The sequence below is a fragment of the Eschrichtius robustus genome, chromosome X, assembly GCF_028021215.1.
Source record: "Eschrichtius robustus isolate mEscRob2 chromosome X, mEscRob2.pri, whole genome shotgun sequence".
NCBI classification, from domain to species: domain Eukaryota; kingdom Metazoa; phylum Chordata; class Mammalia; order Artiodactyla; family Eschrichtiidae; genus Eschrichtius; species Eschrichtius robustus.
The window spans coordinates 9,139,693-10,269,200 of record NC_090845.1 but is presented as its reverse complement, the minus strand read 5'-3'; the positions used below and the strand labels follow the sequence as shown (position 1 = coordinate 10,269,200).

Genomic DNA, 1,129,508 nt, shown 5'->3' with positions numbered 1-1,129,508 from the left:
CAGGAGACCACACCGTTTTGCCTTTGGATTATTGACAGAACAATCTGTCCCACTGGCTTTTTGGCTTTGTTTAGTTGGGAGATGATAATATTATTCTATTGTCAGATTGATGCTGGTTCCTTCTGGCTGTGAGTGGGCTTAACACAAAAGGCATTCTCAGGGCCAATTTAAACCAGCAGGTAGAAATTGTTACACATCTGAATCAAAATAGAGAGGAAAAGTATATGGCACTTGCTTTGATAAACTCCCACCATTTATTATCTTGGACCAAGGTTTTTAAAAGCAAACACTTTGTAGACTTTAAGCAATCAGCATCAGATTATTACTTAATGACTGAACTCTCTTAAAGGCTCCATAATAATCAAAATGCAAAAAGGCAACAAAATGTCATCTGAGAATTCCAATTTTTAAACACCCAAGTTAAGGCATGGGAAATGTAACAGTCTCTCTGCAACATGAATAATTTCCTTTCCACGAAGCAATCAGTTAGAATTCTAACAGTTCAAGAGAACATACAGAGCAAAGTGGGTACGTCAACCTGCCCCGAGAAAACATGCAGTCGCGCATATGGTGATTTTGCACTTGACTTTACAAATCCAGGGCTAATCTATGCAAGGTTTTTGCACTTTGTACCTAACAAAGACCAAAATGTAATGAAACTGTCCTGTAACTGTAGAATTATCTGATGAGGCAGCAGGAAGAGAGAACTCAGCAGAGCTGTTCCACAAAGTTCTAAAGGACGTCTCAGCTGCATCATGGCACCACGAGGCCAGGGATCCATTGGCTCCCGGCCTCTCTCAGAGACCAGTCCCAGAAAGATGGTGTCAGGCCTGGTGGTGCTGCAGGACTGATGTCTTTGTTTCATCAGATACGGACATTTCCATCACTCAGAACTCCCTCTCCTTCTGTGATTAAGTGCCTCAAACCCAAGTGAAGGGGAGGCCAGCTCTGTAAGCGTATGACGAAAAGGGAAAAGGCCACGTCATCTTCCTAGGAGTCTTTTAGAATTTTATTAAGCATTTCCGGGCCCATGTTACAGAAGCTAGAGCAAAAGGCAATGGCCTGGCCTAGACAGACTGCTGTGAGAACCCAACACGCCAGGTCCTTGCAGCTTTCGCAAGAATCCAACTCAGCTACTTTGGAACGCGAGGGGATGCTGATGGCAGAGATGGCCACGGGCAGGACAGAATACAAGGAAGACCACTCCAGCAGGGACTAGGAGGGGCTGACGTCACCATGCTTCAGCCAAGGCTTCAGAGGACCTGTACACCTACGTGGTGGCTCTTATCCCGGGCGGTGCATTGCAATCATGTGGGAAGCATTCAACAGACTCAAGTCTGGTCCTACCCCAGGGATTCTGACGTTGGTCTAGGCTGGGACCTGGGCATCAGGACTTTTAAAAGATCCTCAGGTCATGCTCACATTCAACCAAGGTCAGGAAGCACCAAAGTAAGGCAGGCAGGTTGCCGGCAACTTCCAGAAGTTAGCACATGTCAAACATAGGGAGGCTACACGTGACTGAAGTTAACCAGACTGTAGAGACCAGAAATCTGAATCAAGTCAAGAAATTCTGATGGAGCCCCGGCCTGACCTGGGTCAGCACCCAAGATGCTGAGTGGGAGAGTCTTCTCTATAGAGAAGCAGTTTCTGGAAGTCCCTCAGCATTTATCATGGGCCATCGTTCCACATTTGTTCTTATTTCAGATCACTTGATAAAACACAGAATGCCCAGCTAACAGTGAATTTCTGATAAGCAATAAATAATTTTTAGTAAAGTTATAACTCAGATTATCACAAGGGTTAATAATTTTTAGCATAAATATGTTCCAAATATTGCATGAGGTAATACTTTTTAGCATAAGTATATGCAAAATATTGCTTGGGCCATACTTGTCCTAAAAGCGATGCGTTGTTTACCTGAAATTCAATCTAACTGTGCATCCTATGTTTTTATTCACTACATCAGGCCACTCTACTCATACTTAGTCTGCATTGTTACCATACGCATATTTATTGATCTCCTGTGCAGCCACCATGCTAAGCATTGAATCTCTTGGCCTCTCGCTCTCCTGTCTCGCGATAGTAAGCATGGGTAAATCGTTGGGGGCAGGCCTAGGTGTGCATGCCCAACTCAACCACTTTCGGTGGGCCTTGCAGCAAATGGTTTAGCGTTCCTTGGCTTCGATTCCCCTCCAGGTAACAGGGCGCTTCTTACGGGATGTAAGGCGAATTAACTATGAGTCTACAGTGCACAAAGTCCAGTGCCTGGCTTATAATAAGATTCCTTAAATGGTTGCAATCATTATTGTCCTGACTTCCTAACAGTTGATTTCAACGAGATCTTTGACGTACTCGTATTAAAATGAAGCTAAAAGAAACTCTTAATATAGGAATTTGAGGTTCAGTTCTTTAAGCTATGAGTAAATTAGTATAGAAAATAAAATTTAATTAGGGAAATTTCTCCCCCACCACCTATGCTTTTTTTTTCTTCTTTCTTTCTCTTCCTGTCATTCCACCTGCCTCTCGAACACCTTGGCCCACCATAATTCTCAGATGTGATCATGACCAGATGATCTGGCCGTGACGTGGCGGAAGCAGGAGATATTCACCAGGGTATGTATGCTATGTGGGGTAACTAATTCCTATCTACATGTTATTTGGATGACTTATACAAAGAAGTACAGATACTAAAAAAACCCATTCAGACAGGTATAAAAAGTACAAAATTCAAGTAGCAAAGGGGACGGGATAGTTTTACAAGAAAATCTAGGCAATAGATAGCAATGGCAATCTAGTGTAAAACCTAACTACATGCTTCCCAGCAGGCGAGGCAAAAAGGGAAACACAATCTATTACTGCGCTTCCTGTCTAATAATAGGAAACATGCTATCAGGTGGGAGAAATTTCCCCCGGCAATAAGATTAATACATCACCTAGCTCCCCAGACAACACAGTAGACTGGGTCTATTTTTATATTTTACTAGAGATACAGAAGCATTCTGGGTTCCAAATATTCTTAAGGATAAAATCCCTGAGCACGAAGCAATCAAGAAACAAACATTAAAAATATGTCTAAGGAAGAAGGTTTGGGTTTTAGCAATTTTAGAAACGACCAGGTGTCTGGCTGAGGGCAACTTGAAGAATTACAATTACAGCCCATGGTTCGTCAGAACCTTTCTTTATTCTTACCTCATACCTTTGTCTCTAGAACACTTGAAACATCTTGCAAGCATCTTCCAGAATCCTTGCCTTTTCGCGTGACTAGATTTTCATAGCACGTGGGATGGATCCTGAAGAGAGACGTTGCCCTGGGGCTGCATGCAGCTGTCAGAGCCCTGTTGCCTATGCAGCTCATTCTACTGCCCCCAGCAAGGGATCCCAGCGCCACATGGCCAAGCCCAAGGGCAGCAGGTCGCCGCCTTCCCTGAGAGGACTGACTTGAGCCTCCTGGGAGAAATGACTAGAAAAACTCCCAACCCATGCAGCTTTTGTTTTTTGTTACTTTTCTTCATCTGCTTTCCCATTTCAAAACCTTTGAATGAAGCAACCAATTTGAAGCAAATTCCCTGTGGACATTCTCTTGGTGAATTATGTTAGTTATCGAACAGCATAGATTTTCTTTTTTTAAAAATAGGAACATTACAAGACTGAAAGAACACTTGCTCAATATTAGAAAATGCTTTCAACACGCCAAAGTTGAGGCTCGTCAAAAAGAGAGCCATTAATCTTACAGAGGCGGCAAAAATTATACATAGACACACACATCTATGCCATATATAAAACATATACTATGCATATTTACATATAATAGAGGAGGAAAATCAGTACCCTGAATAGATGATTTCCTTTACTAACTGTGACAAAGTCCGAACTCTTTAGCATAGTAACAAGGCCTGTTTGAATATGGCCTCGCCCTCCTTCACTGATGTACTGTTGTACTACATCAAACTAAATCCAGGATACATTTTATACTTCAGGGCCCTCCTTTGTAACAAAGGTTTCCACTGACAATGAGACTCTCACTATTTCTCTCCAACTACTGAGCTCCTATGAATCTCCGAGACCCAGATTAAACAATGCCTCCTCCATGAAGCCTTCCCAGAATGGCCCAGGCACAGTAATTACCCACCATGGCATTTTATACAGACCTACGACACTTCTCACACTGGATAACTATGCGTTTGAATCTGCTTCCCATTCTACACTACACGACTCCCATTCTGATTAACATCTTTGTGTCTCCAGTACCAAGACAATACCTAGCCCAAGTAAATATGTATTGAATTGAATTCAGAATCAATTCAGCCAAAAGGAGGGCCTGAGTTAACTAAAAGATACACCCATGCTCTAAAATACTATTTGTTAAACCTGGTTTGGAGACAGACCAGTGTGATTTCAAATACTTGCACGGTTTCATAAATTTTTAAAGAATTCTCCAAATGAAAATAAGTCTGAGTTTCATTTGAAAATGTCCTTACATTGACCAGACTGCCCCTTGGAAACAGAGGGTATCTCCAAATCAGAGAATGCTAACCCAATAAAATTCCACCAAATTCTATTTTGGGGGGCTACTTTCTAAAGAAAGAGGAGGAGTGGAAGAGAGAGAAAGAAGAAGAAGCAGAAAGTATTTAAATTTGGCCCCAATTTATCATATGCTTTTTGTAAATTTGGTGTTAACTTATAGCTTTTACTACACATAATGTTGTTTTTAGATAACAGGTCATGTTTAAATGTTTTAAGTCTGCTGACTTGCAAAAAAAAATAGCAAAGGGCAGAAACTGTACAGCATGTTCCCTGGCTGGGTAGTGATCTGCAACCCAGCCCTCCAGCCTTCTCTGTCCCTTCTCAGTGGAGCACCAGCCTTCACTCTACCGGGAGGGCCATGGCGTGAATAATTCACGTTGGCTGGTTTTGCTAACCGCGGTGGTACCGTGCCTTCAGCCTCTTTCTTTCTCGCCTGTAAAGGCAGTTCTTGAACACTCTTATCTCCAGCTACGGGAAATGGTAAAGGCCGAGCCACTGGGCTGCAAGGTCTCGTGGTTTTCTACACCTCACTCCGTGAGCGCCTGTCCCCCAGGACTGTGGGGGGGAAACCGAGGCTCAGCGCTGCGCTCAGGCACTGGGCCCCGGGGGCCGGCTCTCGCTGCCCCCCGCCCCCCTGCCCCCCATCTCCTCGTCTCCGTCAGGGCTCGCCAGCAGGGCCTCCCTCGGCCTTGACGCATGGCTAATGCAACTCAGCCCCCTTCGGCTCTCAGCCCTCCCTGAAGGCCACTCTCGGCCCAGTGCCCTGGGACGAGTCCCCACAGCCCCTGGAGGTTTCCGTCAAAGCCGTTAGCACGCCCCACTGAGCCAAGGGCCCACTGGTCCCATGCCCCCTCCCCAGAGGCTGTGCGACCATCAGAGTGAGGGCTGTGTCACGTTGGCCGGGTGTCATATTCCTGGAGCTGGCATGGAGTCTGGCCCATGGGGACACTGGATGGGTGCGTTCATACCCAGTGCCCGCATCACTGCTGATAAATAGATGCATGAAGATCGCTGGTACTGTGGTTAATTTATGTCTTTTTTCTCTCTCTCCCAGACAACTGCCACAACCTCCCACCTCGACCCTGGAACTAGTCTCCGAGCACTCCACTCCAGCCTCTGCAAGGCCACCAGGGCTGGGTACCACTGAGGTAATCCTGTCCCGTCCTCTGACACCCCTGCTCCATCCCACCAGATGCCCACGGCCCGCAGGATACATCTCCGGTCCCGGATTGTGGTGATGGGGCTCTTCATCATCCAGTCTCACCTGTGCCTAAGCTTCCCACGGCTCCCAGGTCGCATGCTAGGTGCACCGAGGCTAAACTTTTGCTCCATCCCTTATAAGGCTGGCCATACTCTTTGCCTTGACTGAAATGTCCTCACCCCTTCTTGGCCCGGCAAATCCCTTTGTGTCCTGCAGACCCAGCCGCAAAGGTACTTGCGCTGATGTTACCCTGAATCCTGGAGCCTAGTGAGTAACACCCTGCCCTAAATTCCTACAACTCTCCATCCCAGTCCCCACCATAAGGCAAAATGCCCGGGAAGACCATTACTTGTTTAGTTGTTTGCTGTGAATCTGAGCTTCTGAGGGCAGTACAGAAGCCTGATGTGCGAAGTTAGTGAATGAATCAATGAGTGCACGAACAATTGAAAGGACACAGGAATGACTGAGGGAGGAGAAAATGTAGCAGAAAAGGAGAAAATGAAGCAGAGGATAATGTAGCAGAAGATAAGAAGGGGCGAGGGCGAGAGGAACAAGGTGGAAAGTTTAAGATAAGGTACAAAGATGACTGCTAGCACTGTGCCCCCTGCTCCCAGCAGCTCCCATCTCTGCCCTTTCCTTCCCCGGGCGGGAGACACAGCTCTCCTCCCTGCAGAGACGGACCCATGGTGTCAAGGCCGGTCAGTTCTGAGGGATGGAGAAGAAGGAAGACATGTATACACCGTGGAGTTGTGGGAGGATCGAACGAGGTCTGTCCCCAAAGGGACATGCCCGGATGGAGGACAGCAGGAAGGCTCTAGAAGCTGGTAAGCAGAGCAGAGGAGAGGCAGCAGCAGCAAAGCAGAAGCCAAGGGTGGTCAAGGCACGTCCAGTGCTTCTCAACTGCCCGTTCCTACAGGCCTGGGCAGGAGCCGCAACCAAGGAAGACACGGGCAGAGTACTGTCTTGTTTGCAAAGCCATTCCCCAAACCATCTCATCGATCCTTCCAACAGGAGCCACTGCTACGCAGGTTCAGAGCCGCAAGCCCACAGCCAAGAGGCGTCTCTTTCCCAAGGTCCACAGAATGAGCTGCGGGTCTCTTATCTGAACCTAGGTCTTCAGTCTCAAATGTCAGGCTCCTTTTTACCCCCTTCACTCCCACAAATGACCCTTCACACCGAGAAGTAGAATCAAGTTTGCCAGTATCTTTGGATTTCTGCTTCCTTTCTACCCTCTTGAGCTTGGACTGTTTTCACACAGGCAGTTTGCAAACATACAGAATCACGGTAAGGCCCACGCCACAGCACAAAACCTGCTGGATGCAGCAGCCTCTAGCCCAGGACACACAGACAGGAGAACAGGAGCTGAAAGCCCGCCCCATGTACAACTACCAGGTCTGGAGGGAGGGAGGGAGGGAGGGAGGGAGGGAGGGAGGAATCAGCCAGTCAACAAGCATTTCACTATTTCAGGTAGTCTCCTACCAAGGAAAGCTATGTGAAACCCGCTAAGCCAGTCTCTGCAGCTTTGCGACTGGGACTGCAAGGATCCAAACTGGCTTCTAGCTTTTGGAAAAGCTCTTCTACTAACAGCACGTGTGTGTGTGTGTGTGTGTGTGTGTGTGTGTGTGTGTGTGTGTGTGTGTGTGTGTGTGTGTGTGTGTGTGTGTGTGTGTGTGTGTGTGTGTGTATTAACCATGTTTCTGACTTCTGTCAAAAGCTCTTCTAGTAACAGCACGTGTGTGTGTGTGTGTGTGTGTGTATTAACCATGTTTCTGACTTCTGTCAACTTGGTGCTTTAACATCTGTCCTACAGGCCATATGCCAGATACTCCTAGTGTGGACAACACAAGAATATGTCCCAGTTACCCTGCCTTGGCCTCTTGCATCCCTCATCATCTGCATCCCACCTACAGAGGAGTCCTCCTACAGGAAGCACGCTTTGCAAATACAAACCAATCCATCCAGGCCCACACCCCTAACCGCCTCCTTTGTTGGGTTCTCACACTCCAGGCCACGGTTCCCCTGCCGTAATCACCCCAGGGCCATCCCCTATGCCCCAGAGGCCACTGAAGTTATCCAAACTAGTGAATCCTAAACCCACTTGCCATGCCTCACCTGTTCCTTCCTACAAAAACCAAAATAAAGGCTCTTGTGACAGTTCCCCTGCTCCTTCTACCTCCTGACTGACCCTGGTGCTTCCCCATGTGGCCCGAGGGCACAGCGTGCCCCTCTTCTTAGGAACTGTGAGTAATAAACTATGTTTTCAACGACAATCATCTCCTGATCTTTTGGCCTTACTGTATCTCAAATTTTCTATTAACATACTATATTTTAGAACTCTGTGTGTGTGTGTTGGCAAGGGTGTGGGTGGAGGATCTCATTGTCCAGTTTTCTTTAGAGAAAACAGAAATTTCATTTTTCCCTTAATATGGAAACATGTAAGTTTCCAACATCTCATAGATTCTAAACATAAATAAGTGAAGCTTCCTCAAGGTTGTAAATGAACTCGCGGCACAGATGTCTGAATGGGATGTAGGAGTCTGCCGACCTCATCCCAAAGTGCTCTCCGTCACCTAAAATGCTCTCCTGCTTCTAACCACATGGAGCTAATGCCTGGGGCATCACCTTCCTCTCCATTTGCAAGATGCCACTTTCCAGGCTATCGTGCTGACAACTTGTCACTGTACCCTCTAAAGAGGCTGTCAAATTCTTCTTTAAAAAACACACACGCCACAACAATGGAATGAACCCCCTCACAGTGACTCAAACTTTGAGTGTCTGAATTGTTTCATGTGCCAGATGACAGCAGAGGCAGACACCCACAATTGCATTTGGTTGGCACTCCGGCTGTTGGAATGCCACCTACCTGAGCAGCTGAGCCCAGTGGTTGAGCCATTAAGACGTACACAGCCCGAGATGTGGTCGCTGCTGACTTCTAGGGTCCTGGGAGTCCTGCATGTCCCAGGACTCGAAGAGAAATGGAAACATTTAGCTAGTTCTTGCCACACTGCCTATGGAACTGTATCATTCCAATGCCGCAAGTATTTTGAAAGAATAAAATATTCTGCTAGTAGGAATGTAATTTACAATTGCAACTTACTATAGTGTAGGATAAAGAAAGTTTCTGGATGATTTTCAGAGACCCAAAGAAGGCTAAGATTGCCTACATGAGCTGGAAGAAAAGCAATGGACAGATTTCTACTAAATACTAATTCAAGTGAGTCTCCTTTGCTATCTATACTGGACTGAATTGTGACCCCGAACAAGATATGTCCAAGTCCTAACATCCTGTACCTGTGAATGTGACCTCATTTGGAAAAGGGGTCTTTGCAGATATACTCAAATTAAGGCTCTAGAGATGAGATCATTCCAGATAACTGTTTGGGTCCTAAATTCAATGACAAGTGTCCTTATCAAAAGAGTTTTTAGAAGACAGACAGGAAAAGCCACACAGGAGAAGGCCATGTGAAGACAGAGGCAGAGATTGGAGTCAAGCTGCTATGAGCAAAAAAATACCTGGAGCCACCAGAAGCTGGATGAGACAAGAAAGGATTCTCCCCTAGAGTCTTCTGAGGGAGTGTGACCCTGACAACACACTGATTTTGGACTTCTGACCTCCAGAACTGTGGCAGAAGACCTTTCCGTTGTTTTAAGCCAACAGTTTGTTACAGCAACTACAGGACACTAATATCCTGTCATATGTACATTCAAAGTCAAAAAGGCACAAATAATAATCAAAAACGCGTCCTTGTCTCAAAACATTTGAAAATCATTGCGTTTAACTACTGCATCTAGCTCTTTCCCTTGCAAGCAGAAAAGGCTAAATGATCAAATCTTATGTGTCAGCAAATAGAAAGACAGGCCCGGTGTCCCTCCAAAGCCTGGTGGTTCGTCTGTCTGCTCCCCTGCATTAAGGCAAGCCTGCTCCTGTGATTTCTAAATTATCACAGAGAGGTGACGTCAAGATCAGCCTGGAATCTTCCCAGAGTTGGCAAACCCATTATTCTCCTTGACAATTTTCTTTTATTGCTTATGCATTCTACAGAGGAGACCTCCTTAATATTTCAACTGAACTTTCATAGCTCTGGCTATTTGTAAAAGCCATCTCTTAACCAATACATGAATTTTCTTCAAAATGTACCTTACGCATTCAATTCAGAAAAATGCAACATCAGGACTGCACGGTCTGACATCATTCAAGAAAGAGCTGATCTGCATTATTTTGCAAGACAAGGCCATTAAATTCAACTATTCCATTGCATTGGCTCTTAGTTTTTTCCTAGAAACTCCATCTTCCCACTTTGAGCTGACAAAACAAGAGTAATTTTGAGTGACTTCTGTGATCATTCTCTAAACCTCAGAGCTCCACTGAGGTCTGCAGAGTTCAAAATACTTACTGGTTTCTTCTTACGTGACTTGAGATTTTAGAACAAGAGCCACGGGGCTTCCCTGGTGGTCCAGTGGTTAAGACCTTGCCTTCCAATGCAGGGGGTGAGGGTTCGATCCCTGGTCAGGGAGCTAAGATCCCACGGGCCTCGCAGCCAATAACCCAAAGCATAAAACAGAAGCAATATTGTAACAAATTCAAGAAAGACTTTAAAAATGGTCCACGTCAAAAAAAAAAAAAAAAGAACAAGAGCCACAAAACACAAAAATGCCACACATATCCCTGTTTCCCTCAAATGGTTAGAAAAAGAAATGAACATATAAAGCAGAACTGTTTAACTGTTAGAAAAATAAACCCAATATATTGCCTGAGCACAAACTAATTCTTAAATATGCTTATTTCTTGAAATAGCTTTCCAAACATGTGGTCACCGTCTCCATTCCGGAGGAACACGTAACATGGACTAAGTATCTGGAAAACAACCAGCTTTTAGTAGTAAAGAAACGTCAGGAATTAGCCAGAGCACGATGAGAATATAGTGCTTGTGGGAGGATGAAAAGGAATTGCATCAATTGGCCGGCAGGACTACTCTCCACCCCCCCAACCCCACCCCCACCCCACCCCGCCTTTAGTGAGATGTAATTGACAAATGTGACTACTCTTAATGATGCAGAACACTGGTGACCAATAGTGACTCACACTTGTTCAGAATTAGAAATTGTGTAAGTGACAAAGGAATCATTCCTTTCATTCATTTTTTTCTACATCTTTAGTTTTGATATAGAAAATGATGCTTAAAGCATCAAGCTTGCCAATGTACAGAGATGGACAATAAACTCCATTAAACTATCCTCATATGTCCCAACGAACTATATGTTTTTTTCAGCTCAGATCACTGAGTAGGCCAATCTTCTGCAAAATTTTGCAGTTATTGGAATTTGGTGTCGATGCCCCTTAACCCCAATCAGATCCAGGAGAGAATAACATGAATCTATTCACACTTTAGGCATAACTGGCTGATACAATTTAATTGGGTACATATCTAAAGTATCCAAGCCCTTTAAAGATCAGGAGCTACTGGTAAGGTTCATACTTCGACTGCTATCTTCTCAACATTCAACCTGATAAGCCTGCCAGAAAAACAAAAATAAACATACTTTGAACAATCAAAGTACATTATTGAAATATAGAAAGGTAGCATTAAGTCTAAACTTAAGTCTCAGAAGGGGCAGCCTCAACAGGCTTGATCAAGCCTCTGGCCTGAAAGGTCTATTGCGGTCAGCACCAGATGAAGCGGGGACTTCCATGTCACGTAAGGAACGCTGGCATCTACAGATGCACTACAGTATTACCAACTGCAAAAGCATGAGAAGGACAAGAAGCAAACTGCCCCCCGTCCACGCGCTGCCCTCCGACACAGGTTCTTTGTAAACAAACAAACAAACAAACAAAAGGGTAGAAAGATGAGAGTCATGAGCTCTACAAGATTTCTTATTTCCTATCAGATAAACTTGAAAGAAAACTTGACATTCTGAAATGGCTGACACAGAAAATACTAATTATATGTATTATGTCTGTACCCCCTCACACACAATATGCTAAATATTCATAAGAAAAAATTGCTAAGTGGGGAAATCTGCCCTGGGTTTCCTTTATCTTATTCATTTTATTCAACTCTATTTTTATAGCTTCTTTAATTTAACAAATTCAAGGTCAAAAATCAACTCTGGACTATTAATAGATCTACCAGCAATCACATTTGCAGCATCATGGAAACATACGTCACATTCTCTCCATCTAGCATTGATGATAGCTTCCAGCATCCAGTACCCTTGCTTAAAATTTTTTTTAAAAAGGCAATTATTCCCTCCAGGGCAAGCTTTGTGGCACATTTTACAATGTTGTTGAAGAGAGAGAGGTAATGTCGATCTGGAAATCCAGTTAAAAGTCATCATTAGGAGGGACACATTTGATGAGGCAAAAATCAAATTATAAAAAATAGAGCAAGCAAGAGATACCTGCATTCTGAACAGTTTTAGTAGATGCTCCCTGACCTGTTCTTACAGACATCCAGCACTGAATTTTTGAAACCATCCCTTTTCTGCTTTGAAAACTATAATTGAATTCTCTTTCTCTCTGTTTCACAATTTTGTCTCCTTAAATTTAAATTAGGGTAAGTAAAGGCTTCTCTCAGAGGTTCCCAATGACTGAACTCTAAAATTAATTATCAAAGGAAGGGATTTAGAAAGGATGAGTAAAACCACCTTAAGAACTGAGATTTTGGTGATGGACAGGGTGTGGAGAAAAGAGACCCTCTAACGCTGTTGGTGGGAATGTAAGTTCGTGCAGCCACTATGAAAAACAGTATGGAGGTTCCTCAGAAAACTGAACATAGAATTACTATATGATCTAGCAATACCACTCCTGGGCATATATCTGGACAAAACTATAATTCAGAAAGATACATGCACCCCTATATTCATAGCAGCACTATTCACAATAGCCAAGACATGGAAACAACCCAAATGTCCATCGACAGATGAATGGATAAAGATGTGGTACATATGTACAACAGAATACTACTCAGCCATAAAAAAAGAACCAAATAATGCCATTTGCAGCAACATGGATGCAACTAGAGATTATCATACTACCTAAAGTAAGTCAGACAGAGAAAGACAAATATCATATGATATCACTTATATGTGGAATCTAAAAAAATGATACCAATGAACTTATTTACAAAACAGAAACAGACTCACAGACATAGAAAACAATCTTATGGTTACCAAAGGGGAAGGGAGGGGGAGAGGGATAAATTAGGAGTTTGGATTAACAGATACACACTCCTATATATAAAACAGATAAACAACAAGGACCTACTGTATAGCATAGGGAACTATATTCAATAATCTGGGATAAAACATAATGGAAAAGAATATTAAAAAGATTGCATACATGTATATAACTGAGTCACTTTGCTGTACAGCAGAAATTAACACAACATTGTAAACCAACTATACTTCATTTAAAAAAATAAATTAAAAAAAAGAAATGAGATTTTGTGGTCTTTAGGCAGATTGATAAAGTCCAAGGAAATGACAAGTCACAAGACGAGCAGGATGAGCGCCTTTACTGTGCAATCCTGTAAAATGGAAACACGAAGCCACCAATACGGGAACCACCATATTTCCTCTGTCACCAAATAGCACAGAATAATATACAACATAAGATAGTCACTGTTCCAAATGCATAAACCCTTGGATCTTAGCATCCAAGAGCACTGACTTTTACTCACAAGTCATCTTCTCCAGGCAGGAGGTATTTCTGCTGGCCTTGGGGTCTCAACATATTCCTTGTCTATACGTGGGAGGTGTGGGTGCAGGGAGAGGCTTGTGAGAAAAATAAGAAGTTGTGTTGGGTGTAGACTGCATAATTTGGGAAAACACTAGTAAGTTAAAAAAAATAATCACAGCGAGAAAGACAAATATCATATGATATTGCTTATATGTGGAAGCTAAAAAAAAAGATACAAATGAACTTCTTCACAAAACAGAAATAGATGCACAGACATAGAAAACAAACTTATGGTTACCAAAGGGGAAAGGAAGAGAATAAATTAGGAGGTCAATAAATAAATAAGCAACAAGGACCTACTATACAGCACAGGGAGCTATACTCAGTATTTTGTACTAACCAATAAGGGAAAAGAATCTGAAAAAGAATATATGACCAGGGACTTCCTGGTGGCACAGTGGTTAAGAATCCACCTGCCAGTGCAGGGAAAACGGGTTCGAGCCCTGGTCCGGGAAGATCCCACATGGCGTGGAGCAACTAAGCCCGTGCGCCACAACTACTGAGCCTGCGCTCTATAGCCCACGAGCCACAACTACTGAAGCCCGCTTGGCTTGAGCCCATGCTCTGCAACAAGAGAAACCACTGCAATGAGAAGCCCGCACACCGCAGCAAAGAGTAGCCTCCGCTCACCGCAACTAGAGAAAGCCCGCGTGCAGCAACGAAGACCCCACACAGCCAAGAAAAAAAAAAAAAAAGAATATATGACCATGCTGTACACCTGAAATTAACATGACATGGTAAATCAACTATACCTCAATTTAAAAAAAAGAAAAAAAATCACAGCAATATTATCACTTGTAGCCAAAAAAGTGGAAACAACACACATATTCATAAACCGGAGAATGGATCAACAAACTGGTATATCCCCTCAAAGGAATGCAATTCAGCAATAAAAACAAAGAGGTGATACATGCTGTAGCACGGATGAACCTCAAAAACATCATGCTAAGTGAAAGAAGGCAGTCGCTAAAGACAACATCTTGTGTGACTCTATATGAAATGTTCAGAAAAGGCAAATCTATAGACACAGAAAGTAGAGTAGCGGTTGCCAGGGGCTAGAGATGGGAATAGGGATTACCTGTAAATGAGCACAAAGGACGTTTGCACAACTCAGTAAATTTATTAAAAAACACTAAGTTATACGTAAAGTGGGTGAGCTGCTTTAAGCAGAACAAAGAGGTTTGAAAAAAAAAAAAAAAAAATGAAAGAGCAAGGCTCCAAAGGCTCATGTGAGGCTAACTGTGCCTTTGGAAAGCCTTCTTCCCTGAGCCCTGGTCTTTTTGATTCCAGTTTCTCACACCTGGTGCTGGAGTGTATGTTTTCATTCTATGCTCCCAATTCTGCGAGCCAGTGACCTGTGGACACCTGGGTAGCTTCCACCTTTTGGCTACTGTGAATAATGCTGCTATGAACCTGAGTGTGCAAATATCTGCTCTAGTCCCTGCTTTCAAATTTTAGGGATATATACCCAGAAGTGGAACTGCTGGATCATAGGGCAAATTCTGTTTAATTTTTTGAGGAATCATACCATGTTCCACAGTGGTTGCATCACTTTACATTCCCACCAACAATGCATAAGGATTCTAATTTCTCCACATCCTCACCAACTGTTTTCTGGTGTTCTATTTTACTAATAGGCAATCTAATGGGTATGAAGTGGTATCTAATGGATGTGAAGTGTGGTTTTGATTTGCATTTCCCTAATGTTAGTGATGTTGAACATCTTTTCATATGCTTACTGACTATTTGTATATCCTCTCTGGGGAGATGTCTATTCAAGTCCTTGGCTCATGTTTTAATCAGGTTGTTTGGGACTTTGTTGTTGATTTATAAGAGTTCTTTATATATTATGGATTTAAATCTCTTTTTTAGGTTACGAAAATTGAATTAATTTTTCCTTTAAAATTAAAAGATATTTTAATTAGTTTTACCTTTGAAATTAAAGATAATTAACAGTCATGAAAATAACAATAAGTAATGTACTATTTATTTGTATAGCAAATAAGAGTCTATGAAGGTCTAACAGCTTTCATGTAAGGCAGCTATTCCTGGCTTCATCCTGCTTTAGGATGTGCAAAACGAACGAGTGACGTACTCGATGTCAAACAGCACACACACAGCTCATACTCAAATGTAACAACTCTCATGCCAAAAATCTTTCCTCTGTGCCACTTTTTTATAATGGCTTTGATTTAGCCACCTAATACACTGAACGCAGAGAACTAATGTGAGAGTGACAAATTCCTTCCTAATAGAAGGAAACTACAGTCCTATTCCAAAAGAAAACTAGAGAAGAAAAAAAGTCAAATAGTTCACCTACCACATTTATCATGAAAATATGTCTTTCATTAGGGAGGAAAAAAATTCACTCATTTGTCCCACTTTCCCCAGGTTCCTAGTATAATAAAGTTTGCCTTTTACGAACTATTTATTAAAACTTTGCACCAGATAGCTTCAAGATGGTGGAGGATTAAGACGTGGAGATCATCTTCCTCCCCACAAATACATCAAAAATACATCTACATGTGGAACGGCTCCTACAGAACACCTACTGAACGCTGGCGGGAGACCTCAGACTTCCAAAAAGGGAAGAAACTCCCCACGTACCTAGCCGTGTGGCTGGAAGAGTCTTGGTGCTCCACCCAGGTGTCACACCTGAGCCTCTAAGGTGGGAGAGCTGAGTTCAGGACATTGGTCCGCCAGAGACCTCCGGGCCACATGTAATATCAAACAGCGAAAGCTCTCTCAGAGATCTCCATCTCAACACTAAGATCCAGCTCCACTCAACAACCAGCAAGCTATAGTGCTGGACACCCTATGACAAACAACAAGCAAGGCAGGACCACAACCCCACCCATTAGCAGAGAGGCTACCTAAAATCATAATAAGTTCACAGACACCCGAAAACACACCACCAGACACGGTCCTGCCCACCAGAAAGACAAGATCCAGCCTCATCCACCAGAACATAGGAACGAGTCCCCTCCACCAGGAAGCCTACACAACCCACTGAACCAACCTCACCCACTGGGGGCAGACACCAAAAACAATGGGAACTACAAACCTGCAGCCTGTGAAAAGGAGACCCCAAACACGGTTAAGTTAAGCAAAATGAAAAGACAGAGAAATATGCAGCAGATGAAGGAGCAAAGTAAAAACCCACCAGACCAAACAAATGAAGAGGAAATAGGCAGTCTACCTGAAAAAGAATTCAGAGTAATGATAAGGAAGATTATCCAAAATCTCGGAAATAGAATGGAGAAAATATAAGAAATGTTTCACAAAGACCTAGAAGAAATAAAGAGCAAACAAACAATGATGAAAAACAAAATAAAGGAAATTGAAAATTCTCTAGAAGGAATCAATAGCACAATAACTGAGGCAGAAGAACGGATAAGTGACCTGGAGGATAAAATAGTGGAAATAACGACCACAGAGCAGAATAAAGAAAAAAGAATGAAAAGACTTGCGGATACCCTTAGAGACCACTAGGACAACATTAAACACACCAACATTCTAATTAAAAGGGTCCCAGAAAAAGAAGAGAAACTGAAAGGGACTGAGAAACTATTTGAAGAGATTATAGTTGAAAACTTCCCTAATATGGGAAAGGAAATAGTCAGTCAAGTCCACGAAGTGCAGACAGTCCCATCCAGGATAAATCCAAGGAGAAATATGCCAAGACACATATAAATCAAACTATCAAAAATTAAATACAAAGAAAAAATTAAAAGCAGCAAGGGAAAAGCAACAAATAACACACAAGGGTATCCCCATAAGGTTAACAGCTGATCTTTCAGCAGAAACTCTGCAAGCCAGAAGGGAGTGGCAGGACATATTTGAAGTGATACAAGAGAAAAACCTACGACCAAGATTACTCTACCCAGCAAGGATCTCATTCAGATTCAACGGAGAAATTAAAACCTTTACAGACAAGCAAAAGCTAAGAGAATTCAGCACCACCAAACCAGCTTTACAACAAATGCTAAAGGAAGTTCTCTAGGCAGAAGACACAAGAGAAGGAAAAGACCTACCATAACAAACCCAAAACAATTAAGAAAATGGTAATGGGAACATACATGTCAATAACTACCTTAAATGTAAATGGATTCAACGCTCCAAGCAAAAGACATAGACTGGCTGAATGGATACAAAAACAAGACCCATACACATGCTAGCTACAAGAGATCCACTTCAGACCTAGGAACACATACAGACTGAAAGTGAGGGGATGGAAAAAGATATTCCATGCAAATGGAAATCAAAAGAAAGCTGGAGTACCAATTCTCATATCAGACGAAATAGCCTTTAAAATACACACTATTACAAGAGACAAAGAAGGACACTACATAATGATCAAGGGATCGATCGAAGAAGAAGATATAACAATTGTAAATATTTATGCACCCAACATAGGAGCACCTCAATACTTAAGGCAAATGCTAACAGCCATAAATGGGGAAATCGACAGTAACACAATCATAGTAGGGGACTTTAACACCCCACTTTCACCAATGGACAGATCATCCAAAATGAAAATAAATAAGGAAACACAACCTTTAAATGATACATTAAACAAGATGGAGTTAATTGATATGTATAGGACATTCCATCCAAAAACAACAGAATACACTTTCTACTCAAGTGCTCACGGAACATTCTCCAGGATAGATCATATCTTGGGTCACAAATCAAGCCTTGGTAAATTCAAGAAAATTGAAATCGTATCAAGTATCTTTCCTGACCACGACGCTATGAGACTAGATATCAATTACAGGAAAAAAAATCTGTAAAAAATACAAACACATGGAGCCTAAACAATACACTACTAAATAACCAAGAGATCACTGAAGAAATGAAAGAGGAAATCAAAAAATACCTAGAAACAAATGACAATGAAAACACAATCACCCAAAACCTATGGGATGCAGCAAAAGCAGTTCTAAGAGGGAAGTTTACAACAATACAATCCTACCTCAAGAAACAAGAAACATCTCAAATAAACAACCTAACCTTACACCTAAAGCAATTAGAGAAAGAAGAACAAAAAAAAAAAAACCCCAAAGTTAGCAGAAGGAAAGAAATCATAAAGATCAGCTCAGAAATAAATGAAAAAGAAATGAAGGAAACAATAGCAAAGATCAATAAAACTAAAAGCTGGTTCTTTGAGAAGATAAACAAAATTGATAAACCATTAGCCAGACTCATCAAGAAAAAAAAGAAGATTCAAATCAATAGAATTAGAAATGAAAAAGGAGAAGTAACAACTGACACTGCAGGAATACAAAGGATCATGAGAGATTACTACAAGCAAGTCTATGCCAATAAAATGGACAACCTGGAAGAAATGGACAAGTTGTTAGAAAAGCACAACCTCCCGAGACTGAACCAGGAAGAAATAGAAAATATAAACAGACCAATCACAGGCACTGAAATTGAAACTGTGATTAAAAATCTTCCAACAAACAAAAGCCCAGGACCAGATGGCTTCACAGGTGAATTCTATCAAACATTTAGAGAAGAGCTAACACCTATCCTTCTCAAACTCTTCCAAAATATAGCAGAGAGAGGAACACTCCCAAACTCATTCTATGAAGCCACCATCACCCTGATACCAAAACCAGACAAAGATGTCACAGAAAAAGAAAACTACAGACCAATATCACTGATGAACACAGATGCAAAAATCCTCAACAAAATACTAGCAAACAGAATCCAGCAGCACATTAAAGGGATCATACACCATGATCAAGTGGGGTTTATCCCAGGAATGCAAGGATTCTTCAATAGACACAAAGCAATCAATGTGATAAACCACATTAACAAATTGAAGGAGAAAAACCATATGATCATCTCAACAGATGCAGGAAAAGCTTTCAACAAAGTTCAACACCCATTTATGATAAAAACTCTCCAGAAAGTAGGCATAGAGGCAACTTACCTCAAAATAATAAAGGTCATATATGACAAACCCACAGCCAAAATCGTTCTCAATGGTGAAAAACTGAAACCATTTCCACTAAGATCAGGAATAAGACAAGGTTGCCCACTCTCACCACTATTATCCAACATAGTTTTGGAAGTTTTAGCCACAGCAATCAGAGAAGAAAAAGAAATAAAAAGGATCCAAATTGGAAAAGAAGAAGTAAAACTGTTACTGTTTGCAAATGACATGATACTATACATAGCGAATCCCAAAGATGCTACCAGAAAACTACTAGAGCTGACCAATGAATTTGGTAAAGTAGAGGGATACAAAATTAATGCACAGAAATCTCTTGCATTCCTATACACTCACGATGAAAAGTCTGAAAGAGATATTAAGAAAACACTCCCATTTACCATTGCAACAAAAAGAATAAAATACCTAGGAATAAACCAACCTAGGGAGACAAAAGACCTGTATGCAGAAAACTATAAGATGCTGATGAAAGAAATTAAAGATGATACAAACAGATGGAGAGATATACCATGTTCTTGGATTGGAAGAATCAACATTGTGAAAATGACTCTACTACCCAAAGCAATCTACAGATTCAATGCAATCCCTATCAAACTACCACTGGCATTTTTCACAGAACTAGAACAAAAAATTTCACAATTTGTATGGAAACACAAAAGACCCCGAATAGCCAAAGCAATCCTGAGAAAGAAAAACGGAGCTGGAGGAATCAGGCTCCTGGACTTCAGACTATACTGCAAAGCTAGAGTAATCAAAACAGTATGGTACTGGCACAGAAACAGAAATATAGATCAATGGAACAGGACAGAAAGCCCAGAGATAAACCCACCCACATATGGTCACCTTATCTTTGATAAAGGAGGCAAGAATATACAGTGGAGAAAAGGCAGCCTCTTCAATAAGTGGTGCTGGGAAAACTGGACAGCTACACGTAAAAGAATGAAATTAGAACACTCCCTAACATCATACACAAAAGTAAACTCAAAATGGATTAAAGCCCTAAATGTAAGGCCAGACACTATCAAACTCTTAGAGGAAAACATAGGCAGAACACTCTATGACATACATCACAGCAAGATCCTTTTTGACCCACCTCCTAGAGAAATGGAAATAAAAACAAAAATAAACAAATGGGACCTAATGAAACTTCAAAGCTTTTGCACAGCAAAGGAAACCATAAACAAGACGAAAAGACAACCCTCAGAATGGGAGAAAATATTTGCAAACAAAGCAACGGACAAAGGATTAATCTCCAAAATATACAGGCAGCTCATGCAGCTCAATATCAAAAAAACAAAAACAACCCAATCCAAAAATGGGCAGAAGACCTAAATAGCCATTTCTCCAAAGAAGATATACAGATTGCCAACAAACACATGAAAGGATGCTCAACATCACTAATCATTAGGGAAATGCAAATCAAAACTACAATGAGGTATCACCTCACACAGGTCAGAAAGCCATCATCAAAAAATCTACATACAATAATTGCTGGAGAGGGTGTGGAGAAAAGGGAGCCCTCCTGCACTGTCGGTGGGAATGTAAATTGATACAGCCACTATGGAGAACGGTATGGAGGTTCCTTAAGAAACTAAAAATAGAACTACCATACGACCCAGCAATCCCACTACTGGGCATATACCCTGAGAAAACCATAATTCAAAAAGAGTCATGTACCACAATGTTCACTGCAGCACTATTTACAATAGCCAGGACATGGAAGCAACCTAAGTGTCCATCGACAGATGCATGGATAAAGAAGATGTGGCACATATATACAACGGAATATTACTCAGCCATAAAAAGAAACGATATTGAGTTATTTGTAGTGAGGTGGATGGACCTAGAGTCTGTCATACAGAGTGAAGTAAGTCAGAAAGAGAAAAACAAATACCGTATGCTAACACATATATATGGAATCTAAAAAAAAAAAAATGGTTCTGAAGAACCTAGGGGCAGGACAGGAATAAAGACGCAGGCAGATGTAGAGAATGGACTTGAGGACACGGGGAGGGGGAAGGGTAAGCTGGGACGAAGTGAGAGAGTAGCATGGACTTAAATGCACTACCCAATGTAAAATAGATAGCCAGTGGGAAGCAGCCACATAGCACGGGGAGATTAGTTCGGTGCTTTGCGTTCACCTAGAGGGGTGGGATAGGGAGGGTGGGAGGGAGATGCAAGAGGGAGGAGATATGGGGATATATGTTTATGTATAGCTGATTCACTTTGTTATACAGCAGAAACTAACATGCCACTGTAAAGCAATTATACTCCAATAAAGATGTTAAAAAAAGAAAATGACTTTGCACCTACTTAGAAATCTGTAAAATATGCCTTAAATATATATGGAAGTGCCTGCAGGTGTATTTACAGGAGTGTCTCACTAGTATTGGAACACTGCAGATGCAAACCTTAGTGCAAAAATCATATCCGTAATGTGCTAATTAGATATTGAATTACCAGGAAAGAAAAATTATTCTATTACCTGTCCTTTAGAGGAAAGATATCATACTACTCATACTATAAGTTTTCAAAATGGCTTTTTCTTTCATATACTTCAAATCCAGGTGTATTATATCAAGGAAAAGCAAAGCTTAGAAGCCCATCACATGTAGAAACTGCACATACTAAAGTGAGATTTGGTAATATTCTCCCCAACCATCTTTAATCTCATGACATTTTAATCCCTGTTCCTTCAGTAGGGAGAGAAAAAAGGCAATGACATCTGACTCTGTTACTTGACACCAGTGGCTAGATTTTACAGTTCTGGTCAGAGTTCTTTAGGATCATTTCATGGGATCTTCAGCAGAAGGATTTATATTAGTGATCATACAGCTACTTGAAAACAAGATCACAGTGTGCTACATTTTCTAAAGGCCTGAACTATCAGAAGCGGTATCAGATTTGGGTCTAAAGACCAGGAAAGCTTTTCATTAGGTAGCAAAGGAATACGGTTTTGGCCCAAACCTGAAGCTGAAGGTTAACTCTACAGTGTCCGATGATATAAACTCTTTGAATGAAGTAGGAAAGACAGTTGAAACCAAGGACATGACTTCAGCTTGGTTCAGGCTTTCATGCAGCCATTTTTTCCATCCTTGTCAACATTTGTAGGTTGGCCTTGAGGTCAGCTGAGTCGGAGGCAAAGTATGGAACTGACACAGCATCAAGCTGCCGGCCACTCCCCCACTCCTCAGGGGCAGCCCCTTCAGAGGGGTCTGAAGCCTGGCTGGTAGGTATTCCAGCCCAGCTGTTCTCACGTTTCGTCCTTCATGTGAAAATGGCTGACGTCCACATGGGAACAAACTGCTTTCTGGGGGGACTCATCAGAGAAGATGGGCTGGATGAGCTGAACGTGGGTTAGAAACAACTCTTTCCCAACAAAGAGTGCACCTGTTAGGCAAGTGAAAACAATATGGGGATACTTCTGAAGTTGTGTTAGGTTTTAAGTGGGTTTGAGATACAAAATTAATTAAACATTTTAATAGTTAGTTATTAGAAAAAGCAAAGCTTGCTGGCAATACCGCTTTATAGAAACATGACCTTGACAAGTTACTTGAACCCCTCTGCGGTTCAGTTCCCTCCTCTGAAATGTGAGGGTAATAACAGCATATTTGTCTTAGAAGGGACATGAATGTTCAATGAAATCCTGTTGAGACCAGGCCCCAGCACAAAATGAGCACTCCATGAATACTGGCCGCTATCCTCATTAACCAAAAACCACTGCACAACTAATTGCAGCATTCCATTGCTGAGAACTGTTCATCTGTTTGAACTCCCAATCCTCGTCCAAAGGCAAACACCACCACCACCACCACCAACAACAAACAAACAAGATGCAAGACATCCAAAGCCAGATGCTTCTCCAGGTTTTGTGGGACCTGAAGTTTATACAATTTGGGGTGAGACTGCTCTAAGAGCAAGAATACCAAATTACGAATACAAAATTAGGTATAGAGCCTCATAAAGGGCCTGTGCGAGTGAAGAGCTCTAAAGCTTAAGGGTCATTAGCTTCATGGCAAACTTGTCTCTACACAACTGTCTGATGAGCAGCCCAAATATTTTGAGCTTCAGCTGGTGAATGCAGCATGAGTGGTTTCTAGCCTTCCACAAGGCAGAAGTCACTCTGCTGGGAAGTCTGTCTAGTGGATGAAGAAAAGTGCGAAGCCAAAGTTGCGAAGGGATGAGCTGAGACGGAGCAACCCCACGCAGAGAGAGAAAAGTGCTTGTGGAATGAAAACAGCCTCTAGAATCAGCTAGAGCCACTGTCTCTAAAAGCCACTCTGTGGACTGGTGCCGGTCAGTGGTCAATGGCAGGCACTTCCCTGGAGGCAGCTGCATCTGAGACACATCACTGTCTAGGCCCAGTGGGTCCAGGTCAGCGCAGCGTCTCCCCTGAGCCCGCACACAGAGGAACGGGCCTGGTGGACGTCCCTTTCTCAGGTCCGGACAGCCAGCCAACCCACACTTTCTTCCTGGCCTTGCCAAGGGCTTCAGGCGTATGAGCTTCTCTTAGTCTGGCCAGAACAGTCTAGGTTTAGAGAAGCAGTATGTGGATATTCATTCCATTTTCAATTACAAATGTAATAACAATGGAAACACCAGAACAGAGTGAATACCCAAGCGTCACTACTTGGGTTTATGTTGAACTAGGTAACTAAAACCCCCAATTTGGGACTTCCCTGGCGGTCCAGTGGTTAAGACTCCGCACTTCCACTGCAGGGGGCGCAGGTTCAATCCCTGGTCGGGGAGCTAAGATTCCGCATGCCGCGCGGCATGGCCAAAACAAAAAACAAAAGCAAAAAACAACTTAACACAGGTATGTCAAGGAAACAACAAAGGTCCGTGTTACAGGGTGAAAGGAAATTTTTAGGTTGTCGTTTTTCATCATTCATATTTTCATTATGTATGTGTGTTTAAAAATTTGCAGGTCAACAAAAATTACCAACTGTTCTCTTTGACAAAGGATTACATCTTCTTCTGCATTTACACTCTCTAATTCTGCTGTTAAAATGCCTTCTTTGAGGTACCCTACTCACAATGGGGTACCACTATGAACCCGTCAGAATGACTGCAATGAAAAAGATACACATTGACAAAGGTTGGGGAGAGATGGAAAAGCAACTCTCATACACTGCTGGTGGGAGTAGAAATTGGTGCAAACACGTTGGAAAACTGGAAATCAGCATTAAAGCTGAGCATACAAAAAATTCCTTTTGCCCCAACAGTTAGACTCCTAGAGATGTACTCACATAAATATACAGATACAGTCACCAAGTGGCAGGAAGTAGAATGTTGACTGACACGGACACTGTAATAGCTCAGAACTGGAAATTACTCAAATGTCCATCAACAGCTGAATGGCTGAGTAATTTGTGGTATATTTACTCAATGGAATTTACAGAACTGAAAATGAATGAACACAGCACTACGTGAAGTCACAAACATAACGTTGAGCGAAAGAAACTAGATATAAAAGAACACATGCTGTATGACTCCATTAATATATAAAGTTTAAAAACAGGCAACACTAATCTGTGTTGTTTGAAGTCAGGATAGACATTAAAGCCTGGGCTGGGGAGTGGCCCCAACGAGGCACGAGGGGCTTCCAGTGGCTGGAACTGTTCTCTTTCTTGTTCTCGGTGCTACTGCACGTGTGTGCTTGCTTTGTGAAAATCCTTTGAGGTGTCCACTTATGACTCGTGCATTTTTCTCTCTGTATGTTATACGTTAACAAAAAGTTTACTTTCGAATGGTCCTTCTTTCTTATAATGATGGAGAATGTCACCATGGTAGTCCCTCAGTTAAAAGAAAAATGTATGAGACTGTGAGATTCCCAAGGCTGGGAACTGCTCATCTAGAGGCCTCCGAGAAACTCACGCATAAAGAAGTAGGTTGTATGTACCTCTATTTTTAAGGGGGACTCATGCCAATAGAGCAGTGAAAGAAGTCACCAGAAAAGGGGTTAGAAAGAGCAGTAATGTCTACAAATTTCTGGAGTCTCCACACACCGTGCTCTGTGGAAAGAACTGTAGCAAAATCACACATTATAGGCAAACATGTTGACTCCAAATGTTCTTTGTCATTTCTTGCCATCTTCTACTTAAGGCACACCTTGCTCTGTCACGATGTAGCCTCTTTTGAAGGGTTTAATCAAGAGCTTTAAGAACGCTCATTCTGGAAGAACTTTCCATGAACGTTTTCTACTCAGATTTTCCTTGCTCACCTCAGGTTTTCATTTCCTGTCTCTTGACCTGTTGTTAACTTATTACACAGTTCATCTGAAATGTCTGAACTGTTTCAACATACAGTTCTTATCAAGGTAGTTTTAATCAAAAACAGCTTGAAAATTTAATTAAACATGAGACAGTTTATCTCGGCCCACTATTGTAGTTCCAAAACAACCTTCCTTTTCCATTAAGATACAGTCACAATGACCAAGGCAGATGTGGGGCTGGATAAACAATTCTCACATATGAATCTGCTGGTTCGTCTTCTGAAACCTGGCAAGAGAAGAGGCCAGAAGTTTTGCACTTAAAGAACGATACAACCATTAAGGCAAATCTGAAATGTGAAGACTGGAAAAAATAGTCTCTACTGATAAACAGGTCCAGGATATGAAAATCTAAAATGAAAAATCAAATCCTGTAGAACAAAGGGGATAAGGAACAAAAGGAGAAGCGTCTCCCTCACACTGCATCAACAGTATCTTGCTATATGCTCTGTTTTCCTTGTGTTTTGCTCCTGACAATTTGGATGTATTACAGTCAATTTTTCAGATGTCCTGTGGTTATTACCTTTATAAGTGTATTATATGCTCAAACATCTGTTTCATGCATTACTAACTTCAGACAGGGTCTATTAACGATCGACTTTAAGAGAAATAAATGCACATATGTTTCCCCCTAATTCCCTTCATGCTCCACTTGAAAATTTTGATTTGTTACAATGTGCTTTAAGTTCCTTTACTCATTATCTTTGTACTTTCAAGCAATACTTAATAATTTAAGCCTTGGTTGCTTAATGTATTCATTTTAGGCAGTGTCTTTTTTTACTGCTGGCTATGAAACAAGAGGAAACCCACATCCCTAAACTCCCACAGCCTCTCCTGCTATGGATTTTTGTTAATTGTGTTAGATAAATTATATTATTAATGATCCATTAGGAAGACGTCCAACCTTTGCATTCTCTTCTATAATCCTAATTCCCACAATTGTTTAGACTTTTCTACTGAAAAGGACATACTACTCATTTCTGCATCTCTATTAATTCCTGGTTAAAGAAACCTCAAAATCAAGTCTTTGGTTTCCAGAAGAGCTCACAAACGTCACACTCATTTGCATGTTCAAAGATGTCTCTCTTTTGCTTTTGTACCTGAGATTCTCTGCTCTCTGTGGACTTCCTGTGCATTGCAGATACAAGGCTACTGCAGGCCTGAGCTTAGCTGTGTAAAATTCTGGAGGCAGCCTTACTGCTGACCTGATCCCCACCCCTTCCAGGTGACTTGCTTTTGATTTCACCGGGACTTAAAGGATTCTTGTCCTCCTTCCCATTTCCAGTACAAACTACAGGTCTGCACGTGGCTTTAGGGAAGCCCTGTATGTCGCAAGGTCTGCATGTGTTCATGGTGATTTTATGGTTTTTGATTATTTATCTTCGGCTGAGACGAGCTGCTGCCTGCCGAGCTGACTGCACCCACCATCCCTCCTCCACCTGGCCTTCTGTACACGTGGCATGTCTGTGTGACCTCTCCTTCAAGGCCACCTCCCCCTTGCACTCTAGCAGGGACAGGATGTACCCCTGCCTGGGTCCTGCGATTTCGCGGACACTCACTGGGCCCTTTCACACCTGTGTCCCCCATTCACGGAGAGTTCCCTTCCTTGAGATGTTGCCTTCTCTCCAGGGGCCCCTTAGTTTAGGCTAAATTTCAGTGATTGTGGCAATTCTCCGTTATGGTTGGTAATTTGGGATTTGTTTGTTTGACAGACTTTCATAGCTTACTTCCCTGGTTTCATCAAAAGAGTTTTCTTCTCAGTTTTGAATTCTCTTTTGTTGTTTCTTCCATTAGGTGATGGGAGGGGAATGGGGTCAGAACACCCTAACTCTGACATCTTTTAGCAAATTTCTCCATTATTCCATTTAGAAAATTGTTGGGTTCAGTAAAGTGGGACCCAGACTTAGCCCATGGGCTACTTGTTCTTTAGTTTATGATCAAAGCTTGTTTTCTAAATGCTTTCTGGGGGCGGTCTTCTGGACGGCAAACACTCATTCAAGGGCCGCTTTTCTCTGGGAGAATTTCCTCCCGCTCGTACCTACTGGAGAGGGGAGGCCCCGCGCCAGTGTCTTCCGCTCTTACTCCAGGAGGTGAGAAGCACTTGGTTCCTCCTCCTCACTCTCCCTTCGGGGATGCTCCTAACTTGAGAAAGAGAATCACAAAGCATCCTCCTTCTCTGCTTCCCTCTCACACATGGAAACAGGACAGATAATGGATATATTTTCCTTCACTTACAGCCTAAGAAATCTCAGAGGTCAACTTGAGTGGATGGAGAGTCCTGACCATCTAAACAGGGTCATCAGCTCATTGAAAGGAACACTCATCAGTGTAAAACCTACAGTTTCATTTTCCATCTTGGTTCATGGTTAGAATAAGTTGCTGCTCATGCAACGGAAGGGTTTGTAAACATTTTAAATGACCATAAAAGAATAGTTTACGTTACCAGCCTAATGAATTTAATCTAGTAAAACCTGTCCTTAATACTTCAAGTGTTCCCTCTAAACAGCTGTTCATAAATTAGACTGCCTCAGCAGCAAAGAAAACAGTCAAATGTACATATGCTTACTTATAAAATACTGCTTCAAACGAAAATTGGCAACATTAATTTAAATTACATAATGATGGTTGGAAAAATTGCAGTAACTATGAAATTTCCGTACATATAATACAACAAAACATTTAAATAAATGGAAAAACCCCAAAATACTACTAGTCACATTTCATTATAATATACTTTAAAAATAACTATTTCCGCTTTCCTGAACAATTTAAATAATAATAACAATTTAAATAAATTTATACCAGCTTGGTTTACAAAGTAAAATATTCAAAATTTTGAAACTTCTATGAAATAATTAGGAATTAAGAATTTAACTTTCTATTACCTACTACAGTATATTTATATTTCTTCCCAAAAATAATCACCTATACTTTCATATGTATAATTAAACTAATCCTGGGGTGAAAATTTTATACTAATTTTCTAAGATTTTTTTAAATTGTAGATTTTAAAAGATGGTAAATACTATCAGAATTCTTATAACAGACATCCATAGAAAAGACTAAATACATAAAATATGAAAGACATATTTTCAGGAGCAGGAATGTGAAATTTATCCAGCCTGCATTCCTGCGTCCAAATCCAAAAAAAGCAGCTTTCCCTCGATCAGACTATATGATTAAACAGAATATGCCTCACCAGGCTGAATCATCATATTATCACAGCTATCCCAACTAATTCCATGAAAAAAAAATTTATAACCACTTTGCGGCCCTGAAAAATATTATTTATGCTAACTACTTGTCTCAGAATATTGGATAATAGATCTCATATAATTTCATATCCTATCTATAAATGCCAATTCTAGTAGTATGAATTAATGAAAGGTCTTTTAAAATTTAAGATTACCCTTTTTTAAAAAAGAATATTTTTATTATAGTATTCAGGGAAATAATGACAGCAATCATCAGAATTAATAAAAATTGTGATCTAAAAAAAAAAAATCTCTATACAAATGTAAGAAGAATATCAAAGAATCAGTACCCCCTCAACAAATAAAGGGGTAAAACGATAAGGCAGATAGAGAATAAAAATGCACCCTCCATATTTGCCAGAACTAGGAGGCAGACTGCAAAATATTTGTAAGGGAGACTGAAAGCAGCTGAGTATCTACGAGAGGTATGCAGTAAAGAATTGCTGTAGAATTAATAATCCACACAGCAGTTCTCTGAAGGAGGTATTGTCTTGCCAGTTTTACAGATATGGAAATCTAAGCAAAGGAATTGTATAATTTTGCCAAGGTTTCAGCAGGAATGAGGGGGAGACAGTGAACCCATCAGGCTCAAGCCTTGTCAAGATGCAACAACCCCCAAACATGACAGTTTCAGACTGGGCTCTGCCTTTTTGTCCTTTATTTACATAATTCCAACGCAACCAAATATTTTTCTAGCAAAATTTGATCTTCCCAAGAAACACGTTCCAATTATTTCGCAGTGAACCGTAATGATATTTCATTAATGATAACCTTCAATTAACCATCCATTGGCCATCCTCCACAACATACCACATCTTTGCTTACTGGTTTGCTTTACCCTAACTGGCCACACAATTTTGAGTAGTTCAAGTCAATTGCACTAATCTTTATTAAGCAATTATGTTTACAATACACATTAAAAACTTTTTAATGAAATTCTCATGGAAAACGTATTTTAAAGGCAAAATCATATCCTGAAACTTAATAGGAACACTAGAGATGCTTCCTTTTCTGTTTCTATAGATTTCTTGTTCATAAAGTGGCTTAACTAATGCTTTTCATAAATTCAAAGCAAAAAAAAAATTCTTGGGCTCTTTGTCAAGTTCCTAAGCCTTAAGCATATCATATATTATTATAGTTTAAAGAGGTAGAGGGATTAATAATTTTTATAAGATGTGAGTAGATTTAGTGTTCAGTAAAGTACAGAATTAACAGAAGTGAACAAAATTGGCTAAATTAGTGACAAATTAGATTTTGCTACCATCCCTCCCAGTCTCCCAATATGCCACAAATCACGTATCCATATCATAAAATGTAGGCTTACAGACTGGGAAACGGGCAGGGAGTAACAAAAATCAGCAACATGAGGAATTACAAAGGTTCCGGAGTTCCCCAGGTATTCACCATCACTAACCCAGGTTGACAGCTCATGATGCTCTTGATGGGGAGCCCAGGTCTACCACTAACTGAGCCTGTGTTACTGGGAAAGTTACTCAGCCTCCCTGAATTTGGCGGGAAAATGCTTAGAGGTGCAACACTAACGTCCCAAATGACCAATGTTCTTGGGCTCTCAACCCATTGTACACGATTTATTGACTGTGGCTCAGTTCTATTTCAATAATTAGCATGATGAAATTAATATCTGCATGAGAGGAACAAAGCATTACAATCCCTCCTCCCCCATCTACTAATGATGATGAACAAGAAGGAAGATGTGCTGGTTTTGACAAAGACTGCACCTGGGGGATGCAAGTGAGGAGAAGAGGAGGTAAGTATAATATCCAAAGGGGTAGGATGTGGGTAAGAGCTTAATGGGGGAAGTTTTGCAGCGAGAGTGATGGGCCCACATTCCACACACACCCACGTCCTCCAGACCTTCAGCAAGGACCTCCGTTGCTTTCGTGAAGCTTCTTGAGGTTGTGTTCGTGCTTCCTTTGAAGGGCACAGCCTGCTGAGATGAGCCTGAAGGCAAGAGCAGGCAGCCCAGGTAGACACGGGAGATGTGGACTAAGGGCCTTCAGAGCCAAAAACAAAAAGACACTCACGGAAGACAATTCAAAGGTCATTGCTGAAATTTACCATTTTGGACAATTGCTCCTCCAGCCAACTTTCACCGCACACTACAATTTCAAATCGCAAATTAAATTAAGGGAATGAATGCATTAATGAAACACCAAATAACAAGATGGTAACTTCACTGGCAACATACCACGCCCCGTAGAAAAGAAAAGGACTACGGGACATCAAGAATGAACGGAAAACAGGCTTTTAGGTTTTGCCTATGGATTTAGTACAGGAGGTTTCTGTTGAGGTCATGCTGCTGAAGTGATTTTATCTGGACATAGCAAATGTAGAGAGCAATAAAGAAGTGTCATTAGCGCTCACAGCCTCAAGCTCATGATGAATCGTGCACAGGTAAAAATGCTGATGTGAGGAAAGAGGGCAGCGACAGCTTCACCGATCAAAAAAGATATTAACTATAGGACGAGGGCTCTAGAAAATTGGAACATGCTCCTAGTAATCTCATTATCAATCCCGACCACCTCTCGGGGGCAGGGAGGTGGGTTTCCGTCAGCCCTCCTCTCCCGTCTAGTCGCCCGCCTTCGCAATTTCAACGCTCGTATCCCTGGTGGTGACTCCTGAGTCCATTTGTAGCCCTGCCCTCTTTCCTGAGCTCCAGACCCAGATTACCAACGGACCTGCCGGGCATGGCCAGATGGATGGCCGGCTGATACCTCGTGATCAGCAAGGCCAAAATAGAACTAATTCCTCCTGACTTGGCGGTGTTTCCCCCCTTTGTAAACAAGGAGACCACATCACAGAGGCTCATCCCAAGGTCACACAGCAACCAATAAAGGACAAGATCAGAATCTGAACTCAGAGCTCCAACCTCCACACCCCAACCCTATCTCGTTAGTCTCTCTCACCTCCCAGCCTTCCCGCTGCTACCGTCCTACTAGGACGCTGACCACCTCTCATGTGGAGTAGGGCAGTAACCTCAGCTGGCCTCTCCTCTCTGCCACGTGTCTTTCTTCTTCTCCTATTCAGAGATCCTTACTCATGGGTCCTGAGCTCTGACTACATCACTCCACTTCCAAATAATATCTACAGCTACACAGTAGTTAAAATCCTGGCCCCTGGAACCACACTTCCTCAGTTTGAATCCCAGCTCGACCTCTTACTAGCCGTGTGACGGTGGCCGGTTGATCTCTGTATTCTTAGTTTCCCAGTCTGTGAAGTGGGAATGGTTATAATGACACACAAACTCATTCTGAGGTACAAATTAATTAATATGTGTGAAGTGGACACATGGTTAGTTCTATGTAAATGTCAACTAAGTAAACTGAGTTCGTTTGCTCACTTGGGCCCTCACAGCCCTCTACAAGCTGACCCTCACCCCCTTATAGGCACATCACTTCGTACACAAGCCATTCCTACCAGGTTGAACCTTCACTGCTCCACAAACATCTTCTTTGTACTTTCCTGCCTCTGTTGTTTTCCTAAAGATTTCCTCAGTTTGGAGTGAGCTTCCCAGCCCCACTCCCAGGGTCTAGAGAGCAAGTGTGAACCTGTCAGTCACAACCAAACTCCAATGTCCTCTCCTCCATCAGGCCTCTCAGCTAGACCTGACCGCACTCACCGATGTCCCCACTGAGGGTGCTAATTCTGAGTCAAGCTGCCTGGATTTGAATTTCCTGCTCTTCCAATAGTTGTGTGACCCTGGGCAAGTCATGTAATCTCCCAATGCCTCAATTTCTTCTTCAAATATAAAATGGGGATTAAAATAGCATCTTATTTATAGGGGCTTGAACACCAAATGAGACATATTATACATGTACAGGACAGCACCTGACTCAGAAAAACAGTAAGTACAAGCAATTGTCTATAGAAATTGATCTATTTGCTTTCATATGTCTCCCTCTTTTAGATTGTGGAACCCGGGAAGACAAAGGCTATTTTCTTGCTTTTACAGTGACTTGTACTATACCTAGTCCCAAAGAGGCACTGTCAAAACCCAAGTCTTTGTTGAATGAGTGATTAGCAGTCAATCCTCCTGTGTTAGTTGTTGGAACACAACAGATCTGTGGGTCAGGTTCATAAATCTGAATTCTACTCTATTCTACTGAATATCAATTCCAAAAAAAGTCAATATTTTGTTAACAAATTATTTTCTTTCCAATTAATGTTTTTTAATTTACCCCAAAGGACTACAAAGAAAGCAATTCTATATGAGCTTCTAGTTGTGATTAATTACGGTGCTTTCTGGACTTCTTGAATTTTAATTCCAAGAGCCTTTAAAATATTTGAAAAAGGACATTTTTTAAAAAGTTACTTGGGGCTTCCCTGGTGGCGCAGTGGTTGAGAATCTGCCTGCCAATGCAGGGGACACGGGTTCGAGCCCTGGTCTGGGAGATCCCACATGCCGCGGAGCAACTGGGCCCGTGAGCCACAACTACTGAGCCTGCGCATCTGGAGCCTGTGCTCCGCAACAAGAGAGGCCGCGGGAGCGAGAGGCCCGCGCACCACGATGAAGAGTGGCCCCCGCTTGCCACAACTAGAGAAAGCCCTCACACAGAAACGAAGACCCAACACAGCCAAAAATAAATAAATAAATAAATAAAATTTAAAAAGTTACTTGGATCAAGGATTGTTCACTCTCTGGGTTAGGAGATATGAAATAACATAGGACTATGGGGAAGAGTCATAACAATAGTCTACCAGCAAAAGTGTACTAAGAGTACCAAGAGCTCAAGGTTTAGAGTCTGACACAGTTCAAATCTTGAATCTGTCACCTGCCAACAGGGTGACCTCACGCCACTGAACTGCTCTGTGTCTCAGTTTCTTTAACTGTAAGTAAAGACACTAATGCCTGTCTTGTAAAACAGCGGAGTACCTGAAAAGTAACGGACACTCAGTAAGTGGTGTATGTTAATCACAATGACAATGACACAATTGGGAAAACAAATTTGACCTTTCCTTTTGAGTCAGTAATCAAGATGCAGAAGTCCCCATGAATTAGGGAGCAATCACAGTTTGGGTTCTAGTAGAATCCCTCATGCAGCCATAAAGAAAAAAGACCAATGGCTCAGCACAGAGTGATATTTCAGTATGCTTCCCTTCTATGCATCGTTACTTTCTAATCAATATTTTAGACTCATTTCTTAAAGCGATGCAATTCTGAGGAATTATTTCATGCCTTGAAGACAAAGGGGAATGCTTTGGGAGGGAAGTCTTCATAAAGGATAGTCCTAGCCAGAGAATTTAAGGCTCAAAGAATCTGAAAACCACGGTCTCCAAGCCCAGTCGTCTCACAAATAAACTGACTTGAAAACCAAAACCCAAAAACAAGCAAAAAACCCCTACAAGATTAAACTAAGCTGAGGGCTGGAGTCGTGAACTTTATAAAGTGAAGTTTGCAATTCTCCTGAGGTAAGAGTTCAGTTAAGAGATCCCAGCCCTCAAGCCAGCATGCTGACAACAGCGAGTGCTGGTCAGCTCACCTAATGTGATTTAAATGCCATTACCTTTTAGGGCAGTAATGGGAAAGGACAGGATTGAAGTCACCTCACTGAAACAGATCATTTAGGTAGAATACCAGTTACACAGAGGCACATCTTTAAAAAGTAGAGCAACTGACTCTAGCAAGGAAGGTTTGGAACCCACTGAAAATCAATGTTGATGTCAAAATCAAAACCCTTAAATGCATAAAATAAGCTTGAAATCAAGAGACAATTAATCATGTGTGCTTCTCAGCCAAAACCTCAAGGCTTTCCAGAGAAACTATAAGAACCAAGATGGTTTTCTTTGATAACCCTAGTTGGCCAACCCTAGTTGGCCTAAAGGAAAAATTCGACCTCTTGGCCAGACAGCTTATCAGTTTCCCACAAAAATTTCAATCAACATTCACTGTCCCTAGACTGATTTTCTTCCTCTCCCCTCTCTCATAGAAATCCTTTTTGTCTTCTTTATTCTTTGACAATGGTCTATAGACCACATTCCTCATAACTAAATGTGCATGCAAATAATTAAGGGTGTCTAAAAAGTATTGAATATTGAAATGCTGTATTCGCTTTCATTGGCAAACATGACATTGACGGGATGGTTAACAGCTCTTATGATACAATCCACACCGCGTGGGCTTAACATGGTTGCAGTCAGCCTAAGCAGTACTTGGCAACCTGAGCACACAGTCCCTGAGCACCAGTGATGGGAAGCCTGTTACTGGACAGGACGTGCTGGAGAGCCACAGCCCATCAGGGAGAACAGCTAAGGGAAATTGGAATTGACTCTTAGAACAGGTGGAGGGAAGTCCCATTTCCCATTGAGTAACTTGATTGCTCCCCAGATTTGTTTGCTAAGTTAACCTGCTTAAACTTTTTACAATGATACTGTAATGTGTCAGCCAGAAGTTGGTCAGGCTATGCTCATCTCTTACATCATATGTTCCTAGAAATGTGGAGAGAATGAAATATGCCAGAAATTAAGGAGCTTGCACACTGCAGACCTGCACACAGACAAGATAAGATATAAGAGACAGCTTTATTCATCTTTGTATTATACGAAACACACTGATCGGTACAGAACAGGTGTTAAGGTCAGTGCCTACAACGGGCACTCTATAGATGTTTATTGAGTGAATGGATGGCTGATTGAATAATACAGGTGGATTTTTTTTTCGGTCACAGGCAAGTTCATACAGATGATATAATAACCTCCCTTTAAAGCTGCTTTTCACCTTCCTTTTCCAGAGGGCTATGTGCTGTCCAGGACACATGTCTATGACTAGACCCACTTCTGCACATGAGCATACCTACCTTTTTTTCTTTATGTTTCTAAGTCAAATCAAACCAAATGCTCAGTGAAATTTTCATCCGGAAGGAGGGCCTGACATCGGAAATTAACAGTAAAGCAATAAAACCATACAAAGAACAACTTTCACTAACTGCCTTTTTTCTTTTTTTGTTTGTTTGGTTTTTTTTTGGCCGCGCCCTGCGGCATGTGGGATCTTACTCCCCTGACCAGGGATCGAACCCGTGCCCCCTGCACCGGAAGCGTGGAGTCTTAACCACTGGACCGCCAGGGAAGTCCCCTAACTGCCTTTTTTCTAATGGTCACTCTTCCTCAAGGTTCATTCTACAAAGGCACAGGGGACCTCACGACGCTCTCTGACTGGCTACTTTGTATCATTAGTTGCCCAGCATCTATGCTGTCATTAGGCTCAAAGGAGACTTGGTTATCAGACTTGGAAAAGAAGAAGCCCCTGAAAGCTTCCTTACCTTACGTAATCGAGATAGTTCATAACAGTGTAGTTCACTACCTTGAACCCATATCGCAAACAAATTTTGTAAACTGGACACTTAAAAATACCACACAACATACTGCTAGAGTATGTGTGCATTCCTTATAAATCCTAACCGTATTTTTCTAGTCAGGTACATACAATTTCTCTCTGGTTCCTCAATTGGCAATTCTAAGTAGCCCCATATCCTTCCTTGAACAATGGCAGTAATGATAATTTTTTAACTTACTTTTACAATGAAAAACATATCGAGCTAATAAATAAACATAACAGAAGTGTCTCTTAACGAATACTTGCCTACAAAAAAAAATCTTCAATTTTAGCATTAATCATAAACCAAGGAATGTACGCTGCAAGAATTTAATAATAATAATTTTTGGTTATCTGTGTTTGAATTGCTATGATTGCTCCCTTACTGGTCAAAATGTCTCCGAATTTCCCCCCTTCAGTCTGTTCTGTACAACCTAACCTCTGAAACTCTGCTTTCTCTGTTGCCCGTCTGCCGCCAACACACACAAGGATGCACCGTTTCTCAAGCCCACCCCTACCCCCAACCCCACCCCCAGACCTGCTACGCTCCCAGGTTCTCTCCCTCCTCCATTTGCTCCCCTGCTCTTCCCCCTCAAAGCTCTGAGCCGTCGACTACAACGCTCGCCATTTTGATTCCCCTTTTCCTGTCTTTGCAGCCTACGAGAAAGGCCTGATTGTGAAGTTGGACACTTTTCCTGGGCCAGCTGTGTCACCCTTCAGGCTCAGCATGGGATTAGTTTATTCAGCTAAATCCAAAAGACAGTTGTTCTTAAAAGTCCATAGAGATGTTATGAGGCAAGATCCTTTTGGCCTTTCTCCCCAGATCAGCTTTCCTATGTGAGATGTTCCCTGCACAGTGTCTGTGGTGCCCACAGATGTGGCTCCAACCATGAATCGGCCATGTGCCAGGCACCACCCTAGGCTCCTATTTAAAAGAAGATGCATCTGTCTCGCCCTACTCAGCAAACGCCTCCTCATCTCAGTAAGGGGCGTCTAGGACAGCCAAGGAGACATTCAGCTCTCTGAGTCCCATACCTGATGATGCCCAGAGGAGTGACCCAAAGAGAAATAATCCTCCCAGCTCAGGGCTACCAGGTTGAGCTTTGGCAAGGCCATTGCTAATGGGAACTGTCGGGTGTCCACATAGTTATCCCGGCTCTGGACACAGAGAACTTACAAAGCTCTAATCATTGTCCAGTTGACAATGGACAGAGAAGCAGATTGTACACGTCTCAGTGAGTGGCCTCTGAACTTTAAACCTTGCCATGGCCACCTTAGAGAGAGCTGAAACAAGATGCAAAGAAAGCAAGCCTTATTATATCAATCCTCGAACTTGGAGATCATCTCTTAACTAACTGAGATTAAAATGGGCCACTCATCTTGGTTTCTGCCATATTTTTCTCCTTCATGACAAAAAAAAATCTTGATGATGAAGAAATTCATTTCCTCAAACTAGACCACTCATAGGGAAACAATATTATAGGCCGAGATCAAAGGCTTTGCATTGCGAACCTCAACCAGGCAGATTCAGTCACTGAGAACAAATATTAAAGTGAATCCAAATTCCTTGGAAAAGATGCAGTCAGTGCCTTTGTGCAAATTAGAGTTACAAGTGAGGTGACTGAAAAAAAAATGACCTTGTGAAAGGTGAATGTATTGGAAGCTAATTTCTCTAAGAGGATAGCCAAGTTCCTCCTTAGGGGTGAGCTTCTCCTTAGTTTGGGAAATACCTTAATAGAACTTGTGATTATGTAAAGCTCAGCTTCAAGGCTCATTCTCTGAAGAGGTTAAGAGAAAGAAGAGGCAAAACCTGCTCTGCGGGAGAAGGTAACAAGTACACGCATTATTCTCCTAATAGAAACTGAAGTTTGACCTGGAAGTTGGAGAAGAGAGTTGGGGAAAGAGATGACCCCAGAAAATGAGGGGAGGCTAGACTCAGAGTCCAAGGGGAAAGAGGCCCAAAATAGATTCCTGGTGATGGGGGAGAGGTGATGTATTATTTTAAAAGAAATTATTAGTGTCCATCGACAGATGAATGGATAAAGAAGATGTGCTATTAAACAATGGAATATTACTCGGCCATAAAAAAGAACGAATTTTGCCATTTGCAGCAATATGGATGGACTTGGAGGGCGAAGTAACTCAGAGAAAGACAAATAATGTATGATATCACTCATATGTGGAATCTAAAAAATACAACAAACTAGTAAATATCACAGTAAAGAAGCAGTCTCGCAGATGTAGAGAACAAACTAGCGGTTGCCAGTGTGTGGGGGGAGGGGCAATATAGGGGTGGGGAATTGGGAGGTACAAACTATTGGGCATAAGACAGGCTACAAGGATGTACTGTACAACACGGGGAATATAGTCAATATTTTGTAATAACTGTAAATGGAGTGTAAACTTTAAAAATTGTATAAAAAATAAAAAAGAAATTAAAAAAAAAAGAAACTATTAGTGAAAACCAAAAATGCTTCGTAAAAAGTCAAGAAGGTAAGGAGGTTACACAAACTAATACAGATCTCTGAGTCCAAATGCAGTGCCTGCCACACAAAAATGTAAAACCAACAACTTGAGCTGAAGTTACAAGTGAAGCAGGCCCGGAAGTGTGTGACTTTCAAGAAGTTATTTAACCTCAACTGTATGATCCTTAAGACGGGACACTAATTTTTATAGTGTTATTTAGAGGATTAAGTGAGGTAATAATATGTCAAGGGCTGAAAACAATAGCCGGCATTTATATAAACATTCACTTTAGCAAGTAAGTACTTAGTCATTGGAGGAGGTCTACTAGAGCCGTCATTGTGTGTCTTTCCCCTGGGCTCCGTGGGAGCAGGCGCTGTATCATCCAACCTCATAGCACAGCTGGCGCAAACAGGTGCACAATAAATGTTTGCTAAATTGAACTGAAAGAATTAGAACTGTCAGGTAATAACCCCAAGGGCCAAAACACCTCTTCTAGCACCCTACTTATATAAAAATTGGCTTATTTATCAATGTATAGAGTTCTGCAAATACCATACCTATTTAAACAGAGCAGGAGAAAGAGGCTTAATAACTTAGACGATGCAGAAACTTGCCTCATTTCCCAAGAGTGTATATGCCTTTTTATAAAAAGTACACATTCAGAATGAGGGTACAGGGCATTCAAGTCTTGCCTTTGCACTTGACCGTCAGACCCGCTGCTTTGTCAGTGTGAGGAACGCTGCACATCTCAGCCACTGAGGCAGATCCTTGAGGGGGAGATGACTTCCAGCGCCAGAGAGAGAGAGAGTAGTCTGGCCCTGACAAGAGGAGGAGCGGGGGAGAAGGAGAGACAAGGGGTAGGGAGAGGAGAGGACAGAAGGGCTGGCTTGAGGCAATGCTATCTGCATGCAAATCGAATAACTAGGTTGACACTAGTTAATTCATACTTCTAAACCAGTTTAATGCAGAACTTGTTCTCTCCCTGAAATAAGAAAATAAGATAAAAGATAGAGGATAAAGCTTACTGTCAAACTTACTTTCCAGTGTAAGGTAGATACTAATGATACTTCAGTAACATTTTGCGATTTAAAGGGCAAGAGAGGTAAGGACCCTTTCCAGGATCTCCTGATAAAAGCATATGATTGCACAGGATAGAAAAGGGATCTTTCAAAGGGAAAAGATAATGAAGAACCACAGATTTTGGTTGTACCTTACACACATTGGAAAAGACTACCCATTATCTAAGGACCCAGGGAAACCTGTTCATCGTCTATAACTGATGCATATATGTTCTCGAAAGTGGACGTTATCATGGTTTTCAACCCTAAACTAAAACAATTTGAAGATTACCACAACAATAAAAAGTTACGTACCTGAATGTTTCTTCCAGCAAGGGGCATGCATGCCTTCTATGTAAATTATGTGGACTGTCCCAAAGACTCCCCAGTTTTAATTAAATTTCACCCCCAAACACATTTCAGTCAGATGGCTTGTTAAAGCATAGAAAGGGAGAATCATGATTGTAATCTGTGGTCGAAAAAAGTTATGTTTACACATTTACTCTGCTTGACATCACAGACCACACAGGGTCACGAAAGGTAAATCCCAATTTTGCATAAATTATAAGGTATAACTCTACCCATTTGTAGCTGAGATTTTAAATCTGACAAGTGGAAGTCCAACCCAGGTTATATGGCATCCTTTGACACATCTCTTTCTGCTTAACTTGAAGGAATAAGGACTTGTTTTGTTGGCACTGTCACGTCTAAAGCTACCTTTGCTGAGGATCATAATTCCTTTTTCATAAACATAGGCTAATTTCACTTACCTTTTATCTTGGCCACGCCTCTGTAACTATGAATCCAAAAAAGAAACACGGCCTAGTGGCTGCCTTCTTATAAAAACACTCTAAATTCAACAAATTCTCAATGTGGCATAGGTAATGAATCATATGTGCCTACAAAATTTCAAGCACGTAATTGCCTGTCCATAATAATTTTTGAAAATCGGCCCATTTCTAGAGTTTGTGCATATGGCTCATAAAATGTGTCACTTTTTCTATGATTCATAGACTTTATTCCAATTTTAAAGCAAACAGATGTTTAAATGGGGTAGAAAATATAATGCTTTAAAAACTTTTGGTACATTTATTATGGTTAAAAATGGCAAACATCTGTAGGATGAGAAAAAATATAGAAAAAGTATACTAGACTGCCTTAGTCCTATGGGAAACCACAAATTAAGGGCTGACAAGTTGCAGGTATTTAAATGTCTGGCTACGCTGCGTTCCAAATAAAATAGGAAGCTTAAGCGGGATGATATTTACTCTGTCCATATGTTGCTTTCAGACTGCAAGGGCATCTTGCTTCCTGATGCAGTATTTTAAGAGCAAACCCTTCAAGAAGAATAAAAAATATAGTGGGCTTATTAGTGGATTTCATTTTTACATTATAAATGTTAAATTATGTCGCTAAGCAATTTTAAAATTCTATTTTTAAAGAAAGCCAGAAAAAAAAAAATGACTTTCAGGATTCTCAATTAACTCCCAAACCCAAGATCCTAAGTTTCAAGATTAGTTGCAATCCAAGTGTGGGTAAAATAAGTAAATTACAATTTATCTATCTGTTTCCTAAAAGAAAATGAATTCCAATATAAATATTAAAATGACCTTGAAAGCTCTGCATTTAATCTTATTTCCAGCAAATATTCACATTTCATCTATTTATCGTGTGCCCAATGAGCACGTGTGATCAACTCACTTATTTCTTTAGATTTAATGGGGCTAATGTTTCTATATATTGGCTGCTTTGAAAATCAGGAAAATAAAATTTTAGCATAAAGAATTTAAACTTTTTTTCCCCAAATAAAAGTTTTATGTTAAATACCAAAATGCCAACCTTTCAGGTCTTTCATATATATATATATATATATATATATATATATATATATATATATATATATATATGAAGCAGTGTGACCTTGGACACAGCATCTCAGCTACCTGGGCCTCAGCTTCTTCATATGAAGTGAGGGAAGTCATAGGTTGGTCCCATCCATATATATAGATTGTTTCGGAGGTGAAATTAATTTACCCATTTACTCTCCTTGTACATATTCATGGGTGTTTAGAAAGTGACATCCCAAGGAAAGTTCTGCAGCATTCCACTGACCACTGGTGAAAATCCACTGTTCACCAATGGTGCATGGGCCACAATGGAGCCCCAACAAGTTGACCCTAAAAAGATTATTCTCTGTGACGCTCGGACTTTCCATACCAAGAGTTTCTAAAGCCTCTTCTCAGCAGCGTTTTCTCCACTGCAAGCTTCCTTCAGTTTGCCTGCTCTCTGAATTATCTAGCTCACTAGATTATCCTCCCAATTATGCACTATCCCCTCAGAATTAAGAATTTTTTCGAAAGTCGTTTTTCTAGCTTTTCCACCTACTAGCTGCTAACCTGCATGAACTATGGATAATAAAAGTGCTCTCTTACTTGCGTTTGGGGGCATCAGTTCAATTGAAAGTATTCATGATATAATCATAGGATGGGACCAACCTACAACTTGCCTCATTTCATAAGAAGAAACTGAGGCCCAGGTAGCTGAGGTGCTGTGTCCAAAGTCACACTGCTTGAATTCAGTTCTTGATTCCTAGTTGAATGTGCGTTTAATTAATAACAGTGAATGTATTCTTGAGTGTTCACTAAGTTCCAGGCGCTTGTAGTAACTATTCTGCATGAATCACGCCATGCAATCCTCACAGCAACGCTGTGAAAAGGTTTATTATTAACTCCATTTTACAAATAAAGAACCTGAGGCTGTGTAGATGGAACTGCTTTACAATTAGATGGGGAAAAGCTCTATTTTTAACCCCGAGGATGCTGAATGTCTGCTTTTTGACTCTTGACCAAGATAAGGGCAGTGGGATTTATGATATATATTTTTATGGTTAGAATTCCCCTCTCCCATCAGTTTCTTTACTGATGATTTGCAACTACCCTAATTGGTTTGACAACCCTGGTGGGATTTAGGACCAAGTGAACTGAGGAGTGCCCTGCACTGAAAGCTACCCAGAACTCCCCGCAGGCCAAGATCCCTCACACAGATCTTGGCCTTCAAGACAATGACTCAGCCCGGCCCTGTGTCTCCAGGAAAAGGTCCCTGGAGAGTTGAGTTGTTGGAATGGCTCTCAGACGCCAATGCTTGCCCACACATGCTTTCTCTTGCTGTACCATAAACTTTGCCTTTAAACAAAAGCCTCATGTGAGTATTTTCTGGGTAGTTCATGAATATTTTCAGATATCCAAACTTGGAAAAGCAATACAGAGGCTTACAGAGATGAGGTGCCCACCTAGAGATCACAAAGCTTCTACGTGGCTGTGACTAGGATAGAACCTGGCTGAGATCTCATGGCCGCCACTTCCACCTGTGAATGCTATAGCCTTGCGTGAGGACACCCGACAGAAAGAGCAAAGATGTGCTCTCTGGAAAGGTCTGTGCCACAAATGAACTTATCTATGAAGGAGAAATAGACTCGCAGACATAGAGAACAGGCTGTGGTTGCCAAGGTGGAGGGGGTGATGGGGGAGGGATGGAGTGGGAGTTTGGGGTTAGCAGATGCAAACTAGTATACATAGAATGGATAAACAACAAGGTCCTACTGTAGAGCACAATATCTTGTGATAAACCATAATGGAAAAGAATATAGGAAAGAATGTATGTATATGTATAACTGAATCACCTGCTGTAAGCAGAAATTAACACAACATTTGCAAACCAACTATAGTTCAAGAAATAAAATAAGGGTCTGTGCCAGAATAAGGACACCATTATCTAACTCATCCACCCAAAGGGGATAACGTTTTCCAATTCTAGTTACTTTGTTGCTGTATAACAAATCATCTTAAAATAGAGTGGCTTAAAACAACAACTTATGTATTGCATCTCTTTACTTAGCTCACAACTCTGCAGGTTGGCCATTGGACTGGGCCCAGCTGGGCAGTTCTTCTGGTATCAGCTGAGCTCACTCAAGCATCTGCAGTCAAATTGGGTTGGCTAGGACTGGTGATCTAAGGTGGCCTCAACTGGGATGGCTCTCGTCTATCACTTGTGGCCTATCATCTCCCAGCAGTGCAGCCCTGGCTTGTTCTCATGGGAGCTGGGCAGTGCTCTAAGACAAAGAGAAAAGAAGTGTGCAAGGCCTCTTAAGCATACTGGGCTCAGACAGGTGAATCATCACTGCACCTGAATTCCACTGGCCAAAGCAAGGCACAAGCCTACCCCAGATTTAAGGGGAGGAGAAATAGATGTCAACCTATTGATGGGAGGAGCTGAAAAGTCCCAGTGCAACCAACATCGACAAAGGCAAAGATGGAGAAACGGAACTAATTTTGCAATCAACCTACGGTATTCACAAAGGTGCGGAACGTACGGTAGGAACACTGGTCTAGATGTAACCTTTTTCTCTCCAGAAAATGATGAAATATCCAAATGAAACTGTAACTCAGATCCTCTACAGTACTCTCCTCTCAGGAGGTAAGATTACAGAGTTGATTCTCTGGCTGACCCAGACTTACTCCCTCTGGCAACCTTTATTACGGTCAATTGAATCAACTGCAAATTTGTATACTGCATACAGCACGCAGGAAATAAGCAAATGGAAAATAGAGTTCAAGATTTGAAAACTTAATATTTTAATCTTGGCATAATATAAAGTGACTTTCTTATAGGAGTAAATGAATTTGGTTTGATCAGACCGGGAAGATTTTCGGAGGCCACCATTACTCACAAAACTCAGCAAATGCCAGCTCTCTTCCTCACAAAGGACAGTCATATTACCAGCCCGACTTGTGATGAGCCAGTCAGGGCAATCAGCTACAGAAATTAAGTTATTTGGTGATGACTTTTAAAAGTATACCATGGACCACATAATGAAAACTAAGCAATAGCCACATTCTAATTTGAAAGAAGGTTCCTAAACTAGGAAAGTCATTTTGTTTCCCAATCCGCAATATATAGAGGACATTATGAAGGACATTTCAGTTCGGAATGCCAGGCAGACAATATATAGTTGTCTCTCCTCCCACTTGAGATTACTTAAAGTGAATATAAATGAGAAAAAGGACTAAGAACTGGTTCTAACGGAAAGAACAGGAAAGAGCATGGATCGGCAGCTACGACAGGGCAAGTGTGCAGAGGATGAAGGGCTGAGGGAAAAGCAGGGCCTGCAAAAGCAGGGTAGGGATGCCGTGGCGTTTACTGTGCTTCCCAAACTTTTCATTTCATGACTCACATGGAAAATAACATTATTTTGCCTTACTGGATAAACAGAGAATGCTCAAGGCTAAAGGCCAAAGTCCTGGGCCTTTAGGTGCCCTAAAATCACCAGGCAGGCATTGATTTCTCAGCCTTCCTGTGACTCAGTGGTTCTCAGCCCAGGGCAATTTTGCCCCTCAAAGCACAGTCAGCAACGTCTGGAGATATCTGTGACCATCACAACCACGGGGGGAAGGAAGCGGGGATCACTAGCACTGAAAGAGGAGAGGCCAGGGATGCCACTCAGCACCTTATAATCTGCAGGACTGCCCCCATGACAAAGAACAATCTGTCCCCAAATGCTAGCAGTTCCGAGGCTGAGAAGCCCTGTACTGGTCCATCTGCAGCCCACCACTGAGTCTCCGCACAGAGGCCGGGAAGCTCAGGTACAGTCAGAGGGGTCTAGAATGGAGGGGAAAATTGATGTGACTGGAAAAAACGGCAAAGTTTGGGACTCAGAAATGCCAGGTACAGAATTGGGTGGCACAAGCCCTGGACAGAACATACAAGGAACACACATCTCTACGTGAAATAATTCGCCCAACCCACTCCCTCACGTAGAAGTGCCCAGAGCCATTATTTTTCCAGGACAAGAGACGGGGAGATTTTTCCCTAAGGAAATGGAATAAACCATCTGAGAAGATCTAGGGCAGAAAGTGGCAGTTGCTGGTGCCCCAGGTAAAGGTCTCCATATCTGAGCATTTAGAAGTCCACAGTGAAACAGCCTGCCACTACCCCTCAGCCTAGAAGCAAGCCAGTCAAAGTACCTGTTCATTTCAGAGCTTCCTAGGAGCTACTTCTTACCCCTCTTTGAAGAGCAGCGCAGGCCAGTGCTCCTCCAACGAGACAGAGCATAGGAATCTCCTGGGCATCCGGTTAAAATGTAGACTCGCATTCAGTAGGTCTGATGTGGGACCTGAGATTCTGCCTCTCTAAAGAACTCCAGGGAGTGCTCCTGTTCCTAGTGTGCGGGGGGTCCTCCTTCTTTGAATAACAAGGGTTTGAAGAGGTTGGCGAACAACTGCTGGGCCAAACCCAGGCCAAAGCCAGTTGTGTAACATGTTTTATTGGACACAGCCATATCCGTTTGTTCACATGTTATCTACGACTGCTTTGGTGATACAGCAGAGTTCAGTAGTTGGGACAGAGGCCATCAGGCCTGCAGTGCAGCCACTGGAAGTGCTACAATTCCAGAGCTGTAATGCCAAACTTTCAATAATACGACCACTTCCCATGAATCCAATTAAGTCCCCAAGTAACTCTAATAATGCGTCTGGATCACAATTCCTGTAAAAGGCCAGGTAGCAAATATTTTCGGCTTTGTGTGCAACATGGCCGCTGTTAGCATTCCCTTCTAAGGGAAAACTGCCTGTAAGTGAGATTGAATGAATCAGTGTAGACAGGTTTCACTCTCTAAGAATTAGAAAATTCACACTACGTCTTCAGTATTCATTCAACAACATTTGATTAAAAAAATACAAAATAGTATATGAAACTGTTACATAATACATTACAACAAATAGTATTTTTCCAGAACAGAAAAAGGAAAACAGGTTGGAATAATTTAAACTACTTTCCTCGGGCTTCCCTGGTGGCGCAGTGGTTAAGAATCCGCCTGTCAGTGCAGGGGACACGGGTTCGAGCCCTGGTCCGGGAAGTTCCCACATGCCGCGGAGCAACTAAGCCCGTGCGCCACAACTACTGAGCCTGCGCTCCAGAGCCCGTGAACCACAACTACTGTAGCCCGCGTGCCTAGAGCCCGTGCTCCGCAACAAGAGAAGCCACCGCGATGGGGAGCCCGCGCACCGCAGCAAAGAGTAGCCCCGCTTGCTGCAAACAGAGAAAGCCCGTGCGCAGCAACAAAGACCCAACGCAGCCAAAAATAAATAAATTAAATAAATAAATTAAAAAAAACAAAACAAACCTTCGCTCTTCTAGCATATTTTAACGTGTGCCTTGGGTGAGGGAAACATCATAGAAATAAAAAGCAACCCAATGGAGCTTACATTAAAGCGCTTATAGCTTTAACAAAGCATCAAACAAAACTGTTTTCTGTCCTCGCAGAATTTTATTGAATCTGTAGAACTTTCCTTGTCATGAAAATGTTATAAGACCATAAAACATCAGCTTGTGCTTGGTAAAAGTACATTATGAAAAAAAAGTCCATATCCATTATCTTAATTAGAAAATTTAATAGTAATAGCAACTGCTTTCTAAATGTATTGAGTAAGGAGAAGGTAATTAATTTGCATTCATCAACATATCTTTTTATGAACATAGACTCAGGTCAGTAAAAAGAGAAGTAAAATAATCTGGGAACTTACTATGTGAGAACATAAAGCACTCAATTTATTATTGATGAGCCAAAATACAAGAAAATTCGGAAAATTTCACTGTGACATGGTTACTTTCAAACTGCTTTAAGTGGCAGTTTCTATTTCATAATGCATTAAAATGGCAATTTCTCTTCATAATGCACTAAAATTATGCTAAAAATTTTAACTGTTTTCCTTGAGAACAATTAATAAACACAAGCAAAATGTATCATTTTGTCAAGCTCAGGAAATGCCTTTTTCATGTTGTGAGGCCCACCTATTAGGGCAGAGGCTATGGTTTGAATGAAGAATTAGGTGAAGAACAAATTATCACAGGCTAATTTACTGGTCCTGGGCAGCCTTCAACGACTTGATTAATTTTAGACATAGTTTGACAATAAAGGGCGTATTTTGAAGTACGAGTCAGGAAAGAATATGTTATGACTAAATTCAGTTGCCTGGGGAAAGGTTACACAGCTTGAACTACACATTATCAGGCGGCAGAGATAAAGTTAGTGAAAGTGAGGCTCCCGCCCAGCCTCAAAAGTGAAAGATAGATCTTTGTTGTCTCTTCCTGTCTACTTTGGAGAAATGAAGGTAGGATTTTGCCTGGGAGAACTTGGAGAGGAAAGCAGCACAGGGCTTTACTCCAAAGGCAAGGCATGCAGATTCTTCCTTCTCTTTGTCGGCTCAACCCACCTGTGGCCATTTGCATGCCCATCAGTTATTTCCATCTCTCAAGACATGAGATGATGGAAGCTACACCAGGATTCCAACCAATGCATCCCTCCTCCTCCTTAACCAACTCATCTCCCCCAGAGGCTCAGCCTTGCTCTTAAAGGATCTGAACTCAGATGTATACAGATGGGGTTTACGTAAGCCCAACCCAACACTGTGGGACTCCAGTTGCCCTTGTTGCTAGAAAGGCCTTAAATTGGCTTCCATTTAGTTGCAGAGGCCCAGTTCCCAAACTTTAGACTCCTAAAGCAGAGTCAGGTGGGATCTCTCCCTGAGCATATTATTCCCCAAAAGTAACCCCTCTGAAGAGGCAATTAAGACTCCAACGTCTCCTGGGCATATACCTGGACAAAACTATAATTCGAAAAGGTACCTGTACCCCTATGTTCAAAGAAGCATTATTTACAATAGCCAAGACATGGAAACAACCTCAACGTCCATCAACGCACGAATGGATAAAGAAGATGTGGTACATATACACAATGGAATGTTACTAAGCCGTAAAAGAAGAATGAAATAATGCCATTTGTAGCAACATGGATGGACCTAGAGAGTATCATACTAAGCAAAGTAAGTCAGAAAGAGAAAGACAAATACCCTATGATATCACTTCCACGTGGAATCTAGAATATGACACAAATGAACATATCTATGAAACAGACTCACAGACATAGAGAACAGACTTGTGATTGCCAAGGAAGGGGTGGAGGGAAGGATTGGGAGGTTGGGCTTAGCAGATGCAAACTACTATATATAGGATGGATAAACAACAAGGGCCTACCGTAGAGCACAGGGAACTATATTCAATATCGCGTGATAAGCCAGAATGGAAAAGAATATGAAGAATATATATGTGTATAACCGAGTCACTTTGCTGTACAGCAGAAATGAACACAACACTGTAAATCAACTATACCTCAATAAAATTTTTTTAGAAAAAGACTCCAGCATAAAGAGGAAGCAGTGAGCAAGCCACATGCTGGGTCTGGCTGAGAGGAGGTCAAAGAAGTGACATGAGTAAAGACCAGCCTCCTCCTCCAGAGGCTGGCTCCACAGTCACAGCCTGGCTGCCCATGCCTTCTAAGGGGGCTCGGGCCTGGCTCTTTCCACCACAGACCTCATTCTTGCTAACCATCCTGCTATCCATGAGCCACTAAAGGCTGAGTCTTTACTCCTGTTGGTTTGCCAACCTGGACACAGTACTACGAACAGCCCCAAGCCTTGCCAGCTCCAGGCTCCCTCTATCCCCCGGGCACCCTCCCCAACCTGCTACATTTGGTTCTCAGTGCCGGAGTCTGCTGGCTTGACCACACGCTTCTGATAGAGTTGGCCCAGGTGACAATGGTATTTGCTTCCAGAGCCAAGGCTACTTCTACCTCCCCTGAATCATCCCACTCGGAATGGGGGCACCCAATTCTGCTTAGTATTCTAACCCCCAGGCTGCCCTAAACTTGCTACCCTCGACTAGGGCTCTGCTAAGAAAATGCTGACTGTGACCCACAGTTCAAAATAAATATTGCCTAGGAACCCACTTCAGGCATGCATATATAAAACATTTATACCATATTTCATCAAATCTTAGATGCCATTGATTCTGAGACCCACCTTGATTTGAGATGTCAAAACACACAACGATGTGCAACTTAATATTAACAAAATATGACAACTAAAGTTTCGTGAAGCAATACTCACGCCACCACATACAAGGCACTCTGCTATTTTTCTGTCCTGATTCTGCTGTGATGGACTGTACTGACTGATTAACCGGCTGCACGGTCTAAAGTTGTCATTGGAAAATACAGAAGGTCCCTTACAGGCTTATACACAGGCGCAGGCTTCCCATCACACCTCTGTTGAACTCCCAACTCAAATCACTGCCTACGGGACCCTGAACGACCTGGGTCCTGTACCTCCCAAACTTGCCCCACCACCTCTGTGCCTGCCCACAAGCACCTTCACCCACCTCATGGTGTCCTCCCTGGAAATGCCCTTCCTCAGTTACTCCCATTGTTTGCTCGCTTCGTGTACCGTCTCTGAGGTGCTCCCAGTCCCCTGACACCCTTCGGTCACTTGATATCGCATCACCTCACTTCAATGTTGGGAGACAACTCACGGGTTTCTGCATGTCCTCTGGCTCAAGGGCACTAAGAGCTTTGTCCACAGATGTCGGGATAGCAACCACCCTTGGAAGCTAGAGACTGCATAGCCCTGAGTCACAGCCTTGTTTCCTGACCAGGAGAGTAAATAGAGAGCTCCCTCGTCCTCATCGCCCCTGCACTCCGAGACAGTGAAGGATCACAAAGTCTCCCTCCCTCCCTAGAGAAGACCTGCTTACACTCACTTCAGGCTAGCAGCATGAAGAGAATCACTCTTGGAAGGGACATAGATGGGGAGGTGTGCTAGCAGTTCTAAGGTGGGATTTTCCTAACACTGGTGTTTCCAAGCTGTGACGCAATTCCACCGTGTGCCCAGCATCTACTCAGGGACCCACCCTGCACATCACCTGCTACAACTTAGAGGCAAGGGAACCAAGGTGAACTGCCTGATCAATATAGGCTCACTGTTTGCGTACAGATGAATTTATGCAAGTATAGGGACTTCCCTGGTGGCGCAGTAGTTAAGAATCCACCTGCCAATGCAGGGCACACGGGTTCGAGCCCTGGTGCGGGAAGATCCCACATGCCATGGAGCAACTCAGCCCGTGTGACACAACTACTGAGCCTGCGCTCTAGACCCCGCGAGCCACAACTACTGAGCCTGCATGCCACAACTACTGAAGCCCGCATGCTTAGAGCCCGTGCTCCACAACAAGAGAAGCCACCGCAATGAGAAGCCCGCGCACCGCAACGAAGAGTAGCCCCCGCTCGCCGCAACTAGAGAAAGCCCGCGCACAGCAACAAAAACCCAATGCAGCCAAAAATAAAAATAAATAAATTTATGCAAGTGTAGAAGGCCAGCCTAGCAGCTCCATTGCTGTTTAGGGGCTGCTTGGTGCTTGTTTACAGCATTAACCACATCTGGACTTATCCCATCCTCTGCTTGTCGCCAGACTCCCCCAACTAGATTGTAAGCCTCATGAGGACAGAGATCAGGTAATAATAGTCATAATTAATATAAATGTATACTTCTATCCACTAAGTTTATGATTTATAAACTGTACAATTCACTCCTTTGTCCAGATATGCCCTGCTACGGAAACTCTTAGCCATCTTATAAGTGGTCAAAAGGTCTCATTTTATAAAAATGTGTTCTATAGAACATATGTTCCTTGACACATTTATTATCTCAAAGTCTTGCTTGAGGTAACAAATGCTTATAGTTAAGAGATACTTATGGAGAGATATACCATGTTCTTGGATTGGAAGAATCAACATTGTGAAAATGACTCTACTACCCAAAGCAATCTACAGATTCAATGCAATCCCTATCAAACTACCACTGGCATTTTTCACAGAACTAGAACAAAAAATTTCACAATTTGTATGGAGACACAAAAGACCCCGAATAGCCAAAGCAATCTTGAGAAAGAAAAACGGAGCTGGGGGAATCAGGCTCCCGGACTTCAGACTATACTACAAAGCTAGAGTAATCAAGACAGTATGGTACTGGCACAGAAACAGAAACACAGATCAACGGAACAGGATAGAAAGCCCAGAGATAAACCCACACACATACGGTTACCCTATCTTTGATAAAGAAGGCAAGAATATACAATGGAGAAAAGACAGCCTCTTCAATAAGTGGTGCTGGGAAAACTGGACAGCTACACGTAAAAGAATGAAATTAGAACACTCCCAAACACCATACACAAAAATTAACTCAAAATGGATTAAAGACCTAAATGTAAGGCCAGACACTGTCAAACTCTTAGAGGAAAACATAGGCAGAACACTCTATGACATACATCGCAGCAAGATCCTTTTTGACCCACCTCCTAGAGAAATGGAAATAAAAACAAAAATAAACAAATGGGACCTAATGAAACTTCAAAGCTTTTGCACAGCAAAGGAAACCATAAACAAGACGAAAAGACAACCCTCAGAATGGGAGAAAATATTTGCAAATGAAGCAACGGACAAAGGATTAATCTCCAAAATTTACAAGCAGCTCATGCAGCTCAATATCAAAAAAACAAACAACCCAATCCAAAAATGGGCAGAAGACCTAAATGGACATTTCTCCAAAGAAGATATACAGATTGCCAACAAACGCATGAAAGAATGCTCAACATCATTAATCATTAGAGAAATGCAAATCAAAACTACCATGAGATATCATCTCACACCCGTCAGAATGGCCATCATCAAAAAATCTACAAACAATAAATGCTGGAGAGGGTGTGGAGAAAAGGGAACCCTCTTGCACTATTGGTGGGAATGTAAATTGATACAGCCACTATGGAGAACAGTATGGAGGTTCCTTAAAAAACTAAAAATAGAACTACCATACGACCCAGCAATCCCACTACTGGGCACATACCCTGAGAAAACCATAATTCAAAAAAGAGTCATGTACCACAATGTTCATTGCAGCTCTATTTACAATAGCCAGGACATGGAAGCAACCTCAGTGTCCATCGACAGATGAATAGATAAAGAAGATGTGGCACATATATACAATGGACTATTACTCAGCCATAAGAAGAAACGAAATTGAGTTATTTGTAGTGAGGTGGATGGACCTAGAGTCTGTCATACAGAGTGAAGTAAGTCAGAAAGAGAAAAACAAATACCGTATGCTAACACATATATATGGAATCTAAAAAAAAAAAAAGGTCATGAAGAACCTAGGGGCAAGAGGGGAATAAAGACCCAGACCTACTAGAGAATGGACCTGAGGATATGGGGAGGGGGACGGGTGCGCTGGGACAAAGTGAGAGAGTGGTAGTGTATATATGGACATATATGCACTGCCAAGTGTAGAATAGATAGCTAGTGGGAAGCAGTCGCATAGCACAGGGAGATCAGCTCGGGGCTTTGCGACCAGCTAGAGGGGTGGGATAGGGAGGGTGGGAGGGAGGGAGACGCAAGAGGGAAGAGATATGGGAACATATGTATATGTATAACTGATTCACTTTGTTATAAAGCAGAAACTAACACACCATTGTAAAGCAATTATACTCCAATAAAAATGTTTTTAAAAAAGAGATGCTTATAGTTAAAGCATCAAAACAATAAACTCAATTAACTAGAGTTCTTGGTGAATAAACATGGCTTAGCCATGGTTCCGGAATATTTCTGATAATATAAAAATTTTTTTCTGCTGCCTTAAAAGGTATACATAGAGAAGTGAATCTTGTTTGATAATTGAGTGCCTCGCTTCCCCTCAGGGTCATTGCCATGAATATTAAACATGATTACATTGTACAGAAAGAGATTCTCTGTTGGTATTTAGTCTGGAAATTAAAATTTTTAATAAACTACTAATAAGGGGTTTTTTCCATCATTTTATTCTTTCCAGGTACTATTAAGTTGGGTACACTCCTATTTTCCTCGTCTTGCAGCTAATCAAGGTTTTGAAGTACCTCTTTTAAAAGCCTTCTAAATGAAATAAACAGCAGAATCACATGGTAAATCAAACCATTTAGAAAACATACTGCTGGTTATCACCTTACCCTATAAAAAACACTGGTGGAATTAATTCCTAACTGCTGTGTAGATTACATTACCTACCTGGGGTCCTGGTTTAATTTTAAAAAGCAAAACGTCCGTTTCTCAATGGATCTATTTGCATTTATGTCATTCCAGGCAAAATATAATAATAAAGTTTGAAGGAGTTTTCCTCAAGGCAGGAACAGTGATCTGGTCCTGTGTTTTACTACAAGCACCTGCTGACGGTGTTTGCATTCTGGGAGGATGGAGACGCAGGCGGCGTTATCACTGCCTTGAGGTGGGGGAAAGCAGCGATGGGAAGTGAAGTTCAGCCTGGGGAACCAGGAACCTTGAGATCCAGTTCTCAGTTGCTCCTACCTTGTTGCATGGCCTTGAAGAAGTCCCCTGTCCTCTTTTTTGCCTCATTTCCCTCATTTGGAAAATGAGAACAGTACCTGGCTGTGTGAATTAACTAATCAATCATTTTAAATGGCTAAAAGTGCTTTAGACTCGCAAGCCATTTTATAGGATGTAAACTGCTATCTTCCAAATACTCCATATGTGCGACTCTATTAAGCTAAAAAAAACACCAGTGGTTTCGCTTTATAAATTCCAGAGGCAAATGCTGATAAAGGGTCTATAAGCAGTGTTTACAAAGACAGCCATGCACGGAACTGCAAAATAAAATTATGTGGCCAACATTCAGAAATAGGATTATTACTGAAATAATCCTCAGTTCCTAAACCATGTAGGAAAAGAAAATCCACCATGGCAAACCTTCTAGAACTTCAGATCATCTTCCATTGACATTTGAATAGAAGATGGCTACCAGGAGAGTTGCCAATAGATTTTCTCTGCTCAGTGATAAAAATAGGCACCAGTGGGCCAAGGAAAGCACTGAAAACAGAGACAATAGAAGCCCTTGGGTTTTACATTTCACCCAAGTCTCTCCAAATGATTGGTTCTCCAATCAAGGCACTTTTGCAACACCGATCTCATTTCTTCTTGCCATAGCACTGAGGACATTTAAGGTTCGGCTATGGGCTGCTATTCCCAAGCCCGTCCTCTTGCTACTACATGTGGGGACAGCTCGCCTCAAGCATTACTTAGCCAGACATGCAGGCAAGAAGGGTTGCTGTGAAGCTACTTGGGGGCAGCTCCAGCTGCAGAGAAACTCCTTCCCATCAGGAGTGTCCAGCACCAGAAGGCAGTGGTTCTCAAACTTGGCTGCACAAAAGATTCCTGGTGTCCAGGCCCCAATCCATACTAATTACAGCAGAATCCCAGGCGGGTCCAGGCAGCAGTATTTGTTAAAACTCTCAACACTATACAGTGCACAGCCGCATCTGAGAACCAGTGCTGTAAGGCATTCCCAAAGCTGTTACCGACTGAAGACAGGGCAGGAGACACCTCTTTCCCACTGTTGCCTTATTGCCTACACCAAGGGTCCACAAACTTTGCCTGTAAAAGGCCAGAGAGTAAGTACTTTTGGCTTTGCAGGACCTTCTGTTGAAACCACTCAACTCTGCATTTGCCACACAAAAGCAGTCTTAGATAATATGTAAATGGACACGGGGCCAGATTGGGCACTTGAGCCCTACTCTGCTGACCCCTGACCTAGACGGTGCTCAATTATCTATGTGTCTCATGGTGCTAGTATGTTATATACATCGTAAAACACACAAATGAAAATTTTCAATGGACAAAGTAAATGTATGGTTAACTATGTGTTTGATTATTAATAGTACAGAATGTGCTCCTGTGGAACCATTCCTGTTAATATTTTTTACAGAGAGCAATTTCTTTTAATACGCTTAATTAATTTTGAAAATCTTGGTTTCACACACGATGATACAGCAATCTGAAGGTCTGGCTCGAAGTTCACTGCTAAACTGGGATCGGCGGCTCTCAGACTGAAAGAAAAACTTCACAGGGATATGTTGACCCAAATGTTGACTGGCTGAGTTTTCCAACCCATGAATCTCAGTTTGCAACCCACTCACACCAACCAGGGAATCATTTTTGTTGAACCTGTGACAGTAAATGTCCACCTTCCACGGCAACGACCAGTTGTCCTGGAAACTAATGGGAATGTGTCAATTTTCACATTTTTAATACATGAGTTCAGAGCCCACCAAAATCTTAACTCTGGAAGCTTTTTAAGCAGGTTAGAAAACTCTGTTTCCAAGAATTTTAAGCAGTCAGCTATGAGTGATGATAGGTAACACTCATCTTTTTCAGCAACAATATATTCACTTAAGAATATATAACAATGGAAACACTGACAAACGTCCATTCGCAAAATGGTCCTGAATTTTAAAACATGTTTCTCTTGAAAAGCAGTTAACTGCTTGTTCAGTGTTCAAATTTTTATTTTGAAATAACAAAGTATGTTTACGTCTCAAAAAGATCTATTACATAGCATACTATTAACATCCTCTTGTCATATCTGAAAAGGATTTTTGTAACATATAAAGAATATTTTTAATTTTGACAACACCTTTAAGAAGTGTTTTGCCAAGAGTCATGTACCAAAATGTTCATTGCAGCTCTATTTACAATGGCCAGGACATGGAAGCAACCTAAGTGTCCATCATCGGATGAATGGATGGAGAAGATGTGGCACATATATACAATGGAATATCGCTCAGCCATAAAAAGAAATGAAATGGAGGTATCTGTAATGAGGTGGATGGAGTTAGAGTCTGTCATACAGAGTGAAGTAAGTCAGAAAGAGAAAAACAAATACAGTATGCTAACACATATATATGGAATCTAAGGAAAAAAAAAAAAGGTCATGAAGAACCTAGTGACAAGATGGGAATAGAGACACAGACCTACTAGAGAATGGACTTGAGGATATGGGCAGGGGGAGGGGTGAGATGTGACAGGGTGAGAGAGTGTCATGGACATATATACACTACCAAATGTAAAATAGATAGCTAGTGGGAAGCAGCCGCATAGCACAGGGAGATCAGCTCGGTGCTCTGTGACCGCCTGGGGGGGGTGGGATGGGGAGGGTGGGAGGGGGGGAGATGCGGGAGGGAGGAGATATGGGAACGTGTGTATATGTGTAGCTGATTCACTTTGTTATAAAGCAGAGACTAACACACCATTGTGAAGCAATTATACTTCAATGAAGATGTTAAAAAAAAAAAGAAGTGTTTTGCCATGAGATAAGTGCTTTGCCTCTACATACATCAAGATGTTCACATCCAGGTCCCATCTCATTACCAAGGATGGTAAAGAGTCTACTGTTTGAAGGTATGTTTTAAATAAGCTAGGCACAGTACTGATGTCCTACAGGATGTCACCGACAACATGTTGCAAAACACTGAGAGCCAAAAAAAAAAGAGAAAGAAAAAGAAGGAGCAAGAGTACAGGTGACAACCCCTCCATGTTATAAAACTTTCACACTTCCCTCCAGATCCATGATCGCACATGAAGTGTGGTCACATGCTATACACCAAAATGAGCATTCTGACATCAATCTGTACATTGTATGGTACAGAAGTTTCATATTTTTTTTAAGATAAAAAGCAAATATCAAGCTCCACACCTGGATCAGCATGGTGCACCCGCCAGTGCTTTGGAGACCGGTGCCCCAGAAGGCAGTGTTAAAGGGCCTGGGAAGGATGGTCAGCACACAGAAAGCGCGCCAGCACCCTCTGTTCTACACCACTGGCCAACAGTGCACATCAACCAGAAAGCTTCTCAGCCTCTAGGACTCTAAGGCACCCACTACATCAGTCAGTCAGGACAGTGAAAGGAAAGCCAGCTCTCATTTGGCCTCTGCTCTAACAAGGCAGTTTATGCTTTGGGGAAACTTACTTTAACACTTGGTAATTAACCAGAGTCATCGCATTCTCACCCCAAATAACTCAGACTTTTCCAGAAAAGACAGTGAAAAGAGACCCCGAAAATTATAATTTTTAAGTCATCTGTCATTCACCTAAACATTCTTGACAATTTCCCCTACGTTCTTACTAGAACAAAATAGCATGAAGAAAATATGTTTCATATTAGCGACAAGACAGTAAGTCTTTGCCACTTACTTTCAATACAATTTACGCAGTCATCAAAGACCTTAAAATTCAAATGGCTTCTATATTCAGATCTTAAAATGGCAATAGGAAGTTCATTAAATCAGAACTAAACACTCTTCATTGAATATAAATTTCAACGATTTTCGTAACATTGAAAAATGCTAAACCATGCATGCCATTTTCAATGATGATCCCCGTAACTATAAATGATTTTTACTTCAAAATCAGACAGTGTGATCACTGCATTCTAGCAGTTATATTCCTGACTTTAAACCGACCTTTGTAATGTAAAAAAGAATGCCATAGAACCCTGGAGGATTTTTATGGTACTCGTAATGCTGAAAGCAAGCACACCACACAGTGGATTTACCTGGATACCCTTGTGAAGGGATGCATTTCAGAAGAGGATCTAAAATAATGAGAAGAAAAGGAAAATGTGAAAAACATCAACAAAACTCATTATGTTTGATAAAAAATAAATAATATAATCAAGTTTTCAATTGAGTTTCATAAAACTTATTATGGTTATATCAACTTGAAACACACAATGGTTTAGAATATTTTTAATTTTATCTTTCTCTCCAGAATTTAGATCATCCAATTACCGCCTAAGATGTTGCTCTTTAAGAAATCTGGAGATGTACACGAATTATAACTATTCCCCCATTTTAGGTGGGGCACAGACATGTAATGTTTAGGCTGCATTGCTGTCACTCAGGTTCACCAAGCCTGGCCTTGATATTTGGTTATTGCGGGAGTGGGACTTGAGAGGGTTTGTTTCTTCCTTCCTAGAAAACTTTCCCTCACTACTGTACCAGTTAAGAAAGTGTTTATATAGGAGTCGAACCCCATATATTTCAATGTATATAAAAGCACCACCACCTACCGACTGTGTTACCTTGGGTGAGGTAATGAAATTCTCTGTGCCAGGTTTTCTCCCTTGTAAACAGGAATGATAATGGTACCTACCTCTTTGAATCATTAAAAGAATTACATTTTAAAAATTCACCCAGTTTACTAAACCTGATTTGTCATTTAAGGTCTGTGTTTACCTTCAATACCACCCTTGTCCCCTGTCAGCTCCTTTGGCTAAGGAGAGCAGCATTTCACACTCAGCACAATTGATATTTTGGGCCAGACAGTTCTTTGTAGTGGGAGCTGCCCTGTGCAATACAGGATGTTTAGGAGCATCCCTGGTCTCTATCCACTGCACGCCGATTGTTCCTCCCCCCCCCCCCCCCGCCACTCTCGTATTGTGACAACCCAAAATGTCCCCAGACATTGCCAAATACTCCCTGAGGGGCAAAAGTACCACCCCGTTGAGAACCACTCACAGACACAAACGTTCTTTGGCCAAATCTTGTCTAAGTATCAAGCACACATGACAACATTTGGTTTGCTGGGGCCTAGTTCTCATTCTCATCTGTCCATCGTGAATTCCGCCTTAGGCCTTGCTCGGGCCTCTAATGCGGCTTACCTTACTTTACCCTGGAGAATCTGCGTATTTTTAATCCATGCCCTGCCCTTCTTATTCTCGGGACACCTAGAAATCCCCTAATAATCACCAGCTGGTTTTCACAGGTTGCTCACTGCCTCTTGGTCTTTCCTATGTTCCCTCCCACAAATCCACCAAGTTCAAGATATGTGATGATAGTGGTGGGATTCAGAACGCACTACCCAAAATAGGGCACGCTACTCAAAATAGGGCACCTTGGCATATTGGATATTTTAAGCTGAAGGAATCTGAGAAACAGCAGGTGCAAGAAGGACCCTCTGACCCCTCTCCCTCCTCCCCTAAGGCAGGTCATAAGACCCTCAAGGAAGAGGTGCCCTCCCCATACCCGAGGAAACAAACATCCTCATGTCCTAAGACCAAGGGTCACTGAGAGGAATATGAACACAGAGGCCTTGCTAAGTTTCCTCTAGTTGACTACCCACAGTTCACACTCTTTTGTCCTACCATGTTTTTCCACGACTTTCCACTCCTCAGCAAACCTAGTACAGTAGACCCCCTTATCCACAAGGGATATGATCCAAGAACCCAGGAGATGCCTGAAACCTTGTAGAACACAGAACCTTATACGTACTATGGTTTTCCCTATACATACATACTGATAATAAAGTTTAATTTATAAACTAGGCACAGAAAGAAACTAACAGTAACTAATAATAAAATAGAAAATAACAGTATACTGTAATAAAAGTAATTTGAATGTGCTTTCTCTCTCTCTCTGTCTCTCAAAATATCACCGTACAAACTGAACGCCTTTTCCTTCCTAACTAAGCGCTTATGCACTGCGGCCGTTAACTTTTGTAGTTTGAGGTGAGACAGCAAAACCAGCACAGATTTCTTTTTCCTTCTTCACAATGTCACGGGGAGAAGATGTGCTCTTACCAGAGGTCTGAGCTATCTGAGCATCTGATTTTTTTCTTTCCTTACTGAGTCGAGAACTTTCACCTTTTCACGTAAAGGAAGCACTTTAGGGCTTCTCTCTGGCATTTCCGAATCACCAGCATCACCCCTCTGGCACTTTGGGGCCAGGATTAAGTAAAATCAGGGCCTCTTGAACACAGCACTGCGACAGTGACGGCTGATAACCTCTGCCACTACGTGACTACCGCGCGGGACTCGCTGGACAAAGGGACGATTCACATTCTTGGAGAAACAGAGCTGATAGCGCGAGATTTCATCACGCGAGATTTCATCACGCGAGATTTCACCACGCGAGATTTCGTCACTACTCAGAACGGCACGCACTCTAAAACTTATGAATTGTTTATTTCTGGAATTTTCCGTTTAATATTTTCCGGTCTCGGCTGACCACAGGTAGGTAAAACCACGGAAAGCAAAACCGATGATAAGGGGGAACAACTATTAAAATGCATATGTTTGGGACTTCCCTAGTGGTCCAGTGGGAAAGAATCCGCCTTCTAATGCAGGGGACACGGGTTCAATCCCTGATTGGGGAACTAAGATCCCACATGCTTGCTGCGAGGCAACTGAGCCTGCGTGCCACAACGAGACAGAGAAAAACCCACACGCCACAACTAGAGAAGCCTGCACGCTGCCACGAAGACCCGAAGCAGCCAAAAAAAAGTTTTTGGAAAGAAAAAATGCATATGTTTAACTGTTTCTTTGAGTCTTCATTTCCTTAGGAAGGCAATCATGACAAGTAAAACTTATATTAAATAAATGTGTGTGCTTTTCTCTTGTTAATCTGTCTTTTGTCAGGCCCATTTTCAGGGCCCCAGCTGGAGAACCTGGGAGGACAGAAGGAGAAAGAATTTCTCCTCCCCTACAGTATGAGCCTGTCAGTGAAATGCTGTCATTTAGTTCATATTTGGAGACATACTGGCTCAAGTAAGTCAATGGATAATTATTACTACGTTCTTTTCAAAACAACAAAACAGAAGGTTAACCCGAAAACTTTTTATCAAAAAACCCCATTTGCTTGCAATATTAAAATGAAATGGGTTTTCCAGATTTCTCTTTGTAAGAAAATGAAATTCATTTTTAACAGTCTTGAGACAAATTTTCTGGCAAGCAAACTCAAAACATAATCACACAAGACATTAAATAGTATATTAGTCACTCGACACAAGTTAAATTTATAACTGTTAAATTGAGAAAGCCATAATCAGAGAAACTACTGAATATCTAAAGTAGTAACACCGTCTAATAAACATGACACGCAAAATGTTAGCTATAGAAATGGCTGATCCATGGTATTTACTCAATGCCTGCATATTAAGGATAAAGCTTTTTTTTTTTCCTTTAAGAATGCGCTAATTGTGGTGCATTTGTGTTTCTTTAGGCAACCCAGCAGCTGTGGTTCCAAACATGAGCCTTTGAGAAATACATTTAAATGAATATTTATAAACTTTTCTCTAGCAATTATATTTAGCAATGGTAGCAGATGCCACTGCTTTCACAGTGTTAGCTGTGTCACTAATTAGAGTCCCTCTCTAATCATGCTGTCCCCAGTCACTTGTCTCCTAAGTGGACCACCACCACATTCATACACCATAAGCACTCAATGTTCATAACCTCAGATTTTCCCAAAGCAACTACAGGCGCACTTGAAATTGACATTTTTATGTTCTGAGCATCCAACGGGCCATTACCTCGAGTACCGCTGGGTAACTCCTACGTATCCTTCACAGCCTGCTTGCTCAGTGTAGGTTCCACAGACCACCAGGCCACTGCACAGAATCCTCAGCCTCACTCCCAAAACTGATTTAGAAGCTCTGGGAGGAAGAGTCTGGAAATGCATATTTTTGGCAAGATCTCCAGGTGATTCTTAGGTGCCCTAAAGTTTGCAAACCACAGCTTAAGACAATTTAGGCCCACCTTCTCCAGGAAGCCTGCTTGATAACTCCAAGCTGGTTTTAATGCCCATCTTTTGTATGTCCAAGGCACCCAGAGTTCTCTTCTATCACTGCCCTTATTACCTCTGGTGGAACTGATTCAGTTATTTCCTCCCTCTTCACTCTAAACTTCTTGAAGAGAGTATCTCAGATTTACACATTTCTCCATGCCTAATTGATAGAAGGCAATCAATAATTAGTTCACTGAATAAACACTTTGAGCTTTCTGATACCGAGAGTTAAGTTTTTTTTTTCTAAATGTGTGTTTTAATTTATTTATTTATTTATTTATTTATTTATGGCTGTGTTGGGTCTTCGTTTCTGTGCGAGGGCTTTCTCTAGTTGTGGCAAGCGGGGGCCACTCTTCATCGTGGTGCGCGGGCCTCTCACTATCCCGGCCTCTCTTGTTGCGGAGCACAAGCTCCAGACGCGCAGGCTCAGTAATTGTGGCTCACGGGCCCAGGTGCTTCCGCGGCATGTGGGATCTTCCCACACCAGGGCTCGAACCCGTGTCCCCTGCATTGGCAGGCAGACTCTCAACCACTGCACCACCAGGGAAGCCCGAGAGTTAAGTTTTAATGTCTTGGGTTTTACCTGAATTCCACCAATATTCGACGAATTTGAACCCTATAGGAGCTTTAACATCATTTACATATACAACATTTCATTCTCTGGTCCTTATTTCCATTTTGTAGTTTAATACATTTACATTTTCACTACACTCATTACATTCAATTTTGGAAAAGCTGCACTTTAACTCTTAAAGACAGAGAAATTTTGAAAAAGTCGTGGCCGGGGGTGGGGTGGGGGGGCAGTTAACTCCACTTAGAATGAAAAAATAGAAATTAAAAATAGTGAAAGGCTCAAGTCAGGAACTAGATTTACACAACGAAAATGATACTATCCACCCCTCAGGAAATTAAAAGGAGTTGGTTATAAAGATGAAAGAAATGGAAGAAAGAACACACAAAACCTTACCCTTTCAAAGAGCTGGGGTTTTTCAACTTCCTGGATATTTTACATTACAAAGAGAAAAAGATCTCTGAAACTTTGATCATGAGTTCTTTGATCATTGAATTCTCAATTCAAAGTTCTGGTAGATATAGTCATTCTCTGTTCTCTCTTGCCTTATAGTGACTCAGAGCAAATCCCAGCTCCTTGAAAGCTGATCTTTCCACCAGCTTTCAGATCCAATTCCTTGGGAAAGGTCCTCATCAATTAGCCACTCTCCTACTATGACCTTCAGCCTTTCTCCTCCACTCCTCCCTGCGATTGGCCTAAAATGTGCTCCTCTGTACTGCTGCAAAGAAACAAGCAAAAACTGTGTGGTTCCGGGGTCAACAAACATTTTCTGTGAAGGGCCAGATTGTAAATATTTTCAAGTTTGTGTGTCATACAGTCTCTGTTCCAACTACTCAACTTTTCTGTAGACAATAGGTTAAAAAGAAATGGCCATGGCTACATTCCAATAAAACTATTTACAAAACAGGAAGTGGACTAGATTTGGCCTGCAAGCCATAGTTCACCAAGCCCTGCTGTAATCTCCTCAAGGCCCTATCTCATGGCTCCATGTCTTAAACTATAAATCCTGTTATGTTACTACCAGACCCCAGAAGTCCTGATTTCTATTTATTATTTCTGAAATTGTTCTTTCAAAGGTCATCAATGACCACCAAACTGCCTGATTGTATTACCTGTGCCAGTCTTCATTTTCTCAAATTTGAAACTTGCCCCTCCTTCCCCGGATGTCCAGCTCTACTGTTCTTCTGATTTTTAAATATTATTTCTCAGTCTCCTCTTGGCCCCTCTTCCTCTACCTCATCCAAAAAACAATGATTTTCCAGACTTAGTCTTTCCCTCTTCTTTAGGGACACGTTCTACTGGGTGTCCTCATCCATCCATCACCCATCATTCCCCCAAAGAGTCTTCTCTGAAATCCCCTGCCAAGGCTCTGGGCTTCCACTTTTTGTCCTCCTATTGCACCATGGGTGCATATTAAATTATTGCTGTTGGTTTCTTGGCCTGCTATTCCACTTTGCAGTAAAAGCAAGGATGGTATCAGTTTGCAGAGAAAGCCCACCATAAGAAAATATTCAGTCTCTTAAAAGAGGTAATTTATAATTGCAGGGGGTCTGTGATTAGGATGATGAAATCTAGAATTTCAGGATGCTGTCTTCCAAAAATGGGAAAGAATGGCTAAAGGAAGGTCATCCAGTTTCTAGTAATGAAAAGTTTAACTATTTATGTCAGTTCTCTGTATGAAAACAACTGAAAAAGTGCAAACAAAAAAAAGTATCATCTTAAATCTATAAGGAACAGGAAACTATAAAAAGCAATGGAGGAGATTTGGAAAAGAAACAAATAGAAATTATATAAATAACAATATAAAAACTCAATGGACAGGTTTAACAGAAGACCAGACAGAGATGATGAAAGAATTAGTGAACTGGAAGATAGATTTGAAGAAATTATCCAGAATGCAGCAAAGAGAGACAACATGTTGGTAAACAAAAAAGAAAGGGTAAAAGATACAGAGGATCCAGTTAGAGAACCTAACCTACATTTACTATAGGGTTTTGTTTTTTTTTTAAAGAAGATTTTTTTTTAAATTTTATTTATTTATTTATGGCTGTGTTGGGTCTTCATTTCTGTGCGAGGGCTTTCTCTAGTTGCGGCAAGCGGGGTCCACTCTTCATCGCGGTGCGCGGGCCTCTCACTGTCGCGGCCTCTCCTGTTGCGGAGCACAGGCTCCAGACGCGCAGGCTCAGTAGTTGTGGCTCACGGGCCCAGCCGCTCTGCGGCATGTGGGATCTTCCCAGACCAGGGCTCGAACCCGCGTCCCCTGCATTGGCAGGCAGACTCTCAACCACTGCGCCACCAGGGAAGCCCTACTATAGAGTATTGAGCAGAAACAATATTCCAAAAAAAGTCTGAGAATACTTTACTCTGATAAAAGACAATAGTCCACAGTTTTAAGACGTCCCCAAAAATTATCAAAAAGGATAAAATAAATCAAATGCACAACTACAAATGCATATATTCTACAAGATAAACAGTAAAAGAGACTGTCTTCAAAAGAATTATATTTAGACTTAGAGCTGGCTTCTCAACAACGATGTAAGTCGCGAGACAGTAGAATAATACCCCTAATGAACTGAGAGAAAATAAATGCCAACCTAGAATAACAAACCCAACAAAAATAGCTTTCAAGAATAAAAGCAAAATAAATACATTTTTAGACAAATAAAAATAGATTAGCATCAACAGAACCACTCTAAATGAAATTCTATAGCATGTACTTCAACCGGGTAAAAAAGAGAGAGAAGATGCCAGAGGAGATTTCTAAGATGCAGGGAAGAAAGAAAAGCATATAAAGTAGTAAATATTTGGGTAACTAAACAAACACTAACTGCATCAAGTAAAATTCATCTTGTGGGATAAATTAAAATACACAACAACAACAGCATATATAACTGAGGGAGCAAGCAAATGGAGTTTAAATATTTTTTTTATTCTGTGGGAGGAGAATGAAAGTATTAGTTAACTTTGATAGACTTTGATAGCTAACAAGTCATGTTTTATTTTCTACAGTAATCACTAAAAGGATAGAAACCTGCCAAATCGTCTAGTCCTGAAAATGGATACCACTGGAGTGTCACACCCATACCCGGCCATCATGGCAGTGGATATATAGAAAGATAGGATCATTAAGGGCCTTACCTTGGTAGGCCCAGATCCTGCCCCTATCAAAAAAAAGAGAAAAAAAGGGCAAGAAAAAATGGACATGGAACATGGAATCATTGAGACAAATAGAAAGCATAGAATAAGATGGTAGATTTAAATCTATGTATATAAATATCTTTTTAAGATAAGTATTTCAATATAAACACATTAAATATAAATGAAAGAAATGCTCACATTAAAATAAAATCACATTAAATATTTTGAAATTCAACTTTATGCTGCTCGTAAGAAACATAAAATTTAAGATAATAGAAAAAAGTTCAAGGATAAATAAAGCGTAGGAAAATCTAGAGAGGAGCAACTACCTACCAGCAGAAAGACAGTGGAAAATTTAAACTAATTACTGATCTTCTTCCCTGCTGGGCAGATAAAGATTTCTGGTTATATTAGGGTATGTTACCACTGAAGTTGAAAATAGTTACCCATTATGACCAACTTCTTAAATTATGTCAACCTAGCTGCGTTAGCTTGGGGACAATATTGCTTCTATAAGGAGTAACTCCTTTGCTCCACATGAATGCTATTTTATGCTGGATATACCTCAAGAAAAACTACTGATTTCATTTAATGACAATGATATGTATTCATTGGAGGCAAGGTAAGAAACTGGGCTGGTTTCTACCTTGATGGTTTCTGACTTTTAACATTCTCCCTTCGTTTTTACTGAGGGGATTGCCTAGGACTAAGACCAGTAAGGAGTTATGCTGACATTGTTTAGCTCATTAGGCTGAGAGGGCAGCGTTCAGAACACAAATGAGCAGAATCCAATCTATGGAGACCAGTTAGGTTTGCTCCTGCACAAGCACAGATGTCCTTTCTGATCCAATCAGCAAGTCTTACACCAAGGGGATCAGCAAGACTGTCAACAGAGCAGAGAAAATCCGGAACACCAGACACAGTGCAAGGATGTCCTGCCTGGAGGCCGCTCCAAGGCATCATATAAGGACAGCGTGTTCTGTGCACTGGAATAACACTATGGTGGTTTGCTTCTAAAATACATACTCTCAGATATCAGACTATTATATCTGCATGCCCCATTCCTTAATTCATCCAACAAATATTGATTGTGCACCTATGACAGGAGCTAGGTATACAATGGTTAGCTAAGAAGATGGTCTCTACCATCATGGTGTACACAGCTTAGCAAATGATCAAATCAGCTTAACTTTACAGGCCAATGTCTCACCTCGAAAAACTGATTTAATTACTATTAAGTAGTGACAAAGTTTAAAAAGTTTTAAAGTAATTTGGTGCCACTCTTCTAAGAAAACATTAGGCCTCAAGAATTTCCAGGCCTTATTTTTTTATAGTTTTCCATCAATGGTTTAAACTTTACTTTCTAAGCAGTGAGAGTGACTTTCTAGGTGTCTCTCAGAGATGACTTCACGTAGATTCCAGAATTCAGTGGCAGCACATAGAGGCAAAACATAATACAGTGGCTCTAACAGAACTTGGCTCTGAGCATGAAAGGTCCCTGAGAGCAAGGGCTGGCAAACTACGGCCCACAGGCAAAAATCTCACAGCCACCTGGTTTTTGTAAATAAAGTTTGATTGGAACACAGCCATGCTCATTTGTTTGTATGTTGTCTATGCCACCTGCCATGCTATGATGGCAGAGTTGAACAGCTGCAACAGGGATCACATTTCCTGCAAAAGAAAACATGTTTACTATGTGGTCCTTTACAGCAAAAGTTTGCTATAGAGGGATTCCAGGAAGGGACCTTCTCAGCCATACATAAGATGCACAGGCAACTGCTGAACAGCCAGGGAGAAAGGCCCTTTCAGCAGCTGGTGCATGCCGAGATGGCTCCCTGGAAGTAGCTAGGCAGTTATGTAATACAGACTTTTATTAAAACAAAGCATCTTCATATAATTAAAGCATCTGAACACTCTTCCTTATCAAATGCCAAAAGGGCTGCTGGGCCACCCCCACTGCTTTGGTGAACCTGGATCAGGGTCCCGCTCCGAAGAGCGCACATTTTTCCTGATTGTTTCCTAGAGAGCCTGCTGCCTTCCTGTGAAAGCCGGCTCTCCGTCATCCACCCCTACAGTGTCTGTCGTGGTACTCCGTGCTGGTTCATCAGGAAGCCCAAAACTACTGCCAGGACAGTCACTCCTTCAAGAACTCACTGTTCAATTCAAATGCACACACCCCAAACACAGGCGACGGGCCATGTGTGGAGGCCAAACCCATTTCTCCAGGGCCCAACTGGACACAGAGAAATAAAAAGACAGGAACAGACAGCACCTACTCATGACCTCTTTCTGAGATCGTAGTAATAAAATCCAAGTATCCTTTGAACGTTAGCTACTAAGCATGAACATTTGTCGGTCATAATGACCCTGAAAAGACAAAGCTTCCTATAACTGCAGACTGCAGAATCTTCTGGATACAGAATAGTTTCTGTGTAAGCTTTGCAATGACCTTGGCGAGACTGTATTTATTTAACTATCTCAGAGTGAAGAGTTGATCTGTAGGATGGAATCCAAGGTAGATGTTAATGAGATGCAGAGGATCTTGGAATGTTAAGTACCACCAGGGAGTCCTTGTATTTCTGTAGGTGTGAGCAAAGGAAGCAGAAGCACGCCAGAATGCGCTAGACCTCAGAGCCCAGGTAAATTCTGCCAAGCCTCCTTGTGCCACTGAAAATCAAATGGTCATCCTAACTATATGCGACCCAGCACACTACGACCAATCCCCACTTTAGTCACTATAGTAACACACACACACACAGACACACACAAGCACAGAACCTTACATTCACCTGCTCTTGAAAACTTCAGAGCCCTCTCTAATTCCTCTCCCTTCTCTGAGTCCTCATCCAATCATTTTCCAAGCCCTGGGCTCCATCAACCTCCTAAGTGCTGTCACGTTTAGCCCTCGCTTATTCTCATTGGCCTCTAGTTCAAGCCCTATTTCCTTCCACGAAACTATTACAGTGGCTTTTTTGTTTGTTTCTTTTGTTTACTCCTCGTTTTTTGGTGTTTTGCTTTGCTTTGGTACAACATACACACAGCAAAGTGCGCAGTTTGATGAATTTTCATATATGGCTACACTCACGTATGCAGACTATTTCTGGTAACTTAGAGGTCCCCCCCCGTGCCCCTTGTTAGTCAGTGCTCCTCCCAGAGGCAGACACCATTCTCATGACTAACACTATAGACTAGTTTCGCCTGTTTTTGAACTGCACGTGGATGGAATCATTCCTGTTGGACTTCGGCTGAGCACTGGTCTGTGAGATTCATCCAATTGTTGCCTGTAGCGATGATGCATTCTTTTGCACTCATCCAGGGGGCTACTATGTATTTGCCTATATGACAATGTATTTACCTCTTTTACTGTGATGGACATTTAAGTTGTTCACAATTCAGGGCTATGATGCATGAAGCCTACGGTGGCCTATTCTTGGTCACTGACGTCCAGTCTCTCCCCATCACGGCTTCTTGCACAAGGCCATAAATTAACATCACATCAACACTCCCATTATATGACTCCACAGCACACATGTGAGTGCCAACGGCATATCACTGGCTTTCTAGACAACGCTAATCGCCTTTTTCTACCATTCACAGGTCTCTGCTACTGCATTTGATGCATCATCCAGGCTTCATAGCCCATCTTTGCCGCCCATGTTTGTGTTCATTCAGTCAAATTCAATCTCTCCCCACTGCTCAAGCACCCCCACTCACCTTCCCTCTCGGGGCCATTGTTTCTGCAATGGCTTGGGTGCTGGATGCCCCTTCCCTACTACGTTCATTTATGCCTGTGGAAAATGTCCACAACCTTCTAGGCTCATATAAAAATGCCAGCTCCTCCAGGAAGCCTTGAAAAAACGTCCTATTTCCCATCGTGGAAGCCCATGACATCTGAAGATTCTGCAACTATGCCCGGTGGCATAGTCGTGCTGACCACAGTGACTTCTTCTCCAGGAAGAACCACCTGGAGAACTGGATGGAATGGAAGGCCAACTGCTCTTCTCAGTCAGACTGCGGATGCCACTCGCGTCGTGTTCCTAAGGGCATCCCTGTTTTTGGGTTTCTGGAATTCCGCTCAGCAAGTAAACACTCACCTAGATTAATCCTTTAATCGCTTAAGCAGTGGGAGAATTTGGCAAATCAAGAAGAAGTAAATTAGTTGGATGATGTTCAGTTTGGGGTTAATTTTAATAAAACAGGGCTTTAAAAGACATTAATCTTTGTGGGCACAATAAAAGAAAGAAAAGAATTAACAGGAAAGGGTCACTAGTTATAGTCAGCCTGTGTTCTCATAACAAACACTCATCCCTTGCTGTTTGCCTAAATACTGATGGCTGCGAGGCCCTGTGCTGGGAGACGTGTGGCGTGTAGGGACCAGAGACTCTAAACCTTTTGCCCTCAAGGGCCTCACAGTCCGTTGGAGGAAAAAAATAGGTAAGAATAAAATAATCCATGGAAATACTGTTTCGAGAAAATCTTGGAGGAAAAAGAAAGCACATGAGGAAAGCTTTTTGAGACAAACGAGAAATGAGATCAGGTTGTGGAAAGAATTTCTGTAAAAAGAGCTGCTGTCAATTTAGAACCCATGGTGACACATTATTAGCTAACTTCTACTGGGTCAGGCTTAGGGGGATTTTTTGAAGCACAGATTACATCTGTAAAATTAACGAACAGAATCTCTTGCACAAGTATAAAGTGGAGATCCAGCTGAGGTGGCCATCAGGTTGTTAAGCTCGCATCTAGTCACCCTTGGAGTCTCTTAAAATTGCCCCTAAGATACAGTCTTCTCTGCTTTGCATAGTAACCCTGTGCAGAAATTTGCATACCTTAATCTAAAAAGAACTACGGAGAGATTTCAACCATAAAATCACTTAAATACTTTGCTGCTTCTGACGCTCAGCACATTTATGAAGATCCCACATCAGACTTTAGGCTGTCATCACCACTGCCCTCTGGGGACAATCTTCAGATTCCCTCTAATTCTTCCCTGGTCAGTGTATCTCTGGGGTCACTTGCCTGTCACCTGAGAAGGCACTTCACTTCTCTGTCAATGGTGGAGGAAACTGGAATGTCATTCAAATATTCTTTCCAGAGTCTTTGCTAACCTGCAGGTTTCGAGTCTGCCTCCCTCCCTGCCTGTGGGCACAGGCTAATTGGTAGAAAACTGGGCGGCAGGCTCCTGGGGAAAATGTGAAATCTTCACCTATCCCGCCCCCGTCTACCTGCCCGACCCCTCACTAAATAGAGTCACATCTGAGTAAGTTAACTGTGCATATGATGCTACTTCAGTGCATAAAGCCAGAGGAAAATCCTTATAAAAGCTGTTTTCCTATGAGGAGTTGTATTCAAGTCAGGATACGCAAAGAATTTTTCCTATCAATCATGTTTCCTCATTTCTAGTTTCTAATCATCTTTACCCATAATTTTGCAGTGGGCTGTAACTAATTGGTAAAATGGCAGAGTAAGAACTGAACTACACTGTTCGTATTTTATTGATAGTCACCCAATTAATACGGTTCTCTATGGCACATTGTTCTACAGTAGACTGTACCGTGCCTTCATCATGAATAATTCATTTCACATGACATGCATCAAGTCAAAATTCAAAATCATGCAACAGGCATCTACATTTTATATGTGGTTATAAAATACAAACTTTCCCAGGGCGGCTTCGGCCTCAAGTGAGTGACTGAGTGATGAGAGGGGCTGCCTTAAAACGGCTCCACTGAGCAGAGGCAGACAGTGGGGCTGCTCTGTCCCCACGATAGTGAACGGTGACAGGCAATTCAACCTCTGTGGCCCCATCACTGACTTATTTTCTTACTTCGAGTTCTTGGGACCAAAAGGAAAATATAAGCTGCATTATTCCAGGCTTACTATAAAGCAATGGTTCTCATCTACGGGATGAGAACTGCTCCCCAAGGGACACTAAGCTGTGTCTGGAGGCATTTTTCCTTGTCACAACTAGTGGGGGGTGGGTACCGGCCATCTAGTGGGTAGAGGTCAGGGATGCTGCTAAACGACCTACAGTGTATTGGACAGATAACAAAGCTCCCACAATAAAGAGGCAGCCGGCCTCAAATGTCAACAGTGCGAAGGGAGAGACCCTATTTTAACCTGGTGTTATCATTTTAATTTTGCAAGGCTTTTAGGTAATGGGCCCCAAATTCTGTCTTCGTTTCCCATGATTAGAATCAGCAACTTAGCACCGAGGACATAGGAGGTATTTGGTACTGACACCTTGGTAAATTGGCATAATTAATTTTATTGTTCACACATACAGATAAATAAGTCACATGTCATGTTCTGAAGAATACCTAGCTGTAGGTGGAGCAAGTTTTCTCATTATCTGCTTAGGTACCAGTGATGGGGTTCAGCCTTTGCTGCTGCTCGGAAGCTGCTTCGTTAGGGGTGCACAGTCTACCTTGAAAGATCTCAGCTTGGACACGTCAGCCTCATGGTTGAAAAGAAGGCAGACTTTGCCTTTAACCTTTTACACCGCTGGTGCAAGTGAGCTTTTACTTAGACTTGAGTCTTTCCTCTTTCTAAACTCTGTTTTCCTGTCTGGTGGCAACACCATTTTGGCTGTTGAAAGCTCTATTTTTACGAAGGTTTCCCCCATAGTGCCACCATCAGCCTAAGTTAACAATCCACAAATTCCTCTCCGTTTCTGTTTTTTAATTCCTGTTCTTTTTATTTGGGTTATTTCCACTAATCCAGCTAATAAAGAGGGAGAAGGTACCAGTTAAAGGCGTAAATGTTTCTCAAAAGATTGTAATTTAAACCACCTAAAGATAATGGTTAAAATGAGAGTTCAATCATATTTATATATATATATATATATTCACAGTCATCAAACATACCCTAAATTTATAATTATCATTTTACTATTTACTCATATTACTGAATTTAATATTACAATAAGTTCATTTATCTTCTAATTAAGACGGTTAATGAGAGAATCAAGCAAACCTATGATCTTTATTTCCAATTAAATCTCAATGACATCATTATTAAAACTGATTAATTTTGCCTTCCTTCGTCTACTTACTTTATCTGACCAGCCTAAAATCAAACTTTCATCTTGTTTTTTTATTTAAGGCTTGTGGGAAAATATTTTGCTTGAATTTTTAATACAATTATATACTCAGATTTATCCTCTTTAAAAGATTCTTCTTGAATAAACATTTTACTTTTAACATTGAGTAACAAGATTGAAATTCTTCAGAAAAAGAGTCTCTATGTTGGCAGTACCCTCCTCTTGGGACCAATAAGTTGATTCCAATAAATGCCATTAGGGGAGAAAGGTGGCTCTCCCCTCCTTGTGTCCCCACTGGAGCTGTGGAGCCCCTCCCCTTCCCTAACATCCTCTCATTTATTACATTACAGTTTGAAACCTTTCGCCAGAATGCACATACAATGCCTGTATCACAGCACATTCCATTGACCATACTGCACTTGCTTGAACCCTGCACTTGATAAGTGCCAACAGCTGTATATAATAATATGAAGTTATAATTTTTGATGGAAAATTTCAGTTTTTGTAGCTTTGTATGTATTGCATGGTTCCCAAAGGCCCCGCTGGAAAATAAGAATAATTGATTGCAAGTTTTAGAAAATTTCTCGAGAATTTGGGACCTTCCTAAACCCTGTTTTTTAACTAAGATTTTATACTGAGTAAGCTCTTCAAATAATAGCCACATTCACTAAGCAAGAGCCATCGTGGTAGGCTCAGAAAAGGGTTAGTGGCATCTGGGTACAGGACTCTTCATCTCAGCGTCCTCCAAGTGAGCTGAGGACTAGCCCTTCTTGCACGTCTCACTTAGTATTTCTTGACCTCTAACAGGGTGCTAACAACAGAGATTCCTCTTAAGATTTTGTGATTATTAAATGAGATATCGTATGCTATGTGCTTAAATACTGCCTGACACATAGTAGGCAGTCAATAAATAACAACAATAATAAATTATCTATTAACTGCCTAATAAATCATCTAGCTTGAGAAAAAAATGAAGCAAATGCTGGTGAGGAGTAGACTTCATAAGTAAAACAGTAGAGTAAAAATTTCCACTCTGCATCTAAAATATCAAGGCAGTTCAATCTGGGCTAAAGATGTGGCTACATGTAAGGAAACCAGCCCAGGGCAGAATGATCCCCACAGAGCAGCTTCCTGTTACTGTACCACAGGCTATGTGCTGCTGCCAGAACCCAAAGGAGCAGGCAGCCTCCTCTTCTAAAGCAGTCATCTTGGGACTGAGATATGGGTTAGTCTTGGACTGTTTCCTTTTTCCTTCTTTCCAGCTGCTTCAATGTAGGTCTCTTGTGTTAAAGGCAGGGAGCTTATCCACAACACAAGAAGTACTTTGCTACATGTGGGAGGAAAAGCCCAGAGATACAAACTACAGATGATAAATACAGATAGGCTTCTCCTTATTTAAATTATCATGACAAAGCCTGCCTTATTTATCGTATCCTTAAGTATCTACTACTTTACTCCAAGGCCAAAAGGCTCGAATCGAGCTTCTATTATTAACTATCTGACATGGTGTCTGGCACTCACTAGGGATATTTCACAAGTTAGGTGAATTTGATCTTAAATATATATTAATTGAGCATCTACTGTATGGTCAGCACCATTTTATCCAGAGGGACAAGTGTCCTTGACCAGGATAATGTATAAAACTAACAAATTTCATAACTAAGTACAAGACTATTGTTTTACTTGGAAGAAAGAAATTACAGGCACCACATTGCATCTAGGGAGCATTGGTGAGCGCCTCTGGAGAAGCTGATGCGTAGGTTGAGTCTGGCATGATAGACCACCACGGGAGGAGAAGAAACCGAAGAAACCAAAGGAGAGCCTGTGTGCAGACGTACAACAGAATGTGTGTGTGTATGGTTTGGGGATGGCTGCAGCCTGGATGGTGTGGAGGGCTTGTGGGACGCTGGAGGGAAGGGTTGGACCAGATGATAAGTGCTTTTAAAGACTCTGCTAAGAAGTTTGATCTTCAGCTGGTGGCCAATGACAGGCTAGTTAAAGTTGTCAGGAATGAGAGACACGCTCAGATGTGCTTGGAGGACCAGCACAGCGCATGGTGTGGGACAGACTGGTGCCAAGATGCCAGCCATCAGCCAGTGGTAACGAGTCAGGGAGGAGGTGGCGGTGCATAAGTGATGACAGGGGCAGGTGGCCTGGAGAAGTGGGGACAGAAGCAAGAGACCTTTAGGAGGCAGAATCCACAGGGCCTCCTGGCTACTGATTATGGAGAGAGTGGACGTGAAGGCAGTCAAGGACCACAGGGATGTCTAGCCCGGCAAAACTGAGTGGAAGGAAACACTGCTACTCTGCTCGCGGAATTCAGGAGGGGCGGGAGGGAAGGGAGTGAGCGAGGTCAGCAGGTTGACATTAAGGTTGAGAGACCCACAGGATAGCGAGGAGCACGGAGGCGGACGACGTGCTCATCTCTTCTGTTCCTTGTGGTCCTGGAATCCACTCGTCTGTTCCAAGTCGGTACCTGTTCCAGAGTCCTGTGGGTTAAGACCCTGTGGATCCGATCTTCCACCAGAGCCACCACCTCCTCCTCACTCGCATCCTGAGGAAGTTTTCTTTTTCAGGGCTTTTTTGGCCACCTCACTCCTGAGGTTTTCTTGTTTCTCCCAACTCTGTTAGTTCAGGAACTGCTTTTCAGATTACCTAGCACCCACCTCAACCCCGCTGGCTTCCTTTCTCACATCTGTTCCTAATCTGAAACACCACAGTCCAGGGTGTCACTTTACGAGTGGAAACAATAATTGAGGTCCAGAAAGGGTGGCATAAAGTCCATATCGCCTATTATGGCCAAACTCCCCTTTTCCTGCTTCCCCTTTCATTCATTTGTTCTAGTAATTCTTGTCCCTTCTCCTTCCTGCCTCCAGAGCCTCACTGGCGCCCCCTGGTTGTTAGACGCACTATCATCTGCCAATCCAACAGGCACACTGAGTGTCATGAGTGCTGTTCCACCTTCCTTGTCCTCCTTCTTGTCATTTACATGGAGGTCATTTCCACATCGAAATCTTCATTAGCACCCCAGGGCCTATGACAGAAAATCCAAACTCTTTGGCCTCTAAGATCTGAAGCTACACTATTGCCTCCTCTCCATCCTCCTCTGAGCCATTCTACCAGCCAGTCCTGGCAAGGAGGCCATGTCCTACCTCTGTTCTTTATGTATGTATTTACACGATTTCCTTAACTTGAATACTGTGAGCTTTCATTTTTTAACTTTTAGACATCTTTGCTATTGTTCTAGGTCTACCTCAATTACCTCCTTTGAGAAACCTTTCTTTTGCTTTTGTTGTAGAGTTTATAATTGACTTGCCAAATCCACTTATTTGTGATTCTTGCCTTATTCTGTGTTCTCATAGTATTTTATTCACATTCCTACATGCATCTATTTGTGCCTTACACAACTGAAACTTCCTGGACGGCATAGATGATAGTTTGTTTGTTTTTGCATTTCTCATGGCCCATGAATATTTGATTGTTGAATAAAACTGAAATAACTAATCCTGGGAATTCCCTGGTAGTCCAGTAGTTAGGACTCCACACTTCCACTGCAGGAGGCACGGGTTCGACCCCTGGTTGGGGAACTAATATCCCGCAAGCTACATGGCAGGGCCAGAAAAAAACTATGATGTGACTAGTAATATGACTAGTAATCCTAATCATAACCCAGAATATTAAGGTTGAGAGTGTTGGGATAGAGAACTGTCTTGAAGTACATTACTTCACTTGTCATTTCTAGCCAGAGAAAAACAACTTTCCAGATCTATCATCAGGAACAATGCCTGGCCTGGCAGGGGAGAGGGGTATGGCCATGTAGGCCTATGGGGAGTGGCAGGGGAGTAGCTCCGGTGGGGAAAGCACAAGAGAGCATTGGTTAGGACAGAGCACAGGTGACAAGGCCAGAACTGAGGGACATGGCCCTACAGGAGGGATAGAGCCCAAAGGGCCAATTCTTTTTCTCTTCCACAGTATCTTATCTCTCCCACTAAGCTTTCTTTTCACCTCAGTGCTCTATTTTCTCCCATGATCCTCAGCTCTTTCCTACAGTTCCCTGTTGCATCCCAAGATCCTCCACTCTATCCCACAACCCTCCATTCTCTCCCATCGATTCCTTCTCTCCTACAATCCTCAGTTATTTCCCACAATTCCGCATCTCTCCCACAATTCTGTTATCTCCCATAACCCCCCACATCTCCCACATTTCTCCATTCTCTCCCATAATTTACCATCTCAACTACAGTCCTCAGTTCTTTCCAATTCTCTCTTCTCTCCCAGAATTTCCCATGTCCCATAACTCCTATCTCACCCACCACTCTCTCTTCACTCCCACAATTACTCCTTCTTTCACAAAATTACTCATTCTCTCTGCAAATTTCCTATTGTATCCCACAATTCTCTCACATTCCTCCATCTCTCCAACAATCCTCCATTCTCTCCCACAAGTCTCCATACTCTCCCACAATTCCCTACATTGTCCCACAATCCACTTGTCTCCCACAGTTCCCTGTACGGTCCCACAATCCCCTGGGTCTCCCACAATCCTCTCATCTCTCACAATTCCCTGAACTGTCCCACAATTCTCCATTCTCTCCCACAATTCACTGCACTGTCCCACAATTCCATTTCTCTCCCACAATCCTCACTTCTTTCCCACAATTCCCTGTGTTGCCCATAGTTCTCCCTTCTCTCCCACAATTCTATTTCTCTCCCATAAGCCTCTGTTGCCTTCCATAATTCTCAGGTTTTTTCACACAATGTCTATTATCCCCAAAGTCTTGGTACTATCTAACAATTCTCTATTCTCTCACACAATTCACTGTTCTCTCCCAGAGATCTCCATTTCTCCCACGATTCCAGTTCTATCCCAAATTTTGCCATTCTCTCCCATAATTCCTTTCTCTCCTAGTACTTTCCTTTCATTCTGACAATTACCCTTACTTTTATAAAATTACCCATTTTCTCTCCAAATTTCCTATTTTCTCCCACAAGTCTTTCTCTCCTATAATCCTCACTTCTCTCCCAAATATGCCATTTTGTCTCACAATACTCAGTTATTTCCCACAACTCCCTGTCTCTCCCATGATTCCCTGTCTCTCTCACAATTCCTTGTCTCTCCCACAACTCCTTCTCTACCACAATTCCATTCTTTCCCACAATCCTCCATTCTCTCCCACAACTCCATGTTTTTCCCACAATTCTCTTTCCTCCCACAATTCCCCCTTCTCTCCCACAATTCCATTCTTTCCCACAATCTTCCATTCCCTCCCACAATTCCTTGTCTCTCCCACAATCCTCCATTCTCTCCCACAATTCCTTGTCCCTCCCACAATTCCTCTTCTCTCACAATCCTCCATTCTCTCCCACAATTCCTTGTCTCTCCCACAGTCTTCTCTCTCACAGTCCTGCACTGTCTCCCACAATTCCCTGTGCTTCCCACAAGCCTCTTGTCTCCCACAATTCTCTGCACTGTGGCACAATTCTGTCCTTTCCCACAATTCTGTTCTCTCCCAGAACCTCTCTCCTCCCCCACCATTCGCTGTTCTTCTCCTAAGCCCCTATGTCTGCACAACTCCTTATCCTGCTCCACATTTCTCCCACAACTCCCCATCTTCCAACAAATTGTTTGCCACAATTACCTCTCCCTCAGTCCCCCCCTTACTCCCACAATTATGTCTTTAAATATATATTTATCTTACCTGCCTATGAGTTTTCTTAAGTTTAAAGTATTTCTTATTACGTGTTTATCATTTATATCAGTGTTCATCAAAATGTGTCCCATCAGCAATGGCCAGTTCACACACTGTGGTCCACCTGGTGGTCACACTTATCATAGCATTTTCCCAGAGTGCAACCCTCACTGCTCACTACTGGACAATTCATTGAATCCTTTATGCCTTCAATGTCTGCTTACTGACTGCTTCAGTGACTGTCCATTTATACACTGGGAACTGAATGACAGAGGGCAGTGCCACCCATCCAACCTGAGATACACTTGTACTAGAATGTGAAACTAGTATATGATTAAGCACAGTGTTTAACAGAGAAGACATTTTTTCACAGTAAAAATTTCTTGGTAAAAGAATAACGTGTTATTTTCCTTTCTTGGGCATTGTTGAGTGGCTTTGACTCTTTTTGGCCTTCAGCATTAAATGCTACTGTCCTTAAGTTAGTGGCAACTAGTTAATATTAAGGTAAGTGCCCTTCCCTCCCATGTATTTTTGCTGAGAAAATTTAATAAATTCAGGGAAATAATAAAGATATGAACACCATTAATGGGCAACCTTTGCTCTAAAGCAATGATTCTTAACCAGGGATGATCATGACCCCCAGGGGATACGTGGCAATGTCTGGAAATATTTTTTATTGGCACAGCTGGGAAGGGGACACATTACTGGCATCTAGGGGGTAGAGGTCAGGGATGCTGTTCAACATCCTACAATACACAGGACAGTCCCCACAATAATTATCCAGCCCTTAATTCTATTTAAAATGTCAATGGGGCTTGCTCTAAAGGAAAGGGTTTTTCATTATTTATTTATTTATTTATTTTTGGCTGTGTCGGGTCTCCGTTGCTGCATGCGGGCTTTCTCTAGTTGCAGCGAGTGGGGGCTACTCTTTGTTGTGGTGTGCGGGCTTCTCGTTGCGGTGGCTTCTCTTGTTGCAGAGCACGGGCTCTAGGCACACGGGCTCAGTAGTTGTGGCTCGCAGGCTCTAGAGTGCAGGCTCAGTAGTTGTGGCACATGGGCTTAGTTGCTCTGCGGCATGTGGGATCTTCCTGGACCAGGGATCGAACCCGTGTCCCCTGCATTGGCAGGTGGATTCTTATCCATTGCGCAACCAGGGAAGCCCAGGAAAGGGTTTTTAAAAGGCTACAATTAACTCAATCTATGTTTATCTAATGTCTATCATATGCCAGGTACCACATCAGGTATTGGACTCAGCCAGCCCTCCCTACTAAATGACAAAAATTGCTGTTGATGCAGATGCTAAAGCAAAGTTCCCCACAATCCTCAAAAACTTGGAAATGAGAAATGTTACCATTTGAGAACTAAACTTTAAAATACATAAATAATAAATTAGATCAGAGACATGCAAACACTCCTCATAGTGGCAAAAAGACTCCTAGACTGAAGAGAAAGAGCTAGAAAAGATGAACACCTACAGAGAAAGAGAGTGGCCATCAGAAAAAAGGTTAGTCATCCAAAGCAGAGATGAAAATAAGATGACGAACAAGGAAAAGACCAAAAAGAGGCAGGCACAGAGAAGGACTAACAAATTCACATTATTTAAGTAACAAATATTTACTATATGCTCAGTAAGTACCTTACAGAGGCTATATCATGGGATCCTCACAAAAATTCTATGTCACTATTTTAAGAAACAGTTCTTTCTGGAAAGGAGACCATAGCAGAGTCCATGCACGCACTGGCTAGAAGAGACAGGCTTCCTTCAGACAAACAGAATACCCCTTTCCTGATGGGCATGTCCAGAACTACAAAAACCTGAGGCAATTACACAGTCAACTGATATCATTCACAACCTTTAGTCTGATTCCAGCCTCACCAAAGTAGCCTTTTGAAAATTTGGTTTCTCCTGTAGATTCCCTGCAAGGGAACAGTGAGCAGGTCAAGGTGACATAAACCTCCATAAACCTTGAGTTGACTCAAGAGTTCTCATTACACTTTTATAAACTGGAAGCCTGATTATAAGTTAACTTATCACATAGCTCAGTTACAGGGAAAGAAGATATTGCTATGAAAGTGAGTATTCCGGTCTGTTTGAGAATTGCATTTCTTTCTCAAGGTAGATTCATACATTGCCATTTCGAAAGAAACTTACATATATGATCTCTGTGTGTCTACATAAATAAATAAAATATGTAAATTGACACTTCAATTCTATGAACTTCCTTAATAGGATTCCATCCTTGAGAGGCCAATTTATGCTCAGTAGGACAATAAAATCTGATTCTCAGACTAAGCATTTGAAGACCAGTTCCTTGATCAGGCCTATCACCTGGCCTTCTGAATTCACTTATTCATCAAACAGGTATTTACCAGGGACTGCACTGAAAAGTGAGGATACAGGAATAACTAGGGTGACATGGTCCTTGCTCTGGTAGAGGTACCCTCTTCAGATGGGGAGGCCCCAATTTTAACACTGACCTTTTGCAAAATAAATCAAACACATTTCTAAAAAGATCATACACCATCTAGTAAAATCCTTGTGACATATGCACATCACATGTGGGGTAACATCTTGGTCAAATACATTTTATTTAACTACTACTTACCAAGCATAAGAAGAACCTGTGTGTGTGTGTGTGTGTGTGTGTGTATGTATGTATGTTTACAGCTATGGGCTTCTGGATACATTTTTCTAAAGTGTTTAATTACTTTTTTATTTTTTATTGAAGTATAGTTGATTTACAATGTTGTGTTAATTTAAGGTGTACAGCAAAGTGATTCAGTTATACATATATATGTTATATTCAGTTTAGATAGATAGATATTTTTCTTTCAGATTCTTTCCCATTATAGGTTATTACAGGATATTGAGTATGGTTCCCAGTGCTCTACAGTAGGTCCTTGTTGTTTATCTATTTTATATATAGTAGTGTGTATCTGCTAATCCCAACCTCCTGATTTGTCCCTCCCCCCACCCCCTTTCCCCTTTGGTAACCATAAGTTTGTTTTTGAAGTCTGAAAGTCTGTTTCTGTTTTGTAAATAAGTTCATTTGTATCATATTTTAGATTCCACTTAGGTCACTTATGATATAAATAATACCATATAATATTTGTCTTTGTCTGACTTACTTCACTTAGTATGATAATCTCTAGGTGCATCCATGTTGCTGCAAATGGCATTATTTAATTCTTTTTTATGGCTGAGTAGTATTCCACTGTATATACGTACCACATCTTCTTTATCCATTCATCTGTCTATGGACATTTAGGTTGCTTCCATGTCTTGGCTACTGATACTCATATAATGTTTCAAATATTTTCTGTGATGAACAAACTTAATTACTTAGATCTCATGGTTCATTGTCTAACTCCTGTTGGGCTTCATATCCACAGCCCTCATTGGTGTACAGCTTTTGCTGCCATGAAATGCTATAAGCTCTTCAAAAGAACATTTTATTTCATCATGTGGAGCAATAGTCTTCACACCTTATTCTAAGTGACCTCAGAGTTCTGGGAACACCCTTCAGGGCCACCTGGGCAAACCAGTGGCCTTCCTCAACCCCACCATACCTCCCTGCAACAGAACAATCTGGTAGTATCTTCTTTGAAAAACAGATTCTAGGACATGAAGGAAAGAAGAAAGAGAGGAAAGGGATTTGTAAACACTGATACAGAGCGTAAACTTCTGGAGTTCAGAGGACTATGTGTTATGCTCTGTTTCAGAACCTAATTGCCACCTTAGGCCAGTGACTCCCCAGTAACTGCTCCCTGACTGGTGAGTCTACTCTTTCTCCAAGCATACTGCATTGCTCTATGGGCCTCTCTACTATTCTTAGTCAAAGATACCTTTGATGAAAATGAAATCTATTGACAAGTACATAAAACATTTCAACTTTAGATACAGAGAAAAAACTAGGTTTGTAAAATAATTCCCATGTTAAGTAATACAATAGCATGCAACTGAAGGACCCAAGTAGAAATACTTAATTTTTAGCACAATCAATACTAAAATATTATATAAGATTATAAAAAACACTGCCACATGAATTCTAAAACCGAAAATACTTAAAAATCACAACAGTTGACTTGCACTAAATTCAAGCAAAATTACCAAATGTTAATTCCAAAGTCTGTGATGTTGGCTTATGCAATAAAAGGCAGTCAATCTTCCTTTATTAGTCTTTCTTGTTTTATAACAGTGGCCACCCACTATGACAAGGAAAATTTAAGGAAAGGCAATGAACAAATGAAAGGTAGAAAGAATCCAGTGTTTCCATATCAAAATGGACAGTGACAGCACAAGAGAATTAAGATATAATTCTTTCTTGCTATTTCAAAGAATGGAACAATTTGCCTATTTATTCTCTGCTGTTGGATTTCAAATTGTTGCCCTTCTCTAGGCAATAATTTACATTGCATACCAACTGCAACCCTGCAAATGGACTCCCCTGAAACACTAAATCTATTTGCCAGATCTGATCTATTTCTGCTACATAATTCTTAGTGTCCTCTTCCCCAGCCCGGCATCCCACACTGCTATATTCTTATTATTGTAAGCTGCTAGCATTAGCCTTCTAGCTGCAAACTCGGGGAAGCACATACTTGAATCAGCCAAAATTAGAGTTGAAATTTTCATAACAACAGACCACAGTCACTAAGCATGAACAACCTGCTAGGAGAGAACAATTACAGTTACTATCAAACTTTCATTTTAAAAATCCATATTCCATGTTTGATATAAGAATATTAGGATGTGTATGTGTGTCTGTGTGTATGCTCCCATATACCAAAATCCATTATATGTGGATTCCTTGAAGAGACTCAACTTTTGGCTCAGTTTTCTCAATTAGACTCCAACGTACTAAAATGACTGAGATCATTCAGTATTTTCTCGAATGTATATCAAGAGACCGCACAACCTGGGAAGTGTGGTTTGATTACAATAATGCATATGGAAAAGTTGTCATTTAAATCAGCATATTCAGTTTGAGAAACACTGAATCAGATATGAGAAGACCCTAGTTCAAGTATCACACCTCAACTTTTTTGAGCGTGATCATGAGCATGCCAGCTAATGACTCTACATTTGTTCCCTCAATTTCAAACGGAGGATGAAAAGAATTACCTTATATTGTCCTAAATCTAAGTCAAATAATAACCACACAAGTGCTTTACAGTGGAAAGAAATATACAAATACAAAACATTTCTTCTACCACCATTTTGTGGGTCAGGCCCTGAATTCATTGTCGAAACACTGTTAAAACAATAATAAAATTGACAACACTGCCGTATGCCACCAATGCCACCAATAATAATAATAATAATAATAAAAAATAGAACTTATTTGTTATTTACTATGGCCCAGGGAATGGTCTAAGCACTTCGTACAAATTAAGTGTCACAACAACACTTTGGGGTTGGTACTACCCAATTTACAAATAAACAAACTGAGAAGGTTAACGGATAAGTGGCTCAAAGTTGTACAGCTGGCAAGTTATTCACTGGGAAGGGAATAATACAGTGAGGGAAACAAATATACGACAGTGTAAGATACAAAGTGCCACAATGTAACTGAAGGAGACACTTGATGATTTTGTGTTTTCCAGCCAGAAATATACGAGTGATAATGAGAGTCAGTTTTCAGAAAAAGCCAAAGACAGAAAGGTAGGAAATGGCATGGCCTGGTTACGAAAACTATGAGACTTTCAGTGTGGCTGCAAAGTCACAAAAACAGTACAAACAGGAAAAACAGCAAAAACAAGTGGGCGAGACTGTGTCAAGGGTAGAGTAGAAGGCTAGAGGGACCCATTGGAACCAGGGGGCAAAATGTGAGAAGTAAAAAGTAGCCCCGACATCCAGGAGCCGGCAGATACTCACAGCTGGGCCTTGGTGTTCTCCTGTCGACCATGAACAATTCCACAGAACATCAACATCAGACAAAGCCACTCTGTGACCACAGTGGTTCAAGACAAACACAAGACCACTCTATATCTGCATTCAGATGAAACAAGAACACTGTTCAAACCATAAAAATGGCCGAACATCACTCTAGCTTGGCTAATGTGAGTGACTGCTGCTTCTTTACTAAATAATTTTAGCTTCAATTTATTCTTCCTCCTCATAGATAAGATTCAGAGATCCGATGTGTTAATCCTCTCTATAGTCATAGAATAGCCTCTACTTCTGAAGCATCCCAACCAGAGCAAAGTCCTGCTTCTTGAACACTCCCCAAATCACCTAACACTAGTTCCTAAGTAGGAAGCTTCCCTGGTGGTCCAGTGGTAAAGAATCCACCTTCCAATGCAGGGGACACAGGGTCGATCCCTGGTTGGGGAACTAAGATCCCACATGCCACAGGGCAACTAAGCTGGTGAGTCACAACTACTGAGCTCGTGCACCTTAACGAGAGAGCCCACGTGCTCTGGAGCCAGCGCCCACAACTAGAGGGAGAGAACCCGCATGCCACAACTAGGGAGAAGCCCGCGCACCGCAACAAAAGAGCCTGTGCGCCTCAACAAAGATCCTGCGTGCCGCAACTAAGACCCGATGCAGATTTTTTAAATTAATTAATTAATTAATAAAGAAAGAAAGAAAGGGACAAAAAGACTAAGCAGGAAGCAACAACCCCTAGTAGAGAGAATAGAGATAAGACTAAGGCATGATTACCATTAGGACAAAGGGAAACCAGACTCGAGATAAAAGCCCAAGGTAGAACTAAGAAGTGACCTGTGGCTGAGGGAGGGAGGGAAGGAGGGAGAGACTTGGCAATGAGAATGACTGTGATTTCTACTGGGCAAACTGAGCAAACCTTGCTACCACTGAGAGAAGCAATAATAAAAGTTGGCAATTGTAAAGTTGATATTGCTGTAAGATATCCATGTAGAAAATGTCATGTATCTACAAGTAAAGATCTGGAGACTGAGGGAGAAGCCAGTGTCAAAGATTCAAGAGTAATTAGTATATAAATGACACTTAAAGCCAGGAGGATTTAAGATCATCCTGGGGTAGAATGTACTGTGAGGCCCTGAAGGAAGCCAAGAACAATTCGTGGGGAATCACAAGGTTTGATGGGAATGGAACAGCCAGCAAAGAATGATAAGACGAATCAAAGAAATAAAAGAAAAATTAAGATAAACCAAAGAACTAGAAATCAAAGAGAGAGAAAGATTTGAAAAGTAAAAGGGGTATCAAGAAATGTTACAAAGTAGTTCAAGGAAGATGAAGATCAAAAACTGGCCTTTGGATTTGACAATTAAAGCCTCCTAGGGGAACTACTCAGAAGAGAGAGAAGAGTAGCAAGGAGTACAGGGAAGATAAACGTCTTTTTGGATTTTTTTTTTAAACCAAGGGGTAATTTGAGATGCTAATTGACCCTGGTGATATAGCCAGGGAGCTAGAAAGATTACATATGTGAGAAGAGAAGTGATAATTAAAGTCACAAGGTAGAGGAAGGAATCCAGGGCTTTGGAAGGGATGGCATCAAAAGAAAGAAGTGCCCTCTTCTTCCAAAAAACAAGCCATAACAAAGTAAGGAGTCCATCCTGAGGTGTTTAGGGAACGTTTTGAATATTACCTCTACTTCTCTGTAAAATATAAGGTCATCTATTTGTATGTATGTGTGTAGTGGGTGGTAGAAATTGGAATGGGGAATATCAAAAAGGATGATATTAAACAGAGCAATATACAGGTACACATACATCTTGCTAGCTCCACCACGTAAGTATGTTTTCAAATAACTTGATCGATAGAAATATAGTATATAGGTACTACATAACATTAAGAAAAATCTTGTGCCTGTACTTCTCATTATTGCCTTTTCCAAAAGTGCCATATATGTGAAATGTTTTACTGCTCCTAAAATGAATACTCGTCAATATGTGCAAGTGTCTTTCCTGCTCATTTGTAAAGCAATGACAAAGTAAGATACTACCAGCACTGTACTTACGTTATTAGCCACGTTTAAAAGAGTTTAAACTTTCATTCCCACTTAGACGGGAGAAAATGAGGCTTGGTGAATTTAATCAATGGTTAATACTTGGTGAACTGGCAAAACCACAAATTAAGCACATGGTTTTTTGATTTCATAACCTGGTCTCTTTCTTCTACCTTTGGGTACCATAAACAAAATAAAGCTATCACCAGAGTCCTCTTTGGAGTGAGGATCAGATTAATTTAGTCAGGCAGTAAATTCTTCATCACCTCTGCTCCAGCAAGTATCTGATAGCTCTATCCTGCTGATGCTAACACAGAAATCCACTTAATTTCTCTGAGGGAGGAACTGCTTTTTGGTGACTACAACAGGCAACCTGCAGGTCTGGGCCTTTCCCAGGCTGCTGTTGGGGAAAGAACCTTGAACTTGGAGGACCATGGCTACTCAAGATGGTTGGCTCTGGATAAAGTTCCTTCTCTGTTTAAAAACAAAATTTCCGTTCTGCCAGTGTCCTTGTTCCTGTGGTGAGCCACAGCCACCTCCCCACCTCTGCAGGAGACCCTCCAACACTAGCAGAAACTCCATCTTTCTTTGGATGACTAGTCACCATCCTTTCCAAGAATGATCCTATAAAAGAGAAAATACTCAAAGAAAAGAAACCAGGAAGTTGGAAATGTAGAGATGATATCTCAGGAAGAATAATAGAAGAGTCTTTGGTCAAAAGCACACCGTGTGGTTGACAAGGTCTTGGTGCTCCAGCCAGGTGTCAGACCTGAGTCTCTCAGGTGGGAGAGCCGAGTTCAGGACATTGGTCTACCAGAGACCTCTGGGCCCCATGTAATATCAATCGGCAAGAGCCCTCCCAGAGATCTCCGTCTCAATGCTAAGACCCAGCTCCACTCAACGACCAGCAAGCTCCAGTGCTGGGCACCCCATGCCAAACAACTAGCAAGACAGGAACACAACCCCACCCATGAGCAGAGAGGCTGCCTAAAATCATACTAAGTTCACAGACACCCCAAAACACACCACCGGATGCGGTCCTACCCACCAGAAAGACAAGATCCAGCTTCATCCACCAGAACACAGGCCCCAGTCCCCTCCACCAGGAAGCCTACACAATGCACTGAACCAACCTTACCCACTGGGGGCAGACACCAAACACAACGGGAACTATGAACCTGCAATGGAGAAAAGGAGACCCCCAAAAAAGTAAGTTAAGCAAAATGAGAAGACAGATAAATACGCAGCAGACAAAGGAGCAAGGTAAAAACCCACCAGACCAAACAAATGAAGAGGAAATAGGCAGTCTACTTGAAAAAGAATTCAGAGTAATGACAGTAAAGATGATCCAAAATCTTGGAAATAGAATGGAGAAAATACAAGAAACGTTTAACAAGGACCAAGAAGAACTAAAGAGCAAACAAACAATGATGAACAACACAATAAATGAAATTTAAAATTCTCTAGAAGGAATCAATAGCAGAATAACTGAGGCAGAAGAACGGATAAGTGACCTGGAAGATAAAAGAGTGGAAATAACTACCACAGAGCAAAATAAAGAAAAAAGAATGAAAACAATTGAGGACAGTCTCAGAGACCTCTGGGACAACGTTAAACACACCAACATTCGAATTATAGGGGTCCCAGAAGAAGAAGAGAAAAAGAAAGGGTCTGAGAAAATACTTGAAGAGATTATAGTTGAAAACTTCCCTAATATGGGAAAGGAAATAGTCAATCAAGTCCAGGAAGCGCAGAGAGCCCCATACAGGATAAATCCAAAGAGAAACACGCCAAGACACATATTAATCAAACTATCAAAAATTAAATACAAAGAAAAAACACTAAAAGCAGCAAGGGAAAAGCAACAAATAACATACAACGGAATCCCCAGAAGGTTAACAGCTGATCTTTCAGCAGAAACTCTGCAAGCCAGAAGGGTGTGGCAGGACATATTTAAGGTGATGAAAGGGAAAAACCTACAACCAAGATTACTCTACCCGGCAAGGATCTCATTCAGATTCGACGGAGAAATTAAAACCTTTACAGACAAGCAAAAGCTAAGAGAATTCAGCACCACCAAACCAGCTTTACAACAAATGCTAAAGGAACTTCTCTAGGCAGGAAACACAAGAGAAGGAAAACACCTACAATAACAAACCCAAAACAATTAAGAAAATGGTAATAAGAACATACATATCGATAACTACCTTAAATGTAAATGGATTCAATGCTCCAAACAAAAGACATAGACTGGCTGAATGGATACAAAAACAAGACCCATATATATGCTGTCTACAAGAGACCCACTTCAGACCTAGGGACACATAGACTGAAAGTGAGGGGATGGAAAAAGATATTCCATGGAAATGGAAATCAAAAGAAAGCTGGAGTAGCAATTCTCATATCAGAGAAAATAGCCTTAAAAATAAAGACTGTTACAAGAGACAAAGAAGGACACTATATAATGATCAAGGGATCAATCCAAGAAGAAGATATAACAATTGTAAATATTTATGCACCCAACCTAGGAGCACCTCAATACATAAGGCAAATACTAACAGCCATAAAAGGGGAAATCGACAGTAACACAATCATAGTAGGGAACGTTAACAGCCCACTTTCACCAATGGACAGGTCATCCAAAATGAAAATAAATAAGGAAACACAAGCTTTAAATGATACATTAAACAACATGGACTTAATTGATATTTATAGGACATTCCATCCAAAAGCAACAGAATTCACTTTCTTCTCAAGTGTTCATGGAACATTCTCCAGGATAGATCATATCTTGGGTCACAAATCAAGCCTTGGTAAATTTAAGAAAATTGAAATCGTATCAAGTATCTTTTCCGACCACGACGCTATGAGACTAGATATCAATTACAGGAAAAAAATCTGTAAAAAATACAAACACATGGAGCCTAAACAATACACTACTAAATAATCAAGAGATCACTGAAGAAATCAAAGAGGAAATCAAAAAATACCTCGAAAGAAGTGACAATGAAAACACGACGACCCAAAACCTATGGGATGCAGCAAAAGCAGTTCTAAGAGGGAATTTATAGCAATACAATCCTACCTCAAGAAACAAGAAACATCTCAAATAAACAACCTTACCTTACAATTAGAGAAAGAAGAACAAAAAAACCCCCAAAGTTAGCAGAAGGAAAGAAATCATAAAAATCAGATCATAAATAAATGAAAAAGAAATGAAAGAAACAAGAGCAAAGATCAATACAAGTAAAAGCTGGTTCTTTAAGATAAAGAAAATTGATAAACCATAAGCCAGACTCATCAAGAAAAAAAGGGAGAAGACTCAAATCAATAGAATGAGAAATGAAACAGGAGAAGTACAACTGACACTGCAGAAATACAAAGGATCTTGAGATATCACTACTAGCAACTATACTACAAAGCTACAGTAATCAAGACAGTATGGTACTGGCACAAAAACAGAAATATAGACCAATGGAACAGGATAGAAAGCCCAGAGATAACCCCACGCACATACGGTCACCTTATCTTTGATAAAGGAGGCAAGAATATACAATGGAGAAAGGACAGCCTCTTCAATAAGTTGTACTGGGAAAACTGGACAGCTACATATAAAAGAATGAAATTAGAACACTCCCTAACACCATATGCAAAAATAAACTCAAAATGGATTAAAGACCTAAATGTAAGGCCAGACACTAGAAAACTCTTAGAGGAAAATATAGGCAGAACACTCTGTGACATAAATCACAGTAAGATCCTTTTTGACCCATCTCCTAGAGAAAGGGAAATAAAAACAAAAATAAACAAATGGGACCTAATGAATCTTAAAAGCTTTTGCACAGCAAAGGAAATCATAAACAAGATGAAAAGACAACCCTCAGAATGGGAGAAAATATTTGCAAACAAAGCAACGGACAAAGGATTAATCTCCAAAATATACAAGCAGCTCATACCGCTCAATATCAAAAAAACAAAAACAACCCAATCCAAAAATGGGCAGAAGACCTAAATAGACATTTCTCCAAAGAAGATATACAGATTGCCAACAAACACATGAAAGGATGCTCAACATCACTAATCATTAGGGAAATGCAAATCAAATCTACAATGAGGTATCACCTCACACTGGCCAGAATGGCCATCATGAAAAAATCTACAAACAGTAAATGCCAGAGAGGGTGTGGAGAAAAGGGAACCCTCTTGCACTGTTGGTGGGAATGTAAATTGATACAGCCACTATGGAGAACAGTATGGAGGTTCCTTAAAAAACTACAAATACAACTACCATATGATCCAGCAATCCCACTACTGGGCATATACCCTGAGAAAACAATAATTCAAAAAGAGTCATGTACCACAATGTTCACTGCAGCTCTATTTACAATAGCCAGGACATGGAAGCAACCCAAGTGTCCATCGACAGATTAATGGATAAAGAAGATGTGGCACATATATACAATGGAATATTACTCAGCCATAAAAGGAAACGAAATTGAGTTATTTGTAGTGAGATGGATGGACCTAGAGTCTGTCATACAGAGTGAAGTAAGTCAGAAAGAGAAAAACAAATACCGTATGCTAACACGTATATATGGAATCTAAAAAAAAAAAAAGCTTCTGAAGGACCTAGGGGTAGGACAGGAATAAAGACTCAGATGTAGAGAATGGACTTGAGGACATGGGGAGGGGGAAGGGTAAGCTGGGATGAAGTGAGAGAGTGGCATGGACATATACACACTACCAGATGCAAAACAGATAGCTAGTGGGAAGCAGCCGCATAGCACAGGGAGATCAGCTCGGTGCTTTGTGACCACCTAGTCGGGGGGATAGGGAGGGTGGGAGGGAGGGAGACGCAAGAGGGAAGAGATATGGGGACATATGTATATGTATAGCTGATTCACTGTGTTATACAGCAGAAACTAACACACCATTGTAAAGCAATTATACTCCAATAAAGATGTTAGAATTAAACAAACAAACAAAAAAAAAACGAAAAAAAAACCCAAAACAGAACTGCCCCCATACATACGGCAGTGTTGACTCTGGCCTCCTCACCCTGCACTACCCAAACGAATGGTGGGCCTTCCTCACCAGGATCCTGGTGTGCAGACACCTTTGAGACCCCTCTTGGGAAATGCTGTATTTATCTGCGGGTCACGGTGGGTCTGGGCCTAAGGCTCCCACACCTGCAAGAAGGCATTGGACTTGCTCAGTGTTAACCTGAGCCTTCTCATGGGCTGAGGATTTTCTTCTGCATCCACACCAACATTCGAACCCATGCACTGAAGGCTTGGAAGCCATTGTGAGCTGGGTCAGAAATACCCTTCACCTCTTTAAGTCCTCACCTAAGGAGACTCACCGTACACCCCAAATATTCCAAAACAACAAAAAAGGCAAGACTGGCAAGTATCTAGAGTAGTACTTTCCAATAGACATTCCAGCAAGGATGGAAATGTTCTAGCTGCATTATCCAGTACGATGGTCCTTAGCTACATGTGATTTTAAGCATTGGGATGTGGCTAGTGCAACATAGGAACTCTATTTTTAAGTTTATTTAGTGTTATTAATTAAACTATCATTTCAATAGCTAGCTACATGTGGGCTACTAACTATTGTATTGGACTACATAGGTCTAGAGATTCGAATACAATGTAAACATAAAAAGATTCAATTCCAAACAATGTCATTTGCAGCAGCATGGATGGACCTAGAGATGATCATACTAAGTGAAGTTAAGTCAGACAAAGACAAATACCATATGATATCACTTACATGTGGAATCTAAAATATGACACAAATGAACTTATCTACAAAACAGAAACAGATAATAGACATAGAAAACAAACTTATGGTTACCAAAGGGGAAGGGGTGGTGAGGGATACACTACGAGTTTGGGACTAATGTATACACACTACGATATATAAAATAGGTAAACAACAAGGACCTACTGTAGAGCACAGGGAACCATATTCAATATCTTGTAATATCTTATAATGGAAAAGAATCTGAAAAAGAATATATACGTATATACTTTTATATATGTATAACTGAATCACTTTGCTGTACACCTGAAACTAACACAACATTGTAAATCAACTATATTTCAATTAAAAATAAAATAAAATATATTTTTTAAAAGATCCAATTCCAGTGACATATAGGAGAAGTGCAAGGCAAATGAGAAACAGGTCAGAAACCAATGGGAAAATGCCAAGACTAACATATTTTAAACCCTTTCTGGTAAGGCTGGATTTTGAAAATCAGACCGAAGAAGAGGAAGAAAGAAAGGAAGTGAGGTGAAGAGAAGGTAAACAAATCCAAAGAATAGAGACACCATGGGTATGAGGAGGCATGGAAGGGAAGAAAGACCCAGAAAAACAAAGAAGAAAAACAATGAGGTATAAACCACTGACTCTCTCCCGCACAATTCAGTTGCTCAGAAAACCATGGAAATAAATGGACAACAATATAAAAATATTCATCATTTTTTTCACTCATGCTAACTCTGTGCTATATCAGCTCCTTTCCCAACACACCTGCAAGGCAGGACCTATTATTAGCTCTATTACATACACAGCCAGAGAGACACTGTTCTCTTGACACCCAAGTCAGAAACCAGGCACCATGGTGAACATCCACATGCCTGTGCCTCAACCAAGTTTCAGAGCCAAATTCGAATATGTGTGAAGAAAAGTGTTTAATAAATAATGAATGATCAATGCACTCTTTTTATGTTTTATTTATTTATTTAATTAATTTATTTATTTTTTTGGCTGTGTCGGGTCTTAGTTGTGGCATGTGGGATCTTCACTGAGGCATGCAGGATCTGTTGTTGCAGTGTGCGGGCTCTGCGTTGTGGCATGCAGGCTTCTCTCTAGTTACAGTGGTACACGGGCTTCTCTCTAGTTGTGGCGTGCAGGTTTTCTCTCTCCAGTTGTGGTGTGCGGGCTCCAGGGCGTGTGGGCTCTGTAGTTGTGGCGTGTGGGGTCCAGGGCACGTGCGCTCTGTCGTTTGCGGCATGTGGGCTCTCTCATTGAGGTGCGTGGGTTCTCTCATTGAGGCGCGTGAGCTCAGTAGTTGTGGTGCGCAGGCTTAGTTGCCCCACGGCATATGGGATCTTAGTTTCCCGACCAGAGATCGAACCCATGTCCCTTGCATCGGAAGGCGGATTCTTTACCACTGGACCACCAGGGAAGTCCCAATGCACTCTTTTTAAAAGGAACAAACAGTGTTACTACTCAATTCTTTTAGGGACTAACACTTTTCCAAGCCAAATGATACAGTATAACATATTCTATCTCGAATCACAGCACATTCATCACCAAGAGAAGCCTGGCCTGGCATGAACTGAAGATGCTACGTCTTGGCAGAGAAAAATTCTAAAGGAATAAGGCAAGAAAATTCAGCCCAAAATTGAAATGATAGGATGAATTTGGAAAGTAAGAAGTATAATTTTTCCAACGCAGTAGAGCTTTCTCATTTCTTCCTTTGGGTACCACTGGGAACTTAAATTGTATATCTCTATACTATCACAGCCATCTAAGATAGGCGCACCAAAACCCCATCACGATGCTCAAGCACTAGCACTATGAAACAGTTTGGGTGGAGATACTACTCGGGGAACATAGGGAGTGTCCGGCGACAGAAGGAGTAAGGGGAAGGGGCAGTCAGGTAATCCGCCTGGCACCCAGGGTACCTTGCACAAGGAATGCTTTATGTAAAACAAAGATTCCCAACTAGGGGCTCCTACTTCAAAGGGAGCCAGTAACCAGAATGAGGGGCAGTTCATGAGTTCATAATGAGGCCCATACTGTCTGTATTTCCCCAAAGTTTCAAGAACCAACACTAACATACTGTTCAGGGACTTTTAAAAGGGTTGATCTATAACCAGATAAATGTGAAATGCTGAATAAGAACATCTTGAATAGATTCATGGACTCAAGTACTTATCAGAAACTTTATTAGAGTCATGTGAGTGTTTCCCACACTAATTCTCCATAGGTTCTTAACTTTTCTCTGAAAACCTGTTATTACAGCTCCTGGAACTGTAGGGTAACTCAAAACACAGCGTCGGGAAATCTGCGGTGGTATAATGAACTGCAAAAGATAGTTCCTGAGCTATCTAGATAAGAAAGGTTACTTATCATCTGTTTCCATTCAAACAGAGATTTTTCAGAATTTCTTAAATTTATGTTAAGGAAGTATCAAGAACAAGAGTCCCTAATATTATAGCCCACAAATATTATACGTGATCTTATGGGCCTGCCTAGGGTGTTATTCTTTGCTTCTTTGGGCCAGTCTGGGAAATGAATGCGAGAATACCAGCAAAGGGAAAAAGGGAAGTCATTCACATAGTTACAGAGGACTTCAATGTCTCTTATATGTTAATTAGTCACTTAGGCAACTCAAATTCTGAAAACGCAACTGAAACGGAATGTTTACTAGAGAAAATGATAGTTCTACTAAAGCCTCATTAATTAAGAGCTCACCAATTTAGCATGTGTCATCGGCTGACCTTGTCGGAGCTGAAATTTATCTCTGCCTCAGGGAGAATGTGCTCATCAGTTTAATGGCACAAACGAGATTTCTGAAGACATGCTTAATTTGCCGATGAGAACAAACTGATCTCAAGAACTTGAAAAACACTCACTTAGAAGTAGTGATGGAATTGACTGCAAATCATTCCCATCTTTTCATTAAAGCAGGCGCGCCCACTTGGTTCTCTACTTGGCCTCCCTAAACACTGGATTCTCATAGCAACAGATGGAACATTGCAAGGGCAGCCTTGCCACCAGCAGAATCAAGATTTGAAAGTCCAAGGGTTCTTCTCTGTGGGGGTCTGTGACTTAAGATTTTGCTCTTGGGAAACCACAAAGCCAATAATAGTAAACAAGTTGTGCATACAGCATAGACCAGCACTGTCTAATGGAACTTTCTACAGCAATGGATATGTTCTATATCTGCAGTGTCCAATAGGGAGCCCCTGGCCACATGTGGCTATTGAAATGTGGCCAGCGAAGCTGAGGAACTGAGTTTTTAATTGTGATCAATTTTAATTAGCTAAATTTCAATTTTAATAGCCACCTGTGGCTAATGGCTTTGTACTGAACAGCACCATGATAGACACTGACCTATTTGGAGATTTCTAGACCCGCACTGTAGACTTGTCTTGATGACAGGCATCTATTTGCCTTGTGGTACTTTGGTATAGAGTTTGTGTGGCCAAGTGGTCAAGCTCAGAGCAAGCTGTTGTAGACCCTAAAGGTAACTCAAACAAGGTTGCCCCCCTCTCCTCATAGGTGATTCTAATTTCCTTGGTTTGGCAGATGGCAAATTGATGCTGTTATCACTATATGGGTGTTCTCCTGAGCTCCTCCAAGCCCAGTTCCAGGACAGTTCAAATGCCCATAAGCATTCAAAATAATACAACTGGATTTGCTAAGGTTAGTTTTTGCTTCAGGCTTTGGTGTGAGTTGCCATGTGCCACATGATGCTTCCATTGGGCCCAAGGCACTTTTGACTCTGTACATCCCTTCATCCATAAAAAAAATATTAAAAGTTTTATTTTACGACTACACTGGTAGAAAGACATCAATTATATTAATATTATACATTAAACCATTTCCTTTCATCTAAAAGTTCAGTTTTTTTCTTCAGTGTTTAAAAGAATGAAAATGACTGCGGTCCTTAGCCCTGTGCCGGCCAGATGGGGAAGCAAGAGCTGGCTTCCTGCCCTGAGCCCCACACCTGGGCCTGGACCTCCAGTTTTTGAAGATCTGTAACTTCCTACGGGCGCTTTGGCAGGCAGCAAGGAACATCTGTGGGTCAGGGGAGGGTGAGGGGCTTCACAAAGGGAGAAATATCAGATACAGTTAGGCCAGGCATAAATCCCAAGTTGGTAAAATCTGAGTTCATTTGTTTTAAAAATACTGAGAATCCCAATTAAAGGATAGCATAGCGATCCCCCGGGGCCTCTTAACCTATGATCATATCTGTATCAATAGTCCATTAATACCCGATTCCCAGGTAACAGATACATATTAGTCATACTATAGAATTTGTGGGGACTTCCCTGGCGGTGCAGTGGTTAAGAATCCGCCTGCCAATGCAGGGGACAGGGCTTCGAGCCCTGGTCCGGGAAGATCCCACATGCCGCGGAGCAACTAAGCCCGTGCGCCACAACTACTGAGCCTACACTCTAGAGCCCACGAACCACAACTACTGAGCCCGCATGCCACAACTACTGAGCCGATGTGCCTAGAGCCCATGCTCCGCAACAAAGAGAAGCCACCACAATGAGAAGCCCGCACACCACAACGAAGAGTAGCTCCCGCTCGCCGCAACTAAAGAAAGTCCCCGCGCAGCAATGAAGACCCAACGCAGCCAAAAATAAAATAAAATCAATAGATTTTTAAAAAAGAAAAGAATTCGTGGATACATAAAGGGTCGGTATAGAGAGAAACTCAGATCAAGATCATGGGCTTTGGAATCTCATTAACTCAGATTCAAATCCTGGGTCTACTGCTAACTCTGTGACCTTAGGAATGTTACTTAACATCTTTGAACCCCAATTTTCTAGTAACCCACTGAAAAAATTAATAGCTACCTCACCAGATTGTGATGGTAATTAAATAAGATAACATCTGCAAAGCACAATGCCTTTCACAGAATAAATCCCATTCCTGATAATAAAATTAACAAAATAAAAGGCTGCTGGACTGGAAGAGATTTTTTTTTTTTTTTAAATATTCAACTGGCTTGGAATTCTTAGCTTTGAAAATGTAATTCATGATGATCATGGCAGATTTTCTCTTCTTCGGTATAGTCCCTTGGTTTGGGAAATGAAATTCCCGAAGAAAGAAAATTGCATTTCACCCTAACTTTATGTGGAACTTTCTATTGAGAAGAGAAGTTGGCCTCCCATCACCCAAACTTCCCCGCCACCCGGGCTGAGCAGCACTCACCACGGAAAAGAAGAGAGAGGCAGCTGCTGGCTTTTTGTTTTGCCTTGTTTTGTTTGTTTGCTTTTTCCCTAATAACGCTTGGGGCTTCTTTGTTTGTTTGTTTGCTTTCTTCAAGGAATGGAAGACAGAAGCTAGGAAAATATTGCTGTGACTTGAGAGAGAGGACCCTCAGGGAACAGCATCAGGGCGTAGTATCCTCTTAGGGAAAGGAGCCAGAGACCGGAAAGCTGATGGACTCATCATCAGAGACACGGCGGCCAATGACAATGAGAGGATGACGATGACAGTGACGCTGGTGATGGCAGTGTCAGCAGCCCCGAAAAGTCTGCTGTCTGTGTCTCCGCTTTGGGGGGGACAGACAGAAACACAGAGATGTGTCTCTTGTCTGAAGTCACAGGTAGTAAGTAGGAAAGCTATGGACCGCGGAAAGAAGACCCTAGACGGGGGCTCCAAACCCCCTGGTCAGTAGCATGGGAGGATTCCCCCTATCAGCAGCCCGGTGGTTCTGCTCCCCCTACGATGTTGGGGCTTCAAGGTTTGTGAGCAGTCACCATCCCCATGCCTCCTCTGGCTCCAAGGAAGCAAGTCAACTTTTGCCGTGGATTAACTCTCTCGATTGAACAGTAGGCCATGGATATTTACCAGGAGGGGGAGCCCTGACTGCCGGGGAATGGCACAGGGGTTCTTTCAGGTTCCAGGAGGTGTTCAAGACCAAAGAACTGAACCCCAAACCCCTCCTTCCCTGACCACTCTTTTTAAGAAATAACCCGGGTCTCCACCTCCAAGCCACTTCCGGTTCAATATTTATACTAGCGATGTGTTCCCTTGGACAGCTTTGCTTTTATCTTCTCTTAAACTTCGTTTTAGTATCTTTTTTTTTAAAGGAGTTTTACTAAATATGAAGCACTGGTAGCAAAAGCTTAGACTAGAAGCCTGACTATTCAGGCTATTTTTTACCGCAAGGCTGTGGGCTCACGTGTCTGAGATTCAAGGGTATGTGTGCGCGTGCACGCTAAGTCACGAAGCAACAGGGTGCCCCGGGTACGGTATGTTTTACATCTGCAAACTCGTTTCATCCTCCAGACAACCCTATGAGCTAAGTCATGTTGTCACCTCTGCACCTGGGAAGCTCTTGGAGCAAAGGGTGAGGATGGTTGATTCCCCAGGATGTTGAGATGCAGAGCAGTGAAATCCCTGGGTATGTTGGACCAGGCCTGGGGTGAGCTGGGACCTCATATGGAAGAGAAGAGGGTTGTGAAAAGGAACACATTTGTCAGAGGAGATGCAAGGCAAGAAGTCCCCTGTCTCAGCCCCGAGGGAACTTGCCTCAATTGGCTTGAAAGGAACTGTCAGGAATGGCTAACACGAGCCCATCCAAGGTGGTCTTTAAGAAAGAAAGAACAAAGTCAGTCTCTTTGAAAACCTAAAAATCACTGTGATCCCTAAAAGCAGACAGCCTTCTATGCTTGAAAGAGAACAGCAAGAGCGCCCAGGTCAGTGGGAAGGTGGCAAATGTTGCACTGCCATGAGCCAGGGTGGCAGAGATGGCAGCAGGGTGGTAGCTGCACAAGTGATGGTAGAGGAGAAGACTGGGTCCACCAACAAGAACGCTGGACCCATCCCTGGGCACTGCTGGGAAGAGGAGGAATTTGCAGAGCAAAGACTTGGGACTCTGAATGTTATCCTGGGGGCACTCAGAGCCCAAGACCGATGTGTGTGCCATGGCACCAAACACAACTGACTTCTGAGCAATGCTGGCAAGGGCAGATGTCTCAGGCTGGGTTCCTCAGAAGCAGACCCCAAGGCAAAGATTTGGGTGAAAACAGTTTATCTGGGAAATAATTCTAGGAAGCTCTGATGGAGAGAGTGGGGAAATGAGACAGGGAAGGGAAGGCAATAAAAGGAATGTTGATAAATAAGTGACTACTGCAGGCAACTGGAGCTCAGTCCTGCTGGCGACCCCTGGGAGACCCTGTAGAGCAAGCCTCAGAGATGGTCCATCTGAGGAAGGAGGGAGCTGGGGTATTTACCCTCCAACTCCTGTCTGTCACGTCAACTCCCCAGCACTTTTCCTGCGCCATGAAAGATCAGAACAGAGACAGCTATCACACAGTGAACCCCAGGTGCTTATAACAGGAAGCCCTCAATGTGTCCAGGCACTGTGAACGTCCAGGGGTTTTGTGCAGAGCCCTAAAAACATTTGCTACACCAAGTCCTCTGGGTGATATAAAAATCAAGGCCTCCTAAAGCCCCCTCATAGCCTCCACTTCAGCTCCAGTCAGAGATGAGTGTCTTTCCTCCCTCCGAATTTTCCCTTTTGGATTTAAGCTACAGGCTAGATCCATTGATGAGCTTTTCTGACATTTTAGAACTAGATTTGGAAATGATGCCTTTGACTTTGTCTTCCTGGCTGCATGTGGACAAAGCTCTTTGGATTGAATGGGCTTAATAAATGAGTGATGGCTAGAATCTGCTTTGCCCCAGTGTCAAAACAAATGGGGATGCCAGTTGGGAAAAGAATATATTCAGAGAACAGGTGGCTGGGAGCATCTATGACCAGCAGTAGCAACTGAAATGGGTGAAACTCAAATAGGGGCTGGAAAAAAATCAATCAATCCCTGGCGTTTCCTATCAAAAAACAGGCTTGGTACTTCTTAGGGCTTTTTTATTAACGTTGAACCCTGAACTTTAGGTGGGAAAAAAATTATTAAGAAAAGGCACTCACCACCTTCCTGGAAGAATGGACTCTTTTGAGACCAAGGAAAAGAGTGGCCTTGGACTTGAGATCTATGCAGTGCCCTCACCCAGATTTCTAATTAGAGAACAAAAAGTGAGACTCCACATTTCACAAGGAGGTCTGACTTCGGGGACATTTACTCCGTTATTTCTTGCAATTCCTAATACTAGCTAGATCAGACATAAGTGAGACCAATTAGAATATGAAATACCATAGTAGAAATTCAGAAACTGTCCTCTTTTAAACCTCAGTCTAAAGCTTGACATCTTTGTTCAATAGCCCCAGGTAGCTATTGAGCTCATATAACAAACGTGGTATGTCCAAAGAGAGATGTGTCATAACTGTACAATTACAAAGACTTACTTTTAAAAAATGTAAAATGTATTAATGATACTTTCTTTATCGATGACTTGTTGAGATGGTCATGCTTTGAGTCTACTGGGTAAGTAAAATATGTTACTAAAGTTAATTTCACCATTTTATGACTTTTTTTAATATGGCTACTAGAAAATGTTTAATTTCTTATCTCATTTCTATTGGACAGTGCTACTTTATATAAAAAGGACTTAAAATAGATTTTTTTGGTCAAATAAATATCCTATATTTTAGATAACCAGCAAACTGTTTTATCTTGCCACTTTCCAGCCCCTTGTCGTAGGAAGGGACAAGGTTTTTGTAATCCAAGTTATAGGGCTGGAGATTGATCCTGACTCATAATGTCTTGGTTGCAAGAAGGGAAAATTGTCCATCTGGAGACCCAAGTTGGCTCCCAAACTCACACTGAAGTTTTGACACATCGCTGCCCCTTCTGGGCCCAAGTTGTCAAGTGAGAAGTTGAGCTAAATTGATCTCCAAAATCAACCTAATACGATCAGTTAATCTTCCTCAAAGGTCCCTGTCACTCCCGATTCAAAATTCTTCATGGCTTCCCACTACCCACTCAACAAAAAGGAAGATTCCACCTAGCCCTGCTGGCGATCCACGGTGGGGTCTCCTTTCCCACATTTTCTGCATTACCGTCACAGGAAGCTGGCCTCATGCCTTTCCCTCTTCCGTGCTTTGCAGCAAGTCCTCTGCTTGAAATCCCGATTCGTTGCGTCCCCACACCTTCAAATGTCACCCATCAATCAAAATCACACTGAAATGTTACCTTTGCGGTGAGAGCTCGTACTTCCTCAGCTGGCAGTAAACTTAGCTCTTCTGGGTTTCTTTAACACCATGTCTCACTGCCTTCTAAAAAAGGAAACGCATCCTATGTTGGGCAGTGGTTATTTATGTGCATGTGTCATCTCCAGAACTCGCTCATGAAAAGCAGGGCCCATCTTTGTGTCCCAAGTAGAACTAGCACAGTGGCCCATACTGAGGACAGGAGCACCACGGACTGGCCCCATCCTTGCTTCCTTCTTCTACCATCTCTCCAGAAACAAATCCTACTGAAACACTACATGAAGCAAAAGGAGGCCCACAGTCAATGGATTGCTTGGCGCTGATGCAAACCGATAAAACCCAATCACATTGTTCCTTTGCTTTACTGTTCTAGCCGCTATCTTTTTTTTACAGAAGTTAAGAATGAGCATGCATTTGTTCAGAGTAAAGTGGCCTGTTTTTACTTCAAAGCAGATTGACTGAGAGGCTAATGACGCCTCAGTTTAAGGGCCCTAATTGCAAGGCTCCTTCCGGGGCTCTGGGTGAGGTTCTGGTGATTCGTATTCATCATTTTGCATTATTCTTCCCAAAGAGGGCTTCTCATAATGCAACTGCCTCTGGCTCCACAAAACCTGGATCTTTGCCTGATTTTAGCTCTCTTTTAATTTTTAATTGGAAAGAGCAGATACCTAAGCCTATTTTTTTCACTCTTAAAAAAAAAAACTCTTGGGCTTCCCTGGTGGTGCAGTGGTTGAGAATCCGCCTGCCAATGCAGGGGACACGGGTTCGAGCCCTGGTCCGGGAGGATCCCACATGCCGCGGAGCAACCGGGCCCGTGAGCCACAGCTACTGAGCCTGCGCGTCTGGAGCCTCCGCTCCGCAACAAGAGAGGCCGCAACAGTGAGAGGCCCGCGCACCGCGATGAAGAGTGGCCCCCACTTGCCGCAACTGGAGAAAGCCCTCGCGCAGAAACGAAGCCCCAACACAGCCAAAAATAAGTAAATAAATAAATAAATTTTATGAAGAAAAGATGACTATTATCTTTATAGAAAAAAAAAAAAATTCTAGAGGCCATCTTGGGGCCCCTAAACCCATGGGAATGTACTGATCCCACATTCTGTGCTCTTCTTAGGTCTCTGCTCTGTACACGAAAGACCCATAACACTTTTTGAGTGAATGAATGAGTCAATAAATGGCTATATGAATGAAATCTTGTGATGTCATACAGCTCCATAACAGGGAAGTAGGCACATTTACAAAAATGGCAAAGCAGCCTGGAAATATTGCCACCTCTGTGGAGGAAAACAAAGTGACAGTGACAACCCAGTAAAGAAACATTCCAGTCAAGGAGGCAGATTAAATCACAGGCATTCTTGATACCCAGAAATGCAAATGCAGTAGAAACAGGAAGTCTTCCCAAAGTAATTCCCTGTATGTGAAGCATAAAAGAGACTTCTACGAGAAGTCTCTTTTTTATGAAATGTGTGAAGCACACAGACTTTAATGCTCTCAGCAGGACACAAACACTCAAAGAGCAAATCATGAAAAATATCCTTAATGACTACCACTATATACTCTAGTGTGCGTTCTGTTAAAAGACCATCCCCACTAATGACACCGGCAGCACAAGCAACCAGAAGCTTCTATAAACTAAGAGGGTACGATCATCTTAGCATATCATAGGACATGCATTTACATAAAATATTATTTATGTCATTTTCATTTTTTTATTCATGGAACAATTGGTATTTGGAAAATAAATCTATGTCAACTTTTATGCTTGCAAAATTTCTAGTGTCTCCGAATGTGTCTGATTTGAAAGCCAAATTACCGTAAGTGCTAAAAAAAAAGTCACACTGTACTTTGGCAGAAAATATAAAATACAAGCAAGTTGAGTAAAATGGACAGCAACCTTCTTTAACAATTTTAGACACTTACTTGTTAATGCTTTCAAAGTATGTTTCTAGAAGAACAAGACCACAAATGGTAGAGGGCAGGAACTGGATTTCCTTTAAAGACTAAATGGGTATGTTAATAGCACTGGCAACTAAAATGAGGGTAATTTTCCTTTTATTAAGCTGTGGTTTCACACAAGAATTGTATTTTCTTTTAAAAATATCTTGTGTATGATATTTATTCTCCACCTTGACTTATTTCTCCACAAGCTAGCTAATCATTACTAGTGAAGAACTGTTACAGATTTCAAATAGGTCAAGGGTCAACCTTTGAACTTTGAGATCAGATGATCTAAAGAGAAGATAGATGCAAACTATTATATCTAGGATGGATAAACAACAAGGACCTACTGTATAGCACAGCGAACTCTAGTCAATATCCTGTGATAAACCATAATGGAAAACAATATGAAAAAGAATGTGTATGTGTGTGTGTATATATGTGTGTGTGTGTGTGTGTGTATAACTTTGCTGTACAGCAGAAATTAACACAACATTGTAAATCAACTATACTTAAATAAGAGAATTCCCTGGCAGTCCAGTGGTTAGGACTCAGCACTTTCACTGCGGTGGCCCAGGTTCAATTCCTGGTCAGGGAACTAAGATCCTGCACGCTGCGCAGCGTGGCCAAGAAAAAGAAAAACTATACTTAAATAAAATATTTTTTTTAAAAAAAAGAGAAGATGAATTAATAAAAAGTCCTACAGACTGCCCCTTCTACAAGTCGTCCTAACACAACCACCTTGGTCATTTATTTCATCAGGTGCTGCTCAGACATCAAGAGCCTGTATTCTTTCACTGCTTTAATGATTCCAATCATTCCCCTGTCATTTATTTGATGCCACGTTATGCTGTCACTGCCTTCATGATGCCCACCGAAATCCAAATGCCAAGACTGAACGCTATCCTCAAAACTTCTCCCAGAAATATCAATATGTAACTACGTACCCAGAAGGCCAAGCGGTTGCAAGTTCAAAGTCATGGTTGACAGAGACTATTCCCAAACGCCCAGTCATTGAATAATGATGATGACGTTTCTTGAGTGCTTACTGTGAGCCAGGCACTAAAGCGCTTTACATGTAAGATGTCATTTAATCCTTACAAAACTCTACTACTATTTTCCCCACTTGACAGATGTGTAAACTGAGGCAGAGAAAGAATAGGAAACTTATTTGAAGTCCACAGGTATACGGCAGAACAAGGATATGAATCTGGGCAATCTGGTCCCGGCGTCCCTGCTGTCAACCGCCAGAGAGTGCTGCCCCTGGTTATAAGAAAGTGTCTACATTAGTGTGGTCCTTGTGCCCACAGTGTCAGTGGGGGGGGGGGGGAGCATGGTAGAAATGCAGAATCCTCCACTCAAAGCATGAGAATCTGCATTTGAAAGAGATCCCCAGGGGAGTCAGATTCTCACAAAGTATGACAAGCACTTGTCTAAGGAACTCATTAATGACAAAAGACGCAGTACAGACTTTTTGATCACCCTGCAAAATCTCCCACTTTCACCTGAATAAAAGCTCCTACTTTTATCTTGAAATGACAAGCCAAAGTCACAAATTTAAGTTGCAAAAGTAAAAAAAAATCTGGGGTGCCCAGCCCAGCTTTAGTTTAGCTCACCTGGCACAGGTAAGCTGCTAAGAGAAGAGCTCCATAGCGGCTCTTCACACCAGCATGAGAATGGAAACCTGCGTGATGGCGGCTGCTGGCCTACACCTTTCTCCCGGCAGAAAACGTGAGGCACTGGAAACTTCACCAGGCCAAAGTGAGGAACAGTCAAAGCTAATCTACGGCACCACAAGTCAGGATACTGTCACCTTTGGCAGGAGTGGGCATTGGGAAAAGCACCCTTGACGGGGTGATGATGGTGGTGATAGCGGCTCTGGATGTTGGTCATATTCCAGTTCCTGATCTGGGTGCTCGTTACACGGGTGTGTTCAGTTTCTGAAAATTTACTAGCTGTAGACTTGGGATTTTTGCAGGCATATTGTATGTTGCCAAAAGTTTACATAAAAGAAATCACTATTTCTATAAAATTGTCTCACTAATTAACAGAGAGGCAAAATAATAGTTTTTATAACTGAGTAGTAGGAATTACACAGTATACATGGGAATATTACTACATTTTTCAACAAAAAAGGAGGGTATGCTCTCTTCTTAGGAAAACTATTTACACTTCTTTCCTGTTGGAAGCAGGAAGACCATTCTAGTTGTTTTGATTTTTTTTAAACATTTTATTTTATACTCACAAGAAATTACAACAATAATGCAGAGAGATCCCATGTACTCTTCATCCAGTTTCTCCAAATGCTAACTCAATCTTCTCTAACGATAAAATATTGTCAAAACCAGGTGACTCACACTGGCACAATACTATTAACTCAACTACAGACTCTACTGAGAGTTCACCAATAAGAATATTCTGCCTTTCCATATGATCCAGCAAGCCCACCCTTGGGCATACATGCAGAGAAAACCGTAACTCGAAAAGATACATGCATCCCTATATTCACAGTGGCACTATTCACAATAGCCAAGACATGGAAGCAACCTAAATGTCCATCGACAGATGAATGGATAAATAAGACATGCTACATATATACAATGGAATATTACTCAGTCATAAAAAAGAATGAAATAATGCCATTTGCAGCAACATGGATGGATCTACAGATTGTCATACTGAGTGAAGTAAGTCAGACAGAGAAAGACAAATATCTTATGATATCGCTTATTATGTGGAATCTAAAAAATGGTACAAACGAACCTATTTACAAAACAGATATAGAGTCACAGATGTAGAAAACAAACTTATGGTTACCAAGGGGGAAAGGGGGGGAGGGATAAATTGGGAGATATTGACATATACACACTACTATATATAAAATAGATAACTAATAAGGACCTACTGTATAGCACAGGGAACTCTACTCAATATTCTGTAATAACCTGTATGCGAAAAGAAACTGAAAAAGAATGGATATATGTATAATAGGTATAACTGAATTACTCTGCTGTATACCTGAAACTAACACAACATTGTAAATCAACTATACTCCAATATAAAATAAAAATTAAATTTAAAAAAATATTTTGCCTTAGCTGCCAATGTCATACCTTGTGGCCCTCTTCATAGATTTACAAAGGAAACAATGATGTGTAAGTAAATACAATAAAAAATATGTTGCTTAATTTTTGACTGTGAGATATTATTCTTTGCAAACACATTATATATACATATATATGTGGATCTATATACACATATACATATAAATCTATATGTAGATATATACCCATATATATATGTATGTGTACATATCTATAGCTCTGCATGTATATCTGAAATTGAAGAGTAAAACAATCATTAGGTGAACCTGCAAATTAACTTTTCCTGTTCATGACACTGTCACATAACTTGATCAGAATCATTTAGTCCTACCAGTTACCTAACTGCAATATGGGGGCTGCTCTATAACTTCACCTCTCTTACAATTCCTTAAGTGAAATTAATGCACTGATTTCAGTTTGCAGGAGTTATGAATCAACCAGATGGTCGCAGAGTTTGAAGAGAATAGAAAATTATTTGACACATAGCTCAATTAAGCAATTCATCCAAGGCAAACCAAAGAAGGTATTTTTAAATGCATATTTTGGAAAACGATAATGGCATTTGGCATGCTAACTAATATTCCTCATCAGAATGACATTACAAAGAAATGCTCAGGATAAAAACATCAAACTGATGAAACTAAAGTAAAAAAGAAATTTTACTGGACCATAGCCAGCAAATGATATTAGGTATAGCGAGCACATGGCTATTCTTGCATCCAGAAGTTCTTTCTGAAGGATCCAGGAATCAGTCATTTCACCAGAGAGAACTTCCTACCAGCCCATTAGAACCTGGGGGATTAAATTGTACCAAAACTAAGTACCTGAGTTTTAGGGCTACCTTCTCATTAGTCTCCGTTATTTCTCACTCCCCTCATCTACCTACTCCAAATTCTAGGTTACATATGATTCAAATACCTATTTCCTCCTGAAAGCGCATCCCCCTTATCCCAATGGCACAAAGCTGGATAATTTGAGTCTCCACATTCTGTCTTCAACTCAGAGTTTCTCAGCCTCAGGAATGTTGACATTCGGTTAATACTCTTTGCTGGGGGGGGGTGGGGATGGTGGCTGTCGTGTGCATTGCAGCGGGTTGAGCAGCCTCCCTGGCCTCTACCCACCAGATGCCAGGAGTGCGCCCCCCTCAGTTGTGACAACCGAAAGCGTCTCCAGACATTGCAAATGTCCACTGAGGAGGAGGGGGCAAAATCACCACGGTTATAATGATACTACTTAGATGTACTTTCAAACAAAAACTCAGTCCTTTTAACAATAAATTGAAAATAATGTGAAGGAACTAGAAATAGTATCTATCAATGATGTGAGTGGATCCCAAAGATGTCATAAGTTTCTTATTCCAACTTCAAAAAATTGTTTCCCAACCTTTCTGGTCAATCAATATATAGAATAGAGCTACAGCTAGAAGGTTTAAAAGAGGTTCGGAGAAGACTATGTTTTATCTTATTAATGAAGAAAAACTGAGGCCCTCTGAAGAACTAAGCATTGTCCCACAATCACCCAATGAGCCAAGCTGTCTGGTTTCTAGTCCAGTTACCTTGGGCGGCCATGTTGGCTTCTCCCAAACTCTTAGCCATATGATTCAAAGATTACATTTTATTGACAGGCTGTAGATTACCTAGTTATGTGATGTAAAGCCATAACCCCAGTCTTCCACACTGGTAAGCAATAGCAGGAAAAAAAGATGGAAATGGCAATAGAACCAAAAAAACAGTCGAATTTCACCCTCTGGCAGGTTATGGCCAAATTGCCATTGGAGGGAAAGAACTGCAGATATTTTTTAAAGAAAAGTGAAGAATCTTTAAGACCATTCTCAGTGAGAATGTAAAACTCAAAGTGACGTTGATATCAAAACTCCCTCAGTACTGTAGTTAGCGCCCCCAAATCAGAAACATAACTCCTTGCAGAAGGCTGTGCGCCCTAAGGAATTAATGATGTGCTACTCTCGTCAGTGAAATGGAAAACTGCTTATGTGAAAGAATCACAGAAAGGCAATTATAGGCACTGTGCAAGAGACTGTAAAATACAATAGAAAGATGATACTTGCAAAGTTTTTCCCAACTACTAGCTCATCTGACCCTCAAACTCATCCTAAGATGCTGAGTCCCTTGTTTTTATCGGTGAAGAAATGAGGGATGAACCTCTAACCACTCATGAGTTCAGAGGAGCAGAGACTGGAACCCAGATTCCCTGCTGTGAAGGCCACTGCTCCTGCCTTTGGGCGTTGGCAATATCTGTACTCCTGAGATGTTCCTGTCCATGGCTATGCCAGAGTCTGCTATCACTCACGGGTATTCCCGTTCTCCCCTGCTTCTTGGGCAAACAGGAAGGCTAGGTTTTCCAGCATTCCTTATATTGGCCATGGCTGTGTCAGGCTGATGCAGTGTGAGAAGTGAATGTGCTATTTCCAAGCCTGACCAATTGAAAATCTCCCACTTGAGGTCCTCCCTCACTCATTTTTTCCAATCTCTGCAGATCTAGAGGAAGGTTGATCCACCAGATGGAGGGAGCCTGGTTTCCTGAACGACCCGGTGGAGCTGGGCCATCGAGATCCAAACTGCATTGGCCAGGGATATGAACAAGAAATAAAGTTTTATTGTATCAAACCACTGAGATTTGGGGTGTAATTAACTACCACCACTGCTTCTGACAAAAACAACGAGGACAGCAACACATTTGGGGAGGGGAATGCCCCGCAGATTGTCAGGTAAGTTCTGGGGGTTCAGCCTATAGAAGAGAGTTACAGGTGTTCCCCATAGAGTCCCAAGGCCAGTCTCCCACTGTGGGGCATGCATTGTCATAAAGCCCTTTCCACCTCTGTTCAAGGATTTCAATTCCCAAGGGCTTTCCTGCTAATGTCCTTTTCAGCAATACTTCTAGTGAAGGCTGGCTTTGATGAAAGGAACGCTAGCTTCTCCTAACATGACTCTGGGAGACCTCCATAATATCCAAGTGAACCCCTCCTCCCAAACATTTTGTAAACATACACGTAAACCAACACAACAAATAACAGCTTATCATCACACCGCCAAGAGCCAGCAACCCAAAAGTGAACCAATAATTTGTTACTGAATTTATCAGGACTTACACTAATAAACATGCTTCAAGATTTCACTTCCAAGCATCCCATCTGTCTTAGAAAAAAGAAGGAGCTATTTAGAGCACTACACATTTTTTTATATTATAAAGGGAGGGAAATGGGCTGTCATAATAACCAAGCTTAGTAAAATTACCAGTGCTTGGTATTCTAGAACAAATTGGAGGAAATTACAAGGCGCTTTTAAAGTCATGCTTGAAGGTTTTTTTTGTATCTTTGTTTTCCCATCTAAATGGATAGACCTACAGTGTGCAGAAAGAGGGCAAGTGGTTGATTATACAGACATCTAATTTAGTCTCCCAAATCTGCTCTAGGCCACTCTGAACATACAATCATCCCACATTATTTCCTAAGGAAATGATAAAAACACGAAAATATGCATGAACCATACCTATCTTAATTCAAAGTTTTAAATACACTCACAGAACACTTCTAAGGAATGAGAACCCATACAAACACAAGACTCTTATTACACTTATTGGGCTTCTTCTTCCTTCTTAGAAGTTGATTAATTTGCTATAAAAATCTTCACTGTTGAACTAACGAGCAAACCACAGTATCAGAATTTGTTCTATACCAGAGGTTCTCAGATTTGGCTGTACAGTAAAATCATCTCAAGAGATTTACAAAATCCTGATGCCCAGGTCACACTCCAGACCAATGACATCACAGTCTTTGGGAGTGGGAACTAGGTATTTTTAAAGCTCCCCAGGTGATTGCAAAGTGCGGCCAAGGTTGAGAACCATGTACTTTGTCTTTGATTACTTCTACAGGCTGAAACCAAAACACTGGTGACCCTTGCTTTTCTATTAATCCAAAGTCAACAAGGGAACATTTTTTTTCTATTGCAGTATATCAGCATGGTAATATACAGCATTAGGCCTTCATTTTCCTCTACTGAAAACTGGCTTACTTTGCACGTCAGCGCTTTGCCCTGGTCCTATTCAGGAGACTGGGGGAGTAGAACAGCTTATTTTACTAGTAGATTTCACAGGAATACTAGGCTTATTAATACAACCCAACTCCATATTTCCCCATCTGAATTTCCCCCATTCAGAATAATTGTGTCTTCTGAAAATTAGTAAAAGAATCCTTTTAAATCAATCAAACAGTAGCTTTAGGCATTCTCAGGAACATACTATGGCATCATCAAATATTTCTTGATTTTCAGAAATTTGTTATGTTAAACAAACTCATTAAAGTTTTGTAGGAAAACAAACATACAGTTGTCTACACTTACATGTCACTTAATTCTAATCAACACCTGTTGTGGAGAGATGGATTTATTAATTATTACACTGTATTTTTAGACATATTAATACAGGGCAGAACTGTAATAAAGTGTTTGTGGAAAGCAGCTGCAGTGTGAACTGCATCAACCCCCCCCATCATGAACTGAGGACGTGGAGGGTGTCTTGAGCCCCCATGACAACACCCAGCCCTCTCCTCTCCTCTGAACCTTGGGTTTCTAAATCCAACTTCCTATGCAACATTCCCACTTGCATATCTAACAGGTATCTCACACTTAACTCCCGATCTTCGCGTTAAACATCTGTTCTCCTCAGTCTCAGGAAACGGCCATTTTCTCCTTTCAGTTACTCAGGACAAAACCTTAGGAGTCCCCCGACTCTTCTCGTTCTTTCACTCCACATCCGGAATCCCACCACTTCTCACTTCCACGGCTCCCTCCCTGGCTTTGGCCGGGGCCAACGTCCTCTTGAGCCTAGGCCATTGTGGGAGCTCCCCAAGTCCTTTCCCTGCTGCAAGTCTTGCTCCCTTCTCTAGTCTTGAAACAGAAGACAGTGTGGGCCTTCATCAAGCCACATCACTCGGATGGTAACCCTCTGCTGCCTCTGCATTTCATTCAAAGCCAAAGCTGGTCCTTCAAAGCCCTACACATGTGATGTGTATCGCCTCTATCGCCTCTCCTAAGGTCACCAACCATCCTGGCTTACCAGGAACTGAGAGATTTCTGAGGATGTAGGACCTTCAGTGAATGCGGGTCAAACCAAGACGAGTTGGTCACCCTACCTCTCCTGCTCCCAGATGCCTTCCTTGGTGCACCCCTCACACTGGGTCTTAGCTCACTACCTATATTTATATAACTGACTCTTTTCCTCTCCCTCCTATCCTCATCCCATCTCATCATTTCCTTTTTCTCAGAGCCCTTATCATCATCTAACACGCTCTATATTTAGTAGTTATTTAATTGGTTTCGTTTCCTACTCCCTTCACTAGAAGGTAAGCCCGTGAGGGCTGTTTTATTTGCCGCTGTATTCCCAGGAATCTAGAATACCGCCTAGCACACAGGAGATGCTCAGTAAATATTTTCTGAATGAAATAATTATTTATACTATATAATAAGTGTTCCAGGGTATATATATGATTCAAGGTGACAAAATTGTTTCAAGATGATAATAGAGGATCAATATTACTCCTTGGTGAACTTAAGAACTATAATCAATAGGTGACTACCTCATTTCACCCACAACTGGCTTCATAAACAAATTTGTATTACTGCAAGGATATGCTGAGGGAGTCTTTGTTTTCCTTCCAAATAAATATCTCATTTTAAGAGGCAAATCTTAAATTCCCAACAGCTTTTTTTCCTTCCCCACTCTTATGAATATTGCTTTGATTTCACTTTCTGGATATATTTTGCCATCCAGAGTTTGAGGCTTATAGAATTCAGGGCATACGCTGCTCATCAACCAGTACGCCAAATTATAGTGTAAAAAAATCAACCCCTTCCACGTCAGTGGGTGACTCATTGTTACCCTTGCCACCCAGTTCCCCCACCTCATGGCTCCCTGGACTTGTCTGCAGTCCTGCGGGGCAGACCATAACCTGATTCGCGGTCTGTGCATAACAAAAGAAAGAATGCCAACAAACCCCCGATTCTACTTGAAGTGGAGACTCACACAACCAAAGGCTGCCACTACCTATCCCAGCCCTGTCTGAGGCCAGCCAAAGGCACAGCCCCTGCTGGAAGGTGGAGATGGAGTCTTTCTAAGCATTAGCCATTAAATAGGCAAATGCTTTAAGAGATGGCCCTTGTTCCAAATCCCCTTGAAACCTTCCATGGACGGATAATAACATGAAGTCTGGGGGTGCAAGCAGCCAATCCCTTTAACAGTTCTAACTTCAAAGGAAATGTACAAACTGACTTTCCAGGTTGATACATCAGTCTCATGACCTCAAGTCCATTCAAGAGGGAGAAACTTGCTCTTGTAGGAATAACAAAACAAGGTTCCTGGACCTTCAGAGCTGAGGCCTAGACTTGGGATTGCAGCAATTTAACCAAGATTTAGAGTGTTATCCCATGAGGTTTCTTGAGCACCCGTTACCCCGATCTCCACAAGATCCACATGCCCCAATCTGCATCCAAATGGAGAATACCACAGAAACTCACTAAGAATAACAGCCCCGTTTCATGGACCTTCACCATGACCCACAGCTTTGTCATCTTCGTTCCTTACAGCAGTCTCACAGGGAGGGGACTATTATCTCCCTTTTACAGCTACAGAAACAGGCTTGGCCAGAATAACTTACTTCTTCAAACCCTAAGTGGCATAGCTGCAATCTGAAGCCCCATGGTTTATCTGACTACGATACTACCACTACCATCGCCATCATAATATTGATAATGATAATACTGGTGACAAAGCTAACACTTAGTGCTTACTATGTGCTAAATACCCTTCTGAGTGTTCACATCTATTAACTCTTTTGATCCTCCTCATTTCCATTCCTATTTACAGATGATTAAACAAACTCAGAGAGGTTAAGTGACTCGTCTAAGGCCACACAGATGGTAAGAGGAAGCTCATGCTCCAGATGAGGGGCTGGCAAACTTTATCTGTAAAGAGCCAGACAGAAAATGGTTTAGGCTTTGTGGACCACGTGGTCTAAGGCAGATACTCAACTCTGCCATTGTAGCCCAAGAGCAGTCGCAGACATGACACAGATGAATGGGCACTGTTGTCTTCTAATGAAACTTTATTTTCGAAAACAGGCAGAGGCTGGATTTGGCCTGGGAGTTGGAGTGTGCTGGCTCCCACTCTAAACCCACTATACTAAAGTACTTCTAGAAACAATTTAGAAGTGCAAATAAGGTCATTCATATAAGCAATGATTGATCACTTTTGTGAGTTTTTTTGCCACATGTTTTATTAGGTAAACTAGACAAAAAAAATAAGTTATACTGCTATAATTTAAAGCAATAAAAACTTAATATTTCATATTTATGTTATTAATTTCATGATGGAAATATTTTTAGCATAGGTATATTGCCCTTGCTCTTTTGAATATGTAAAATGCCTCAATTTTACCACAAAAGAAAAAAAGAACTGGAAATGGGGACTGTCTGGGTGTAGAGATGATCTTGAAATGGTAGAATGTTGATAATTGTTGAAGCCGGATGACATGAGGGGCTGTTTTACTATTCTGTTTACTTTATGTCTGTTAGAAATTTTCATAACAGTTAAAAACATGAAAGCCTTACTTACGGTTGAATACAATGTGCACGGTACCCTAAATTCCTTGGGGGGGCGAGCTCTGTTTTCTTCCTGACATCTCGCTGGGCTAAGCTGTTTGTAGCTTTTTATCACCAAAATTATGTCTGCCAGTCCTCCAGCTTCTGATAGCCTCTTCCCTAAATGTCAAGTCCTGGTGGTGTGCACGCAGGCGGGAAAGATGCACTGATGGCATTTTAAGAGGATAAATGCAAATCACCAGCTTTTGAAGTCCGAGGTTCTAGGAAGCATCAAAACACTGCTGCTTTTTTTTTCCCCTCAAATCAATAAAACCCAGAGAATCAGAGAGAATTTAGAGCCTTGCATATTTTGCATTCTATTCATGTCAGCTTTAATGATTCTGAAATGCAATTTTCACAGATTTTTACTAAGTAAGGCATTTTTTTTCTCCTTTGGGGGATGATGAGCAATCATCTGCAGTCACGTCCGGGCTCAAGATCTCTATCCAGGTGAGCATGTCCTCTGCAAGAAGCTCAGCTCTGCTCAGCAAATGTTATTGATAATTCAGCAATTACTGTGCTCCAGAAACTACTATGTCGGGTACTGGGACATGCTACCCTGCCCTCAGGGAAGCTACTCTTGGGAGAGGATCCATGAATAGGGATTTCTGCAAAGTGTAAACAGAGAAAACCACAGGGTGTGAGGAGAGCCCAGAGAAGGGCGACTTGAGCCAACCTAAAGGCATCTTAAGAAGAGATACTTGAGTCAACTTGAAGAATAAGAGGAGGTAGCTACATGCAGAAAAGAGAAAAGGGCATCTAAGGAGAGGCACCGTCTTCAGCAAAGGCATAGAGGAGTGAAGCAGCATGGCATATTGGGAGAACGAGAACAGTTTGTTTTTTCTAGAGGGTAAAGAATAGTGCAGAGGGGAGACTACGAGAGAGAGACAGAGAGAGAGAGACAGAGACAGACAGAGATCATTCGCAGCCTCATATGCCAGGCCATGGAGCTTGGATTGGTACGTTAATTGACAGTCATTGATGGGTGAACAGGAAACATGCATACAGTTGGCATTTCAGAGAGAACATTCTGGCACCAGAATGGTACTGGGGATAATGAATTTGAAGGAGGTAAGATTAATAAGCGAGACCATCAAGAACTAGATGGAAACAAAATAAAAGAAATAAAATCCAGTGAGGAATAATGACACAGAACCAGGCAGTGGATGGTGAGAAGCTGAGGAAGCTAGTTCAAAGTTATACAGAGGAGGTAACACGGGTAAAGAGCCAGGATTGATGGTTCCCACTAGCTTTCTGTTTTGGGTGACTGGGTGGGGTCACTTACTGTGACATTATAAAACGAAAATAATTCTTAGGATGAAATTGGAGAAGTACTTTTGCGAGAGGCTGTGTTTTAGGTATCGGGGACATGTGCAGTTGGAAGTTCAGGTAAGAGAAATGGAGACTTAGATTTTGGAGTCGCCAACATACAGGTGCAGGTAAAACCACAAAAGGATGATGTCAGCAGATGAATACATGTTGACAAAGAAGGACAAAAGGCCAAGGTCACAACCACAGACACCCAAATCCAAGATGCTGATATGAGAAGAACCTACAAGAGTAACAAAGAAGACAACACTCAAAGACACGGAAACTGAGTAGGAAACACTCATTTCTCCTGTGTGTTCTCCTTTACTCTCACACTAACACCACACTCACAACACTTCTGAGTGCAGGGGCTTTGCCCCCACCAAGCAATTCTCTGTGACACCAGCTGGGTGTGCTACTATCTGGAGACAGCATCATTCCCACAGGTTAAGGACTCAGTTCCATAGAACTTCTCCCACTTCAAAAGCCAATCCCAAACCCAAACTGTCACCTGTACTTCTGACTGACTGGCAGAAGGTTCCCATGACCCCCACCTTGGGTTCAATTAATTTGTTACAGCGGCTCACAGAACTCAGGAAAACATTTCACTTACTAGATCACCAGTTTATTATAAAAGGATATAACTCAGGAGTGGCCAGACAGAAGAGATGAGTAGGGAAAGATATGGTTAAAGGATGCAGAGCTTCCACACCCTATCCGAGTGCCCCACTCTCCCAGCACCTCCATGTGTTCACCAACTTGGAAGCTCCCTGAAACTCTTACTTCTGGGATTTTTATGAAGGCTTCATCATGTAGGTATGATTGATCATTAACTCAATTTCTAGCCCTTCTCTGGAGAATGGGGGGTGGAACTGAAAGCTCCAAGCTTCTAATCATGGCTTAGTCTTTCAGGTGACCAGGCCCCACCCATCCAGGAGCTCACCAAGAGGCACCTCATTAGAACAAAAGACATTCCTATCACTCAGGAAATCCCAAGGGATTTAGGAGCTTGGTACCAGAAACCCAGGGCTGAGCACAATATATATATATTTTATTATTCCACAGAAGCCCAAGGGACTTAGGTGGGGTCATAGAGATAAAACAAACTGAGCTACGAGGAGACTGTCATCTGGGAAAAGAGATAATAATCCCTACTTTGCAGAGTTGTTGTGAGAGTTTGAGATAACAGACATCAAGCACCTGGCCTGGTGCCTGGCATGTAGCAGGTACTCAGCACCTGGTAGCCACCATCCTCCACTTCCTCATCAACATCAAGACCCTGGAGAAGGTGAGAGGGGTTGGGATCAGGAATACAGGTAGAGGGGTAATTTCAATAAATGAAGGGACACCTCATCCTCTGAAACTGGAGGGAAGCATGTATGGAGGTTTTTCTAAGTAGAAAACATCACAAGAGTATAAGCAGCAATTATTGATGTCTACTATGTCCCCGGCACAGGGCAAGATAATTATAAATGTTTATCCATGGACTCCTTAAAAGAGTTCTTCAAGGAACATAAAACAGGCATTAGGATTTCCTTTTTCTCAGGTGAAGAAATGACTCAGAGCATTAAATTATTCTCCAAGATCATACAGTTAATAAACAGCAGAGTCAAGATGGGAACCCGGGTTCGCTTACCAAAAACAATTCCCATGTTCTTTCCAATACACCTGGCAGATTAGAAAGGTCTCTCATGTAATCTTGTTTACCATGACACTTCTCATGGTCCAATCGGAAAAATAAGAAAAGGGGAAAAAAACCAAAGCAAATGAAAGATTTATACTGACTTCCATGAAGCTGGAAATGGCAAGATAAAATAACAAGAAAAGTCTTTGGCCTCAAGGATCACTAGATGGAAAATGAGTCAAGAATCAAAGCATGACCTTTTTTTGGTGTTTTCTGTTGTTGTTGCTGTTGTTTATTTTTGGTGTTTTCTGTTGTTGTTGCTGTTGTTTATTTTTGGTGTTAAAAGACAGGGGAATGAGTAAATCACATATCTAAAATTTGTAAGATGGTGGGAAAGCAAAAAAAAATAATAAAAATTTTTAAAAAAGAAAAGAAAAAGGAAAATACAAGTGCTATAAAACCCAAGACAACATTTTCATTTTCAATTAAGAAGCTGTCCTCATCAAGGCATATGGGCCTTAAGAATTTGCAAGGAAAGTTCATAAAGCCAAATATTGGTGAAACAAAATGACTTGTAAGCTCCAAACAATCACAGCATAAAGAAAATGAAAATGTTGGCAAGAGACACTACACCAGTAAAACCAAGCAAGAAACATCAACTCTGAAGAATCATTTCAGCTAGTATGATAATCAACATTTAAATAAGAGGGCTTCCCTGGTGGCGCGGTGGTTAAGAATCCACCTGCCAATGCAGGGGACACGGGTTCAAGCCCTGGTCCGGGAAGATCCCACATGCCACAGAGCAACTAAGCCCGTGTGCCACAACTACTGAGCCTACGTTCTAGAGCCCGTGAGCCACAACTACTGAGCCAGCGTGCCGCAACTAGTGAAGCCCGAGCACCTAGAGCCCGTGCTCTGCAACAAGAGAAGCCACCGCAATGAGAAGCCTGCGCACCGCAATGAAGAGTAGCCCCCGCTCGCCGCAACTAGAGAAAGCCCGTGCGCAGCAACGAAGACCCAACATGGCCAAAAATAAATAAAATATAATAAATAAATTTATAAAAAGAAAAAGTTAAATAAGAAGCTGGATGGTATTTCTAAAGCTTGGCAGTAAACACCTTTTCTGGGAAACGTGTTTACAAAGTCACTATACCTTAGTCATTAAATAAATGAGAACACTGAGATAATAATTTGATTTCATCAGTGCTAGTGGAACAAACATTTAGAGGATTAGGAAGAATTGTGAAATAATGTCCAAAGCCAATGTACACTGGTGTACCATAAATGGGTTATAAGTGTGCAGAGATATTTAACTAGAGATTCTTAACCAGATATTTAACCAGAGGAAGTGGCCTAGGACGGTTGGAGCCTCTGGGTCTGTACCTTCTATTACAAATAACCTCACCCATTTACTGGATTCTGCCTTTGTCATGACATGAAAAGGCTGGGAAGCAATGACACACCCACAAATGAGGTGCTACCATCATGAATAGGACATTATGAACAGGATACTTTCATAGGGTCTGCTCTTGACTGTTTCCTGGCCACAGGCCGTTGAGATGATCCCAGCTACAGGTTAGTCAAGAATGCCCCGCCATGAGGGTGCAAGGCTTACAGCCGCTCAGCGGGACGACCAGGGTCAAACCCTGGCCCACCTCCCTAGGGGGTGGTTAGCACAGGTCTTGGTTATCTGCTCATGGACCTAACTAGTCTATAGGAAGTCCTGGCTAGATTCCTGGGGCAAAGGTTCCAGCTGTGTCTACCTGGTGACATGTAGCCCCAATCTATCATCATATGTTCTACCCTCCTCTAGTGTTTGTGGGAAAGGGGCCTGGCTGGGACAGGGACATCTCTGGATGAAGCATGAAAGCGTCTGAGATTTGTGTTTCCAACACCCCCATGGAGCTTGTCAGGAACACCCCAGGGTTTGGGGTCAGAAATCCACAAAGGCCAACCCCATCAGAAATCTCACACGTATTATATGCCTACATTCCACCCTATGCGGGCCTCCCAGTGGGGTGACGGTCAAGCACAAGTGATTATAGCTGGCCACCTGCCCTTGATACTGGCATCCAACCGCTAGATCTAGCCTATGCACCTGACAATGCCAGATTGCTGATCTGGCCCATGGAAGATAGAACTTAGCTTCCAACTTCCGTAATCAAGTACCCAAAACACAAGGAATGCCCAGTACTACTATACATGGCTCTGTCCTGTTTCCAGCCCTCTGCATCTGTCTTCACAAAATAAAGTTAACAATATGGCACCCTGTGCAGCATGGCCACTGTGACAGACACCAAAGCAAGAGAGGCTTCTCTCCTCCATCTGCAAACCCATTACCTTGATGAATAGGCATTCGATTACATGGCCAAATTCTCCCTTTAACCGCACTGGAGAATAATACTTCATTTTGAATATCTAATATATTGGAATTTAAGTTTTGAAACTTCTAATAAAAATAAACAGAGGTGAAATAATCATGTATTCGTTGAATATTTGAAATACAGCAGTTGACAAATCATGGCCTATAATTTGACAGTGTTTCTTCCTCAAGATCCTGACCATGAAATTGCCCTCTACCCCTTCTCACACCACCTCCACACAGGGTTCTCCTGGCAATATGGCACAAAAATGCTAAGTCTTTCCGCTTTTTCAAGTTGAGCAGAAAACTCTGACAATTCCCCTTTGTCCTTCTACCTCGTGCTTGGAGTACAGTCACCTATCCCAGCCACTCCGCCTTCTGTGATCTGTGTGCTGATTATCCAAAATTGTATCCCTGGTGTCAATCTCTATTCTAAACTGAAGAATCAGTGTTGAATGGAATAAAAGTTACTTAAGATCAAAATTATTGCTACTTCTGCCATATTTTATTTAAAGGAAAAAATTAAGTGCTTTTCTGCTTTCATACCAGGAAGGAAAACGCTGAATCTCAATGCCTCTGGCAGCTGTGGGCTGTAGAAGGGTAGGACCTAGATCTCAGAGTAGGGGAAGATATTAATGAGATTTGGGAAAGTTAAGAGTAAGTACCCATACCAAAGGGAAAGTGGGGGAGGGATAAATTAGGAGTTTGGGATTAACATATACACACTACTATATATAAGATAAGATAACCAATAAGGACCTACTGTATAGCACAGGGAACTCTACTCAATATTCTGTAATAACCTATATGGGAAATGAATCTGAAAAAGAATATATATATATATATATATATAAATGAATCACTTTGCTGTACACCTGAAACTAACACAACATTGTAAATCAACTATAGTTCAGTTTTTTTTAAAAAAGTACCAAAAAGTAAAAACTAAAAAAGTACCAAGCTAGTGAGAACTATGAAGACATAAAGTGCTGTGCTGTACAAAGTGAAGAGAACAGACTCTCAGAAGAGTCTTGAGGAAGGATCCAGAGAACAGTGAAAAAAGCGTCTTGAAGAAGAAAGAAGATGGCCGAACAACCTGGTGGCAAGGCAGTTGGAAAACAACTGATCTAATGTTAACCCCTCCAATTCCCCAGAACTTCAGTTTTGCTAAATAAATGCCTTGTGCATAGAACTGTTATTGATGCGATCAATAAAATGGGCCTCTGTTCCACACTTGGGACAATATAGAAGAAGAGAAAGACAGCACATGAGGACAAGAAGGCAATCAGTCTACTGAACAAATTCAGTGGAGGCAGAAATTCAGACTGAGATGAGTACAAAACAATTTGCAGGCAGGCCTCCCTACTACCAGCCCTGCCATCAAGAATCCCAGACACTGGGAGGGCTGTGTGTCTCCCACTGTGTGTTGATTAGGGTTCTACATAATTTCATTTGAATCCCAAAGCAAGCTGCCTCAGCTGCCTTGCAGTTTATACCAATACCTTCAACTGCCCACCTGACATCTTCACTTGGATGTCTCACAAATATCCTGTAATCAGTCTCAGAACTAGACGCATAGTCTTGTCCCCAAGTCAGTCCATTTCCTATCCTGCTAAAAGACACCGGCATCTACCCTGGTGCTCATCCTGGCCTCCCCGCTAGCCTTTCACCCCTCACATCCTGTTAGTCATCAAGTCCTGTCGATTCTACCATTTTGTTTCTCTACTTTCAATACTCCTCTTCCTCTAACGCCCAAATCACTGCAGTAGCCTACAAACTGGCTATTCATAAGCCTCCTTTGCCTATGTCCAATCTAATTTTTTCCAACAAATACTGCACCACTATATTTTCTATTTAAAAAATATATTCCTTCGTGGTGACCCTCCCTTTCTGGAGAAAGGAAAAAGAAAAAAAGAAAACCTATTTACATGCTCTCCTGATAATATCCCCTTGTTCCTGGAGTACACTCTTTAGTTCTCATGTCTCAGTAGAAAATCTCTTGTATTTTGTTTACTGGAAAACATCTTTTATTTCAACCCATCCTTGAGAAGTAGTTTTTCTGGATACCTAATTATTGGTGTCGAGTCCCTCCCTCCCTCACTCCCCTCCTTCGTCTGTCCCTTCCTTCTCTCTCCCTCCCAGCACTGTCAAGATATTATTACATTACGCACACACATTTCCCAATTACTTTAACTAAAAATACGCTTGGAATAATTCTGTCCATTTGAAAAAATATAATCTTCAACTTTATATGAGAAGTAGCATGAATAATTAATACCCATCGCTTTTAGTAGAGGATGATGACATTATGTGCGGTATATCTGACTTGAAGACAGACAGCTTCTTAACTAGACTCACAGAAATCACCAGGGTATAAAATTCATGACACTTTAAAAATATCTTATTAAGAACACTGATTCTGTTTCAATTATAAGGACCACACATGATTATGAAAATTAAAATGAAATATTCATAGAAGTCGGGGAGAGTCAGATCTTACCCGAAGCTTTCTATAATATCTTTGATAAAGGTCCACACCTCTAGTGATGGACCACTCACTCAACTCACTGCTTACAGCTGAGCTGTAAGAAAGTGCATCCTAGGGTTAACTCACCAAAGCTCTTCTCCTCCGATTTTTGTTCTACCTTCCAGAAGCCTGGGCAATAATCCTACACCTTCAGCCATCCAGATCACAATCCTCCCAGTACATTCCGACATTCCTGCATGTCTTCCTTGTATCTGTACATTGCCTCAAACAAACAAAAAATAGAGACCCCTGACTTACAGGACATTGTTTTGTGTCTTTCCTATTGCAACTCTTCTGTCCTCTGGATGTTCTCAGATAGCTGAAATCTCTCAGACCTGGCGGCCCCAAACCCTCCAGGAAACTCAAATATAATTTGAAGTCCTTTATATATTATTCAAAGTCCTACTTCTAAATAGGTTTCCTATCCTCGACCTTCCCACCTAAACTAGTGAAATGCAGTCCCTTTTGCTGTGTTATACATTAGACTGGAGTCACACGTGCTCTCCACACATCAGTCTGACCAGGTGAGATTTCCGGGCTTTGATATATTGAACACACCTGAGCCTTTTCCTCCCAGTACATATGGTTTTCCATATGTCTGATCTGAATTTCTGTGGAAGTAATTAACACATACATGAATGCAATCATATGTAGATTTATGCACATGACCTTCAGATTTTCCATGTGACATTTTCAAATTCACATATTCAATAGCTTCTGAGAACATCATCATCTAAAATCTCTTTCATTTCCTCTAGATACAGTAGAAGAATCAATATCAGAGATTGGAATCATTCAAAATTAAGAAAGACTCTCATTTAATGAAATATTATTACTGTTTGTGGCATTCAGAGAACTGTTAGAGGACATACTCTTACTGGGTTATCTTACACATCTTTCTTTAATAAAAGACTACTTCTGGTTTTTAAAAATCTCATGGCCATTTTTATACTTGGAATTCAATGTGCTCATTGGTTCAAGCAAACATATTCCCAAAATGTCAGACCACTGGATGCCCAGAGACTGTGTGTACCGTGGATAAAGCAGTGCCCTGCTAATCTCGAGCCCTGAGTCGTAGTCACAGGACCCCGCAAACCGTGCAGCCTAACACACAGTCACTTAACTTTCCTGAGCCCATCCCCTTCCCTACGAAATGGGGGCCTTGCTCTGTCTCATAAAGCTTCTATGAGTGGCGTTATAGAAAATTATCTACACACATGGACTCCGTTGAATCTTAGCAGGATTTTCTAAAAAGCTAACATTTATTGAGGGTTTATTATGTGCCATGAACAGATGTTTCTGAGCGCTTTCTTTCAAGCTTCACAAAACGTCATGAGCTTGGTTCTATTTTTCCTCCACTTTGTAAGGAAAGTGAAGCTCGGAGAGGTGGCCACAACTATGAGGCCACATGGCCACCCGTAACCTGTTGGTGTGGATGTCACTGCTCCTTAGCTCTCCTTTCCTCCCCCAAATGTATGTGCCGACCTCTACTCTAGTCTGAGTGCAGGCTCTCCAGAAGCAGACAGTGAGCTGAGGGCATGCGTGCAAGGGACCATAAAGGCAGTTCTCCCTAGGAACACTTGCTGAGGGGGAGGGGAGGCAGCACAGGGAAGGAGAGGAAGCCTAGAGGGACAGACTCCCAGGAAATGTCCAGTACAGCGTAGCTTCGGCCTGATTCCCACAGGGGATTCTGAAGTGTGATGCATACCTCAGGGTTGTCTTGACCTGAGCCAAAGGATTTGGGCTTTGGTGCTCCAGTCCCAGCCTATCACTGCTCAAGAGCTATGTGTTCGCGTGTAGGGGGTGGGGATAGGGCCATAAACTTTCAGGTCCTTCCAGCTTTCTATGCAATCAGGCAAAGTAGATTCAAAGTGGGTTCTAGTAATCAAGGGGAATCACCAAGAAAGGGTTAACGGAGGGCACAAAAACAGTACAAAAGATATGAAGGAATCCAGGCCAGACCCTGATGTTGTCTACCCTACCTGCGAACCACAGAGCATTTGCCCGACTTCCCTGTGGATGACACCTGCTCCCTGCTCTTTGGCCAAGTGGGTCTCCTAAGTCTTCGAGGGAACTGGCTGAGACACTGGCTGTGTCTCATTTCTGAACGTGAGGCCATTTTACCAAATCGTAAATTCCATTTGTGATGTTTGGCAGTGTTATTCCTTTTCTGGCAGATCGGTGCTCACAGTGAGGCTAGGTTTAAAGAGCGGAAGAACAGGACTCCGGCTGGGTGCTCTGGTGTCTTGGCCAGAAGCAATGGGAGGGTAGACCCTGGGCCTGGCTGGACTCTCCATGAGCAAAGGCCTCTCCTCCTGAAGGGCCAAGAGGAGTAAGGGAACAGAAGGGTGGAGGTCAAGGGGCTCTTGGCCAAGCCAGCTCTAACTGGGGACATCTGACCGGAGGCATCAGCTACACAGCATGCGCTTTCTGGCTTCTCCATCTGCAATTTCACAATCCCCATACAAGGGGCACGGCTCCCATCCAACCTCAGCCCTGCTACTTGGGTGGTTGTTGTTCTTTTTTTTTTTTTTCAAATTAAGACAAAGCACTTTGACCATTGGATAAATTGTCAGTTATGACCCTTTGGTTGAGGATTAAGAGAGCAGAAGCTTATATTTTTTTAGTACTGATCTCTCTTTTTAAAAGCAGTTCTATGCTAAATTTAAAATTTTGACAACATAAGGTCACTAAATTAATTTAAATGAGTTTTCATTTTCACTGTAGTGAAATCTTTAGTTTCTTACCCTAGGGTAGTCAATTGGACTGAAATAGAGAAACTATCCACTTAAGAGATTTCTATATTATGCTTTGTTCTATGAAATTAATTCTATAATATGTACCAATCTCCTCAAAGGTATATACCCTTTCATTAGCAGTGAACTTTGCTAAAGGAACATCTAGTCAAACCTGGAAATTCTGATTTTATAGTGAAGTATTTGCATACGGTATTCTGAAAAAAATACCTTAAAAGTTCATAAGATGTTTTAAACTGCTCATCAGAAGTTCAGATGTGTTCGGTGATCTGCTGTGAAAATAATCATTACCAAATAAAAATGTTAAGAAAAACAACCCTAAGACAACCTTTCATGTAGGGATGGCAGAAGACACGGTTAAATGCTCAGTTATAACTTGCTCCACGGACAAGCGGTTTCCAGTTGGTATCACAGTGTGCTCCTGGAAATGAAGTCACCAAGCAAACCTCTCTTGCAGAATAATATCACAGGGGACCTTCAGCACAACAACAACAAAAAATCCTTTTTTGCCCTTTGTGCCTACTATACTAAAAAAAAACTTGCACAAAAGGATATAAGCATATATATAATTAATAATTAAAACCAACACAAAATAAGCTTAAATATGATACTCCAGCCAATAAAAATTATATTCTAAAAACTAAGTCCTACAAAATGGGCACACTGATACACAAGGGGCTCTGAGTGTCAATACCCGTTACACACATAACTGCACGATGCAACTTGACGAGCTTGGGGGTTTTTGTCCTAAATCTAACATATCCACTTTAACTAACATTAAATAACTCATTATCACCTTTTTTGTCTTCTGATAATTTAGAAAAGTTTCTGAGGGAATGACTTGGATGGCTTAAGTCTCTGTAAAAGCTGCCCAAATGGTCCTCTTTCTCTCCCAATATACTTCGGAGTATGAGGCAGATACTTTCAAATGCATCCCACTTTCCTTAGAGGTCCACCAAACAGAACATAGTCGATAAATGTGTGTTGGGGATGATGATGGTAGCACTTCTTGCCCTGGAAAACTAGATTAAATAGAAGGCAAACCCCTCTCCCCTTTTCCCTCCATCCAGCTGCTCCAATGCCCCTCAATGTCCCCAGGAAACAGGAGCTCGTATTTCTTAGGTGATCCTTCCTTTTCCTTCACTGCCAGCCAGACCTGCCCATGCCTCCACAGTCAATCTACGCTGCCCTACAGCATATGACTGGTGAAGTTAATACCAACTTTTCTCTATGGAACCTAGTCGGACCTGCAACTTTCACAAAAACCAAAGTCCAGGCATCCATGCTTCCCTCTACCTTCTCTATATTTTCCTAACAAAATTTAATACCACAAGGGACCTACAGTATACCCCCAAAATGCCTTTAATGTTTTTTGTGCCTATTATATTCAAGATTTTGAACAGAAGAATATATTCAAATACATATAACATCATGATATGACATAAAACAGAGCACATGTAGTCACCAAGATCAAATACATAATGTTTCTAAAAAATGCCCACAATCTTTTATGCATAAAAATACTATGACTACCACAATTCCTATTTGTTTGTTTTCCTAATAAATGTGTATGACTAGGGAAAAAAAAAAAGACTAAAAGGGCAGACACCACAGTGTCACCAGTGGTTATGACTGAGCAGTGGAATTATGGGTAATTTGCTTTATTCTTTGTCATTTTACATTGTTTCCAAATTTGCTACAGTATAATTATAAAAACAGTACACCTTAAAAAATAATTTCACAGCTGTTAAGTATAAAATACATGCACATGACCCTTAACAACTTTTCCCAGTATTTAGAAGTTTGCTAACATGTTACAGAAACCCATAACATTTCCCTGGGAAACCAAGAAATCAATTACCAGGTAGTCAATGGACCTCTAGAAGGACTATCAAAATACCTCTTGTGAGAATGACTAAGGCAAGAGCATATCATCTCCTGTAACAGGAGTATGAAGAAGAGTCTTGTTCTTGGTTTTGTTTGCGATAAGTGAGGCTTGAAACTGGAAGGAAAGAAAGAGATGCCTATATAGAAAATTCCTGAGTGTCATCAGGTGGTATTATATTGATACTTTGTAACCCCTGCCCCAACTTCAATAAAGCTGAAACTAACATTTAAGTTTCTTGGAATTTCACCTCTTGAATACTCTTTTCTCATTTACAAGGAACAACAAGGTGGTATAAAAGAAGATGACTTTCTATGCTAGGTGGGAGGTAGAGAAGGAGAAGGAAGAGTATTAGTGATCACCTGAGACAATTGGGGATCACCTAGAAAGACTCTTGACATTTCAAAATACCTTGAACACCAGGCTAAGATCCAAGAGATGTAAATGGAATGGCATTCCTATTTTTTATACCAAGCTGCCTGACCTTGTTCATATTACATAATCTCCCCGAGTCTCAATTTCCTCTTCCATAATCTTACCTTATTGCTGTAAGTCTCAAAAAAGACCATGTGACAAATAGTAAAGCTACAGATGGTTTCTTATTTTTTACTAATTAGACATTTAGGTTAATAAACTCCTCTTTTAAAATGCAGAGGTGTCTGAGTTCAGCCCATGAGACATTCATGGACTAGTGTGAACCACTTTAAACTGGTGACAAATAACACCCTTCCTCATGCCTTAGGGGAAACCACTGGAGCAGAAGTTCTCAACCGGAAGAGACTGGAAACCACTGGAGCAGAAGTTCTCAACCGGAAGAGATTTTGCTCCTCCCCCCACAGGGGACATTTGACAATGTCTGGAGACATTTTAGTTTGTCACAGCTGGGGAGGGGATGCTACTGGCATCAAATGGGCAGAGACCAGGGCTGCTGCTCGACACCCTACAATGCACTGGACCGCCCCACCAAAAAGAGCTATCCTGCCCTAAATGTCAAGTGCTGAGGCTGAGAATCCCTGCTCTAAAGATAAGAAAGTGGGGAAAAGAAAGCGTGAGGCAAGAAAATTCAAGCCAAATTTCACCAACTCTGCCAATCCCCTTAAGTCTCCAGTTGGCACCAACCACTGGTCCATTAGACCAAAAAACCTTCTCCTAGGAATACTGCCCACACTTCTCGTTTTAAATCATAGACTTAGGTTGATACAAATCTGGTTTCTGAATTTTTCATCCCTTTCTTTTTAAATTATAAGAATCCCATCTGTTGGCAGATGTAACGATACTCTATGGCCATCACATTAATGGAAAGTGAGACCTTAATTTTAAGGTGTCCAGGAAAGATTATACTAAAATGTGCTTTAAAAATGCTAAACTGGTTCAGGAATCTCATGCAATATGCATCTCTTTTTGTCTGCACTATTTCTCAGCAGTAGAAAAAAAGAACAGAAATCACCATAAGAATTATGCAAAGAAAAAATATGGCTTTTTTCCTGTGACTCTAAGCGGTTTAACAGCATTATCAGAGAAGGTGAAAACTATATCCTTAAAAGTAGCCTCATAATTAGTCTTACTCCAGTTTCAAGGAATGAACACCAAAAAGCCCAAGGAAATTAACTGGCTCGTCCTGGAATTCACAGTGGTTCCAAAGCAGGTCACTGTACCCTGGACCATCAGTGAAGAAATGATGCTAAGAGCCGAATAGTCCTGCAAGTCTTTTTCTACCACTTTTGCATTTTCTCTGCTAAGAGCACAGAAATGCAACCTTTACATATCAAAAGATGGTGGGAGATTGAAATTCATTTCAGTCAAGTGAATGCATGGTCAGCTTTTAGAAACAGGAGGACAGATCACCTCATTTTGATGCAACATGAACCAAGACTTCAACTTTTAACAGAGCAGCAGTCAGACTGTGAAGCCTTCTTTTCAGAACCCCCATGAGGTCCAGGGTTCAGTAGTTCCAAGGAAATGAATCACAAGAAGCAGTGGTGAGCTGTCAAAACATCTGTTTGCAAAGCCCAAGGTGGGGTGAACACTACTGGCCTCTGGGGCTGGATGAGAAGGGGCGAGAACTTTTACAGTGCAGGCAACTCTGTGGCAATCCATCCATGGTGACTGTATTTGGACATTCTCTATGGGACCGAGCCAAGGACCTGGGACAAGGGAAGATGAGCACGTGACAGAGGAGAAAAGATTGGAAAAAGAGACTGGGTTACGTCAATTACCTTTACTGTTCTGGGTGAGTACACACAGTAAATATCTGGGGGCTGACAAAGCACATGCCGGCACTTCTCAACTCTTGGGACCTCGTCTCTTGATAAGAAGTTTATGAGCTGAATGAGCCTCAGGGCAGGCCACAGACACAGTTCTCTTGTGAAGGAAGAATTCCAACCACTGTTTCCCTGCTTTCCTTATCATCTTGCAGCAGAGGTGCTTTAAAAGGATGTCAGGGCCAGATTAAAGGGTGGTTCAGGCAGGCAACTATCTCCCTCTGCACACAAGTGCCTTTACGTTAAGTGAGGCAAGCCTCTTTTGTGCGCGCCCACCCTCAACATTCATGGGCCTGGACAAGAACACGGATGGAGGCCCACATACTGAATGTCTAAATATGTAAAGGCTCCAAATCCAGCTAATAAATCTGTTAAATCAAATAAGCATTTTATCCTCCAAATTTGACAAATGTACTTTCATAACATGCAAGGCAGTTACAAATTTAAAAATTTGAGACTCCTCAGTCCCACCCACAATGTGGCATCGAGGAGACAGCGCCCAAGGGTGCCACAGACCCCCGCCCAACACACACACACACACACACACACACACACACACACACACACACACACACACACACTCTCTCTCTCTCTCTCTCTCTCTCTCTCTCTCATGCTCAGGCCTACGCAAGAGCCCATGTACCTCAGCGCCGCCTGCCTTCCCTTTGCAAACAGCCCCGCTTGGCCATCTTTGGCGGGTCTACCGTCAGGGGCCTGTAAGCAGGCTCTGCACTGTTGGTGGGAGGAATTCCAGGCCCCCAGATTCCCAGCACACGGTCTAGAACAGGAGCTGGGAAATTCTTCCCATAAAAAGCCAATTTTTTGAGTAAATATTTTAGGCTTTACAGGCCATACTATCTCTGCCACAGCTACTCAACTCTGCCATTGTTACACAGAAACAGTCATAGATAATATATAAATGGAATCGCATGGCTGTGTTCCAAACCAAACCTTTATTTGCAAACATAGGTGATGGACCAGAGGCCACTGTTTGCCGGAACCTGGTCTAGAAGGCAGGAGGGTATGGGCTCAAGAGGACATATCCCCTTGGTCCCTGAAACTCCCTGAACCATGGGAAGAGGCATGCCTGGAGAACCAAAGTGGGCCTTCTAGAACTGTCCAACACGGGAGCCACCAGCCATACACGGCAACTGAGCACTTGAAATGTGGTGGATGGTCCAGATCGAGACATGCTATATGGGCAAAACACATGATTTCTAAGACTCAGTACCAAAAAAATGCAAAATACCTCTATTATTAATTTTATATTGATTAGACTTTGAAATGACATTTGGGATAGAGTGGGTAAAACAAAATGTTATTAAAATTAATTCTACCTGGTTTTTGTACCTTTTTAAATGTTGCTACAAGAAAATTTCTATTTACATATGTGTTTACATACGTGGCTAACACTTGTGGATGGCAATATAGTTCTACTAGACAGTGCTGCTCTAGCGGGTGGGGTCCCTGCTTTCTTGCTGGTCTAAAGACTGCACTGCTGCCGTGGCCAGAGTGAGAAAGCACAGCTAGACTAGATTTCAGCCCACTCTCATTCCCCCTGCTCGGCCCTGGTCTGACCACAAAATGTGTAACCATACACCGGGGCTCAGACTGAACATCCCTCCAATAAATCAGAAGGAGGGCACCGGTTAGCTGAGCTGCCCACAGTGAACTCCTTCTGTAACAGGGAAAAACAAATCTGACTCCATATTAGATCTGTTTATTTTACTTTAACCTTTGTGTTCTGTTGCTTTTGTTTTGAGTTAAGAATGCTGCCTATAGCCTGACATATATAGGATAGCCCATTCTCAAGGCTCTGACCTTTAAGGGTGTAACCCTTTTCCATTCATAAAGAGACAAAAAGTTGCAGCACAGAGACTAACATTTGTCTGGTTGGAGGTTTACAAGAGCATCGTGACCTGACCTACCTGGACAGCTGCAAGAACAAAGGATTCTGACACCAAGAAGTTTACCACATCCGACCATGCGTCTCCCTCAAGTTGCCTTTAAAAATGCTTTGCTGAAACCTTTCGGGGAGTTCCGGGTTTGAAAGGGGATAAGGCCCTCGTTCTCGTTTCATGGCCCTACAATAGACCTTTCTCTGCTCCAAACTCCAACGTTTCGGTATTGTTTGGCCTCACTGTGCATCGGGCACACGAACTTGCGTTCGGTTAACACTTCCTTAACTGGCAAAAGGAAAATTTCTTCCACTGCCTGAAGAGAAGAGAGACCTCAAGTAGAAAAAAAGGAAATCCTCCTCGCATCCACTAAATAGTGGAGTGAGTTGTCTGAAGAGGCATATATCAATACTTGTTTCTTGGGGCCTTGATGGGAGGTGGAACTACCCCTCCCCCAGCCATGAGATTAAGCAAGGGTCACTTACTGAGCAGGAGGGAAGACTCCAACTGACAGCCAGCCCACCCAATCACATGCAGCTTCTGGGTACACTTCCTTTCTTGGAAGAATGAATGCAGAGTGCAAAAAAAAAAAAGAAAAAAAACAGAACAGGTTCAACTGTTTCTGCCTGCCGCTCACTCTGCATTAGGAATGTGGGTCCAGGATGACTGCACAGCTACTGGAATCAATGCTTATCTTGCTTCACTTTCCCATGCAGTCTTAGAGAAAAGCTTCCATCAAAATAACCATGGTGTGCCTCCTCCATTTGAAGAACCTTTGGATGCTATATAGTGACAAGAAAATCTCCCATTTTGTGAATAAAAACAGCCTTAAAGTGATGTCCCTGATTCTTCCTTCCAAATACCTGCTATAACAACTTGCAAGACATTTATACTCCAAATTCACTAACTAAATTGAAAACCTGCCATAATTAATTTGCACATGTATGCACACAAACCTATTAATGCATTCATCAAATGTCAACTAATTTGGTCATTTTTGTTGTATACACTTTATGTTATGCAGAAATCCATTGTAGATTGTTACAGAGTACTTTAGTGATATTTGGGGGAAATTATTTGGAGTTTTTGGATAAGTTGGGAATGCATTATATTTCCTTTTTAAAATACAATAATATAGTCTCCTTTTATCTAAAGTCACCATCCAGCATGCTTCTCAGAACAGGTAGGTTTGGAAAGGATGCAATGAATTAAAGTACAGGTTTCACGAGCAGAGACAACTAATAAGATCATTTATTTTATTAGAAGTGTATAGTTATTTGGAGAATGGTGAGTTGGCTATGTGGGCAGGTACATTAAATCTTCTTAATTACAAGCTGAAAAATAGTAATTCCTTACTCAGCCATAGAAAAGAATGCCATTTGCAGCAACATGGATGGACCTAGAGATTATCATACTAAGTGAAGTAAGTCAGAAAGACAAGTATTATATGATATCACTTATACGTGGAATCTAAAATATGACACAGGGGCTTCCCTGGTGGCGCAGTGGTTAAGAATCTGCCTGCCAATGCAGGGGACATGGGTTCGAGCCCTGGTCTGGGAAGATCCCACATGCCGCGGAGCAACTAAACCCGTGTTCCACAACTACTGAGCCTGCGCTCTAGAGCCCGTGAACCAAAACTACTGAGCCTGCGTGCCACAACTACTGGAGCCCACGCGCCTAGAGCCCGTGCTCCGCAACAAGAGAAGCCACCGCAGTGAGAAGCCCGCGCACCGCAACAAAGAGTAGCCCCCCTCACCACAACTAGAGAAAGCCCGCGCGCAGCAACAAAGACCCAATGCAGCCAAAAATAAATAAATAAAATAAATAAATTTTAAAAAAATAAATAAATAAAAGAAAAGAAAATATGACACAAATGAACCCATCTACAAAACAGAAACAGACTCACAGACATAGAGAACAGACTTGTGGTTGCCAAGTGGTGGGGAGGGATGGAGTGGGAGTTTGGGGTTAGCAGATGCAAGCTAGTATGTATAAAATGGATAAACAACAAGGTCCTACTGAATAGCACAGGGAACTATATTCCATATCCCGGGATAAACCATAACGGAAGAGAGTATTAAAAGGAATGTATATATGTATAAGTGAATCACTTTGCTGTACAGCAGATATTAACACAGCATTGTAAATCAACTATACTTCAATTTAAAAAAACAGTAATTCCTTTAAAATACAGATCTGTTCACATTGAACTTCAATGACAATCCCTGTGACAGGTAACAGCCTTAATGTAGATGTTGCACCTACTGAAAGGTTAGAGGAAATAAAGTCTGTGAGAGGAGCCCATTGAATGCTGGGAAAATCCTGGCAATTTCTTTTTCTTCTTTCTCTCTATGTGCTGGGCCCCAAGGAGCAATTCAGAGTCCACCTCAAGATGTTTTACACTCACCACTGTAGCAGCGCCAGTCAAGGGTCAGGTTCCCTATGATGGCAGTAGAGAAACAGCTCTATGCAAAAGTTAGAAGTGTGTTTTCAACCATAATTCAAAAAGACACATGCACCCCAATGTTCATTGCAGCACTATTTACAACAGCCAGGTCATGGAAGCAACCTAAATGCCCATCAACAGACGAATGGATAAAGAAGATGTGGCACATATATACAATGGAATATTACTCAGCAATTGGGTCATTTGTAGAGACGTGGATGGACCTAGAGACTGTCATACAGAGTGAAGTCAGTCAGAAAGAGAAAAACAAATATCGTATATTAACGCATATATGTGGAATGTAGAAAAATGGTACAGATGAACCGGCTTGCAGGGCAGAAATAGAGACTCAGATGTAGAGAACAAACGTATGGACACCAAGGGGGGAAAGCCGTGGGGGGGTGGGGGCGGAGGGTGGTGATGGGATGAATTGGGAGATTGGGATTGACATATATACACTAATATGCATAAAATAAATAACTAATAAGAACCTGCTGCATAAAAAAATTAATAAAATAAAATTCAAAAACAATTATACCTCAATAAAGCTGAAAAATGAGAAAAAAAATGTGTTTTCACTTCAAAATCTCATATACTGGGGTTTGGCAGCAACACATTGACATGTGTAAGTTACAAAGCTGTAAATGACAAACAAGGTACATTTGCTGATTCTGTGTGGGACAGAAGCTGCCCTGGCACCTCCATGGTGGTGCTTTTAGGGGTCCACAGTCACGCCAGGAATAAGGATGACAGAATTATGGTGGGCAGTGGGTGGCCTGGGTTAGAGTTGTGCACTGGATTCACATGAGGACCTTTAAAAAAAAAAAACCCAGCCTGGGGCCCATCCTCCGCAATTGCAGTGTAACTGGCCTGGGGTACAGCCTGGGTACTAGAGTTATTTTAAAGCTCTCCAGGTGGTTCTGATGTGCAGCAGTGCAGGGATACTATTCAAGGAAGAAGAGGCAATGAATCGTGACCATCATGACAACCTCTTGATGCACGGCCAGCCTCCCGACAGGACACAAGTCTGCCCAAAGAGAAGCAGCAGGGAACTCAGTCACTAGGATCGGATACCTAGGGGCTTCACTTTGCTCATAACTGGAGTACTGGGAAGGTTCCAAGGTCACTCAGCCTAGACAAATCATCTAGCTCAGGGTTTCTCAACCTTGGCTCTAGACTTCGCAGTTTTAGGCCAGATCATGCCCTGTGGCGGGTGCCATCCTGTGCACGGTAGGAGGTTTAGGAGCGTCCCTGGCCTCCACCCACTCGATGCCAGGAAGATGCCCCACTGCCAGTCATACACCCCCAAATGCCTCTGGGACACAAAATTACCCCCCGTTGAGAACCAATGAATGTGATGGAAGCTACATACTGCATAGGTTCACTTAGTTTCCCCCACCAGACACCTCAGAGTCCATCACTCAAGTGGGCAGGAGTCAGAAAAGGGAGGCCGTGTCCGAAACTGTCAGGACTTGTTCATGAATATATGTTCATGAATATACAGAGTGCTCTACAGAACTTGGGCCCTGTTTGGGGATCTGGGATGAGGCGTTGGCAAGAGGCTGAAAGGCCTGCAGTAGCATGTATGGACGGAAGTCACCCCGGGCTGGAATGGCCTAAAATATAAATTACACAAAGGAAGTAAAGGTTAAAGAAATTTGACACGCCCAGTGGCCTGTCTCTAGGCAACATTGAGTTTCTAGTCCAAATCTTCCTCCACCTCCCACTACCCGTGCAGTTGTGACTAAGGCTCCCCAAGAACTCTCACAGACCCGATGCTGATGGCACAAAAGTGACCCACTTGGACAAGATTTGAGTCAGTCCTGTTCCAATTCGAGTCCAAAACACATAAATCTCCTGAATGTAATAAGTCAAACACCAATTTTTTACATGGCCTTTGGTGTACTGATGAATGTCTGAAATTTCTCTTACTGCCAGCTTTTTAAAAGTTATTTGTGATGTCAGATAATTCCCAGGAACCCAAAGAAAATCAAGGCTCCTATTGGGTTTTATTATGAAAGTCCTCCCTGTAGAAATATTAAAATCTCTGATTGCTGTATTTATGTTATCTAAATCTTTCTTCTGTCTTTAAAGAAAAATCTGGCTGATCACAATCTTTGGATTTATAGGAGCTTCTACTCTGACATGAAATTTATACTCCAATGAAACACTACCCTTTGAGAAGGTGCCCATTTGACAATAACTCACAAACAATGGCAAGTGCAATCAGACCAAAAAGAAAGACGACAGGATCCAGAAAAATAAAACATTGCTTTGATCACTATTTCAAACACCTATTGCATGACTAGTTCAGTAAATACACAAATGAGTCTGTCAAACCCAACTCAGTTATTGGACACCCCTGCTGTTTTCAGCATATTGCTCATCTTGATGTAAAAAAAAAAAAACAAATCTAAAAACAAAAACCAAACAACCTGTCTTTCATTTTGTGACTATGCACATTGAGAAAATAAAGTGTGATGAGCTGAAGTAATGACAGCGTGGGGAGGGGGAATAAAAGAGCTCATGCATTTACAGATCTTGAAATCACGTGAACACAAGAGCTGAGGCCACGGCTCAAGGGTGAGTCTACAAAAATACATTTCTCCTACAAAATGGCAGACATTGTCTGTTGTCCACCAGTATCTGTGCTCTCCCATCCACAGCGCTTCACTGGACTACATTGACCAGCCTCCCTTGCAGGTATCAGGGACACATTTTTGCATTCTGGCCAACAGTGTGGGCAGAGCCACGTGTCAGCCTTGCCCTGAAACCTCTCCCGAGATCCCCCAGGTTCCCTCTCTCTTCCCTGGCCATAAGGTACCATGACACCCTAAAAGACAGCCAAGCCCCTAGACCAGGGGTTTGGCAAATGTTTCCCTGTAAAGGGCAGATAGAAAATATTTAGACTTTGCAGGCCACATGGGCTCTGTCACAACTCTCAACCCTGCCCTTGCAGCAGGAAGACAGCCATAGACAATAAACAAATGGGCATGGCTGTGTGCCAGTTAAGCTCTGGATGGTGGACACGGAAATTTAGATTGCATATAATTTTCATGTGTCACAAAGTATTATTCTTCGTGTTATTTTTAAGCCATTTAAACATTGGAAAAATGTAAAAACCATGCTTAGCCTCCTACACTGAAAAATCTGGGTCCCTGTATGACTGTGTGGAGCAGAAACTCTTCCCCCCCCCACACTGGACAATGACATGAGTAAGAAATTAATTGTATCGTGTTAAGTCTGAGTTTGTTACAGCAGTTGGAATAACTCTAATAATAAGTATTTGCATAATCTTGACCACCGCAGAAAGAACCGATATCAGACAAAACTGTTTCAGACATGAAAAAAGGGTTTCCTCGGAGAAACACTAATCCTCCCATCTGGGTCCTTCTGCCAAGCTTCAGCATCCAGATTTCCCTGAAGTTAAAGACTTATTTACAATTTTTAAGCAAAGAGGATTTTTCTCCTCCCCTCATACTTTTTAACATTTGTCAAGGATAATCTGATGGGATAATTCCCAAGTGTTTTTGAGACAAATCCTGCCAGTGATCAATTTCTAAATGACGGATACCTGAGAACAGAAGTGGTACTTGTCTTAAAGAAAGAGGTACAATTTCATTCTGGGCAAATGGTGTCGATTCCAACTTAATGTGATAAATTGATAGCACATAATAATTCATACAATGACAAATACAAATAAGTCATTTTCTTATATGCAGATGGAACCACAGAGACCATTTCCCGTAATTCAGAAAACACTGTTCCTAAAGCATTACTATTCCACCATCTAAGGAATACTCCAAACAGACACTGTAATTAGGCCCCTAACATTCCTAACTTTACAGATTTAAAAACTGCGTTTAAAGACAGTAAATGTATATAGAAAGGATTAGTTAATAAAAATATTTGTAGTCAGATTATTAGACTCTATTATCTGACAGCATACACGTAAGTTTTTTCAGGAATTGTTTTTGAAAATTTTAATGACTTTTCTATTATATTGAATATTTAAATATGCAAACTTTTAATTTATTTTTTATTTTTTTATTTTTGGCTGCACTGGGTCTTCATTGCTGTGCGCGGGCTTTCTCTAGTTGTGGCGAGCAGGGGCTGCTCTTTGTTGTGGTGCGCGGCCTCTAGGCACACGGGCTTCAGTAATTGTGGCACGCGGGCTTAGTAGTTGTGGCTTGCAGGCTCTAGAGTGCAGGCTCAGTAGTTGTGGCGCACGGGCTTAGTTGCTCCGCGGCATGTGGGATCTTCCCAGACCAGGGCTTGAACCCGTGTCCCCTGCACTGGCAGGCAGATTCTTAACCACTGTGCCACCAGGGAAGCCCTAAACTTTTTATATTTGAGATGTAAAGAGATAGGAAACTAAGTTTAGGATGATAAAGTACAAATATACCATGATTGAATAATGATTACACTTTTAAATTACATATTTATAGATAATAATGACACAATCATTTTTAGAAAAATTTTATCAACAGTTTATAGCAGACTATAGATCACTTTTGTAAAGGCCTAATCTTGTATTGCCAAGAATGGCAAGCCTTTTTTTTTTTTTTTTTTTTTTTTCGGTAAAGGGCCAGATAGTATAGTAAATATTTTTGGCTTTATGGGCCAATGTATCTCTGTGGCAACTATTCACCTCTGCTGTTGCAATGGGAAAGCAGCCACAGGCAATGTGTAAATGAGTGCCTGTGGCCATGTGCCAATAAAACTTTATTTACAAAAGCAGGCCCCTGCCCTGGTTCTAGTCTGTCAATTTCTGTAGTACTGTTTCCCAGTGGCAACCTAAGAATATATAAAGAAAAAGCTGCCTCACGTCTTAAATCATTGGTATTTAGGAATCAATATAATAGGAATATAATATATAATAATAATATTACATAGCAATTAGGACTATAATATGTAGTCCTAATATAATAATTAGGAAAGATATACTTTAGTTTCCTTACCAGTTTCCAGAAATTTTGGGTCAAGCTCTTATTCTTCTCCAAAAATGGACTTTCAAAGAGATTTAAAAAACAAAATACGGGGATTTTTTTCCTTCTTGATTTTAATTTTAAGACTAAATGATGGCTTGACTCAACTATCAATTTACAGGAAATACAAAAAACATGGAAGCCCATTAAGCCTACCATGGAATTAAAACCAGCCAAACCCAGACTGAGTAGAAATTCTACAGGATAAATGACCCAGTTTCTTCAAAAAACACATAATAAAAGGGAGAGAGAGTGTGTGATAAGGAGGAACCTACAGATTAAAAGAAATGTAAGAGACACATCAGTCACCTGCTGTGTGTAGACCTTATTTGGATTCTAATTCAGACATACAAATTACCAAAAATATATATACTGAGAAAATTGGAAATTTGAACACTAAATGCATAGTTGATAATTTTTTATTGTATCTAAATATTGTTAATATTTAGATACAATTAAAAAAAACAGGAGAATTGTTGAGAATGAATTAGATCTGGGTAAATAAAACTTTTGGAGCAAACATCAAGGAGAAAAGGGTAGTAGAAAACATTGTAATGAAAAACTTTCCAGAAATCCCCAGGGTTAATACCTAAATATAGCCTCTCTTTCTAAATTTATGGTCAAGTATGAAAGTCACATAATACATAGATAAATAAAATATGTTGGCACCAAGAATTGAAAGAGAATTTAATTGGCAATATTTTAATAAACATTCCTCCCCATGAATATGGAAGATATTTGTTCAAATTCTAAGAGCACTACTAAAACAGTCCAAGTCTGATTGCCAACATGAAATATGGTATGAAATGATCCTTTTCTGGCAGACGTTTCATTCACGATCAGGATGAACGGAGCATGTCTGAACTTGCTAAATCATCTATTTTCTGATACAGTTGCAAAACAAATATAAAAAAAGAACATTTGCTATAAAACTTAGATGTATACACTGTAAAAATGATACAAATATGTATTTCTTAGCTGTAAAGACAAACTTTCAAAAATAATTTTATTCTATCAAACACAGTGTGTTATTATCAGAAGAAAAACTATGCATAAGAAATGTCCTGCTATATACTAATTTCAGGATATAAGTTTAAACCTTTGTTCTTTTTTTGTGTAGATCAAGGTTTCTCAACCTCGGCACTACTGACATTTGGGGCCGGATGATCCTCTGTGGTGGGGCCGTCCTGTGCATTGTAGGATGTTTAGCAGCAGCCCCGGCCTTTACCTTTCTAGATACCAGTACCAACACCCTCGCCAGCTGTGACAGCCCCAAAATGTCTCCAGAAATGGTCAAGTGTCCCCTGGGGGCAAAATCAGCCCCCGTTGAGCAGGATGAGTGTAGATCAATTCATGTCTTAATATCCAAGAGAAATTAATATCCATCAACATTGAAATATGCTAGGACACGTAGGCTTACAGAAACCAATGCTATCTCCTATGTCATGAATATGACAATGTATACGTAAGCTTGTTGTCAAGCGTTCTTTCTGATCAGATTCTTGGACATATTTAATTTGAGGATTATTTCAGGCTCCAGCAGTACCAGTCAGTAGAAACCAAAAGTCCCTCAAGTACGTGGATTTCTCTTTGCCAAATATTCCAATCATTTACAGAGAAACACGTGACAGTAGGACAAGGGCAGAGCACCTCATATGCATTTCGGAAAAAAAATCTTCATAAACAGTCCAAGAAAGTGACTGGAAATGTTCCATTTTCCTTTCCTTTTTTTTTCTTTTTTTAAAAATTGTTGCCCAGGGTTCATGATTTAAATTTAAAGCACTTATTTCTACTTTCCCAATGAAATAATTTTTTTCACTGGAAATTTTTCATTACAATTGTTTCATAGAAAAATACAGAAGACATATTTGTGAGGAGTTTTTTTTGGCCTAATTTCCAAATGTAGAAATTACTTTTAAATTATTATCTCCTCTTTCATTTCTACTTGTCTATGTTTTGGTTTTTTTTAAAAAAAAACTTAGTTTTTCTTCTTAAGTTCACTGTAACATTTTTGTATCGTGATTATAAACGTATATACATATTTGGGTTGTGGATACATGGTTGTGTGTTGTATCACTCTTTAAACTTTAATGATATTTTTAAGGAATCTTTACTGAATATTTAAATAAAATAATTTTTGAAAAATATGTACACATTTACTGATTTTCTGATGCCATAATTTTTCTCCTTGTTTGTCTCTTTCTGATAAAAAGCTACGTTCTTTCTATGACTCTACATTTCAACTACATTTCAAATATGTGTTGAGAAATGGGCTCCAGATAAAATATAATACTGGCTAAAAAGTACAACATTGAATAGTAGATATAAAATACTATACTGAACTCTTAAGTACTGCTCTTTAATTTACACTACTTTCATAATCACTGATAATTAATCTTCTAAAGCATGTTAATCATCCTAATTACATCATTAGTTATACATGTCAAAAAACCTAATTTTTTCATCTTTCTGATATCGAGAAAGCATGAATTTTGATATCTAAAAAATATTTTAGTTATATGATGGTCAATCAAAAATCAAGTTGTGCTGCAAGAAGAAATAAAATTACCCCAAATCTTCAATAACGCTGGCCCTTTTACTGCTTTGATCATACACAGAATATGGAAGGCCTCTCTTCCTACACGAAAGGCCAGGGGAAAGAGAACTGCTATTAACTACAATTAAACTTAGGTGTGTAAAAGGAGAGACCATTTTATTCTCTCTCTGCTTGCTTTACCCCAATTCGTCCTTGATTTCAGCACACAACACGCTCAAGGCCATTACCACCTGTGTCTTCCTGCACACAGAAGTGATGTGTGGCGCCTGCACCCTTGGGCTCTCAATGGTTACCACTGTTGAGCTCACTGCATTTCAGCCTCTGATGCTGCACCCCCTTCCCAGCCCCCACTGCAGGCCAGCACAGCATTTGCAGACTGGATGGCAATATGAGGGTGTTAAAGGAACCCATGAAAAACCCACCCTATGTGTTCGTTAAGCCTGGTGCTTGGCAAACAGTCAGCACATAGGATGATACTGAGTGAACGAATCATAAACAAACAAAGATCAAAATCAGATACCACGGAGGGCAAGTGTTCTACTGATGACAGTTCAAAAATAGAGATGAATTCCCAAGAGTTTGATTAAAACTAAATTTAGAAACTGTTTTTCTCTCAGTTTCTATCTGCTCCCCAGCAGCGTCCAAGCCCTTAACAAGTCATTAGCATGTTTTCTTTTTTCCCAACTTCGCAATTCATAACACTGCTGCCCCATCACTTTGTCTGGTTCTCTAACACCCAATCCCACTGCTCCTAAAGTGCTAAATATATATAAATTACATTTTAAATGAAAGTTAATTCATTTTAATTTTGTTTTTGATATTTCTTAACACCCTGGAGATGGCGGCTATGTTCCAGAAGGCTGCAAAGCAGAGGTGCCAGAAAGCGCAGTAGGAGAAAACCCAAGAGCGCTGCTCAGTCCCATGGCCTCTCAGTGGTCTTTCTGCTCCTCTGCTCAAGTCAGAGCAAACACCCAAGGACCTGCTGCATAACTTGCCTTCAGTACTCCCTCATTTCTCACCTTCAGGATTTACTCTGCCTCATTTTGTAATTAACCTGCATTTCGGAGGTTGTGATGAAAGTTTTATATTGTAAAATGTCAACAGAGCAATCTCTCCTTAGCACAGCACTCACAAGCTGTCGCTCTTAACCCCACACACACACACACACACACACACACACACACTCATTTCAGCCCTAGTGCTAAAAGGAAGCCCCCTGCCTAGCTTCACTGGCCAGTCTACCAGCCCATCCTTGCTCACGTTGATTCTTTTGCTGAACCCCGGGCCATTCACAAACTGAAAGAACGGAAGCAAATCACATGCAGCCAACTAAGAAATCAATTTCCCAGTGGATTATGGAGAAGGAAAAGGCAGAAGATAGCCCCTTGGAAGAGGCCACTTCATTCAACAGATATTTGGACAGTCGCTAGTACAAAGACTGTTGTAAGCCCTATGGAAATACAAAACGAATAAAGCACAAGTCCTGCCTTCAAGAAGTTTCCCTGCCTTGTTTACATGGCCCACGGTTGTCTGCCTCCATTTCCAAATCTACCTCTGACCCCCATTCTGCTCCGCCCAGCTCCAGCCAATGATGGCCTCCCATGGGGGCTTCAGTGAGACCACCCTGCTTACAGCTGCACGCCACCAACTGCACCTGAACTTGCCCTTCGGCAGCTTCATTGTTTACTCTGACTCATCACCCTGAGCTTTGTACCTCTGAGTCCTGAACCACCATAGGTTTAAGTAACAGCTTTTGAAAGAATGAAAGAAAAGAATCTCTTGATGGGGCATGGTTAGGACTAGGGTTATAAAAATGAAGACCAATTCAGAGTTCGAGGAAGTTCTTGATTCACACTTAGCTCTCCAAATATTCAGGTTGTCAGAAAAAATACAGGACACCCAGTTAAATTTGAATTTCCGATAAACAATGAAATTTAGTAAATATATCCCAAATACTGCATGGCACACACTCCTACTAAAAAAAATATTCATTATTTACCTGAAATTTAAATTTAACCGGGTGTCTTTTATTCTTATTTGTTAAGTCTGGCAACCCCACATACATATCATTTTGAGATTCCTTTGGGTTAAGGTATCTCACTTTTGAATTATAAATAGCCCCTAGGAGGGTCACATGCTTCTCAATTATTTTGAACAGTCCTTACCCAGCATTAATGGCCTCAGAAAACTGGATTTGTGAACAGAGAACAAGAGTGCAGAGTAGGAGAAGTTAGAGCTTGAAGCATTTATATTGTTAGTATTTGGGTAAGGCTACATAGAATTTAGGATTATAAAACACAGTCGGAAAGTAAAAATGGGCCACAAAAAGAAAAGGAGAGACTGGTAAACAATGGGGGAATTTGATGGGGTTCCTGGTGGTAGCTGAGGTCCTGCTGAATATTGATTCTGGGTTCATGTAGACTCCCATAGCATGAGTTATCATATCACTTCTTTCTGAAGGAAACCGCTACTTAACCTCACATAGTATTTGAAAGGCCTGTGCACTTACTTTTACTTCCTACTATACCATTAGCTCCCTAAAGGCAAGGAATCTCTTATCTGTTCTTGCGCCCCAGAGCCTAGCTCATCCCTGATTACATGGTGGGTAAACATAAATATTTGCTCCTTCTTTTGGTTGACTGAGTTGGTATGTCCAAATTTAATTGAAAGGCTGTACAACTCAGCATAATCTAGTTCACACATCGTTCCAACATTGTTCCGTCTCTGTCGCAATCCCACCTGACACTGGTGTTTGCCAAACTAACTTCTCTGGGCAAGACCAGTATGTTCCATTGGGTATCAAATAAAGCATCAGGGAGAAGAAGAGAGAGAAGCAGAAAGAAGACAAAACATGGCAGATCTTTTACTCCCATGTGAACTTTTCCAATGGGTTCCCCTCCCTCACTTTTGTCTCTCCTTCTTTGACTTAGGCCAGAATCTTATGGGTAACCGTGCATCCCTGTTTGTTGAGTCAGTTCTGGCTTATGTCTGTTGTCCCAGAATAATTATTAACAGCTCCCCCTTCACTCTCAGAAGTGCCCTGGTTTGAATGATCATCACACTCGTCGAACACTCAAGAACTCATTTTAAATAGGGAGGTGGTACGGAAATACCCAGCAGAGCACACAAAGGTTTGTCCTCAGAATGGTCATGATAAAACCATTCACCCCAGATAATCAGTGCTTCTTTTCTGCTCTACTCAAGAGCTAGAAACTAGAATAACAGACTCATACAGTGGGAAGTACTGGGGCTTTTAATCTCATTTGTTGGTTCCCAATCATGGTGGAAAGACCAGCTACACGTAAGAATCACCTAGGCTCCAGGAGGTCGCAAAAATACAGAGACTCACAGCACTCTCCCCAGCTAAGAGTATCTTATCTAGCGTATATGGGTAGAGCCAAGAAATCTGTGTTTTTTAAAAAATTTACCCAAGTGAGTCTTCCGTTCCGGTGAGTATCTGGCAACTACTGATCTGATCTAATCAACTGAACTCTGGTTGTAAGGAACCAGATTTTTTTTTTTTTTTTTTGAAAAGCTAATTCATATATTTCTCAGTTTTTATCAATTGAAAAGAAATAAATTCTGGAGCTTAAATGATTATATTACCAAAGAAACAGCCCTCTGTAGAAAATAATACAATATATTGTTACAATATTTTTTTTCAAATTTAAGACCAAAGAAAAAGAAATAATAATTCAAATTTTACTCTCAAGAAAGTCAATTTTTAAAAAACAACATTCATTGGCTATTATTAGGTTAAATAAGTATTATATGCATAGTGTGTGAGGTTTGCACTACACAATTATTTTGAAGAAAAAAATTTTAATTTTCATCAAAATTAATATTTTGGTGACATTCTCAGATATTAGATTTTTACCTCTATTTTATTTTTGGTTCATTTATGGCTACATTTTTAAAAAAACTTGAGTCTATTCTTACTCCCTCCCCCCGCCCCACCAAACATACAGAACTTAAAAGGGACTAGACATTTAGAAGGTGAGCCACATGGGGGCCTTGTGTGTAAGCCTGAGCCCGCCAGGCTGTTAGGAAACACACCACTGGAGGAATAGCCAAGCCATGTGCTAACTGCTTTACAAGCACTGCATCATTTAATCCTTTACAATGAGGAGGCAGACACTACATTAATCAACTTGCTCAAAGTTCGACATCCAAAGGAAATGCTCAGATCTAGATTCAAGCTGACATCAGAGCCTGAAAATACCCACTATATTCTCTATGTACAAAATATTTATTTGAATTAGAAATATTTTTAATGGTGCTTTGTAGTTAGGCCCAGAAAAAAACAAAAAACAAACATACAGGGAAGGTGAAAGGGTCGAGAAAATTTGTTAATTCAGTAGCTCTAAGTAGACTAGAAATCACTAGAAATTACACTTAAATGACAGGATGCAAATAGGAAAGAAAACTCATTGCTTCATGTCTTGAGTTCATCCATTCACTATGCGGGACCGTCCCTGAGGCAGGCCAGCCCCTTTGAAAACATAATCTCCTATCAGCCAACATCACCATACTTGTTAGTCCTCATTATTAAGACTTTCGGGTCCCCCGAATCTTGATTCACAAAGGTTCGATTTGCTGTGTGCAATACCATGGGTGGCTGGGAGGATGGCTAGATCCGATTTCCAAGACTTGTTGATTTGGCTCAAAAACAAAATGGGAGAACCTGCCTCCTGCTTACATGCCCAAAGATAGTCTGAATAATTTTGGTCTCAGTTTGCCGGTGTTCAGCCCCTTATACACTTCATGGACATGACGGCTGGCACAGTCATTTTTGGAGACTTGAAAATCAGGAGGATAACGGCAGTGGCAAGGGTCACTTCCCCATGACCCACTTCTCAAGTGATAACAATGTGGTGACTATGAGAGGAAAACAGCTGGTCCAATTCATCTGCAGACATAATTTAATCCTCCTGAACTGCAGTAGTTAGGGAGAAAAAGGACTTGGATGATAAATTTTCATTAGAAGGCAAAAGACACATTTAAGGGGAGTCAAGAGAATCGAATTTAGAAGAAAGGTCTAGAAAAATGAGGACTAAAGGATGTTATTGAATTTTGCAGAATGGTGTCTTGTTAACCTTCAAGAGAGGTGTTAGAGTAAAACAGCTAAGAATTAAGGATGGAGTGAAGAGGAGAGAAATGGAAGCAGCTGGCAGAGACAACATGCTTCAGGATTTTGATAAAGAACTGAAAAAGAGAACAACGTTGGTAGCTCAAGGGAGGAACAAAGTAGAACCAAGACCTTTTCAGGATGGGTGAGATCAATGTAGGACTGAAGCCTGGGAGAAAGGCCAACAGACAGGGAGAGAGGAAACATGAAGTTGAGGACCAGGGCAATGGAAAGGAAGATAAAACCATTCAATTAAAGATGAGGGGGACCTTCCCTGGTGGTCCAGTGGTTAAGACTCTGTGCTTCCACCGCAGGGGGCACGGGTTCGATCCCTGATCGGGGAACTAAGATCCTGCATGCCGTGCAGCGTGGCCATTTTTTTTAAAAAAAAAAAAAGAGGGACAAAAGAAATGTGTAGGGAAAGGGGATCAGGGGAGACCCACATGGAGCTCAGCCAAGGGGTTCCATGGGAAGGATTTTAAATATGAAGAAGGGAAGGAATGAAGGGCAAAAAATGAACATATCAAGGGCATATATTATATTCCAGGAACTATACTGAATCCTTCATAGTTGGCATTTCACTTAATACACCTAACATCCTATGATATAAGTATGCTCCTCTTCGTGAAAGAGGAAACTGAGTCATAGATACTAAGTAAAATGACATGGTGGACCCAGGATTAAAACACAAACCTTCCTTATCTTTGTGACTTGAACACACGATAAAACAGAAAAAGGAAAAGAGATGTTACTGGGGAAAGAAATTTTGTCCACATTACCATTTTAGCCACTGCGAAATTAATCACAATAACCAATGTGATTATGTGATAATTCCTGCCAGGATAACTCCTACCAATTCCACCAATTTGGTCTTATCTCACTTCTTGTTTTTTAAGAGATAACTACAAAAGGAGCAGATGTCACGTTTCAAATTTGATACATGATTTGTGCAAAGAAGAGATAAAAAACTAATTTATATTCCACCTAACATAATGAAAAACACCCAATAAAATTTCCAATTGATTCAGCCTTCTAAAGATGAAAACCAAGACTATTCTCCAAGTCTTAACTGAATTCTTGATATTTTACCTGGCAACAAAGACAAAATAATAAAAACCGCACATGGACCCAAGAAAAGACATTCTTGCCCAGCGGTCACCAACCTTGTGTCCCACACCATCAAGAAATTCACAAATGGCTGTTTGTAAGCCAGTTTTAATATTCCCTAAATCTGTTGAAAAATGGGAATCTGCTCTCAGTAAGGCTGCTCAAATTCTATGAAATGCCAAGCACATTTGCCTTTCACCAGAATCATATCAACTCAATGTGGTAAATGTAGTGCTTACTAAAGCCTTGGATTAACGACTAATGTCAGTATCGGAAATTCTAGATCATGTCTGGTGGGCTAGACCTTCTTACTAGATGAATACAATGCAGTGCCAGCACTGAAAGATTTCGAGTTTGTAACTGACCTTAGATACAAGCAGCAAGTGAAACAATGGGTATCACTGGAAAGCTCTTCAAGAATCTGAAAGTTTTCTTTACTATTTATTAGTATTTCAATTGTGACTGTGATGTCATAACATCACCATAAAACATTTTCTGCAATGTGCTCTCCCGAACATTAGTTCCATGAGACTTTCATGAATGTTATACACATATAGGATTCTGTTGATCAGGTGAGTTTAGCAAAGGTTGGTTTAAACAAATTTCAAGAGCATCCTAAAGTGCAGGATGACTGAGTCTTTTAATATGTTACTGTGAACTATAAACCCCCCAAGGAGGGGTACTGATATACGGCATTTTCAGAATGTATTTGACCAAAGATTTTCTCTTCTGTAGGGTATCTGAAGGGGCATCTTGGGGTTCCCCAAAATATACTTTAGGAGCACTGAAATGGACAATTGATAATTACATGTCACTGATAAAACCTGGATCAGAAACAGAAAATGAGTGGGCATGGGTAAATCAATTTGATTGCTTCTCACGACTTCATCATTACTGTTTATTTTTTCTTAACAAATTTCCAGTTCTACACAAACACCCCTACACACTATAGAAAGAGTATTTTAAATCAGGAGGAGCAGAAGCCATTCTCAATCTAACCCATGTTCTGTTGGGTCTTGCCCTCCCCAACTACTGGGGAGCCCACAGTTCCTTATCGAGCTGCCCCCAATTACTTCAAGGAGCCCTCGACAAGTGCCTAGAGGCTCCTGAATAACTCCTGTTAGCCTCCACACAGTACCTACCGTGCATCCCTCAAGAGAGACCTGCACGTCCGTGTAGAGGTCCCTCCTCGGTGTCCCCAGGAGCCATAAAGGAGCTGCTTCCCACTGATCAACCAGCAGGCCCCTCCAATACCACCAACAGGTACCACCACGTCCAGAATCACGAGGCCAGTGCCACCAAGGACCTACCTGCACACACTGTCCTTGAGATGCCATACGTCTCCAAAGGGCCATAGCTACTCTCTCTCCCTTTATGTTACATTTTGTCACATAGGGCATCAAGATGATGTTTCTTTGCATCCTTCCCTATGTTCCAATACAAACATAGCTTTCAGCTTTTACTGTCAGAGGGCAATTCTCTCCATGGATCTCCTCCCTTTCTACACATCCTTCCAGCAGAGGCCCTGACTGCCTTTTTTGGGGACTAATTTTTCAAAGATGTTTGTAGAGGGAATTGATTTCTAAAATATAGTGCCCCCTCCCTCCCAAGCAGAGGGCAGCCTGAGACACCACCACCCTTCGGAACAAAGGGTACATATGACTACTGCCCACTGTAAGAGATACAGGTTCTCTGAGCTCAGGGTTCCTTTCCTGTAATGGAAACCACTGCACGCCTGTGTCCACCTAGTCCTCCTCATGTTGCCCTGGGGAAACTGGGGCTCAGGGACCTGACACAAATGCTGACCCCCTGTGGCTACTGCTTTGCAGTGAATAATAAACCGCCTTTCGTCTCTGACACAGGTATGGTGTCATCCGCCAGCATCCATGAAACTGGCAGGCTACCTTGTTAGTTTGCAAGTAAGGAAAAAAGATCTCAGACCCTTCACAGATCTTGACATTTATATTTAGGAACCTGTTGTCTGGAATTAAGATCTAAACAAGATTATGGAACTCAACTAGAAAAAAATCCAAGACTGAGACTTTGACATTGAACCAAGTTTGTCTTTAGGCTGAATCGTCCCCCAGCCCCCCGAAGTCCTAAGTTTCCTATGATTTAAAAACAAAAAAGAAAAAAGAAAAACCAGAAAAACACAACAAAAGGCTGAAACTTTCTGAGTTCTTGTGCCAGGCACTGATTCTTTCATTTAACGCTCATGACAACCATGGGAGGGAGTTTCCATCATTACAACCCAGGCAGGCTGATGCCAAAGGTGATGCCACCACCACCCCACATGGACTGAACCCCGGAGTACACACCACTTAGGACCGAGCAGATTTGGTCTTCATGTGTTATTGCTCTCTCACTTAATTGTACTATCCCTCACCATTCACACCTGTAAAGGGGAACTTGCTTGTGAAATGCTACCACTTGCTACAAAACTCCTTCCAGGGAGGAGTGAGGTTCTTCCTGGTCCAAACGTCTTCAGGTCACTCAGAGACCTCCACCCGCGGAAGTGTCGTTAGCTCTGTATAAAAGCAGCAGAGCTGCAATCACTAAGCTCCATCTCATGTAAACTATTATATACAGAATGGATAAACAACAAGGTCCTACTGTACAGCACAGGGAACTATATTCAACACCCCGTGATAAACCATAACGGCAAAGAATATGAAAAAGAATGGATATATATGTATAACTGAGTCACTTTGCTATACCGCAGAAATTAACACAATATTGTAAATCAACTATACATACTCCAATCAAATAGATTAAAAGAAAAACAAAGCTCCATCTCAGGTGTACATTTTTTGTTGTTGTTCCATTTTCAGTTAAGCTATGGAAATCAAAAAAGGGCAGAAAACACTTTCCATGGATGCCTGAATGACATTAGGTTCTTAGAGTACTCAGAGCCCTTAGAGAAAGGTGCTGATTAAGTATTAGCTTCACTCTGTTACGTGAAGTGCCATCAGGATGGCCACCTATCTTTTGTTGAAAAACTTTGGGCCAATTTATGATGAATGGTGAAACAGTTCTGCCCTCACCTTATTTGCTATAATCACTCCTTCTATTTCCTCTTCCCTCAGGTACATTAGTGCTCACTTATACACACAACCTTGCTGTTAATAAAAAAGAATTATGTCCAAGTAAGATTTTATTCCTTCCATCAGATGTTTACTTAAGGAGGCTTTATTGCATAAAGAACTACCCTTACTGGGCGCACAAGCAGACTTATCTTTTTAAACTCATTTCCCATCTTTCCATACTTTAAATCTTAGTCTGTCATGGGGATTTCATTTAGTGCAGGAATTGTGACTTAGTGTATTGTTTGTTTCATATATAGGATCTTGAAGAAAGGAGAAGTGTTAGACTATTACCATTAGATGCCTAGAAACTGGCACAGCTGCTTCTCAAGAGGCAGAGAAAGAATGGTTTATTTAAAGATTATCTTTGGTACAAAAGGGCCTGTACGAATTGGACATTTCCTAACTGGTACAAATGTGGAAAACAAAGAGGTGATACATATTAAAATCCATAAAGAAAAGTTATGTCCTTTTCCCCAGTAAGTCCCAGTAACATTAGTCATAGAGTTGCATTCTAGGAAAATAATTCAAAGTCAGGAAAATAAAACCTATCTGAACAGAGGAGCCCACTGAAAAACCAGACTTAAGAGCACAAAATCAGAGCCATACTAAGTGTGTCACAAAAGACACATGCAGTCCCCTCCCTACCAAGAGAGACTTCTGGATAAATATCGGAAGGAAACACAAGAAAGGAAACAACACTGCTGTCAGGATGGTAGGAAAACAGGATATAATTCTGGTCTTAATTCTCTATCACTACAAAACTGCTTTAGCAGCAAAATTTACTATAAAAAAAGGAAATATCTTACCTGAAATTCTTTCTACCTTTCTAAATTATTTTCATTTAAAACACCCAAGTTAAGTTCCACTTTTACCACACACCTTTGATCTTTACTTCTTTGAATCCACATCAATTTCCAAACCAGTAGCTCTCAACTAGGAGTAATTTTGACCCCCCTCCCCCGGCAACATTTGGCAATATCCGTAGACAGTGTTGGTTGTCACGACAGAGGGCGTGCTACTATATAGAAGCTGGGGATGGTGCTAAATATCCTACAGTACATAGGACAGCTACAGCCTCCCACAACCAAGAATGATCCAAAATGTCAAGAGTGCCAAGGTTGATAAACCCTGTACTAAACCATACAATTATGTAATGTTTTTAAATATTTTGCAAAATAAGTAAATGAGAATGAGCAAAAGATTTGAAAAGACACTTAAACAAAGAAGATACATGAAAGACAAATAAGCATATGAAAGGATGCTTAGCATCATTAGTCATGAGGGAAATGCAAACTAAACCACAATGAAATACCACTTCATAACCACTAGAATGGCTATGATCAAAAAGACAGATAATGAGCAAGTGTTGTCAAGGATATGGAGAAACAGGAACTCTCCTATACAACTGGAAGAAGTATGTAAAACGGTCTAGTCATTTTGGGAAAATAGTTTGTCAGTTTCTTAAAACATTAGACACACAATTCCTATATAACTCAGCAATTCCACTTCTGGTTATTTACCCAAGAGAAATAAAAGCATGTCTACACAAAGACTTCTATGCACATGTACACAGCAACTTCATAATAGCTAATCACTAGAAACAATCCACATGTCCAATACCTGGTGAACAGATAAACAAAAGATGGTACACCCCTACAATGGAATACTACTAAGCAATAAAAGGGAAAAAGCCACTTATGCGTGAAACAGCATAGCTGAATATCAAGTGTTTAACAAATAAGCTTAAGTGTTTCACAAAAATTAGAACAACTACCTCAAATGTCAAAGAGCTATAGTAAGAAAGTTAAGTGGAGAAATACTATTGTGATCTAAAGAAAGACACACCTAGCGCACACCTGGACATTCTTCAGGAGCCCAGAACCCACAGCGATTAATGCTCATTCCCATGAAACTGATATGGTGTTCAGGGCATGTTTGAAAAACGAATTGTTCTTAGAAGTTCACATTCTTTCCATCTTGCTCTAAATTACCAGCCATCCACAACTCCATATAATAGTATTCAAGTAATCATTAATACGTAGTTGTTTAGGAATGAATTTACTTTCTAAAGAAAATTAAACGAAAGATAAAGGAGGAAAAATAATTAAGTTAGAAAGTATGCAAATTTTTATTTAATCTGCCACACCCATAGAAAGGCATAGCAAGTATAATTATTTGGACCATTAGATTATATTCTAGGTTGTAAAATTAACTGTAATAGAGAAAATATTAGATGTTAACCACACTGATTCACTTCCTGGGAACAAAGGAAGACTACATTTCCCAGTATCCCTTGCAGTGAGGGTGGGGTCCAGCTGTCAGTGTCTTGGCCAAGGGAACGTAGTGGGAAGAGATATAAGCTACTTCTAAACCTGAAATCAAAATCCTGCATGTTTGCTACACTTACTGGGGATGGGGATGGGTAAAGACTGGGAAAGGACACAAAATTTTCTTCTATGTCCTGTTTCTTGATATGGGTGCTGGTTACAAGAGTGTGACCAGTTGTAAAAATGCACTGAGCTGCACACTCATGATTATGCCTGTCTCTGTTATACTTCCGTAATAAGTTTATTGAGCATGATTTTACCTCCCTATTCCTCTTCATTTTTTGTTTTTGTCTGCATCGGGTCTTAGCTGCGGCAGGTGGGATCTTCGTTGCGGCATGTGGGATCTTTTGTTGCAGTGAGTTTGCGGCACACAGGCTCTCTAGTTGAGGCACGCAGGCTCAGTAGTTGTGGTGCGTGGGCTTAGTTGCCCGATCAGGGATCAAACACGCATCCCCTGCATTGGAAGGTGGATTCTTTACCACTGGACCACCAGGGAAGTCCCCCCCGTTCCTCTTCTATGGCCACTTCTATTCCTACTTCTATGACTACATGTTCTGATGGCAGACTTGGGAGATAGAAGCAGTCCCTATAGAATGCCACCAATGGGGTTGGTTTGTTGCTGCAGCATAGCCTAATATGCTAACATCATCCACTACACAATAGTTTGCCTCAGTAGAGGGTATGGTACCAAGGAATTACAGAGAGTGCTTGTACTAGTATCCTTCAAGATCCAACTATAAAAGTTTTAAGACAGTATTTTTTAAACTATGGTGCATGAACCATTATATCAGGAGCACCTGGGATGCTTGATTAAAATACAGATATTTCACACCAGAATTTCCAGGAAGGATAAATGGGAAACTGAATTTTTTTAATGAGTTCCCTAGGTGATTCTTATGCATATAAGAATTTGAGAACTATTATTACAGCATGATGACAAAAGTCACAATAGCTGTTAAATACTAAACTCTTATTTTAATACCCGTAAGTGAGGGCATTAACACAAAGGTTTACCCTTTGTCTCAGTGGATTAAGGCACGGGAGTCTGCTCCTCCTCCTTAGAGAATCATAGAAAAAAGCTCTCGACTGAGCACAGGAGAGCTAGATTCTAATTGTAGTTCTACTGGAATTCAACGTACGACCCAAGGAGAGTCATCCAAATTATTGTAGCTTCAGTTTCCTCATCTGCAAAACTTGAAGAGTTGGCCTAGAATCTATGGTTTCAAAACGAAAATGTAAAACTAGTAAAAACTGGTTTAGTAAAAACTAAAAACTCATCATAAAGCAAATCTTATGCGTAAGGCAGTACATAGAAAAAAAACAAAGGGATGGCTGTTCCGGTTGGAAAGAGAGAGGGAGATACACTGACCCACCCAGGCCTCCAACTGCCCCGGGCCCTGGGGTGCCCATAGAACCCACAGAACCATCCACCCTAGAGCAGAGTTTAAAACCTCCGCTCTAGTTCATCTCTTAGATTCCTTATACATTCTTGAAATTTTGACAGACATGATTATCACCTGCAAAAGCCTTTAATTAAAGTCAATTCTACCATTTTGTTATTTTTAGAGCTGACTTATTTCCTCTACTCCCATTTGGGGAAGAGGGTGGGTTATGCTAGAACTAGAGAAAAATAAATTCAACCGAAATCTATTAACCCTGATTATGAACTCTACGAACTAGCACAACTAAATCCTCAGACAATTTTGCATTCTTTGGCTAGAAAGATCTCTACCCTTCTTTGAGTACAGCTCACCCCGATTTTGCATGGCAGTTCAGAGATGGCAGCCTCTCCTGTCCATCACCCAGGGCCTGTGTGGAAAGTCCTATAACCAGTCTGCAGATCTCTGCACTAACTGATATTCTGCTATTACAGTCAGGGAGTTTCAGTACTGAAACCATTTTTGAAAGTCACTGTAAATCTTTGCCCAAATTTCTCTGAACCAAATATCACTGCACATTAACAGGATATTAATCTTAATTGCCTTTCCTAAAGAGTTCATCTCATAGATTTATAAGTTCTTGTCTTGACCTCTTATGATTTCCCATTCTTTTGAGATATTTTTTAAAAATCAAGGATGTTCATGAACACTTATGACTAAAATCCTTTGTTAGAGAGTTTATTTCTCAGGTCCAATCAGACAAGGACCAAAATGAAGAGGTATCTTGGTTTCTCCTGACACTTTTATACTGACTAAACACACAATACAGTGTAAAGTTAAATATAATCCTACTAAAATTTGTCATGTGATTCACTGTATTATTTGACATCTCCATAGGAAAAAAAATCAGTAAATTAGTTTAAGTGGCAAGATATGCTTTGGGTCAGCAAACATTTTCTGTAGAAGTCCAGAGAGTAAATATTTCTCTTTGCAGACCAGCTACTCACTTCTTTCACTGTGGTGTGAAAGCAGCCAGATAACACGTAAATGAATGGGCATGACTGAGTTCCACTGAAACTTTTTTACAAAAACAGGTGGAGGGCTGGATTTGGCCAGCAGGCCCTGGTCTGCTGACCCCTGACTTAGAAAGAAATTTTTATGCGGGAGGAAAAAGACGTAACCAAAATATTACTTCCTGAGATGAGCTAAAGATTATCCAGTTTGCCAATTAAGAATATCAAGCTTATTATCTCAAGAACCTATGGGGTAGGACATTAGAAATGTTATTTCCTGTTTTTATACTTTTCCTTAAAGAAATGAACTCATTTAAAAACCAAAGGAAAGTTTCTTCTCTATTACCCACTATTACTGACTGGCTTGGGTTGAAGACCAGCAAGAGGCATTCATGATCTACTTTTCTAACTTTCTTTTTACACTTCCCTTTCTTTTGATAAATCTCAAAGCAGCCCTGCAGAAGTTTACTTTACAGAGACAACGAAAAATTACACCTGGCAAAGAAGTTAGTCCAAAAATAAAGAATCAGTGGCAGAACCAGGGATGAAATAAAGACATCAACTCCACCACCCACAATTTTTAAAATACTGTCCATTGACATTTTTTTCGTTGTGTGTGAAACACTGTTATACATTCAGCTTCAAGACAAGTCCCCTGGTCCCCCCCAGACACATATATTTCACATGTCAGAGAATGCCACTTGCACCCCTTTTACAAAGAATTTCTGCAGACCCCAGAAAGGGGTAATGAAGATTTTCAATCTAGGGCAGAGCAGAGGCCTTGCTTAGACACAGGGAGGAAAGGCAGCACTTCCAGGTTGTAAGGTTTGATTCCAAGTCAGAAAAACAAACACACACATTTATTATAACACACATAAAAGGAGCAGAGCTAGAGGCTGGGAGTAATCCTCAGGGTTTAGATTAAGAATTTGATGTTATTTGGCTTCTGGGGCCCAATTTCAAAGTGTAGGGAAGGGAGTGTCCCCACACCAACGAGCAATTCTGAAACCAGCTGGGTGGGTGTCCTACAACTCAGTACTGACACCATCTACCCAGAGACAGCATCAGATTCCACAGGTTAAGGGCTCAGTCCCACAAGACTGCCCTCCACCCCCCCACCACAGGACTTGCACCCTCTTCAGATGCCAGCTGCAAGCCCAGGCTGTTACCTGTGCTTCCGACCAATCGGCTATAAATTAGAGATTCCTATCAGCCCCTCCTTGGGTTCAATCCATTTGCTAGAGCGGCTCATAGAATTGAGAAACATTTTACTTACGAGACCACTGGTTGATTATAAAAGGATGTAAGTCAGGAGCAGGCAGATGGAAGAGATGCAGAGGGCAGGTATGGGGAAAGGGTGTGGACCTTCCATGCCCTCTCCAGGAGCCACTCTCCTAGCACCTCCACGTGTTCACCAACCTGGAAGCTCTTGGAACCCCGTCCTTTTGGGTTTTCAAGGAGGCTTCATCACACAAGCATGATTGATTAACTCATTGGCCACTGGTAATTGATTCACCCTTGAGCCCCACTCCCCTCCCCGGAAATCAGGGGGTGGGACTGAAAGTTCCAACCCCCTAATCAAGGTTGGTTCCCCTGGCAACCAGCCCCCTCCTTAGGAGCTTTCCAAAAGTCACCTCATTAACACAAACCTAGTTGTGGTGGAAAGGGCTTGTTTTGAATAACAAGACACCCATTTCACCTTTAAGGCTCTGAAGGGATTTCAGGAACTGAGGACAAGAGATCCAATATTATAACAAAAGATGCTCCCATTGCTCCTATCCTCAGGAAATTCCAAGGCTTTAAGAAGCTGTGAGCCAGGAGTCCTGTATAAAGACCAAATATATGAGAAATACGTTTTGGTCATCTGAGTGACCAAATATATATTTCTTATAAATCACAATATCTCAGATGTTTTCTACTAAGAGGATGGTTAATAGTGAAATGAATGTGACTACCAGATACAAAGATGAGCAGAGATTTCAGCAATGAGGTAGCATGTGGCAAAGTATTTGTAAGCCCAGGACGCTAAGTGTGTTCCCAGTTAGGGTCCTGGAACATAGTAAGATGTCTAGTGTTAAAGACGGGTGGTGACGGTGGTAGATTTGATATTCCAGACATGGTCACAGCAATATAGATTCCACCTCACACACACTTCTTACAGTTTGACACTGGCTCCCTTCCACTGACAGGTGAGGCTTCTATCCACTCTGCTTGAACCTGGGCCTCTCTTTGTGGCTGCCTTGACCAACGGAATACAGTAGAAGTGACACTGCGCGGCTTCCAAAGCTAGTCGGAAAAGGTGCGACAGCCTCATTCCCACCCTCTTGGGACACACAAATTGGACGTCTGGATGCCTGAAGCTGCCATGCTGGAGAGACCCTGCTGCTCCACGCCCCCCCCCCACCCCGCCCCATTAAATCTTCTGTGTCCTCGTACCAGACATCCTGGAAAAGAAATGCTCTGCCCCATTGGAATTCCTGACCCACAGAATCTATGAACATGATAAATGGTCGTATTACACCACTAAGGTCTGAAGTCATTGGTAACACAGCCACAGTAACTGAAGCAGTTGGATATAAAAACTGTATTCAAGCCAAGGGGCAGTAAACTTTCTTTAAAGGGCTAGACAGTAAATGTTTGAGACTTTACAGGCCACGTGGTCCCAGTTATAACTTCTCAACTCGGCCAGTGTGCCAAGAAAGCAGCCAGGCAAGATGTAAATGAATGGGTGTGAGTGTATTCCAATAAAACTTTATTTACAAAATCACGTGGTGGGTGGGGATGGTGGGGGGAGGGCAGATCTGATCCGCGGGATAGAGTTTGCTGACTCCTATTCCAGGCAAAGGAAGAAACCTGATGTTAGGCCCAGAGGCAGCAATGTGGCTGTTTATTCTAGAGATAACATAACCTACTGTGGAGGCAAAAGAAAGTACTCAGAGAGCAGGATGGCTTGGTACTTAAGCATATGGCCTGTGGCTCCAGATGACTTCTTGGCAAGCCACTTACCCGCTCTGTGCCTCAGTTTCCTATCTACCTCTTAGGTCACTGTGATGGTTAGCTGACATGTACAGGCCTTGGATGCCTGGCACAGAAGAAGCACTATTTAAATGCCTGTTGCTATTTTTACAGTGGTTAACTAGGGGAGAAACTATAGAAAGAGAGAGAAGGAGACAAATGTGAGAAATAAGGCAGAAGAAGGAACTCTGCGATAAGCTGGACAAGGGGCAGGAAGGAGCCGAGGTGTGTCTGGGAGACCCTTAGCACTAGAAAGAGGCTAGCACAGCCAAGCAGGACGGGAAGATGGCGGGATCCCAAAGAGGGAGACAGGCGGGGGCTGCCTTTTAGGTTTCATTTAACAACTGTCTTAGAAGTTTGTTCCTGATTAGAAATGCAATTCATAAAAACCTTGCGTCATAAAGGAAACATAACTACGTTGAGAAAAATCTCATGCAGTCTCACTACTCAGAAATAACCAACTCTATTTTCCTGAACTATACAAAATTGCCATTTTTTCAGGTCGAAAAAAGGTTGACCCTCAGCCATTTCATATTGTTAGATTTCCCTTCTGATATTTTACACACACACACATATATACATATACACATAAATATATCAAGAGGGAAAATAATATTTTACCTGTAATTGTTAATTTATGTCTAATAACAAATTAAATAACATTTTAAATATTTTACAATAATTACCATATGTAAAGGAATGATAGAAATAGAAATAGAAATACAGGGGACTTCCCAGGCAGTCCAGTGGTTAAGACTCCGTGCTTCCACTGCAGGGGGCACGGGTTCGATCCCTGGTGAGGGAACTAGAATTCTGCACGCCGCACAGTGTGGCCAAAAAAAAAAAAAAAGAAAAGAAATACATATAACAAAATTATGTGTCACAGGTTTGTATAGTTATCATTTTTTTTACTTACACATTATCTCTTGACCATTTTCTCATGAAATTAATGTTGCTTTTATAAGAAAGCCTTTTAAAGGATGCTTACCATTCCACCTACTCATTACTGCCCGAGATTTACATTGCCATATACATCCCAATGGCATCCAAATAAAGATGCAGCGATCAGTTCATGAGAAACATCAAGAGTTTAGGAGGAACATCTACTCTGACATGATGCTCTACTTAAAAGGTGACAGAAGAATTCTGTGACATTTGTGCTACAGAGCCCTGTTTTTCCAGAATGACTGTTTGCCCTGAGGTCTCGTTTGACTCTTTACTCGGATTTCTTACAAACGAACAATAAATTTTGTATTGTGTCTTTAGCCATGATTCATTGGTAAGTAGTTAAGCTGATCTACAACAGGGTATAAATCATAACAAATAAAAAAAATATGTATAAATCGAGTTCCTTTGACAAACTAAGTTTGCAACTTTTCCCTAGTCTGGAACTCAGGATCTCACAAAGCGAAGTGACACAAGATTTTAAAACGAAAATTTTATGTTTACTCGATGGCTAAGAGAATATCTTACTGCATTCAGCTTGAACTTCTTAGGCAAGCTTATCTGGCAATTTTAAAGGCCAATAATCAGGAGTAAGCTACATCAAAAATGCTAGTCACCAAGAAAAAAATACATACAGAGAAAAACTTCAACCACTCATACTGCTAAAGGGCTTTTATTTTTAATTAACTTCTAACTTGATGATAAAGAACTTAATAAATCATTAAGTTCATATAACATGACAACATAGGAAAATTGAAATGTATCATAATGTTCCCTTAAATTTCAACATTCCAAAATAAAATAGCTACAGATTCTCAATAAATATTTCTAACTTCAATTTTGACTCAGTTGAAAAAAGATGTGGCCCAAGGTAAGTCAAATAAATGTACCAAGAGAAATGTACTCTTCAATATGTACCTGAGCAAGACGGATAATAGATGAAACAAATAACTGAGGACCGACACTTAAGTCATTTCCAGTTTCCTAAATAAGATGAGAAGTCACCTTCGAATGTGGGTAAGTCATACGTTTTTATCCTTTCTCATTTTACAGAGAAAGTAAAGCATCCTAAGATTGCAGGTAAAAAGCAATACGTGAAAGCTTCTCTAAATATGTAAAGTCCACACTCTTAAAACTGAGATGCAAGCCATTTTTCAAGGTATTCACTAGGTCAATATTCATCCAACAAGAAACTCAACTGAAAAATATCTTTCAGACAAAAATGATTAAATGCCCATCTGTCACTTGGAACTTATAGCAAAACTCGAGCCACTCACGTAAAGCACTCTCAGGAGGTCAATGTCTCTTTTGAGGAAAGTCTGTCCCAGCTTCTTTATGACAATATTTTCCATAAATTCTAGGTGCTTTCCACCCATCCTTCAACCTTTACGTGTGAAGAGACCAACTTAATCTGGTAAAATGCATTTATATTTTATTTTTAAGGCCAGCAATGAGAAGTGTTTCCAAAAGTAAGGCCTTATTCTTGTTTTCAAAAGCATGAAGGACAAGAGAATTAACTTTTATTAAGCCTTTGCTATATGCCAGGTACTTCATCCTAAAGGGAACCATATCAGGACAGAATGGAGACTTGGGGGTGGATTCCATTCTGGAAATGAGATTGGCCAACACAAGCCAGAGCTCTAGAACCCGAGAAGTCTGAGCAAGCTATCAAAACTGAGGCTCAGAAACACAGGAACGAAGAAACGCAGCTGTAACCATGTCTGTACTGGGGTTGCCCGGAAGAAGGTAGTAAAGGAGGCTTGATCCAGAGCCTCAGTCCTGTTGTCCTTCGGGCCTCAGGTCACAGTTTACAATAGGAGAAACCAAGGATCCTTATGCCTTCTTCGGAGAAACCAGCCAAACAACCAAATACACAAAGCAAGGCACCAAAAAATGTCATTAGGCTTTCTAACAAACTATGAAGAGAATTTAAAAATCCAATGAAATAGCATTAGAATTCCTTTAGACCTGGCTGAGGTGCAAGATTTTATCCTGAAAATGAGGAAAAGATGAAAGCAACTAGCAATTACTAAAGAATTAGTTCACTTTAATGACAACCACAAGGTGGTTATGAATTTTTGACTCATTAACCTGAGCTCCCCTGAGTTATGAAATCTGTCCCCTTAGAAAGTGGAATCGTTAAGAAATTGATTTGGCTTCAGGTTATAGTGACTTAAACAAGACAGAAATGTATTTTTCTCTCACATAAAAGTCTAGCCTGTATGTCAACCAGGCTCTGTGAAGTTGTTGGGAGTGTCCTGGCGTCCTGAGTGCCATGCAGCCCAGCCTCCTTCCATCTTGATGCTCTGCCATCCCCATGGTGCTGGCCTTGACCACACCAAGATGGTGCCCCACTAGGTCTGCATTCCATTCCAAGGGAAAGAGGACAAAAATTAGTCTAATGGCTGCCTAGTTATGGGGAAAAGTGCCTGCTAAAGAAATTGAAGGATTTTTAAATTATAGAACAGGGGTCAACAAACTACAGCTCACAGACCAAAGTTAGCCACTGACTGTTCATGGCCAAGGGGATAAGAATGGTTTTTACATTTTTTAAAAGTTGTTTAAAAAATAAACAAAAGAGAAATAATGAGACAGAGACCGTCTGTGGCTCTCAAAGCTTAAACTATAAACTATCTGGTCTCTTACCAAAAAAGTTTGCCAATGTCTGTTATAGAGGAGGGAAGAATGGATACAGGGGAGGAACTGGAAGTTTCTGCCTCAGCAGTTAATGTCTTTTCAACAATGAGAATACTTATAATTAAGTTAACAATTGAAATCACACAAGTTCATAGGATTAATATTTTTTAGTAAATTTTATGAACAATCTACGTTTGTTATTTAAGTGATTTAAGAAACACATTAGTCTTGCCACTTTTAAGCTGAAAGGAATAAGAAAATTGTGTTTGTAAACAGAATTAGAACATTTCACAGACTTGTTTGCTTTGTAAGTTTAATTTACTATATTTATGAGAGTACTTGTTTTTGTTGGCCACACTGCGCATCTTGTGGGATCCTAGTTCCCCGACCAGGGCTCAAACCTGGGCCCACGGCAGTTGAAACCACCGAGTTCTAACCACTGACCCGCCAGGGAATTCCCTATATGTACTTTCAAATCCTTAGAAAGCTTTTGATTATTTGCATATTCAGTTGTCCTATCAGTCACTGGAAAACACTTCAAAGGAAAATATAATATATTAAATGCATAATTGTAGTGTGACATATTTAAGACAATTTAATTAACTACCTTTGAAAATGGGTCTGATCATTTAAATAAGTATCCTTTGTTTGATGTGAGTTAATGAAATTCTATTCAAAGAAAACGTGAAGGTGACTGTCCTTATTTTACTAGATTTAAAAATAGAAGGACATGGAAGCAACCTAAGTGTCCATCGACAGATGAATGGATACAGAAGATGTGGCACATATATACAATGGAATATTACTCAGCCATAAAAAGAAACGAAATTGAGTTAGTTGTAGTGTGATGGATGGACCTAGAGTCTGCCATACAGAGTGAAGTAAGTCAGAAAGAGAAAAACAAATACCGTATGCTAACACATATATATGGAATCTAAAAAAAAAAAAAAAAAAAATGGTTCTGATGAACCTAGGGGCAGGACAGGAATAAAGATGCTGACGTAGACAATGGACTTGAGGACACGGGGAGGGGGAAGGGTAAGCTGGGACGAAGTGAGAGTAGCACTGACATATATACACTACCAAATGTAAAATAGATAGCTAGTGGGAAGCAGCCACACAGCACAGGGAGATCAGCTCGGTGCTTTGTGACCACCTAGAGGGGTGGGATAGGGAGGGTGGGAGGGAGGCACAAGAGGGAGGGGATATGGGGATATATGTATACATATAGCTGATTCACTTTGTGATACGGCAGAAATTAACACAACATTGTAAAGCAATTATACTCCAACAAAGATGTTTAAAAAAATAGAATAATAAGATTTATTCACTGAACTTCAAAACACAAGAAAAACTAGGATTTTTGCAAGTGTAACTCTAATAAACTGAATATGAAATTAAAAGCAAAGTTACTATACATAATCTTTTCTATATGCAGAGGCTTCCCTTGAACATCAAAGAGCTCAGGGGCTGGTAAAACAGATCTATCTATAAGCCAAGTGGAGCAAAAGGGAGGGGAGGATTTGGCAGCTAAAGCAGGGAGGGCAGGAGACATCCAGTGTAGAGAAGATGCAGACTGCTTGCCCAGTCTTCAGGTCCACCATTTCTGCCAGAGCTCCTCATGGAGTTGCTTATCAAAGAAAACCCGGGTAGAGCCAGAGGCTCAAGCAACCAGCACTCCTCGCCTTGGTGGATTCAATCCTGTTAATGAGAACTACAAAACTGCCAGTCAGCCCAAGCCTGTCAGGTTACATGGAGCCGATCTCTCCTAGGTCCTTGAGGAGATTGTAAAATAAATGCCAGAGCCATGAAACAATCACCCACTGAAATCAAACACTGTTTTATTTTAACAAAAGTACCTTTCAGAGAGAGATTCTATTTCATTTTGTCACTTTGAAATTATATCTGTGGAATTTTTTTTAAATGCCTAGTTTTGACATTTGAAAACCCTTATATTTCTGAAAGTCTAACATTTCGGTGTTTGATATTTTAAAATACAACTTACCATTGAATGCTGTCTCTTTAAATTTGGCGAATGTTCAGGCTGTCACTTTCTCTCATACATCTAAATTCAAACTGCAGGTTGTCTGGTTTTATTTAACCCTCTTTGGAGCCTGTGTGTGTTGGTGTGTGTGTACGAGGGGAGGGTTCCAACACTGACACACGCTGACTGCCTGCAGAGCTTCCAGAACATCAGGCTGTGCTCACTCGGAGCACCGCCAAGCTCTTTGTAAATGTGTGTTAAGAAGCTACACCCCCTTGTCTTTTAGGAAAAATGAGGACATCCTTGTCTACCCTTTCTGCCTGGCCAGCCCCTCCAGAAAACCCTCCTCACGGGTCCATACCCCACACTCCCAATCAGATTATTGGCACATATTTAAATGGGGGTTATTTCAGGTTCCAGCGGTACCAGTCAGTGGAAACCAAAGTCCCTCAAATATGTGGATTTCTCTTTGCCAAATATTCCAATCATTTACAGAGAAACCCGGGGACAGCGTGAAGGCAGGTTCCTAGGGTACCCTTTGCTGCCCTCAGTAGATCACTGTTCACACTTCATGTCATTGGTGACCTCTCAAGACCAATGAGAGTTAGCTCAGGGGCTAACTCTCTCACTATGCTATATCCCCAGTGCCCAGCAGAGAACCTGGCACCAAGGAGGAGTTCCAGAAACTTTTCCAGTAGGAAGAGAGGAAATTTACAAGGAACATTTACAGAAGGAAGAGAGGAAAGGAGGGAGGGAGGCGGCACTGAGGAACCGGTGGTTTGAAATGGCAGGGCACTCCACCACAAGGGCAAGGACACAGAACTCATGTGGCTTCTAACCAGTTCACACTGGTCTGTGCTAGCCCATGCCAGCTGGTGCTCATTCAAGCTGGCTTCTGCTGGTTCAAGCTACTTTTGCTGACCTGCACTCTCTCCCCTTCGAACTCAACTAATTTTTCCCCTTCGTACTTGCTTCTATCACTTACCTTACATTTTATCTTATGGTTTTGTGCACGTATTTAGGAACCGTTTTCAATCCTTTCTTGAATAAGGTGGGCCTTAAATACTTTCAATCTTTTCTTGAATAAGTGGGCCTTAAATACACGGATATGCTCAAAGTCACAGGGCAATAAGTATTCACGAAGGCACTACCACAGAAGGAAAACCAAGCACCTGTCACTTAAGTGGACCCTCTGAAAACAAGGCAGCGGCTTTCGTATCTCAAAATAGCAACATGTGATACTGAAAAGATTCATCTCGTTTCTTATAAGTGAAATGATCCTAAGAAATGACCAAATGAATATCCCTCTACACTGACTTCTCTTGTCAATCATTAAAAGTTAGGAGCAATGAGGAAATGGAAGAGATTCACCATTGTCAATAACTGAAAAGGACTATTAGTGGGGATTCTTTATCCTTTCTGGAATCAGGACACAATTGATAATCATCTGAAAGTTAGGAACCTTCTTCCCAGAAAAGAACCAATGTGTACAGATAGACACATTTTTGCAAACACTTTCAAGGGACTCACAGACCCACCCACCGCCACCCATCAGGTCCAACCACTACACTGAAGCCCATCACACTACAGTAGGGTTTTCAAATGGTAATCTATAGATTTGGGTTAAGTGAGAAAGTATCCAATATTTCGCAGGGGAAAAAGAAAAATGAGATCTATGCGGTGTATATATAAATAGATGAGGCTGTAAAATGTCTATAGTCCTTGCTTATAGAGGATTTCAGTTTTTCTTCTTATTTTGGTTTCCTAAACTAATTTTCAGCTCTGTAAATTATTTCTTTTAAAAAGTGAAGATAGTACATGGTATTGGTTTTTCATTTGCTATTTCAAATATCCAACACAGAACTGGCAAAAAAATTAATCTCAAGAAATACACTTTTTAATACATTATTATTCTGTAAAATAAAAAAAGGCACGGGGATGTCTGCTCTTAGTTTTCTAAAACTCCAGATTAAAAGCCCTATACTACATCATAGATATTTAAGGAAATACTTTATGATTAGAAATAATTTATATGTTCATTCAAGATACACTGGATTGATTCACAAGAGGGCGAAAAAAAAATACTTTAGCAACTAAACCAATTTAAACAGTCAAAAGCCTGTTAGAGTTTAATTGTGTTGGGTCTTGTGATCCCTAATCTCACAAATAGTTTTTACATTCAATAATTAAAATCAACAAATTAAATATCTTACTGAAAGCCAACTTACTTCAGTTAGCTGATTCTAAATAGGCAAACCACCCTACCAGAATGATTCATAATCGTTGTAGTTCCTTCCAAGTATTTCATAATTTTGCCAAATATTTCCTAAATAGAAGTTTTCCATAATTTTACTCTTTACGTTTTAAATATAAGTATAGTAAATGCAACAGATAATTGTATTTAATTGAGTAGAGTGGCTTAAATGAAATAATTTGTTCAACTGTATTTAAAAATTAGTTAGACACATTATTACTTTAATTTACTGTAAACTTTTATTATAGTATGGTAAGATATAATCTGCCTGTTTTTAAATGATTTAAAGGAGGAAATCTGAATTTATGAATTTAAAGATATTTACCTTTTTAAATATAATTAATACTCAGCTATGCATAAACAATTCTATTTGGCATAAAGGCATTGAAAAGGATACCAAAATGAATAGGATACCAAAGATATAATTTTGATTTTTCTGTTCTAGGATTTCTATTTGGTTATTTTTTTAGAGTTTCCTTCACTCGCCTGAAATTCTTCATCATTTTACACATTATACCCATCTTTTCCTACAAAATTTTAAACACATTACAGTAAGTATTATATTTTAAAGTCTTCACCTGCTAATTCTAACACCTGGGTGACATGTGGATCTTCAGCTATTGATTATTTTCCTTCTTGATTATGGGTTACATTTTCCTGCCTCTTACATGTCTAGTAATTTGTAATTATATACTGAAATTATTTATCTATCTATCTATTTATTTATTTATTTATTTGGCCACACTGAACAGCTTGCAGGATCTCAGTTCCCTGACCAGGGATTGGACCTGGGCCACAGCAGTGAAAGCCCAGAATCCTAACCACTAGGCCACCAGGGAACTCCCTATACTGACATTATTGATGATATGTTCTATACAGTCCGGATTCTGTTATCTTCCTCTGAAGAGCACTGACCTTTGTTGTAGCAGGCAATTATATTAGTAGAGGATCACTTTAATTCTGTGGATGCTTGGTTTTTCGGTCTTCTTAGGATGGATCTATTTCAGTTTTGTCCTTATTTCAAGGGCACAGTCCTCATTCCTGGGATACAGTCTTTACTCCTAAAGCATGTCTACTCTGGGGTTCCAATGAAAACCACAAAGTGTTTACCAAACTCTATCACTTCACAGGATTTACACTCCAGTCTTTGGTCTTTGTTTTCCCAGCACAGGCAGCTGGTAAAATCTCTGTTCAGGTCTTTAACTACCCAACTACTGCTTTCTGTCATGTTCCTTGGAGGCACACCTGCACACGTAGAGTGTAGGAGTCAACTGGGGATGTGTACGTAGATTTGGGGGTCCCCCATCTTCAAGATTCCTTCTCAATTTCTAGGTGTTTCGGCAGCCCTGAACTCTAACCTCTGAGTCCTCCACTTAATTAGAATGCCACTTTCTGCTTGAGCTCTACCCCTGTGTGCGACATGAACTGGGAAGCAGGCTCGGCAGAAAAGCCAGTTAAGTGTGAATATGCTCCTCTTCTTTGAAGGGTCCCATCTCCTGCAGTTTCTGCTTGTTTTGTTGTTCTCCAAACAGCCTTCCAACAATTGTTTATGCAGTTTATAATTTTGAATTTATAATTGTTATCAGCAAAATGGTTAGCCAGTGATGGTTAGTATAGTACCAGCTACACTGTCAGCCCTGGAACAAGAACCTCGGAGATTGACTTTTGACTAACTGTTTGTTGCTGTTTTTTAATTAAAGAGGTCTTCCTTTTTTTCTAATTCACAGTCCTGGTTAAAATATTGAGAAATTTCTATCTATAGCAAAGAGCTTTGGGACTGGGTTTCCCTGGTGGCACAGTGGTTACGAATCCACGTGCCGATGCAGGGGACACAGGTTCAAGCCCTGGTCCAGGAAGATCCCACATGCCGCGGAGCAACTAAGCCCGTGCACCACAACTACTGAGCCCACGTGCCACAACTACTGAACCTGAGCTCTAGAGCCCGTGCTCCACAACAAGAGTAGCCACCACAATGAGAAGCCCGCGCACCGCAATGAAGAGTAGCCCCTGCTCGCCGCAACTAGAGAAAGCCCACGTGCAACGAAGACCCAACACAGCCAAAAATAAATAAATAAATAAATATTTTTTAAAAAGGAGGCTTTGGGGCTTAATACTCAGGTTTTAAAACAGAATATTAATGAACAATAGTGAGGCATTTTTTTAATGCCAAAAACAGAAAGTCAGAATTGTTTTCTCTTTGCATATGGCATTATAGGTTTTGGCAGTTTTACAAGGTATATCTCCCATTCATGTAGATCTAGCATCAAAAGAATGGAAACACTGGGACACTGTTATTTTTCTAATAAGAAATGACGTTACAATAGAGGTGTAGGGTGCAGCCATTTTGCTCTAGGAACTCTGGTCTGCAGTGCTGGGGGCAAGACCTCTGCATGGGGCACCCTGTGAGCAAATGAAACTAGACTAAGCATGAAGGAAAAAAAAAAGTTTGCAGGATATTGATTCGTGAGCCCAGGGTCGGGTGGAAGCTCCTGTGGTGGGTGCTCCGAGTCTGAACCACTGGACTAACAGAGAACCTCAGACCCCAGGGAATATTCATCGGAGTGAGGTCTCACAGAGTTCCTCACCTCAGCACAAAGACCCACCTCTACCCAATAGCCTACAAACTCCAGTGTTGGAAGCCTCAGGCCAAACAACCACTAAAACAGGAACACAATCCCACTCATAAAAAAAAAAAAAAATGAGATGACAAAAAAATATGTCATATATGAAGGAGCAAGGTAAAAACCTACAAGACCAAATAAATGAAGAGGAAATAGGCAATCTACCTGAAAAAGAATTCAGAGTAATGATGGTAAAGATGATCCAGAATCTCGGAAATAGAATGGAAGTACGGATTGAGAAAATAGAAGAAATGTTTAACAAAGATCTAGAAGAACTAAAAAACAAACAAACAGAGATGAACAACACAATAATGGAAGTGAAAAATACACTAGAAGGAATCAATAACAGAATAACTGAGGCAGAAGAACGAATAAGTGAGCTGGAAGACAAAATGGTGGAAATAACTGCTGAGGAGCAGAATAAAGAAAAAAGAATGAAAAGAACTGAAGACAATCTCAGAGACCTCTGGGACAACACTAAACGCACCAACATTTGAATTATAGGGGTCCCAGAAGAAGAAGAGAAAAAGAAAGGGTCTGAGAAAATATTTGAAGAGATTATAGTGGAAAACTTCCCTAACATGGGAAAGGAAATAGTCACCCAAGTCCAGGAAGCACAGAGAGTCCCATACAGGATAAACCCTTGGAAAAACAAAAAAAGACACATATTAATCAAACTAACAAAAATTTAATTCAAAGAAAAAATATTAAAAGCAGCAAGGGGAAAAAAAAATAACATACAAAGGAATCCCCTCAAGGTTATCAGCTGATTTTTCAGTGGAAACTCTGCAGGTCAGAAGGGAATGGCAGGATATACTTAAAGTGATGAAAGAGAAAAACCTACAACCAAGATTACTCTACCCGGCAAGGATCTCATTCAGATTCGATGGAGAAGTCAAAAGCTTTTCAGACAAACAAAAGCCAAGAGAATTCAGCACCACCAAACCAGCTTTACAACAAATGCTAAAGAAACTTCTCTAAGGGGGAAACACAAGAGAAGAAAAAAACCCACAAAAACAAACCCAAAACAACTAACAAAATGGTAATAGGAACATACAAATCGATAATAACCTTGAATGTAAATGGATTAAATGCCCCAACCAAAAGACACAGACTGGCTGAATGGATACAAAAGCAAGACCCATATATATGCTGTCTACAAGAGACCCACTTCAGACTTAGGGACACATACAGACTGAAAGTGAGGGGATGGAAAAAAATATTCCATGCAAATGGAAATCAAAAGAAAGCTGGAGTAGCAATACTCGTATCAGATAAAATAGACTTTAAAATAAAGACTGTCACAAGAGATAAGGAGGGACACTACATAATGATCAAAGGATCAATCCAAGAAGAAGATATAACAATTATAAGTGTTCATGCACCCAACATAGGAGCACCTCAATACATAAGGCAAATGCTAACAACCATGAAAGGAGAAATCGACAGTAACACAATAATAATAGGGGACATTAACACCCCACTTACACCAATGGACAGATCATCCAAACAGAAAATAAATAAGGAAACACAAGCTTTAAATGACACAATAGGGCAGATAGATCTAATTGATATTTATAGAACATTCCACACAAAAGGGGCAGAATACACTTTCTTCTCAAGTGCGCATGGAACGTACTCCAGGATAAATCATATCTTGGGTCACAAATCGAGCCTTGGAAAATTTAAGAAAATTGAAATCATATCAAGCATCTTTTCTGACCACAGCGCTATGAGATTGGAAATCAATTACAGGAAAAAAAAACTGTAAAAACACAAATACATGGAGGCTAAACAGTGCGCTACCAAATAACCAAGAGATCACTGAAGAAATCAAAGAAGAAATTAAAAAATACACAGAAACAAACGACACAAAAACACGACGACGCAAAACCCATGGGACGCAGCAAAAGCAGTTCTAAGAGGTAAGTTTATAGCAATTCAATCTCACCTCAAGAAACAAGAAAAATCTCAAATAAACAATCTAACCCTACACTTAAAACAACTAGAGATACAAGAACAAAGAAAACCCAAAGCCAGTAGAAGAAAAGAAATCATAAAGATCAGAGCAGAAATAAATTAAATAGAAATGGAGAAAACAATAGCAAAGATCAATAAAACTAAAAGCTGATTCTTTGAGAAGATAAACAAAATTGATAAACCCTTAGCCAGATTCACCAAGAAAAAAAGGGAGAAGACGCAAATCAATAAAATTAGAAATGAAAAAGGAGAAATCACAACTGACGCTGCAGAAATACAAAGGATTATAAGACACTACTACAAACAACTATATGCCAATAAAATGGACAACCACGAAGAAATGGACAAATTCTTGGAAAGGTACAATTTTCCAAGACTGAACTAGGAAGAATTAGAAAATATAAACAGACCTATCACAAGTAATGAAATTGAAACCGTAATTAAAAATCTTCCAACAAACAAAAGTCCAGGACCAGATGGCTTCACAGGCGAATTCTGTTAAACATTTAGAGAAGAGCTAACACTGATCCTTCACAAACTCTTCCAAAAAATTGCAGAGGGAGAAACACTCCCAAATTCATTCTACGAAGTTACCATCACCCTGATACCAAACCAGAAAAAGATATCACAAAAAAAGAAACTTACAGACCAATATCACTGATGAACACAGATGCAAAAATCCTGAACAAAATACTAGCAAACAGAATCCAACAGCACACTGAAAGGATCATACACCATGATAGGGTGGGATTTATCCCAGGGATGTAAGGATTCTTCAATATACGCAAATCAATCAATGTGATACACCACATTAACAAATTAAGGAATAAAAATCATACGATCATCTCAATAGATGCAGAAAAGGCTTTTGACAAAATTCAACACCCATTTATGATAAAAACTCTCCAGAAAATGGGCATAGAGGGAACCTACGTCAACATAATAATGGTCATATATGACAAACCTACAGCAAGCATCATACTCAATGGTGAAAAACTGAAAGCATATCCACTAGGATCAGGAACAAGACAAGGATGTCCACTCTCACCACTATTATTCAACATAGTTTTGGAAGTCCTAGCCACAGCAATCAGAGAAGAAAAAGAAATAAAAGGAATACAAACTGGAAAAGAAGTAAAACTGTCACTATTTGCTGATGACATGATACTATACGTAGAAAATCCTAACGATGCCACCAGAAAAACTACTAGAGCTAATCAATGAATTTGGTAAGGTTGCAGGATACAAAATTAATGCACAGAAATCTCTGGCATTCCTATATACCAACAACGAAAAATCAGAAAGAGAAACTAAGGAAACACTCCCACTTACCACTGCAACAAAAAGAATAAAATACCTAGGAATAAACCTGCCTAAGGAGGCGAAAGACCTGTACTCAGAAAACTATAAAACACTGATGAAAGAAGTCAAAGATGACATAAACAGATGGAGAAATATACCATGTTCTTGGATTGGAAGAATCAATATTGTGAAAATGACTATAGTACCCAAAGCAATCTACAGATTCAATGCAATCCCTATCAAACTACCAATGGCATTCTTCACAGAATTAGAACAAAAAATCTTACAATTCGTATGGAAACACAAAAGACCCCAAATAACCAAAGCAATCTTGAGAAAGAAAAACGGAGTTGGAGGAATCAGGCTCCCTGACTTCAGACTATATTACAAAGCTACAGTAATTAAGACAGTAAGGTACTGGCACAAAAACAGAAACATAGATCAATGGAACAGGATAGAAAGCCCAGAGATAAACCCACGCACATATGGTCACCTTATCTTTGTCAAAGGAGGCAAGAATATACAATGGAGAAAAGACAGCCTCTTCAATAAGTGGTGCTGCGAAAACTGGACAGCTACATGTAAAAGAATGAAATTAGAACACTCCCTAACACCATACACAAAAATAAACTCAAAGTGGATTAAAGACCTAAATGTAAGACTGGACACTATAAAACTCTTAGAGGAAAACATAGGCAGAACACTCTATGACATAAATTACAGCAAGATCCTTTTTGACCCACCTCCTAGAGAAATGGAAATAAAAACAAAAATAAACAAATGGGACCTAATAAAACTTAAAAGCTTTTTCACAGCAAAGGAAACCATTAACAAGATGAAAAGACAACCCTCAGAATGGGAGAAAATATTTGCAAATGAAGCAACAGAAAAAGGATTAATCTCCAAAATATACAAACAGCTCATGGAGCTCAATATCAAAAAAACCAACAATCCAGTTAAAAAATGGGCGGAAGACCTAAATAGACGTTTCACCAAGGAAGACATACAGATGGCCAAGAGGCACATGAAAAGATGCTCAACATCACTAATTATTAGAGAAATGCAAATCAAAACTACAAAGAGGTATCACCTCACGCCAGTCAGAATGGCCATTATGAAAAAAGCTAGAAACAATAAATGCTGGAAAGGGTGTGGTGAAAAGGGAACCCTCCTATGCTGTTGGTGGGAATGTAAATTGATACAGCCACTATGGAGAACAGTATGGAGGTTCCTTAAAAAACTAAAAATAGAACTACCATATGACCCAGCAATCCCACTACTGGACATATACTCTGAGAAAACCATAATTCAAAAAGAGACATGCACCACAATGTTCATTTCAGTACTATTTACAATAGCCAGGACAGGGAAGCAACCTAAATGTCCATCGACAGATGAATGGATAAAGAAGATGTGACACATATATACAATGGAATATTACTCAGCCATAAAAAGAAACAGAATTGAGTTATTTGTAGTGAGGCGGATGGACCTAGAGTCTGTCATACAGAGTGAAGTAAGTCAGAAAGAGAAAAACAAATACCATATGCTAACACATATATATGAAATCTAAAAAAAAAAAAAAAAAAAAGGTTCTGATGGACCTAGTGGCAGGACAGGAATAAAGACACAGACGTAGAGAACGGACTTGAGGACACGGGGAGGGGAAAGGGTAAGCCGGGACGAAGTGAGAGAGTGGCACTGACATATATACACTACCAAATGTAAAATAGTTGGCTGGTGGGAAGCAGCAGCATAACACAGGGAGATCCACTCGGTGCTTTGCGATGACCTAGAGGGGTGGGATAGGGAGGGTGGGAGGGAGGCTCAAGAGGGAGGGGATATGGGGACATTGGTATGCATACGGCTGATTCACTTTGTTGTGCAACAGAAAGTAACATGGTATGGTGAAGCAATTATACTCCAGTAAAGATTTATTAAAAAAAAAAAAAAGAAATGATGCTACAGTAAAGGAAGATGTAGAAAGTTTAAAAACAAGAAATGCAAACTAATTGAGAAGGGATAATTCCAAGGGCCTATTTATGGTGAAGGGAACAGTCTCCTTGCTTGATAGCACATAAGACACCACTACATAACCAAACAAACTCATTATAATAAACATAACAATATTTTTATCAGTCAAAAGTTCAAGTTGTGAGCAACAGAAACAGAATGTGGATAACAAGCTCAAAGGGGACTAATGAAAGGAAAGGTGGTTGTTCATGAAGGCTGTTCATGGAGCTCGTGAGAATCAGGGCTGGAGGCAATGCCGCCAGAGCCAACATTATAAGTCACATCACAGACCAGCACACAAAAAATACCACCGCTGCTGCCACTGAGGACACACACGGGAATTTGCAGGGTGGATACCACCAACGTGGACTTGAGCTGCCTCTGCTAGAACTGCAGCAATTGAGACCTCTTACGACCAGCTACAGTGGCTACTGCCAGCCTGACACATCAGCAGATGGATTCTGTGTGGCCCTTCCTTCTCTAAACCATGAGCGACTGATTCAAGGACAAATTTTGGTGTGTCTGATGGGCCACATGCCCCACTGCCAGCTGCAAGGAAGGCTGGAAAGGTGGGTCTGTGGCATCTCATGACTTAGGAGAGTCCGCATATGCAGGAAGGCACTTTTGATAGCAGGAGGTGACCCTCTCCCAAAGGAAAGAATAAAAGTCCTTTACAATATCCTTGAATCATCAAAGAAAGAATCCGGAAACAACATTTATTAAGTACCCACCCAGTGCTAGGCCTTTTAGCTTAGCCCTTTTAAAGCACATTATCTCATTTAATTTAGTTTAATTTAATCACCACAATGATCTTTAAGGCAGGTATGATTTCTTTCCGTTTGTAAGGATAGATTCTGAGGCTCAGAAAGATCATGCAGTGCTAAAGACCAGATTTGTCACCAGGTTTACCTTGGTTCAAAGTCATATGTTGTTGAAGAATGCAGAAAGCATACTTATTAGAAAGTTATGTACCAAATGCTTCCCACTATATTTTACACACACTGCTGTCCCGGAGTCCATAGCCCTTCTCTGAACTTCCTTATGTACAAGTCTAAATTCCCTATTGGCCTCTAAAGCCCCGTGCTGGTTGAGACAGCATCATCGTCTCTGAATCTATAATTAGCCCACACGGTGCCTGAGCACACAAGAGAAGCTCAATCCTCACTTGCTGAATAAATTGCACAAATCTTGAAAATTCATTTCTGCGATGAAAGGTGGAATACTGAGGTAGACAGAACTGCCCTGTGAAGTTGCATAATTTAGCAGCTGCCCTGTAGGAAGTTATGAAGGAAACAGTACAATGCACTATTTTAATATAGAAGGAGAGAAGATGCCTTTAAGGAAATAAACACCCCAAATATGAGTCATCTTGAGCTTTTGGCATTCTAAGTCAGCTGCGCAGTACCAGCCTGAGAATACAGAGAAAGAATTAAACTATTTTTCTTACTTCATACGGTCTATCGTCTTTTCAAGCTACTCATTTCTTCTGAATTCCAATCCCCTCGCCAAAAGCCCCACCTTGGCAATATTTTCTTCAGATAAAAATAAAAATCCTGTTAACTTGAAGGGAAATTGTACTATATAAATTTCTTATATAGAAAGAAAATCTTAACTCACAATTCAAAATTTATTACTATAATTTTTACACAATGTTGATTCCTTAAGAGGTAGGAGATTTAGGTTAAATAGAGAAAAGGCTTCCATAACTGGGTAGTTAATAGCTGGAACAGGTTGTGAAACGTTCCTCTCTGGAAATCTTTGAAAATTGGATAGATCCTCGTCTATCTTGGATGAGTGAGCCTGCTTGGGTGCACAGGAACAGGCTTCGTGGGCTTCCAGAGTCCTTCCAGCCTAGATTGCCATCACCTTCATCATCAAAAAGGCTTTCTTTAGCATCTAATTACCTTCATCATCAAAAAGGCTTTCTTTAGCATCTAATTAGCCCTGCTTTGGTGTCCACGCTGGCTGAAGAGTACTGCAGGGACCTTCTTTGTACCCTCTTAGAATTTCGTCTTTAGTAACCCAGAGGAGTGACTCTTCCAGCATTAAGCAAATGAACAAATCAATACAATTAGCCCAATTCACAAACGGGGCAATTTACAACCTGTACAAATTCAGGGCAAGTACCCTGGGCATGAGGGATCGCACATATATAAATAAGTGGGGTGGGATTTGGGGAGAAGAACAGATTTCTGTGGCATCAGCTTTTCTCCAGCTGATGTAGAAAAGATGAGAACATTTAAAATGTCAAGACACAGACCATTTGGCAAAGGGCAGGGGTGAAGGGGAGAGTGCTAAAGGGAAGAGAAGAGAATGGGCCTTCTAGACATGTGAGGAGACTCTGAGACCCTTCAGAGGACCAGGGGCAAACTGCAGACGGGCTGTTTCCAGACTGGGAGGAAGAGGCTTTGAAAGAGAGAGGATCTCAGAATGGAACAAAACCAAAGAGCCGTTAAACAGGAGGGCATGCACTGCCAGCACCCTGGTTCTGAATTGGGCGGCCAGGGAGCCCTTCTGGCAGGAGACCTCAGAGGACACTGAAAGGGGTAAGGCACTGGACAGTCAGACAACAGCGGTGGCAGCAGCGTTAAAGATTACCTGAGGTTAGAAAAGGGTCACAATAATAAAGATCTACCTCACCTTTTCCCTCTAACCACATACAGTACAAGAGGAGGATTTCTCAACTGTGGCATTATTGACTTGGGGGCTGGATCATTCTTTGCTGTGGGGTTGCCCTGTGCCCTGCAGGACGTTTAGCAGCATCCTTGACCTCAACCCACTCGATGCCAGTACCGTCCCCCCACTCCAGCTGTGAAGACCAAAAATGTCTCTGGACATTACACAATGCCCCCTAGGGAGATAGGGGGGATAAAATTGCCCTGTTGAAAATCACTAGTAATAGACAATTAAGAAGACTTTAACCATTCAACCAGAATGAATCTATCTCTCATTTACTTACTTGTATAAAAACAAAAGAATATCAACCAAATGTCATTTCACACACAAAGAAAAAGCCCAACTGGATTAAAATCCTCAAAAGGATTTTAGATTTCCACCTAAAATTTATTTGTATCTCTGAGGACCCCTCAGGAAACAGTTTTGAGTCCCTGTCCCAACTAAATGTCAAATAAATGGATTCACTTCTTTTAATTAAATCTTTGATCTTGTGAAAGTGCAAATAGTCCTGGGAGAAAAGACATTTAAAGGTATCACTCGTCCTTAGTACATTGGTGTAAATGAATAGATTATCAGAACCTTTCAGAGAAGCAAGTACTTTTGTTCTTGCTTCGAGGGAAAGGAGTTAAGATGAGTAAGCAGGACATCATCTCCTGTATTTAGTTCTGCCCCTGCCCTTCAACGCTCTCTCCAGGGTCACGGGGACTGAAAGCCTGGAGACTACATTTCTCAGCATCCCTTAACAGCAAGGCTCCTGTCTACATCCTGCCACTGAAAGTCATTTACAGAGACCTGGTAGGAGAAGACAGAGAAGACATTATTCACGGGTGGCAGTGGGAGTCAGATGTGTGGGCATCAACAGATGATATATGCAGAGTTTTGTTGGGAGCTTCCAAGCAGCTGCTTAAAAATGATCCCATTAAGTGCTGAAGGCTGCTAAGATATCAGGTAGTGGTTTCTTGCTTTCCCTGCACCTCCTAAGTTCTTGATAGTACGAAGGTTTCCCTGACCTTCACTACCTAATTCCTCTAACAGTGTGTGAGCAGATCATTCTCCATATTCAATCCCTTCCCGATCGATATACCTAGAATGGTTTCTGCTTACCTTACTCAGTCTTGACTAATACATGGATAAACCCGTAAGAGAAAAGCACCAAATACCAGGGAGTGAGAGACACTAAGAAAGAAAGGGAAACATCACCCTGAAGTAGGGGACACTGTGTTAGTTTCCTAGGGCTGCCATAAGAAATTACCAAAATTTGGGTGGCATAAAACAACGGAAATTTGTTCTCTCACGGTCTGGAAGCTAGAAGTCTGAAATCAAGGTGTCGGGAGGGCCATGCTCCCTCTGAAGGCTCTAGGGAAAAATCCTAGATTAATAATCCTCCCTTGCCTCCTCCTATCTTCTGGTGGATGCCGGCAATCCTTGGCATTCTTTGGCTTGCAGCTGTATTACTTCAGTCTCTGTCTCCATTGTTACACGGTGTTCTTCCCTCTGTGTATCTGTGTCTGCGTCTTCACATGTCCTTCTTACACCAGTCACTGGATTAGGCCTCCACTAATTCTACAGGACCTCACCTTAGCTTTATTACATCTGCAAAGACCCTAGTTCCAAATAAGGTCACAATCACAGGTACCAGAACATAAAGTTTAGAGGGACATTATTCCACCCAGTACAGACATCAGAGACCAAATTTGCCTCTTGTTTCTTCTCTCCCAAGGCCAGTCTTGCCTTAAGGGCTGCTGCCCTGACCATCACGGGAAGTGTACTCGGCATTGTAGGAGATACAGTAGTGTTGTTCTTAGAACTAAACCTCCAAATCAAATGTGAACACTGGCCCCCCCGACCCCAATGTTTCTTACAGGTGAAGTTACTCCTTCTGAAGGCAGGATGCTTACGTAGTCACACACATGGCTACTCCAGAAAGGTGACACACAGCTTGATATAAATAAGCATTGTTCAGTTCATTCAGTCAACAGAAACATTTTGGCACCAACATGCCCATAGCTCTGAGCTAAACCAAAGAAGAGCAAGAGACTATTTAATTACTGCTGTGATCTTAATCATTTTCATACAACAGGTGACGAATATAACCTTCTAGGGTTATCCAACATGTTCCACGGGCACTGTCAGTAAGACACACACTGTATCGTACATGTGGGCCAACTTCTCTGCAAATCTCTCATCAGTCAGGGTGAGGATTAGAAGAAAAACCTGGCACCCAAAAGGAGCCGCAGTTTGGCAGGCTGTAAGGAAATGAGGATTATAGCCAGAAGCACAATGGCATGAGAGGGGAAAAAAAAGAAAAAAACACCCAGAGCAGAGAAAGACAATAAAATCTCTAAGTAATAATCAATACCTAGGCAAATATTATGGAATAATGTAAGCCATAAGCGCGTTTATTATCCCTTTACGACTGTAAAACTGGGGAGAGAAACTGCTCTGTTTAATTTTCAAATCAGTTCTATAAATAAATAAGCACATTAACCCGAGGGGGGTTGCATGAACTTGGAAACATCTATTCGTTAATAACTGTCATCTTCCCTTCTGACACGCCATGCTGAGCCTCTGGCCTCCTCCCCTCTTCCACCAGAAGTTGCTTGGTACTAAACAGGGCTTTTTCCTGACTCAACTTACAAAGGCACAGAAAACAGTAGCAACTGCGGGCCACTTTATTGAGTGTAAAGCCAAAAGCACCTCTGATGTGCCAACGCACCTTGATTTCATCACATCTCTTGTAAATGAGGCTATTTCAGGCCTGAACACAAAGCAATCAATTAGAGGACCAACCAGAAATGGCAGGTTAGCCAGGGGATTTTTGGCCACCCCACATTCTCTGGTTCCCCTCTCCGCCTGTTATCTTAATCACAGTACCCTTGCTTTTGCTGTTGTTCTTGAAGGACTTACTAAAAAACATGAGAGGATGCTTTGTAATTGTTTTTCAATACAGAAGTGGGTTTTTTTCTGGTTATAAAAAATATTACATGCTCATTTAGAAATGCTGTGAAAATACAGAAAAATAGGAAAAAAATACAAAAATAATAACACAAAATTGCACCATCCATAGATAATTAATTGTTTTTCTGTTCCCATTCCAGACTTTAATATACACATACATGTAGGGAAAATGTGTTTTAAGGGAAAATTATGCATTGCTTAGGCTCTGAACCGTAGAACACACCTTTCCAAGTTCAATGATTCTGATTGTATGGTGGCTCTGCACCTTTCATTGCCTTTGAACTGTTTTGCAACTCCATCAGTTGTAGATAACTGACAGCAACGCAAAATAATACTTGTCTATAGACAAGTAAATGAATTCTGTAAGGTGGAGGTGCAGTTGACCACGTTCCCTGTCGAAGAAGCCACTTTTACTGCAGATTCATTTCAATATTCCTGATCTATACACGTTTGTTCTTTGGATTCTCCTTTGAACCCTTTTACCATCTTACCAGTCCCCTCTTTGGTAATGAATTAAATAAGACCTTTAACATGTGTTCATTTTATATCTGTATGAGACTCATGATTTTACTTTGTTTTGAAAATTGCACTTTAACACACACATTATTTATTATTTTGCAATAATGTGATCGCACCATAAGTACTTCTTTGTAGGCTGTTATATTCTTTTAGCAATACATCATAGCCCTTCTCCAGGATGATTAATATAAATTTGTACCGAACGCATATTATGCATATACCTGCAGGCATGTTCCACACTGATGGATGTTTAGGTCATTTCTAGTATTTCCTATGGTCAACAATACCACAATGAACATCCTTGAAAAAAATTACACACCTGTCCAATTAATTCTTTGGGCAGCTTTCTAGAAGTAGAATTGCGGGGTCGAAATGCCTGCACATCTAAATACAGAAACCTATTGTTGGCAGGCTGTACACAACTGCACTCCTTTGAACACAAGAGAGGAGCCATTTCTAGTAGGGTAGCAAGCCTAACAGCCTAGGAGGCCGGCAAGGTAACAGGGATGTGTTACTCAGGCCTCCTGTAAGACCACAGAGCACTAATCTCTGATGGGAACTGAACAGTACTCACTGCTCAGTGCCTGCTCCCAAACTCTCAACACCCAAGGCATTCAAAGAAACACACACACACACACACACACACACACACACACACATTTTCCTAAAGTTTAAATTGTCTACTTTATCAAGTAAAGAAATGTTAGAGAGAAGTTTGGCCTGGCGTTAGCTAGTTTAAATAAAAAGCTCACTCTGTGAGATGCCTTGCTTCTCATAATTGACAGAAAAAGTTGCCCAGCAAGCTGTATTCCTTGACAATCAAATAAGGACTCAGGGGGAGGGGAGAGGAGGCGCAGCCATTATGTTAAAACAAACCCCCCCAAACCTGCATCTGTATTAATATCTTCAATCAATACAAAGTATCTAGAAACAATCTAAAAAAATCATTTAGATATAGGAACCAACTTTTTAAAATGCTGTACCTTATATTTATAAAACTCAAGAGAGTTCAAGTTATCACTCTGGCAACCTTATCCCCTGGTCCTTTATAATTTTTTTCTGGTGAAATATATATATATATATATATATATTTTTTTTTTTTTTTGGCCGCGCTGTGTGGCATGCGGGATTCCCCGACCAGGGATGGAACCTGTGTCCCCTGCATTGGAAGCGCAGAGTCTTAAACCTTGGACCACCAGGGAAGTCCCATCCGGTGAAATATTTGTATGCAAGTATTTCAAAGCAATCATTTTAAAAAAAACAATCTTTTTTTCCCTTTAAATGAGTCACAGTAATTTTAATCTTCAAGGGTTCTTTTAATTTTATGACCACAGAGACACAAAGCCTGGAGAAGTCTGCAGAGCCTAATAGGGATTACATTTGCATGTCTCTTAGTCAAAGAAATGCAAAACCAATCAAACTGTGAAGGAAGCTAGATATCTCCGTGGGAGAGGAAGTCATCTGTGAGCATATGGAAGAACTAAGTAAAATGCCCCTTGAACTCAAATGTGGTCTCCGCACAGCAACTGACGTACTACCTGGGAGCTTGTGAGAAATGCAGAATCGCAGGCCCACCCAAACCTACTGAATCAAATCCTTTATCTCAACAAGACCCCCAGGTGACTCGAATGCACATTAAAGACTGAGAAGCACTGGTCAAGAAACAGGGATATTGACAGTGGTTGGTATTTCTCATCAGTGTCACAAGTAGGAATAACGACCAGGCCCATGCCTCCCTGGCTGAATCAAAAACTGGGTGAATGGTGATGGGAGCCCCATCTTGCCTTGGTGAGAATGCTTTTTTTCCTTACTGGATGTCTTTTAACCCCAGAAAAGTTTAGAATCAAGTATAGAAATGATGGAATAAATCAATCCCACAGCATTAATATTTTTGTATTATGTTTACAGTTAATCTGCACATATTTGATATTATAAGCACTCTATTTTATATAAGAGAATTTGGCACGGAGAATATCCAGTAAGTTAGCCTTGGAATTCTAACTTAAAATGTGTACTTGAGAAACTGGTTTAGATTTGGGATTATATGTTAAAAGACAGTTTGTAAATGAGGCGGGAATGTTTAAGAGAACCAAACACTTCTATCTGTAAGTTTAAAACATCATAAAGAGTAATTTAAATACTTGGGTTTGTTAGACAATTGAAGGACTTTAAAAGAAATACAGAAATGCCATTTTAAATGTTTAAGGGAACTGAATTCTAAGTCCTCATAAAAATGTGAAATTTTGCTAGATTTAAAAAATTTTTTAAATAAGGAAGAAACAGGATTTTGAACAGGTAACTTGAATATACTAGATATCAAGTTAGTCCAAAACTTGCCCTTAAATAAAGTTTTCTGCATACAAAAGTCACCGTCAGCACACACACAAGAAAATCATATTTACAGCCAGATAGTAGGGCAAGGTCTTTGGGAGAATCTAGAAGTGCCACCATCAAGCTGACCCTTGTTTGTGCCTTATTTCAGCTTCCAGTCAACCCATGTGCCTGCTTCTCTTTTCCACCTTCTCCCGACTTCCCTGTTTCTATTCAGCAAGCAATCAATGGAAACCTAGCCCAAGACCAAGAGCAAGCATATTTCTGGGGGTTTCAGAGGTCTCATTGCTAGTCCTATGACAATTGCAGTCATCTCGTACATTATATTAGTATTTTACAGTTTGTAAATGAGTCTCTGCCTCGTTGGGTCAGTATAACGCCATTTCATGGGTGAGGAAATGAAGTTTAAGGCATCATGACTAAGCTCATGTTGGGGTCAGCCCTGGACTTCCAGCACGTTTATTTTGCTGTTTCCCAAGACCCATCCGTGCAAAGTATTACAGACATGCTCCCCACAATCAGAGAAAACCCCAATAGTAATTTTTAATTTAAAAAATACATAATGAAGTATATGCTTTTGAAAAGAGGGGATACGTGTGAAACATACACGCTAATTTTTGTTAAACCATAATATGGGAGAAACTGAAAGCAGCTCTTTTCCCCTCTCCTGTTTGCCCATTTCTGTTCCCCTCTAACCTTGAAAGAACCTAATTATAGGGATGAGATCACTAGGCAATTTTTTTTTTTTTTTTTTTTGCTGCACTGCACAGCTTCTGGGATCTTAGTTCCTCAACCAGGGATTGAACCTGGGCCCTCGGCAGTGAAAGCGCAGAGTCCTAACCACTGAACCGCTAGAGAATTCCCCTAGGCGATTTAAACTAACTCCTGACTTATGCTCTTCTGAATGTGCATCATGCCTTGCCTAACCTGTTGATTCTTTTCCTAGAGTAAAAGAAGTAAGAATGAAGACTTAAGTAGTTAAAGAAAAACTAGCTCTCTACCCCCCAAAAACCCCCTTAGCAATCCTGCAGGCAGATCACACAGGCAAGATAACATCTGAAGAGAGAGTCAGCCAGTCTGCACGCAATGAACAATGATGCAGAACCCAACTCCTGCCTCAATGATTCACTGAGATTCTCCCCCCACCCTTTTTCCCTTTAAAAACTGTCCTGGCTGAGCAGAAACTTTGGAGTTGGCCTCAGGACATGAGTCCACCTTCTCCCTACATTTCTGGCTTTTCTGATTAAAGCAACTTTCCTTTCTACTGACAGTTGCCTTTTGAATTACTGGCTTTTGAGCGGCGAGCAGCCAAACCTGAGTTTGGTAACAAAACTAGTGTTACATTAATTAAATAAGGAGGCCATTATACGGAGGTGGCTCTAATGCCCTGGTGGCCTATGTAAGCAAACCAAAAAAAGTCTAAGCCTGTAAACGCCTCTGGGTTAGGAAATCAATACCTAAGGGCAACCAATCACAAACAGCCAACTAGGTTTGATGCTACAGCCAATCAATAATTTCCTTTCTTTGCCTCTGCACCTTCTCTATATAATTCTTTCCCCTGGCTTCTGTCCGTGGACGGATCCTAACCACATCCGGTTTGGCACTGCCCGATTTAAATTGATTTTTGCTCAAAAAACTCTTAAAATGTTTAATATGCCTCAATTTACCTTTTAACACTAGACGATTCCAGTCCATAACAGTCCAGAACTTCAACTGGCCCAGATGTGGTGGGTAAACAGCCATATCCTCTTCTTTTATCTCCTTTTTTCATCCCTGATATCATTACTGTGACATTCTGCCCTAAAGATAAGCTCTTCCTGGTGATAACCATTTATTCCATCCTAACCCGGAAGATGAAGGCAATGGCAGTAGGGACTGGGGCAATACGGGGCAGCTCTGTGTGAACCACCAACCCGCCACAACCATTCTCATTCTGGGAGATGTTTATGATCATTGTTGTACAACTGGCTTCGAAGTTGGAAATTATATAAAACAGTATTTAGTAGTTAGCTTGGAGAGTCTAGAAATGAGGTCATCTTAAGATGATTGTGGCCAGGCTGCCAGAATTCTGTTCAGAAAATGAGAATTTTATCATCTATAAATTATACCCACAGTTAAATTATAATCTAATTAAGTATCCAACTTTTAATTTACACACAGAACTAAAATCCCACTTTCCATTGATGCATTCATTAATGTTTCCAGAACATTCCCAGAATGTTTCCAGAGATATTCTTTGGGTTTCCCTTCACGCAACCTGCCATTCAGGTGCCATAGAAACATGAATAGACAGGCTAGGACTTCTGACCTCAAGGAGCTGATGGTCTGACGTATTTATTCAAACAAACATACATTTATAGATGATTACATGACAGATACTACAAGAGCACTTTAAAAGTATACATCTCTGCAGGAAGGGGTTACTCTCTCAGGCCTAGCCGTTATCTTGAGAAAGATATCTTGCAGGGCTGGCCCTTAGCTGGCTTCTGGGAAGTCAGCTTCTGAGAAGTTCCCTACATTAGCAGGTTGCTTTCCCACCTGGAGCACAAAACACCTGGTTCCAGGGAATTCTGAATTTCAGTAATTGTGGCTAGTCCTTGCGATGATGTGACCAAACACCAATAAAAACCCTGGGCCCTGAGTCTCAGACAGGCTTGCTTAGGCGGAAACGCTGTAAGCGACTGGCTGTGTTTCTGCACTGGGGCAGGGAGCGCTCTATGTGGCCTCATTTGGGGACCACAGGGGAAGCCCGCGCATGGATTCCTCCAGACTCAGCCTGTGCCTGTTTACCTCACTGATCCAAATGTGGAATCTTGCTCTTAGCTGTAATAAGTAAATAAATAAATGAAACCAAAACCGGGGCTGTATGCTGAGTCCCGATGAGTCCTTCTAGAAAATTGCCAAATGAGTGGGTGTTTTTTCAGACCCCAAAACAATCCCATTATTTCAACAGTCTACCATTTGGCTTGGTATTTATACATCAGTGCCCTTCCAGACAACTGGTTGCTGAATTTGAGTTGGGGGGGGGTGGGGTGGGTAAAATAAAATTTTGAAATAGATGAAATAAATTACTTTGCCAAGTTCTTTTTAACTTTGCCTCATCTGTCTGTGTCATCAGTGTTTTTAAAAACCAGAAAACCTATACCGTATTTAACACACACCCACATATGTAACATACACATATATACACATATATGTTGTCATGTCTTTGATTTCAAAAGTGTCAGTTGAACATCAAATGACATAAACAGAAAGGACAGAATGAAGCCAAGGGCAACATGGCTTCTCTTAACCTTTCAGCCACAATCTTTCATTCCAGTTGTTTGGCAAATTAACTGATCTTGAATAAAAGGGGCAAGCCGGCACTGGGAACTTCCATTTCGTGTTGGCATTGTTTTCAATAATTATATGCAAGGCTTGCTATCAGCACTACCCAAGTGTTGTGCTAGGAATAGAAAAGTGTGAAAAGAAACAGTACTCCCTCTGAAAAAGATCCATCCGATTTTACCAGCATGCCTTTCCCCTCGTTAGCTCATCTGCCATAGAGAATCTAAAATCCTGGGTCTTCAAGACGGAATTAGAATATGTCACAATCATTTTCATAACATTTTCTTAAATACTAACCTAAATCATACAGAGATATGCAATTTTATATAACAGTAAACACTAACAGTCCCCAAATTTCTTTCTCTACCCCCAACACCTGTAACTTGTACACTTGATAATGGGGAAACACTCCCCAATTTTTTAAGCCGCTCAGTGATTAACCTGTAGAATCTTATACCTCACCTTTCTTAACTGCTCTATATAACTGGAACAAAACAGTGATATATATATGGGTCCATAAGTCAATTTTCACTCATATCCTAAAGACAATTAGGTCATATTTAAAAGGCCCCTAATCAGGAATCCACACTTCAGAGGCAGCCAAGGCAAACACTTCAAATGTGTTATCTAAATCTGCACTAGTGGGTTTGTTCATTAGCATAAGAGGTGTCAGAAATCATTTTTCGTTGAAGAAACGGGTGGTTTTCCAGAAATGTGGTAGCTAGGAAAACTACACAGGCCCTATTGCCCTTGCACGAGGAAAGAATAAGAAGTGAGCCAAACTAGCAGCTGAACACCCAAGAGTAAATCCTCTGCATTCTGCCACAGCATCTGGTCTTGAGCCCTCACCCTCACCCTCACCCACTGCCCACTTGACAGAAGACTCTTGCCCAGTCCAGCTAGACACGTGACACAATCTCTGTTTCCAAGACAGCTCTTCAGGCCAGTCCTGCCCAGGGACTTCACTGACCTCACAAGAATAGGTACTAGGTCTGTTCTGTTTTCTTTTTCATTTTTTTTTCTTTCTTTTTGCCAGCTCACTAATTAATATCCATCCAAACTCTGATCTGCGGCTTGCTTTCATGTTTGTTTTACATTAGAACAGAACACCCACTAGCCAGGTCGTGGAAGAAAGAGATATAGATCTCCCTTATCTCTATTTCTCAGACTTTTACCAAAGAAACAATTTTTTAAACTATCCAATTGGCATAAATCCCCTCACGACTACTTTCACCTTATTTCACACTGACCTGGGGCCCTATTTTCTCCAAAAGGCATATATGTCTGTTCCAATAACTGAATGTACAGCACCTAGATATTTTGGGTATTAAAGGAATGTTTGATAATATTTTGGAGGAAAAATAGGAGTTACCAACAATTTAAGAAGACCATCAAGCCATATTCAGAAAATGACAAAGCTTTCAAAGTTAATAGATTTATTTTAGAAGCTTATTAGGTGTTGCATATAAGCCAGGCAGGTAGCACAAAAAAACCATCTAACAATCCTGAGATGGACAAATAGATATAGAAACATGAGAACTGATTTGGAACCAGGCAGCAAAAGTTCCCATTTTTCATATTTGACATGGCTCTCCACCTCCAGCCGGCTCTTGTTCTTATTTCATACCATTTTTGCCAATGCCTTAAAAGGAAGTTGCACACTGTCGTTTTTTTTTTAATCTGGAGCACTCACTACATTTTTTCCAAGATAAAATGCTCTGAGCTATCTATCCATTTTTTTAAAAAGTCAGATAAACACATACTGCTTTCTGGTGTCTTTTACACCTTCCACTAAGTTCTTCCTTTGTTGTTCAGGTGGGCCTCCTTCTAGAACAGAGGTTCTTAAAATGTGGTCCTTAGATCAGCAGCATCAGAATCGTGTAAACTTGTTAAAAATGCCAATTCTCAGCCCCAACCCCAGACCTAATGAATCAGAGGCTCTGGAAGTGGACCCTGGTAATCTGAAAAGGAAAAGCCCTCCAGGTGATTCTAATAAACACTAAAGTTTGGAATCACTGTTCAACATTTGGCACACACCTAGTTAAACTTGGAAACACTGACTACAGATGTACCCAAGCTGTCATCTTTAGAGGGAGAGGAAGCAGATGGCAAAGAGGTTCATCCTTCTGTCGTGCTTGACTGGCAAGGTGAAGAAGTGATCATGCAAAGTTCACAAAATCCTTCTTACCACCGCATGAGACCTCACTCCTATATCAATGCGGCTGCCATCTTTGCACATGCTCTCCAGTTACCAGCCTCCCTTCTACAGCTTGCTACGGTCAAAGTTTCAAAACACCTGTTGGTGACTAAAGAATACCACCTCTTCTCTATACTACTAGGGAAATAACAAAAGCAAGCTAATTAAATCATCACAGATGTCCATATCCCATGATATTCAGTGGCATGGAGGCTGGTCACAGCAGTGCTACTACAGGGCTCTGAGCCCCAGTTTGAGGAATGTGCCCAGAAATTTTGGTTGTGTTTCAAAATGTGATAAAGTTGCTTCAACCAGCAGAGAAGAGACAGCTCACTGAAACCAAACTCAAAGCAGAAGAGTGCCTTAAGGGGAAGGCTCTCTAGAAAGAAAAGAATTGATTCATAAGAATTTTTTGGTTTAATAAATGTTTTAATAGACTTTATTTTCTAGAGCAGCTTTCAGTTAACAGCAAAACTGAAGAGAATGTACAGAGAGTTCCCATATGAATGGGTGTTGGTTTTTGTTAGATGCTTTTTTGGGGGTCTATTGAAATAAAAAAGATTTTTCTTTTTTAGCCTGTTGATGTGATGCATTGCATTAATTTTCAAATGTTGAACCAGCCTTGCTTACCTGGGAGAAATTCCACTTGGCCACGGTGTGTAATTCTTTTTATACACTGTTGGATTCAATTTGCTAATATTTTGTTGAGGATTTTTGCATCTGTGTTCATTAGAGATAACTGACCTCTAGTTTTCTTTTCTTGTAATGTCTTTGGTTTTGGTATTAGGGGAATGCTGGCCTCATAGAATGAATTAGGAAGTATTCCTTCTGCTTCTACTTTCTGGAAGAGATTGTAGAGAATTGGTATAATTTCTTCCTTAAATGTTCAGGATTCTTCCTTAAGGATTCGCCAGTGAACTCATCTGGGCCTGCTGTTTCCTGTTCTGGAAGGCTATTAATTATTGATTCGATGTCTCTAATACTTATAGGCCTATTCACATTGTCTTGTTTCTTCTTGTGTGAGATTTGGCAGTGTGTCCTTCAAGAAACTGGTCCATTTCATCTAGGTTGTCAAATCTGTGAGCACAGAATTTCTCATATTTCTTTATTATCCTTTTAATGTGCATGGGATCTGTAGTGATGTGCCCTCTTTCATTTCTAATATTAGTAATTTGTGTCTTCTCTCTTTTTTACTTAGCTTCACTAGAGGCTTATTAATTTTATTGATGTTTTCAAAGAAACAGCTTTTGGTTTTGGTGTGGAAACAAAAATAAATTTAATCCAGTTCTACTCAAAAGCAGCTCGTACTTCTTTAGGGAAGACTGACTTGGAAACAACTAAAATATAATGCAATATGGTTGATAATGTAAAACATTTATGAAGGGCTATTGTAAAATATATGAGAGTGGGGAGGAGTCAGGGAAGGCACCTCATAAAACAAAGGGACACTGGAATCTAGTTGAGAAGGATCTGCACGAATGGGATGGATGAACAAGTGTATTCAAGGCGGAAGGACCTAGGTATACTTCCCTTTTACTCTCAGGTGGTCAGCGTCTTCTAAAACAGTCCCTTCAAAAATCATATTTACTTACATCATTGCCACCTTTTCCACTCTGATATTTTCTTTCAACAACTAGAGGAGAGAAAATTATGCTGCATTGCCATATATGGGCAAGATAAATTCAGGTTTTCTAGATGCCCTCCAAACACTCTTCGTGTATTTGGAAGAGTATCTGGAAGTATTCGGTGTAGCTCGCTATGCCCTCTGCTGTAAACGGACTTCGAGGAGATACAAAGGGAAGGTTACAGGGAAAATATGAAGATGTGTCAACACATTAGTGGATATACTTTTCTCCCAAAAGTTGAAGAAAAAATATTGTGCAATGGTGCAAGTGGAGAGAGAGCGAGGAAACCACATTAAAAAGACAGTCATGGGGCTTCCCTGGCGGCGCAGTGGTTAAGAATCCACCTGCCAATGCAGGGGACATGGGTTCGAGCCCTGGTCTGGGAAGATCCCACATGCCGCAGAGCAGCTAAGCCCGTGCGCCACAACTACTGAGTCTGCGGTCTAGAGCCCATGTGCCACAACTACTGAAGCCTGTGCGCCTAGAGCTGGTGCTCCGCAACAAGAGAAGCCACTGCAACGACAGGCATGTGCACCACAACGGAGAGTAGCCCCCGCTCACCACAACTAGAGGAAGCCCACGCGCAGCAACAAAGACCCAATGCAGCCAAAAATAAATAAATTCGATTAATTAATTAAAAAAAAAAGACAGTCATAGTTTTCTTTCCTTTCCAGAATTCACTCTATGAATGAAAGCATTATTATTTCTTTTCTTCCTAATGAAATTATCTTTTTATCATCATGCCACAGGCTAAAGACATATCTGAGCCTCGGCTTTATTTACTACTTGGTTGTTAGGAAATCACTATTACCTATTTTGAAGAGCAAAGGTATCAAAACATATTAATTCTGTCACCATCAAAAATGATTTGTCCTCTTTTTGTGATACTATTGTATAACTACATGACATATAATAAGTAAAACAGTAAGAAACAGCACCAACAGGCACTTTGGGAGATTCCACTAAAAACTTAAATAATTATATGGAGCCATTTTTTTTTAACCAAGTGATCCGAGTCACTCTCAAGTACTATGAAAGTAAGACAGGAGGAAGGAAGAATCACCCATCTCTGCTTTCTTATTTGATAAGTGTGCTGCGCTTCATGACACACAAGCATTCTAGGTTAGTAGCAGGAAGGAATCTAACGGGTAAGTTTTATGGTCAGGGTGTTGTGTGGGGCTGGTGAGATTTTGAAAAGGTATTTTACATGAAGCAGAGAGTTGAAATGCCTTGGGGTGGAGGCAATTCAAGGAACTGTATGCAAACAATAAAAGACATGAAAAGTGCAGATTACTCGCCTTTACAATGATTTATGATGTGAGGCCCTGTAATTGTACCTGTGGATTTCCTTTATGATCACTTAATCACTTTCATATGTGAAATAATCGGCAGCCAAAAACATCAACTCCAAGGCTGCAGATCATCTGTCATTCTTTTTAATCAGACTGGACTTGACAGCCATGATTTCTTATTAGAAGGAATTTTATGACCCCGGGTAATGGAATTCAAAAACTACCAAAATGTAATGATTTCTGGTGAATAGGCAATAAAGTCATAGTAGTGATATTTGATGAATGGAGCTCCTGGGAATAAATCGAGTTCCTTAAACTATCACAGCCATTAGCACTCCATTTTTTCCCCTTGTTTCTTATGTGAGGCCAGAAGTGCTTACATTTGCAATGACATTTTAAAAATGACTCAGTGAACAGTTTGCCCCTTGGAGATGTCTTCTACTCCAGCAATTGTGAGAATGAGTAAGTCAAGGGAAAAAGAAAGGATGGAGAGGGGGAGCTGGGTGATTTGGGCCGTACAGGACTATTGGAAGAGTCGGCCCTGGCTTCAGGTCTACTTGTGGGAGAGAAAACCTTGGCCTCATCTTGTTCCAGTCATTTCAACGAGATTAACTCACAAGTGCTAACTGTGTACCCAGGCCAGAACACCAGCCCCAGAATTCTGGTTAGGCGGGTGTGGGCTGGGGGCTGGGCCTCCGGAACGCTATAAAATCTCCACAGGTGAGTTCTTTGCTCAGCCACGGTGGTCCAAAACCGCTTCCATGGTGACTACGCACGCACACCCTTTATCTAAGACATGAACGAATCCTTTTAAGTAGGAGCTGAGGAGTTGGGTGTTGCTTCACCTGTTTGGCCATGAAATAATCTTATGTAATGCAGACCTTAGTTTTGGCCTGAGCACTTGCTGGGGTAAATGTGCAACGTTGGTGCATGCTCTGGCTCATGGAAGGAAAATGCATTGGCAGAACTCATTGTAATTCTTTATAGCTCTGGGTGATGCCTTTTATTGCAGTTTGTTTCAAGTCTGAGCATGTAGTGGGGGTATTTATCCCTTTCAGTATGTGAGTGGACACCACTAGAGACATAGACTTGAACTTTGAAATCAAGCTCCATGCAATGTAGGTATGTCCAGGAATTCACAGGAAGCTCAGTGCAGTCTCTATATATCTAGGGAGGTAAGTATTTCTCAGAAGTCTTCCCTCAGATGTGTACTTGTTTGGCATTCAGGATTTTTATTCCTGTTCCCTAAAGCTGTGGTATATTTTAAATCAGAGTAGTTCTGTTCGCAAAGATGGGAAAGTAGCTTGGGACTTAAAAAATCCAACTGTGTTGCCGACTACTTTGCTAGTGAATACAAACATAAATATGTATTTTTTTCCCCCTTTCATCCATGTTCTTTACCCAGGTGGTATGCTCCATTTTCAATATGCAATCCTAGTAAAGAACAATTTAAAATTATCAGAAATTGGTGCCCTTCTGATTTTCAGGGAATTTAAAGAGAACATTTCCTTGATTTGTCCCAGGAGACCTGCCATTTCAGAGAAAACACTGCAAGACTTAATGAGCTAAACACAGGCACCTCAGCTCAACTTTAATTTCTAACTTAGTTTGGGGAAGTCAATTTAGAAAGCTCCAGGATATTTTCAATGCTTCTATTTATATTCTGAAGAACACTAGACTGGTATGCATGTCTTAAAAAGCCACGGACTGTGAATGCCTAACAGTGGGAAGACATGTTAAAGTTACCTCCGTGGAAGATAGCAGGAGGGGATCAAGCCCTTACACTCTACAGTTTATATTAAGAATCTTCAAGACCAATCAAAGCTAAGCACAAACCTATAAACTAGAGAAGTCCAGGTATTTGGGGGAAAAATTCTTTGATGTAATTATTAGACCAGACTTCAATCTCTAGGTGAAAGATCAGAAAATTAAGAGTCTTCCTTAAAATAGCTTTTCTCTTTCTGAAAGCTTTAGGACTTCTTTCTTCTAGTGAGGACTTGTTTCAGACAGGGAAAAGAAAGCAAAAGAGACCATCCTCTTGGACTTACCATTAATGTAAATTTATGCTTCGTGGATTTGGGTAGGATGAGCCCTGCAGGTTAAGGACAGATTTTAGATGGAAGTCAACCAGTGTAAATATATATACCAATATATGCTTGGCTAAGCATGTTAGTAATTGATAACGTGTTTAAATTAAGAGGAAGTCAAGGCATTCCCTTCTCATTTCTGCTCTAACATTCTAGTTGAATGACCCAGAAAAACACACCCTGTGAATCTCAGCAGGTGTGGGAGACCTCGGGAAACAAGCACTTCTGTTATTTTCCTGGTGTGGGCTTAGACATAGATAGCAACAATGGCATTCCTACAGATGAGAAAAAGGAAGCTCAGAGAGGTAAACTGGCCCAAGGAAACATGGCTCATGAGTGGCAGGACCAGGCATCCAACCCCAGAAGCCTCTCTCCAGAGATCTCGTGGGTTTTTTTGTTTTTGTTTTTTAAAGATATTTATTTATTTATTTATTTATTTATTTATTTATTTATTTATTTATTTATGGCTGCGTCGGGTCTTAGTTGCAGCGCGGGCTCTTCACTGCAGCATGCGGGCTTCTCTCTAGTTGTGACACGTGGGTTTTCTCTCTCTAGTTGTTGCGCGCAGGCTCCAGGGCGCGTGGGCTCTGTAGTTGTGGCGCGCGGGCTTAGCTGCCCTGCGGCATGTGGGATCTTAGTTCCCGGACCAGGGATCGAACCTGCATCCCCTGCACTGGAAGGCGGATTCTTTACCACTGGACCACCAGGAAGTCCCCAGAGATCTTGTGTTTAACTTCTACCTCTGTATGCCCAACTTCAGAAAAGTGTTCTCTGTCAGCTGCATGGAACCATGACAGAGCCGGATCATAATTAATTGTCCCCTGCCTCCCCTGATAAACTGACTGTAATAAAATGGTTAATTCAGATCCCAAAAGTGTCAAATTTGACAGGAAAAATAAGGTCAGATCTCATTGGATTGGAATGAATATCTTGGCTGGACTGATTTGTGTGGGTACTCAATCCATTACAACTACAACTCTCCAGGGGCCTGGCGCTCCCTGGTTCTCTTCTACTTTCCAGGCATTAGACTCATGATTTCACCCAGAAAGTCAAGTTTTGAGCAGAGCTTATTAAACAATATGCTGGTTCAGCAGAAGGACTGGCCAAGACAGAAGGTGATCACACACACACACACACACACACACACACACACACACACACACACACACTCACACACACATACACACAGATACATGCTTCCCCTCCTAAGTAACCGAACAAAGTTTTGGATGAAACTTAGGCTTGAGAAATAAAATGAAGTTCCAGGGGAAAATCTTCACTGAATTAAAATAATTTCCAGGCGGGGCAATAAGTGTTGGATCTCAGAGTCTTGACAGTTTTTAAGTAGCTCACGCTAAGAATACAAACGCTATACTGAATATACATGAGACAGGAAAAATCTTGCCTGCATACCTGAGAAAACAGAATTTTAAAATTTAGAAAACCCTTTAGAGTGAAAGGAATCTGTTTACTTATGGACAAGATCTCTGGATTAAGACTTTTTCTTACTTTGAGTCACTTCTTCATTATTGCTCATAGAGTCTGTTTGCTAAACAGAGTAGATATTTATTACTGGACTACCCTGCATCTATTCTGCCTTGATGAGGTTCCTCTACTCTGTTTTTCATTTCGGAGCTATCACTTTCTCTCTTGGTCCTTATGGTTTGAGTAGATCTGACTCTACTCTCAGACACGTCACCCAGGCCTGGCCAAAGGGAGTGCCACCATGTATTTGGATTCAGAGATGAAAAAAAGTTTATTAGAAATTATCTGGTACCATTTGCTGGTGTCACCAGGGGAGAGGAATGCTCTTTGCCAGCTATAAAATACAAGTCTTGAGCTGCCAGTGAGGAAAGGCTGCCTGAAAATGAAACTCACCCAGAGAAAAAGAGAGCTGAGAGGCAGAGATAGACCATAACCTGAAGACAGGGCTGGCTTCATGGGCATGCGACTTATTAAGTTCACAGGGCCACGCACTTGGAAGGGTCCTACCCTTGGTTTAAGGCTATGCTGTCACCATTTTGAGATTCTTAATAATTTTTGAACCAGGGGCCCTGCATTTTCGTTTTGCATTAGGTCCCACCAATTATGTAGCCAGTCTCACCTGAAGACTTTGGTAAGACCTCTGGATCCAGCGATGTCTGAAGTCAGATCTATCCTGGGACCTTTCAGCTGTATGAGCCAAGAGATGCTCTTGTTTTATATAAAAGAGTTTGGGTTGAGATTTCTCTACATACAATTTAGTTCTAATCTGATAATATAACAGCAATTTAGATGATAACCTTTCCAACCTTCCACTCAATTCTAGAACAAACTCTTCAACCAGCTCACAGATAATTATCCATCTTTTTTCTAAAACCCTTCAGTTGTGGGAAACTACTTTGTAAAGTAGCCCGTTTTGAAACAACTATAACATTCTTAAAGTTCCCCTTTTATTAATTTGTACTTATTAGTTCTATTTCTAATCTCTAGAATTATTCAGAGAAACAGTACCTCCTGCCACATGGCAGGATGTCAAATACTTGAAGACAGCTATAATCGCATCCCCCAATAATTCACCCCTGTTAAGTTAGACCCCAGTTTCTTCCATTCTCCTTTTATGCAGTTTCCAAATCCTTGAACATCTCATGTAATGTCCAGATTGTCACTATCCAGATCGAATGCAAACTCCTACTGTGAACTACAATGGAATTCTTCCTTTCCTGACTTTGGATGGAACACGTCTATTAACACAGGCTAAAACGACATTACCTCAGGCAACTGGCTCAAGCCAAGCCACCAACCAAGTAAAGATCCCTTAGGACAGGGTCAGGCCGAGCCTCATCCTTTTGCACTTGTACAACTGACCAAGTGCAGGAGTCAGCAAAATACAGTGACAAAAACCCAGCCCACTACTGTTTTATGGTAAATTAAATTGTACTGGAACATAGCCACGCTCAATTTTTTACATACTGTCTAAGGCTGCTTTCATATTACAATGCAGAGTTGAAACTGGCTGGCCTGCAAATTCAAAAATATGTATTATCTGGCTTTACAGAGAACAAGTATGTCAAACCCTGATTTAAACCAACAGTATAAGCATTTACATTTATCCTTGTTAGATTTTATTTCATTAGTTTGGGCCCTTCATTCTAGTTGGGTAAGATTTTCTTTAACTCCATCAGTATGTAACCTACATGTAAACTTTTAAATTCACAGACAAAAAGTCTCAAACAAAATTGTACTGTATTCCCTATCCCTAGTCTCTTTCTAAAATCTATGTTAATTGATCTGTAATGAATTGCAATGGGTATTTTAGATAACAAAGGAAATTACCCTTCACCCTTAATTCTAATTCACAGCATGGAGATCTAACACTGGCATTACCAGTTTTATTCTTAATTGTACAAGAAATATAGGAGCAGTGCTACCCACTGCTGTTCCACGTTGACAGAAATGTTCTACACATCTGCATTGTCCAAGACGATAACCACCGGCCACGTGTAGCTACTGAGGACTGGAAATATGACTAGTTCAACTAAGGATCCCCATTTTTAATGTTACATAACTCAAAGAATTGAACATTAAATATAAATATGCACATGTGGCTAGTGGCTACTATATTGGAAAGGACAGCCTTAGCGAGTTAAGAACACTAAGAAATAGTAAAATTCCATGCTCGTTTTCTTGTTCAAGGCTCTTCCAGGGCTCTCATATACATAACTGCCTCGAGAAAATTCCCTCATTTCTCCGGTATCCAATACCAACAGATGGCTGGCAGGCTGAAGCCCATCTTGTTCATGATAGTTAATGGCAAATGAGGGCTTTGAACCCAGCTCATGTTTGAAAGAATAATGGAAAAGAAACAAATATACCATAAACAAAGGGCTACGTTAGCAAGACAGCAAGCAAACTAGAACACTACAGAAGCTACTTAGGAATTCATTAAGTTTTCATTTTACTACAAATTCTTTATTGAACATAATAAATCCCTGGGTGGGCACTGAACTTTGTGGTTAGGACTAGGAATGAAAGCCAATTTGTCAACCTGATTTACATAGAATCACTTCAGGAAGTGACGTTGGATTCTTCACTCCTTGGTGAGTTCTCCCACCCAACATTTTGGGGCATCTCTTTCATGCATGAGAATTGCCATTACTGCATGTGAAACATATTGAAAACTGCCCCTGTTCCACAGAGGAGTCTGATGTGCAGTCAGGATTTACAATAGTATCAATAAACACTGATAATTTCCAAATCTCTGCCTTCCATCCAAATTACCCTCTTGAGATTCAGAAGCATCTATGCAACTGTGGTAGATTACAAAATATGGCCATGGATTCTTCCCGTGCTGTGTGTTTGCAAGGTGCCTTTGTTGCTCTTCCCTTTAAGAGGATGAGTCAAGGGACTTCCCTGGTGGTCCAGTGGTAAAGAAGCCACCTTCCAATGCAGGGGACGCGGGTTCCATCCCTGGTCGGGGAACTAAGATCCCACATGCCAAGGGGCAACTAAGCCCACGTGCCACAACTGTTGAGCTCACATGCCTCAACGAGAGAGCCTGCGTGCCACAAACTACAGAGCCCACGTGTTCTAGAGCCTGCGCCCCACAGCTAAAGAGAAGCCCGAGCAGACCACTCACCGTAACGAAAAGATCCCACACGCCTCAGCAAAGTTCCCGTGTGCCACAACTGAGACCCGACGCAGCCAAAACAAATAAGGAAAGTAAACAAATAAAATAAAAAATAAATATTAAAATTAATTAATTGATTTTTTTAAAAAAGAGGATGAGTCAGTTTCCCAATCCCTCAAACATGGGCTGGTCTTGGAAATTGCTTGGCCAAAAGATTGTGGCTGAAATGACATTATGCGTCTTCCAAAGGCAGACCTAAAAAGGCCTTGCTTCTGCCTCCGCAGACTTGGAATGCTGCCCTGAAACCATGAAAGAAGCCAGTCTAGTGTCTTGCAGGATCAGAGACCATGTGGAGAAGAACCAAGGTGCCCCAGCCAACAGCCAAGAGCCCTGCCAAACAGGTACGTGAGGCTCTCTTGGACCTTCCAGTCTAGCTGCTGTCCTGGATGGATGCAGCCATATGAGTGAGCTCAAGCAAAACTAGCAGTGGAACTATTCAGAAAACCCACTGAATTGTGAGAAATAATAAATTGTTATTTGAAGCCATTAAGTTTTAGGATGGTTTATCACGCAACGGTAGATAACGGAAATTCCAACTCTCTCCAGGACATCTCCATGTGCACGTCTCGTAAGCACATCAAATTTACAAGTCCATAAGTCAATGTATCCCCAGCCCCTTCCAGGTTCCACAAGCCTTCCTTGATCTCCCACCCCCAGCTTGGTGAGGTGCTCTTGTAAATGCTTCTCCAGCTAGGACAGGGTATTAGAAACTCCTGTACCTTCTCCTAGCTCTCAGATCATGCACCATATTTGTTTTAGACCCTGTATTCCCAGCTCCTAGAATAGTATTTGGCACATATTAGGTGCTTAATAAGTATTCGTTAAATGCCAAACGAACGAATCATGCATCTAGAGACCTCAGCTATCTAGAAACACAGAAATATAAAAATAATTGGTGGGGCGGGAGTGGGGAGTGGGAGTCAGAAAGGCAAGACACACCCAAGCACGACTCAGGAATTTACTCAAAGCCCAGGGTATCTCATATTATACACATTTGTAACAAACCTAGTGATCATATCATGTAGATTATAGCAGCAATGACCTGAATGCTGGGCAAGAAGGCATAAACAGATTAATTGAAAAAAAATCACTCACAGTAGGCAAAATGAAAGGTAACAAAAGTTGACAATTCAGAAGGAGAAAGGAGATAAATGAAATTAACTACAACGAACAGACAGGAGAGCCGGGAAAAGTATAGCACTCTGAGCTATTTGGTGTCTCTTCTCACTCAAAGTCCTCACCTAAGCCACCCTAAACGTCTCAACCACCAGAAGAATGTGAGGGCAAGGAGGGCAGGGAGTTTTGTCTCCTTTGTTCTGCGCTACACCGGCTCCTACCCCATCATCAGTATTCAGTAAACATTTGTGGATTGAATGAACAACCTTCAATCACCAAAGACAACCCAGAACAGACTGATGTCTAAAGTGAGAATGATCTGGGTCATCGGGAAAAGGTTAAAATATATTCATTACACCAAGTTTAAGAACACAGGGCAGGAGGTAACACATTGGAAAAAATTCTACTAAAATTGCTTTTCAAAGTTTGGACACATATAAGTGGTAACCTTCATTCATCTGAAAAATGTATGAACACGGACTGCCAGATAAGTGAGTTAGAACGTGTCAATTTTTCCTTGCATATTGAGAGCTCGAACTGTCTCTTGCATTTTTCTGTATTTTCTACTATGCCTAGCAAACCAGGTATAAACAATAAAACTGTAATTAGTATTTTAAACCTTTTATTATGGAAAATTTCACACACACATAAAAGGAGAGAATAAGTTAATGCATCTCCATATGACTATTACCCTGCTTCAATATCATCCACTCTTGGTCAACCTTGTTTCATGAAAATCCCATCTACCTTCCCTCCTCTGCACTATACAAATATTTTGGAATGAATAATTGGTTTAAGATCCAGTTAATTACTATCACCTATAATCCAGTAGGTGAAATTTCCAGATTTATTTGTATTTAATGGATACTAATTAATGGCATCTTTTCATCAGTGATGATTTCATCTAAGTATATGAAGAATAACCCACTCGTAATAGCTTTTTTATTTTTATTCATCCATAGAAAACCAATGTCATACTAAAATAAATTATTCATCTTTATTTTAATCAATTTTTTATTTGTTGCTCTCATTAAGCCATTTTTCTTCCCGAGGATCTGAGAAATTGCATTTTTCAAACATTACTATGGCAAGCCACCTAAAAGAAAATCACCTTATGGTTTACCTTTTCCCAGGTACTAGATTTTTCAAAATGCCACATTTCTTTCTATTTCCTGTGCCTTTTACGGATTATATATCCCAACTGTAGTTTATTCTAATGTTCAGAATACAAAACATTGCTGTTTTGCTTAAGTTCAGATACCACATTAATTAAATGTTTAGAATATCTGAATCCAATTTTAAAACAAATGTAACACCAATCATTGCCTTGAAATACACTTGCGTAGTGAGGAAAAACTCACCTTGTCTCAAACATAATATTTTATGATCTAAAATTTTGATTTAAATTATTGAATGTAAACTAAATTCGACTTTAATTATACAGATTTTAACATGACATTTAGTCCTATACTCACACAAATAAAATTTGGGGAAATGCATAGAATTCTTACAAAACTTTTTTTCTTGATTTGAAAATCAGTGACTTCCCTACAGAACCTGCTATGTCATAGCATAGAAGAGATTAAAACAAAGGAGTGGGAAGTATTCTGCCCATGGCTAAGTGAGAGGAATTACATTCACTAAAAATTTACTTCACAGGTACTCTACTGCAGTGGCTCTCGAACTTTGCTCCACATGGAAATCACCTGGGGTGTTTCTAAGAAATCCTGACGCCCAGGTCACAACCTGGACCAAATGATCTGGATCTCTGGAGATGGGACCAATATGTGCTGAAGCCAGCTTGGCTCCCAGCAGCTCCTAAGAGCCAACAGTGCACATGTCTTCCCAACTCTGTGTTTAGTGACACTTATGGTAGTCGCAGGGAATTGGCAATGGTGGGAATATTTACACCACAGAAACGGGCAGACACTATAAATCAGAGCTTTTTATCTTCCAGGGAGTCAACTGTTCACCATTTACCAGCATATCACTGGAGTGGGGGCATGGGGGGGTGCACAAGTATCAGTATTTTTTAAAGCTCCCCAGATGGTTTCAATGTGCAGCCAAGTTTGAGAACCAGTGGTCTAGACATGGTGTTTGCTACACTTGAAAGGTCATCAGAATCACTTGCAGGACTTGTCAAAACACTGGCTGCATTTCTGATTCAGCGGATCTGGGGTAGAGCTCCAGAAGCTGCATTTCTAACAGGTGAGGCTAATGAAACCTGTCCGGGGACCACATTTTGAGAACCACTGGTCCGGGGCATTTAATGAACGTGAACCAACTAACAAGTGCAATGATTAGTCTTAGAAATTGAGAGGAGGCAAAATCAGCCCAGATAGATCACCGCTCACAATAAAAGCTGGGGAGCAAGACCTAAATACTAGAAATCTCTATCCATGCCTTTCATGTCCTGCCCATTCCTTATCACTTGCCCGCCATTCTCCAGGTATATTCATTCATTCATTTCTACCACCATCTTTTATTGAGTCTATATTATATGTCTGGTAGAATAGGAGGTTAGAAATAAAAGATCAAGGAGACAAGGTCCAGGCTAGAAGCTTACCTCCCGGTTGGGAAGACAATCACCTAGATATTCAGTCAAAGTAAGGCCTGGTAATTGTGCCATCATAAAGGTGTATGCAGCTTGCTTCAAAAGCTCAAAATAAGATAGGGACCAGGGGGTTTGCCCAGAAGCACTACTAGCTGACATACATTTTTACAAGATAACTAAGAGTCAGGTTAAGTGGACCTGAGGAAGGAAGGAGATAAACCAATGCAGGCAAAGAGAACAGCTGCTTTAAGGGCAGGACAGCACAAAACAACATACTGATGCCAATGGGTCTCAATATCAGGTGGGCATCGGAATCACTTGGGGAACTTGGTAAATATACAAAGGCTCAGGCCATCTTTGGGGGCCTCTGTGTCCTTTACTGGCTCTCCAGGTGAGTTGGAGGACCACTGACTCAGAGAATCATGACCAGAAGTGATGTGCCAGAGTAGCACCAAGGGTCCCTGAGGGAAGGAGGAGCTGGATTTGAGAGGAGGCCAGGGCCACCCTGCAAAGAGTGATTTGACATTATGTTTAAAAAAAAATGAGGAATTGTTTACATCTTCTCCTGGCCATTTGGGCATCCACTACCCCCGAGGAGAGTCAAAAAAGCTTTGGTTTTCCAAAGCAGGGGCCAACAAACTGCAGTCCCCTGGCATATGGGGCCCACCACACACTTTTGTACCATGCAGGAGGTGAGAATAGTTTTTACATTTTTAAATGGTTGGAAAAAATAAAAGAATAATATTTTGTGACACATGAAAGTTATATGAAATTCAAATTTCAGTGTCCATGAAACAGTTTTACTGGCACAGCCAAAGTCATTCATTTATGAATTGTCTGTGGCTGCTTGCACGTGACAATGGCAGAGTTGTGCAGTTGCAACGGAGACTATGTGGTCAGCAAAGCTGGCCTTTACAGAAAGGCTTACTGACCCTCCTTCTAAAGGCTAAGCCTGTGAAGGTCTAGAGCTGGAGAAGCGTCTAAAGGATGAGGAAGAAGAGAGTGACCCAGACCAGGAAGAGCTAGAGCCCCCCAGCTGGTGGCTTCCACATACAATGGAGCCCTGGAGACGCAGACCTGGTCTCAGCCCCAGAGGTAGTAGGTGTCTTCTGGGACCAACTGGACAGTGGCTTAGTGAGAGGCCACCAAGATCTGTGGCCTTGTGTGTTGCAGGGAAGGTGCAGAGGCCAAGCTTAACAGGAGGAAGAGATGCCGTCAGCAAAGGCACCCACTTTCAAACGCCAGCGTAGGCCCCGAGCATCGCAGGTGCAGTCATGACGAAATGAAGACCAGAGGCCCCACTTTAATGGTCCTGGCCTCCTTAATCCCTGGAATTCTAAATAACCCTAAAGGTAGGAGCAGGGACCCTCTCCCCTGCACGCTCCTCCTGTCAGGCAGGTGGTGGCTAAGCCAGGTTGAATTTGATTTAGGAAAAGACAGAAATGTGGCATTTCCTGATACACCTTAGTTCACAACATTCTGCTCCTACTTCAGATGCCCTTCCCTTCGCTTGGCTCTCCTTGAATTTGAATATTAAAGCCATTTTTCTTTCTGGTTCCACCGACATACAGCCAGAGGGGAAAGCTGGTGATACCTGGAGCAAGATGCCTAAGCGCACCTGTGGCCTCTGTCTCAGCACCGAACCCCACTGTGGCTGGTTGCAAGGAGGCTGTGCCATGCTCCAAATATATCTGCTGGAGAACAGCCCAGATTTAATTTACTACTATACTCTGGGTGCAGGATCTGTTAATATCTTCCAATTACCTGCCTCATACAACCATAGCTATTTTAAGCAGAAGTCACTTAAGGCTTCCTCATCATAGAAAACCTTCCCTTTCCCAGAAACTTATGGTCAGAGAAAAAGTCACAGAGACCTTGAGGTTGGGTTCAGCCCAAAGTTTGGATTTTATATCTTTGGAACCAGGAGCTGCAGCAGTTTGAGGTTCTTCTGGGTAGAAAGGGAATAAACGCTTTGAACAGAGGATTACTTTAATTGGCAAAAGCTGCTTGAATGGACCATTTAGTTTTGCAAATGTAAAGTGGGGACTATAATTAGTAAAGGAAAGGTCTGAAATGCTACAACTGCAATAGTGGCAAATAAAAAAGTGATTGTAGGAAGAGTCGCACCCCTGCAGATAAAGTTTGCGTTAAAGAAAGGTTTCTTATCAGTGGTGGATTTGGCTGTCCTTTATCCACAGCTGCTAGGTTCAACTTTTAGAGGCCATCTGTATTCCCGGCTCATGGCCCTTTCAAACCCAGCCCCCGTGGGTCTCTCCCACCTTCCAGTGTCTGACTCCCCTTTTCCCAGCTCCTCCTCGTTCTTCTCTTGTTTTCATGCTCCAAGTGTGGTCCTCAGAGCAGCAGCAGCAGCATTTTCGGGGAACTCCTTTGAGATGACAGATCCCCAGGCCCCACCCCGGACCTAACCAATCTGAACCCCTGAGAGCGGGCCCAGCAATGTGCATGGTAACAAGCCCTCCAAGGTGACTCTGATGCGCACACAGGTGAAGGTCTGGCTGAAGCAGTTTCCAAGGACAGAGCAGGAGCGAAGGTACGGGAGATGTGAACTTCACTTGGCTCTAGAGAAGAGGCCTTAACAAAGGAACTGGAGCCTGCTGGTTCAGCATCAACCCAGACGATTCTACAGACATCCTGAGCTTCGGTTAAGACCAGACTAACACCCAGCATCAACCACGTCCCCACATCAGGCAATGATGACCTGATAGGGCAGTACTGTCTATGCCAGCAGGAATTCAAGGGAAGAGAGTGGCACTAAATGACCAAAGGGCATGGCCAGCGCATGTCTGTCTTGGGGGTGATTGGAGGGTAACTGGCAATGGGGACTCGCCGTACGACCAGGAGCCAAGCAGAGAGTGAAGCCCTAGGGCCAGCCTTTTGAGCCCTGAGCATGGCCCTAGCCCAGAGCCAGGTTGGCTTTCGCTCTTGTTAGGCCCTTCTTTCATCCCCAAGTCTCTGCTGACTGTTGATATGACCTTCATCATTTCCCCAAGTTCATGAACCCAAGAAGCCTCTGGGTTACCCTTCAGTCGTGGTGACCAGGTGCTGTGAGCTCCACACTCATCAGCTGTACAGAGAACAGTTCAACCAGGTTTTGGCCCCTGAGTCTACAGCAGGTTTTGCTTGGTTTTGTTGGGCTCTGAAAATTGAATCTGGAACCACTGCAAGCCTGCAAACCTGCCTTTTATCTCCGGTACCTTGCCAAGTTGTAAGGTAGCTCTTCAACTTGAGCAGGTTCGAAGCACACACACCAAGCTCTCCTCTAAAGCACAAACGATTTCTCTGCTGTGTTTTTGCTGTGGGAAATGGCCTTGGCTCTTTCAAAGGCCTCCGGGAGCCCACCGAAGCAGAGGAAAATCAAAAGCTTGATTTCTCATTTTGAAAGCTGCTTATATAACCACATCTGGCATAAAGAAAAAAGTAGAACTTGCAGCCCAAACTGGGACGTACCATCAGTAGAAAGGCCCTGAGGTCAGCCTGTGGTCCTTACGTGGCACATTTCAAGGCCAGCTGCTCTTGCTAGCACCCCCCTCCCCTCCCTGTTGGCTTGAATCATTTGCTTTTCTGTTTGCAGGGTCTCAACCACAAGAAGAGTTCTAGAAATTAGCAGCCTTTCCTCCACTGTACTTGGGGTTACATACTATTATGACCCCAACTGCCAGGGAAATGGGGTTTCTAGACCCCAAATGTTGGGGTGCCCTGCGACCCAGAAGAAAAGACCCTCAGATGCTTGCTGACCAGCATTCGCTGCGGGAAACTTCTCTGCAGTGCAACCGCAGCAGCTAGAAATCTGAGACCAAGTGGAAACACTTGCTCATTAGGCCCAAGTCTTTTGAATCACACCAGGGAGTGGAAAGCCACGCAAAGAATGATCTCACCTGTTAACCCAACAAGGGGTTTCTAGACATTCACGGGACACCGAAGTTACGCACAGGACAGAGGAGAGGGAATAAACTGTAAAGTTCCCAGTCGGATCCTGTGGCTGGCGAGGCGGGAGCTGGATTTAGGCTCCAGGGCCGAGCTGCCCGAGCCCAGGGAGCGGAGCGCCCCTGTCAGCGCCGAGCACCCCTGCCATCAATCTGAATTATTGTGGCCCCTGGAAGAGTGGGGAGGCTTAAAATCCAGACTCATGAAGACCGTTTCTGTGCAGTTTCACACTGAGCCCTGGTAAGAAGTCTACTTAGCTTGATAAAGTAAAGCAAAGAATGAGCAGAACATTTCAAGTTACAAAAGACCTGCAGAAACACGTGACTGCATCCTCCTTCTCTCCCTTCAGTTAACCAGAAACTGAGCCATTCCCCACCTGCTGGGAAACAAACAAGCTAACACATTTCATGAATTCTCAGAAGCACAGGCCTTTCACATTTTCAAGTCTCCAGGTTCATCTTATAATGAATGGCATTTTGGAATTCCTGCCTTCCCAGGAAGCACAATTGGTTGATTATTCTCGGGGTCATGACTGGACAATCACAATTCCTCCCCGTTTCAGCCAAAATCTATGTAAATTCCATTTGAGGAAGTAAAGAGGAGACTTCATGGTCGCTGAAAAAAATTTCCGTTGAAAATTTCTGGGAACATCAAGAAAGGGTCTTGCATCAAAGCACGCAGAATGGGTTTAAACAGCTAGAAAGAAAATCCTAGGGGCAATAATGAAGTACTCATTCAAGAAATGCTGCATCACCAGTGCTATCCATGGCACCAAGGAAAATATTTTGTGGAAAATCATGGACATCAATTACTGCATTGAAAAGTGATTCATATGGGTCAAGCTTTATGTTTTATATGTACAAAAGTTTAAGGAATACCTTAACTAACTTGTTTGCTTATATTTCACTTTTTTGTATGCACCAGAGTATTATATGATTAAAATCTATGCTTAAGTCTCAAAGTTAGCTCAAGAAATATAAAAGTATAAGGGTTTGCCAAACTTTTCCTGTAAAGGGCCAGACAGTAAACATTTTCGGCTTTGTGGGCCATTCAGTCCACTACTGCAACTACTCAACTCTGCCACTGTAGCAAAAAAGCAGCCACAGACAACACGTAAATGAACGGGTGTGGCTTTATGCCAATAAAACATTATTTATAAAAACAGGCACTGGGCCAGATTTGGCCTACAGGCCAATTGGCCAGCCTATGATTAAAGTGATAAAACATGATGTCTTCCTTTCATAGTGGACACATATATAAAGATGTCTAGCAGCTGATGAACTCTTAGATTCCATGAAATTTGATATATATGCCAATGATACCAACTGTTGCTCAGTCGAGGAAAAAAACCCAACACCTTTGTTTCCCACCACCTCTTTCCTTCCTATTCAGGGGGATCATACATATAAAGTGCTTCCCCTTTCTTCTAGATTTCACTAATCACCACTTACCTAAGCAATCTTTTGACATATCCATATTCCTAGCCTCTTTCTTTATTACTTTCTCTTCTAACCTTCTTGTCTATTGGCATTAGAAAGCTACCTCCACATGAGTCAAAATGCAAGGCTCATCATGAATAATAAGTTTAATAGCTGTATTAGGGATGTGCTTTGTCAAAGAAAATGAAAGAAACACTTTGAAGTGAAATAAGGTAATAGCGAACCAACCTCTTTACCTTCTAAAATTCTCAGTAGGGTACAAAATAACTTTCAGAAAGTTACATCTCCTTACTCTCTAATAAAATCTATTCCCCCTGCTTCAACATGAACATTTAAAAAGCTCTCTTAAATTTTACTCTTGTACTGTTTTGTCTCTGATGGCATCCCAACAAGGTTGTGCACCATTCATGTAAGTTGCATGCATATGGCATTCTGATCACACTGCGGGTTAGAGAGAATTTTTTTCAGTCTAGCTTTGAATCTCTATTATCAGGAGAGGCTATCTGCCACAAAAACAATCCGAAAGTATCAGTGGCTTAATTCAGCCGAAGTTAGTTTTCACTATCCCAGTCTAGGAAATTATAAAGGGGTGGGGGAGGTGTGTCGGTGTGTTTTGCTCTACACAGTTGTTCAGGGTTCCAGGCTTCTTCCATCTGTGGGCTCTGACTCCTCTAAAACTTTAGACCAGGATTTCTCAGTATTGGCAGTGCTGACTTTCTGGGCCAGATCACTCTTTGTTGTAGGGAGCTGTCCCATGCATTGTAGGATACGTAGCAGTGTCCCTGGCCTCTGCCCACTAGATACCAGTAGCACCCTGCACCCCATTGTGACAAACAAAAATGATGTCTCCAGATACTGCCAAATGCCCCCCAGGGGCGCAATAGTCCTCCCTCCCCACACTGAGAACCAGTGACTTACTCAAAAACGTTATTATCACTCATCAGAGATTATGTGTTCTATTTATTCCTGGGAGACTAATTTATTTACTTGAAAAGTTCTTTTTAATATTAAATCAAGTTATCTTTGTTTATGTAGTGCACATGGAACATGATTCCAATAGCTGTTGGACACAAGGTGCTTCAGCTGGGAAGTCCATTATATCATCTTCCCATAAGAAGCAAGTGCTGGGGCTTCCCTGGTGGCGCAGTGGTTAAGAATCCGCCTGCCAATGCAGGGGACACGGGTTCGAGCCCCGGTCCGGTCCAGGAAGATCCCATATGCTGCAGAGCAACTAAGCCCACGAGCCACAACTACTGAGCCCGTGCGCCTAGAGCCCACGATCCACAAGAGAAGCCACCGCAATGAGAAGCCCGCGCACCACAACGAAGAGTAGCCCCTGCTCCCCACAACTAGAGAAAGCCTGCGCAAAGCAATGAAGACCCAACACAGGCAAAAATAATAAATAAATTAAAAAAAAAAAAAAAAAAAAAAAAGCAAGTGCCCTGTCCCCCTGCCTTGAATTATTTCACAAGCATTTCAGAACCATTCCATTGGCCACAGGATCAACTGCCATCCATGAGTCACATAAGAAGTCTTTAGGAGCCTGAGTAAAATGGGTTCCCTTGGGAGTTTTTCCAGGCCTCAGTAGGTACCCTTGATATTCATTCCCTCTCCCTTTAAAAATCCACTATCCTACCAGCTTCACTCCAATGGAAGGCAACAGTCTATGGACAAAACCACTTGCGCAAGTGAAACCAAATCCCATGAGATTGTAAGAATGACTCTTACAAGCCAAATGGTGGGTCCCCTAATAGTTGCTTACATTATCCTAATTCACTTGAAACAGTATTACCTCTCATTCTTGCTGATGCAAAGCTGCTAAAAAGTAATCGAAGGCAGGCCTGTGTCTTTTGGATGTACCCATCAACATTTAGTGGTTGCTTAGGAAAGAGTAGTATAATTACAACTGACAGTGTTTTCTCTATAGCTGGCACATGTTGGAGCCCTTGAAGCCATTTTTTGGAAAGTGCTATCTTAGAGGAAAAAGGAAGAGTGCGTTGGCAAGTGTAAACACGGCCTGGCACTGCACTAAAACCCTCATGGCTACAATTTGCCTAGGTCAGGAGACTTAGACTGAAGGCTGCTATCAAAATCAAACACTGAAACCACAAGGTCTAAAGCACCACATTTTTTCCCCAAAAAGGACATTGGAAGCAATAAACCCAATTGTGAAAAAGTATGACAATCAAGAATGATCAAATAATGGGCACATAAGTGAAAGCAGTGATAATATAAAGCCCTAAGAGTGGGAAACATGGGGAGAAACACTACTCCACAGAAGAAGAAGGCATAATTGGAAAAGTTCATCTTGCCCAAAGTTCTGGGAAAATCTCACCAACACATATCATTAGATCCTAGATATCTCTGTTGCAGGCCACCCACATACCGGGGAGGTCAAAGTCCCTAACCGGAACCTAATGGCTCCATTTATCATTTGGAAACCATCTTCTAACAACAATCTATTTCATTTCACCAGTGCACCAAAATATGCCCTCTCTTCTCTCCTTCCTCCTCCTTTCATGATGTGACCTGAGGAGGAGGCATCAAAAGATGTTACTAGTGAGAAATTCACAATAAGAAGAAGGAAAATTCTTACTTAACATGATGAATCTGGACATTTCAGTAGTGGAGAAATTCACAGAGGTGAATTCTGTAGCTGGATAAGGTCTATGGCTGATTGTAACATTTGAAGTTAGAGGGAAAAGAAATCTATCAAATTTCACCATTTTGCAACATAAGCAGATTGTGTGCTGGGTCAAGATGGAATCTCCCTGACCTGAAAATGCCATGTTCACCACAGGGAAGGGGACATACCACCCGCTAAGGATGGAAGCGGAGGAGTCTTCCCAGGTTTGCCTGGGACTAAATCCCAGATGCTGCTGTCAGGGTGTCTGTGGTGGGCAGTGAATCCCAAAGCATATGTCATCACCACTGTGACTCACTGTTACACAGACTAATTTTCCCTGGCACTTGTGGTCCTTAGTTTCAAGGGCACTAATTGTAAATGTCATTGAAAATGATAAACAGGAAGCAAGTCACCAAAATAAAAAAATGCATCTGCTTATAGAATAGTCTGAATTCGATTTACTCTTGCACTGTGAGTGGGGAATCTGGTCTTCAAACTTACATGCCTCATATAACCACATCTGTTCCAAGGAGAAGATGCTGCAGTAATTTCAGAGCCTCTGTTCCTATAAGCCTCTTTATCTTGTTCTTAGAAACTACCAGCACCTTTCACTGGGGCTTGCTATAGTGTTACCCAAAATGGACCACACAACTCTACCTAATTAATTCTGAGTTCTACATTGTTCCAAACTGGATAAACATTGTTAAATATGAGAAACCTGTTCCCACTTTAGAGTTAATTATACATGTCACCGAGAATTCTAAATCAGACCCTCCAACAATTATTCCAGGAGGAAAATAACTAGTTTTACCTGCAATTTCAGATTACCTCCACAATGCAGACTTTTTTATATTTTCTGACATCTCATGACAGCTACTGTTCTTCTGAGTAGATTGCATTCATTTATTTCAGAAACAAAATGTACAAAGGCAGTAGAGGTTCAAAAGAAAGAAGGGAATATGTAACGGGATGGTTATCTAGACAGAAAGTTACTCGCGATTTTTGGAAAGCCTAATTGCTCTATTCCCTTTGGTAGTGATGATAAAAATCATACTGCATTAAAAGAGAGGGAAGAAACCACTTTCATTAATACCCACATGGTTGGAAGTGAGACTATTACCTCTGGAAATATATAAAATACAAAGAATATGAATATTCTCTTTGCTATAAGACAATATTATTATTTAAAAAGGCGCCTCCATGTGATCACAGGAGGCAAACGACAGCACATCAAAGTGGCATTAATTTCTGCCATACACAAAGGAGCTACAAGTGGGGACTCTGAAGTGATGGTCAGATACTGAGTCGGCTTCTTCCTTGGATAAGTTAGTTACTGATCCTCTCTGACCCTCAGTGTCCTCCTCTGCAAAGTGGGACTAACAATAGAAGCTATCTCACTAGGTTCTTCTGAAGCTCAAATAACAGAGCTATTGCTGAGAAAATGCTTATCAAAGTGCCTGGGACAAAGTGAGCCATCAGTACATTTTAGGTAGTTGTGGGAGTAGAAGCAGCAGCGGCGGCAGTAGTAGTCATGATAGCAGTAGTAGCAGTAGTAGTATAAGGGGGTAGCTAGGAATAATATTACTCATAGGTTTCCGAAGTGGTAAAATAATTACTAATATAAATAGTAAGTCATGGTATTTGTAAAATTGCAGAACTAAGTAATATTAACATTACTGCTAATATTATTAGTAACCATATTAGTAATGCTCTTATTAATACTAATATTAACATTTCTAATAATAGCATTGGTGGTTGGCAATTCAAAGAGCATTGCTATTACCAGTACTCAAACTAATATTCTAGGCCCTGAAAATCACTGCAGTCAATAAAAATAATGTAATATAAAACTGGTCTATTTTGTACCAGAAATTATCATTTACTTTGGACACAGGGGTATTCCAAAGAGCGTGCTATCCTTCTGCCTTCCTTTCAAAGAAGATAATTGTATCTTGGAGCAGTATTAGGAAAAAAGAGAGTCAACTTCATGTAGATAAAAGGAAATAAAAGCTACAGAGGAATCATTAAAGTAGGGGTTATTTATGACTTGTGCTGATTACCAATAAGGAGGAAAGGTTGCTCTGAAAGGAATACAGAGAAACACACCTGAAACAGAAAGAAACAAGCATATTACTCTAGCAACAAGAGTTTCCAAATTACAGTCAATTCTTGATTACCTGGAAGCAAGTGACCTGCTTTGAGAATGATGGTGGTCAAAAACATATGCGAAAATATCCACATATGAGAAGGTATGTACCAACAAATGCTAAAGGAACTTCTCTAGGCAGGAAACACAAGAGAAGGAAAAGACCTACAAAAACAAACACAAAACAATTAAGAAAATGGTAATAAGAACATACATATCGATAACTACCTTAAATGTAAATGGATTAAATGCTCCAACCAAAAGAGACAGACTGGCTGAATGGATACAAAAACAAAACCCATATATAGGCTGTCTACAAGAGACCCACTTCAGACCTAGGGACACATACAGACTGAAAGTGAGGGGATGGAAAAAGATATTCCATGCAAATGGAAATCAAAAGAAAGCTGGAGTAGCAATTCTCATATCAGATAAAATAGACTTTAAAATAAAGACTATTACAAGAGACAAAGAAGGACACTATATAATGATCAAGGGATCAATCCAAGAAGAAGATAAAACAATTGTAAATATTTATGCACCCAACCTAGGAGCACCTCAATACATAAGGCAAATGCTAACAGCCATAAAAGGGGAAATCGACAGTACCACAGTCATAGTAGGGGACGTTAACACCCCACTTTCACCAAAGGACAGATCATCCAAAATGAAAATAAATAAGGAAACACAAGCTTTAAATGATACATTAAACAACATGGACTTAATTGATATTTATAGGACATTCCATCCAAAAGCAACAGAATTCACTTTCTTCTCAAGTGTTCATGGAACATTCTCCAGGATAGATCATATCTTGGGTCACAAATCAAGCCTTGGTAAATTTAAGAAATTGTATCAAGTATCTTTTCCAACCACAGCGCTATGAGACTAGATATCAATTACAGGAAAAAAATCTGTAAAAAATACAAACACATGGAGGTTAAACAATACACGACTAAAATAACCAAGAGATCACTGAAGAAATCAAAGAGGAAATCAAAAACCACCTAGAAACAAATGACAATGAAAACCCGACGACCCAAAACCTATGGGATGCAGCAAAAGTAGTTCTAAGAGGGAAGTTTACAACAATACAATCCTACCTCAAGAAACAAGAAACATCTCAAATAAACAAACTAACCTTACACCTAAAGCAATTAGAGAAAGAAGAACAAAAAAAACGCAAAGTTAGCAGAAGGAAAGAAATCATAAAGATAAGATCAGAAATAAATGAAGAAGAAATGAAGGAAACAATAGCAAAGATCAATAAAACTAAAAGCTGGCTCTTTGAGAAGATAAACAAAATTGATAAACCATTAGCTACACTCATCAAGAAAAAAAGGGAGAAGACTCAAATCAATAGATTTAGAAATGAAAAAGGGGAAGTAACAACTGATACTGCAGGAATACAAAGGATCATGAGAGATTACTACAAGCAAGTCTATGCCAATAAAATGGACAACCTGGAAGAAATGGACAAATTCTTAGAAAAGCACAACCTCCCGAGACTGAACCAGGAAGAAATACAAAATATAAAGAGACCAATCACAAGCACTGAAATTGAGACTGTGATTAAAAATCTTCCAACAAACAAAAGCCCAGGACCAGATGGCTTCACAGGCGAATTCTATCAAACATTTAGAGAAGAGCTAACACCTAGCCTTCTCAAACTCTTCCAAAATATAGCAGAGGGAGGAACACTCTCAAACTCATTCTACGAGGCCACCATCACCCCGATACCAAACCCAGACAAGGATGTCACAAAGAAAGAAAACTACAGGCTAATATCACTGATGAACATAGATGCCAAAATCCTCAAGAAAATACTAGCAAACAGAATCCAACAGCACATTAAAAGGATCATACACCATGATCAAGTGGGGTTTATCCCAGGAATGCAAGGATTCTTCAGTATATGCAAATCAATCAATGTGATGCATCATATTAAGAAACTGAAGGATAAAAACCATATGATCAAAAAAAAAAAAAAAACAACCATATGATCATCTCAATAGATGCAGAAAAAGCTTTTGACAAAATTCAACACCCATTTTTGATAAAAACTCTCCAGAAAGTAGGCATAGAGGGAACTTACCTCAACATAATAAAGGCCATATATGACAAACCCACAGCCAACATCATTCTCAAAGGTGAAAACCTGAAACCATTTCCTCTAAGATCAGGAACAAGACAAGGTTGTCCACTCTCACCACTATTATTCAACATAGTTTTGGAAGTTTTAGCCACAGCAATCAGAGACGAAAAAGAAATAAAAGGACTCCAAATCGGAAAAGAAGAAGTAAAGCTGTCACTGTCTGCACATGACATGATACTATACATAGAGAATCCTAAAGATGCTACCGGAAAACTACTAGGACTAATCAATGAATTTGGTAAAGCAGCAGGATACAAAGTTAATGCACAGAAATCTCTTGCATTCCTATACACTAATGATGAAAAATCTGAAAGAGAAATTAAGGAAACACTCCCATTTAACACTGCAACAAAAAGAATAAGATACCTAGGAATAAACCTACCTAAGGAGACAAAAGACCTGTATGCAGAAAACTGTAAGACACTGATGAAAGAAATTAAAGATGATACAAACAGATAGAGAGATATACCATGTTCTTGGATTGGAAGAATCAACATTGTGAAAATGACTATACTACCCAAAGCAATCTACAGATTCAATGCAATCCCTATCAAACTACCAATGGCATTCTTCACAGAACTAGAACAAAAAATTTCACGATTTGTATGGAAACACAAAAGACCCCGAATAGCCAAAGCAATCTTGAGAAAGAAAAACGGAGTTGGAGGAATCAGGCTCCTTGACTTCAGACTATACTACAAAGCTACAGTAATCAAGACAGTATGGTACTGGCACAAAAACAGAAATATAGATCAATGGAACAGGATAGAAAGCCCAAAGATAAACCCACGTACATATGGTCACCTTATCTTTGATAAAGGAGGCAAGAATATACAATGGAGAAAGGACAGCCTCTTCAATAAGTTGTACTGGGAAAACTGGACAGCTACATGTAAAAGAATGAAATTAGAACACTCCCTAACACCATACGCAAAAATAAACTCAAAATGGATTAAAGCCCTAAATGTAAGGCCAGACACTATAAAACTCTTAGAGGAAAACATAGGCAGAACACTCTGACATGAATCACAGCAAGGTCCTTTTTGACCCACCTCCTAGAGAAATGGAAATAAAAACAAAAATGAACAAATGGGACCTAATGAAACTTAAAAGCTTTTGCACAGCAAAGGAAACCATGAACAAGACAAAAAGACAACCCTCAGAATGGGAGAAAATATTTGCAAATGAAGCAACTGACAAAGGATTAATCTCCAAAATTTACAAGCAGCTCATGCAGCTCAATATCAAAAAAAACAAACAACCCAATCAACAAATGGACAGAAGACCTAAACAGACATTTCTCCAAAGAAGATATACAAATTGCCAACAAGAAATGCAGATCAAAACTACGATGAGGTATCACCTCACACCAGTCAGAATGGCCATCATGAAAAAATCTACATACAATAAATGCTGGAGAGGGTGTGGAGAAAAGGGAACCCTCTTGCACTGTTGGTGGGAATGTAAATTGATGCAGCCACTTTGGAGAACAGTATGGAGGTTCCTTAAAAACCTAAACATAGAACTACCATACGACCCAGCAATCCCGCTACTGGGCATATACCCTGAGAAAACCATAATTCAAAAAGAGTCATGTACCACAATGTTCATTGCAGCTCTATTTACAATAGCCAGGACATGGAAGCAACCCAAGTGTCCATCAACAGATTAATGGATAAAGAAGATGTGGCACATATATACAATGGAATATTACTCAGCCATAAAAAGAAACGAAATTGAGTTATTTGTAGTGAAGTGCATGGACCTAGAGTCTATCATACAGAGTGAAGTAAGTCAGAAAGAGAAAAACAAATACCGTATGCTAACACAGATATATGGAATCTAAAAAAAAAAAAGGTTCTGAATAACCTAGGGGCAGGACAGGAATAAAGACACAGAAGTAGAGAACGGACTTGAGGACACGGGGAGGGGGAAGGGGAACCTGGGATGAAGTGAGAGAGTGGCATGGACTTGTATATACTACCAAATGTAAAATAGATAGCTAGTGGGAAGCAGCCTCATAGCACAGGGAGATCAGCTCGGTGCTTTGTGATCACCTAGAGGGGTGGGATAGGGAGGGTGGGAGGGAGACGCAAAGGGAGGGGATATGGGGATATATGTATACGTATAGCTGATTCACTTTGTTATACAGCCGAAACTAACACACCATTGTAAAGCAATTATACTCCAATAAAGATGTTTAAAAAAAAAAAAAAAAAAGAAGGTATGTACTAATTGGAACCTTATTACCAAGAAGAGATGACACTTTGCGTCTACCTGTAACTACCTGCACTATCCTGGTATAGTCAGTTCTGCGATCTCACACTCACACTCACTTTGTAAATGTGAATTTGTGTCAACGGGATTGATACATTAGGGAACTATTTGAATACGGTGCAAATTTCCCGTCTGCTGATGCACAATTTCATCAAGAGGAAGGACGATGAATTCAGAAAACTGCATCCAGCTGAACAAAGCCACACAGGATCATACAAAATGTGCACGAACACACCCCCCTCAAGGTCTACCGCTCCCTCGGTTCACAGGTCCTCACCTGCTGGTGCAACCTCCCCCCTGATTTCAGATCGCCTTCCTCCACTCCTTCGCAGTAACACCCAAGCTGCAACCCTGCCTATGGCCACATCCACAGGCCAACTTCAGGGCTTTTCAAGGGGAAGTGACCTAAGTACTGTAGTATTTATGTATTTCCTAACCACTTAACTTGTGTAAAACTGTGCTAGCATTTTTACGAGGTTCTTACCTTTTTTTTTTTTTTTACGGTGTCACTGACAACGTTTTTTAATACTTTAAGTGCCATACTCTTCACCCATTTTCCCCACAAGCCTGGCAGGTTCTTACTACACGACTTTGCAATTGTGCTGTAATTTCAAGAACACATGTCGCACTATAGCAGAACTGACTATATCTATCATCCACATCTTCCTCAGCCTGAGAGAGATACGTTACTGCCACATGTCTATTACAGAATATAGAGCATGGAGACACACTGTGGTGGCCCAGGGCAACTGTCAAGGGGAACTGTAGCAGTCCCTAGGTCAAGATTTCTCTCACTCCTGGGATGAGGACAAAGTACTGAGAAGACAGGGAGCTCTCAGTTAAGTATGAAGGGGTGAGAACAGTGAGAATGCTCTTGGAATTTCAGAAGCGACTCTGTGGCAGAGACTGGCCAAGCTGATCACCAAACCTGTTTCTCCTCTTCATGATACCCATGACACTACGATTCCCAGTGTCTCATGTAGTTAGATCAGCCTCAGAACGTGTTCTGACCTACAGATGAGATCAGAGGGGTTACGTGTGCCTTCTTGTCTGCTCCGTCTTCCTTTCAAAATCAGCCTGCTTTATGCACACGAGCATGATGTCTTGGAAGCTGCATATTGAAGATCACACTGGAGATGACAGATCCACAGATGGAAGGAATTTAGGCCCCTATATCACCACTTGTGTAATAGGGAAGAACAAATCTGACTCCATATAAGATCTGTTTCTTTTACTTTAACCTTTATATTCTGTTGCTTTGAGTTAAGAACGTTGCCTATAGCCTGAAATATACAAAATAGCCCATTCTCAAGGCTCTGACCTTAAAGGGTATAACACTTTTCCATTCCTATGGAGATGAAATGTTGCAGAGCGAAGAATAACATTTGTCTTGGAGATTTACAGGAACATCGTGACCTGACCTACGTGGACAGCTGCAAGAACAAAGGATTCCAGCACCAAGAAGTTTGCTACATCCGACCACGCGCCTCCCTCAGATGGCCTTTAAAACGCTTTGCTGAAACCCTTCAGGGAGTTGGGGGCTTTGAGGGCAAGAGCCACCCGTCTCCTTGCATGGCCCTGCAATAAACCTTTCTCTGCTCCAGACTCCGACGTTTCGGTTCGCTTGGCCTCACTGTGCGTTGCGCACAGGAACTTGCGTTCGGTAACACTTGGAGGAGACCTTATGAGAGCAAGACATAAAGGACTGTGGTATTAGAGACATCACACAATTTGGAGTTATTTTGTCACAGTAGCTTTACCTTAACGTATTAAATCCAGATAGGCTGGCCAACCTGTCCTGCTCCAGCTTAAATGTTATAGGGTTAATGCAGGAGCACTTTCTGGGGTGTTTAAGAAGTGTGTGCCTTGGATGGACAACAAAGTCCCACTGTAGAGCACAGGGAACTATATTCAATGTGCTGGGATAAACCATAATGGAAAAGCATAAAAAAAAGAAGGTATATATATGTGTAACTGAGTCACTTTGCTTTACAGCAGAAATTAACACAACATTGTAAATCAACTATACCTCAATTTAAAAAAATAAATTAAAAAAAAAGAAGTCGTGCCTTTTCTATGCAACAGCTTCTCTGCTGCTTAGGGGTTAGATAATGGTGAATAAGACCCTCTCTCCTTTCAAGGAATTTACAGTCTAGCAAGAGGAGAGAGAAACATGAGTGACCATAAAAGAGAGTTACAGAGGCAGCAATTCTACTCCAAGCAATATACACAACAGAAATCTGTCCATCAGATCATCCTAAGAAGGCACAAGAATGATCAGGACAGCTCTGATCAATGTAAAAACTGGAAATTCCCCAAACAGCCATCAACAGCAGAATGGATAAATCAATCGGGGGTCTTCATGTAATGGAGTACTCTACAGCAAGGATACAGCAGACCACCACTGCACACGAACGGCCAGACACATTCATATGATACCGTTTATACTACGTTCAAAGACAGGCCAAATGAACTGGTGCTGACAGAGGTCAGGATAGTGACTAACTTCAGGAAAAGGATGCAAAGAGGGTCACTGGACTTCAAGCCATACCCTAGTTCTTGAACTGCGTGGTTGTTACATGGGTGTATTCAGTTTGTGAACATTCACTGAGTATACACACTTATGATTTAATTGTACACGACTATTATGCTTCAATAAACAGTTAACAAAATCACAAGTGTTACTGATGTCAGGACAGCAGTGTGGAGAACGTACCTCAGAGACTCGAAGATTCAGTGTGTCCACAGAGTGAACTGCACTCATTTAGGCAAGTGAGAAACGAAGATTTTTTTCTAGTGGGATGTTTACAACTATTGGGAACCTCTACGTACTTCCTCATCTTGCAGCCCAGTCCGATAACCTCCGATTCAAACAGCAAATCTTTTTTTTTATTTACTACCTAAGTACACCCTCAAGCCTTAGGCATCCTCAGGAGTCACATTTACACAGATACTAAAAAGAGTACAAGCAGAATTACGGGGGAAATGGTTTTCTCCGCTAATGAGAACATCAATTTTTTTTCAATAAATCTCTCCCTATTTACCCTCCGTCCTCTTCTCCCTCCCCCTCCTCATTTTTGCCCTCTCACTCTCTATCTACACATGTGAGCACATGCACATACATATGTACATACACATAGGGGAGAATCTACAATATTCTAATGCAGTCACACCTCTTGACTCACTGTGGGGTTCAACAGGCTCAGGCCACTCCCATTGCAAAAGAAGATCCTTTGCCCATCAGGTCCTGTTGTGGAATCAATGCATGGCCATCTCCAGGGCTCACCATTTCTGTGTTGGTTGATGTGTATTACTTAGAGCCCTGTCAGGACAGAAACCATCTTAGACTAGATTAAGGAAAAACAAAATATTGGCTTGTATAAGTAAACCCACCAAGGTATACTAGCCCCTGGCATGGCCGGATTCAGAGCTCAGATGCCACCAGAGTCCTTTCTCCCAGCCTCTCACTAGATGCTGACTCAGGCTCTCGGCCAGAGGTCCCCTGGGACTGGCACATATGGCTACAGGGAGCTCTGGGATTACATTCTTAAAGGTTGTCACCATCGAGGAACAAAGCCCTTCCTTGCCAGCTCAATTCAAAATACGGTGGGCGAGAGCTCTCATTGGCTCAGCCTGGGTCACAAGGGCTGACAATCAGCAGCCGTGCCTGGATATTATGGTTGGCGTGGGGAAAGAGAAGTTCCCAAAGGAAGAGAAGTGATGTTCCAAGAAGAGGGAAGAGTCCCAGGAGGGGAAAAATCACACATCCACAGCCCTAGTATTTTTCAAACATGGACTGCAACTTATTTGGGGGAGGGGTCATGAAACTAATCAGTGGGCTGCAATCAGCAGAATTCAAAAACGAAAAAGGATAAAATAGAACAGAAACAGACTGTATCCAACTCAATATTACTTAGTGAAACTTTTGTTTTAATTACGTGTACGTGTGTGTGGTATATGTGTGTACTAGGTAACAATGGAAAACAAATTTCTTACTGTGGGTTTTGGTTTAAAAAAATCAGAGTAGTACAATACTCTAGGCAATCATCAAACATCAGATCTGTTTAACATGTATGCATGTACACCTACCTACTCATGGGAATACTTAGTGTATATTTCATACTTATCCCCATGTCTTCATTTAATGTGATTACGGCTATAGATAATACAAAAAAAGTTTAGCTGAGACGTTTTTATTATGAACTATTACACCTTATCCAATCAATGAGAAATTAGCAATAAGAAATGCACAATTGTAAAATTCTTTTTAATGACACCCAAACAAAAGTGCCTAATAAATTAATTGGCTTTATCATAAACACCAAGAAAAATTACTTTCAATTTACTTAATTGTTTATAATTATCTTTACAAACTTACTTTCAATCACACTATTAATACATTCTTGTTGGAAATAATGTGTTCATTACAGAACAGCATGAAAGAAAAGACCTTTTCAGTTTGTGTCAACTCGAATCCTGTCGTATAAGGAACACAGGGAAGCACACACCCCACTCACGGAAAACTCCGGCCCTGTGAGCTGCCCCGCATGAGGGCAACCACTGTCATGGGCCGATGAGTCAGTGGGTAATGACTAGGTATTCATGGAACCATCCCTTTCTGGAGATTAATTTAGCAAATCCTCTCTGTTCTCCAGAGCTGGCCTAACCAACAGTCATTTCCTCTCCTTCTTTCCTCCCAGAGTCTCAGTTTTGCAGAGGCATCAGATGGCTCTGTGCTGGGCTGGGGGTGGGATGGGGGTAGTGGGAGCTGATGTCCTCTCCCACACTAGAAACTGACTCTTAATTCAGAGAAGCCACTGCTATTTTGAGTGAGACAACTCTTCATTATACAGAACTGTTTTGCTCATGTTAGGATGTTTGGTAGCCCTGGTCCCTTCCTGCTATATGCCCATAGGACCCCTGCCCCCAACACTATAAACAGCTGGAACCCTCATGGCCATTGCCCAACAGCTGCCCCCTGGTTGAGAACCACTGGTTAGAGAACCAGGGGTCAGCAAACTTTCTCTATAAAGGGCCACTTGTTAAATATTTTAAGCTTTGTGGGCCATATGGTTTCTGTTGCAACTACTCAACTCAGTCACTGTAGTACAAAAGCAGCCATAAATTATACGTAAATGAATGGGTATGGCTGTGTTCTAATAAAATTTTATTTACATAAACAGGTAGCAGACTGTATTTGGTCCACAGATAATAGTTTGCCAATGTCTGCGAGTCTAAACCAGCCATGGTGATTCCCTTCACCAGGAAGATTTAAGAAAGACATGAGACACCATGATAATTCTGGACAATGCAAGATCAAGGGACTCTGCTATGAGGTTTTGGGGAAAGTTTTCCACACTCTCAAATAAGGGAGGCATGGAAGAAACATATCCTGCTCCCTTCTCACCTTTGGCCTTTTTTGTGTGAAGATATGATAGCTGGAGCTATTGCAGTCACTTTGCAACCACAAGAGGTACAGTCTATATGCTGAGATGGCACATGAGAAAAACAACAAAACCCAGAGCCCTGGAATCCAGTTGACAAACCCTAAAATGGCCCTACCTCTGAATTTCTTATGTGAGAGAATAAATTGTCCTCCTCTTTAAGCTATGTTACTTGTGTTTTCTATTGCTTGCTGATGACAGCATCTTAACGAATACACTTTGAATTTGATCATAAAGCAGTAAGGGTCATATATTTCTACTGGAATATGAGTATAGTGTCCACATTGACACTTGTTAGCTACCTCCAAAATTCAAGTGTTTATTCTGGAAACAGTAGCCTTGTTGCTGTTCTCCAAGTGCAGCTCCGAATAAAAGAGAAAATACTGGAGAAGAACTACATGTTGATTGCTTCCTCAACTTCTTTTCCTTTCTTTTTCCATGCTACTAGAACCCTAATTCTGAGCATTAGGATCTCTGGGAAGGTGAGCCAGAAATGAACGTCTCATTGCCCTTTGCTAGATGTGGCCATGTGATCCATTCTAGTCAAGGAGACTCTAAGGGAAGATCCTCAGCTTCTGCAAAAGATGTTCCTCCATTATTTAAAAAAAAAAAAAAAAAAAAAAAAAGCCACACACGGAAAATGCTCACAGTACTCCAGCCACGCTGTGTTTCCTGACTCTGAAGCCAGTCATATGATGATGTGATGCCTGGAGCTGTGGCAACGACTTTACACCATAAGGTAATAAGCACAAAGCTGGTGAAGCACAGAGAAGGACAGAGCTTGAGTCAATGGAGCCCGATCCAGGAACCACCTTCCTCTAGGAATATATTGTTTAAGCCAGAGTTAACCAAGCTTTCCTTTACTTGTAGCTAAAATATCCTAACCAATAAACTCATAATAAGAAAGCATTAAAAGGATGACATTTTTTAACCTTAAAACATAGAAGCTATTTAGGTTATACATGAAGTACTAAATATAGGCGTCCCTAAATAAGCTACCCATGGTGTAGTGGAGTTTTGATGTCCACCTCCTAGGAAATAGACATGGTAGGATAACCCTGTAGGGCTGGCCCAGGGGAGCCACATCCTCTTCTGTTTCTTCTTCCTCTAAGCAAGCCTACTTTTCCAGTGTGGTTTCTACACTTCCCTTCAAAGCATCCACCCATCATAGCAAAGCAACCAGTGGACAAAGGGGAAAGAGTTTATCACCCTTTTGCTTTGAATCCTTCACTACGTAGCATGTAGGGGTTATTACATCTTCTTTGTGGGAAAGAAAGCAAGCACGGCAGGAGGATATAAACATTTACAACACAATTCCTATTCAAGTTGTTTAAAATCTATTTGGGAAGAGAAAATACTGTTCACAGTAGGAACATTTATACAGAGAATCATCTGTAAGTGCAAAGTGATATTATCTAATTTCTCCTTTATGCAGAATTTCCAAAAAAGCCCAGAAAGATAAAAATATTTATATATCTAAATCTGTATCTACATATTCATTTGTGATTGTCTTTCCATCAAGAGCTACTTTTAATGATATTTGATGACATAGGACAGGAGTCAGCAAACTTCCTATAGAGGGGCACCTGTTTTCGGCTTTGTGAGTCATCTGGTCTCTGCAGCAATGACTCAACTCTCCCACCGTGTCGAGAAAGCAGCCATAGACAACACATAATGGGCGTGGCTGTGTGCCAATAAAACTTTATTTATGGACACAAATTTGAATTTCATATAATTTTCACGTGTCATGAAATACTATTCTTCTTTTGATTTGGGGAACCATTTTAAAATGTAAAAACCATTTTTAGCTTTATACAAACACAGGCTGCAGGGGTTGGACTTGGCCCATAGGCTGCAGTATGCCAACCCCTGATCCCTGACCTAGGACACAGGAAAAATTTAAAATGACTTCTAGGTCAGCATTAAAACTGAGTTATGCCCAGTATAGTTTTATGCATGTATCTTCTTGTGTTCAGATGATCTTTTAAAAATGTTAACACATATACCTATAATGGCCAGACTCTGATTAAACACGTCACTATATTCCAGAGAAATGGAAGTTTATGGAGTTATACACATGACCACATCAGTACCAGAGTGACATAAACGAAAGGAGTAAACAGTAGAGACGGACCAGGCACTTTATTGCCGCCTACGCGTGTTTCATCAACTTAGTTAAACAGCACTCTATTCTTCAGCCTGTCAACATGATCTCAACCGGAAAGCCAAATTATGAACTAATGGCATCATAATCAAATTACAGTCCTAATGGAAACATCCATCAATATATCCCCAGAACGTGGTTCTCCAAAAACACCAAGTTGTCCTCTTTGGTGAACAGAAGATAGTCAGAGGATACAATTTTTAGGATTGCTGTCAAAATGTAATAATATTTAAGGTTAAAAAACTTATACGTATTCTTTGCTGGGTGGTGGGAACCAAAAGAAAAATATTTTTTCTGTTTACATTCCTATCAAAGAAAAACCTATCTAGATATTAAAAACTGAAGGAATTTTGCTTCAGAGTACTCAATTCTATACAAAAAGCAAGAGATCATTTTTATAATGATATGATTTTTCCAGTTTTATCTTAATTTGCTAACAAAAATTACAATTAAAATTTTATATATCTGAAATTTCTATTACACCTTGTTGATATATATCCTTAATATAGTAAACCATCTCTTATGCTTCATTCATTGTAGAGGAAACTAATTATAGGTTAAAATTGTCTGAGTCAGCAATTTAACTTTTCATCCAGGGCAGATTTTTCAACATTTTATCACATTTTGGGAGATCATATTTACCTAATTTTTGTTCTTTTGTCTCAGTAAACTTTCTTCCCCCCCCCACCCCAGCTCCCCCAATCTAATAACACTTTTATTAGTTTCTTATGTATCCCTTCAGTATTTTTTAATGTAAATACAACTGTACTGTTGTGTAATTTTCTGTGTTCACTTAATAAATACATCCTGGAGATGGTTCTATACAACTGCATAGAGTGTTCCCTTGTTCTTTATTTTTTATAGCTGCATAGTGTTTCACGCTATCTTAATCTATGTTCTTATAGATGCATTTCTTAGAATTTGCTTATTCTATGGTAAAATTATGGAAGTTTAGAAATAAATTAAATTTAGAGGGAATATCACGTAATTTCCCCATTTTACAAATGTGAAGAAACAGAGATCTGACTTGCTGGAAATCTACTGAAGTTCCTCCCACCATTAATCAAGCCTTCCATCCCCAAATGCCTCAAATTTTCTCATTAGGTTAACTTCTATGACAAATGCTGCTTGTCAACTTTAATACCTTTGAGGAACCAGAATGTCCACAATTTTAGCATAAAATTTAAATATCATTTTAATGGCATCTCAAATTACCTTGTGACTTTTATGAGTTTTGAAATACTCAGTATGCTATTATTAATGTCATAAAAAGTATGTTCATGAAATCCAAAGACTTCACTGTAAAGATATTCATTACATTGTTATCCAAAGCAAAACACTGGAAAGGATCTAAATTTTAATTAAATAGGAAGTCATTCAGTAAACTGTGGTATATATAGCTGTTTATTTCATATTTATTAAAAAATTTTAATGATATAAGAATATAATATTTTTAAAAATTTAAGTATAGAATTGTGTATACAGGATACTAACTATGTAAAATAGATGGAAAAGTTAAAGAAAACAGAGGGACAACAGTGATTATATCTGGCTGGTGTAATTTCAAATATTTATATATATATATATTTTTTTCCTTTATATATTCTATATTCTCAAACACTTTTTACAATAAAGTTACCTTCTACAATCAGAAAAATCATGTTAAAATCCTACTGATATTATTTGGACTCTTGGATTTATGTGGGTATCCTATCACTTTTTTGAAATTCAAATTTGTTAATAATATAATCCTAGGGCTCAAAAATCAAAAGAAAATAAAAATATAATGTGTGGATGGTGACATGGGAACCCACCCGTGTCTCCTATCTACCCGGTCCCTCTCACCCATAATCCCCTGTAGCCCTACTTTACAGAGTTAAATACTGTTCTTAGTTTTTTGTGTATCCTTCTGGTCATTCTTATGCAAACACAGTAAATATATACATTAAATTCCCCTGCCTTTTTATACAGCTTTGTACTTTACTATTTTGACGTAACAATAAATATATGAGAGATCTTTGGATGTCACTGCATATAGAGCAGGTCCTGTTCTTTTTCCCCACAGCCACACTGCATTTCATGTTAATTTTTCAGCCAAGTTCTCATCATTCAGTGTGATATTTGAAAAGAGCAATATAAAAACTAACCCTAGGTCAAATATGTGCACTTTAACAAGACAATGCCTTTCCTTCAGTATAGTGACGATTCCACTTGCTAGTTCTTTATTTCCTTTTCCAAATACACTGTATTCAAGATACCCTGATCATATTTTGTTTTTTTTTTTTTAACTGAAGTATAGTTGATTTACAATGTCCTGTTAGTTTCAGGTATACAGCACAGTGATTCAGTTATATATATATATATATATATTCTTTTTCAGATTCTTTTCCCTTATAGGTTATTACAAAATATCGAATATAGTTCCCTGTGCTATACGGTAGGTACAGTAGGTCTTTGTCATGGGTTCTTTACTATCACATTTAAGTACCTAAAACTCTCATGATCAAATCTTTAAGTATGTTACAAACATTATGTACAATTCTTTCCTAGCAGTAGAGAAACAATGTGTATAATTGGACAAGACTAGGATATTCAGGACTAGAAGAAAGGGAAAGAAAACAAATGTGAGACTGTTGAGGATCCAGGCTCAGATGGAGGGCTGGGTCCCAACCTGCAGGGTTAGGCAGTGGTTCTCTGCCAAGTGTCCAACAGGCACAATAAATGAACACTGACATCAGATCCTAAAAATCAGGAGCAGTCCGATCTGCTGAATGAAGTACAGAAGCAGGCATATCTGTGATAATCAATACTTGACTTCATGTGGAATACAGCATGCTTTCACTCTGATTCATTCATAATTCACCAAATACCTTCTCAATATCTACTCTGAACCAAGAAGTTTAATAAAAGCCCCCTTTAGGGGGCTTGCCCTCAAAGAGCTCATAAAAGAGATACAGTGGCAAACTGGACTCAATTGTAATATCATATGTACCAGTCAACTACCGCCATGATAATGCTGCATAACAAACCTCCCCAAAACTCAGTGCCATCCAATAATAAGTACCTGTTTTCAGGATCACAGGTTTGCAGGATGATGCTGTGCCATGAATCTAGCTTCTGGAACCAGCAGGCCAACCCAGGCAGTTCTTCATACAGTAATGTTATAAGCAAAAAAGAAATGCACACTGCCTCTTAAGGCCTTCTACCCAAGCTGATGCTCTGACTCCTGCCTGTGTTCTATTGGCCAAAGCAAGTCACAAGCCCAACAGCAATGGGTCAGGGAAGGACACTCCACCTCTAACAGGAGGAACTGTAATGTCACATAGAAAAGGCTTGGATTCAGGGAAGGTTTAAGAATTGGGAACAAAAGTGCAATCTACCACATAGTGAATAAACACTATGATAAAGTTAGGGCACGTGATGCCTAGCAGAGACTGGGTACACAGCTAGGCTAAATTTCCTAGCCACTCTCACTTTTAGATATGCCCAGGGTTCCAGTTAATGAAGTGTGGGTAGAATGATGTACTTCAATTCCAGGCATGGCCCTTCAAAACCTCCCATCCAGTCTTCTCCCATTTCTCTCCCCTCATCTGTCAGCTGGACCGTGGTGGGCAGGGCAACCTTGAATCGCATACTGAAGAGGAGAGAGCCTCCATCTTCCGGGTGCTCTGAGTGTGTGCAGCAGAGCTCCCTCAATCCATCAGGAAGCCCTATTAGGGGCTCCAAGTGAGCAAGAAATAAGCCACTTATTCTCAAATTGAGGGGTTAATCTGCTAAAGCAGTTAGATTATTTTAACTACCAAAGATGCTAATCAAGCCATTTAACCCAGGATTGGGGAGTTGGAAAGGCTACATGGAACAAGCATAGATTACAAACTGAAAGAGAAAAGACAAATGGTCGTTTTCTAGGTGAAAAGGGGGCAAGGTAAAGATTGTTCCAGACAAAATGAAGAGTATATTTAAAGGCTCAGAGGTGTGACACCATTTAGGACTCCTAAAAAAGTTCAATATAGTTAGAGGTAGGGTGTGTGTGTGTGTGTGTGTGTGTGTGTGTGTGTGTGTGTGTGTGTGTGTGTGTGTGTGCGTGCGTGCGCGTGCGCGCGCGCGCACCTGTGTGTTTGGGGGTTGAATAGGAAGTTAATTAAGGCTAGGGAGAAATGACAAATTTCCAAAAATAAGACACCCAAAGGAAACAAAGGAAACAGGGGCCAACCCCAAAAGGGCGGAGATAAAGACTGTGGATTTTCCCCTAGGGGCATTAAGGAGCAAGGAGATAGACAGAGAGGATCAGATTTGCACTTTAGAAAGTTTCTAAATTCACCTCCAAGTCGTATAGTAAGTGCTAACAACAGGTAAAGACCCCAGAGCGGGCTGGCAGGGCTGGGTGGGTGCGGGGTGTCTCCCCAGGCACAACTCCCTTTCCCCCTCCTAGCAAAGCAGGCAGACACCCAGGGTACTGCTCTAGCCCCAAAGGGGAACTTGAGTCCTGGGCAGAGAGCTCAAGGAAGAACAGTAAAATGCTCCTGTCAAGGGCAGAGAGCAAATATTGTAGGTCTTGTAAGCCACGTGGTCTCTGTCATTACCATTCAACTCTGCCAAAAGCAGCCACAGACAACACGGAAGCAAATGAGCATGGCTGTGTTCCAATAAAACCTTATTTACGAAAACTGGCAGGAAATGAGTAAATGAAAATAGAAGCAAACATATCAGGTTGACCAGAGCGTGCCAAGCTGTGCCCTAGGCCACAGAGGGAGGCAATGCCCTGAGCCATAATGCAGGTGGGCATGGGAGGGGCTTGCGACAAAACGAATCCCAGACTTCACCCTCTGTGTCCCTGAGACTGCCCCTGCCCCGGCCTTGACACCAAGACTGGTGATGGGACTGTGATTTTCGTAAGAGACAAGCACTCTGCACTCCAGTTAGAGGGCCGCTGTCAAATCGCCATGGTTAGATGTATGAGCCAGTGTAGAACAGTCTAGAGTTGGCCAGATGGCTTCATGCTCTCCACTACAGCAATCTTCCACCAGTTAAATAATCGTGCCAGTTAAATATATAAATACACTCCTTCCTACGTTCGGTGGGTGAATTTTAACATTAATTTGAAAAACTCTGGACTTTTGTGTTCTTTAAGGCTCATCTTTGTGAGATAATTATCATGTCCTTATTTTCAGTTAAGCAAATCTCACACAATGTTTGAAACATATGAAAACAACCAAAATAAACATTAAAACCCTATAGCAAATTGGAATTGTAGGGAAATTGCTTTTCCTTTGCTTTTCCTTTTCAAACTTGAGATACATTTCTTTCATAAAAATGACAGTATTTTCCTATCATTCAAAAAGGACTTCCTAAAATAAAAACTTACTGACACCTATAAAAACTCATTGTAGCGTAATACTAATTTTGCTTGTTGAGCTTATAGCAGTAAAACACAGAGTTCTTAGAAGTCCAAGTTGATGACTTTTAAACCATTAATCATAGAAAAAAAAAAAAACTGCTTCAAATGTCAAAACAAAAATAGTGTATTCTGTGAGACGTAGTCTAAGAGCAGGCCATTTATTTTTAGCTTGCACACTCCTTTCCACTCCTGAGTTTCCGATCCTCGTCACTGTTCAGCTCAACAAATTACGATAATTCATTTGTAATAAGCATTAGAATGGGTTGTACATGACTTTACTCACTTATTACTTAGTATAGGGTATTCACTGTATGCCAAATTCTGTAACCACACTTGAAAATGCATTTCTAAAACAAAAGCGCAGGAGGAAACCCTCTCATCTCTTTGCCAGGAAAAAATGGGAATGTTAACTTTGTTATCTAAAACTAAGGCTTAGGTTTCTTCAAGATACTTTTCACAGCTTAAGTACATAATGACCTACATTGTTCAGAAGCAAGGTTGCATACTTTTGATATGTCTTTGCTATAAAGAACTAAAGGCATATAAGTGATATCATACGATATTTGTCTTTCTCTTTCTGACTTGCTTAGCTCAGTATGATAATCTCTAGGTCCATCCATGTAGGTGCAAATGGCATTATTTCAGGAGGGAGGGCCGGGGAGGGATGGATTGGGAGTTTGGGACTGGCCAATGCAAAGTATTATATATAGAGTGGATAAACAACAAGGTCCTACTGTAGAGCACAGGGAACTATATTCAATATCCTGTAATAAACCATAATGGAATAGAAAAAAATTTGAAAATTAAAAAAAAAGAACTAAAGGCAGTCTAGCTTTTCATTACAATGCTCTCAATCAAATCATAAGAAAGTCGGGTTAAACTCAACTGCAAATTAATAAAGCCTACCTCAAGTCCTCTGTCTACAGCTAAATCCACTTATCTAGTTTTCTTTCCATGTGGAAAAAGATTAATGAAAGTCCTCAACCATGAGGAGCAGGTGGCTCAAGTGTACTGTAAGGAAATACCAGGCCTTCTCCTGTGGACTTATCAGTTCTCCGCACACGTTGGTTGAGGCTATACAAGTACTGTTGCCCATTCTTTTTCCATCCATGTTAAACTAGAAGTTGAAAGGCTTACGGAAGGCAAGTATCACTCTAACAAGTATCTCTCCAGCCCAAAGACAGTGGGCCAACTTAGTGATCAAAGAATAAGCATACAAAATTGTCCCGAGTGCAACGAATACCACTAGGGCAATTATGTGCACTTCTGATGCTGTGTCCCTACAGTTAAGTTAGTAATTTGAGATCAGAAGTTTCAATAAAGATAAGGGCTACATTAACTGTGAGTGTACACTGGTGAGTGCACGTATTGAATATGCTAAATGTAATAAGTGTTGACAAAGTTTCTCTCCTTAAAACAAACTCTAGCCAGGCTCCTCTGAGCTCTCCCTCAACTAGGCCTCAACCTTGGCCTTTAAAGACCTGGACAAACAGTAACTTAGTTTCTTACAGCTCAAGGCTACATCCCTACAATGACTCCAACTCCGCTGAAAGTGCCTGTTGGAGAAAATTCAAGGCTGCAAAAGAAGTGACTATTCCAGCCCACACCTGAAGATGGGGCCCCTGTCTCCCAGCCTCTGTGGGAGGGCAGGAGCCTAAGTTTGATAACAGCCAGTTAACAAAGCTAGATGGGTTTCACATGGACCAGCCCCCTTCTTGCTTTCTGTGATTTTTCACTTCCTTCCCTGTACTGAGCCCCAGCGCTCTCCCTCCCTATTCCCTTATTCTTCCTTTAAAATGCCCAGTCACCTGTGTACAATTGGAAGTTGTGTTCACACCAGCCTCTTTTCCCTACTGTAATAGTATATTACAATAGTATATTAGTATATTACTTAGTATATTACTAAGGTAATAATACTTGCCACTTTAGTATCTGGCTCTGCTGATCTTTGACAGTGTGTATTTGGTTATGCTTCTGCCCACACACACGTGCTGATAATATAAAGAAGAGAAAATAGGAAAAGGCACTGTTTTACCCAGGAGTCAGTAAACTATTTCTGTAAAGGGCCAGATAGTAAATATTTCAGGCTTTGCCGGCCATAAGGTCTCTGGAGCACCTATTCAACTTCGCTGTTGTAGGGAATTCCCTGGCGGTCCAGTGTTTAGGACTCGGCGCTTTCACTGCCGTGACCCGGGTTCAATCGCTGGTCGGGGAACTAAGATCCTGCAGGCTGAGCAGCGTGGCCAAAACAAACAAACAAAAAACTGTCGTAGAGCAAATGCAGCCATAGACAACCAGCAAATGCATGAACAGAGATAGCTGTGTTCCAATAAAACTTTATTTATGGACACTGACATTTTAATTCCATATTTTCTTATTTTGATTTTTTGAAGTATTTAAAAATTTAAAAGAAATTTTAAAACCATTCCTAGTTCACAGGCTATATGAAAACAGTCAGCAAGCCAGATCTGGCCCACAGGCCATAGTTTGCCAATCCATGGTTTAAGGTATTAATAATTTTATTTCCTTGCTATGGCTAGCTTTCAAAGTTCAAGATCATTTGACGGTAAGAGTGGTAGATTTAAGGACTGTATTTCTCAACAAACTAAAAAATGCTCCTGATTTTTCTCATTGAGCCAAATATGAAATTAGTGGTTTTAAGTCCATCCCTTAAAGATAAATTTCTAGTTCACCAATAATGGATATTCTCTCAGAGTTAAACATCCATGCAAACTCCAAATGGAATAATAAAGTAATAAAGTTGAAGTCTGTATGTGTATGTAACTGTTAGAGAAATGCAAATCAAAACAACAATGAGATATCACCTCACACCTGTCAGAATGGCTGTCATCAAAAAGTCTACAAATAACAAATGTTGGCAACGATGTGGAGAAAAGGGAACCCTCATACACTGTTGGTGGGAATGTAAATTGGTGCAGCCGCTATGGAAAACACTATGGAGGTTCCTTCAAAAATTAAAAATAGAACTACCATATGATCCAGCAATTCCATTGCTGGATATATATCTGCAAAAAAACCTGATAACACTAACTCAAAAAGATACATGCTCCCCAATGTTCATAGCAGCACTATTTACAGTAGCCAAGATATGGAAGCGACCCAAGTGTCTATCTATCAACAGATGAATGGATAGAGAGAGAAGATGTGGTATACATATACGATGGAATATTACTCAGCCATAAAAAGGAATGAAATTCTGCCATTTGCAGCAAAGTTCATGGACCTAGAGAATATTATGCTAAGTCAGACATAGAAAGACAAACACTGTAGGATATCATTTATATGTGGAATCTAAAAAAATAAAACAAATGAATGTATAAAGCAGAACAGAAAGAGACCCACAGATACAGAAAACAAACTAGTGGTTACCAGTGGAGAGAGGGAAGGGGGGGCAAGATAGGTATAGGGGATTAAGAGAGACAAACTACTATGTATAAAATAGATAGGCAACAAAGATATATTGTATAGCACAGGGAGTTATAGCCATTATCTTGTAATAACTTTTAATGGAGTATAATCTGTAAAAATACTGAAACACTATGCTGTACACCTGAAACTAATATAACATTGTAAATCAACTATACTTCAGTAATAGAAGGAGAAAGAGGGAGAGAGAGAGAGAACGAACAAGTGGAAAGTTCATAAGCAGAAAGTGAGAATTTCCAGGTCATGCTTTTAAAGTACAAGTAAGTTTCACTTCATCTGACAATCTATATCAAATTCTGATAGCAAGAAGGTAAATTCACTTGCCCCAAAGAGAGAGAGATGCCTGAAATGGTACATAGCCTGAACGAGACATCTTCCCCAGTACAGCTAACGACTAGACTTTCACAGCTGCAAACTAGCAACCCCCGGGAAAGTAGAGTTAAATATTCCTAAAACAGGAATCTAGTTCTGTTATGAAACTGTTCATCATTTCACCTCATGACAGCCACGAAAATCAGCAGAACTCAGAAAGGACTCAGACGATGAGCAAGTGGAATTTTCAATAAAATTCAAATCCAGAGTCTTTGGGAGTTTTTCGTTGCTAGCCTCCAGAGTCAATATTATCAGCAACATTAATGCAATTACTTGGGTAAAAAGGGAGATGGGAAAAATCTGACCTTTGCATTGCTTCTTTAACTTCCCTTTTTCCCTAGGAAATATTTAATTCTGAATAAGGTAAAGGTAAAAAAAGTTTAGTAGTCTCTAAAAAGGTTTTACATAAAATCTGAGGAAACTATATATATATATATATATATATATATATATTTATTCTTCCTCAAATGTATACTTGGAACAAAATTAGCACACTGTATTATTTGTCACTGCTATATACCACAAAACCCATGTAACTGTTAAGACAATGTAAAATAAAGCAGCCCCCAAATTTACCTAATACTACAAGAAATAATCTTCACATTAATAACTGGGACCAAATCATTATCTCAAAGTGTGCCATTTTGCTTAAAGAAAAGAAATCTTCATTTTTTCAATCCATGAACGCACTGCTCAGTTTAATAACACCCCTATGAGTTTTGGGTCTCAAATTACTTCCCTCAGGCAAAGGGGGCATAATCATATGTTTTTCTACTGAACTGCATTCTTCTATAAACATTTCAAAGAGTGCATCTGCTTTACAGATGAAACAGTCGATACAAAGAACAGTAACAATAAAAATATATGCCTATTTTGTAATGCTCTCAGCTACAAGGATGGAAAATGATATATAACTGTTACCAAGGAAACAGTGAAGTAAAATTGCATGTATCAAGCAGTTTAATAACCAGAAAATTAGAAGAACAAGGAAAAAAACATCTCCAGATAGAACCATGACACATTGTGCCACCCACAATGGATGCAATCAAGGGTCACAACTCAAAAAGATGATGTAAAGGGTCCCAACCTGCCAGCTATTCCAATGCTTGGCAGTCTTTTTTTTTTTTTTTTTTTTTTCTTTTTTTAAATGATGGTTATAAGATGTAACTGGATTCTTGAGGGGCAATTTGAATTCCGACTTTTCACATGATTAAAAGAGCATAGATTCTGGTAACAAGTGGTTAAATGTAGGTACTTTGAAAAGTCAAAACATGCTGTTTATTTATTCCAGTGTGGATTAATATTCTCTTGGAATTCTCTGTAATTACCACTTTCTTTACTCACCGGTGGGACAGTTAGCAAATATCAGACAGCAAATGCTTTCTGAATTAACATTTAGAAACTCAAGTTCAACTCGCTTAGGAACCAAAGGCAAGGCTAAGGCCTGGGATAACCATGTGTGTTCACCTCTAAACCAGGAGAATTTTAAGCACTCAAGTAACCACGCTGATCAAAGCTAAATCCTTTAGGAAGATTATCCATTCTGAAATCAGGAAAATCCTGCAGTGTTAGCACTTTTATACTTCACCTTTGAGAAAAGAACTTGATTTCTGTAAAGGTGTTTAAAACACACACACAAGACTTTATTCCTTCAAGAGCAGAAACAAGCAGCTGCAAACATGTGTTTCTGCACGCTGATGACCCTCCAAAGGTATTTCTGTTTCAGCTTGGGGACAATCGTTGAGCTCACACTGAGAAACAAGAAGAATTCTTAAGGAAGGGAGATTTCTTAATCGGCACATAAGCTCAGAACATGTGCAGCTTCTCTCTTTAGAATAAACACTCTATTTGGATCACGTTAAGGATAGAAAGTGAAATTCACACTCATTTACTAAATTTTAACCTCTCTTTAAAATAAGATACTAATCCCTCACAGCCTGGCTTGGGTTTGCAACAACTCAGATTTGTGAATATCATGAGGGCATCCTAGAATTGAGTAAAAGAGTATAAAACGTCTTTTCACTGATACACAGCACTGTCTTCCCCCAAGCTCCAAAGTTTAAGGACGAAATCTAGGCTCTAGATGTTTTGTTAATCTTAACGTTTTTAGCATTTGAGGCAACCGACATCTATCTTGGTTACTTTGAACTATACTATCGTTTGAACCTCTCTTTCCCTTGGGCAAGCTCTCTGTCCGTCGGCAACTGCTAAACTATTGCTCACAGCCGTTTCCCATCCATGGTTCATGATTTGACAGCTGTTTATAATCCAGCCATAGGCAGCAGTGTGCAGGAAGTTAATAGAATAGAGGTGTGAAGCCAGGGCCCTCAATGATACAGACGTGAAATCAAACAATTTGCCACACTACAATCATCCACCGCCCAACTTACTAGTCTTCTGATATGCAGGGCAATACCTCTTGGTGGGTGGACATACTTACCCATCAACTGTATACCTCACGTCTACCAAGACTAAGTTACACTGGGGCCCTCTCCCTGGGAAATCTGCTTGTAACGTTAAGACCCACCCATGTGAGTGGAGAAGAAAGGTGGAGATGGGCAAGAAGAACAAATAAAGACCTGTGGATGTTGGAGAGAGGCCCATCTGAATGGCAACATCCAAAATGAATGTTTCTGAAATGGCCCAAACGTAATTTAGCAAAGTCAACATACATTTCTGACTTGGGCTATCTGACGGCTACTCACTCTTGCCTCATGCAATCAACACGTCCCACCCTAACGCTAATTATTCTCTCACGATTGCAAGCAAGTCTAAAGTGTGCCCTGAAGACCTCTGCTGTCTCCCTCCTAAGGTCGAGGTAGTAACTGCTGTCAAGAGCTCGGGAAGAAGAAAGCCAGTGCTTCCAGAGACTTGGGCAGAGAAGGTGGGGCATGTCTTCTAAGACTTCTCACACCGGGCTCTTGCCACTGAATGCCACACTGCAAGAAGCACGGACCTACTTCCTGGGGTTGCTGAAGTCTTTGGAAGCTAAGCAGGGCAGGAGACCTAGGAGGAATGCTCTGACCAGGTAATACCTAGGCACCCAAAGAGTGGAAATGTTCCTCCTTTATCAGCACTGCCCGAGAAATCTGCCTGAATTGATGATTTTTCTTCCGTTTCAACAACATGGCCACTTGGAAGCAAATGTCTAAATCTCTCCAGGCTTAGAACTACATAGTCACCCAAAGAAAGGCTAAAGGTCTTTCTCTTCTGTCTCCATGACTTCAGCATCTAGGTCACTGCTGGGAACACCTGACAGGTCACCTGGGTCAGCCTCCAGGCTGACTTTTTAGGGGTGTGGAGGTCCAATTTAGGGGTGGGGGGCAGGGGGTCGCTTTTGGTCACTGCCGCTTGGAAAGCAGGAACCCAAGCTCTAAGCACTTCGGGCTTTCCCTAGCAGGAGCGATTACAACCATCTTCTCTTAGCCCTGAATTATACATGTGACCCCAAGCGCCACTGGGGCTTTTCCTAAGGGAAAACAAACTCGTGAATACTGCTCTGTGCGTGAGGGCGTGTGTATCTGTGTGTGTGGTCTACAGCCGTGGCTACACAAGCCCCACCAGCCAGTGAGAGAGAAGTTGAACGCGGCAGCCCCTGGCCACCTCGCTTCAGTCCTAGCTTAAGCCCAGCTGCTCTCTCCGGCTTTGGCTTCTCCCCGAGGCTCCCGAAAAATAAAGCACCAAGTTGCCCGCGGCGGGGGCCCCTGGGTGCACGTGAACCGGCGCGGCCCCTACCTCGAGAGCTTTGCAATCTTCACAAAGCTGAAGACATCCATGCAGGCAGCCGGGGACCCCGAGCGCGGCGGCTCCGTCGCCCCTTGTCACGCCAGCAGCAGCGGCAGCCTCGGCAGCCGCATGGCCGGCCGGGACCTCAGCGCGCCCCGGGGCTCGAGTGGCGGCGACAGCGGGTGGCGGCGGCGGCCCCGGAGAGCCCGCACCTGGAGGCGGCGGCTGCTACCCCCCTCCGGCCGCGGGCTGCGCGTGCATCCCCGGACAGGACCATTGATGGGCGCCGGTGTCGGGAAAACTCAATGGAGAGGGGGCCGGGCCGGGGGCGAGGGGCGGGGTCGGGGAGCGCGGCCCCGGGACCGCCGGGCACCCGGGGAAGGCGAGGCCCGGACGCGGGGCGCTGCTCCCGCTCCCCGCGTGCCGAAGAGCGCAGACTGAGCCGAGAGGCGGCGGGCGAGCCCGGCACACGCGCGCGCACCCCTCCCGGCACTGCAGCTGCCTCCCTGCCTCCTTCCCCGAGCCGAGTCCCTTCTCCTCTCCCCACCCCCAACCCGCGGGGGCGGGGGGGGCTCTCCTGTCACCCGCTGCGTGTGCCTCCGGATCCGAAAGATCTGATCTAACCGTCTCGGACACACCGGGGCCGTGAACGCTGCCCCCTCCCTCCCCAAACCTAGCGAGAGCCGGGCCACCGCAGATTGCCCAATGCCTCGGCGTGTTCCATAAACAAAACTAGCGATCGGGAAGGAGCAGGGATGGTCGAGGCTGGATCTTTATTGAAGGGGAAGGGGAGGGGGACGCCCAGCGCGGCGGGCTGGATTTGGAGAGCGCACAGTTCCCACTGCTTCCCCCGAACCTCTGGAGCGAGACGTGACAGCTGGGTTGGCTGGGAAGGTGTGTCTTTGGACAGCAGCACCAGGAGGGAGTCGGAGAAATAAGAAAATAAGAACCGGAGGCATTGGGGGGGGTGGGGGGAGGGCATAACACACAGCTGCTTCTCACTAGACGGGCATGAGGGTCCCAGAAGCCAGCGGCGCGGAGACTAATAGGAATGGGTTCCGAATCTAAAGGAAGAGGAAGAGACGAGAACGGGGGTCTGGCAGGCAGAGCAGCCGCTTTCTCAAATTGAGCGGTGGGTGAAGATGGAAAAAACCTTACTCAAAAGACAAAAACCAAAACACAAAAATATAAACACATACCTTAGGCAGAGTAAACTCCAAGTTGCAGCCATTTAGAACTCCTAGCCTTCTCTTTTACATAATTATCTGGGATAATCACCCCTCTTCATTAACTCAGTTTTATCTCCCCGGAGGTTCTGGCTTCCTCGGGCCCCTTTTTCTTGTCTTTCTCTTGGAGACTCAAGGCCTCTTCTCCAAAATCCTTTAAAATTTCTCCCCAGACTATATGAAGGTCAGATGTCTGCACAAAGTGTGTTCTCCCACCCAGAAGCGTTCACCTGATGGGAGGGCCACCGCAAAGAAAAGATGCCACCCCCGAAATGTTGGGAGGATCTGGCCAGCCCGCTTCTAGCTCTCCAAGGGGATTAGAGAAAACGAAATAGGTTTAAAGTTCCCAGACTTCTGCTCCTATCCTGGACTGCTGTTGTATTTAAAGTCTTCAGTATTCAAGCCTAGTACTTCCAGTTTTTTTTTTTTTAAAGGCATTTCTTTCAAAATTTAAACATAAAGATCAGTAGCAATCTGAAAAATCTAAATGACTTGAAACTCAGGCACAAAATTCCATTATTTTAAAAATAAATAGAATCAATTTTCCTTTAGCTTCTTATAGATAGATTGGTTTAATTTCATGAACGGGGTACTACTCATGATCAGAGGAGGCAAGAAGGACCTTGGCTTTTGAACCCCCTATTGTTTGTGTAAAATAATTATAGTTTGGATCTGCACTGTGCTTGAGAATTTTGAAAGCGCTTTTGCATCTGAGTCTCATAGCAACCTTGTCATATAAGTAAGGCAGCATATTTAAAAAAGAGAACTCTTTTATTTTTACGCCACAATCTATTCTCAATGTACTACCGATGAGTTTTAAACGTGGGTCAGATAAGGTTAGTTGTCTGATCTGAACTCTGCAACAGCTCTCCATTGTCCTTGGAGCTAAAGCTGCACTCCTCCAATGCCCAGCGAGGCCCTAGATGCCTGGCCCTCGATCTCTCTGACCCCATCTATTACTCCCCACTTCTGCCAGCCCCACCGCCCTTACTAAGCTCCAGCAACACTGGCCTCCTCGCGTTCTTCAAACTCTGCAGGTACCCTCCCACCTCCCACCTTTGGCTCTTCACAGTGGTTGTCCCCCTCGGCCTGGAATGCTCTTCCCTCAGATATCTGCATGGCCAGCGCCTTCACCCTGTCAAGTCTTTGTACAAACATCACTTCCAAAAAGCCACCTCTGAAAAGCCTCTTTAAAACTGCAAGACCCACCGCACCCTGAGACTCTGAGGCTTCATTAACTGTTTTTTTCCCTTGTTTCCATAGCATTTATCACCCACTAGTATATTATATAATTTATTTTTAGGTCTGTTGCTTCTTGTCTGATTCTTTTGCTGGAATAAAAGCTCCACAAGGGCAGGGATCTTTTTTGGTTTTGGTTTTTGGTGTTTTTTTTTTTCACTGATGGATCCCAAATGCCCAGAACAGTTCCCTGGATGTAGAAGGACCTTAATAGATATTTGTTGAATGAATGAATTTTATGCTCATTAGATTCACAGCCAAAACAATGCTGGCCAAGCATCCCCAGCGGGTACTGCTGCTTCTCTGACCTCATTGCTGATGTTCGTCCATCTCCCACTACTCCTCCATCCCCAGCATCCTTCATCCTCCTTTGGATTGCTAATGATAACAATGAAGGCCCTCATATTCTCCAGTTAGTTTTCCCCTTCACCCTATCTACCTTTCCCCAAGAGAGTGGCCACCAAAACCTTCCCTCATCTCTGAGTCAACAACTGGCAGCAAAGACCAGCTCTTGATCGGGAAAGGGAAGTAAAGCAATGCCTTTGGAGAATGTGTTTTGAAAAAGTGCTCCATTCTGAGAACAGAACAGTTGGGATGCCCTTTTAAAACAGATAACCCTATTAATCAAGAATTATTCCAGATACCAAATAGCTATTTATTCAACAGTGAAAGTGACAGGAAATAGGCATTGTGTTTACTTGTAGAGAGACAGCCTTCCTTCAAGACATCTGGTCTACCTGGAACAGCTTGTTGTCGGGCTTTCAATCTGTGCTAATTTGCGCGCTACAGTTATGAATGGTGCAGAAGCCGACTCTCCACAGCCTAATTGCCACCAGGGGGAAACAACTGGCTTCTCCAGGTCTTTATCTTCCTCTGGTACATTAAGTATCTAGAATGTTTTCTAATGGATTGATATATTTTTTAAAGTGAAGAGATTCTCCCCGTCCTCCTTTGTTTTTCATTGACATAAAAATGGAAGAATCTGCTCCTTTGAAACAAGCTAACACAGCCAGTTTATACCTTTAAGCTCTCTTGGCAGAGAGACAAAGATTTGAGTAGCTGGTCTCCAGGCCCTGTTCCCTCTCTGTGCCAGGTGTGTGCAGCAGAGGTTGGGATAGGTTTCTTTGTCTAGCATGAAATGGATCTGCCCAAAACAAAGAAAAACCAATGAGTGGCATTTGAGTACATATGTGATTTTCTGAGGTTTTATTTTCAGCCTGGAGACTCTCTAAGGGCCCTTATAAATCTTGTAGAGATTTACTCATTGGAAGCTGTACTACCCAGCCCTGAGAATCTGTTTAATTTGCTTTACTTGGCTCCAAGTGACATTCGGTCATTTCCGAAAACAAAACACTTTCAAACACTGTTGAATGTATTCACAAATAAGAGACCTAAGGGCATCAGATCCACAGCAAGTCATTTAACCTCTCTGAGACTCAGTCTCCCCACCTGTAAAATGGAAATCATAATGTATTCCTACCTTACCTAGAATGAGCCCTTGAGGTTGAATACCAATTCAGAGTTGAGTACACGTGAATTGAGCCACATGGTTATTAACTCCGAAAGGATTTCCACAACTGTCTTGAGCCTTGGCTGTAAAAGTTTCAGCCCCTAAGATCATTACTTTGAAGGTGAAAACATTTGCTTTGATTGCTTTGATTGATCAGAGGTGGGTGTTTTGCCTAAAAATCAGTCTCACTGCTGCCTGGTCAGTCACCAAAGCCCTAAGCAGTAGTATCTTTTCTGCTCTGAGGGCTTCTCAGGGAAAAGAGGGAGGAATTTCTTCATTACTGTTAAGACCTTATCTCAGGCTAGTGTCAGGAATCTGCTATTGGGCCAGATGTTCCATACAGGATGGCAGCTGAGGATTCTTTTGCTGCAAATTACAGTAGCGAGAGCCCCATGCATTTCTCAGTTGGACTGTAGCATCTTGGCCATATGGTCACAGTCTCGAAAACAGAAGTGAGTAGGTAAAAGCAAGGTATCCACTAATTCAGTAATTATTTAAGGAATTTCTCCTATGAACTAGGCACTGTTCTAGGCACTGGGGAATACAGCAGGCAACAAAACAATTTCTGCTCTCATTGACTTTACATTTTAATAGAGAAGCCAGATGATAAACAGCAAAATAAGAAAATAACATAAGTAAGAAAAATAGCAGATGGTGACGTGCAGAGAATTAAAGTCATTTTGATTGAAAGGGAGTGACTAGATACTAAGATCCAATGGTCAAGGAAGATCTCTCTAAGGAGATGCCCATCAAGAGATGAATGGATAAAGAACATGTAGTATATAAATACAATGGACTATTGCTCAGCCATAAAAAAGGATGAAATAATGCCATTTGCAAGAACATGGATGGACCTCCAGGATATTGTGCTTAGTGAAACAAGTCAGACAGAGACACTCTATGTTATTACTTACGTGTGGAGTCTAAAAAATAACACAAACAAATGTATATAGCAAAACAGAAACAGACTCACAGATACAGAAAACAAACTAGTGGTTACAAAAAACAAACTAGAGGGACAGGGGGAGGGGCAAGATGGGGTATGGGATTAAGAGATAAAAATTACTATGTATAAAATAAATAACAAGGACATATTGTATAGCACAAGGAAATATAGCCATTATTTTGTAGTAACTTTAAATGGAGTATAACCTATGAAAATATTGAATCACTATGTTGTACACCTGAAACTAATATAATATTGTAAATCAACTATACTTCAATAAAAAAAGAAATACCCTACCCTCCAGACTCCTTTCTCCATAGCATTTCACACCACAGGATAATTTAAATTTGTTTTTAATTTCCTATTTCCCCTACCAGAATATGAGCTCCATAAAGGGGAAAGAGGGATCAACAAATATTGTTGATTGAATGAATGGATGATTGATAGAATAAATTACAGTCCATAGAGGTGAAGTGAATTGCTTAGAGTCACACACATAGTTAGTAGCTGAGTGAGGATCAGAACCCAGTGTTCCTTGCACTACATCATCTAATGCCTCTCACATCTGAACTAGCACATAATGGATAGCAGATTATCAGGGAGAGAAAGGGCAACTAGGAGGAAGAGGGAATGCTTCCGGAAGGTGGTGATACCCAGTCTTAAAAAGTATTGAAATTTAGTTACCCTAAAGGTAGGGATGGGGTACAGAAGGCTTTCATGGTGACAGGCACAGCATAATAAAACAGTCAGGGGCATGGAGGTGTTGTATGTGCAGGAAATGTGGGCAGTTTGGTGTTGCTTGGTTCTACAGTGAGAAGAAGGGAGTAAAGAGAGACGAACCTTGAAAGGCAGGTAGGGGCCAGGTCATGGACTGTACCTTATAGTCAGTGGGCTTCCAATTTTAACCACAAAATGTTTCTATCTAAAAGCAATTATTTCCAAGAATCTCAATGCAGAAAGCAAATACAGAGTGGGATCTCCTTGTCTGAAGTGGGAACATAGACGCCCCAGCTCAGGTAGCATCCGCTTTGCCTTCTTCCACGCCTCCAACTAAGGTGCCCCCATGGGCTCCATATGAACCCAGTTTGAGAACCATGGTTCCAGTGATGGGGAGTTATATAGACTGGCTTGAAGCAGGGTATGATCTGGTCAGACAGATATTTGAAATAGATCCTTTCGGAGGCTTTGGGAAGAAGAATGAACATAAGAAGGCCAGTTCGGAGAATACAGAGGGAGTTTATGGCAGAAGGTGAAGGGATAGAGAATAACTGTGTTGGGGATAAAATCAGCAGGACTATTTATTTGATTATTTGGGGCAGTAGGAAGGGAGGGGTGTCAAGGAACTTTCCCAAGTGTCTAACTTAGATGCCTGGGCCAATGGAAATGCACCTGAGACAGAGATGCCCAAGTAGTAGTTTTGTTGGAAAAGAAGGCGAATTCACTTTGTGATGTGTTGAATTTGAATGGACTATAAAACACCCAGGTGATGTCCATAGGATGTCAGATGTACACGCCTGAACCCAAAGGGCAGTTGTGACAGGTCAATAAGGCACCAAATATGATGAACTTAGTACAAATGTTAAATTCTCCTTCTCCAGGGGATATTGGGTGTAAATAATTGAGCAATGAATGTTCTCAGAGATGGAGTTGGCAGCTAAAAACAAAGGGATTCTTGAGAAATGAGGTTAAAAAACTAATAAGAGAAGTAAAGGAAGGATTGCTTATTTTTATTTTCTTCCTTCTTTCCTTTCTTTCTTCCTTTCTTTATTTTTTACTTTTTACCTTGCACGTCTTAGTATTCTACCGAGGTGGGCAATGGGACTAGAGGTTAAAAGGCAAGACAAGCTGGTTTTAAAGTTTATTATTTTGATTAGTATTAAATAAGATGATGAATCATGCTGTACATTTGTAAATTTTCATTTTTCTAAATTCTTTTGTTCTTGATTAGCTCTTGAAATAACCCTGTAAGTTAGACAAGAAAGTTATCACTATCCCATTTGAGTGATGACAAAAGGTAAGACCAGAAAAGCTAAGTGATGACAATAAAAGCTAAGTGATGACAAAGTATGAGTATTATTATGAGAAACGCTGGTTCCAAGGGGTAAGTCTAGCAACAGAAGGGTAACTTCTGCATAAAGGTTTGTGGAATAAAAGTCTCTCAAGGTCCACCAACATAATTCAATTTTTTCTCTCATATTTGATTACCTTAAAGGAGATTCAAAAATTAAAGATGCCAGGACTCCCGTGGTGGCGCAGTGGTTAAGAATGCACCTGCCAATGCAATGGACACGGGTTTGATCCCTGGCCGGCGAAGATCCCACATGCTGCAGAGCAACTAAGCCCGTGTGCCACAGCTACTGAGCCTGCATTCCAGAGCCCGCGAGCCACAACTACTGAGCCCATGCGCCACAACTACTGAAGCCCATGCGCCTAGAGCCCATGCTCCGCAACAAGAGAAGCCACCGCAATGAGAAGCCCGTGCACCGCAACAAAGAGTAGCCCCCGCTCGCGGCGACTAGAGAAAGCCCGCGCGCAGCATCGAAAACCCAATGCAGCCAAAAAGAAAAAAAAAAAAAAAAAAAAAAAAATTAAAGATGCCACATAGGGCATTAGAAAGAGCAACAGACAAGACACTAGGATTTCTCGGTTCTATTCCCATATCTGTAAATAGAAGTAACCCTTGAGATATTACTTAACTTTCCTTAGTGTTGACTTCCTCATCTGTAAGCTTTATGATTAAAATATGTTTGTATATTCCCATTCCCTTCCCCATTTCGTGCAATGCAGATATACAAGTGCATCTTCCTAAAGACCAAGAGATATACCATGTTTTGAGATCCCATCTACTTTGCTAATTCTGTAATCAAGAAGGCTAGGTTTTACAGGAACAAATTCAAGATCAGAGACTTTTACCAGTCAATTGTAAATCTATGAAATAGAAAATTATTAGCTCATTCTCCTATAAGCTGAACTTTATTCAACGTTAAGAACCACACTTGCTACATGTACCTCCAGTAGGCCTTATTAGGTCACCTAATTTCCTTTATATCTTTATCCCCGCCCTCTCTCACCCATTTTGTTCAGGCATATACCAAGAGTCTGTCAAACTAGGAAAGATTATAATTACTGCTTTCCCACCGAATCTCCCCCTGTCTGATAAGGTATGGAAAGAAAAGGGGGAGGAGGTCATTTAAAAGATTCTATTAGTGTATAATTTTCGTAATATGAATTCTTACTGTGATGTATCCTGTAACAATATTTTGAATTCCTATGCAACTTCGTATAAAAAGAAAACCACAAAGGCTCATATTTGTCAGAGACATATTTTAATATTTCAGACTCATTTAAAACCTCTCAGATCTGGACTCACTTTTATGCTGTCTTTCTAACATAATGGTCCTGTATCTTATCCCCTGACTAGACAAAAACTAATCAAATCACTTTGAATAACAGCACTTCTGCTTGATGGATAAATCGCTCTACTTCTGAAGGCTATTATGAGGGTGAACTTTAAGGAAGATATATGTACAAAAATGGCTGTGTTGAGACCGGTTATTTCAGGTTTTAGAAATCTCATTCATGTATTATTTTATTTATTCATTCATTCAATTAATATTTATTGAACAGCTACCATATGCCATCTACTATATACTAGGCACTACAGAGAGGAAATCAAGATGAACAAGACTTGATTTCTGCATCAAGGGCTGTAGCAGACACTGTTGCCTACTCAACAGGCCTACAACATGCCTACTCTCTCTCTTTTCAGTGGAAATGAAGTCCCTTTTCAAGGGCACCTGAGTATCCACCTCCGATCCAGTACCTCCCCCACAGGCAAACACTGCTTCCTGTCTCCAAATAAGGTCATCAAGCCTTGAGCTGTGGCTATCATCTTGCAACTAAGAGACAACAAGCATGAAAATAGAAAGTCAAGATACTGAAGACAGTGGGGTAGAAACTGGACGATATTGTTGAGTTGTAGACCCAACCTTGACTGCTGACCTTCAAATTTCTTATTTTATGAAATAAATAAATCTCTTTTTTGCTTAAACCCGTGATAATCGTGTATTCTGTTACTTGCACCTGAACACCTGACTAACAGATACAGGAGGTTGACACTGGTTGTGGGAGGATGGAGTAAAATAATTTCTCAAATAACTATAATGTAAGAGATATAATAAGGCAATTATATAAAAAACTAGAGTATAAGATTGATAATCATTATGATATCCCTCATTGGTATAATGCTTTCCGATTTAGAAAAGATTTCTGTATATATCATCTCAGGGTTTACAACAATCCTATGAGGCAAGGATTATTAACCTCCAATTTGAAAATAATAATACAGAGGTTCTAAGAGGTTACGTCATTTGACAGAGATCACATACCAGCAAAGTGGAAGCAGCAGCCCTCAAACAGATGCATCCTAATTTCCAATGTACTGAGCTTTCAACTATACCAGGGCTACTTCAACCAGCACAATGGCCATGGGCCTGAGGAAACCCCACAAGAGGTGGAGAGAAGAGGGTAGGGAGGGGGGGAACAAGGTTGAGAGAAAGGAAACATATTGGGAGGGGAAACAAGAGAAGCCTCTGGAAGAAGGGACACCTTTTAAGCTGGGCCTTGAAGGATGGGTGGGAATTCAGAAAAAGATCAGAGGAAAGACCATTCTAGAAAAAGAGAATATCATAAAGATGAAAATAGGAAGATGCAAGTTACACTGAACAAGTATTTCAATTGGAGTATAAGTCCTGAGTTAGAGAGGAACTAAAGGTACAAGGGACATAAGAATTCTGAAACCAGGCTTTAAATTTCAGGCCAAGGACTCCATGCTGGTAGGAAATGGGGCTCCATTAGCAACTCTAGAAGAGAGACTGTGGAGGCAGTTACAATAGGAAATTGAGCTTTATCACTAGAGGTCTGGGTAGACGAAGGAGGAGAGCCCAGAGTACAGAAACTAGGAAGAGGGTATCTGCAGCAGTCGGTCCAGATAAGAGGGCATGCGATGCCCCAAACTAGGGCATCCAAAATAGAAGAGACAGGATGGAGTTGGGATGGTGACCAGACTTGTCTACTGAGTTCAGGAGGTGGTATAAAAGGGAGGAACCAAATGAGACTTCAAAGAAATCAACAGAAGCAAGTTTAGGGGAATGACAGAGATGATTGGTCCACTTGCTCCTTCAAATCCTAGGAAGAATGTTTTAATTTAATCAAGTCAAACTCCTCCCCAGAACCACTCAAAGGGCTCATTTTTTTTTTTAACATCTTTATTGGAGTATAATTGCTTTACAATGTTGTGTTAGTTTCTGCTGTATAACAAAGTGAATCAGCTATATGTATACATATACCCCCATATCCCCTCCCTCTTGCATCTCTCTCCCACCCTCCCTATCCTACCCCTCTAGGTGGTCACAAACCACGGAGCTAATCTCAGCTAGTGGAAAAGCTATCTGTATTACATTCGGTAGTGTATATATGTCAATGCCACTCTCTCACTTCGTCCCAGCTTACCCTTCCCCCTCCCCGTGTCCTCAAGTCCATTCTCTACATCTGCGTGTTTATTCCCGTCCTGCCCCTAGGTTCATCAGAACCTTTTTTTTTTTAGATTCCATATGTATGTGTTAGCATACGCTATTTGTTTTTCTCTTTCTGACTTACTTCACTCTGTATGACAGACTCTAACTCCATCCACCTCACTACAAATACCTCCATTTCATTTCTTTTTATGGCTGAGTAACATTCCATTGTATATATGTGCCAGATCTTCTTTATCCATTCATCTGTCGATGGACACTTAGGTTGCTTCCATGTCCTGGCTATTGTAAATAGAGCTGCAATGAACACTGTGGTACATGACTCTTTTTGAATTATGGTTTTCTCAGGGTATATGCCCAGTAGTGGGATTGCTGCGTCTTATGGTAGTTCTATTTTTAGTTTTTTAAGGAACCTCCATACTGTTCTCCATAGTGGCTGTATCAATTTACATTCCCACCAACAGTGCAAGAGGGTTCCCTTTTCTCCACACCCTCTCCAGCATTTATTGTTTGTAGAATTTTTGATGATGGCCATTCTGACCAGTGTGAGGTGATACCTCATTGTAGTTTTGATTTGCATTTCTCTAATGATTAGTGATGTTGAGCATCCTTTCATGTGTTTGTTGGCAATCTGTGTATCTTCTTTGGAGAAATGTCTGTTTAGGTCTTCTGCCCATTTTTGGATTGGGTTGTTTGTTTTTTTTTTTGATATTGAGCTGCATGAGCTGCTTGTATATTTTGGAGATTAATCCTTTGTCAGTTGCTTCATTTGCAAATATTTTCTCCCATTCTGAGGGTTGTCTTTTGGTCTTGTTTATGGTTTCCTTTGCTGTGCAAAAGCTTTTAAGTTTCATTAGGTCCCATTTGTTTATTTGTGTTTTTATTTCCATTTCTCGAGGAGGTGGGCCAAAAAGGATCTTGCTGTGATTTATGTCATAGAGTGTTCTGCCTATGTTTTCCTCTAAGAGTTTTACAGTGTCTGGCCTACATTTAGGGCTTTAATCCATTTTGAGTTTATTTTTGTGTATGGTGTTAGGGAGTGTTCTAATTTCATTCTTTTACATGTAGCTGTCCAGTTTTCCCAGCACCACTTATTGAAGAGGCTGTCTTTTCTCCACTGTATATTCTTGCTTCCTTGATCAAAGATAAGGTGACCATATGTGCATGGGTTTCAGAGGGCTCATTTTTGAGCCATTGGTCCAGTTTGTGTATGTGATGTGGGACCTCTCTCTCACTGTTCCTGGAGTCACCACCAAAATTCCGGATCCATCCTAAGCTATGTGCCTGACTTTGTGAGACGCTAAAATCCACCTCTCACACGCTGTCCTTCATAGCAGGAGGATGAAGGGAGGAGATCCACGATCCCTTTCGTTCTGAGGCACTAGCTTTGTCTCCGATCAAGAAATGTGATCTTCTCCTCTCTATGGCTTTTTGTTGTTATTATTATTGTGTTATTCATTCTGGCTTTCCGTGGAATCCTCGCCATCAATTGGCAGACAGATGTCCTTCTCTATGGTTCTTCCTGTGTCCTGCTGTGTCACTGGCTAATGACAAACTGTGGCTAAGTTGTCAGCTCCCTAATTACAGGACAGTCTAATTACAGACATGTTACACTTGCAAGGTATTATTACTGTGGCCCTGTCTGCCATCACCCAAAAGTAATCTAGTAAAATGTCATCACAATTGTTAGGGGACTGGTATGTGGAATGAGGTAAATTCTCCCATGAATCATTAGCCTTGGGAATGCCCTTGGACTCTGGGGTGGGGACAGGAGCATGGGAAATAGAGAAGGGTCACTAAACTAGATTCTTTAGGGCTGTTCAGTGTGGCAAGCCAGAGTTTTCTATGCCCCTCACCCTATTCAATCCTTGTCCTCCTCACCCTAAGAGGACTTCTGTTTTTGTTTGCTTAAGCCTAATGGCATTTGAACTCTTGTTACAAGGGACTATCAGTGTTAGTAAGTGGAAAGTTTTTCTTATGATCATTTCACTCTGAAGAGACTGAAGGATGTAAAGCTGCATCTGTGGAGGACTTCACCCTGTCTGGAAGGATGCATTGGATCCCTTCCAGAACAGAGTTGGGAAAGACAGGCTTGAGCCACTTGACCCCAAGGTGCTTGCCAGGAAGGGGTGGAAAATTAAAAGAAGGGTGGCCAGGGAGGGAAAAACTCTCAATTGCCCATCAGAGGCTGACTGTCAAGATGGAAAGATTACTCCATAAGAAAAGTAATCTTGGGCACCGTCCTTTGGGATTTCTGTATATTTGAGATTAGCCAATAATGAGATTACTTTCTTTCTGGTAATCCTCCAGAAGGCCTTCCAGATATGGTTTCCTTCCAGTGTTGTAAAACCTAAGGGGTATCTTTCTAACGCCGGATGCATGATATCTCAGGATTGTGAAGCTCCAGGAGAATCTTCCAGAAAATTAATACAACCTATCCTGGCTCACAAACAAAAGTTATTGACATATCAGAGGTACTGACACAGTGGAGAAGAGCTTTGGATGCTCAGTATGGACTTATTTGAAAAGCTGACATAGCTTTTATAAAGCCTCTGAGGCCCCAGGTATGCTCTCAAGATCACCGATACATCATTCACTCAATGATTTAAGAACCCAGCCAGGCTGCACGACTCCTCCTACAGGTCACTATACCTCAACAGAAATGAGGGGAAAAAGGTTCCCAGCTGACCTGCAGGCTGGAAAGCATACTGTGCAAGGCAGAAATTAACTGAGCAGTGGGCCTTGGCAGTAGAGAACATTTACTGATTCATTGATTCACTCATTCTTTCATTCAACAAATATTTATTGAGCATTTACTACATGGAAGGCTTTGTGCAAGATGCTGTGGCTACATCTCTGAGACAAACAGATGCCGCTTCTAGCACTTTTACACTCCAGGGGGCACTCCACTTTGGAGTTCCACCACCACCACCACCCTCCTCCACATTATATCAAGCATGTTAAAATGCACACTCTTAAACAGACACTGTTGCTATACAATTTTTGAAAAACAAATTTCAACAATCCCTTTTAAAATCATATAAAAAAATACTTAGGAATAAACCTGATCAAGGAGGTGAAAGACTTATATGCTGAGAACTATAAAACATTGATAAAGAAAACTGTAGATGATTCAAGGAAATGGAAAGATATCCCAGGCTCTTGGATTGCAAGAATTAATATTGTTAAAATGGCCATACTACCCAAAGCAATCTACTGATTTAATGTGATCCCGATCAAATTACCCATGACATTTTTCACAGAACTAGAACAAATAATCCTAAAATTTATATGGAACCATAAAAGACCCAGAATTGCTAAAGCAATCCTGAGGAAAAAGAACAAAGCTGGAGGCATGACCCTCTCGGACTTCAGACAATACTACAAAGCTACAGTAATCAAAACAGCATAGTATTGGCACAAAACAGACATATGGACCAATGGAACAGAATAGAGAGCCCAGAAATAAACCCACACATCTATGGTTAATTAATTTTCAACAAAGGAGGCAAGAATATACAACAGAGAAAAGACAGTCTCTTCAGCAAGTGGTATTAGGAAGGCTGGAGAGCTGCATGTAAATCAATGAACTTAGAACACAACCTCATACCATATACAAAAATAAACTCAAAATGGCTTAAAGACCTAAATATAAGACAGAACACCATAAAACTCCTAGAAGAGAACATCGGCATAAATCATACCAATGTTTTCTTAGGTCAGTCTACCAAGGCAATAGAAATAAAAGCAAAAATAAACAAATGGGACCTAATCAAACTTATAAGCTTTTGCACAACAAAGGAAATCATAAACAAAATGAAAAGACAACCTACGGACTGGGAGAAAATATTTGCAAACAATGAGACCAACAAGGGGTTAATTTCCAAAATACACAAACAGCTCATACAACTCAATAACAAAAAAACAACCCAATCAAAACAGGCAGAAGACCTAAATAGACATTTCTAGAAATAAGACATACAGGGCTTCCCTGGTGGCGCAGTGGTTGAGAATCCGCCTGCCAATGCAGGGGACACGGGTTCGAGCCATGGCCTGAGAGGATCCCACATGCTGCGGAGCAGCTAAGCCCGCGCGCCACAACTACTGAGCCTGCGCTCTAGAGCCCGCGAGACACAACTACTGAAGCCCGCACGCCTAGAGCCCGTGCTCTGCAACAAGAGAAGCCACTGCAATGAGAAGCCCACGCACCACAATAAAGAGTAGCTCCCACTCGCCGCAACCAGAGAAAGCCTGTGCACAGCAACAAAGATCCAACACAGCCAAAAATAAAAATAAATAAATTTATAAAAAAAAAAAGACGACATACAGATGGCCAATAGGCACATGAAAAGATGCTCAACATTGCTAACTGTTAGAGAAATGTAAATCAAAACTACAGTGAGGTACCACCTCACACCAGTCAGAATGGCCATCATTAAAAAGTCTACAAATAACAAATGCTGGAGAGGGTGTGGAGAAAAGGGAACCCTCTACACTGTTGGTGGGATTGTAAATTGGTGCAGACACTAAGGAAAACAGTACGGAGGTTCCTTAAAAAGCTAAAGATAGAGTGGCCATACGACCCAGCAATCCCACTGCTGGGCATATACCCAGAGAAAGAACTAGCCCCCCCGGCCAACTGTCAATAATGTCAAGGTCTACTAACCCTGCTAATAGAATAATTGTATAGACTAAATAACCATGTATGTTGAGAAACTCTGTCAGAACCAGAAGCTGGAACTCCAGGACAACATGCCGTCGTTCAAGGAATAATCTATTGTTCTTTCTTTTCTACTAAGGGCAGGCAATGATGAGAAATGCTATCATGCATGGGACAAATAGAAGGAACCTGAAAGAGGAACATTTAGAGAAAATCAAGCTATGACTTAATCATGTTCTCTGGGTACATTCCAGCAAGACAGGTGGAAACCTGGGTTGAACTGTAATGACTAAAGGGGCAGGAATCCTTAGCCAGCATAAAGGCAGGCCATTCTTGTATAGTTGTACAGGACATATACTGCACAATCTTAGAGGGCATCATTCATATTATATTAATTATATATTTGTATATTTGCTCTGAAAATTTTCTCAAACATAGCACTGAAGTGTCTTAGGAAAATAAGGTCTTTTATAATTTTCACTAAGATGTTATATGGGCTGCTTAGCATTAGCTATCATATTACAGTTTTTTGATAGTTAATCTCAGGCCCATATATACTTATATCTGAGGACCTGGGCCCTGGAGGCCTTAAAGAAAAGAACCTTCCATGTCAGGGATATCGAATTATTGGTAGACCTTCTAAAGTATCAGTTGACCTGTGAGCTCAGACTCTGGCAATATTCCTGGAATCTCCTCATTATTACTTAATATCAAACTCTTCAGAGTGCTCATGGGATTGTTTGCTCAACTCTTCCCCTTTTCCTTCTGGGAAGCTAGACCATATTTCCCAGCATCCCTTGCCATTGGGTATAGCCATATGAGTGATTTAAGGCCATGAAATATGGGTGGAAGTGCTGGCTTGGCCTATAAAACCCTCCTATGTACAGTTTTCCACTCTCCCCATCGACTGTCTACAGATAGAGAACTCCAAGGGCCTACAGAAGGATGGAGCCGCAAGAGGGAAAGATCCTGGGTCTCTGAGTGTCCATGTGGAACTCTCACCAACCCACTTTGCACTGGAACACAAAGAAGCTTTTATATTAATCTTTTGTAAATTTTAGGTTGGTTGTTACAACAGTCAGCTGACCCTTCCCAGTACATTGGAAGAGGAAACTGTAGTCATCAAGTCTATAGGGAGAGTGATACAATACAGCGTTTAATGCCTCAGACCCTGGATCCAAAGGACCTGTGTTTGAATCTGACTTTTGCTACTTTCTACTTGTGAGACCTTAACCAAATTTACTTAATACCTAACTCCCAAGTGTGTTGTGAGATTTAATACATGTAAATTGGCTAGCCCAATGTCTCACCCGTCATGAGCATCAGTAACAGCTATTCTGAGGCTGATACTGGAACACTCTGATTATGCATATGCTGAAAGAAGCTAATGATACAAGACCAGGCTTTGTCACCAAGTTCAGATCTTCTCCAGGACCCTTCCTTCAGCATAAAATGCCGTCAATCTCTGACCTAGAGATGAGTAACTTTGGAGAATCCCTACAGCACAGGAATGGAATATGTTAGGAGGCTTGGATATGATGGTGTTGCCTAGAGAACCACACACACAGTTCAGTTTCAGCTTGCATCAGTTTGAGAGGGGTCCCAAATATCTGTACTCTCTGAGGGATTCTCCTGAGAGTCCCACCACCCACCATAAGACCATGGGAGAAGGAGGGAAAGTTAGAACGTGCACGGATCACCTTATGCGAAGTCACTTTGCCAAGGTGAAGTGGTTCTCCAATCATTTTGTTTCAAGACTCCTAGTGTACTTTTAAAAATAATGAACCACCTCAGAATCCTTTTTTTTTTTTTTTTTTTGACCACGCCAAGGGCCATGTGGGATCTTAGTTCCCCTACCAGGGATTGAACCTGCTCTTCCTGCACTGGAAGTACGGAGTCTTAACCACTGGACCGCCAGAGAAGTCCCTCAAAAATCTTTTGTTTGTGTGAAAAATATCTATTGATATTTACTATGTTAGAAATCAAAACTGAAAAATGTTTAAATATTTATTCTTTTAAAATAAGAACAATAAGCCCATTACGTTAACACAAATAACATTTTAAATGAAAAATAACTGTATTTCCAAAAGAAAAAAATTAATAAGAAGAGTAGGACTGTTTTATATTTTTGAAAATCTCTTTAAGATCTGGCTTAAAGAAGCCAGCTGGATTCTCATATCTGCTTCTGCATTCAATCTGTTAAGATATCACACAGCATGTAGCCTCCAGAAAACTCCACCAGGCGTTCATGAGAGAATGAGATTGAAAAAAGCAAATAAAATCTTAGTATTATTATAAAAGTAATTTTGACCTTGCAGCCCCCCTGAATGAGTTTTGGGGACCCTCAGGACCCCAAACCACATTTCACGTAGAAGTGGTAGCCCATGCCTCAGTGCCCAGGGCTTGCTCATTTCTCAGTGGTTCTCAGTATTGGGCGGTAGGACTTGTGGCCTGAAATGCCTATGTTTTCTTTTAAGTAATCATACATTATTGTACCCTGAAGTATATGAGGTATACACAGTATCTTCATTTGAAGAAGTTAAGGCACAAAGAGTTTATTTGTTCTTCCAAGGTCATACAGTGAAACTCCCTGGAATCCCAACCTTGAGTTTTCTTCTACCCAATCAAAATTCTTACTTGGTCCTGATACTACACTGAAATGTCTACTTAATTCACTGTTGGGTTGATAAATACAGATAATCTGAGTATAGTACAGCTTCCACAGGTGACCCTAGCTCTTGTCCAATTCTACCTTGAGGCTATACTGAGCACTTTCTATGCATCCTAACAGAGATCCAACTCGATAACTCAATAACAGAGACAGGTATTTTGTGACGATTTTATGGAGAAATCTTGAGGGAGAGAGGTGGATCAAGATGACTCACACTGCACACTACTTACAGGAAAGTCTGTTAATTTCTCTAACTGAAATTTCCGCCATTGTTTCCCCATTTCCAGTCAATTCATCTCTCCTTTCTTTCTTCTCTCACCTAGTCAATCAGAATCTCGCTTCATTATGAAGGAAAATTTAGCTTTCACCCTTAGTTCATAATTCCCACTCTACAAAAGAAAACTCAGTGATTAGTGACTATTGCTGCTCCTTTGAATGCCTCTTAGAGAGCACAATTCATTTGGCCACATCTGGAATAATTCATTAAGAAAAATATGATGACAAAACTTTTTTACTTTTGTCTTTCATTTCTACTAAGTATCATAAAACTAACCTCAGGCTCATAGAGCTTGAGGCAATCTCAACAAAGTCCTCTAATTTATACTCTTGTGAGTATGATACCACATTCTGCTCCTATAGATACATTTATACATCTTATATATAAAGAGTCCATGAATTTCTCCAAATGCAGCACTGCAGTTTAAAAGGTTGAGTTTATGCTGTCATTAAAATCTATATTCTGTTGCATATTATATCAAGGCAATAGAGGTAGACTCAGTATATCTCTGTTTCACCTTCATATGTTTGGGGAAATTCTCACGTCATTACTGTCTTCTCTTCTCCAGGCTAAATAAGCCTATCATCTTCCTTAATTTGAAACTCACATGTTATTTTATTTCTCTTTTTTCATTTCCTTAGCTTTCCATAGACCCCCCTCGAATTCTTCCATATGCTCTTTTAAATTTGCAGGCCAAAATTGCACCCAGCCTCTAATAAGGTTGATTTTTAACCATGTAATGTACAATATATATGATTATAAGAATTTAATTCATAATTTTTCATCATTTCCTATTGATGACATCAGTAACATGTTAATTTTAAGATGAAATTAACAATTCCTCTTCCATATCATAGGGAACTAGCTACTAAAATTAGAAGAAGGCAAAGAAACAGCCCTAGGGTGTTAAATTATTCTTTTTTTTATATTATTCAACGACGACGCTCAAATACATATACAACACTGAACTTTTTATAGTGGAAGCTTTGGGACCTATGTGTGACTCACTCAAAACCCCCTTGAAAGAACAGGACCAAGTGTTTATTTTTGTAATATGTGCCCCCAATCCCACAGTGCTGTGGAGCAAGGATGAACACTTGGCCTAAGGTCAACCATCATTATCAAACCAAAAATTAGCCAATCCTTTCCCTTGAGAATTCTGTGGTTGTTAATAGACAAAGAGTTAAAGAGAGAGAAAGAGCTTTCAACCCCAGCATCTTCCCTTCTCCTGTTCTCAGGGAGCTTGGCCACTTTCTAATTCCTGTGTCTGAGTGATTGCATAGTATAAATGTACTACAACTCCCTTCTTCCCGTGAGCTAGTTTGAGATTTCTAACTCTTGGAACCCAACGATTCCTAGCCAAGACCATCTTCGCCATCCAATGACTTAGGTATGGGAGGCATGCTCCAAATCTGGCACAGCCCTGGACATCCAAGCCAACCCTGCCCCACCTCTGCTCCTCAGCGGCAGATGTTCTCACTGAGTACCCCAGACACACAAGAGGCCTTTCTGATCCCAATGACAATGCCAGTGCCCCAACACTGACTTGGAAGTGGTTTTGCTCGTTACTAGGTTTGTTAATAGCCAGCAGTGACCTGCTGTGGACCTTTATATTTCTTAAAAATAAAAATTATTCAGCAATTTGGTATTAAAGAAGGGAAAAGAAAGTGGGGTAAGAATACTTCTTGTCTTCTTTGCTGTCCACTTAAGTGCATACATAACAGGTTAATTAATGGCTCTTGATGAAGAGAGTTCCAGTGGATAATTCCACTTACTAGTACGTAGACAAGGCAATAATGGAATGTAAGAATTAAAATTAGGAAAGAGTGAGTATATAAGTCAAAGAGAGTCAAGCAGGCTTTTGGAAGGAGGTAGATTTTGAAGCAGTACTAAGGGGTTTTAGAAATCAATAATAATTAAGAAAAAAATTGAACACTCTGTAATTCACTGTTTACTTATTTTTCCTAACCACTCTATGTGGGTTATATTGAGAATTAAAGTATTTTAAACATAAAAAAAGAATTACCCAGATGAAATGTGATGTGGGGGACAGGAAAAGGGTATATCGGGAGAAAAAGAAGCAATGCATACAGCTTAATATGTTCAGGAAGCAAAATGGTTGGAACATGGATATTGGGAGTACCATTTCATAAGATCTGATAATGAAATTTTTTAAGTCAGTAATATAGGTTGCAGCGAGGGAGGGGTGGTAGGTGCAGCACAAGCAAAAGAGTATGTACAGAAGAGCACCATCTCTGTCTGAGTGGAGTGAAGGAAGCATGCTGGATGGAGAATATGGGGCCAAACCATGGGGGCCTTGAGTGCCAGGCTCATGAGTTTGACTTAACCTCAACGTCAGTTGGTATGATATTTGTAAGTGGAATGATAATGTGTCCTTCCATTTGGGGGAAAAATTGATCTGGGTTCAGTATCATTTAAGGAGAGAGAGTGAAAGAGGTAAAAGGCAGCACGAGGAGAGGACTGCAGGAATGGGGACTGAGATGATAAAGTCCCAGATGAAGATGGTGGGCATGGAAATGTAAAGAAAGGATAGACGCTAAGAGACGCTGTAAATAAAGACTGATGTGCGTGGTGACTGATTTGGTATAGGGAAAAAAGAAAATGGAGAAGTTTCAAAGGTCAGTCATCCAATTAATTATTCAACAAATATATACAGCAATAAATACATACTCTCTGATGCTGTTATAGCAGAGAATGGTCTTATTGGTTAGCAACCAAAATGGAATCCAGTTATCTCAGGCACAAAAGGAATGGAACATAATGCCAGGGGCTCACAGCATCAGTGAGAGCTCAGAGGGTCAGGCTTAGAAAGATGGCAGATCCAAAATTGCCCTGTAGCAGTCTTTCTAACCCGAGTTTCATGAGAAAATTAAGTTCTACCACCCTATAGCATGCATTACATATAGTGACTTAACTCCTCTCCCATGCACCTAAAATGGCACTAGTTATAAGCCATCTTTGGCAGAACTGACAAATCTGTCACTCAAATCATTTTCAGTTTCTGTGGCTCAAATGAGGTACCCTAATTGAGAAAGGCTGGCTGGGGGCTGAGCAGAAGCACCTCAAGATGGTCCTGGCCACACACTATTCACTGCCTTTGTTCCCATACTATTGCTTCATTTGCTCAAGATTTAAAATCCCAGGAGCATGGGGAGAGTTCAAGCACCTGGGAAGGCTTTTTTAAAAAATGCTTTAAAATAGATCTTGAAAAAAAAATAGGTGAGGGCTTGCAAGTCCAGCAAAAAAAAGATCACTGTGTGCAAAGACAGAAGGTTGAAAGGGTTTGGTTGGCATGTTTGGGAAATGACGACAAGGGCGATGGGGCGGGGATGTGAGACTGGGGGCTGAAAGCAGAAGATGAGGTGGGAAACGCAAACAGGCCTTGAAGGTCTGTTCTAACAAAGAGTGTAGACTTTATCTTCTAGGCCCTGAAAAATTACTGAAGTTAGTAAAGTTTGAGAGTGACAAGATCAGACTTGTTTGTCACAATAGGAATACTGATGAGGTATAAGTTATAAGAAGGAAAGAGTAAGAAAACTACTATATGTATGTCAGCAGCAGTGGGCTATTCACCCATGAGCCTAGGTACATAAATCAAGACTCAAGAATGTCTGAGTGACTAGTGTAGACCAGCACAGCTTGCAGGGCAAGAGTGAGGACTGAAATTGCCAGGGAGCAAGGACACTATCCAGGAATGAATTGAAGTCGTCCAGGTGATAAATGATAAGGTTTTGCAACAAGGGAGTGGGAGTGACAGCGGGGAGAAGACACTGTAGGAACGATAACAGGCTAAGGGAAGGGTCATGAGTTAATCTCAGACCTACAGAATGATTGGGTTATGTGCAACATAAAGGCACAGTCTGAAGTAAGCAAGGAAGAGGACAAAGAGGTCAGCAATGGCAGGTACTCAAGAGTTAGGGGATGTAGCGAGGAAAGGATCCAAAAGAGGGACGGGGCAAAAAGAGAATGTCAAGGGTGCAACACCATGGGGGGCGGGGTGACACTGGAGGAAAGGGACACTTAAGAAAGAGAAAGTAATCTCAAAGACCAGAAACAACCATCCCAAGGAGATACATCTCATCTCTTTTCCCCAAAATCTCTCAGATTCCAGTCTCATTAAAACAAAACAAAACAAAACCACTTCTTCAGTTCTTGTTCATATGACAGAATAACCTCATCTCCTTGCTTCTTTGTGCTAGCTTCCTTCCATCAAAGTTATTTACTCTCTGGGGTATTTATTCTTTTTTAAATTAATTAATTAATTAATTTATGGCTGCGTTGGGTCTTCGTTGCTGCGCGCAGACTTTCTCTAGTTGCGGCGAGCGGGGGGCTACTCTTCATTGCGGTGCACAGGCTTCTCATCGTAGTGGCTTCTCTTGTTGCAGAGCACAGGCTCTAGGCTCAGTAGTTGTGACACACGGGCTTAGTTGCTTCGAGGCATGTGGGATCTTCCCGGACCAGGGATCGAACCCGTGTCCCCTGCACTGGCAGGATTCTTAACCACTGCGCCACCAGGGAATTCCTGGGGTATTTATTCTGACAGCACTAAAAGTATACTAGAGATAATTCGTTATGACCATATTGCTTGGCCTGATCTACTACCTTTAGGAATCTATCCCAAGGAATCACTTTAAAATGTATTCAAGACTGGTTATAGCCCTAGTGCTCATAGTGTAAACAAACAAAGCAGAGTAAAAACAGAAAAGATACCCAACAAGTGAGCATAGCTGGGACATGGTTCCATGTACTACGTGCTAACATTGTACTGCATTGTGGATCCAGCAGATACACAGAATAATTTACATGAATTAAGGGAAAAGAAAAAAACCCTGGATGTACCAGCACAAGAGTTGGAAAGAGGTCATAGGATCCTACAGAAAAATAAGATTACATTTTAAAGTTATTTTCTATTTTTATTGTCTATTAACATAGTTATTTGTGTTTATTTTAAAGCTGGCTAAATGGTGAATAAAAATAAAATATAAAACAGTTATTTCTGGCATATTAGTACAATGAGAACAGAAATATCATTTGTTGGATTAAATTGCCATAGGCAATATAGTTAAACATCATTGAGTAAATAAGGATCTTGTACAATGTACTTAATGGGGTTCAGACACACTACCCTAAAATACGGCACCTTGGCAGATTGAATATTTTAAGCTGAAGGAATTTGAGCAAACTCTGGCAGAAGCAGGAGGGTCACTATGACCTCCTCCCCCGAAACAGGTCATAAGAGCCTCCTGTGAGAGGTCCCCTCCTCACACTCCAAGGAAAGGAATGCCCTGATCTCCAAAACGCCAAGAAGAATCTGAACAAACAGGCCTTACTGAGTTCCCCCACTTTACTACAATTACCTTGTCCTCCTTAACCTATCATATTCCTCCACGACTCGACTGTCCACTCTTCATCAAGCCTATCGTCCAAATACACAGGTCTAACTGTTTCTTTGGGTTTTCACTTCCTTATGAAGGCTCCTGTGTCATGTAAAACTTATATCAAATAAATGTGTATGATTTTCTCCTGTTCATTTGTCTTTTTCAGTTTACTTTTCAGGCCCAGCCAGGGACACTAAGAGGGTTAAGGAAAACTTCTTCCTCCCCTACGGATTCTCATGAGCACAAAGTCAAAACGCCCTGGTGAAAGAATATTTCGATTTAAAAAAGAGGAGATTAAAATATGAATGAGTACTTAAAGATTAAAAATATCATTTTCTAAGCTTTTCAGGAAAGTAATATAGGGCTATATTATTTACATAGAAACAGCAAAGAATAAGAACAACTCTGGAAGCGGGAGACTTTATTCATTTATTGTGCAATGGGAATCCATGAGAATTATAACAAAACATTCTCTAGAACAGAGGAAGCATACAATTTTTTTTAAAAAAAGCTTTGAGCCTATTTCCTACCCCCGAACACATACAGAAAAAAATATTCACAGAAACAGTGAACAAGGGAAAACAGTTCAAATTTAAGAAAGGCAAACATGATTAAAAAAAAATTGTTTTAATAAATAAATAAAAAGAAAGGCAAAGATGAATATTCTGAAAAACAAGAAGAGTGACAGTTGAGAGGAAAGAAGAAAAATGGATAACAGGAAGAAAAATATTGCAGAAAGGCTCTGTAGCATATAACATGCTATAGGAAGCAAGATATTTTAAAGGTGAACTTGAGGGAGAACAAGAGTATGTGAAAGAGAATTCCCAGTTGGTAGCATAACAAAAGTGAAAAAAAAAGTTTTAAAAAGGTACAAAGAGATTAAAGGACAGGAAAATATTGGAGTCATTTAAAGTTTTATGTATAATTTAATGTTCTCTGTACAATTTTTTCAGATTTCCAAAAACGCTTTATAATTCCAAATATCTATATAAAAGGTTCTTAAATTGCTCCTGTAACTCATTTTCTTTAATACAGTATTTTTCAAGACTCTTGGTTGCAAATAACAGTATTCCAACTCAGACCAGCCTAAACCAAAAAGGAATGAATTTGCTCATTGTGGTAGGTCCCCAAAGATGTCTATGACCTAATCCGCAGAATCTGAAAATATGCCTCCTTACCAGGCAAAGGGGACTTTTGCTGATGTGAGTATGTTAAGGATTTTGAGATGGGATGATTATCTTAGATTACTTGATAATCTAAGTGGGTCCAAGGTAATCACAAGGGGCCTTATAAGGGAAAAGAGGGAGGAGAGTCAGAGTCAGAGAAAGATGTGATGGCAGAAGCAGAGGTCAGAGTGATGAGGAACCATGAACCAAGGAAGGCAGGCAGGCCCTAGAAGGTGGAAAAGGCAGAGACATTTTAGACTTCTGACCTGCAAATTACAAGTTAATAAATATGTGTTGTTTGAAGCCACTACGTTCCGGATAATTTGTTACAGCAGCAATAGGAAAATAAGACACTCATGTAACTAAGAAGTTGCTGTAGTATAACTAACTTCCAGCCCATTTTAATCCAATGATTCAGCTGATGTTGAGAACCTGTCTATTACAATAAGTTCTAAGCAATGCTTTCCTCTGTGCTGTCTCACCTTCAGGCAGTTCCTCCTCACATCATAGAAAAGAAGACCACTGGTAGTTCAAGGCTCTCCTTATCCTTAATGAATGAGGATCCCTTGAGCTACACTGTGTGGCAGCCCTGCTTAAAACTAGCAACCTCAGAAGAAAAGCAAGAGCACCCTGCCTCAACTCCAGAAAAGCCCAGGGGCAGGAATCTGACTGGCTTGGTACAGGCCACACCCTTTTCTTGAACCAGTTATAGCTAGGGGTTTTCTCTGGATACACATGCACCCCAGTGTTCACTGTAGCACTATTTATACAATAGCCAAGACATGGAAGCAACCTAAATGTCCATCAACAGGTGAATGGATAAAGAAGATGTGGTATATATATACAATGGAATACTACTCAGCCATAAAAAAGAATGAAATAATGCCATCTGCAGCAACATGGATGGACCTAGAGATTATCATACCGAGTGAAGTAAGTCAGACAGAGAAAGACAAATATCGTATGATATAGCTTATATGTGGAATCTAAAAAAATTGTACAAATGATCTTATTTACAAAACAGAAATAGAGTTACAGATGTAGAAAACAAACTTATGGTTACCAAGGGGGAAAGGGGAGGAGGGATAAGTTGGGAGATTGAGATTGACATATACACACTAATATATACAAAATAGATAGCTAATAAGAACTACTGTATAGCACAGGGAACTCTACTCAATACTCTATAATGACCTACATGGGAAAAGAACCTAAAAGAGTAGATATATGTATATGTATAACTGATTCACTTTGCTGTACAGCAGAAACTAACACAATATTGCAAATCAACTATACTCCAATAAAAATTAATTTAAAAAAAGACATTTCCTAAGAAACATTATATTTGAGATAAAACAATAAATTGATAAACGTGGGTTAAAGGCAGCAAAGGTATAGTGGAGTAGGTGGCGAACTTGAAGTCAAGAGTCCAGAATTTAAATTTTATTTTCATCACAAAACATTGAGGCCACCTTGAGAAACCCCTTAATTCTAATGACTGTGTTTCTTCAGCCATAAAATGGAAATATAACCAAAGTGCCCTCTCCCACCCCACTCCTAAAAAATTCTGTATTAATAAATGAATTTGGCAACTCAGCAGTAAGAAGGACAATCATTATGTTAATAACAGGTAAAACAATTGCAAAATGCAATGTCTAAGTGGCATTGTTTTCAACCCAAGGTGGGGTTGATCCTCTAAGGACATGGTCACCGTTCAAAGGGGGCTTGAGATGTCAGGGTGTAAGAATTCCAAAGAGTTGATGGTTGGTTGGTAGAATCTGATGGCAGATCATCAGGACTCTGATTAGTGGGTCTCCTCCTTCATTTATTGACCTGCTATAATCATGTCCTCCCTTCCTGCTCTGAAGAGCCTCGTTGTGCCCAAGGCCAAGTGGTGGGGGTGGAATCCAAGAAGGTGAAGCAACCCCTCAGGGTGTAGCTCTCAGAGAAGTGTCTTAGAAAACACTTAAAATATGTTCACACTTTCCAAGATGTCTTAAAATCTCGGGTGAAAGGAACCAACTCTGGCGTGCATATGGGAGTGGGAAAGGATTTTGATTTACTTTAAAGACTTAGGGGGTAGCATGAAAGTTGATCTACTATCAGTAGTACTCTGATCAGGCTACCGCATCCCACGTGCTCCTAGCGCTCAGGAGGAGCTCACTAAATACACACTGAATGAATGAACTGGCTTCAAAGTGTTGCCCTTCATCACTTGCTGAATACAAATTTAACTTTAAGGCTATATAAAAAAGGCAAAACTCTTCTTTTTCTTTCTGGTTCTGTATATTTACTATCATCAAGCATCTGATATTTGCTTCTTTTAGATATTACTTTTGTGTTATGAGTCTGAAGTCAGGGGTTAAGTGAAAGATTAGGGGAGTTATACACAGAGCTGACTCTGTTGTTACTAAAACCACAAATAAATACACAATACACACACACACACACACACACACACACACACACACACGGAGGGTATTCAAGTTAATGCAAATTCTCAAAGTCTAATATAATGTAGATTGGAATGCAGCCAGCAAAAATGTCATTTTCTAGCTTAATGGAGAGATGAATAAATCAGAACCATGAATTAAATATGAAGTCTCAGCCAGGGTCTCGGTTATTTTTAGCACAGGAGAGTAACATGATGCTGCAGGTATGGTCTGTGCCAACACCATAACTGGAGTAGCAAGTACCAAACAAAGAAGGGCTGTGATGTTTCAATCAACAAAAGCAGAGACAAAAGCTCAGCATCCTCCAGAGGAGAGAGACAGCTTTTCTCCCGTGCAAAACCGAATGGCGAACATGATGGAAGGAATCACCAGAGTGAGGAGGGGCTTCGCCAGCGTATGACAACTGATGCAAATAACTGACACTGTCTTAAGTGCCTCTGCTTGTCAAGTGATAAAGGTAATTCGCAACTGGGATTTTAACTTCCCCGACGCTAAAAAAGGCCGCCATCTGAAACAAAAATGAAGGGGGATAATTAGCACCAGACAAAGCTATATCACATATGCAGGCTTAAAAAGGAGTCCACAGACTCAAGTTCAAATCCCTGGTCTCTGTTGTCTTGGACAAGTAATTCAACCTCTAGAAGCCTTAATTTACTTGTCTGTAAAATGAGAACAGTATGTCTATATTCTAAGGTTTGGGAAGGATTCAATGAAATGACACATGTAAAGTATTTAGCATGGTGTCTAATATATAGTAAGTGCTCAATAGTTAATAATTCTCAGAGACATGTCTGACAGTCACAAAGATAAGCGCATGTGTGTGCCTCTGCATTAGCTTTTAAAATCATTAAGAAATCTGACTATTTATGTATGCATATAAAAAACTTAAGGGATATGGGCTAAAAGGTTTTAGCGAATGTGTCACATAATGAAACAAGTCCAAGCCCCACAGATACTGAATAGTTTGGGAGCACCTAGCATGACAATCACATTAAGAAAGTTTGCTATTCAATGAAGAGAGAAGACAACTCTGAAAAGAGTAAACCTATAATATATTATGTCACCACATCTCCCCTGGCCTTCAGTGCCATGGGTACTAGACCCAGACAGTAGTCCCGCCCACTAATAACCATAATTAAGCCTTAGTGTTAAGAAGGAAATCACAAATAAACCAAGCTCCGAGAGACCTACAAAGGGAAGAGATTAAGAACATTTTTCTACTGGAAGAATATTTATCAAATATTCACCAAAATGTAAAACTCTAGTTATCTCTGGGTAGTAGAATATAGATGATTCTTATTTTTCAACATTTTTTTTTGGTTTGTGGATAATTTATAAATTTTCTAATATGTTTACTTATGCATTAAGAACCAGAAGATACTTAAGTATAGTATCTTCTTATTTTATCTAATGGATGGGAGAGGCAGGGGCCTGCAAGCTATAGTCTGACTGTCCCGATTTTGTAAATACAGTTTTGCTATAACCCAGCCACAGCCCTTTGTGTGCTGTTTATGGCTGCTTTGGCATCACCACGGACAAGGTGAGGAGGAGCACCAGAGACCTCAAGGCCCACAAAGCCTAACATATTTACCATTTGGCCCTTTACAGACAGTTTGCTGAGCCCAGAGTGAGTCAGCGTGAAGGAAATTCTCAAGCATGGCCTGCCCATTATGGAACACTTATTACAAGTGGGCCCCTCCCGACCTGTGATGGTTTGGACAAGTCATGAAACTCCTAAGTTACCTTATTTGTAGAAATAAATAAATAAACATGAACCTTTATTGAGTGCCTCACATATTAACTAATTTAGTCTGCAGGACAGCCCCGAAACACAGATTCTGTTATCATTATATATATCAGCCAATCTCATTTGCAAACAGACCTCTCCCCTACAGATTGATAGGTTAAACGTGCTCGGATGCTAAGGAAAACCTTAAGTTGAGAACTAAGAAAAGTAAGTTAATTTCAAGACCCACATTTACATGTTTCAGAAGAGAAGTAAAGACACAGGACAAGACAGGGGCCGGCCCCATGGTGGCTCTGCCGCGGTCAGTTCAGCTTGACATGGGGATGGCCTCTGTCAGTCAGACTTCAGAAAAGACCCAGATCAGTTCCCGTGTATCCATACAACAGAGTGAAATGTAGTCATTAAGAACAACATTTCTGAACACTATAGTAAACCCACGTTATTCCCTCACACACACACAGACTGGAAAATTAAGGACTACAGTTTCTAAAGTATTTATCTGGGTAGTAGAATAATGGGGTGATTTTCCCCTTTCTCCCTTCTTTCCCTCTTTTCTTCCTTTCCTTTCTTTCTTTTGGTGATATATATTGTCCAAGTTTTTTATAATTAATATTTATTACCTGTGAAATCAGAAAATAAGTTACACTTGGAAAAGAAAAACCCTGATGCACTAGAACAGATCAATATAAGCAACCCCCAGGTCATAAAGAGTTAGAACCTCACCTTAGGAGAAACATTTGAAGGGCTATGCAATTTTTATCATGGAAAAAATGAAGGCTTTGAAGGATGAGATGACTCATCAAATACTCTGAAGAGCAACCATGTAGAGGAGAGATGAGACTTTATTCCGGGTAGTTTCAGAGAGAAGAAACTAGGACCAATAGATAGAAAAGGAAAAGGAGGTTCACTGAAGTTCAGTAGAGGAGGAAATACTTTCCATGATGACTGTGTGCTAAAAAGCTTGATAGGGCTCCCCCTCTGTGGAGGCACACCCCCAGATGACTATCTATAGAAACACACCACCAGGGAACTTCCCTGGCGCTTCCAATGCAGGGGGCGTGGGTTCGATCCCTGGTCGGGGAACTAAGATCCCACATGCCATGCAGCACGGCCAAAAATGGAAAAAAAAAAAAAAAAGATTAAAAAGAAACACACCCCCAGATGCTGGATGACCATCTACAGAAGCAATCCAGATGCTGGATGACCATACACGAAAACACACTCCCAGATGCTGGATGACCATCTACAGAAGCAATCCAGATGCTGGATGACCATACACGAAAACACACTCCCAGATGCCAATGACCATACATGGAAATATACAAACAGATGCCAATGAACAAACAAAAAAGGAACACACCTGATGCCGAATGCCCTTCCCGCCCGCAACCCTTCCTAAGGAGCGACCATGAAGTTGGCTTTCTATCCTTAAATATACTCCTCAGTGCTGGGAGATATGTCCTAAAATAAGAAGCCATAAAGCCAGTAGCGTGTCTTTAGGGATGGCAGTGTTTCATGAATATGTAGAATGCCTTGGAATCAACGGCACTGGCGACAATTAGCTGCAGCAGAGTTGCATGGTAATACTCAGCTGCTCCTTTCAACCACCTGCTTTATGGCTTCACAGATGCAGGGGATACTCATTACCCTCCCTCACAAAATGCTCTCAATTAAGAAAGAAGAAGGGGAGCTTCAAAGTGGAAGGAAGGAAACACAAGATTAAAGAGCAGAAATGAGGGATGATCAAGTATGGAGAACAACGAAGACAGCAACAAATTAATACAAATATAAGAGTGTTTAGAGAACAACTGAGAGCAAACATTAAAAATAAATTTACACTCTGGCCTTTGAGGTTTATTCACCTGCCTAAACAGTCAGCTACTTTCTTAGATGCTTCAAAAACTGTCCTGAAAAAAGTCTTACAGGTTGTTTAAATAGGAAAGAGAAAAACCAAAGCAGCTGTGATATTTATATTTTTATCACCAATTCTCCTATTTAGCTCTATGACCTGGAGGAAGTTACTCAATCCCTCCGAAACTCCACTTTTTCATATACAAAATGAGAATTATACCTACCTAGACTGTTGTAAGAATTAAATATCTTCTTATATGTAGGGACATACTCATTAGATGTTGAATGAATCCTAGCTTTAGTATTATTATTGCCGTTAAAAACAATTTATTTGGTCTAGAAAGGAACAATTTATTTGGTCCAAAAGGAATTTGGTCTAGAAAGGAATAATATTTTCCAAGATTCTATATGAGATAAGATTTACATATAGTAACTCTATTTAAGTCCATCAAATCTTTGAGAGTTGTGGTTGACAAACTTTTTCTGTAAAGGGCCAAACAGTCAATATTTTAGGTTTTGCAGACCTACAGTCTGTGGAAACTACTCAACTCTGCCTCGGTAGCTCAAAAGCAACTGTAGATGATATGCAAATGAATGGGCATGGCTGCGTCCCAATAAAGCTTTATTTACAAAAGCAAGCCAGATTTGGCTAGTGGGCACTAGTCAGTCTGCGTCTCAGCTAGCTAGTATTCCCAAATCACAAATAGAAAAACTGTTGCTCAACGTGCTCAAGCAACTTGTCCTGGGTCACTCAGCTCCTAAGTGGCAGGTCTGGGATCTGAATCTAGGACCATCTGCCCCAGAGCCCCTGTTCTTTCCTCCATGCTTAATCGTGTTTGGCATGGTACCTTTGCAGTCACTTAAAAGCAGGATTTATAGTTCAGAGGAGAAATTCTGCTCAACTGAACACACAGTTGCTCCATAACACAAACCATGCCCAAATAACTCAAGTAGGACATATCAAGATTCCAGTCCTCAGGCTCATTATAAAATGTACAGTCTCAAAAGGGTTTGCTGCTATTATTTCAGTGAGAAGCTGGTCTTGGTAAAATCAAGTGAAGAATTACTACATGAATGTCAAAAAATAATTTTAACGTGAATTTTCTGGGAAACACTAGTAAACATTTTCCTGCTTGGGCTTTGATAACCCAGAGATCTGCCCCAAACATCCAATGCACTGTCACAGAGAAAGGAACTGAATGACTGATTCTTTACAGAACAAGAAATGGGAATAAGAAAATATCCATTCTTCCAATTACTTATGCTAAACATTCATTTCCTTTAAAGATGGGCCACAACGGGACTTCCCTGGCGGTCCAGTGGCTGGGACTTCGCCTTCCACTGCAGGGGGTACAGGTTCGATCCCTGGTCGGGGAGCTAAGATCCCACATGCCTCGGGGCCAAAAAACCAAAACATGAAACAGAAGCAATATTGTAACAAATTCAATAAAGACTTTAAAAATGGTCCACATCAAAAAAAAATCTTAAAAAAAAATAAAGATGGGCCACAGGCATTTACAAAGTACTTAGAGTCAGTTTTCAGTTGGGTCGCAAAGAGAAGGAATGGAGAAAGAGAGAAGAGCAGAAGCAACTGGAGATCTTTATCACAAATATATAGCCCAGCCATCACCCCCACCACCCCAAGATTTAGGACCCCATGCGTGGAGTCAGGCAATAATGTGGCATCTGCTCGTAGGAAGCAAAATAAGGGGAAACAAACATTTCAAGTGATTATAATTATTCCACCTTCAGGAGCACTGGTTAAAGCAGAGATTCTCCACTTCAGCACCATTGGTCCTTTGAACTGGATAAATGTTTGTTGAGGCAGCTGCCTGTGCATTGTCGGATGTACAGTAACAGCCCTGGCCTCTACCCACTAGATGTCAGTAACATCCTTCCCCCAGTTGTGACAATAAAAAATGTCTCCAGACATTGCCAACTGTTCCCTTAGGGGGCAAAGTCACCCTCACTGAAAAGTACTGGGTTAAAGCATAAACCATCTGATGCTGGCTTTATCTTAACATTCAGTCAAGGAAAAAAAAAAAACAGGAGAGGATAAGTCCACGTGAGATCTAGTCAGAGCACCTTTCTTCTACTTTAAGGACCATGAGCGCACTCATAGCCTCACCTTTTTATTGAAGCGTAGCCATTATTTTGTAGCTTCAAACTCATCGCAAACTCATATGCACTAACTCAAATGCACTAACATGCTTTCTTGACATGTTTTTTATAGTACCAAATATCATTTGTCATTCACTGTAACAGGTTTGACATCAGCATTAATGCCCTATGAATCAACATTTTTTCCCTGATATTTTTTCTTTTTCATTCTGTTTTTAACACATTTTAAGTGATCTTGGAATTTCCAATAACGATCTTTCAAATTCTTATCACCTCCAGCCTTCCCTAACTGAAATTCAGTTATCTGAAATATGTAATAAAAAGTAATCAGTCCTCGAGTGGCATTGATATACATACACTACCAAATGTAAAATAGATAGCTAGTGGGAAGCAGCCGCATAGCACAGGGAGATCAGCTCCGTGCTTTGTGACCACCTAAAGAGGTGGGATAGGGAGGGTGGGAGGGAGACGCAAGAGGGAGGGGATATGGGGATATATGTATACGTATAGCTGATTCACTTTGTTATACAGCAGAAACTAACACAACATTGTAAAGCAATTATACTCCAATAAAGATGTTTAAAAAAAAAGTAATCAGTCCTCAAATAAATGTCATTCTAGTGTCAATGAAAATAGTACCTTGGTCTAGACAATAACAAATGTTGGACAAGATGTAGAGAAATTGGAACTGTCATACATCGCTGGTGAGATGGTAAAATGGTGCAGCTACCTTGGAAAATAGGTTGGCAATTTCTTTAAAGTTTAACATAATTTATCATAAGACCCAGCAATTCTACTCTTAGGTATCTACCCAAGAAGAATGAAAACGTATGCTCACACAAAGACTTGTAGCCCAATAACAGCATTATTCATAATAACCAAAAAGTGAACACAACTGAAATGTTCATTAACTGGTGAACGGATAAACCCACTGTGGTATTTTTTTCATACAATGGAATACTATTCAGCAATAAAAAGAAGTATTGATACATGCTACAGTGTGGATAAACCTTGAAAACATTATGCTATATGAAAGAAGCCAGACACAAAAGACCACATACTGTGCTCACTTCAGCAGCACACATACTATTAATAAAATTTGAAACAATACAGAGAAGATTAGCATGGCCCCTGCGCAAGGATGACATGCAAATTCATGAAGCATTCCATATTTGTTCAGGACAATGGCAATACTATTGTAATATATAAATGTATCAAAATAACACATTGTACATCTTAAATTTACACAATGTTACACGTCAAATGTATTTAATTAAAAAAAGACCACATACTGCATTATTCCATTTTATAAAATGTCCAGAACAGGCAAATGATAGAGATAGAAAGTAGATTAGCTAGGGCCGGGGGTGTATGTGAGTGTTGGGTTTGGGGAGTAACTGCTAGTAAGTATTGAGTTTCTTCTGGGGGTGATGAAAATGTTCTAAAATTAGGGCATGGTGACGGTTGCACAGTTTTGTAAATAAACTAAAAACCATTGAATTGTACACTTTAAATGGGTCAATTATATGGTATATGTATAATTTATATCTCATTAAAGCTGTCAAAAATATACATTGCATAGTTCTAGATGAAACGTTTCATGAATGGAAATTGAGGTTCACCTACCAGGCTAGAAACTTGGTTGGTAAGCTTTCACTCTTCTTCTTTTTATCAGACCTGAAAATGCAGGTCTGAACAATAAGAGATTTGTCCATACCTCTATGATCCCTTCCATTCCAACATTCTCTGCATCCTCAAAATTAATGAGACTGAGAGAGAGAGAGAGAGAGAGAGATGATATCAAGTTTCACAGGTTATGATTCCATTGCTGCTATGACATATAATGGAATCACAGGTCAATTTACTCATTCATATATGTGCATAGCAATTAGAAGGCAATCCTTCATTTTAGTAGATTAGGTGATAGCTACTCTCTGGATGATTCAGAAGCATTTGAAGTCTTCACACCTCAAAGAGTTCCCCTTTCTGTTCTGTCCCCAACTCCCTTAGCTTCTTTTGGACTAGGCTTTGATTCTAATAGTTCTGTCAAGTGTACACTACACAAAGTGTTTGATTAATGGATTTTGATCAAGATGGAGGGGAGATTCCAGTGGCTTGCCACAGAACCACATTGTTACCAACATCACTGAAGACACTGACTCCTCATTCAATTTGTTAGTTACTCAAGGATAGGAGGGGCAGAATATTATGTAATAGAGTGAAGATTAAAAAGTATCTCAGTAAGCTGGAACAAAGTGCTGAAACAAACAAAATCAAATTAAATAAGAATAGATATATTGTAAAAGTTCAATAAATCCACTTCACATGAACAGAATGAAGGAGACCCAGCTTCATAATCACTCATTTAAAAGAAGTTGGTGGGATGTACATTGGTGCAGCCACTGTGGAAAACAGTATGGAGGTTCCTCAAAAAACTGAAAATAGAACGACCACATGATTCAGCAATTCCACTGCTGAATATATATCCAAAGAAAATGAAAACATTAATTTGAAAAGATACATGGACCCCAAAGTTCAAAGCAGCATTATTTACAATAGCCAATATATGGAAGCAACCTAAGCATGCATCAACACATGAATGAATAAAGAAGATGTGGAGATATGTATACACAATGGAATATTACTATGCCACAAAAGTGAATGAAATTTTGCCATATGCAATGACACAGACGGACTTGGATGGTATTATACTAAGTGAAATAAGTCAGAAAGAGAAAGACAAATACTGTCTGATATCACTTATATGTGGAATCTAAAAAACAAAACAAACTAGTGAATGTAACAAAAAAGAAACAGACTTACAAATATAGAGAACTAGCGGTTACCGGTGGAGAGAGGGAAGAGGGGAGGGGCAAGATAGGGGTAGGGAATTAAGAAATACAAACTACTGGGAATTCTCTGGCAGTCCGTCCGGCGGTTAGGACTTGGCACTTTCCCTGCCGTGGGCCCAGGTTCAATCCCTGGTGAGGGAACTAAGATCCTGTAACCCGTGCAGCATGGCCAAAAGAAAAAAACAAGAGAGAGAGAGAGAGAGATACAAGCTACTATGTATATTAAAAAACTAAGTTACAAGGATATATTGTACAGCCTTCCCGCATGTGGCCAAAAAAAGAGAGAGAGAGAGAGAGAGAGAGAGAGACAAACTGCTATGTATAAAATAAATAAGTTACAAGGATATATTACTGTACAGCACAGGGAATAGAGCCAATATTTTATAATAACTATAAATGGAGTATAACCTTTAAAAATTGTGAATCACTATGTTGTACACCTGAAACTTACATAACATTGTAAATCAACTGTAACTCAGTAAAATAGATGTTGTTGGGTTTTACATGCCAACAATTTCCATGTGAATGGGATATATGATTTATTTATAAAAAGAATATTATGGTAATGGCCAGCAGTAACAGAAGTGTAGAATCCAGTTGACCTTTGGAGTACTGCATACGATACTGAAGGTAACATTTTAAGAGGTATATTACAGAGCAGTCATTCAACAACCGTCAACAAATGACTGTGGCGGCAGCATCAGACACCACGCTTGGGACAGGGAATATAGGAAAACACAAGAAAACAAGGTCCCTGTCCTTGTGAAGCTTGTAGGCTACCAGGAAGGCAGGCCTTGATTCAGTCATTATGAGCACGGTGAGTATTACAGAGGGAGAGGGCAGGGCTCATGAGAGCAGGTAAGGGCAGGCCTAGCCTACGTGTCCTTCCACAGGAAGGTAACCTGGAATGGTGAGGGGTCGGGAAACAGTAAGGCATAGTTGAGAGGTGTAGGGATAGATAATCTAGACAAGAGAGAATTGACAGGGTGTGACTGAAGTGTAGTTATGTGGATGAAGAATCAACCAGAGGGAAGAATTAGGATCAATAGGGAAAGATTACAAGCAGAAGACTTTCTGTGTGGATAACTTCCTCAGACAGCAGAGGAGGTGACTTGATACAGTACTGCAGTGAGCTTGCCAACACAAAAAGTATTCAAGCTGATGACCTTGTGTTGAACTAGATCGGGGTCAGCATTTTCTGTAAAGGGCCACAGAGTAAACATCGTAGGCTTTTCGGTCTACACGGTCTCTGTGGCAACTACTTAACTCTGCCACTGCATAAAGAAGAGGGTCACAGATAACATGTAAATAAATGAATGTGGCTGTCTTCCAATAAAACTGCACTTATGGACCCTGAAATTTGAATTTCATATAATCTTCACATGTCATGAAATATTCTTCTTTTGATTTTTTTCCAACATTTTTAGCTTGTGGGCTGAGGAAATACAGGCAGTGGGCCAGATTCAGCCCACGAGTTGTAGTTTGCCCATCCCTGGACAAGATGATGTTGGAGTTTGCTTCCAGTTCTGAGACTCTGAGGTTGAGTAAAACCTGACAGACATGGCATGTCTTTTTAAACTCATCATCTTTTTCCAATAATTATAACTATAGGTAACACTAATTGAGACCGAAGCATAGAGAATGTTTCACAGCAACAAACTGGTGAACTGGGATTTGAACCCAGACAGCCTGGCCCCAGAATCATTTTCCTGTATATTCTTTCAGCTGATCTATGCAACAAACCTAGAGGGTAAGCACTCTGGTCATGCCTGTGCTGTAAGTGGGAAAATGGACACAGAATTGCTAGGTAACCTACCCACACTCACAAGGGGATAAGCGCTAGGAGCAGAGTTCAACCTGACCCAGGGGCCAGACACTTAGCACGCCCAGCCCCACCCCTGGCTATGAAGTTAGTTTAACAGACGAGCTGGGTTCAGCCACAGGTAAGGTCAAAATGGGCAGCTCATTGGCTGGCAAGTCTGGGAAATGGTGGTGGGCACAGCGTTGAGCCTCTGGAACTGGGGATACCGGGTGAACGTGGAAAGGCAGGAAGACTGAATACAAAGGGAGTCTAGAAAAGCAAGGCAACAGTGCTGTCCCAAACTTGGGCCTAGGGGAGAGCCCTGCTTCAATTCCTCTTCTGTAAAGTGAGAGATAACATTAACATTCACCAGTCTCACCCAAGGGTGTTGAGTAAATTAATTAATGCCAATACACTGCTTGAGGTGTTTAGATGGGAACAAAAAAGTCAACAACAGGGCAGTTGATTTGTATTTATTGTTGCATGTCTTAAATTGTCACTCTCCTGGTCTTTGGGAGGCTTTATGAAAAAACAGCAGTATATTAATTATTCTCAGAACTATTCCTATCACCCGCAGAAAACCAAGTCTAAATGCCAGGAGGCGGTGGCGACTGAGAAGGTTTGGAGAGCCAAAGAAGTGCAATCTTTGAAGTCTCTTTACTACTTCCGTCAACCTATAATTCTGTCACAGGAAAGATGCGACCAATTTCAGCCTCCGTGTTGCCTTTTCTCTAAGAAACTGGAGTATAAACTCCCTGCGTTTAGGAGTTCTGGTCAAACGAAGGTAGTTTACTGCCTTCTAGAAGGTACCATGTTGTAGAAAGGAGAGGACTGGCCAGATGAGGCAGGAGAGCTGGCTGGGCTGAGGCCCCAGCATAGAATTTAAGTAGGACACTGATTTCTGGTTCCCTAGTCCAGGAGGCCTTCTCTGATTTCCAGGCTGAGTTGGGTGTCTCTTCTCCGTACCTCAAGAGTACCAAGCACACCTCTCTTATACTACACATGCCCTTTCAAAATTGTCGATTTGCTCATCTGGTAGACTTTTTTTGTCAAGGTTTTGTCTGCAACCACTGCAAAGCTGAAGAGATTGTAGGCTCCCAGTAAACATTCAATAACAATGAACTGTCCTTTGTTTGCTTACCAGGAAAATGGGAGAACAGGATAAGAGGGTTGTTAATGTCTCTTCTGGTCTTGAGATCTGGATGAAGACCACCGTTCAAACTCCCAAACAGACTCTCATACAGGTGGTTATTCTGTGGCTTGGGGGAAAATGGAGGAGAGAATCTCAAAGGAGAAAGACATTGATATAACTAGGTCCTTCTCTTCCTATGGAACGGACATTCCCTTCTCAACTCAGCATCCAGAAGGATCCATTTTCAAAGAATGAAGCTCTTTTTTTTTTTTTTTCTTAAAGATCTTTTTGATGTGGACCATTTTTAAAGTCTTTATTGAATTTGTTACAATATTGCCTCTGTTTTATGGCCACAAGGCATGTGGGATCTTAGCTCCCTGACCAGGGATTGAACTCACACCCCCTGCATTGGAAGGCGAAGTCCCAACCACTGGACCGCCAGGGAAGTCCCAAAGAATGAAGCTCTTATCATTCCCCTGCTCATTACCCTCCAAATGATTCCCCATCTTGCCCAGAGTAAAAGCCACAATCCTAATGTCCATGGACAGATGAATGGATAAAGAAGATGTGGTACATATATACAATGGAATACTACTCAGCCGTAAAAAGAATGAAATAATGCCATTTGCAGCAATATGGATGGACCTAGAGATGATCACACTAAGTGAAGTAAGCCAGACAGAGAAAGACAAATATCATATGATTGATATCACTTACATGTGGAATCTAAAAATAAAAGCAAAGATACAAATGAACTTATCTACAAAACAGAAACAGACTCACAGACTTCGAAAACAAACTTATGGTTACTAAAGGGGGAAGGAGGGTGAGGGAAAAATAAGGAGTTTGGGATTAACAGATACAAACTACTATATACAGAGCAGATAAACAACAAGGTCCTACTGTATAGCACGGGGAACTATATTCAGTATCCTGTGATAAACTATAATGGAAAAAAAAACAACCACCATTCTTCCTATGACCTATAGACAGTATACTGGCTGGTCTTTTCCTCACTCACCTCTCTGACCTCTCTCCCTGGCTCACTCCATTCCAGCCTCCTTACTGCTCCTCCAATTAACCACGTACTGTTCATCCTCAGGGTCTGAACCCCTGTGGTTCCCTCCTCCTGGAACTTTTCCTCCTAGACATCCCAATGGCTTGCTCTCTCACCTTCTTCAAATTTGCCAAAATTCACCTTCACAGGCAGACTTATTCTGACCACCTTACTGGCAATCCGTAGTCTCCCTTCCAGCACTCCCCATCCTCTTTGCTGATTTATTTTTCTCCATAATGCTTGTTACCTTTCTTATACTATAAAAGTTACTTTTACTTTATAGGCTCTTTGAGTTGGTGCTTTTGTCTGTCCTCATCAGTGCTGTGTCCCAGGACCCAGAAGGCTGCCAGGCATGTAATATGGGACTCAATGAATGTTTGCTGGATGAATGGACACAACTAAGGCAGCACAACGAGATGGAAGTGAGGCTCATGAGCTTCAAGCCCCGCTGCTTTTCCTGTTTGGCCTTTGGGCTGTTGCTCTAATCTCATGTTTATGGCCTCCTCCAGAGTTCATATTTGCTCTGCTCTTCTGCTCTTTTTCCCTTTTCAACCTGTGTCCACGGGTTGCTCCCTTTCAGGTCAGCGGGAGCTCCATCCCAAGGCAAATTAAGCAGGAGGTAAAGCGATGGAAAGGGAAAATGCCTGCATGTACTGCTGGAAGGCAAAAAGCTATTATCAACAGGGAAGGCATGGGGTTGACCACTGACCTTATTTCCTGATGTGGAAAAAGGAGGCAAACGTCAATTTCTCAATCCCAGACTCTCACAAAAGCTATTTCTGAGCTAATGATGGTTAGAAAAGAAACTTTACAAATAAAACTTGAAGACACAAATCTAGCACTGTTTTCTAGGCACAGCTGGTGTTCATGGAGGCTGTCCAAACCTTGAAGTCCTATGTCCAATGGTATAATTCATTATAAGAATAAGGAAGAGGCAGTGAGGTAGAATGGAAAGATCCAGGCTTTGGATATAGGCATTTGGATTTCTTCATATGAAGAAACAAAATCATAATACCTATTTTATGAATTTATTTTCTAATGAAACAGGATGTTTTAAGAGTGGCATATTATATGTACAATTATCCAATCCATAACGGGTGCTCAATAGATGTCAGCCACAGCCACTGCCATCACCACCGTCGTTATTGGGAAGGGTTGATCTATCGAGGGAGCAGTAAGAGAGAGGAGTACCATCATGCTGAGAGAAACAGAGAAGAGGGGACATTCTATAGGTTGAAAGCTGGATCTGATTCAACTAGTTGACGGTTTCTCAAACTTGGCACAGTTGACGTTCAGGACCACATAATTCTTTACTGTGGGGGGCTACCTACGCATTGTCAGACGTTTAACATTATCCATGGCCTGTATACACTAGATACATAGCAACCCCCCAGCTGTGATCAACAAAAATGTCTCTAGACATTGCCAAATATCCCTGGGGAGGCACAATCACCTCAGGTGCAGAACCACCGATGTCTGACCAGGAAACAGGAAACAGAAAGCAGTAAAAAGCAGATCTGACTTAAAACGTTTGCAAACATACCCTTCTATATCTTTGTGCTGTTCATCTTTGTAGTTTACAGCAGAAGTTGGCAAATCATGGTCTGCAGGTCAAATCCACCCCTTGATTTTGTAAATAAAGTTTTGTCAAAACATACACATGTTCATCATTTACGTATTATCTAAGGCTGCTTTCACTCTACAAAGGCTAAGTTGAGTAGTTGTGGCAGAGGTCGTACGGCCTGCCAAGCCTAAAACATTTACTATCTGACCTTTTGCAGACAAAGCTGTCGATCCTTGGTTTACAGCACAGATGGACTCTGGAGTCAGGCTGCTTGTTTTTAAACCCTAGTTCAGCTACTTATCACCAGCACGTTTTGCAGCAAGGTCCTTGAACCTCCTGGTGCTTCACCTTCCTAATCTGTCAGTGGGGCTGATAATAATGGTGCCAAACTCCCAGGGTTGTTGTGAGGATTAAATGAATAAAGACATGGGATGTGCTCAGAACAGTTCTGCGAATGTTGTAGGCACTCAATACGTGTTTGCCATTATAATACTCTTCAAGGGGAAACAAAGAAAACATGGTGAGCTTACCTTTTAAGGGACTGATTTATACATCTATAAAATCCGCCCAGAAAAGAATAAAATCTCTCACGTCTCAATAAACTTATTAGCCTCTCTCCGTCAATCATCTCTCACTAATATTTGATGAGCTAATTTCAATGAAAGGAGAGAATCAAAGGCCTTTGAAAAACATGAGTTTAAAGTATCTGATGGAAAACCCAGGAGGAGAAATACAAATTTGTAGCGAAACTGATGATGGCTTTATGTACTTTCTAGCCACTTCAGATTAAGAGAGGCTATGCTTTCTTTTTTCATTGTCTCCTTCCTTGTCTTCTTTTTAAACTCCTATAAAGGAAGGCTTTCAGGTAATAACACACATTCATGTGGGCCTGGATGTGTATATATCCCCATCACAAATCCCCCACCATGAGTAGAGCTGGAGCCTCATTGTACAGGAGCAAATGAAATTCTTGCCTGCCCTCTAGCATTTGCTAGGGTTGTTTCAGCTTCTCAAATTGCTGTTTATTCTCCAGGTGTCAGCATAGGTGCTTCTTTTCTCCTCATGCCCCTTGGCATGCTCTCCAGACTACTTCAAATTCCAGAAGGGCTCAGAGGACTTCACGTCTCAACCAGGCTTTTCATCCCACACCTACTGCGGCTGTTACTCAACTCCTGCTCATGGGGCTGCCTTGTTTCCCAACCAAATGTTAAATGCCTTGTGGCAATGACCTTAACTTGTATTTCTCATGTGCATCTCCTGTTGCACTGTGCTTACAGGGGGAGTTCGTAGCAGGCACCAAACTCACTAATTAATTAAAAATTATATTGGTTACAATGCATATATTCAATAAAGGACTCACATAATTAAACCATGTGTCCGCACAACCCTATGAGGTAGAAAGTACTATGAAACCAACTTAAAGATAAGGAAATCGAGGGTTACAAAGAGTAAGCAACTTGTCCAAGGTCACATTTCTAATAAGTGGTAGAGGCAGGATTTGAACTCATGCAGTCTCTCTCCAGAACTTGTACTTTTAGCCACTACATTATGCTGCAATTAGAATAATTGTTCAATGCAAAAAAAGAAATAAGGACTCATATAAATAGATAGAGATATATAGATATATAGATATAATCCTACAAATCACTGAAGAAGCCAACAACATCATGGTTAAATTGGGTGAAAGACTTAAACAGATACCCCACAAGAGCTTAGCCAAATGGCCAACAAACATATGAGAAGATACTCAACTACGTGAGCTATCAGGGAAATGCGCATTAAAACCCTGTGTTGCTATCATGACACACCCACCAGAATGTCTAAAATGAAAAAGATGGAGAGCAAGGAGTAGAGCAACTGGAACTCTCACACACACCTGATGGGACCACAGATTGATACAACTATTTTGTAAAACTGTTCAGCAGTATCTACAAAATCTCAACAAAAGCACATCCCATGACTCAGCTATTCCACTCCTCGGTTTATTCTCCACAGAAATGCATACACAGGTTCATTAAAAAGTAAGTACTAGAATACTCATAGTAGCACCATTCGTAAGAGCCAAAGGCTGGAAACCACCTAAATGCTGATGCGTAGTAGAATGAATAAAGAAATACCTATATTCTTCTAATGGAATATGATACAGCAAAGAAAAGGAACAACATGAAACACTCTCATCAATACAGATGAATTCCACAATGTTGAGTGAAGGAAGCCAGACAGAAAAGGGTACCGAGCATCTGATCTAGTTTAATATAGCACAAAACCTAGTGAAACAAACCTATGCTGCTAGAAGTTAAGAAATTGGTAATTCTTGGAGAAGGGAATATGAGTGGATCTTCTCAGAAGACTGCTAATATTCTTTTCTTTTAATCTGAGTGTTGGTGAATGTGTTCAATTTGTGAAAACTCATTGAGCTATGCAATTAAAATACGTACCCTCTTCAAAATGTAGACCATTCTTCCACATCAAGTTAAAAGTATTTTGGTTGATTTAAAGAGGAGTAAATTACCAATATTCTCCTTTATTTCCAGGTACTGCTTTTTGTTCCGTACATAGTATTTAGATAACAAAAGTCACCATTCCCTGGAGAGGGCAACCCAGAATGGAAGAACCATTTTTCTGCTCACACTGTCACAAAGCCTTTCATTCTCTAGCACCAGTTCACCATCTCCAGTCTTTTGCTAAACACACTAGAGCATGTCATTCTTTTCACAGAGCTCAGCACTTGAGAATTGGAAGGAACTTCATTTCACGAGCAAGAAAACAGATGCTTAAGAGTCGAGCTGTTGGTCTGACACCATGCAGCCAGTTCACAGTTGAGGCGGGAGTGTGGTCCCAGAACCCCTGCCCCCCAGCTGCCCTCCTGTCTCCTCTGTTGGCTAGGAATTAGCAAAACTCCACGGGAAAGGGCCATAGTTTACACTCTCCTGGGGCAGCTGACCATCCTTGGAGCACAAAAAAAGATGTCTGCCTGCAGCAAAGGCACCAAGAGTTCACCATCCACACACCTTTCCATGAAAACTTGACAGAAATCTAATAGGAGAGGACACACTTATTAATTTTCTTTGCAGCCAACTGTTTCTTTCAGACTGTATGTATCTGCTAATTTCTGTAGCTGAACAGAAGAATCATAACCTAGTACTTGGTTAGTAATTACGTGGTACATTGTGCTATAGGATTGTTAACATGCTTTGGGGGAAAGAAAGAAAAATCTTACAGGTAGCAATTTTTTGCCTTGTCATTTTGAAGGCAAAAAAAAAATCTGTATTTTGTATTCAAGGAAAGCATGTTTAAATTAAAGATGTGGGTATTTTTTGTTTCTCCTTGAACAAGGCTTTTGTATCTCTTCCCTGCTTAGTGCATACTGATGCCAGAAGGAGGTGAAGCTACAAAAGAGGCCAAAGTATTACGTAACCCAGCCTGGGTAAACAAAGCCGTCTACCTGGGAGGCCTCCCGATCTCGAAGCTGACCCTGGGTGATATCAACAATAGCAAGGGATTCTAAGAGGAAAGCGCTGAGGGCATAAACTTGTACATTAAAGACAAGCTGCAGAGCAGGAGAGAACTGAGCTCAGTTATGAAAGAGGGGAAGTTGGCTTGGACAGCCTGTTGTGCCATGTTCTGAACTTCTCTCCTCTCTTTGATTTTCCCCTAGCTTCTTGGCCCCTACCCCTGAACCCCACCTCCCATCCTTATGCCCTTGGTGCTTTTGGTGGACACACCCTAAGGTGACCCCCAAAGAGTCACACCTTTGCATAATCCCCGCCTCTTGAGCACAAGTAGGACTTATGATTTGCTTCTAACCAATAGAATATGGCAAAGACTGTGAGATGTCACTCCCTTAAGTTACGTTAAATGGCAAAGGTGATGGAATATTAGGTAAGACTCCAGCTTAGTGGGTTGGAGTGAGAGACTCTCTCCTGCTGACCTTGAAGAAGTAAGCTGCCATGTTGTGAGAGGGCCTCATGGCAAGGAATGTAGGCAGCCTCTGGGAGTGAGAGTGGCCCAAGCTGACAGCCAGCAAGAAATTTGGGGACCTCAGTTCTACAGTACCAAGAAACAATTCTGCCAACAACTAGGTGAGTTTGGAAGAGGATCCCAGCAAAGTAAGGCAGCCCAGCTGACACACTGATTGCAGCCTTGTGAGACAATGAGCAGAGGACCCAGCTCAGCCACACCTGGACTCCGGATCCACAGAAACTGTGAGATACTACGTGTGTATTGTTTTAAGCCACTAAGTTTGTGGTAACTTGTTACACAGCAACAGAAAACAAATACACTTTAACAGGAGGAAAGCTGGAAAATTCACAAATATGTTGAGATTAAAAAAACACACTCCAGAACAACCAATGGGTCAAACAAGAAATCAAAAGAAAAATCAAGAAATATCTTGAAACAGATGAAAATGGAAGTACAACATATTGAAACCTATGGGATGCTGCAAAAGTTCTAAGATGGAAGTTTATAGTGGTAAATGCCTACATTAAGAAAAAAAATCTCAAATAAACAACCTACTTTTATACCTCAAGGAACTAGAAAAAGAACACACTAGGTCCAAAGGTAGCAGAAGGAATAAAATAACAAAGATCAGAGCAGAAATAAATGAAATAGAGGCCAGAAAAACATTAGTAGGATCAACGAAACTGAGAGCTGTTTTTTTTTTTAAGGTAAACAAAATTGAGAAAACTTTAGCTAGTCTAACTCAGAAAAAAAAGAGGATTCAAGATCAGAAATGAAAAAGGAGACATTACAACTGATACCACAAAAATACAAAGGATCATGAGAGACTACTAATGAACAATTATATGTCAACAAACTGGATAACCTAGCAGAAATAGATAAATTCCTAGAAACATACAGCCTACCAAGACTGAATCATGAAGAAATAGAAAATTTGAACAGACCAATACCTAGTAAGGAAATTCAATCAGTAATAAAAAAAACCTCCCAACACAGCAAAGCCCAAGACCAGATGATTTCAATGGTGAATTCTACCAAACATTTAAAGAAGAATTAAGGCCAATCCTTCACAAACTCTTCCAAAAAACTAAAGAGGAGGGAACACTCCCAAACTTATTTAACAAGGCTAACATTTGCCCTGACACCAAAGCCAGATAAAGACACTACAAGAAAAAAAAATTACAGACAAATATCCCTGATGAATATAACTGCAAAAATTCTCAACAAAATATTAGCAAACTGAACTCTCAATAGGACATCAAAAGGATCATATACCATGATCAAGTGGGATTTATCCCTGGGATACAAGGATGGTTCAACATATTCAAATCAATAAATGTGATACACCGCATTAATAAAATGAAAGATAAAAATCATATGATTATCTCAATAGAAGCAGAAAAAGAATCTGATAAAATTCAACATCTTTCATGATAAAAACTCTCAACAGATTGGGTATAGAAAGCACATACCTCAACATAATACAGGCCAAATATGACAAGCTCACAGCTAACATCATATTCAATGATGAAAGGTTGAAAGCTTTCCCTCTAAGACCAGGAACAGGACAAGGGTGCCTACTCTCATCACTCCTATTCAACACAGTACTGGAAGTCCTTGCCAGAACAATCAGGAAAGAAAAAGAAATAAAGACATCCAAATAGTAAAAGAAGGAGTAAAATTATGTTTGTTTGCAGATGGTATGATCTTATATACAGAAAATCCTAAAGATTCCACAAAAAAACTGCTAGAACTAATCAATGAACTCAGTAAAGTTGCAGGATACAAAAATCAACATACAGAAAACAGTTGCATTTCTATACACTAACAACAAAACATGTGAAAAAGAAATAAAGAAAACAATCCCATTCACAATAGCATCAAAACCAATAAAATACTTAGGAATAAATTTAACCAAGGAGATGAAAAGGCGACACACTGAAAACTCTGATGAAAGAAGTTGAAGAAGATACAAACAACTGGAAACATATCCCAAGCTCATGGATCAGAAGAATTAATAATGTTAAAATGCCCATACTGCCCAAAGTCATCTATAGATTCAATGCAATCCCTATAAAAATTCCACTAAAATTTTTCACAGAAATAGAAAAAAAACAACCCTAAAATTTGTATGGAGCCACAAAAGACCCCCGAATAGTGAAAACAATCTTGAGAAAGAAGTACAAAGATGGGGGCATCACACGTCCTGATTTCAAACTATACTACAAAGTTATACTAATCAAAACAGTATGGTATTGGCATAAAAATAGACACATAGACCAATGGAACAGAATTGAGAGCCCATAAATAAACCTTTGCATACATGGTTAACTAATATTTGACAAGGGGGCCAAGAATACTGAATGGGGAAAGGAGAGTCTCTTCAATAAATGGTACTGTGAAAACTGGATAATCACATGCAGAAGAATGAAATTGGACCCCTATCTTACGGCACTAACAAAAATTAACTTCAAATGGATTAAGGACTTAAAAATGAGACCTGAAACTACAAAATTCCCAGAAAAAAGCATAGGAGAAAAGCTCCTTGACATTTATCTTCGGCAGCAATTTCCTACATATGACACCAAAAGCAGAAGCAACAAAAGCAAAAATAAATAGGTGGGACTACATCAATAAATAAGTGGTACTAAAAAGTTTTGCACAGTAAAAGAGACAATCAACAAAATGAAAAGGCAATCTATGGAATGGGAGAAAGATTTGCAAATCATACACCTGATAAGGGGTTAATAACCAAAATATAAAAACTACTCATACAACTCAATAGCAAAAAACAAACAGACCATTTTAAAACTGGGCAAAGGACCTGAATAGACATTTGTCCAAGGAAGATATATAAATGGCCAACAGGTACATGAAAAGGTGCTTGACATCACTAATCACGAGGGAAATGCATATCAAAACCACAATGAGATATGACCTCACATCTGTTAGAATGACTTATGAAAAAGACAAGAGATAACAAGTATTGGCAAGGATGTGGAGAAAAGGGAATCCTGTGCACTGTTGGTGGGAATGTAAATTGGTGCAGTCACTATGGAGAACAGTATGGAGGTTCCTTAAAAAATTAGAAATAGAACTACCATATGATCCAGCAATCCCACTTCTGGATATATATACATATATATATATATATATATATATATATATATATATATATATATATATATATATATATATATGTGTGTGTGTATATATATATATATATATATATATGTATGTATATATATATATATATATATATATATATGTATGTATGTATATATATATCCAAAGAGAATGAAAACAGGATCTCGAAGAGATATTTGCACACCCATATTCAATGAAGCATTATTCACAATAGCCACTGTATGGAAACAATCTAAGTGTCCATCAACAACAGATGAATGGATAAAGAAGATGTGGAGATATATATGTATACACACATACAAATAGGCATACCTCAGAGATATTGCAGGTTTGGTTCCAGACCACAGCAATAAAGCAAATATCACAATAAAGTGAGTCACATGAATGTTTTTGTTTCCCAATGCATATAAAAGTTGTTTTTATGCTATACTGTAGTCTGTTAAGTGTGCAATAGCATTATGTCTTTAAAAATGTACATATCTTTATTAAAAATACTTTATTGCTAATAGCCAAGATATGGAAGCAACCTAAATGTCCATCAACAGATGGGTAAAGAAGATGTGGTACATATATCTATAATGGAATACTACTCAGCCATAAAAAAGAATGAAATAATGCCATTTGCAGCAACATGGATGGACCTAGAGATTATCATACTAAGTGAAGAAAGCCAGAAAGAGAATGACAAATGCCATATGATATCACTTATATGTGGAATCTAAAATATGACACAAATGAAACAGAAACAGACTCACAGACACAGAAAACAGACTTGTGGTTACCAAGGGGGAGGCAGGTGGGGGAGGGATGGATTGGGAGTTTGGGATTAGCAGATGCAAACTATCATAAATAGAATGGATAGGGAATTCCCTGGCAGTCCAGTAGTTAGGACTCGGTGCTGTCACTGCTGTGGCCTGGGTTCAATCCCTGGTCATGGAACTAAGATCCTACAAGCCGTGCGGTGCAGCCAAGAAAAAAAAAAAAGAATGGATAAGCAACAAGGTCCTACTGTAGAGCACAGGGAACTATATTCAATACCCTGCAATAAACCATAATGGAAAAGAATATATATATGTATAACTAATTTACTTTGTTGTACACCAGAAACTAACACAACATTGTAAATCAACTATACTTCGACTAAAAATAAATTTAAAAAGAAAGACAATACTATATTGCTAATAAAAATGCCAAAAAAATTACGATAGTAACATCAAAAATCACTGATCACAGATCACCATTACAAATATAATAATAATGAAAAAGTCTGAAATATTGTGAGAATTACCAAAATATGACATAGACACACAAAGTGAGCAAATGCTGTTGGAAAAATGGTGCCAAGAGACTTTCTCAATGCAGGGTTGCCACAAACCTTCAGTTTGTAAAAACCACAATATGTGCAAAGCACAATAAAGCAAAGTGTAAGAAAACAAGGCATGCCTGCATAATGGAATATTTTCCAGCCATGAGAAAGAAGGAATCCTGCCATTTGCGACAAATAGGATGAAACTTGAAGGCATTACGTTAAGTGAAATAAGTCAGACAGAAGAAGACAAATACTGCATGATCTCACTTATATGTGGAATCTAAAAAAGCCGAAATCAGAGAAACAGAGAGTAGAGTGGTGGTTGCCAGGGGCTGCGAGGTGGGACAAATGGAGAGATATTGGTAAAAGGGCACAAACTTTTAGTTATAAGATCAACAAGTTCTGGGGATCTAATGTGCAGAATGGGGATTTAGCTAATAAACACTGTATTACATACTCGAGAGCTGCTGAGATAGTTGATCTTCAATTTTCTCAACACAAAAAAGAAATGGTGATTATGTGATGGGATGGAGGTGTGAGCTACTGTTATAGTGGTAATCATTTTTGCAGTATATTAATGTATCAACACATTGCACATGTTAAACTTATACAATGTTATATGTCAGTTACATGTCAATAAAGCTGGAGAAAAAAGAAAACAAATACAGTGCTTTCAGGATTACCCTGAATTTTCAAGGCCCCCCAAGTCCCATCCCACCCAGACCTCCCTATCTTTGCCCCATCTTTGAAAGAGGCTCTCATATCACCCTCTTTCCTCAAACATCCAAACTATCTTATTTCTCCAGGGCCTTAAAAAGAATGGCTTGTTAATCTCTCATAGATTATTAATTAGACATTAATGACCTGTCATCTATCCACTCTAGAGATAAAAACTTTTTAATAAAAAAACCTCAGAATTTCTCCAGATGTGTTCTCTGAGTTATTAACTGCTATACAACAAAACAAAACGGCAAAAAACCAGTTCTGTGGTTAAATATATTTGGGAAATGCTGAGCAAAGCAAAGTTAAGCAAGGTCCTTCACCCACAGGAGGAAGATAAGCATATGGCATTTCTATAACTTATTTAACTACAGAGCCATTTCCTCCTTCACATTTTAGTGTGTGTGCTTTTGCGTGCGTGTGGAATTTCACAGGATCCCAACCCAGAGAGCAGACACACACACACACACACACACACACACACAAATGATGAGAAGATACAAATAGAAAGTCTATAAATGATAGTAGTTATATCAGAGGTTATTCTACAATAATGTGTTTAAGGGTGTTGTTTTCTTTTCTTCTCTATAATTTTTATTGTTTGTAAGCAATTTTTAAAAGATGAAAAAATTAGGGACAATAGCTAACAGGTAACCATCTCAAACCAGAAATTCTTTTTACAAAATTAAGGGGTGATTATTCATAAAACAATCAGATCAATTAATTTTTTTTCAGTATTCAAAATATGCCCGCTGGGGAATTCCCTGGCGGTCCAGTGGTTCGGACTCGGTGCTTTCACTGCCAGGGGCCAGGGTTCGATCCCTGGTCGGGGAACTAAGATCCCACAAGCCACACGGTGTGGCCAAAAAACATTCCAAAAAACAAAAACAGAAACAAAAAACAAAAGATGTCCACTGGTTTCTATGAAAGATGAACCTCCTCATACATTTAAACTATGTTTCAACCTTTAAAAGTCGAAATACACATGTTTAGGGCAATAACTGCTGTAACCCACAAGAAGATTTCATTTAATTGAGCTCTTTGAAGCTACATTTACTTGGTAAAATTTACCATCTGGTGGTATATCTGCTATTATGGGACATTAGCAAACACCATTAACAGAGTTAATTATTTAATTGAGATTAGTATCTCATTCTTTCTTTTATCCTCAGCACTGAGTTTTAAATATACTGGGTGGAGACCATAAGCATTTTAACCATGCTGTTTTTAATTGTCTATTCTTCCATTTTTTGTGATCCCCTGATGATATCCAAACATCAACAGTTTTCCCCAACTTTCTTCTGACTCTACCCAGATTCAAGATGTCATATGTGAGTTTGTCTTAAGGCTTTTACGTTGCCAATCTGCATGTTCTCCTATTGAATCTGTATGCCACTGAGTTCTCCACACAAGGGGATCTCACGCTGAAGCCATTGGTCTTTCCAGAGCTTCCAACCAATGTGGCTTCTCTCTTCTAGAAGTTTCCTATGCCAGAAGAAAATTCATTTAAGTACCTATACCATTCTGCTTTCATTCACAGTGGAGAGGCAAGAAAATTTAAAACCCATTGTGTATTTGTTTTTCTGATATGTCAGAAATTGTTCATTATTTTAGACAGTGAACCACCAAAATGTCTAGCTCTCTTTTGATGATCAAAAGTAGGACTCAATATTAACATCAGAAATTCCCCATCACTCCTTCAGAGCACTGTAATTATGTGAAATTTTCATATATTTACTGTGAAATATAAGCCTTTTGCAAAAGAAGGGCGCTTCAGAATGCACACACACAAAGCCACATATAAATACAATTAGATGTTCTCAAAGAAACAACATATAAGGAATTAACTGCACCTCATATTATCATTCCACGTGGTTAAAATCTCATTCTGCTTTAACAATTAATTAGTTTCCTCTAGAAAATGACTTGTGTTTGATTCCTGGAAGAAACAAATAAAAAATATCATGAGTCGGGCTACATCAGGTAATTTCAAAAGTATAACTCACCCGCTGTCTGAATAATGTCACAGTGAGAGGGAAGAATATTTATGGCGGCTCCTTCCTTGCATCATAAATTTCACAGGAACGAGGAAATTTGTCTCATACACAGTGGAGAATACTGATGAAATTTTTGAAGGTAGGCTCTGTCAATTCTAGTGACGTTAGGGGATTTCAAATGTAATAAAAAATGAAAAGCACAACTCCTAGAAGAGTCCACAGTCATATTTTTCTCCCTCCCCATTAGAATCTAAGATTATATTGAAAGAATTAAGTAAAAGAAACTGGCATTCTAAAAGCAGCAATCCAAGTGACATCAGGCATGGGAAAGGTTTGGGGCAGCTTTGCTGTTCCTTCTCAGCCTGTTACTTAATCTGTGAGCCTCCTTCCTCTCTGTTAAGTACTTAGAAGTAGATAAGACAATGGTCAAATTCACAGCTGAGAAAGAAGCCCTAGAAAAGAGAAATCACAAGTAGTGACAAGTTCACTACTCAGAGAACCACGACCACGACTGAAGACTGCCTGACCAAGACCACTCTGCTTGTATTAAACTGTAAGCCCTCCTACAGTATAGCTTCTGGGGAAAATCTTAAAGAAAGAAAGATATCATTATCCTAGAGGGAAGGAAAATGTCAGCATTAACCTCAGCTGAGTTACAACACACAGGTGGTATCTGCAAGTAAAATAAAAATAAATGCAACAAAGGAAAGCTTATTCTCATCCTCTGTGGTCTTAGTGTGTGAAGGAACCGAGCAGCAGGCCCTGGTAGGCCAGAACAACTTCACCTTTTGGTCATGTGCAAGTCCACTCTGTCTAAGGTGGTTTAGCTCATGAAAAGAACTAGTGTGAGAAAACCAGGAAAGATTTGCCGTGATAAAGTTTCCTGTGGGTAGCTTTAAATAAGCAGCCATTTAAATGGGAGGCAAGGCAAGCAAATAGGTAAATAATTCACAGGAGTTGAGTCTGACACATTTTCAGAAGGTAATAAAATGCAATATACATGCCTTTATAAAGAAATAATTCAGCTTCGCATTGTTTTAGCTGGGTTGCTCAAGAAATCTATGAGGATACTGCCTTGACCTTGTACAATTACCTAGAAAAACAGCTGTAATCACTACTGAAAGGGAAGTGCTCATAAATTCCCTTTGAATCATAATTCCCAAATAATCACACCATAAATAATTTCTAGAATTCTAGATGCTTCCTCTTATTTTATTTTTCTCTTAGCAATAACTGTCTTCTATTCCTTCTTCAGGGTCTGGTATATTCTGGTGTTTTCAGCATAGACTGTGCTTTTATTTTTTGCTTCCAAGTTTTTGAAGTTCTACTGAGAGCTTTGTGCCCAACTGACATCTTCTCACACATATCCACGGGTTAGTTTCTCTACTCTTTTTCTTAAAATCTGACAGGAGAAAAAAGCCTTCTCTAGCGGAGGAATGTAAGCCAGAAACAAGAGCACTCCCTGGTGGACATCTATGGTGATACCACCTAAAAAGAAACATGAAGCACTTTTCCTCCAGACTCTCTCAAAAAGGAATGGTTAGGAGGAGGACCATATATATTATCATCCAATTCGGAATGCTTTTGAGAGTAAGTGGAGGTTTTAAATATAATGACACCTGAGGGGCTTCCCTTCCCTGGTGGTGCAGTGGTCAAGAATCCGCCTGCCAATGCAGGGGACACAGGTTCGAGCCCTGGTCTGGGAAGATCCCACATGCCACGAAGCAACTAAGCCCGTGAGCCACAACTACTGATCCTGCACTCTAGAGCCCGTGAGCCACAACTACTGAGCCCACATGCCCCAACTACTGAAGCCCTCATGCCTAGAGCCCGTGCTCCGCAACAAAAGAAGCCACGGCAATGAGAAGCCCGCGCACCGCAATGAAGAGGGGCCCCCACTCGCAGAAACGAAGAGAAAGCCCGCACGCAGCAACAAAGACCCAATGCAGCCAAAACCAAAAATAAATAAAATAAATAAATTTTTAAAAATAAAAAAATAAAGGTAATGACACCTGAAAAACAGATGTAAACCAGGACTGTTCTGGGCAAACAGGGATGTATGGCCATTCTAAATATTAAAGTTTGAAATAGTGAATTTGTCCCTTGGGTAGCTGAAGCGAAGCAAGAAATAGAATTTGCTAACTTCTGGAGGGGAGGGAAAAGAGAGCCATAGTTGGTAAATAATATTATCGTCCTCTCCTCATTGGGGAAGATGTCCTCATTCTAGCCGCACTCAAAGAATAAAGCATGTTACTGATTGAAAAGATAATGGTGCCTGATCTCTAAGAGTTTCCAAAAGTCACTGGTTCAGTAACAATTTAAGATGTAAGAACTTAATTTCTATATAAATGAGTTAATGATCCAAAAGGCACATCAAGGTATACTACATCTTTGATTTTACTCTGTATTTAACTCTGGAATGTAAAGAGATATTCATGATTCCAGCCAATTTATATTGTAGCAATGGATTATTAACAGGCCTTCTCTATTTTAAGAAGTTGGTTGTGAAGTATATTTCAATTAACACTGCCAATAGCAAAATGACCTGAAGAGGTGGGTTCAAGACTGCAGATATTTACGAAATAAATGAAATCATCAGGTAGATGATTCTAGAACTGGCAGGACTTAGTACTACCTCAGCTTGAATGAAAAATATTACATAATAAAACAAAATAAATGGAAATAATCTTTCATGAGTGTCAATAATTTAGATTTATGGGGTCATCTATACAAATTGCAATTTCTAATGGATTGCCAAACATGCGTCTGAGGACTTTTATTTCCAGTTGTGTACATTTTATTATCATTTGAAGGGCTAGAAAACTGGAGTCTTAAAGTGCAAAAATGGGGACATAAACGTTTGGAAAATGGATCGTGTGCAGAGATTCAATAAGCAAACTATCTTTCACAAGAGTTTTTATTACTGTTTAATTATGTAAGTTGTGAAATTTCACTCTTTCTTCAGTCAAAAGAAACATCCCGAGACTGTAAATGGTGAATACAGATATTTTTAACTGCCAGGCGCATTGTTGAGGAGGAAGTGTTCAATGGATGCAGCAGCACTTTTCAAATCAAAGTACCATTTCTACGATTACAATACCCATATTTTACAGAGGTGTGAAAATACAGCTTATTTTACAGATAAAGTGACCTGGGCATAGAGAAGTTAGTTCAAACTAGGACTGGAACCCTTTAGAACCTATTAGGCTGCCCGAAGCAGAACTCTGAATTTCCCACTGCCTTATGTCATTAGTTGTAATGCAGCTGGATAGACTCACAGCTGTATTCATACCAATTTCATCCTAATTACATTTCCATGAAATTACACTGCATGGATTTTATTGCAATCAGGAGATGCCCACTGACTCCTTAATGGAAACCTGGGGAAAGACCCAGTTTAGTGGATCTTAACTGGGGTTGGTTATGCTACCTCCCAACAAGGGACACTGGGCAATATATGAAGACATTTTCAGTTCATACAACCTGGGGCTGGGGGTGGGGGTAGGCGGGTGCCACTGGCATCTAGTGATAAGAGGCCAAGGACGCTGCCAAACACCCAACAATGCACAGAACAGTCTCCGACAACAGAGAATTATCTAGCCTCAAATGTCAATAGTGTTACAGTTGAGAAGTCCTGCCCTAGACATTAGCAATGTATTTTGAAGTGATTTCCTAGGATGGAACCCACCATTTGATAACTCATCCAACCCAATTTATGTTGATGCCTATGGGCTGTAAAATCAGATACCTTTACAATTAGTTTCCTGATTGTGGGAATGTACTGCATCTGGAGCTTGGTGCTCTCTATTCAAAGGGTTGCAGGACCTTTAGAACGTGTTTCTGGAACAGGAAGGGAGGGAGGAAATTCTGAGGGGTCCAGCTAAGAAGAAATGGCAAGCCTCTCATTCTTCATAGCCTAAGGTGAACTCCAGTGAGTCACATCCTTGTAGAATCCCATCCTCCTGAGTGTGACTGGGACCTGTGTGACTTGCTCCTGCAGTGTTTTTTGGTTTTTTATAAATAAATTTATTTATTTTATTTATTTTATTTTTGGCTGCTTTGGGTCTTTGTTGCTGCGCGCCGGCTTTCTCTAGCTGTGGTGAGCAGCGGCTACTCTTCGTTGCGGTACGCGGGCTTCTCATTGCGGTGGCTTCTCTTGTTGCGGAGCACGGGCTCTAGGTGCAGAAGCTCAGCAGTTGTGGCGCACGGGCTTAGTTGCTCTGCGGCATGTGGGATCTTCCCGGACCAGGGCTCAAACCTGCGTCCCCTGCATTGGCAGGCGGATTCTTAACCACTGCGCCACCAGGGAAGCCCCCCTGTGACTTGCTTCTAATCAATAGAATATGGAAAAGTTAATGGGATGTTATTCTCATGATTATGCTACATTATATAAGACTGTCTTAGAAGATTGGAGTAAGACATTATCTTGCTGGCCTTGGAGAATTAAGCTGCCATGTTGTGAACTGTCTGTGAAGTGGGTCATGCAGCTAGGAACTGTGGGAGGCTTCTAGGATGTGAGGATAGCCTCCAGTGGACAGCCAGTAAGCAGCCAGGAACCTCAGTCCTACAACCTCAAGGAGATAATCTGCCAACAACCTGAGGGAGCTTGGGAAAGGATCTTGCCCCAGTTGAGCTTCAGATGACACTGCAGCTCTGGCTGAGCCCAGAACTGCAGGCTTATGAGCCCTGAGCAGAGGACCTAGTTAAGCTGTGCCTGAACATGCCCCACAGAAACAGTGAGATGATAATGTGTGTTGTTTTAAGGTGCTCGAATTGTGGTAATATGTTACGCAGCACCAGGATGAACTCACCGTGGAAGAGCAATATCTGTGGTGCTGAAGAAAAAGTATGGCGCCTTATGTTACTCTTCTTTATTGATCTGACTTCCTAACAAAGAGAGAGAGAGAGTCTGGGGGTGATGCTTGGGATTAGGATCACTATAAAATGGCATCTAAAGGCCAATTGGTAGCAGTGGATCAAAGGGAGCTACATACAGAAAATTCCACACTGTTTCACCAAACAAAATTATGGAAAGCCTCCAGATTTCACCTTCACTCATTTTCTCTCCAAAGTGACCAGATCACCCACCCTTAAGTGGGTAGAAACATAAGATGCTTTTCTGTGAGAAACAACCACACAGTGGCCTGGCAGAGGAACCCTTGATGGAGTTTTACCAGGTGGGGAGGGAGAATTCAAGGAGATGAAATTCTCCATTTCTAGATGCAAAACCCCACACCCCATCCTCCCACCCTTAGAGGGACCGAACATATATTAACAAGCAGCAGCCCCCGGTCCTCCATCGAGGGTTCCAAGAGGAAGATTCAAACAGAGTTCAGGTAAAAGTCGATGTGAATCAAGGAAGCTCTGTCAGCGACACTTACCAGGGAAACAAGGGGATGGATGCAAGCAGAACTGTCCCAATTCAAAGCGCGCATGCGCGCGCACGCACACACACACACACACACACACACACACACACACAAAACAAAGCAAATGTGGGATCTAAACAAAAGTGCTTGTAATGGAAAGAATAAATTTGGATGGAGAAAGCAAATGATGTGAATAATCAGGGGAAGATTTATTCAGGTAAACAAAAGAACATTTGAAGTGACTCAAACTGATGAAAATGAAAGAAAACATGACTCTGTAAAATCTTAAGAAAAAAATCAATAAAAAACAAAACAGAATGAGAAGAAAAGGGTGCTGGCAGAGCTAAGGAAATAAATTAAGAAGAAAAATGATACACTGTGTGACTAGAAGAGAGCTAGAGGAAGGAGTAGCGATTGGAATGTTTATTGAGATAACATAAATGAGGTGATATGAATCTATCTAAGGCTGGAGCAGTGCGGATGGAGAAGGATGAACACAGATTTAAGGGAGAGAGAAGGGATGCAGAAAAAGGGTCTATTCAGTAAGCAGGGAGCTTACTGAACACAGAGCCATTTTGAAGAATTCGAGCAAGGAGTTTCTATATGCAAGGGCAGTGAGAGTCAAGTGCTAAGTGCTAAGGAACGGTCATCAATGAGTAGACCAAGTGGGGGAAAACTTTCTCTCCACAAAGGAAGAAAAACCAGAGGACCTTCCATTGTGGTGCCTTGAGGGTCCTTGATCTCTATGGGCTGCCAAGGGTAAATCTGAACTTTGCAGATCAAAATGAGAATAGCAGGGGTCTATTTGATCATCTGTAGCTTTCAACTAGGACCCTTAAGCTGCTAAGAGGAGTTCTTTCCCAACCACCCTTCCTTCTGACAAATGGACTTTGATTTGAGGGTAAATTTTAGAGTCTTTTAGATAAGACTTCTGTCTCGAGACAGTAAGCTGTCTTAGGAATCCCGGCAACAGGTCAGGAGGCCTCTCTCTCTCTCAGGAAAGGATTTAAGCTGCAGCTGATGCTTTTCCCCAATATTATCCCATCTAAGGACTACTAACTCGCCAATGGGAAATGGTCCTTGGTGTTACTCTCTCCAGGGTAAAGGAGTCAGTGAGGAGGAACCAAAATGCTTTATTCATGCATTAGATATACTTTAGCCAACCTCCTACAGAACCGGGAAACCTTCTTAATTCTCTACCCCAAGTGTCTATTACTAATATAGTGTGGAGAAGAATGCAATGAAAAACATTTCGTGTGGTATTTTTTAAAAAAAGGCAAACCACAGTTTCAAAAAGAACTCATAGAATAATTTTCTGAAATATTTATTACGAAGTAGAGGCCAGAATTGTGGGTTAAAGTACTACTAACGACAGGGTAGGGAAAGAAGAGGACTAGCTAAGTGGGAAATGTCTTATTTTGCAATTTCAGATTCAATCTCCCAGTGCTCTTTGCAATCAAGACCCATGGGAAGTTCAGTTCAGTCCAAGCAAATTAATTCAGCAACCACTGTGGTCATTGGCTATTTTGCTGCAAATTTGCTATTTTAAATAAAGTCTGAAAAGTGACTTTCTCCTCTGCAATTGTCATTCAGTTCTGGCCAAGAAAGCTAACTTTCCCACAATGCTGGTTGGCTGGCAGCAGGGAAACCCAGGGCACCTGGTGGCATCACTGTCATGCTGTAGCATTTTAGTGCAATTAGATACAGATCTGGAACTCTGACCATCACTAGCTGTGTTTCCTTCGGAAAGTCTCTTAAACTGACTATGCCTCCTTTTCCTTGCCCTTTGAAAACAAAGAGAGTAAAATGAATGAAGGATAAAGTGAAGAGGCACCACTGCACCTGCTTTAAAACATGAAAGGATTAAACGGCATACTTTAAGTGCAGTTTCACACAGCATTGGGCAGATTATAAGTACTTTACTATATTAGTCAAAATTGTTGTTATTTCCTTATAGATTTAATTGCTTATGTTGATAACGTGATTGAGTTTTTTTAAGTACTTTTTAAAATTAATTAATTAATTTACTTTTGGCTGCATTGGGTCTTCGTTGCTGCATGCGGGCTTTCTGTAGTTGCGATGAGCAGAGGCCACTCTTCGTTGCGGTGCGTGGGCTTCTCATTGCGGTGGCTTCTCTTGTTGTGGAGCATGGGCTCTAGGCGCGCGGGCTCAGTAGTTCTGGCACGTGGGCTCAGTAGTTGTGGCTCGCGGGCTCTAGAGCGCAGGCTCAGTAGTTGTGGAGCACGGGCTTAGTTGGTCCGCGGCATGTGGGATCTTCCCTGACCAGGGCTCGAACCCGTGTCCCCTGCATTGGCAGGCGGATTCTTGACCACTGCGCCACCAGGGAAGTCCCGTGATTGAGTTTTTAAAAGGAAGTCCATCAGAGCTTTCAACAAATCCTCCTAACCTATTTTGGCCAATGGTAGGGTCTATGAGGAAAGAATCACTTTTCATGTGTGTGTATGGTGGGGGTGGGGGGTGGTTTAGAAGAGAGGGAAAGAGAAATTTTAGGAGTAAAGCCCAACAGCAGGCTCCTATCACAGCACCTGTCCCACTGGACTGTCATTATGTGTTTCTTTATCTATCTCCTCTTCTAGACTGTGAGTTCATGAAGGGTGGGTACTCTGTCTTCCTCTCCTAGCTTTCTTAACAATGGCGAGTTAGATGGACTGAATGGGAAGAAAGCATAATTTTGGTGAAGGAGCGTCAAGTCTCCATTTCAAACCCACATCTAATAATAACACTTGTGTTGAACATCTCTTTTATGAAATCCCCGGGTCACTAATATAGGTCTTATCTTTCCAGGCACAGCTACTCTTAATTCAACTCTCAGCACTGCTGGTACTATATTTTCTGTGTAGCTGTAAGGTCTTGCCTATCCTCCCTTGGAAGGCATCATTTACCATCACCAATAGCATCAACATTATCACCACCACGGAACTGATATAGACATTAAATCTAGAGAAGGCTAAAAGCTTCCATTTCCATTTCTCTGACTTGTAACATCCACTGCAAGGAGCAGTTTCCTTCTTCCCTGGGTCCTTATATAGTTTTTACCATGAACATTTGTATCTTGTTCAGATCTTTCAATTCAGGCTGCTGAGCTGACCATGTTTCTCTCCTTTACTTCTATGACTCAGGCTGGAGAGTCTTGGTACACTCATTCCCTGAGGTTGCCTGGTGGCATCCAGAACATCCTTGACCCAAGAGGAGAGAACTGTTTAGATCTATTTTTGGTTTTTCCCAGACTTCCATTCTTTCTTCTCTCCACTCTGTGGTCCTGAGGTGTATTATTCTTCCTTCCTTGTTGGAAGGAAGAAAGTTACTTCTAGAGTTCTCTGAAAGGTGCCTTTGGTTTCTTCCCGTATTTCACCATCATCATTCCTGTTCTTTTTAGAAACTTCCAGTAGAAGCCTCAGAGTTGTTTCACAGCAGCCCGTGCCCTCCCAAACTTGCATAGCATTGACACCGCAGTTGGTCCAATGTTCCTCCTCTCCAGAATTCCCGATATTTTGATCTTCAGCCACCTCTCACATGCTCAAGGAACACAGGCATATAAAAATAATAATTTCTGGGACTTCCCTGGTGGTCCAGCGATTAAGAGTCTGTGCTTCCACTGCAGGGAGCACAAGTTCGATCCCTGATCGGCAAACTAAGATCCCGCATGCTGCGCGGTGCAGCCATAATAATAATAATAATAATAATAATAATAATAATAATAGTAATCTCTAACCTAAAAGATGAAAGAGCAAAGTGAAGCATCAGCTGGTGCACTGTATGCCCAGGCAAAGCCATGGACTGCCTCCAGGTCGTAGCTATTCTCGGTCACTGGGCTCCAGGGGGGATTCGAATCGCAGCCTGCATAGGCATCAGATCCACTCACTCAGTTTCTGACAAGATCTGGCCAACTAAATTGCCTTCTGCCTCCTGCAAGCTTATTATTCTTCAGCTCCTTTATCACTGGTTACAACCCTCTTCCCACATAGGCTGCAAGCTCCTTCTTCCCTTTACAAACACTGCACTTCTCTTTTGAAAAACCATAGTTTAAAGCATTTGGGGAAGAATATCTCTGAACACTGTTTCAAGAATTATAGGATAAAAAAGATTATCTTAATTATTTCACTCGACATGGTGTAAGACCCATGCAGAGCAAATATAGTTTCAATCTCTTGTCACTGGAGAAAAGCTAGCAAAACATGTAATACATTTTTGGAACACTTACACATTCTTATTATCTCAAATCTCATTAATAGAATATAAGAACCATATGTAGAATAAATAATATGCTGTATCGAAGGAATAATTTCATTTATCTTGCAATGGTAAGGCATGTCTATAGCAGTTGAACTCACTTGATTTCAGGGAGTTAAGAAAACTCTCTTTTTTTACTGACAGATGCTTAGAATTTTACATTATTCAATTATCCCTTTAGATTAAGACATTGATCTCTTTGGAAAAAATCTCTAAGCAGGTATCAGGGATTTGTATCTAAGTGGGGACCTGGGAGCAGGATTTAATAGGACACACAAGAGAAGGGGCACAGGAAAGTGAGAAGAAGGGGCCATTCTGGGAGATGAGGACTGGAGGGAAGACACAAGCAAAAAATCAGGAGGCTGGACGCACCTAAGATAAGCGTCACCACTCTCTCAATTTTGGAGTGGGAGCTGCGGTAGTTGTAGTGGTCTTTTAAATAGATACCAATGATTTTAGAACAAGTAAGTTAATCTAGACATTTCTTTTACAAAAAGCACAACCTATCAATAAAATATTGCTGAATTCTATATGAACTATTCCAGTATGACAAAGACATGCCACAAACCTAAGACATCTGTAATGTAGTGTTTATATCTGTCAAAGGATTTGTATTCAGAATATATGAAGAACCCTACAAATGAGTAAGAAAAAATGGCAAACAACCCAATAGAAAACTTGAAAAGGAAACCAATAGGCAAATCAATACTAAAAGGAAAACAAGCAACTAATGAACATATGAAATATTATCTAGAATCCTGAATAAATGAAAAGATGAAAATGCTGGGGGGGAGGGGGGGAGGAATTGGGAGATTGGGATTGACATATATACACTACTGATACTATGTATAAAATAGATAACTAATGAGAACATACTGTATAGCACAGGGAACTCTACTTAATGCACTGTGGTGACCTAAATGGGAAGGAAATCCAGAAAAGAGGGGATATATGTATATGTATAGCTGATTCATTTTGCTGTACAGTAGAAACTAACACAACATTGTAAAGCAACTATACTCCAATAAAATTTAATTAAAAAAAAAGAAAATGCCAGTTTGTAGAAAAATGCCTATTGAAACAAAAATGAAACACCATTTACAACACATCAGATTGGCAATACATAAAAAGTCTGATAATACCAAGTGGAGGTGAGGCTACTGGAAAGCGTGGGTAAGAATACAAATTAATACACCCTTTTTGGAGAGTAATCTGGCCCTATCTAGTAAAGACGGGGTTGCACACGCCATCTGGTACAGTAAAGCCACTTCTAGGGACTTCCCTGGTGGCACAGTGGTTAAGAATCTGCCTGCCAATGCAGGGGACACGGGTTCGAGTCCTGGCCCGGGAAGATCCCAAATGCTGCGGAGCAACTAAGCCCCTGCGCCACAACTACTGAGCCTGCGCTCTAGAGGCCGCAAGGCACAACTACTGAAGCCCACGCGCCTAGAGCCCATGCTCCGAAACAAGAGAAGCCACTGCAATGAGAAGCCCGTGCACCGCAACGAAGAGTAGCCCCCGCTCGCCGCAACTAGAGAAAGCCCGCGCGCAGAAACAAAGAACAAAGACCCAACGCAGCCAAAAAATAAATTAAAAAAAAAATAAAGCCACTTCTAGGTATAGTCCCTGGAGCAAGGGTCAGCAAATCATAATTTGGGCCAAATCAAGCCCAATGCCTGTTTTTGTATGGCCTACAAGCTCAAAATATTCTTCTTTTAACATCTGTAAATGGCGAAGGAGAAAAAATCAAAAGAATAATAATGACACAAGAAAATGATGTGAAATTCACATCAGTGTCCGTAAATACAGTTTCATTGGTACACAGTCATGCTTGCTGGCTTACATACTGTCTGTGGCTGCTTCCACACTACCACAGCAGAGTTCAGTAGCTGTGATAGAGGCCAGCTGGCCTGCAAAGCTGAAAATACGCACTATCTGGCACTTTACAGGAAAAAACTTGCAGACACTGGCCCTGGAGAAACTCTTCTGGATGTATGCAAGGAGGATGTGCAAGAGTGTTCACTGGAGTGCTGTTTATAATGGAAAGAAACTGGGAGCAATGTGAATGTCCATTAAGAAGTGACTGCAGGGACTTCCCTGGCGGTCCAGTGGTTAAGACTTCGCCTTCCGATGCAGGGGGTGAGGGTTTGATCCCTGGTCGGGGAGCTGAGATCCCACATGCCTCGTGGCCAAAAAATCAAAACATAAAACAGAAGCAATATTATAACCAATTCAATAAAGACTTAAAAAAAAAGTGACTGCATAACTAAATCTTAGTATATTTACACAGTGAACTCTGTTTTTAAAAAATAGACCTATATGTACAACTTAAATATAAACCTCAAACACTTGATGTTAAATGGGGAAAAAAAAGCACACTGCAAAAGGATACAGTATAAAACCACTTATGTACGTTGTTAAAAATACCCTAAATGATACAATATATGGTATATGGATATATACATAAAGAGAGATAGAGAATAAAATATAAAAAATGGGTAGGAGAAATACACACCCTCAGGATGCCAGTTATCAAAGGAGGAGAGGGGAACAGGACAGGGGCCTTCATCTGCATCTATAATGTTCTATTGCTTTAAAAAAAAAAAAAGTATTAGTAGCAAATAAAGAAACTCAATGTGTTTACTACATGTATATATGTTTATTGCAATGTGCTCTATATCTTTGAAACGTATGAAATATCTTCATAACTTAAAATATTATTTCAGAATTACAAAACTATTCCAATAGCTATTATTTTTAATTGTTCCCATTTTCAGCTGACCGCAGCCTTTTCTGTAAATGCCCTTTGAATTATACAACACTCAGGAAAGGAAGTCAGGCAGGAGGTTTGGTTAGTGTCAGCCCTGCCATTGTTGGATTCTAGGAAATGCACACCAGCAGGCATGATTAATTACATAGTCCATAAACCTTGTTCTTTGACTATCTACCTAATTACGGTGACACTCTAGGGTATGGGTGACAAAATAATTGCTGTAACCCCAGACAAATGCTTTATGAATATTGGAAGAGAGATGGAAATGGAAAAGAATTCAGGAGCAATATATTTCAAGAGGAGTGAGCCATCTCCCAATGACCCCTCTGTTAATAGAGTCTGCATTTCCCAGACATGTTGAATGAAAAACAGCTTCGTTTCCAACCGCAGTATCAGGAAAAGAAATAGAAATGTGCTGTTCCCATCTATAAGTCGAGAGGGATACTGCTATGAAGCATGATTAAATCTTAACAGATTTAAGATGTGATGTCAGATGTGGTGGGAAACTTACACCATCTATCTTAACATTGGGGAGCCTGAGGTTTGCTGGGGCCAGAGAGTGTTCATGGAAACTCCAGTGCTTGTATAATCACTCATTGCTGGGTCAAATGCCTGCCTGACAGGTCCTTCCTTTGGCTGGTAAGCGTGGAGGTTGAGTACTAAAAATGTTTTCACCATCCTGTAAGGAAAATTTTATGGAGAAAGGGAAAGCGGGGGACATGGGTGTTTTGTCAGGGCTATCTCAGCCTCACGATTGTGTCTGTTTGCCTTCACTAATGAGGAGGCAAGGAGGAACAGAGATTATGCAGTATTAGCGCAAGAGTCTTGGAGCCACGCGACCTGGATTTCGTTATCAGCATTGCCACCTGCTGTCTGTGCAACCCTGGGTAAGCATCTTGTCCTCTCCAAGGCCAAATGAATGAAATCGTAAGCTAATAAGGGGAAGTACTTCTTTTCTCACAGAATTGTGGAACGTTTTAGAGGAAAATTTCTGCCAAATGCTTCATAAAGGGTTAAGTTCTATAGGGATATTAGCTGTTCTACCAGATGCTTTGATTTGTGTAACGTGCAACTTAGTGAAACCGTTTCCACTGATCTGTGTGGTATATGCCATGGTTCATGGGATTTACAAAGGGGAGGGAGGTGGGAAGGGAGGGAAGAAGAGAGAGAGGGGATGGAGGAGGCAGGAAAGATGCAAGAGGGAGGTAGAGAAGCAAGATAAGAAGGAAAGAGGGAAGGGGGAGGGAGGGAAGAGAAGGGCAGGGAGGAAGGGAGACAGGAGGAAGGGAAAAGTGAAGCCTGTCCACCGCCCCCAAAGAAAAATCCTGACCAGGTCTCATCAGTACCAAGAGACCCATTCTATCAGCTCTGTTTGTGAACTCTGGACAGGTAATGCAACCATCTTATTATTGTCACCTGCCATGTGTAGATAATTTAACCAGTCTCTCAAAAATACTGCAAAGAATTTTCTAAGACAAGAAATTGACTCTCCAAAATAAATCCAGAGCACACACTCCCCTGAAAGGTCTTAATGACCAATACAGCCTAGTTCTGTGAAGAAACAGAGTGGTTTGCAATGCAAATGTCCAAGAAGCTCTACTGCTGGCACTTTAAATGATTTAGTTCAATTGTATCTCATCTTTGAAAAGGCTGTTTCATTACATTGACAATATCGGTTCCACAATATATATCTATTTTTCGGCCCAAAGGGCCATCTTTTATGTGAGCTAATGGTGCTGATGCACTGTCATTGGACCTGGTTTTTTTCCCCTCCGGTAGTGAGAAGGCTCCTGCAATGAATCAGCCCCGTGTGCTCATGCTCCCCCAACCTTTATTTACATGGCTCGATTTAGAGGTGTAATCCACAGCTACAGGACAATCGTTTATCTGTTTAAAGCCGGCAGAACTACACTGAGTTGGAGCCTTGAACCATGGCCTCAACTTAACATTCTAACAAAAGGAGTTAAACAAATCAGATATGATAACTACTGCTCAATTCGACAGTTGTCCGTATATATGGGTTTTCTGTGAAAAGCCCAGGTTTTTTAAAAAATGTTGTCCTGTTGTCACTTCTAAACCATAAAACTTTCCAGAAATTTCTATTTTTCTCTTTTTTGCATCAAAACCACATACTTTGAAATGCCTCCCACACTAAAAAATGGCATAAAATTTCTTTGTTAAATTATATGTCCCCATCACCAACAAGGACCTACTGTATAGCACAGGGACCTACACTCAATATCCTGTAATAACCTATAATGGAAAAGAATCTAAAAAAGAATATATATATGTATATATATACATATATATATATATAGGTATAACTGAATCACTTTGCTGTACACCTGAAACTAACACAACACTGTCAATCAAGTATGTTTCAATTAAATATATATATATATATATATATATATATATATATATATATATATATACATATATATATCAATTGTTCACAAAATATGTGCCTGTCCATTTACCACTTTTAAGGCCAAGTTTTCACAGCATCCTTGGGCCCCATCCCTGTTTTTGGTCACTCAAGCACATCACTTTATTAATTGTTACCCATCTTTCTTGCATCTTTAATCCCCCCTCTCTATTCAATCACTGCTATCCGCATTCAAACATCCTATAATATTTCCAGTATCAAAAATAAAGCTTTCAGGACTTCCCTGGTGGCGCAGTGGTTAAGAATCCGCCTGCCAATGCAGGGGACACGGGTTCGATCCCTGGTCCGGGAAGATCCCACATGCCGCAGAGCAACTAAGCCTGTGCGCCACAACTACTGAGCCTGTGCTCTAGAGCCCACGAGCCACAACTATTGAGCCCACACACCGCAACTACTGAAGCCTGTGTGCCTAGAGCCTGTGCTCCGCAACAAGAGAAGCCACCGCAATCAGAAGCCCGTGCACCACAACGAAGAGTAGCCCCCGCTCGCTGCAACTAGAGAAAGCCCACGCGCAGCAACAAAGACCCAACGTAGCCAAAAGTAAATTTAAAAAAATAAATAAATAAAGCTTTCCTGTGGTCTCACATCACTTCCAGCTCCTGCCTAAATTCTTTATTTGCTCTTGCAGCTGAATTCCTAGAAAGGTTTGGCCTATACTTAGGGTCTCTATTTCCTGTCTACCCATTCTCTCTGGACCCACTGTGGTCAGGTCTTTGTCTCCATCATTCTATGTGAACTGCTCATTCAAGGACACCAATGACCACTCTGAGGCCAATTCCCATAATCAACACTCCCCTCCCATCTTTGTCATCTTATCCACAGACTTGACATGCGGATCCCTCCCTGCTCTTCCAAATGCTTTCTTCACGGACTTTGGTGACACCACTCTTGGTTTTCTTCTCAGAACCAGATTCATATCTTATATCTCATACTCAATCCATGAGAAAATCCTACTGGCACTTTCTTAGAGATATATCCATAACATAGCAACTTCCCACCAGCTTGGTCACAGCAACTGGGATCTAAGCTACCCTTATATCTAGCCTGGATTCCTATTCTCTCTGCTTCTACCCTTGCCACCTACAGCCTAATTTCCATTTGGCAGCCAGAGTGATACTTCTAGACTGTCAGATCACGATGCCTCCTGAAGCTGCCCATCACACTCAGGGTGAAAGTCCAAGTTCTAGCCATGGCCCTTAGGATTGGCCCAATCTACCTCTCTGATCTCGCTGCCAGGAGTCCTCCATTTGTTCGCTGGGCTCTATCTACAGGCATCTCTTTGTATCTCACTGAACATGCCAAACATCCTCCTGGCTCAGGGCTGGCACTCCTAGCTGAGATAGTGACAGTGATCACTTCCTCATTTTCTTCAGGTTCTACTCAAATGTCACCCGACTGGAGTGGCCTTCCCTGCTTCCCTATATAAATAGCACCAACCCAACATTCTCCATCTCACATGTCATCTATTTCTCCTCAAAGTACTGGCCACTGCTGGAAACACTGTATATTCATTTGTTTTGCTTCTTTCTTTGGTGTCTGTGTATCTCTTCTCAATGTAAACACCTCAGGGGCAGGGGCTTTTTTACAGAGTACCTGGGATTGAGTCTGCCACACAATAGATATTCAATAAATATTTCATTAGATACTTAATGAATATTTATAGAGTACCACATTTTAATAGCATTCCATCAATTAATCAACTAATCAATGAGTTCAGCGATTATTGATTGCGGACTTACTGTGTGTTAAGAATTTCGCTAAAAGCCAAGAGCTCATAGTTAAAGGGAAAGTTAGAAAAATAAGCAATCTAGTTCCACAGTTTAACTAAAATGCATTATGGCATACATAATGTGTTCATTAGACTTTGACAGTAAGAAGTGGGGGGAGGTTGAGGGTCAGAAGGTCTCGACACAGATCAGTCTTCAGCAGGACTGCTGTGTTCTCCAAGTGATTGTTTCCTTCCTCCCTTTATACTTTTCTGAAGAGTAAATATTTTTTAAAAACCTGAGCTTGTTATTATAAACGAAAAAAAATCAATCTCTTTCTCTCTTGCTCTCTCTCTCTCTTTCTCTCTCTGTACTGCTTCTGTCATCACAGTTCTTTCTCTGACTCTGACCCTCATGCCTCCCTCTTGTAAGGACCCTTGTGAGTACACTGGGCCTATCCAGATAATTCAAGATAATCTTCCCATCTCAAGATCCTTAATCACCCTGCAGAGTCCTTTAGGCATCTGAGGTAACATATTCAGGATTAGGACATGGACATCTTTTGGGGAAGGGAACTGGACATGGACATCTTTTGGGGAAGGGAACTGTACTGCCTAAAATAGTCATTCACTATGAAAACAATAGGAAAAGATGTACTATTTTGACTCATCAGATGAGTAACATAGGCATGCCAAAACTACAGCAGAACTCAAGAATATAGAAATTATTAACTAAAACACGATTCACTTGTGCATTGCTTTGAGTGACCAAGGCCAGAAGGGGTGAACACTGGCAGCCCTGACTGGCCATAGGCATTTCCGGGACCTGGTCAATGTCTGCAAGCCAGTGGAGGAAGGGAGGCAAGGATGTGGGGTCATCTTCTCATCTTATGTGAAAAACGTTCACTGTGCAAGAAACTTGTCATGCAGTTAAGTGCTTCTTCAAAATCTTGTCTTGGGGCTGCTGTTATGATGGTGTTTTATATTGTTTTGCTCTGTTTTTAAGGTTTCAGGAGTTATAAACTATACGAACTAGAGTTTGAGTTTTACGGTAGTGCTTCCCCCCAAACAATGCTTCCTTTATACTGTTTCTGTAAAAAACAAAATCCAGAATTTAAAAAATTATAATAAAATATTATTTTAGGACCTTAGGTGGTCTATAATCTATAATACATGAATCCCATATCTTTACTGTTCTTCAAGCATCCCAAATATTCAAAAACCTAAATGTTCCAAAATTAATTTTTCTTCCCCTGTGAACAAGCCCAAAGTAGTTATATTTGTTAAAGGTCAAACAGAACTCAAGTTGTTTAAAGGGCAAAAAGCAGAAAAGAAATGCTAAATATCTCATCAAATATATTTGCTTAATTGAGCCTTTCAATTGTTTCTGTGCACACCATGCTCACAAAAAAGACACATTCCTGGGAAGTTAAATTTCAAGGGTTCATCTCCAATCATGGACGATTATAGAAAACACAGTCTTAGAATTTGATTTGTTTCCTAGGTAACACCTCTTCAAATCTGGTATGCGTGCCTCATCATTTTGCTCCTACACATGGATAAATATCCTGAAACTATATAGTGTAAATTTCAGGGACAGAAGATGACTTGAGCAGACATCCTAAAAGAAGGATCTGGAGTGGATGCTATTCTTTGGAAGGAAATTTAATTTTTTTAAGTTAATATAAATAGCAGGAAAAAGAAACAAAATTGGAAACTTGCTGAAACTTAATTCACTGCAGGATACTGTCTTTCTAGCAGGTTAATCTTGGACCCCAACCAAATGATTTAAGTTGCTGAAGCACATGAAATATCTCCTAGTTTAACCCAATGGCTGTGACATAATATAGCTCCCAGGGGAGGGATATAGTTAGATTTAGTTAGATTTATGTGTTTGAACAATTGTGGCTGATTTATGAACCTTAACAATGGGTTTAAGACTAGAAATATAGCATAAATGAGATTTATGTAGACTGAAAAAACTGCATACTCTCTCACATAGTCCCAGGGTACAAATTTGGATTACTAAACACAAACATTAAAATTACTTTGATACAAAGAGAGCCATCCCTCAAGGTATAGGAACAAAGGGCAAACCATAAGTTGTGTCTATATCCTCAGCTTCTGTTGTAATATTAGTATTCAGGAAATGTTTTGTTTAAAATAATCATCAAAAGTAGCCTTGAACCTCAAAGCCAAAAGCAGAAATGAGAGCAGCCACCGTAGGTAGACTGCTGCAGTTATATGTACACAAAGCGAGAAGGGATACTCACGTTCAGATGCCGCCACAAGGGTTGGTATGGAAGTGGAGAGGGAGGAAGGAGGAATATCAGAATCAGGCAGCCAGGGCCTGATCCGTCTAGACAGCTAGCCTGCCCGCCTGCTCCTTTTGAATGGAACTGTCCAAGGTCCTGAAACAGGCGTTTGAACAAGCCTTGATTCCCCTGATTACAATATGAAATTGTTACCAGTCAGTCACTGGCGTCGTCTGAAGACACACTCTCCTTTTTTTTGTCTTCTGCCACCATGAGTCACTGTGCGTTTCCAGCTACCTGCTTCTCACAGTAGCTCAGTACCTGAGCCTGGCCAGAGACAGCTCTGTTTGAAAGGGATAAACCAGGATACCTGGAGTTCACACAGAAATCTGTTTAAAGGTTTAATGATTTATTTCCTTCTAATATTCACTAGCTTCTTATAAGTCACAACACCCACTCAATTTGCCAATTGAAAATGATTTAAAATTCAATAGTATTTGCAAATAGAAATCGTGATGGCCTTTTACAAACTACAGAAGCCTAATTACTCTATTTTCATGTTAAGTGCCTAATCTTCATTTAGTAAATGGAGATTATTAATTATGCACACTGACATTTAAAAACCATATGAATTCTGTGTACTTGTTACTAACTTGGAGGGTTCAAATCATATAACTTCCTCCACAAATTAGCTCATTTTTGTTAAAGCAGACAGAAAAATCTTAGTAATCTTTATTAAAAACAGTTACACTAATCCACTGAAATGAACATTTTTTCAATTTTTTAAGGGCTCTACTAATTACCATATCAAGCCCTAGAATAAATTTTCTCCCAGGATATACTGTCTGGAATTCCTAAGATCTATTTTCACTTTTTTTTTTTTTTTTAAAGCAGTGGAGAAATCACCTAATAAAGCAGACGATGGATTTCTTATTCCTGCATAGATAAGCCTCATCGTTCCTGACTTTTCATTCTTCTGCACCTCACTTTGATGATCAACAATTCCAAACTTCCTCATTCAAGTATTTTCATTGATAGACTTAAAACGTGCTCTGATTCAACTCCAGAAAAAGATACCTGACCAGTAGCTCACACATCAGACACATTTCTTGGCCAGGTGTTTGTCAGGCTTGATATGGGCCCAGGGAGGCATATTATGGGAATATACTGATTTATCTAGACCCCTAAAAAATTCCATCACAATTCAAATCTGTGCCAGAGACATGGTACTGAAAGGTACCAGATTATGCCACCTCAAAATATGCCTCTTTGACATATAGATTATTTTGAGCTAAAGGCCATTGAGAACCAGCCAAAGCTCTAAAAACAGGGCATAAATTTTCCTTTTGTAAAAGAAATATCCACTTATAAAAGCAATTTCTATTTGTAGAGATGTTTCCCTCTCCCTTACCAGTTGTTAAGGACTCTTAACAACACCCATCTAGAGAGAAGGCTCCAAATTAAATCTGCATAACAAAACTTCTTAAACAACCCTTGTTTACCATACTTTTCCTGGTCATCCTTCCTTAACTTGCCTCTCCCACATAGAAGCCCCAAACCTCTCTTTGTTGGTATTTAAATACAAGTTCGAACAACTCTTTTGGGTTACTCACAGCTGAGTGAGTTTATTAATATGTGCCTTGTGGTGTACGCAAGGCACATATTAATAAACTTCTGTTTGTTTTTGTCTTGTTAATCTGTCTTTGGCCAGTCTCATTTACAGGGCCCCAACTGGAGAACCTAACTAAGATAGGCAGAGGAAGAGATCCTTGCTTACAGTATTGTCTCAAATTTTCTCCTGTTGCCACAGAACTCAGTTAGAACCCTAACTCTGCTACAAACTTGTTCTGGAATGTTGAACAAATGCAATTGTCTCAAGTCTAAATTTAATCATCTGCATGTCAGTGTGAATATCTACTTTATAGGGTTGTTTAGAGGACTAAATGAGATTGTATACATAAAGCATCTAGAACAAACAAAGTCTGGAATAAGTGGATGGTCGAATAATAATATGGTCTGCCAGATAGGTATAAAATAGGGGGAAAGCTAAGTTAATCATTCATCCTGAATGAATATTTGAGACAATAGCGTGCTGCGCATACAAAAATAACACTATGATATCAATAGTCATCATCATCAACAATAATGAAAACATATTACATACGTAATAGTCTGGGTGGAATTCAGATGTCTTTATTAAAGCAAAAGTAAATCCGTTTAGTTTTTCACTATACATAACACTGATAAATTTGAAAATCTAGACGAACTGAATAATTTTCTATGAAAATACAAATTTTAAAAATTAAGTCCATGAGATACAGATATTGGGAACTGCCTAACAGCGACAAAAGAATTTGAAAAGGTAGTCAAAATCAACCCCCACAAGGGCATAGGGGGGTTGTTTGTTTGTTTTTTTGGCGAGATCTTAGTTCCCTGACCAGGGATCGAACCCAGGCCACCCCACTTCCCCAGCGGCAATAAAATCGCCAAGTCCTAACCACTGGGCCGCCAAGGAATTCCAAGCATAGAGGGTTTTATAGAAAAATTCTAACAAATATGTAAAGATCATGTATTTCTATTATTTAAAGTAGTCCAGAATAGAGGCAAAATGAACATTTCTCTTTTTACTAGGCCAAACATCTCTGAAATTGGGCAGCACGAAATAAGGACTACTACATAACAGATCCCTTTCACTTATTACTGCATATACAAATTTATGAAGTAAAATATTACCAAATTTCATTCTGTAGATTTGGTTATCCCATAACCATGAGTATCAATAAATGTATGAATGAGTTTTAGTACACTACTATGTTAAAGCAGAAAAGCATATTATCATTTCAATAGATAACAAAAAGCATTTGATAAATGTCAATTCTTTTTAATCTAAATAATATAGGAATGGTGGGAAATTTTCTTAATTTATGTCTACCAGAAAACTATAGTAAACTTCATTCTCAGTGGTAAAATATTGGACACATTCCCAGAAAGTCATGAATAAAGCAATACTCTCAACTTCTTCATCTCGACTAATCAACATTGGACTGGAAGTCCTATCTAATGCAATAAATAAAGAATATAAGAAGCATAAATATTGGGAAATGACAGATAAAGCTGTCAAATATTTTTGGCATAACCTTCTGATACAAGGAAAATTTTAGTGGCTCAACAGACAAACCAGTAAAAACAAAAATCAGTAACATGGTGAGATAGAAAACCTTATAAAACCAAAATGCTCCTATATACCACCAATAACCAATTGGAAAATATAATTAGGGAAGACAGGTAGGGTTTTGCACAAACAACCTCTGTTACACACATCTATCCATCCACTCACTCCCCCACCTACATGAAGAAAAAGAAGAAACAAATACTAGAAAACAAGGAATAAACTCGACAAGAAATGTGGAAGACGTATATGAACAAAATTATAAAATATCATTGACATGTTTTTAAAAAGATTGTAAAGGAGAGACCTGGAAGAGAAGACTCAATACTGAAAAGAATAGTTATTTCTCACCAAAATAATGTATACTAACGATTAAATTTGTTACATACATATTTTGGAATACCATAAAGCTACAAAAAAGTGAAATAGGTTTATATGTACTGACAAGACAAATAACCATGGTACACTGTCAAGTGAAATAAAGTAAGTTTCCCAGAATGATTCCATTAATGCAAAAAAAAAATAAAAAAATCATTGCATGCATGTTTGTACATAGACCCAGAGGTTGTATATAAACAGTAATATCACAGGGAGTAGAAGGGGTAGGATGAGGGCAGGGAAGTAGAATTGTATTTTATTCCTATGACTGCACTCTTTGGATTTTTACAACAAGCTTTATTTTTCTAATTAAAAACTTTAATGGGAATTCCTTGGCAGTCCAGGGGTTAGGACTCCACCCTTTCAAGGCTAAGGGCACAGGTTCAATGTCTGGTCGGGGAACTAAGATCCTGCAAGGATATTAAGGACTTAACAGGACTTGTTTACTAGCTTCTAAATGTTTTCAGATTCAAATTGTGTGTTTCTCATCTTTCTGACTATACGAACATTAGTGTCCTCGAATTAGGCCAAAATAGATTTTAATGAAATCTCCCTAATCCATCAGGTCAACAGACCTTGCTTTAAAAAAAATATGTCATGGGACTTCCCTGGTGGTCCAGTGGTTAAGACTCTGTGCTTCCACTGCAGAGGGCACGGGTTCGATCCCTGGTCGAGGAACTAAGATCCCGCATGCCGCGTGGCACAGCCAAAAAAAAAAAAAAAAAAAAAAAAAAAATATATATATATATATATATATATATATATATATATATATATATATGTTAGACTAAGCTTTGAGGGGAACAAAAATGTTCCTCAATACAGTGGAACAGAGAAGTGCATGAAAATAAGTAAACTATTATTAAGATGGAATTTTTAAAGCAAACATCCCGATCACCACACTTATTGCTAATATAAAAATGTGAAATCTCCATTTTTAAGTTTCAAAAAAAATACCACCCGCTTTTGGCCATGTAGTGATCATAAATTAAGCACGATTCAATTTTTTTGTTTTTATTTGTTGGCTTCTTTTTGCTTTTCTCCTGTTTGCAGGACCTCATTTGCCATTCCAGTTTCCATTACTTCCTAACTGGTGAACTTCATCCATTTCTTACTTTCCTTATCTCTAAAGTGGGTATAATAATATTCCCCACCATACAGGAAGATTAAGTGAGGCGCACAGCAAATATTATGCTCTAAAACATGGGAACTGTTATTATTGCCAGGCAGCAAAGAGTCAGATAAAAATGTGCAGCAGCCAATTTGGATATAAAACGCATTAAATTACACACATAATCTTGACTCATTACATGTAAAGACAAAATACATATCATAACTACAGAGGAGAATCATGACTACAAAATATACTATCTTAAACCAGACTTGAGATGAACAGGGAGAGGGGAGGAGGGAGTCCACACAGCAGTTGAGGAGGGGTGAGGAAGGAAAGCCAGAGGCTTCGCATGGATTTACTCTCGTTCCAGGCCAATGATCCACTCAGCACCAACTTTTATGTAAAATAATGTTCTTTGCTTAAACTTATACATAAGGGGAAAACAATTTCATCCTTAAAAATATATCACAGAGATAGCACAGAAAATAGAACTTTTCTCACTGCATTGGAATCATATTTAACATAGGTTCGTAGACTACTTTCACTTAGGGCGAAGTTTCTTAGTCGCGGCACTGCTGACCAGCACTATTAACTATTGGGCTGGATAAGCCTTTGTTGTGGTGGGAGGGCTGTCCTGTGTATTACAGGATGTTTAGCAGTGTCCCTGGCCTCTATCCACTAGGGCCAGCAGCACCCCGTTCCCTAGCTATGACAACCAAAAATGTCTCCAGACATTGCTAACTACCTCCTGGTGTTGGGAAGCATGTGCAAAACTGCCCCAGGTTGAAAAATCGGTGACTTATTGAAATGATGAACATTCCCCTTTGTCATAAAATATTCTCTAAATGAATCTTTTAATGATTTTAAATGTTACGACATACAATAATTAATTCAAGTATTATATATAATTAGACATTTTACTTTCATCATCTTTTATTTGCTTCATGATAAATAAGAAACACTTGTACAAAATTCTTTGTTTGGATAACTGATGATTTCCTTAAAATGAACTCCCAGGTTGAATTATTCAATCAGAAGGCATGAACATTTAAAAAATGCATCTGTGGTCCATTCTCCAGCAATACTGAACCAAAAGACACTCTCATTTGGAGGGAAAATATGTTTTTACACCACCAATACTATGCTACCCTGTGTATCATACCTTATAAAAATTATTTATTAAACAAGTACATTAAAAATGATATACCACATCACAGTATACCATTTTTCTTTATTAGCATTTATTTTCCTATTTACCCTTCAATGGACTTAGTCATTTTATTTGATGACTGAATCTTATATAAAATATTATACTTGTGTTTTGCAACAGTATTTCTTGAAGTAATTTCTACTTGTGAATGACAGATGTCACCCTCTGTGTTCCCTGCATAATTTCATTTTACTGAGCCCTGGCCCCACTGCTAGGAAAGATTTGAAATGTGAGAGAAAGACAACATAAAGGATTTATAGAAATACTGTGAGAGGAAGTGGACATTCTTTCCTACCAGCCCCAAAACAAGAATTTCTTACTTATCTACTGATAAACAGTCTAGTAAATTCAGGCCTCTGGAAACAAACCTTAAGGCAAAGATAACAAGGCAGAGGCAGAAGAACTGATTGTCAACATAACTCAAAAGCTCATATCCAATTGTTCTCTAGCACAATTCTAATATCTGTGTAATAACAAAGAATAGGAATGGATATTCATAACATTATTTGTGCATTTTCAAGAATATTAAATGAAGTATAATACAGTCTGTTTGAGAAGGTAGAACTCTAAGGTGACCTCCATGTTCCCACCCTCTTGATGGCAGCCAGAGAGGCCCTGAGCAGAGGACCCAGCAAACCCACGCCTGGACTCCTGACCCATCGTTTTAAGCCATGATTTATAGTCACTCAGAATAGAAAACTCATACTGTAGGAGGTGACTAATATTGTTTTCGGGTAACTTCCACTAAAATGGTTAGACTATTTGAGCCTGTAAAAAAGTAAACTTCAATTATGATATCTGGAAATTGATTCTCTTTGAATATCTCAGGCCCCAACAGAGGCTTGATGAGAAGAGGGCAGTTTTGTATATTTTACCACCCGTTAAAATATATCATTAATACATAACCCAGGATAGTATACCCAAATCTAAATTCATGATCTAAATATTTAAATATATTCCATTTACGACAAAGATAAGAAATGACACCAGAGAAATAACTAAAAATAGTAATTCTGATTTTGACTCTCGATGCTGATGAGACTAAATTATGCTCTGTTCAAAAACACCATCATCGGTAATGTAACTAATTGACAAATGAAAGCAGAAGGGACATCTGCCAAAATTTGGGTAATTAAAATAAATGCCTGTCTTCATTATATACACATTAAATTTATCATACAATTACTGTATGGTGTTTGTATTCTTTGCTTCAAAGAATTTTATAGTATCAAAATATTTTTTTCTAAAAAAAAGCACTAGAGATTAAACTTACACAGTGGCAAAAAAAAAAAGAGGAAGAAAACAATTTTACACATTAAATTTATCATACAATTACTGTATGGTGTTTGTATTCTTTGCCTCAAAGAATTTTATAGTATCAAAATATTTTTTTCTAAAAATAAGCACTAGAGATTAAACTTACACAGTGGCAAAAAAAAAAGAGGAAGAAAACAATTTACTCCCAAATAAGTTTTTTACTATTTAAACCATACTTCATAGGAGTCATTTGAATAGACATAAGTGCATAATTGATAAAATATATAAGGATGATCATTACATTATTTGTTATAATAAAACGTAGAATCACCCCACATACTCATCAGTATGGGGATTGTTAAATATTTTTTTCATATATTCATATCATGGAACGTTACGTAGCCATTAAAAAGAGTAAGTTTGTCAGAATGTACTGACATGGATATACCCATAATGTTTTGTTGAATGAAAAAAGTTGTAACACAATATGTACAGTTTGATGACATTTTGGCATATATACACTACTGATACTATGTATAAAATAGATAACTAATGAGAACTCACTGTATAGCACAGGGAACTCTACTCAGTGCTCTGTGGTAACCTAAATGAGAAGGAAATCCAAAAAAGAGAGGATATACGTATACATATAGCTGTTTCACTTTGCTGTACAGTATAAACTAACACAATATTGTAAAGCAACTATATTCCAATAAAAAAAATATTTATTTTTTCCTATAGTTTAGAATATATCAATATAGTGATACATGTATATATGTTATAATAAAAACCCCTATATTAAAAGTATATGCTAAAGTACTTTCCTGATAGTGGTGAAAATAAAGAAAATTGGAGGAGGCCACTGGTAAAAAAAATATTATGTATATATTTATATTTTGTGCATAGAAAGGTTTAAAATATAAGGTTTGTGAAAATAAAACGACAAGGATTTAAAAAAACCCAACTACTAAGAGATTACACCGGGAAGAAGGAATGAGAAGGAGGCACTTCTTTTATTCACCATAACCCCTATGAATCCCGAACCCACAAGGTCCACACAAACAGAATAATAATTGTTTAAAATGTCTCATTTCTAATCTGTCTCATTTCTTTTTTTTTTTAAACATCTTTATTGGAGTATAATTGCTTTACAATGGTGTGTTAGTTTCTGCTTTATAACAAAGTCAATCAGCTATACATATACATATATCCCCATATCTCCTCCCTCTTGTGTCTCCCTCCCACCCTCCTTATCTAGATGGTCACAAAGCACCTAGCTGATCTCCCTGTGCTATGCGGCTGCTTCCCACTAGCTATCGGTTTTACATTTGGTAGTGTATACATGTCCATGCCACTCTCTCACTTCGTCCCAGCTTACCATTCCCCCTCCCCGTGTCCTCAAGTCCATTCTCTACGTCTGCGTCTTTATTCCTGTCCTGCCCCTAGGTTCTTCATAACCATTTGTTTTTTTTTTTTTAGATTCCATATATATGTGTTAGCATATGGTATTTGTTTTTCTCTTTCTGACTTACTTCACTCTGTATGACAGACCTGTCTAATTTCTAAAATGTCAATTACACATCTTGCAAATATCAATCCAGATTCAAGTCTGAACCCCCAGAAACAGGAATCATATTCCCCTACTATCCTCTCTTAGTCCACTACCTTCTTCTGCCCTATGGCGTTTTATGGGCTAAAGGCAACCAGGTTGAGATAGATGTAGCTTGTTTTACCACATCTCTCCCTGCCTCCGTATCTCAAGCCCTCAGGCCTCATCTTCTCCTACCTATTCTCTGGTTTAATCCAAAAACCACTAAGAAACTCTTCGTCGATTGAGGCAAACTCCTTTCTACTTTGAATAAGCTCGGGCAGAGAGAATGGCAACATCTACACAGTAACAAATTATGACTTGTCACATCATACTTTTATAATTTATTTTTTAAAAACAAACACGTTTTAGTTAGGTTAACTTTTTTTTTTGATATGTACTTTTCTTTTTTCCAATCTGCTTCTTGGGAGTAAGATCTGTTCCAGTTCAAACCTTTCCACTTTCATCTGATCAGAGTTAATTAAGCTTAATTCAACAAATTTTTCTTGACCAGTTGGTGACCAAAACGAAGACGGCAACCAGATGAAGATGGATGTTCTCATGGAGATTACATTCTAGGGAGAGGAGGCAAAGGCTTAAACAACAGACATAATAAATCAGTAAATTGTTGGAGTCGGAATAGGAAGAGAAGAACAGGGTTAATGAGAAGTGGGGGTGGGGAGTGCACAAGTCAATTAGACTTTTGAGAAACTAAAGGAAGTTGTGAGGAGCCAGGACAAATCAAGGGCTCACCATCACACTGAGGATAGGTCCGAGTTGCAGAGGGAGGGCACTGGCCTGTGGGAGGGGAGATGTCTGTCGTCCATTTCCACTTGCCTGTCCTTTAAACCACTGTCTGTGGCTCTGCAAGTGCAGACAGTCAGGCTCCTCACTGCAAGCCCATAATCGGAATTGAGTGGCAATTCGTCTCTGTTTCCCAAATGTCCCCGTCAAGAGAGTTTGGAGAGGGCTTCCCTGGTGGTGCAGTGGTTGAGAATCTGCCTGCCAATGCAGGGGACACGGGTTCGAGGCCTGGTCTGGGAAGATCCCACATGCCGCCGAGCAACTAGGCCCGTGAGCCACAATTACTGAGCCTGCGCGTCTGGAGCCTGTGCTCCGCAACAAGTAGAGGCCGCGATAATGAGAGGCCCGCGCACCGCGATGAAGAGTGGCCCCCACTTGCCGCAACTAAGGAAAGCCCTCGCACAGAGACGAAGACCCAACACAGCCATAAATAAATAAATAAATAAACCCAAAGTTTTTTTAAAAAAAAAAAGAGAGTTTGGAGAGGCTTACAATTAAGAACTGGCCACAGTTAGGCTGTTCACCTAAACATTTTCTTCTGGCCTTTTTCGTTCGTAATGTGTAGGCCTTGATTGACCTTGTTCCCATATGAAACTGTTTCCCACCTGAATCGTAGCTTAAGTTCAATTCTTAACAGAGTGTTTTACGAGAATCTTGAATCTTGCAATATGTCATAGATTTAGCCAGAGAAAATACAGTCCAAGTTTAGAACACCCTTATGTCGACTACCCTCTTAGACTAACCTTTTCATTTCCCTTAAACGCTCCTCTCCCTTCCTTGATACCTTGGTCTTGGCCCTAAATACTGCCATATTAGGGAGTTATTGTTAATTTATCATAGGTGGCTTTTTGTCACTGTTGGTTGTTTAAAGTAATTGAGAGAATGCCTAAGTGAGAGACCTGGAAAGGACTCCAAATAGTAGGGGAAATCCTGCCTACGTGGTAATTGAGTGGCTGTGGGATGAAGCAGATGAAGAGACTGAGATAGTCAGTGATTGCTTTGGAATGGCTGATACTTGGCCAATGTCACAGAGTGACGGAACTAACAAGACAAGAGAACTGTGTTCCTTGATTTTCAGTTCAGGGCTTTCTACTCCCTCCATTTTGTTATGCGAGTCAAGTATATATCCCTTTGCCTACCCAAACAAACACCAAACATTTTAATTGTGGAAATATGTAAAGACATTATTTCTGTACTCAAGATGCTCTCTCCTCCCCACTCCCTTCTGATTCTCTGGCTGAGTGAGATCAAAGCTACAACCCCATAAATTTCTTTGATGTGTTGCTTAGACCATCAATATAGCAAGCTAGGCAGAAGACAAAAAGGGCATTTAATGACCACAAGAAACACTTTTACAAGCTTCCCTTCTCTATAAATCTGACACAGTGATTTATACAGGACTCATTTGAATTTACCTCCAACTAGCAGAAATAACCTCAGGAGTATGGACCCTGGTAAAATCTTGATATCCTGATTTAGCACAACACATCAAAATGGCAAAATGCCATTGGACCTTATTGCCGTGTTTATTTAACAAATCTTAAATGGTTCAAAAAATTAAAAATATCCTTAAGGTACACCATAAGATACATCTAAATGATTAATGAACAAAATCACTGCCTCCATTTAATGAAAAGAACTGTTTCATATTCTCTGTGAAAACTGCCTCCACTGACCAAGTTATCACTTCCCTCTTTTGTGCTTCTGGAGCATTCGGAATATATCTCCACTCACATGGGGAGGTAACCATTTACTTTCCTATATTCCTTTCTGCTAGACTTGGAGGAAAGGGAATATCAGCCTAACCATCCTAGTGATTGGTACAACACTGGGCATTTATTGGGTTCATGGATAGATGCAAGGATGGATACATGGATGAATGGCTATATGGTTGTGACATCTATAACATTTAACCACCACCAACACCACCACCATATAAGAGTTTATCCAACAGTTTTCCTTTTAAATTAGCATACACCTTCTATAACAAGGTTTCCTTTGTTACCCAGTCTACCCCCAAAAGTATGACATTTATTATAAAAAATACCTGTGTAACCATCACACGTCTCAATAAAGTATTATGAATATGTTTAAAGTTCTATGTGTACATTTCTCCCTACACCCACTAAAGTTTGTATTATTCTGAATTTGTTGTTCATCATTTCCATGCCCACCTTTATACTTTTTACTACACAGGCATATATCCTGAAATCATAGATGGTACTATTTTGCATGATTTTAAACTTCATTCACATAGATGGTATTAAACTATATGTATCTTTGTGTAATGTGCTTTTTGTCTCTCAACATAAAATTTTTCCATGTTGATACATATAGCTCTACCTGGGTCATATTTCCTGCTGTGCAATATTCCACTATAGTAATATACTGCAATTTATTTATCCATTCTCCTCTTGATGGATATTTATGTTGTTTCCAACATTTGGCTCTGGCAATGTTAATATGAACATCGTGTACAAGTATTATACTTGTGCACAAGTGTGAATCAGTTTTAGGTAGGATTGGAACTACCAGGTCACAGGAAATGAATGTCTTTGACTTTACTAGATATTGCTCTCCAGTGAGTGTACAAATTTATATGCCCACCAGCAATATGTGAAAGTTCTGATCATTCGACATCCTCACCAAGACTTAATATTATCAACTTTTAATTTTTGCTAATCTCAATGGTATGTACTGGTATCTTATTTTAATTTGTGATCATCTGATTACTAATAAGGACAAGCAGGTCTGTTGCTTATTTAGGCTTTCTTTTTGTGAATTGCCTGTTTATACTCTTTGGTCATATTGAATTGGGTTATTTGTGTGTTTTTTCCTATTGATATTAATATATTCTAAATAATTTATTGTCAGTTTTATGTATAATAACATCTTCTCCAAGTTTGTGGCTTTCCTCTTTTTTACAAAGTAGTATTTTGATGTTTAGAAGCTTTTAACATTTAATGCAGTTAATGAATCTATCTTTTCTTTTATGGTTTGTGCTTTTTTTATCTTATTTAAGAAACTTTCCCTACACTAAAGCCTCAAATTATGCCTCCTGTATTTTCTTTAAAATATAGAAGTTTTAAATTTTAAAGTTTTGCTTTTCATATTGTAAAAATTGTTTAATTCTAAATGTTTGTTTGCACTTGACCAATATTACATGACTATATATATATAATGTATATACACATACACACATATATGTGTATATATATCTGTGTGTGTGTAGTTTTTTTCAAAGAACAAAATTTTGGTTTTGTTCATTTTTTCTATTGTATCTACTTTCTCTTTCATTTCTACTCTTTAATAGTTCTCTCTAATTTCTTTGAGTTTATTCTAACATCTTAACTGAAATGCTTAGCTCTTTAATTTTTAGGTTCTTCTTTTTATTAGTATAAGAATTTAAGATTATTAATTTTCTAAGAACCACCTTTGCTACATCCCCCAAGTTCTGAAATACAGTATTGTTTTATCATTCTTTAATTACAAATGTTTTCTAATTCCATTATAATTTCTTCTTTGATCCATGGGTTAATTTAAAATGTGTTTTTAAATTTCCAAGTGTACAGATACTCATAAATTAATGATTATGTTTGTGCTCCAATAAAACCTTATTAATGGACAGAGAAATATGAATTTTGTATAATTTCCAAATGTCAATAAATATTATTATTTTTTTCCCAACATTTACAAATGTAAAAAACATCCTTGGCTGTCAGGTTGTCTGAAAACAGGCAGCAAGCCAGATTTGACCCACAGGCAAAGTTTGCCAACTCCTGGTTCAGAACATTTTCTAATACAAAGAAAACAATGTCTGTGTTTGCTATTATAATTAAACCAAACAGCATTAATAATCACTTATTTAAAAAAGATACTTTTGTTCCCATAGCAATTTTCCCAGGAGACAAATTGGCCAAGAGAAGCCTCTTGCTGTACCACTTAGGGCAAAGTCAGACAGCTCATAGCACATGAGATCACAGCCCCCTATTTATTGAGTGAATAAGATGGTTGGGTCTGCACTCATCTGGGAAAGCAGAACTTCAGAAGAAGGACTTAGATAACTGAGACCTGAAATGCTTAAGTGACTTGATCAGTTTCTTACACTGTGAGAGTAGCATAAAAAACCCTACTCATCTTTCAAAATCCAGCTCAACGTGGTCACCTCCTAACAGACCCCTCCCCTTAAGTGCCCAGCGTTAATGCTTCTGTCATCTGAACTCACTCTGCCCTTTGCACATACTCCCTGTAGCAATTCTCAGTGCACTGCTTTTCTCTCTCGTTTGAGCGTTCCTTATTCACCCTCCTAACTCTCATAACGACACCAATGCAGCCAACACCTGGAAATGGCTCATTTAAAGATTATTAAATGAATGGATGTGGTCTCCATAGAGCAAAGCTCATGTATTTCCAGTAGACAGGACCAACTGACAGAGCAAGAATGAGCTAGTCACTTCTCAGACAACACAAGAAGAATGATATGATATACGAATCCCTTGCATACCCATATAAACCTCAAGATCTTTAGAATATAAGCATTGTGATGAGAGTATAACAAAATTATATGAGTATGACTCTAGACTGCTGATTATAAAGTCATCTAATCATTGCTAAATCGATTTTAAAAATAAAGATTTAAGAACTATGGGTAAATTTCTCCCCCAAGTCCAAATAAGATTTTATCATTTGGAAAATTGGTAAAACTTAACTCAAACAGCTAAATTATACAGAAGGGAAAGCAGTAATTCATTTTTCCTGTCAGTTATATAAAAAGCCTGGGTTATGAAGAACAAACTATATTCTAATATCATAAGATAGTATTTTCTCCTTTTAAAAAAACTGTCTGAGTGAAATTGAGAAAAGCATTTAACTTCTTAGGACTTGCAGTAAATTTTCAAAATGCTAGAGAATAACATGGCAGTGGAAAAATTTTAATTTTGCTAAATAATAACATGATATGTCTATTCCTCTATTACCATCTTCTTTTTTTTTTTTAACTTTTGGCCGTGCCGTGTGGCTTGTGGAATCTTAGTTCCCCGACCAGGGATCGAACCTGGGCCACAGCAATGAGAGCACAGCCTAACCACTGGACCACAAGGGAATTCCCCAAAATGTAGTCCTTTAAATTAAACAGACTTAGCTTTTTGAAAAGCATGTTAAATTGTTATTATTTTTTATATTGTGCTACAGATTAGAGAAAAAAATTTCAGAGGTCCCCAAAGCCCTAATAATGCAAAGCCCAGTGTCTGGGGACTACTGGATTAGAGAGTATCTGAGGTCTCTTTCAACTCTGACTTTTTAACAGAATTATTGTAAGTTCTTTTTCTGCATCATTATATATTAAGTGCCTCTCTCCCTTACAGCAAGCCTCGCAATATGTCACCAAAGACAGTTTTCTCAGAAGCTTTTACATTTTCTTTTTCTTAAACTTGATATTGAATTTACTTTCTAATTTACATCTTTATCAATTTCAATTATCTTCCTGTTTGATTTACAGGCTTTCATCACTAGCTCACTAAATTAGCCATATATCCTTTCTTTCGCCACAAAAAAAAAGTCATACACTTTTCTTTTAAAACCCTTATAAGTAGCAGAACTTCCATCTATGACAGGGTGAAGATTTTGGCAAATCCTCTCCCCAACAAACACTTATAAAGCTGGACAAAATGGTCACAAACAACCATTTCAGAGCTCCAAAAAGTGACCAAAGGCAAACAACAAATGGAGAAGCATGTATTGATGACGAGCTCCCAGAGCTTCAGGAAAGAACTGCGGGGGTCTACGGCAGGCTTGCCTGGAGCTGCTCCGGCCTTCGCTGCCGGGTGCAGGAGACAGGAACGCCAGCTGTACAGCTAGGGCTAGACTGAAAACCAGCAGCTTCACTGCTAGAGAGGGTTGACTTGACTGGGAGCAGAGCCGAAAACCCATTCCCAGCACTGCTGCCAGTAAAAGCAGCAAACGCAGCAGGAAATAAAAGGGGAAAAGCCACAGCCCTGCCAGCCTCAGGTTCCAGGGCAGAGGGGAAGCCAGGTAGGAATTTAACAAGGAGGTAGTCCTGGAAGTGAGATCGCCTTAGAAGTGCAAGAGAAGCTCTCCACACATCTCTGACTGACTCTGGAAGATTACACGTATGGGCAGGGGGGGCTGAAAGGGCCCAGTGGAAACTACAAGTCGAGGCAGACTGTAAAACTGCCTGAGCTCTGAATGTGCTCCCAGCCCACACACAAACACTCATTGGCGGAGTGTGGCAGCCAACAACTTAAAGCATCTGAGCACGACCTCTGCCCCACCACTGCCTCAGTGTCACGTTACACAGACAGAGCAGTAGCATCTGTGTGTCCAGGATAACAATTTAAATCAGGGAAAAAAATGAGCAGAGAGCGCCGCAACCTCACACACCCAATTAACATTTAAAGAACACTCCACTCAGAAGCACCATAAATACACACGTTTCTTCAAGTATACACGAAACTCTCCTCAGAATACACCATATCCTAGTCCACCAAAAAATCTCAGTAAATTGAAAAGTACTGAATAATTTAAAGTATGTTCTACACAATGGAATTAAATCAGAAAACAACAGAAAGGAATTTAGGAAATCATCAAATACTTGGAAATTAAGCAATACTTTTCTAAATACTATATAGGTAAAGAAGAAATCACAATGGAAATTATAAAGTGTTTGAACTGGATTAAGACAAAATTACATATACTAAAGTTTATTAGATATAGCTAAAGTAGTACTTAGAGGATAATTTACACCTCTGAAGACTTATATAAGAAAAAAAGAAAGGTCTCAAAGCAATAATCTGTTTCCAACATAATAAATTAGAAAAAAGCAGAAATTAGATCCAAAACCAGCAGGAAAGAAATCACAAAGATTTCTTTGTGATTTCAATTGAATGGAGGAAATCAACTGAATGGAAAGTAAAAAAAAAGAAAGAAAGAAAATCAATCACAAAAACTGATAAATTTCTAGGCAGCCTGACCAAAAAAAGAAGAAACAAATTACCAAACTCAGGAATGAAAGTTTGAACATTCCTACCAACTCTAGGGAACTTAAATGGATAAGAAAAATTATGAACAAATTTATACCAACATATTACACAAATTACTTGAGATAGACAAATTCTTAAGAAAATATTCCAATGATAGACCTAAATGTAAGAGCTGAAACTGAATCTAGGAGAAGACATAGGGGAATTCTTTTGTGAAGTTAAATTAGGCAACGATTTATTAGACGTAGACATAAAAAGCACACAGTATAACAAAAGGTGGTAAATTGGACTCCATCAAATTTATACTCTACAAAAGACAATGTTAAAAAATGAACAAACACGCCACACATCTGGAAGAAAATCTTTCCAAAACACATCTATTAAAAGGTTTGAATCTACAGTACATAAACAACTATTACAACTCAAATGAGCCAACAATAAGACATTTGCATGGAAAATTAATGTCACAATGTTGTACAAATACACAACTCCTTGAATGGCTAAAGTGAAAAAGACTGAGACTGTCAAGTGCTAGCACGGATATGGAATAATTGGAACTCTCATTCATTGTTAATGGGAATGCAAGGTGGTGCAGCCACCTTGGAAAACAATTTAACACGTATTAAAAACTTAAACATATATTTAACATATATCCCAGAAATCCCACTCTTAGATAATTACCCAAGAGAGACGAAAGCATATGTCAGAAAAGATTGGCATATGCATATTTATAATAAATTTATTCATAATCAGTCAAAAACTAGAAATGCAAATACCCCATCCATTGGTGAATAAATTGTAGCACATTCATACAATGAGATACTATTCAGTAATAAAAAGGAACAAATTACTGATACATACAAAGACATGGATGAATCTCAAAAGCTTTATGCTAAATTAAACCCAAAAGGTCACATACTGGATGCTTCCAATATATCGCACACTGGAAAATGCAAGACAATAAGGACAGAAATCAGATCAGGGGCCAGGGGTGATGGGGAGAGGAGACAGGCATAAAGGAACATGAGAGAACTTCTTGGCATGACAGAAATGTTCTATATCTTGATTGTGATAGTGGTTACATGATTGTAGATATCTGCCGAAATGCATCTTAAATAGATACAAAAGGGGAAAAAAAAGATTATCGACAAATATCATCCTCATGAGAAAACAGGTTTAGAAGTAGGTCCCCTCATCCTCTCACACTAAAAACTAATAATCCAACTGAGAACATTGGAGAACTACCTAGAAGTTCCATAAGTCAGTGCATTGGCTGTGCGAGGAGAAAGACATGGTGTAATTTATCTGTATAGTCCCAGTACCCAGCAAACAGCCATAATCTCATAGCTTCTTAATAAACATTTGTATAACAAATGGACAGATAAATGGTTTCTAACAAAGATATTTAGCCAAACTCAGATACTCTGCCAGGTGTGGAGGTGGAATATTAAACGGTGAAATATAAAAACAGAGGAGTCTATAAATTAATCTAATTTCCCACAGTACCGTGTCAGTGGTGCCTGGATGGCTGTTTGAGAATCTTTGTGCATAATCGTACTGCCAAATCAGTAAACAGATAAACACTTTTAAAAAGGGATCATGTATTAAGAACATGTCTTTCAAATGACTCACTTAAAGATTAAAACAGATAGACAAATCGAAATAGAGAACTCTACCCAAATCTCAAAATTCTATGCAAGTAAAATTGATCTGTGTGAGTTAGATAATGCCTGAGCCAAAATAAGGTTCTGTAATAAATTTGTTTCACTTGAAGTAGGCAGAATTTCTTATTTTTGTTGCATTTTGCAATAATGAAGCAAACTTAAAGGCTTCTCTGCAAACTGTTCATTTCTTAGCTCTAGATTGTTTTCCCAAAAAATTCAAATCAATTCATATTATTTCTAAAGAAATGTCAAAATGTTCTTAATTGTTTGCAATGACATCACTATTTTTTCTTGTTCAACTTTTTATTTTGCAAAATTTCCTAATAATATCCTTTATAGCAATTTTGGTTTTCTAATCCAGATATAACTCACTGCATCTAGTTGTCATGTCTCTTCAGACTCCTTCAATCTGGAGCAGTTCCCCTGCCTGTCTTTCATGACATTTCCATTTTGAAGAGGAGGGGTCAGTTTTGTTGCAAAATATCCCTCAGTCTGGGTTTCTCATGAATAGGTCGTGGTTAAGCATTTTAGGCAGGTCCGGCACAGACCTGAAATACCATTCTTAGGGCTATATCACATCAGAAGGAAGGGGATGTTCATTTGTGCTAGTACTGGGGGTGTTCATTTGGATCATTTAGCTTAGGTGGTGTTTGTCAGATCTCTCTATGGTAAAGGGATCTTTTACCCTTTGTAATTAATAAATAACCCATGTAGAAGTACTTTGATAGTTCATAATTTAGTTCCATTACATATATTTTAATATTAAAATATTATGACATTGTAAAGTATAATATCTTTAAAAATAAACACATTTAGCCACTAATAACCTCACTAGATATAGTTTTGGAAGAGAAAGATGTGTTTACTTACTATACAGATTTTCAGAGGTTATCAATGTATTCCCATTATATAGATTTAAGTAGATGTTGATAGAAGGGCTCTACAGAAATTGTCTACTTTCTTCCGGTACCGACATGAGGCTTATTGTTTATGCTTTGTGCCCATGAGCCCTGTTGGACCCTGTTGGTCATTTCTTCTGTTTAAAATTCAAGAGCAGTGCTCTTCATTCTGGAGGAAACAAAATGCTTTTCTAAAGTACTAACAAATGTACCATCTCACCAAATATCAAGAAGCCCAAGAGGCCCGACTGGATCAGTAAATAAACTTCCAGCCCCTGGCCTAAGCTCCAATGATTTAGTTTGATTTATAAAGTGTTAACCTTGAAATATAGTTTGAGATCAAGTTGGCCACACTTTGTTACAACACAAACTGGTAACTCACCAGAAACCCCACTTGCTTAAAGTTAACATGTTATAACAGAAAGATCCCTGCAGTTTAAGACAATCAGTGTTTTTATCTTAATTCCATCACTTAAACCTAGCCTTTGTTAATTCACTTTCCTTTCTGAAAATGAATTTACTCATCTTTAAATTGGGGCTCACAGTACCAGCTCTGTGGGGTTGTATAAGCAATAAAACATATCATGCATTAAAGAGCTCTGGAAACCATAAAGCACTTACAAATGTTTGCCAAAGAGGGGTCAATGCCCTTCAAAATACAATTCTTATTATTTCCCACATGAAAAATCATTCAACTTAGATTCGATGCCAAATAAAATAAAATCTATTTATTAAAGAATTTCCAAAGCTTTGAATGTCTGAAAATGGAGCATCCTGATTGTAAAAATGAAGCAACACTGAAAAGAACAGAATTTTAATGATGCCAAGAATCAGGCATAAACTGCTCAAGAGACTGCTTTCCATGCTGACTTCATGGAGTAAAGTACAGTTTTAGGAGGAACAGCTGCCAAGTTGGGTTGTCAGCCTACCGCATACCTTTTACAGTGATGCTAGAGGTGCCTACACACAAGGCTAAGGGAAACACTGAAGCACTGGCTGCTTTTATCAGTCACGTGTACACATGCGCACATATGCGCATGTGTGCATACACACAATGGTCTGGCAAAGAAACGTATCAGTTAACCAAAGTGTAACTCCCTTCAAGTAATGCCTACATGCTGTTTTATGAGTTCGTCTAATCCAATTCCTGAATAAACTACTAGAATGGTGGCTGAGTGTACCTTCCCAGTGAAAGAACCAGAAAGGGTGGAGGCAAATGGTCCAGCTGAAATGTAATTGGTGTTCTATTCACAAGCGCTAAAATGAGCGTTGGTAAAGCCAGTGACTGCACTTGACGCTTCATGTAAAACAGGATTATGTACCAGATGAAAATGTGTTCAGCTAAATCAACGCCCAACCTAAGGAAGCAGCAGGAGGCAAGAGCTGGCTGGACTGGGGCTCAGAAGGAAGGATAAGCAAGAGGAGTACTGATCTCCTTATCCATCCCCCGCCCCCCCAATCCTGTTGTCACTTCATTCTCCATTTAATATGGTTTTACAGACATTTATTCCACAATACCCTTCTTTCACTCTCCTCTCAGATCCACTTGGCCAAACCTTAGCCCTAATAAACCCAACTCTCTACACTGACATCACTTTCACCAAGATGCTGACAACTGCTGGAGAGAATTCAAAAGAGAATGGACTCGTGGTACCACACTGAAGGTAGCCAGCCTTAAATGGGTCCCAGAATTCCTTTGACTAGTAATCGTTTGTGTTTCTCTGGTCATACCTCTTTCAATTCCCATAGCAGCAACTGCCGAATGTAATTGCTATGTCTGACATTCCAATGATGTAATTAATGCATAAAACTACATGAATGTACACTGCTTAGAAGGGACTCACAATAAAAACTTACATATTAACAATCCAGGTAGTTCATATTAAGAATGATCAAAAACTCTATAAAGCAAGGGAAGCTCTTTCTGCATGATTATGAGAAAATCATATATATGAATAAATGTATTCATATATGTGAATGGTAATTCAGTGGAAATGTAAGAAGAAAATCATAACCAAAGAAAAGAAAGATACAAACTATTCTAGCTATCATGTTCAAATGCTCAAAAATCACAATTGAGCTTCAAGCTTTGCCCCAAATTTCCTGGCTACTAAGGCAAAAAGAGAAAGAAGATCTATTTTATGGATCTTATTGAACTGGAAATATGTGGAAATTCCTCAGCAAAGAGTATTCTTTTTTACCAGCAATGAAAGTAACATCAAATGACTCATGTAGGTCATGAACAAGACCTTTTATTAAAATCACAAACGCCATGTTAAATTTTGTATGTCTATTTGTAGTGGTGGCTTCTGACAAAGGTAAAAAGCAAAACACTGGATTACAACTCTATGATTCCATGGGAGGCTAAACTAACAGAGGCCATGGATGTAGCATCTGCTGGTTCAGCTTGGTCCAATAATAGAATTAACATACCTAGATCAGGGTTTCACACCTTGGCACTGTTTACCTTTAGGGCCGGATAATTCTTTTGTGTGGGGGCCGTCCTGTGCCTTTTAGGATGTTTAGCAGCGTCCCTGACCTCTACCCGCTAGATGCCCGTAGCACCGCCTTTCCTCTCCCCAGGTTATAAGAACCAAAAATGTCTCCAAACATTGCTAAATGCCACATGAGGGGCAAATTCACCCCTGGTTGAGAACCGGTGACTTAGACTAATTGAAAACAATTGACTCCTCAGCTTTCACCTTCCCAGTTCATCGTCTACACTGATCATTCCCACCTTGCTACTGGCCTTGTGGGAAATTCACCATCAGGGACATTGCCACCTTCAACATTTTGAGCTTTTGTTTTTGACGTTCCTCTATCCCTCCATATTTCTTCTTAACCTGCCAAATAACCCTTGCAGATTTAATTTCAAAAGATTTTTATAAATAACTCTTTGCTCTGAATAGCATTCATCATACAGACACAGATGATATAGACTTCTACTCACTATAGTTTCTACCAGAAAACTGACCTCCTGGGGGAAAGCACAACCACTTCTGTGACTGCAAACTGAGCAGGCATGTCGAAACATGCTTTTCCATATTCAATCCTCCTCTTCCCAATCCTCTCATAAATTACCGTGAACACGGGTGTTGGTACTTTAGAGTTTTCCCTCTAGGGAGGGTGCACTGTACACCACTTATACTATTTCTTCTACAGCCACTACAGGTTAGCATTTGGTATGTGCATTCATGATTTGCCAGGTATTATGGTAGGAACCTTACAAACACTATCAATATTCCTCACCAAAACTTATCTACAGAAGCATTATTGGCATCCGTTAGGGTATCTTAGAAAAGGAGATGCTCAGGATTTCGAGAGAGAAATACTAGGCGCTCAGCTTAAGAGGAAAATGTCGCTGTCAAAACATAGCCTTCATTTCTCACCCTTTTGCTTTGTTTCAGCTAACATTCTGTCCTTGTCTTGAGTCAGTCAGTGGCTAGCTCCAACTTGATTTTTTGTTTCCTTTTCTTTCTTCTCCTTCCTAGTGCTAAAGGATACTGCCCTCTCTAACAACTTTCATGCCCATTTGTCTTAGAATGGTCCAGATTCCTTTTGTAACTCAGGAATGGTTAGATGCCTGTGGTTTGTTGTCATTTTCAGATTTGCCACAGAAAATATATGCTGTTTTTGTTGTCTGTCTAATCAGTTGGTGCTGGATTTGCAGAGATTCCAATTACCATGAAATAAAGCCTCACTGAGTAGCTTAAGTTGAGGCTTTCCATGTTGATGGCCATAAACAAGAGACCCAAAACAATTAGAAAGGACCCCAAGCACCAACAGGTCTACCTGGGGAAGAAGGCCTCATTTGGAGGTTTACCCCATCATCCTGTATTTGGGTGTTCTTTCTATTTATTGTGGGGTATTGTGCTAATGGTAGTGGCACTGAACAGGCTTTCTTAGAGGACTGTGAAAGATGATACAGTGTAGATACTAACTTTTCTGGAAAGCCTGTTCCTTTGAGATGATCTAGAAGACTAACATTCTCATTCCAGGAAGCTAGTGTGCCTCATGAGGTCCGGGAAGTTTCCTATGTTTCTATAAGTCAGTCTGGCTTCTATCTTTACCACAAGAGCATAAAGAGAAAGACAGAGTTCCTGCTAGGAGTGGGGTCCTAATATCTGCAACAATTCTCATTTGATCTGTAACAGTTCTCATTTGACAGATGAACAAATGAGGCTCAGAAATATTAGGACCAGAAAGGAGCAAATGGAATGTATTAGGCTGAATTCTAAGATGATCCTCAGGATTCCCCTTGTGTTGGTGTACATGCCCTATGTAATTCCCTTCCCTTAGATGTGGACATGACCTGTGAATATGATGGGAGAGTCACTCCCACGATTAGATTACATTATATGAAAAGGGTTTTCAGATGTAATTAAAGTCCCTAATCAGGTGATGCTAAATTAATCAAAAGGGAGATTATCCTGGGTGGTCCTGACCAAAAAGGTAAGCCCTTTAAATGGGATGTGGAGCTCAGAGAGATTCTCCTGCTGGCTTTGAAAAAGTAAGAAATATGAGAAAGTCAAGTGGGAAGGAACTTCAGGGTTCTCTAGGTGCTGAGAGCAGCACTAGGCTGACAGCCAAGAAGAAAGTGGGGTCATCAGTCATACAACTGCACAAAAGTGAATTATGTCAACAACCACACGAGTGTGGAAGTGGACCCTGAGCTCCAGAAAGGAACACAGCCCAGCCAACACCTTGCTTTCAACCTTGTGGGACACTGAGCGCAGAACCCAGCTAAGCCATGCGTGGACTCCTGACTCATATAAACTGTATGTTTTTTAAGCCATTAGCTAAGTTTGTGACAATTTGTTATGCAGCAATTGAAAACTAATGCATCCTTAATGTTGAGAAAGAAAATTCAATGTATGGCAACAGAAGGAGACCAGTGACCTACTTAATAAACTTGCTTTTTCCATCTTATGGGAACTTCAAAGATGTGGCCAATATTTAAACACCAACAACAGAAAAAGACTATAGAGTTTATAAGCAAATGATTCCTATGCATTTAAGACTACACTGACCATTACTTAGGAATAATTTTATCTGTACAGGTAACATATCCTAGATATTAGATTTACTAATATTTCTTTTAACTAGAAAAAGAAGGCACAATTTAGTTCAAAATAACGCATTAGATATCTATAAATGCATCAAAAAGTCCAACTGACAAGAAGCAAAGGCTGAGATGTTTCTGTCTGACTTCTTCTGCACTGGGACTATCTTTCGTACTTATTTACTGCTTATCTTATTTATACCCTAGCAAAGTTGTTTTCGGAAAGCAAGGACTGAGGAATGAGTGTTGACTTCCACAAACAGTTTTTGCTGATCACTCTGTCACATTCCATGTAACAGGAAGGAATTGTTTCAGGCCGATTCTAGTTTTCCTCACATAGATTGCTCGCTCACATCAGATGATTACATCAAACGTCTATGTGATTGAGGAAATTATAGTTTCTCACAATTCAAGATCTGAAGATTGTCTCTTGCTGTAAAGAATCCATTGGACTGATGTGAGAACAAATTGAGTTAATTTTGAGGACCTACAAGTTATAAGCCATTGAAAAAAAACCTTAGTCATGAGGAGTTTAATATGATATGAATTTACAGAGTAGTAATGAACCCTAAGTTAGAATTATTCAGTTTTACTAGAAGTAAACAGGCCCAAAAGACATAAATCAAAAGGAAGTAGAACTCAAATCAGTATAAGAGGTTACAACAATCTCATCTTTGTAACAATTAAAAGAGCTGCCTTGTGTGATAATCAGTTGCCAATTCCTAGAAATGATTATACTGAGCTTGGAATATCACTGGTTATGAAGGGTATAGGGCAAATTCCCACCCTGCATGGGAGAGTGAACCCAATGAACAAAAGAAGTCCCCGTTTTAGTTCTAAGAGTTTTTATGATTCTAAAGAAAAAAGATGTAATCATTTAAAGAGATATCTTACACCATTATATATGCCTGTATTAGGACACGATTTATGATATGATATATACATCACTTATATATTACAGGAACAAATTTATGCCTTTTTTCCTTAGGTAAAATGCAATCTTGATAATTTACTCAAACTCTTTAATGGTGAAGGGAGGAAGAACACCCAGCCATAGTTTCTGGTATTTAAGGCCCCATCCCTAGAGATTCACATATGGGGGGGGGGGGTAATTAAGGAAGGAAACAGAATAATTAGTCAGATAATTGAATACAATAACACCTGCATAACTTTATCAACCATCATGTTCTACACCACCCTGGAAAATTCTACCTCAAACAAGTTGGAAAGCACCTCTGATCAAGAATAATCCTCAATATCAATTTCTTGAGAAATCCTAAGTACAATGGGCAGCACTATGATCTTATTCTCATAGAATCAGTTATCCCTTCTTCAGAGACTGTTCACATTTCTCAGTTAATTTGATGACTATTTGTCTCCTTTATTTTATTGCAAACTCCAGGACTCAGGGATGATTTTAAATTTTTATCACCATCACCAGTACATAAAAAAGGACCTCAGTGATCAAAATCTATTAAATAGGCAAATAAATAATAAGACAAAAAAGGCAGGAAGATAAAATGACCTTAACATCCCCTAAGGGGCACATTCAAAGACCTCTTCTTTCTCCCTCAAGGCAAGAGATGAAGGTGGCTTGGCCTAGTATATGTCGACGCAGATAGAAGTAGAGATATTTATGTTATAGTTTGAAGATAGAAGCTACAGGACTAACGAATGGGTTGTTATAGAGGATGACGAAGAAGAATGAGTCTAGGTAGACTAGTTTATAACCTGAGTTACCAAGGGGATGGTTTACTGATATAGGGACCACTGGGACGTGAACAGGATTTGTATTAGTTGTCTACCACTGTATAACAAAGTACTGCAAAACTTAGCAGCTTAAGACAACAAACACTTATTATCTCATTGTTTCTGTGGGCCAGGCATCCCAGTGCAGCTTAGCTGGATCCTCCCTCTCGGGGGTCTCTCACAAGAATACAATCAAGCAATCAAAATGTTGGCAGTGGCTGCAGCCATCACAAGGCTCAGCTGTGGCAGGAATGACCTCCAAGTTCACACTCACGTAACTGTTGGTAGAGTGCAGTTCTTCAGTGGTTATTGGCCAGAGACCACTCTCAGTTCCATGATTACTCTCAGTCACGTGGGCCACTCCAGCCAACACAACACAGCAACACAGAGTGAGGAAGCCAGGAGAGCCAGAGAAAATGCAAGCCAGATGGAAGTCAGTCTTCTGTAACCTAATGTTAGAAGTGACTGACATACCATCACTTTTGCTCTACTTATTAGAAGCAAGTCATTAGTTGTAGCCCACACTCAAGGGGAGGAGATGACACAAAGATGTGCGTATCAGAAGGCAGAATCATTGGGATCCATATTAGAAACTCTCTACCACAGGTAACAGACAGAAAAACAAAGAGTTCCTTTTTTTTCCTAAGATGTCTTAAGTTTGAACTCGAATGGCCTTTGAGACATCCAAGAAGAGGTGTCAAGTAGGTAATTGTCATGATTCATGAGTCTGGAGCTCAGAGATGTGGGCAAGAGATGGCACTTTCCGTATTGTCAGTCTATATTTAAAGTCATAGGGATAGATGAGACCATCTAGGAAGAAAGTGGGAGGGAGAGACAAGGCGAAATGGCTTGATACCAAGTTCTGGCGAACCCCCAAAATTTTAGGTTAAATAGAAGAAGGCAGGAAGGGAAAGAAAACTCAGAAGGAGTTACCAGACGACAATTAAAACCAAAGACTCTGGGTGTTGCAGAACCAAGAGAGAAAAGTGTAGAAGAATAAAGAATGGTTAACTATGGAAAATGTTGCTGAGACATGGCATAAGATGAAGACAGAAGAGCGACATTATAGTTTTAAAAACCAAAATATAGAAATGACCTAATTATATATATCAACAGGAGATGAGGTAAATAAATTGTGGTATATTCATGCAATGGAATACTCTGAGCAATTAAAATGAATGAAAAAGAGAGACACTCCAATCAACATGGAACAATCCCCAAAGCCTAATGTTGAGCTAAAAAAAAAAAAAGCAATTGTTACAAAGACAGTTCTTATTTAAAAGTTTTTTTAAAAATCTAAAACTAAGTATATATATTTCTGTAGATCCATTTGTATTTAGGAATAATGTAAAAGCAAGCATAGGAATTATTTTTTTAAATTCCTGAAAGCAGTGACATCTGGGGAGGGAGCAGGGGGAATGTGATCAGGGAAAAGTATAAAATAGACATCACCTTAGCTGTAATGCATTATTTCTTTTAAAAGTTTGAAGCAGGGGCTTCCCTGGTGGCGCAGTGGTTGAGAATCTGCCTGCCAATGCAGGGGACACGGGTTCGAGCCCTGGTCTGGGAAGATCCCACATGCCGTGGAGCAACTAGGCCCGTGAGCCACAAGTACTGAGCCTGCGCGTCTGGAGCCTGTGCTCCGCAACAAGAGAGGCCGCGATAGTGAAGGCCCGCGCACCGCGATGAAGAGTGGCCCCCACTTGCCGCAACTAGAGAAAGCCCTCGCACAGAAACGAAGACCCAACACAGCCAAAAATAAATAAATAAATAAATAATTTTTAAAAAAAAAGTTTGAAGCAAATGTAGGATAATATACGAGCACTACTGGTATAATTTTCTCTTTTTGTCTATATATTTGAAATATTTCATAGAGAAAATTTTAAATTAACAAAAATCGACAAGATTTGGCAACCTTTTAAGAGTAGTTTTAAACGGAGTAGGTTAAAATGGACTAAAGAGAAAATGAGAGGCAAAGAAGGGTAAACTCTACTGTTGAGAAGTTGGACTTCACCATCTGAGTGATCTTGGAGAAGCTATTTTACCTCTCTGAATCTCAGTTTTCTCATCTGTAAAATGATGTATATATGTGCACGTGTATGTGTGTGTGTACGTATATATGTACATATACACACATTCGCACATGCAAACACACATATACGCATATATTGATGAATGTAATAGGCAATACATAAATCATAGCTATAATTCAACCTTCACAGTGAGGGCTGAAAAAAGATAATCTTTCAGAGCTTGGCTAGAATGTAGATTACAGATAAAAGAAATGAAAATGGAAGGGGAAAGAAAATGGCAGGGAATACTGCCAAATGGTATTCAGATCTATCTGTCTTAGTACAAAGAAACTAGAAAAAGGATCTTCAGAAGCCAGCCAAACTTCGTGGCTTGACTGTAGTTACATGATTTTCAAAAGAAAGCAGTGTTCCAGCCCTACCCTTTCCACCACTGCTCTCCCAAAAAAAGCATAAAGGAAAAAAGAAGAGAGGGCATCTCTTCAGCAACTGCTTAACTAAAAAAAGACAGGCTGACACAGGAGCCTAAAGAAGATGATCATGGTAGTTATGACTAGGATGGGGAAGGCAAACTAAGCTCAGAGACTCTGAACAGAAATTTAAAGGGAGTTGATGCTGAGAAGGAGGAATGGAGTAGAATTCCTGAAGGTGGATTCAGGAACAAAAAGTCCTAAGAATCTTTTCCCAAGTACCATGTGCCCATTACTGGTAGAGAGCCATTTAACAATTGTCTTTCATGTTCTTGCCATGTGCCAGGCACTATTCTTGGCACTAGGAAAACATGGCGAACAAGACAAAGTCTATGCCTTCATGAAGGTTATATTCGAGTGGGAAGAGACAGATAATAAACAATGAAAGAAATTATAAGCAGTGGTAATTTAGAAAAATAAAGCAGATGAGCACTGGAGGGGGGAGGGGTCAGAAATTAAAAATCCTGTGAGCAGGGACACGCTAACTAATAAGGTGACTTGTGACATGTGGTGAGTATGGGGATGAGAGGCCAGGAAATGAGGGATGACTTGGGGAGTCTGAACTTCTCTTTGTGAATCCCAGTTCAAATGGGATAAAGGGCAAGATGAGATTTGATCTGATGGTTTCAAGGCACAGAGATAGTGGCATCAAGGTCGTGAGTGTGGGTGGGGAAGGAATAAGATGGGGGAAGCACAGCGGTCCAGCCAGCTGCACACAGAGCCCAAGGGCTCCTTCTTGACTCTGATTTGCTCTTAAAGGGAGTTTGAGCTGAATAACCTACTGAAAGCCAAAACTGAACTGATAGAAGAAGAAATACGTTGTTGGTGCCTGACTCTTGCTTGACCTGGGAAAAACTATGAAGAATGCTGTAATTAAAGGCATCGGCACAGGAGAGAGCCTGTGTCCTAAGGGACGTGACCAAGGAGACAAATAGATCTGGGCTTTCCGAGACATAACGATGCTAATGATGTCTTGAGCATGGGTGAGAAGGCCTGGTGGGCTGTGTCCCAGTCCAGCTCCACGGTGATTTAACAACACACAGTGACCCAGGAGTGAGCTGCTCCTGGTTAAGGGTGAAGAGAAGGTGTTGAGTGAATCCACAAGTATTTCATCTTCAGGTCCATTTCTGAGAGAAATCTCAGTGTTGAAAATCTTCAATGTGTGTTTTTTACCAAGGAATGAGTGGGGGGCCTACCTACCAACAACAAGTTCAACTCAGCAAGTTCCCTGTGCTACCAAATGGGCTCGTGACATACATGCTGCCAGCAGTTTTCATGAATGCAGATGGATTTTTAGTTAAAGTAACAGCAAACAACCACACAGTGCTTATATTGCACCACATACTTCCCGAAGTACTTTATATGTATTGATTCATTGTTTTGTTTTGTTTTTTTCATTTAAACATTTGAGAGAGGATTAGGACCTGCGGATTTGAATTTGAACTAGTAATAGAGAACCACATAATCCTTAGTTTCTATTCCCAAGTAACAATAAAAGCATTGTCAATAGGAAATAAATTGCAAAACAAAGCAAAACAAAAGCATATAGAACACTACATACCCATTAGAATGGCCAAAATCTTCAACAGTGACCACACAAAATCCTGGCAAGGATGTGGAGTAATAGGAACTCTCCTTCATTGCTGGTGAGAATGTAAACAGTATAGACACTTTGGAAGACACTTTGGCAATTCCTTATGAAACTAAACACACTCTTGCCATATGATCTAATAAACACGCTCCTTGGTATTTATCCAAAAGAGTTGAAAACTTATTCCACACAAAACCTGCACATGGATGTTTATATCAGCTTTATTCATCATTGACAAAACTTGGAATCCACCAAGATGTCCTTTAGTAGGTGAATGGATAAATAAACTGTGGGACATCCAGACAATGGAATATTATTCAGTGCTAAAAAGGAATGAACTAGGAAGCCATGAAAAGACATGGAGGAACCTTAATGTGTATCACTAAGTGAAAGAAGGCAGTCTGAACAGGCTACATACTGTATGATCCCAACCATGTGACATTCCGGAAAAGGCAAAACTATGGAGAGAGTAAAAAGATCAGTGGTTGCCAGGGGTTAGGAGGGGAGGAAGGAATGAACAGGCAGAGGAGAGGGGATCTTAGGGTAGTATAAAATATAATGCATGATATAATGAGGGATACATGTCATTATACATTTGTCCAAATCTACAGAATGTACAATATCAGGAGTGAACTATAACGTAAACTACGGACTTTGGGCGATGATGATATATGGATGCAGGTTCATCAACTGTAACAAATGTAGCCCTCTGGTGGGGATGTTGATAGTGGGGGAGGCCATGCATGTGTGGCGGCAGGGGGTATATGGGAGATTTCTGTATTTTCCTTTCAGTTTTGCTGTGAACCTAAAATTGCTCTAAAAAAATAAAGTCTTAATAAAAAAAAATTTTTAAAACATAAAAGAGAAAGTAATAGTTTTGTACCATAAACCTTTCCCTTTTTTTTGGACAATAGACCCTTGACCCTTCCTTGACCATTTATTCGGCCTGCATGAGCTCTTCTATGAGGGCTGAGTTTGATGTTCTTTTGAGATAAGTGTTAAAAGAAAAAAAAAGAAAAGGCATTGATTGCTAAGGGCTTGAAATGTGGACATCCGAAATGAAGACTGCCCATAAAATCAGATTCCAGGGATGAACCAGTTCCTGACTGACTGAGAAAGGGATGCTATGAACACAGTCACTGGCAGGAAGTCTAGCTTCTCCCATATGGCTGAGACAGGGGAAGGTTATGTGTTCATATGAACTTCCTGCCTAACAGTCCATCTCTTTCTGCTTCTTGGCATTTAACCCTGAAAAAGAACTCAACAACTTGCAAGGGGCCGGCCTAGGAACCAGAGAAGCAGAGACAGGGTATCCGTTATTGATTGAGTGAGTACCAGAAGTCAGAGCGGGAAATGGACCAGAAGCTGCAAGGCAAGCCAGTGAGGAAGTGTACAGAATTATCCAAGATCAGGGCAAGTAAGGATTCAAAAGCTAGGTCAATCAGCGAGAAGCAGGAGGATATAAATAGTACTGGTATATGGGGCAAGCACTATTCTAAGGCGAACAATAGCCTAGTGAATGGAGAAAATAGAGGAACTGTGTAAAACTCAGGAGGTCAGATGCAAGTTCTGGAGAAGTGAGACCGGAGTTTGCCTCCAATGAGAGGCTTTGGCCTGCTTCATGAGAAGGCAGGGCCTTTCCCTAGTGTGGACAAATCTGAGGCCCACTCTGGAATCATTTAGGAAGATCCTTCTGGAGGAAGGAATGCAGGGCGGGGAGGAGTAGAGAGAGAGCCACGTTGTGAGCTGCTTAACGTGGACTGTGCTTTGGCCTGTAGATACCTCCTCACCTTCCAAAAGTAGAGTTTTCCATTGTTCTGGTACTGTGCTCGATACATTTAGAAGTAGAAAAAAATTGACCTAAGTAGCTGATTTTGTAAGGATAGTGCTCAATATAATTGTTCTTTTTAGGTGAGCATTCCTTTGACTAATGGCCAAAAGTATAGTTCTCAAGTTCAAATAAGTATACTAAGTAATCTATAACATAGATGAAAGGGATTCGGTAAAACAAATCTCCCTTCCCTAAAACTTTTTCCGGAGAAACACATTTGCAGGGTTGCATTAGTCATTATTTTGCTAAAAAGATGGCAAAGGACAGTTAGGTGAAATCAATTCACTCCGCATTTAATGCACTCTGGTCTGCTCAATGCACCACAATAAGTATACTAACCACAGTGAGCCTCTCCTCCAACTCAACCACACTTAATAACTGGCACATTACACATCTCACAGACCCTCACAATTTCCCTTCCATTTCCTTTGACTTAACTCATTCAATGAACACTTTTCTCTTTTCACTCCACTGGGGTCTTGGCCTCACCCTCAACTGTCTTCTACTGACTTCTTCAATCACAAGTTCCCAGGAAGGGGTATAACTTTCCCTCACATCACACCCCAGTCTAATGGAACTCATCTCTCTTCTCTAGGTAGTCAATATCATTCCTTCTTTGCTTATCTTCTATACTACTGCAAGAGAAACTGCAAAAAAACAAAAACAAAGGCAACGAACAGCAGCAAAGTGGTTATTTTTCTTGTGCTAAAGTCCCAAGGAGTACGGTCACTGTGTGATGTCACCGGGGAAATCTATGCTGCATCTGTCTTCTTGCTCAGACTCAGCATAGCATGTGGCTTTCATTTAATGCTTGTTGCCTTATGGTTGCAAAGTGGCTGCTTCTCTTCCAATATTGTTAACTGTGCCCTAAGCAGGAAAAAGAGGGAATATGACAGGCAAAAGCCACCCAAGTCAGCTGTGTCTGTTGCCATTTTAAAGAACATCCCTGAAGCCTCATTGTTTGACTTTACCTATATCTTAATCATCTGTTCACATGACCAGCTATAATCACATGACCAGTTATAAATGCATAGGAGTCTAGGAAATGTATATGTTCGATAGGAAACTTTCTACCCCAAACAGAATAGAGTTATTTTACATAGAATAAAGGAGCAATAACACAAGCAAAAAATCAACAAATGAGAATACATCAAACTAAAAAGCTGCTGCACAGCAAAAGAAGCAATCAACAAATTGAAAAGGCAACATACAGAATGGGAGAAAATATATGCAAAACATATATCTGATAAGGGTTTAATATCGAAAATATAAAGAACTCATACAACTCAATAGGAAAGCCACAAACAACCCAATTTAAAAATGGGCAGAGGAACTGAATAGATATTTTTCCAAAGAAGACATACAAATGGCCAACGGATACATGAAAAGGTGCTCAATATGACTAATCATCAGGGAAATACAAATCAAAACCACAATGAGATATGACCTCACATCTGTTAGAATGGCTATCATCAGAAAGACAAAAGATGACAAGTGCTGGAGAGGGTGTGGAGAAAAGCGAACCCTCTTGCACTGTTGGTGGGAGTGTAAATTGGTGCAGCCACTATGGAGAACAGTATGGAGGTTCCTCAAAAATTAAAAATAGAACCACCATATGACCCAGCAGTTCCACTTCTGGGTATATATCCAAAGGAAACAAAAACAGGACATCTAAGAGATATCTGCACTCCAATGTTCATTGCAGCATTTTTCACAATAGCCAAGATATGGAAACAACCTAAGCATCCGTTAATGCATGAATAGATAAAGAAATTGCGGTATATATAAACAATGGAATAATACTCGGCCATGAGAAAGAAGGAAATCCTGCCATTTGCAACAACATGGGTGGACCTTGAGGGCATTATGCTAAGTGAGATAAATCAGACAGAGAAAGAAAATGCTTTATGATCTCACTTATACGTGGAATCTAAAAAAGCTGATCTCATAGAAACAGACATAAGAATGGTGGTTACCAGGGGCTGGGGAGTGGGGGAAATGGGGAGATGTTGGTCAAAGAGCACAAACATGCAGTTAGGAGATGAGTAAGTTCTGCGGGATCTAATGTACAGCAGGGTGATTATAGACAACACCGTACTATACACGTCAAAGTTGCTATGAGACTAGATCTTAAATGTTCTCACCACAAAAAAGAAATGATAATTATGTGACACGATGGAAAAGTTACCTAAGGCTATGGTGGTAACCACATTGCAATATATAAACGTATCAAATCAACGCACTGTACACCTTAAAATTATACACTGTTATATGCCAGTTATATCTCAGTTTTAAAAAGGGGAGAATAATAAATATCAGCTTTCTGGTGATAGACAAAAGAAATAATTACAAAAATATACAATCACAAGCTTTAGATAAATGGCAAAATGAAAAAGGTCAAGTTGCTATGAGAGCATACAAAGAGGCAGTGTGATCTAGTGTGCAGAACATGAGATCATCGTGAAAAACCTATTAAGTGAAACCTGAGAAATAAATAGGAATTAACTAGGTGACGGGGTACTGTGTTCTCTCCTTGCTACCTTCAAACTGGGGAAATGGCCAAACAGTCAAAACTGGAAACTTAAGCTTTTAAAATTTACTATGAAGTGGGGACTTCCCTGGCACCCCAGAGGTTAAGACTTTGTGCTTCCAGTGCAGGGGGCACTTGCAGGGGGCACAGGTTCGATCCCTGGCTGAGATCCCACATGCCGCGCCGTGCCGTGTGGCCAAAAAAAAGACAAAAGAAAAAGGTTTACTCTGAAATGAACTATAACATGGGTGGGGGAGGGGCGTATTTTTTAAATCCCTGAACTTGGAGATGACGATCTTTCCAAAGCTAGTCTACATAAAGATCAATCCCTTTGTCTGAACTCACTCTTGGAATTAAAAAAAGAAGCCAAGATTTTTTTCTTCTTTTTTCAAAATCCAGCATAATGCTGCTGCCAGTTACAGAAATGCAGCAAAGAAAACTCACGTACTCTTGCCCTTCCTTACATATCTTGGGGTCCAACCACAGAACCCTCATTAAGCTAACGTTGTTTGTCCTTTACCGTCTAGAATGTTATTTTATACTGTTACCTATTGGAAAATACAGGGAGATTTGCAATTTAATCATCACAACTGCACCTTCACATCCTTTATCCCATTTCTCTGTCGCAGCCTGCCGCACTTGTACGGTTATTGCTTCCACAGAAACTTACACTCGATAAACTCACAGAGCACTTAATGCTGTATATTTTCAGCAGCCATTCTGGCACAGCTATCTCTAGAATTCCTTAAACATGTGCACACGCCCACACCCACACTACACACACACACACAATCAAGTATGTATATATTTCTTTTTTTTTTTTTTTTTGTATACACAGACTTTTAAAATTCTGTTATTTCCTCTTCCAAGTACTGAAAACTCTGATGGAAGAATACTGTCTTTTGCTTTCTTTCCTTCTTTCTTTCCACAACATCTGGCTTAATTCTCTGGAAAATAGGCACCGAGCAGACAGGGATGCCTATATTGTATCATGCAAGTCAGACCTTGCCAAAGGTTTGAGTTTGCAGAAGTGAGCTTCCAGGCTCACAAAACAACTGGAATGCAGCATTAAAAATAGCTTGTAACTATAAGTCAGGTAGCATCCACTTGGCATTGTAAAATCTCAGTGGTATAAAGACAGGCCATTTACTACTCATAGAATAGAAGGACGAACACCACAGGTGAGAGGGAGCAGCGTGGTCCTTCATGGGCAGCAGTTGTCCCCTCTCCTGTTTAAGCAGAGAGAGAATGACAGACCATAAGAAGCTCCCTCGCCCTGCCCACCCCCAACCGTTTCCTGTCGCTGCTTACTGTCTGCACAGCTGCATTGCTGACGGCCAGGACTCACGCTGCCAAATCTGAGTCTGGCATCCTCTGGATGAAGGTGCGGGGGAAACCTGAGCAGACACCTTTCCATGCTTGGCTTGGGGGAACATGTAGGAGAAAAATGAGATCTGGGTCTAGTAAGACTTTTGATAAGCACATTCCATGCTTCTCAAAAAAACTAGGAAAATATAGTTTAAATAATATACCTGATTTGAGAATCATTTTCAAAGAAGTGCTAATACGTGATCTGTATTAAGTCAGTTCCAAAAGGATTCGTTCTCCTACACCAGGATGCTTTCTTTGTGATTTAGGTAATGGGCTTAAAGAGTATACTCACACAATATTTTCCTAATAGTGCCAAGCTAGGGGATGCTGCTGACAGCTAGAGAGAAGCAGTTGAAATAATTCTGACAAGTTGCAGAACTGCATGAGTACAAACCTGGTGCAGGTCAATGACAACTTATCTGGGTCAAATCAAAAAGGAGAAAAAACCTAATAACCTCAGAAATTGGCCTATGTCAGGTAATTGTAAATTGAGCAAAACAAATCCTGAAGAGTTGATTTTATGGATTGTAAGGTTCTTAGCTGCTACCAGTAAAGATGACCTTATGTTTAAGAGTAGGCAATTGTCTCCATGGAGCTGAGCCAGGGACAGCCTCTGCTCCAAAATATTGCCCTTCTTGTTTCTGCACATCTGGATGTTCACCATTTGGAAGTCATTACTTTGGAGTATGTATTGTCCACTTGTATTAATTATCTATTGCTACATAACCCTTACTTTGTTGCAAACACTGGCTGTCAGAGTTTGCCCTTCTGTGACATGGGCACACAAGCCCTTAATTGGAAACAGAAGCAAGTCACTAAGTTAGACTCACACTCAAGGGGAGGGAATCACACAGTGAGTGAAGACCAGGAGACAGAGTTCACTGGGGGCCATGTCAGAAGCTGCCCACCACACCCCACTTTGCTGTCCCATTTTTAAATGTTTGCACTCTGGGGAAAGATAACATATGAAGCTCCTCATACCTTAGTGTAAGTACATTTGTCAGGTTTCTTTGGAATCAAGAGGAAGCTAGGTGAAGGCTGATACCCAGAAGGTAGAGGAAACTGTAAAAATGGTCAATGTCTCGGAAAGGGGAGATGGGCAGTGAAGAAGCTGATCCTAGCCTTCCACGGATGCAGGAGTTAAGAGGATGGGACTGACATCACGGGAGCTTGAGAAAATACTCCGGTCAAGTAAATTAAATGAGTCAGCAAATTGGCACTGCAACTAAAACAAAGGAAGTTTGATACTGAGCTGGATAAAAAGGAATATAATACATAAGGGCCGTGGAGATGATGCTTACCATGTACCCCACAGTGGTGAGATCTTTGGGAGACTATAAAATCTCTCCCTGACCATGGATATAAAGGGCTTGAATGCTCCTCAGACTAATATGCAGAAAATAAGGGAAGGTTGGGGATAAAATGGAAGAAGGCCACAATAAGACATGTTCACCTTTCCTGAAGAAAAGGGCTTTGAAACACTGAAATACACTGCTAAATCTGTGATTATAATGCGCTAGCGGGGAATTCCCTGGCAGTCCAGTGGTTAGGGCTCCACGCTTCCATTGCAGGGGGCACGGGTTCAATCCCTGGTCAGGGAACTAGGATCCTGCATGCCGTGTGGCATGGCCAAAAATAAATAAATAAATATATATATAAATAAATAAATTTTTAAAATTCCTTGAGCATAGGGAACTATACTCAGTATCTTGTGATGGCATGTAATGGGAAAGAATCTGAAAAAGAATATATATATATATATATATATATATACATATATATATATGTATATATAAAACTGAATCACTGCTGTACACTTGAAACTAACACAACATTGAGTTAACTATACTTCAATAAAAAAATTAAAAAAAAAAAAAAACTGGCAAGTTATTTTTTTGTTCTATTAAGAGATAATTTCCTTAGAATCCTACAGACTGTTTAATGACTCCCTCTCAACCAGGAAACCATTGTTTCCATAGGATTCCAGATCTGAAATTAGATCTGTCCACAAATTGAAGTTTTATGGAGGACCTCTAGGACTCACATGCTACCTACTTATGTTACAAAAACACCTGCTCTCATATACATCAGCTCAGTCTCATCACTCGCTAGCTCTTGAACATTCCACGATCATTTCCACATCCTTGTCTTTGCTCATATAGTTTCCCCAACTTCCTTTCCGATGCTTCGTCATATCTTTATTTTTTTTCTCTCACTCTCCTGTCCTCTTCTCCCCCATAGCAGACTACCACATCAATAAATAAACTCCACTATTTCCCATGTCAAAAAAATAAATTGTGGGACTTCCCTGGTAGTCCAGTGGTTAAGGCTCCACGCTTCCACTGCAGGGGGCACAGGTTCGATCCCTGGTTGGGGAACTAAGATCCCGCATGCTGCATGGCATGGCAAAATAAATAAATAGTAAACATTAATGGTATACAGTTCTGCTGCCAAGAAATAACATTTCCCACTGTGGTAGAACATGAATTCGGCATTGATTCTTTAGCGGTAGCCTTAACGTAGGTGCCAGGGGTTTGTCTAATGCATCCATGTACTCCTGTCTGACCTTCCTGGAAAGGAAATTCTTGGGGGGATGCTAGGTACAGCCTCACATAGTTGGTTTCCATACCTATAAAGAGCTAAGAGAGAAAAAAATAATAAGTGAAGGAGCAAAGAAAAGGTGATAAGCACATTGAACAAGACGAAGGGAGGAGGGACCAACACATTTTCATGATAAAAAACGAAACAAACTCAAGAGACTTAGAAAAGAAGGGAACTTCCCAAAAAAAAGGGTACAAATGAACTTATTTACAAAACAGAAGTAGAGTCACGGATATAGAAAACAAACTTATGGCTACCAGGGGATAAGGGTGGGGAGGAATAAATTGGGAGATTGGGACTGACATATACACACTACGATATATAAAATAGATAACTAATAAGGACCTGCTGTATAGCACAGGGAACTTTACTCAATACTCTGAATGGCCTATATGGGAAAAGAATTTTTAAAAAAAGAGTGGATATATGTATATGTATAACTGATTCACTTTGCTGTATGTATACCTGAAAGAAACACAACATTGTAAATCAACTATACTCCAATAAAAATTAAAAAAAAAAGAAGGGAACGTCCTTAACCTGATAAAGGGCACCAACAAATAACCTACAGATAACATCAAACTTAATGGTGAAAGACTGAAAACTTTCCCCTTAAGATCAGAAACTAGACATGAATGTCTGCTCTAACCATTTTCTTTACTTTTATTTTTATTTTTTTAATATCTTTATTGGAGTATAATTGCTTTACAATGTTGTGTCAGTCTCTGTTGTACAACAAAGTGAATCAGCTATAAGTATACATATATCCCCGTATTCCCTCCCCTCTCGAGCCTCCCTCCCATTCTCCCTATCCCACCCCTCTAGGTCGTCACAAAGCATGGAGCTGATCTCCCTGTGCTATGCTGCAGTTTCCCACTAGCCATCCATTTTACATTTGGTAGTGTATATACGTCAATGCTACTCTCCCACTTCGTCCCAGCTTCCCCTTCCCCACTGTGTCCTCAAGTCCGTTCTCTAAGTCTGCGTCTTTATTCCTGCTCTGCCACTAGATTTATCAGTACCATTTTTTTAGATTCCATATATGTGCATTAGCATACAGTATTTGTTTTTCTCTTTCTGACTTACTTCACTCTGTATGACAGACTCTAGGTCCATCCACCTCACTACAAATAACTCAATTTCGTTCCTTTTTATGGCTGAGTAATATTCCATTGTATATATGTGCCACATCTTCTTTATCCACTCATCTGTGGATGGACATTTAGGTTGCTTCCATGTCCTGGCAATTGTAAATAGTGCTGCAATGAACATTGTGGTACATGTATCTTTTTGAATTATGGTTTTCTCAGGGTATATACCCAGTAGTGCGATTGCTGGGTCATATGGTAGTTCTATTTTTAGTTTTTTAAGGAACCTGCATACTGTTCTCCATAGTGGCTGTATCAATTTACATTCCCACCAACAGTGCAGGAGGGTTCCCTTTCCTCCACACCCTCTCCAGCATTTATTGTTTGTAGATTTTTGGATGATGGCTATTCTGACCGTATGAGGTGATACCTCACTGTGGTTTTGATTTGCATTTCTCTAATGATTAGTGATTGCTCTAACCATTTTCTATTTAACACTGTACTGGAGATTCACGTCAGAGCAATTAGGCAAGAAAATGAAATAAAAGGCATCCAGAATGGAAAGGAAAAAGCAAAACTATCTCTATTCGCAAATGACATGATTTTGTACATGGAAGCAAAAAAGGAAAATAATGGAAATTGCCTGAAGGCACAGAGATGGTATCACTGAAATAACAGCAATGTCCTATGTTTATGTAGCATTTTACAGCTTCCAAAGAGCTGTGCATCATTTTATCTTCATAACCACCTGTAAGTACTATTATTACCCCATATCACAAGTGACAAAACTAATACTTAGAAAGGGATGTATTTGTTAATGGAGCCAGTTGCTAAATATCATAACTGTCACCCAAATCTCCAGCCCCAGGACTCTAAATCAATGTATAATGGTTGCTGGTTTCTTATCTCTTAAGAGCAGCATGGTCCAACAGAACTTTCTGCAATGGTGAAAATGTTCTACATCTGCATTGTTCAGTACAGTGGCCACTAGACACAGGTGGGTACTGCACACCTGAAATGTGGCTAGTATGACTGAATAACTGAATTTTTAATTTTATTGAAATTTAAATAACCACATGAGGCTACCATGTTGGACAGTGTAGCTCTAGACAGCTAGTCCCTGTTCTGAATCAGACACTCCTCCTCATGGTTCTATCCTCATAGTGGCCAACCTATGTGCAATGCTTTGTTGACTGATGAGGAACGTGTATAGAACCACGAAGATAGACAAACCACCCTTGGGAATAATTACAAGTTGCGGTATATCCTTAGAAATACCTAAAATGACTCTGCAACATAGAAACATGTAGGAGTATTCTAACCAAAAATAGAAGAAATGCTTTCCTAACAACTACAGCTTAGTATTCATCAAGGGGGTGGGGTGAGGTCAGAAATAATATAGCTTATGTTTAAATGATTATATATGTTTTTCCGTTCTTACATCCACTCTAGTCAATTCTTGCTTCTAACTCTACCACTACAAATTTGCCAAACAAATTGCTCATTCTTCTTTAAATACTTCCTTCATGTTTCCACTTTATACCTTTTCTTAGGCTATCTTTTCTGCTGGGAATGTCTTCCTCCAGCTTACAAATCCAAACATGACCACATCCTTCAAGGCCTCACTCAAATTTATAATCTCCTGGAAGACTTTCTTATCTCACCTAGATGATGCCCTTCACTCTTCATCTATTTCGTTTGTAGCACTTAGTACTCTGCCCACATGTTATAGTGTTATGTGCACATCTTCTCTCTGATTAGACCCAGTGTCAGTAAACCACAGCTCGTGGACAAAATCTGGTCCATTGCATGTTTTTGTAAATAAAGTTTTATTGTAACAGAGCCATGTTCACTATTTTACATATTGTCTATGGCTGCTTTTGCCCTATAATGGCAGGGTTGAGTAGTTGCAACAGAGACAATCTGGCCCTCAAACCCTTATGTATTTCCCACTTGGCTCCTCACAGCAAGTTTGTTGATCCTGTATTACTATAAGCTTTTGGAATGAACTATAGAAACCATATCTGATTTATTTTTTTTAAATCGTCACAAGACCTAGAGTATTGCCCTACATATAGCAGTAACATCATAAATATTTTAAATGAATTTTCTGTTTATAAGAAATTAATAGTGTCTGCTTATGTATATCAATTTTCTACTTGCAAACATTATCCCACCAATTTCTCATTTACTCATCAAGATAACTTCCTGACACAGAGAAATAGGTCTCATTATCTACATTTTATACCATGAGAAACTGAGGCATAAACAGACTTTGACTATGGTCACAGCTAGTAAAGAGAGCTGCAAAACTGGGTCATAAACCCAGATCTTCTGATTTCTGGCTCTGATCTACCTTATTCTGCCTCTCTGTGCTTACCCGCTTTCCCCTAAATTGAACTAAGATGCTGAGGGAACCCAAAATAAAAGCATATGTATATATCTACTTAGCAAATTAATAATCATGGCCCAGGTAACCCATGTTTATTTTTAACAGAATTGAAACTATTTTTATGAGAGCTAGTCATTTAAAAATATTTTTATGCTTCTAAATTTTAAAATTTATTTAAAATTAAATTTAGGGAATTTCCTGGTGGTCCAGTGGTTAGGACTCCGTGCTCTCACTTCTAAGGTCCCAGGTTCAATCCCTGGTCGGGGAACTAAGATCCCACAGGCCACAGGGCATGGCACCCCCCCCAAAAATCAATAAATAATAATAATAATAAAATTAAATTTAAAAACTTAATTAAGATGTAAAAAGCTTTACAGAAAATAATTTACCCCAATAAATGGAGGGAAATTTTTCTTTCAACACTTCAAAAGATAGAGAAAATGTACATATCCCACGCTGGTCACACTGCTTTTCCCTGCTCTGTCTGTCCTCCTCAGAAAGGCGGTTTCTCTTTTTCCTTCAATATCTTAAAGCTATTGACTTCAAATTAGTAGTTATCAGATTAAGAATCATATGCCCCACCGGTATGTTCAGTCTGCCCAGGCCAAGTTTATCTAATTCAAACCCATTATCTGTTCAGCAACACCTCTTTACTATTCAATATTGATTGTTTACACAGCCAATATGAAACATTGGAAAAAAGCGGAGTGGCGAGAATACAGGACATTTGTTTTATGTCTTCCTGTAAAAAACCCTCTGACTTTATTCTGAGCATATTAAACACTAGACTCATGAATTTTTAAACAGTACTTGTAATGTCTTTGCACTTATATTAGATAACCACGTTGTTTTTGATACACAAATAGGATTCTTTAAAGGAATACCCTTTTCTCTGAAATGGGTCATATTCTTTTTTTTTTTTTAACATCTTTATTGGAGTATAATTGCTTTACAATGGCGTGTTAGTTTCTGCTGTATAACAAAGTGAATCAGCTCTACGTATACATACAAAAATATGGAACGCTTCACGAATTTATGCGTCATCCTTGCAGAGGGGCCATGCTAATCTTCTCTGTATTGTTCCAATTTTAGTATATGTGCTGCTGAAGCAAGCACGGGTCATATTCTTTACAGTTAGAGAGAGCCTACTTATTTCTGCCCAGTGAGAAAAGATGGATTCCTTTTTGAGCCTCTTTGAGGTGTTAGAGTCAGCTTAAATTATGCATGCAATTTAATGCAAATGAAAGGTTTCAATATAAGCAGGTGGTCCTCTGGAGGCTATCCTATTGGCAAAATATTTATCATCAAGTATGTATTCAACTCTCTGTGGGCAACCAATAAATGTCTGTAGACTGAAAAAAAGGAAAAAAATCTATACCTACTTTTTTTAAAAAAAGCAAAAATTAATATTTTTTAAAGCCACTGTTAATAAGGGTTATTAGAATGTCTATAAACTCAGGAATACATGTCTAATGCAGATGTGACCTAGTTTCCCAGTTCATCACCATTAAGGCCACTGGGCTGGCTAGGTGATGGGCTGGACCTCAAAATCTTAATTCTTATTACACAGAGCTACCCCATTATCTTTTTTTCATTTGCTTTTGTAACCTATCTTTGTGTATTCGTTTATTTTTATTCTGCCTTCTGAGAATGACTTCAAGCAGCCTACAGAGGCACATATATCTGAGATTAAAATGTGTTTAAAATAAAAAAGATGAAGCATCTCTCAGCCTGTGTGACATGATGCACGACATGAGCCAAAGACTAAAAGCGTATTGTGAAGTCAAACTGGGCTCACCAAAGCTTCTGTGCCTAGAGTTCTGATGTCAGCGGTGACAGATAATGGAGCCAGACCCCCTGCGATTGAATCCTGGTTCTGAACTTGGTTACTCACTGCCATGCCATGTGACCTTTGCCAAGTGTCCTCGCCCCTCGATGCCTCAGTTTCCTCAGGCCTAAGTAAGGGATACTAATAATACCCACCTTAATTCAAACAGCGTGTTGGAACAGTACCTGGCACAAAGAAAGCCCCACCATGCCATCAAGGAGTATTAGTACTAATCATAGTAATGTTTCAGCATCAGCCTGGCAAGTAGTGACTCAGAAGTAGTCTCCCTTAGTCAAGGTAAACCACCTGAGTGGGGTTTTTTTGATGCCCTCTCCATTTTCTGTTTCCTTCTCAGTATATTTCTCCTTCCTCTTATCAATGGTGAGTATCCTCACCATCCTACCACTCTTCAGGGGGAGGGTCCCATCCTGTGGCCACTGACAGGCCAAGCTTTACTCTTAGCTGACTGTCACCAATACCTACTCAGAATTTAAGAGTGTCATAGATTTTAGGTACACCCTTAAGGGCATATTTATGTCACCTAAGTGAGGATATAGAAGACTGAGCAGCTTTTAACCTTGATAAAAGCTTTCTGTTGGCATGATGACTAACAGCGGGTTGGAAGTCTCCAGCTCCTTCTGGCTCTTAACCCAAACATATTACTTGGTTAATCAGTGGGCTCTGAAGGAGAGAAGGCAACGTTGCGTGGATGAAGGAGCTGAGGGAAGGTACAGAGAGCACTTTGGACTACAGCACTGACAGGGAAAAGAACTGGGAAGACACATCCATAGGCATTCTGGGTTTTGGAAATTCTGGTAGGACCCTGTCTGAAAGGCTCTGGCACGAGAGCAATTGCCTCTTGGGGAAGCAATGGGAAGGAGTAGAAAAAGGAGATGCTAATTGTCCTGGATATCTATTGCTGCATAAAGAATGACTTCAAAGCTCAGCAGTTTAAAATAATGAGAATCATTTATCTTGCTCCTGAATCTGCAAGGTGGGAAGGACTTAGCAGGAAGGGTTGTCTCTGTACCACATAGTGGCAGCTGGGCAGTCTACTGAAGCTGGGGGATCCAGCTCCCACACAGCTTATTCATATGGCTGAAGTTGGTGCCAGCAGTAATCTGGCCTCAGTCCTCTCCGTGTGAGCTTTTCCACAGAGATGCTTAGGCTTCCTCAGAGCAGAGGAAGGAACCCAGAGGCTGAGTTCCAAGAATGGGTGTTCCAAGAGACAGGAAGTAGAAGCTTCATGTCTTTTAAGGTTCAGGCCCAGAAACTGGCACAGCAACATCTCACTGTATGCTACTGCTCGAGCCATCACCAAGCCCACTCAGGTGCAAGTGGAGAGGACACAGAGCCATCCTCCAGTGAGAGGTGTGTCAAAGAATTTGTGGCTATCTTAACTTGCCACACTCAATTGTCTGAAGTAGAAGAGAAGACTGAGACTCATATAACCTCTCACTGCTCCTTCTCCATCACTTCAGCAAAGCAGAGGAGCTGCAATTGGCTACCTCATGTGATGTGGCCCTTTCTCTAGCCTCAAGACCACAGAAACCCTCTGGACTTTGAGTTGCTGTATATTAGAATCCCTCCCTTCCTTTTGGGTTACTGATACCCCTTTGCAAAAACCTACTTCCTGCTGTCCTAAAATTGATAGTCTCTGTCTCACTGAGTCAGATTAAATTGTAAAAATAAAATGTTATAGCTGTGGGGAGGGAGGGAGGGATGCAATTAAATGTACAGTGACCCCCTCAGGGGATCCTGGGCCTTACTGGCCACCAGGTGATTATGAATTTTTGATATGCTTCAAAATGATGACATTCTCAACTATATATTTACAGATAGAACTTAAAGACAAAAATTGGCTATTTTGATGGCTTTTCTGGTAGTAAAACTATCCACATGACATTTATTTAGTCCAAGGCAATGGAAACATGTTAAAAGTTCTTGTAAGAAAACCCTGAATTTAAAGATATCAGAGAAATCTTGTTTTCAGTTATTTCTGCTTCAATATAGATTATATCTATTAAATCCTTCTGTTCTTAAGTGAAAACGTGTACATACCTAAGCCAGAGGACTATTTTGCTAAGAGCCAACTTCCATTATGAGATTTTATAATGGGCTTAAAGAGCAAATGTTCAGTATATGGTAAAATTAGTTTTTGAAATCCTAGGTGAAGGGCCCAGGAAATCAAAGGAGCCAGGGGATTCTCAAATAAAGATAAAAGATAAAGTTGATTTAGATGTAGGGACTGAGAGTGATGACTCCTGTGAGAAGTCTGCCTTTGTCTGGAAGAGAAGCAAACGGGTTCATTGTACCAAGGCTATAATCATTTTACCATTTCTCCTAACAGCCTGAAAATTTTCTTATAAAGCTCAGGTTCTTAAATTTTACCCAAAGGGAAAAAAGAAGCATGAGAGAGTCTAATGACTAACAATTTCTTCTCTAAAAATAAATCCCACTTTTGAATGTGGCAGCCTGGGAGGAGACAGACCTGCTCCCACAAGCACGGAGGTAGGAGGCTTGAGTAATAGGGTCACAAGCCACCCCTTCCCTACTCAGCACCAGACACAGGGTTTTCTGTCACACTTCCGGGAACCCTCCCAAGTCAGAGTTGCTGCAGGATGGGCACAGTGAAGCCATCATTTTACATCAGACCTAAAGGCATATCAATTCTTCTCTCTGCAAAGCTCAGAAGGACGACATAATGTATTTGGTGAAGGTTCACATGTCTGTTAAAAGATGATTCATCGGGGTAAAAACTAGGACAATAAAATTCTACAGAATGGCTCTGCATCTCCAGGTACTTAGGGATTAAAGGAAACATCAGAAATAAAATGGACCCTGTCTAGACTGGAAAATATATATAATGGTAAAATAACGAGAACCAAGCAAATGATTAGCTTGTCACAAGTTCTTCATACTGGGGAGTCTCAATAATGGTCAAGCTGAAGTTCAAATATAAGCTGTCAACCCAAGACGGTATGCCCGTGATTTACGCCAGTGCTGCTCAAAGTGTGGTCCGTGAGACCAGCAGCATTAGCATCACCTGACATGTTAGAAATGCAAATTCTTGGGTCCCATCCCAGACCTACAGACCCAGAATCTCTGGGGATGGGGGCCAGCAATCTGTGTTTTACTAGCACTCCAGATGATTCATAAGCACACTATTGTGTGACAAGCCCCAATTCAGATTGTGGATAGAGGAAAAATGACAAAATAGACATTTGGTTGACTCAGGCTTAACTCTCAAGAATGCATAACAAAATGAGGCATAATTCATGTGTTATTTAGGTATTTAGGAAACTGCCTAAAGTTTGATAGGGTCTGAATAAATGCTAACAGATGAAACTTGACAAGTTCACAAGTCAGTTCCTAAAATCATTCCTCCCCAAATTACTAAGGGTGTACTCCACGCTTCAGGAAATGGTGAGGTAAGTTATATATGAGGTTTAAAGATCTAAACAATATGAGGAAGAAGTCAGGCAGAGTGCTGGGTCAGCAGAACATGGTTCTTGCCCCTAGGACAGAGAAACACCTGGGCCCAGTACAGAGGTCAAGAGGCCAGGCTGGGCTGGACAGAACATGTCCCCCTGGCAGTGAGAGGCGGCAGAGCCAGGGAGTCCACATGGATATAAGGGGACGACTGTAGATCACGGACAGCAAGCAGAAACACACAATCAGAAGCTTAAAATCTAACCTCTTCCAATTTGGTCCCATTTTTAAGTGGCTCAACACCAAGGTGATAAACAATATCAAGGTTTGGGGGCCTACCTTTATTAGGTGCTGGCTCACAGTGTGGTGTGGGCCAGGCTGATGGTGAACATAACCAGACAAGTGCCATGGGTGCAGCGGGAAAATTAAATATGGTGATGCAAATTGGAGGCCACATTCAAAATTGTTAAATAGGGACTTCCCTGGTGGTCCAGTGATTAAGACTCTGGGCCTCCACTGCAGGGGCACAGGTTCGATCCCCGGCCGGGGAACTAAGATCCCACGTGCTGCGCAGTGTGGCCATAAAAAAAAATTGTTAAATATACTGTTGGTATATTCAAAGCAAGGAAACTGCCGATCACGCATTCCACAACAGTGACTGAGCAAGCGCCAAGCACCAGCTGAATCACAATTCTCCTGCTTTGGGTTGGAAGTAGTGTTCACCGGAATTGTATTAGCAGACCTTGGCTCCTGGAAGACGTCCTCCATCCACCAAGACCTAAATGGAGCTCTCTTTAGGGCAGTGGCTCTCAATCTCTGGAGTTTTAATACGTGATGTCTAGGCTCAGATCAAGTCATTCTATCACAGCCAGCGCTGAGAACCGAGGGGAGGGGAAGAGAGGAGGAAAAAGCCAGTCCTTGCCCAGCCTGCCTTGGGGAGGTAGGGGGAAGGAGGGATAGGACAGATTCATGACTGGAACCTCAAGTGAGCTAATTATGTTGGGAACCCATGTGCTTGAAACACCCACACTCAGACATTTGTCTGCAACCTGACATAAAATGTAATTCTTAAAAAACTGCCTTTCATGTGAATGATGTATGTTTGGGTGATGATGGGTAGATAAAACAGGCACAGTGAGAGGAACCAGGTGACAAATGGGGAAGGGGACTAACAGCTCCTCAGCAGAATCTCAATATTCATTTGTCGAACTGAATGAAACTGACAGGTATATATGTACCAGGCTCTAAGTATTGTGCAGTAGGTCACGTCCCTCAGTCCCAGTGACTGTCTCTGTTAATCCTATTATATCCCTATCTTAGAGATTAAGAAATCAAGGCTTACCCAAGGTAAAGCAATTCAGTCCTTTCAGATCTCAGACCCTCTTCCACTATGCTGGGTTACAGCAGGTGGGAACGCCAGGGGGTAACCCAGCTCAATGCTGCTGTTGCTCCTGGGCCACTGCAGTTTGAGTTCCTGGAATAGGTAGGGGCGGGGGGGTCTTGATAAGAGTAGCTTAATGTCAAAGTGGCTTCTAGAATAGTTGGTAGACACCTACTCAGTCTCTGCTCATTTTACTAAAACTCTACCCAGTAGTGTCTCAGATCCTGGGTCTTTGGGAAAGAAGCTCCCATCCCCGCCCCCTCTGTTAGTGGGACTACTGAAATATACATCTACCATAGCAACTTTGTAGACAGATATTATGTCAATGCGTCTACATGTTCCAAATCCCACCTCTCTAGGCCTGAGAAACTCAAGAATGAAGGACTGTCTTGCATCCCCAATACCTAATACTAGAGATACATAGTAACTTCTTAACAATGGTCTGTTGAATGAATGAATGAATGAATACAGAGCTGACCCCACAGGGGATTCCGTCTCCAGTTTCCAAGGGATTCTTTTCATTCATTCAAGAAACATTTATTGAGCATCTACTATGTATGATGCACAATTCCAGGAAGTGGGGATACAGCAATGAACACCAATAAAGGCTCTCAATTATCAACTCTACTGCATCCAGATTAAGGGCTAAAAAATGGGCATAAGGTAGAAAGGAATAAGAATGTACTATGGGGTTTCTCCGGTGGCACAGTGGTTAAGAATCCGCCTGCCAATGCAAGGGACTCGGGTTCGAGCCCTGGTCCGAAAGATCCCACATGCCGCGGAGCAACTAAGCCCATGCGCCGCAACTACTGAGCCTGCACTCCAGAGCCCGCGAGCCACAACTCCTGAAGCCCGGGCGCCTAGAGCCCGTGCCCTGCAACAAGAGAAGCCTCTGCAATGAGAAGCCCGCGCACCGCAAACAAGAGTAGCCCCCGCTCACTGCAACTAGAGAAAGCCTGCGCCCAGCAACAAAGACACAACGCAGCCAAAAATAAATAAATTAAAATAAATAAATTTTAAAAAAAAAAAGAATGTACCATGACTGCTTTTGACTTGTAACATTACTTAATTTTACTTGGCTTTTCTGTTACATACTTGCTTTAAATGAGTCCATCGCGTTGTCCTGTGATTAGACAGACAATTCTAGGAGAAAGGCTATTGCGTTGCTTGGAATTGCTGACTTGATACACAACCAAAGCCGCCTGCCTATGAACAAACCTAGGAAGACAACAGATTTCCATACCCACATGAGCAGAAGCAGGCAGGCTATCGCTTCTGTGTATCATTCAAGCCACATAAAGGGGAGCGAGGGGCCCAAGAACTCAATGGAGATACAGCAAGTTAATTAAAACACATTCTTCATTGTCCAAAATTTGGGTAATAAATGCTCTACAAAATGCACTGAGAAGGAAGTCCAATGCTCTGTGGCCGCATTTTGCACCTTTCATTCTGCCATTATGAGAACAGGCCTCCGAGGAGCTGCCTAAACCTGTGTTTAACATGGAGCTTTGTATGTCAGTGGATGCTCTGCTGGCCCCTGGGAAGAGTGAGAGCTACAAATATTATTTACTCCCTAGATTCTGGTTATACACAGACATGAAAGCCCGGGCATTGGTTCTAGTCTGCTAAGGATGGAAAGTCTATCTTTATTCAAAACCAATAATCTTTGGAAAAAGATGATGGGGAGATAATTAATTCAATGGCCATTCTGAAAAATTTATTTACAGGGAAGAATTCCAAAAGTCTCCTTTAATTACAAAGATAAAAATGCATTAATTTTACAGGTCAAGTCATTCCAGCAAGCCTCTAACTCAGGGGAAAGATTCAGAATTGAAAACTGGTGCTCCGAGTGTACCAGATAACTTTCCCCCTCCTCTCTAATAGCTTGATTGTTTTGTTTGTTTTTTAACACTGTCTCTCTGTGTTTCAGGCACTCTGGCTTCTAGGAGATGATAGGGCATCACTGCTCTACTAAATCAATATTTGTCCACACTCATAAAATATCTGAGAAATAGATGGTCATTTATATAGTCTCTTCTTTCTCCAGGTTGCCTTCTTTCTTAATGTAAACTATCTATCACCTATCACCTTCCTATATTTTCAATTACGCTTCTGTGCGACTGTCAAGTAAATCATCAGAAAAGACAACTAACTGAAACTCCTGCATTTCCAACTCAGTTCAATTTCACGCGGTCCACCTTAGAGAAATATTAGGAATAATATACTGGATATGGTTGTCTCTCAGTCTGTATTAAAGCAGCTGTCACGACCAACCTTAACTAACGCAAATACCCGCTGAGTATAGTTGCTGTGCCACGGAGCCCTGAAACTCTTAGGGTGGGATGCATGCCTGAAACCATTCTTCTTCTTTCGTTTTAGAAAGGCGAGCAGTGCATATACCATTTATTACATAACCCATCAGTAGAGTCCAGAATAGCAATTGATCATCGAGCATACCTGTATTTCTGCAGCTAAGTGCATGAATAGTCATAAGGGGCAAGAGAAACAAAGACTACAAATAGGTTCCTGTCAGTTTTTAAATGCATCTGGTAAGTTACAAATTGTATCAAGTAGAAAAGTAAGATTTACAGAACCATTCATTCGACAAACTTTCATGAAGCTAGGGGTTTGAGAAACGAAAGACACCCTTTCCTAGGGAAGGAGCTCACAAAGGCAGAAAGAATAACTCGGCGTGACAACGGAGCTAGCCAGAGGGTGCTAAGGTCGCAGAAAGAAAAGATACCTAATCCAGTTTAGGAAGATTTTCCAGGAGAGGGTGATGCCCAGTCTGAGTCTTGAAAAGTGGGAACATAACCTGAAGAAGGGAAGAGACGGAAGAATGTTCTGGGCGAGGAAAATGTACTCCAAGGCAGCTACTATGGTCAGGAAGGACCGAGCAGAGGACGCTGAGAACAAGCTGAACTCAGCATCATGCTTGACAATTTCTCTACAAGTAAACATCTATTTTCGGTCTATTATGATACTGAACTTTTCTTCTGTTAAACGCTACTGTGTATTTATGTCAAAGCTGCCTTTTATTGGACTCTTACTGGACCTTATCTTTGTTTCTCCTGCCTAATTCTAATCAATGTCTGGGGATATTTTTTAAAAAGAATTGAAATCCAAATATGCTTCTTTGGCTTATGTGTCACCTTACCTCCATGTAAGTCAAAATCTTCACAGATATTTTCACAGCTCTGCTCTATGCCAAATTAACTGCAGAAAAATGATGCAAACTTGTATCAAAACCTACAGAAAAGGTTTCATGTGGTAGGAGCAGAGAGAGGGCAGGGCAGAGATGGTATAAGAACTCAAGTAGGTAAGATAAAAAGTAAAGTGGGTTTTTAAAACTATCATTGGAACATGTGATTTGGTGTAATTCAAAAGTAATAAATCTGAGGAGGCATATCATTTTATCACTTCAAGCTTAACTCTCAAACACGGACCTTTTAAATGTCAGTAAAAGTTGAGTTCTTTTTCTCAAAGAGTAGATGAGCATTCAAAGCATAGAACATCTTTTCAGGATGTGCTCTGAGTGTTGACAAGGAAAGGCTCATCTTTACCACTTTCTGAATATCACTGATGGGCTCCAAAGACAGACATAGCCATCAACGGCGTGCACAGATGCTCATAATCATTTGAAGAAGAGGTTTTTAGTTGGGGGAGCTGGTGTGCCGCATTTGCTAATTGCTTCCTCTGTAATCTCCCATTCAGGTTTGCTTTCTGCCTTTTGAGTCTCTGATGTGATCAGCAGCAGGTGATGCAGACCCAGTCCCCATGAGACTGTTACAGGTGCACGCGGCACTTTGCCTGTGCTAACTCATCTTGCCGTGGTGAATTTGTCAATGACTTCTATAACTTGCTCCATCAGGTTTCAAACATGCTTTAACGACCTCGAGGCTGCAATACACCCAGTGTTATTTGTCTTCATGTACGTTCTTTTGTCTGTTGCTAAAAAAAAAACCATTTATTCAACTTGAAAGGTTTCTGATCTAATTGTTAATGTTAGTGTTTCATTATTCAAACTCTATGTTCATTTATGGGGTTGGGCCATTTCTGGATTTCTTTCTTCCTTGAGTTTCTTTAGAACACTTATTATAGAGAAGTTACAAGCCAAACTATTCAGTTTTGGTCTGGCTCAGCTAGCAATGTCTTTATTGCTTTGGATTGAGTGGCAGGTCATTGACAAATACGGCACCTCGCAAGGGAACCTTGAGGACAAGGGTAGAGATAGGATATGGGCACCTGGGATAAAGTGAAGTGCTTAGGTGGGGTAGTTCCACAGGTGACCATCTGCCAAGGCCTCTCCAAGAAGCAGCAGGAGGAAGGGCTTTCTAGATGAGATTCTTATATACCAGCAGTCAAATAATCAACTGTTATTTACTGTGTGTCTCATAGACATTTGAAATTATACAAAGACTAACAGCCCATTTAGATAGGGATCCTGAGCTATCCCTGCTTTAAAAAACCAAAGCAGATTTCTCTTTTTTATTTAAAAAAAAAAGGAAAAACATCTTCCCAGACAAACTGAAAAGCACTAGTCAACTAGTTCTTTAAGTGACTATGCAGCTGTTCCTGATGCAAGCTGTTTGGAAAGGCAAGTTGTTTTCTAAAGAAGCATTCAAAGTTTGCATAACTTTTCATCAATGCTAAGAAATAAAAGTTTTGGAGGTAGGATATGTCATGTTGATGAAACAATCATTTCTCCTCTGAGTATGAGCAATCACACATTTCCTATGATTTAGATATGATGTATGGATTACCACAAAAAGGCTTTTTTAAAGATCCCCTTTTATGGCAGAACTTTCAAAAACAGGATTTTAGATGACAATTAGGCAGAAAAGACCATATTACCATAGTCAAGATTTCAGTACAAGGTTAACACAGATGGTTGCCAAATTGGATTTTCTATCCCAGACCTCTCACCTTCGCTACAGCCCCAGACTCTGAGCTATGGAGAGCCACCTGGACATCCTGCCCTCACCTCAAATCTGAAAAGGCACAAAGGGAAAACTCGTCACTTTCTTATCCCTCATTTACCCATACAAAAACAGCAACAAAAACAAAGCAAAGAAAACCTGTGGTTCTGCTTCCCAAGTTTCCAATTCCTTCTAAAGATACCACTATTATCGTAGCCTCATTCAATCAACACATGTGAGGGAGATATAGATGGATAAGCCACATGGCCAACCTCTAGTGCACAGCATTAAAATGTGATTGGTGTTGTGACAGAGTTATGCGTAAAGTATCAGGGAATGAAGATTAGCAGTATCAATCACAGCCTTTCATAGAGGTCAGAAAATCCTTTGAGAAAAGACAACACCTAGATCGAGACTTGAAGGACTGAAAGGGGAGGAGGAACATTCCAGGCAGAAAGGAACAGTGTGTGAAAAGGAGGCATGAAATTTCATGGTGAATTGCGAATAGGTCAGTGGAATCAGAAGGCAAGATAGATGTGGGAACCTGGCAGAACAAGGATGGGAATGTGAGCAGATCATGAAGAACTCTACTTACTAAGAAGTTTGACCTTTACACCAGTAGGGAACCACTTGAATGACTTGTCCAGATGCATTTCAAAAAAAATTATACCAGATTTGAAAGTTTGGATTATTGCTCAGAAAATATTCACTTAACCTCCCTTCTACCTGGAGTATATACCTCCCTGCCCCATTGACTTGGGCTTTGTAGTGTGACTTACTTTGACCAAAGGAATGTAACTCTAACGGAAGCTTGAAGTATACTTCGCCCTATGATGGTCATGTGAAGAGCATGTTCTAGTTAGCCTCTGTCCCTTCAGCCTGGGACCCATGAGACCCACGCTGTAGCTGTGAAGCCTGGAGTTCAAAGCCTGGTCCATGGACCCCAAAACATGGAACCAAGCCCCACCAAGTTGCAGCCTGAAAAAGAGCCACTTTAGCCAACCCAAACACTTATGAGCAAGAAAAGTAAATGGTTTTTGTTACAGACCACTAAATTTGGGAATGATCTGTTACACAGCACTACTGCAGCAATAGCTGACTAACACATGCATGTTAGGAAATACGACAACAATTTTTGCCTTCCATTTAACCTTGTACTCCTTCCAAATCCAAAATACCAAGGAGATATTCTTTCAGTCCTTCTTTAGAATTGTATTACTGGAACAGCCTCCTAATCAATATTTCTGAGTCTGGTTTTGCTCAGTTCCCATCCATCCTGAAGTCTTACGTCTAGACTACTCTTCTTAAACACCATCTTCATGTCATATCTCATCTCACAATCTGCAAGACATCCCATTACATAGCATTTCAGATTCAAATGCAGGTGTTTCCAAACACCACCAAGTAGTTTAACCCCTTCACTGTTTGCACCCCAAACTAATTCTTTATGCCATATCTTTGTTCAGGCAGAAGAACTCACTATTTCTTTTCACCTCATCTACAAAGCTTCATTTTAAGCCACCTTTCTTCCATGTAGTAATCACCCTTCCCAAACTTCTTAGAGCTGCAAGGACTACACAGTTCTATGACATTTTTAGTCTATATCCCAGGAGCATCTAGTTAAGCAGTGACTTTGTATACGTGTATATCTTACTTTCCCAACTACCTTGAAATCTCCTTGAAAGCCAGAACTACATCAAATTTTACTACATTCTCTTGTCCCTTCCCCCACCCCATTCCCCATTCTTTGCAGAATGGCTGGACACAATAGACAATGGAAATTTGTTTGATACCCTAAAATAAGTTTTCATTTCTTCAATACATATTGATTAAGCCCCTACTATGTACCAGGCATTGTGATATGTGACGGCTGAAAAAAGATGAACAAACTGTCACCTATGGCCTCAAAAGCTTTGCAATTTACAGCAACAATAAATATACAAAAGGAAGCATTACTGATTTCCCCTGAAGGAATCTCATTTCGTTTGCTGCATATATTTTAAATGTTTATATCTATTGCCAGATTAAAAGGCTGAAAGAGGAGCATGATAGATGCACTTGCTGAAGTCACACTCATGTCTTACCCAGAGAATTTTCTTAACCTAATTGCCACCACTCTGGGAACATGATTGTCAATCCTTACTTATTTTCTTCACAAAGGCAGTGAGGAGGAGCCGAAAGGGCATCTGGGGAGGGAATCTTCTGCTAAAGCACACTATTTATAGTTTTCCAGTTTACCAGGAACAAATATTTAAATGCGTTTTCTTAATTTTCCCCCGTCATCTGACAGAGATGCAGCAACTTCCCTAATTTATCAAAGAGCCAGTGTATCACATTACAGAATCAATGCACTAACTAATGGAATTTCATTCTCTAGGTACACTGTCTGGCTTTTTTTTTCTTTTTATAAATGGAGAGTGTATCTAAATAACTGAATCTTATACCTGGCACATCTGGGGGAAAATTTAAAGTCCTATTATTGATTATGAAATAGAACTCAGCAACAGAATTTTAAAGTAACATTGCCAAAAGATTCTGAAAAATAGCCTTGATGCATTTACCAAAGGTGAAATTTAATTGAGGACCACTTCCAGCCTCCAGTATGTCAGCCACATTTTTAAAAAAAATTTTATTGGGGTATAGTTGATTTACAATGTTGTGCTAGTTTCGGGTGTACAGCAAAGTGAATCAGTTATACATATACATATATCCACACTTTTTTTAGGTTCTTTTCCCATATAGGCCATTACAGAGTATTGAGTAGAGTTCCCTGTGCTATACAGTAGGTTCTTATCAGTTATCTATTTTATATATAGTAGTGTGTATATGTCAATCCCAATCTGCCAATTTATCTCTCCCCCCCTTATCGCCTGGTAACCATAAGTTTGTTTTCTACATCTGTGATTCTACTTCTGTTTTGTAACTAAGTTCACTTATACCCTTTTTTAGATTCCACATATAAGCGATATCGTATGTTTGTCTTTCTGTGTCTGACTTACTTCACTCAGTATGGCAATCTCTAGATCCACCCATGCTGATGCAAGTGGCATTACTTCCTTCTTTTTTATGGCTGAGTAACATTCCATTGTATACATGTGCCACATCTTCTTTATCCATTCCTCTGTTATGGACACTTAGGCTGCTTCCATGTCCTGGCTATTGTAAACAGTTGTCAGCCACACTTTAATGAACATAAGAGTTGGAGTGTTGGACATTTCAAATGCAATTTGATACTAATTACGAGAGTGGATGTTTAACCACATAGGTGAATAACTTTGCCCGCATGTTTAGTCCAAGTTCACGATGGTCCCTGGCTATGACAGATGCCAAATCAGAAGAGGAGTTGATATCACCATTGGGTAAAAGCCTTCAAATGACCAAGAAGAATAATTACGTTAATTTACATTGACAGACACAGTGAGATTTTGACAAATTAAAGTATTAAGTTTCTCTTAATACTTCAAATAACTGCATGTTTCGATATCTAACTGGTGAAAGAGCATCCAAGAATTCATTGTCTTCAATTCTCAATCTTTCAATTTGAAGGAGTATTTTCCAAGAAAAGTAGACTCTTTGGTGGGGGAAAGAAGCCTGAAATGTTGAAGACTGAACTCTATTTACAGCTCCCTGGCAACTAAAATGGGAAACCTAAGCAAATAAAGATAGCAGGACCCCGGCAAGGGTGGGAAAGATTGGGATGACAAAATTAAATTTCTCTGGGACCTCTTCCAGGCTGATCTGTGACTGAAAAAAAAATAAAGCGTTACAGTATGCCACTGCAAAGAAACAGATGTCAGGAAACCCAAATTTGAGGGGAAGTGGTGCTTCAAAGTACCACACTATAGTGTGACATTCTTGTTGATCATCTTTGATCTTCAGATACTTTTGAAAGACTCTGCTAAACTCTTAATTAAACCTAACTTTCATTGTAAAGAACTACAATTTAGCTGCGAGAAACATTTTAGTACAAAGACAAAATACATAATCCTGGGGGAAAAGAAAAGGTCCAAAGACCACATATTCAGGCTGTTCTGAGACAAAAAGGAGAGCTGTTGCAAGTATTCTGGAGTCTTAAGTGGAAAAGGGACTGGGGAAAACGGATTTTTTTTAAGCGAAACCAGTATTTCAAATTATTCTGGGCCTACTTTACAGCAGACATATGGCATTAAATATGCAATAATGAAAAGAAAGAACACAGTCGCAAAACTGGAATGAAGGACTAAGCATAGAGCTTCCTACAGAATTGATGTCTTCTAGAAGTCTATGACCTTAATGTAAACTTTGGGGTGCCTGAGTTATTGGGATGAATATGCCCCATTATCACTCATTATCTGGAGAACTAGCAAGCATAGAAATCGCATTTTATAAGAATCATCTTTTAGATTTAATCTAAAATACAGCTCCTACACACACACACACACACACACACACACACACATACACACACACCCCCCACTGAACACAGTTTGCTATTTGTGTGTTCGTGAACTTAGGAATACTCCTGAAGACAACCAACCATAAGGAAATGAAGCAACAAACAGAGTTCAACCTTACAGGCTCCATAGCCCCTTTCGGCAGCTTCTCCCTCATTTCAAAGACCTCTCCCACTCCCGAATGTGCTACCCAAACAAAATTATACTAGCTCTATCCTGCTATCTTCTCATCATAAGAGCAAACAACCTGTGGGTTCTCACTGTATTTAGTAACTCAACATCTTACCTCTCCTAGGACTATCAGCCTTTAAAAGAAGAGAACAACAAGTCTATGCTAGATTCAAAGGAATGAGCTCCACGAACTAGTAGGGGAGGAATTTGGGGGGCAAATAACTCTCCTCCAACCCTCAGGCCACCTTATGTGATGAAGCCCTCCTTTCCCAGATGCATACGCCGGGCTCTGTCAACCTTGGCGCTACTGCTCTTTGGTGCTGGAGAGCTCCCTGTCATGGAAGACTGCTGTGCACTGTAGGATGTTGAGCAGCATCCCTGGCCAATAGCATCCCTTCACTCAGTTTTGAAAATCAAAAATCCCCAGATGTTGCCAAATGTCTCCTGGGGGGCGAAATCACCCAGCTGAGAAGCGCCGGTCTCCGTGAAGACAGGCCTTACTTGCAAACACCAGTCATCTTAAATTCAGTGCCTCAGATTGTGGTTTTTGTTCCTGTGCAGTTGCTGTTAGTACATACATCACTCTTCAGAAAAAACAAAACAAACAACAACAAAAAAAAACCGGAAACCTGCTCATCACAAAATAATTAGCAGAACTGGACTCCAGTCAAGAGCTTTTGTTCTTGTTTCATCGAAGAAAAATTTACACATGACAATATTCTCAAGCAAGGACTCAATACATCATCACATTCTTTGCCCTCAGACTTATTTACAAATACCTATTTGAAAATATATTAAAGGGCAAATGACTATATTCCTTTAGACTCACTGTGGCTTTTGAAATTACTGCATCACAAAAACAGATGGAATGAAAAAATAACTTAAGAACATATGAAGAGGCAGAGCTTTGTTTTTGCAAAAATGCTAATATTAGATTCCTGACTTGTACAATACATGTCTCTGGCTCAAGTTAGACATACTGGTCTATAGAACGTGTTGATTTTTAAATGAATGTTTACTTTTGCTTAACTTTTTTTGGTACTCCCCATCTCCATTCCTGATGGTTTCCTGAGATCAGTGGAACTCAACTAGGAGCAATTTTGCCCCCCTCCCCCCAGGGTGAGGGAATGGTCAATGTTTGGAGACATTTTTGGTTATCACAACTCAGAGGCGGTGGGAAGGGGAACACGGCTGACATGTAGTGGGTAGAGGCCAGGGACGCTGTTAAACATCCTACAATGCACAGGGCGGCCCCCACCACGGAGAATTATCCGGCCCCAAAAGTCAATAGTACCGAGGCTGAGAAATCCCAGTCTAGACACATAATTAGAGCTCCCATACACAGCCCCTGATTTGGTTACAACCTATGGGAAAGAGGTGGTACCCACATCTTCTCCATTTGTTTAATGACCATGATGCCTAGGCTATTACCTGAAAAATCCAATTTTCTGGAAAGAGAAGACAAAGAAATAACTTCATTCTTCTTGGTTAAAACATTCTTGGTAAACTAAAAAATTAAAGTATTGTTGGAATAAAATCGTATCTTTTAAATGGATGAATTGTAACGTTTGCAAAAAACAAGGACCATTTTGGAACCCGGTATCTGTGGGTTATGCATCTGAACCTCCACGGGGAGCTTAAGGCTCTTTTCCTCACCCTCTACCCCCTCCCCCTCCCCCAAGAGGAGGCAGCTCCCGAGGGGCAATAATGCTGAAGGGCTTCCCCAGGGGAAAAGGAGGCCACCACGATAGAGGGTGGGGACAAAGAGTGAGCAATAAGGAGAACTCAAGTGGGGGCAGGGTAAACAAAAAAAGAGAGAGAGAGAGAGAGAGAACTCAAGTGAGGCTCCAATCCTCCTCCCCCTCTAAGGAAATCTCTTCACCATGAATTTATTTTCTCTTTACATCTCTTTTCAGGAATCCCAGCTAAAATTTTTGAATGAGAGCTCTGATCTCACTTAATTTTTTTTTTGAAGATTTATGTAATCGTATCACGTTGTTCCAAGTTCTCTAAAGGCAGTGGAACTCAACAGATGACAATCAAAATATTCAGGTACAAAACACAGGTGGTGAAAGATCCCACCAAATGCAGGCATCTCCTTGGGACTCTGGGAAAGCCACACTAGGTTCCTATCCTGAGAGACTAAACACGTGGCAACAGCAATAACATGTTGGTTTTTGTAATAATCCTTGAAAGTATATAAATAAACCAAATCTCTGCAAATAGAAATCCTGCGAGCTCTTCTTGTGATTAAGAATTTAAAGCACCAATCTTCTCCTGGGCTTGGAGACTTTTAGAACAAAAAGTTTTAAGTGGAACTGGAAAACAGTTATATATTACGGATGCACCCATATTGCTCATGTAATATTTATAAGCCTCAGAATGATCATTTCTGATTATTCCCAGCTGATTTTAACAACAGATTTTTTTTTTTCTCTCTTAATTAGGTGCCTGCATGCAAACAAAAGCCTATTATAGCACTCAGAAAGAACACACTGAATAAAATTAGAGCACATCTATCTTCTAAATCATTGGATAGTAGTCTAGATATAAAAATAAAATGGTTCCCTGTGATCTGGATGTGAGCGCACTTGCAATAAAACTTTTATACGATTTCAATTGCCACTGTTTGTAATCACGGCAAGCAAACCCAAAATCAACTCGAAGTTCATATAATGCATCTCAACTGAGATGCACGCTTTATCAGTGTCAAAGGTAGGGTTGTCTCCTTTTCTGTTTAGAGGAGCAAATTTCTAAATGTTCTCAGGTGACTAAGGTAGATAACTAAAATGTAAAGGAAATCATTTTTCCTATTGCTCAAAGCACAGAAGAAATATTCCAGTTTCAAGAGGATGTAAGAAGGGTGGAACTTTCAGAAGCAATCACTATCCGTAAGCTTGACTTTGATAGTCTATTCAACTGCAATTAGTGTCTAAATTTAAATCCCTGTCTGTGGTTAGAATAGAGGTACAAAGTTACGTGTACATTTGTACACGTACATTTGAAATACATTTGTATTTCAAGAAAAAGATAAAATAGATTCAAAGGCATGGGATCTGCACAGGTAACAATAAAAGTCTGGCTCCTTGTTTTACATGATAATTAGTTTACGAAATCATACCTCGTAAGTGTTTATGCTTGAAACATTGGACCGTATTTTGAAATGCTGTTAAGGATTAGAATCTGTGACACAGACCCTAAGGTGACCCCCCAATGATTCCCATCCTCCTGGTATTGGCATATTTCACCATAATTCATTTTCAAAGTTGGTAAGAATTACCCAAGTGCTTAGTGATACAAAAAATAAGGTACTATGGGAATAAAGAGGGACCTATTCTAGGGTGAGATGTTGGCGGGGTGTGGTATGGAGAGGAGAGAAGACAGGGTACACAGCAGTTCTATATACACTGAGTTTCAAGAGAAAGCACTGACCCTAATGCGAATTAAGATCTTGAAGATACCAAGATATGGAAACAACCTAAGTGCAGATGAATGGATAAAGAAAATGCGATACACACACACACACACACACACACACACACACACACACAGTTGTCCCTTGAACAACACGAGTTTGAGTTGCATGACTCTACTTATATGCTGATTTTTTTCAATAAATATACAAAAATATACATGTAAAACATCGTGTGCAAGACTTGTATTGAAGGGGATAGTCTATCCTTACACAGGTATACGGTGATATTTAATATAAAATTAAGTGTTAGTTTTCTTACTGTTTTATAACTTTGTTTTCAAAGAATTACATTACTGTATAGTATGTCTGTCTTTCCCTCTCATGTATCAGCTTATCATCACAAGTGTTTTTTTAAATGTAACAGTGTTTTCAATACTGTGTTATAAATATGATTTATACTGTATGGCACAAATATGTTATAAGGATTCATTCATGAGTGTACAGTGCTACTGGATTGAAGCAATCATATCGCTTGCACAAGGCAACCATAAAGCAATCACATTGCTGCTTCTTCACTACCAATGCATGAATCGTTACATCTGTAAACAAATATGAATTTTCACATTATCTTTTCATTTTGATGTCTAGTGTAATACACATAACATCTACAGTATTTTGTAGCATGTAAGACAATTCTGATGTAGTAGGTATTGACAGACAAGTCATCTTATAAACAGAGATGTGAACTCACTGTATAGATAAATACAGTATGATAGTGAAAATATATTTTCTCTTCCTTATGATTTTCTTTTCTTTCTTTTTTTTTTGCCGTGTGGCATGCGGGATCTTAGTTCCCTGACCAGGGATCGAACCCATGCCCCCTGCAGTGGAAGCATGGAGTCTTAACCACTGGACCACTAGGGAAGTCCCGCTTATGATTTCCTTAATAACGTTTTCTTTTCTCTAGTTTACTTTATTCTAAGAATACAGTATATAACACATATAACATACAAAATATGTGTTAATCGACTGTTTATGTTATTGGTAAGGCTCAATGGTAGGATATTAGTAGTTAAGTTTGGGGGGGCAGTCAAAAGTTATATATGGATTTTCAACTGCACAGGGGTCAGCACTGCTAATCCCTACGTTGTTCAAGGGTGAACTGTATATACAATGGAATATTATTCTGCCTTAAAAAAGAATGAAATCCTGCCATATGTGACAACACAGATGAACAGAGAGGACATTATGCTAAGTGAACTAAGCCAGACACAGAAAGACAAATACTGCATGATCTCATTTCTATGTAGAATCTAAAAAACTTGAATTTATAAAAGCAGAGAGTAGAATGATATTACCAGGGGCTGGGAGGTTGGGGAAATGGGCAAATGTTGGTCAAAGGGTATAAAGTTTCAGCTAGGCAGGATGAATACGTTCTGGAAGTAAAAGTAAATCTTAAGTGTTCTCACCACACACACAAAAAAATAACTATGTGAGGTGATGGGTGCATTAACTAGCTTGACTGTGGTAATAATTTCACAATGTATATCAAAATATCACGTTGTATACTTTATATATACAGTTTTTATTTGTCAGCTACACCTCAGTAAAGCTGGATAAAATTTTTTTCAATCTTAAAGATGTTCTCTTTTTGTCTCCTAATTTTCTAAATGCTTCAAAACAAATTTTTGTATTTGTGGTGTGTGATTTATTCTCTACAAACACACTCTACTCATTAAGATTCTACTTTTCCTAGCAGCCCTGACTTATGTTGCTCATAATAACCATTTCATTACTTCAGTGATTCAGTTTAGATGTCTCCTGCAGTAATTACCAGAAGGATTTCTTTTTCTTCCTCTCTAAGATGGATAGCGTATATTCTTTGAATCGGTTTTCAATTCCAAATGTACTTTGTTTTGTTTTTATTTTTTTAAATAGGCACAATGCCCTAGATAGCTCAATCTTGCTAAAGTAGCTATGCTGCAGTAGTCATGGGTATAGTTCTCTTCTTACTTCTCCACTTATCATTTAACACATTCTACTCTTGAATCACAGGGAAGGACATCAGCCTTGGAGAGGTTTTCCAGGAGGAAAAACCAATGAGAAGCCCCAAAGACATCAGATTGTTCTGACTACCCATCAGAGCCCCAGAGAACAAAAACACGTGGGCTGACAGATGTCCTTGAGTCCGCTCTATCCACAGATTCCACTTCTGAGACCCAGGACCATGCCAGAATACTCTGAAAAGCAAATTTACACAAACACAGCCATTCGCTCAGAGTTTGTTTTCTACAGTTCCAGCTACTTTTTAATAAGAAGCAGCAGCAAAATTTATACCTAAATGCCTTCTTGACATTTTTTACTCATTATACACGAGAAAAAAAACACTATTTGCTTAATAGTCAAGTACAGTTTGCTACTGTTTCCATGAACCAGGATTTATCCTGTTTTGTTTCGTTGGTTGTTTTGTTTGACAAGAAAAAGCCCTCTGTGATAAATATGATCCTGTGCAATGGAAAGTTAAAATAAAAATCTGATGCAATCCAAAAGAAAGGACAAAATAAAGTGAAAATGATCACAGAACTGGTCCCATCAAAGCTGATGAGTCATGGCAAATAAGGAGGAAATAACTGGGTCTAATGAAGATGCGGAATCACAGCCATTCAGGGTGTTTTTGAGCCAGGTTAATCTCTTAAACTGGCTGGTCATTGGTAATTCTCGCTAGGCAACAACTTGAATAATGATGGGCTTGTTTGATACACAACAGAAGTGTGTGATCTGAGGAGTCACATTATACTTGGTCAATTGATCTAATATTTAAAACTATGTCTTCCAATTCCTTTGACAATTGCAATTAACACATTCAAAGGGACAACCAGATTGATGCCCTTGCCGGAAAGTAGGTTTTCCTTTCCATTTAAATAAAAATCGGTTTACTGATCAAGGCTGCAGCTTACCTGAAAAAGGATGTGTAGTCAAGAGTGTTGTGTTTTAAAGATTTCTTTTTTTTAAAAAAGGGAAGACAGCACCAGATCAAGGCTGCATGATTTTTTTAAGGAGAGAAAAAAATAGCTTTTAGAGGAAATACTTTTATCTTCTATGGTATTCACTATCAAAAGGCCAGTAGGCCCTCCTCTATCGTTCCTTACTTTTTCATGAAGAATTTGTCTTTCAATTTTTTGTGTGATAAGCTACAGATTATTCAGACACCTCTGTTGCAGAACCTAAAATCGCAGGCCAGAAAACAGCTTGAGAAGAATCTACTCCCCACCTCACCCTCAGTGAAGTTTAGGATTAATTTGGCAGAAGAGACGTTCACCCAAAGAGGGAACATTCAGGAGCGCCAAGGAGAGGAATATCATAAAACCTCCCTGTCCCCAAACTGCTCTCCCATGGCTCTGCCACAGCCTCAACAATTCCCAGTGTGAGAGTCACTGCTTTTAATGGTGGCATTTTTCTCTGGAGACCCCTGATAAAATGCAAATGTCATGTCTGGAAAGGGCAGGGTACTCACCTATACCCACCCACTAACTTCACATAATTCACCAAATAAATAGCAGCTCTTTGATTTAAGCTGAGAAGTTGGCCAGCACTTTATAGACATGGATTTTCAGGGCTAGCACCAAAGACTTATTTTCCTCCAGGCTCTCTGCCCACCAGCAGGAAAGCGCGCAGAGTAAGGCTGTACTGTACACAGCTTCCAGGCAGAGTTCAACTTTCCCTCTACCAATTATATTAACTAGGAATTACATTTGTCCTCATCCCTTACCCACCAGAAATAGAATTATCATCTTCTTTGTGCAGTAAATGCCCCCAAAATTTAGTGTCCCCAAATGCAAAAAGAATAAGGAAAGGTCAGGGGTTTTTCCACTGGGCTTCCTAGATTTCTAGGAAAACCATAATGAGGCAACAGTAGGTAGAAGGCTCAGGCAGCAGTATGAATGCTTTCTCGCCCCCATGGTTATTTACTTGGATCTTATCAAGCCCCCACTATGTGCCCGGTGCTACTCAGTTACATGTTCTACATGTTTTAAACCTTCCCAACAAGTCTGCAAAGGAGGTAGCATTTTTCTCAATTTTATGGAAACGGAAACTAAAGCTCAAAGATAATTTTCCAAAGCCTCGATGTGTCTGACTGCAATGCCTGCAAATTTTCTTGATAGAATGCTTTGTCCTATATTCAAAATGGTATCGCCTTCTTTGGATGAACACTTAAATAACTGGAAGCACTAAACGGAGGCACAGGCCTCACAGATTTGAGGTACCTGCTCTTGTTCTATGCCAGCCTCTGCCCTCCTTTGTGATGTGATTTATGCTCAGGGTCACCCGTGCCCATCAGACTCTGTGACAGAGCAGAGAACCAACAGTCAAATCTCAGCGTCCCAGGCCAACGGCCTCATTTGCCTGACTCCTCTCACCTTCTCCACCTGAGCTGACGAGCTTGTGCGGTTTTCCTGCCTCCCAGCAACCCTTCAGGAACTCTGCTCCTGGGCCTGGCACAGTGGGGAAAGCAAGGCTCCTCCATTAAGCTTTCCTGCTCTAGATTTTCCGACCGCGTGGACTTCATCTTTCCCGCCCGGAAAGCTACCGCCTCATCTGGGGCCAGCCCGCCTCAGAGTCCTAGGATATCGATGACCAGGGATTCTCAGAGCTACATGATTTCTCATTTGCACTTGAGACGAGGGCCATCTCTTCCCCAAGCCATCAAATAAAAGTCCCGAGCTTCACTCTGATAGAACCAACTCATCATATTGGATCCATTATAAGATGCATATTTTTCATACTGTAACATCTCTGAAGTAAAAATACATCTTACAATTGATGTATAGTTATGTCAGGGTTTTTCCTCATTTTTTCCTCATGATACCTAAAATAGTGTGTCATTTTTGGTACCTAACACTGGGACAATAGGCCTAGACCAACCAGGAATTATCTCTAGAGCTGGGGCAGCCCCAATCTCTGTACCAAATGCAGTACTGCTATTTCCCATGGGGGAGGGTGGAACAAACGTTGGGAAGACAGTCGAAATGTTCTTTAAGTTACTAGGCACGTACTAATAGGGAAAAATCTAGTGCAAAGTCATTTGTTCTTTTATCCCATCACTTATTTATTCATTCAAATGAAAGCATTTATTGAATTCCAACTATGAGCTGGTACTCTTCGAGGTGCTAGAGTATAAATGATTGAGATACAGACCCTGCCATTGACCAGCTTATACTCTATACTGCTATTACATTGTTAAATTTTATATATACATATGTTTCTACATAAGCAGTACAATTATAATAGTGTAATAACTCTGGAGTCATGTTCTACGAATAATAACCAGATAATAATCAGCTAAAGGAAATGGCTAGGCCATAGATAATGTGTTATATGGAATCTTATACTCAAAGAGCTTTGCTGCAAGTGAAGGAAGCACGTTTCCCAGGCCCTAACAAATCTGGGGCATGTAACGCAGCAACTCAGATTCCGATTTTGGAGTAAGAATGGCAGGCCGGTCCATGGCTAAGATGCAGTCAGTGACTCATAGATTCCGGAAAGGGAGGAAATGAAGAAACGCTGAGGATCAGATCATGACCTGCAGAAATCTAAGAAGCCCAGTGGAAAAACCCCTGACAAATTCAGCCGTTACAAACCATGTGAGACACAAATGACCTGGAAGAGGGGAAAAACAATTGCCAATTACACATACTGACCACCAGATCAATACTATATTTATTTGCAGGGGAAGCTTAAACCAGGGGACAATCAAACAGAATTAGATTGAGCCAAAGGATGATTATGAGATTCTTAGCTGGGAACAAATTCTCTGTCTCAGCTGCGTATAGTGTGAGATAAATAACAGACATTTGTGATGAGCGCCTCAGTGAGGTCAAACCACATTAGCAAAACTAGCAAGTGCTTTAGGCAATCACCAAAACCTGCCGGGAAAAATCATTTTGCCCAGCCAAAGTGGCAGAGATTTGCAGTCAGCAGAAATTTGACTCCTGATACCTACTCTTTCTGCTGCTCTGGTAGTTCCTATATAGTTCTTATCTATGAAGAACAGTGACATCCTGCAGATCATCTGCACAGAGCATTATTAGTTAATTTCTGCGATTGAGATGTAGTCGGTTAGTGCTGAGACCAAGCCCTTCTCCCCTGTTTTCTAGGCAGCCAGTGTGATTAGGCATTTACCCTGATCATGGTACGTGGACTCTTGGCAGCATCAGACTCTATCTGGGAAGGCAAGTCCAATGTATGTATTACACCTATGTATTACAAAGTGCAAAGGGCCTGCAAGAAGATCAGATCACCAGATGGGCCCCAGGAAGAGAAAAAAAAGACATCAGGAAAAGTTTTCCTCCTTTGACTTTTCTGATAATCACTGCTTAATATGGGATGAAGATTGTTATGGTGACAGGAGGGGTAAAAGTTACTGAGTTGAAAGGGAAATGGAGAAGAGACTTGATATACACTTTTGGAAAAGTGTATCTCTTTGATCTAGGCTGGAGACCCAAATTGCCTACTCTCTTGGTGCCACTAGGCATCATAAAATTAGTAAGGTTTCCCTAAATATAGCAAGTTATATCTGTCTCTGGTTTTGCTACAGTATCCTAGAAACCCCCAAACACCACAGCTGTTGGATCTGAGAGTAGAGGAGGAATGTACTATTAACAGTTTATTACTGTAACTCAGTAAGACTAACTGTACTTTGGATATTCCAGTGAGGGTTGTTGGGAAGCGGAGAGAGGCAGAAATGGGGGTGGGGAGTGGTTAAAGCAACCCTTTAAGTCTATTAAGCTAATTACCTTGACAGATGTTAGTAAGAAGGAACTGACATGTTACATATTTTTAAATAACAAAGACAACGATGTTTTATTAAATCATACAGATTCTAGGCTTTCGGCATCTCCCTAATCCCAAACTTAGCCAGCCTTTCACAGACCACAACATTTCACACAAATTCATCAGTGGGTTTATATCAAGATGGCCTTGGGCTCTTAAGTATTTCATCCTGATGATTACTGCCACTTATCAAGGAAACTTTAAACTTGAACCCAATTTCCAAGCTGCATGACAACCCCCTACAAATGGTTTAAGGCCATGTGGAATCTTAATACCCGTGATTTCTTTATTCTATTATCCAAGTCATTGATGAAAGGCTCCCTCTTTTGAGATCTAAGGCCTAACGCCATGGAAATCCACTAGTGCTTTCACACTTGGGATGGCACTGCCCCAACAGTAACGTTCTTGGGGCACGCTCCTCCACAGCTGACTTTATCAACATTGACAAGGAAGTTCAGTAATTCAGCCTACTTTCGGTAAATGGAATGGGGCTGTACTAGAGGCGTCACCCAGGAAGACTTTGCCGGCACTTTGCCATCCTGAGAGCCGAGAAGGGGTCCCTCTTAGTAGTCCTGCTGCAAAGAGGAAATGCCGATGAGAAATAGCCTCTGTTTTTGGTCAAGTCGCCAATGACCCAATAAAGCTGGAGATAAGATCCAATTATCCAGATTGTTCAGGCCAAGTTTACTGCCTTCACACCCAATCATAGCCTGCCTGGCTGTAAACTTTACTTTGATAATAGACTTGCCTAAAATTGTCTCATATACTGTCTTCCCATCCCAGCATCCTTTTATAAGTTTCTTTACGACCGCAAGGCAAGGCCACTAACCGCCGCAAAATGTGATCCAACATCTATGAGACTCTTGGTTGCGGTTATATTTCTCTGCTTCAATTATTTTAGTATGAGATAAATGATAGGCATTTTTGACCAAAGCACAGTGAGTTCAAAACTAGCAAGTGACTTAGGTAGTCATCAAAACCTTCAGGGAAAAATCATTTCAACAACCCTAAATTTATTCGTGGAACGGATGAGCTTCCTATCCCTCAATAGGCATTCTTTTGCTTCCTGCCAACAAACTCATGGTTATCTTGTCTTCCTCAGGACTACCTACGACCTTTTAAAGATACTTCCCTATAATGACTGAAAAATAGCTAATACCACCTCCAGGAAACTCCCATTTATAGTAATACATATGAAGGGAGATTTCGTCAGTTGAAAGAATATCTGAATTGGAATGAATACAATAGAGAGACTAAAACTTTACTTAGCCTAAATAATATTTGAAAGTAAGCCCCCCACTGATTCCTTATTTTGCTCCGATCAGAGAATAAGAAAGAGGCTGAAATAAAAGCAATGGGTTTTGGTAGGTCTACTTGTTAGGCTTCATGCGGTTGCAAACGGCAAAAATAAATAGCTTTATTGCTTCCCTTAACTGGGAAAGATGGGGCAGAGATGGAATGTAGCTTAAGTGAGTGACACAAGGGTTTGTTGGTTGAAAACACGGTTGCTGGAGCCAGGTTGCCTGGATTTGAGTCCTCTCTGCCACCCATTACCCATGTTTACCTTTGGGCAAGTTACTTAACTTCTCTGTGCCTCAGCTGCCTTATCGTGGAAAAACTAGGGAAGAGGAAAAAATGCTAGCATCTCATTTGGCTGTTGCAAATATGAGTACAGTGCCTGGCATAAAACAATAGCTTTCATCGTGAACTAGACCCAAGGCTCAAACGATGGGGGAGTGGCGGTGAAGGGGTCCCCAGCTGGTCACAGGAAAGGGAATGCAAGAGCAGAGAACATGGAGTGGAAAGAGTTGGTGGACCTACATGGTCAAACAGAGAAAAATGAGGACACAGAATTCAAGATGTGGGGCACCTCCCTCAGTGAAGATTCCTGTGAACCTTCCACTTCTCAGAGAAAACCAAGAGGTCAGTGACTGTCGCATCCGCAATGAGCAAACCCACTCCAGCTGCCACTAGTCAGCTTCCTTAAAGAAACCACATTGCCCAGGAGTCGGCCACTTGTCAGTGTATCCCAGGCTCCCGTCAGTCTGGGTCTAAGCTGAAGGAAGCTGGTAAGCTTCCCGTCTATTCTTGAGTCTGTAAGACCGGTGTCTGGTCCTGAGGCACTGCAAGACCAGGTGTTCATTGTAAAAATGCAAATGATCAGGGCCCACGGTAAGAGCTCAAGGCACTGGAAATTTACAAATTCAAATGCTTATTGCTATGAATGCATTGTGCAAATAAAAGTCATTCAGGGACTCTTGGGAGGCACAGTTCTAATTGAGACAGTAAATTGTGACTCTAAAGGTAAACCAAAAAAATGCGTCCATCAGAGTTTCACAACACACCACCAATATAGCAGCGCTGTCCGTGCAGAGCCAGCTCACGACTATCCGTTTTCAGTAGCACTGGAGGTGGGGGGAGGCAGTGTCTCCAATTTCTGAAGGCAGTGAAAGCAGCCCCAACATGGATAAGATATATTTACATCTTAAGTCTCTGCTCAGTTCAAACTTCATGATAGCAATAGCACTTTAGTTTTTAAATTGCTGTTACCTTTTGCCATGAAAAGTATAAAGGAAACCCAGATAAATGATTAAAACTCACACCCAAGCTACTTACTTACTTTCTGATGACTGGGGAAGTGGGGACTGAAACGAGCACAATTAGAAGAGAATCCTCGAGTGCAATCCAAATAAGTGTGGCCGTGCAGAATGTTTAATCTATCCTACTTGGAAAAAAAAAATCAGCTGCATTCATACAAGTTAGTCTCTTAAAACTAAATGAAAGTGGAGATTTAAAGAATGAAGCATTCAGGAGGATTTTGGATCAAAGCAAGAGTCTGTGTGAATCAAAGGAATTGTCACTTGGCATTACTGGAAAGAAAGAAAGGAATTGTCACTTGGCATTAATGGAAAGAAGAAAGAAAGCAAAATTCAACTTAGTTGGTGATACTTATTGATTATGCTTTAGAAAATATTAGATTCATGAAAAATTAAGTCTTGGTTAAAACGTTTTGAAATCATAGATTATTTTTACATATCCATGCTATCTTTTTGTTACCGAGTCCGAGCTCACTCTGCTTGCTGCACGACAGGCCAATGAATCGGAGACGAGGTGTTGAGGCAAGGAAGACGACTTCATCCGGAAAGCCGGCAGACCGAGAAGATGGCAGACTAGAGTCTCTGAAAAACCATCTTATCAGGGTTTGGATGCCAGTTTCCTTATAGCACGCAGAGCGGGAGGAGATGAGGAAGTAGAGTAAAAGGGCCATCAGTCTTGCAAAACATCTCCTGGAATGACCAGCCTCGGTGAGGGAATGTGTTAGTTTTTTTTTTTTCTTGCAGCCATCCACAGGCGGGCGGGGTTCCCTGAGGCAGGCCATTATGTATGATTATAATAACAAAAGCAACGAAAAGCAAACGTTAAAGTCAAAGAAACAGATCCAAAGTGGAGTCCGATTTAGCTCTTCCCTGTTACAATTTCAACCCATTGCCATGGTAAATTGAGGCAAGTTAAAGTTAAAATAACATTATTATGATTAGATGCAAATGTGTCCGTGGCATAGAAAAGGTTTAATTAATTCTACTCTTTGTATAAAAGCTTCTTCCGGGACTTCCCTGGTGGCACAGTGGTTAAGAATCCGCCTGCCAATTCAGGGGACACGGGTTCGATCCCTGGACCAGGAAGATCCCACATGCCGCGAAGCAACTAACCCGTGTGCCACAACTACTGAGCCTGCGCTCTAGAGCCCGTGAGCCACAACTACTGAGCCCGTGAGCCACAACTACTGAGCCCGCACGCCTGGAGCCCGTGCTCCACAACAAGAGAAGCCACCGCAATGAGAAGCCCACGCACCGCAAAGAAGAGTAGCCCCCGCTCACTGCAACTAGAGAAAGCCCGCGTGCAGCAATGAAGACCCAATGAAGCCAAAAATAGATAAATAAATAAATAAAAGGCTTCTTCCAACTTTGTGTATGTTTTCACTAGATTTTAAGTCTTTTAGGTGGGATTTGTGTCTTAGATGTCTTTTATCAAGCACAGGGCTTAAAAAGTACTCCCTGATTGAGTCACTAAATATAAACTATGGAGTTGAGGCAGTATGACAATATTGTGAGAGATTGTGAAATAAATTTCATATTTTATGGCGAGACAAGAAAAATTTGCAAATGAAAAATGTTGCCTGCCATAGTAAACAAAGGATGTTGCCGCTGGCCACTACAGCCGCCCCACAGTGAGCCCTGAGGGGACTCAGGATGGGAAAGCACAGGACACTGGCCCTAGATAGCTAAGGTACATATGAAAGGAATGACTTCAGTGAGCCCAGACTCTTGCATCTTCCCATACTTAGAAAAGCACTAAATTAACTTGAGATGTCTGGTTTTCTTTCACTAACAGTCATCTTTTGATGTTCTGACTACCTGGTCTTTGTTGCAAAACTCCTATATATCCTGGCTCCCCCCTTAACCTCTTCGGAGCAGTTCCTTGGAGCTACCTGAGATGCTGTGTCCCGGGCTTGAAGTTCTCAGAAAGTCCGCCAAACAAAACATAATTCTCAACTTTTAGGTTGTGCATTTTTTTTTCAGTCGACAAATTTAAACATAAAAACTTTTCTCTGCCCTTTGGCCTCCTCTCTCCCCTCTACTGGGCATTGTGTATCTGCATTATGCATCTAACAAAACTCTCCATCAGCAGAAACACCTACTCAGACATAAAGAGCATCATTCTCCTGGCACCAACAAGACAACTCCTTAAAAGATAACCTTTTTTCTTGATCATGTAAGGGGCCACGATGACCCATGACCCACTACTCGCTAGACTGTGTAAACTGTCAATAATACATCATTTAATGCACAGCCCTGTCTCAAAAACTTAGGTATCTGTGCTTTGACTCCTAACAGGTGGAACAGTTCTCAGAGCCTTCTGAAATGCTGTTTCCGGGTTATAATCCTCAATTTGGCTTGAACAAAATTTTCCATTTCTTTTCTTAGAGCAACTGATTAATTCTTTCGCCGACAAGATATAAGAAAACTTTCCCCCTTGTTAGAGAGGAAAGAACTTGCCTTGCAAAACTATGGAACATAAGACGGTTGCTTCTAAATAACAAATCAAGGTACTATTCAAGTTCCATACTGGGATGAAAACAGCTAATACCATTTTCTTTTGTATTCATGTACTGTTTGATTTTTTTATTTTAAATTTAAGATGCTGAGAGAGTGGAGAGCAACGGACAAGAACCATGTACAACTGACACAAGAATGCTGATTTCTAGTCCCAACAACAACGATTAAACAAGAGGATGCTTTTGCTGGACTCATCCTGCCAGACAGCCCAGGGACTCTTGAAGGAGTGAAACATTTACAGGATCAAACAATGAGAAGAGCGTGTGGTCCTGGAGAAATGACAAGAGCTTTGGTAGCATGCGAATTGATGTAAATAAGCAGATATAATATCTTTTTGGACACTGAGATGAGCTATAGTGAATTGATGAGTCTTATTCCTGATTAAAATACACATAATAAAATTATTCTGGAGTATGAAGTAAGTAACACGAAGGAAAGGAATCCTTTTCAGAGGAATAATACTAAAAAATGAAGGCACTTTCATTCAGCATTTACCTCAAATTCATTCAACTATTCAACAACTATGGAATTAATTACTTTGGCAAAACACCCTTCTGGTTGAAAAGAATAACATGTAGTCCTGTCCTCTTGGGAATCTAATTTGGAAAACAGGACATGAGGTAGGCAGAATAGTGTCTCCCTCAAAGATGTCCATGCCCTAATCTCCAGAACCTGTGAATATGTTACATGAAGTAGCAAAGGAAATTAAGGTTGCCGATGAATTAAATTTGCTAATTAGTTTACCTTACAATAGGGAGAGTAGCTGGGGTTATCCAGGTGGGCCCAAATGTAATCACAAGAGTCACACCAAGCAATTCTGTGACACCAGCTGGGTATCCTACAATTTAACTCAATTCTGACACCGTCTACCTGGCCTTAGCATCAGATCCGACAGGTTAAGGGCCTCAGTCCCACAAGACTTCCACTGCCATACCTGGTACCCCACCCCTACACTTCAGACACCAATAGCAAGTCCAGGTTGCTACCTGTGCTCCGGACTGACTGGAGGTCTCCACGACTCCCTCGTCAGATTCGATTAATTTTCTAGAGCAGCTCACAGAACAGGAAACCAGCTTTACTAGATTACTGGCTTATTACAAAGGATATTCAAGGACGTGAATAACAGCCAGATGGAGAGCTACATAGGGTGGGGTCTGGAAGGGTCCCGAGTCCTCCTGGAGTAGAGTGTGGGATGTGTCAGCCTGAAAAGGCACTTGAATACTTCTTCACCAGCCTAGAAGCTCTCTGAAGCCTGCCCCTTGGGGGTTTTGTGGAGGCTTCATTACACAGGCAAGGCTGATTGAATCACTAGCCCATGGCGATTGAACTCTACTCCAGCCCCTCACCTCTCCCCAGAGGTGGCGGGGAGGGGACATTGAAAGTTCCAACCCTCTAATTGAGATTGGTTCCCCTGGCAACCAGCCCCCATCCTTAGGTTACCTGGGGCTTTCCAAAAGTCACCTCATTAACATAACTCAGGTGTGCTTGAAAGGGGCTTGTTATGAATAATAAGCTTTATCGCTCTAATCACTTAGGTGTTACTGAGATTTTAGCTCTGCGCCAGGAACTGGGACCAAATGTATACAGTCCATATCTGTAGGTTCCGCACCTGTGGATTCAACCAATCGGGATTGAAAATATTGGGGGTGGGGTGGGGATTCCAGAAAGTTCCAAAAAGCAAAACTTGAATTTGCCTCAAGTTGGCTACTAATTACATAATATTTGCATTGTACTTACAATCATTTACATAGCATTTCCATTGTATTAGGTCTTATAAGTAATCTAGAGATGATTTAATGTATACAGGAGGATGTGTCTGGGTGATATGCAAATACTATCCATTTATATAAGGGACTTGAGCATCCTCAGATTGTGGTATCTGCCATGGTCCTGGAATAGGATATTGAGGGAGGACTGTATTTCTTATTATAAATCACTATTATAAATGAGGATCACACGCTACCCCAAAATATGGCATCTTGGTGTATTGAGGGTGAAGGAGTTTGGGAAAACAGAAGCAAGAAGTTTCACGGTGATGGCCTCCCCCACCAACTGTCGCCTGAAACAGTTCATAAAATCCTCAAATGAGAGGGGCCCTCGCTATGTGGGGGCGGGGGAGGAATATCCTTATCTCTGAACACAAAGGGAGACTAAAGTGAACATTTTTTCCTGTTAACCTCTTTGTCAGTTTAATTTTCAAGACCTATCCAGGGACTCTGAAGAACCTTAGTCGGCCAGTGAAGAAGGGAGGGAAGAAAGGTATCTAAACAAAACAGGAAGGAAGGGGGCAGGGCACAACAGTTAAAAGAATGACATAGCCTTTGAGAAAAACAGGATACAGCAAAAACTGGTTAGAACCAACTAGGCCCAAGATGGCAGAAGATGTGAATTCCTGTAGACTTTGCACCTCATTATAAGCTCACTGTAATGCATCAGCATGCTAAGTGACATACCCACAGGTGCCATGACAGTTCTGAGGCTGACCATAAAAGGCCAAAAAGCAGGCGGTGGCCCAATTCCTGGAAATCCCTGCCCCTTCCCCAAAATAGTTAGAATATTCCTCCCACTTGCTAGCCTATGAAATTACCCAGCCCATATATAAGGGGCTTGATATTTCCTTCCACTGCATCATTAAGGCCGGAGAATTCAGTTCTACAACTGATCTTCAGATAATGACTGTCCATCAAAAGAAGATGTCAGACAAGTTTATAAGAAAATCTGGAATAAGCAAAAAAGATTACTGGGTATCTTCAATGGGAAAGCTATGTACTGTGTAGAGCACAACATTCTGGGTTATCTGATTCTAGCCTTTCATTTTCTTTGAGCTATTTTACAAGAGTAAATTGTAGACAACAGCAATGTAAAATAATTCTTGCCTGTAGACATGCAAATAAGTCGTCTGGTGGCAGTTGACTCCCTCAACCACATCCCTTGAAAATAAGCCAGTTTTGTGTCCATTTGTAAATTCACTTCAACATTTCTTGACTCTATACAAATCAGTAGTTCATTAATCCTACTTGGAACTGGTTGGAACATTTTTCTGGGACCCTCATTTAATTAATGAGTTACAATAAAATATTTTACGTGTTCATTTTATATTTGTATGAGTCATGATTTTACCTTTTGTTAAAAATTATCCTTTAACAGGTTCTATCCAGGAAGTTGTTAATATTCAAGGGATCTAGAGGGAGATGACGCCAGCCAGTGAGTTCATCTACCTTTTTATTGTTCTATTTCTCTGGCTTGCCAACAACCACAGCTTTTCTGTAAGGGAGAAAGTGCAATACCAGATATAACAGGCAGTCTAGTGTTCTTGCAAACTGGATTTCTCAGTGTGAATAAATAAATTATGACTGATGATAAACCAGCCCCTTGTGAGCGTTGTTAGGCTACATTTGAGGCTGATTGGCTCTGAGTACCACACAATTCCCATTTCTGAAACTGCAGACCTGAGGGCCAGGTCCCAGAACATATGTTAGTAGACAGCCTGCCTCCTCTGGCAACAATTCAACCTCAGTTCTCTAACTTTAACATGGAAAAAATTTTCTAATGCTCCTGAAATATTCTAAGTATATTTTCTGAAAGGCCAAAGATGAAAAAGAGAACAAAGATGCTATTTAAAACTGGTACAGAAGAATGTTTCAAAGAGTTTTCTACACGAAAGAAAGCATAGTGATAAAAGAGGAGCTGTCTACAAGCAGGGAAGAGCTAGGTCACACTAGAGACTAATTTTAAATGTGCATACATGTGTCATAGGCCCACAGCAGCCATGAATCCCGCTAAGGGTTAATCTAACTGTACTAACAGTGAAGTGAGCTCTCGTTACTATATTCAGCATCTTCTAATGTAATGGCTTTACGTTTATATTCAGCATCTTCTAATGTAATGGCTTTACATTATTTTTGAGTAGCTAGTGTTCTCTAAAGCAGTCCCCCTCTCTTCAAACCTCGCGTACATCTTTAATTGAATTTATTACAATACCACCTTCTGGAAAGCAAGAAATAGAATACAGAGTTGGGGTAGCCTCCAGTCCAAGTGGAGAAAACGGCATGCTAATAAGGACACGGAGCAGAACTGGGCAGTGAGTTCTATGCATGTGGAGAACTGGGGAGGGTGAGGGCTTCGTGGACACGCCAGCGGTCAAGCACATGGTGGGTAGTAAAAACTCTAGAGCACATCTTTCAGAGGGTGTGAGCCATTGTATGGGAAGAAAAGTATCTTTCCCTTCTACCCTTCTAGGTTTTCAGCTGAGGCCACCATAACAAAAGACAGATTAACATGAGAAAAGCACCCACATTTATGTTTTATGTGACCTGGGAGCCTTCATAAGGAAATGAAGATGTGAAGAAATGTTGAACCCAAGTTTGCGTGCCAAATGCACAGAGAGGCCAAACAAACCAAAACAGAGTGTGGAGCACAGAAAGGTTTATTGCAAGGGCCACCTAAGGAGAACAGGTGGCTCGTGCTCAGAAGACCTGAACTCCCCCCAGTGGGTTTCAGGGAAGAAGGTTTTATAGGCAAAATCTGGGGGGAGAGCTGCAGGGTGTGTAACCCTCCTCTGGTTTGTGGGAAGGTAACAGGGTGGTGCTCCAGGAATCTCAATCATCAGCCTTCTGGCTCCAACCAGTTTGGGGTTCACTTGCTTGCGCTCAGCCTGAAGTTACCATCCTCCACCTGGGTGGGGGCCTGAGTTCGTGTAGAAGAGCTCAGAGATACGCATCAAATTGTTATGCACTCCCCCGAGGAGGAACCCGGACCAGCTACCATCGGCTGCACTACTGTTTCTTTCTGCATCCCCTCACTCCTCTAATTAGTAGCTATTTGAATCTGCCCTTTGGAACTCAGGGTAGGTCTAGGAGGCTGAAACCTCTGTCCGATAAACAAGAAATGGGGGACACGGAAAGGCCTGTGTACTTAGGAGGGCCCCACAGGGTGCTGCTCAGTTTCGGAAATAGTTACCTGGGTGTTTCTATACTAGGTTTGATGAAGAGTGGAAAGTTGTGGGAAAATGTGGAGCTAAGGGCAGTCAACTGGGGGAAACCCAGCAAGACCTGTTCACTGCGATTCCCTCCAGCATCCCTCCATCTGCAGAGATAAGGATGCTGCTTTCCTCGGTCTGGGGAGGGCACCTCTCACTTGAGGGTCTTATGACCTCCCTCAGGGGAAGGTCAGAGAGGCCTTCCTGCACCTATAGTTTCTCAAATTGCTTCAGCTTAAAATGTTCAATATGCTGAGGTATCATAGTTTGGGGTAGAGTATCCTAAACCCCATAACCATTGCCATACTGCCTACCTGTGTCAGAATTGATTCTGCAACTTGGCAAAGATGAACCTGAAATGTGAAGTCACTGTGGCCCATAGCTGAGAGAAGCTGGGAACATCAGCCCTACCTTCACCCCCTCCATGACCCCTTATTCGTCCTTCAGAAATCTGGGCTCAAAAGGGGACCCCTTTCTTTGCCATGTGTCTTAGAAGTTTCCTGTGGTGTAGTGACAAGACTGAGACTAACCTTTTGCAAATTCAATTTTGCCATCTGTGGAGTGAAACAATATCCACTAAACAGGTTGTGAGGTTTAAATGAAATACATTTATAAACTGCTATTTTCTAGGGTAAGGTAAGCTAGCTAAGGCTGAGTTGGAGGACTGTGATTGGTATTAGATTTCCTTGACCGCGAGGCATTTCCTGTAAGTGCAGGCTGACTTAGCTTTAGAGCTTTAGATTTGTGACGGGGATTGGGCCACGTGGCAGTCTCCATTTTGTGGAGCCCAATATAAGAATTAACTTTAACGCTGCCTAAGACAGTGTCTAGCTGACTCTTTTTTTTTTAATTTTTTGGCCACACCATACAGCATGTGGGATTTAGTTCCCCGACCAGGGATTGAACCCACACCCCCTGTATTGGAATCGTGGAGTCTTAACCACTGGACGGTGAGGGAAGTCCCCCTGGCTGATTCGTAATAAGTGGTTTTCTTGTTACTGCTGTCTTTGTGGTTGTTTGGGAGGACTTGTAGTGATCATCCCTGGTGATAAGACTTTCCTACTCTGCTAAAAAACCCCAAGGACACCAACAAGGTTAAGAACAAATCCTCAGTGAAAATTAGCAGTTCCTACAACTAATTTATGATCTTATAATGAAAGAATGATAGCAAACAATAGTGCAAACTGTAGAACACTATGGCAAGACTCCAGGATGATATTAAAAAGGATTGGCATTGTTTTATAGAAGTTATAATCAGCTGATGGTCATAGGGGACCACAGCACTGAAAAATGTGGTGTTAAAAAAATTAACATTTTTTCCTCCCTCACCTCCGCTTAAAGATTCCCCTGCTCTTAGTTTTTGTTTTTTTTTTTAATTTAAATTATTAAGCTTTCCACATAAAAAAAGCACTTCAGCCATGATGATTATTTTTAGTAGGTACTAATGGGACAACTTGTGAACACCCTTTTAGCCACACTGTTCTCTCATTACTGTGATTAATGACTTCCCAGGATTTCTTTGTTCACCAAAGTCACATATTGGTGTACTCCAGATTTACTGACATGGGAAAAATTATGTAATATCTTTCTCAGTTGCAACTCTCCCATCCAGCTTTAAATAGTTCACTCAATTCTATCTACCCTCGAAGTACTTTTTAAAAATCTATGCTATGGGGAACCCTCTTGCACTGTTGGTGGGAATGTAAATTGATACAGCCACTATGGAGAACAGTATGGAGGTTCCTTAAAAAACTAAAAATAGAACCACCATATGACCCAGCAATTCCACTACTGGGCATATATCCTGAGAAAACCATAATTCAAAAAGTCATGTACCACAATGTTCATTGCAGCTCTACTTACAATAGCCAGGACACAGAACCAACCCAAGTGTCCATCAACAGATTAATGGATAAAGAAGATGTGGCACATATATACAATGGAATATTAGTCAGCCATAAAAAGAAACGAAATTGAACTATTTGTAGTGAGGTGGGTGGACCTAGAGTCTGTCATACAGAGTGAAGTAAGTCAGAAAGAGAAGAACAAATACCGTATGCTAACACATATATATGGAATCTTAAAAAAAAAAAAAAAAAAAAGGTATGATGAACCAAGGGGCAGGACAGGAATAAAGACGCAGACGTAGAGAATGGACTTGAGGATACGGGGAGGGGGAAGGGTAAGCTAGGACGAAGTGAGAGAGTAGCATTAACATATATACACTACCAAACGTAATAAAATATCTAGTGGGAAGCAGCTGCATAGCACAGGGAGATCAGCGCGGGGCTTTGTGACCACCTAGAGGCGTGGGATAGGGAGGGTGGGAGGGAGATGCAAGAGGGAGGGGATACGGGGATACACATATACGTATAGCTGATTCACTTTGTTATACAGCAGACACTAACACAACATTGTAAGGCAATTATACTCCAATAAAGATGTTTAAAATTAAATAAATAAATAAAAAATTAATAAAAATAAAAATCTATGCTATGTATTTGCATGTGTTTAATGCTAAGTTTGGTTACTGGTTTCTCTCCTAAAAGAGAAATTCAGCATTTATCCTAAAAAGCAAAATCTCTTTAATTATAAAACACATCAGTTAATCAAACAAAAGTCAACAAATGTGTTTTGTATTAAAGAGAATTGCTTTATTAAATAAATGTTAAGAAGTTTGTGTTTTAAAATGTTCCAGTGACATACAGTGACAATGTTAGACTTTATCTGAGCCCTCGGGGTCTGGAAAACAGCAAAGGTTAAGAAATACCTCCGTCCTTTTGTTTTCTGGGGAATGGCTTACTTACTTCAAAGGATCACCTTCCCCATATTACTTCCATAAGACTTGTGGGTTTACCCAGGACAGTGTCAGACATGACCCTCCACATTCCCCTTCACTGCCATAAATGATTAGCTTATGGTTGTATCCACTGACCAGTCTGGACAAAATGCCTGCCGACAGCATCAGAATGCCAACCCCTCTTCACTGACCCCTCCAGAAAATCAGCTGACCCCAAGGAAAGACATTTCCTGCTCAGCTGTTGGACCATACCACCTGCTCATCCCTCTCTCCCATATCTGGTTCTTTCTAGCCTTATTTACCTGTCTATATATTATATAAGAAAATTCCTTTCTCCCCAGCCTTTGAGATCTTATAGTCAGACTGTTCTAAGTTCTCTCTGCCTAATGCAATGGTCCCCTCCACTTATTGCAATAATCCTTTTGAATTAAGGTCTTTCCTTACCTAAATCCCATGTAGTTTTTATTTGACAATGGAAATCTGGGTAAAAGTTTTGAACAGTACCATGGTTAAGAATCTTTGACTCCTAAATCCCAGGATCTAAAAAAAAGTTTCCTTTCTTTTTATACCCTCCCCACTATTTTTTTTTTCTTAATTTAATCTATTTGCAACGAAGTTAACAATAAAGTGCTTCTTGAAGGAAGAAGGATATTAACAAATGATAAAACAACAGGCAGGCAGGCAGGAGAGAGGAAGTCTCCTTCACTTTTAGCCTATATGAAAATGGTACAATGGGTGGGTATTTGTGTCCACGTATATACAAGCTTCAGAGGTTTGGATTCATGTCACCTGATTTCTTTTTGTTGGTTTTGCACCAGCTCTCAGAGCCATCTCATTATATCTTGCACTCCGAGCCCCACCTGATCATGGTCTTCTCACTGCATTTCAAATTTTAATGTGCAAAAGAGTCTCCCGGAGGGTTTGTTAAAACACAACTTGCTGGACATCACTCTCAGTTTCTGATTTTGGTGGAGCCTGAAATTTTGCATTTCTAACAAATTTCAGGGCAATGCTGATGGTGCTGATGGCCCCCACCTTGAGTCTATTCATTATTCGGCCATCCTCAGCCAGGGAGTCCCAAACCCCTGGCCAGGGCAGCCACCCCCAAGGGAGGTGTTGGTGTCAGGGGAGATGCTGTATGATGTGGGTAGGGTGATGGCTGCAAATACATCCTCAGGGTTAGTTTTTCACCTCCTAGAGTCTCTAGGACAGGAAGAAATGCAAAAAACTAGGCCCTTTCAAATACACTTTTTTGAGCTTTGAGTAGCTAACAGCTTCAATCTCAAGCACCTCCTGCAATGGGAGGAGAAAGGAGGCGTTGGCTGGACAGCTGCCAGTTCCCACTGCCTTTCAAAGATTACAACTGGGCTCTGGGGAAGGCAGATTAGGTTTTGCTCCCCTGGGATGCAAACTGCAGCATCTGCGATAAATCTGAGGAGGCGGTTACCCTGATAAACACCACTTCCCTTGTACAGCTCCAGCTGCGATTTAATGCTCCCATCCTGATGTACCAAGAAGGGTCCATTTTGTAGCTTCAAGAAATAAAAGCACCAAGCTTAGCCTGACAGGGAAGGAGCCTGCATCCTGTTATTCTCTTAAAGCCCCCCTTAAGGGGATAAGGCTCCCACGGGCCCTGGGTCCACCCAAAACATTGACCAGTGGCTAGACTATTCACGAAAGCAGGGCTGACTCACCCACTAGGCAAAGGAGGCTTAGGGCCAAGGGCTCGATCTTGTGAATACATTAAGCGCCACTGAATTGGACACTTTAAAAGGGTGAATTTCATGGTATGTGAATTATATCTCAATTTTTAAAAAAACAAACAAAATTGCCTTTAATAGCTACACAACCTGAAAAAAACAAAACCAACCAAGCACGTTCTGGGAGTCTAAAAGTTGAATATGACTTTGTCTCAGCCAGCAGGCAATTCATAGGAAAGTTGGAGAATCCTCAAATTCTGCCAAGCCACAGCCCACCTGCCAAACTCAAACCTATGGGTCAGTATGAGTGTGACTGCCCTTTCAAGCAACCGGGTCTCCAGACATTTAGAAACAGCCTAACTGGAAGCTATACCTATGTCTTAAAAGTTAACTTCATATCCCTTCTCCAGTGAGTACCAGATAGAAGCCTCTTAAAAACCCACTTCTCTTAGCAGTTAATCCTGAAGTGGGATAGTGAACAAAACTCACACTAGAAATACTAGCCAAAAGTGGTGTGACAAAACCAATCAAGCCTATGAAAAGTCTGCTTGATTTTATTAGACCTGCACACTGAGGATTCATGATTTCGGTGCTGTCAGGCACTGGACACATCACCCACAGAATTAATACAACAAAACAGGCCATATTTTCAGTTGTGTTCTAGACTAGGAATGATTTTCCTATGGGTGAGAAAAAAATGGCAGAACTTGGCATTAGACATTTTGAGTTTAAACTCAAGTTTTGTCATTTAGATTCTGAAAGTCAGTTTCATCAACTATTAAATGGCAATATTAATAATTACCACCAAAGACACTTATAGTAAAGAAGAGATGTGAAAAATCCTGTCACTGATTCCTTCCTGCATGGAACTGAGTGCTTGTTCTGAGTCCATTTTAAGCCAGTTTGAGGCCAGGTTGCAGTTTTCCACATCTTATGATAGTGTTGTACAGGGCGATCATGGTCCAAGGCCAACCGCAGCCCTTGCCGAGTCTATCCTTGACCTCAAGTAAACTTTTAATAATATTGTTCTCACTTAAGAATCCTGGAAATCAGACACATTCTGGATACGAGAAAAGAGGAAAAGGAAAAAATTCCATTCTCCCCCAAGCTACCCTTCACCAACATATATGTACACACTTTTACAGGGTTCACTCTAGAAATTTCAAAATAATCTGATTTGTCTTTGGAAACTTGCCATCTCCTGCAAGTCTCTAACTTGGATTAGGTGTTCAAGCAGCCCTCCTAACTCTTCCCCTTCTGAACAAATACTCTGAAAGTTTCAAGTCTCTCTTTTGTTTTCCACACAAGGGCTCCCAGGAACAGGGATCTTTGAAGTACCAACGATGAGGAAGGATGAGAAGTAAAAGCATCTTCTTATGGGACCTCACGGATCAGTCAGTGCATGAGGGGACCGCCATCTTGTACACACACACACCTCACAGCCCACACAATTCAAAACCCAGACTGAGCTTTTGTTACTCAATGACATCACATTTATCACATCGATGGGACCTCAAAAATAGAATCCCCCCAAATAGCCTTTTCTCGAAGTCTCTAACTATACCTTAAACTGGAACACTAAGAGCCCTTCAGAGTGACTAATTCACAAGCCAAGGAGGAGATTCTAGGAGCTTTAAATAATATTTCTTTAAATTCTAGCTTAGCAGAGCTCTCATGCGATTAACCTTACACATTTCCAAGTCTATTATTTGGTTTTTGAGGAGGCAGGGAAAATGTTGTAAGGATTCATATGCTCATGATCGATAGAGCATTAAGTATTTTTTAAAATGTTATGTCAGGGACTTTCCTGGTGGAGCAGCGGTTAAGAATCTGCCTGCCAATGCAGGGGACACGGGTTCGATTCCTGGTCCGGGAAGATCCCACATGCCACGGAGCAACGAAGCCTGTGCACCACAACTACTGAGCCTGCATGCCACAACTACTGAAGTCCGCATGCCTAGAGCCTGTGCTCTGCAACAAGAGAAGCCACCGCAATGAGAAGCCTGCGCACCGCAACGAAGAGGAGCCCCTGCTCGCAGCAACTAGAGAAAGCCCGCGCGCAGCAACGAAGACCCAATGCAGCCAAGAAAAAAAAAATGTTATGTCAAAGTGCTACATTAAAACCTTAATTAGCCAGAATACCAGGACACCGTGAATAACTTGTTAATTCATTTATTTTAAAATGAAAATTACCAAAAATCCTTGGTTTTCAACAATAGCTGCAGAAGGTCTCTCTGAAATACAATTTTCTTTTTTTATTTTATTTTATTTTTATTGAAGTATAGTTGATTTACAATGTTGTGTTAGTTTCTGGTGTACGGCAAAGTGATTCAGTTAGACATATATATATTAAAATACCTTATTCTAATGACTTTCAAGGTTGTTTTTATCTTCATGATCCTTTCTTCAAACAAAGTGCTATGTGGAAGCTAATCCATGATGGCTGCAAAGCAGAGCTGCTGAGGTTGGAGTGGGCACTGGTGGTTCAGGCCCTGCCCACTCAGCTGCCTCTTCCCCTCTCCAGGGCTCTGAGATTTTCCACCCTAGAGGTACTAAAGAGGTGCTTCAGAATTCATGGAACACAGTAAAGCACAGTTTGAAAACCATAATTGTTAGCCAATTTCCCCTCTCCGATACAGTTTCAGGAGGATTGCTATTTTTTTTTTTTTTTATGAATTGGATTTATTTATTTATTTATTTATTTATTGCTATACAGTAGGTCCTTGTTGGTTATCTATTTTAAATATAGCAGTGTGTACATGTCAATCCCAAAGTCCCAATCTATTTTTTAATTAATATTAATAATAGCTACATTTACTACAGGTTAACTATAAACCAATTCTGCGCCAAGAGCCTTACTTGTTCAAATTACCTCAATTAATCTTGACATCCAGCCATGAGCATTTACTCACAGCCACTGTATTATCCTTTCAAACAAGATTCGCTCTGCCTCCAGTTCCTTATTTGAACAAGGCAAAATTGTGAACTAGATGAAATAGATAACTTTTGCCTTTACCTCTTATATCTTCTTCTTTTGCTCTCTCTCTTGGAGCCTCAAGCTCCAGGTATTATCTGTATTTGTGCCATCATTTTTTTTGTGTGCCTATTTACCAACTGTTCACTTCATATCAGACATTGAGGCTACCAAGATATGAGAAAATCCTTGACTTCCAAGAGCTCAGTCCAGAGGACGTTGCCCAGATGCTAGTTTGCTCATTTCAGAAAACAGCTGTGCTCAAAGCATTGACACAGTTCAAATTTTCTTGGGGGAAAAAACCCAATTTCAAATATTTAAATAAAGGTCCACAATATTTTATCTGAAACCCCTGGTGCCAGATCTGTTTCAGAATTTAGAATTTTTCAGATTTTAGAAAGGTAAGGTGGTACTTATACCACTGTATCTGTCAGGATAGACTAGATTATGCTCCAATAACAAGTATCTCCAAAAATCTAAGTTGATGGGGGCTCTGCTCTCCATCTCTTCCAGGTCCAGGCTGTCAGAGCAAAGACTGTCCGGAGCATTGCTGGTCAGAGTTCCAGAGGGAAAGAGTGAAAGCTAATTGCAAACTGCCTCCTAAAACTTTGGCTCGGAAGTGACATATATCACATCTGCTCACATATCATTGGCCAAATCAAGTCACATGGTCAAACCTAAATTCAGAGGGGAAGGGAAGTGCCAACCCTACAATGTGCCCAGAGAGTGGAGAGCAGGAAATACTTGATACACAGCCCTTTGGATTTCCATACCATGTATTATGTAACAGAGTCTGCCACAGCAGAAGGAATAGGAGAACCCAATACCTGTGCCACAAAAACTGTGAATATTTACACTGGGGTGGGTGGTTGTAAAAAGAGATTATGTGTGACCTCACATTGGTTCAGTTCTGGTCTTGTACACAAATGAGTTTGGGGGCCAAACTTACAAAATTCTGTTTTTCAAGCTTTGGGCATTTCAGGCTTAAGATAGAGGATGGCAGACATGTGCTGTGGTCAGAGATTTCTATTTTTGCTCAGTTTTATATTTATTTTATTCTATTATAATTTGATTCTTTTCCATAAAGACACCACCCGCTTGCAAAATTAAATGTAGAGGCAGTGTAGCCATGACCTTGAACCCTGAAGATGGACTTCCAGCTCTGCCACTTATTTCTTGAGTGTAAATAATCTTGGTTGGTGCCTGGGCATCAAGATTTTGCAAAGCTCCCCGGGTGATACCAACGTACAGTCCCATTAGAAAGCCACTGCTCCTATGGCATTTCCTGAAACATGGAACCAGCATTCTCTAGTTGGAAAAAACAGCGTATACATTTTTCAGCTCTCTTTCCTCAGCAATAGCACACAAAACTTTCGTGTTTTGCTCTAAGAGAGGAAGGGAGGGAATTTTGGAGCATAATCATGGTTTGGGGACATAGACGCTGCTACCCTCAGCTTATTGGGAGGTGTTGGCTCAGAGAGCGGCTTCCTGTCCTATTTGCCACCATGGCTCAAGGTTCAGGGTGCAAGGACTAGCAACTGCTCTTGGTGGCCTTAGTCCTACCTCTGGTGGGTGGTCATGGAAGCAGCAGCCTACAGATTATCTGAGCATATTCTGCTGGTACTGGCCTCTCCTTGGGAGAGCTGTTTTGCTCACCTGCCATTTTCAAGTTAGCCTCATACATTGACTGCACTGCGTAAAATCTATGTTCTATTAATTTTACACAAAATTACAAATGCTAAGATCCCACCAACTCCTGGAAATATATGTATTGATAAAGTCTGAAATGAGAGTAAAATTTGTATGACAAGAAAGGAAAACAATGATTATAGGACCCAAGTTAGTGGGCCCTGAGAAAGGGTGAAGCAAGTAAAATCATTTAAATGGCCTACAATGTCTGGGTCAAATTACAGAAATAAGTAATGGAAACCCCTCACACTACCCTTTTTTATTTTTTAAAATTTATTTATTTATTTACTTTATTTGGTTGCACCAGGTCTTAGTTGTGGCAGGAGGGCTCCTTAGTTGCAGCTTCAGGGCTCCTTTAGTTGTGGCTCACCGGTTCCTTAGTGGCAGCATGTGGGCTCCTTAGTTGTGGCAGGTCGGCTCCTTAGTTGCAGTTCCTGGGCTCCTTAGTTGTGGTATGCGAACTCTTACTTGTGGCATGCATGTGGGATGTAGTTCCCTGACCAGGGATCGAACCCAGGCCCCCTACATTGGGAGAGCGGAGTCTTATCCACTACGCCACCAGGGAAATCCCACACTACCCTTTATTAATGCTTAACTGCAGTGTTCAGGTAAAGGTGATGGAAGAAACAAGATATTTATTTACTTTCACTACTGAAACGCCAATAAAACTACTGTAAGAGTATTAAAAACATCTAATCTCAAAATAACAAGAATTGGACAGGGAATAAACAACAGCAACAAAAATTTGGAAGCTGGAAAGCAGATGGGTAAGAAGTTGGAAAGTTAGCAGACCAAAGGAAGCTGCGTCCTAAACTGACAGTGGGAAAAGCCACAATGCAGCTCAATTTATATCACAGACCAGGGGTCAGAAAATAAAGTTTGACTGAAACACAGAAACACCCATTTATTTCAGTATTGTTTATGGCTGCTTTCATGATACAGCAGCAGAGTTGAGCAGTTGTGAGCAGTTGTGATTTTATAGTTCAGCGGTTGTATGGTCCACAAAGCCTAAGATATTTACTGTCTGGCCCTTTAGAGAAGCTTGCAGATCCCCACCATAGATTACTCCAAAGGTGCAGGAACTGGCAGTATCAAGTACCTCAGGGAGTTGGTGAGAAGGTGAAGTTATAAAAAAGATGGTTAGTTAAAAGTATGTATAAGAAGCAATTAAATTTCCAGTTTCCCAGATCTTGTACAAAAGGAACATCCAGAGATTAAATACAAAAGGGGAGAGGGGTTCATAGAAATTAAAAATAAAGAGCTCAATGAATGGGTTAGAACATAAGATTAAATGTTCCAAAACCAGGGGGAAAAATATAAAGAACCAGTCTAATAGTTCAGTATCTGAATATAGTAAGATATCTAGAAAGTAAAAAGAAAATGGGAGACAGGAAAGCATTGATGAAATTATTTTTTAAATGTCAGGTACTGAAGAGCATGGATGTTGAGACTGAATCTGCCCAGTGAATGCCCAGCAAAATGGATGACCAGAGACCCAAACGAAGCCCTGTCATCATGAAAGAGCAGAACAGAGAAGATCCCTCCAGCTTCCAGAGAAAAAAACCAGGTCAAAGCAAGGGATCAAGAATCAGAACAGCTTTGGTCTTCTCAACAGCAGTACAGGTTCCTGAAAGATATACATGGAAGCAATGCCTTCAAAGTTCCGAAGGAAAATGGTGCCACCTGCTTGGCACAGAGAGATATTCAATAAATGTTTATTAAACTGCAACAAATTACCAACCTCATTCCTGATTTGTATTTTCTTTTTTTCCAAGTCCCCTAGAGGAATATTACATGGACAAAATATCTCAGGACTATAAACACCCATGTTCATTCCATCTTGCCTGGCACAGCTGTAGGATTCCAGAGGTGACCACTGTATGAGTAGATATACCTCCATCTCGTCCGACCACTACTATCTTTCACCTGGACCTTTTCATTACCCTCCTAACTGGTCTCCCTGACTCTACTCTTGCTCCCTTAATCTTATCTCCTCACAGCAGCAAGTGAAAAAAAGTTGCATCAAGTCAATCTCCTACTTGATATTGTCCAATGACCAACCATTGCTTTTATAATAAATTCTGTACCATGGGCTATGAAGTCCTGCATGACTGGACCCTTGGCTACTTCTCCAGCCTCATCTCACTCGCTAAGTTTCTGGTCTTTTCTTCGTAGAATGTGCTATGCTCCTTCTTGCCACGGGGCTACTGCACAGGGCGTTTCTTCTACCTGGAACTCTCATACATCACTTTCACACAGCTGCCTCCTTTGTATATTTCAGCTCCTAGCTTGAATATGACATCCTCAGAGAGGCCATTCCTGAACACTTGGTCTAAAAGAGCTTCCTACTTCATTTATTCTCACACATACTATGGTTTTCTCTTCCTTCACAACACACTGCACAGTGTAGCTACTTATTTTATTGCGTGTCTCCACATGAGTGTAGACTCTGTGAGGGCAGAGATAATGCCTGCTTTGTACATCATTGTTTCCACAGTGTTGACCATGCTATGTGCTCAATAACGCTTGTTTAAAAAAGAAGGAAGGAAGGGTAGGAGAGATGGATAAAGTTTAATTCTCAGCTCAGCATGGGTAATTTCATGTACTAGACTTAGGTCATTGTAATGATTTGAGATTCCAGTATGGAATTCTGCCCAGATTTCTGGTTTTGAGACATAGGAATTCATCTGAAATTCTAGACCGTCATCTACAGCACCTAAGTATTCTAGCATCACTTTCTGCTCAGTTATCAAGATTCTCCAGCTTGTCCTTCACTTTTGGCAGAAGGAAAGGTCCCAGATTTCAAAATCCAACCATTTGTTTTTCCCACTTATCAGATGATGACGATTGCTGGCTTAGATTTTCCCCTGTTAAAAAGTTGATCCCATTTATATGAAATATTCAGAATCAGTAAATCCAAAGAGACAGAAAGCATATTTTACTGGTTGCCTAAGTCTGATACTTGGCTGCAGGGGCTGGGAGGAGGGGGAAAGAGGAAGTGACTGTTCAGTGGATAAGGGGATTCCTTTGGGGAGATGAAAACATTCTGGAACTAGCTCGATCTGATGGTTGCACAGCATTATGAATATACTAAGTGCCCCTGAATCGTGCACTTTAAAATGGTTAAATTGGTGAATTTTTAAAAATTCATTATTTATGAATTTTGCCACAATAAAAAAACTGATCCCATGTGCTTTCCTTTTACTTATTCTAAAAATAAGAGACCAGTATTACTGAAGACAATCTAATCCTTAACACCACTTTGTTAGACACAAAAATCTGGTCCTAAATGGATAATAAACCTCATTATGTTTAGGGAAAACTTTCACTTTCTCATTTCCAGTTGATTTCATGAGGTAGGAGGTTACTACTTTTGCCTTAACTCTACTATAGCCAGAATACTACTTGTGTTTCCTCTGTGCCTTAATTTGTAGTTAATGCTTTTTAAATTAAATACAATTATTTATTTTATTATTTAAGTAATGATACATTTACAAATGTATCTTGCAACTACACATCAACATAATCATCCAGAAAATTTCCATAGGGTACGAGTTTGAAGCAAAGTTACTGTTAAAATGCAAAATCTAGCACAGATTTCCACTACAGTACCACTCTTTCAAAGATAGGTTTACACTGGGAAGAGGCCTTTCTCTTGCTATTTTACATGCATTAAAACCAGAAGCCAATTTGCAATAATGTTTAGCCTTTGCCCATCTCCAAAGCTTTAGCATTCATATGCATCTAGGTGGTGTGTTTTCCTCACTCCTCCACTGCACATTTCCTCCTGGAAGCCTCTGGTCACAACTGATGACTGGCGATTGATGTTTAACAGGGCTCCTCTTGGCCTCACACGCACACTGCCTTAGGAAGGAGGAAGAAGACCTGATGTTCTCAGCACAAGAGAAAAGCCTTCTCAACTTGCGGAGTGATAAAGATGTCCCTCCATAATAAGTGCTAAAAATAACTGCCATGCCTTCAATCTCCCTTGTCTAAGTCCTCTAAACTAGGGGATAAATCTAGAAGCTTGCTTGAAGCCGACTGGATTTCTTCAGACTTTGAACACCGGATTTATTCCAACAAAGGTACTGCTCTCTTTAAGCTTTTAAATACTTGAGGCTGAAGTGTTTCGTAAGCAAATGAAACATCATCCATGCTCCTCATTTTGGAACGAGCCTTCATATATGTGAGCTGTTTTTCCTTCTCAGGAAGGAGTGATGTGTAAGAATTACCTATGGATATGAAGTGGCATATGGCTAACTGTGGGGGAGGAAGGGCAGAATGCTTCTATATTTCATCACGTGCTGGGGGCCGTGGGGAATGCAGTGACTAGCAAATACCAGAATGGCCTACAGGTAAACATATGGCATTTCTCACAATAATCATCTCCTAAAACCTTCTGAAAGTACTGTAAAAAATTCAGCAATAGTTTATTGTACTGCTAGAAATTCAGTGTCACAAAGGGCCACAGTTTACTGACAAACTAGTATATATGGATGAACTTGACCTTCAGCATTCACAAGAAAAGACCAGTTGCATTGCATGTAATTTGTCTTGCCTGTGTTTTGTTGTTCGCATAATATAGAGATTCCTCTTCCTCTACAAACAAATTAAACAATGGCGACAAAGACTATCTTCGGTAATAAATTGCTACTAACTACAAGGATATCATTCATCCCTTCATCATTTACTCTATAGATATTTATTGACGCTCTGCCATATATCAGACTTTGTCCTAGGTTGGGGCTACAGCAGTGGGAGAGATAATCATTGTTCATAACTTCAAAGAGTTTATAATCTTGCAGGAACACAGATATGTAAGTAATTACAAACAAACAATTGTTTTAGAAAAGACGAAGGCTTCCTTCATCAAGTTATTGTCTCAAAATACTAAATACTACCCAATTATGTTTGGCAAGAACACATTACTTCCTCATATAGGAACAGAAAACATTTCCCCAAACGCACTCTTCACATTCATAATGAAGGTCCATCTCCCTCATGAGTTAAGTAAACCACCCTTACCATGAAGACTTTCCTGGGAGGGGCTATAGTTTATAAACCACTGTCCCAAGCAGCCAGAGAGATGTTCTCCATTTCTCAATAACTTTTGTACTGGTGTTGTGCTTGGAGATATTGAATGTCAAGATGTTCCTTCCAGCCCTAAACTTCCTGTTTCTATTCTAGATCAACTGCCATGCAGGTTGGTAGAACCACGCTTACGTGTGAACTCAAGCACACTTTCCTATTTTAAAAGTTAGGGAGACTCACGTAAGGCAAGCAAACAGACAAAACCCCAGCAACTTCAAGTCTTGGTACCCGATGCCGTGACCCAGTAAGCATGCAGTGGTCCTTTCATCTAGCCAGCACAGTAGACTAAATCCACACCTCTTGCTTGAAATTCTTTGAAATTGAGATTATCAGGTAGCAGACTGGTTGCCCTGGCATTATCAAACCATCTTGATAAGCTCATCCCCCTTTAAGTATGACTGGCAATGGTCCAGGAGAGCTGGGTACATGCCATGAATAAGCCAGAACTACTTAACTGAAATAAAAATTCCACACCTTAAGCTCTCTTCTGAAGAGTTTAATTTAAAAAGAAAATTAGCACAGAGGCAAACATAAACAAAAGGGCAAGGTTATTGCATGCTTAGCACCAGATTTATCAACTGAATCATAATTAGAAGCCCTGCCACTGAAATAACGCAATTTGATGCTACATTTATTCTAGCATTATAGTGATCGTCCCTAAAGAAACAAAGCTAACCTCAATAATGTCAACAAATATTTTGGAAACTCAGTTTCAATCCTACAAATGCATATGATTAGTCCCCCCAGTCGACAGTGGGTGGGTACAACTGGTTTCTGAAATAGAATTGATGGTGGAGGCACTGAGAAACAATGAGGGTTTTGATCCTCTGGAACTTCTTGGCACTGATTTGTTGTGGGAAGAATTGAAAATCATTTTGCAGCAATAAAATATAATGTTTGATTTTCTGCTGACTTTTTCCTGGTTTACTGCAACTCCATGCATCTGGAAAACTTTCAATGATCAAAATGAAAGATATTTCCAACGAATCATTTGAGGTTGCTGAGATAGCTCATAGCTTAAACACAATAGAGGAGAACAGCCAATGGGAAGAGAGGGGACTGCCATGAAAGGCAGGAAGCCCATCTTCATGAGCAGCATCGCAAGGGTATGGTTAGTACAAAACAATAAATACTGCTGATGAGCCATCTTTCAAGAGGAAGAAACAATTCTTTTTTATGATCCATGAATAATGAGGCCAATCTGAAACTGGCAGCCTTTTACACAATTGGTGCAGATGTCTCCATGTTAGAATCTAGGGTTGGGACTTATACTGGCAGTGTTTATCTTTCTCTTTTGTGGAAACGTGTACCTGACTTTGGAGCGTCCGGGCCCTCAACTCCTGTGTATTACATCAAGCTGACATTTTGGGATTTGGTCTGATGAATAATACATAGGCATTCACTGAGCAACTGCTATGTGCCAGGCACTATAGGGTGGCAGTGAGAAAGCAATGCCCCCGCTTTCAGTGGAGAGAGACAAATTATAAACAGGAAACCAACCATTCAATGTACACATCAAGAAGAAACTTAGAATAATGGGGATGCTATTTTAGCAAGGGTGACTCTGGGGAGAGAGGCAGAATTTGAGCAGGCCTGTGAATGGAATCAGCGGCAAGTCCTGCCAAAGACGTGAGTTCCAGGCAGAGGAAGATATGGGGAAAGAGTGGGCTGGGCAAAGGTACCTAGGAACATGCTTGTCAAGTTCAAGGCATTTTTAAATGTTTCTTGTTTTACTCTTTGGTCCTCTTGAGACCTCCATTTGTTCAAACAGGAGAACGGTACTTGCTTTGGGTATTTAGTATCTGGAACCTGGTTTGAGACACTCAACTCAAAGTAGTGAATGTTGAAGAATTTCATTGCACATTATACAGCTGGAGATTTCTGCTTTAAAATGACATTGGGACAGTTGACCAACCTCTTAATTTGAATAACATTTTCCCAAAAAGTTATCAATATTCCCCCAGCATGTAAAAAAAAAAAAATTATTTATTTATTTGGCTGTGCCGGGTCTTAGTTGAGGCACGCGGGATCTTTTAGTTGCGGCGTGCGGGATCTGGTTTCCTGACCAGGGATCGAACCCGGGCCCCCTGCATTGGGAGTGAGGAGTCTTAATCACTGGACCATCAGGGAAGTCCCTCCCCCCCGCATTTGATATACTTTTTTAAAAAATATTTTTTCCCTATTAAAAAAAATGTATTGAAGTATAGTTGATTTACAATGTTGCTGATATACTTTTTGTATGCTGCCTGAATCATTACTATAACTGGTAGTATTTAATTTATAATATTAAAGCAATTATGGTATCTTAAATTAGAAAATTTATGACTTTTAGGATTCCTAGCATAGGAAAGAGAGAAAGGCAAAGGTTAGAAAAAGTTAAGCAATGGAAATAATGTGATTTATGAATGTATAATTATTTAGTAAAGATGAAATGTATATACTGATTTAAAAGCTTTTTAATCTTAAGTTTTTCAGTGAATACCTCATCTTTCTTTTTTTTAAAATTTAATTAATTAATTTGGCTGCATTGGGTCTTCGTTGCTGCGCGCGGGCTTTCTCTAGTTGCGGCGAGCGGGGGCTCCTCTTCGTTGCGGTGCGCGGGCTTCTCATTGCAGTGGCTTCTCCTGTTGCAGAGCACGGGGTCTAGGAGTGCGAGCTTCACTAGCTGCAGCACGTAGGCTCAGTAGTTGTGGCTGGTGGGCTCTAACGCGCAGGCTCAGTAGTTGTGGCGCACAGGCTTAGTTGCCCCGCAGCATGTGGGATCTTCCTGGACCAGGGCTCGAACCACTTTGAGATCCTTAACCACTGCGGATTCTTAACCACTGCGCCACCAGGGAAGTCCCAACCTCATCTTTCTTAATTCATGCCTACAGTAGTTTTACCTGCTAGATTAGAATTCAATTTTAAAAAAGGAACTAAACATCATTAATATTTCTTTATAACAAGTCTCCCACCTAAATGTCAAGGGGCAAATACAGTGTCTTCCCTGGGCTCAGGATTATGGTACATATACCCACCCTGCAATTAACAACACGATTTAATTAATAACACTACTCCATGCTGATATTATACTCTTAACAAGACAAGAAACTTTTCTCTTTTTTCTAATCTGATCCTTAAACAGTATTTCTGGTCAATTTCATTACTATGTCCTTGCTATTATCAAATCTTCTTTTTAAAGTGACTTAGGAATTCTGAAACACAGCTGACTGTGTGCACTCATGCAGTCATAAATCCATTAATCAAATATTCACTGAATACCTACGCTGTGCCTCTTCTGCTCCCATTTTTTCTGCTTAAGGAAAATGACCAAAGTGCAAATTTTCAAAAATAGCCTTGAGACAGATTCAAGATGGCTGCCAATTCTTTGTCTTCTCCCATCAAGAAATGGAGGTTATTTCTCCTTCCTTGAATCTGCTTTATTGTAACTGCTTTAACTAAGAGAATGCAGCAGAAGTCAGGCCGTCCTAATTTCAGACCTGCCTTTTAAGAGTACTAACAGTTTCTATTTCCCCCCTCTTGGAACTTTCACATTCAGGACCCCAAAATCACCATGTAAGAAGTCTCATTCCCCTTCTGGAGAGACCACATGGAGAAGCCATGTGGAGGGGAGAGGTACTGAAACAACGTGGAGAGGGAGAGAGGCCCAGCCATCTCAGTGTCCCAGGTGAGCCTCCAAATGACTCTAGACCCTGTGTTATCTGACCACCCCTGTGAGAAACCCCAAGGAAGGCCAGCAGAAGGGCTGCACAGCCGAGCCCAGTCAACCCATAGAACTATGAGAGAGAATAAAAGGATTGTCATTTTAAGCCCCTATGTTTTGGGATGGTTTGTTATACGGTAACAAATAATGAAATAACCCTCAGTGGAATTTGGGGGCTCACCAATGAGACGCTCCCACACATACGCTGCACTCAGAGTATTTCTGAGGTCAGCGTAACACAAGAGGCAATGTATGGTTGTGTAACCTGATGGTTACAAAATGTCTGCCTTTTACAGAAGGGACTCACTGAAAAGGATTCATTCCCCTCCCTCTAGTAATGAGCTGGTTATTCTGGGAGCCACATAAAGGCAGCCCATTAGGCATCCCCTGCGAGGGTGCTGGGGTAGCTCACTGGTTGGGAAGAGACTATGGGACCCCATGGCCAAGGCACAGCTATGTCTCTAGAGGCGTGCTGCAGCTTCAGCTCCGCTGCACCTCGGGCCCACCCACAGCTCATCGTCACCCCACTCCCCAGGCACAAGCAGACTGACAGTAATTGTCTCATACCCTTCAGAGCCACTAGAGTTGCCTTTCTTTTTTTTAATTGAAGTAGAGTTGATTTACAATATTGTGTTAGTAGAGTTGCCTTTCTGATGTACAAAGCAGGCCATGTCGGTTCCATCTTAAGGATTATCAATAATGCCTCCTCTGCCCATCCCCTGCTCCCAGGATGATGTCCAAACTCCTCAGTAAGACACAGAACGGACTCTTCACATCGTCATGTATTACTCTCCTGTGGCTGTCATAACAAATTACCTATATATAAACTTCGTGGCTTAAAAACAATAGAAATGTATTCTCCCACAGTCTTGGAGGCCAGAAGTCCGAAATCAGGTGTCTGCAGGGTTGTGCTCCCTCCAAAGACTCTAGGGAAGAATCCTTGCTTCTTCTAGTTTCTGGTGGCTCCAGGCATCCCTTAGCTTGTGCTTGCTTCACTCCAGTCTCTGTCTCTATCCTCACATGGCCTTCTCTGTGTACATGTGTTCTTCTCTTCTTACGAGGACGCTTGTCACTGGAGTATAGGTGCTCAAGCAGAGGGTGACAAAATGCACACCGACATTTCCTTTTCCTGGGCATTCTGGAAAACTATGGTTCTAAGCCTCCCTTGCATTTAAGTTTGGACCATGAGATTAATTCTCATCGAAGAAATAAAGACAGAATGATATATTCCATATCTAGGCTTCTCCACTATAATTTCCCAAGAAATCATTGGCTTTCTCTTATTTCCATCTCTGTGTCTGTAGTCTTGGGCAAATTTCATTAACTCTTTGAGTTTTACTTTGTCTGTTTGTCAAATAACACTGATAACTGTGTCCCAGGGTTGCTGTGAGAAGTAAAGGAGAGAAACTCCTAGCACACAGTAGGTTTTCATTAAATGTTACTTTGCTTTCTTCCTACATTCTTCTTAGAAACTGAAGGAATTCACCCTTAGGGGAAGTGAAAGCTTAGCATGTATCAGTCTTATCAAAAGAGACATTTTCCTTTGTTGCATAAATCATTATTTCAAATCAGAGCTCATCTTACAGGACTAATTACTGTACAGAAAATATTGTGATTGATTGTGTGGGGACTGTAGAGAGTGGAGATGGGGAAGGAAGAATGGAAGCTGCTGGAGCCAACCTGCAGGCAAGAAGAAAGGTTCACTGCATTTAGTTAATAAGGCCACTGTGCAGCCGGCTGGAGTTTCCTTGTCCTAACAACGCTGGCATTTAAATAAAGATGTTAGTGTTAATCATCAATTTTGATTAAAGCCTGCAGTTGCTACAAAAGCTGAAAACATACCTGGCTTTTTTTCCCTCCCTTATTTTCCCCCTGGTCTTAGCAACGCAGAATCTCAATGGTCTGGAAGAAAATTTTTCTATTTTTATTAGAAACAAAATGGGGGGGAGGGTGGAAATTATATCAGGAATTTAGACGGTGGAAGGGAGGAGAGTTTGGTGTGTTTGTGTAATGTTTCATAAAAGGGTGCCAGCTGTGTTGTTTTTAATTCAGGAATTATAGGGCTAAAAAGAGATTTACTCACTAGTAAATATCCATTTCCTTATTCTTCATGGCCATATTGTCCTTCAGTAATTCAGTACTAATTCCAGAACTGTTTAATAGTTACCCAGCAGATAACACACAGTGCTGTCACAGATGCTGAGCTCTATACCATGCATAAACTGACAGCCTTTGAAGCGGAGCAAGGAGGAGGAGCCGAGGCCTTTCTCTAAAGATGTTCTACTCTATTCAGGCTTTAAAATCTAGACAATGGAATATAATGAGGCAGCTTCAATTAATAGTCTTGAAGTGGAAACATAAACTAGTTTTCATGGTGGAACTCTTGACTTAGGCAGCGTTTTCCCCAAGCACTCATCCCCAAATTCAACTCCTGAAGTAGGCAAGAATTGCCATTGGACCCCTCCAATGATAACTGCCAAGCATGATTTCTTGGTGCCCGCTGTTGACCCTGAGTCCCTAAGAGTTTTCTGAAACATTCCAGCCAGACCAATCACCCCTCCACAGCACCCATGATGTCACCTGGCTCCCAGACCCCTGTGCACTGCCTCCCACGCCCATGGGCCCTGTCCTCCCTACCATCCAATCCTGTTTGATGGATTCTCATGTATTCACACCAGTGATTCATAACAGACATTTGTGTAGTTCCTATTATTTGCCCTTTAGATTTTGACATATAACCGTAGCATGCCTAGAACAGTGGTTCTCAACTGCGGGACAAGTTTGCATTTCAGGGGACATGAGTAAGAGAACACCTATCTAAGGTGACGTAAAGAGTCAGGGGAAGTCTGAGGAGAAAGGCAGTCCATGTTTGGTCCAGGGCCTCCACAATATCAGGATTCGGTGTCAGCTTCTACGATCTATTCACATTTGCCTCACTGTGACAATATGGCAGCCACAGCTGTAACTGTTACATTTCCATGGAACAATGTCTCAAAGCAGGAAGGGGAGAGAAGCTTCCCATTTCCATATGCTCCTCTGTCAAGGAAGAAAGTTTCTGCCCAGCCCAGGCCCAATAGTTCCCTGAGTTCACACTGGCCAGGACTGAATCACACGCCCATGTCTATGCCATAGTGGCAAGGGAGGCTAGGAAAATAGGTTCTGGCAGTTTAGTGGGAGGGGGTGTCTGCTGGCAAGGAAAAGAATGTGAGAGGTTCCACAAGAAGGCATGTAACAGTATAGACACTGCCTGGCCCTGTCCTCACAGAACTCACAGCCTACGGCAGGGAGAATCAGATTAGCACAAGGCCACTGCTGCCATCTAGAGCGAGAATGTAAAACCCCAAACAGGAGCTGTCAGCACTGTCTGGGGGGGTCAAGGAAGGCTTCGCAGCAGATGCATGCCTGACCTTTCTCCTGAAATCCCTGTTTTAGTAAGAGCATCTCCACCCAAGTCAGAAGCCCAGGGAGCTGTCTTCAAATCTCCTCTTTCCACTTCCCCACATGTGACTCACCCCCAAGATTTGTCAACACTCCTCTCCCTCCCACCTCCATACTTTCTTAGCCTTAATTAAAGAACACAGACTGAGTTCAAGATCTTATCGTCACTTTCCTTCTTGATTGCTTGACCCCTCCACTTTAATCCATCTTCCACACTATCTCCACAGCTATCATTCCAAACCTTAAATATGGTCATGTCAAAATTCCTTGCTGGCTCCTTACTTTTTATTTCTTTTTAATTACTTAATTTATTTATTTATTTATTTTGGCTGCGCTGGGTCTTTGTTGCTGTGTGCGGGCTTTCTCTAGATGTGGAGAGCGGGGGCCTACTCTTTGTTGAGGTGCGCGGGCTTCTCAGTGTGGTGGTTTCTCTTGTTGCTGAGCATGGGCTCTAGGCGCACGGGCTTCAGTAGTTGCAGCAAGCAGGCTCAGTAATTGTGGCACGCTGACCCTAGAGCATGCGGACTTCAGTGATTGCGGCGCATGGGCTCAGTAGTTGTGGCACGCAGGTTCTAGGGAGTGCGGGCTTCAGTAGTTGTGGCCCACAGGCTTAGTTGCTCTGCAGCATGTGGAATCTTCCCAGACCCGGGATCGAACCCATGTCCCTTACACTGGCAGGCGGATTCTTAACCACTAAGCCACCAGGGAAGTCCCAGCTCCTTACTTTTTCAATAAAATGCAATCTGGCCTCCTTAGTGTGCCACGCAAGGCACTGCAGTCTTTCTTCACCTGCCTTCCTAGCCTCACCTTCTCCTTTCCCCTTTTCCATAGAAAAACTGGGCAATTTTGCCATTACCCAGATGTGCCTGTACATAACTTCATGCCTCCATGCCTTTGCACATGTGACATGCCCTTCCTCCCCATCCACTTCCCTTATTTGTTAAAATTCATCATTTTAGGTCCAACTTAAATGTTACCATTTCCATGAAGCGTCCTCAATCTCTCTGTGACAGAATTAATTTGCTGCCTCTTCTGAGTGTTCAGAATGTTCAGAATGTTCTGTTGAACCTCTATTGAGGAATTCCCCCACTGTATCTATTATACAGTTCCTATGGGCCAGGTACTTATAAAAGTATTTTATATGAGAAACTCATTTAATCCTCACAACAGCCCTCTTTATAATTATCATCCCCATTTCACAGATGGGGGAAGCTGAGGCACAGCAATCTCAAGGAACTCTTCTTGGTTTCAAATGTAGTCAGTCTGACTCCAGAGGTGAGTTCATCATTTCTGCACCAGCACTGTGCAATGGAACTTTCTATGGTCATGGACATGCTGCATATCTCTGCTGTCCAATATGGTAACCACTAACCACATAGGGCTATTGAGCACTTGTTATGTGGCCAGGGTGACTAAGGAACTGGATTTTAATTTAATTAATTTAATTTAAACAGCCACATGTGACTAGTGGCTACCTTATGGGATAACACGGCTCTGTACCATATTCCTCTCCGTATAAGGGCAGGGACTACAGCTTGTTCATATGCCCCCAGGACCCAGCTTCAATGTTTGTGAGATTGAAATAGGCGTATTTCCTTTTCTGCCATAAAAATGTAGGGCAGCCTTTCTACCCCTACAAATGAGGGACAAGACTATTTTGCTGAGTTCAATTTTGTAACATATGATAAACAATTCCTCACATGAGAAAATATGGTTAATCACTCTAACTGAAAATGCTTCTCAAAAAGTTGTTTTATTACTTTTTGATACCACAAGCTCACAAAGCAGCCTCATGTGGCTTAGAGGAGAATCTGACCTCTGCGTTCAGAAATACAATTCCACTTATTGACAATTCTTATTTATATTTACAGGTCAACATCTAATAACATTTATAAGGTCAGCACACTGCACCAAGGAATAGGAAATAAAAGTCAACTGCAGTAAAGACAAGCACATCCTGAAAGCTATTTGTTTTGCGTTGCTAGAAAGCTATTTTTTTGTGCGTGTGTATATATATCTCCATACCCTATGAAGATTTATGCTTAACATTGACAGATATCTGTATCAAGAAATTACATTAATTTAAATTTCTGAACACTGTTCATAACTCAATATGAAATTATCTAAGTGACAAAGGCAGCATATGTTTTGTCTTCACCATGTTATTTAATGTATACATGAGAAAAGGTTAATTTTTCTCCCCCATTCAGCACAGTGCACAGAGAATAATAATATCCGAAGAAATAATTGTCCCATATGTTTAGCTACAGTTTAAAGAACACACAGGGCTGTTTGTATGTTTTGAGTTTTGTTTTCTTTCTCAGGGAGAGAAGAGAGCTGGCAAGAAAGCGACTGTTAAACGTTGTAATGAATTTTCCAATAATTCAAAGGATTATGGCTTTAAAGCTATATAACATAAGCCTGCAACAAGATACTAATTGGTTTTGTTGGATCGGGGTTACAAAGTGGTGGCCCTTGGATGTATTTTATTCTGCCCACACAATGTTTTTTTAGAAATGTATATCTGAATGCTTTCAGATAGGACTTGTATGCTCAAATGTTCCATTCCTTTCTGTTTTATATCTGCTCAGTACTCCCATCTAGTTTGCCTGTCTGGCCCCCGGAGGCATTTAACTTTGCAACACCTGATTAGGCGGTAGTCCACTAATTCAGAGCACTTAGACGCTTTCCCCCAAAGTCCTATTCTTACCTAGTTATTATTCAAATGACATCATAATTGAAGGACACTGTGCAATGCGCTGTTCAGATGCAATACAGCATCAGTTCACCAAGTTAGATTTACTGATCCTTTAAACAAAAAGGGCAAATTCACTTCCTGCATTTATGAATCTTCTCTAATTCTGGAGGAATTAATTCATCCAGGAAATATTTACGGAACACAGATTTGTAGACCCATGTTCTTTAAGTCACAGTGTTCTTCAAGTCACAGAATCCTAGCAGAACTAGAATTCTGGGATGTATTGGCAGGTTTTACTGTCTATCATAGTTAAAATGACTATAATTACCAAATCTACAAACACCCCCATTCTCTTTCCTCCATATCTGTTTTCTCCAGTGTTTGCTGGGAGTCCCACTGAAATAGGAAACTTGGCCTGAGGTCTCACCACCCCTTTGCTCACTCACTATCTACCATCTTCAGCCGCTGTCCTTCTTCTCCTATTCTATTTCATAACTTTGGGGAAATTCTTCATCTTTATTCTATAGGAGGTGCTGAAACAAAATCAGTTTTGAAACCTGCAAATATTACATTTTTCCTTATTTGCCCAAGGGAAAATGACATTAAAATTTTTAATTCCAGACAGCAACCATATATCTAGAATTTTTATTGAACCATGAATAATGCATCCAATATCAGCTATGTAGCTTTCCTCTAAGACCCAGGTATCCCGAAGAGATCTTGAAGGTAAAGTCCAGTGTTGGTCACGGTTCTCCAGAGAAACAGAACCGATATACAGAGATAATATAATATTTATTATAGGAATAGGCTCATGTGGTTATGGAGGCCAAGAGTTCACCCTTCTTCTGCCTTTTTGTTCTATCCGGGCGCTCGATGGATTGGATGGTGCCCACCCACACTGACGAGGGCACGCCTTCTTTGCTCGGTCTACTGACTCAAATGCTAACCTCTTCCAGAAACACCCCCTCAAACACAATCTGAAATAATGTTCCATCAGCTATATGGGCATCCCTTAGCCCAGGCAAGTTGCCACACAAAATTCACCAACACAGTCCAATGCCTTATGAAGGAGCAAGGACTGTTAGTGATCATGCAGGTACTCCCTGATGAAACCGAGACCAGAAACAGCTGGACCAGAGATTCACAACCCTCACCGTCCATCAGAATGATCATGACCCAGAGGGGGAAGGACTTTACTTTTACATGCTGATGCCTGGGCTCCACTCCAGAGAATCTGAGGTGAGGCACCAGGCATTGGAACTTTGTGACGCTAGGTGATTCAATGTGCAGCCAGCACGGAGAACCTCAGGTCCAGACCAGCACTCCTCCTAGTACTGTCTTCAGACAGTCAGCATCACAATCATAGGGGATGCCTGGGAAGATGGGAACTTCTGCCTACACTCCCAAAAAAGCAAAAGAATTGGGATCACTGGGGCCAGGGTTCAGGAATCTGCATATTCCTAGCTCTCTCTTAAATATGTAGGCCCAGTAAAGACTGTGAAGCATAGGCTAGACAAAAGTAGAGAACTACAAGGACCACTGGTATTAGAGGCAGATATGGGTATTAATCTCAACTGGCCATCTAAAAGCTACGGACCCCCTTTAAGGGTGAGTTTCTTAACCTCCTTTAGCATTAGTTTCTTCATCTCTAAAATGGGGTAACGGTAATGACCTCAGAATTAAATGAAATAATACGAAGTAATAAAACCACAGCATTGCAGAGCTGGTGATCCATAAATTCCCTTCCCCATTTTGCCATTGTCTAGAAGAAGGCTCTTTTTTTCTAATCTCATTTATTCTGCTATAAATATCAGAAAACAAGCAATTTGTAGTCATGTCCTACAATTGCGACTGAGCAACAGAGTGCTTCCACATATAAAAATATTGCAAGAATTGACAGAGTTTTTTTAAATGCTCTGTTTGACCAGAAGGAAATCTGCAGGCAGAGTCCCAAATCTTGTTTTGTCATCATGTATACATAGGATTTTTTTTTCTCCATAGGTCAAAATAAGTTCACTAGCTTTTTGCTAGTGGGGTGGGGTTTTTGTCCTTGGAGGAATCTGAGCCTTTGTATTTCTTTTATGTGTTATTATCCCAGCAAGTCATTTGCTATCTAACCTACCAGAGCAGCAGTAAACTAAAACTGTCTGTTCATTGTGTCAATCATTTAAACGTAAGACAGGAGGAAAACATCTTTCTGGTAAATGATCTCCTTTTTGATCTCGGGAAGAGAATACAATTTCTCCTGTGTTAACCATGAGTTTCCATTTCCAAGGGTAACATTCTAAGGCTGAGCTACATATAAACATGTGAGGCCAATCTGGTTACACTAAAACTTTCAGACTAAGAGGCAAAAAATTAGAAAAGAGGCTGGGAGTAGTTTAGAGAAACTCACTTTCCCCCAACTGCCAGCTTCCACTGAGAAGACCAAGGAGCACAGTTTTCCTTTTCTTTAGTGGCTTCTGAGAAGGAGCCAGCCTCTGCAGCTGACGTAGCCCGGGAAAGCTTCCCCCTCTCTGTGCACTGCTCATCTTCTTCATGCTCAACAGCACTCATTTGTGAAGCAACTGCAGTGAAGCCCCCAAGTCTCCCTCCTGCCGTTATCATCACAGAAGTGGCTGTGAGCTACAGTCCATGCTGGATGTCGACCCTGTCCTCCTCGCTCTTGCTAACCTGGTCTCCGTCCCCTTGCCCACTGAGTCTCCGGGAGAAGCCTCCCTGCCGCCAGTACCTATCAGGCCCCACCAAAATTGTGCCAAACAGTCTCTCTGTGGCTGCTCTCTAAAGTGCCAGCATGGAGTTGGGGTCCATTCAGAAGGACGGAGAGGCCCTTTGCCCCAAAATGGTGTCACAGTTTGGCAGTCAGCACCACAAAGCTTCTGTAATTGTGGTCAGGGGCTCCTAGAGTGCTTGAGTGATCCTGTTAACCTTGGCCTTTATATTGCTTTCACTGTAGGGAGTTCAAAACTAGCTCAAAGTGGAGTATATGGATGATTTGCCTGAAGAATATGACAGAAGCTGAATCAATAAGGAATGTTTCTAGCTGAGGAATAGAATTATTAACCATGTGAAAATAAATGTATTTTATTATCTCAATAAAAGAAGGTAGGGCATTCCTAGCTCGTTGCCTTAGATCAACAAAATCACCAAGGTCCCCCAGGATCATTTTTATCTTTCCACTGTGCCACCCTCAGCATTTTGCCTTAGTTTGTAACCTCATGATTACAAGATGGATGCTACAAATCCAGGCATTACATCTTATAACCACATTCAAAGCAGGAAGAAGGGGGAAAGTGCAGTGTAGAGGAGGTGTCTTTCCAAGCTCCCTCTTTTCTCAGGCAGTAAAAATCTCTCCTGGATATCCCTCAGTAGTCTTACCCTTACGTCTCATTGGTCAAAAGTCACATGGCCACCTAGTTTGCAAGAGGGGCTTAGAAAGGGAGTATTTGTCCAAAGGAAACGGAATTACCATGCACTTATTTAGACCACCAGTTTAGATGACTTGTTGAGACTCATCTCCTGGTGTAGTACACACTGCCACCTAAGTAAAACTGAGTTCTTGGTGGCAAGGAAAAAGGGGGAATACTATTATGGATACAACTAACTTGTGCCACAGAAAGGAAGAGAAAAAACACAGTCTTGCTACTTGAGGAGCTACTTCCATTATCACCAAAAAGAGATTTACTCTCTACATGTCAATAATACTGTTGTATCTTTAAACATAACGATAATATAAAAGTTCAGAAGCTGTGGACAAGGTCAGGGTCTTGACAAGGTCAAGACTTCAGAGTCCTAACATTAAAGTGAGAACATCAAAGGATCAATAACAACTCTGTCCTAGTATGGTCACTGTTGATATTCCTAAAAGGTGCTGATGAGTAGTGACCTCCCATGAGTGCTGGAGGTCAAGGCTGATGCAGAGTCAATTCCAACTTGCTTCCCGAGAAGGGTGAAAGTAAGGACCAAGACAGGAAACTCGATATTGGTTTCAGCTAATTGTGTAAAACCACTTGATTTCATGTTGGTAGGGCAAAATTGAATGCTAAATTTAAAACCCAAATTAAGCTCTTGCCTTCCTTGAAGCCAACATTTTAAGAGTGTCTCTTGCCCTTCAACTGAAAAGGTCAAGGATCAACAGGATTTGATGAAAGAGACAAACACCCTCCTTAGCCTCGAGCTTAGTGGCAAAGTCTCTCCGTAATGATGTGAGTTTAGTGAGTCAGGCAACACTTTATGAAGTCTACCTTTCATGATGGAGAGCTCTGTCTGGTTTTCACTGAAATAGATACTGTAAAAAGTAAAAATGACAATGTTTTAAACCAGATGATAACTATTTGTACCTACCCATTTGAAAGAGAAAGACAGAGGGGATAAGTGTGACCATTTCAAAATAAATTGACAATGCTTCTTCAGTAGCCTAATGTTCACTTGATGGATGTTCTGGGTCAAGGAATTTAGGCCATATATAAATATGGTTTTAATTTGCTCTTCAACCGAAGTTTGATTCAATTTTTCTCCAATAAAACTGTTATACTAGCATAAATATTAAAACTGAAAATATTACAGTTTAGAAAACTAGGGCAATATATTCCATTTTGGGGCTGATGTCTATGCTCAGTGCTGACATACAAACACATACCACTTACCTGTGACAGCCTTTTTCATTTACTAGAAAGATTTGGAAGATGTCCAGTGGTATATTAGACTAGTAATCACACTCAAAGACTATAAACAAAATGAAAAATGGCAGCTGTCTCCTGCACAACGCCTCATTCTTCCAAATCCTGCCTTCCTCAGTTTCCTTTCCATAGGCCTCCAAGAATGCCCTGCCTATCAACTACATTCTTCCAGTTATTCAGGCCAAAAACCTCAGAGTTATCCTTGACCCACACATATATATTTATCCCATCAGCAAATCCTGTTAGCCCTGTATTTAAATCATATCCAGAATCTACCCATCTTCTACAAGCTCCACAGCCAGGCCAGTGGTTCCAGCCTCCCTATTCACTCCCCTGGATTCCTGCAATAACCTCCATCCAGTCTCCTGACCCTTACCTTTGCTCTTTTCTCAGGTACTCATTTTCCTTCAGGGAATTCTGCCTCGTAGTGGGTGTGAGAGAGAGGTGAGAGGCCATCGCCATTTCTATTTCAATTCCATTTAAAGAGATGATCTCCCATGCCAAGTATGAGTGGCCACAAAGTAGATTCCTACTAATTCTATTTTTCTGGAGTGCGAGTTAAATAACAAATCTCACTGAAAGGTAATTTAATGACCTGTCAAATTATTATATCTTTCATATCGGATTGCTTACGATTGGATAAAAAAACAAAAGAGAAACAGGAACTCAGCTCTTGCCAGACCTGAAAGAAACTAAAGAATACTGACCTAAAGAATATTGTTCAGAGGCTTAGACCCCTGAGTCACTAACAGAGTATTTTTCCAAAGACCAGGCATTTGGATAATTCTTTAATATCCAATACTTTTGTACTATTGTGAAGTTGTAACAGCAGAAAATGATTCAGGGAAGGATGATGCTATACTGAGAGCAAATAACAAATTAATGGAAAGGAAGGAATACTGTCCATTTGGAATTGTGTTCTCTATTGTTTGTGCAAAATGACTCATAAAAATGCTTTCACATAATAGTCCGTTTAAGTGCATGTGTACTCATGTTCAAAATTCCTCCTAAAACGAAAGTATTATTGGGTAACTCAGGGACTACAGCAAAATAATCATTAACGTATTATCTATCATTTAAGCCTTAAACCATAGCTCTCATGAGAAAGAGAAAGATGTCAACAGGGTGACAATAAAAAGCAAAAACAAAGGAATAAAGGTGAAGGCTGACAACACAAAGTGTCAGCTGCAAAGAAAGTCAACGTCACTTCTGACCAACTTACCACCATCTGAAAAATCTTGGTCTATTCTTTTATATATATATATATATATATATATATACACACACACACACACACACACACACACACACACACACACAATCACACATACATACACACACATGTAAGTGCTCAACCCTCTACGTAAGCCATTGAGTCCTCTGATCAAGCACAAAAATAACTCTTACAGTATTACAGGATTTGGTCATTAATTCATTCATCAAATAATTCATTTATTTATCAAATAATGAGTGCCTACTATGTGCCAGGAACTGTTCTGGGAGCCGGGGATACGACAGCGGAAGAGTCAAAGTTTCTACCCTCACAAAAACTTTAGCATTACTAAATAACATTTATCAAAAACATAGTAAATGCCAGTTACTGGCCCATGTAATCCCTTTACACGCATTTTCCCATTTATTCCTCACAGCAACCATATGAAGAGATAAAATTATTACTCCTAGTTTCCGGATGAGAACCCTGAAGCTTATGAAGATCTAGTAAATTACCCAAAGAAAGTGATAGCATATAAATTTGAATCCAGAGAGGGTAATCATAGCACTGGGGCTAATACTGCACAACCAGTGTTAGATGTCAACTCATAACCTATCCAGTGGTGGCATAACGTGCTGACAGGACCAAAGCCAACATGAATCTTGCTCTCTTTACTCCAATGTGGAAGGATTCTGGAGCTTTCTTTCTTGGCTCTCTCTTCCCACAGCTTCTGGGTCTAGGAAGAGGAGTGCCCTTGCTTGCCCTTGGTTCTCATTCTTCATTCCTTCCTCTCTCGTTCCTGGAAAGGGAACAGCAGGGAGGAAATTGCCTTTCCAGCCCACGCGCAGCTGTTGGAAGGAAGCTCTGGCGGGCACCGAGCTCTCCCAGAAGCGGGATTCCAGGAGGAGCCGTTCCCTGCTCCTCGCCTTGGCTCGCCCACTTTTGGATGAGCTTCATCCACATGCCACCTGTTTTGTGCAGCTCAAGGTCTGGTACTGGCTCCCTGTCAGAGCCCAAACAGGGCTCTCTGCTCCAGGTGGAGACCCGAGTAGCGGAAGGAAAGCGTGTCTAAAAGGGAAAGGGGAGAAAATGCTGGACTGCACCCTCTGAGCAACAGCCCTTGGAGACACCTCGAGAGGCAGCTGCCCAACTGGCAAGGCCTGTGTCAGGCAGCTGTGTGCCCAGGAATGGGGAGCAGCACACATAAGGCAGAGTGGGGCCGTGCCATCTGTCACACACCCGTGCCAGCCTCTTCGCTTTAGGCAAGGTGGGAGTGGGAGGCGTCAGGAGAAAAGCAACAGCTCACCAAGCCAGCCACACGCCATGACTCCCCTCTAACAGGCTCTTCCTCTAAACATTTAGACTCCTTCACTGCTGCCATATGGCAGCTGCCAGTGTATATGGTCCCATAATTAAGAGCATGGAGTTTGGAGTCAGAAAACCCTAGGTTTGAATTCTGCTCCACTAGGTACAGGTACAGATCTTTGAGCATCAGTGTCCTCTTTTGTAAAATGGAAATTATAATAATTACCCCTCAAGGTTGCTGTGAAGATTAAATTCAAGAGTAATTGTAAAGATCTAAGGGCAGTGCTTTTAAAAAAAAACATAATAGGTATTGAGTAAACAAAGCTTTTTCCATGCTGGGTCAAGTCTCTGACTGTAAAATATTCTTCTTTCGTAGGTGGTAGGTCTTCTGTCTCAGTTTTTGGAAGTAAAAAGAGCAATGGCGCTTCTCAGTAAACTTTAATGTGCATTCAGAGCCCCTGGGGATCGTGGGAAAAGACAGATGCTGGTTCAGTAGGTCTGGCGGAGCCTGAGAGTCTGCATTTCTGATGAGCTCCCAGTGATATTGATGCTACTGGTCCAGGGACCACACTTTATGTAGCAAGGGTCTAGGAAACCAGCTGTGGTACCCTGGGTAAGCCATCTCACTTCTCTAGGCTTCAGCTTTCTCAGATGTAAAATTTTTGAAGTTTACCTAGATGATTTCACATTCCTTTCATGCTATCATGCTGTGATAGATTATCTGAAAAACGGCTGCCTACAGTTCCTCCCACACTACCTTCTCTTCTGCAGTGTGACTTTGCTGCTCCCCCTAATTGAGAGGTGGAGCCCCTCCCCTTGAATCTGGCTGGTCCTGGGACTTGTCTGGACCGGGAGAATGTGGCAGAAATAAAGCTGTGTGACTTCCAGGTTCTGGCCTGAGGAAGCTTAGCAGCTTTCCTTTTTGCCTTCTTAGGACCCAGCTGCCACGTAAAGAAGCTCAGGCTAGACTGCTGAATGAGAAGAGGGAGAGGGCCACCTGCCCCAGCTCTAAGCACTACAGCTGAGGGGCCAAACATGTGAGCATAGCTGTCTTGAACATTCCAGCCCCAGTTCCACCTAACTTTATGCAGCTATACAAGTGACTCCAGCCGAGATCTCATGCAGCAGATGAACCACCCTGCTGAGCCCAATCCACAGAATTATGAGAAATAACAAATCTATTTTTAAAGCCATTATGTTTTGGGGGTGGTCTGTTACATAGCAATTGATAGCTGATACACATGTTTTACTCACATAGGAGATAGTACAAACTTCAGAAGCCAGAACTGTTGGAAGAACTACAAAGAAACATGCTTACCAACTGGAGGGCAGAATATATGCCAAGAGCTGACTTTTACATTTACAGATCTCTCTTCTGTATTCAGTTCAATTTAATAAGTACTTATTCAGGGCTACCGTGAGAAAAGTTGGAGACATAATTCCAAGAAACTTGCAATATATTTGGGAATGGTAGTATGTTACAAAGAAAACATGCATCAATTAATAATAGTGCACTAAGCCTGTATTTGAGAATCAAAATATTTTAATATCAACAATAAAATTCTATGGACACCTAAAAGGAGTTCAGTCAGTGTATTCTGGAGTTATTAGAGAACAATTCACCAGAGGAAGTACAACTTAGACCTGGATAAACGAAGGAATAAAAAGAAGTATGTAAAGATTGAGTAATGGTGTTCAAATTTGCTGTATAAAAAGGAAAAACTCAGCCCTATTGACAAATGCATTCTAGAAAGTTCTCAAAGTCCTTTATACAGAGAATGACAATTTTAAACAGACCTTTGAAATCACTATTTGCTATGACACATGGCACACGTAATTTCACGAAATTAGTAAATTGTGGAGATTTAAGAATATTATAGAATATATGTGATAGAAATACAAATAGTAGAATTTCAGAGATTTAACACAGGTAAAAATTGTGAAGGAATAGCGTGAAAGCCAAAAGATGATGACATAGAACTTTGAAAGTGAAAAGTGTATACAAAATAGAATTGGGAAATAAATATAAAGGATTCAATGTATGTAGTGATCATCTTTAGCCCTTTCATCCACATCCTGGTTATAATGTACTTCATTTTGGAAAGTATTTTCTTTTAGGTGGTTGCTATTGGCAATGTGAAACCTCAGAATTAAAAATTTCCAATAATATTCCAATAAAATGAGTTCAATGTTTAAGAATAAGATGTAAGAAAAATAAAATTATGCCTATTTTTATAATACTCTTTTAAAGCATTTTCTATAAGAAGATTATGCATTTACACATCATGGTTTAACCGTACTGGATAATAAATCAACCAATACATTTTTTTAGAACAAGAAATTAATCTTGTAGGCACCCTCTCAAAACTCCATTTATCTATGTTATCATTTTGCTACCTCTTTCCCCATGAAAACCCAAGGGGAAAGAACACAATCCTGACATACTGGTAATGTGAGACCTCAGAATAGTACTTGTTTTAGACGAAAGTTCCAACCCAAAATCATAGTCGAGTGTTCAAGTATTCACAAAGACCAAAGACCAGCTTAGTAAGAGTATAATGTTACCCTCCCACTAGCATATAGATCAGTGCCAGGTACACAGTCAGCAATCGACAGTCACTACCTGAACACACGTCAATGCATGCAAGCTTTCTCAAGGACAGCCTTGGAGACAGGAAGTAAGAAAATATAGGACTTCTTCTTTTTTTCAGTCTCATAGTTAAATCCTTTGAACATTCCTTCACTTATCCATTTAACAATGAAGTTAAAAGGCCAATATTGAAAAAGCTACAGTAATTTAAAACCTAAGTAAAGGGGCTTCCCTGGTGGCGCAGTGGTTGAGAATCCGCCTGCCAATGCAGGGGACACGGGTTCGAGCCCTGGTTCGGGAAGATCCACATGCCGCGGAGCAACTAAGTCCGTGCGCCACAACTACCGAGCCTGCGCTCTAGAGCCCGTGCACCTAGAGCCCGTGCTCTGCAACAAGAGAAGCCACCACAATGAGAAGCCAGTGCACCGCAGCAAAGGGTAGCCCCCGCTGGCCTCAACTAGAGAAAAGCCCGAGTGCAGCAACAAAGACCCAGTGCAGCCAAAAATAAATAAATAAATAAATATTTATTTGTGAGTACCTATACCAGGGTGGGGAAAAACAGACAATAAGCAAACTGATAAATGTATAGAATGCTAGATGAGTGCAAGTACTCTGAAGAAAATTAAAGCTGCATCTAGAGGAGGAGAGCACTGAGCATGAACAAGTTTTAGGTAAGGTGTTCAGGAAAATTTTGTGTCTGAGAAGGAGACATTTGAGCAGAGATGTGAGTGGTAAAATGTTCCAGAAAAAGGGAGCCATTAGCACAAAAATCCTGAGTCAGAAAGGAGAGTTGCTATTAAGATATGACTAACAGGTTACAAAACTAATACTAAAAAATAGAGAAACAGAATAAGCCAAAAAAATTAAATAACAAAAAATCAAAGATGGCTTTGTGTGTGAGTGTGTATATTCTCTGCTTTGGGGTTTTGAGATCTGTATTGGGGAGGAGAGATGGCATTCCTCGGGCAAATAGATGAAAGCCACAGAACTTCCAACCCATTAGCTTCAGTCCCCTGGGAGGATTCTGTTCAATCCTGTCAGCCATTATCTATAATACAGGATAACCATCTTTACCTGAGAGTGGGCTTTGAAAGGATAAAGCATAGTCCTTGTCACAGAAGGGTCCTTCAAGTGCATGCTGAATTGCCTGGGGAAGGACCTTGTGACATCTCTGTTTGCTTTTCAAAACACTGAGTTTGTCTGTGCTTTGTAACCAGGAAAAAACAACAACAACAAACGGTTTGTCTAAATCGATCTCCTCTCTGTAATTCCAACATCTTTCCTAGCTGTTTCCTTCTAGAAATCCACTTTATTGAGACAGTAGGAGACTCCCTAATTGTCATCTTAAAAATCTTCAGAAAATACGAGTGCTTTTTGGAGAAAATTATGAACGGGGAGTACACATTGGCGAGGTTTGAATTATTGATTACTATCAGATACACATTCTTGATTTGTGTCAAAAGAGCTGAGAAACTACCAAATATGATTCCTCAGGGCAGGTACCTCTTTGCAGAATAAAGCACTCTCTAAGCTGGGCATCTCACAGGGGCACCTTGGTTTCATAAGTATTTAGCCATAAATTCATCCCAGCTACTGAAAGCGTAGATGGAATAATCAATCACACAAATGAGCCTTAATAAGATTTTGCTTTATTTGAGTATATATTAAACTCAAAGCTTTGACATAATAGCTTTTGTGCACAGTTAATTTAATAAAGTCTATTGAATAAAGACAATCTGTTGGGCAGCACTTCTAAGCCTTTACTGGCAGGGAGGGAGCCATACGCCTCTTTGAGAAACTGAAGAAAGTGATGGGCCCTTTTCCCCAGAAAAAAATGCTTAAACAAATAAGAACCTGCATTAAGTATGGCGGAGTTCACGGACCCCCCTGGGTCTGTTGTCGAAGCCCCCTGCCTCGCAGACACTGGAAGACAAAGAACGTGACACCAGTAACACCTCATGGCTGCGTGGCACTAGAAGAGTTTTCATTTTATAGGTGATGTGTATACTCAAGCAGGCCGTGTTGACACACAGCTTTTTAACATTAAAAAAAATGTTTTAATTGTGGTAAAATATACGTAACATAAAATTTACCATCGTAACCATTTTTTAGTGTACAGTTCAGTAGTGTTAAGTATATTCACATTGTTGTACAACAGATCTCCAGAAGTTTTTCATCTTGCGAAACTGAAACTCCAACAACTCGCCATCCCCTCCCTCCCCCCCGCAACTACCATTCTACTTTCTGTTTCTATGAATTTGACTTCTCTAGGGACCTCATACAAGAGTATTTGTCTTTTTGTGTCTGTCATTTCACTTGGCGTAATGTCCTAAAGGTTCACCCTTGCTGTAGCATGTGTCAGAATTTCCTTCATTTTAAAGGCTGAATGACATTCCATTCCATGTATAGACCACATTTTGCTATTCATTCATCTGTGATGGACACTTGGTTTGCTTCTACCTTTTGGTTGCTGTGAAAACTTTTGCCATAAACATGAGTGTACAGATATCTCTTCGAGAACCTGCTTTCAATCCTTTTGGATGCACACCCAGAAGTGGAATGACATAATGAGTCTGATGGAGCCATTTTTATGGGCCCTCTTGATGCAAGGAACACTAGGACTCAGCAATTCTGAGTCAGGTCCCTTGCCCAAAGGGACCCTCCAAAATGTGAGACTGGCATGTCGTTACCAAGTCATGCATAGGACAGACTTCTGTGATCCTTATTCTATACTTAACCCCTCCTCAATTCTACGAATTTCACTTTCTACTTTATTCATTTCAGTTATTTTTTTGAATTTTTATAGGTATCCATTAACTTTATAATAAAAAGGCAATAAAGATCGTTCAAAGTCTGTTAGAACTAAGTATCTAAGGGTATCTCAACTATCTCTTAAAACCATCAATTCAAAGGAAATTTATAATATGAATATTGGTGAATGGATTCTATAGAGAGAGAATATATATTGGGTTGGCCAAAAAGTTCGTTTAGGGAAACGAACTTTATTTGAAGACTTTCTGTGCAGTATGGAGCTGAGAATAGGAACACAAATTCCTCCTCTTTCCCCCTAGTATCCAACATAACACTGACCAATAAAACTGAGTATGCTCAAGAAGCCTTCAAATATCAGAGGTGTCTATCCTTGAGTTATCAAATGGAAAAGGAAATAAGTTGAATTTTTAGTTAAGTATAATTCTCTGTTGAATGTAAACAAGTAGAGTCATTGTAATTTTATAGGTGAAATTAATTAACACGAGGTATAGACCATTCAAGATGTCTATGTTAGCTCCAAGAATGAGTGGTCACTCAGTTGAGAATGGTCTTTATGAGCTGAGGACAATGGTTAGCATGTGACTCCTCGTTATGGGTGGTTTGCCCGCCAGAGGGTGCCTGAACCTACTCTTTACCTCCTCACTTCTAACCCCCACCTTCTCCCAAGTCCACCACAGGGGAGATGAGGCCTTAGGATGGAGAAAGGACATCCATTGGTTTATTTCCTGGTTATCAGAGCAGCTGGAATTTTAATGATTTGGTCTTGGGCCATGTCAATGCAGTGGCATCAATAACTACCTGAGTCACAAGAGCTCTAACAACACAGCTGGGTCAAAACTGTTTCATTAAAAAATCTCTTCGGACTTCCCTGGTGGCGCAAGTGGTTAAGAATCCGCCTGCCAATGCAGGAGACACGGGTTCAATCCTTAGTCCGGGAGGATCCCACATGACGCAGAGCAACTAAGCCCGCGAGCCACAACTACTGAGCCCGCGCACCGCAAATACTGAAGCCCGCGCACCGCAAATACTGAAGCCCGCGCACCTAGAGCCCGTGCTCCTCAACTAAGAGTAGCCCCCGCTTGCCACAACTAGAGAAAGCCCACGCGCAGCACCAAAGACCCAACGCAGCCAAAAAAAAAACCTCTTCAAAACACCATGTGTCCATTTACATTATCCAAAGTCAAACCCAAGAACTTGGCTATGGTATTCCAAGCTGTTGTGGATTCAGGTCATCAATAATTGACTTCAGAACATACTGCGTTTGGAAGTATCCTCGATTACTTTACAACTCTTCCTGTGCATATATACTGGAAGATTCAGTCCCCTTAGCAACCGAGAATTTCTACTTGTCTGCTTATGGCTGTTTTCAAGTACCACAAATATTTACAAAGGGTCCAGAGGCTCTCTCTCCTTGTAGACTCTAAGTGTTTTCCGAACTGATACTAGGTCTACTCCTTTTTTTACCTCCTCTCTACCCTGCCCAGATCTTAGTATAATGCTCTGCACATCCAAGATATTTGTTAATTTTAAGACTTAATTATCTTCTAGAAAGATTAGAGAACCCTTTACCAGGATGTCATAAAAAAGGAATATGGATGGATGAGTACCCTTGGGTTATAGCATCAGCTATATGCATCTCTCCTTTCTCTCACATAAGGACAGGTCCTGATGGCAAATCACTGAGAATTTTGGTGAAAAAATTAGATTTTTTTCCAGCTTTATTAAGGTATAAAAACTGATTATTTAATCAATTTCTCAGGCTCTAATTTCTATCTTTGTGCCAGTGAGTCCCAATTTGTATTTTCAGCCCAGACTGCTCTTTACAGCTCCTGCCTACTAGGTATTATTACCTGAGAGGCCCTTTACACTTCAAAATTGTCCAAAGTTGAGCTCATTTAGCCTCTAAAATATCAACTGCATAAAAGCTGGGACTTTGTTTTGTTCACTATTGGAATCCCAGGACCTAAAATAGTGCCTAGCATGCAGGTGGGTGCTCAGTAAAGATTTGTGGAATGAACTGATGACGAATGAATGCATGAAAATGAATGAATGAAAAGATCCTCCCAGAAGGCAGAGTCTTTCAGTAATGCTCCACATGTTACAAGAGGGTTCTCCAACACTTGACAATTAAGATGGAACCCTATACCTCTTCCCATTATCTCATCCCTCCAGCCTCTTTTCTCTTTTATCAAATCGCCCTCTCTGCTGCCTCATCCCCATCCGCCTCTAAATATGCTCAAAATCTACTATCATAAAACAAAATGCTCCTTTATTATACAAGTCTATCTATAAATCTGTTCACTCTGTATTCCTATAATTTTGAATACCCTAGAGTTCCCAACTCACACCCCACTCTTTCTCTCCTCTGTGCCTTTTTCACGCAAGGAATGGCTCGCTTGGAATGCCCTCCCACTCCCCTGGAGAAGCTCTCTTTTGCCTAGCTATCTCCCTCTTATCCTTCAATTCCCACTGCAGGTATTATCTCCCCTATGAAGCCTCTCCGGTACCCATCTCCTCCCAAGCAACCAGACAAAGTGTTCTTCCCCTGTGCCCTCGTAATATCCTAAGCCAGGCCTTCCCAAACTTTTTCACATCTTGGTACACATAGAAAATGGCTGAGGGTAAATGGATAAGGCTGCGCATGGCCTGGGTCTCAGGCGTCACAGTCCTTGTGCAGCACCATCTAGGTACACTTGTGACCCAGTCATGGTATGCCAGTACGGCACGTCGAGATTGTTGGTAACTGCTCTCAGCATGTTACAGTCACTACATTCACCCCACTGTACTATAATTATTTGTGTTTGTGTTTGTCCCTCATTGTACCTGTGAACTCCTCAAGGGCAAGAACTTTGCTTTCTCATTTTTTATGTTTTAAATTATCACATACTAAAATTGACCTTTTTTGGACATATAGTTCTATAAATGTTATCACATGTATAGATTCCTGCAACCATGACCACAATTAAGATACAGAATAGTTCTGTCACACAAGGCACTATCACACACTCCTTCCACCCCTAACCCCTGGAACCCATTGATCTGTTCTCTGTCACTGTACTTTTGTCTTTTTGAGACTGTCATACAAATAGAACCATACAGTATGTAACCTTTTGAAACTGGCTTCTTTCACTCAGCGTAATGTGTCTGACATTCATCCAAATTGTTACGTATATCAATAGTTTGTTCCTTTTTATTGCTGAGTAGTATTTCATTGTGAGGATTTAAGGCAGTTTGTTTATCCATTCATCCACTGAAGGATATATGGGGTGCTTCCAGTTTGGGGCAATTTCGAATACAGCTGCTATAAACATTTGTGAAAGGTTTTTCTGCGAACATGAGTTTTCATTTCTCTAGGGTAAATACCCAGGAGTGGGATCATATGGGTTTTACAGCAACTGTATATTCAGCTTTATGAGAAACCAACAAATGGTCTCCTAAAGCGATACTGTTTTGCTGCTATATCTTACTGGCAATGTATGAGACTTTCAGTTGTTCCACATCCTTCCTAGCACTTGGCATTGCCAGCATTTTTCATTTTTGCCATTCTGTTAGGTGTGTTGTGGTTTCTCATTATAGCCTTGACTTTTATCTTTGTACCCCAGCACTTAGCACATTGGTAGATCCTCAATAAGTATTTGTTGAACTGAAATAAACTTATCCCATTTTTTCACTCCTGTTTCAAATTCACTAATGTTTTCATTATACTTTCTACCAAGCTTTGTGCTTAAAAACCAAAGAAATTGCATAGAAGTACTAAACTCCCTCCTACCCTCCTGTACTCACTCCTTTTCCCAAGTCCTAAATGAATCACTCTTCCTATTAAAAGATTGATACAGCAACATAATCTATAACTTTCACTCAAACTTAAAGACGTGCAAACAAGGTTGCTTTTGAAAGGCTCCACTATCACTGCTACTAGTACTAACAATAAGAATCACCATTGGTAATTAGACAATTGGATGAGCCAGGCACTGTGCTAGGGGCTGTCCCTATAGTAACTCACTTACCCCTCCAACCACACGAGGTAGATATTATCCTCTCTTTACAGATGTGGGGACTGAGGTTTAATGAAACTGACAAACTTGCCCAAAGTCATACAGCCAATAAGAGAAGGCACCAGGGTACACACCCAGGTCAGGCTGGTTCCAGAAACCCCAGTCCTAAGCATCCTCTGTGGCTGCTCTCCTAGGCAAAGGAACCAGTTGCTCTCTAATCAACAATAAAAACAATCTCAAGTCACTTTAATTTTGAAGGGATATAAAACTTCAGGAAAGTGAACCATTCTCCTCCTCACATCAGTCTTATGATAACTCCTTCAGATCAGCAATGAGGCACATGGATGAGGGGTGCAGGGACCCCCTAGTCTGGGAACACTGCACTGCTTGAATGGAGGACAGACTCAGGATTTTAGATCTTATTCCTGTGAAGCCAGCAGCAGACGTGGGACTCAACTGAGCATCACTTGTTGCGCTACGAAAATTATCCCCATTCACTGAATCTTGAACCACATTTACATACATCTATACTTGAGAGCATCCTCCACGGGAGACATGAGCTGAAGTTATAATAATGGCTGCTTTTTATGTTGAGTCATCAAAATAAAATAGAATTATATATATATAATAAAATTAATAATGTACTAGCCTGAATCATCTAATGACTAAGCACATCCAGGGATAACATAGAACTTCAGTCTTTAGAGATATACCTAGCATTAATTCTAATAAAACAAGACATACTAGACTTTTCACTGGATGCATGGAGTTAAAACTATGGCCAACAAACATCAAATTGGAATTCAGTAGTTTGGCTTTAGTATTTTGATTTAAAATATTTCTTCTCTCTTTTATTACCTACTTTCTCCCAAACTCATAAACAATATGCTTGTAAGATGAATTTATTTCTTTTTATGTTATTGACCAGGCAAGAAAGAGACACAAGTCTCAGGATCCTACGTCTTAAGGAGTCCCTTTCCTTAGCCCAAATATTCAATCATTTCATCCTTCAAGTATGAAATCAGCAGGAAAATGTGTGCACTAAAAAGGAAAGTTATCCAATGAAATTATGTCACAAGCAAACAGTAGTTTTGAGGGATCATCACTGCTAGTTCCAAAATGTCGACCGTTTTGTGTGTTTTAGTTCCACATAAGGACAACATCAATTTCTAAATTTTCCTTACAGTGAACTACATAACAGAAAGAGGTTTCATTGGCACTCATGCAAATGAGTTAAACAAAGAGTTTTAAAACACTGGCACTGTTTTAAAACAAAGAGTGCCACCAAGTGATTACTGTTGTGGAAAATTATGGCACCTCTAAAAATTATTTGGCTCAAAGTCCCAAGTAGTAAGTCAAGGGTAACGAATTTTATCCATTTGGAGAGCTTCTTTAACCTGTGGCAGTTCCTTTATACTTGGGCCTCCACACAATGTTCCTATTGCAATGCTGAAACACTCAATAATCATAGAGTCTACTGAAAGAATATCATTTAAACAAATTCGTAAGTGGCTTAAAATACACAGTGCCAGTGATTAATGAGGAAGCATTAAATAGCAGAATGACTGGAAACTTTCCAATCAGCACTCCAAAATGTATTCATTACTGACAAGTTTCTCAGACTTGAAACTTTGACAACCTCGAGAAAGAATTCCATATTTACATAAACCATAAGCCACTCAGCAATGATCTGAACTTGCTGTAAAACTGTGGTTTTTCTCAAAAGAGAAAAACTTATTTATCAAGACCACTGAACACAAAGAAGCGATTAAACACACACCAATTTGCATAGCCAACATAGCATTTTCTGTTTAAAAATCAAAACTTTTCATCCAGACAGATACATTTGTCTCTGAGAAGATACCTTTTTAAAAGAAAATAAACACAGCACAATCCAATTTCCCTTGCAAAAAGTGCAATCAAAAGTTTACTGAATTATAGCCTATTATAATACCATATATAAGGACGAGCAGCTGATACCAGTTTCTCTTTTCCCCAAAATGCCTCTGGACATTCAGTCTTAAGGAAACAACCAGAGTAGTATATAGTTTTGTACTTTTCTTTTACAGGATATTCCCACCTCACCTGCAATATTCTTTTGAAATATTAGAATTACCAGGACAAAAACTCAGAAGCATCTCATCACTTTTCTATCAAAGGCATCATTCTTGTATAGTTCTGACACATGGCTTTCAACTCTTGTGCAAAAAAATTCACCCTACCGAAAAACATGAGCTAATCTCCAAAAGCAATGATAAGCCCCTTGATATTTGCACTTGAGGACTATTACTCACTGGCATATGGGTACTCCTTCATCCTCTACTGCCTTGCCGAAGCCCCAGGGAATAGAGAAGTTCGGCCAAGTTTCTCCTTCAAGATCCTCATCCATGGTAGCAAGCCAAACCAGCCCACCTCTGCCTGAAGATGGAAAGAAAGAACTCGGTTTTTGAGTCCTTTATAAGAAGAATGTTTGTATCATAACAAACAACTGCTAGACAAGAAGAGTGAGGGGGAAGGAGAGGAGGAATCGATGCTGCGAGGCCAATCGTATCTCATCACTCAGCTACTTGGAAACCAGATATGCTGAGACAATCACGTGCTTTGAGAGATTTGAGGATGCAAAAGAGGACTAGCTCTGTCTTTTGTAAATTATTAACAGGGACTTTTTTCCTGACCATGAGCAAAGATTCACAGGTTACTCGCTTCAGAAAAAAAGCAATCAGGTTTGGCAGGGAGCACATAAATCGACGATGCAAGAAACAAGATTTACGATCAGAGCTCTGCCACTGACCCCTATGAATCAGGACAACCCTGTGCAGTTAGAATCGAAGCAATGTTACATTGGAATAAAGCGGCACCTTCTAAAGAGGCCCATAACTGCAATTTCAGCATTTGCCTCTGATGAAAATGAATATTTGCTCCTCCCCATCTGAGAACTCACTATGGGCTATTTGGCACTATGAGCTGGAATGAAGCCACACCTGCATGCAATTCTCACAGCTCTCCTAGGTTTCAAAGTGCTGTGAACTTCTCTCATGGCTTGCTGTGTTTCGTCCAAATTTGAGATTTAACATGCCTGCCTTAAAGCCATTCGAAGTTGCCAGTGTTAATGCTAGATCTTACCTAGTAATTTAAACTCAGTGGGAAGATGCTGATTCAGAAAGCTTTCAGAAAGCACTGGCTTCCCATGACACAGACGGGGACATCTGGGGCACACTGTGTTGAGTGCTATGGAATGTCTCCTTTTCTCTAGACCAGGATTTCTCAACCTCAACATTATTGACATTTTCGGCTGGATACTTCTTTGTTGCGGGGCTGCCCTGTACACTGGGGGATGTTTAGCAGAATTTCTGGCCTCTACCCACTAGATGCCAGTAGCACCTCCAGTTGTGACAATCAAAAATGTCTCCAGACATTGCCAAATATCCACTGGGAGGTAGAATCACCCGGGTTGAAACCACTGCTCTACACCCAATTCTTTAGTGAAGTTTTTCAAAACAGGAGGAATGTTATTTACATTTGAGATAGGCTCATGCCAAAGACAGGTGGTAGGTAAATAGTCAAGGCTGTGGGTGAACCCTAGGACTCATATGCAGGTGGCCAATTCGATTTGTCTTAATGGAGACACATTCAAAGTGGGGAATATAGGTCCACTGGTTAGGACTCAGAGCTTTCACTGCTGGGGCCCGGGTTCAATCCCTGTCGGGGAACTAAGATCCCACAAGCCATGCATGGCCAAAATAAATAAATAAAGTGGGGAATACAAACTCCACATTTACATTTGCAAACTGCTCACTACTTGTGATGGTTAAGTGTATGTGTCAACTTGACTGGGCCAAGGGATGCCCAGATATTTGGTTAAACATTATTTTGGGTGTATGTGTGAGGGTGCTTCTAGATGAGCTTAACATCTCAACCCGTAGACTGAATAAAGCAGATCGCCTTCCCCAGTGTGGGTGGGCCTCATTCAAGGGAGAATTCACTCTCCACCTGACTGTTTCCGAACTGGGACATGGGTCTTCTCCTGCCCTTGGACTGGAACTGCACCACTGGCTCTCCTGGGTCCCCAGCTTGCAGATGGCAGGTCATGGGACTTCTCAGCCTCCATAATCATGTGAGCCGATTCCTTATAATCAATCAATCAATCTGTATGTACACACACACACACAAACACACACACACACACACACACACACACACACACAGGTAGACCTCGGAGATATTGTGGGTTTGGTTCCAGACCACGGAAATAAAGCAAATATCACAATAAAGCAAGTCATGAATTTTTTGGTTTCCTAGTACATATAAGAGTGATGCTTACACTATACTGTAGTCTATTAAGTGTGCAATAGCATTATGTCTAAAAAAAACAATGTGCATGCCTTAATTAAAAATAGCTCATTGATAAAAAAATGCTAACCATCATCTGGCAACACAGGGTTGCTCTAAATCTTCGGCTTGTAAAAAATGCAATACCTGGGCTTCCCTGGTGGCGCAGTGGTTGAGAGTCTGCCTGCTAATGCAGGGGACACGGGTTCGAGCCCTGGTCTGGGAAGATCCCACATGCCGCAGAGCAGCTAGGCCCGTGAGCCACAATTACTGAGCCTGCGCGTCTGGAGCCTGTGCCCCGCAACAAGAGAGGTCGCGATAGTGAGAGGCCCGCGCACCGCGATGAAGAGTGGCCCCCGCTTGCCACAACTAGAGAAAGCCCTCGCACAGAAACGAAGACCCAACACAGCCATAAATAAATAAAATAAATAAATAATTTTAAAAAAAATGCAATACCTGCGAAGTGCAATAAAATGAGGCATGCCTGTAAATACAATAATAGCAATCTATTTAAATTCAACACTGAGAAAATTAGGCGCATGGTTTCAAAACAAAAAATACAGATCAGCCAGTCCGCAGGTGGTGGTGGACATCTTCTCATTAAGAAGACTGGCAAAAATAAATAAATAATAATAAAAAAAAAAGAAGACTGGCAAAGGACTTCCCTGGTGGTGCAGTGGTTAAGAATCCGCCTGCCAGTGCAGGGGACATGGGTTCGAGCCCTGGTCCGGGAAGATCCCACATGCTGCAGAGCAACTAAGCCCATGCGCCACAACTACTGAGCCAGCGCTCTGGAGCCCGTGAGCCACAACTACTGAGCCCACATGCCACAACTACTGAAGCCCACACGCCTAGAGCCCATGCTCCACAACAAGAGAAGCCACAGCAATGAGAAGCCTGCGCACCGCAACGAAGAGTAGTCCCCGCTCAACGCAACTAGAGAAAGCCCACGCGCAGCAACAAAGACCCAACGCAGCCAGAAATAAATAAATGAATAAATAAATTTATAAAAAAAAAGAAGACTGGCATGCCTAGAAGAAACCCTGCAATAGGGAAGTTGTCTTGGGAGAAGGAACAGCCTTCAGAGCCTCAGAATTTCCTTTCTGTATGGCTGTCTGTCCACTCCAGGGCTTATTGTGGAAGTTACTATGGAGGGGTCAGTCTCTGAAGGGTTGAGGTTTGTGCTTTGAGGTTCCTATGGGAAAGGGTATTGAGTGGGCAGGGAAAGAAAGGTGCTGCATCCCATTTCCTTTGGGATAAGAAAGAGTTTTTAATAAAGCGCAGGATGGTGTTCTGAGATGTGTAAACCACGTCCCCCTCTATGGACTGGATTGTAGGAGGAGGAAGCTGTGTGCCTTGGGAACTGTCCAGGGTGCTCAACGTGGCCTGGAGAGGGGAAAGACCCTCCACTTGAGCGCTGGGTCCCAGAAGCAGGGGCTTCAAGAAATAAAATCTCTTTATGTCTAGCCTATTTCCCATATTTATTCCTTGGCTGGGTGCTGTGGATTCTTCTTTCCTTTTTTTTAACTTGGAAACACTCACTGAATTGCTGCACTTTTACATTACAGCTGGATACCAAGGATTTATTAAACGCCTACCGAGTGGCCTGTGCAATGGCAAATATGAAAGACTTACATCACATGTTGCTACCCTCAAAGACCTTATATTCGAGGATGAGAGAGAGAGATGATAAATATCCAAGAGCAGCAGATTTGAAAGATTTCATTTCATATTTTCATTTTATGTTTTTACATAAAATTGGACTATTTTGCTTAGTTTAAAAAACTAAAGGTACACTTTGAGTGACTTTAAAATTACTTATGAACATAATCATCTTTTTTGACTAGCCAATAGAAAAAGAAGACTACTATTTTATTTTTTTAAATTTTTATTTATTTATTTATTCAATTTATTTATTTTTGGCTGCACCGGGTCCTTGTTGCTGTGCGTGGGTTTTCTCTAGTTGGGGCGAGCGGGGGCTACTCTTCGTTGTGGTGTGTGGGCTTCTCATCGTGGTGGCTTCTCTTGTTGCAGAGCTCGGGCTCTAGGCGCACGGGCTTCAGTAGTTGTGGCACGTGGGCTCTAAAGCGCAGGCTCAGTAGTTGTGGCACGCGGGCTTGGTAGCTGTGGCTTGCGGGCTCTAGAGTGCACGCTCAGTAGTTGTGGCTCATGGGCTCTACAGCGCAGCCTCAGTAGTTGTGGCGCACGGGCTTAGTTGCTCCGTGGCATGTGGGATCTTCCCGGACCAGGGCTCGAAGCCGTGTCCCCTGCGTTGGCAGGTGGATTCTTAACCAATGCGCCACCAGGGAAGCCCAAGAATACTATTTTAGAGCTGAGAAAATAATTTTATACTCGTCTAAAGGAAGGTGTTGAGAATTATTTAGAGTTGCTCAGATAAAGTCCTTAATTCTGGGTCTGACATTCAAGGCCTCTGCCATCTCTTTCCAACCTTGCTTTCTGGCCCTGCCTCCCTTCTGCTCTTTCTCATACTTTCCATGTCAATTATATTAAAGAATGCAATGAGCTCCCTGTGATTTTCCACCTCCAGACATTTGGTTTTTTTCTCTTCCCTCCCATTAGACCACCAATTCCCTTCTTCCTGACCAAAATCAATCCTTCCCCAAACACCGGATTCATAGCCCATCTCCTATGATGCCTTCCACTTTCTCCAGGAGAATTAATCTCCCCACCTGGGTACTTCTAAAGGACATGGTGCCTCTGTAAAAGCAGCTATCGCACTCTGCCTTCCGTTGCAGGGACTTGTGTTCAATTTGCTAAACTCACTGATCATTCTAGTATGCTTTTTGTAGACACTTTAGGATTTTCTACATAGCTGATCATGTGACCTGCAAATGAAATCAGTTTTACTTCTTCCCTTTCGAATCCTTCTCCCCACACCGCCCACCCCCGCCTTGCTTTAATGTACTGGTTAGAACCTCCAGTATAATGTTGAATAGAAGTGGTGAGAGTGGAAATCCTTGCCTGTTCCTGACCTTATGGGAAAAGCATTCTTAAGTAGTATTATACAAAGAATTGATAAACCGAACTTTATCAAAATTTTTAAAATGTGGTCTTCAACAGTGTATGATGTAGAGAAAATATTTTTGTGTTTCTGAATAAATTTTGCTGAAAACTTGGGATCCTGAGCTAAGAGCAACCCTTGGGAAGGTAATTTAGAACTAGGTACATACTGAGAGAACTCCAGACAGATGGACTTAACTCTGGGGGTATGTGTTTACATTTCAAGGGAAAATGAGGCTCAGGGCCTTGGAGAGCCAGAGACATTCAGGCTTATGTGGTCCCTGAAAAGATTTCACTACATTCCAAAAGGTTAGGGTAAGAACCTAGGATCCTTTCATCCTGTCTCCAAGGAGCCAAAGTTTTATTCCCTCTTTTTGAGAGAAGAGGGGGAGGCAGCTGCCTCTTTCTCTTGTTTACAAGCAAAGAAAATCCATTTTTCCTCATTCCTCACCTATGGATTATCTGGCCCCTCACATAAGAGACTTTTCCATCTGGCTTTCATGTGATGCCCCAGGGGTAAGGTCTGGGGCAAGGGGACCAATGCAGTGATTATTAGGTAAATAACACTAATGACAGTCTGTCTCTGATTCAGAAAGCGTCATGAACACATTCAGGATAAAATTAATGAAGATGGATATTAAAAACTCAACAAAATGACACTGGGCTTTGATTTCTGTCTCTCTTGCAGTTGGAGGCTGTAAAGAAAAGGTCCTAATTTTCTGAGAAATGGCACATGCCCTCCGGTCAAAAGCAGCTTCTGTGCTCATTTACCTGCCAGTTTTCTCATTTTTTCCTTCATTTTTTTTTCTTTTATTGTGGTAAAATATACATAACATAAAACCTACCATTTAAACCATTTTTAAGTTTACAATTCAGTGACATTAGTACATTCACAATGTGCAACCAGCACTACTATCCATTTCTAGAACTTTTTCATCATCCCCCAAAGAAACTCTGTACCCATTCAACAATAACTCTCCATCACCCCCTCCCCCAGCCCCTAGTAACCACCATTCTACTTTCTGTCTCTATGAATTTGCCTATTCTAGGTACCTCATATAAGTGAAACCATACAGTATTCGTTCTTTTGTCTTTGGCTTATTTCACTTAACATAATGTTTTCAAAGTTCATCCATGTTGTAACATGTATAAGAATTTCATTCCTTTTTATGGATGAATATATCCCACTGTATGGATAGACCACATTTTGTTTACCCATTCATCTGCTGATGAACCCCTGGGTTGTTTCCATCTTTTGGGTATTGTGACTAATGCTGTTATGAATACTGGTGCGTAAGAATCTGTTTGAGTCTCTGCTTTCAATTCTTTTGAATATATACCTAGGAATAGAATTGCTGGATCACATGGTATTTCTATGTTTACCTTTTTGAGGAACTACCAAACTACCTCATACAGCAGCTACACCATTTTTCTTTCCCCCCAACAGTGCACAAGGGTTCCAATTCTCCACATCCTCACCAACACTTGTTATTTTACCTCTTCCTTCACTTTTGTACTTTTGTCAGCTCTTCAGTAATTTTAAGCTTTTAAAAAAGTATTTTATCTAGAGAATTGGTCTGAATAACCCTGCTACTCTTAGAAGCAGGAGACCTCCTTTTACTTTTTTTTTTTAAACAAATTTCCATGACAATATCACACAGAGTTGGTACAATAAATCTCAAAGTAATATCATTGGCTCTACAGCATCTGGGGAAACTTTTATTTTTGATAGAATGCTAAGAACAAGTACATCTTTAAATTTACATTAAAATATATATTATTTTGAATTCCTAGGTTCATTTTTAGTACTCCTCTTTATACAAATTTCTGCCCTTCTCATGTGGCTGACATGGTGTTAACATGAAATGAACATGTTAACTCTAAAAATACATCATAGGGCTTCCCTGGTGGCACAGTGGTTAAGAATCCGCCTGCCAGTACAGGGGACATGGGTTCGAGCCCTGGTCTGGGAAGATCCCACATGCTGCAGAGCAACTAAGCACGTGCTCCACAACTACAGAGCCTGTGCTCTAGAGCCCATGAGCCACAACTACTGAGCCCGCGTGCCACAACTACTGAAGCCCGCGCCTCTAGAGCCTGTGCTCCGCAACAAGAGAAGCCACCGCAATGAGAAGCCCACGCACCACAACGAAGAGTAGCCCCCGCTCACTGCAACTAGAGAAAGCCTGCGTGCAGCAACGAAGACCCAACGCAGAAAGAAAGAAAGAGAGAGAGAGAGAGAGAGAGAGAGAGAAAGAAAGGAAGGAAGGAAGGAAGGAAGGAAGGAAGGAAGGAAGGAAGGAAGGAAGGAAGGAAAGAAAAGAAAAGGAAACAAAGGTGGATCTGTTTTTAAAAAAATAAAATAAAATAAAAATACATCATCCACAGAATAAGTTATTTTAAGTTAAAATCACCCTTTGGAGAGCAGCCTACTTGGTGTTTTGTAAAAATGTTTTTCTCTAGTAACAATAAAAGCTGACTTTAATGAAAATTGAGGAAATGTCGGCACTACTTTTCTGTTATCTATACACTGTCATTTATTTTTCTATTTTCCTTTGTTTTCTCTGTAAAAGAATAAGGAAAATATCACACAGCTTGCTGAGAATAAGACCAGTCTTTTTCAACCTTGAACTTATAGTTAGAAATAACTGACACAGAATGAGATTTTATCCTTCCTGCAGAAAGAAAAGGAAATGTCATTAAAAACATAAATTGATTACAGCCTTTTGAAATTGAAGGGGAAATTTTCCTCCCAAACTCTTTCTCTCAATCTAAATGCTCCCAGTAATATTGTTCAAGGTTCAGATAAGTCGGCTATTAAGTAAATTAGCTTTGAACATACAAGTGGCATTCAAAAACCTGTCTAGCCATGAAAGATTTAAGTTGAATTGTACCTGCAATGAAAAATGAGGAAAGGATTACAAAAGCTCATTACTTAGAATTCACATAGCAATTCATGTTTTCTATGCATCTATAATCAGATGCAAGTCATTGCTCAAAAAGGCTCTGTGCATTTTTCAGTGGGCACCATTCTCTATAAAACTCACAATGGCAGAATTTGCTATTTCCATCCATCTTCCTTCCCTGTCATTCATTCAATGTCTACTGAGTACCAAGAGTGACCCAGGCATTGTGTTAGGCAGCAGGGCTAGAGAAATGAATAATGTCTGGGCAAGTGCAGTGACTTCAGCATCCCCTCCCCGCAACGTTTGAGACTGCTGGCTGCAGTTTTGTCTCCCTGCCTGAGCCCTTCGAGTCGATAATCCCTTATCCACCACCCCACACCCATCTGCTATTTGGCTCCTGATCTGGCTTTATCCCTGGGCATTGCTATGTAGGTCTGCCTCACTCCTTCCACATTTTGCATCTTGCAAGCCAGTCTCAGTCACCCTCCACCTTCTCCTCAGCTCTGGAATTCTGTCTAGTTGTAATGCCCAATTCTCCCAATGAAAGTTGGGATTAAGGATGACAGATAAAATAGAGGACTCCCATTATATTTGAATTTCCAATAAACAATGAATTTTTTAGTATAAATATATCCCAGGCAATATTTGGGAGGGGACATACTCAGACTAAACAATTATTTGATATTATCTGAAATTCAGATGTAACTGGAGTCCTGTATTTTTATTTGCTTGATCTGGCAACCCTAGTCATGGCAAATAAAATACATTCCTCAAGAAACTGACCACTGTGAATTAACATGATGAATCACAGTAGAACTTGTTTGGGACTGGTACTAGGTTGGGTTCCCCTGGAAGCAGACCTTAAGATAAGAATCTGAGTGTAAGTGGTTTATTTGGGAGGTGACATAAAAGAGGGAGGGAAGGAATCCAAAACAGTGTGCATTAACCGACAAGTTACTGCTGTGGATAACTGAGAACCCTCTTCAGAGATGTCTCCCCCAAGAGACAACAATGCTGCAATATCTTTCCTCAGCTCACATCTGGCATTAGTCGAGGATCGCTCCTGGGGATTTTAACTCCCCTGCATTTCCAGCCAAGTGTGTCTCGGCAGCCAGATGAAAGCCTCTGGCAGAGAGTGACAGGTGCTTGCAGCAAAGCCAGCAGAGACGGTGAGTGCCAAGGAGATAGGAATAGGCACTGCCGTGACACCATCTGCTACAGTGATATCTCTGGATTGTGAGCCCTGTATAAACTGAGTTAATTTGGGAATCAAACCTAAGTCCAAAAATTGTGGCAAGTAAGAATTGGGAAACACCTCAAAGATAATCTAGTCCAACTCCCTATTTCACAGATCAGGATGTTAGAGAGACAATTTCTTATCCAAAGGAAAGAGTTACCTTTTGGCAGGTCCAAGATGCTATTTCTATTACTGTCAGGTCACCATCAAACAGTGAAGGATGATTTGCAAAGTAGTTTCATATTTCATAGACCCCAATCCTACCACTTCACACCCAAAGGAGAAGAAGCTCTTTGAGTTTGGTCAGGAGCGGGGTGTTAGGCAAGGACCAAAGTGATCTGGGTATTATGTAGACTCAGAGGGCCCCTCTCACTGTGAGCTGAGAACCCAGCCTCCTGCTTGGATCTGGGAAACAGAGTAGGGTGTGAATTAGGAATCAGTCCTCTTTTATGCAGAGGGCACCCTGCCCCAGAGAAAGGTCGCTACCCTTTTTCTGTTCCCCATCCTCAGGTCAACAAGGTGCTTGGCCTTCCCCAGATCACACCAAGATCCCATATAAAGAAAGTTGCCTGAGGGAAGATGGAACTTCTCCAGGAGTACCAGCTTAGGCTCACCTCTTTACTCCATCATTTCGGTATTCCTTCAGAGCGGTCCCACAGAAACCTTAGCAGTGGACAGAATTCTTGTTCTGATTCCCTCCCAAATTTGGGATGAAAATCAAGTGGGATCATGGTGTGAAATCTCTAAATATCTATAGATTTGCAATCTATAAAAGATAATATAAAATAGATATTCCAGCTCCTGGCACAGAACTGCCACATAGTAGACGCTCAATAAATGTTTAATGAATGAGGGACAGAGTCCCTGAATTGCAACTTATTGCTTACCCTCACTTCAAAATCAATGTATTCTACTTTTTGCTCAGTTTGTTAGGAACCCTTGACTATATGATTTGACACTGATGTTCATATTCTGTGGCCTGGGATATAGGGTGCAGCCATTAGTATTAGGAGTAGTTAAGGAAAAGGAAGGCAAGTATGGAAAAAAAATACCCAATGCAAACTTTATGACCTGAACAAAATTTTGACAGATCTAATAGTCTTTGAAAGGTATCCATGAGGCTTTTATTTATTTAAGCATTTATAATGTAAACCAAAACAAGAAAACCAATCAAGATAATGTAATTGATTCTAACTTAGAATTTTTCTCCTGCCATATGTAGCAACGAATAATTTCCTTATCTGGCCCATAAATGACCTCACAGTAAGTCAAGGAAATTCAACTGGGATCTTAATGTCATATTTAACATTATTTTTCACCTCTTAACTCAATATGCCAGACCTACACTTAAGAGCACTACAGATTGTAAGCAAACCCACTTATCAGAGTCACTTTACAAAGTAAAGTGACACTTTACTTTAGTAAAGCTGTTGGGGAAAGCAGTGAGATGGTAGTAAGCAGCAATAATAAGTCTCTTCTCCAAGCACTAAACACCAAACCATAGAAATGAACTCAACCTGCAATGCTCTGCATGTCTTCAAGAGATGTGTGGTAAAATCTTTATGTCTATTTAATGAGAACTTTACTTCTTGAAATCACATGTTTTCTAAGAAGACAATGAGTGTAACCTTAAGTCTGTATCACTCTGAGCTTTCTTTATGGACATAGTGTCTTAAATTCCAAGGAATTCAGACATGAGTTCTGAAAAGGCTCTTGGACACCACTGAGTCCATTCGACTCATTTTACAAATGACACGATCAATGCCCAGAGAAGTTAAGGGAGGTTCTCTAGCCCAGGGGTCAGCAAACTTTTCCTGTAAAGGGCCAGATAGTAAATAGTTTAGGCTTTGTGGGCACTATGGTCTCTGCCACACCTACTCAGCTCTGTCACTGTAGTGTGAAAGGCAATACGGTTGGCCATTGATATCTGTGGTTTTTGCATCCACAGATTCAACCAATCACAGATGTAAAATATCCACACACACAAAAAATTCCAGAAAGTTCCAAAAAGCAAAACTTGAATTTGCTGCACACCGGCAACTATTTACATAGCCTTTACACTGCATTTACAACTATTTACATAGCATTTACATTGTGTCAGGTATTATAAGTAATCTAGAGATGATTTAAAGTATATGGAAGGATGTGTGTATGTGATATGCAAGTACAATGCAATTTTATATAAGGGACTTGAGCATCCTCAGATCTTGGCATCCACGGGGGTCTTGGACCTAATCCCCCAAGGATACCGAGAGATGACTGTACTTTGACAAATGAGCATGGCTGTGTTCCAATAAAGCTTTATTTACAAAAACTAGTGGTGGTTTGGACTTGGCCTCTGGGCCATAGTTTGCCAAACCCTGATCTAGATTGCACAGCTGAATAATGTCATAGCCAGGCCAGACTCAGCTTCTGTGAGTGGCTATGTTTATTTATTCATCTAACTAATACCTACTAAGAGTATACTGAGTGCCAGACATGAGGCGGGATAGTAAGACATTCTGGTACAGTTGAATAACCCCAAGTTAAGACTGTAATATTTTGTCTACAGGGATAAAATTTAGCAGTCTCTACTAATTGTGTCTCAAGAAAACATCTTCAATTGGAGATCAAATTTCTGATCATGGAAACTGTCTATGAGACACGAAAATTTGATCTCCTCTAGAGTTAACAGCATAATACATCTGCAGTTGTAGGTCTCTGTTCTCAATGCACAGGTGGCCTGATCGTTCTGTTCCCAGACATGAGCCATTAGGATTTCCAGGATCAGCACCCCTACCCACCCCCGCTGGATCATGGACATTCCTTCCAGGGAGTTCTCACAGAATCTGGCTCACCCTACAGCCAACTCCTCCTTCGTAATACAGTGTCTCTGCCAAAGGGTATCATAGAGAGGACCCGGTTTCATAGACAAATGAGAAGATCCAAAGGGACTGGCTCAAGTGAAGCAGGGGGACAGGAGAAATGTTGAGCCATTTGTTGACGCTTTCCACAAATATTTACAGCCCCAGCAACATTCTGGGCAGACTGCGCTGAACTGCAGACAAAGTCCCTTTCTAGAGGGGCTTAAAGGAGAATTGGGAGGGCATTAAACAGAGAGTGATAAGTTCTGTGAAAACAAAGAAATGAGAGAGTAATTGAATAAAGAGTGGATGGGGGCTGTGGAGAGAGAGAAGGGGGCTATGTAAACTACAGTGATCAAGGAAAGCCTTTTAAAGAGGGTGTAATTTGGGATAAGTCCTACATGATGACAAGGAGACAGCCTCATAAGGATCACGGTAATAAGAACCATGATTCTTAATGCCCTGAGTTCAAATGCCTTGAGGCAGAAACTTGTTTGGTGTGTTCAGTGTGGTTAGACTAGAGAAGGTAGGTAAGCACAAGAATGCTGTGAGATGAGGTCAAAATGGAAGGAAGGGGGTGCAACCCCTGGCCACCATGCCTATGAGTCAGTGTCTACAAAGTAGGGTACATGCTCCATGGGGCATGACCCTAGATGATCCACTGGGGTGAGTGAGAAAAATATCAGCACTTTTATTTAGGTATATTTTTGTCTAGGGACTTCCCTGGTGGTCCAGTGGCTAAGACTCCACGCTGCCAATGCAGGGGGCCCGGGTTCGATCCCTGGTCAGGGAACTAGATCTCACATGCCGCAATGAAGATCCCGCGTGCCGCAACGAAGACCCGGCCCAGCCAAATAAATAAATAGATATTTAAAAAAAAAAAAGAAAAAAAAATATATATGTATTTGTCTAAAATAATAGGAAAGAAATTAAGCTTTGCTAATAGGTCATATAAAGATTCTCACTAGTGCTTTCTCTTAGTCAGGATGCCTGAAGGTCATGAACCAGTTATGCTACTGGAAACTTCCCGAGGGAAAAGAGTGTTCAAAGGGTCTGTAGGGCACCTGCAATATTTTTGTTCTGTTGCAGTTGATATGTGCCCTAAGTGAATTTACAGATTATATTCTCTAGTTGTAACTAAATGAACTCTCACAGAACACATGAATGGCTTAAAAAGCTCTGTGCAATGGAATCAAGGACTGAAAATAATGCAAGCAATACAAGTACAAGAGAAAGGCAAGAAAATGGTAGAGTTTACGTTTCTCCTTCCCCTAGTATAACCTCTTTAATAGCAACAAGTCCTGGGTAAAAACAATAATGATCTAATTCAATATTTTCAAAAGTGTTTGTTTGCCACATTTCACATCATGGTTCAGTATTTAGATATGTATATAGAGTCATGTAAATATACACAGATATATGGATATAGGTATATAACCGAAATAAGAGTTTCTCAAAACAATACTTATGGGGCTTCCCTGGTGGCGCAGTGGTTGAGAGTCTGCCTGCTAATGCAGGGGACACGGGTTCAAGCCCTGGTCTGGGAAGATCCCACATGCCGCGGAGCAAGTAGGCCCGTGAGCCACAACGACTGAGCCTGCGCGTCTGGAGCCTGTGCTCCACAACAAGAGAGGCCGCGATAGTGAGAGGCCCGCGCACCGCGATGAAGAGTGGCCCCCACTCGCCGCAACTGGAGAAAGCCCTCGCACAGAAAGGAAGACCCAACACAGCCAAAAATAAACAAATAAATTAATTAATTAAAATGAATAATGCTTTAAAAAAAGAAATTGTATAATAAAACATGAGAGGTCTGAATGAAGAAACAAAGGTCACAATGATCCACATTCAATGAGACAACCATCTAAAAAAAAATACTTATTAGTAATATACTCTGATATTTTCTCTTATATTTTATTTAAAATAATATTAGTTATTATTAATATTATAATCCACCAATAGGTTACAATATGCAGTTTGAAAAATACTGATACAATCAGATCAGAGGAGAAATCAGCCACACAAAGTCAAATTAAGACTACCTAAATATGGATTAACACCCATTACGGTTAACCATCAATCTTACCACAAAACTATATTTTGCCCCTTAGAAATTGGCTAATAGTAGCATGAAGTCATCAGAATTTGCAAAATACTTGAAAAACTAAATATCCAGACCGCAAAAACAAACCACTACCATATTTTTCAGTAACATTAAAACCATGAGACAACACTCATCCATTACTTCACAAAATTTTACTAAACTTAAAAGTCTCTTTAAAGATCTCTTAGTATATGTACATAATCTGTAAACATGTATAGACATACAAAGACACAGGCATATATGGATAGTCTTACCATTTTTTTGCTGAGGTGATATGTAAACAAATAAGTTTGGAGACCACCATTATATTATAGCTCACAAAATTTGTCTGCCCTGGACCTTCGTTATCCATCTGAGGATTTCCAGGACCCTAGAACTGAGAACCGTACTTTTTCACCTTGTTTCTCCTGTTATTGTCTAAACTCAATGTTTGCAGTCCTTTATTACCTGAACTACTAGCCTGGAAAATGTACCACTTTGTGAAGTCCTTTTCCCCAGAGCAAGTAATTGATGGACACAAGACATCATAAGACCAGGCCACATAGTAGTTATTCCCATGCCAAAGCCTTGTATGACTTGGCTCATTTTGATTCAACTTACTCTACCATCTGGATATCCTTTTAGAAAAATCAAATGTGTGAAAGGATCTGGTATATCCCAATCACCACTCAGTTTATCAGTTACATAATCTGCTCTAGTTAAGAGAACTATATTTGGAGAGAGATAAACAAACCTAGACTAGTCATATTAGATATATGAACCTCAGCCAACGTCTTAGCCTTTCTAGGCCTCAGTGTCCATATTTCCAGCATTTCCATGGTGAAAATACGTACCTCTAATTAATCCTATTACAGGGGTCCCCCGCTTTTCGAAAGTTTGCTTTATGCCACTTTACTCTAAAAAAAAAAAAAAACCTACAAGAGTACCCGTTTTCACTAACTTAAAGAAATATGAAGAGAATGTTTGCTTTTATGAAAAAAAAAAAGCCAAAATGTGAAAATAGCATTTAGCATTTGTTTTGCAGCAAGCCCTTACAGAGGGAGCATGCACTCCGAGCAGTGAGAGTGGTACCACCAAGCTCCTTCCTCAGGAACTACACACAGCACCTCAGCATCAAGCCACCACAGCCTTGAAGTATGTCTGTGACCATCTGTGCTTTATCTCGATTTATTTTTGCAGGCATTAGCAAGATGTGTCCTGAGGTAACTGCTTCTTCACTTTACATCATTTCAGCTTACGAAAAGTTTCATAGGAACACTTGACTTTTGGATAGCAGGGGAAACCTGTATAAGGATTAATTAGAATATCTATAGAATGTACTTTAGCACATTGCTCAGCATAGAATGAGTACTCTATAAACTGTGGCTATCACTTTCTTGTGGAGATTCAGTTCTGTGCAACACACCTTCATACAGTTTATACAACTCACATAGATGTGCTTTAAAAAAAATCATACTTGGGCTTCCCTGGTGGCGCAGTGGTTGAGAATCTGCCTGCCAATGCAGGGGACACGGGTTCGAGCCCTGGTCTGGGAAGATCCCACATGCCACGGAGCAACTGGGCCCGTGAGCCACAACTACTGAACCTGCGCGTCTGGAGCCTGTGCTCCGCAACAAGAGAGGCCGCGATAGTGAGAGGCCCGCGCACCGCGATGAAGAGTGGCCCCCGCTTGCCACACTAGAAGAAAGCCCTCACACAGAAACGAAGACCGAACACAGCCATAAATAAATAAAATAAAATAAATTAATAAAAAAAAATCATACTCAACAGTGAAAAGCTGAAAGCTTTTCCTCTAAGATCATGAACAAAACAAGGATGCCCACTCTTGCCACTTTTATTCAACATAGTATGGGAAGTCCTAGCCAGAGCAATTAGGCAAGAAAAAGAAATAAAGGGCACCCAAATTGGAAAGGAAGAAGTAAAATTATCACTATTTGTAGATGACATGATATTATACATAGAAAACCTAAAGACTCCATCAAAAAAACTGTTAGAACTAATAAATGAATTCAGTAAAGTTTCAGGATACAAAATCAATACACAAAAAATCTGTTGTGTTTCTATACACTAATAACAAAATATCAGAGAAATTAAGAAAACAATCCCATTTACAATTGCATCAAAAAGAATAAAATACCTAGAAATAAATTTAACCAAGGAGGTAAAAATCCTGTATATTGAAAACTACAAAACATTAATGAAAGAAATTGAGGAAGACACAAATACATAGAAAGATATTCCGTGCTCATAGATCAGAAGAATTAATATTGTTAAAATGTCCATACTACCCAAAGCAATAGGCAGATTCAATGCAATCCCTATCAAAAGTCCAATGGCATTTTTCACAGAAATAAACAATCCTTAAATTTGTATGGAAGCACAAAAGACCCTAAATAGCCAAAGCAATCCTGAGAAAGAAAAACAAAGCTGGAGGTATCATACTCTCTGATTTCAAACTATATTACAAAATTATAATAATCAAAAAACTATGGTATTAGCATAAAAACAGACACATAGATAAATGGAACAGAATAGAGACCTCAGAAATAAATCTACACATATATGGTCAATTAATTTATGACAAAGGAGCCAAGAATATACAATGGGGAGAGGAAAGTCTCTTCAATAAATGGTATTGGGAAAACTGGACAGCCACAGGCAAAAGAATGAAACTTGACCACTATCTTACACCGTAAACAAAAATTAACTCAAAATGAATTAAGATTTGAACATAAGACTTGAAATCATAAAAATCCTAGAAGAAAACATAGGCAGTAAGCTCCCTAACAGAGGTCTTGGAGATGATTTTTTGACACAAGAAAGCAAAAGTGACAAAAGCAAAAATAAACAAGTGGGACTACCTCAAACAAAAAAGCTCTGCACAGCAAAGGAAACCATCAACAAAATGAAAAGGCAACCTACCGAATGGAAAATAATATATGTAGGTCATATATCTGATAAGGAGCTAATATTCACAATACATAAAGAAGTCATACAACTCAATAGCAAAACAAAACAAAAAACAAGCAATCCAATTTAAAAATGGGCAGAAGATCTGAATAGACATTTTTCCAAAGAAGACATACAGATGGCCAACAGCTACATGAAAAGATGCTCAGCATCATTTATCATCAGAGAAATGCAAACCTAAACCACAATGAGGTACCACCTCACAGCTGTTAGAATGGCTATTATCAAAAAGACAAGAAACAAGTGTTGGCGAAGATGAGGAGAAAAGGGAACCCTTGTATACTGTTGGTGGTAATGTAAACTGTTGGTGATGCAGCCACTATGGGAAACAGTAAGAGGGTTTCCTAAAAAATTAAGAATAGAACTATCTTATGATCCAGCAATTCCATTTCTGACATTTAACCAAAGAAAACGAAAACACTAACTCAAAAAGATATCTGCACTCCCATGTTTACTCCAGCATTATTTACAACAGCCAAGGTACAGAAACAACATAAGCATCCATCGCTGAGTGAATGGATAAAGAAATTGGAGTATATATACACCATGGATTACTATTCAGCTATAAAAAAGAATGAAATCTTGCCAATTGTAACACAGATGGACCTTGAGGGCAATAAGTAGGAAGAAAAAATAAATAAATATGTGTATCTATGTGTACATACGTGCATGAATTTAAATAAATACATATGTATATATGTTTATACATATATGGCTTTGAATACTATATGAGTATATTATATAATACATATAATATATAATACACACACACACTTACACACACACACACACACACACACACACACACACACACAAAATGCTAAAGTCTTGACTCCCGGTAGTGAATGCGATCCCCAGCCACCTGGGAGAGTTCAGCCTCTGGCACTCTGATAGAGGGAAAGGCAGAGGTAGAGAAGGAGCAGCAAGCACAGGGGTGGGGTAGGAGGAAGGCCAGATGAGTGTGGCATCCTGGAAGCCCAGAGGAAGCAAGGAAGGTGTGGCAGATGAGAGGACACCATTGCCGGTACACATGGCTCCCCTCTGCTCTCTGCCAGAGGCTCACAGAGTGGTCAGCCCAGGAGACCTGGGCGGAGAGAGCCAGATGGGCTTACTAGTCACCTGTGATTGGGGGTGTAGCCCTATATCTCCCCAGCACATGGATCTGTACACTCTCAGTGTTCCATCCTGCAAAATAATGCAGCAAACAGCTCTCCCCAACGCCACTTACCACGGGAGTGGGAGTGTCATATCTTGCCAAGCTGGTTTAACACAGTGTTCAGGCCAGGTGGCCTTCAGATGGCCAGACATTCACTGTGGGTGGCTGGGAAGAGGCAAGGACTGGGAAGAAACTCCCAGAAGAGTTCAAATACAGGAAGCATTGGTCATTTATTGCTGGCAAAAACCGGACTAGCTAGCCAGCCCAGCCCACCTCCCCACACCCTCGCCATTCTTCTTTGTTGTCGAGAGAAAAAAAAAATCAAGTCACATTTTCACGTTCATGAATAAGAAAACAATACCATCCTAATGAAGTTTGCAAGAAGAAGAAAACAATCTTGCGTCAGATCAGCACTGCTGTCTTGGCCACTTTCTGTTTCCATAGCCACTAGGTCAACTTTGAAAATGATTAATAAACACTCACCTGTACTTTTCAAAGATGAAGATGAAATGGAAGGGCAGGGTTTGAAATCTTGCATTTTATTTTCCACTCTCTGGGTAAAGTTAGGTTACTAAGTCACTTATTTTCTTCTCTTGGTTTCGTTTCCATCCACCTATGAGACAAATGATATCTCGTTTTGACTATCTTCCTTGCACAAAACACGTTATGCATTTTTAAAGAACAGTGTGATTCACTCAGTTTTACTCATTGGCAAGAATACTTCTTCTGGGAACGTCACAGATGGATGTTCTTTAGACTTTTCTACCTCTACCACCGTCAATTTAAATAATGACTAACTTTATGAAACTACTGAGAACAATGAATTATAAGGTTTCTTTCACATTTTTCTGCACAAGAACAAACATTTACTAGAGAAAAATCCATTTTACTACAAGCAGAAGTCAATATTGCCAACAAAATCAAAGAGCAGTAAGGTCAATGCAAAGTATCCATTAAACCCCTTCCAATTTTGGAATGCATCTTTGTGCTCAGGGGCTTAGCAGATGAATGGAAGTCTTCATGGATAAATGAGGCACCAATTTTCTAGAATATTCCCAGAGCAATAAAACAATGACAGGACAGTTTTACATGTAAAGACAAGAGGCCTGAATGGTTTTGCATTTGCTAAATAACCCCTCAGTCACTCAGACGGAAGCACGTGCTTTCCACAAAGGATGCTAAACGCTTCTATTCTCCAAATGTGCAGGCAAATCAAAACCACTGGCCATTTCCTCCTTCCCTTCTACTTACTCTGTTCAAAGTCTTGGCTTACTCTCACGAGCGCTAGATCCTCTAGGTGGCTTCCTCTGTCCTTGCCCCCCAGTGTGCCTGGCCGTCCCTTTAGTGCTGCCAATGCAATGCCCTTCAAGTGCCCTCAGTCAGCCCCCAGCCTCCTCTTGCTGCCTCATCCCTTCACTCTTGTTAACTTTCTGAGCAGTCTTACTTTATTTGTTGCATGTAGTCCCGGTATAAGTTATTTTCACAGATGCATATAACGTGTGCGAGTGGCCAAGGCCGCAGCATGTGTGGGAATCCAGTTTTCCCTCCTCTGCTTCTGCCTGGCAGACTATTGTCTCCTCCCGTTAATAGCACCTGCAGCAAAGTCACAGCCTAAAGTTGTGACAGTACCGTGATATCCAAGGCCACCAACGGCAAGTTCCTAAACACAGAATTATTTCAATGCAAGACAAAGCATAACACAAAGCTGAGGAACAGGTGCATGCTTTAACATATGTCTTTATTAATATTGGTATTATTAATATTAAACTGAGTTAAAGTAATTTCTGGGTGTCATAAGAGTTCTTTCACAAATTATACAAAGAAGGAGCACTATAAATTAAGAAATTGTATGGCCATGTCATAAATCCTGATAAAATGTATTAAAAGGATACTGAGGGAAAAAAATTAGTGGAGAAAAGAATTTTTAAGCTGTCTTTGTCAGAGACTTAAGACAGCAGTTCTGAGTCAGAAGCACGGAACTAGAGGCCCAAATTATTATTATTCATTATTTTGAGTTTACATTGAATTAACTAGAGTTCAAATAATGTTTTTAGTCATATATAATATATACAATTTTAGTCATAGTATATGACTGAAATATGAAATAATCTGTATCATCATTCTTGTAACAAGTCAAAAACTTCGTGACTCCCCACTACCAACACCCAGGGTAGCCTAGGGGGTGCTAAAGACCTCCATAATCTTCACCAGTTCCACCGAAGTCTCCTCAGATACCCATGAAATCGAAACAAAAGCAATGTGCTTGCCATACAAACACCTCTTCAAGACAATCTCCCAAGCCATACACCTCCAACCAGGTTGCCACCCTTAAACACTTTGAGTTAGTCCTGGTCCTAAGTCAAGATGAGATTAAATGTACAAAGATTTTATTAGTGAAAATGCTTGTGCAAAGAGAAATACGGATGGAGCCAGGCAAGGCTAAGAGAGCTGACACACCCACCTTCTCATGGGTGGAAGCATCCCAGACTCCCTTAATGTCTAAGGAAGGTTCAGCAAAGCTGTCTGGGAGTTCTTGAGCCAAGGTCAACTGACAAAGGAGTTTGTGTCTCCTGGAACAGCATGCCTTAGTATCCCCAGCCTGCTCAGTCACTGTTGGGGAGCAGCCCCTGAGAAGCAAGATCCACAGTAGATTCTGCACCATAGGAGGTGGGGCCCTGGGACAGCTGTTGCACAGTGTAGGAAGGTCTATGAGGCACATTCTGAGGGCTAATGCACCACTCCTACACAGAAATTAAAAAGTTTGTACTTATACAATAAATCTTGAGCCTCACATCCAACTTTTCCCTGCTCTCTACCTAACCCATGTGCAAACAATTTCTAGCACTTCATTTCTGACACCTTTACAGTAATCTAAGTACCACCTTCATCTGCATACGAGCCCCACAGCTGACCAAAATGCTTTCCCTCATGCTTTTTCCTCATGCTTTTTCCTCCCGCTAATACTTTCTCCATCTCAAACCCTCTTTTCAAGACCTTACCCACTCTATAAGGTTCATATGAAAGGCCAATCAAGTGCTAAGACTATCCTCAACATTCTTGCTCCCACCTCACCTGCTCAAGCCAACCCCAGTAGACAGGTTCTCTCTCCCATCTAGGAACATTCATGGGACTTCCCCTACTTAGACATCAGCATTTAGGGTATTAAGCACTACCAATGGCTTTAGTTGTTAGAAGTTTTATCGCCATAGCAAACCTCTGGAAGGACTGCACATATTTCAAATTTGTATTCCTGTAATATTATGCAAATAGTAAATTGAATGAATGAATGAATGAATGACCAATTCCGGCCTGGTGCGTACCTATCAACCCAGGCCTAAAAGACCTTCTTTATTCCTTGCCTTCTTATTTTCACGTTTGTGCTGATTTTTAAAAAATTTTATAAGATAGAAACTATTAAACCTAAAGTAATATTGATTCTAACATTTGAGGCAAAAAACCCCAAAGACCTGGGAAAGGACAGCTACAGTTATAGAGAAATCCACTCAGTAAAATTAGCTGACATAGGAAGTTGACCCAGTAAATGACTATTTTGTGAGAGGTTTAAATATAGGATCCTGTTAAATTAATTAAACAAGGCCATTAGACGGAGGTGGCCATAATGCCGTAGAAGCCCACGTAAGCAAACTGAAATCTAAGCTTGTAAGTGCCTCAAGGTTATGAAATCAAAATGCTAAGAATGACCAATCACAAACAGCCAAGTAGGCTTGAAGCCACAGCCAATTAATAATTTACTGACTGCTTTTGGGTGTTCTCTGTATGTCTTTCCCCCGGCTCCTGTCAGTGGAGCACCCCTAACCACTTCCGGTTTGGCGCTGCCCGCTTCAAACTGACTTTTGCTCAGAAGAACTCGAAGAATTTTTAATATGCCTCAGTTTATGCTTTAACAGTTCTGGTGCCGGAACAGGGAACCAGAGGAGCCCTCTGAGAGCCCCCAGGAGCACTGAGCAAACAAACAGAGGTACCTGGGAAGCCCCTTGACCGGCTGCCTGCTCGCTGCCTCTGGAGGTGGGCGAGGCCCTCTCGGAGTCTGGGTCCCAGCTCCGGCTTTTGCGTTATGAGCTTTCAGACTTCGAGCCTTTCTTTTTCCGGACTGGGTCCAGAAACTGGCCAGAATTGGACTTTTTCCGACTTGGAAACCGAACCGGTTCCGGGCACGAACTGTGTCCAACTCACAAACGGGACGAGGACCAGGACGACTTAGAAAATGGACGAGGTCCGTTGACAAACTGGGTCCGACTTTGAAACTGGACCCGGTGCAGAACAAAGTGGTTCCGACTTAGAAACCGAAATGGGTCTGGGGACAGACTGGGTCCAGCTTAGAAACTGGACCTGGTCCAGGACACACTGGGAAACCGGACTGGGTCCAGTATGAGGCCTCAGGTGAATAAAATTTTGTTTTAAGGTTAACCTCACCAAAGATAGTCTTGAATTACAGTGGGGAACTTTTAACCACCTGAGATAACCTTATCCCCTTAGGAGGTGCCCTAGAGAAAAGGGGTCTCAGCCAGGCACTCACTATGAAGGGCAGAGGGAAAGTTATTTTTCCTCCTCTACAGTTTCTAGTGACCAGGATGGGACCCACTGGAACACCCCACTCACTCCGAATCCTGCAGACGGCATCCTGGGAAAACTGGCAGAAGCCTGGCAAAAGGGTAAGAATTCTTACCAAGGTCAGCTCTCCAAAATCTGTGGAGCCTGGTGGAGAGAGGAAGGGAAAATTTCACGTTGTCCCTTCCTTTCCAAATTCACATTGGCTGGAAAACACATTGGTTATCGATCCTTTCCCTCCCAGGGAGAGCTACTGCCTTCTTGTTTGTCTCATTTTGTGCCCTGAGAACTTGCCTGGGCAACTGTCAGGTTGGGGACCTCAAACATATAGCCAGACAGAAATACCCACTGTTGCCAGCTGCCAGAGGAAGTAAGTCTTTCCTTTGGTTATTTTTGGGAGTGGCTCTGCATCTCGAGAGGGTAGGATTTTTTGCACCCTCTCTGAGAATCCCTCTTGTAGCCATGGGATTGTTCAATATGCTGGGAATATTTACTGTTTGACCAGCTGAAACCTGACAAGATACTCAAAAAGGTGTTTGTTTGTTTGTTTGTTTTTCTAAAGTAGCTCTATGGTCAGAAGTTGGCCAAATTGGAAGCTAATATTCAGAGCCTGATAGGAACGATTTTAAGGCCTTCTGCCCAAGCAGTATGCACCTAAAGGGAAAGAAAAACATTCTGAAGCCATGGTGGAAGAGTTTACTAAAACATCCCAAAGACACAGAGCTAGAAATCTACAATGTAAACATCTTTTGATTCCCATCTTAGTCGAAGATCTTCTCCCTGATGTAAAGAAGCAAATTGAGGCTAGTGTAGTTGTATGGCTGGGTCAACGTCTAGACGTCATTCAGCTTGCAACCCAATTCTTTGAGGAACTGAAACCAACTGTACTTGTCTTACAAACTATGACTTTACAATAACAGAAATGCGGCTCTAGGAACAATTCAAAGCCCACCCATCCTTTTTACCAATCCCCAAACCTCCCCTATTCATACCAAAAGGCTTGCAGATACTCTAAAAAATCTGATTTAAATAGTAAAAGCCCTTCTTGGAGAAACTTACATCCTTTCTATGTGCCTTTGAGATATAAATATTCTACCTGGTCTTCTCTAGGAACCCAGAGCCATCTCATAAAATGCAAACTTCAGGGCTTCCCTGGTGGCGCAGTGGTTGAGAATCTGCCTGCCAATGCAGGGGACGCGGGTTGGAGCCCTGGTCTGGGAAGATCCCACATGCTGCAGAGCAACTGGGCCCGTGAGCCACAATTACTGAGCCTGCGCGCCTGGAGCCTGTGCTCCGCAACAAGAGAGGCCACGATAGTGAGAGGCCCGCACACCGCGATGAAGAGTGGCCCCCGCTTGCCGCAACTAGAGAAAGCCCTCGCACAGAAATGAAGACCCAACACAGCCATAAATAAATAAATTAATTAATTTTAAAAAAATGTAAACTTCAGGGAGATAATTTTTATCAGAAAGAAGAAGAAGAAGAAGAAGAGGAAGAAGAAGAAGAAGCAGCAGCAGCAGCAGCAGCTATGTGGAACTTAGGTGAATGAAAAATCTTACAAGTTTTTTCCACAAATATTAATAAAAGCTTTAGCCATCTGAGCAGGTAACCTTAACATACTCTATCTGCCAGAAAGAAAATTTTGATCCAGTCATTCTTTCATAAACTATTAAGTTTTGCATTATTGTATCTATCTCATGGCTAAATTTTTTAAACAAAAGCTATCAGAGCTCTGGGTCTGTCTGTATGTTTATGTATGTATGTGATAGATGTGTGATATTTTTCTACCTTCAGATGGTATAGCCAAAATTAATTTTTAAAGAGCTATATTTAATAGGCTTAAAAACAAACTTTTATGTAAATCAAGTATATGCTCACAAATATAGAAACCAACTCAAATGTTTCTCAATTTCACATGATCTAGGATAATCTTTGGTAAATGAAAGCTAGTTTAAGTTTGCTGGTTAAATTAAAACAGGCATGTCTTTAGATTTATTAGCATTAAGTAGAATACTTTTATCCTATCTAGGTTAACCAAAGTCAAATAAGCTCATGTAATCTCTGTTACATAATTTGTCAGCAAGAAGGGTAACTTAAGATGATGGCTGGCTGTTCAATGTCTCATGAAATTTTCACGAGTAATCTAAACATAAATTGTTAAGAACAATGAAACTAAAGAGACGTAAGTAACATAAAAGTTTATAAATGCACTTGTCAACAATAATCATGCTTTATGGTATGTCCACTTAAAAATAGTTTCCACAGCCACTATGGAGAACAGTATGGAGGTTCTGTGAAAAACTAGAGTTACCATATGATCCAGCAATCCCACTCCTGGGCATATATCTAAAGAAAACTCTACCTTGAAAAGATACACGGACCCCAATGTTCATAACAGCACTATTTACAGTAGCCAAGACATGGAAACAACCTAAGTGCCCACTGACAGATGAATGGATAAAGAAGATGTGGTACATCTTCTTTACAATGTAATGTATCACTCAGCCATAAAAAGGAATGAAATAATGTCATTTGCAGCAACATGGATGGACCTAGAGATTATCATACTAAGTGAAGTAACTCAGAAAGAGAAGGACAAATATCATATGATATTGCTTATATGTGCAATCTAAAATATGATGCAAATGAACTTATTTACAAAACAGAAACAGACTCACAGAGATAGAAAACAAACTTATGGTTACCAAAGGGGAAAGGGAGGGGAGGGATAAATTAGAGAGTTTGGGATTAACAGATACACACTACTATATATAAAATAGATAAACAACAAGGTCCTACTGTATAGCACAGGGAACTATACTCAATATCTTGTAATAACCTATAATGGAAAAGAATCTGAAAAAGTATATATATATATATATATATATATATATATATATATATATACACACACACACACACACACACACACACACACACGCAGATATATATAGATATAGATATAGATATAGATATATCTGAATCACTTTGCTATACACTAGAAATTAACACAACATTGTAAACCAACTATACGTCAATAAAATAGTTTCCAAAATATTTTTGGTAACTTAAAACCTTAAAGTTGTATGCGATAAGTTAAATGATGGCTATTCATTGAACATCTAGATCGTTTCCAAGTAAGATAAAATACTGAAACATTAATTACTGAACATAGGTTTGTCTACTTTTGGTTTTCTTTTGCAGAGGAACTGAAGATATTTGGTTCTATCAGTAAACATGTTTTGTGCCACACTGAAAAACTACTAAGAGGATGAATATACTTCTAGAAACTGTGAAAGGTGTTTATAAATTTGCCAATCCACAGAATGCTAGTGTAACAGACAGTCCACACTGATTACTTCTTTGTTTTCACTAGGAATAAAGGATTCTAAGGGTTAAGAAGTTTAATAAATATATGTAATTAAAACTACTTCGAAATAATAAAGGTTAGAGGAAAGAACTGTGTATCTGTAAACTGAACTGGATCCTGAGTTCTTCTAGTTTCCTCAAATATCTGGCTACAACTCTCCAAACTAACGTTTCCAATTTTCTCCCACTCTTCTGATTGCGAATCACTAAGAATATGACTGCCCTTGAACCTCCTCGGAAGGGACGATACCAGGTCCTTCTCACTACCCAGATCACGGACAAATTTCAGGGAATTGAACCTGGGTACACATTCCCCAATTAAAAAGGGCTTTTCCAGACTCCTGGAACTGCACACTAGCTGGAGATGTAAAATTAAAATTGACTAGAGAGGTTCCTCCCCAGAGGCAGATGGTATCTTGAGGTAGACAGCTCTCCCAAGATCACGGATCAAGATCTTCATCCCCAATATGAAATCTTTATTCCTTTTGCCTTCTTGCTACTTGTGTTTTCTCTCTGTTAACACATGGAAAGACAATGCTCCTTAACTCTGACCACTATCGCTGCATCTGCTGCTAAGGCCATAACTATACAACACAAGTCCTGAGACTTTCTTGCTAAGGTGGTTTAGATAAAAGAAGTGCTTCAGATTACTTGCTGGCTGAACAAGGAAGAGTCTGTACCACAGCAAATACTTCTGCTGTACCCGGTTCAACACCTCTGGTATTGTAGCAAATACAGGAAATTAACAAAGAAGCCACTTGGCTAAAATGGGGTTGATGCCCCTTCATGTACATTCTTTGATTTATTTGATACCAATTGGTTTGATTCATGGGGCCCTGGTTAAGGAGTATACTTCAGTCTCTTTGTATTATCTTCCTAATAGTCATCATTGTAGAGCCCCTGGTGTGCTGTGTTCTCTCAATGGTCTTAAATGCATGTTCATAGCCATCAGCAGTACTTCAGATGGTCTTATTGAAAATGGTCTCATGAAAAATGAGATTAACATCAAAAATAATTCTTCCACGGTTCAGACATCATAACCTATGAGTTTCACAATGAGACAAGAACAACTTAAGTCTGTTGGTGACTGAGAGTAGTGCTAATACCAGATTGTTGGTCAATATCTCCCACATGAGAGGATGACCAAAAGGGGGAAATAGTTTAATTAATTAAACAAAGAGGCCATTAGACTGAGGTGGCTCTAATGCCTTGGCAGCCTAGGTAAGCAAACCAAAATCTAAGCCTGTAAGTGCCTCAAGGTTATGAAATCAAAATGCTATGGACAACCAATCACAAACAGCCAACTAGGCTTTAACCAGTAGCCAATCAATACTTTCTTTGCTTTGCTTTCCCCATTTTCTCTATAAAAGTCTCTTCCCAAGCTCCTGTTGGTGGAGTACACTTCCAGTTTGGTGCTGCCCCATTCCAATTGATTTTTGCTCAAATAAACTCTTAAAAATTTTAATATGCCTCAGTTTATCTTTCAACGATCCTAATAATACCTCTTCACCTATCTAGCTCCTTTTTCTCAGGTATCACTTATCTCAGATATCGGTGTCAACCTTCTATTGGAACTTATGGCTCTTGTTTGCCTTTGTACCAAATACAGCTGACCCTTGAACAATGAGGGGGTTAGGGGTGCTGCACAGTCAAAAATCCATGTATAACTTGACAGTCGGCCCGCTGTTTCCACAGTTCCTTATCTGCAGAATCAACCAACTGCAGATCGTGTAGCACTGTAGTGCGTATTTATCGAAAAAAAAAATCCGGTAGAAGTGGACACACACAGTTCAAACTCATGTTCAGGGGTCAACTGTATATCCACAATTAATACAAAGAAATAAAATCATTAAATGCCTTTAAGTTGCTTAAGAGTCCCATAGCAGAGATTTAATTGTGAATAGAGAACGTTGTAAATTTTTCAATAAAAAAAAACCCAGCAGTAAAAGATTAATCAATCTTCATATTCAAGAATAACTAAGAATCTGAGCTTTACAGAAGCCCTTAAAACTCATCCCACCTCACCTGCAGCAATGAAGGAATCATCTATTCCTAACGTGGTGTAGGAAAAATCCAACTGACTTATAAAACTTTTATCTCTTTCATGAGTTCATTTATAATTAGGTTTCAAGAACCTCATAAGATGCTTCCAAGGCAGAAACATTTCTCCAAGACAATTCGTCTCTTTTAAATATCATTAAAGTGTGATTGGCACAGAGCCCTTAGGGAGCTGACATCCAGAGGGAGAAGAACATATTACTAATAGCTAGTCAGGTGCCAACTGGCTCTAAGTGGCCAACTCTCTTTCCTGGGAAAACCAAGTATATCTAAGCAAAAGGAACTTTGATGATAATCAAGAGACATTGTCTGGCATCAATAAGCTACTTGGCAAGAGATGAATCAGGATTGCAAATGCCAGCTGAGTCATGGTATGGTTTCAACCACACAGTCCAGATACATCCTGGAAGAAGCTGAACTTCAGGCCAAGATACCATAGACAATTCTCCAGCAAGAAGTTCTTCTCCTTAGACCCAGTCTCCAAAACATGATTAACCCAAGAGATAGTAACCATGTGTAATAAGTTTGCTTAGACTCGACAGTCAAGAACCACAGCAATCCTTCTTCAAAAGAAACAATAAACTGAGAAACTATTCCTTCCAAAATATATGCCTCTTGTTGTAGATTGCAAGTGTTCTGGCAGATGTGTTCTTAATTTTATATTGTCCTGCGAAGTGTCCCTGTTGTATTTAATTGTTAATTTGACTCATATAAGTCAACAATAATAATTGGTAGTTTACAAGGTAAAAGTTAACCAAAGTTAATAGAAGTGACAGTTCAAATTCTCAAGCATAAAGACCGGAACAAGCAGCCAACAATAGGATATTATAACCCCAAAGTAGGAGAAGGACACAGGCAGAGTAACAACATCAGGAATCAGAAATGAGCATTTCATTTGAAGTGGCAGCAGCAAGTAGTCTAAACCATGGGAAACCACTTAATGTAACAAGGAACAGAGGCAGGGTGGTAGAAAAGATAACCCCAAAAGCAAAACTCTTAAAATATATGGAAAAAACAATTTCAGTAATTCCTCCCTGACCGTGAACCTCAACATTATTTTTAAAATAGTCATCAACTGAATAACAAAGCAATCTTCACTGTTTAGCCTCTAAAACATGAAAAAGCAGAAACTCACAGTCTTGGAAAGAAGCCTTTGTTACTTTATGCAAAATGGAGGAATTCTATTGTTCTAACATGGTTTTTATTTTTTTAAAAATTATCCTAGAAAATGTCTGCCTCATCTCAAGACTCTGTCTCAAATGTGCAAAATGGAGGAATTCTATTGTTCTAACATGGTTTTTATTTTTTTTTAAATTACCTTAGGGACTTCCCTAGTGGTGCAGTGGGTAAGAATCTGCCTGTCAATGCAGGGGACACGGGTTCGAGCCTCGGTCCGGGAAGATCCCACATGCTGCGGAGCAACTAAGCCCGTGCACCACAACTACTGAGCCTGTGCTCTAGAGCCCACGAGACACAACTACTGAGCCCACGCACCACAACTATTGAAGCCCGCACACCTAGAGCCCGTGCTCCGCAACAAGAGAAGCCACCGTAATGAGAAACCCGCTCACCGCAGTGATGAGTGGCTCCGCGAGGGGAAAGGGTAAGCTGGGACGAAGTGAGAGAGTGGCATGGACATATATACACTACCAAATGTAAAATAGATAGCCAGTGGGAAGCAGCCGCATAGCACAGGGAGATCAGCTCGGTGCTTTGTGACCACCTAGAGGGGTGGGATAGGGAGGGTGGGAGGGAGACGCAAGAGGGAGGGGATATGGGGATATATGTATACGTATAGCTGATTCACTTTGTTACAAAGCAGAAACTAACACACCATTGTAAAGCAATTATACTCCAATAAAGATGTTAAAAAAATTTTTTAAAAAAAGAGTGGCCGCCGCTCGACGCAACTAGAGAAAGCCCACAAGCAGCAACGAAGACCCAATGCAGACGAAAGTAAATACATAAAATAAATTTATTTAAAAAAAATTATCCTAGAAAATGTTCACCTCATCTCAAAATTCTGCCTCAAATGATCATTCCAAGTTCAAAGGAGCGGAAGTAAATATATTTTGCAAAACCTGATCATGTGAAAACCTGAAATTCCTTTTTAAAACTGCATGACAAACCTCAAAACATTGCATAATGCTGTACTTTGCCGCTTTGTGCTTCCTGCTTTTTAGCTATTATCAACTTCATATTGCAGAGAATAAAAATTGATGTCCTGGATAATTGTGTATTTCTTCCCATGTGCAGTAAATGAATGATTTTTTTAATTAAATGTCAAATAGTTCAGTTCAAGCATAGGAATGGCCTTAATAAGGCTCTATTATGTACACAAATGTTGAAGAACATGATGAAGAAACAAATAATATTTCCACACCTTCAACTGTTTATTAGAACCAGGGATAGGAAAAAATATTGTGACAGCTACATTTTAAGGATTTCTGCAAGTATATTTGCTTTCTTAATAATCTGCATTATAAATATGCCTCATCCTGTTAAATATACCTTAGGAGAATAGGAAGAAGCCTCATTTACACAAGGGTATTATAAACTGATTCAGAATACATTTCACAGAATATTTCTTTTCAGAATCAACTTCTTTATAAGAGTTTTCATAGTAAGTATTCTTTTAAAGTACACATGGAATATTCTATAGGATAGACTACAGACTGGGCCAAAATACAAGTCTCCCCAGATTTGAAAAGGCTGAAATCATACAACATGTGTACTCGCCATAGTACTTTACTGATAAAGCCTGGTGCCTCCTCCTACTGATACATAAGTACTTCCCAAATAGAAGATGTGATTGTGTGGCCCAGATGGCACGAAATGGCTAAACGGGAATATCCCAAGCCCCAACTCACCCATCATCCATTTTTCAGCCCAGTGGGCTGGACTCTTATTTTCAGCTAATATCCAATGAAGAAACAAGTTTTCCCACCAAGACAAGGACTTTCTCCTTAGTCATACCAGACGAAGGGATTTCATTAACTTCCTTGTGATAAAGAATTAGAAGTTGGTAACAGAATCTCATTGTATATCTGTTAGAGGGGGTTTCTGGTATATATTTACACCTAAGTTACTGTAGGTAAACTGCATGTAATTCTCATTCCAAGTTGTCAGTTTAGCCATTCTCAAAAATTTCTATTGTTATCATACCAAACTAAAGTCAAGTACTTCCCCAAATCCTTTGTTAGCAAAATCCATAAGAAGAGTTCAAAAATTAACAATTCATTTCTTAGTTCTTTGCAACCAGAATACATAAAGAACTCTTGTGACTCAATAATAAAAAGACAAGCCTTTTTAAATGAGTAAAAGACTTAAATAGACATTTCACCAAAAATGATACACAAATAAATAATAAGTATATAAAAGAATGTACATCATTAGTCATTTGGAGAAAGGAGAACCCTTAAATACTGCTGGTGGGGATGTAAAATGGTACAGCCACTTTGTAAAATAGTTTGGCAGTTTCTTTAAAAATTCAACTTACCATATAAACCAGCACTTCTATTTCCAGGAGTCTACCCAAAAGAAATGAAAACATATGTCTACACAAAGCCTTGCATGTGCATGTTCATAACAGCGTTATCCACAATAGTCAAAAAGTGAAAATAACCTAAATGTCCATCAACTGGTGACTCCATAAACACAATATGCTCTATCCATACAATGGAATGTTGCTCAGCAATAAAAAGAAACAAACTACTGATACATGCTACAACATGAATGAGCCTCAAAAAAAATGTGCTAAATAAAAGTAGCCAGACATGAGACTTCCCTGGTGGTGCAGTGGTTAAGGATCTGCCTGCCAATGCAGGGGACACGGGTTCAAGCCCTGGTCCAGGAAGATCCCACATGCCGCGGGGCAACTAAGCGTGTGTGCCACAACTACTGAGCCTGCGCTCTAGAGCCCGTGAGCCACAATTACTGAGCCCACGTGCCACAACTACTGAAGCCCATGCGCCTAGAGCCCGTGCTCCGCAACAAGAGAAGCCACTGCAATGAGAAGCCCGAGCACCGCAACAAAGAGCAGCCCCTGCTCGCCGCAACTAGAGAAAGCCCGCGTGCAGCAACGAAAACCCAATGCAGCCAAAAATAAATAAATAAATTTATACTAAAAAAAAAAAAGCCAGATATGGAAGACTGCATATCGTATGATTCCACGCATAAGAGATCTCAGAAGGGCAAATCTATAGCTATGGAAAGCAGATCAGTGTTTGCCTGGGCCTGGTGGAGGTGGGGGTGAGCGTGGGGGGCAAAGGGCTGGGAACTGACTAGAAATGGGCTTAAGGGAAACTCTGAGGGTAATGGGAGAATTCTAAAACAAGTCACGATGATGGTTACACAGTTCTATGAATTTACTAAAAATTTAAAAAGAAAACCACTGGGTCAATCTAGTCCAAAATCTTTATTTTACAAATGAGAAAACTGCCTTCTTCAGCCCGTAAAAAGGTATGAATACCTTCTAGCACCTTTTGTCTGTGTCTCATATTTGAACTCTGATATTGCTTTCTAATTTTTCAGGTTGAGGATCCTATTTCCTATTGGATGAAGAATATGCCTGAGAATATAGGGCAAGAATTTGTGCTAGATTCTTGATGAGTTACTTTGAACTGAAATGACTTGATTTAAATTCATCAGAATAAGCGTGGTGAGACTGAGCCATTCTCCTGAATCAGATCTAACATAGTGGCTTTTCTACTCATTAAGTACTCAGCTTGTACTACTGCAAATTCCCCAAACATACACAAGAATACTCATGTCCAGGGGCAAACCAAAAATAGCCTCTAGGTTGAAAACAAAAAACAAACCACAAACTCCTCTCACTGTGAATTAATATTCATTTCTAGTTTTCATCATTAGCAGTATGGAGAGTCCTATATATAAAATGAAGGGACGTGCTGGGTGAGCACTAAGATTCCCTCCAGTTCTAACATAAATCACAACCCCCTGTTACTCCTGACTGTTATTTATCATTTGTACTCACTATCACCTACTTCTGTAGTAGTTGAGCATGAGTCTTTTTTTTGTCACACTCTTCTTCTAACACATCCTTAGGAAAGTAAGATTTTTTTCAGATCCAGGATAGAAGAAACAAAATCTCAGCTTAAAAAAAAAAACTGAATCCAGGAACATTTCAAAATAATTTCCTCAAAATCCAACATCAGCATAAATATTTGAGATTACTAACTTCAAGAATTGACCAGTAGGATTTTTTTTAACAAAAAAGAAATGTGTTAAAATACAACTCTTTTTTTCAGTTTAAAAACAAAGTGAAATATAAATTAAGATATAATTCACAGCCAGTAACATAATTTATATTCAGAAATATAATTCATAGTCAGAAACACAAGTTCAGTCCAACATGGCAACGGGCAGTCAGGATGCTTAAACTCTGTCCAGAAAAGCTGTGAAGAAAGTGATTTATTATTTTAAGGATTAAATTTAGGTATTCTTGGGCTCATATCTTTTTATTTGATATTTCCCAGTATTAGGGGATGAGTGGGACAATGGGAAAATGGAAAAGTGATTCTCTCCGGGGAATACTATGGGAAAGTTGTTGAAAACTGGATGTGGATTTTAACTTTTCACTTTTCTTTTTTGAACTGTCAGATTTTTTTCATGAAAATATACTTCTTTTACATTTCAAAAGCTAATAAAATTATTCAAGAACAAAATAGGGCTTTTTCATTTTCCTCATATGTATTTCCCTTGAAAGAAAGGGAGGGGGGGTCATATCAATAATGAACTTTAAAAAGAAACAGCCCAAATTTTGCCATCGAAAATATTTAGATTCAAATTTCATATCACCCCAGTCACATATTTGTCTTAAGCTTTCACCAGAGCATAACAATTAGGTTTATCTGTCTGTTTCCTCCTTAAATAGTGAGCAACTCTATAGTTGGGTCTTGGCATCCTTTATCATTTTCTCTCTTGTGCCTAGCACACTGCTTGATATATATTAGTTGTTCAATAAATGTTCACTAAGCTGAACTAAACCACTAATGTCCTGCCTCCTCCAACTCCCATCTTTGTAATCTTCACTGAGTCAGCTTCCTACATCCAAAGTAGGAGTGGTAATAACAACCTCACAGAGTTGTTGATTAAATGGCACAATGTATATACAGCACTTAGCACAGTGCCCGGTGTGTAATAGTCTCCATTCACCCTCACCTCTTCTTTTAAAATAAGTCTCTTCCCAATGGGAAATAGTAATAATTTTCACAAGGTAAAAAAATCAGCAATCTTTATCTGACATTTGAATGCCACTTTGAAGGAGGCAAAGATGGGCCAGGAAAAACATTAGCCTTGGTACGTGTTTCAGGGGTCCCAAGACCACCCATACATTCTGCGATTTGTTAGAGGTGCTCACAGGATAAAGAAGCAGTTGGACTCATGGTTATAGTGCATTACAGTAATCACTAAGGGGAAAAGACCCAGCAGGAGGAGTCTGAAGGAATCCATGTCCAGATTTCCTCCATTCTCTCGCTGGCACCAGAAAGGAATGTGTTTCTTTCTCTAGCAATGAGATGCAGCAACAGATATGCAGCGTTCTGCCCAGTGAGGCCTGCTTGAGACTCAGAGTCCAGCGTTTATATTCAGGGTTTGTCACTTAGGCATACTGACCTTCTACAACTGCCGAACTTCCGGATTCCCAGAAGGAAGCAGGTGTTTAGTGGCCCAGATCGGCAAAACAACCTATTGCTTAGAGACTGTTTCAAAGGCAAAGTTCCCAGGTACCAGCCAAGGGCCAACCTTGTAAAGAAGGCCATTTAAAGAGAGCAGCCTCAGGCCTGCTATGTTAACTCTTCCCTGCACACATGGCAAGTGATAAACTGGGAAAAGAGGGCAGAAGTTACAGGAAAGGAGCGTAATCAGAATTGGCGAAAGCAGAGAAAGGAGAAAGTGGTTGAAAGGAAGAGAGAAACTGCAGTAAAGGGAGGGCAGGAAAGAAGACAGGAAAAGGAAGAAGGAAGGCAGACAGAAGAGAAAGACATCACCTGGCTGACCCAAGCTGACCTTTCCTCTGGCTACCTGACCCTCTAGTACCCTTGCTCAGTGCCGCTCCTCCCGACGCCCCACCTCACACTCCACTTCCTGTGATGCCACGTCGGACACGCCTGGTTTTCACCGGCTCTGTTTATATACATATCTGTTCCCCTGGTCACGCTGCCTTGGAGTAATCTGGCTGTTTTGATAAGGAGAGAGGAGAAGGGAGGGAGAGGGAAAGCCCAACAGTGATGAAATTAAATAGGAAAAAGCATTTGAGCTAAATGGAACAAGACGGCAAGAACAGGCTCCCAGAGCCCCTCTGAACTTTGAAAGAAATACACAGTCCTTCCAGCTTTAGAAGACAGGAAACACTGGAAAAATATCATGGCAAAATAGGCTCTTCTGAGTGTATTTTAAATTACAGTGGCCTCCTTGACTTCTGAGAAGTCCTTGGTTACTTCTCTCATTTAAACATCTAGAGCAAGTTTTTTTTTTTTAACTTGAAAGGTTCTCGGGTTTTATTCTTCCAACCTTCCCTTTTTTGACTTTCTTTTCTTTAAAAAAAAATTATTTATTTATTTATTTATTTGGTTGTGTCGGGTCTTAGTTGTGGCATGCAGATCTTCGTTGCCGTGTGCGGGATCTTTAGCTGTGGCATGCGAACTCTTAGTTGCGGCATGTGGGGTCTAGTTCTCTGACCAGGGATCAAATCCAGACCCCCTGCATTGGGAGCGTGGAGTCTTAGCCACTGGAGCACCAGGGAAGTCCTCCCTTTTTTGACTTCCTGAGTTTATGAAAAGGAAAAGAAGATAAAGGAACTATTCTTGCTTTAGTGCTTTTGTAATTGAAAAATATGCCAGATCCTTGTCTCCTTTTCTCACATTCCGTAGTTTAAAAATTGCTGTCAGACTAAGGCTTTGCCAAGTTTCAACCCCAAGTGAAATCTTACCAAGAAAACTGAAAGATGTATGAAAAGCAGATGGGTTATAGGTATAATCACACAGCCTACGCAGGTGTTATGGTTTTTCAAGCAAGCTCATCTCTCTTGTGTTAAACATATTAGTTTTAATTATGTTTATGTACTGAAATATATATCCTTTCATTGTTCCATTTTCTTATAATCAGGAAGGTTTCACTTTTGAAAAAAGACGTATATACTCACCTGGATAAAATCAGACACCCTAGATAAGAGAAGAAATTAGGAGGAACATGACAGCTTCCCATCTTCAGTTGCCTAGAAGTCTATCACATAGAAGGGGAAGATATTTTCACAACTGCAGATAATGGCAGTTGAACAAATACAAGATAATTTGCATCAGGCATAGTAAACTCACTTAAGGAAAACCTTGATATCAGTTAGAGCCTTCTAAAAATAGAATGGGCTGCCTCATTCAGTAAGTGTCAAGTGAGGGGCATTGCCACTGAAGGAGCTCATGACTGGAGCCCTCGTGCTGGTGAGACTATGAGAAATCAGCAGAGAGCCCATGGAAGGACTGGATGGAAGAGTGAACGTTCCCACAAAGTCCAAAGACATAGATTGAAGTGGGAGCCTGGGCGACTTTATTGACATGGTGTAGATTCCAAAAGCCTTGTTGAGGTGGGTCAGGGGCCAAATAAAACTAAAGAGGTCTGAAGGTAAAGTTTAGCACAGACACAGAAGGGAATTCTAACTGGATGGAGAGAACTTAAAGGTGAGCCAAGAGAGGTGCACTAGTTAGGCTAGGCTAGACTATGTGGAGGCAACAAATTAACCCGGAATCTCACTGGCTTAACACGACAAAGTTTATCTCTTGCTCAAACTATATGTCCCAATGCAGGCGGGTAGGGAGTTCTGTTCCACACGGTCATTCTGGGGTCCAGGCTCACAGAAATCTGGTGCCTTATAGCTGCTTCATCTGGATCATAGAGGCTGCAAGTTTTCTGAATATAAGGAACAGGAAAAGGCAGGGGCACACAGACTCTTAAATGACTCAAACCTATAGTGAGGCTTCACCTCTTCTCTTATTCCCATTGGCCAGGGCTCAGTCACAGGCCCCAGCTTAACTACGAGAGAGGCTAGGAAATACAGGCGAGGAAACGGATAGTCAGGGTTGTAGGAGGGCGCACTGCCCAAAGCCGAGAGAGAACTCTGTGTCCGGGCAGAGGTGCCACAAACATTCTTTATTCCAGCTTACTACCCTATTAAGGCCTTCCTTGTCCAGCTATTAAATATGTTCTGAACTTCTGACATGGTGAATTACCGTTGTTTGAGCATTCAAACAGAAGCCAGGGCATGGTCAAAATCCAAAACACTAACAACACCACACGTGAGCAAGGATGTGGAACGACAAGAACTCTCATTCATTGCTGGTGGGAATGCAAAATGGTACAGGCACTTTGGAAGATATCTTGGCAGTTTCTTACTAAACCAAACATGCTCTCACTATATGATCCAGCAATTGCACTCCTTGGTATTTACCCAAATGCCAAACTTATGTCAACACAAAAACCTGCACGTAGATGTTTATAGCAATTTTACTCATAATTGCCAAAACCTGGAATCCACCAAGATGTCCTCCAGTAGGTGAATGGATAAACAAACTGTGGTACATCCAGACAATGAATTATTATTTAGCACTAAACATAAACGAGCTTTCAAGCCATGAAAAGACATGGAGCAAACTCAAATTTGTATTACTAAGTGAAAAAAAGCCAGTCAGAAAAGGCTACATACTGTATGATTCCAACTAGATGACACTCTGGAAAAGGCAAAACTATAGAGACAGTAAAACGATCAGTGGCTGTCAAGGGTTATGGGGAGAAAGAGATAAACAGGCAGAGCACAGAGGATTTTTGGGGCAGTGAAACTTGTATATGATACTACAATAGCGGGGATGCACGTCATATATTTGTCAAAACCCATGGAGTGTGCAACACCGAGAATGAACCCTGATGTAAACTATGGACTTTGGGTGATAATGATGCATCAATGTAGATTCATCAGTTGTAACAAATGTACCACTGTAGTGCAGGATGTTGATAATGGGGGAGGCTGTTCAAATGGCAGGGGGCCTATGGGAATTCTCTGCGCTTTCTGCTCAATTTCGCTGTGAATCTACAAGGGCTCGAAAAAATAAAGTTTATTAATTAAAAAAAAAAAAAAAAAAAGGTAGGGACGCTCCTCTTCAATAAGGCAGTAGAAGGATGCATTTATTTGGTAGGAAGTGAATCAGATGACCTATTAAAGTCCCTTCTAACCCTGAGGTTCCCTGATTTCTATGCTGTGATGTTGGGAGACCACTGACTCTTAGGACAGAAAAGGACTTTAAAAGTCATCAGATGGATGAATTCTTTTCTCTTCAGCATAACTGCTGAAAGGTCATCTAGTCTAGGCTGGAAGATCATCAGAGAATGGAAATTGGGTGCCTCTTTGATTAACTCTTTCAATATCTCATTGAATCACTTTGTCTGAGAGTCATCTTTGCATTGAGATAATCTGTCTCTCCATAGTTCCCACCCTTTAGATATAAGCAGGGAAATCAGAAAGGCAGCGGTGGGTGCCTGGAGGTACCAGTAAATGCGAAGCCCTTGCCATAGAGGTGGGCATTGGGAGAGAACGAGGCAGGGATCAGGGACAAGCAGACCAGAAGCAGAATGGACAGCAAGCCAGGCTCACAGTAAGGAGGACAAAGGCAGGGGCTCAGCTTAGGTGCTCACGAGGTTATCACTGTGCAGAGCCAGAGGCAAACTTGGGCAAAGAGCCCATTCATTTGTTTTTGCCAGAGTTATCATTCTCTTGGTAAATATTGAGTTTATTTCAACTAAACATTCCTAAATCGTATCTTCCCCAAAAGGTTCCTCTAAACTGCTTGCAGATAGAAAGCTCTATCTTCTAAAGAGTTCACAGCCTTCTTTAGGAAATACAAAAGAATTTTGCTAAATTAAGTGGATACTTCTCATTCCTTATTTTGCTTCATACTCCTTAGAAATCTAATACTATTAAATACTCTTTCCTTGACACTTGCCCCTTCCTTGTCTTGACCTTCTTTACCTCTAGCCCATTTTCTCTCAGCCTCCTCCACTGGATTCTCTCCTTTCCTTTCCAATAGTGACGGTTTTCCCAAAGCCCAACCCCAGCCCTGTTATATTACATAAAACACATTTGCTGGGCAATCTATCTACTCCCATGACTATATCTACACTCTTAGGTTGATAAATTCCAAATGTATATCTCTCCAAGAGCCTCTCTCCTATGCTCTCACCTCTACCTGAAGAGGCCGCAGATATATTAAGAGTATGTGTGCTCCCAATGGATTCCACTGTCGTTCACTCCCCTGTTCATGCATTGCCAACTTAGCACAATATTTACCCAGTCTCCAAAGCTGGGAAACTAGAGGTCACCCTGTACTCTTCCCTCTCCATGAACTTCCATAATCTAGGCATGAAATCCTATCAATTTTACCCCCAGGCAGCTCTAAAATCTGCCTCTTCCTTTACCAGTGACACGGTTCTTCATCTCTCCTTTGGACTACTGTAAGATTCTGCTTTAACTTTTACATTTTTTCATTATAATATATTATTGTTTCGGTACTTTCACAATGAATGACACATTTCTTGGCTCAGTCTTACCCTGTCCCAGCCTAGCTCCCCACAGGCTACTAACTCAAACTATTAACAGGTATTTGACCATCTAGTAGTTGCCTCAATATCTCCAGATAGTATGCTTTATGTCACAATTTCTTGGTTTATCAAAATCAAATTTCTATTAATTTTCCGCTACTGTAGATGAAGATTTAACCTACTTCCCTCACCCAAATTACCAGTAGCCCTGCTTCCCAAAATTCTGCACATACCCACATATAAGGCAAGATTTTTCCTGAAAATTATCCCATGAAAAATGAAGTCCTTATTAAGCCTTTCATATGACAGGCAGTCTCTCAATTACTTAATTCTGAACCACAAAGTACTAGGTGGGGAAGACACACTAACCTGAAATGACCTCAGTCAAACTCAGTTTGAATGCTGACAGAGGTCACTTGACATGATGGGGGAAGGCAAATCGATTTAACACAGACTGAGTCATCATTTCTGGAGAAACGACTTCAAACTGCGGCTCTAGGTGCCACCGCATACAAGCCTTTTTTAAAAAGCAGCTTATTACAATAGATTAAATGCTTATGTTGTGGAGCTTATTACACATTAATGGGTACACGTGAATTATGATAAAATATCTATTGGCAGCATCAAGCGCAGATTCAAAAAGTGCTGCAAACAATTGGAGGCAAGTGGGGCACTGTTTTCAAGCAGCTCTAGCTAAAGTAGAAGTGAAGGTCCGTGTGCATGTATGGGAGTTTGAACAAAAAATGGATAATGAAATGTGAGCATGAAAAAGAGTCATTTGGGGGGAATTCCCTAGCGGTCCAGTGGTTAAGACTTGGCGCTTTCACTGCCAGGGCCCAGGTTTGATCCCTGGTCGGAGAACTAAGATCCCGCAAGCTGCGCAGCGTGGCCAAAAAAAAAAAGAAAAAGAGCCATTTTGTAAAACAATATATTTGATATAACATGAGGTTTAAAATATGTATTTATATAATTAAAGTTTAACTGAAATATGATAGGTAGACATTTGGCCATTTTGACTCTCTCCCTAAATATCGTATCTTCAACTTGAAAAAACAGAAGTGGTTTTCAACTTTCTCATTTAGGAAAATGATGGTTTCACTTATATTCAGGGTCCACTTATATTTGGGGATATATTCTACTATATTATATTCTATTGTATCATACTTACACCGTCAGATTGAGATCTCCATTGATCTGTGTGTCTAGTTCATATTCCCTCCACCAAAGGCAATGTCTCCTGGCTCTTCACTCTGTCAGGGGAAGCAGTAATGTTCTCTCTTTTCCTTCCACTACTCTTTTCCCGCCCCCACCAACCTGATTCCGTAACAAAACTCATCTGTGATTTGTCCAGCCAGTCACAAACTGTTGGCCCCTGAGTGAAAAATGACATAGCTGTGTTTTGTTTGATTTAAATAGAAATTTATCAATTAAACTCATGTCCCTGTATTTTAAACTGAGAGGTTTCCCCTATAATGGAAGTACTGTTTTCTTAATATTGCTTTGGGGCTTTACTCTGATGCCTTCTCAATTACATGACCTTCACCCTAGAATGCTCAGTCATCCAGCTGCCTGGAGAGAAACCAGAATCCATTTCAAAGGAAATTCGAAGAGAAAATCCAAGGGAATATTCATCTGCTGATCTTCAAGAATAGGCTTATGAAGGAGGACAGTAATCCTTTAAAACTAGCTCTTTTCTTAAGAGAGGATTTTCTAGATTACTTAAGTCCCTCTTAAGTTTGCCAAGGGACAAGCTTCGAGGACCCAGCCTCACAGATTTCTACAGTAGCCTGACAAGAGGTGGTCCTCCCATCTCTGCCAGGTGGGCACAAACTATGAGAGCCTGTTACATACCATACAGCCTAGTTTGACTTGGACAGTCCCAGTTGACACTTGTCCAAGCACCCCATCCAGCTAGTGCCTCCTTTCATTCTCAAATGTGTCCCAGATCAAATGATACATTTTATGGTCATCCTAATTATATTGGAAGTTAAGGGAAAGTCCTCTGTGATTGGTTAATTTTATGTGTCAACTTGACTGGGCCATGGGGTGCCCAGATATTTGGTCAAACGTTATTCTCAGTGTTTCTGTGGGAGTGTATTTAGATGAGACTAACATTGAAACTGGTAGACTAAGTAAAGCAGATTGTCCTCCCTAATGTGGTTGGGCCTCATCCAGTCAGTTGAAGGCCTGCATAGAACAAAAAGGCTGACTCTCCCCCGAGTAGGAGAGAAATCCTTTCCCCTGAAGGTTTTCAAACTAGGACACTGGCTTTTTCCTGCCTTTGGATTCAAACTGAAACATCAGCTCTTCCTGGGTCTTGAGCCTGCTGGCCTTCAGACTGGCACTCCACCATTGGCTCTCAGGCCTTCAGACTCAGACAGGAACTACATCACTGGTTGTCCTGGGTCTCCAGCCTGCCAACTCACACTACAGATCTTGGGGCTTGTCAGCCTGCATAACTGGGTGAGCCAATTCTTCCTTATAGTAACTATCTTGGTACACACACACACACACACACACACACACACACACACACACACACACGCGTGCACGCACACATCCTTTGGGGGTTCTGTTTCTCTGGAGAACCCTAACCAGTATGCCCTCCTCTCTTCTGATCTGAGGAACTGTGAGAAGGAGAGAGAGAAAAAAAAGCAGGGGAGCAAAGTGGGCAGTTGGGTCTCCTGATTTGTTCTCTTTAGCCTATGCCTGGCAAAGGAGAGACATGATGGACAAATTGCGGGGAATAAAGAGGATCTGGGACTCTGAGATGAAGCTTCCTCATAGTACTCTGCAGTGCAATCATATCACGTTGCCTGACAACCAAGTCGTGCAAAAGGAGACCCTAAAGTCTAGCTTGCTCAAGTTACCCTGGGTTCCACTATGGAAAGTAGTCGAGTTTCTAGACGTAGAGTTTGTAATGGTCATAGTAGGGGTAAGGTGGCATCCACTGAAGATTCTGTAGCAGACCACTTGAGTCAGCGTTGCTATGGTCTGAATGTTTGTGTTCCCCTAAAATTCATATGCTGAAATCCTAACCCCCCACCATAGATGATGGTATTTGTAGGTAGGGCCTTTGGGAGATGATTAGATCAGAAGAGTGGCGCCCTCATGAATGGGATTAGTGCTCTTACAAAAGAGATCCCACAGGTCTCCCTAGCCCCTTCCATCAGGTGAGGACACAAGAATTCTTGACCCAGAAGAGGGCGCTCATCTGACCACGCAGGCACCCTGATCTTGGACTTCCAGCCTCTAGAACTGTGAGAAATAAACTTCTGTTGTTATAAGCTACCAAGTCTGTAGTACAGTCATCCCTTGGTATCCACAGGTTCTGCATCTGGATCCCATGGACACAGAGGGCCAACTGTATTTTGATATAGCAGCCCAAATGGAGTAAGACAGGGTCAAGTGGAAGTCAGGGTCAGATCTCAGAGGGGTCTGAAGTGACAAGAGAGGTAGGGCTGAGGTCAAAGCAACCAGAGCAACACAGGACCCTCACAAAGCCAAGAGTGGCCAGATCACAAGTTTGTCCATTAAAGACGTGAGTCACAAATGCCAGCCAAGCTAGCAGCACCCAAGTGGACAAATGACATAGCTTTAGGAGCTCAGAAGAAGATCCAAAGAGCCTAACTCTTCCCTTCTACAAGGAGGTCACAAAAGCAACACCCTACCCCACATACCTCAATGGTCTTCTAGGGAGAAAAACAGGAGACTGGGTATTTTGGTATTAGTTTGAACCATATTATTTGGCAATTTTCAACCATTTGTAACCTGCAAAATATGAAAATAGCATATATTTCAAACTGTATAAAAAGCATACAACTCAATAATAAAAAGACAGATAATCCAATTTTTTTAAATAGGTAAAGGATTTAAATAGACATTTCTCCAAAGTAGATATACAAATGGCCAATAAGCACACAAAAAGAAGCTCAACACCATTAGTCATTAAGGAAATAAAAATCAAAACCACCATAAGATACCACTTCACACCCACTAGGATGGCTAGACTCAAACAGGCAGACAATAACAAGAGTTGGCAAGAAGGTGGAGAAACTGTAACCCTCATACACTGCTGATGAGAATGTAAATTGGTGCAGCCACTTTGGAGAACAGTTTGGCCGTTGTTCAAAAAGTTAAAAACAAAGTTCCCATGTGACCCAGCAATTTTACTCCTAGGTAAGTACCTAAGAGAAGTGAAAACATATGTTCACATATAGGCTTGTACACAGATGTTCATAGCAGCATTATCCATAATAGCCCCAAAGTGGAAACAACCCAAATGTCCATCAACTGGTGGATAAACAAAATGTGGTCTATCTATACAATGGAATATTATGCAGACATAAAAAGGAATGAAGTATTAATACATGTAACACATGGATAAACCCTAAAAACGTTATACCAAGTGAAAGAAGCCAGTCACAAAGAGCCACATGTTGTATGATTCCACTTATGTGAAATGTCTGGAGTAGGCAAATCCACAGGGACCAAAAGTAGATTAGTGGTTGCCAGAGGCTGGGGGGAGGGGAGTGACCCCTAATGGATATGAATTTTGTTTTTCAGGTGATAAAATGTTCTGGAACTAGATAGTGGCAATTGTTGCACAACTTTGTGAATATACTAAAAACTACTGAATCGTAAAATTTCAAAGGGTGAATATTATGGTATTTGAATTATACCTTAATGATTTAAAAAAGAAGAAAACAACATTTTCCAAATTTTCAGAGTGGACTAACACTTATACAAGATTGACTTTTAGATGTTGGTGGTGTTTTCTTGTGTTTTCCTCTAACCAGCAGAAGGGAGATTGGAAGAGGCCGTAATTACAGACTGAACTAAGAAATGAGATTCTTTTCTTCCTATCTATATTGTGGTATGAAAAATTTTTTCTGACCCCACGATATGCATAAAGATCTAGCTTTCTGATTCTCTTGAAATTTTTTTTTTTTAATCTAGTAACAGTGGGCTGGCAATCCTGTATGAAAACAGGCCTCTCAGTTCAATAGCAGTAGAAGTGGCCCACTTTACTATTTTATTTTATTTTTTTCATTGAAGTATACTTGATTTACAATGTTGTGTTAATTTCTGCTGTACAGCACTGACTCAGTTTTATACATATATACATTCTTTTTTAATATTCTTTTCCATTATGGTTTATCCCAAGAGATTGGATATAGTTCCCTGTGCTACACAGTAGGACCTCATTTTTTATCCATTCTAAATGTAATAGTTTGCATCTACCAACCCCCAATTCCCAGTCCATCCCTCTCCCTCCCCCCCTCCCCTGTGGCAACCTCAAGTGTGATCTCTATGTCTGTGAGTCTGTTTCTATTTTGTAGATAGGTTCATTTGTGCCATATTTTAGATTCCACATACAAGTGATATGGTATTTGTCTTTCTCTTTCTGACTTCCCTCACTTAGTATGATAATCTCTAGTTGCATCCACGTTGCTACAACTGGCGTTATTTTGTTCTTTTTATGGCTGAGTAGTATTCCCTTGTATATATACACCACATCTTCTTTATCCATTCATCTGTCAATGGACATTTAGGTTGTTTCCATGTCTTGGCTATTGTGAATAGTGCTGCTATGAACATAGGGGTGCATGTATCTTTTTGAATTATAGTTTTGTCCAGATATATGCCCAGGAGTGGGATTGCTGGATCATATGGTAGCTCTATTTTTAGTTTTCTGAGGAACCTCCATACTGTTCTCCATAGTAGCAGTGGCCCACTTTAGATGGGGCACTCACTCTCCAGTTTGCCATGCCCCCTCCCCAACCGCTATCACTCACTCACATCACCTATCTAGTTCTGAATGTATTTGAATTTGTGATTCCTGGTCAATGAGTCCATTCTAAAAGTTAAACATCAAGAAGCAGTGTTTATATTTGCTTCAGTTAGGAATGTGTATAGCTGCAAATAACAAACACCTAAATAACAGTACCTTTAACAATTAGGGGTTTCTTTCTCTTATATTTCAAGACGACTGGAAGTGGGTAGTTGCTGAAGTTGGATCAAGAGCTCAGTGATAATAAGATCTCAATGTTGTAGACGCTACTAGCTGTCTCCCAAATATCTATTTTATCTTTTCTGAGTTACATGAACCTTGAGATTATTTGAAAGGATAATGTGACAAGCTAAAAATGAAATTTTCTGTCTCCTTTACAACTAGGAGTATTTGAGAAAGGTCCTGGTCAGTGAGATGTAAGTAAAAGTTACTGAAGGGAACTTCCAGAAAGGCAATTTTAAGGGGTTAACACAGTTGGCATATGCCTTCATTTCTCTTTGCTGTTTCCCTTCTTTATGCCCAAAATGAAACTATGATGGCTGGAGCACTGACAGCCATTTTGAGAACAGGACGATCAGGATGACAAAGCACAAAGTCAAAAGAGCATGGGTCCCTGGTTAAATCACATAACCACCCAACAGACTTGGATTACCTACTCTAGACTTAATAAAACCATAAGTTAAGCCATCCTTTTATGGGTTTTTATTACTAGCAGCTGAACGCAATTTCTGATTGATACACTGCCAGTGCATCTATAGCTCTTTTGGCCTTTTCATTAAAGTATTTAAATTGCTGCTGCCTTGCTCATGACAAGAATATGGAGAAGGGGGAAAGGGTCTGTCACAGGCACAGCTTTTGTGTTCACTGAAAGGCAGGGTAAGCACTGGGGCATTATTCAGACACAAAATGGGTATCTTATCCAGCTGTGGTTGAAATTACGAGCACACAAATTTTTCATTGAATATGTACTACTACACTTCCTATTAGGGAAGTTTTGCTAGTTAGGACAAAGATGGCATCTATGCAAAACATCCATTGGAACTCAGAATATACCACTAATGCTCTAGTCCAGGTTCTTTGAATTCCACATTCCCAACTACTCTGTGCTCTGGAATGACTCAATTTTCTTATCTATTTTCAAACTAAAGCAAAACATTCATTGCAACAGTACATAGATGCAAATGCACTAAAACCATGTGGCCATGAGTATTCAGTAAGATACAGACTCATCCAATTCACAACAACTAACATGTGGAAACAACCTAAATGTCCACAGACAATGGATAAAGAAAATGTGGTACACATATACAATGGAATATTAGCCATAAAAAAATAAGGAAATCCTGTAATATGGGACCACATGAATGAACGTGGAGGACATTATGCTAAGGGAAATAAGCCAGTCACAAAAGGACAAATATTATATGATGCCACTTATACGAAGAACTGAGAGCGGTCAAACTCATAGAAGCAGAGAGTAGAATGGTGATTGCCAGGGGCTGACGGGAGGGGGAAACAAGGAGACGCAACTCAACGGATATAAAGTTTCAAATACACAAGACGAATAGGTTCTAGAGCTCTGCTGTACAACCCTGGCCCAGAGTTAACAATACTGTATTGTGCACTTAAAAACTTGTTAAGAAGGTAGATCTCATGTTAAATGTTCTTACTATAATTAAAAAAAAGTTTTTAAGTTAGACTTATCCAGATAACTGGAAAAATATGTATGTGTGTATATATATAAACATATAATTTCCATCTAAATGAAGACACAAAGTTTTAAATTCTTGTAGTAAACTCAACACACCCCAAGAACACATCTTTTTTCAGGTCCAGTTTAAGCCACACTGTCCTGAATAGTTAATGACCTCTCCTTTATATCTTTCTCTGAACCTTGTATGTGCCTCTCTCACTGTGCTTGCCATTTTGTAATGTACTTCTTTGTTTTCTCATCTTTTCCTACTTGTCTGGGAGCCTTTCGAGGTCAGCAACGGCTCTTCTCTATTTCCTTACAGATAAATCTAATTACTTAACACTGGATAAATATTCTAAAAATAGTAGTTGCTTTGACTGAAGCTCTAGATAAACTCATCACACTTTGAAGGAGGCCCATCAGTAAGACAAGTCTGAAATTATCTGTACTTGCAATTTGTACAATACACAAAAAAAGAAAACCCATTAAAAAGTACTCAGATCTTAAGAACTTGACTTTGATGACCTGCAAAGAAGACCAAAGAGAGCATCTTCTTCTCCTTGACAGGTATTTGTTATTTATCCTTCCTATCAGAACTCATAGATTTTGTTCATCCTTTCCTGTTCAATCAGCACCAAGAGGCATAATGATTGTGAAAGGTCCCTAATGTCTTTGGCGCCCCCCTCCCAGCCTCCTATTTTAGGGCAGAGTCGATGAGCTCATTTACAGAGAGGCTTGCCAGGCTCCGCATATGGTTTGTAATATAAATAGATCACATCTTATGCATATCAGCAAGACAGAGGAGGCTTGCCCTCCGCAAAGTCTGCTGAAATAGAAATTCTCACCAGAAAAGTAGGCAAGCCATCTCTACTTTATACTTCTCAGGGAATTTAAGGGTGTGTTGTGTGAAGATTTCAATCTTTGGCAAATTTAGATGAATTCTGGACTATCCAAAGATAAAATATGCCAAAACTAAAGATAAATGGTAATCCTGTTTCATTTCAGACTTTTCCCTATCATTGGGCTTTGTGACTGCATAGTTAAGATCCATTTATGTTCATGGCCTGGATTAGAACCTATTGCATTAGCCTCAACATATATTGATTAGATTCTGTTTTGTCATTTATAAGTAAGACCTGATAATTGGGCTTACTCATGAGACAAGTCTCCGTTAAAATAAAAATAAATCTACAAGGTAAAAGTGACCAAAAACCCCAATGATTCTGAACAACGCAACAGTCAGAAACAGGGCATGTTTACGATCTATTTCAACATCTAATTATTTATTTTTAATACTTTTTATTTGAAATAGTTTAAGACTCATAAGAAGCTACAAAAATAATATAGAGGTCTGTGTACCCTCCACCCAGCTTCTCCAAGTGAGAACATCTTACATACCTATAGTCCATAGCCAAGACCAGGTGATTGACATTGATACAATACATTGACATTAACTCAGCTAATAATCTTATTTGGATTTCACTATGCACAAGGCACTGTTAGGCACTTTTGTATAATAACTTCATGAGGTAAATTTATTATCTCCATTTTGGAGAAAGAAGACTTAAATAAAAAGGGAAAAGCAGACATTTCCCCTTCTTTTGGTCTTTAGTATCAGGCGTGTGGCTGAGGCACTCCTGTCTAATGACATTCATTTCAATATGAGGGATTTATTTTTTTAACCTTTATATCGGGCCTTTATTAAGTCATAGCTCTTCGATTCTCAAATGTATAAAGTTCACACGATCTAGATAGGTAATGAGAACCTGCCGTATAGCACAGGGAACTCTACTTCCCTTTGCTGTACAGTAGAACCTAACACAACATTGTAAAACAACTCTACCTCAATTAAAAAAAAAGTTCACACGATCTATTCACTTTTTTTTTTATATTACCGTTAGGCATGAAGTGAGTGAAGAGATCACAAAACAAAGAGAGTCCATCCTACAGCTCAGGATGGCAAAAGTCTGAGGTCTTAAGTCACTTTTGCTTTTCCTCAAAACCATAGCAACTCTATTTCTGTTCTTATTTTTCTCCTGCACCCAGACAATAGTGTTTTTATCCTCTGAGGATTATTCTAAAAATAAAATGAGAAAGAAGAAACACGGAAAGGTCTCTATCTTTGGTTTCTAAATGTTACTTTTAACCTCTTATTTATTTTAACCACCATTCCCTACCAGAAAACGGTCTGTCCGCTGCACTGTCTTCAGGCTTCATGCAGTTAGAAAATGCATGGCCTTAATGCTTCCTGTGCCCCTGGTCCTTCTACCACCACGGGGTTGGGGGGGGGGGGCATAAAGGAAATACGGTGGAGTTGCTGGGGCTCAGTGCTGAGCCATGGGCCATTACTTCTTGTCTGATTTCCACCTCTGCCTTTCAGCAACCATTAGGCCAAGTCCAGCCTAAACAGTTGGGACCTCATGTAGGAGTTTTTCTCCTACTTCCCTGGCCACTCCTTCTCGGTCTCTTTTCCCATTTCCTTCTCCACTTTCTGATCTCCAAAGCCAGAGTCCTTAGGGACCATCCTCAGCCTTTTCCCTAAAACACTGATTCTCTACCAAGGGTGATTTTCAGCCCAGGGGCCATCTGGCATTGTGTGTAGACAATTTTGGTTGCCACACCTGGGGGTGGGGTGGGAGGTGTGCTGATGGTATCTAGTGGGTAGAGGCCAGGGATGCTGCGAAACATCCTACAGTGTATATTATAGGACAGGACAGCCTCTACAACAAAGAATTATCCCACTCCAAGTGTCAATAGTGCCCAGGTTATAAAGTCTTGCCCTAAAGATCTTACTCAATGCCACGCTATACCCAGATTCAGCCTATACGCCGATGACTCCCAAATTTCAATCTCCAGTCCTGCCTTCTCCCCCACCTCCAGGTTCTTATATGCAACTGCCTCACTTATGTCTACTAGGTGCCTCAAACTTAACTTGTTCACAACCAAACTTGCTGGCATCCACAAACCTACTTCTCCCCTAGTCCACCCCGTACTGATGATGGGACCATGCAAGTAGTCATCTTAGATCCAAATTCTGACTCTGCAGGCACACTCTGATTAGAATCAAAGAACAGTGGAGCTGTGAGGGATCTCATTCGGGAGATGAGGAGAGCAAGACCCAGAATTTTTGAGATGTCTCTAAATCTACACATTTAACTTGATGGTACAGCCAGAATGAGAACGACCGTTTCCTACAGCTTTGGGTCCAATAAACTTTCCCGGAGCTGACTTGGCTCCCTCGGGCAAAATACATAGCTCGGTTACATTCTCTTCAATATTCTCATAAGTCAATGTTAGAAAGCTTTATATAGTGCAGGGTTCAGCAAACCACAGCCCATGGGCCAAACCCGGGCTGCCACCTGTTTTTGTATGGCCCATGTACAGAATGATTTTACCATTTTTAAATACTTGGGGGAAAAAATCCAAATAATAATAATGTATGACATATGAAAATGATATTAAAAACAAATTTTAGTGTCTGTGAATCAAGTGTGATTGAGACACAGAGACGCCCATTCATTAATGTATTATCTATGGCTGCCTTCGTGCTATGAGAGCTGAGTCGAGAAATTGCAACACTCACTGTATGACGAGCAAAGCTGAAAATGCCCCGCCCGTTACAGAACAAGTTTAGTGACCCCAGTACATTGACAAGAGCCCAAATCTGAGACTTAAAAAACAAACAAGCAAACATGGATTTCAGTTTTGTCTCAGCTGGCAGTGTGATCTTTGAGTGTGATCCAATGTCCGTGAGCCTCATATTGAACAGGGATAGTAATACTTTCCTTGAAGGACTGTTTAGGAGTATTTGAAGAATATGCCTGTAATAGTCTGGAGTACAGTAGGAGGAACTCAACAAATATTAGCAAAAATAATAATACTTATTCATATTATTATTATCACAAACTTTACCCCTCAAAATGTCCCCTTTGGTATGCTTTGAGAGATTTTGTGTCAAATGCTTTTCTCTGAAATCCAGGCAAATACACAACTTAAAATAAATATCCTAGTCCTTTTCGTCCATTAGTTGGGTGATAACGGAACAAGTTCCCATCACATTATGTTTTTTGACAGCAAACTGGAGGGAGGTTAATATCTTTATAATTCATATGTCATTGCTCCCAATCATGAATTCCCTGAGTAGTTAGTTTCCGGGAAAAATTGTCTCCTGAGTGATAAACGTGACACTATCTGAAATAGGAAATCATCGTGACCTGCCCAATCCTCTTTCCAACTTTCTTATTCCAAGACTGTCAGAAAATAAGTTTAGTTAACAGAAAATGGGGAAACCAACATTAAGTTAGTGAAGAACATGTAGAAACAGTCCCCAAACTCCCAGGACCCCACTCTTTCAGATTTCCTGGAGGGCACTGAGTGTGGCCACAGAGGCAGAGATGGGCTGTGGTTTTTGATTGGCAGCCCCACAGGCTTTCAGAGACAAGAGACAGGAGCATGCCTGACACTCACCTTGCCTGCGGCTGCCATCAGGACCACAACCCCAGCCCTGGCCACCTCCAGTCCTGCAGGAGATTCTGCCATCCCTGGGGGCTTCTCGGCCTCAGGCTTGCCTCCTGGCTTATATCTCATTCCTGGAGTGGAAAAGACGTCAAGTCTAGCTCTTTTTCTTTGTGTGACCCCATCCTTTCCCCCTCTTGCATCCTGCCATTTTCTCCTGCTCTCCAGGTACTTTGCGCTGAGCAGGGAGTCACTTCCAGCCTCCTTAGACTTCCTCTTCCTGCCGAGCTGCCCTTTCTATGGTACTTTCTGGGGTGATCCACATTTCTCATGAGTGACAAGACGTCATCTTGCTAATTAACATACGGCCTAATTATGGCAGTGTTACACTTTAGGAGACAGAATTAAAGTCTGAAGTGACCTAAGTAATTAAGAGAGGCAGACAGAGACAAATGAAAGCAGCAGCAATAACATGGGGGTCGGCCATGACTTGGCCACGTCCTGTGAGGCTGAGAACCACTGGCCAAGACTCAGGTGCACGGACACCTCGGGATCGGCTCCAAGCAGGTTGCTGTTGTAAAAAGAGAGCATCCCAATGTAGGGCAAGATGGGATTTTCTTTCCTCCTCCCCCTCTTTATCCTTTCCTCCACCATCCCTGGCATCGAGGTGCCGCTTGATAAGACAGAGTAAATGAATCAGAAAAATGCACGCCCACAAAGCTGAATTTTCACACGGTGCTGTAGAAGAGACGGGACTGATAGCTTAACTGCTGTGCTGAGGTTGACGCTGCTAGTAAGTGGTCCCTACTCTGCTAGGAAATCTGGCCGAGAATTAGGACAAATGAGGACATGACGTGTGCATTCTGGCTTCCCCCAGAAGTTGACCTGCCGTCAAGAATGTAAGTACAAGTTGTTTATTTGGGAGGAGCTCCAGGAAGCAGTGGCAGGGAGTGATAAAATGAGACAGGGGAGGGAAAGAAGGCAACAGAAGGGGTGTTAACAAGCAAGTCAGCCCTGCAGCTCAATCCAGCTGGGCAACTGGGGGAGACAGAGGAGAACAGAGGTCAGCCAACCTTTCCTGTAAAGGGCAGAGAGGAAATAATTTAGGCTCTGGGAGCCATGGAGCGTCTGTCACAATGACTAAATTCTGCCATTGTAGAAAAAATGCAGCCAGAGACAATACATAAACGAGTGGGTATGGCTGTGTTCCAATACAACATTATTTACAAAACCGGGCAGCCATCCCTAGAGGCAGCTGTAGTTTATCAACCCCTTGCTACAGGATAGTGTTTCTCAAACTCCTGTGGTGAAGGACTAATTTTTTAAAAATGTCCAATCCATTGCAAAACAAGACTTTTGTAACTGCAACAAAAATGAATCACTGAAAAAATGAAATTTAAAAAACAGGCATACAAAGTACAGTCTTTTTTAATTATTAGAATCAAAAGACACAGAATATCTTGGTCCAGTTGCTTTAACCGTTTCTAAATGCTCACTCTGAAGTTCTGCACCTACCTTTTCACAGACAGGTCAGGCCCTTGATCTCAGCCAAGGCCATCACCACAGTTCACAGCACCGCTTGTCTCTCACCAGGTAAGGAGGCTGGGACTGTTATCCACTGATACTGCCCATCATTATCAAGGGCTGATACCCGACACACTGACTCCTGGTCCTTCTGGCCTGTCTGGCAAATGAACCAAGCACATTTCTGCAGTCTAAGAAGGAGGGGAGGCACACGGGCTCCTGGTAAGAAGCTGAAGGCATGTATTGGAATGGTGAGAACCAAGAGGTCATGGGCAGACCACTGTCAGCGTCGCTTCAGTGTGATAGAATAGAAAGATCATGGGCTTGGAAGGCAAAGGAATTGAGATAAAAGTCCTGATTCTGCCACTTAACTTCTCTGTTTCTACATTTACTTGTCTGAAAAATGAGTATAATATGGTGAGGGTTGGGTTGAGCTTTGGGGTTTTTTTAAAAGACTTTATTTTTTTAGAGTAGTTTCAGGTTCACAGCAAAACTGAGAGCAGGGTACAAAGAGTTCCCATATACTTCCTACCCCACACATGCATAGCCTTCCCGGTTATCAACATCCCTACAAGAGTGATACATTTGTTGCAATGGATGAACGGACATGGACACATCATAATTACCCAGAGTTCAGAGAGTTCACTCTTAGTGTTGTACATTCTGTGGGTTTTGACAAATGTATAATGATATGTATCTATCATTGTAGTATCATACAAAGTAATTTCACTGCCCGAAAAATCCTCTGTGCCCTGCCTGCTCATCCCTCCCTCCCCTCAACCCCTGGCAACCACTGCTTTTTTCACTGTCTCCATAGTTTTGCCTTTTCCAGAAGGTCGTATAGTTGTAATCATACATTATATAGCCTTTTCAGATTGGTTACTATCACTTAGTAATATGCATTTAAGGTGTCTCCATGGCTTTTCATGGCTTGATAGCTCACTTTTTTTTAGCACTGAATATTCTACCATCTGGATGCACCACTGTTTATTTACCCATTCACCTTCTGAAGGACACCTTGGTTGCTTCCAAGTTTTGGCAATTATGAATAAAGCTGCTATAAACATCTGTGTGCAGGTTTTTGTGTAGACGTAAGTTTTCAACTTCTTTGGATAAATACCAAGGAACGCAATTGCTGAACCGTATGGTAAGAGCGCATTTAGTTTTGTAAGAAACCACCAAACTGTCTTCCAAAGTGGCTGTACCGTTACATTCCCACCAACAGTGAATGAGAGTTCTTGTTGCTCCACATCCTTGTCAGCATTTGGTATTTTGGCCATTCTAACAGGTATGTAGTGATATCTCATTTTTGTTTCAGTTTGTATGTCCCTGATGATACATGATATGGAGTACCTTTTCATATGCTTACTTGCCATCTGTACGTGTTCTTTGGTGAAGCGTCCGTTAAAGTCTTTGGCCCATTTTTTATTCTTATTTTTTAATTAAATAATTTATTTTATTTATTTTTGGCTGCGTTAGGTCTTCGTTGCTGCGCGCGGGCTTTCTCTGTTTGCAGTGCGCGGGCTTCTCATTGCGGTGGCTTCTCTCTTTGCAGAGCACGGGCTCTAGGGCGCGAGGGCTTCAGCAGTTGTGGCACACGGGCTCAGTAGCTGTGGCTCGTGGGCTCTAGAGCTCAGGCTCAGTAGTTATGGCGCACGGGCTTAGTTGCTCCACGGCATGTGGGATCTTCCCGGACCAGGGCTCGAACCCGTGTCTCCCACATTGGCAGGTGGATTCTTAACCACTGTGCCACCAGGGAAGCCGTGGCCCATTTTTTAAAGGGTTGTTTATTTTCTGATTGTTGAGTTTTAAGAGTTCTTTGTATATTTTAGATAACAGTCCTTTATCAGATGTGTCTTTTGCAAATATTTTCTCATTTTGAGTTGAGTTTTAAATGGCCTGATAAGAAGCCCTAGCATATACATTTGGGGCACATTAACAAGAACTCAGTAATAACTCCCTCCCCATAAAATCTCAAAATTATATAAAAAGTTAGAGCTAGAAGAAATCTGACAGACTGTCTCCCATGAACCCTTATTTTTCTCCCTTGTCCTCCATTTTACATCATTCAATTGCACTCACCCACCTAGTTTAGGTGTAGTGAAGGTGGTGAATATGAGTCAGAAAGGAGATGGGGCTGCAGCAGGAGCCTTGGAGAATGAAAGGGATGTTAATAAGACAGGGAGAGGGAGGAGGAAATTGAAATAGTAAATGTTTATTAAGCACCTATTATATTCTAGGTTCCATGGGGTATACATGTAAGAATAGTAAACTGCCCTTATTCTTAAAGAATTTATGGTTTAATGAGGGTGGATAATAAAATCATGAGATGAATGTGATATTCATTGATTGTCTACTACGTGCCAGGGATCTCGCTAGATTCTTTGTATACATTAGCTATAATCCAGTTAACAACCCGGCAAAGAAGACGCTGTTAACCTCATTTTAAAGAGGAAACGGACGAACAAGGAGGGTGTGTGACTCATTCCAAGCCACACAGCTAGTAAGTAACAGAGCTGAGATTCAAGCCCAGGGCTGTCTGATTCCAACGCTCACACTCTTCATACATCAAGCTGTTGAGAAGAGCTCCTAAGACAAATCACAGATAATTTCACTGTGAGAAGTGCAACCTGGACTGAGAAAAGAATACACAAAGACTCATAAAATGGAAAACGATCCATATGGAAGATACAAAAGAAATGGTTTCACTATAATTGAAGTTTGTGAAAAATGGACATAGGAAAAGTAGGGTCACACGATTGAGGGCTTTGACTGTAAGTCTAAGTAAGCGTTTTGAAGGTGTTTGCCAAGGCAGTGGACACCAGATACTCAATGAGATTTTTCTAGGAGCTGGAAACAATAAATTAAGATTCATCTAAAGTGGATATATGTATACGTATAACTGATTCACTTTGCTGTACACCTGAAACTAACACAACATTGTAAATCAACTATGTTCCAATAAAAAAAAAATTTTTAACATAAAAATAAAAAGATTCATCTGAAAAAAATCAATTAAAAAATTAAACAAAAGTGCAATAAGGCCTGACACTAATATAATGTTATATGTCAATTATACCTCAATAAACAATTAAAATTTAAAAATAATTTTTAAAAGTATGTACTCTTTAAAAGAAGTGCAATAAGGGAGAAGAGTAGTCCTCACAGGAACTTATATGTATTAAAAAGCAACAAGAATTCAAACAGTGTGAAACTGGCTCAAGGACAGACAAAAATCAATCAGTAGAAGACAATCAGAAAATGAGCATTTTTATATAAAATTGAATATTTAACAAAGAAAGCATTATAAAACAACAGAAAAGAAAAAATCATTTAGCATTTGCTGTTGAAAAAACAAATTAGGAAAAAAAGGCACTCTTACCTTATGCCATATATCAAGCTAAATTTCAAGTGGATTTAAGAGTTTTTTTTAAAGTTAAATATAGAAAAGATTTAATTTCTGGTAGAATATGCTCCAAAAATAATAAAACTTAAAAAAGGAAAATGCAGAAAGTTCTTCTCACATCTAAAGTTCAAAAGAGGGTATGGTTAAGGAATGACAGTACTTCAGCTCCATGGAATGACAGATGGCCATCCAAATAATTATAAAACTAAGGCAACACTAAAAAAATATTTAGGCCTGATGTAACTGTGAAGAATATGGTGCATTACTTTTATATTTTTGCTGTAACAAATCACCACAAATTTAGCTGGTTAAAATAACACATATTTATTATCTTACAATTTGGGAGGTTAGAAGTTCGACATCGGTCTTACTGAGCTAAAATCAAGGAGTCCTCAAGGCGGCATTCTTTTCTAAAAACTGTACTGGAGAATCCATTTCCTTGCCTTTTGCAACCTCTAGAGGGCACCCACATTCCTTGGGCGGTGGCCCTTTCCTCCATCTTCAAAGTCAGCAAAGGCCAATTGAGTCCTCACGTCACCACACTGACTTGCTTCCAGAGTCACATTTCCCTCTGAGTCGTCTTCTGCCTCTCTCTTCCATTTTTAAGGACCCTTGTGATTACATTGGGCCCACCCAGATAATCCAGGATATTCTCCCTATTTAAGATCAGCAATAAGCAACATTTGTTCCACCTGCAATGTTAATTTCCAAGGTTTCATGTAACCTAACAAAGTACCAGGTTCAGGGGATTAGGACATGGACATCTTTGAGGGGCCATTATTCTGTCTATAACATATGGTTTTCAACAGATGGAGAAAATATATAAAAATATAACTATGTATTAGGCCGTCGGGATAGTAAGTGAATATTTTCTATGCTATTTTCCAAACGTTTTGCATTGCTATATTACTTCTACAATCTTTTGCACACAAAACCCTACACAGCACATGCACATCACCACCATCATTTTTCTGGGTATTAAAATACAATTCTGGAGCCTTCCTGTAACAGTGCCACGCAGAGAGGTCAGAGCTAGCCCAGGAAGGGAGTTGAGGGGAGTGAGTGGGTCACCACCGCCTTGAGAGAAGTGGGAAAGTGGGCAGATATTTAAGCATTCGCCCTCTTTACGTTTTTGAAAACTAATATTCCAGAGCAGAGTCAAGTAGTGTTTCCCTTCAGGGGCATAGAGGGGAGTATTCAAAGGAAGACAGCTCACACTGGGGCACGGGAGTGCAGGTCAGGGATGACAGGCATGATGCTGAATCAACCAGACAGTCAAAGGGGGCAGAGACAGATCTAAAGGCTGCCGTCACCTCCAACAAGTCTGGACCAGGAAAAACAACTTCTCGTGGCCATCTGACCCTCGCTACTCACAGTTCATGGTCTGCAGACCCACTGCGCGCTTATCACCTGGCATCATATTAAAATGCAGACTCTGAGATAGGAGGTCTGCAGTGGGCCTGAGAATCTACAAGAGTCTGCATTTTTAGCAAACTCCCAGGTGATGCTGATACTGCTGGCCCCGTAGAGCCATCCGGGAACTTGCAAGGAAAGCAAATATTCATGTCCCATCTCCGACCTACAGAATCAGGAACTCCGGGGGTGAGACCACCAATCTGCTCTTTAACAAGCCCTCCAGGTGATTCAGGTTGGAGAATCACTGGTATCCAGGACCTTAAGGCTTCTCTAAAAATCCCACCCCAATACCCATTCCCACAGCATCTAGAAAGGGGTCCTAGGACAGACCACTACTAGGTCACATGACCAAAGTGTGACCACAGAGCAAGAGGGGACAAATGAACCTCTTCCTCTCCTCCTGAGAGTCACTTGCGGGTCGGAGCAGCAGTTTCAGGCAGCAGCTGCCCTCTAAAGCACGCACACACACTGTGTGTCACTGCAGTGTCGGTTAAAGCAGTTGCAAGAGAGCTCAAGTGGGAGAGGGTTGTGCCGTTGCCTACGCACTTCTGCAGAGCATGGGGCGTGTTCATGACACTGTCACTTGCGTGAAGCAATCAATCTTGGGTGTTTTAGCTGAAAAGGGCTTGGAGCCATTGATTGATAAGCAGTGGTCCTCCAGCAGGGCCTAATGCCCCAGGGCAGCTGCTCACACTTTAATGTGCATGAATCCTGGGGGAGCTTGTAGAATTGCAGATTCTGCTTCAGCAGGTCTGGAGTGGCGCCTGAGAGTCTGCGTTGCAAATATGCTCCCAGGTGATATTGATCCTGCTGGACCCTGGATCACATTTGAGTAGCAAGGCACTAGGAAACCTCCGATTTCCAGTCTACCTGGCGTCCAGAAAGATACCTTGGTATAAGGTGACCAACAGTTCTGTTTTGCTTGGGATTGAGTGGGTTGCCAGGATGCAGGACTTTCAGGGCTAAAACCAGGAAAGTTCTACACAAACCAGGATGAACTGGTCATCCTATTTAGAAGCCTATGTCAGGACTGACATTTATTAGAAAAAAACAATGGAGGGACTTCCATGGCGGTCCAGCGGTTAAGACTCCGTGCTTCCACTGCAGGGGGCAGGGGTTTGATCCCTGGTCAGGGAACTAAGATCCCCGCAGGCCGCACGGTGCGGCCAAAAAGAAAAAAAAAGAAAAAAGAAAAAACAATGGAAATCCTTGTCTACTCTACTCCCAACTAATCTCTAATTGATCACAACTTTTCTAACTGAGCCTAAACTTGGCCCCAGGAGTCTTCTTTACACTGAATTCCAGCAATCACTACCAATCCATTGGCACTAGCAAAGGAAATGAAACCTATTTCCAACTGAAGTTGGAACTAAGAATCAAAAAAAAACCCCAAAAAACATGCTGCATTGCTTCTTGCTCTCTCCACGGAAATGACAGGCACGACGGTGACAATGAGGATGATGATTCCAACTCAGCAAAAATTGGTGTGTGTTAGGGAGGCCATTTTTCATATTTGTGTAGCAGTAATTTTAAGTGAGAATAACCCATTCAGATCCCAATGATTAATTATAAACACAGCTTGGTGTAATGGAAAAAACCGTTATCTAGGAAAGTTTAGGTTGCGGTCCAAATGAATGACATAACTGCCATGAGCCTGTGTCGCCCTGGGTGAAATGAGAGAACCACACTGACCTTACACTTATGACTAATGTTTGGGTCAAGTGCTGAGCACATGCTTACATTCAGCAAGCCTGTATTCCATTTCCTTCTTTCCCTTCTTCCTTTACCAGCAGATTCATTCCCCTAGTTACAGACGTATCAAAATGAGCATTCGTGCCAGGAGGAATGAAGCCTGACTGCTGGATGACAAACACTGCAGACACCCTATGGAAGATCAGAGCACAGAGATCCTTGAAGTCAGCCTCTGCAGGGCTGAATCCTGCTTGAACTCAGCTGTTACCATTGCTTTCGCTGAGCTCCAAGTCTCAAAAAAGAGCATGGCCTGAAACTTTCTCCAGCCATGTTCACCATCAGCACTGTATTAGTTATCTATTGCTCTCTAACAAGTGACCCTAAAACTTAGTGTCTTGAAACACCACACATTCATTAGCCCATGGTTTCTGTTGGTGAGGGATCTGGGCACAGCTTAACTGAGTCCTCTGCTTCAGGGTCTCTCACAGGGCTGCGATCAAGGTGTAAGTCTCATCTGAAGGACTGATGAGGAAGAATCCACTTCCAAGCTCACTCAGGTGGTTGTTGGCAAGATTCACTTCCTCAAGCGTTGTTAGACTAAGAGCCTCAGGTCCTCACGGGCAGTTGACTAGAGGCTATCCTCAGTTCCTTACCATGCTGGCCTCTCCAGTTTGCTTCATCAAAGCCAGCCCATGAGTGTGGAGAAAAGGGAACCCTCTTACACTGTTGGGAATGTAAATTGGTGCAGCTACTATGGAAAACAGTATGGAGGTTCCTTAAAAAATTAAAAATAGAACTACCATATGATCCAGCAATCCCACTCCTGGGCATATATCCAGACAAAACTATAATTCAAAAAAACACCTGCAACCCTATGTTCATAGCAGCACTATTCACAATAGCCAAGACATGGAAACAACCTAAATGTCCATCGACAGATGAATGAATAAAGAGGATGTGGTATATATACATAATGGAATACCACTCAGCCATAAAAAAGAATGAAATAATGCCATCTGCAGCAACATGGATGGACCTAGAGATTATCATACCGAGTGAAGTAAGTCAGACAGAGAAAGACAAATACCATATGATATCACTTAAATGTGGAATCTAAAATATGACACAAATGAACCTATCTATGAAACAGACTCACAGACATAGAGAACATACTTGTGGTTGCCAAGGGGGAGGGGGATGGGAGAGGGATGGATTGGGAGTTTGGGGTTAGCAGATGCAAACCATTATATATAGGATGGATAAACACCAATGTCCTACTGTAGAGCACAGGGAACTATATTCAATATCCTGTGATAAACCATAATGGAAAAGAATATGAAAAAGAATGTATATACATATGTATAACTGAATCACTTTGTTGTACAGCAGAAATTAACAAAACATTGTAAATCAACTATACTTCAATACAATAAAATTTTTAAAAAGCCAGCCCATGAGATAAGTCAGAGAGAGTGTGTGAATATTTTGTCTTTTATAACCAGAAGAGACAGCCAATTACTTTTGCTGTATCCTATTGATTAGAAGCATATGACTAGGTCCAGCCTGCACTCAAGATGAGATTCCACAAGGGCATGAATACTGGAATCATTGGGGCTATCTTAGAGATCACCTCCCACAAGCAGCCCTTACTGAAATCACTGATTTCAAACCAGCACGAGGAATTTTGTGAAGCAACCACAGAATTGTTTCCATTCCTGCTTCTAGAAATGAAAGCACAACAACATTTCCTCCATCGCACTATTTAAGGAATAAAAATAAAAGATGATGTGTACTTTATTTGTTGCCATGGTGCAGTATCAAGACAATAAGGTTGTTAGGGGCACAACCATAAAAAAGTCACAGTCAATGTCTAGTTTTGGAAAAATTGAGTAAGTTGGCGTTTTGTTCATGGACCATCCATGAAAATTGGTGTCAGAAGAGCTACTCCTCTTAGTTGTTCCATAGTCCTCCCTGACTTCCCAAACTTTACTAAGAACTCAGCTCCTCTGAAAGTGTTCAAAGGTTAAACCTTGCCAGCTCCAAACCTTTTATTTATTGAATAACTTCAAATAACTCATGAATAATGCCCCATATATGTCAAGAGTCAACTATGTAGCTTGAGAATTCCTTCTCCCCATGAGTGTAAAATATTTTATCATTATGGATCATGTCAACCCAAATCACAGGCACTGAAAATAAAAATAGAGCTGGAAAGGATCTTAGCAGTGATCTGTTTAGTAGTTCTCAATCTTGACTGCATATTTGGAATCACCATGGTGGGGACTTCTTAAGATCCTTATGCCCAGAGCACACCCCAAAACAGTTGTATGAGAATCTCTGGGGATGAGACTCAGGAATCAGGAAGCTCCCCAGCGCCAGAGCCAAGGGTTAGAACCACAGCTCTATCCTATAATGGAAAATGGATGTCCAGAGAGGTAAAGTGACTTTCCTAAGATTACATGGCTAAGTAGTAGCAGAACCACCAGCAGTGTGTTTTCTTTAGAGCTGGGAATGATAGACTGAATTCTATGCTGGGTATAATCCGAAGGAGTGGCCCCCAAACTTGGCTGCCTAATAGAGACATTGAAGTCTTTTAAAATATATAGACTCCTGTCCTCACCCCAACAGAGATACTGATTTAAATCTTTATGAAGTGCTCCAGGTGATTCTACCATGTAGTCAAGGTTGAGCACTTCTGATCTAAAATTTGAGCATATAGCATACAACATATCTGCTCATCTTTCTTAACCACAGACCACAAAGTAGGAGGATGAGACTCCTGCATGTCTAAGGTGCTTTATCAGAATGAAGTCATGACTATAAGCTCTTAATGCCTAGAAGGAGAATGTAGAATAGACATAATATATTTAAACTATCCAAAAATTACAGGAATTTTTCTGTGAAGAATGATAAAGATTTCCAACAACATGCTTCATTGTTTAAAGCTTCAATACCTGAAGAAAATGTAACACTGATCATATAAAAATCAATCCAAGGCATGACATAAGGGAGTTTGTGATACAAATATTACTTCAAGTATGAGGTATTCAAAGGTGATGGGAAAAACCAGGTATGTTCTTAGGAGCCTTGAGTGAGTCAGTGTGAGAAGGAGTTATTTAGGAGTAAGTGAAGATGTGAAGATGCCCAGATAGGGGTTCAACCAAGGAAAATGTATTAGGTAGCTACTGCTACATAACAAATTACCCGAAAAATTAGCAGTTTAAGACAACAAACATTTATTACCTTGCAGTTTCTGTGGGTAAAAACCTTGGGAACAACTTAGGGGACTGGTTCTGGTTCAGAGTCTCTCATGAGACTGCAGTCATGGTATTGGCTGGGCTACAATCATCTGAAAGCTTGACTGGGGCTGAAGGATCTGCTTCCAAAATGGCTCATATGGTGGACAGGTTGATGCTGGCCATTGGCAGGAAGCCTCAGTTCCTTGCTACGTGGACCTGTTCATAGGTTGCTTGGATGCCCTTATGACATGACAGCTGGCTTTCTCCACAGTGAGTGATCCAAGTGTGAGCAAGGGGAAAGCCACAATGCCTTTTACGATGTAGTCTCAGAAGTCATGTATTATCACTTCCACCTTACATGATTTATTAGAAGCAAGACATTTAGTCAATGCCACACTTGAGGGGAGAGGAATTAGTCTCTACTTTCTGAAGAACGAGTCAAAGAATTTGTGGACATATTTTAAAACATCACATAAGGCAAGAGAGAATAGACAAAGACCAGAGCAGGCTTGCTGGTAGACCTAAGACAAACTTCATTTTCTGTATAAAGCTGATGACAAGCAATACAAACTATTCCCCTTTTGACAACTGCCAAGAGGTCCAGCTATAACCCTTTAGAACAGGCTAGAGCAGCCTCTGGCAGGAAATGAGGGATTATCTGAGATTTTTAGGAACACTTTCACTCTACAAATATCTATCCACCTGTTTCCTGAAGGCTGGAATTGTTTTAATATTGAGGCAAAAGCCACATTTGGAGAGAAGAGACAACAAAGAAAATGCCAATTGAAATAAACACCAATACAGCTGAAGATGGAAATGTTTACTAACCAATTGGTGGGGAGTCTCAGATCACAGACTTAACCTTGCCATGTAGGGGGAGGATGACAGATTCCAAGAGAATTAGGAGAAAGGACTGTAAAATGTGAAATAAAATGGAGTCACCTATGTCAAGGGGTTTTAAAATGGAGCTGGGAGGCCATTAAGGAGGTGACCCTTATGCACGTCCTCACCAGCGGGAACCATGAACTTCTGAACTGGGCCAAACCACGAATACTCCAAGGACTCTGCATGAACACCTGCAACTTGTCACATTAACGAACTTTTACCTCCCTCTAGTGACAGCTTCAGTATTCAACCATGTTTAGCCAAGACTAGCTTCTGCCTCCAACTTGAAAATTACAAAATTCTTTGTAATGCAAACCTCTCTTCTTTGCCTTTAAAAGCCCCTGACTTTTACTCCCTAGCAGGACACTGTTTGGGAAGCTACCCAAATCTGTGTGCCCCAAATCGCATTCTTTGATCCAAATAAACATCTTTTGCTTGATTAAACTATAATTCAAAAAAATACCTGCAACCCTATGTTGATAGCAGCACTATTCACAATAGCCAAGACATGGAAACAACCTAAATGTCCATCGACGGATGAATGAATAAAGAAGATGTGGTATATATACACAATGGAATACTACTCAGCCATAAAAAAAGAATGAAATGATGCCATTTGCAGCAACATGGATGGACCTAGAGATTACCATACTAAGTGAAGTAAGTCAGACAGAGAAAGACAAATACCATATGATATCACTTATATGTGGAATCTAAAATATGACACAAATGAACCTGTCTATGAAACAGACTCACAGACATAGAGAACAGACTCATGTACTGAGTCCCCCTTGTACTTCTACTCTCTGACTTCCTCTTCTGCTGCTCTACTGTTTCTTGACCGTTCCTCCTTTGTTTCTTCACTGTTCCTCCTTTGTTTCTTCATTCCCTCCCTTCCCTGATTAGCAACTGTTCCAGTCTGCCCTTTGGAACTCAGGGAAGGTCAAGGAGGCTGAAGCCTCTTTCCTGCAAATAAGAAATGGGGGTGGGGAGGAGGACATGGAAAGAATCTGTACCAGGGAGGGCCCCACAGGGTCCTGCTCCATTTCAATATTGCTTATAAACTTCCTAAGATTTCAAGCTAAAATCACAAGTTTAAATCAATAATTCAAATACATATTTTGAATTGGTATCACAAAGCTGATTGGTTATTTTAATAGGATAAATTCTCTCAAATGTTAAAAACACCTTAAATAGCAAATAGGTATAGGTTATTCTTAACCACAAAAATAGTAATGCTATAGTTTTGATTCTCTTAAAATTTTTTTCTAAATTCTAACTTTTCTTTGGATTAAAGGATGTCTATCCACTAAGGAAACATAACTGTTTCCTTAAGCATTAAGCATCTTAATGTTTTCATTCAAGCAATTATGGCATCCTCCAAGAATGTCGGGTTACCTCTCTGGGTGATGTTTAGGCTTGTCTTCTAGTTCCCTGAAAAGAGGCCCATGCCTCAGACCCTATGAATAGATGCTCATACACAACCCTCAAGGGACACACTGAAGGCTCTTTATAGCTGACACATTAATGCTTTCCACATGGGGTGGTCTCACAGCTCAATTCCATGTAATCTGAATCTTCAGTTCACCAATGAAAGCCTGGAACCTCTTCCCCAAATCTAAATGATGAGGTTTTGAATATATTTGGCTCATGAAGATACTGAATACTTTCTCCTCCAGCTCCAGAGGCCTGAGTGAACTCTACAGTCTTTTCATATCCCGACTATCTAGTAAAGTCACAGTACTATAGTTATTAAAATAACTTGTAAATGGAAAATGGATTGTGAGGGCAAATTGAGAAGCAGGAGGAAGGGTTAGGAAAGTATCTCAGTGGCCCACAGGAGACATGATAGTGGCCAGGACCAGAGTGACGTAACCGAGCAGGAGGCTATGGGGCCTTCCCAGGACAGACCCTCCCCACATGTCCTCTGCCTGCCTCTTCTCTGTCGAAAAGCTGTAGTCTCCCAGGCCTCCCCTGACTCATAAAAGCCTGGCTCAAAAATTAATGATTGCATTGCTTTTGGAAAATTGGGCTTTATTATAAATTATTTTTGTTCCAAATGACTTACTAGTCAAGAATCTGCTAAATATTATTGTGATGGTTAAATTTGATGTGTCAACTTATCTAGGCTATGGTTGGTTGGTTGATCAAATACTAGTCTAGTTAAGGTATTTTGTAGATGTGATTAACATCTATGATCAGTTGTCTTTAAGTAAAGGGAATTACTCTCCATAATGTGGGTGGGCCTTATCCAATCAGTTGAAGGCCTTAAAAGCAATAACTGAGGTTTCCCCGAGGAGGAGGAATTCTGCCTTAAGACTGCAACAGAGAAGTTTTGCCCGAGTTTCTAGCTTGCTGGCCTACCCTACACACCCAACTACCGTCTGAGTTGCCAGCCTGCCAGCCTGCCCCTACAGATTTCAGAGTTGGCAGCCCCACAATCACATGGGCCAATTCCTTAAAATAAATCTCTTCAATGTATGTTATATAGGTATATATGTTATATAGGTATGTATGTATAATGTACATACACACACATACATATACATACACATATATCCTAGTGGTTCTGTTTCTCTAGAGTTAGAGACTGATACAGTTAATTATTCATATATTTCATGTAGATAAAAATTAATAAGAAAACTACATTTAATGATCAAGAAATGATCCTTGGGGCTCCTCTAATTATGTATACTACCTCAGGTAAATCAGAGGTGTTTCAAACTTTTGATGCATGGAAGAAGGAGGAAGGGAGGGAGTAATTTCCATTTGCAAACTGAACTGCTCTGGAGTTTCTGCTTGGAAATAGAGATGAAGGTTGTACCAGCTGGCCTTGCTGCTGATAAAGACCATCCTCAGTACCTCTTGGAGGGCTCACCATGTGCCACTTGTAAAAGAAAGGGGATGATGGGTTGTTCTGCACAGAAGCTGAGGAAAGAGATTTCTAGAGACAATATGGCATTGATAAGAAATTATTTCAAATTGCGAAATGCATCTGTGTAAAAGAAAAGTACGGAAAAACCTGCACATTCTTTTGTTAGCAAAACTGAATTCAGCTAGATAATCTTTCCCATATTATTACAAAGCGAGTTTACATTAATTAGCAAGCTCTCCCAATAGAATGAAAGGCAGCTGATTTTCTAAATCACTTGCTTACTAATACATGACTGCAATTTAATAGGCCGCTATGAATAACTTATTTTTAGGACATACGTTTTGCATGCCATTATTTTCACAAAGAGATGTTTTGCCATATAAGTTGTTTTTCATATCCCTGACAGATTTGTATATAAGTAGAAAATGATATAAATACCTTCATAGGATCATAGGCCTAAATGTGAAGGCAAAAACCATAATATTTCTTGAGGTAATCACAGGAAAATATCTTCTTGACCTTGAAGTAAGCAAAGATGTCTCTAAACAGGACCCAAAAGGCACTAACCATAAAATAAAAAGTGATAAACCACACTTCATCAAAATTAAAAATTTCTGCTCACCAAAATACACCATCAAGAAAACTCACAGACTATGATCAGATTTGCAATAATCCATGACAAAGTACACAAACCCAGATGCTAAAAAGAACTGCTACAAATCAATAATAAAAAGACAACTAAAATTTTTAAACGGGACTTGAAAATACACTTTGCAAAAGAAGATTATAGATGACCAATAAGCACCTGAAAAGATACTCAGCATCACCAGTCATCAGGAAATGCAAATTACAACCACAATGAGATACTACGATACATACTATAAACCTAGTAAGATGATAGTTTAAATGAAAAGATTAGCATGAACAAGTGGTGGCTAGGGTATGGAGCAACAGGAATTCTCAGACATTGTTGGCGGGGGTATAAAATGGTATGATATAGTTTGAAAAGAGTTTGACACTTTCTTATATAGTTTCCATACTCTTAATTCTGGTATTACACTCCTAGGTAGTCACCCAGGGGAAATGAAAACATATGTCTACAGAAAGACTTGTATGTAAATGTTCATAGGAACTTGATTCATAGTAGACAAGAACTGGAAACACCCAAATTTCCATCAACAAGTGAGTGGATAATCAAATTGTGATGTTATATTACTCAGCAATAAAAAGGAAGGAAGTACTGATACATGCAACATGAACGACTCTCAAAATCAGTATGTTGAGTGAATGAAGTCAGACGGAGAAAGAGTACATATTGCATGGTTCTTTTTATATCCCTTTCTAGAACAATCAAAACATCTATAGTGAAAAATTCAAATAGTAGTGGCTTGGGGTTGGGAGTGGAAAAGGTAGAGGGAGTTTTGACTGGAAAGGGACATGAGGGAACTTTCTGGGGAGATAGAAATGTTCCATATCTTGACTGAGGCGATGGGTACATGGATGTATTCCTCTGTTAAAACTCCCTGAACTGCGCACTTAAGATCTTTGCATTTTACTGCCTATACGTTATGCCTCGACAGAATTTTCTTCTTCGTGGGTAATATACATTGCTGTTTCCCTGCTTTCCCCATTCATAAGAAATTTTCCAGATCTCTACAGGACAGTCAAGATTTTAGAAAGTAAGTTAGATTGTTTTCAAAAGCTCCAAAGAGAGCAATAGCCTAAGAAATTCCAGCAATTATTCTAACATGGTTTTTACTAATGTTTAGCCTCTATAAAAGAGGCAGAATGAAATGATAGTAACTGAATCCTTTGCTCTGTGCTTCTGTGGGCCATAACATCATGGACAGTATGCAGGCACGAGGTCACATAAGGAAGAGCAAATAGCATCCCTCCTTTGCAGCTCACCTGTCCTCATCAATGTGCCACTGGCTCCGTACGTCATGGCATCTTATGTCTGTGTTCTATTGTGACAGCTGTGTGGCTCTCAGGAGTCTGCTGTGGGGCTCTGTGTCCAGGTGGCCGTGGTCCCCTCTGAAAATGTTGTTGGCTCTGTGGCCACCTAAGCCTCCTCAGTGACCCCCTCAGGCAATCCGAGCAAGCCCTCTAGTCTTCCAGCAGCACATGGGTGCTCTCCATCACTTAAAAAAGACTCATATTTTCAGTCCCCTCTCCTTGCCACTATGGCGTATGTCTATGAAATGGGACTGGAGGACAATTCGAGAGCATGCAAGGGGCTATTTTCACAATGGTTTCTCCATTCTGCCTTGTCCCAAACCTCTGATTTTATCCCTACTGGGCTCTGAACTGTGAAGTCTTGACCTCTGCCTAGTTCATCTCTAAGCCTTTGGTCCTGCTGTTTGAGGGGAACTTCAAGGAGTCTGGCTCTTAGCTGCTTCCCTATTGGCTTGGACCTTAATAGACCACCTGGCTCTCAGCATCCCATGTTCCTGCAGATTCCAAATCCTGGTCCAGGTACAGGGCCAACCACAGATCCAGGTACGGGGCCATCACTTCACTATCATTGGTCACTGCGATGGTCCAGCCACCGCAGGGGGTCTTCCAGGTCCCCACGGAGAGGGGTAAGGGACTGAATAGCACCGTGAGTATGGGGTCAGAAGGACCAAGACAACTGATGGTTGCAAGGCACTTTATTTAGAATCTACTGAATCTTATATAGACAGAAGAGGAGCTCATTATTAGACAATGAACCCATAGAATTGCTTATCGTCTCAGTTCAGTCACTATCATGGACGTCAACAAGTTTACAACTATCCTTGAACATTATCTTCCCTTAACCAGGCTCACACACAGCCCCCAGCCATAAGGAACAACCAGGACTCTCAGGTCCCTGAGGTCTCCTGGCTTGAGATAGCTTTGCTGATCTCTTTTACATTCCTCAGGCCTGGAACAAAGAGTGCATTCCAAGGTAAGGGCTTTGCTTTTTGTGAGAGACATACTGTCTCCTCCAGGAGTTACCTCCGGCTAAGACTGCATGCTTCCCACAGGTCACTCTGAATGGAGGTTGAGAAATGGTTGCAAGTGGTAATCTGTTGATGAGGAAGCTTCTCTGCGAGAACAGTTTAAAGAACTCAAAGGTTAGCAGGTTTACATTATCCCAAATTTACCAATCAGTTTTCCCTATTTTGTAAATGTAGTTGAAAAAATTCCTACCTTATGTAAAACTTTGGGCAAGCAGTTCAAATTGGAATTTTGACATACTGAAATCTTTTTCTCAGTTTGGTGTTTTGAGGTATACATCTGAATGGGAATTTTCTTTAAAATGCTGTAATGATGCATACACATATCTAAATTTATGGGATACTAATACATTTTCATACATAAAGGACTGGATTGAGAAAATGACGAGTTTTTCTGTTATCTGAGAAAAGTATTTTCTTTCAGATCCATGTATTGACCCTGAGCGAACTTACTGTCTAAAAGAGGCTTTGTTTTGGTCTTCCTCCCAGCTATCTGAGTGTAGGAACTAACTTTAGTTTATAGCAAAACCCAAGTAGCACATCTTTATAGACTGAAATGAAGAGTTTCTGCAAAATTAAGTATGCATCACGCTTGAAAACACTGAGGTCAAAGAGAAACTTAGATTTTTTTTTAATAAATTTATTTATTTATTTATTTTTGGCTGTGTTGGGTCTTCGTTTCTGTGTGAGGGCTTTCTCCAGTTCTGGCAAGCGGGGGCCACTCTTCATCGCGGCGCGCGGGCCTCTCACTGCCGCGGCCTCTCCCATTGCGGAGCACAGGCTCCAGACGCGCAGGCTCAGCAGTTGTGGCTCACGGGCCCAGCCGCTCTGCGGCATGTGGGATCTTCCCAGACCAGGGCTCGAACCCATGTGCCCGGCATTGGCAGGCAGATTCTCAACCACTGCGCCACTAGGGAAGCCCCCCTAAGGAAACTCTTTTGTCCTAGGCTGAAATGCAACAGACTGAAGTTCAATTTAGAAGGCTGGAACTATCATCTATTATTTTTTACCCTGGCCACTGCACTGTTAAAATGGAAGATGCGGCTAATCAATTACAGCAGCTGAGGTGGAATATTGCATAGCTTGTAATCTTTGAAGCTTAAAAGAAAATCCGTTTACAAAAATTCGGAGATACATCAAAATGACAAGGGGAATAAAAGTGCCTTCATTTTCGATTAACACCAGCCAGAGTTTTAGAAAGCTATAACATCCTCGTTCCCCTTTTTCTTTACCTCTTCTAACATCTTCCAATTTGATCATCACCACGTCGTGGAAACAGAATTGATGGGATGCTTACAAAACAGATGTTTTCAAGGGATGCTAATAATATATTTAAACTGAAGATCTACCTTTCCAAGAGGACATAAATTACAAGTGACAGAATACAGGGTACACAAGGATGCATTAAAATGTATACCACAGAGCAGACAAAATCACAGCAGATATTGTCTAGTCGGTATTTATTGAACACTCACTATATGATAGAAAGTTCCCAAATTTCTCCTGAAGAATTAATAATCTTTCACTCTGTCAAAGTATGGACTATCTGTTTAGAAGATGACTCAAAAAGAAAAGTATAATAATTCACCGTACTCAGAACCAACAGGGGAAGAAGCAATAATATTCAGGATACTATCGTCTTATGACTAAATGAAGGAAGAATCATACATGTGAGTGTGTATATATGTATATATATACTCGCACACAAACATCATAATGATGAAGTGCTTTTCCTTAACTTCATTACAACTGAACTACGCTTGTGCCTTCTGATGGCGAGTGTTTTCAAAAGGGAACTCTATTAGTGGTACGGAGGTCCGATTGTTGTTGATACTTTGTTCTTCCCGTTTCTTTCTTTCTTTGCTTCTCTGCCTGAACGTAACTTTCTCATACCAAATACAGATTTTTTTTACCTCTAACTTCACCCAGCACAGAGCAGTGAGACTATTCTGGTAGTGCATCCTCAGTTTCTCTATCACCACTCTCTAAGTCAGTGGTTCTCCACCAGGGGTGACTCTGCACCCCTAGGGTCTTGGGCAACGTCTGGACATATTTTGGATTGACACAACTGGGGAAGGGATGCTACAATGCATAAGCCAGCACCCCCATGACGAAGAACGATCCAATCCAAAATGTCACTCGTGCTGAGACTGAGAAATCCTGCTCCAGAGTTAGGTATAACCAGGCCTACTATGTGACTGGCTCACTGCGAAGCAATTTTATTGTAGGGTTTCAGATGCAGAAGGTTAAATTAATCAAACTCCCTGGTTTGTGGCACATTTTCATCATTGGACTCTACAGGGCCTGATTTTCTTTTATTTATTCTCTATCCCCATTCCCCCACTCTACCACTCTAGTGTATTTGATGTGTATCTTTTATTTGTATATGACCTTGTATATTGCATTTAGGGGTGTGTTTGTGTACATGTGTTTGACGTTACATGCATGGCATTGGGCTCTAAACCCACAGCATTCTCTTTCTGACTTTTTTTTCACACAGCGCTGTTTTCGAGATCTACCCACGTTGCTGTGTGCAAATCCAGTACGTATGCTCCTTCTCATTGCTAAGAGCTATTCCAGAGTATGCTTTCCCCACAGTTGACTAATAACCTCCCACACTCCCACCACTGTAAATGTCATGATGAACACCTTCATAAATGTTCCTTCTGTATCTGTGTGAGAATTTCCCTGAGATATATATCCAGGAGAGAGGCTACTCAGTGCTATTTCAGATATTATCACAAATGGTCTTCAAAGCAATGCTGTGAGATAATAGGCATCATTGTTTTCTACTGTAGAGAAGGAACAACAGAAATGTCCAGGGATTACATAAATTGCCCAAGGTTACTCAGCAGAGCTAGGATTTGAACCTCTATTTTCTGAAGCTCACACCTCACTTTCTCCTTAGAAGCCTCCAGATGTAGAAGAGAATGAAGTCCAGAGCAGAAGCGGCACTGACAGAAGGGTGACATGGAGGGACAAGCATGAGTCTGTACTCACAAAATACTCTAGAATCTTCTACCCTTCCCCAGATGAGGTATCTTCCTCTCCAGCCTCTTATTATTCCCAGGATCTTCAGGAGCAAACCTCACAGGGACAGCTGAACCCATCACAGGGAGGATGAGGAGGACCTGATGGCCTGAGTTTCAAGCCAAAGGACGCCTCGCAAAAAAACCCCCAAACCTCTCCTGGTGTTGCAATGTCTTCCCCATTCACTCTTTCATTCATTTTCAATATTAATCAATCATCATTTCCACTTATCTTCCAGTTGAATCATGTTTCGAGAAGTCAAAACTGGATTTGGCTGTGACTCTTTGGACCAGGTAAGCATAACGAAAGGAGGAGGAGGCTAGTGAAACAGGCCAGGCTCGGGATCCAGATTCCCAGGCCTGGGTCCAAGTGTTATTGAACCACTGAGCAACTGTGAGCAGCTCAGCTTCTCTGAGTCTCACTGAACTGCCCTGGGAAAGAGGTGAGGTTTAAGATTTTGTTCCAATGCACCTTCAGGGTCAGTGAGGGTCCCTCAAGAGCCCTTCGGAATGGCAGAGTGTTTGGGAATCAGAGCTCCAGCACTCGCCCACTTCGACCAATTTTACATACAGTCGTCCCTCGGTATCCACAGGGGATTGGTTCCAAGACCCTCCTTGGATACCAAAATCCGAGGATGCTCAAGTCCCTTATATAAAATGGTATGGTATCTGCCTATAACCTACACACATACTCCTGTATACCTACTTAAAATCAGCTCTAGATTACTTATAATACCTAACGCAATGTAAATGCTATGTAAATAGGTATAAATACAATGTAATGTAATAGCTGTCAGTGCGTGGCAAATTCAAGTTTTCCTTTTGGGAACTTTTTGGACATTATTTTTCCGAATATTTTCAACCCATGGTTGGTTGAATTCGCTGACGCAGAACCAAGGATGTGGAGGGCCAGCTGTACTGACGTTGCATATAATAACGCATCTTTTTACCACAAAGGGTTCCAGCACTAATAAAAGATTTTGAAAAACGACTGATCACAGTGACTTTCAAACTCTGCTCAGTGCCAGATACTCTCTGCTTCTATAACAAATCCCCCTTCTCTTGACCCCAAAGCTCTGGCTTCCCTTAACTTCCCCTTCTCCTAGAAAACGAAGAAACTAAAGGAAGAATCGTGTTAGAAGGGCCAGGCAACATTCTCCATTCGACACAATAAGCCTGGGCTCCAGGGCCCACAGTATGTCTAGAGGCCCACACAAATTATTTGCATTTTCATTTCTTTTAAAATCACAAGAGGGGACTTCCCTGTTGGCACAGTGGATAAGACTCTACACTCCCAAGGCAGGGGGCCCAGATTCGATCCCTGGTCAGGGAGCTAGATCCTACATGCATGCTGCAACTAAGAGTTCATATGCCACAACTAAGGAGCCTGCGTGCCACAACTAAGGAGCCCACACGTCACAACTAAGGAGCCCCCATGCTGCAATTAAGACCCAGTGCAACCAAATAAATAAATAAATATTTTTTTTAAAAATCAGAAGAAAAAAAGAGTATAATAATAAAAATGAGTCCAGCCTGGATTAGATTTGTCTTTACGCCAAAACAGTAGTAAATAGTAGTAGTAATAAATAGTAGTAAAAGATAATTTTTAATACTTTTTGGTGGAAGATGGGGCCCACGAAGGCATCATGGGCCCTGGCAGTGGGAGATACATGACCTCTGGGAGGCAGATCTGGGTTCAGATCCCTGCCTTTCCCTTCTTGGCTGCCTGTTATTTATCTGTGTGTCTCAGGCTTTTGTCAGCTCAACGGGGACCCAGATCCCCCCGAGTTGTTGTTGGGAGGCGTGAGTGAGGACGTGCGCAGGAGTTACATCCGCGCCCGTCCTCCTCCTCACGCATCCTCTTGGCACAAGCCTCTAGCCAGATCACACAGGCACACGTTTCAGGAAGCACTTAGCCAAGATTCGCTCCTTGACCTCGCCTCTAAATTTCTAAAATCTCCTGCCAGATAATTCAGCCCTGCTTTGTTCTCTCTGTGAGGGATTAAACAGAAATCATAGAATGGTCTTAGAATTACCCCCTGCTTCTCCGTGGAAAAAAATCCCAGTTTTGACAGAAATAAGCTGATGTAAACGCAGGAGCCACGGCCTGGACCTCACCCTTTCTCATTTTTATCCCCCAGAGCTGAGAAGTAGCCAGACCTGACAATAGAAATAGAAATGAACAGAATGCATGGCTTGATTGACATGAAAGATCTGTCCCTGGAAAGGTGCGCCTTTCAGAAACACACGAAAACTTTTAAACTTCGAGGTGAGTATTTGCTGTTTTAATTTAAAAATAAAATAACGTTAGCAAAACCACTCCAAATTAAGAGCACACTAAAAATCAAGTGGAACTGATGGGATGCTTTAAAGCCATGGAGGTAGAATGAAGAACTCTGTGCCTGAAAGTGAACTAGAATTCATTTTGGAAACTGTGCACATTATATGTGTGTGTGTGTGTGTGTGTGTGTGTGTGTGTGTGTGTAGAGAGAGACAATAGTCATGCACATACACACACACACACACACACACAGACACACACACACACAACTAGTTAAAAGGAAATTAGGGGACAAGAGTGACCCAGGAGCCCACCTCCAAACCCCAGCTGGATCACCTGGACTGAAACCGGGCTGGGGTCACGCATCATGTGAGAAAGATGCGTCCAGCCCTTCCCCAGTGAAAGGGGCCTCACCTGAACACACCTTGCCCTAGGCCCATTGCTCCCTTCCTGAGACAGAAGGGGCCATAAGTTCCCATGGACTCCAAAGGCCTTGGGTCTTGGGTAGCTGGCATTTATGGACAAGTCTGGCAAACATCTGGCACCCAAATCTAGACTTCTGAGTGCCAACCTTTGGATTATCCCACCTCTGACATGGTTGCTCTCATGCTCTCTTATAAGAATGAAAACTCACGAGGGGCAAGGTGATTTTACTAGGACGTAGACCTCTGATGCATATACAGCAGAAACTTGAATTTGCCACGCACTGACTCCTTTCTGTTGGGAGGATGGGGTGCCAGTGCCTCTTGTCTCTTGCCAACCCTGGCTTGATAAATCTGCCCTTTCCCTATAGGACGTACTCCATATCCCATACTATGTGACATCCAGTTAATCCCAAATCCTGATGAATGACCCGTTGGCAGCCAAAGGAACCACCCACATGACAGATGTAGGCTGAAATATTGGTGCTGATCTTGTCTGAGTGGTGGGGCCATAGGCAATGGACATTTTCTTCTTTCTACTTTTCTGACTTGTCAATTTTCTACCTTACCCTTAGAATGGAGGAGGGGAGAGCTACTATCTAAAATGAACATTAAATCAGGCACATGGCAGCCCCTCAAAAGAAACAAAGTTACTTGGTGATGTGGTCTGGAATTAACCACTGGTTCCTTTAATGGTGTAATCTATGAGATACTGATAGTCAAGGAAATCTAAACTTTCCTCTCATTTTCTCACCCTAAATGTTGCTGAAAGAGAAACTAGTCTGTGTCTCTTTAGCTTAGAGGATAACAGTCTGTTACAAAAGATTCTTTCTTAGAAAATGTCTTGTTGCATCTTTACAAGGTTGCTTTCCCTCCAGGACACTCAGGAAAAGCTATTCTTGCAAGAAATAATAAATCAAGCTAAATAAAATGTGGCCTAAAAAAGGATTTACACTTCCATTCATGAGAATGGAACATGGCAGTAGATGAATCAGTTACCTCATTTAATTCATTGTCCTAACAAGGGTGGTTATCTGGCTTCACAGCCTACAGGAAAGAAAAGTAGCGAAATAGGAAAGGGATGGAGAGAGAAGGGTCAGAGATGTAAGTTGGTAAGGCTGACGGTGGTGAGCAGACACAAATAAATGCCTGCCTGACTCAAAGGGTAAAAAAGAAGAGGTGTCAAAAGATATTTTCAAAGCAGATATAAAAAATTTCACACAAAATTTGTGAGGTGCTATTGAATCAAAATTAAGAAATTGAGGTTTTTTTTGTTTTATGAACAGTGCCTGGCACATGGCAGGCATTTGTTTTATGGATACTGAATGGGTAAATAACACAGATCCCTGACAGGAATGCAGTGAAATGGCCTCACAGATTTTGCTGGTGCCAGTAGAAATTCTATTTTCTTTTTGGCGAGTCATTTAGAAAAATGTACCAGGTCTTAAAAATGCTGTAACTTGGGATGCGGCAATTATATTTTTAGGAATCTGACCTAACAAAATAATCTTCAAGTCGTAAAGAGCCTCATTCAAGAGTATTTCTAATTGATAGGCTATTGGCAGTAACACTGGAAACAAGTCAAATTTCCAACAAAGTGGAATGGCTAAATAAACTCAGTGGAATATTACAGAACCAGTATCGCAGGATGTTCAGGACAACCTGTAAAAATATAAGAAAATGTTCTAAATTCTTTAAATTTATCTATCAATCAATCAATTTATCTATCTACGAATATATGTATACATATGTGTGCCTTTATATATATGTGTGTGTGTACAAAGTCATATATATGGTATGATTATACTTCTGAGTTAAAAGAATAACTATTATTTCCTATACCAACAGTATCACAGAGTAATCAAATAGTTGTTGAAGGAAAGTTTCACTTTATGGAAGCATTCCAGCTAACAAATGAAGACTGAATGAAAGGATTAGAATAACACTGAATTAGTTACCTTTGCTGAGTAATGAATTACCCCAGGACATAGAGGCCAAAAACAACACGGTTTCTATGGGTCAAGAATTCAGGCTGAGCTAGGGGTTCTGGCTCAGGATCTTTCAGGAGCTGCCATCAAGAGGCCATCGGAAGACTTGACTTCCAAGCTCACTCATGGGGCTATTGTCAGGAGGCATCAGTTCATTTCCACATGGTCCTCCTGACATGACTGCTGGGGCAGAAGCTACACTGCCTTGTATGACCTCAACTTGCAAGTAACATACCATCACTTCTCTCATATTCTATGGGTCATGTCCACCAACTGGGATACAGTCCAGAGGGACATCACACAAGGGCGTGCATACAAGGAGGCAGGGAGCACTGGGGGCCGTCTTAGAGGCTGCCTACCATGAACACCATTTTTCAACCCCAATGAATTAATGGATCTATGCTATAATCATCAATGGCTGCTGACATCACAAGAGAGACAAGACCGGATATGAAAGACTACTTAAGTAACAACAGCAGCTATGAAGTAGTCTGCTCAAAAAATTTGAACTTGAATCTGATTAAGCCTCTGGTCCCATCTACTAATGTACAGAAACTAGAGGGGCCAAAGGAACATGTTAAACAATACCATGCAAATGCAATTAGCAAAATCCAGACTGTGAGAAATTTTACAAGACAAAGAACTAATATCTTCAAAAAATAAATGTTTTGAGGATTAAAAAAAAAAGATAGGGAGGGAGGGAGAAAACCTACAGAAAGAGACTAAAGGACATATCAACAATCACAGTGTTTGAACATTATCTCAATCCTGATCTGAACAAATAAATTATGAGAAAGAAGACTAAGCATATAAATATAAGTAAAGGAGAAACTTTTAAGTAGACAAATACAAAATACAACATCCTGAAATCATTCATTTTAAAGGGAAAGATCATTCTACACACCCAATATGTGTTTTCTTAAAAAAAAACATTATAAACTTATGGTTACCAAAGGGGAAAGATGGGGGGAGGGATAAATTAGGAGTTTGGGATTAACATATACACACTACTGTATATAAAATAGATAATCAACAAGGACCTACTGTATAGCACAGGGAACTCTACTCAGTATTCTGTAATAACTTATATGGGAAAAGAATCTGAAAAAGAATGAATATATGTATACATATAACTGAACCACTTTGCTGTATACCTGAAACTAACTCAACATTGTAAATCAACTATACCCCAATATAAAATAAAAATTAAATTAAAAAAAAGAAAACATTATAGTAAGAACATTCATTTATCCAATCAGGTAACAAATGCTTGTGAAGTACCTAATATGACCAAGGCAGTAATTATCCTGGACCAAAATAGAAAAGGTCATTATTACATTATTATGCTTGATACCTGGTGGAGAAGGCAGCAAAATGCAAGCAGCATTTCTGAAAACTGTTGTAAAAAGGATTGAGCCGAATAGTCTGAAATTTGACTTGGGTAGAAGACATCAAATAAATTCTCTTATCTTCTTTGCTTTGTTTAATTTTATAACAGATGTTGTTAAAACACATCACCATTTTACCTTAATGATTAATATGCCTGCCCTAACTCAAGCTTTTAGTGTCAAAGTAGATCTATTTACTTTCTTTTGGTGTGATTAGATATTCTTATTTCCATAGCATTATTTAGATTGAGATATGATTCACATCTCATAAAATTCACCTGTTTAAACTGTACAATTCTGCAGTTTTTAGTATATTCACAAAGTTATACAACTATGACCACTATCTAATTCTAGAACAATTCCGTCACCCCCATAAAGAAATCCCATACCCATTAGCATTCCCTTGCCAGAGCCCAACCCTCTTACCTGTGGCCCCCTCCTCACCCTAGGCAACTATTAATCTATTTTCTGTCTCTATGGGTTTACCTATTCTGTATATTTCATATAAATGAAATCACATAATCTATGTGTTCTTTTGTGACTGGCTTCTTTCACATAGCATAATGCTTTCAAGGTTCATCATGTTGTAGCATGTATCAGCACTTTGTTCCTTTTTATGGCCAAATAATACTCCATTGTCTGGATAGACCACATCTGTTCATCTCTTTTTGATGGACATTTGCATTGTTTCGACTTTGGGGCTATTATGAATAATGCTGCTATGAACATTTGTGCACAAGTTTTTTGTGTGGACATATGTTTTTAATTCTCTTGGGTAGATTCTTAGAAGTAGATTTGCTGGGTCATGTGGTAACTCTACGTTTAACTTTTTGAGTAATTGCCCACACTTATATCTTCCCCGTGTCTAATACACTCAAGGTCTTATTGGACTGGCTTGCCTTGTTCACATGTTCCTCCTCAACCAATCACCACGGTGGCCAAGGGTCTGTGAGGAGCTGACTGGCCAGTCTATGTCCTGCGCCCAACTTTGGAGCTGGAAAGGAAGCCACCCACCTCATATACAAGCCACGGGGACTGGGAGTGAGGAAGGGGGGTGGCCCCCACAGGAAATGTGAGGAAGGGGGAACAAAGAAGGGAGCAAGAAGCAAAAATGCGTGCCATGCTGGCTTTCTGTGTGTACAGATTTAGCCGACCCAAACTAATCATGAATTGAGAACAAGACATAATCTACTATGATCTTTCTGCCTCTATCTGGCACTTTGTACAATAGCTCGCATGTAGTCAAAATCATTTTTAATACTTTCAAAATCATTCCTGAAGCAATAAATCTCATTCTGAGAAATCTGTAAAACAAGAAATACAGAAATACAAAAAAGCAAATAAAAGTCTCACTACTCTGAGCAACCAGGGTTAAAATTTCAGCGATTTAAAAATTTTTTCTATACATATGCAAATATACAAATATGTGTACAGACAAAATATTTATTGACCAACTAGAACATTTCAATTTGACTGGCTCTCAAGTTATACCTAATTTATTATTTTGGAAAAGTCTGGTTTTCTGCCATAAGGTTGACATTTAAATGCCAGACCTCACTCCATTTCTTGAATTATGTTGACATAATAGCTGTTATTACTTATTACCTGTTTATACTTTATTTTGTCCAACATTTTAAAATGCTTCCATTTGTCAAGGTATTTTTACATGATGTGATATCTGGAATTTACTTCAAAAAAGTTTGAGAGCATTACAAGAAGTGGGTAAAAGTATGGATAAAACAGACTGGCTATGAATCGATAATGGTTGAAGCTGATGATCATACCTGGGGGCTCAATATTCTACTGGGTCAACTTTTGTATATGTTCAACATTTCTCAAATAAAACATTTAAAAATGAACATATTTTATACATTACTTTCATAGATCTAAGCCAAATTCTTTAAAAGTACTGAATTTGTAATTTTCATTTGAGCTGAAAAATCGTTACACTATCCTTTTCTGTTATAAAACATAAAATATATATTATTGGACAAATTTTCTCTTCTTTCTTTGTTCAAGAAGTACCGTGAATGAAAATAAAAACAAAAATAAACAAATGGGACCTAATTGAACTTAAAAGCTTTTACACAGCAAAGGAAACCATACACAAGACAAAAAGACAACCCTCAGAATGGGAGAAAATATTTGCAAACGAAGCAACTGACAAAGGATTAATCTCCAAAAATATATAAACAGCTCCTGCAGCTCAATATCAAAAACAAACAAACAACCCAATCAAAAAATGGGCAGAAATAGGCATTTCTCCAAAGAAGACATATAGATGGCCAAAAAGTACATGAAAAGATGCTCAACATCACTAATTATTAGAGAAATGTAAATCAAAACTACAATGAGGTATCACCTCACACGGGTCAGAATAGCCATCAACAAAAAATCTACAAACAGTAAATGCTGGAGAGGGTGTGGAGAAAAGGGAACCCTCCTGCACTCTTGGTGGGAATGTAAATTGATACAGCCACTATGGAGAACAGTATGAAGGTTCCTTAAAAAACTAAAAATAGAACTACCATATGACCTAGCAATCCCACTCCTGGGCATGTACACCTGGAGAAAACCATAATTCAAAAAGATACGTGCACCCCAATGTTCACTGCAGCACTATTTACAATAGCCAGGACATGGAAGCAACCTAAATAGCTACCAACAGAGGAATGGATAAAGAAGATGTGGTACATATATATAATGGAATATTACTCAGACATAAAAAGGAACGAAATTGGGTCATTTGTAGAGACGTGGATGGACCTAGAGACTGTCATACATAGAGACTGTCATACAGAGTGAAGTAAGTCAGAAAGAGGAAAACAAATATCATATATTAACGCATATATGTGGACTCTAGAAAAATGGTACAGATGAACTTATTTGCAAAGCAGAAAAAGAGACACAGATGTAGAAAACAAACGTATGGACACCAAGGCGGGGGTGGTGGTAGGACGGATTGGGAGATTGGGATTGACATATATACAGTACTATGTATAAAATAGATAACTAATGAGAACCTGCTGTATAGCACAGGGAACTCTACTCAGTGCTCTGTGATGACCTAATGGGAAGGAAATCCAAAAAAGAGGGGATATATGTATACGTATAGCTGATTCACTTTGCTGTACAGCAGAAACTAACACAACATTGTAAAGCAACTATACTCCAAAAAAAAAAAAGAGGTACCATGAAAACATACACATATATACATATATACATATATACATATATATATATACATATATATATATATATATATATATATATATATATATATGTATATATATATGTTGGAGTCCATGTGGAAAGAATGTCCTTGTTATACCAATGCAAAATGAGTATTACAGAATCATGTAGCAATGAATGCCCTAGCTAAACCACTTAATTTAATGCAATGTAGTGCAGACTCCATGTTGACAAATTAGCTACATAACAGTCAATTATGAAAAATGGTGCCACAGTCAGAGGGGCCCAGGCATGGGTTCTTTGTCAACCTGGCCATCGTGAAGCCCAGTAGGAGCCATGGGCCCCGAAAGCATGTGACATTACTCAAGCTGACTGGAGGCCAAGCCACAATTCTAGCAAGTCTCCAGCAGAAAGCATGTGACTGCCACTAATTACTAGGTATTATTTGTGTAATGCTGCCTTAAATAATGCCATTGTTTTTTTACTGTTGCATGTTTTGTTTTGTTTTTTTAAAATAACTCCATATTTTAAGGTGACTAAAATATGCTCAGATGCTCTTTGGCTGACTTGATCGAAATACACAACTCAGTCATCAACACTGAAAACAAGTTGCATTATATCACTCTTTTTACACATCCTGATAGCAAGCTAATTTTGTGGTGTGTTCCTGCAAAAGATTAGATTTGGTTCATTTAGATATAGGAAATGTGGGAAATAGGATACTATCCTTGGGAAAAGAATATCCTTCTTAAGATTACTGTTTACAATGAGACGTTAAAGATAAAATAATCAGTTTGGTAGTACTGAACAGTCTATTGGAAGAATAATTTCTCAACAATACATGCTGTGAGGTATCCACGGAATGCATCCAGATGTTTCTATGCAGGCAATTAGGCTGAAAAGTAAAGTGTTCATTTTCCACCTGCCAAGGCCCACATCCTTATGTGGTGGCAATTTCCACAGTAATCGAGGAAATCGAAATGAAATAACTGTCATTTCTAAGTCTTCAAAAAAGTCATTACTGGCACTTTCAAACTATTCTGTGCCTTTTAGAAAATATAGGAAAAGGGCTTTTCTGTTTCATAGTGGATCCTTGACTCCCCTCTCAAGCCCTCAATCACCAACATCAGCCATCAGCCTCACAAGCATATTTCATGTCTCAATTTCAGTATCTCTAAAGAAGATACATCAACAGATGGTTTAAAAGGAAATAGGACAAGAATCAAAGGAGATGGTTTCGAAAGGAAGCTTAGAGAAGCTAACCCAATGCACGGTAACTTCATATGTCTAAAAAAAGTGCCAGTCAGCTGGCTGGTGGATGAAATAGAATAAGGTCTGTGCATCGCCATGCACTGATTTTCCTCAAGGAAGCAGAAAAGAGAAACAGCCCCTCCCAGAGACTCAGGCTCTGTGCCGGGTTCTAGAAGCCTGATCTCATCCAGTCGGAGGGGTGGAGCCAGCCTTCAGGCTGAGTGCTCTGGAGTTGAAGGAAAAAAAATCATGAAATGAAAAGGTAGTACAAAGGAAGCATCAATCTGAAAGGGCCAGAGAAGAAGGCAAAATCCACTTCCAAACAAAGGTGTGAGGAATGGATTCCATTTATTTTATTTATTTATTTTTGGCTGCGTTGGGTCTTCGTTGCTGCGCGCGGGCTTTCTCTAGTTGCAGTGAGCGGGGGGGCTACCCTTTGTTGCGGTGCGCGGGCTTCTCATTGCAGTGGCTTCTCTTGTTGTGGAGCACGGGCTCTAGAGCGCAGGCTCAGTAGTTGTGGCACGCAGGCTCAGTAGTTGTGGTTCACGGGCTCTAGAGCGCAGGTTCGGTAGTTGTGGCGCACGGGCTTAGTTACTCCGCGGCATGTGGGATCTTCCCGGACCAGGGCTCGAACCCGTATCCCCTGCATTGGCAGGCGGATTCTTAACCACTGCGCCACCAGGGAAGCCCGGATTCTATTTATTTTTATTTCATTTCTGAGACAGTTCCTGGAGAGATTCATGGTGGGTGCAGGAGCTGAGAAGGAACTTTCTGTGGCAGGAGGAGGAGGAGCTCAGGCAACAACTGCTATTCTAGTGATGTTGAAATTTTCAACCTAAAATGTGTTGTCTGCATGAAGCCACCGAATGCCCAATGCTATTTTAACCAAACACGAGCAATACAGACAAGGGATCCACGGGAGAAGCTAAAGGAATCTCTTCACACTTACAAAACAGACACTTAGTCAAAGCCACTCTCCAGGGAGGTGAGGGTTTTCTCAAGCCCCTCCGTGCATACAATAGGCACACACCTCTGGGGCTGGGGGTGTGACAGCCTGACCCAGGTGGCGAGCTGGAAAACATGAGGACAGCACAACAAAAAGCAGCGTTTCCACCTGAGCTCTTACAGACTGAGAAAACGAAGCCCAGAGGGCAGCACGAGCTTTTCTGTCCTGGCGTCTCACTTGCAGGTAGAAAATAAACTATGTAACTAGGAATGAAACAGCAGAGTAATATCTGAGAGTTGTAAAGGTCAATACTACGACTATAAGTTTGAAAAACATTTAAAATATTTACTTTTTCATAGATTACATATTGTTTAGTGTCCCTATTTTAATTTCAAAAGGAAATACTCTCTTTGGATTTAATGTCAGTCATATTGTAGCAGTGAGAGGAATGGCATATCTGAATTATATAATGCTCACACAAAAAAATATTTAGATGAAAAGAAGTATCTTTGGTGCTGAGGATGGAAATTAATTTCCCTGGGATATCTTGTACTTTTAAATGGTGTGCAAAACAAACAAAACAAGCAAACAAAAAAATGGTGTGCATACTAATGAAAAACTCTCCACAATTTCCACCCACATATGGGCATGTGTGGATGTGAAAAAAAACCCAACTACGACCTCATAAAGCACTGCTGACTTTAAAAAAGTGCACAACGTGAGAGTTGTGAGTTAAGTTTTATTTGGGGCAAAATGAGGACTGCATCCCAGGAGACAGTGTTTCAGATAGCTCTGAGAAACTGCTCGGAGGAGGTGAGGGGGGAGCCAGGTTATATAGAAGTTTTGTAACAAAGGGCAGGTAGTTCTGAACATCAGAAGATTATTGTTAATTAAAGAAAACCAGATATCTCAAGTTAAGGAATTTAGCGCTTTTCTATGTATGGGAAGATGCAAGAGTCTGGGCTCACTGAAATCCTTCCTTTGATATGTACCTCAGCTATCTGGGGCCAGTATCCTGTGTTTTCACATCCTGAGTCCCCTCAGGGCTCACCGCGGGGAGTGGCTGCAGCCTAATGGCTGCTAGATGGCAGGTATTCTTCCCTTCCTGAGTTCCCTCAGGGCTCACCAGCTCACCTGGCTGCAATCACTGATGACTGCGGCATCCTTTGTTTGCTGATATGGCAGGCAATATTCCATTTATCAGTACTAATGTACCATGAATGAAATATGAGATGTTGAGAGTTTACAGAAAAGCGCAGAGGTCAAAAAAAAAATCATTTACTACAAGAAAGTGGTCAAGAGGGTTTTGAAATCATGACTTTCCTTTAGCTTCATTATTAAGAGCCCAAGAACTCAAATATTTGGAGTCACGGCAACATAAAGCTAGTAAATGTATTTTGAAAATAGCAACCATCCCACTGTTTGCCTTCTGCTTACCAAATAGGATTTCACATTATCAAATATCCTTTCTCTGAGGACATTAAGTGATTTTATAGAATCTAAAAGGCAATGGTAATCAAGTAAGGAAAAAGGATTACCACCATGCATCACTCTCAAGTCATAAACAGATTCTACAAAAGGTGCTTGATGCTATTAGCATGGGGTGATGCTAATGGAACAAAAATAACAAGTACAAGCTCACTACTTGTTCATTATTAACTTTAGTTAGTTTCACACAGTTTATGTGGGTATTATTAGAATCTGAAACCTCCTTCCTTGGTAATTAAAAATCCCTTTAGAAAGCAGGAAAAGCACTACAGGATTTCTCTAGACCAGGGGCGGCAAAACACAGCCTGCAGGACAAATCCTGACCACCACCTGCTTTTAGTAAAAACAGTTGTACTGGAACCCAGCCCTATCTATTCATGTCTATATTTTCTGTGGTGCTTTCGCACTCTAATGGCAGAGGTTGAGTGGCTGCAGTGGAAACTGTACGGCCCAGAAAGTCTAAATTATTTACTACCTGGCCCTTTACTGACCGATGCACTAGACATTTAATTATTTATCCACACTGTCCCATGGCACAATGAATACCAGATATGTAAAATTTCAGCATCTAGGGGATTATTTTCCTGAATGTAATTCATGGGATTTACATTAAGGTGTTTTTTTTTTCCTTATTTATTTATTTATTCATTTTTGGCTGTGTTGGGTCTTCGTTGCTGTGCGCGGGCTTTTCTCTAGTTGCGGCGAGCGGGGGCTACTCTTCGTTGCGGTGCGCAGGCTTCTCATTGCGGTGGCTTCTCTTGTTGCGGAGCACGGGCCCTAGGCGCATGGGCTTCAGTAGTTGTGGCTCACGGGCTCTAGAGCGCAGGCTCAGTAGTTGTGGCGCACGGGCTTAGCTGCTCCGCGGCATGTGGGAACTTCCTGGACCAGGGATCAAACCCGTGTCCCCTGCATTGGCAGGCAGATTCTTAACCACTGCGCCACCAGGGAAGGCCCTACATTAAGCTTTGATAGATTGTCTGCAAATATGGCTGCCAAGGAGTCCTCCCCTGGCTGTGGTGCATTCTGCTCTCTCCGTCAAGGCATGGAGTTTATTTTCTCTCCCTCTGAATCTGGAGCGGCCCTGTGACTTGCTTTGACAGCAGAATATGGTGGAAGATGCCTGGTGGCTTCTGCTTTGCTTTTGGCACCATGAGTCACCATGTGAAAGTCTGTCTCCCCTGCTGGACAGTCCCCACCAGTCCCCAGACATAGCAGGCACCCCAGGTGCGGGGCCAGTCTTGAGTGAAGCCGTCCGGGATGTTTCAGCCCCAGCTGAGCTCTCAGCTCAATACAGTCGCAGGAGTGGCCACAGCCAACACTGCGGGGAACTACGTGACAGTCTAGGTAACCGACAGGGCAGTGAGAAGAAATACTGTCGTTTTAAACCACCAAGCTTTGTCATTACGCAGCAATAAATGCACTCAACTTAAGGTTCTGATGTCCCATTTAGTATTTCAAAACTTTAAGATACTTTAAAAGAATTTTAAAACAAGCCAACTCCATCATCTTTTTTTATAGCTTCAAAGCAAAAAACATCATTCTGTTCAGATGGCAGTGTGAGCAGGTTGGATGAAAAATGCCTCTCCTAAACTACAAGTAAGACACGGAGAATCATCTAAGAAAGAGTGAAATCATCTGGCAACAGCAACAAGACACAAAATATAATCATACTCTAACCTCTGGAAAGATTTTTTTTTTTTTTAAATCCACCGTCTCAGTGTCAGGGGTTTCAGAATCCCATCTTTGAAGAAAGCATTTTTTTCCCATTCTATCAATGCTTGTCTTATTAAACAGAAAACAGGTCAGGAGAAACAAAGACTTCATGGAAACCAAAAACCATAGTTGTTGAATTTAAGTCTGCTGATGAGAAGCAACTTGTAATTGACTAGCGATAAAAGGATCAAAGTTGATAACTCCTCCCAGAAAAAAAAAAAAAAAGAGAGCGACTTCCCTTGTGGTACAGTGGTTAAGAATCCACCTGCCAATGCGGGGGACACGGGCTCCAGCCCTGGTCTGGGAAGATCCCACATGTCGCGGAGCCACTAAGCCTGTGTGCCACAACTACTGAGCCTGCACTCTAGAGCCCGCGAGCCACAACTACTGAGCCCCCATGCCACAACTACTGAAGCCCGTGTGCCTAGAGCCCGTGCTCCGCAACAAGAGAAGCCACCGCAATGAGAAGCCTGCGCACCGCAACAAAGAGTAGTCCCCGCTTGCCACAACTAGAGAAAGCTGGGGCGCAGCAGCGAAGACTCAATGCAGCCAAAACTAAATTAATTTAAAAAAAAAGAGAGAGAGAAAATGGTTGAGGAGAGGAAGGCTATGGAGAAGAAACTGATACAGACGTGAGAAAAGTCCCATTGGAGTCACAGAAACGTGGACCAGGGGATGAGATTTCCCAGAGAGTGTGGAAAAGGGCACTTAGGCAAATTTAATTTAAATATCAGAGAACAGAAGGACTTCAGCTAACCTTTGAAACACACGTGCCTCAAAGAGGAGACAAGAAAAAACTCCAAAATGATTAAGGCACCTGCTATGGTGGTGGGAGGATGGATGATTTTTTCCCCCTTCTTTTTAATTGTGCTTCGATGTGTCTGTGCCTTTTAGTTTTAACTTGGAAAGCTTTGGGGAGGCTGAAAATGTTCGTATGGCGATTTTTTAAAAGAAATGGGGGTTGGTTGGTTGAATAATAATAAAAATAATACCTTAACATTTTCAGAAAATGATTTTTTAAGTCTAAGCAGAATGAAGAAAATAATGAAAGCATAAAAAGAAATATATTAGAAAACAAAAACATAGCCTTATTGATAAATCCAACTGCAAATTTCTTGGGGAAAGAAACCATAAAAGTGGTCACTTTGACAAATAAAATCAATTAAACAGGAGGAAAATGCCTCAATAATGAGGTTTAAAATGGGCCTAACAACAGCTACTGAAAAATAACTCTGAAAATATAAAAAAATAGGCAGGCACAATTGTAATATATTTGAAAACCTGGATCAGGTTTGGCAAACTTTATCTATAAAGCACCAGATAATACATATTTAAGGCTTTGCGGGTAAAAGACAATGATGAGTTAATTAAGAACAACCAATGCATGGGAGTGGGCCTTCTAGAAGCATTTTCACACATAACCAGTGAGAGTGTAAATCACAATAATTCGTCTGGAAAGCGATTTGGCAAATGTATCAAGAACTTTCCAAATGTGTAAAACGTGTTGATACCTGTGGAGGAGAGAGCGCTGCTACCCGGCTGCCGCTGGGACCAGGGGTTTAGAGAAGGGGCTCCTGAGGAAGGGGGCACCTTCCAGTAGGCTGCTTCTGGAAGTGCTGAAAGAAGGTGCAAGCTGCAACCAGCTGCGACCGCCAGGGCGAGGTGCCCTCCTCGCTTCCGGGACAGGGAAAGCGAGCCCGTCAGGATGAAACCCCGCCTCCCTTCCTCCGTCTTCCCTCTCCAGTGCCCTCTACCGGCAGAAACGGGAAGCAAGCCAGCACAGGAAAAAAGGTGGTTTGCAGAGCCCCATTTTCCCGCAAAACACAGCAGAGCGGAGACCGGTGGATTTGGAACTGCCAGATAATCACTGAAAAACTGGCAACACCTGAAACCTCTTTATAACATTTCCCTTAAGGGTACAAAATATGCTGGATATTTCCAAAACCAAAGCCTTGATTCCAAACAGCGAGGACAGAACAAAAAACCCAGCATCAGGTGTTCCCTTTAGAGTGACTTCTGGGAGCAAGCAGGAGTTTACTTCATTGATATTATTTTAATCATGATTTTGTGATCGGTCTGGCTTGGAAGTTTTGAAGACAAAGATGTAGTTTTCCAATAGCTTTATTTCTCCTTGTTTTTCTGTACGAAAAGCATGATAGAGTATTACTTCTACAAATCAGCAATTTTATACTAAAAGCAGCTGCATTACGGAGCATCTATAATGTAACCTGACATAACTCAAAAAACCTCAGGTGGCTCTCAGATATGGTTACACATTGAAAGCAATACAGTTATGTTGACATCATCCTATCATGATCCACCAGTCTGGACTAAACCCAAAGGACAAAGGGTACATGCAATTTGTTGAGAAGAACATTTATGGGGAGGATAGGCTCATTCACTTTTTTTTTTTTTTTAAACATCTTTATTGAAGGCTCATTCACTTTTGACATAGGATGTGTAAAATCTAAGAACATTTAGCTACTTACTCCTTAAGCAACAAGAGTGATTTTCTCCTGTTTACAGGGAGAATGTTGTTTGACCTAACCTTGATTGTACCATAGTATGTTTACCATATCATGTCTTGGCATGGTAAAATGCAGGTTTTTACATTTGAGCTCTCAGTTGAGAAAACCAAAGGAACTGGTTTGCCTTATGGACTAATGAACCCGTGACCCCTCAGAAATTATCTAATGGGGTGCATTTGCCCCATTCAACACAATATTTGAAATATTCCTTGGGTGACCATTCAACTCCTTTCCATAATGTCATTTATAGTTGCCCTGGAAACCAATTAGTCAGCAAAGTAGCAGACCATCACCTCCTACCCTGCTTTTTTACCACTGTGAAGTTAAGTTTTTATTTCTAATTTCTATGAGCCCATCAAAGAACAATCCCCAATACCGCCTAAAAACACTCTTGTTGGGGAAGGGTCGATGTGAGTTGAGGTAATGTGGAGAACGTTACAAAGAGATTTCAAGTTTTCATCCAGTTTTTCTTTTCTTTTAGTTCCCTGTATTATAAATGTCTTGCAAGACAACTGCCCTGAAACTTAACACCCGGGAACTCTTGTAAAGCCATTTCTAATGGGTAACTTTAGACTCTAGAAAATGTGGGAAAAAAACCCCCACATGTCTGACCATCCAACAATTCTGGGTGTATGACCTAGAGAAAGACTGGCATTTGAATACAAGGAACTATGTACAAGTACTAGTTCTTTGCAGCACTGTTAGTAAAAGGGGGACTTGGAAACAATCTGTATGTCCAACAATGGTAAAGGAATTAATACAGGGTAGTATATCCATGTGATAGACTTTTATACAGCAGTTAGAACTAAATGTGTGCCTATGTGAAAACACAAACTGATGTAGTTTTGTATATGTACACATGTATATTTATACATGTATGTACATATGTATATTTATACATGTATGTATATATGTATATGTAAGTATATGTAAATATGCATCTATATATGTTAAAATATGATGAAGAGTATAAGAGCAAGAAGTTTCATGTGCACAATATTTGTCCACACTACACCAAACTCAGGATAGTACTGCCTCTGGGAGAAGGGCAAAGGATTGAGATCCATGTAATGGTAAAAAGAATTTTAGCCAAATCCAAGATGTTTTATTTCTTTTTCAAACAGTGTCTGGAAACAAATCTTACAAAATAAAAACAGTTATTAATTTTATGGCAAAAACATATTTTATATTCTCCTTTCTGGTTTTCTGCAAACTTTTATTTCTTACAAAATAAAACCCAGGTCATGCTAGCTACAAGATCCCAAAGATGTGCTGCTGCCTCTATCCGTTCTCTCCCTTGGTACCTGAGTAGGAGCAAGAGCTGGTACACGTTCCCTTGGTTAGCTGATGGCTTCTGAACATGCCAGAGTTTCAGCAATTTCACTCAAGGCAATGAAGTTTGAGCTGTTCCATAGACAGTGTGCAAAACATATACACCACAAAGGCACATTGTGACGTTAGCTATTGCTGCATAACAAACCACCCCAAAACAGTGGCTTAAAACAATTAGCATTTATTTTCAATAAATAATATATGGATCAACTGGATGATTCTGCTAACCTAGGATAGGCTTGGCAGATTTTGGCTGGCTTGTTTATGCATCTGTGGTGGGCTGGTAGGTAGGCTGGGGGTTCATCAGTCTAAAATGGTTTCACTGACATGTTGGGCAGTTGGCTGGCTGTTGGCTGGGTGATGAGAATAACTAGGCAACATGTCTCTTATCATCTAGCTTGTCCACATCTCAGCAAGGTTCTAAGGAAGAGAAGGGAAGTGAATCAATCCTGGCACATTTTCTTGGCCAAAGCAAGTCCTAAAGCCAAACTAGCTGGGGTTTTGTATGTAGCAAAGCAGCTCTCTTGCTGAGATCTACTGAAAGTCAGTCTTATACACACACACACACCACAGACCAAGTTCAAGGGGAAAGGAAAATCTTTTTTAAAATTGAAGTAGAGTTGAGTTACAATATTATATAAGTTAGATCCTACCTCTTGATAAGAGAAACTGCAAATTTACATTTCAGGGGTTAGGGACAGGGAGATGGTGTGTGTGTAAAGATTTAGAAACATTTTTCGATCTATCTATCACACCATGGCTTCTTATGGACCACCAAATTAAAAAAGGCTTTTAATGCTATGACTGGTTAAGTTTTACGTGCTAAAGAATATAAAAGATAAGATGGATTATCATATATCAAAAGAAAATCTTACTAGGTTTTCCCTCTAATAGGGCGTTTTGGTTTTCAGACTTCGTTTTATGTACTACCCAAACACATTTAAACAGCCTTCATCCTCTGACTCTAATAGGTGTGTTTCTATACAGCTCACAAATCATCTCACCCAGAATTATTTTCTGGATAATAATGGGCAACTAATAGAGGCTGATGACCTGAAATTGTCTCAAAAGTCACCTTTACAATAGTGAAGATTGAACAGTAAATAGAACCGGCAGGCTGGTGTAATTTACCTTGTGCCAAAGCAGATCTCCAAAATGACTTATTAGATCATTCCACTGAAAGTTGTAAATCTGAATGAGAAAAGTACAAATCAATAGAAAAACACAGTTGAGCACTTTACCTCCTATGATTTTTTTATGACCTTCTGGAAGGATGAAGATTGATGTTGCAAAGAAACTCCAAAACAGGAAGACTTGTAAAGATGAACTGGCTATGGTTTGCATTATTCTTAATTCACATTACTTTTGCTGTCACTAACCTCTCTGTTTGTTAACCTTTTTTGGCTTATATCAGAATATCAGTATGTAGTTATTCCTCATGCCCTGGCATGCAGAAGAATTTGGGAGTCAAAGAAGTTTGAAATCTGCCAACTCCCTATTTGCCTAAGAAGGACATTGTATGAAGGCACAGCCCTGGATCTTCTGACCTTCAGGTGAAGTGTGAAGTCAGTGGAGTGAGAAAAGGAGCCTTGCCTGCCTTGGACAATGAAGCATGAAAGAAGGCATGCCGGAGTATTAGATCAAACAGACTTTCAGCTCTCAAAAATGGATTTCCGTGGTGTATTTTTCTTGAGTTTTAGGCATAGCCAATCCCTAGATCTCCCTGTTTTAACTGAGATATAATTCACATGCCATAACATTCACCTTTTAAGAGTATAAAATTCAGTGTTTTTTAGTAAATTCATAGAGTGGGAGAACACTCATGACTAATTCCAGAAATTTCCATCACCCTGAAGAGACCTCAGACCTATTAGCAGTCAGTTCCAATTCCCTCCTCTCCCCATCCTCTGACACCACTGATCTACTCTCTGTTCCTATAGTTTGCCTCTTCTGGACACTTCACATAAATGGAATCATACAATATGTGGCCATTTGTGTCTGTCTCCTCCTGGACCCCTTTTGGTGAGTGAAAGAACACAGGAACCTGACGTTACCAACTCTTGGGGTATCCTTGCTCTCTCCCCACCTGACTGGAGGCAAGTCTCAGCCTGGCAATCCATCTCCACAGAAGGTCAAAAGCACAAATCCATCTCCTCAAGCATGAAGTGAATGGTTGATATTTTGGCCGCGGTCTCCTACGGAGATGAAGGGAAGGCTTACACCGCAAGTCACCCAGCAAACATGCCCTAATCCTCTTTTTCTGAAGCAGATCCTTCATTGCTTTTCCTTTTGTCCTCAGAAATCCCCACCAACCCCTTGAGTCCACAACCCGACTGTTCAATAACACATGGACTCCTGCTTATTCACTCATTTATAGTAACTGTATTCCTTGCTGTCTGAGGACAGATGTATTATGTATGCTTTCAATGCCAGAGGTACATTGGCAACATGTATAATCTCAGCAAGATGATCTGGGCCGGCCTCCTATTTGATGCACCAGTCAATGTACAGAGGGAGTGGAGCTGGGTAAGCACATCATCCCAGGCCTTGAAAACATTCACTGGGGACTTATATTCTGCTTACTGGTCCCGCTATTTACACCAATCAGAGGGAAAGATGAAGCAAAGAAATGGCCATTTACAAATTCACTTTTGAGTTTATAAGATGTATTCCAAGAAAGAGACACAGAGAATAGCATCCTGTTTTTACTGAAACTCGGTAAAACCAACATAATTCAATCAGCTTAAAAATGCACTATCTAAGGGTTTGTCCCAAATGAACATCTGGAAGAATCTGGCTCAAGCATAAGACAAGCAGAAGCTAGAAAAAAAGTGTCTCTCCAATTCCTAAAAAAGAAAAAAAAAAGATTTAACTGGTGTATTGGGGAGTCTTATCTCATTGGGGTATAAACACGATTTCCCCAAGTTACTGCTTTTAATTTTAATCTGTTGAAACTTCTTTTCCCAATGGATACCAAGTCCCTTAACACCATCTTGCCAGACTTTATAACTAGTGAAAACTTAATAATCAAACCCACCTAAACTGATATCCACACACCAGTTAAAAGAGTAGAGTTACCCATTCTTTCTTGGACGAGCTTAATTTGGGGAAATGTTGCCATTTATGGTTACATTATACTTTTTAAAATTAAGAACTGGTTAAAGTAACACACTTCCTAACTTAACTTGATTAGTAAAAATAACAGTGGTATGGCTGTATAGATTCTTTTAACTATATCCCCCCACCAATGACTTACTCATCCTCATCTTTCAATACCTAGCAGTTTTTGGTAAGACAGTTAGGTGGTTGTCAATAAACATTCAGATAAACTTACCTTTGGCTAAATGTTAAAGGGCAAGGGCCACTGAGTTATTAAGAAAATAATGGCAAAACAGGGTAATTGCACTTGCTCAAATATTTATAGAGTTGATAAAATAATCTAATGACAGACGTCAACTTTTGTAAAATGGTAAATTTTTCTTTTTTTGTATACACTGTACTATGAAATGCTTTACAATCTACTTCTGTTCGGAAATGTTTTTTTCCTTCTCACGTGTTTTTTTCAAAGTCCTGGTACAATGATATGACACACAAGTTATAGAAATATTTTTAATACATCTTTAAACAACTTAAAAGGAACACATTAATCCAATGATGTGATACTTAACCGCAAGATTTGGCAGTTTAGGAAAGTAACAATATAAAAATTGACAAAAAAAGGATAATGTATAATTTTTATAAGGATGGTCTAGACATTTAAATTCATTTACTTTAATTTTTCAAAATTTATTTTAATTTTTAAAAATTTATTCATTTTTGGCTGCGTTGGGTCTTTGTTGCTGCGCGCGGGCTTTCTCTAGTTGCGGCGAGCGGGGGGCTGCTCTTCGTTGCGGTGCGCGGGCTTCTCATTGCAGTGGCTTCTCTTGTTGCGGAGCACGGGCTCTAGGCAAGTGGGCTTCAGTAGTTGTGGCACGCGGGCTCAGTAGCTGTGGTGCGTGGGCCTAGTTGCTCCGCGGCATGTGGGATCTTCCCGGAACAGGGCTTGAACCCGCGTCCCCTGCATTGGCAGGCGGATTCTTAACCACTGCACCACCAGGGAAGTCCAGTCTAGCCATTTAAATCATTTTTTTAACTGATGAATTAATTGAAAAATTATTAGCAATATACAATAAAGGGATAATACTTTGAACAGTTATTTAAATCAACCTAAGGTACAAATCAGCTTAAGGGAAGTTGTGATTAAGAACCTGGCAGTCCAGTGGTTAGGACTCCACACTTCCACTGCAGGGGGCACACGTTTGATCCCTGGTCGGGGAACTAATATCCCGCATGCGCACGGCCACAAAAAAAAAAAAAAAAAAAAAATGCCTTTAGGGGAAGAAAATAATTGTTCATTATTAGAAAATGCATTAATTGTAAACTCAAGGTATATAACTATACAAATGTTCCAAGAGACAGTCTGTGTTCATTTCATTGGGGACATTTAACAAGTAGATTCTTATAACAGAAAAATTTTTTCTATTCCAGGCCATGAATAATTACTGATTTAACTTTTTCAACAATTCAGAGCATACTGCAGGTGTACCAGATTTAAACAAGCATTGCATAAACCAAATGGAGATGAAACCTAGCATGAACCCAAATGCTACTCCAGGTTAGAAGCCAAAACCTGACTTTTACTTAGCAACTATGTGCACTAAGATGACATTACTCGACTTCGAGGTTCTGATTCTCACGGGTCAGCGTATACAGAAGTCTCTTTGATGGAACCATTTAGAGAGCTTTTGAAACTCCCTGTGGCTCTTGTCGTTCATGTCCAGTGATCTTTGGAAATTAAGGTCAACTAAACTGAGCTACGAGAAAATGCAGATGCTATGTTCAAGGCTTGTATGGTACTGGCATCCCTCAAACAGAGCTGGAACTTTCTAAAATATCCTGGGGAAAAGGGCAGGCATGTGAGAGACTAAGATGAGGATTAGAAGGCTGACTTCAGAGACCATCAGCTGGTAATGATGGAAGAGGGTAAATATGTTGGCCCCAAACCAGCCCAGAGTGGGGCAATAAGACAGCGAGGTGCTGCCCCAACTTCCAGTAACCACCTTCTAGTCGGGCAAAATCAAAGAAGGAAAGGAAAACAAAAGTCCTTAATAAAAAAGTCACAAAGGGAAAACAAAATAAAACACAAAAAAGTTATGAATCAAAGTTACCTTACTGTTTTTCTACAATGAAGAAAGAGGACAAGACCAGAGTGAAAATTCTCTCTTGGTTCTTTCCAACAAGATGGGCAATGATTTATTTGAGATCACCCAAAATAACATCTTACAGAAAGGGAACTATAACGTTACACAACCAAGTGTAGCTATAAAATCTCAAACATTCAGGCAATGCTTTATTTAAATCACCAAAAATAAGGTTTTATAGGAAAGGAACTGCAACAAGCAAATGTATAGCTGCAAATTTTCTTTTGCCATCAATATCAACTCTCTCTAAAATATTCTGGGACTACTTTTCGGTTTCCAAGCAAAACTAATGTCTTGTTGCTCAGCCTCATCACAAGAATGAAAACGGTTTGCAAAACAATTTTGTTTAATGCTAACAAATAACTAAAAAATGTGGTTATTGCTAACAAGTAACTCCATCTACTGAAACAGCCCAACCTACGCACACTTTTGTGAACATTTCACTGTGAACACAGCTGCTCTTTTCCCGCCGTCACAGACGACATGTACCGTGGCAAGGGTCACATGTTGGAGGCCATTCAGGTACCTAGGAAGTAATCCTTCACAGAAATAACTACGGTAGGTAAGCAACTCAAACAAATGGGCCCGCCTCTGCCACACCCCCCCAAGGCAGGTGTCGCATTCGCTCTGCCTGTAAGGAAGGCCCACCAACTCCCTAGTTCCTTATTGGGAACCGAGAGTGCAAAGCTAGATAGAGAAGCTGTTCTTCCAGAACCATCAAAACCTTAATAAATCGCCCTGGGGTTCTTCGTGCTGTAGTGCGCCTCACAGGCAGCAACATAGGCAGACTCTGGGAAAAAGTCATCATGGTATTCTGCTAAAAACCTGGAAAAAGAAAACAAATAGCCCCTATGGTCACAACAACAAAGGCCAAATACCAAGAAGCAAAATTTTAACTTCCAACCACTCTAACATTTCACTCTTTTCTGTATGAGATAGAAAAAAAATAATGAATATAATCTTGATGTCTATATACTGATTACTTTCATTGCACATATCCGGCTTCGACGTTAATGACCATTTCATTGGAATCCTTTCACTATCAAGTGTACAAATAGAAATAGAACCTAAACTCCACTAGGTGGCAGTCTTGATTATATAATCACTTCGGTGCAAAAAGGCCTCGTGACTATTTCTACAGTTTCCTCATTTCTTTATTTACTTATTTATATTTGGCTGCGCCAGGTCTTAGTTGAGGCTCGCAGGATCTTTAGTTGTGGCATGCGGTTCCCTGACCAGGGATCGAACCCGGGCCCCCTGCATTGGGAGCATGGAGTCTTAGCCACTTGACCACAGAAGTCCCACATTTTCCTCTTTTAAAAACAAACTATAAAAAATAAATTATAAACTCAATAAATGTCACCTGAGAAATTCACAATACTTACATGGCCTAAGTTAAATCAAAACTGAATGGTTTAATTAGCGAAGAGCATTTTGTGTCCCAATTTGCCATGCCAAAAGGCGCCGCAGTTCCACCAAAATAGGTAAGCAAGACTGACTTATGCCTGACTATGGATGGATGTTAAACTGTAGCCACTCAAGAATCTGCAACACAGAGATACTACCTTGACTCTGAAGTATCAAATATTTCACCATGAATGGCTAAAACATTCTCACATGGGCCACATTAGCTAGTAAGCTAAGCAATTAGCTTCGTGTTTGTTTCCCCTGCCTCTTCCCACCTGTCCAAATTCCTAAAAAGATAAGGATAAACCTCTGCAATACCTTCTTCAGTAAAAACCAAATCAAAATTCATTTGAGAGATAACTCTTTCTTCTTTGATTGTACCCTTCCTACAGCAATTACTGATCCATTGATTCTCTAGTTGACATCTTTGGATACATTTTCAAAACCCATTACAGCTGACCCTTGAACAATGTGTGGGTTAGGGGCGCCGACCCTCTACGCAGTTGAAAATCCTTGTATAACTTACAGTTGGGCCCTCCATATCCACTGTTCTTCCAAATTCCTAGACTCAACAAACCACATGGATCATGTAGTACTATAGTATTTACTACTTTAAAAAATCCGCATATAAGTCGATCTGTGCAGTTCAAACCCGTGTTGTTCAAGGGTCAACCGTACTATATTTATCTGTAAATCTTTCTAAGTTACCTCCTAAAACCCTAATTTCTATTTCGTATTGGGCATACCTCAAAATTAGCAGGCTCTCCTATACTAACTTGCAGGTGTCTCATTTTGGCATTATTTGATTTCAGCTTAACGAAATGTTGATGCCAAACAGTTGTGGGTTTTTTTTTGAGGGGGAGGCTGGAGGGGAAGACAGCGTTTTTGAAACTTGTTTCTAATAAAATGTTATAAAGTCTAATTCCACTTATTGGATACTTTATTCAAAATACCCACACAAATATCTTTTAAAAACTCCAAGACCCATTTCTCTGGCTGGAGTGGTCTCCACTCTGGTAAATCCTACTCGATTAGCTCTTGCAGGTTGGGGACTAAATACAAGGAAAAGGTACCCCCTTAAAGAGAACCAAGAAACAGGTCAGGGAGATATGACAAGCTGGGTGAGGCAGAGTGACAACCAGCCTTGAACGCCAAGAGGAACTGGTCAATAGACATCTGGGTGGGAGAGTTGGGCCACAGGCATAACGGAGGCTGGGGTCCACAGCCCCAGATGCGGGGGAGGGGAGAGAGCCTCGGGGCAAATGATCTGACATTAATAAAATGACTGGCTCTGTCAGGTGAAGGAAACAATACCTTTCTCCGAACTCACAAACTATCAGCACATTTATCTTAACTCCAAAACAGACACCAAAATCAGACCTGTAAATTTAAGTTAGTTTATATACATGCAACAAAGAAAAGTCACATACTTAGGGTACTCCTGAATAAAATACATAGAATTAAATTATTATCAATCTCAATCACTTCTTTAGAAAATTAATTTTCTATTCACATGGCTATCCAACTGGATTCTTCTAGTGACACCAAAAAATTTTACCTCCGTACAATGAATACCCTTCACTTAGAAACCAGATAAACTATGAAAAAAATAGCCCAAAACCCCCATGTTACAATTACTGTTAGAACCAACCATACTTGGGTAATACTGCTACCATTTAAAATACCACAGAGCTAGCTTTCACATCTGCTGAAGACAAGTTCAGAAAAGTTCATATATAAGGTGGCAGAGTAAGTTTTGACAAGCTAATAACAATACCTCAGAAAGAGATCAAAGTGCTTCAGTAAAGCCTTCAGATTCTTCTCAGAAAAGGACATCTTTCCAAGGATTTCTGGAAGTTTCACTGCATTAAAAATAAAAGCAAAACCATTTACAATCAATCGGCAGAATCTGGCGATGAGCAGGACACACTCAGGGATCCTCTGGGTCCCCATGTGTCTTTATTCGAATTGAAATTAACATCTATGTTGCCAAACAACACCAAAACTCTTACTGAACACAAAAACAGAGTAGTAGTACAAACATTACAAACACAATTTTTATGAAACTTAAGATTCATTCGGTGTTTTTTTTTGAGATCAACATTTAATGATTTTTCTTAGACCCCAAAATTACCACAAGATGTACATAAGCCTATAAGTGTTAAAATCAAAAAAGATAATAAAAAGGGAAAGAAGAAAGCAGGGACCAGGATTTCTTACCGAACAATCGCAGCAAGTGTTGCGCCCCATAAATGTAAGAGGGTGGAGGTGGCTGGTCACCTGGGGGGTAACTGTCGGGTACAAGTTTCCAGGAGAGGACCTGGGAAAAGCAGATTGAATGCTTTGTTGTTATATCTTAACACTCCATTACCAACAGATCTGAACATTTGGAATCCCGGCAGAAATACATACACATTGACATTCTCAGGCCAGCAGAAAGACATCACCCATCAAGTGTCACATTTCTACACCCAAGCTTCCCATCCCTCTGGCACCTCTGGAGCTGCCTCACAGCTGGACCAGAAAATGGGAGGAAACCAAATGTGGAAAAAAACAATGACAAGAAACCAATGTGGAGGTTCTAAAGCCATCCCACCTTCCTTGGCAACGTGGAGACACTTCTAATCACCTAAAAATTATGACAAATTGTATGACGATGAAAAAAATATGCCACTCGGGCTTCCCTGGTGGTGCAGTGGTTAAGAATCCGCCTGCCAATGCAGGGGACACGGGTTCGAGCCCTGGTCCAGGAAGATCCCACATGCCGCGGAGCAACTAAGCCCGTGTGCCACAACTACTGAGCCTGCGCTCTAGAGCCCACGAGCCACAACTACTGAGCCCACGTGCCACAACTACTGAAGCCCACGTGCCTAGAGTCCATGCTCTGCAACAAGAGAAGCCACCACAATGAGAAGCCCGTGCACCGCAACGAAGAGTAGCCCGCGCTCGCTGCAACTAGAGAAAGCCCACGTGCAGCAACGAAGACCCAACGCAGCCAAAAATAAATAAATAAAATAAATTTAAAAAAATATGCCAGGGGCTTCCCTGGGGGCGCAGTGGTTGAGAGTCTGCCTGCCAATGCAGGGGACACGGGTTCGAGCCCTGGTACGGGAGGATCCCACATTCCGCGGAGTGGCTAGGCCCGTGAGCCACAGCTGCTGAGCCTGCGCGTCTGGAGCCTGTGCTCCGCAACAGGAGAGGCCGCGATAGTGAGATAGTGAGAGGCCCGCGCACCGCGATGAAGAGTGGCCCCCACTTGCCGCAACTAGAGAAAGCCCTCGCACAGAAACAAAGACCCAACACAGCCATAAATTAATTAATTAATTAATTAATTTTTAAAAATGCCACTATATCAAATAAACACAAACTTATAAAAATAAATAAAATGAGGAAGGAAGACTTAAAATTAGATTAGGGAAATATTTGATTTTCTAATTTTCAATAGCTACTACCTGTAAAATAGCTGTAACTGTTTTGGTCATTTTGCCCCTTTTCCTTTACTGAAAATCCTGCTGTATTAGACAGTGAAGCAATAAAAAGTGACCCAAAGATGTTTTGAGTAATGTTACCATTGTTTCAAGATTCTCTAATCTTCTGCTATGTTAGATTCACTTTGGAACCTAATTTCATCCATTGAATCAAGTGAAAACAGACTTCAACCCTGGTAACTGATTTTCCTTCACTTTGAATTTCAGAACTGTGGGTGGATTTGGGGCTTCTGTTAAAGTAAGAGTTGAATTTCAAAACTCTCTGATGAGCTTCCATAGAAATAGTTCAGCAAATTATAGAACGCTTCTCCTGAGTTGCTGTTTTGCTTTTTGAGGTGTCAAGTTTAATCTGGAAATAGTAGCGTCAAAGGAAACCCTCTACAAGACAAAGCAGAAGGATGCCAAAACGACCCGAGAAAGGCTGATGTAGTCAATTTAATCAAATGAAATTGTGGAAGTTAACAAGTACCACCACGGTTCCATATGACTCCATGCAGAATGTCTGGGCTTCAGCCCTTGCCTCACCGACCCCACCCTTCTGTGCAGTACAAGGCTCAGGGTAGGAGTAAGTTTCAGCACCTTTATACTATCCCCAGCACCTAACCTCGTGGTGCACACAGCTGAAGCTCGGGACCTGTTTTCCACAATGATACTCAAAGTGAACATACGAGAGTCTGAGATCCCTGGAGGCATGAAGTGCATGTGTGCAAAAGCAGCTCATTTGGTTAGTTAGCAAGCCAGTCTACCTCACTCAATTTTGCATCTCAATGCAGTGAATCATCTCCTATTTATCAAAGACGCATTATGGGGGAAAATAACAGGTTTCTAGTGGAGGATTCTTAACTGGGGTGTGCACGGGAACCACCTGTGATCTCAAGCAGGAATGTGAGTCCAGACCCTCCCCATGTGGTGGGGCAGCGAACGTCACTGGGAGAGTGTCTCAGGTGGTCAGGATGCAGAGCCCTGGGGAAAACATACTGCAATATAGGCACTTATGGAGGGGGAATGCACTAAGGTCTCACGAATCATTGAGAGTCTGCCCAACTCCAACCACTGACTAGAAATCCTACTTTTTCACTAGAGCTTGCAGCTCTACCTATAACCACTAGATGGTGGCCTTGCACCAGTGACCAGATTGGGAATGGCCGTGCGTCAATATTCAGCTGTCTTCTAGAAGAAACATGATTCCCCTTAAATAATAACACTTGCAGGGCCCTCTTGTCTGAAAAATGGAAAATCAGGGACGGCTTGCACTAGGAATTTCCTAAATCTTCCCTCGACATCACTGTAACACAAATTGGGTTTTCTAGCAGGGGTCAGCCAACTTACGGCCCTTGGGCCAAATCCAACCCCCTTGTGCTAAGAACGGCTATGTTTTTAATGGTTTTTTAAAAATCAAATGAATAATACTTCACGACATATGAAAGTCATATGAAATTCAATTACTAGCGTGCGTGAATGAATTTTGGAGGCACACAGCACACTCATTCATTTGTGAACTATCCACACCGCTTTCACGCTGGTGCACAACCCTGAAGATATTTACAGTCTGACCCTTTATAAGAAAAGTTTGCCGACCCCTGTCATCAAATATTCTTTCTAGTAAAGCCATCCTTCCCTATGCACAGAAACAAGAAAAATCCCACTTCCCAGGTGAGATTCACAGAATATCCCAGTGGACTAAGACATCTCCTGAACTCCTGAAACACTCACTACCTACCTCAGTTAACTGGCCTTAAAAATAGTTTTAAATTGAAGTTTTCCCATCCGTAAAATGGAACTCTGGTGGTGAGGCTATTCTCGAGAACGTGAGGTAATTTAGGCCAAGCGCCTGGCACAATGCTGGCATGTAGCATGCCTTCAAAGGGATGATGATAATACTACTGTTGAGGATGGTTTTAAACAAATATTTATTTATTTATTTATTTTTGGCTGCGTTGGGTCTTCGTTGCTGCGCACGGGTTTTCTCTAGTTGCGGCGAGCGGGGGCTGCTCTTCCGTCGTGGTGCGCGGGCTTCTCATTGTGGTGGCTTCTCTTGTTGCAGAGCATGGGCTCTAGGCACGCAGGCTTCAGTAGTTGCAGCACAGAGGCTCAGTAGTTGTGGCTCACGGTCTCTAGAGCGCAGGCTCAGTAGTTGTGGCGCACGGGCTTAGTTGCTCCGCGGCATGTGGGATCTTCCCGGACCAGGGCTCGAACCCGTGTCCCCTGCATTGGCAGGCGGATTCTTAACCACTGCACCACCAGGGAAGTCCCGAGGATGGGTTTCATATTTTTAAATGATTGAGAAAATGCCAAAAGTGGAATAATATTTCATAACGTACAAAAATTATCTGATATTCAAATTTCAGCATCCATAAATAAAGTTTCATTGGACCACAGCACACTCATTCATTTACAGAGTGCCTATGGTTGCTTTGGAGCTGGGTAGTCTCAACAGCAACTGTGTGGCCCGCAAGGTTTAAAATATTTACTCTGGCCTTTTGCAGAAAAAATGTGCTGATAACTGTTCCATAAAATGAAAATACTCACACTTCAATACTTGTACTTATTTGAAATAAAAGATGAATGTTAAGTGTAGGGCTGGAATCCTAACCATTGTCTCATTTAAGAAACCACAAATACAATGTTACAATCATATGAACAATTCTGTTACTATTGCAGCAAGAGTAACAATGTTTCTTCTAAGAAAACCCAAGTTCCTCTTGCAGGATTCAAGAAACCACGAAAGGAAGGACTCACTGGGGATGAACAGCAGGCACTAACTCTTTACCTCATTTATTTCATTAGTTCTTCTGCCTTCAAAGCCAGCAAACACCGCACTCCCTTCCTTGCTAGGGGTCAGAGGAACAGGTGAAGATGATCTGCTATGAACGGGTGTCTCTTCAAAAGGAAAAGATGTTAATTATTCACTTGTAAATCACACAGCTACTGAATTAAAGATTGCTGGAAGACCTTTACAAGCAGCAGAGACGTTATTAATCTTTAACAATAAGACTTCCCTATTAAAGACAATAGCTGGAATATTATTTGGCAGAAAAACGCAAAGCAAAGGAATCAAGTACTGAGATATGCTGCGTGATGAACCTTGAAAACATTATGTTAAGTGAAAGAAGCCATAGGCAGAAGGCCACATATAGTATGATTCTACTGTTATGAATACACGCCCAGAAGAGGCAAATGCACAGGGACAGGACGTAACTAGTGAAGGCGTGGGGGGCTCCCTTCTCTTAGCTATAGCTGACGGTAGGTTAGGGAAAACGCCTCAGGAGCCTCAGGCGGCCGAACTCCGGAGTCAAATTCCCAGAGGCGAGCAGGCGAACCTGGATGTGACCCTGTGCTCATCCTGTTCTCCCCCAGCCCCTCCTGCCGGCTGGACTCCTTTCAGGAGCACGAAGTGAACATCGGCTGCCCCCGGCGCAGCCTTCCTGCACGGGGAGTGGACCTACTCTTTTCCAGGTGCAGGAACAGCTTGGGCATGCTGGCAGACGCGTCCTGCTGCCGGCGCTTGGGCTGAGGCGAGGCGCTGCTCTCAGACAGCCGGTCGCAATTGGCGGAGTGGCGCGTGGACCGCCTCAGAGACTGCAAGGCTTCGGGCTCGGCTTTGCGCCTTTTGGGGGTGGCTGGCTCGCCTGTGGTTGGCTGACTCTCCGTGGACTGTGGTGTGGATGGATTCAACAAAGGTGGGCTTGGAGAGAGCTCCTCCTGGCTCCTACGGAAGAAAGGGGAGAACGTCACACATGCCTGGCCCACAGAATCCCTGTAAAACCTGGAGGGGCTCTTCAATGTCTTCTTTCAGACAGTAAACACACCCTCCACTCCACTCCAGGAGGCTCAGAAACTTTCACTTCCAGATGTGCCAAAACAAATATTTTCTTAAAAAGTAACTAAACATATTAAATCATTTTAACCCTTTAATTCCTCAAGGCACGCTGGCATTAAAGACTGTGATGCCCTTTTCGACTTGTCTTAGATCAGTGGTTCTCAACTGGGAGTGATTCCACTCTGCCAGGGGACACTGACACCTTCTGGAGACAGTTTTGATTGTCACAACTGGGAAAGTGCCATTGGGGTCTAATGGGTAGAGCCCAGGGACGCTGCTCAGCACCCTACAATGCACAGGACGGCCCCCCACAAAAGATGATACAGTTCGAAACATCAGGAGATGCAAGGTTGAGAAACCCTGGTGGAGAGAATAAGAATACTACATTATCTCATCACAGTGTAACTACTGGTAAGACTAGAACCACCACAAACAACGGCCAGATTTTGTGGAAACACAGAGGCCACGCCAGACACTGGGAGCCTCGAGGTTTGGAGGAGGGCATGGGGACATCAACACAGGTCCCCAGTGAGTCACAGTCACACAGGCCTCTCAAATGGGGTGGAACCAATGGGGAAGGAAGGCAGGCTGAGAAGAGACGGTCATGAGGCAGACAACCAGGAGACAGGACCCGGGAAGGAAAGGGACGGGGTGGGGGGAAAAGGTGGCCGACACATGGCACAGCAAGTGGGCAGCTATCAGTGCCCTTGCGGAGCAGAGGGAGGTGGGAGACAAAGGCAGATGGTAAACAGGCAAGAAGAGATGGATGAGTGGAAATCATGAGAACAGACCACTGTCTCTCTCAGGAAGACAGGCCTCGGGGAGAGAGGGAAGTAGCTTACACAGATGTAGGCACAGACTCAGGTTGGGGGACTTTCATCCCCCCCAAAGAATAGATATTTGGAAATGCTTGGTCACTGAGGGAAGAAAGCGGTGACACAGCGGAGCGGGAAGGAAACTAACCTTACCTGAAGGGCAAAGGTGGCCAGCTCTTCATGAACTTCCTCATTTAATAACTACCTACAGAAGCAAATGTTCTTTCTATCGTACAGAGGCAAAAGCAAGAGGCTCAAAAGACACCTCCCCAAGTCACACAACCTATACGTGAGGGAGCCAAATTCAAACCCACATCTACCTTTCTCAGGCCGTGCTCTCTTCACCCCACTGTCTTTGGAAAGCACGGCATGGCTACACGAGAGCCAACTTCTCTACACTGAAATCTTCACTTGGTAAAACCTTTTAGAGCCATCTGCAAGTGACTGATGACTTAGCTTACCCAGGAAAAAAGAAAACCACCAGTATGGGCGCTTTGCAATTTACTCCCTCCTCCAAATGTGTTGGCCCCATAGCATCCAATGGAAATCTTCAAAAACAGATTTAGCTATTTGATTGCTGATATCTGATGGTTGAACTGCAAGTTAACTTACCTATTAGCGTTTGTGGTACTTTCCTTAATCGGAAGAAAAAATTTGGACGAAGTCACCTTTTTATACTGAACTTGTTCATATGGATAGAGCAAAACCAATGGGAGAGTGTAATCAAAGGTTATTCTTAATCCATCCACCATCTCCTTACAAAGGTCAACGCTGGAAGGATTAAAGAGATTAGAGATGCAATAAAATAATAGAACTTTCCAAAATGTCACACTGAAATTGCACATTTTAAGAAGGAAGAGTTTTAAATGCTATACACTACACCTATGTGTGTAAAAAATAAAGTCAGTCTGTAGATGCTAATAATAAAGAATTAAATGGGAACACAGATCTATAATATAAAGTGCAATAAGTAATTTTACCTTACCACACTAAACACAAATGAATATGCCCAGTGCCACACAAGGAGCCCAAGCAGTCTGTGCTGCAGAAGGTGGACAGACCCCAATCACCGGGAGCTGAAGGGGGCGGTCCTGATGAACTAACACACCTGTTTAAACTTGAACAATCTACTTGTCTGATTCTACTCCCGCGGGGTCATGTGCGCAAGGCAAGCTATGAGGACCATTTCTCAGACTAGGATAAAGACCTGTTTGTAAACAAGCCTTGAGAAAATTCTCATCCCCCATTCTGGTACTTCTCAAGGAAAAAAAAGAGTTATCTCCCTAAGTTACATCACTGAAAAAAACTTCTCCAGGTGTTGAGGCAGTGCATATACTCAATGGATCCACACCACATACCTAAGGAGTTACTGAACATTCTGAAAAAGGGAGAATATTTTGAAATTAAACTGGTTATTACGTGAATCATCAAGTGCTATAGTAAATGAATTCATAATAACTGAAACAGAGACATGTTACTTGTTCTAAATGGAAGTCACTTCTCTAATACCCAAAGCGAACCATGAAACGCCAACTATCCCTCCCCTACTTACTTCTTTTCTGCTGGGATGTAATGCACATTCATGTTGGCATGTGGCATAGCGTGATGGTGACGAGGCCTCTCATTGGCTGAAAAGGCTGCATTGATAGCAAAATGCTTCACGTATGATTCCAAAATAGTTATGATGTTGGTCTGGCACGGAAGTTTCACTAACTGTTAACAAAAATATAAACATCTGATGTATACATCCCATTGTATAAACCATATATTCCAAGAAACAGTGGACTTGTCTACATCATATTTGAAGCTCAAAAATAAAGCCAGTTGTGTTTGAAGATAATTTTTTAAGTAAATGTGCTTTGCAGCTCTTTGACTTTTTTCTTCTACTGATCATATCCCCATGTAGATTACAGTAATAATTTTAAAAATAAATGCAAGCAGTGATTCTCAGCTTAGTGATCCATTAGAACCACCTGCGGAGCCTCTAAGATAGCCACAGCTGCCGCCCCCAACACCAAGAATCAATTTCACCTTGACCTCTTGGTTGAAGCCCAGGCATCAGGACTTTGCGAAGCTCCCTAGAAGATTCTAATAGGCAGCCAGAGCTGGAAAAGACTGCACACTTTCATCAGCAGAACAGTACTGTCAGAGAAGTTTAAAACCCGACTCAGTACAAAACTTAAAATATGAATTTCATTCCTCCAAGGTTCTCAACTTTTTAAGATTGCAAAGTACAGCTAAATGAAAGCTCTATTACAGATCCATGTTTTGTATGTTATCCCTGTATACCCGTTTCCTCCTGTTGATATAGTAACAATCGTCCTCAAGCTTCTTTTTCAGAACTTCAGGGATTTCTATAGTTATTGTTCTTTCTTCCATTTCCTTTTTTGCATGCAGCTCTGGTTCTTCCTTCTGCAATATCACAATTCCATTTTTAGCTACCTAAAGCAGACAGTCTATATCCAAAGAAGGACTAACGTTAAGGACAGCCTACAACGAAACAAACCCAGTTAATCTTCGACATTTACACCAGTAATGATGCCAAGTGGTCTAATGAAAAGTATATTAAAAGCCAAAAGTTAACTTGTTTTAGGCCACTAACCACATTGCAAATGATTATTTTGCTTTTTCCCAACTTAACTTTACCAGCGGGATTCATGTTAACTTTGTAGACAGGCAAACAGAAGATGCCAAACTCAGATACTTAATCGGCATTATAAAAAGTTAACACTTTCACTGGAAAGAAAGAGGTAACTATGATTTGTGAAAACACTTTATGGGTACGAAGAGCCATGGAGAGGTTCTTACAGTAACTATAACTAAGGGTTGAGGGTTATTTTCCCTTATATATGAAGTACAATTTTACAATATTTGGTTAAAAAAAAAATTTCACAACTAGAAATTTACCACTAAAATATATGCCAAAGACAAAGAGTTTTTACAATAAAAACTTTATACCACTTCAGTCTTTTCTTCAATATCACTTTCTTCACTTATTTCTTCATCCTTTTCTTCACTACTGTCATCAGAGGAACTGCTTATTGCTAGGTAAAACAAAAAATACCAGGCAAACCTGCATTATACACTTCCCTAACCCTTATGTTTACAATTCTTTAAGGTGGCATGCATGTCCTACTGCTGGTAATAATAAACTACTATCCTGCATAAATTTTAAATGCTGAACACTTACAGCATTAAGTTACTGTTACTTAAGCACTTAAAGTTACAGTTATTATTTACAGTTACTATTTACAGTTACACTTACTGTTACTATTAAGCACTTAAAGTTACAGTTACTTACTGTAACTTTCAGAATAGAAATTTATTTTGAAAAAATATAACACCAATTTCAAGGGATGCAAAAACCACACAGGTAAATGATGTGCAAGTGTTTAGTCACCTAGGAGCCTATGGTTCCCTGCCGCATTCATAAGTGGAGCAAGGTACCAAGAAGAAAACATGAGAATGCACCTCTGAGGGGTCCGTATAAAGACACTGGCTGAGAAGGCAGTGGTCATGTGCAAGACTGATGAGGTCTAATTAGAAACTTATTGACTGCTACTTTTTTTTTTTTTTTTTTGACTAATACTTTAATTGTCAAAAACAAAAGGGGCAAATGTTTTACGTGATGAGCTTAAAATGTTTCCCTGTCTATAATTCGAATGAATCTTCCCCCTCAATCCTGCGGTATAAAAGAACTAGGTAAAACTCCTTTTAACCAGAGAAAATGAGTCAAGCCACTCACAGTTTTCAACATTTTCATCTTTTTCTTCAGCAGGGAGGCTTTTTAAGACAGAGTCCACACCAGGCAACCTGCAGCGCTTCCTCTTTCTTCCTGTGCTTCTCCTGAAACAAACACAACTGAAATGCTGATGATGACTGATATTGGTCTTGAGGAAAAAAACAAAACACAATAACAGTAATTCCTAAGTACCTAAGATATAATTAAACTTTAAAACATAACTGGTAATCTCCACTTCAGAATACTACACAATAACCTCTCTGAAAGCACAGCAGTTATTTTGAATACAATAGAAACACTATTCGCTAACACACTTTAAGAATGTAAAATTACTTAAGAAACCATGTTTACCAGATTTTAAAACTTTTATACCATAACAATTCTAAACACTAAAAGAAAACACACTGAGTAACATTTATATGCTTTTTGTATTCTTACAGGCGAGCTACAGCTTTCCTTGCCAATTTACGCTGTAATCTCCGATTTTCATCGGTGTCACGAAGGACATGATCTTCAGCTGCCCATCTATCCCAGCTAATCAAACAAAAAAGGAAAAGAATGTAAAATTCATTATTTTAGTGTGATATGAAACAAATGTTAAAAGCACCTCACAGGAACAGATGTGTCTCAGAATTACTTACATTTTAGAAAACTATTTAAATATTTTAAAATCACAAAAAAGATGTAAATAAACTGAAAACGGAACTCATTCAGACACAGAAGCAACTGGGGTTTCCAAAATTACCCATAGAGAATCCAAATATAATCGACTTAGAAATAATCATTCTTCAGAGTAGGCAAGGTTTGATTAAAAAAAAAAAAAGCAAAAACAGGAAATGAAACTTTCCTAGGAGTGTTTCTAGAACTTAACAAAGAAGTTTGCAATGTTCCTGTGCAGAGGTGATCAATTTTCAGTCCGGTTTAACAAGTACACTCACCTTCTGTTCCAACCATTAAAATGGATCAGATATTCTGGGATCTTTCTGCCTTTTTCGTCTTTCCCAACAATAACATCGACAATCTGAAACCAGGAAATATCGTCCACAAACGATAAAGCATAGAGAATATTAGAAGCTGGATCAGGAAAACTAGATCATAGACCTTTTCGTAAAAGAAAAGAAAGCATTCTCTCCTTTTTTAGACAGAGAGCTGGACTGAAACATTTTTCCTTTCAATTCCATTTTTTTTCCTGAGTGGATGCCTCAAAATAGGAAGCATCCCTCCAACCACCCCGATTGGTCTCTGAGTGTGAGAACGGGTGCAGCTTCCGAAACCACTGGCCGGCCGAACTGTCACTAACTAAAAAGGGTCCAGGCTAGACAAGCGAGCTGCAGCCGAGAGGCCTTTGGGAGTTGTAGTCTCCTGGGCTCCGCTGCGTCCAGGTCCAGTTCGGCTCGCAGCTTACGCCATCCCTCCCAGCGGTGTCCCCTGTTAAACGTCTGGGGCAAATGATGGGGCGTGTCACCCTTGGGGAGACTCAAGGCGGGGAGGGAGGAAGCACAGCAAACAGAAAACTGAGACGGGGGCAGCGGGGGCAAAGTCCGAAAGTAAAATGTAGAGCCCGGAAGGCTTGGGCAATCCCCCAAAGCGCAGCACCTCCCAGACACACCTGGGGCCCGGGGCTAGCCCCCAACTCCCGGAGTGCGAGGCCAACTCCCTCTGGCCGTTCAGACCTTAGTTGCTGCAGATGTGGCTCAACGTCCCCCGAGCCCCGGAGACTTAGGTGGACGGGCACGGGGCGCGACACGGAGATTGAAAACCTAAACGTTGCAAGGCCCTGAAGGACTATGACAGCCGGGCAACCTTGCCCTCGGGGTGGGGGTCGCGGCCTACGGGAGGGGGCGAGCCTAGACACGACTGGGGCCCCAGGGCAACGACGTCGCCAGTCCACGGCCAGCACTGCGGCGCTATGGATTAGGATCTGGCCCTGGTCGATCAGGGCGTTGCGAGGGAGCCCACGCGGCACTAGACCGCACAGGATGAGGGGCGGTTTAACCGGAAGGCAGAAGCTGTGTGCCAGCGACCTCCTGGACACGCGGCCCCCGCTGCCAGCTCCCCGGCCTAACGACGTCGCACACCAGGTTCCAAGTGCGCCAGTGCACTCCAGGGACCGGGCGGAAGCGGAAGCGCCCAGGCCCCGACTCCCCGTCGCGGTGCCCCGCGTGCGCCCCCTGTCGCCCGTGTGGCGCCGCGCAGGCCGAGGAGCCGCGATCAGGGAGCACCCGGGCCCCGCCACTTCCCCCGATCCGCGGCGCCGTCCACACCCGCATCCGCATTCGCCTCCCGTCCCGGGGTCCCCGGCCCGCGCCTCCTCCCTGTCCCTCCGCGGCGGCACCTTGGCATCGTACAGCACTCGCGCCTTGGTGGGGTCAGGCTCGAAGCACAGCACTTTCTCCCCTGAGTGGAATTTAAATTTCATGCCCTCGCTCGCGCTCATTTGCTCATCGTGGCGGAGGGCGAGGCTCCGGGGCGGGCGGAGCGCGCGCGGTGGGGGAGGGGAGTGGGGGCGGGGAGGTGGCGCGCTTCTGCTGGGGTGGTGGGGAAGGAGCGGGGACTGGCGGAGGCTGCGACCGGCCCGCCCTCGGCTCCGCCTCTGCCCGCCTCGCGCCACTGCCGGACCTCGGAGCAGCCGGGCGCGCGCGCTCCCGACCGAGCGCGCCCCTGCGAGTCCCCGGCGGGCTGCGAGTGGGGACCCCGCGGCCGAGGTCTGCCCGCAGAGCGGCCCCCCGCGCCCTCCTGGGAAAGGCGGCCGAAGCGGGGCCCACGGGGTCTTCGCGCCGGACACCCGCTGTCCGGTCCGGGGATGGGAGACGCGAGGAGAGAGCCCGCCTGGGGTGGGCACTGGCTGTGGGGAAGCCGGCCGGCGGCTGCCTTCCGGGAGCTGCCTGGCCGCGCCGCATCCTCCACCTCAGCGGAGCGCGGTGGCCACGCGGGGAGGACGTCGGGCTGGGGTCGGGTCTAGATGGGCAGTGGCCTTGGGCGGGGGGCGAAGGGTGGTGGAAGAGTGAATAAAGCACTGGGACATATCGGGGCCAGGACAAGCAGGTGGCAGGCCTGGAGGCTCCCAGTGACAGCGGGTGAGCCGTGGGCGGCGAGGCTGATGGGTCCTTACCAGGTCGTTCCATGGTTTTCCAACCCCCAGAACTCGCAGAGATGCTCCCTCAAGGTCTGTCTTCTCCAATACTGTACACCGAAAACTCCCTACAGGTGAGAGGTGTTGTACTAGCAGGTACCTGAGGGGATGCTCAGGACGAATGACAAATGCTGGGAGACGCTTCTTGAAGGGCAAACCTCTACAGACAGGAAAGATGGTGCTGGGTTTGTTTTCTTTTGAGGAATGGAAAGTCTTTAGGCAGTGTAGTTGCTGAATTAAGACCCAATTGGAGACCAGCTTTGAGGCTCTAGGGTGGTAGTGAATTGCCAGTCCTCCACACTCTGGGCTCTGTTCTTGACTCCAGAAATTTGCACTTGCCTCCGCCTTCACTGGGTTCCTGGTACACATACATCCTTCAGACTTCACTTTGGACACAGCCAAGAGAAAACCCCTCAGGCTTCCCTAGATGATGATACACCCCTCCGGGATTTCCCCCCACCCCCAGCCCTCTATTTATCCATTTCTTGCATTTACTACTCTGCAGTAGGAGGGCTGTTCATTTGCAAAATGCCCTCTTTAAGATGCTCAGCTCCTTGAAGCTTGGGAAGGCAGGGCTGGATGGAATCTCATCCAGTTCATCATTGCACACTCTTAGCACACAATGAAGATTGACTGATTGATTGGATAGATTATGGATTTATGAAATAGAATCCACAAAACTCAGAGATCAATTGAATGTGAAGGTGGAAAGTGAAGGAGGAATGTTGGAAGACTTCCAGATTTTCTGGCATAACGAGTTGGGTGAGTGCTAGGTCCATTGGCCAGAATAAGGGCTATCAGAGGAGGGACAGGTTGGGGGAAGCCACGGAAGACCTGTGTCTGGGATAATACAGTGGAGAAGCCAGAACTGGAGTCATGATTCCTCTTCAGGTTGTGGTTTATCAGGGACGAGATTTTGATGATGGTGTTCCCCGTAAATGGCAGGGGGAGCTCTGGGGCACAAGCAATTGCATGTCATGGTTAAGCCATAATTCAAGTATTAATGTTTTTATTTTTCTTGCTGGTGAATGGAGATTTCCTCTCCAGACTCTAGCCTTTCACAGCAAAACTTTGGCTGCTTTCTTTTGTTTCTCTCCATTTCTACCCCTTATGTCCTTGAGCAATGTCTTTTTCCCCGTCCCCCTAAAAAGTCCAAGAATGCAAAAGCCTTCAGTATCCTAAAAGCTACGAATCCCACCAATGGGAACACCCCTTGCAGCCCTCATCCAGTCCCACACTTGTCAATTCCTAGTTCATGTGTAACCTTGGACAAGTGATTAGTCTCTCTGTGATGCAATTTTTTTGTTTTTGTTTTTTTTAATTTATTTATTTATTTTTGGCTGTGTTGGGTCTTCGTTTCTGTGCCAGGGCCTTCTCTAGTTGCGGCGAGCGGGGGCCACTCTTCATCGCGGTGTGCGGGCCTCTCACTATCGCGGCCTCTCGTTGCGGAGCACAGGCTCCAGACGCGCAGGCTCAGTAGTTGTGGCTCACGGGCCCAGTTGCTCTGCGGCATGTGGGATCTTCCCAGACCAGGGCCCGAACCCGTGTCCCCTGCATTGGCAGGCGGATTCTCAACCACTGCGCCACCAGGGAAGCCCCTGTGATGCAGTTTTCTTACATTTAAAGTGAAGATAATAGTGGCTTCTACCTCAGTGTTGTTTTAGGAATAAATCAGTCTATTCAGTGTATATGCCTTTGTGTAGTACTTGGCATAAGTGCTGGGTAAGGGCTTGCTATTAACATTAGGCATTTCTTGACCATTTCTCCTTGTCCCCGATTCATTCAACAAATATTTATTGAGCCTCCTGTGTGCTGGATGCTAGACACATAAAGTAGGATACAGATATTACCCCTGGCCTCAAAGAGGACACATTTCAGGAGGGGCAGAGCATGCAAGCAAGTGCAAGCCTCATGAGTGCTCTGATAAAGCTGGCCCGGAAGAGAACAGACACAAGTGCTTACATCTCCCTAGGAGGAGGGAGAGTGTCAGAAAAAGCTCCAGAGTGGAAGTGCTCTTGTTAAACAATAAACTGAAGATATTAAACATTTTAAGAGTTTATTTGAGCAAAAATTTATTGGAATCTGGCAGCACCAAACCAGATGTGGTTAGGAGTGCCACACTGTCAGGAGCTCAGGGAGAGGCTTTCACAGAGAAAAGGCAGATGTAAGGAAAGTGTTGATTGGCTATAGCATGAAGACCAGTTGGCTGTTTGTGATTGGTTGTCCTTAGCATTTTGATTTCATAACCTTGAGGAACTTACAGGCTTAGATTTTGGTTTGCTTACCTAGGCTGCCAAGGCATTAGAGCCACCTCAGTCTAATGGCCTCTTTGTTTAATTAATTAGACTCTTCTCCCCTTTTGGTCATCCTCTCATATGGGAGAGATTGAACAAAAATTTGGTATTAGCGCCACTCTCGGTCACCAACAGAGTTAAATTGTTCTTGTCTCATTGTGAAACTCACATAGGTTTTGATGTCAGATCCGTGGAAGAATTGTTTTTGCTGTTCATCTCGTTTTTCATCTTGTTTCTGTTTCTCTAAGTGCAGTGAGACCATCTGATATACTGCTGATGGCTGTGACCATGCATTTAAGACCTTTGAGAGAACATAGCACACCAGGGGCTCTACAATGATGACTATTAGGAGGATAATACAAAGAGACTGAAGTATACTCCTTAACCAGGGCCCCACCCCCCCCATCCCCCCCCCCCCCCACCACCACCCCCCCCCATCCACAAGACATCAACCTGTTTTAGCCAAGTGGCTTATTTGCTAATTTCCTGTATTTGCTCCAGTACCAGAGATATTGATCCGGGCACAGCAGGAGGTATTTGCTATGGCACAGACTCCTCCTTGTTCAGCCAACAAGTACTTTAAAGCGACGGTATTATCTAAACCACCTTACCAAGAAAGTCTCGGGACTTCTGTTGCGTAGCTATGGCCTTAGCAGCAGATGCAGCGATAGTGGTCAGAGTTAAGGAGCATTGTCTTTCCATGCGTTAACAGAGAGAAAATGCAAGTAGCAAGAAGGCAAAAGGAATAAAGATTTCATAATGGAGATGAAGATCTTGATCTGTGATCTTGGCAGAGTTGTTTACTTCAAGATGCCAACTGCTTCTGGGGAGGAACCTCCCTAGTTACTTTTTTTTTTTTTTTTTAAGAGCAGTCTTGATTTTTTTTTTTTTTTTTTTTTTAGAAATTCACGTTCTTTTATTTATTTATTTATTTATGACTGTGTTGTGTCTTCGTTTCTGTGTGAGGGCTTTCTCTAGTTGTGGCAAGTGGGGACCACTCTTCATCGCGGTGCGCGGGCCTCTCACCATCGCGGCCTGTCTTGTTGCGGAGCACAGGCTCCAGACGCGCAGGCTCAGTAATTGTGGCTCACGGGCCCAGTTGCTCCGCGGCATGTGGGATCTTCCCAGACCAGGGCTCGAACCCGTGTCCCCTGCATTGGCAGGCAGATTCTCAACCACTGCGCCACCAGGGAAGCCCCCTAGTCACTTTTAATTTTACATCTCCAGCTGGCGTGCAGTTCCAAGATTCTGGAGAAGCCCTTTTTAATTGGGGGATGTGGACCCAGGTTCAATTCCCTGAAATTTGGCTGTGATCTGGGTAGTGAGAAGGACCTGGTATCGTCCCTTCCAAGGAGGTTCAAGGGCAGTCACATTCTTAGTGATTCGCAATCAGAAGAGTGGGAGAAAATTGGAAACATTACTTTGGAGAGTTGTAGCCAGATATCTGAGGAAACTAGAGTTCAGGATCCAGTTCAGTTTACAGATACACAGTTGTTTCCTCTCACCTTAATTATTTCTAAGTAGCTTTAATTACATATATTTATTAGAATTCTTGACCCTTTAGAATCCTTTGTTCCTAGTGAAAACTAAGAAGTAATCAGTGTGGACTGTCTGTTACACTAGCATTCTGTGGATTGGCAAATTTATAAATACTTTTCACAGTTTCTAGAAGTATATTCTTCCTCTTAGTAATTTTTCAATGTGGCACAAAATATGCTTACTGATAGAACCAAATATCTTTAGTTCCTCTGCCAAAGAAAGCCAAAAGTGGATAAATCTATGTTCAGTAATTAATGTTGCAGTATTTTATCTTACTTGGAAATGATCTAGATGTTCAATGACTAGCCTTCATTTAACTTATCTCATCCAACTTTAAGGTTTTAAGTTACCAAAAAGAGTTTGGAAACTATTCTTAAGCAAATATACCATAAGGCATGATTATTGTTGAAAAGTACATTTATAATTTTTTATCTTACATCTCCTTAATTTACTTGTTCTTAACAATTGTTTAGATATTTCACTTTAGTTAACCTTGGTAGAATAAAAATATTCTACTTAATACTGATCACTCTAAAGACATGCCTGTTTCAATTAAACCAACAGACTTAAACTAGCTTTCATTCACCAAAGATTATGCTAGATCACGTGAACTTGAAAAACACTTGGGTTGGTTTCTACATTTCTTAGCATACACTTGATTTATATAAATGTTTGTTTTTTCAGCCTATTAAATAGAGCTCTTTACAAATTAATTTTGGCTATACCATCCGAAGGTAGAAGAATATCACATATTTATCACCTACATACATAAACATACAGACTGATGCAGAGGTCATATAGCTTTTGTTTAAAATTTTTAGCCATGAGATACATACAATAATGCAAAATTCACTAGTTTATAAAAGAATGGTTGGGTCCAAATTGTGTTTCTGGCAGATAGAATAAGTTAAGTTTACCTGCTCAGATGGTTAAAGATTTTACTAATACTAGTGGAAAAAAGTTTTAAGATTTTTCATTCACTCAATTTCCAAATAGCTGCTGCTGCCACTTCTTTTTTCCTGATAAGAATGACTTCCCTGGAGTTTGTATTTCATGAGATGCCTCTGGGCATCCTAGAGAAGACCAGGTAAAACATTTGTATATCACAGCTCTCCCTGGGAGGGAAAGGATCGATAACCAATGTGTTTTCCAGCCAATGTGAATTTGGAAAGGAAGGGACAACGTGAAATTTTCCCTTCCTCTCTCCACCAGGCTCCACAGATTTTGGAGAGCTGACCTTGGTAAGAATTCTTACCCTTTTGCCAGGCTTCTGCCAGTTTTCCCAGGATGCCGTCTGCAGGATTCGGAGTGAGTGGGGTGTTCCAGTGGGTCCCATCCTGGTCACTAGAAACTGTAGAGGAGGAAAAATAACTTTCCCTCTACCCTTCATAGTGCGTGCCTGGCTGAGACCCCTTTTCTCTAGGGCACCTCGTAAGGAGATAAGGTTATCTCAGGTAGTTAAAAGTTCTCCACTGTAATTCAAGACTATCTTTGGTGAGGTTAACGTTAAAACAAAATTTTATTCACCTGAGGCCTCATACTGGACCCAGTCCGGTTTCTAGGTCAAACCCAGTCTGTTCTGGACCGGGTCTGGTTTCTAAGTTGGACCCAGTCCGTCCCCAGACCCATTTCGGTTTCTAAGTCGGAACCACTTTGTTCTGCACCGGGTCCAGTTTCAAAGTCGGACCCAGTTTGTCAACGGACCTCATTTGGACCCGGTCTGTCCTGGTAGTTTTTAAATTGGATACAGTTTGTCCCTGGACTCGGTTCGGTTTCTAAGTCGGAACAAGTCTGAGTCTGGCCAGTTTCTGGACCCAGTCCGGAAAAAGAAAGGCTCGAAGTCTGAAAGCTCATAACGCAAAAGCCGGAGCTGGGACCCAGACTCCGAGAGGGCCTCGCCCACCTCCAGAGGCAGCGAGCAGGCAGCCGGTCAAGGGGCTTCCCAGGTACCTCTGTTTGTTTGCTCAGTGCTCCTGGGGGCTCTCAGAGGGCTCCTCTGGTTCCCTGTTCCGGCACCAGAACTGTTAAAGCATAAACTGAGGCATATTAAAAATTCTTCGAGTTCTTCTGAGCAAAAGTCAGTTTGAAGCGGGCAGCGCCAAACCGGAAGTGGTTAGGAGTGGGCTGCTGACCGGAACTGGGTAGGGGGGGAACTTTTATAGAGAAAAGGCATAACCAAGGTAAGGAAATTATTGATGGGATGTAGCTTCAAGCCTAGTTGGCTGCTTGGGATTGGTTGTCCTTAGGTTTCAATTTGGTAACCTTGAGGCATTTACAGGATTAGATTTTGATTTCGGTTTGCTTATATAGGCCTCCAAGGCATTAGAGCCACCTCCATCTAATGACCTCCTTGTTTAATTAATTCAACACTCGAGCTGAAGTTTATAAGGTATTTTCCTCCTCCACTTTTTTTTTTTTTTTTGGAGCGGATTAGCGGATTAAGATAGCTATCAAATCTCTTATAATAGAAATCTTTTTTTATTTCTCGTAATAGGTCCTCTAGTGGGTGACTGACCTGCAGAGATCCCTTCTCTTGGCTATAGCAAGGTATGTCCATGTGGCAAATTTATTAATTGTTCACACGTGGCCTTTGGCTGTTCCAGGTCCGTGGCTGCTAGCAGAACCCCAGTTTTGTACAGGTGTTTGCCTTCCCAAGTCCTCGGAGTTAGACCTCCCACCAGAGATCGTAGGCCTGGCTTCTGAGTATACATTTGGAATAGCTGGGGAACTTTTAAAACTTACTGTTGCCTAGCGTTAACATTGTTTCCAAAGCTCCCAGGGGATTCCAATGTGCAGATAGGCCCGAGAACCATTCCTCTTGCTGTGATTGGTTTCGGGCATGGACATGTGATATAGTCCCGGCCACTGAGAGGAGTTTTCATGGTGAGGGGAAAGAGCGGGGGCGAGCACATCTGGAAGGAAAGATTCCCCTCTCTCCCCCCAGAAAGGGGTGGATGTGATATAAGCGCTCCTCTTTCTTACCGGTGTTTATTGTCTGCGTGGGAATGTCGGTTAAGTGCTGCAGCCAGCCATCCTCGGTGCTCTGAGGATGAGTGTAAAATGCTAGGGCGGGATCGCTTGCCTGGGTCCTTGATACGTTGTTGCGTCCGTGGCTCACTGAAATTAACCAACCGTGCTGCCTAACTCCAGGCTTTCTGTTATGCGGTATAATAAATCCTGGTGCAGCCCAAACTGCCCTGATCACACCTCTTCTGCAGTTGTAGAGAGTTGTTACTGGCACCTAGCGTGATCTTTACTGCTCATTTTGGTGTTATTGGTGACATGGCCCTCCCACTGAGAATGCATTTTAATTTTTCACTGAGAATGCATTTTCTTTTTTTTTTTTTAAACTTTTTTTTTAAAATTTATTTATTTATATATATTTTTTATTTTTGGCTGTGTTGGGTCTTCGTTTCTGTGCGAGGGCTTTCTCCAGTTGCGGTGAGCGGGGGCCACTCTTCATCGCGGTGCACGGGCCTCTCACGGTCGCGGCCTCTCCCGTTGCGGAGCACAGGCTCCAGACGCGCAGGCTCAGTATTTGTGGCTCACGGGCTTAGTCGCTCCGGGGCATGTGCGATCTTCCCAGACCAGGGCTCGAACCCGTGTCCCCTGCATTGGCAGGCAGATTCTCAACCACTGCGCCACCCGGGAAGCCCTGGCAGGCGGATTCTTAACCACTGCGCCACCAGGGTAGTCCAAGATCTATATTATTATTATTATTATTATTATTATTATTATTATTATTATTATTATTATTATTATTTTACCATCTTTATTGGAGTATAATTGCTTTACAATGGTGTGTTAGTTTCTGCTTTATAACAAAGTGAATCAGTTATACATATACATATGTTCCCACATCTCTTCCCTCTTGCGTCTCCCTCCCTCCCACCCTCCCTATCCCACCCCTCTAGGTGGACACAAAGCAACAAAGCACCGAGCTGATCTCCCTGTGCTATGCGGTTGCTTCCCACTAGCTATCTATTTTACGTGTGGTAGTGTATATATGTCCATGCCACTCTTTCACTTTGTCACAGCTTACCCTTCCCCCTCCCTATATCCTCAAGTCCATGCTCTAGTAGGTCTGTGTCTTTATTCCTGTCTTACCCCTAGGTTCTTCATGACCTTTTTTTTTAACTTTTATTTTTCTTAGATTCCATATATATGTGTTAGCATACAGTATTTGTTTTTCTCTTTCTGACTTACTTCACTCTGTATGACAGACTCTAGGTCCATCCACCTCACTACAAATAACTCAATTTCGTTTCTTTTTATGGCTGAGTAATATTCCATTGTGTATATGTGTCACATCTTCTTTATCCATTCATCTGTCGATGGACACTTAGGTTGCTTCCATGTCCTGGCTATTGTAAATAGAGCTGCAGTGAACATTTTGGTACATGACTCTTTTTGAATTATGGTTTTCTCAGGGTATATGCCCAGTAGTGGGATTGCTGGGTCGTATGGTAGTTCTAATTTTAGTTTTTTAAGCAAGGTCTATATTATTTTAAATACATGCAATAATAATAATGTCCTTATGGTGATGTTTCCTGAATTCTCAGATTCTGCAGTTTTTTTTTCTATGATAGCTGGGTAGCTCACTGAATCTAAGGCAAGAAATTCTCTTTTCTTTGAGTTGTTTTCAGATGGGTTTCTGTTACTTGCAACCAAGGGTCCTAATGAATATAACTGTCAACATACTGAGTACTTGCTGATGTGACCACTATTTTGTATGTGGCAAAGGCGGGAAAGTGAGCCAAGTTATTTAAGACACATTTTTAACAGGGTTTGAAATAATATAAAGGGTTTATTCCACAAGCCTTGCACCAAATTTAATTTTTCATTTTATTGGCATCCAATTAAGGTTTTAATAATGAAAAATAAATATTAGCTGTAATGAGTATTCTAATTCCATCCTTGGTTTGCAAATGGTTTTCTGAGTGTGGTAACACAATCGTGACTTGCATACTGTTACGTAATTGTTGGTATGTTGCAGTAGGAGGCTAGAAAGGATGGTGAAAGACAGGTTCTCATGTAGGAACAGAAAGATGCAAAAGGGGCTAAAATGTGAAAATAATTCTTCTGCTTTTCTTTACTCAGTACTTGGTTTCCATTGCAGAAAAACAGTAACTAGTGAATCTGATTCTCAGTCACTATGCACCCACCCAGGAAGGGCTGTAACCGCACCTGGGGAAGTTGCACAGACAAGATATGAATTATTTTGTGGCTATATAAACATGTGACTGAAAAGAGGTTGGACTCTAATTAATGCAATAGATGGTCAGACCTGCAACCCTAGTTCTTAATGGTGGTATATCCCCAGAGGGCCACCTCAGCCCCACTGATGGGGCCGACTGTGACCTGCAAAATCATAACTCCAGACACTCTACTCCCAAGTGTCAGACTCCTGTCTCTAAACTGCCTGCTTGCCCCGTATCTGTGGAGTACCCAAAGTATCTCAAATGCAACAAGTTCAAGTGGAACTCGTCACCTTTCTTCCTAAACTTCTGCTGTGTCTCAGTGAATCCCAGTGGCTAAGTCATCATCCACCCTCTTACTCAAATCAGATATCTTAATACCACCTATTAACTTTTCTTTCTCACCCAATCATTCAACCAATTCTACTTCCTAAGTAACTTCAAATTTGGAGTCATTCTCGACACCCCCCTTTCTCTCAGCCCTCTCAGTAATCCTGCACCAAGTCCTAGCACCTAAATAGCTGCCCAATGCATTTATCTTTTATTCCATCTGAGCTGCTGCCACCTTGTCTGAGCCACTGTCATCTCTTCCTGTGCAGTGGGACCTCCTTGAGAACTCCTCTGTATCTCCAGGGCCTTGCACAGTTCCAGGTACACCATAATTTCTCCAAAAATGCTTGTTAAGTGAACTAATCAGTCAATTAATTAATTAGTGAATATTCAGCCTTCAGAGTTCTCAGAGCCTAGCATCGTTCTTGGTACAGCACAATTGCTCCAGAATTGCTTGTTACATGAAAGAAAAAAAGAATCTTTAGCCTTCAAAAGTCATCTTGATCTCAGTTTAGTTTAAATTGAAAATGTGTAATGGAATACTACTCAGCCATAAAAAGGATGAAAATTTGCCATTTGCAACAACATGGATGGACTTAAAGGGTATTATGCTTAGTGAAGTAAGTTAGAGAAAGACAAGTACAAGTTATCACTTATATGTGGAATCTAAAAAATACAACAAACAAATGAATATAACAAAACAGAAATAGACTCATAGATATAGAGAACAAACTAGTGGTTACCAGTGGGGAAAGGGACAAGATAAGGGTAGGGGATTAAGAGGTATAAGCTACTACGTGTAAGATAAGTAAGATACAAGGATGTATAGTACAGCACAGGGAATATAACTGATGTTTTATAATAACTTCAAATAGAGTATAATGTGTAAAAATATTGAATTACTGTGCTGTATACCTGAGACTAATACAATGTTGTAAATCAACTATACTTTAACAAATGTTTTTAAAATGTGGATAAGTGACCTGAATAGCTTTGATATAAACCCAAATCTATGTGTTTTTATTTTCCTTTTATTTCTCAAAATGCAATAAAAAGGCAAGGCCCAAGCAAGAAAACAGAGATAGACAGATTTTAGTAAAAGTTACATTGATACTCAAAATGGAAGTCACATGCCAGAAATTTATCAAGTAGTGACTGTTCTTTAGAAAAAAAAATCAAAGCTTACCTTTTATAAAAAAAGAGAGATTGAGTCTTAAATGAAGCAAACTACCCAGGTAATGAATATTAAAGATATAAGGATAAAAACAATCGTTGCAGAAAAAAAAAACAACAATTGTAGAACATTGCACTTAGCAGTGAATTATGGAAAGCTTTTCCCCTGAGATGGGGAATGAGACAAGGATGTTCACTATTCCTCAATCCTGTTCAATACTGAGGTCCTAGCTAGAGCAATAAGGCAAGTAAAGAAGTGAAAATAAAGCAGAAGCTTGAAAAGGAAGAAATAAAACTATCATTATTTTCGAATGACACCATTGTCTATATAAAAACAAAATCTAAAGCTCTATCTGTAGTCAAGCTATAAGAATTAATAAGTACATTTAGTAAGGTTGCTGCATACAAAGTCAGTTCTATTTCTATATGACATCAATAAGCAAGTGAAAATGAAATTTAAAATACCATTTACAGTAGCACCAAAAATGTCAAATTGGGACTTCCCTGGTGGTGCAGTGGTTAAGAATCTGCCTGCCAATGCAGGGGACACGGGTTCGAGCCCTGGTCCGGGAAGATCCCACATGCCGCAGAGCAACTAAGCCCGTGTGCCACAACTACTGAGCCTGTGCTCTAGAGCCCGCGAGCCACAGCTACTGAAGCCCCTGTGCCTAGAGCCCGTGCTCCACAACGAGAAGCCACTGCAATGAGAAGCCTGCGCACCGCAACGAAGAGTAGCCCCCGCTCGCCGCAACTAGAGAAAGCTCGCGCGCAGCAACGAAGACCCAACGCAACCTAAATAAATAAATAAATAAATAAATTTATTAAAAAAGTCAGATACTTAGAATAAATCTTATTTTGCGTCTTTTAATTAGAAGATATCGGATATCATGCCTTATTATAAAGCTACAGTATTTAAGATGCTGTGGTATTAATGTAAGAATAGACAAGTAGACAAATAGAACTGAATAGAGAGTCCAGTAAGAGACCCACAAATGTCACTTGAATTATGTGAAATGGGCTGCTACAGTGTGGTGGGGCGAGGATAGTCCTTCTAATAAATGATGTTGAGTCAACTGCATGTCCATATGAAATAGGTATCTTGACCCCCTAACTCAACCATATGCAAAACCAATCTGAGGTGGATTGTAGACATATATGTGAAAGGTAAAAACAATAAACTACTTGGAAGAAATCTTAGGAAAATCTCTTCATGACCTTGGGGTTAGCAAAATACTTTTTAACACAAAAAGCACTAATTAAAAAGAAAAATAAAAGTGTACTACGTTGAAATTAAGAACTCCTGTTCATCAAAGGGCAGCGTAAAAATAGTGAAAAACCAAGTCACCGTGTGGGAGAGGATATGTGTAAAGTGATTGACTTCAGCAAAGATGTAAATTCAGGGAGATGCAAATTACCAAGATTTCATTATATGTCCTGGAGTGCCTTAAATGGAAAAGACAGATAATACCAAGTTTTGGCAAGGCTGTGGAGCAACTGGTGGGAGAATAAATTGAAACAACTACTTTTGCAAATTGTTTGGAAGGCTTTGGTAAAGTTTAGCATGTAATAGCCTATGGCCCAGCTATTGTATTCCTGGTTATATGCTCTGCAGAAATGCATACATAAGTTTACCAAAAGACATGTATGAGAATGTTCATAGTAGCACTCTTTGTAGTAGCACCTAGACTATCAGCTATACAAATATTCAACTGTAGACTGGATACATAAATTGTAATATATTAATACAATAGAATGCAGTATATCACAGAGAACAAACAACATAGATGAATCTCTCAAGGGTATGATTTTTTTTTCTACTTTTAAAAATTGAAGTAGAGTTGATTTACAATATTGTGTTAGTTTCAGGTCTACAGTAAAGTGATTCAGTTATATGTATGTATATATATAGATTTTTTTCGGATTATTTTCCATTGTAGGTTATTACAAGATATTGAATACAGTAAATTCTTCTTGCTTATCTATTTCACGTATAGTAGTTTGTATCTGTTAATCCCATGCTCCTAATTTTTCCCTCCCTTCCTTTCCCCTTCAGTAACCATAAGTTTATTTTCTATGCCTGTGAGTCTGTTTCTGTTTTGTATATAGATTCATTTGTATTATTCTTTAGATTCCACATATAAGTGATATAGTATAATATTTGTCTTTCTTTCTCTGACTTACTTCACTTAGTATGATAATCTCTAGGTTCATCCATGTTGCTGTACATAGCAATATTTCATTCTTTTTTATGGCTGAGTAACATTCCATTGTATATATACACACCACATCTTCTTAAACCAGTCACCTGTTGATGGGCACTTGGGTTGTTTCCATGTCTTGGCATTTGAAAATACGTATAACCTCGTTAGTGTTTAGGAAAGTGTGTCTTCAAACAACAATTATAAATTTCACATTCTCAAGTTGGCAAAAATGTAAAGTCTAGATAATACAAAGTTCTGGTAAAGATACTAAGAGATGAGAATTCTTAAATGCTGCTGGTAGGAGTACAAATGGGAAAAACCACTTTGGAGAACAATTTGACCATAGATGGTAAAGTTGAAGATACACTATCTTTGATTCACCAATTCCATTTTTAGGAAGATATCTAGAAAAATTCTTAACTTTATGTAGCAGAGACAAGTATAAGAATGTTCTTAATAGAATTGCTTGTGATTGCAAAACTTATGAAAATTATTTAAATACATGATAAATGGAGAATGGGTAAAATATATAGCATATATTCATACGATAGAATACTATACAACAAATAAAATAAATAACATAGAGCCATTGCATCAAAACCATAATAACTAGTGAGATATAGTTTAAAAAAACATGTAAAACAATACTGTATATGATATTTGTATACAAATGCATGGAAACAGAAACAGTAAACTCATAATGATGGTTCTTTCTCCAAGAAAGGAGAGAAACAGGATGAGGGAAGGAGCACATATAAGGGAGGGGGGTTTCCAGTTGCATAAATGTATAACGAATTATTTTTTTACTTAAAAATAACTGAAACCAATAGGATACAATATAAAGAATTGATAAAACTGTGTGGTAAGTGTGCAGGTATTTGTTATATTATTTTCTCTAACTTTCTGTGTATCTGAGATATTTCATAATGAAGTTTTAACTGTAATAAGAGGTGAAACACTGGGCCGTTTTCCACAAAAGTAAGCCCCTCTCAAAAAAAAGAGCTGGTTATACATCTGTGCTGATGACACTTGACTTGATACATCATTGGTCAATATCTTGTTCCTACATTCAAAAATACAGCCAAAAGCATGGGGAATTGTTTTCAGACAATAGTAGCTGACAGTTACACAATGCTTACTTTGTCAGGCTCTTCCTTTCTTGCTCCCTCCCCGTCGTTCTTTTTTCTCGCCCTCTCTCCCATCTTTCTACCCTTCCTTTTTCAGCCTTTTAAAATTGTAAAATATTACATTTATACAAAAACTTCATTAAACCTAAACATACAGCTTAACAAATTGTTGTGAAACGAACGCTTAGGTAACCAAAACTGAGATCCAGAAACACAGCATGGTCAGCGCCCCGGAAAGGCCCAGTATGCCAGGTTCTGTTCTGAGAGGCACATAGAGGTGGAGCCTGTATCCTACCCCAGGTCATTTGGTTCCATAGTCCACGTAATGTGTGTGCACGCACACATATCTCAGTTTCCTCATCTGTAGATTGAGTAGGATATTCATATCTGACTCATAGGACTGCTAGACAAGATTAAATAATACATTGTAAAGTACTTCGCACAGTGCCTGTTACATATGATTGTTTGCTGTGATTGTTGTCATCGTCATCATCATCATCATCCTCAATGACTGCTTTACTCTGTTCCTTAGTTGCCTTATGAGCTTTGTCAAATGTAATCCCCCCCCACCAAATAGACATGAACCTATTTTCAAGACTTTCCTCTTCTGCAAGACTGTATGGGCCGGCAAACTCACAAAAGATGTGTGAAACAAGGCACCTGTACACTTTCCTGATTTAATACTGAAATGAACACATAAAAGTTTAGGAGACGGCACACAGTTCAGAGCTTGAGAGTCCTAAAGAGACCTTCACCTTTTCTACCCCCAGTACTTTTACACAGTGAACTTGTAGTGTAAATTCTGCATTTTGAAAGAGATGTGCATCCTAGGAGAAACGCAGTCATGGAGAGACAACGAGAGTAGGAAAGGGGAGATTATGCAGTGTGGTTGTTGCTGATCACTAATTCATCTAAGAAGAATTGAGTAGGCACCAGATACTAGAGGAGAGACTAAGGAGATGAGAGCACAGAAGCACGTTCCTGGCCTCATGAAACTACAGACTAGTCGGACAGAGAGATGAGTTTACAAACTCAATGGAAAAAAATGTAACAATAAAGGAAATACAGAGGGCCAGAGGAGCAATTTCATGTCTGAAGATCACAGAAGGGCCTTCTAAAGGAGACTGTGTGCTGAAAGAGAAGGAATTGGAGAGGAAACATTGGTTGTGGAGCTAAATGGAAAAGCACGTGCAAAGATTTGGAAGATGTGACCATAGCCTACTTTGCTTGAAGTCTAGACATCAGAGAGCACTTCAGGGTTTGCTTGATGCCCAGTGTGGCCTTTTTGACCACAGTTGACAATGGAAAAATGTGGTCAAGTACATCACATCAGCTTGCCGTGTTTCCTAAATGCTTATATTGAATTGTGGCTGATCTAAGTCACTTATCTTATGAACATCTTTGGGTCTTCTCACTGAGATTGATAGATTAAACATGATAATTTTATAGTTTACTGTATTGAATCTTTTCTACCATTTTTTCATTGTTTATATCCCAAAGGAAAAATATACAAATAATACTGGATTCATTTTATAAACAGAAAGCTCCTAGATTCCCTGTAAAGACAATGTCTCTGACCAAATAGATTTGTGCTATCAAATTTCCCTTTTTTGGAAATCTTTAAAAATTTTCATCCAGCAATGTTTAAAAAACAGTTTTTAGGATTATAATAAACTGATGTTGTAAAATAGCACTTGGGACAAGTCATGCATTCTTTACTCGTTGTTTAAACTGTGTCATTTCAACTAGACCTAAATATTAATTCACTTTTATTAGCTTAATAACATTTTCCAGGCAACTTTTTTTTTATACATCTTTATTGGAGTATAATTGCTTTAAAATGTTGTGTTAGTTTCTGCTGTACAACAAAGTGAATCAGCTATACATATACATATATCCCCATATCTCCTCCCTCTTGCGTCTCCCTCCCACCCTCCCTATCCCACCCCTCTAGGTCGTCGTCACAAAGCACCGAGCCAATCTCCCCGTGCTTCGCAGCAGCTTCCCACTAGCTATGTAAAAAACATTTGGTAGTGTATATATGTCAGTGCTACTCTCTCAAAACGGCCCAGCCTCCCCTTCCCGCCCTGTGTCCTTAAGTCTGTTTTCTACGTCTGCGTCTTTATTCCTGCTCTGCCACTAGGTCCATCAGTACCATTTTTCTAGATTCCATATGTATGCGTTAGCATACGGTATTTGTTTTTCTCTTTCTGACTTCACTCTGTATGACAGACTCTAGGTCCATCCACCTCACTACAAATAACTCAATTTCGTTCCTTTTTATGGCTGAGTAATAGTCCATTGTATATATGTGTCACATTTTCTTTATCCATTCATCTGTCAGTGGACATTTAGGATCCTACTGGATAAGCAAGCTAGTTCCTAGGAAGCTATGTTAGGTACGTTCTAAATTTCACTGAATGTGACTGCCCTGCCTAAGTGACTTAATTTCATTTAGCAAGCAGTATATAGGTATTTTAATCACAGCAGTTTATTAGTATATATGTATTAGCAGTATGTATGGGGCTCCAAAATGGTTTGAATCTTGAGAGACCCTATTTCTGGCATAAAGAGGTTTAATAAAGGGATTTAGGTGACAATTGAAATAATTGAAAGGGATGGAGGAGTGAAAGTCATGCAGTTTCACTGTAGTACTAATTTGAGAGTTACACAACCATAGACATGATCTGGAGTTGCAGAAGTTTTGGTTGACATAGCCACAAGTGTCACTGCTGATTCATACATGTGAAGCTGGAGAGTAGATCCTAGGAGACGGAGGCCAGCAGCCTCACGGACTCATGCCTGTCTGTCTAACTGTTTGCAGCTCATGCAAGGTCTTTTAAAATTAGTCACAATTGAACTTCTTAAAAAATAAATTTATTTATTTTTATTTATTTATTTTTGGCTGCCTTGGGTCTTCGTTGCTGTGCGTGGGCTTTCTCTAGTTGTGGCGAGCAGGGGCTACTCTTTGTTGCGGTGCGTGGGCTTTTCATTGCAGTGGCTTCTGTTGTTGCGGAGCACGGGCTCTAGGCACGTGGGCTTCAGTAGTTGTGGCTCGTGGGCTGTAGAGTGCAGGCTCAGTAGTTGTGGCACATGGGCCTAGTTGCTCCACGGCAGGTGGGATCTTCCTGGACCAGGTCTTGAACCCGTGTCCCCCTGCCTTGGCAGGCAGATTCTTAACTACTGCGCCACCAGGGAAGCCCATAGTTGAACTTTTATATCATATAACCCAAGGACTAAATGATAAAAACAACCACGATTTATACATCTTGGTATAAAATAGGGGTAGAGGGCTTCCCTGGTGGCACAGTGGTTAAGAATCCGCCTGCCATTGCAGGGGACACGGGTTCGAGCCCTGGTCCGGGAAGATCCCACCTGCCGCGGAGCAACTAAGCCCGTGCGCCACAACTACTGAGCCCACGTGCCACAACTACTGAAGCCCGTGTGCCTATAGCCCATGCTCCACAACAAGAGAAGCCACTGCAATGAGAAGCCCGCGCACTGCAATGAAGAGTAGCCCCTGCTCACCACAACTAGAGAAAGCCCGTGCGCAGCAATGAAGACCCAAGGCAGCCAAAAATAAATAAATAAAATAAATAAATTTATTTAAAAAATAATAGTAGAAAGGAGGAGAGAGAAAAAGGAATTTGGTTAATTTATAAAGGTGCATACATAAAATAACAAGGAAAAAAATATCTGTAGCTATAATAGTCCTCAGTTTGACAATTAATCATGAGGTTATATTTGGTGTTTACAAATGTCTTTCTTCATTTAGCATTCCATGTTCCTTTTGCCTTTGAATAGTATTTCAGCTGGTTGGGTTTATGTATATGGTGGGATGATATAAGCCAGTTTGGTGATGAAGTTATCACTGCCATGAAAACCAAGCAGGTTAGATATCTTATCCCAGTTCTCCATCTTGGTGCGAAATATTATTTTACTCAGAGTTACATGCAGAAAACAACAACAACTACAAAACACTCTAGATGTTTCAAGTAGAAAGGGATTTGCTACAGAAAATTAGGTGCTTGAAAACTCATTGGAAGCAAGTCAGAAGCTGAATTCAGGGGGTAACTAGTGGGCTAATGGTTTAAAGGTCACACCATAATCGCTATGATTAATAAGTCATGAAGCTGCTACTGTCGCTGCTGCCACCATAACTGAGCCTCTTACTCATGGAGCTCCTGAGCAGACCCTGGGTGTGGGGTGTATAGCTACTGCAAATGCTCACGGAGCTCCTGAGCAGACCCTGGGTGTGGGGTGTGTAGCTACTGCAAATGCTCACGGAGCTCCTGAGCAGGCCCTGGGTGTGGGGTGTGTAGCTACTGCAAATGCTCACGGAGCTCCTGAGCAGGCCCTGGGTGTGGGGTGTGTAGCTACTGCGAATGCTCACGGAGCTCCTGAGCAGGCCCTGGGTGTGGGGTGTGTAGCTACTGCAAATGCTCACGGAGCTCCTGAGCAGGCCCTGGGTGTGGGGTGTGTAGCTACTGCGAATGCTCACGGAGCTCCTGAGCAGGCCCTGGGTGTGGGGTGTGTAGCTACTGCGAATGCTCACGGAGCTCCTGAGCAGGCCCTGGGTGTGGGGTGTGTAGCTACTGCAAATGCTCACGGAGCTCCTGAGCAGGCCCTGGGTGTGGGGTGTGTAGCTACTGCAAATGCTCACGGAGCTCCTGAGCAGGCCCTGGGTGTGGGGTGTATAGCTACTGCAAATGCTCACGGAGCTCCTGAGCAGGCGCTGGGTGTGGGGTGTATAGCTACTGCAAATGCTCATGGAGCTCCTGAGCAGACCCTGGGTGTGGGGTGTGTAGCTACTGCAAATGCTCATGGACCTCCTGAGCAGACCCTGGGTGTGGGGTGTGTAGCTACTGCAAATACTCATGTCCAACTCAATTTGCAGACTTCAGAGCATCGGGAAGATATCTCTTTTTATTTTAAATTTCATACACATATAGCTTACTGATGACATCTAAATCATGTCACAAATCCTAGCTGTATGAGAGTCTAGTAAATATAGTTTTCAGTCCTCTAAACCCCCATGAATACAATATAGGAACAAAGAAGGGCATGAGAAAGTTCTGTGCTAGCACACTTATTATGACAGACATTTATGTTGCTTACTGTCTTTCATTATTACACCCAGTCTTACAAGGAGTATTTTGTGCACACACCATGTCCCACATATGCAAGAATATAAGTAGGATAAATTCCTAGGAATTGCATTATTGGTTTAAGAGATAGGTGCATTGAAAATTTTTATTAAGCATTGCCAGTCACACAGAGTGTGGCCTGTGGATCAGAAGTGTTGGCGTCACCTGGGAGCTGGTTAGAAATGCAACATCTCAGGCCTCGCCTCCAACGCATTGAACCAGAGTCTGCATTTTCACAAGATTCCCAAGTGATTTGTGTACACATTTCAGTTTGATAAGCACCGGAATAGGGGTTGTACGTATGGAATTCCCAGTGGCAATACATGTATGGTATTCTCCCAGTACCATCACTAAGACTGTGCTCAGTCTTCTTAATATTTTTCAAATTAACATTTGAAAATAGCATTTCTTTTACTACGAATGAAACTGAACATCTTCTCAAATTAAATAAAATGATTTTATATCAATTTCTTTGAAGTGACGTTATACATCTATTGAATTACTGGTCTTAACAACTTAAGAATGTCTTTAACATGAAGAAAATTAACCCTTTATCTTTGCAGATGTTTCCCCCATTTTGTCATTTGCCTTTTTGTTTATGGATTAATTTCCACACAGAATACACACACACACATACACACACACACACGTAGTTTTATCTGGCTGATTTTGTTAATCTTTTGTTTCATGGGTTGGAGATTATTGTCTTATTTTTAGAAAAGCTTTTATCACCTTGAGGTTATTTTAAAAACTCATGTTTTCTTTTTTCAAATTAATTTTTATTGGAGTATAGTTGATTTACAATGTTGTGTTAGTTTCTGCTGTACAGCAAAGTGAATCAGTTATACATATACATATATCTGCTCTTTTTTATGTTCTTTTCCCATATAGGTCACTACAGAATATTGAGTAGAGTTTCCTGTGCTACACAGTGGGTTCTTATTAGTTATCTATTTTATATATAGTAGTGTGTATATGTCAATCCCAATCTCCCAATTTATTCTTCCCCCCCCATGTTTTCTTTTGTGAGAATCAAATCTTTGATCTATCAGAATGTATTTTGGTGAGAAGTCTGAAGTAAGGGTCCAACTGGATATTTAGTGTAGGTGACTATACATCAAGAGTTCTTAACCTGGCGTTCATGCATGTGTGGAGAGCACTTAAAGCCCTGAAATTGCATGTGGAGTTGTGTATGATTTTTCATTTTTCTGAAACAAAGATCTGTAGGGTCCATTAGATTCTAAAAAAAGAGATTAAGAACCATTGCTCTATGCAGTGTCCCATCACCCGATATGGTTTCAGTTACTTTCTGTATCTTCATTACTCCCAAGTGTCTAGTCAGATCCTTCTCTTTACCTACAGACATGGGCATACCAAGGTGGATAGGGCCCAGTGTAATCATTGGGGTCCTTATAAGAGAGACAAGAAGGTCAAAGAAGAACGAGATGGAATGACAGAAGTAGAGGTTGGAATGATGCACTTTGAAGATGGAGGAAGGGGCCAGGAGCCAAGGAATACAGATGGCCTCTAGAAGCTAGAAAAAGCAAGGAAGTGGATTCTCCCCTGGAGCATACAGAAGGAATCAGCCTTGCGAAAGGAACTTTGATTTTAGCCCCTTAAGACTCATGTAGGACTTTGACCTCCAGAACTGTTTGTCTTATTTTAAGCCACTAAGTTTTTGGTAATTTGTTATAGTAGCAATAGGAAACTAATATATGGTATACCATTGGGAAGGCAGCAATAAAGTAGCTCCAGGAATTTAACATATTTGCTAGTCTCATAACTGCTGCTATCATGGGCCCAGATGATACAGTATCCAAGCCCAACTTAATAGGATACATTTATATAAAGTTTTATAAGTTAAATGAAAAAAAAAAAGAAAAACATGTTATAATATCCAAGCCCATCTTAATAGGATACATTTATATAAAGTTTTATAGAGTAAAAAGAAAGAAAAAGACAATGTACTTGCAGACCAGCCCTCTCCTATTGCTTTAAAATTGAAAATGACTGGGGCATTACTGAAAGAGATGGAAGGAACAAGCCTGCCAGTAGAACCTTGACTCTTTGTTACCATCTAGCACTCTTACCTTCTTTGTCTTTTAGATTCTCAGTATCTTTTGGCATAAAACACCCTTCTGTGAATGTGTGAAGTTTCTTGTTATGTCCTGTTTCTCAAATAGGGAAAAAAATGTAAGCAAAGATTCTCAGGCAAAAGGGAAAATGGCAGTGAGGCATGCCCAAAGGTAAGGAAACATTGGGCATTAGGGAACTGGAACTGAGTTTAACTTGGGGGTGGAGGAAAAAAGGGGGAGAAACATTGGCCAAGGCAGGTTTGAATCTAGCATGTGCTATGGTCTGAATGTTTGTGCCCCCTCAAAATTCATGTTTTACAAGCCTAATGCCCAAAGTGATGTTATTAGGAGGTGAGGACTTTGGGAGGTGACTAGGTGATGAAGGCAGAGCCCTCATGAATGGGGTTAGTGCCATTATAAAAGAGGCTCCAGAGAGCGCCGTCATACCTTTCACCACGTGAGGACACAGGGAGAAGCTGGTAGTCTGCAATCCAGAACAGGGCTCTCTCCAGAACCTGACCATGCTGGCACCCTGATCTTGGGCTTGCAGTCCCCCAGAACTGTGAGAAATAGATTTCTGTTGTTTATAAGATGCCTGGTCTGTGGTATTTTGTTATAACAGCCTGAACAGATTAAGATACCCCCCAGCTCTTGAGACTGGGCACCTGTTATAGCTTAGCCCCATGCCATCTGAATATCTCCCTTCCAAAGCCACACTAAAATGGTGTGGCTGTGACGATATGGTGAGACAACCAGACTCCAGCAAGGCAGAACTCCGCAACCAGGGTCAGCTTCTAACTCTGCCCTCTTGCTGCCCAGGGGAATCCGTGGAGCTGAAAATGACAGACTCCTCCAAAGGCTATAGGAAAGGAGAACCTTCAGGCAACACTTGCTTCTGAAGATATCTTCCCTTACCCCCAGTCCCTTGGTCCTTTAAGCCAGAGAGTTCTATCATTCTCTAACTGTCGTCGAGGAAAGCATTTTTGAGAAGACATTGACAGACAGACAACATTAGTCAAGCCAGATGTATTTTAGCGTTTGGTGAGATCCAAATAGTAACAGACATTGCTAAAGGGATGTTGAAGAGTCCAAAATGACTGAGGACAGTCATCACCTCTGTGGAGAAGCCTCAGAGCGGGCATAGGTAGCAGGAATACCAAAGGTGACTTTGATTGGAGCTGTATGGTTGATCATCTTACAAGTGAAAACGTGTTCATGCAGTCATCACATAATTAAAAATAAATTTGTAAAGAAAATGTCTGTACTTGAGAAGCTGAATTTTGAGGAACTAAAGACCAAAACAACTCAACAACAACAACAACAAAACTGAGCGCTCAAATCAACTCAGACAAAAGGAAGCAAATGCCTTTACATGGACCTGCATGATCAGCCTGGATATGGATTATCAAGGGGAAGAGAAACATTAGACATTAAGATGATGAAAGAAGAAGAATCTGGAGCAGAGTCAGGGCTCTGGTCCTAGAACCGTTCCTTGTAATTGTGCATGCCCTCATGTACACACACACAGTAGATCTGTTTTCTCTCTTATTCTATTATGTAACATATGATATAGGGACTCTGCATCATAGTATTTAAGCTATGGGATATCAAGGGAAAGAGTAAACATCACTTAAGGGCTTACCTCCTCTTCTGGGGAAGGAGTTCGTATGTTTTTGGTTGTACACAGGATAGATGTATCATGTTAGGTGGAATTATGACTTTGTTATTGTATTTGGAGATTAAATGTGGTTTAAGGAGATGCATATCAGTGTCAAGTTGACAAAGCATGGACTTGTGATGGGCAATGTCATACGTCAACTTGACTGGGACACAGGATACCTAGATGTCTGGTTAAACATTATTTCTGAGTGTGTATGTCAGAGTGTTTCTGGAAGAGATTAGTATTTGAATTGGTGGACTGAGTAAAACAGATTGCCCTCTCTGATGTGGGTGGGCACCATCCAACCAGTTGAGGGTCTGAAGAGAACAAAAAGGTGCAGGAAGGTTGAATTCTCTCTCTCTGTCCAACTGCTTGAGCTGAGACATCAGTCTTCTCCTGCCCACGGACTGGGACTTACACCATAGGTACTCTTGCTTCCCAGGCTTTCGGACTCAGGTTGGAATTTACACCATTAGGTTTCTGGGTCTCCAGCTTGCAAACGGCAAATCATGGGACTTCTCGGTCTCCATAATCACTTGAGCCTTACAATAAATCTCACTCTAGATCGCTGTTTCTCTCACTCTCTCAATAGAGATAGATAGATATCTAGAATGAGATTTATTATAAATTTTACATATATATCTCCATATCCATTTCCCCTATTGGTTCTGTTTCTCAGGAAAACCCTGACCAATACAGAAGGGATGTATAAATACTACTTGGGCTTTTATAGTCGTTGTGGCCCCTGTGTGTCTATTAACTATTCCCATACCATTTATTCATTCACTTCTTAGAATTGAATCAGGTTCTCAATGAATCCTTTTGTTTATTTCATAAAAACACACCTTAAAAGAATCACATTCAGTTATACCAACTCTAACCCTAATAGCACACTTACGAAAAATAAAAAATATATATTGATTACAAAGTAAGGTTTAACAAAAGAACTGAGAGGATCAATCAGTAGAGAAAATGGGGAAGTATTTTGGACATGGTAGCCCTTTGTGCAAATGTGATCTGTAATTATGGTATTCAGTCTCACGTGACTTGCCACTGTGCTTCGTGGCTGAGTCTGAGTTCCTGAACTGCTCGTGGTGGGTCCAGTTTCTGTAGCTGGGTCAGTTGTCCCACACAGCCTTTCATTCTGTTCCCCTTAAGCAGGTCCTACTTCTTTCTCCTTGGTGGTGTAGATGGACGTGAACTGGTCCTTTATATTCTCTTACAATGTGTCCTTCCTCATCAATGCTGCCAATTTACAAGAAGATGGGGAAGCTGAGGTGCCCACCAGCATATTGTGATCCTAAGTTTATTGAACTGAAAAATGATAAAAGGCCTAATGAGTCCTAACCGTGCCATTAATTATGCTTTTGTTTCAAATAATTAAAGGGCCCTATGAAAATGCACAGTTACTTGAGAATTATAAATAATTCATTATCACGGATCAACTTTTAGCTGGAATTGTCTCATCAGATTTTCTATGCAGTTACTTAGAATTGTGTTGCAACAATGAGGTAATAAATGCATAAGTATCGATAGTGAGAAAAGGAAAGGAATGTCTAGAATAAGAATGGCAAATCTAAGTCATGTGTGTTCTCCTCTTTCACTTCCCATACCTATGGCCAACATCAGACTCTTACCAGTTTAAGCCTGATAGAGCCTCAGAATCCTTCTCAACACAAAGTTCTAGGAAACCACTGCATATTCATTGGTGTTGACAAAGGACTTGAAGCCGCTTGCCATGTCCAGGAGGATGTAAGGGTACCATAGCCGAGGAACGTAGGCAGGGACAACAGGAAGGGGCTGAGTAGCTGGTCATCCTGGTATTGCAAAGGGACGCAGCATAGTATCCAACTAGGTGATTGCCTTACCGTATTCACAGAGCCGAAGAGCATCACTTCTCAAAATTTAATGTACAAAGGAATCAGCTAGAGATCTTGTTCAAATGCAGATTCTGATTCTGTAGGTCTGCACTAGACCCCCTGATTCTGCATTTCTAGCAAGCTCATAGATGTTGCTGACATTGCAGATCCAAGGATTGCATTTTGAGCAATGATAATGGAAAGTTACTTAATGAGAATCGAAACTCGTCTGTTGGGCACAGGACTCTGTGCTCTTCCTCTATGTTGCAGAGGAGAGAGACTAGAGTAGGAATCAGGACACCCAAATTCAAGTTTGAGTCTGCCACTTATTTTGTGACCTCAGTCTTTAAGGCCAATTTTTCTTATTTGTAATATAGGAACAGAAACACATATATGCAATGCTCATGAGGATCAAATAGTTATTTATGTGTCATATTTATAGTAAGGGCTCAATAGATGTTAGTTAACTCTGAACCAGCTACAATCGCTAGTATTCCAAGAAGACTCAGAAGTTCTGGCTACACACCACCAAAGTATCTAGAAGAAAAATTTTATCAGCCTGCCAGATGGCTGTCGATATGATGCCAAGCATCCAAATATTTGGACTGCATTCAAAACATATTCGACAAGCATTTTTCTCCCTTTCAGATGGGTGTTTTGGCCTCAAGAAGACAGAGCGAGGGGATTTTATGTAGAAAGATGTTATCTATCTAACTTCACTGGCTCTTTTGTATACTTTGGAGCAGCTTACAGACACATCGGAGAACGGTAATGCATGCAACATGGATAATCTCAATTTTCAGAAAGCCTTTGATAACGTTCCATCTAATGGGCTGCTTAAACCCAAGACAGCAGGGATTCTTGATAGAACCATGGGAAAAGGAAAAACTGGCTAGAGAACAAAACAAAAAGTTTAGAATAAGACAGAATGGAAAATAGATAGAAGATGGGGTTACATTCGAAGAGCAGGGGAAGAAGTCCAGATGTTGCCATTGTGACTGTGACATAGATTGGTGTGCAAGTATGAGCTACAGGAGAAACAGCAAATAAGACTATGGCTTCACTGTACAAGAGCATCAAGCTTGATGGTGACGTGAACTTTATATAACAATCTCTTAACATTATAAGGCCTACATATTAAACTAGAAAGAGTGTTAAGGACACTTGAAATGATATGAAACCCCTTCTGATTTAAGAATAAAAATAGCCAGCTATAGCACAAGACCTTTAGTAGAAATTTTATATTTTTAATTACTTTATTTTAACCCTGGAGAAATAAAAACTTATTCCTTTAAATCAGTGGTTCTCAACTGGGGGCAATTTTGCTCCCTCCCAACCCCCAGGGGCCATTTGGAGATATCTGGACATTCTTGTTCATCACATCTGGGGAGGAGGTGCAGCTGGAATCGAATGGGACAAGGCCAGGGATGCCGCTAAACAACCTACAGTTCACAGCATAGCTTCCTAACACAGTTTTGCAGCCCAGATGTCAACAGTGCCAAGGTGAGAAAGCCTGTTCTAAATTGTACTCTGAAGCGCACAAGAGGGAAAAATTCATAAGAGAAGAATGTTCTGTACAAAGCATTTGTCTGCAAAAATCATTTGTAGAATAAAGTATTCATTATCACTATAATAAAGATGATCTAAAACTAGAACAGGAGAAGGAGGAGAGACAGAATAACAACAGAAATATAAGGAGAAAGAGAGAATAGGCGAGAACAGCAAACGAAGACATTTAACCTCTGCTGTGAACTTTCATGTGCCCCTCAACTGCTGTTCCTCTTGGGTCTTCTGCTCAATTTACTTCAAATGAATTGGTCTGGAGTTTGCTACAGAACAGGATCCATAAAAAAAGTCTGTTCCATTCTGGCATCCAGATGTTTGGGTCTGTATATGGCAACCAGTCAGTCTTACAGACATCATTCTCTTTTCGAGAAAAATGTAGGTCCAATGAGGGAATGAGGAAGGTAGTTGGAACAAAGAAAGAATTCTGAAAGTTTTAAAAAATGTATAAAACTGCCTATTTTCCTTATTTATTTATTTATTTTTGGCTGTGTTGGGTCTTCATTTCTGTGCGAGGGCTTTCTCCAGTTGCGGCGAGCGGGGGCCACTCTTCATCGCAGTGCACAGGCCTCTCACTGTCGCGGCCTCTCCCGTTGCGGAGCACAGGCTCCATGCGCGCAGGCTCAGTAGTTGTGGCTCACGGGCTTAGTTGCTCCGCGGCATGTGGGATCCTCCCAGACCAGGGCTCGAACCCGTGTCCCCTGCATTGGCAGGCAGACTCTCAACCACTGCGCCACCAGGGAAGCCCCCTTTCCTTTATTTTAAAAAATACAAGTCAGAGAAGAAAGTAATTCTTCTAACTGGATGTTCCTAGAGGTACATTAAAAATAAAAACAGTCCAGCTTTCGATAACCATATTCTAGGACCAGTGGAAGAGGCAGCTACCAGGTGGTGTACATGGTGTGGTTTCAGGGGTTCTGGGGGGACTCCAGGCCCTGTTGTCCACCCTAACTGTCGTCATTTCACCATAATGGCCACCTTCTTCAGAAGTTTTGCCTCCTATTATGACACAAACATTCTATTCAAGGTTCCTCCTTAAGTAACTTACTCAGCTAACTCTATTAGTTAACATGGAAGATGAACCAGAATAGAATGGAACACAGCTCGGGAGGTGAAGAGAAGTGGAAGAAAAGAAATCTGGCCGAAAATAGATAGCAGAAAAAGCTGCCTTAATTTGCGTTTTCCTCAAAATTCAGACTTATTTGTAAGAAGGAAGGGCCCTGAATTATTCAAAATTCCCTCTTTTTTAATTCAGTGGAAAGCAAAACATACCTGTGTCAGGTCCTTGGCTACCAAAATGGTGCTTATTGACCTCTGGCTAATTCTACTTAGGAGATTATAATATACAGCCCAGGAACTCAATCTGGTATCCTAAAATAAAAGGATTCATCAGGAAAGGGGTGAATTATGTTGAGTAATGTCATGCCAGAGCTAAGGACCCTTGAAGCAACTTGAGAACTCTATAACTAAGCCCATTAATATGCACAGATATTCATACAGATGGTATCAGAATCATTGTCATCTTTCTTGGTTGTATTATCTACAAAGATTAATAGATAGAACCCTGTAAATTAATCAGTTTATTTTTTGAGTTGGTTTGTGAGATGTGTGTATGCATGCGAACACACACACACACACACACACTATATACCCTAACAGATGAATTTGAACATTATTTTCATCCCTTTGTTCATATTCTATTTTACATTTTATTAAGGTATTGGTGAATTTAAAGGTCTGTATTTGATATCAAGTAGGGCCAGGTATACTTCCCTTTATTCCTTACCTGTGGATCCCAACTTATCATTGAAAAACCCGTATCTTTGTTAACAAATGGGAAGGAGCAAGAAGACAATCGTGAATCGGTGCCACCACTTATCCTCAACTGACGTGTTGGTGACAGGGGTAAATGCATCTCCGTACACAAAGGGGAGGACATCTTATATATATTTAATATACCAAAATGGTTCTTAAAGGAGACAGATGGTCAGCGTGAGTTTCTACCAGCCCCAATGCTAAGCAGCCAAGAATCTATCTAGGTGCTAGTCTGTCTGGCAAATGCTGCATGTAGTTTTATCAAAGTGGTAGAAGTGAGATATTGGGGTGTCCTGAGTATAAAGACAGTTCCTCACTGGCTCTCCAAATACTGGTGGTCGTTCAGAAATCCATTTTGCATATGCGCAAGCTTTGGGGCCATTTTCAATCACCTCTAGGACTCCGTTTTCTCCCATTTATTTCAGAACACTAAAGGGGGTCATGAGTGACATTGATAATGTGGAAACTTCACAAATGGAAGCTACTCAGTTGGCACATGTCGCTTGTCATGTTGTATTTCAGTCATACATCATCATCCCCGTAAAGCACCACTTCAGTTTCAGTGTGTGAAGATGACAGTTAACTTTCCACACGTGAGGGATTTATTCATGACTTAGAGTCAGCCAGTCAGATGAAATGTAGAAGAATATTGAGGAAACATGCAAGAACGAAGAAGGGAGAGTTACAGATTTCAAGCAGCTTAATAAGGAAGATTAAATATTTATTTTGTGCCTTGTTCTTTATCTGCAATAATCATTTTGTAAGTGTTCTGTTGGCACTATCCATTATACATATTTTTGAAGTTGATGCATATGTTCTATGGAAGAAAATATCAGGGACCTACACCTGGATCATCCTCTAATGCAGTGTACTCATAGACAAAATCACATTGCATGCATCAGTATTATCAGGCAACTATCATGTATGAAGTCCTGACCTTGGAAGGGGGCAAAAGATGCCTAAGAAAGAGCCTACTCTCAAGGAAACTACATTAGTGATGGTGGCAAGAAGACGTACTTGAAAAAGTTAGACGGCAATAAAAATGTTTTTCTTATACACCAAGACATGTCATTGGTGACAAGTACAGCCAATACTTCCGTACTAGGCAGAAAAATGCACCCCCCTCCTCCCCAAAAGTTGTCTGCATCCTCATCCCTGGAACCCGTGAATATGGTACCCTGCATGACAAATCACACTTGGCAGGTATGATTGAGTTAAGGCTATTGAGATGGAGAGATTATCTTGGATTATCTGGGTGGGCCCAGTGGTATCACAGGAACTTTCTAAGATGGAGGCAGGAGGGTCAGAAGCAGAGAAGGAGATGTGAGGAGTGAAGTGGATCAGAGTAAGGCAGGGCCCTGAACCAAGGAACTCAGGTGACCTCTAGAATCTGGAAGAAGCAAAGAAACAAATTCTCTCCTAGACCCTCAAGAAGGAAGCAGTCCTACTGGCCCACTTTGGATTTGTCACCTCTACAACTGTAAGATAATAAATTTGTGTTGTTTTAAGCCACTGAGTTTGCAGTAATTTGTTACAGCAGCCATAGGAAGCTAATGCACTTGCTATAAGGATCCACCTCATTTCAGCGGACCCCAAAGTCCACAGCTGTCAAAGTGGGGAAGTGAGACTAAATCACTATTTTGTTAAATACTGACAAATCATACTCTTAACTATTTAAATATCTAAATATGCTGTCTTCAGAGAAGAAGACAGGAGCAGAGGAAAAGCAGCCAAAGTGCAGAGGGGAAGAGATGGGAGGCGATGCTCAGTTTCTCTCTCTGGGCCTCTACTGGCTGGTTTGCAAAGCAAGGAACGAAGAAGGTATGATTTTCAGGATTTCTCCAGCTTCAGCTCCATATGCAGTGAAGTGCCAAAGAAGTGAAGCCAAGGAGAATTGTGGCCCAAGGCTACCAAAGCCATTAATTGCTGGTTTGATTCTCAGTAATGAACAAAGGTTTTTACTGGTGTCAGTTTTACCCAAACGGATGTCACCATTATCAGCTAGAATTGGACTGTTATGGCACAGATTTTTTTCCTAATTATCAGTCTACAAAACTTTAGTTGATTTTTTTTTTTTTGCAAAACAATAATCTTGATTTATAGAAGACCTTGGGGTGGGGTGGCAGTGAACATGAAGGATCAAAGTTGAGGTGCTAATCCAGGGACCATGACACAGTGAGGGCAGCCAGTTCCTCTGTGTGAGCCAGGCATCCTTTCCTGCTGAAATTTGTGAGAACAAGATAGAGTAGTATTACCCCCAAGCACCATAAAAAGAAAATAAAATAGGAAAGTCATTTAAGAGTGAGAAACCACTTGGTATTCAAAGAAATCTATTTTTATTTTTAATTGCTGTCCTAGGGATGGCTAAGTGACATGGACTTCTTATTTCTTAAAGGTCCCAGGAGGCTCTAACTTCAAGACCAGAGGGTAACAGAGAAAAGAACTCTGTACATGTGAAATGCCAGATATCCAAGTGGCATTGGAGGATCCAAATGAATACCTCAATTATGATACAGTGACAGTTCTCACGAGGGAACCTGGCCATGATGGGAACTCAGTGTGAGATGGCAGGGAAAATAAAAAGCAAACAAAACACCCCCTCCGAAAGAAGAGAGAGAGAGAGAGAAATGAAGACAAATAAAAATGATTTATGCAGGAACATTGTAGAGGAGAAGAACAACACTTCAAGAACTGAAGTGGAAAAATCCAAGGTGCCACCTTAGTTCCTAAACCAGTTCCACACCCTAGCTGAGATCTTTCATGTGCTTCCCAGGTACAGTAATAGTGATGGCTCACAAGAGCCAGCCCCTCTGATAAATCCCTCCTACATTATCTTCCTGTGGAAGGTAGATTGACAGATGAGAAAATCAAGGCTTAAGCTATTTGCCCACGACCTCAGGTTTCAAATATGGAATCACTATCAAACCAAAATCTTTCTGGTTCCAAAGTCCATGTTTTCAAACCCCCAAATATACTGAAGTTAAATTCACACATGGCTGCAAGAATATTTCCTGGAAAAATGTCGGCCATTATCCCTTCCATTATTGCCTCTCTCCCCTTCTCTCTGTCTTTCCAGCTGTAACGCCTATGAATTGTACTTTGGAGCTCACCATTTCATCTGTCTGGTTTCTTGGCTCCTATTGAGAAATTTGCAAATCTTTAGCCTTCCGCTCTCTGATCTGCTCTTTAGCTCTCTCTTCTAATTCACAACTATCTATTCAGCTGTGTCCACCCTACTGTTCAACTTATTTACTGAATCTTTTATTTTAATCATCAAATCAGATTCATCTATTATCTATCCTTGTTATTTCTCATGGAATTTGATTTCCTCACATGCTTCGTAAGTTTTATCTGTGAGCTCATTTTTAGAAGAAATGATCTTCTATAGGGGTCCTTTAATCAGCCTATTATTTGCCTTTCATGGCTGTCTTTGTCAGGGCTCTACAGGGTGCAAAATTTCTGGTCCAGATGGAACGTTAGTCTCACAGCCCTACATTTCTTTAGTATGTGGAGACATGAACAAGAAACACCCAGGGCAAGTATGCAGTAGGTATCCTTCATAATCATCCTGAAGGAAGACTATGAAAGGGGTTTGTAGGCTAGACCGGGAGTTGGCAAACTATGACCCATGGGCCAAATCCTCCCTGCTGTCTGTTTTTGCAAGTTGCATGAGCTAAGAATGGTTGTGGCATTTTAAAATGGTTGAAAAATGCATAATATTTTATGACATGAAAATGACATGAAATTCAAATTTCGGTTTCCACAGACAAAGATTTATTGGAACACACTATGCCCATTTGTATGCATATTGTCTGTGGCTGCGCTCAGCCTACAATGGCAGAGTTGAGTAATTGCAACAGACACCACATGGCCCACAAAACCTAAAGTATTTATTATCTGGCCCTTCATAGAAAGCGTTTGCCGGGCTAGATCATCCCTGTTTGAAAGTGAAAGTACACTCCACAGATGTATGTCAAAATTCTCTGCTTATGTAAAGAAAAACTCGGAGCACACAAGATAAAAAAGAAAGACTGTGATTGCCAATACCTTAAGATACCAAGGAAATATTTAAAACCCTCCCACTTTTACAAACTATCATTTCCTCAGGAAAACATGCCATTCCTTACTGTGACCACCAGATGGCGACTCCAATGATGCTTCAAAGGTTCATCTGCATTGACTTATAAGATACCTTATGTACTACTTATAAAGAACACTTTGTGAACAGCCTGAATTTAGATATGAGCTAAATCATGCCAAACTCAGTATAGCCTCTGTGGGGAAACAGGCTTAGGTCCAAGTCTTAGCTTTAGGGGAGGTGGGAGCACCCCAGGAGTAAGTAATGTATGTTTGATCTAAGGCAGTGGTCACAAACTATAACGTATGAAGAATCATCTAGAATACTTGCTAAAAAGTATTTTTACCCCCAAGCCACACTGTTAGCGAGTCTGCCTCAGCAATTTGAAGACCCTGCGTTTTTTACCAGTGCTATATTTGATTCTGATGTGGGTTGTCTGAGGACCACAGATTTAAAGGGTGATTTTGGGAGATTTCTTGTTTTTATGCCTGACTAGATGGATGGATGATTATCCAAATTATAAGATCCAATGGGGAACAAGGGCCTTGGGGCCAACTTTGGGGGCAGGAGTGGAGAAAGATTCCTCTCAAGTTTCAGTGCCCAGGGAGAGGGACTGAAAGGATTGTCAAGGCCCCATCCGAATGGAATGGTCCTCAGGCAGGACTCTCAGAGGGGAACTGTGGATGGGGCGTAACTTGGGGAGACGCTAGAGAGACTGAGGACCTCTGCGTGAAGAGGCAGCACGAGCCATCCTAGGCCCATGTGATGGCAGACTGAGTTAAGACTGGCCTAGGTAGGGGTGGGCGAGGCTGAGCTAGCAGCCTGAATCTTGAAGTTCCTTTAACTCTTGAAGATGAGAGATGCAGGAACAAAACTTCCTGGTAGGTTTTTTTTTTTCACTTGTGATACTCTAATGGGTCTTTTCTCTCTCTGTTCTCTCACTTTATTGATTCAAAACAATACATCCATTCCAAAATCTATGTAACCTCTTGTTATAAAGTGAAGAGTAAACACACAAATTTGTATACTGCACATATATTGGTCCACCAAAGTGCCTTCTTTCTTTTCCAAATCTAATATTCAAAGCAGCTTCCAAAACAAGGACAAACCCTTTAACCACCTGGTCTGAGACATTTCAAAATGATTTTTGTTTGCAGGATCCTAGATTTTCTATCTTAGAACCACTGTGAGGGACTGATATAGGTACTCAACAAATGGCCATTAAAATAAAGAATAAAGTTCTATTTTAAAAGGAAAAAAATCCAATATTTTTCTTGTCTCCTTGATCTTTCTTTTCACATCATTTCCTTCAAGAGCATAGGGAATAGAGAGGTTTGCGTTACTTCACTGCTCACTTCTTGGTTAATAATTCCTGCGTCTTTATTTCCATAGTATATAGTATCTATCCCTATAGCTTGTCCAAAGTTGGGATAACACATATACTGCTTTCCTTCCATTATTAGCTTAAAATCATTTTGGAATTTAAAGGTACATTTACCAGAATGTCAACTTCCATGAGAATGTAGTGAAGGGAAAACCTACTTTGAACTGACAAACTCAATTCGATCCACATATCATTGGTGAGAACTCATGGCATAGTCACATCTGAAGCAAGGGCAGCCGGAAAACATAGTGCCAGATGGGGCAGCTGCCTTGCAGTGGTCACACCTCATGATGCAAAGGGAGCACAATTGTTGGTGGATAGCTAGCATCCTGCCATAACGAATAAACGTCTTTAACTGAAAGCAGTTTGAAAAAAGAAAAGACTTAGTAATTGCTGTGGGTTGAGACGTGTCCCCCCAAAAGATATGATGAAGTTTTAACACCTAGTGCCTCAGAACATAACCTTTAGAAATAGTCATTGCAGATATAATTAGTTTCCCCCAAAGTAAAAAGTCTGTATGTATTCCAGATATATTCGTTATTTAAGTAATTTAAATTTAAAACTAATTTTTGATTACTTTTATACTGCTGTTAATGGTGAAGTAACTCACGGTCATTGTACTGAACAAATAAGGAGAAAATTACAGAGATTGAGGAGGCGTGCGTCCTTCATGGGTGTTTTCTTCTCATTCATCATTCCAACATCACGTGGTCCTGTCCTGGTTTTTGGAGGCGAACGGAAGGATGTTTTAACTTCCAAATGCACAGCCTTTCAGCCTTTCAGATATCTTTATTACATGCTCCTTTGTTCAATCCTATTGGCTCAGACATCTCTGGTGACTAGTCTGGCACCATCTGCATTTTAGGATCTCAAGAACACGAGGAAGCTTAAGAGACTTCACAGGAGAAAAGGCAATCTCGCCCCTGTATGGAGATTTTAGAATAAAACACTCATGCCCAAAGGCTTGGTGATGACAGAAGGTCTTTATAAAGGAATATATATGTATATATTTTTTGGTTCAGACAGATTACCTGGAGCAGAATTTCTCTACCTGGGGTGATTTTGTACCGCCTTCCCCAGGGGAGGTTGACAGTGTCCGGGGACAGATGTGGTTGTGACAGCTGTGGGAGGAGTGCCACTGACATTTAGTAGGTAGAAACCAGGCATGTTGCTAAACATGCTACAATGTACAGGCCAATCCGCCAGCAGAGAGTTACGCAGTTCCAAATTTCAGTCATGCTGAGGTTGAGAAACCCTGACCTAGAGTAGCGCATGTAAAAACAATTCATATTTAGGTCCTCCTTTTATGGCATTTGCTTCATTTTCAAAGCTGAAGTTTCAAATAGAATAATCTTGAGAACTCTGAGAATAACACTGACTAACTTTCCGTGAAATCTGACCATGTGCCAAGTACTGTGATAACCACTTTATATAAGCAGGAGTGATTTATATCACGGATACATAGCAAGGAGTGATTTACAAATTCCCAGATCTAAGCTTTGCTTTTTTTTTTTAATTTTTAATGGAGATATAATTTATGTATAGTAAAATGCTCAAATCTTTTTTAAAAAATTTATTTATTTTATTTATTTTTGGCTGCATTGTGTCTTCATTGCTGCGCACAGGCCTTCTCTAGTTGCGGCGAGCAGGGGCTATTCTTCGTTGCGGTGCGTAGGCTTCTCATTGTGGTGGCTTCTCTTGTTGTGGAGCACGGGCTCTAGGCACACGGGCTTCAGTAGTTGTGGCACGTGGGCTCAGTAGTTGTGGTGCATGGGCTTAGCTGCTCCGCGGCATGTGGGATCTTCCCGGACCAGGGCTCGAACCCGTGTCCCCTGCACTGGCAGGCGGATTCTTAACCATTGCACCACCAGGGAAACCGTAAGCTTTGCTTTTCATGTAGAAAATAGAGGTGAGAATATAGGAAATAGAAAATTCAAGACTTTTTTTACATTAAATTTATAACTTAATTTAAAAATCATAGAAACACTGAATAAATCATCAAAGAAGCTTAGTTCCATGGTGCTAATGCTTTTAGAAAAAAATCCCATAAACACAATTAAGCATAATATTACTCCAACATGAACAAGTTCAGAATACTTTATCTTTTTGAGGAATATTTATCCCTTTGAGAAAATGTGTGTGATATAATGGTCAATAAAAATTTCAGCTATAAAAGTATGATCCCAATTCATAGCTATGCTTTTTTGATAAATGAATGCATTGGCAAAAATAATGGGGAGAAAAAAATGCTATAATGAATGAAATACACTAAAATATTGTCTGTTTTTTGAGATGTTTCTTCTTTATTTTGGTTATTTTATAAATTTTCCACATTGAGCATGTATTATGCACTACAAAAGGGGGGGGGGAACAAAGAGGGAGAGACCAAATCTCCTTGGACGGAAACTATTTTAACACCATCAGTGAACAGAGACATGCTTTTGAGTAAACTATTTATGACTGTTAGTATTGGCTTCGTTAATTGTACAGAACTAATTGTATGGAAAATTTATTAATTATATGGAATAGCTCTGGTGGGATAAATTACCTTCTTTCCATACATTTAATAGTAAAACAACTAAAAGCATTTTGTGATAGAAAATTTATTTTTTGAAGTTTTATTCAGAGTTATACTTGGTTTCTGTCAAAAGTTGAAAACACAGGCAACATGTTTTCATAGATTGCAGCGAAGTAGAAATGTTCAACATCAGCTTAAAGTTCAAATCATGCAAAAGGAGATAGTTTTTTACTTTCACATTTAATAGGAAACAATCAAAAGCCTTTTCTGATAGTATATTTAATTTTAAAGTCTTATTCGAAGGAATCCGAGATTTAAAAAATCCACTATTTTAAAAACCAAGTGAACAGTTTTGCATGCATTCATACATCGTAGCAAAGCTGGGATATAGATGTCAACCTTTGAAAAAAAGCCAAGAGATTGTAAGTCAGCATATGAGATTCTTTTCCTATTCATCTTGATAAAAAGCACTGACTTTATATCATTTATACATTTAGAAATTATATCCTGTTGTGTAGAAAATAATGAAATGTGGGGAGCAATCAATAAATTAGATGATGTGCCGGAAGGAACAATCCGTTCAGATATTTGTTAAGTAGCATAAATGATTTGATCACGCTAATACGGGTTTTTGAGTAACTATTACCTATAATAATATACATTTCCAATGAGCTAGCGGGTGAGATGATCATAAGTGGATCTTTTACAATTTAATTGAGTGTCTGTTAGTTGTTTTCCATGTAGTACACATTGGCAAGTCTTGGGGGCCAAGCATGGCATGTATGACTTTTAAAATATTTCTGATAGTCACCATAATAATCTCATTTAAAATCTAGCTTGATTTTTATTTTTTTAATTTAATTTTATTTTTTCTAGCTTGCTTTTTAAATGCAATTGATTTTTCTACTTTTAGCAAAATGGCATGAGAGGTTGTTTTTGAGAATTGTTTCTCAATGTGGCCTCTGAAAGGAAATTTATTTTCTTTCCTTGGTCTATAGAGTAACACCAGTCAAAAGTTCCTCTTTTATTGCTCTTGTAACATTCCCCATATCACAAGGAACTTCTTCCTCAGACCCTTATAACTGTACCTTCTAAATGTTCATTAGTTAACTCAATCTATTATTCAATTTATATCTTTTCTAAAAGTCTGTTTTGTGAAAAGCCCTGTGCAACTTTCTGTTTGAGAAGCAAAGTGAAGAAAGTATGGTTGCTTAGTATATATGTAATAAAACAAAATAGAAACACATGAAAATTTAAATAATAACATATTAAATGGATAATACGAAGTGTACCAGTATAAGAGGAGAAGGAGAATGCAGGCAGAATATATATGATTGCCCAGTACACAGAGTGAACAGATACCACGCGGGGTTCAGAGAAGAGCAAGGTGTGAAGGTGTGTATGGGTGGGAGTAGTTTGGGTGGCTTCACAAAGAAGGAAAGACAGCAATAGGCCATGGACAGAATTTGGGTGAGCAGGTCAGCAGGCACGGGGATACTCAGTAAGAAACCTTGGTGAGGAGGAAGTCCTTCTGTTTGGGGGCCAACGACAGAGCAAGTGTGGCTGGGGTCAAACGTGAAAGGAGGGAAATAGCAAGCCTGGGAAACTGAAATTGGAGTCAGCCTATGAAAGGTCTATGAGTTTGAAAATAGGGACGAGTTTGCAGTTTATTTTCTCTATACTGGACACCATTTATTCATTTACCAAGCATTTATGGAGTGCCAGGCGTAGTCCCAAGGAGCTGATCATGAAGCAATGACTAAGGTGCTCAGAGCCCCTGCTGCCCTGGAGCCTTCGTTGTAGAAGGGGGAGATAGAAGATAAACCAGAAAGCAAATTAACAAGATCATTTTAGCTACTAAAATCATGGTGAAAATAATGAAACAGGATGATGAGAAAGACGATGACTGAGGGCTGGGGACACATTTGGATTATATATATTTTTTAAAGCAGGGAAATAACACTATCAAAATAATGTCTTAGGAAGTTCCGTTTATCTTGGCTTAATAAACATGCAAACACCAGTGGGAAAGAGGAGTTTCCTGGCCTCCTCTCCTCTTCTGAGTTTTATGAAACATTTACTGAGTGGAGCTTTTCTGGGGACTATTCTTCAACTTTGTTTTCTAAGTTAATTAAGAAGATCTCTAATGATAGAGATTTTGATCCAAGAAGAATAGTGAGTTCAAGGCAAATTGTCACCTTCCCAAATTAGGTCAACAGGAAGTTTCTTTTTGGGTTTTGGTTAATGTTGCTGTTGCTGAAGGGGCCAACGCTTTTCGGAAAAGGGGCCTTCCCTCGATCCATACAGCGTCAGGTACTGTCCGTGTTCCCTTATGGTCATTTCCACTGAACATTATCATTCTTAAGGAAAAATAAATATTCCTAATGCTTGTTGATTTCAGTCTGTGTTTGCACAGGTTATGTGAATCAACACCATTTTAGGCAGTTCAGATTTGCCCAGATGAGCCCCCTGCCCTGCGACCAGATGTGCAATGCTAAGCCAACAGCATAGTCAGCAAAACTGCCTATGAATATGAACATAAATGAGTGTTTCAGATAAGAAACGATCTCCTGGACATTGTGCCAGAAAACAACTGCGTGAGTTTAGAATTCTGGCTGCGGATTTCTAAAGCAAGTCAATTTCATAATGTTGGTTGCTGTTTTATCCTTGCCTGTAAACTGCCATTCACAATGTAAACTCCCTTCTCCCCATATTTCCCCATCTTGTTTTCTTTTCCTCCAGGAGCCTTTGATCTTCCTAATCTCCTAAATTCTGCTTGAAGATGCAGATTCCAGCAGTTCGTTCTATTGGTCCCTAACCATTAAAGCACATCTTCCTTTCCTTCCAAAGTTTTATTCATTTTCCACCTCCTTTCAACTTGTAGCCAGTAAGTCAGTGTAGTATAGCAGAAAGAGGTAGACTTTGAAGTCTGGAAGACTTAGGTTCATAAGACAGTTCTGTCTGGATGGCTCTGGAGATCATTTCACTTTTTATTTTTAAAATTAATTAATTAATTTATTTTTGGCTGCATTGGGTCTTCGTTGCTGTGCACAGGCTTTCTCTAGTTGCGGCAAGCAAGGGCTACTCTTCGTTGCGGTGCGCGGGCTTCTCATTGCAGTGGCTTCTCTTGTTGCAGAGCACGGGCTCTAGGCGTGCGGGCTTCAGTAGTTGTGGCACACGGGCTTAGTTGCTCCGCGGCATGTGGGATCTTCCCGGACTAGCGCTTGAACCCGTGTCTCCTGCATTGGCAGGCGGATTCTTAACCACTGTGCCACCAGGGAAGCCCCATTTCACTTTTTAAAGCCTCATTTCCTCTTCCGTTTGGATCACTGACTAAATGATTACCGTATCTGAAGTTTAAATAATATAATGAATATAAACTGCAGTACGTATAATATATGTGTGTACGTGTGTGTATGTGTGTGTATAAATGAGTGGATGAATGAATAAATGAATGAATGCCTTGCACATAGAAGATGATATACAGACAAATGTTTGAAACTAATCCTCCCATTCCCCCCATTCCCCCTATAATTCCTTGTCTGGAAAAATTACTATTATTCTATATGTGTACACAGGGTATTTTTTTCTCTCCCTGTTTCCATAATGTCTTAGAACTGTGATTTTCAAACTTTAGTATGCATACAGATCACTTGGGGATCTTGTTAAAATGCAGATTCTGATTCAGAGAGTCTGAGGTGGGCCTGAGATGCTGAATTTCTTACAAATCCTAGGTGACACTGAGGCTGCTGGTTCATGGACCACACTTTGAGGGGCAAAGTCTTAGCAGGAAAGTTGACAAGTATGGTGTTAGGAATGCATTCAGCTGCATGTAATACAACAGCTAAGAGTGTCTTATCAAGATTTGTTCTCACACACCAAGAAATCTAGAGGTGGCAGATTGCTGCTAGCATTAGTTTTGTGGTTCCATGATATCTTGATTTTCCCTCATGTTTATTCGTGAATGGCCACAAAATGGATGCTGCTATTTCACACTTCATATTCACATTCAAGGCACTAATAAGGGAGACGCCCCATGCCAAGGTGTTTTCTTTAGTCATGAGAGCAGAAGCTTTTTCAGAACTCTCTGAGAATTTTGGCTTATGTTACAAGTATCATCTTGGTGTCACATGGCCAACACTTGCTCCAAGACAGACTGGGAAAATGAGTCTTCTGGGAAGAAGGAGAGAGTGGGGATTGAGTGGGCAACTAGCAGAGTCTGCTCTATCTATGTTCATCCTACCTTTGTTAAATAACTTCTCTATAGCTCTTCTCTGACACCTAACCTCTTAATATACACTTAAAATATACTAACTGCTATAGACTGAATGTGTGTGTTGCCCTGAAATTCAGAAGTTAAAACCTAATACCCAATGTAATGGCATTTGGAGATGGGGCCTTTGGGAGGTGATTAGGTAATGAGGGCAGAGCCCTTATGAAAGGGATTAGTGCCCCTATAAAAGAGACCACAGAGAGCTCGCTTGTTCCTTCCACTGTGTAAGGACACAACAGGACAATGGCCATTTATGAACCAGGAAGCTGGCCCTCACCAGACACTGAATCCGCTGGTATCTTGATCTTGGACTTCCCAGACTCCAGAACTGTGAGAAATAAATTTCTGTTGTTTGTAAGCCACCCAGTCTAAGACATTCTGTTATAGTAGCCCTAAAGCACTAAGACAGTAACTCTTTGAAGATTTACTTAGCTGCTCCAATTGGTCAATTTTTTTTATAGCTCTTATAACTAATATGATCTAATATGATCTTCAATATTACACAAAATATAATTGTGAGTAAAAAAAGTCAGCTTTCAATTCTTTAAGAAAATGTTCAAATTCTTACTGAACATAGACCACATCACTTAAGTAATTTGGACTCTTAAATACTTTAATTTACATTTAATTAGGTCTCAGTGAAGGAATTAGATGCTAGGAATAATAGGTCAAAGGGAACATGGGAATGTTAATCTCTTGACTATAAATAGAAGACTAGTGATATACAGTAAACACAGATCAAAATTAAGTTCAAAAGGCATGCCTGAAATAGACTTTTGCAAATGAGGCTTCTAAGGAGGAATTATTTTAGCAAAAATAAGTCTAGCTTCTATTTTAAGAAATCATGCATATTATAGTAATGTATTTAGTGGCAAATAAATTAGTGGATGTCTAATAAAATTGCATGAAAAATAATTCTTAATATGAAAAGACAAGCAGATTTACTTTGTAAGAAAATTGAGCAAACTCTGGAAATGAGAGAAACAAAATTAATAATCATATTAAATTAATTTTAATTAGTATTAAATATCAACAGTAAAATCAGATTTCAATTATTCAAGACTATTTGACATTTTCACCAACTTTCTTTAATGAATCAGTCAGTCCATATACATGAGATCTTTAAATAGTCTATTAGAGACTGTAAACTAAAATTTTAAGTCAGCATAATTACCTCTGTGTCCTAGGATGGCATGAATCAAAAAAAAAAAAAAATCCATTTCCAGAGATGATGTGCAAAGACATGGCTTTGATTTTAGATACAGATTTGGGTTTAAAACATGCATCTGCCACCTCTTCAGCTGTCGTCTGACCCTAGACTATTTCCACACCCTATTGCCAGTGTTGACCACATAGGATTGTTCTGAAGGTGAAATGAGTGGATGTAGGTAAGGTGTCAAGCATGCAGTAGGCCCTCAAATTTTCTTCTTTCCTCCTCTGTACCTTTCAGAGAACATTCACTCTGCTTTCTGTTGTTGCTTGGTTTTCCGATATTAGACTATCAGAAAGGTGCTTTGAGGGAAAGCATAGTAGGCAAGACCATGAGAGCCTAATAGGGTGACTCCGTTATTTTAAAGTATTATAAGTCCCCAGGACATCTGAAATAAAGACTAAAATAACACCCAAAAGCAAATGTAAATGAGTTTATAATTCTCCACTCTTTGATCCTTTGAAAGTCTCAACCTTTAGCAAACTTTGCCATAGTGCAGATACTTAAGAGCTGTTGAATTCCATAGACTTGATTAGGCTCAAGGGCAGCTGGTTTTGCTTCATACTTTGTTGAATAATGTGTTTTTAAAAATCCATGTCAATTAGTGTCTGAACTTAAGAAGTCTTATAGCAGAGAGAATTTGGACAGCAAAGATCATTTCCAAAGAAAATGGGTGTACCACTACTGCGGAAATGAGAAGCAATTTCCTACTTGATGTTTTGGAGCAAAGCTGGCACATTCACTATTATTGCAATATCACAGAGGCTGGTCTATTTTTCTGTGATATAGTGATCATGCTTGCCCATTATTTCTAAAGTCATAAAAATGATGGATCATATTTTTGATGCAGCATTAAAGCAGGCAAGGGATAGAGGTAGGGCCAATTTATTCATTATGTCCTATGAGCATGTGACTAAGGCTTTGGGGCTTTTCAGAGATGTAAAAAATATTCAAGACATGAAATAAAATTTATGGGCTCAAGAATATAAAGTGAAAACTGCAAAATAGAAATGAATAAATATTTAATTAAATGTCCACAAATATGGGGAGGGGGTGGGGTGAGATGTGACAGGGTAAGAGAGTGTCATGGACATATATACACTACCAAATGTAAAATAGATAACTAGTGGGAAGCAGCCGCATAGCACAGGGAGATCAGCTCGGTGCTTTGTGACCACCTAGAGGGGTGGGATGGGGAGGGTGGGAGGGAGGGAGATGCAAGAGGGAAGAGAAATGGGAACATATTGTATATGTATAACTGATTCACTTTGTTATAAAGCAGAAGCTAACACACCATTGTAAGGCAATTATACTTCAATAAAGATGTTAAAAAAAAATGTCCACAAAGCCTAAAATTGTGTCAACTTCAATAATTAATAAATTTAGTATCCATAAACATTTCATTACATTTGAAAACCATTGGTAAGTTATATTTTCTCACTTTTTGAGAGTTGGTGTGTATGCATGATGACTGCTGAGAAATTATAACCAGTTCATAAATCAGAAGTTACTTGTAGCCAAATATCGTAAAACATAATTATAAAATCCTTAAATTTTTTTGCAGCAATGAATTATTCTTCCTTTGGGATGTGGGTTTGTTTTAGTATTTTTTTAAAAATAAATTTATTTATTTAATTTAATTAATTTATTTATTTTTGGCTGCATTGGGTCTTAGTGGCTGCGTCCGGGCTTTCTCTAGTAGCAGCGAGCAGGGGCTACTCTTCGTTGCGGTGCACGTGCTTCTCATTGTGGTGGCTTCTCTTGTTGCAGAGCACGGGCTCTAGGCACGTGGGCTTCAGTAGTTGTGGCACGTGGGCTCAGTAGTTGTGGCTCGCGGGCCCTAGAGTACAGGCTCAGTAGTTGTGGCGCACGGGCTTAGTTGCTCCGCGGCATGTGGGATCTTCCTGGACCAGGGCTCGAACATGTGTCCCCTGCATTGGCAGACGGATTCCTAACCACCACTGTGCCACCATGGAAGTCCTGTTTTAGTATGTTTTATATAGTGCAGAATGGGGACTCTAAAAGTAAGAGAGCATATTTAGACCAGGCCTGGTGGTAAAGACTTGATTGTACATAAAAAAGTATGAGTTGGTGAGCACCCATCTTATAGAAATCCTGTAACTCAGTGATATGATTAATATTCGATATGCAATTATGGCAGTTATTGGCAGAAGAAATCTCTAAGTTTTATGCTTTAATGAAAAATTCATCTTTAAAATCCTCTCTCATCACCCTTTCTTTTCCTCTGTCCTTACTGATTCCACATTTTAAGACTTTTCAAATATAAAATTCTAGGCTTGGTTTTTATGAAGTGTCATAATTTACTTCTGACTGACACAATTCTCTACACCTGTCAAACTAAGGCTTTGTCCTCCCGGCGTCAACATTGCCCTATCCCATTGCCCTTCTAAACAGTCCTTCACTGCAGTGACGCTCCTTCTCCTTACTCCTCATTCATTTATGAGTTCATTCAGCATTTATTGAGCCTACTATGTGCCAGGCAGTGTGCTATGTTTTGGGAATGTGAAGGTGAATGGAACACAGTCCTTACCTCAGAGAACTAATAATCCAACTACCTAGAATTACTGTCATGCAAACATGAGCACTGTCCAAACAGACATACCCCAGTCCTGCTGAAGCACTGTTTATTGGGGGAAAACTGAAGGAAACAGAAGCAGTGGCCAGTGTGCAGGCCTCTAGGGCAATGCACAGCAATCTGGCAGGACCGGACACTAGACCCTAGGAGAGGGGAAAAATAAAATAGAGAAGAAACTTAATCCAAAGGACAGCAGGAATAGAGAAAAGGGAAAAAGAGAAAAGAAAAATTGGGACAAAGGAAGAGCATACAATAAGATGGAAAAATGAACCCAAATAGTTTATAATCATAATAATTGTAACTAACTCTCTAGTTTAAAAGCAATGATCAGGGACTTCCCTGGTGGGACAGTGGTTAGGAATCCGCCTGCCAATGCAGGGGACACGGGTTCGAGCCCTGGTCCGGGAAGATCCACATGCCGCATGGATCTAAGCCCGTGCGCCACAACTACTGAGCCTGTGCTCTAGAGCCTGGGAGCCACAACTACTGAGCCCACGTGCCACAACTACTGAAGCCCGCAGGCCTAGAGCCCGTGCTCCGCAACAAGAGAAGCCACCGCAATGAGAAGCCCGTGCACCACAATGAAGAGCAGCCCCCGCTCGCCACTATTAGAGAGAGCCCACGTGCAGCAATGAAGACCCAACGCAGCCAAAAATAAATAAATAAATTTATTAAAAAAAAAAAAAGAAGCAATGATCAGCAGCCTGAATTAAAAAAAAAAACTTTTTCTAAGTTATATTGTTTACAAGAAACATCTACAACGAAAGAGCACAGAAGTGTTGGAAGTAAGATAATTAGAAAGACTATATCAGATAAATATTAATCCAAATAAAGTTGATATATCCATGGTAATATCATTTAAAATAGACTTTGAGGCAAAATATATTACTAAGAGGATCATTAAATATTAATAAAAGGTTTAATGAGTAAAAAATTTTGACAGTTTAAAAGTTGTATTGTATAGCATAGCTTCAAAAGCTGTAAAACATTGATAAATTATAGGGAGAAATAGCAAACTTACAATCAGAGGAATCATTTTCACTTTTCCTTCTCAGTAATTCATAGATGAAGAAAACCGTAGTGATATAGAAGATGTCATAAGCAAACTTGAATATATGTATATACGTATATACATATATACATATATATAAAGAGAGAGAGAGGGAAAGATTGATTATACAAAACAACTGTACAATATATATTCTTTTGAAGCACATGTGGAACCTTATAAAATTTGAATATATACTGGAACAAAGAAGAATCTCAACAAATGTCGAAAAAACATTATCATATATCTCAACTTTTCTGATCACAACTACATTAGAAATCAAGAACAAACAAAACAATAGAAAACAAAAACGTACCCCACACTTCTGGAATTTAAGAAAAATCAAAATATATATATAATTCATAGGAGAAATCACATTGAAAATTTGAAAATACTTGTAACTTAAAGATATTAAAAATACTACATATAAATTTTGGGGTATGAGGCTAATGTATTTAATAGGAAGTCTATAGACTCAGATGCTTATATTAGAAGACTAAAAATAAGTGAAACCTCCAAATTAGAAAGCTAGAAAGAAACACAGAATAAGCTCAGAGAATGTAGAAGGATGAGAATAATAAAGATAACAAAATTGAAAGAAAGATATAATAGAGTAGTTTAAAATAAAAGCCAAGTAGTCTTTTATTTTAAAAGCCAAATAATCTTTTATTTTAAAAGATTACTGTAGTGACATACAACTTACAAGACTCATTAAATAGAGAAGTCAAAAACCCAAAACCCCACAAAACACTATTAGGAATATAAAAAGGACTAACTACAGATGCCACAGAGATTTAAAAGCTAATGAGAAGCGCTGGATTAGAGTGTGGACAGCTCTTCTGCAAGAGAGGTTGGAAAGAAGAGTACATGGAATAGAGTTAGTGCTGAGGCAGAAAAGAGGAAGTCTGCTGGTTTTCTCAGTGAAATAAGAAACAAGGACCTCAGTGAGAATGAGGAAGGCAGATAGGGAATTTATAGCTCCCTAACTATCCTGCAAATCACTGTGACTGATCTTTTTTAATACATCTTCACCAGAATTTACTCCTCTAAAAAGAAGTACAACTATTCCCTTTGACAAAGGCTTTGGAGGCATTAAACTTAGCAGTGATGAAGCCTTTGCCCAGAGCATCTGGGCAACCCCTCTCATGCTTAGCACCATCGTGGTGAGTGCTTTGAGAACGTATTTAATTTTTTGACTTGGGTTAAAGCCACTTGGATCAACCGTGATAAGAAAGATGAGTCAAGGTGAAAAACATATATTTTGAACTAAAATAATATGTAACTTTACAGAAACAAGTGCTATTTGCTTCTTAAATAGCATTAGACACCCTTTGTATAAAGGATTTTCACATATTCTAAGTAATAACAGCATAATGCGCACCACCTCCGTGGGTGGTTATGTTGGAGAACTCGCTCAGCTGGCAGGTTTCTAAAATGAAAATCGGGTTACTTCACTCAGGATAATTACTCATTTAATGTTTTTTGGATTGAGGAAACATTAATAAACCCATTTACTTACTTATCAATATTTAATATCTTTACTATAATACATATTATATGTTAAAGAGAGAATATGGTTCCTACTCTGAAGAGTATATTTCTCAATGATCCATTAAACAAAAATAGCAAGAGACTGGGGTATACATTGTTATCTTTAGTTAACTATTTCAGATTTAGTATCTGAGTGATATTTGAAGGATTGTACACACCTATAATAATCAAAAGATTCTCTAAGTTCAGTTAGATGATTGATCCCACTATTCTTTATTATGAGCTTTTTCTGTGTTGTCTTCCCAGAATTGGGTAACATCTCGTCAGTGAGTTGAATTAAATTCAACTGGGAATTGGGGGTTTAGTTTGCCTCATACTGATGGTAAGCAAGGAATAACATTAGTGGTACTAGAGCCCTAGATTTATCTAGTTCAATTTATGTCACTACTGTTCTTTTCCTGACGCTTTATAGTACAAAAATGTTTTTCTGCCGTCAAAATGTGACTGTGTAAATTGAGTGGAAAATAGCAGGTCTGTTAATCAGTTTAAGTTTATGGCATTATGAGGCTTGTGCACGGAAAGAGTGAACAGAACATCACAAGATTGTATATTCAGTCTAGAAACTGATATGTTGGAGTACCGTATGCATGTTGGTAGAATAAACATTTGCATCCCATCTTCCTTTTTATGCAGCCAATAGCTCACAGAGCAGTGCTTTTCCATTTGAATTCCTTCATTTATTTTGTTTATTGCTTCCTGGCCCTTTCCCACGGGACAACACCAAACTGATGACTCAGCTTTCGAAAAGCCACTCAATAGGTCAAAGATAAAGTTACTTCTCTTCTCTTGCTAGCCCCCTCCTCCTTGCTTTATCTTCCTGTGAACACTGTTGAACTGCATCACAACACACACACACACACACACACACACACACACACACACACACACACTCAAAGACAAAAGAGCAACAAGCCAAGAGAGTACATGTTTAGCCCCAAGTCAGGAATTTTTGCATCAACCTTTTTTTGTTCCTACATAGACAGAATAATTGGTATCGTGAAGCAACAGGTTCAACCAGGTTTCTAAGTTCAAGTCAGAGGCTTGAGTTCTAGGCCCGACTCTTGAAATGTGTCCTGTAAGTAATTTGAAGTTCTCTTTCTTTCAAGACTTTTTCCACCGGTCACTCACCAGCCCCCACAAAAAATGCGGTGTGAAACCGGTGCCAGATTTCCAGGAAGAAAGCTAATGAATGAGGCATCATCAGTAACAGCTCATGAAAAGACTTCGGTGTCAGTCTTCGTCAGTGTACGTCTGGAAGAGTTCATGTTTTTAACACAGCAGGTCAAGCTATTAATGGTTAAAAAAAGTATTGTTCTCTTTGAATACAAGTAATTTTGGAGTTTTAAAAAAATCAATTTTCCACATTTTATAAATATTTGCCTTCAGCCTAAATTATAGGACATGCTAACTGTAAATTGTGTCAAAATAGCAATAATATTTAATAAGTCCAGATGTGCTGTTTCACTTAAAAGAATGAAGATTTTCCTTGTTTATGTTGGCAGATGAGCGAAACAGGTGACCCTTCCATTTGGTCCCACAAAAGCAGTTAACAATTTCTCTTCAATCAAAACAGGAAGGGAATTTTGAGGGCAACCCTCCTGCGTGGGGACCATCTTGTCCTCAGGCCTTTGAAATGTAGGTCTCAGGCTGTTATCACATGACCTCCATCCAACCCCACTCTCCAGAGATGAAATGGGGACCAAGGGTGTCCAGTAATTGAGAAGGTCCAGGTTATATTAACCATAGATATGCAGGATCCAGAAGATCCCCCAAAGACACACAGATGGCTAAATGAGCTTCAACAGATCCAAAGACAACAGTTACGTGGGCTCATTGCGTTGGCCATTTCTCTTCCCTAGCGCTCTCCCTCCCTCCCTAAATCCAACACAGTGGCTGCGGGCTTCTGACAATGAGTAGCAGGCACCTCTATCCACCTGGGAGCCGGCATCCCTTCTGTTTCTTTATTGTAGTTAATATCTGGAGGAAAACGAGTTATTTGTAAGATGAAGTCCCTTCTGCTTGCTCTCTCACAGCCCTCCGTGGTATCATTATCTATGACGTTCTGATAAGGCTCCGAGGAGTGGACTGGCCTGTTGGGATCACCCAGCAAGTCCCAGACAGACCAGGAACTAGAATCTTTGTCCACCCCTGACCTGTTCTACATCACGGCCTTCAGAAAGGAACCAGCAATGTGATATCACACCATGAAGACGGATGCTCTGTTGCCCTACACATCCATTGTTTTATGAGACCAAACTTTGAATGCTCTTTTGCATTTTTTTAAGCTTTTAATTTCATTATTTAGACCTTAAATCCACAAATGAGTTACTTATATTCCTCAGTGCATAATACATGATCCTCTTCATTACCCATTTAAAAAATTTATTCTTTCCCTTTATTTTCCTCTCACACTACACTACCCTGACAGGTTCAATATATGTCTTTACATAGACATATACCCTTGAAAAATCCTCTCTCATAGTCCACTATTTTCATCAGCCCAAGTGATGTCTCTTTCCTGTTTTATTTTGTCAATTTTCTTCTTCATTCCCAACCCTGCCTTAGGCATACACCCTAACGTGGTTAATGTATGTCTCTGAATAAGAATGTATTCTGGGAAAATATTCATTGTTATTTTGCATTTTTATATTTAAGATTTTAATTTATATAAATGCTGTTGCATGCAAGATCTGATTCTGTTTCTTATGATTTTACTTAACTCTATATATTTAAGATCTATCTATTTTTGTGTACTTTCAGTTCACTGCTTCTAAACACTGCTTTGTTTTCCATGGGCGACTTTCATTATGGGGTTTTTAATTCATTTTGAGGCCACTTTTACACAATGGTTTGAGATAACGGTCTGAGTTATTTTTCGTCATAAATAGAGCCAATTTTTGAAACATATTGTCATTGGTTTGGAATGAAATTAATCAGGCTCCTCTTTCTTCCCTCATTTTAAAGAAATTTAAGTTGAAATTAATTTAAAATGCTTAAATATCTTGCTTTATTTCTTCATATGGCTAACTAAAGCTAAGTATTCAATTCAATTAAATGAATATTTCTCAAGCACCTGCTCAGAGCTAAGTATCATGCTGAGTACTAGGAAAGCGAGATGAATTGAAGCCAGTGTTCCTTGTTACTTTACAGTCTAGCAGGGGAGACACTTCCACACTAACAACATAATGTGGAAAATGCAGTAATGAAGGCATGTACTGAAGGTTATGAGAACCATGAAGGAGACTTCATAGAAGTGAAGTTCAAGCTGGGCCTCGATTCTTGAAGCAGGTGTAAGTGTTAGACATTTTTAAGGAAGTTAGAGGTCACATTCCAAAAAGAGGAAAAGGACTCTTTAAGATACCAAGATGTGACAAGAGGTGTGTTTTAATAGCAGCCAGGCGGTGCCATTAGGAGAAGGGAAGGGTGTGAGGATGAAATGCCAAGTCAGGGCTAGATTGTGACTGGTTAAGACCACATGCTTCCGAGAGCTGGTGGTGGTCACGTGGTGCTTAACTGGGAGAGGGTCCTGATAAATTCTGAATTTTTGGAATAAAACTTTGGGCCAGGTAAATGCAACTGAAAGAGGAAGAAGCTGGTGTCAGGGAGACAAATTTAGGAGGCAATGGTCAGAGTCAAGGGTGAGATGGTGAGGGCCCGGTTCACAGCAATGGCAGCAGTGATGTGGAGGAGGGGATGGATTGGAGAGGTATCCAGGGACACCTTATTTCCCTTAAATGGGGGAATGTACCTCATTAACACCCCAAATCTTCAATCAATTGAAATCTTTTATGCAACCACAGAGAAGGAAATACTGCCTTTTTAAAACCTCAGAATGGCTTAAATTGTCCACTTCATAGCTAGAGGGGGTTTAGTCCTCTTTTGCCAGGGGAGGCAGGCATGTCTCCCTGCGCTGACCAAGGCCTTGTAAGTTCTAGAATAAAGAACGTACCTCCCCACTCGGTTCCATTTTGAATGGATCGTGCTTCTCTATGACAGTCTTGGGATTCCTAGGCTGACCACTTACTTCTCCTCCAGTCCTTTGGGGCTACTGCTTTTTTCCCCTAATTGCGGACTTGAGATTGCTCTCAAAATAACTTATATTGTGAAGCTTATGTCTCTTCTCATTGTGCCAAAAGTGAGATGGGCAAAATATGTACTACTTTTATTTTCTAAAATTAAAAAAAAATAGCTGTAGAGGAAAAGTATTTGCTGGTACTTTTCTAGCCAGTGGTAGTTATATTCCCTAGGACGCTATATGCGCTGATGGGTGTTCATGAAAATAACTGGGACACATTACAGATTATTATTTAGAAGAGAAATATATTAGTTTTTTCTTTAAATTAACCTGTAAATTAAATTCCTTTAATCTGTAAAAAATTATTGTAGCAAAACAATTATTTTGTTCACTTCCTTTGCTGAAATTTAGTACAATTCCTTTCAAAGTACTTTCTTTGGGGGAAAAATTGGCATTAAAGTAAGTGTGAGGAAATATAATTCATCAAATGTAAATCATTAGCAGAATATTCAAACTGAAGGTGCAAGCATGCTGGGCAACTAGATAAAAGTGAGGTAGTGTAAGAAACAGGATAATTTCAAAGAGTAGTATTAACTTGAAACTATATTTTCCAAAACATGAAGAATAATAAAGCAGCTATTTTACATTTGGCCAAAACAATTTTTTTTAAAAAAATTTATTTATTTATTTATTTACGGCTGTGTTGGGTCTTCGTTTCTGTGCGAGGGCTTTCTCTAGTTGCGGCAAGCGGGGGCCACTCTTCATCGCGGTGCGCGCGCCGCACCTCTCACTATCGCGGCCTCTCGTTGCGGAGCACAGGCTCCAGACGCGCAGGCTCAGTAATTGTGGCTCACGGGCCCAGTTGCTCCGCGGCATGTGGGATCTTCCCAGACCAGGGCTCGAACCCGTGTCCCCTGCATTGGCAGGCAGATTCTGAACCACTGCGCCACCAGGGAAGCCCACCAGAACAATTTTGAGTTAACGAGAGAAGTCTGGCTCCAACAAAGACCACCAGACTTGATGCTAAAGTTAGTGCTAAGAACACACTCAGTTCACTCAGCTCACATTTTTGTGGTGACCCAGTAACAAAGGAAAGCTTATGGCGTCCTTTATGTTGTTACAAATGGAGGTAGGTCTTAGCATCGAGGGCAAAGCTCATTTTCCTATATATTCTAAGATCACTGGTGCACATCTTTTATGGACAAATATATAAATATTTTGGTTTACTCTCAAAATTTTCCTGCTCTTCTCCATGCCGTGTTACTTATATTTTCCACAGAATGAATGTATTCAACTTCAAAACAGCACTATTCATTAGAAAACTTTCTGTAAAATCACAAATGGGAGACTTCCCTGGTGGTCCAGTGGTTAAGAATCCTTCTTGCAATTCAGGGGATGCTGGTTCGATCCCTGGTTGGGAAACTAAGATCCCACATGCTGTGGGACAACTAAGCCTGCACACCGCAACTACTGAGCCTGTGTGCCACAACTAGAGAGCCCGTGTGCCTCAACTAGAGAGCCCGCCTGCCACAAACTACAGAGCCCAAGTGCCCTGGAACCCACACGCCACAACTAGAGAGGCTGCGTGCTGCAACTAATGAGCCCACACGCTCTGGAGCCCGCGTGCCACAACTAGAGGGAAGCCCGCATGCCACAACTAGAGAGAAGCTCATGCATCGCAACGAAGAGCCCGCATGTCTCAATGAAAGATCCTGCGTGCCACAACTAAGACTCGACGCAGCCAAAAAAAAGAAAAAGAAAAAGAAAAACTCACAAATGGGTTCTTTGAAAGCCCCAGTGTGAAAGAAAGTCAAGGCAGTTCACAGAGGAGGAAAAATTTTCAGTCCCTATAATGCATTGTGTGTACATGTTATGAAGGAAAAAAATGTTGGTTAGCCATGATGGATTAATCAACTTTCTGAAGACCAGTTTCATTTCAGAAAAAAAATATGGGGGGGGGTGTGGAAATTTCTATTAGAGCATTTTTCCAGAATTAAAAAATTGTAAAAATAAATGGAAATATAACAAGTTGCTCTTTATAAAATAGAAACACTTGGAAAGAAAGAAATAGAAGTATGAATTATGAGCAATCAAAATACTTCCTGTTTTCTGTCAGCTGATACACCTACCAAAACACAGAATAAAAAGTGTTAGGTGTAACTGTACTTATTAATTTAAAAAACACTCATTGAGTGTTCACCATGTGTCAGGCACAGTTCTAAGCATTTTACAAGTATTAACTCATTGAACTCTCATAACAGCCCAGAAACAAAGATGGCTATTGTCCCATTTTTCAGTGGAGGAAATGGAGGCACAGAGCTGGTAAGGAGCAGAACCGGAAAATAAACCTGGCCCTGATTCTAGCATCTGTGCTCTTCACCCTTTGCTCTTTTGCCTCTTGGATATGCCTTTGCTATTTGCATGATTTGCTAGATGGTGGCCTATGATGAAGAAAACAATGCAATCTCCCTAGCACTGCAGTATTCGATAGCCAGCAGTGCTTGTAACAGGGGAGCTGAAAGAGCTTCCTCATTTGTCATCTCTCCCTGCATCCCTCCATACCCCTCCTGAGAGGGTGCAAATCCCTTCGCAACCTGTCAGTCTGCAATTTCTGACCCACCACCTTTTTTATTTCCCTCCCTTCCCATGTTTCTATTCCTAAAAACCCAGCTGGGCAGAGAGGAAACAATCTGGGTTGATGGAATTTCTCCCCCCACCCCCTCAGCTCTCAGTCTTGATTCTAAACTATTATCTTTCCAGGAATGATGAATTTATCTTTGAGTCTCATAGATAATCGGACTAAAGAACCTGGTCCCATGAAGGATCCACTGATATGCATAAACTTTCTATGTTCCAAGAGCTAGTATCTTAATTAATTAGTCTTGCTTGGTTCAGCCCCACTTTTTAAAAGAATTCTTCAATCATCTCTACAGTACTGCAATACTCAGGAAATTCATTAAAAAGCTGCTATTTTTCCATGTGAGTTATTTGTATAACTGCTCAGCTCTCCTAGTTAATTCCCCTTGTGGTTTCTGTGGAAATAATGAGGCAACCGGCTTGGAAATTGTGTTCTACAAAATTTCCTTCAAAGCCTAACAAGTAATGAAAGTTACATATTTGAGCTTTGCTTTGTAAGACACATGTTTATTTTCTTTTAAAAACTGATTTTACTACTATGGCATTGTCATTTTATACTTACATAGCACTCACTCATTGTGGATGAGCGAGTGAGAAAAGATGCCTGACTCATTAGTGGATTTTTATCACCATCCACATCATCAGACTAGCATTTGTTTAGAGATTTGACCAAAGTAGCATAGTTGGAGTCGGGAGCGGCTCCTTGAATCTTGGAGTCCTGTTTAATTAGTGCATCTACTGCTGATGGTTTGAGTTCTCTTGGATGTTTCTGACCAAGAAGTTGTGACATTGGGGCTGATCTTCATAGCCCAAGGTGAAATAGGCTCTAGAAAATACCTCAGAAGATTTGGGCAGATGAAGAATTCAGGTAACACTCATCGAGATCTCTATAATGAATTCCCCCCCAAATAGATACTCCCCTTGAATGTTTGTTTGTTTTCCTTATCCCAAATAGAGTGTTTTATTTCCCTGTTGAGTTACTGGGATAATTGTAGCTCTGTTGACCTGGCCTCAGAAAACTGGAGAGGATCCTGACTTCCATTTCAGCACCAGTTTCTGGATCTTGTCAAGTCTTGTGTTTATTTAAAAGATGATATATTTTGAGGTCAAATTAGTCTAAGCACCAAATTTAGGATTTTATGAAAGAAAAAAAGGCACAAGGGCAAAGGTTTGCAAAACCTAATATGAAGAGAAATGTTTGTGTAAAGTTTTTTAAGAATTAATGAAAACATGGGAGGTCATTGAAACACTGCCCCTGCAGGGCTGTGAACCCAACTGACAGCAGTGTCTGAAAGCATGAGAACTAGAAAGTGAACGTGCCCTTAAAGGCAAATGCAATGCAGGGGAGTCAGCCAGTGGCATATGTGCCAAAATTATATTTAGTTTTGGAAACTATAATTTGAGTGTAAGTGAAGTACTTTTACAAAGACACTTTTTAAATCACAGAAGTACTGTCTTTTCAGAGAGATTATAGATCTGTGGGTTGAACTGGAATGCCTGGCCCCCTGAAGGTAAATGCCATTGCCAATCAAGGCAATTGATTATTTAAAGCCTCTAACAGGTCCCTTAAGAGAAGCCAGACTTTGTTTTTCTTATAAGGACAGTGAAGTGAGCCTTTGGGAAAGCTTCAGGTCTATTAAGGCTTACCCTTTACATTTGCCTTGGTTGCTCAGAGTGTTTAAGGTCACCACCATTTGCCTTTTGGATTATTGTCTTAGTCTGAGTTCTCTACAGGCAAATAGATATCAAATCGGCTACCACTCCTCAGAAAGGTCTTTTTTCATCACTGTAGCTAAAGCAGCCCATCATTCCCTCTGTTTTCCACTCTTTATAGCACATGGCTTGAAATTATATCAATATATTAACTTGCTTATGTATTTGCCATGTGCCTCTCTTTACAATTTGGTAAGCTCTTTGAAGGCAGGGACACTTTCTTTTCTGTTTACTGCTGTATATCCAGCACAGAGGAGAATTCCTGGTGCATAAGTGGTTGCTCAATAAATACTTGTTGACTGTTTGAATATGCGTATAAAGCCATGATCACCCGTTTTGGGGTGAAATATCTCAAGAGATGCTTTGACTAGAACTTGAAGGTTCAAGCCCACCTACTGAAAACTATTTGAGTTTGAAAACTATTTGACTAATTTGAGACAGGTCAGTCAAGAGATCTGTGCCGAAGTTTCTTTCTCTAGAAAGATCATGTGTGAAAATCAGTATTTCCAAGGTGTCCTGTGATTGCCACACAAAAGGGGCTACATTTTGGAAGAAGTTTCATTTCTGTTAGCAATAGAACAAAAAAGCTGACGAAGGAAAAAAAGAGGAGGAGAAAAGGTCTTTCTCACCAGCAGGTCACTTTCATCTGGCTTTCAATCTTATCAAATGAAAGTGTCATTGAGTTCAATGTCTACCTTTAAAAAGTTGATAATGTTCTGCATTAGACTAATAGTTTGAGCTCTAGAAGAGAAAGAAGCTGGTTGACCATGGATTAAATCTTTTCAAATAAAGAGAGGCACCAACCAAATAGTGCTCCGAACGCTAGCTGTCCAGGGCTGCAAAAGGGGGCTCTAAGTCATCATTATCAATTACTTTGTCCCTCCAGGGTAGTTTGGGATTATGTTTTATCTGGCCCTTTCATTTCCAGTGTTTTTAATTTGCCTTTTAATACAAGAGTAAATGTCAAACCAGGACACTGAAGCAATCTATGAAAACAAATACTTTATCTTTCTGGAAATCGGTAGTAGTAAATCCATCTGGCTTCTCCTTAGAAGTCTTAGCCTCTGGATCTGGTCAATCATCTGAAAATCCCATGACTCTCTTTTGGAAGCTCTTTTTTTCTAGCAAGATTCTGACTCAAAAAAAAGCAATCTCCTCATCATTGTAATGATTTCTCCACTAAGTTAAAAATGTACCCCCAAAAAACCACCCCTCTTTTAGTTATAGCCAATATATATTTTGGAAAATATACTCATTTCTCAATTGGTGCTCTCAAGGGATACATTAACAAATAAATCAAGGGATGGATTCCAAAACTAGTTTTAGCTGTGTATATTCACCCCGTCTCTCAACAAATCTTGAAGCAGACTTTAAATACATATATATAACTCAGCACCGTTTGGCTAAGCTGAGTTAATGAACTGAGCTGAAAATGGTGACTCTTATGGTATGTGACGCATATCTCAATAAAGATGTTTTAAAAAATGAACTGAGCTAATTAATGTCACAGATGCAATTCAGAACAACGTTATAGAGGATGACCTCGGTGTGTCAGGTGGCAAGAATTCTAGCTCCAGTAATCTCTCATTCATTCACTCAAATTCATTCATTTTTTTTCATTTTAATTAGTGCCTATCTTGTATCAGGCATTGTAGAATATTCTGAGGCTAAGAAATGAATAGAATGCAATATCTCTTATCATAGGCATGTCACTTGTCATTTTTGTGCCACGGATTTCTCCATTTCTTAAGTAAATGGACTAGATACTGTGCTTTTCCTACTTGTATGAGTCTCATTGCTGGTGGAGATACTAACAACTAGGTCAAAGAAAGAGGCACAGGTTTGAGGACATACTGAATGCATAAAATATTGCCTTGGCATTGCTGAGCTGTGTTTATTGTCAATAAAGGATATTATGCTTTTTAAAGAATTCAGGACTTTTTGAATAAAAGGTTTATGCAATCAAATGATAGTTGATTATTTCCTCAATCAGGCTCTCGAGTAGTTTAAGCATACTTTTTTCTATTTTCTTCATGATCCACATTTTGTCACGTTTGAGCCAAATAGATTCTTTCTTGGCCCGCCCTCCTTTATCAAATCAATCTCCATTTAGAAAGACACCATTTGCTCCAGCATCAATTGGAAATGCCTCAAGGATCATCTGGCTCAAGTACACTGACTTTTCCATTGATGAGAACTCATCTGGGCAAAAGGAGCCCTTCTGAATAATAAAAGGGAATTTAGTAACAGTAACTTCTCATAACCTTAAAACCCAGTTTGTTAGAATTGGCCTCCCTCACTTTATAAATAAAAAGAATTTGATGAGCTTACCACCACCCTAGGGACATCAGGCGAATCATAAAAAGCGAATAAAGGCCTTCTACTCAATTTCTTATTCAGTACACATGAATCAAACTAAACACAGCTTGTTTATGTCTCTAATAAGAGCGATGTGTCCAGTTTCAGGCTTTACAACTTAAGAGGAATATGCAGCAGGTGAAAAGTGCCCAAGAGCACATGTTTAAAGCACTAGATAGTGACATTGGGAAAAAAATTTAAAGATTTATCCTGGAAGAAAAAAGGCTAGAACTCTTTTAATAAGTGAATATATACACAAGAAACACAGCTCTGGCTGCCTAATTCCCGTCTGCATTCAGAAAGTATGAAGAGCAAGTTCAAATTAAATGTATGACATTCCTGTTCATGTTTTATGATGACCGTGATCTTTTGTCCTTCTTAGCCAGATTCAATATTCATGAAGTGTAGTGGGAAGTAGATGGGTTTTGACATTGCACAGGTGTGGGTGTGAATCACTGATTTATGAAATGGGAATAAGAATATTCACATCACAGCAATATTGTGTAGAAAATAATCTGCGTAAAGTTCTTGACACGGAATAGGTGCTTTTGAAATGTTAAGCCCTCCTTTCTCCCTTCTTCCACACCTGACCCCCACACCCAGACACCCCCAGTCTTGGCTTCGTGGTCTAGATAGTGTGAATGAGGAGATGAGCGTTTCTTTTTTGTTTGCCAGGCATCTTCCATAGAAAGCATATTTTAAAAACCCAGTTAGTATTGTCTGTTGGGACTAGCTTACTGGCTCCATCATTGACAAGCTAACTTGTATAAATCCTGGGTCTACCATTTACTAGATCACTTAGGCAAGTTTTTAACCTGTTAGTGACTCAGTTGCCTCATTTGGACAGTGAAGATAATAACTACCTCATCAAGTTGTGAGGACCATAGACAAACCATACTATGTGCCTTATTTCTATATTTCATGCTAATAAATTTTATTAATAATAGGTAACAGTTATTATGTGTTTGTTATATGTCAGAAAATGTACTAAATGCTTTATACCTCATAGCTATTAAGTCCATGTATCAAAGAAAGTAATGAGTCTCTGAAGAATTAAATAACTTTACCCAAGGTTGGTTGGTCTCCCTCCCACCCTCTCTCTTTCTGTCTCTGTCTCTCTGTCTGTCTCTGTCTCTGTCTCTCTCTCTCTCTCTCACACACACACACACCTAGGACTCAAACTTTATGTCCAACTCAAAGACCATGCATTTAATGAAATAGCAACAGTTTTGATAAGCAGATGCTTATATCATTATTGTTGTTTTAGTTCTTCCACAACAAGTCAAATCAACAAAGATACCTTCCTCTGGTGCCTGAGGATAATTCCAAGTTTTCTGAGACACAGAAGGTAAGAGCCAGCAGGGACCTGAAAAGCCAAATTCCAGATGAGGAGACTGGGGCTGGGAGGTGGATTTATGATTATTGATTGAGCCCTTATTCTTATGTGATATGAACTGTTTCAGCACTGGGAATACAAGAGGAAACCAATCAGTGATGGCTCTTGCTTCATGAAACTTAAAATCTTGGCGATGTCAGAGCTTAAACATATATAATTGCATTAATAAATACCATATATAAGTGCTATGATGAAGAAAAGGTCTGAGAGTAAGAAAGCATATAACATCTACCTAATTTAGCCCAGGAAGGAGAAGTCAGGGAGAGCTTCTCAGCTTCCAGGTCTCAGTTTGAGCTGAGACCTGGAAATTGAGGAGGGATTTATTTTGCTCAAGTTTAGTTGACTGGGCTAGTTAGTAGCCAAGCCTGGATTAAAAGTTAGATCTATGATTCTAATTTCTCTGTTTCCCTCACTGCACTGTAAATCTTCAACAACTTCTGACAGTTTGCATTTGCCAACTCCATGACATTGCTTTATAAAAACCATTTCTATTTAAAAAAGAAGGAAATCCCTTAAATTTGGCTCCCTGATTCACAGCCTGCTTATTACAATCATTGAGTGTCTTATTTCCATTCCTATATCTTTAAAGGGGGGTGGGAGTTCTTTGGTATGTCTCTAATCTTTGTCACGCCACAAAGCAGTGAACTGTGAAAAATACCCAAGGAATTCCCAATAAATCGTACAGCAGGCAAATGAAGGGCATCCAGCTATGAACCTGAGCAGCTCTCTTTTTTCAACTAGATCCCTGGAGGTTCTCTCTAGAGCAAACCTTACCAGGATTTGGTTCTCCATGCCTGTTGAGTTTGATCAGCTCCCATCTGTCCTTTCAAAGGCATTTCTCTTAGGTCCATTCTAGCATTTGCGCCTGATGTGTGTGCTCAGCCCCTTTAATGCAGAGTGAATTAAACACCAAAAAAGGTACCCTAAAGCGTCACAGCCCTCTGGACTTTAGTGTCTCTCTCTAGCTTGAGCCTGTGATACACTTCTCTGTGTTGCTGATCAATTACAAAACCAAGCCCCAAGTACCTTTCATGAAACAAATGCACAGAAGGGCAGAAGTTTCCTGAGGAGGCAAAGTGAGCTTCATCTTGAAGGAGGGCTGGAACCATGTGGGGGACCCACCTGCAGCTCAGCTGCTGCTATGACAATGATGTCAGCGTGCTTAGCACCTAGGCAGGATGTGCCATTGACCGTTGTTCTCCTTTCTTTTAAAATGAAACACTGAAAAGCATTCATTAGCCATTCTCTTGCCCTGTTTTTAAAATCTTTGGGATTGCTTTTTGCTCAATGAATTCTTGGCTCTGGGTTTTATTAAAATGTTAGAAAGAATGAGAACCAAACTGTGACATATTATGCTTAAGAAGTGTAACAAAGTTCTACAAACTGGGTGGTTTAAAACAACAGAAATTTATTCTCTTACGGTTAAGGAGGCCAGAAGTCTGAAATCAAGGTGTCAAGAGGATTGGTTCCTTCTGGAGGCTGTAAGGGAGAATCTGTTTCATGCCTCTCTCCTAGCTTCCTGTGGTTGCTGGCAGTCCTTGGTGTTCCTTGATTTGTAGACACATCACTCCAACCTCTGCCTCCATTTTCACATGGCCTTTTCCTGTGTGTGTGTGTGTGTGTGTGTGTGTTTGTGTGTGTGTGTGTGTCTGTGTGTGTGTGTGTGTGTGTGTATTCAAATTGCCCTCTCCTTTCTCTTATAAAGACACCAGTCATTGAATTTAAGACTCACCGTAATCCAGTCTAACCTAATCTTAACCTCATTACATCTTCAAGGACCCTATTTCCAAATAAGGTCACATTCATTGGTTACAGCAGTTAGGACTTGGACATATCTTTTGGGAGGAATACAATTCAACTCAGTACAAGAGGTAAAAAGCCCTGCTCTCTATGTAATTCTCCTTGCCTTTCTATACTGACTGAAGGCACAATTCAACCATTATACAGTGCAAAATCTAGTGGTTAATGTTCATGGAACGTTAATAAAAGCATACCCGGGATGTGATGGGAATGTTCTGTATCTTGATTGTGGTGGTGGCTTCATAGGTACACACAGCTATCAAAGCTCATTGGTGCAGTTTAGTGTATGTAGATTACTCCTCAGTAAAGTAGATGAGAAAAAAATGCATACCTCAATCACAGTACCAATTGTTTTTCTTTTCTCCTCTCCCTTCTATACACCGTCCCATCTTGTCATTAGAAAAACATAGTGGGCAAATAGGTTCTCCCATTTCCATTCAATATAGAGAAGTGAAGATTCTGGGGAAAAAAATAAAGTTTTCAGAGGAAAAAAATCTGTATTATTCAGTTACTTTAAAAATCAGACATATTGAAAAATGTTTAGACTGTGAAAATTTTAGAGTAATAACAAAATATTAAAGCCTGTTTACATTATTATATAATTCTTCATCCTCAAAAGTAGTTCTAAAACATACGCTATGGGAAGGTTTTAAAAACTACTTTAAGTAACTAAGTATAGCTGAACCACGTACCAGGTTCAGAAAAAATTAACTTACTTTGAGACTCCAAGTGCATCTTCACCCACAAAGACAGAAGAAAGTAAAACTAACAAAGAAGGAATGCCACTGGCACAAAACGCATGTTCAAAAACGTTTATAAACCGAAATTAAATTTGGTTGTCAGCCAACTTGTATTATTATTAAAAATCTCTTGAGATCAAGTTTCAAAGCCAAAAACAAAAGTGGTGATGGTCACATATTTCGGATTTAGTGTTGGAAGACTCTTTCAAATGCTGGCTGCAGGTAAACAACAATTGTTTGTTTCATGCTTTGGTCCCTGAAACTCTGCTATGCACATCTAAACTGCAACCTGGCTTAAGATTTTTATACAACCTTGCTTTTTACCTGCCTCATTAATGAGTATCCTGAAAACAGAAGAGTTGATATTTAGAAATACTGTACTCATACCAGCTGGAAAAATAAACAAGTAATAGGGTAGAACAATGTGTGTATGCAAAACTGCTTTTTAAAGTTGAGAAGATAAAGATGAAACACTAGAAAACATAGAAGACGTTGCTAATATTTGCACAGAAAATGAGAGAATGAATGGTGTTGCAAGTGGCTTTTTGTGTGTTCATTGTAGGTGCTAACACAGAAACAGGACTTTTTTTCTCTCCATTGATTTTGCTTTTTTTTAAGTTCATAATTGGTAAGGGATGATGGAATTAGACACACAAAGTAGGGGGAAAGTGAGAAATACGAATAAGAATAGTCATTTAGGTTTCTGAATATAGTACCAGAAGAAATTGTCACAGATCTTGAGGTTAACTAGATGAGTATGAAAACCTCAACTTGGTGCCTGCTTTAAAGAGAGAGTTCATGGTTCCAATTCTGGGAAATGTGAAACTGATCCAAAATATTGAGTCAAAAAACTGACCTGTTGGTATATAAACGTAACAGAGGGCAAAAATTTTCTACACGCTGATCTGAATATAGAGAATCCCAAACTTTCACTTGACTCAAAAAAGTGCCCTGCCTTGAAAGAACGTATTGGTATTATTTAGTTGGTATTGACAACACCTCTAAAACTTGGGGAGGGTGGTGAACATCCCAGCTAGACTATTTACTGGGTCGACCACGGGCCTTTTACAAACAGTTTTAAACAAAGGATTCATTAGCAAATTGGAAAGGTTTGACTAGATCTTTTGGGTGTAAGACCAGGTGAACTCGCATTAGGGATGGTCATTTAGTGTAGCTGGATTCGTAAAGTAATTTTAAAATTATTGATTTTGTATAGATTATAGTAATAACTCCCATCACTGTGCTTGTTCTCTCCAGGATGCTCTGTGCTAAGCATGCTGCGTACATTAGGTCCTTTACTCATCTCGACAGCCTTCTGAAGTGAACATGATTTCGTAGACTGGGAAGTGAGGATGAGAGTTGTGAAGTGATGTGCTCAAGGTCACACAGCTAGATAAGAAATCAACAGATTGAAATCCATTCAGACATGGTCCCAAAGCACTTCCAAATGGAATGGCTTCTTAATCTGCAATTCTAGTCCTGCAAGAGTTAGAAGTCGAGGTTAGATCACATGGATCTGAATACTAGCCACTTAACTAGGGGTTTAGATGCTTCTAGATCTTGGTTTTCTTCATCTGTAGAACCGGGGGTTAAGTATTATAGCGCTCTTTCTCTCTCTCTCTCTCTCTCTCTCTCTCTCTCTCTCTCTGTGTGTGTGTGTGTGTGTGTGTCTGTGTATCTGTTGATTTGGATAGTGCATGCATATTTTCAGCCCAGTGCCTGCCATATAGGAAGTTCCAACAAGTGTTAGTTGTTCTTATATTGTTATATTAACAATTGATTGAAGGGTTAGGACCAAGCTGTTTGAGTAGATAATCTTGAATACAACACTAAATTCGAGTTACCAAATGGTATGGACATGTTTGGTGCTTTTTCCCTTTAGTGTTGGCATAAATATTTTTTTTTCTGGATATTTCTTTAGGTATTATAATATTAAATTGTTCTCTAAGGTAGAGAGTTGAACTTATATCTTAGTCTTTTCACATCACAGTACCAGTTAGGACTCAATCTCTCAAATACCCTTTTATCTTGCAAATCATTATATTCACCATCTAGAGAATAACTATGACACCATTTCCGTCTTTGGAAAGTGATCAGTGTTCCTCAGTGCTGGGTTGGTGTTTAACAAAGTGAGTTTTTGCTAATCTTACTCATACAGGATTATCCTGCGACTTGAAATTTACCTCCACTGTTATCCGTCATTTGTAATTTAAGTTCTTGGCTATTATATTCGTTCAGGGAGATCCTAGGATAGGAATTTAAAGAAACACTCTTGGTTCAGCTGCAAAAAATTCCTAGCTTATAATCAAGAAGTAATTTAGGCATGGGACACTATTGCTATTTAATGTAATTAGAATTCTTAAGTCCTGTAAAAGTTCTCCACCCGTTTCTCATATATTCCACATCACACAGATTAAAATCATGTCCTCCTTTTCATGTTTCAGTAGCTTGGAGGCAGAACCTTTGACTTCTTCTGTGGGAGAGTGAGATGCTGTGAATTGTTTACCCCAGATACCACTAAGAATGTAGAAATGATATCAGAGGGATCACAATCAATTTGAGAGACATGGGCAGGATGAAACAAAAATCAGTGATGTTGCCTGACTTGGGAGCCAATCAGATAGAGGTCTGAAATATTATATGGCAGTCAATCAGGAAGTTCAATGTGATTTGGGACTATATAAGCGATGGGATTATATAACAAACAAGGGTAAAATAGGATGCCCTAACCTGGAATATTGGACCTCAGGACTATAAAGAAATAAGCAACTGGAGGCAGTCCAGAGGAGATCATCTACAGTGATGGTTTTAAAGCAAAATATGAACTTTATAGTGTAGCCAAACCACAAAGTCAGACCCAAGGGGCATGATAGAAATCTACAGATAGCGTGAGGGTCTAGACACCAAGGGGAAAGAGGAATTTTGGCTGGAGATAAGGAAAATTTCAAGGGATAAAGTTAAGAAAAGGGAAATTTAGGTTTAGCAGAATATATTCTTTGGTAGTAAGATGTATGTGTTTGTAGAACAGTGTCTCAAGGGAATAGAAAGAACACTGATGAATTTTCGAGGATCCTTGATAAGAGGATACCTTGATGTCAAGGTCTCTAGAACTTTCATTAGAATATTCTTGTGCCATGACCAGATGGAATAGATATATTTTTTATCCTGAGTTTCTAGGATAATTACAACAGGGAAGGAACAGTGAACACACTGTTCTGCCCTTTAATAAAAGGTATCCTTAGGCTTTGATTAACTTCGGCTCTGAGGAAAAAAACAAAACCAAAAACAAATATGGACACTACTTTTCAACATCAAATGCCCTAATAAAGGAGCAAAGTCTTAGACACCTGATTTTTAAAGTATATGCATTCAAAACCATTTATTTCTAAACTACCAGTTATATTGCTTCTGAAGCAGGCTGATGACTTGTAAGAAAGATTCTGGGGATCAACATAACAAAACCAGTCATTTTTGAAATTGGTAAATGAAACCCAGATCTTCCTCAATCAAGTCTGGCATAAAATGGCAGTCAGTCAGAAAGGCCAGTGTGAGTTGGGTCTGTATAAGCAAAGGGATTATATAACAAACAACAGTAAAATAGGATGCCCTAACTAGGAATGCATGAATAAGCCATACACCAAAATGACTGCAAAATAAGCCTAATAGCAGTCAGATTGGAAATCACAATAGTTTTAAAAATACCATTTTAAAAATCCAAATAATTTTCTTATAAAATCTTTCTTTCCAGAAGTGCCATTACATTTTCCCCGTGTGTTTTAAAAGCATATATACTTACACCGGGTTTTTAAAAAGGAGCCAGAGCTTAACTTTATGGATATTCAAAGCAATTTATTCATTATTCCCTATGCTGGGGCAAGCTCCAGGCTAATGGAGAGTCAGGACCTGTTGGAAATAAGATGATGAATGAACTGGATGCGTTTGCTCTAAGCCTCTGCTCACTGGCTCCCCAACATCCATGACCAAGCATGTATGACTTCCTGCCTGGAGGGTATTCTTATTAGCCCTACGTCATTGTGGCAGGGTTGCATTTTCAACCCCATGGTCATCTTTTGGGCTTAGAGAAATAGCACATATATAAATTATAAATTACATTTGCTTAACCACCTGAGTTGTAAGTGGTCCTGTGACGTGTGACTTTGCTAACCATCTACTCCAAATACCAAAATCCAATGAAGCATAACCAGTTCCATGCACTGGTATCCAAATGGTAGAGACATTAAATGTTTACTAGTGACAAGTTACATGATATTGTTAACTAAGGAAAGGGCAGGCAAGACCCGCCCTCTTTTACTTCTACTGTGACTTGTTTGAGGAGGGAAGGAAGCAAATGACAACAATCCCCCAAATGTAATTTGGCGTGTGTAGTCATGCAGGAAAGTAAGCAATTTTAAAGGCTGTGTCTCTCCACAGCACATCTAATCGTCAGCCACTGAAAAGAGTACTTATGTTTCAGGGTGAGAAGAGATGGGCGGCATTGAGGGTGATGGGAAATTTGTATCTCATTTTTGTCTTGTGGCAGCAGATAGGTCATAAAGTTACAGGAGGGAACTCCCTGAGCGCAGTGGGTTCCGCTGCGTTTACAAAAACGGGTAGGTCAGAGATCCTGGGGTCCGAATGAAGCCCTTTATGGAGGTATCGAATTCTTCTGTTAATTAGATTTCATGACGTGACCCCTCCTAGACAGTCAAATACCTAGGACCGTCGAACACGTTTTTTAAGAAGAGAACGACATTAAATTTCCCCCTGAAAATTTTATAGGGAATGAAACAAGCCTTCCAAAATCAAAGTTGGACAATTCTGATGTTATACACAACACGGCGAATGTTTGTGTCAAACACTTGTATGTATAAGTTCACTGTAAGTTTTTTTTTTCTTTAATAAAAGTAATGGTAAAAGAAAGTCACCTTTACATTTGTATAAAGTTCTCTTCACCCAGAAGTGGTAAAAGAGGACACACGAACACAGTTAAATAAAGTACGCAGGCATTTCCAACATTCTCTCTGCTCCACTGCTGAGATGGTTGTGAGATGCGTCGCAAAACTTAAATGTTACGTCAAAAAGCCCTCCGAGAAGCGGGCGAGGCTTCGCGCTTTATAGATTCTAGGGGTGGGACAGTAGCGGGGGAAGGTGCTCCCAGGCTTGTTTTCAAGCAGGGAACATTGACATCGCCAGCGTTTTCCAGCTTCCCAGGAATGTGGCCGCTGCGCGCTGCGCCCAAAGGCGTCCCACAGCAGAACCCGGAGACCGATCGCTTTGTGAGCGCCAATCTCCGCAGCCTTTGGGCTGACGCTGCGCCGGGCGCCTGCCCCCTGCTCGGCCTCACTCACCCCTCCTCCTCGAGTACAGTTACTGCACGACCCTTACATGGCGAGGACCCCTCCCCCTTCCCCTCCTTTTCTTAGTAGGTCCCCAGCTCCAGCCCATTCATCGGCAGCCACTACATTTGAACTGAATCTCTATCCTCCCTTTTAAAAAACAAAAACAGGAGGGCGGAGAAAAGGAAGGCAGGAGATTTATCTCCAACTTCAGAGCAGCCGTCTCGGGCTATCCATCTGACACCAGTGGGTGGGGTGCAATCTGACACTTCCCTTCCTTTCCAGAAACGTGAGCGGAGCTGGCGCCCCCTTCGATTTGGGGGAGGGGAGACGGGGGAGAAGGTCCGCACTTCCGCCCTTGGGGCTTTCTCCCCAGGAGACCCGGTACCGGTGGTGAGCGGTGCTCTCTCTGCGCCGCTCCCAGGTTTGGTGCCTGGAAAACTCCACGTTCTGCTTCCTCCTGCTCCTGGCTCCGCCCCAGCTCCAGACCTGGCTTCCCTCCCGCCCTAGCCGTCCGGGCCGCCCCCTTCCCGCTGCCTCTAGCGCGAGCGTGCGGGGACATCTCCGCGCCTGCCCTGGGCCCAAGGCTGGGCTGAGAATATCAAGAGCCCCTCTCCGGCGGGTCATGGACAGCCGACCCTGTGGTTGTCCCCTTAGCTCCCTGAGCGCAGCTGGGAATTCTCTCCCACCCTAGCCGCTCAGCCCTTGGAAGGCCCTGGGCGCTGCGCGCTCCGTGTCCCCACTTTGTAGCGAGACCGGCACCTCGGGGGAACCTGGAGCTTGGAGACACTCTTGCGCCTAGCCAGTCAGAGGAGTGGGCGCAGCAGCCAAGTGGCGACCAGACGCGTAGCTTCAGAGGCCCGGATACGGCGACGGTGCACGGGGGCGCAGCCCGGGTGCCCAGCTCCAGCGCGGGAGGAAGTCCCTCTCACTGCGCCGAGAGCGCGAGGGACGCGCCCTGGGCGCACGCCCAGGAGGCCTCCTCCCCAGCCCTCGGGACCGTCCTTAGGGCGCGAGGAGGAGCTTGCTGGAGACATCGAGGCTGTCCAGAGCCTGGGAGCGGGAGCGCGGCATCTCCTGCCTCAGCTGGGAAGGGGGAGTGGCGCTGGCCGCCGGAGCTGGGAACCCAGCGAGCGCCTGACCTTCCTCCTCCTCTTCCTTACCCTTTTCGTGACTTAGGCTCTGGGAGAAGGTTCTGGCGACCGAAGGAGCCCTCCCTCCTCACCCCTTTTCCTAGAAGGCTGGTGATGGATCTCCTGCTTCTGCCTCCGCCGGGGCACTTGGAGCGCGCTGGTGGCGCGTGAGCCGGGAACTGCCCTCCACCGGCCTCGGCGAGCCTTGGCCCGACCCCGCCTGGCAGCCTCGCCTGAGCCCCCTTGCTTTCTGCGCCCCAAAGCGCTAGCAGTTCCGAGAGCTGGAAGAGGGTGGCCCTCAGGCACAGCCCCGCCGAGATGTCCGCGCAGAGCCTCCTCCACAGTGTCTTCTCCTGCTCCTCGCCGGCCTCGGGCAGCGCGGCCTCGGCCAAGGGCTTCTCCAAGAGGAAGCTTCGCCAGACCCGCAGCCTGGACCCGGCTCTGATCGGCGGCTGCGGGGGCGAGGCGGGCTCAGAGGGCGGCTCGCGGGGGGCCACCGGGGGCCGCGTCTGCTCCCCGCTGTCCCTGGCCGAGGGTCTCGGCTCTCGCTTGGCGTCCTCTCCCCGGGGCCCGCCTCCCCGGGCCAACCGACTCCCGTCCCCTAGACCCCTCTGCTCGTCCTTCTCCACACCCAGCACCCCTCTGGAGAAGTCACCTTCTGGCAGCTTCCACTTTGACTATGAGGTCCCCCTTGGTCGCAGCGGCCTCAAGAAGAGCATGGTATGGGACCTGCCTTCAGTCCTAGCCGGGCCGGGCAGTGGCCGCAGCACCATCCTCTGCTCCTCCGGGGGAGGCCCCAACGGCATCTTCGCTTCTCCCAGGAGGTGGCTCCAGCAAAGAAAGTTCCAGTCCCCACCCGACAGCCACGGCCAACCCTATGTCGTGTGGAAGTCCGAGGTAGGGTCCGGTGCCTCGTGTCCTCATGGCCCAAGGCTGGACACCTGGGCAGTTCTTTAATTCCTTCTCATTTACAGAGCCAGGGACCCACTGCGGGGTTTTCCTGGTGTGGCTGTTCCTCTTTGGCTGGTTAAATGGTGTCTGCAAATGGGACGTCCCTAGTGGCCACCCACACGTGTCTCGTTAGGACTTCTTGGCTCCACTTTGGAGCAGTGGTAGGAGCTAGAGGAAGAGGTGCTTTCCTTTTTGCGCTGCAGGTGATTTCCAAGGGTCATCTTATCCCTTCACCCAATGTTGATATTTTTTTTGGAACTCACATGATCTATTTCCAAGCTGTTTATCAGGATTGGAGGAAATATATTTTGAAATGTTTCTGCCATCTGGTTGTTTTACAGAGAATTCAGGAACATTTTTCTTGAGGGTGTTGTTGATATGTGTGTGTGTAGGTCTGTGTGTTTGGGGGAGTAACTACTAGAATTCTCTAGTTTTGATCTTTTCTTCTCCCTAAAGGTCTGCTTTCAGAGAGCTATGGTACTGAGTACTAGTTTAATCCTGGAGAAAAAAAAAAAATCTCTGCTTAAGGCTATGAAAGATCATGGAAATAGGCCCAAATTCCACTAAGGGCTACTAGTAGTTAGTGAAATACACATGAATCAGGAATCGTTAGTCAATAGAGAACTCAGAGGGAGGTATTTGGTACCTTTAAAAACGTTTGCTCTCTGGTTTAGAAGAATGGAGAACAGAGCTAATGGGAAACTGTGGTTGATGGGTACTTGGAAAGCTGCATGCTTTTAGAGAATAAATACTAGTTGTTTTAAAAATGAACAACTCCTAATCTCTTTCAGTCCACAAACTCTATAGATTTGCCTTGGATCTGTTTCCATAAGGAGAGATTCCATCCATTGTAATTAAATGTTTTAAAGTACAGTTAGAATTACAGAAATGAAATGAAATACCATGTAATTGCTGGAAATTTAGACTAAATAAAGGAAACACAACCAAGAAAAACAGCTAGAAAATAGTATCCAACATCATACCTTGCTCTGTTAACATGAGATGACTGTGAAATTTTGGCTTTTATTAGACTGCCTTAGAAAAATCAGCAGTATTTATCAGAAATACTCGTATCACATATTAGTAAAATATTAGTTACTGTGTCAAAGTAACTGCTGCTGTTGGGTGGGGAGCATGGATTACAAAAACTAACAAACACTGCTGACTGTTCTGCCCATTTTCTTGAGGAAGATAGGCAGTAGAGAGAAAAGTCAAGTAGGAGAGCAAGAGATTCTCTCCAAACCAGGGAACTTAGCATTAGAAAGAGGGTCAAGAATCTAAATATTGAATTTCTGTTGGTCTTTAGAAGGGCCTGGATTCCTTCTCTATATCAGAAGCACACGTTATCTGATTAATCTGTAGGAGTTGAGAGAAAGAGAGAGAAATGCAAAAGCAAGCCAAGTTCTTGGACTGGATAGCCACTGACATTCATGTTTAAACCAATTACATCACTAAGAACGTCTCTGCTTTTTCTTAGCAACTGTACATACTTGGAATATAGTATATAGATGCTGTTTGTTGCTCTTATGACCGAAAGGCAGTCTACTGTAGATGATCACAACTGGTTAGAAATTTTCTTCTTATCCATTAAAATTTCATAATCAATGGACAAGTATCTGAACTTCATCAATACTGGGTGGCTTCAAACTGTTCTGTGCAGTGTTGGGGCAGTCTGCAAGCTAACCTACCATGACTTTCACCTCTTTTGCAGTGGTTAAAACTAAGTACATAGCCATCTAGCGAAAGAACAAAATTTTCTCATAAAATGTCCGTGTGTGTGTGTGTGTGTGTGTGTGTGTGTGTGTGTGTGTAATCCCTTTATTCTTGAGGCAGACACGGAATGACTGGATGGAATCCTGGCATGAAGGTCCAAGGCTGGTTTTGTTTAATAGAGTCCCAGATATCCTAACATAACCCCGGGGTCTGGAATTTAATGGCTTGGATTACCTTTCAAAGGTTTAATGCCCTGGAACCCTCTCAAAAACCAAGGAAATTCATCCTATTGAGCACTGCTTGTCCTTCTCGTTTGAAAGCAAGCTAGGTCCTTTGTCCTAAAAGAGAATCTTTACTAATGATGTCAAAAGTCCAGCAGATGAACACCTTGCAAGGTTACTTATGGGCCCTGGAGGGGAGATTTGGATCGTACAGAATTGGTTCTTAGGCTTTTCTTGGTTGCTCTGGTTCAGGATTTCTCTGCCTCTGCACTATTGACAGTTGTGGCTGAACGATTCTTTGCCTTGGGCACCGTCCTGTGCATTGTAGGATGTTCAGCAGCATCCTGGGCCTCTACCCACTAGATGCGAATAGCAGCCTCCCCACCAGTGTGACAATGAAAAGTGTCTGCAGGCACTGCTGGATGTCCTCTGAGGGTCAAAACTGCCCCAGTTGAGAACTACTACACCAGTGAGTTGAATGTAGCCCCCCTCATCATGGCCATCTTGACTGCCCACAGAGTGCTTTCAGCTGGCAGAAAGTTTCCTTGGGGACGTCTTCCCATTCCAAAAGCATGTGGATCCCTCTTGAGTGTTGCCTGCAGATTCCGCGGATCTCTTATGGTTCATTCAACTTTTCAGTTTCTCTTCCATTGAATCCATAGGCAAACCTGAGAATTCACCTTCATTCAGGTGTAGCCAGTAGTGGATCACATCCATTTCTACTTAGTTCTTTCAGCAGATTCTCTGGTTTTAAACTAAATTGTTCGTACAAGGACTCCTGCTCCCACGACTCGCATAAATGCCTGTAGCTCTATGCCCTGTGCTCACTCAGAGCTCACAAATGGCATTTTTATGGCCTAAAACCAGGAGGTGTTAGACAAAGTCAGCTACAACTCAACATTTCCTTACTGTGTGTTTTAGGATTGCTTTAACAAAATCTGATTCATGGACATGCTGGGTAGAATATCTATTGAGTAGAAAAAGGGAGAAGACAAAGGGATAAATGGTACATGGTAACACAATTGGTATATACTTCTCAACTTTGTTCTTAGCAGCCAGGCTCTGTCCTTGACTCAGATCATAAACAAGGGAGTAAGGTCTCATTCTAACTCTGGGGTTCTCCTAATTCTTTTGGATCAGAGCTGAGATTATGCTCATAGCTGACATAGAGTTTGCCAGCCTCGATAACCCATAACTAAAATTATTTCTCTCTTCATGACTTCTTTTCTTCATTTACGCCCCAAGAACTTCTTGAGCACAAGCACTTCTCTATGTACCAGGAATGCCGAGAGGCTAAAATATGGTGTCACCCCTTAAAGAGTCTAAGGAGGAGGATGGATGAGTCAACCAATAGCTGCAGTGCAGAAGGGTCAGCACAATGAGGGACTGGGGGATGCGATTCACCGTGCTTTGAGGAGTCTTGAAAGGCTTCACTGTGCAGAGAACACTTGAACTTGATCTTCAAGGGTGACTGCCACTTATAAGAAGAAGAAGGGAAGTGATTCCTTGATGAAATAGGAAGGAGTGGACCTGCAAAGGCACAGAGGTGTTGGTGACGCTAGAGTTTCCAACAAAGAGGACTTAGAGGGGCTTAAGTGCAATAATTTGTTTGGAGGAGGAGGTTAAGATATCTGCAGTTTAATGTATGTAGCAACCACATGGCTTTTTATATAACAACCTAATGAAACCAGAAATTAGACACCTGTTTGTGGAATAATAAGTAACTATAGGCTCAGGTAAAAATGGCAGGAGGACCAAAGCACCTCTTGACATCAAATCTGCAGGGAAGTGAAAGGATGTATTGATAGAGTGTTTTTGAAGTTAGAAGTTTGGTGTGCCTGGAGCATAGGCTGTATCTCACTGTGTGTTGGATAATGGTATTCAACAGGTTGGGTAGCATTAATTATGAAGAGCCCCACTGTGCATGTCTCAGGAGTTTGGACTCTGTTTTGTAGAGAAGTGGTTCTCAACCTGGAGACAGTTTTGTTCCCAGGGGACATGTAGCAATGTCCAAAGACAGTTTTGGTTGTCACAACTGGGGGTGGTGATGTATTAGCTTCATTTTGCAGCTGTAACAAATTACCCCAAACATATGGGTTAGAGCAACACAAATTTATTATCTTATACTTGTGGAGGTCAGAAGTCTGAAATAGGTCTCCTTGGGCTAAAGTCAAGGTGTTGGCAGAGCTATGTTCCTTCTGAAGGCGCTAGGGTCTGTTTCCTTTGCTTTTCCAGTGTCCCCCTTCCTCCATCTTCAATGCCAGCCATGTTGCATCTCTTTGACTCTTCTTCCAGTCATTTCTTCCTCAGACTCTGTTAAGGATGCTTGTGATTACATAGGACTCACCTGGATAATCCAAGATAATCTCATTTCTTTTTAACATCTTTATTGGAGTATAACTGCTTGACAACGGTGTGTTAGCTTTTGCTGTATAACACAGTGAATCAGCTATATGCATACATATATCCCCATATCTCCTCCCTCTTGCGGCTCCCTCCCACCCTCCCGATCCCACCCCTCTAGGTGGTCACAAAGCACCGAGCTGATCTCCCTGTGCAATCTCATTGTTTTAAGGTCAGTTGATTAGCAACCTTTAATTCTACCTGCAGCCTTAATTCCCCCTTGCCGTGTAAGCTAACATATTCACAGGTTCCAGAGATTAGGACGTGGATATCTTTGGTGGGACATTATTCTGCCTACTAACAGGGGAGGTGCTAGTGGCATCTAGTGGGGGAGAACCCAGGGACGCTGCTAAACACTCTACTAGGCACAGGACAGCGCCCACAACAAAGAATTATCTGGCCCTCAATGTCAATAGTGCCCAGGCTGAGAAACCCTGCGGTGGAGAATGGGGTAAATTGGTGATTTTTAAGCCTGAGTGTGTAACAAGACTGGATATGTGTTTTAGAGAGATCACTCTAGTGTCTGTGGGGGCCATGCATCAGTAGCGTGAAACAAGCAGGAGGACAGATACTCAGAGGAGGTAGGCATGGGGAAACCATGCCAAGCATCCTGCAAACAAATGGGGGTTGCCATAGAAACATAATACTTCTGTATTTCTTACTTTTCCACTTTAGCAAATTGTTTTCTTGCACTGTTGAACTACTTCGAATAGGTTGGTGTCTATAGACCATTGGTTTTCAACCAAGGGGTGTTTGCAGCCTGGACACATTTGGCAATACCTGTTGGCGTTTTCGATTGCCAGAGTTGAGGCAGGGGGTGTGTGCTACCGGCATCTGATGGATAGAGGCCAGGGATACTGCTAATCATTCTGCAGTGCACGGGACAGACCGCCACAACAAATAATTATCCTGCTCAGATTTTCAATAGCACCGAGGTTGAGAAACGCTATATAATTTATTACTTTATACAAGAAACTGAATTCTAGGTTTTGCTTTCCGGTACCATTTGCTCTCATGTTTCTAGCTTTACTCTGTCATTTTTTCTTTTTTCCTGGTATATGTCAACCAAGACTTTGAATTGGAAAAAGTACCTTTTTGAAAGGTATTGAGGATAGGAAAAAAATATGGTGTGTCTCAATATATGTGTAAGAAAGAATTGAATTGTAAATATGTAATGACAGAAACTGGAATTAAAATTTAAAACATGGGCAGAGAGGAATGTTGTGATTAAAAATAGAGGCTCACGCATGTCACCAAAGAGGAAGTAATTAGAGTAAGGCAGCTTCAAACAGGAAATTGACAAAGGGCATTTTACAAGGAATTATGTCTGAAATCAGCATAATGGCCTAAGAATTTATAACTTAGGAAAGTAGTTATTCAGTTTTCATATGCTTTCTCTTGGAGTATTTCTCTGCTACAATTCACTTCATTTCTAAGGTAATTTTTATTTTTACTAAAAAAAATTTTTTTAACATCTTTATTGGAGTATAATTGCTTTACAATGGTGTGTTAGTTTCTGCTTTATAACAAAGTGAATCAGCTATACATATACATATGTTCCCATATCTCTTCCCTCTTGCATCTCCCTCCCTCCCACCCTCCGTATCCCACCCCTCTAGGTGGTCACAAAGCACCGAGCTGATCTCCCTGTGCTATGCGGCTGCTTCCCACTAGCTATCTATTTTACATTTGGTAGTGTATATATGTCAACGCCACTCTCTCACTTTGTCCCAGCTTACCCTTCCCCCTCCCCGTGTCCTCAAGTCCACTCTGTAGTAGGTCTGTGTCTTTATTCCCGTCCTGCCCCTTGGTTCTTCATGATCTTTTTTTTTTCTTAGATTCCATATATATGTGTTAGCATACGGTATTTGTTTTTCTCTTTCTGACTTACTTCACTCTGTATGACAGACTCTAGGTCCATCCACCTCACTACAACTAACTCAATTTCGTTCCTTTTTATGGCTGAGTAATATTCCATTGTGTGTATGTGCCACATCTTCTTTATCCATTCATCTGTCGATGGACACTTAGGTTGCTTCCATGTTCTGCCTACTGTAAATAGAGCTGCAGTGAACATTGTGGTGCATGACTCTTTTTGAATTATGGTTTTCTCAGGGTATATGCCCAGTAGTGGGATTGCTGGGTCGTATGGGAGTTCTATTTTTAGTTTTCTAAGGAACCTCCATACTGTTCTCCATAGTGGCTGTATCAATTTACACTCCCACCAACAGTGCAAGAGGGTTCCTTTTTCTCCACACACTCTCCAGCATTTATTGTTTGTAGATTTTTTGATGATGGCCATTCTGACTGGTGTGAGGTGATATCTCATTGTAGTTTTGATTTACATTTCTCTAATGATTAATGATGTTGAGCATTCTTTCATGTGTTTGTTGGCAATCTGTATATCTTCTTTGGAGAAATGTCTATTTAGGTCTTTTGCCCATTTTTGGATTGGGTTGTTTGTTTTTTTGATATTGAGCTGCATGAGCTGCTTGTAAATTTTGGAGATTAATCTCTAAGGTAATTTTTAACTTAAATAGAGAATAATATGAAGACAAGTTCTTCTCAGATTGAATTGAGCTTCCACCAGAATTTTGGGATTTGAGGGTTGGCAAGAGCAAATTTTAGACTCTAAAAGGACCTTGGGTAGCATCTAGTTGCAACCTCCTTACTTTACAGTTAAAGACAGGGACTGAAAGGGTTAAGCCCAAACTCAGACAACAAGCTGAGGGCAGAACCAACCCTAAAATCCTTCTTGACTCTCAATATTAACTGCAAAACTTCTGGAAAAAGTAAGCAACCATGAAATCTAGAACCTTGGCAATCTTTTTTCTATCCCCATTACTTAATGAAACAATTTTCTCAAAGGTGCCCAAATCCCAGGACTTTCTTAGACCTCCTTTGGCTGGACTTCTGGGCAGAACTGACAGCACTGTTCTGCACCATCCCCCACCCCCTTTCCCCACCACTCACAGAAGAGTCTCAGCTCCCTCCCCGTTGCCTGCTTCTCAGTCTGTAATGTCTCTTCCTGCTCTTCTGTTTCTGTGCTTGTCGTCCATGCATCCCTGCAGTTCTGTGTTTTTCCTTCAGATCATTCTCCCTTGATGATCTCATTCACTTTTGCGACTTCAGCTATCATCCCTCTTGGGGACACTCGTAACTCTGTGTGCTTGAGCTCCTAACATCTATTTCTGATTTCTTGCAAGACATCTGCTCACGATGCCCACTGGACTCCTCCTAGTCTACATGACTGAAGCAGAACAAATCAGTCCCCCTTTCCTCTGAGCACATTACATTTTCCGTATTCCTTATTTCTGGTTGGTGTCACCATTCTTAGGCCGGCTTAGTTTTACCAGGCCAGAATGTCTTCAGTTTCCCCCCCCCCGCCCTTTTTTTTTCTCCTGTCGTCTCCAATAAGTTATCAAATCCTGTTGTGTTTACTTCTCATTTGCTCCATTCTAGAAAGGATTTGAAGAGGAATGTGTCCAAGTTCTTACATCTCTCTCCAGCTGTTCCTTCTCATTGCCACTGCCTAGTTTGGGTCCTCATTTGCTGTGGCCTTCCGCTTGGTCACCCTGCCTTCAGTTTCCCCTCTTCCCATCTGGCTTATGGGCTTTCTACTCCAAAGACACAATTGTAATCATGTTAACTCCCTGAGTAAAAACCTTTGCTGGGACTCGGTGTGTACAGAATGAAATCCAAACTGCTTAGCCAGTCATTTCAAAGCCTTTCACGCTATAATCTTAGCTGACCTCCTCCCCTTTCCCTAGGAATTCTTGTCCAACAAAACCAAACTGGCCACTCAGCCAGGTTGTCATCAAATATTTATCAAGTGCTGGCTATGCAGTAGACACTGGGGAATGTATGCAGAGTAAACAGGCACGGCCCCACAAGGTGCTTACCAGTTTGTGAAAGCAACACTTTCCAGTAAATAAATCCCTGCACTTCCTCAGAATGCTGTGGCACTATGACAGGAGGACTGTGGTACAGAGTAATGCCCCCCCCCCCGGAAGGATGTCCATGTCCTAATTCCCAGAACCCATGGATATGTTACCTTTTATGGCAAAAGAGACTTTGCAGATATAATTAAGTTAAGGATCTTGAGATGGGGAGATGATCCTGGATTATCTGGGTGAGTCTAATGTAATCACAAGGATCCTTATAAGAAAGAGGCAGGAAGTTCAGAGTTAGAGAAGAAGATATGAGGACAGAATCAGCCAGAGAGAGAGACAGACAGACAGATGTAGAAAGAGAGAGAGAGAGAGAGAGAGAGAGAGAGAGAGACAGAGGGACAGAGAGAGACAGAGACACACACACAGAGATTGATTTTGAAGATGCTACTCTGTTGGCTTTGAAAATGGAGGAAGGAGCCATGACCCAAGGAATAGGGCAGCCTCTAGAAGCTAGCAAAGGCAAGGCAACAGATTCTCCCCTAGAATCTACAAAAGGACAGCAGCTCTGCCAACATCTCGATCCTAGCCCAGCGAGACTTCTGATCTCCAGGACTGTAAGAGAATAACTGAGTGTTGTTTTAAGCCATGATGTTTGTGATAGTTTGTCACAGCTGCCATAGGCAGCTGATACAAGGACTAAGGAGGTCTGGGATGTCTCAACTGAAGCCAGTGGGTAAGGAGGCCTTTGCCAAACAAAAAGAAGGGAGGTGGTAGAAAGAATGGCCTGTAGTTAAGAGGGGCGTAGTATGCTTCAAGAACTTAGAGAAATCCGACTGGAAACACCTATAGGAGCAGGATGATGGCAAAGAATAAGTCTGACTGGGCCTTGGGCTTCATGATACAGCTCAGGATTTTATGATTTAATGTAAAGGTTCTCTGCAGGGATTTTTTTCTCTCCTCATTCTGCTTTTGATCACCTGGTCCCATATCTATCTGAGAAAAATCCACCATACTTTATGGCTCAACCAGATATCACCTTCAAAGAAATGTTTTGACTATCATACATGTCATGACATATTCACGATTTATGCAAATGTGAGCTCAGCTTTCCATAGCTAGATTCTGATTTTTCTAATCTGGTGTCCGCATAGGGGAAAGTGTTTTATATCAGACTCCATTCAATAACTGAGGGAATCTGTGTTCTGACAGTGGTTTTCCAAATCCTGGGGATACACCTTTGGGGCATGATGTCTTTTTAAATTTTTTTCCTGAGTAGATATTCTTTTATTTTGTCAAAAGAAGGTTACAATTTTCTGTAACTTTCTACATTCACAGAGCAGGTTAACACGCGTAGATTAAATTAATTCTGTTTTATTAAAATCTGCATTAGGGGGCAAACTGGAATTTATGCAACAATGCCCTGATTGTTTCAGATGTTTTATTTTTAATTTTTGCAGACAGGAAGACAAAAGTCATTCTTACCTTTGCTCCCCTTTCTGTAAGGGGCATGATGTCTTGGTCTAAATTTTACTGCATCCTCTCTGGGCCATTGCTTATGATAAAGAGACTGAGACTATAATTGCAACTATGTTACAACATGGCAAAAAATGGAATGTAATGTGTGAAAAAATGGAATTAGTTATTGTGTTAACTAGTAAATAATGATGTTTTCATTAGCTACCAGGGAAATACAAATCAAAACCACAATGAGATACCACTTCATGTGGCTATACCATAGCATATATATGGCTATAATAAAAAGGACAGATAATAACGAGTGTTGAGAAGGATGTGGAGAAACTGAAACTCTTATACACTGCTGGTGAGAATGTAAAATGCTGCAGCAGCTTTGAAAAATAGTTTGGCAGTTTCTCAAAAAGTTAAACATTGACCATATTACCCAGCAATTCCACCTTTAGGTATCTACCCAAGAGAACTGAAAATACATGTGTACATGAAGACTTGTAAGTGAATGTTCATAGCATTTTTCATAATGGCCAAAATGGTGGAAACAACCAAATGTCTATCAACAGATGAATGGGTAAACAAAATGTGGTATACCCATACAATGCAAGATTATTCAGCAATAAGAAGGACTGGAGTACTAATACATGCTACAACATGGATAAACCTTGAAAACATTATGCTAAGTGAAAGAAGCTTGTTACAAAGGGCCATATATTGTATGATTCTATTCACATGAAATGTCCAGATTAGGCAAATCTATAGAGACAGAGAATAGATTAGTGGTTGCCAGAGGGTGGCAGTAGAGAGTGATGAGAAGTGACTGCTAATGGATACCTGGTTTCTTTTTGGGGGGATGAAAATGTTCTGGAACTAGATAGCTGTGATGGTTGCATAGCCTGGGGAATATACTAAAAACCTCTGAAGTGTACACTTTAAAAGGGTAAATTTTATGGTATGTGAATTTTTAAAAATTAATTAATTTATTTGTTTATTTTTGGCTGCATTGGGTCTTCGTTGCTGCGCACGGGGTTTCCCTAATTGTGGCGAGCGGGGGTTACTCTTCGCTGGAGTGCGCGGGCTTCTCATTGCGGTGGCTTCTCTTGTTTCGGAGCACGGGCTCTCGGCACGTGGGCTTCAGAAGTTGTGGCTCGCGGGCTCTAGAGCGCAGGCTCAGTAGTTGTGGCGCACGGGCTTAGTTGCTCCACGGCATGTGGGATCTTCCCGGACCAGGGCTTGAACCCATGTTCCCTGCATTGGCAGGAGGATTCTTAACCACTGTGGCACCAGGGAAGCCTGGTATGTGAGTTTTAATATCAATTAAAAAAGAACAGGGCTTCCCTGGTGGCGCAGTGGTTGAGAATCTGCCTGCCAGTGCAGGGGACACGGGTTCGAGCCCTGGTCTGGGAGGATCCCGCATGCCGCGGAGCAACTAGGCCCGTGAGCCACAGCTACTGAGCCTGCGCGTCTGGAGCTTGTGCTCCGCAACAAGAGAGGCCGCGATAGTGAGAGGCCCGCGCACCGCAATGAAGAGTGGCCCCCACTTGCCGCAACTAGAGAACGCCCTCGCACAGAAACGAAGACCCAACACAGCCAAAAATAAATAAATAAATAATTTAAAAAAAAAGAACACTGTTTATGACTTTTAGAAAATATATCAATATTGTTGCTACATCATCTTTTCAGTAAAACATAAACGTAAATGTAGATGAGCAGAGCTATGTTGTAGGCCCAGGCCTAATGTATATTAAATGCTGTCCTTGAAGATGCAACAAGGAGGTAGTAATGACTCTGGCAGATTCAATGGAGGAGAGAACAGCCAGCCTGGGATTTTCTGAGACTGGTTACCGTGGATATTCTGTGTCCTGATTATTATGCTTTGGAAGCAAGTGCAGAGAAGCTATTAAAGAGATTGTTTTTCAGAATAGGCAGAGACTTTAAAAAGCACTTAAAATCTTGAAAAATTGCCTGGCCATATCACACCAGAGCTATTAAATAGCCAAAGATTTTCAGGAGCCATGAGAACTAAAAGCAACTTGAGAAACTACCCATCAAGTCATGTGCTAATGGACCCAAGAGGAGAAGGCTGAGCTTAGAATGTCTTTGAAGAAATTGGAAATGAACTGAGTTGGGTGACCCATGGATCAAGGAAAATAATGTGTTTTTGCTTCTGTATACCTGGACACTCATGGAAGCAGGTGAATTAATACTACCTACAGGATCTGAAGTGTGAATATGCATCAGTTCAATTCTCAGCTTGCATTGCCAATAACCTCATCTCTCAGGGGTTGAGAAACAGTTAGGCAAGCTGGTACTGAGACCCAAAAGTGGATGGGGAAGGGGAAGGGGAAAGGTAAACCTTAGGTGACAGTAGGCACGTTGCGTCGGGGATTATTATAACAAGGCCTCTACTCTAGTTAATAATTTGGTCCATGGAAATCCTGAACTGGGCCACCAGGTTTTCTGGCTTTTGAACAAAGTAGCATTCTGCTTATATTGGAACTTCCGATTGATTCCTTGCCCACTTATTTCAGTTGATAGGTGATGATAATAATGATAAGCGAAATAACAATTAGTATTTGTAGAATGCTCAGCAGTTTTTTGTTATTACAACAGCTCTGCGGGGTGATAGTATCATCCTTCATTTTGCAGGTAAGGACACTGAGACTCCGATTAAGAGGCAGCCAGCCTTAGTTGGAGAAGAAATGAAGTGAATGAGTTAGAGCTGGACTCTGATCCAGACCACCTGGATTCAAATCCAGGCTCTGCTCTGTGACCTTGAACAGATTACAAAGCATCTTTCTGCCTCAGTTTCCTCATCTGTCAAATGGGGATAATTAAAGTCCCTACCTTAAAGAGTTTTGTGAGGACCTCATGACCTGATTACTTGGAAAGTGCCCAGCACATAGGACGTAATAAAAGATACTAAGCAGAGTAAGGTTAAATAAAATGGAAGACGTGTCCAGGTCATACAGCTAGGAAGCAACAAAGGTAGGACTTGAATTAAAGTATTAGTCAAAAATATTTATTCTGCACCTACTCTGTGTGCCAGGAACCTTGGTCTTTCCACCGAGGCACTCAAAGAGGGCTTAGGTGATCAAGTGAATGAATAGACCTGGCTGAGTTGGACAACAGCAGAAGGCAATTGAAAATTTATTTTGCAAGCTGTTAAGTAAGGTATAATTTTCATGATCGGCATTGGAGCAACAGCAGGCTGTCACCCCAGGCATTTGGACTAGTGACTTGGAACACAGGAATTTACCAGACTTGCATTGTGGATTTGGTGTAACACAAGACATGCCGACAAGCCGGGGGGTAACCTTCATTCCCACACACTAGTCACAGTAACTTCATTGCATCAGACACTTTTTGTTTGGAGAATCCTTAGCATGTTGGGAACTGGATAGCTCCCAGTCCAGCCCTGGTTCTCTAGCTGGCAAATGGCAGTGTGGTTTCTCACTTCAAGCCGGGTGTTCTTCTCACTTCCTCATACTACCACTATCTTGTGAGATCAAGCTGACTGTTGTTCACGGCTAATCTCATCAACATCTTTTCAGGGTAACAAGGCAGCATCACTAAATTGAAACAGTACCATCTACACTCAGATGCTTTTTTTTTGCTCAAAATCTAACCATAACTCCCATTTCATTTCTAGTCTGACTTCAGCATTCTATGAACAAAACAGAATATTGGGATGGAAAAGTCCTTAAAGGTCTTCTCTCTAGTCCAGACATCCCTGCGATACTTAAATCCTATCTACGACATCCCCAGTTTATGCCCAGCACTGCCCCCCGGCCCACAATGGAGACCTTCACAGTTCTGCCTTTAGATAATAATGGACGTGGAAATTCTTCCTGGAATTGTGTTCAAAACAAGCCTCCCTGGGACTTTTATCATGCTACAAACGAATTCTGCCTCTCCTGTCATACAGATAATTACCAATATTGCGTTATTATTGTCAGTAAGGAAGTATGGGTTAGCTTAGCTTTCATTCTGAGCGTCCACACAAAGTTTGGTCATGTTTTCTCTTTGGCAGAGAAAAATTATGAATATATTAAACCAGAGTTGAGGAACAGTTTAAACGAAAGTTAAACTATTGACCCGAAGTTATCTTGCAAACTACTTAGAGAAATCCAGGATTAGAACTTTCTGTCTCTAGGTTCTTGCTGCCGACCCAATGAGTCAGGTTTCTTCCTCTGATGATTTATAAGAGAGCTCAAAGACAGGTGCAGTTTTCGTATCATATCACAGAGGATGGCTCTGGGTCTTTCTGCAAGCCCCCAAAGAGGCATGTTGAATCTGGCTTCTAATGGTAATATATTGTCAAAAAATGGTGTTGTCAGAACGTGTTTGTCAAAATGCCAAGAAAATAAACGCGAAAGGCGATATGGAGATGGTAAGCAGGCTTGAAGGTCAAGGAGTGTGATATGAGTCTCAGACTAACTTCAGAAGCTCTGAGTCATGAACTCAGCAAATATATTGTCGTTCTGCTGCAATGGCAATATTTTAATCTTTTAATTTATGATTAAATTGGAAACAAATTACTTTTTCCTGTATAACTGAAAGTGCACTGTTAAAGATCAGTAAAGTGTTATGCAAACGATCAGATATTTAGGTTCTTGTTCAGGGTTCTTTTAATTGAAATGGGTTATTCAGAGTTACAAGTTTTTTTAGAAAGTGAAATAGTTTATCTCTCTTTGCAATATTATTCGGAGTTTTGGTTCTCCCTGTGGGAGAGGGATGGGAGCTAGATGCAGAAGAGTCAATGGGTCACGATTGTCTAATTTGCCTTTCCTCATCTAGAAGTATCCCTTTTATAGGAAATGTCTAAAATTATGCTATGTATTTTACTGTCCCCATAAGGTATCATTTCTAATTTATATAAAGATATGGAAGACATAGCTTATGTAAATGTTCATTTGAATCTAAAACCATTCTTAAAAAGTAAAATTATTTTTTTAAAAGTTCACTGAATAAGAAAGTTAATGGTCAAGAAGAAAATTAACTTAGCATACCTATAAAGATTCCCTTTGAGTCATTAATTAAATGTTTCTATGCAATATTTTTACAGTGCAGAAAGATTAATTTTTTTCTTTTATTTGGAATGACTTCTGCAGAGTTTTAGACCACAATCTATTAGTGTAATTTTTCTGACTGTATGTCTATTCATAAACTTTTAAATTCATGATAACATCTTGCTTTAGAAATAAAAATGGTTGGTTGGATGTTACCATATATAATTGGAACGATATGGATAAATTATTTTTATGAAAATAAAAGCTTTTAAAATTTCATGAAAAAATTGTAGGAAGGGCACAAGCTCTGTGTCTTAGTTTGAGTTCCTCCAAAGGAAGGGCCTGGGTGAGTGCAGTTTATTTGGGAGGTGATCCGGGAAGCAGGAATGAAGAAGAATGAAATGCCATTATAAATTTGTGTCATAAAATTCACATCTGTGGACAAAGGAATGACCAAGTTTCCACCAGGATCACTGGAAGACACATAGAATGCCTCCGAGGATCTTCTACCGATGTTTGCATTATCTACTGCTGTATAGCAAACAGCCCCCAAACTTAGTGGCATGATTCTGTCAGTCAGGAATTAGATCAGGGCTCAGCTGGGCAGTTCTGCTGCACATGGCATCAGCTGGATTCACTCATTTGGCTGCTTTTAGCTGGTGTCTGGGAGGCCTGGAAAGTTCAGGATGTCTTCACTTATATGTCTGGTGCATTGGTGATCCTCCATGTGGCCCCTCTCTCTAAGAGGATAGTGTGGGCTTCCTCACTGCATGGTAATCTCATGGTATTTGGTCAGCATGAGTCACAGGGCCAGCCCAGATTCAAGGGCAAGGGAAATAGATTCCACCTGTTGATGGGAGAAGCAAAAGTTATTTGTGGCCTTCTTTGATCTGTCACAAGCTAAAATATGGGGAGCTGGAGAATGTCTCCATTGGTTTCCATCCTCCATTGGTTGAAATTCCTTCCAGGCTTTTTAACTACCTTGTAACCTCTTTCACACGACCAAGCGTTCACTAGGGATGGATTACTAGCAGCGCAAAGGTCAGTGTGAGCTTGAACAGAACTTTCCAGCACAGTTCTAGCTGAATCCAAAAATTTTAGCACGGGCTCATGGGGGGCAGCATTTAGGATCAGTCACCCACAATCTTAGCTAACCGAAAGCATAACTGAAGGATGGTATAATCATAGATTTTGGAGGTGTATTAGCCCGGGGTCAAATCCCAGAGCCACTACTTATAAGGTGTGAATTTCAGTTTCTTCACCTTTAAAGGGGATATAATTGTATTCACTTTGTAGGAGGTTGTGAAATCAATTGGTGAATGCACTTAGGACCCATGGGCTATGAGGTGTCATGCAGAGGTGTCTATTTATTACTCCATCTGCTTCATTCTAAAATGCTGTCATAGGCAGGTGAACGTAGATTTTATAATGCTTTCAGAGGAAAAAAGGCAACAATGCTATGGTAAATATAAATAACTATTGTTTAAGACACAATTTTAGGCTTTTTAAACTCTAAGGAAAATGTGCAGTACTCGAGGAAACTATGATACAGTGAAGTTTTTCCTCTACACTTTAGGTTTTAAGATTTGTGTACAATAGTTTAAATTGTATCAAACAGTGCTGTTTGTTTCCTGTCAAATTTCACATGCATACACCCATGAGTAAATGGCAAAATAAGCCCTTTTTTATGCAGAGTTGGGGCACAGAAGTTAAGACTATACATTCAATCCTATAGTAGTTGTTCATTAGGTAAGAGTTATTACATTGATTTATCTGCCACCTTTAGGGAATTTCCACATATTCTTCAGTTGGCAATAACTGCAGCTCATAACCCCCACTGGCTATTGAAGCATCATTATGCAAAACAGCTTGTTCTTAGAACTTTTCAGTCCACTCCATGGAGATCCTTCCAAATGACTGGATGTTAATAGAACAGAGCAACACAAACAAGTATCTTGGGTTAGAACTGGCTTTCTAAAGCTTAGAGGCATGGGGTGTCAAATGAAGAAATTTAATTTTTGATATCATTAGTTGATAATGATAATTGATATCAGCTGCTGGAGTAGTGTCAGTCATTCTTACCAATTACTTCACTCATTCATCAAACAATTCAACATATCTTAAGTGTCGAACTCTGGGTTTAGCAAGATGATAATTATAACAATTAATATTTTTGAATGCTTGCCTTGAGCTAGCTAGCCAACTACATGCTTTAAAAAGCAATGGATCACTAAATCCTCAAAATAATCCAGGGAAGTCCAAAGCCAATAAATGGCAAAGGTAGGATTTAAATCCAGCTCTGAGAAAACCATAATTCAAAAAGATGCATGTACCACAGTGTTCACTGCAGCACTGTTTACAATAGCCAGGACATGGACGCAACCTAAACGTCCATCAACAGATGAATGGGTAAAGAAGATGTGGCACATATATACAATGGAATATTACTCAGCCATACAAAGGAACGAAATTGAGTTATTTGTAATGAGGTGGATGGACCTAGAGTCTGTCATACAGAGTGAAGTAAGTCAGAAAGGGAAAAACAAATACTGTATGCTGACGCACATATATGGAATCTAAAAAAATGGTACTGATAAACCTAGTGGCAGGGCAGGAATAAAGACGCAGACGTAGAGAACGGACTTGAGGACACAGGGAGGGAAGGGGAAGCTGGGACGAAGTGAGAGAGTAGCACTGACATATATACACTACCAGATGTAAAATGGATGGCTAGTGGGAAACTGCTGCATAGCACAGGGAGATCAGCCCGATGCTTTGTGACCACCTAGAGGGGTGGGATAGGGAGGGTGGGACAGAGGCTCAAGAGGGAGGGGATATGGGGCCATATGTATACATATAGCTGATTCACTTTGTTGTACAGCAGAAACTAACACAATATTGTAAAGCAATTATACTCCAATAACGATGTAAAATAAATAAATAAATAAATCCAGCTCTGAGAATTCCACCCAGAAAAGAAAATAATATGTGGTCCTTGTTCTGAAGGTCCTCAATCTAGGGGGATATGTAATAACCATAATAATGGCTAACAATTATTGAGCACTTACTTGAGTCAAACTCTCTTAGAATTACTTTATTTGCATGACTTCATTTAGTTCTCATATCAACTCCATGAGTTGTTATTATTAGGTTGGCCAAAAAGTTCCTTCAGTTTGTAAGTAAAAATAAAAGACATTTTTCATTTTCACCAAGAACTTTATGGAACAACGTATTCACCATTTTGTTCCACTACCTTCTGCCATTTTCCAGACAACTTCATAATTCCATCTTCCCAAAGCTTTTTATCTTTTTGAGCAAGGAACTGTTCCAGGTGCCTTTTACGACCTTCCAGGGAATTGAAATTTTTTCCATTAAGAGAATTTTGTAAAGACCAAAATAAATGGAAATCCGAAGGTGCAGTGTCTGGTGAATACGGCAGATGAATCAGACCTTCCCAGCCGAGCTGTAACAGTTTTTTGCCTGGTCATCAAAGAAACATGCGGTCTTGAGTTATCCTGATGGAAGATTATGCATTTTCTGTTGACTAATTCTGGACGCTTTTCGTCAAGGGCTGCTTTCAGTTGGTCTCATTGGGAACAGTACTTGTTGGAATTAATCGTTTGGTTTCCCGGAAGGAGCTCATAATAGAGGACTCCCTTCCAATCCCACCAAATACACAACATCACCTTCTTTGGATGAAGACCGGCCTTTGGTGTGGTTGGTGGTGGGTCATTTCGCTTGCCCCACGATCTCTTCCATTCCACATTATTGTACAGTATCCGTTTTTCATTGCTCGTCACAATTTGTTTTAAAAACAGAACGTTTTTGTTACGTTTCAGTAGAGAATCGCATGTGGAAATACGGTCAAGGTTTTTTTCGCTTAACTTATGTGGAACCCAAACATCAAAGCGATTAACATAACCAAGCATTTATTGTTTGTAGATTTTTTAATGATGGCCATTCTGACCGGTCAGAATGGCCATCATCAAAAAATCTACAAACAATAAATGCTGGAGAGGGTGTGGAGAAAAGGGAACCCTCATACACTGTTGGTGGGAGTGTAAATTGATACAGCCACTATGGAGAACAGTATGGAGGTTCCTTAAAAAACTAAAAATAGAACTACCATACGACCCAGCAATCCCACTACTGGGCATATACCCTGAGCAAATCGTAATTCAGAAAGAGTCATGCACCACAGTGTTCATTGCAGCTCTATTTACAGTAGGCAGAACATGGAAGCAACCTAAGTGTCCATCAACAGATGAATGGATAAAGAAGATGTGGCACAGATATACAACGGAATATTATTCAGCCATACAAAGGAACGAAATTGAGTTATTTGTAGTGACGTGGATGGACCTAGAGTCTGTCATACAGAGTGAAGTAAGTCAGAAAGAGAAAAACAAATACCGTATGCTAACACATACATATGGAATCTAAAAAAAAAAAAAAGTGGTCTTGAAGAACCTAGGGGCAGGACAGGAATAAAGATGCAGACGTAGAGAATGGGCTTAAGGACACGAGGAGGCGGGAAGGTAACCTGGGATGAAGTGAGGGAGTGGCATGGACATATATACACTACCAAATGTAAAATAGATAGCTAGTGGGAAGCAGCCGCATAGCACATGGAGATCAGTTCGGTGCTTTGTGACCATTAGAGGGGTGGGATAGGGAGGGTGGGAGGGAGATGCAAGAGGGAGGGGATATCGGTGTATATGTATGCATATAGCTGATTCACTTTGTTATAAAGCAGAAACTAACACATCATTGTAAAGCAATTATACTCCAATAAAAATGTTTAAAAAAATTAACCAAGCTGGTTATGTACCAAATGATTTTCAATTCTTTATTTTTTTAACAGAGTATAATTGCTTTACAATGGTGTGTTAGTTTCTGCTGTATAACAAAGTGAATCAGCTATACATAAACATATATCCACTCTCTTTCAGACTCCATTCCCATATAGGTCATTACAGAGCACCGAATAGAGTTCCCTGTGCTATACAGTAGGTTCTTACTAGTCATCTTTCATATATAGTAGTGTATATATGCCAATCTAGTGGGTTCATATTTTTCCCCATTAAAAGTGGCAAAGACAAAAATGATCAGTTCTCAAAGTTAGCAAGTTGGTAGAAAAATAAACACCTTATAATTTGGTATCAAACATCATAGAGTAATTTGGCAATACGTACTAAAATATTATCAATGTATGTACTTAAAAATTTTTTTATTTAAAAAAAAATTTTATTGGAGTATAGTTGGTCTACAGTGTTGTGTTAGTTTCAGGTGTACAGCATGGTGATTCAGTTATACATATATATATATATTCATTCTTTTTCAGATTCTTTTTCCCATATAGGTTATTACAGAATATTGAGTAGAGTTCCCTGTGATATACAGTAGGTTCTTGTTGTTTTATATATAGTAGTGTGGATTTCACCATATTTTACATGAATGTTCTTTTTCAGTTCCAATTCCAAGATCCCATCCAGGATCCCGCATGGCATTTAGTTAGCATGGCTTCTTAGTTTCTTCCAAGCAGTCTTTCGTGACCTTTCCACATTTGAAAAGTACCAGCCAGGTATTTTGTAGAATGTTCCTCAGTCTGGTTTGTCTGATGTTTTCTCATGATTAGAGTGGGGTGATGGGAAGAATACATGCAACATCATTTGAACACCAAGGGTCACTGTTTATCTACATTAGTAAAATATGTGTCCATTAATGGTGATACTTTTCACCCAATCAGCCACATCCTCCTGTCCTCCCTGTGTAGTAGCATGGTCATATGCTTGTTGAGCAGAAGCAATGCTGAGGGTATAGACTGGGGCTAAGGCACTGAAAAGGCCACTTCATAACAGTGATGGCACTAGCAACCAACTGACCTGATTGGCCCTTCAGCCAGATTCTCTCTCTGTAATTTGGATTTTCCCACCCTTCTTCTCCATCACATAAGAAACTCTCACAGGGTACTGTTTTGTCTGCCTTTATTGCCACCCTGGGCAATCAACAAGCATTTCTTTGGGTGCTGCGTTTGTTGGCGTGCGAGGCTGGGAGAAATCCAAGATCAAAATGCTCTTTGTCATCCCCCTATCAGAGGGGGTTGGAAGAGCTGAGCTTTGAATAAATGTTCATTTACATCAGCAGCATTCCTCTGTACTTGTTCAGTGCTTACTTCTCTCTTGTTAACCGTGCTAGAATAAACACATAATTCTACCAAAATATTAGCAGTGTGTGCTGTTTTCTTTCACTTGCCAAGATTGTTTTATAATAAATACCATTGGAAAAATTACCATTGGCCAACATCCTCAGCAATTACGTTAATATCTCCAGAGAGCAAAGTATGGATTTGGGAGGTGCTTTGCAAAGAAAAGCAGAATATGCCTGATTTATACTGCATTCCTTGAATATACTGATCTTGTTACATTTGAGCTTGATTTTCACTTAAAATATTTCTCTTGGTTAAAAGTTGATGTCATTATTTCCTATGATATTGACTATCTTTCAGAAGGTAAATCCAATGTAAGGTTTCTTTTAAAACTGAGCAGTACTAAAACAGATGTTTGTAATATGCTTTCATGATAGAAATTTGTAGATTAAATTGGATATTCATGTTTGTCAAATATAATTTTAGTCAAATGGAAGAAATGCGTTTTCTCACCATTTTGTTCCCTTGGCTAATACTGTGTGTTAGTTTCAGCTATCACTTCTATCCTTTAGAGATGCAAACTGTTATTTCCCTCCTCAGTTGAGTCCTAGTCCCATATTTCCATTTGCCTACAGGATGGTTCTCCTTGTAGGTTCCATCTCACTTCAAACTCTAAATGTTCAAAATAATTAATGATCTTTTCTCCCTGAAAGGAAAATAAATGAATAAGCATATCACAACCAGCTTTTTCTCTAAACTTTCCTGTTTTCTTCCATGATAACCATTTTTTGCAGCCTCAGAACCTTGACAATATTTTTGACTGTTCCCTCTTTTTTATATTCTGTATTCATATGGCCCCGTATGAGGGAAGACTTATCCCTCTTTCTACACAGTCATCATATTTATCTTTTTCTCTCTGTCCATCCTGGCACTGACCCTCATCTCTCATGCTGGGCCTTCTAACTAGTTTTCTGAATGACAGATTTTTCTCATTTTAATTCATGCTTTCTTCTTCCTTAAGCACTAATATCATCATTTAATTTCCTGTTTGCAGTCCCTGTTACCATCAAGACAAAATATCATGTCATATAGACTCTACCTACAGTCATCACCCATTATCAATACTTTGTTCCTTTTTATTGCTGAGGAGTAAATTTCATGGTATAGATGTACCATAGTTTATCTATTGACCTGTTAAATGGTATTTGGGTGATTTCCAGTTTTGGGTGATTATGACTAGAGCTACTATAAACATCTGTGTAAAGGTTTCTATGTGAACATGAGTTTTCATTTCTCCAGGATAAATTCCAGAAGGGGGATTGCTGGATCACATGGTGAATATATGTTTAACTTTATGAGAAACTGTTAAACTGTCTACCAGAGTGGTTGTACCATTTCGCATTCCTACCAGCAATGTGCGAGAGTTCCAGTTTTTCCACATCCTTGTCAGCACTTGGTATTGGTGGTGGTTTCCATTTTTATCCATTCTAATAGGGGTGGTGTGGTATCTCATCATGGTTTTGATTTACATTTCCCTAACAGCTAATAATGTTTAACATCTTTTCATATGCTTATTGGCCCTCCTTATATCCACTTCGGTGAAGTGTCTGTTCAAGTCCTTTGCCTATTTTTTTAATCAGCTAGATATAATTTTTATAGGAGAAAATGCTCCTAGGTTTCTCTAGGTAAGAGCATAACGAAAGCATCCATTTTCTAGCAGCAGTGGAACCAGAAGCTTCTAGCTTTTGGTGGCAGCAGTGTCAGAAAGGTTGAGCTTCTGGTGAGGGTGATGTCTGTCTGATGATAGTGCGGTTGTAGCAAAGTTGAGATTTTGGAGGCAACATAAATGTTTGAGAAGGGTCAAATGCAGTTTAATTATTAGGTCAGCTCTATGATGTGGTCTTGGAAATTGTTCTGGAAACTTTGTTCTGAGCCTCTCCATGATCCTTGACTGCCCAATATCCTCTCAACTCCCTTTCTGCTGAGCTAGAGTCAGCTTCTAAGAACTTAGACAAGAATTATATACTGCATCAGTTATCTATGGCTAGAATAAAACTGTGTAACAAATAACCACAAAACTTGGCTTTGTACAACAATGAATTATTATTTTTCTACATGCTTCTGTAGGTTGGTGGAGTACTGTTGATGTGGGCGGAACTTGGCTGATCTCTACTGGGCTGCTCTTGCATATGTGGTCATGTAGCATATTGGCAAAAGATAATTCATCTCGGGTCCATGTAGTCTCTCATTCTCCAGCAGGCTAGCCCAGGCTTGTACTCATGGTAGATGCAGGGTTGTAAGAGATGGGGAAGATGCTGCAAAGCCTCTTGAAGCAGAGCCTGGAAACTGTATCCCATCACTTATGCTGTCTACTATTGTTCAAGCCACAAGGCCAGCCCAGATTCAAAGAATGGGGGCATTGACTCCACCTATTAATGGATATTTCTGCCACATTGTAAGGGCCCAATTCAGTAATCAATGTACTTTATATATAAGTGACTTGGAATTTTGAAGTGTGTGTATAAAAAGAGAATTCAGAAGGAAATACATCAAAATATTAAATTATAATCTCTCCAGATGAATTGAAATCCTCTTTTTGCATTTTTGTATTTTCAGTTCTTCTCAAATAAACAGGTATTACTTGTATAAGTTAAACAATAGTTGTAAAAATTTTTTATTGGAGTATAGTTGATTTATAATGTATTAGTTTCAGGTGTACAGCAAAGTGATTCAGTGATACACACACACACACACACACATATGTATTATTTTTCAGTTTCTTGTCCATTATAGGTTATTATAAGACATCGAATATAGTTCCCTGTGCTATACAGTAGATCCTTGTTTTTTATCTATTTTAAATATAGTACTATGTACCTGTTTTAAAAGTGTGTTAGGAGCATAAAAGACAGAGTGGTTACTTCTGTCTCTGAGGAAGGTGCTAACACTTCTTCACAAATAGCAAGAACTGTAAATAGTAGCCCTGTGGGGGGTAAACTTGTTAAGAATTTTTTGGTGTAAAATGTTAAATGCAGTATTTTTGGATGGGAACCTCTGATTTTAAACCAAACCTTAAGAGTTTTTGTACTTATTTTTCACAATAGCTGTCAAGAAGTAAGAATGTAGAAGGGGAGACATTTTCCTCTTAGCTCTTAAGTTTGGGAGACTGGAGTCATGTGGGAGAAGGAACTCTGTGCTGTGGACTGTTCTGTTTGACTGTTGTTGCTGGATGGCTGGATGGTGGGTCCGTGGTTAAGGCAATAGCTAAGAAAACCGCTTTTCTTTATCAGTGCTTTCTGGAAAATCTCAAATGTGTTCTTCACAAAAACAAAAGTAGGGAAGTACAACAGGAGAACCCCTTTATTAAGGAGATTTCAGTTATAGCCATTATTCCCTTTAATTTCTTTTTGTAAGAGCTTTATTGAGATTTAATTCACACATGATGCAGTTCACCCATTTAAAGTGTAGAATTCAGTGGTTTCTAGTACAGGCACAGAATTGTGCAACCATCAATTTTAGAACATTTTCATCACCCCAAGAAGAAATTCTGTATCCATTAAGCAGTCACTCCCCATGAGTGGTTACCCCAAGCCCCTGGCAACCAGTAATCTGCTTTCCCTTTCTGTCTCTTTGGATTTACCTATTCTGGCCATTTCATATAAATACAATCATACAATATGTAGCATTTCATCTCTGGCTTCCTTTATTCAATACTTAGCATAATTTTTTCAAGGTTCACCCATGTTGTAGCATGTATCAGGACTTCATTTCGTTTTGTTGCTGAATAATATTCCATTGTACGGATAGAGCACATCTTGTTTATCCATTCATCAGTTGATGGACATTTGAGTTGTTTCCACATTTTGGCTATTATGAATAATGCTGCAATGGATTCTCTTTACAAGTCTTTGTGTGTGGATATATCTAGAAGTGGCATTTCTGGGTGGACTAAGGTTTTAAAAAATTCACTGCTTAGGCTCATTTGGAAAATATGACAGTGGATATTGCTGGAAATGTAATTTTTTTGCCTAACCAAGGTGTGACTCTACGGCATGTTATGTGTAAGCATCTGAGGAGGGTTTCCAAAAAGCAACTCTACAGATGCTTTTGAGGAACAGGACCAAAGTTGGAATAGGTGCTCATCGTCTTTAGGTGAGTATTTGAAGCGATTGTGCAAATCCTGCCGCTTGTTTCTAAGATGTACTACATATATAAGAAACGAAGTCTTATATTTAATATCGAATGTATGGTATATTGCATATACTTGTTATTATCATGCATACACGATGAATTAGAAAAGGTGAAATGGCCCTGTGCCCATGGACTGAAAATGAGTAAAAGAAAGGGTAAAGTTATAAACTATCCATTGGCCTGTCAAGAAATGTAGGAAAGATTTGGATGTTTTTTTTTTTAAATGGTATTTTTCTATAGGGAGAAAAGCATAATGAAAAAAAAGATGAGAAAGCAAGTGATGTTGTCAAGCTTTTGCCAGAATGATATGATTGATAATTACCTGCAGCTGAGCAGAAACCACGTGGGCATGCTTAGAATCTGCTTCAGCAGTTTCTAGGCTTTCTCCCTGTGGGCTGTTAAAATTCTTCAGCTTAAGAGCATTTATTTGAACAAGGAGAATATTGCCCTGTTCTGACTATGGAGTCTATTCAAGCATGCAGAATGCATGTTTTGCTGAAATGCTCCAAAGACAGGTCATGGAAATATTTATATTGTACACATCAGTTTATTCACATAATTTAAATGCGTGCTTTTGTAATTCTTGTTTCTCTCTGAGGTTTTTCAATGTCTGTAAGACCAAGTTTATTGCATCATCCACTACTTTACTAAAATGTCACATGTGGTGTGACCTTCCTCAGGCTGAAAGCGACCATTCAGCATACCATAACTAAAAGGTTCTCCTCCTTCTTTTTTTTTTTTAAACATCTTTATTGGAGTATAATTGCTTTACAATGGTGTGTTAGTTTCTGCTTTATAGCAAAGTGAATCAGTTATACATATACATATGTTCCCATATCTCTTCCCTCTTGCATCTCCCTCCCTCCCACCCTCCCTATCCCACCCCTCTAGGTGGTCACAAAGCACCGAGCTGATCTCCCTGTGCTATGCGGCTGCTTCCCACTAGCTGTCTATTTTTACGTTTGGTAGTGTATATATGTCCATGCCACTCTCTCACTTTGTCACAGCTTACCCTTCCCCCTCCCCATATCCTCAAGTCCATTCTGTAGTAGGTCTGTGTCTTTATTCCCGTCTTGCCACTAGGTTCTTCATGACCTTTTTTTTTTTCCCCTTAGATTCCATATATATGTGTTAGCATACTGTATTTGTTTTTCTCTCTCTTTTTTTTAATCCTTTTTTTTTTTAAAATTTTATTTATTTATTTATAGCTGTGTTGGGTCTTTGTTTCTGTGCGAGGGCTTTCTCTAGTTGCGGCAAGTGGGGGCCACTCTTCATCGCGGTGCGCAGGCCTCTCACTATCGCGGCCTCTCTTGTTGCGGAGCACAGGCTCCAGACGCGCAGGCTCAGTAATTGTGGCTCACGGGCCTAGTTGCTCCGCGGCATGTGGGATCTTCCCAGACCAGGCCTCGAACCCGTGTCCCCTGCATTGGCAGGCAGACTCTCAACCACTGCACCACCAGGGAAGCCCTGTTTTTCTCTCTCTGACTTACTTCACTCTGTATGACAGACTCTAACTCCATCCACCTCACTACAAATAACTCAATTTCGTTCCTTTGTATGGCTGAGTAATATTCCATTGTATATATGTGCCACATCTTCTTTATCCATTCATCTGATGATGGACACTTAGGTTGCTTCCATGTCCTATACCATGTTCTTGGATTGGAAGAATCAACATTGTGAAAATGACTCTACTACCCAAAGCAATCTACAGATTCAATGCAATCCCTATCAAACTACCACTGGCATTTTTCACAGAACTAGAACAAAAAATTTCACAATTTGTATGGAAACACAAAAGACCCCGAATAGCCAAAGCAATCTTGAGAACGAAAAATGGAGCTGGAGGAATCAGGCTCCCTGACCTCAGACTATACTACAAAGCTACAGTAATCAAGACAGTATGGTACTGGCACAAAAACAGAAATATAGATCAATGGAACAGGATAGAAAGCCCAGAGATAAACCCACGCACATATGGTCACCTTATCTTTGATAAAGGAGGCAAGCATATACAGTGGAGAAAAGACAGCCTCTTCAATAAGTGGTGCTGGAAAAACTGGACAGCTACATGTAAAAGTATGAAATTAGAACACTCCCTAACACCATACACAAAAATAAACTCAAAATGGATTAAAGACCTAAATGTAAGGCCAGACACTATCAAACTCTTAGAGGAAAACATAGGCAGAACACTCTATGACATAAATCACAGCAAGATCCTTTTTGACCCAGCTCCTAGAGAAATGGAAATAAAAACAAAAATAAATAAATGGGACCTAATGAAACTTAAAAGCTTTTGCACAGCAAAGGAAACCATAAACAAGACCAAAAGACAACCCTCAGAATGGGAGAAAATATTTGCAAATGAAGCAACTGACAAAGGATTAATCTCCAAAATCTCCTCCTTCTTAAATGCCGAGGCTTTGAGCTACTTGCCGCTTGTCGGTGTGTCAAATCCCAGGCTATGTGCTGCTGTTGCCAAAGAATAAGATAAACGGCTTTGGAAGTTTTCTCCCATCTGGGCAATCTTCTCGGAGCCACAAATGTCCCCTTCTTCCATGCACGGGAATAGGTTTTACTCTCCCCTCTCCCTATACTTCCTGTGAGTATAGTTTCAGCAAGTCCTTGTCATGGCTGTTAATTCAGGGGCGCTGCCAATTTGAAGGATGTGGTGAATGTGAAAGCAAGGGGCCACTTTCGGCCTCTCCTTTCCTAGGCATAATGTGATTGTTATGCCTTGATCCTCTGTGAAGTCAGATAATTAGGTAACTGCTTATCCCAAGGACAGGTCTTTTCCCTATACTTTCTTCCACTTACCAGCCAGGAAAAGAACTGGTCCATCAGTCCATCTACCAGCAAATATTTGTCAAACATCCATGCCTCTGTCGCTGTCCAAAATCCTGTGATGTAAAAAAACTGCCTCAGCCTTCATACAGCTTACTGTTCTAGTTGGATAGGACACTGGGGGGTGGGGGTCGGGTACCTTGAACTGGCTCCAGAAGAACATAGACTGTCAATATGTGGTGTAGAGACTCTTCCAGGCATCTGAGGTTGGGGAAGAAATATGAATAGCTCAGAGAGAGAGAAGCAGTCTAAACAACAGCTCCAAGGAAGAAGCAGTCAGTGCATGTGTGAGATTATGATTGGAGTCTCAGTTATAGGATAAAGCAGGAAAGAAAGCTAGTTTTTAAGCACCCGAGCAAACCTTTTATTTTCTTGATGTTTCCTTGTTTGCCCCATCACATGCTTTATCATAGAAAGTCCTCTAAGGCAAGGACAGCACTGTTCTTCACCATGTTTGCATTTATGTGTTCAATTTTAAAAACACCATGAAGCAAACAAAAGCAGAGTTGGGATAAACACCCAATTCCAGTGTAGAAGAAGCTTCCTTCTTCAATTCAATGAAAAGATTAGTCTTTTTAGGTTTTTGTTATGTTCAGATGGGAAGCAAAATGTAGACACAAACCTAGAAGATAATGCAGATGACAGGTGTATGTTTTCTTGGGCAATGGATGTGGAATCAACAACTTTAGCCTGATGAGAGAGCAGTGAGGATGGATTAGAGTGGAATATGGACGTTCACTTTCCCAGGGCATTGCTCTTGTCTCCTTTACATTTTATTGGATTTTAAAATTATGGGTTCAGAAGCTTACCAAAAATATTACTGTAAGAGAACACATTGAATAAAATAGTGGCGACAGGATTCATTCCTCTGTTAATATTAGCAGTCATCCAAACATGTATTTTTTTCTAGCATAAAATCGTAGCTGTAGGGATGACCTTCTTGCTTATTCAAAATCACTCAAAATTTTAATGTAAATTGGCTTAAACTTAAAAGGAGGTTTTAAAAATGTTAATTATGGGTCACATCTACTTTTAAAGCTCAATGGTATTTAGGAGTTGATGGTGCAGCAGGTTGGTGGTGATCTCTCTCAGTATCTCCCCCCTCCCTTTTCTCTCTGTTGCTCTCGCTCTTACACACACACACTCTAAAATATATGACAAAAGTAAAATCCTGTGAAAATTTATTTCTAAGCCACAGTATCATACAGTTGTCTAATTCAGAAGGAGTATCTTAAAAATAATTTATATTATTTTTATAATCTGTACCAATGTCCCTTTTTTGTTTCAGTCTTATGTTTCTGCTCCCTTCCACTCCTGCTGCCTTGTCAGTCTTTTACCCTTTCACATTTCTTAGACTCTGGGTTCCCATTCCTGATTTTTGGCGGTCAGAAATCCCTTCAGATGAGACTTTCAATTCATGCTTCCTGAAACCTCTAATTTTCAGAATAGCTAAATTATCAACTTTCCCATTTACAAGTGTGGCATTCCTCTGCAGCCTAACATTTGTCTAAAAATAGTGTTTGTTATCCATTAGATCGTATTCATTCTAGTATACCAAATTAGTGCTTTAACCTTTCTTTCTTACTAGCTAATAACATTTTCAACTTTAAAATGTAAGTCTTTTAGTTAGTCTGGGGCTACATATGATTTTTCTTTCATCTGTTGAAAATGAATATTTTCTTCTTTTGGGTTGGGAATTGAAACTTGAATTTAATATCAGGGGAGTAGTAATTTGGCCCTGTTTTCTCTGTCTGCCAGCTGACTCGTTCACTGGACAGATACCAGGAAGAGTTACTGTTACAACCGAAAACAAGTGGAGATTTTAGTGGAGGGTACAGAATGAATTTTAGATGACAATAATCACTAAAAATATCTAAACAGTTCAGTCAAATTAGTTGTGTGGTCATGTAGACAACTCATTTAATGCCTGAAATTTGGTTATTTGCACACAGAGCCAGAACATTATTTCAAGCTTCAGTTTTTAACGTAAGCCAACTTGCCAACAACTTTCAAAGATTTAGTTCTGGCAGATTTGCCTCAGACCACTTAATTTGCATTGCTTCTGTCTGTATTTTTCAGTGTTATGCTTGCGCTTTTTTGACTTTACCATATTCTTTTTTTTAAAATTTAATTTTATTATTATTATTATTTTTAACATCTTTATTGGAGTATAATTGCTTTACAATGGTGTGTTAGTTTCTGCTTTATAACAAAGTGAATCAGTTATACATATACATATGTTCCCATATCTCCCATATTCTTTAATCCAACTGTAAACATTATTCAGGATTTATTTTGTGTTGGAGTAGATAGACTTAGATACCAATTGCCTAAAACAGGCTCTCCTTCCCACTTTTTGTTTTTTCTCATTGTACTTACTTGTATTTTGCTTTCAATAGCTGAAAAACTTGGTGCTAATAACTGTCCCTATCTGCCTAATCCTCTGGTTTGCTTCCTTACGGGAATTAAGAATAGGTTTTTCCTGATTTCGTTGAAAATTGTTGTTCTTATAGCTCTGGCCATATTGTTTTGACAGGAAAACAACCTTATTTGTATTATTGAACATTGTCATGTTTCTTTCTCTGTAAGGAGAAATTAATCACTATTTATTACCTGAACATTGATGGAACTACTCAAAAACTAACTTCAGGTAGTCTCAAAAGAATCATTTTAATTTAAGCCACCCAGCCACTGGTAACTAGGAAGATTAAAAAATACCAATAAAAGCATTATCAAAATTTGCATTTATTATAGCTAATACTTCATAGGAAAGGGTAAAAGCAATTACAGAAAATTTTAATTAGGTTTGGGAAGAACTTGGGAAACAGAAACATATTTAAACTCAGTGAATTGACTTTTTGAGCCTTTCACACTGAGACATTTGAGTTAAAAGTCTGCTTATTATCAAGAGTTAGTTTTGTCTTTTTTTCTCTATTAGTGTAATAGGCTTTTCTCTTGAATAGGAGTTCAAATAATTAGCCTAATGATTTTTGCTTCCATACATTATTAGAGGAATAATCCAGATGGAATGAAAGTGAAAGCAAAATTTAGAATAATTTTTTTAAAGGTCGGAATTGTTAAAATTAATTTTTGTGACCCCAGCAGAATCTTGGATGATGGCAGGATTTCGCATCAAATATTATCATTGTTGCTTTTTGTCATATTTTAATGGAACTGCCTGCCCTAAACATTAACTTGACTGTTTCAACTCTTACGTTTGAGGTGTGCTGCCAGCACAATCAGACCATGATAAAACCCATGATGTACTGAGTAACGAATGCTATGCAATAAGGACTTTTTAAAAGTGACTTTTCTTCTTCAGAAAAATCTCTATCTTGCTAACTGTTGATTGCATATTGGTTAATTGATTATTTTTTTCCCTTTGGTCAAATTTTTCTGCTTAAATTTACAGCTTATAAGTTTATTAATAAGGTACTACCTTGAAGCCACATTTTTTGTTAGAAAGTAGTTCAATTTTGGTATTATAGAGCCTTTTAATTTCACTTTGCATAAAGGGAAATTATGCAGATATTTTTATCAAATTGATCATGGCTTAAAATGTTCTGTTAACAACATATTTGGCTGACGAAAGTTATTGTTAAATTTGGCCTGACCAAAATTTGGATTTCATATTCCATGGTTACTAGTGAACTCTCTGTAACAAGCTGTGATTTTCTTATGATGGTGCAAGAATGCTGAATGATGGTGGCTTTTATCTGGTGCCAGCTATTCATACGATTTAGTACTTCCAATTTCACATTGTGTGGAGAAATGATGATGCCCAACTGGGGTTTGGTTTGACGAGTATGTAGATGGCAGCCCCTTCCCCAAATCTCAGTTGATTTCAGACTAGCAAGTCATTTAATTCTGTGAGCCTTATTAAACTCTAGTTCTAAGGAGAAACCTGGGGAAAAAAACCTTATCTCAATCCCTGTCCTGAAGAATCCTGGAAAATCTACATAATCTTCTTCCCTAAGCCATTGGGGACCTTTGTTCACTCTACAAATTCTAGATATGCCTGTTACCATGAAGCTTTAGGAATTTTTCTGATATCTCCCCTAGTATCCTGATAGCTGTACAGAAGGAAAAAAAAAGGGAAAAAAATATGCAAAAAAAAAAGGCACTCTCATTTACAGTCCATTCCTGTAATTGGCTCTCATTCTGCACTGACAGAAAAAAGTTAAAGCAAATTACCCTTTTATAAATTCACATTGAATAAATGAACAAATAATCTGAATGAACAAGTGTTCTCTTGCTGGTGCTGGTAAAAATTATTATCTATTGAGCTGACTGACTCAATTTAGTGAACATGAATGCCCTCTACTTAGGGTATTTTTGCTTAGGGTGTTCATATAATTTATCGTAAAAATTGGGACACTTTGGAATGTGAAAAGGGGCACTGTTAATAATTACACCAGAGTAACAAGCATAACATAAAATTGTACTGGTCAAACCTCACCTGGAATGTCTTGTTCTTCTCCCTTCCATGTGCATTCAAGTACTACCCACTTTGGAAGGCCCAGATCAACTGTCTTCCAAGAAGGATCTTTGTAGTACTTTGGCCTTCCTTTATCTGAATTATTGAGACATCAGTGGTGCAAGCATATCAGAAATTAGAATGTTTTATGTACCTCAAGAAAAGAATTACATGCTGTTATTTGATGTGTATTTGCTCTCTTACCATTTAGAATGTAACCTTCTTGAGCACAAAGACTGTGTCTCCTTGAAGCACTGATGACATTGCAGTGCCCAAAGTGAGGGGAGAGGAAATTCTTGTTGAGTAGTTGACTGTAAATTACGCTATGGTAAATATCCTCATATATCCATCTTTGGTTCCACATCTTATTATTTCACTAAGAAGCATTGCTAAAAGAGGAATCAATGATTCAAAGGGTGTGAATAACGTTAAGGATTTAGGAATATTGCAGAATTACTTTCCAGAAAGGTTAGGCCATTAAACATGCCTCTGAGTATTTCACTTGGCAACACCAAATAGTTTTAAAAAATTAGCCAACCTGAGAAATCGTATCACTTTGTTATTTTAATTTTTATTTATCTCGTTATATTTTCACATGACTCTTAGTTGGTTAAAGCTTACTCAACATTTAAATAAAAATAATTGGCTGCGTATATAGCTTAAGCCACCAGATGTACAAATACATATATAAATATGAGGAAGTTTGTAAGTGTACATTTATAAAGTGTTCCTTGTATGCTTTATGAATATTAACTTATTTGATCCTCATGACAACTCCAAGTCAGGTACCGCTGTAATCCTCATGTTATTGAAAATAGGCAATGAGCAGCGTGCTGAGGGCAGCACAGCTAGAGAAAGCATGTTTTAAGCTATGCCTAGCAGTGCCATTGTCTTAGCTTGGGCTACTACAACAAAATACCATAGACTAGGTAGCTGAACAACAGACACTTAGTTCTCACAGTTCTGGAGGCCGGGAAGTCCAAGATCAAGGTGCAGGCAGATTTGGTTCCTGGTGAGAACTCTCTTCTTGGCTTGCAGATGGCTGCCTTCTCCCTATGTCTTCATGTGGTGGAGAAAGAAAGCGCTGGTCTTTTCCTGTTTTTATAAGGATACTAATACCATAATGGGGGCCCCACCCTCATCACCTCATCTAAACCTAATTACCTCCCTAAGGCCCCACTTATAAATACCATCACACTGGGGGTTATGGCTTCACCATATGAATTTGGGGGGGGGGGACACAAACATTCAGTCCATAGCAACAATATATCAAGAGAATGAATTGTATCCATGTAAATACTGCTTCCATGTATTTGTGAAGACTGGAAGAGTTTTTAATTTGACAGCTGAGCTGCAGTTCCTGCTGAGTCTTAATGTACCAAACAGAAGTGGAGAAATTTAATTCTTTACACTGTGATCATTTATGCAGAATCTGTGGGAGTTAGGTTTAGGTCAATTAAAAACACAATTTTCTAAGGGAAAATAAAGAAGAAGATAAATAATTCCAAGTCTCTAACTTAGAGGGTTATTGTTCAAATCAAATTGGAGCTTTGCAAATGATAATAGTTAACCTGTGATTGGGGCATTTCAATTCTCTGCCCCCAAAGGCAGGTTTTAATAAGTCACAGAAATAATAATCCCACAGGTTTTCTAACAGCAGGATAGAAAATCTCTATGTATTATATTAGGAAATGAAATATGCCTTTCCAATTGTTATCACCCTAAAACACACTTCAACAATCAATTAAGCAAAACCAGAAGAAAATTGTTTTCTCTTACTTTTATTTTCTTAACTTGTTGTCTTTGCTAGAAAACATAGATGTTAGCTAATATGCCCATCAGCAAATGTCTGCATATTTTAAGTATTCCCAAACTTCACTAATTGAGTAGCTTGAAAATAGTGCTTCATTTCTAGTTAAATATTAATTATTTTAACCTTTAACATTGGATCATCAGGAGAATATCAATGTCATATTTAAAGTAAATACTCCTGATTCATTAGAGGACTCCAGTCAGGTATTAAAGTAACTGCTTGCTCTAGACCAGTAGTCAGTAAACTGTGGTCCATGGGCCAGATTCAGCCTTTGATGCATTTTTTTTTCACAACCCAGAAGAATATTTTGTGACACATGAAAATTACATGAAATTCAAATTTCAGTGTCCATAAATAAAGTTTTATTGGAACAGACACACCCGTTTATTTATGCATTGTCTCTGGGTGCTTTTTTGCTGTAACACCAGAATCGAGTAGTTGTGACAGAGACCGTACGGCCCTGAAAGCCTAAAATAGTTACTATTTGACATTTACAGAAAACGTTTGCTGACTCCTGTTCTAGACTTTTGTGCCTCTATTTGTCCATACTTTGTGATCCTTTAAATCAGCACTAGAACACACACAACATGGGGAATCATGCAGTGTGAAAGTAAAATTCATTAATTCATTTTACCTTTTTAGGGAAGAGATGATTACAGTTTATCTTGATGAGCATTTTACTTAGCGACATAATGCTACAACACAGACACAGCATAAGATCTTTTATCTATGCATATTTAAAGTGATCATAGATTTCCAGGGGCCAGAATTATCTGAAGTGTTATCTCTGTTCCCTGTATGTGAGTAACATGTCCTTTAGCCCAGAGGTCGTCATCAACTCTCTTCAATTTATCTGTTTCCAGCATTTTAAAAACACAGTACCACGTAGTTCAATGAGCTCTTTCATTGTTATTTCATTTAATCCTCTCAACAACCCAAATAACTTTTTCTTATCAATTTTCGTGATGAGGAACTGGGCCCCAAAAGGTGATGTTATTTGTTTAAGATTGCATGGCTAATCAGAGGTCACTCCAGGATCTACACCTTAATTCACCTAATATCAAAGCTTTGCCCAGAGTATTTTGTCTTATTGCCAAAGGAAGAATGTCATTAATATGGGTCAGAAATCTTTCCCCAACTCATTTTTTCTACCCCTAACTCTTCCTCCACCCATCCAAATAGAGAACAATATCTATGCATTCATCCATCTTTCCATCCATCCATCCATCGATCCATCCATCCTCTCATTCACCATTAATTCAAACATCAAATGTTTATTGAGTACCTAGTCCATGCCAGTCATCATCCTAACTGTACAAGGCATTAGGCATAGAGTTGTGAACAGAAGAGAACCACATGGAGGATGAGTTTTATTTGCCCACAGATCTCTAGGGCCCAGGCATCCCCATCACATGTGGAGTTTGATGTGTGCATAGTTCACAGTCTGCCCTTTCAGAAGTCACTTGAATTGGACTTATTGGATATTCTGCTTTTACAAATAGTCTGAATAGTGGAATGAAGATGTTATAATTTAATTTTTAATTAGAGGATGAAAAATATACCAGACATCAGCTTTTTTGAAAATCCTAAGTGTAACACCTTACATAAATATTTCCCTCAGAGCTACCAAACACGTGCCAAATTCTACTACCCACCACGTATATATTTGGTTATCCATTTTTCTTGAGCCTATCCCAAAATATGTTCACCTGTTACTTGTTTTGAGCGAACAGAAACTCGCGGCGGGTAATTAAAAGACTTGACCTCTAGGCTGAACAGGCATACACACTGGTTGTGGGAGCCTCAGATTCTTTTCAAAGAACTTTGCTGGTAAAACTTGGAAATGCCGTGTGGCTGCTGGGAGAAGTTTTGTTTTGGTAGTAGTTACTGGTTAGGCTCTGTAAATTTTCCTTTCAGATGTTTGGCTGGTTCTCAAAAACTGCCTTTAAGAATTGTATTTTGTAAGTTAAGAGCAGAAGCTATTATTAGCTGTGTGTTTGTGGTTGAAACATGAGGTCAGATTTGGCAGGGAACTCTTAAGAGTGTGTGAAGGGGAACCTCAACCCAGCATCCTGCTGCCACTTGGTGCCTTGGGGAGTAGCTTACTCCTGGGCACAGAAAGAATGACTTTGCCTTACAATTTGTGGGAGTATGTGCTTTAATAATGAAATGCTGCCTTTGGGAGTTAGGAGTGACTTGTAGCAATGTTTCCCCAGAATTCAATGTCCTAAAGAGGATATATATATATATATATATATATATATATATATATACACACACACACACACACACACACATATATATACACACACACATATATATACACATACATATATATATACACACACACACACATATATATATATATATATATATATATATATTCATAAATGCCTTATTAGTTCAGTGACCATGTTGGTCTTATTCATTATTGTACCCCCATCTCCAAGTTCAGTGCTTGGCATAAATAATAAATATTTGTTGAATGAATGAATTAAAAATGACAATAAAGAGAAGGTTTAGAAAGATTAAGGACATATGCTAAGTGGAAGAACAGAAGTTTGTAGTCAGAGAACATTTGTAGGTTAAGCACTCCCAAAAGATGGCAAATACCCAAGGTGAGGTGACCTTGGAGTAAATACAGAGTTTTCTGGACCAGAGGAAATTGAGGAACTGTGAGGTTATGGGCTGCACTGATGCTGAAATCATTAAAGGTAATGGCAGAGAAGAAGGAGGTGGAGATAGAGGAAGGTAGGCAAGTTCCCTCCTTTCCTAGCTCTCTTGGGATGAATTGACTAATTTTGTATAGATGTGTAAAAATATAAGACCTGCAAGACCTGCTCTCCAACTGGTATACACACACTGTAGTGTCTGAAGCATCTGAAATGATCACATGACAATAATAATAGTTAAACACTCATTGTAGGCAAATGACCAAAATTAGTCATGGTTGGGAGCTATGGAATGATTAGTACACATAATTATTTTCTGCTGATAGCAAAACAGAAAATATTTATACACATCTGAAATATTTAAACAGGGAAAAAACAATTCTAGTTTTACCAAACTATCTTTGTATCCATTTTGTTGAAAAGCTTCCATATTAGGGAAGAGGAGTTCATCTGTTCATTGCCTGCTTGCTTTGATGTAGCATATTTTTGTTGGCATTTTCAGGGGAGTTTTGGAGGAAATGGTTATCATTATTCCAGTTCACAGTGGTACCTAAAATTGCGTATGGTTAGAATTTCTTTATGCTCTCATAATCAGCTTGCTGCAGAGTAATAGTCTTGCTGCTGTTTGCACAGATGCAGAATATACAAAGAATATCACTATTTTAAAAGGAAGCTTTTGTAAAAAGAGATTCGTAAGGCTTTCAATAAGAAATCCTTTAAATCCTCAATAGTAGACAATAATGCAATTCCTTTTTTACAGATTCACTTATATCTTTACTAAATCAGAAGATGATGTTAGGGGACAGTTGCTTTTCCATTGTAACAGTAGTATAACTTTCGCTCTAGATTTCAAATAATTGTCTGTGAAATAATTTTGTGATTTCTATTTCAGAAGCTTAGCCAAGACAGCAAAATCATAATATTTTCCCCTATGTCAAACATTTTAGGTGACAGTCGGATCCATCTAGTACATTTTGTTTTCCTCTGAAATCTCAAATATTACACGAGCCAGTCCTTTTCAAAAGTTGTGGCTTAATAAACAATTGGATAGCGAAGTGATTTATTGCAGAGAAAATGGCTCATCTTTGTTTCATTTTTTTCTCAAATTTACAGTGGCATTCAGTACACTTTTATATCATGTTGTTAATGAAAGTTTACCTATGGGTCTAAAAATAGAAACAAAAGACAGTGAGTTGACTGGAAAAGTAATCTTTAGAATTTGAATTTTGTGGAAATAGTAGCTTTGTTCTAAATGGTTGGAGTGACAGTGGTGATCTGACATTTTGTCCTAGGTTTTGTTTTTTTAATGCTTACCAGATTAAGAAGGTCTCTTTTAATTCTTGTTTGCTAAGAGTTTTTAAAATAATGGATGAGTGATTAATTTTATGGATTTTTTTTCCTGAATACAGTGAGATGCAGATATTTAATGTATCTGCATCTCATTGTATTAATATATCATCTTTAATATATTAATATGGTATATTATATTTTTAGCTTTTTAAAAATTTTGAACCATCCTTGCATTATGGATATACATGCCAGATTTTAAAAATTCTGCTATATTTTCTTTCAGACTTTGGCATCTGTGTTCATTGTCAGGTAGGTCTACAATTTTCATTTTTCATACAGTCCCTATCAAATTGGTATAAAAAATATTCTAGCTTCATTCAGAGAATTGGGTAATTTTTCCCATTTTCTGAAGTTGTTTGAACAAACTACAAAACCATCTGGGCCTGATTGTCATTTTCAAGGGCACACTTCTAATTGCCAATTAAATTTTTTTTAACAGTTATTTATATGTTCTGATTGTTTCTTCTTGAGCAATTTTCATAATTTATACATTTCTTTAAAATTATCAATTTTACCCACATTTTAAAATTTCTTTCATGATGTTTATATTATTCTTTCATGATTTAAAAGCTTTACTGTATTTAAATTTACTGTATTTAATTATTGTTTGTATTATTAATTTTATTATATTATTAATTATTAACATTTGTATTATTAACATTGTATATATGTGTATTTTCTCTTGGTGTATCTTACTTAAGATTTTCCATTTTATTTGTTTGTTTTTTAGTAAAAAACAAACTTTTGGTTTTACATATCTTTCATTATATCTTGTTTTCTATTTCATCAATTTCTACTTTTCTCTTATAGTCTATTTTTTCCTGTAATTTTCTTTTATTTATTCTTGAAAGTGTATTGAGAATATACCATGGGTCAGGCACCATTGATATGTCTGGCATACAGTTAGTATTAGTACAACTTTAGGAGTTATTGGAAATTGTGTAGTTCCAGGTTTAATGACTCCTCTGCAATTTTGTCAACAAATGTCAAAGGTAGCACAGAACATGTTTCTGTGGCTTATAAATATTAAGATTTTATCTGGACTTTTGATAAATTCTGTGTTTTGGTTCCATTGTCTATATTGAATATCTAGTTTGAAAAACTTGGCAGAGAGCCATGGAGAAAATGTCAAACATTTTCTTGGAACAGTTAAAACTTTAATTCATAATATATTACAAGGCTAAGGTTTTACACTTGTGGCTGCTATATAATTTTTGGTAAATAGTAGAGCGAAAAGATACCTTAATTATCTTTTAGATTAACAACTCCTTTGGTCAAGGATCAAGGATGTTGATGTCCCTCAATCCCTTATTTTGTAGATTAAGCAGTTGAAGTGCTCTTGGTTTTGTGACAGAGCAGGGTTCAGGATACAACAGTTCTCCCCATTCCCAATTTTTTGATGGTTCTATTTCCTATACCTTCTCCCCCCAACCCTGATGTTTGGTAACTATGTTTTTGAAGAGTGTTTTTGTTTCTTTGGTACATTGTGTCTATATATAATTGATTTATTCTGGTCATTTAAAATTTCTATAAGCATGTTCTTGCCAAAAACTTTTTTGGTCTCTGTACTTGAGAATAGAATTTTCTCCTTTAGTGAAATTAAAAGCAGTATATTAAAGTAGAGAGTGTGAGATGAAATATTAAGATTACTGAACTCAAGGGCATTTGGCATTTTTGAAAGTGGTACAGCTTCACCACCACAGCAATGTTACTTGTTTTTCGTTGACAAGAAACACAAATGCTTTGTTTCCTTTGCCCCATGCCTTTCCTCTGAATTCACATTTCTTCTTGCTGGAAGAAATCCTTTATTAATTCTTATTAGTGACTGCCTGTGAGTGTTAAACACTCCAAAAGTTTTATGTTTTATAATATAGTTACTTTGGCTTCAATGTGGCATGGTAGTTTATCTGGGAATAAAATTCTATATTAGTAATTATCTTTCCTCATCACTTTAAAGGTGTTGTTCCAGGGTCTTCTACTAACTTTTGTTGCTGATAAGAAATCTGCTCTGAGTCTGATAGTCACTTCTTTTTAGGTTAAGCTACCAGTTGTCTCTACTGGCTTTTGAAAGTCATATTTTTCAGTTTTACTAAAATATGTCCAGGTGTGGGATTTATTTGTATTTATGCTGCTGAATACTTACAGAGCACTTTCAGCTGAGGATTTTCATTTTTCTTTGATAATGGAAAGAAAACTTTTGTATATTTATGTAGAAATGCTGCTCTTTAGTTGATCCAGCCTTCTTTTTGGAATCTCTAATAAGAGGTTCTAAATCTCTAATAAGCCTCAGAAGTTGGAGACTCTCAAACCATCTGCCCTGATTCTTAAATGGTCTTTCACAAGTTTTAATTTTTTTTCTCCTTCTTCTGGCTTCTGGGCAAATTACTTGCTACCAAAATATAATTTACTAATTTACTTTTCAGCTATTTCAGGTCTAAAGATTATCCCATCCTTTGAATTTTTAATTTTAAAAACTATATATTTTTCAAATTTTTAGTTGATTTCTTTTTATATTTACCTGTTCTTCCTCCCTTCTGCCTGATTATATGTCATAATTTCTTCTATTTTTGCAGATGTGCTGTCATCTATTATTCTCCTGAACATTTAAAACTTACTTCTTTTAAAGTATTTGTCAAGCTATTTTATAAAATTAATTTCATCAGAGCGAACTCATATTCTGAATATTTATATTACTGGCTGTCTTTTTCAGTGTTATATTTCTTCACATGTTTCATAATTTTGGTTCATAGGCTAATTTTGAGTGGAATTTTTTGTTTGTGTTTTTCTGGCTCTCTCTTGCTCATTTGTTCTTGTACTTTCATTCTCTTTACTCTGTCTCTCTCTGTTTTTTATGGGCATCTCTTTGTGTCTGGCATTTTTCAGTTGACTTCTACCTGGGCCCCCAGAACAGAGCCACATTTAGTATGATGGTTTGAAGCTCCTGTCCTGTAATGAAATTAGAAATAATGCAGAGCCAGTCTCCAAGCCAGTAGCAGCTTGGTTCAGATCTTGGTCTAGGCAGACTGTGTTGATGCCACCTGCTTCCATTGGTCTTCAGCTTGATATAACCAAGGATTTCTCAATAGGAAAACTTTTGACATTTTGGTCCAGATGCTTCTTTGTTGTGAGGGACTGTCTTGTGCATTGTAGGATGTTTACCAGCATCCTTGGCCTCTACCCACTAGATACTCATTAGAAGCACTTCTTTCTCTCTAGTTATGACAACCAAAAATGTTTCCAGACATTGACAAATGTTCTTTGGGGAACAAAGTAATATCCTCCTCCTTGATAACCAGTGGTACAACCTGTAAATCCTGGAATCAATTGGCAATGATTGATTTAACTTCCTTTAACAAGCAGAGTGTTCCAAATCCTGTCCAGCTTTACACCTAGAGCCCAGGTTCAGTGCTTAAGGGCCCAGCATCCAGTAGGCTGTGACTTCACACTCACTGCTACTGGTTCCTGAGGATGTATATCTTAGTTTGTATTTTGCTGTTGTCTTTTGGTGTTTTTCTTTTATATTTCAGTTATCATAACTACATATATGGAACAGAGGGGACACATTACAGCATAAACTTAAACCTCTTTCTTACCCAGAAGTCATAGAAGAAGGTTTTACAAAAAATGTTTGAGATTTTTTTCATTGAGTTTGAGTTTTTTTTCTTGCTAGTTTAATTCCTTTAGATGCTTTTTAAAAATTACCTTCCTGCCCCAGCAATGATTTTATTTTGTCCTTTTTTTTTTTTGGCGTTTACAACAAAAGCCACTATAAACCTGCTTTATTTTTAGCCAAATCCTGTATTTGGAGTATTGCTCAGACTAACTGAAACCTCTAGACATTTTTTTAATGACTTGTATGACATCTCTCTATGACTTTATGTGTTATCTCTTTGGGACCGAGCATAGGCATTGCATGTTGCAAATCAAGAAAATGAGGAGATTGTCCTACAAAGTAAGGAGTAGAGTAAAGGAAAGTGCTGCCTGTAGTTATAATGCAGAAGGACATTGAACACTGTGAGGGAGAAGAGGGCAGCAGGAGATTTAGACCTTGCTGGAAAATCTTCAGGAATGAAGCAAAATGTAGCCAAGTTGGAGCCTACTCAGGCCCTGTCCCTCTATGTTAAAGTTAGTTAAGTCAATTCCAGCACCTATTTATAGTTAAGCCTTGGTTTTGATGTTGGACAGGGATAGGAGGGTCGGGGAGGGGACTTCTAGGGGGAAGTGAGGAGGCAAACCTGCCGAAGCTGATATGCTGATCTGTTGTTTGGACCCTACCCTTCATCGCACACAGATTTCTAGCCAAACATAATGAAAATTATTTTTATTAGTGGGCAGTAATCCATGTCAACATTTTCACTACAAGCCAAGTGAAGACATCAAATCCCTAAAGACTGAATAAACTGTAGGACAAATCATGCTGCTCTTTTTCATTGAGTCACCAGACATGCATTGTCATGGATACAACCTGAGGTTTAAATGTCTTTATAAATTAGGCTTTTATATGTTAACAAAATGAAGTTAATAAGACAATCCTGCATTGCTGTTAAAGCATAGATTGTTTTTGAGCTGTAAAGAGCCTTAGAGACACATAACTGCTCCAACATTTCGATATCGTAGAGGAGAAGACCAAGATTTGAGAGCCCAAGGAACTTTCTTAAAGCTGCATAGTATCTTGGTTCCGGAACAGGGACTAGATCCTTTGTATTCCGCCTAATCCAGAGCTCTTGCTACTTCTGCCCAAAAGAGAAGCAATTTTAATTTTGGTCACTAGCCATAAATACTTTTCTGGTTGACTTATGTTCTCTGCTTTTAAAGTTGGAAATAGATTAAAGTTTATAGTTCTCATAAATTAGCTTCAGTTACTAAGGAGATTAGTGTATTATTAATCCCTCCTATTTAAGAAAATTCTTTACTAAAGCCCACCTTCCTTGAAAAGTGATATTATCCAAAGGATTAACCCTCCAGCTATGCACTCAAACACAGAGGATTGTGAATAGGGATGGTCTGCATTTTGAAAATCTTTGTTTGCCTGGTAATCACATGAGTTTATTATAGAGAAGTAGAGGGGCTTACAATGACAATGCTTGTACTTCCACTTAGGTGTGTAGATGAAACGTCTTCTTCTTTGTATATGTAATTGCGGTTCACTCATAGCAATTTGCTTTTATGTTGGAATTTCAATAACATGGGTTGCATAATGGCCATCTATTTATTTATCCATGGGACATAATATTGCGTATGAAGAAAGTATGTTATATAGGACAATCATTTTATATTTCTTTGCTTCCTCTTCTTTTTCTCTTTAGTGATTTCTAGTGGTGGCACCATGTATGCTGTGCACATCAATTAACCATGCATGGGACCACTACAATACACAATAATTCATTGGGTAAAGTGTTTTAGAGAATACATGATATTATAAATGTGGAGATGGTATAAACCCCCAGAATATATCAGCTATCAGTGAGTGTGCTTAGTCATAATTGTGTAGATTTCTACTTATAAAGATGGAGTCATATGCTTTGGTAGAATCTCCAATTTTGAAGGAAAGCTGATGTGCAACATAATCCTTTTGTGTGTGTGCATAATGCTGTATTAGTTTCCTATGGTGCTATAACAAATTATCACAGACTTAGTGGCTTAAGACAGTTATTATCTTACAGTTCTGGAGGTCAGATATCTGAAATGGGTATCAATGGGCTAAAACTAAGGGGTCGGCAGCTCTGTGGCCAAAGCCTTTATAGCTCCCTACCCATTTAAGAGCCACGTTGTCCACTCAAAGGAATGTATTATTATGGCTAACATGTTAGACCAGACCAGAGTTTCTCAACCTCAGCACTATTGACATTCTGGCCCAGGTATTTCATTCTTGGTTATGGAGGGCTGTCCTCTAAATAGTAGGATGTTTAGCAACATTCCTGGTCTCTCCTGCTAGATGCCAATAGTACCTCTTCCCCAGTTGTGACAACCAGAAAATGTCTCCAGATATTGCCAAAAGTCCCCTCGGGGGCAAAACTTCCCTGTCCCTCCTTAAGAACCACTGGACTAGGTAGGCATAGAAGGCTTGGGTTTGAATTCTGTTCTCCATACATTACTCTGCAACCTTGAGGGCGCCTCTTGAACCTGTTAAAATATTTTCATCCTTTTTAAAATGAGTAAAATGTTATTTAGGCTGCCTGAGCCTCAAAAGAGACAGTATAGATAAAACAAGTCTGTAAACTATAGATACTCTGCAAGAAGAAGTCAGCATTGTTTATATTTTATTTATGTTTAGCACTTGAACTTAAGTATAGCTATTTCAGTACTGATACACTGTCTCATCATATTTGACTTAACTTTTAAAATGTTCTATTTATGACACTTGGATTATAGCTTGAAAAGGATGTCTTAGGTATTTTTTTTTCTTGGCTATTGGTGCTTGTAGGAATGCAAAAATAAGTGGAACTGGGTCTTTTTAGTGGAGGACCATCTCTGAAATAACTTGGAGTTGCTTTGTGGCCTTCTTAGTACTTGCAGGGTGCAACCTACCCAAAGAACTTGCAAAGATGTTCTGTAAATTACTTTGATCAGTCTGGCAGTTATTGAACATCTGTTCCTGCTAGGAACAGTGCTAGGTCCTGGGAGTAGAAAGGAGAATGAGTCAAGGTTATATCCCTCAGAGTACTTACAAGAGTAGTAGAAGAAAACGCATTGACACTATTGAAGAGTACTCAGAAGTGCTTAGAAAAGAGTCGGGGAATATAAAGAGAAGGTTGAGTTTGCAAAACAAACAGTGAGTTGCAGGAAGGTCTGAGAAGGGTGCAGAATGAAAAAAATGCATGGACCAGATCAACATTCACAGAAAGGGAGCATAGTATGGAGGAAAGAAATAGAAAAGGAGAAGGTGGGAGCATAGTCTCCCTGGGAAAGGTGGGTCCCCTTCTGGAAAGGGCAGTTCTCAGGAGGAGTCAACAGGGAGTTTTTAGCAGTCAGTGCACACAGAGCTGAGAATGGGTTGACCAGGGCGAGGGAGCCTGGAAGTGGTACCACAGCAACCGCTATAGGCTCCGATGTCTCTCAGCTGTTTTTTCTAAGGAGGCTTTAAAATAATGATAAAAAAATTTTTTATTGAAGTATAATTGATTTACAGTATCATATTAATTTCAGGTGTACAGCACAGTGATTCAGTAGGGCCTTTTTTAGACATTTTTTCCCTAATTGACGCCTCCAAGAAATTTCAATAGTACAGATATGCTGTTTATTTATTTATGTAGTATATGTATATCTGCCCTTTATACATAACAAAGAGTAAGTTTTCTTCTCCCTCCAAAATCAGTTTTTACCCCCTTGGTGACGATGTCGCCCCACTGAGACCCATCACTTATGAATTGTGTTCTTATTCTTGGTTCCCCTGATTCATAAAGGCCTTAGCAGTAATTTTGTGTTTCAGGGCCTGCCCTGAAAACAATCCCCTTATCAGCCCTTGAGGGAAGAGACTGGAACTGGAGAGTCTGAGAAGTACAGGCGCTGTGATTCTGCTCGTATGCCTTGTGTCCGCCCAACAGGTCCTTGAGGTAGGGGTTGGAGTGGAGTTGGCTATGTGGGCCATGTAGAAGGTTCTGCTTGCCGAATTTGACATATAGGGAAGTGGGTGCTGCCAGCAAAGTTTCCTGCGCTCAAATGGACCATGTGTGCCCGTGGTACATGAGCCATGGGTGAGGGGCCATGATGCCCTTGTGACCAAAACCCTTCTGGTTTCTTGCCAAGTACTCCTGGCCTCATCTGGGGTTATTAGAAACAGTTCCAACTAAAAATAAAACGTACAATCTTATTTTCTCTTTTGCTATTTTTCTTCGTGCCTGGAGCTCTCTCAGAAACCTGGGAGTGGGGGATGGAGGTGGATGGCAGGCAGGATTTAGCCCAGAGCTATCATACACCAGCAACCATAGATTCTTCCTAAAAGTGTTATTCTATTTCCTCTTTTCCAAAGAATGGCACCCTGGCCACAAACTATAGTGCCAGAAGTATTGATATGATGGGACTGATGCTCAAAAGCCTTTTAGTTCAATTATAGATAGTGAAATGCCAATTAAGAAGTGTAGGGAACCCTCAAATTTATCCTTTATTATCCACTATAAGAAGCTCTGTTAGGGCTTCTAATAACTTTATGTGTTAGTTAGGATTTTGGTTGCTTTTAACCTAAGCTGACTGAACTAGCTAAAGGACATTTCGTAAAAGTATATAGGGGTACCTGTGGATCCCAAGAGCAGGGATATAGCCAGGTCTCAGGAAAAGGGTGGAACCTAAAATTAGAATTATACATGTATTATTCTGGATTCTCTCACCTCTGACATCTGCTTCATTCATTTTTCTCTGTTCACCATCCTTCTCAGATTCTTGGTACCAATGGTGGCCAAAAGGTAGCCTACTGTCAGAGGTTATGTCAGATGGGCCCAGCTGCCCCAAAGAACCTGATAATAGCCCTTTAGCCTTGCAGTCCCTATTCCCAGATGCAGGGATACGATTGGCCTTGCTTAGGTGGAGTGAATGCTCCAATTTGGTCAGCTGTAACCAAACAAATACGGCTGCAGGAGGCCAACTCCTGAAGTGGGAGTGAGGTGCATAGGCAAGCAGATGGTAAGTCCCAGAGAAAATAACGGATTGTTGGCTCCTGAAGGTGTCTGCTTATAGGGAGTGATCACTGATTTTTTCACCTGGGATAAACCATTCAATTTCAGGAAATTATGGGCATTTTGAATAATGGACACTTTAGTGTTTACACTATGTTCTTTCCTTGTTTTAAGCCTACAGCTGGTAGGCTTAGTTGGTTGGTACGTAACCAAGGAATAATAACTTGATTTGAGTTTAAGTTTTGGTTGCAGACTTCATTCTTAATTCTTAAACCAGAATTCTTATACATACCTACTATGGATCCAAAGGGGAATGAGTGAGAATGCAGAAGGATTAGAAGCAGAGTTGAGTGGTGGTTACCAGGGGCTGGGGGTGGGGGAAATGGGGAGATGTTGGTCAAAGTGTACAAACTTCCACTTATAAGATGAATAAGTTCTGGGAATCAAATATCCATTGACTGCTAAATGGATAAATAAAATGTGATACATCTGCGAAATGGAATATTATAGGGCAGTAAAAACCAATGAAGTACTGATGGATGCTATGACATGGATGAACCTTGAAAACATGATGCTAAGTGAGAGAAGCCAGACACAAAAGATGACATATTGTGTGACTGCATTTCTATGAAATGTCCAGAATAGGCAAATCCGTAGAGATGGAAAGTAGATTAGTGATTGCCGGGGGCTGGGGAGAGGTGCATGGGAGAATGGGTGTAACCGCTAATGGGTATGGGGTTTCTTTCTGGGTTGATGAAATGTTCTTAAATTGAGTGTGGTGATGGTGGCATGACTCTGTGACTATACTAAAAACCACTGAATTGTATACTTTAAGTGGGTGAATTATATCATATGTGAGTTATACCTCAGTAAAGCTGTTAAAAAATTAAAGGCATATTTCTGTGTGTGTCTATCTATATGTTTCTGTGTGCATATATTTACATGTATTTGAGACCTTTCAGATTTTGGCAAAAGCAGCAAGAATCATTATAGTGGGCCTTTATTCCATATGACTGCTGGAGGAATTCAGAATGTGTGTAAGAATCCTGGGCTCTGCCATTGGTCTTGTGAATTTGGATGGGTCATTTCACCTTTCTTAGCCTCAGTTCCTCATCTGAAAAATGGGGATAAGAAATCATCTTTGCATGGGTTTTGTAAGAATTAAATGAAATAATATATGAAAGTCAACTGATCCATTAGGTACAGCAGGCACAGTGCCTGGGGCCCACAGTACTTCAGGGGCCCACAGAATGTTTTAATTTCTTTTGCTCAAAAGAAAAAAAATGTACTTTTAGGTCCAGGAAAATGTCTTTTTAAAAAATTATTTATTTATTTATTTATTTATTTATTTATTTATTTATTTATTTATTTATTTATTTTTTGACTGCACTGGGTCTTCGTTGCTGCGTGTGGGCTTTCCCTAGTTGCAGCGAGCGGGGGCTACTCTTCGTTGTGATGTGCGGGCTTCTCATAGTGGTGGCTTCTCTTGTTGCGGAGCACGGGCTCTAGGCACGTGGGCTTCAGTAGTTGTGGCACGAGGGCTCAGTAGTTGTGATGCACGGGCTTAGTTGCCCCGCGGCATGTGGGATCTTCCCGGACCAGGGCTGGAACTCGTGTCCCCTGCCTTGGCAGGCGGATTCTTAACCACTGCGCCACCAGGGAAGCCCGAAAATGTCTTAATGTATAATATTAATATACTCATTTTATACCAGTGTGGTCATAAAATATGTGTTATATATTTTTTTGTGGAGGATGGGGCCCGTGAAGGCAAAAGTGCCTTAGGCCCGTGCAAGGCATCATGCGCACCTGAATGTGGCAACTCAGTGACACAGGCCGGGTCTATCTTATTGCTCTGAAAACTCAACAAAACCTTCCTCTAAAACCGCAGCAACAATTTATCAACAGTGTAGGCAGCCTACGCAGAGCAGCTCATCTGCACACACCTAGAGGTGAGGAGGAGCTCTGGATTGGCCAGACAAGGTTACTGGCAGGTTTTTCAGTTTGGTAATGCCCATCCTCCTATTGTAGGGCATCTTTGCCACTGTCGCTCCCATTTCCTGAGTCCCTGTTATGAACCAAGCACTTTACATTCCTGTCGCTGATCCTCACGATGTCCTGGAAAGATAACTTGCGTTGTCCTGAGTGCAGTCAGGTGCAGTCGTGCCCTTCCCCATGTCCTCTGTAGCCATCTGGTGTTACCCGCAGCTACAGTTTGTGGCTTGTACAGTTTGCATGCTGATAGGTTCTCACTGCAAGGGCCTGCCACTATCATCTTTGTCGTCTCCTCCTCTCTTTTTCCCCCTCCTTCTTGAAATCTGCTGGGGGGCTTCCTTTAGCATCCCTCGAGCTTGTTTTGTTGCATGTGGACACAACCTGGACGTGCCAAGGGGGAACTGACACTCCACAGGGCATCCCTCAATCAGTGGTGTATAGAAGTAAGTAGAAAAATGCTACAGTCTTCCCCTTTGTAGGAGGTGATTCTCAGATGTGTTCCTTGTGGGTTTTCAGAGTGTCTCCGACAAGATTGAGCCCCACCAGTCTGTAGCAGGGACCCACTTGTTGATGCACCTTTCATTGGCTTTTCTGCCTTTTCTACCTTACTCTCCCCACTCCCTCCCTAGGGCTTCTTGAGATCACCTCCCATATATACTATCTGCATCCCCATTTTTCTGCAGAGTCTTCTTTTGGTGGAACTCAAATTAAGATAACAAGTCTGTAAATGCAAAAACTAACATTTGGGAGAAATTGGGGAACTTGCCTTAGGCCCATTGGCTATAAATAGTGGAGGCAGGTTTGCAACCCAGGTCTATCTGGTCACAGGGCATTCTGTCTTCCAGCCATTACCATGACTGCTATTAAAGACCAGGAGTTTCTTTCTTAATGATGATGGAATCTGCCATTCATGATGCCGCATAGATATCCAGCTGTGACCTAGATGAGCAAAAACCACGTAGATGAAAGCACAGGAAATCATGATGTCTCACAGCCAGACTTGTCTCGCTCTGAAGACTGGGTCCCTTCTCCTAGGACCCCGTGCTTCTCCTGGGTGTTTATGATGGTGATCATGATGATGATAATGTTGATGATGGTGGCGGCAGCTTTGGTGGTCATGGTCTACTAGCTCATCAGTGTCCAGTGTACCATACATAGCCATGTTCTCATATTTAATACATTTCACAGTTCAATTTTATAGAAAAGAGAAATAACATCTCTTTATATTCTGAACACTGCAATGTACCAGAAGCATCACTTTCTCATTTATATTATTGTTCTGTTACTTAAATCTATTTATATTCTGCTCACACAGCCCTGCCACTTTTGCATGATAGTCCATGACTTTCTCTAGAGTTTTAGCTGTGAAATATCACTTCATAAAGCTGAAATTTATTTATGAAATGGTAGTAAATGGGAGATTAATGAAAACCAGGCTTATCTATCTTTTTCCAGTGAGGAGGACAAAACATCTCTAAATAATAGTCTGTTTTATACACAAAATATGATTTCATACAGCTTGCAGATTTAATTATTGAATTAGTGTTTTTGAAGTAAATACCCTAAGAAGAACCAAAATGTGAATATTTTCCCTTATTTTTCATTGTAGCCTGTAGTGTCGGTTGTGCTGTTAAGCTTTTGTACTGGTCCACTCAAAACTTAGTTGAAAGAAGCCAGAAGATTAGAAGTTATTTATTAGCCCAGCTTCGGGGCTACGATTAAACATAAATTTAAAGTAGAATATAAGGTCATTGTGACAAGTATACTTTCATACCTCATTTAACAGTAACCAAGCAGCCAGCAATAAGAACTAGATTACATTCCCTCATAGCTATTTTTAAAATATATATTTACAAAGGAAGATGGAGATTTTAAAACCCTGAACATAACCTCAAAGTGTCAGTTACTTTGCCTTTAATTCTAATTTTGTTAGCTTCATGAATTTTCCCTCTGGGCAACTCAAACATCACCTGACCTGTCTCTGAACACTAAATACCGGTGGGAATATCCTGCTTGCTTTTATTTAAACAGAGTGTGGAACCATCTATTGTGCTGTAATCACCACCAGTGATCCTCCTTTTATATCCACTCATTTCCAGATCTGACTTTTTCAGGGAACTCTGGTTCCCAGAAAATGCTGCCTATAAATGAGCTCTGTAAATTGTGCATATTCGCTGTCTGCCATGTCTTTAGACTTCTGTTGATATTATCACTTAAGGTGCTGGAAACTATGATAATAGAAATAAGGTTTTTTAGAAAGCAGCACTGAATGCAGGAAGAGGTGAGAATTGTACGTTGTCAAAATGCAAAGGGGCAAAAAAAACCCCCAAAAAAACCACAGTCTGGGCTTCCCTGGTGGCGCAGTGGTTGAGAATCTGCCTGCCAATGCAGGGGACACGGGTTCGAGCCCTGGTCTGGGAAGATCCCACATGCCGCGGAGCAACTGGGCCCGTGAGCCACAACTACTGAGCCTGAGCGTCTGGAGCCTCTGCTCCACAACAAGAGAGGCCGCGATAGTGAGAGGCCCGCGGACCGCGATGAAGAGTGGCTCCCACTTGCCGCAACTGGAGAAAGCCCTCACACAGAAACGAAGACCCAACACAGCCAAAAATAAACATAATAAATAAATAATAAATAAAAAAATTAAAAAAAAAAAAACAAAAACCACAGTCTGCCAGGAACACATTTATACAGATTATAATGTTAGCTGTCCGTAAGTGACAGCTACAAGTGTTTAAAGATCATAATGAAGATGCTTCCAATGTTCTAAATGTAATACACAAAAATTATAGGAATTATGAATATACTTCATGAATTAGCAACTCTAAGAACAAAATCCCACTTAATCAAATTAATACTTACTGAGGGAGAAGTATTTGAGCATCTTATTATGGGAAATAGAAGAACAAAGGAAATAAGAAACAGATTGGAGAGAACGAAGCATTGAATGAGGTGATTTCGCAATTTGGCATTTTTAATCACTGTATTTTGAGCAACATTTATGTTTTGCTAAGTGTCTTTCTAACATATTTAAGCTATTAAATTACTACTGATAGACAGGTTTCATTCGAAAGTGAAAGTGACACCTAAATTAAAGAACGACTAAACTTACTTGGGCTCAGATGGAGATTTTAAGATTTTAAAAAGTAAAACCGAGGCTCAAGAGGTCTAAAAGCAATTTGAGAAATTGGTGGTATCTTTCACACTGAAAAGATGCTCCCACTGTACTTCCGTCTAATGTTCCTGGGCTGCCTAAGGGAGATCCTGGTAATTGTTTTCATTTTCACTTTAGCTGATGATGTGACCCCATCAGGATCCATCCACTCATTCTCTCGGATTTCATTCATTGATCCTGTGCTCTCCAAGGTCTGCAGATCACCTTGGATCTACATGGACAGCCCTTGCCCTCAAAGAGATCATAAAGCATGCACACAGTATGAATAAGTGGAAGCTGCAGCCCCTTCTTGGGGTTCTCAAAAGTCAATAACACAGCAAGGAGCTTCATGAAATGCAAAACAACTCTTTGAAAACCATCACAAGGACATCCGCTAAGTGTTGCACCTCCATTCTTGCACACTTTTTTTTATTAGTTCTCTCACTTCGTTTATATAACTTGGATAAAGCTAAACCACCTCCTATCCAGTCCAGCTGGGTGTCACATTCAAATAAACACAAATGTAGCAACCTCCAAAAGTGGAGAAGCAACTTAAATCTTTGTTGCATTCAAAGAATTAAGTTGCACTTTAAAGAATTTGTTATTCTTTAAAGAATTAAAGTGAAATTAAATTCCATGGCACACAGAAGATCTTCAGTGACCTAAAAATCCCTAAATCCTATTCATCACAGCATAATTTCTGTCTCTCCTCACTTTCCTCTTTTCACTCCCTTCTCTTCCTTTTCCTCTTCCTACTCAGCCTACTCAGGATCTTGTCTCTCACAGCACTGCCACCCTCACACCCCCAACTCCTTTCTGATTCTGTTCTTTTCTCCTTGGGCTGGGGTTGCTCTTGGGTGTCATATAGATCATTCTGTCTTCTCTGGACTTCATTCACGTCACCTTTCCTTCCATTATCTAGGTCAGCACAAACAAAGGCCAGACCCTGTACTCTCCAAGCACGCTCTTGTTTCCATGGCAGAGTGGGGAAGAATGGACAGCTCCCTAGCTCTGGGTCAACATTTGTCGTTTTGACTTGACACTCGGATGTGGAGTCTCTCGTGGAAATTTAAGGGCTTTAACCACAGAACTCAAACCCAATCCCAGGGACCAAATGGAGACTATTCCCCCGCATTCTTCTCGTCCCTCTCCTCTCCCTCGTGTACGATCACTAACTCTTCTCTCCTCCCCCCAGTTACTTAGCATAGATTCCTAAGCAGATTGGTGGACACCAGTTGTAGTGGATACTATGGTGCTCTGTCCAGGCTCTGTCCTCTTCAGGGACAACTCACTCAACCCAAGCTGCTGGGAAGGGTACCTGCTGAAGGCTGCCAGCTGTGCCTTTCACTGGAATTGTCCTCTGCCCCATAGAACTGACTCTCCCAAGGTTACACTCCCTCTGAGAGGGCAATCCACAGCCATTGACTGGCTGATCTGGGGATACAAAAGCCTGGCCTCCTTGCCTCTGAAGGGCCACCCCAGCTGAAGCTCCTTGTCTGGTTACCTGAGGCCTCCATTGCAACTGCATTGCGGGTCAACTCCTCCCTCTGCCTGATCCTTCCCTCCTCACTTCCTCATAGGTTTATCTCTCTGGAGGATTCTCTAATAAACCTTCTGCATGCAGCTCCCTGGCTCAGAGTCTTTTTCTAGGGAACATATCCTAAGACTACCACAAATGGTGCTATTTGTTGATGATGGAGAACTTGGGGGTGGGAGGCTCCAAATAAGCTAGGTTTGAGCCTAGTCACACAATAAATAACAGTTGTATCTTGCATGGATTGTGTAGATTTCATGTGAACACTGGAAATTTCTAGATGTCTGTAGAACATAGCCTTCTAACTCACACATGAAACTTGGAGCTGCTTTGTGATTTAGCAGAAGTTTCCCACTGTTGGTGAACTCAGTGAATAGGTCATTCATTTCTGCCTTCTCCACAATTATTCCTTATCAAGATGTGTTTTGAATGCTTGAGTGTTTTTGTTCTTTTGGGTCAGAGTCATGGGCTCTTTGTACAGTGTGATAGCTTGTGTTCTCAATTCTCCATTCCCTTGATGCAGTGTGATCTTGCAGTGTACTAGAGTGGGTAGAGTATATTTCACACCCTATTGTTGTTGAGCCATATGACTTGCTTTAGCCAATGGAAGGTTAGCGGATTGATGCAAGTACAACTCTTATGTATGATTGCATGGTTAAGCTTGGCCTCTGGTCTCTTAACATTGTAGTGATTAGAATACGCCCCAGGTAGCCATTACCCTGGGCTTCATAGAACAGATCTAGATCCGACCTGAAGCCTAGAGCCAAACCCAGCTGACTCTAGCCTGTAACAGAGTCACCTAAGATATGTGAGCAAGAAAATGCTTGTTTTTGTGAGCTACAGAGTTTTGGGGTTGTTTGTTATGTAATATTATTGCAGCTACAGCTGACTAATACATATCATTATTTTTTGACCCATGGTTTCACATTCTTTGGCTTAATTCGTCTTAACCAAGGTTACCATCTTTCTCCTGTTTCATCCTTTTCCTCTTCTGAACTTTATGTTTTTCCTTGGTTCATACTCTGAGTGCCTCTGAGCCCCCAAAGCCCTGTTTTTCCCTGTTGTACTTCCATGTATTTTGGTGGTGCTGCATGTGGCATAAAAAAGGGATAAAGGAGAAAGTCATTTGGGTTGGTGCAGGCTGAGAAAGCTTTATGCGGGAAGTGATACCTGAGTAAGTCAGGGAAGATGAAGAATGTTTCAGGTCCTGTGATTCATTAAGAAACATTGAATCAGCCCCTACTGTGTGCTAGGCACTGAGGAATACAGTGATAAGCAAAGCAGTCAGGATCCCTGTTATCATGGAGTTTACAGCTTAGTCTTGGAGGCAGCCATTAGTCACAAAGTGGCACAGAAAGATATTGGCATGAGTGAAAGGTGGAGAAGTTAGTGGTAAATGCTTGGGGATTCACAATCTGAAGCCTGACCAGGATGGGTCGCCAGGACCTGAGTGTTATTGGTGAGGAAGTAGCCTGGTTAAGCTATGTGTCCAAGCAGGGGTTGTAGACAGGAGTCATTCACTTGAAGGGCCAAGACGCAATCTTAGACTTTGAATTAAAATGTTAGGGTTAGTCTCAAAAGGTTGATAATGCAGAGGTTTCTGGAGCTTGAGCTTCGTGTCCATGGCAGCTGTTGGTGTGAGAGCCACTTCAGCGTCCTTGCTCACCCCCAGAGCTCTATAGACCTGTCAACCCCGCGTAGGGGCTGAAGAGTACCCCTGGATTTAAGGGTCCTTACTTGATAGCAGGGTCCTCCATTGTCCATTTGTGTGGAGAGGGCGCTGGGTGGGGCTTTCAGGTGTTGAGTGGTAGCTGCAAACCCCTGCGCTTCTCACTCCTGCTGTCATTCTGTGAAGTTTGGGAAATGATCACACTAATACCACTTGGTTAGAGTTCTTTTAACATAAAAGAACTTTGGTTGACAGCCAGAGTAGTTGATCCAAAGTAAAAAGGTGAAAAAGCTTTCAAGGAAAACATTTCTTCTTGATTTTCATCTCATACTGGGGAATAGGGAGGTACTACACAACAAAGGAAATGAGCACTGTACTCTTAAGCAAGTCTCCTCCACCTGTGAGTATTAGTCAGAAGAGGACAATATTCACATCAAATGTTCATTGGCATAGATCCTCTTAATCTGAATTGCATTTGCTATTTCCCAGGATAAAAAACAATTTTTTTTTAAAATCAATGGCTTAAATTGCTTGAGGACTGATTTTGGAATTTCACAACTTCTGCACAGGGCTTAAAGGCCACTTGAGAGCCACTACCAATGGGATGGGCTAGACAACCTCAGTGCTACTTTCCAGGATAGGAGCCCATCTCATTAACATCATTATAGGGATTGGATGAGGCTGGTCACTGCTGAATATGTAGCTGCAACTCAGTGATTTAGGTTATTATTTTTAATGGCTTCATCCATTAGAAACTGTGAATATTTTTCATTTCCATTTTGATTTATCATATTCTTTCAACTTGTTAAATCAGAGGAATATGATAAAGCATAAACTGTTTGTCCCCCCTCCCCCGCAAATTCATGTGTTGAAATCCTAACCCCCAAGGTGGTCATATTGGGAGGTGTAGCCTTTGGGAGGTGATTAGGTCATGAGGTCAGATGAATAGGACTAGTGCCCTTATAAAAGAGACCGCAGAAAGATCCCTGGTTATAGCAAAAAGACAGCCATCTATGAATCAGGAAGCAGGCCTTCACAAGACACCAGATCTGCTGGCCCTTTGACTTTGGGCTTCTTAGTCTCCAGAACTGTGAGAAGATGTTTGTTCTTTATAAGCCACCCAATTTATGGTATTTTTGTTATAGCAGCCTGAATGGAGTAAGACAGTATGTATACAGACTAGAAAGTATACCTTTAAGATGATTTTGTTCTTTATGCATAAACCTAAGTTCTCTACTCACAATTCTGTTTTCTTCTTTAAGTATAAATCACATTATTTTTCCTGGTAAACTATATTCAGATACGTAATCCTCTTTCCCCACTATGTGAATAAGGCAAAAAAAAATGTCCTGCTAATAAACCAAACAAAATCTAATATTAGAGTTGCAGAAACCACTGGCCCTTTGATGTTTCAAGTCTGATGTATTTGAAGTATCCCCCCAACACACACACATATACACAAACAAGGTGTATAAACATCGCAGCCCGCCCCCCATGTATTTGTAAGTCAAAGCAGTAATTGGCTGAGGATAAGACACATTCCAGAGCATTCTTTTGTACCTTGTTTTGTATGAGATACAAAAAGACTTTCATATCGAAGTTTAGTCAATTAAAAAAACAGGACTGGAATGTTCACATCTATAGATCCTCTTCATCTGAATAGCATTTGCTATTTCCCGGTATAAAAATTGTACTCTTAGGGGATTAAGTTACCTGAGAACTGATTTAGGAATTTCACAATTTCTGCTCAGGGTTTAAATGCCGCTTGAGAGCCACTACCAGTGGCATGGACTGGACAAATGTGGTGTTAAATTCCGGGGCAGGAACTCCACTCCATATTTCTGATCCAAGACCATATTCTTGGTCATTTCTTGAGCACACAGCCCCAGTCAAGTCTGCAATGAATGTGCATAATGACAATCTCTATGACTCGGGAATAATTATAAAGTCAGGTGGGCCAGTTCAGTGGCTTTCAGTCACTGGGAATCTTTAATACACATTGCTCTTTGTTCTTACATACATCCTGATTTTCTGGGCAAAGTATGAGTCCATAAATACTCAGGTGAATTGAGCTAACCCTACTCAGTGGGAATTTTTGCAACTTGATGTTAGAAGACTCAGATTTGTTTAAATTTAATTTTTATTTTATATTGGAGTGTAGTTGACTTACAATGTTGTGTTAGTTTCAGGTATACAGCAAAGTGATTCAGATATACATATACATATGTCCATTCTTTTTCAGGTTCTTTTCCCATATAGGTTATTACAGAATATTGAGTAGAGTTCCCTGTGCTATACAGTAGGTCCTTGTTGTTTATCTATTATATATATAGTAGTGTGTATATGTTAATGCCAAACTCCTAATTTATCCCTCTCCCCCACCTTTCCCCTTTGGTAACCATGTTTGTCTTTTGAAGTCTGTGAGTCTGTTTCTGTTTTGTAAATAAGTTCATCTGTATCATTTTTTTTAGATTCCACATATAAGTGATATATGATTTTTGTCTTTCTCTGTCTGACTTACTTCACTTAGCATGATTATCTCTAGGTCCATCCATGTTGCTGCAAATGGCATTATTTCATTCTTTTTTATGGCTGAGTAATATTCCATTGTATGTATGTACCACATCTTTATCCATTCCTCTGCCGATGGACATTTAGGTTGCTTCCATGTCTTGGCTATTGTAAATAGTGCTGCAGTGAACATTGGGGTGCATTTATCTTTTTTAATCAGTTTTTGTTTTTTCTGTATATACAGCCAGGAGTGGGATTGGTGGATCATATGATAGTTCTATTTTTAGTTTTTTGAGCAACCTCCATACTGTTCTTTGTAGTGGTTGTACCAATTTACATTCCCACCAACAGTGCAGGAGGGTTCCCTTTTCTCCACACCCTCGCCAGCATTTATTGTTTGTATACTTTTTGATGATGGCCATTCTGACTGGTGTGAGGTGATACCCCATTGTAGTTTCGATTTGCATTTCTCTAATAATTAGCGATGTTGAGCATCTTTTCATGTGCTTTTTGGCCATCTGTATGTCTTCTTTGGAGAAATGTCTACTTAGATCTAGAGGACTTGGATTTGAATCTTGGTGCAAATGCTTGCACATCACTGCTCTGATTCTCAGTCTCCTCCAATGTTAAATGGGGACAATGATAATTCACCACATAGAAGTTTAGTAAAGCTGAAAGAAGATGATGAGTGTAGGGATTGAGCGTGGAGCTGACAGGTAAGCAAACCAAAAGATTGTAGACAGTAGGTGATGCCACATCAACATCCCTTCCCTAGATTTGGACCATACCCATTATGTGAGTTGTGATGGAAAGCAGATTCGCACGTTCCTCTGTGGGAGGCTGAAGGGACAGATATTTCCTCTCCCACCCCCAGGTAGGCATAGCAAAGGTATGTTACCTAGACTCAACTAATCAGATTCTTCTGCCTGAGCTGTTCCCTTTAGTGAATGATGCAGAGACAAAGAGGCCTGGAGATGAGTGGCAGGCTGGAGGGGCACTGGGTCCCATGGCAGTGGCATTGCAGAGGCACTGTGGCATTGTCAGGGATCCAGGATAGACAATTTTGGTACGTAGCCTCCCTTCATTCCTGTGCATTTTGCAAGCTTGACTCCCCAGAAAACACTGATATTCTTCCAATATATTGCAACATATTCCTTTTTTTAAAAGTTAGAGTCAGATTTCTGTTGCTTGCAACCAAGAATCCTGGCAGATACCGAGACATACATTTTGTTTGATAAACTTTGAAGCACCTTACTAATGTGAGGTATTGCTTTTCTTATTGCGATATGTCATTATCTAAGGAACAAGTTAGAAATATTTGTGAAGGATCCGAGATTAGACTTTTTTAGAGTATCAATTACATTTTAATGTTATAGCAAAATATCTAGTAATAGGGAATACTTAACGATGTACACATTTATGATATAAATAGCTCCAGTTCTTTTTTTTTTTCGCTATTTAGTTATTTATTTATTTTGGCTGTGTTGGGTCTTCGTTTCTGTGCGAGGGCTTTCTCTAGTTGCGGCGAGCGGGGGTCACTCTTCATCGCGGTGCGCGGGCCTCTCACTGTCGCGGCCTCTCTTGCTGCGGAGCACAAGCTCCAGCCGCGCAGGCTCAGTAGTTGTGGCTCACGGGCCTAGTTGCTCCGCGGCATGTGGGATCCTCCCAGACCAGGGCTCGAACCCGTGTCCCCTGCATTGACAGGCAGACTCTCAACCACTGCGCCACCAGGGAAGCCCAGCTCCAGTTCTTTTTAAACGTTTAATCACTTTTTGAACTCACTACATTTACATCTTTGCTCAGCAACCTCCCCCAACCACAACCAACCCAATACACACAGCATGACTATGACCAGCAAAACCACATGGTTATTGTAGATTCTTTTCAGTCTTGATCATCTTCGTATTTTTTTCTACTTCACTGGACATATGTACTTGGTTTCTTTCAAATGCTTTCATTCTGTGGTTGTTCCTCAGATATTGGAATTGTTCAGAGTTCTTCTGTTCTCAATGTTGACACTCTCCTTGGACATCTTATCAGCCACCGTGGTTTCTGCCAACATCTATGGTTGGTGAAAACTGCACTGTACTGAAAGCTCCGAAAGGGAAGGGACTTCTTCCTTCGTATTCACCTCTACATATCTTTAGAGACTAACACAGTACCTAGCACAAAGTAGATATCTTAAAAAATCTTTAATTTTGTTTCATATATTCTGATGATATCGAGTCTCTACCTTCAGCACAGATTGCTTCTGAGTTCCTGACCAGTAACATTCACAGTGTATCTCTACTTGGATTCTCCAGAGGTCTCAAACTCAACATGTTAAAAAAAATTAAATTATGATGCTTACTCCAGAGCATAAATGATCTGTCCCTCTGTGTCCCTGGCATAATGAATAGTACAGCCATCTGGTCTCTTGAGGCAGATGTCTAAGAATGACCTTCTTTTCAGGATTCTTTACCCTTACATTAGTCATCACGTCCTCTTGACTCCATCTCTCTCCGGCTCTACTTTCTCTTCCTGGCATCAAGTCTGCACAATTCTCTTTTGCATAGGTCCAACAGCCTCCCACCTAATGGGACTCCTTCAGACAGACCCTCCTCCCACCTACTGCCTTGTCAGTCCCACAGCCCTTTCCTGAACCCTACTAGCTCCTACTTGTCCTTTAGAACTTACCCCCATCAGTCCCGCACCGTCTACAAGATTTGTGCTTCTCTGTAGCAGATGCGGTGAGCGCCCCTGAACATTTGCCATTCCTGTTCACTGTGACCTGTTGCCTTCCATCTACCAACTCATGCTCTCTGCCTCTTTGGACACTGCAGTCTGCTTGGCCTCTGCATGATGCAGACTGGAAGTGCCAAGCAGTCCACATCTGCCAGGGGCAACCCTTAGCCTAATGACCAATGGGCATTAGTACATACACACACCAACTTCCTTAGTGTTGTTGGAATAACTCTGATGTATATTCTACACTGTCTCCGAGAAGTCCCCAGCGGGATCAAAGCCAAGTTGCCCACATTGCTAATCGGCAGTACTGCATACCTTCCCTTTCCTATCTCACTTCATACTCCTCTACTAGTTTCCTGGGAACACCTCCAAAATAAACTACATGCACTCAGATGCTTGCCCACTACCCATAACTGGGCTCAATCCTGCCAGAAGACTTTGGAGACTGTAGAACACCCCTCAGAGTTATCCCAACTGGGGGCCCAGGAGATTGATGTATTTGCCCCCCAACACCTCATTTGTCATCAGTAAGGGGTGCTTCCAGGGGCATTAACTTTCTGGTATTTCCAGCTTGCCCTGCTCGAGGAAGTCTTGCTCCTTCAGCCAGAAAAAAGCCCTGAGGCAGAGATTTACAGGTGTTCCTGGTAGGCAGCCTTCAACAGGCAGAGTTGAAGGTCAAGGTCAAGGGTGAAGCAAGGGTAAGCTGGGACAAAGTGAGAGAGTGGCATGGACATATATACACTACCAAAGGTAAAATAGCTAGCTAGTGGGAAGCAGCCGCATAGCACAGGGAGATCAGCTCGGTGCTTTGTGACCACCTAGAGGGGTGGGATAGGGAGGGTGGGAGGGAGACGCAAGAGGCAGGAGATATGGAGATATATGTATATGTATAGCCGATTCACTTAGTTATAAAGCAGAAACTAACACACCATTGTAAAGCAATTATGCTCCAATAAAGATGTTAAAAAAACCCAATATCTGCTCTACAGGTTTAAATTTTGTACAAGATTTTGTTATATTGCTGCAACACAGAGGTTTTACTGTTTGTTTCTAGGCCTAGAGTCTTGAAGTAGAATGCAAGACTATTTTGCTCCTACATTAAATACTGAGAACATCTAGTTCTTTGACAATCTCATTGAGCTGGTACGTTATCATCCAGATATGCTCTGGGATTATGTAGTCAAAGTTACAACTCTCCTTCTGGATACTATTTTCCTTTGACTGTCCTTGGATTCTCACGAACCCACTCATGGGCAGCACCCTGGCCTGTGCTCATCAAATGGCTCTTGAGAGTGCTACTTGGTATCTTGGCTATCTACCTACCAGAAGGTTTACAAAAGAAAAAGCCGCGCTAGGCTACAGGGCATTTTATCACTAAAAGCCCAGACTTATTACAAATTGACACCTCTATTCCATTTACTTTCTGCATTCTTTATTTTTCACAATGGAAACATTTGTTTTGAAACTGTATTCGACTGTGGGGCTGTGTTTCTTAAATGGACATATCTCTTTGGATGCTAAGCGTGGCACTATAAGTTGGTGGTCCCTTTAAGTTTTTGTCAGTTGAGGAATCAACGTATAAAGCAGCTGAATTCATCGTCTCCCCTACCCCCACGCAACCCTCTTGCAGAGTTCCCGTACCTGTGAAGAGCACCAGGCCCACTGGTTGCTGATTGCAGACTCTTGAATGTCAGTTTCAGCCATTTTCTCTACCTTGTGCCCATCCCACATCCAATCAGTTGCCAAGTGACGTGTCTTCTACTTCTTAAATGTCTCTTCAGTCTCCCTCTCTCCACCCTCACTGCCCTATATTCAGTCACACCACGGCTTGTGGCAACCTCAGGACTGGACTCTTTGCCTCCAACTTGACCCATCAACAGTGCACTCTCTCCTTTTGTTATTTGAGTGGTTTGTCAGAAAATGAAAATCTGACATCCACTTCCCTATTGAAATGCTTTGATGTCTCTCCATTGCTCTTTGAATCAAGTCCAAACTCCATGACCTTGTTTGTAAGACCCTTGGGGATCTGAATCCACCTCTCTGCTTCTTCATCACTAGTCTATCACTATCTATCCTCTTCTCAAATTCTGTCTCAAACAAAATAAACTCTTCAGCTCCTTAAATACACTTTGAGGTCTCTCACTTTTAAGTCTTTACACACGTTCTTCCCTCTGCCTGGAACATTATTGCTTAGTCTTGATTGCTTGCTTTTCTCAAGAGCCAAGTTCAAGCCCTGACCCGATGTCAGTTTTTGATTAAAAATGTTGACTTTGGCTTTGCTTTTTATATTAACAGTGATAAACTCCATAATTCCTTACAGCTTACAGAATGATACTTGCTTCCCCCAGGGGGATTCAAAGTAATGTTTAATGTAATATGTTTGAAAACAAAAAAAGGCAGATTCAATACCCTACCATTACCACCAAGATTAAAGGTGGTAGAACAGATGTTAATCAGCTATATTAATTGGCCATAAACTTCAGTCCTACTCAGGTATTTCTTAGTGGTCACAGGCGAGCTGTAGACTAAGTTAACATGGATTTTCCTAGCTCTACCATATTTTAAAAAGCTATTAACATTTTGGCTCCGAACTTCTCTTTTTCTCTTCATGTCTAGGTTGCCAGAAACTGACAGACCATTTTGTCTAATTATAACAGTACTTGGACCTTATGATGAATTCACAGAAAATCACTTGTGAAAATGGCTGCTTAAAAAACAGGGACACAAATGCATGCAATTGAAATTAATCAGAAATACTTCTGAGTAAACATTATACTTGAAGCCCTGTGTTAAGTCTGTGAAAAGCAAGATAAGCTCATAATCTACATCAGAGTTTACAGGATGACCAGTCATCCCTGTTTGCCCGGTCTTGGGAGATGAAGGGGAGGACTCTGAGATGTATAATTTTTCAGTGGTAAATTCAGAAAGTCCCATGCAAACCAGGATGGGTTGATCACCTAGCTACACATCAGAATATGGGTTCATAGTGACTCCGTTTTATGGAAAGTACCACACAGTTAGTTTTGAGAAAAAATGATTTAGTAAATGCTTGGATCATGTGGGCAGAGAAGAGATATCAAGACACTCACAAGCCAGGAAAATAACATGATCAAAGTCAACGTGGTGTGAAACCTTAAAGAGTGTCTCTAGAACTAGATTACCTGGGCTTGAAGATAGGTGTAGGTTGGGAGACCAGAAAATTAAGAGGCCAATTTGAACACGCTCCAAATTCCAAGCCTGGAGGGGCCAGACCTTATTCGCTAAGTGCTCGGGTGCTAATTTTGGCTAATTTAGATAATTTTGGACAAGTTTGACCAAAATGACCATATGATAAAAGTGATGTTTTTGGAGGCGTAGTCTAAGCTTTGTTTTGACCTTTCATTTCTAAGAGAATGGAGGAATCGGCAGGAAGTTGTATTCATCCAGAAGACAACATCATTGCAGGCTTTGTTTTCTATTCTGTAAACAAAAGCAAGTATTCAGAAACTTGTGCTTCTTCAACAATTGGCAATATGATAAGCTGTATGGAAAACTACCAGGCTGCCTTATTTTATGTAAAACTGCTTTGTGAAAATACAGATTTACATATACAAAAAACTCAAAGGTTATTTCTTGTATTAAAAGATATATTTCTTTCCTAAATTAGTGTTTAAAATAGTATTTTAAATAGTTTTAAATTTTAAAAATATTATTGATGTATAATATGAACACTGATTTATTTAGCTATCACTTCTCTGCTTAACTGAGACCTGCAGGATCAATAGCAGTTACAGTAATGAAAAATCGGGGAATTAAAGTCTAGGTAAGGGAAATACAGGCAAAGACCCTGAGGCTAAGAGAGTGTGAAAAATTCAAGAAATTAAAGGAAGTTCTAGGTGACTAGAACATAGAAAGTAAGGTGGGACTGTGAGAAATGAAGCTTAAGAGGGGTGGTACCATCCTGAAGGGCATGCAGAACTGGTTAAGGACTTTGGACATCTTCCTCATTGTTTACAGGGGACTCTTAAGTGTTTTAAGCAGGAGAACGGCAACCATACGCTAAGGCCAGAGCCAGTTCATTGGCATGTGACCTGTGCAGTAACAGAGGACCCAGTGTTCAGAGGGGTCCACACTTGGTTTAAGGCTCTGTTGTCGCCATCTTGGAATTCTTAATAATTTTTGAACAAGGGGCCCTGTATTTTCATTTCTGGGCCCTGCCAATTACCTAGCTGGCCCTGGCCAAGGCTCCAGGTAAATGGAGCATAGTGAATTCATGGCTACTGAGAGCTGAGAGGACCTTTTTTTTCTGTTCATTGCTTTTTTTTTAAAAAAATAGACTGTTTATAAGGGCAGTTTTAGGTTCACAACAAAATTGAGGAGAAGGTACAGAGATTCCCCATAGACCCCCTGCCCTGCCTACATCCTCCCGCACTATCAACGTCCTGTACCAAACTGGCACATTTGTTACAATATCTTCACACGCACATCGCCACCCAACGTCTATAGTTTACATCAGAGTTCACTCTTGCTTTTGTATATTCTATAGGTTTGACAAACGTATAACGACATGTATCCACCATTATAGTATTATACAGCGTAGTTTCACTGCCCTAAAAATCCTCTGTGCTTTGCCTGTTCATCCCTTCCTCCCCACCCTCCTTAAACCCTGGCAACAATTGATCCTTTTACTGTCTCCATAGTTTTGCCTTTTCCAGAATGTCGTAGAGTTGGAAACTTACAGTATGGAGCCTTTACAGTTGGCTTTTTCTCACTAATTTTTTTTCCCTGTCCAGCTTGGATAATTCTACAGGCCACTCTGTAAGTGCCAAAGGTCGCATTTCTGCTCCTTATGGAATAACTATGGGAACAGGAAGTTTTTCAGGAACAATCAACTATAGAGGGTTAGAGGACAAATAAACACTCCAGTGGCGTGATATTCCTGGGCAATAATGTGAAGAAAGCATGGATGGAGGTGGGAATTTTTATCCTGATGTTTTCTTTAGGCAGTTTTGTGTTTCCAGATTAGTTCAAGGTATCCACAGAGTTGCCAGATCTTATCAACCAACTAGTCATTCATTGCTGATCCTAAGGAACTAAACTTCTAGAAAACTACTCGCCAAAGATATATATTAAATATAACTCCTTAGATCCTAGACAGTAAAATTATTGTGCATGCTAAACATTTGTACTTAGTGACATCACTTCTGGGGTCTGACAAAGATTAAAGGTGCAAGTATGTTCTAACAGGATGCTCGTTGCCATTGAGGGCCATCTTCTATCTAACCACAAATTTACCAGAGGCTCTTCAAGTCATGCTTCTCCCAAAGTGCATCCCCCTCCACTGACAGTTTCCCTTAAGCTAATGACTCCTTGCTTTCTGTGCCATTTTGGACCTTAATTCTCTCTTCTTCAAAGAAAGCAGCAACCGTGTCTTTTTTGGCTTTTCTATAAATTTTATAGAATGTGTCAGAAATACTGTCAAGCCTTTATTATTATGTGCATGTGGATTATATCATTCATATACTATGTTTCTGTATATATTATATACTGTGAATAGTTTTGAGTGTTTTTTTCTCCCTGTACAATTAAAACATGCTTGTTGCATGTTGCCAGGGCTTCATCCGTATTCTTTGGCATCCTTGTTCCAATTATTGTGCACACCGGCTCCTGGGGGTTTTCATACCCAACAGCCGGTACATGTGTCTCTTTTTTGGAGGACCAGCCCTAGGCTATGGGTCCCACTACTTAGCTGGCACACAAAGAACCTCAAGTTCCTGGGAATTTACTCCTCGTGGCAGGTGGGTGGGGCGTGGTGGGGACAGCCAGTGACTGATTGGCGTTGAGGTGCTATACATATGTGTGTGTGTATGTGTGTTGTTATAAATATTCCAGCTTCCTGATCAGATGAGTCATGTGGGACCCACCCTATCTCCCCAGCTTCCCCCACTACTATGGACTGAGCCATACTTAACCTTCCCAGGATCTTGGCCTGATACCACATCTTTCCTTGGCATGTTTACTTTCCTAGTCTCACTTTCTTACTTTGCTTTTCATTCATCCTGGGAATACTTCTTATGAATCACTTTCACACAATTCTTCCTTTCAGGTCTACTTTGGGGAACCTAGTATAAGAATTTGCTCATGTAAAAAATTTGCAAATCATTGAAGGTGTGAAAAAAAAGAACAAGAAAGAAATCACACACCATTCTCCCATCCCAAGACACTCACTGTCTTGGGAGCTGGAGCTGGAGGAATCAGACTCCCTGATTTCAGACTATATGACAAAGCTACAGTAATCAAGACAATATGGTACTGTCACAAAAACAGAAATATAGATCAATGGAACAGGATACAAAGCCCAGAGATAAACCCACGCACCTATGGTCAACTAATCTATGACAAAGGAGGCAAGGATATACAATGGAGAAAAGACAGCCTCTTCAATAAGTGCTGCTGGGAAAACTGGACAGCTACATGTAAAAGAATGAAATTAGAACACTCCCTAATACCATACACAAAAATAAACTCAAAATGGATTAAAGTCCTAAATGTAAGACCAGACAGTATAAAACTCTTACAGGAAAACATAAGAAGAACACTCTTTGACATAAATCATAGCAAGATCTTTTTTGACCCACCTCCTAGAGTAATGGAAATAAAAACAAAAATAAACAAACGGGACCTAATGAAACTTAAAAGCTTTTGCACAGTAAAGGAAACTATAAGCAAGACGAAAAGACAACCCTCAGAATGGGAGAAAATATTTGCAAATGAATTAACGGACCAAGGATTAATCTCCAAAACATATAAACAGTTCATGCAGCTCAATATTAAAAAAAACAAACAACCCAATCCCAAAATGAACAGAAGACCTAAATAGACATTTCTCCAAAGAAGACATACAAATGGCCAAGTGGCACATGAAAAGCTGCTCAACATCACTGATTATTAGAGAAATGCAAATCAAAACTACAATGAGGTATCACCTCACACTGGTTAGAATGGGCATCATCAGAAAATCTACAAACAACAAATGCTTGAGAGGGTGTGGAGAAAAGGGAACCCTCCTACACTGTTGGTGGGAATGTAAATTGATACAGCCACTATGGAGAACAGTATGGAGGTTCCTCAAAAAACTAAAAATAGAATTACCATATGACCCAGCAGTCCCACTCCTGGGCATATACCCTGAGAAAACCATAATTCAAAAAGACACATGCACCCCAATGTTCATTGCAGCACTATTTACAATAGCCAGGTCATGGAAGCAGCCTAAATGCCCATCGACAGATGAATGGATAAAGAAGATGTGGTACATATATACAATGGAATATTACTCAGCCATAAAAAGGAAAGAAATTGGGTCATTTGTAGAGACGTGGATGGACCTAGGGACTGTCGTACAGAGTGAAGTAAGTCAGAAAGAGAAAAACAAATATCGTATATTAACGCATATATGTGGAATCTAGAAAAATGGTACGGATGAACTGGTTTGCAAGGCAGAAATAGAGATACAGATATAGAGAACAAACGTATGGACGCCAAGGGGGGAAAGCGGGGGGCGGTGGGTGGGCTGGGTGGGGGGGTGAATTGGGAGATTGGGATTGACATACATACACTAATATGTATAAAATAGATAAGTAATAAGAACCTGCTGTATAAAAAATAAATAAATTCAAAACAAAAAAAAAAAGGAAATCACACACCATTCTCCCATCCCAAGACACTCACTGTCAGCCTTTTTCTATGAATAAAAAAATTTTTATTGGGACATATTTTGCATCTCATATAGTTCACCCTTTCAAGTATGTATTTCAATGAACTTTTAGTAAATTTGCTAAGTTGTCTGTCCATCACCACAAATTAGTATTAGAACATTTTCATTACCCCAAGAAGACCTGTCATACCCATTTAAATGACATTAATCCTCATTTTCCTCCACCCCAGCCCTTGGCAACCACCATTCTACTTCCAGTCTCTATGGATTTGCCCATTATGGATATTTCATATAAATGGTGTCATAAAATATGTGGTCTCTTGTGTCTGCCTTAATTTAGCGTAATGGTTCTGGGGTTCAGCCATGTTGTAGCATGTATCAGTTCTTCATTCCTCTTTATTGCCAGATAATATTTCATTGTATGGATATACCACCTTTTGTTTATCCATTCGTCAGTTGGTGGACATTCTAGTTGTTTCCACTTTTTGGACTGTTATGAATAAGGCTGTTATGAAATTCAGCTACGAGTCTTTGGCCATATGTTATCATTTCTTTTGGGTATATACCTAGGAGTGCTGCGTCATATGGTAACTCTGTGTTTAAGTTTTTGAGGAGCTGCCCAAATGTTTTATAAAGCAACTGGACTATTTTACAATCCATCAGTGTATGAGGGTTCTAGTTTCTCCACATCCTTGTAAAGAATTATAATATATTAATTGACCTCTGAGGGACTCTGTCTTTGTAGAGGTGTGATCTAAATTTTTCTCAAATCTGAATGGATTTTTTGAAGCTCCTTATTATCATTGCATTGTATTTTTAAAATATCAGATCCCCATCCAGGGCCTTAGAAACCTCAGAACACAGAAAGCCAGTATAATTTGTGTTTTCTCTTATTCTGTCTTCACCCTCCCTCTGATTCTCTTTTCTCTATCAGCCCCTCTATTTCTTCCAAAATAAGGCTGATTCTTAAAAGCATGTCTGATTAGTCTTGTATTTTTTTTCCTTCTCAACAGCAGCTAATTACTTTTTTAGATTTTCATTGGAGCGTTTTGAGTGTGTCTCATCGCTGGGTTTCAGGCTGATGTACTGGGTTCTCATAAGCTAGAGATAAGTTAACAGTTCACACAGATCAAGGGGGACTTGGGAAGTGAGGGCAAAAGTTTTTGCAATGAGGTAAATTTTCTTCTGCAGTCTCTTAATGAGACATCACCACATGATTGGGCCGGTCTGGATTTTGTCACTCTCATGTATCAACCTTTCCCCTCCAAACCAGCCTATCAGGTTCCTCATTAGATAATTTTGTTCAGAGTCAGCATTTCAGCAGATAGTAACTAAATACCTTCTTTCCTTCACTCAGAAAAGCTCCCTGTTTTTATAGAAAACAAGGAGAGCTTGCTGAAATACTTCTCAGAGGCAGACTTTCCAAGTGAGTGTATTTGCCCAGGCTGTTGATATTTGAATCTATTCACAAAGTCCTAGAAACATAGTGTGTCCCTTTCTATGCAGTCTTCTGCCTGATATCCATGCATGAGAAGCTGCAAAAATGGTTATAAAAGTTCTTCATTACTTAAAAGTATGGTAAAACAAACCAATATAAATTTCAGTGCAGCAGATGAATATATCTTATTATCCTACATACAGATATTGACAACAAGATTACAGATAAACAACAGAATACAGGATTATTTTTTAATAACAGCTTTATTGAGACGTCATTAACATACCAAAAATTCACCCTTTTAAGGTGTACAAATCAGGGGTTTTTAGTATATTCACAGAGTTGTGTAACTGTCATAACTATCTAATTTTGAAACATTTGCATCACCCCAAAAGGAACCACTGTGTCCTTTGGCAGTCACTCCTCATTCCTCCCGTCCTCCCCAGCCCTAGGAAACCACTAACCTACTTTCTGTCTGTATGGATTTGCCTATTCTGGACATTTCATATAAATGGCATCGTATAATAGGTGGTCCTTTGTGACTGACTTCTTTCATTTAGCCTAATGTTTTCAAGATTCAGCCATGTTGTAGCATGTGCCAGTACTTCATTTCCTTTCAATGCTGAATAATCTTCCATTGTGGATATACCACATTTTGTTGATTGATTCATCATTTGGCAGATGGTTGGGTTGTTTCCACTTTTTTTGGCCATTAAGAACAATGCTGCTATGAACATTAGTGTGTCAGATTTGTGTGGACATTTGCTTTCACTTCTCTTGGGTATATATCTAGAAGTGGAATTGCTGGGTCATATGGTAACTCTATGTTTAAGTTTTTGAGGACCTAACTGGCAAACCATTTTTGCAAAGTGCCTGCACCCTCTTAAACTCACAATAATCATGGATAGTGATGATTATCTACATTTGTAGATCAGGAAATGGTGACCCAGAGAGCTTAAAAAATTTTGCCTAAGCTAATAAACCAATCCCATAATCTTCAAAATGTTAGATCATCCCAGAAATGAGGCTCTCTCAGATTCCTTTAAGAATGTCCAGCATTCCCGGGCTTCCCTGGTGGCGCAGTGGTTGAGAGTCTGCCTGCCAATGCAGGGGACACGGGTTCGAGCCCTGGTCTGGGAGGATCCCACATGCCGCGGAGCGACTGGGCCCGTGAGCCACAACTACTGAGCCTGCGCGTCTGGAGCCTGCGCGTCTGGAGCCTGTGCTCCCAGCAAGAGAGGCCGCGATAGTGAGAGGCCCGCGCACCGCGATGAAGAGTGGCCCCCGCTTGCCGCAACTGGACAAAGCCCTCGCACAGAAACGAAGACCCAACACAGCCCCCCCCCAAAAATAATAATAATAATAATAATAATAATAATAATAATAATAATAATAATAATAAAAGAATGTCCAGCATTCCTTAAGAATGTCCGTTACCTGGGGCAATGGGTGTGTCTACCTCAGACTCTGAACATCTCAAGGGCAGTTCCATAAATGGAAAAACACACTTGTAAAAATCACACTTCTGTTTTTAAGAACAAAAAAGGTCAATTCTTTCTACAGTGAACACATATCACTTTGGAAATCAGGGAGATGGGTTAAATATATAGAAAACATCATGCCATTGAAATCATGGTACTATAAGGATTTGTTCTATTAAATATAGTTAACTGTTCTTCATTTGCTCTTTTGATGGGGGTGAAGAATCCTGTGGCCCATAGATTTTTACAGTGTTCTCCATATTAAGGGGTTAGTGTTTTCAGGAAATTCATTTCTGCTGAAAGACTCACTTTTCTAGCCCCTCAACAGCATACGTGCCCTTCTGCAGTTATTCCTAGCAGATCTCTTCTCAGGACTGACCCTATGGGAATCTTTTCTTGAAGAGAGTAAACATCCCAGATTTGTTTCCTGTTTTAAGTTATTGGGAACCGATGGCTCAGAACTGTGCAATTACTTATGCTTATAACTACATTCCTATCTCCCATCCTTCTATGCCAATCTCAGTATTCTTTACTGCTGGCTGTAGTTCTTGGAACCCTTTAATCGTTCTTGATGTAGGGTCTTCTTTCAGGTTACCCTCTAGGCCTATAATTATCTTACAAATTCCTTTTTTCCCTTTATTTAAAAAAATTGAAGTATAATTAATTAACAATTTTGTGTTAGTTTCAAGTATACAGCAAAGTGATTCAGTTATACATATATGTATATATATTCATTCTTTTTCAGATTCTTTTCCATTATAGGTTATTACAAGATTTTGAGTATAGTTCCCTGTGCTCTATAGTAGATCCTTGTTGTTTACCTATTTTATATATAGTAGTTTGTATATGTTAATCCCAAACTCCTAATTTATCTCCCCCCGCCCCCGCTATCCATTTTGGTAACCGTAAGTTTGTTTTCTATGTCTGTGAGTCTATTTCTGTTTTGTAAATAAGTTCATTTGTATCATTTATTTAAATTCCACATATAAGTGATATATGATATTTATCTTTCTCTTTCTGGCTTACTTCGCTTCATATGATCATCTCTAGGTCCATCCATGTTGCTGCAAATGGCATTATTTCATTCTTTTTTATGGCTGAGTAATATCCCATTGTATATATGTACCACATCTTATTTATGCATTCATCTGTCGATGGACATTTTGGTTGCTTCCATGTCTTGGCTATTGTAAATAGCACCGCAGTGAACGTTGGGGTGCATGTGTCTTTTCGAATTATGGTTTTCTCCAGATATACGCCCAGGAGTGGGATTGCCGGATCATATGGCAACTCTATTTTTAGTTTTTTGAGGAACCTCCATACTGTTCTCCATAGTGTGGCTGCGCCAATTTACATTCCCACCTACAGTGTAGGAGGGTTTTTTTTTCTCCACACCCTCTCCAGCACAAATTCTTATCTAGAATTCTTTTCTCTTTGAAATGCATGTATTCTTCATGTGGATTACCAAACACACTGATTTAAAATTTATGTAATTTTATGCCTTTACATTACATCTGCAGTCATTATAATCATAACATTGTGGAGCTGTACACACAAGGAATCAGCACCACAAAGCAGTTTTGACAGCAAAATGGTCTGAATGTATAAGAGACCCAGGTGGGCTCTTGCTTGATAAATGAAGTTGTTTATATTCCTTGAAACAGTAAGGCAATTCACAACACTCCCTCACACAGCAGCATGTGGACACACCCTCCTCTTCGGGGTACTGTATGGGGTATGACAGAATGCTGGCCAGGAAGGCATCACTGGGGCCTGCTACTCTCTAAGGGGCTGATAAACACTCCAGAGGATGAGGATAAATGCCCAAGGGATGGAATCTGTTTTTGCCTCTGAAGCTGGTCACATTGGCAAAATATCAATTATTTGGCAAACTAGACGTGAATAGCCAAAGTGAGTAATTCAGCATCTCTCTTTTGTGGGCTTTTAGTGGCTGACATGCTCGCATTCAATGATTATTCATCAAAATAATCACCACAATTAAGAGATTTTCATTTTTGTAAAATTCTTATATGGATCTGGCACATTTCTTTCTTTTTTTAAACAGCTAATATTTTTCTAATTCTATTTATTTATTTATTTGGCTGCACTAGGTCTTCGTTGCTGCGCGTGGGGGCTACTCGGTGTTGTGGTGCGCGGGCTTCTCAGTGCGGTGGCTTCTCTTTGTTGCGGAGCACTGACTTTAGGCGTGCGGGCTTCAGTAGTTGTGGCTTGCAGGCTCTAGAGCGCAGGCTCAGTAGTTGTGGTGCACGGGCTTGGTTGCTCCGCGGCATGTGGGATCTTCCCGGACCAGGGCTTGAACCCGTGTCCCCTGCATTGGCAGCGGATTCTTAACCACTGCGTCACCAGGGAAGTGCCTGGCACATTTCTTATTAATTTTAGTCCTCAGTACTTTATAGATTTATTTTTATTTGTTTCTTTGGTGTTTTCCTTATCTAGATGAAATCTACTTTTCCATCATGTTTTCAATTTGGTTATTGATGGCATACAGGAAATCTATTAATTTGTACGTTGTTCTTATATCCAGTAACCTTATTGCTTTTTTGGTATCAATTCTAATAAACTTTAAATTCACAGGGTTGTACTTGTAGGTAGGAAAGCATTTCTTGCCAATAATAGCAGTTTGGCAGTCCTTTTCCATATTTAAGGCTCCTTTTTGTCTTCTTGTCTTATGTATTGATGAAGACTTTTGGTACAGTGTTGAATATGGGCATCTTTGCCTTGCTCCTGGGAATAATGGGACCACTTCTAACTTTCTACTGTTAAACTAGGATGATTTCTACCAAGTTTTGGTAGATACCCTTGACCAATATAAAGCAGTTTCCTTCTGTCTTGATTTATTAATAGTTATATTTTTCTTTTAATCTGGGAAGTCTTTGAAATTTTGTAAAATATATTTTAGCATCTGTTGAGATGACAATGTTATTTTCCTCGTCCTTTAATATAAATACATAGAGAATTCCATTAATAGCTGTCCTAATGTTGACCCTCCTTGAATTCCTGGGATAAAGCCTACTTGATCATGATTTATTATTATGGAGTTTTTTATTTACTTAGCTTTGTAATCATTCTCCATTAAAAAATACTTATTGGCTGAGTATACAAAAATATCTAATGAACCATGAAGTTGTTTGAAATTATTAGCAGGGAATACAGATAGATTAGTTTGCTAGTTCACTTTTCTTCTGAATAATTACATTCCATGCAGACATGAGCGGTAGCATTAGATTGTAAAAGAGGAATGATTTCTTGGCTTTGTAGACCATGTTTTTCCTGGTAATTCATTGGATGTCTAACATTGAGTGGCCTGTATGGCTTATTTTGTATGTTTAAACAACCTGTTCAAGCTCACCTAAGTTGCGACAAGCATCACTTACTGACAAAACTCTTTTCTGAGCTTGTAGAAATGATTATAACCATGAAATTTACTTGATTTAAATGTGTCGCATTAATCTTTGCCCAGTAATCCCTAATTGCAGAAGCTATAGCTTTTTCTTCTATTATTCGCCAAGAGTAGTTAGGAAGGTGTTGTAGTTCAGAATATCAACTGTCTGGTTTCACACCCAAGCTCTGCCGTTAACTGGCTGTGAAAACCTTAATTCTTCAGTTTCATCATTTTAAAAATGGGACAATTTAAAACACCTTATGGCTTATTGTGAATATTAAATGAGTAAATACAAAACACTTAAAATAGTACTCAGAGCATGGTGAGTAATATATATGTGTTAGCTGTGATTTTAAATAATCAAATCAGAGTTGTTAATTTGGCAGGAGTTTTGTTACAGATACCAGTATCTTATGATCACACATGAGAAATTTTTTTCTTATATATGACCCATAGAAACATATTCCATGTGGAATTTGACTAGTCCCTTACTCATTCAAGGCATTTCTGAAAATAGGCAGTTTTGTTTGACTGAGTGTTTTTCCAATAAAAAAGGGCTGGCTGATTTTTCCAAAATACTTTACATTTTGGAAAATTCAGAAAACTGAGGTTGAAGCTGATTATCAGAATAAGCCAATCTATCTACCGATACAAAGAGAAAAATCGTTAAATACTGGCAACCTATAATCAACAAGCAAGGGGGCTTGGAGAAGACGAGTCCTGAGTGGCAAGGGATAACCCCACCTCTCACTGCTCCCAAGAAGGCTCTTCTACCACCTATGTGTGGGCTAGGATAGGTAACACTTAGCCAAAGTATCTTTTGGGTGATGAGAGAGAGAGAGAAAGAAAGAGAGAGGGAGAGAGAGCGAGATGAAGAGATTGAGACTGTGTGCAGGCTCTGTTCCCAGACTGACTTCCTGGGTTCAGATCTGAGCTTCACCACTGCTCACCAGCAAGTTGACCTTGAGTATGTTTCCAACACCTCAGTTTTCTTATCTGTAAAATGGTGATGATTATAGTAGTTAACTCTCAGGGCTGTGGGGAGAATTTCAAGGGAAAATTCCTGTTCAGGACCAACATAGGGCCCTGCACACAGGAAGTGCTCGATCCGTGATGTGTCATTTAACACAAAAGCATTTGTTATCAGTTCTCTTTGTTCTACTCAGGGGGTCATCATATCTCCAGCTAGGCTCATGTTATATATGCAAGTTTGGCGGCCGTGGAATTCCTGTTTTTTTTTTTTTTTTCAAAACAATTCAGTGGTTTTTAGTATATTCACAGTATTCACAGATATATGCAACCATCACCACAATCAATTTTAGAACACTTTGATCACTTCAAAAAGAAACCTCGTACATTTTAGCTTTCAACCTCCCTCCACACACATCCCATCCACCTAATTAGCCCTAGGTAACCACTAATCAACTTTCTGTCTCTCTAGTTTTGCCTATTCTGGACATTTCATATAAACTGAATCATATAATATTTGGCATTTTGTGACTGGCTACTTTCATGTACTTTAATATTTTCATGATTCATCCATATTGTAGCAAGTATCAGTGCTTCGTTCTTTTTTATGGCTGGATAATATGCCACTGTGTGGGTGTAACACATTTTATCAGTTCACCGATTAATGGACATTTGGGTTGTTTCTACATTTCGGCTATTAGGAATAACACTGCAGTGAATGTTTGTGTACAAGTTTTTTTGTGGACGTATGTTTTCAGTTCTCCTGGGTATGTACCTAAGAGTGAAGTTGTTGGTTCATATTCCATGTTAGGAACTGTCAGACTATTTTCCACAGCGGCTGCACCATTTTACATTCCCCCCAGCAGTGTATGAAGGTTCCAATTTCTCCACATCCTCACCAACACTTATTATTATCTTTTTTGTTATAGCCATCCTAGTGGGTGTGAAGTAGTATCTCATTGTGGCTTTTACTTGTACTTCCCTAATGATTAATGATGTCAAACATCCTTTCATGTGCTTATTGGCAATTTATATATCTTCCTTGGGGAAATGTCCATTCAGACTCCGTTTTTTAAAAAATTGAGTTCTTTTCAATTATTGAGTTGCAACAACTGATCAGTTTTATTGAGCTCTTACTCTCTGATAGATCACTGCTGCTCACACATCTGTGTACATAGGTCTCCTGGGGCCCTGGTTAAAGTGCAGATTCTGCTTCACTAGGTCCCGTGTGGGACCTGAGAGTCTATATTTCCCATTAGCTCCTAGGTGGTTAGTTCTGCTGTCCGTGGAGCCCACTTGAGTATAAAACAAAGATATTATTTCCAGGGGCTTAATTTCCTCCACAGCGTGAAAGAGCTGTAGGAAACACAAGTTCGGAAAGGAAGCTGGAAATGAAAAAAATGCTATTTAATGAGGTTAATTGTGAACACTAGGGGTTTGTTCAAATGAGTTGCTTTTTTTGGTAGCCATCACCCTTATAGATTCCTCACTTACCCTACAGGACATATTGTTTCACTTCCGAGGGGATGTTTCTGGCGTGTAATGTGTCATAGCAGCAGTTAAGGCTAGTTGCAGCAGCTGGTGGTATAATTTGGAGGCGCTTTCTATTCTGCTGTTGAGACATTAAAATGGAAAAAATGAGGCCAGGAATGGTTTCTCTGGGAATGCACATACATGGTTAGAGCTCATGATAGACCTGTCAGCATCTTCTTCTCTGCCCCTCCTCGGGGGAGCTTTTGTCTCCTGACACAGTTTTGAAAGAGACTTTCACAAGTGCTGAGTCTCGTACCTTTTACAGTAAAATATTTGCCCAGATGAAGTAATCTTCTTCGGAATTTGAGATTTCTCTCTGAAAATACAGCTAAACCCGTAAGCTGCGAAGAATCATAATAATTTATCTAGAGATACCTTTTAGGCAGCTGGAAGCACTGGGAATTTTCTGGATTGTAGGTTTAGGGGCGTTAGGCAGGCCGAGGATCTCTGCCCCAAGATAGGTGGGCCTTTGGGAATTTGCCATGTCCTTAGGTGAGAGGGACTGTGGAAGGTGGGTTCATTTATAGAGTTCCTTAATCAAGATCTTATTTCTGGGACCTTTTAATAATTAACATTTATTGTACACGCATTGATAAAATTGGAAAATATTTACTCTGAAGTAATATGACTATAATTTTTAAATTTAGCTTAAATAATAAAGTTTTCATTTATAATGTTATACTACAGTAACACTATAGTATTACTATACAGATAATACTGTGAGGCTAAGGATTTGTAACCTTCTCTTTATTTCTTAGTTTAGAAGGCAAGTACAGATGCTCTGTAATCAGTCCTTGAAATTGTTTACTTTTTCCAAGTGGGCCCATGATTGTCCAAATGTTTCTCTAAGGAAAGTCCCCTCGAATAGAGGCGGCGTCTTCAATCATGAAAGCAAAAGAGATCTTCCATATGCACAGTCAGCACTGAAGTGATAACCGTCCATTTGTGAAGTACTATCTCCTTATTTAGATGGTGGAATCTCCACATTCTTATTCGCCAGCTGGCCTTAGGAGATTGGAGATAGAGGCAGCAATGCCCATGCCTGGCTGCTGAGACCCTAGGGCTCCTCTGTCCTGAGCACAGCAGTGCTGCCTTTATATCTTTTTCATACTGAACCTCCACTCCTTTAACTCTTCCTTTAAAAGTGTAAAATTGCCCTGTCCTCCTTCCCTTCCGCCTGCTCCCTCCTCTCCTTCCTTTCTTTCTGTTTTTCCTTCACATTTTAGTGAGTACACTCATACATGCTAGAGAACATGCCAGACATTAGAACATAGTGTTCCCTTGAGACGGTGATCATGATGTGGTCCTTGAGATGGTCATTAAGCTGTAGACCATAAAGGAGGAAATGCAGGTGTGGGCAGAAAGATGACGAGTTCTATTTTGGCTGCATTGATTTTTAAGATCCGGGGAGCCATTCAAAACAAGGTGCCTCCATATATACAATGGAATACTACTCAGCCATAAAAGGGAACGAAGTTGAGTTATTTGTAGTGAGGTGGATGGACCTAGAGACTGTCATACAGAGTGAAGTAAGTCAGAAAGAGAAAAACAAATACTGTATGCTAACACATATATATGGAATCTAAGGGGAAAAAAAAAGGTTCTGAGGAACCTAGGGGCAGGACAGGAATAAAGACGCAGACGTAGAGAATGGACTTGAGGACACGGGGAGGGGGAAGGGTAAGCTGGGACAAAGTGAGAGAGTGGCGTTGACATACATACACTACCAAATGTAAAATAGATAGCTAGTGGGAAGCAGCCGCATAGCACAGGGAGACCAGCTTGGTGCTTTGTGACCACCTAGAGGGGTGGGATAGGGAGGGTGGGAGGGAGACGCAAGAGGGAGGGGATACGGGGATATATGTATACATATAGCTGATTCACTTTGTAATACAGAAGAAACTAACACAACAATGTAAAGCAATTATACTCCAATAAAGATGTTAAACAAAATAAAAACAAGGTGCCTCATAGGTCGCTGTAAAGCTGAAAAGAGAGATTGAGAGCTAGAGAAAGATTTGGGTTGCCTTGATCAATAGGCTGAATCTAACAAAATGAATTATAACAAGGATAAATAAAAATTCTTAAAGGTAAATGCAGAAAAACCACCTGGATAGAGGGCATACAAGTTAAAATAGAGTATGTTTATGTGTTTCAACTGAGAATAAGTTGGCAGTAGAAGCTAACTTGTTGAGGCAATTTCCGAAAGAATAAAAATTTTCTTGGATTACATTAACAGAAGTATAGCGTCTAGAATTAAGGAGGTGATAGTCCTGCTGTATTTTAGGCTGGTTAAGACTACAATTAGAATAATGCATTTAGTTCTTAGCTCATGAGCTGTACGAAACTAGGGGGAAGGCTAGATTTGGCCAACCCATGCTCCATAGACTTCCGTTCCACCAAACAGCCGCTCATTACATCTAAGGCTACTTCTAGGTGTGTGATCTTGGCCAAGGTTGTTAGGACGATGTTAATACTCACGTCAAAGGGTTACTATGAAGATTAAATGCGGAAGCACACGTCAAGCCCTGGATACAGCACCTGACACATAGTAGTCTGAGGTGCTAACTAAATGGAAGCCACCATCAGCGCTCTTCTTTAGTCATGTGACCTTGGGTACTCTCTCCACCATTCTGGGCCTCTGCTTTTCTGAAAAGGGATATGGTCGAATAAGATGATTCCAGAAGTCACTTCCTCCTCACAGCAAGCGCCTGAGGAGAACACCTGCAGTTCTCTTCCTAGTGCTTTCTTTCTGGTCATGGGAGCACACTGCCATCACAGGGCAAGCCAGAGGTGTCAGTGACTATGGGAGCTGCCCTCAAATGGTGATGGATGGCCAGTTGGTAGGCAATCACGTGTCTTCTGAGATAAGTCTGAAGCATATCTGCCCTGTATCGTAGAGTCTCCCTGCAGGACTGAGCCTCACTTGTCCTTGGTGGTGTGTGCCTTGTGAGCTCACATTTTATTGGCTTCTTTCCCTTCCCTGCCCCACTTCTTCTCTCCCCTACCAGTGTTTTCTGGTGTTACCTCCTGCGCTAGCAGAATAATGGCCCCTAAGAGTTGTCTGTGTCCTGATCCCGAAACCTGTGAATATGCTACCTTGCACGGCAAAGGGACTTTGCACATGTGGGTTAAATTAAGGATCTTGAGCTGAGAGTGGCTTGAATTATCCAGGTGGACCCAATATAGTCACTAGGGTCCTTATGGGTGAAAAAGGGAGGCAGAGCATTCAGATTCAGAAAATGAGAGATGACAGAAATAGAGTTTTGAAGATGCTATGCTGCTGGCATTGAAGACAGAGAAAGGGGCCACAGACCAAGAAATGCAGGTGACCTTCTAGAAGCTGGAAAAGGCAAGGAAATGGATTCTCTGTTAGAGCCTCCAGAAGGAATACAGCTCTGCCAACACCTTGATTTTAGCCCAGTGAGATCCATTTTGTACTATGACCTCCAGAATTGTAAGATAATACATGTGTAATGTTTTGACCCACTAAGTTTGTGGTAGTTGGTCACAGTAGCAGTAGGAAACTGATAACTCTCCTAAGTAAACTATTTGCCCATGAATCTTTGCTTCAGCCTCTACTTCTGGGGTAACTCCAATTAAGACACTTTCCGATCTCACATTGTATGCTTACTTCTATTTCACTTAAAATGTCAGTGCTTTTCAGTTGTTCAGTGGGCATGTAGTTATTGTGTACTTCTCTCTGCTTGATGTTGCTCTAAGATTAGTTATAAAGATGAAATGAACTCAGCTCTTCCCTGCAAGGAGCTTACAATCTAACGGTGGAAATAAGCGACAAATAATTCTAGCATGTGCCTATTTAGTGCTTTTTCTCTCAATAGGCACATAACCATAAGTATTTCTTTTCATAAGCATAAGTATTTATTAAGCATTCACTATGAACATTGATCAGAGCAATAGCGTATATACATATATGCCATAGTCGCTGCCAACAAAAAAGCAAATTCTCAAATCTAATTTTCAATAAAATGACAGTATTCCCCTAAAAGAGGCCAATCTCATTTTGTCAGTAGGCAAAAAAAGGAGAACAAGGAGTTCTAAGTGAAAACAATGCAGGGATCCCATTTTAGGGAAACTGAAGCACTGATTTCACCTTCTAGTTCCCATAAAAAGCATGGAAAGTTTATTTTGTTCCCAAGAAAATTCACTGTTGTTTAGCTCCTGAACAACCAACACATTTAAGAAATTATAATCCACTGCAGCATTTTGGCTGTGAAACGTATTGAAAGTTGAAGTCGGATGCACAAGATATGAGTTCAAATTCTGGATCTGTCACTTCATAAAGTCATGTGATCTCGGGCAAAAATGTAACTGCTCTGAACTGCATCTGTTAAATGAGGATAGTGATGGGAGTCTCCAAAGCTAGTTGGCCTATGGAGGCCAGCAAATACTAATGTTCCAAGCCTTTCTCTGTTTCATACAGTTGGTCATTTAGAAGAGTAAGCTTCTCCAACATTTTAGGCTCAAATTCTGGAATCCTGTTCCTTTCATTTCCACGGGCATAACTGACATTCTGTACCAGCCCCCCTCCCCTTTCTTGCAAAAAAAGAAGCAGTCAAAAGTTTCCAACATGTGCTAACACTTTGATTCTAAAGGTGTGTGGTCTGCCTTCCAGGTCATCACAGGTGTAAATTTTAGTAAATGTTTCACTGATGCATAACATGTCGCTTGTTTTTCCAACCACTGATATTATTTAGCTCTCTGCCTGTTACCTGCTGGCTAAGCCAGTTCTACACACTATAATATCAGGTCTCGGTTATGGCAGCCCCTCACGGTAAAGTCCATATATCTCTACTAGGCTGGCTAATTGCTGTAACAAAAAGCTAACTGCTAGGATAAACAACCTGAACATCTCTGTGGCTTAACACAACAAAAGTTTATCTTTTTGGTTGGCATTGGAATTGATTCGGGCATTTGAAGGGCAGACTTCCATGCAGGCATTCAAGGACTCAGGTTTCTTTCACCTTGTGGTACCTCCATGTTCAACCTGTGCGCTCCATGGAGTGGCATGAGAGAGTGGCAAATCCCAATGAGCCTGACCTGGAGGTGACACGCATCAGCCCTGCCTCCATTCCACTGACCAGAACTCGATCATGTGGCCCCATCTTAGCTGCAAGGTGGGGGTGGGTTCGGGAGATGTGGACCCCTGGCTGAGCACAAATTCTTAGTCATCAGCTTGCCATCTCTGCCTCCAAGTGCTTTCCTCCAAATGTTGCTATGTGGGTTAAAGTGCAAAATAGATGGAAGTTCCTTTTAGAGTAAGAAGTGTGGCATAAATGAGAAGGATTATTTTCTTCAGAGAAACCTTGTTACCCATTATGATTGGGTTCTCCTGAAGACAGTTAGGTACCTAATAAGTTAATGGGGTTTAATGGACCTGAGCCCTAATCACCAGGTATTAACACTGTTCTTATGGGAAAATGTCTACCCAGTTCCAAACCACTGGCCTAAAATCAGCTCTTGGAACTTACTTCGTAAGTTAGTAGCTTTCTCTGTAAGCTTTGTAGAGTGCATGTTCATTTTGATTTAATTTCTCCTGTATCATAGTTTAATTCAAATTAATATGTGTGGTTTTATGTAATTTCATGTCCTGTCTGTGTTAAAGTGTGATTGTCCCTCAGCCTTGACTTCCAGAGTCATTAGTGACATTTACTGACTGCCTACTCTATGTCAGGTACACTCTAGGCATGTTAAGTACATTCTCATTTTAATCCTCCTGATAACTCTACAAGGTATGCGTGGTAACCTCTATTTGATTATTGAGAAAACAAACTCAGAGGGGGTAACTATATTAGTTTTATATTGCTGTGTGACAAGTTACTGCAAACTTGTGGTTGTGTTCTGTACTGGAGGCTCTTGGGAGAGGATCACTTCTGAGCTCATTCAGGTTGTGGGCAGAACTCAGTTTCTTGTGGTTATAAGACTGAGGTCTCTGTTGCCTTGCTCGATGTGGCCTGGGGGTCTTTCTTAGCTTTGAGAGGTCATCAGCATTTCTTGGCTTGTGGTCCTTCCATCTTCAAAGCCAGAAGTTACAAGTCAAACCCCTCTCATGTTTCCAGTCTCTCTGACTTCTTCTGCCTTTTAAAGGACTCATGTGATTAGAGTGGGCCCATCCAGATAATCTCCATATCTTGAGGTTGACTTGGGACTTTAATTTACATCTACAAAATCCCTTCTTAGTAGTATCTAGATTACCCATGGGATGGGAATCTTGGGGAGCCATCTTTAGAATTCTGCCTGCCACAGTAACTAAGTTGCCTGAGTTCGCCCAGCTAGAGAGTTGGGAGGCAAGGACTTGGAACTTAATCTCTCTAGCATTAAAGTCTATGCCTTTTCCATCTACCAGGCTGCCCCTCTACAGAAATGAGTCGTGGGAAATACCCAAAGAGAACGTCCTAGAAGGAAAGCCCAAGCCCAATTCCTAACCTAGAGGCATATAATTTAAATGATTCTTACATTTAAAATTGTAGATTCAATGTTTTAAAACCGTGTGTCAAAGTAATACTGGCTCTTTCCAAAATGCCACCACCAGAGAGATGGTACAAGTGTGGGCTACATAGATCTGGATAAATTCCAAGAGCTACCACTTACTCACTCAGAAACCCTAAGCCTCAGTTTCTGCACTGTAAAATGGGGATAATAATAGTATCTTACAATCACACTGAGAACTGAAACAATGACACTTACATAATGTTTATCATAGTTCCTGAGGCACTGTAAACAGTCAGTTGCTAACCATCACCATCATTATCATCATCATCGTCATGGTGTTGCCATCACCAACCTTCAGCCCAGATGGCAACTATGTATTAAACATATTATCCAATATTTACAGTTTCATATCAATAACATATAAAATAAATCATGTTCATTTTATCAAATGAGCAGAAAAAGTTATTATGCCTATGATCTCATTTTTAGCTTGCATTTGCTTCTGAAATCTCAGCTGCAGATTAGTAAATGTAAGATGGTAATTTTTTGGTCTGTCAGAGAGACTCAGAAATAAAAGAGGAGGATATGTTTTTTCTGCTATTCCTGTAATTTAGAGTTTGTCCACTTGGTTCTGATTCTGCCAGTAACTTAAATGGATATAAATTTCATGTCAAAACTCATGAGACGTATTGTCACTTTCAGAGCCCTCCTCTCACCTTGCCCTTCTCCTTTTCCCTCCTGATGCAAGACCCATTATTGGAAGGTCTCTAACATATGTTTCATTTTACTTTTACTCCAGACTCGAGCTTGCTGTAAACAAGAAATTCATTTTTAGTTTTTTGCTCTGCATTTTATTCAGAGCTTTTCTTTTCTGCATTTTCACCACATTCCTAAGCTTCTGTTAAACCAACTTTAAATGTGAGAGAAATAAATGTCATGGAATGAAGACTTGTGGCAGCCAACAGAAGTGCCTGTTGAGTCCTCTGTGGGAGGGAGCTTGAGACCCCTGGATGGTTTAAGCAGACATTTGAATGAAGGACTACGAAGGACAGAGATATCAGGAGGAACCCCCAAGACTGTTTATAAGCAACATATGCTAAAGAAAATGTGGGGCTGCCCAGACCTCAATTAGGTTGGAGGATGTGGTTGGGAGAGGTCACCATGGTGCAGACATCCATCCATTCCAACTTCTGTGGAAGTCAGCAGTAGAAATGCTCAGTGGTACAATAGTGTTACAATTGGTGCCAGAGTCAGCGGTTTGATTTTGATCACCTTACGAGGATTCCATGTGTTATTAAAATGTAAGAGGACAGGAATTTCTAATTAACAAAACCTTTTGAAATCCTTCTAGCCTTGCCACCTTCTTTCAACACCTAAACTAGCCATCTGGGACATCCTTTACAAAGTAACATGCCTCTTTTGCCTTACAAGTTAACCTTTTAGTATTCTCATTGCCTAAAACAGGGTTTCTCAGCTGTGAGACTGTTGACATTTGGGTCCAGGTAATTCTTTGTTGCCCCCTCAGCATTCACTCTACACCTGGAGGCTGCTTATCGGGAACACCTGAAACTCTGCACCTGGGGGCTTTTTTTTCTGACAATGGGAAGTTCTGGGGAGTTAATGGCTATGAAGGCACCCCTCAACCAGTGATGGATGGGGAGTTTGTGGAGAGTTGCTCCAGCGTCCTAGTTCCTCCACTGGAACAACTCTGAGGAGTGTTTTACACTGTCTCCCAGCATTGCCCAGTGGGATTGAGCTCCAGTGCCCACAGAAGTAACTGGTTTGATAACACACCTCTATTGATTTCTTTCCCTTCTCTGACTCACCTCCCAAATAAACTATTTACATTCAAATCCTTGTCTCAGGGTCCACTTGCAGGGGAACCCAAACCGAGACTCTATGTTCCAAACATGGCAATTCAATATGTTTAGAGAAATCTTGAGCTAATTCGCAGAGATTTGCCCATGAAATGCTGTTGATCAGTGTTGTCACCAAGTGCTCTAAAGGCCTACATTCTGGGTGGGCCAGACTGCACTGGGGACGGGTGTGCACCGATGTGTATGTCTCTGATGATGTAGACATTGTTATTTCTCGTGGGTTTGTTCTGAGTAAAGCTTTTGGGAACTGTGTTTTCCCACAAGTTCCACAAATGTTTCCACATTTTAGAAATTGTTTGAGCATGCTCTAAGCCATGACTCTGAAAGTCAAACAGTTTGGCTGGTGATATTATTTTTAAAGAAACAAAAACAGTTTTGTTTTGTTTTTAATTTTGGCTTTTGTTATGCTTTGCAATCTTTTTCTGCCCTAAAGGCCTTAACTTCCTTTGTTTAGTGCTTTGCATAATGCTTATGGAGATATTTCATAGACATTTTTGTATGGATATGATTGCAATGAATTTTTACTGGTAATAATTTGCATTCTAAAGCTCTTATACATATAATGTTTCATTTAATCCTCACGCATACCCTGAATAATAGGATTATCGTCACAGTTTAATGAAAGAGGAAACCAAGTTCCAGAGAGTTTAAGGGAGTTTCTGTTTAGTACTTTATCTAGTCCTGAATTAAAATAAAACTTTCATTAATGTAATCTGCATTCTGCAAAGACTCAAAGGAGGAGAATGTAATCTCCAAGGGAAGCATGATGTATATTAGCAAAGCTGTAGGATGTGGGGAGCTTGGGGGTGAAAGGATATAGACCTCAGCCATGGCCCTAGATCTTGTCTCCTTTCAGTTTTTTAATTGGCCATATTCTCCTGGAGGGGAGAGAAGCAAGCACTCTGTGCTAGCCCGCTTTGATAAAATGAACGCTAGTGAGTCAGAGACTAAAGCAGCATTTTCCCAGGTGCGTTTCTCACCTCCCGGAAATCTCCTTCATTATTGCCTTCAGTCTCCAGTGGCTTCTCAGCATCATTAAAGCTGTAGTCCATCTTTTCTGCGTTACCAGCCAGGAGACCGCAGGCACCACTGTGTTGGTTCGCACACTGTCTTGCTTGCATTAAATTTGTACCTGGGGTGAAGAGGAAGGGCATCACTATTTAAAATATCAACATTGGATCTTGAGGTCAGGTCCGAAGCTAGTAGACTCTGTTCCTTTCAGTAATTTGAATCTTGCCACTGATATCCAGCTCTGAGTCTGAGTCCCCACGGACAGTTGCCATCCCTGATGTTGAGCTCAGTCGGATTTCTTGAACCTTTGGCTGTTGCTCACTATTGGTACCCAAGTTGCTCCTATGGAACCCAGTTAACTCACTTCGCCCTTCCCCCAACAAGGAACCCCAGTTATGACTAAGCCATTCTGCACTAACCAGGATTCAGGTGGGAAAACAGAAAACCCTTAGATATTTCAAAAAGAGAGTGACTTAATGCAAGAGTTAGAGGCTTACTAAAGAATTGAAAAGGCCTGCAACTAGCATTCTAGAAATTAGGAAGATAGTACCTATAAGAAAGCATCACTGACGATCTCAGCTACCCGCTGTACCTGGAAGCAACTGGCGACACCTCCAGTTGGCATCTGCCAAAGCCTACACACCTGCTTGCCACTTCCTTTGTTTAGTGCAGGGCTTTGTATAATGCTCACGGAGGTACTGGGCTTTGACTTCTCTTCTGCCTTGTGAGTGTGTCTCATTTGTGTGACCTCACTCTGAACTGTGATGGCAGGGAGTCTAGAAATTGTAGCTCCCAGACTTCTAGCCCCTGGGATACAAGGAACAGCATAAAAGAAAGAACATGTTACTGAGTAGCTTACTGATAGTTCATGCCATATCCTGTCTCTAGAAATTTTCTGAAGCTGATTTGTTAGCCTGGGGCATTCAAAGAATGTTATTTCTCCAAAATTGAAGGTGCTAAGGAAAATATTTATGATCTGGGACAGGCCAATAGAAAAAAGGGAGAAGTCAACTGGAGACATGGTGGCCCTCAAAATTAAGATTCTGTAATAGTTGTTGATGTGAAATAGGAATATACTGGGACTTATGCTTCAAGCAGAGCTACCAGGAAAATTGGGCAACTTTGTACCCATGTCCTTACTATGCATAGTATAGTTGTACTCTGAGATTTCCTTACTTTCTGGTAAAATATGTTGTGCACTTTAATCAACTGGCTGGGTGTCTATTCTACTCCTGTGTGCTGAGGTCAGAATCTTGGATAAGTCTGCTCATCCAGAGACAGGCCTTGGAAAAAGTCTCCAAGAGGCAATGAGAATTGGCCAGAGGGTCATCCCCGGACACCTGTTCCATCCAACCAGTCCTACAGGGTATGGGACCTGGCCAGTAGAACCATTGTTGGGGATGTTTTTAGTGGTATATTCTACTTGTCATCTGATTCACAACATTTGCTTCCAGAAGCTGTGCTTTTGGCCTGGGTACAAAACTGGAAGGCTGAAGCATCCATGAAATTGATCTAATGCTGTTTAAAAATGTTACTGCACGTTACAACTGATACGGTCTGATTTATTCCTCATAGAATGCTAGTAGTAGGTTTTCTATTCATCACAATGTAAAATAGTCTTTGTACATTCATGGTTAGGTTTTGTGAAGGAATTTTACTCTATTTAGATGAATTAATAATAAGCATCAAACTATGAGATTTTTTTTTCTTGAGAACACATTATAAAACCAGAACTCTGTAAAAATAAATTGTTCTTTTGTATAAGCCAAATAAAAGGTACTTTACCTAAGCATCTAGGGACTCCTGATTTAATCCAACTAAACATTAACTTCAAATATTCTTAATACCTTGATATCTAATACTTCTACTCTATTTCTTATAGAAAATTTGTATTAGAATTATAATAAATCTTATTCTGAAGATTTAAAAAAATTCTGATTGCAAAGTACTTCACAGATATATATATATATATGTATATATGTATATATATATATATATATAATATTGAAATTTTGTTTCTTTGATAACGATTAGCAAGCAAACAGAAAGGCATAACAACAATAATGAAAGTATTAAAATTTAAGACTATTTTCCAAAGTAGATACAGTTAATTAATTGGAAGCTGTAATTTTTTCTTCTCTCTCTGTATTGGAGATGTCCCTTAGTTGCACTGAACACTGGTTTATTGTCTTTTCTTGCTATCTATCATTTTATATTTTTTCTTCGAGTAAAAACACCTTTTAGGCTTCATATGATTTTTCTGTTGACAATGATAAGATAACATGTAAACAAAATTTTTTATAAGAGAGTAGGTTTGGGGGCTGCACCTGACTCTTTATGACCTTTAAAAAATGATGTTTTAGACCTTTAGACTAGTCACAAATAAGAATGCTAAGAGACGTATTACAGAAACTAAGGCCTGCAGGAAATCATTCTAAGCTAATCAACAATGACTTATCAAAGGGTATTATTTTTCAGTTGTAGGAGAAGCCAAGAATACCAGTATTTGTTCCAGAATTTAACTTCACCTTGATTTAATGTGTAAACATAAATGTGAATTTATGCCAGTTCCTTTTAGACTTAAGTTGTGACATGAAATTAGGAACTGGTAACTAATCAAGTTCCTAACTATTACAAATGAGAAATATGTGCAAAGTATGCTTCCAATCTTTGTATAAATGCATTATTGTTCTGGCTCATGGGAGTATCTTTCTGATTAATCAGTGGGTGTGTACTTATCTGTGTGTGCATGCATGTAAGAAAGAGAGAAATGCTCACTCTTCTTTGTTAATGTGCTTCTGATTATATACATCTTGTGGGATTTCATAAAACTGAAAATTAGCTGAGAAGAAGAATAATGCTCAGTTTTCTTCAAGACACATTTCCATAATGCCTGCTCTATGACCCATGTTATTTATATACCTGAACATCTTTATTATTATTAAACTGGGTTCTCTTGTGATTTTTAAAATAAGAGGATATTCCAACTCTTGGCTCACTTAATTACAGTTGGTAATTAATTTCTTCAAGGAATTTTAGTAGTGAAATTACTTATTTAAAAATAATATGTTCATTTCATATCTTTTTTGTTTTCTTACAAGTTTTCTAATAAAAGAGCATTTTCTTCTCTCTTCCTTCTCTCTTTTTAGCTCAATCCCTTTAAAAAATAATATTAATATGTGGCCATAAAGGTGCATTTATCCCAGGTGCTCAATGGTCATTACATTTTTTTAAGTAACTTTTACTTGATGTGGGCTTTCTCCCCAAAGCAGAAATTAGTCAGTCCAATACACATGGCATAGAAATTTCACAATTAAGCAATTAAATTAGAAGTATGACAGTTGGCATGTGTTCAAAGTAATAAAGTTCCAAAAATAGAAAGTGAATCAAATTAACATAAAGGCATTAACTTTTTCTGGGTGGCGTGAGTTTGCAAAAGTCTTGAGTAATTAGATTTGCTTATACTCAAAATAGTCAGTGAACCTTGAGTGACACTGCATTTCAAAGGTGGAAGCCAGAGGGAAGGTCGCTGTTGGTATCGGAATGGCAAAAAAAGAAGAGATTTCACTTCATTTTTTTTCGGAGCTGGTAGGAAATTTGGGTTGGCCAAATATAACTTTATTTCCCTTAGAGTAATAGCCAGCCTTGATTTTATTTAATATATCAACGTTAAAAAATATTATTTCATTTTTATATACTTATTAATGTTGAACAGATCATATGTATATATGGTTAAAATAATTGAGATGGTCCAAAACAGTATGTGCCTTTTAAAGGTCTCCCTCCCATCTCAATCCTGAGTCTAACATTTTACTTACCCAGAGACAACTGATGACCAGTTTCTTTTAATCAAATCAAAATTAAATTGTGGTATAATTGACATATAACATTATGTTAGTTTCAGGTGTACAACATAATGATTTAATATTTGTATACATTGTGAAATGATCACCATGATAAGTCTAGTTAATATCCATCACCTTCCATTTTCTTGCATATATTTACATTCTTCCTGTGTTGATATACACATTTGTAAGCATACATGTCTCTCTCTTCTCTCTCTGTCTCACACACACACACACACACACACACACACACACACACACATACACATACACGTATACACCCACACAAATGGTAGTGCACTATTTGTACACAATTTCTTACACTTGACGTTCCTTGGAGATAGATACAGGTTCGTATCTCTTCAGGTCCTTTATTGTATTTAACCTGTTTCCTACCGATGGGCATTTATGTTATTTTGGGTCCTTTGCTTTGGATCAAGGGTTGACACTTTCTCTAAGGGCCAAATAGTAAACATTTTAGGCTTTGCAGGCCGTGCAGTCTCTGTCGCAACTACTCAACCATGTCCTTGTATCATGGGAGCAGCCATAGACTAGGTGTAAATGAATGGGTGTGACTGGGTTTCAATAAAATTTTATTTACAAAAGCAGACAGCAGGCCAAATTTGGCCCGTGATCTGGATGATCAGACTATTTTGAGAAGCACTGTCATAGCATCTAGCACTGTGACTGGCCTGAAGCAAGTGTTTAGTAGATACTTGTTGATTAATTAATGGGTTTTCTGGAAATTTGTTATTAGCAATAAGGAGAATGCTAAACAATGAAAGACTCAAACAGGACATATTGGTATCAAAAAAGAGTTAAGTGGAAAATGAATGACTTTCACCGCATTCTACATTTTGGTGTTTAAAAAGATTTTTTTAAGGTGGTGCTTTGACTTCTAAGCATGGTAAACAGTAACAAGAATAGAGATGCAGACGTGGAGAAAAGACTTGTGGACACAGCGGGGGAATGGGAGAGTGGGATGAATTGGGAGATTAAGATTGACATATATACACTACCATGTGTAAAATAGATAGCTAGTGGGAACCTGCTGTATAGCACAGGGAGATCAGCTCGGTGCTCTGTGATGACCTAGATGGGTGGGATGGGGGTGGGAGGGACGTCCGAGAGGGAGGGGATATATGTATACATATAGCTGATTCACTTCGTTGTACAGCAGAGACTAACACAACGTTGTAAAGCAATTATACTCCAATAAAATGCAAATTATTTAAAAAAAAGAAAATTATATAATGGGGGAAGGATTGATCTGACTCCTCCTAGCACTATTACTCTCTCTTCCTGCCCTATGGCCCCTCAGTCTCACCAGTAAACTCAGAATCACCTGCAGAACTGGGTCCAATTACATGGTTCATGGTCATTAAAGCCATTTGATTTCAGGTGATGAGGTATCTTCTTGAAGATGAGTATCATCCCCATAATGTCCTCATCTGAATGTCCTTCATGACTTTTCCCACATTCTAACTCTTGTGAAGGGTCCTAGATATCAAGTGATAGTACTTCCCATTTCATTAGACACTAAATGTGATACTTTGGGATTATTTGAAGTTGTAGGTCAGGGATCAGCAGACTAAGTCCTGCAGGCCAAATCCAATCTGCTCTTTGTTTTTGGAAATATAAAGTTTTATTGGACCACAACCACACCCATTTATTTATGTATTGTCTGTGGCTTCCTTCACGTTATAACCTGAGTTGTTGAAACAGAGATTGTAGAACTCACACAGCCAAAAATATTTCCTATCTGGCCCTTTATAGAAAAGGTTTGCCAAACCCTCTTTTATTTATTTTTAATTTTTTTAACACCTTTATTGGAGTATAATTGCTTTACAATATTGTGTTAGTTTCTGCTGTACAACGAAGTGAATCAGCTCTATGTATACATATATCCCCATATCTCCTTCCTCTTGTGTCTCCCTCCCACCCTCCCCATCCCACCCCTCTAGGTGGTCACAAAGCACCCAGCTGATCTCCCTGTGCTATGCAGCTGCTTCCCACTAGCTATCTATTTTACATTTGGTAGCGTATATATGTCAATGCCACTCTCTCACTTCGTCCCAGCTTCCCCTTCCCCCTCTGTGTCCTCAAGTCTGTTCTCTACGTCTGCGTCTTTATTCCTGCCCTGCCACTAGGTTCATCAGTACCGTTTTTTTAGATTCCATATATGTGCGTTAGCACACGGTATTTGTTTTTCTCTTTCTGACTTACTTCACTCTGTATGACAGACTCTAGGTCCATCCACCTCATTACAAATAACTCAATTTCGTTCCTTTTTTTGGCTGAGTGATATTCCATTGTATATATGTGCCACATCTTCTTTATCCATTCATCTGTCGATGGACACTTAGGTTGCTTCCATGTCCTGGCTATTGTAAATAGTGCTGCAATGAACATTGGGGTGTATGTGTCTTTTTGAATTATGGTTTTCTCGGGGTATATGCCCAGTAGTGGGATTGCTGGATCATATGGTAGTTCTGTTTTTAGTTTTTTAAGCAACCTCCGTACTGTTCTCCATAGTGGCTGTATCAATCTACATTCCCACCAACAGTGCAAGAGGGTTCCATTTTCTCCACACCCTCTCCAGCATTTATGGTTTCTAGATTTTTTGATGATGGCCATTCTGACCGGTGTGAGGTGATACCTCATTGTGCAAACCCTCTTTTAGGTTGTACTATTCTTACCTGAGAATTTGGCACTTTCCGCCCTAAAGTTGTGGGGGACTACTTCTGTTTTTTTAGGACTGAGACCTTGAAATAGGCTTGTTTCTTAGCTTTTAAAGAACAAGCATGGTTGTTTGGTTGATTTGTCTTTTCAACACAGTGAACTACTCGTTTATTGAGCAGACAGTTTTGAACACCTGTTATGTTCAAGCCTGGAAATACAAAGGCAAATAAGATTGATTTCCTGTTCCAAAAAGCTTGGCACCTGGTGGTTGACACGGATACATAAATCAGTGTTTATATTAAGTGACAGAAGCGTGAAGGGACTGCTATGGGAAGAGCCATTGCATTATTCTGGAAGACAGGAAGGTGAAGCTTGAGCTAAGTTTTGCTGGATGAGCTGGAGTAGGTCAAAGAAGGAAGAGGAAGGCATTCCAGGTAGGCAGAGTGTACACTTAGCGTGCACAAAGGTGCTGAGGCCTTAAGCCGCTCTGAAGAGCCTGAAGTAATGCAAGAAGAGATGGCAGAGAAGGAAAAGGACCAAGGGCATGGGTGATGCAAGAGTGAGGTGAAAGTATTGCCTCCTCTTCCATACTACCACTAGCCATCAGGGGATTGTGACCTTGAAATTGCTGGAACATGAAGGACTCTGATGTTCTGGAAGAGCTGTTGCCATCGCTGAACTCTTCAAAGGAAGGGAGGGTAAGGATTTGTTTCTTCAGCTGAAAAGTAGGTATAGCCAGAGCAGACAAGTTGCCAGAGGCAAAATGACAGGTCCCAGTACATCCCCAAAGTAGTTAACCTGGAGGTTGAGGGAGTTTGCATGATTTTACTCTAGAATTCTGCATGGTCGAGGGGGGCATCTTCTTGGAAGTAACTGGTCTCCTTTTCAAACTGTAGCTAAAGCTCTTTATCTTAGGAGAGCAAGTAGAGTTGATAAAGTCTGCATAACCCTCTGCAGCCCAGTTCAAGTTAAAAACAAGAGAGAAGAAAACAAAACCAAATTAAGCCCATTCTTTTGCCAAGAAGAAGTGTTATTTGATTTTTATTTGCATCCTGAATGTTCCTTGGAAAAGAACATGCCATTTGGCAATGTCCAAAGGCCTGTTGACAATCCTCCGACATCATTTTCTGTTTCCATTGCCTCACTCGGCACGAGGGCCCTCATAAGCTTTCCAATCAACGATGAAGCCCAGATGTTGCGGATAAACCACAGCCTTTGGGGGGGAAATAAGCAAACACCAATAATAAATAATGCCTCGAGGTCAGGCTGCGGCCCCCTCTAAAGTGTCCTGATGGTCAGGCTTCATTATTCCCCAGGCAGATTGCTTGGGTTTTTAAAATTTTGGCAGCAAATAACAAGGAGCATACAGGCTTGGGAATGGTAGCTCCATCCCAATAATTCCTGGTGATGGTCCCATTACAGCTTCCTTTAACTTGGTGACATGAGTGTGCATTGTGGTGGGTCAACAAGCCATTTCTGTCTAGAGTGATTTAGTGAGTCTGCTCCCAGTCTGGGTTATTTCTCATCCATGCAAGTCATTGGAGACCATGTTAGCCTTGAGTATAAGTTGGGAGTTAAGATTTGCTCAAAAGCAAGCCTGGATTTGATTAACAGGTTGGAGGTTAGAAACCTCCTTTCTTGTGATTTGATCCCAAATTCCCAGTTTATATTGTGGTACCCATGACATTTTTCTAATTAAGGATGACTTGATGTTACCTACCATGGGGATGGATTTTGGGTGAAGTTCCTCGTGCTTACGGGGTTTTCCATGATAATTAACACTGGGTTGAATCACAAGGCTTATCTTTGAAAAAAGTCAGTCTCCTTCCCATTTTTAAAGGATTATTCCTGAAAGGATGTTGTTCATGCTTTGGCTCGTGTAATATGTCTATTCATTTCTTTTCATGGAATTTTTTTACGTGTCTTTTTCTGTATACTTTTTGTATTTCAGTAAAAATAAAGAAGAAACTGCTAAAATTCAAGAGATTGTTGTGGCTATGGGAGGTAAAACTTGCAGTCTGTTGGTACCATTTGTGACCCCTGCAAGCTCTTAGTGTTTTACTTCTGTTGCAGGATCGGGGCTGCTATCTTTCTCATCATAAGTAATCTAGCTTTCATGGTACATTCTATTCATAGCTGTCATACTACCTCTGACAGCGTAGTTTCAAAACTTTTGATCTGCTTCCAGAAAGGACTTTTACATGGGTGATAGGATTTATAGAGGAAACTGTCAACTGAATAACAGGTATTAACTTCTTGGAAGGAGCAAAACATCAAGCACCATCTCCTCCTCCTCCTTTTCTATTAGCAAAGCTTGGTTTGCAATAACTTCATGTTTCCTTTTAATCACAGTGTCTTTGTTCTTTTCAGTAACAATGTCCTAGTGTAGAAAATGTGATTGTTGTTGTAGGGGGAGAAGCAAGAAAAGCAACTTATTTTGATGAAGATTTGATGAGCACCTACTATGTGCCAGACCCTGAGCAAGTTATTGGGGCACAGACGTGGATAAGACATGGTCTCTGTCTTTGGGAATTTTAGGACCTAGTAGGGTGACAGTCATACAAATATAGTATAATATAGGAAGCAATAAGCAGGATATTCTAGAAGCACTAGAGACTCTGAAAGCAGAGCCATTTCTTGGAGAAGAAATTCAGGTTCTAAAATTAAATTCATGAAAATAAAGGCAACCTTAGAATTATACCATAGCACAGTTAGATATAGTTTGTTATCCTAATAGTAACTGATGTCCTGTTCTGGAGAAACTCCTTTGCTTTAGTCCTCAAAAAGCCCTACCTTCGTGGGAAAACCGAAATAAGAAACTGTATGTTTCAGGGGGTGGTGTGGGACTTTTTGGGAAACTCTGTTATCTACAAAGAATGGGTCTGTTGCAGGAAGTTGCCCAATTGAGTGTTGGCCAGTTAGATAGCAGCCTTGCTGTGGTATGGCACAAGTTGGCCAATTTGCACTGGCATGTGGCCTAGCCTCTTGGGTCTTCCTCGCAAGTCAAATCACTTCGTGAGCCCTGGGAGCTACATGGAGGTCAGATGTAACTGACTCCATGCACCTTACTCTCCTGGAAAGAAAGGTGTTGGATCTTAACCCATTACTCAGGCAAGTGTACTGAGCACCTATTATCTAGTAAGTGACAGCATTTGGAGGAGGAGGAGAGGAGGAGGAGGAGGAGGAGGAGAGGAGAAGGAAGAGTGGGAGGATGGTGATGATAGTGATAGTGATCTTGATAATGATGCTGGTGTATACGTGCCACATCTTCTTTATCCATTCACTGCTGCTCGTGATCTTGATGATAAGGATATATGATAACAGTAATAATGGGGTAGGGACTGTTCCGTACTTATTCTTACATGCCTACTATTTGGCACAGAGTAGTAATTTCAAAAAGTTTGTTGAAGGATGGAATGAAGAGTCAGTTTCTCTCTTAAAAGGTAACACAGGGCATGCTACCCTTCATGTTCAACACCCTCCAACAGACTCCCATTTCATCAGCGTTACCACCCATATTTCTTGCCTTGGTCTATGCCCTCTGACGCTCCTCTCATATCACTCTGAACTGTACTCTTATCACTCCTAGACACATTGGCTTCTTTGCTTTTCTTCAAATATCCATATATGTTCCCATCTTAGGGTCTCTGCACATACTCTCCCATCTGCCTGGAATGCTTTTCCCCCAAATATCAATGTGGCTCACTCCTTTACTTCCTCAACTTTCTGCTCGAATGTCCCCTTCTCAGAGAGGTTTCCCCAGACCATCATGTATCAAAAAGCATCACCCCTGCCTCCTTCCCACGTCCCTTTATCTGGTGCTGTGGACCGAATGTGTCCCCCTCAAATTCATATGTTGAAGCCCCAAGTCCCAGTGTGATGATATTTGGAGGTGGGGCCTTTGGGAGGTGATTAGGTCATGGGGGTGGAGCCCTCATGAGTAGGATAGGATTTTTATAAGAAAAGACATGAGAGAGATGATCTCTCTCTCCAATATGTGGATATGGGGATACAGCAAGAAGACAGCTGTCCATAAATCAGGAAGAGGGCCCTCACCAGACACTGAATCTGTTGGCATCTTGATCTTGACTTCTTAGCCTCCAGAACTGTGAGAAATGAATGTTTATGGTTTAAGCCACCCAGTCTGTGGTATTTATATAGCAGCCCAAACTGACTGAGACACCTGGATTTATTTTTCTTTGTAACACTTACGTATTATGCATTATTTATGTATTTTATTTATTGCCTGCCTTTTCTCTCCCACTGTGTCTCCACTATAAACTACATGAGGGCAACTGCTTTGTTTCTTTATAGAGTTATTTCCCCAGAACCTAGAGCAGTGCATGGTACATAGGCATGGGTCTGTAAATATTCGTAAGTGAATTTGAAATGAATTAATGAATTGTTCATACCATCAGAAGGCATGTTTCACAAACAGGCTTGTATTTCTAGATACCTTTCTAGGTTTGTCCTTCTTATCACCCTCTCCATCGTATGAGCCCCTTCAGGACACAGATCCCATCAGAAACTTTCTTCTGTTGTCCCCAGTGGCGCCCAGGGCAGAATCATTTGCAGAGTAGTTGTTCAGTAAATTCTTATTCATCGATAGGTTGCCTAAAAGACCCTGCTTGCGAGGATTGCCCTTCTTCCTTGCTCTGCTTCACCACATTTTCCAATCTCCTTGTTTTCCTTCCTGTGTTTTTGACAAGTCATCATACATTTTTTCATTGTAGCTATCTATGGGAGAGGGAGATTATACAAAAGCATTTGTACCTCTACTCTCAAATAAATGTGGTGGACTCAGGCTTAATTTTGTATTATTCATACCACCTTACCAAAGACCAACTACCAAGAAGGTTATAAAAGTCAGAGAGTATTTTTTCTATTTTTGGAAATTCAGGTTCTCTTTTTTCAAAAAACCCCAAATTCCTAACTACAAAAGATGGAATAGGATGATTCTTAAAAGGAACTTCTGACTGATTACATTTAGGCCGTTATATTTAGATTTTTGCCATGGTTTTTAGCATTTTGAGTAGCTTTTGAATATAGTACATTTTCACAAACTCAGCGCCCTAGAAATGTCTTTCTGAAGTAGTTCGACCCATGTTGATATTCACGCTGAACTTGCTATCACTACCTCCCTTACCCAAAGGAGCTTGGCCAGTTACTTGCCAGCTGCAGCTGGCCTGGTATTTGCTGACACATTTTTCAAGAACTGGTTGTGCAATACATGTTGATATTCTCTGTGCTTCTTCCTTCCCTTATTCATCCATTTGGCTCCTTCCTCCTTTCCCGACTCCCTCTATTCCCTCCCCCCGTTGGCTTTTTGGAATCTATGATCTGCTTTAGTAAACCTAGTGGTAAATTGCCTCAAGGATAAAAATACTCTGCATTTCTAATCAGAAAGGACTGTTTTCCATATTTCTTGAGAATCTTGTTCTGTCATAGCTCTTCTTTTAAAAAGTTCTCAGCAAGTATTTTGTTTGTTTGTTCAAGATTGGATTTTTCTACTCACTCAAGCTTGATTTTTCACAAATAAAGCTTTGAAAACATACTTTCTCACATCCTTCCTCACAAAACATATTCTCAACAAATAGTTGTCATTTTCATTAGTAGCACTGTCTTAATTTTACATCAGATAAACTTCCCCAGGTTTTGCTTCTATTTATATTATCTTCTCTTATAGCTCATTGTATTCGCTTGCTCTGGCTGCTGTAACAAAGTAGGACAAACTGGGTGGCTAAAAGAACAGAAATTTATTCTCCCACAGTTCTGGAGGCTAGAAGTCTGAGATCAAGGTGTTAACAGAATTGGTTCTTTCTGAGGGTTGTGAGGGAAAATCTGTTCCATGTGCCTCTCCTAGTTTCTGGTGGTTTGCTGGCGATCTTCGGAATCTCTTGGCGTGTATGTACATCAGCCTTATCTCTGCCTTCACTTTCACATGGTGTTCTCTCTATGCAAATTTGTCTCTGTGTCCAAATCTCCCCATTTTACAAGGACATCAGTCATATTGGATTAGGACCCACCCTAATTACCTTATTTTAACTGGATTACCTCTGTAAAGACCCTGTTTCTAAATAAGGTCACATTCTCAGGTCCTGGGAGTAAGAACTCCAACACATCTTAGTACAACCCATTAACACTCATCTTCTGAAAACTGAAACTCTGGGTTTAGTAAAAGGAACCCATTTTCTTCTTTATCAAATCTTTAACATTGACTCTCTAGATACAGTAAAACTTCACCTGATTAGGATGAAAGGCTATAACAGATGGAATTTCCTAATTTACTGAGAATTAGCCTGTAAATGACACTGTGAGATGCCAGCTCTGATTCCTCCATTAGAGTATACATAATTGACATTTTGATGATCAACAGACTTTCAGTTTAGTTTATAGTTTCCATTCTGACCTCGTACTCTTCATCCAGGACCACATTCCATTTCACAAACCCACCTGCCCATAATGCGAAATCAAGATACCCTAATATTGTCTGTGACTTTTGTATCAGTCCCTTCTTCCTTGTTCTAACCACTCCTCCAGCTCCTGAATCTTGCATCTCTCTCCTGCTTTTGGCCATTTGTATCTGTTCTCTGAATTTCTCCACTCACCCTCCCCTAAAGAATTTGTCTTAGATATGCTCTACTGGCTCTCCCTGATTCAAATCAAGTTGTTGGATGGGCCATCCTAGTCAGCCCTTTGACATGTCACCACTGCCAACAAGTCCACCCACCAACACACAGAATAGGCTTCCTTAGTTTCTCTACAAAGTGGGGAATTTGACAAGAGAATATATTGTCATCTCGAGATAAGTATTGTGATAGTCTTCTAGACAACCTTTTCCATGGCTAGTCTCAACCTTGTCTGATTTGATTAAGGCGCAATTATTTGAATCATCTTTCTAATGTATAGTTCTGAAAATTTAACTTACTGCTCAAAATTCATCAAGGTCCCTCCCTCCATTGCTCATTCAATGAGTGCAAATTCCTCAGCCTGACATTTCACCTTCATATACCTGCTAGAGCTTGAAACCAGTGGTTCTCAGCCCTGGTTGCACATTGAAACCAGTTGGGGGAAATTTACAATCTACTGATGTCTGGATCTCACCCCCAGAGGTTCTGATGTAAGTAGTCTGGGGTGCATCAAAATTTTTAAAAACTCCCTAAGTGATTCTGATGTTCAGCCAAGGTTGAGAATCACCTATTTAGAGCAACATGTCTCCAGCTTTAATGTATACAGTAATTGCCTTGTTCAAAAGCAGACTCTGATTCAGCAGGTCCGGAGCCAGCTGTGGTTCTGCATTTCTAACAACCAGCGATGCTGCTGGTCTACACTTTGAGTAGCAGGGTGATAAACTGAGCTTTCTGAGATCCAGGACTACGTTTTGCCCATCTTTGTGTCTCCAAAATATACTGTAGAGGCTCTCAGCAAATGTTTAAAAACCAAATTAAATTTTGACCTACCCACAACTTTCCAGCCTTTTTCTCTGCACATTGAAGTCCACGTAAACTTAGGCCTACCTCCTTTTGGAAAATACCCATAGCCACAACCAGAAGGCCAGCATTTTATTCATTCAGCCATTCACTCGTTCGACCAACATTTACCAAGTACCCTTTATGGCCAGGTACTGGGCATTCAATGGTTAATAAGATGGCATTCCCACCCTTAAGTTTATATGTTGGTGGAGGGGATTGTGCTCTAGGCTGGCAGTTTATAGATTTTCAGTGCAAGGACCAGGTATTTTGTTCCAGTCTGTTTTACCTTTGTAAAATACAAAATTAGGCTCTTTGGTGTCTCCACAATGTTGAATAAAAGTTTCTAAATGAGTGTTCGCAAGTTCTCCACTTGTCATGGAATGGCGGTAAGTAGTTTTCAGAGTGCAGTGGTCCGTGGATCCCGCTTTGAGTACCTCTGCTGTAGCGCCTTGCCAGACAAAGTGGGGTCTGCGGACCAGCTGCATCAGCGTCCCCAGCAGCTTCTGAGAAATGCAGAAACTTGGGCCCCAGCCCAGGCCTGCTGAGTCAGAATCTGCATTTTAACTATATCCCCAGGTGATTTGGGTGCACAGTACAGATCGAGAAGCACAGTTCCCGTGCAGTGGCTCTCAACCTTGGCTGCACATTAGATTTATCCGGGAACTTTAAAAAATGTCACTGCCCAAGCTGTATCCCAGACAAATTAAACTAAAATCTCTGGGGTTAGCACCCAAGCATCAGTATTTTTTTAAAGGTCCCCGGGTGACTCTGAGAAACACCTGGTGAGAACTAGTGCTGAGTGAGTCCAGAATCTCCGAGGCCCTGGAAAGTAGTTAACCCATTGCTTTAACCCTCAAATCAGCTCAAGTTCCCAGAGACCCATTTATCACTTCCTTCCCTCCTCTTAGGAAGCTCAGGACCAGATACAGGGTATTGTGTGGTGGGCAGTTCTAAGAGGACTGCTTGGGTCCGTGGTTCTCCACCTCTCTTTGCATAACAGTTTGTGAAATCGAACAGGTTCATCTTTAAAATGTAGTTTCAAGGGCTGTGTCCTTTTAACTGGAGTGGATCCCGGGAGTGTGCACTGGAGCACACCACACACGTTTAACTGGAGTGGAGACCAGCGGCCATTCCTTTCCCTCTTCTTCCTAATGGCAGAGTCTGCCCCCCCAGGAAAGTGTCTGGAAACACCAGATACTCTCTTTTCCAGCCTCCCTTGTGACTTAAAAATGGCCCTGTGACCCAGTTCTGGCCAATAAGACGTAAGGGCATGGTGCTGAGGAGCCCTCTCCCTGATAAAAAGAGAAGCACAAGGAGAAAGCCTATTAGAGGTCCACTCTGGTGCCCAGTCACCTGAACACTTTAGTGTCTCAGTTTCTACTCTTGTAAGCTCAAATTGCTCAGTGGACCAATTGGTTAAACAAAGAGAAGGGACTGGAAAATAAACCCCACTTAGAAATACTCCATTACCTCCCTCCAAGTCTGGGCCATGGACCAGCAGCCTCAGCTCCATGTAAGAGATCATCAGAAATGCAGAGTCTCAGGCCCCGACCTGGACCTGCAGAATCAGCAAGACCCCCGGGTGATCCCTGTACACACTGAAGTCTGAGAAGTGGTGGTCTGTAAGAGACCGACTTTTCCTTCCGGAACAGCTTCATAATGCCCCTGTTCCTTCTGCTGCCATGGAAGACGGGCTTACCACAGAGGGAAGACCACCAAGAGTCTAGGCACATTCTTCACGTGAGAATTCAAACATCCATTTTCACACTGCAGTGTAACTGTTGTGACATGTTCTATTGGAAGGTCGCTACCTAGATGCCATCATGTCGAGCCACAAGCTATTTTTAGGTTTTCTGGACAGGCCAAAGATTCTGCTACCCAAATGTCTCCAAAAAGCGTGAGGCTGATACGTTTTAGATTTTCTCGTAACCCCGGCTTTTCAAAAAATGTCTTGGGGACGGGAATAAAGACGCAGACCTACTAGAGAATGGACTTGAGGACCCGGGGAGGGGGAAGGGTAAGCTGTGACAAAGTGAGAGAGTGGCATGGACTTAATATACACTACCAAAGGTAAAAATAGACAGCTAGTGGGAAGCAGCCCGCATAGCACAGGGAGATCAGCTCGGTGCTTTGTGACCACCTAGAGGGGTGGGATAGGGAGGGTGGGAGGGAGACGCAAGAGGGAGGAGACATGGGGATATATGTATATGTATAACTGATTCACTTTGTTATAAAGCAGAAACTAACACACCATTGTAAAGCAATTATACTCCAATAAAGATGTTAAAAAAAAATTGTCTTGGGTGTTTACGCTTGAGTTCAGCCCCGTTTTATTAACTAAAGAAACCCGTGTATTACTATGTCCCACTTCGTAAGTTGTGCTTTCCCCGCCTCTTCATTTACAAAGACATGTCATGTTCCCTGGCACTGTTTTATCAGAGAAATAGAGCCAGAAATGGATTCTATATGCATAACATTTTGTGGATGGCCATCATCTCTATCTCACATCTTTCGTGGGGTTTGAGATGGGAAAGAACACTGGATGTAGACCTGGAACAAAGAGGGGGTGGTGGAGGTTCAAGTTTCCTCAATTTCTGTTAGAGGAGTCTGGAAGCTGCCAGGAAGTGATTAACAAATAAACAGCCAGCCACCTGAGACAGTCCATGGAGACTGGAAGAGCAAGTGTAAAAATACAGCCAGCAACACATGGTCCATCAAAGAAAAGAAAAAGGCCATGGGAGAAGAAAATTACTTAAGTCTAATAGAATGTCGAAAGTGGTTTCCAAATGTGCATCATTACCCCTTGCTTTGTAACCCTCTGAACACTAAACAACACTCTGACGGAACTTGGGAAAAAACAGATGTGAGTTTAGGCTTAATACTTTCTTAATCCTCGTGCTGTTATATTTTCTAGTGTTTTAAAGATACATATTTGAAAGATTCTTGCTACCATAATTAAATTCTTCCCACCATGATCATTTTAAAGGGCTTATTGGATGGAGAAAGACATTTAAGTACAATTAGTAATCTTTTATGGTAAACCAAATAAATGCCAGGCATTAGGGATATAAATATAAATAAGATAATGTCCCAGCATAGAAAGCAAAAACAATATATAAATCAGGAGTCCCACAGAAGACAACAAAATAGTCCTTAAATCATTGTTCATTTCTTAATTCTCCCAGTAGGAGAAGGCTCATGTTTCATATTTTTCTTTATTATTTTGAAGGCAGGACTTCAAAAGAAATAAAAACAGAAGGTTGGCTGCAGGGCAAATCACAGTGGCCCCATTCTTGCATATCCAGATGGGCGTCACCCATGTTTACCTTCCTAAATTGGGAATTCTTACATCTTTTCACAAAAACGTGATCCATTATGACTTTGTTCCACTTCACTTTTTTATTTTTTTAGTTCTTTTTTTTTAACATCTTTATTGGAGTATAATTGCTTTACAATGGTGTGTTAGTTTCTGCTTTATAGCAAAGTGAATCAGCTATACATATACATATATCCCCATATCCCTTCCCTCTTGCGTCTCCCTCCCACCCTCCCTGTCCCACCCCTCTAGGTGGTCACAAAGCACCGAGCTGATCTCCCTGTGTTATGCGTTTATTTAATTTATTTATTTATTTTAAATTTTATTTATTTTTTATACAGCAGGTTCTTATTAGTTATCCATCTTATACATATTAGTGTATCTATATATCAGTCCACTTCACTTTTTTAAACTGGAAGGAAATATGCTATTGATGGTAAGATACTCTTTGAATAATAAAATTATTAAAACTGCAATTCAAGGTGTTACCTTGAGCCAACATCAGCTCATGCAGTGTTCAGAGCAACTTTTATTCCTATTTGAGAGATGTTGAGACTAAAGTTTAAGGTATAATTTTCAACAAATCTCAGCTAAAAATGAAGGATAGAGTCAGGGTGTCCGTTTGACTCCCATGCTTAAGTTTCTAAATGTTGGCTTGTACACTGTTTTGTAATGTGGAAGTCATAGTTGATGGACCATTTTGAAACCCAAATCTGTTTTTAAAAAGTCTGATAGTTTTATCTGAGAGAATTAGCTCCTACTGTGCAGAAGTTTGAAGGAAATAAACTATATAGCTACTTGAATGGATGGATCGATCTCCAGCTGAACAGTAAATGTAATCATGAGCTATTTACATATTTTTTGGTAGGAAGTTTCAGGGTGATGAGATCATTTCTTCAAAGATTTTGCTTGTTTATTTGTTTAAGATAATGTTTTAATTTCTGCCAAATAGCTTCAGCCCTATTGGAGAACTTGCCTTATGTAAGTCTAGCATGAAATATTTATCATTTCTTCTATTTGCTGAAATGTTTGATCTTACCACCGCATAGGAACAGGCTGGGTTCAGAAAGGCTGGTAGAGAATCAGTTTATTCACAAGACAGAAATCACACTATTCAAATGACCAAGACGTCAGAGTGAAATTAAGTTCCACCAGAGAACTGACAATATGATATTGACCCTTGCTTGAAACAAATAAACAAGATGGATGGTGGAGTGAACCCCATTCCAAACAGGGTACCAACAAATATAATGAAAACTTAAAAAGACACTTGTTCTGGGTGCCAGATTTTTCAACCTCAAAATACGTGGTCATGAAGCCAATTTCAAAATGACAGGCATAACCCAGCCTCTACGGCTGGTTAGAACTTTGGTCATATTCTTTTGTATTTTTTTTAAGATTTATTATTTATTTATTTAATTTATTTTTGGCTGCGTTGGGTCTTAGTTGCGGCGCACGGGCTCTTCGTTGTGGTGCGCAGGCTTCTCTCTAGTTGTGGCGGGTGGGTTTTCTCTTCTCTAGTTGTGGTGCACGGGTTCCAGAGCGCGTGGGCTCTGTAGCTTGCAGCATGCAGGCTCTAGTTGAGGCGCGCGAGCTCAGTAGTTGCGGCACGCGAGCTTAGTTGCCCTGTGGCACGTGGGATCCTAGTTCCCTGACCAGGGATGGAACCCGCGTCCCCTGCATTGTAAGATGGATTCTTTACCACTGGACCACCAGGGAAGTTCCTGGTCATATTCTTAAGGCCACTCAGGGTTTTGGCATGCTTTAAACATTTTCCATTTTGTCCCACATACAGTAAATCCCTGACTTCTGACTAAAGTTTGGCCAGTGGAACTTCCCCCGTACATGGATTTTAAGCATTCAAACATTTTCTGTTCTCCTAAATAAACATTAATTAGACTTATAGACACCTGCTGTTGATGTATATCCTGTAGTCATATATTCACTTTTTATCATTTAACTTATTCTTTCTCTTCCCCTCTTACTGAGCATTATCCATTGCATGGAAAGTGCACCTTTCACATGCTTTATGTATCACTTTGTATGCTTCATAATAAAGCCAAATGCCTAAAACTATTTAAACCAGCCTAGATACAAGGAAAGGGTTGTTGGGAGCCCTAAGGCTGAAGGAACCTTCTAAATCATCAAAGATTGAATTACACTGAATATGGTTTTAGCCTTAAGGCAATTTCCCTGTATTCTTATTCTTTGAAAATCGGTAATCCATCTATGAGTATATGGCCTTGACTGCATTGCTCTGTTCCTTAGGGAATCTTGACTTCAACAAAGATTTTTTAAATTAAGCAAATTTAAAAATTAGCACTAGAATGTAAACTTTCCCCTTCACCTTTCTACACACACACACACACACACACACACACACACACACAATTATTTATAGGGTTTCTGGACCATGCATCTAACATACTGTTCAGGGATACTGTCTTTGGAGTTAGGCAGTCTTGGGTTAGACTCAGCTTTGTCACCCACTTTTGACATTGGCAGGCTCCCATCCTCATATGAGCAGCAAAGGAGGGGAGGATAATACTTACCTCTTAGAGTTGTTAGGATTTAATGAGATAATTTGAGCAAAATACTTTTGCATCTTCTAAACTAGGGTCTCTTAAATTTGACACTAGTGACATTTGGAGCTGGATCAGCCTTTGTCGTGGGGGCCGTCCTGGGCACTGTAGGATGGCGAGCAGCATCCCGGGCCCCCACCCACTAGAAGCCAGGAGCGCCCGCCCCCCCCACCTTCACCTCTAGTTGTGACTATCAAAAATGTCTCAAGACATTGCCAGATGTCCTGTGTGGAGCAAAATTGCCACAGGTTGAGAGCTGTCGTTCTAGACATATACAAAATACTGCCCTTTTTGGTAAAGCAAAGTAATTTAGCCATTCAAAGACTCTGAAGAGAAGGAACCTTGAAATGAATCAAGCCACTAAGGACATTGGAACTGAGAAGCTGCATCGGGGAGGGGCATTCACAAGCCCCTTTAAGAGCCCCGAGGGTCTTCTGTCTACATTTCCTTCCCTCCTGAAATTCTTTTAGTATCTCAAATGAATCATCCCTGTGTAAACACTACCAGCTCCATTTTTCAAGTCATTGCTTCATCTCTCATCTGAAACCCCAGGTAGTAAAAGCTATTCCTTTTTATTACTCCCCCATACATAACTTTCTTTCCTACCTGGAAGAGACCCTTTCTACCCCATATCCTACTGTGTCTATGTGTTGACTTAACGGTAAATAAGGTGGCTGCTAAAAAGATTAATGTGTGCTAGTTGATCCTTGAGTTTGCCCTCCAGCAAGCCTAGAGGATTTTCTAACTTTGCATCTTAGGCTCAAAGACTCTTCAACCTCAAAGAGAGTCTTTCCTTGTCAGCCTTAACTGCAGGTCCAAGATGTGACAGATAGTGTATACTTGGGGTGGAAATGAGAGGGGAGGGGAAAAATCAAACCCATTTTCAGAAAATCAGAAGTCAACTTCATGCCTTTCCATCACACCTTTCTGAAGGTCAAGCCCTAAACTGAGACTTGAAGTTGGGTAGATTGCTTGAACTGGGAAATTGGGGGTGAGGGCATGGGAATGATCTGTCCATAAACCACAGAAGGTTTTTTCCCACCTCTCCCCTCCTCTCTCCCCCATTCTCCCTCCTCTGATTCCATTGGCATGAGGACCAGCTTCTGGGGAATGAGCTGACAGGAATAGAATTTATTTGAGCAGAGCTGTCTTCTCCCTTTGGGGGAAAAAGTAGTGATTTGCCCAACCATTATTTACAGCTCCCAAAACAAATGCAATTGAAATCTAAGTGAGGGAAAAGCCTCACAACCCTAGAAGATAGACATCATTCACAAAAAGCTCATCATTCCCATTGATATGCCTTCAGTTCCGGTCAATCGACATTTTGAAAACCAAACACTTCTATGGTGTTTATAGAGATTTTATAAATATTAACCAGTTCAATCCTCATATGAATTATATGTGGTTTGTATTATTATTATTATTATTACTATTTATTATCCTCATTTCACTCATAAGGAAACTCAGGCACAGAGAGGTTAGGTAACTTGCCAAAGGTCATGAAGCTAGTAAATGGTGGCACCAGGAGTCATATTTATTGAGCAGCTACCAGATGTGATAAGTCCTGTATAACAAAGACAAGTAAGAAGCCTGTAGTTTCATGGGGAGACCTCTAAATTGTTAATCCTGTGATGGAGTGGTGAAGTGCTGTTAATCATGCCTTTTTATTTTCTGTATTTCTGATGGTTTGACCTCTGGAGCCTTGCTGACTCTGGAGGGAAATGCCCCTCCCAGGGCTAGTCAGTTCCTGGTGATAGTAAACAGCTCACCTGCAAGCACGCCTTTCATATGCAAGCTAGCCAATCCAGAGCTCATATCCCAACCACCTCCTTTATAGGGCTCTCGTGCTCCAGGTCAGTACCCCCCTGCCCTAATCACCCCAGGGCAGGCAGCAAACACTAGAGACAGCCCCTGCATCCCTGAGCCTGTTCACACTGGCCAATTCTAAGCCTGCTTACAGTGCCTCGTCTATTCCTTCCCTTGGAAACCACAGTAAAGCCTCTTGCCCATGTTCCCCCCTTCCTCTTCTGCCTCCTGACCCACCCTAGTATTTCCCCGTGTGGCCCTGTGTGACATGGCGTGCCTCCTACTCTTGGGAACTGTGAGTAACAAGCTATTTTTTCAATGGCAATACATGAATAATAATAAAACCTACACTTAAAAAAATTGTGTGCCCATGGAGCTCCACACAGGCACACAGGAGATGAGCATTGCTGGACACTGTTTTCAAGCCACTCACAGTGTGCCACAAAATGCTGTTCTTATGCCATGGCTGGTCCACAGCAGCCATTTGGCTCCCCACTGGCCTGGTTTGTGTGAGTGTAACAGACGACTTGCATACTGTTCTTAAATTGCGGTCCATAGAACCATCAATTTGCTTACACAGTACCGCTTATGAACTGCTTCCAACACCATGTGATTGCTTTGTCCTTTCCTTATGTGAAGGAGCACTGTGCCTCGCTTAAAGAAATGGTTTTTATTGAATTTTCTGTGTATTCTCTCAGGGCCATCTTGGTGTCAATTAGCCATTTCCAACAATGAAATCCACTGGTGGCCGCTGGGTGGGAGCTGGTCACGTTTAGAGACCTCTGAGTGGGATCTAAGACGCTCTTGAGCTGGACTAGTCATTTGGCTGAGGAAAGACAGTGATCTGTCAAATGGGTAATTTAGCTTGTGGAACTCCCCCAGCATGCTAAAAGGTGACCATTTACCATGATTATTGGAAAGAAGATTCTAGAACTGGGTGAAAGAGTAGAAGGAAATGTAAGGTTTCTTGTAGCAGAGGGCCTCTTCCTCTTCCTACTAGCTTTTCTCTAAAGCTATAGTATTGCTTCTCATGGTAAATTTTCTAAATTAATTTTTTTAAATATTGGACTTGATTTTTTTTGTCCCTAGATACCCAGTAAGCTTAGAGCTAACTGATCTACCCTGGCTAGTCAACTCCCTTAGGCTTATTGATTTTCATCTTACACAAGTTTAAAAGATCATCTTATAGACAAAATTAAGGGCTGGTGGCTGGGAACAGAGTGTGGGGGAAGCGTGAAGATATGTACACTGTGATTATAGGTCTGTGTTTTTCTCCAGAGTGGGGATAAAGTCACATTCCTTTTCGTATCCTCAGCACCTAAACAGTCAGTGACTCGGCACTCTGCTAACGTTAATCGAATGCGGGTGTTTCCCGATGTCAGATCGCCTAGGCTAGTTCAGAAGTGGGAGTTGTGGTCTGGGTCTCTGGGAAACATTTCCTGAGAGGATGAGAAGAAAATGTTTACCCCCAAATGTCTGAGTTTATGTCCATGTGGGTGGCTAAGGGGTCATCTGTTCAGTAGGGTAGCAGCTCTGCACAATCACAGATAAATTAACTTTCTTGGAATCAGTGGAATAGTTTTAAGTTGAATTCATAGAAATGAAACAAAGCTCTTACGTGGATCTTGCCAAGAAAGCACAGAGTAATATTCCCAAGTCTTCTACATTTGCTTGTTCTGCGTAAGTTAATTGTCTCAATGACTCACTCCTCATGCAGTTGAATGGTAAATTGGTGGACCTGAATCAGTGGTCCTCCACCGAGGATGATTTTGCAATATTTGGAGACATTTTTGGTTGTCACAACTCGGAGAGTGCTGCTGGCATCTGGTGGGTGGAGGCCAGGGATCTTACTAAATATCCCGCAATGTATACAGCAAAGAGTTATCTGGCTTCAAATATCAATAGTGCCAAGTCTGAGAAATCATGATCTTTATTTACACAGAACAACTGGATTCGTTTCCAGGAATCTATGCTAAAAATTGAGTGTCCAGAATATTAAGACATGGAGAAAATGATTGTTTAAAAATTAATTACTTTAATATTTTAAGAATTAGGAACATTTTTTGAAAAGCCAACCGGTTTTTATTTACTGATGTCTTACCACTGAGATTATATACATAGCTCTGTCTATAAGAAATTCAGTCATTGGTTACTATTGTACACGTTTGAGGAGTTAACTCTTAACAAGTAGAGAAAAAAAGTTACAAAAATATTGAGTTCTCTCACCATCTTCTTTTAAAAAGCCTTTCTGGGTCTCCTCTCTGGGCAATTGATTTTTGGGGAGGAATAGATTGTGTTGCTCTTCTCCTAGAGATAAATTTTATTGGGAGGTACTCAACCGCAAAGGTCTAGGAAAAGCAAAGAGAAATATAATTCAAGATCTCAAAGTCCCTTTTCATTACCAGATTTAATTGGGTTTGGACTCTTTAAACATGAAACCACGATCTTCTGATAGTTCCAGAAATCTCACAGTAGAAGAAATTTAGAATGACTGATTCATTTTCTCAAGTGATCTGCAAGACCAGTGAGCCAGTTCAATGTATGTATTCAATATTAAAAATGTCAAAAGTCACTGTTATCATGCTATAATTAATGTTTTGTCTCTTTTATTTGTATATACTTCGGGCTTTAGAGAGCTATGAGAAAGAACTCTGTACCCTTTAGAAATGATGAGCATATATTTACAAGGAGAAAGTCCCCTTTCTGTCACAAAGGATACTAGAATATTTATTTATATCTATGTCTTTAAAGTGGGTTCTTTAGTCCTATGGTTCTCAAAGTATGGTCTGAGGAACCTTTGAGAGTTTCTGAGTCTCAGGAGTTCCTTGAGGGCAAAATTATTTTCATTATAATGTGAAGACATTATTTGTGTGCTTTTAACTCTCATTCTCTCAGGAGTCTACAGTAGAATTTTCCCAAGATCACGTGGTGTGTGATGGTTGATGATGTCATTATGCTGTCTGCTAGTGGAATGTGTGCTTATGTTCTAAAACTTTTTCAATTTTAATTACTAATTCAGCAAATAGCAGTACATAAAAACCACATAAATGCAGGCATTTGGAGCCCTCAGTACTTTGTAGGAGCTTAAAGGGGTCCCGAGACCAGAAAGTTATGAGAACCACTGCTTTAGTGAATGACAGAGAACATGAATCAGGTTAAACAAAAATTCAGGACTCAGAATATTTCAAATACCATGGCTCATAGCATGAGCCAGCATCATCTCTTATTGCTTTGTAGATATCAGGGAAGCAAAAGGCACTTGGATTCTCTGCAGAGCTTGAGGAAACCAGAAGCAGTTGTTTCTGAGTTCTTGTTTCAAATCCAATGTCTAATTCAGAGTTTCAACATCTTGGCACTATTGACATTTTGGGGCAGGATCATTCTTCGTTGTGAGGGCCATCCTGTGCATTGTAGGATGTTTAGCAGCAGCCCTGGTCTCTGCCCGTTTGATGCCAGTAGCACCTCCAGTTGTAACAATCAAAAATGTCTCAAGACATTTCCAGATGTCCCCTGGGTAGCAAGTTACCACAGTTGAGAAGGACTATCTCTTGAAGGCAATTTTCTGTTGTTGCAACAGGACATTTCTGCTTACATCCCATTTTCCAGAATTTAGTTACGTGGCCATTCCTAACTGTAAGGGAGGCTGGGTAACATGATATTCATTCTAGTTGGGTATATGCCAGCTTACTCTGAATCCTCTATTACTGTGTCAGAAGAGAACAAATACTGGGGGACAGCTCCAAGTCTCCATCATGTATGAAAAGAGAATTCATGTCTGAAATATTTGTGATTTTGACAGCACATTCTGTCACCTTAAGACAAAACAAGTAATTGGATTTTACTGAAGTATTTAGGTCTAGAAATTTGGAGGCTCTTCCTTAGAAACATTTCTAACTGGTAATTTTCTTTTATACAAAAATCCTGTTATGCTATTATTTGGGAGAATTAAAACACACTATTTATCCTTGGTAGATAAAATTAAAATATCAGAAACAAATATGAAAATAATTGTACAGGTTCTTTGCTTTCTCCTAGTCACATTTTGGTCCAGAAATATGTTTTCTTGTGCATATTTTCACACCATAAGCTAAATTATTTTTCAACTTTCATTAAGATTTTATCCTGTCTCTTAATGGTCATTGTTCACAAGAACCAAAATCTCTGTCTCAATGAAAGTTAGCATGATTTGGGTGAGGTTCTCCAGAAGCTGGATCTGAGTCTAGGATTCAAGTTCAAGGGGGTTATTTGAGGAATATGACTAGAGGAGTAGAGAAGAAGCAGATGAGACAGAGAAGGAAGAAATCCAATAAATAGTGTACTATCAAACAAATTCCAGTTTAGCCAATGGACTACAGTCCCACTAGGGAACCTGGGAGCCAGTGTAGAACATGTATCAGAGTTATCCCACCCAAGGGCAAGGAAGCTGGGATATTTATCCTCCAACTCCCATATACCATTGGCTCAGGGCTACATCCAGGGACATGAGCTCCCCAGCGCTTCTGGCCTGCCCTGTGTTCTCTGGCTAAGAGATAGCCCTTAGGCAAACGGCTGCATACGTGTGCAGTAGGATGCCATTGATATGTACTGAAACAGTCAATGCTTAGAGCATGTGTGGGGGGGGCACTGACTGCGTCTGCTCCACCCTATAAGCTGGTTACTTGGCTCTGCTCACTCACGAGGCTCTGGCCCACCAGCCTTGTTGTATGTTATGTTGTGGGATTATTGAGGTTGGCTAAGCAAAGGAAAACCAGCTGAAATAGGACCTCAAAAGGATGCTGACAAAATACTTGCGTAATGAATAAATGAACAAATTTCATCAACTTGATGGTCACGAAGACACATAATTTAACAGAAATATGAAGCTAGTTTGCAAGAACTATAGCAAGAGAGTTAAAAATTCCAGCCCAAAGGAGATCTGCAGAACAGCAATGGGAAGTTGAATGTTTTTGCTGTTGTTTGACTTGAACATATCACAGATCCATCCCCTCTAGGACATTAATCAGGGACATCTTTGCACCATACTTACTGTCAGATGTAAGCCAGACCTCTGTTAATGAGTGTCTGGAATGCAGCCCCAGAGTCAGTGTCTGCTTCAACACAGATGGGCATGGAGATGAGAGAAGGTGGGTGTTTCTGGAATGTGGGGAAACAATATGGCGACCTGAAGAAGCACGCATGCCCTAAAAGCTTCCTTTTATAGTATATCAAAGCTGTTGGCCAGTGAAGAGAAAAGGCCCAAGGTGGACCACTGTGGCCTGCTGGTTTCAGGGAGATCACAAAGCTTGGTGCTTTGTGACCACCTAGAAGGGTGGGATAGGGAGGGTGGGAGGGAGGGAGACGCAAGAGGGAAGAGATATGGGAACACATGTATGTGTATAACTGATTCACTTTGTTATAAAGCAGAAACTAACACACCATTGTAAAGCAATTATACTCTAATAAAGATGTTAAAAAAAAAAAAAGAGAACTAGAATGTGGGAAGGAGTGGGGTAGGTAACTGTTCCTTTTTTTTTTTCCTTTGGTTATCAACTTTTTAGTAATAATTGATTTTATAATCTTTGTGCTTATATTATTCTGTTAACATTTTGTATTAATTTTAAAAAGGAAAATATATGTATAAGCAATAAACTTTAAAAGTTAAGGAGAAGACCAAGAAAGCTAAAGAAAGTGGAAGGGATATATTAATAAAGACAGAATTGAAATAAAGTAAAAGAAAAGAAAACAAAATAATAAAAGCAGACTGAATCAATAAAAAAAAAAGAAGAATGCTTATTATTTTGAGCATAAGTAAACCAAATAGCCTCATGTAAAGACCCAGTGCTCACTGGCAGATATTTGTTGAGCCCACACTATTTGCAGAACATCACATTAAAGCTTGCTGACCTGTTCCTCAGAAGATTTAAACAATTTAGTAAAGAAGACAGTATGGCTACTTTGAGCCTCATGTAAGTGGGAATGATTCTATCAATAGAAAGCAAGTGTTGGTCGGTGAGCAGAGGGCCATGACGAAGAGGTAAGGACTTCGATGGGCACTGGAGGGTGGGGGCGGGAGGCAGCACACCAGAGGGTAGCAGTGGCCGATGATGGAGGAACTGAGAGGGGCCACTTATGTAGAGTTGATTTCTACCTCGCTTCATTGCAGTAGAGAAGGAGCCATGTGATACTTGTGGGAACATCTCCAGTATGTGGTTAAAAATATAAAACTAATAAGATTGAAGGATATGAAGGGGAAATGGGGGGAAGGAAATAACAGGATATAAGTACATAGAAGTACACACCGTAAGATCCTGTACCTGCACTGTCCAGTGCAGTAGCCCCTAACCACGCATAGCTACTGAGCACTTAAAAAGTGGTGAGTTCAAGTGGAGATGTGCTGTAAGGGTTAAGTAGGTGCACTGGATTTCAAAGGCTAATATGAAAAAAATATATAAAATATATCATTGATAATTTCTGTGTAGGTCATGTGTTTTTTGTTTTTTGTTTTGATTATGTGTTGAAATGGTAGTATCTTGGCTATATTGGGTTTAGAAGAATATAATTTAAGCTTAATTTCATCTGTTTCTTTTTACTTTTTAAATCTGGCTACTAGAACATTTTAAATTACATAGTGGCTCTCAGTTGTGGTTTGCATTATATTTCTATGGAACAGGGCTGTTCTAGACCATGTCCTGTATCTGTGGCTCTCAAGCGGGGGCGATTCTTGCCCCCCACTGGACACGTGGCAATGTCTGGAGACACGCTGGTCGCCACAGCCAGAGGGAAGGGGTGTCACTGGCATCTCGTGGCTAGAGACCGGGGTGCTGCTCAGCGCCCTACAGTCAGAGGCAGCCTCACCACAGAGAAGGACCCACTTCTGAATGTCAACAGCGCTGAGTTTGAGACACCCTAGCTTAGACGATGCAAAAATATTTTGCTTAAATTATCTTACTAAATCCTAAGAACTCCAGGATTCTGGACAGCCTCCTACAACAAAGAATGATCCAACCTCAAATGTCATTAGTGTCAAGGCTGGGAAACCCTGCCCTATGCCATCACTATAGGGTGCTGGGAGACCCAACAGCGGGCAACAGTTTCAACATAGGTGTGAGGGTGTAAGGGTTTTCTCTGGAGTGGAGACAGTGGGACCCATAATAACATCCTTTGCTGCACATCTGTGAATTGCCGGGCAGTACACTGAGCACCTTCTGTTGGTGTTCTTTTATTTAATCCCCATGAGAGCACTAGTGAGGTGGACAGTACCTCCGTTTTACTGATCGAATTGCTTGCGGTTCATAGGACTCAAGGAACTTGGCTGAGCTATTGCATTTAGGAAGGGGGGAGTCAGATTGCATGAGCTTTATCCACCATAGAGACGAGGACTGTAAGCGCTTAGATGAAGTTCAGGTCTCCAGACCCCATTTCTTTCCGCCCATCAGGAGGCCCACTACCCTAGTCGAGGCCACCTAACTGGTTTCTAATAGTATGGACCACTTCAGTTCTCCAGTTCTCTTCATGCCACAGTGATCTTTCCCCAGACCCCAAACCTTTCAATATTTCTTTAATTACCCTTAGGATACAGTCCATATTCTTTGTCATGGGCTAGAAACTATGATTCAGATTCAATGAATTTTTCTTAAGGCTGCACAGTGGATTTGAGGTTAAGTGTGGTAAGAATCAAAAACTCGCTTCACAGTATTATGTGACTGTCACTAATAGAAATGTATCCCAAGGAAGGGGTTAATGACAGCTCTCTCTCCTGTAAACAAAGATTTTGGGGGCAGTATTTTGCTCATGTAGAGTGAGACCCATAACCATTTGGGTAAAAGCACATTTACAAGGTTTAAATAATTATCAAACCAGCAACAAGTGTGTTGAAATGAGAAGACTCTAACTTCGGGGTTAGGACGACTTATGTTTTACTTTAAACATTTTTTTTTAAATGCATTTTTATTACTAGGGACATAGAAGCCTCTAGCGGTATTCTTTTATTTTTTTTAATTTAAAAAAAATTTTTTTTTATTTATGGCTGTGTTGGGTCTTCGTTTCTGTGCGAGGGCTTTCTCTAGTTGTGACAAGCGGGGGCCACTCTTTTTTTTTTTTTTTTTAATTTTATTTATTTATTTATTTTTAGCTGTGTTGGGTCTTCGTTTCTGTGCGAGGGTTTCCTCTAGTTGCGGCGAGCGGGAGCCACTCTTCATCACGGTGCGCGGGCCTCTCACTATCGCGGCCTCTCGTTGCGGAGCACAGGCTCCAGACGCGCAGGCTCAGTCCTTGTGGCACACGGGCCCAGCCGCTCCGCGGCATGTGGGATCCTCCCAGACCAGGGCTCGAACCCGTGTCCCCTGCATTGGCAGGCAGACTCCCAACCACTGCGCCAGCAGGGAAGCCCTACTTTAAACATTTTTAACTTGCTATCTACAAATGATCAATAATTGGAGGAAAGAGCTCTGATCTGTATCTTTTTCTGTATCTTTTTCTGTATCTTCAGCAGTAACAGTGAATACACAGTAGGCTTTGCTAGATACAAGCTATCAATTAAGTTGAAACCGTTGTGATGATCCTGAAATAGATTAGTTTTGAAAGTATAAAGGCTCCTAAGCGCCACCTAGTGGGGATGAGGCAATATACAATATATATTTTAAAATACCTGTACTGAAAATTTGTTCTCTTCACCTCGGTAGCCCCAGCATGACTTAAGGCCTGTGAATACAAAGCACAAAATGGTATCTCCTTAAAAATTTGCGTTCTTACATCTTCTTTAGTTTACCTGATGTAGTCTCATTCATATGTTTGCCCCCGCCCCCTGCCCTAGGCATCAAAAAAACCCTTTGTATTAGTTGGAGTAAGCCTATGTCCTGAAAAGGATGAACTCTGAAATCTGAGTGAAGTAACAATATGCAAGTTTCTTTCTCTCTTATGTCACCGTCCAATGAGGATATTTGGTGAGCAGCCTTCCTTGCGGTGCCTCAGGGACCCGGGCTCCTCCCATCTTGTAGCTCAGCCCTAGGAGGGCAGCGATCAGAAAACTTTCCTTGTGAAGGTATTTTAGGCTTTGTGGACTGTAGTATCTCTGTCGCAATTGCAATTGCCCAACTCCATTGTTGGAGTGTGAAAGCAGCAGTAGACCATTTGTAAATGAATGAGCATGGCTGTGTGCCAATAAAACTTTATTTATGGACACTGAGATTTGAATTTCATATACTTTTTATGAAATAGTCTTCCTTTTCAATTTTTTTCAACCAGAAAGATGTAAAAACCATTCCTAGCTCACGGGCAGTACAGAATCAGTGGGCTGCTGTAGTTTGCCGACCCCTGCCCAGGGGCTGAGGAATCCTTTACTTCCAGTCAGAGGTTGGAGAAGGGTCTTAAATGGGAGATTTTTCTGGGCTAGCCTGGAAGTGGTGCACCATCCTTTCTGCTTCCATCATTGGCCAGAACCCAGTCATATGACCACAGCCAGGGCGGAGAGGGAGTAGGTTCTGGTGAACACATAACAGTGTAGCCACAATTTCTAATACAGTTCACCCTGTTACTTTAAAAATACAATTTCTTTCTCTCTTTCTTTTTCTTTCTTTCTTTCTTTCTTTCTTTCTTTCTTTCTTTCTTTCTTTCTTTCTTTCTTTCTTTCTTTCTTTCTTCCTTCCTTCCTTCCTTCCTTCCTTCCTTCCTTTCTCTCTCTCTCTCTCTCTCTCTCTCTCTCTCTCCCTCCCTCCCTCCCTCCCTCCCTCTCTCTCTCTTTCTTTCTTTCTTTCTTTACTAGTTGATGCCATTTCTTAGCCATGTTCTTCATAATCCCTTTATATGTATTGGGTTTAAAGACTAAAGGTCTTAAAGTGAATATGTTCAGGAACACACTTATGATATTATAAATACCAGATATTTATAATGGCTAAGAAATGGCATCAAACAATAAAAAATGAATGAATAAAATTGTATTCTTAAAGAAACAGTGTGAACTCTAACAGAGATTGTGGCTACACCGCTAGGTGTTTACCAAATCCTTTTCTAACGCCTACTCGCCTCTGCATGTCAGCTCAAGGCAGGTCAGTGCTTTCAGAGCATCTAGTAGGAGCAGTGTTTGTCAAACGTGAATGTACGTACAATCACCTGGGGTATCTTACCAGCACTGCGGGCGGCCTGAGCTTCTGCATCTTTAATATCAGTGATGGTCTTGTTGCTGGTCCGGGGACCACACTTTGAGTAGTAAGAGTTAGAGTGCTGTGCTCATAAGACTAGATTTTTTCATCTCAGTAATCTTATATACATTTGGCTTTAATGGCTGGGACCCTATGCAGCTTTCTGGATTTTGGACAAAATGGGGATAAAAAGGGATTGTGAACTGAAGCTCAAAGCTTGGGATAGCTACCACTGTGTTTTTTGCCAGAGAAAAACCAGTCTTTTCTTTAGCCTTCTTCATGCTGCCTTACGGAGTTTTAAAAGCCCAGCCCAAATTAATATCACTGAAATGATCAGACAGAATTAATGAAATGCTCTGCTTTTTCCTGATGATGTCTACTTTGGGACATTTGAAAAGCAAGAATTATTGTATATTGTAGCATTATTATCCCACAGAATGAGCATATGAAATACTTCTCATATTTGTACATTTTCATTGGTTACCATAATCTCTAGTAGTTAGATCTTTTTCAAGAATGAATTTTACTGTATCATTGTCCCTTTCTTGTTTCTATAATAATTAACTCAGTATTTGGGGGAATACTTAGGATGTTTTTAGATGAAATATAGGCATCTTCAGAAGTGCTAGAAAACCTAATAGATTGTTAAAATCCTAACAATATCCAGAGTTTGTGATATATTTGCGGAGAATGATTTTCTCTTGATGTTCATCTAGGTATATTTACCAATGCCTAATAATATTCATGGATATTAAAAATAATTTCTAACCAAAAGCCATATATCATAGCAGATGTTATACTCTCAACATGTGAAATTAATGAAGACACGTGATCATAGGGGAAACAACTTTTATATGCATGTGAGAAGCTCTTTGTACATTGCAGACTTATAACTGAAGGGAAATTAGTATAAGATGTGTTCCATCTAAAGATAGAGAGAAATGAAAGCATGAGGCTTTCCTAATATATTCAGGTAATTTTGGATTCTAACAAATTTTAAAGCAAAAATGACAAATGGGAATTAAATATCTGACGCAGTTCAGGCTTTAAAATAAATCTCATAGCACAAAAAAGTAGCCCCTGTCATTAAGTGAACTTGACAAATATGAATTAAAAAGTATATCCAGGAAAGAAAGGAAACTGAGTGATAGGAGAGTGGTGCAGGGTAGGACGGGATGTCTTGGCCTAACTAGAGAATGCTGATTTTTATTTCATGTTATTTTTTACCTTGCCAGGAGAGGGCAGCCAGTCCCCACACTGAAAACCACCTAACAAATTAAATTTCAAGTTTGCACCTACCATTTTCGGAAAGTGTTGTGATACACGAGATTTTTTTTTTTAAGCTTACACCAGCTGTCCATTCTAATGACCATAATTGGAAGCTTGAGGCATACAAAGAGCACTAAACCAGGAGTCAAACAAACAAGTCTGAATTTGGAACAGCTTTGCCCTAGATCTCAGCAATTCTGTGTCTGCAGGCAAGTTGATGAACATCTAGAAGATTTCTTTGTCTGAAAAATAGATATAATAATACCAGAACTGCCTCCTCAAAGTGTGGCAAATAATGAATGGAGTGATGTTCGTGAAAGCCCTGTGTTCATTTATTCATTCGTCTCTTCACTTATTCAGTCAATGCATTTAAGGCTTAATATGTTGTAGTTCTGGATGCCAAAATCTGAAGATGAGTATCACACGGACCCCGCCTTCAAACAATGCTTTACTAACTGAATAGAAATAGGACAGTGGTGCTATAACTGGGGTGCAAACAAAGTAATAAGCTGATGAGGCACCTGTCTACTTTATAGCCCTGCCCTGTTGTCCTCATCTCCCACTCTTCTGCCCTTCACTCACTCCATTCCAATCATACAGGTCTCCCAACTGTTCGACTCAACAAATTCCCTACTTCTTTGGGGATTTGTATTTCCTATTCCTCGCCTGGAATACTCTTCCCTTAGTTATCCACATGACTGACTCTTTTTTTTTTTTTAACACCTTCATTGGAGTATAATTGTTTTACAGTGGTGTGTTAGTTTCTGCTGTATAACAAAGTGAATCAGCTATACACATACGTATATTCCCATATCTCCTCCCTCTAGCGTCTCCCTCCCACCCTCCCTATCCCACCCCTCTAGGTGGTCACAAAGCACCGACATGACTCACTCTTAGGGGTTGATTTTTAGATCTCTTCTCACCTGTACAATCCTTAGAGAGGCTCCTCTGTGCCCATTATTTAAAATAGCATCTCACTTACTCTCTATTTCACTCTCTCTCGGTCTGAGAATTAAGACCTCATTTCCTAAGTCATCCATTGTGTGTAATGAATTAACTTCTCTCCTATGTGACTAGAATGATAATAGTTATGCATCCTCTTTAGGAAAATTGAGAAAATTTGAGTCTCACAAATCACCTTCTGTGCTCTGATGAGGGAAGGAAGTTGAGTCTGGTTTAGTTTCTTCATAAAACCCCACTCACCAGATACTGTATTGTGAATATATTTGTTAATTTGTTTTTCTCTCCTTTTTCCTCACTAAAGCACAAGCTCCAAGAAGATAGGAACGATGGCTTGTTCACTGCTGTATCTCCAGCACCTAGACCAGTGCCTGGCAATATGCCTTTGTTGGATGAATGAATGAATGGATGACCAATGAATGAATGAATGTTGAGAAAGCACTGGAGAGGCAACTCTTGATCTGGATCGACTAGGATAAGCAGAATTTTACTTGGTAGATGGGAGTGGGAAAGGTATTCCAAACAGTAACACAGCATGGCTTGGTGAAAAGGGCTTGTAAATTTAAGTGTGCCATATCCAGGTAAAATAGTGGCTTTCTGAAGTAATAAATCCACACTCTTTTTAGCTTTTCTAGGGTTTTTTCTCCTTTGAGTAGTATTATACACTGTATGTATATTGTATTATTCACAATATATTTCTAACAAAATAAGTCATATTCCCTGAGCAGACCTCCACCTGTTGACGGTCTGTGTGCTCAGGAAAATACAGATTTTAACACTAGCCTAAATGCTATATATAATTGAAATTTAATCTACCACCGAAAATATTGTTAGATAAAATTTCAAACCCAACACGTTACCTTGGCTTATCAGAGTTATTCTTTTCTTATTAATAAAAAAACCACAGGTCAACTCATTGATTAAAACAATACTATTCTTCCAGTGCGAGAGTCTCTTTTTTTTTTTTTAGTAGTGAAGTGTGTATGCAATGACCATTAGATCTGTGCTATGTAAAGTGTGGTCCCTGGACCAGTGCTGGTCCTTGCACAGTCCTTGCAGGTCTGCAATGAGATAAGCAAATCAAGTGAGAGGACACACATTTAGAAACTTTCATAGAAATTTGACAGCATAATTTTAGATGTAATTTATTTTATTTTTATTACATTTTCCAAAAGTACGAGTCTGCAATGGATTGAAAAAACAAAATAAACCAAACCCTGGTCTTTCAGTACAGGTAATTTGAGGAACATGGCTCTACAGTGTGATTTGTGGACTGTCTTTAGTCCCACAAAGTCTGAACTATCAGAGACACTGAAGATTTAGCTTAGAGTCCACTAGCCTCAAGCTTCAGGCAGGTGGCAGTACCTGCTAATAGTGCTGAGAGCTGATTTTTATCAGGCACTTACTATGTTCTAGACATTATGCTAAAAACTTGAAAGATATTCTTTAGAGTAAGAGATGCAGAAAAGTAAAAGTATGGCGGGGAGAGGAGGTGCCACGAAAATCTCAGGTGTTTCTTGGTCTGTGCCAGCCAGACTTCGTTTAGGGATAATATTTTCCTATAGAAAGTCTAGAATGCCAACCACTCCACTGATAGGTATGCTGATTTGAACATTATTTCTCTCTCAATACTGTGTTGGTTTTAGTAACGTTTTGAGAATTTAAACCATTAAACTCGTACATGGGTACAGGAAAGGCTAAGAGTTCCAGGTTACTTTGTTTGTTTGCTTGTTTAAATATGCCTTGGAGACCTGGTGAGAACTCAACAGATTAATAAAGCCTCTTGCTTCAGGAAACCTGGTGTACTTGACCCTGGGACAAAGGCATTAGTGACCAGGATCTGGGTCTTGTTGCATGAAGATCTTGCTGTAGCCGGTTCAGTTCTAGGTGGGCTGGGCCAGTATGTTGTTTAGAAGCCCTAGAATTCACAACCTCATTGTCCATTGTGGTCTTTTCAAAGCATCCAAAGAATGTGCATTGATAACATTCTATAGATTAAAAGGGCAGGCAACCTCTTATGTAGTTTCCTGTATTTGGAAACTCTGTGGACCATCCTGGGCAACCCTGCTAGTAAAACGCAGGCAGTGAAACGTGAGGACCAGTGGAGCCTACGTCATGCCTGCACTAACTCAGACGTGTGCCTGAATGGAATGGGAAGATGTGCCCTAGATAAGCTAGATTTCACTAGCAGTGTTTCATCTCACTCTGTGCTGAAGGGTTAGCAAATATTTTATATAAATATGTCATAGAAAGGAAACATAAACACTGTCTTACTAGAATAAATAGCCCAAGAGGCCATCTCTTCTCAAACAGGGATTCAGAATTCAGGGCCCTGGTTGTGCAGTGATTACTCATATGAGAATATGAATCTTTAGACTAAGGCTCCTGAGAGAAATCCAGCCATGCTTCTTAAAATTTTTAATAGAAATTGTAAAACTGAACTGAAACTCGTATCCACAAATCCTTAAGGCTTTTATGCCTCTGTGATCAGGCATATTCATGTAATGTAGCATTGCCAGATTTAGCAAATGAAAATCTAGGACACCCAGTTCAACTTGAATTTCAGTAAAACAGTGACTATTTTTTAGTATAACTATATCCCATGCAATATTTGGTATTTAGTATAAGTATGCGTCAGGCAGTGCTTTGAAAAGATCACAGTGGACAATGAGGTTGCGAATCCCAGGGCTTCTAAAAAGAATATTGCCCCCAGCCCATCTAGAAGCATGCAATATTTTGGACATACTTATAATAAAAAATATTCCTTGATTTTCTGAAATTCAAATTTACCTAGCGTTGTTGATAAAAAGATGTGGGAACAGATAAAAAGATACATCAGAAGAGAGTGGTTAAGCTAAGATAACGATCAGACATTGAGTACTTACTATCTACCAGGTTCTGAATTGAGAGTTTTATACATATAGCTCATTTAAATTTCATAACACTCATAGAAGAAAGGCATAGCATTAAAAAACTTATTTTACAGATCTGGAAACTCAGGCTTGGAGAAGTTAAGTCACTTGTCTCAGGTCAAACAGCTACTGAGTCATAGAGCTAGGATTCAAGCTCACATTTAACTTTGCCCTGGGCTCAAATACTTCAGTGTAGTCCAAGTGGCATTTAATAATACTTTGGAAGCAGATGGACTAAAAGAAACACACACACACACACACACACGCACACACACACACCCTTCATACCAGCAAAGCATCATCGGGAGTAATTCCAACCATGAAATCAGTGGTTTCCAAACTTTTCAATTATGGAGGATCCCCCTCCCTCATTTTAATTTCTCATGGTTCAAATGAGTAATTGTGGTAGTTTAATGTTTGTTGTCTAAAAAAACCCACATAATGACAGAAATTAGCAAAGTAAGTTGTGCTTTAAAATGGATTCATATATGATTTTCACAGTAGCAGCAAACAACATATGAAAAACAGTATAAAAAATATATATGTATCTTGAGATCACTTATTTATTCTACAAATGATGTTTGGTGAGAAAAGAGTTTTGAGGATTACTTTATATAATTTGAGGCTCTCCTCACTCTTACCTCCAAGTGTCTACGTCCCACTTGTTGGGAATCTTTAAACTACAGCAATTAAATCTTAGAGATAGACCCAGAATGAATGAGCTTCCTTTCCCTGAATGCAGAGATGAGCTCAAAGGAAAAGAAACTACTAGAGTTGGGGAGAAATGCAAGGGGCGGGGGAATGGAAGGGCCATGATTTGATTCTGGACCATCGCAGGTGCTTCTGGTGCCCTGCCCACATCCACCTGGAGGCTTCAGACTGCAAACACATGAAACTCTTTACTAGAAGACTTTTTCTGCCGCCCCTCCCTACTTGTTGTGTTCAGCCAATAGCAAGCGAGTCTGGAAATGGCAGGAAGTTCCAGCCAGGAAGAAACCCTTCACATGACCTTCCTTGCCTCTTGGATGGGAAGATTGAGAGTCAGGCCTTCCACAGTCCCCCCCGGGCCAGCAGGGCTGAGCCCCAGCTGCCCACAGTAGTCACCTGCTCATTAATGCACTCGGAACTGGCCACCTTCCCTTTCCTGTCTCACTTCTCCCCTCCCCTCTAAATGCTTCTTGGGACCTCCTCGCAATTAAACTACTTGCATCCATTCTGATCTCACTATCTGCTTCTGGGAGAATCCAAGGTTAAGGTATGGATTAGAAAGTTTTTTTTTTTTTTATATTTTCAAACTCTGCCATAGGTACCAATACTAGAAAAGATTAGCTTCAGTTCTTTTTCTGATACTCAGTGCCTTGAGAACGAGTCTAGCCTTTGGAGAGTTAGGAGGTTGGTGAGCCTGGTTAATATCAATTCTGGACGGAGGGGCCCATGTAGTTACTAACAACATATGCAAATAGAGCCTGACGCCAATTATTCTTGCGTAGATTTTTTTCCTCTGTAAATTTTGGTCATTGTAAATAAAGAATTGACAGATTTTTAAAATATAATACATAGTAGATAACTGGAGTCCTTCAGTGCCTCCCTCCTAGCATCTTTTCTGGGCATTTTCCTTGAACTTAAACTATGAAAGAAAAATTCGATGCTTTTATTTGGTGAAAACATTGTGTAATAATAAAACAGAACAATGTATCTGCTCAGTCCCATGCCAGGCAGTGTGGGGTAGTAAAAGTGAAATTAAACTGGGAGTTGGCAGCCCTGATTTCTGCATGACCTTGGGAAGTCCTGTAACATCTCCAGGTCCTATTTTCCTTAGGGACTGAATAATCTCTAAGAATTCATCCACCAGTAAATGTGTATGATCTCTTTCACCAATAAAAGTCCCAGTGTAAATTGCAGAATTGAAAGGATGCTAGATCATGGGTAGGCTTCAACATCTCAAGCCTTCCTGCTCAACCAGCCCTGGAAAGAGGTCATGCTTGCAGTATCTTGAATACCTCTGAAGATAGGTATATGGTTAGGATAGGCTAGAAGAGTGGTTCTTAGGGTGATTTTTTGCTCCCCAGGGGACTTTTTGCAAAATTTGGAGACATGTTTGGTTGCTTCAAGTGGGGAGGAGGAGTGCTAGTGGTACCTAGTAGTTAGGGATGCTTCTAAACATTCCTACAGTGCACAGGATGGCCCCCATATCAAAGAATTATCAGACCCCAAATGTCATCAACGCCGAGGCTGAGAAATCCTGGGCCAGAATAAGCTAACACATAGACCAAAGCATCTAATGGCTCAAAACAATGGAGATTTATTTATTTTTGCTTCCATAACAGTTTACGGTGCTTCAAGTTAGACTAGGATGGAGTTGAGGGAGTCAAAGGGGATGGACCCAGTTCTTCTGCATGTAAGATGCCATCTGATGACACTCTTCTCGTTTTCAGCATATTGTTTTCAAGACCACACCAGGGTCCCTCCATTCCAGCTGGCTGGAACAGGGAAGTGGTATGGAAGAGCAGGTGAGAGGTTTATATGGGCCAAATCTGACAGTAACACACCTCTTATATTCCATTGGCTAGAAATCAGTCAATGGCTACTCCTAACTGCAAGGCAGGTTGAGAGGTCTGGACTAATTATTTACCCAGAAAGAAGAGGAAAGTGTATCGCTGACTAGTTAGCACTCTCCGCCCTAATGGGTAACCGCACCACTTCCTTTATCATAAAAATGAGAGTGATAATAAGGTCCTTGGTTGTTGAATACTCATATGTTTTCTGAATTTGTATGCCTTTTGGGCGTTTACTTATTTAATTCTCCCAGCTGCCTAATGGGGTACATCTTGTTGTTATCTCCATTTTACATTTCAGGAAACTGAGTCATGAGAGGTTAAATAATCTCTCCAAAGTATTCAACTAGTAAGTGTTAGAGCCCAGTTGTGAACGCAGGCTGTGTGATGTTAAAATCTGAACTCTACTCATTCTACTGCCATTCTCGTTTTCTCCTTTCTGGTTATTATTTCCTCTGTTGAACCAGAACCTGCCTTTCTGTAAGCCCCGCTCCCACGATCTGCTGGTCATACTTTTGTCATTGGGGAGAAATAGGCGAAGCTTATTTAGACTTTCTAACCCAGGGAAGTAGAAGTATGCGTAGAAGTCAAGAGATGCTGGGCCAGGTTGATGGCAGTGAGAATGGGAAAGAAGCAGGCAGGTATAAGAGATGTAGCATCCACAGGATAGCAGCTCAACCAGTGAGTATTAGATCTGAGACACAGTAAGTGCTCAAGAGCTGTTTTTGTAAGTGAAGGTGTGAGTGCAGAGAGAGTTCAGAGTTCCCCAGCAGTAGGGTTAGAAATAGCCACATAAGATTTACGAGTAACCTGGATGGTCTATGTCTACTCATAGATAATCAACTTTAACAGGAAAAATATTAGTTTCCATTGGGGATTTCATATTTGGGGGTGGTCTGGCAATGAAGAGGCTCATGGGGACTTTTGACTCCATCTCAATCATTTAGTTTTCATTTGTTGTTTTAGAAATACCGGTAAAATTTCATGAATCACATGAAGTTTTGAGTTAGCTCAAATAAATTTTAGAGGATGTTTTGAGCAAATAAATTGTTTACTGCTCCTGGAAGGGGACAGATTTCTTCCATTACTAATTTGTATGAATCACTTTTTAATAAACAAGAAGATGATTTTGTTTTGTTCTTTTAATACAAAATATACTTTAAAAGAAAAATAAAAGTGAAACATTTAGCAAGCAGATGTCCAAAAAATTATTTATTTTAAGAGGTATAAATTTCCATGGCCTAAAGTTTTTTTTTTTTACCTTATTTCAGGAATTTGGCCGAGACTATTGAGAGAGAGCTTTGGTTATCAAAAAAGGAGGAGGTATATTTTTATGCCCCAATAAGTATATATTATATAGCTGCTACTCAAACTGACAACTTGAAGAATTTAAAATACAACTCTCTAGCCTGACAGTGTGATGAACACAGAGCCTAGGGGATCACTGCATCAGAACGCCCTTTTCTTCTTGATGAATGCATTAGTAAAAGGCTTAGGGATGATTTCAAGAAGTTCTCTGTGCCCTTACTGACCTATGAACTAATATTTTATTGTCTGAGGGCCTGAGAGAGTTTTTCCTCTTGTGTGAAACGTTGGTCCTGCCTTTTAGGAAATTCTAATAGGACTAAGAAAAGCCAACAGAGAGCAATGTGAGACAATATCTAGGATGGCATGGATAGCACCGTTCTATTTCAGGTCCATGGTAGATATTACTAATTGATCACAACATCCTGCTGCTGAGCCTGTGTAATACCCTTGCCTTCTCAGTGCCATGCTCCAAGCAGACACTGTCAATTAGTTATAGTTTTCCAGTGAGATGAAACCCATTGTTCACCCCATGTTAGATACCTGTGTGGCTATGGAAATTTACAGAAGGGAGAAAGCAGTCAGGGTGGGTTTGAAAGTCTTGTGGGAGTGGATAGGAGGATACACAGAGGTGGAAATGTGTGCGGTGAGTGTGTGCAATACGTACACAAAGGATAAGAGGGCAATATTACAGAGACTCCGTTGATGAATTGGGTGGTAATTATCAAGAACTTTGGTGGAAAACATTATGGGGCTTCCTCAAGAAATTAAAAATAGCACTACCATATCCAGCAATTCCCACTTCTGGGAATATATCCAAAGGAAATGAACAGTTATCTCCAAGAGATACCTGTGCTCCCATGTTCATTGCCAAATTGTTTACAATAGCCAAGGTATGGAGACAACCTAAGTATCCATCATGCATGAATGGAATCTAGAAAAAAAAAAAACTTTGGAAAATAAGAGTAGATCAAATTAAGAAGATATCAAAAATCACACAGAGGACTTTAGGTTTCTGGTGATAAGGATGGAGAACTGATATACTAGAAGAGAGAGGCCTGTGCACACCAAAGAGATGAGAAATGGGGTATATTCGGCAGTATAAGACAGTGGGTATCACATGGAGGCAATTCGGTCCCCCAGGGGACATTTGTAATGTCTGGAGACGCTGTTGGTTGTCACAACTAGTGGAGGGGGTGGTTCTACTGGTGTCTAGTGGTAGAGGCCAGGGATGTCGCTAAACATCCTATGATGCTGTGCACAGTTCTCCACAACAATGAACTTTCCAGCCCCAAATGTCAGTGGTGCTGAGGTTGGTAACCCTGATATAGGCTAACTGCTGTAAGAAATAACCCCACATCTTAGCGACTTAACTCAACAAATATCTATCATGCTCATGAAAAGACCAAAGTGGTTTAGGTCAGGTGGCAATCCTGGGAGTTCTCCTTCAAGTAGACACTCAGGGATCCAGGCACCTAACTTTGCGTAAAGCCATTGTCTTTTACATGTAGGCACCAAGGGAGTCATGGAAGGGGTAGGAGATAGTGTTTGTAGAGAAGTCACACTTGCTGTTATGTACCTAGGACCAGAAGTGACCCATCATTTCCACTCACATCCCTTTGGTAAGAACTAGTCATGTGGCCCCACCTAAATGCAAGATGGCTAAGAAATATGGTTTAGCTCTGTGCCCAAGAAGAAGAACTGGGTCTCCTTGAATGTGGTCTCGAGTCTTATTCCTCTTTGAAGTCTCAACTCACTTGGGCATAGTTCACTGTCCATGTTTCATGCATGAATGAATGGATGTGTAGAAATAAAGAAGGTGAGAATAAAGCCTTTGTTGTTGTTGTTATTGTTGTTGGTTTGTTTTTTACTGGGGTCTCCTGGAGGAGAGAATGGTGACTTAAGATGTAGAACATGATGAGTTTTCAGTAATGGCAAAATGTTCTAATAGAACCAGACCCTAAAATATTAGATAAGAGTGCGGCATTGGAGATGTAGTTTTGGCAACAATTATCAGTTGAGCGAATTTCGCTGCTATATCCCTGGAGCCCAGTTCAGAACCTGGCACAGAATAGATGATTAATAATATTTTGTCGAATGCATGGATCAATGTATGTTTCAATATTAGAAATGAGGAGAAGAATAACTTTCCCTTTTATTAGAATGGAAAGAAACCTGATGCTAATATATCTGTGTATCAGTTAGCTATTGATGCATATTAAACCACCCCAAACCTCAGTGGTTTCCAAAAATAAACATTGACCATTGGTCACATACCTACGAGTCAGCTGAGCAGTCCTTCTGGTCTTGCCTGGGCTGTCTTGTGCATATGCAGTCAGCTGTGGGTCCTGGAGGCAGCTCTGCTGATCTTGGCTACGTCTCTCCTATGTTTAGAAGTTGGCTGCTCTAGGGTGGTCATGGTGAGAAAACTGGGTTCCTTTATGTATGGTTTCCATCAGACTCTCCTGAGCTTCTCTCATGGTATGGGCAAGGATCCATGAGAGAGAGTAGATGCATTCAAGACCTCTCAAGGTGCAGGCTTAAAACTGGTCTCATCACTTCTGCCACTGCCTACTAGCCAAAACAATGTACAAGACCAGCTCAGATTCAAGGGTGGGGAAATAGACCCAACTCTTGATGGCAGTAGTTGCAAAGTCACATTTCAAAGTGTGTGGATATGGAGAGTCTATTAATTAGCACCATCAAATAAAATCAGTCAGTCACAGTGTGGAAGGAGGTTACTACATAGCATGGAAAGAGGGAACACTGACCTTGATTTGTTCACTTTTGAGCATCCTGATCTCCAGGATAATAGATGAGATTCTTAGAATAACTTCAAAACCATTTTTATTATTTGATTTGTAAAGAATTAATTAAAATTCGAGTGTATTCCCTGCACTTTAAAAATAAGTATCTTTCAGACTAAGCTAATCTCCTTATATGTTAAATCCTGGCTCAGCTTGCCGCGGGTGTATCCTAACCATTTTCATGTCATGATATGTAGAGAAAATAATTGTAATTTTGTGGCACATTGGAGTAAAAGGACAAGGCTGCTTGTGGTTGGGGGCACTAGCCTTGGGGGCTCTGGCTACCCCAGGTCCCACCTGCCTGGACTGAAGTCTTCCCACCTCTACACATCTATAACCCAGCAGCAGAGTGGGCTGGTTAGGATGTTCTGTAGTGGACAGAAATAATAATGAGTCCAGTGACTCTCACCACTTATTTGCAGGATCGAGCATAGAAGACAAGCCTATTGACTCTCAATCCCATGCGCTTTCCATAAAACCATGTTGTCTTTAAAGATATGTCTCCAGTCAACACATGTTTATCAAGGGCCCACTGTTTGTCTTGAAACGTGCAAGGCACTGAGGCTGATGTAGAGGACGTATAAGGCCTGGTCCTTATCCTCCCTGGGGTTAGGGAAGGAACTCTCATCCAGCTACTTTGGTCTCTTTTCTGGCCCAGTGGCAAGTCTAACGCAAGGTAAGGAGGCAAGCGCCAATCTCTTCCGGAGTTGCAAGCTTTGCATAGTCTTCCTCCTCTGTTTTAGCAACTGCATTTCAACACAAGTTAATCCACAGAAGCACAGGAAAAATAATCAGCTTACTTAAGAATCCCTGACAATATGAGGCAGTATGAGGCTTGTATAGCCCAACGCAGGAGATCCTCTGGTTCTGCTACTTTTGCATTATTTTAAATATGTTCATTTCCTGTGACAAAATTACTACTAATTATTTACTAGTTTATTGTTGGGAGAGGGGGATCACTTACATATTGCTACATAGTAAGCCACTTTAAAACTCAGTAGCTCCACATAAAAAGGAACGAGATTAGGTCATTTGTAGAGACGTGGATGGACCTAGAGACTGTCATACAGAGTGAAGTAAGTCAGAAAGAGAAAAACAAATATCGTATATTAACGCATATATGTGGAATCTAGAAAAATGGTACAGATGAAACGGTTTGCAAGGCAGAAACAGAGACACAGATGTAGAGAACAAATGTATGGGCACCAAGGGGGGAAAGTGGCGGGGGTGGTGGTGGTGGGATGAATCGGAAGATTGGGATTGACATGTATACACTAATATATATAAAATAGATAACTAATAAGAACCTGCTGTATAAAAAACAAATAAGTAAAATAAAATTTGAAAATTCAAAAAACAAACAAAAAACCCCCCAGAAAACTCAGTGGCTCCAAGCAAGGTCGAAAAACTTTTTCTGGAAAGGGTCAGATAGTATTTTCAGCTTTGTGGGCCATATGATCTCTATCACAACTATCCACCTCTGCCATTGTAGTGCTAAAGCAGCCCTAGATGAATGAATGGGAGTGGCTGTGTTCCAATCAAACTATTTATGGACACTGTGATTTGAATTTCATATAATTTTTACGTGTCACAAAATCTTCCTATGGTGTTTTTTTCCTACCCTTTAAAAATCTAAAATCCATAAATAGCTGGCTGGTGGATGAGTTAGGTGGCAGCTGGATTTTGGTCTGCAGGCCATAGTTCATGGCCTCCTGGCCTAAAAGGACCATCATTACTACTTGTTAGTCCTCAGGTTTGTGCATGGTGTAGCGTGGGTAGGGGCGTGGTGGGCTGATGTAAGCTTGTGCCCAGTGACTTTGCTTCAGGCTCTGGATCCAGCCAGTCTTGGCTTCTCACCAGGTGAAGGATAATGTTCTCATTTGTGTGTTCATTTTGGGGCTCAGGCTTAGTGGCAGAAGCTCCTGAGTGAGGTTCTTTTCATGGCCATGGCCATGGCACAAGAGAGCAAGCCTAGTCACCCAGGCGTGTTAGTTGCCTCATTCAGGTTAACATTCCACTGGTCAGAACAAGTCACGTGGTGGAATTTGAAATCAACAGGCAGGAAAATACATTCTTTAATGAGAGCAACTCCATACATTGTGAATTAAGGAAACTGTGAAGAAATGGGGCTATTAATGTGATCTACATTCCTTTTCTTTATTGAAAGGTGTAATGATCTCCACCTTATTTTTCCTCCAACTTTATTCAAGACAGAAAAGAAATGAATATAAAAAACTAAAAATAGAACTACCATACGACCCAGCAATCCCACTACTGGGCATATACCCTGAGAAAACCATAATTCAGAAAGAGTCATGTACCACGATGTTCATTGCAGCTCTATTTACAGTAGGCGGGACATGGAAGCAACCTAAGTGTTCATCGACAGATGAATGGATAAAGAAGATGTTGCACATATATACAATGGAATATTACTCTGCCGTAAAAAGAAACGAAATTGAGTTATTTGTAGTGAGATGGATGGACCTAGAGTCTGTCATACAGAGTGAAGTAAGTCAGACAGAGAAAAACAAATACCGTATGCTAACACATATATATGGAATCTTAAAAAAAAGAATGGTTCTGAAGAACATAGGGGCAGGACAGGAATAAAGATGCAGACGTAGAGAATGGACTTAAGGACACGAGGAGGGGGGAGGGTAAGCTGGGACGAAGTGAGAGAGTGCCATGGACATATATACACTACCAAATGTCAAATAGCTAGTGGGAAGCAGCGGCGTAGCACAGGGAGATCAGCTCGGTGCTTTGTGACCACCTAGAGGGGTGGGATAGGGAGGGTGGGAGGGAGACGCAAGAGGGAGGAGATATGGGGATATATGTATATGTATAGCTGATTCACTTTGTTATAAAGCAGAAACTAACACACCATTGTAAAGTAATTATACTCCAATAAAGGTATTAAAAAAAAAGCGATTGAATTTTATACTTAAATGGGTGAATTGTATGGTATGTGCATAGTATCTCAATAAAGCTGTTACATTTAAAAAAGAAAAAAAGAGAAAGGAATAAATAATCCATCTTAGATCCTTTCCGGAGAGAATAGCTTCCTGTGACTACTACTCTTAATCATTTGCAGGGAAATGCCATTTATAATTTTGCCTTCATTTGATGTCACTTTTACTGGAAAGTACACATTACATATTTTTGACTGGGCATTCCATGGCCTAATCTGATACACTAAAGGTCAACCAAATGTTTTCTGTGAGAGGATTTCAATCCATCAACTGCTGTCTGTGAATAGCCTTTGTTTAGCATCTTAAGATTCCCCGTTACCCCAGAGGTCCTCTTGTTCTGCACACCGGAGGTGAGAGGAGTTTATTCCTGGAAGTGGGGTCTATGAAACCACTGGACCTTTTCCTGCAATGGCTATACCCACGTCATTAACCAAGGGCTGTTTCACACAGCTTTTTTTTTTTTTTTTTTTTTTGCCTTTAGCCACATTCCTTCCACTTCACCATTTGTTGATGCAACTTTTAACACAGGACAAAGTGTCTTATATTTTTCTAACCTTTCTTACTTTCTGGATTTCTTTTCTGATAATCTTCTGGATTTTAGACTTATGACTTTAAATTCCTGAATAGAACATTTCTCAAAACAGCACCACTTTTTTTTTTTAGCATGCACCCTGAATTTTAAAAATAATAAATCAATGAACAGTCGTCTCCCTGTAGCAAAACATCAAGGAGGACTAAGAATGTGAACAGTCAACCTGCCAGGCTGGGAGGGTCACTTAGCTTTGCAGGACCTCAGTGTTTGCATCTGAAAATAAAAGTCACTCCCAACTTGGAAATTATGTGATTCTGAGGTGCCACAAAAAGTACAAAACTGAAATTCTATATAGCATTTGAGATAAAAATTCCAAGAAATTATTTTTATCATCTGGATATAGGCCATATATTGCACCAAAAAACATTATTCTTGATCCCCCAGGTTCTTCCCTTCTTTTCTACTGCCAACCCTTCCTGGTCCTAGGTACCAAAATCTCAAATTTTATTTTCTTTAGCTGGTAAGATGACATGAGTCTTTTTTTTTTTTTAATTGGGCTTTTAAATTATTTATTTATTTATTTATCCATTTATTCATGGCTGTGTTGGGTCTTCGTTTCTGTGCGAGGGCTTTCTCTAGTTGCGGCAAGTGGGGGCCACTCTTCATCGCGGTGCACGGGCCTCTCATTATCGCGGCCTCTCTTGTTGCGGAGCACAGGCTCCAGATGTGCAGGCTCAGTAATTGTGGCTCACGGGCCCAGTTGCTCCGCAGCATGTGGGATCTTCCCAGACCAGGGCTCGAACCCGTGTCCCCTGCATTGGCAGGCAGATTCTCAACCACTGCGCCACCAGGGAAGCCCCAATGACATGAGTCTTTGATGAGCTTCTTATGGACAAATGTATGTCTCCCCCAAATCCGTATGTTGAAGCTCTCACTCTCAGTGTGACTGTATTTGGAGTAAGGAAGTAATTAAGGTTAAATGAGGTCATAAGGGTGGGGCCTGATCTGATAGGATTAGTGTCCTTATAAAAAGAAACATCAGAGAGCTTGCTCCCTCTCATCCTCTCTGTGTGCACACACAGAGGACAGGGGACATTCCCCTAACTTTACATTTTCATAGTTAGTTACATGATACTGGGTATGTCACGGAGAACAAATCCAAAAGAAAGTATACTTTCCCTTTTGATCTAGATAATATATACAGGTACAACTATGGCAAGACTTCTTGTGATATATTTAGTAGTTAAACCTTCAAGGAAGCAGCATGGTGGTCGAGAGGGGAAACCCTGGAGCCAGAGCGTAGGGTAGTTAGATCCTTGCTCTCCTTCCCACTGCTTGTGTGAGTTGGCAAGTTGCCCAAATTCTCTATGCTTGGTCTGTAAAAAGGGGGAAACAATTACGTCTACCTCATAAGGTTGCTATGCAGATAAAATGAATTAATATTTGTAAAATATCTAGAATGGTATATTACACACAGTGTGCATGATCTCAGTGTTTGATAAATAGAATAAAAGTAAGCATAGAGAGTTATGAAATGTATTCATCCATACAAACAAAACTAGAGAAAAAGTGGGGGGGGGGCATTTGGAGTTTATGTGGTAACTCCTATATGGGATTGGGGGATTCTGTGAAAACCTTGCTATTTCTCCCACAAAGACAGGAATGGTGAGACCATGATAGAGGCAAGGGAGGGGTAGAGAGTGGGTAGCATAGATGTCTGGGTGTCAGCTGTAACTTTGCCACTGGCTGCCCTTGAGCCATCAAGTCACCTCCCCTCCCTGGGGCCTGCTTCTTCATCTGTCTAGAAATAGTTGAACTAGATCTGTATGGTGGCTTATTCCAAGACTAGAAAAGAAAGACCTTTTGTGATCCTAAAAGCCCATTGGACAATGCTGTTAGGTCTCATTGGTTATGGTTTAAAATAAAAGGTTTTCCTTAAGTGGGAGGCAAAGAATAAATGACCCTAAATATTTTAAGAGGTAAGAAAAATGAAAAATGAGAGAAAATGTAAAGAGATATTGGTACCCAGAAGCTTGAAGTATTATGCCAAGATTGTTTCAGTTCTGAGCACTGGGCACAGGGGTGGGGGAATAATTTTTAAATCGTTGAAATTTGTCTAACGACACCTTTGTAGCTGCTCTTGGTAGAAAAATATTCCTAACCTGACTCTACATATTCAAAGATTTGAAGACTGGGAAAATGGTGGCCACTCTCATAGTGTGAAAGAATTTGACCTGAGGACCTTTAAGAGAATTATTGGTTGATATCCCTGTTTATTCCATACTCCCTGCTCCATACGGTGACCATTGTTGGCTGGGGGACCATGCAGCCTCAAGACTTACTCTGGATTTATGGGTCTTCCAGGTGACTCTACAGGGTGTGGTTGCAGTGGTATAATGCGTTGTGTCCAGGTGGCTTAAATGGTACAGATGTCAATGCTGCACCCAGATTATAAGTGTGTGTGTGTGTGTGTGTGTGTGTGTGTGTGTGTATGTGTGTGTGGGGGGGGTCAATTGATCTAGACCAAAGTTGCTCAACATCAATGCTATTGACACTCAGAGGCAGATAAGACCTTGATGTAGGGCTGCCTTGTGCACCATAGGATATTTCACAGCATCCTTGCCCTCTACCAGCTAGATGCCAGAAGCACCTGCCCCTGACACACACACACACACACCAGTTGTGTCTGGAGGCAACCAAAACTGTCTCCAGATATTGTCACGTGTCCTCTGAAGGGCACAGTCGCTCCTGGTTGAGACCCACTGCCCTAGACTGAGAATCAGATGGCCTGCTCTGTCATTAAGTGTCTGAGTGACTTTAGGAAGGTCCTCAACCTTTGTGAGCCTCAGTTTCTCACCTACAAAAATGGGGGTTAAAATCACTAACTTGTGGGCACTCTGAAGGATTGAGGATTCATGTAAGTGAAAATGCATGTTAGAAATAATTACACTGTGCTTTTTAAAGACACAAATGCAAATTTCCATACCATGGGAATAGTAGAGACCCAAGAGATAAATATCCCTGTCAACTGAACAGATATCCCTGGTTTTAAAGATGTGTACAGTAAGATGTAGAATCTTTCACGCTTGAGTGTACCCTCTAGTAACTGCTTAAAAGCTGTGCTGCTTTCTACATCCCATGTGCCACCCTAAGGTCACATGGGATGTAGAGTGTAGGCGAAGAATTCACCCTGTAAAGAGCAGTTGTCAGCTCCCCCTCCCTGATCATAAACATTCATGTTCCTTTGTAGTAGATCACTGAGTCATAGACTGCCAGATATTTCTCAGGAACTCCTCTCCCCTTTAAGATGAGGCTTTTTATACTCAACTTTCACCACTGAATAACCGGTAGGGATTCAGGAGTATATTAATAGATGAGGCTCAATTAAACAAGTATTTTTGAGTCCTACAAGGCTCTGTGCTTGGTAAAAACAGTGGTGAAAACAAAGATGATTAAAGACACATCCTGCTGGAGTAGGGAGAAAAAGCTTACACATAGACAACGCTAATAAAAGAGCGAAAGACACAGGCTAAAGAGAAGAACTGGATACTTCCAACTGAGGGCTGGGGGTAATCCGGGGAGAATTGTGGGAGGAAGAGGCATGGATTGGGGTTTTGTAGGTTGCATAGAATTAATGTAATCCCCACTCAGGTTACTTTGTATTCTCAAGTTCATGACTCTGTGACATTTATATGTTTGACTTACCCAAGTATAAAATGAGGGTAATGCACCCTAACTTGTCCAGGTTACCTCCTACAGTGAAATGAGAGCTCGTAGGTAGAATGCACTACAGTGGTGGGTAGAGTTCTTATTGAGTGGCTTGTCACCTCCGTTAGTCCTTCCCTCATGTGTTGTTCTTTGGGGGGAAGATTTCAGGGAAGCTTCCATGTTTGTTGAATAAAAGCCATCCAGACCTATCAGTCATTTTCTACTTTGAAAAAAAAAATCCAACCTTCTTCCAGATGTCTTCATTTACTTGGACTAGGGAGAAATATGAAAAAGGGCACCCACTAACTTTGGGGTTTACTCTTCCCATTAGGGCTTTCCCAGTGTGGCATCTGAAATATCTCTTTAACTTTATCTGTGGCTGTTAACCACTTCCATTCATTTTTTTCACTATATGTTTACCTCCAGGAAAGGCATGAAACCACCATCCTCCATTCACTGGCCTTTACTGAATCTCTCTTCAGCCTTATGTCTCCTGGCTAAGTAAGCAATGAATGTGTATGTGTTTTCCTCATTTGGCTAAAGACTTACTTGTATAGCACTTAACTACATCTTGTGAAGGATGTAGTTGGGTTTTAATCAATACTTTGGATTGCATCTTGTTTAATAGCTACTTGATAAGCAAGTTTAGATACAAGGACTTAAAAGAGTCCTAGAATATTTAATTATATATTTAAGACAGTGGTTCTTAACTGGAGGAGACATTTGTGGTCATCCCAACTGGGAGGGGGGGTACTACTGTCATCTGGCGGGTAGAAGTCAGGAATGCTGCTTAACATATTACAATGCACAGGACAACCCCACAGCGATGAATTATCTATCCCAAAATGTAAATAGTACTGCGATTGAGAAATCCTGATTTAAGACGTATACCTGATTCCCAAGGAGGCTTAACAAAGTAGACATAATAGACAAAAAGCAATTACGAATAAAAGTATAACTGAAACAAAATAAAAGGAGCAGAAACATAAACGTCACCATGGTTCTGAAGTGACAGTCATTTGGGCTAAACATTTGATTGAGTTTGGAATTTCGTGACAAATGAAAAAAAGGCGGGGGGCAGAAACAGAGTTCTTGGGTTTCCAAAAGCAATCTTTTTTTGTGTGTGTGTGTGTTCAGATTTTTTTTTTATTAGCTTCTGCTTTATAACAAAGTTAATCAGTTATACATATACAATATGTTCCCATATCTCTTCCCTCTTGCATCTACCTCCCTCCCACCCTCCCCATCCCACCCCTCTAGGTGGTCACAAAGCACCGAGCTGATCTCCCTGTGCTATTCGGCTGCTTCCCACTAGCTATCTATTTTACATTTGGTAGTGTATATATGTCCATGACACTCTCTCACCCTGTCACATCTCACCCCACCCCCTCCCCATATCCTCAAGTCCATTCTCTAGTAGGTCTGTGTCTTTATTCCCATCTTGCCACTAGGTTCTTCATGGCCTTTTTTTTTTTTTCCTTAGATTCCGTATATATGTGTTAGCATAGCAATCTTTAATATAAAAGTTAATCAGCAAAGACCACCTCTCCCCCCTCCCCCCGAATTCAAAGAGAAATATATCTTGTAGGGTTTTATGTATGGGACATTGTATAATAAAATAGACATATTTTCAACCGTGGTTTTACCAAAGACACGGATTGTGTGTGTGTGTGTGCATGCACAAATGGATATTTCTGGTCTCAGCTCTTGACCAAAAAATAGCAGAGGGTATGACACTAGATCTTGTGAAATTAAAGGCATTTCTTTGAGCAACTGAACCCAAATATCATCTGGGTATTGTCTTTGCTTGTGATCTAACAAATCAGGGGTAGAGTCTCTGAAGATCCAAGAGAGAGATGGCTGACATTTCCATCAGACTCTGGGACTCTCTCTCTGGGTTATCAAGTGACTTCAATGAGTTTTTGGCAAGGGCTAAAGAGTAATCAGTTCATGATGGAATTGTCTGATGAGCACCCAAAGTGCTTGCTTGAGCTTATTCAGTAGCATTTATTTCTGGTCTACTTTGGATCATGCAGTATGTTAGTGTTTGGGCACACAAAGGTGATTAAAATGTGCTCCCTGTCCTCAAGCAGCAAAGAGTCTAGTCTTCTTCCCTGGCAAGAAGATCTATAAATAATCATGAATTAATACACATAATAGAGGAATGTGCAGTGTGCCATAAGAACTCAGAGGAGCAAGTGATGAGCTCTGTCCCAGGGATGCAGGGGAAGGTTCAGTGAGGAAGTGAGATTTGAACTGTGTGGGTTACTGAAGAAATCTTCACAGAGTTTATTTATAAACATTTTATTGATGTATAAAGTACATGCAGAAAAGTGTATAAATCATGATGCATCCCTGGCTGTATTTTCACAAAGTGGACCCATGCGTGTAACCAGCACTTGATCAAGAAATAGAGTGTCACCAGAAATAGAACTCCAGAAACCCCTCACACCCTCCCTTCCAGTAATTATCTGCCCCCAAAAGTAACCACTGTCCCAACTTCTAACCATGTAGATTAGTTTTGGACTTTTTATAAATGTAATCGCATGTTACATGTTATGCCATGTCTGGCTTTAACATTATTTTTGTGAGATTCATCCAGGTTTTCATCTGTAGTTGTAAGCCATTCATTTTCATTTCTGTGTAGTATTCCATTGTATGAATATACCACAATTTATTTATCCATTCTACTATGGATGAGCGTTTGACTTATTTCTAGTTTTTGACTATTATAAGTTGTGCTTTTATGTGTATTCTTGTACATGTTTTTTAGTGAACACATTTATATACTCCCATGTGTATATACCTAGAAATGGAATTGCTGAGGCTTAGTATACATATATATTTTGAAAAAAAATGCTTATTTGTGCTTCCAAATCTTAAGTTGTGGGGTTTAATAAAAAGTTTTTAAAATGTTCTTAGGAAAAAGATATTTTTATTCTCAGGGGGGTACAGCGTAGTAGGCTAGTCAGGTGATAGCGGGGACACAGACACAGAAAGGGAGCCCCCATAGATGAGGCAGGTGGACCACGGCAGTGATGACGGAGAGTCTTGGGAAGTATCTTTCAGAGAAAGAAAGGGCCCAATAAATATTTATTATCTGAATAAAAAGAAGAAAAGGTGGATCAGGTGACTCTTGATGCCCTTTCAAGTTGTCTCATTTTGTAAAATCACCTACAGGGAAGTTTTTACAGTTGATAAGGTGATTTTCTCCCTTCTTCAGATATCCTCCTATGCTAAAGACTTTGTTGGGAAATACTGTTACTCTTCTAATGAGAAAATTATAAGCAGAAAAACAAAACAAACCACAACAACCTAGGTCTGAATCAGTCTTTGAGGAGAAAGCTGGTGCTCGCACATATAAACTGCAGAATATAGCTCAGTAAATCTTCCTGCTTCAAGATTGTTTCCAGCTGAAGTCATGCTTGGCAAAGCCAGATGCCTCAGAATGTAAAGATGGCCTTTGTCCAGGGGCAGACCTCCATGCGGCTCTTTCCTCTTCCCGTTTGCATTCAGCAGTGCCTGGGAGAGGCTGGGATCAGAGTCCCTTCAGGCAGTAAGAATGAGATGGAGCAAAAACGAGAACATTAACCCTGGGAACCAGAGGTCAGGGATCCTGGAGCCCAGGGTAGCAAGGAGATGTGAGAAATGGGTCATTTTATAAACACCTAAAAGGGGGACCTTTGCTCTCAGGAGAGGAATTACTGGGGAGAAAAAGTCGGAGGATCTCTGAATCTTGGAGGCCACCCGGAAGGGACATTGAGAAGGAGAATGAGGACACGCCATTTTGTTTAAGAAAGGAAGGTAGTGGAGAAGCACAAGACTACTATTTTGAAGATAAATGAATTAATAGAAAAAGAATCCTATGATATGTTTAGAAAGAAGAAAAACTCTGCTTGATGAACTTAAGAAAACATTTTCATAAATGTAAACTTCACAAATATCTTCAGATCAAACGCATGACTGACTAAAGATGAATGATCCCGAATTCGACTATAAACACTAAGGTTATGTCTACACACAAAAGTCGGCTTGACTCAGTGCATTAGGGAGAGAAAAGATTAAGTCAATAAAACAACCAATTCTTAAAGTGCCAGGTACCTGCTTTGCCTGAATGTTTTAGTTTTCACTTGTTTTGCCAACCTGTAGACACAGCCAGAATATATTACGACAACAGAAATATCTCGTTCCAAGATGTTATTTTAGTTACTGGGACAGGGATAGGGACAAGTGCATTCCTACATATAACTCAGTTGATGGGTAAAATCTTTAAATCTTAAAATGTTTACCAGAAGTTGCTAGAGGCCCTGACCAAATGCAGCTAGGTATATTCATTTCAAAATGCTTCCAGAAAGTGCTGTTTTACCAAATGGCTACAAAATATGGCCAGAAATAATTGGGGTCACTTTTTCTATGTATGTCTACTTTTATTTCAACAAAACCAAATATTCTTTGAGAGCTGGGACAATATATTACCTTTAGAAAATTTCTCCTCCCCCCACAAATGCTTCAATATAATCAAACTTTGTTTTACTTTTTATCGTTTACTCTGTGGGGTGAGTGTTACTGCGCTATGGTTATGATGAAATAGCGTTCCAAGAAGTGAAATGAGTAGTCTAAGGTCTTGGGGCAGGGAGAGTACAGACAGGTCTTAAATTGGGTCTCACGGTGTTTTTACCTTGACATCCCCACTGGACTTGGGTCCATTTATGTGCTTTGGTTTCAATAACACAAGTGTAGATGTCTGCTTATTTAAGAATGCTGTAAAAATGGTATTAATACGTATAATAATTTTTGCTAGTTCAAGATAATCAGAATGCATTTAACCAGAATGAGTCATTCTCAAATGTCAATGCTAATGAAGAGCACATGGTGATTCTGTGAATCTCACTCATTTGTCGGAATATAAAGTTAGCACAGTAGCTTTCTTACGAATCTTATAATAGCAGATATAACATAATAAATCTTATAATAAGCAGAACTTGTTACTATGATAATGAAATACTATAGGTACAAAAGGACAGGATCTGCATAAGAACTCTCCCTGTGTATCATCCAGGCTGCTTTTGGCTGCACGTAACAGAACATATGACTGAAAGTTGCTTAAACAGTAAGGACATTTTTAATCTCACCTAGGCACTGTATTAGTTATCTATTACTATATAGCAAATTACCACTAACTTAGTGGCTTAAAACAATACGTATTCATTATCTCACAGTTTCTGTGGGTCAGGAGTCCAGACACAGCTTAGCTGAATCCTCTACTTCAGGATCTTTTACAAGGCTGCAGTCAAGGTGGCACCCTGAGCTGGGGTCTTATCTGAAGGCTCAACTGGAGAAGGATCCATTTATAAGCTCACTCTGGTTGTTGGCAGAATTTAGTTCCTCAAGGGATGTTTGACTGAGGGCCTCAGTTTCTCACTGGCAGTTGACCAGAGGCCATCCTCGCTTCTTTGGCACCTCAGAACACTCAGTGAATGAAAGAGGACATTTAAACCTTTATTATTTTGACAGGAAGCCTTTCTTAGAAAGTCAGGCTTTCCTAGCAGACTTCCCCTCAGGTCTCACTTGTCAGTGCTGGGTCATATGCCCATATTTATATTGCAAAAGAGTCTGGGAAAGTAAGTGTGAGTATGTGGCATTTTTGCCCTTAGCAGAGACAAGTCTCTGCCAGCAAGGAAAGCATGTGGAGGACAGGTGTTGGGGACTTGCTGTTGAGGAGGCAATAAATGTCTACCATAGGCACCAGTTACTAAGGGACAGGCTTTTTCAGGGACATGTGTCAGTAGTCCCGTTTCACATAATGGCTGAATTCTCTGCCTCTTTTCTCTGGTCTCCTTGCTTGAGACATTTATTCATATAGTGTGCTGTGATGTCATAGTAGTTTTACTTGGCTCAAATATTATTGTAAAACAAATGCAGACATAGGTTCTGAAGCTGCCCAAAGTTCCCTATCATTATGATTGTTTTTAACCCAGTGTTTCCTAAATAAATTATTAAGCTAGCTATAAAATTCTTCTTCTCAGATTTCTTATCTGTAAATGTTTGTCTGTTTTTTTGTTATTTCACACAAAAATGGTTCTTTGATGGACCATTAACTTCCAATCATCTAAGCCATTTATTTAGACATGCAAAGATAATCATTAAAAGAAAAGTATAGATGGTAGTATGAGCCTCAGCTCCTACCTCTTCAGCCAAAGCCTCCAGATAAGTGCACGAATGGTGGGTTCGTTACAAAAAAATCTCTGTGATCAGAGCTGGAGCCTGTGACCATCAACACCTTCCAGACCTCCTTGCAAGTCCCTCAAATCCTGGTGACCACCTCCCACAGGTGAACCTAAGACCAGCCAACTTGACCAGCCAACCTAGCTGACCCCCAGGAGCTTGACTCCACTCCTTTTGTAGTACCACTCCCTTTGGTAGGCACATTGCAGTTTGCTCTTGCAGAACTTCCTTTCATGCTTGCAGAAGCTGAATAATGTCTCTTTCCATCCTGTAATTTGCTGTTGGTGGTCTGGACTCTGACTAAGCTCTATTTGTCCTTTTCGAATGGAGTCATATTTATTAGGCCCATTTGCGATGACCTTCTGAATCCTGCTTCTGTAATCTCCCTTAATTACTGTAATGCTCAGCCTTGTGTCAGCCACAGGCTTTTAAAGCATGTCCAGGCATATTAATTGACTGAGCCAGTGCTCGGTTATGTCCCAAATGGTCTGACCATTTTGTGGGATTTTAAAAGAAAACACGCTAGAGGGAAAGCAGTGATTTTTATTAGTTCACTTAATGCAGTGGTTCTCAACCTGGTGGGAGGGGAGAATTTGCCCCCCAGAAGACATTTGGCAATGTCTGGAGACATTTTTGGCTGTTAGAATGCGGAGGGAGGTTGTGCTACTGGCATCTAGTGGATAGGTCCCAGGGATGCTGATAAATACTCTGCAGTACACAGGATGCCACCATCCCTGCAACAAAAAATGATCCAACCCCAAAGGTCCATACTGCCGAGGTTGAGAAATCTTGATTTAATTTAAGAAGTGGCATCTAGTTTTGTATGGGAAATTTTATACAGCCTTATTTCGTCAATTTGATATGAATTTCTATTAAATATTTTTTATGTTTAAATGTAGAGCCCACGTCTTGACATTTTCCCACATCTTTGTCTCATTTCTCTCTTGAGCAATTCTTGCTATTACATCTGGACCCCATAGCTGAACTCCCTGCCAACACTCTCAGGATTCTGACTCTCCTCTCCATATCCCAAACCATTGGTAGTTGAGAGCACAGACAGGGTCACACCAGGGAGTAGTCAGGTAAGAAAGATGCATCTGTGGACACTTGCCAACACTCCTGCTGGACTCAGTGCTGCTTTTACCCCCATGAATAATCCCTCATTGCCCTGTGATCCTCTGTCACTTTCTATAGATTCAGAGTGCTGGCCAGGAGCATCTGATTGGCTAAGCCTGGTTCCCATGACTGAGTCTGAGCTTTTGGGATGGGCTCTAAGACCAGGGGATTCATATCCTTAATCCACCCAATAATTCCCATCCCTCATCACCATGTCGATTCCCCAGAAATAACTACTGTTAACAGTTTGTTGACTATTTTTGCAAACATTTTCAATGCATGTACAGACATTTATTGTGTGATATACTTTTTATATTATAATACACATGTAAGTTAGGGTTGGCTAAGCTGTAATGATACTCCCATAATTCAGTGGCTTAAAGAGTAATGAGATTTATTTTTCCTTCATGTCAAGGCCTGATGTGTGTAGTCCAGGTTGGTGGGCAGCTCTGCTCTAGACAGTCATTTGGGGACCCAGGATGACTGTGTCTTTGCCACCTTCAACACGTGGTCCTCCAGGTCACTCTGGTAGTCACCATTCCACCTACTGAGAAAGAGTGAAGTGCAGCATGAAGAAGGCACACGACCTAACTTAAAGGACAGGCTTGGGCAAGAACCTAGTTGCGTGGCCATACCTCACTGCAAAGGGGGCCAGGAATCGAAGTGTAGCTGGGCACTTTGTTTCTCTCTGTCTCTCTCTCAACATAAATAGGACCACATTATGTAAAAACTGTACTTTACCTTGAACATTGTCCATGCTAATACATATAAAGATGCCTCTTTTTAAAAGAACTATAGTAACTTGAATGCATGGATTGTGTATTTTTGATTCTCATGCGGCAGGTGTGTAATTTTTTCCCCATGAAGGGGCTCTTTTGAGCCCTTCAGCCTGACTGTTGATTGAATGCTCGGCACATATAGGACTTGGCCAACATATATTAGTGCTTTTTGAGTGACTGGTTAGGTTTTCTTTTCTTCAGTCATTCTTTTCTAGTATAGAAATTTGTATTCTGATATAGAACGTTTGCTTTGTAATTCTCCAAAATCACATATTAAAGAATTGTTCATTTGTTCTGTTTATTATTGCACTGTTAAGTAACAAGGGTAATTAAGATGATACATAGCACATTGTATTCTATTTTCCAAGAACTGGAGACAAGTCTAAATTCCTGTGATGTCTGTTGCTGGTTTGCTTCTACACTGTTGACATACCTCAGAAGAGGCGAGGATGGCTGAAGAATAACATAATGCCCATTTCAATTCTGACCTTGACTGCTTCATCCTCGCCCTTCACTGTTCTTCTTTGGCGTTACAATTTTAACGTTAAATATTCTTTTTTGAAAATTTGATATCAATGTTGATATTCTATGTATGAATTTAAAGTCAAATTCATGCTTAAGCAAAACAATTTTAGTATGGTTTCTTTCCACCTCTGCCAATCATTTTAAAAGGAAGAAGAAAAGGTAAAAAGTTTGTAATAGGCGTTTCTAGGTTTCGGTCTTCCAAAGGCTATGAATAGTCACAAACTGTCAAACAGAAGCAGACCTGGACATCAATTGCTATCTGAAACACTGCCACCATCTGGGACAACTTGTTCCAAATCGTCTGCATTAGTTTCCTATTGTAGCATAACAAATTACCACAAATTTAGAGGCTTAAAGCAGCACACATTTATTAGTTCAGTCTCCCTGGGTCAGAAGTCCAGGCATGGCTTAACTGGGTCCTCTGCTCAGGGTCTCACAAGGCTGCAGTCAAGGTGTCGGCTGAGCTGCATTTCTTTCTGAGGCTCAGAGTCCTCTTCCAACTGACATGGCAGAATTAAGATCCTTGTGGTTGTAGGACCAAGTTCCCGGTTGTCTTGCTGGTGGTTGGCAAGGGACTCTGCTCAGCTTCTGGAGTGCAGCCACACGGCTCTTTCACAAACTCCCTCACAGGCCTCCTAACGTGGCAGCTTACTTCTTCAAAGCCAGCAAGGGAGAGTGTGCTGCTCTAGTCTGCTAAGCTGGAGTTTTATATAGTGGAACATGATCATGGGAGTAGCATCCCATCACCTTTGTCATATTCAGTTGGTTCAAAGTAAGTCCCAGGTTCTGCCCACACACAAGGGGAATGGATTATACAAGGGTGTGACTCATTAGGGGTCATCTGAGGCTGTGTCTGCCACATTGCTTTTATGGTTTAACTCACTGCCTTCTTTCCATTTAATCTCCAGTGCTCTTCTGATGCCTGTCGGGTGCCTGGTTTCAAACCTCCACCTGTCTGGTCCACACAGTATCTGAGTTCTCACCTGCTTCCTGATTACCTTTTACCCTGCATTTCCAACACCTCCATAAAATGCATCCCTCTGCCTGTCTCCTTGATCTTCTCTTCTCTGTGGTCAGGTCACTGATCCCTTGACCCCATTTAGTGTTCCTTTTAGTGTTCTATTTAGTGTTCCTTTTAGTGTTCAAACACAACATGGGTAAAATCAAACTGATGCTGTTTTGTTGAATACCTCCTCCTTCTAACTTTTCTACTCATCTCAGTGGTGTGATCATTCTTCAGGTCCCCCAAAGAGAAAACCAGAAAGTTATCCTGGACTTCTCTCAACCAGGGGTCAGCAAACTGTGACCTGTGGGCCACATCTGATCCACATGCCTGTTGTTCTACCTAAACGTTTACTGGGGCACAGTCATGCCTATTTAAGTACTGTCTATGGTTGCTTGTGCACTACAATGGCAGAGGTGGGTAGCTGCTACAGAGACTGACCTACCAAGCTGAAAATATTTACCAGCTGGAAATATTTGCTATCTGACTCTTTATAGAAAACATTTGCCCACCTGTGCTCTAGAATAAAGAAGACCAAGTTTGTTTCTTTGTCATTTAAAATTTCCGTAGCCCCCATTCTTTCCAACCCCGTTACTTTGGCCAGTACTCACCCTAGTTGACTCTCTTGTTATCATTACCTGGACTGACAGAGTCATCTCCTAATTGGGACCCAGGAGCTAGTTAGGTCTCTTCCCCTTTGGAGCCTTTGTTGGATTGCTCTAGTTTGAGCATCAAAGGCTCTTCCCTATCTGGTTTCAAATTCTTTTTTCTCTCTCTTTACCTATGCTCTTTAATAGAAACCCATCTTCCCCAGGCAGGCTGACAGAAAACACTGGCTCAAAGACTTTACCCAGTTTTGCCTGTGTTAGGGGTGATTCATTTAGCACTTCTCATAAATTGTACAGATTTAATAGTTTTCTCTTACCCTATATAAGCCTTAGATCCTCTGTATATTGTAAGCTCATTGCACACAAGAAATGTGTCATATACTTTGCATCTGGTAAAATGCTTAGCATCAGACTGAGCTGGAAAGGAGGTGTAGGAAATAAACACTGTTGGTAGGTATGTGTGACAAACTGCCTTACTATTTTAAAAAAATAAAGCTTTGCTCCATTTTATGTTATTTTTAATGGTGGTGATATTTTTAAAAATTTTACTTTAAATAAATACAAACATACAAAAAAGGTTGCAATGATGTATAGTACAAAAAACTTTTCCCTAAACCATTTGAGAGTAAGTTGCCGACGTGATGCCCTTTCACTCCTAGTACTTTAGTGTGTAATTCCTCTAAGAAATGACCACAATAATCAAAATCAGGAAATTAACATTGATATGTTACTTCCATTTATTCCCTGGGCCCCATGCAAATTTTTTTTTTCAAGACAAAAATCAATTTATTGTTTTGTTCTCATCTCTTCTCAAATTTAGTGCATTTTCACTTACGTTCAGTGTCCAATATTTTACAGTGCTTGATTAAAAGATACACACTACTACATATAAAATAGATAAACAACAAGGACCTACTGTATAGCACAGGGAACTATACTCAATATCTTGTAGTAACCTATAATGGAAAAGAATCGGAAAAAGTATATATAACTGAATCACTTTGCTGCACACCCGAAACGAACACAACACTGTAAATCAACCATATTTCAACAACAAAAAAATTACCTATGTGTTTTAGAAGAATATTTAACAATGCAAGCATGTTGCCTGTATATGTTTATTGGTAAAGTTGTTACTAAACAATAAACACAGGATGATTTCATTTTTATAATAACATTATGTAAATACACAACAAAGACTAGGAGGCTAAATATCAACATGTAAATTAATAGCAGTTACTTCTAAGTGGTAGGATTACCCCATGCAAATTTTACCAACTGTCCCAGTAATCTCCTTTGTATCAAAAAGATCCAGTCCAAGATCATGAGTTGGATTTAGTTGTCACGTCTTTTAGTTTCTTTCAATCTGGAACAATTCCTCAGTCTTTTCTGACTTCCAGGACCTTGATACTTTTGAAGGGTACAGGCCAGTTGTTTTGTAGAATATCTCTAAATTTGTGTTTGTCTGATGGTTCCTCATGATTAGGTTCAGGTTATTGGTTTTTGTCAGAAATATCACATTTGAGGAGGTGTAAATATCTCATTCCTCGTCAAACTTTTACCCACTAGTTTCAGCATCCATTGATGTTTCTTGGCTAAATTATTACTGTGATAATTGCCACATGATAACTTTCTGTCTCCATCACTCCTTCTACAAATATTATTTGGCATTCCACCATAAGGAAAAGCTTTCTACTCTTCCTATTTGCTTATTTATATCACCATGGACTGATGGATTCCTGTTTTATTCAGTGGGTTATAATCCATTACTCTCAGTTATTTTTTTTTTTTTTTTTTTTTTTTTTACTCTCAGTTATTTTAATGCTCAAAGAGTCACACATTTACCAGTGGGATAGAGTTGCCAGATAAGATACAGGACACTCAGCTAAGTTTGAATTTCAGATAAACAATGAATAATTTTTCAGTATGTCTGGAATGTTGCATAGGCATACTTAATATTGTATGGACATACTTAAATTATTCACTGTTTATCTGAAATTCAAGTTTAACTGGGCATTCTCATTTTTTATTTGCTGAATCTGGCAAACCTAAAGTGGGAGCCCCTTCAAGGTGCTTTCTTTGTCTTTCCATTATATCCCTGTCATTCTTTTATTGTTTCCTTGCTTTCTGACCTAACAAGATATTCCACGATCATCTTGCACTTTCCTGCTCTAACACTTGCATCAACCACTGGTTCTGTTTAGTAGAAAACTGTACTTAGAAACCAAGATCTCGACACAAAGTGTACTCATTGCTATTGAGTGTCATAACTCCTAGACCTCTTCAGTGGAGAGATCTAGGAGAATATATGCATGTATCTATATATACATATACGTATACATATATCTACTTATAGCTACATATGTATTTATTTCTATATTTTTTTAAATTAAATTAAAAATTTTTTTATTTTTGGCTGTGTTGGGTCTTTGTTGCTATGTGTGGGCTTTCTCTAGTTGCGGGGAGCGGGGGCTACTCTCCATTGTGGTGCATGGGCTTCTCATTGCGGTGGCTTCTCTTGTTGTGGAGCATGGGCTCTAGGCGCACGGGCTTCAGTAGTTGCAGCACGCTGGCTCAGTAGTTGTGGCACGCGGGCTCTAGAGCATGCGGGCCTCAGTAGTTGTGGCACATGAGCTCAGTAGTTGTGGCTCACGGCTCTAGAGCACAGGCTCAGTAGTTGTGGCACAGGGGCTTAGTTGCTCCGCGGCATGTGGGATCTTCCCGGACCAGGGGTTGAACCTGTGTCCCCTGCATTGGCAGGCAGATTCTTAACCACTGTGCCACCAGGGAAGTCCCCTCTATATCTATTTTTATATATTGAAAACCATGAGTTCACACCTATGTCTCCAATTGCAGTCCAGTACCACATGGATAATTCTAGTTCTCTCCTTTGTTCCACTTCTCTGACAGTGAGGAATTTGGTCCTCCCAACATCAATATAAACGTAATGGATCACTTTCCCCAATATGTATTCAATCTCCCATTGTCACCACCAACCCCTGTACCTCTACATGGATGCCTTTCTCACTTCTCTTGGCCTCTGACAGCCCACACTGGCCTGTCTCTTGCTACCTTAGTCTCCAAAACCCCAATTGCAAGCTGCTTCCACTGCCACGTCTGCCATGTGGCACATGAACACCCTATTCATCCCTTTCTGGCTCCAGAAACCCATACCAGGCCAGCACTGTTACCTCCCTGTGTGGATGCCTTCCTCATGCCACTTGAGCTCTAACCTCCGGCAGCAGGCCACCTTGAGCAAATGCCCTGCTCAGCTTACTTGGGCTGATACACTTTGCTGGGTCACCACCCCTACCTTACCCTGTGCAGATACCTATTCTGCATGGCCCACCTCATGGCTCTTAGATTGGAATATTTAGAAAGAAAGGAAGGAAAGAGGGAAGGAAGCGCTTCATGTTCTTCTCATCATGTGAAATTATAATTGATTTACTTTCTCTTTGTTTTCCCCTCTAATCTGCTTCATCCACTGGTATGTTACCAAGACCTAGAACAGTGCCTGCCCTGAAATAGGCACTCAAACATACCTTGAATGAATAAGTGAGTGAATGAGTGAGCAATGAATACATGGAAACTTAAGCTTGTTCACCCCTTGAAAATAAATCCGAACACCCTTAAAAATGTCTTTTCTTTTATCGCTTGAACTCATTTGAATTTCGATGTAGAATTCACCCATGGTAACCCAGTGATTGCTTTGGGTTTCCTACTTGACCTAGCATGATGTTTGGGCAAGTTTATTTTCGGGTCACTACAACCCAGTCTTTTTTCTCCTTGCAAGAGAATAGCTAAAACATCATTTTTCCTTATTAGGAGGTGGCTCGTGTGTTTGTGTTGGGCTCATATTTCATGCCTCCCAGGCTTCTCCTGCTTCCATCCCATGTGCAGGCTTAATAGTATGCCTAATGGCCATTTCGATATACAGAGATCAAAATCAATCAAAATCAACTGCTGCTTCTGTCTCAGAATCAAAATGTTATCAAATAAGACATCTGCTCAGTAAAGCTGCTTCTACACATGAAAAGAAAGAATTGAGGACCACTTCTATGAATGGTATGAATAATGAGTTGCAGAGAGGGGGCAGTAAGGCATCCAGATGCACCCCGGGGGTCAGGAGGCGCATTCTCATCCTTTCACCAGCTAGGTAAATTCTTGTGGAAAAATCCCTTCCTCTTGAACCTGCCAACTGGGGAGATGTAACAGCTATGCTCACTACCCCCATCCCAAGTCATCACAAGGAAAATAAGCAATGTGTGTGAATTGCAATTTAAAAATTATATTTTCATTTAGCATTATCACAAATTCCCTAACAATTGCATTAAAATATTACAAAATACCGTGTAATTTCAAAGTTTATTTTACTTATTTGTGTGGAAGAGAGAAAAGGTGGATGGGCCTTTGAAAATAATGTCTATATCTTAACTAAGAACTGCTTCAGGGACTGAGAAGGGAGACTAACATTATGTAGGCTCAGAATATTTTTGGAAGTTAAATGGCATTTTCTACAATTTTACTTCTAATGCATTCAACTGCTCACCTCTCTCAAAACACCTTGTGTCTTGCATGCCCTTTGAAAGATTTGTTTCTTTCCTCCTCCTTTTTCTTCTAAGACTTTTCCCTGATAAGTCCTCACTCATCCTGTAATGAAGAACATTTTCTCTATGAAACTTCCGACAGCTCTCCAGCGAGTTTAGAACAATTATCATGCAATGAAATTATGTATTTACATTCTGTCTCCACCATGGGCTGTGAACTTCCAGACGGAGAGATGTTGCATTTCATTTTGTTTTTTATTTATGTTAATTGTCTCAAGTGTATGGAATTGAGGTAATTACACTGGCTAGCTCATGACACTCTGAGTGATGTGTTATGTGTCTTTTCATTTTTAGTAACTGGCCTTTAGTAGAAGAATGGCTAACAGCAAAATTGTGGACTTAGGCACACCTGGGCTGAATTCCTGAGCCACTTAGCTGTGTGACTTTGGGCAATTTATACGACCTTTCTGACCTGCTGTTTTCTCAAATGTAAAATAGGAATAATAAAAGCCCCTATTTAACAGTTTTTTCTTTTTGAGTGTTAAATGTAATGTTGAAAATCAAATGCTAAAGAGGGCTTCTATGACAGGAAGCAGTCAGTAAGATTTTAGCTTTTTTTTTTTTTTTTTAATGGAATGGGGCTCAACAGATCCTTGATGAATGAAACTCCATGAAGCTTTTTGGAATTCCAATCTGTTATAAAACTTTTTTCCTTTTTTCTTTCCCCTCTCTCCCTCTCCCCTCCCTTGCTTCCTTCCATCTTCTTCCTGCTCCACTCCCTCCCTCTTCTTCCTTTTCTCCCCCCCCACCATCTCTCTCTTTCCCTCCCTCCTTACCCCACCCCCACTTTTGCCATCTCTGAGCACCGCTGCTGCACAAACCAAGGCAAAGTTGGATCAGGTGCCAAAGTCTTTTTCAAGGGAAGCCAGTTTTCAAGCTCAGGCACACCCGACTTCTAGGATGCAACTCAAACACTATCAAATAACAGCATTAAGCTTCTTTGCAGATAAGGCTGGAATACCTCATTATCCAAGGTTTTTAAATTTAAAGGAAGTGGAACCAGGTACTTTATAATTATTAGTTCAAATTATTCTCATAGCAGTTCTGCATTGTAGGGATTATTTTTCCCAGTTTACAGATAAGGGAGTTGGAGCCGGTGTCACTATAAGATTTAACTTTATTGTAGGTGCAGTGTCTCAGTTCTTTTTCCTTCCCTGAGGGTTTGTTTTCTCCTACTACAGATGTCTTTCTCCCTGTAATCATGGAAGATGATCACTGGCCAACAGAAACATCCATCCTTACGGCTCATGGCCCCAAAGAAAGTGGAACCCTCTGTATTACGGCATCCAGTTTCTTGACCAATTTCATGGGAAGACTCTCACTGGCAAGCAATCAGCAGTGGTTTAAGCAAACAGAAAATATTTGATTATTTCACAGATCTAGAAGTCTGAAAGTAGGGTGCTCTTGGGTTGATTCGGTAACTTAGGTAAATCAGGAGCTGGGCAGTGTATTGTGAATCTTTTGAGTTCACGCTCATAGTTGCAGATGATTGTTGCTGCTCCAAGCATCACTTCTGCATGTCAGAGTCATAGGGAGGAAGGAAGCATAGTAAAGAGGTCCTTCTTTCTACAACACTCTTATCTTGGGGAGTAGATCTCTACTCTCTAAAATGTCTGGAGACTTCTCTTTATATCTCATTGGCCAAAAGTGGGTCATATGTCCATCTGAGATCAGCCGGTGGCATGGAATGATGGGGTTACCGTGAGTAGCTTGGAGCAGTCATGACTCAGCCTCTGAGGCTAAGGGAAGGGACAGTTTTCCCTGATATCAATGGTTTTTGGCCTTCGACCTGAACACGTTGCAGGTTCTCTGGGCAGGGCAGGAGGGAGTGTGTGCAGATGGTTGTTGGTAAGGTGATGGCCAATGTCAGCCACAGCCTGTTTTGGTCTCATGTCCACCCCTCAGAGCTGTTGAGGACAGTGGATGAGTTCTGCCTTTGGTTGTGTTCCCCACGTGTGGACTCTGAAACTAGGATTAATGTGAAAGGGATTGATCAGGAAATACTCTCAGGAAAAAACAGTAAGGGAAGTGGGATAAAGAATGGAAGGAGTCTCCACAAGGGTTCAAGGTTCCGTAAAGTCCAGAGAGTAACTTTAGCTCAATCCCACAGAGGAGCACTGGGAACAGTGCAGATCCCACTCAATACTGCTGTCCCTTCAGGGTTGTGCCCCCCAACCCTGTGGGGAGGGAATATCATTTCCAGGCACTTTGTGCTCTCCGCGTGTGCAGGCAAAGATGGCTGCGGAAACTCGAGTGTGGTCCTCCAACTAGGAGGCACAAGACTGGCTGTTTGGAATAACAACATTCCAGAGCTACTCAGCACAACACTGGGGAAGAGTTTGGAGGGGGTGTGAGCAGAGCCCTGAGGGCATCTGCCACAGGGTCCATGAGAGTCCAGACCTGCATCAAGTCTGCACCCCCGGGGCCGGATAGTGGGTGGGCATTGCTCGGTTGTTGCCAAGTGGACTAGAACAATCTGGGCATGAGAGGGTGGCTCCAACAGAAGGACGAGTGCTGAGAGGTCAGCATCTCAGGACACCACCACCCCCCCCCCCCCCCGTCAGCTCTCTGCACATTCCCCCAACTCATTAGGCACCTCCAGGGGTCTTACACGTGAACAGAGATGTTGGCTCTGCAGGTACTGTGGGGTCAGCCCGAGTCTCATCTTTCAACCCCACTGCTGCAGGTACCCAAGCTGTCAGTAATGCCTTCTACTGAGGCTCCTCTCTTCCTGATTTAGGTTCTTCTGACTCTCTTTAGTTAAGAGTAGGGTTTCTCAACCCCAAGAACTATTGATATTTGGGGCTGGATCATACTTCATTGCAGGGGGCTGTCCTGTGAACTCTAGACATTTTAGCAGCATTGCTGGCCTCTACCATCACCCCTTCCCCCGTCGTGTGACAGATGTCCCCCAGACCTTGTCAAAATTGCCCTCAGTTGAGAACCACTGGCTTAAAACACTGGCCTCCTGGAACTCTGGCTTCCAGGTTTTTCACCTGTTATCCTGGGGAGAATGTCCCAAGAGGTGGAACTCTATGAACTTCGTGTGAATTTGTCAGATTTAGTGCCACAACTCAAACTTTCTTTCTTTTTTTTTTTTTTTATAAATTTATTTATTTATTTATTATTTATTTATTTATTTATTTTTTGGCTGCGTTGGGTCTTCGTTGCTGCACGCGGGCTTTCTCTAGTTGCGGCGAGCCGGGGCTACTCTTCGTTGCGGTGCGCGGGCTTCTCATCGCGGTGGCTTCTCTTGTTGCAGAACACGGGCTCTAGGCACGTGGGCTTCAGTAGTTGTGGCTCACGGGCTCAGTAGTTGTGGCTCGCGGGCTCTAGAGCGCAGGCTCAGTAGTTGTGGCGCACGGGCTTAGTTGCTCCGCGGCACGTGGGATCTTCCTGGACCAAGGCTCAAACCCGTGTCCCCTGCATTGGCAGGCGGATTCTTAACCACTGCGCCACCAGGGAAGTCCCAGTGCCACAACTCTTTTATTCTTTATTGTTTAGTGAGTTAATTTGGTATTTGTGTCTCGTCTGTCCTGTGCTAAGGGAAGAGTGCTGTGGCTATATCCAGAATCTCCTCTCCCCACTCACACTTACCTGGCATTGCCTTAGCTGAGGCTTTCTTCCCTTGCAATTAGAATTGCCAGATTTAGCAAACACATTTGAATTTCAGAAAACAACAAATAATTTTTTAGTATAAATCTATCCTGTGTAATATTGGGGATATATTTATACTATAAAAGTATGTGTTCTTTACCTGAAATGCAAATTGAACTAGGTGTCTTGTATTTTATCTGACAATTGTACTTGGATACATTCTTTCTGCAGGGACCCCCACCACGAAAATGCCCGCCGTTACTGACTTCTGGTGCACTCGGCTTATCCTTTCAGCATGGGATCCCCGCTCTGCTGCCTAATTAGTTTCTACTCTACTCACTGCAACCTCGCCACTTAGACTGTTTCCATCACAACACTTTCATCATTGCTGCTACTTCCCACAGTCCCCTGTCCTTTCCTTCTTCAGCTTTTGTGACCTTCCTCCAACTCACCATAATGGTCTTGGGTTTTTAAGGCCTGATGCGCTTGTGTGTGGATGTGCATGTGTGTGAGAAGAAAGTAACTACTGTCCCTAAGAGAAGCTCATGCGAATGGAATAATTGAGTAATACAGTCATGGAGAATCCTGTGGAAGGAATTCTCTAGCATTCTACACTAGCCCCTCTTCTGAAAGCCTCCAGTCGGTATACTCACAAAAATAATAGAGGAGAAAATCCTCTGTAAATAATAACCCTCCAGAGCCCATCCTCGTAGTTTGTATTTTTAAAGACCAGATGCAATTAACCTCTGATTTGTTGCACATACTTCGGATGATTTTTCTAAAAGATTTTGGTTGTTAATACTATCATGGCCTAAAGAAGCAGCTGAATTTTGAGTCGTTTGAATAAAGCAAATCAAAAAATAAAAAAAATTTTTGCTTGTCCTCTCCCTTAGACTTGCTAGCCCTGTGTTAGAAAGGACAGTGGTGAGCTTTTGGTGGCTAAGGGAACTACAGCTGAGGGCAAAGATGCAGGAGACAGCGTCATGGGAATCCCGTGCCATCCAAGTGATTCACGTAACTCATGCCTGTTCCTTTAGTGGCCCAGGGGAATTTGGGTTAGAGTGCATGTATTGCTGTGTTCTTTCTGGGTATCTCGGTTCATTCAACTAAAAAAGGCTGGAGGGAAAAAAGCAGCTAATGTGCTAAAACTGTCATGACTACTTAAACATTACTTAAAAAAACCAGCTTTATTGAGACTTAATTCACACACCATAAAATTCACCCATTTAAAGTGTACAGTTAAGTGGTTTTCAGTATATTCACAGAATTATGCAACCTTTACCACAATCATGAGAACATTTTTATCACACCAAAAGAAACCCCATACCCATTAGCTGTCACTCCCCATTTCCGCCACCTCCACCCCTAGTCCCGGGCAACTGCTAATCTACTTCTGTCTCTATGGACTTGTTTATTCTGGACATTTTGTATCAGTGGAATCATACAGTACATGATTCTTTTGGTTTTGGAGTCTTTCATTTAGCGTAATGTTTTCAAGGTTCATCCACGTAGTACCATGCATCAGTACTTTATTCTTTTTATTGCCAAATAATATTCTGTTATGCATACCACAATTTACTTATCCGTTTATCAGTTGATGGACATTTGTGTTGTTTTCACTTTTCAGCTATTATGAATAATGCTGCTATGGACATTCATGTACAAGTTTTTGTGTGGATATATGTTTTCACTTCTCTTGGATAGATACCTAGGAGTGGTATTGCTGAATCATATGATAACTCTATGTTGAACATTTTGAGGAACTACCAAACCATTTTCCAAAGTGACTGCATCATTTTACATTCCCACTAGCGGTGTATGAGGGTTCCAATTTGCCTACCTTCTTGCCAGCACTTGTTATTACCTGTCTTTTTGATTACAGCACTCCTAGTAGGGGTGATGTGGTAGCTCATTGTGGTTTTGATTTGTGTTTACCTGATGGCCAGTGATACTGAGAATCTTTACACATGCTTATTGACCATTTGTATATCTTCTTTAGACGAATGTCTATTATATCCTTTCCACATTTTGAAATTGGGTTATTTGTCTTTTTATTATAGCATTGCAAGAATTCTTTATATTTTGGACACAAATTCTTTATCAGATATATGATGTACAAATATTTTTATCCCATTCTTTGGGTTATCTTTTCATTTTCTTGATGTCTTTTGAGAACAAGAGTTTTAAATTTTGTTGAAGTTCATTTTATCTATTTTTTCTTTTGTTCCTTGTGCTTCTGGTGTCATATCTAAGAAGGCTTTGCCTAACCCAAGGTTATGAAAATTTACTCCTTTGTTTTCTTCTAAGAATTCTCGTTTTAGCTCTTACATTTAGGTCTGTGATCCGTTTTGGAGTTAAATTGCAGTGGGCCAAGTACAAAATAAAAATGCGAGGCTGCTTTTGAAAAAATTATTAGAATCTCAAGATGGCAACAGCTGAGCATTCACCCGTGTTCAGAGCCCTTCTGAGCATGGAGCCCTGTGTACAGGTTTTACTCCCATGAAGCTGGCCCTGAATAGACTTCTTCTAAGTTTGAGAATTTGTAGATTACATCTGTCATACGGTACCACCCTATAATCAGAATTACACATCTTCAGATGCTTCCTGAGCAAGTGAACTTACACCATGACCCGTTGATCTGAGGGCTGCTACCGTCTGAAATGAGTGTGCAACGAGGTGTCTCCAGGAGTAAATCTCTTTGGCTGGATCTTTGGAGCTGTGGTGCAAGGAGCTGGACTGTGGCGTTGCCCTTGTTTGGGGAGGCCTTTGCTGATTGTCCAGTCACGCACAAGCTCTGCCTGTCCAAGGGCATATGAGGAATCTTCCGACACACATGGCCCTCAAGCTCAGGACCCTGCGAGTCAGATTAACTGTGACCGCAGAGTGCGCGGGTTGTTATGAGTAACTCTGGGAGAAAGCTGCATTTGTTTAAAGTGGGCACTGAAGTTGATTCTGAAAGCCTTTTAAGATATCGTGACGACCACATCGTTGTTTCAGTAGCCTTGTTGCCTGCTTGAAGCTTTTGCATGCATGAGGGTTTTTGCTAGGAAACAGAAAATGTTTGGGTTCCCAACTTAGAATTCCTTCTTTTGTGAGTTCAAAGATTTGGGGCTTCCACATCTCATCAGGCTCCTGTTTTTGTTTCTTTGGGACCTCAGAGGACTAGAGCTGTGTGTCACTTTGCCCTAAGAGGAATTTGTTGTTTGTGAAGGATATTCTTGGTAAGTAGCATCTTTGGAATCTCTAAGAAAATGAGAAAATACGTACAAGTGAACAGAAGTTCTGAAGAATTCTCCACCCCCCAAATCTTCCTAGCTTTGGATTTTATTTTTGGTTTTTTTATACTTTGCCACGGTATAATTTATAGCAGTAAAATACACCAGTGTTCGAGTATACAGCTTGATGAATTCTGAGAAACGTACACACCCATTGCCCAGATTGAAATATAAAACATCTTCATCACCCCAGAAAGTTTCCTTCTGTTCTCTTCCAGTTAGTTCCCCTGCCCAGAGGCAATCACCATTCTGATTTATATCCAAATAGATTAGCGTTGCCTGTTTTTGCAATGTATGTAAATGAAATCATACCGTTTGTACTCTTTTTTTTTTTTTGTATGTACTCTTATGTGTCTCTCATTTAACACGTGTTATTTGAGTTTGTCCAGGTTGTTGTGGGCATCGTTAGTTTGTTCCTTTATTGCTTAATAGTTTCCCATTGTATGAGCATACAATGATTTATCTCTTCTCCTGTCAATGGATATTTGGGTAGTTTCCAGTGTTTGGCTGTTGCAAATAAAGCTTTTACACACATTTTTGTACATATCTTTTTGTGGACATATGTAATAATTTCTCTTGGGTATAAAGCTAAGAGTAGTATTGCTAGCTCATAGAAAAGCTGTTTATTTAACTTCAACTGCCAAAAAAGTTTTCCATCAAGGTACAAGAGTTCCAGTTGCTTCATATCCTTGTCAACACTTGATCTTGTCGGTCTTTGTAACTTTAGTCATACTGAGGAGTATGTAATTGTATCTCATTATGTTTTTTTAAAATCGACTTTAATGATATATATATCTCCATGTAACCACCCCACCAATCAAGATATCAAATATTTCCATCACCACATAGTCCCTTCATGACCCTTCCCAGTCAGTGCCTTCTCCCCTCATACCAGGCAATCACTGATCTACTTTCTGACCCTATAGATTAATTTTGCTTGTTCTAAAATTTCTTACAATTGAATCATATGGTATGTGCACTTTTTAACCTAGCTTCTTTTGCTCAGCATGTTTTTGAGATTCATGCATATTCTTGTGTATATTGGTAGTTTCTTTTTATTATTGAGTTATATTCCATTATATGAACGTATCATAATATGTTATACCTATGCATCTGTTGATGAACATTTGAGTTGTTTCCAGTTTTTGGCAATTATGAATATAGCTACTTTAAACACTGTGTACAGTTTTGGGGTGGGGGGACACATGTTTTCATTTCTCTTAAGTAAATATCAAGAAGTAAAATGACCATGTCATATGGTTAGTGTATGTTTAATTTTGTAAGAAGTTACCGTACAGTTCTCTAAAGGGCTGTCACATTTTACACTCCCGTCAGCAAGGTATGAGCGTTCCCGCTGTACTGCATTCTTGCCAACATTTGTTGTTCAATATTGTAATCATACAATATGTTTCAATTCTAGTAGGCTTATAGTGATACCCTCATTGTGGTTTAATTTGCATTTCCCTGATGACTAATGAAGATAAATATCTTATCATGTGCTTATCAGTCATTCATATATATTCTTTTGTAAAGTTTTTGCCAATTTTAAAAAATTGGATAGTTTGTCATCTTATTTTTAAGTTGTAAGAACTCTTTGTATATTCTGGGAGCAAGTTGTTTGTCAGATGTAAGTATTGTGGATATTTTCTCCTAGTCTGTATCTTGCCTTTTTATTTCTTGATAATATCTTTCAAGGAGCAGGGGTATTTAATTTTGATGGAATCCAATTTTTAATATTTTCATGTATGCTCGTTGCTTTTTGTATCCTAAGAAATCTGCCTACCACAAGATTGCAGATTTTCTTCTGTATTTTCTTTAAAATGTTTTATAGTTTTAACATTTACATTTAGGTCTGTGTTCTATATATCTATACATATATATGCATAGATATATAGATATATAGCATGAAGTGGGCCAGTTTCATTTTTTAAAAAACATTTTTCCAGCATCATCTATTGAAATTCTATTCTTGACCATTGAATTACTTTTTGACAGTTTGTTGAAAATCAATTGACTGCATTATGTGTGTTTGTGTTTGAGGATTCTCTGTACTGATCTTTTGTTCTGTATATCTTTCTTTATACAGTATCACCCTATCCTGATTACTGTAGCTTTATAGTAAGTCTTTAAATCAGGTAATATAAGCCCTCTAACTTTGTTCTGTTCAAATGTACTAGTTAATCTTGGCTCTTTGCATTTCTATAAAATTTTATAGTAAGTTTGTCAATTTCTGCAAGAACTGATGCTAGAATTTTGATTGGGATTGCATTGAACTAAACAATTTATTTATGCCTTATTTCTTTTCTCAGCAATATTTTTAAATTTTGAGTTTTTAGGTTGTGCATATATTTTGTTACATTTATCCCTGAGTGCTTTGTGCATTTTGGATAAAATTTTGATTAAATTCTAAGCGATATTATTTTCCTAATTTCATTTTCCAATTCTTCATTTAGCGAATAGAAATACGGCTGTTTTTGTATATTGACCTTGCATCCTGAGATTTTGCTAAATCCACTTATAGTTCTAGTAGCTTTTTGGGGTAGATTTCTAGATTTTCTTCCTATGTAGTTAATATATGATTATGTTTTCTGGGAATAAACTTAGTCTTTCTTCTTTGTTTCCAACATGTTTCTTTTGCTTGTCTTGTAGCACTGTCTAGGACCTCTTGAATCTCACTATGGTTTTACTATTAATTTCCTTGTTTAATGCCTTTTCATATATTTATTGACCATTTGAGTATTTTATTTTGAGAGTTTCCTGTTTATATATTTTTTACACTCATTATTGGATTGTTTCTTTTCATTATTTACTTGCAGGAGCTTTTAAAAAATATATCTGAATACAAGTCTTTTGTTAGATATATGTTTTGTAAACGTTTTTCCTAGTCTGTGACGTGTCCTTTTCACTTCAGCAATGGTGTCTATTCATGAGCAAAAGTTGGTTTGTTTTTTTTTTTTAATTTGATGAAGTCAAATTTATCAGATTTTCTGTCCTAGGAATTGCTTGCCTATTCCAAAGTCAGAAAGATATTCTAGAAGCTTCTATTCTTCTATTCTTTTAGAAGCTTTTACGTTTTGCCTTTTACAATTAGATCTATGATTCTTTATTTTGAAAAAGCTATATATATGCATTTTTAATTCACATAACATTCAAATGACTTGTCACCATTTTTCAGTGGGTAAATTTGAAAAAGATAAAAAATGTATAATACATAATGTTGGTGATTGGGTAGGGAAAGAAGCACTCAGTTATGCTGCTGGAGTTGCAAGTGCATGCAGTCTTTCGGTGTGTGAAGGGGGGCAATTCTGCAGTAGGAATCAAAAGTCTTAAAAATGTTAATTCCTGAGACTTCAGTTTCAGATCCAGAAATTTATTCTGTGGAAATAATCCTAGATGTGTGCCAAAATTTAGCTTCAAGCATGTGTTATCACAGCTTATTTTTTAATAAGCTTGTTATCACAGCTTATTTTTTTTTTTTTTTAAAATAAGGGCCAAGGGAGAATGGAAACAGTCTACAATAGTGGTTTGTTTAAATTATCATATACCACTATTATGGAACACTGTTTAACCATTGAAGATGGTGCTGTAGAATATTCAGTGCCATGGATGATGTGCGTATACATTTTTGAATGAAAGACGAATTATAAAACTGAGCTTATAGGCTAATTACCTTTTCATCTGTGTGCACACACATAAACGCCTACATTCTTACCCCAGGATTTTGTGCTTACTTGTGTTTCTAAAGTTCTTACATTGCAGATGTATTCCAGGAAATTTTTATATATTTAAAATTTTGACTCTAGGAGAACAGAGAGTGTGAGGGCAGGAGAAGCATTGAGGTAAATGATAACTGGGAGTGAATGTGTTACAATGAGAACTTTTGTATCATGCTTTAAAATGTTTTAAATTGCCATCTGCTTGCTGCTTTTATACTTTTAATTTGTTCCTTTGATTTTCATGTCTTCATCCTTCTGTATGACTAAGAAAAGGGGCAGCTAGTCCCCTGCCTATGAATTGAAAGCACGACAGAGAAGTGCTGCCATCCAAAACATTTCTCTTACTGCCTAGTATTCTGTCATTGGAGCTACAATGCCTTGGGTCATTTATAATTTGGGGAGATTTATATCTCCATTTAAATTCCCTTTGGATGGAAATGGAAGTAGATGTAAATAAGAAACACTTACCTGATCTAGGGAAGGAGGTATGCAGATCCAAAGGAGCGCCAATAGGCAAGGCTGTAGATGGACTTGGGGATGAAACCAGGGCGTACCCCTTGGCATTTTGCCAAGGCTGACTCGAGTATGGTGCGAGGGTGACAATTTTAGAAGACTTTGCCCAGGTCTTTTTGGAGTCATGCGGGCCTATATCAAGCTTAATGGCTTGTGGAAAGAGTAATCAGAATGTGCGAAGTCTTGGTCAACCTTTACTGAGGCACCTTCACCCACACTACTGCAGTTTCAGGGCCCTGAGGGTATGCGTTGAACTTCATTGTACGAAGAACCCAGCAGGAGAGCCCTGGACCCCAGGAGCCTGTGTCTAGTGGAGCAGTTGTACAGCTAAAGGGAGTATCATGAAGGCAATTTAATCAGGTCACATGTGTAAAATACCAACCGAACTCAGGTCAAATGCTGGAATTCTCCATCATATTGATCTTCATCTTTCAAATACTCTGTGTTACAGCTTTTCAGCAGAAAATTCACATGTAGATAAAATGTACCTTTTAGCCCAAATTGTCCAAATGAGCATTTGGAGTGTTGTATTTGTTTCCTAAGACTGCCAAAACAAATGACCGCAACCACGGTGGTTTAAAACAACAGAAATTCATTCTTCTCGGTTTTGGAGGTAGAAGACCAAAGTCAAGGTGTCGGCAGAGCCACATTCCCACTGAAGGCTCTAGAGGCGAATCCTTCTTTGCCTCTTCCTCGCTTCTGGTGGCGCCCAGCTTCCTTGGTGTTCCTTGGCTTGTAGCTGCATCACTCCAATCTCTGTCTTCATTTTCACATGGCCTTCTTCCCTGTGTGTGTCTGTGTCTGTGTGTGTCCTCTCCTCTTTTTATAAGGATACCAGTCACTGGATTTAGGGCCCACCCTAATCCAATGTGATTATCTTAACTAATTACATCTACAAAGACCCTATTTCCAAACAAGTTCCCATTCACAGGTACTGGGGGTTAGGACTTGAACATATCTTTTGGGGGAATATAATTCAACCCACTACAAGCATATGCAGAGAAAAATCACTTTAAATATCGCTCCTTGGCTGCTACGTTGTACCATTAAGCTGAAAGTCATTCCTCTTTATTGCATTTCTGGCCCCCTACATCTCCTGTGTCTTTAGCTCATAAGATGACTTTGAGAAACCCCCTAGGCCCTTCTCTGGAATTTGTAATGGAGATAGTTCGTGCATTTCTATATTCATAGAAACAGAATGTTCAGCTTTAGCTCCCAAGAGAGTTAGAATTCTGGCAGTGTTTAGAGGGAAAGTGGATGTGAGGGAAAGGCAGGGACGCTAAGGGAAGATGAGGCCTCTGGACATGGAGCTGACCTAGGCATGGGTCCAGGGGCAACCTAGTGGAAGATGAAGGTACGGAAAGGGATGAAGAACCAGAGATTGAGTCCAAGCAAACAGAAATGCAGCCAGTCTGCCCTAGTTGGAAGCAGGAGTAGATTTCCAGGAATATGGAAAATGGGGCCCACCTTGGCAGACACCCAGAAGGGAAGGGAATTTGTTGTTCACACCCAGTCTATAGGCCAGGCCTCTCAGCTCTACAGCTCCAGTGCCAGATATGTCCAGTATCTGCCCATTTCCTGCACTGAAGCCTTATTCCAACCCCCATCATCTCTCTCCGAGATAACCAATTCCCTCTTCTTCTCCTGCCATCCAAACTGCTCTCCACAGAGCAACTAAGTTATCTTTTTAAAACATAAACCACAAGTCGCTGTATGATCTGATCCCTGCCCACCCATCCTATGTCGTTACACTTCAGCCACTCTGCTTTCTTTACATTCTTTTAGCATACCAAGCTCCTTACAACCTTACAACCTTTGCACCTGGAACTCTCTGGTTCTCTGGAACTCTCCACTGCCTAGAGCTCTCCCCACGACTTGTTGATGTCTGCTTCTCGGCCTCTATTCCCTGGAGTTACCTTCTGTAATCCTTCAGTCTAAAGTGGTGCCTCCCCATCGCTCTCCATCCACAGTCCAATTTTATTTCATTTGTCTCTGATCACAATCTGAAATTATTAAGTTCGTTTATTTCAGTGGTTCTCAACCTGGACCAATTTTGCCCACAGGTACATTTGGCTGTGTCTGGAGATGTTTTGGGTTGTCATTACTTGGGAGTGGGGGTAGGGTGCTACCACACCTGGGGAACAGAGGCCAGGACTGCTGCTAAACATCCTACAACGCATGGAACAGCTCCCAGTGAAGATTTATCTCGCCCCACTGTCAGTAGTGCCAAGGTAGTGCCAAGGTTGAGAATCTCTGATATATTTGTTGCTTTTCTATTCTCTATGTTTGACCTCCTCTTTAAATGTACATCCCAAGACAGCAAAGACCTGTTCTGGATTGTGCTTTATTCACTCCTCTATCTCTGGTCCCCAGAACAATGCCCAGGCTATGATTGGAGCTCAAAAAATCATTGATTGTTAAAAGAATGAGTAGCTTCAAGCTGTGCATCTGGCCTTTACTAGCTCTTTGAGCCTGGGAACGTTGCTTCACTGCTCCAAGCTTCAATTGCCTCATTTGTAAAATAAATTTGTAAAATAAAGATCATAAAGGTGGCTAATTTATTAGAGTTATTGTACTGAATGAATGAGAAAAATGCTTCTAAGACACTGAACAGCACACTTGGTAAGTAGCAAGCCCTCAGTTCACAGGAGCTCTTATTGTTGCCATGTGCCCCTTGCCCTAAACTTTTGCTTCCGTGTCCTTTTGCCTTTCCCATGCTTAGAAAAGAAAAAGTTCTTCTCCTGCTCACCTTGGCCTGAGGTTGCCATCTCAGCTCTGCCCTCTCCCTTTGCCTTACCTCTGTAGCCATGGTCAAATTCTCTCTCCTGCTCAAGTGCACACTTCTTGGAGACAAGGACAGGGAATATTCCTCCTACTGCAAACCGTAACACCTCTCTTAGAGCACGCTCACAGAAGAAGCACTCAACTGAATGTGTTTCTAAGTGTATTAGACCACCGTTGACCTAGTTCAGCTCCAGTCTTAGGGAGGCTCTGTGTCCCTGGGCTCAGGGGTTAGACTGTGACCTTGCCCTTCCCCCGAGGATCCTTTCCTTCACCCCCACCCCTTAAGGGGGTAGAGAGAGTTTTCTCTGTGTTCTTTTTTTCCCCAGTTACTTAGAGAATTTATTTTTATGTATTAATTTGGGGAAGACTGAGTTTTTACAAAATTAAATCTTTCCGTCCAGAAATAGTGTATGGTTCTTCATTTATTCAGGTCTTCTTTAGTACCTTTTCATGAAATTTTATTGGCCATTCACACACATGTAAATTGTCAATGCAAATTTCTTACAAAATTGAGTCATAGCTCTTTTATAGTTTTTGTGGCAATTGCAAAAGGGATTTTCATTTTTGTTATTGTTGCTAGTTTAATAAACTATTGATATTTAAACAGAGTTTTGCTATATCTAAACATTTAAATTAAATCTTTTAACAGTTCTAAAAATAACATTAGCATTATATTGTCAAGTTTATAATTTCCATTAAAAATTTTCCTTTGATACAGTAATTTTTTTAACATCTTTTTTTTTTAGCATTTTAAAAATATTTTATTGAGGTGTAGTTGATTTACAATGTTAATTTCTGCTGTACAGCAAAGTGACTTCAGTTATACATATATATATATTCTTTTTCATAATCTTTTCCATTATGCTTTTTTTTTAAACATCTTTATTGGAGTATAATTGCTTTACAATAGTGTGTTAGTTTCTGCTGTACAACAAAGTGAATCAGCTACACATATACATATACCCCATATCTCCTCCCTCTTGAGCCTCCCTCCCACCCTCCCTATCCCACCCCTCTAGGTGGTCACAAAGCGCCGAGCTGATCTCCCTGTGCTATGTGGCTGCTTCCCACTAGCTATCTATTTGACATTGGGTAGTGTATATATGTCCATGCCACTCTCTCACTTCGTCCCAGCTTACCCTTCCCCCTCCCCATGTCCTCAAGTCCATTCTCTACGTCTGCGTCTTTATTCCTGTCCTGCCCCTAGGTTCTTCACGACCATTTTTTTTTTTTTTAGATTCCATAAACATGTGTTAGCATACAGTATTTGTTTTTCTCTTTCTGACTTGCTTCACTCTGTATGACAGTCTCTAGGTCCATCCACCTCACTACAAATAACTCAATTTCATTTCTTTTTATGGCTGAGTGATATTCCATTGTATATATGTGCCACATCTTCTTTATCCATTCATCTGTCGATGGACACTTAGGTTGCTTCCATGTCCTGGCTATTGTAAATAGAGCTCCAATGAGTCTGATCTTTATGATTTCTTTCCTTCTGCTAACTTTGGGGTTTTTTGGTTCTTCTTTCTCTAATTGCTTTAGGTGTAAGGTTAGGTTGTTTATTTCAGATGTTTCTTGTTTCTTGAGGTAGGATTGTATTGCTATAAACTTCCCTCTTAGAACTGCTTTTGCTGCATCCCATAGGTTTTGGGTCATCGTGTTTTCATTGTCATTTGTTTCTAGGTAGTTTTTGATTTCCTCTTTGATTTCTTCAGTGATCTCTTGATTATTTAGTAGTGTATTATTTAGCTTCCATGTGTTTGTATTTTTAACAGATTTTTTCCTGTAATTGATATCTAGTCTCATAGCGTTGTGGTCGGAAAAGATACTTGATACGATTTCAATTTTCTTGAATTTACCAAGGCTTGATTTGTGACCCAAGATATGATCTATCCTGGAGAATGTTCCATGAGCACTTGAGAAGAAAGTGTATTCTGTCGCTTTTGGATGGAATGTCCTATAAATATCAGTTGAGTCCATCTTGTTTAATGTATCATTTCTAAGCTTGTGTTTCCTTATTTATTTTCATTTTGGATGATCTGTCCATTGGTGAAAGTGGGGTGTTAAAGTCCCCTACTATGATTGTGTTACTGTCGATTTCCCCTTTTATGGCTGTTAGCATTTGCCTTATGTATTGAGGTGCTCCTATGTTGGGTGCATAAATATTTACAATTGTTATATCTTCTTCTTGGATTGATCCCTTGATCACTCTGTGGTGTCCTTCTTTGTCTCTTGTAATAGTCTTCATTTTAAAGTCTATTTTGTCTGATATGAGAATTGCTACTCCAGCTTTCTTTTGATGTCCATTTGCATGGAATATCTTTTCCATCCCCTCACTTTCAGTCTGTATGTGTCCCTAGATCTGAAGTGGGTCTCGCGTAGACAGCATATATATGGGTCTTGTTTTTGTATCCATTCAGCCAGTCTATGTCTTTTGGTTGGAGCATTTAATCCATTTACATTTAAGGTAGTTATTGATATGTATGTTCCCATTACCATTTTCTTACTTGTTTTGGGTTTGTTATTGTAGGTCTTTTCCTTCTCTTGTGTTTCCTGCCTAGAGAACTTCCTTTAGCATTTGTTGTAAAGCTGGTTTGGTGGTGCTGAATTCTCTTAGCTTTTGCTTATCTGTAAAGGTTTTAATTTCTCCATCGAATCTGAATGAGATCCTTGCTGTGTAGAGTAATCTTGGTTGTAGGTTTTTCCCTTTCATCACCTCAAATATGTCCTGCCACACCCTTCTGGCTTGCAGAGTTTCTGCTGAAAGATCAGCTGTTAACCTTCTGGGGATTCCGTTGTATGTTATTTGTTGCTTTTCCCTTGCTGCTTTTAATATTTTTTCTTTGTATTTAACTTCTGATAGTTTGATTAGTGTGTCTTGGCGTGTTTCTCCTTGGATTTATCCTGTATGGGACTCTCTGTGCTTCCTGGACTTGATTGACTATTTCCTTTCCCATATTAGGGAAGTTTTCAACTATAATCTCTTCAAATATTTTCTCACACCCTTTCTTTTTCTCTTCTTCTTCTGGGACCCCTATAATTCGAATGTTGGTGCATTTAATGTTGTCCCAGAGGTCTCTGAGACTGTCCTCAATTGTTTTCATTCTTTTTTCTTTATTTTGCTCTGTGGTAGTTATTTCCACTATTTTATCTTCCAGGTCACTTATCCGTTCTTCTGCCTCAGTTATTCTGTTATTGATTCCTTGTAGAGAATTTTTAATTTCATTTATTGTGTTGTTCATCATTGTTTGTTTGTTCTTTAGTTCTTCTAGGTCCTTGTTAAACATTTCTTGTATTTTCTCCATTCTATTTCCAAGGTTTTGTATCATCTTTACTATCATTACTCTGAATTCTTTTTCAGGTAGACTGCCTATTTCCTCTTAATTTGTTTGGTCTGATGGGTTTTTACCTTGCTCCTTCATCTGCTGTGTGTTTCTCTGTCTTCTCATTTTGCTTCACTTACTGTGTTTGGGGTCCCCTTTCCACAGGCTGCAGGCTCGTAGTTCCTGTTGTTTTTGGTGTCTGTCCCCAGTGGCTACGTTTGGTTCAGTGGGTTGTGTAGGCCTCCTGGTGGAGGGGACTTGTGTCTGTGTTCTGGTGGATGAGGCTGGATCTTGTCTTTCTGCTGGGCAGGACTGCATCCGGTGGTGTGTTTTGGGGTGTCTGTGACCTTATTATGATTTTAGGCAGCCTCTCTGCTAATGGGTGGGGTTGTGTTCCTGTCTTACTAGTTGTTTGGCATAGGGTGTCCAGCACTGGAATTTGCTGGTCGTTGAGTGGAGCTGGGTCTTAGCGTTGAGATTGAGATCTCTGGGAGAGCTTTTGCCGTTTGATATTTCGTGGAACCGGGAGGTCTCTGGTGGACCAATGTCCTGAACTCAGCTCTCCCACCTCAGAGGCACAGGCCTGACCCCTGGCCGGAGCCCCAAGACCCTGTCAGCCACACGGCTGTCTGCCCAATGATGGAGGCACTCAGTCTGTGGGGGATCCTTGAGGACACCTTCAAGGTCACTCGGATCTGATAATACCCTCTCTGAAAGAGATCCACATTTTAAAATTATGTAGCTCTACAGGAAACTCAACCATTCCTTGTACTTCAGACATGATCTTTTTGGTTCATTACCTCTAGCCGGTTATGGTAGCCATTCTTTTTTTTTGTTAACATTCTTTTTTTTTTTAAATTAATTAATTAATTAATTAATTAATTTTTGGCTGTGTTGGGTCTTCGTTTCTGTGCGAGGGCTTTCTCTAGTTGCGGCAAGCGGGGGCCACTCTTCATTGCGGTGCGCGGGCCTCTCACTATCGCGGCCTCTCTTGTTGCGGAGCACGGGCTCCAGACGTGCAGGCTCAGTAGTTGTGGCTCACGGGCCCAGTTGCTCTGCGGCATGTGGGATCTTCCCAGACCAGGGCTCGAACCCGTGTCCCCTGCATTGGCAGGCAGATTCTCAACCACTGCACCACCAGGGAAGCCCCTATGGTAGCCATTCTAATTCATTCTGATTCTTTGCACCCACCAAGCTGCATTTGTCAGCCCTCCTCGTAGCTGATGGGAACCTCATGACGGAGTCCTCACCAAGTCAGATGAGCAGAAGTGATATGACTTCCTCGGAGGCTTGTCTTGAGCAGCCATGAGACAAGTAGATCTCCAAACAGGCCAGCCCCCATCTCCACAGTTTATAGAGAGGCCTTAACGGGGTTCAGTCACATGTAACCATCCAGATGGTCCCAACTACTGTTGTGTTCTCAAGGCTGAGTCCTTGGAAAGCGCTCCCACTCCAGTAATTTTTTAGAAAGAATGTTGTTCTTTCTTTTTTATTTTAATTTTCAGGTATGAGAGGCTTGCTTTTTATTTTTATTTTTTTATGATTTTACAATTGTCTTTTTAAAACTACTTATTTTACTTTGTAAATTTATGATGAGCTGGTGTTTTCATTTTGGAATAAGTTTAGATTTATAGAAAAGTTGCAAAAATTGTACAGAGAATTCCCATATGTCCCAAACCAGTTTCCATTCCCACTGATGTTATCTTTTCACATTACTGTTCTTTGATCCTCTTTTTCATCCTTCTGGTGAGACGTACCCTTCAAAGAGACCCAACCGCTTAAAAGTAAATTTTTAATTTAGTGTGAATAGAGAATATTGTATATGCAAATGACAAGAAAGAAAGATGTCTAGGAAGGGGGTGGAAGTAAAGCCACACTGCTGTTTCCAGGATTGGCACATAATTTGGGAGGCCCAGTGGAAAATAAAAATGCTGAGCCCCTTGTTCAAGACTTATTAGGAATTTCAAGATGGCAGCAGCAGAGTATTAAACGAATTGTGGGGCCGTTTGCAGTGCAAAGCCCTGGTGACTACCCGGGTTGCACACCCATGAAGCCAGCCCTTGCTGTTCCTACCAATATTTCAACTTCCTCCATGGTCCCTATACCTAGTAGGTTAAGGAAAGTTTTCTACGTGACCAGGCCAAATCTACTCATATGTGAGTTTTTCTAGAACCACACTCAAAGTCACAAGCTTTGCAGCTTGCCCACCTTCTAAATCTCTGTTCAAAAGACTTTGAGGTGAGGACAATTGTATTAGCTACCCTGAAATGGCAGTGAAGCTAATTCTAAAATAACATCCACATTAGCTCACACAGGCTGATATTTTCTTTGCTGAAGATCAGGCAAATGGAGTGTTTGTTTTGAGCGCCTTCCAATAATACTTGCAAGTAGCCAAGAATGCTTGGGCTCTTGGAAATTGTACCTTGGTGAATATATTTTTTTAACCAGGTTTACTCATTTAACTTGTCCAAATGGGGCACTTTCACAAGGGAACCTATCAGCCAGTCATTTCTGATGAAATCACAAAAATACCTGTGAGGAAATGAACTATGAAAGCTCTTGGGAAGCTGGGATTTTGAAAGTATCTGGGAAATACACAGCTGGAAATTGGTTTAGCTCCATCATTTATTTATCAACCTTTAGCAGCATTGTATTTTGAAATTTGAGGGCATGATGCTCGCTTGTAGTATTTGCTTAGCTGAGCTAGCCAGGTAGCTGCACACCCAGATTGATCTACAGTGCGAGCTATATACCTCCAGTCAGGCACACCCTTCCTTCTGCACTAATGTCCTAGACATCACATCAGAGAAGGCATCCTGGATCTGGGGCTGCTTTCTCCTGTTTCTACAACACAGGCGCTGGCTCCTCTATGAAACAGAAGCCCATTGATTAGGAGAGATGCACCCATCTCCCTCTCCTCTCTCTTTTGATGCACAGGTGGTGTTCCACTGGCTTCTGAGAACTGATTTCCACTGAGAGCAAATGGGCAGATGACTGCTGAGAATCACACCAGAGAGCCTTTTGTTCTGCCATCATTCCCTTCTCTGTGTGTATGCTCTGTGTGCAACTGGTGTGCAGACCTCATACTTTACATCCTGCCACCCTTGGACCCTAGTTCCTGGGGTGTAAAGAGGTCACTCACTCAGAGTTTTGGGCTGTGTTTTAGTGGACTGGAATTGCTAGAAGTCTGCAAGAGACTGGTTAGGAGGCTATATCAGCATTCTATGGAGAGGATATAAGAGTAAATTAAATATATATATAATTATTTATAACTAAATATATATAATTTTATATAACTAAATATATGTAATGTGTAATTATATATAACTAAAATATATAATTATATATAACTAAATGTATATAATATATAATTATATATAAATATATAAATACATTTAAAACATAAATGGTATATATTTATTATTAATATATATTATATATATAAATACACACACATCTATGAGTAAATACTACAAGCAGACATCATGCCCTCAAGCTTCAAAATGCAATGCTGCTGAAAGTTGATAACTAATCATGGTCTCTAGCCCACCCTCTCCAAGGATAACTTATATTCTAACCTCTATCACCACTGATTAACTTTCCCCATTTTTGTACTTTATTTAAGTGGAACCATACTGTATGTATCCTTTTGTGTCTGGTTCTCTTGCTTATCATTATATTTGTGCGTTCATCCACGGTGTTGCATTCATCTGTAGTCTATTGTTTCTTGTTGCTCTGTCACACTTCCTTCTACGTGTATACCACAGTGTACCCATTCTCCTGATGATGTACACTGGAGCTGTTTCCACTGGCCAGGTTTGAGGTAGGAAGTTCTCCTGCTTTATGATTGGAGAGAGGGGTGTTTCCCCTTGCCACAAGAATATATACTGTTGGAGTTCCAGCTTTAGGGGAAGGAATGTCCTGTTCAAATTGCCACCTTGGGCAGACCCTGGAATTTGCATTTCATCCCCTGAATCAGTGAGGCCAGGAACACTAGAATTTAGGTTCACCAGGTTCAACAAATGCCTTCCAGGCAAACAGTAGCTGTAGAGCTACAATGTCCTCTCTGGTTATTTTGAGACCTAGGTGTTTCTTATTTTCTTGTCTACTCATGCATATCTTTAACAGATTTTAAATGTGTTATCCAGCATTCCTAGAAGTTTTCCGTGGAAGGTTGGATATTTATTCTGCTTTACTGTAAGAAACATATATAAATATGTACGTCTAAAATGCCCCTTGGTTTTCAAGACCAATGTGTCTGTTCTAAAGCTTACAAAAAATGAGGTACACTAATATTCCTTTTATCCATATTCTTTCTCAACTTATGTAAGGACACCAAAGAGATTATAATTTTTTGCTGAAATCATTTTCTTCTTCTTCTGGTTTTGTTTGTGAGGATAAATATGTTCATTTCAGAGGTTTAGACTTGGTTCTTTTTAATACTTCCTCCACAAATCATTTTGGGTGATTCAGGCAAAAAATATTTTTGAGGGGCTGTTTTTTACACAGTTTTGAGTTAGACCAAAGATGATAGTAAAAGAGACAGGAATAAAAGGAAACATCTATTATGCAAAGAGAAATATGATGGTTGCCATTCAGGAGGCCCAGAGAACGTGCTCTGCAAGTTCGGAGGAGGAGTGGATTTTTGGATTCCTTTTGAGTGGATCAGGAAAGTCTCCGTGTAGGAGGAGGATCTGCGCTGAGCCTTGGAGGGTGGGCAGTGATGAGGTTTTCTTTTGGAGGGAGAGGAGACATAGTTACTGCATGAGCTCAGGTGGGAGCACATAGCTGAGTTGTCTGTAAGCACATATTCCTAGATTAGAGCTGTGCTGTCCAACATGGCAGCCACTGACCCCCTGTGGCTGCTGAGCAATTGATATGTGGGTAGTGCGACTGACAAACTGATTTTACTTTTATGTAATTATAATGAAGTTAAATTTAAACTTTACTAAAAAAAATTGTTGCTATGTTCAGTGTTCGTAAAACTTTTAAATATGTTTGGTACAACTTGGGTATGTGAGTCGACTCTTTCAACTGTATATTTTATGAAATCTAAATCCACATCAAGTATTTCTAATGAAAATTTATTGTCCAAATTGAGATATGCTCTAACAACGTAAAATATCTTAATAATTATTTTTACATTGATCACATGTTGAAATGATACTATTTGGGATATTTGGGTTAGATAAAATATATCGTTATAATCAATTTCACCTGTCTATTTTTACTTTTTAAATCTGGCTACTGAAACATTTAAAATTACGTATGTCGCTTGCATCCTATTTCTATTGGACAGAGGAAGGTTGGAGCATAAAGTGGGAATGTCTTGAGAACATTAGCAAGTTAACTTCTATGGGCTTAAGTTTCCTTAACTCCTATGGTTCTTACCTCGTAGAAGTATTGAGAGGGCAAAATTAGATTTGAATGCAAAGCCCATGTAAACAGAGTAACAACTGGCTCAATAACTGGGTGTCATTATTCTTCTATTTAAAGAGATAAATAGGAAGAGGGCCAAGTTCTGCGGAAAAGGGGGAAACAATAAGACCGCCTGACTTTATAAAATATGTAGTGGCTTGGGTTGTTAGAAGGATCAGTGAGTAATAGAGAGTACTGCGTGGTGAATCGGCAAATAGGATTGAGAAAGCTGAGAGAAGATGGCAGGTGAGCGATGAAAGTGGTGGAACTGGACGATTGTTCTAGGCTTGGAAGGCATTTTTGACTTTGCCATGAACAGACAGGGTGAAGGTGGGAAAACCAGCTCACCTGCCATGCCTCTCTTTCGCATCTACAGAATGAAGCACTCCTTTGGGGCCAGTTGCTTAATTTGGTGGAAAAAAGTGGAAGGTAAATTGTTCATAAACGTTAGCTTTGCTTTGTATGTGAGGTCCGTTGTGGTTAAATAAAAAGAAGCAATTTATCTAAAGGTAGGTCTTCTGATGAAATATTGAAGAAAATGAACAGTGTATACAGAGAGGAGTAAACTTATGAAAGAAAGGATTGGCAAATTCTTTAGCTTTGCAGTTGTACTTGCTTGACAATTACTGGAGACAAGGAAAAGAAGGAGGATTTGGGTGAGATGCGTTAATTTTTATAAACAGGTACGAACATCCTGTGCCTTTTCCCCTCTAATTATAGTTTATGAATAATTGTTTGGGTGTTAGGACATCTGTCTCTTTGCCTTTTAATATATTGTTATGTGTATTCCTTGTTCATCTGTGATTTAGTTTCAGTTTTCATGTCTATATGCTTTAGACATCAGTAAAATTAATCACATGGTCTTCAAATGCTAAACAAAAAAAGCTCAACAAGAAATATTCGAATTGAATGCACAGTGATTTCTTTCAAAATAAAGAAAAGTAAATAATTCATGCTTATCTGGAGGTAAAACAATAACTTTGTAAATATTCCTCTTTGGGTGAAAGCTCCACTGTGAACTCCCGCTGTCTTTGGCCACAAAGAGGGAATGCTTTTTATATCTCAAGGTGGAATTAATTTTACATTTAAACAGTGGATAAATGAATACGAGATTTAGCTGAATATATCAAAAAAACTCAAGATAACAATAGCTCATAAAGATAGGAGGTTCTTTTTTTTATTATTTAAAGGAGGCTGAGATGGTGGATTTACATCTACCTGGGCCCCATGTTCCTTCAGTCTCCCTCCTCTGTCTTCCCAGCACCCGTCTTTCTCTTTAAAGGTACTTCATGGTCTAAGATGACTGCTACTGCTACTGTGGTAGCATTATGGGGACACATCCCAGGCAGGGTGGGAAGTAGCAGTATTGGTAGATTTCGGGGAAGGTTCTTGAAACAGGCTAGCCAGGTAGGAGAAGCCAGGTCCAGAGCCCAAGACCATGGCAGGATTTACACATGCGAGTACGAATAGAGAACTCTGATCCTAGGCTGAGAGGTGTTTTCTCTCTCCTTTGTTTCTACTGCCTGCTGGTACAAGCATATATTTTTTAGGGGTACAGATCATGGCTAAGTAGGAGGTAGACAGTAGTTTAATAATAATAGCTAACATTTGTATATAGTTCCTACATGCCAGGCACTGGTTTAAACATTTTTTGTGTTCACATGCATTTGATCTTCACAAGAGCCCTATGAGTTAGGTTACACATAGGAAAACTGAGGCACTGTGGGTTTAGGTAACTTGCCCAGGGTCAGTCACCTATAAGGAGTAGAAGTAGGATTGAAGCAGGGCAGCAGTCTGGCTACGAAGTCCATGTCCTTATCATTCTGCTGTATTGCCCCGCACTCCCCTATGCTGACTCCCAGGTGGCTAACGGTCTCTAGGATCGCTTTGCCTCAACTTGGGTTTCAGCAGCAATGCTAGGATCAGGAAGACCAACAGAAGAATCAGGCAAGGATATGAGTTGTCAGTTCCTGGAGGAAGAAACAAACAAACAAACAAGAAGAGACAGGGAGAGGGAGAGGGAGGGGGAGAAAAGGGAAAGGAAGGGAAGGGAAGGGAAGGGATATTATTATTATTAAGTATATGACGAGATCCTCAAGCTCATTTGTTGTTAGAGAAATGCAAATTAAAACAACAATGAAACCATTTTAAATTCAACATATTGGCAAAAGTTAGAAAGCTGAAAAATGCCAAGTGTTGGTGAGGACGTGGGGATCGGGGACTCTCAGGCACTGTCAGGGTATAGCCTGGTGCAGCCATTCTGTAAGCCAATCTTGTAACCCTTTGTCAAATTCAAGTACCTTACCCTATGACTCGGCACTTCTGCTCCTGAGTATATATATGCCAGAGAAATTCTTACACAGGTCCATAAAGGGCAACACCAGAGATGTTCATCACAGCATTTCGTGGCAGTGGGGAGTTGCAGGCGATCTATGTTTATCACTGGGGGAACGGGTAAGTTAAATGTCATAGACACACAATAGGAAACACGATGCAGCAGTTAGAAGTGCCAGGCTGGATATATGTGTAGCAACATGAGTAGATGATTTTTAAAAAGGGTTGAATCTCTATCCTCTTCTATTATTCATTAGTTGAAGTTGACCATTTGTTCCAAAAGTATATTCCTTCAGAGAATCTTTCAGTTGCAAAACTTCTGATTCTATGCTGATCTCGGAGGCTGAAGAATTAAGGACCCGCTGAAAACACTGAACTCCCTGAAGTGCACCAAAGGCCATCAGATAGGCCACTCCTCCTGCTGGGAGTGTCCCCCCTGCTTCAACTGGTTAGTGCTCATTCACCTTCTGTCACCAACTCAACTGAATCTTCTCTGAAGAGAGAAGAAAGAAATCTCTCAGGAAGAGAGAAATCTACCTATGCCACTGACGAGAGACACATCTGCCCAGATTTCGGTCTGGGACAGAACATGAATTTCTCAACCATTGAGCAGACAGGAGGGGAGAGAGGGAAGCATGTTCCCACATCCTTCCAAGGGCCTCACCACTACATTAAAAAAACCACTTCAATCAACCATGCAGCTAGTAGAATTACCTGTGCAAGTTCAGCAAGGCGCCGGCCTGGGTCCAACACTTGCTGATGTTGTGTGTTTTATCTTCTGTTGTGTCACCATAGGATTTTAGTTAGAAAGTCGGGAGAAAATATAATGTGGAGTCTTTGCCACACAAAACTGTAAATTTGAATCCCATCCTGGCACAGCTGTTGTGGTTGATTTGCGGGAAGAAATGGTTGCTTTCTAAGATTTGGGAGATCAGAATGCCATCCTAAATCTCATAAAAATTCAATGAATCAGTTTGGAGTGAATTTTAAAACACAGCATGGTGGTAATGTTTTCTTTCTTGATTGAGTCATTAAAAGGACAAAATTGCTATATTCTTATTGTGTTGTTCCTTGACCAGGGCTAAAGTAAGGTCGGAAAGTGTTTTCAGAGGGTTGGGAAGGAGGAAACACAAGGACGCCATTATACACCATACAAATAAAGCAAAAGGTCATTTTCCCACATCATGTCAAGGTTTAATCTTACTCTGGGACAAACACAGTTTGATATTTTTTTATGGAGAGGACACTGCTGTGGGTGGAGCAGAGATGAGGCAGTTCCCTTTGACTCAGCTGTGACTCAGCTCAGGTCACATCTCTTGGCCTTAAGTCTCAGAGTGAATTAGATGTGTGTGAGTTTACAAGTTGGACTTTCTTTTTTTTAAACTGTTTTAAAAAGCACAAGAAGGAAATGTGCAGCCCACCATGTGCTAAAAGACCACACTGTTGCTTTCTGTTTGCCCCTGGTTCGTTTTGTGTCTCATAAATAAAATATTTCTACAAAGATATGGAAAGTATCCTTGCCCTAAATTGGGAAAGCAGCTTTGCTTTAACTTCCTTCCCTGCAAGTTGGCAACTGGGTAAAAGAAAATATTTTTACTTCCAGAGATGCTATTGTCCCTCCTCCAGCCTTCCTCTTAGCTCTGGGATGTGGGCAGTCTGCAGGGCATCCTATCTGACCAGTTTCTCGTCAGGTCTGATCTTTTTCTCCTTGACATTGGCCCCTGGTTCTCGGCCACTAGAGCCTGCAGCAGGGAAAATTTTCTGCCTGCAGGAAGTCTAAACTCCAGTCACATCTTTCAGCTCCATCCTTAGCCTCCAAGATAGGAATGTGGTTTCCTTGATAACATTCTGCTGAGCTGTCCTGCACACAAGAAAATTTGTTTGTTTCATCATCCCTGAGATATGTTTCCAAAGCCTGGCTGTGATGGTTACGAAGAAATCTGTACCTTGGAGAGATCTGGGGAAGAAAATTCAGTGAGGCACATCTGTCATCACCAACACCTCATTCATTTAGTCATTCAGTAAGCGAAGCTTCTTTGAGTTTCCTCTCTGTGCCCAGCAAGCGTGCTAGGCACTTGGGGTATAGAAGTGAAAAATACAGATGCCTGCTGCATTCATAGTTAATAGTCTAAGAGGCAACACAGACATATTCTCTCTCTCTCTCTCTCTCACTCTTTTTAAAAACAGCTTTATTAGGGTATAACATCTATACTGTAAAATTCACTCGAAAACTTACAATTCAATTATTTTTAGTAACTTTACAGAATTGTGCAGCTATCACTATAATTCAATCGTGGAACATTGCTGTCACACCAGTAACATCCCCCCATGCTCATTACCTGTCTCTCCCCTTTCCTCGTCCCAGCCCCTGGCGACCACTAATCTACTTTGCCTCTAAAGATTTGTCTGTTCTAGACATTTTATATAAATGGAATCATGCATCACCTGATATGTTTTGTCTGGCTTCTCCCACTTCCCATAAGTTTTTAGGTTTATTATGTTGTAGCATGTATCAGTACTTCATTCCTTTTTATTGCTGAGTAGAATTCTATTGTATGAATATGCCACATTTTGTTTATCCAGTAACTAGTTGATGGACGTTTGGATTGTTTCTGGTTTTTTGGCTGTTGTGAATAATGCTGCTGTGAACATTTATGTACCAATATTTGGGAGGACATACGTTTTCATTTATCATAGAGATACCTAGAAGTGGAATTGCTGGGTGAAATACAGATATTTAAACACGTATTTATAACAAAGTGAGTGATTTAAGGGCAGGAAGATTCACAGGGCAGGAACAGATTCACAAGATTCAAGGGCAGGAACTGTGTTCACATGGTAACACAGTTTATTACCTCTAGTCATAGAATATAGGATGAGCACGAATCTGAACATTCATGTTCAAATTCTTCTTCTCTCCTTAGTGATTGGCTGAACTTGGGGCAAATGGCTTTACCTCTCTTGATCTGTTTCCTTATCTATAACATGGTGATGGTAATACCTATAGTCAATATTATCATGAGAGCAAATGTAAATAATTTGTTGATTGCCTGGCCCATACATGATATTTGAGGATGTCATGTAAGTATGGTGACTATAGTTAATAATACTGTATTACATATTTGAAAGTTGCCAAGAGAGTAGAGTTTAGAAGTTCTCACCACAAGAAAAAAAATGTGTAACTCCGTGTGGTGATGGGTGTTAACTAGATTTATCATGGTGATCATTTGGTGATACGTACAAATACTGAAACATTATGATGTGTACCTGAAACTAATACATAGTGTTGTATGTCTCAATAAAAAAGATAAAAATAAAACTTACTTGAAAAAATAAAGTACATAATCAGAAATTATTCTGAAAGATATTTAACGACAAAAAATACATACATGTTACTCTAGGAAAGTTAATTTAAACTAAGCTGATTGTAGGCAGCCTGGCTTTATTCGGGCAACTCTGTTTGAAAGGCTCTAAGGGAAGAAAGTTCGGATTTCCAAATACTCAAGGGAGTTGGATCTACATTTTGTTGAGGGCGGGCCTGCCTGAGGATGGATGTGGCTTCCAGAACTGCTCATGTCCTCAGAAACCCTCCCTACTCGGTATGATTGGCTACCACTGAAAGAGCCAAGTGACACTCACTCCTGTGCAGGCCTGTTTCTTTATCTGGGCGGGAAGCGCCGTGGTTTTCAGAAGTAGGTTGCAGATGTGTTTCCTGCCATCAGCTCTAACGAGGAACTAGCATTTTCCCCAATAATTGACTCCTACAGGGTCTGAATGGAAAAATTATCTTGGAATGGCCTTTGAGGCAGACACTGTGTTCCTTAACTGAACTCATCACATTTGGTGTGTAGAAGCAAAATCAAACTACACATTCATTCATTCATTCGTTCATTTAGTCATTCAGGGAGCATTTTTTAAGTCTATTAGGTGCAGGTACTGTACTAAATGTTGGGAACAGAGTGAACAAGACAGGAATCTCTGCCCTTATTTTACTGTCTAGTAGGGGGAGACTGTAGGGGAGCAGTAAGAAATACATGATATAATTACATGTAAGTGCGATGAAGGCAATTAAAGCAGGCTAAGGAATGGGGGGTGACTGGAGAAAGGGGGGTGCTATTTTAGATAAGACAGTCAACAAAAACTCTCAGAGATGGAGATTTGTTTCTGAAGAGTGAGCTGCTGCCCCGTGAATCATGGTGAGACCCTGTGTGATCTCAGCCCTCCCTGCCCCCTGGGTCTCCCGTGTTTCTCAGCTTGAGTCACCACACAGCTGTCACAGTGGGCTTCTTACTCCTCCTTGACTATGTCATTCCTTCCGTCCTCAGAGCCTCTATACTGTCTCTTCTCTCTACCTGGGAAGACTTCCACATGGCGGGCTTCTTCTGTGTTCAAGTCTCTTCCTGACCAACTGGAGTTAGGTGGGGCTAGGTGACTGGTCTTCAAGCACGGGCTGTGAGTGGAAGTAACGTGTGTTGCCTCATGCCCAAGGTGGTAAATGACCCTCCAGCTCTCTCTAGGCCGTATGCTAAGATGGTCGCATCGCAATTTGGAAGACCTGCCATCAGTTGGAGTCCATGAGTAACTATGAGAAGCAGAGCCCCCGGACAACCCAAGTTGAACACCTAGCATGAGTAAAAAATATGCTTTCATTGTATTAAGCCACTGAGGTTCCATGGCTAATCTGTTGCCCCAACCTACTCTGACTCATATGGCCCATTTGAATGGAGTAGAAACTATTACAAGGAAACTGAGGTACAAAAGGTAATAATTTACCTAAGGTCACACAGCTAGTGAGCCGAACTGAGATTTGAACCCAGGCAGTTTGGCTCCTAGGATGGCGCTCTAACCCCCATGATAAGCTGCACAAGGAACACAGAAGGATGCACTTAAATATAACTAGTAGGTTAAAGCAAGAGAAGAATGGTGGAAATTTCCAGCCTGAGGGAGCTGATCTGGGGCAGGACACACAGCAGGGGCTCAGTCAATGTTAAATGAATGAGTGAATCTTTTTAAGGAGTAGTGTGTCCCGTTTCTATGTCTGGGTAACAAAGAACCACAAATGCAGTGGCTTAAAATATCACCCATTGATTATTTCATAGTTTCTGTGGGTCGGGAGTCCACATACACCTAACTGGATCCTCTACTTAGGATCATATAAGGCTTCAAAGAAGGTATCATCCTGCGCTCTGAATCCTCTTCCATACTCATGTTGGAAGAATCTAGTTCCTTGTCATTGCAGAGCTAAGGTCCCTCTTGCTGGCTGTCAGCCAGGGACTGCTCGCAGCTCCTAGAAGCCCCCAGAAGTCCCTCATCACATGGCCTTCTCGCAGGCCCTTGGCTAACATGGCAGCTCACTTCTTCAAGACCAGCAAGGGACAGAATTTCTCATCTGCTACTATGGAGTCTTATATAATATCATGTAATCATGGGAGTAACATCATCTTTGCCATATAAGGTAACTTAATCAAGGGTTACCTTGTATTCCCCATCATATTCCCAGGTCCTGCCCACACTCAAGGGGAGGGAGTTATACAGGGTATATTTACCAGGTGGTGGGAATCTTGCAGGCCATTTTAGAATTCTGCCTACCACAAGCAGTAAACAAAGAGAAACTGTTATACATTTTTTTGGTCAGTCAGTTTCATTGGCTACTGTGGAGAAACTCAAATTTAATAGTCTATACAAGTTTCACCTCAAGGAAAAATAAGGGAGTTAAGAGAAAATACATAAATCACTCAGCCTACACATTAGAAACATGGTTAAATAAAGAGAAATGTTCTGTAGGGTAACTGGGGTGAATGGAATTGGTGGTTTCAAGATATGCGAAACTAATTTTTAAATCAATTTCATTGAGAAATAATTTATGCATAATAAACTGCGTCTGTTTCAGGAGTACATTTTGATAAGCTTCGATGATGGTTGTGAAACAGCCATCACAAAAAAAATAGCAAAACATTTCCATTACCCCCAGAACACCCCTCATACCTCTTTGCCATCTGGACTTCTCTCCACACCCCCAATTCCTACCCCAGGAAACCTGTCCAGCACCCCTTTAACTATTCATTAAAGAAAGGCAGTATGGGGTAGCGGTTGAGTGCTCAATAGTTGAGTCAGAATACTTTGATTCCTCCCCAGACCACTTACGTGCTGTGACCTTGAACAATTTACTAATTTCTCTCTGCCTCAGTTTTATTATCTCAAAATAGTACAGTACCTCTCTCAAAGATAGTCACTATATCAAAGAGTTGCAGTGAGAACCAATTCAGTTAATATATTAGAAGCATAAATAGTGCTTGGCACACAATGAGTAATAAATAAATGTTTACCGTGTTCCTTTTATTGTTATTGTCAGTACTGCTTACTTTAATTAAAGAGCCACTTATAAATATGGCTAATGGAAGATATTTAATGTACATTAAAGTATATTTATGCCTCTGCCTAGAGCACTCTTTCCCCAAATATCAATGTTCTAACTTCCTCCGCTCCTCCTGCTATTTTCTCTAATCTCAACCTCTCATTGAGAACCCTGACCACCTTATCTGATACTGCAAACTGCTCCACCCTACTTCTTCCCTCCTGATGATTCCCTATCCTGCTGTACTTTTTTAAAATTGAAGTATAGTTGATTTATACTGTTGTGTTAGTTTCAGGTGTACAGCAAAGTGATTCAGTTATACATGCATATATATATTTTTTCTTTTTCATGTTCTTTTTCATTATAGGTTATTACAAGATATTGGATATAGTTCCCTGTGCTCTACAGTAGGACCTTGTTATTTATCTATTTTATATATAGTAGTTTATATTTGCTAATCCCAAACTCCTAATTCATCCCGCCCCCCCTTTCCCCTTTGGTAACCATAAGTTTGTTTTCTATGTCTGTGAGTCTGTTTCTGTTTTGTAAATAAGTTCATTTGTATCATTTTTTAGATTCCACATGTAAGTGATATCACATGATATTTGTCTTTCTCTTTCTGACTTACTTCACTTAGTATGATAATCTCTAGGTCCATCCATGCTGCTGTAAATGGCATTATTTCCTTCTTTTCTATGGCTGAGTAGTATTTCACTGTGTGTGTGTATATAGAAATATGAATATCTAAATATATATACACACACACACATGCACACACACACATACATACACCACATCTTCTTTATCCATTCATCTGTCGTTGGACACTTAGGTTGCTTCCATGTCTTGGCTATTGTAAATAGTGCTGCTATGAACATTGGGGTGCATGTATCCTTTTTAAAAATTTTTAATTAATTAATTAATTAATTTTTGGTTGCGTTGGGTCTTCGTTGCTGTGCGTGGGCTTTCTTTAGTTGTGTCGAGTTTTCTCTGGACATGTGCCCAGGAGTGGGATTGCTGGATCATATGGTAGTTCCATTTTTAGTTTTTAATGGAACCTCCATACTGTTCTCCATAGTGGTTGTACCAATTTACATTCCCACCAACAGTGTAGGACGGTTCCCTTTTCTCCACACCCTCTCCGTGCCCTGCTGAACTTTTAATTTTTCCCTAGCATTTACCACCATGTAATATTCTAAATAATTGTGTATTATATTTCTTATTTATTGTCTATCTCTCTTTGCTAGAATATAAGCTCCACCAGGACAGGAATCTTTGTCTACTTTGTTTGCCGATGTATCCCAGCCTCTTAGAACAATGCTTAGCACATAAACAACATTCAATAAATACTTGCTGAATGAAAGAAATGGATACCTGTAGTATGAGCTTTATATATATTATCACATATAATTCTCACAGTAAAATCGTGAGATGTAGATGTGATCACCACCATTTAATAAATGAAGAAAGCAAATACTAGAGAGGTGTAGTAGCTTGCCAAAAGATACACAATTTAGTTGGTACAACTCCAAAATATACTCTTTTAGCCGTAGTGTGCCATATGGAGGAGCCCTAGGGCAGATGTGATGAGTCAGGAATTACTGCCCAGCTCTAGGAATCCACAAGCAATTTGTATGTTTACACACATTGGGTTTTAGATACACTCTCTTGTGCCAAGCCAATTCCTTATCCCTGCCCTGCCACATTTCAAAATACCAGAGTGGCAAGAGGCAGAGGCATTTTTCTGAAGGATGAGCTCATTCTCTGGCCTGCAGCCTTGCCAAAGTCTTCAGTAAATCTATTGCAGAAGGTTGGACTGCATCAAGCTTAGGATTATCTTGCTTCACTACAACTGGGACCTCAGGAGAATCAAGATTTGAGTCATCATAGTAATGCTGTGAATCAGGGACCATCCTATTAGGGGAAAGAATTTGTTTTCATACTGAGGTGTGTAAAGTCTACACATCACAAAGTAAAGATGTCACTTATGGACACTGAAAATTCAGCATGCGTTTATCTCTTTGCTCTATTTGTCTTGGCATGGGTTTTCCAAAACCAGACAGTGAGACCAGGAATTGAGTGCAGGTAGTTTATTTGGGAGATGATGCCAGGAGCACAGTGAGGGAGTAGGGAAGTGATACAGGGAAAAGGGAAAAGCCAATAAATAATATGTTAATGAACTGATCACTCTTGTGGGAACTTGGAACTCGATTCTGCTGAGAAACTGTATAGAACACACCTCAGAAATGTCCCAGTGGGGCCTGATGAAGCAGGGGGTATGTATACCGTCCTCAGTAATCTTTTCTGGGCCGTTAGCCACTCAGAACTTCCAGCACACTCCAGGCAGACAAAGGAAGCCGTCTGAATGTAGGAAACTGTCTGCAGGTGACCACTGTTGAAAGACTAGTCTCTTTGTGTCTCTCATATTTCATACATCTTGTGAGTAGGGGCAAAACACCTTTGTTTTGGAATTCTTTTCAAAAATGTTTGTGTAGCGAACATACTTGAGAGATGAAGGCCATGTCTCCCTCTAGAGTGAAGGGTAGGTCTGTTTGTGGTCCAGCATAATAAAGATAATGTCTCCTTCTGGGACAAAGTTCAGGCAGGCTTACTGCCCATTATAAACATTTATGTTCCCTAAGCTCAGGGTTCCTCTCCTGCAATGCAGTCCATTACGTGTGCAGGTGTCAGCTGAATCTCTTTAGTCCTTGGGGGCCTTGGTGCGAAGAGGAAGCGGGGCCAGTGCCAATACTCTGACTACTACTATTGCTGTGAGGAATAAACTATCCATGACATCCCTACGCTTTGAGTCTCTGACTCACATGTCTCATGTCTTCTGCCAGCATCCGTGAAACTGCGGCAGAAAGACTTGTTAGCTTGCAAGTAGGGTAAAATCTCAGACCTGTCTCAGTTCTTGAAGATCTCCAAGGTGGTTCTAGGGGATATGGGCAGGGTTCAGGCTGAGACTGCTGTGCTTCTCTCTGTGGACAGTGGTATTAACCTGCTAGTACTGAATCTCTGTTTTATTCTATATGTTTGATCGAGCCTCAGAGCTAAGCACTGTGTTCCTAAGTAGTACTAGTCCCTTTTTAAGGATAACAACAACAAAAATAATATTGGGGGAATCTCTGAACAGGTAAAAACATATTGCCTATTGAATACTGATTACATATTTCATTTTTTCAAGGTGAGATGCCTCTTCTAGTTTTGTATAGAATAGATTCACTAATTCGTGAACATCATAATTATTCTTTTTTCTGAATTATGTTGAACATATTATTACCAAGATTGTCTTTCGTAATGAAGGTCTTATGTTGTTCCCATTTTCAAGGAGTGCTTTCATGTTCTGTGGTATGCAAAGAAGGTTCATCTTTGGCTGGGTCCCAGGGGACATCAGTGGGCTTACCCCACCTCCAGCCCCTGCCTCTTGTCATATTGACAGGGTAGTTGAAATTCTCTATTCCAAGACACCACATCTGCCATATATCAAAATTCCGTGAATATGTGAGTCTGTAGCTGAATTCTGTTCTGTTTCAAAGTTTTCTTTGTCTATTCTGTCATCCTTGCCACATTCTCTCAATGACATTTGATAGGGCAGGTCACTCTACCTGTTTTTTTTTTTTCCCTTAAAGAAAATCTCAGCCATTCTTGAGCCTTTTCTTATCAACTTCCATAAAAAAATAGTCAGTTGGGATTCTGCTTCGAATTACTTGAAACCTATTTTAAAATTTGGGGAAAATTGACATATTTACTCATATTTTGTCTTTATATGGTATTTCTCTCCATTTACTTTGGACTTCTTTAGTGGCTTTCAATAATTAACATGTATAATTTTCCACATAAAGGTCTTGCATATTCTGATAGTTTTTTTCTTGAGTACATTATATATTATTTTGCAATTATAAATGGCACAGTTTTTCATATTACAGTTTATAACTGCTGGCTGCAAGTTTATCAAAATGTGATTTGTTTTTACATATTGAATGTTGAAATTATTGCAGCCACCTGTTAATTTTAATAATTTATCTGTGGAGTCTCTTGAGTTACCTATCTAGGTGGTTATATCATCTGCAGATTATGCAACAAGCTAGAATTTTCAAACACTTTCACATATATTATGCCATCTGATTCTCCCAGCGCAAATATTTATTATCCCCATCTTAGAAATGAAGAAATATATACAAAGATTTTAAGTGATCTGCCATAGATATGAAGTAACCAAAGTGGAATGATCTAATCTCCTGTCCTCTTATTTTAATATAATATGATGCCTCCTGAAATCACTCACCATGAAAAGGAGATGAAAATTACAATCAGAGAGAAGTCACAGATAATGAAGGTAGATGAAAAAGAGGAAAATAATTTCAGTTACCATGTGAACATCAAAATATAATGAATTGACCAAGTCTTGATTTATTGACCATAGGGACCTACAAGCTCTTTTTTTTTCTCTCCCCAGTTTGCAAGGTTTAATATCATTGCTATGTTTAGTTTAAAACTGTAACATTTCACTTTTGTCCCAATGCTACTGGGCTAATGAAGTCCTTGGCTGCATTTACACAACCATGGCAACATCGGGCTGCTCCAGTTTCAGATGGTCACTTCATAAGTGGGAGGGACTGGTATCATTAACTGTTCTGCCTCTCATAATGCTTTGGAGAATGACGAAGATGTCACCAGCGAGTCTAGCCATGCTTATTATCATCCTAACCATTATTCCAGGTGGAAGGTCACAATTTCTTCTTTTGTCTTCACTCTGCAGAATCTGCAAAAGTGCTTCAGAGTTTGGATTCTGAAAGAGTATATCCCATTTCTTCCTGTGGTTATTTTCAAAAGAGGCCTGGAAAGCAAATGGAGGAATTTCCATTTGGTAAATATAGGAATTTCTTCCACTGCCTTGGAGAATATGTTTCTTCTCCAATGTCAAGAAGATATATTAGAATCTGCCCATTGAATAATGAGGAAATAGAGTTCAGGAAAACTCATGAAAAATTAAGTGTTGGTTTCCATGTTTACAATAAAGATCTGGCATCTCCCCAAGTTGTGCTTGAAAAAACTGTGATTTGTTATAAAACCAAATATTGATAGCTCCTATTCCAAGGTAGTACAATATTGGTCTATAGTCTGCAATAATTCCAATCATGAGGCCAAACTGGATTGAGGTGTGTGTACTGAATAAAAAATATTTTGCATAATATGTGGCCTGTGTCATGAAGTCCCTCCCATGCCAAATGCTATCTAAAGTGCCCAGTGTGGACAAAGGACTTCTTAAGTTCCCCAGTTGAACCAACTGTTTCACATGGAAGTGGAAATTGAGAATTTGTAAGCAGGACTTGCAGCTGTGACTCACAATAAGGCAGGACTAGATCGGCTGTACAGTCAGTCAACAGAGCACAGCATAAACCTAATCAGCTCCAAGACCTGAAAACCACACTTCTTGATTCTTGCCAGTGCAGCCCCATATGGAAACTTACTGTAGGAAATACTCCAATGAATTCAAATGCCAGATTGTTGGAAAGCCTCCTTAAGAAAAATAAATCCCTCTTATTCAGGCAGTTACTTCCTTTAAAAAAAGATCCCCTTAGTTTTAATTCAGGGGCTGCCAATTAGGCATCCTTTCTCTTTCTGTACTCTGAATGCTTCAAGGGAAGTATTTTAAAGCTTATATTTCAGAAGTGTGATTTTTATTAAAAAAGGACGTTCATCATGGAAGGTTCCATGAAAGCCCAGTCATTTCTTGAACCTTCAAGGAAGAGCTCACCTCTGAGACTGACTTTTTTTCTAGATTCTGGGACAGCATGAGACAAAACCAAGGAAAGACAGTGAACCACACCTGAAGTGCAAAATCACAGGGGATGGCTCAGGAAGATATTAATATATAATTAAAGCACATTAAAATGAAACAATTATCAAAAATGAGAGTTGACACATATGCTTTACATTGCTACTTTGCTTACTCTTCTTTTGGAAATACTAAAGTAAAAATGTGGATTGACAGGCTTTTATGAGCCTTGCTGAGCAATAACATACCATCAGAGGGCTGGGGATATGTCATGTAACTCATATGAGGCTCAGTTTTGGAAGAGTAAAAAGAATACTGTTGGTACAACCAGAAGTAATTTTGAGATAACTCAAGTAATTTACTTGAACTTCTTGGAAATAAATATTCAATATCCAGAAATACTGCTTAGTGTCTTTTTCCTTTCCCATCCACCATCCTCAAGCACCATAACCAGATCCATGCCACTTTCAAGTGCTCAGATGCTCAATAACCACTTTTGTGAGACTGAATTCCCCTCAGAAGCCAGGGCAGGTGCATACTGAAGCTGGACAAGCCACAAGATCTTTAGCATGCTGGGGAAGGTAATATCTAAGAACACTCTTAAAACTTTGTAAAAAAAAAAAATACTTAGCCTATCCCACATATTCATAAAATTGCAGCAAATAAATTTAATACATCTCAAATGAAATTGTAGCTTGCCCATTTCTAGGTTCTGAGTGACCCAAGTGTATCTAATTATTTCTGGATTCTCAAAACCCACACTAGCATTACCTTATTTTGGATAGGGGCTTTTATAAACGCCCATGTAAAGGTGCCCCTAGGTCAACCTTTCAGAGTATAATGGTGAGGAGTAGTTTTGGAAAACTTGGCTTTGACAACTTTGCAAGGCTAAGAAAAAATGTAGAATTCATTTAACTTCTTCTTAGCTTCCCTTTGCTATTTATCTTAATAACTAAGTGAGCTTCCTGCTTTAGGACAAAGCCCAGGGGACAAGAGATTCTTGTGTGCAAATTGCTGCTTCTGTGACAAATCTCCTTAGAGTAAAACTCTGGTTAACTAGCATGATTCTTGTGTGAACTGAATGTTGCAAGTTTGAAGATTGGGAATTTTATTTATTTGCTTATTGACAAGCATAAAATTCTTCAGAGGTGTTATTCTGAATGTAAATAGCTATAGAAAGAACACTAAGCATAGCCTTAGTCAGGAGAGGTGGATCTCTCACTTTGTATGATCTTAGGAAACACAGTCATTCAAGGAGTTTCTGGATATTCCTTTGATTAGATTATGTGGATGAAACTGTTACATACACTATAAAACCTTATGTAAGTATAAAACATTATTATTCGCACCTGCTGGGTGCCTAGGACCTTGTAGGCATTCAGTTGATAGTCCCTGAATGAATGGATGGCTGAACGAATAGCGTAGGTACTCTAAACCCCGCCAAAGGAAAATTTAGAATTTCAGATTACATCTCTACTAACCAAAATCTCCTGCCAGAAGTCTGAGTTGGGGGGTGTATGGTTCATAATTGTTCTTTTTCTTGTTTTTCTAAATTCTTGTATGAGTTTCTTTTCTAATCCTTTGATTTTCATCTTTTCTTAAGTGTCAAACAAAAGAGTCCCCTCATTTCAATAGACATTTATTAAACCTTTATTAAATGCCGGGGAAGATATCATCTCTGCCTTCGAGGAGTTGCCAGTCTAGCGGTGAATTCAGGCATGTTAAAGAATGTCCCTCCAATGGGGCAGATTCTGAACAGGTGCTGTGGGGTCAGGGAGAAGCGGCATCGTCTTAGCCTGGGGACTCAGGGAGGTGACCCCTGTACAGGATGAAGGAGGTCTACAGTGCGAAAGCTGAGCTGAGAGGACAAACTAGTGGGGCTGTGAGTCGCCAGGATTTTGCTCTTCAGAACATTTACTTGGGTTCCTAGATTCTGCCTTCATTCAGAATTGAAGTCATAAATCTACAAAGAGCCTCCAGAGTTGGTGCTTCCCCTTGAGCTGATCTCCCCCTTTCATATGGAAACTTACTGTAGGAAATACTCCAATGAATTCAAATGCCAGGTTGTTGGAAAGAGCCCCCTTTCAGCTAGAGGAACCACATATCTTTTTATTGAACTGTCATTGGTTTACAATATTGTGTTAGTTTTAGATGTACAGCACAGTGACTCATTATTTTTGCAGATTATATTCCATTATAGATTATTACAAGATAATAGGTATAATTCCTTGTGCTATACAGTATATCCTTGTTGCTTACCTGTTTTATGTATAGTAGTTTGTACCTGTTAATCCCATACTTCTAATTTCTCCCTCTCCCTCCCCTCTCCCCATTGGTAACCACAAGTTTGTTTTCTATGTCTGTGAGTCTATTTCTGTTTTGCATAGACATTCATTTGCATTATTTTTCAGATTTCACATATAGGTGATAACTTATAATATTTGTCTCTCTCTAACTTATTTCACTAAGCATAGTGTTCTCTAGGCCTGTCCACATTGCTGCAAAAGGCATTATTTCATTCTTTTATATGGCTGTGTAATATTCATATATATATATCACATCATCTTAATCCAGTCATCTGTTGATGGGCACTTGGGTTGCTTCCATGTCTTGGCTGTTGTAAATAGTGCTGCTATGAACATTGGGGTGTGTGTATCTTTTCGAATTAGCATTTTTGTTTTTTCCAGATATATACCCAGGAGTGGGATTGCCGGATCATATGGTAACTCTATTTTTAGTTTAGTTTTTTTTTTTAAATTATTTATTTGTTTTTTTTAAATTTTTGGCTGTGTTGGGTCCTCGTTGCTGTGCATGGGCTCTCTCTAGTTGCGGCGCGCGGGGGCTACTCTTTGCTGCGGTGCGCGTGCTTTTCATTGCGGTGGCTTCTCTTGTTGCGGAGCACAGGCTCTAGGCTCGCGGGCTTCAGTAGTCGTGGCACGTGGGCTCAGTAGTTGTGGCTCACGGGCTCTAGAGTGCAGGCTCAGTAGTTGTGGCACACGGGCTTAGTTGCTCCGTGGCATGTGGGATCATCCTGGACCAGGGCTCGAACCCGTGTCCCCTGCATTGACAGGCGGATTCTTAACCACTGCGCCACCAGGGAAGTCCCTATTTTTAGTTTTAGTTTTTTAAGGAACCTCCATACTGTTTTCCATAGTGGCTACGCTAATTTACATTCCCACCAGCAATGTATGAGGGGGAGGAGCCACATATTCAAATGCTCATCATCACTTTTAAATGAAGTTTTATTTCTTGAATTGCAATGCATGAGTGTACTGATTCCTCTATTAAAGCAATTAGAAAATCAAGTCAGATAGCCCTGGGAGCCTGCACTGTGAACTCAGAGGGTTACAGGAAATGCGCCTTGGCTCTGCTGCTACGGCAACAAGTGGTTCTCCTGCTTTTTGGTTCCAGCATAGGCCATAGTGATATCATTTTCTCTTCGGGTGATTAAGAAAAAAAAAATTGAGAAAGCAATAAAGGCAATATCTTGGTTTTTGTCCCTGCATTTAACAGCTGAATTATATCCCTGCATCTACTAATGGTATCGGAATGGACTTTTGGAAGGGGCAACTATTGTTGATAAATCTTCCCTGAGGCTCTGCGTGACACTGGCCTTAGGAGAGCTTTGGACGTGCATAGGGTGCAGGAGAGCTGATCATTGCTGGGTGAGCTGTGCTGCACAGCTGGATCCATGAGTGGGGATGCTTGAGTCTCTCACCTGGGGTCTCTACTAACAGCCTCCTTGATGATTCTCCAGCCAGATGCTGTCCTTTGGTGGTTCTCAGTGGGGGTGGGGGCAGGTGATTTTGCCCCCCAGGAGACATTTGGCAATGACTAGAGACATTTTTGGTTGTCACACTGGAGAAGGTGTTGTGCTAATGGCATTTAGTGGGTAGAAGCCAGAGATGCCGTTCAACATCCTGCAGTGCACAGGACAGGCCCCCGCCCCATAGACTTGTCCAGCCACAAGTGTCCATAGTGCCAAGGCTGGGAAACCCTACTTTAGACCATGAATTTCATGGTTTTGGAATGGCTAGCATTCAGGATGCAAGAATAGTCAGTGTATGAATATGATGCCCTGAGATGGATTTCTTCAGGGTGAATTTTCTGGACTCTTCAGGGGGTGGTCAGAGCTGCTCCACCCTGGAAGAATGTGTGTCACTAACGGCAGCCTCTTGAGAGCCTCACAGTGAAGAGTTCATCTCGAAGCTTGCATGACTCAGAAGCCCGAGAGGCTTAGGCGCTCAATTCCAGAAATAAATTCCCTTTGCCTCACACTGTACTACTTGTTTAGAATTTCATGTAGGTAGCAGAGCACATGGAAATGACACGTTTGTTGTACTTTGTTTCAACACCATGTGTTGAAATGGCTGCAAGAGCAGCAAGCTCTTTTCCAGAGAATCTCATCATCACCCTTCTCATCAACCTGGGATCAAACACACAGGAGATAGCAAAAGAAAACACAGTTAGTGAGTATGACAAAACAGAAATAGACTCAGATATAGAGAACAAACTAGTGGTTCTCAGTGGGGAGAGGGAAGCGGGGAGGGGCAGGATAGGGGTAGGGGATTAAGAGGTACAAACTATTTAGGTATAAGATAAGCTGCAAGGATCTATTGTGCAGCACGGGAAATATAGCCAATATTTTATAATATTTGTAAATGGAGTATAACCTTTAAAAATTGTGAATCACTGTGTTGTACACCTGAAACTTATATAATATGGTACAGCAACTATACCTCCATAAAAAAACCACATACACACCCAAACATGCACACACATGCACACACGCAAAAACTTGTTCTTTGCTCTAGAAAGGAGATTTCGAGTATAAATCACTTATCAGGCTCTGTGTAAATATCAACTACACGTCAGCCTACTTCTTAATATTCTGGAAAACCTCCCTTAAAGGGGCAGGGACAAACTTCCTTGTTTTTGGTATCTGGGGACCGTTCTGATGACAACTGAGTGTACACAGCTCTGGAATGTGCTCACTCATCAGCCATTGCTGTCAGAGTGAATACCTCTCCTGTCACAGGGAAATAATATCACACCTGTGTAAGCGTCTTCAAGTGTTTCCCAGCGGCACTGTGGGAGTTTACAGCCTGTCTTTTTCTGAGACAAGGCTTTCCAGACATGTCCGTCCACGAGCGTCTACTCACATATCTGCCCACGGCATTTGCGGTCACTTATGTCAGTCACATACAAATCGTCCTGGAATCCTTCTGAATCCTTGGACTTTCTCGTATCAATTCACTAAGCCTTTATGACCACATCTCCTGTGGTGTGCCAGGGCCTGGGCTCCAGGGTGCAGATCTAGAAATCAGGAAGTTGTGATCTCTGCTTTCAAGAGAACTCGGTCAGGATAGGAAAGCGCGTGTGGAGAATAAGTGATGAATTTTCATCCGAGAGAAAGCATGGACAGGGGCAAGAGTAGCCCAAGGAGGGAGGGGTATGTGGGCATGTGAGTGTCAGAGGAGGTCTGACTTTGGAGCTCACCGTAAAAGCCCAGTGAGAATGTACCTCGGTAGAGAGAAGAGGGAGATGCAGACGTGGAAACAGAACAGTGTGTTGTCTTCCAGAAGCTCACAATCAGTGCACAGTGGCTGCCCAGATGTTTGGATCCCATTGCTAATGGGATGTGACGGGTCTATCCAGCAGTTTAGAAAGACAGTTCTGGAAGTGGAGAGGGGCATATATGGATTGGGACTTGGGAAGGTGAGAGAGGGAGGCTGAAGCCGGGGAGACGGATGAAGAGACCATTTATTGGTGGTGATAAAAAGTAATGGGCTCAAGAGAGATCTCTGATGTAGCGCCAACTGGCCTTGGAGCCTTGCTGGGTTGGGGTGGTGGAGGTGACGTCTCAGCTAGCAGTGGCAAGGAAAGTCTAGTGGAACATCTGGCTTCTCATAATCTTCAAAAGCATCCTGTTCCCAACCACCCCAGATAAGCATAGAAACCAAGTCAAAATAGCTTGCTCCCAGTCTCCTACCCTAAACCAAAGTGCTGTGCATACAATTCTGGAGGCATCACCGGCCCCTGGCTTGGAAAACTGAGTAAAGGTGAGGCTTCTCAGTGAAACAGACACTTTATGGTGGGAGAGGTGTATGGATAATGTTTGGTATTTCACATGGTAAATATGAGATACCTGAGGAATATCCTGAGGGGATGTCTAGGGAGCTTTTTGGTAGATCACCTGGAGCTCAGGAGAGAGGGCCAGGATGAACACGTTCATTGTGGAGGAATTCCAGTCTAGGTCATGGTTCCCAGCCATGACTGTATCGCCTGGGGAGCCTTTAAGAAACCTGATGCCCAGGCTGGCCCCGAGACCAATTATATGAGACCCAGACATCTGTATCTTTTAAGGGAAGAAGAGTTCTCAGTAATCATGCTGGTTTCTCAGTGAGAGAAGAGGGAACTTCAAGTGTTGCAAGTTTGGATAAGGGCTTGAGAAGGGAAGTGGACTGTAGGCTAAGAGCTGAAGGGACTGGAGAAGAGTAGACTGATGGATTTTTGTCCAGACTGCACATTGTTTTTTATTGAGCTATATTTGATATACAACATTATATTAGTTTTAGGTGTACAACATAATGATTCAACATTTGCATGTATTTTGAAATGATCACCACAAGTCTAGTTGTCCATCACCATACATAGTTACATTGTTTTCTTAGGAGAATTCTTCAGATTCACTCTCTTAGCAACTTTCAAATATGTAATATAAATGTGCAATTGCAAATATGCAAAAATAATATTATTAACTATAGTCGCCATGCTGTACATTACATCCCCACGACGTATTTACAGGTATACCTCAGAGATATGGCGGGTTTGGTTCCAGACGACTGCAATAAAGCAAATATCACGATAAAGTGAGTCGGGCAAATCTTTTAGTTTCCCAATGCATATAAAAGTTATGTTTACACTATACTGTAGTCTATTAAGTGTACAATAGCATTATGTCTATAAGAACATGTAAATGCCTGAATTAAAAGATACTTTATTGCTAAAACAATGCTAAACAGCCTCTGAGCCTTCAGCGAATCATAGTAGTAACGTCAAAGATCACTGATCACAGACGACCAACAAAAATATGAAAATAATGAAAAGGTAACTGTGAGAATTACCAAAATGTGAGACAGTGACACAAAGTGAGCAAATGCTATTGGAAAAATGGTGTCTGTAGACTTGCCCGATGTAGTGCTGCCACAAGCCTTCAATTTGTAAAAAAGTGCAATATCTGTGAAGCGGAATAAAATGAGATATGCCTGTAGTTTTATAACTGAAAGTTTGTATCATTTGACGGTCTTCACCCATTCCCCCCACTTCCACCCCGACCGCTTACCTCTGGCAACCACCAATCTGTTCTCTGTGTCAGCTTGGTTTTTGTTTTTTAGATTCCACGTATAGGTGAGATCATACGGTACTTGTCTTGCTCTGTCTCACTTGTCTCACTTAGCATAATGAAGTCTGCACATTAGTGTAACTTTTTCCCAGTGTACTTAATATCCAACTTGAAGGAGGGGGTGTGGTCTGTTTGATCAGGAGTGGACTTTGCTGAATCACACAGCAAGAAGACAAAGGGAGGGCAAGAAGAATTTCTTCAGCCGACCTCGGTATCCAGGTTAGATAAGGAAGGCGAGTCCTTATCTGAAGTTGAGAGGGGGCTGATTATCTGGAAGAAAATCAAGAGAGGAGGAAGGAGGGGGTGCTCAAAGACTGGAATATTTGAGTTTAAGATTCCAAAATAGTACAATTAGGGTGGAGGCATGAGAGAGGGTGGCTGGATTTGCTTGGAAGTGAAAGCCATTGCAATTAAGGTGGTAAGCATATGTGTGGAGAAATATGTGTTCACTCCTCTTGTACTCCTTTCTTCTGAAGTTTGTCTTGGTCATTGCCAGTTTCCTTAACGTAAGAGCTATCTCACAGTGACCTTGAAACATTTTAGCACAGTTATGTTCTATAGAGTAGATATATCTCCATTATTTAAAAGCACTCACCACCGCAAATTAAAAACCCTCACTCTTGCATCGGGAAATGTACGTATCAGCCAAACTCTTTATGACTTGTAATTGACATCTTTCTTGGTAGAACCATGTATTTTTGACTTGTGATTGTTTGCATTTTATTTTTGCTAAGTCTGTAGATAACATTCTTTCTTGAAGGTTATTAATTATATATACAAATACCCTATGTGAAATTGTCCACTTGGAAGAGGCCAGAGATCTAAGGCAGAAGTTAGCAAACTGTTTCTGTAAGGGACCAGAGAATAACTGTTATTGGCTTTTCAGGCCAGAAGGTCTCTGTCACAAAAACTTGACCTTGCCTTTTTAGGCCAAAAGCAGACATAGACAATATATGAACGAATTGTGGCTGCATTGCAATAAAACTTTATTTACAAAAACAAGCAATGGACTGAATTTGGCCCACAGGCTGTAGTTTGCTAACCCCTGATCTAAGATAGTAAAAGACTCCAGTAGGTTGTGTAACTTTGTGGGAAAGTCTCCTCAAGTACAGATTTTAATTGGTTTTACTTTTTTTTAATGAAGGTTTTATTTTTTTAAATTAATTAATTAATTAATTAATTTGGCTGCGTTGGGTCTTCGTTGCTGCGCACGGGCTTTCTCTAGTTGCGGTGAGCGGGGGCTACTCTTCGTTGCGGGGCGTGGGCTTCTCATTGCGGTGGCTTCTCTTGTTGCGGAGCACGGGCTCCAGGCACGCAGGCTTCAGTAGTTGTGGCTCGTGGGCTCAGTAGTCGTGGCTCGCGGGCTCTAGAGCGCAGGCTCAGTACTTGTGGCGCACGGGCTTAGTTGCTCCGCGGCACGTGGGATCTTCCCGGACCAGGGCTCGACCCCGTATCCCCTGCAGTGACGGGTGGATTCCTAACCACTGTGCCACCAGGGAAGTCCTTGGTTTGACTTTTCAATGTTGAGTTTAACTTTTTTTTTTTAAACATCTTTATTGAAGTATAATTGCTTTACAATGGTGTGTTAGTTTCTGCTTTATAACAAAGTGACTTTAACTTTTATGCCATAGTTTGTTACGACTCTATAGAAGGGAAATAACTTGTAAATGATGATGACACATGGAAGGTTCTAACTATGGATGGGTTTATGGAAACCTAATAGGTCATGATAGTCTGTTGTAGACAGTCATCAGGTTTGTCATCTTAACTTGCTTCCTTGAACACTCAAGCATGTCCTCCCTGGTCTTGAAGAAATGTGAGTATCTGACACTGCAGTGCCATTCCCTTCAACCATGTAATCCATAGGCACAAGCCAAACAGTGTAATTCAGTGTTTGCTGTACTGATGCCTGTATTCTAAAATATTTCCTCATGGAAATTCGGTGTCTTGGACTGAAAATCTGTTCCCAGCTTTTAGAGACTCTTTATTAATAAGCACCTTTTTTTGATAGTAAAATGTAGCTTGACCAAAAATATCTCTGACAAGATGTCAAGACTTAATGTTCCTCTTGTGATTTAGCAGACATAGTGAAGTAGGAGAATACTTCTCCACAAACAGATATTCCTTAAAATGTCGATCAGAGTTTTGTGGTTTCGTTGTCCCCTGAATATATTTAAATACTTTGTATCAAGGCTTATTAAATATTTACTACTGAGGTTGTCACTCTCTGAGGTGGTTTGATGTTTCAATCAGGGCGCTGAAGGGCTGTTTTTGATCAGGCATTCCTTGGAGTTAAATGTGTGTACATTGGTAGGACAGGAAAGGAATGGAATGTCAACTTTCTGCCAGCGACTCTTTTGGCTGAAAGAGGATTTTTTCTTTTCAGTGTGAGTCACATGGAGAATTTATCTTAGGAAGGCATCAAAAAAAGGAGTGAAAAGCAATTAAGAAGAAAAAAAAACTGCTTACATCCATGTTCGCCCTATTCCCACTGGAAGATGGGTACCAAGTAGCATTTTTGGTTACCACTTTTTTCTTTTTAAAGCAAAACTGAATTTATTGAATTGTTCATTTGGAATATGCCCAGATGGAATGAGCCTTATTCAGGACTCACTGTGAAAGAAGATAGCAGAAAGCATGATCTGCTTTTCTCACTCTGAACATGGGAATTCTCATCAGAATGGTCAGTTGGGGCAACTTCAGGGAATAATATCTGAAGGGACCCTTTTATCCCAGATTGTAGAGTAAAATCAAAAGAATTCATTAAGAATGATTAGCTTCTGGATGGAATAAATTAGATTTACAGTTTATTTCGACATGTTACTTGAACATATACAATAATGAGAGTCTGACACTCAATTTGTTAATCCCTCTGCATGAAGCAACTGGTGAACCCTTAACATGCTGTGATGAAAAGTTAATTCTGCCCAATTTGTGACAGGGTCTCCCTTCCACACATTCACTGAGCATAGCAGGTAGTGCATGTGTTTTAAATCTCATGCCGGTGTGCTTTGGAATGGGTATGACCCATCCTAGGTATTTCTCTAGCTTCCGCTCAACTCTAAGTAAGGGTTTCTTAACCTCAGCAACCTTTGATATGTGGGGCCGGATGATTCTCTGTGGTGAGGGCCGTCCTGGGCACTGTAGGACGTTTAGCAGCATCCTGGCCTCCACCCACTCGATGCCAGGAGCGCCTCTCCATCTCTCCCACACTACCCCCTCCCCGTTATTGCAACCCAAGTGTCTCCAGACATTGCCCAGTGTCTCCTGGGAGGCAGAATGGCCCTGGTTGAATAACACTGCTCTAATTTGATATCGCACAGCCCTTGGTTTGGTATCGTTTAACTGATGTTCTAAAAAGCATTGGCTACAAGCATAGGCTTCTTTCTGCGTATTTGATCCCTGCTTTGCATTGAGTGGTGGAAGGAAGGGGCTAAATGTGTAGGGTGTCCACACATCTAGATTTGTCCGGGATAACTGGGTTTTTGTCTGTTGCCTGGATGTGATTATTAAGTAACATCACCCTAAAGAGTGTCCAGATAGGGGTGAAAATTATCCAGCCCCCTTGCAATTCGGGGCACTTTGGCTTTGGAGAATGGGTATGCGTTTTAAGGGCTCCTACAATCTCAAGAGGCTCTTTTCCTCTGCAGAAGTCTTTGACCCCTTCCTGTCCTGTTTTGGAGCCTGGAAGTTGAACCATTTCATGCCCGTATAGACTACATACTCAAGTCTTGAGCCTTAATTCCTAATGACTTCAGTTTTTGACCAGCTAGACAAAGTGAGCTCAGACAATAGGGAAAAGAACAGTGCTTTTAAAAGAATTTTCTTTTCTCAATAGAGACAGTTTAAAGTTCTAAGTAAAGAAAGAGTTGCTGCTGATTTTATAATGGCTTTTATACTGGCTTTTACAATCACACTATTACTGGGGTCAGGCTTCCTGTTTGGAAAAGTGCTTTGCAATACTTCAGACAGAAGAGAGTGAGTTTAGAATAGACTGGGCTACAATAGAAGGGAGTTGAAGAAATCAGAGGTAGTTTGAAAAGCAGTCATTCCTTTGGTCTTAAGAATAAGGAAAAACATTTTTTTTTATTCCTCAATGAATCCTGTCACATGTAGAACAGACTGCTTGTTAAAGCCTTGAGTGGACGTTTGGATTGTGTGGTTCCTGGCATGTACCTTTGCTAAAAAAGAAGCACACAGAAAATCTCCAGGTAGTAATATGCACTCTAACCTGTAATCAGAATCGGGCTCCCACCTGAGAATATGACGACAAGATTTTCAACCCATAGTGAAGGCAAGATAATTATGTGAGAACACTCCATTCCAAAGGTCAGCATTAATTTGGTTATCTGTAACTCAATGCCAGCTGAGAGTTGATTTTTAAAGTAATACAGATTCATGGAATCTGTGTGAGATGTTGGACATATAATCTCCCTTCTTCCACATACTTTTCTTCTTTTGTCATCCTCCTAGAGCCTTTATCTTCTCTTTAGCCCAGACAAAACCCTCTGGGTCTGGAGGGCCAAAGTTACAGATCCCTGACTGGACAAAAAGATGAGGCCAGTTGGCTTCACCTACTGACAATTCCTTGTCCCAATCTCCTTGACTTCACATTGTGATGTTTTTTTCTCCCTGGGTACACCTGGCATCAAAATTGTAATGGCTGTTGTCTCTAACCCTGAAGGTTGTGTCTTTATCTCCAATGGATTTCAGTAGATTTTTCAGGTATTTCCTGGGTCTTGTTGCTCTTGCCTCTTGGCTGTGAAATATGAGTTGGCAACTGTGCTGTATTTCCTTGTGGTTCTCAGTCCAGTAGCCTTCCATTGAAATGATCACCTCTAAAACTGGTCTTTAGCTTAAAATAAATAGCTGCTTGTAAACTAAGGGAAACTGACTCTAGAGAATATGATAGAAGTGGCTGTTTCAAATCATTGAATTAGGTTATGCTTTGGAAAGTCTATTTAATACTTCCAAGTTATATAGAATACTGTCTTAGGATATAGTCTTTTAGGAGGGTGTGACCTTGGCTCTATACAACTGCAAGGGACAGCAACCAGGAAATGTGAGCCCCTCTACTCTGCCTTGTAAGAGAGCATCGTATATGAGAAGAGATTCACCTGAACCTCAACGTAAATGCACTCAGAATATAAGAAATCAATCTCACATTAGTGTGCCAGAAGACTAAACAATGCCCCAAATAGTGTAACTCTGAGTTGCCTAAAGTCAGAGTATTAGTATTATAGGACCCTATGCCTATTAAGCGGCTACCCAGCCCTGCCCTTTGCCTACAGACCCCAAAGTCACCTTTCTTCAACTGTCTTCCTGACCAAAAATATGCTATCATTTTGCCTAATGAAGTATGTTCTTCATCATCTTTAGCATACACATTCTCATCACAAAGAACTATTTTTTGGAGCACTGACTACACATGATGAACTTACTTTGAAGTATTGTGGGCACAGAGAAATATGGGGTATTTCTTCTCGATGAACAAGTACATGACCAAGGGGAGGAAACAGGACAGAAACAGTGAGAGAGAAAGCACAAAAAGATAAAAGAGCATGTGCTAAGTGTTCAGTGACAATGGATGAAATAGCTAAACAATAAAGCTGAAGGTTAAGATTTCGGTAAGGAGTTAGTAGGAATACAAACATAATCAAACAAGATGGGAGTTTTCTTTTATCCATTAAGAATTACACTTGGCTGTCAGAAACAGAGGTGAAATAAGAGTGTCTTAGACAAGGTAGGTGGTAAGTTTTCTCACACATAAAACAAATGAAAGGATTGGGCTAGTATAGCAGTTCAACAATGTCATTAGTGTCTCGAGTTCTCTCTGTTTTGCCATTCTTAGTGCCTGCTTTCCTATTCTAGATTGTCTCATGATCACAAAATGGCTGCTGCATATCCAGCCATCATGCCCATGTCTTGGACAGAAAGAATAAGGAAGAGGGGAGCTCAGAGTGTCATCCTTGCTGAGACAGCTTCCCTTTAACAATTTTCTAGAAGCCTTCCACCCGACACTTGGTCTCTGATACCTTTAACTTTTTCAGCCAGGTATTATGGCACCTCCTCCATTGTTATGGTACCAGTAAATAATAGAAGAGTGGATGTTGGATAGACAATTAGTAAGCTTTGGTATACAATTCAACTTTTGCTAATAGTTAAATATCAAAACCACGTAGTTCTTCTAAGCCGGAGGTGAACAAACCATGGCCTGTGGGCTAAATTCAGCCCACTGACTATTTTGGTAAAGAAAGTTTTATTGGGACTCAGCCACACCCATTCATTTATGTATGGTCTATGATTGCTTTTGCACTGTCACCGCAGAGTTGAGGAGTTGTGACATAGACTGTCTGGCCTGCAAAGCCAAAAGTATTTTCCACCTGTCCCTTTACATGAAAACATTGCCAACCCCAATTCTAGACAGATAACTGAATGGAAAAATGGGCAAAAGACTGGAACACACACTTTACAAAAGAGATCTCCAAAGACCAATACACATATGAAAAGTGCTCCACCTCATTACTCATCAGGGAGATGTTAATGAAAACCACAGTGCAGTACCACTGAATGCCCATCAGAATGGCTCTAATTAAGGAAGAGAGAGAGAACTGACAATATCATGTATTGCATTAATATGGGACAACTGGAATTCTCATACATTGCTTGTGGCAGTGTAGGTTGGTACAAATACTTTGGGAAACTATTGGGCAGTATCTACTAAAGCAGAATATATGTACTCCCTATAATGGAGTATTCTACTCCCAGGTATATACCCAACAGAAATGCCTACCTATGTTCACCAAAAACCATGTTCTAGAATGTTCATATTGGCACTATTCATTAATAACCCCAGGCTGGTAAAATGTCTCTCGACAGTAGAAAAGGAAAACAATCATATTTTATTCATACAATGGAATACTTCTCAGCAGTGAAGATGAAGTATTGCATGCTATAACATGCAGTAGTGATGAAAGACACCAGATGAAGAACACACTGTCCACTGCAGAATTCTATTGATCCAAAGTTCAGAAAAAGACAAACAAAATCTATGATGGTGGTGGTCAGAAAAGTGGTTACTTTTACCAGGTAAAGTTGGGAGAGGGTTTTTCTTGTTCTGGGTAGTCATTATACAGGGATGTTCACTTTGGCAAAATGAACTGAATTGTACACTTATGAATTCAGTACTGTTCAGCTTGTATATGTATTATATTGTACTTCAATAAGGAGCCCCCCTCCCCCAGAAAAAGAAAAAGAATCCATATCTCTTTAATGTTGGAAACCTTGCAGTGGTGCTCTCAGCCAGTTTTCTATTAAAAATGTTGCCTATGATGATGTGTTCTTCCTAATACAACCACAGAAGGCTACACAACAGGCCTGGCCCTTTGTTTGAGACTATGTTTGCATTCTAGTCTCAGTAACAAATGGAACACATTTTCTGTTTCTGGCTTTCTGCTTTAAACTCCATCCCCCCTGACAGTGTGGCCACCTAGGTGGTCTCAGCTCCAAGCAGCCCCTGGCGAGGATAAGATGGCTGTATCTAAGCTGCAGTGGATTAACCCACTGAGCAGACCCCGTACCCCTGGGCTTTCTGGCCAGAGGAGAAAGTGAAGGCTGCAAGGTCAGCTGAATGTGGAATTTATGGATCCTAAGAAGGCATTTTGGAAGGAGGGTTTCCCCCCCATTTCTGTTTAGTCTTAATGTTGTGAAGTTGTAAAGAGGCGCTGGAGACTGAGGGAGCTGTTTGTATGCTGTGTTGTCTGCCTCAATTGCACTCTTGAATTTTGGCGGGCTGCCCAGTCTTGTGTGGGAAGTTGCTTAAGATGTGTGCACTTCTCCAAAACATCAATTTTAGATTTTAAAAAGGATTAAAGTATTATTCCTCCAAAGCCAGGAATTGAGGCAGCTTTTAAAAGAGAAGTTCAGAAGAAATAGCCAGGTCTTTTTAAAGAATTACCCAAACTTTTCGCTGATACATTGAGTTAAATTTGTTCCCTCCCATGGATGCAAGTGAGAAACTATAAAAGAAAGGAGAAGATTAAATGCTAAAAATGAATAAAAGGGATGTAATCATCGAAGCATTAGAGTAATTGATAGCCATACTTTTTTTTTTAAAAAGGCACTGCTATAAACTATTTAAAGAATTGAATATTTGTATATAAATCATTATTTTTAAATAAATAAATTAATTAATTATTTATTTTTGGCTGCGTTGGGTCTTCATTGCTGCGCGCGGGCTTTCTCTAGTTGCGGCGAGCGGGGGCTGCTCTTCGTTGCGGTGCGCGGGCTTCTCATTGCGGTGGCTTCTCTTGTTGTGGAGCACGGGCTCTAGGTGCGTAGGCTTCAGTAGTTGTGGCACCCGGGCTCAGTAGTTGTGGCTCGCGGGCTCTAGAGCCCAGGCTCAGTAATTGTGGCGCACGGCCTTTGTTGCTCCGCGGCATGTGGGATCTTCCTGGACCAGGGCTCGACCCCGTATACCCTGCACTGGCAGGTGGATTCTTAACCACTGCGCCACCAGGGAGGCCCTGTATATAACTTATTTAAATAATTGAATAATTGTAAATAAATCTAGATATTCAATCTAAAAGTTCTGGCACGTACATAAGATGTACTTCTTTTCATATCTCATAATTATCCAAAATCTTTAATTTAAAAAGACATCATTTTTATGTATCTTATAGAGACTTGAGACTATGTATGTGTGTGTATAAATATATATAATCACATATATGTGTGTATATATATTTGAATACATATGTGTAGACATTCATGACATTTAAAAAATTACCATCCCCCAAAGGAAAGAAAAAAACAACTGGCAAGTGATGAGAAAGAACTGGAGCCAACTGCTTGTAAGACTTTCTGAAGATTTAGATTATCTTGAGGCAGCTTCCCAGGTCTGGTGTAGCACCTCAAGGAATAATTTTTTGGAAAAAAATCCGATTATCAGTTTAGGAGAAACCCCAGAGAAATTGCATAATTTGCATTTTTGTGGAAATTAAGATCTGGCCGTTACAAGGGAAAGAGTCACCCACCCAACTGCTTTGGTCCCAGTATTTGGGTTACTGCTGCTTCCAAGGGGGTTTCTCATTAAGGAAATAACTTCCATGTTCCTTCCCTTTTCTTCTTAGCAGTCCTAGGAGGAGAGTGGAGTTAGGGATCTGGGCTGTTGGAACAAGGGTGCCGTTGCCAAACTCTTGTGATCAGAAGCTAAGTGGGCACCTTGCTTTGTGGGCCAAAGCATTTGGAGAGCCTCGTCTTAGGAGAAGTAAATTATGCTGCCCCTTGGCGGTCCCTCAGTGTTGAGCCAGGAAGGAACTAGGTCTCAGTGTCTGACAACAGATTTGAACAAGGGTGAATGTGCAAAGATGGGACTCAGACTTGTCAAAGCTCAGCCTTTTCATGGGATTTTGAGTGGATTCTGCTTGTTTCATGAGAAACCAAAGTAAAGAGCCTGACCTCCTAGATCCTACATAAACTGCTATGCTTTGGGGAAGCTCCCCTGTTCTGACAGCCACGTTCACCTCTTGGTCATGTTGAACTCCCTTGAGAGAAGCCCTTGAATATATTTATTCTATAACCTAAAATGGCAGCCCTGAGACTGGACAGCATCCCTGTGATTTCCTGTGGACTTTCCTTTTCTGGAGAAGTGGTTTATTCTTTCCTGAGGGCCAGAATTATGATTTTAAAAGGTTTTACTTTTCAATATCACATCATAGTGTCTTGATGATAATTGCGAGCCATTTGCAGCATTCAACATCTGGGCATGGGAGTCAAGACTGGTCCAAGGAAATGATTCTGTTGGATAAATCACCAAGTTGCTCCAAGCAGCAATCGCTGCCATTGTAGTGATTCTAGACTTGCTGGTGCTATAACTACCCAATGCTGATTGTTCTCATCTTCTGGAATCATAATTTAATAACAGTATTCAACAGATATTTCTCCAGTGCTTGCTGTGTAGTAGGCATGGGACCAGGCTCTGGGGGTAAAAATATGACTATGACAGTCCCTGTCTTCGACGAGAGCAGTGTTTCAAGAGGAAACAGAAAAGATGGTCGCTGTAATAGAGGTATGACCAGAAGGCTAGCAGAGCCTCCTACTGCAGGGCGGTGAGGTGGGTCTGTAAGGTCCAGGAAAGCTAGAGAGGCTAGTGGGAGTTATACAGGCAAAGGAGAAATGGAAGGTGTGGGGGGAGGGAACTGGTGGATGTGATGGAGAAAGAAGTGTGTTACAGGTGGAGGGAGTTTACCCCTTGAAAACAAAGGACTCATATTCAGTATGTGCCTTAGAATTTCAAAGGGCATCTCCCCTGGCAAGGAGCCAGGAAGGAGGATGGCCGCATTTTGGGATGTTCAGAATGTGAAGAGGATGCTCGATGCATCACGCTAGTCGTAGAAAATGGGTCGAATTTCTGAATGCCTTCCAGAATCTCAACCAGTCTGGAAATTTTATATATACACATTTGTCTATACAGTATGGCATGACTTAGAAGTCACAGCCTGTTGAAAAGTTGATGCCATAAAAATAAATAACAATTCAGGTTTGCTTCCTCGGAATGACATAAGGTTTCTAAGACAGGACAAAATCGTCAGACTCTAAGGGCCAAATATAGACTTGGATGTTCTAGAATCTTCTGCTTTTCTGGTCTCAGAGCACATGGCATGCTGTGTAATTGAATCCAGTGTAGATGTGTGTAAACTCCATTCAGATTTGGAGTGATGGATACCAAGGAACAGCATGTGTCCAAAAGCAGGTTTACACTTGCAAGCTGAGGGCACAGGGAAAGCTTTCGATGAGACTTAGAAAACACGAATCAATGAGAAAGAAATACTTTGACAAATGATTTGAGACTAGTGCATACAAACACAACAAGGGAACGTTGGCTTTTGGTTATGATTTGTATTGCTCTAGAAGAAATGGGGGTGGGGCTGCCTTCTACAGCCCAAATGAATCCCACATACATTTACCTGAGACCTCTAGAAATAACATAGGTATGTCTCTAAAAGCTTAGATATGTGGGAAAACAGAATCCAGTTCGGAAGTCTGCCTGCCCTAAACAGGCTGCTTTATCTTAGGCCAGTTGTCTGTCTGTTTCAAGTCTATAATGAAACAAAATAATTGAGATGTTAATAGAAACGAATATATGGAAGATATATTTTTTTCCTTTGGACTTATAGAACTCCTCCAGGAGGGAGAAGATGAAAACCAAAAGTAGAAAAAAAAATCAAACGAAATAAAGTGCTATGTTAGTTTTCTAAATCAGGGGTCAGCGAACATTTTCTGCAAGAGACCAGATATTTTAGGCTGTTGAAAGCAGCCATAGACAGATACATACATGAATGGACGTGACTGAGCTCCAGTAAGACTTTATGTATGGATGCTGAAATGTGAATTTCACGTAATTTGCATGTCATGAAATATTATTCTGTTGATTTTTCTTTCAACCATTTAGAAATGTAAAAACCATTCTTACTCCTATGCCAGATCTGAGACAAACATCTCTCCTCATTTGTTCTTTTAGAACAAACAAAACAAAACAAAGTTGAAGTACAACATGCTTTCTTTTTCAGGTTTTTTTGGTAAATTATTTGAGGGATGGTTTTTCACCTTTGGTATTTTCCTGGATTTTTCTCGAATGCTTTATGCCCCTGCTAGAAGGCTTTGGGCCCCTGTAGCACTCTCTAACATCAGTTATCATGCATATATTAAGTGCTCATCATGAACTGAAATCCTGGGGACAGACTTCAGAGGAAAAGAAAATATTAGCAATAGAAAGTGGTATAGAAGCTCCTCATTTATGGAATTTCAACTTGTACACTTTCATAGATACAAACAAAACCATACTCTGGAGTAAAGCCCTCTGGCTCTCTCCTTACCGTCAAAACATGCGTTAAGAGGTTCTGGGAGCTCTCTTTGTTTTTTCCCCCCTTGTTTTTCAGTTCACCTAATATTTACAGTACTTCTGTTTGGTGCTGAGGAGTTTTGCCATTAATCCCATCTTGTATGATAACCTCAGAGGAAATGAAGGAGAAAATCCTAGTAAGAAGTAGCAGAGGACTTCCTTGGTGGCGCAGTGGTTAAGAATCCGCCTGCCAATGCAGGGGACACAGGTTCGATTCTTGGTCCAGGAAGATCCCACGTGCCGCGGAGCAACTAAGCCCGTGCGCCACAACTACTGAGCCTGCACTCTAGAGCCCGCGAGTCACAACTACTGAGCCCACGTGCCACAACTACTGAAGTCCTTGCGCCTAGAGCCCGGGTTCCGCAACAAGAGAAGCCACCACGATGAGAAGCCCTTGCACCACATCAAAGAGTAGCCCCCGCTCGCTGCAACGAGAGAAAGCCCGTGCGCAGCAACAAAGACCCAACGCAGCCAAATAAATAAATAAATATATTATATTAAAAAAGGAAGTAGCAGAAAGGAAGGCAAGATAGAAACAATTTTTCAAAATCCAAGTAGGTCAGAAAAATTGTTGCAAGTCCCTTGGCAGGAAGAATAGTTTTGAGGACAAAGACCTCATCATGCAACCTGAGAGTTCTGTACCTATGTGATAATAGCAAAAATCGATATAGAGCTTATATATGCTCAGTACAGTTCTAACTGCTACACACACACACACACACACACACACACACACTTGCATACTAATTTAATCCCCAGAAAAAAGATGGTAATCAACAAATGATGTCATAAAATGACTGATGAAGCAGAGAAAAATTTAACTGTGTGTTTGGGAATCAACATCTTAGACCTATTTTTTTTAGTTGAAGTATAGTTGATTTACAACATTGTGTTAATTTCTGCTGTACAGCAAAGTGATTCAGATATAGATAGATAGATAGATAGATAGATAGATAGATAGATAGGTAGATAGATAGATATGCACACACATACATTCTTTTTCATATTCTTTTCCATTACGGTTTATCACAGGATATTGAATATAGTTCCCTGTGCTGTACAGTAGGACCTTGTTGTTTATCCATTCTGTATATAATAGCTTACATCTGCTAATCCCAACCTCCCACTCCAACCCTCCCCCACCCTCCCTTCCCCTTGGCCACCACAAGTCTGTTCTTTATGTCTGTGAGTCTGTTTCTGTTTTGTAGTTAGGTTGATTTGTGTCATATTTTAGATTCCACATATAAGTGATATCATATGGTATTTATTGTTCTCTGTCTGGCTTACTTCACTTAGTATGATAATCTTTAAGTCCATCCATGTTGCTGCAAATGGCATTATTTCATTCTTTTTTATGGTTAAGTAATATTCCATTGTGTGTGTGTGTGTGTGTATACATATATATATATACTTTATCCATTCATCTGTCGATGGACATTTAGGTTGTTTCCATGTTAGACCTGTTTATGATAATCCAGGGGAAGGAAATAAATCCAGTAAGTAAAGTAACCTAGTTGTGGATGGTTCCACGGGTTTGCAGCTTTTGGAATCTAGCCAAGCTTAAAGCCCGAGGCTAAATGACCACTGGAGATGCTAAAGCTGCTGAGAAATCCCCCGCAGTGCTTGTGGGCAGATTAACCACTTCAGAAGATTTTCAGCGTATGAAATGAAATAGGTCTAGTGTGGGCAAAGATGCCAGATAAGGCATTTATCAGCAAGGAAGGGGATAAGCTGTAGTGTAGAGTCTTGGAAGATCAATTCATACCTCACCTTGCTGGAAACACATCTGGGGGCTGCAAGCTTCTACCCTGCTCAGGATATCTGGACACAGAAACAGTCATAAACAGCCTTTAGAGCTTAACAAGTTTTCAAGCAAAAAGTGTAGTGGACACTTGCTGTTGGTACTCTGCCCAGAATATCTCAGATCTTGACCAGTTCTGTGTGTCAGTTTCATCCCCCAGCTTCTGTGTGGTTTGCGTCTAATGACCAACATCTGTGAACATCTTCAGAGGATTTCCCTTGGGGTTCTTGAGCAGTTTCCCTGTACCCGCAAAGAACAAGAAGTGCCTGGGAGTTTACATCACCCTGGGGCCTCCCATAGCCCATGACTGGTGGCTGTGAGAATATCTAAGGTCAACTCCTTTGGCTCGAGGTGGGGCAACTCCAGAGCTCCTCTCAGCATCAGAATGAGACTGAGACTCTGCCAGAAATCACACCATTACTTGGCTTCCTCGCCTTTCCTACCCTGTTATACTTACCCCTTACCAGTCACTCCTGGGAACATGTCCTTAATAAATCACTTGCCCATGAATCCTTATCTTAGTCTCTGTTTCTGAGGAACTCTACCTAAGGCAAGAAGCAACTGTATTATTAAGAGAGAGAAATAGCACAAGGCCTTCAGTTGGCCTTGAAAGAATGAATGAATGAATGGACTGAATGCATTAATAGAAGCCAGTCTTTAGCCTTGAACCACACATGTTGTAGTCAGGGAAACAGGAAAGAGATAAAACATTAGCTATGACATTTTAGAGTTACAGGTCCTTTAGTGAAACTGGTTACATAGTGCCGCCTCTCTAGCTGATGGTCATCCTAACAATTGCCAGGAAGAAGACATCAGCACTCCCCAGGATAGCCGCCTTCCTTCTCTTGCACTACTCAGTTTATCATAAAGACCTTCCTTCTCTCCTTCCTTCCCCCCCTCCCTCCTTACTCTCTCTCTCTGTCTGTCTCTCTGGTTCGCAGCTTTTATGGAGGTAGAATTCACATTTCATACAATTCACCCATTTACAGTGAATAATTCCGCGGTTTTTCGTATATTCAGAGTCGTGCAGCCGTCCCCACAATTAATTTCAGAACATTGTCATCACCCCAGAAAGAAACCTTATACCCTTCAGCTATCACCTCCTCAACCCCCCAGCCCCTCATCTCCCAGCCCTACACAACCATGGATCTACTTTTGGTCTCTCTGGATTTTCCTATTCTGGACATTTTGTATAAATGGAATCATATAATATGCGGTGTGTATGCATGTGAAGAATGATGGCAACCAAAGTTGAAATAGGCAAAAGTCCTAGTGTGATGCTTAGATTCTGATATATTAGGATTATTTTGACTAGAAGAACAATTTTTTCCATAAAATAGGGTTTCTCAGCCTTGGCACTCTTGACATTTGGGGCCAGATCATTCTTTGTTATGTATGTGTGTGTGTTGGGGGGATAGGGATCGGCTTGTTCACTGCGGAATGTTTAGCAGCATCCGTAGCCACTACCTACAGAATACAAATAGCACATCCCCTAGTGTGTCTGCAGACACTGCCAGATGTCCTCTGGCAGACAGCGTTACCCCTGGTTGAGAACCACTTTCATACAGCATGGTCCCAGGGAAAAAGACTCAAGAAATTAGGCTTGGTTCCATTGCACCGCAAGGCAAAGAAGGCCCTGCTGAACTGTTGATGTTTGACCTTTATATGCCAAGCATTCCTTGGGCATCTGGAACTCTCTGGCCCATGCTCTCTATTTGGTGGATTAATGGGATACAGATAGGGTAAGTGACTTGGCAAGCAAAGGACACTCTGTTTCATTCTCATTTTATTACACCCCTGACAACAAATTCTTAACGTTTGCCTTATATGTTCTGCTCCCTATGAAAAATGGAAATCATAATCACAAAATAGATTAATTTGGGGAGGGGAGAACTGTTACATGTGAAATTGCTTGGAATGCTCCAGGCACTATAGTAATGTCAGGTGTCATCATTCAAACACTGCTGAGCCTCCAAAACCAGGGGTTTTGGAGGATGTAACAGTGGTTTCCTTGGGTGACTAGTCAAGTGCTCCAAATGACTCCATAGCTACTAGTGTTGATCACACCAATGGCCAGTTTTCACACTCTCTGCTAGCCTCTTGACATGCTATGTTGGGTGCAAACCCACTTGCATGTAGGTTCCAAAGCTCGACCCTACCGTTCTGCCCTGGGGGAATTTCTCCTTGTTTCCTTCCTTGGCGCAAGACCCACTCCACTAAAGGAAAATGTGTTGCTGGTGTGAGTTGTACTCCTAAGTGGAAATTATTGAAGGGTGAATTTCTTACGTCTATGAAGGGTTTGTTTCTCAGCCTCTGTACTCTTGACATTTTAGGCAGGATAGTTCTTTGTTGCAGGAGGCTGTCCTGTGCATTGTAGGGTGTTTAGCAGCAGCCCTTGCCTTCTACCCACTAGATACAAGTGGCACCCCCACACACAGTTGTGACAGTAAAAAATATCTCCAGACATTGCCAGGTGTCCTCTTGGGGGAAAATTGTGCCCGTTGACAACCACTGGCCTAGGAGATATGGGTGGGGCACTGACAGTGTCTGCCTGCCCCTTTCATAAGAAGGCACCACAGCGATCTAATGAACGAGTCTCTACTTTGAAACATACTGGAATGGCCTGCAAAGAGATTTGGACCCAACTTCATTTACACCTCAACTTCACCATTTACCAGCTGTGCAAAACAAGTGAATTACCCTCATGAATAAAATGGAGATAATCATACTTTCCTCACACAATTATTCCGAGGATCCAGATTTGCTGTTTGCAAAGCATCTAGTTGGACAAAGGGCCAGTGACGTAGGTGCTCAGTGATTAGTGGAATCGTTATCATTCCAGATAATCATTTCAGCACCTGCAGCATTGGTGGTGTCATGATTGTTCGCAGGCTTTACACGCTCGCAACACCACGCAGAGGAAAGGAGGTTGTAAGTGGTTGGGTGGAGGCAATAGACTAACATTAGATTATGGAGATGATGAAAAGTAGTTTCTTGACTCTCCAACTGTTTCTTGGGAAATCATAACTAGAGGGAATACAGTCTCTGCTTTTTTGCCTAATGAGCCTGAAATAGAACATTTATTTTAGAAACATCTCTCTGTGGATACTTTTGTAGGGCACTCTCCTTGGCTCCAAGGCACTGAGTAGCAGTTCTTCAGTGAAGATATCAAAATGGCAAGAAAAGGACAAACCAGTGATGCTAGACTGAACCTATTGTAATGGTCACTTTAGTCTCACCCTGCCTCCCTCACCTTCTTTCCCTGCATCCATAGATCATCAGATTCTCAGTTCCAGTTGTTGATGTCTACCTTCTTGATATTCTTTATAGTAGGGATCAAGGCTGAGGGCAGGAGTTCTAGGTGATACTCTCTTCTCTGTCCTATGTCACCACAGCACCGGGCACCATTCTTGGGACCCATAGGAATTCCTCAGTCACTGGTCATTGGACCAGGTGTGTCTTCAGGCTGGGGGTTCTCTCTCTCTAATATACCTGGAGAAAGGAATGGGACGCTTCATTCTTCCTTGGATCCGTCCCATCCCCGTATCCCTGTTAAGGTTAAAAGGAAGGGGGGGAGTGCACTGTGGCTGTGGAGCAAAATGGTAATTCCTTAAGGGGCACTTATGTTTACAGTTTGCTGAGATTCGCCCCCCCCTCCAACACTATACGCTGGGCTTCTGCCTAAAAATACGTCCTCCCTCAGAAGCATAACTGATGTATCCATTGCTCTTACCCATACGTGTGGACGGACTCAGCAATGGTATTCCCAATGCTATGACCCTAGCAGGGCTGGTAGGTCTTTCTTCACTTACAAGAGACATGATTTTGGACAAGGAGGACCTTAAGCTTCTTCCCCATCTCTCCTTCCTGATCCTGCAGTTTGATTTCCTGAATTTTATCTTTGTAGCCCCATGAAAAAACCTAGAAGAGAGACAATTCTAAACTATGTTCAGCCTTTATATAAACTATGTTCAGTCTATTTATACTATAGTGTAAATAAAGATTCTAATTGGTACATCAGGTTGGAAAACGGTTGGACATTGTCCAGTAAAGTTGAAGATATGCATGCCTATGACCCAGCAATTCTGTTTCTAGGTTTGCACCCTATACAAATGCAGGCACATGTGTACAAGGAGATATGTATAATGATGTTCAAGCAGTGTGGTTTTCAGTAGTCCAAAACTGGAAAGGATGCAAATGTCCACCAGCAGTTGAAAGGATAAATATTGGTAAACACATACAATGGAATACTAGACAGCAATGGGAATGAACAAACGACAGCTACATATGATAACATGGAAGAACCTTAGAAACACAATGTTGAGTAAAGAAGCCAGATGTAATAAAAACATACTTATGAATCCATTTATATGAAGTTAGAAAGCAGGCAACACTAAGCTCTAAGATTGGTGGATACATAACTTCCTAAAAAGCAGTGGTTCTCAAACAGGGGTGATCTTGCCTCCCCACCCCAGGGGACATTTGTCAATGTCTAGAGATACTTTTGGTTGCCACAACTGGGGGAAGGAGATAATACTTACATCTAGTGGGTAGATGCCAGGGATGCTGCTAAACATCCTATGATGCATAGGCAACTGCCTCCACAACAAAGAATTATTGGTGTGACACCAAAATCACAAGCAACAAAAGCAAAAATAAACTATCGGGACTTCATAAAACGAAAAAGCTTCTGCACAGCAAAAGAAACAATCAACAAAATGAAAAGGAAATCTAAAGGATGGGAGAAAATATTTGCAACCATTTATCTGATAAGGGGTTAATATCCAAAATTATAAGGAACTCATACAACTCAATAGCAAAAAACCAAATTATCTGATTAAAAACTGGGCAAAGACTGTTGGTGGGAATGTAAATTGATACAGCCACTATGGAGAACAGTATGGAGGTTCCTTAAAAAACTAGAAATAGAACTACCATACGACCCAGCAATCCCACTACTGGGAGTATACCCTGAGAAAACCATAATTCAAAAAGAGTCATGTACCACAATGTTCATTGCAGCTCTATTTACAATAGCCAGGACATGGAAGCAACCTAAGTATCCATCGACAGATGAATGGATAAAGAAGATGTGGCACATATATACAATGGAATATTACTCAGCCATAAAAAGAAACGAAATTGAGTTATTTGTAGTGAGGTGGATGGACCTAGAGTCTGTCATACAGAGTGAAGTAAGTCAGAAAGAGAAAACAGATACCATATGCTAACACATATATATGGAATCTAAAAAAAAAAAGAAGGTTATGAAGAACCTAGGGGCAGGACAGGAATAAAGATGCAGATGCAGAGAACGGACTTGAGGACACAGGGAGAGGGAAGGGTAAGCTGGGACGAAGTGAGAGAGTGGCATGGACATATATACACTACCCAATGTCAAATAGATAGCTAGTGGGAAGCAGCCGCATAGCACAGGGAGGTCAGCTCGGTGCTTTGTGACCACCTAGAGGGGTGGGATAGGGAGGGTGGGAGGGAGGGAGACGCAAGAGGGAGGAGATATGGGGATATATGTATATGTATAGCTGATTCACTTTGTTATAAAGCAGAAACTAACACATCATTGTAAAGCAATTATACTCCAGTAAAGATGTTAAAAAATAAATAAATAAAAAATGGGCAAAGGGCCTGAATAGACATTTTTCCAAAGAAGACATACAAATGGCCAACAGGTATTTGAAAAGGTGCTCAGCATCACTAATCATCAGGGAAATGCAAATAAGAACCATAATGAGATATCACCTTACACCTGTTAGGATAGCTATTATCAAAAGGACAAGAGATACCAAGTATTGGCAAGAATGTGGAGAAAAGGGAACACTTATACACCGTTGGTGGGAATGTAAATTGGTACAGCCATTATAGAAAGCATTATGGAGGTTCCTCAGAAATTTAGAATTAAAAATAGAACTACCACATGATCCAGCAATCCCACTTCTTGATATGTATCCAAAAGAACTGAAATCAGGATCCCCAAGAGACATCTGCATTCCCATGTTCAGTGCAGCATTATTCACAAAAGCCAAGATATGGAAACAACCTAAGTGTCCATCTATGGATGAATGGATAAAGAAAATGTGGTGTATATATGTACAGTGGAACATTATTCAGCCATAAAAAATCCTACCATTTGAGACAACATTTATAGACCTTGAAGGAATTATGCTACGTGAAATAAGTTGGACAGAGAAAGACAAATACTGTATGATCTCACTTGTGGAATCTAAAGAAGCTGAACCCAGAAATAGAGAATAGATTGGTAGTTACCAGGGGCTGGCAGTGGGGTAATGAGATGTTTGTCAAAGGGTAAAAACTGGGGCTTCCCTGGTGGCACAGTGGTTGAGAATCTGCCTGCCGATGCAGGGGACACGGGTTCGAGCCCTGGTCTGGGAAGATCCCACATGCCGCAGAGCAACTAGGCCCGTGAGCCACAACTACTGAGCCTGCGCGTCTGGAGCCTGTGCTCCGCAACAAGAGAGGCCACGATAGTGAGAGGCCCGCGCACCGCGATGAAGAGTGGCCCCCGCTGGCCGCAGCTAGAGAAAGCCCTCGCACAGAAACGAAGACCCAACACAGCCAAAAATAAATAAATAAATAAATAAATAATTTTTAAAAAAAAAAAAAGGGTAAAAACTTCCAGTTATGAAATAAACAGATTCCGAGAGGTCTCATGTGCAGCATGGGGAGTATAGTTAACATTACTGTACTGTACACTTGAAAGTTGCTAAGAGGGTAGATCTTAAATGTTCTCATCACACACAAAAAAATGTTCACTATGTGAAGTGATGGAGGTATTAACTAATCTTATTACGATAATCATTTCAAAATATGTATGTGTATCAAATTATCACACTGTACACCTTAAACTTATACAATGCTGTATGTCAATTATAGCTCAGTAAAGCTGGGGGGGGCGGGGAGAAGAATTATCTGTCCCCAAGTATCAATAGTGCTGAGATGGAGAAACCCTGCTATAAAAGGGAAGCAAATAAGTGAAGTCTATAAAGACAGGGCAGTGTCTGCCCCTGGGTTGGGGTCGGGGGGGAGGGTGTTATAATGCAGCTGAGGGACACTAGCAATATTCTATTCCTTGACCCTGGTGATGGTTAGATGGGTGTATGTTTTGCAATAATTCATTTAGCTGCACAATGTATGTTATCAACCTTTCTGTTTCAAAAATTTAAAGATACTCTTGGAGGTGGGTTGACAAGATAGTAGGATGGAAGAGTACAGGAGGTGGGTTTGGGGAAAGAGGTTCTCCATCCAGGAGGGTCCCATAGCCACTCTGTCAACAATGACAGGGCTGGGTGTGCAAGAAGGGCCTCGTCCTCTGATCTCAGTGCATTTTAGTTCTCACGTGGGCCTTCAGCTCCTCCTACACCCTGAAGTTGAATTTGCTTCCACGGATTTAGGTAAAGTTTTCCTTAAAAAAAGTAATCACCCTTGGGTTGGCACGAAATGTGGAAAATATTAAGTCAGCTTATAGGCAGGCAGAGTAAATACAAACAGGGATTTTAATTTAAATGCCCTGGCAGCAAGGGCAGCCTTCAGTACTGGAAGTGCTGTAATATTTGGGGACAGGAAGTCATGGAAATGCCACTGTTAGCGTGACATATTTTCTCTTAAAAGTGATGCTAGTAGAGGGACTCCTAGAGATTATTTTTGAGTCCTCTCTGGGGGAAATTATAAACATCAGAGAAATTTATTAAAAAAAAAAAATGACTAACCAAAAGAGAACATTAGCCAAGCAGGCTCTTAACCTAACCAGTAAATGACGTGAACTTCAACCTTTTCTGAAGTGACGTTTTATGTGCTCTCTTTATCTCCCTCCATCACCCCAAAAGATCACACCTGAATTGCAAAACCACCTGCCATTTAATGCATAGTTTAAATGACCTAGAACAATACCTGTGAATTGTATGCACTTAAAAATATTTATTGAATAAGTAACCTAGTGAATAGTTAAATAACATCGGAAGGATACTTGGAAGCAGAGATGTACAAAAAAGAAATTGTTACTAGAGTGGTGTTTACAATATACCCTGAAATAGATTCAAATAAAAATAATGTGTGGAATTCAAATTGTTTAAGATTTTTTAATTGAACTGTAGTTGATTTACAATGTTTCAGGGGTAAGCGAAGTGATTCAGTCATACATATATATATATACATATATATTCTTTTTCAGATTCTTTTATATTATAGGTTATTACAAGATATTAAATATAGTTCCCTGTGCTATACAGTAGGACCTTGTTGTTTATCTCTTTTCTATATAGTAGCGTGTATCTGTCAATCCCCAATTCCTCATTTACACCCCCTTTCCTCTTTGGTAACCATAAGTTTGTCTGCTATGTCTGTGACTCTATTTCTGTTTTGTAAGTAAGTTCATTTGTATCATTATTTTAAGACTCCACATATAAGCGATATCATATGACTAAATTGTTTAAGACTTAACAGACCTCTTAGAGTTCTGCGCAATCTTCTAGATCCCTTATCAAGTCTTGAACAAATGGACTGAGAACTGAAGAGGTGTGTGACTCACTCGGAGGTGAATTGAAGAGTCTTGCAGCATGAACTGATGACTTCTTCTCTTAAATGTTTTGTCCTATCTCCTCAAACCTTTCAAACACAGAGAAAAACAACCCTATCGCACTGGAAAATTTAACTCCAACTTAGCAATGACAATTTAGCAAGAAACCTGCTAGCAGGCCGTAGTCATTCCTAAAGTATAAGTACACAGTTTGGGAACGATGGATTATTTTTGGCTTACAATAATGCCGTTTAGTGACTTAATAAAATTTTCAAAGGCAGAATACAAACAAACCAAAATCTAAGATGACCCAATTTTAACATGGAGGTGGCATACTCAAGGGTAATGATCAAAGGATTATGTATAAGGTTTTTTTAAATCCACGGACCCGCCTTGTATTGCTTATATATATTAATAACGAAATAGTTTTTGTAGGAAAAGGGATTTTTAGCTTTGAGGGCTGAATGGCGGGTATGACAGAGGATCTCTCCTAAGGCTGGAGAGTTCCTCTTTCTAAATAGAGCAGCAGGAAGCAGAGGTCCCAAAATGGGGGCATTTGTGTATGCATGCCCTCCTTTGGCTGCTCCAGCTGCATTCTCTTAAGGATGCTGTGTGGCGAAGCTTGTGCTGGTTCTGTGCCTCATTCTGAGGGCCTTTGAGGACGTAGCTCTAAAGGTTGCTTTCAGCAGCAGAGCAGAGTGAAAGTGAAGAGCGGACTTTAGTGTGTTGTTTTTCCAGCTCTGCCTGGACGTGTCGGGGAGCAGGGTGGGCCTCCAAGGTGAGTGGGTTCGCTCCCACTTCGCAGAGGAAAAGGTGATCTGCGCAAGGCAGGCTGCAGGGAGAAGGAGACTTGGGCAAATGGTGAAATCGACTTTCTCTTAAGACAGGTAGCACTCTGGCTGGAAGTTCCTGGTTTTGGCAGGGGGTTGAGTTTAAATTTATTTTTATGTTATTGCAGTATAACATACACATAGTGAAGGGTGTAAATTACACAAATCTGAACTGTACCACTCAGTGAATTTTTACATATGGGTGTACTTGGGTAGCTGTCATACAGATCAGGATACAGAACATTTTCAGAACCTTAAAAGGTTCCCTTGTATCCCCTTCCCAGTCAGCACCACTTCCCCATCTTGGTAATCATGATTCTGGCTTCTATCACCATAGATCACACTTGCCTATTTCAGTTCAACATGTGAATTTCAACTCCATAATAAATAAATGGAATCTTACAGTACGTCCTCTTTTGAGTCTGATTTCTTTCTCTGGACACAGCATTTGTGAGAATACTCCGTGTTGTTGTGTCCATCAGTAGCATTTTCCTTTCACCACTAAGCAGTATGTATTCCCTTGTATGGAGGGACCAGGGTTGGTTCATCACGCACCAGTTGATGGACATTTGGATTGTTTCCATTTTGGCCATTCTGCTTAAAGATATTTTGAACATTCTTATACATGAGAAGGCCATTGGCACCCATTTCTCTATATATCTAGGAGTGGAATTGCTGGGTCAGAGGGTAGGCATATGATCAGCTTCAGTAGATATAATCTTACAGTTTTCCAGGCAGATGACCTGTCATGATATCTAGTAGTAGATTCTTCAGGATACCTGCACCCCTGGCTTCACATTCTCACTGCTGTTTGCAACTATGCTGCCAACTGTTTTAAAGTCTTCTATGCCAGTGGGGTGGTTCGCCCAACCAAACTGTAAGGACTCAAACACAGGGCTGCAGCCTATTTTCCTAGCCCTCTCCCCAGCAGGTGGAGGGCCACGCAGGGAGTCCAGTATAGTGGGACCCTGAAGAATTGACACAAGCCACCCACAAATCCATCTTCCACTTGATAGCCAGCACTCTTGGGCTTGGATTGATTGATTTCACAGGGTCTGGAGTCTCTACTTCCGGCCCCAGACCCTACTTTTGTCTGGATGCAGCTTGTGAGAGGCTGCAGGTAAATCACAGAATATCAGGCCTGGGGAGGGACCTTGGCACTCTTCACGATGTTTTAAAGTGTAGGCTTCCACGAGGGGATTGCGGAGCAGAGGCCAGTTTTAGGTGGTGTTGTGAATCTCCAGTGTGTGCTAAAATGATTTGGTTTATCTGGCAGAATTTGCAAATCGTGGACGTTTCTTCTATTTCCAAATCCTTGCTGTGTTGTTTCCCGATTTGCTAAGACATAGAAAGGAGGGCTCTGAGCACCCCGCCCCCAACTCAGGTCCAGCCTGGCACCCCTAGTCCTCAGTTCCAGCAGAGTTCGGGCAGATTTTCCAGGGCTCCCCCTTCCAGCCCGGTTCCCTAGACACGCACAGGTCCTGCAAGCCCTCTGAGACTCAGTTTGCCCAAAGCGGCCCGGCCCCGCAAGCCTCCAGCCCTGCCGCCCCTCCTCAGCAGTTCCCTCGAGCAGCATTACTTGGTCCCTCTCCGCTTGCCCCCTCCTACGGTTCCCGCCACTGACACTCTCCCAGAGGAAGGCTTTCCAAAGACCAAAGACTGAAACTGCATCCTCGCCGGGCTGGTTCCGAATCGTCTTTCGGCATCAGACCCACACCTCCTTCGAAGTTAGTCAAAGTCTCTCTTTCTTGGAAACCCAAGCTCGCCCTCTCGCTGGTGTTGAAGGCTTTAGCAGCCGCAGCCCTGGCATCCCGGGTCCCACGGGCCTGGGCAGGGGCGGGATGGCAGGAGTCAGGAGCGCCGGCCGCCCTGACACCTGTCGTGGGCGCGCTCGGTCGCTGTAGCCCCCAACAGCTGGCGGCGGCGGGCGCGACTGGGGCCAGCCAGGAGCGGAAGGAATTAAATGCCCGCCCATCGAATCTGACTCGGCCTCTCCCTCCTCCTCCTCCTCCTCCTCCTCCTCCTCCTCCTCCTCCTCCTCCTCCTTCCCCTTCGCCGTCGCCTCCTCCCTGTCCCCGCCGGCTCCGCGGCGGGACGCTGGTGCCCGGGACGCTTTGCACCGCGCTCCGGGCGCAGGCAGCAGGGCTCGAGTCCGGGGGCTGCCCCAGGATGGCGGTAAAATAGGGGGACCCCGGAGAGGCGCCACGACCCCAGGCTGCGGCCGGGAGCCCGCCACTCCTCCCCGGTGGCGACATGGGGGACCCGGTGTACCGCGAGAAACCGCAGCTGCACTACGCGGTGAGTGTCCCGGCGCGCTCAGAGGCGACAGGGGGCGCCACTTGGCCGGCCTGGGAGGCGACAGCGCGGGGTTGAAAGGATCCGTGGCTCCCCAGAGGTCCTCGGTGTGTATGGCGGGTGGGTGGGTGAAGAGTGCCGCGTGCGTCACCCCGAGTGTCATCTGCTCAGAAACTCAGGTGCCCCTTAGAAGGGGAGCCCCCATCCCCGGAGCCCGTGGTCCTTTGCCCCGCACAGTGGTCACTGCGTTTGGGGCCGGGGGCCGGACCCTGCCGCCGCCTCGCTGGCCAGGGCTGAGAAATGGGGCTCCCAGGGCTGGGCCCAGGTTTGCCCACTCAACCTTTGGTCACATGCCCTGCAGAAGTGGACGGGAGGCAGGGCCGCTTGGTGATGGCAGCGTGTGGCCAGTGGACCCTCCGGAGAAATGCTGCAGGGCGGGTTGGGGTGCCGCGGGTTTGCTCCTTGGAAAGGGAGCAAACTCCCAGGGAGTTTAGCGGGACACAGTGTTGCACATTTTCTGATTAATATAAGAAGGTGGCAGGGGGTCTTGTGTCGGTGGCCTCTCTTCTCCCTGTTGACTCAAATCTTCCACATTTATTGGGGGCCTACTGTATGCCAGGCACTACGGGGCGCTGGGGACCGCAGGACACACCGGACAAAAAGCTCGTGGGATTTGCCTCCTTTAAAGAAGGAGTCAAGATTTCAAGGTTAACGACCGACTGACCAAATCCAGATTCGAGATTGAGTTTATTTTTGAGAAAGAGAAAAGACTTAAGAAAAAAAAAGTAGAATGAAAATAAAGATGTTTCTGAGGAATGAGTGCTACTTCTGAAGATGTTTCTGAGGAATGAGTGCTACTTCTGAAGATTCTGAGTGCCGCCTCCAGGAAGCCGGCAGGCGTCCTTGTTAGTTTACCCCAGTCTTTGAACATTTCTAAGATGTGTCGTTTTGACGCGGAGCCTTGTAGTTGTTCTGGCATCTGCTACTTTATTGAGTTTTCCTTGACATGATTTGCACTGTTGAGATTGGACATGCTGGGTGCCAACTTTCAAAACTGGAGGGAAGCAGGCAGAAACTTAAGACAAGAATTATCAACGTTGATAATAAGGCAGAGACAGTTATCTGTCTGGAATTCGTGTCCTCCAAAATGCACTCTCCACATTAAAAAAAGGAAAGTTTTCACGGAAGGAGTCGAGGTGGACAGGGGCGGTAGGTGCAGAGGTCCCCGAGCTGCCCCAGCTGTTTCCCGGGGCGCAGAGTGGGGTCCGGGATCAGCCGGGGGTGGGCCGCTGTGCTCGCTGCGAACTTCTGCGGTTTCACTTTGCTGCGCTGGAAAAAAAGAGGGCCTGAGTTAGAAAATCGTTAAGGTTCCTTCTCAGGCACACGTTCTAGGAACGTATGATGGCTCGTTCTCTAGTTTTGCCAGGGTTACTTGCCTTGAAATGCCCAGTGAGACACTAGTAAGTTACTAATGCTTGTATGTGGGGTTTTTTTTTTGTTTTTGTTTTTTTTGAGACACAAATGGCTCAGCGATTTGCCTTTTAAAGCGGTATTCAGGACAACCCGTTTTCGGCAGAGGTCTCTTTGCACTGAAGGATCTAGAGTCTGTGCTCTTTACGTCTAATCAGCATTTCACCGCACTACCTTTTTCAGATTTTGAACTGTGTGCTGGTGCCCTTTAATTTGCAATCTGAGGTGTCAATGTCATTTACAAGGTGAGGGAGGAAAGGTGATACCTGGCTCCTTAAAAAAAAAAAAAGTCTATTCATTCTATGAATGATTATTGCCTCAATTATGCAAATACATCCAATGCATCACAAAACAATTTAAAAATTATTTTCAGTCAGCTGTCTCATTCTCCTAAAAGCATAAACTTAGAGTCAAACTGATGTTAATGTCTCCTCTTGCACTCTGAAGATATGCTGATGAAATAGCCCTTTATTCTAGCACAGATCACCACATACATATTTTCTGATTTAAGACTCTTAAAAGGAAGATTCCAGAGGGAATATGTTGGCTCTCAAGCTGGAAGAAGTCACTGGGTCCTCTGAAGCATCCAGCAGCACGGTATCAGTCACAAGTCAAAAGAATGTTCTTTATTAAGTGTGACCCATTGTTTTTCATATTAACATAACTCTCTATGGCTTAAGAGCTGTTCTAATGCTGCACTCTCCGTCAGCTTCCCCTACAGTGGTTTAGGTCATTCCAAGAGCTTGTTTTTGCCTTTTAGCATAAATATTCCACTTATTTCGCTCATCTTGGTTTTGCCCCACTGTGTATTGTCCTGGAGTCCTGCGGGCTTTTTGTGTCTGTATCTTCCTCGAAAAGAATTATCCTCCATGTGTCCTCAGTACCTCTTGCCTCCTCTGAAATATAATCCAGGGGCAAGTATATAATAATACTCTTCCTTCAGTGCTTTTTTCATTTGTCCAAGGTGAGATTGCATATAAGAAATCAGTGGCTCACATTTTATTCGTTCACCAAACATTTGTGGAGTGCCTATTGTGTGCCAGCTATTTGGTCACTTTTCCAAAGACGATTAAATAGTGAAAATGTTAAGAGTTGTTATGAACTCTTCACTCATCTTTTTAAATGGTCCTAATGGTCACAAAGAGAGAAATACAAACACTTAAGTAGATAAGAGCATCCTGCATTTATAAAATCACTTAACACTTTCCCAAAGTATAGCACAACTGTCTTGTTTTATCATCATAACAAAAATGCAGCTAATGTTTTCCTCCCAACCTTTCCTCCCACGGTTTTCCCACATGGAGTTTATGGTGACTCCATCCTCCCAGCTGGGTGTCGTCCTTGATGCCTTTTGGTGACTTGGTCAGATTTGCATTTTGAAAATCCTGCTCTGGCCCCTGGAAGGAGTCGAGGGTGGGGAGAACTTAGAGTGCATCCTGGCACTTGGGCCAGGGAGAGATGAGAGGAGATGACCTACACTCGAGCTGGGCTGGAGGTTGAGAGCAGTCAGCATAGTTGAGAGATGTTTAGGGCGCTGAACCAGCCAGCCTGCATTTGGATGGGCTACAGAGGTGCTAGAGTATGAGGGTCAAGGGTGACATGCACAAATCAATGATTGCCTGGCGGCACTTCTAGAGAAACTGCAGTTTCTCATTATTATTGTCTTCTACAAGTTGCAAAGTGTTTGGACACAGTCTGTGTCATTTTCAGCCTCAAATCCGGCTGGTGGGTTAGACACGTTTTCTATTTTGTGGCTAAACAAATCCAAGCTTAGGGCGGTGGAGTTCAAGGTGGCACAGGTGCAGCTGGTGACAGAACGGGGAATTTTATCCAGGTGCCGTGATCCCACAGACCTCATCTGACTCATTTAGAGAACTGGGATAGATGAGCCAAATTATCCTCACCCCTTCCTCTTTTGTCACCATAATAAACCAGCAATCAAATATCGTACCTTCAGTGACTTAACGTAACCATCCATATTGTTGAATTACACGACCAGATAGCTCTTTAATTGGACTGGTATAGACAAAACGCAAAATTTAAATATCCATTAAGTTCAATGCCATATCTTTATGTCTTTCTCAGGGTTTCTCAGCCTCAGCAAAATGAACATTTTGAGCAGGATAGTGCCGTATGTCCCTTGGGGGGCAAAATTGCTCCTGCCTGAGACCCCCTGGTCTATCTGATTTTCATGTATGTTTCTAAGAAGATGTGACATTTACTGTGTAATAAGATCGAGAAAGAGAAGACACAGTAAATGTTCTGAGTATTTTATATATATATATATATTCTGTACAATGAACATGCAAAACTTTAGAGAGAGACCAACACAGAGGTTCAGAGAGAGTCTCAAACACAGCACAAGGGCTGGGGGTAGAATAATGAGTCACTCCAGTTTCAATGATCACGGCTTTCACAGTGTTCTCCCACTTTTGTTGACCCCCAAAAGTCAGGTCACTTGGCCTGGGTTAAAGATTACCGTAAGCTACCTTTCCCAACAGTCCTCATATACCTTCTTCCATTAACCACAAACAAAATATTACAAACCTTGATTGTCTACCAAGATCATGTGACAGATGTCTAATTTCATGACAAGCCATGCAATTAAGTATGGTGACTTCTTCAGGTGAATTATTGCGCTGAGTATTAGTTTTAATTAAAAAAAATTTTTTTATGTTTTGGCCGCGCCACATGGCACGTGGGATCTTAGCTCCCTGACCAGGGATCAAACCCACGCCCCCTGCATTGGAAGCACAGAGTCTTAACCGCTGGACCGCCAGGGAAGTCCCGAATGAGTGTTAGTTTTAGAACAAATTATCGGGCATTATTTTTTTAATCTTTTATTTTATTTTGATTTATTCATTTTTTTATTTTTTATTTTCTTAACATCTTTATTGGAGTATAATTGCTTTACAATGTTGTGTTAGTTTCTGCTGTATCACAAAGGGAATCAGCTATACATATACGTATATCCCCATATCCCCTCCCTCTTGCGTCTCCCTCCCACCCTCCCTATCCCAACCCTCTAGGTGGTCACAAAGCCCTGAGCTGATCTCTCTGTGCTATGCAGCTGCTTCCCACTAGCTGTCTATTTGACATTTGGTAGTGTATATATGTCCATGCCACCCTCTCACTTCGTCCCAGCCTACCTTTCCCCCTCCCTGTGTCCTCAAGTCCATTCTCTACGTCTGCGTCTTTATTCCTGTCCTGGCCCTAGGTTCTTCAGAACCTTTTTTTTTTTCTTTTTTTTAGATTCCATATATATGTGTTAGCATATGGTATTTGTTTTTCTGTTCAGAGGCATTTTGGAACAGTTTATGAATACTATTATCCCCAGCATCTCCCTGGAGGCACACACTTATTTTCACCCCCTATTTTGAAAGGGAAACAAGATTTCCTGTTGCCGCTGGCTAAGATAAATCTATGGATGGGTGATGTGTGTTCTGTTCATGGAGGTGTGACAAAAAGCAGGGGGCTTAGACTCCGACTTGGGATATCTCCCCGTGGCGTCTGGATGTCAGAATGTAGCCATTTTCGTCCCCTGGACCGGTCTACTTCTGAGCTTCTCTGTCGCTGACATCACTTCCTGTTTGGTGCAGTTGCCCCACTATCTGTGCTCTTGACCACAGCCTTGTCATTAAATGCTGACTGTTTCCTTGCTCTGCTTAAGTTTCCTCCTCCCTAAGGAACCCACTGGAAGGGCTAAGCTGCTTACCCTGCCAGGGAGCCTTTCTTCACCCAAATCAGTTGAGGTCTTAATATGATAATTTCCAAGTTTGCTTTCTATGAACATTCGATTTTGAAAGACTTTAAAGTCATTAAGTCCACTAAATAATTCAATGGTGTTGATTACAGGATATTCTTTGGTAATTCCGAAGACACCCAGAAATGGGCACTGTTGCAGGGCTGAGCTGATATGAATCCGTTATCATCCGTCAGCTCTGCCAGTGTAGACATCTTAGGAAGTTCAGCGGAACTTGTACTGACCTGCTGCATGGCTCAGAATTCACTTTTATAACACTGTTTGCTAGTCATTTGTCGCCTCGCGAAAGCCAAAATTTTGCAAGTTACAGATAAGTGGGAGATTATTGAATCACCTTAATTAGCACCTCTACTAATCATGGGTACCTTTCCAACCACCTGCCCCCACCTTCCAATATGCATTCTTTTCTGCTGCACTCAGTTTTGTCTGTATGTGGCCTCTTTGGTCTGGAACTCTCATCACCTTAGGAAGCCACCTCTCCCATCCTTCCAAACACTTCTTAAGCACCACTGCTAGTTGATAAACAATCGGATTCCTCTTGGATGTTGCATGGAAGAGATATCTGTCAATCATAAGAAAACAAATGCTACCCTTTGCCTAGTCCTTTCTGATTGTAAACTTCTATTATTTCCTTTTCCTTCTCCCCGCATTGTGATAACCCTGGACCAAATACACCTGAGTCCCAACTTGATTGTGATATTATTGTCCAGTCATATGCACTCTTCACTGGGTTTTTGATTCCTCACTTGTCCCTCACCTGTATCACTCTTGGTCTTTTCCATCTCAGTAGATGGTTGGCGACTTGGCGAGCTGCCCGAGCCAGACACTTAGGGGTCATCCTGGAGTCCTCCCTTTCCTGCACCCCCCGACATTAAATCTCTGAGCCAGCCCTGCCAGGTCTGTTTCACAGCACTCCCCAAATTCATCCTCTTCCTTCCATCTGCACTGCTGTTACCTAAATCCAAACCTGCAGCATCCATTGTCCTCACTAAGACGACATGGTAACCCTATATTCCAGTCCTGGGACCAGTTGGGACCTTTTAAAAAGAAAATGAAGTTGTGACATTTCAGTGCTTAAAGCTCTCTGGTTGGTTTCCATTACACTTAGCCTAATACCTTCAGCCCTGACCTTGGCCTTCCAAGTCGTCCTACATAATTCTCCCCGCTTCCTAACACCCTCCCTCAGCTTACCACTGCCCAGCCACATTAGCGTACTTTCTGTTCCTCAAATGTGGCCAGCTCTTTCCTGCCCCAGACCTTTGTTCTTACTGTTTCTTCTGCCTCAGATGTTCTTTGTGTGGCTTTTTTTTATATCCTGCAAGTTGTAGGAAAAAAAGTTGCCTTCCCCGACTGCTCTCTCCAAAGTGCTTCTGACCCCATCAGTTACCATTGATCATATCACACTAGATGCTGCCTTCATTGTTTGCTCCACTACTTGGTACATTATACATTGTTTGACTCTCCCTACTGGTGTGTAAGCTTATTCAGGGCAGGGACCTAATCATTCTTTTCCCACGATATCCCCACTGCCTAGAATGGGTCCTGGTACAGGATGGGCACAAAATAAATATCTATGAGGAAATGAATCTGGCTGCCTAGGTGTTTTTACCTATAATAGATTATACCAGCGGGTTCAAAGCTTCACTCATCGTCAGCTGATGATTGCAAAACATATTGGCTTCAGGGTTTCACCCAATTTCCACTAAATGAGAATCTCCAAGGCCTAGACTTGGAATCAGTGATTCTGATATCAGCCACGTTTGGAAACCACCAATTAATTTACATGGTGGACCACTTACTGTTCAAGAAGCCTCTACAAAGCCTAGGATTCGGCGGCAAAGTGATCCAGAGAGTTCAATCCAGTGCTTCGCCTGAGGTGACCCTGAGGTAATGGAGTACAAGTTTTCAGAGAGGTCTTTTGTTTTGTACTCTAGTATTCATTTCAGCTGAACCCACTAAGGATACAAGAGGCGTAGGAATGCTTCCTCTACATAGCATGGTCTGGCAATATGTCCCTCAGCATCCATTTTCTAGGTAATCTAAGCCAGTGATTCTCAACCAGGGGACACTGGGAAATGTCTGGAGGCATTGTTGGTTGTCACAACTGGCAAGGGGTGCTACTGGCATCTAGTAGGTAGAGACCTGAGATGCTGCTGAATATCCTAAACAACGCACAGCACAACCTAACAAAGAATTGTCCAGCCCAAGTGTCAATAGTGCTGAGATTAAGAAACCTTGCCTTAGATATATCTCTGTAGACATCAAAATCTTTGCTGCTTTTGAGATTCATTTTGTATAGTCCTCTCTAAAATGAATTATACATGTTTCCCTGCTATTTAAGAGTTGGAAAAAATGTGAGTTACCTGTTCCAGATGTGAGTCATGGTTATGAACATGATGTTTCACACTGCGGGGGAGAGGGAGATTACTCTGAGAAGGGTGATGGTGGCCCTTCCAGAAGCCTCATTGCCTTGGGCTTTTTGCTTCTTCACTCCTCAACTCTGATGCCCTTTGTAATCTTGGATCTTGTTTTTTAAACGCTTCCTATCTTCTCTCTTGTGTCAGACTTTAGCTGACTTCTTGATTTATTAACGTCTAATGGTCTTATCTCAATTCACTGCCTCTATTCTGATATAGCTGGAATACCAGTTTATTAAATCTGATAGTCCTGGCTCTAATATCAGGAATCATAATCTCCCAACTAGGATGTGAGGGATTCTCAGAAAGCCCGCGTGCTTGGATGTTGGATCTGTGACTGTGTGTGAGTAAGGAGCTAGGGCCTGCTTCTGTCCAGCAGTCAGTCATCGAGGATGTGATGTGGACTGACCTGCTCTGGGGGAAATGCGAAAGCACTGAAAGAAAAACAAAAGGAAGGAGGAGGAAGATAGCTTCTCCCAGCTCTTCTCTCTCAATTCCATCCTGGTTAAAAATCTCCCAGTCAAGACACACCTTATTGGTCCAATGTGGGCCCCTCGCCCACCCAGGAGGACAGAGGGATAAGACCAGTCAGGTTTGAGTCATTGCCCACTGCTATTGCTAAGGAGGCAAACTGGATTCAAAGGCATTGGATTTAAAAGAATAAGTGCTTCATTCGCTTTCAAATTTTAAAAATTAGAGAAATTTGCTATGATCTTCATCATCCTATCATTTGTACTCAGACTTAAATGGTTTCTAAGTATCCTTGCATCTCTGTATTACTTCTTGGAGTGGCAAAGTCTTATATGGGAGCATCTGATTGGCTGGAACAGGTCACATGATTTCATGTTAGTTTTAACGGGGAGAGGGAAGATCTCCCATTAGGGAGTTCATAGTGGGAGATGTGAACTATGGACCAATAATTCTATAGAATGATATATTCCCTTGAAACAGGAGTGGGGTTCGCACGATGAAGGGTAAATAAATGAACAAATGTCAATTGCAAAAAAAAAAAACAAAAACAAAAAACCGAAAACAACTTCCCGATCAGCCCAGGGTGGCAGTTGTGTTGGTGGCCTATCTGCCACCAACAAGGATTGTGGAGCACTTTCTCAAGTCCTGGCCACATCAGTGAATGTTAATTAGCACGGCCTGTTTTAGATTGTAAGCTCCAAAATAATGGGGAGTAAATAGATTTAAAGGTCTTAGGTGCTTGCAAAATTTTGGACTAAGATCACCAACATTTACAAACGAATACAGTTAATTTAGTATAATGTACCTTCTCAGATTTTCTGGTTCTAACCTTATTTTCAAAAGATCAACTATTCTGATTTATTTTATTCTTAAATACTTTCTGAATACTTAAAAACTTAACGATAGATCAAATGAAACAATAAGGACTGCCACCCATCTTTATATGGCACTGCTTTCTCTGTCTTTATGGTGACTGCTTGGATGTGGCTATGAGATACATCTCAGTTTGGATAAGTTATACACAACGTATAAGACTACTTTATTCACTCAAATATAATCAGTGTTACTAAAGGCTCTTTCCTTGAAAGATGTCATAACCCTTTGAAATGAAAACCAGTCAGGGTTTTCTCCCCATTTCTTTGGTTGCTTGACACATTCTTAGAACTCTTCTAAGTTAAATTTTTAGAGTAAAATTTGAGTGTTAGGAGTGCCAAATACATTAGATTTCTGAGATGAAGTTTTCAGAAGAATTTGGAGTTATGGCTTTGGGGAAAAGTTGCCATGGAAACAGCAAAAGATGTTCAGATGAATCAACTTTAAAAATATTTTTTGAATGACCCCTTTCTGTAGCTGACTGAAATCTCTGGTAAAGAAAGGTGTCCATCCAAGTGAAGTGAAGAGACTAGAAGCATGTCACCAGTGTGTGGAGTGCCTCAGCTGTGTATTTGCTGAGCTCCCCTGTGCCAGGTGGGTGCCGCCCATCGTGGACAGGACTCTCGGACATCGTTCTGGATTCTGTACTTGGTGGTGCCATTTTAATTCGATCCACAGAGTAATAATCGTTTAGCAAGAAAATGGAATGTCAAGTTTGCTGGGGGAATTTGAAAATGGTCACACATAGTATTATTTTTGTAAGTCTTTATGCACATGACCTGTAACAGTGCCATTATGATGTCATTTTGATTGTCTAAGCAAAATGTAAAACACAGTCTTAACTTGGATCTCAAAAGATGAGGTATTCTCCCACCTTAGCTGCTGACTCACAGGCAAGGGCATTGTATCCATCAGGATGTGGCAGGAAACAGATGGGACACTCAAAAAGGCCTAACTTAAGGAACGGGCTATTATGGATGTGTCAACAGGTTTACAAGAATCAATAAGGGGTGGTGAGGCACACGGCAATTAGCAGCGGGGACGCTGTTAGCACGTGGGCACAGAGAGGGTCCAGTGTTACCAGAACCCGATGACTGCCAACCTCGCTAGAAGGGACCCTGGAAATGTACCCAGCGAGGATTGCAGCAAGGGCAAAATATAAAGAAGCAGGGATGGCGTGGGACAATAGGTAAATACTCTGACCTCTTGGTCTTCCTGCTCACTCATCTCCTTCTAGTACCAAACCCAACAAATCCATTGAGGTCAGTCTCAGAGGGCACAGACCAACGCAGAGAAGGGCAGGAATTTTTGTCTTGTTTTGGCAGAAGTGGGGGAGAGTTGGCAAACAGAAAATTCATCATATGCATGTTCAGTCTTGTTTGGGATTTAATTACTTTATGAAAGACCCTAAAGTCCTGAGAATATAGAGGACTCCCAAACTACTTAGAATGTCTCTTTCCTCTCCCCTGTGGGTTATCTTAATTACCACATTTAAACTAGTAATGTGTCAGACCAACTCCATCTACATATGATGTGCATGTCTTTAAGAATATTCACATCACAAGCCTATTAAAGTACTTAACTCTTCACGTATTACACAGTATATATTTACATAGACATTGTAATTAATTTAATATCGAGAAGTTCCGTGCTTAATTCAGAAATGCTTTGGTCTAAATTTATTAATGCAAATTCAAACTGTAATAAATTTTTTTCCCTCTAAGCCCCATAGGATCATCTAATGTAATTTATTTTCCAAACAATGATAAAGGAAGAATCAGCTTACCTCTTTTTCTGGTTGGTGGGTAAAGAGTTTTGACGCTTAAAGTTATACATCAACGCCGATGGGTTAACCTGTGCTTTTTTCTCATTTATATCTGCTGGTAAAGGAGTGGTTGCAGCTGAGGACTGCAGGTGACCCACCCTGTACTCCAGTTAGCTTAGCAGAGAGAAAAACTCCCTTTTCGACCTTGACTGCAGCAAGTGACTCTCATTCTTAAGTTAGTTCCTCCTCGAGGCCCCTGTGCATCCACTTTCATAACATCCATCTTGCATGTAATTGCGCCTCTAAAGACCATATTCATTACAGAACTGAAAAATCCAAAGGGGCGGAGGCCAGAACCAGGGCCCATGTCTAGACGCCATATCCCTGGTCACATGGAGCACGTGCCTGACAGTATGTGCTTGAATGTCAGCAAATTAATCAATAACTTAGAGCTCTTAGAAATATTTAGGCTGACTTGCAGTCTTAATAATAATAATAGCCAATATTTATTGAATGCTTTCCATGAGCCCTGGACATATTATCTCATTTAATCCTTACAAGAACCCTGTGAGGTAGGTCCTACTATCATCCCCATTTACAAGATGAGGAAACCAAGGCACTGAGTTTAGATCTGTTTCAAGGTCACACAGCTAGTAAGTAGTAGAATTGGGATTCAAATCCTTGTCGGTTTGACTGCCAAGTCTCAGTGCTTGAACCACTGCACAGTGGCTGACTGTTAAAATGGCATTGGCTTGAGATGTTACCTTTGAGATGACACTCTTAAAAGCTTTTCATTTTGTAAATTATTCTAGACTCACAGGAAGTTGCCAAAGTAGAACCAAGAGATTCCATGTACCCTTTATCCAGCCTCCTTCAATGATAGCATCTCACATAATTACAGTACAATATCAAAACCAGGAAATTGACATTGGTATAATACTGTTAACTTGAGTACACACCTTGTTCATGTTTCACCGGTTTTTTACATGCATTCCTTTGTGTATGTGTGAGGGAGGGAGGGAAGGACCGAGAGATGGAGAGAGAGAGACAGACACAGAGAGAGATCCAGGCAATTTTATCATGTGTCTATATTCTTGGCATATCTGCCACCACATTCAAGACACAGGACTGTTCCATCATCACAAAAAAGCTCCCTCATGCTACCACTTTGTAGTCACACCCACACTACATCCTACCTCTGGCGCCTACTCTAATCCGGGCAACCACTGACCTGTTCTCCATAAAATGACACCTTTTAAATTACTTCCTCTGTCCTTCCGGCACAATGAGAACATTCCTGTCTCCATTGATCATTTATGTCAAAAACATCCAGAGACCTAACAGGAGAAAATTAAGGTGAATTGATAATGAGATCAGAGAGGATTTTGGTGTTCTTGTCGTTAGTAACATACACAACCACAAATAAAGAACATCCTGTTTGGTATTTTTTAGCTGAACGTTGTGGTAATTTTGTAATTCCAACTCTTGTGTTTTCTCTAGCAAAGTGCTTTTAATTGAAACAGCACAGAATTTAGCTCCCGCGTGAATGCTCCATGCTCCCTCTTTGCATGGCTGTTCTAATGGAACATCCATCTCAGGAATGACAGCCGCATGGTTGAGCTTGCAGCTGCCTGGAAAAGGTACATGAGAGCTGGCACTCTGCCGTCCAGAAGTATTTATGAACAAGGATAAACACAAGCCCCACATGTATTTGCGGTAGCTACGGCCCAGTTGTGCTCTGGGCAGTACAAGGGTTATGTAAACCCTGGCGTTGATGGTACACATGCATTTTTATTCATTCATTTTGAAGGGAGTGGCAGTTCATAGACCTCTCTTGGGGAAACGTTTGAACCTTATCAAGATTAGCTGGTTCAAAAAAACCTTAATAGCTGTTTTTATTCAGGATGGCTGCGGAGTGAAACCTTATCATCGGGACACAGTTATAAAGACTTCCTGCATTTATTTGGTTCCCACTGTTTAAAAAAAGGTGTAAAAGGGGCTGATGCTGTCTGATTCTGCAAACATAGGTGCACTCTTATTGGATACTTCAATTAGTACTCAGTTTTACTCTATGATTTGCCTTGATCTTTATTAGAAAGGGAGAATGTTTTTTAACACCTAGACATTCTTAGACCACCTATTGCTTTTAATTAGGTAGGCAGGGAATACCATCGTTACCATGCAGGTACTTCATATCACCCATTGTAGGGTGTCTAGGGAGAACCTGGTGTGAAGAACCATGGGGCCTTCCATGAGATTTCTGCACTGGGGGACACTTTTTAATTTTGGATATCATTAAAAAGGAATGAAATATAGAACACTTGGCATGCATACACATGTGCACACAGACACACAGAATGGTGCTTTACTTTATAGCTGTGTTGTCTAAAATGTACAGTTGTGTTTCTGTCAGTTAGCTGTTGCCATACTAATGCTGCATAAAAAACTACTTTGAAATTCAGTGGCTTAAAACGACCATCATTTATTCTCGTGGATCTGTGGGTCAGCTGGGGTTGGCTTATCGGGCAGAGCTCAGCTGTTTGACCCGAGGTCAAGCTGCCAGTCCTACAGGGCTTGGCTCCTTGGTCATTTCCGTTCTACATGTGTTTATTCTAGGGCCTAGGTTGGTGGGGCAGCATTTATCTGGAGAAGTGCAGAGGCACAATATGACAAGGTGAATCGACTACGAATTCTTAATGCATAGGCTGGACTCTGGCACGCTCTCATCTCCACCTACCTGCCATTGGCCAAGGCAAGTCACGTCCAAGTCTAATGTCATTGGGTAGGGAAATATACTTCCTCCATGATGGGGCCATGGCAAGGGTGTGAGTGCAGTAAGGGGTGAAGAAATAGGGCAAATCGTTCACTTTACCACAGTATGTAATCAAATTCTGAAAATACTGACATTTTTAAGAAGGCACAGACCTATCTCAGTTTTGTTCCTATTTGGTCAGTGAGTTCCTTCTGCCATGGATATCAATATGTATTTCCTTATGACCTAATTAAACAACAAAGGCAGGATGATGGGGCCATCCCGCTGACACCAGTCCCCACAAATCCACATTGATTGGATATAACTGAATAGATATCAAGGAAAGATTATAGAAACAGACTGAATATATTAACATTTAAAAAGAATCATCACAGTCTTCTCCTGCTCCCTTGGGCTTAGCGGCTCTGGTTCCTCGATATATCAAGAGGAAAACGTCCAAAATCACCTCCCAGGACATTTTTAAATTAGCTTTAATTTACTAGTGCCACTTTAGAAAGATCTATAAATTTAGCTCCTGTTTTAAAACCATCTTCTGAAATTGTGGATGAGGTCATTTACAATCAGAAGAAAAATATATTAATTCTTTAGTTCAAACAAATCAGAGCCAACATTTGGAAATTAGCTGATGAGTTTGATCAATTTTGACATGTAAATGGATACGCTAAATTAAAAATAATGCACACATGCAAAAATCTCCTCTCTGAAGTTTGAAACCTTTGCCCTGTCTTCCTCTATCGAATCAACCGATTGGACAGTTGCCAAATCCTGTTTTGTTTTTCAGTTTGTTCTGTAGGTGCTCATACCTAATAGAGCACCTACCATATCGCAGTCACTCAATTGTCTAAATCAGGGGTCAGCAAACTATGGCCCATGGACCAAATCTGGACCACTGCCTGCTTTTTCTTTTTTACAGCCTGCAAGCTAAGAATAGATAAATATTACATTGTTAAACAGTGGAAAAAGTCAAAAGAAGACTGGTTCACCACATGTGAACATTATATGCAATAGAAATTTTAGTGTCCGTGGAAATAGCCGTGCCCATTCATTTACGTATCAATTATGGCTGCTTTCATGTTACAACAGCAGAGTTGAGTAGTTGCGACAGACTATATGGCATGCAAACTCTAAAATATTTACTAGCTGGCTCTTTACCCAAAAGGTTTGTGGATTTCTGGTCTAAAGCTATGTCCAGATGACCACAGATGCTGTAGATAGATCTACTGTTATATAAGAATGAAGGCAAAAGAAAGGGGACACACATGGTTAGCGTGGAGAAGAAAGTTGAGTATGTTCAGATAAGGGCAAAATATCATTGGACATTCATTTATTCACCAGTATGTGTGGAGAACTGGGTGTGTGTCCAGTGCTAAAGGAAAATTTCAAAAAAGAATAATATCTAGTTTCTACTCTCAGGCTTCCTCTTGAATAAAAAGTAAGATGCATCCACATATGGCTTAGAGTGTCTGAAACCTATCCTCCTTGTCTCCTTCTCTAAGTCACCAGAAGACAAATCCTTTGCAATTTTTAAGTGAAAATTTGTATTTTTTTCAGAGCTTATTTTGTAAATATTCTAGGTGGAATAATTTTCGTGAGCATTGCTATTCTTACCAGTTCGAAGTGGAGAGTTGAACTCTGAAAAATATCATTTACTCATTGGTTTAAAGTGCTGGTTCTTGTTTTGCATTTGAGACTTTTACATTAGTTATCCAGAACTCCCTCAGAGGAAAGAATGTAAAGGGCCTCCAAGGGCTGACCCTAAAAACATCACTGCCCTTTTCTTTAAACTCTCTATAGCTTGCTGAGCGCTCAGCCACAAGAGCTGGGCCGTGAGAGAGCCGTTGGCCCTGCCAGTGCAGCCCGTGTTTTGCCAAGGGACGTGGCCCCACTCTGTGATGTTTCTTTTGGCTGACTCTTCCGCATTCTTGTGACCCTTTGAATGGAGATGTCTTTACAGCTTTAGCCCTACAACCTGGCCTCCCGCTATCATTTCCTGCAGGTCTTGTCTTAGATCTCAGCAACTTCCTGAGTAAATATCACCTTGGTGTCTCCTAAGAGGAGCTTGGGAGGTTCACAAAACCTGGTTCCCACCATGTGTGAAGCGTAATGTCCGTGAGTCTTCTCACTGGACTCTGCAGGACGTGAGCCTGGAATTCCCTTCAGTTCCAGAGCAAGGGGCAACGTGAGGCACTGAACAGAGACCCAGGCAAATGCCCCTGAGGGCGGGGATCATGTCACCCCAGAGGAGGAAATTCCAATTCAAAATAGAAGCCAGGTCAGCACCCTTGTGAGAGGCAGCGTACTAGACTCAGAAACCGGCAACCTGGAGCCTACGAGGGCAGCTATCAGAAGTCCGTGAACTGGCCTGAACAAGGGTGTTGTGTTTTAGTGCAGTCAATTGGGTGGTACAAACCCAAATGAAACATGATTTATCTACTTTCACAGTCGTGCTGGGCTGGAGGGTTATGCGGAAATGACTCAATTTCATACATTTGTCATGTTGACCAATGGTCAATTCTTTAATAGAGAAAGGCAATTTGGGAAGAATATTTTCTTGAGAACTATGGTATATGTATATGTGGCGGAGGCAACTTCTAACTTACCATGATAAGAATTTTTTCCATTGGTTGTTAAGGAGCAAAGAGTTATTTTGTAGAAGCTATATAATATCCCCTTGTTAAATAAATTAAAAGATCTCAATTAATGATTGTTCCTTAAAATAACAGATCTATAATTAACTGGGGAGCGCTCACAGTATTACCGGATTGCTAAGGAAGTTAGTGGCTTTTTGACTAGTCTGATGAATTTCCAGAATATCTTTAAAGAGAGTCTAGAAACTTTATCATAACCCTTAAAAAGCTATGGAACAGGATGTCATTTGGGGAAGTTTCATTTGCTTGCTTCAGCTCGTGATCCAAATTTGGAGGAGACTAAACCTCTCCACGGTTTTGTCTGCAAATAAAGTTGAGAATATGTGCTATAAACTCTTTTAACCTGTTAAGAGTTTGATTTGGGGGGCGGGTAGGGGTAGTACTGGAAGAGAGTAAAATGGACACTTTTGACTTTAATGAGGAAAATATTGCACGATGGAAAAATGCTATCTGTTGATTGGTTGTCATAAGCTTTAAAATAGTATTTTACAGTGGAAAAACTGTTGTTTGTAGGACTGTTTTTCGGAGGTTTCTTTGCAACATTTAATTTATTTGTTCCTAAAAATTTTTAAACATCACAGACACCAAAATCTTGCTGTAGAAGTAGGATTTTGTTAAAGGAGAGATGTATTTTTGATTTATATTTCATATGTATGTGTGAAGATATAATGCCTTCCACAGATCTCTAGAGACAGAAAGTAGATTAGTGGTTGCCTGGGGCTGGGAGTGGGAAAGGGGAGTGACTGCTAATGGGCACCAGGGATGCTATTAGGGTGATTGAAATGTGCTAAAACTGGATTGTGGTGATGGTTGCACAGTTTGGTAAATTTCTAGGTGAATTTTATGATATGCGAAGTGTATCTCAATAAAGTTGTTTTTAAAGAGTAGGCCTTAATAAGAGAATCAGAAAGTATTTATTTGCAAATGAAGGATTGAAATCAATCTTACACAACCAAGCTTGAAATACATTAGTAAAATTATCGTATATTTTTTTCCCTTCTAGACCACCCACCTAGAAAAATCAAAGTGTAATAAATGAGACAAAACACGATTTTTTACTACTTATTCAGGGTTCACAGAAATCTGACCAAGTGTTCATTTGTGGTTAGCACAGAAACATCCCACCGAACTAGACACCAGACTTCTAAGAAATTCAGCTTTCTAAGTAAAGTGCTATCTCAGTTTTGCCATAATTTCGGTTTTAAAGAAAGGCACATTAGAAGGTGATTATTTGCTTTACAACGCTATTTTCTGTGGTGCTCTTTTTAAAATCACAAAATCACCTATGTATTTAAAACAGTATCCTTTAGACCTACTGTATAGCACAGGGAACTTGGCTCAATATTCTGTAATAACCTAAAAGGGAAAAGAATTTGAAAGAGAGGATACTTGTATGGGGTATAACTGAATCACTTTGCTGTACACCTGTAACTAACACATCGTTGTTAATCAACTCTACTCCAATATAAAATAAAAATGAAAACCAAACAAACAAAAAACCCCCAAACCAAAAAACCGCAGTATCGTTTAAAAAAGAATTCTGCTGCAGTCTGCTCATTCCAGCAGCATCCATTACAAAAAGCACAGTGCACACAAGAGGGTCCCTCCTCCTCTCCTTGCCTAGGACTGTGTGTCTCTGTGAGTATGCAGGCCCAGCGCTACCTTTGCAGTCCTCCTGGGAGGATGTGGCAGGGGTCCTCCAGCTCAACAGCTCTCAGCCCTGCCACTTGACAGTAACACACTGAGAAGTCCAGAGGGTGTGTGGCTACAGGTCCCCGCGTGTGCTCCTGGGTGAACACTTGACATAGATATCCAATGAATCATGGGGTGCAATTCAGAGACTCCCCCCTTCCCCTTTCCTGAGGGCTGTGGAATCAGATCTACCAGGCTGTGGCACTTGTTGCATCTTTTATGCCTGGAGAAGTAATGTTTATGGCAAGGTACCCAGGCTGAAGAGGTATTAGGTTGGTGAAGAGAGGGAGAAAGCTCTCCAGAAAGAAGGAATAGTTTGTGCAAAGTCCCTGAGGAACAAAGAAGAACAGCAGGTTCCAATAACCTAATGAAGAAAGTTCAGAATGAGTGAGGGGGAGAGGGCATAAGAAACATTTGGAGAAATGGGTGGGGTGGGCAGAAGAATGACAGGGCCTTGAAAGCCACACAGCAAGGATATTGGATTGTAGCCTAGGAGCAAGAGGAAGCTATTGAAAAATTTTAAACAGTGTGATGGGGCGTGTCTGTGTGTGTGTTGTGATCAATTTCCTCATCCATAAAAAAAGACATGATGAAATTGTGTTACAGCCTTTTGGTTACTCAAGATAAGAGGTCCTTTACTGCCAGGATACCCATAGGGTCTCCAGCCCTGGATATCTTGTCAACCCTGATAGGAAGAATTCATGGATGACTGCGGTGGGATTCTACTACTTTAAAATCCGCTTCTGACTGTTCCTGGCTCCTTCCGCTCCAGCACCCACTGAACAGCAATTACTACATCTCTCAGCTAACTAGCAACAGAGAGAATCCCATTAGTTCAGTTTGGGTAGTGGCATCCGTGCTGGGAGAACTATCTCAGCATGCCTCCTCATAGGCTCCTACTGATTGGGTGACTGTTGGATCAGTCACCACCCCTGGGCCAATCAGCTACGGGTAAGGGTGGGTTTCTAGTACCTGGATGGAATTTTATGCTCAAGGAGCCCCCAGGGGCTGTTAACCTCAGCAAGAGGTGAATGTGGGCATGGAAAGAATTTTGTTGCCCTTCTCAGTAGCAAATAAGCAAACCACTGCCAAGAGCAACAACAACAACAAAATCTTGCAGAGTTGTGGCAAGGATAACAGATATTGTAGGTGAAACTTACACAATGCTTGCCTCACTGTTTACAGCAGTGCTTGTCAGATAGTGTGCATTGAGAAGTTGGTTGCTAGTTTTGCTATTAGTCATCCCATTCCTCCCACACCCACACACTTACACACATCACTTCAGTAGACTCTGCTTGACAGGTTACCAGTTTGGGGTCTTAATCTTTGACACAAGAACCAGTGATAATACCTTTGACCAATGGATGGATGACTTATAGCTCTATTTTCATAGTTTTTTAAAGTTCTGTTATTGAAGTCATTTGTTTTCTTTAGTTATTAATCTTACTGCTTCCCCCAGCGTTTTGTTGAAAAGCATTTCATCATGTTTTGGTTAAGTGATTTATGGTTAGCTCACAAGTTCCAGTCTCAAGATTAAAGTTACTCACAAATTCCTTAGGACATTCATTGTGTTAGCAGAAATTAAAAGAAAAGAACTGTAGGATTCCTTCACAGTTCTGTTGAATTCCATCATATACCTCCACCACATTTACCTCCAAATGGCCAACAAACATATGTAACATACATACAGTTGGCCAATAAGGACATGACACCATGCTCTAAATCATTAGCCATCAGAGAAATGCAAATCAAAACCACAGGGATGTACCACCTTACACCGTCTTGGATGGTAATAGTCAAAATGACAGATAGTAACAAGTGTTGGTAAGAAGATGGGAAAATTGGAACCCTCATACACTGCTGGTGGGAATGTAAAATGGTGCAGCCACTTTGGAAAAGGGTCTGGCAGTTCCTCAAAAAGTTAAATATAGAATTATCATATGACTCAGCAATTCCACTTCTAGGTATATATGCAAGAGAAATGAAATGTATGTCCACATACAAACTTGTATATGAACGTTCATAGCAACATTATTCATAATGGCCAAAAAGTAGAAACAGCCCAAATGTCCATTAACTGATGTATGAGTAAATAAAAGGTGGTATACCCATATAATGGAATATTAGTCAGCAATAAAAAGAGTGAAATACTGATACATGGTATAGCATGGATGAACCTTGAAAACATTATGCTAATGTGAAAGAAGCCAGACACAAAAAGTCACATGTTGTATGATTCCATTTATTTTGAAATGTCCAGAACAGGCAAATCCATAGAGACAGAAAGTAGATTGGTGGCTCCCTAGGACTGTGTAGGGGACAGTGGCGAGTGGCCGCTAATAGTTATGAGGTTTCTTTTCAAGGTGATAAAAATGTTCTAAAATTGGTCGTAGTGATGGTTACAAAACTCCATGAATATACTAAGAACTATTGAATTGAACATTTTAAATGCATGAATTATATAGTATGTGAATTTTATCTTAATAAGGTAGTTATAAAAAAATAAAGTCAATCAATGCTAGACTTGAATGGTGTATTCCACTGTAAGGTAATTGTCTAAGCACATTAACTTATGAAACAAAAGCTCCTCGGTTATCTATTTATGAGTTGGTTTGCCATATATGTGCTTAAGAAACTTCTCAGTTTACTTACAATATATATGTGACAGCTAGTTTATTTTATGTCATGGGAAACAGAAACAGAATGAGCAAGGACTGTTTACGTGAGCATAGTCTGGCCTTTCGCTGAAGACTTGGGTGTATTTTAATGCCCCAAACCCACATATCCCACACATTAATCAGGGCCAACATGCTGGGAGCAATCACGACTGCCAACCACAGGAAAGTAAGACGCATTTTATGTGGACATTTGTAGGCAAATGTAGCATAATCTATTTAACTGGTGTGGTAGTTGTAGTGATGGTGTGTGTGTGTGGGGGGGGGTGTTTGTGTGTGTTTACATTGTGTGTGAGTGTGTGTGTGTTTACTGTAAGCTCAGTCAGAATACCCTAACGCCAAACAGTACCATGAACCTCTAAAAAGGAAGAAAGATCAATATCTTGGAAAACGCATTCTTGCTTGCTCTCTATTGTTCAAGGATTGCTCTCCCCTGCTGAGGCCCAGTTTAGTCTCCTGTTGCCAGAAGATCAAAATGGGAAAAAGATGTTTCCCCGCAATACCTACTCTATATCAAACATTTTACTCTATGCCTTATATGTGTACTTTCTAATCCTAAGAACAACTCTCTAGTGGGGCTTATTTATCCTATTTTATAGATGAGGAAATTGAGGTTTGCAGAGGCTAAGTAACTTTCCCAAAGTCACAAAGATATTAAATGGTGGAGCTAGGTTTTGAACTTATGTTAACTGATTCCAAAGTTCATAAGCAGACTCCTTCATGTTAAGCTGTTTTTCATCTTCCCAAGGGGAAATGATACCCTTTACTCTTTTGCTATTGACTTAATTATAACCGTTAATAAAACTGAAGCAGAAATTGATTATTTGACTAGAAATTGATTTTATAGCAATTCAGTATTTAGTGTAGGAACCAAGGATTTCCAATATCCTTGCCAGACCATATCCATTCAAATTCTAAAATTAGTTGGGTTTTTTCCATGTGATTATATAAAATCGTACAGTAAACCCTTAGTTTTTAGGATACCAGCCTGCAAAAATGACTAATGATAAAGAATGAAAGAAAGAAAGAGAGAGCGAAAAAGAAAGAAGGAAAGAGAGAGAGAGAAAGGGAGAAAAGGAAAAGAAATTCTCCTGAGAAGTAGAGTTAGGATCCAGAGAGCACGTGCTTTTACCCAGTGGTGTCATCCTTCATGGATTTTGTCTTACAGAAGGAAAGAGACATGCTAACCCATTAGTAATAGGTGCATGAGAAGCTCGTCTTGAGACCTTTTAAGTGTGAAAAAGCAATTTTAGACAAAGAAGGGGAAACGAAGAGGAGAAGGGTGGTAGAGATGGCGTGGTGGCAACATTCTGGTCACCTGGGACTCTTGGGTGAGCGTCCATGCCACTCGTGGTAGAGGTGAATATCAACAGTGGGATAGCAATTTTCCCATACTGCTGACAGTGGAAAAGAGAGAAGGCAATGAAAAGGTAGAACCAAGAACCGCTCTAACATTCACAGGAGAGGCAGCCAGCAGCCCCTTACACCTGGCCTAAGGACATTGATCGCCACATTGAAAAGACATCAGTCACTGTGGATGGCTGGAGACACGTTCACTTTATGTGGTTATACTGTGACAGACTCATTCAGCTCTGTACTTGATCTGCATTTTCACCTATAATTATGCCTATAAGACTAACTGGTTCAATGGTTTAAAAAGATAAGGAAATGACTCCATTAGAAAAATAAAAGCTCTTACAATAAGATGGTTAGAGCATAAACTCTGGGCTATCCAGGATGTATGCTTATCTAGAATGACTCATTCCCAGATGATCCAGGGTCGCTGAGGATTTGCTATACTGAGACTTCAGAGCTGCGACCTACTCTTTTTTAAAAATATTTTTGGAGACATTTTTCCTTCCTGAGGTTACCCACAGCAGTATCCTTTGACCAGATTTTCTTTGAGCTCTAGATTAGAAAAAAAACACCCACAAATACAAAATTTCTTAAGAAGAGGCTTTCAGGGGCGTAAAACTCATGAACTGAAAATTCAGTTCCTGTTGGCAGGCGCTGTTACTTTCATTGAGTTCTAACTACACGGAATAGTTTTTAGACAAATTGAACAAATGCAAAGGGAAAGGATTATTTTTATATTTTACTTTATATGTTGCATTAAAAGGACTGAAGATTGACTTGAATAGATTGGAAGTCTTGACTCTTAATGAGTCTCACATTCATCTTCGGACTCTTGCTCGGGTGGGTTATGTGGAGTTAAATTTTAAGGCTTTGATGCAAGGCTGACCTTGTTTCCAACCTGAATTCTCCTTGTGACTATGGCCGGTTCTGGAGCCAAAGGTTAGGATGGTTTCCGTCGGTGGGGTGCAAGACAGCTGAGCAGTGGGTGGTGCAGAGTGGAGAGGCTCATCAGAGAGATGAAGAAGGTGGCTTTGCCTCTGACCCCGTGAATCGGCCAAGTGGTGGTGGTGAAAATGGAGAGGAGATGCTGAAAAGCAAGTAGTACCTGGAAAGCACAGAGTAGTGGGACTCAGATCTCTGTAACATATTTGCATTCATATATTCAACATTTTCTTCTCTCCTGCCTTGTGCAGGCCTGGCCTTTCTCCATCTACGTGTCTTTTTGAAACATTGCAGGATATTCAACATTAGCACCTAATTATGGGTCTGCTTCGATGTTAGAGCCTGTTTCATCTCTGCTTTAACATGGTTTAAGTATGTCTGCAAAGGAAGAAAATTTACTTACATTGTTAACCATCGCTTTCATGTCTCAAAACAGCAGATTTGTTTATCCAACAGATTTTGCCAAGAAGGCAGTGAATGAAATTTTAGTTTTCAAGGATGTTTGAAGTTAACATTTTGCAATAGATAGACAAGCTCAGTCAAGCAACACTTGCCTACATAAGTGTCTCTGAGCTCAATATAAATCATGCCTCAAAGTAACATTCAGCTTTTGGACCAGCACTGTCAAATAGAAATGTAATTCAAGCCACATAGGTAGTTTAAAATTTTCATATTTAAATAAGTTTTCTAAAAAGGGTAGAAAGAAACAGTAATATATTCTGTTTTACCTAATACATCTGAAATATTACCATTTTGATATGCAGTCAATAAAAAAATTATTGGAGATATGTATATATATATATACATATATATATATTTCATTTCAAGTCTTTGGAATGTGGCACATATTTTGCACTTACACCACATTTTAATTCCCACTGGCCACATTTCAAACACTCAATAGCCACAAAGGCTACTGTGTTTGACACAAGGCTTTCGAGGACTGAATTCGAAGCCAAAAGACAACAGATTCGATTCAGTTCTCTGCTGCGGAAGTTTTCCTATCAATTAGTGGGATTCTTCACTCTCCGCCATGCCTGTAGCTCAGCTCTGGGCACCCCAGGACTGCATTTCTGTTCTCCCCCTGAAGTAGTCAGGATCTAGCATCTCGGTAGGTAGGATGGGGGCGGAGCTATGTTTTCTTGCTGCGTGGTAAAATCCAGCCGCTCTTCTCCGCTGGTGTTTCACTTGGCTTTGAATTTCAGCCCCCGGCTTTCCCACACTGAGCAGCCCACGCAAACTATTGTTTGCAATGATACCTGTTCCTTTCTAAGAAGATGAAGGCAGTAAATCAGATTTGCACTGAGTACAAGGTGTTCAAGAGAAATTAACTACTTGTTTTGGCAGTCCCCCTCCCAAATTGCTGGGGTGTGTCTTCATCAGGGGTTATATAAATAGGAATTGCCCACCTCCTAAGTAGAGTATGTAATACTGGAGGTAACCTAGGCATCCTCCCACACCCTGCCACCATTGACGCCCAATTATTCCCCAGAACACCTAAGCCTTTATGTAATAGGGTCCTGGGAAGAAGGGAAGTGGCAGGCAAAAGTGGGATAGTTCAAACATCGCTCACATGTGAAACATTTAGATCCAGCGTTTAGATGCAAGACTCTTTTTGCTTCCAGTTTAAGGGTTTGTTACATTGAGAGTGTGGCTTGGTTGCCAGGGCAGCATCTTGGAGCTGATACTCACAGAGAGAGCCAGCGCTTGTTAGACCTCTTGATACAAGCAAAATTATAGACAACGTCATCCTAAAAGAGAGGCGACTCCTGTGTGATAAAGCCCGAGTTGTATGATGCGTTTCCTCAAGTAAAATGGAGGGAGCGCTCTTCTGTTTTGTTAATTCATCTGCTATATAAAGCTTTGCTTAAATTAGACATGGGCTCGAAGCATGACTCACAGTCTTTAATGTTTGGAAAACATTCAGAGAAGTTGGAATCAAAATGGATGGTAATCTTTTACCATATAGTTTTAAGAGAAACTGTTTATTGAGTTTCTCAAGAACTGATTGAAATTTGTTTTGAAATTTTGAAATAGACAGGGTTGCCTGTTTATTGTTATCTTATTCATAATGACTACCCATAGTGCCAATGTTCATGTGTACAGATGAAACAAAACCCATGATAATTCCACCATGTGCAGGTAAATGTTGATTACTTTGCCTTTTTTGCAGCCAGAGCAGTTTTTTTTTATAGAAACAGTTGCCGGTTGCGGTCTGAGAGGGCATCAGCATTGCATAGTATGCCAGCTTACAGAGAAATACCCTGAAAAACCACTTAAAAAATGTGAAGTGTCGGAATAATTCGTTGAGTATTAATAATACATGCCTAATCTGCTCCCCCAATGTCATTTACACCCTAGACCATTGGTTCTCACCCGAGCAGTTTTGCCCCCCAGGGGACATTTGGAAATGTCTGGAGACATTTTTGGTTTTCAGTGGTGGAGTTGGGGTGGTGTGCTGCTGGCGTGCAATGGATCAAGACCAGTGGTGCTGCTAAATATCTACAGTGCGCAGGACAGCTTCCACCACAAAGAATTATCCAGCCCTAAATGGCAACCGTGCGAGACTGAAGAACCTACTCTAAGCATTATGTATTTTCCTAGAGTTTATATAGTCTCTCTTCATTCAAGGTTTTCGCTAGGCTATTAGGATCATCTAGGTAAAAACTGTCCAGTCATGAGCTAGCTGGACATAAAACTGTGAGTGTTAAGGTCAAGGTGATACCTCCCTATAAGGGTTGTCAGAGGGAATTTGTATATTGGGTGGGAGGCTGGATTAGCTTCCCTTAGATGTCCTTCTGATCCCAAGAATCCCATGCTTTCTCTCTTTTGCCCCACCGAGCTGTGTTTCAGGAAGAATCCCTCCCAAAGTCTGTGGTCATCATGACCAGCCCATTCTCAGATCCTGCCATCAGAGCCAAGCAGAGTATTTTTGGAATGTTGATGAATGTGCTGAGAATGTTATTTTAAAATAGCGTTCTGCTATGCAACACCATGATACAGTCTCCTGAATGGAGCTAATTCCAAGTGGAGGCATGACCTCTAATGTCGAATAGTAAACTATTGAAAACTTATCAAAACAAACAGTGCAAGGGGTTTCCAAATCCATTCAGTTGACTAGGAGCTGCCATTGCTGTCCCCCTAGATACATAGACATCCCCCTTCTTGAAGTTCAGACCCTCAGATATTGGGAAAGTAATAGAATACCGCACAGTCATAGGACAAGTATCATTATACAGTGAAAGGTCAAGCTAGGCTAGTGTTAAACATTGAGTCTAATGTAGAAATCCAGAAGTTAGTGTCTTAAAGGGAAAATAGTAAGCCGCAGGAGTGAAAATAGAGGCTTATATGGTTTGCATTTTGGCCGCCTGTTCTTTAGCTGTGAATTCCACCTGAAGCAGAGGCAGATATACTTTTTAGCAGGGCAAAGCACAAGCTCACTGACAATCCTATTGCAACATATGTTGGCCTTTCTTTTCATGACTGGAACAATGACTAGCGTCACTTTGTCGTCTTCTTCCTTTCATCCAAAATGCCTTCTCTCCTCCCACCTAAATCCAGTGCATTCCTGAAGACCTAGCTCAGCTCTCACATTCTCCTGGAAGTCTCTGAAGGTCTTCTAAACGTTATTAATATTTCTCTCTCTACTGAATTCCTGTACCCATGTCTCTTTGGCATCTTAAAAAAAATAGAGATAGAATTCACATACCATTAAATTCACCATCTTAAAGTGTACAATTCAGTGGGCTTTAGTGCATTCACAGAGTTGTGCATCTATCACCACGTGTTTGAGAACATTTTCTCATCACCTCAGAAAGAACTGCTGCATCCATTTGCAGTCAACTCCCCGCCATTTCCCTTCAACAGTCCCACCCCCACCCCTGACAACCACTAACCTACTTTCTGCCTCTATAGGTTTGCCTTTTCTAGATACTTCATATAAATGGCAACATATAACATGTTTGCCTTTTTTTCTCTTAGCATAATGTTTTCAAGGTTTATCCACGTTGTATCATGTACCAGAACTTCATTTCTATTTATGGCTGAATAACCTTCCATTGTATGGATATACCACATTTTGTTTATCCATTGGCCAGTTGATGGACATTTGGGTTTTTCCACCCTTTGGCTATTATGTATAATGCCGCTACGAGCATTCGTGTGCAAGGTTTTGTATAGACCCATGTTTTCATTTCTCTTGAGATGAAATAGACCTAGGAGTGGAATTGCTGGGTCATACAGTAACTCTCTGCTTCTCCCTTTAAGAAACTGCCAGACTGTTTTCCAAAGTGGCTGTACCATTTTACATTGCCACCAGCAGCATATAAGGGTTCTGATTTCTCCACATCCTCTTTGACATTTTGAGCTGCACAAGTCTGTTGATATCATTATTTGTCTTCAGGATGAATTACCTCACACGTGTTAGTTAGTCTCACTTCCCAAATTCAACTACAAGCTTCTTAAGACAGTGACCCATTTGTTCAGTCTTTATCCTAGCAAATGTTTCTTAATTTCCTACTGTGTGCCAGGAACTACTAAGTGCCAAGGCTATGAATATGAAAAAGCTCTGTTTAGTGGAGGAGGCACATACTATCACAATAGCACATTTCTTTCTTTTCTTTTTTATTTTTTTACATCTTTATTGGAGTATAATTGCTTTACAATGTTGTGTTAGTTTCTGCTGTATAACAAAGTGAATCAGCTATACGTATACATACATCCCCATATCCCCTCCCTCTTGCGTCTCCCTCCCACCCTCCCTATCCCATCCCTCTAGGGGGGGTCACAAACAACAGCCCATTTCTGAGTGACAGGTGTGGCAATGACCACCTATTCAAGGAACAGCCATTGCTTCTCAGAATTCATATTGATTGTCTCCCTCCCACAATGTCATACTTACAAACACCACTCAAGCCTACTATTTAATCCATCACATTTTAGAGAAAGAACAGATCTCTGTGTGTGTCCTCCTTTTGTCCAAATGTAGAAGGTCTGATTTTTCTCTTGGGCTTTTGTGTTTCAGTACCACTTAGCAAATATGCTTAAGAAAATAAATGCCAGCAATATTTCAAGCAGTAACTTTGGAAGTACAATGTGTGTTATTTTGAAACAGTGAATCATCAAGAACGTTAATCTGTTGACTTGCGAGTATAAAAGCTGATTGAGACTCTAGGCTGAAGAGAGAAAAGGAACCTTCTAAACGTTTAATTCCTATGGACTCAAAAATAAATTGTCCATATGTTGCTTTCCCCAGCAGTCAGTCTGGTTTCATGTTTGTCTTTCTTCAACTACCGGTCAGTGGTCAAGTGAAATTAAGATATTTGGAATCTCTAAACCATGTCAAGAAAAATGAAAAGAATCAAACTACGGACTGTTGAAGTGAAAGACTTGTTATGCCATATGAAAGTACAATTATCCAAATTAAGAATATGATCATTAAACTACATCTTATAGTGTGCCTTTTAGTGGTTTAACAGTAGTATCAAACTGCTTTCGTTTGATTTCTTCATTACGTAACATAAAAATGTCAACATCAGCAATGCCAAAGCAGGTACATAAGGAACTTGCTTGCATTTGGGAAGAAGATATTGATCACCTGATGCATTCAAGGCAAGAGAATGGCACTTTTATGCCAGTTTGTAAATCACATCAATTTTAAAAGTGACTTAATTCTTCTGTGATTTGTTTGGACTCTGAAAAGAGGTTTTTTTATGCTAAAGAAAAACTAAGAAACTAAGAGCAAATTGTGTGTTCATATTAGATATAGATGAGTGAAATTCTTATTGACTCTGTGAACACATGAGAACAATAAGATTCTCCCATGGGTTAGAGATTTTATAAGCACTTACGAAGCACTTACTATTTACCAAGCACTGGTTTAGGGTTTTCACAAATACTAACCTCTTTAATCTTGATAAAACCCTAGAGAACACAGTTACTGAGAAAACTGAGAGTTTCAGTAACTTGCCTGATGTCACCCAAATAAGTAGTGTAATTCTGTGCAGTTTGTCAATAGAATGCTTACTCTAGTCTGTCTCTCAAAGAAAGCGATCATTGAGTTGAATAAAAGTGGGGATTCTTTTGGGCCTGACATTATTCCAGGTTTCAGAAGGCAACTGGCTGCAGGTTTTTTCATACAGCCTAGGACAGCAATGAAATTAAGTATGTGAGAGAAAATATATTATACATTGTAACGTATTACATTATAGATCTTATATGTTACATTTTTCTTATTACATTTATTGATATTGTGTGTTATACACATATGCATGTATATATATGTATTCTACACACACATACATGCTTAGCCCCTTGCAGACTATCCTTTCCCATGTGCCTCCATGGCCTAGATAATGATGTGGGCTCTCCATCCCTGTCCCTCCCTTCTCAAACTTTCAGGAACTGCAATGTTGCTAGTATTCTTGGAAGTTATTATTCTTTCTTCTTGGTGAGGAGTATATTGAAAGATCAACAATGTCCATCTTTCTCCAGACACCAAGGATGGATCATGGAAGAGAGGTCCAAAGACCTCGGACATGTCTACAGTTGGGCAACCTGACACTAAATTTTCTGCTCCGGAGGCAGCTTTTCTTGTCATGGTTCTTACATGCAGGGGACATCTCATGACAGTGGCTTGTAATATCAGCTACTCCCAAGAATGACAAACCTGTACTTATCTACTGGGCAGTGGCTTCCCAAAGATGGGCCCCATTTATGAGCAGCTCTTACTGGCAGTAACTCCCCCTCATCTAATCATTTAGGATGTGTGTGTGTGTGTGTGTGTGTGTGTGTGTGTGCACTAGTGGGCCAAAATAATGAGTATTATCAAATCTTCCATGCCTAAAGGATGTCAAATTAAGTAGGACATCACGTGTGCTCATAACAGTAAGTTATAAAGGCAGAGAAGACACTGGATTAAAACTAATAATTTCCACACAGGCTCTCAGATTTTTTTTTTAAATAGAGCTTATGTTAAACAGATGTAATGAGTATAATCATAGTTGTATAGGCTTCTTTAATATGTCACTGTCCCTCATCTTGGCATTCATTCCAGAACTTATTTTTAAACGGGCTGCTAGGTACACAGTATATTACCTTGCCTTCCAAGAACTGTCTCTGAATTTGGACCAGTACCTACCAAGAATGACAAAATTATGAGTCCCAGAACAGTGCCCAGTTATAATAAGCACTCAATATATGCTTTTGAAAAAATAAGTGGGCTGACTACAGTTTTATCAGATAACTTTAACCCCTGCTCACTTTGGAGGAGGGAGCAGCTACTATAAGAGGGGCAATCACCCCAGACCTCTCCTTGGTGCCTCTAAGTGAAAGAAGGACAACTGAGAAGGGGTTGGAGAAATGAGGGGCGTGCCGGGTGAGCAAGATGGCTGCCACCTTAGACACCATCTGGGAAGTCTCTTGTGTGATGTCATGCCCATAGCCAGAATTTGGTTGATTCCTTGACTTTTAAGAGGTTCTAAAGTTCTCCTAAGGTGGGAGCAGTAGTGTGGGTTAGTGATTCTCAACATAGCCTATTGTGCTTTGAAATGTTTACATTTCAACATCCCATTTACCCTCTTTTCTATTGGAAGCTAAAACTAAACTAACACTAAAACTGATAGTGAAGTCTTATGCTTCTGCTATAAAGAGTAAGAGTTCCATGTCTCTGGTATGATAATACTCCTACAAGGTGATTCATAGGTTAAACCATTAGAATAGAAAAGAGGAAGTATTTTTACTTGGCTATGCCCTCCTTTTTAAAAACAAATATTACTATTTTTTAAAAAAACCATATCCCTGGCATAGTTTTCAGCTCTTTTCACAATTGATTGTCTTTAAGCATACAGTCTTTAACTGTGAAATCATTCAGAGACAATTATTTTGGGAAGAAAAATGACAAGGGAAATAATTATGTAGTCAGTTTTTGATTATCCATGATGATTTTGCCACTGGAATTAAAGTCCCATTTTAGCAAATAGCAGCAGTTACCTTCTGTCTTTGCTAACCCTTAGAACAAAATGTTTTATTAGGAAACAGAGCTGAATTTTATTTCTCCTCCTGAGCCTTGGGCCTGTCTTATATTTTCACTTTCTGTGGCACCTGATGTTTCCCCCATTTCAGCAGTGTGCTGGAGCTGGCTTGCACTGGATGGAAAACCAATTGTGTGCACCTCTTTCCAGCTCCATGTTCTGTTTCCCCACCTTAGTACCTTGAAGTCTGCCACAATGGGAGTATTTACACCATGGAAATTGACGAAGGCTGCAAATCAGGGCTTTCCCCCCGGAGTCAATTATTGAGCATTTCACCAGCACACTACTGCCCCATTCAGTCCTGACATTTTTTTGGATAAATATTCTCTAAAATGTATTATATGTCAACCTTTTTACAAACAGGGGGTGTGATGGAAAAAGTTACTCTTTCTTGGTCTCATTATAATAATTCATATACCTGCGTCTGCTTTTTAGTGTCGCTTTCTTCATGTTTCCCATCAGAAGGAGGCTTCTTCCTTCAGAAAGCCTTCACTCACTCTGTGTTTGTTGACTCTGATTGCCCACAGCCCATGACTTAGAGAACCAAGTCCAGTAGTTATGTATATAGAAAAACAGTGAGAGTTTGTGGAGTTCTATAACAGAATAAAGTTCTTGAATAAAGTGCATAGCCTTGGCCCAGAGCTTTTATGACAACTAGTTTGGTTGCCAGGAGTGGCTTTATGGGCATTAGATCTGTGCAGTCACTCAGGGCCCCATGCTCAGAAGGGCCTCATGCGTGGTTAAATGCTCTGTAGTCACCATCTTGAAATTCTGAATACTTTTTTTTTTAACTTTTAAAAATTTATTTATTTATTTATTTATTTATGGCTGTGTTGGGTCTTCGTTTCTGTGCTAGGGCTTTCTCTAGTTGTGGCAAGCGGGGGCCACTCTTCATCGCGGTGCGCGGGCCTTTCACTGTCGTGGCCTCTCTTGTTGCGGAGCACAGGCTCCAGACGCGCAGGCTCAGTAATCGTGGCTCACGGGCCTAGTTGCTCCGTGGCATGTGGGATCTTCCCAGACCAGGGCTCGAACCCGTGTCCCCTGCATTGGCAGGCAGATTCTCAACCACTGCGCCACCAGGGAAGCCCCTGGATACTTTCTGAGCAAGAGATCCTGCATTTTCATTTTGCTCAGGGCCCCATAAATTATGTAGGCAGTCCTGATAGTTGTGCAGATGTCTCTCCTGCTTCTGATTTTAGAAAGTTGAATTTCTTAGAAGTCTGGTGTCTAGATCAGTGGGATGTTTCTATATTAACCACAGATGAATGCTTGGTCAGATCACTGTGAATCCTGAGTAAGTAGTAAAAAAAATGGTGGTGTTCTCATTTATTACATTTTGATTTTTCTAAGAAAAGGTACAATGTTAAATAATTTATTTTAAGTTTGAGTGTATAAGATTGATTTCACTTCCTCCTTTGCAAGTAAGTACTTTTTGATTCTCTTAAAGCATACTTTAAAATAATTTTATTGACATATTAGTTACATATCACAAAATTCACCCAGTTTAAGCGTACAATTCACTGACTTTTAACGAATGTACACAGTTGTGCAGATATCCCTGCAACCTGCTTTAAAACATTTCCATCACCCCAACGTGATTGCTCCTGACCATTTGCATTCACTCCCTCTTCCCACCCCCAGCCCCTGGCAACCACTAACCTACTTTCTATCTCAATAGATTTGCCTTTTATGGACATTTCAAATAAATGGACTCATACAATATGTGACCTTTTGTGACTCACTGCATTCACTCAGTTTCATGTTTTTGAGGCCCATCCATGACATGGCACGTAAATGTACACTTTTAGGCAAAGATTCATAGGATGTGTGAGGTTTGTGCAGGAGAAATAATACTCACCTACTATACTTACCTGTGAGTACACATTCATTTTACCTCAAATTTCCATTTAGAATGGAAAGGTAACCCCAATTGCATTGTAAAGGATCCCCATTTTCAGCTTCTACCCACATACCATTTGGCACCTCCGGATCCACCGTTCACTCCACCTCCTAAGAAAGTTTATACGCTATTTCTGAAGGTCTACATGAGCTTGATATTTGAGTTCAATTATTACCAAGTACACTTTCTGGAATTATCACTCAATTGCAAAGTTCTGGCAGTTATAAAGAAGCTTTTTTGAGTTAATGTTCATCAACATTAAAAATACATTTTTCTTAGCTCAAAGACAAAGTAAAAATACCATGAATTAGAATTCAGGCTCTGGACTCCGACGGCCCTCAGCTGAAGTCCTAGTTCTACCACTCAGAGCTGTGACCTTAAATAAGCTACTCAATCGCTCCAAGATTCAATTTTCAACTAGACCACGAAATAATATTAGACCCTACCTTAGAGAATTGTTGTGAGAACACTTACTAAATGTTGGCTGCTATGATGATGAGGGTGATGATTCTGTCTGTCATCTACCACCATTTGGTAGGGTATCACAACAAAATAGAATAGGTCACATAATATGATCAAAGTTTTATAAATAAGCTATAATGTATATGCATATGTTTTAGTATATACATTGAAAATAAAAAAGAATCAATAACACAGTATGTGACCTATATTATACACTCAATAAATATTAGCTGTATTATTTTTTACATGTGTTTTTATTTTTTTCCAGCTTTATTGAGGTATATTTGACATATAACATTGTGTAAGTTTAAGGTGTACAACATGATGATTTGATGCACATATATATTGTGAAATGATCATTCACAACAAGGTTTAAGAGTTGCTCTCTTAGCAACTTTCAGGTATACAGTACAGTATTGTTAACTGTAATCACCATGTTGTACATTAGGGCCTCGTAATTTATTTATCTTATAAAGCTATATCATTATTTATATCATTATTATTTACAGTGACTTTCTCTAGGGTGTGGAACTATAGGCAATTTCCTCTTTCCACAGTAAATTTCTGGTGTTTTTTGGTTTTTGCTTTTCTTTGCTTCTTTATTTTTTAAAAGGAACATTATTATTTTTTAAGTAGGAAAAAGTCAAGATTTCAAAAACATAAATTGCTCTCTGATAAATTTGTAATCATTATATGATCTCTTAGATTGCTGTTACTCAACTTTTATAAACTTTGGAATAAAAAAAATTAAAAATTCCATTTCCTTTCAATACAAAGATCAGTGGTTGCTTTATAAAGCATGAATAATACAAGGGAACTGACTAGTTCCTGAATTTGGCAGTGTCTTTTTCAGAAAATTCTTAGTGCTTTCCACTCAGGCAATGGAAAAGGCCCCCATCAGCAATCACAGGGAGAAAGTAAGGTGAAGGGTTGAGATGAACACACCAGTGGGACTGGGCTTTTGGCTCTGACCTTCCCATTCTAGGTGGTAGTGGGCTAAATTTACTCTCTGAATATTGATTTCAAATGTATGTATATTCTTAGGATTGCATCCTTGGTTCTTAAGAGCATGTTGAAAAAATAAACAAGGCATCTAGGTGAAGCTGAGGGACCTTACCCTTGGATCTGTCTTTATTCCTATCTCCGTTACTTTTGTGCTCTGTGGCATCTCAAAAACTCAGTTTTCCCACCTTGAGAATGGGAGTAATCCCCACCCTACTTCCTAAGTTTTTCCTAAGCATTGAATGAGATAATTGATGAAAGATTATTATATAAATGTAAAGACTCGCCCCAAACATGAGCCAGTATGATTTCTAAAATCACTTATTACTTTTTATCCCTTTAGAATTTCTCTCCCCAAACACTCCTCTACTGATGAATAGTCAGGATGCCTTCATGTTTCAGCAGGGCTTGGAATGGCTGTGGGTTTCTTTGAGCTCACTAATCACTTATTGTTGTTGATTAGTTAATCAATAATCAATACCTGACGAAGAAAACCAGGATAAGGAAATGAGAGTGATGGGGTGGTGTTGAGAGTAATACCTTGGGAGAAGACGTGAATGATGAGAAGAAGCCTGCCATGCAGAGCTCTGCTGAAATCAGAGCATTCCAGAAGAGGGAACAGCAAGTGCTAAGTCTGTGGAAGAATTAAGATCAACGTGGAATGGGCTGCCCTTCCAAACGAGTAACCAGGATTGTTTTGGTCCACACTGGAAGCTAAGATAAAGATATGTGGATTGCATGACAGTGAGAGCCCTGATTTAGGACACAATAATTCCTTATTTGAGGAATGCTGCTTTTTACTTTCTATTTCATTTCTGTGCCCACATAGCACCCAACCCAAAGCTAGGAGCTCAACCATCGATGGTTCTCAATGCTGGCGGCAAATTAGCATCATCCAGGAAGCTTTTGGCACTTCCCTATCCGAAGTGTGGCCCTTAGACCAGCACTGTTGGTATCAAGAAATGCAAAACCTCAGGCACATCCAGACTCACTCAATCAGAATCTACATTTTAGTAAGATCCTTAGATAATCTACATACACATTGAAGTTTGGGATGTACTGTACAATACCATACCAAAGGCCAGGAGAATCTCCACTCCTGGAGATTCTGATTCATTTGGTCTAGGGAGGAGCCTGGGCATCATTAAAAAAAAAAAGCACCCCCAATCTTCAATTGATCAGAGTAGACTGTACAGCCAAGTTTGACAACCAATGGCTCGGTCTTTCCCACTCGTAGGCCCTTAATAACCGATAGCTATCAAGTACTTGGTTTCATCAATTATTTAAATTGCCTGTTTTAGAACTCCCAGTCATGTTTCAGTGTTTTCTGACATATTACAAATAATCTTAATAATTTATAAATCTTCCTCTAAAATAGTCTTCTAGTTTGCATTTTAAGATTACTGTTATCACAGATCAGGGACTGGAGACGACTGATTAGTTTTCGTTGCCTTTAAGCCAGGTAAGACTCTTTCTCCAGCTCTAATACACCCACTTTCCATGTTTGGAGTCATATATTTCTCACTGTCTACTTGCTTTGCAGTCCTGAAAATCATCTTACTATCTCACATTTGTTTTGATTTCTATAGAATGAGTAAATATACTAAGTGGTTTGGTAGAAATAAATATAAGGGTATGGCTTAAAAAAACTTTATTTTTTCTACAGATATATGATGTGGGGAGTTTAAAATGTAACATTCAACATGGATATATTATTTCAGACACCATTTGTTAAATATTGATGATAAAGCATGCTCTTTAGGTGTCTTCATTTAAAGGACTTTCAGTTTGTCTGAACGTAAGCTCAACTCCAAAAATCAAATTCAGTTTGAAACCCAGTTTTCATTTCGGCATACTGATTCTCCAGTCCTCCATCTCTCCTTGTGGTAAACCCACAAAATAATGTTATTAGTGTTTTACTTTTCTGTGGGAGGCTTTTTTATTTTTCTTTAATTTGGCATATAAGTTGTGCATGTTGAAACTTGTTTTATTTGTGTTGACATTGGAAGGCAGCGAATATTAGTTATTATTTGTGGAAACATTAACTTTATTGTTTAGAGCAGGGTTTCTCAGCCTTGGCACCACTGATGTTTTGGGCCAGGTCGTTCTTTGTTGCTGTTGGCGCTCTCCTGTGCATTTTAGGCTGTTTAGCAGCACCCCTGGACTCTACTCACTAGATGCCAGTAGCATGTCCCCAGTTATAACAATCAAAAAATGTCTGACACATCGCCAAATGTCCCCTGAGGGGACAAAATTGCCCCTAGTTGAGAACCACTGATGTAGGGCAGAGATGAAAGAAAGAGAATCTAGGTTTCTTAAAAAACTAAAAATAGAGTTGCCATATGATCCAGAAATCCCGTTCCTGGGCATATATCCAGAGAAAACCCTAATTCGAAAAGATACATGCCCCCCAGCGTTCATTGCAGCACTATTTACAATAGCCAAGACATGGAAGCAACCTAAATGTCCAGCAACAGAGGAATGGATAAAGAAGATGTGGTACATATATACAATGGAATATTACTCAGCCACAAAAAAGAATGAAATAATGCCATTTGCAGCAACATGGATGGACCTAGAGATGATCATACTAAGGGAAGTAAGTCAGAAAGAGAAAAACAGATACCACATGATATCACTTATATGTGGAATCTAAAAAATGACACACATGAACTTATTTATGAAACAGAAACAGACGCATAGACATAGAAAACAAACTTATGGTTACCAAAGGGGATAGGCAGGGGCGAGGGATAAATTAGGAGTTTGGGATTAGCAGATACCCACTACTATATATAAAATAGCTAAACAACAAGGTCCTATTGTATAGCACAGGGAACTATATTCAACATCATGTAATAAACCATAATGGAAAAGAATATGTACATATATGTACAACTGAATCACCTTGCTGTATACCAGAAGCTAACACAACATTGTAAATCAACTATACTTCGTTTAAGAAAAAAAAAGAATCTATAGATATTTTATGATCTAAATAAGACACTTTATTTCTCAGTGTTGCTAGTTTCTATTTTGTGGCTGGGTGAATTGTTATCAGTGTGAAGAGCATTGGTACATTGGATTTCTATTTAGAGATGGTTACAAATATTTATAATAATTAGGTGAGAAAACTTTCTTCTTTCTGAATTGTAAAGCTCTTTAAGTCAAGTGGAAAATCAAGTCATTTATCTGCCAAGTTCAAATAAGGAAATGACTTTGGCCACAATTATTGGAGTGCTTCAGGTGCAAGTGGCTGTTTTGTCGTGCTAATCTCAAGACAGAGGACCTCAGGCTTTCACTCTGGACGTGCAGAGCAGTGGGTCTCCACCGTGGCTGCTCACGGGAGTCACGAGGGAGCTGTAGAAATGTCATGCTTGGGCCCCAGCCCCCAGAGATGCCAACTCACTTCTCAAGCGTGGGGCATAGGTGTTTTTTCAAGCTGCCCCGGTGATTCCAGAGCGCAGCCAGGGTTGACACCCGCTGATGTAAGGAGATACAGTTTTGCTGCCTTTAGCCTTCATCCATCACTTCCCCATATTTACCTGTGGCCTGTTTTCTTCCTATCTGCAAAGTGCTGGCCAAACTCTTTTGCCTATCCTTTATTATTATTTTTTTAACTAAACGATTTTTTCCCTGGTGTTTTTGCTTTGCTCAGACCTGGACTTGCAAGGAGACTGCTGGCTCAATCTAGCCCGCTTAATCCATGCCCTTCTTCTGACTGCTGCCTTCGTTTCAACTGTTAACCTCATTCCACCTGAAAAACCTTTATTGTTTTAAAACGGGTATTTCTTCTTTTGCCAGCAGATCATTATCCCTAATTCCCATTTATGTTTCCCATTATTACTTGCCTCTATTTTTTCTCCTTACAGCTTAATTTTCTTTCTTTTCTTTGTGTTCCCTCTTATTCATGTTTCCATCCTTAAACGACATGCTCACATTTTGCCAATTCTTTAGTGTGTTTCAGGATGCTGGGAGAGTACGTTTCACTTGACGCTGATCCCTTTGCATTTTGGATCCTGCCCTGCCTGTTATTTTTAACTTGAGACCCGTGTGTTTTGCTTGTGCGTTAGTTATTTAACATGTATGCTCTTATGTCCCTGTTTGCCCCACCTGAGCATTTAAATGTGACACCTCATGTCTGCAGGGCTCCCAGGGTCCTATTATGGCTGGTGGCTCTGGGCCAGAGAAACGAACCCAGGCCTCAGGCATCTCGTCACGTCTGGATTCACCTCTCCCCTTCCCGCAAGACAAGTTCACCTGCCTTATAACCCGGGAGCCAGCTTCTGCTTAAACCTGGTTGTCTCTATAGAACTTTTAAATAATATCTAAACAGTCTTTTTCCTTGACTTGCTTGAAAGTATTTCTGCTAAACCCCACCAGCAGCTTTCATCTTGTTTCTTCAGATAGTTCTTCCAAAATAATTCATAAATTGCCTCGTTGCTAAAACTTATGCCACATGCTCTCAATTCTAGTATCTGAATCACAGCAAAAAAGGCCCCTTGGATTCATCCCAGTGATTTTGCAGTGGACGCTCCCACAACACAATGAATGTATGGGCCCCCTTTGCCCTTTTCATTCACTTAAGGATGGATTCATTGTGCCTGCTCTGTCCTTTTCCCTCTTCTAATTTCGAAATCTCTCCAAGTGGTTGTCATGCGTAGCCAGGGTTGAGAACCACTGTTCTGCACTCTCTACCCAGTTGGAAACACCTTGTGCAACATCTCACTGCTCACTTTGACCTAATGGAATTCAGCAAATCTTGAATTTGATAAGCGTGTGTGTGGGTGCATCAATGTATAGCATTTCCAGTAAATATTCCCGGGGGAAATAATGTACAGCTTTCTTGAGCATATCATGTTATTTGTTGTTTTTGAGTGTTCATGTGTTCTCATGGCTTTTCGCAAAATTGTTATTTTTTTGTTTTGATACTTAAACTGTCATACCTTCATCAATAAGAACCCCTTTAAGCTGCCTCATTTGCCCATTTAGCACCATCCTTGAAAGCATTCATGTTTCCCGGTGACAGCAAAGTACAGGAGATCCATCCTGATTTTTCCTGTTTCATGCCATGGATTCAATTACTCTCCGAGGATCCCTGGTTCTTTGGAGTGGGAAAAGTTTTCAATACAAAATCTTGGCTATAGGAGTGCACATCAGGTTGTTTTACGGAAGTACTGATAGCAGCTAGATCTTGGAGTCATGACCATCCCTGCAATTGAAATCCTTAGTTCTCTCATGGGTTTTGTGCATCTCATTGGCCATCCTATAATTTTTTTTAATCTTTATTGTATCTTTTTTTCCTACAGACTGATATTACAACGTTCCTTGCACTTTTTTCAAGCATTAAAATTCCTTTGCTCCTTTATTTACTATCTTTCCAAATTTCAACTCTGTTTGAATCAGAAAAATATGTGAGTAGGCTTCGTGTATTTTCTAATTTATGCTCAGAGGCAATGGGAAACACCCTGTTCTCTTTTCGAGGCCCAAACTCTATTTCCTTTTATAGTTTGATAATCTCTCTCTTCTCCAGTCCTCATATTTTCTCAAGTTTTGTCACTCCTCAGCCTATTTCTTCATAAGCCATAGCCAACTGAGTTTTATACACAAAGTGGAAAGTGGACCTTCCTCTGAAATGACAGGAAGTAACTCTTTTGTTACCGTTTTAAGAGAGGTGGAGTTGAATGAGCAGGACTACCCTTTCAGTCGTCATATTGGCTGATCATTTGTGTCTGAAGTTACAGATTCAGGATATGGGTCAGAAATTTGGGATCAGAACAACACAGCCACTAATGCAAGGACCACAAACAAGAACCAATAATAAAACCACATAAATGTTATTTTCAGTGAGTTTCATACTCACCCTGGATTGTTTTGTAGAGATGGTAAAGGAAGAAAGAGGTAATATCCAGGAAAGCCCTTTTGTAGTCTTCTTAACTTGATCTTAGAATACGTCTTTTTTTTAAATTGAAGTATAGTTGACTTGCAATATTGTGTTAGTTTCGGGTGTACAGCAAAGTGATTCACTTGTACACACACACACACACACACACATATATATATATATACATATATATATATATATATATATGTATATATATATATTCTTTTTTTGGTTCTTTTCCATTATAGTTTATTACAAGATATTGAACATAATTCCCTGTGCTATACAGTAAATCTAGAATAAGTCTTGATTTTAGAATTCACTCTGAGAAGACAGTAGGCAAACCATCACTATCCAAAGGATTTCCCTCATTTGAGATCCTGAGTTTTGTCAAGTCACTTTAGATCAGCAATAAAATCCCCTTGAGAGTTTCCAGATTTTTCTCCACAAGGAACCATGAAGTAGGCTGTTTACTTGTGGAACTCCCAGTCCTGGTTTTTTAGAACTCCTTCCTTTGCTGACCTAAAGATAGCCTGCAAAAAAAGGCTCTTAAAAATACATGCTTTATTGATTTTGGAATGTTCTGGTAAATGCTAATCTGACTCATGCCTTTTACTTAGGGGTGGCTTTGGCTCAAGCCCCAAAGTGATTTTAGCCAAGAGGAAATAGAAAATCTAATAAATAATGTAGAGTTTACATATCCAGACACAAAATAATAATTATTGTTGCTAATAATATGACTACAGATGCCACACCCACCTCTTCATTTAGGTAAATTCCTAACAGACAGATCCAAGTAAAATTTGATATAAGTATAAGCTTCTTTGGACTTACTATTTTTGACTTTTATTACAGGTGCGTTTTCATTAGTATTTTTGGTTAGTTTCATTTGTACTTTGATTTGTTTTGGTAAAAACTCGGTGACTCTTTAGTGACTTAGGAAACAGTTTAATAACTATGCACATCCATGTTTCAGATTCATAAACACAAGTGATTATTCTGAGAATATCCTTGGAAGCTACATCTTTTGTTTGTTCTAAGATGACAAAGCTGTATTGGCTTTGGTTGTACATATAACACATGCTCATTGTAAAAATGTCACAACAGTAGAGAAAATTAAAAAGACTGCATTGTAGTAAGAAAAAATTCTGTGCAGGAGCCATATGATATGCGTATTCCTGCCTTATTGTATATGGACATCAATGAAAATGCGCCAGTAACTCACCAGTGAAGAGCCAGCCTTCACAAATACAGCTCTATGGAATTTTGTCTGAACATAAAAGCATTCTCTATATAATAATCATTAATTTAGTATTTAGTTAACAAAAACCTTTCTATCTATCTGTTTGCTTATTTATCTTTGTGTTTGGGGGCATTGAAAGGTTTTTGAGGATGATCTGGATGTCCCAGCTTTAAAACAAGTAAATGAAGACAGCTCCGTTCTTTCCTTCTACGGTTGGGAGAAGTTTTAATTAGCTACTGATGTTAATTGCTTAGCCCATTATCTTTCCTATGGTGGTAGGCTTTCATGAAATGTAGCTAAAATCTCCATCACCTTCACCACCACCATCATCTTCTTCATTATTACCACCGTCACTACCACAACCAACACGATCACCACCATCGTCATCACTATCATAAGTCTTACTGTTTTACCTTTTGCAGGCAGAGACATTCAAAGCCATTTCAAATTATTCTATGAACATAGGGATTATCTGAAAACCATTGTGGTTCCTCTGCTTAAACGTTTGTTGTTCTATCTTGGAGAACTTCATTATTCATTGAAAAGCCGTACCAGTTATTATAACAGGATGGTAAAACACACTATAAAAATAAAAGCCTTAAGAAATTTTGCTCACAGAATTACCAAGATATTGATAACATGTGTCCACTACTTGCTGGTGGAATAGATAAAAATGGAAGGAACTGGGTAGGGATGTGAATGGCATCGTCTTAATACTTGGTTCAGGGGTGCTGAAGGGAGCCATGTGGCCATTTCTGTCTACATTCTTGCAGTGCACCTCTTTCTACCCTCTTCCCCATAATAAATTATTGGTCACTGGCCATACACTTAATCTCTAAATTGCAGAAGTTTCTCTTATGTAACATTATTTTTTCCTTGTCTTATTCCTAATTCTTCATCTTAAACATAAAGAAATAAAGAGCACCAGGAGACAGTTAACTTTGTCATCTCTTGCCTCCCAGGATTAAAAATAGCTGTTGCTGCAGTGTTTGGAATAGAAAAGCTCAAAAGAACCTTATATACAGAAGTGGTTCGTACAGCCCTTCTCTGCTGAATTCATGCCAGGAGATATTTTTATCCTGTTAGGAAGTAACTAAAAGCGTTATTCAACTCCGCCAGCCTCTGTAATGCATATCTGACAAATGCTTGTGATTGTGTGAGAAAGTTCTGTACTCCTCCTGGTGGCAAAAGAGAAAAACTAACAGTAGAGCTCCTTGTAGGAGAGTGTTGATAGGTTATGAGATACGTAAATGTTGCCTTACCCTTTTAGCCAGTTTCTTGTGAAATTTTTGTCTCAGCCCCTCAGGTTGTGTTTGCTCTTCGGACAACAAGTGATTTTTATTTTCTAAGGTGATTGGGATGAAAGAGATTTGACAAACGGGCATAACATTTTGCTTTAGAGACAACTTGAGAAACACAACTATGTCTTAAATCAAGATGATTTCAGGATCACAACAATATGTTCAGCATATTAGTCACAGAACTAGATTTTAAGCCTCGTGACTATAGAAATAGTTGTTGGGCTTATTTTGTTGTTATTGCCTCTGAACACTAATTTCTCTAACTCAGTAGACAGAAATTTACCCTTCTGTGATAAACAGAGTTTGGAGGATGTTGGCTCATACAAAGACCGTCTTTTTAAAAAGCGTGCTCACTACCCCTTATCGAACCCAGCTTGGGAGCCAGGCCCCATGCTACACCATCACATACATCCTGGTTCAATCAGTCCTTACAACAGCTCTGTGGGGGAAGGACAATCCCACTCTTGATTTAACAATTTGGTCCCTGCTACCCTGAATCACATGGGTAGTAAAATGGTTCAGCCAACTTCAGATTTTTTTTTTAAATTGAAGTATAGTTGATTTATACTGTTGTGTTAATTTCTGCTGTACAGCAAAGTGATTCAGTTATACATATATATGTTCTTTTTCATATTCTTTTCCGTTATGGTTTATCACAGGATACTGAATATAGTTCCGTGTGCTCTGCAGTAGGACCTTGTTTATCCATTCCATATAGAATAGTTTACATCTGCTGACCCCAAAATCCCACTCCATCCCTCCCCCACCCCCAACTCAGATCTTTTTTTATTCAGGACGCATCCCCTAAGCCACTGGTTCTCAATGGTGGTTCTCAATGGAGGCAATTTGGCCCCCTGAGGCCATTTGGCAGTGTCTGGAGACAATTTTGGTTGTCACACCTGGGGAGGAGCTACTGGCATCTAGTGGATAGAGACCAGGGTTGCTGCTAAGCATCTTACAATGCACACAACGGCCTGGCAACACAGCGTTATCTGGCTCCAAATGTCGATAGTGCTGCGGCAGAGGAAACTTGCCTTAAACGAGTGCTACTCAAAATGTGGTCCGTGGACCGGCAGCATCTGCATCACTTAGAAGCTTGTTAGAAATGCAGAATCACGGGCCCCATCCCAGAACTAGTGAACAGGAAACTCTGGAGGTAGGGCCCACGAATATGTGTTTTAACAAGCCTTCTAGAGCCTTCTTGCACACTCAAGTGGGACAAGCTGTGCTCTAAAACACCAGGTCATTCTGTGTCGCGTTGAGCTGGACACAATGGTACGGTTTCCTCATCACTTTCCAGTGTTCCATTGTCAAATAGAAGTTTCTCTTCAGGCATCCAAAAGGGGAAAGTCTGGCATTTACTAGGAACAAGTGTGACTCATGGGGAAATCAGCACAGTTACAAACCCAGGAACCGTGCCCAGCTGAAGGTCTAGGGGGCTCTTTTTTTCCTGTTTTCTCAGCCTAAGGAGGGAAGTCTTGGAGACTCAGTCCAGGTTTTAAAAAAAATGTCAACCTAGGCACTGGTTTGGTTTGGGGTTTGATTATCTAAAATTAGACTTACAATTGAATTTAGTAAAACCCTTCTGAAGAGGATAAGAGCCACAAAGTGTTAAATTGCAAATTACTTTGAGTTTCTGATTTACTGACAGCCCCCAAACAGATCTTCCACTCTTGTATGTGCGTTTTTTTGAATCATGAATTGTTTTTCGGAGAGCCAGTGGAATAATTATTTTGATCTGGGTGTCTCTTCAAAAAATTGCTCATTACTTGGTATTTTATGTGAATTTTGTTGAGAATACATTACAGGCAAGAATGTATTGTAAAGAATAAAAATGTCAGAGAAAACGTACATGTTCAGGTAGTTTGTGCCGCAGTGCCACACCATTCTCTGCCTCATTCCTTAAACAACACTGCTGTAACCTAAAAAATAACATTTATTTAAAATTTGAAAAAAACAATATCCTCTAATTGAGTCATTATATTGATTGACTCCTTTGATTTCAGAAGGTTAAAATTTTTGTAAAACCTAGAGAAGGTTTTCTAACTTGTCTATTTTTTTCTTTGCCATCTATATTACGGTTAGAAAAAAATGAATATTCTCCTAAAGTATTCTGTAAAGGTTGGCTGCATTGAAATCATCCAGGGTGGTAGACGAATTCCCTGCTCCTTTTCTACTGGGATCCAGATTGAGTATCTGGGATGCTCAGAAACCACATTTTTTTTTTTAACATCTTTATTGGAGTATAATTGCTTTACACTGTTATATTAGCTTCTGCTGCATAACAAAGTGAATCAGCTATATGTATACATATATCCCCATATCCCCCCCCTCTTGCGTCTCCCTCCCACCCTCCCTATCCCACCCCTCTAGGTGGTCACAAAGCAATGAGCTGGTCTCCCTGCGCGATGCGGAAACCACATATTTAAAAAATTTTTTATTGGAGTATAGTTGATTTACAACCTTGGGTTAGTTTCAGGTGTACAGCGAAGTGAATCAGTTATACATATACATATATCCACTCTTTTTTAGATTCTTTTCCCATATAGGCCATTATAGAGTATTGGGTGAAACCATATTTCTTAAAACAGCGAAGTTTAGGAACTAGCACTAGAGCATGAGTCTTCAGCATCAATAATTTCCTAATGTGAAGGAATCAAACTGATGCATCTTAGTTATGGTTATATTATTTTGGTGGCAGAATATTTACTGTAAATATCTTATCCTGTTGCTAAGTGGGCAAAAGTATAAATCATTGAACCCACAGGCTAACATATATGTAGAAGTTCAATAAGGATAAATCCTTATTGAATAAAGGATTTAACAAGCGAATAAAGGATAAAACAATTCACTAAGCCATTTGTATCATCTCTGTGCAAGGTTGCTGTGACTTTGCTAAGTAGGGAAAAAAAAAAAAAAAAAAAGGCCAAACCATGTTACAGCCTGAGGATTTGGGGCTAGCAGCATCACTGATGAATTTAATCTAGAATGATCGTTGATCAGGCACTGCTAAGGAAGGCTGGGAAATAGATGCAAAAGTTTTCCAGATAAATGAAGTTTTACCCTGTACGTATGGACTTCCGTTTTCCTCAAAATTATTAGCTTGGAAACCTAAAAGTGTGTGAAGTGTCGTTTTGAGAAGTAGCACTGCGCATCTACCCAACAGCCGGAGCTGGGCAGAGCCGTGACCAAGCCACGCACTTCCGGCCTTTGAGAGGCCCATGCTCGGGGCACGAGCGCGGTGCGTGAGCCGCCCATCACAGAGCAGCACACTGAGGGGTAGAGCCTGCTCTGCGTGAGCACAAAGGGCAAGGAGCTACAGCAGGCCGTTCTGAGCACGGAGGCCTCTGAAGATGTGTCTCTACTCCCTATGCATCTGCTTCTCCGCTGTGGCTGTTACGGAGCAAATTCTGCTGTAATTGGGAGGTCTTCAGAGAGTCTCGAGGTGTGTAGGCATGTCTGCAGAGTCCCAGATGGCTCTGCACAGTCCAGCTCCTCTAACCGGTCTTCCTCTTTGCCCTCATCCCTCGCTGTGCGCCAGCCCATCTCCCAGACTCCTCTGCTTCGCTCTGAGGGCAGAGTTTAAGGCCTCCACAGGAGACCAGAGAACCGTGCTCATTAAGTAACCTTAGTTAGAAACACGATATGAAGCTCATCAACTCTGCCCAGAGGGAGTCTCGGAGCTTCCCTGTCTTGAGAGGAAAGTTCATGGGAAAGCTTTGGGTTTACTTCCGGATTTGAGATTCTCTTCTGGATAGTTCAGGCTCCTACATGACAGACAAGCAAATAAGTGGAGACATTTCAGTCATAGTTTTTTCAAGCGCCCGAAGGAATAAATATTGCTATTTGTTGTTAAAGGATTTTATTTGTTAAGGCTCATGGTACATATTTTTATTTCTGGTGAGAATTCACAGAATTGTATGCTCTTCAAGAACCTAATTTGTTTGCAGATTCCTCCTTGTCATTTTTGAAGAATTCTTGTAGACTCCAGACTCTGGGATGCTTTATCTTTTCCTATGCCAAACTTAGCAGTGACTAAGAGACAATGCTGGGGAACCCAAGTGACAGAGTAAGAAAAACAAGGAATATTCTTAAGAGCTCTTGTCTGTTTAGGTCATCGCTCCAGTGTAAAAACAGTGTATTGGGTCAGGGGTATCATGGCAATGAAACAGGACTTCCCTACGAGCTTTTCAGTATCTTATGCATTCAAAGGCTCTACAACACATAACATGGAACTTATCATGAACCCTGGGTCAGAGGCCACTTGTACTCAAATGGGACATGTTTTAAGAGAGTTAATCCGTGGAAAATTTATGAGAAAGATAGATGGATGTTTTGTTGTTTTACTAAAAGGAGTCACTCCCCCTTTTACTAAAAGGAGTCACATATTTTCCCCTCAATCCTCAAGTAAGTCACTAGAGATCAGCAGCTCATTTGTGTAGAGTTTGGAAGGCAGGACAAAGGAATGCTAAAATGTTATCCATGCTTATTGATCTATAGTAAAGGTACAGTGTCTCTGAATATTATAATTTAAGGCAAAAGGACAGTGAATGATCTAGAACCAATGATTAGCAGCAAGATTTTACTTTTGTACAGGGCTGTAGAGTTTATAGACTCTATTATGTAACAGTCATATTAACTATTCCTGCCTTGTGGGGTGAGGAGAGCAAGCAAGCATTATTAGCATCTGTTTATAGAAGAGAGAGATTCAAGGATTTACCAAGATCACACCATCTAGTAAGTGACAAAGCTGAGGTAAGAAGGAAGGCCTTTGATTCCTTTTTATGCTCACTTTCAGGAAATTAAAAACAAAAGGCATGCTTCAACATACTTTTAATTCTCTGATCACCTCCTTGTGTCTTTTTTTAAAAAAAGATTTCTGGTATTTGTAATACTTATTTCCTTCTTTTCACTCTTAAATGAAGACAGTCGTAATGTGATTTTTAGTGCTGGGAGTTGGAGCCTCATATGAAGCAAGGATCAAGGTTGAAGGCAAGGCAGGGAGTGGGAGAAGATAACGTGAATTGGGGATTCACAGTCAGCAAAGTAGCAGTGTTGCATCTCTTTGTGCCTTTGTGCCTTCCTTCCATCGGTTCTGGCTTTTAAAGACCCTTGGGATTAGATTAGGGCCACCTGGATAATCCAGGGTAATGTCTCCATCTCAAGGTCCATACACTTAATCACACCTGTGAAGTCCCTTCTACCAGGTTCCAGGGGTTACTGTGTGGACCTCTTTGGAGGGCTGTTACTGTGCCCACTACATCATATTAGTCAACAGATGAGTTTCTGGTACTGTTCTCCCACCACCCTCCACCAGGTTTGTGAGTATGTGCGCATGACCATCTCTTTATTTTCTTCCTTCTGTATTTATATATATATTTTTGTTTTTTCATGATGTATCACTATTTATCCCTTTTTTATGTTCTCTTTTCCCTTTGCTGTGTATTTTTTTTCCTTTATTGTTATAATTCTTTTCCCCTCCTCTTTACCATTTTGTTTGTATTTCTTATCCATTTGGCTATTTATGGCTGTTTTGGACTTGTTTTATCTTCCTGTTCTTTCCTCTGTAATTTAATTTTCTTATCACTTTCCTTTAAGCCCTTTTGGTCTCTATTTTTGTACATCATTGACCCAATCTTTTTCTGTCCTTCTTCAACTTCCCCTCCTAACCCTTGCTCTCATCCAGAATTCTTATCTCCATGCACACACGTTGTTTCACTTTTGTGGCTCCTTCAGCCCTGACTGTGCAGTTTATACTTAGCAGACAGGATAGGTGGGGAAGCAGACATAACAGGGAGAAGCCATTGGTGCTGAGAATTACAACCTAGGCTTCTATAGGTCTGCCTTAGAAGGCCCCAAGTTCTGCGTCCAAACTTGACCCTCTGGAGCTCCTGCTAAAATCTCTTAGGGAGACCTTGACAGAAAAAAAGTACATAGCTATTGATTATACATATGTAAATATATCCATGTGTTCAATAAGAAGGGTCAGAATAGAATTTGGAGTGATCTGAGTTATTTAGTATGGATTAAATTATTTTTGGTGTAGATTTTACTACTTTTACAACAACAATGACAAGCTTTTAAAATATAAACAGTCTACATCATTGTTTTCTCAATTTATATTTGTTTATTTTGTATAATTCTAGTAATGTGAGCATTCGATCAGCTGCAGAATTTTCATTGATGGATATTGCCGATAATAATGGTGCTGATAATGAAATGGCATTATGCATGTATAACTGAGATTCTTAGTCTTTTTAGACCACAGACCTAATCCATACAGAATAATATCTAAGTTATACATTTTCTCTCCACAGAAATGCTCATGCACAAAATTCTATATCCATTTTCAGGAGATTCCATTCATAAATTCATTGTACAAGTATTTACTGAGCACATACAGAATGAATAAAACAGAAGTACTGTTCTAGACATGATGGATACATCAGTGAATAAAATAGTTCAATACATCCTTTTTAGAGATTACACAGAATAGGGAGATTGACAACAAATCAATAAATGCATAATGTGCCAGATGGTAATAAATAAGAGGACAGAATGACGGAGGGGAGTTGGTAGGATGGTAAGGGAAGCTTTCTCAGAAGGTGATATTTCATCAGAGCTATGACATAATGGAGGAGCTGATATTTAAAGGATGAGTCAACCATTGTAACATCTGGCTATCGCTTAGGTTCCTGTGTGGCAAGTCAGTTTAGACAGTCAGACAAAGCCCTTTTTGTCTGTTAACGTGAAGAGCAGGTTTTAATTTAATTTCTTACACATAGCCATGAGTAACTAGAAATTAGCACATTCGGGGAAGACATAATCTTTCTAAGTTATTTGGTTTTCCAATTTGACTAAGCAAACGTATGATTAGCCATTGAAACCGTAGCTCCAAAGATGGTATTAGATTGCCCACTTCTGGGGAATTGACAGAAGAAATCATTGCAGATAAATTTTGAAAAGGAAATTTTTAAAATCTGACACCTTAAATTTTTTACAGCATCTAGATATACGGTATTGTCCAATAGCAATGTTTGTGATGCTGGAAGTGTTTTATGTTTTCTCTGTCCGGTGAATAATCTTCCTTAGTGGTTTTCCTTTATAGCCACCAAGCCCCTATTGTGTGAAACACCCCAAGGGCCAGAAAGACCGAATCTTTACCCTAGAGACAGACTTTCTTAAGATCTAAATGGTGGCTCCCAAGATCCTGGCCAAGTAAGCTGCAGTCCTCCTGGATCCAGTTTTGGATTTTACAGCTGCTCTGTCTTGGGCTCACTCCATGCCTGGTACCACGGAGAGGGTGCCTAGACTGTGGTGACTCTGTGAAGAAGGGCTTCTCTTGAAACCCCAGTCCTTTGCTTCAGCAGGGCCAAGCTGTAGAGATGTCGCCTCAGGCTTGTGTTTGTATCTTTGGATAATTTCCACGGGTTATTGGCCTTGATTCTGGTACTTTATGTTATATAGCTGAAAGGCAGATAATTGCTTGGTCTCAATTAATAACAAGAAATTGCTTGGTCGTTGGAATATTAATCAGAAGGGCGGGTGCTGCTATTTCTGTTGAATGCCGGTCAACTTAATCCTGGTTGCCTTTCCTAGAGGAAAGAAAAGTTTGGTTACAAACACTGTGTTTTATTTGTCATCATTCAGAGTCCCACTGCAAAGGAAATAAATCACAAATCAAATTTACCTCACCAACATCCTCAAAGTATGCCCTTCAGAGTGTCACTTTTATTTTTTTTTTTGGTAGGTAGCTTTTCATAGTAAAGGCACAATTCCTTTATGTTATTTATATGCTTGAAATATAGGCTTTCTGTTTTCCAAATCCAGAGACAAGGATTTAATTTTCAAAATTAAAGTTCTCTGGTCAAATGCTAACCCTTATGTTTTAGAAATCTGGGTAAACGTTGCTACCATTTTTCTTTTCTTTCTTCCTTTATTCTTTCCTTTTCTTTCTTTTTTTTCAACACTGTCTTTATTATAAACTCAAGAGAGGGCTAGTGATGTGGGTTTTTTACCCCACAAAGTGGAGAAAACATGATCTCTTGTTTTACATTTTACTTTTTATTTTACTTATCAAGCAGGAATTTGTTGGGCTGGTTTCTCACCTACTAACTTTCTAGTATCCTGGGGTTGAGGATTGGCTACCACACCTCTTTAAAAGGTCAATACTGATGGGCAGAGATTTAGCATTCTAATTATAAAAAATAAATGGAAGTAAAAAAATTAGAAAACATTCATATAAAAATTCAGAACATTAGAACCTTTAGTTTCACGTTTAGGAATTTGTATGAATAATTTTTTTCAGTATCTCCACATGGTAAGCATTTCTTGAGTAATTTTTTTGCACCTGATAAGGAAGAAAGGAATAAAGCAACATTAGCTGTCTTGGCTTTTGAATTTCCAAAGTCTTTCCTTAGCTTTTCAATACAATTAGAATTGTAAATCATTGCTCTGATTAAGTTATTAATAATTTCCTAACTATTGTTTAAGATGCACATGAAATGAGGTATATGAGATTAATACTCTAAACATGGAGATTTTAAAAAATACAATTCTTTATCACTACCCACTTATATAGTTATATGTAGTGTATAGTTAATCACTGATTCATTAATCAGAAAGTATTTGTAGTAAGAAAAATAATGTCTAGTTGTATATGTTGGAAAGAGGTAGTAAAAGTGGTCATAAATAAATATAGATATTAAAATACTTTCTGATTTATGTACTTCATTTATTTAGAAAAATATACTTTTGTTGAATTTCCCATCTGATTTTTATGACGCATCTAGATATTGTGAAAGTAAAGCTATAGCAGGTACTTGAGAGCCTTTGGAAGGAGAGAGAAGGGACATTTCAAAAGTAGCTTGGCCGTAAGTTGCAAATTACTTATGGCAGATGGTCTTGTTTCCCTTTTTGTTTTATCAGATGTAAGTATTCATGTCTTAAAATTAAAAGCAGGACACAAAGATAACTCTTTGCTCCATTTAAATACAATTTTTCCTTATTGGCTCTAGGTCCTCAAGTAATTATACGTTTGCATTGTTTAAAAATATATAATGAGGTACATTAAATCTAAATTAAGATGATACAGGGGCATTTCCCATGTTACAGAGGAGTCTTTTGGATGAATTCATCTATTCCAAATTATTATGTAGATACTTAGGATATGAGCATAACCTCAAGTCCTAGTATTTACTTTACGATATACTTGCAGAAATCAAAGATATTGAATATCTATATTGAATATCTATCTACCTGTCTTTTCCCACTTGAATTCCAATATGTAAAACTAGGCATTATCTTTCTCATAAATAATATTTGATTAATTTGTTAGTGATTAACTATATACCAAAGGGATATCGGTAGAGAAAATTTTAGCAAAAACTTCTTTGTACTAGCTTTCAATGCCTCTATTAAGGATTATAATTATTTTAAATTATTAAAGTTGTTTATGAATTCTTCAAATTAAATCAGTTATTTGTCAGGGCAAGTTTAATTTTTTTTTTGTAAAGTACATAATATTTTAATTAGTTAGGGCCAGATAGTAAATATTTTAGGTTTTTCTGGGCTTATGGCCTCTGTTACAACTCTGCCATTTTAGCACAAAAACAGCCCTAGAAAATACATAAATGAATGTGTATGTCTGGTTCCAATAAAACTTTATTTACAATAACAAGCAATGGGCTGGATTTGGTCGATGGGTCATGGTTTGCCAGCTGCTAGTTTAGAGGATAAACAGCTGTGCGCCTGTAGAACTAATTTGTTGAGAGGAACACTTGAGTGAACACATAAAGTTTGATGCTGCCCATGTCCTTGCTGCCCATTCTTTAGGAAACAGCCATCCCTCCAATAAGATAATGGAAATGTGCTGGAGATTTCTCTCTGTCTACATGGAGACCTTCTTAAGGAATTTTTGAGATTTATGCACCAAATAAGATCTGTCAGTGCCAAGTGAAACCCTGGTGCAAAACATATGTTAACTCTACTTATTTTAATAAATACGTCCCCTTTTTCAGTCATTCTGATAGTTGGGCCAATCTTTATTACGAGCGTATTTTCTATTGCAGATTTCCTTTGAAAATGACCTGTCCTCAAGGCGCCAATTATAAATATATATGCACCCAACATAGGAGCACCTCAATACATAAGGCAACTGCTAACAGCTATAAAAGAGGAAATCGACAGTAACACAATAATAGTGGGGGACTTTAACACTTCACTTACACCAATGGACAGATCATCCAAAATGAAAATAAATAAGGAAACAGAAGCTTTAAATGACACAATAGACCAGATAGATTTAATTGATTAGCCTGTAGATAGTGATGGGCCTCAGGAAACATGCCCAGGTAGTTCTGTGAGCGCTCAGTGGGAGAGCCCTTTTCTTATGTTCTTCATGCCATAGGTACTGTGCTCGTCAGGTGTTAAATAATGATAGAAAAGTATAGTCTACAGTGAGCTTTGAATTGCAGGAGGTAAAACTACAGCACATTGTGACTTCAAACTCAGCATCCAGTTTTACGATGACCAAATAGTCAGAGATAAATTTTCTAGGGAGAGAATTATCCAAGTTTCTGATCTCACTTTTCCCCTTCCGTTGTTGACTTTACCCAAAGAGAGAACATTGGTCCTACATTAGGACTGACATCAGAGGAAAGGGAAATGTTTATAGCTGGAGACGACCTTAAAGATGAGAAGAGGCTAATGATTTGGATGACTACAACAATGATTGTGACCTCCATCGATTTAAATAGCAAGTTATTGTTTACGAAATGCTATTTCAATCCTATCAATCCTTTATGATAGTTAAAACAAAGATTCCGGTTCTGTGACTTTTGAAAGGCTAAATGAAGGAAAGTGAAACTGAAATACTTGGAATTTTGCCTCCTGATGCAGTTAGGAAACAGAGGAGACAAAGTTTAAACCAAGACCTAGTTTGAAGAGTCTGTTTGTTCAACCTCCCTATTTTTCTAATATTCACTGTTTCTTCTGCTGGCAATACTGGGTTTTAGAATAGTATTACAGTCAGATTGCTCATGGCTGCCACTGTTGACACATGCAAACTAGGGGAATCTACCCAGTGCCAACTGAACACCCATGAACTGGAGTTTATCACCAACTTTCAGCTAAGCGTTTGTTCCTGCTTTCCTGTGGATCTGTCCAAACTCTGATTGTAACTCCTGCGTGTACTGACAACTTGATAATTTAGCATACCCAAAGGTCCATTTTTAAGGAACCATTCACAGTATGACTGTACTCATTATCCTCTGATGTTTATCTTAACGAGTACCTTCTATTGTTAAGCTTTGAATAAAATGGAGGAAATGACAGGGAAGTGCTGGATAGAGTGGAAGAGGGAAGAAGGTAAACCGCACTCTGATAATTATGATGACAACAGTTTCAACTACCACCATTTTTTAACATTTACAATGGGTGAGGACAGGATTGTTTTACATTTGTTATCTCAGTTCATCCTCACACCGTTCCCCTGAGATAGATATTATTCTTTCTATCTTACATATAAGAAAATTGAGGCTTAGAGAGATCAAGATCACACAGGTAGTAAGTGACAGAGGCAGGATTTGACTTCAGTGCTGTGGCGTCCAAAGTGCATGCTCATAAGCACTAAGTGATACTGTATCATAATGGCTGGTCTCTACGTTGTGGTTAATTAGGAATACTTGCAGACCCTCGCCACTCAATGTGTGGCCAATCAGACCAACGGTATCAGTATCACCTGGGAGCCAGTTAAAGATGCAAAATTTCTGTTCCCATCCCAGACTTCCGGAATAGAATCCAAATTTTCAGAACAGCCCCGGGGGATACATTGCACTTTAAAATTTGAAAAGTGCTGGCTTAGACTTTTCCTAGACAATCCCTACTGAACAGTCTGAAGACCCATAGAAACACTTTTATCATCAGGAAGGGGACTGAGAAAGAAAACCAACAGAAACAACTGCAATGTACACGAAAGGTTTCACCTGCTCCTGAAATCCACGTGTAGAATATTACAGAGTGGCTCAAGGGAGCCCAGGGGAATAGTGGATACAGTGTCATTCAAACCAGGACACTTAGGAAAGGGAAAGGGTCACTAGCAATAATGACACTGGGACATTGGGCATAAACTGGAACAGCCCTAAGCAACCTGGGACATATGGTCACCTCAATTATAGCACCTAAGTCTTTATGGTAAGAATCCATGAAAATATTAGGATTCTCTATTCTGTAAAAAGTGAAAGTAGAGAGATGGGAAGTTTCAAGGCTACAGATTTTAAAAGGGTGACAATTACTTGTTTATTAAATGATTTTATTCCACAAATATGTATTAAACCCTTTCCTCCTTTGTCTTTTTTTTTTTTTTTTAAACGTAATCAATGTTATTCTCCTTAAACCACAAAACAGAGCCTTCGGTTGTACAAACATCACTAGTTACAGCCTCGCCAGGAGGTCCCGGCTGGGGAGGGGGCAGTTAGCGTCCAGTGCTCCTGAGGGGACCTCTTTAAAATGCTAACGGCCGGGTTAAAGGACTCGAGGCAAGGGCGGTGGTGGAGGAGGCAGGGCTCCCACCCCAAGTCGCGGGAGGCAGCCCGACCCTCTAGGAGGGCCCCGGGCCCAGGCCCCTGCGCCCCGGCCGCCCGGCGCGGCGGCTGCTGCGCGGGGCCAGCTCCTCGGGGCCCCCGGCGCCCGGAGAAGGCCTGCCCAGAAGCACCATGGCCACCTCTCCATGCTCCTCTGGCACGCCAGGGCTCGGAGATGGTTCCAAGGACCTCGGCTCCTCAGCTAAATCTGGGCACCAGCGTCCCGGGGAGGTGCGGGTCTGGAGGCCGAGGTCTTCCAAGGGGCTGGGTGACGGGGTGGGCGCGGGCGAGGGCGCCGCGGCCCGGCGCTCCGGGGGCCCCGCTGGCTTCGGCCCTCCTGAGACTCGCCGAGGACCATGTGCGCGCGCGGAGGGCGTCCCGCTCCGGAGACTCCATCCCGGCCGCCGTCCACGGCGCGCGCCGCCCGGCCTCCAGGGCGCGCCGCTCCGCCGGGGACAGGGTCCGCTCGGGCGCGGGCCGCTCGGGCTCTGCGCGCGCAGCCGCTCCCGCTGGCGCCGCGCGGCCCCGGCCTTCTCCGTGCGGCGGCGGGGCCCGGCCGGGCCCGGGCGGCTGCTCCTCGGGCTCCTGTCAGGTATTGTCATAGGCTATGGGGCTCCGGAGGTGGACATGATACCACAGAACTTAACAGCATAGGTAATACTGTATCCTTTCAGCTTGACGACAGCAGTATCAGGAAACATGTTACAATAAGAGTTAACCTTAGGGGAGTCATAAATTGAAAGCGTCTTTGTTCTTTTTCAATCTTGTATCTTAAGAAGTGATATAGTCTAACATTTTTTAACTTAGGAATTGTAAAACAATTTTAAACAAATTAATGGAAGGTGAGTCCAAATGTGATAATTAAGGCAAGTCGGGAAGTTGGTGTTGGAGGAGGGCTAAGAATGCTGTTTTAGATGGTAAGAAAATAAACTTGCCCTCTCTAACGTATCACCTGGATCTTCTGGCACATATGGAACCGTGGGCCAAATGGGCCATGCTGGCAATCTGTACACATGTAAGCTTTGGAGTTCATTATCTTTTGTGGGTTTCAGAATGGAGTATTTATCCTAAGAGTTTGTCTACCCTGAGCTGTACCTCATAAATGAGAAGTACAACGTGTGCATCTTTCATGCTGAAAAATAAACAGCAACCTCATCTTTTGTAAACAGTAATGTAATATGCTTAGTGAGATTTACAGATGCATCCGTTTAGATAAACCATAAGAATCCTTTTTTTTCTTCTCCAGAAGCACCACTTTTTTTCTACTTATTTTTTTGAAGTATAGCTAATTTACAATGTCATGTTAGTTTCAAGTGTACAGCAAAGTGACTGAGATCTATCTATCTATCTATATATCTCCTTTTCCAGATTCTTTTCCATTATAGGTTATTGCAGGATATTGAGTATAGTTCCCTGTGCTATACAGTAATCCTTATTAATAATCAGTCCTCATGCAAGACCCATGGACATGTATACTACATAGGAAATTTGTTTTATGACCACCGCGCTTCTCCAGCACCTAGAACTAATTCCAGCACATAGTAGGAAGTCAGTTAAAATTTGCGGGATGAGCAAATGAATCAAATGGCATTTCAGAGATGCTGAAAGAGGAAAGCACTATTCATCGTTCCTATTTTAGTTTTTTTCTCAGAGTGCAGAATTGCTCCAAGGCAGCTCACGTAGATAGTGCCAGATCAGTACAGGAAACCAGGAAGGAGAGGGCAAAGACTGACCTTGTGGCTTTGCCAACTGTCTCTTCTATTCTTGTTTTGTTTCCTTCATTTGGAGAAGCAGATGCGCCTGCCTGATAGGATGGAAGCCTGAAAGCTTCAAGATCTGGAGGTAACAACATCCTGGTCTCTCAAACTTCCTGGGTGAATCATTGGCCAGCCACAACTATAAGATTTATCACTTCCAGAAACCCAGCCCCATCAGTGCTCTTATGAAATGCGCTTATGATCCAGAACAAGTAACAATAATTGGCAAATTATAGGCAGCCATATTGTTTATACATAATACTTCATAAGCTTAAAACAATCTAATTTAAAGCTTGAAATATTCCTTTGTTACAGATAGTTCCATTTGAAAGTACTGGATCAAATTGTCCTGTGGTAAAAGATCTATGAGAAATGAGATTCGAATAAGCAGCACAGGCCCCATTTCAGAGGTAAAGATATATGTCTTCCTATCCAAATCCCATGCAATCATGCTTCCTCAGGGTCCACTCCAAATAGTGTCATCTCACTCTCCTCTAGCTTCAGCTTCTCCTCTACACACTTAATTATCTGCTCATATCAAAACCTTTCCTTGATCAAACCTCTCCTGAAAGCCACCTCTTCTGTTTTTTTATAGCTAAACCTTGCATAAAGGTAGTTTATACTCAAAGCTACTTCACATACTCATCTCTATTCACTCCTCAACCCTCTGCCAGCTGGCTTTCACCCCATCACTCTCTTGGACCTCCTTTTTCTAAGGTTACAGACGACCTCATTACCAGTTCAGGAAGATGAGTCCTTATTGCGTTTAAGCTCTGTGGCCTTTGAATCCAGCTCTGTTTCTCCCTGACAACCTCTTTTCCTCCGTTTTCCACAACTCCTTTATTTCTCCTCCTACCGCCCGAGGCAATACATCGTGATCTCCTTTGCAGGCATCTTTTCCTTCATCTGTTCTTAAGCACCTTTCCATCTCAGCCCTCTTCACTTATCACTGTACACCCATTCCCTTCACCCTGTCTTTTTAAAATTAATTTGTATTGGGGTATAGTTGATTTAAAGTGTTGTGTTAGTTTCAGGTGTATAGCAAAGTGAATCAGTTATACATATACTTATATCCACTCTTTTTTAGATTCTATTCCCATATAGGTCATTACAGAGTATTGAGTAGAGTTCCCTGTGCTATACAGTACACGCTGTTGTTAATTCCATGGATTCTGCTACCATTTACATGGTTTCAGGATCTCTTCTGTCGCAGAGAACAGAGGCATGCCTGGTTATTTCAGATAGCAAAAATTCATTGTAAAGTTACAAGAGAAGGAATGTAAGAGGAGAAAAACATCTTAGCCCTTGGGAGAACTGGAACACCACTCCAGGCAGGACGCAGAAGGAACTCATCACTGTGCAAAATTTGAGTCTTTAGTGATGGTGGACATTTACCAGGCTGTAGACTCAACTTCACCCACTCACTCACTATTTCCGTCTCTCTCTTTCTCTCCCTCCCTTCATCCCTCCCTCCCTCAATCCCCTCTCTCTTTTTTATCCATTTCTTCTCTCTAGTCTCTAATATCTTGACTCTTCTTCTCTTTCCTTCATGGTTTCTGCTCATTTGTGTCATCTTCTGCCTCCTGCTTTCTGCTCTTTGACTACTCATAGTTCCTTGGTATATACACTTTATTCTATAAATTAAAACATTGCTGTAATTTTTATATTTGCCTTCTGGCTGCTTTCAGTGCCTTCTGGAACTAGGTGGAATATATATGTATGTACATGTGTATAAATGAATGAAAGAAGGAGGGAAAGAAGGGAGGAATGCAACTTTGAACCAGATCTACTCATTTTATCTTTGTGTCCTCAGTGGCTGCCATGATATATAATAGTTGCCAGTTATTGAGCACCTACTGTGTATCTGACATTATGTCATTTTTGTATATGTCTGACCTTCACGTGCTCCTAAAAAGAGATGGTATTTTCTCCTTTATAAAAACATGTAAGGAAACTGGGACTCTCAGAGACTAAATCACTGGCTCTGGATCACCGTGCCAGAAATGGTGAAGCCAAGATTTAAAAACTGTTAACGTTTTATAGGAAATATTTGATAACCTGAGTAAATGAATGCAATATGGTTTTCTGCATTCATTTTTAAATAAAACTAGCAGTAACCAAGGTGTATTTTGATAATAGTGATTGAAACAATCACTGTTACTTTGGCCTTTTATTTTATACTGGTTGGTCTTTTATATGTCTAGAATTTTTAGCCTGTGAAAATATAGACCAAGAGGGAGAAACGACTATCTTCGAATTTGGAAAGCCTATTGGACAGGTTGTATGAATTAGAAGGGATTCAGCTGCAAGTAACAGAATGCTCCCTCTCCAACAGAATGAAACAGCAATGAAATTGCAATCTAACATGATAAGAAATCCAGAGTGGCGTGGGATCCTTGTATGGAGTATTAGAGTGGGAGGTCTTTCTTCCTGCAGGCTCTGTCCTGCTTTGTGTGTTAGCTTTGCTCTTAGGCTAGTAGCAAGATTGCTGCATCAGTTCCTAACATCATATTTAGATACAACCGTGACCGCAGGAAGAAGTACAGGCCCCCTCTTCCTTGTCTCCTTCTTAGCAGGAGACTTTCCTAGAAGCTTCTGCATATCTCATTGGCTGAAATTGGGTCACATGCTGTGGCAATGACTGCCGGTTGCTGCCCCTTCTCTCTGCCTACCTGTCACTGCCTCCCATACAGCTAATTGTGACCATGTGACTAAGTCCCCGCCAATGAGGGCTTCCTGTTGGCTGAAGTACAGGTGTCCTGTCCAGAGCCCAAGCAGCCATGTGGGACCCGAGGCAGCAGAGTGAAACGACAGTCAGGTAAGCTCATGGGAGCCTCGGCCCTGATGCCGTTGTAGGGCCCCAGGCTGCCTAACACCTGACTTCTCTTCCCCCAGAGGGAATTATACTTGCATCTTATTTAAAGCCACTGTTATTTTTATTTCTTGCTCTTTTTCTAATTGTTATGCAATGGAACTTAATCTGATATCCATTTCCCTTCTTAAAACAGTCCTGGCAAATGGAATAGTATAACCGCAACTGACTAAAAATATATAATGAGGATCTGTCGTTGGAACCAGGGACTGGTCATCTACCCTTTGTCACACGGGGGAGGGTCGAATAGCCAAACAACATCAGACCTCTGTTAGGAAGCGGGAGGGAGGGGGAAATGACTGTTGGGCCGGCAACTAACAGAGGCTGCTAACCAAGTTAAGTAACTTTCCCAAGGTCATGGCTAGTTATTGGTAGAAGAAAAATTCCAACTCGGGTTGTCTAAAAGCAAGTTCAGTGGACTTATCTTTGCCAGCTGAGTTGAGTTCACAATTTGTCACTGATATTATAAAGGAAATTCATACATATCTGGAATTTGTATGTCATTGATATTATAAAGGAAATTCATACAACATCTGTTACTTTATTAATTCCCTCTTACTAAGATGCAGATGGTTAACAGTTACCTCTGCATTGGTGAGAATTATATACATATATGTAAATGTTACATGCACATGGAAAAATGCCAGGCAGAGCAGACCACCTCAGAGTTATGTACTTGGCCAAGTAGTAATGTGAGAAAAATTTGCCTTGCTAATGTTGTTTGCCTGAGGTAAATATTGAAATAGCATGTATTCCAAGCACGGGACCTGGGCAGAGTGAGGTTCGAGGTGAACTGGGATTGTTTTGAGTGGTGGAAGGAAGGCAACCCTAATGTGTGTTTGTGGGCTTTTTAAAGTTTGGAGCCAGTTTGGAAAATAACCCATGTTGCACCATGCATGTGGCTTTCCTTGTCAACACCATCCTGCTGCTGACCCTAGAAGTCTCACTTCCCTTAACATACTTAACATCCATTTGGGGATAAGGCATAGCACTTGGATTTTAAGGGTGATGGCCTCGTTAGCAATTTGTGGAACTCAGTAGCCATCTCAAAAAATCAAAGCCACTAGGAATGACACTGCTCGAAAATCTTGTACCTCAACTTTATTTTATATGGTTTTTTCTTCTTGTTTTACGAGGGCCTTCAAAGTGAAGTATCAGAGGGGATGTATTTGTATATTTCTCTTAGTCAACTAAAAAGGTGGAAAAAACATTTTGTGTTTGTGGATGGTATTTGTATAAGATTCAAAGGCACATTTTATCTGTGTGACTGATAGATGATAAATTGCTAATGGTCTTTGATCCCATTTTACAAAATGGATTTTACAAAATGATTTCACTGATGCTGAAGGAGGCAGGAGAAAGAAGGCAAATCTGGAGTCTATAATATCCTTGGAGAGCACCTTCTTAGAAGACAGGGGAAGGAATATTTTTTTAAAGTGTGAAGCAATACAGTGCACGGTTACAGTGTTTAATACGCTTATGCTAAGGTGGTTAGGAATTTTGAATGCACTGAAATATGGTGATAGGAGGTTTGGTACTGATACACATTTTGAACAAGCCTTTTATTAATAAAGGTTAAATGAGATTTGGAGGTTATATGGACAATACTTATGAGCAAGACCGTTTGGTTACCTTTAACCTTCCTTTAAGAGACATTTACAGGATTAATTTGTTAATTATAAATAAGTCCCTCTTACTTTCTAATTGTTTCTTCTTCTTTTATTCTGAGTGATTATGTGTTCCTGAATATTTTAAAGCAAGGTTGCATATAAAAAGTTTTTTCTCACATCACTAATTCAGATTGGTCCATTTGTATTATTAATCAATGGAGAATTTACCCATTCTGTTATATACAGAATTTTTCTAAATTAAGATGAATTTATTTTTAGGAAGATAAATACCTAGGATTTAATTTTGACTTTCTGCAGGACTTTGCATTAAACTGTTGCTAGACATGAATGGGTGACCTTTATGATGATAAAATAGAATGAAATATCCAAAACTGATTTTTCTCTTATAAAAAGGCAATAGAGTTACTAAATTGTAGGAGAATTTACAGAATTGAGATCATTCATGGCTATCTGAGGAAAATAATTAAGATATAGTTAAGAATGGAGTTATCATATGACCTAGAAATTCCACTCCTGGATGTCTTCCTAAGAGAAATAAAAACCTATGTCCATACAGAAACACGTATATGAATGTTCATAGCAGCATTATTTATAATAGCCCAAAAGAGGAAAGAATCCAAATGTCCATCAACTGATGAATGGATAAGTGAATGTGATATATGCATATAATAGAATATTATTCAGCCACTAAAAGGAATGATAAATGCTACAACATGGATGAAACTTGAAAACATTATGCTAAGCATAGAATCCAGACACAAAAGCCCCGTACTGTATGATTGCATTTTATATGAAATACCTAGAATAGGCAAATCCATAGAGAAAGAAAGCAAATTCATGGTTGCCAGGGACGGGGGGAGATTGGAATGGGGAGTAAGTGTTAATTGGGTATGGGTTTCTTTTTGGGGTGATGAAAATGTTCTAAAATTGATTGTGGTGATGGTTGCACGAGTCTACAAATATACCAAAACCCATTAGATTGCACACTTTGGTGACTTTTATGGTATGTGAATTGTCTCAATTTTTTAAGAAGTCATAGTGAAGACCCAAGTTTGAGAAAAAGCAGACCTGGTTGGTATTTCTAGCTCCTCTGTCCACATAGCAGATATTTATTAAGCAAATCACTATGTCCCTAGGTCACTGCTGGTCATGACTTGTAGGATGCCCAGTGTAATCCCTGGGCTTTAAGTGACTTCTTAGCACAGAGGAGAGATGCTGTGTGTCATTCAGGCAGTCCTGTGCAGCTAGCCAGAGAGACCCCATATCTGAAAATGCTACCACTTTGGGGGAAGAAAGGAGAAAAAATACTACAGCTATTTGAATGCAATGGATAGAATTAGAAGTCTGATCAACTAACCAAAAGACACATCAGACTTGGAAACCAATAAAGACATGAGCCAAATCATGAGAGTGTAGGGTGCAGATTTCTTTAACTCTATCCCTCATCTAACTTGAAAAGAGAATTTCCCACCGACTGAATGGGAGAAAAGCCAGGAATCCTGTGAATCAGAGCCCCTTGGATTTCATCCATCCCCAGTGCTCTGGGAGTGATTACGTCCAGTGACGAACTGATGTCTGTAAAGAATGATGCATTGTGTATGTATCTGTCATTTTGATATTAATTATAAAAGGTGACTAAAAGAAAATGACTTCCCAATTCAGTGCAGTTTGGGGGTGGGTCATAAGCACAACACCACTGCAATTAAAATCCACAGTGAAATACTCAGAGACAGCAGGAGGGAAAGTGGTGGCATTCTCAGTTGACCTGAACTATCATCTACTGGCAGGTAATATAGCTGTGATGAAATTCCCCAGCAAAAAAAGGTGAAAACGAATTCATTAGAGGCACAGTCTCAGTACTAAGCGCACTACCAACATAGCAACGAAGAGGCACTGGGGATATTTGAAGACATACTCCCTCTAGCAAATATGCCCTGCAATAATGTTTTAAACTTGTTTAACGCTGTAGCATCATTTTCCTCATTTCTGGGTCAAGGCAACGTGAATATTTTGTTATTTAATTATGTGATAAATTCTCAATTTGTTTTGGTATAATTTAACTATATAGGGATTAGATGGATGTAAATCTTCTAGAAAGTTTTATTAGATATTAAAATGTACACATATTAAAATATATATGCTATATATCTTAGAATATTATATCAAATAATTATATTAAATCATTACAGTATTGAAGCACAGTCTAGCAAAATTCATTAATGTCCCACCAGACATAGAAAAGTATAACAATGTTTTTCAAAAGACAAAAAAATTAGCATTCATGAAAGTATTTAAGAAAAAAACCCCATATTGACACTATGTTATTTTGCCACAAAGCAGCCAAAACCATTTTTATCATTCTGACGTCAAAATACTTCCAAGCAGGTTGGAGTCATGTACGCTAGTGAAAGCAGTCAAACAAACGGCTGCTTTGCCAAACTAGAGTTTCCACTGTTGGCTAATTATTCCTCATTCTTTAACCTGAATCCCTTGGAGAAAAAGTAGAAGGTTAACCAAGCAGCAAGTGGTTGGTGAGCACCTGCCATGTACCTAGTACCTAAAGTGTTGTAGGGAACGTGAAAAAACATAAGGCATCATTCCGTTCTTCAGAGGGCATGGATTAGCCCATAGGATGCTGGCAAAACTGCCTTCCACTCAGTTGTCTTCAGCATAGGACCAGCCTTAAACAAAATTCTAAAGTTTGGTTCAGGCCTTTATTAATTAACATGAATCCATTTATCATGGAGACTACACCACCCTGCTACACACCTCAGCCACCCAAAGCCATCAATAAACTTCTCTCTCATTGCTAAGCCTCCCCTTATCCCTTAATGAACCCCTGCTTCTTCTTCATATATTTCCCTGAAACAGTGTAGGAGAATTGAATCACAGTGGTGGGACCTCAGAGGTCATGTATTTGGCCTCTCACCCAAAGCAGGAGTCCTTTTTCTCCGTATTGGGAATGGATGACCAAATGGTTATCTGCATGAACCTCTGAGTGTTAATGAGTCCTCTTCCCCCTAAGTCACTTATCCTTGGGTAAATGTTTTCTTTAGAAAGAGTCTCCTTGGGAAAGGCCCAGACCTACTCCTTGGAATTCGCATTCAGTCATTTCAAATCTGCTCTGTTGAAAGATAGGCCAGATCTACTACTGAATCCACCTGGTGGCCACTCAGATATTTTAAGTCAGCATTTCTCATACCCCACAGTCTCTGCCACTCCAGACTAAACAGCCTCGATTCCTCTTGTGGACTTCAAAGGTTTATTAAATGATGGTATATCCAGAGCCTTCCCTTCCCCATCCACACTGCTCCCTTCAGGGCTTGCTGGATGGGTCAATATCTTTCAAAGGTGTGGCCTCCAGAACAGAGTTTGATGCTCCAGGGGTGCTTTGACCTGGGTGGAGTTCATTGCATTATCGTTTTTATCAAGTTGGATTCTAAAGTTCTTTTCATGCTGCCCAAGTTTCCATTACCTCGTTTAGCACTTTTGTCAGACTTCATTTGAGCTTAGTGGACAGTCTAAGAGCTCTACCTCTTCCTCAAATTGCTTCTCTATCTCACATTAATTTTGTTACAATTTAAAAGCAAACCTCTCTAATTTTTTGAATCTTTTTATTTTAGTCTCCTTCTAAACTTTTGATCTAATTAAATTATTATATGTAAGTTTAAACTATATTTTAAAACTCGAATTCTCTCTCCTATTGTCTATTCTTCCTAGCTTAGTGTCACCTACAAACTTGATAAGCATGACTTATACCTTTATGTAAGTTTTTGATGAAGATGTTGAGACAGGTGGGACCAAGTGCCTGCCATTGTAGCTTTGCCCTCTTTGTTAAGTAGTACCTGATATTCATAGTTCTTAAGTCTATCTGAATGTATAACCATTTCTGCTACACTTTATATCTGGTAAGTTTCCAGAAAAATTTGTCCAGTACTTTACTGCAATTGGTCATTTACCTAGACCTTTTGGGGTCAGGCTCCATGGTAATGGGAGAAAAGTGTGTTGATGGTCTGTGGGGCAAACATATTGAGGCTGATACACTATTGGGGCATCCCTGTATATAAAGGAACTATATATTACTGTGTTTACCTTTGAGTTTACTCTACCATAGAGCACATTCCTTTCTTAACTAAAATTCTGTAATTAATAGTCATCATTTCACAAGAAACGATGATGATGGTGGTGGTGGTGGAGGTCATGATGATAGTGATGATAGTGATGGTAGTGGTGGTGGTGATAATGATGGTGATGATGGTTATAATGATAGTGATGATGATGATGGTAGTGGTGGTGGTGATAATGATGGTGATGATGGTTATAGTGATAGTGATGATGATGATGATGATGGTGATGGTGGTGGTAGTGGTGGCTCCTTCTAGATGCCAGGCTCTGTCTTAAACACTTTACAGTTATTATCTTATTTAATCATCACAACAATCTTGTGGGCTAGGTGTTGTACACTGACCCTAACCAGTATGGACATTCACCACTATTAGATTCTCTTTGGTAGATAACGGAAACCACTAAAGAAGTGTGAGATGGTAAAGATTACCTACTGCTCCAGCATTATCACTATCAGCTTTTATGAAAGACCAAATTCTCCCATATATATATAACCATGTATTAGCCAGTTGGCACCACAGATCCAACCTGTTTTGTTACCTTGACAACAACAATAAAAATGGTAGGTGCTCTGTCCTTTCAGGTATTCTGAGCATCTCTTTGCATGAAAAGTTTACCTGATGCAGCCACAAAAGATGACTGTCTCATTAGAAATCCTAGGCACTTCACTGGAGAGGGTGCGCCACTTTATGGGCACACCCTCCTCGATGATGAGGCCAAGGAGGGTGACCAGAAAAGTGCCGAAAGGAAGTGGAACCATCAGGGAAGAGGGAATGGAAATGTGGGGTGAGGGGGCCACTTGCCACATATTCAAACTCATCCTACACTGGGTATGATCAACTATCAAGAAATAGGTGTGGCCCTTGGGACAACTTAGCCCAGGTTGACATATCTGCCATCCATTTTTTTTTTTTAGTATAGCGTAAGCATTACTGTTGCCTGAGACAGATTGCTTCTGGTCAAACGAGGACACCCCAGCACATGCATCGACACTTCTAAGCACTGGTCAAGTTGGGTAAATTCCCTGAAAAGAGGGAGTTTAGTTCTCAGAGTGACTTGAAATTAGAACTTTTTTCCCCATTGTTTTTATTTTAAAATACTTTTGCCTGGGAGAAAGCACTGTGTGGAATTAATACCTTCTTCTGTCTCCACTACACCGTGCAGGTTAACCTAACTTGGATGCAGAAATTCTTTCTTGACGTCTTTCCAGGTGCCTTAAGAGAACGCTTTTTTTGGGGGGCTTACCTCTGTGTATTGATCAGACTGAATAGCCCAAGGAGCTGTGGCTACCCTGGAGGGCAGATTTTTGTTGAAATTTGTGCAGTGGTGCAAAGGATCATGCTTTTCACAACCGAAGCAGATGTGCATACTTGTAACTTACCTTCAGTTTGGAAACATGTTAGTTAGTGAGGCAGTAATTTCTATCAATAATTAGCTACCCACAGGTGGATGTAGAACTGAGTATGCTTGAACTCATTAATACACTTTGAAGGCATTTTTCAAGTGGGTTAAGATCCACATTGTATGAAAAAAAATAGTCTGTATACATATACACAGTATATATACGTCAATCTGGGTAAACATAGGATGTATACGTAGTGTAAAGTATACATGTGTATGCTTTTAATGAATTTATTTATTTATTTTTGGCTGCGTTAGGTCTTTGTTGCTGTGCGTGGGCTTTCTCTAGTTGTGGCGCACGGGCTTAGTTGCTCTGCGGCATGTGGGATCTTCCTGGACCAGGGATCAAACCTGTGTCCCCTGCATTGGCAGGCAGATTCTTAACCACTGCACCACCAGGGAAGTCCCTACGTATGTATTGATATATTGATATTTTATATGCCAACTTGAAAGATCATTCTCAGGCATTTATTTTAAGAAATAAACCTAAATCTGCTCTTACTTCATTTCAGATTCTCCATGGGTGCTAGAATATTTTATCCTTTGGATGGTTAAGTAAGAAAGATATAACACCTAAGCTGAAATGTCATTTATGGCTCTCTACTGGAGAATTAAGGGAGCTTATTCAGGTGTGCTGAAATCTCTCTCCTGGTCCCCTCCCTGGAAGACAAGTCACTATAGTGAGCCTGGTCCTTGTCTGCCCTTGCCCTTTAATTAACGACTCTGATCAAGTGACTTAAGAAGATATCAGATTTGGAAGACCCTCTGCTCTTTCATACACTACTCTGGTCTCCAGTGGTTCCTGTGCTGTCTTTAAGTAAATAATAAAGGCCTTGGCTTCCTTTGCTTCATAAACTGAGGGTATACAGGATGTACCTGCTTCAGCATGACCATTGCTTCATTTGGACTGGTTAACCGTGTGTGTTTTTAAGGCACGTAGGCTGTGACTATCCTTCGTTTCCTAGCAGATTACAATCTGCTAGTGTAATCATCCGACATCTCATCTGTTGTCTTGTTAGCTCTGTGTGTGTGTGTGTGTGTGTGTGTGTGTGTGTGTGTGTGGAACTATTTGAAATTGTAATTCATCAACTTGTACCAAATTCTCTTTGCCATTGGTGAGAGCAGTATCCTTTGCACGAGTAAGTTTCACTAATTTAAGAGGACTACTGTGCAATAGTGAGTTTCTCAGTTGATTTGAGCATGATGTTACTTAGGTCCCAGGTCTAACCTTGATTACGATTCTTTCACTTCCTGTCCCATGGCTGAGCATCTCCATACTTTGACTGTTTGTCCCACAGTTGTCTTTTGGGCTTGGGAGAGCCAGTTGAGAATATGGATGAACAAGTACAAACCAATCCCCAGAGCAAAAGAACAACCTTTAGAGTACAGAGCTCAAGCCTTGGTTATGGTTCATCTTTTCCCCAAGAAAAGACAAAGACGTTTCTGTATCGATGAAAACATATTTGTATGGAGCATTGTATGGCGGAGTGTGTGTATGTGTGCATGTATGTAATGTGTCTATATGGACGTATGTGTGTGTATGTGTGTGTGTCAGGGAAGGGGTAGATCTGTTGTCATATGAATGATGACAGCAGAAATACCCATTAGTTACCGTGGAGCAGGTCATGTGCTGAGTGTTGGACCTGCCGCATGTTTATTTGTGCAAGGGTTTACTATAATGATCACCCAAGCACTTCCAGAAGGAGAAGGTGAGGAGCGATTTGTCAGTGCCTAAGGGTCTCCCAGCGTGTGGTCTACAACTGTGTTTGTCAGTGAGTTGTTTGGGCCTCGGCAGGAATTTTCCCACAGAAAGGATGTTCTAACTGGCAGGCTCCCAGGACCGCCTACAAATCCATTTAACCATAACGGAGCTGACGAGCACTGTCAGGGCTGGAGTTGGTTTCCAAATGGGAAGTCAGCCTAGTATTAATAGCACAGTTCCAGCTGCACTTTGGGTCCAGCGGACTTCTGATGGACCGGCCTGGGAACCGAGGCACTCTTTGTAACATTTATAGGAAATGGATTCCTTGGTGAGCATGGTGGGAAGGGAGTACTGTGGTGGCATGAGAATCACGGCTACCCATTTCCCCCTTCTTTGATCACCACCACCGTCGGTGTCCGGCAGGAAGAGACTAAGGTGAATCCTAGGGGAATTGTTCTCCCACCTTCAAGCTGGGGAGAGCCTGCCCTGGAACCCGTCCGCTCGCTTGGCTTGGCTGGTCCCATGTACAGGATATTTGTAAGTTGGGCGTGTCTAGGTCACCTGTATTTAATTGTGTGATACAGATGTTTAGTTTAACATAGTAGCTGTTTATCCAGGTAAAATTACATTAGAATTTAAGGTTTATTTTTACTTTAAAAACTTTTTATTCATTTTGACTGATTTCAGCCCTGATTATGTTCTTGTGCTTCTTTAATGGGTTAAAGGCATTATTTTTATGCAAATGGAAAGGGTGTGTACGGTTGCAGTAAAACATTCCGTTTTCTGGTTGTTATTAGGAGGAAATGAGAGAAGTGGGTGGGGCAGTGTGGCGTGTTTGTGTTTGTGTGTGTGTGTGTGTGTGTGTGTGTGTGTGAGTGATTTGAATTTGACCAAAGTTATGTAATTTGAATATGACCCAAAGGTGTGTTGTTCAAACCAACATATGCTTTAAGATATCAAAGATTGTGTTTGTACTCAAGAGAGTTCTTTTTCACTAGTGTATTTGGAAGTATTTCAGGCCATTTTTTAAAGCAGAAGTTATAGACCTAAAAGATTTTTCTCCCCTGGGAGCTCTTTGAATATATAAAAAGTTTTTAAGGATTTTTAAAGGCTAGATGGTAGCAAGTAAATTATTTTCTGCTCATCCTAAGTAAATATCTCTGTGATGTAGGTGCTTCATCAGAGTTATCTTATGAGGTGCATATGACCCAAAGGGAAAAGAATTTGTGTAGTAACTTGATTTTCTTCCTTTTTTATGATTCACAAGTTGTCAAATTCATCCTGTTTGGGGCATTATAAATGTGGGAACTTGCAAATGAGTAACAAATTTACGGTGTAAATCAACTGAAATGTATATGAAGTCCTGCTGGATTCTTAGGAGGTCTCTTGGTGTTTCTGAGTGAGAAGTGTTTCACACTTCTCTTTTCTAGGATTCTGTTTCAGGACACAGTCATAAATGCAAAAGGAAGATTTCAGCACCCGATTACATTCATCTTTATAATTTTGGGCCCCTTCAGCCCCTCCCAAACATTGGAAAACTATCTGGAGTTGGAATTGCTGAGACAAGGAAAACTTTTCTTCCAGAGGGTTTTTTAAGGAAAAATTATACTTTAAGGTTATGAGTATAGAATTACAACACAGACAATTCATAATACTTAATAAGCCTCTCTAGATCAATCTAGAATATCTCTAAAATGTCTGTTTCACCCAGCCCCATAATTACATACTTGGGGAAGTAAAATTGAGTGTACAGAGTTTTCTGAGTGGCAGATCTATTTGGAATCATTCTAGCCCAATTGTTCATTTTGTAGGAAAGGGAACTGGAGACCAGAGGGATTTAGGGACTTGAATAAGGCTGCTGGTAGTGAGGGCAGATGTAGGAGTGTGATGGCAAGCAACAGTGAGAATGTCTGTCACCTATTAAAGGCCCTCTATTCCCTGGGTTTACTTACATCTTTTCTTTTCACCCTCAGAACAATTTTGCAAGGCATGGATCATATTCCAGTTTTTAAAATGACAAAACTGAAACGTAGGAGGTTCTCTAACTACTCAAGGTCAATAGGCATTAGGAGGCAGAGCAAGAATTCAAATGCACACCCCCTGATTCTGAAGGTCTGGCGTCTCCTGACTTGAGCTGTTTTCCACTGTACCAGGTTGGCTCCCAGGCCTTAGTATAGCCTAAAATCCAAGCAGCATTCCTTTGTGATACATGTTTACAGGCATAACTCATCTTATTGTGCTTCATTTTAGCACACTTCACAGATAATGCATTTTTTGCAAACTGAAGTGTGGCAACCCCGCGTCAAGCAAGTCTATCTGCACCACTTTTCCAAAACCATTTGCTCACTTTGTGTCTCTGTCACATTTCGGTAATTCTCACAATATTTCAAACGTTTTCATTATTATATTTGTGATGGTGGTCTGTGATCGGTGATCTTTGACGTTACTACTATGACCTGCTGAAGTGATGGTTTGCGCTTTTTAGCAATATTTTATAAAGATATGTACATCTTTAGATATAATGCTATTGCTCACTTAATAGACTGCATTGTGTAGTGTAAACATAACATTTATATGTACTGGGAAACCAAAAAATTCGTGTGACTCACTTTATTGCAGTATTTGTTTCATTGCGGTGGTCTGGAACCACATCCACAATGTCTCTGAGGTATCCCTGTATAGGTGTTATGTCAAGAGCATCTTTATCTAAGCAACCACTCTGGTTACTGAATTTAATGGGTAGTAGTCTGGGGTATTGGGTCTCCTTACCTTAGTTTTTCTGACAAAAATGATTATTCCTCTCCTACTAGATTCAATAATATTCCAAAATTTGTCTTCAATTAATACCTGCTTTTCTTCTTTGGAAAATACATACTTTGAAATGTCTAACTCCTTTATTTAGATTTAAAGAAGAGTATAGTCCTTTCTCTCATTCAGTGATTCATCCGTTTATTCATTTATTCATTCAATAACTATGTATCGAATGTCTACTATGAGCAGACACTATTCTAGGTTTTGGAGATACTGCTCTGAGCAAGACAGACACATCCCTGCCCTGCTGTTACTTTCATCCTACTGTGTCAGGAGATAGCCAATAAATAGCAGAAAATAAAGTAAGTGAGATGGTGATAAATGTCCTAGAAACAAAAAATAAAGAAATAAAGAAAAAAATCAAGGAAAGGAGACACCCAAAAGATGGGTGGGAATTATTCAAAAAGGACTTTGCTGCGAGGGTGTATTTGGGGAGTGTTTGTTATTGCATTATTGGTTCAGTAAAAAATGCTGGTAGGTGTCTATTTTTTCAGCAGTTTCCTTTCCAAAACCATGATACTCTAAACTCCACCTGTGGTAAAATGCTTATCCTAACTCTGTCTCCATCCTTGTGATACATCTTCCCATCTGCCCCTTGTGGAAACCATTGTTATCCCTATAGTACCCCCCCCCCCAAAAAAAAAACAGGGTTAAAATGAGTTGCCCATGAATCTTAGGGGGATATGAATAGAGAACAAGACAAGCATAGTCCCTGGGCTACTCTTCCCAAACATCTAATTTACAGGGAAGGAAACCAAATCTCAGAAATGCTGAAATGACTAGCCCAGAATCACATGGCAAGGTGCTCATTATTTCATTTATCCAACAAGTTATGGATGGAGTTTCTCTGGTGGGTCAGGCTACTGAGATGGATCCAGGAGAATCAGCAGTACTCACAGGACACGGTCTCTGACCTAGAGGCACATACAGGGACCTCTGTCCCCAACCCAGTGTTCATTCCTGTATACCATGATGGACAATCTTCTCTCTTTTCCAGGGTCTGAGAAGAATGGTGTTCCCATTTATACTTATATTTCCCACTCTGCATTTCTAGTGTGTGGTGGGTTAAATGAGACCATATCAGCTGGCCTGGGAACCAAAACAACTATGTATATTGTTGTTTCCATGGGAAAATGCATTTAGACTTTAAACATCCAGCCATCTTTACAAACTTTCAGACTGGGGAGTGTCTGAGTTGGAAAATATTAGCAGAGATTGTTTAGGGTCCATCGAGGCAACCTCTGGCTGCCCAACCTCCCAGATATTGACCATCTCCTGGGATAAACAACATCCTCTTCCGTCCTAAAGACAGCATCAAATGAGATACAATGAGTAATAATAGCTTCCTCAAAATTGTATGGAAAAGATTTTCTTCTCTTCACTATGAAGGCAAACTGATGGTCATAAATATTCACCTTTAGGGAAAAGGTCTTCAAATCGTAATCTGTGGATTGTGCATACCGGCCATTCTGTAGTTTGTCATAGTTCTCTAAGGCTATGGGGATCTACAAGGGGATTGTAGCTCATTTAATCTGTGTTTATTCCATTATCTACGTATGGGACTCACATTTCCGTACGTGGCAGTAGCTAGCATAGTACCACAAGTGTGTGTTGAACGGAAAGAAATGTTCTCTTGGCCATTGCATAGGCTAGCAAGTGCAGTTTTCCCATCTTTCTTCCACAGTGTGAATGCCATGGGCGTTTCAGTTCCTGTTCTACATCCCTGTCATCACCTGCTTGATTAGAATGATACTGCTTGAGATAATAATGACTTTGAGTTTATATAAGCTTCCTAACGAAACATGAACTTACATTGAACTGCAGTGGATGCTTCACTAAAGTTCAAAGGAATTATGATTATGGTTGCCTTGACAACCATAGTTCTGCACTCTGTTTTATTACTTTCCATTTTCCTATTTTGAGGTCATTTTGAGGATATCATTAAGGTTTCATTTTCAGTTTATGAGGCTTCTGGGAATGATACAATTTTATGTAACTACAAAAGTACCCCCTTTTCCTAAAATTTCCCCAAACATTGGAAAGTCCAGGCATGTGAAATAAACTAAAAATAGGCTATTACTTATGCTGACACATAAATGTCATCTTTACTCTCCATTAAGGTAATTATTTTTAAAGGACTGAAAGAAATTCTTACTTTATATTTCTCTTTAGCATACAGATATGACTTTTTTGTTTCTTTCAAAAGGGAAAATTCTTGGTCAATAAATTTCCATAAGTGTTTTTACCTATAATGCAGTTATTAAACTGAAAATAGCTATATAAGAAAAATAATTTACTCTAGGAAAGGGCCAGTTTCAGAGATGGTCAAACAGTGATATTTTAACAACACGTTAATAATTAATAATCAACACATCCTCTGTTAAGTTTTTTGGTAGACCACATCAGTTTTTTAAAAGAGAAAAGGTGGTAATTAATACTTTAATCTTTATAATTGGTTTATTGGTGTTAAAAGAAAAATATAGTATAAATATACATTATCACATGACTACAATATAAAAAATCGTTGTAAAACATTTTATTTTGTCCAATTACTTATTTTTTTAACCATTAAAAGTAATCTTTTATTTTTTAAAATTTTATTTATTTTTTTATACAGCAGGTTCTTATTAGTTATCCATTTTATACATATTAGTGTATACATGTCAATCCCAATCTCCCAGTTCATCACAGCACCACCACCCCGCTCCACCGGTTTCCCCCCTTGGTGTCCATACGTTTGCTCTCTACATCTGTGTCTCAATTTCTGCCCTGCAAACCGGTTCATCAGTACTATTTTTCTAGGTTCCACATATATGCGTTAATATACGATATTTGTTTTTCTCTTTCTGACTTACTTCACTCTGTATGACACTCTCTAGATTCATCCACGTCTCTACAAATGACCCAATTTCGTTCCTTTTTACGGCTGAGTAATATTCCATCGTATATATGTACCACATCTTCTTTATCCATTCGTCTGTCGATGGGCATTTAGGTTGCTTCCATGACCTGGCTATTGTAAACAGTGCTGCAGTGAACATTGGGGTGCATGTGTCATTTTGAATTATGGTTTTCTCTGGGTATATGCCCAGTAGTGGGATTGCTGGGTCATATGGTAATTCTATTTTTAGTTGTTTAAGGAACCTCCATACTGTTCTCCATAGTGGCTGTATAAATGAACATTCCCACCCCAACAGTGCAAGAGGGTTCCCTTTTCTCCACACCCTCTCCAGCATTTGTTGTTTGTAGATTTTCTGATGATGCCCGTTCTAACAGGAGTGAGGTGATACCTCATTGTAGTTTTGATTTGCATTTCTCTAATAATTAGTGATGTTGAGCAGCTTTTCATTTGCTTCTTGGCCATCTGTATGTCTTCTTTGGAGAAATGTCTATTTAGGTCTTCTGCCCATTTTTGGATTGGGTTGTTTGTTTTTTTAATATTGAGCTGCATGAGCTGTTTATATATTTTGGAGATTAATCCTTTGCCCGTTGATTCGTTTGCAAATATTTTCTCCCATTCTGAGGGTTGTCTTTTCGTCTTCTTTGTAGTTTCCTTTGCTTTGCAAAAGCGTTTAAGTTTCAGTAGGTCCCATTTGTTTATTTTTGTTTTTATTTCCATTACTCTAGGAGGTGGATCAAAAAAGATCTCGCCGTGATTTATGTCAAAGAGTGTTCTTCCTATGTTTTCCTCTAAGAGTTTTATAGTGTCCAGTCTAACATTTAGGTCTCGAATCCATTTTGAGTTTATTTTTGTGTATGGTGTTAGGGAGTGTTCTAATTTCATTCTTTTACATGTAGCTGTCCAGTTTTCCCAGCAGCACTCACTGAAGAGACTGTCTTTTCTCCATTGTATATCCTTGCCTCCTTTGTCATAGATTAGTTGACCATAGGTGCGTGGGTTTATCTCTGGGCTTTCTATTCCTGTTCCATTGATCTGTATCTCTGTTTCTGTGCCAGTACCATATTGTCTTGATTACTGTGGCTTTGTAGTATAGTCTGAAGTCAGGGAGTCTGATTCCTCCAGCTCCGTTTTCTTCCCTCAAGACTGATTTGGCTTCTCGGGGTTGTCTTTTGTGTCTCCATACAAATTTTAAGATTTTTTCTTCTAGTTCTGTAAAAAATGCCATTGGTAATTTGATAGGGATTGCATTGAATCTGTAGATTGCTTTGGGTAGTGCAGTCATTTTCACAATGTTGATCCTTCCAACCCAAGAACATGGTGTATCTCTCCATCTGTTGGTATCATCTTTAATTTCTTTCATCAGTGTCTTATAGTTTTCTGCATACAGGTCTTTTGTCTCCCTGGGTAGGTTTATTCCTAGGTATTTTATTCTTTTTGTTGCAGTGGTAAATGGGAGTGTTTCCTTAATTTCTCTTGCAGATTTTTCATCATTAGTATATAGGAATGCAAGAGATTTCTGTGCATTAATTTTGTATCCTGCAACTTTACCAGATTCACTGATTAGCTCTAGTAGTTTTCTGGTGGCATCTTTAGGATTCTCTATGTATAGTATCATGTCATCTGCCAACAGTGACAGTTTTACTTCTTCTTTTCCGATTTGGATTCCTTTTATTTCTTTTTCTTCTCTGATTGCCGTGGCTAGGACTTCCAAAACTGTGTTGAATAATAGTGGTGAGAGTGGACATCCTTGTCTTGTTCCTGATCTTAGAGGAAATGCTTTCAACTTTTCACCATTGAGAATGATGTTTGCTGTGGGTTTGTTGTATATGGCCTTTATTATGTTGAGGTAGGTTCCCTCTATGCCCACTTTCCGGAGAGTTTTTATCATAAATGGGTGTTGAGTTTTGTCAGAAGCTTTTTCTGCATCTATTGAGATGATCATATGGTTTTTATTCTTCACTTTGTTAATATGGTGTATCACATTGATTGATTTGCATATATTGAAGAATCCTTGCATCCCCGGGATAAATCCCACTTGATCATGGTGTATGTTCCTTTTAATGTGTTGTTGGATTCTGTTTGCTAGTATTTTGTTGAGGATTTTTGCATCTATATTCATCAGTGATATTGGTCTGTAATTTTCTTTTTTTGTAGTATCTTTGTCTGGTTTTGGTCTCAGGGAGATGGTGGCCTCATAGAATGAGTTTGGGAGTGTTCCTTCCTCTGCAATTTTTTGGAAGAGTTTGAGAAGGATGGGTGTTAGCTCTTCTCTAAGTGTTTGACAGAATTCACCTGTGAAGCCATCTGGTCCTGGACTTTTGTTTGTTGGAAGATTTTAATGACAGTTTCAATTTCATTACTTGTGACTGGTCTGTTCATATTTTCTGTTTCTTCCTGGTTCAGTCTTGGAAGGTTATACCTTTCTAAGAATTTGTCCATTTCTTCCAGGTTGTCCATTTTATTGGCATAGAGTTGCTTGTAGTAGTCTCTTAGGATGCTTTGTATTTCTGCGGTGTCTGTTGTAACTTCTCCTTTTTCATTTCTAATTTTATTGATTTGAGTGCTCTCCCTCTTTTTCTTGATGAGTCTGGCTAATGGCTTATCAATTTTGTTTATCTTCTCAAAGAAGCAGCTTTTCGTTTTATTGATCTTTGCTATTGTTTTCTTTGTTTCTATTTCATTTATTACTGCTCTGATCTTTATGATTTCTTTCCTTCTGCTAACTTTGGGTTTTGTTTGTTCTTCTTTCTCTAGTTTCTTTAGGTGTAAGGTTAGATTGTTTATTTGAGATGTTTCTTGTTTCTTGAGGTAGGCTTGTATCGCTATAAACTTCCCTCTTAGAACTGCTTTTGCTGCATCCCATAGGTTTTGGGTCGTCGTGTTTTCATTGTCATTTGTCTCTAGGTATTTTCTGATTTCCTCTTTGAGTTCTTCAGTGATCTCTTGGTTATTTAGTAATGTATTGTTTAGCCTCCATGTGTTTGTGTTTTTACATTTTTTTCCCTGTAATTGATTTCTAATCTCATAGCATTGTGGTCAGAAAAGATGCTTGATATGATTTCAATTTTCTTAAATTTACTGAGGCTTGATTTGTGACCCAAGATGTGATCTATCCTGGCGAATGTTCCGTGCACACTTGAGAAGAAAGTGTGATCTGCTGGTTCTGGTTGGAGTGTTCTATAAATATCAATTAAATCTATCTGGTGTATTGTGTCATTTAAAGCTGTGTTTGTTTAGTAATTTTCTGTTTGGATTATCTGTCCATTGGTGTAAGTGAGGTGTTAAAATCCCCCACTATTATTGTGTTACTGTCGATTTCCTCTTTTATAGCTGTTAGCAGTTGCCTTACGTATTGAGGTGCTCCTCTGTTGGGTGCATATATATTTATAATTGTTATATCTTCTTCTTGGATTGATCCCTTGATCATTATGTAGTGTCCTTCCTTGTCTCTTGTAACATTGTTTATTTGAAAGTCTATTTTATCTGATATGAGTATTGCTGCTCCAGCTTTCTTTTGATTTCCATTTGCATGGCATATCTTTTTCCATCCCCTCACTTTCAGTCTGTATGTGTCCCTAGGTCTGAAGTGGGTCTCTTGTAGACAGCATATATATGGGTCTTGTTTTTGTATCCATTCATCGAGCCTGTGTCTTTTGATTGGAGCATTTAATCCATTCACGTTTAAGGTAATTATCGATATGTATGTTCCTATGACCATTTTCTTAATTGTTTGGGGCTTGTTTTTGTAGGTCCTTTCCTTCTCCTGTGTTTCCCACTTAGAGAAGTTCCTTTAGCATTTGTTGTAGAGCTGGTTTGGTGGTGCTAAATTCTCTTAGCTTTTGCTTGTCTGTAAAGCTTTTGATTTCTCCATCGAATCTGAATGAGATCCTTGCTGGGTAGAGTTATCTTGGTTTTAGGTTCTTCCCTTTCATCACTTTAAATATGTCATGCCACTCCCTTCTGGCTTGTAGAATTTCTGCTGAGAAATCAGCTGTTAACCTTATGGGAGTTCCCTTGTATGTTATTTGTTGTTTTTCCCTTGCTGCTTTCAATAATTTTTCTTTGTCTTTAATATTTGCCGATTTGATTACTCTGTGTCTCGGCGTGTTTCTCCTTGGGTTTATCCTGCATGAGACTCTCTGCGCTTCCTGGACTTGGGTGGCTATTTCCTTTCCCATGTTAGGGAAGTTTTCGACTATAATCTCTTCGAATATTTTCTCCGGTCCTTTCTCTCTCTCTTCTCCTTCTGGGACCCCTATAATGCGAATGTTATTACGTTTAATGTTGTCCCAGAGGTCTCTTAGGCTGTCTTCATTTCTTTTCTTTTTTTTTTCTTTATTCTGTTCTGCAGCAGTGAATTCCACCATTCTGTCTTTCAGGTCACTTATCTGTTCTTCTGCCTCAGTTATTCTGCTATTGATTCCTTCTAGTGTATTTTTCCTTTCAGTTTTTGTATTGTTCATCTCTGTTTGTTTGTTCTTTAATTCTTCTAGGTCTTTGTTAAACATTTCTTGCATCTTCTCGCTCTTTGCCTCCATTCTTTTTCCGAGGTCCTGGATCATCTTCACTATCGTTATTCTGAATTCTTTTTCTGGAAGGTTGCCTATCTCCACTTCATTTAGTTGTTTTTCTGGGATTTTATCTTGTTCCTTCATCTGGTACATAGCCTTCTGCCTTTTCATCTTGTCTATCTTTCTGTGAATGTGGTTTTTTTCCACAGGCTGTAGGATTTTAGTTCTTCTTGCTTCTGCTGTCTGCCCTCTCCAATTACTTATTTTTATCTATAGGAAAATTTTATATGTTTACACTCTAAGACAGGAGGTATGAAAGTTTTTTGCAAAGGGTCAGATGGTAAATATGTTAGGCTTTGAGGCCACACAGGTTTTGTTGCAACTACTCAACTCTGAAATTATAACTGAAAACATCCGGAGACTATATGTAAAGCAACAGACCAGGCTGTATCAAATTAATACCATATTTATAGAAACAGATAGCAAGCTGGATTTGGACCTGGGCTGCAGTTTGCCAACTCCTACTCCAGGAGAAAAATTGTTTTACTTACTTATCTGATCAAGCCCACACATGTGCACGGTAGGACTTCAAGGGAATTGGGGTTTTTTTGTTTTTGTTTTTGTTGTTTTTGTTTTGTTTTGTTTTGGCCACGCCACACGGCTTGTGGGATCTTAGTTCTCTGATCAGGGATTGAACCCATGCCCCCTGCAGTGGAAGTGCAGAGTCCTAAGCACTGGACCGCCAGGGAGGTCCCATAAATTGGTTCTTTTGAAAGAGGCGCCTAAAAGGCTGTCCTTTCACTGTCTTATGTAAGATGTCACAGGTGCTACCATATTGGTTTCTAGAAATATTAGAAAGGAGTACAGGAGGGTAGTAGCAGATATTTCATAATAGGTTGCTTAGTTTAAACCCTGGTAGAACATTTGACAAAAGTAAACTAATAAGATTTCCTTACATGTTGGGCAAGTTCAAAACTGGTCTTGAATGTCAAAGGCCTGACATCTCCTGCCTGCATATGCCAGCAATGTAAACTGAGCCAGGCACTGTGAGATGGAGCCCCTTTGCCTATAGCTGGTTTCACCATCCTTGTGGGGTCTTCTTCGTCACCTTACAGCAACTAAAACGTGTTTTGTCCTTTGTTTTCCGTCAGAGTATTCTCTAGTGCTTTGTTCACACTGATTTTAGCATCTTCTTTTAGTTTTAATCAAATATTTCAAACATTAAGAAAAGTACAGAAAAAAATTAAACAAAAATCTGTCACTCGGATTTAATAACTGTTAACATTTGGTATTGTTTGTTTTAGATATTTTAATCTTTTTTTTTAAAGAAATAATACATATGGACACAGTTGACTTCTATACCAGACGTTTAATGTATATGATTTTTCTACATTCTAACAATATTTAAAGAGGCAATTTATTTTCAGATGGATCTGCATGTTTCCTACTTATTAAAATGAGTTCTTGAGGGCCAAGAGGATGGAAAGATTAGTGATTTCATCTTAGATGTGCACATTATCATTGGTACACAGTGTGACCAATTTGATCTGATTTGATACAGTTTTCTGTCCATCCAGGACTAAAGAATGCTACGAGTTTACTTCCAAGAGAGACTTTGCGAATTCCCCATGTCTCTTCCCTATTGTAAATGAGATGTGTGTCTAAGAGACAGTGAATATAAGTCATCCTAATTCATAATCAAGGGCTGAATACAGCTTTTCATTTCCATAGCAACTTTTTCAAATGCATTATTTTTGTCTGCTGCCCTTAACACAGTTAATGCTTTGTGGAACAAGTGCTTTCACAAGCGCTCTCTCATTCAATCTTGGGAACGTCCTATGTGGTGGTTAGAACAAATAGTATTGCACTCATCTCCTAGGTAAGGAAGTTAAGGCACAGTGATGTCAGTGCAGTGCTTCTAGGTCTTGGCTGCACCTTAACACCACTAGGTGAGCTTTGAAAAAGTACCTGTGGATCCCTGAGCCCACCCAGAGAGATCTGATACAGGCAGGCTGGGAGGGACCAAAGGCATTAGTATTTGTATTGATTCTTCTGTGCAGCCAAGGTTGAGAATTTCTGCTGGACTAGTGGAACTGGTCCAAGTTATTTAACGCTGTGGTTCTCAAATGGGAGCTATTTATCCCCCCCCCCCCCACCTCGGGGGAACATTTGACAATGAGACACTTTTGATTGACACAACTTGGTTGAAGATGCTCCTGGCTTCTAGTGAGTGGAGAGACCAGGGGTGCTGCCAGAACATCCTACAGCCCTGCCTCCCAACATAAAACTATCTGGCCCCAAATGCCACTATGTCAGTAGTGCTGAGGTTGATAAACCCCGACTTAACCTTTAAGTGTTAGACTGAAGTTCCTCTGACTCTAAGCCATTGTTCTTTCTTCAGTCCCAAGTTGCTAGGTTAGTCAAATTAATCATCCTCTTATTTTTGCTCTAATAATGCATTTTTTAAGTAGATTGCTATTTGAAGCTAAAATGTTTACAGTGACTTTTAATTTTTTCAGCAGCTAGGTGGTCTTGTGTCATAACCGCAGTAGGATAGGCAGGAATCCTACTTTTCTCAGAATACCAAAAGTAACACAAAACAAGCAAATAGACAAAAAAAGGACACAACATCAAAAAGAAGAAAAGAGCTATTTCTCAACTTAGGTATAGATATGATCCCCCCCCAAATACGGATTATATAAAGCAGTGGTTCTCAAAATTGAGTATGCGTTGAAATCCAATGGAGGGCTTGTTAAAACACAGCCTGCTGGGCCCCACCCCCAGAGGGTCTGAGTTCGTAAGCCTGGCGTGGGGTTCAAGCACTTGCATTTCTAAATTTCTAACACGTTTCCAGCTGAGACAGAAGCTTCTGGCCCTTGGAGAACACTGAGAATTACAGATGTAAAGTATGTTTCTATAATAGCTTTTCAAATGCATATTAACCTCAGGACTATCTATTAAAGCAACAAGTTAATATTCCTAAAAATGCAAACACTATTTATCATAGTATACACATAACTTAAAAATATAATCCATCAATAAGTACAAGGACCTTCCAGTTCTATGATTACAATCAGGACAGACCTATGGAATTAAACCTTTTGCGCCCACTTCTAAGAGCAACAGGAGCTAGCTACAGTAAGCTTGGTGTTAAGAACAAGTCTAATGTTATGAATGTACAGATCTCCACCTGATCAGAAATGAAAAGATGAAAATTCCCTGAGACATTTTAAAAAGCATCTGGGCAAAGAGAAAGTTGATATTTTCTAAGGTACGTGATGCACATTCTTCAAATAATAAGTAGATGCTTAAATCAAAAATGACGAACAAAAGTTTACTAGTTTTGGACACATTAATATATGATTGTAGAAGGGTGGATGGATATCTAAAATTTCAGTGAAATTTATTGCCTATCCATAAAATAACACATATTAATTCCTTAACGAACTGGAATATTAGCATAGGCGGCTAAATAATCTTAGAGTTAAATATGGAATCTGAAACCTATTTCAGGTGTTTCAGGAACAAGTCAATTATTCTTCCGGTTCATCAGCCAATGACACATTATTTATTTATTTATTTATTTATTTAACATCTTTATTAGAGTATAATTGCTTTACAATGGTGTGTCAGTTTCTGCTTTATAACAAAGTGAATCAGCTATACATATGTCCCCATATGTCTTCCCTCTTCCGTCTCCCTCCCTCCCACCCCTCTAGGTGGTCACAAAGCACCAAGCTAATCTCCCTGTGGTATGCGGCTGCTTCCCACCAGCTATCTATTTTACGTTTGGTGGTGTATATATGTCCACGCCACTCTCTCACTTTGTCCCAGCTTATCCTTCCGCCTCCCCATATCCTCAAGTCCATTCTCTAGTAGGTCTGCATCTTTATTCCTGTCTTGCCCCTAGGTTCTTCATGACCTTTTTTTTTTTCTTAGATTCCATATATATGTGTTAGCATACGGTATTTGTTTTTCTCTTTCTGACTTACTTCACTCTGTATGACAGTCTCTAGGTCCATCCACCTCACTACAGATAACTCAGTTTCGTTCCTTTTTATGGCCGAGTAATATTCCGTTGTATACATGTGCCACATCTGCTTTATCCATTCATCTGTCGATGGACACTTAGGTTGCTTCCATGTCCTGGCTGTTGTAAATAGAGCTGCAATGAACATTTTGGTACATGTCTCTTTTTGAAGTATGGTTTTCTCAGGGTATGTGCCCAGTAGTGGGATTGCTGGGTCGTATGGGAGTTCTATTTGTAGTTTTTTAAGGAACCTCCATACTGTTCTCCATAGTGGCTGTATCAATTTACATTCCCACCAACAGTGCAAGAGGGTTCCCTTTCCTCCACACCCTCTCCAGCATTTATTGTTTGTAGATTTTTTGATGATGGCCATTCTGACCGGTATGAGATGGTATCTCATTGTAGTTTTGATTTGCATTTCTCTAATGATTAATGTTGTTGAGCATTCTTTCATGTGTTTGTTGGCAATCTGTGTATATTCTTTGGAGAAATGTCTATTTAGGTCTTCTGCCCATTTTTGGATTGGGTTGTTTGTTTTTTTGACATTGAGCTGCGTGAGTTGCTTGTATGTTTTGGAGATTAATCCTTTGTCAGTTGCTTCATTTGCAAATATTTTCTCCCATTCTGAGGGTTGTCTTTTCGTCTTGTTTATGGTTTGCTTTGCTGTGCAAAAGCTTTTAAGTTTCATTAAGTCCCATTTGTTTATTTTTGTTTTTATTTCCATTTCTCTAGGAGGTGGGTCAAAAATGATCTTGCTGTGATTTATGTCATAGAGTGTTCTGCCTATGTTTTCCTCTAAGAGTTTGATGGTATCTGGCCTTACATTTAGGTCTTTAATCCATTTTGAGTTTATTTTTGTGTATGGTGTTAGGGAGTGTTCTAATTTCATTCTTTTACATGTAGCTGTCCAGTTTTCCCAGCACCGCTTATTGAAGAGGCTGTCTTTTCTCCACTGTATATTCTTGCCTCCTTTATCAAAGATAAGGTGACCATATGTGCATGGGTTTATCTCTGGGCTTTCTATCCTGTTCCATTGATCTATATTTCTGTTTTCGTGCCAGTACCATACTGTCTTAATTACTGTAGCTTTGTAGTAGAGTCTGAAGTCAGGGAGCCTGATTCCTCCAGCTCCGTTTTTCTTTCTCAAGATTGCTTTGGCTATTCAGGGTCTTTTGTGTCTCCATACAAGTTGTGAAATTTTTTGTTCTAGTTCTGTGAAAAATGCCAGTGGTAGTTTGATAGGGATTGCATTGAATCTGTAGATTGCTTTGGGTAGTAGAGTCATTTTCACAATGTTGATTCTTCCAATCCAAGAACATGGTATATCTCTCCATCTATTTATATCATCTTTACTTTCTTTCATCAGTGTCTTATACTTTTCTGCATACAGGTCTTTTGTCTCCTTAGGTAGGTTTATTCCTAGATATTTTATTCTTTTTGTTGCAGTGGTAAATGGGAGTGTTTTCTTAATTTCACTTTCAGATTTTTCATCATTCCTAGACACTAATGATGAAAAATCTGAAAGTGAAACCAATGACACTTTAAGGAGAGCAGCAATCTAGGTGATGTGGCTTGTGATTTTCTTAAACTAGCCTTAAGTTAGATATTACAGCATATTTTGTAGGTGAAAAACCTAAACCCCAAAGTAGCAGAGTACACATCCCTTATTTTCTACCGCAAGAGCTCATAGAAAATAGAATATTCTCTTATCTCTGCCTCTTAGATGTTTTCTGAATCCCTTGATAGTGAAGATTTTGTTATCTCTTTCTAGAACCTGGCACACTTCCTAGTACATACCAAGGGATAATTAGGCTTTCACTGAATTTACTTAAATGGGTTTGTGAGAAGTTCATGCATTTCTGTATTTCATGAATTTCATGTCATATATTTCAGTCCCATTTAAATTCAGGATCCTGACAAAGAAAATCCTAAAGAGGATCCAGTCTATACTGTCCAGAGTACAAACTTTAAATTATGAACTAGGGATTGAGAAAAATAAAGGGCAACTATGGGAGAATTTTCCAAGAAGTAAGCATTTCTTGTTGTATTGGTATTGATGATATATATGGCAGTCAACAATGACCAATAAGGATGTAAAAAAAAAAATGATAAAACTTCCAAAGGATAACTAAGTAACCCTGTACTGTAAAATATAAAAATTAAACTTCTAAGAGAACAAATAAAATCTAAGAATTGAAAAATGTACCCAATAGCATCGTTCTGCTGCAGTGTTTAAGAGCAAACCAAGAAGTTGCTATGGCATTGACTTATGCGTGCATAGCAACAGAGCGAGCTCAGTGATTCAGCTTGATAAAAGAGGAAATTAGCTCACCATTTCCCTTTCCCTAAATCAGTCAGATATCCAAATATTTCATGTTGAAATGGTATATCCATCAACATGTTCTAATGGATAAAAGTCAATAGTGGGGGTGGGGTGGGGGAAGGTCACAAGATGAAATTTGTATGTCATGTGTGTACTTTAGAGAATGCAGCTCATGTCTAAAGAATCTACTAATATCTCTGCATCCTGCTTTCCCCCCATTGAATGTGGTTTGTCGGTGGCTTATATTGGGTGAATATACAATGACGAGTAATAATTTGGCAAAAGACAGCAATGTATCAGCCCATATAACTTTGTTCTAATGAAAGTTGACTGTGGTATATTTTGAGAAAGAAACATTGTTGGGCTGTGAAACTAATTCCCTGTGTGTAACAGCCCTCCAGGGAAGGGCTAGATTATGCCAGCATAATATGTGAAGTTTAGTCATTATCACTTGCACAAAGCAGAGGTCAGCCGTGGGTGTATGCACAGGAGACACCACTGGAGTGAGCCAATACAAACAGAGCCAAATGTCACAAATAAATGCTGACATTTTATCACGTGATTATTTTTAATATTATTTTACCACAGTGTCTTTTCTTGTATTGTTTATCCTCCACATCTTTATTTTGTTTCCAGTTTCCTTTCTTTATACTGATAAATGAGAATTGGGGAAGTATGGTTTGAGTCACTACTTGACCATGAACACGGGCAGTTAATGGACCCCACAGAAGAGCCCCGAACCTGTGAAGCTTGGATTCTTAGATTTATTCTGGCTTGACTTAGGTTTCAGAAACATACAATTTGATTAATTCGTTTTTAATTTATTCAATACATACAGTACAATTCATCTTTTGGGGTTACAATTCTGAGTTTTGACAAACACATAAAGTTGTGTAACCACCACCACAATAGGGACCCGGAAGAGTTCTGTCACTCCGCCCCCACCCCACAAATTCCCTCATGCTGTCCCTTCGTAGTCAACCCCTCTCTGTACCCCCAGGACCTGTCATCCACAAATCTGTTGGAGCTGTTCTGTTTTGACTGTTTTTTTCTTCTCCATTCATTCATACAACAACCATTTATTGAGAGTCTACCATGTGCCGGGCTCTGTTTGAGGTGCTGGAAGATGAAATGGTGAATAAGACTAGCATGGAGCTTTCCATGCAGAAACAAGATAATGAACCAAAGTAAATCAGTAATTCCAAATTGTGGTAAATGCTGTGTAGAAAACAGATTCCTATGATAACAAGTATCAGAAGCTGGAACCTAATTTTAGATAGAGCATTAGAGAAGGTTGCTCTGAGAAGCTGGCATTAAATCTGAGGACTGAAGGATAAGGAGCCAGCTATGTGAAATGAGCAAGGGGTGGGGACACATGGGCAATCATTCCAGACAGAAGGAACAGTATACGCAAAACGGAGGGTCGGGAGTCGAGTGAGAGAAGGGAGCAATGGGGTCAGGTGCCATGGACAGATAGGCAGGGCCCAGCTAAGTTGTATCTACTTCATTCCCTTGCAGCAGGACACCATCAGGATAAGTCTGTATCTCGGGATGATTTGATTGACGTTTTGAGTTCTGTGTAGAAAGTTGGTTGTTGCAGAGCGAGAATGGACACCGGGCGGTTACCGGGCCATGGCAACCGTCCAGTTGACTGTTGATGGAGGGTTAGGCTTGGGCAGCAGCTGTGGAGATGAAGAAGGGTTGGATTTGAAATATATTTTAGGGGTAGAAGAAACGGGACTAGGTGTTTGATTGGATATGGCATAAGGGGCTGGTGAAAGAAAAGGAGGAATTAAATTCAACTTCCAAGTTCTTTCTTGAGCAACTGGGCAGATGATGCCATTTACTGACATGAAGAAAATATTGAGAGAGGAACAAGGTTGTGGGGAGAAAAATAAAAACTTTGGGTTTGGGACAGTTTGAAATAGAGAAACCCATTAGACATCCACGTGGAGATGTGAAGCCCCTAGAAGGATACACACACACACACACACACACACACACACACGCATATATTTAGAATTCAGAGAGCTTGGAGCTGGAGAGAGAAATTTTTGTCTTCACTTAAATATTAATTATTTATTATATTGTTAATATATAATTTAAACATATTTATATATTTATTGTTAATATGATTTTATATGTTAACATTAAAATTATATTAATCCATATAACAAATATGAATTTATTCACTGCTATATATTGAGGGCCCACTGTGGGTGAGACTCAGATGAGGAAAAGGAGATATGATGGTAAAGAGGAACCTGCATGATCTGAGGCAGGCTGGCAGGAGAGAGAGGGCTTCATGAAGCAGTCTCACATGTACGTGTAAAATTAGAGCGACAATAAGTTCCGCAGAGGAGAGGGTTCTGTGAGAGGGCATAATAGGGAGATTTGACTTAGTCTGAGTAGAGACGGGGTTCGGGAAAGGCTTCCCAGAGCACTGGAGAATGAGGAGTGGGGAGAGGGTATTGGGTAGAAGAAAGAGCATGGATGAAAGGTCATGTGACAGAAGACCAGCGATTTAGATTTGGGTTCTCAGATGTCAGATATACTGTGATTTCAATTTAGGAGTCCAAGAGTACATCCCAGGAGCATGCATTTCCACAGGCCCTTCAGGCAATCCATTTCTTCAACAAATATTCATTGAGCACCAAGGTATGCCTGGGACTCTTCCAGGTGCTAGGAATTCAGTAATTAATGTGAAAAGTTTCCTTCCTTCATGGAGCTTGTTTCTGGTGAATCTGATTCAGGAGGTTCACAGATCCTGGGCACATCTTGAGAAGGTTTGACTTAAGAGATGTTAGCCTAGAACAGAGCCATGAGGCATGCCATCACTTAGAGCTCTAAAGGAGGAAGAGCAGCAGCAAAGAAGCTAGTGATCAAGTGGCTAGTGAAGGAAGAAGTCAGGAAAGTGGTGTACATAAGCAAAAGCTGAGAGAGGAAACGGCTTCAAGATGGCCGGGTCAGTGGTCCACTAATGGTGCTGAGTGGTCAAGTAGAACGAAGGCAGAACAGTCCCCTTGAACTTTACAACATGACATCACTGGTGATCTTGACCAAACCAGTTTTTTTTCTGAATAGTGGGAGTAGAAAACAGACTTGAGTTGTGTTAAAGAGTGACTGGGAAGTGAAAAGTTGAAAGTGAGAGGATATTGGCAATTCAAAAGTTAAAAATTGCCGACAACTCTAGAGAAATTTGCCTTCAGCTTGGGACTTCATTATTGTCCTGCAGGAAAGAGTCCTGTGGCAGTGGTGAGGTTAATCTACTTCTTTTAGCCTAATCTGTCCATCTGAAAGGAGGAAAGTAATAATTCATTCTAAGAGTGAGATTGTTGAGGGTGAAATGGGGTAGTATATGCACGCAATGAATCCTCATTAAAAGTAATGGCTTACTAAATATTAAGCGAAAGCAAAAATAAGATCAGAATTCTTCTTATTATTAAGTGATTTTCAAGGGAGGAAATAGGAGAGGTCAAGCAACTTGCCCCGATCACACAGCTAGTAAGTGGCGGCTGCTAGAATTGGAACCCATGTCTTCTGACTTGGTGCTACGCTGTGCTTGCTCCACTTGGTGTTATAATTTTATTCCTCTCCAGAATTGTAATCTGCTTAAGTAGAGGCTGAGTGTCTGTCGACTTTGTATCCCCACCACCACCACTGCATTTACCCCAGTGCCTGGCACAGGTAGAGTTCTCCACCGTGAGTGGCATCAAAGTGAAAATCCCAGACTCTTGGCTCAGCCTTCTTGGGCTGCTCTTGTTTCTGACATTCCAGTTTGTATTCAGGAGAAATGCTTTTGACTTCAGACCCCCAAGCTAATGTGGTTACACATATCAGCAGCGGAGGAGGTGGGGCAAAACAGGGGTAAGGGTGGAGAAAGCACTTGAAAGTGACAGTAGAAATGGTATAGTGTTTGCAGAAAAATAACGTGTCTGTATCTTATTGAAAAATAAATACACTAATAATAAAACATCAGGAAGCAAATAAAACTAATTGATTATTGTTAGGTGTCTATATCCATATCTGCCTGTCTGTCTATCTATCTCCATCCTGGTGCAGTTTTTTCCTCCAAAAAGAAATACTGCGATCATCAGAGATTACCGGTAGGAAGATTCCCTGGAGGATCAGACATCAGGAAGCATTCTCAGGACCCATTAAGGAGCCTGGGGACAGTGGGCTCTAGGAGTCCTGTGGAGGGAGAGCTCGAAAGCTGTCTGTCACCTCTTGAAAGAAAGGACTGTAAAAGGTGAAGTAGACTTACTCTGTGCTGTCTCCCTGGGATCTTACTGACTCAGAGGAATTAAGTAGAACAAGCCTGTGGAGAATGTCCAGGGATCGTACTTGGTTCCTTCATTTCCTGTAATGGCAAGAAATGGCTTCCTGTAGAAGCTGTGCATTCTGGGTCGTCACTAGAGTCAGGGGTGAGCGTTTTCTGGGAACTGGAGAAGGGAAGTGAAACCAGACCATCCCCAGATTCCTTCCCAAATCTCTTGAGTTGAATCATTTGAAATTGCCATTTTTATAGATCCAAAATAGTAAAAAAATTGACCATTTCATACAGTTCAACCAAAAACTATAATCCTGACACTACAATGCAGAGGTATGGATGGCGGGAGACCTTCTTGCTGATTTAAAGATTGATCAGTTGGTAGAAGTCTGGGATGGTATATTAAAGCCTCTCAATTTTGTGAGCCAGATGAAAGGCATTCTTCTTCCTGACTCTATTTGTATAGTATATTTGATGAGAGAGTGCCAGCATCGTCTATGTACTACCCTCCTTGCTCAGTGATTATGTGAAAAGAAAGGAAAAAGCGGGGGGTGATTGTCTAGACAGTCTTAAAATAGCTGCTCCCAGGTGCAAAGGAAGCAGTAAAATGCAGACAAAGTATGAGTGTCCTTTGCCAAAAATACAGTGTGTTTGAACTTTCATAGGTTCCCTGTAAATTCTGAAGGAGAAAATGGCCAGAAGACTAAATCCCAATAATTATGATCACTAGTTACTTTAAGAACTAGTAGAAATGGTATAGTGTTAGCAGAAAAATAACATCTGATTGAAAAATATACCACCACTTCACACAGAGGCATTCTCTGCATGCTAAATTACATAGAAATTTTTGAGATAATTATTTGGATAATTTAGAACTAAAATAGTCCAGGCTAAAATATTTAGCTGACTGAAAAACCTGTGCAAGCTTTAATTTAAATTATACAGAAAATTGGCTCCATTTTTCACTTCACAGTGGAGGTCTTGCAATAAAAAAACAAGATAGTTGATGTTAAGTCCCCCATCAAGTCATATTACATTCTGTAGCACTGGTGCAGTTAATAAGATTGCGCTGAACCAAAAATGCATTTCTGGTTAAACAAACTGTGGTATTGGGTCATACCTTAGAATACAATTCCACAGTAAAAACGAATGAGCTATTGATACGCTCAACAACTTGGGTGGATCTCAGGGACCTTATGCTGAGCGAATAAAGCCTGTCCAAAAAACGAAAAGCTACATGCTATATGATCTCATTTATGTAACATGCTTGAAATGGCAAAATTGTAGAAATGGAAAACAGATTAGTGGTTGCCAGGTTTAAGAAGGTGGTGGATTGAGAGGGAAGTGAGAGTTAACTATAAAGGGGTAACATGAGGGATCCTTGTGGCGCTGGAATGTTCTGTGTCTTGACTGTTGTGGTAGTCACATACATCTACACATGTGATAAAATTGCATAGAATTAAATACACACACACCTTCACACACACGCAAATGAGTGCAGGTAAAACTGGTGAAATTTGTATGGTATCAATGTCAGTTTCCTTGTTGTGACATTGTATGCAAGATGTTACCACTGGGGAAGGCTGGGTGAAGGGTACAAAAAGGCTCTCTGTATTATTTCTTCCAGCTGAACATGAATCTACAATTATCTCAAAATAAAAAGTTTAATTAAAAGATGCATTTTCTCAAAACCATTGAAATTGGGTCAAACCCTGGGTATTAATGTTGGAAGAAAGACTCCTTGATGTATTCACTCCCCTAGACCTGGGGATGGAGAAGCCCTCTGAAATCACCGGTAAGCCAAACCACATGTATATCAGTGGGTAGGCTCTCTGCACTGTGGACAAGGGAATGCGTGTACTCTTTAGAACATTTTAGTTTGCTTTGTGTGTTTTGCATCCTAAAAATTTGCAAATGAAGGTGAATACATGAATACATCGCTAAGATTCATCAGCACTCTAAATACAGGAGTAAACCGGGTGTCATTGGGAGGCTCTGTAATGGGAAGCACCACAAAACCCTGGATAATTTGAGTTTATTCAAATTGAGAAGGCCTATTTCTAGGGGATAGGTCTAAGAGAAGCCTGTTGAAAATAGGGGTAGCAGAAAGACGGTCACTGAGTGTGAGCTACGCGTCTAGTTCTTGTGAGAACACTTAGCTAAACCTTTAAAATCTATTAAAGGAACTGAAATGAATAGATGAGAATGAGAAGTAAACATATCAGTTGGAAATATTCTTGTACTTAGGTACTTTGCTCTCATTCACTTAGCAATATGCTGAATTTTGTTAGCTGTTTATACATAGCTTCACAGCTGATTTTACAGTCAGCCATAGCTGGTTATGGCTAATCACTTTCACTTGCCCAGCGAAGTCCAGTCGACAAATAGTTACCGGTTATCTTCCCCATAACAACACTGGGTGAGGTGGAATACCCGGATTAGACCAAAAGTGCTTCTCTATGATGGCTTCAGACCTCCAAAACTAATAAAGTGAAAGAATAAGACATAGTAAATCAACACCAGCTATATAGCATTGGAACTCAGGTGGAGAGTTTGGTTCGTGGGCCCAGCTGCCTTTACTTTGCAGCTCGCAGAGCCCTGTGTTCGTCCTACCTGTCTTAAGCAGTTTCACTCGTTTAGAGTGTGAGCCGTTGGCTCATTTCTTCTACTTATTTTATTTAACAAACTCTTCTAAAATACTGACCATGTGCCAGGCACTATAAGAGCATCATAAATATTAGTTCATTTTAATACTCAAAGCAAACCTAGCTTATTTGCATTTCGAAGATGAGGAAACTGAGGCACAGCAAGGTTAAGTCACTTACCCAAAGTCACACAGCTAGTCAAGTATGCTTTCCTTTTGGGATCCGCCTCCAGATGCCAGTCTCTATGATCAAGCCATTAATTCATGTTCAGCTAGAGTCCTAAGTCAGGCATGATTGATGAAGCAAAGGAGATGCTTACATCTCATATGGTGACTCCATTCATTCCCTCATTCGTCTTTATCCCTTCATTCAGTCCTTCATCAAACATCCTTTAAATGCCAACTGTGTTCAAAGCATTATGATGGGCAATGTAAGCACAATATGATTTTGGCTCTCATGGAATTTACATGCTATGCAGGAGATAAGACTTGTACACAAGTCTTTAGGATGAAAAGCCTTTGGAGCAAATAGCCTGACAATGGCCCAGATAAAGTGTCTAAGGGAGAACAGATAAAGCAATTATTGCCTCCAGTTGGGGAAAGGAAGGGAGGATCATTGAAGTCGGCTTGAAAGAGATGGCATTTGAGTGGGTCTCCAGGAGAGGCGGTGTTCATACTTGGGAAGAAATTTCATCTGGCTAGTCTATTAGGGACACATTCCTGAAAAAGAGTGTATGCTCAAGGATTGGAGACTAGGGCAGTGGTGCAGAGGGGAGGAAAAGGGGGAAGGGAGAGAACGTCTAAGGAAAATGGGGCATACGCTAAGAGGTAGGAGGAGAACAGCATGTTGGGACCAGCCCATGAGACTGTCCAAAGCCCTGAGGGGTTGTCAGTTGTCCTTTTACATATTGGGGAACTACTGGAAGTTTATAAACCGTGGAATGGCATCAACAGACTTCTGCTGGCAGTGAGCAGGAGGGATTAGAGAAGGGGAGGCTTCAGGTAGGGAAACTATCCTATCACGTGAGTCCATTCAAAAAACTATGAGGGGCTCAACAAAGAGTTAAACCTAGAATTACCACATGACCCAGCAATCCCACGCCTAGGTAGATGCTCAAAAGAGGCAATTCTACTCCTAGGTGTATGTTTCAAAAGAATTAAGAACAGGCATTCAAAAAAATTCTGGTACGTGAATGTTCATTGTAGCTCTATTCGCAATAACCAGATAGCAAAAGCAACCCGGATGTCCATCAACAGAAGAATGAGTAAACAAAATGTGGTCTATCTATACAATGGAATACTGTTTGGCCATGAAAGGGAATGAAGCACTGATTCATGCTACAATATGGGTGCACCCTGAAAACATTAGGTCACATATTGTGCAGTTTCATTTATAGGAAACATCCAGAATAGGCAAATCCACAGAGACAGAAAATACATTAGTGGTTTCCAGCGGTTGGAGGGAGGGAGGGAGAATGAGGAGAGACTACTTAATGGTACTACTGGCTTTCCTTTTGGGGTGGTGAAACTGTTTTGGAACCAGATAGAGGTGATGGTTGCACAACATTGTGAATGTACTAAATGCCATTGAAGAGTACACTTTAAAATGGCTAATTTGATTTTGCATGGATTTCACCTCAATAAAAAAAAAAAAAAGCCTATATGGGCCAGAGCCAAGGCAAGGATGTGGGAATACAGAGGAATAAGGAAGAGGTCAGAGAAGCCACTCAGGAGAATTGGCCAGTTTTGTGGGGTAATAAGGGAGAGCAGGAAGGGGGGGATCCTGAAGATTCTAGCTTGGGTGCCGAGATGAATGGTGACACCCTTTGTCAAGTGACTTGGATGATTAACCAAATCTGTTCTCTTCATTTTGATGCTGTCACTTACAAGCTGTGGGTCTGTGGGCAAGTTTGTCCACCTTTCTGCCTGGACAGTGGGAAAACTGGTGTTGTTGTGATGGCTGAATGAGGGAGCATATCTGGAGCCTGGCACACAGGAGGCCCTCAGTGAATATTTGTGGAATGCACGAAGGATTACGCTTATTTGTTTTTCAACATTAGGCCAGCCTATTCAGAGATACCAAAATGGTAGTTGCTGTGCTTTCTGGAACTCTAAGACACATGTGTATCTTGTTAACCCTTGAGAAATTTGGTGGGTTTCCTTCGGACTTTCAGTCAGCGTGGTGGAGCACCCTGGGCTTAGAACCATGCGTAGACAGTAGCTGGCCTGTAGTGAGTGCTAAATAATTGTTACCTTTTGTTGTTGTTGTTGTTGTTGTTGTTGTTGTTGTCATTGTGGTGGTGGTGATTATAAAACGATGGCCAGAATCTGCCTGAGAATACATTGTAACACAGATGCAGTTCTGGAACAACTTGCTGGAAAGAGATGAGATAGCAAAAAGAAATGAGGGTTAGCTAGTCAGACTATTTAATTACTAAATTGAAATGTTGGAAAAAAATGACTACTCCAATGTTGATCCTTAAAACCTTTACCATCACAGAGAGAACAAATGAATCACTCTCCCAGCACCAGCTCCAGGAACTTCCCATAAAGAGCTCATGACCCTGGCGTCAACAGTGCCCAGTTTTGTCAGCCTTCGTGAAGTTCATTATTAAAGTGAGGAATCTTTTCTTGTGTAGGTGTAATGGGATTCGTTGAATTACAAAGATGCTAGAGCTGCCATTTAGAGGAAAAGCTCCTTTCGAACGCTTGCCTGTTTTAATGAGTCCCCATCATGCCTCTATGATTATCAAATCAATTGCCTTTCACAGAATTAGCTATTTTATAGCCCTGAGAGAATTTGATTAGAACATTCAGTTATTTGGTCTGAAGAACAATCTAGCTGTGGGTTAATATTCTTTGGATTGAATGGGTTGAAAATTAAATTGACAGTAGAATTTTTGTACACAAAAGCCTCAGGTGCCTTTTGGCAACTTCAGGGCACCAAAATAACGTTAGGCTTGGAGATGAGTTGCACTAAAAAGATTTTGTACTGCTCCCCACACAATCCAGTGTATTAATGCTCGTCCACTAAATCACTGGGTACATGGCCTGTACCGTAGCTATACCACCACACAGAATAATACTAGTCAGATGTTTGGGGATGAATGTACAAAGTTCGGAAATGACTTTAGACACGTTATTATTCTTCCTTCAGTAAAATAAGAACATTATCACCAATCTAACACCAAACAACAGCATTCACAACACAAAAGTGATTTTCTTGTAATGTCAGGGATTCAATGTAAACTATCACTGCATGTTTGAATGGGTGCCACGTTAATGCATGCCCCCAGAAGCGAGCCAGGTGCTGACTAAATCAGCAATGCCGGTTTTCATGCTTTTGCCGTCCCTGTAAGGTGCCTTCTAACGGAGTAGATTAACCAAAGATTTGAGCTAACTTCTGTGGTCACCAAGCCTGCTGTAAATGAAGTCTTTTTGTTTCGATAAACACAGTCTGTTTTCCTTTTTTGCATAACATATTACTCAGAAGCAGGTTGTGTTTGACTCAAAATTCCTAGGAAGCAGTGTGCTGTTAGGCTCAGTCTCAACTATTCCTATCTTTTTTTTAAATTGAAGTATAGCTGATTTACAATGTTGTGTTAATTTCTGCTGTACAGCAAAGTGACCCAGTTATACACATATATACGTTCTTTTTCATATTCTTTTCCATTATGGTTTATCCCAGGATATTGAATATAGTTCCCTGGGCTGTACAGTAGGACCCGGTTGTTTATCCTATCTTTTTACCCCAGCACCTGCATTCCTGGCACCTAGTAGAGGGCTTGGTAAGTAGTCACTATGTTTTGGTGAAGTGATGTCTCTTGCTTTTCTTTTGGTATCCAAATGTCTCTATACTCACCAATAGTGATAATACCTCTGGATGATGGTGCTTACTTGGTGTGCCCTTCCCAGAGGTGTTTACCTTTCCAGAATTATTTGGTACTTTGCAAAACATCCAGCAAGATCAAGTCTCTCCAAATCTTAAAAGGGCTGAACTCAGTTTGGCTTTAGAACAGAAGAATTTGATTAAAGTAATTCATACTGAAGGGTAAATGACTGTATATTTCGTCCTGAACTATTTGCAATTAAGAGGAACTTTTTTTCCCCAAGTCTTTGCAATGGATTGTGGGAGCACGACTTTGTTTCTTTCTTAGTAGGAATGAATGCCAGATGCCCTTTCCTTACCTCAGCTCCTCATTCCTAACCCGTTCAGAATCTTGACACCTGTCTCCTGAAATGTTGCTGACTTATAATCTAAAGAATATCATAGACACCCAGGAAAAGTAAACACACAGGAAATATTTTTTTCCTTCATAGCATGAAGTTTTCTATTTTTCTTTCCTTTGGGTGGGGTAAAACGTGAGTAATTTACACAGTGATAGTTCCTAATGTAAAATTATAAAGTAATTTATATTTAGGAACATAGGTTGTTTTGTTTTAACTTAATGTGCATTTATTGTGTAATCAATGGATTATTTGCATCATCTATTCATGACTTAATTAAGGTGTCTACCATGGCATTATTTAGTGAATTAGTTTTAAAAAATGATTTTATTTGGAAAAGACACTATAAGCCACTGACGAGAAATTTTAGCCAAAGTTTAACAAGTGTTTAGTTCACGATGAGGCATTTGCAGCTGTAAGCAGTCATATTACTCTGCCATCACTTAGGTCTTTGGAAAATGAAGATGTTTACTTAGGGCTGTTAAAAGTTTGATTTTAATAGTGACTCCTAAGCAATACAGAATATCGCTTATGGCTGACATCAGGGAGGGCAAAAAGACAGTTATTCAGACTCACTGCTTAAGCTTTAGCCATATTAATTTTTATGATGTGTTTTTCTTATCATGTCAAGTGATTCCTGTTTTGCAGTGAAGGCATCGCATTGACTTGGTATCAAAGCACATACTTTCTGCTCCAATAAGATATGTTCAGTTAGAGAACAGCAGTGCAAGGATTGCTCATTTGAGGCTGCTTCTACTGTCCCTTCAGTCTTCCGTTTTGTTTCCTGCTCCATAAGATGTCAACAATAGCAAGAAAGGATAGTTAAAATTCTGCCTTCCATGGAAGAAAAAAAATGTCTTTGGTAATCACATGTTCTCCAAAAAGGGATTCTCATCACAGTTGAATTGGGTGCTTCTTGCTTTGTTGCACAAGTTAAACCAGAAAATACTTTTATCCAGAGCGGGGTTTCTCAGCCTCAGCACTATTAACTTCGGGACCAGATTATTTTTTTTGAAGGGCTGTCCTGTGCATTGTGGGGTGTTTAGCAGCATCCCTGGTCTCTACCCACCAGGTGCCAGTAGTGCCCTCCCCGAGTTGTGGCAACCAAAAATGCCTCCATATACCCCCAAATTCCTATGAGCTGGAAAGGCACCCTAGTTGAGAGCTATTAATCTAGCAAGAACTACTTTTTTTAAAAAAAAGAAGTTTGATCTGTGATGTTTTCCTTTTTCAAATGAGATCTATTTTAGATCCTTATAATTTCAATCTTTATAATTTCAAGAATAAATGTCAAATGATTACAGAATCAAAATTTAGGTTTGAGATGTTTGCGTGGGAATGTGAGTAACATAGTGACAATTTTTTCTGAATGAATAATTTATATGTACAGACTAACAAAGATTTTTTTTCTGACATGCATTTAATTATATGAAATGTCTTTTGGTGATATGATAATATGATTACATTTAGTGATAAATGAATCATCTTCATCAGAAAATTATAAAAAGAAATGAGAAAGAAATAAACAATTTAGAAAAATAGTAATAGCTTTCATATTTCATCTTTTATTATTGAAGTAAGCATGTTGTCCCCACTTGACTTGCTCAATAATTATTCTTAAAATTTCCCAACATTTCTTGTCAAATTTGAATAATTCTTCTGCATTGTCAGTGAATATATCGTAATTGTTTTTTCTAATTTTATTTATTTATTTATTTATTTATTTATTTATTTATTTATTTATTTATTTATGGCTGTGTTGGGTCTTCGTTTCTGTACGAGGGCTTTCTCTAGTTGCGGCAAGCGGGGGCCACTCTTCATCGTGGCGCGCGGGCCTCTCACTATCGCGGCCTCTCTCGTTGCGGAGCACAGGCTCCAGACGCGCAGGCTCAGCAATTGTGGCTCACGGGCCTAGTTGCTCCGCGGCATGTGGGATCTTCCCAGACCAGGCCTCGAACCCGTGTCCCCTGCATTGGCAGGCAGATTCTCAACCACTGCGCCACCAGGGAAGCCCTATCATAATTTTAATAGTTGTTGAGAAGCATTTTAATCTCTGGATTTATTATCATTAAACAATGTAGTCACATGTTTTAAAATAAATTTAGCCAAGAAAATTTGCCTATTTTCCTTATTTGGAAAATTAATTTCTCAGAATAAAAAACTGAAAGTAGAGTCAACCACCTTTGACCTGCATATACTTTTTCTTTGTTCACTTTACTAGCAAGTTCTACCAAGACAAATTTTAAGAGCGAAATCTCACTTAAATGCTTATTGCAGTTGAATATTTCTGAAATAATCTCCCCAGGAAGGGTTTTTGGCCAGTTGATTCCTGAGTAATTGATGCAAACTATCAATATTTATCTAAGATAAATGTGATAGCTAATATAAAAATCTTTAGAATTTCAGGGTGTACCATCCTCAGTAATACTACTCTGAGATTCTGTTCAAACAGGAGAAACAGGTTGTTTTCCTTCATCTAAAGTATAACATAAGCAACATCATTCCCATGCAGTTTCCAATGATAACACAATCTGTGCTTCCATTTTGTAGAGAGCGTTATGCAAAACAGTGATAATGTTTTGCTTTAAGCCTCAAATCACAAATTCTGGATGAGAATCCTTAGAAATTTTCATAAGATCATCAGAAGTATTTTAGTGGATTTTAATAATGTTTATGCCTAAGAAGCAGTCATTCCAGGTTTGTCAATCTGTTCTGATTAAATATGAACATTTGTATACAACACTTCGGCACAATTCACAGAATGAGTTCTGCATGAATATAAATTTTTGGACAGTTTTATAATATTTGCTACAATTGATCAAACAAGTTTATGTAAATGTGTGCTATCAGTGCTTTTAACTGGGAGAATTCCCTCACCCCAACCCCAAGGCATTTTTGCCAATGTCCGGAGACATTTCTGTTGTCACGATTGGGAGGCGGTGGTTTGCTCCTGGCATCTAGTGCGTGGAGACCAGGGGTGCTGCTAAACATCCTTCAATGCACAGGACAGCCCGCCATGACCAAGAATGACCCAGCCCCGAATGTCAAGAATACCAAGGTTGCGAAGCCCTGTACTATAGATGATTAACTAAAATATTTTCTTTATTCTCCGACAGTTCCTTGAGATGTTCCTCAGACCTGAGACATTTTGCAGCTCTAAAGTTGACATTAGTGTTTCAGTCTTACTCATGTATATCTCATCACAGTACAAAGAAAAGATAATCCCTTAGTTGGTCCCTTATCTCATTTTCCAGAGCTGTCATTTTTAACTGCAATTCCTTCATAAAGATTTCTCGCTAAGATACCGGCAGCTTTGATATTTATGGTCAGTTTATATTAATGATGGGAGTAAAAAGTTTTACCCTATTCCTGTGACAAATGTTGTTGAATTTCTGATGCAAACTTGTTTTGATACCTGCTTTGTGTGTTATTGTGCTTTTAAAATCTGAATTTGAACAATGTGGAACCTGCTATAATGGCTATAGCTAAACTGTGCATCTTTCTGTGTGATGGGCAGTTGTAACTTCTTTTGGCACAATTTTGTTTTTAATAGGATTACGTTCAATTTGAAAATGAGTGTGTGTGTGTGTGTGTGTGTGTGTGTGTGTGTGTGTGTGAGATATCTGTTGAAGTTCTGGGAGCTAAAATCTGAGAACCAACAGATTTCTAAAAATGTATTCTTTTATTCATGCATTCATGCATTTTATTGAGAAGTTACTCATGAGTGGCATTTATCTCACTGTTCTTTATATATAATATTATATTTCTTTAGAAAAGATGTTCATTTTGGAAAATGTTCACTTATCCCATCTTTTATACTAATTTTTACTTCAAAATAACATTTTGCAACTAAATTTGTGCCTAATAGAACAAATTTTTAAACAAATTGGAACTACAGGCCAATTGTTGCATCTGAAAACTCTTACAGTCACCATTTCTCCTATTGTAGTGCTTCCAGTAAATTCTCCTCACAATTTGCAATAAATTATCTTTTTATATTGGACATGTCTTTAACACAAAAAACCCCAGCACCTAACACATATACAGCTGTAGATGTTAAAATGCAGAGTTTTGTATTATTACAGCCTATGAGTTCTTTCTTTTTTGGCATAGTTTTTTTTTTTTAGTGACAATTTTATTTCAGTGTTGCTGACTATATCATTTATTCAGTGGCTATTTGCTGAAATGTTTGCAATTAGGGGCATTTTGAATGCTTAATTGGAACAAGGGGATCTTATATTTAAATTGGCATTATTCTGTAAAGTCTGAATGTTAGTGTGTACATGCACACGCATCTGTCCATCTACAGATATATTAAGGTGGAAAGAGAGACTTTCTCTGAACTGGCCAAAGCACACATTTTCCTTTTCTCCATTAGGGCACAAGTTTTTTCCCATTCTTCCATCTATCCTGTTCTCCCACCATAAAAGACATTCGGGATAGGTTGCAGGTGGCCTGTAATTTATAATCATTTCGGTAATGAACTCCATCATTCTTGGGATTATTCCCTGTCTTGTCACACATTAACTCCTTGCTCCGGACAGTCTCTGCTTTGACCTCATCTGTAAAAATTTGCCTCCTTTTTCAATGTCTGCGTTTCGCTTTCTGGAGAAATAACGTTTGTTTCTCAAAGATTTGAACAAATAGATTATGAAGTTTTTCCCAACTGCACCAGCGCAAAGTGACTTTCTTTTTCTCAGTCCTGCAACTGTTTACCCATTAAAATTACCGATCACATTTCCTTGGGTACACGTCTTGTCTCTGATTGGTACCCCTTGAGGTCTGAGACAGCACAGCCCATATTCTTTAACTTGACCCTGAAGAGATGCAGGCCTAGCTTTTATTTAGGTTAAGGTTGGCATCTGGGGAACCGTGTTCCCATTGCATGCTGCAAACATGAGCCAACACAACCCCTAAATCCAGCGCTGTCAAACTAACATGAGGAAGCAGGCAACAGAAGTGTCTCTGAGAAGCTTTGTTCTTTGAACCACATCTTGAGTGTGGCTAACGTGGTTGACGTCCAGCAAAGCCAAAATTTACTTGAAGTAATATGGTTGGTTCAGTACTGTAGACAATAATTGGAGACCTAAAAAAAAAAAGAAGCTAGGAGAATAACATCTGCTTTTCCGTGTGATATTTTCCCCCCAACTGTTTAGAGAATTATAAATTGCTCCGTCAAGAGCTTGTTTACAAGAGCTTGGCCAGTTTCAAAATGAAGCTGGCTTTGAGTCGTCCCTGTTTCATCTCACTGTTTGGAAAATAAATCTGAATCGATAAGATGTAAATACATCAAGTTAAAAGCCAAAGGCAGTGAAAACCAAGTAAAAGCAAGAAATGTACCATGATTTAACTATTATCCTGGGTGGAAGAAGGTACATGGTAAGAATTTTTATATAATGTCTTATTAAATTAAGTGGAGAGAATTTGAGAGCACCATGATATCTCTTTTGTATAGTATGTAACACTATGATTTATATTAACAATTGATGATAATGAAAGTTAAAGTACGTACGTGGGGATAGCCGTATGTTTACTAAAATATACATTGGTAATGAGATAGAGATAAAGCTAGGGGTAGAAGTATAGGCAGTGCTTCTCTAAGTGTAGACTTCACACCACCAGCATTGCATCACCTGGGAACTTATTAGAAATGCAAATTCTTAGACTGTGTCAACGATATGCTGAATCAGAAACTGGGGATGGGATAGAGGAATCTTTGTTTTAATAAGAAGCCCTCCAGGGGATTCTGATGCACATTCAAGTCTGAGAACCACTGATATATAGGTGGATGGATGGATGGATGGATGGATGGATGGATGGATGGATGGATATATGGGTATAGTTGCAGGTGTGTATATAGATATAGGCATAGGTATAGGTATCAATACAGATACTAATACAAATATAGATATAGATATAAATACAGATTTGTGGATATATAGGTAAATCTAGATATTTGGACTTGCCATCACAGGATTTTTGTAGAGGAGCAAATTATTTATTTTTAATTATATGATTGAGGAAAGCCTGTTTTTTTCTAGGCAATGACTCTATGACTTATAAACTGAGAAACTCTGCTTGGGATTCATTTGTTGAATGTTTCTCCATTAGGTTCATTTAGTGTTTGCCCTATCATGTCTGTCGCAGGGGTAGTTTCCTTTGTTGCAAAGCTGGTTGCTCTTCTCTCCCCTTTGTCCTCTCTTTTTTTAAGTTGAATTTTATTTATTTTTTAAATATTTATTTATGTATTTATTTATTTATTTTTGGCTGCATTGGGTCTTCGTTGCTGCGAGCGGGGGCTACTCTTCGTTGCGGTGCGCAGGCTTCTTATTGCAGTGGCTTCTCTTGCGGAGCACGGGCTCTAGGCTCACGGGCTTCGGTAGTTGTGGCACGTGGGCTCAACAGTTGTGGCTCACAGGCTTCAGAGTGCAGGCTCAGTAGTTGTGGCTCACAGGCTTAGTTGCTCCGCGGCATGTGGGGTCTTCCCGGACCAGGGCTCGAACCCATGTCCCCTGCACTGGCAGGTGGATTCTTAACCACTGCGCCACCAGGGACGTCCCCCCTTTGTCCCCTTTGAGGCTGGTTTCTGTGATTGGATGTACAAGTGAATGGTAGCAGAATTCTGAAGCCAATGATATCCTAAACCTTGGGCCATTTTGCAGAATTCTTTTTTGTTTGTGTTTTGCCCTTACATTTTTGTTTTTGAGCATGTGTAACTTGTTTTCAGCCAGCCATTCATATGAAGCACTGTTTACAGATGGGGATGAATTAGGAACAACTTCAACATCTGATAAAAGGAACTTTTAAAATACATTATAGTAGATTTCAAAATAATATGATATTATTTGGGAAGAAATATCTCAATACGCAAGAAAAATATTTGGGAGAATATTCACTAAGATATAAACAGTGATTGATTCTTAGATTATAGATTATTTAAATATTATTCATTTTGCTTATTTCTATATTTCTGATATTTTTTAGTTTTAAGCTTGCATTGCTTTTATAATAAGGAAAGATAATACAAACTAATATGTATATTAAAAATAAAAATCATAAGAGGTAGATTACAATTTTTTATCTTCTCCCCCTCCCCACTATACCCAGAATTTAATAGTCTGCCAATTATGCCACCTCTATCTGTTAATCAGTTTTCAGATTAAAAAAATACTGCTAGTTGGTAAAATTAAATGACAGATCTGCCCACAGAAATGACAGGAAGTCCACTGTAAATAGATAACTGATTTAGTCGTTGAAACCATGTAGAGTTCCTATTTAGGGAGAAGGGACTATTTAAGTGTATGTAGCCATAAGAACACGTCTCGCTTTGCTTTTTACGCAAGATGTATGGTGACTCGTCATTCTCAGGAAGTGTTTTGAAGTGGATAATGGCTCTTTTCCTGATATTTGCAGGCACATGGCTTAATCCTCTTTGGAAAGCCTTCCTTTGACGATAAACATAGACGTTGGTTTTAGCTTAATTCTCCTTCCCTAAAATCACTTCCTGCTTTGAAATTATACAATTCCATAACAAGTGTGGATAAGCAGCAGTTAACAGATGGGGAAATGAGCCATTTTATTTCTGTCCTACACATAAAGCCGAACCCACAGAATCGTGCCCCAAGGTGGGACCTGGCTCATTTCTCCAAGCTGTAGGATGCCCTGGAATAAAGCAACGTGCTGTGAACTGTGATGGTGGACCCTGGATCACTTTGGTGCCCCTGGCTGATAATAATTGCCAAACCCATTTAAACCAGCTTAAACAATTAGGAATTGTAGAGGCTTGTGTCACCAAAAATCTATAGGTATAATGGGTTTCATCCAGTGACTCTGGTCTTTTTCCTGCAATTCTCTTGACTTTGTGTTCCTCTAAGCATCTCTAAGCTGGTATTGAGAGAACCTGTGGCAGTTTGGGGATAAATCTGACAATATTTAGGCCAGTGGTTCCCAACTTGGGGTAATCCACTCCCAGGAGACGTCTGGCAATGTCTGGAGACATTGTTGGTTGTCACAGCTGAAGAGATGCTACTGGCATCTAGTGGGTAGAGGCCAGTGTTACTGCTGAACGTCCTTCATATACAGGACAGTCCCCACAACAGATGACCCCAAATGTCAATAGTGCTGAGGTTGAGAAACCCTGGCATAGAGGAAGAAAAGGTTTCCTTTTTCCTGTGTCTCTTGCTTACAGTCAAGGGAACATTTTGCAGAAGCCTCCAGACACCTTTCCATCACGTGCCTCTGGCTGTAAGGAAGGCTGATGGCTTTCGGTCTGGGTTCCAGGATCAATCATGGGCAGGAAGGGGGATACTACCAAGATCAGCTCATTCAGCCCCAAAATGCGTGGGAATGCCCACTCTATACATTGTCCACGTGAAGAATAAACACACATCATGGAATGGTACTATTTTGTTCTGAGCAAGAAAGGGTAATTCAGGCATCATTAAGAATCCTGTGAACTGCCAAAGAATAAACCACTCTCTGTAGCAATCCAAGTCCCCACTGTGGGATTTGGGAGAGCTTTTCTGCACCTCTATTTTCTTCTGCGTCATCTGCATTAATACCTTTCTAGAAAAAGATAAGACTGGAAGTGACTCACTGACAATCCGAAGATTTTCTCAAGGAAAATTATCTTCAATGAGGAGAAATGAGTATTTTAGGGAGGGTTTGCAGAACCACTTTCTATGCTGAGTCATTTAGAAATTTTTATTACTAATCGAGGTGAGAGATGATTTTAGCTTGGCCCAGAGTGGAACAGTGGAAATGATGAGAAAAGGTCAGATTCGGGCATGTTTTGAATGCAGTGACAGTAGGATTCCCTAATGGATTGGCTGTGGAGTACCATATGGAGTCAGAGGTGATAGGGAGTCAAGGCTCTGGCCTGAGTCACTGAAAGGATGAACTTGCCATCGACTTAGGTGGCGGAAGCCATAGAGGAGTGGGCTGAGAGGAAGTTGAAGAACTCAGGGAATTCAGGAAAAAAGGTCCTGGTTGGAGATATAAATTAGGGGGTGATTGGTGTATCGATGTCATTTAAAGCTTTAAGATTTGTTGAAATCACCGATAGAGTAATTGCAGATGGAAAATAAAGGAGATCCAAAGACAAAACTATGGGAAATTCCAACAGTACGTTACATTCAGGGAGGTGAGGAGGAAATAGGAGACAGCATAGGAGACAGAATCAGTGGCTGGTGAGCTAGAAGGACACCCAGGAGAGTGTGGCATCTGAAAAGGCAGGAGAAGAAAGTGTTTTAAAGGGCGGGGACAATGGGCTGTGATAGGTAGGTGTGAGGCTTCCGATGTGTAGATGACAGTAAGTCTGTTTGCCAGATACAATCCTAGGTGAGGCATAATTATCAGTTAGCACACTTGTCAATAGTGCCCACTTGGACTCCTAAAAGAGCTCTGGTTTGGATACATTATGGGGTTTTCTGCTGATGGGTCAAGTAAAATGAAGACTGAGGATTGAGCAGTGTCAAGGTTACTGGTAACCTCAATAAGAGCAGTGTTGATGGATGGAGGGGGCAAAAGCCTGACTGAAGTGGGTTCAAGAAAGACTGGGAAGAGAGGAAATGGAAGGCAGGGTATATGAACACTTCTTTGAAGGCTTTTTTTTCCTGTAAAAAGAAGGAGAGAAATGAAGAGGTGGCTAAAAAGGGAAGTGTGATCAAGAACTTTTGTATGGTGGGAGTTATAACAGTACGTTTTAATGTTTACTTTTACTTTAATGGGACTCATCCGATTGAGAAGAGGAAATTAGTGATGTATAAGAGAATGGCTGGAGTGATGCTCTTGAGTAGGCAAAAGGGGATGGAACCTAGTGCACAGAAGATGCAAGCAAGATGTGATAACGGATGGGACATTTAATGTGAAATAAGAGGGTGAAGGGCACTCTGGAGAAAGCAAATGACAAAAGCAAAGACAGAATCCGAAAAGTATGAGAGTGAGCAGTTCTGTTGAGCAGAGTGTGCAGGGTTTGCTGGGAAGAAGGGCAAGAGAAGGATTTGGAGGAATGGATTAGGGTCAGGTCATGGAAAGCCTGGGGTCTTGTGCCGAAAGGTCTCAACTGACTGAAGAACAGTGGAAGGGTTTTAAGCAGGGAAGGGCCACGTGAAGAGAGGAATGTCACAGCAGACCAGGCAGGAAAGCATCTCCAGCATCTGTTAAGCACTAATGCTGAATGCCCTGGAGGTGTCAAGGAAGACTGGGGAAAACCTGTGGGTGAGATAGAGACAAAGCAAGACCTGGTGAGATCCTCACCAAAGCTTCCCTTTGCTTTTTGGACAAGGGCATGGTTTATTACCACATTTATTTACTTGACATCGAAAACAGTGCTGGATGTCTTCTTGTTTTGTTTTTGTTTTTAACTTAAGCTCTTCTGTCATATTCTGGAATTTAGGTATCTTTCCCTAAAAGAGAAAAAACAGCCGCCTTTATCTCTTGAGCAAGCCAAGAAACCTCTTCCTGCTTTCAATTTTTATTTTCTTAACATTATCCACTTATAGCCTAAAACATAGTCGAGTTATGGGCTAAGGCACTTACCTTCCTATTCTTTCCATCTGGCCAAATGGTTCATCCTTCCTCTCCAAGGTGAGAAATGCCTGTCCCTTTCATGCCATGTGTACATGGAGGCTAACAAAAGATATTTAACAAAGATGATTAATTTTACCGAGAAGATTGCTGATAAACTGCATTTCTGGACACTTAGTGAGCTTAACATCAATTAATAGTGTATGTTTTTCCTTTACGTGAAACATTATCTTGGATTTCTCAGAATTAAACCACAAATTTAAAAAGTGGACACTGATTTCTGTTGTATATTTTTCTAAAACAATACACGTAAGTCTAAATAAAGAGAAAAAAATAGCTTTCAAGTTTTATTTGCATAGGAACTTCCTGGAAAGCTTCTTAAAATGCAGATTCCTGGGCAGGAGTCCTGTTGTGGTTGATTTGGGGCTGGACTCCAGCTGGTCCGTTTTGTTCATTACACACCATTATCTGATTATGGGGCCGGGGAACCACAAGCTTTCCAGGAGCCCACACAAATGTCTACAAGCTGAAAAGGAAATTATTGGCTCCCAAGGTAATTATGTAAATTCTTAGCTATATATCTAAAAACATAGTATGTCAATTTCATTGACAGTGTTTTTTAACAATCTTATCACACATGAAAGAGATTTATAATGTACATTTTTCTGTCCTAGCAAGTATTCCTGAAAATACACAATGATTACTTAAAAGTAATGCCGAACAAGAATTCTGAGTTACTCATTGCCAAATCATGTCAAAATCAAAATTATAAAAATTATTTACAAAATTAGGTGATAGGCCTCAAAAGTAAGCGCTTAAAGAAACAGTCCTGGGACTCTACTTTTGATTAAAAGCATCCCCAGGTGATTCCAATCACATTTGGAGACCCAAAGGTCTAAGTGGATGTTTCATACCACCAGAGCATTCTTGTCTTCATCCAAACAGTTATCAAATTTTCTCATCACCCACTAAGTGCAAGGCAATATGCTAGATGGTGAAAATACAGTTGTAAACAATATTATTGTTGTGAAGCCTCCAGACCAACGGGAGAGACAGTCGATAGACAAATGGACAAGCATATGAAAGCAATTACAAACTGAGATAAGTGCTGAGAAGAAAACCAATGGAATGTTGAGATCGAGAAGCCAGGGGACATTGATTTCAGATTGGGAAGGTCAGGGAAGGCTTTATTGAGGGAGCGGGATTACACGGGGAGGGGGAGGGGTAAGCTGGGACAAAGTGAGAGAGTGGCATGGACATATACACACTACCAAATGTAAAATAGATAGCTAGTGGGAAGCAGCCGCACAGCACAGGGAGATCAGCTCGGTGCTTTGTGACCACCTAGAGGGGTGGGATAGGGATGGTGGGAGGGAGATGCAAGAGGGAGGAGATATGGGGATATATGTATATGTATAGCTGATTCACTTTGTTATAAAGCAGAAACTAACACACCGTTGTCAAGCAATTATGCTCCAATAAAGATGTTAAAAATAAATAAATAAAATAAAATAAAAACATGGACAAAAAAAGAATAAAGAAGGAGGAGCCAGCCCTGTGAAAATTCCTGGGAAGAACAGTTCAGGCACTGGGAACAGCACGGGCAGAAACCTATGCAGCACCCAGCTTGTCTTGTTTATGAGCGTCAGGAGAGCAGGAGGAAAGAGAGAGGCATGCTGGGGGAGGCCGAGGAGGTCAGCCCAGACCCTTTTGCACAGGGAACTCCTGTGCAGATGGACTTTATTTTAAGTGAAGTGAATTGACAGTCTCTGCTTGCTTGTTTGTTACTTTGAAAGCTCGGGTATGGCATGGTATTTTGTGTAGCAGTTGAACACTCAGCTGTGGACTCAGACTTCTTGAGTGTGAATTCTGGCTTTGCCCTGTAGAGGCAGAGTGATCTTGGACATATTCCAACCTCTCTTTGCTCAAGCCCTTACCTGTAAAATGGAAGTAATAATAGTACCTACTTCAAAAGGATGTTTAACATATTTAATAAATACATGATAAGCACCATATATGTTTTGATAATGTGTATTTAAGGAGATCATTCTGGTTTCCTCTCTGGACAATTAGTTGGGCAAGGGCAGGAGTGGACATGGTTAGGTTGGTTAGAAGGCTGTTAAATTTGTTCAGGAGAAATGTGATGGAGGCTGGAGGTGGGATGGTGAAAGCAGAGTTGGAGAAGAGAGGTAGGATTCCTGATTTTTTTTGGAGGCAGAGTTGACACAACCTGGGAATGGATTAAATGTGGACATGAAGTGAAGAAAAGAATTAAGAAAAACCATTTGGTTTCTGGCTCAACTAACTGGGTGCATAAAAATCATCATCTTCATCATCATCAATCATCATCAATATCATCAACCTTTATTGAGCAGGTCTGCATGCCAGGCACTGAGATAAGTGCTTTATAAACACCTCTTAAGATGTAGGAGGCTTAGGTACAAAGACGTTTGCCAGAAAGGAAAGTCAAGAGTTCAGCACTGGATAAATGAAGTCTGAGATGACCCTGAGATACCAGATGGAAGGGTCAAGAAGGCAGTTGGATAGTCGACTCTATAAAACTCAGAGATGACTGGTTTGAAGATAATGTTCACGAGTCATGAACTTTGCAATGGAATTCACCACAGTGTTCTTTTATATAATGATTTGGGCTGTTACAGTAATGTTTTATTTCTTTTGGCCTACTCCTTTTTTTGAGTTCAGGACCTGCTTCCTAACAACCTTTGTGTCAATTGAATTTTCAGTCAGTTCTCCATAGTGTAAGATAATGCGTTGCATTAACATTTCTGATTCTGAATAGAACTCTACTGAGCTCAACTTGTCTAATCTGAAGTCCATATTCTCCATGAAACATTTCCTCGTTAAAACTCAAGGAAACTTTAGTTCAAGTTATGCTCTGAAATCAACAGAATAATATTAGTTCATATGGGTATAGAAAATCATTTATTTACAGTGTTTAAATTGACATTTGAACAGTTTTTCCAATCCCACACAGTTAGTGGCATAAGGTCTTGAGAAAGCATGAAACATTTTTTTATCAGCCTCATATTTCGGCAAGCTTGCCAAGCACAGTTCATTTTCCATAGAAATTCACAAACCTGAGCAGTGGCCAAATTTTCGGAGTCGCTGAATATAAGCCAGTGAATAAAATTGTTAAACCCTTTGATTTCCCCCCACTTTTTTCCCTTAAAAAGTAACATAGCATGTGCCTCTGAGTTTTATTATTTGACATCTATTACCCACAGCACTCAAGTGTGTTTGAGAAAAAGCCTGTATGAACATTCCAGCACAGAATGAACACAGGCGGGGTCTGTTGGGAACATTCATTTGCAGCCTTGCTTATCCCTCAGATGGGAAAGCCTCCTCCTTCCACCGACGTCCTTCAGAGGGCAATGGTACCAACTTGTAAAAATAAATAATTTTTTAAAAAATTTATTTTACTGAAGTACAGTTGATTACAATGTGTTAATTTCTACTGTACAGCAAAGTGATTCAGTTATACATACATATGCATTCTTTTTCATATTCTTTTCCATTATGGCTTATCACATGATACTGAATATAGTTCCCTGTGCTATACAGTAGGACCTTGTTGTTTATCCATTCTATATATAATAGTTTGCATCCGCTAATCCCAAACTCCCAGTCCATCCCTCCCCCTTGGCAACCACAAGTCTGTTCTCTATGTCTGTGAGTCTGTTTCTGTTTCAAAACTAAGTTCATTTGTGTCATATTTTAGATTCCACCTGTAAGTGATATTGTATGGTATTTGTCTTTCTCTTTCTGGCTTATTTCCCTGAGTATGATCATCTCTAGGTCCATCCCTGTTGCTGCCAGTGGCATTATTTCATTCTTTTTTATGGCTGAGTAGTATTCCGTTGTATATATTTACCACATCTTCTTTATCCATTCATCTATCAATGGGCATTTAGGTTGCTTCCATGTCTTGGCTATTGTAAATAGCGCTGCAATGAACATTGGGGTGCATGTATCTTTTTGAATTCTGTTTTTTCTCCTGATATATGCCCAGGAGTGGGATTGCAGGATCATATGGTAACTCTATTTTTAGTTTTTTGAGGAACCTCCATACCGTTCTCCATAGTGGCTGTACCAATTTACACTCCTAGCAACAATGTAGTGTAGGAGGGTTCCCTTTTCTCCACATCCTCTCCAGCATTTATTATTTGTGGACTTTTTAATGGTGGCCATTCTGACCAGTGTGAGGTGGCACCTCATTGTAGTTTTGATTTGCGTAAAAATGAATAAGGGCTTTTAAAGGTTGAAAAACTTTCAGACAGATCCAGAATAGGCAAAAATTACATGCTGGTCCAAAATGTGATAAATTCCAGACGCTATGCATTGTGACTAATTGGGGCCACTAGTGAACCTTTCTCTTAAGACTGGTCCTAATAACAGAATGCATTGACTCAAACAAAATCTCGAGCATGGGACAGGATGGAACTAGTTATCATTAAGAGAATAATTTTCGTAGGCATTGGTACATTGTGCCCAAGAATAGTTTGGAAAGATAAAGGATATGGAAACAAATAATACTAATGAGTATCAATAATTAAAATGTGTCAGTAACTCTAATGTAGTTCTCTTTGTGAATGATAAAATTATGTAAGAATGTTGGATTTCTTTAACCCAATGACCACTGTGGTAGTCTCTTCATTGAATTGCTTCCTTCATTGGCATCACCTGTTAATTTCATTTTTACTTATAATTGTAAAAATGCACAATAGCGTCTAGAGGCAATACCCTTATTTTTAAAATGCTCAAAAAAATAGCCCCTTTCCCTTCAAAAAAAAAAAAGGGTGAAGGGTAACAATTAGTACTGAATTTCAGCTATGAGAAAGTTACTGAGCTGTGAGGGGCCACTGTGCTTACGTCACGTGTCATCTGTTTGGAGAGGGCGGCTACATGGGACACAGGAGCAACTGTAAGTTCGAAAGGACTCTCACAAATGGGAACCATGGGCGTGCTGGGAATGGAGTCACCACCCGGGAATGAAGGAGTCAGGGCGGAGAGGGGCCAAACCATGAAGCCAGAGCAGAATTCTTGTCAACAGTGGCCTAGAAATAAAGCTGAGGAGAAGGGTCCCGGTTTGCCAGGGGCCGGTAGTCACGGTTCTGTGCTTGGGGAGGCCCTCCCTCACCATAGCCCCTGCCAAGCCACATAGGTGAATCTACAGGAGTGAGGGTGATCTCAGAAGAGCCCAGTGTAATCGGGGAAGGGTTGGGGCAAGGCAATAAGAGCTAGCGTTTCATTTTTTAACGGAACAGCTTTATTGAGGTATAATTCACATACCATACAATTCACTCATTTAAGGGGTGTAATTTAGCGGTATAGTCAGAGTTGTGCAACCATCACCACAATCAATTTTAAAAGTTTCATCACCCCCAAAAGAAACCTTGTGCCCCTTAGTCATTACTGCCCCCAATCCTCCCATCTGCCTCAGCCCTTGACAGCCACTAGTCTTTTGCCACTCTGTGGATTTGCCTGTTCTGGCCATTTCGTGGAAATGGAATCATACAATATGTAGTCTTTTGTGTCTGGCTTCTTACACTCAGCATAATGTTTTCAAGGTTCATCCACGATGCATGTAGCATGTATCAGTTCTTCCCTCCTTTTTATAGCTGAATAATTCCATTGTATGGTTATGTCACATTTTGTTTCATTATTCATTGATTGATGGACATTTGGGTTATTTCCACTTTTGGGCTATTATGAGTAATGCTGCTGTGAACGATTTTGCATACAAGTTTTTGTGTGGACAAATATTTTCAGTTCTCTTGGGCGTATAACTAGGAGTGGAATTTTTGGGTCATATGGTAACTATACGTTTAACATTTTGAGAAACTAAAAACTGTTTTCCAAAGCATTTACATTCTAACCAGCATTGTATAAGAGTTCCAATTTCTCCACATCCTCGCCAGCACTTCTTTTTATCCATCCCAGTGGGTGTAACGTAGTGTCTCATTGTGGTTTTGATTTGTATTCCCCTGAGAGCTAATGATGCTGAGCATCTTTTCATGTGCTTCTTGGCCATTTGTATATTTCCTTCAGTGAAATGTCTATTCAGAGCCTTTGCCCATTTAAAAGTTGGGTTATTTGAGTTTTTTATTATTGAGTTGTAAGATTTGTTTATATATTCTGGGTACAAGCCCCTTATCAGATATATGAGTTAGCATTTAATTTACATGCATTCCCTCCGGCATTCATACTGCATCTCTACCATTTACTTTAAACTGGTATACATCCATATAACCATTTACCTCAGTTTTGTAACTTTCAGAATTTTACCCCTAGTAAGTTCTCGGTGCCTCTCCACCTCATGTTGCAAAGGAGGCCTTTCAGAGCTGAGAGTTCCCCAGGGTGTCTGACTCAGAGGATCACAGTGACCCCAGGCCTTCTCCCTCCCAGGGCCTCTAGCTGCACATTCCAGCCAGGGAGCCTGCCTGCCCTGCCCGGCTCCTCTAGCTCTCTGAGCAGTATCCCTGTCTCCAGGCTCCTTCTCTGTTCCCACACTGGCCAGGGGCTCTGTGTGGGGAGGATGGGAGGTCAGTTCTGCCTGGAGCTGCTGCTACTGCTGAGATGTAAGGACCCTGGAGAGGTAAGAAGATACCGTGTGTACGTTTCAGGCTCTGTGTGTTTGTGCCTCTTGCTTGAAACAAGGCAGGACTCACGGGGTAGTAATCCTGGAGCGGCATCGGGGGAAGGTAGACACAAGCAGGAAAGAATGAGAGAGCAATTGCTTTGGAGGGATTCACTCAGCTTGTTCCAGCACCAGAGTCTCTTTCAACTTCAAAGTTCAGATGGTTCAGATGACACTTAAGATGTCTCTGCCTGTTGCTTTAGGAGAAGGTTCAGAGCCTTCGAGCCAGGCTGGCTGGAATGTTACATATCATTGCCAAGACACTCATATTTTTATTGAAAGCTTAAAGTGAATCTCAGTAAGGACCTGCCATTTCTTCTGCACCTTTCCTTTTGGCTGTTTTCTCGGTATTTAAAAATTGATGCAATTTGACTTTAGCAATGCACATTGCCTTACTTACATTGTTACTGTCGCATGGGTCTTTGTGGCCTTCTACTGCAATATTTTTCTGAGACAGATAAAGAAACTGAGTGTAGGAGTGGATCCCATTGTGGCAGGGTCACCTGGCTAGTCCATGACAGAACTGAGACCAATCACCATTGCTTTTGAGCTTCTCTTTGGGTCTGGATCATTGGGTACCATATAATGACAAAAATTTGGGACAAGGGCAAATCTTGCCCCTCCCCTCAGTATGATGGAGGATCAAGATTCTGTGACATCTACAAGCAATATGGGTACTGGTGTGAAACCACAAAATGTGGTCTGACTCTTCCATGCAGCAAAGACAGATGATTGATGGAGAAAATCAGAAAGCCTTGGTTTTGCTGCTTGCAACCTCTCGTACAAACCTTATTTTTTGTGATTCCAGCTTTTTATGATTTCATAGAAAGACCTCAAAATTCATCTTTTCTTAGTATTAATTTAGAATATTACCAAAGTGTTCACAGAGCTTAGATACTTGCTGGCTTTATATAGCTACAAGTAAAGGTTTCTTGGAATCCTTCCTAAAGGAACAGAGGGTATCATATGAAACATTAGCTTATTTGGTGAATGTTTTTAACACCGAGAAGGCGAATCACAGGCTTTCCTGCAGGTCGGCAATCTCTTACCTTAAACTATGTGACCATGCTGCTTCAATTCATTTGCAGATTTCTTCCTCTCTCTGTCGTGTGCACATTGCCACTATCCATGTAAAGCAGTTTAAATATATATTAATTATTTAATTTGTTAAAAACCAAGTTACTTTTGGAGAAAATTTATTGCTCTTAAATCCCCATCATTTACAATCTGTTGGATGATTCCATTTTGAAAGAGGGCAAAGACTTAATATAGCGATTCTGATTATTTATAGTTACTAGCAACTATAAGAGAAATCTACTCAGGCTGCAGTGATTGCAGGTTCCTGGACACCTATCGCTGTTCATCAGGAACATTTTTTCCCTACCTGTGGGAAAATAAGCCACAAAGGCAGTAAATCCCCTTTCGTTTTCCAACTCTCTTCAGAAATCTTGCTGATAGGAATTGCACATTTAAGCAATGTTCAGTAAATACTTTTAAAAATCCATCACTGTCTTTTTTTAAAAAAAGATTTTGAAGTTGCTCACTTGTGCCTATTTTCAGATTAAGAACAAATTATTTGTGGAAACCAGGTTGAGCCCAAGTTCCTCATCACAGGGTGAAAATTGGATTTTGTAAATCTTCCAAGCCCAGGTTTCTTACTGCATGCAGCTGTGCAAGTTTGCAAATGTTTCCTTCTCTAGTCAGGACCCGGTGGAAGGAGCCAGTTTGGACTGCCACCTCGATAGCTAGCATTTGTGGACACTTCAATGCAGGACGCCACTGAGATATTTGAACCTTTTCATATATTTTAATCTGGACATCAGATGCCAGGTAGAGAAAGTATGCCAGCCAACCAGTTCTGATTCAATGTCATGCTAAGAGTATATCAGCAGCCTTCCTATTCTGACCATTCTCGGTGAACTTCACAATGTCACTTGATATGGGCTTTCCATATGTGTTGAATATGAGTTCAGTGCTCTTCCTGGGAAGGAAGATAATGTAGGGCCAAGGCCTGAATTTTCTAAGATGTCATTAGTTCCCACTGTAGCTTTCTCTGAACGAATCAATGAAAGACAGCACCTTGCTGTTCCTATAAGGACTGGACTTTGTTTGTTTTCAATCCATCTTTTGGAACCAAGGAAGGAGTGAGGGCTGGTCATGCTCAGGTTCACACCCACAGCTGGAATGGATGGGTTTCTCCTGGTTGCCATGGCAATGCTGCCCTGGTGTGGTGGTACTTGCCCATATTTGCAGAGCTTTCCTCCCCATCTGTGGTGGTTGACCAAAACTGCAGAGGAGTTATTGGGTTAGGAGTTCTTTAGCTTTCTTTACAATTAGCTCCTTATCACATCCTTGGGAGGTCAAATGGGCAGGAAAAATTAAGTGACAAAAGGAGACGAGCTTTATGACTCGGATCAAGTTGAATTTATATTTGCTGTTAGCAATAGATACAGGTTGTTTTAATTAGGATCCTAGAGGCAGATGACAAATTAGTTTACCTTTTAAATGGCACTCATCAAACATGGGACGGGATGTGCGTGTTTTAAGAAATGCCTCATTTCTTTTTCAAGTTTAAAGTTTAGACAAGTCCTCATCCTGTAAACTGGGGACAGAGACAACTTTTCCTCTATAAGGTTGTGAAAATTAAATGAGCTAATACATGTCATGTGCTTAGAACAGTGCCTAGAATATAACAAGAGCTCAGTAAATGTTCAATGTTATATTATCTTTACTTTTACATGACAGTGTGGTGGCTTTTTAATGCTAATGATGGTTCCTTGAGCAAATATTAACCACACCGACCAGTCTCCAGGTATTTTTTAAAATCTTCCTCAAGGACTTTACCAGCTAGTGGGGAGACCAAAGTAGCAACAAGTAGTTGCTTGAAGTAGCGGCATGCCCAGCATATTCTGGGAAACCTGGAGGCCTGAGCACTGCAGCCCGTGTGGGCCAACAAGAAGAAGTCCCTAGATGAGGAGGCATTGAGCTGAAGCTCATTTATGGCCATTCTCCTGACGTGTGGCATACAGGGGCAGGGGAAGGGGGTTAATCTCACTTGGAAGAGTGTCTCGATTTTGGTATTTGAACAGATAGGATGTTCTGTGCCTTGGGTCCATCAAATATTGTAGATTGCCCGAGGTCTGCCCTCCATCAAAGTAGGTCTCCTCTACTTAAAGCACACTGCTTTATATTCTCCATGGTTGTCAGAGGTTTTTTGGTAATAATTTTGTAACAAAAACTTGCTTATATTCATCAAATATTTGGAGAGTGATGGTTCTGAAAATCATGAGAATCAAGGCATCTTAAATCCCTGCCCACTCTATGGACACAACTACTTACTTCTCATTACTCTGCCAAAGTCAAGTAAATCCCAAAACAGGACTCTTCCCAGACAAACTCAATGCTTTCTAATTCAGTAGTTACTCTAATGACTCACGGTCTGGTTATTTTTCTCCTCTTTATTACTCAGGTAACGCAACCACTTTTATGTAACTTCAGAAGAAGCAAGTAACTATTCTAATTTCTGCAGAATGGCTTTGATTTAGAGATAGCAGCTGATTTAACCCTGGAGTGACCGTCTCTTCATCTTGCAAGTTTTCTTTAATAGCCTGGTCACCCCCCAAGCTCTTTAGATTTTTCTGATGCAATGGGTACAAGAAGTGAAAAGCCCTTTGTATGAGATCCTATATCAAGTTTACTAACTTTAAGATGTGAGCTTTTGGTTTTTCTTTCTCAATGACGTTTTAAAAATGCACACAGACTCATACATTTGTTCAGAGTCTCATTCTTTCTGTATGTTAAGTTCTGAACACACAGCATGATTCAACACTGGCATTGTTTCCAGAGTAGGGTTTCTCAACTTGAGCAGTGTTGACATTCAAGGCCGGATCATTCTTTGTGTGGGGTCTGTCTTGTGCATTGGACGAGGCTCAGCAGCATTCCTGGTCTCTCCGTACTAGGTACCGATAGTACCACTTCAGCCCCCATCCACACCACCCCCCCATTATGACTCCAGACATTGCCAGATGTCCCCTAGAAGGCACAGCCGCCTGGTTGAGAACCACTGCTCTAGTGAAAAACAGTTTGGTAGAGAAATCCCTAAAGTGGAATTAGCTGAGCTGTGACCAATGCCAGAGGGACAAGGGAAGGTTCAGAGTTGGAAGTCAGTATACACGGGGGCCAGGCCTTACAAAGCAGGTGAAAGGAAGATATTCAGAGAGGGGAGGTCTAATGCTTTGGCCTCCAATGAGCCTTGCGCAGTCCATGCCACCCTCCTGGTGGATTTACTCTCCTACTACCCTTAGAGTGACCTAGGGGGTGGCGAAGAACAGCCTCGGGGGATGTCAGATAGGACAACGCAGGGATCATGCAGCGTAGCAGTCAGTGAGGGAGGTGTTCAGGTGGCTATATGTCAGAGAAGGCACACTGATACCTGACAGATGTGTTCGACTTTGGAGCCTTTGGCATAGAGAACTTTCATGTTATTTCCAAATCCTGTATCATCCCTGCTTCCAACTGTGTAGCGTTCCCTTTGTGGGTCTACAGAGCCAGGAGAAGGCTCCCTTTCTGACTATGAGAGTGGTAGCCAACATTTATTGAACTTGGAGCTCACTGCCATGAAAGGACTCAGAGATGGATGTTAGTACGACTTACAGATGAAGAAATTGAGGCACAGAGAGGCTAAGAAACTTGTCCAAGTTTCCACAGCAGGTAGGCAAAGGTCATGATTGTGAACCCAGACAGCCTGGCTGCTGAGCCCGCACACCTCACTGGGAAGCCATCCTTGCCCTTGTGTGGACGCTTCACCGACCCCAGAGCCCCCGCATTCCACAGACAAATTCGAAGCGTGGAAAATTCTTTGGAGAGGAAAACAAGATTTGGCTGTTCTGAGGAAGATATTTAACGTTGTTGTGAATATTTTTGATTAATAAAAAGAAAATGAATGCTGGACCCTGGGCTATTTTTTGTTGACCATAGGGCATGTCATTTGTAAGGGGGCTTCACTGAACTTGATTTTTTTTTGATGGATGATTCAGGTGTGATTTATCGAGGCAAATACTTTGGGACCTAAATGACCATTTCTTTCCTCCCACCTCAACCTCTTCTCTCCTCACCACTCGCAGCCCTATCTTATTCCTCAAGTATTATTTAGCTTCTCAGAAGAGTCAGGTGTTTCAGATGAAGCCAGGATGAATTCTTCCCAGCAGGGAAGTGTTTTTGAATAAGTAAATTTCAGCCAATGACCCCTGCTGATAAGGCTCTAGACGAAATGGGGGCAAAAGGAATTAGAAGCCAAATCACAAAACAGTAAGTAAAAATTCTGATTAACAAGAATTTCACAGCAAACACAGGCTGATGGCTATTTTACTAAAGCAATACGGAACACGCCTAGAGGCCACTCTGTTCTGGTAATGTGGGAAATTGGTTGAAATCATGTTTCTCTTGTGATTTCCATGTTAAGCCATTCACAGTCGGATCTCTTTTTTACAAAATTAATACAGTTCCTTGCTATTTTGTATTCTTTTTAAAGTCTTGGCCTTAAACTCAGTATTAGTATTTCCGGCAAGCGTTTACTACTAAGGGGCACACTTCAGATTTAGGGGAAAAGTCAGTGTTTTCATTTTGTGTTGAGTTGGGAGAGGAAGTGGTCAACTTGACATTGCTTGTAAATAAAGTGAGCAACTTGACCTTTTTCTCTTGATAGAATTTTGTATTGAAAGAAGTATAATGTGCCTTGGTGATGGTAACGAATACAATAGCCGTACAGTCTCTCAGTCTCTAAATGATTAGGGTGGAGAGAAGTTTTATTTAAAATTTCAAGTTGTTCAAATGGCACATGTCTCCACACATGTCCTTTTACTGCAGGTAAACTCAGTTGGCATGTATGCGTGTGTGTGTGTGTGTGTGTGTGTGTGTGTGTGTATGTGTACGCACCCATTTGTCCTATGTTGCGCTGTTGGTTTGAACCACAAAATAGAAAAGAATGTAAATATTTTCCAACGCTTACAGGCAGTCAGCCGCCCTCGGGGATGGACAAAAGTTTGTTAGTTTTTTCTTTTATCTTTCCATCAGCTTACACTTTGGCCTGTTTCCAGTGAAGCCCTAGGCCAAGGGCAGCCCCCGCCTCGTACCGCCAGTGTGGACGTGGCTGGTAGAGGTCTGAAAATAAATGACCATTTCTTTGGAACTAAAATAGTGTCTCTTACAAGCAGAAAAATTAATTTAGTGGAACTCTGGATTTGTCTATTTTAAAAGAAAACTAGAGGGGAAACCATTTTGGAGTGTGTGATTCGACCTGACGAAGATAAGGGCGCGTCTACAGTTCTTTGAACATTCCCGTACAAGATCGTGATTCCTGGAATGCTTGGAAAATGGCTTGAGGTGTTCAGTTTTAACCAGCAAATCTGTTCTGTTTCATCTTTTGTTTAAAATCTTGGAATTCATAAGCGTTGCTTTTCTACTTCAGGAAGCAGTGTGGAGAGCAGCGCCGTCTCGTAGAACTCTCGGCGGTGCCAGAAATGTTCTGTGTCTGTTCTGTATGGCAGCCACTAGCCCCATGTGGCCTTCTAGCACTTAAAATGTGTCTAGTGTGACTGAGGAACTGAATTTTAAATTTTATTTCATTTTAATTTTTAAAAATTGGAAGAGCCGCATGAGGATCCATACTGAACGGTGCGAGTGTAGAGCATAATTGCCAGTCGGTGTATGTCTCTGATTTTGAATATTCCATTATATTATCACCCTACATATCTAAATTTTGATTTGGAAAATGTGACAACTATTACTGTCTCTAAGTGAAGATTACCTCCAGGTAATCCTTTGATTCCCATCCTCAATGCATGCTAATTGTACAGTTTTTATATTATAGTGACACTTTACACTTTTTTTCTAATTTTGCTGCTGCACAGCCTTGTTACAAGGCTCTTGCCTTCCAGACATCTCACCATCCGAGAGCCATGTATCTGGCAACGAGTAATAAATAAGCATTACTCATTAATTTCAATAAGTAAGATTCCAACCTTGAGTTTTCTTTCAAATTGTTTTCAATTTAATAAAACCACACTTCACCTGAAAAAAAAAAAAAAAAAGATAGGTGGTTATGAAAATGCAGCCTGGAAATTAGCTTGTTAGATTGCATTTTCCTTTGCCTTTTCTAATAAGTGAACTGTGTGCATTTTCTGGTTAATTGGAGTTGTTATTGATTGAGGTTGGGCTCTTCAGATGATTCAGACCCAATGTAACTAAGCACAGGAGAGAAAAATGTACATTACAGCTAGTTGAAGCCCAAAAGTAAAATTAGATAATTAACTAATTTTAAGTCAGCAATAGTTCAGGTATTATTAGACTCAAAAGAGGACCCATTTAATTTGGAAAGTCACCACAAGCCCCCTCTCTTTAAGGGTTTAGGGCTTAGACACTGAGTCTTCTCTTTGACCTGCCTGCTCTTTGAATGCAGTTAATCTTTGACAGAATTTCAGCAGGAGCTGCCTCGACGGTCATTTCTATTTTATTTTATTTTTGTTGTTTCTAATTCTTTTTCCTTAACTTTATAAGGCTCATATCTTCTTTGCTGTTTGATTGTATTGTTCGTTTTTGTTCCTGCTAAAGCCAGTTGCCCCTTTCCCTTCACCTTTCCTTGGTCCAAATATTTCTCCAAAAAAAGTACATATGAACTGATTTCTGCTTGGAATTTACCTGCAGGGGGCCCACCAAGATCCAAAACTCACATCAAAGGGAACTGAAGGAAGGAGGTGTGTCTGGATTAAAGCAGAAGAAAGGGAAAACAAACTTTAAAAAAATTAAATTTTTCCTGATTACAGAAGTAATTTATGGTTTTTGTAGAAAAATTGGACCTTCATACAAACAGATGTATCTTCCTCCTAGTTTTTTTTCTATGCACATTTATGTATGTGTGTTTAAATTATTTACATGTTATGGTGATGTGTAATATTCTCATATGATATAGTCTTGGTCTTAAATTTTACTTTATCACATTTTCTCCACTAATAAATTTTCTTCTAGAGCATCCTTTTTATCACAGAATTCCTTCAGATACATATAGGAAAATTTATGTGAGGTCCAGTTTCTCCCTGTTATACATAATGCTGTAATCAACATCTTTGAACATATCTTTCCGTGCATTTTGATGACTCTCTAGGGGTAGTTCCTAGACATGTATTTGCACCCTGGAAATAATTATGCGTATTGAAGCTCTCACCAGCAAGGAGTGAATGATAGCAGAGCAGATTTCAAATGTATTAGCGACATGGGAGTGGTTATGGTGAGACGAGAATTTCCTTGAGGTGGTCTACTCAACTTCATCTGTGTCTTTTAGCTTCATTTCAAAGACATAGCACAGCTTGTTAAGTAATATACTTTTGCTTTTTTACGGATTTAAGAAGTCTTTATGTATAAGTTTGGGTTTATTAGTGCATTTATGATCAGTATTGCTATTTATTTCAACCGATACTTTGAGTCTTGGTCATTAGTATCTAGTGATTTTTCTTCCATATTTGATTCAGAAACGTACAACATTGGGTGGCTGACTAAGCCTGAGTTTTAATTAATTAGAAATGCTCTTTTTATTCAATTTTTATCAGCTCTGTTACACTATGTAGTGATAGCCACATACATCTACATGTATTTTGTCCGTTGCAGCCATCTGCCACAGTTAGGCAACCAGGAAATAAAATAGTCTCAGAGTGACTGTGGAACTTCCAGAATAACAATCCAAAGGTCAACATACTTTATTTTGTTAGGAAGCATATGTATACATAGTAAGCTACATATTAGAAGATGTAAATATACATTAACAAAAAGAAGAAGGGATAGCCAGGAGCAGAAAGGAATGGTTAGAACGACAAAGCAATATAGGGCAATTTAAAACAGGCGTAACCGCATTATTACCTCTGAATTTCCAAGACAACACACTTCACTGATGGGTGTCCATAAGTCTCATTCTGAGCCATCAAACAGATGCTATGTTGTGATTAATATGCCTGTCCATTATAGAAGACTACGATGAAGATGATTATGTTAAAACACATGTTTGGGCATTTAATACACAAGTTTCAGTTTCTTATAAAATTAACTTATGCAGTACATCTCATACCACAGTGAGTAGTCTTCAGAGTCCAAAACGTGACATTTTCCCTGTAATTCAAAAAGTGAGTTGAATATATATATATACATATATATATATATACATATATATAATTTGAATTATTATAAAAGGAGAATTATTTTGTGCATGGCTTTCCTAAATAGAGAATCCTCTTAGATCAGAAAAATTGAAAGCAACTCCAGTCTGACTCCGAAGTTTGTGTTCTTTCCAACATCACACGTAGTCTTCAAGTAACATCATTCCTTACACCCTTAAAATGTTTCTCAGTAGGAGTAAACATAAGGGCAATATTTTCGTGAGCTGTGGAAGGCAAAGTATGGTGGAGGCACATATTTTGGAGGATACACCAGGATATATATTTCTATCTATCTTCCTATCGGATTGTTTTTTTCAGGAAAGTCATTGACAAAATAATTCTCCTTAGTCCTGGCCATAGAAGCTTTACGTTGTTGGAAGAGAAAGTTTGCTGGCATAACATAAATGACAGGGGTCCTGATATTGATGTCATGACCCACTAATCAATTGTGACCCACAATTGAAAGAAACTAGCGTAGAAATAGAGTATATCATTCATCTAGAGATAGATGGTTCCAAGGTTGGTTAATTCAGGGACACGATGATGCCACCAACGACCTAGGGGCTTTCTGCCTTGCCACTTGCCCCTCCTGGTCACAAGATGGCAGACACAACTCTAGGCATCACATCCTCAAACAAGTAGATCCAAAGACAGAACAGCACTTTTTCCTAGCATGTAGTATACATTTTAAATTAGAGGGTAATTCTTTTCCCCAGAAGCTCCTCCTCTCCTACTAGACTTCCCTTTTGGCCTCATTCATTGTTTAAGTTCCACCACAACCAATCCCTAAACCAGTCACTAGCAAGGGAAATAGATGCCACATTTGGTATGGATATGGTATGCTATGGTAACTGGAGGAGTGAACATTCGTTCCGTGGGACAGGGGAGGGAGCTCCTCTCTCCTGAGTTTGTGGAAGGCCCGCTGCTCGGATTAATTCCAGCACAGCCAACAAGGAAGGAGTGGTGAGGAAAGCTGTTGGACACCTAGCTAACGATGTCTGCCACATTTGCCAGGGCATTTTGACTTTACTTCTGTCATAGTGTTAATATTATTAGGCCTTCTCTTATCATTATCTGTGAGCTTATTTTATCTCTTTGGTAGATTCTAGATTCCTTAAGGATGGGGACTTAACCGTTTTTATCAGGACACGGAATAGTGCCTTGCCCTAAAAGGTGATTAATAAATATTTACTAAATTGATTAGAATTGGCCCATGCCAATTGATTAAATGCTTTCCTACTTTTTTATTGAATCTAAAGTCTTTAAAATCAAGTTATTTGTTTGAATATCAACACCCTCCCAGTAAAGTTATGTTTATTCATTCCAGAAAATGATTAAGGGGCCTTAATCATAAAGGTATTGGAATAAAGTTACTGTGGGTACTGTGTAATATAAACCCTAAAAAGACTGTTTACAATTCTGTTTGGGTGTAGGAGGAAAAAAGGATTCAAATATAAATATAAGTGGGAAAGAAAACTTGTATTGAGTCCATTTTATGCATCTGTTAACATTTTGAAGACTATACAGTAGAATTTATCATCTTAAAGATTATGAAGTGAAAGAAATGACTTGTATATCAAATCACTGTGATTCTCTATTTAAAGCTCCATTTCATAGAGTTTTCTTAGGAAAACTACCTCAATAATTTAAAATTCAGTACATTATTATACGTACCACATAATTTCATCAAAAAATCACTTTCAGTAGAATGAGCTCACAGGACCAGAGTTTGGTTACTAATGTGGTGTGAAGTGTAAAGCCAGCGTTCCAAGTTTTAATTTTTTTTGTAATAGAAACATTTCTCAAAATCTTATCTTTTTTAATGTAAAGAATTCTTCTTATAAACTTCCCTTCTTTTGGTTCAGGTTCAGTGACTATACGTGTTCATAATTTTTCACATTATCAACTATTACAACTACAGTATAAACTTCTGTTTTTTAAAAGATTTGAGATGGTGTAATTATAATTTTCTCCAAAAAGAAATATAGTCCTCATTTGCCTGCAGAATGGTCAATTTGTAGGTGTAAATGAGCAGTTCCTGTCTTATTCAAGCAGAGCCATTTATTATATCTTCTTTCAAGTGACATGAAATTTTAAGTTTAATTCAACATAAAGACATGACTGGTTTTTAAAACATTTTATTGTTTGCTAATGGTACTTTTCAGTTACAGAATTTGCTAAGTGATGGTAGGAACAAATCGTTGTGTTCTTGTGTCATTCTGGAAGCAACTGGAGTACCTACTTCAGTTCTCTTCTCATTTTCTGATCTTTTAATCCTGGGGGAAAAAATAGCAAAAGGAGCAAGTTAAACAATTTACAGATATTCCTAGTGAGTATCATGTACAGTCACACATATGGCTTCAGTTTTGCCAAAACAATATTACAGCCATTGAAGTTGAACTCTATAATTTTAAAACTTTCTTTGTTATCTCACTGCCTTTAGATATGAGGTGTCCAGGATGGAGGCCCCTGCCTTCAGAACACTTAAAACTATTATTCAATAGTAAAATAACAATTGCTGCCTTTTGTTGAGTACTTTCTGCATGCCTGGCACTGAACTCATCACTTTATTTTATTTTCCATAAGACAACTCTAAGAAGCTATCACTATTTATACTCTAATTTTATTTTATTATTTTTTCAACATCTTTATTGGAGTATAATTGCTTTACAATGGTGTGTTAGTTTCTGCTTTATAGCAAAGTGAATCAGCTATACATATACGTATATCCCCATATCCCTTCCCTCTTGCGTCTCCCTCCAGAGCACCCTCCCTATCCCACCCCTCTAGGTGGTCACAAAGCACCGAGCTGACGTCCCTGTGCTATGCGGCTGCTTCCCACTAGCTATCTATTTTACATTTGGTAGTGTGTATATGTCCATGCCGCTCTCTCACTTCGTCCCAGCTTACCCTTCCCCCTCCCTGTGTCCTCAAGTCCATTCTCTACGTCTGCATCTTTATTACTGTCCTGCCCCTGGTTCTTCAGAACCCTTTTTTTTTTTTTAGATTCCATATATATGTGTTAGCATACGATATTTGTTTTTCTCTTTCTGACTTACTTCACTCTGTATGACGGACTCTAGGTCCATCCACCTCGCTACAAATAACTCAATTTCATTTCTTTTTATGGCTGAGTAACATTCCATTGTATATATGTGCCACACCTTCTTTATCCCTTCATCTGTCGATGGACACTTAGGTTGCTTCCATGTCCTGGCTATTGTAAATAGTGCTGCAATGAACATTGGGGTACATGACTCTCTTTTTTTTTTTAAATTTTAATTAATTAATTTATTTATTTATTTATTTTTGGCTGTGTTGGGTCTTCGTTTCTGTGCGAGGGCTTTCTCCAGTTGCGGCAAGCGGGGGCCACTCTTCATCGCGGTGCGCGGGCCTCTCACGGTCGCGGCCTCTCCCGTTGCGGAGCACAGGCTCCAGACGCGCAGGCTCAGTAGTTGTGGCTCACGGGCTTAGTTGCTCCGCGGCATGTGGGATCTTCCCAGACCAGGGCTCGAACCCGTGTCCCCTGCATTGGCAGGCAGATTCTTAACCACTGTGCCACCAGGGAAGCCCCCACATGACTCTTTTTGAATTATGGTTTTCTCAGGGTATATGCCCAGTAGTGGGATTGCTGGGTCATATGGTAGTTCTATTTTTAGTTTTTTAAGGAACCTCCATACTGTTCTCCATAGTGGCTGTATCTATTTACATTCCCACCAACAGTGCAAGAGTGTTCCCTTTTCTCCACACCCTCTCCAGCATTTATTGTTATACTCTAATTTTACATGGGAGTTTTAAAAAGTTCAAACTACCTACCCGAAGTCACCTTTCCATAAATAGCTCTGGCAAGGTTTATAAAGTTCATGGCCTGAACTATTAATAAGGAGATAAATAAATGCATTTTCTATACAAAGAGGGAACACGTACCTTAGAGTGGAATAATCAACTGTTGGCACCAGCTTATTTGGGATACAATCAATTTTCAAATATGCTCTGTATTCTCCACAAATATGCCCATAATTTTGAAGCCATATATAACATATAATTTTATTGGAAAACTATGGTATTTGTTCTTAGAGGCTTGAAAATTATCTGATTTAGTTGCTTTCTCTCTTTTTAAAGAAGGGAAAACACCCATAAATTTGAAGTGACTTGTGCAATACCATCTCCTCTTTGGGTGGAAAGCTGGAACAGGAAGCCAGGTATCCTGACTCCCCATCCAGGTCATTTCTACCTCACTCCTCATTTTCTCAGTAGAAGATCATCGATAGCATTTATAACTTGGAATTACATTTGAATTCATACATGCAGTAGAATTATATAATCTCATATACACAGAAGTAAGGGTTTATATATACGGATAATGGTCACTTATTTTATTGACTATTTCCCACTCATTTGGAAGAGCTTTCTGTAATGAAAGGATATTTTGTGCTTAACTGTGAAGACTTCTTGCTAAAAGCTTAATCTATAGAATCCCAGCACTGAAAATGGAATCTAGCAATGTGTCTAGTTTAGCTTCCTCCAGGTTGGATTAAAAACCACTTTAGACAAGTAGTCTTCTTTTAGGTTTTTAAAGAGATTTCCCACCTACCTGTTCAAATATTTGCATCCCCTCACTGTCAAAAATTACCCTTTTTAAAAATCTTCAGTGCCATTCTAGCCTATTGTTGCTGGTCAAACCTTTGAAAGATAAAGAGAACTAATATTCCCTTATAGTGTTGTCCTTAAAATTAACAGGTTTCAATAATATATATTCTGGTAGGAATTCAAAGTAGTTATAGAATTTAAACCCACCGCGAAAGCTCCGGTCTTTAATTACTAAGCCATGTAGATAAACTCATTTATAATAGAAACTTACAGTACAGGCTTGGTCTAATAGAATCATCGAACTGTTGCTACTGAAACTCTAGGCCTTGGATTGTGTGGGAATTGAGAACTCTGGGGGCTAGTCTCGCTTTACCATTCTCATAGGTGTTGCGGCGACTTCACGGTGTACTCACCACTTCCTCCCGCTTGGTCTTGTCTGTTGCTGGCCAAGCCTCCGGAGGCAGGTCAAGAAGCATGGGGGGCAGGGGCTGCATGGGGAACATCGGAGGCAGAGGCGGCTGGGGCAGCAGGGGCGGGTGAGGCTGCGGCTGGACGGGCTGCTGGGCGGGCGCAGGGAGGTGTGGCTGGTGGGGTTGGCTTGGAGTCGTGGAGTGCTGGCCAGGAACTGGCACCATGGTTTGCTGGGGGACCGCGGGCTGCTGGGCTGGCACCATGGGGAAGTGGTGATGAGGCGGCAGGGCAGCCTGCTGGGACACCACGGGAATGATTTGGTGGTGCAGCCGGCCACCCATGGGTTCGTAACCGTAGGACGGGTACTGGTGAGAAACAAAGAGTCGGGTTTACCATCAGCCCCACTGACTTCCAGCCGGAGAAGTAGCAGTGTTTTCTTTGTCATTATGACACTGTTAGTATTTATTCATTTTTTCCTGTGCGAGAATTTCTAACTGTGTATACAGATATGACCCTTTACAAAGTAGACTTCCCATTAGTGTCTATATGTGGCATAGATATGTTACCTCACTTAAAAGGGAATTGAAATGCATGCTTAATATCTTAAGGGAACAAAGAACAAAAAAAAAACATCTACGTACCGGGTGTCTTATTATGTTCTGCTACCACTTCAGAGGGGTAAGCACCTTAGGAGAAAGAGACATTAGAACACATTTGTTTTAATTTAGTTACCTGAAACATACACTCACTGATGCAGTCCCGTCAATACGGACAACCTGAAAATATGAGCTCTATGGAAGAAAGAGTAAGGTAAACATTTGTCAGGTGCTCCCTATGTGTGAGGCTCTACCTTACGTCCATGGCACACATTTTTCATGTTTTCCCACCTACTCCGAGGCAAGTATCATCCCCCTCACTTTTACAGACGAGGTCAGGGAGAGTTAAAGAGGTTCCTGAGCTTGACAGAGGTTACAAAAGTCGTAAGTCTGTTTAGTTCCCCGGCTCCTGCTGTTCTTTGCAAGAGAAAAACAAAACGGAAAATTAACGTGATATAACATTAATTATATACTTTTTTGACTTGGTGTCACAATGAAAAAGAGAAAGGAGGCAGAAACACTGTCCCTCATCCTAGAAAACACAGGTTTTCAGGTCAAATATGTCAACCTTTTAAGGTTTAACAGAAAATCTTGCCTCAAATTTTTTTTGACACTTTCCCTCAGTTTGTATGAGTAAACAAACTCATGGGTTGTCATTTGAACCTATGAAAGAAGGAAGAGTTTCCTTCCTTTCTAAACAGTATGTATTCGGTTCACGTCAGGTCCGGGGACTCCTTCGTGTACAACATTTGATATCAGGACAACGAACAATTCTTAACCTTGTTCAAGTTATACTTAACAAAGCGCCTTTTATATTGCTTAATTATTTTGCTCCCCAAACAACATTTTGAAGTGTGGGTATTATTCTTATTTCCCCTTTCCAGATGAGGAAACTAAAGTTCTAGAGAGAGAAAATGATTTGCCCAAGGTCACATGCTTAGTATGGGGTTGAGGAGAGCCTCAAACCCGATTTCCAGAAATCTCATGCTTTCCATTGCTCTACAGAATGTCTCACAGACCACTTGGTCACTAATATTTCAGTAAAGACAAACGAGGGAGATGCATAGAGTATGAACATCTTAGAAGCAGGAGTTTTCCAGCTGGAAAGGATCTTATATAACATCTCACCTGATTCCCCATGTTTCACAGGCTGGGATAGAACAAAGCTGTTCAGCCAGAGTTCATTTCTGCCTTACTGTGCAGTTCCCCTGAGTGGTAGTTCATGATGGATACATTTTATAGCCATATAAGAGGAGAAACTGAGTCAGAGAGGCCAGGTAGGAGTGTTCTGGGGCAATGCAAGCTTGAGGTGACCCATCAGGGCTTAAACCAGGAAGCTGGTAGCGAGAACTGAAAAAGTGGTACTGAGAAACATCTTGAATGAAGAATCAACACACTATTCTTTACAGAGCCCAGGGCATTGTTAACTCAAACAATGGTCAAAATTAGAAAAGAGAAAAATTACCTCATAGCTGAAGTTGATATAACCAGGGTGCCCAGGATGAGGTGGTAGCTTTTATAGGGAGGGGGAAAGGAGAAGATAAAGAATGAGGGAGAGGGAGAGAAAGAAGGAGAGAGAGAATATGCAATTTTCACATTAAGAGAGACTGAAGCTACTTTTTAAAAATCTACATAGTGCAGAATATATTTGAGGTCTACTTTTAGTGTGAACATGTACGCTGTGTAGGAGAGGAGCCCTCTTATTTTAAAGAGGTCCAGAACAGCTAAATGACCTGGGAGCAGAAACCAGCACACATTTATCCTCCAGTGATCTTCAGACACCCCTCCGTCCATGTTGTCAATTAATCCTACTCTACCCCACCCATCATTTCATTTCTTGATGAAACTGTCGACTAAAAATATATTCACAATCTAAAAGTTGAGAGTTCTGTTGTATTCGGCAGAAATTTTTAGGACTTCAAGCCCAGGAGGCAGCATCTCAAGTAACCCTGAGAAAACTGCTCCGAGGAGGCGAGGAGGAGCCAGGATATATAGAAGTTTTGCAACAAAGGGCAGGTAGTCTGAACGTCAAAAGATTATTGTTAATTAACGAAAACCAGATATCTCAAGTTAAGGAATTTAGCGCTTTTCTATGTATGGGAAGATGCAAGAGTCTGGGCTCACTTAAATCCTTCCTTTGATATGCACCTCAGCTAGCTGGGGCCAGTATCCTGTGTTTTCATACCCTGAGTTTCCTCAGGGCTCACCGCGGGGAGTGGCTGCAGTCTGATGGCTGCTAGATGGCAGGTATTCTTTCCTTCCTGAGTTCCCTCAGGGCTCTCCAGCTCACCTGGCTGCTATCCCTGAGGATTGTGACATCCTTTGTTTACTGATATGGCAGGCAATATTCCATTTCTCAAGACTCACTCCATGTTGGGAAGAATGATATGTTTCTCTTACACAATTACAAAATACCAGCAAGAAGAGAATTGTCTCACAAACCTTTCCTTATAGATCAGGAGGTGGATAAGTGCTTAAGTACCAACGAGATTACTCATAATTGGCATGCAAAGTAAATAGCACGTCAACAACAGCAAAACAACTAAGTGCGAATTATCGATGAATGTGAAAACAAGATGGGTGTGGTAAAGTGGAAACATTATAAATCCCATGGAAAATGAAAGAGTTGATTTATGAAGTTTGGGCCGATTCTTTTTATTATTCTGTCTTCTTTTTATTATTCTGTCAATGTTTCTATGGCAGAAAAATTTTAAAGCTCAAAATAAAGAACAACCTGAATAATTCTCTAAACCAGGACTCTCTGTCTTTTCAAAAGTGGAGGCCAAGTAATTGATGCCTGCATTGTGGAATTCTGGCTGGCCCTGGAGTGTGGGAGAGGGAGAGGAGGGAGAATCATGCAGATCATCCCCCCTCAGGCAGCGAGTTGATTAAGGCTCTATTCTCTTGAAATGCTCATATTTCATAAGAGGATTTATTCCTCTCATCTGAATGTGAATTATTTTAGTTTTAGTTAACTGCCTTTCCTCTATCTTCTTGATATAAGCCCTCAGAGAATAGGGGTGTTGAACTGAGGAGTGGAAAAGAGACTGAATTTGTAATTCAGAGGCCCTCAGGGGACTAGGAATTGCCACAGTGTAGGATTTCAGGAAGACAGAGCACAGAATCTTGGTCTTATGGGTGAGAGAGGAAGAGAGGAAGTAGATATTCAAGCTTTGCTGGCTTCTGGTTGTATCAACTGCTCTTTAGGCCACCGAAAAGCAGATGGATCCTGCCTTGCCTGCATGTGACCTAACCTCTTCTGTGTCTGTGTTTAGAGAGAATTGGTCAGACTTCCTGGTCCTTGGTACATTTGAATGTAAAATATATCCATATGTATTGAGCATAGGTTGGATTCCAGACAACCACACGGAAGTCATATGCTTAACAGGTGCACCCAAAAGGACGAGGCCTCTCAGAACAGGGAGGTGGGTGAAGAAAGGAATTCCTAACACAAAATCTTACCCCCTGAAGGACAACGGCAGTGGAGTTCGGAGAGCACGAAAAATATTTGGACTCTTGTGAGAAATTGGGTTTTAGAGAAAACTGACATTTTTGTAATATTCGCCTAAGGCCGATTAAGTACTTTCTCTGGAGGCCTTTCAAGGGTCCCTTGCAAAAGTTTCCTCCATCTAGAGATGGGTGATGTTATTTACAAGCTGACTGTCCCATTAGAATCTCCTGGGGTGCTTGTTAAAATGCAGAGTCCTGGTCGCCACCCCAGCTGTACTGAATCAGAATCTTTGGCATCTGGGAATCCTTTTTTTTTTTTTTTTTAATTTATTTATTTATTTATTTTTATGGCTGTGCTGGGTCTTCGTTTCTGCGCCAGGGCTTTCCCCAGTTGTGGCAAGCGGGGGCCACTCTTCATCACGGTGCGCGGGCCTCTCACCATCGCAGCCTCCCTCATTGCGGAGCACAGGCTCCAGACGCGCAGGCTCAGCAATTGTGGCCCACGGGCCCAGTTGCTCCGCGGCATGTGGGATCCTCCCAGACCAGGGCCCGAACCCCTGTCCTCTGCACTGGCAGGCAGATTCTCAACCACTGCGCCACCAGGGAAGCCCGGGAATCCATTTTTTTAATAACAAGTTCTTCATAGTGTTTCTTAAACACAGAGACATTTGAGGATATCTGATCTTGTACTGTTTTAAACCCTAACGTTTACCAAGTGTGGGGCAGACTTTTATTTCCAAGCTTGTGAAATTGGACATTGACTTATGAAGGGGGTGTTTTACTCACGGGCATAGAGAAGGCTGCTCCCAGGAGGCAGGCAAACAAAATCCAGGTCCCCATTTCTTGATGGCCCTGAAATATAAGTCAACACCCACTTTTCTTTTTTTTTTTCTTTTAAACTTTGGGTTTATTTATTTATTTATTTTTATGGCTGTGTTGGGTCCTCGTTTCTGTGTGAGGGCTTTCTCTAGTTGCGGCAAGCGGGGGCCACTCTTCATCGCGGTGCGCGGGCCTCTCATTATCGTGGCCTCTCTTGTTGCGGAGCACAGGCTCCAGACGCGCAGGCTCAGTAATTGTGGCTCACGGGCCCAGTTGCTCCGCGGCATATGGGATCCTCCCAGACCAGGGCTCGAACCCGTATCCTCTGCACTGGCAGGCAGATTCTCAACCACTGCGCCACCAGGGAAGCCCCCCACTTTTCTTATCTCTTCTCAAATATGGACATAATTGATGCTTCATAAAACCCACATAACCCATATTAGTCTGTTGCTAGTAAAAAGGATAGGACCATTCCTTGTGAGGTTACTTCATTCCTATATGATTTCCAGTTCTGAACCCATTTTATTGTTTCTGGAGTTACAGTGGTAATAAAGATGCTTTTCATTTAGGTTGAGAGCTGAACAAGTTGTAGGGACATAAATAATCTATCATTACACGACTTTGCATACCATTTTCCTATACCTATATAGCCTGTAGAGTCATAGAAGCTAAATGTAGCTTATAATTAATGATTAAAAGAATAGAGTTGGCTCTAAAAGTTGAGGAGATCATCAAGGTGCACAGTATCTGATAGTTTTAGAACCAGGAGGCACAGAAATGTTTTTTGGTACCGCCCACCTGAGCACTGCTACTGTTAAAAACAAAGACCAATCATCTGAGAAAATAGAATAAAGAAGGAGTGGAATTTAGTTTCAGGTGTTCTGACCCATAGGACTTCAGGCAAGACCCTCAGGTAACATACCCCTGAGCTCCAGATGTGGAGCAAAAGATGTGGTTGAATGGAAGGGAGGGGACGGTGCTAATATTCTGTGATTATTCCATGAATATTGCATGACTTTTATTTGAAAGATTCCATATTTAGTTACTGACATCTTCCTTTTGTGTGACACTGCACTGTAATTATTCCGCAAATAAGACCCTTGGAACATGAAGCAAAATAAGCCATCCTAAAATACATTGCTTAGTGGTGTAAATTATTGACTAACTTTGAGAACTGTCAGAAGAAAGGCCTTAAATTTTGCACAGGAAGAGAATATCAAGTGTAATAATGCTGGCTATGAGAAGTACACTGACATTTTTACCTCCTAAATCTGTTTTTTAAAATTTGAATTAATGAAAAAAATCATTCAGTTGATGGTTCTATTTGATGGAATTAAATGAAATGTTTTTCCAAGAAATGGATCACAGCCTGTGAAAAATTATTTTTACCTTAATTGATAAGTAATTAAAATAAATATTTTGCTGTGAAATTTGGCCCTGAAAAGTGCTTTGGGATTCTGGACCTAAAATTTAAAGAAATATAGGCAAACATTTTGCTGCATTAGAAAGTAATACAGTTCATTTAAGTAATCAGAGTCTAATTGGCATCTTTTGAACATGAAATGCAGAAAAAGCATAAGTATGATAGAAAGGATACCAAATTATGAATAAAATCCACATACCTTTGAATACACGTACTCAGAGTAAGTTTCTTTCTGAAACTCAGGGATGCTTGATCCTTTAGATTTCTTCCAACTAAGAGCTCATTATATACCATTCATGGCATCTAGAACAGCCAATCAGGTTTCTGAAAGAAAAATGTGTTGAGTATAACTAAAAATCCCTGCATCATGACTTTTAGAAGCTGTGATCAAATGTAAGGCTGTATGTTCCTGGTTCTAACAAACATAACCTTGTTCTTTACCAAAAATATGTTAGATGGTTGAGTTTCTAAAGTGTAATCAAAGTGTTCTCTAGGGTTCCCTAGCCCTCAGATCAGGATAAATTGATTCAAATCCCCATTCTGGTAAAATCCCAAAGCTCTTGCCAATAATTCTCTGAGGGATTATAATTTCAGGATCACCACTGCTCTATTTTCTACTTGCATTGAAGGTATTTTCTCATTCCCTGTGATTATTCCTTTATCACCATTCTGGTGTCCACCGAAAGAGGATAAAGTCCCTTCTCCTTGGCCCCATCCTGCAACCCATCTGCCATCCAAGCACCCATGAACTCAAGGTTATCACAGTAACCAAACTTTTACTCATGATCAGAAAGACAAGGCAAGGAACATATCACATACCACCCCACACACTTAAAAATGTATTTTGATTCCTGCCAACAAATGTGTATCACAGGAAACATTGCCCTGGCTCCCACACCCCACATAGCAGCTCAGCCTCTCTGAGTATGATGACCTTTCTTAGCCCCGCACCCTTCTGGCACAACCCCACATTCTCTAATAAGCAAGTCCGAATTCTACTCTCTTTTTTTTTTTCAGAGTCTCCTTGCTGTCCCTTTTGTTGTCTTGTCCCCATGTTCTCAGCAGCCTCTCCTTTGCCTGAACAACAAACCAAAACCCTGCTCTCTCTAAGAGGACCTCCGATCTAGCTGTTAAATTCTTTGACACTTCTACCTTAGTAAAGCATATGGATTTTTTATTTTTTTCTAAAATATGATCAATTAAAAAGCAAAGTTTGTGACCAGTGATAAGAGGTAGCTGATGAGTAGTCTATCAATATTAGGTCAGTAGAAGAAATACTCATTACATACCCAGATACTATTGGCAGTATAGCTGGAACTTTTTGACTATTTAAGTAATATTTTTAAAGTTTGTTCATGTACATATATTCTGTTATTGATGCTCCACATTGGCTGAATTAAATTCAAGGAGAAAATATCCATGAAAGGCAATGTAGTATTATTAAGAGCTGGAGGTTAGAATTATGTGGGTCCTGAACCCAGCTTCACTGAGGGTTTAGGGACCATTGACAAGATACTAAGCCTATCTGAGCCTCAGTTTTCTCATCAGTAAAATGAAGGTAATTATAGAACCTACCTAAGAGGATTAGTGTGAAAACTGGATGAGAGACATCTCTGGGGGGAATGGAAAATTATCACCTTCCCCAACCCCATCACTTGGCACACGGTTAATGTTTAAAAAATGCTAACAAATAAGATTCTAAGGTGATCTTTGAGGATGAATTAGTAGGGAATGAATAGCCATCGTGAAGAAAGTAAGGTAGACCTTTCAATCAGAGAGAGAGAGAGAAATTACAAAAAAGAAAGTGGAAGTTGATGACATGCAAAGTGTATGAATGAAAGGGAACATAGAATATGGTCCTAAAATCCAATTGTGTCCATAGTTTGCATTTATTTACGGGTGTATTTATTGTATATCAAAGGCAAGAAGGATTCCTTTTGAATGAACTTGCAAAATGGATTTTAGGAGAATTGCTCTCCGCTTACTTGGAGGGAGAAGAGGTTGGGGGGTGCACAGCAAGGAGGTAAGGGAGAGTAGGAGGGAGAGGAAGGAAAATGTAGATCATATTATATGTTTTTGCAATCTTTTGCCCTATTTTATTTAACTACATATATTGAAGTGCCTGAAAAGATTAAGGACAAGTCATTGGTGAACTAATAGTGGTGTTGTGGTTTTACAAAATTCACCTCATTACTTTGCCTTACCTTTCGACAATGAGAGAGTGTCGTATATTTGGCCACAAGGATCAACGAAATGATCCTTTGTTATGGCATTAATTTCTCTGGTCCATTGGATAGTGAGTCATTGCCAACTCACTATGGGCAGTTGTTCAGTGTGATGGCAAATACAATAGAAATGATGGGGTTCTTTCTATTTATTTTCCCCCACTGCATATCCCGAGTCACAAGGTACTAAAATATGGATCTCTGTGCTTGAAATCTCTTCCACTTATGTAGGTCCCACATATACAATTTAAAAGTTAGTCAATGTTTTGGGGGGAAAAATTCAATTGAAATTGTTTTCCTATAAGCAATTGTTTCATTTATGAGTAAGTTGACTTCATAAAACAGAATTTACTAGATTGACTACTTATTTTGTTGTGTAGAGGCTATAACATTTCCATAGTATTTGTGTTATTGTTTTCCTTACTCTTTGACCTCAAATATTTTCTTTTTTTTTAAATCACTATTTTAAAAATGGATCACAAGAATAAAATGTTTTCCTCTATGGCAGTATCTCTGGAATATCTGTGGCAGAATGACCCCAGAATGTGTCTTTGTTCACTTATGCATTCATTTCAAATACATATGTTGAATACTTAAGAACCTAAGACCATTTGTGTTACTTAGGAGACAAATACATGCATGATTTTATTGCTGTTTCTAAAAGCTTTTCTCCAAAATGATGAGTGAAGAAATGCCCTTATGAATTATAGGTTCCCATTCTTGCTTAATGGGAAGAAGGAAGGTCCAAGAAAGGGTTATAAAAATATTACCTTCAGACACCTTCTGGCCCAGAAACAGCTGCTCTAACTCCCTCCTGATTCCTGTAGGATCAAGCAGGGCTGCAAAACATGCAATTCATGTGGAAGGACCTCAGGCTGGGATTTTAGCACAAATCAAGAACCAGATGGTCCCTGCCTGCCAGTGGTCAGAGATGAGGAAAGTATAGGTTAATTCCAGGCAGCTAGAATCGAACCTACAGCTGTAACACCTCCTCGCTGTGTCCCAATCAACTACTTTTAATAAAGAGAAGCCATGGTAGTCAAGAGCCAAAGCACCCTTGAGCTCTGAGAGGAAGCATATTTTAAATGTCTTCACCTCCTGCAATGCCTGGCCTCAGACAAAAAGTAGGCACTCAACAACAACAAATTTTATACATATAGAAAATTTTTATGTGGTGCTTTATAATTTTTTAATAAGTTCTTTTGCCCATTTTTTTGGTAGTAGTTATTCTTTTTCTTGACTTACAACCCATCACATTTTGCTGTTCTCACATTGCTTATGCTAGCAACTTCTCCCCTTCTAATCTGCTGCTTCTGATTTACAGTGCGCTGGAAAATCACGTGCCCAAACTTGTTAGAAGTATGTGTGGACTGTAAGTAAAGGGATGCTCTAAGCAGAGGTAGCCTGGGAGGCTCACTTTTGAGAAAAGCTCAAAAATTTCAGTCTTGTGGCCTTGGTTTTCGAATGCTGAGAGGATGTTTTGTTTTGTTTTGGGCTTTTCCCCCTTTGCTCAACTTCCTGGTTTTTAGCGGTGGTCGAGACATGTGGGTGATCTTTGAATAAGTGAGGTGTTATGAGTTCCAGGAGCCTTTCTTATCATCTATAGGAGCTCAACTCTTGAATCTTCTTTTAAAGCAGGTCTACGACTATCTAGTGTTCTGGAACAATTTTAGGAGTAGGTTTTCTTAAGTAGTTGGAACCAAAGTCGGCTTTTAAATGTTTCTTCTGTAGACGTTTACTTAGAAGAAAATATCATTCTCCAAGATGGTTGTTTTGTTTGTTTTGCTGGAGTGGAATTGTACCCTTTTCTGAACTCAGGGACACCACCACCAATTGATTCCAATAAACACACTGACTTCCCTTTGCAACCTTTGGAAGTCAGGTATTGTGTCTTTTTTTTTTTTTTTTAACATCTTTATTGGAGTATAATTGCTTTACAATGGTGTGTTAGTTTCTGCTTTATAACAAAGTGAATCAGCTATACTTATACATATGTCCCCATATCTCCTCCCTCTTGCGCAAGAGGGAAGGTATTGTGTCTTATACTTCCTTGGGAGCTCTTTGGTACCTAGAAAAATCTCTTTTACAAAGTAGGTGCTGGATAAATGTGCCAATTAATTGATGAAAATATAGAGAAGTTATCCATGACATAATGAAAATATTAAAAATGTGCTTGATCTATGTGGACTCTCCCTAGACAAAGAAATCTTGCAGTGATTTAGATGGGCCTTTTAAACAGCTAAGATAACTCAGCATTGCTGTCAATGGACTTTGGACTTTCATACAGATAGCCTCTGATAAGGACCTAAAAAGGGAGATGCTGTAAAAGGTTTAGAATCTATTATCATAAAATCGTTACTACATTTGGCTCTGACCTGTTAGTTCAAATTGTAATATATTACAAGCAAGTATACTGTAATAGATAACATTGATTTTTTCCTTATTTGGGACTGAGTTTATTTGCTTAATATAATAAAGTTTTATTATTATTATTAGCTTCTTAGGCTTCAGCCCAAGGTGTAATTTGAAAAGAATAATAACAAAAAAAACCTCTCTCACCCACATTCACGTACTTTATTGATTGCAAACCATCAGTACATATTCCAGAATATGCTGGAATTAACTATGGTTTATGGCGGGTCGTTTGAAGCTATGGGGAAAAAAGAGGAATCTTCTACTGGCTAACAACATTTAATAAGTGAGTAGACTTGGAATAAAAAGCGTAAGAAAAGCAGTAATGGAGGTAAGGGACCAGAGAGAAGAAAGGCACATATAAGAAGAGGAAATGCATTGTGCTGGTATTCAAGATGGTGATCAAAGCAAGCCGCAAGAGTTCTGAAAAGAAAAAAGGAAACATTTTTGAAGCAGTAGGAAATAAAACAGCTATGCAGTAAAGGGAGATGGTCCTAGGGTCATAAGCTCTGAACATATCCCTTAAAGGCCAAAACTGTGATCTAACTTAAACAGCCATTATCGAGCACTTAGTATGTGCCTAGCACAGTCATTGGTGCTGGAGTACAAAGATGAATAAGACAGTGACCCGGTTCTCAAACTGCTCACAGGTTCTAAAAGAAAGCTCCACTTGGAGTTGGGGTGGAGAATGCTGGGAGTGGGCGTTGGAACAAATCTTCCTTCTCACCTTCAGGAGACTAACACACTCTCTGCCTATGTCTGGGTTTGTGGCGGAGAAAGGGGTGAGGAGGGAGGAAAGGGAGAGCACTGACACCAAAAGACGTGGGGCCTATGGGAAAGGCGGGCCCTCTAGAGTATTCCAGTAGTTCTTTGGCTGGACTGGGAAGGGGCATATTAATTGTATATAGACCCACTTCAGTCTTTCAGCCTAATGTCCTGTACTTTCTGCTTCTGCAGTGATTGTACCTTAACGGATACGTACACACCGAGTCATCAGGGAAAGATTAGATTATAGGCAGTGCCTGCTGTTTCCAAGGACAGTATAAAGTAGATAGAAGTGTTGATGAACTAACATCTAAAACGAAATGTCTACCAATAGGGGACCGCTTCAAATCAACTACGGCACATATAAAGGGTATCAATCTGTATTTGTTGGCATGGAAAGATGTTTGTGATACATGGTTAAGTGGAAACAATAGATTTTTACAGTCCTCTCGCTCTGAAATGATTCTCCTCGTCCTCCCTCCTGTCCTTCCTCCATCTCCTTCTCCTTCCCCTCCTTCTCTTTCCTGTTTTTCTCCCTCCCTCCCTCTCCCTATCTCCATTTGGGGAGATATTCACCAAAAAAGTAAAAGAGTTATCTAAGGGACTCATTCCTGAAAGCCTCTGGGAAACCAAGATTTTATTTCTTTTAAATAATTGGTGAATGGAACAAATGCAGGGGAGATAAAAGAAGTTTAGGGCATAATATTTCTCCTTCATGTTCAGTGAAAGTGATGAGTGATAGTGCTGGATCTTCTGTAGGCCCTAGGTTTATTTAATGTTCATTCTCAGGGGGGAAAAAGCTGAACATAAAAATCAAAGACAAACAAAATGATTTTTAGAAAGTGACAGGCTCCCTTTTAGATCATTGTTAAAAAATATCTGAATAGTATAAGCATTCATAGAGAGAGCTCATACAGCTTGTAATTTGAAAGGTCTGTAAGCATTTGCTAAGTGTCTGGTGGAGCAATTTTCAATAAGGGAAATTATATGTAGATGGATAGTATGTTGTTTGGGTTATAATTAACTGGTAACTGTCGGGAGTGAAAATGTTACGTCTGTGTTAACAGAGGTAACACAGTAATGTAAGAACAAGCGTTTTTACTTCTGCTTATTGAGCAAAATATAATACACCAAAGTAAGTTGCACTTTCCTAATGGGATTCAATGTACACATACACAGACTGGTAGTTTTCAAACAAAAGCAATATGCTGTGGTGGAGAGAACTTGTCTTTGGCAAAGGACAGCATAGGTTAGAATCGTGGTTGGGCCATTGACCCCTGAGCAAACGTTCTTGACTCTTGTACACTTACCTTACTGCCTGGAAAATGGGGAAACACCATTAAGGGGAAGCTAGTAATGTCTTCAGCATACATTTGACTCTTCCTAGCATGATTTCCAATATTAAGAGTGACGATTTTAGTAATTGCTCAAGGAGGAAAGAGAGCAAATTTAAAGAAACAAAGGAAATAGTTCACCACCCAAAAGGTTGGAAACGATTGTTCTCACATATTTGATATGCAGAATTTCTTCTATTGTTCTTGGACAGAAAATTCTTATATTGTTACAGTTTAGTTGCATACCTTTCATCTTCATCTCTTAAGGAATTACCCACAGGGACATGAATGTAAAATGTCAGAATACTATTTTAACATCATCTACTAATTCTACAGGGAACAAGAAATATATGGTAAGACCTAAGTACGGGCGATGTCCCCAGTTCTGGCTGTGTTGTCATTCCTGTTATCCATTCCAGTTATTGTTTTAGCTCATGGCCCTTTGAACATGGACAGCGCCCTGAGCAGCCTTTCAGCTAGTATTCTCTTCATCACATCCCTAAATTATATAAAATTCAGTGATAGTAGTTGAGAATTATTTCCAAACCTCTATTTAAAAAGTCACATCATGAATGGTATGTCTGTTTGGAGTATTAACTAGATCTGAAGTTGATATAACTCTGAGGAAATAAATTAGCAGGAATACCAGAAGTTAATTCAATTCTACTCACATCCATTTTATCATAGGAATTTTTACTTGAAATGAAATTAAAGAGATGCAGTCACCTGTCACAGAATTCTATGGAGTGAGTGCAAGTTTGTTCTAATTATAGATGACATTTTCCCCAGTATAGTGCTAAAATAGCTTGAGAATCATAAAATCTCTCTTTTTTATATTACCTAGTGCATCATCTTCATCATCATTGTGCTCTTAGGAGAATCATAGTCATGTGCTAAGTCTCTTCTCAGTAGCATGCCATATATCTCCAAAATTTTTAAATCATTGGGATAAAATATTTATTGAGTATCTGTAATATCCAAAGCATAGCACACATATAAATATATGGCGTGTTATCCATACAATGCAATATTATTCAGCCATAAAAAGGAATGAAGTACTGGCACACCCTACAACGTGGATGAACCTTGAGAGCATTATGCTAAGTGAAAAAAGCCAGACACAAAAGACCATGTATTGTATGATTCCATTTCAGAAATGCCTAGAATAGGCAAATCCATAGAGACAGAAATTAAATTCATGGTTGCCAGGAGGTGGGGCAGAGAGAAATAGGGAGTGACTCCTAATGGGTTTGGGGTTTTTTTGGAGAGGATGATGGAAATGTTCTGGAATTAAATTAGTGGTGATAGTTGCACAACCATGTGACTCTACTAAAAGCCCCTCAATTGTAAATTTTAAAATGGTGAATTTTACGGCAGGTGAATTATATCTCAATCTAAAAAACGACATATCAAAAATATATACACGTCATTGGTCTCTAACCTCAGAAGCTTACCATCTTTATACATTATATAAAATATAGAAACAGGAAAGGTTAAAGACAGTGCAGTGGTATGGAATAATAGTACAAGAGTTGCCCCATGATGATACAGTTGATGATGATGACAATTATGATGATGAAACTAAAGTTTATTAAGTGCCATCTGATGTTCTAGCATTTTACATGTTTAAATAATTATTGGTTACTTTCCACATGCCAGGCATGTTCTACGTTCACGGAGTGTATCAGTGAGTAAAAGACAGAGATCCCTGTTCACAAGCTCGCAGAGAGCAACTATGAACAATAGGTATGATAAATAAATGATATGTTAAAAGGTGATATATGGAATCTAAAAAAAAAAATGGTACTGATGAACCTAGTGGCAGGGCAGGAATAAATACACAGACATAGAGAATGGACTTGAGGACACGGGGAGGGGAGGGGGAAGCTGGGGCAAAGTGAGAGAAGCATCAACGTATATACACTACCAAATGTCAAATAGATAGCTAGTGGGAAGCAGCAGCATAGCACAGGGAGGTCAGCTCGGTGCTTTGTGACCACCTAGAAGGGTGGGATAGGGAGGGTGGGAGGGAGGCTCAAGAGGGAGGGGACATGGGGATATATGTATGCATATGGCTGATTCACTTTGTTGTACAGCAGAAGCTAACACAGCATTGTGAAGCAATTATACTCCAATAAAGATGTATAAAAAATAAAATAAAATACTATTAGAGATCTTTTTTAAAAAGGTGAGAAAGGCTAAGGAAAAGGAAAAGAGAGCTGGCTAAGGGGCATTAGAAGTGCTGAGTTGCAAGTTTCAGTAGGGTGGTTGGTTTTAAACAAAACCTGAGCATCTCTAGGGTAAGGGCCAGCACAGAGGCACCAACATGGAGGCGTACTTGGAATGTGGGAGAACTGGCGGGAAGCCAGGGGTGCTGGCGTGGTATGAGGTCAAGGCTGTAGTACGAGAAGAGGTCCCAGAGGTGACATGTTGTAGTGCTTCCATGCTCTTAGCAATTAAATGTACAATTCGTCACCTAAAATAACTGCTATCGTTTACCATGAACCAGAGGCTTTGGAAAAAAGGTAGAATGATGTCTGGGCTTTGGGGATGCAAAGGATTTGGATAGATGTAGAGGCTATTCCATCATAGGGCTTTGTCACTGGAAAGAACAGAAATGGAAAAATGCAGAGCGTGTTTGGGTGTGCAGAAGGAGACCAGCTGGGCAGGAGTGGAGGTTTTAGATCGAAAAATAGTAATGCAGGTGGCTGGTGGGAAGAGAGAGACCCTGGATACCAGCGCAAGGAATGTGAGTTGTGTATAGTTGGCAGTTGTAAAGCACTGAGCATTTGCTCTCACCATCCTTGCTTTCTTGGGTGTCTAACAAGAAAGTTCGTCGGGAATGAGGAAGTTGAAGCAGGAAGTGGCCAGATGACTTGGCCACCTTTACATCACAATGAGAGCCGGAGCAGAGGCCAGACCCCTGGGTACCTACCCTGTCCCAGGCCCTCCTGACCTCTTAGCTCACAGATGAATGCAGTATATCTCAGGGCCCCAGACCAAATAATGACATTATGGGAACATCTAGAAGTAGATTAATTAAAAAAGGAAAAGTCTTTAATGTCTTGCCTATAAAATATAGGGTTGCATTTAAAAAGTGTTGCCACAGAATATTCTCCAGGTAAACCTAGAGCTATTCAAAAATGCTCTTGCTTAGTCAGAAGTAAAAACAACTTAATGAAAAGTCTATAAAAAGAATTTTAATAACCTTATTGCTCTATCATTTACATATCATAAAGTTCACCTGTTTAGAGTGTACAACTGAGTGGGTTTTAGTATGTTTTCTTGTATCTTTACAAAGTTTGTAACCATCACTACAATCTAGTTCCGGAACATTTTCATCACCTGAAAAGAAATCCCATACTCATTAGCAGCTGCTCCCTATTTCCCTTCACCTAACCCCTAGACACCCACCAATCTTCTTGCTGACTCGATGGGTTTGTCTATTCTGGACATTTCATAAAAATGGAATCATACAATATGTGGTAGGAAAATGGATCTCTGAGAACCTCTACAGCAGGGTTTCTCAGAGTCAGCATTCTTGGCATTTGGACTAGATCATTCTTTGTTGTGGGAACTGTGCTGTGCACTGTAGGATGTTAGCAGCATCCCTGGCCTCCACCCACTAGATGCCAGTAACACCTCCTCCCCCAGTTGTGACAACCAAAAATGTCTCCAGACATGGCCATATGTTCCCTGTGGAAGAGGGGGAACAAAATTGCTCCCAGTCGAGAACCACAGATCTACACTTACCTAAGAATTGAGCTGAGTGTAGAGGTGTAGAAGTGGGGTGGGTGCCTGGACCCAGCATCTGTGGTGGCAAAACCACTGTTTCAGGGTCCTTGAAGATCTGAATGATGAACCCTGAGTTCTAAAATTCTGTGATTTCTTTTAGAAAATAGTGAAGAGATAAATAGGGGAAAGGAGGGACTTCCCTGGTGGCGCAGTGGTTAAGAATCTGCCTGCCAGTGCAAGGGACACGGGTTTGATCCCTGGTCTGGGAAGATCCCACATGCCGCAGAGCAGCTAAGCCCGTGAGCCACAACTACAGAGCCTGCGTGCCACAACTACTGAGCCCGCATGCCGCAACTACTGAAGCCCATGCACCTAGAGCCCGTGCACCACAATGACAGAAGCCACTGCAATGAGAAGCCCTCACACCACAACCAAGAGTAGCCCATGCTCGCCACAACTAGAGAAAGCCCGTGCGCAGCAACGGAGACACAACGCAGCACCCCCACCAAAAAAATGCAGCTGGCGAATCTAAAAAAAAAAAATACGGGAAAGGAGCACAATAGTTATTGAGGTAAAATTATTGTTCAAAAAAATATCCGGTGGGAAAAACCATCTACTTTTCAGAGTATTAAAAAAGATTGAAATTGTTATTTAAAAAATAAAATAAAATGGTATGTGCCAGTGGTCTTCACCTTCATTATGAAGCATTGGAACCATGGTGGCAATAATTCAAAAAGTATATCAGTTTGGATTTGGCATGTTCTCTGCTACAGCCACAGACGTGTATTAATGGTTCTCAGAGAGTTTTGCTTAACTCAGCTTTAAAATTATACTGCAGCCTTTTGCGCCAGAAACTCTGCTCTGAGGTACCAGGTGCCAGGTGTGAGGCCTCTGTATGCGGCCCCCTGTGAGCCAGTGAAGCCAGACTAAGCACAAAGGAAAAGAAAAAGACCGTGGTTGACCGTGGGTAACCGAAACTGCAGGGAGCCAAACCGCAGATCCTTCATATTGCGTGCCTGGATGCTATAACCAGATTTCACAAGTGAGGAGGCGTGGTTAGCCTGGGGTCTCCATCTTTAGCAGAGATGGTCCAGATAAACTATTCTTTCAAGCAGAGTTTGGGCTACACTGCAGCCGTGTGGCTGACAGGGTCTTGGTGCTCCAGCCTGGTGTGAGGCCTGAGCCTCTGTGGTGGGAGAGCCGAGTTCAGGACATTGGTCCACCGGAGACCTCCCGGCCACATGTAATATCAGTCAATGAGCGCTCTCCCAGAGATCTCCATCTCAACACTAAGACCCAACTCCACTCAACGGCCAGCAAGCTCCAGTGCTGGACACCCCATGCCGAAAAACTAGTAAGACAGGAGCACAACCCCACCCATTAGCAGAGAGGCTGCCTAAAGTCATACTAAGTTCACAGACACCCCAAAATACATTACCAGATGCGGCACTGCCAACCAGAAAGATAAGATCCAGCCTCACCCACCAGAACACAGGCACCAGTCCCCTCCACCAGGAAGCCTACACAACCCACTGAACCAACCTCACCCACTGGAGGCAGACACCAAAAACAAAGGGAACTACGAACCTGCAGCCTGTGAAAAGGAGACCCCAAACACAGTAAGTTAAACAAAATGAGAAGACAGAGAAATATGCAGCAGATGAAGGAGCAAGGTGAAAACGAAACAGACCAAACAAGTGAAGAGGAAATAGGCAGTCTACCTGAAAAAGAATTCAGAGTAATGATAGTAAAGATGATCCAAAATGTTGGACATAGAATAGAGAAAATATAAGAAATGTTTAACAAGGACCTAGAAGAACTAAAGGGCAAACAAACACTGATGAACAACACAATAAATGAAATTAAAAGTTCTCTAGAAGGAATCAATAGCAGAATAACTGAGGCAGAAGTACGGATAAGTGACCTGGAAGACAAAATAGTGGAAATAACTGCTGCAGAGCAGAATAAAGAAAAAAGAATGAAAAGAATTGAGGACAGTCTCAGAGGCCTCTGGGACAACATTAAATGCACCAACATTCGAATTATAGGGGTCCCAGAAGAAGAAGAGAAAAAGAAAGGGCCTGAGAAAATATTTGAAGAGTTTATAGTTGAAAACTTCCCTAACATGGGAAAGGAAATAGTCAATCAAGTCCAGGAAGTGCAGAGAGTCCCAAACAGGATAAATCCAAGGAGAAACATGCCAAGACACATATTAATCAAACTATCAAAAATTAAATACAAAGAAAAAATATTAAAAGCAGCAAAGGAAAAGCAATAAACAACATACAAGGGAATCCCCATAAGGTTAACAGCTGATCTTTCAGCAGAAACTCTGCAAGCCAGAAGGGAGTGGCAGGACATATTTAAAGTGATGAAAGGGAAAAACCTACAACCAAGATTACTCCACCCAGCAAGGATCTCATTCAGATTTGACGGAGAAATTACAACCTTTACAGACAAGCACAAGCTAAGAGAATTCAGCACCACTAAACCAGCTTTACAACAAATGTTAAAGGAACTTCTCTAGAGGTTCTAGAAACACAAGAGAAGGAAAAGACCTACAATAACAAACCCAAAACAATTAAGAAAATGGTAATAGGAACATACATACCAATAACTACCTTAAGTGTAAATGGATTAAGTGCTCCAACCAAAAGACATAGACTGGCTGAACGGATACAAAAATGAGACCCATATATATGCTGTCTATGAGAGACCCACTTCAGACCTAGCGACACATACAGACTGAAAGTGAGCGGATGGAAAAAGATATTCCATGCAAATGGACATCAAAAGAAAGCTGGAGTAACAATTCTCATATCAGACAAAATTGACTTTAAAATGAACACTATTACAAGAGACAAAGAAGGACACTACATAATGATCAAGGGATCAATCCAAGAAGAAGATATAACAATTGTAAATATTTATGCACCCAACATAGGAGCACCTCAATACATAAGGCAAATGCTAACAGCCATAAAAGGGGAAATCGACAGTAACACAATCATAGTAGGGGACCTTAACACCCCACCTTCACCAATGGACAGATCATCCAAAATGAAAATAAATAAGGAAACACAAGCTTTAAATGGTACATTAAACAAGATGGACTCAATTGATATTTATAGGACATTCCATCCCAAAACAACAGAATACACTTTCTTCTCAAGTGCTCATGGAACATTCTCCAGGATAGATCATATCTTGGGTCACAAATCAAGCCTTGGTAAATTCAAGAAAATTGAAATCATATCAAGTATCTTTTCTGACCACAACACTGTGAGACTAGATATCAGTTACATGAAAAAATCTGTAAAACATAGAAACACATGGAAGCTAAACAATACACGATTAAATAACCAAGAGATCACTGAAGAAATCAAAGAGGAAATCAAAAAATACCTAGAAACAAATGACAGTGAAAACATGATGACCCAAAACCTATGGGATGCAGCAAAAGCAGTTCTACGTAATGAAACAAGAAACATCTCAAATAAACAACCTAACCTTACACCTAAAGCAATTAGAGAAAGAAGAACCAAAAAACCCCAAAGTTAGCAGAAGGAAAGAAATCATAAAGATCAGATCAGAAATAAATGAAAAAGAAATGAAGGAAACAATAGCAAAGATCAATAAAACTAAAAGCTGGTTCTTTGAGAAGATAAACAAAATTGATAAACCATTAGTCAGGCTCATCAAGAAAAAAAGGGAGAAGAAGATAAACAAAATTGATAAACCATTAGTCAGACTCATCAAGAAAAAAAGGGAGAAGACTCAAATCAACAGAATTAGAAATGAAAAAGGAGAAGTAACAACTGACACTGCAGAAATACAAATGATCATGAGGGATTAGTACAAGCAACTCTATGCCAATAAAATGGACAACCTGGAAGAAATGGACAAATTCTTAGAAAAGCACAACCTTCCGAGACTGGACCAGGAAGAAATATAAAATATAAACTGACCGATCACAAGCACTGAAATTGAGACCGTGATTAAAAATCTTCCAACAAACAAAAGCCCAGGACCAGATGGCTTCACAGGCGAATTCTATCAAACATTTAGAGAAGAGCTAACACCTATCCTTCTCAAACTCTTCCAAAATATAGCAGAGGGAGGAACACTCCAAACTCATTCTATGAGGCCACCATCACCCTGATACCAAAACCAGACAAAGATGTTACAAAAAGGAAAACTACAGGCCAATATCACTGATGAACATAGATGCAAAAATCCTCAACAAAATACTAGCAAACAGAATCAAACAGCACATTAGAAGATTCATACACCTTGATCAAGTGGGGTTTATCCCAGGAATGCAAGGATTCTTCAATATATGCAAATCAATCAATGTAATAAACCATATTAACAAATTGAAGGAGAAAAACCATATGATCATCTCAATAGATGCAGAAAAAGGTTTCGACAAAATTCAACACCCATTTTTGATAAAAACCCTCCAGAAAGTAGGCATAGAGGGAACTTGCCTCAACCTAATAAAGGCCATATATGACAAACCCACAGCCAACATTGTTCTCAATGGTGAAAAACTGAAACCATTTCCTCTAAGATCAGGAACAAGACAAGGTTGTCCACTCTCACCACTATTATTCAACATAGTTTTGGAAGTTTTAGCCACAGCAATCAGATCAGAGAAGAAAAAGAAATAAAAGGAATCCAAACCATTAAAGAAGAAGTAAAGCTGTCACTGTTTGCAGATGACATGACACTATACATAGAGAATCCTAAAGATGCTACCAGAAAACTCCTAGAGCTAATCAATGAATTTGGTAAAGTAGCAGGATACACAATTAATGCACAGAAATCTCTTGCATTCCTGTACACTAATGACGAAAAATCTGAAAGAGAAATTAAGGAAACACTCCCATTTACCATTGCAACAAAGAGAATAAAATACCTAGAGATAAACCTGCCTAAGGAGACAAAAGACCTGTATGCAGAAAACTATAAGACACTGATGAAAGAAATTAAAGATGATACAAACAGATGGAGAGGTATACCATGTTCTTGGATTGGAAGAATCAGCATTGTGAAAATGACTGCACTACCCAAATCAATCTACAGATTCAATGCAATCCCTATCAATCTACCAATGGCATTTTTCACAGAACTAGAACAAAAAATTTCACGATTTGTATGGAAACACAAAAGACCCCGAATAGCCAACGCAATCTTGAGAAAGAAAAACAAAGCTGGAGGAATCAGGCTCCCTGACTTCAGACTGTACTTCAAAGCTACAGTAATCAAGACAGTATGGTACTGGCACAAAAACAGAAATATAGATCAATGGAACAGGATAGAAAGCCCAGAGAGAAACCCACGCACATATGGTCACCTTATCTTTGTCAAAGGAGACAAGACTGTACAACGGAGAAAAGACAGCCTCTTCAATAGGTGGTGCTGGGAAAACTGGACAGCTGCATGTAAAAGAATGAAGTTAGAACACTTCCTAACACCATACACAAAAATAAACTCAAAATGGATTAAAGACCTAAATGTAAGGCCAGATACTATAAAACTGTTAGAGGAAAACATAGGCAGAACACTCTATGACATAAATCACAGCAAGATCCTTTTTGACCCAGCTCCTAGAGAAATGGAAATTAAAAAAAATAAACAAATGGGACCTAATGGAACTTAAAATCTTTAGCACAGCAATGGAAACCATAAACAAGACCAAAAGACAACCCTCAGAATGGGAGAAAATATTTGCAAATGAAGCAACTGTCAAAGGATTAATTTCTAAAATATACAAGCAGCTCATGCAGCTCAATATCAAAAAAGCAAACAACCCGAACCAAAAATGGACAGAAGACCTAAATAGACATTTCTCCAAGGCAGATATACAGATTGTCAAGAAGCACATGAAAGGATGCTCTACATCACTTATCATTAGAGAAATGCAAATCAAAACTACAATGAGGTATCACCTCACACCAGTCAGAATGGCCATCATCAAAAAATCTACAAACAATAAATGCTGGAGAGGGTGTGGAGAAAAGGGAACCCTCTTGCACTGTTGGTGGGAATGTAAATTGATACAGCCACTATGGAGAACAGTATGGAGGTTCCTTAAAAAACTAAAAATAGAACTACCATACGACCCAGCAATCCCACTACTGGGCATATACCCTGAGAAAACCGTAATTCAACAAGAGTCATGTACCACAATGTTCATTGCAGCACTATTTACACTAGCCAGGACATGGAAGCAACCTAAGTGTCCATCAACAGATGAATGGATAAAGCAGATGTGGCACATATATACAATGGAGTATTACTCAGCCATAAAAGGAAGCGAAATTGAGTTATTTGTAGTGAGGTGGATGGACCTAGAGTCTGTCATACAGAGTGAAGTAAGTCAGAAAGAGAAAAACAAATACCGTATGCTAACACATATATATGGAATCTAAGGGAAAAAAAAAAGGTCATGAAGAACCTAGGGGCAAGACAGGAATACAGACGCAGACCTACTAGAGAATGGACTTGAGGATATGGGGAGGGGGAAGGTAAGCTGGGACAAAGTGAGAGAGTGGCATGGACATATATACACTACCAAATGTAAAGTAGATAGCTGGTGGGAAGCAGCCGCATAGCACAGGGAGATCAGCTCGGTGCTTTGTGACCACCTAGAGGGGTGGGATAGGGAGGGTGGGAGGGAGACGCAAGAGGGAGGGGATATGGGGGTATATGTTTACGTATAGCTGATTCACTTCGTTATACAGCAGAAACTAACACAACATTGTAAAGCTACTATACTCCAATAAAGATGTTAAAAAAAATTATACTGCAGATTATAAGCACCCCTTGAGCAGCAAAAAGAAGCATAAGATTTGATTTATGCCGTGGCTAGTGAAAACAAGCGAGCAATCGCAGTTTAATCATATCCTACTCATGTAAATTAGTCTAAGGGATGGGAGAAAGAGAGGAAGCATGTAGGGTTCAGAAATATGTACATTTTAGAAAGTCAGTTTATAAGCGTGACCTCTTTTCTGTTCAGAAATGCGTGAGTGCAGGAGGCCCTCTTCCTCCCTGGTAACCCGTTTATAAATGAATGGGCTGAAGGAAATCGTGTCTATGGTTTGTTCTTGTTCTCAAGATCTGCCCTGCTCAGAGTGGGAATCTTAAAATTATGGAGGTAATAACTAGCCCACTTCCTGCTCTCAATTTTAAGGAAGTGTTTTCTCGTACTGCCTTAGTCTGTGTAACCTTGGCTGCCTAGGACTTGATGCCATGTGTATGGCAGTGCTATCAGACTAAAGTTGGTAAACTCGAATTGTGTTTACGAGTAGGTTGCTGTTGTACCATGGCTTCTTTGTGAATATAAAACGTGAATTTTCTTATTTCTCATAGACTATAGCAATTCCAGAATGTTGCTTTTAACTCTTGTTTATATCAGGGATAGTGCAGAATGCCTTAAACTCATGCTGACTTAAAATTATTTTAAAAGTTTATTTAACAAACATCCAAAGATATTTTTAAGATTTTAAGTGCATATATTTAGATTCTTCCTTAACTTATTCTCCCACCCCGTCCATTAGAAAGTGGAATAGGTAGAGAATCTGAAAGAGTCTGGGTCTCACAGATCAGCCATTAAATTGAGTAAAAGCAAAACTTCTGGAAAAAAACCCCACCATAACTGTGTGGTGGTTCATCTGGAAAGATCTGTTCCCACTCAGTTCTTCATAGAATTGTTATGGGGATTAAATGAAATTATCTCAATGAAGTACGTGGAGTAGTGTTTAAGCCTAGTAAGCACTTAAGAAACTGGGAGCTAATATATACACATTAGCTGAAACATCTGAAACCATAACATGGTAGAATATCACCTTGTGATCAATTTTCTCATAAAACTGCACAAGCTGAAACCACGTAATATGGGGTCCCTTTACAAAATGCTTCTTGAAGGGCCACCTCTGACTTCTTTTATAATATAAATTTAGAAGAAATTGGTCTCAATGCAGACTACACTTTAGAGCCACTTGGGTAGGTTTTAAATAATACTCCTGTCTGGGTCCCATTCCATCTAGCTTCTGATTTAATTGGTCTGAGCAATGGCTCCAAGTCATTGTGTTTTTCAATCACCTGGGGAGCTTTTACAAATATTTACGTCCAGGTACCGCCCCCTAGAAATTCTGTTTCCGTTGAATATAATGTGCAACCAGGGTTGAACTCCATGGGACACAATCTGTTCCACTTTATGAATTGTTATATATGTCTCTTAGACATTTACTGTATATGAAAAGTTGTAGTTCTATCAACTTTGCCCAAATCAGTGGGTTTTTTTTCTTTTAAGCGAAGTTCCATTCAGTGCCATGAGTGGAATTAAGTACACTCAACACAGTAGCATTTGCAATTGATTATAAAATAGGAGTATCGGACCCACTGAGTTTTAGCATGCTGGCAGATCCACGGTGAGCACCCAGAAAACATCTGCTGATGGTGGGCAAAAACGGTGTTGTTCATGGTCTCTTGATTTATCCACGAGTATTTCATTTCAAACAGAATCTCTCACAGAGTCCGCATGAGGCTGCTAAAATGTTGATTCAATGAATGAGTGCATTTCATGAACCACCCATCTGAGTAGGTTACTTTGGGTGTAGCTGTGTTGATTTTTCCTTCCTCTCAATATATGGTTTTCTTCATTTAATCAAACAAATCCAATTGTTTTGCCATTTTGTAGACACATTCTTTGTGTGGCCAAAAATCCTGTTTGCGGTGGTCACACCACAACTAGATTAGAATGTGGGGCAGCCCAGCAAACAAGTGTTAATTTGAATCAAGTGTTAAGACTGCCAGCAACAAACCAACGTGACCACCCTCACTGGGTTCAATTAGCAACCCTGCAGGCGAGGCACTAGGTTTATTCCATTATCATTTCCTTCATCCAGCAAAATCCCTCATCTTCCTGAGTGATGAAATAATAATGATCTCCAATGTAAGGCATATTTTGTTCATCTTAATTTTCTCTATGTCCTTTTTCTCTGAGTACAAGCATAATACATGTTGGTAAATAAATTCAAACAATATTGAAATACATTAGGCAGAATGTTAAAATCCCTAAGAATCCCCTCCTAAAGCAATAGTTACTATTAACCATTTGAGAATATTTTTTCTGCTCTTTCTGTGCTTAGGCTCACATATATTTCCTGTAAAAATTATAGTAGACATCATGCTGTTCTGCCACTTCCTTGTTTACCTTTATATATAGTGGACATCTTTCCAAGTTTATACAGAGAGTGCTACTTCATTTTTCTTAATGGCTGCATAGAATTCCATTGAGTAGATATCCCATTTCGTAGTTTATGTAGCTAGTCACCCACTGATGGATACTTAGGTTGTTGATATTTATATGTGCATGTATGTGTGTGTGTATATATATATATATATAGAATAGAATGCACATGTAGAAAAGTGCACCTATCATCCAATCATACATAAGCTTACAACTTAATGTTGTTTCCCCAAAGTGAGCACACCTATGCCAGATGAGGAAACAACATGACCAGCACCCTGGGCCCCCCTTGAACGCCCTTCCAGTCACTTCTCCCCAACAGTAACTCCTAATCTGTCTTTTCACAGCACAGATTTGCCTATTTTTATACTTTGCATTAATGGTTTTATACAGTGTGTTCTCTTTAGTGTCAGACTTCTTTCATTCAACATGTCTGTGGAATTCATCCATATTGTTGTAGGTGGTTGGAGTTTGTTTATTCATTCTCATTGCTACACAGTGTTGCATTGTGTTGGTATACCACAATTCATCCATTCTACTTTGATGAACGGTTGCATAGTTTACAGTCTTTGGCTGTTGCAAATAGTGCCGCTATGAACATTCTTGCGCACGTTTTGGTGAACATAGGCATGCATTTCTGTTGTTTTTATGTTGTGTTTTTTTTTTTTTTAGCTCTCAGAGGTGGTGTTGAGGTGAATATCTTTGTGAATGTACCTTGCACCTTCTGTATTTCTATAAAATACATTCTTAGAAGTAGAATTGCTGGGTCAAATGGGATGCACAGTTACATTTACATTCTGAGTAGATATGCAGAACTACTCTCCAAAAATATTTTAACTACATCCCAAACAACCCACTGTGGCTGCGTCCCTTTGCTATTGCCATTATCTGTGACACAGACACTGCTGTTGTGTCTTCTGGGCTATGAGGCAAGGCTAATGAAAACCAAAATCTTCTTTTTGGCCCTTTTCAGACACTTCCTAGTGGGCTACTGCCTCTCCCATGTGTCCACGGAAGGACAAAAATTTAAATGACCTAGAGTTCCAGGGTGCCAGGGCATAGTGTGAAAATGCCAACTGAAACTATTGAGTGAGTGGATGCTATGAGAAGATGCACCAAACAGACCCCATGGCTGTAAGTGCCCTCCACCCCCGGTTGAGATAACCTCATTTCCCAGATAGAGATTCTAACCTGGAAATGAGAAGCACATATCTTACCAACAATTGGCCCATTCAAAATGCCCTCTCCTTGAGAGGCATTCGGCTCGGGCACTATTTCCTAATCTTGAAGCTGTTGACACTTAGAGTGGGATCATTCTTTGTTTGGGGGGCCATCCTGGGCACTGTGGGATGTTTAGCAGCACCCCTAGCCTCTGTCCACTAGATGCCAGTAGCACTCCACCCCTCAGCTGCGACAACCAAAAATGTCTCCAAGTATTGCCGCATGTCCCCTGGGAGGTAGAGTCACCCCCAGTTGAGGACCACTGGGCTACTGCTTACAGAGGGCCCTGGCTCTAAATCAAATTATGCTCAGATTCTGGCTCCACCACTTCCTGTTGTGTGACCTTGGGCAGAGTACCCAAATTCTCTGTGCCTCAGTTGGCTCATCTGTAAAATAGAGATGTTAGTGGTAATACTTACCTTAATCCGTTGTTGTAAAGATTAAATGAGGTTCTTCACGTGAAGCACGTAGCACGGTCTTTGGCACAAAATAAGTATTCCAAGTTGTTAGCTTTATTAGTTGTAATCTTTATTATTATTACTATTATTATTATTTAAAAACCGAGGTGGTGGAAACAAGTATTCAGTTTCTGAAAAAGGATGTGGATGATATATATCTGAAAGACATCAAAGGACAGTGTTCTTGGAACAGGCAGTGGGAAATGTGGAGAAAGCATTATTTAAGTGCTACGAAGGAAAACAGCAGCATTTGGTTGTACCTCCGTTCCTTCTCAAATTAGCATTTATGGAAACCAGAATTTGTGGAAAATGGACTTCGGCAGCAGAATTGGGCGTTTTTAGGAACGTGCTCAATCACCGTGGGAAAGTATATATTTTATCGTGTTCTTCTTGTTAATATGAAATTAGTAAATTTTCAATAGTTTGTTGAACACTTATTTTAAACAATAAAATAAGTTCAGTGCTAAAATAGCCATATTGTTTTTGATATTATTGAGTAGAGAATTTTATGTCGTGAGCTTTGTTGTGGCGATTCTCTCCTCATAACATCTTCTCCCACCAGAGGGCTAACTTAGATAAACCTGGGTGCCAGGAAATGTTGTCTTCTTGTCAGTTGGACAGAGTGGCATTCTGGACAGGGTTCTAGATGAGTGTGAGGCCAGGGCTGTGTCTTTGTGTTGCCAAAGTGCCATCTTGGCAAGTCACTTCTTCCCTTTGGGTCTCAGGTTCTCAACTGAGCAGGTGGGATTAGTTCAGCGTTTCCCAACTGTGTTCTGAGGAATCTGAGGGGTGTGAAGACATGTTCTGAAAAGAAAAAAAGAAAAGGAGGTGAGATTATAGCAAATGTATCTAGAAGATACTCTGAGTTACAATGTTCCCTCTGCAGGACTTCTCAAGTTTTCCTTAGTTATAGTTATTGTGATTCTTTAAGATGGGGCTCACATGAACAACTTTCTCAGACTTACTTGATCATGGAACAGTTTGGAAAATCCTGCATTAAATAGTTATGAGTCCCTTGTAGGCATAGAAATTTTGATTCCCTCTGTGTTCATTTTCTATTGCTGCTGTGTCAAATTACCACAAACTTAATGGCTTAAAACAGTACACACATTATCTTACAGCTCTGTAGGTTAGAAGCCTGACACAGGTCTCACTGGACCAAAATCAAAGTGTCAGGAGGGCTGAATTCCTTCTGGGGGCTCTAGGGAAGAATCCACTTCTTTGCTTTTTCTAGCTTTTAGGAGCCACCCACATTCCTAGGCTCATGGCACCCTGTCTCCAACTTCAAAGCCAGGAATATTGCATCTCTCTGACCAATTTTCCATAGTCATATTTGCCTCTCTGAACTTTGCTGAAAAAGGTGCTCCTATTTCAAGGGCCCGTATATTTTTATTGGGCCCACACGGGTAATCCAGGGGACTCTCCACATCTCAAAGTCATTAATTTAATTACATCCACAAAGTCCCTTTTGCCATGTAAGGCAACATACAGTTGAACCTTGAACACCGCAAGGGGGGGTGTCGTTAGGGGCACCAACACCCCCCCACCCGCGCAGTTGAAATTTAGCATGTAACTTACGGTGGCCCTCAGTAAACAGGGTTCCTCCGCATATACGCTTCCGTATCCGCAAACTCAACCAACCGCAGAACGTGTAGTACTGTAGTATTTACTACTGGGGGGGAAAACTGCACATAAGTGGACCCACACAGTTCAAACCCGTGTTGTTCAAGGGTCAACTTTACTTCCAGGTTTCAGGGATTAGGGTGTGAACATCTTTGGGGGGGCCATTATTCTGCCAACCACATTATCTGTCTCAGTGGCTTCTCTATTTTTCTTTTTTTTTTCTTTTTTCTTTTCTTTTTGGCTGTGTTGGATCTTCATTGCTGTGCGCGGGCTTTCTCTAGTTGCGGCGAGTGGGAGCTACTCTTCGTTGCGGTGCACGGGCTTCTCATTGCGGTGGCTTCTCTTGTTGCAGAGCACGGGCTCTAGGCATGCGGGATTCAGTAGTTGTGGCACGTGGGCTCAGTAGTTGTGGCACATGGGCTTAGTTGCTCTGCGGCATGTGGGATCTTCCCGGGCCAGGGATTGAACCCGTGTCCCCTGCATTGGCAGGCAGATTCTTAATCACTGCGCCACCAGGGAAGCCCTTCTCCATTTTTCGACAGTGGAGACTGTGAGGGTCTATTCTGTAGAGCCAGAAAGAAGCTAGGGTGATTATCTTTCTTGTTTATTTGCTTCTGACCCTATTAAGCATTGCAGTATGGAACGACTATCTTGCAGGAGGTATTAAGCTCTTCTGGCTTTTCCTCACCTGAAGAGCAATAAAATCAAAGAACACAAGAGTAATTAAAACAAGGCTACTGAACTGTTCTGTGCAGCATTTTGTTTTTAGCTTCTCTCCTTATATAGACAAGAATATCTCCTTGAAAGGAACTGGGATCTGAACTGTACTTTATTTTAACATGTAAAATTGCCAGGCTAGATATCAACACTTAGTCATTGGAATTAAAATATGAACATAAAGGGATTAAGAGAGTTTACTTGCTCTTTTTGGTAGAGCCATTACCTGGCTCAGTTTCTAAAAAAATGAACACTCCAAATGTTTAAATTTTTCAAGCCTCTCATGATCATCAGCTTGTGAAGAGAAAAGAAACTGAAGAATTGTATTCCTTCTCACTGCTTGGTAAAAGCTCCAAAAGCCAATCTATATGAAGTGGAAGCATTGTATGGGTTTGCTTGTACTTGATATTTTATCTCACATGAAAGGAATGAAGTGGAAAATGAGTTTTGCACTAAAATTATTTTAAAATCTTGGTGTTCAAACTCACGTTGTTTAAGTTTTTGTTGTTGGCTTTGTTTGGCTATTTGTAGAGTTATCATATGATCCAGCAATTCCACTACTAGGCGTAAACTCAAGAGAATTGAAAACGTGTTCACATGAAAATTCACAGCAGCTTTATTCAAAATGGCCAAAAAGTGGAAACAACCCAAATATCCATCAACTGATGAATGGATAAACAAAAGTTGGTATATCCATACAGTGAATGTTATTCAGCCATAAGAAGGAATGAAGTACTAATGCATGCTACAATATTGATGAACCCTGAAAACATGGTAAGAGAAAGAAACCAGAAACAAAAGGCCACATTTTGTATAATTCCACTTATATTAAAAGTCAAAGATAGGCAAATCTATAGAGACATAGAGTAGGTTAGTGGTGGTCAGGGCTGGAGGTGAGAGGGGAATGGAGAGTGATTGCTAGTAGAGTTTCTTCTGGGGGTGATTAAAATATTCTGGAATTAGATAATGGTAATGGTTGCATGTATCTGCATATATCTAAAAAAATACTGAATCATTTACTGTAAAATGGTAAATTCTATGGTATGTAAATATTATCTTTAAAAATTTGCATCAGAACTTTGGGTATCTGGTCTGGCATTTAAGAAGCTTGGAAGACACCACTCCACCTAACAAGTACAAGTCTGAACAAACTGAAAAATTAACAACTCTGCTTAGATCCATTAGAGAAGGGAGGTCACAGCGCACACTGATGCCTCCAAAAACTGGAGAAACCAACAGATGAATACAGAGAATCACAACTTATTGGAGCAGCAGTCTCCAAGGGAACCAGTGCTGGGGTAGGGAAACCTGAACTGTGATTGATGAATTGCTAGAGACTCAGTGTGGACCACTCTCAGAGTTAAAAACTCCAGGGAAACCCAGTCATCAGGAGGCCTCCACACTTTTGCAAGTTTTACCTCTTGGATCTCTACCAGGTTCACAGATGTTGTGATCATCTATGCAGAAGATCTAAAATAATCGAAAAGGTCTTCCTTGGTGGCACAGTGGTTAAGAATCTGCCTGCCAATCCAGGGGACACGGGTTCGAGCCCTGGTCCGGGAAGATCCCACATGCCATGGAGCAACTAAGCCTGTGCGCCATAACTACTGAGCCTGCGCTCTAGAGCCCGTGAGCCACAACTACTGAAGCCCGTGCGCCTAGAGCCCATGCTCCACAACAACAGAAGCCACTGCAATGAGAAGCCCGCGCACCACAACAGAGAGTAGCCCCCACTCACCGCAACTAGAGAAAGCCCAAGCAAGACCCAGTGCAGCCAAAAATGAATAAATAAAATTAAAAATAAATAAATAAATAAAATAATCGACAAAAACCTGGAACTAATAAGCAATTACAGCAAGGTTGTAGGACACAAGGTTAATATACAAAGTTGCTTTTCTATATACCAACAATAAACAAGTAGAATTTGAAATTAATACCACAATACCATTTATATTAGCGCTCCCCAAAATGAAATACTTAGGTATAAATGTAACCAAATTTGTACACCATCTATGTGAGGGAAACTACAAACCTTTGATGAATAAAAACAAGGAAGAACTAAATAAATGGAGAGATAGCACATGTTCATGGATAGGAAGACTCACTATTGTGAAGATGTCAGTTCTTCTCAACTTGATCTACAGATTCAGGGGAATCCCAATCAAAATCCCAGCAAGTTATTTTGTGGATATTGTCAAACTAATTCTAAGGTTTCTGTGAGAAGGCAAAAGACCCAGAATAGCCAACACAATATTGAAAGAGAAGAACAAAGTTGGAGGACTAACACTATCTGACTTCATGACTTAGTATAAAATGACAGTCATCAAGACAGTGTGGTATTGGCAAGAGAACAGGCAAATAGATCAATGGAACAGAATAGAGAGCCCAGAAATAGGCCCACATAAATACAGTCAACTGATCTTTGCCACGAGAGCAAAGGCCATACGATGGAGCAAAGAGAGTCTCTTCAACAAATGGTGCTGGAACAAGTGGACATCCACAAACAAAAATTTGACTCTAGACATAGACCTTACACTCTTCACAAAAATTAACTCAAGGTGGATCACAGACCTAAATGTAAAATGCAAAACTATAAAACTCCTAGAAGGTTAACACAGGAGACAACCCATATGACCTTGGGTATGGTGATGTAACACCAGAGGCATGATCCATGAAATAAATAACTGATAAGCTGGACTTCATTAAAATTAAAAACTCTGCTCAGTGAAAGACAATGTCAAGAGAATAAGAAAACAAATCACAGACTGGGAGAAAATATTTGCAAAAGACACATCTGATAAAAGATTGATGTCTAAAATATACAAAGATCTCTTAAGACTCAACAATAAGAAAACAAACAACTCTATTAAAAAATAGCCAAAGACCGTAACAGACACTCTACCAAAGAAGATATACAGATGGCAAATAAGCACGTGAAAAGATGCTCCACATAATATGTGACCAGGGAAATAGAAGTTAAAACAACAAAGAGATACCACTACACACCTACTGTAGTGGCCCAAATCCAGAATACTGACAACACCAAGTGCTGATGAGGATGTGGAGCAACAAGAACTCTCATACATTATTGGCGAGGACAGCTTGGCAGTTTCTACAAAACTAAATATACTCTTACTATACAATCCAGCAATCACCTTCCTTGGTATTTACCCAAAGGAGTTGAAAACTTATAGCCACACAAGAACCTGCACATGGATGCTTATTCATAATTGCCGAAGCTTGGAAGCAACCAAGATGTCCTACAGTCACTGAATGGATAAATAAACAGTGGTGCATCCAGATAACAGACTATTAGCACTAAAAGAAATGCACTCTCAAGCTGTGAAAACACATGAAGGAAACTTCAATGCATAATAAAAGAAGCCAATCTGGAAAGACTGTGTACTGCATGATTCCAACTAGATGACATTCTGGAAAAGGCAAAACTACGGAGACAATGAAAAGATCAGTGGTTGCCAGGGGTTGGGGGAAGAGAGAGATGAATAGGTAGAGCACAGAGGATTTTTAGGGCAGTGAAACTACTCTGTACGACACTATAATTGTGAATACATGTAATTACACATTTGTTCAGACCAGTAGAACATACAACACCAAGTGTGAATCCTAATGTAAACGATGGACTTAAAATGATTATAATATGTCAGTGTAGGTTTATCCATTGTAACAAATGTGCCATTCTAGTGGGGATGTTGGTAATGGGAGAGGCTATACATGAGCAGGGGCAGGAGGTATATGGGAGATCTCTGAACCTTCTACTCAAGTTTGCTAGGAAACTGAAACTGTTCTAAGAAATCAAGTCTATTAAAAATGCACCCATTAGTTATAACTCTCCAAGCCTGAGTAATTTACTATAATTTACTTTTTTAAACTTCATTTTCTGTACGTTTCATTGCTCAAAGGAAGCGTTATTTTCCTTATATCAAAGCAAAACTATTTAGCCAGGTCTGTGAAACACTTTTTAAGTTATCATTTTAAGCGTAGTATATTGAAGAGAAAATATTTCTGGGGGAAAAAAAAGTCTGAAAAATGGCAACTAAAACATCAGCTCTGTGCCAGTAAGTGCAGATGGTTTGTTTATGTCATACCTGGCATTTTGTGTCATCCTGCAAATTAGCTTCTCTCTGTTCAGTTGCCCCTTTTACATGTTTTGACACTTAATAGTAAAAGCCAGGAAGCAAGATTTTTTTCATTTTTACTGGAAGTGATTTTAACTACTTTGGAACAAATGTCCTAAATATAAATATTACCAGCTGGTCTTGTTGTTTCCACGCTAATGGACACAAATGGTTTTCAGTATAAACTCAGAGGTGTACTTTCCCAAAAGCTTTCTTTCAACCAACAAATACGCAAAAGCACAAAATGTAAGTGCTATTTCTTCTAAGTGCTGTGTCTATGTACAATCTAGCGAGAGTGAAATGGCGCAAATGTAAAGAATCAAATAGATTTCCAATGTTATTAAATAAGTCAAGAAACTAGCTGAAATGTGACGGGTAGGGTGGTGAGTGTGATGGTTACAGAGGAGGGAGGTGTCCTATGAAGCTAGAGTTTTCTGGGAAAATATCTGACCTTTAAACATTCCCAATCCTCCTCTTCCCTCCATAGTGAGACATCACAAGTTATTCCCTACATATCTCAAGTGTCTAGGTCACTTGGTGCCTCAAAAACAACATAAAGGAAAAATATGCTATTGAGCAATCGCTATAGACTCATCTGCTCATACATATGTACATGTTGCAATGGTAGTTGTAAAAAGATGTGGTTCCTTTGAAACTCTGTCATTTCCTGTGCCACACGTCTGGTGATTTCTTTTCGGTGGGTCCAGAACAGGATCAACAGACTTTTTCTGTGAAGAGCCAGGTCATAAATATTATAGGCGTTGGGAGTCATACGTCTCTAGTGCAACCACTCAACTCTGCCATTGTATCAGGACACAGCCCTAGACAAGGTGGAAATGAATGGGCCTTGGCTGGGCTCTAGTTTACAAAAACAAGCAGGGGCTGGATATGGCCAGGGCTGTAGTCTGTCCACCTGTGCTCTAGATCAACAGTTGCCACCTCAAGGTCAAGTCATGCCTCAAATTGATATTAGAAGTAATTTCTTATTGATAATAGATAATTTAGAAACTTCAGAATTTTATTTTGTAAGAAAACTAAATGAGAGAGGATTTGAGATGAGCCTAGAGTCACCTTACACAGTCGTTCTGATGTACTCTTTGAGTCATACCCCGCCATACCTTGAGAGAAAGGTTTGGTACTCATAGGGAGGTAAGGCTAAGACCCCACACTCTGGGGTTAAGGCCCATGAGTTTGAATCCCAGCTCTGTCACTTACAATCTGTTTCCTTGGACAGGTTATCTCCTAGTGCTTAATTTCTTTCTTTATCTGTGAAATGGGTACATATTAAGATACCTTGCCTCATAAAATTGTTTAATGATTAAAGCAGGGAGTACATAATTAGGGCTAGGAATAATGATGGGTACATATTTACATCCACAAGAAATGTTAGTTATTCCTCACCTATCTAAATCCCCTGGAATTCTGAGTCTTACCATTTTTATGAATAAAGTGTTTATCTATGTTTATTAGCACACACTTCCTTGTCCCATTAATATTAACTGGTGGTATGGAAGTCAATCAAAATGAAGACTCATTAGAATAAATAGGTTCAATATTTTTTAAAAATCACAGTATCATATTACTTTTCCTTGTAGCCATTTTCCAAATTGTCTTCATATTGCCACATTAGTTAATCATTGCTTGGAACACGTTTTTATGAATTCCATGACTTCCTCCCAAAAGTTTATCCTGCTATGTGCTTTACTCACCACAAAATTGTGTGTGTGTTTTGCAGGGGCGGGGGTGTGTGTGTCAAAATCTGGGTCTAGGAGAATGTGTGTGTAGCACATGTCTCATTCATCATGCATATTACATGCATCGCTCCATCCTCCCCACAGGGCTATTTTTTTAATTAAAATATAGTTGCTGTACAATATTATATGTTACAGGTGTACAATATAGTGGTTCACAATTTTAAAGGTTATACTCCATTTATAGTTAATTATAAAATATTGGCTATATTCCTCGTGTTGTATAATATAGCCTTGTAGCTTATTTTATACCTAATAGTTTGTACCTCTTACTCCCCTACCCCTGTATTGCCCCTCCTCCATTCCCCCTCCCCACTGGTAACTGCTAGTTTGTTCTCTACATCTCCCACAGGACTCTTTTTATCTCCACTTTACAGAGCAGGTAACTGAGGCTTAGAATGGTTAGATACGCACATGGCTAGTTGTGGGCTTAGCTGGAATTCAAAGCCAGGTGGTAGGACCACAGAAACTGCCCTGCAACCACTGTGCTGTAACACCGCATCCCATTTGAAGGAAACAGCCGCAAACGAGCAGATGAGACCCGCTTATCACACCGTCCCAAAGACTGTGGTCAGATGAGACCCGCTTATCACACCGTCCCAAAGACTGTGGTCGCTTAACTGTGCTACAGTTAGAAATATTCCCCATCACATCCATGGCAGAAATCATAGAAAGTGGCATCTGGATCAAGCCTGTGCAAGTGAAAAACAATTTTAAGTTATGGGCGTACAAATTAGGGGATTTAATTCTTAATAGGTAGAATTAGAATTATTAGATTTTATTTCTGCTGCCCCTGAAAGAGAAGGGGAAAGGATCAGAATCTACGCTTGGTGTCAGAGAAATCTGGCAGGGTCAGTAAATAGAGGAATAGATAGACAGTGCACCTTTCACGTGGGAGTATGGTGGGATGTGAGAAGGGAGGAATGGAGACAGGAGCGAGAGAGGCAAAGGTGCATGGCACATGCTTAGTGGAATTTGGAGAAAAGTAATGCCTTATGGGAAAAGTGCAAGGAATTTGCCACCCCTGATGATTTCCTTAATCCCAGGTCATTACAGTGGTTCTCATCCTGGACTGCATATTAGAATCCCCTGGAGAGCTTTGTAAACCTGCCAATGCCTAAGCCCCAACCCTGAAGAGTCTTACTGGTTTGGTCTATAGCTGCACTGTCCAGTACAATAGCCAGTAGCCACAGTGGCTACTTACATTTAAATCAATGAAGATTAAATAAAATGAAAAATTCAATGACTCTGTTTCGCTAGCCCCATCTCAAGTGCTCATTAGCATGGGTGGCTGGTGGCCAGCGTATCAGACTGTACAAAAATTTCCATAATCGCAGAAAGGTCTATTGGACCTCGTTGGTCTGGAGGGGGTCACGGGCATGAGTATTTTTGAAAACCACACCAAGTAATTCTTTTCTTTTTTTAACTGAGGTATGCACTGAGTAATTCTAATGCACAACCAGGATAGAGAACGGCTGGTCCTTGTAGAGTTTGTTCTAAAATTTATCACCACCTGCATCTGAACTGATTTTGCTTTTGAAGCAACTATTCCAAGGATATTATTAAAACTAGACTTTTTTTCTGCAGTCAAGTAATGTAGAGGCATATACTTTATTTAAAACAGCTTGCTTGCTCATTTGCTATACGAGTAAAGATTTAGGTGAGTTAACTACCAACCTTCGATTGAAAATGTGTAAGTTGCCCTTTCCCACTTAGGTTGAAGTATTACAACAATTCATGCCGATTTTGAACTACCTGTTGAAGGAGTTTAATAGGATAAATTATCTTAAACTGAAGCTGAAAGTTTTATCGTCAACATCTCACATCTTGGGCAATAGATTAGAGGTGACTGATGTTTATGCATTTGGTGATACTCAAAATTAATTAGTTAAGGTAATAAGTGGATTAAGTCTAATGTAAGTTTTAGGAAGTTGTTTTCCTTTCCTATTAGAGAGGAACCTCAATGAGAGGAGACTTTTGCAAACTGTTAAGTGCAATTGATGAAACAAAACGTTGTCAAATGTAGCATTGAAATGAGAAAGTGGAAAGGAATTCACTTTGGTGTTTTTTGTTATTGTTGCCTATTTTGTTTTGCCTAAGAGTTTTCAGTACAGATTTTTCCGTCTTCTAAATATGATATTCATCTTTGCTTAAGGTTTGCTTTACTTCCTGCTTATTTGTAAATATCTAATTTGGGGTTGAGTTCTCCAGTTTGGGGTAACATTTCTTCAGCATCCCTGTACCTTTTAGATAATCTTGTTCCAAAATCCATTTCTTATTTAATGAGCAGTGAATCTGCTCATGTCTGAATAAATTACCTGCTCTTCAGAGAGTTTACCTGACATCTTACCCATAAGGAGTGTCCTCTCATCTGAGTGTCCTTCTTGGGTGAAACCTGCAGCATCCATCCTTATAGCAGCTTTCCTGGCAATGTGGGTAGAAGGAGCAGTCTACACAAGAAGTGCCATCCTCTGCATCATATTGAAACCAGTGACGTCACACCCATATATCTCTATGAGAATCAGAAGAAAATGATCTTTTCTAGGTCTACCCTCCCCAACACATAAAGTGAGATACGAACATCTCACTATACCCCTGAAGGTATTTCTCCAAGTATAATACTGGATCTGACTCTCTGGGGATCCAGATTTATTGGACAAACTGAGGGACTCTCATAAAGAAAGCATCCCTGTAGACCTCAATGTTTACTTCCTCTTGCTCTTCCCCTTCCCATCTGTTCTGCACCACTCTGCATCATTCATCTTTCCTAAAACACCCCTTTCATTGTGTCACACCTCTACCCAAAAACTTAGCATGCATATTCCTATTTGTAAAGGATATGACACTTGGGAGGTTTCCTAAAATGACTATTTCTCTTTCTTTCAAACAAACACCAGTGGCCCAACCCTTACTCCCGGAGGTGATTGCCCATCAGCTTTCTGTTTGTTTCCTCCTGCTTCCCTGCCTCTATTTGTGCACATCTCTGTGCCTCTGTTCCGTAAAGGCTTTGGGGACTCAGCTGCCCTCCATGCATTTACCAGATTTCTCCCAGTTACAGAGAGGCCTTCCAATTCTTGTTGGGTGCTCTGTGTCCTACTTACTTTGCACACGTGTCTTCCAAGGGACTCATTGAAGAAAATGTCACTGGCATGCTGTGATACAGCCTAAGGGTTAAACCTATTGCATTTGGAAACAGTTTCCAGTTACCTAATACTTGGCTTTGATGGTAGGTATTTAGATCTAAAAGATCTAAAAGTTACTCTCTCTGCAAGTGGGTTACAGTAGTAGCAGGAGGATACTAGAACTTAGACTAAAGTCAAGTGCTGGGGGCGGGGAGAGGACAGATAGCTATGGTTAGGGAAGCAAATGACAGCCGGGAAGAGAATACAGAATCGTCCTTCTGTGCTTTTACTTGTCACCTCACCTCTGAAAGTTCTGAACAATACAAAAGTAGAGTCTGATAATTAAAATCTGAAAAGATCAGATTTTCACTGCAGTCTGTATGGTATCAGAAGGACTGAAATGTCCTTAACAATTTTTTCACTTTTTTTATGTACAATCAGAAAAAATAGCAACACCTCAAGTGCCAATTCTATGGTACCGGTCAAAAGAGGGTAATTGGACCAACAAAAGGTTTATCAGTAATAAATGTGATCTAGATGAAATTTCACTATGCCATTTTATTAGATTAAGTCATAATTCTGAAAGAGAAAAGCATCACCTATTTCTAAATATTGACTATATACTATTTAAAACCTGGAGGATGTCATTAAACATATATTTATCCTCTTGTTCATAAAAGACTTTCTACATGTTCTGCAAAATGACTTATAAAGAATAGTTTTTATTTTATCATCTGGTTGAGCAGCTACTCTCTTTCCACGTGAAAACGTAGAAAGTGAAGGAATGACCTGCCATGTCGTTCAGTGGGGAGAAGTACATGAGAGGTTCCAGGGGTAGGACTCCAGATTCAGACTGTTTAGAACTGTGATCTGTGTGTACAAAAGAAGTTAAGGAAGGTGAGGTTGACTGCCATATCACATACATCCCCAAATCTCACCATACAGTTTGTTACTCACTCATATTTTCATAGTGTCTACGATTGGTGGGGCAGCTGTGTTCCAAACAAGGATTCAAGGACCCAGGCTGTTTCATCCTGTGGCTCCACTATCTTCAACACAAGAAGATGTTGATTTGGTTATTCACTGCCTCATAACAAACCACCCCAACCTTGGTGGCTTAAAACAACCACCGTTTTATTTGCGAACGTTTCTGCAATCTGACCTGGGCTCAGCTGGACACTTCTGCTGGCCTTGACAGTGGTCACTTATAAGGCTTCACTCACCTGGGAGGTTGTCTGGGAGCTGGATTTAGCTGAGACATTGGGACAGCTAAGCTCTTCTCACTCTGCATGTGGCCTCTCCACATGGTCTCTCCAGTACAGTAGCCACGGTTATGATGCGGTGGTTCAAGGGTCCCAAGAATGGAAAAGCAGAAATTGTCAGGCCTTCTTAAGTCTTAGGTCCAGAATTATCTCACCATCGTTTCTGCCCGATTTGATTGGCTAAAGCAGATCACAGAGCCAGTCAGGACTGAAGAGCAGGGGACACTAGGGCATGAATATTGAGAGGTGTGGTCCATGCCTGGGACTACCACATGTGGCTCTGAGAGGTGTTGTCTCCAGGTTTTTATCAATCTCATGTGAAATGTTATATTAAATAACTTTAATTGAGGGTCTAAATTCCATAAATGAGTATCCAGATTACATGAACCATATTGATTATCTGCTGGAATGATGACTCTTTTTTTTTAAATTTTATTTATTATTTATTTATTTATTTATTTATTTATTTATTTATGGCAGCACTGGGTCTTCGTTGCTGCCTGCGGGCCTTTCTCTAGTTGCGGCGAGAGGGGTCTACTTTTCGTTGTGGTGCACAGGCTTCTCATTGCTGTGGCTTCTCTTGTTGCAGAGCACGGGCTCTAGGCGCGTGGGCTCAGTAGTTGTGGTGCACGGGCTTCGTTGCTCTGATTCATGTGGGACCTTCCCGGATCAGGGATCGAACCTGTGTCCCCTGCATTGGCAGGCGGACTCCCAACCACTGCGCCGCCAGGGAAGCCCCGATGACTCTTTTCAGCATCTGAGTTTTGAGGGTAGTGGAGGCGAAGGTATATGCCGTAACAGATAAATTTTTACTCTGAATTTCTCTTTAAGTGTAATTGTTCTAGTAAAGAAGACCATCTGACGTATTTTATTGTTTTTAAATTCTTTCCTCTTACTAAATACCAGCAGCAACAGAAGCTATGTGTGGCTTACATCAAGAGATGATTAACCTCACAGAATCCTAGTAAAAAAATGTACCGGGTCCCTAAATTTTGAGTCAGTAAGGTCTTCCATGAAATCATTTCTCAGTTTGTCAATTATGATCACAGTGATTCTTTTGTTGGAATTCACTTGAGACCACAAGAGGGCTATAACTTCATATTGACTGGAAAACAAAGATGTCTTTTTGAGTTAGTTTTGGTTCAGCGCCATGTGGAATACATGGAGATCAAGGTAATTAGTGGTCAGGATATGTTTTAAATCTTTCCTTTTCTCTCTGCTCTTCATGGCTATCTCCCCGCCACCTCCACCCGCAACCTGCACCCTCTTAAACATGGCCACGTGGTTACACCCACTCTGACCTCCACACCCTCTGTTCAGGAAATGAACAATTTCTCAAGGACTATTGTTCCACAAAGAGCGTAAAATTCAGAGCATGTGTTGTACTTGAGAATAAAGGAGAATGAAACCGTTTTGTTTTTTAATGGTTTTTTCTAGTGTTAGAAAAAGGAAGAAGGCAGTGTTTTTAAAATGTAATTTAAGAATTGAGAATTTATCTTAAACAAAGAAAGCACCCTATGTGCCTTATCATGCTGTCAGGGGTTTTACCCGAGGCTTCCGTCATTCTTTGGTTGATTCCTAATAAGGACAGTTTGCACAGTTACAATCCAATTACCATTTGTAGATCCCTGCAGAAAAGGGGATTTTTTTTTTTAAGAGGAATCCTTTTCTAACTCCAGAATATCTCTTCAGTATAGTCCTATGAAAATAAAAAGCAGGAAATCCAGTTTCAATTTCTTTGCCTTCTTTCTGTCCCTCCCCCTTAGCACTGCCTTTCTCACACACACACACACACACACACACACTCACACACTCACACACTCACACACTCACTCACTCAGCCGCACAGCCTGCCTCTGTTCTGAAGGGACATGAACATCTCAATGGTCCGATGAAAAGATTGCATTTTTTTGGCCCCAAGACTCATGGTAGCGGAGGTCTCTGGCAACAAAAGGTATCGTGGGAGTCACAGCTCTGCCAGCTGGGCCATTTCTCAGACACTCGTTGCAATCTGCCATTTCAGGATGCATTTTTCACCAAAAAAAATAATTTTTTTCAAGCAGACTCAAGTTCCTACTACAAGCTTAGTTCAGTGAAATTAGAGAGGCCAGCAAAGACACAGCTGAATATAATTCATGGGTAAGCAATATAAATATCTATACTTCTATTTCTTTTCCAGATTACTGTGATAAAATGTTGTGATTGTTCCACATTTGTCTTGTGATGTGGGAAGAAAAGTGGATTGATCAGTGTCTGAGATGTGTGACAGCTAAGTACTGTCTGTGCCAATAGAGATTTATGAGAACGTTATTTTTAGACTGAATGATAATGTTGGAGCAGCTCGAAATGAGCAACCTGGACCAGGAAGCAGCATGCCGTGATGAAATGGAACTGGGCTGATTTCTCCAAAGATTCAGCGCAGGCTGTTTTTCAGGTCTGAAAGGGTAAAGTGGCTTATCTTCCCCTCTAGACTTCTTGAACTTCGGGCAACATTTTAGTTGCCGTGGCTCTGATAAATATGGGCTTTGGAGAACAGCTCAGATATTAGATAAGGCTAATCATAAACCGAATGTGCTCTGCTTTTAAAAAGAGGAAAACCTTAAGATTCTGGATTTTTAAATCATCTGGTTTACCCTATTATAGGGTTATGTCTCAGAATGAAAAGACTCGGTGGTGGAAAAAGGCAGAATGTGACCCTTACCACCCAGATCCCACTCTGCTACTGCAGAGTCACCTAACTTCTTTAGATTTTGCTTTGCTTCTTTGTAAAGGTAGGGGTTGGATTGACTTATCAGGAGAAGTGGTGAAATACCTATGATAGTTACCATCTAGATTCTGGAACCTGCAGCCACGCTTCAAATTCTAATTCTGCCATTTACTAGGTGTGTGATCTTGACAAGTCACTTAAGAGTTCCTCATCTGAAATATGGGGGTAATAATGGTAACATAGTCCTTAGTGTTGTTGCAAGAATTACATGAGTTAATATAAATAAAGGACCTAGAACAGTAGCTAGCAGAGTAGTTAGCAATATCTCCAAGGTCCAGTCCATCTCTGGAGGTCTGTCGTTCTAATTTCAGTGAACTAAGTTTAATTATAGAAAGACAAGCAAAACTATCAGCTGCTAGAGCTGTCATTGAGAAGTTTCTAATTCTTGTAACTGTTTCCATTTTCCACACTCTTGGGATCTGTGCAGGCTCTTTTACCTCTTCCCCATCCAAGAGTCAAGTGAAGCTTAAAACTCAAAATTAAATTGGTGGCTGGTAGACAAGTCCACAATTCAACTAGGGACACACAGAAATGAAATTTGCCTTTTGTTCTGACGTTTTTGCCTTTGGGAACTTCGAATATGTGGCTGTTTTCCCCTCTATGCCAACCATTGGAAAGGTTCTTTCCACTGGAAACAAGATGTGTGTGACGAATGATGTTTGGGTTTTTTTGGTGTTGTTTTTTTGGTTTTTGAGTGGTGGTAGCACAGCACCGGGTTTGACAATGTTCATTTCTACTTTGGTTTATCAATAATCCAGATAAATAGTCCATTTGCAGATAACCACTTCTATTTCACCCTAGCTTTTACATACTTTACAATATCCCCAAGTCTTACTGTGTCATATGATCTCTTTACAGGTTCTTTGGGATGTTGCCCAGAGGAACAAAATCTTAGGAGAGGAGGAAAATGTTGATCCCAAAGACAAATCCTAATCATAGATGTGCCTTTACTTTTAGTCTAGTACAGGGGTCAGCAAACTTTTTCTATAAAGAGCCAGATAGTAAATATTTTCACCTTTACAGGCCAGACAGTCTCTGTTACAACCACTCAACTCCTCCGCTGTAGCATGAAAGCAGTCGTAGACAATACCTAAAGAAATGTTTGTGGCAATATGCCAATAAAACTTTATTTACAAAACAATCAGTAGATGGGATTTGGCTCACAGGCAGTAGTTTACCAAGCCCTGGCTTGTCATCATCCCCATTTCATAGATTAGGAAAACAAAGCATGGGGAGAGAAAATAAGCTTGCTAAAAGCCACATGGCTGGAAAGTGGCAGAACTGGGATTCAAGCCCAGGCAGCCTGGCTTGCCAACCTTTGCTTTTAGCCACTGCCCCAAGCTGCCCCCGTGTCAACTCACCCCTGCCTGGGATGCTCATCTCCTGAAATCTGCCTCATTACCTCACCTCCATAAGAGTTTGTTCAAATATCACATTCGCGGCAAGGTTGCCCTGGAAACCCTCCCAGCACTCCTGATTCCCCTCACACTCCTCTACCTTCTCTTTTTCTCTAGGCCTTATCACCTTGTAACTTGCTGTGTAATTTACTCATTTATTATGTTTGTTTCTTATCAGTTTCCTCTACTGGCCTAGACACTCCATGAGGGTAGGGCTCTTTGTTTTGTTCACCAGTGAATCCACGGTACGTAGAATAGTGCCTGGCCTATAGAAGGTGCCGATTAAATATTTGTTGAATGAGTGAGGCGCATTTTTCCATCATGTTACTCTAACATATTTTGGTACCCCTTATGTAGCAATCGATAGCGAATATACTAAGGCAAAAGGTTAAAATGCACTGCTATACCAACCAAACGTTCAGACTTTTCTAAAATTTCTGCTTTTAAAAAAAGGACCAGAATAGATAAATAAAACAAAAATCATATACAATATAGAAGTATTAAATCTTCCTAAAGATCTGTTGAGAAGGAGTGCTTGAAGAATCAAGAGAAGAATTAGCAAATGTTATTTTGTTGAGTTCATAAAGGAATAACCTCTTTTAAGAGTCCAAACAGGGGTGTGACAGCTATGCAGATACCCTCGGCTTTGCCCGGAAGCTCATGAGGAAGGGAGTTCCTTGTCATTGGAGATGTGTTTATTTTGGAATTATAAAGAACTAGGCAGCCCTTTTCAGAAATGTTGGTTGTGAGCCTGGTATTTAAACTTATGCCATGCTTCAGCAATTATTAATTATTAATAAATGACAGCTGGCCACAGTAGAAAACAAAAGAAATTCAGCCCCTGGCATGGTTTATCTAAATGGCATGCCATTTTTCAGACCTTAACTTACTGATCTGGTCTTTGCTTCTGCGTCTCACCTATATGGAACCACAATCCAGCTGGCTGGCTTGTAAACACGTAGAAAAGGCATCTTACACATAGTGGAACCATGTATTCATGAATTCAACACACATTTCTTAAGAGTTTTTGGTGTCACTAAAACTGCCAGGTTTAAAAAGGGGACGCAAATTTAGAGGAATGATGATTAAAATTAATTATAACTTTACCACATATTTAGGGCTTGCTGGGCGCTAATAAGCACTCTGCAAGAAATTCACTTGCATTGTCTCATACCATCATTACAAACCTGGGAGTTAAGTCTTTTTCTTTGCTCCATCTTATTGGTGAGAAAACTGAGGCTTGGAGATGTTCTGAATCTTGCCAAAGAGCTCATAGCTATTTGAATCCAAGTCTTTACTACCATACCAGTGGGCCTCAATCTTTATTGTGCAAAGATAAGAATCACCCGAGGATTCTGGTTTATGATGAAGGTACTTGGGCCCCATTCCTTGTGACCCTAGTTCCCTAAATCTTCCTTAGAGCCCAGAAACCTGCACGTTTACAAGAATTGTCTGCAGGCCATATTGTGAGCAGCCTTGCATCACTTCTTGTTGGCTCACTGGGCCTTGGTAAGTTTACAGTTGGATGAGGTTAAAGAGATGCTGCAATTAGAGATTAGTTTCAAGGACATAATAAAACAATGTGGTATAGACCAAAACCAAAAGTATTTCAATCAATTTTATTTCATGGGAAAAATCAAGTCTGTTTGTAAAGATGCAATTTAGCTCAAAAGAATGACCTTTCTGAATAAATCACAGATATTAGATGGTTGGTTTTTCAGTTTGCCTTTTGCATCTTTTTTTTTTTCTAAATGTGGAGACATATACTTCTGGTGGGAAGGAAATCTCTTTAGTTAATGCTTTCGGTGAGTTGTTCTCCAGTTGATCAAGATTCTATTGTATTGAGGCTTTTTTTGTGTGCCTCTTTTAAATTGGTTTGTGTTGTTTGTGCTTCTTAATGCTAGTTCTAAATAACTTCTATGATTCTGCTTATTTATTTCCATAATATACAGAATAATACATGTATAATATACATTATCATGCATAGCATGCATAAGAGTATATAGTGCATGGTGCATGCCTTTGATGATAAACAAAACTCATATGAGTGTTAATGTCTTCTGACACCATCATTTTGAGGAGATTGTGTGTAATTTGGGCCTAACAGCAGACCCAACTTACGCTATGCCAGGTTTTCTCGATTTCTGCATTGTGGACATTTGGAGGCAGATAGTTCTTTATTGCGGGCACAGGGGGCTGTCCTATGTATTGTAGGATGTTGAGTAGATCCCTGATGTCTACTCACTAGTTGCCAGTAGGAAACCCCACCCTAGAGTCATGATAGCCAAAAATGTTTCCAGACATTGCCAAATGTCCCCTGAGAGGGCAAAATCACCCCCAAGAACCACTGTGCTATATCCTTTTGTATCGTATTGTTACCTTTTATTAACGCTGTCCCATAGTACCCGAAAATAAAAAGGATATTTTTATAACTATCAAGGGCTTTTGTCTATCCAGAAACATTGGGTCACTTTCAACCTCACATTTATGAAATTGAAACAAATTAGAAATCATCCACTTTCAATCTAAAAAAAAAAAAAAGTCCTATGACAACCACTCAAAAACTGGATCCAGAGAGCCTTAAAATGAGTCATCCATTTACGAGATAAACAGTCACCAAAGAAAAATGCTGGACTGGAATGTGCATTTGAGAATTCAGGAACAGCCAGAAACACATCCTAGGCTGTGCTGGTGGGCTTTGGCACGCTTCTGGGTGCTTGTTTATTACTTCATGGCCCATGTGATGAGGGTCACAGGGCAACACTGACCTTTGTGTTTGTGTCTTCCTGCTCATAAGAGATCTGATATATGAGTGTGAGTGTCAGAGATTCATTATTCCTCAGGTCCGATATTTTTATGCTTATTTTCTGCCCGCATATACTGGCATGTTGGGGCTCATCAACAGGCTCTGTTTCAAAAGACTGTTTCTTAGCAGTTTATTCAAATCCAGAAGACATTTTCCCTCATAGATACGATATTACCCGAATTGGTTAGTTTCCAGTTTCTTATTGAACTCATGATGTACGTGATTCATGTAGTCCCTGGACTGACAAATATTTATTGCTTGTGAATTATTTATTCTTCAGTGATAATTAATTGCCAGGTACTATCTTGGATACTGGGAACACCCAGGTTAGTAAACCAGACAAGGTTCTTGCCCTCATGAATCTAGCTGATGTACGTAGCTCATGATGCAGAGTGCTAGGGACTGGGTCTCTGCCACATGGTAGTAGATGCTAAATAAGTATGCGTAGGGTCCTAAATGATCCCAATCTCTTTATATCAAGGGTTGGCAAACTGCAGCCAGTGGGCCAAATCCAGCCTGCTGCCTGTTTTTGTATGACCTACGTGCCTAGAATGGTTATTACATTCTTAAATGGTTGAAAAAAATCAAAAGAATAATATTTTGTGACTTGAAAATTAGATGAGATTAGACTTTTAGTGTCTGTGAGTAAAACTTTATTGGAACTTTTGTTTACATGTGGTTTATGGCTGCCTTTGTGCTACATTGGCAGAACTGGGTAGCTGTGACAAAGACTATATGAACCACAAGCCTGAAATATTTACTATGTATAACTTTCTAAAATTCTATTTAGTGGGGAAAGTGCTTTCAAAATTCCAATCTTGGAACCTCTCCAGCTCAAATCATTGGTGGTGGTACCTATAGTATGAAGCAGCACTGTAGCACCAGGAAAGAGGGAGATAAAAATCTGATGGGAGGTCAAGACCTACTTTCTTAAGTGTCTGGGAGCTTATCCTCATCTGAACTCTGATCCCCTTGACCTTCACCAGCCTTCTCTTCTAATGCTCCCTCCTACTGCTTCTCTGTTACATTTCCTATTGCTGATGTAACAAATTACCATAAACTTAAAACATCAGAAATTTAATGTCTTACAGTTCTGGAGGTCAGTCTCACTCAGCTAAAATCAAAGGCTGCATTCCTCTGGAGGCTCTGGGGGAGAATCTGTGCCTTGCCTTTTCCAGCTTTTGGAAGCTGCCTGCATTTCTTGGCTTATGGCTCCTTCCTCCGTCTTTAAAGCTGTCAGCCTAGTATCTTAAAATCAATCTCTCTCTCTCTCTCTCTCACACACACACACACACACACACACACACACACACACAGAGCCACCTCTGCCTCTCTCTGGTAAGGACTCTTATGATTAGGTTGGACTCATCTGAATAATCCAGAATAACCTCCCTATCTCAGGATCCTTTAACTTAATCCCATCTGCAAAGTTCCTTTTGCCAGGTAAGGTAACATATTCACAGGTTCTAGGAATTAAGACGCGGCTATCTTATTATTCTGTCTGCCACACCTTCTATCCAGTAACTCCATACTACACTTCTCTCTACCTCTGCAGAACAAAATGCAGGCTGAAGGGCATCTCTCAAGCTTTGTATCCACCAGCCTGGATATTGTAGTGGCTAAGAGTATAGGCTTTAGACTCTGAGTGTCTGGTTCAAGTCATTTGTTGTTGTTGTTGTTCAATAAACGAAAGCAGATCATGCTTACTCCTGAGTGTCTTAAAGTTCACATTTTGTTTCAAAAAGTAACATATTGTGGTAAAATTGCATCTTTCTTTGGTGGTGAACTTCTTGAATTTTCTAGGAACAGCAGACTTACTACAACCCAACCTGAATCTGATCAACCCTTGAGCGCAGTGGTTCTCAATCCTGGCTGCATGGGTCAGTCAATCAGGAAACCAAAAAAAAAAAAAAAAAAAAAAATGGGTGCTCAACTGCAGAGCAGACACCTGCCTCAGAACCTCTGCGAGGTCATTAGTCTAATCTCTTTCTTTGCTCATATTTGACAATTTTCGTAATATAAAGGCAAACATATTTTACGCACAGAAACACTGTGACCCCTAGGAATTCTAGAAAGAGGCAACTGAGGAGATGTGGAAACCTCATGGATTTGCTCGGCGACTCCCCGCAACTCTGGTCTGTGTGGTTCCCACGGGTGCCGCATCTGGGGACTCTGTCCTCAGCTGTAGCAACCTGAAGGGAGAGGTGAGAAGGCGGGAGAGAAACAGGCTGATATTAGATTTTAGACTTCTAGGTACTTCATTGCGAATACTCTGATTTGAACCTTGGGATAATTTGCATAAACCTTGGGTGAATGTTTTGAGAAAGGGCTCTTTAAACAAATTAATTTTAAAAGATGATGTGGACTGAAATTAGGAATGTGGATGCATTCGACCAAGTAACTTATTGTGAGCCAACACTAAACTATCACGCCTTAAAAAGCAATACAACTGTAGTTTTAAGACATGTTTGCAGAGTTTCCCAGCCATTGTGTTGTGACATTTCCTTGACTGTGTGTGCGCTTGCCTCTGAAATTAGGCCTCTTGATTCTCAAAATGCCTATATTGCATTAAGGATAAAAATAAAAATGAAGAACACTGTTCTATGTCATTTAGGGCAGTCACTGATACCTCCTGACTTTATCCCAAGATACTATGAATGAATATGGTTTTAACCTGTCAGTTAATTGTGTTAATTTTATAATTTCCCCAAAATGGACCTCACATATTTCCAACTTTAAAAAACCTGTTGAAATCGCATGTGCTTAATCTGAAAAAAAAAAATCATTAAAATTCACAATGGTAGAAATATAGATTGGGAGCGGTGAGAAAATTGGGACATAGGGGAAGATGCAGATTATTTGATGTATTCATGACTGCTGATTGGCAGGTGGCAAAAGACAATGAGATGGTGGAGGGTGGAGAGTGATGAACTGGAGTGGCCCATACAGACTTTTCCAGGTCTGTATGAACACTTCAGGCTTTAGTTATTCAAGTTTGTGGTATAAAATGGATTATGAAGCAACTTGGTCCATTACCCATAATCAAAAATGTAACTGATATTTTTTAAGATGCCACACATTTGATAATAGGTAGCTTTGGAGATATCTTTGAAGTCCCTCTTTGTTAATTATTTGATGACCTTCTCTCCCAAGAAAATTGTTTTTTCAGCCATGTGCTAAGGATGGGTTTAAGAACCAATTGGCTCTGGGGACCAATTGGTATTACCTCCTTTGTGAAATGACTCTTCCAAAGCCTGATCAATGCAGCTGCCCTGCTTTCAAGAAAGCACCACACTCTTTTCTCTTTCTGGGATTTGGCTGTAGCCTTCTCCTGAGCCATCAGCTGCTATAAGAACTAAAGTCTTGGGAGACAACAACTCCATAAATTCAAGTCATTACAAATAGACCAAGCCTTTTCTCTCTTTTGGCTGATAATTCCAAATTTACCAAAGAATTTAAAAAGTCTACGAAGAGTCATGGGCTATGATGTATAATGGGCTCAGAGAAATTTAAAGCATCACACTTCACTTTTTTATCATGCTAAGTGTAGTCATTTGTGAACAGTTTCCAGAACTATGTATTACTTGATTGCGTTGCAACTGTTTTAGTTGGGAGAAGAAAATGAAGGCTCAAGAAAGATGTAAACTGGCCTGATTCTGTTTTGCCAGATTTGGTAATGTGTTTTATTTATTTATTTTTTAGAGATAAAATATCACTTTCAAAATGTCAAATTTGAACATCTTTCTTCTCCCCCCCGCCAAACCTAATCCCATTCTGCTCTTCCTCATCTTGGTGATTTAGTGTACCATCCTCCCAGTTGCTCAAGCCAGAAATGTTTAAGTCATCCTAGATTACTCCTTCCCTACCCTCCACTACATACAGTTTGTCCGCAAGCATCTCTGTGGTTCTAAGTATCTCCCTATCTGTTCAAATTTGAATCAGCGTCATACCTAGCCCAGTGTCTCTTCTATCTCTGCATCTTTGGCTTGCGCCCTCCCTCAATTCCTTTAGAAATGTGTTTCCAGTCATCTTTCCCATATGCAAATCTGATCATGTTCCTCTCTTACTCAAGCTTCCTTAATGACTAGCCATCACCTGCTGAATAAAATCCAATCTACTTTGCAAAGCCTGCCGAGAAAGCCCTCCAGGATATGGCCCTGATTTCTGCGTGGCTTCGCCTCCTGCTATTTCCTTCCTTCTAGCCTTGTAATTTCCCCCAAACAAGGCCGTTCTCTCAAATTCATTTGCCTTGGCACCTACTGTTTTTTCCAATGTTGCATTTCTACAGAGCAAACCCTTACCCCTCTTATTCAACTTACGGGTCTCCTGTGAAACACTGCCTTCTTATAAAGCTTTCCTTGATCCCCAGATAGATGTCAAAGCCTCTTCTCCTAGGCATCCCATTGCATTTGGTACTTACTCCTAGTATCATAATCTCTGTATTTCATGGACTAAGTGTGTTCTTCCTACCAAAATTTGACTCCTTAGAAACAAGGACTGTGGTGTCATTTTGATAATCCCAAGCTTAGTACTGTTTTTAGCATGTAATAGGTGCTCATTGAATTTTGTTTGAATTAATCATGCAGGACGTCATACTAAATAAAAATAAAATGTGTCTTCTAGGGATTGATTTATTTTATTTCAGTCATGAGCTATTGTTCAGAGGTTGGCAAACTGTAGCCCAGTGTCCAAATCCAGCCTTCCACCTATTTTTTGTAAATGAAGTTTGACCGGCACGCAGCCACACCCATTCATTCATAAACTGTCTATGGCTGCTCTCATGCCACAAGGGCAGATCTGAGTAGTTTTGACAGAGACCACATGGCCCACAAATCCTGAAATATCTACTGTCTGGCCCTTTACAGAAAAAGATAGCCAACCCCTGCTACAGATACTAGAGCCCATCGGAGGGCATATTTTTAAATGCATTTAAAGAATAGATATGTAATTCCATTTTGACACTTCAAGTAGCAGCGGGCTCCCTTAGATACCTAAACTTCATATTTAAAAATCACCAACTCATCTGGAACTTCCCATTTGGGGTGAGGGGAAAGCAATTCACTGGTACTGTACCTGTGGTGCCCTAAGCTTAAAGGGTGTGAGTGAGAGGTACACCCAAGACTTAAGTCCCCAGTTCCTGTCTAAACTTGTGGTTAGTCCAGCTATACCAAAAAAAAAAGAAAAAAATCCAAAATACACTGGGCCTGGAAGAATGTTCTTCAGTTCACCAAATGTGACTACAACCTACCCCCTTTGCCTAGATTTACTCACTCACTCCTCGGCCCTGACCCGTTCCCACATCCTGTTCCCTGGGCCCCTCCTGGGCCCCTGGTAGTCCTCCTCATCATCCACTGGATGCAAATGCACAGGTGTGAAGACAAACAAACAAATTCCTCATCTCCTTTAACTTCTGCTCAAGCCTGGACTTCCCTGTGAGGTCTTTCCCAGCCCTTCCACCTAATAATGTAAATCCCTGTCCTCTCCTCGCACTGCTGGCCCCTTCCCTGCTTTTTGTTGCCTCCTTAGCAGTTATCATTACTTAACACGCTATATTCTTTACTTACCCTTGTTTATTTTCTGCCCCTACTAGAGTATGATATCTCCATTTGTTAAATGAATGAACAAATAAATCAATGAAATCCCAGATAAAGAGGAAAAAAATTTCAAAGAATTAACATAGTGCCATTCACTCTTTGGAATGAACCTTCTAGGCAGGAATTTGCTACCAGTAGGGAACAAAGGTGTCTTAGCAGTCGCTGGGGCCAGCCTTTCTGTCTCTCTTCTTTAAGGTGAATAATGAGGATGGTGAAGTCTTCTGGGATTCCTTAAATGTTCCCCACATCCACAAGAAGTCCCTGGCGGTGTCTGTAGGGCCCAGCACTATTCCTTCTCCCAGAATTTTTCTTGATCGTTAAGGAAACAGTAGATACCTCTTCAAAGCTGTTGTGCCCTGGTTGATATCTGTGATACGCAGGAATTCCTCCTCAGTGAGGGGACATTGGGCTTCAGAGGATTGTGAAGTATTGTTTCTTAGGTCATCACTTTCTCACTGTCTGCATCAAGGGTAGAGATATTCACTCTCAGAGGTGTGAAATCAGAGGTGTGTATGTGAGCACACAAATAGACTCAGGATTGTGGGAATCTTTGCTTTGATTCTTTGATGTGGAGTATTTTAGCATCAAACGTCTCTATAAATATATGTAGCTTTTATTGATCATATCTCTATACTTACTGTGATCAAAATAGCTCATTAGACTGCTATAAATAGAAACTCAGTGGTTACAATTTAGCATAGAATTTAAAAGCCTAAGATTTTTTAGCTCGAGTCCTGGTTAGTTTCAAATCTTGTAAGGTTTACAATTTGGGGAAAATTACTTAACCTTCCTAAGCCTCAACTTCATCTATATTATATTATATTATATTTATACATACTATATATTACTATAATATCAACATAATGTATCCTAAGTATATATTACAATAATGTATCGTAAGTATGAATTATATATAATAATAATATATTGTGTCATATATAACAAATATACTAGATTGTATTATTATATAGAGGAAGTAACTAAAAAGCCCTTGGCACATTGCTGGTACACGGTAGGCTATCAATATACGTTTACCCTCCTATGTCTAGTGTGCACAATGGCAATTAGCAGTAGTTCTTCCTGTTACTGAGAAATAAAAAGCGAAAAGTTCCCATGTGTTCCCATAAAAGAGAGGAGGCAGGACCCTTGAAGCATCTTTCCACATAGTTTTCTTTGCATCATTTTATGGGATCAGATGACCTAGCAGATACGCCAGATTTTGATGTTTGCAATTGACTGAGTAAATCCACAGTTAAGTAAGAGTGGATTTGATTTTAGGGATTGAGAGCCAATTTGGGAACATAAAAATGAAGTGTGCTTGACTTTATGACCGATTGAGAGAGAGGCTGAGGCTTGTGAGTCGTAGATTACTCTGTGACCCTTGATGTTTTTCCCCTTGATCTGCAGGGTGACTTCACGTGGAACAGTATGTCGGGTCGCAGCGTACGGCTGAGGTCAGTCCCCATCCAGAGCCTCTCAGAGCTGGAGCGAGCCCGGCTGCAGGAAGTGGCTTTTTATCAGCTGCAGCAGGACTGTGACCTGAGCTGTCAGATCACCATTCCCAAAGGTAAGGCCCCATCTGCCATCACATGGGGGATGCTGGAAGTCAAACATCTGCTCTGCCAGAGCCCCAAGCTGCAGAGTCCTCTCAGCCCCACTATTAACACAGGAAGGAAGCTATAGCTTCTGGGTCACTGGCTGGCACTGGCATCCATTTTGAAAGATGTGTTCAAGTGGGACAGTTTACGTGTCGACTAATATGTGTATTTAAAGGGAAGATCAACTTGGGGCATTAAAGGGGAAAGCCATGTGTATCTCAACGGTCTACGTGGCTTCAGCACAACCAGTTAAAAAGAAGTTTCAGAAAGGTCAACTTAAAGGGTTAGAAGAAAAACGATGTCTATCTCAATATGATTTCAAAATAACCAGTTGAAAAGAATGTTTTAACAATCTGTTAAACTTCTCATTTGACCTTATGCAAACTCAGAATCAGTGATTATACCAATGTTAACTCATTTTTATCCAGTCTTTCACCTGGCCTGTCTCTGTTGGGGTTCACCACTATGACACTGGAGCCAGTGCAGGCCTGGTTGTCTGATGTTTTTACAAACACAGATCCTGATTCTGGTAAAGATGAGAAGCATGTATTTGAAATCCTTTGATCTGTAAAGCCTGTTTCTGAATGTTGACTATCTTCTATAAAGGTACTTTTTAATGTGTATTTGTGTGTAGCCGAAAGGTAATTTGAGGTGAAGGGAAAAGCTGTGATGTTATACAAATAGAGTAAACCTGCCACAAAAACGCAACATTGGCTGCTGTGCCTAAAACTTAAAGGAAAGCAGGAGAGCGATAGCAAGCATCTGAAAGCTAGAAGATTGCCTTGGAAGATTTCAGTATCTGCAGAACTTCTCCTTTGTTTTCTTTTTTTAGGGAGTTGAGGGGATGCTTCATGAATATTCACAAAATCATTCATATCATATATACACACATACACATAGATATGTAGTTCTCAACCAGGGATGGTTTTCCCCCATTCCCCAGGTAAAATTTAGCAATGTCTGGCTCCACTTTCAGTTTTCACAGCTTGGAGGAAGGATGCAGCTGACATCTACTGGATGGAAGCCAGGGATGCTGTTAGACATCCTGCAATACACTGGACAGTCCCCCACAGCAAGCATTGTCAGGGCCCAAGGGCCCAAGTGTAGAGGCTGAGCAACCTTAATATACACATGAACGCATGTGCTCACATTCCATCAACAGCAGTGTTGGTGGAGCTGTTTTCTGGGCTCACCTGTGTCTGATGGAAAGGGCACTGGCTTGGGAGTCTGAAGACCAGAATATGAGGACTTGTCTGGTCACGTGTGAGCTTGGGCAATTTACCTCTGTAGTAGGAGGCTTGGTTTTGTTGGCTAGAAAGAGTAGCACAGAAACAGTGACCACACAGAATTTTTTATTGGATGACGGCTCTTAGGGCCACTTTTATTCTTTTTTTTAAAAAAATTGAAGTATAGTTGATTTACAATGTTATATTAGTTTCAAGTGAACATCAAAGTGACTCAGTATTTTTACAGATTATACTCCATTAAAAGTTATCACAAGATAAGACGTGGAGAGTGGACTTGAGGACACGGGGAGGGGGAGTGGTGGTCTGGGACGACGTGAGAGAGTGTCATAGACATATATACACTACCAAATGTAGAATGGATAGCTAGTGGGAAGCAGCCGCATAGCACAGGGAGATCAGCTCGGTGCTTTGTGACCACCTAGAGGAGTGGGATAGGGAGGGTGGGAGGGAGACGCAAGAGGGAGGGGATATGGGGGTATATGTATACGTATGGCTGATTTACTTTGTTATACAGCAGAAGCTAACGCACCACTGTAGAGCAATTATACTCCAATAAAGATGTTGAAAAAAAAAGTTATTACAAGATAATGGCTATAATTCCCTGTGCTGTACAATATATCCTTGTTGCTTATCTATTTTATACATAGTACTTTATATCTCTTAATCCCTTACCCCAGTCTTGCCCCTCTCCCTTCCCGCTCCACACTGGTAACCACTAGTTTGTTTTCTGTATCTGTGAGTCTGTTTCTGTTTTGCTATATACATTCATTTGTTTTAGTTTTTAGATTCCACATATAAGTGATATCATACAGTATTTGTCTTTCTCTGTCTGACTTATTTCACTAAACATAATATTCTCTAAGTACATCCACATTGCTTCAAATGGCAGAATTTCATTCTTTTATGGCTGAGTAATATTCTATTCTATATATATACCACATCTTATTTATCCACTCATCTGTTGTGAATACTTCAGTTGCTTCCATATCTTGGCAATTGTAAATAATTCTGCTATGAACATTGGGGTGCATGTACCTTTTTGAATTTTTTTTTCCAGATATATACTAGAGTGGAATTCATGGACCTTATGGTGGTTCTATTTTTAGTTTTCTATTTTTAGCAGCCTCCATACTGTTTTCCACAGGGCTGTACCAATTTACATTCCCACCAACAGTGTAGGAGTGTTTCCTTTTCTCCATATCCTTACCAAGATTTGTTATTTGTAGACTTTTTGATGATAACCATTTTACAGGTGTGAGGTGATATCTCATTGTGATTTTGATTTGCATTTGCCTGATGGTTAGCGACGTTGAGCATCTTTTCATCTGCCTCTTGGCCATCTGCATTTCCTCTTTGGAAAAACGTCTGTTCATGTCTTCTGCCCATTTTTAAATTGGGCTTTTTTTTTGGATGTTGAGCTGTTTTTATATGTTGGATATTAACCCCTTATTGATCATATCATTTGCAAAAATTATTTCTCCCATTCCATAGGTTGTCTTTTCATTCTGTCAGTGGTTTCCTTTACAGTGCAAAAAAAAAAGTTTAATTAGGCCCCATTTGTTTATTTTTGCTTTTACTTCTTTTGCCTTAGGAGACAGATCCAAGAAAATATTGCTACGATTTATGTCAAAGAGTGTTCTGCCTATGAGCTTTATGATTTCAGGTCTTATAGTTAAGTCTTTAATCCATTTTGAGTTTATTTTTGTATATGGTGTGAGGAAATGTTCTAGTCTCGTTCATTTACATGTAGCTGTTAAATTTTCCCAGCACCACTTATTGAGGAGACTGTCTTTTCTCCATTGTATATTCTTGCCTCCTTTGTCATAGATTAATTGACCAGAGGTGTGTGGGTTTATTTCTTGTCTCTCTCTATGTGTCTGGTTTTGTGTCAGTACCACGCTGTTTTGATTACTGTAGTTTTGTAGTATAGTCTGAAGACTGGGAGAGTGATACCTCCAACTTTGTTCTTTTTTCTCAAGATTGCTTTGGCAACTCCAGGTCTTTTGTGGTTCCATATACATTTTTGGAATATTTGCTCTAGTTCTGTGAAAAATGTCTTGGGTATTTTGATAGGGATTGCATTAAATCTGTAGATTGCTTTGGGTTGTATGGCCATTTTAACAATATTAATTCTTCCAATCCAAGAGCACAGGCTATTTTTCCGTTTCTTTGTATCATCTTCAATTTTCTTCATCAGTGTTTTACAGTTTTCAGAGTAAAGGTCTTTCACCTCCTTGGTTAAGTTTATTCCAAAGTATTTGATTCTTTTTGATGTGATTTTAAATGGGATTGATTTTCACTTTCTCTTTCTGATAGTTTGTTATTACTGTGTAGAAAAGCAACAGATTTCTGTATATTAATCCTGTATCTTGCAGCTTTACTGAATTCATTTATTAGTTTTAATAGTATGTTGGTGGAGGCTTTAGGGGTTTCTTTCTTTCTTTCTTTCTTTCTTTCTTTCTTTCTTTCTTTCTTTCTTTCTTCGTGGCTGTATTGGGTCTTCATTGCTGCACACGGGCTTTCTCTCGTTGCAGTGGGCAGGGGCTACTCTTCGTTGCGGTGTGCGGGCTTCTCATTGCGATGGCTTCTCTTGTTGCGGAGCATGGGCTCCAGGCCCATGGGCTCAGTAGTTGTGGCTCTTGGGCTGTAGAGCGCCGGCTCAGTAGTTGTGGGGCATGGGCTTTGTTGCTCCACGGCATGTGGGATCTTCCCGGACCAGGGCTGGAACCCGTGTCCAGTGCATTGGCAGGAGGATTCTTAACCACTGTGCCACCAGGGAAGTCCCTAGGGTTTTCTATATAAAGTATCATGTCCTCTGCAAATAGTGACAGTTTTACTTCTTCCCTTCCAATCTGGATGCCTTTTATTTCTTTTCCTTGTCTGATGGCTGTGTTCAGCACTTCCAATATTGCGTTAAATAGAAGTGGCAAGAGGGGCCACTTTCATTCTTTAAGCTGGACTCTCAGACTCTGCTGGAGGTCATGAAAGAGTTCAGGAGAAGGGAGAGGTAGGTTAGGCCAAGCGGCTGGTGGACAGGCACATTTCACTGACTGATGCCTGGCTCCCTTGACTTTCTCATCATATGCTACTTGACACCACAACTGCAGCCAGTTCCTTCCAGGAGGAAATTCCTACCCCTGTTATATCTTTTCATACTAATGTAACACAGAGATCCTCAGGTCAAGTAAGAAGAAAATCCCTTTGGCAATGGGTGAAAAATGAGTGCTAATCACCATCAGGCCAGGTTGCTGCTTCTCCCTAAGACCTTCTCATTCTGCCTCATCTTGTCTTGGTTTGGTTTTAGGGTGGAGATGAGGCCTGCCCTCACCTCCCCATTAACTCACAAGGTGGCCCAGGTGGGGCCCAATCGTCCTGTATCCCTTTTACAAGAACAGATGTTCTTTCAGTTCCTAAGAAAAATTTTTCATAGAAATGTTTCTGGCAAACCAAATTTATCGTGAAGGGAATGATGACTCTAAAAAGTTATGTGAAAACCAGATTGGATGCACATCAGATGAGATACCAAGGAAAAAATATTCTTTGTAGCTTTGTTTTTAAGTCCAGTTAATTTGATGTTTCTCTTTGTTCTTGCTTTTTATAGAGTCCACTAAATAAATAGCCTTTACCAAACAGAGAATTTTATAAAACTTATCTGCTAGAAGCTCTGTCTCCATTGCTTATTTATGAGACTATGTGGGTCCTAGTACATTCAGGGAAAGATTTGTTCTATCAAGATATTCAAAGATGTTTGGGTTACAGGAGTTATTTTGATATTTTCCATCAAAGTAGGAGCTAATGGTTTACAAATAATTTCTTACTTACGAAGGAGAGAAGGAACTGTGTGGCTCGGTGGAAAAAAACAGACATCACCAAAGAGTTCTGAAACTATTGCTTTGGGCAGATGATTATAGACATTGAATATTTACCAAGATCCTTCAAATGCATGGCTGGTGCTGAGTGCTATGATGGCAGCTTTGGTCCAAGGGTAGCCACTTGCTTCCATGTAAACCCCTAAGTGGAGGTTCTAAACAGGGTCATCTTCACTGTATGAATAATTTACTCAGGAAAATAAATAGTTGCCAGGGCCTAGAACCTAAAGAAATGATACCAAGCCTAATGAGATAGTGAGTACAATGAAAATGGAAACATACTCAAGCTCACATTTTTGTTCTTTGCCACGTTAGGATGACTGTAGGAATTTATTTACAGGTATCTGTTTGGAGGACCCTCTTCCTCTACGAGACTGGTGCTTCCAGGGCTCAGATGAATGATAATATAACATATTCATCAGCTGCTGGTATTCACCATAGAGAGGGAAGAATAGAAGATTGGTGGGAAAAAAAAAAAGGATTGGTGGGTTGGGAAGTTACTGGGGTTATTCCCAGTGGTGGGATCCAAAGCACAGGTAGAGAGTTTGACCTCCTCCTGAGCTTTAGTAGTAGGTGGACATTGGTTATATGGGTACAGATGCAGGTAGCTTAGAAGATGATGGGAGAGCATGTGGAATTTCACTCCAGATTGCCTCTTCACTCACAGCAAAATAGGAAACAATTTCATCTGCTAGGAGTGGGGCTGGGAAGGAGGTCCTGGAGGTTTGAGGAAAGAGGAGAGGAATGGAAACGAGGGAAGCTGATGGACCAGCAATGTTGCAGGATTGCAGGGCAGCCCTAAAGGTCTCTTTGAGGTTAGTAGTTGGGAATTTAAATTGCAAAATAAACATCTGGGCAGCTAAACACTGCTAAAGCAAACACACCATTTTGTAGTTTGAGTTTCCCAGCCCTGTTTAATCCAAATTTCCTCTCAGTAGAGTTAGGATTTTCTGGTTGAGTTCAATAATGGTGGAGAGGGACATGGCAGTTGAGAGTATATCTGTGGTAGGCAGAATATTGGACCCCTCAAAGATGGCCTGGAACCTTTGAATATTTACCTCACATGCCAAAACGAACTTTGCAGATGTGATCAACTCAGGTCCTTGAGACAGCAAGATTATCCTGGATTATCTGGGAGGGTCCAAACTAATCACATGGGTACTAAAAAGCAGAGAAACTTTCCCATCTGAGAGAGATATGACTCTGGAGGAATGGTCAGAGAGATGTAGCGTTGCTGGCTTTGATGATGGAGGAAGGGGCCATGAGCCAAGGAATGCAGGAGGCCTCTAGAAGCTAAAAAAGGCAAGGAAACAGATTGTCCCTAGAGCCTCTAGAAAGGAATTCAACCCTGCTGACACCTTGATTTTAGCCCAGTGAGACCCATTTCAGACTTCTGGTCTCCAGAAATGTCAGATAATAAATTTGAGTTGTTTAAGCCACTAAGTTTGTGGTCATTTGTTACAGCAGCCATAAGAAACTAATACAGTATCCAAGGGAATGATTATAATCTCAGACCATGGACTCTAAGTTGAATGAGAAGTTAGAAATAAATATAAAAGACATATTTTTCTTGAATAAAAAGAATCAATAATATAAAGATGTCAATTATGTCATAAATTGTCTGTAAACTGAATGTGATTCCAAAAAACATACCGACAGAATTTGTTGTTGTAATATCACTAAATTGTTCTAAACATCATCTTGGCAAATAATTATATGAGAGTAAGTAGGCAGGGGAAAATCTGAAAAAGAGGTCAAATGGAAATTATCCCTATCCATTTATTAAAATTTCATAAAACTAAAGCAGTTAAAAGAGTATTGTACTGCTTCACAGTAGGTAGATCAATGGGAGACAATAGAGTTCAGAATTAAGCTAAAATAAATGAGAACTTATGACATAAATATTGCATTTTTTGTCAGGGGGAAATGATGGCTTAGTATTGTATTTGTGACAATGAGACAACCATTGAGGAGAAAAATCGGGATTCTGACCTTACTCCTTACATCCAAATAAATTGATGTGGAAGAAAGATTTGAAGATTTAAAAAATGAAACTATAAATGCACCAAAACAAAAAATAGCTAGATATTAATATATTTTTACATGGAGGAAGGCACTACCCAGAAAACATAAAGAGAGTGACCTGTTTCACTACGTTAAAAAAAAATAGAATCATCTGTGTGGCAAATAAATAAGTAAATAAATAAATAAAGTAGAAATTTACAACACATTTGACAAACTAAAAGCTAACTTCTCTACGATACAAAGCTTTATTACAAATTAATATGAGAAAGAACGTAATTAAAATGTGGACAAATTATAGGCAGCTCACAGAAAAAGAAATTCAAATGATTTATAAATATTTGTAAAGATGCTCTCACCCTCATATTCATTCAAGAAATGCAAGCTCAACGACAAGGAGATTTTTTTTTCTCTTAGATAGGAATGGCTCCAAAAGTTGGATGGTATACTTTCTAGGAAAACAGACACTCATGTACTGTTGATAGGAATATAATTGTTGCAGCAACTTACAAGACGATTTGGCAACATCTAACTCTTAAATGGCCCAATAATGCTACTTCTGGGAATGTATCTCACAGATATATACTTGTATTAGTCGAGATAGGCTAACCACTTAGTACCTTAATACTATAAAAGTTTCTTTCTTGCTCAGGCACCATCGACTGCAGGTTGACCATGAGGATTGGGAGGGGAGAGTGTGCCACACAGTTATGCAGGAACCCAGGTTTCTCCAATCTTGTGGCTCCTCCCTCCTCTATATCTATTCAACCAGGAGACAAGCAAAATAAAAACTAATAAGATTTACATAAACCTTCTAAGATGACTGATGAGCTTAATTTGTTACCCCTTCTAAACTTAAGATATTTCAAAAAGGGAATTTTGAAGATGCTATAGAGAACCTAGTGGTAGAAATCAGGAGGCCTTTCGGTGGGAGGGATCATACCTATCAATAGAGTTTTCCCTGTGAGCTTGAGTTTGCCCCATAGAGGCGACCATGGAATGTTTCTACCCGTCAAAGGCTGCTCTTGGCATAAGCTCTTTGGTTTTTTTTTAACATCTTTATTGGAGTATAATTGCTTTACAATGGTGTGTTAGTGTCTGCTGTGTAACAAAGTGGTCAGCAATACATAAACATATATCCCCATATTCTCTCCCTCTTGCGTCTCCCTCCCACCCTCCCTATCCCACCCCTTAAAAAACTAAAAATAGAACTACTGTATGACCCAGCAATCCCACTACTGGGCAAATACCCTGAGAAAACCATAATTCAAAAAGAGTCATGTACCACAATGTTCATTGCAGCATTATCTACAATAGCCAGGACATGGAAGCAACCTAAGTGTCCACTGACAGATGAATGGATAAAGAAGATGTGGTACATTTATACATTTGCATAAGCTCTTGGATCAGACTTTCTAGTCTGTAAATGGCTCAATCCTTAACAGCAGACCCAGGAAACAAATGCGGAGACCATGGTCGAGAAATTAAGCAATGCCTAATGGCCTTCATGAACTTTTCATTTATTCAGAACACATCAGCGGAGTATTGTTTACGTATCAGATTCAATTAATATTATTTTGATAGCATTTTAATACCAGTGGTCTGAGGCAGGGGTTAGTGAACTGGCCCCCTGGCCAAACCCAGCTCACCATCTGTTTTTGTAAATAAAATCTTATTGGCACACAGCTATGCTTATTCATTTACGTATCATCTATGGCTGCTTTTGAGCAAGGATAGCAGAGTCGAATAGTCGTGACAGTCCATATGCCTCAGGGAGTCTCAAACATTTCCTATCTGGCCCTTTACAGGAAAAAATGGCTCACCTCTGGTCTAAGGTAAAATAAAAGGAAGCGACTGACTTATGCCCAATCTGTAAAGCAGCTTAGTGTAGCCTTTATCTCACTATAATGGAAACTAAGTATTTAAAGCGGAATGGTTTCATAAGAGAGAAATGCATATTCAAGTTTTCTTTAGTGCTCTTTTTTTCTTCACTTAATTTCTGATATCACAATTGAGAAAGGCTTCGTTTATGTATTTTAAAAACAGTCCCATGGAATGAGGAATAGCTGGTGGTTTAAGAAAATGTGGGCAATAGTCTAATAAAAGAGTACTCTGATGCCTCAAAATTGCTGTTATATGGCTTCCATATAAAGTGGTCCCTCACCATTGTCCCTCAGGCTGTGTAAAACCCAAGTAAACAACTCAATGAAATCAAGAAAATGATATTCTTGGTTGGCTAACACTGCAGCTGTCTTTGGTTTGTGATTCGAATGTTGATTTAAAAAATAAGGGCAACCTGATGGGCAAGGAAATTGATCTTGGGTGTTTATGCAACAACCCTAGACAGAAACTATAGCTGTCCAATTTCTATGTTATCCCTGCTGGCATTGTCCATTTGAAGAGGTGAAGCGCGAGAACTGTTTATCAAAGCTTTTTGTGTAAGTAAAAATGAAGTTGAAACCTGGGGTAAAATCCACAAACTTCAGTGTAGGTAGAAATGCTGATAGGAAACAAACATCACCAAATAGGGTGACCAAAGAATAATGTTAGACCACTGGGCTCAGAGGCTCTCAACAAATGTCTCTAGTGTGTGAGCTGTAGAGGTAGTTGTATCTTTTATTTTACATCTCAGCCCAGCACACACATGAACCAAATGGTGTTTATTGTTGTCTGAGATACACTTTGATATTCTCTATAATGTTCTCTCCTATTGTCTTCTATTTGATTCTATATCATTTTCTAAAATACGCTTGTCATGACACGCTAAATTTTCATGATTCATTAATAAGTTATGACCCACAGTTTGAATGACGCAATCTTAAAAGGCAGATGGAATGGAAAAGAGGCGATCAAGAAGAAAAGAACAAAAATGGCAGCATGGAAACCTTTCACTTGCTCACTGCTGTGGCTCTTAGGGCCTTGGTAAGGTGGATGGGGCATTGTTTCCCTAGGGCCACAGAAAGGAACCTAGGCTAGACCCTTGGCCTAAGCATCTAGTACCTTCTCTATCTAGAGCCCAACATTGGCGTGCCATCCAGGGGCTTCCCATGCTGCTTCACTACTCTCAGGTCAAAAGTAGTCCACATCCTCAAGGAGTTCTTAGTCCATCGATAGAGAAAGCACAGACACATCAGTTGTATTAAAACAGAGCAGTGGATATCGTCCTGTCCAAGTTACCTTTGGTGACCCTGACAGATAGAAGCTGCCTCATCTACCTATTCCAATAAAACCCAGGAACGACAGAGAGGTTTCCCTGCAGGTTTTTGTTGAAATTTTCTTCTTGGGTGCTCTCCTCTGTACCCCAGGGCTTTTACCATGTCAAGTTCTCAAGTGTGTGCTGCTGTATGATTCTGTTCTGTGCCAAGCAGGCAAGCCAGTACAATAGTCTGTGGTTATTTAAGCCATATGTTTTGTGCCTTCATATTCACGAATGGCTTCCTTTATGTTCTTCGACAATATAGTTTTCTATCTGAGGTCTTGTCCCTACTGGTCACATTTACACATATTGATGTATCTTTGTTGGAGTAGCAGCTATTATTGCACAAGGCTTTGGCATCTTGAACAAAACTTTTGTCATTGCAGTTCCTGAAATATTCTGGCACCTTTCAAAGATTTCAAGACTACACTATTCTCTCCGTTGGGATCATGGCCCAAAAGTAAACTTGATAATTACAAAGAATGTCCCATCCTTGAAATATGAATAGGAGCTTCCAGTTTTGCTTTTTTCTTTGTTTCCCCATGGGCAAAAACAAAGGCAAATAGTAATAATCGAAATTAAATACCAAGTGTTTTTTAAACTAATCAAGCTTTCTAGATAATTTGAAATTGAGCCCTCAAGATTATTTAAAAATTCAATCAGTGGGTGTTTATAAAGTTTTTTATAAGTGGAAAGCTCTGGAAAAGTAGTTTAAGGTGGTCTTCACTTAAGATAGGAGAGGGCAAACTACAGCCCAAAGGCCAAATCCAGCCCACTGCCTGTTTTTGTAAATAAAGTTTTATTAGAACACAGCCATATGTATTTGTCTCTGTATTGTCTAAGGCTGCTTTAGTGCTACAACAGCAGGGTGGAGTAGTTTTGACAGAGACCATATGGCCCACAAAGCCAAAAATATTTGCTATCTGGACCTTTACAGAAAAAGCTTGCTGACCTCTGATTTAGGAGATTAATATTAATTTAATATAGTAATTTAGTTATTATCCATGTGGTTGATCGACTATACCATCCTATTCATTTCAGTTTCTTCACTATCTTAGTTTTACTCTTCCATAATTGAGTGTTTTTTAATTATCAGACTTTCATAACTCTCAGATGTTTTAGTGTTTATATTATATGTAATCACATTTTTTTTTCAAAGTGAGCAATAAATTCCCTTGGTGAAGCTAAACAAGAAAGAAATGTCAATATTTTAATGCGTTGCTTAAACAACTGATGCCACCACGCAGGTTATAGGAATGTCAGTTATGCATCAGATGGGTGACTTTAATGATAAGTCAGTCTCCAATATGGGTTGATTATTAGCTTTATTATTACTATCTGGTTTGATAACTGAGAATTTAACTGTTTTTCTCTTTAGGGACTTTACTTATTTACAGATTTACAGTTCTTTGTAATCTGATCTTCCTGCTCTTACCCTCCTTCCTTATCTTAGACGCCACCCAACACACACAAATTCAGATCTTCTAGGGATGTCTTCCTTAGGGCTATCTAGCATTATATGACAAGACTGGTGCAAATATAAGTAGGAAAATCACACCACACAACTGGAGTTTTGGATTATCCATCGTTAAGATGCTTTGGCTGCAAATTATGGAAACCAAACCAAAAGTGACTTATATAACAAAGACATTGATTATATTACTTTACTAGGAGCCCACAGATAGGCGAGTTCCAAGACTCATAAATTCAGTGGCCTTCCACCTTTTTTCTCTGCCATAATCATGGGTCACTTTGTTCCTTGGCTGGCTTCCCTCATTGTCACAAAATGACTGCAGCAGCCACCAGCATCACTGCTTCTATGGCAGCATGAAGAGGCAGAGAAGAGCAGTGACTCTTCAGCAAGTATCTTTTTAATAGTAGAGAAGGATTTTCACTGCTGCCTCCTAGCAGACTTCCCTCCCTTCTGGATCCCTAGAATCGCAACACTTGCCAGTGCCCAAATCAATACAGCAAGCAGAAAGAAATCACCAGAACTAGCTTGACTTGAGTTTCCTTTCCTGAGCCTGGGGTGAGGACTCATCCCAGGGTGCATGACCACATGGAGGGTGAGCACCTAACAAAATAGGGAAAGAAAAAGTTGGGGGGGGGGAGTGTAGTAGAGTAAAGATGGATTTAGATTAGTAACCATTGGTGTACATAATAGCAATGTCAGCTTCTGCCATTGCAAACAAGCAACAGGGAGGAAACTGTTTGTATATTGATTTGCATTAGTGTCTGACAGAGTGCTTTGCTTTCATTGCTCAGGAAATTGTTAAAAAATTGAATGGAAAGGATTAAAAATTCAATCATAGCACATTTATTTCTACGGTATTTCTATATCATAAAGAATTGTTTCAAATGGCTCAAAGAATAATCAAACGCAAGAATGGGGAAGGATGGGGAGCCTAACGGTTTTCATCTAATTGCACCATCTGTCCAGTTACTGAATCTATGAGAGCTGTTTTCATGGCAGCAACCAGCAGAAATTTTGAGGAGTTTCCAAGGCTTAAAGTCTATGACTTAAAGATAATTGATTCCCTTCTTACTTATTCATTATAAAACGATATCTGTCAAAAAGAAGGTAGGTAGCCTTAGCCCCTTAGACAGGTCGAAAATCACACCATGTGTCAATACCCTTGTCTGACTCTACCTTTTCAACTAGACCTGCAGGCTTTGGCTTTAAAATGAGTAATGATGAAACTCCTCTAAATTGCAATTAATTTCCCTGCGTTAACAATCCAGGGTATTTCTTCGGGATGAGTGCTTTCTGTCTTTTTGTTCTCCCACCTGCTTTCTTTCCTTTACGCTCCAGGAAATAAATATAACTTAAGGAAGTGATTTGCCAAAAGCCATTTTTCTTGCTCTGATATTTGGAAACTTCTGTCTCTGCAAATACAAGACCTCCATAGACTAAGTTAAAAATACTCTTTTCAGCTTAGGGTATGTGCAATAAGAGATGCAAATTCAAGAGCCTGGAAGGACGGACTAGCTCCTAGTTTGGGAAAAGGTAACAGCAGTGCTTCTCCTTTGGAACACGAGCTTATAGCTCCCCGCCCCCCTTTTTTAAACTCAAAACACTTGAAAGTGGAAAAAATGACGGAAAGGAAAAGATCCTTCTAGGGCATAATTTGTTCACGACCAGTTATTACAGTAAGCAGTGATCACAAAGAATGCCTGGCTAAGGAAAAACCATAGTTGAGCTTTTAAACCCATGGCATCCAAGCCATGCAAACAACTTCCCTACCTCACGTTTTGAAAGAATAACGAAACATGCTCAACAAATCGAATATCTCAATGATTTTCTGTAATAGAAACACACTTGTTTAGAGGTTCAAGAATCTACAAGGTCTTTTCTTTTCTTCTTGAGAAAATATTTCAGAACTAATTACCTTGCCAAATAATTTACAGAAAATGGGAAAGGTTTCTTAGTGTTTAATTTAGCTGGAAGCATGGTGACCTCCAAGAGCTGACTTTCTTACAACAGTGAGAGACTCACAGAATGTTCTTATTTTCTGACCACAGCTTTGATAATTTCACCACCACTTCAACATGTAAACTGTGGGGATTACTACATTTCTCAAGTAGTTTGGGGAGCCTCGGCTCTAAGGAGAGGCATCTGCATTGCTTAAGAATACCATAAATATTTCTTTCCACAAGAAACATAGACACTTTGGAAACAGATTTTGAAAAATCTAATCCACAAGGTGCTAGCAGGATGAAGAAACAGTGTTTGATTCATTGGGATTTAAACCAAGAAGAATGACTCAATCACCCTGTTTCTACCTGCTTTCTATTTCAATCAAGGTTAATGGAAAAACTGCTAAGGATGAGGTGATATATAAATGGAAATTTTGACCTATAGATTTGATTAAATAACCAACAGTCTATAGCATGGAAGATATATAGTGAGATTCAAAGTTGGCTGAGAGGCAGGACCAGTTTGGGCTTGAGTACATTGTTTTCCACTTTTTCCATGTAGATTGTTTTCTTCCAGGATTCTTAATTTTTCACTCTCTTAAGGCCTAGTTCCCACTAAAGAAACTATCAATCCACTCCTGAATTTGTGATTTTCTCATCTTTTTTCACCAGTAGAATGCTTGCTTGATAAAAGTTTGGATTGCTAGGAATAAAACATTAAGAGGCTTAGGATAGGAAAGGATTTCCTACACTAAGCAGTCACCATGTGACTTATTCGGAGAAATCCCCAGCAAAATTCAGAGGTCCCTGAGAAGGGTAACTTCATCCTTTAACAGACTGAACTTGAACATTAGCCTTCCCAAGCAGAGTCAAGGACAGCCTTCTTGCTTCTGACCTACCACCTAGTAACCGTCTCCACTGAAGCATTTCTTCATTTTGTTTTAATGAGGTTTCCATGTATCTGTCTTTAGCGCTAAACTCTGAGTTTCTCAAAAGCAGAGACAATGCTTGTTCATCTGGGTTCCTAACTAACACCTAGCTCTGTCTCATCCTTAATGTTGGATAGAGGGATAGATGGAGCAATGGATGGATCGATCTATGGAGGGTGAGCCCACTTTCTAGGGGGAAGATGCACTTTAAATGGAGAACTATTGTAGTATAAATCATATTCCTAAGCCAAGGAATTCATCATGGTCTGTGGCACATCCTCCCTTAATAGAGATTACTTGTTTTAGAGTAGAGGAGAGAGCCCTGCTTTGGCTACTGTCCTAAATCTCTGGGGTTAATCCCAGTTTAACTCTTAGGCCAGAGTAATGCACTGGTTCTATTGGTTCCCCTATCCTGGGATTGTTGCCACGTTTCCTGCCAAGAAGCAGATGTAGCCACTTTCCTGGCAACTACTACTCCTTCCTGTCAGGGCTGCTCTCCTTTCCTTTTCTTGGGACGCACTTTGAATAGGGAGCAGGCAACTCAGAGTAGCAGGGGCAATTTTGAATTCATCCCACTGAGCATGGGTATGGCATTAACTGGCTCCAATGTCCAGCCCGACTTTTCCTGGGATATGATTTTGACTGGGGTTTTGGTTGCCCAGCTCTCATCAGTCCCTATGTGTTTTCCAGTGTTGATTTATTTGGCCAAATTAACTTACATTGATGAGATTAATTATTAGAAAACACTAGACTTGGAGTGTGGGCCCAATGAATGGCCCTCAAGTGCCAGGAGCCATAAATAATATTATTATTTCTTTGACAAATCTGCTCCAAACTGGAAATAAAATATCTGGTTTAGTCTTCTGCTTGCTTTATTTTGGGGAGGTCTGTGGCTTGAGAGCCATCAAAAGGGGAATGTAGCTGAGACTAAAGAATGAATTTTAGTTTTGGTAAACAATTAAATAATTTTAGTAGACACTTTTATAAGACATCCACAGATTGTGGGGCTCACCTAATGTACTTTCATATATATAATTTTAAAACTATATTTCGGTTTATTAGGATAGGCATCAGAACCTGAAAAATAAACAGATTTCTGTGCTAAGCAGTGCTCTTGGATTCCAATGATGGGTACAAAGTCTGGATAACTTAAGCAGAAAAGTGATTTAGAGAACCCAAGAAATAGGAGGTATCTGAAGATAATCTAATCAGCCACATATGAAAACATCACCAGAGCCATAAAAACAAATCTGGTCAAGCCTCTCAACTGTCCACTCCCTTTCCAGAAAACATGCTACACAGAATGGCAGATATAATGGATGCTTTATATTGGCTTAGACACATGTTTTCTTTCAGATCAGAGAGATGTGAATAGGAAGATTATTCCAATAGTTTCAGCCAGGTCAGAAACTCTGGCATGTGAGTCACCTTCTTGCCATAAATTTCAGCTCCCAAGTCCGTGTTTCAGAAGTACTTCAGTGAGCAGTGCAAGCCTCCGCTTTCTCACATGCGTGACAAATGAGTCTTCAACCTTTGTTTGAATACATCCAGTGCCTGGGAGAAAGGGCTTTTTTAAAAATGAATTTTGTATTTTGGAATCATTTTAGATTTACAGAAAAGTTATCAAGATAATACGGAGTTCCCATACGCCCCTCACCCAGTTTCCCCTAATGATAACATCTTTTATAACCTTGGTACACTTATCACAACTAAGAAACCAACATTGGTATGTTACTCTCAACCAAGCTACAGACTTTGTTTAGATTTCACCAGTTTCCCCACTAACATCCTTTTTCTGTTCCAGGGTCCCATGCAGGATACTACATGCATTTAGCTGAGCATCATTTTTTTAAAAATAACAAACATTTCTTATCTCACACAGTTTCTGGGAATATCTTATCCTGGTTGTTCTGGTTCAGGTTCTGGTTCATGAGGTTGCCATCAACCTGAGCCGGGGCTGCAGTCATCTGAAAACATGACTGGCCCGGAGGATCAGTGTCCAATCTTACTCACGTGGCTGCTGGCTGGAGACTCCAGTTCCTCACCACATAGCCCTTTGCAAAGGGCTTCTCATGCCATGGCTTCCACCAGAGTGAGGGATGCAAGACAGAGAGCATCCAAGATAGAAGCCACAGTGGACAGTGCTTTTTTTTGTGAGGCAGCTTATTCCGTTGCTGAAGAGTTCCATTTGTTGACAAAACTGTCTTCCTACAAATTCCTCCTGAATCCTTGTTCTGGCCAATGGAGGGCTGACCAGTAGGTCTCTTCATCTGCCATGTTTAGTCCTCTTTAAAAAAACAAAAAGAAGAAGAAGAAATGGTGTCCCCTGAGTCTTCCCTGAATGCTAAAGACACTCCACTCACACAATTGTTCACCATCAGATGCCAGATGACTCGATCTGGTGTTCCCCCCCCCCCCCATCATCACCACCATCAGAGGAGAAAAAGAACTTCATGTAAAGAAATAGAAGGCTGTTAACTCAAGGAACTTGCTATATTCCCCTCCCTGTAATTAGGAATGTGGTATAAAGATAGCTATAGGCAGACTCACATTTCTTTATAAATTGAAGGGAATTGTTACTGTGTCCAAAATTCAACATTATATATAAAGGCTCAACAATTCATAAACATTTTTATATTGTTCTCTTTAAAACAAAAACTGAGATGGGGTATAAATTGAGTATTGTGACAAGGGGGAAAATGTGAACGTTTTATAGTTCGGATGTCACATGGTTTGAGCCCAGAGCTGTTCTCTAGGTAGAGTTATGCACAGACCAGCGGTTCTCAACCAGAGTGATTTTGTCCCTGCCGGACATTTGGCAATGTCCAGAGGCATTATTGGTCGTCACAACAGGGAAGGGTGCTCTGGCATCTATTCAATTAAAGGCAGGGATGCTGCTAAAACCCCACCATGCACAGGACAGCCCTTCCCAACGAAGGGCCACTAGTGCCGAGGCTGAGAAACTGTGGCATAGGTTATATGCAGTTTCTAAAGGGCCACTTCCCATTCTGCCACCAAGTGTTTCTTTTATATCTTTTTTTCCTCACTTTGTTACTGAGCTCCCCTCACTGCCTATGAATTCCTTCGGTTTGCGTTCTCTGAGAGTCTGTTTTTCTGGTCCAAGTAAATAGCAAGGCAGCTGTGGTTGGGAAAAGCAGGACAGGTGGTGCCAAAAAGCATTCCTTCAAACTTTTCTCAGCAGGAATTTTTTTGAAGATTTGAAACAAGCGAGAACCTTCCTTTCAGGCTAGGATGGAGTTGCAGACTCGAAGGCTTGCCAGGTGTGCAGTGGCCCAGGGTTAGGTGTCTATGCTGGCCTGGGGTGAGTGTGAGGAATGCGGGAGCCAGTGCTACCAGCTCTCCCACCTTTCTCAAGAGGTTAGAAATCCAGATATGTATGTGAACTTCCCAAGATTTCGCATTAGAGCTCAAGTTTTTATAAATCACCGTGTGGCTTAGAGATGATCATACTAAGTGAAATAAGCCAGACAGAGAAAGACAAATATCATATGACATCACTTCTACGTGGAATCTAAAAGTTGATACAAATGAACTTATTTACAAAACAGAAATAGATCCACAGACATAGAAAACAAACTTATGGTTACCAAAGGGGGAAATGGGGGTCAGGGGGAGAGGTAAATTAGGAGTTCGGGATTAACATACACACACTACTATATATAAAATAATCAACAAGGTCCTACTGAATAGCACAAGGAACTATACTCAATATTTTGTAGTAACCTATAAGGGAAAAGAATCTGAAAAAGAATATATTTATACATATATACATACACACACACACACACACATATATACGTATAACTGAATCACTTTGCTGTACACTTGAAACTAGCACAACATTGTAAATCAACTATACTTCAGTTAAATCAATCAATCAGCCAGTCACTGTGTGGGCTAAACACCACCTGAATAGTGGGGGGCTGAATATGGTCATGTCACACCCACTGGACTAGCTCTGTTGCAGCATCAGAAGAGGGTTTTGTCCCCAGAGTTGCACTTAGTAAGTTCTCTTTGACTTCATTTCGTGTCTCAGCGCAGGCAATTTCTTCTCCTTTCCAGTAATGTGATCTTTGCGGAACTCTGCAAGTGAAGGGATTTAAAGGGGCTTAAATGTTGATGCCCTGTCCCATATCTAAGTGTACCTGTGAATTTCAGCTGTCTACACCCATTCTCTGTGACTGCTTCACTAAGGAACGAGGCTTAGCATATTCTTGTTCATCGCCCAGGCTTCTGGGAGGGAAGAGTCTAAATGACCCTTACGAATGAGCATCCACTGTTTTACAGACACCTCCAGAACCATCTCTCGTGATGCAGAGGCAAAGTGACCTTAAGCAAAGGATTTTCAGCTTCTCATCACAGGTGTCTGGGTTCTCCTCCTAGCTACCCACCTCAAGACAGAGCCAAGCTTTTTGGAAAGAGCCGCAATTTGGGTTTGAATTCCAGCTCTACCACCTACCAGTCCTGTGATTTGGGGACAATTTGCCTTAGTTCTCTGATTTTAATTTTCTCAACTGTAAAATGAATAAATCAAAAGGCTACCTCAGTGGATTGTATGTTGATGTGTATTAGATAATATCATATATGCAAAAATGACTCATGCAAATCCTGGTGAACATTTAGAGCTCAATATTGTTCGTTTCTCTTTCCTCTCTAACTCTGTATTACCTTGGGCATGTTGGTCCCTATATGTGGTCTTTAATGTCACTTCCCTCAAGTAGACACCACATTTTCCTCCCTACAGCACAGGTAGAGGTTAAGAGCACCAGCTGGATGTTGGCTAGTCCTGGGTGCAAGTTCTAAATTTACCACTTACCAACTTCTGCCCTTGGACAAGTTACTTAACCTCTCCTAACCTCATCTATAAAGTAGCAAAATATAATAGGGTGGGCTTTGTAGAGCTGCTGTGAGGATGCAATAAGGTCTTAGATACTAAGCTTCTAGTATTGATACATACTCAAAAAACACTAGCTCTTCATTGTTCCTGTATGCCTGTGTCACAGGGAAGTTGTGGTAGCTGGATGAGATGATGGGCATTCAGATATTTAGAAAAGTTAGACATGGGAGAACTTTCTTTTGCAGGCCTTTCTTGCTGAGTTTTCAGCCCCATTCAGTTAATGCAATTTTTATGTTGGTGCCATTCTGTAAAAATGACAAAGTCTTTTGTTATTTTTATTGAGGAATAACATATATATAGTAATGTACATAAATATGACTGTCCACACGTACGACTCAATGGGTTTTTAATATGCATGGACCATGTACCCGACAACCAGATCAAGATAGGGGCATTCCCAGTATTCCAGGAGGCTTCTTCTTGCCCCCTTGCAGGCAAGAGCCATGCCCCAAAAGTAACCCTTACTCTTCCATCTATCACCAAAAACAAGTCTTTCTTTGGACAATATTTTTTATCATTATTATCTCTAGAATCAATTTAATATGGAACATACTGTTTAATAACCTCCATTCTCTGAATCTGATCTGATCTGATTAAAATTAGGAGTTGTGTACTTCAGTGGTCCTGGGTTCTCTTTGGAACCAACCCAAAACCTCCATTTGACTTCTGGCCATGGACAGTGCTGACAGTTCCTCATGGCGTGCCTTGCCCTGTGCTCTTTACTTGGAGGGAGACAAAAGCCTAGGAGACATGGTGCTACCCTCAGAGAGCTTCTCGTCTAGCTAGAGAAACCAACAAGCCTTAAACTGGAACACTAGCTGACAGCGAGTGAGGCCGTGAAAAGCCTTGTCCTAGAGAAGCAAGCTCATGTTTTCTTGTTGTCAGCCCTCCTGGAGACCCTGTTTGGTGCTGGCCTCCCCCAAGACGGCCAGATTAACCACACTCCATAACGATGATTCCTTTGCTTTGTGGTCACTCGGATGCGGAAGGCTTGCTGTCTTGCCGTCTGCTATTGTGTCGTGTATGTCTGTGGGCTTTCCCATCTAGGATGTGGTCTCCCGCAGGCACGTGGAGGGCAATCCTCAAGGGCTTGTTCCAAGATGCCTTTGATCAGGACGTGCGACCCCAGTTTTCTCTACAGGTCTCTGTAGTCCGTAAGACAGTGCCCACTCTGAGAGCAGTTAGAAAGCATACACTCATCACTATTTGCATTATAAAAACATTGCTGTGCAGTGTGGATCGTTAGGAAGCTTGAATTTCTTTAAAAGATGGAATGGCCCTTAACTCACTTACTGGCATCTGAGGAACTGGTTGAACATAAACTATTCTGTATGGTTGCAAGCACATAATACGGCAGTCTCTTGAGCAGGTTCTCTATGCTCTATGGAAACAAAAGACATTCTTCAAAAACTGGAGACTCAATCAACAAACCACTGATCGATCACAGGGGAGAAGAGGAGTGAGCAGTTTTATTGCACAGCTCTGGTCATTTTTCCTGAGGACTTTATTTTATTTATTTTCTTTTTTTTTTTCTGAGGATTTTAAATGAGAAAATGGCTAAAGCAATGCCTCCTTACACATTATTGCACCATCATCCATCATTTTGTCTAGTTGCCTATTAATAACTTTCACCTCTGTCTAATTAAGTGAAAAGTATAATATTTGTTGTAAATAGCTAAGCATTTTTTATGATAGACCAATATTCACAAAGATCGTATTTTTCCTATAAGGAGGCTTCAAGATATTGTTTAGAGTTTTGGAGTTTGAAATACATAGTATCCTTGTGGAACTATGGAAACTCTCATACTGGTGGGAATATAAATTAGGAAAACTACTTGGAAAACAGTTCATTGTTACCTCCTAAAAGCCTAGGATTACGTACACACTGGCCTGGATGTGCAGCTTCTACATATATATCCTAGAACAGTGGTTCTCAGACTTCAGTGTGAACCAGAATCCCCTGGAGGGCTCAGTGGGCCCCAACCCCAGAGCTCCTGATTCAGTATGTCTGGGGTGGGACCACAGAATCCCCATCTCCAACAAGTTCCCAAGTAGTACTGATGCTACTAGTGCTGGAACCACACTTTAAGAATCGCTGTCTCAGAGGGATTTTTGTACGTAGGAAGACATGAGCAAAAACGTTGTTCCTAATAGTCCCAAGCTAGAAACAACTCAAATTTCCATCAACAGTTCAGTGGGAAAATTAACTGTGGTACATTCATTCAAGAAAACACTGAATAGCAATCACCTACAGCTACCTGCCTCAACAGGGTGTATTTTAGGAAGTGTTAATGAATGAAATAAATGAGGCAAGAAAGAATACCTACAGTATGATTCCATCTCTATGAATTTGAAAGTGATAAAAACAGAATTATATTCTTTATAAATGCATATATAGATGGTAAAACTATAAAGGAAAGCAGATAATTGATACTGCAAAAGTCAGTCCAGAGGTTACCAGGGGTGACAGGAAGGGAGGCATGCAGGGGGCTCCTCGGGTACTAGCTGTAGTCTACATCTGAACTTGGCTGTTGGTTATGTGAGAGTTGACTTCCTCATTAATACTTACACTGTACATTTATATTTATACACATCTACATATATCATACGTCCTCTAGTTAAAAAAAAAGTTTTAAAAAATTGTTCTACTGTATCTTAAAAGAAAATGTCTCCTAGCCTATATGTATTCTGGTTCTTTGACAACTTGTTTGAAATTTAGGATCTGTCCGCTGGTTATGAAAAATAAATCCCTTAACCTTTTATTTTTCTTTCCAGTTTTTATTTTTTAATTAAAAAATTTTTTTAACATCTTTATTGGAGTATAATTGCTTTATAATGGTGTGTTAGTTTCTGCTGTATAGCAAAGTGAATCAGCTCTACATATACATATATCCCCATATCTCCTCCCTCTTGCGTCTCCCTCCCACCCTCCCTATCCCACCGTTCCAGGTGGTCACAAAGCACCGAGCTGATCTCCCTGTGCTATGCGGCTGCTTCCCACTAGCTATCTATTTTACATTTGGTAGTATATATAAGTACATGCCACTCTCTCACTTTGTCCCAGCTTCCCCTTCCCCTTCCCTGTGTCCTCAAGTCCATTATCTACATCTGCATCTTTATTCCTGTCCTGCCCCTGGGTTCTTCATGACCTTTTTTTTTTTTTTTTTAGATTCCATATATATGTGTTAGCATACGGTATTTGTTTTTCTCTTTCTGACTTACTTCACCCTGTATGACAGACTCTAGGTCCATCCACCTCACTACAAATAACTCAGTTTCGTTTCTTTTTATGGCTGAGAAATATTCCATTGTATATATGTGCCACATCTTCTTTATCCCTTCATCTGTCGATGGACACTTAGGTTGCTTCCATGTCCTGGCTATTGTAAATAGTGCTGCAATGAACACTGGGGTGCATGTGTCTTTTTGATTCTGGTTTTCTCAGGGTATATATTCTCAGTAGTGGGAATGCTGAGTCATATGGTAATTCTATTTTTAGTTTTCTAAGGAACCTCCATAGTGGCTGTATCAATTTACATTCCCACCAACAGTACAAGAGGGTTTCCTTTTCTCCACACCCTCTCCAGCATTTATTGTTTGTAGATTTTTTGATGGTGGCCATTCTGACTGGTGTGAAGTGAAGCCTCATTGTAGTTTTGATTTGCATTTCTCTAATGATGAGTGATGTTGAGCATCATTTCATGTGTTTGTGGGCAATCTGTGTATCTTCTTTGGAGAAATGTCTATTTAGGTCTTCTGCCCATTTTGGGATTGGGTTGTTTGGTTTTTTGATATTGAGCTGCATGAGCTGCTTGTAAATTTTGGAGATTAATCCTTTGTCAGGTGCTTCATTTGCAAATATTTTCTCCTATTCTGAGAGTTGTCTTTTCATCTTGTTTATGGTCTCCTTTGCTGTGCAAACGCTTTTAAGTTTCATTAGGTCCCATTTGTCTATTTTTGTTTTTATTTCCATTTCTCTAGGAGGTGGGTCAAAAAGGATCTTGCTGTGATTTATGTCATAGTGTTCTGCCTATGTTTTTCTCTAAGAGTTTTATAGTTAACATTTAGATCTTTAATCCATTTTGAGTTTATTTTTGTGTATGGTGTTAGGGAGTGTTCTAATTTCATTCTTTTCATGAAGCTGTCCAGTTTTCCCAGCACCACTTATTGAAGAGGCTGTCTTTTCTCCATTGTATATTCCTGCCTCCTTTATCAAAGATAAGGTGACCATATGTGCGTGGGTTTCTCTCTGGGCTTTCTTTCCTGTTCCATTGATCTCTGTTTCTGTTTTTGTGCCAGTACCATACTGCCTTGATTACTGTAGCCTTGTAGTATAGTCTGAAGTCAGGGAGGCTGATTCCTCCAGCTATGTTTTTCTTTCTCAAGATTGCTTTGGCTATTCGGGGTCTTTTGTGTTTCCACACAGATTGTGAAATTTTTTGTTCTAGTTCTGTGAAAAACGCCATTGGTAGTTTAATAGGGATTGCATTGAATCTGTAGATTGCTTTGGGTAGTATAGTCATTTTCACAATGTTGATTCTTCCAATCCAAGAACATGGTATATCTCTCCATCTGTTTGTATTAACTTTAATTTCTTTCGTCAGTGTCTTATAGCTTTCTGCATACGGGTCTTTTGTCTCCTTAGGTAGTTTTCTTCCTAGGTATTTTATTCTTTTTGTTGCAGTGGTAAACGGGAGTGTTTCCTTAATTTCTCTTTCAGATTTTTCATCATTAGTGTATAGGAATGCAAGAGATTTCTGTGCATTAATTGTGTATCCTGCTACTTTACCAAATTCATTGATTAGCTTTAGTAGTTTTCTGGTAGCATCTTTAGGATTTTCTATGTATAGTATCATGTCATCTGCAAACAGTGACAGTTTTACTTCTTTTCCGATTTGGATTCCTTTTATTTCTTTTTCTTCTCTGATTGCTGTGGCTTAAACTTCCAAAACTATGTTGAATAACAGTGGTGCGAGTGGGCAACCTGTCTTGTTCCTGATCTTAGAGGAAATGGTTTCAATTTTTCACCATTGAGAACGATGTTGGGTTCGTCATATATGGCCTTTATTATGTTGAGGTAAGTTCCCTCTGTGCCTACCTTCTGGAGGGTTTTTATCATAAATGGGCATTGAATTTTGTCCAAAGCTTTTCCTGCATCTATTGAGATGATCATATGGTTTTTCTTCTTCAATTTGTTAATATGGTGTATCACATTGATTGATTTGCATATATTGAAGAATCCTTGCATTCCTGGGATAAACCCCACTTGATCATGGTGTATGATCCTTTTAACGTGCTGTTGGATTCTGTTTTGCTAGTATTTTGTTGAGGATTTTTGCATCTATGTTCATCAGTGATATTGGCCTGTAGTTTTCTTTTCTTGTGACATCTTTGTCTGGTTTTGGTATCAGGGTGATGATGGCCTCGTAGAATGAGTTTGGGAGTGTTCCTCCCTCTGCTATATTTTGGAACAGTTTGAGAAGGATAGGTGTTAGCTCTTCTCTAAATGTTTGATAGAATTTGCCTGTGAAGCCATCTGGTCCTGGGCTTTTGTTTGTTAGAAGATTTGTAATCGCAGTCTCAACTTCAGTGCTTGTGATTGGTCTGTTTATATTTTCTATTTCTTCCTGGTTCAGTCTCAGAAGGTTGTGCTTTTCTAAGAATTTGTCCATTTCTTCCAGGTTGTCCATTTTATTGTCGTAGAGTTGCTTGTAGTAATCCCTCATGATCCTTTGTATTTCTGCAGTGTCAGTGGTTACTTCTCCTTTTTCATTTCTAATTCTACTGATTTGAGTCTTCTCCCTTTTTGTCTTGATGAGTCTCGCTAATGGTTTATCAATTTTGTTTATCTTCTCAAAGAACCAGCTTTTAGTTTTATTGATCTTTGCTATTGTTTCCTTCATTTCTTTTTCATTTATTTCTGATCTGATCTTTATGATTTCTTTCCTTCTGCTAACTTTGGGGTTTTTTGGTTCTTCTTTCTCTAATTGCTTTAGGTGTAAGGTTAGGTTGTTTATTTGAGATGTTTCTTGTTTCTTGAGGTAGGATTCTGTTGCTATAAACTTCCCTCTTAGAACTGCTTTTGCTGCATCCCATAGGTTTTGGGTCGTCGTGTTTTCATTGTGATTTGTTTCTAGGTAGTTTTTGATTTCCTCTTTGATTTCTTCAGTGATCTCTTGGTTATTTAGTCGTGTATTGTTTAGCTTCCATGTGTTTGTATTTTTAACAGATTTTTTCCTGTAATTGATATCTAGTCTCATAGCTTTGTGGTCGGAAAAGATACTTGATACGATTTCAATTTTCTTGAATTTACCAAGGCTTGATTTGTGACCCAAGATATGATCTATTCTGGAGAATGTTCCATGAGCACTTGAGAAGAAAGTGTATTCTGTTGTTTTGGGATGGAATGTCCAATAAATATCAGTTAAGTTCATCTTGTTTAATGTATCATTTAAAGCTTGTGTTTCCTTATTTATTTTCATTTTGGATGACCTGTCCATTGGTGAAAGTGGGGTGTTAAAGTCCCCTACTATGATTGTGTTACTGTCAATTTCCCGTTTTATGGCTGTTAGCATTTGCCTTATGTATTGAGGTGCTCCTATGTTGGGTGCATAAATATTTACAATTGTTATATCTTCTTCTTGGATTGATCCCTTGATCACTCTGTGGTGTCCTTCTTTGTCTCTTGTAATAGTCTTCATTCTTAAAGTCTATTTTGTCTGTTATGAGAATTGCTACTCCAGCTTTCTTTTGATTTCCATTTGCATGGAATATCTTTTTCCATCCCCTCACTTTCAGTCTGTATGTGTTCCTAGGTCTGAAGTGGGTCTTGTATAGACAGCATATATACGGGTCTTGTTTTTGTATCCGTTCAGCCAGTCTATGTCTTTTGGTTGGAGCATTTAATCCATTTGCATTTAAGGTAGTTATCGATATGTATGTTCCTTTTACCATTTTCTTAATTGTTTGGGGTTTGTTATTGTAGGTCTTTTCCTTCTCTTGTGTTTCCTGCCTAGAGAAGTTCCTTTAGCATTTGTTGTAAAGCTGATTTGGTGGTGCTGAATTCTCTTAGCTTTTGCTTGTCTGTAAAGGTTTTAATTTCTCCATCGAATCTGAATGAGATCCTTGCTGTGTAGAGTAGTCTTGGTTGTTGGCTTTTCCCTTTCATCACTTTAAATATGTCCTGCCACTCCCTTCTGGCTTGCAGAGTTTCTGCTGAAAGATCAGCTGTTAACAGTATGGGGATTCCCTTGTATGTTATTTTTTGTTTTTCCCTTGCTGCTTTTAATATTTTTTCTTTGTATTTAGTTTCTGATAGTTTGATTAATATGTGTCTTGGCGTGTTTCTCCTTGGATTTATCCTGTGTGGGACTCTCTGCGCTTCCTGGACTTGATTGACTATTTCCTTTCCCATATTAGGGAAGTTTTCAACTATAATCTCTTCAAATATTTTCTCAGTCCCTTTCTTTTTCTCTTCTTCTTCTGGGACCCCTATAATTCGAATGTTGGTGTGTTTACTCTCGTCCCAGAGGTCTCTGTCCTCAATTCTTTTCATTCTTTTTTCTTTATTCTGCTCTGTGGTAGTTATTTCCACTGTTTTATCTTCCAGGTCTCTTATCCGTTCTTCTGCCTCAGTTATTCTGCTGTTGATTCCTTTTTTTTTTTAAACATGTTTATTGGAGTATAATTGCTTTACAATGGTGTGTTAGTTTCTGCTGTATAACAAAGTGAATCAGTTATACATATACATATGTTCCCATATCTCTTCCCTCTTGATTCCTCGTAGAGAATTTTAAATTTCATTTATTGTGTTGTTCATCATTGTTTGTTTGCTCTTTTGTTCTTTTAGGTCCTTGTTAAACGTTTCTTGTATTTTCTCCATTCTATTTCCAAGATTTTGGATCATCTTTACAATCATTACTCTGAATTCTTTTTCAGGTAGACTGCCTATTTCCTCTTCATTTGTTTGGTCTGCTGGGTTTTTACCTTGCTCCTTCATCTGCTGTGTGTTTCTCTGTCTTCTCATTTTGCTTAACTTACTGTGTTTGGGGTCTCCTTTTCACAGGCTGCAGGTTCGTAGTTCCCGTTGTTTTTGGTGTCTGCCCCCCAGTGGCTAAGGTTGGTTCAGTGGGTTGTGTAGCCTTCTTGGTGGAGGGGACTGGTGCCTGTTTTATGGTTTCTGGTGGGCAGGACCGTGTCCAGTGGTGTGTTTTGAGGTGTCTGTGACCTTATTATGATTTTAGGCAGCCTCTCTGCTAATGGGTGGGGTTGTGTTCCTGTCTTACTAGTTGTTTGGCATAGGGTGTCCAGCACTGGAGCTTGCTGGTTGTTGAGTGGAGCTGGGTCTTAGCGTTGAGATGGAGATCTCTGGGAGAGCTTTCGCTGTTTGATATTATGTGGAGCCGGGAGGTCTCTGGTGGCTGAGACCTGTCCTGAGCTCGGCTCTCCCACCTCAGAGGCTCAGGCCTGACACCCGGCTGGAGCCCCAAGACCCTGTCAACCACACGGCCAGGTACGTGGGGGGAGTTTCTTGCCTTTTGGGAAGTCTGAGGTCTTCTGCCAGCGTTCAGTCGGTGTTCTGTAGGAGTTGTTCCACATGTAGATGTATTTCTGATGTATTTGTGGGGAGGAAGCTGATCTCCACTTCTTACTCCTCCACCGTCTTGATGGTCTCCCCCCCCCCCACTTAAGCTTTAATATATGGTTTAGTTATTCTTCTGGGTCAACTAAATATTAAAATGAAGGAATGATATAATTTTTTAAAGAAACATGCTCTTGTTATAGTCAAATATATTTGGTTATATGAACTAGTGATGAACAAAGTATTACAAAGTAAAAGACCTGTCAGTCCTATCTGAAGAACAGATTAGAATTTTGTGCAGTTAGCATGTTTAATGTCTATCTGTATGTAACAAGCCATGTAAGGCCCTATGGTGAGATCATCGTTTAGACACTGAAGATAAGAACATACACATGATGAAAGAGACTGACGGCTCTTTGCCACATCACAACTGATTTACATAATTTTCATCTATACAAATCTCATGACTGCAAGAGTGAAGACTCTTACGAACTATTTCCATTTCATGGGAGGAGAATCACTTTAAAAATATTTCTTTGCTTTTTGAAAGGAAGGAGGGATTGAGTGTGCCTGTTGATTATGTTGTGATGTCTTTTGCCTCCAAAAATTCAGAGAGGAGGCGTTGGGAACATCTGCAGCCCCATGAGGATCCCAGGAACGCTCATTTCTGTTGAAGAATGCTTAGTCTGTCTTTTCCTGATATCAGAGTCTTGCCTTTAAGTTTTATCTGGCTGAATCTCTTTCTTTACTACACTTTTAAGTGTATCTTATAAAAAAAGACAATTCTTAATCCCCCTTTTAAACATAAGTTTCCTTGCAGCATGGGCTGCATTTCTCCTGATTGGTAGCAGTGTGGATTCCCGATTTGCACTTCCCACACATTAAGTTGACAGCTGCATTATTCCAAAACACATTCTTGCAATGATGACTGCCAATATTTTATGATGATATCCTAGGAATTCATTTGCAGCTGGCTACTGACATGAGAGGTATCTATATTATTTGGTGAGTTAACCAGTTAAGTACATTTGTTGCAAGTGCAAGATGCTAAGAGGATAAATGCCTTACTTATTCTAGTAAAAAATTAGAAACAAACCAAATGTCCATCAGTGGGGGGGATGGTTAATTTAATTATGGTATAGGCATACTATGGAATACTATGAAACCCTGCAAAAGAAAGTAGACCTGAATTTATGGAATGTGTCAGGCTCCCCATTAAACACTTTATATGCATTGTTTTATTTAATTCTCACAACAACTCCGCGAAATTCCCATTTTACAGATGAGGACCCTGAGACTTGTCCAAAGTCACATAATGAGTAAATGGTGCAGCAATAATTGGGTTTGAGTTCTCTGGACCCCGAATTCATTTCCTTATCCAGTTACACTCTGCTAGCTCATGAATGTCAAAGCCGTATGTATTGTTGGCTCCCCTCTCATGGAGATTTTATTCGAGATAACATTGGTTTACGTGAACATGAAGAATAGGAAGAGACTCATGTAATAGAAAAAGCAAACATATCTGAGTGTCAAAACTAAATGACTTCTGAAGGAGGTAAGTTTCCTGTACTTCCCATGATTGAAACACAATTTAAGAGCATACACCAAGATTCTGGTTATGTGTGCAATCCAAGTCAAGGATTCTCATGTATTTTCAGGGCCATTACTCTGTCTAAAATGCCAAATTCTGAGTAAAGTGAGAAGTCATGCTTTTGCTCAAATGTAGTTATTCATAATGTAAAATGTCAGTTATATGCTTGTTTTTACAACTTTTCATTCTTTTAATGTTTACAGATGGACAAAAGCGAAAGAAATCTTTGAGAAAGAAACTGGATTCACTAGGGAAGGAGAAAAACAAAGACAGAGGTAAAGGACAGAATGAACTAAAGCAAATGCATCTCCCGTGGAGCCTAATGGTTGAATTTGGTAGGGTTTTGGAATTGCATTGATTTATGTGGTTCAACTCTATTATGTAAACTGGATTTCTACGATGGAATGTCATTGAAGGCTGTTGGAGTGGCCCTGTACTGAACTGATGAGTTCAACTGGTTTGAGCAAAATGTGATTTCTGCCAAGTTTATGGTTCCAATTATGATGCTAGCCAATCAGCAATGCATAAGGAAAACCGGGTTGAGCAGCCATGGATAGCATCTCTAACGCTAACCAGCTGTCTGGCAAATCCAGATAGTTAGGCAGGGCTAGTTGAATGAGAAAGAGTTTGGATCCCCCCACCATGGCTACTGGAAAGAAACGGTCTCACCCTCGTGGCTACTGAAGATGGGACATTCTCAGCATTGTAATGTTAGGTCACAGCACGCTTATTTTTTTGCCCTGTGTGTTTTGGGAATTGTTGACTCTCTTCATACTGTCCCCTTCTATATCTATTTAGGAAACCGATAGTTTAGCCATTCTTTCAGAGGTATTTGTGGTCATTTTTAACTAATATTCATTGAGCCTGCATAATGGGCACCTGGGCCCCATTAACCCAGTACATCTTTTTGTGGCTTGTTTCTATGGTTTCATATGAAATGACTGCTGAATGGTGTGGTCATATGAATGTATTTCCATTTTCTATGACATAGGGAATGAGTGTAGAGTCAGGAAAGCCATGTATCTCACCTTGGAGTTCTTTTATCTAATGATCGAATTTCTGCTTGAAAAGTAATGAAAGGCAATGAAACTGAAGGTGTAAAAATAAATGCATTGTGATAAGTATTAGACAAGACCTAGACACACCATTGATCTGAGACTCTACACCCGTATCTTGAACTGTGCCTAAAGGGTCATGACATCTGGTTCTTGGACTAAAAAGAGATTAAAGAATTCTAAAGAATGGAAAGCCAATGTTTTACTTCCCTTAGAGCATGATTTCTCAACCTTGGGACTATTGACATTTTAGACTGGATAATTATTTTTTGTGGAGGCTGTCCTGTACATTGTCTGAGATGTTTAATAGCATCCCTGGTCTCTACCACTAGATGCCAGTAGCACCGCCCCCAACCAGAATATCTCCAGACATTTCAAATGTTTACCTCAAACTGAAGAAAAGGACATGAAAATGTCAGTGATCCCTACCCCTGACTACATAGCAGAATAATTTTTGAAACCTTTAAAAATTCCAGTGCCCAGACCCCCACCCCAGAAAATCTGATCCCGTTGGTCTGTAGGGGTACTGAGCATGAGTAATCTTATAAACTACTAATGTGCACCTTCTAAGATGAGAACTCTGGTCCATAGTAACCAGTATACTCCCCAGGGCACCTTCTACCACAGGAGAATCTACTGCTGGCATAATGAATGCAAAAGGCATTAACTCTTGTCCAGCTACCTATCATTGTCTGATAAATTATATTGTATTTAATTGGTTCATGTGTTCTTACCCTTATTTTTTAAAAGGAACATTAGTAGCCAGCGTAGCTTTATTAAACTAGAGTTTTTACTCGTTCTGTTCCTGCCATGGACCATGTTTATCTCGTGAGATTAGAGAATTTGTGAGAATTCTCAGTGTTTATAGAGTTATTAAAGGGATCATTCAGACTGATATTAGTAATGTGTTATCTTTAAAGTTGTTTATTCTAGGATGAAGATAATGGTACTAGGATCTGAATAGTCATGATGTAGACTTGAGGTGATTCTTCAGAAGTGCCCATTCCGGCTAAACTAAGCACAATGAGCATTTTTTGCAGATGTTTGAATTCCCTCAACAGAGGGAGATGTATGTGTGCTTGCTTATGTAAGAAAACAGCAGGAAGTAAGGGTAGGGCAGGAAGGGCCAGGGGAAGTAATCAACCACTATGCACTGGACTATTATACATTTTTTAGACCAAATCATATTTATATATTATATAGGCTAAGTGAAAACTTGGCAGTGTTCTATAAGGTTGCACAGGGGTGCTGGCTGGGAAAAGGAAGGCAGGTCCTGGTGGTTCCAAAGAAAAAACACATCACCCATCCAACTAAGGAGAAAAATATCAGGATTTATGGCAACAGAGGTTTTTTTTTTAATATAGCTTTGATAGTTAAAAAGATGATGTCCTAGGCTTAAGTGAAGCTTAATTACATGGCATCTTTTCCGAACATAAAGTCCTGTGTGCGTCCACACATCCATTACATGGATGTCTTGGGAACCCGGGTGTGATGAGGCAGTGTGCAGGTCTCGCATAGTTGTGATCAGTTCACATTGTTTTCTTCCGTTTGAATGTTAGCATTGGGGTTCATAACAGCTGCACATGTGAAAAATGACAATCATTTGAATCCAAGAGTAAAAGAAGGAAAACAGGAAATTCTAGATGACTTCTTGGGTTAGGTCATCTAAAAATAAATAGGAGCAGCTTTTTAGAATCGAATTGCTCTCCCAATAAAGCGATTCATTAAATGTTTGATATGCTGCTATATTAATTGATTCAATCAGAATGAATCATGTCCTGTGTTTTATTTAATTGCCTTAACATAATATACAGCAGATCATGTGACACTTCTGTGTCCCTCCCGCCACTTAAGCAGTGCCCATATGACTTTTGATTTCCATAGAGAAAGTAATTCAGGATTGATGCTGGTTCAGAAAACATATTTTCACACAGAATAGTTCCAGGTTCTTCATTTCTCTTAGTTAAATTACTTGGCATCCAAAAAGTATTTTTTAAACTTTCAGAACTTCAGAAAATTTCTTTCTTGTGTCAAAAAGAATCACTTTTGGGGAAAGGTTTTTAAATGGCTACTTTGTGCCAATTAATGTGGTTCCTAATCAGAGCACAAGGGAAATAGGTTTTACTGTGGCCGAAGTCTGAGAACTAGGTCCCCTCTCTACAGGATATTTTCAGATGATGAAATGTTTATCAACATAAACTCTGGTGATAGTTCAGGTCTAGCACCTTTCTTTATGCTGAAATTATATCGTGCCATGTTTTATTGTTCCTCACTGTCTAAATGGGTTAATATATGTGAGTTGTGAAGTAGCACTACATAGGAATAGTTGATACAGCTTTATTTTGTGTCATGTTAAATAACAGTAGAAACATCAAGTATCAGTTATCACTCTTTAGAAATTCTCAAAGAAAATGTATTGAGTGCTGTCACTGGAGATGAGAGAAACAGGGGGAGTGTGATTCCAGGGAAGAGTAGGAGGGGCCACCTCACACAGGACTGTGTGGGCCGCAGCACAACTTCTGGTCTGCACGCTAAGAACACTGAGACGCCATCAAAGTGAATTAAGGATGGGGTGGCTGAATGGTGTCTTTAAATGGATCGCCGCTAAATGGATTGCCACACTGCAGTGTAAAACATGAACTTGGGGTGGGGGGGTGAGACCACGGTGGAGGAAGGAAGCCTGATTCCAGGGGCCAAATCACTTCTGGTGAGGATAGGTCCAGGATGGGACCGAGGGAGTTGGTGAAAAAGGTAGCTTGCAGGAAAAAGTAAGAGGAGAGGAGAAAGTCAAGGAGATGTGAGGACAGCGAATCAGATGGGTCACTTGGGTAGACATCCACGTCACCCGGGATGATGGTAGATGGGGGTCCTGACTGTGATGACAGAAGATAGCAATGAGCAGGGGAGCAGGGGAAGCTTGCAGTAGCACCAGGTTTCTGCCACACAGCAGGAGGGGGAGGATCTGGAAGCTGAAGCAGGGAGCTGAGCGACCAGCACACCACCTCCTGGCCCTGAGGGTCATGGGGAGGGAGCAGAGACAGCCTCTACCAATGAGGACAGCAGGGGATGCAGTCTCCTTAGTAAACACATACTATAGATTATAACATGATACCCACAGTCCCTGGGCCCAGAACACTGAGTCTTGGGTAATATTTTTATGGTTTTAAAAACCCATTATCAAGTTTATTAGCTGCTATCAACACAGAGGCTGTAGGTTCCCTTCTCCTCCCCAACAGAAGAGCTTTGAACCCACAGATAAGCATGTGTGCCCAACACTTTATTTACACGGAAAGGAGGGTTTTGCTCAACAGGCTTGGGCTGAGTCCTCAATTTCACAATACCCATATTTTGAGAAGCAATCACATTCAAGGAACCCTGCCTAGAATTTTCCAGGGACTAGACACTGTGACACAAGTTTAGAGCATAGAGAGATCTGTCTCCTTTCTGAAGCTTGTGAGAGAGTTCTCTGGAGAAAGCAATGAGAAACTAAAGAGACTAGATCAAAACACTACCACTGAAAGAATAAATAAACTCAGCCAGGAAAGAAAGCCTATTAGAGAAAAGCAGAAATAAGAAAAGATAAATAAAAGAGTCATTTGGGGAGAATGACTTCATGTATTCCATCTGTTTAATTTCTATTCAGTTATTCCAATTTACAAGTAGAGAGGCAGACTTTTAGATATTAAAAATGACAGATACCAAAGGAAACCATCTTGCTTCTTTTTTCCAAGGATATTACAGATCTCTAGCCGAGTCTGGTTGGTTTCCTTTATGTGGAAAAAATGTCTAGGAGAGGAATCAGTAGTCCTCATGTCACATTAAATCCCTGCTCTGAGTATGCCTACTTGAGCAGACACAGGTCACTTGATACATTTATCAGTGTCCTTTCTGCTAGCATTACCCACCAACAGTTTTTATATATTCCAAGTAGCTATCAGCCTTGCCATACGCATGTTCCTAGATTTGCCCCAAGCTTTTTGAAGGAAGACTATTTGATTATTCCCATAGACAAGATAGCACTGATTTACACAATAAATCCTGAGGTGTCCCCTTTGGTTTCTAATTTTGCTAGTAGTGGAAATGACCTTTTATCAGTAGTGAGTATTGGATCTTGCTACACTGTCCACATTGATCCCTCAATACAAATGCCTAAATTGTTTTTTGCATTAACGTATGCCGACTAGTTAACAAACTTATAGAGGATGATAAGCATCCTCTGAAAAAATCCCGAAATGCTGAAGTTTTGATTTTTCACTTCAAAATGAGTTGCATGTTTTGATAGAACAAGAGGTTCAGGCTTTTCAAGTGCCATTTCTGCTTTTAATGCAGACTTGACTATTAGCCCAGGGATGTTCAAAATGTTGCCGTGGATCAAAGAGGAAAACCTTTTAGAGCCTCTTTCCACCTGATTTAATGTTAGCTTTTTCAACCTTAGAATTGTTTTCCCTTGCTCATTCTGGTTTTATTCATAAGGGTTATAAAAACAAGGGAGAGGCTAGACTCCAGCTTTCTGCTGCTAGGAGATGTAATTTTGGGTCTCAAAGAAATAATGCATTTAATATAATTATTAATGCTTTTCAGCATGAATTTAAAATATTACCAATAAAATGCCTGGCCCTACGGATCAACGTGCTTACAGTGTACGTGTATACAAGTGGATTTACTATAGAGATCCAGAATGCAATTGTGTGTACATCTCCAAATAAAGCCGTAGATTTCTGCATTATGCTCCTTCCCCAAAACTGTCCTTACTAGAGGATTTAATAAATTATATTCCGGGCCCTTCACCGGATATTTAGTGGTGAGAATCCACTTCTGCATGTGGCCAGGAGAATGGCTTGAGTGTAGATCACGAGGGTGACAGCCCTAACCCAGCAACTGGAGGCAGCATGTGGGCACAAAGAACACAAAGAAAAGAAGAACAAACTTATTCCCAAGCTGCTCCTCTGTCTCCTGAGTTGTCATTTCACATGTTGGAACCTCTTTGACTGGGAACCTCAAAGTGTAGCCACTTACCTGAATGTCAGTAATTTTTGGCATCTCTCTCTTACACACATGATAGACACAATTACAATTATTTACATATCCGATTCTCCACTCTCCCACCTCACCCCACACTCCGAACGCTTCAAGAGCGAGGACTGGACCTTCTGTAAGCTTTGTACTCCCCACTGCGTACCTTGACACGGCACATAGTAGGTATTAGTAAGTGACAGTTGAATGAATGTATACACACAGTCTTCTCAGGCCTTGTAAGCTTCGGGGCCTCTTGAGACATCAATCAAAGACACATTTTGTAAAACCGTTTACTCATGAGGATGAAGTATTATGTTCATCCTATCAAAAAATGTCGCCTGTCTCCATAAAGTTATTTCCTTTAAACATACTTGAGATACGTCGAGAAAAACTCGAGGCTTAGATTTTTAAAACCCATGCTCTTTATACATACTAGCTTTCTTTATTGAGATAGAAACTTCAGCCACTCTGACAAACTCAAAAGTCATCTCCATATATATCGATGGATGAATCAATTCTTCAGAAAACAGTCGTTTGAATATGTCTGCCCTTTGATCTGCAACATGACTGAGAGTCTTCCCTGGGGTAGTCTTTCTCTGAAAGTGAATGTTTGTTTTCTGATTCCAGAGTTCATCCCACAGGCGTTTGGAATGCCCTTATCCCAAGTCATCGCAAACGACCGGGCCTATAAACTCAAGCAGGACTCGCAGAGGGACGAACAGAAGGTTGCATCCGATTTTGTGGCCTCCCTCCTCCCATTTGGAAATAAAAGACAAAACAAAGAACTCTCAAGCAGCAACTCATCTCTCAGCTCCACCTCGGAAACACCAAATGAGTCAACGTCCCCCAATACCCCGGAGCCGGCTCCTCGGGCCAGGAGGAGGGTGAGTTGGCCAGTGTTTTCTCTGACCCTGATGTCAGGACAACGGAAGAGTTCTAAGGTTATTCTCTGAGTCTTGGCTCATGTGAAAACTGCAAATGCAGTTTGTGTCCAGGTATCTGTCAACAACCCCATTCAGGGAGAACTTGCACTGGCCCCGAGGCACCTGACCCACCCCTCCCAGCCTTTCCCTGACCCCTTTCAAAGATATTGGGTGCCTCTCCTTGCTTACCCGTGATATCCAGAACATTCTACAACATCACCACCGACCCTACTCTAGTGTAACCTTCTGTTGTGTTACCAGAATTTCCCATGAGACTCTGAGGCTTGAGGGCAGGGCCAGGTGTTTTTGTTAATCTCTTCATCTCATCCAAGAACTATGCCGGGCCGAGTGAATTTGCTGCTGGTCTTCATAAGCAATGAGATTTTTTTTTTTTACCAACGGAACATGGTTTTTTTCTCAAACATAACTGTAGAAACACACACACACACACACACACACACACACACACTCATATGTCCTCTTTCATTCAATATTGTAATCATGTGGTACCATTTATTGAGTGAGTACTATGTTCCAGGCACTGTGCTATTATTTGGCATTTCAAATTTCACATTTCAATCCAGGAAAGCTGAGTGTCCAGGCAAATTGGTTGGTGATCAGCTGAGTCAGGTGATAAGCATCTCTGAAACTTCCTAGGTCACTGGGAGATCTCTCCTTTGCCTTTCACCTGAAGGCCCAAATCTTTGCCACCTCCAGCCGTTGACTACTGCCCTAGTTAAAACCTGAGGCACTTCCCAGTTAAAATGCGCAGTTCTCAATCAGCCTCCAACGTTTAGAACCTCTCCAAGACTCAGGGGCACCTGAGCCACCCACCGCTGTTTTCGGGGATTCACTGTGTTTAAAGCTGAAGAAATGACAACATAATGGAATATTTGAATTTGCGTGACAGAACTGTTCTTCCAACGCTGGCATAGTCTCTCAGACTGTTTATATAAGCCTATATGGCAATGACACCAAAATGCCACATATGAGCTTTCTGAGAATCTAGAGCCCAGGCAGTGGGCCTCCCAAATGCCCTCCCCTCTGGCCAGGCCTTGCTAGCAGCCAACTTCCTCCTCTATGCTTCATCAAAGGGCGGGTGGCCATACAGACGTGAGTGGTGCCCTGCACCCTTACCCTCAGCCTTTACCATTCCTAGTGTGCCAGCCCTCCTTCCACCTGTCATTACCTCATCTCTTGGCTGGGGGCTTTCTCTGATGGCCAGAGGCACCCACCCATAGAGATGACAGGCTGCAAGTAGCAAGGCGTTAATGTCACCTCCCTACCCCTACCAGAAGTTGTCTTTAATCAGTGACTCTTGAGACTCGTGGTATAAATACCCCAACTCCCTTGCTCCTTAGCAGGAATAGCTCTGAGGTGCATGATCTACACGGTCTCCCAGGTCCCCAGGGCAACTGGGCTCCAGCGGCCCACAGGCTTGTCACAGGCTTAGTGATGCTCCCTTCATTAGCTGCCTTCACTTCCCTTTCTCATTTCCCCACTTCCCTACAGCTGTCTCCTGGGACTATTCCCCTAATAAAGTTCATTGTGTCACGTCTGGGGGGAAACCAAACTAAGACTGTTTATGGAATCCTCCTATTTTAAAAATCTACTTTCGAGAGTTGAGTTATCATTATCTTTTTTTCACAAGAGTTCTCTGACTTTACCTCATTCGTCAAGTATGTGATTTTTTTCTTGTTTCAAGGAATGAAGTGGTTGGGTCAAAATATTTTAATTGTATGTTTGCCATCTCTTGTCTTCCATTTGGAAAAAGTTGTCTATTGTTGAAATTGTAAATGTCATTACCTTACCCTGTGTTGCGGAGGTTTCCTAACCTTTTTTCCTTTTAAAATACAAACAGCACAATTAAACAGCATTATTTCGAGTGTGATAAATAGTCGTGGGCAAAAGGATTTATTGGATGGCATTGGGGGAAGCAGTTTTTATTTTCTCCATCTGCACTCTGTGTTCATGTCTGTGTATAATTTGCAGGGTGCAATGTCAGTGGATTCTATCACCGATCTTGATGACAATCAGTCTCGACTGCTAGAAGCGTTACAACTCTCCTTGCCTGCCGAGGCTCAAAATAAAAAAGAAAAAGCCAGAGATAAGAAACTCAGTCTGAATCCCATTTACAGACAGGTCCCCAGGCTGGTGGACAGCTGCTGTCAACATCTAGAAAAACATGGTAAGCAGACTTGTTTGTCAGCAGTCAAGTACTAAAGACTTTCATGTATTCAGGCCCCATTCATTCAAGAACCCGATTTCAGTTCTATGTTCATTCGATCAGGCTCTAGGCCGAAATTTCCTTTGCAAAGAAAATTTACAAATATGAGCGTTTGCTTAACCCCAGTAGGGCTAAACAAGATTTGGGGTGGCGGGAATCAACTTGATGGTATTCAGACTCCCCAGCCCTAAAGAGTCCTCAGAAGTGACCCTGGAGATCAAGGAATTGAGGGGAGGGCAAGGTCTGTTGGGCTGGGACTATCCTCAGGACTCCCTTCAAACAAAGCAGAGCCACTTTTATCTTTCTTATACATTGAGGTTACACAAGGCTTCCTTTAAAAAATAATAGTCTAGCTTCTTACAGAAAAAAAAAAAGATTAGAAAACCATTCCTTACGTGAATAGAAAATACACAGTTTTGGACAATAGGTTTCTATATTGCTCTTTGCATTTTTGTGGAAAGCTGTCCACTTAAAATTTCTTCATAGTGACCCTTTTGGGAACTCAGTTCCACTTAATATGCTGACTTTAAAACAATGTACAGTTCTTTAAAATTTTTGCTGAACTTTAGACTTTTGGCTCATCAAACAGCCATGTCTACGATCTGAATTTGTTTGCTATAATGTTAGCATGCATTTTATGGACATGAGAAGAGTTTATAATTGCTTCTTTTTTCCAGTTTAATTGAGAAATAATTGACATACATCACTGTAATTGCTTTTTTACTATAAAGATAATATACACATCATGATAGAGAAAAGAAAGAAACAGAAAAGCAAATTCTGAGGCTATCAGATAGACATAACTACTCTTAACATCCCCATCTATTTCTTTCTAATAAAAGTGGGACTTTATAAAAATTACTAGGATATGTCCAGGTCTCTTAATCAATTCATTATATATGGAAATCACTAGATAACATATGGGTGACTTAATATAATTAATAAGTATTGAAACTTTATACAAAATTTTAATATGTATATGTATGTGTATGAGTGTACATTCTTATCTGTCTCTTCTCCTTGGAAAGTAAACTGGACATCAATAAAAATATCTTAGACATTTTGAATTCCCAATACTTAGTATCATGATAACACAATGTAAATGTTTCAATCAGTATTACTTGAACAGAATTATTTTTCAAAATAGCTTAGCAACTAAAGAGTTCTTTAGTTGCTTTTAGCACCTAAAGAATTTACCTGAATATTTAAATTCAGCCTAAACTTTACTACGAGGTAGAAAAAGCGACTCATACTTTTATAATTATAATTTTTCCCTATAAAGAATGTAGAGAGTGAACTGTAGCACTATAAAGAATTCTAAACGAGAAAATTCTACTCTAACCGTGCAGGAATGCAGTGCCAGGTTGAGTAACTGCTTTTGTGAAAGAAAACTTGGCATGTCTTTGTATTTTCTTTTTGAAAATAAATTTTCATGAAATATAATTTGTAAAATAGCATTTCCTTTAAGATTACTAAAAAAGAGGGAAGTTCACTTTTTTGGGGGGGTGCGGGGGAAATAGTTACAATGCAGTTTAGGGCCTAAAGGAAAGAAGATAACCTACATGATCTTTCAAGGACCTGATTCTGTTCCGAGTTTCCATGATGTTTAGACCAAATGGCTCTGGAAAAATGAGAGATAGGTTCAAATTCAAACAGATATTAATCTTGGTCACTTTAAACCAATGAAAAAAGAGCAAATTTCAGAAACAATTCTTTTGTAAGACTTTATTTGCCAGTGTTTGAAATGGGTAGCAGAGAGTTTGATTCACTTTAGCTTTGTAGACATTTGTCAAAGACCTTTTCACTCTCTCCCAAGTTGGTCTTGGACACAGACACACAAAAACAAAACAAAACAAAACAGAGAGAGAGAGAGAAACAAAAAAAATTGGTCTTGGACAGTTATATTGACTCCATCTATATATTCATGTACACCACCCTGCCTCACTTTTACTTCACCCAAATGCTTTCTCCACTATTAGGCCAAAATTCCTTAAGCATCCTTAATTTCTCCGAAGCACACATTTCAAACAACAACAACAACAACAACAACAAAAAACAGACAATATAACAAAGAGTCAAACTCTTCTACTTAAAGGATTTAGGCTGATTTTAGGGTGGGGCCTCCTGCTTATGATGCCTGCCCTCATTACTTGAATTCCCTAAGCCTGAGATTCAGGTGCCCTGGTTCTAGTTTTCATTTCAGCTTCTGACAAAAAGGAGAGAAAGGTGATCATATCCATTTCTGGCACAGGGTACAGCAAAGTCACATTTCTTTGCCAGATCTATGCCTTTTTTGATGGACACCTGTTTTTATCAGTGACTGTCTCAAGTCAAGGTTACTGAAGGCCTAGATTGTATCTTCTCTTTGAGGAAATGACTCTAAGCCTTATGTCAGAGAATGGCATTGGCTGTCTGAAGGCTGTCATCGGCTCAACCTAAAATTAATTAATTAATTAACGAATTAATTAATTTAGAAAACTTAAAACAGGTTATGATCAATTGATACATAGGAATTATAGCAATCAATCACTAGCTAGTTATTTTTGAAATCACAGTCACTTTTACTGAGTGGAAAAGCACTATAATTGAGGAAATAATGACACAGAAATGGGCATTTCTGAACAGAATGGAGGAATTCAGGCAAAGGAATAGTCCCACCTGGGAAGAAAGTGCCCTTATGTGATATCTCACTTATGTAGAAATTTCAGCTATTTGGAAACCATCGGACCAACAAGGAAATAAATGCAGCCAAAATTAAAATTGCTAAGACCTACTATTATATTACAGTTTTCTGTTTTGCACAAAAAGCCTCATTTAGTTCAGTCAGGGCCTATATCTCTATATATAATAGTAGATGCCAGATACAATTCTAAATATTTTATATGCATTAATTAATTGAATCACTGAACAACTTTTGAGGTGGATACTTATCATGCTCATTTTGTAGGTGAAGAAATATAATTCTGTATTTGATTCTAATACCTTGATTATCCTGTTTTCAAGCTCCCAGAGAGGTAGAAGCAATAAGTTAGGCTGGGAGTTGGACTCAAGTTATAAGGCAGACGAATTGATGGCAGCAACAAGGAAGGAACACAAGTCTTTTGAGAATAGATGCAAAGCAAAATTCCACCCAAGTGCAAAGCACCAAGATGTACTTATGCAAGTCAGCAATAACTAGCCCCTCAGCGTGATTCTCTCAAATTATTCTGGAAATTCAGGATAACACTTATAAGATATAAAAGTGATAAACGGGATTTTTATGGATATTATCTTTTCTAACTGGAAAATTCTAGAAAACCAATTTTAAAAGTCTTATACACAATACACAATGTGGCAAGACCATAAAATAAATATACAAAATGATATCCATGTCTTACATAAGAGCAATAATAGGTTATGTACTATAACAATAAAATAATTCATTTATATTAATATCAAACGTATAGTTACCTAGAATATCTGTAATAAGAAGTAAGAAACTTCTGTGACAAAAACTGCAAAGCTTTACCAAGAAATATTAAGAAATTAAGAAATAAATTAAGATATCTACTTTGTTTCTGGATGGAAAGAAATAATGTCGTAAAGATTTCAATTCTTTCCAATATAATTATATATTGGACTAGTCAGAACTCTTTCCGTGGCAAGAGAGAAGAACCCAGATAAAAGCAGATTAAGCAAAGCAGCCCCCCAAATTCCCGTTTACATACTGGAAGTATGAATATTATATCTAGATTCAGGAACAGGTAGATCCAGGATGCAAATGATGCCGTGAGAGCATGAGTCTGATTGCTGGAGTGTTGGCTATGTTTCATGGTCTGTTGACTCTCACACCAGCTCGCTTCATGTGGCTACAAGCCGCCACTGGCAGCTACAATGTGGCATTACCCTTGTAACTGATTATCCCAAAGGAAGAGAAAATGAGCCACCAATGAAACAATAAGCGTAGGCGATGATCATCAGTGGCAGTGATTAATGGCTTGCATAGGAAAGGAGAGTCGTTCAGACATTCTGTGCCACCTTAAGGAGGTGCATAATACCTCTTGTGAAGTCTTATTGCCCCAAAATTCAAACCTGAATCAGAGAAGACTCTGGCTCTAACTATCTCTTTAGAGGAAATAAAGGGGAGAAAGGAACACATAAATGACACCACAGAGTGTCTACATCCAGGCAGTGGGAAAATCTACAGTGGGAAATCAATGCTATTTCTTCATCAAACCAATTACGACGAAATCATATAAACAGAGAGGGGGAAACAAGCACGTTAAGAGACTACAAGGCACGCCAGCCTATCACAGTTTGTGAACCTTATGTGAACGTTGACTGGATATTTAATGATATTAAGGAACTATTGTTGAAATTTCTAATTTGTGATAGATTATGTTTCTTTTAAGAGACCTAATTTTTTAGAGCAAGGTTTCTCAACCTTGGCACTACTGACATTTGGGGCTGGATAACTCTTTTTCATGCATTGGCCCCATAATCCCACTTCTAGGACATGATCTTAAGAGAATCAGAAATGTAAACTGAGACCTATATACAAAGTTGTTCCTAGTAGGGCTAGTTATGGTATCAAAACAAGTGCATATATGTTGCGGGGAGCTATATTGTCGTTCAGAGGAGAATATGAAGTGAATTGTGGCACGTTCGTGCAATAGAGCATTTTGCATCCATTTTAAATGACATTGACACAGAATTTTTACTGGCATAAAAAATTCTTGTGGCGTAATATTGAGTAAAAGCAGCAGCATTCTACCCCGCCCCCCCATATATTTTTTTTTTCATGGAGAAAAGACTGGATAGAAATAAACCAAAATATTAAGTCATTACTTCTGCATCAGGTATTTTTTAAAGTATATTATTTTTTACATTTTTCTGCACCTTATAGATTTCCTCTAATAAGTACATGTTTTAATTATGATCAGTAAAACAAGAAATATCTATTTTAAAATTGATAAAGGGCTGAAAATTCATAGAAAATTCATGTTTATTCTGAATGATGAAGAAAATGTTACATTATTTTTTTCATATGGAGAAAGTGTGGAAATACATAATAACACAAGAAGATTTTTTCATCAGAAACATTTAACGTAAAATGATCCTGGTACTTTCAGGGCTAACCTCTAGGTACCTGGTGAATCTAGTGTAGGATAAGTAAGCGTTAGTACACGCTGTCAAGTTACTGTATTGCCCTGCATGTTGCAGCGTGGTGCTGGCATTCCCTTTTATATCTATTTTGATTTCCTCCAGTTTCAAGCCACAAAACAGGACTGATGATTTTGTCTGCTTATTTGCAGGCCTCCAGACAGTGGGGATATTCCGAGTTGGAAGCTCAAAAAAGAGAGTGAGACAAGTAAGTGAAAAGTGAAGATTATATTGTACGTTTCACCTGACTTTTAGTTGAATTACGTCGTGCAAAGTTCAAGCTTATGCAAATTCATTTCTGAATATCTTTTCTGTACCCTCCCACCTATTATAGTATAATTGAGTCCCAAGAAGTAAAAGGCAACAACTCAGAATCTCAGAAAGGTTGTGAAAGAGTTAGGATCATACAACTGAAAGCAAAACATCTGCCCACAGCATGTACAGCCAAATGAAACTAATTTATAAACATCTTATTGACACTGTAAATGTAGGAGATTCGGAGAGTACCTGATCAGTAAGTGGTAATAAATAGAAAACAATTGTACAGCACCCGTTTTTACTAAAATGCGATATGAGTAATGCCATTAATAGCTCTTCTTTTAAAATACTATGTTTATAGCTTTACTTTCTCAAAAATAAATAATTCGTATTACTTTTCCATGGTACCATTGATTCCCCAATTCATTTTCCATGTGGGGACTGTACCCCTCAGTTTCCTTCTGCACTTTGCAGCATTTTTGCAAAAGAAGTTTGATATGAGAGCTTCAGGAATAGGTTCCTATGATCAGAGGTATCTGTGTTCATGACAGCTTCATAAAAGGCAAACCATCCTTTGAGAAAAGAATTCATTTGTTGGCTAAAAGAAAATTAAAATGTTATTTTCCCTCTGTTGGTGCCAACAGAAAGAAGTAAGGAACCCAGCAATTCAAAAATGAAGCCAAATGAAAATAATTTTTAGTTGGATGAAGCTGAAGAAACGATATTTGTTCATATTATTGAAACTAACTGAAATAAATGTCTCCTCATAATGTCTTTCTTTTTTTGTCAAGACAAAAGGGGTTTTCAAAAGAAGTATGTTTTCTGTTTGGTTGGTTTTATTTGTAATAGTCACATAAGATACTATTGAACATTTAACATTTCACAATAGGATTAGCAGGAAGAAAGATAGCATAGTAATAACATTTCTTAGGCCTCTCACCTGTGCAGAATTGCAAAATATTTTCATCAACGTTATCTCGTTGAATCCGCCAGCTGGCTGGGAGACAAGCCCCTTTCACCCACTTCTTCTGAGGCTTAGAGAGATTAAGAAATTTAATTCAAGATCACACAGTTTACACCAAGCTCTTCCCATGATCTGTTCTTTCTGCATGTGTGTGTGTGTGTGTGTGTGTGTGTGTGTCTGTGTGTGCATGTGCACTCAGAAGAAAAACATGGTGTGTTTAGATGATCACGATTAGGAGTGGTGCTGATGGGAGCCTTCTTCATTCTGGCTGCCCGATGCACACTAAGGATGAGTTGCCTGGAATTGATGCGCGATTCGGGACAGCAACAGGCATTCTCGTCAGGTGGCGAGGTGGCTAGTGACAGAAATTATTCCTCAGTTATATCTGGATCCACTAAAGGGAAAACCTTTGCATGGAGATTTACTTAAGGATTCTCAAAAATATATATGGAATTAGTGGTTAGATTGCAAGTGTGAAATATGCTCTAACTCACCATTTGATCTTGTTATATCACTTCTTAGCAGCCTACACTTTTTCTTGAGAACAATTGTCACAGTATAAAGAGCTAATTAATCATTGGTGGGATTACCAGTTTATCACCTGTCTGTCAGCCTGAGAGCTGGAGGAGGGGAAGGGCTTTGCCTCTTTACTCATCACCGTATTTTGAGGACCTGTAACAAGGCCGGGTACGCAGTAAGTGTGCAGTACATCTTTGTTGAATGAATGGATGAATGAATGACATAGCAAATGAACACTTACAGAAGTTTATTGCCTAGAGTACATTCATGAACTCACAAAATTATTTTAACAGCAGAGAACAAACAATACCTAAGAGAAGTTGAGCTGTCCGAGATGAAAAGAGGGTGTAGAGTTATGACTCCCTTCTTGCTATTGTGTTTTCCTACTGTAATAAACGCTAAAGGACTGAGTATAATGATGAAAGCAGGAAATCTTCTTGGAAAATGTTAATAAGGCTACTTTGACAAATCTAAGGCGTATTTTATTTAGTTATTGTCATCTTTCAAGGCTTAGTCACAGATGGTTTATCAGGGTTTTTAATTTCATTGTTTGCAGAAATATCTCTTTGCTTTCTTGTCGAGTATTTCTGGAAGGTGTCAAAATTCCAACATGGTAAATTTGCTGACATGCAAAACCGCTGTATAATAGATTAATTCCTCCCTCCCACAGTTAGAATTGACCTAACCCCTTAGCTCTTCCTCCCAACCTTCTGGATGTTGTTATCAAGCCCTTCTGCTTGCATCATTATCAGTAAACCCACAGATACTTTTATTTAATAATTCATTTCCAATAAATAAATAAATATATATATATATATATGTATATATTCATGGCTGGGTTTGCATAGACTCTGTAGATCAAGGCGACATGTTGTTAGCTCCTCCTTCTCGGGGTCTGGGTAAACTTAATACCAGATGCTGCATGTCATAGCACTTCTTTTGCTGGGCACTGAACATTGAGGTATGGTGTTCTGAGACTGCCACTTGAACCGTTGTTTTTCCAGTTACGTGAGGAATTTGACCGCGGGGTCGACGTCTCCCTGGAGGAAGAGCACAGCGTTCATGATGTGGCCGCCTTGTTGAAGGAGTTCCTGAGGGACATGCCGGACCCCCTTCTCACCAGGGAGCTGTACACAGCTTTCATCAATACTCTCTGTGCGTAATCCAGCCATTTGCAGGAACGTGTTCCTGGGTTACTGGGATGTCCCACTCATTCATCAAAACCTTATGCATGTGTTTTCTAATAGCTTTTTTTTGCCCTTATTTATCAGTCTCTAATGAGCGGGCTATTTGGGGAATTTTCTGAGACTAACCCTGGGGAGAGTTAGCAAGTAGAAAGTTGCAATAAAACAAACGGAAGTAGCCAAGAAAAATTTGGGATGCCTTCAAACGACTCTAGGATAGTAGAAATTGCTATAAATTGATGCTTTGGAGTAACAGAGAGAGTTCACATTGAGTCTGTGCCTAAAAATGAGTTTGCATTTCTGGAACCTAGAGTGAGAAAGGGGGGGCAGGAAACATTCCAGGGAAAGCAGGATGGCACAGCCCAGCGTCAGTACTTTCAATGTGGCTGCTTCAGGGCTAGAGACACAGGTCCCGCAGTGGAGAAAAGGACGGGGAGAGAGAGGAGGAACAACCAGAACTGTTTCAGCCTCCATGAATTTCTTCATCCATGCTACAGTTAAGATAGGATCACGAAAGAGAGAGAAGACACTGACATTGGGCCGTGTCTTGGTTACTGCCAACAAAAAGTCTACCTCTTATACATTGCTCAACAGACAAGGGCCTCAAATGTGTTCTAAACTCAAATTCAAGAACATTCACAGATTCTCAGTCATTGTTAGCAAATAGTTAACAACCACGGAAGACTGTGATCTGTAAAGTATGTGATGATTTATACCAGGGGAAGGAGGGAGAAGAAAGTAAGGGACATGAAGTTACCTTTCTAACCTGGATTATAATGATTTCTCTGGATGTTACATTTCCCCAGGTCGAACTTATCTTTCTATCCCTCATAGAACCTTACTGTTAAAGTGCTAAAGCAATGGGAGAGTGGGTGAAGGAATGAAACGTGACTTGCCTTGCTAATCCCTTCCTGAAGGCAGTTGAGCCTGAAGGGCGTGACTTCCCCCTTTGACTCACTTGGAGCGCGTCTTTTTGCCTCGCTTAGTGTTGGAGCCTGAGGAACAGCTGGGCACCTTGCAGCTCCTCATCTACCTTCTACCTCCCTGCAATTGCGACACGCTCCACCGCCTGCTGCAGTTCCTCTCCATCGTGGCCAGGCACGCTGAGGACAACGTCAGCAAAGACGGGCAAGAGGTGCGCACCCCACCGCCACCGCGACAGATGCTCTGGTTCTTCCTTTTTCCTGCTTTAAAAGGGAGAGCTAAAAAATAATACAAATGGATGTCTATGCAAAAGAGAAACAGGCTCACAGACGTAGAAAACAAACGTGCGGTTACCAAACGGGAGATGGACGGGGGGAGGGATGAATTAGGGTCGTGGGATTAACAGATACAAACTACTATACATAAAGTAGATAAGCAACAAGGATATAGCGTATAGCACAGGGAATCCTACCCACTGTCTTGTAATAAACTATAATAGGATATAATCTGTAAAAATACTGAATCACTATGCTATACACCTGAAACTAACGCAATATTGTAAATCAACTATACTTCAACTTTTTTTAAAAAAAAAAGGGAGAGCTACCAATTTGGTTAGATGTTTCACCTGGAGAAAATGAAGCTTCCCTTTCCTGGCCTATGTGTCTATGTAGGAAGAGAACTAATGCAGGCTTTTTTTTCCCCCCCTCTGGAGGGACCGTTCCTAAGAGCGCATTGGCCATTAACTTCCTTGTATGTTTCAAGGATGCTTCCAAATGAGGCTGTCATTTTCCATGATGATGCTTTACTCAAGACCCTGAATTTCCATTTGTGTAAAGGAGACGAACATGAGCTACAGAGGTGCTTACAAGCATGAGAAAAATGGAGTAATGGAGGTGGCGGGAGGTGGCTGTCCTTGTAACTCATTTGATCTGCTTCTTTAACTTGAAGCCCAAATATGATGTCACCTCTTCATTCTTCCATTTTATTCTGGAGCACCCATGTGCCCTATGGCTAGAAGTCTAGGATCTTCCTTTTTAGAGGTCCTTTCTCTCCTTCAACCCTCCCCCCAAAATAGGGACTGGCTCAGTGCAAGGGAGGGTGGATCCTGCTTCAAAACCAGGTGGAGAAAGAACTGAAAAGTCAGATCTATTGACTGTTGCCATGTATCTCAATGCCACGTGGTACCAACTGCTGAAGACAGGTTCTGCACAGTCCTCTGGACCCTTTTGGGATGTTCTTGTTGGACCTGGCCCCCCATCTGAGGTCTTGGGCTCTGGTTCTCTTTGGTCATGCTCCTGTGCTTCAAGGTGTTTTCCAGTGTCTCCCTTGGACAATTTTAAGTGACCTATTAGCCAGCAACCTATTTAATCCTTACCTTAACAAGAGGCCTGTTTCCCTTCTTGAAGCCATGCCATCATACTTCTCCCTGACCTTGGATTCCCCAGGAGATCTCAGACCCTTTAATATGTTAACATGCATTGTAAATCAACAAGAAGGAGCCAAAGGCATTCCAAGCTTACTTATCCCAGAAGCTTTTATTTTAAATCCTGTTAAGCAGAACTCAGCTGTGTTGTGGATTCATTTCTGTGTTTGTCAGATTTCTTTCCCGAAGGCCATGGTCATATGTATTTTTTTTCAGAAAGGCAATTCTCCCTTTCTTATCCTCATCCTCCCTATCAGTGTGAGAATGGAACTTTCCTGAGTTATCCATTTATCTCTATAGCAGTTATTAGTGAAACTTCTGCTGGCTTCAGGTTTCATAGTATGGCACTGCCACCTTCTTTCAGCAGACACAACTCTTCAATGGATATACTGTAATTCTCATAATTGTTAAGTAGTTATATTACCCGTCTGGGTGTCAGCCTCTATTGACTGTAGATATAAGAGAAGCTGTAGAATCATCTGCCTAATCATTGGGTCAAGACAGAGCCCTGTCTGGGTTCCTAGGTATGTCAATTGCCTCTCTGACGTTTCTTAAGTACTATGTGAGAAGAAAGTCGGGTCTTAGGTGATTAAGAAGGCATTGAGGAAAGCAGAATGTCCAGTTGAACTCACTCGTGCCTTTTTAAAATCATTTGCAGACATTCTTTCGGTCTAAATGCTGAACAAGACTGCAGTGCCTATGGCAAAGAGGAGAAAATATTCTTGGATAGGTACCAATGGAACTTAGCATGCCGGAACACTAGCTGCCATTTATGTCTCTCCTACCACGTGCCGGCCGTGTGCTTGGGCCTTTATACATATATTATAGCTAATCCTCCATTGAGCAAGAGAGGGATCGTCGTCCCTGTGTTTCCGAGGTGGAAACTGAGGGCTGGAGGGGTTATGTAACTTACCCAGTGTTCCCCAGGGAGCCTCCACTTAACGCTTGTGCAAGTTGTGCCCTTGTGCATTCATGACTCTGGGCGAGGTGCCGTGTCCCCCATAGTCAATGCAGATTTGCAGAGATATCAGGACAATATCCCAGCAGATGGCAGTAAAATATCTTGAGGAAGGGGTCCTTTTTCTAATTCACACAAAAGTGTCATATTGACTAGTAGTCGGTTCGGTCCCTTGACTAGCAAAGTCCCAGCTGTGCCGCAAACCCAAACCAGTCTAACTTATGGAGAAGAGAAATATAGGATAGCAAGTAGGAAAAAACAACTCTGCTGGGGGTCTAGCTCACAGTCTCCCGGCCTCCATACGATTGACCCTTGGGACCAGGTAATTCTGTGTTGTGTGGGTGCCCTGTGCATTGTGGGATGCTTATCAGCATCCCCGGCCTCTACTCGCTTGATGCCAGTAGCAGCTCCCCCCGGCCCATGACGCTGCCCCAGTTGTGACAGCTGAAAGTGTCTCTAAACATTGCCAGGTGTCCCCGGGAAGGAGGGGGAGCTCAAAATCACCCCTGGCTGAGAACACTTGTTAGCTTTACAACTCACTGATCATGTGTTCTTGGACAAATCCATTCATCTTCCTAAACCTGGGTTTCCTTATCTGAACTTTGGAGATAAAATGTCTTCAACTGGCACTGCACAGTCACTGAGAAAACTAGTTTATTACAAGGAACATAAAACTATTCTGGTAACAGCAAAGTTGTACGGGAAGCAAGAGATGACAAGGGTTTCTAGACATCCTTGACCTAAACCTTGAATCAAAATGAAGGACTAGTAACCAAAAAGTAAAGCAACAGAGGACATATGAGGAGAGCACTGCTTCCGTGAAATGGTCAGAAGCTACAGGAAAACAAGTAACTCCACAGCCATCTTGGACTAGAGTGAAGGCTGCAGTGTGGGAAAGTACTGATGAGGTCTGAGGGGAAATTGGACTATGTTCCCAGAGTACTGAATGCCTTTGTCAGGGGAAGGTGGCTGATTCTTTTAAGCCATGAATCTTTGGAAGGATTCGACTGAAGTGATATAACCCGTGTTTTAGATTGGTTAGAGACAGGAAGAGGGTGAGTTAGGAAGGTTTTGTAGGAATAGCAATATGGAAAACAGCAATTCACATTATAAATGTTTCCGTGTAAGAATGGCCTTGGTATTTGAATCACGCATGTTCTGAGCGCCTACTCTCTGTTCCTCTAAACCAGTGAGCATTGTTCAGGAATTTTCTAATTACCGTTCCCAGGATGCTGTGGCATCTAGGAGGTGGAGGGGGTAAAAACACAAGGCAAATATAGAATGAGAGAACACAACGCAGAGTCACTGCAGAACTTCAGAGAAGAGGTGACGAACGTGGAGCAGAAAAGTTAGGAATGGCTTTGTGCCGGAGATTGAATTTAAACTACATATCAAAGGGCGTGTAGGGATTGAGTAAGCGGACCACATAAGCATGGCATAGGGATGGGAATTAGCTGAAAACCCCTTCTGGTAGAAGTGAAAAGGGGAGGGAGAGGAACGAGAGAGAGGTTTTTTGTTCACGATTTTTGAAGTTGGTTTGGCATGAGCAGGTAAAGAATTCAGAGTGGGCAGATTGGAGTGAGACAAAAATTCAATTGTAAAATATAATCAAGAAAGCAAAGAATTTTTCAAGTTTCTCTCTTACCTATTTGTTAGTTTGTGCTAGATGTGTTACCTATCTGTTGGGTAGTTATTATGGGCTGCAACAGGAAGAAAACTGAATCAGAGTGTCAAGGAGCTTGGAGGCTCACCCAGGCTCTGCCAGCACCTTGCTATATGACCTTGTTTTTGTAAAGTAGAGGAAGAGGAGGGAAAACAGAGTTGGGGTAGGGGAAGGTCTGGGCTTCCTCCTCTATAAAATGAATGTAATATTTCTTTTCTAATAGGTGCTTAAACGTCAATGCATCACTAACTAATGGGATCTTAAAGATGTCCAAAAGAAAGACATTGAGAAAAATTATTGACTAGTCAGTGAGTGCCTTTGGAAGGGAAAATAGTGGTATTTTATTGAATGTGTTTGGTTTGTTTTATTCCATTTTTTTTTTTAAGTCTGCTATTTGCTTTGCTCCTTAGGGGAAAAGAGAAATTCCCAAATGTAAGAAAGATTTCATTTCCTCTAGAAAGAATATTGCAGGGACATCATTGAAAGCTCTTGAGCAGTGCTTTTTCAGGTTGTCTAAGAACCCCCCAGCATGGCATGGAATATGTGGTGTGAATGTACACTTTTTTTGGAGAGAGAGTCCATAGCTGGCCTCCAGTTCTTCAAAGAGTCTATGAGGCAAAAAAGAAGTTATGAACCACCGACACAAGGCCGGGATTACTGACCTCTGATGAGGTGGATGCCTCTAGCAAGTGGGAGTTTGGCTTTGGAACTGTAGCAGGACCCGTGCCTCGCTCCCCTCACCCTGGTCCCGGCCCGGCTTTGGAGCCAGTTTTCCCACATCCCCGCTCTGCCGGCTCTGCCAGCAAGAGTAAGCGGCGGGGGGCTGCCTGGAGCCCGGCTCTGGGCACCACTTCCCTCGTCTGTAAAATAAGGATGACAGCAGCAGCGGCTTCGGAAGCATATAGTGAGAGGGAATTGAAACAGCCTGTGGAAAGCCTCTAGCCCAGTGACTCTACATGCTAAACTTTAAAAAAAAATTTATTTTATTGAAGTATAGCTGATTTACAATGTTGTGTTAATTTCTGCTGTACAGCAAAGTGATTCAGTTATATGTGTGTTTATATATGTGTACATTCTTTTTCATATTCTTTTCCATTATGGTTTATCCCAGGATACTGAATATAGTTCCCTGTGCTCTACAGTAGGACTTTGTTGTTTATCCATTCTCTATATAATAGTTTGCATCTGCTAGTCTCAAATTCCCAATCTATCCCTCCCCCACCTACATGCTAAACTTTTAATATCAGTAAATGTGAGCTCTTCATATTCAGATCAGAAATGCTCTAGGATGCTTATTTAGTAGAGATAAATGTTTTCCTGATAACATTTGGAAACATCACATTGGCTGACAATTAAATAATGAACCAAGCCCAAGTACACGTTATATTGTGCACTCTTGGGCAGTCATAGAGATAGATGATAGATAGATAGATGATAGATGGATAGATAGATATGCTGAAACATGGGGGGTAAGGGTAGAAGCCATCTGTGAGCAAGTCTCCTTTCCAGATTAAAAAACAATAAAATAAAACCAAAATGAAACAAAAAGGTGTTAACAAACCACAGCAGCGTGGTCTGCAGCTGGAATCTCTGTGCAGTTTTACAGAGGGATTGTATTGCATTCCCAGAATAGCAACAGGAGAAGGAGAGCGGAAGCAGAGTTCTGGGTTGTCCTTGTACTAAACATTCTTTTCAAAGAAAACAAAATCTTCCATTTGATCATGTTGTTTTAAAAAATGAGAACACCCTGATATTACTTTAAGAGGGGAAGGGGAAGCACTCCAAATGCCTCTGAGTTCTAAGGGGATGAATTTGAAAATGGTGCATATTTGATTTTATCCTCAGCCATGAATTTCCAGGAAGAGAAATGAAAAATAACATGAAAACTTGTCAAGTTTTGTATCAGTGAAATGAAACAAAGAAAAAACGTAATTGAACAGTCGTACATTAAGGGCACTTTCTTGAAAATTCCCAGTGTTTACCACATGAAATCATTTCACTTGGCAGCAAACCTGAAAACAGCCTCGCCTTCTAAAAATAACACACCCCATGTGCCATGCTGGGCTTGCAGGGCTGGGTAGCCTCCAGCTCGGGGCTCCACGGGACAAGGTCGGGACTCAGGAGGCTTCGTCTCACCTGTGAGTCAGGAATTTTATGCTGTGCATCCAGCTGCCTCTTGAAGGCTGTGCAGATCTTCCCAGGCAAAGGATCCTCACCAAGCAGCCACAGTCCCCATGCTTCTCTGGGCATTCGTAGATTTTCAACTAATTTCAACAAGAGAAATAAAAATTGGCCTAGACCAGTGGTTCTCAACCAGGAGTAGCTTTGCCCCACAGGGGACATGTAGCAATGACTTTCACCTGGCCCTTGCCAGCCTTTCCTGCAGGACCTTCTGCCATGCTGAGTTTCCTGGCGGGCCTTGGCGTATTTTACATGTTTCTGTCTTTGCATATCATGTTCTCACCACTGTGAAGGTGCCCCCTGTGCCAGTTCCTCTGCTTTTCAGCCCAGCAAACTCAATTCTCCTTCAAGGTTTTGTGCAAATATTACCACCTCTTTGGAGTGTCCCTGGGGCCTCCAGAGTCGATAGTTTCATACTTTGTACTCAGTGCTTGTACTTGATAATTTTCTTTATCCTCTAGAATGTGAACCCTTTAAAATAAGGACTGGTTTGTGATCATTGTTGGAAAAACTTTAGAATAATCAGAATCCATGAAAAATGCCTAGCCTATGGTAGGTGCTGAGTGGATGGATTAATAGAGAGATGATGGACTGATGGATGAAGGGATAGATAGAGGGATGGATAAGATGGTCAGTTGGATGGATGAACATCAATATTTTTAAAGAGCAGACAGGATAGAAATTTTATATAGTACCAGTTTCACAAAAATAACAAGTTATAAAATTTTACTCAGTATGCTATTGAGATGACCACTGAGCTATGAGCTTCAATTCAAGATATGAAGCAAAAGGAAAATGATGGTGCCCTTCGTGGATTCTGACAGAGATGATGTGGTCCTTGCAGAAAAAAAAAAAAGAGAAAGTAAAAAGGTTCTATTGATTATTGAACCACCTGGCATTTTGAAAAGCAAAAATCACAACAGTCCTTGTATTCTCTGCTTCTATAGGTCACTGGGAACAAAATGACATCTCTAAACTTGGCCACCATATTTGGACCCAACCTGCTGCACAAGCAGAAGTCGTCAGACAAGGAATTCTCGGTCCAGAGTTCAGCCCGGGCTGAAGAGAGCACAGCCGTCATTGCCGTGGTGCAGAAAATGATTGAAAATTATGAAGCCCTGTTCATGGTAAGTGGCCCTTCTTTGGCAAGACATCTCAGTCAACTGCCTATCGATTGCCTCTTGGTGGCATAATGAAACTTAGGCACAGCACCTTCTGGTCCATAGTGCTGGCCATTAACTGAATTCATTGGAAGCCAGGCAGTAAATAGAAATTTACATACCTATGATGTCACTGTAAGTTTGTGATTCCATGTTTAAACAAACGTATCCAAATTATAAATTTCATTTTGTTGTCTCCTAAACAATGGTCATGTTTTGGAATCATTTAATTCTTTATATAGCAGTGTCCTTGCCCCCAAAATTGATAAAACTCTTCTTTTTGGAACTACACGTGCGTGGCCCTCGTGAATTCATGTATTTATAACCATCCTCAGCAATGGCACCTCCTCCAAGGTCAATCTGGACATTTTGCGTCCTGCATGAAGCTTTACCTATCTTTCCTTTGTCCTTCTTGCCTCACTTTGCCATGTCACTTCTCTGTCCCTTGAACCCTATTACTGTTCCTATTGATGTTTACCTTATTCAACACTGTGTTGAAGTCACTTTTGACTATTTCCCCTAGTAGATTATAAACGCATTTAAAACACAGACTGTGCCCTTGTTATCTCCTCTCTGTATCCTTTGTACACTTTTGGAAGGCCCTCCATCTGACAGGCACTCAGTAAATACTTTTTTGATTTGTGTTGAATTACCAGTTCCTGTTATCCTTCAAAAAACTGCATTGCTTGCTCCAACTTCCCTTGGATCATTAGAACAAATGCCAACTCTCTTCTATGTCTATTCACCACTCGTATTGCATGTCAAAATTTACAGGAACTTTCTCCATGATTCTTCTCCCATTTCTCTTTTGAATTTACAAATGCTCACCATAAATCTTACCTATTCCACTAGAGCCTTTTGTGGCTTCTTCAACCAAGTATGCTAGTTCCCTCTTTTGAATTTCCTTAATATTTTGTCTATATTTATCAAATGCCTTGCATTAGATTTATTTCCATCCTTGTCTTATATCAGTTATTTTTTGTGCATTTGAGAGCCAGTAGTTTCGAATATTTGCCCTCTCTGTCTCACCTTTGTGATCATGACCAAGTAATTCAATATTCAATAAGCATCAATTTCAGCTTTTGTGAAACGGGAAAAAATTAAAATATGACCCATTTCCTGGGGTGGTTCCCAGAGTCATTTGATATGCAAAAGCATTCTGCAAACTGCAAAATTCTATGCAAATGTTAATTAATAATTGTATTAGTTGGGCAACACAAGTTGGCTCAAATCTTAGTACTTCAGCACAACAGACATAAGTATCTTATTCACATAAAGTTTAATCAGATGTTTAGCGGACAGCGTCCCAGGTGGCGATTTAGGGACCCCTGCTCCTTGCATCTTGAGACTCTTCAGTCCCCTAGGACTTTATGGGCCAAACCTAGAAGGGACATCCATCATGCCCACTCCAATCCCATTGGCCAGAGCTCTGCCACAAGCCACACTTAACTGCAAGGGAAGCTGAGAAATGTATTCCTGCTGGATGCCCAGGAGGAAGTGAAAATGGATTTCCACAGTGAAAAGTTCACTGAGGTAGAATGGTGTCTTGCTCCTCTTTGAGTCTCTGAGGCGCTGCCCATGTGTTGCATGCAGTAAGCTCTCAAAAAAAAAGTGGAAACTTTCATGAACTCTATATGAATTTCACCCTTCAGCCACAATCCTCATAGTTAATTACATATTTGGATGAATCAGATGTCTGAATTTTTCAACATTTTCATCAAGTTTTAAGTCGTGTATCATCTTGCCAAGTAGTCCTGGCATACTTCATGCTCTCTAGATTTTTTTTTTAAGACAAAATAATACCTCTTGTCAATCTTAATTCCATTCTCTAAATTCTGTATTCTAAACAAAGTTCTTTATATGAAACCAAACCATCAGGCGTTTCTTTTCACCTCAGATACTAACAGATCTCTTCCTGGCCTCCTTGAAAGTCCAGTTGCTGCCATTTTAGTTGTGCCATTCCTCTCCTTCCATTTCCTGCTGCCTGGATTATTAAGAACAGTAGAAGAACATCAATACTCCATCTTTTCCAACATTTTCCAAATCTGATCTTTGTTTGCCATTCCCTGTAGAGACTGATATCGAGATTCTCTTGGGTAATAGCTCATATTTGTGTTCCCCAGTTGTGATCTATACTTCTCAACGAGGCCTTCCCTGGTCACCTTGTCTAAAATCCAGCCCCCCTACCACACCACCAGCATACACACACATCCTCACTTCCTATTCCCTTTCCCTGCCTTTTCTTCTTAGCACTTACCATTACCAATAAGGGTTTTACTAATTTCTTTTGTTTGTGTTTCCCCATTAGAATGTGAGCTCCCCGACAGGGTGAATTTTTGCTCATTTCCACCTAACTTTCTTTACTGCATTACCCCTATGCCTGGTACATGGTAGAAACACAAGAAACACTGGTCGAATTAATGAATGACTCATTGGTAGCTCTGTGACGTATGATTTCCATATTACTAATCCTTACTCCTTATACTTATGAAAAGGTTTGGGCATGGAGGAATTAAGGATACCTTTCTCAGAGTAAGTTAACCATTAACGTAAGCATTCTTGATCTCCTTAGACAGATTATGGGAATTATGTGTTGAGGAAAGGGACAATGAAGTAGGATGAGAGGTAGGACAAAGATCCCAAGCCTGTGTCAATTAAAAGAAAACTGGCTCTGGAACCAGAAAACTTTGCTATAGTCCTATCTTTACTATACATTAGCTGTGTGACCTCATCTTCTTAGATTTCCATTGCTTTAGTTATCAAAGGACTAGGTTAGAATGAATGATAACCAAGATCCCTTCTAGTTCTAAAATCTGCATGGTGCTATGCCCTAGCCCTAGCTTCACCTCTTTTTTTTAATTAATCTCATCACTTTGTAGATTCTTTTGGCATACTTGGCATTTCAGAATCTAGTTTGTTATACCAAAGCTGGTGGCTGGTTGGCAAAGCAGGTCTGTGTGGATGGACAAAAATTCAATCATGTAGATAGCTGTTTCATTTTGTTTTGTTTTAAGACGCTTTCAGAATTAGCACAGTAATTCCAAACAAGGAAGGATGAAGCTAGACAGGACCTGACGGTTAAAGGTCGTTAGCAGTTGTGCTGTCTCACAGGAAGGGCTTTCAAGCTCGGAGAGGGAGGCATCGCTTCCCATTGGCATCAGAAAGGAAGACTCGTTAGAAAAGGTGGCTGTGAGTTTGTCCTTGAAGGCAGAGTGCATCCTAGAAGCAGCGATTCCATTGAAGAACTGATGGAAGGGATATAAAACCCCACAGAGGCCTGGCAGGGACCCAAAGCTTGTTCTGAGTGTTATAATGTCCTTCATTTCCTCATGTTGGACTGCCTCTCCCAAGTGGCCAGTATCCGAGTTAATGGGAAAGGACAGAAAAGAACCTGGCTTGGTCCCATAATACAGAAAAGATAACCAGATTTAGAGGCTGACACACAGTTCGAGAGTGTGGCTAGGCCAGTCTTTTTACCAGTGGTTTGCTTTTCAGGCACTGGGTTAGAAATCCTAGAGCTAGAAAGAGGTCATGATAACAGCCATCATGATCACTCTAGCAAGAGACCAAGGCAGCAGATCATAATTGTGGTTCACCAACTTGAACATGCAACAGTCGCAAGAAAAATTTGTCAGACATTCAGATTCCTGGGCTGCACTCTAGAGAATCAAACTTAGTAGCACTGAGATGGGGCCCAGAATTGTGTACTTTCTAATGAATACCTCCAGGGCATTCTGATAGTTTCCTAACCACATCTTGGGAAAACCACATCTTGGGAAACTCCCAAGATGGTGGGAAGACCGTGAGCTTTGGAATCAGCTCCCAGAATTCAAATCTCTGCTCAGCTATGTATTTGCTATGTGATCTTGGCCCTATGCTTACCTTCCCTAAGTCTTCGTTTTTTCTGTTGAAAAAAAAAATGAGATGAAGCTTTACAGGATGATTCTGAGAATTAGAAATGACATCCTAAGGCACTTAGGACAGGAACTGACATATACTAGGGACTCCACAAAAAAAAAAAGAGAGAGAGAGAGAGATCACTGCTATTATTATAAGAAATTGATCAGGTGCCTGCCCTATCAAAGCACCTCCAGGTGTCGCCTTCGCAGTAAAACCTACCCTCACCACGCTGTGTAACACTGCGACCTGCTCCCACACATATATACTCCTAGTCTTTATTCTTCTCTTTCTTTTAGCTCTAGCACTTATCACCTTCAGCTCACTGTATATTTATTTATGATGCTTGTTGAAACCTAATAGAATGCAAACTTTAGGAAGGCAGGGATTTTTGTTTGTTTTATTCACTGATATCCACAGCACCTGGAAAGTACTTGGCAGAAAATGGGTGCTCGGTAAGTATTTGTTACAAAAACATACTGCGATAATGTATTGCTAGAGAAACATGCATTTTTGTTGTTTGTTTGTTTGTTTTTGGTTTGGTGCCCATACTCCTTAGATCCCCCAACCTTTAAATCATAACCCTCCATTTCTGATATCAACAACTATCTAAAAATTGGAAAACATAAAATGATGCTCTCTCTGGGAACACTGGAAATAAAAGAGAAGAATCATGCATATCTAGAAATGGTCAGTGTTATCACTGTGAGGCAGAAAGCATTCACCGACTCAATCATGAACACATTAATTGTTCTGAAAGTTGTGGCTTCTGTAATTGATGTCGGAAATGCCAGAGAAAACTCATCGTGGCTCTTGGAATTACTAAGAGCTTCAGAGCAGAGTGGAGAAAACCGTCAGCTCAGTCTCAGGGCTGATACTACTAGGGCTTCTTTTTTGGAGAGAGGGAAAGAGGAGAAGGCACCGCCCTTGTGGGCTGATGGAAAGTGCCGAGCGCTGTGGAGACGTGGGAACGCCGGCGCGTTCCCACCCTGCTGATTGGTCAGCCTGAGCTGGGGATCAGCATAGCGCACGTGGGAAATTTCGAATGAGAACTGCTGGGAGCAAGGGTCAGAGGCTGTGACCAGGATTCCAAGCTCAGAAGCCAAGCTTTGCTCTGTGTTCTCTTCTTTCCCGGCACAAATTACATTTTCTTCAAACTTCTCTCACATGCCAAGTCAAAAGGAGTCAAGCAGTAATCCAGGTCATCAAACAAGAGACCACCCCCATCCAGATAATTATGTATGATTTCCATTTCCCTTTTTATATAACCACTGTTTTTAAAATAACCACTGTTTGTGTGCCAGGGGTCGGGCTAGTCATTAAGTACATCATCAGCTTATTCTCAATTGCACCACCGTTTCACCAGGAGCAAGCCAAGATCGTTCGCCCAAGTGATGCAGCAACTAAGTGGATTATCTCTGCAGTGTGACGCCTCCCCTGACAAAAGATGAGGTGCTTTAATGTGACGTCTCAGATAAGGAATTCATTTGGCTGGGGGTGGGCGGGGGAGAATATTTTAACCCGTTTGAAAATGGGGCGGAAAGGGGACCTTCAACAGCATTAATCCCTCTGGACTGATCATAACACCCACCCACTTGGTGTCCAGGCCAGCAGATGGCTGTGAGAGCCTGCTCACCTTGTCCCTGTCTGTAGTGACAGAATGCATGTACTGTTGGTGACACACGCAGGTGGAGAGGGGCAGAAGCGTATTACACCTGAGCCGTTTCCATCTCCTTTAACCTGTTGCCGTGGAGCAAAGACTGCTCCTTGCTCTCCACCTTCCTCGAGTCATCCCGCATCACAGCTCCATGAGTCCGGGGCTCTTCGACTAGATTTGTTCAATAATGCGCCCCAATTGCCAAAAACGCTGCCTGGCATGTGTCAGGCACGTGAGAAAAATTTCTTGAACTTAACGCATTCTGGCCCTTTAAGTGCACTGAGACCTCCTTATATAATATTAAGCCATCCTCCACACCAGAGCTACACAAAAGTTCTAGGCTGGGCCTGCCCATGTTTGAGCTTTTGCTCCCATAAATAGCCAAAGTGATTTCTCTCGGTGTGTTTGTTAGCTTAAAAAAAATATCATCATGACTTCCAATGACATTTACTTCTGCTGGGGACTGTTAGAGTTTTAAATGCAAAGCGTCCTTCTTGGTTCAGTGCCAAGTGGTGGACTGGTGTGAAACACCTACACAAGTACAGTACAGTAGGACTGGGTCCTGGGAAGTGCTCTTTCAGATGCCCTTAATGGTTTGTTATGGTGACTTAGTAAATGGAGAAAACTCAAACCATTTTTCACTCTCTCTGGTTTATGGAATAAAATACATCATAGCAGTTATACCCTAGGCAATCATTCAAGGTTTCATCTTTAGTTTGATAGGGTGGATTTTAATTGTGACAGTTTTATTCCTTCATATGTGCAGTGTTTACATTTTTTCTCTGAAGCAGGACAGTCCAAAGTTCTTTTGATTTTTGAAATAGCATTATCCTTTGAAGGAATATATGAAAATCTAAGGAGTTGAGTCTCCAGATAAAAACAACCATAAATGGTACCCTTAGAAGTTATCTAAAGTTACTAAATAGTTGACTGAAACACAGGAGATTTTTTTTTAACATCTTTATTGGAGTACAATTGCTTTACAATGGTGTGTTAGTTTCTGCTGTATAACAAAGTGAGTCAGCTATACATATACATATATTCCCATTTCTCCGCCCTCTTGTGTCTCCCTCCCACCCTCCCTATCCCACCCCTCTAGGTGGACACAAAGCACCGAGCTGATCTCCCTGTGCCATGAAACGCAGTAGAGATTTTGATTTGAAACAATAAATTGTAAGGGAAGAAGCCCTTGGCGATGGGTTTGCTTCCTTCATTTAAATGTCCAGAATTGGTTGATTAAAAAAAGTAATGTGTTTTTCACGATCCTACTCCCATGTTGAGTGAGTGAGTGGGTGAAAGGTCATGGATATGCAGGTAGGAGTTTCAACTGCAAGGTGGAGAACAATCAACTATAGGTGTTGGCAAACATCAGGACTTACTATCTCACATAATAAGAAGTCTGGGGGCACAATTTTAGCGGCTCACTTGCACTTATGCTCTCTCTGGTCCGCCATCTTTAGCTGCAAGAGACCACAGTCATTTCCAGCACCTCTTGCAGCCATTATCACATCCAGTCACAAAGAGAGATGTTTTCTCTCCTGCATCTCTTGTCAATATGGAGGAGAACCTTTTCCAGAAGCTTCTGTTAAGACCCCCCCCCCCTTAGGGTACCTTGGCCAGGATTGGCTCATATGATCTTGGCCTAGCTGTGAAGGAGGTCAGCTGACAGAGAACTGCAACCTTAGGACCCTCTATCAGTTCTAGGTGGTCAAGTCAGATAATCCCTGCCTTCTGATGATGTGACCAGCCCAAAGACTTGAGGTCTGGCACAGGAGAAAAAGCCAAAAGGGAGAAGCTACATAGAGTCTGGCTTCAAGACCATTGCAATTGAGGGGCCAAGAGGTCGTACACTGTAACTCTAGAAATCAAGGGGTGGTCAAGAACGGAGACATATCGAGAGGAAATCCCATAACTTAGTTACCCACCAGAAGTGTTAGGCAAAAGAGAAGAATGATGTTTCTTTGCAAGCACACAGGATAAGAGGTGGAAATTGATAGCCGTTAGTCAAGAAAGAAATCTCAGAACAAACATTGACCATCTCCAAGTTATCTGCTTTTATTATTTTCTTTTAAGTGTTTAACTTATTATTTTGTCTATTTCCAATAAAATCTTTTATTATAAAGTTCTTTGCAACTGGTCAGGTACTTTCAAATTTGTTAGCCCTTTTGATCCCCATAACATCTCCATAAAGGCAAAGAGAACAGATAGGATATGCCTGGATTTTCAGATTCGGGAATAGAATCCTAAAGAAGATGGTCGATGTGTCCAAGTTTATATTAATTATAAGCAGCAGAGCCAAAACGGGACCTCGGGAACTATCGATTCTTGGTCAGATATTCTTTCGACAGCATCCTAATTACTGAAAAGGAATGCATATGTGAATGGTCTACGTGGATATTTCTTCTTACTTACTGTAAGCTGCTGTTTCTATTCAGCTCATTCCCCTGACTTTAGTTTCTCTATTAAGTATCTAAATTAATAGAAAATGAATGCTCATCCAATTGAACTGAGCCAGTAGTTTGAAATTTTTATTAAATAATGGAAATGAAATGTGCAAATGTGGACAAAGATGACAGGGATTATTGGGAAAACAGCACTGGATGCTGTAGTATGAATATTAAAAGTCAATTCCAGGCATCATTTCAAATTCCCTACCTTCATTTTCCCACTGGTTCCAATTTTCTGAACCATTCCTTTATTAAAAAACAAAAACAAATGTGGTTTTTATTTATTTATTTATTTATTTATTTATTTATTTATTTATTTATTTTTGGCTGTGTTGGGTCTTCGTTTCTGTGCGAGGGCTTTCTCCAGTTGCGGCGAGCGGGGGCCACTCTTCATTGCGGTGCGCAGGCCTCTCACTGTCGCGGCCTCTCGTTGCGGAGCACAGGCTCCAGACGCACAGGCTCAGTAGTTGTGGCTCACGGGCCCAGTCGCTCCGCGGCATGTGGGGTCTTCCCAGACCAGGGCTCGAACCCGTGTCCCCTGCATTGGCAGGCAGATTCTCAACCACTACGCCACCAGGGAAGCCCACAAATGTGGTTTTATCATATGAATTTTGGAAGCTGCCTTAAATCAAAATGGGCTCTAAATAAGCTAATTAAAATAATGGATTATGTACACTGTAGTCAGTCTTGCATAATGCATAGGGAAGTATTATCTACTCTTCCTGCAATACATGGATGCACATTTTTAAGCTGTATTTTTTCACTTATTTGTAAATAGTGTCTCCAAGCCAAAATGGTATCCTGAGTCTTTTGAAAAGAAACCGTAGATAGGTTTATAGCACTGACCCTTTCTATTTGCATTTGTTACCAAGTAAAGGTCACATATGCTACAGAAAATAAGCCTCAGTAATTATAATTGGTTGGGAATAAAGCCTAGCTGAATGAGTAAAAACTCTGAATTGCAGAAATTATGCTATTTCTGCAAAACTTTATGGCAAGTTATTTTCAGATAATGATCCTTCCTGTAACCTATTCTAATAATGTATCTGAGTTGATAATTTATCATTAGACACACCATATACTCTCAGAGAACTAATATTGTGATGTGTGCACCACTCTGAAGGCCATGAACTCCAGTTGTTTATTCTTAGTGGGAATGGATTGGTGCTTGGAGCAAAATTTTTTATTACATGTCTAAGCATAGGAAATTTTAAACCAACTGGACAAAAATAGAAATAGTCTTCCTAATTTGCTCATGGAAGATTCTTTTAAAAAAATTCAATATATACATTTTTGGCCTATATTATTTTTTGCTTTGCTGTTCATTTTTTTTTAATGAGTTCTCTCTCTCTTCTCATTTGCACCCTTTGAATATTACTTTTGGAAAAACCGATGTAGTCAAGTATATCTGTTGGGTCATGTTGTTTGTCAAAATTATCAGTCTTTTTATTTATTTAATGTATTCAATATAGTAAGAGAACAATCTCTCAGCCTGGACCTAAAAGTCCTACCCCTTCTCTTCGCCTTCCATTCTCATTCCCAGGCATTGCATTTGGTCACAGAGCTTTAAATACCACCTATATGTGTCCCCCAAATCTCTATGTTCAGCCCAGGACTCCCCCTTAACCCCAGATCCTTATTCCCGATCACCTACTAGATTTTTCCTTCATTTGGATGTCTCACAGGCCTCTCAGTCTTATACCAAAGCCACAGCCCTAATCTTGACCCCCAGCCTCCTCCTCGTCCTGCAGCTTCTCTACATCAGTTAACAGCAACCCCATCCTTCCCGGTGCCTAGGCCCCAAACGTTGAAGTCATCCTCTCTTCCTCTTCCTCTCCCATTCCCTCTCCCTCTTCCTTCTCTCTCTCTCTCCATCCAGTCAATTAGCTAATGCTACCGTCTCTACCTTCACTGTCTCCAGGATCCAGATATTTCTCATCCACTCACCAGGCTGGTTCGGCCCTCCATCATCTCTCTTCTGGATGTATCGACAGCCCCCATCTGCACTCCTGGCTTCACCCCTTGCTTCCCTACAATCTCCTAACAACTCAGCAGCCAGAGTGATGACAAGTCATGTTAGTCCTCCGCTCAAAACTTCCAGTGGCTCCCCACCCACTTAGATTGAGAGCAGAGGTCATTATCATGGAGAAGACGCCACAACATCTGGCCTTGGTTACCTGACCTACTTCCTACCGCTTGCCTTCTTCCTCTCACTCTGTTCCAACCTCCCTGGCCTCCGAACTGCCCCTGATTCAACATCTTGCTAATTCTTTCTTCCTTCTGCTTGGAATGATTTCCTCCAACTCCTTCATCTGCTAAATTGTCAGTTTCTCTGACAATCCTATTTAAATTGCACCCCCGGCCCAGGATTCTTCATTGCCCTTCTTTGCTTTATCTTTCTCCATGTGATCCATGCTATGTTTTCTGTTTATTTGTTTCATGCCAGTCTTCCCATATTCACTGTCAGCTTCAAGGAGACATGGATTCTTGTCTGCTTGGTTTGCCGCTGAATCCCAGCATCCAGTGCCTGGCGCTCAGTAAGCACTCACCAAATATTTATGTAACGAATTAAAGGAATGAGGTGGGGAAAGGTCAGAGTGAGAAGCGCAGTGGTACTGAGGTCGCGGGTGTGTGAGGATGACTGCTAGGGGAGAAGATGGGAAATACAGATTGAGGCAAGCAAGCAAGTGGAGGGCTTTGATCAAAAGGGGTTTTGATCAAGTGTCTTGATCAGAGCATTCTGACAACCACACAGAGGAGAAATTTGATGTACAATTTGAAGGAAATAGTACACAAGTTAGCAAGCTGTTGTATCAAAGCCTCATCAAGGATATATCTTTCTTTTCAACTAAAAGCTCAAACTAGCTTAAGGAATTTGGGGGCTCACACAGCTGAACAATCTAGAGCAAATGTAGCTTCAGGCATAGCTTTACCTGGGACTCAAGTGATGTCAAGAGAGCCCTTTACTTTCTCTCCATTTCTTGGAATTGTTTCTTCAATTGTCAGCACAATCCTCAGGCCCTGTATCCTGTCCCTCTGAAGTCTCTGGGAAATTCTCACAGCTTTTCATTGCTTCTAATGAAGTCACATGCTCATGGCTCAGGCAACCATGGTAGTCTGGGAGTGGAATGATCATTGACTTAGGCTAGGTTACACCTCACCCTCCAGCTGGAGGTTGGGGACCAGTTAGTTCTCCAGAGGGAACTTGGGGTATGACTGTTATAAGAAGAGGGAAATGAAGGCTGGTAATGGCCAACAGATGACCACACCAAAGGGGTAATGAAAACTCAAACTTGGATCATTGCAGTTGGAATGGGAAAGAGAGGGAAGAAGTAACAGGCATCATGGAGATGAAATCAAGTAGATCTCCCAGCTCTGAACAGGGAGGGGAAAGGACACAGAGAAGCTTGAATCCAACCCAGATTTTGAGCTTGTGTGACTAGGGTTTGGCAATGTCATTAATGACGATTCAGAATGAAGTAGGAAGAACAGATTTATGAAAGGAGGAAAGCATTTTGTTGCTTTTTCATCCCTGTTTTTGTTAATAAAATTGTTTGCAGCTTCTTAGAGCTCAAGAAGAATTGAGTTCTGCAAGAGGCAGAAGGCAATTCTTCCACCAACACTTGTTCTCAGAAGACATGTCCCCACAGTATTTAAGAGTCTTGTCTCCGAGCCCACATGTGAGAGAATCAGACTGAAAATGTATTTTCCCTCAACAGTTTGAATTTCCTTTGGTTGAGCTACCAGCATCTACAGAGTAGAAAACCACTGGGAGCCGAGTTCAATCTTTTCTCCTAGAAAAAACTTCTACATGAGTGATTTAGGATTGTAAGGTCATCTTCTAATGCACTGAGGATTAGGCTTAGAGAAACACATGAAGCTCATCTGTAACACTCTAGTGAATGCCTCATCAAATTATGAAGCAAGAAACTTTTAATTGTTGATAGACCAGGAGGCAAGAAAGGAGTGAAGGCCAGCACTGAATGACAAAGTGGCATGTGCAAATGTACTAGTCAACATTTTTTTTTGAGTGTTTTCTATTTGCCAGGTGCTTTTCTAAGTTCTCAACATGTAGTAAGTCCTTTACTCACCACATCAGCCCTTTGTGGTGAGTACTCTTATTATCTCTAGTTTACAGATGAGGGCACTGAGACCTGGAAAGGTCATATACCTTGCCGAAAGTCCCACACCCAGCGAGTGGAACTGGGACTCAAATACAAGCAGTCTCCGGCTCCAGGGCCTGTCCTCAATAAACTGATCCTATGTTCCAGAACTGCCCAAAACAGTCCTAACTTATGCCTGTTGTCTTGGCATAGTTCTAAATATGAACTCTAGAAAGTGTCCCTGTTTGGACAATAAATTATAAACACCATTCCTCTTAACCGCAATATTTTGCTTATTCAAAGCCAAGAAAATCGGGTCTGAGCAACAGAGGTACCCAAATGGTTAGGCTGTATCTCCAGTCGCAAGTGGGGTGACAATTCACCCCACTTGAATTGAATTGACTATTGAATATGACTATTTGGTAATCATCCAGTTTGTCCTAAGAATGAAACTGGCTGTACGGGTTGGTGTAGGTTTGGTTTTAACCAACAGATCACTCTGTTTTCTTACAACTTTTAAGGCACCCTTTTATATGCTATCGTCAAGTTGCCAATGACCGTAGTTTGCCTCTTTCTGGAGTGGTTTTATTTATGCCTCAACATTTGGCCCCTGCAGGTTCCCCCGGATCTCCAGAATGAAGTGCTGATCAGCCTGTTAGAGACCGACCCCGATGTGGTGGACTATTTACTCAGAAGAAAGGCCTCCCAATCTTCGTGAGTATGCCAGTTTTTCCGTCTTCTACAGCCGCCTTGGGGATTTCTATTTTCATTTCCAAAGAATTAGAAAAGTTTACATAACTCCACGCAGGGTGACTTGAGTGGAATTTTGGTGACTTCCTGGCAAATCTGATCAATCCACCTAAACAGAAAATGCTTGTCTTCCCAATCCACTTATCAAATTAGAAACTGCTTTATGGGATTTAGAATCCTAAAAACTGCGCTTAGGGGCCCCTAAGGCTGCGCCTGGACGCATCTCACGTGTGTAACTTACCAACGGGACAGATGCATTAGCAAACGCTAGCATCCTTTTGAGAAAAATGCACGCCGGTCTACACAAGCACCCATGTTTGCAATGAGGAAAATGCAAGCCTTGCTTGTAGGCTACGGTTAACCACCGTTTTTCCCCCAAAAGGAGAAGCACGGAATTTTCCCATTAGTCAGATTTTATGATTTATCTTAACCGTTTGTTATAGAGTCAGAGTGTATGGGGGTGAACTTTAACAAAGCTAGTTAAGGGGATACTATTGCGTCATGAACCAGGAGTGATGTTGCCACCATGACACCAAACCTTAAATTCGTGACAGGAAACGTTGTTTCCTTCGTGAAAGTATCATCTTATGCTGTGCTTGTTAATCTACTGAATTTCAACAATTCTAAGACACATTTTCCCCCATGTTTTATCATCTCTGAAATTGAGGTTAATCTTATAATCAACGACATGTCTTAAATTAATTCATAGCATTTTTTCCCTCTTAGTCATACATAAAATACTGTAATGGTATGTCTTATTCAATGGTATCTCAGAAACGTGGACACGTGTTAAATTGTTCTTTTGTATTGATATCGAACCTGATGTACTAATTTTCATTTAAAACTATTTCAGGTATTTAAAAATTACATTCTTTAGAGAAATTTGGTGGAAAGGAATTGCACATTGTTTCACTCCATGTCCTGTAGAACAGGGAAGAATTTTTAAGTGGATCGTCCTTTCAAGAGCACTTTAAAAAATCCATTTCTGTGCCAATCATTATCAAGATAAATTCTGCTTTAAGTAAGACATTCTGCCAGGATTCAAACTCTAAGAGCCACGAGGGAATAAAAATGTATTCAAATTGTATACATGGGCTGGTATTTCGTGGTCTTGCTTTTCATATCAGAGAATTGGGCTCACTTAAAATTTTCCTAGATTCCTAACTATCATCAAGGTGGAGATTCTAATTTAAACAAACAAAGGGCTTTTCTTCCTAGGAGGTCTTGTGTCACCAGAATTTAAAGGAACTCACTTATTTCCCTCCCCTGTGCAAGAAAACAGACATGGCAGCCTTTCTCTCTGTGAATCCCCCATTAAGCTGCCTTGGGAAAGGTAGAAAACACACACCTAAAAACCCCACTGATTTTTGACTTATCGAATTTCTGCTTTTGTGTGACATTTTAAAATATATGAATAGTATACTTTGAAGAATAGATGCTAGAAGTTATTTTTATGTGGTTCTCCATACGCTCTTTGCTTATAAATGCCAAGAAGTGAGCCTTTCTTTCTCTGCTCTCAGGAGAAGGAGGAAGCGTACATATTAAGCCCACCCCAAACTGTACAGTGGTGCAGCCTCTTGTGTTCCCTGTACCTATAGGAATAAGAATTGTAAGGCCTAGGCAAGCTGACCCTACACCAGGATCTTAGGTGAGTGTCAGGGCTTCAAGAAAAGGAAGATGAGCTCACGGGAGCACTGAAGATGTCAGAGACTAGCACTATCGAACAGAAAACCTTTGGAGAAGACTTTCGCAGTAAGAAGGAGAAGGGAGTGTTTGGTTTTTGCCTCTAGGTACAGGTCAGGTAGCAGCCCAGAAGGTTGATGATGCTACCGTGAAGGGAAAATACATACATTAGTAAATAAATATTTATTTTTAATGGCCTTTTGAGGCTTGAAAAGTCCTAACCCTCGCGCTGTAGGTAGTCTCTTCGTGCTTTAAAGGCGTGCTTCTCAAACTTCACTATGCATCCAGATTACCAGGAGATCTTGTTAAAATGTTTTTTTCTGAATCAGTAGGTCTAGGGGAGGGAGTCTGAGAAACTGCATTTCTAACAAGCGCCCAGATGGTGCTGTGATGCCGCCGGGCCATGACCCAAGCTTTGAGCAGCAAACGCTTAAAATCTCAAGGCATATTCTTTTCTTTTTTCAATGTTTATTTTATTGAAGTATAGTTGATTTACAATGTTTTCTTAATTTCTGCTGCACAGCAATGACTCATTTATACATATATATATGTACATTCAGTTTTGATATTCTTTCCCATTGTGGTTTATCACAGGATACTGAATACAGTTCCCTGTGCTCTACAGTAGGACTTTGTTGTTTATCCATTCTCCGTATAAATGCTTACACCTTTAAGAACTTGCAGACTTGTTGAAGGAGGCCTACAAGGGTGAAGATAATATGTGCTGAGCCCCTGGTTCTCAGCCTTGCCTCCCGTTCGAATCCCTTGGGGAGCTTGAAGAACCGCTCCGCCTGGGCACCCCCCCTAGAGATTTGGATTCATTTATTCCGGGGTGCAGTCTGGACACTGGGATTTTTAAAAGCTCCCCTGTGTTTCTCACAAGCAGCCAGGCTAAGAACTGCCCGCTGAGAGCTGCCCCATTAGGTACTACATATTTACTGTCATCCGGGGACTTGAGGTAGGTGATTTGTTACATTCCAAAGGGGTCTTTGTGTTGACAAAGAAGGGAACCAGCGCTCCAGACCATAGATCCACGTGGAGTTTCGATATCTTCTGAGAAGAGCAAGGATTTGCAGGGAACTTTGTAGGCTGGAGAGGTTGTCAATAGGCCTGGATGTTTGGGGAGCTTGAATCAGGGCCTGGTCATAAAAGTAAATATGTCAGCTGGCTGGGGACACAATAAAGAAGCTGGCCAGCACAGAGGGCAGAAGCCCTTAAATAGCAAGCTTAGCAGCGGTGCCTAAATCAAGAAGCAGCGGCAAAGAATTACAGTGATGATAGATCATGGTAATGACAGAATACAGCGGTGACAAATTATAGTACCCCAAATGCCAGACAGTGCTGGCCACACTGACGTGTCAATTATCCATCAATAGCACACCCGTCTATGATATAACGTGCTGGTTATGAGCTTTGGATTCAGAGCCCGATTGCCTGAGTCCAAATGCCAGTTCCACTGCTATTGGCTGTGAGGTCTTGGGTAAATAAATTCATCTCTCTCTGTCTCAGTTTCCTCATCTGTAAGCTAGAGATAAAAAGTCACACTAACGTCATGGAGTTGTTCTGCTATTAGAATAGAATCTGGTTTTTAAATAAATGCGTAGTACTTGTTAGTGATTATTATCACATTACTTGGAATTTCACCATTCTGTTCATTTACAACTACTTAGCAAAAACTTGGGTGTCACTAGATTCTACCTTGCTGTCCATGAGATAGCAACCTATGAAGGCAATATGGCACGAGAGAACCCATCCACGTTAAGTTGTGGCACTGTCTTGAAAGGCAAAGCTCACCTGATCTAATTGGCATCAGGATGATGGCGTAGTTCTGGAACAGACAGAGGGGTGAGGGTGAAAGGCACTGAAGTTCGGAACATGACCTGCTCGCACCAGGCCAGGTAGATTTCTGAAGGGAAATCTGTGGTGCGATGGGAAGGGACAGAATTCTTGTTTCCAAGACCTTATTTAGTGAAAACTCAGCTACAAGGGCTATAAAAGGTAAGAATGGAAAGGATTTGCAGGAAGACCACAGAGTGGGAAGCAACAGTAGCTTCTAAAATGAGTATCATAAGTGCAGTGATATGCACGAGCTGCCTCATTATTCTCTTCCGACCCTTTGATTTTTTTCCTGAAGCTTCTGTCCTTTGCCATCAGTTCACATACCTAAATAAGGTTTTAGATTGCTGGGCCCCACGTGGAAACTGCACAAGATTTTATCTGGGGTGGACAAGTAAGTTTTCAAAAGAGTGTCAAACCAAGAACAAGAACGTATTCATCAACATTTCTGTTTTGAAAGATGAAACACTTAGTGATATTTGGGAATTTAATGTTTTGATTTGAGTCTTTTCCCTTCTTCATGTGCGACAACAGAATTGGGGGAGTGAGAGGAGGATTCATTATTTTTTCTTGTGCTTGTCTACTTACATTTTTGGCTTCAACTAAAATGGAATGCCGAGAGGAGATTAGAAGAGATTTATATTACTAACAATGAAAGACTTCCAGTTTTTTAATTGCTTGTCTGGTATATTTATTAGAATTGTGTGCTCTTTTCTTCAAAGATACTTAAAATAGACCCTCCCCCTTGATTTAGGGATGTAAGGTAATAGGGGATGAGAATGGAGTCAAAGAGGACAAAGTATGTTAAACGCAGGCATTTGCAACAGAACAGAAGTACGGTATCATGGCAGGGCAGGAACTAGGGTGAGGGGAGTGAGGTGCAGATTTTTAAGGGTGTGTTAAAACGGTCATCAAAATGAACAATATTGAAGTGTAGTATTTTTTAAAAATCAAAATTAACACCAAAAATCTCTGATGAGCAAAATATCAAAAAATGTTAAAAGACCTGGGCGAATTCTAACATCCAGGGTGCTGGCTTTATCTCCTGGTGGGCGTTTGGATCCATGTCAGCTTCTCTTCGGAGCAGGGTGCATTTGTCCCTAGGATTCTGCATAAGGGATGCTTTGCAGAACTGAGCATGATGAACGTGGAAATCTTCCATAAGTCCAGAGCTACTGTGGCAGTGGACTCCTTTCCTGGTACCGTTAATAGTGTCCGAGATGGCTATGTGCTTTGAGTTCCAACAGACTGAGGTTTATCAGTTCATGGCTAAGCCAAGCATGGAGCCAATGCAAGTTCGAAACCCCCAAAGGTGTTTCTCACTGGGGTTGCTCAGTGAGGGTCTGGGCTGGCCACTTCCGGTGATTGAACCGGAGTTTTCCGTTTATCCACAGAACAAGTTCTGCGCCTCCGGCTGCAGTACAGGCCTGCCCACAGTACCCTGCCAGCGTGTTTACACCCTGACCTGGAGGGACCAGCTAAGGGTGAGAAAGTGATTCGCTCTCCGCGTCCATCTCATGCTTGTTTGGTTGGCTGAGACTGGCCATGCATGCTGTGGATGGTCCCGGGGCTTTCAGGTCTCATGGGAAAGCTCTCCATTCATGGAAGCAAACCCATGTCAACTGGCAGTGTATCCACTCAAATCCATGAAATTCCAAGACATAGAAAGAGGGAACATTTTGTGCTTCTAAACGATTTCTCATCTAGTGAATCACTGGTTAGAATAAATATTTTAGATAAATGCATGAATATTTTATTGCCTTTACTTGGAGTGTTGAACTTCAAATTGTCTTCCTAGAGTAGAATCATTTTAGAGGCAAATCTTAGAGAAGACGTTGGTGGCTGCTTGTCTCATTTTCCAGAGGGAGGGTCCTGGATTTGTTTCCAATTGATTTAATGATAAAGCGATGGAATGACACTGAAATTTTTTAAAACTCTGAACTGATAATGTTACAGTGAGAGTTCTGAGGAGTTTTATTTTGTTTATTTTGTTTATTAATTGGTGGGCTGTCGTGTGGAAAGACAATTCTTGGGCATGGGTTCTTAGGCACATTTGGCCACCATCTTATTGACCTCTGCCGAGAAAATAAAATGGTGAATAGGAAATACTTTAAACATATAAAAGGGCCACCAACTCTAAGCATAAAACAAGCATTTTACTATTGATTTTTAGTCATTTTGAATAGTATTTATGAAATAAGTTTTAGGAGTCTCGACCCCTAATGCCGGTACTGCTAGAAAGACATGTAATTTTGACATCTCCTCATTTCTTTGGCTCGTCTCTAGACTTGTGATCAGAAACAAGGAGAGTTGTTAACAGTAGCTTAATGCAATCTCTGCCACATAATGGACTCTATATAACTAGCAACTTTTGTGCTTCTCTCAGGCCAAGGGGTTACTTCACATGAGTGTATATGCCACAAGCTGTTTGCCATGGGCACTCAATCAGTATCCACTTCCACGGGCAAGTACGCTGGCTGGGAAAAGAGGTATCACCTCTCATGGGGTGTCCCCACCTGCCCGTGTCCCTGGCTGTGACCCCAGCCACGCTGAGGAGGTTCGCGGTCTGTGTCGGCTTCATTCACCTCTACCTCCAGGGATTAGCTCTAGCCACCTCCTCGTTTCTCCCCCGATTGGGCCGCAGCTGTGGTGACTTTGGTGGCTTGACTTAGGAGAATGACACAGAAGAGCAGAGAAAGGCAGGTTGGCCCCTCCTGCCCCACCCCACCCCCCCCCCCCCCTTAACACGTTCTGATCCATAACCAAACAACATTCAGTTATCCGGATCCTGCAGACCGGAGCTGGCTGGGATGGGCACACTCTCTCTCCTCTACTCAGCTGTGGCGCCAACCGCCTCAAGGTCAGGACCACCACATTTACCCCCGCTGCCAGCCAGGGCTGAGGTTTTGGCCACTATCTGTGGTTTCCCTCCTGATTTGACTTTTAGTAGATCCATAGCCCACGGTCACATCTCTGGGTTGAGGGAAGGCTTGGTATCTGGGGTTCTCAAACTTCCCCAAGCATCAAAATTACCTGGAGGGCTCTTAAAGCCCTGCCCCCAGAGGTTCCCTTTCAATCGGCCAAGCCAGCTTCATGGGCTGAACCCTGTACTCCGAAGCAGCACCCATTTGGCTTAGTGATCTGCTGTGACCATCTTGAAATTCTAATCATTTTTTAATCTTAGGGCCCCGCATGTTCATTTTGCCCTGGGCCCTGCATATGGTGGCCAGTCTTGGCAGGAGGTCCAGAATGGAGCTTGAGAATTTGCATTCCCAACAAGTAATGCATTTCCCAGGTGGTAGCGATGCGGCCGCATCAGAACCACTGAGTGAGGTTTCGCAGAGTCAGCCCAAAGGACAGAGGAAGGGGACAGTGGCGCTCCACCTCCTCCTCTCTCACCTCTGCTGGACCAGATCCAATCACAGCCATGATCATGGAGGAAAAAACAATGTGACAGCTTCAGTTACTTTCGTTATTGCTGTTATTGTTCTCTGTTTTGTGTTAACCAAAGTGAATGCTCTCATGAAGCATGCTGCCTTTTTAATACCCCCAGCGACATGGACTTGATTTCCCTGTCTGTACACCACTCCAAAAACAATGTATTGAAGCAGCTCGCAAAAATATGTAAAGTGGAACAATATCATAGTAAGTAATTTGAAAGACCAGGGAAAGGAAAACAGTGGAAAGAGTGATAAGGTAAGATGAAGTTGGGGTGTGAAACACACAAAGGCTTCACACAAGCTCCAATATCATACAAGCTCCAATACGCCAACTCGAGTGGAGCCCTGGTTCCTCAGAGCCTTTTAGCGGTCATTGCAAAGAGAGATACAATCTTTATTTCATGACCCGTGGTTCTATGTGGAAAAATAATTTTTACCTCCAAGTAGGTAAAAATAACCTGCTTGCCTGGGAGAAACCCAAATGTCCCTAGTACTGAGATGTTCAAGAAATTTCTTTCATGAGGTGTTTTTCTTTATGCACATAACTGTTGGCTGAATCTGCAGCTTATCATACTTTGCTCAATATATGCTCTTCTATATGTTTTGTAAGACAGAAGGGCAAGCTATGCGACCGAACTATTGTGGTCTCCATGAGCTACAATACGACCTTTCCAAAACTTTCCTCCTATTGTAAAGGGGCCAAAAAGCAGTCGAAGCCCTGATAGTTATTTTGTTTTGGCAAGTGAATTGACTTGACTCTCTTTAAAACAGCCCATAAAATAAGGCTTTATGTGCCCACTCTTATCGATATAACACTATGACTTATTCTTGCCGAGTAGACATAAGACATTTTCATTAATGAATGGAAAAATGTCAACTAAACAGGGAAAACAACTGAAATTAGCCCAGCAATTTGATTTCTAGCCCTGGTCAGAATGTAGGACCCTGATTCTGAGCTGAGCTCTGTGGTGCTACCAATTCAACACGTTCGTATTTTCTCATTTTCATAGTAAAGCATCCTCAACGAGAGTCGAACCCCATGACGACAGACAAGTGTCCATTTGTTTCGTTTTGTGTTCCCTCCACTAGAATTAGGGAGGGTTCCCCCTTTAATTAAATAGCGGAGGTTAAATCATTTTTTCCCCCCACTTTCCAGCAGAAGTGGTAAGTTCCTTTTATATTTCCTTCATTCACTGGAGGCCTAAAGTTTCTGGAAAACCATCCTCGTGGTTGTCCTCTGGCTCTTTCCCATAAGGTTATCAGTCATCGGTTTAAAGAGGAGGCAAGGAAAGGACTATTTATTCCATGTGGGTAAGAAATTCCCTCAGCAAAAAGTGCTTGGGCCACTGGCTGCCTCGGTGACAGGGAAAGCGTGTCACAGCTGCTGAGATGCTTTCCCCTGGGACTAACCCCTGCTGGAGACCTCCGTGAAGCTAGACCCCCTGAAAGCGTCCGTCCTCCGTGTCGCGTGCACAGAACCCTTTGGTGAGGAAAGGCTTGCTCAGGCATGGGTTGACCTTCTTTAAGATCACTAAGGACTTGTTTTGAAAAATTAAACCAAAAGAAAGCAAAGACAAGTAAAGAGAAGTGAAGTGGGGGAGGGTGGGGGCAACAGAAGCAGGTTTGGGAACTTTTAATCAATCTGTGATCATTTCCCTTTAAGATGTCAGGGCCACTGTTTTGAGGAAGGTAGAAAATACAGATGTTCCCAGGTAAGACTTCCAACACTCCTGTCATGTCTGATGTTCTCATCGTCCTGTTCCGCTCACTGTTTTCACCGTTATTTCTGTTGCTGTGACAACTCATGCACATATAAACCTTAATGGATATGCTAATTAGTACGTTTTATATCAATTTGTAAAAGCACTAGTGCCTTGTAGAATCTTTTTAGGTGTATTTAAATACAATGGACTCTAGTGATGGTCATATATTTATCCTTTTAGCCACCGTTTTAACCATGAAACAGTTATTCCCACCAGCATCATCGTCGTCATCATCATCATCGTCGTTGTTGTCCTCGTCCTCAGGAAGGACGGATTCACTTACAATAAGTATTTGGGTGCGGGGAGAAAAGGTGTCCGTAAAGCCATAATGAACTACGTGTAAAGTTTCAATCATAGTTTTATCTGAATTATTTTTAATTCAGGATATTGAGGAAAGTAAAAGAGTTATCTACAGTTTTCCCCTACTTAACAGATAGTGAGCAGCAGACTTTAATTTTTAAATGGAAACAGGGATTGATCCAACAGGCATTTCAGTGATGCACCTTGGAGAAAACAGGGATCCATGTGTTTCACCCTCTCCCGCCCCACTTCGCCTTGCTGTTTCCTGTAACATCTGTTGGGTTTTACTGCCATCTGCTGGCCATTTCATAGAAACGCTTTCACCTTATTGACACAGGAGTCTTGGAACCTTGCTCAGAAGCTCTTTTCGTTTCAGCCCGTGTCCACGCATTCTCCTCCTGTCCTGTGTGAAACCGTCGGATTGTTTGAATCTGGTCACTCATTGTTAACACACTCACGCACCTGTAATTGTCTCCTTGTGCCAGAAGCCCTGACATGCTGAGGTCGGAAGTTTCCTTTTCCGTGGGAGGAAGGCATTCGTCCACAGATTCCAACAAGGCCTCCAGCGGAGACCTCTCCCCTTATGACAACAACTCCCCAGTGCTGTCCGAGCGCTCCCTGCTGGCTATGCAAGAGGACGTGGCCCCGGGGGGCTCAGAGAAGCTTTACAAAGGGCCAGAGCAGTATGTGCGGGTGGGCCACTTGCCATCTTCGAAGTCGAGGGAGAGTTCTCCTGGACCAAGGCTTGGGAAAGGTAACTCCACCAGTGACTTTGATTGCATGTGGCCTGATGTGGGCGCTTTGGACCTTCTCTCCATCCCTTCACCATCTCACGTTTCTCTAATTCAATGAGCATTTACTGAGGACCTGCCAAACACCGACTCTGAGTCTGAGTCCCCGCAGACCCAGCTAGCTGGGAAGCAGTCTCAGGCTCTGACAGCCCCTGACATTCCCAGCTGACTTTTCTGCTCCAGCATCCGAGGAACTGTATGTGTCCTGGCCTGTGGGTTTGGGTGCATATTTGTTAGGCTAAGATGTCACCGAACCATTGCTGTTAACTTTTATAAAGAGAACAAGCTGAACTTATTATATAACAAGCTGGCATGTTCCAAAGAGGTCTCCATGGGAGATGACGTCTTTAGGCAGAATAAGGTTTCCATGGTCAAATACATTTGGGAAATATTGGGTTAACCAAGCTAATGGTCTCTCTGCTGTACAAGTTCTCAAACTCTTTAGAGTGCTAGTGGGCACCATGAGTTTCCACAATGGGAGGGAGGGTACGGGTTGCAGCTTTTCTCAAATTCATTTGACCACCGAATGTTTGGTTCTGTTCTCTCCCTCCACAGAGTAATTCCTCAGGGTCAGGACTCAACAGGACACTTTTAAAGTAATAATTGGAGGACACAGTACAAATTCTTACTATTTTATCTCAAATTTATAGTTTAATCTGAAGAGCCACTCTGAAAGGGCTTTTTTTTTTTTTTTTGGTGTTTTTAATCACAGCAGTTTTTTTTTTAATTTTACAAATATTCGTGTCAAAAATTTTTTTTTAATTTACAATGAAAACAGTAACCCATGTTCCCATCAGGCATAACGTTTATTTTTAAAATGCGAAAGTACTTGCCTCATCTGTAAAATGGATTCAGGGCCATCTCTTCAGGATTAAATGAGAGAATGCATATGAACTGCAGAACACAGGGAAGCATCCAGTAGATGTTTGCTTCTAGAAATAGTCATTATTATCACGTGGCATCATTGTAGTGAGGATTAAATGAGATGGTGAAAACACCTAAGATAGTGCCTTAGGCTGTAAATATTTACAGACAGACTAAGGGGATGTATGAATAAATACATGCAGGACTGACTCTGTTGCCACCAGATAAAGAAACTATAACTATTCCTCTGTCTCTATGTTAATGCGGTCCCAGCTGTTGCCACCCATCACAATTCTACTCGTTTCCTATTGCTGCCGTAACAAAAGACCACAAACTTAGTGGTTTAAAACAACACACAAACTTATTATCATACAGTTCTGGACATCAGAAATCTAAAATGGGTCCACAGGGCTGTGTTCCTTCCGGAAACTCTAGGGAACAATCTGTTTCCTTGCCTTTTCCAGCTTCCAGAGGCTGCCTGCATTCTTTGGTTCCTGGCCCCTTCCTCCATCTTTAAAGCCAGCAACGTAGCATCTTCTATCTTGCCTCCCTCTTATAAAGACCCTTGTGATTACATCGGGCTCGCACGGATAATCCAGGATCATCTCCTCATCTTAAAATCCATAACTTAAGCACACCTGCAGAGTCCCTTTTCAATATAACATCTTTACAGGTTCTGGGGATCATGACACGGACATCTTTGTGGGAGTCCTTATTCTGTCTACCACAGCCATCATAGAGAAAGAGCCTTTTTGTAAATCTCAAATGGAATAAGCATCTTAAAAGGCAGGTCTGCATCGTATTCTGTCTTTTATCCATCACAATCTCGAATATAGTACTTTGAGCAAAAGAGATGTTATAAACATATTTATTGATTTTTTGCTCTTCAGTTTGATTGTGAGTTACCTACCTTTTTTATACACTTCTTCCTAGATATGGCAGAGGAGGCTTTCAATATCTGGGGAACTTGGCATTCAACATTAAAAAGTGGATCCAAAGACCCAGGAATGACAGGTGAAGCATAATTTTTTAAAACTGTTATCTCATTTACTTGTTAAGTTAATTTCCTTTCATTTTCACCTTACTATCATCGTATTACATGCTTGTCAAATATTATTTGGAAAATGCTGGAAACAGAGAAAAAGGGGTAAAGCTATACTTATCCTTTCCACCAAAGTACATCAGTCTTTGACTTTATTTCATTTCATTTCATTTGCAAGAGTTTTTAAAGATACTTACAATCATTCTCTCTGTGTACCTTTATATGATTTGTTTACCGTCCATTCTCCAGTTATTTTCCATTATTATTGTTAAGAGCCATGTAGTATTCCAGATGCATATTTGTAGTTTATAGCCCAAAGCTGGGACAATGAGTTGTTTCCATTTATTATTGATGTTGTAATAAGTTATGATGTCAGGGACCTCTTTTATGTACCTTTTTTTTTTTTTTTGGTATTTTAAGTTATTAACAAATTCACAAAATTTCAGAAAGCCAGTTACAAATCCAGAATAGTAAAGTGGGGGACTTCCCTGGTGGTCCAGTGGTTAGGACTCCAAGCTTCCACTGCTGAGGGCCTGGGTTCGATCCCTGGTTGGGGAACTAAGATCCTGCAAGCCGCGTGGTGCAGCAAAAACAAAAACAAAACAAACAAAAAAACAGAAGAGGAAAGTGGGTCAAAAATGATGAACCTTTTCAAGAATTCAGAGGTACAGTCACTTCACATTCCATAGAAGATGCGTTGGCTTATGCTCCATAAGCTGTAGCTGGCAGTGCCATTTCACTGTACTGTCCGTGTCACTTTAACCTCATTGGTATTGCAAATCACTGGGTTTGCATTTTGGCTTCTTTAAAGAACAAAATTGTATTTATTATTTTCATTTGCCTTTCTTTCTCACCAGTATTTTTTCATTTTTCTATTAATCAGCTGAATTTCCCCCACTGATTACCAGTTATGTCATTGGCTATTTGTGTATGCTAGTGTTTTTAAAATTGATTCTTACAAACTCTTCCTATCATAAAGATGTTAACCCTTTGTCCACTTTGTTTGCCACTGATATCATTATCCCTTGCATTTTTTTCCCCTTTTTGGATATCTGAAATTTTTTTAATGTTTTACATAGGTAAGTCTATCACTCTCTCTCGTTGTGAATTATTTTGCAAAATTAATCTTTACTTTTACTTAAGCATTGGAGAGTCAGTCACCTATGCACTTTTCCCTTTCATAGTATTCCATTATTTTAACCCTTAATTCTTTAATCCATCTGCAATATATGTTAATGTATTGCATGAAGTGTGTAAATTGTTTTGTTTTATTGTTTCTCCCAAATGTGTGTGTATGTATGTATATGTGTGTGTGCGTGTGTGTATATGTTCCCTTTCTCATTGTTTCGTAATACCTCCCATATTACATTTTTAAAGCATGGTACATTTTTAATTTAATGGCCTCTAATCCAGTTTGAGTACTTGAGTACTGATCCATTATCTAACTACATCTCATTGTATCCCATGAAGTGCTTTACTGCCTTTTCCCCCAAGGATAAACTATTCCACGATATTCTGCTCTGTTTTCCTTCGCTGTTTCAACTCTGATCTGTCCCTATGTAAATGCTTATATGCCCCTCTCTCCCCAAAATGATCTGCTCCCTTTCCCAGCCTACTAAAAAGAAATGAGAGGACAGGGCAAATCCATAGGAAAAAGGCAGCCTGGGGACATAGGCCCCAGGAACTCCTCATTTGCTTGTGAAACGCAGTGTTTTGCTCTCCTTTCAATTTCCTGAGGAAAGTTGTATCAGTTAGGGAAGGCTAACTGCTGTAAGAAACACCCCCGAAACGTCAGTGGCTTAACCTCTCACAGGTTGATTTCTCCCTCAGCGCCCAGTTCACTGTGGATTGTGCAGAGTCACTCAGGGGCTCAAGTTCCATCTAGCCAGTGGCTCCCCCATCCTCAGAGGCTTTGGAGTCTTCCATGGTTCCTCCATCCTGGGCTACAAGTTAAAGGAAGGGAGCAAGCAGGAAAGACTAGGCGTGCGTTTGGGGTTTTTTTGTTTGTTTGTTTGTTTGTTTGTTTACTAGACCAGGCCTAGAAATGGCTCACATCACACCTCTGCACATGTGTTAGCCAGACCTCATTTATGTGGCCCTCCTAACTGCAAGGGAGGCCGGGAAACGTCATCCAGGAAGGAAAGGGGACGATTTGGTGAACAACGAGCCAGCCTCTCTCACAGTGGTGGTGGTGGAATATACACAGCGGCTGCTGTCTTCATTATCTTCCGGCACCAAATGAGGCATTTTTGATTCATTTCATTATTCCTACAGCTTTAATTGACACAATAGAAACATGGAAACATTATTTGTGTCTCCTCTGGATTGCAAGTTGCACTGAACAGGAAGGGAATGTTCCTTTCACCTTCTAGGTCCAGAAAAGTTCTCCTAACCACGCAGAAGGGGGCTTTCCTAAAACATAAATTAGGGCCAAGGACTGTCTGGTTGCATTTGACAGCTAACCTGTCGGAGTCCAGGCATCTGTCTTTGGAGCTGCTTCACGAATTGTGCCAGTAATCAGAAAGCACTGCTCACGTCCCTTACTAGGAAGTCTTTTACTTTAGGCAACAACAACTAAGCGTGTCCGCACTTTTTTAGTTTTTGAAATTGGCAGTAGGAAAGAAAGAACAGGGCATCCCGACAGGGGTTCTACAAACCAATTCCATTTCTCGTCCTTCTCTCCGGCTCCCAGGTTCCTACGGAGACATTTTTGAAAGCAGCTCCCTCCGACCGGGGCCGTGTTCTCTTTCTCAAGGGAACCTGTCCCCAAACTGGCCCCGGTGGCAGGGGAGCCCCATGGAACTGGACGGCAGTGCGCAGGTCACTGGCAGGACTCAGACCGCGAGCGCCGCCGCCGAGTGCAGGGCGCACGCCCCCGTGGCCCGCGTCTGCGGCACGCCCCCCATGCAGGGCGGCGGGGGCGGGAGGCGCGCGCCAAGGCCAAGGCCGGAGCCGTGCTGGACGCTGAGCAGCGCCGAAGACCTCGCCGAGCGCGAGCCGGAGGTGGCCTGGCCGCAGAGGAGAGCCAAGCCTCTGCACCAGAGACCTGCAGAGGGTGCCAGGCACGGTGACAAGAGGCCTCCTCCTCCGTATCCTGGTCCAGGGAAGCAGGCCCTAGCATCGGCCCACCAGCCCGCGGAGCCGCCGCTGTGGAGGCCCCAGAGGCCAGAAGGAGGCTCCGGAACAGCTTTGGAAGAGGGAAGCCAGAGAGCCGAGCGAGAGCATCAGGCCGCCCAGCAGAAAGCGAGCAGCGCCTACCCCGGTCCCGCCAGCGATCAGAACAGTAAGACCTTGGGGGAACCCTACTGGCTCGACTGGCAGAGGGAGCGGTGGCAGATCTGGGAGCTCTTATCCACCGACAACCCCGATGCCCTCCCGGAAACGCTGGTATGAGATGAGTCCTCCACGCTCCGCCCTCACGTCCCAAACAGCCTTCTTCCACTCAGTAGGGGGAAAAGTGGGTGTTGGACAATTGGGCACTTACTTGTTTTTCTTCTTTTACACTTAAAAAAAGAATAACACGAGAAAAGTCAGTTCACTTAAAGATATAGAGCACTAGGACCCTGGCCATTTATGATAAGATTCTATTGCATAGCCAGCCTTCAGAAAAAACAAAAACAGAAACGGATGCTACTATCCGATCCAAAAGCTATTCACATTGGCTCTTGTATAAGATAAAACTCTCGCTTCGGTATAGCTTCATTGTATTTATGTGTCTTCAGTTTTGACTCTTGTATATTCTGTAACAGATTATGTATGATAATCCTATATGTTATATTCACGGAAAACAGAAGGAACACATTTTGTAATCACTTATTCTAAGTAATGAGATTCTATAGAGTGTTCTAGAATACGCACAAGCGGGTTTCTGTGCTTTGGCCGTAGCTTTTTAACTGGGGACAGCCCTTCCTTCGTTGCCTAAGGAAAACACTAACAAAACAAAATAAAACAGAATATGAGAAGCCATATTTTTCTATAGTAGTGAGATACAAAAAAATATAGTCACTGAATGCTTTTTCATATTGAGTATGTTTTAAGGAAAATATTAAATTTGGTACATTATGGAATATATTTTTAGAATCTGTTTAGAAAGAATTCAGAGAGAAAGGCCGTGCCTGACAAAGAAAGAATAATTAAGAAGTTGTCCTTCCCATTTTAGGTCAAATTCAATTTTATATAGACCATATATAATATATATTTATAATGTACAATTTTTATGTATTTTTCAAAACTGCAAACTGGAATCCAACTATAAAGTGTTTAAGGATCAAAAGAGAGTATTCAAATTACAGAACATGGTTTTTCCTTTTGCCCCATAATCAGTATTAACCAAATTATATGCAGTGCTTTGTAAAGTAAATCATATTTGGAAAAAAATCAAGCTCTGTATTTACATTGTGCCAAAGGCTGAGGAAATGTTTTCTTTGGTAATTTTATGTGTAGTGTAAAATGTTCCTACCATAGTTCAGTAGTAAATTTGAAGTTTTTCAACTGCAAAACAATTTTTGACCAGCAGGTGGCAATTCGCTTCAGTATTTTATGAAATTTTTTTTTCACTTCATAAGGGAATGTGTATTATAGAAAAAGAGGTTTTTTTTTTAATAAAACATGCTACTCTTAATTTTCATATTGGCAATGACATTTTCAGTGGTGTTTCCTAAAGTTCTTATTTGTGCCATAATGAATAAAAAGTTAAGCAAAGCCTTCGTTCCCTGGCATTAAATCTAGTGAATGAACTCGCACCCCATTCCAAACATACACTTCCCTATCCCCAAGTCCAAGTGTAATAAATAATGGCAGTACTATACATACACAGCTAAAGAGCTAGTAAAAAATATCAGGTGGCTTGGGGACGTAACCCGGTAACACTGAAGCAAGTGAAGGCTGATTGTCACTCATTTGAAACTCAATTGTCGATGAGGAAGTGGTTTGCTCCAGGGTGGGAACTCAGGTGTCCCACCTGCCGGACAGGTGTTGCCCAACACAATCCTTGTAAATTACATCTACACTATAGGCCTTAGATGCTCCTTTTGCTTCAGGGCTGAAATAATGAAGTCTAAAAATGCTATCTGATGCCTCTTATCGGGGGAATGATGAGGATATCTTCAAGCTCTGTCATCGGGTCCAGCACTTCTGCCACTGGCAGGGACTCGGGAGGGATTCGCCTGCCGGCCTCTGGTTCCTCCTGGCTGCCCACACACAGCCCAAAGTTGCCAACAAGACCCAGAGCAAACGCTGTCTGCCTGTGGACCACAGGTTGCTTTCCTGTGCCACCCCTTCTCTTCCTCCTCCCGCTGACTCTGTGTTTTCTTGGCTTTGAATTTGACACCAGTCTGGCCAGTTCTCTGTCTCCTTTCTGGACTCAACTGCCTGATATATGGGAACCACCCCCCCCCACCAGGTTCTTGCCCTAATAGTCCTATTTTTTAAACTGCCAGATCAAATGGCCCTGAGGTTGACGTCTGTGTCACAAAAGGTAAAGTATGTCTGTCTATTAATAGTCAGATCTAAAATAGTCCAGAAAACATGGCTCAGAATTTTTTTTATACAATTAAATTGTGGTGTGTGTGTGTGTGCTGTGCCTGTTTATGCCCAAGTACGTACATGTAATGAACAATATTCACTCTCCCTTTCTCTTTAGATGGTTTAAGCCCAGTGGCCCTATCTTTGGCTTAGTGAGTGAAAGCTTGTTTCTCAGATGCCTTTATCACATTGAAAATAAGCTGTTTCTTTAAATTAATTTTTATTGGAGTATATTACAATGTTGTTAGTTTCTACCGTACAGCAAAGTGAATCAGCTATACATACACGTATATCCCCTCTTTTTTTGGATTTCCTTCCCATTTAGGTCACCACAGAGCATTGAGTAGAATTCCCTGAGCTGTACAGGAGGTTCTCCTTAGTTATCTATTTTATACATAGTTTATACATAGTATCAATAGTGTATATATGTATATATGTCGATCCCAATCTCCCAATTCATCCCATCCCCCCTTTCCCCCCTTGGTGTCCATACGTTTGTTTTCTATGCCTGAAAATAAGCTGTTTTAAAACACACACACAAGCCCCAAAGACCTGAGTCGAAGTTGGAGTCATTTCTAACACCTTGTAAATGTTATAATACCTGACAAGAAAAAAAAAAAGCAAACTCTTTCAAGTTGGACAAAACCATTTAACAGGCTGTTGGAGTCACTCATTTCTGGGAGCGAAGAGATCCTACAATCAAGAAAAAAGCTCCAACGTGCCACAGATGTCTCTGCATCTTTGCATACTCAATCACCGTTTTTGTGTCTCTGGCAATGGGGCAGAATGATGGCAGAAATGGCCAAACAGGAATCTGTCTTGATCTAAGAAGCTATTCACATACGTTTGTTGTGGGTTTTTATAGAAAAAAAAAAATCTCTTCTACCAATGGAGTGTGTGCAAATTGAAGAAATTTCTAAATAAGCCCAGCTTGCTTCTTTTCTTATGCACATTTTAATACACATCTGCTTGACAGAGAAACAGCATTGGGATTAAATCTAAGGAGATGTCAGGACCCAGTCCAGGCCTGTGGTGTATGTCGCTCTGATAAGCAAACTGCAGGAGGTGGACTCAAGTGAACTGAGAAGAAAGGAAATGACTGAGGAAGAGTCACACAGAGATGAAAACAGGACAACATTTCGACCGGACAGAATTTTAAAACAGGACTAAATCAGTAGCAAATATTCTTCTGGAGAAAAAAATCCAAACCACAGGAAAATTCCAATAAAGGTTGGAATTCATTGGCACGGTCAAGGCAGCGGATGACGTCGTGAAGATGTGGAGCTGCAGACAGTGGTCTCTGGGGTGTGGACCCCTGGCCTGGCGTGGTCTGCGGTTCCTCACGGTGCACACAGCACCAGCCCCAACCGAAGGCCCCCAGAGGTTTCAGAAGGGTCAGAAAATTCTCTCAATTCAATTTGACCAACATCTGTTCAGCCTTGAGTGAGCAACTCAGACTCATCCCAGTCTGCCTGGGCCATCCCAGGTTTAGTAATAAAAGCTCCACATCCTGGCACGGTAGGGAAAGGGGCCAGGATCCAGAGCGCGCCACCTTGGTACCTCTCAGGTAGGGTCGCCAGATAAGATACAGGAAGCCCAGTTCAACTGGAGTGTCAGATAAATGACTAATCTTAATTTAGTATATCTCAGGTGCCATTTGGGATATACTTACACTTTTAAAAGAGTCGTTGTCCCAGATACTGCATGGGACACACAAATATTACAAAAGGATTTGCATCTATTTGCTAAGTGTGGCCACCCTGACCTGCAGCCTTGCTAGCCACTAGGTCCCCAACAGCCTGCTTGACATCTACACCGAATGCCCCACGGTGCCTCAACAGCCCTGAACGACCAACTGCAGCCTCGACTTCCACGTGGAGCCACGTGGTCTCCAGCCCCTACCCACCCCTCCGTCCAGGGAGTCTCGCCTGCAGCCTCCCTGGGATCCCAGGCTTGTTGACTCATTTTGTCGTAGGCGCGTCCCTGCTTAAACAACATCGGGGCCAGCTCTTCCCTCTGGCCTAGAGGACAAGGTCCACATCCTTCATGATGACGTCAAAACGCTTCACAATCTGGTCTCGACCTGCCGTCTGCATCTCATCTCTCCCCAGACTCTGGCCACGTGCAGAAAACTCTCCATTCCCACGGACAGGACACGCTTTCCTGCCTCTGTCCCAAGGGCCTCGAATGCTCTTCCTTGTTCTTCCTATTCAGCCAAATGCTAATTTTCTTGTAAAATTAGCTTGACTCCTCCCCTCCCGGAAACACGCTGAATCGCCGCTTATTCTGGCATTTGGCGCAGGTGACCATGTTAACAAGCATCTCTGTGCATTATGGGTACGGCCGTACATTTTTGTCTGTAGGTCATTCCCACTCTGTCCCTGACGCCGGGGACTATGTCCTCAGGACTGGGCAGAGACCGGACATAGAGTTGGTGTTTGGTAAATGTTGGCTGAACGTATGCGTGTGAATACGATCGAGCAGTTTACCACGCAGTGGAGAAAAAGTACAAGGCCGTCCACCTTCTGGCAAGTACAAAGGTAGGACCTTATTTTCCAGATAAAAAGGTTTTTCAAGAAAGGAGGAGACAGTCTGGGGAGAAGCTGATGGCAAGCACAGAGACACTGTCTCCTAACCAGCTTTGCCCCACAAAGACACATCGCTGCAGCTCTGTACTGTAGGGGACAAAGAGGGCGGGCGGGTGGCCTGTGATGCATCACCTTTTCACTCCTAAGATTTAAACTTTAAGAGTACACGTGAGAAGCAGATGTGTATTTCCTTGGTTCCTGGTTGGTGCTCAATAAGTATTTAATGACTGAAGAAACAGTGACGTTTCAAAGTGTGGGCTTCAGGGTCAGAGAGAACACAGCTTGACTACCGGCTTTATCATTCATTAGCTGGGTACCAGTTACTTTAACTGGCTAATTCTCCATTTTCTCAGAGTAGTCGAAGCATAATAACACCCAACTCCCAGGATTGTTCTGAGGGTTAAGTGAGAAAATACCTAGGGTTGCGGCAGCCATACAACACGTATTCAACAACTGGCAGTATAATTGATGTCCCATGTGAGATCACTTTAGAAAAAAGAAATTGGGGCCCTCTGCTGCGAAACGCAGGTACGATGAGCTAACATTAACGACACCTGCTCTGGTCTGTTTCACTCGTATTAACTCATTTCATCCCCCACAAGCGGTAGACGGGAACCATGACTATCCTCATTTTCCAGGGGGCACAGAAGACTCAGAGTGACATCAAATGGGTTGCCCAAGGTCGCATAGCTGGAAGGTAGCAGAACCAGGACTTGGGGGCGGGCCATCCAAGTGTGCGGACCCGCTGTTTGGACCGAACCTTCCGTTGTCCACTAGGGGGAGCAAAGCTGTTTCTTGTTTCCTTACAAACAAGATGCCCACGTTTGCTTAGAGGGTGTAGGTGTTTAAGCACCAGTTAAGCAAAAGGCACTTTAACAGGAGAAAAGGGTTTATTTCATATGCATACAGGAACCAACAGAAGAATTATCTGGCTCCTTAAATAGTTAAAGGTTTATAGACCTAACCTAGCAGGGAAAAAGGAGTGGGGAGAAACAGCTTCTAAGGGAAAAACAAATAGGTTTATTTAAGAAAAACAAACGGGTTTTTAGGAGAGCAGACGGGAGATAAGAAAGTTTTTGATAATGGTTGTCTATACAGGTATGATCAGTCTTTCTGTCTCCATCAGGACCATAAAACTCCCCCAGAGAGGGGATTTATGGTAGCTTCATTTCCCAGAAGTTGCTTTTAGTCAGATAAGGGAAGCTCAGGAAGGCTTTTTTCTGCATCTGTTGAATCTCAAATGTCTTCAGCTTAAAACCATCTTTATGCCAAGTCTGGGATTCTGAGTGGTCTTCTCCACACGGGCAAAATGAATTAGAGAAGGAATTAGAAACACGCTTATTCATGCAGGAAAGAAACATGGCAACTCAGTGTTCAGAGTCCTCTTAAAGTAAAATCACTTTACTTGGTCAAAGACCAAGGATCTGGGTCCAGAATCTGCTTGGGAAACTCAGTCATGAGGGGAACCTGAGGGCAGATGAGTCGCCTGGTTGGTTTTCCTTCCTGTTGCTTCGCAGGAGGTGAGCTGGTTGCCTTGCTCTCCCCTCTGGCCTCCATCAGCCGCTTATCCCATCTGGAGGGGCGGATGCCATTGTGGCCGTGAGCACAGCTGAGCTTGGCAGAAGGGCAAAGACTTGCTAGGGACCAAGGCAGTGCTGGTCTGCAATGTCACTGCCGAGCAAAGTGTGCAAACAAAGAAGCAATTCAGCAGTGACAGAGCTCAGACTGCCAGAGGGGCAAGCTGGCCTGGCCCCGGTGAGGTTGTTCACAGCCATTCTGCAAACATGAATGTTATGGGTTGAATTGTGTCCCCCACCGAAAAGATGTTGAAGTCCTAACCCCCAGTACCTGTGAGTGACCTTATTTGGAAAGAGGGTCTTTGCAGACGATCAACTTAAGATGAGGTCATTAGGGTGGGCCCTAATCTAGTATGACTGTTGCCCTAATAAAAAGGGGGAAGTTTGGACGCAGAGACAGACACATACCCAGGGAGAACGCCTTGTGAAGACTGGAGTTCTGCCGCCACAAGCCAAGAACTGCCAGAACCTGGGAGAGAGGCCCGGAACAGACCTTCTAGCACCTTCGGAGGGGGCACAGCTCTGTCAACATTTTGATCGTACTTGTAGCTTCCAGAACTGGGAGGGAATACATTTCTGGTGTTTAAACCACTCTGTTTGTGGCACTTTGTTACGCCCTTGCATGCGAATATGGTGAACAAAGCTCAAGGAGCAGAGACAACCCAGGACACCTCTGCAGCTCAGGGGAGCGGCCACCAGGAAAGCGTCTGCCTTTTGAGACCACGATTCACACAGAAGAAGTACCCAGTATCAGAGGGGTTTTCTGTGTCCCCGTTGGGTGGGCATTGTCTTCACCCCACTGTCACCTTCCCCCGCCCCCATCATCACCTACCAAAGCGATGTGAGATGAACTTTCAAAGGAAAGGTTTTCGTTATTAAAACAAGACAAAGGTGGAATTCTGCAACATTTAGAACTGAGGGGGGCGGGAGGACTTCAAGGACGACTTGGGAATAAGCAACGTTGGACAAGTGGCGTTTGCATGTAACATTTGCTTTCACGTTTCCTACTTGGAACTTTGACCCACGGCTGTGTAAATACGTGGCAGTTGTCAATGCATCGCAAAGATGGAGCGTGTGGAAGTGCAGAGGATTTGAAGGATGCAGGAGGAACGCGAAGCTCGCACCCTGGCCCTGGGATCAGCACCAGCATCTCCCGGGCGCGCTCTCGGAATGCCAATTCTCTCGGCACCTACTGAATCAGGACCCCTGGCGGGAGGGCCCCAGCAATCTGCCTTTTAACAAGCTCTCCAGGGGATTCTGATCTACACAGAATTTTGAAGAGCGTCTAGCTGGGGAAACCACGGGATGGGGAGAGGTGGAGTGGGGAAAGGCAGCAAGATCCAAAATGCTGCCCTAATGCAATACTTTGTCAGAACAGTATCGAATCATATTTTTTTAAGTCAGATGAAACAGGAAATCATAAAATGAGTTTGCCTTACATTTTAACTGAAAGCACATAAACGGACACCATTTGCTAAGCTTCCAACGTGGAGCCGAGGCTGTTTCTTTCTCTGGGTGCAGGAGGGCCAGCAGCCCACCTCCCCCTTCTTAGCTCATCCGCAGCCATCGTCTAACATCCCACTTCCAGTTTCTTTGCAGCAAAGTGAAGAAACCACTGCGAAGCAGTGAGCAAAGAATTTTTCTGGATGTTTACAGTATTTCCCCAATGCTTTCCAGTTTCATGGCAGTATTTTTCGTGATTCTCCTTTAAACCCTTCTTAATCACTCCTTAGTATGTACAGACTTGGTTTATGCATCGTCTTTTGTTTTGCTTAATTAAAATAATTAAGTTACTGACTCTTGGTAGACTGACTACTCGGTTAATAGGAGCAGAGGGGGATCTGTTAGCTGTAGGGATCAGCCAGCACATTTTTTTCCTTTTTTTCAAGTAGATTTATTGAGCTATAAGTATATACCAGACACTTCACACATTTAAAGTGTACAATTCAGTGTTTTCCAATCTAGTCACAGAGTTTTGCAAACATCAATTTTAGAACATTTTCATCACCCCTGAAAGAAAACCCTACACCCATTAGTAGTCACTCCCCTTTCCTCTCTCACCCCAACTGTGGCAACCACTAATCTACTTTCTGCCTCTATAGATTTACCTATTCTAGACATTTCTATAAATGGAATCATACCATATTTGGCCCTTTGTATTGCTTAGCATAATGTTTTCAAGATTCATCCACATTGTAGCATATATCAGTGTTTCATTCCTTTTTATGGCTGAATAAGATTCCATTGTATGGATGGACGACAATTTGTTTGTCCAGTCATCAGTTGATGGACTTTTGGGTTGTTTCTAAGCCAGCGCATTCTATAGAGGAAAAGGAAAGCACTGATTAACCAGGAATTATCTGAAATGTAGTCTTTTAAGAGTGCATCCACTCAGGGAGATCAGCTCGGTGCTTTGTGACCACCTAGAGGGGTGGGATACGGAGGGTGGGAAGGAGGGAGACGCAAGAGGGAGGGGATATGGGGATATATGTATATGTATAGCTGATTCACTTTGTTATACAGCAGAAACTAACACACCATTGTAAAGCAATTATACTCCAATAAAGATGTTAAAAAAAAAAAAGAGCGCATCCACTGATGTACTTCATGTAAAAACTAGTTTGAAGTAGGTTTTCAAACCACATTCTTTTCCCTGAGCTTAAAACTTTTCAGCATAAAACATGGCATAACCCAGTCCATCGAACGTGAGAGAAATAGGCCACATAAAACCTAGAATTCTGGTCAGAAAGGAACCTTCAAGAGAATGTATGGAAAGTGAGGCTTATAGACCTAAAGCGATTGTTCAAATCCCCCCCAATGCAGAGAATCAGTCTAGAAATGAAGATCCCCAATCCTGTCTTCTTCCTTTCCACTAGCCACCATCTCCAGATTTGAAATGCCAACCTAAGAGAGTGAAGGAAAAGATACTTGAATGAAATGACAGCTAAGGATGGGATTTTTAAATTAATTAGTGATATAATTCTCTAGTGGGCACTGCAGTTTTCTCCAAATGATTCGTCTGGGTTAATCTAAGCACGAGGCACTCTCCTGGGAATGTAAAAGGTGAGGGGTGTGAGGACACAGGCCTAATGCCAAACTGGCCCAAATCGATTAAAGAGAAAACTTATTTTCCATTGGTTGTGGGAGGCTTCCCCCTCCCACCCCGCCTCATATCCACTGGCCATAAATAAGGATCGGAAAGCTCAGACAGCAACTAGAAGCCATCTGATGATGATGAAAGAAACCAGCCAATTGAGATGAGGTTGAAGTTGAGCTTGGAAGGAAGTCATCCGGAGAGATGCAATCGACCAGGCACATGCCCAATCTTGCACTTACGGTGGTGAGTCCCAGTGGGGATTCTCTTCCTTGCAGCCAAAAGCATCCTGATAATATTCTATACCCAGCCACTGAAGAGCCACAGGAACTCATCGCATTAACTTATCCTAAATGTAGAAGGAATAGCAACGTGTATAAAAGACGATTCTGCACAGAACTCCAAAATAATAACCTTTAATCATCCATCAGGACTCCACTCCACTGTTACTGTGAAATCGTCTCTCTTCTCACAATTCCTAGGTTATACCACTCAACATGAATAGTTTCCACAGCCCCTGTCACGTGTGACAATGTATATGTTAAAGCATTGAGTAAAAGGTAATTATAAATGTAAGCCTCATCCCCCAAATAGATATAGGCTCCCCAAGAAGAAACTTGTCTTAGAAACTTTAATTTCCAGTACCTGCTACGATTTCACAAAAACAGTGGAATGCTTGCCGTGTGATGTGTGTTAAAAACCTGGCAGAAAGTGCTGTCAGCTTTCTCTTCAAAGCAAGAGAGTAGAGTACAGAAGCATGAAGTTAGATGTTTTCCACATATACAAATGGCAGAGAATTTTATTTAAGGTACTATGGCTTCCCCTCCATTGCAGCAATAAAATGTGTTATTTCTGTTATTGGGGGGGGGGGTGGGTGGATAACTGAGATGTGTTGCTTTAATATACTATATATCTAAGAAATTATGTAATTTTGAAAATTTTACCTTAAGTAAGGAGGAATACGTTGCTTTTGAAATGATTTTTGGTACATTTTACTTGCAGTAAACATAACGTTGTAATATCCATTTTGAATCTGGATACATATTAAGTTTCCATGGAGGGGATACCTTTGTGATCCTGAGGACACAATGAGCTACATTTCAAATTAGGAAGCACAAGGGCCTAATTATAATCTTTATTTTTGTCGAGTGGATCTGGCATATTAAGTAAACCAAATGTCACCCTGTTGTGTTTATATTCTTTAAAAGGTCAAAGACTGCTACCTGTCTTTTCCCTTTAGCGATTTTAAATAACATGAGCTGGCTTAGAGCAAGCACCTGAGTACCTGCTAATCCTTGCAGTTAACGAAAATCAGGAGGAGGCCCTGCTGTCCCCCCTCTAGACAGATTCTTCTTGGGAGAAGTCAGAGGGTGGGTATCATTTCTCAGTACTTCTTTTCTTCCTATCCATGCCTTTTCCCCCTTGGTGATGATGAGGCAATGGCCGACGTTCATTAAGCCTTTCCCCGCTGCAGGCTCTAAGTGCTTTCAGGTGGTTTGGGAGGTGATTAGGTCATGAGGGAGGAGCCCTCAGGAATGGGATTAGTACCTATAAAAGAGACCTCAGCGAGCTCTCTCGCCCTTCCATCACGTGAACAAAACAAGAAGACGCCATCTCTGAACCAGGAAGCCGGCCCTCCTTACCAGACACCGAATCTGCCAGTGCCTTGATCTTGGACCTTCCAGCCTCCAGAACGGTGAGAAATGAATTTCTATTGTTTATAAGCCACCCAGTTGATGGTATTTGTAATAGCCATGTGAACGAACAAAAACAGTCAGTTCTATTAATTCTTTTTATGGCCAAGAAAGCTGAGGCCCAGAGATACTGAGATGAGTGAAGGGCTGAGTCGTGGCTCTAAGCCAGCCGTCTGCCTCCAGGACACTCATTCTTTTTTTCTTTTTCTAAAATTGTGGTATAATTGCCGTATAATGCCGTGTAATTTCAGGCGTACGACATGATGGTTCGATATTTGTATATGTTGTAAAATGATCGCCACAAGAAGGCGTTAACACCTGTCACCTAAGAAATTTTCTTTTCCTTTCTTGTGGTGACTTTAACATCTACTATCTTAGCAACTTTCAAATATGCACTACGGTTTTATTAACTGTAGTCACCACGCTGTACTTTGTACTTATTTGCTTTATAACTGGAGATTTGCCCCGCACTCGGCAAGCACCAACGTCGATGTCAACGTCCTATCTACAAGCTCTGGTTTTTGGGTGCTTGTGGCTGTTTTGGATTCCGCATATAAGGGAGATCATATGGTATTTGTCTTTCTGGGTCTGACTTATTCCACGTGTCATAACGCTCTCAAGGTCCTGCCATGCTATTGCAAATGGCAAGATTTTATTCCTTATTATGGCTGAGTAATAGTCATCTCCCTCTCTCTCCCTCACGTTTTCTTTATCCACTAGGCATACTGCTGCATTTTAATCTGCAGTCCCAGTTTAAACCCTCACCTCGTTTGCTAATCCTTAGCCTTAGATGCAGTAGTTTGTTCTGATTCTGAAGAGTCTACGACTAAAGACTTAGTTTAAAACCCTGGAGAATATCCAAACTGATTTCAAGTTATAAATCTCCTATCAGAGCAGAGAAGTATTGATCCCTGGATACAATCAAGTATAATTTGGACACCAAGCAGCTCTTATATCCAGGGTTCTAGTCTTCTCTCGGAGTGGAGGAAGGGTGTACAAACGTGATCTTGTCATCGGGTTCACCTGACAGTTTACTTTAGAGGTGGTTTTTCTCAAGAAATACTAGAATCCTACAAAGGGGTGATTCCCTGCCTGCGGCTCAATTTTCAGTTTCCAGTTACAACACGTGGTTTCTCATAATAATGCCTTAACCTATACTTACTCAATGACACTTAGGACCAAAACACATGCCAACAGTAATTATTTTCCTCAGATTAGAAATATTTCATCTGTCTGATGGAATAAGTGTAAAGTTACTCTTAAAAGATTTTCAAAACCTGTTAACTGTCAGCTTTATTTTCTTTGAAAACACACAAGTATTTTGAAATGTAGAAGAGTTTAGGGTTGTTGGATTTTTAAAACTCCACACAAAACAGACACAACAAATGAAATTCATACCAAATGAATCACTCCAGACTGCTAAGTCCATCTACTAATTTAACACTACAGTATTCAGGACAAATGAAAGGAGTTAATATTATTAACACTTAAAAAAAACCCCAAAAACCAACACCCAACAGTCATCTGTAACATGCTGCTATAAGCTGAACAACCAGTGTATGGATTACCGGTATAAAGAATTTCAATGGCAAACTTAGAGCTCCCTTAAAAAACAAATGTGAACGGAGACAGTGAGTCGATGCAGCCATTCTACATCTGGGAAAAATATTCTCCTTGTGAATTCTAACAATGGAAAAAATAGAATCGTGTTTTAGAGTGGGACTGTCCCTAGCACTGCGACTTCAGCCAGACCTTCCTGGTTCAGATGAGGCCGAGCAGAGAAAGCCTTCAGGCAGGGGAGGGAGTAGGACTCAAGGGTGGGATTAAGTTGTCAAATGCCAGTACAGTGAGGTCTGCTTGCGGGGAGCAGAGTTACATATCAGAACAATGGGAATTAAAACAAAAATATTTAAAAAGTGAAAACACATACATACTCCAACGCACGTGCATCATCAAGTCATGGGGGAGCTGAAATTATTCTAGATCAAGGTCCAGTGTGAAAAATTCACATAAGCAAAAATTTGTAGAGCCAAGACACACTTCAGTTTGGCTGAGTGCATTTCCAGTGTGTGACTGCATTTCCTTCAGGGGTCACTACTATACTGCAGGGACTTTAGAAATGTTGGTAACTTTCTCAAAAGCGTAACAGAACACTTGTAATTGAAACACTGGACCAGGCCAAAGCTCCTGAGCATTCCATGGGCTTTCAGATCTACGTGTCAGTATTTAAGAGAGAACAGGGAGGGAAAAAGCAGCTCTCTTCATATTTTAAGCAAAGGTCTTTCTCGGAGGTTGTTCAGACTTTTCTAGATTAAATACACAGGCAATACTACAGTTAAAGGAAAAACTAAGGGAGTGCTTCCCACTTCTCTAAACGGGAAGAAAACTTAAAATGATGCACTATCAACTGCAAGGTGGAAACGGAACTCAGAAGAGCATGTGCAGAGTACCCTTTGCTAAGTGACATGTAAGGTGTGATGACCCCCTTGACATTCCCATTATACCAGGAGTGCAATTCAGTTTGGGGAAAGCAGTTTAATGTATTGCTCAGAAAAAAACCCAGTTTATATATTCCCATCTCTGACAAAGCAGTGGTTAGGAAGTCCAGCGCCACCAGGAGACCTTCATCCGGTCCCACACGGCCGAGAGCGAATCCAAAGCCGGCCGGACATCCAAGATGGTGAACTGGTAGTCCTGGTTGACCTCGCCACCATCGTAGTAGTCAATGACGTATCTGACTTCTGTCCCGCAACGGTTGACGATCCAGTCGTGCCTGTCAAAAGGCAGCTCGTACCTGGAATGAAAACATGCCGGCGGGGGTTAAAACGCTGGTGGGGCGTTCAGCTCGGGTTTAGGCGGTGAGCAAGGCGGTGAGGCCGCGCATGGGGAGGCCTGCTCTCGGAGCCCACGTCCAATGGGAGGTGAGACTCGGAGGTCAGAACAGTCCACAGCGCTGAAGGCAGGTGGGGCTGGAGAGCTGGAGGAGCCCCGATCAGAGGACAGCTTATCTGCTACAAGGGAATAAGGTCAGTGGTGGGAAAGACGCCCAGGCCTGGGAGGTCAGCTGAGGTCCTGCAGAAATGCGGGTGTGAGCTGCGAATCCGACTACAACAGGAGCGCTGACGGCACTGGCAGACAGAGATGGAGCGCGGGAGGAGAGAGGGGACAGATGCGAGAACGCAGAAGATGACTTGCTTCAATCCTGTAAGAATCAGACAGGAAGCAGCCCGCGGCACCCTAGGCAATCCGCCCGCCACTGGCCGCCTTGAGGGAGCACAGGTCTACAGCTGAGCGCTGATGACGTCTTGGAAGTTGGCACCGCAGTTCTTCCACTGTCTGGCTTTGGTGCCAAGAGAAAGCAGACCCTGACCTGAGGAACAGAAAAGAACGTTTCTGCACTGACACTCACCCCATCCAGGAACGAATTCTTGCCCTTGGTGAATACTCTTTCGCTTTCCCTCCAAACCGGATCAGTGATGGACCACAAGGACACTCCCTAGAAATCCCCAAGGAAGAAAAGTCTATTAAAATATTTTCTTTCCCTTGAAAAACAGGGTGTGGCAGTTTCTCAATAATACACATTTTTCTGTAGGCATTTTACATAATATCACATTTACAGAGAAAGGTAACTTCGAAAAAATTCAAAGAAATACCCCAATTCGTTAAAAATTCTGTGCTTTACTTCTGGATCAAGTATGTTTCACTCCTCCCCCTTTCCCTCCATACATCTGCACTGCTCTTGGCAGGAGTGAGGGAACAGGGCCTTTCCACATGGGGTGGGGATATACTCTCAGGAGGAAAAGTGTGAGGCATCGGGTATCACGCTTCGCTTTCACAAAGAGCAGCTGGGGTTTTTTCAGACGAATATACGAAAATCCTATACTCTTCTCATTTGAAACCAATAAACAGCCTTCATGAAGAAAGAAAAACGCTGGCTGATTCCCTAGGAACTAATGTAATCAGTGTTGGACCATCTCTTTAAGTAACTGCATACAAGCTGACGGAGGGCAAGGTCCTGCCTAGACAATCCACTCACTCTCTGGGCAGACCCCGGGCTTGGACGTCCTAGGTGCCCGCCGGCCCGCGCCCTGGCACTGGGGGGCTCACGGTCGGCCTAGCACGAGGCACACAGCAGTGCCCCCTGCGGGGGGGGGGTGGGAACTCCCGGAGGCCACCTGTCTTGGCAGCTGCCGTCATTGTTGAGACAGGCTTCGGCCTGGACGGGTCTCTCTAATGAACTGGGAGGGAGAAAAGCACCCCGAGTGTGACGGGCCCCCAGGCGAGGACTAGCCGAGCTCCTTCCCTTCTCGGCTTTAACAACAGCACACTTTCAGCACAAGTCGCTGCAGACGTTCGTAGCCCCCGTCACGAGCCAGCCAGGAGGATGGCGCCTGCCCGTCCCGGGGAACTGGGAGGGGAAGCGTGCTTGCAGCGTGGCTCACCCACCTGGCCCAGGCCCCGCGCCCGGCCAAGTGACACCCAGGGAGTGACTAATGAACTCCAGAGTCCAAGTATGAAAAAACAAACAGAGCACCTTAAAAAGCATTAAGTGGATTTTACCCAAGAAATTAATCACTCGCATTTTGCCGTGAATTAAAAATATTAGCCACCGACCATGGTAAAATCTGGCTCCGTGGAGACTCCACCCCCCCGCCCCCCGCTTCTCCAGGGGGAGCGCTCAAACCGGCATCATTCTGGAAATGCTAAGTTTGGGCCTCACCCCAGACTGACTGAATCACAAACCCTAGGGGTGAGGCCCAGCGCTCGGTATTTTAACAAACCCTCAGGTGATCTGATGCAGCTAAAGCATGAGGACCGCGGCTCTGAACAGGCTGATGGCCCAGCGCCACTAACGCACAACTGCATTTGGCTAGAGTCTCCCTGAGAAAGAGGACCACGTGCAAAGATGCCGCTTGATGTTTGCTCCTAGTGGGGGTTCAATAAACGCTGCTGAGTGAACAAACAAAGCTGTTTTTCCCAGCTCCCTTTGGGCGGAGAGCATTTTAGAATCTCCCAGCCCCCATGCTCCGCGTGCAGTGGACTGTCACGCTCCTGTTGACAGCTGGGGTCTACGGCCCCTCCCCTTGAATCTGGGCAGGCGGTCATCAAAGGAGAGGCAGCTTCCCTGCCGCTTTCTGGAACTCTGGCTCTGGGAACCCAGCCACCATGGTGTGAAGAAGCCAAAGCAGCCACATTTAGAGGCCACGGGCAAGCGTCCTGGCCGACAGCTGGCATCACTTGCCAGAGGATTCCAGCCCACGGCTGTCAAGCCACCCCTGACCACGGAGTCTTGGTGGCTGAGACCCCATGCATCAGGGAGCAGAGACGAGCCACCCCTGCTCTGTCCTTTCTGTACTTGGGACTCACCACACCCACGGGCATAATTAAATAGCTGCCATTTCACATGGCTGAGCGGGGTGGTCTGTCACACAAGTCACTGGAACAGGCCTACTACCTAAAATGTTTTATTAGAATAGCACATTGTTTGAATAAAATGCTTCTATATTTCTTTTCATAGGAAGTGGCGATGACATTAGGAAGATGCTGGAAGGATGTTTTTTTAAGACTTCAAACATACTTACGCAGCGTGAAGGGCTTCCCACTTCAAAATTTCCTTCCAGGCCTGCTCGTTGTTCTGGTTGTGAATTTTAATGATATTATACATGTCTTTCTGACTAATATCCTCATCCTTCCATGTCCACCTAGGAAAGAACATTTTGGTAAAACTTGACAAATATTACTGAGAGTGCCGTGTACTCATTTCATTGAGTCACCAAAAATCAGATTTACCCAAATATCAAGGATCCATCTATTTTTAAGGTGACACTTTTTCGATTAGCATCACGATTCCTTACCTTTCCCAAGTATTTTATATAGAAGTGTTACCTTTTTTTTTTTAAACGATTACTGGCTATGATGGGTTAATTTTATGATGAGATTAACATTTAAATGGGCAGAGAGTGCCCAGATCTAATAGCTGAAGGCTGAAGCAGAACAAAAAGGCTGAGCCTCTGCCAGTAAAAGGGAATTCCTTCTGCCTGCCTGCTTTCCAACAGGGACATCGGTTTTTTTCCTGCCTTAGGACTTGGACTGAAGCGTCGGCTCTCCTGTGTCTCCACCCTGCCGAGCAGATTGTGGGACTTCTCAGGCTTCTTAACTGTGAGTCAATTCCTTATCACAAATCTCTCTATACGTATAGAAAGACATACACATCCTGTTAGTACTGTTTCTCTGGAGAATCCTAATACATTGGCCTTGCACTTATATTCTGATGAGTCTGAAAAATCAGTTGATTGTCATAAACATTTACTGTACGTCTGGGGGATTAAAAACCTCTTTCACATTTAGTTCATCTAAGAATTAAATGTGAAAGAGGTTTTAGATTCACGAGCAAATTTATACCCTCAGTAATGTGCTCACTCACTCACCCTTTCCTTAACATCGCATTCCAGAACATCTGTTCGGAAGGATAAACCCACTTTTTATCTGAATCTGCCCTCGGAATAGACGACTCCTGTCTCACAGTAGATAGTGCAAACGGCTGATCGGGGGCCGGCGTCTGATTAGGTGGTGGCATCTAAATAAAATAAGTGGGTTTTTAAAAAAAAAGGTCAGAGATATAAAGTTGAAACAATATAATTAACTGCTTCCTAGAAAGCAAGGCATCACAAACACAGCACAGGTTCCCTATTAAACCAGCGACATCAAAGTTTCAGACCTCTCAGGTCATTTGGCTGTTTTTCCTTGTTGTTTTGAGTTCTCATAAATGGTAAATGCACGCTGTAGTTAAAAATTTGGTCTCCTTCTCCTCAAGGATTAAAAAGTAAAAACTAATACCGTGATGGGCAGGCACTGCTACAAATTCCTGGAAAAGAGAAGGTGGGGCTATGTATATATATGTGTGTGTGTATGTGTGTATTTATAGATAGACAGCAGAATACCACTGCTTTCTCGATGGCATTCCACTGCTGGCTGCCGCGTGACACTGCACCACCCTAGTCACTGCCGTGCAGGCTGGCACCCAGGTGTGCCTTAAGAGGCGCCCCAATCTTGCAGCGTGCCTACGAGGTTTCCCCAGACCTCAAACACCTCTCCGAATTCTAGCTGTGCTCCTAATTGAATTTCCTGCCCTCCTAACAACTCTATCCCAAAAGGCAATGTCCTCTGGCCTGGCTTATTCCCGTTCAGCCCACTCTGGGGCTTCGGGATGGCCCTTTGCTTTCTCAGGTGCTCTCTGAAACTACACTTAGTGACACATTCTAGATTTTCACTGTGGCTGGACTATCAGACTTCTTTGTTTTAAAAGGACAGAAGAATCAATCCTACCAGTTTGTGTTGGAGTCTATAAAAGCATCTCTGCATAAAAACTTTAGGAAGAGGGGCCGGGCGCGGATTACCAGATTAGAAGGATCTAGGTTCTCCTTATTCTCAGCCATCGCGCCGGTGACAGGACACTGCACGTACTCGTACGCGCGTTCTTGGTGCGCAGGCACAGAGTTCGTTTTGCTCCCACAGGTTGGGTCGGATGGCTCGGCACTCACTTCACGGCCTGAAATAGATGAAGGGTAAAAACAGTGTCACCACAAAGGCAGGGCATCTGCCTCTCTCATCCTGGGCCCTGAAGAGCTGAATGTCTGACCACTGACCCACCAGCACAGGCAAAGCCAGGTTTCTACTGTTCACAGCTGCCAAGAGTTAAGCTAGTCAACATTCTAACATCCTAAAGACCAGCAAAAGGTTCGATAAATTTACTTTCCCCTTGAAAGAGAAACGGGTACCCATTGGCTTACTGTGTCATTCCCCTAGTAAAAATAAACCCCAAAGCCTCAGCATTTGCAAGAGAAGCTACTGCCCACACCAGGGTTTTAGTAAGGGGTGGAAGGTAGCTGCTGTGAGCTGCTACAGAGGAACCTCCGTGGGGCCGGGGCCACACGTGACTGGGTCTCCCTGACTTTCTGGTCCCAAATTCCAGACAAGATCCAACCCCAACCAGGACACAGGAGGCCAGGCTTTCATTACTGATGCCTTCTCTCAGGGACTGGGGACAGGAAATAAAAAATGAGCAGAGGAGCCTTCAAAAAGGCTACTGGAGAAAAGTCAGAATGCCACTCTGCTTGTGCTTTGCTCCAGGACTAAAACAGGGCCCAGAAAATTACCGCTTGGCCGAGGTTCTATCCCCCCGTTATCAAGCAAGGGCACACATTAAAGAAAACGTTCCACAATCCATGTAGGATCCAGATGCCACTTAAGAGGAAAGGTCTGCACCTGCAAGAACAGCAGTGGGCAGGGCAGTGAGTGCCCAAGGATCCTGGGTGCTGATGGAAGCGAGTGTGCGGACCCAGAAGGCAGTGTAGACTCAGGAGGTGGGGGGGCAGGCATTGGGAGAGCTACGGTCCAGGAAGACAGCGCTTGTGTAAAGGAACCCTTATCTTAAGCAGCAGCAGTTAGCACCAGGAATACACTGAATGCTGGGTGCCCTACACGAAAAAAGATAAGTTTCCTTTCACTTCCTTTCCTCTGCTTCTCCTCCCAGACCCTCATTCCCTAGGACCCTGTACAGCTGTCTACTGAGGGGTAGAGGGAGACTTGTTATATCTTCTCTCCTCACCACCATTCCAAGTGCCAATCTCCTCTGGGTCACTGATCCCAGCTGGGTGTTGGAGAGAAAATCCTGTTAACATTTTTCGTATTATATAACCACTAGCCCCTTAGATCTCCTACAGATACCCACATTCTTTCCTAATGCAAAGTCAGCTGACGGCTCTCCTGGATACACAGGAAATGAAATCAAACCATACACAGGGCTCTGTGATTTCCTGGGGATGCTCAGAGCAGGCACACACCTGTTTCGTCCAAGTCTGCCTCCATTCTTTCCTGTATGAAGAAACCCCGGAAGAGCATCGGACTGGTCCTTATCCAAGGTCCCAGAATTTTCGCTGGCTTTGCCATTTACTAGCTGTGTGACTTGTAAGTTTCCTTAACTATAAAACAGGGGGAAAACCTACCATGCAGGATTATGAGGATGAGAATGTAAACTCCACTAGGCAAAGGATTTTTGTCTGTTTCAGACACTGATGTTCTCTCGGTGCAAAAACAAACACACAAAAACCATCAGTGCCTGGCACAGAGTGGGCAGGGAGCAAATCCTTGCTGACTGATGGAGGGAATGAACAGCTACAACACAAGGGAGTGTCAGCACTCAGTAAGCACGCAACACTGCTTCCTGCCCTCAGGTCTTGAAACAAGAGGTCACACGTCAGGTGAATTCAGGCCATACTTTTACATGGACAATCTAAAGCGGAAGGTGGACCGATTAAAAATGAAAGCATTTCCATTCTCCCCTTTGCACTTAAAAAAATGAACAGCAAGTCCATCATGCAATGACTTTTTTTTTTAAGACTTTTTTTTTGATGTGGACCATTTTTAAAGTTTTATTGAATTTGTTACAATATTGCTTCTGTTTTATGTTTTGGTTTTTTTGGCCGTGAGGCATGTGGGATCTTAGCTCCCCGACCAGGGATCGAACCCGCACCCCCTGCATTGGAAGGCGAAGTCTTAACCACTGGACCGCCAGGGAAGTCCCGGCAATGCCTTAGTTTTACACAGAGGGTACTCCAACGGATGGAGGAGTAAAGCTGTCTTGGTAAAGAAAGACAGCGAGATCTAGACCAAGGTTTCTCAGCCTGGGCACTCTTTGACATTTGGGGCCTCTGTTTTAAGGGTTGCACTGTGCATTGTAGGATGTTTAGCAGAACTCCTGGCTTCTACTCATTAGATGCACCCTCTCCTCTCAGTTATGACAAGCAAAAATGCCTCCAGGCATTGCCAGGTGTCCTGCGGGGTGACGGGGGGGGAGAACCGCTGAAGTAGACAACGGCAAACTTTGGGGGTGGGGGCTGATGTCTGGAAGAATCCCTCCACTCTCATGCACTATCTCCATCGTCACACTAACCCTGTGAGATATCATTATTATATCCTCAGCTTACAGATGATGGGTGGAGACTTACAGAAGTAACTTGTCTACAGTCACATACTTGTAAGTAACAACCTAAGGAGTGAACCCAGGTCGCCTCTCTCCCAGGCCTAGGAGCCTCACCAGCAATGCTATGCTGCCTCCTGAGGACTCTTTTGAGAATTCTCTTTTGTTTTTATTTCCTAGACAAATGGTAGATTACCTTTCATCTTCCCTTCATGCATTGGGCATCCCGAAGGCGGGGCTGCTGTCTGATGATCTGAAGCATTGGAGGTCTGAACTGCAACAGCACGGGTAGATACAGACAAACCCATGGTTGGAATCGCAGTGTTGAATCCAAGCAATTCTAAATTCACAGGTGCCAGAGCAAAGAGAGAGATTAATGCTGATGCCTGGGCTCCAACTACTCCCTTAGTATTCTTAATCTGGCCAACCCTTGTTTCTCCTCCTTGTCATCCTTATGGAAATGTGCTGGGCAGGGACTCCACTTCGCCCTCCACTTCGAGGGACAGCTTTAACATATCACCCACTTTGGGAAATACTAGTGTGAAATCTACACCACCTTTGGGGACACGTTTCTAAGGGTGTGCGGATTTCGGGGGTGAGGTGAGGAGGTCCCTGAGAAGTCATGTCACAGCGAGGGGGTGTAGGCCCGGGGTTGGGGGGAAGGGGGTTCTAGGTGGTGATCCGATGGGAGAAAGGAAGCCCACTGAGTCCAGATCAGACCCCCGGCCCTGGAGCTCAGCGAGGGTCTGGGGGTCTGGGAAGGGTATGGCGTAGAAAATAAGATTAGAGGAAGGAAGGAAAGGACAGTAGAGGGCCAGGCGTGGCCAGAGTCTTCCTCGCACGGTCCCCGCGCGTGCTACCGTCGAGTCCCAGGATCTCAGACCCCCACGGCCTCAGCCAGCCCGCCCCTCCGCACCTGACTCCGGTCCCGGGCTGCCGGCCCCGCCTCTAACCGCCAACTCCGGCGCGCAGTGGCAGCGACCCGCCGGCACCACCTTCCCCTCGCTCGATCACCGCTGGTTGCCCGGGTCACCGCTAGCTCTCTAGCGCGCCGCTACTTCCTCTTCCGAAGGCGGAAGTTCCGGGCGCGTGGAAGGCGGGCACGCGGGCTGAAAGGGAAGGGCTTCCGTCAATCACGGAGGAGCAGGCCCCGCCCCCTCCCTCCTCGGCCTATAAGTGTGAGGGTCCCTCCCTGGCCCCGCCCCTCCTGGCCAGAGCGGGCAGAGAGAAGCTTCGGCTGGGCCAGAGAGTCGCCGTAGAGTGAGGCTCTCTTAGTGTAGCTGCTTTAGGCTGCGGAGGCGTTGCTTTGGAAGAGTTCGTTTTAAAATTTCTACCTTTTTAATTGTATCCCGTCAGTTTTAATTATAGTAATGACTCAAGAAACGTCAGTAGGTGTGCAGAACTGTGGCCGACTCTGGAGATCTAAAAATGAACAAAACAAGGTCCCGGCTCCCCAGGTCTTCTTAACTGGGTGTGTGGATTTGAAGGTCTGTATTTTCACTTGCCTGTAACAGAAATTTAGCATTTTTTTTTCCATCAGGAAGGCAGGCAACAAATCCTAGTTGTGTTAGCTATCTGTGGCACTGATAGCACTCACAGAGAAATAATGTCACATATGATTGTTATTTCTGTCTCAAAGTACTATTCATCACTACTTTGAAATTAAAGTAAGTTTATCTTGTTTTTTTAAAGTGTTAATAAGAAGCATATGTCTTTCTGTATCACCGTAGTGGATCTGTGAAGTCTCTTTCCAGGAATCGCCCTCTGCCTAAGAGAACTGCTTTAAGCAAAATCACATTCCCTCTCTGGGGACAGGCTGCAGCCTCTGAGTCGTCTCTGCAAGGGTACCTAAGCCCAGGCCCCTAGCCTCAAGCGGGACAACTCAGAAGGGCCATCCCAGCTTCAGAGCTGCTCCTAGGGTCAGCTGAGGTTTCCACTGTGACTGCATCACAGTTCGATTTCTCCCCTTGCCCTGTCTATCACTCTGTCGAAGCTGTTCATGAGAACATCTGTATGCACAAATCTTGTGGAGTCTCAGCCTTTTTAATAAGTGTAATTGTTATTTAGGTTTGGTGAGGCCGACAGATTGGGAAACGACTGCCATTAAAAAGGTAGTTTATTATACTCACAGATCCCAAGAGATGGATCTGTGGGGCGCCACACGTGGAGGCGCTGGGGTTGATCACGAGGCAGGGGGAGAGAGGGGGACTGTGGGCATGAGCCTTTATTATGGTTTCCGTAAGAAGGAATGGGCAAAGCAGGGCAAGCAGGTTTAGAATTGGCGAATTTGAATAATTTCAGCAGGCTCTGGAGCGTAGGGGCTGTCCCCAGTTGTTTGGTACCTGGCCCTGGGGTGATTAGGGCAGGTAAATAGTGGCCCCGAGTATGAGATCCCAGAAAGGGAGGTGATTGGGGGGGGGTGTGAGCTTAGATGCTGAAGTCGGGGAACTGACCAGCCTCTAGCCAGAGCCTCAAAACTGGATCAAGACGGCATTAAAAAAACCCTATATTACATTGGTGTATATTTCCTGGGGAACCTAGCCTAATCTGTTTTTTAAAATATGTTGATAACTATATTTCAACATACAGTAGACCCTTGAACAACACGGGCTTGAACTGCACATGTCCACTTATATGCAGGGTTGGTTTTTTTTTCCCCCCCAGTAAATTCTACAGTATTTACTACACCATCTGGGATTGGTTGAACCGCGGATATGGAGGGTTGCCTATGGGACTTGAGCTTCTTTGGATTTGGGGATCCGTGGTGGGTTCTGGCGCCAGGCCCCCTCAGATACTGAGGAGCGACTGTAATTGGTTTCTTTTGTAATTTCTTGTATTTTATTTTATGCATGTAAAAATATTCTGAGAAGATACAGACTTCACCAGATTCCAAAGGGTCACATGGCACCAAAAGGGCAAAAACCTTTGGTAATTGAAGAGACAGGCATGCAAACAAGTAACAATATTTACATCTCAATATATGTATGTGCAGACTGTTCCTGGCCAGAAAGGAAGAAGTGACTATTGTGAGGATGATGTGTAGGAAGTGGGTGGAAAGGAAAGTGTAAGTAACAAGAATGCTTTATAGAGAAGGAGCTGCTAACGCCAGGTGTTACAGGAAGAGCGGTAGGTGGGTGAGAAGACTGGCAGGACACCTTCGACCCCAATTTCCACTCTCTGAATTGTTTCTTCTTGTTTGTCCCTCCACATTCCAGGTAACAGGCTAACACAAACATGCACACACAAACACTTCCCTCTGCCAATAGTTATAAACAATTTTGTATAAATCACGGTTTAGTATTTACGTTATTATGACTCTAAAAATATTCGTAATGACCAAAGATGAAATTTTTTCTTGTACGACTTTTCCACTAGAATTTAATACTTGCCTTGTTTTTCGCCTTTGTCTAGTTTTAAATGATTACCCGTCAGCATTGTAAATCTCTCAATGCCTTCAAATATATCACCTACTCTATGTTTCCTTTTTTGTTTTTTTTTTTTTCCCTTGGGTCCTCACTCTTGAATAAACACCTCACCTCTGCCACTGCCCAGTTCTAGACTGTTTGGGAATGACTTCTGCCCATTGTCTTCCTGGGACTTGCTGTCAACCTTTTCCTGTCCTGTGCTGGATCTCTGGTTCTTGGATACCGTGTATTCTTCTTTGCATTGTTTTGGGAGCACATCAGTTTCTGAGGTCTGGAAAATCAAAAAATGTCTGTGTTTTACCCTCCCACTTGACTGCTAGCTTGGATATATAATTCTAGGTTTAGAGACATTTCTTTCAGAATTGTTAAGTGATGGCTTCATTGTCTTCTAATTCCCACTGTTGGTGTCGAGAAATCAGATGTCATTTCTTTTTTTCCTTCCTCAATATTTTTAACATCTTCTCTTTCTTCCAGTGGCCTGAAAAGATGTGCCTTGATATAGACCTCTTTGCTCTCACTGGCTTGGCACCTGAAGGGACCATTCATTCCGGATACTCACATCCTTCATGTTAGGGATATTATATTATTAATTTTCTTAATAACTTGCTCCCCTCCTCTTTCTTCATTCTTTCCTTTAAGTAACTTCTATTACTCATATGTCGGATTCCTAGACTGGCAGTCTAAGTTTCTCTCATTTTCTATCAGTTTTTCATTTTGTTTTATTTTTTAGGATATTTAAAAAATTTCCCATCCATTTTATTAGGTTTATTTCTGCTCATGTATGAAATTTCCAAGACATGTGTGTATTTATTTTTATATGCATATATGTACATGCATGTGTGCATTTGTGTGTGTGTATATGTGTGTGAGTATGTGCGTGTGTGAGTATGTGTTCATGCACATATACAAGGCAGTGTATACGGGTTTGCCAATCCATGGTAATGTGATATGAGCTGCTGCTGTCAGACCCAGGGTTTAGCAGAGAGGAAAAATTGAATCTCTTTTAGAGTTACAAACAGAATTTATGACTGGTCCTGGTAAAATGAGTCTCCTTTCCAAACCTGCAATTACTTACATTTACAGTGTTGCTTTTGTTCTCAGAGCTCTCACAATTCTCCTTTCTTTCCCATAATTCCATTTCTCCTATAATTCCCCATCTCTTCCACAATTCTCCATTCTCTCTCACAATTCCCTGTTCTCTGATAATATTCTGACCTCTTTCACAATTCCCCCATTTCTTCCCCAATTCCCTCCCCCCCACAATTCTGGGTTTTTCCCACAGTTCCCTGTGTCTCCCACATTTCTGTGTTCTTTCCCAGAATTCCCCATGCCTTCCACAATTCTTTATTCTTTCCCTCAGTTCCCTGTCTCATTCACAATTCTGTTTTTTCCCACAATTCTCTGCTTCTCCCATAATTCCTTTCCCACAGTTTTTGTGGTGGAGGGGTTGTTTTAATTGTTTTCTTAATTGAGATATAGTTGATGTATGTTATATTAGTTTCAGGTGTACAACATAATGATTTGATATATGTATATACTGGGAAATGATCACCACAATAAGTCTAGTTAAGATCCATGACACACTTAGTTACAAAATTTTGTCTTGTGATGAGAACTTTTAAGATCTACTCAATTAGTGACTTTCAGATATGCAACACAATACCATTAACTACAGTTGCCATGCTGAATATGATATCCTGAGGACTTATTTATTTTATAACTGGAAGTTTGTATCTTTTGACCACCTTCACCTATTTCACCCCGCCCCCAACCCCCAGCCTCTGGCACCACTAATTTGTTCTCTGTATCTGTCAGTTCATTTTTTTTAAGATTCTACTATAAGTGAGATCACATGGTATTTGTCTTTCTCTGTCTAACTTATTTCACTTAGTATAGTGCTCTCAAGGTCTTTGCATGTTGTCACAAATGACAGGATTCCATTCTTTTTCTGGCTGAATAATATTCCATTGTATACAAATACCACATCTTCTTTATCCATTCATCCATTGACAGGCAGTTAGTTTGCTTCCATGTCTTAGCTATTGTAAATAATGTTTTAATGAACGTGGGGGTGTGTATATCTTTTCAAGTTAGTGTTTTCATTTCCTTTGGATAAATAACCAGAAGTGGAATTGCTGGATCATGTGGTAGTTCTCTTTTTACTTTTTGAGGAAACTTCATGCTTTTTTCTTTAGTGGCTACATCAGTCTACATTTCCACCAGCAGCGCACAAGAGTTTCCTTGTCTCCACATGCTCATCCTCATTTCTTGTCTTTTTGATAGTAGTCATTCTAACAGGTGTGAAGTGATATCTCATCTGGGTTTATTTGCATTTCCCTGATGGTTAGAGATTTTGAGCACATTTTTACGTACCTGTTGGCTATCTGTATATCTTCTTTGGAAAAATATCTACTCAGTTTCTCTTCCCATTTTTTAGTTGGATTGTTTGTTTTTTGCTACTGAGTTCTTCATATATTTTGGATATTAATGCCTTATCAGATATATGATTTACAAATATTTTCTCCCCTTCGGTAGGTTTCCTTTTCATTTTGTTGATAGTTTCCTTTGCTGTGCAGAAGCCTTTTAGTTTGATGTAGTCCTACTTGTTTATTTTTACTTTTGTTGCCAAATCCAAAAAATCATCTCGAAGACCAATGTCAAGGAGTTTACTGCCTTGTAAACTTGTAGGAGTTTTCTAGTAGGAGTTTTATGGTTTCAGGTCTTACGTTTAAGTTTTTAATCCATTTTGAGTTAATGTTTGTGTATAGTGTATAATAGTGGTCCAGTTTCATTCTTTTGCATGTGGCTGTGCAGTTTCCCAACACCATTTATTGAAGAGACGGTCCTTTCTCCATTGTGTATTCTTGGCTCCTTTGTTGTAAATTATTTGGCCGTGTATGCATGGATTTATCTCTGGACTCTCTGTTCCATTCCATTGATCTATGTGTCTGTTTTTATGCCAATACCATACTGTTTTGATTATGGTAGCTTTGTAATATAGTTTGAAATCAGACTCTGTAGTGCCTCCAGCTGTATTCTTTTTGCTCAAGACTGCTTTGGCTATTTGGGGTCTTTTGTGGTTCCATACAAATTTTAGGATTGTTTGTTCTATTTCTGTGAAAAAATGCCATTGGATTTTTTTTCTCTTTCTTTTTGGCCACGCCGCGTGGCATGCGGAACTTCCCCTACCAGGGATCGACCCTGTGCCCCCTGCAGTGGAAGCGCGGAGTCTTAACCACTGGACTGCCAGGGAAGTCCAAAATGCCATTGGAATTTTGATAGGGATTGCATTGAATGTGTAGATTGCTTTGGGTTAGTATGATCATTTTAACAATATTAATGCTTCCAATCCATGAGCACAGAACATCCTTCCATTTATTTGTGTTTTCTTTGATTTCTTTAATAAAAATCTTATATTGGGTTGGCCAAAAAGTTCGTTCAGCTTTTCTGTAACATCTTACAGCAAAACCCGAATGAACTTTTTGGCCAACCAGTTTTCAATGTTCAGGTCTTTCAACTTCCTGGTGAATTTATTCCTAGGTATTTTATTCTTTATGTTGCAGTTGTAAATGGGAATGTTTTCTTAATTTCTCTTGCTGCTAGTTCATTATTAGTTTATGGAAATGCAAGTGATTCCCACAATTCCCTGTCTCACACACAATTCTCTGTTCTTTCCCACAGTTCTGTGTCACTCCCACAATTCCACATGTATTCCACAATTCTCTGTTTTATCCCACAGTTCTCCATCTCTCCCATAATTCCACATGTCTCCCATAATTCTCTCTTTTTCCTACAGTTCTCTGTTCTTTCCCATAATTCCCTGTCCCACAAACCCATGTGTCTCCCGTAATTCTCTGTTCTTTCCCATTATTCCCTGTCACTCCCAGAATTCCTCCTGTCCCCCACAATTCTCTGTTCTTTCCCAGAATTCCCACTGTCTCCAACAATTCTCTATTCTTTCCCATAATTCTCCACTCTCACAATTCTGTTTCCTAAATTTCCTGTCTTTCTCATAATTTTTTGTTCTCTTTCGCAGTACCCCATTATCTCTCACAGCTCTTGCTCCTCCATCATACTCTGTTCACTCCCACAATTCTCTATATTCTCTCAGTTCTCTCTTTTCCACAATTCTCTGTCACCCACAATTCTCTAGCTCTCCCACAGTTCCGCCTGTCTCCCACAGTTCCCTTTTTCTCCCACAGTTCTCTGTTCTTTCCCACAATTCCCTGTCAGTCCCACAGTTCTGTGTGCCTCCCATAATTCTCTGTTCTCTCCCACAGTTCTGTGGCCTCCCATAATTCTCTGTTCTCTCCCACAATTCCCTGTCACTCCCACAGTTCTGTGTGCCTCCCATAATTCTCTGCTCTCTCCCACAATTCCCTGTCACTCCCACAATTCCTTGTTTTTCCCACAATTCTCTATTCTATCCTACAATTCCCGTCTCCCACAATTCTCAGGTTTCCCCCATAATTCCACAGGTCTCCCACAATCCTCTCTTCTCTTCCACAACTCCCTGTCATTCCCACAATTCCACATGTCTCCCATAATTCTGTTTTCCCACAATTCTTTGTTCTTTCACAGAATTCCTCATTTCCCACAATTCTCTGTTCTTTCCCACAATTCTCCATTTCTCCCAGTTTTTCTTCTCTCCCATATTACCACATTTATCAATTGTTTCCTCTCCCATAATACTCTATTCTCTCCCACAATTATTTATTCTCTCTCACAATTGTATACTTTTCCCTCTAACAATTTCCTTTTCTCTCATAAGGTCCCAGTGCCTCCCACAGTTCCTGTCACTTTCACAATTCTCTGCATTCACTGAATTTCCTTATTTTACCACAGTTGTCTACTCTGTCCCACAATTCTCTATCTTTCCCACAATTCTTTGTTTTTCCCCATAATTCTTAATCTCTCCCACAATTCTCTGTTTTATCCCAGAATTCCCTTTGTCTCCCCCAATTCTTAGTTTTGTCCCACAATTCTCTACTCTGTCCCACAATCCCCCATGGCTCCCACAAATCTCTGTTCTATCCCAGAATTCCCTTTTCTCCCACAATTCCCCGTCTCCCACAGTTCCTCTTGTCTCACTCAGATTTCTGTTTCTCTCTTAATTCTTTGTCTTTTCCACAATTCTGTGTTCTTTCCTAAAATTCTCTGTTGTTTTCACAATTCTCCTTACCTCCCACAATTTATTCTCTCCCCTAGAATCCCATTAACTTTCACAATCCCCCTTTCTACCATAATACTCTCTTCTGTCCACATTTCTTTGTTCTCACAATTGTCTATTTTTTCTGTCACTCCCACAATCCCCCTTCTCTCCCACAATTCCCTGTTTCTCCCATACTTCCTGATCTCTCTCACACTTTTCTGTTCTCTCCCACAATTCCATGTGTCTGCCACAATTCTCCATTTCTTCCTCAATTCTCTTCTCTCTCACAATTCTCCTTGCCCCTCCCAATTCTGTTTCTCTCACAATTCTCTTGTGTACAATTCTTTCTTCTCCCATAATGCTCTCTTCTCTCCCATAATTTTTTGTTCTTGCTCACAATTGTCTATTTTTTTCTTTCTCACAATTCTTTTTTCTCTCACAATGTCCCAGTGCCCCCCCCCGCGCAGTTTCCCTATCACTCCTACAATTCCTTGTCACTTCCACAATTCCCTTTTCATGCACAATTCTCTGTTCTTTCCAACAGTTCTCTAATTCTCTCCCACAGTTTCCTGTTTTTCTCATAATTCCTAATCTATCCCACAATTCTCTGTTTTTTCCCCAGAGTTCCCCTTTCTCTCACGAGCCTCTGCTTTTTCCCACAATTCTCTAACTCTCCCACAATTCTCTCTTCTTTCCCACAACTACCCTTGTCTCCCACAATTCAACTCACCCACAGTTTTCTGTTCTTTCTAATAAGTTCCTGTTTCTCTTCCAATTCTTTTTTCTCCCCAATTCCCCGTTTTCTCCCACAACTTTCCATTCTCACAATACTTGATCGTCTTTCACAATTCTCTCTCTCACAGAATTCTCCCTTCTCTCCCATAATTCTTTTTTTTCTTCTACTGTTAATTCCCATCTCTCCTGCCATTCTCTGTTCTCTGTCAAAATTTCTTAGATCCCTGGAGCCCATCTCCAGGGTTTGCCAGGATCAGGCCCCTGGGTGGAGGAAGCACAGAAGGTCTGGCCCATTCAGGAGTGGCATGGCCAGAGTGTGGAAAGAGTGTGGCCTGGGAATGAGGATGTGACACAGAAGGTAGGGTGCCAGCAGGAGAACATAGCTAGCTTTGCATGGGATATAGGTGTGGCCAAGAAGGAAAACAGCTGTGGCAGGACGAGTGTGACCCAGATGAGCTGTGTATGGCCAGGCAGAGAGGAGGGGCATGGCCATGTGGGGAGGAGTGTGGGCATGGACATGCAAGAGTGTGGTGTAAATGGCAGGGGAATGACTCTGTCAGGGCAAAAGTGGGAAAATTCATGGTTATGATGGAGTGCAGGTGGCCTGGGAGGGCATAGCTAAGGGGGAAAGACAGGGGGTCAATTCCTTGTCTCTGAGACAATACTCTATTTCAGTACATGACAAAAATATTTTGTAATTGTGTATTTAAAATTGTATTTATGCTACCTACCTATGGTTATCTGAAATCAGAAAATACATTTTTTAAGCTTTCTATCCCTTATATTAGTGCTACTCAAAATGTGTCACCCCAGTGGATCTAGTTCACACACTTACCAGTCTGCCATGAGATGAGGAGCTTGGACCAGAGGGAAAGTAAGGCACTGCTTCCCTCATCAAGAAAATCTTGCTATGAAAAATACATCATCTCAACTAAAGTTGTGCTTAGTGACAGCAGATTTATATTTTAGTACAAACTTCGTATCTCAGCTTGGACCTGAAGCTAGCAATTCCCGGGCTGGCATTTGAGTAGCTAGCACTGTCAGTCACTGAAGCAGTCAGTAGGCAGGCACTGGAAGGGTAAAAGAGTCAATGAATCTTGAACAACGACATTCATTCAACGGTACATGTGGCGCATCTGTGATGTGCCAGGTCTTAAGTGCTGAGAACACACAGGTGAACGCACTGCACAAAGTCCTTGCTCTTAGGGAATTTACCTTCTAAGTAAACAAATAGATCAAGCAACCAATGAACAATCCAGTACACAACCAAATAATTTCAAAGCGTGAGAAACACCATGAAGAAAATACACCAAGTAGTGTGACAGACATTGAAGGGTGATGCTGCTACTCAAAGTGGTCCGTGAAGCAACGGATTTGCATCTCCTGGGAGCTTGTTAGGAATGCGGAGTTACAGCTTCAACACCGTCCCCCCACCACTGAGTCCAAGTCTGCAACGTAACAGGTTCCCCAGGAGATCCGTGTGCACAGTGCACATTGAGAACCCTGGGTACAACCTCAGATGTGGTCGTCAGGAAGACCTCTCTAG

General features: G+C 40.6%; 5 protein-coding genes and 2 non-coding genes across 18 annotated transcripts; 2 read left to right on the top strand and 5 right to left on the bottom strand.

The window, feature by feature from the left end:
* The first annotated feature begins 269,830 nt into the window (after positions 1-269,830).
* LOC137757581 (U6 spliceosomal RNA) lies at positions 269,831-269,933 on the top strand. The gene has a single exon (XR_011072420.1). It is a non-coding gene; the product is annotated as a U6 spliceosomal RNA (small nuclear RNA).
* A 79,973-nt stretch (positions 269,934-349,906) lies between these two features.
* Positions 349,907-350,013, bottom strand: LOC137757566 (U6 spliceosomal RNA). Its single transcript, XR_011072406.1, has one exon. It is a non-coding gene; the product is annotated as a U6 spliceosomal RNA (small nuclear RNA).
* Positions 350,014-523,379: 173,366 nt separating this feature from the next.
* Positions 523,380-540,700, bottom strand: MSL3 (MSL complex subunit 3). 2 transcript variants are annotated; one of them, XM_068533329.1, is made up of 13 exons: positions 540,575-540,700; positions 539,178-539,260; positions 538,678-538,773; positions 538,243-538,343; positions 537,456-537,541; positions 536,787-536,909; positions 536,050-536,210; positions 535,110-535,268; positions 533,309-533,571; positions 532,633-532,742; positions 528,595-528,694; positions 528,152-528,236; positions 523,380-525,792 (listed from the first exon to the last, which is right to left on the bottom strand). In XM_068533329.1, the coding sequence occupies exons 1-13, from the start codon at positions 540,674-540,676 to the stop codon at positions 525,693-525,695; spliced, it is 1,569 nt and encodes a 522-aa protein (XP_068389430.1). In that variant the 5' UTR covers positions 540,677-540,700; the 3' UTR covers positions 523,380-525,692. The 2 variants fall into 2 exon arrangements, with proteins under 2 accessions (XP_068389430.1, XP_068389429.1); XM_068533328.1 differs by lacking the exon at positions 540,575-540,700 and adding an exon at positions 539,849-540,511.
* LOC137757419 (uncharacterized) lies at positions 540,681-541,364 on the bottom strand. Its single transcript, XM_068534112.1, has one exon. It carries the CDS (start codon positions 541,362-541,364, stop codon positions 540,681-540,683), a length of 684 nt encoding a protein of 227 aa, XP_068390213.1.
* Positions 541,365-609,457: 68,093 nt separating this feature from the next.
* ARHGAP6 (Rho GTPase activating protein 6) lies at positions 609,458-1,098,721 on the top strand. Of its 10 annotated transcripts, none has more exons than XM_068534006.1 (15): positions 887,735-887,844; positions 888,982-889,032; positions 889,263-889,357; positions 1,014,062-1,014,221; positions 1,044,226-1,044,297; positions 1,050,721-1,050,977; positions 1,053,009-1,053,204; positions 1,058,538-1,058,593; positions 1,061,131-1,061,281; positions 1,062,297-1,062,445; positions 1,069,410-1,069,589; positions 1,082,343-1,082,440; positions 1,091,984-1,092,252; positions 1,094,087-1,094,167; positions 1,096,888-1,098,721. In XM_068534006.1, exons 3-15 carry the CDS (start codon positions 889,313-889,315, stop codon positions 1,097,586-1,097,588), a joined length of 2,415 nt encoding a protein of 804 aa, XP_068390107.1. In that variant the 5' UTR covers positions 887,735-887,844; positions 888,982-889,032; positions 889,263-889,312; the 3' UTR covers positions 1,097,589-1,098,721. The 10 variants fall into 10 exon arrangements, with proteins under 10 accessions (XP_068390103.1, XP_068390109.1, XP_068390107.1 ...); XM_068534005.1 differs by having other exon boundaries at positions 887,735-887,852; XM_068534007.1 differs by having other exon boundaries at positions 887,737-887,782.
* On the bottom strand, positions 959,770-964,668 carry AMELX (amelogenin X-linked). The gene is given in 5 exon segments (XM_068534076.1): positions 959,770-960,147; positions 960,424-960,468; positions 960,532-960,573; positions 961,844-961,891; positions 964,615-964,668. Coding segments are annotated over 5 exon segments (567 nt in total).
* A 12,465-nt stretch (positions 1,098,722-1,111,186) lies between the features above and the next one.
* Positions 1,111,187-1,119,713, bottom strand: HCCS (holocytochrome c synthase). Of its 2 annotated transcripts, none has more exons than XM_068534059.1 (7): positions 1,119,567-1,119,713; positions 1,118,847-1,118,990; positions 1,116,069-1,116,220; positions 1,115,100-1,115,248; positions 1,114,254-1,114,373; positions 1,112,081-1,112,167; positions 1,111,187-1,111,465 (listed from the first exon to the last, which is right to left on the bottom strand). In XM_068534059.1, exons 2-7 carry the CDS (start codon positions 1,118,956-1,118,958, stop codon positions 1,111,267-1,111,269), a joined length of 819 nt encoding a protein of 272 aa, XP_068390160.1. In that variant the 5' UTR covers positions 1,118,959-1,118,990; positions 1,119,567-1,119,713; the 3' UTR covers positions 1,111,187-1,111,266. The 2 variants fall into 2 exon arrangements, with proteins under 2 accessions (XP_068390160.1, XP_068390161.1); XM_068534060.1 differs by having other exon boundaries at positions 1,118,847-1,118,924.
* Positions 1,119,714-1,129,508: the final 9,795 nt, after the last annotated feature.

Bases quoted from the DNA above. Each gene is read 5' to 3' on its own strand.
- MSL3 (XM_068533329.1), bottom strand. From the start codon at position 540,676: ATGAGCGCGAGCGAGGGCATGAAATTTAAATTCCACTCAGGGGAGAAA. The intron at 538,774-539,177 runs GTGAGTGTACTT...TTGTTTGATTAG, and splicing joins TTTAATGGTTGGAACAGAAG to CTGGGATAGATGGGCAGCTG. The intron at 537,542-538,242 runs GTGAGTGGCTTG...TGTTTTACCTAG, and splicing joins AGATGAAAATGTTGAAAACT to CAATAAGCAGTTCCTCTGAT.
- ARHGAP6 (XM_068534002.1), top strand. From the start codon at position 609,458: ATGTCCGCGCAGAGCCTCCTCCACAGTGTCTTCTCCTGCTCCTCGCCG. The intron at 1,053,205-1,058,537 runs GTAAGCAGACTT...GCTTATTTGCAG, and splicing joins TCAACATCTAGAAAAACATG to GCCTCCAGACAGTGGGGATA. The intron at 1,094,168-1,096,887 runs GTGAAGCATAAT...TCCGGCTCCCAG, and splicing joins CAAAGACCCAGGAATGACAG to GTTCCTACGGAGACATTTTT.
- LOC137757419 (XM_068534112.1), bottom strand. From the start codon at position 541,364: ATGGAACGACCTGGTAAGGACCCATCAGCCTCGCCGCCCACGGCTCAC.
- HCCS (XM_068534059.1), bottom strand. From the start codon at position 1,118,958: ATGGGTTTGTCTGTATCTACCCGTGCTGTTGCAGTTCAGACCTCCAAT. The intron at 1,116,221-1,118,846 runs GTAATCTACCAT...CATCTATTTCAG, and splicing joins GCATGAAGGGAAGATGAAAG to GCCGTGAAGTGAGTGCCGAG. The intron at 1,115,249-1,116,068 runs GTAATCCGCGCC...TATTTTATTTAG, and splicing joins ACCTAGATCCTTCTAATCTG to ATGCCACCACCTAATCAGAC.